Here is a 1,045,813-nt window from a genome sequence, read left to right as displayed (position 1 = left end):
AGACCCTGCGTGGTGACGTCCTGCAGCACCGAACGGGACAACTTTCTCCCCTGTTCCCTCAGCGCATCCTATAGACCTTCCGTAGGCACAGAAAATGATACTCCCGCAACAGATACTGTTTTTTTCAGAATAGCTCCAAAACCTACAGAAATCATCCCTTTCCCTTCTGTACAGATCTCAATTAATTTCAGTGCCGAAGTAATTTCTACGTCTATCGATCTCTGACTGCAAATTGCCGTAAACTCTAATGAGGAAGATGTGCATGTTCACACACAGCCACCCCCCATGCACGTGTGGGAACAAAAATGTATGGGTTTGCATGCACAGAAGATCATGGCGATGCATGAGCCTCAGCAAACATTAATGCGCACACACACCCCCAAGCACACATCTTGAAAGTTATAACACCGTGTTTTCTCAGAATATATATGAGCAGGATAGCTATATCTGTCATTGTGAAAAAAATATTCCAGACAACAGCTAAACCAAAGTATGACAATGTTGAGCATGTTAAAAATATAAAAAGACTGCTGGATTTTTAGGATTTCATCTACCAACATTCAAATTTAGCTTATTTTATTTACTGTGTCTGGGAGGCACAGTCAGATGCTGTTCTCTTTTTTAGCACTAATGTCACTACATCAACTTCTCTGCCACACCATGGAGTTACTTCTAATTTATTTTTAATGTAAAACTGCCCGCAAATGAGAAAAAAAAAAAAAAAAAAAGTCCCAGGTTATTATTATGGAATTTTCTCTTTAAATATATCTAAATACATTATTAACACAAATATTCACACACGCGTGCACACTTATACGAATAAACTAATACATATATAGATACAGTTTCTGGAATACCCCTCAGCGCAGACTCCTACATAATCATATTCAGTTGCTATGACATCATTGCAGTTCCCAGTACCCCATATTTTTTTTAAGGAAAGTAAATAGCATTTCAAAGAGAATCTAGCTAGCTACCTACATCTGTATGTAATTTAAGGGAAGTGCCTTTTAGGGCCAAGCAGGTGTTCGTGTTAGTCCTGGTTTTACAGTCTAGAAAAGGGAAATAATGATATGATAATGACGTTCAGAGAAGACACTAAACTGGGAAGAGTTGCAGACACCAGCTGACACAGAAGTAGACCAAAAGATTAGGTAACGAAAATCAGATTCAGCGTCAGAAAATGCGTGCAGAGAAAAAGAAGGCAAACGATGCAATCATAAAAGAAGACAGGTAAGGAGTGGAGCATCAGAAAGCAATGGACATCAAATTCGAGGAAGGGGTGTCTGTGACAGACACCACTGCTGGCAACACCATGCCAAGGCACTGAGGAGCAGTTCAATGGCATTTTGGAATATGCCTATGGGACTTAGGAGCCTCTGCCCCGGCCCCAGGAGTTGCTGGGGGCTCGTCTCCACGATGAAGTGAGTGTGTCATGAGCTTGTGGGCACTTGCTATCCCACACACCTGCTCCCCGTGCCCCTGGGAAATTGGGACTCCTCCGGCCAAGCGTGCATGTCCCTGTCTGAGAGCGTCACCCTGGGCTCCCTTTGGTGACAATGAAGAGAAACGGGAACTTCGAGGGTGTGATTCAGATCATCCTAAAGCAGAAGCCCAAACTAGGTCAGACGAATCACGCTTCAGAAGTGTTTTAGAAGCTTGTTTTCTTCCCACTGACAAGGCCTGTTTAGGGAACCTCCCTGCTGGAGGGAGCCCTGCCGAGGAAAGCCTTCCCAGCCCCCATCTTTCCCAGACACCCACCCGGAGGGGGAGCAGGCTGGCAGCAGAAGGGCTGCGTTGGTGCAGCCAGATGGGGTCAAACCACCTTCCCGTGCACACCCGGGGCAGCTGTTCACCACCTTAGGTAAGAGGCAAAGGCAAAGCCACCTCTCTTCATGCCCGGCCCCGTGGGCACTCTACGTTCTAGCTTATTGCAAACCACTTTTGCCAAATAGACAAAAACCCCTTAATAGCTTCCCCATGCATGTAGAGTTAATGGTGAGTGGCCAGTCCACTGCAGAGTCACATCTGAGTTTCCTCTGGATTAATCTTCTTAAGTAGAAGAGCCATAAGCTGAGACCCAAATTTTTAGGGCATGTCAGTTCCTAAGACCCCTCTCTTTCAAATCAGGACCCTTTAAGTATATTTAAAAGTTGGACTTCAAATTCTTCAGCCAATTATACGGTTCTGTAAATCATATTCCAGCATCCCTTGCCCTGTCATTTTGGCCATGTTATCACTTCAGCCTGTAAGGCAAATTATCTGGTAACACAGAAGGAAAAAAGGACAAGTCCACAGCAATGAAAAGGCCAAAGGGAATGAGAGGGAATTAAAGGCACAAACTTCAGCCTGGGAATTAATGAACATCAGAAGCAAAACTCAAGGGAAGAAGAGGAGGTGAATCTCCATTTCCTGAAGTCACCAAGTCAAGATGGGATGCTTTCATCCAAATGACACTTTTGTCTCTGCACTGCACTGCCACGACTGGCTCATTCAGCACTCCTTCAGAGTTTCTGGATAACACTGCATCGCACAGTGTAGACATGCCCTGAAAGGCCCCTTTGACCTTGGCTTTTGAATCTACACAAATAAAAGGAAGAGAAGTTCCAAAGAATAACATGAATGGGGGGCTAGGGAAGGGGGCTCAAAGGAGGGGGTAAACAGTGACCATAGCTTTTAAAAGCTTCATCTGGGAGACTTGACTAAATGACAGCTAAGGAGGTGGAAAAGTTTGATATTTTCAAAAGCCATAAGCCTCAAAAATGGAAAAGAATCATTTAGAGTGATATATAACCCACTGTTTGGTGCATGCTGCATGTTCCTTCACTGTAAAGGAGGGTATGGTTCGTATAAAGTAATATTTAAGATGACTCCTCTATTTCAAAGCCATGTCTTTGATTTAAAAGGGTCCAGATCATTTCAAAATAATGAAACATAGCAGAGGTTGTTACAACATAGGGTGGATGGACTGAGAGACACAAATCAGGGCTTTTTCCCTGTTCAGTTCTGCTGCAAGTTTTAGCAGTGCCTGAAGTTACTCCAGCAGCTCGAGGTCTGTACTGATTCAAGGAAAAAGAATCTTTGGTCCAGCTGCCAATTTAGGTTCAATAATAACAGCTTAGATTCAGTTTTGCTTTGAAGACCCACCTAGTTTCACTCTGCTTCTGGGACTGTAATCAGGCTGATTCCCTGGCCAGAAGAAGGAAGGTAGTTTGCCTATAAGAGCTGTCCCAGTGGTAAGCGTGTTAAACTGAAGAGGCGTCTCTTCGAGAGAAGTACTGTGAAAGTCCCGTTACTAGGGATATTTAAAGCTTCAGTAAAAACAGCACTGAAGTGAGCGACTTGCTTTCATTGGGAGATAGACTGGGTTTTCTCTTTATTCATATGTTCTACATATAGTGGTAGCCTCGCCTTTTGTTAGCCAACTTTCATGCTGAAGGGAAAAAAGCCAATTTTATAAAGATTTTTTAGGATTCTCATTTGAATAGGCATTCCTGAAAATCCCACTGTTGGCCCACTTGCATTTTTAGTCTCCTCAGTAGCTTTGCAGCTCTGGTTCATTTGGCCTCACTTTCAGTCATAGACGGCTTAATGACACAAAATAGTGCAGTGCAACACTACGACCAAACTCCTTTTCTAAATGATTTAGACATAGTCATGAATCTCCTTGGAGGAGTACCCATTTTTCAGTATAAGGATCACTTATGTCAATTTACCTTGGATTTCATTTAATCCTGAATTATTAATAATGACAAAGGAGAGCCTAGTTTATTTTGACTTAAGACTGTCTGTATGCCACAGGCTGAAATAAGTTGCTTTAAACCTGTGATTTTCAAAAGCCACGATGCCACTTACTCTTGCAGAGAAGGCTTCAGAAAATCCCAGTCCAGGAATGCTCTAATTCAGTCAGTGCCTTTAATAACTGTTGGGTTGCTCATCCACCACGACACTGAACACACATGACATTAGCACCTGTTGCCACCCTGCGAGTCAAAGAGATTTGCACAGGTGCTCTGCATTTATTTCCTGTGATTTCCATTTTTCTTCCCATGCCTGCACAGCTGGGCTCACAGCACTGAAGACACCGGACTTTACAATAGGAAACATCATCAGAAATGGCCTCAATAATTTTCTTATTTTCATCATTCTTGGAAAAAAATGTATTTTCTGTAAATCGTGTGGCATATACAAACTGGAATATCTGGGTGGGAGCAAGGGTAGAAGGATCTTTAACATGCACAAAGAATGGTCTCTACAACCCCCAGGTCAATGCTAATTATTGGTGAGCTTCAGAATCATCAAAAATGCAAACACAACAGTTAAAACCCAGCACAGCTTAGTGCCGAAGACTGTAACTCTTCAGTAAGATGAAATCTCATCTGCTTGTCTGTCAAAAAGAAAAATGTCATTACAGAAAGCAGTCAACCTATCAGCTATTATTCTCAGTGTAGTTATAGTCTGCCATGGGGGAATGTGATACTTTACAAGCCAAACCAAATATGAGACAGGATAACCCAGGAAGCCCCTTCCTTCTTCTCCAGGGACCCTTCGATATGTGCCGTTGGGTGTACTCAGCAGTCCCTTCCGCTGTAGCACAGCCTCAGCAAAGCAAGCTTGGAATGAGAATCAGAGGCAACCAGGAGCTCAGCATGAGCCAATTTACCCTGCTTCTCAGGCTGGCTCCATCATTTACTCTGAGTCCTGCAGTGCCACGACAAGTTGCCGTCGGCATCCAGGCTCACCACCTTACAGTGTCATATAGGGGATGTCTACACTGCTTCATGCTGTGATGGGACTGGGATGGAGACAAACGCTAAAGTGTGAGTCCTACACACTAACTTCAGGGCATGATTAGAGAAGAGTCCATCTCGGTGCTGTTTCACTCCCCTCCTGGCTTCTTCAGTGCTGTTCCCCTAACACTGCAGTGCTGAATGTGGGAGCTGCCCAGTGACATCGGTGACAGTATTATGGTATGAGTCACGATTTCCTGAGCCTTCTTTGGACCACCTGGCCCTCTCTGCACCTGCCTACAACACCCTTCATTCAAGCCAGAGTGGGCATGATGACCTGGCTGCTCCAGCACTGGGAAGGTGGGTGGGCAGGGATTGGTTCATCCTCCTTCCTTCCTGTCCCTTAAGCTAATAAGACTCTTCCTTCTCTCCAGCTGAGAGAGCTGAACCAGTCTATATGCAGGAAGGTACATGGGGTATCCTGGACCCAGACAGCAAATGGATGCAAGGGAAAAAAGCTGAAGAAGACCTTCCTGTGCCCTTACTTGGCACTGCGGTGTCAGCTATGGGGTGAGGTTTCCAGGGGTGAAGAGCACCCAACAGATCAGAACTGCCCTAGTCTTCAGCCCTTCAGGAAAAGGGCATTAAGAATTTCTAACCATCACCATACTTCACTCACAAGCATAGGGTGACCAGGCCATGCACTGATCAGGATCACAGCAGCAGACTCCGCAAACCACAGAGATGCTTAAAGGATGTAGGAGAAGTATTTGATTTGTAGAAGTGTGAGGTGGTAGAGTGAGCTGACAGGACCCTTTCACTTATCCAGAGCTGTACATGGGGGAGTTAGAACAGCAAAGACCTACCAGGAATTAAATGGGCAGGAAAACTGTCAACATCCACCTGCCTTAAGGCTCCAAAAACCATCTCTCCTTGCCTTGGCTTCATTTAGATTATCCACAAGATACACACTGAGAGGAAAGTCCATATCCCTCAGTCTGTCAGGCAGGCATGGCACATGCAGAAGTTTGTTCCCTTGCAGTGGGACCCTCAACAAAAAACTCACTGCATCCAATTAAAGTGGAAGAGCTCCCCAATCCCAAATGCAGAGCACAGCACTTGGGCAGACAACAACTGTGTAGTTCGGTCTCACCATGGCCAAAATCTTGTTACAGTTCCCTCTAAGTAGAATCCTGCTAGAAGCGGGAAAGGGACCCATAGTGATTTTGGTGCAATCCAGTATCAAACCTATATGAATTGCGGGCAGGGACTGTAACACTCTTACAAGCTAAAAAGTTTTTATTTATATTCTCTTTGGTCCATAAAATCATCGATACTGGAGAATGAAAATCCATAGTTAAGATCCCCATAGCTCTGACTACCATCACCTCACTCCAGTAGCATGAGAGCTGTGCTTTGGTGGATGTGTGCATTAAAAAAGAGTTCTCCTACATTGCCACAGCCACACCATGCCCAGCCTTCATAATAGTGCCCTGGTACAGCAATTATTATTTCTTTTCCAAGACCCCACTGTTAGCCAAAGGAATTCACCCCGGAGGGCAGGAAACACAGATGGAATTTTATTAAGAGTCCAGGACTGTGCAGGCGGGAATCCAAACCTGCTGCCCCATGCATGGAAATTGCGTTGCAGTGAAAGGCCCTGTTTTAGCTCAGCTCTGCAGGATACAGAGCTCTGTTTCTGGAGCATGTTTTTCTGGAGGTTTAGAAGCTGCTCCAAGCATAATGGTGAATTTTCTTACTGTGTAAATCTGGGGGATTAGCTCCTTCCCCAAGTGATTCTGGTGGCAAGGAGAAAGAGAAGCTTTCGGGAGAGGGGCAGCCTAATCTCTCCAGGGTGTTTTACAGCCCCCCTCACTACCTGACAGAACTGTATCATACAACACAAGTGGCATATACCACGCATGCCCGGCTCTGCGACATCCTAGAGAAGCCAGCCCCGTTTCACACCTGCTGTACGCCTTTCTTTGCCCTACAACCTGCACGCACAATTCACCCAGCTCGTCTCATCCTCCTGGTGTAGTTGCCACCCACAGCTGCCAGTGCCCTCTGTCCGGTAGGCGAGGCACAAGCAGCGGCCAGAGAGAGTTTCCTAGCCTGAAGAAGGCAACGGGAAGCAGCAAGGGAGGTGACAAGGACCCACAGCCAAGCGCACAGGGAGCTTTATGCCTACTCAGGTGATGGCACAAGAGATGCAGTGCTCAGTGGAGGTGGAAAGGTCTCCTTCAGCTAGAGGGAGAAAGGAGGAAAAAGACATTCGTTTACCGCCTACATCAGAGAAGACAAATACGCTGATCTGGATGGTCTTCTTATGTGTGTTCATCTCAGTGGGGTCAAGTTAAAATTTATTTTAATATTGTATGCTATAAAATGTGAAGGGTAATTCTTCCTTGTTACCCTAATTTATTCAGCCAGAAAGGAGGAAAAAGAAGTTCATTCTCTGTTTGTTATGAAAGCTAAGCTCAAGTATGAACAGTGTTCCATAGTAAATGATGGAGAGTTTGACAATCTTATCCGTATCGTATGATCATATATTGAAAGGTTCTATTGTTAAGAATAGATACAAAAGAATACAATTTCAGCTGCTTCAAGAACTGTAATTCCGAGCTTCCTCATTTTAGAGTTCTTTTCAAGTCAGGGATCTGTGTTTTCTCAGCATAGCTTTTTGCATGCTATTTCCTCGGGTACTTTCGAAAATGGAGATAAGTCTCTGTAATGTTAGAAAAGCAAACTATATACGTCCAGCTTTCTCAAAGTTAGTCACAGTACCAAGATAAGATTGGCATGGCCCTTCTGTTCAAGAAGAGTGCTGAGTTCTGCCTAAAACTTTAAATGTCATTGATTTCCTTCTTAAGGATAAAACCTACAAAAGCAAACAAACAAACAAAAAAAAAAAAACGGAGTAAGCAAAACACTGAGTTCTCATCAGGCAACACCAAGCACAAAGAGGTAACAACCAGACAGTGTCAGGCAATCTCCATATTACATATGATATACGCCAGATACCCCCTGCTTAGCTGTTAGCCACTAACATTGAATACTTACCAAGCCATGGCTTGAGGCACTGTGACACCCTCAAGGTCTTCCAGCATTTCCTGCAACCACTGGGAATTAATAGGCTAAAACTGAGCCCAACAGGGAGAGGAAAGTTACTGAAACACAGTACTCATTTAGTATCGTTGCTTGGAAGCCAGTGAAGGTTATTAATTCTTAGATCTTTGGTGAATACTGCCTCCTGTGTATGTTTAGTCATCCAAGAAGTCAAAATGGTCTCCCAAGGAATGTTAAACTACTGTGTCTGACTTAATTTTGATCATACTGTGCCCACTGAAAATGAGACTTTGCTGCATCTGCCTTTTTACCACCTCGTCAAACTCCTGCAGGCTCCTATTAGATCTTCTTCACACGTGGTCCAACCTCAGTGGCCCCCTCAGTGGTCTTGTTATTTCCCAGGACATCTAACGGGTCCTTTCTGTGCAAGTACACTGGTGTTACATCCCAGGAAAATTTGAGGATGATTTTGTACTTTGAAAACTTAAGCCATGCTCAGCATCAGAGTACAGCTCTATTCTTCTGCACACAAAAAATTTCGCAAGCATTTGTTTTGCCTTCACTGATCTTAAAACTGATCTTACATCCTATCTTACCGTCACTTCCGCCAACTTTCTACTGTACAAGACCTTCTGTTTGTCTTGTAGCAGTGAGGTCATCTACATATCAAAGTTGTTTGTGCTGGACATATCATTTCATCTAATCCTGAGAATTTCAGAACAGTTTTTACAAACACATCATTAAAAGGCGTTAAGAGATGGTTTATCTTTCTGCCCTCTCCTGCAAAGTTATTAAGCGGAACAGAAATTCGACTCTGTAGTCACAGTCTGCTTTTTAAACAACAAAAGCAAAATTGCCCTAGCTTAATAACTTTACTGAAGATTTAAAATTATTTCATTATATCCAGTGCAATCTTGTGTTTTTGTAAAATCTATTCAAGCATTCTAATCGTAATCTCGTGTCTTTGTTTCTTTGATTCGCTGGTAAATTATTGGCTCTGCTGTGAATTCTGTCTTTCTAAGGTCTTTATTCCTTCTTCCTAGGGGTTCAATCTATAGAAGGATCAAAGCTAGGATTCTTCAGACTATCAAAAAGGTGCCTTGGCAAACATTAGTTTACAAGTCTTTTTCAAATTTGGATGCAGTTTTTCAAATTTCTTTGCAACATCCCATTGAACCTGATCCACTCACACTACGCTTGACTTCGAGCACATTTCTTTCTCTCCTCCATCACCCCGTCAGGGACCTAATAGCCTCTGTTGTTTTCTTCTGGTCCCAGTGTTCAACTGCTCTTAAGTAAAGCTTGAAGTAAAGCAACACCACCTCCTGAAACAAATAGATGTTTTCATAAACTTTAGGAAACAATTCTTTTATCAAGAACACGTATAAAGCTGAGCAACGAACAACCCTCTCTCAATGTATATACACTTATGCCCTGGCAACAATTTTTTTAAGGCTTAATCTAGAGTTCATATTATTTAAAAGCTATATACATTTGTTGCAGTGTTTAGAAAGCACTCACTCCTTTCTTTTATAATTTCAAATAGTTCCATAACTGTTTTTCACTGCAGTGAGATATTTACTGTTCCTAACATGCTTTGGGACCTTGATAAATTTACTTCATTCTCTCAATTACCACATTCCTAAAGGAGGAAAAAAAAAATCATCACCCATCTTTCTTTAAGTCCCTTTGAAATACCTCGTAGTTCATCTTTATTATTAGTCACTGCTGAACATATCCATGGTTAAAGTAATTAACATTACTGTATGTGATGAAGACACTTTTTGAAATGTCTCAAATCTCATCCTTTTGAAGTCACATGAGGCAAAACTCTTCCTGTTCTATGACACCACGGCACACAATATCCCCAAATCTACCTTATGTTCTTAAGTTTTTCTCTCTACTATGGTTTCTGTGAACTCTTCCAGACACAGCCATCTCCTTGAATCTACATGGTCCCCTCATTTGACTCCTGTAACCCCTAATAACTTTTTCTGACCTAGCCATAAGTGAAGAAACAGAACTTGCCACGGCTCTTCTGGAACTAAGTGTCTGCTGATTAGTCAGACACTCTCTACTTCAGAAAGCATCAGACCTGCAAACTGTTCGAGGCTGGAAGAGTGTCTGGGGGAAGCATCTTTGCTGTTTCTTTTATTGCTGCTCTCCATCCCTGGTTTTGGCTCCTGAATAGAGCTTTGGTCTACCTAAGGATAGTCATTCTCAAGCTTCCAAACTGAGTAATGTCAGAGTTTCCCTGTCTCTCCTTCACTAATTTGAATCTTTCTCTGTCCTCTACCCAGAGACAATATTCATGAAACTCCTGGAGACTGAACTATCTTTGTGGCTACCACCTCTTTGTCAAGCATGGGTGGGATGAGATAGCGAGTTGAAGTCTTCTCATGACAGGGACAGACCAACATTCTGAGCCAGTGGAACTGCCAGCATATTGGGTAGGTTTCTTTGCTAATGTAGTGCACTTTTAATATAACTTGCTCCACAGGTGGGTTTCTAAATCAATGAATACAGCATTTCAGACCCATCAGAAGCTACTCCTACAGCAGCTGGCTGCAAACATATTTCTTCTGCAATTTCTGAATTTCCCAACTGTTGTTGGGCTGCAATATTTAACCAAACACTGTGGTGTAGGGCTCATTTAGCCAATGACGTGTGTGATGCCTGTGGTGCCAAAGAACTGCTTTGAGCTGCAGCAGTGTTAGGGCTAACAACACTCTTCCAGGCTTTCCTACTCAGCAGGAAGCAGTCGCACAGCCATGCAAGTAAATTACAGGCTTATCATTCCTCATTCAAGCATCAGCACAGTCATTCAGCAGAATCCCCATGTCCCTACAGCAAGACCATAGAAAAATAGTGGCTTGAACTGTTCTGTGTATTTGTGCTTCACCTTATTTATTGCCCCTGCTCAGTAACTTTGCTGCATGGTTATTCAACAGGTGCCCTTTGAATAAGTAGCATGTGGCACAGAGATGACTGGAAGACAAGGCAGTAGAAAAGAGCAGCCTAGGAAGCAGTTGTGCAAGGCTTATTATAAAGGGCAGCTAACTGATTCATCAGTGCCCTCCCCAGCAAACCATGCCATATAAATGCTATTTTGAAATTAGCCTTGTGGAATAAGAAGGATTAGTTGGCAACAGCGTGCATGCTTGAAGTGTGAATATGTAATGTCTTCTCTCCCTGAAGGAAGATCGTTTTTTTTTTTTTTTCCCTCCAACTGCATGGCGCATGGTCTCAACTCAATTTATGATGTGTGCCCCAAGGCCATTTTTGCATCCAATTCTAATTTAAGAGAATTAGCGGGATTTTCATTCTCTAGCATTGGACTGGTATTCTGGCTTTGACTCTCACCCAACACTGGAGAAAGAAGGCAAAAGAAGTAATGTTATAACCCAGCGTAATAAGATACTGCAATAGGAAGAGATAGGAACCAAGGTTGCCACCTTTTGTAGGTCTTGCAAGGAAAAACAGCAAATCTGCCAGGCTACAGATTGCTGTGTTAGCATGCAGTGAGGTTGAAAGAGCATATGGCTGAAATGGCTGCCTGGCTGCAGTGCACCTATTGCCAGACCTGTCATTCAGGGCTGTGGAGACAAGATAAAGGTTTATTTTAGTGCCCTGACAGCTGATGGGAACTTGTCATATTGCAGAAGCTGCTGAATCTCAGTCAGGGGAAGGAGGGGAAGGGAAGAGAAATCAAAAGCAATCACATACTCAGTGCATGCTAGTCTAATCTCCTGGGGGCAAGAGATAAGGTGAGGTCTCTCATGTATTCTGTTCATACAGCACCCAGCATACAGGGGTGCTAACAAATGCAAGAAGTAGACAGCAGAAGAAGGTGCCAGAAGAATCTGGACTGAACTTTACTTCATGTTGTACCAACTTTTCAAATGACATGGCGAAATCTATTGCTGTTGGGTATGAGGAAAACTGCTCTGGGATTTCTCTGTGACTACCCGAAATGGAGAAGAACCTGAGCTGGCAGGATCTTCCTTGTAGGGTTCCTGATAAGTGTAGGGTTCATCACACAGCTCCAGAGATGGGAGATAGGGAAGAGGGGTAGGAAGAAGGTGGTTTCTTCTTTACGGAAAATTTTGACTCTTTCTGTAAAATCAGTAACAATCTTTGGACTGGAAACATAAGCACTACAGTGTTTTAATTAAAATTTTCTACAGAGAGCAGATACCTCCCCCCCTAGTGCGTCTAGGGGGAAAAAAAATAAATCTCATAGAATAGTTTTGCCTAAGTTTTCGAGCTCATCTTCCTCTATATTTAGTTTTAGTCACATGATTTTAGACACAGTCCCTCTACCGAGTCTTCCAACAACAGTTTCCCCTACCTTTAATGTTGATTCCAGGTAATTCATCACATAATAGGTTTTAAGCCGTGGGCACCGCTGTGTCACTTCCACTCCCACTAAACATGCAGCCTTTTTTCCCCACCAAAGTTAGTCGAAGTGTCTCTTGTATGGTGTTCTACATCTTATCAAATCGCACCTAGTGCTGCTAGTTCCTTCGAGGCAGGAGGCCTGCTTTAGACAACACTAGATACAATGCTGAGCGTACTGCTGGAGCTAGGCAGATGTTTCAGCTCCTTTCATCTGTTAATACAAGTGCAAATAAAAAGAAAAATCTGACCTGGATTTCAGTGACAGTTGGGAATCAACTCTGGATTCAGATCCAACAAACAAGGCATTTGAGTCAGATTTATGTGCCTGACTTGGAACATAATGTCCCTAAAAACAGAACCTGGATTCACTCCTTCTCATTGACATAATGTGTCAATGACACATCTTCTTAATGTGCCTCTGGTGTCTGATTGTTCCTCATGTTTCCTCTGGCTTCACACAATAAAACACCTTTTGAACAAGCACCTTGCCATCTTGGAAGCTGAATAAACTCAGTCTGTGCCTAAATCACTGAAGAAGTGTAGGAAAGAAGGCAAAAGCAATCTGCCAGCATGGCTGGAAGAGAAGCTTATCTTGCCTTGGCTGGGTTCACTTTGGTTTTCCTCTCCAGCTTCTTTCCGTCAATCGCCGTACTAATGTATCCCCAAGGGTGCTGATCCCAGAACAATATGCTGCAAAGATGATTACAGTCTAAAAAAGAAAAGAAAACCCTGTCACCATGGATGTTATGGGTTTCAGCTTTTCACATTTAATCCTTTAATTGGTCTTTCTGGCAAGAAGAATTCGATACTTGGCTTTATTGCTGCATGGATGAGCCCTATTGCAAATCCCATTGGGATGAAGTTACAGTCATTTGGCAGTAAGAAGATCCTTAGCAACCTCTCAAAAGCCTACCCAGAGGGTTCCTTGTTGACATCACAGTTTCTGTGTGATGTCATAAAGTCTTCTAGGAAACAAAAAAAGCATTAGGACCTCTGGATATTTACTGAGACTGTGGCTAGCCCTTACTCTGTTATTGTATGTATCAAGAGCTACGTCAAAGGAGAGTTTGGGTCTTGGCTTGCAGCCAGAACATTGATGAATGCAAAATACAGAATAAAAAGGTTGAACAGGCTGTATGCACAGTCAAAACAAATATTGTAAAGATATTGAGTGTGCTGGACAAGAGGGAGAGAGAGCATTATACTGAGTCATTTGGGGAGGTCTAGTCTCAGATGTCTTCCAAACTTACATACTATTGCTTTACGAACAGTTCTATAGGCTACCTGTGTGCTCTTGGGCAGACCCAAACAAGGGCTAAGCAATCTGAGCAACAGACTCTTTGGAGGAGACAGTTTTGTCTTATGGGAGTATACAAGTAAGTCGCCTTGGAACCTCCCAGTTAAACATCTCAATAAAATTTAATCTCCCATGCCCCAGGCCAAGAGCGATAGCAGCTTCTTTGCATTCCAAATGAGAAGCCCTTGAGGTATGAAAAAGAGAAACGACTTCATTTAGAATAAAATGAAACATAGGAGCTCTGATTCACGGTTTTATTCATTAATGACTGGTAACTCTTTCTTCCCTAAGAGAAGAGGAAAGACTTATGTCATTGCAATGTCTGCCCCTCCAAGATAGGAGTGTGCTTTCTTCTAAGTTAAGAAGTTCTTGAATACAGACCTGAAGATTTGGCCCTAAAGGCCCTCCTCAAGTCAGTCAATATGTGCTGATGTAACTAATGAGGCGTCTGGATCTTACGACCATCGTCATGTTGTATGTGCAATGAAAAGAGAGCAGATTAACACCTATGAAGCTAAAAATAAAAGCGTCACCTCCGAGGTTGGGCCTATTGTGCTTATTGCAAGGGGTGGGGTAGGATTGGTAGAGCTGTGCGTCCATCGTGGATGTCACCATGGCACACCCACGCCAACATCTCCACGGAGACACAGCACATTTCTAGCTCCTGCATCACCAACTTGTTGCCAAGGAAACAGGAGGATGCAAAAAAAAGAAGGAAAAAATCTCAATGACATTCAATTTTCAGACAGTCAAGAAACCCCTGAAAGGGATTTTAAAAGTGCCTGAGAAGGAAATGGAAATTGGGCTTCTAATTACAGATTCTCAACCAACTCCTTTTTATTCCCCGGTTATTCTGTCTGCTCACGTCACTGTCTTCCTGCCATTCTCTGTCTACAGAGGTACGAATGCCAGACATCAGTGAAAAGAGAATCAGAAAGAGCTTTCCTGGAGTGAAGGAGAGGAGGGAGGGAGGGAGAGCGGGGGAGAAGGTTACTCGGTACAAGCAACAGTGGAGATTCCATAACTCAGAGAAAGGTGGTGGATAGAAGTTGCAGAAAGGGAAACATGTGGAAGAAAGGCAGAGTGGGAGTGAAGGTTTCTGTGAGAAGGGGATATGTGCAGTTGGCAGGTGTGGGTGTACACATGCATATCTACACCCAAACGCCTGTGTATTTTTATACATGCAGCTGAGAAGGCACATGTGTATACAAAGATATGTCTAAATCCACATTGGATAGTCAAAAATCTGACTTGTGTACCCCCCCCAAAATCATTAAGTTGACTTAGAAATCAAGCAATTAAACAAGAAAAAGTTTGGTCTTTTCATTTTGTTTCTTTTGATCCGTTATAGCGCTGTATTTACAAGCTTTCACCACAACCAGAAAAGCTACAAATTTGTGTCCCTTTATAAATGAGAGCCAGCATTTTCATGCAACCACCTGATTCTAGGAGCTGTGGCTTTGCAGAAAAGTAGCAAATATAAGGAGAATCACAAAAAGGTGCTGAGGGTTGGCAAGCCTGACAGTGCACATAAATGCGAGAGCACACAAGAGGACCAGGAGATGCACCTGCTACAAAGTGCACGAGTGAATACAAAGGCGAGGATTTGTTGGGTGTTTCTGTGCAGACACATGGCCATCAAGACAAGCTGTACAGGGGTTGTCAAAGCACAGCAGAGCCAGATTCCACCAGCCCGGTCCTGAATTAGACGCACTAGCGATCTTGGGGAATGAGCATAGAGAAGATTAACTGTTTGAGTAAATGTCTGCGTATCCTCTTACTTGAGCACGGGAGACAGGGAGGGTTTCATCATACGACAGCACGAAGTGGTGCAGATGTTTAATGTTATCGTGAACGACTAGCGGTATGGCTTGCATTTGGGTTAGTGCTGAAACAGATGAAAGACCTCTGTCTTCACTTTCTTCTCTTCAGTATTCACAGAGTCTCACCCTTCTTCACGCCTCAAGCCTGTCTTCAAGCTTGCAGCCAGAGGTGAGATGGCTGTAGGCCAAAAAGGCAGACTTATAGACAGAAGTTAACTATTGCTGAATTGCAATGAGGGCCTTGTAGAATGACACTGGGGGATCCCCATTAATACCAAAGGAGTTCATCCGGGCTGAATACCCATGGAATTAATGATTTATGGCTGTTGATAGCAAAAGGCTGCCAGCAGTAAGGTTTGGACTCCATCCCAGGTAGAGAAGAACCAGTGCTGGCCAAAGATGAATATCCCTTTGCGCTCCCTACCACCATCTCCCTGCCCCTTGCACGTGCCTTTGCAGGACTGAGGAGTCCCACTCTGAGGCATATTTTCTTCCCTCTGCTAGAAGCAGGTGTGAAGGAGGATGCCAAGTGCTTCTCTCCAAACCCGTGTGGTGACAGTCCTGGCAGTCCGACTGCTGTTCCTAAGGTTGCCATGACATGGAAGTGATGGGCATATGAATCACGGTTGTGGAGAACGCCAGCCTACATGCAGATGCTGCGTTCAGATTAGCAGAAGCAAGTCCTGAGCATCCCGTTCTCCACTGCTTACTGCATGAGGTAATTTGGAGTATCCAGTCACCTCAGGGACTGTAAGCAGGAGAGGACGGGGAGACCACGTCTCACATGTATGCAGCAATATGAAACCACAGGAACACAAGCAGCCCAAATCACCTCAGTGATGAAGCCAAGGTCAGACTAAAACGTTTTAGGCAATTGTCAGTGGTCCACTTCAACTGTGTTCCTGCAAAAGGTGACAATAACTAGAGTGACTAAACTGAAGGCCTTGGAAAGTGGCCTCTGCTTTGTGTCTCTCAGTGCCATGCTACCTTGCCGACTCAGCCCTCGTCCATGGAAGCAGAACACAGTGTGGGCACATCTGAAGGCGCTACCTCACCCCAGTACAGCTGTAAAGACGGGGGGTGCCTGGTGCTGAGAGATGAATATGGGTAAGATATAGGGATTGGCATTGCTGCCAAGATGCAGGGGAGGTCTGAGACAGGGAGAAGACAGTAGAAGTCATTTTTACCTCTTCACATAAAAAGCAGTAATCTTAATTCTCCATCACACGGCTCAGGCATACTTCTTCTCTAGCATATCCAAAATGTTACCTTTTCTCAACACAGATAAAAACACCATTCAGGTGACTACTTTCTGAACAAAAAAGGAGTGCTTTTAGCAGGCAGCTTAGAGTCACAAATTACTCGTGAAAAAGGACATAATGCATTCTTTTTAAAAACGCGTGTTTATATCACAACTCCCAGCTTCTGAATCACCAGTATATGTTCATATGTTTCCTGGAGGGAAAGATGGTTTTTTGGTAACTCCTGTTTTGAATGAATTTATCATGAAACACCCAACAAGTGTCATTAAAAATTTGCTTTGGGCAAAATACAAGTTCTGATAATTTTTTATTTTTCTGTTTGCTGCAAGTGCTGTTCAACAGTGAAATGAACACTTATTCCAATTGACTTTTTTCAGTGGGGAATTTTATAAATCATATTTCCCTAGATATAGTTTTGCCTCTTCAACAAATATTTTAATAGCAATTTTTAAAAGCCTAAGTGCTTTGAGTGAAAAAGTATAAAAAGCTCTACAAAATTCCAGAATTCTGGAAAAATCTTTCTAAGACACCGACAGTGGTTTCTTTTGTAAATAAAATTGAAACGGAGTTTACAAATATTTTAACATACATACAGACACATGCATACATATAAACGTACATGCTGTGTGATTTTTATACTTACCTTTTCTTTTTGTGAAATAGACATACATTGAGACTTTATCTTTCTCCGAGGACACACAGTATGACCTTCTTCTCTTTAACACACACAGTGTAGGCTCTCTCATTCATATGCACGCATACACATGAATACATACTACAATAGATTGCAACCCTCAAATGCATATACACCGTAATCTCACCCTCTAAACACACACAAGAAAATCTTCTCTTTAGCATAAGCACAGCTACACACACCTGCACAATGAAATCTTTCCAACACAGAGGCCCTGAAAACACAATTTTATCTCTCTCTAATATATACTGTCATTCCTTTTTCTAACACAATGTAATCTCTCTCTCGCTCACTTTCTTTCATACACACAGACACACAAACAGACACATACAGTGTAATCTTATCTCTCTCAGATTCAACTACAGTATCTACATTATTTTCAAAATTGCATAAACACTTTCTGCCTGACATTTTCATTTGTAGACTCCATCACTCACAACTACAGAAATGCTTGCAGAGAAGTGAGGATGTAGAGGGAAGTCCTTGATCACACAAACGCCTGTGTGTTCAAGTAAAGAGGCCTTTTCTGGTAAGACTTTGTTTTACAAGGGAGAAGACGTCATAAGCAATGTTTTCACTTTGCTGCAGTATTAGTTTCACAGGGCTTCTTGCTATGATATTACACCACGACCAAATAGTAACAGACTTAAACAGCTTGATAAAAAAATGCCTGATAGATCATAAAAACAGATTATTTCTGTATTGCTATCATTGTCAAACACTTCATTGATACGATCCATGATACGTGCTGCAAGCAAATTACAATATGCAGTTACACCGATATTTCCTGTGACATATAATACGCTGTAGGCCCTGAGATTTCAAAAGAAAGAAAGAAAGATGTATAAAGAAGGTTCCACCTCCACTTAAGCTATTATTTCCACAACAAAAGTCTATGCTTAAATCACTTGTATTAGCAGGATTGTTCTAATGGGAATATTAGATGAATGTCTGCCTCTGCGAGCTTCTTTACACAATGGAGAGTGGTAACAGTAAGAAATAGAGGATGCAGCACAGAGCACTTCTCTTGCACGTCACTGACTCGGAGCCAGGGTAGTTAGCTGATAGTTTTGGAGGGAGTGAAAAAAGTGAGTTTGATATCCTCACTCTGATTTCCAGTCTCCAAATTACCTCGTAACAGAAACAAATATTAACATGAAAATGTTAATGAAATGAAGGACCTGGAGTTGATCAGTGATATTAAAGTGTAGCTAAAGGGGAATTTTTTGCAGGGCCATGTTGGACTATGAGGATTTTTACTACCTCCATAGAGCAGGCTTTAAAGAAAAACTGCAGAGGAAAAAGTTATCTAAAAAAATTATCGGTAAACCAGCTCCAAAGGTATTGTCTTAGCTCTAAATAAGCCTCTTGGCTGAACACAGCTAGGGTCACTAACAGGGAGTACCTTGCTATAATCCCTGAGAAAATGCTACTTTTAGGAGGATTTTGCCTAAGAATTTTGACCAAAGCATCAATATGGCTTTAAGAGCACCTCTTTGGAGACATGGGAAAGGGAATACCTTTGTGGAGCCCAAACTCAAAAGAAAAATTGATCCACTGAGGGACTGGAAAAGCAAAAGCAGCTGTCCTACTACCAGAAGGGACTAAAAGAAAGGTTTTCCGCTTACGGCCTATGATACTGCTCTGATTAATGGTACCTTGCTTTGAGAACACTGATTACCTGTATCAGTGCAGGGCCACACAGCTCCCAACAGAAAGACTGCTGAGCCAGGACCAGCTGGGATCACAGGCAGCTGGAGTGCAGGGATGAAGGCAAAGAGCAGGAGAGACACCGGATCCCATCGTAGGAGCGTGAAAGCCTGGAGCTTGAAGAACTGCTCTCAGAGGGTATGAGGGTGGAAGTGTGGTACCCCTGGCTCTGACCCCCCGTAGATAGCACAGGCGTGTCAGCAGCATTGAAGAGGTCCTGGGAAACCCCCATGCCCTTGTTAGGCTATAATCCTGTTGGAAGTCTAAAGTTTCGCGACACTGCCAGCGCAGCCTTCAGCCACCACACAAATACCTAAAGCCAAGCACATGACAAAACTCGACTACTTCTAACCACTTTTGACAAGACAGAAATTGACTCTAATCTACTGCAGGAAGCACATATCGCCACAGACCCTGCAAAATCCATACAGTGAGTGTTAATGTCAGCCTCTTTCTCTCCACAGAATTGATAGAGTGGGAGCAGATGCACTGCAAACTTCCCACACACACCACATACCCTCCTGTGCCTCTTCCCCTCTTGCCCCCTGGAACAGATGCCAAGTGTCCACAATCCCCTCTGTAAGGCTGTTCACAGCACTGACACGCTGTGTTGCATTAGAAGATAAAAGAGAATTTCACAAGCAGGGCCCAATCTCTGGGGTAGGAAAGCATCCCTATATCCCTTTCTACAGTGAGAAACCCAAGGCAGTTGCGTGTAGCCTACTACAAGCTGCAAGCCTATACAACTCATGGGCTTCCCTGACCCCTTCCCTGAGATATCTGATAGCCACCTGGTCATCTGCTACATGGAAAACATTCTCTAGAAAACAGACTGGGGGACTAGTTCAGCTGCCCTTAGCAGCTCCAGACTTTTTTCTTTCTCCCTGACAACTTCTCCCCAACATCAAATACCCTGACATTAGGGATCCTGATCATTTTGAATGTTATTTAGACGTCATTCCTGCTTGAGAAAATTTGGTAGGTCTCACATTGCCCTGCCCCATGAGGGCCGCTGACCTTAAAACCCTACTTGCTGGTTGTGAGAGATTCTTTTCTTAGAATCACCTTCAACGCACTTCAGCAAGTCTCTGAGGACCTGTAAGGAAATGTCACCTGTGGGTTAGTCAGCTCATTTGGAAAATTGTCTGCTCAGCATCTACTTGTCATGGTGTCTTGGCCACTGGTTTGTCACTATAAACACACCCAGGTTTTTTGTTCCTTGCTGAACAAATGGTTTTCCACAGGTCGCTTGGTCAGCGGTGCCACTGTCACTCCCATCTCCATCTCAGTTGCCTCCTGACCTTGCTGTTGTTCCTCCAAGCCTGAGCGGAGGCCCTGCCATCAAACTTTCTAGGTAAAGCTCAGTGTGGACTCCTGCAGCTCTTCCATTTTTATCTCTAATGAGATTGACCCATAGAGGCCACTCCACTGAGGATTCAGGAGAAAGCCACTAATCAAGCTGACAGAGCCGTGTGACAAAGCTTCTTCCTCTCTCTCTCTCTTCCACACTTTCCCTCTTCTTTTCTTACTCTCTAATCAACCTAGTTATCTATCTTTCTGTCACAATAGTAGTTAAGTAGCTCTTCAGTATTTCAGAAATAGAAACAACCAACATCCTCTTTTCTCCTTTTCCTTCCTAGGCTGTAGGAGGAATTGTTCAATTAGGTTTTTAGGTGGCATGATTTGTTTGCTTGTTTATACACATACATGTGAGTGGGTGTTTATAGATGTATGTGAAGAGCTCAGTGGGGGAGGGCTAGGCTGAAGAGCCAAGCTGCGTATTTATTAATGAGAGTGGAGAGATGCATGACCTTCCATAGCTGATGTGGTTATGAACCTCCACAGCATAGCACAGCCCCTGTTAGCACTCTGCCTCCTGCTTTTAGCTTGGCCCCACCAGCAAATCTGGGCAATTGCCATGGAAGGAAGAGATTTAGTGAGGGAAGGAAGAGGGAAGAGCAGTAATTATTTCAGACTTGGCTACTTCAAGACTGTCTGTCCTGGATAAACAAGATAGCCCCCGCTACTGCCTAAATATCTAAACATGAGGCAAATGCTGTAGAGAGGGTCAGTATCTTTTATTAGGTCAACTGCTATGGACAGGAAGGAAAAGATGCACACAAGCTTCTCTTTGGGTTTGAAGCAGCAGTGGAGTCAAACACTGTGCAGATCTCTGCAGAAACTTTGACATTTTTAGTGCTCTGGGATATGACAGAAGTAATTTCCTGGACAGTGTACTTTTCAAAAAAATTATTTTTATAAAACTTCTCAAAAAAACGTTTGCGCCATAAAGTACAAATATCCTAAAATATTTTGCTCTCATCAATGACAGATACTCCGCTGGCTCCTAACAACCACAGTTACTGGAACAGCTTTCATCCTTTTAACAGCTCTTCCTTTCTCCATGTACCATATGTTTTGTGTGGATCCTGTAAACAGAGAGAGCCGGAGGCTATACCAAGGGTCTCCTGCCATTTTTGAAGCTAACTACTACTCAAGGGATAAAATAGTATCACATATGATGTCAGGAGTTTCACTGTGAAAGGACATGGCAGAAGAATGTATTTAAGTTGGGAGAAGATATTTCCAGCATTGAATTCACTGGAAGAGTGTTATCTCTATCCAGATTGCATGGCCATTTGGGGACTTCACGTAATGCTGGGATGACTGTTTTCAGATTTTAGAGTAAGGAAAGGACAAAAAAGAAGTATCTTTGTTCAATCCAAGGCAGTCTCTGTCTAAGTTTGTCCAACTGAATACCAGTCTTTCAGCATTGATTTCCAACAGATTTGTCTGTTATGTTGCTAGTAGTAGAGTAGTAGAGTCATTGCTCTAAAGCCCTTCCTCACACATATGTGTACACAGGAGCTGGCACAGAGGGGAGAGGTGAAGGTGAGGTACTAGGTAGTGGGAGAAACCTGCAGTCCTGCAGTGCTCATTTTGCAAGAATCTGAAAAAAAGAAATTGCTGACCCATCTGGATTCCCATTCTAGGTGCCTATGAGACAAAAAGTTCTGGTTGAGACAAAGACTGGTTGAATGGTCACATCCAGAGGATAGTGGTCAACAGCTCAATGTCCAGATGGAGATCGGTGACAGGCGGTCTCCCTCAGGGGTCTGTACTGGGACCAGTACTGTTTAGTATCTTCATCAATGACAGATGGTGGGATCGAGTGCACCCTCAGCAAGTTTGCAGATGACACCAAAATGAGTGGTGCCATTGACACACCTGAGGGATGGGATGCCATCCAAAAGGACCTGGACAAGCTCGAGAAGTAGTCCTGTGTGAACCTCATGAGGTTCAGGAAGGCCAAGTGGAGGGTCCTGCACCTGGGTTGGGGCAACCCCTGGTGTCAGCACAGGCTGGGGGATGAAGGGATTGAGAGCAGCCCTGCAGAGAAGGACTTGGGGGTACTGGTGCATGAAAGGCTGGACATGAGCCAGCAATGTGCGTTCATAGCCCAGAAAGCCAACGGTATCCTGGGCTGTGTCAAAGGCAGCATGGCCAGCAGGTTGAGAGAGGTGAATCTGCCCCCTACTCCACTCTGGTGAGACCCCTCCCAGAGTACTGTGTCCAGTCCTTAGCACAGGAAAGACACGGACCTGTTGGAGCCGGTCCAGAGAGGGCCACAAAAATGATCATAGGGCTGGAACACCTCTCCTGTGGAGCAAGGCTGAGAGTTGGGGTTGTTCAGCCTGGAGAAGGCTCTGGGCAGACCTCACTGCAGCTTTTCAGTACTTACAGGGGGCTTGTAAGAAAGATGGGGACAAACTTTTTATCAGGACCTGTTGTGAGAGGACAAGGGGCAATGGATAGATTTAGCCTAGATATAAGGAAGAAATTTTGTACAAGGAGGGTGGTGAAACACTGGAACAAGCTGTCCAGAGAGGTGGTAGATGCCCCATCCCTGGAAACATTCAAGGTCAGGCTGGACGGGGCTCTGAGCAACCTGATCTAGTTGAAGACGTCCCTGTTCATTGTAGGGGATTGGACTAGATGACCTTTAGAGGTCCCTTCCAACCCAACCTATTCTATGACTCTATGATTCTATGATTTAGGGAGTCCTGAACTTCAAAAAGCAGAAGGGAAGAAAACAGGCCCTTCATCTGTAGCACGGCTGCGATGAACCACCCTGAATAGTCATTATAGTGTCTCAGCATTGGGACGTCAATGGAAGGTCATTGCACCCCTGTGTGAGATTTGCTTAAAAATCATGCCATTCAAAAAAACCCCATATAATATGGTATCTTTTTATTTCCTCAGTGGGTTTTGAGTCCTCAGATTTCATCTGGTCCAATTTTTCAGTATTGTCTGCATCTGTGAAGACTAGAAGCACACATTTACAAAAATGAAATCTTTTATTATCATGTATTTCCATGATTCCAGAGTCTGGGGTTTTTCAGAAACACCTGAAGTATCACTCAGTGCACAGCGGTGACATTGCTGTTCCCAGCACAGGTCTGCTATGGTCTTTGTGCTAATGTGTGAGGACACTTTCCCTTCCACATGCCATGACCTTTCCTTAAAGCTACGGATTTCTGGAACTGCTGAGCTACTGCTCTGCGATGTGTACGCAACATTAGATCTGAAACCACGTCAAAAAGCTTCCTCCTACAAGGTAGACCAGAAGCGATAGAAAAGCAGCAGGAGTTGCACCCAGTATTTATTTCAAATATAGGCATTTATGCCAGCACTGGAGGGAATACATCCCAAATTACGCATGCCAGAGGGTCTCTGCTAGCCCTTTCCAAGGAGAGTAACACTCCCCTGGGGAGAAGGCTCCCTCTCGCACTTTCTCTTTCTCCCCCTGTCTACTTCACCAAGAGAAAAGGCTGCATCTTTCACCAAGCAGAGTCAAGCCTGTAAATCCCTTCGCAGACAGCATACAGATTTCTGTTTGCTGGCCCTTATTGACCAATTCACATAATACAAACAAACGATGATGCAGATGCTAAAGATGGCAAGACATTACAGTGTAAAGAAAGGCTCTTGTGGGATGACAGCTCCACCGCTTAGATCACTGCACACTGAAAGCAGGAGTGAGATCAGAATCCCTCTGTCCCCATCCCACTTGGACTCCCAGGTAAGATGGTTCATGCGTACATGAGATCTGTATGGCACATCAAAGCCTTTCCTCCGAGTCTGAGTCCTCTTTTCTCTGATCTGCACTGGCAGACACCAAAAAGCTGGGAGAACTTGAAGGCTCTGCAGTCCCGGCAGCATCACCAATATTCACATGGAAATTTGAGCATCACTACCTGCAGCAAAAGCAAACATCGTTAGATCATGAGGCAGTAAGTCTCTTGAAGAGCATGTCTGTCCAGCTCCCTGCACATTCTCCAGGGCAGGCAATCAGAAACCAGATGATCAACAGCACGGTGGAGCAGCTCATGCACCCCCCACTCCCCTTCTCTTCCCCAGGCGGCAAGCAAAGGAGGGTGAGTGCTAGGGAAAAGGCAGGCTGGCTCCCCGATGTGAGAGCCCTGCTCATAAAACTCAATTAAGTGGATTACAGATGAGCTCACTCCCAGCGGTGGGTCACATTCCATTAGAGGCAGGCTCGATGCCAGGCGGACTCAGCGCTGCTGGGATGGCAGTGTGGTCCGCCCCACCGCTTACCGTCTCTGCCTCTGATCTCACCACACCTTGCGGGATTTCCTGCCCCGTGCCCCGCCGCTGCACCGCAGGCTCATGGCTCATCCCTGCTCACTCTCCCCGTGAGATAATCAGGGTCGGCGTTAGGTCATGGAGAGAGACAGGGATGGCCAAGCTTTCTGAAACACCGTGGTCTTGGGCAGCAATGTGGGAAAGGAAAAGCGCAGGGAGAAAGAGTCAAGGGGAGCCAGGGGAAGAGGAGCAGAAAGTGGGGTTCTGTGGAAAACGATGGCAGAGTTCAGGCTGAGGCAGGGAAGGATGGAAACAGCCAGCCCCATAAACTAGATCAGTGGTATTTTACGTCAAAGTGAGAGCAATCAGAGCTCTCAGCTCACTAATCCCAAAGGCTTTTTCACAGCATAGGTATAAGATTACAGCATCGTCTGCTATACAAATGTATATATACCACCTACAGACGCTGCACTCAGCACTCACAAATGTGTGTGTGCTTGTGTATGGGGAACAAAGAGCGTGTCTGAGGTAGATTTGTGTGTGGGAATGACTGTGTTTGGAAGAGAAGGTGGGGAGGGAGAAGGGAAGGTGAATGAATCTGTGAAGGGTGCGCGTGTGTGGGTGCGAGGGCAAGAGAATGCTGGATGAATGAGTGTGTGGGTGTGTAATATATGGGCTAGAGTAAGTCAAATGTTATAAGCACCTGCAGGCATTTTGCCAGATCTGAGACCTATTTTGACTTGCTTTGTGCATCCCACTTCCCTTTTCACTGTTTGCAAACGTTCCTGGCAGCTCAGCTTAATTCGTACAAATAGCAACCAACCGAGAGCGAGCCAAATATGTTGTGAAATAGGTTGAGGAAGACGCAGTTTTTTGTGCAGATCCAAGCAGCAGGGGCTTTGTACCATCTGGAACTTGTGTACCAAGTCCCAGGCAAAGGCCTACAAGGGAGATCAATCTAGTTACCTCCCCACCATTTGCCATCCCATGTGAGGAGCAAATACTTCAGACCAGTTGCAGAGTGAGACATGCTGTCTGGACAATGATCCTCACTGGGCATGGGACCCACACAGCGCAGGCATCTGCTATCCTGGCACAGGAGACCTCGGTATCCACAACCTCAGAGAGAGCTTTCTGCTTTATTTCAGAAGGACTGAGAGGAAGACAGCAGCCTTATGTTTCATCCCCTCGTGCGTGACAAGTGAACTCAGTTTGGCAGTGTGAGGCAGCAGGTTTCCTCTTTGTTTTACCACCAGTTTACCGGGCAGTTTTGGACAAGTCTGCTTGCCTTCTCCACGTCTCTGTTCCTAAAACACAAAAAACTATCAGTAATGACACAGACATGGTATCTCTTGATGAAAAGCACTAAGACAGACTCAGGTGATATTATTCTCCCGCACTAGCTGAGGGTGATTGCCCAATCTCCTTTGCATTCATTGGCAGCAGTACCCAACCCTTAAGCTCTGAAGATACCCAAGCTCCAACTCTAGGCTCTCCAATTCAGCTGGTCCCTTCAGCAGATCATGCCCCAGGTTCTGGCTGTCAGTCTCAGGACCTCCAGCGTAATACACAGAGCCCATCCTAGGTGGCAAGGGATCTTTCAGTCCCTTTGGCACGTCCCAGGTTGTGCTTGCTACTCTGTCCTTGGCAATGTCACCACCTGGCTGTATGCTGAGTGTACTGGAGTCCAGAATAGCTGGGACGCAAAAGTACTGTGGCCACACCCTTTGTCTCCCCACCATGGTGCCAGAAGAATTTAGGCTCGTATATAGCAGCCCAAAAATCTGACCCCTTGTCTTTTATTCTGCTTTTCCCTCCCTTTCTGACTGGCTTTTCTTTATCAGCATCGCTCTTTCTGCTACCCTGACCCAAAGGTTTGCTCCGGCAAGTGCTGCGTGCGCTGTGCCGAGCTGCCTCAGCCTGTCTTACCGACAGTTCCTGTAATGGCTGACAGTACAGTGCTATATCCTCCTGTCTGTGTGCATGAATTAGCTAGCCCTCTCGTTTCACCTTCAACAGAAACAGAGTGACCTGTCTATGCAAATAGCCCCCTCTCCCTTTAACTAGAGGGAAGACAATATATTGCCTCTCTGGGGAACTCAGGAGAGAAAGAATGAAAATACAGAGATGCTATCAAGGTGCCAAAGCACTGTGTATAAAAAGCCTTTTCCACCCTAAGAGTATATCAGGTGCTGCCCCAAGAGCTGCTATTGAACCACAGCCAGATATGGTGTGGTTCTAGCCAGTGTATTTTTCTCCCGCCCCCTCTCCCCCCTCTGGCACTCTTCGCTCCACGAGTGTATTCCATTCAACTCAATGGTTTAAGGCACTGCCTGCAAGGAGGATCTTTTGTGAAATACCACGGCTCTGCCTTCTAAACCTTCCAGCTGAATGAGAGTAACTGCTGCGGTTGCCACGGCACAGGCTACACAAAAATGATGCTTAAGTTTAATTACACTGAGTGGTTGAGGCCACTGCCTTACTTTGCTCTGGGATACGTTCTTCTGAAAGGCAGCCAGGTAATTCTGCTGCTGCTGCCATTCCCACAGTGTCCTGGGAAGGGAGGAGGGGTGACAAGGAGGGGGGCTTTCTGCCAGGTTTAGCTATTGCGAACATATCTGAGCTGGGGGGTCTCAAAGGATGTGGCTGCACCAAGCAGAGATGCCCCAAGGCAGTGCCAGAGGTGGCTGCTGGATTCTCAGGAGTAGAGGTAAAATTCAGTTTTGATGTGAGCATTTCAGCTAGACTATTCCCGTGCAAGAAGAGGAGAGAAAAAAGTAAAAGGATTAGGAAGGGAAAGAAGGCAGAATGGAACTGGAATGGGGATCCCTCGAAACTCCAGGAGGAAGAGAACAGAGGCAACAAGGCTGTTTCTGAGAGGCCAGTACCCTCAGCCATAAATGCTGCTTTACACAACTCAGCCTTTTTCTGAGTGATGTTGCCAGCCTGGCTTTGGCAGCGCTGACAGCAGGGTTGGAGGTGTTTCAGCTACTTGTAGCTACTGCCTACTTTTCCTGGCGTTGGTCATGGGTAGTTCTGCCCCAAATAACTCCAGAGCTGGAAACAATATACCCACATGTGCTTCCAGACCTAACAAATTCTGCTCAGAAATGGAGCAGATTAACCTCAGTATCAGGCTATGCTAATACGGCTAATTTCCTTCCAGGGCTCATGTCTCTGCATGGATAAGCACAGATATACCAGCTCATCTGGTGCATGCTCAAGCACTCACAGTACAGCACTGCCTTACCCATCTGAACATACTTTGGGTAGCTCATCCGTGAGTGTTGTTTTCACCTCCCTCACGGGCACTGTCTTCTGCAGTGCAAGCAGTTCTTGGACTTAAAGCCCCTCTCATCAACAAAATCCTCTCAAAAAGCTTCAGGAATCTGCCACTACTCTCATCAGCCAAGCATCATTCACAGTGACCCTAAGGAGACCTGGATAAGAGAGAATCCACTGAGTTTCTTTTTTTTTCCTTGCTCTGGTTCAGAGCCTTTGAGTTCCCAGGTGTGAGAACCAGTGAATGACATGTCCCTTAGACCATGTTTAGGGCTACCCTCTTCTTTGCTAGACATGCAGTAATGGAGGAAGTTGCCAGTGGACCAGGGAGGTTTGCTGTCACCCTTCTTGGGAGCCACCAATGACGAGGGTTTTTAGAGAGTTTTTTTCCAGGGTGAATACTTAGGACTTCCTGAAGAGGACCAAAGTCTGTATAGAGCCATAGTAACTTTTATCAGATTAAAGTATGCTGCTGGTAAAAAACAGCACAAAACAAACCCCAAAATACCAGGAAAGCTCTTGGCACACCTGGAGATGGATAAAAAGGAGTTTTACCTGAATGTGTCATAAACAAATAAAACCGAAGAAAGTTTCATCTGATCTTTTTGGGCTTAACGTTCAACATATTTATGTTAAACTTATACGTAAATATACACTGTTGTAACTACCTAAAACATAAATTCGAACATTTGGTAGGCATCAAGCCCCTCAACTACAAGTTGGTGAATCCCAACCCCTACCCAATGACACCAACACATCTCAGCCTTCAAATAAAACTCAAGTTTACTATTCAAAGCACCGGACAGACAATAGGTCTGCCACCTCCACCCTCCTGCCCCACTGCAGTCCCTGCTGCTGCCTTTGTTTTTGCAAGGCTCTTTTTGGAAGACACTGCCTGCAATGGACACCAGCATACACTCATGGTGTCCTTTTTGTATGCGTACAGCTATCAGGTGGGCACTGGGCTGATTCCAACCAATTCATTTCATGGGCATATATACAATTGTAACACAGACTGTGATCCCTGACTTCAAAAGGTAAAGCCAGCTGCATCTAACCCACTGGTCTCATGCCGCAGATCCCTGGGACTGGCGCTTTCCGCTCCCAGGAAGATGCGGCATTGCTCGGTCACCATGGTGACAAGCACTTTTCTATACGGTAACCACCATCCTGAACTCTGCAACTCACTCCTGTGTGAAGACCAAGCCCGTGTATTTACACACGCAGTTTGTTTTGCCTGTGCGGCCCAGCTGTGGCTTTGCCCACCACCCTAAGCTCTGCTCTTCGCCGAGCACCTTCCCGCACCCTGTAACCCAACACGGGAGCACTTCTGAGATGACAACAGGCACCATGACGCTCCCACCAGAGGATGCAGCTGGGCTGACCTGCTAAATATTTTACGGGGAGAATGGCTGGTGCCTTTCTCGAGCCTGCTGCAAGAGAGCTCCTCGGAGGACGCAGCCGAGCAGTCACCAGGCCAGACCTCCATGACAGGGAGCGCCGCCAACAGACTCCCACAGCAGCATCCCCACGCACTCCTCATCCTCCTCTTCCTCCCTTGCACGCCCTGTCACTGTCCTGCGTTATGGCCGTGGACCAGCTTTGACGTGACCCCCAGTTGCGCCAGTCTGAGGGAGGCTGGGTGAGGGCAGTGTGTGGGGAAGGCGGCCGAGGGCAGCCGCAGCAGCGGGGCGAGCCCCGGGCTCCCCTCGGGGCAGGCGCCTCGCCTCAGGGCGGCAGCCGCTCCGCCCGAGGGGAGCGGGCAGGGCCGCAGAGGCCCCGGAGCCACCCCAGCGAGCCCGGGCTCCCTCCCGCCGCCCCCCTGGGCCTGCGGGGAGGCCTCTTCCTCCCAAGCGAAGGGTTAACGCCACCGCCTCTGCGCCGCTCTCCCCTCCAGCTGCCTCCCGCCATCTCTCCCCGCCCCCACGTCCCTACAGACATCTCCCCTCCGCCACGGCCTCCCCCTCCTCCCCGCCGGAATCGCCATGGAAACCGGCCCCGAGCAGCTGCCGGCTGCGCCCCGGTCGCCGCGGCGTCGCCGGGCAAGGCCGTGGCGGGCAGACACGGCTGCGCGGCCTGGCCCCCGGAGGCCATTTTCCTCCCCGCGCGGGGATGCTGCGTGGCTGCCGGCTGGGGAGGAGTGGCGGGGGCAGGCAGGGCGGCTGGGCCCACCCTTACCCCTGACCTCCCGCCGAACGGGCCCAGCGGCCCTGTTCCCGCTCGGCAGCAAGCAGCGGGGTCACCCTGGCGGGGCTGGGAAGGAGGGCTGCTCACCTCCCACCATTTTCCACCCTAGGGCGGTTGTCCCGGTGCAAGCCCTGAAAATAGAGGTTTAGGTGAGGTGGGTGCACCTGAGGCGGGCTGCACGCCGGCTGGCCCTGAAGTGGGCCCTTCTCCCTCTTCTCCTCCAAGGGGAAGACTTTCAGGTGAAAAAGCTCCCCAGAAGCATCACACATTGCCACCAGTGGCCCCTCCAACAAACACATGGCCAACTCTGGTGGCTCCTCTACAGAGGTTTACATTCTGGTGATGGCTTCCCTCCCCTGGGAAGGTAAACCAGGCTTTTCCTCAGGTGTGGCAACTCTCCTCATCCCCAGTAAAAAACCCCACTCACACACATTAATATCTTTTTTTCCATCGTGTGGAGTTGACCTAACCTGAGATACAGACCAAAACCAGGCTTTTCCTCAGGTGTGGCAACTCTCCTCCATCCCCAGTAAAGAACCCCGCTCACACACATTAATTTATTTTTTTCCATTGTGTGGAGTTGACCTAACCCGTGACCAAAACTCAGACGCTGCTTTTACTTGGGGTTGTAACACACCCTCTCTGTGGCAAAAGCTGTCACTAGCTCCCCCCAAGCCCCTTTGGAACCCAGGTCCCTTTGCACAGTTCCCATGTCTGCCCACACAGGCAAATTTGCTCACAGCTCCCAGGGGAAGAGTTGTGCTGTGCAGCACAAGTGGGAAATGGCTCCAGAAGCCCTTGCAAAATGCAAAGGTGACAGCGGATCCTGTGGGAACAGGTCAGGCTTTGCCTTCATCTCCGTGCCAGCCTGGAGAGTTAGCCTGGTGGTGGAAACGTATGCCAAAGGATGTCCTGAAAGCAGGTTGAAACAAAATAGGAAATTAAGCTTTGCTGTCTTACTATCCATAGTGAATCGTGTCTTTTTTACCACCCTTATCTCAAATGCACCTTCCTGGCTGGCAAACCATCATCTCCAGTTTCAGCTCTGAGAGACTTGTTACACCTACCCTGCCTGTAAGGTCAAAGTAGGGCCCCAGTTTTGGACTTGACCATAACTCTGGCATTTTGTTCTAGCCCCAAACCTGTCTTCTGCCCTCATCTTAAACTCTCCCAGATCTCATCCTGTCCTCACTTAGGTCCCTCATTATATGGTTGCTGAAATCTTTCTGCCCAATTTCTCTGTAATATTTCACTGTGTCCCTGACCAGCAATTAAACATCAGAGATGAAAAGGAGCATTTCTCCACACCCATTAGATGCTTCTGAGACTAAACTTTTGCCTGTGTATACGAGGCTATCCTATTGTCTCTGATCTTCTAAATCAAACTGATGCTTGTTGGCCTCCAGCTTTCCTTCCCTGTGTTTTCCCTCTAACAATCTCTGCTTCTTACCCATCTCCTCCATAGACTGATTTGCAGCACAGGATCTCCTTCTTTGACATTGTCCTCCCAAACCCTCACACTGGGGGGGGTCGCTCCCCAATATGACACAGCACAGACACTGCAGCTGCTGTTTGGCTTCACCCAGGGAATGTCTCTCCCCCACTGTTGTTAGTTAATTATAAGATCTGATCTGGTCTAATAGGCATGGCTCTTAGACACAAACCCCCTCAGCTACAAAACGCTGGGTATAGTTGCTGGCAGCTCTCTATTTTCTGCTCCTCTCATATTTTCTTATTACACTAAGTAAATATGACCCTTCCCTCTTCCCTACTTGAACAACGTATTTACCAGACATTCAAATATAGTGAAGGATAGAAATGCACAGTAATGGAGCACTGAGGCTATAATTTGAATACACACGGAGCCTAAGCTATTCAATCCTTGTTATGGGATGTTAGGACCGTTCTCTAGCTCCACAGTCCAGAGAAAAGGTATAGATCGGAGGGAGGTGAGTGCTAAGTTACAGTGGACTGAAGTCTGCTAGGCATAAAAATTGTTAGTGAGTTATAGATAACTACTATCTGGTTTTGTCTGATCACATGACCGCACCTTTTTCTTTGGAATGAGCTCTTTGACAAGACGTCCGTGTTTTTATGGCTTGCAGCTGACCACAGTCATGAAATTGCAGTGGCCAGCAGAAGCTCCAGTTGACTGATAGTGCAGAAGCCACCAAGCTGTGTAGCAGATAGCTGTGTAACTAGCTAAGCACCTCTGCTTCAAGACATTAGACCTCAGGTCTCACAATCACCAGAACCTACCATGAAACTTCATTACTCAGCTGATCAACAAGCAGAAGAAATACAGAATGAAAAGGCGAGGAATTAGATTGCTAGAAGGTGTGTGTGTGTGTGTGATAAAACCAGATTTTGTTTGGAGCGCAGAAACCATCAGGATGAAGATGGTACAGGCAGAGAAAAATTCAGCTGATGTGAGATCTAGAATAAGAAAGTGTAAATGAAAGTAGGCCTGTTCTCCATTTCAGCATGCAGTTTTTGCAAGTGTGTATGCTAGACCATCTTAGTTCCTGATAGACCTGATGTGTGATGTGCACCACTCCTAAACTTATACTTCCCAGGGCCTTTAACTGGCTCTCTGTGAATTCCAAATTCAGAGAAAACAGGGCTCGAAGGGATACCAATACACCTTGTCATCTGCCTTCCCTGCCACAAGCCAAGACCAAATACCAAGAAATGACCGGTATTGTTCCCTTCATTACAAAGTTAGTGAAATAGTAGGATATTAAACAAGCCATCTGACAGTGTGGGTAATGGGAAAAATACTTAAGACATATTTTGTACATGTAATGATATACCTTCTTCAGGGACTTGGAGCCTTGCCTATTTTCAGGCTTAGTTTGCCTTCCAACTTAATGTAGGGAAATTACAGGGAAGGTTTTAGCCCTCTGGATCCCCTTCAAGGATCTTAGCTGTGTTAGCCTGTCACTTATGAGTTAGGAATCCTTCTTCCTTTGTACCTGTAGATTAAATTTACCGTAAAACAAAACCCATTTTTGCTTTGTACAGACTAAATCTGAAGAAGTACAGCCCAGAAAAGCAATACCTAAATTAAGCCACCTCCAATAATATTTACCTGGCCTGCATGTATCCCAAATGGTAGGAAAGTATGAAGGCCTCCTTCCGTTGCTACGCTTGGTGAGGTAAGCAGGGAGAACAGGAGGGAGGTCTTCCGGAAGCATGAAGATGACTTCCTGGCATAGTTCAGAATCAGCGGGAACAGAAGTTAGCTTAAACCATCTTTAATTAAAGCTGTGCTGGATCCTCTTTTTTATAGCAAGCACAGTCTCAGCCACAAACAGCTTTACACTGCAAACATAACACACAGGCACCAGGAACAGAATATACTACAGAGACCAAGTCTCACTTTCAGTGGTGATTCACGGGGGCAAATGAGGACAAAATTAATATATGTAGGGGAGAAAAACTGACATTGCTGTGGAAACCATTTCACTTCATGACATTTTAAGTCTAAACTGTAAATTCCTGACAATGAATCAATGTAGTTTTGTGTTATTCTACTATTGCAGCCAGCCCAGAGTGGGCCATGCTGACGAATACCTTCCAGGCTATCTCCATGCAGCAGAAGCCCCTACTGTTTCAGCCAAAATGCCTGTAGTGACTGTATATGCTTTATGTGGTTCAGCTAGGACTGGGAAACTTGATCTCATAAACTTCGTCAGCATGAATTATGTTTTATTATATTAAATTGTGTTCTGGCGTTTGCCCATACACCACATCACAACCTCAGCAAGCACACAGTACAAGCCCCTCTGCCAGAGCGTGCAGGCATGGGGGCAAAGTTATGGTTGTTGCGAGGCCTCCCATCTCTGAGCCTGTCTAATTTGGTCATGATTGACACCTCAGCTGTCATGTTTTATCAGTGTAAGTTCCCCCGCCCCTGCCTCATTCTTCAGCTTTCAGAAGGTAGGCTCTTGGTCCTGTGTCTGTTCAGAGGAAGCACCATGACCTACACGTCTGCCCCTGACCTTTAGCCCGATCAATAAAACTACAAATTGGTCTTTTCTTATCCTCGGCACTTTAGTCATAAAATCCCTATTGAGATGGAATGAAACACTGAACTTTATGTCTAGGCGTCATGAACATATTTCGAGGCGGGGGAGAGAGACTGGCAGTATTTCAGCCATCAAATATACAACCCTCTTTCTCTCACTCACTCTGTGCAGCAAGCCTGTGTGTTATATTTGAAACCTGTAGAACATCCTTTTTGACTCTATATTCACATATTTTCCCAAATATTCCAGAACAAAAAGAATCTCAAGCATCCTTTAACGACACTTTTTTCCACTACGCATCCTTCCCCCCTTTGGTGACTCTCCCTTTTTTACGTTGCTGTGTAGAGATGGCTGGCTCCAGGTCTCTGGAAGGCCAGCAGCCAGATCCAGCTGCCTCTGAACGTATTCTCTGGGCTACAATCAGAGGAAAAGCCGTGGATCACAACTCCTAGAAAAAGGATCTTTTACCTTTGCACACCAGCAGCTGTGCATATGCAGTGTGGATAAGATGCAAATATACTCATGACTGCTTCTGTTAAGCAGGACTTGTTTTAATACCCAGGCTAGTCTGGCACAGTGGAAGATGCAGAAATTACCCAGTGCCCAATGCAGATGAGAGCTGGTTTTCATCCGAATTTACTGAAGGAGCTTGAGACAGTCTCTCATGTGGCACGGACAGTGTGTTCAGGGAAGAAACAGCTCACACTGTCATATTATTCTTGTAAGCTCACCCATAAGTCAGAGACAAGCCTTTCGCCTGCCCCATCCAGCTTGTGCTAGCAGCAGGCAATGCAGCAGCAGACGTTAAACACCGGTAGTGCTGCACTTGCGCTGCTTCGGTGATTTGTGGGCAGAGGACGTGTTAGGGAGACACTAGAGGGAGAGAAAGAAGAAACAGGCCATTCCTGCAATGGAAAGGGAGGACAGGAGACACGAGGGGTAAGGCACAAGGACAGCCCTTCCTACTGTAGGATGGTGGCACCCCAAGAGGCAGAGGGGAGAGGCAGAAGCAATAGGGACAACTCCACTGCATGGAGTGGTATGTGCAGGAGGAAGAGGCATAATTTTTCTGAGAGAGAAATAGAGGGAGAGAATAGAAGGAGAATAGAGAACAGAGGGAGAGGACAGACAAAAAACTGTAAGAGTTTAGCATTAAATGGATGCGCTGTTGTTGCTAGTATTTCTGCTATCAGGTGTTTTGTCGCCGGTCACTGCAGAGACCTGCCTGTACTGAGGCAGGCAGCGTGAGCGGACATGGGAGGGCACAACCCCATGTGCTCACCTCTTTAAGCCCTGCAGCCATGTCGGCAGACCTGAGCTAGCATTTGCACTTGTGCAATAAACAGTACTCAGGTCTGAAAAAGCATGTAAGGGTGGTTTGTTTTTTTTTTTAATGTATACCAACAACCTTTATCAGAAAATCAGAAGGGCCTTAACATGGCCATAAAGGTGCTTGATGTGTTACTTTACACCCATTACCGAACTATGCAGAGGGAGGAAGGAGGCTGTACTGTGCAGTTTTGTTCACAGCTTAGAAGATCTATTCCATCCTCTTTGCAGTGAAAAAGCTGGTGGAGCCACATGACTTCATGCTGGCAAGATAGTTGTGTATTTAGCATGCTCAGCTGCTAGTAAGGTTGGAAACCATACTTTTTACTCGGCTACACTGCCACGGAATGGCCCTGAATAACCTCCTGTGTCACTTCAGGGCTTTTAGCTGGTGAAATGAAACATGACTGTGAATCAGAGGGAGGAAGAAAATCATAGCAGACTCTCTTCAAATTACTTTTTGATAGTCAGGCCACTCCTTATGCCAGGAAGGCTTGCCATCACATCCATCCATCCATCAAATCCAGAAAGCCAGATCCAGTCAAAAAGGTGGACCAGAAAACTAGGAGTCTTTTGGTTCTTGAAAGCCCAAGATGAGTGGCATGAAAATAACATCTCCTGTGTCTCTGTGATGCTGCTGTATGCTATATAACACAGCTGAGTCTGCAAACATGATTCCCTACACCTCAGCTTGGAGGAGAGGCCAGAAACACTGTGTTGGGATCACAACACAGCACATGTTCAAGGCAGGAAGGCAACAGGTTCAAAGTGGAACAAAGAAACAGCTCCTTTCTGTATTGTACAGTTAAGCTCTGGAGTACCTTTGCTCAGGATTTTGTGGATGCTGGAAATTCGTATGAGTTTTAAAAGTAATCACATGCAGTCCTGGCAAAAACAAACATCAGAAGCTACTGATGCAGCTCTGCTGCTGTATTATACAGAGAGTTCTTAAGCCAAAACTTGCTGGGGGCTGGAAAAGTATACGGGGCAAGGATTGTTATATGCTGGCCCTCCTCTATACTCTTAGCAGGGCATCACTGTTGGCCACTGTCAGAGGCAGGACTCCAGACTACACAGAATGCTGTACAGCTACATCTGCTGTAGCTGTTTTTATATATTCTTACATAACACAGACTGAGACTAGAGTCATCTGGGTTTACAGACTTGGCAGGAAAATCCCACCTTTGGGAAACAGGCTTTTTCTGAAGAGACTTTTAGTGACATCAGCTTTTAATGACACTGGATCTCTATATCTCATTGCAGAGATGGCACTTCCATCTTCACCCTTTTATTAGTTTACCTTTTATTTCATTTGCCGTATGATCTTAGTGTCATAACGGAGGTCAGGTCTTTATTATGAAGTGCATTGCAGTAACCTATAAGGAGAGAGAGGAGTCATTCCACGGAAGAACTAGATGCCAAAAAAAATAGATAAATAGAGGACGAGGCACAGAATAGAGAGGGAACACAAGCTGGGGAGAAGTTGGTCGCGTTGGGACTGCTGGAAAACTGGTTCACATCTCCTGACTCCCAAATGAAGCCCCACAAACCTCACATGCCATGTCACCTAGTCCAGTCCCAGAGTCATTTTAAGTCCTACCCCAGAACACTATTTTTTGCTGTTTTCTTCAGTGCTTCCTGATTTCATGGCTGAGTGCCCTTTCCTCTAGTGAAAAGCACCGCTCTCGGATAACAGACATCAGCTCAGATTTTGGTGGTGGTTATAGCTCTGTATCACTGTGTTAATCTTCTTCCCTTTTGCAGTGCCATTAGGGACCAAAGAAGCTAAATAGTTAGAGGATAAGACACCATTAGGGACCAGTCCTAGTTGCACAGTACATTTCAAGCACACCAGTGTCCACCCACCAGTTTCATCCGTAGTCCACGTCCTGCAAAAGAATCCCAGCACGGATATAACTGAGGCTTGCCTAGAGACAAGTTCTATTGGAAGCAGTGGCAGGCACAGCTAGACCATAATTTCATATTCCAGCAGAACCAGGATTTCATACTCCAAGTTCCCAATATGTTGGCTGGTGTCATATTTGAGCATGTAACTTGAAGTACTCCATATGACATAAAATACGCTGAATACCAACAGATTTGTGTTGGAATTGATCTAGTCATTCTGAGTTCTTTATTCATATGGCTGAGCTGTGCAAGAAATAAATATTTCTGGTACCAAATTTAGAAAGAGTGTATTTTATTGTGGAGGAGAAGATATTATCTTCTCTGATGGCAGTACTGGGAATTGATGACAGTTTACAAAATGCAGAAACTCTGTGTGTGTGTTAATCTGATAGGCTTATCGCTGTCCTAAACTGCTTCCATAAATCGTAGGCCTAATGCTGCTTTCAGTTACACCAACACACATGCAGTAACTCCCAGAGAACTTTAAGACATATAAATAACAGCAGAATTTGATCCCTTGTAGTGTCAATATTTTTTAACGCTCATATTTTCAATAGGTGGAACTTATAGACACTCCAGATATTGTTACTTACTTCACCAAGCTCAGTCTTGCTGGAAGGCAACTGATGATACCCACTGAGTATAGCCAGGAGGGGTAGAATCCATAAACCCATTATGTGGGGTGATTTATGTGGCATTCATTGTGACTGGGCTTGGGGTGTTTGTTTGTCTTCTTTTTAGAGTATATTGCTGGTCAACTCATAATGTATGTTATACTCAGACCTATGGATAAAATACCAAGTTCACAGAGGAAAAATAAGAACAAAATTTACATTTCATTCATTTTTTGTTTGTTGCTGCTGTTCGTACACACTCGAATGTCAAAATGCATTTGTTGTATCCTAATCTACATCAAAGTGTCCTGCAGGAACATTCATTATTCTTTTATTGTCAGCAAAACACATTGAAACAGGGGTATTAAACATCTGGCCAACATACGTTTATGTGGCCCAAATGGCATATTCAAGTTTGAAGTATATAAGAATTCCTTTGAAAACAAAAGAAGTCTTGCCTCTGATTTGAGAGAGAACCTATCAAATACAAGCTGGTATAACTAAAGCAGTGGTCTCTGCCTGAGACAATGGATAGCTTAAAGCAATGCCTGAGAAGTGAAAACTCCTGCACTCTACCGCTAATCTCATTTTAAGTCTAATGAGGGCACTTAGTCAGATTTAACAAGTTTGCTGCTAAGCCCCAGTGATTGACAAAGAGACAATCTTAGGACTGGGTATAAGACATAAACTGAATATTGCCAAAAAGAAGGAAATTAGTGTAAAGAGCAAAATGAGCAGAGCCCTACAGAAGAGCGGGGACCAGAAATAAAACGGAGGTTTAGAAAGGACACAAAAGGCAAAAATGTGTGGCCGTAGGAGGTGAGCATGTTTTCACCTCAGTGGAGAGGTCTCTGGGGTGGGGGTAGGATGGAGAAAGGAGATGCTGTTTGCAGCTCACAGAGGTGTGAGAGCAAGCACAGCTCAGCTCCTGTGAGGCTGGTGTGAGGCTGCTTGGGAGGTAAATTCCCAGTCACCGGGTCACAGTCTCGGCAGCTCAAGGGTTTTCAGCCTCAGAGAATTTTCCTGCTGCCAGAATGTTTGTGGTAAGAAAAGTGAGTTTCTGCAACAGTGGAAAGGGGCAAGGAAGGTGGTTCCAAAGGCTGAAAAGTGGGGAAGCATGGGAAGGATCAGTGGCACTTTGGGTGGCATCAGTGTGATGGAAAGGATAGTAGGGTTCAGGAGGAGTGTGGGCAAGAGAGGGTGGCAGTGGGAGTTTTGGATTTATAAGAGACCACAGATAGATGATTGGATCTGTCATCTTTCCTCCAGTTGTCTTGCCACTTCTCCCTCGATGCCCTTTATTCCTTCCTTACTCCCTGGAGTACATGGGCTCCATTTCCAACTTGTTTGCTTCCCTAAACCCCACACTGCCTTCCCTCTACCTGAGCAGCCTTCTGCCCACATGTACTTCCTCCATCCCATCTATCATCCATCCACATCCTATCCCATTCTGCACAACAGCTCCTCCGGACAGAGGAGATTGCTGTCATAGGGGTGAAGGCACAGGAGCAGAGCTAGGAAGGTGGAAATGGTAGAGGAAGGAGAAGGGGATACAAGTGCAAATGAGGATTGCTGTTGATGTAGAGGACAGCAATGGCAGGGTACAGATTGGGCCTCTTCAAGCTAGGAGAGCCAAGGCACTTAGTTATCCATTATGAGGCTTCACCCTAATATTACTGTCTACCTTACAGCAGTCTTAAGGCACTGCAGTATGTCAAGTCACATGGGGATTGGCAGGGGAAGGTCGTCTGGTACCGAAAACATACATTCATGGGACACATGTGAGTATGGGATCCCCTTAGAAGACACATATTCTGTAGCAGCTGTGCAGGGCTGCAACCTCTCTCCTGCTGTGGGACCCCCAACCCTGGGTGCAGCTGGCTGGCAGACACGCGGGGTGCCGAGGGGACACTGCTAGGTAGGAGGTGCAGACACTGTACCAGGTGGTGAGAGGTGGGGTGAAACAGTGGGTAACTGGTGTGTCTCGTGCGTTAGGTACACCAGCTGGCAGGGCTGCCAAGCCCCTGTCCCTACAGAGATGAGCAAAGCACAGACAAAACACCACTCTGGAAAGAGCCAAGACTGAGAATGAGGTCAGATTCACAACACATCCAGACGTATAATTTCCACCATACAAGACAGTTCTGCACCTTTATTCAACATGATAGTTAAGAAGCTTGGAAGTAAACAGGAGGAAAAAACCTATGATCAAGGCACTATCACAGAAGTCAAACATCAGCGGCTGCCCGATAAAAAACATTGGCCACTTGCTTTGTTGGATAATTGAGAAAACCTTGTCTTTTTTTCTTCTTCTGTTTTAAACTGGAATAACTATATCACAGGGTCTTGTCAGATGCTTTGATCACTTGATTTACATAGGTTTATGTAAGTATGCCCACTTTACAAATTTAGCTAGTTTACTAGTCTATTCTAGAGTAACTAAGTTATTGCAGTGTGATGACTTGGGGTCCAGTTTTCAGAAGCCCTACCAAATGGCTTAAAAACTTGCATCATATTTTCCAGAGTAACTTCAGTACTTATGACGGGAGATATTTGTGGGTGGTGAGGGAATGTCTGCTATATAAAGTAACACAGATTTGGTTTCTTTGGGGCAAATTAAAAGGGGAATATAATAACAATAACAATAATAACAGTAACAACATCATCAATAATAATGATACGTTAGCAGTCTTTTAGCTGAGCTCTGGTAACTCTACTGCAGCAATGCTGCTGCTCTTACTGCCCATCCTCCCCTCTGCCAGAGCTTCATTGCTGCAGAAGAGGAGCGGGTGGATGCGTGCCTGGGTCCTTGGCTGTCCCTCCACACAGCCCATGACGGCTTCAGCTAACACGTGCTGCTGTGAAGTGCAGCAGTTGAGGTGTGAGCACATGTTTCCTGGTTCTGCTCCAGAGATAACAGCCTCCAGCAGCGAGGCGAGTTGGACAGCAAGGGTGTCAGGACAGCATCCGACCCATAAAAATCAGAGCTCTTATTTTTCACCAGAGGAGTGGGGACCGTTGTGCCATGTCTGAATACCTATGTTCCTACCATAGGATTGCCACACTGATGGTGTCAGAGGCTTTTCTGTTGGGCGAAGCCAAGTGTTTGGTCAGGGGAAATAAGCATTTCCAATGAAGCACAGTGAGTAACCTTTTGTTAACTACCAAGAAGAACAGTTGAAGCATAAGAGTTAGGTGCAACCCTCCTGTCTCAGGTCGTAACCAGAGGTTGGTTCAGAAATTGCTGCCCTGGACCTGCACCGTGTCCCACTCAATCCTGGGGTCAGCCATCACCCGTGAGCCGAGGCTGAGCCCTGCCCACTGCTGTGCCTGCAAAATGTCCACGGCTCTTCCTCTCAGCTGAAAACAGCTGTTGCTAGGGAACTGCTTAAAGTCAAAAAGACAGCAAAGGATGAGAGGAGAGCAGCAGCTAAAGGACGGCAGGCCAGAGGCTGCCGAATGGGAAGGCGAAGGGGGGAGGGAGGTGAGAGGGTCAGGAGAAAGGAAAGACTGAAGAGTGTGCGGTGGGAATTGTTTCCCATCTTGCACAGAGGAATGATTCCCTGTCCGTTTCAGGACTGCATTTTCTTAAAATCACTAAATGGCTTCCCTTGATTTGTTTTTTTAAACATGGCTGGAGGAGAGATAGGATCGCTGTCTTTTCATTTAGTGTGCTTTCACATGATACTTTGTACTTAATTACCACCCCTTCCTCCATCCCTTTCCTCTTGTAATAAAAAGTACAACTCTTATTTTTGCTTTCCCTTACTCTTGGGGACTGTTACTCTTTTCCACTGTAGCACTGAAATGGTGGATGCACCTCATTTTATAAATTCAAATGACACTGAAACAACAGGTTTTTTGTCATTTTACTTGAAATTTTCCTTCTTTCTGGAGTTAATGGTGTGCTGACAGGTGATCTCTCTCTGGGAAACATTAGGGTTATAAAGTTATTCACCATACAGAGCTACTGGAACTCCAGTCAAGATCTGCTTTGTTCACCAAAAGGCCTTTTCCAAAGCCAACTGAACCCAGCAGCGGGTTGTCCTCACATCAAACTAACTTTAGATTAGGCCAAAACACTACGAATCACTGTTAGCCCATAGCTCATGTATAAGAGATGTGGCTTACATTAGCATCTGGTGGCATTTGACTGTCCACCAAAGTGGCTAGACACCATTAGAGTTGGTACAGCTCTCTACATGGGTCCAAGTCACGGTTCAGACTCTGGTGTTAGGTTCTCTCAAAAGAAGTTTCGATGTCTCTGTCACCAGAATGTCTGTTGTGTGGGTTGGAGTGTGGTAGGTGATAGCATTTGAATTAGAGTGAATTCTAATTGTGGACAGTATTAATGCTGTCTGAATAGTGAACAAATGCATCTAAATAAAGAACAACATGATATAGTTTATAGCCAAACAGAAATTGAAGGAAACAAAATATTCTTTGCAATTAAAAAAAAAAAAAATAATAGCATCATGTGGATAAAAGGGTTGGTAACAAGATATATATATATCTATATATATAAAGTCATTAGAGAAAATAAAATAAGCTATGTGTGAAGTTTCCAAACTCAACTGTGGTTTCAATACCTTCCAAAGAAAACCATGGCATATAATAAAAAGCTCTGTTTTATTGGTTTCAAATACTACAATGTATAATTGACTTATGGCAGGGGTGGGTGGTGGGATAGGTAGTATTTCACTTCCAAGCATCTGGTCCAAAATCAGCCTCGGTTAGCAGTGATTGAATGTTATTAGTGTTTGATGGGTCTCTGGTGGAACCTATGAAATGCGTCGGAGGTTTCAGCGCACTTCCTAGTGGACAGGTGCCCATACCACTAAAACCACAGCTCTTTTGGAACTAGCTGCATTCGCTCTCATTGGCAATCTCAGTGGAGAGGCTCATGGCTGAATGGAGCGTGGAGCAGTCTCCATGCTGATATTTCTTCCTGCAGAGAAGCTCCACCAGGCCTGTGCTGAGGCACAGTAAGGAAAATACAGGGCTCAGTGGCCTGCTGTTCTGAGGCCAGAGCAAGAAGGTATCTTTCAGCTTTTGGATGAAGGGGGATAAAGGAAGATTACTGAACTTGCAAAAGCCCATTCTTCTAGGAAAGAAACCAGGGAGTATTTAAGCCCTACATTAGTGCTTGGTCTCTTGTTCCCAAATTGTCAAGCTTCGGGAAGGGAAATTCTGTTTGTTGTGATCTTCAACAATCTCCTCTGCAGGACCAAAGGAGTTGTTATCTTCACTGGACTCTTCTGTAATGCTTGCAGTTCTCTGTGGCCAGAGATACGGTTGTCAAGAGGCATGAGTCACCCTAAGGATGCACAGAATAAAATGGCTGGATAGGAAACATGTCATTTTCTGGACTTGGAAAGCTCACTCCATACTCCCTACTCAGTGACAGGCACAAGGACTGACCTCTGGAAATAAAGGCTTGGTCTTTAGAGGCTATTCACAGAGCTCCATAGCTCATGTTTCTTACTGACATTTACATTTTACATATTGCTTTCACCACATTGCCCTCCTCATATCGTTTCTTGGCAGGCTAATAAATCCACCTGGCTTTTGATGGCTGTCTGTCAGGCTGCTTCCCCCAACCATCTCCAGGCCCTGTTCATTTCCCAGGCACATCTTCTGCTTTGCTCCTGTATTCATTTGCGCTTGGCCTTGCAGTATCTGCCAGGCAGTTCAACATCTAGTTGTTATCCTAGGCAGACTGTATTAGGTGGCTTTTTCATTAACCTCTTTGCTGCTGTAGGAGAAAAACACTGCAGAAAGGCCTTGCAAAGACAGGGTGAGGGTGAGCCATGGTCGGCAAGGTTGAGAAGGAAGAATTGCCCAGCAGCTACTGTGTAAAAAGCTCAGGAATTCCCTTATTGCTATGAAAATCCTCAATAAGTTATGCACCGGATGCTGGATGACAACCAAAAGACACTACCCTTCTGATGCTCAATAGGCTCTTGTAGCAGGAGAAGCATTTGCACGGAAAGCTAGCTGTGTGCCAGACCTGTGACTACAGACCGGCCTTCTTGATGTATTCTCCAGCCTCTTCCTGCATCCCAAAGCAGCAAAATATGGCTCTGAAGGAGCCCTCCTGTTCCATTAATGATACAGGCCGCATGGACAAACGAGCTTCCTAACCTAGGCAGCATTCGTCTCATCCTAAGAGGTGTCACTAACAGATGGAAGCGACATCATGTGTACCCACTTGTGTCCCCCCACTGATTATAGAGGGAGCCTGAATTCATGCTTATATACCTGATTTTTAGATGGCTAAACTCAGCTGAAACAAACCCCGTGCTTAACAGTCTCAAGATGACAATAGCGCGTTTTAAATGGTGGAAGTGTAAGTCATCCGAGTTACAGTTACCTTCTTAAAACTTCAGTATTTCCTGAAGGTAATGAATATATCTCAGTATTATCCAGCAGGTCAAATTTGTCAAATAAGATGAAAGATGGGTTAAACCAGAATATGACTTTTGTGTCTAGAAATGGTTCGCTGGGACCACAGAATTTGAGTAAGCCTTCAACTGGAAGGAAATTGGGTTGATATTATTTGACTAGTTGCCTTTGGCCTGAGGAGATAGAAAAGTGCAGCTGTAGTTGCTGTCAATAGGAGACAACTGCATGGTCAGGAGGTATAAAGCAGTAAATGATGAAAGGTTTATTCATGCTACCTAACAGGCCGAATGACAAAAGGGTGATGGTTTGATCAGATGAGGTTGAGGGGAGAGCTCATGTATCAAGAACATCATAGTCCTAGCCAGAGCAATGGGGACTGGAGAAGGAAGGGGACAGGCCCTGGAGAATGGCGGTGCTGACAAGGCAATATTTCGTAACAGGGAGGATCAGCGAGGCAGAGCCTCAGCACTGAAGCAAAAAAAAATTGAGTATGAATTGCTGAGAGTAAAGTTATCTCAGCTGCCTTTCATGTGCAGAGGCTGCTGTCAGAGGATATATGAAGAAATTATAAGAAGGGCCTTACAAATTTCAAACAGAAGTGCCAGTTCTTGACACGTGGAAAGAGAAGCTTTGTGTCTCTGCAGAGTCCTCTTCACCCCACATCAGTTTTTTTCTGTATCTTTTGAGGAATTCCCCTTTCTACGCACCCGGACATTTGCAGCTGTCCTTTCCTTTTCCTCCTCTGTTGAGCTTTTCTTCCATTATCCGTTCCTCCTCACCTACCCCATCCAACATGGGTGCTTCTAGCAAGTAGATTCATGTCATCTAAACCACAGTTTCCCTTCTGTGAGGAGTCGGGCAGCTTAACATGATCAGTATCAGAAGCAGCAATTTTAATTCCCTTATTTCCTTGGAGCAAGTTAGACTGCAGCTCTGCGGGTTCTTGTTTGTGGAGGTCTCTCTTTCATCATTCTTCATGTTCTAGTATCAGTCGAAGCTCTTGGGAAGGAAAATCCTGGGAAGTACAGCCTGTGGGAATATCAAACATAAAAATATTTATTTCAGTCATAATCATGAAAAGCATTTTTGTTTGGTTGGTTTTTAATACAGAACCAGGACAGGAAAATGCAGTTGGTTAGGATGCAGTGTGTCAAAAGCTGTGGTGATGCTGTGGCTTGCCACGTTAGCAAACGCTGCAGTGGAGTAGGAATGGAGTTCTAAAGCAACACAGTTGGCACTGAGGATCTGATGTTCATATTTACACGTTTTGGGGTGTTTAAGTTGGTCTAGCTGTAGTCTGGCTCCATGGGCTGAATGCCCATTAGCAGGTATATTTCTGAAACAACTGTTTCCATTTAAATGGGAAAATAGACTAAATGAGGACAACCAGGAGGTTTACTTCAGAAGTGCACCTTTGCGCCAAAAGAAAACGCTATTTTAGACACATGATATTGTGGCCCTAAGTGTGCCTCCCCTTTTATAAAATAGAAGAAATTATGTTCATTTGCTCCAAGAAAAAGGGTGTTATTAGCCACAGTCCATTTATCTGCTCCAGTGCAATGCACTAGCAATTGAGGATGAATACTGCATATTTAGAAACATTAACACTTGGAAAGCATATAGGAATGCCCTAAAAAGAAACATACCCTATGTTAACTATACTCCCTGTGCTTTAATGATTCCACCCACGTCCAGAATGTTGCCTCCCTCTTTTTTAATCCTTCTTTGGCTTCACGCCACATCAACTTGAAAAAAGTAGTTTTTCCCTTTGGATTATGTGTGGTTGAGAGCCCGTTGCTAAATGCTGAGAACCCTCAACGCCTGCTGACTCTGGTGAAAACTGATGGCACTCAACACTCTGTGAAAGAGCACGCAGTCTCCTGCCTGTTAGCAAAGGATGTGGAGGGCAAATGGCTGTGTGGGTGTGAGGATGTCTACAGGGAAAAGAGGAAGCAGCTGTGTGTGAGAAAAAAAGAATGACCAAGGAAAAGAGTTGTGTGTATGTGATAGGGGGAGACTAATACAGTTAAAATTGAAGTGATAAATCATACCTGAGATCCCTCTTGAGACCTATAAATAGGAAACTGAAAAGCATTTCCTTCTATTTATTTTATAAGTGCTATAAACTTTATCAGCTTTTAGTATTGGAGACTCGTGCAATATTTATGGGCTGTTTACTTTAGAAGTTATTCAGGGGTTAGCGTCAGGAGGCTAATGAAAAAGAAAATTGGGATGGGTAAAGGAAAAAGGGCTTTTCCTACGGCCCAGTAATAACAAATGCATCACATCTGAGTTGCTTGGCCCTCTTCCCAATGTCCTTTGCTCCAGGGATGCCTGTATTTCTCTAGCAGGTACTTACCCTGAGCTTCATAGCTCCACAGGGGATCACAAAGAGTGTCACTTATTGGTAAAAATTAAGAAAACCTTGTTCAGGAATTCCTATGAGGAGACTCGCAGAGTGAAGAAGGAGATTGCACAATAGGACTTGCAAAGAGGAGGTGCCTTGGAGGCTGTTTCAGAGATCTGGACAGATTAAGTTATGTAGAGATCCTCTAAATGGACCAGAATCCAAGACCAACCTCAAGTAGTCTTTGGTTGCAGTACAGAGGAAGCCTACTGCAGGAATGTCCTCTTACACTGGATAAGCCAATGGCAGTATTTTTGGACTGCTTAGTAGGTCTGAACAAAATAACAACCTCCTCATCCCTCACAGAACTTCACACCAAGCACAGTCCAAATGTCTGATTTGTTTCTTAATGTCTGGAAACATTATTTAAACTTTCCACACTTATGCAGTTTCATAGATGGCTTATCTACGCTCTTTTATTTCAAATGGAGACAACAGCTGTTTTAAAAGTTTTTTCCAGATGAAGATAAAATCTCTTCAAATTTATAGCTGGGTGAAAGAGCTTTCCAGAACCTGCTGCTATGTAGAATCCTTCTCTCGGAAAAAACTGCAGATTGTTCACATAAGGAAATGTGAACATACAGAGACTGCTCGGCTCGGTTGTATGAAGGAATTTCCCCCAAGAAAAGCTGTGAATACAAGCCAAAATGAAACAACTCTAGAGAGCACATCTTATGGGTAGGACGGGGGGCTCAGTCCCAGCTGGGGAAGGCACAGACACCAAAGTTGGCATTGACAAAGAACAGGGGCTCTGTGCTGCCCCGTTGTTTCTGTACGCAGACGTGGGATGAAAACTGGACTAAGAAGAGAAGATGACACCAGGCAGCTTGCACATCTCAAAGGCGGGGAGGCTAATGTTATCAGTAACTCAGTCTCTTCACCATACCAAAGAGGAGACCAAGAGGTATCTAACTTACCACTTGTAAATACCTTAAGAGAAGTGCTCAGTGCTTATGGGGTCTTCAGTATGGCAGAAGAAAACGGGCCAACAACTTGCAACATTAAGTCAGATGCAGAGAAATTCAAACAAGAAACGAGACCGTTTTTTTTAACAAATATAAGAACAAAGTACAAAAATATGCTGGCTTTGGCACATTTTTAAAATCCTCAAATCAAGATCAGATGCCTTACTGGATGATACATTATTTTAACTACACAAAGTTATTGGACTCGTTACTGAAACAGCTGGATAAATGTCTCTGGCATGTGTCAGATTAGATGATAGTGTATTAGTCCCTTCTGTCCCTAAAAGTATAAGTTTGTGAGCAAAGAAATTACTTACTCCTGTAGATGCAGAACAGTCTTTATTATTTGACTATAAAGACCTTATTAAAAAAACCCCAAACACAAAACCAAACAACCCTTCCATGAAGTGATGTTGTAGGGAGTATGGTTTTTTTGCCTATGGCCTGCCTGTATATCCTGGGTAAAATTTTGGCCAACGGGAATTATGCCTTGAACTTCAATAAGGATGAAGTTTAAAATGTTGTCTCTGCCAGCAACTGTCCATTACCTTCTGAGGAATTTCCAACTATTCTTCAAAGAAATTCAGCAGCGCACTGACTGCTTGTCACCCGGTGTCGGGTGGACTAGCAGCAAGTTTTGTTCAAGTCCTTCAAAGAGCCCTGGAACAAACATTCAAGGATAATCTTACAGCAACCTGTTTTAAGTGTACTATGTTCACAAGTTTCTGCTGCTGTTGACCCTGCAGAAAATTCTGACTACATTATTTTTAAACCACCATTTTACAGATTAATTTTGATTTACTTGTACCAGATTTATCAAAAGAGCTGGAAGAAAAAAATTCTTTAGAGTAAATAAACCACAATACATGTCTCCTAGGATTTTATGTCTAGAGTAGAAAGTTATGGAATAACAAAAGAGAGAAAGAGGAGGAAAAGGTGTTGTCAAAGGGTATAAAGCCAGTGTTATACCTAGAAAAGGCTGAAAGAAAAAATAATGACCTGTGGTTCAGCTATTATAAGGCAAAGGTTCAGAGAAGGGGAAAAGGCCTGAATTACTGGAAAAAAAATGATTAAATGATTCTGCTCTTTACTGGCCTAAGGAAGATGTAAGTGAATATGTTACTGTTGAAGCCAGATTCAGGATAGAGATGAGGAACAGTCCTTTCTGGCAGACAGTTTTAGCCACAACATAAATACTGATCTGCCAGAAGATTAAATCAATAAAAGGCTGTGTTTTCCTAAGTGTAGTATATGCATGATATTAACTGAAAAGATGAAGTAACTCTCTTGCATATTTAAATTCTTAGGAGACGTCTCACCTTTGATGCAAGGAGTGATATGAAGGAGTAGAGATTTTTTTTATTTCACATCCCATGTGAAGTAGGGAGATCTGTGCCCCTCCAGATTTAGGAGTTATTCTTCATGTTCATTTTCATATTCAGAAATAAACCATCAGAAGAGAACATACAGGAGATGTTCAGATGTAAACACGATACCAGAGAGGTCCAGCTGGCAGCCTGAAGACCAGAACCAGCCTTCCTTCCAGCCCACTGTGTCTCTTCTGAGGGGGTGGGAAACAGCTGCCTGGGCAGCACAATTGAACCTAAGAATCAAACACCTTCCCCCATGGTTGTGAAAAATTTGACAGTTAGAGCAGCACATGCAGGAGGGGATAGTACTGGCATCAAGCCTTCTCCTTTGCTCATAGACTCCTACCAGCAACCTGGGAGTTCCTCTGAGAGATCATGAAAGATTTCTGTGATCTCACACTCCCAGCTGTGGAAGCAGGTGCCCAGTTACGCTAAGGGTTTTAACATCATTGAAAAATCCTGAAAGAAAAAGCCAAAAATCTCCTCCCACCAAAAAAAAACAAAGCAAAAAGGAGAATGAAAGACACCAAAGACAACTGAGTGAAGACTAATTATTTGTCTCTTCAATGATAGGCTGTATGAGTTGATTTTATCTTAAAAAAAAAAAAAAAAAAAAGGGTGCATGTCTGACCAAGACACATTACACATGAATGTGTAGCTGTCAGCACACAGAGCACCCTTGTACCTTGAGCGTAAAATAACTATTACTCTGGAATAAAGCAAGTAGCTCCATAAATACCAATATTATCAACACACAGTTTGCTATCCGTCTGAATCCGGTAACTGAGTGGAAACTGAGAAGGTTTCCACATCTGGGACACCTTCAAGGGCTATCTCTAGTGTCAAGTTTCTGATGGCTAATAAGGGTTGAGCTCACATCGCTGTCGCTTCCTTGTTGAGACATTGAGATGGTCTTTCTCATCTGCCCAGAGTACAAAGCTTGTCTTTGAGACCTGCACTCTTCACAAAAACAGCCAACAGGATCAAGAGCTATTTGGAAGAAAAAGCAGGCAAAAGACGGCGGTGAGAGAGAGTAAAAGTAAGTCACAGAATCACAGAATCACCTAGGTTGGAAGGGACCTTGAAGATCATCTAGTCCAACCGTTAACCCAGCACTGACAGATCCCAACTACACCATGTCCCTAAGTGCTATGTCAACCCGCCTCTTGAACCCCTCCAGGGATGGGGACTCCACCACCTCCCTGGGCAGCCCATTCCAATGCCTGACTACCTGTTCTGTAAAGAAATACTTCCTAATATCCAGTCTAAACCTCCCCTGGCGCAACTTGAGGCCATTACCTCTTGTCCTATCACTTATTACTTGGTTAAAGAGGCTCATCCCCAGCTCTCTGCAACCTTCTTTCAGGTAGTTGTAGAGTCACTAGAGAGCAGGGAGTATTTGGATGTTTTACAACAGGCTGCAGCATTTAAGGAAACAAAATGGCGACTGTCCATGAACACAAGCTCCTCAAGTGTCCCTAGAAGACAGAAAACACCATAGAGGTCCACTCCGCTGCTGTCTTGAAGTAATCTTTGCTGGCTCAAGGGGCAAGAAAATCCATCCAGGAAAGATTTGTCCATTTAAAAAGAAGATGACAATGACTTTCAAGTGCTAGAATGAGACCTGCTGTGATGGGAGAAGTGGCCGTGTGGAGGTGACGATGGCTTTCTCACCAGGTGACAAGACCATAAATGTCAATGAGCATTTCATTAGAGGGAAGGAAGGAATGTGCAGACTAATAAAAAACACGATGCTGACAGCAGCTTCTCCTCAGCAAACATTTCCGGTCCACTCCTCTGTCATACAAGCAAAATTTATTGCCACTACGTAATGCATTAACCCCTAATACATTGGCTACAGCTCAGGGAATAGACATTTCTATGCAAGTTATGTCCAGCAACAGAAAGACAAAATTTGGCTGCAGGGAGAAGGCTAGTCATATCCTGCCCATTCTGCCAGAGACCCCTCTTTGCCTGCTCACCCAGCATGATCCAATTTCTCCTCCCCACACCTACTGTTGTATCCTGCAAGCCTAGAACCAGTTCTGGCCTCAGAAATTGTGGTCCTAGTCCTCACTGCCAGTCTCTCATTGCAGGCTCTGATAATATGCCTGCTCCCCCACCCCCAACCCTACTTTTCACCTCAGCCTGATACTGGCTCAGGGTGGCCCTCGAGCAATTTCTCAGGCACTGCACTGCAAATGAAAATGCCGAGTGAGGTAGTCAGTAGGTAGCCCACAGCAGACCTCATAGCCTGAAGGCAACTGTGCTTTAAGCACATGATAATCCACAGACTTGGGAACTCTTGATATTTGGAACATGAAAATCTTTCCCCACCAGCTTTTCTTTGCACTAATTGCAACCACTCCTGGTTTTTTTCAGTGTTCTTCCAGAAGATCTCCAGGTGCGGGGTATCTGTGGATGTAACAGGGATACCTTCTTTAGAAAATCTATTCCAGTTTGTGTTCTTAGCTCCTCGTTTCCAGCTTTCCCCTCCTCTCCAGGGGCTTTTTGTCTCCCCCTCTCCCGCTGCTCTGGGGAAATGCTAAAGCTAGCTCCTAATTAAAGTGGTTGCAATTCCCCGCTGGAGCAGTGGCGCCAGGGCCTGAAATTGTCCTGTATCTGTGTCCCCTAGAGACAACCCGGCCATGCTCAGACACCTTCCTGCTCACTCCTCCTCTCACAGACTTTCCCATATTGTCTCCAGCAGGTTTCTTCTGTGTTTTCTCATCTGTGCTAATCTCTCCCCAGCACTACAGGCAGGGGATGGGGAGGTCATTCGGCAAATGAAGTGAAGATCTCCCTATCCTGGAAACAATGAAAGGGAAAGAGCCATGGGGGGAAGCGCAAAGGACTGAAGCAAATGTACAGCTCTGCCTTGTGCTGTGTTCACAGCGACTGCGTTCTCATTTGACTTGCTGTTGTCCTTTGCTGAGGCCCAACACACCGCACAATGCTTGCCGCCCAAATGACACCGAGCATGTAATCCTTTTACTGCCCGGATTAGGGCCTTGCAGGCGCCATGTCCGCGCTCACGCTGCCAACACACACACAACCTATGGCTCACCCCACAAAGCAACATGAATAAAAATCTGGCCCATGTCTCTCCTCATGCACATTCTGCCCACCATGTCCACACTCACGGCCCCCCAGCAGCGCAGGGCAGAACCACAAGGGTTCTTCCATGCAGCACCAAAACACTGCCGCTGAACTGCAACATCACTCGTTGCTCACTGGCACTGCACTGAACAGGGATAGTGCTGTGTAACTACACACATCCCTACTGCGGCCACTGCCCACCACGTAGGTAGCACGAGTAACAATACTCTGGCTAGAAACATCTACCTCAAGTGTCTCTTGGAATAGGGAGACTCTTCATCTGGAGAAGACTCTGTAGCTGCCTTGTGTACCAACATCATCTTTACTAGGTCCAGTCCAGGCAACACGCCCGAGGTACTGCAGAGTTTAAGCACAGTGGACCCCTCTTCATCTGTGATGCCTTACAGTCCCTGTTGGGAATTGGAGCTGCTCCTCCATTCAGTGGGAGCAGGCAATACAGAGTGCAGGACCCAGAGTCACACATCCATTCTCTGAACTAAGCAAAGCTCAGCTACAGAGGGGCCTTTCCCAATACATTTCAGACTATATATGCAGCATATATGTCTTAAACATTCTATGTAAACCTCCTATGTAAATGATGTCATCAGACATGATTAAATAAGCACAGACTTGGTCAAAATCATGTTTGTGCACAAATGCACATGGAAAACATATTCCTCTCATCAGCCACACACACACACTAATGTACACGTGGAGCCAAGTGGAAAAAAAGTGCAGACAAATAAAAGTTTTCTGAAGGTAGGAAGGTCATGCCTCACAATGATTCAAATGACATACATGTACTTATAGAATATACAGTGGTAGGAATACTCTCTCTGTAGTAATGTTTTCCAAACAATACGAGTGGCTGAAGAACCTATGTCTGATTTACAAAAATAAGGCAGACTTTACATGGCTGAACCTTCTGCAGAGCCAGTTCAAAGCCCTTTGTTGGTGTAAATGAAGTTCAGTTTTGCCAACTCATGGACAAGCAACAAGGATGGGCGCACACCACCTGCGGATGGCAAGCAGAGGACAGAACAGGAGCTGGGAGAGATGCCATCCTCAGGGGTGCCTGAAGATACCAGGGGAGTAGGAGGAGGACGGGCAGCAATTACTGCTCCCAGGGAGACACAGCACACCCAGGCAGAACCATGGGCTCACACACCTTGGCTCACATGCTTGGCAATAGCAGGCAGCTCAGTCTCCATGGCTCTGACACAGAAAAATAGTCAGAGGAACGGTGACTGTTCTGCTGCCACCAGCAGCCTGCTGCCCTAGGCAGCTGCCTGCTTTAGCTGTGCTTAAAGCTGGCACTAATCACGCTGGCCTTGAATAAAGCTTAGGCTCAGGGGACTTGGCTGCTTTGGAAATTGTTAGCCCGTATTTTTCTTTCAGCTGTGAGAGACAAGGAGACAGTGGGGCAAGGGAGCGAGGAAAACCAATATAACTGAAGTTGCCCAAAAGTTTCAATTCAATATACAAGAAATTGCTGTGGGAAGGTAGAAACACCTGCTTAGAGATTCAGCCTAGCAACATCAGAAATTGGCTGTCAGGTGTTTTAATAGAAAGTCTCAATGAAAAGAGAAAAATGAAAAAATAATTTAATCAAAATTTTCAACTAAACAATTTGAGTTTTCCTTATCAATTATTGAAAACCAAACTATTTTATCTCAGAATCAAAATGGTCTGGTTGACAATAAAATAAAAATTTTGAGTTTGAAGTGCCATTATGGTGTCTTATGGGAATGACAGTCTGAAATGTCTCATGCTCCTATTTCACATTACCTCCTGGAATCTTCAGGTGGACTGCCTGTCCCGTGAGACACACTGGTGTCAATCAGAGAGATTCCATCACCGTTGCAGCTGTGTGCTGCAGCCATCACAAGCAATGATGTCTGGCAGGGGTGCGTGGCTCTTAAGGGAAATGAGACAGCCTCCTGCTTCCTCACAAAAAGGAAAGCGAATGGAAAAGACAGGTGCAGAGATACATTGATAGCAACAGGCATGTGAAGATCCTTCCAGTTAAGATCTTTAGAGCTGGAAGCTTACACACTGTTTGTTCCACTGAGGAGTGAGCTTGCAGCCAAATACTGACCCCACTAAACTGGGACCACCAACAGTTCTATGAAAATAGCACATTGTTAACCAAAAGCCTAAATAATAGCCTATGGTTGAAGTTGTTAAAGATAAACCAACATGACTATCAACCAACCTTACAAGCCAGGGGTACTTAAGGAACAATTCATTGTTGTTTCACCCAATAAAGAATCATCAGAATTGACAGAGTTAGATAGAAGCAGTTCTTTCACATATAATTAATATAAATACATTTATATTTTCTTATTATAAAAGTTGTTCAGGTCAGGAGCAGAAATGGATTCAGAAAGGGAATAGATACTTTCACCACTGGCGACGATGCAACATCATAATCTATCTGTGACTTTTGAATTTCCTCATCTGCTAATGGCTGGGAGTTGGGAATCTGTGCTCAGAAAAGATTGCTCACTGCTTGCTTTCTTCTTTGTACCCTTCCCTCAGTATTTACAACTGGCCATGCTGAAAACATAAAAATGAACCAGGAAATCTTACTACCCGTGCTGAGAGGTGAGTTTTCAGGTTACGTCCTACCACAGAGCAGGACACCAGCGCTCAAACAAACACATGTACTGTCTTACACTGGAGTGAAAATCTCATCCAGCATCAGCTCAGCCAAATGCATCCAACTGCTGGTAAGAAATGCAGTGATGTTCCCAACAATTCCTGTCTCAACTCTCATCAAGGAATAACTGTAATCTCTCCCCAAATCAAAACATAGTCTGCTCAACGGGGAGCTAATAAAAGATATCCAATTCTGAGGGAAGAATGACAGGGAAATTTTTAGGCACATAAATTATTAATATAAAAAAGATGTGGTTTTTCAAAAATAGTCCAAGCTGCTAATACATAGTTTGTAGTAACTTTCTGGACAACAACCAAAGCAGCCTGTCTAGGAAGGGATTATAAAACTCATACTTTCTTTAAAGTCGTGAGTAGGAAAGACTTGTGCCAGACACTGCAGCAGTCTTGTTACCTTTTTCTGTGTGAAGCCATGCAGAAAAGAAATATCCACTTAGATACTGAATAAGTAGTCAAACTAGAACCAGATTTCTTCTCAAAAAATAGTTTTCTTCCTATTCAGAGAATCACTCATCTCAACAACCTACAATCAGAAAAGAAGATAGATTACATCAGGCATGCTAAAATATCTCCAAATAAGCAATTCCTACTGTTACTGCTTCTCAAAAAAACACACACGGATGATTTGTTGCTGGCTGCCCATTATTGGAGCTACTTCAATTTGCAGATGTCCAAAGCAGACATGTCTAATGAAAACAGCCTGACATTCCCAACCCGATGCCTCTATCTCAAGTTTCCATTTAGTCTCATGCAAAAACCTACACGCAGTAAGAGGATTAAATTTCCAATTCCTGTGTCAAAGAATATGGGACCAAAACTCCTTTTCCCACATTCCCATGCTGAGACTCATGACCAGCCTTTAAAGAGAGGACAGAGAGAAGCTGCCATGACTCAAGGACTAGATCTTCCCTGTTCTCCCTATGAAAGCACAACCCTCACCACTAAGTTCACCACTGTTTTTTTTCCAGCAATATTGACCGAGTCAGTCAGTGACGCAGCATCTTTTGAATGTAAATCCCTAAGAAGCTGCAGAGTCAATGTCTGTTTTGCAGCTAAGTAAAAGGAACTCAGAAACCATGGTGCTGTGCTCACAGACTGTAGTGGGCACCAACACCCCAGATACCTTCGGAGCTTGCTGGGATCTGATTTGGCCCTAGACAGCCTATCTTAATCTATCGCCATGGAAACCACCACATTCCTGGGCACAAGGCCACCTTTTCCTGGGACAGGCTGGGTTTTTTTGCAGATCGACTGGAAGTGATTATTCCAACCACAAAAGCAGGTAGAAGTGGTGAAACACTGGAACAGGATGTCCAGAGAGGTGGTAGATGCCCCATCCCTGGAAACTTTCAAGGTCATGTTGGACAGGGCTCTGAGCAACGTGATCTCGTTGAAGATGTCCCTGCTCATTTTAGGGGTTGGACTAGATGACCTTTAAAGATCCCTTCCAACCCAACCTATTCTATGATTCTATGAATATTCTAAGTAACAATGTACAGACTATAAACAGATTCCTCTCTCCTGTACTTCAAGGAAGCTGCCTGAGATTTATTGGCCATTGTGAAGACAAAAAAAGATTGGACTTGCTGAGACATTGATGCCTTGTAGGATTGTTGACCTTACTATTTCTCACCAGATGTGAGACAAGAGGGATATTAAAAATGATAACTTCTAATAACAGCTACAGGGAAATGCACAACAGGATAAAGAATACCCCATACAGTAATATGCTCTATAGCCATTTTGTCGGCAAGGCTGAGTTTGTTAACATAACAACTGCCTTGCTCACACAGAGACATGCCATATGTTTTTTACAACCAATTATCTTCTCCACAGCTAGAACACGTTCCCCTACTAAGCCAAAACCTGCAACTCCTGGTTCCCATCAAAGTGTCTGAATGTGCAGCGCTCTGACAATTTTGTCCCCCAGGGCTGGACATCTTTGCCCAAGGGACTAGGAAAAAAAAATTAAACAGCACGTATGAAACCCACCAAACTGCACACACCTGGAAGGAGGGAAGGGAAAAAAGAGCTACCATCTCCTCAGAAAGAACCACTAACAAGAAAAGCAAAGCGAGGTGGCACATTCCCTTCCTTCACCTTCCAGCCAGAGCTGGAGGAGTGGGCTCAGGGTCAAATTCTGCATTACCTAGCACTCCCATGCCATCAGGACATGCGAGTCCCACAGAGCTACGGGTCAGCTGGAGACAAAAGCACTCTCTATCAAGAAATAGCCAGAAGGTTCCTTTTGATTCTCTGTTTCGGAATCAAATCTAATTTTAAAGACTCCAAATCTGCTGCAAAATCGAACTATTGCTTTCAAGACAGCCACAATTAGGGCTGCGGGTGTGGCACAGAAGTACCCAAGATTGAAAGTATGGTGCTTGAGAGAGAGAAAGACCTTCCAAACATAAAAAACCCCCAAACAATTCCTAATTTTGAAACAGGATTGCAGGTTCATTTTCTATGATCACTGAAAGAAAGAGAAACATAAACACACATATACACACTGAGGCTGAGGCACAGAGGGAGGAAGTAAGTCCTTTTCCCTGTATTCTCCACACCTAGTCCCTGAGAGTCAGTAACAAGCACCCTTGGGACGGCAGTGGTGGTGAAAGGGAATGGCCTCAAAGTAACAGTATAGCCACAGTGCGCTGAAGGGGGCATTGGTGGCTCATACAAGATGAATGCAGGGTGCTCAGCTGACCACACAAGGGTTGATGTGCCACCCAGCATACCACAGAGGAGAGCTTTGTCTGAGCTACACACTCTAATGACACGTTGCAATTAGTTGCAAGTCTTGCATGGATTAAAACGGCTAGGAGCTTTGTCACTGAAGTCAACGGGAGTAGGAGCGGCTCCAGGGAGACACGTCAGTGAAATCCTGTTGTCACAAGGTCACCACAGAGGGATGTCAAGCCTAAATGTTGTGAGTGTGGCTGCCATCTGAACTGCTCTTCTGCAGGTGCTGAGAGGAAAGAAATTTGCTCCAAAATGTAAGAAAGGCTGGAGCTAAAAAACCGATAGATCCAACTGCTAATACAAACCAAGCTGAAAGGCCAAGGGTTTCTTTTTGATTTGTATTCTTTCCACTGATCTGTGACCCACTCTGACCTTTCCCTCTGACCCTTCACTTCTGGCAGTCGGCTGGAGAATTAGTCACTCTAAGTAAGGACACAGACCCTGGGGCTGTGGTCTGTTCCGGTTTCCTTAGGATCACGGCACTGTAATTCCCTGCAGCATATGCTCCTCCGGTCGGTCATCCGTCTTCCGTGGTTCCTCGTCAGGAAGGCAATTTGCTGAAGGGTGCTCATGTCAGAAGTGTTCTTGTCATACAGTAGGTAGGTAGGTTGCCCTAAGTTGGCTGCCTGCTATTGCCTCATTTTTCCTAACCGGTAGCAGAGATGATGAGTCAAGCTCTGCAAGTTTGCTTCTCCAGTAACACTTCTGAAAGGGTGAGACACTATCCATGAATTGCTTTTGGTATACAGAGCTCCAGAAATTTTGTTCTGTCTTATGACTGCGCCTTGGCTGGACCAAACACAGCTGGGACCGTATGACTGACTTCTTACTAAACGAGAAGTTAATCTCATCAGAGGGCTCAATCAACAAATGCTGACTGCATTTCCTCAGGGTCTGCCGTGGTCCCATGGGAGGGACAACAGAGCCACAGAATTGAAATGGATGGCTTGCTCCCACTGCGGCCTCTCCAGATTTGCAATTCAATTCAATAAAAAAATGGAGCAGGCTGCTGAGCTGCCTTTGAAAGGGTCGGAGGGTTCAGAAGCAGCAGGAGGGAAATGGAGGCAGGGTACAAGCAGGAGAAGAGCCAACATTATTCTTCTTCATTCCAGAGTGAACGCTCTGCTCCTGGGTCAGGAGAAAGAGCACCTCTCTGAATTACCAGAAGGACCAGAAGAATAAGGAAGTGCTGGAGGGCTGACACCCATACCATTTAGCAGGCATACATGTGACTCAAACTGCGGGGAGCATCAGCTTACAGTCAGAAAACCTTTGCCCAAGGTACTAAAAAGAACTTTTTTCACTTGTGTCCATATCTCTGTTTGACCACCTTCAAAGCACCCACAGCTTTCCATGTTACGGCCAAAGACAGAGCCAGTGTGTTATATCAAAGCATGAGAGTTGATTTTTGAATGAGTTGCAGGGGGTTGCAGAGACCTGCAGAGACCCAGAAATATATAACCAAGTGTGCTAGGAGACCACTGTGACTTACCCCTTTGCCTCTAGTCCCTTGAGAGGATGAGGTATTGCACTGCCTAATTGCTGAGTGGCTAGCATGAATTACAACACTATGATGACGAGGACAATCTAGTGAGATAGAACAGGACCTGAAAAGCTTGGAGAAAACACCCTGATTTAACCACCAAAATGTACAAAATGATTAGTAAGCAAGCTGTCTTCCTAAAAGTTTCAATTTGTCTTTTTTTGCTGAAGTTCAGACGATGCTTGTCACAAGAAGTCACAGTTATCTAATGCAGTGTGTCACATTCGCTCGCAGTACAGTCCTGTCCCATATCCACGATGACAGAGCCAGAGCTATAGGTTGTCAGCACCAAGCCTGTGCTAAACTACATGATGAGGACTTCTAAAATTATACACTTTTGTTCAACTACGTATCTCTGGAGCGGGCAGGGCAGTGGCTGGATGTAGCTCCACGTTTGCCGTTGGGAATGACATCAGGCAAGATGAAACAGATTGTTTCCAGCCTTCAGAACTGGATCTTCCCCAGGTCCATTTCTTTCTCACTCCTTATTCACCTCTTTTTTTTTTTTTTTTTTTTTTTTTTCCTTCCCATGGGACTTGCTACTGCCCAGCATCTTTGTGCTGCATATCTTCAGCCAGCATTGCATCATTCATCTCTTTCCCTTGAGTCCTTCTCAGGACAAACTGACAAGAAGCAGACCTATCAATGCTATTATGTCCCAGCTCCTGTTTTCCAGTACGAGCCCACTCCAGGAGAATACATAGGAGCTAAAGGGGGAGCTTCACCCTGAGCTTCAGCGTAAGAGAGGGAGCTGTGGAATGAAACACTGAAGCTTCTGTGTTAAATACTTTGTGCTAGAGCAGGTATAAATGCAAAACATTTTCAGAAAAGGGGCAAAAAGTATCATCAGATTTCTTCTCCAGCTGCTCATTTTTATAGGTCCCCTAAATGGGAGCAGTCTTGCACACAAACGCATGCCTGTTTTACTCACTTCCACTAGTAGCAATGATGCACATTTTCTGCCTTTTATCTTCAGAGCTTAGCAAGACAATTTCTTGATTTCTCCATCACTCCACAGTGTGAGCCTGGAAGCTTCATACAGCAGATTGCAAACAGTGTTGCTTAGACTTTTACTAAGATGACAAGTCCTGACTGAACTAGTCATTCCGTGGAGCTAGACCTCTCCTAGCCCCACCATACTTCTACTTAAAGGCCAAACAGGCAAGACGTTATTTCTCTTTTCCTATGCACTGATGTGCCCATTTCTAGTGTATTTCACAGCAGTCTACCCAAATACTTAGTGGATATGATTCACCTGTATTGCAAAACCATTTAAGAAAGCCAGCCATCTTTGCCAAAGATCAAGGCCAAAGCCAGGGCCTCCTCCGTTCTTCTCTATTCATCAGGATTTAACTCTCATCTTTTCAGAGCACTCTGGCTCAGGCAGCTTCAGCAAAGTGCAAATTCCAGCTGCTCTGATCTCATGGATTCAAAACTCAACTATTTCCATTTTCATGGCTACGTGCTTCCTGTACTTTGAACTTGCTTTGAACTTTGGGTTTGAACAAACTTAGGAGCTTCCAGTTATAATCAGTGAGAAAAAAAAAAAAAAAAAAAAAAAAAAAAAAAAAGATGTTCTCTATGGATCAGACATAAAATCAGCCTTGGGTTCAGTCAGAAAGGTCAGATGAACTTCCTAATGAGCCCTACCTGAGTTTTAAGCTTGTACTGACAGCAGAAACTAGTCAAATTTCACTCCATTTCAGGTTTTATTTCACAAGTTTCATGCACTTCTAGACCTCACCATTTTCATCACATATAATTTGGTTATTACTCTTGGTTTAAAGAGTGGATTTAAATTGTATCAGAAAAGAAGGTGGAGACTGTTAAATCTCTCCTCCATTACTGAACTTTGACAAGGCCATTTTTTTCCATTATATGCTGAGGTTATTTCAATTGGACGTAAAGTAGAAGTCACAGATGTCCATATGGTAAAGCCATCTTAGCTGGGCCTTGATCCTACAGGTTCCCCTGAACAGAGGGCCCATGGCTTGATGAAGGTCGCTGTAGGTGTCCACAAGTGCTGGGGCCCACCTGCATGGCCAGACCTCTGGCCTTGCTGCCTTCTGCCCCGTGCAGCAAAACACACTGCTTTTTGGGCAGCAGCACATCTATCCCCTGAGAGCCTGTGGAGCTACAGAGATCTGTCTCCGTGCATGATATGAGAGTCTGACCTTTTTTTTGTGTGGCCAGCCAAATGGAAAACAGCACAAGGGCTTCACTCACAGGGTGAGAGGGCCATGGATGTCTGATGCCAGCAGCATCCCAACCATCTACCCTCCCTGGCTGCCACCGTTCTTCCCAGCCCACAAAATGCAGGAAAAGGCCCAAAGCTCGCTCCCCTCACTATTTCTCCCTTGCCTTATGCCACTTGCTAGTACAAAGGCAGGGTGTGAGGTCTTGTAGGCCATTATAGTCCATCTGACAGGTTCAGCGAGAGTATTTCTTTTTCTCCTTTCTTTCTGAAGACTGTTGCATGGGATCACATGAGCTGCATCTATTTAATTTAAACATGAATGACACATGCATTAGAGAGAGGCCAAAATCAGAACTGCTTCTCTGATTTGCTTCAGGCTGAGGGATGGAGAAGGCATGAGCACAACACAACTGAATGAGAGGCCAAGGCTTAGCCCCGTGCAGCCTCAGTCCTCCTGTCCAGACCACATTTGCAAATCAAGCTGTCTTCTGCTTTGGCCCAACAGATGGCTGCAGGTGCACAAAGAGAAGCCGTGTAATCTCTGTCCACGGACATACTCACGGCTCTCCTGGATGAAGTCCTAAGGAACCTGGTCTGACTGGCCCTGCTTTAAGCAAGAGATGGGTCTAGAGACCTCCAGAGGTCCCTTCCTACATCCTTTATTCTCCAGTTCCGTCATCTTTCAAGTTGTTTCACTGACACATTTTTGGGCAAGAAAAGAAACGGAATGCAAAGTGCTCATTATAAACATATAAATATATATCAATATATTAAAAATAGATACATTCTCCCATATAACAAACTTTGGTCCGTATTAGAGAAGAGAACTGTGAACTCTATTTTAGCTGAAGCTGTTGTATCTCCTTTCCGCTTATACAAATGCGGTAAAAATATTCAACAATGTATCACGTCAACCTTTTCCCTTTCTAATAATTTTTAGCTAGCTCAAAACAACTCAGATATACCATGGGTCTAAAGTTCAGCTCCAACTCAGATATTATTAGGATCATCTACCACCTAAGAGTTGTGATATAGAAAAGGTGAAGGAATTGGAAAGAAGAAAATTCCAATTAAAAATAGGAAGTGTAAAGTACAAAGAGAGATTGTGAAATGATGACGAGCAAGTATAGGAAAGACAAGCAGAGACTGTCAAATAAGCAGCAGGAATGCAAAGAGTTGGAGATTTTAATAAAAAAGTACATGATAACCAAAGCTAGTCAGAAACTATTATATTTTTCTCTAGAAATATTTTTACAACAATATGAATTGCTAGATTTGGGGTTTTTTCCTAAATGCTCACTAAAAAAAAAAAAAAAGCTTTCATCAAACACAAAAACATTTTCAGAGCAAACAGGAAAAATACCTTTTCAAGATTTTTCTATTTCTTTTTTTTTTAAGAAACTACAAAGGAAAAGATTAATTATAATTACATCTTCCACTGAATCTTCCACTGAAAAAAGTTTCAGACACCTTATAGAGTGATGTGCAAGGTGATGGCAGCCTGGGGCAGCTTGGTTGTTGTCAAACCATTGTGTTTCCAGCACTGCTATTTCACATTTGACTGTAAGAATTTTACACATGCTTAATATTCCTTGGGAGAAAAACCACACCACAAGCAGTGGTATAATTTTGTATCTAAAAAGGTAATTGCGGAGATCTACAAAGCTACAAGTATGAAATTAACCTCCTTCATTCTGTTCTTTTTGTCCACCCCAAATAATTCTCAGATTTCACTTGTGTTTTCTGCAGCCATTAATGAGATCTTTCTTCCTACAATACTGCCAAATGAGCTCTTATATACACAGCAGCAAGGGCGAATAATCCATCACCTGGCCCCTCTGCAACTCGTGAAATACTCAGCACCAGTCTTACAGTACAAAATGCTGACTTAATTTTTTCCTAATGTAAGGCTGTAGATATAGATAATGAGATAAAGATTGAAATAATTTCTCTGGAATATTTGCTACAGAGCTATTCAGTGAGAGGGAAAATCTCAGGAAACCCCAAGTCCCAAAACACTGGTTTATCAAAAGCCCCAACTTGTAATGGTTACCAGTCAAGCAAACTGGTGTGATCTGGAGTAGGAGGGGATACGTAAAATCAGGATCTAGCTCCAGCTAAAGTTTGCTGCCTGTACTCCCTATTCTCTGCTCTTCTTCTAGCATTAACTTGATTTAAGATTGTGCCATTAAGACATAGGGGCCTAAGGGAATGCCCAGAGCAAATATACGGATTCTTCTTACAGTTTTGCAGCATCATACACCAAAGACGTGCTTCCCATCTTTGCCTATAGGACCTTTTATGAAAATGGCTGTCAGGATTATTCCTGCATTTTTTTTGTGAGGGTTTGTTCTTCTCATGTGGAGGAAGTCAGCTGGAGAAGCTGGCGTCATGCAGTTCTCAAAATAGTTGTGTTTCCAGAAGGGAGTGCGGCAGGGACTACAAGCAATGTCTCTGGGGAGGAGGAGGGAGAGGAGTGGATTTGCTCATACATTTTGTTTCCACACAGCTCAGCCTTACGCTCTTCAGCTGAAGTGGCATCACTGTGCCATGCACACCCCGGATCTGAATAGCCAAAACCATGCAATCCCACCCTCCCTCATCCAGTCGTTTGGTACCCTGAGCCGTTGCGTCTCGTTTCCAGCAGGCCTGTGTAGAGAACTGTTGTTGCTGTTTGACAGATGAACATGAAAAAGAAAAAGACAAAACATTGTAGTAATTCTGATCTGAGCCAAAATTCAAATGCTTGAGGGACTTTCCTTGCCAAATCAATGAACAAACAAATAAACAAACTCTATTTTCTCCTTAATTTGGCTCAAAGAAAATATTCATTCAATTCAAAAGGAAATGTTCCCTTTCCATTTTCAGTTTTAACAGAAACAAATGATGGGAATAAAAGACTAGAGGCAGACATTGCTTGTTGCAGCAGTGCAGCGTTAAAACCCACAAAACACAGAGGGGCAGCTTTCTCCATCTGATGGGACTGCGAAATATTCAGGTTTCCCCACTTTAGATCTACCTCCTCTGCTATAGGAGGTTCTCCTGTAATTTAAGGTCAATCTTCACATTGCTCTGCTTCGTACTACACATGCAATGCATGTAACCAACCTCTTTATAAATCCCATACAAAAAAGATTTAAATATGTTATAGAAAGTGGAACAGCTCCAGCAAGAGGGAATAAAAAAGAGGTTTTCCCCAGATAATCTGGAGTAGAAATATAATTTCAAGCCAATGAGGCAGAGGCAGGGATAGAGTCTGTGTCTCCATCAGCCTGGAGCAGACAGCTGGGTTAACACGGGCCCTTCCTCATCATCCTCCAGTTTAGGAATTTCACTTCTTGCTCCTTTAAAAAAAAACACAGACCAAACCAAAACCAAACCCAAACCCCTTTTTGGCTATTCAGCAGATTTAGTTGTAATTATTGCATGGCCCTGTCTGACTTCACGATTATTAAGAAACAGTATATTTACCAAAACCTTTTGGTTTAGCCTCATTCTGAATTACATGCTAAGCTCTTTGAATCAGTGATGGCACTTTTGAGATCCAGTACAGTCACTGCACAGAGCCACACTAAAAGCCTAAAGTTCATCAGGGCCTCTTGACACTACACTGACACATTGAACGGTGGAAAAGTTTTTAAAAAAATAAAAACAAAGAAAAAACAACCTCCAAACCAGACCACCCAGTTACTAATGATGGGTTTATACCTAAGTTCTTCCCAGTCTGCTTATCTCAAGACTTTTCATTATGCTTAAAAGACTTATTAGTCCAAATGATACTGACATTTGATAAATCTGGGTTAAATGATGTTGTAAAATCGCAATGAAAATCTCAGCCTTAGGGAAAGGGAACAGCAAAAAAAATCACCTTGGGAGACTTCAACAATATTAAGACTGGCATCCTGAGGCACTGAAAATGGCTGGGGAGCTGAGCAGTGGGAAGAGCAGCATCCTAACGACAGCTCACCAGCAACGAGAGGCAAAAATTCAGAAGAAGTAAACTAAACACAGCTCAGTGTAGCAAGACTGCAATGTGAGGTGGGAACTGCTTTGTGGGACCTCCAAGTAAGTCACCACAGACCCCAGTGAATCTAAACTTTCTCCAGTTACCCTTCCTGTGCCAGAAAAAAGGGCTGGGTCGGAACGGTCCAGGTAGTGCCAGCTACCTCAGAAGGCAACTCGGAATGGTCCAGATAGTGCCAGCTACCTCAGAAGGCAACTTGGAATGGTCCAGGTAGTGCCAGCTACCTCAGAAGGCAACTTGGCAGCACCACCAGTGCGTTCCCCCCACCTGGCGCAGATCGTCCTCTGCCCCTGCACATCTAGAGCAGGTGGATGTTGTTTGCCCATTCTTTGCATTTGGCTTCATAGAGCAATGAAATCCATTTCAGTTTTGCTCATAACTGTTTCATTTCCACATTGTCGCTGTTCCCTGGGAATATGGTTCTCCTCACGGCACTTTGTTCTTTAATGACTTTTTTCTGGAACTTGAAAATAGTGATAATTACAGAAAAGATTCTGCTAGGCTATTCTGAATAAATGAAGGCCCTTTAAAAAGAGATGTTGGAGAAATGAAATAAAGGTGTCATCTGCCATGTTGTCCACACCCCATGCTTTCTAAATGTGCTGTATCCAACCTGCAGTATGAAGTTTCTATATAGCAGAGTTTAACGTGACCAAATCTGGTCGTGTTAAATTATGTAATCCTCAAGATCTGGCTTCTGCGCTCTGCAGCTTTAAATCTCCAGGAGTATGGCAGGAAAGATGTGCATGACGAACCTCAATGTAAACTCAAATGTTCTTTTTCGGTTTACCCACGCAAGTTAAATTAAAAGTCATTAAGCAGTGGTTTTGAATACACGGAAATCCAGCAAGATGCTGAGCTGCACTGTAAGTGCGTACGCAATTGCTGTATGGGGAGTAATTGAATCAATGAAACCTGTTTGCAATGCCCAGCCAGCATATGCAAGGACACCGGATGAATTTTGAGAATGAAAGGTGAATGACCGGGAATGCCAGTCTTGCAACCCACGCAGGAGGAGCAGCGTGAGCTTCAAGCTGTGCAAGAATCAGTGCTTCCCAAATGTAATTTCAAGCAGAGAATTCCTTAGAAAGGAAAAGAGAATTTCATTTCGGAGGACTCAAGTAGTCCCTGAGCTCCTTACTGATACTGGCAAGCAGGCTGAAATATCACCAGTAGATTTTTAGCTTGGTTTCTAAGGAAACAAGGCCTTTGTAAGCACACAGGAGTGTGTGTGTCTGTGTGTGTGTATGTGTGTGTGTTAGCCTCTCAGATGCCCTTCACCTCCAATAGCTTTTGAGCTCATTGGCTCATTTCAAACCAACTTTGCTGAAGGTATTGAAGGTACAGTATTCCTACAAGTGTCGTGAAAATAGGTGATCCCATGAAGGCTGCGCTGTTCATTCTGCCACTGACAGAAAGGCTGACAAACCCACTCTTTCCAGACTTTAAGGAATCCAGAATACTGAATGCTGTACTTCATTATTTCCACAGATCACAGATCTGGTTGTTTTACCTTGTTGAAGCATTGCCCAACAACCACTGGGATAAACCCCATCAAAAGCCCCTTCTAACAGCCACTTGAACGCTGACCCACACTGGATGCAAACTGATGCTGGCAAAGGGATTACAAGCATAAACTCCATAAAGCCCTGCATTGTCTTGTGCATCATGTTTTGCAAGGAGCAGTGGGGCTGAACATGTGCTTGAGTCTCAGCTGAGTGGGCTTCGGGCTGTTGGACTCCCTCAACTGAGAGCACATGTATTATTTGACCAAAGCACCCAAAATTCCCTGATTTGGTTGCTTTTATTGTTGCTTTTCATCTCCATGCTGACTCTGCTCTTTAAATGTATCCAGAGAGTGTCTCTAGGAGGGAGGGAATTGAGGGCGCCAATGAAGCGGAGATGTGCTTAATGCAGACACCATTAATAAATCACTGATAGTTAAGATATAGATTGGGTGATGGGTGGCAGATGGGAAGGAGGAATGTCAAATTGCTTTTCTCATATAGATTATTGGATTAACAAGGAAGCAGCGGGCATGTGGCAAACCGGTGTAACAAATTACTATCATAAAAAAAAAAATGGAGCTCATCGCAGGCTGGTAATAATGCCATGTCGGCCATTAGCTCTCCGGAGAGGTACTTAGAGCGCAACATCTGTCTTCTGGAAAAGAGACGGCCACTGGAACACCAGAGTGAAGGAGGCTCCCATTTACTTCTGCTTCCCCTCCCCCTGCCTCTCACTCCAGAGCTCGTGCTGTTGAAACAGGGTGGCCAACAGCAGCTGTAAGGAATAATCGCCATAGCTTTTAATAAGTGCTGCTAATTATTCCCCTCCTGCCTCTGACCGGACTTCTGTGCTCCCCTGCACCAGCACAGACAATATTGGCGCGAGAACAGTAGGTCAACAACAAACTGCTGGACCGACTCTGCTCTTGGGTCCCAATCCTGCTCCATCTGAAGTCAGTGACTAAAATCCTCTTTGCCTTAAACAGAAACAGATCAAGTCTTAATTTTCCTGCTGTTCCAGCTGCCAAGCACTTGTGCCTACCTACATGGCAAGAGTTAGTGTTGTGCTGCAAATCATGCCCCCGATACGCACTGAATGCATCAAAATAAACCCTGAGTTGACTTTAGTCTCTTCTGTCAGAGTCCCCATTGCCTTCTACTAGGAACTAGGCATGCCTGTATGCAGGGAGCCAGCACAGCAGGAGAACAGCGGCCTACAGGTGTTAGTAGAAAATATGTGTATCTTCTAAAGTGAATAAATTAAGTAACGGTGCAGCTGTGAAAATTCTATGCAGGGAACAGAAGGAATGAATAGCCTAGCCTAGCCTAGTGCAGTCTATTTTGGTCACTAGTTTGTTATTTATGGGTTCAGTCACTTGGTCCCACAAATCTCCAATTCAGCTTTGACTGGGTAAAATCATGTTTTTTCTTCAATGCTCCAAGCACGTTTCCATGTTTTGGTTTTGGACACCCTGCCTGGCTATGCAGGAGGCTGCACCCCAATCCCTTTAACCCCCTCCAGCTGCCTCAGCCCTGCAGAGCTCCCGAGCCCCTGACTGCTGATACAGGCCCCCTCCAAAGAGCGCAGCCAACGTGTGTGAATGAAACAGAAACCGATGTCCAAACCTGGAGTATTTTTCTTAGCCTTAAAACATGCTAGAGCTACAGAGCTGGCGCAGTAACGGAGGGAAGCCTTCCTCTCGCTCGCACGCCTTGTGTGAGCTGGACCGTTGCTGCAGCAGAAGGCAGCCGCTGGCAGTGCCGGGAGCTTGCTGCCGTGGAGGCTGCAACGCCTTTCTGAGAGAGGGCAGCTGCCTGGAGCACAGGCAGCAAGGTGTGCCTGGTCTGCTGCAAAGCAGAGCCCGCCTCGTGCGTAAAATCAAAGGTAAGCACATAATCAGACATGGTATTTCAGCATGTATGCGATACAAAGCCTAGTGAAGGTTGTCCAGGTAATATTTAATTTGGAGGTGCTTCTCTCTGAACACTTTGGTCATTTGGATTCATGTGCGTGTCAAGCCAGGGTTTTAGAAGAAGCAAGGATCAGATCCCCTCCTGTGGCATCCCTCTGATGCCTCAGCCCCCACGCCCAGCTCCTGCATTAACCCCTCTCCATCCCCATCCCTGGGTCTCCATCTCTGCCTCCTCCCTGCTGATCTGATCTCAGCCTCCCCTTCCCCTCCTCTCCCCTGCCCAGCTCCCTGTGAGGTCCCTGTCCCTTGGTCTCCACCCCATTTGCTCCACTCCTCCTTTGATCCAGGTCCTTTGCTCAGCCAGTCGGGCTCCCTAAAAGCCCTGTAATTTTGTTTAGCTGCTGACCCTTCAGCTTCAGGCTGATTTTGGCCAGAAGCCTTGGAGAGTAGGACACAGAAGGGCCAGAGAAAGAAACACCAAAGGAAGTTTAAAGAGGGTGGTTTTCTAGTTTCAGTGGTCAACCTCCACATCAGAAAAACCACTGGCACTGTTGGTCCTCAAAGGTCATTTTCTTGAAGAGGCCGATGACAAACAGGGCTGTGGAGATTGGGACGTCACAGGCAGACAGTCAAGGACACCAGGCGCCTTGTTGGTGCCACCCAAATCCCATACCAGATCTGTGATCAATCAGCTTCTGCTTCCAGGGTTGTTATCTGTCGCTTCCCGCATGCACAAAATTAAAACCCCATTAAAGATGAAGTGCGTGTGTTCCTCCATGGGCGCGTTTGTGCGTACACTAACGTCTCAGGACTGGCGGGACCGGGCTAGGGCTGTCATTACAGCCATGCCACAACCTACCACAGGCGCCAAGGGCTACAGCTCTCCATGGTAACTCTAATCCCTGTGAAATGGGATCTTAGTTTGTTTTTGTTTTTTAAGAAACCCACAAAAAATAGCTGAGACATCACAAAGCGAGATAGAGAGCTTTTAGAAGGCAAGAACGCCAACATCTTATCACACAGACTGCCCCTAACCCTACTCCCCGAGCAGTCAAGCTGGCTTTTAGGGTTTGCTTCTGGAGACACAAGTTATTTATGTTTTCCACCCACCTCTGTGTCAACACACACCTCATCTGCTGTCTCTCCTTTGTCAGTTAAAAAAACAACGGATAAAAATGGAGGGCAATTTCATCACCTACACATCTTTTCCTATATAATTTATCCTGGACAGATGAATAGAACTGATGGAAGTGGTTTAAATGTACAGCGGAGAAGCTGTTTGTCCATCATATGCTTAAGGGAAAAAAATAGCAACACCACCCACTGATTATGCAGACAGTATTATAACTTTACATATACTACTGTGTGGAATGGATTCGGGAATGACAGTATCATGATATACCAGTTGAGTATTCATTTACTGGCTAATCTATAGCTCAGATCGTTACTCCCTAGGCTTACAAAGTACAGCTCTGGCGTGGCTTTGACTGTGCTGTAATAACAAAGTTAGAGAGTGCAAAATCTAACCAATTTCCATGCAGCATTTCACTACCTTTATTGTGGTATTGGTGCCAGAACTTTGGGGAGGGCTGGACTAACAAACCCGTGATTTCCATTTGCCTGTCCTGTGCATCCAGGTAGAGCTTCACATCCCGTCTGTCCAAGCAGCTGCACGGCTGCAAGGCACTGGGCACTTTCAGTTCCCTGTCCTAGGAGATGGACTTGCTCAACAGTGTGATGTCACCTGCTGTTACCCAGCTCAGCAATGACATCACGGGACGAGGTGATCTCATCAACAAACATCAGGCTGTGGCATGAGCTGATCAAGCACTGAAGTGCTAAACTAGACCTGATTTAAAGGGGGAAAAAAACCCTTAAACCTTAACAGACCCAGAATACACCCCGATTCTGTTCTCCATAGGAAACATGGATATTTCTCAGTGAGGAAATGCTGTTTTGATGGCTTAAAGAGTAAGACAAACAGTGTCTGTATAGCATACGGACTCCTGAGTACAAGCCAGTGCAACGTGGCCCATGTATAACACAGCATCAGACATTACATGGGAAACAGCAAGGGCCACTACAAACATTTGATTTATGAGATGAAATAAAATGTGTCTATCAAGCCAGTGAGGTGCATATAAAGATAGGAAATCATGCCAAGTGTATAAGAAGTCTGTCTTCTAACACACCATCAGGGTTCAAATAAAGACTTCAACAGCAGCATCTAGAAAAAACAGAATCCCAACTTCTCTAAGCATCCTTTGAAAGCTGTTCATCCATTTATGGACCATGGGCTGTCCTTGCCCTCTCAGGCCGCTGGGGCAGGTGGCTCCAGATTAAAGAGTCTTCTCCATATTTGTTAAAATGCCGGGTGCACCTGCAGGATTTAAAGCATATAGGTCTTTGTGCAGAAAGCTAATCTCTTGAATTTTATCCGTTAATTAACTAGATGCCAACTGGAGAGTACAGGTGTTTGGCAGTTTCATGAGACACACACCACAGAGTCAGCAGCTGCTGTTATATTACCTGAAATTGCCAAGTGTTCCTCACTTGTAGCCCAGCACAGAGGACTGTACCGGGGGTGACCCAAATGCTGTGACTGTGCTGTGATGAGATTTTGGTCAGCCTTAGCTGTGGAGGGGGCTCAAGTGTCAGACTGATGAGCCCCAGCAGATCCAACCACTGGGTTTAGGATGTTGCCATCCCAGCTGTGTTTCTGCGTGAAATCTGACATGCCAGCAGGGATGCCCCACGGCACTTGTACCAGGGTCTCTGCTCCCATGGTTGTGGTAAACCCAGGGAAAACCAGTTAGGAAAGCAGCCTGACTGGCAGCATGTGGCAACAGCAGAGGTCACAGCCCCTAGATGCCCCTGTCCCAAAGTCAGGGGTGCATCACAGGGGTTATGGTATCTTGCAGGGAAGAAAAGGAGAATCATTTATCCTCCATGGACTCATGCAAAGGTCTACAAAATGACACAGCACCCTCACAGCTCCTCCCCAGCCCTGTCAGGGCCATACGTTCAAAGCAGGTTTGGGCAGCCCATGAAAATGGGATAGATGGGAATGGATCTAAATGCCACAGGCCTGGTAGATTCATGTCCAGAAACTAAACAACCAGGAGTGGCTTCAGGTGAAAAGAATATTCAAGTTTTAAGACAAGCAGCATCCCTTCTCTGCGTGCCCCTCTCCTTTCCCCCACCTGTCTCACCTACCTTGGTTTTGTCTATGGTGGGGGTTCTGCTCTGTAGGCAGGAGGTAGCTGCTGGGGACTGCTAACTGCATACAGCTCTGGATCTGTTTCCACTGCTATGTCCCAGGACTCCACTTATCCTCTAGTCACAGCTTTAAGAGGAATGATCTTAAACATGGTGTAACAGAGATTCTTGGAGATGCCCGTTGCCCTGCCATGAGCATAGGACAGCTATGACTGCAGCTGAGAGAAGGCACTGGTGAGGCCCTGAGACTCAGTGAACATCCATGCTTGACCTTTCAAGGGAGGCTTAAGAAAACAATGCATCCAGCTCCCATAAAACTCCTCTGAAAACCCATACCTCCTGCCAGGGACGAGACGTAGCGCGCACCCACCGAGTTTGTCTGCAGGAGGCTACAGAGTGCCTGGTGCAGGCACAGCGCTGACAGAACAGCAGGGTTCCCTGGCGAGGCCACCGGCACTGTGAAGAGACAGCAAGGTCTCCTTCCCCCCCACCCCGCAGCTGATTAGCACCATCAAGAAAGATTTTTCATGTGCAAGATATCTGTAAGGCCTGCTGCCAGCTTTTTGCCAAAGCACTGATTTTTCGTGATGTGAGTAACTGCTTTCATCTAGTAATTATTGATAATGCTCTTGGATGAATTACAGACATTTAAAAATGAATTAGATTGTATGTGTGTCTGTCTCTCCCATTCACTTTCTGTTTCTCCACCAGAGAATCTATGTCTTTGAAATGTTGATACATATTCATTACAGCTTCTATGACTCGAACGACTCAGATCAACAAGAATGTGAAAGCAGCAATGAAAGCGGGATACGTGGATGTAAGCACAGTGAGCAAGCAGCATTTGAGTGGTTAGTGCAGGGAACGAGGTACCAGGAGATCTGAATCCTGGTCCTGGTTCTACTACTATCCCTGATGGCTGTGGACAGGACTTTGTGCCTTAGCTCCCTCAGCCACAGGACTGACACAGCGATGCTTACCAGTGCTCTGAAGCATTATGCTACATAAATGCAATCTCAAACTGGTGGCAAATGAATCCAGCTATCACCTTTCCTGTCATTTCCAGTTGTCAAAGCAATGAATCCAATGAGAAATTCTTAGGAAAAAAACAAAACAAAACAAAACAAACAGCCCTGAGCGGGTACCAAAAGCACAGGTGAAAGCATCCTCTACTTGTAGTGTTCAGAGCAGAATCTCAGTGGCATGTGGTGCACAAGCACATTTGCACAGTCACACGTGCACACACTCGCACACATGCTCTGTGCTTACAGAGATAAGCTTTGTTCTGTCTTGTTTTGCAGAGTTCCCAACCCAAAGCTAAAACAATGCGGAAAGAAGATTTAGAGGGATCTTCCATACCTGTTCCTAGAGGGTGGGATGTGGTGAGAAAATGCAGATGAAAGATGAGCTTGTGTTTCTTAGGGTCATTGCAACAGGGCAGGTGTGAAGAGAGAAGCAAACTGTCTTTGTGCCACTGAGGTGGCACAGTGTCAACACTCTCATCTGGCTCTTTACTCCTTTTCTGCTGCAGCTCCTTGTGTGCACTTCTTTGATGTGAAGTGGTGTCTAGCACCAGAAGGCATTTGGCTAGCGGCCTCCATTTAGGGCAAGACAGAAAACCACACTGGGTAGGAATTCAATCATTAATTAATCTGGAAAAATCCTTCCAAACCAAATTTTAATCAGAACTGTGAAGTTTTGGGTTTTAGCAAGCTGGCATTTTTTTTTATAAAGTCAGTGCGGCTGAAAAATTCCCAAGCAGGCCTGGCTGTGACATCTGAGCAGTTCTGCCTCTCCCTGGCACAGCTTCAGAATGCAAAACTGTTGCGTTTGGGACATCTTCAAGCTCTTGTGTGAAAGCACATTCACCTGTTAGAACTCTGCCTAGACTACTCATTTAGGGGCTTTCCAAACAAGACACCACCTGCAATTTTTCTCTTTCTTCCTGAGAATCTCTTTATGCTTGTGTTAAATACGAGGCTGGGAAAAAGTTTCAAATTAACAGTAACAATCCTCAACACAGAATAGGTTGAGTACTAGCAATACTTGAATAAGCTTTTTTCTTACAGCTCCTGATGCTAATATGTCTCAGATATTATCCCCAGAGATGAGAGAGTAGCCTGCAGCTTGTTCACTTTCGAGCCTCCCTGCCAGGCTTGCCAGTGAAAGAGGGAGACAGTTTCCTAGCAGTGGTGGTATTTCTGATATTCACTGATCAAGTAGGAACTGGACTGGGACTAAGTTCATTTCTTATCCACTGACAGCCAGTCAGCACATGATAGAAATTTGCAGTCCCTGCTGGTGTGGGCTGGATTCATATTGGCAGACTCCACATGAAAAGGCTGTCTAACCCATTACTAAACTGTTGATGCCAAGACATTTTCCCATCTCCTGTGAGGATTCATTTTATAGTCCTTATGATGAATAGCCCTTGATATAAAATAGGGATAAAAAGGTACAAAAAGAAAAAAAGCATATACAGGAAGAAAGCATAGCTCTTTGTTTCCTGATGCACAAAGATCCGTCTCTGAACTCTGGAAATATGCAGGCTGGATAATGGATGCCATTAGATTTATAAAGGAAACCTTCTTTTGTCACCTACACAAAGGTCACATCAGGAATACAGGCTCTAACCACCACGTGCAAAGAGGGATGCAAAGCAGGTTTCCAGGAACCCTGACTGGCTGCAGTCCCCAGGGGTGCTCTGTGAAGATGAGTAGAGTTGGGACTTGTTTTAGTCAAAGCAAGAGCCTATCCCTCCCGTAGTGCACCCAGAAGGGAGGTCGTGTAAGAAATGATTCTCAGACGAGCAAACTGTCTTACACAAGAGCGCCTGGGCTGAGCACTTTGCCGATCCGTGGTAGAGCATAGGGGTATGAAATAATACTCTGACTCATCATAAGTACCCAGCAACCCTGAAGGAGGGCATCATAGGAAATGCAATAAACCCATCACACAGCAGAAATCATGTGTCAACCCCCTGCTCTGCTTTCTTCTGGATTTCTCTTGCAGGTTTTGCTCTGCCCTTGCCCTGCAGCTCCCTCTTCCCAGGGTAAAGATTGCAAGATCCACTTGCTAACGTGAATCAGGCAGAATCACAGAATCATCTCGGTTGGAGAAGACCTTGAAGATCCTCCAGTCCAACCATGAACCTCACACTGACCATTCCCAACTCCACCAGATCCCTCAGCGCTGGGTCAACCCGACTCTTCAACCCCTCCAGGGATGGGGACTCCCCCCCTGCCCTGGGCAGCCCATTCCAACGCCCAATGACCCCTTCTGGAAAGAAATACTTCCTAAGAGTCAGTCTAAACCTTCCCTGGGGCAGCTTGAGGCCATTCCCTACCTTGTTAAAGAAGGCACAGGCCAGACACTTGACAGCATAAGCCAACTTAGTACCACGGGGCCAAAGGCTCTGTCCCAGTTTTACACTGGAAGAGAGCATGGCCTAAGGGCAGTGTTAGTTAAGCTATGAAATTTGTTGCTTAATTTACACATACTCAACGCTGCAGTGAGCATTTGAAGGGTTGCTCCTTAGCTGTTCAAGGGGCAGCATCTAGAACAAAGGAATGGTGGTTTGGAGAGTCAAGCCTGCTGCCTAACTGATGAGATGCCTTAGGGCAACACCACCTTGGTTTCCTGCACGCGAGGCACAGAACATGTATTTAGGCATCCTTTCCTGAAAGGGGCTAACCGTGCCCCAAGTGTTGTTACAGACATTCCTTATTGAGGTCATGCCTGTAGAAGCTGATGCTCCTTCATAAACCATCACAAGTAAATCAGTGACTTTGACTTACAGTGGCAAGATAGTTCTGTTTGATGACAAACTGCTTTAATGTGGCTTTTATCAGGGCTTTTCTTCCAAGATAAGGAGACTGTCAGAAAGATATCAACAGTGGTTTAGGGGGACCTGGATGCTGCTGTTCTAAATTAATAGCAGGACAGCCTCCTGGTGTGAGGCACTGGAGGAGGCTTGGCCACAAGGACTGTAGTACTCATGACCCCAGTGTGTGCCCTCCTTACTATCAACCATATTGTGTCCACCAAGTTATTTTCTGAGGGTAGATTAGACTCCAAGTGGGCTGCATATTCCCTTCCAATAACGAGCTACCTGATCTCACGCTGCCCGTGTCTGTAATCTCCCGGGCCCAGACCGCTCGGGAAAACAAACCACAACCTGGAGCATGAAGAGTAGAGGGGAACATAATGCTGAAAGTTGTTTCAACCAGATAGCCCTGAAAGGACTGAAGTCTGAGAATAACTGCATCTCTAAAAAGACAAGAGGTTCCTGTGGATCCACACAGGAGATCCCAGCTGAGTGGCACGCCAAGCACTGGAGCTGCAGAGGACCATCACTGTAGACCATGAATTTCCAGGTCCTAACAGACAAGTGTGGTATAGACAACGGAAGATACAGACCCCACAGAGAGTGGTGGAGGGTACCTGAAGACTTAATTCAGACTTAAAACCACAGTGTGACTCCTTGCTGATATTGGGAGAGGTGGGAACACTAAGGATGGGCGAGTGAACTCCAGGCCATTAGGTACAGGGCTAGTAAATACAGGCTAGTGATTAAAGGAGCTAGTCGTTATGGGTGCTGTGATAATGGGCAAAGAGAGGTGGCATGGAAAGCAGTGAAATAAATCTATCTGAAAGGAGTTCATTGCCCATGCTAGAGTGCATGCATATGCCAGAGCCTGGATCTGTGCTGCTGGCTGCCGTCCCAAGCCAGTGCACAACAAGGCAAGAGGGAAATGACAAATCTATTTCCCTGAGATTCTGGCAAGAGGAGACAAAATGGGCACCTATTCTTCCTCAGAAGGGAGTGTCCAGCATGTTTTTTCTACCCATTCAATAATCCACAGAACCAGGAAAGATATCAGCCTTCTCCCCTGGATGATATCTCTTCCTCCTCGCACTGCCAGTGCCTGTCTCTGGCAGGCTGGTTTAGAGACTCATAAACCTGAGCTGAGGGACAAAATCCTCCACTGCTGCTTCTTGGGAGCACCTCATTTCAGCTGTGCAAGAGGAGGACACGAGGTATCTGAGCCTGAGCTGCCTTCAGCCAAAGAAGTTGAGTGGTGTCTCTCACTTTGTGCATTCTCAGGTACACACGCACTGTCACCACCCCCAGCCTCAGGCAGCAACGAGTTTGTCCCTGCTGACAAGGGCTGTACTCCCAAAGTGCTGAAAGATGGCTCCAGAGTCTTCTGCTGGTCCCTTCTGCCATTCCACCTCCTTCCTCCACGGAGAAGAATGCTTCACTGGCCAGGCTCTCCTTCATAATCCAACACAGGTCTCCTTCCTTTACTTCTCTGGGGAGGATCAGAAAGCTAAGCTGTTAAGTTATCTCTATCTTTAATTCACCCATATATGTTCTTTAATTCATCCATATATGCAACAGCTGTTTCTCTGAATTGCTAACGTAAGATCAGGTCTCATTATGCTGAAGAGAAAGTTTAGGGGTTCATTCCTGTTCTCACTTTTAAAATCAGATACTATGAATTCTTATATTGACTGGCTTTGGGAGAGAAAGTCACCAGAAAAGAAGCAGAGGAGCATGACTAACTATCTATCTATTTATCTATCTGTCTGTCTGTCTGTCTCTAGAGAGTTTGTGTGTGCATGCACGCGTGTAGATTGCCTCTGAAAAATAAAATCCTTCTGTATGCTAATTTTTCTCTTTGAGTTTCCAAGACAACAGTGGTTTCACTCAGCGCTGTCCCCATATAACTCCCTGGTCCTCTCTTCTCAGAGGCAGCTTCATGGTTTGTAAGGGTGCTATTTTTTTCTCCATTTCTGTAGCTTTTCCATGTGCTTCTAATGACCCACACTGAACAGTCCTACCTCAGGTATCTGTGAATACCAGCACATAGAGGAGTTAGGCCAGACCAAGCTATGGTGTGACCCTGAGGAGAGCATCAGCTACTCTGGTGTAATAGCCCTGTGTGTACATTCTTTCTCCATGTTGCATGTGGAGTCATTTACGCCATTTATTTTGTTAAATAAACTACCTGACTTGGCTGTGGGGAAGAAGGATGTGCTGTCATGCTGTAAAGAGCACACCTTAACCTCAGATTGTTTTATCTGGGATAACTTGTTCTGCATCTGTATCCAAAGGCATTCAGAAGCGTGAGCTCTTTCCATTAAATTGGTACTCTGGGAGGCATCTCAATAACAGATAACAGTGGTTGTGTCCACAGCACGTAGTAGGATTTAGCAGCATTTTTCCTAGACTGCAGCAATCGCTTAATAGATGCTATTTTTGCATAGGCAGGTACCAGCAGCCATGTCAATTCATTTTGCCACTGTCACTGCTTATCCTCTCCGGTTTGGAGTTTCCTGGTAATACGGCTATGCAAGGAAAGTCTGCAAAAGCCGTAAGGCAGTGCCTATTTCCTTCCCCACTTTCCACTGGGCACGGGTCCTTCTAGTGTCTGAAGTGCTCACCTGCTGTGAAACTCAAACCCGAGGGCTTGTGTCTCCACCCCTTTCCTGAGAAGGTTGATCTCCAGCCCCTAGGATCTCACCTGTGGGAATACTTTCCTAATTTTCAAACTATATTCTTCACTACTGTTCCTTTCATTTCAATGCAAGCGTCAGTCCAGCTCTCGTCTTCCTTGGCTGAAAACTCAGATTATTGAACAGCTGAACCACTGTCTCCTCCTATGTATGTCCTTTTCTGTCCCACAGCAAACGTTGTCAAAAAAAAATCTTGATCATTAGGGTTCAGGAAACTGCAGCAGGATATTCCAGGAAATCAGGGACAAAACACAATTTCTAAATACTGGTAAGAGATAGTGGCTCAGATTATGATTTGAAGGAGGCTTCTTCTCCACCTTTGCTAGTAGCTCTCATTCCTCATCAGTCCAGAAGATCAAACTTCCTCTCTACCTGTTGGGACATGAGTGCTGGTGGGATATAAGCGAGTGCTTAAGAAAGCAGCCTGGTTCCTGGGGTGTTACAAGAATTGAATAGCTGCATATTCTGCGAAGCAGCTGGGAATCAGATGTTCCTGCTTATGTTTTTTCCCAGGCTTTATTTTCCTGCTCTTTAAAAGAAAAAGCAGCAGAAAAACAGACCCCAGGTCCAGGCCTGGTTTAGAGCGGCTTAGATTTGATGCATTCAGAAAACTATCCAAGTTTGATAGGGGCACGTGCAGCTCTGAGGAATCCCCTTGGAAATGGAGTCTTCCCTCCAGAAAGTGGGAGAAAATGCTCATATTTCGTGTTGAGGAAAAGTGAACAAAAATAGAGATGTTCCAAAACATTATCTAAAGGTTATGTGTAGCTGTAGAGGTGAAGAGTGACACGCAGCATTGCTACACATTGCTCTGCCCATTGACTTGTGGGATATAGGGCAAAGTGTGTCTCAGTGCCACCAACCATGAAAGGTACACGACAAGTCACAGGAAACGTGGAAAATTTAATTCATATTTTTAAAATCCATTGAGATCTTCTGCACAAATTGTTACAAATGGACAAAATAATTTTTTATCTCTGCCTCACTCTTTCAGAGGGGTAGAAGTACTGAAAAGATGAAGAGAACAGATCTATTGAGATGTCCGGATTTCAATCTGATCTTGAACTTGGTACGCATATCTTTGATTTTTAAAGTCATTGACTTGTGAATTTGAGAACAATTTTAGGAACCTGTGTTGCCTTTAGGATTCAGGAAGAACGAGGTTTTGGACCACAAGACATACAGGCACATGCAGATGCCTCTTTCATTCAGCCACCTCAATTATGTCAGAGAATTTTATGCTTTTTTTTACCAAAAAACTAAAGGTAGCTAGTGTCACACCACAAACAAGGGAACTGTATTTGGTAATCAGATTTCCTTAGCCATATTGTTACATTAGCCACTACAGGAAATCACTCCAGAAACCTCCATCACCCTGAGAGATCCTTGATCTTCTAGCACAATAGGCAGGTTATTACAGCTATCCTCTCTTCCTGCAGAACAGCAAACAATCAGATCAGCTAAGAAGCACGTGCGTACTCCTTCAGTTCCCAGAAGTGCTGTATGCAAAACTAACAGCAAAATGGCTTTGTCTACAAGAGCATGCCTTAGGATCGCACATCATAAATCTCTGTCCTAACCTAACTTTGACTATGTGTATTTATAAAGTACAGGAGATCAAATACAAAGGAAAAGATAAATAATAGCAAATAGAAATGAAATAAGTAATGAAATTCTGTGAGTAGTAGAGAAAGGAAAGCCTCATTCTGCAGCGTTATTGCCCAGCATGGACCCAATTTATGCAAAACTGCTATGTGGGAGCAGTTTAGGTTGCTTCCTTTGCCAACCTTGACTTGAAGGGGGATAGCTGAGGAGATCAAGAAGGGGACAGCTTGATTCTCAGCTTCTGACAAGCAGCATGGCGATATATATTTACCTGAGATAACAAAACTCCATATGAGAAGCTCCTTCCCAAAGAGGGCAAAGCCCAATCTGAAGACACTCCCTCTACGAAGACAAGTCCTGCCCGCTTTCTACAGCCACATGACTTTATGTGGAGCACTGGGATTTACAGAGCATTTGCCTTATGTGTTAACAAAGAGTCAGTTTTCAAGTGTCAGGCTCAAATTTTAAGATAGGGATTTTTATATAGTGCTTTAAGGCACTTTTTAGAGTTCAAGAGCAGATTAAACTGCCCTATAGATACGAAAAATAATCTATTTTGGCTGGATTTTGTCTAATCACACTTCAGAGGAGGGTCAGGCACAACCCAAGTCTTCTGTCAGTTCTGTTCACACCTGACTGTCACTAGCAAGTGCAAAGGTCTTTAACGACACTATCAGCCGAGGGAGGAAAAAATGCACAGTGCAAAATGGCTCACAGTGAGTCAGTTGCAGCTACATGTACAACTGGCAGCCTCAAGAAGGAAGCATGTGCTCGTTGTGTGATCTTGAATTTACTACTGTGGATTAACATGTTTTTTTCCCCACTCTTGCAATAGCTCACTATGGGATTTACAATGTCATGTGAAGACCCCGTTTATAAACTGCTGCCTGTAATAGCTGAAACAATGAAAATCACCAAAGACAAGCTGAGTCCTGGCTCAGAATTTTAATGCATTTTGCATGTGGGATTTTGTATTGGAAGCAGACTTTTGCAGTCCCTGTTTAGAAATCACACTTGAAGCTTTCACCCAGATAAACTCAACAGCGTCAACTTTTGCACTAAGCATCAGATCATGCCAGTATTTCTGATGTAATAATTACAGATCAAGTTGATGTAAGAGATTAAGGTCAGGTATCCTGGGTTACATCAAAGGTCCATCTAGCCAGGAGCCTTTGTCCAGCAGTGACTGGAAGAAACTACTTGGAGGGTGCTTGTTCTTAAGAGACCAAATATCAATGTATAACTGGAACATCCAGAAAGCCCTGACAATACCCTCCAGCAGACTGCAACTGGGATTTCCTGAGCCACTGATGACATCTTTATAACCCTCAGTAGGTTCTCCTTCCCTAAACTAATCCAGACCCCTCTGAAGCCCATGTAAGCAAGCATATAACGTCTACAACATCTGCAGCAAAGATCTCCACACGTGAACCACATGTTCGAAGAACCGTGTCCTTTTAATGGCTCCGCTTCAGCTGCTAATTTAATTCAGTGTCCCCCGCTTCTCCCATCAGTGAGCAACCATTCTCCATGCCATTAGTGAGAAAACAGAAAGGGCCCTGGCTCACTCCTGGGCACAGCTCTCCCAGTAGGTGCAGAAAGCCCCTAAACCACCCACACTCATCCCAAAAACAGGAGTTCACTTAAGCTCTGAATCACAGAATCATCTTGGTTGGAAAAGACCTTGAAGATCATCTGGTCCAACCATTAACCTCACACTGACAAATCAAATCCAGGCTGAATCAAATCCAGGCCCAAGAGGTGTGGACATTATGAAACGGTAGAGTCAGGATATCTGGGTCCTCACTGCTGCTGCTCTCGCTCATTGCAGTTCTTGATCATCCTTGTGGATTGACACCTGCTTCCTTAACCCCCTTTGTCACTCTACCTAACCCCTGCAGGGAGCCAGGGTCCGAGCACATGCCCGTTACCATGAGGGATCCTGGTGCCAGCCTCTCTCTGGAGAGTACTTCGAGGTTACAAATGAAAAGCACCTTTTACTCCATTGTATGCCTCAAAGTCAAAGGCCAAAGAGATACTTGCCTTTGTCCCGTGTCTCCTTTCAGCTCCAACATGCTCGTTGTTGGCACCAAAGGATGTTCAGTCAGAGCCGAGGGGGGAGGGTGTACCGGGGAGACATGTTACTGGACTGGAAAAGACAGGGCAAGCAGGATATGTCCCATGTTAATAAATAATGAGAAGGACGGTGCAAATGCTTCAGTCAGCTCCGAGGCTGAGTAAGCTGAGCTGAGGGCTGAGCAGTGGACATGTCTCTCCGTCTCTATTCTCAGATCAGCCCAACAGGATCCAGTACCTACTGTTCTGGAATAATTCTAAGCCTAATTTCAGGTGTTGTGCAGGAAGGAGCTATGATCAGATGTGCTGAACAAGCAATACGAACCTTAGCCTGTGGAGCTCAGCTTATTCTCCCTTATATCACTGCTCCCCCCTTAACCTAAGATTAAAATAGTCAGGATAAGGCATTTTTTTTTTTGTTGGAAAATGGGAAAAAAACAACATTCTCTGGGTATTATCTGTCAGCTTCTTTCACACAAACACCATACTCACATACACACACAGAGCATCTGCTTAAAAGGAGGGAGCACTGTGAAAAGGCCAGCAATCCATACTCATTTTCTGCCCTCAGGACTGCAGAAAATACAGCTTATTGAGTCCATCCCCCACCCCAGAGCAGGGTCAATATTTATGTAAAGTTTCCCTAACAGACAATTGTCCTACCTGTTCTGAAAAACCTCTGGTGCTGGCAATTCCCGCAGTCTTCCTAGGCCATTTATTCCTGACCTCATATAAATTTTCTTCAGCCTAAATACTTGTCCTAGTGTTTAGCTTAGGTCTTTACTGCAATATAAGCTCAATACTACTTTTCATACCCTCAGTGGAAAACTATTTTATTCCCTTTCTCTTAGTAGCAATTTCCTATATATTTGAAGAGTTACATTCTCTTACTGCTTCCCTCTAGAACCAGTCTTTTCTTCTTTAGCCCATACAACCACAAATCTTTCAGTCTTCACTCACAGGTTGTGTTTTCTAGACCTCAGAGCATTTTTATTCCTCTTCTCTGCTGTCCCCACCAAATAGCTCGCATCTGTCTTTGCATGCAGCATGCTGCAGTGCTTCAGCAAGGCTTTACCACCCCAGAGCAGACCATGGTCTCCCGTGTTACATGCCCCTTTTTTATAGCCTGATCCGATATCTGATGTCTGCTCTTTTTTGTGGCAGTGTGACATTTACAGAATATGCATAAGCATCTTTAATTCTTAGCAGATGGGACAAATAGTTCATACTTCAAGAGGAAGAGGTGACAAAGTACAGAGATCAAGGAAGACAAAAGGCAGAGCTTACGGATTTATGTCTTGATCTGGGAAAATAATTATTTCCTTGTACATTTTTTCTGGCACAACTAAAACATTGTATTGTATTCCGAACGCTGCATTGTATTCTGGATGCTGAAAGCCAGGGAGAGATTGACAGCATTAAAGAGAGACTCATCGAAGGACAACAAAAATGATTAAGAAGTAAGAGAGAGAAAAATTTTTTAAAAAGTCATTCTCTATAATTTAATCAAGCGATAATTTCAGGAGAGGATTATAGGCTTAAACAAGCCTTGAAGATGGAAACACAAACAATGCAATGGTTTAGAGTATTAAAGGACAGCAAGCAGATGGTCATAAGCAAATGCATTGACATGAAATTAATGAAAATACCACTTCAGTGTAATCTGGGAGAGAATGGGATTTATTAGACAGTGGAATAATTTCCACAAAAAGTGATGGAAGCCCCACTGCTTCCTACATTTGAAGCCATACTGGACATAAGAAATAGTCAGTGGACATCAAGGGAAAGGTCACTGGAGCAATTAGGCCTGGATCATTTTCTCTAGGGCCTACCATTCTTGTTTTCAAAGAAGAAAATGTATAGATCATGCATGTATCAACGGGAAGACCCCTCTACTACGTCTTCAGCCCAACTGATGGAAAGTTCATGCGAGAGATTCTGGGGGTGTCTTGATAAGCAAGGAGACTAATCTGTAGCCCAGTAAGATGAGCAAGAATCCCTCTTCTGCCTTTGGTGGAATTAGGGAAAACCTGAAGAAAATTACCTCAGGACTCCTAAGGCAGATGGCAGCTTTTGTGTTATGTCTAAGCTTGTCACAGACAAGAATTTGCTACTGATACATCAGGAGCTGGCTAATGCAAACATGACAGCAAGGAGGCAGGTAATTTTTTTTCTGGTTTTGCTGAATCATTTATTTCCTGTGAGCCGCACTTTCTGGGACGCCAAAATGATTAGCGAATTCAAGCTGAATTTGCCAAATAATTTCACGTGAAATGAGATTAAGATGGGGAAAGAGACCGTGTCAGTAGAGAGATGAGTGAGACACTTCCAGTTTTTATTTGTAAGCTCATCTCATAAACAGGACAGGAAGGAAAGCCTGAATGCACCAACGTGTCACAGCAGGAGCAGCCAGATGCCCTCCTTCCCCAGCAGCGACAGCATCCTCTCAGCACAGGCGTAGAATCAGCCTCCACGCAGGAGGAGTCTGAACCCACATCATTTCCACTCACAAAGAGAAGAGCTTAGTCACCAGACTGGGATACTCCGAACTAGGCTACTGCCAGTCTTTCCGGCTGCAGTTGTCCCACTTTGCACTGACACACAGAGAAGGAGAAAAATAAACATTTTTGTCACTTGGCCCTCATGTGACAAAGACCTCAGCAGCAAGAAGAACATTACATATTCTTGCCTTCCCACAGCTGATTCTTGCCCTTGCACCATCACATTGTGAACCAGGGCAGGGAAGCAGTGCCTTGGCTTAAAAATAACTTGCCAAAATATAGGTTGTACTTTTAAAGCCCCACAGGTTCTTTGATACTCTTCATAGCACAGCTGCCCAAGGACCTGTGCCATCACAAGCAGTAACAGGGGAAAAAGAATCCAGAAGATAAAGATGAGACTCTACCAAAGATGAGGGAAGAGGTATTGCTGTCTCACCATTCAGGAAAAGATATTTAACCGTGGGAACAATAAGGGAAAGTCAGAGGAACCCAAGAAAGGTTCTGACAGAAAAGCGTATGGTCCAGCAGCTAAGTATGGAAAGAGAAGACCTTGTCCCCTCACACCATGAGCCCTGATGGTGTGGGCTGGTGCTGGAGAGGGATGATGTACATCACAAGCAATTAGGTATCAAACATTTATATTCCTCCTGCAGCTGGGCAAATGGTCTAGCTTTCCTCTAGATTTCACAGCCTCCTTCCAAAACCCACTGTGACCCCCCAGTGCAAGTAGAATGCTTTTTTGATAAGAGTGACAGGGAAAACTAGGATTTCCTGAGGAAAACCCCAATCTCCGCTGCTTCATGCTGTATGTATATATATGCAGGCTCACATGCATACCCTTTATCTCCTGACCTGCAGTTAAGACTGAATTACAAGCCACAGGGTGGCAGCCCTTTAGAGACAGGCCAAGCCAACGCTGCGTTAAACCAGAGCACAGAGCACCCTGAGCCTGACCTGTCAAGAGATATCACGTTCATCTTCCCAGAGAAAAGCAGGGCTTCATAACTCACATCAGGTGGCGACTCTCAGGTCCTGGACATCCATGCCCTGAGCAAGTGAGTGAGTTTAGTTTTTGTCACAGGTGTTTTATTTTTTTGGCAAGAACTGCTGGAGTAAAATGCTGTTAGCACATCAGCAGGCTTGTCACTCCCTCCCCGTCACATCAATCAGAGAGTCTCCATGGACGCAGGCTGCCTTGCCGTGCATCTCGGCACGGGAACAGAGAGTCCTTTTCCCTCGCATTGCTTGTCCCCGTTGTGAATGAGCAGCCAGGTTGTTCTCTTACGCACTGCAGGAGGGCGGGGGGCAGGAGCCACCGAGCCCCACCGCACGGAGGAGAAGCTTGAGACGTTGCAGAACAAGAGGGTCAGTGAAGCCACATCATTATGCCCGGATTTGTAATCAAGGCTGATTCCAGACAGTATAGTTAATCCATGCTCCCCGAATCACAGCTGGAAGAAAATGGATTAGCTTTACTGACTTCACTGAAGCTGAAGCAATTTACCCTGGCTGAGGATCTGATTCTTATCCTGGCCATCGGTTACTGCGTGTGTTTTAGCATACAGCACAAAAGCATCATTTTTCGAGCTGACCAGGGGTCGAGCATGGCTCTTTAGCTAGAGGGAAGCAGCAGAGCTGAATCCAGGCAGCACAATTTCAATGTGCTATGAGAAACACAGCCTCAGGAGGAAATGAAAACCCCGTGTTACCTCATGTGTAAAACACCCGCCGTCTCCTATCCCAACACCAGCAGCTGAGGCACCTTTCCTACTAGCACAGCTGGCAGCTCCCTCGGTGAGGACAAGCCAGCACAGATCCTGGCCACAGTGGAGAGATGATAAACAGTACTGCAGGGCACACTGCAGGGAACATGGGAGGTTGTAAATTAAGGTCTTTCTAATTAGAAAGCGGTCAGAAGCACACAAGCACACAGATTCCTGATCTGGGGTAAGCTGCTCTGCTACAGGTTAAGGTAAAGTTAAAAGCCAAACCATCACCCAGGAGATGGCAAAGGACACACCAAAGGATGAAGCAGCAGGTGCGTGTACAGTGCTGCCAGCTGCAGAAAACCTTAAGTAAGGGCCAAGGAAGAGGCCAGAGTCAGAAAAAGACAGGCATATAATGGCAAAGGGTCTTGAAACTACAGGGGCAATTCTGAACTGTGACCAAAGATTATTAGGAAGCGAGAGACGATGTCAGAATATGACTAGAGTGTTAGCACGCTCTGCCTAAGATGTCCATGTATCTGGGGGTCTGTTAAACAGAAACGTGCAATCATCATGTCAGGAAATGTACAGCCTGAAAGATCTCATTGGGGTAAATCCCTGTAGGACAGAGGAGTGGAATTATGGAGATCCTATAGTTCCGAGCTGGAGGTGCAGTGCTAAACCAAACTAAACACCCTGGGGGGAGAGGGGAACACACCTTTATGCAATTAAAAAAAAAAAAAAAAAAACACAAAAACGTTTCAACTGCAAGAGAAAAGATGTTTTCTGGGATGTGCAGGTACTAGATGTTCTGATGCAGAAAGGAGAGTGTCCTCCCCACACAGCCCTTCTTTGGTATCCTGTGGCAAGGGAGCGGCGATGATGCTACACCCTCTCCGTGTCACAGCCGGATCCAGACCTTGTGAGGACACAGATGCAAAGAGGAGAGAGTAAAGGAAAACCTCTCAGGGAAAACAGGGGGGGATTCTGTGACATAAAACTGGCTTGGATAAAGTATTCAAAAGTGCTTGATAGGAAAAGACCAAAGAGGACCTAATAATATTCTCTTAATGAGGCAATTTAACTGCCCGTAATTCTGTGTCCTGTGCATTGTGCTCTCCCAGCATAGGAGTTCAAAGGGTTGTCACAACAGGCCCTCAAAGGAGGGTTTTTATAATGAGTGATATTTCTTAGGGACTCAGTATGGGGCAGATATGCTGAGGAGAACAGGAAAAAGGAAAACGTAGGATACACTGAAAAATTGGTCATCAAGCTAGATAGTCACTGAGCCATATTGCTGCTTGTTGTAAAGCAGCACTAAAACCAGTGGTGTGCTCCCCTAGACCATGGTCAGGTCTGGTTTAAGAGCGGATGCGAAGCAAATTTAGTTTGACATCTTTCGCAAAGGGACTTTGGAGGGTTTCATCTGCTCAGCTCCTCCGTGAGCAACTGTTTCCTCACCATGAGAGAAGAGTAAGGCTTTTCCAGCAGAACTTGAAGGGAAGGCCTGGATTCAATTAACTGGCAGAGAGAATGCTTGCTCTCTGTCTCTCCTCTTTCCTTAAGACAGTGGCTGTCCTTACACATGAAGGTCACCCGGAGAATGTGAGTCAGGGAAAGGTAAAGAGCAGGGGAGGCTGCGGCAGCTGCCACCACAATAACCTCCTCAAATGCAAACATCAATTGTGCAGAGAACGGTAACTGTTTTAAATAGGTTTAAAAATAAAGCCTGGTTATTTAATTTAGCGTACATGCTAGGTGGGTCAATATCTATCACTCTCTCCCCGTCCTTCTTCCCCACCCCTCAGGTCTCTAAGGGCAGAGGTTTAAGTCCCAGCTGAGGAAACAGGACATGCTTCATTTAGTAGCACCGCAGCAGGGCTGCTGGGGATGTCGTGCTTCTGATGAGACATTAAATCAAGGTAAACACTAATCTCATGGGCATCACTGCCTAAGAAGCACAGGAAGTAAAAAATAACAAAACCTTCATGGCTCTTGTGCTTTGACCTCTCACTACAGTGTGATTCCTCAAAGTGAGGAAGCCCAAATATATGTGGAATGGGCGGTATCAAGTTTTCTGACTGCCTGCTTGTGCTTTTTTTTTTTTTCATTTGCCCCAGGGGAGATTTATTGCGAACAAAAGGGTCCTGTTAACCAAAATCTTCATCAACAAAAGCAAGCAGATATCGTCCCAAGACCCTACTTAGCACCCAAGCCACAAGACCATCCTCTCTTCTTTGCACCCCTGACTCCATTCCTCCTTGCCCTACAACCCCGCTTGTGCCTTCCACCACCCCAGCACACATGTGCCCCCCTCTCCCCCATGCCTCAACCATCACGGGCCATTTTCTCTAGCTGATCATTTCAAACCCTTCTGAAGGTCTGCAGCTCAGGTCAGGCTGAACCTGCCCAGCCATACAACAACTTATTTCTTTTACGGGTAAGAAACAATAAGGAAGACAGCTGCAGTATTTCAGCCTATTCTTCCCTCTTTCCCAGCCTGCCCCCAGACGCCCTCCCTGCACAGGCATGATTTTCTCTTTGAAATAATCTTGATGCACCTAGTAATTGTGGGAATTCCTGAGTGTAATGGCTCAACAATAATTATCTCTTTTTTTCATGCTTTACACTAATTCTTGTTTAATAAAATTGCTGCCCTGTGCGAGAGACTGAGCTGTCCCAAAGACAAACAAGGAAGGAAGGTATTCATCGCCATCAGTGTCCTTACAGAGGCTTCCTCGCTTCGTTTAGGTGTGAGGAAAATGAGCAGAGGGTAGCAGGTTAAATCCTGTCAGGATAAACAAACAGTAAATTAATTGGGTTACTCTCTCCAGTTCCCCTCATTTTCTGTAAAAAAACCACAATAATTCAGCTATACTGTTACGTTTTATTACAGGTCTCAGGCAAGAAATCACATCCGGCAAATTCTGTAACTGATCATGCCAAAATAGAGATGAAAATATTACAATATTTAGTCCTAGGCTTTATTTAGTCTTAGATGCAAAGGACTTGTCTCTTCCAGTAGCCTTTGCTGCCCCTGGTGTGGTCCTCCTCTCACTTTGATGCCAGCAGTTGTCATAGTCAAAATATCATACACAGACCATGATCATACAGGACCCAGCACAGGTTGCGCAGGGAAGGAGGGAGCTGTGATTTCACAGCGGGGTGAAGAACCCAAATCCAGACCCAGTTTGTTCCTTGGGGATGGCTGTGAGATGAAGGTAAGCTACCCACAGGGTCCCTTCTCTGAGGCAGACACACGTGCAGTGACAGCGCACGGGTACTACTCTGCCCACCATATGTGACCAACGCCCGTAGGTGACAGCACACGTCCAGTGCAGGCGCAGCTGTAGCCTGTCACCAGCACCAAAGGATGGGCAGAGAGAGGTTTCCTCTAAGGAGGCAGGCAGAAGGGCCAGGGGAAGGAAGAGAAAAATATACCATTTTTATATTTTGGGGTATAATTTTTGATGGGAAAAGGAGAATTCAGAGACTTCTGATACCATTGCTTTGTGAAAAACAAAGAATTCCCCTCATTCTGCCTCCGTCATGTGGAATTAACAGACAGAGCTAAAGCCAAAGCTACTGATTTCATTAGGCTTAGACTAGGGATGAGTTTCTCTCTGCATACCAAGCAAGTCATTGTACATGTTTAAAGATTTCCATTGACTGAGTCTCTTCAGTTACCTTCCCAACTACCCACCTCCCTGAACTCCTTGGTCAGGCAGTATTAACCTCTGAAGAGCCTTGGTCTCACTCCTGGAGCCCCTCCATCTGGCTTTCATCACTGTCCAGCCTCATGAACTGCTCATCCAGAAACTCTGCACTAGCTATTTCCTGAGTCTCAGGCTTCTTCTCCCTGAAACCTTGCTGCTACTGCAGGTTCATTCACTTCCCAAGAGCCTATCTTTGCTGGAGCCTTCACAGCTCATACCTTCTTTCTGCCCTTTATTTCCTTTTTAACTTAATCTGCAGGGGACCTTCATGTGAACACATGACCACACTTCAGGGACTCTGAAATATCTTTCTCCATCCTGGACCTCTTCACAATCTTCATTCTCAAGTCTTTGTCCCCCAACACCTCTTTAAAGTTGGCTCCACACCAAAACTCTCTCCACTACACAGAATCACAGAATCATCTAGGTTGGAAAAGACCTTGAAGATCCTCCAGTCCAACCATGAACCTCACACTGGCCATTCTCAACTCCACCAGATCCCTCAGCGCTGGGTCAACCCGACTCTTCAACCCCTCCAGGGATGGGGACTCCCCCCCTGCCCTGGGCAGCCCATTCCAACGCCCAACAACCCCTTCTGCAAAGAAATCCTTCCTAAGAGCCAGTCTGACCCTGCCCTGGTGCAGCTTGAGGCCATTCCCTCTTGTCCTGGCACTGGTTCCTTGGCTCAAGAGACTCATCCCCCGCTCTCTGCACCCTCCTTTCAGGGAGTTGTAGAGGGCCATGAGGTCTCCCCTCAGCCTCCTCTTCTCCAGACTGAACCCCCCCAGTTCCCTCAGCCGCTCCCCATCAGACCTGTGCTCCAGACCCTGCACCAGCTCCGTTGCCCTTCTCTGGACACGCTCGAGTCATTCAATGGCCTTTTTGGAGTGAGGGGCCCAAAACTGAACCCAGTCATCGAGGTGCGGCCTCACCAGTGCCGAGTACAGGAGTAAGATCACTTCCCTTGTCTTACTTACACTTGTTAATCAGGCTTCTGTCCTCACATCACCCAAAGCAGACACACAGGAGTCACCCTGAACCCTGTCCCATTGCAGAATGTGGCTGATTTCTTTAGCAACGTCCTTTATTCTTTGTGTCTGCCACTTTTACAACCTTCCCAGCCCCACCAAGACGTTATGAGAAGTAAAATTATCTCCCACTTCGATGGTGACTTTGTCATTTTTTCCATCCTTCCAGTCATCCTAGCTTGTCTGAAGGTTGGCTCCAGGACATCCCACCATGCCCTACCAATGCGAGATAGTGGCTAGAAGAACCAGGATGTCAGGCAGGAGAGAGGCTGGTATGATTCTCTGCCAAGCTGGAAAAAACACAGAGAACGTTTATGAAACCCCTGGGAAGTTTGGGCAGCTTTAAGCATCTCTCCAGTGATCTCTCCTGCCTGACATGTCAGAGGTTTGACTCGGGAAAAGCACTGACCAATTTCCTTGGGAACCATGCCCAGGTCTCTCAGGACAGGACGTTCAGCTGAGATGTAGGTCCAAGGGTCCCCATGTGGAGAATTCACGTGCCTCCTCATTCCCACCTGCCTCTGCCCGAGAAGGGTATCGTGAAATGATTTTGCCTGGGTTATTTAGTGCTGCAAAAGTCTTTGCTGCTAGGTTTGCAACAGCAAACTTAACGTACACCCCCTGTCCCTGAGCTTATCCACCCCATGGTGGGGTGGATGAGCCTTTCAGGCATTATGTTTATCGTGGCTGTCTTTGTACCAGCCAAAGATGACCAGAGAGCGGGCTGAATGCGAGCGAGAGCATATTCACGCAGATCTGCATGACGTGAACCTGCGCTCCCCATGCCTGTGCACGCGTGCTCTCGCGCACAAAAGCACCCGTGCCCGCCGGTGAGCGTGCCCTCTCTGCTTTTACACCAGGCACACCCACGCTTTGCTTCGCCTCTCCTCTCCTGGCAGCTCCTCTCCCATTCACATTCGTAGCCATGCCCACGGACACACTCTCTGCACACAGATCCGCTCTTTTTCTCACAGGCACACCCACTCCCTCACATGTGCTCTCCCTTTGTCTCTCCTTTCACAGCCACAGACACTCTTCATCTTAAAACTACACACCCTCCTCCCCCCCCTGGCTGGATCTGGCCTTGAGCTCCTGAAATGAGCTTGTTCCTACCTAGGAAGAAATGTTACTGTTCCTTTTGAAAAATATAATGTTTTTTTTTTTTTCTTTTCTGATGAGCCACTGAAAGGCAGAAGTTGGGATCGCCTTATGGTGCAGACAGCGTGCCCGTGGTGAGGTGGTCCAGGGCACTTTTACCCTGCAGAGTGATAGATCCTTTGGTGAAGGATCAGGATCGTCGTTCATTAGGAGAAATAATAAAACAGCCCGAAAGCTTCGTCACCGCACTGCAGCAGGGAGTGAGCAAAATGGGGCTTCGGAGCCCTTTTCCGCTACGAGAGAGAAAAATCGTGGCGGCACTGCCTCCCGAGGGCTGCGGATGCGGTTGCCATAGCAGCACTACATCTGAGTCAGAACTATTAAGGATCACCATGGCAACAAGTGTCTCACTTGCCATTTCCAGAGAGCTGACGGGGTTTGGACTGGAACCATCACACCACAGGAAAAGGGCAGGGTGGGAACCGTTGCCTGGCAGGCCCCGGACGGGGGCTCTCTGGGCCAAACTCATTTCGGGGTACCTCCTCCCAGACCCCGTGCCCCCCGCCCCAGCATCACCAGCTTCGACGGAGCCACAGCGTTGGTGCAACAGCTTCTGCACTCAAATGTGAACATGCGGGGTGTCGTACCCCACGCCAGCCCCCAAGATGAGGCAGAGGCATGGTTCAGGGCCGTTGTGGTGAGCTGACTCTCCCTGTAAAGCCTTTCGAATAAGCAGATTTTTTAACCCGTAAGCTCCAGACAAAGGAGAAGACAAAGCTCCCTGCTGCCTGCCAGCTCTCACCCTCCCCTCCGCGCAGGAGCCTTCATGCTCCTGTGAATATTGAGCGGAGACAGAAGCCCGGAGGGATTTGCATTTCACACTTGCCAGCAAATGAGCAACAGGAAGATCACACCAAGACCCCAGCACGGTGCTATTACCAATATGTGCACTAGACATACACTCAGTGCAGAGTCTGAAATTGCTCCTTTTTCGCTCACTGCGTGGAGAGGGACCAGACGCTCTCTTTGTGGTCACAATGTCAGCACCGTCTGAAGACACGTGCCCTGGGCCCTGCAGTTAGAAGGGCTGCCGAGCATAGCAGGTCGGTGGCACGGCAGAGCAGACCTCCTCTGTGCGTGCCACGCCATGAAGGCAGACACACGTTTACGTGCAGAGAATGGCTCTGCATTTTGCACAGCGAGGTGGGTGTCACTGTTGCACAGGCTGGCGGTTCGGGCTCGTGCAGGCAACAGCTAGAGGTACTCTGGAAATGCACGCAGAGCTTTTAGCACCACCGTATTTCCCTGCGGGAAGTTAGGTGTGGGGAGCACAGGCTCAGGCCTGCAGGGGAGGACAGAAAGCATCCTCGAGACGCCCGTGTTGCAGTTCTCTTCCCTACCATGTCCAAAGTGATTCTCACCACTCTCCTGCTGTAAGACCATCTGAGATGCTGGCAACACAACTCTGGCAGAAAATATGTGGGAATCTCTCAAGTTTCTTAGCCCATGCAAGGCATTAAGCACCTCTAGGTACTGGGACTTTGCCTCACCCGCCTTTCTTTCTCAGCGCTCAGTCTCTGCCCTACCCTCCACCTACAAACTACCCATGTGAAACCTTTACACCAGGGAGTGCTTGTTGGAAAATGTGTTGATATTGGCATAGATCACCTACAGGGCAGAGGAGGCATTGTTTTACATGACAAGGGTTGCCCAGGTGTATGGGGTCTACCTAATGAGCTGGTAGGAGTGCCTGCATGTTCCTGCATCCCTCCGGCCCGTGTTCAGGACAGACATCTGTTGATAAAGCCTGCTGAAGAACATCCTGTGTCCTTCAGCCACTGCCACCTCCCTGGAAAGGAGAACCCATCCAATCCAGATGTGTCAGAGACAGATGTGTTGGTGGGTTCTTAATGACTGGGACTGTGCCAAGTCATCTCTCACTCTGTCCTGAGCCAGGGGGACAAGCACAGCCCAGGATGCGGTGTGCTGCTTTTTACAGGACCCTGTTTTGTGGTCCTGGTACCCCCGGTGTCACTTTTTCCCGTGACTCACACAGCTCTGGCAGACTCAATGACATCTCTCTTCTGTTACCAGAAGAGAGCAGCAACACTGTCCCCCTTCCTCCTCCTCCTCCTTGCACCACCCTACCTCCCTGAGTTTCGGTGCACCACCCTGCCGGTGGCTGTAGCATACCATTGACCCCTGACAGGCCCCGACAAACCTGCTCCACTAGAAAGGCTCTTTTTTTTCCTCATGAAAACATCAGGAAGCACAAGGCAGAGTGAGGTGCTTGTTGCTCCCTGTTTGTCACTACTGAACTCACCTTTACCCTTGAGCTCTTTCAAGCCGAGTTGTAACGCGGTTCCCTGCTGGCAGCCCTCTTGCCTGGAGCTATTGCAATTTGAGTGGGCTAGTTTTCTGAGATATTTTTATACTGTGGTAACTCAATCAGCAGGGCAGTGACAAAGCCCTAGCCGCTGTGGATCAGAGTGCTGGTTGGAAAGACCAGTAGCAAACACTCACCTGCAAGCAGGAAGACTCTCCTTCCACCTGGGACTTTGAAAATGGATGAGCGGGGAGCAGCTGCACTCACAGTTGGTATCTAAAACAAATATGAAGCAGATCTTTAAGGTCCTTGACAGACTACCGTCTGGTTTCCTCAAGACAAGCTTTAGGAAGTAGCAAGGTGGGGGTGGCAGTAGCCAGGGCACCAGTGGATTCCCATCTTCCACACCATTTCTCTGCATGTTTCCCTCAGTGCCATGGGCCAAACCAAGATGAGTGGAAGTTGCCAACTGCTTTTTTCTGAAATAATACCATGGTAAACCTTGCCCTGTTCTCCTGTCTCCAAAAAGATGTTTAGCTCCTGGTTCTTTGTATTTTCTGATTTTTCATAAACTTTTTTTTTTTGTGAAAGGGAAGAAGTGGTGAAGAGTCCTGATGAAAAGATAATGCCCTGTTCTTGCCCCCAGTGGCAGGGCCATCCTGCTGCCAGAGAGTGAGCAAGGAAGTGTGCCATCCCTTTTATTTCTGTAGTCATGCTCTAGACTTGGTATACAACTTTGCAGTCCTTCCCCATCCAGCTTTTTCACATTAATTAATTCATTTTGTCATTAATAGATGCCGTGCACGTCAATGGCATTAGAGCTGGCGCTTTCCAGATGTGTGTAGATACCTGGTTTTAGTTCTGATTTAAAATGGCCCACACCAAAATCCCTGCCTCAAACAGCCAAGAAAAAAAGTGTTATGATGAGATTTTTCTAAGTAAATGGGTAAGCAGATTTATAAAATGGATCTGAGGCTCCTAAGTCACTTAAGGAAATTTTATTTCTTCACAAACCATTTTTCCTTCAGCAGGGCAGAGCTGGGAGATATTTTCTAGATAAGGAAGATTTTTTTTTCATTAAACAGTTTGGTGAGTTGACCCTGGCTGGACGCCAGGTGCCAACCAAAGCCGCTCTATCACTCCCCCTCCTCTGCTGGACAGGGGAGCAAAAATATAATGAAAGGCTCGTGGGTTGAGATAAGGACAGGGAGATCACTCACCAATTATCGTCATGGGCAAAACAGACTTGACTCGGGGAAATTAATTTAATTTATTACCAATCAAGTCAGAGCAGGGTAATGAGAAATCAAATCAAATCTTAAAACACTTTCCCCCCACCTCTCCCTTCTTCCCAAGCTCAACTTCACTCCCAAGTTCTGTACCTCCTCCCCACCAGCAGTGCAGGGGGACGGGGAATGGGGTTACGCTCAGTTCATCACCCGTTGCCTCTGCTGCTCCTTCCTCCTCAGGGGAGGACTCCTCACACTCTGCCCCTGCTCCAGCATAGGGTCCCTCCCATGAGAGACAATCTTCCACAATTTCTTCAGTGTGAGTCCTTCCTACAGGCTGCAGTTCTTCATGAACTGCTCCAGTGTGGGTCTCCCACGGGGTCACAAGTCCTGCCTGAAAACTTTCTCCAGCCTGGGCTCCTCTCTCCAAGGGTCCTGCCAGGAGCCTGCTCCAGCACAGGCCTCCCGTGGGGTCACAGTCTCCTTTGGGCACATCCCCCTGCTCCGTTGTGGGGCCCTCCACTGACTGCAGGTGGATTCTGTTCCACTATTAACCTCTGTGGTGCAGGGCACAGCTGCCTCACCATGGGCTGCACCACGGGCTGCAGGGGAACCTCTGCTCCGGCACCTGGAGAACCTCCTCCTCCTCCTTCTTCACTGGCCTTGGTGTCTGCAGAGTTGTTGCTCTCACATATTCTCACTCCTCTCCGGCTGCAATTGCACAGGGTTCCCCCCACCCGTCTTAAATACATTATCCCAGAGGTGCTACCACCATGGCTGATGGGCTCGGCCTCAGCCAGCAGCGGGTCCATCTCGGAGCCGGCTGGCATTGGCTCCATCGGACATGGGGGAAGCTGCTAGAAGCTTCTCACGGAAGCCACCCCTGAGGCACCCTCACTACCAGAACCTGGCCAAGAAAACCCAACGCAGTTACTTGTGTTATCATTAGTCCTCAGAGAGAATGCACCTATTAAGCTGATTCAAGGCCGTTTGCAGTTCACTCTTTCTCTGAGATTTCATTTCATGTAATCTTTCTGCTGACAGCACTGTGTCCAGCAGTAGCCCAAAAGGCTGTTCACATCATTCTTTAAAGATCAACGTGTACATGCTGCCATAACGGACCTATAAAACACCGTCTTCTGCCTTTTTAATAGGAGGAGGAAAAGGCCAAGCTCTGCTCAAAGTCTCAAATCACTTCCTGACAGATTTAGGGCCAAGCAGCAGGATTCACCCTCTTCCACTCTTCAGACAAAAAGGAGAAATCAGGGCCAAGCAGCAATTGACTGCAGTGGCTGCACGCCCAGCCCAGTGTGTGACGGGGCAGTGAAGCTTTGTGCAGACGTGTGTAATATTGATACAAATATGTGGCAAATTACCCTCCACTAATGACAGAATGAGGCTATTCTTACTTATGAGTCACCTGTTTTTTAAATATATATTCCTCATGTGTTTATTTTCTTGTATTAGAGGAATAACAGCATACCCGCTGGCCGGAAAGCTAAGTGCCTCAAAATAGCACTGAGATGGGTCTGGCTTGCTCAGAGCCTGCTGCTCCTTGAGTTGATCCCAGACCCTTTTGACAAGCTGGAAAACATTGTGTGGCATCTAGGAGTATAAAAAGCAGTTGTCTCACACCGAGTTCTGTACCTGGACCCAGACTGTGAGGGCACAGCACTGGGGGCAGTAGGAACAGCACTTTATCTTTCCTGCTTTCAGCTGTTTCTTCCCATAAATGTTTGCCTCGCTCAGCTCCTGAGAAGAAATTAAATACCGCAGGGACCAGCTGGCATTCTCCCACTCCTCCATGGACACAGCCACTAGACAAGCAATTTCATGTGCCCACGCAGGGACTGAAAGAGGCTGTAGAGGGGCTCTGTGACATGGCTTGGCCCTCACTGCATCTCTGAGACTCATCGTACCTTCGACCCCTGCTCAGGCCCAGCACAACTTTATAGAGACACAGAATAACTGTAGCACAAGCCCAGGATGGCTGCGTAGACCTGACCCAGGCCTGTCCTCTTCTCTCTTCAGTCGCTGCTCAGCCCCATGGAAAACTCCTTTGACACAGGGACGCTGCTGTCCCATGTTCGGACTCCTGGGAGGCTGTTGGCAGCTCCAGGATTCCCATGTACAGCAATTCCTGCACACCAGTTTCACTAACTGGGCCCAGGGATGGCGATGAATCATGACCCTTGAGTGTCAGGTTTTTAATATGCAGGAAGAGAAACAGAGGGTGGATATTTTTTGCTGCTGTGGCTGAGTCCTTGTTAAGTATTGACTAAGGCAAGCAAGCTGAAGGATTTTAAAAGGATTTTCCATTCAAATCAGTACACAAAAGCTTTATTACCAGTCCCAATGCTGGAAAATCACATGTCAGGCCCCAACAAAATCATGACAGTGGCTTAAATCATGAGTTTAAAAATAGATGTGTTAGCTTATTATTATTTGCTTTATGGTTTCTGAATCATTAGGTTAAACTGGCATCAAGTTCTTAGTGTTCCTCCATGCCAAAAGCTCTAAAAACACACTCTAAAAATATTAATAAAACCCCTGAGATCCTCGACTAGTCACATTCCTCTAGAATATGAATCTTCATTAAAAAAACACAACACTGTCATAAGATCCCTGCTAAAACCATGAGACCTGCCAACTTCTTTCTTCTCCTCAAGGGTTTCAAATATATGTATCTGCTCATTTCTGCCAGCAACAAATACAATCGGTGACTAAGCAGCACAAAGACCAGGTTTACTTTCAGGAGAATGTAACACTTCTAGTTATTTAGGTGTTGGCAGAGAGCCCAAAGATGCTGCTGATAACCCTGTTATCAACAAACTTCCAAGCTACCATATTGCCTGCACGCTGCTTAGGATCCCTCTTTTTCATAGACCTGACGGATTGTGACCTGGAGGTCCCTGTACTGATACTGGACGAGCTGTCTCCAGACCCAGAAGCAGCACAGCCTCTCATTACTAAAGCCCTCACATTTCAGGGACCCATAGCAACGTGCCCGGGGGGCTGCTGCGTTGTGCCCAGCGGACCCGCGGGTCCCCCACCACCAGCTTGGGGATCACTCGCCCTCGGCCGTATCGCGCTGTGCAAACCCTTGGCATTGCAGGGTGGAGGTTGCGCTGTGCGTGCACTCCTCTAGCCGTATTCAAAGGATGATTAATGAGAATAATGTTGCTTTTGAGCATGGGGAGGCCAGCCACAGCAACCACAGGGATTTGTGAGCACCATCAGCAGCCTGTGCAGGATCTGGTGCTCCCAGACCCCTACTGAGGGCCAGTGATCCCTATTGAGAAGTGAAGCAGCAACCTGAGCAGCACCACAGGGCAGCATTGGGCCCTGCCTTGGGCTGAGAAGAGGCAGGGACCCAGGATGGCAGCCTCTGGCTGGCCAGCTGCCTGCATCTGGTCAGGGGAGGAAACTTGCTGCCTTCACTGACAAAGCAACACCCAGGGATGCTGCCCAGCCACCGTTGGGCAAGCGCCCTCCTTTATGGCACTCCTAGCCAGAGCTGATACAACAGCACAGCACCCTCTAGCACCATTTTAAGGTCCGTATTTAATCAGACCAAGGGGCACTTGCTTCTACTCTCCATCACTCTTTATGTCCTTGAGCCACTCATACAGGATTTTCTTACTCATGGACAACCCTGGAAATCATCCTTTCCTGTAAGACTCAACAAAAGTCCCATACAGACACACCATAGCAGCAGGGAGGGAAGGGGGAAGGAGGCTGTGGATAGGGACAGAAAGAAGGCACAGAGACACATTGGATAGGGACAGAAAGAAGGCACAGAGACACATTCATGGTGGACACCAAGCAGTGACTCTGTTTCCTACTTGTGCAGGTGAGTCTACCTGCAGCATTTCTGGCTGTAAATCCCAGAGGGCTGAATGAGACTCAGGCAAGCCTAAAGTAACCCACAAAGCAAAAACATGGTGGTGGATACCTCAAAAGGAAAGAGGAAAAGCAGATTTCAGCTTGCTGTCAGACACGCTTCAGTGCAGACATGGAGCTCTGTCTCTCACATAGCCATGGACACTCATGCAGACATTGTAAACCCTGGATCTACTTGCCAGCTGGCTGCTCTCTTGCATCTGGCCTGCTTCTGAGGGACTGGAGCCCTCCCATGTAAATTGGGATTTCAGTTACCTCTCATGGGGCTGCAGTGGGGTCACCCTGTCCTTTGACCACGTTGCCTCCTCACAGACTGGTCGCATCCCGTGCAGAGTCCCTGGGGCAGCACCCTCCCTGCCACCAGCCCTCCTGGCAGAGCAGCTCTGCGGAAGGATGTCCTGGTGTTTTCTGTAGCGCTGGTGCAGTCCCCAGCAGATGTCAGGCTCACACCTCAGTCTTGAGGGGAAATTTCAGGGCTCAGGCGGAACAACCAGGCTCATGGTTAACTCATGCTCACCCAACTCTTCTGCAAAGCGTGGAAACGTTAGTGCATCCAGATGTGTTAGGCACTTGCTGCTCCTTCATACCACCCAACACCGGTGCTCATCTGTTTTTCAGCTAGCCCTCTTAGTTATTTAAAATAAAAGAGAGTCAGAGAGCAGGTTACCTTTCAAATGTAGGTCCCCTGATCTGAGCTAAACCATGCACCCTTTGCTGGCTACCTGGGGCTTGTCTAGGCAGAGACCAGAGACCTGCCACCGGGCTTGGTAAATGCTGGTAGACTGGGCCAGTGCAGAGACTTCAACTGGTGCAGACAGCTGGTACAGCTAAAGGGAGGACCCCGGGGAGCTTAGAGATACGAGAAGGGCTGAGATGAGCTGCTAGAGGATGCGAGCACTGGAAAATAAGAAATGCTGAGAGAGCCAGCTGGGGGAGGCTAATAAAGCCTGCCTGTCAGGGGAACTATCTGACAGGCAGACAGCCAGAGGAGGGGAAAAAACAGCTCACTCGAGTCCACAGACCCATAACTGGGTTATGGAGCTATGTAATCCACTTAAGCGCTAAAACTGTCCTGCCTCCCTCCCCCAACCTTTACTCTCCTCTCCTGTACCTCTAATATTCAGAAATGTTTCCTCGAAGCTTCGCAGGAAGTCTTGACAGCAGTTCAATTTGATTAGCGCTAGCTGCAGAGTTTTCCCAGAGGATCTCGGGAAGTACAGAGATACATACCCCCCAGAAACCTGCAGGGTATTGATGTGTTCGTACAGTGGCTGCAGCACAGGAGAGACCTGCTCTGTAAGAGGGGCATGCACACCGGCAGAGAGACAGGGGTGGGGGTTTTTTTAACCTGCTTTAGGAATTATGTGTGGGCATTTAATGCAGTTTATTCAAAAACAGCTGTCTTTTCCATTATGTGTCATTTACCCTGAGAGAGATTGGAGAAGCTCAAGACGCAAAAGGCCTCTTAGATCATCTAGCCCATCACCCCACAAATGAAGAATTAATCCCATTAAGGGCCACTGTTGGCTTCGGTGGCTTCAAGATTTGGTCCTAATTGCACAAACACAAAGCCATTACACGACTGCAGTCTGACAGAGGAGCTTTCTTTTTTAGAGGGTATATAATTTCTTTAATTAAAGGGGCTTATCTGCATGCTAATAATTAGAAAAATATTGTCCACCTCTGTTCTCATTTCATTCTTATATCCTGGCACAGTGGATATAAGCAGGTGAGAATGTGCAAACATGCATCTATACTATGAGATCAACAATGCACAGGCATATCAAAAAGACAGGTCCTTGCCCATGAGGGGATTATAATCTAATTTATTATATGGATTGCAGCAGCGCATTACAAGCCAAAAAAAAAAAAAAAAAAAAAAAAGTTCATTTTATAGGAAGGATCAGGAATGTAGCACCAAACCCTAATCAAAAAGGGAGGGGTCCACACTGATTTTCACATGCTTTGGATCAGCAAGCCACAATAGCTGAGCACATTGTTGGCTGTGTACACATTTTGTTTGCTCTCTAATTATTAATTTAGAAAGGACATTCAGTCAGGGAGGGGACTGGATGATAAATGTCCCTAAGAGCTGCCTGGAAAAAATGAACAAGAAGGGATTTATGGAATGAGGGGGACAGAGTCCAGAAGGTTGTCTCCTGCAGACAGGGTACAGTGGGAAAAGGTAAGGGGGCAGTAGGAGGAAGAGGACAAGGCTGAATGCATTGACAGTGTCAAGGACACAACCAGTGATGGACCACAGGGTGGGAAAATGTGCAAAGAAGCCCCTTAAGAGGAGGGCAAGAAGATCAATATGGAAGTAAAATGCAAAACTTAAAGAAGGAATGTATGACTGTGGAATAAAGCTATCGCTGCTGTTTCTTCCTCCTGCTGCATATTGCAGATGACAACTAAGGGCTCAAAATCTTTGCATATCAATTAAACCTCTTATAAAATAATAGAAACAGTAGCAAGAATAGCAACAAATGATCAAACGCAACTTGCATCTGCAAATTTTTGGTGAATAAACACTGGTCATCTACCCCAGTAAAAACTGTGTCCTGCCATTGATCAGTGCTAAAGGTTTTCAATAAAGGCTAATTAAGTAATGCTATAAGATTGGACACAGCATAAGCCAAGTCCCAAGCATGCCCTAAAGCCAGTCTGAGGGGAAAAGAGAAAGGGATCTTACCCTTATGAAGCTACAGGGGATTATTTCACCTACTGCAATCTTTAATAAGACTATCAATCAGCCAGGAGGGATGTTTATCCCTGTCTCCCAACATATCATACAGAGGTATTCATTCCCCAGATGCGAGCAAATAATGAATTGTTCTTTGAACCAAGAGGAAGATGAGGGCCATCTAGTCACCACCTCAATCAAAATCGAAAGCACCAAGTCAGAAATATAACCCAAGGCAAGACAGGAGAGCAAAACAGATTAAATATATGTATAAATGTTTGCACATAATAAAAGGTGGGATTGGAGCAAAAAAAAATAAACCATAAGAAACCTAAAGGACAATCTAATAGATCTTTCAGAGTTGCTAATGGGAGAGACACATAAATTGTTACTGGGTCTTAACTTCTGCTGAACATCAGCATAGTAAGCAAAGCAAGAATTGGGAGCCAAGACCCCAGAAATCAGAGTTGTCTCTGCTGCCTTACACTACTTAAACTACTGACAGATTAAAGGAGACCCTCAGCTTTCCTTTAAAAAAAAAAAAAAAAAAAAAAAAAGTATCTGTCCTTCCTGGTTAAAAGCTGAAAACACAGATAAAAGCTTGGAAACACAAAGCAATTGCACCCTAAAGGCAAGTGAAATGAACTCAAACCTTGTTATTTCAAAATACATAATTAGCTTAAACTCTCAGGACTGATCTCTGTGGGGACAGTCTCCTGTTTTATGAATGCCTAGGACTGAGAAAGGTGCTCAGAGGAGAGGAAAGGAAGTCTTCTTTCCACACGCCACTTAGAGCAGGTGAGAAGAAGAAAAAGAGAAGAAAAGATGGAGGTGACAGACATAAGAAAGAGACATTTGTCTTGTTAAACACAGGTGACTGTGATATTTACAACATCCTTAATATGTGTTCTGTCTCTTTTCCGTCCCTTCTACAACCCCAAAAAGCAAGGATCATACACCCAAAAAGATCTGTAATAGCTTGTGCCTATATGTGTGTGTGACATTGCACTTCGGATCACTCTTCAGAAGCTTCTGTTGGCATTGTATTCAATACCATACTAATTCTACAGCAACATTTGCAAAGATAATACCTTGACTTTGCTGATGGTGAAATCTGAAACTTTCATTTACACCATATGAAGAAGCAAAGGGTAATATTTTTAAAGCAAAAATGTCTTGGAATGGATGAAAATTGATGCAACTATTGAGCTTTCTAATGCAAGCTCTCTTACCTCAGACTGCAAAGAACAGTGTGCATTAGTGGTGTATTCCATATTACACCAGGAAAACTTGCCTGAGACTCAGACTAATTTTTTTTTTTACTGTTGAGTTCTTTTTTTTACTGATGTTTACTTTTTAACAGTTCTAGTGCTAACATCTTCATGTATAAACAGTCAGATCAGTGGTTCTAGTCATGAAGTGACAAGCCATTATTTAAATCATCTTTACTCAAACGTTAATAAATCTTGTTTATTCCCATATCCTTACGAACTGTGGTAGAACTATGCATGGGAGGTGAATAAAATGGCACATCAGTGTTGATTGAGTAGGAACGCAGCTCTTGGTCTACACAAGCTTAACACAGAGTCACTGAAATAACAGAAAAGATAGTCATGACAGTCTAAGGAAATCAGCAAGACAAGCTGTTGAGAGAACTAAATATCTTTTGTTAGACCAGCTGATACAATTAGAAAAATGATAAAGCTTTCAGGCACACAAGCTCTTTTTCTTGTGCTCCCTTCCCCCGCCTCCTCCAGTATTTCAGCCAGTCTAATAAAAGATATTGCAACTCCTTGCAAACCTTGCTTCATTTACAGAGAGATGAACTTGTGATCAGGTGAGAAAATGCGACAAGCAGGACTGGCCATGCGTGCAAACTGGGTCCTGAATTATTGAAAGGCAACCATGTGGCTGCCACCCGAGCAAACAGAGACGAACAATAAGAGAGGAAGTCAGAGGAGCGGCGTCTATGGCCATACGTCTTTCACTCACAACTTATTTTTCATTTGTACTCATGTTTATTAGTGGCTTAATGAAAAAGGTTGTCTACAGACATAGTCTCACATCCACAGTGTCTGTGGGCTCACTCCCCCTTACTTTCTGCTGTCTCATTCAACAGCTGAGGAAAACAAAGCAGAGAATCAGTCAGGATTTGGCCTGTGTTCCTACCCGTGTCTCTGGGTTAGACCTCAAGATGGTGTAAACTGATGGAGACCCACTGAAATCACATGGGTCTGCTGACTTCTGTCAGTAAAGGATCCAACTTGTTTACTTATCAGCTGTTTATGTCTTACATGATGAATTGTTCCTGTACTGACAGTTAATAAAAGATGTAGTTATGTAAATTAGACAGAGAGAGCATGTTCTCCAATGTTATGCCAAACTGGAGTTCATTTAGAAAGGATTGTTTTCTCCATAAAAAGTATCAGTTGAAAGACAGACAGGCAGATGTCGTGTTTGTTTTGAAATATTGGGCCTTCAGTTAAACAAAAAATCACAAAAGCTTTTTTTTTTTTTTTTTTAACAAATGCAAACTTGTTATAAAAACTGAATTTCCATTTGGCGACAAAGTTGTTTTTTCAGGTTCTGCTGGAAAGCATTCAGCCTGGAGAAGGTCTTGGATTCCCAAAGACGTTTCTGTTGTGGGTTTTTTCCCCACCAAATATGTCACTTCATCTAATAAAAGATTTTCCAGCCTAAAAACCTTGCCTCACTTACACCTTGAAATGTTCATACCATTTCTACAACAGATTATATCAGCTATTCACTGATGCTGGTTTATTAGCAGCGAGTCTAATATTTACCATCTTCAGATATGTGAGAATTACCTACGTGCGTTGCAAATGCCTGAGAACATGCAAGACCAGCTTGTGTTCCTCCCCAAAAGGGAAACTATGAATCAGTCACAATATACAGCTGCAACATAACAATAGCTATTGTCCTTTCATTTTCTGTGACAACTGGAACACAGACACCGAACAGCAGGACAATGGGGTTGTGTCAACATGCAAGAGGATTTCAGAGTGCTTACAGATATGAGTCATCCCTGTCTGTTACGGACACTAAACCTTTGGTGTTACGAGACTTTCTTGGTGGTTTGATTCTCTTTATTCTTGTCTTAATTACTTCACCTCATCATTTCAGATGGTGTGAAAGGAATGCATTCAATGCTTGCAGAAAAAAAAGGGCTCTCTCAGGACCGTGGAGCATGCTCAAATTTCCCCAGGCTTTCTCATTTGACTTATTAATTCTTACTCCCTGCCATACATACACACAAACCCACACTTAAAGATAAAATCTTCTACTAGCATTACAGTTGAGGAAAATGTTGTCAAGATACAGCAGGAGAAAAACTTTTGGGCTTTGTTCTAGGTGTATACAACAGTGCAAGCATTTGCCCTGACTAATGCTTTCCAACATGTTTAGAGTTTGACCTCTTCTATGTATATTAACACTCTGTGCTACTGGTTACTCCGTAGTGCCCCGTTATTTCCTGTTAGGCGCTCTTCCATTATTGTCTTTAACAGAACATCTTGTGTCTCCCCTCATCATTAAAAGAAATATTCATCTCCCTTCCCTGGCCTTTTGGGACTCGTATGAGAAAGTGTCGCCCTACTTCTTTTCCCCGTTGTTACTCTAGGTGCACGGTAATCATCTCTAAACACAGTTTAAGATCACTGATTCTGTATTTGGTAACAATCTGGCAGAATTTGGCACACTACACAGGGGTGAGGTCATTTGGTAGAGCAGGGTCTCTGTGGGGATCTGTGGCTGTCTTGTTTGTTATTAATCTGTTTTTCCCAGGAACTCTTCTGTTGTTTTCGCTTTTAATCTAACAAATATTTTGAGTACCGTTCCTTTTCTGGAGAGATTATTTGCTCAATTGTCCTAAATACTGGTGCTACAGCCTCAGGATGATTTGTAGGGCTGGCAAGTGGGATTGTGCTTTCATTTGAAAGCTGTGTTTCACTGCCTGTTAGAGAAAGCACATCTAGCTCTTTGTGGGCTTAATGGTGGTGAGGAACATTTGCAACCTGAGTCGTTTTGCACTGGAGTGTCCTTTCCTCTGTGTTGATAACACAGAGATTCTCCCTCCCACCCCTTCACCTGGTATACTGCTCATCCGTCTTACCCAGCTAACAAACTCAAAGCACCTCCTGCCCTGATCGTGACCTTTTATATTTAAGTCATTACAGTGAGGCACTTGGAACACACTGGGGATATGGTGAAAGCTGATCATACAAGAAATATAGCAACCGTTCTGCAGCCAATGCTGTCTAGATCCCCATCTCGCTTTTGTTTGAGTCCCTGCCATGGGAAGTATTGAACTGGACTAATGCACAGCAGCGAGTAAATGCGTATTGAAGAACTGCTCAAGTTTTATCTAGCCGCATATTAAACGATCTTGAATTTGGGGCAGCGATGGGCAAGGGAAGAAAATAAAGCAGCAAATGATCTGTCTGACAGGGCTTTGGAATCGAGCGGTAACAGTCAAACCTCCATGCTTATGTATGCGTGTTGTGGAGGGAGAGGGGGATGCACAAAGGGAGGGGAAGGCAGGCAAGGGGAATAGATCTGTATGAGCTAATCTGTTTCTTGATTTCCTCCTCCCCTCCCCATCTCCCTTTTTCTGCCTGTCTCTCCTGGGAGATGACTCACACCTGCTCTGCCCTGATACTACCATTTCCCATCAGAAGCACACAGTCACTCTGATGTCACCCAAGCTGTTCTGTGTTAAATCCCTGCATTGCTTACATCTGCTCTTTGGTGTGCAGGATTCAAATGCGGTGATGGAGAGCATGTCCATAACTCAGCACAGACTCATGAAATCCAGCCCATGACACGCTGATGTCTTGATGGCATCATGGGCTCCTAAGTGCTTCAGCCTACTGAGAACACCGTTTTAGAGCAGGTCATTGAATCTTCTTTTTGTCAGAGAGGTGGTCTTTATGAGAACCCAGGCAAAACATTCACCAGTTGACATCGGGTCCTCAGATAGATAGATAGACTAATGTCTTTTCAATTTGAAAGGTCTGAGTCATTTCATCTGCATCTGACCTTATTCCACCTACACCTCCCACCTCAGCTAAAACATACTCTCTCACCTGCATATAAACAACCACAGTGGCATTCCCTAATGCTTTCTATGCAGGATCGCAAAGTACTTTGAAAACATTATCAGATGAAGAGTCAGGACCCCATCACAATGTGGGTAACCATTATTTTAATTTATATTTTAGGAAACTAAAGGCGTAGAGATGATCAGCATCTTCCCCAAGGCTATATAAGAAGGAGGGACAGAAAATTGGGAAAGAATGGGGCAAGATGACTGCCAGCACTGTATTTGAGAGCTAAAACCATTCTTCAATTTAGTCAAAAGGCTGTGCAGGCATTTCACATCCATTAGTTCTGCAAAGTTTTACATCTCCAAGTTTCTGTGTGAGTTTCAGGTTCAAGTGAGCCTGTATACTTTAGGGACATTCAATGATAATAATTTAATTTGACCACCTTTGTGGCTCACAGCAAGGCCACAGACTGAACAAAAGCTCAGGAAATCTCAGAGGGTACTGGGTCCCAGTGCCCACTGAAGGGGCAAGCTGCACATTATTCTGAATGATACCAAGAAGAGATTGTTCACCCTTATTATCCTGTCATTTGTTTTTCTTCTTTGACGGGTACACCTAAAATACCCATCATTGTAGTAGCCAGAGCTTCTTACAGATATTATCAAAGACAAGAAAGATGGTTTGACTGTGAGCTGTCAGAAGCAAGCTCTCTGTGTGCACAGATACTGTACTTATCCAGCACATACCTCTACAGCAGACAGCTAGAATTATCTGAAGAATATGACAAATGGAGGCGTGACAGCTTTCCCTAACTAGGAAGATGTTTTCCTTCAGACATGATCCCTGTACCGTGCTCTGACAGTTCCAAGCTTAAGGTCGATCTCCAGGAGAAGCTGGATCTAAGATGTGAGCTTTTTGCAGTGGCAGCTGAAGCCCCTGGAAGAGGCTTCCTGGGAACGTGAGTGTCCTCTTCAGCCACTCTGTCACTCCACCTCCTAGGGAAAGTGGTGGGCAGGCTTAGCTGCCCATCACAGCACTTATGACCTAATTTTTGGAAGTGCTATGGACCTTTACTGACATGAACCCAGACTTGCAAACAATCAGGAGAAAAAGGAATTTCCTTTCTCCTTAACACAAGAGAGGCAGCCATCCTTTTACAATTAAAATAATCATGAGCATATGTCTGACTGCTTGCATAAGGCAGTAAAATTATATCCACAGTTATATTTCACTCTCATTTTCTTTGGGAAATGTGATACTGAAATAGTGCCTTGGCCTTTCCCAGTGATAATTTCCCTGTTCTGTTATAGGAGGGATAGAACAAAAAAAGAGTTCCGCACAGGTTTCTAAGAGGGCTTTTACATCTATGTAGATGGAAGCATGCATACTCTCTAGAGATTTTTATCTCCGTTCGGTTCAGCCATTCATTGTTCCAGATGTCACTGGAAGTCCCAATAAAAGGTCTATTTTATATATTCTCCAGAGTTTTTCTGCAGCTTGCCAGTCCCTCACTGAGCCCCTGGATTTATGCTGTCTTCTTCTTCCTATCTCCTTGTTCAAGCAATCATGTACCTACTTCCACAGCTTTCTGTCCCCTACAATGCTGCTTTGATTCATCCGTTTCTACTTCAGCTTTCACTCTGGCATTGATCAGCAGAGGCATTTGGGAACTACAAAATCTGTCCCAACCTTCCAGTTTGATACTGGTCACATGTAGCAGATGGGTCTTACAGCCCCATTTACACAGCTGCCTCAAAACACTGTGGAGAAGCAGTCAGGCACCACCTCTCAATGAGTATCAGGGAATATGGCAGTCAGGAAAACAACCCTTTGTAATCCTGGTTTCCAACCCTATTCCAGACACTTTAGATCTGGATCAGCTTTTATCATGCTCCCAGTCTATACAGGCTGTATCTCAGCGAAGAGATACAAAGCCATAAAGAACCATTCAAAGTACTACCTGCCCAGTGTTGGGATGGAAAAGCACTGGCCACCTCTATACTTAACTGACCCTCTGAGACTCTGAGGGGCTTCCAAAAGCCCTCCCACACAGCCTGGGACCTCTTGTTCACACTTTGCTGACAAGCAGCATGAACCTGAGCTGCCCTTGCATCTGCCCTTGCAGTGCATGATAACGGGGGCCTTCTGGGAAGCATTGGGGGCCTGCTGGGAAGCATCCCACTCTGTTTCTCTACTTTGATGTCAGTCACTCAATGTCATCCTGGGATAGATGGAGCCTACCAGTGCAAGTCTAGATGACTGCAGCCAACTTACTGTGTGCTGTCATGTTCTTCAAGGCACAGGGCACCACCTGCATATCCCCCCACCCTAATGTTGACCCTCCTCCTACCAGGCATGGAGGTACTCAGCACACAACCACAGAGCTCAAATGCCCGACTAGATGTTGCTTCCTGGCTGTCCCACAGGGCTCTCTTGTCTCTGTTCTGCATAAGTCTAGAAAGCACCGTTTGCTTTGCTGTGGCAGTGAAGTTCCACTGTGCAGCAGCAAGACAGCCCCCCTTGCTGCCTGATCTGACATTGCCAGATTTTACTACCCACCTGCTACACAGACACGCTGACACACACACACATGCACAGTGCCTCTAAACTTCTAATAAAATGTGATTGATTAACATTTAAATGCCAACGCAAAAGCCTCTATTGACCTGTACTTACACTGATCGATGTTTCCAAGAAACCTAAAGCTCCAGCTCGCTGAAGAAGGAGTCTGGCCTCTGACGAGTGATTTCTGATGCTGTACTATGTCTTCTTTGGATAGTGTCCCCATGGCTCAGGTGGATGGCAGGACTGCACCTGCTCCCAATTCAAAGAACCAGGAATGAAAGAGGTTGTTCAGAGAGCGTAGAGAGAAAAGCTGAGTGCTCCCAGATTTGTCAGGGATTATATATTTCAGAATGGCTGAAAAATAAGGGTTCTAATGGTAGTTGGAAAAAAGTGCTTAAGTGGCAAGTTTAGTGCTTTCTACTGAGTAATTATCTTACTTTGGTCTTTTGGGACTAACATAGGTAGGAGAGCTCTGATGCCTAGTTCATGGGATGTGTTGGCATTGTCAGAAGACCTAGTGCTTTCTGGCACCCTGTGCCCGAGACCTCCTCTAACAAATCCACAAATTTCAAGTATCTTCTTTTGTACCTGTTAACCTTTCTAGATCATCACGTTATCTTCATTTTCAAGCTTATACTCATGTCAGCTAGCAGCTACGCTCAAGTGATCTAGTAGGATTCATACGACAAAAGTCAATAAACAAACACATTGCATCAGATATGTACACATGGCCCTTACCTTTCAAAATTGATTCATCGGTATACATTTCTTCTGGAAGTTTTACTCCAGAGACAGGCAGCCCAAAGTGGTTGCAAATGTTAGGACATCCTAGGAGATGAACCAAGAAGAAAACACAGGCTATCCACAGTCTATTGTAGAAATCCACAGTTTTACCACATCTTGGAAACTGTCCACAGCTCTGGCCTCCCCATCTCAGGAGGGGACATAGCAGAGCTGGGAGATGTTCAGAGAAAGACAAGGATGTATGGAAAAGCTTACATACAAGGGATGACTAAGTCATCTGGGACTCTTCAGCCTAGAAATGAGAAATCTGATAGGGCTGTAAAGTAGCAAGTGCCATGAAGATGCTAGACACACACTGACTGCTACTTGTCTTTTCTGAAATAAGAACCTTGAGCACTTAATGAAGCTAGTAGGTAGCTGGTTCAAAACAAACACAGGAGGTAGTTTCTCTTCAAACACACAGCTGAACTGGGGAACTCCTTACCACAAGGTGTGCTGTGACCTTAGGTACATTCAGAGAGGGGTTGGACAAGCTGATGGATAAAAAAATTCAGGTGCACAGAAATGAGTCCTGGTTCAAGATGTCCCTGAGTTGGAAACAGAGCTGGAAGAATAGTCAGAGGAAGTATTATACATACTTTCTCTATTCTGACATGCTTCTTTAGGCATCTGTTTTTGGCCAACGACAGAGACTGCATACTGGGCCACTTAAAACATTGCTTTAACCTGGTACTGTTGCTTTGATATTCTTATGTCATACATGGGCCTACTAAATAGGCCTGGATGAGCGAACGCTCTGCTGGATCAAGCACTGGCTGGATGGACGGTCCCAGAGAGTGGTGGTCAATGGAGCTAAATCCAGCTGGCGGCTGGTCACAAGTGGTGTTCCTCAGGGCTTGGTGTTGGGACCATTTCTGTTCAACATCTTTATTGATGATCTTGATAAGGACATAGAGTGTATCATCAGTAAGTTCGCAGATGACACCAAGTGAAGCGGGAGTGTCGATCTGCATGAGGATAGGGAGGCTCTACAGAGAGACTTGGATAGATTGGATCGGTGGCCAACGTTGACGGGATGAACTTCAATAAGGCCAAGTGCCGGGTCCTGCACTTGGGCCACAATAACCCCCTGCATGGCTACAGGCTTGGGGAGGTGTGGCTGGAGAGCTGTCTGGAAGAGAAGGATCTGGGGGTTCTAATTGACAGACAACTGAACATGAGCCAGCAGTGTGTCCAGGTGGCCAAGAAAGCCAACGGCATCCTGGCTTGGATTAGAAATAGTGTGGCCAGCAGAAGCAGGGAGGTGATAGTCCCCCTGTGCTCTGCACTGGTGAGGCCACACCTGGAGGGTTGTGTCCAGTTTTGGGCACCTCAATACAAGAGAGATCTCGAGGTGCTGGAGCGAGTGCAGAGGAGGGCAACGAGGCTGGGGAAGGGCCTGGAGAATAAATCCTGTGAGGAGAGATTGAAGGAGCTGGGGCTGTTCAGTGTGAGGAGGAGAAGGCTGAGGGGAGACCTCATCACTCTCTACAGCTCCCTGAAGGGACATTGTAGAGAGGTTGGTGCTGGTCTCTTCTCACAGGTGATTAGTGACAGAACAAGAGGGAACGGCTTTAAACTGCAACAGGGGAGGTTCAGACTGGGCATGAGGAAAAAAATTTTCACAGAAAGAGTGGTCAGAGAGTGGAATAGGCTGCCCAGGGAGGGGGTGGAGTCCCCATCCCTGGGTGTGTTTAAGGGTCATTTGGATGAGATGTTGGGGGATGTGGTGTAGGGGAGAACTTTGTAGAGTAGGGCTGAGGGTTGGACTCGATGATCCCAAGGGTCTTTTCCAACCTGAATGATTCTGTGATTCTGTGAAATGGAGACCAGCAGCAGCCACTCTCCCCCACTGCCTTTCACTGCATCAGGCAACATGTGAGAAAGAACCCGATAAGAGTTAAGAGCACCATTTTCAGAAGAGCATTTTAAAGAGAAGGCAGTAAGGAACACACCTCACATTCACAGAAACAAGCAGAAGGGAATGGCTACATGGCGCAATGCGAGGCGTTGGTGGGGAAACCAAAAGTATCACTTAAGCTATGGCTCACATATAGGAAGAGACGTAACTGAGCAGCACAGAGCAAGCCATTACAGAGATCACTTTCCACCTCCATAAGTCTTTTTTTTTTTAAAAAAAAAAAAAGCAGCTTGTTTTTGCTGGAAAGGAAGAGAATAAGTATCCATATCACAGAAAAGCACATGCTTTTAGCTGGAGAAACTTTAGTTACAGCTCCATGGGAGAAACCAAGACCTGGAAGCATGTGGAAAGAAATCTACAGCTCAATAGAAGCATCCCTGCAGCTGGGAAATCTAGCCTGTGATAAAACCCTTGGGTGTCCCACATTCTGGTACTTCCAAGGGGCTGAAAGGAGTCTGGATCAATAACATTTACATCATATTTTCATTGTATTAATTTCATGCATCTGTCTTCCTCTGGTGGCCTGTCTGGCCCAAATACAGGAATTTTCCCCCAGCTTTTCATATCTTGCCTGTAGGATGAGAGAAGAATTAGTGCTGCCTGTAACTAGTGACTCGATGCAGGCAGGGCACGTTGGCATTCCTCCTGGCACTAAACTTTCTGTTACCTGGCTGGTGTGTTTTCTAATCTCTGGATTCGAGAACAGGGGATGTCTTCCAGTGGTCAGACTGCCTAGAACCATTTGGTGTGGGGGTTTTGTTTTTTTCCCCATAAGTTTTCTTTTAGTGTTCTTGATTTGGTTTAGTGGTTATTTGGGTTTTTTTTTTGACAAATGCCCTACTATATCAGCAGCCTAGCATATGAGTGGCGGTGACCTGTTTCCCTGTCTTCTTCTATGGAACATTTTAGTAAGCTTTTGGTCTTACAATAGGTTGTAAGTTTGTTGTAAGAGTATAGGGATTTATATTATTATTGTGAGCAGAGCAGATGTTCTGTAAAACCTCCCAAACTAGACCTCTAAGGCATGGTGGTCCTTTCCTAGGTGCATTGCTGGTAGCACAGACACCCTCCTCAAATCCAGCCTTTGTGTCACCGTGGAGGCACAGTGATGACATACAATGGAGAAGCTTGTTCTGCACTGCAGTACCTGTGTTTTGAGGACTTGTGGATTTATGCTGGCAGAGGAAAGATTAGGTTGTTGTGGGTGTCCCAAGCTTGCCCTTCAGAAAAGGACAGAAATGTTTTGGTTTGCATCCAGATTGTTCACAGATTTCACACTCAGCTCCTTTATTGTGTTTGTGGTCCAATGTGGAAACTAGCAGGCACCCACACTCCTCCATCTCTTCCAAAGGTCTGAGCATAACTCATAGCTCTGTGTATTTACTTGCAAGGTTCAGAATGGAGAAATTCATCTGTGAAGGTAAGTGCTAAGTCCTTTCCTTCAAGCTTTTGTCTCACAAATGCCTCACATCCTCAGTGTCTACAGAGGTCCTACCTGCATGCTGGAGGTTGGCTCTGACTTGACACAACTAGAATTGGAGACATCCTGACCTAAATTTGGCTGAAGTGGACAGCCTCTGTAGTGCGTGCCCAGGGTATGAGACTGCCCATTCATCAGAGCTCTCAACATCTCCTCTCAGCAGTGAAGTCCAACACCCTTCCTCTCTTATTTATGTGCAGCAGGTCAGTATAAAATGTTCTGTGTTCCTACATCCTCTCACTTGTGACTCAAGTCTCAAAATTTTCTTCTGTGTTGACTAAGATGGCTTTCATCAGAATGGAGACAAGAGGGATCTTTTTAAAACTGCAAGGTCCAAGTTTTCTTCCCCATTTGCTGGAAGAGAAGCAGTGTACACTAACTTCGTAATTTCTTCTAAACAACCACAAATTCCATTCCTGGAGCTGTGTTTGGCATCCACCTCATGATCCTTCTCAGTCACTAGACTTCCCTCCTTTCCCTTTGATTTTTCCATTATCTCCCATGTATTCTGCCTGCTCTGGTCACTCCTTCAATTGAAGGCCGTGACTTTGCTTCCCAAGATTCAAACAGGCTGCCACTTTTCATCAATAACAATTTCCCTTTTTTCCCCTCCAGAAAGAAGTGTCTGTCTGGCACACAAAGGAAAGCACCTCTCACATAAAAGTGGAGCAGAACTAATGTATTTACTGTATTTGCCTATTTTATTATTCCTTAGAGATGTATTAGTTTAACAGGTTTATTTATGGTACGTGAAAAGTTAAATATTCCTTTGTCCTTGGGATTTACATAAACTGGTGCAGTGTGAGATTCTGGGGGTTTTAATGAGGTATTTGTCAAAATACTCTCCCTAGTAGATTTTTTTTTAATACCTTTGAGACCATAAAGGATCATTTTACTATAATACTCTGCTTCTATCAGAGCTTGTGTGAGTGGCTTGTAATATCCTGTGGACATATTCCCTCTAGACATCTGACTTCCCTTTTGGAGCAGTGACAGACAAGAGAAGCAGAACCTGGGAAATCCCTTGCAGACCGTCCCCTGAGCAGGACCACGATGGGCAGTGGGAGCTTCATGCATGGGGCCGGATCAGGGATACTGCAGAGCCCACCCAATGGTTACAGGCCCCCATGCCTGGAGTTAAGACACACAATAGGGTTCACCCAAGCTGTTGGTGTAAAATCCTCCAAGCCACGGCATCTCCGCCCCCAGCTCTCTTCCTCAGCAGAGCAGGGAGAAGCAGATTAATGTCAAAAAAGATCTGGAAGAAAATGGCTGTGCATGGTGTTGTTCTGAGGAAAGAGCAGCCAACACGTGATGTCCCAGGCTCCCAGCATCCAGGACAGCTCTTATCTCTACTGTAAGGCTGTAAGTGCCGGGCTTTACCATAAGAGCTTTACCATAGGAGCTGGGTCAATCTAAACTTCTGTGGATTTCAAGGTCAACCCCAGGAGGCACAGCACCCCTCCTGAACTAGAGCGGCAATGATGCCCTAGTCAGGCAAGACACGGGCTCCAGGTGGGGTTGGGTAGGTGACCCATCCCTGACCAAATTGAGGAAGACGCACCACACTTGCCCAAGCAGGGACAGCCCCAGTCTCCCTCGCCACCCACAAACACATCCCAAAGCCCAGGTCCCACCAGGTTGTAGCCAGCAGCTCGTCCCAAGAGGAGGGTTAGCTGCTGCTGGGACATTGCCAGGGATGGAGAAGCAAGAAGGAATCTTCCTCCGGGTATGGGGAGCAGGGTCTGTCCTGAGATTCCAGCCAGAAGGGAGAGGAAAATGGGAGCGGGTTATGTAAGTAGTGTTGATCCCTCTATTTAAGGACACCAATGGAAACAGAGGGAAGGAGACAATTATGTAACAGCATTATTTACAGGTCTGACAAAGTCCTTCACCACTTCCACATGTCCTTTATTGTACGAAGTAAGCCAGACGGGGGAGTGAAAATTACAGCTAGTTCGGAATACCTTCATTAATTCATTTTTACTTCAGTAATTCTTTTGCAAATTAGAAAACACTGAAAGTTCCTTAACAAAACACAAAAAAGAAAACAAACAAAAAAAAAGCAACCAGGGAAAAAAGCTGCACCAGAAAAGAAACTAATCCCTAATTATCAACTTAGTGGAGTGAATCAATATTTACCTCAAAACATGCTAACAATATATATAAACACATCCTCATTCTTTCTCAGTCTGTGTGGGTGTTGATCTCCGGCTATGGCTCACTAGGCACAACCTGGGTAGTACTTAACTCCTGTTGATCCCAGGAAAAGATAATGCAGGCTCGGCTTGCACCAGAAGTCGGTACTGAATCATACCAAATCCCCATGCATTTGTGACTGGTACAGAAGCATCAGGTACAGACAGATTCCAGTATGAAGTGCAATACCTAAAGATGTGCAGAAAAAGGTTACATGGGCAAGAGACATGGTTGGGATGGCTAGTTCCTTTTCAGGTCTTTTTCCACATTAACATGTAGAGAAATCACTACAGGATGCTGACAGTGGCAGGGCTGTGCTGAGATCCTTTCTTCAGCATGGTTTCTTTGTCTTGTATCTACGGGTTCCTTTCTAGCAAACTGATCAGGAGCCCACTGAAGATGGTCAGTCTTTCCATTGGGCTTTAATGGGCTTTCGATCAAGACCCACAAGGTCAACTCTATAAAGTTCTAACTAATTTTGAGTATCCTCAATTCTCATTGAAATGCTAGTAGTCAGCATCTCCAGAGGTGCCTTATAGATTGGGGCTCTAGATCCACTATGACATGAAATGAGTAATTTATTTGTTTTTCGGGTGACTTTTCCAAGGTCATCTGAATCATATGTGATTGGATGGACAAGAAACGCCATCTCTGTGGACACAAATGCCTCCTTATCCTCATGTTGGCAAGAGGCAGGATCAATCAGCTCTGTCGCACGCAGTGATAGACAACCAAAAAAAAAATTGGGTGCAATATTATAGAGTCAGGTTTCTATTTACTGTAGGGCTGTTAAGGCTCCTAAAATATTCATTAATTTTTTAATAGGTTATCTGTTAAGCTAAAAAAAAAAAAAAAAAAAAGAGTGCAGTTCTCCAAAACTAAATAAACATTTTTGCTGAATGGAAGCTTTAAATTTCAGAGTACATAGCTAGCTTTAAAAGCTGAAGTGTACCCATTCATTATTTATAACCACTTATAAATTTTAAGTAATCTGCTAAGAGTTATTATCTAACACTTGCTTTTCAGTGTCCAAAACATACTTGCTACATGTACACAGTTAGTGAGATTTTCAGTGAGGTAAAGGGATGAATCTGCCCTCTTGGTGGGCTGAGGTCTTCCAAGCTTCCAGGGTCCCACTGGCCATCTCTCTAACGGAGGTACAGTGCTTCTTACAACACTCACACCCCTCCCATCTGGAGGGGTTGCAATCTGAAAGCAAGACAGATCTAAGTTATCCTCTAGGTCCCCAGTCAACAGAGATGAATAAAGCATCTTTTGAGAGTAATTCACTCCATCCTAGGAGAAATGGGGTGAATTATTCAGGAATGGGGGGGGGGGGTCTCCCATCTCTTTACATTGATTGTAGGGGATTGTAGGGGAAGTCTGGACAGCTCATTTATTTTAGAATATTATATTGCCCATTTATAGTCCAGTCTAACTGATATTCAAAGACAAATGCAAAAGGACTACAGTACACAGGGCCTCCAAAAATCTACATAGTAAGGATGGATTGCTAGGATGGCATTTATCCACAGATACTAAAGCTCCCAGGCCTCCCTGCTTCAGCAGTCAATGTGCAGACTGCACTGATCGAGACAAAGGACTGCAGCCCTGAACTTGGGCTTTGGCACATTCTTCCAGTCTTCTTCACATTTTTAAATGCTTTCTGTCAGTACTCATCTAATCCCGTGGGCTGCCATTTGGTCTCTGAGGGAGTGCAAACGCGAAGTCACTCAACCTCGCAGGGAGCTGCGCTGCCGTCCTCGGCTAAAGGCCAGCGTTGACATTCCAGATACGCCTTCTTTGCTCAAGGGGGAAGACTGGAGCCGTGTCCCATGTTAAGTGCAGTAAATAGATACCCTATGGGATTAAAACCAGACATGGTAGGAAAAAGAAGTTATGATCATGCATATCCTCACATCCTCCTAGCTGCATTCGGCACATTGCCTGAAGGACTTGACTGCAAGAAAGCAGAGTAGTGAAGGTATGAACAACCGTACCGGATTAGACAAAAGGTTCAGTTGCGAGGTGTTTAGCGTGCAAGAAGGCAAAAGCAGTGCCTAGGAGTTGAGCTACTTCCATCCATTATCCTCTTCAGTTGACCATTTAATTCTCAGAAATGTAAACAAAATTATCTCCAAAACTAAGTTTAAGAAAGAAAGATAATCTCTCTCTCTCTCTCACGTGCACAAATGTGAAATGTCAAAAAATGTGAAAGCAAGCTTGAACTGCTGAGGAGAGAAGCAGCTGCACTGATGTCAGAGCTTCTCTGAGGACATTTCCCAACAGGCCTGGAAAAGGATTACACTGTAGCTGGTAACAGTAGGGGATGTTGATTTTCAAATCCCTTTTATTCAGCATTTGTGTCAGCGTTTTCATGCGTGTTACCTCTGGGCTGAGCCAAACATAAATCTGTTCTTACTGGTCTTCTCATTAGCATGCACGAAACAAACGTTAGCAGAGAGGGCATCGGCACCAAATGATAGCAATCCATTTATATGGCTTTGGGAGGCAAACAGGAGGCAGGGAGCAGTGGAGTCTGACCATACGGACCCGGTAAGGCTGCTGCTGAAAGCCCGTGCATGGTGCAGAGTGTCAGGCTGCTGCCCACGAGGTGGGGCGTGTGGCAGCCAGTGTTCCAGAAGCAGGTGTAGGTACTGCAGTTTCAGTCTCAGAAACCAGGGGAGGTCCATTATCCATTGGTGAAACAAACTTTCTTTGGTGCCAGGTTTGTCATCTGCTTCTATATCCAAAGCCAGAGAAGAAGTGACATGTTTTTTTCATTTTTGAGTTGCTGCCTCAAACCAGCCCCACACGAAGAAAGTCCCAGATTTTTTCTTTTACCACTTTTACGGTGGATGACTTCTGTATTTAAAATACGTGGATGTCCTGGCTCCTCAAAAGCAGGAGGGATCCCCAGCAAAGATGGAACATGGAAGAATATAAGTTTCTCTGCTGTGCAAAATCCACTATGCTGAACAAACGTTGCTTCATAATATAGATACATCTTTGCTGTGAAAGCTTAGGCACACTTGAACACAAGCTCTGCATTAGGAGTCATACTAAAAAACAAGCGCGTCATATGTGCTTGTAAATGTGGTGGCTGGATTTTCTCTTTTCATGCAGCAAAGCTACTGCAAACAAGGCATTGTTCCAGATTCCGCAGCAGATTCCACATCACTAATGACACTGGAAGGCTGAGAAACTGGTGTCTATCAACAACGTCCCTTGTGTTAAATTAATGACATGCACCAGAAGCAATGCAGGAAGATTGTTGTCTTGGCCCCATCTGTGTCCTGTGCTGGGGAAGCAGAAAATGATGGTGCTTTTTGGGGAGAAACATTTGGCTCTCCAGCCAACCTTTCTTTCTTTCTTTTTTTTTTTTTTTTTAAATAAGCCACAGTATCAAGCCCTGGTTGCTTTCTTTTTCTCCAATTCTTTGGGAAATTCTCTGGTGAAGAAGCAAAGTATATTGCAATGCCTTGACATGGAAAGGGCAGCGTTTTCTTCCACAGCTGACCTGAGCATATGGAAGTGGAGAGACCATATCTCTATTCTTTAGTGAGGTACGAGTTTGCATATCGGTGGAAAATGCTTGAGACCCGGCATCTCAACCCACAGGTCTCACTCAGCTTGTCTGGAGGACCAATCCAAAGCCTTCTACCTGAATCCAAATGACTTCATAACTCCAGAAACCTTGAAAAGAGATGATACAACAGGATTCTCGAGCATCCCTACAGATCCCTCCAGTGCTGTGAACAACACTGAGGGACTCTATTTAGCTGAGGACAGGACGATCTATCAAACAGCTGGCATTTCTTTGCTCAACCTCTGCCTGTGATGAACACTGAGACCCTTAGAAGTGTGATGACTGCCATTTAAGTTTCTTGCACCCAACGCCAATGTTTTAGTCTTTTTCCAGAGTAGTGCCACTCCCATGTGCCCAATAGTAAATAAGCACCTCATAATTCAGAGGGCATTTTTAAAGCAGCCACGTCTAACTCTAGACACTCCTGTCCCTTGGTGTTACTGGCTGCAGAAACTGGCCCGTCTTAGCACACTGAGCCAACAGGTTTGTATGTAACCTTTTTTTATTAGCTTATTTAATTGAGCTTCTGTGGTGGGGGTGCAGCACAATCTTTCCACAACTTTTTTTCAGCCAAATCAGCAGAGTTTCTCTCCCCTCTGTCCACAAGTTGAGCACAGAGCTCTATCCTTCAGTACCTGAACAGATTCTCAATTACTTTACACTCAGAAAGACGAATCCTTCCAGCACAGCTATGCCATATTTTGTGGGGACAAGCTTGCCTTATCACTCCCAAACAGCATCTCTGGACAAATACAGGCCCTCAGGCTATCTGTGCAAGTTGACCAGCGCCCCATCAGCATCACTCTTCCCAGAGAAGAGCACTCTCTATGCACAAAAACTTCCACAAACACCTCTGTGTGGCTAATCCTCTTGTCCACTACATGTCCTTTTACCACCCTGTAGTTAAACATGAGTTAGACACAATTCCCAATAACTACATCTGGGGCTTGTTTCCACCTCTGAGTTCCCGTGGTGAGAGGCAGGAAAATTTTATGCACTAATGCTTGTGCCTGGCCCACCTTTTTTCCCATGCAGCCGTCACTCTGGAGCAGGTGAGTTGGCAATTCCAGGGGAAGGGCAAACAAAAACTATCTATCTTACCCTGATCCAAGACAAATGAGGAAGGAGGGGAACGGGATTTCCCTTAACTTCTGATTTTGCTTTTTCTAAATCATTTGCAATGTTCCTGCTCTCCTCAGGGCTTCAGCAGAAGGGCCAGGGAACTGGGCGATCCTGGTGCACATGCAGTGTGATGGCCCTGCTCATCTCACCTGTGAATGGCACTGGGGGAAACCTCTGGGCAATGTATGTTTTCCCTCTCCTGTTGCCCTCTGGCTGAAAAAGCAAAATGATACACCAACCTGCCAGGATTTGGCTTATGCCACTTTTAGGATTTTTTTCCTGAAGTGCATTAAAAGGGCCTCACGGTGTATTTTGTGCCCTCCCATGATATTCTAGTTATGGGATCTCTTACTGTAGGAAATTGCCCAGCATCCCAAGCAAAGTTGCTTTATGGCAGAGCTAGGTGGGTCTGGATGTCAGCACATCACAAACCACAGCTCTTATCATGCTTTTCTGGCTTCCTAACACTGAAGCACCATCAGACTGTTGAAACTGCCACTTTCCAGTAACTTAATTGGTCAACAAGATCAACTTGTATTTCTCTCACGTATGAATTATTCTCCTCCTCTGCACAATAAATGCATTCACTCATCTTTAGGACGCATTTACACTGAGACTTCAAGAGCAATTTGTTTTAAAGAACTGAGCTAGATGCTGAGAGCATTCAGACTCTCTGTGAGAAGGTGCATTCAGACCCTGCACCAGACGCTGTTCAGAAAACTCAACACAGCAGTGCCGTAGTACCGTAAGTGGTTTTGATTGCCCCAAAAGCAGGCTGCTGACAAAAGGGGTATCCTTAGCCATTTTTTTTCCTGCTCTATCCCTTGTTCTGTTACAAGTTTGGACAGGGAAGGGATCTTACCCCTGGACTCGGCACTGGTGAGGCCGCCCCTCGATGAGTGGGTTCAGTTTTGGGCCCCTCACTCCAAAAAGGCCATTGAATGACTCGAGCGTGTCCAGAGAAGGGCAACGGAGCTGGTGCAGGGTCTGGAGCACAGGTCTGATGGGGAGCGGCTGAGGGAACTGGGGGGGTTTAGTCTGGAGAAGAGGAGGCTGAGGGGAGACCTCATGGCCCTCTGCAACTCCCTGAAAGGAGGGTGCAGAGAGGGGGGATGAGTCTCTTGAACCAAGGACCCAGCGCCAGGACAAGAGGGAATGGCCTCAAGCTGCACCAGGGCAGGGTCAGACTGGCTCTTAGGAAGGATTTCTTTGCAGAAGGGGTTGTTGGGCGTTGGAATGGGCTGCCCAGGGCAGGGGGGGAGTCCCCATCCCTGGAGGGATTGAAGAGTCGGGTTGACCCAGCGCTGAGGGATCTGGTGGAGTTGAGAATGGCCAGTGTGAGGTTCGTGGTTGGACTGGATGATCTTCAAGGTCTTTTCCAACCACGATGATTCTGGGATTCTGTGAAGTGTTCAGGGCACACCAGGAAGCTGGATCACAGGGCTGACCCAGCTAAAAATCAACCCAACCAAATACAAAAGCCAGGCGCACGGTTGCATGGGTGCTTGCACGAGCACAGGGCAGGGCTGGGAACATGCTGCCAGGGCGGAGTGGAGGGAGGGCTGCCAGCCTCCACTTCAGTCAGCTTCACCAATTAGGAAACCACAGCCTCACTGGAAACCACCCAAAGGAACTAATAGGAAACGCTGTGATTAAAGGCCTTTTACTGGGCTTTAGCACCAAAGTGGAAGGAGGAAAATGGACTTTTATTAAATTCTTAAAAGCACATCTCAGAGTAGCCTCTGCTCCCTTCCCTACCCAAGAGGGGAACCTGGGTGCCTCACACCATAGTGAACATATTAAGCATTGGGTACATTCACCTATCAGAGCAATGGTACCACCTCATTCAGCTGCGCTGTGTCAGCTTTGTGTGATTTAAACACACCTGCTAGGTCAGGACCCACCAAGGAGGCAGCTCTTCTCCTTAATTATTTGCAATTGCAGTCAAGGGCTGAGCTTTAAAAGAGGCATTGAGCAGGTTGGTGTGTTTAAGCTTCTCTATCAAGCAGCAGAGGTTTGGTCCTTTACTGGTAGCCTGTGCAACTAAGGTGAGTGCAAGGTTAGCAAAGAGCATCTGTGGGACTTGAGTAGTGAGCTTAGACATGGAAAGTCCACTTTGTGAATATTGCTTGCTCTGCTAAAATTTTCTTTTTCTAACTCTACTTTGGGATTTTAAAACTGGAAATGTTTTGCTACTATATGTAGTATCTAGCAAGTGAATGTGATACCTGCCTAGCAAGGCTTAAATTTTTCACCTTTTCCCACTTATAATGCTGGTGCTGGCACACATGTATGCATAGGGTTTTTTCATCTAGGGGGGCGGGAAAAAAAATTCTTGATTAAACAAGAAACATATCTAGCTTGATTAGCATTGGGTTTCTGAGTTTCCTTTCCTAGCTGACTTTATTTTCTGTTTCCTGTGTTCTGCTGAAATACCAATCTGCTTGCAATGGAATGTATGAGTCTTTCTTCAGTGAAAAATTAATAACCTTCTGTTAATCAAAACAGAAACAAAAATACCTCTTCTAATATTAATGTTTGTAATCTACCTTTAAAAATACATCCGTGCCCTCCCACATACACCTCCTCCTGATTCTAAATTAATTGCTGGTGCTAACAGTGCCATCTCTTGCATGAAACCTAAAATGGAGTTTCTGACCGTTTATAGTCATTGTGATTCCTGTAGCAGTCGTACAAAGCGCTGGCACTACAGAATCTGATGTCTGGCTACGCTTTCCCTTCCACCTCAACCAGATAGGAAGTTATTTGTCAGCTTTTTATCTGAAGGTTTGTAGTCTCGAGCACTGTTGAGTAAATGTGTTCTGCTTTGGAAGTATGTGCTGTAAGGTGAACAACATGGCTTCCCACGGAACTTCTTGGAGCGTTTTGTGGTGGGGGAAGATGGCACTGGATAAACCTCAACTAATTGCTACAAGTATCTTCTGAAGAATCGAAGGGACGTTGCTGCTTGCAGCTGATGAACTTCCACAAAAAGAGATCCTATTTTTATGCAGACTTTTGTAATGATAATGAAAGGTGAGTCCAAGTGAAAACAATACGTAAAGAAATGTTACTAAATAGGAACTATATTGGGCTGATGTGTTAGATGCTGGGAGTACTCACTGAGAAAATAGCCTTCTCTTTCAAGTGTTAAGTGTGCTTAAGCAATAAGCCATTGATGTCCTTTTTGTCTGCAAGTATTAACTAATAACACAAGATGTCAATATTGGAATTGGGAGTAGAAACCAATGCCCAAGTCTGCGCTTTAGTCACCAGACCATGTGGCTCACTGCTGTGCAGAACGATGTCCTGTAAGGATGTGGGTGCTGCCGTGCTTAGCTGTCATGGCCCTTAGAGTAGAGCCCAGACTCCTGGCTTAGGTTTAGGCTCCCCGTGCAATGTCTGAGGGGAGACAAATGGCACAGAAAGAGAACCCCAGAAACCTGCTCATTAAACAAGGGCACAGCTCTTGGTCAACAGGCAACTGCCAAAACCTAGGCAGTTGGGAAGTGCTGGGGTGAGCAAGTCCTCACCCCTACCCACACAGTCATTACACATAGGCTGATCTGCTTGTCTAGAACTTGCTCCAAGAGTGGGATTTGACTCTACGGGGATAACAGCAAGGATATCATCTTGTGGAGGCCACTCCTTGGGCAGCTTGTTGCTGCCTCTATACTGAACATGTAGCTTCTGCAGGTGTGTTGGCTTAAGGGCTGGGCTGGTTTGTCTCAGGTCAGGGCACAAAGATGTTGGGGGAGGGAGAGACTTTAGAAGACATGCAAACAATTCCCCCATGGCCCCACAGAAGAGAGTCACTATTATTAGTGAGGGACAAATAAGTTGTGACAGAGGGCAGGGCCCATCTTACATGTGCATTGCTGTCAGGTCCTCTGCTGATCACAGGTGTGTGTTGCTGTGCCTGTCAGAGGCGTAAGCGAGCAATCATTCTTCTTTAATGCATCCAAAGGGGATTCTCTCTGGAATAGACCTGTGGTCACAGTGGTTGCACGATGTGGGGGAATCCAGGCTCCGAGGGTACGTACCTACTACTTCAGCTGCAGTCAGGGTGAGAGAGGAGCTCAGCGCAGAGGGGCTCCCATCAGGCACACAGAGAAGCAAAGCTAAGCTTGGAAATCCACGATATGCAGGTTCAAGTGTCACCTATACAGGGGGGTGGTTGTGTGGTGTTCTCATTCCTTGTCACCTCTGTGGAAAAGGCAATGGGACAGACTTGTCTTTGGAGGGGGTTATTTTGCCAATAGCTTTGTACAAGCAGCACTGTGAACATCCCCGTTTTGGGAAACAGGGATAAAGGGACCTATGGACTTCTGGAGGGAAGTGAAGAGACCCTACAGTCTTGGTCACTGGGAGGGTGGGTGCATGATGGGAAAGGAAATTAGGGGCATCGAATGGTATTTTTAGACCTATGCACTTCTGTCTAATTGCCACTATAGGTGCTCCAGCCTATTACTGGATCTGCCTAGTCCCAAGTCTCTGCGTTTCAACCTTTCTGGCAAGTGTTTTACTGCTGTTCTGTATTCTGCCAAAAGCTTATTTGATATTAATGTGCCTTCCTGTGGCTTGAATGAACCAGGTCCCTTTAGCACTTTTTAAGAAACACAGGAAAACCACTGATCCCATTTGCTTTCAGCACACCAAACATCTTTGCTTCCCGCTGAAATAAGACCGAGAGCTGCAAATCCTCACGTTTCTCCCGGTGTTTCACAGAAGACAAGCCTATCAGATGACCTCTGCTCTGACTATTGCCACAATCAGTACAAAAGTTAATTATTGGGTGTGGTGTGCCTGGTCCATATTTCTGCTAAAATCAGTCAGGATTAGGGCTTTAGCTAAAGACAAATGGCTGAGTGTGGGGTCTTCCCCAGGAATACAGAGCACATCCAGCATCCTCTGGAGCCCTAGCAGGCAGAGGCTGCAGAAATAGCACTATTCAGCTCATACTTGGCTTCTCATGAAATCAAGTTCTGCTGCTTTTCAGTCAGCAGTCACTTCTTCAGTAGGTCTGGTCAATAGATCAAACCAAGTTTTTGCTAAACTCTGACTTTGTGGTTTCTAGTTCGGTACTGGGTTTGTTAGCAGTGACTGCAGTTGTTCCAGAGAGGAGATTTTTTTTCTCTTCATGCTTGAAACCAGCATCCAATGCCATCATGACAGTGAAGCTGAGTGCCTAGGCTGTTTTATTAAATAAAAGTAGAAGCGTAGCACATGCTCCCATCCCTTGCTTGCTGTTGGGAGTGTGAGTGTCCAGTTGTGGTGATGTGACAGTATGAGCTAGCAGCGAGAGTACAAACCAGTGCTTGGCCTTTGGGCATGCAGTCTAGTGGCTAGAACATGTTTCTATGCACAGTGGTATATTTTTTCACTGCTCTTTGGATCCCTCCAGCTGTCTAGATTTTACTGCCGTGGGAATGGTGGTATAAATTCTGCTAATCTAGACACTGTCCCCAGTGATAGTGGGAGACAGTGTCCCCAGTAGAACCCATTAAATGCCAATTTTGTTGTCTGTCACTGTGTATCTTTAGGGCCTAATTCCTTCCCTGTAGTTTATGGAAGGACTGGACTGAGTCAGAGATGACTTGGTGAACTGTGCCGTGTTTGAGTGTATCAGCACACAGTGGCTCAGTTGGACTTTTCTTTGAAATTATTCTAATCAAAATGGTGAAAGACTTGCAAACTTAAATATAGCAGTACTCATAAATTAAAGGCTATGAACTTCTAACAGTCTTCCATTTTCTTCTGTCTACTAGAATAATTAATCATATGTAGCTTAAAAGGATCTCAAAGCATTATATAAAGGAGGTATTCCCACTTTTAAATAAGGCTGGCAGAAGGGCAGGGGTGAAGCGTGTGTCAGGTCAGTAGCAGCGCTGGCAATAAGACCTACTTCTCTTACACAGTGATGCAATGTTCTAAGCACTACATCAAACCCACCCTCATCTACTGCTGTAGTTAAACGTATCTTCAGTGAGCAACTCGCATTCTTAAAGGTTTGCAACAGTATAAATAATGTGCTGTATTAGGACTGTAAATCAAGTGCCATTTGCCTGAAATTATTTCAAGAAAAGCTTCTGCTTTTTTTTTCCCAGCATAATCTAAAAGAGCTTTATTGATGTCCTGTCTACCATCTGTTTTACATATGAACCTTGTGACTCCCAGTCTTTCAAGCTTGTTAATTAGGCCAGTAAGAAGCATACCACAGCAGCTCTGGAATGAAATGCTGGTGGCCTATCTCTGCCAGCATGGGCTTGTTCTCTTTTCCCAAGTCTACAAGTGAGTGCTAGTTCCCTGGATGGGGAACCCTTCTGTGATCAGCCCCTTTCTTTACTTAGGGGAGCGGTGCAGCGGTAGCTATTTGCATTTCCTCTTGCCTTCTCACCTGTTGCAGGAGGAACCTGGGCAGGGAAAGGCTTTTGTGTATTTTCTCCCTTGCTGCGGCACGGGCTGGATTTCTGCAGCTGCACCACACCTCCACTGAGCTCATCAGGAGCTCAGCACTTGAAGGCTGCCAGATGTACAGACAGTATGAGCACCAGTGTGGGCTTCCACAGGCATCCACCTTGGTGGATTATGCAGATAGCTGTTTGGAGGAGATGCAGCTCTAGGAAACAGAGGCCCCCATTCGATATGCAAGCCACTGCTAGATGTTGGAGTATTCTATTTCCATTTACTGGCTGCTCTTTCTGAAGTCCAGTTTTGGTATTCCTTATGCATAAATATAAAACAGTAACAAAAATGTAGAGTACCTCCCACCTGTTCTTCTCTTCTGCCTCCCCTCCACCACTGCTGCCTTGTAGTGTAAAGCTGTATACTCTGAAACAGAGATGCAGTTGCCTCTCCCGCTGTGCCACCGCCTGGTGAGGGATGCTGGTTACCAGGAGACTGCCACGCCTTCTGGCTGGGATAACGGCAGGCATGGGCAGCTGGGGATGGCACACCAAGAACTGGTTTGGATTTTATTTATAGGTGTGTGATAAATTTTCCCAGCAACTCCAAGGTGTAAATCGGTTTATCTTTGCAAACAGATGCACAAAGTCCTGAAATGAATGTTTGTTCTAAAATGCCATCTGATAAAGCACGCCTTTCCTAGAAAGAGATGTGTGGCCAGGCAGCTACCTCCTCCTCTGCCTTCCCAGCTGAGGGAGAATGCTGCCCTCTCTTGGCTACGGAGACAAGATATGTTTGCCACTAGAAACTACCCCCCCCCCCCGCCCCCTCCCCCGGGGGGCTAGTATTTCTGGCCACCGAAAGGACCCCGTAGCATCCAGCCGCAGAGGATGGCGATTTGCAGGATGCCTGAGGCGTAGCATCAGGATGTAGAATCCAGGCTCCTGAGTGCTGTGGTCTAGGCAGGTCATCCAGCATGTTGCACAGGGCTGCTGGCAGGCTGTGGTACCTGCCAGCCTTTGTGTCCGCATCCAAAGCGATCACTGTAAATGCATTTAACCGGGAAACACTATAATTTGGGTTTCAAGGGGCGGGGAGGGGAAGTCTCTGTATCCTCCACTTTATACATAAATGCCTGGGCTGAAATCTGAGCCCAGAGCCGGGGGGAAGGCTACACCAGCTCAGTTTTATTCCTAGAGGTGGGCACTGGGGCTGAGACTCAGCTCAGGTCTACTGGAAGTGCTTGTGTTGTCTTCATAGACTGATTGTGCAGTGTGAGGGCTGGGTTTATTTCCCATGTCTTCCTCCAGTGTCGGCGGGAATGGGCTGAGCGCAGGTGTCACACTGAACAGGAGATGTTGCTTTGCCATGCATGCAAGTGCAGTGTTTGGGCTTCTCAGGGATTTACTACGGGGGAACCAGTTCTACCTCCCACTTTTCAGCAGAGTCTATGGTGACAGGACCTCTGTCATTCAGCCATTTGGGATCTGTTTGACACTACCATCAGATTTCCTTCCTAAATGATTGCTTTCTACAACTTCCTTGCCTTATGAGGAGTAGAAGTCAATCAAGACAGTTTGAGCACTGCTTTGATCTTTTCCTCTTCTGAGCTGCTCTCAACCCTCAACATCCCTTCAATATCAGATGAAGAGTGCGGTTCCCTTTAGTGTTTCCTTCTCTCCTAAAAGCACAATTGCTAAATAAGTTGAAGCCTTACTTCGTGGGCAAAAGGAGGCAGGACCTGCATAGTTGAGACAGTTGGCTAGAGTTAATTTTCTCACTAGATGTAAGCAATGCTAATGAATCTGTCAGGAACCCCCTGTGAGTGGACAAAGCAAGCTCAAATATGAGACAAGGCTATCAAAATTACTTAGTCCTCTCTCCCAACTTGCAGTTAGATGCAGTTTTGCCTTGGTAAAGGTGAGAATACTCAGCATCTCAGAGTAAAAATATCCTTGGCTTCATGCTGGAAAGCCATATGTGTTACTTGAAAGTTCTGAATTCACATTAATACATCAAGGAAGCACCTTTTCTTTCAAAGAATCCCAAAGAGCGATACAGACACAGATCAAAGCTTATACTGGGGAAACTGCTGTAAAACTTACTGTTAAGCTCAGTCTGAGTAAGATTAAGCAACATATGAGCCATAGCCCCTGTGCTGCAGAAACACAACTAGTTTTTGGGTTCAGTGATAGCTCTGAGGGCTCAACAGCAAGAAGCAATAGCGGACAACCAAGCACGAGGAAGGCTTTGCTAGAGGTGGCGGCAGAAGGCACACAAGGAGGCAGGATGCAGTTTTCCACCTCAAAGACACAAAGATCGGAAACCTAAAATTTGGAAGAATACCCTGGGAATGACAACGTCAACCCTTGTTAGGGCCTTGCTTCCTGAATGTGGTGATCATGGTGCAGCAGTGGCTCAGCAATGATTCAAAAGGAACACTGCCATCTAGTGCACTTCGAACAGAGCATTTTCATACTGCTTAGAAAATAATGTGATTTGGGTCTGTGTGTGTAAAGGCTGGAGACACTGCCAGACAGGAGAAAGCATTGTATTTTTATGTTGTGTAAAGAAACAGTGTTTTGACTTGCAGGTGACCTTTAAGTATGAAGAAGAGGTGGGGGAATAGGAACGAACAATCCCCTTCTAACACTTCCATTATGCATGAGTAATCATTTTAGCTGGAATCTGTGTTTGATCTACAAAATGGGTTTCCACAAGCTCTTTGGATGCAAACTTGTCCTACACATTGCCTTAGCAATGTCTGATTCCTTACTAGCAGCAGATAACCTGTCAGATGGGAGCACACTCCCCTACGTTGTGTGCCTACTCGTACCCGGACTGTTCCACGCCCACAGACTCTGTGTGACAGCAAGACTGATGGTTGTAAGGAAAACTCTTGTCTGTGAAACTGAGATGGATCACACACTTTTTTTTTAGGGAGAGATGGCCTGATGGGCTCTATTCAAGCCAATAACAGAGCAGAAAGTTCTGCAGCCCACTCCCTGTTCAGGACTAACTTTCCTTTGTCCTAGCATATGAGCGTCCCACACGCTGAGGTGCAGGGTGGGAAAGGCCTGTGTGTGGCACCATATTGCAGCTGTCTGCCCAGTGCCAGCTTAGAGCTGGCAGAATAAACTGTCCTCAAGGAGGAGTCACTCAAGTTGATTTTTAGACCTATTAGAAATCCCCCCCACTTTCTCAGTGCAAGTCAGAATGATCTGTGCAGATACAAGAATGGTTAATTCTACTGGCAGTAGGGTTTTTTTGTGATGCACCCTGCTCATCTGACCTGTTAGTGAACAATTCCTTCTTTCAGGAAAGAATAACCTAACAGGTTTTGGCTCTGCAGTCTCTTCCATGTAGGAAGAAGGGATATCTCCCTCTCTATCCTGCCTGTGAAGTAGATTAAAGTTCTTCTGAGGTGGATCGTGACCCTTATGGGGTTGTAGGAGGATTCAGAAGGAATTGCAAAGTGTTTATGTTAGCTTCGAAATGGCCAATTAGTTTTAATTGTTGGCAGCAACTCAGAAATTACAGCTGGTTCTCATGTTCATGCCCTGGAGCAGCAAAGCTGTTGCCTGCAGTTAAAGGTAGCTGGTTGTTCCTTCCTAGTGCAAATGTCTTCAGCCAGTGATTAGCCATGGAAAGGGAGGGGTGACCAGTTTGGTGGGCTGACAGGAAGACAAGGTCAAAACAGCTGCATTGGGGGTGGTGGGGTGTCGGTGTGAGGCAGGGGAACCTAAAAAATTGTAGATCAATAATAGATTGTTCTCTTCCCTGCTACTTCCAGTGAAGAGTTTCTGCAGAGCTGGTTTTCTCCCTTGGTGAGCTCTCCCAAACTGGCCATTAGATTATCTTGCTGACTTGGTCTTCTGACATAAGTGTAAACTTTCAGACTTCTTTTTTTTTTTTTAATATCAAGAAACGCACCCAATTTGTTCTGCAGGAGGTGAATCAACAACGTGTGAGTACATTGTGCAGACTGCTTGCATCCTTGTGACAAGGCTGATAGCTCTGCTCCTACAGTCACAGCAGAAGTATGTGCTTACTTAGCAACAAGCAGCTGACGAATTAATCTGATCCCTCCACTAGATGGGATGGCAGCACCATAATTTCTAAGCCCTTATGGTTAAAATGTGAAGTTCCAGCACAGCCTGCTCCATAGAACTGGTTTCCAAGCCAGATACTACTAGCCAGGGGCAATGAAAGGTGAAAGTGCTTCGTTCCAGTTCCTCCTCATCAGAAAGGGCACAAAAAGGAAATGATTCAGTGCCCCAGAATCATGATACATAGATGATTGGGGCTGACATCATTCAGCAATCAGGCAACATGGTGCCCCCACAACCCTCGAGGTCGTATCCTAGTGTGAACAGAAATGAGAGAGCAGGCAGAGGCTGAGCGCTGTCACTTCAGCGTTGTCACTAGATGCAGCAAGTGCTGTTAGCTGTCCAGAGAAAGGAGAGACAAGCTTATTTTTGGAAGCAGTATGAAAGTTAATATTTTTATAGATCTCTAACCTTAATACTCAGTACAATCTTACTCCATTACTGCTAGTACAGTCATGTCCACTATGCCCCTAATTGCACTTCTCATTCATGATCCCAGAGTAATGATAGCAGATAGTGTATTACTAATGCCTCTACTCCTCTTGCTTTATGCTTTTCATTTTGTGCGTAGAAGTTAGGAATGTTGTTATTACTACTTTCTCTCTGAGGAAAGAGACATAAAGAGAATAAGTTGCCCAAGAACTCTCAGCAAGTGTATAGCACAAACAAGCAGTACCTGCACGTCCTGATTCCTAGCCTCTTGAACAATATTCTGCATTATCAGGGCCCTTCATCACCATGAACTCCACAGGAAGCTAGACACAGTCCCTTTAGAAAACCTCTTGGATTTTTATCTTGACAGTGCAGCAGACTAGACATTGATTGTGTTGACTCTAATCTTAAAGGTACATTTTTACTGAAATTAAATGTGAAAATAAATACAACCTTGAGGACACTAGGTCATGTGTTATATTTTTATATTCAGGTTTGTTTAATCTTTTTACTTTCAGTGTTCAGAATGACAAACATCTTTGTCCTGACACCACTCAGACAGGGTTCATGTACTGTCAATCCAAACCGGACAGTTGAGTAGAAGGCAACAGGAGCTTGTGGGATCTGGGAAGGTGTGAGGAATGAGTAAGGATGCTAGTATGAGCATGAATTGATTAGCAGTGAAATCATTATATGCTGTGCAATTTAATGCATAGCATAACGTTCCAGAGTTAATGTCCCCTGGAGAAGAACTGAACACCTGTAATTCCCCCCAGGCTGAAGCCTCAGAGGCCACAGAAGCAGTCAGGCAATACTGTATAAGGTATATTCAGCTAATGCTTTCAGTGCTTCCTGAGTAACCTGAAGGACTTGCATTCTGAAGCACAGTTTCATGGCAAAAAGATGAATGCTATTCCCAGGGAATTGGGGAAGACCCTGGGCCCGTCATGTCATATTTACTTTGAGCCAAGGGCCTCTCCACTTTGTTCTAGTACAGCTTTTTTTCATTTGTCCTTAGTGGTGCACACTGCAACCACTCTAACTGTTGCTCCTTTGAACAACAGTAGCACCTAGGTATAAATATCCTGAGAGCACTGTCATGTATCAGATACTGTGGGCAAGGTGAAATCTCCTTTTCTTTTTTTTTCTGTGGTTACTTTTTGCCCTGCAGTGTAAATTCCACTGACAAACACTGAGTTTTTTCAGCATGTAAAAAAAACCTGCATGACAAAGAAATATTAGAGGGTTGGAAATGTAGGTACAAGTCTCCTGGATGTCCCCTGGATGTGCTGGCATCACTCAGTTTTAGCAACAAACACAACAACTGAAAGGGCAACTCCAATGACTAGTATGTGCCTCTGCTATGCCTTGAAGCAGCATTTTCTCACACTATTACTTTAGAATATGCTTGCTCTTGTCTCCCCACTGTCCTCAGAAGGTTCACAGGTCACCTTTGTGTGCTGCTATCCTAGTTATTGCTTCTTGTGATGTGTGTGTATTCATGCTTTTAGCAATTGTGGCTTTCATATTTTGCTAGTGTTGGCATGCTTCTAAGGGAACAGCTTTTTACTCCCATTTCAGGCTTCCCCTGAACTGGGCAATATCCACCTTGCCTGTGGTGGTGGACCAGTTAAGACAGATGCTGGCCACCTTGCCTGTTATTTTTTGTCTAGTAGTGAAGTTTAGAAGCTGTATTCCACAATGAGGACCTCATTTAATAGACAATAACACACAGATAGTTCCCACCCACAGAGCACTCACTGCCTAGGGTTATGGAAAAATATATCAAGCGGAGGTCAAAGAATAGTAAAGGCCAATAATGCAACACTGGCCACCCTGCTTTCCATGGGCCTCTTGCCTCAGGGGTAACAGTCAACCTTGCCTGCATAGGACCAGCTGTCTTTTACTTAATACATACATACACACACATATGCACAAACACGCAGGCTGCGCATAAATTAAACAGTCTTTAGAGTGCTTACAAACAGCAAATGCTAAATTCAAGCCAGATGTGACCCACTCCCTAGACACCAGCAAGCAGCTTTGGGCTGGGGATCCGTGCTGTTGGAGGTGACTTGGAAAGCAGGCCTGATGGGAAGGCTCCAGCACTTAAAATCCAGTGGGTCTCTCTAAGGTCTTACCTTTCCTCCAGCTTAATGGACTTCCTGGACCGAGACTATCATCCAACAGGGAGAGTGGCTGTTTTGATGTCCTTGTGCTTTGCTTAAACACTGTACTTCTTGGAAGAAGGTAGGTGAGGGGGTTTTTATGTCCACGATGTAGATTAGGATATGTTCTACTTAAACATTTGGAAAACAAAGGTAAGTAAACCTTTAGAGTCTGACAATCTAGAGGATCCCATTCCTGTGCATCCTACTCTGTGTAGGCATCTTTTGGGGCCTTTGTAGATCCAGACTTTTCTTGCTAATGTTGGATCTGAGTCTCATATTCAATGTAGCAGACAACTGAGTTAATGCAGGGCTGAGCAACTGAAACGTGGCATGCAAGACAGAGCAGAAAGCGTGCTGGAAAGTGTCCTGCTCCATGGCTTCAAAATGAACAGCAAACCTGGAGAAAACATCGGTGGCCTTGGTGCTCAGAGTGAAAGCCTGTGAGAAAAGAGCCATCAGAATGGATTAGGAAATCTTTTGCAAACAAATTCAAAGTTGCCCTTGAAATGGTATTTCTTTAATTTCAAAAGACTGCTGCTTCTAAATTTTTCCCCTTTTGATTAACTAGGAATTGCATCAGCATCCCCATTATTATTACTAAATAAAACTCTGTTTGAGTTTCAGTCCATAAAGTTTGATCAAATGCATTTTACTATTGCTGTCTAAACATTTCATCTGGTTAATGTCTAACTTCAAGTATTTTTAATATTTGTACTTACTAAATTATTCGGAAAGAAGCTACTGATCGTAGGCCAAATGCTGATGTCATTTACACCAACAATTAGCCCAACGTTGCTCAACTCTCGTCAAGTGCTGCCAGGGTTTGAGGCTCTGGTGTCCTCCCTAGTTTCTCCCAACAGATGGCAGCCTCTTGACTTCTCTTTTTCCCTCTCAGATTTTAGGTAAAAGGCAGCAGGGAAAACACCCTTATTGTATTTTTGCCTTGGACAAGAAAGATTTTTTTTTTTCTCCTTTTTGATTTAACCATTGCCTGTCAGGCTAATGGTGGTGGGGGAAAGAAGCCAATCCCCGAAGCCCAGAGAAACAGAGGAGTGGATTTCACATTAATACATGAAATAACAGGGACAACTTCACAGTCAATATGTCATGAAATAGCTGTCAGAAAAGTCTGAGTCAAATGTAATGTGAAATGTGCACAGAAAAAAGGAAACAAACCCAGCTGAACTCCTCCGCTATGGCATGTTTTGGGGCACAGCTGCCTCTTGCAAACACTTTTTAGAGACTCAAAAAAGCTCTGTGACTGGCTAAAAATAAGCTTTGGCACCTTTCATGCAGACTTTGCAAAGCCCTGTTACAGATAGGAATTAAGGCTCACCAGCCCTGTGAGGTAAGATTTAAAAGGCTTTTATAGATGGGGGAAAGTGAGGCACCAAAGGTCGTCTACACACAGTTTAGTACTTGGTGTAAGTGTTTTGGTGAGGGATGAGATCTTTTTATCTCTGTTATAACAGTTCACTCTGCACTGTGCCAGCAGTTGTAATGGTACAAAGGTCCGTTATAGTGGTAAGATTATTCCCTTTGCCCAATATGAACATATTATTCTGATAAAAGTACTTAAATACCAATATAGTTGTGTTAATACTAGAGGTTTGTATAGCTTTACTAACTGGTACAGTTAAAGCAGTACAACCTTGGCATATAGATAAGGACTAAGTATCTTATCCAAATATATGGAGCAAGTAAATGTTCTGGGAATAGTACACAGCAGTCTTCCTTCCCAAGCTGCTTTTCAGATTGCCCAAAACTATTCTGTTCACTTTCCTCACTAAAGGGTAATACAGAACATCATTGTTTGTCAAAATGTCATGGTTTAAAAAGAGAAAGAGATGCCACACTCTTATTTATAAAACCAAGCGAAACAAAACATTCAGACGTATTTGTCTCGTCTCTGTCTTCCTTCCAGTGATACCTGGCATTTTTGTGTATGCTTCTAGAGTTCTAGCTGGGCCTGACAAAATACAGATTATATTTGTGTGGAATTATTTGTGATAGTTTGGGACTTTTTAAAAACATATTTACCAGTGTTCATCTCAAGTGGATGGTTTAAAAACAAAAAAACTTGACACAAAGATCGGCATATCCAACTGTCAAGTGGAAGCATGACAGTGGCTTAACGGTGTACATCTACTTGTTGTATGTAAAGTATTAGAAATGACTGTCCCTGAGGGATTTCACGAAGCCTTGGAGCTCAGGTTTCCTTTCCATGTAGGTGTGGGAATCGACTCACTGAGCCCTGCAATGGAGGCAGCCCTATAAAAGGCCGACAAGGAGGAACGTGGTCCCTGAAGGGTCTAACACAGGAGGCGAAGGGCAGGGAAAAAGGGGAGACTTGGCAGAGCTGTGTGTGCAGGATTGTCCAGTGTAACGGGGCGTGCAGTAATATCAAATGGAAAAGCAATGGGCCTTTGTGGGGGCAGTGGTAGGGCAGGCCCACAGCTGCACCTCATGTGAAGATTGTTAAGCGGCATTGTTCTCTGTGCAAGTTGCTTTATTTCTATGGCTCTGCATCTGAGCCACCACGTACCTCACTGCTGTAGCAGTTCAGATAATGTGTGTTCCTATTATCATCTTCAGATCAGCCTTTTTGAGTTGTCTTCCCCACACGTTATACCAAAACTTGTCTTCCTTGCTCACCATGGATGAGCTTCGTGGGCGATGTGGGGGTTGGTGATACTGGTCAACGATGGGGTTGGTCTCTCCAAGGAGAAAAACGGAGCAAGCCCGCAGACACTGGTGATGTAAGGGTCACTAGAAGCAGCTAGGGCAGGCACAGACTGATCTTCATCTGAGCCAGAATGAAAAATTTTGAGACGGCCATCAAGCCCAAATTAAATATTTCTAATGTTCGGACTATTTTTTTTCTTTTAAAACTTCCCTTTCGATGAAAAACTCTGCTAATTCAGTATTTCGGGACAAAAATTAATTTTGAATTATCTGGATTTCCCTTGGGAGGGAAATTCTGCTTTTCAGTGAGCTGGAAGTGATGTATCTTAAAATTCCCAGGCAACAATCTTATATTGGTATTTTTAATTCTGAGGACCATTCCCATGAGTTTCTAGTATTTTTAAAGTAGGTCAAATTTTGAACACAAAAAAAACCTTAAGAGTTATGCCCCTTTCATCTTTTCTTAGGAGCAATAAGCCTTTTTGGTATTATTGCTGGCTTAAATATTAAACAGGAAGCAAATTACATTTCCAGTCATTAAAGTACAATAGAACAGCTCTATTGTCTGAATCAGTGCAATATTAGGTCAGATTGTCACAAAATGCTCAAAAATGAAGTCATGTTGAGAGAATGCAATAAATTAGACTTTTTATGCTTTTTACTATGAGCTCTGCCTGATGAGGGATTACTTCTTCATTCCTGCCAATTAAGGTAGGAAATTCAGGCCCCAAAACCTGCATTCAGAAAGCAACAATATGGAATTTGATATACACATGCATAAAGGTACTACAAAAATGCACTGCATTTCAATGTTGCTGTTTACAATGTTCCAAGCTTACCAGTCTTTTTCTACTGTATGACCAGACACCTGATTTTTAAGATTCCTTTTAAATGATTCCACAAATAGAGGCATTTGCTTGCAACTCTATTGGCTTGAAAGGAATTATACTGTATAGGGTTGTAGCTCAAACAGCAGAGAGGTGTGGAGCCACAAAGTGGCCTTTTGTTATAACACTCCTCTAGTCAAATCCCTGCTCATAAAAGTGTAACGCTAGGACAGACCTGAAAGATCTTGCAGGGACAAGCGTAGACAACACTTGACAGTATCTGACACCCGGTGCCTGGTAGCCTCCCAGCAGTGGTGTCCTGACTGTATTTGCTATCCCTGACTTGACATTAAGCCTGACAACAAAACTAAGCAGAAGCTGGAAACTGCTGCTGCTTAGAGAGGCAATATGGAACCACTGAGCTGACTGGTGGTATTGGGTCCTCAGCAAAAGCAGGAGCTGCTGGCTGTTGCTGAAAGACATGGGGAGTTTGGGGTTGTTTCACACAGACACTTTGCTCCCAGTGTTGTAGTTCCTAGCCTGTCCCAGCAAGGCAGTGTAGCCCTCAAGATCTTCCTGCTTTGTTGCCCTGGGCAACTGTCCGGTGGGTGGCTGGCCCCAGTCTGTTAGAGTTTTAAAAGCATTCAGTATTGGGGATTCAGTGGCATCCAAGTATTCTCTTACTGTGCTGAACCCACAAAAGGTTTTCCCCGTATCTGAACTGAAACGCTGCCTCAAATGAAAGCTGTTACTTTTTGCCTTGACTCAGTGGATTTAGAGAACAATTTATTTATCTTCCTCCACAGTAATTTTACTTAATATGAGAACTTTGTACTGTTCCCCTCTCTCTTCCCTTTTCTAAACAAATCTAGCTCCTTTACCCCTTTTTGGTAGGTTATGTTTTCTAAGACTCTTACCATTGCTGCTTCAAACCTTTTAGTCTCTGATCTTCCAAATCTCTTCTAAATGCGGTGTCTGAAATAAGACACAGTATTCCAGCCAAGGTTTCCTTGGTACTTATTTCTTCCTGGGCTTACTTTAAGTATGACTGTCCTGTCTGTACACCCTAGAATGAGATTTTCCCTTTTCACCTTTGCTTTGTATTTCACATGTGATCTAGCCTGACCTCTTGAATCACCTTCTGTGGTCTTCCTGCCTCCTTAGTTATTCCCCTTTCAGGAGGAAATTCCTCAACTCTTTCTATAATTGATTTCTAGTTCTACACCATGTTTAGCAATTCTATTAAGTCCAGGTTGTTGGCTGGATCACTTCCTCAAGTTAACATAATTGGTTCATGTTCTAATCGCATCCTCTGAGAGGTTTGTAACGTTTTTGAGCATGATTTCTAACCATAAATTTTAAATGTGCTCTCTATCCCACAATTAGTAATTACAATGTTAAATAGAAGCAGACCCACACCACCACGGGCAATACTCTCTTGTGTCAGCACATCGCCAATAGCTTGCTGGGCATCTCTGATAGAGCTGCAATTCCCACCAGAAATCTGTGGTGGACGACAAATGCTGTCCAAGGAGAGGAATCTCCTCCTCTGCATCTTTTTAAAATCCCCTGTCCTTCTGCAGTATGCCTTTTAACGACTCATTTTCATATATTCATTGCCACCTCTACCCATTGTTACCTAGAGTTACCAGCTGGGAGGTGTCTGCTCCCTAATGGTCACATAATTTCTCATTCAGTAAAATAACTCAGCTAGAGGAGCCTTCAGCTCATTCTTGATACTTAGTTACAGACTGTGAAAGATTTATGTATGTGAAGTGTGCTCAGCTTTACTGTCATGCGCCATTGTTTTGACAGCCCAGATGAAGTTCCAGGTATGACATTATCAAACAGAATATGCCCTAGAGAAATTATTTTTCTGAGTATTTTACTTCACACTCCATCTCAGCTTAAAAATGCAGAACAGGCCACAAGAAAAGGAAAAGAAAAAGCTTTGATTTGGCAAAGAACCTCAGCATACGCTTACATTTAAGCAGCTATGCAGTCAGATTATGCCAGTGCTTAAAATCCAAGTGCTTCGCTACAATACTGAGCTGAGTCTGATAGGGGTCCCTACCTCTTACTACCAGTTGTAATTTGCTTACTAATTAATCCTATTACATTAAAAAGCAAAACCAAAAATCCCTCCAGAACAAAAAACAGCTACACAGACTGAAAAAATAAAGTGTATGTTCTAATTGGGGCAACAGAGGTGGAGTGGGGTAACCCACATGACTGGAATACAAATATAAAGGTAATCCCTTGTTCAGGGGAGGAAGAGAGATGGCCTTGTTTATTATAGACCAATTCTGAAATCAAATGTGCCAAGGGAGCGAGAGCTGCTAGAAGCCCCTGAGAATGATGAGAGGAAAGAAGCTGGGCACTCTCCTGGTAAGGACCTGCTGCAAAACCCAAGTCATGAGACAGAGGAGCTCTCTGTAAACTACTAGCAGAATCACCCAAGCTGATGGCAATGGGAGACTCGATCGTGCAAGGGAGGACCCCAACAACGGACATTTCCTGGAAAATACTGGTGACAAAACTTTGGCATGGAAGATGGAGAAACCAAGTGGAATGGGAGCTCCAACAGACAGGTATAAATACTTGTGATACATGGGAAGCAGCTTGGTTTAGGGCGATAACTTCAGATTGGGTGATCCGTGCAAAGGGAAGGACGGAGAATAGCGAAGATAACTGACTGCTAGGATGAGGGAATTGGAGAATTGTTATGTTGGATCACAGAGGAGAAGTCTGCAAGAGGAAAAGGAGGTAGGAAGCTCAGGGTTCTTCAAAGGAATAACCACCAAATCTAAATTAACCTAGTGTACAGGAAGGAAGTGTATAGTAAGAGACAAATTTGGATAAAGTGTGAGTTTTATTTGACCTGAAACAAAAAGGAAGCAGGCAGAAAGTGGAAGGTAGGTCAGATGAACAGAGTTCTGAAAGAACAGCGCAAGCGTACAGGATTAGTCAGAAACACTGACAAGAGAGAAGAAAAAAGCAGAAGAGGCATTAAGGACGATAAAAACTTTATATTCGTGGTAAGAAAACTGAGGAAGGTCTGGACCATCTCACTGATGGGAAGGGATGGAGACTGGTACAACTGGCCTCAGGTTCCTTCTGCAGGAACCGGCGGTACAAGCCGGCCTGGGGCCTCTGGAGGATCCTCGTGGTGCTTGTGGCAGTGGCGCTTGTTGTCAGCTCGCTCTGGACCTGGCTGCACAACCCACACGTACACCCGCCCCGTCTGTCCCAGGGGGCTCTTTGCCCCCGTCCTGGAGGCAGAAGTTCCACAGGGCCCAGGACCGAGGGGAGGCGTCCCCGGTGCAGACTAGAGCACTCTTGGGAAAATGACCTCACCTCCCTTCCCGGGCTCCAAAGCCGAGTTAAAAACCGGGGCAAGCCGAGAAAATCCGCCGCGGCGGGAAAGGCGGCGGCGGGGCGGGGGGGAGCTTCCCTCAGGCGCCCGACGCTGAGGAACGCCCCAGCAAGCGTGGGGCGGGAAGGGGGGGGAGGTCACCCCCCGGGCCCTGCGTGCCGCTCGCCCCGTCGTGAGGAAGGAAAGGATTATGCGTCCCTTCCTCCCACACCCGCGCCGGCCGGCGCCGCTGCGTGAGGCGAGCGAGCAGCTCCCTGCCGGCCGGGCCGCCACCATCCCTCTTCCCCCCCCCCCCCCCCCCCTTGTCCCCGCGGCGGCCGCTGGCCCGGCCCCACGCGCGGGCTGGGACGCACCGGCGGCACCGGGCGGGGGCGGACGGCAGCGTCCCATTGGCCGGCGGCGAGCCAAGCGCGGCCTGTCTGCTGCGCTCCCATTGGCCCGGGCGCTCGATGGCTCCGCCCCGCTCCTTCTTTCCTATTGGTCGTCCGGACCCACCGGGCCCCGCCTTACCCCGCCCCTCAGGGGTCATTTAAGTTTATGGGGAAAATAAATAAATAAAGCGGGAAATAGAAATGCGTAGAAGGCGGGGGGGGGGGAGGGAAGGGGGTGCGCAACCAAACATGCTGCTTGAGGGCGGAGGCGCTCGCGGCGGCCAATCGAGACGCAGCCGCCGGAGAGAGTGACGCCTCCGTAGAACCAGTCACAGCTCTAGAGCGGCGAAGGCGGCCGCTATCGTTCTAACCGCCGGCCAATGAGAGGCGGCCATGCGCTTGACCAACACTTGCGCCTTCCAATAGGAGCGGCGCGTAGCGGGCCGGGGAACGCGGCTTTGCCAATAGAAAATTAGTAATGAGTCTCGAGGAGGGGGGCGGGCCCAGGCAGCGGCTGAGGGGGCGAGGCTCGCCCAGGAGTGGCGGGGCTGTAAGCCAATGGGAACAGGCCGGCGGGGCTGTGAGCCAATGGGAACAGGCCGGCGGGGCGGGGGGGCCAATGAGGGGGCCGGCGAGGCGGCGGCGGCTGCCTGTGAAAGTGTCGAGCTGTTGCGCGAGGGGAAGGGAGAAGATGAGAGAGGTACCGCGTTTCCGGGGTCAGCGGGGGGTTAGGGGCGGGGCGGCCGGGGGGCGCCGCCTCCCGGGGGCTGGGCCGGCCGGTCCCCGCCGAGCGGCGGGCGGGCTGGGCGGGGGGGGCGCCCGGGCGCAGCGGTTTCGCCCGGTGCGCGCGCGCCGGCCGTTGGGTCCCGACCGCCGGCCCTGAGGGGCTGGGCGCGCGCCAAGGGGGGCTGCCTCCCCCCCCCCCCCCCCGCCGCGTCCCGCCGGGGAAGGAGAGCTCGTACCCCCCCCCCCCCCCCCCCCTCCTTGGGCTTCGCGGAGCTTTTTTCCCGTCCCCAAAAAAGTTTCCGAGCCGGCGGGGCCACCCCGCGTAGCCGCTGCGCCGCTCCCCGGAGGGAGAGTTGGCACCAACATACCCCCCCCCCCCCCCCTCCTTCCCCCGCGGAAAGGGCCGCTGGCCCGGCCGCTGAGAAAAGTTGCCAGCGCCCTTTTGTGAATGCAAAGCGCCTTCCGGGGAGGGAGACCGGGGCGGGGGGGGGGGTGCGATGCTCAAGGAGGTGTCTGGAGCGGCCGCGGCGGTGCCGGCTGCGGGGCGGCCCCCGGTACCGCGCCGTCCGTCGGGCGGGATCCCCGGGATGAGGGGTGGGGCGGCGGGGGAGAGCCGGGCCGGGGAGGAGTTGATCGTCCTCCCGACACCGATGAGCTCAGCTGCTTTTTTTATGCCGTCCCTTCGGGCTCGCGGGGAAAAAGAGGCACGGGGATCCTCGCTGAGGTTGGCAGTGCGTTTCTACCTGAGCGAGCCATCGGGATACTTTATAGCGCGGGGCCGGCGGTGGCTTTAAAAGCAATCGGTCGCTTGTCCTTCCAGTGCCAGACGTCTGTTTATGCCAAGATGGCAGGGTCTCGTACCCGGGTTTCTTTAGCCCTGTCAGTAGGGAGTGTTCTCACATTTATAAATCGGAGTACAAATGAATGTGCTAGTCGTTGCAGCGAGGGAACTAGAAAACGGGCAGCCTTACCGCCGGTCGTGTTATCCAGACTTTGCTTCCTTTGGTAGCCGAGTAAATCTTGTATTTTTCAGGTTAAATGCCCCCTTGTCAGTCTTGTAGTCCTCTTTGCTGAATGGCAAACGAGAAATTGTAAGAAGTAAAGAGTCACGGTTTAGTAAAATGAACTAATATACAGAGCCTGAAGCTAGAGTCTCAGATCAAAGTAATTATTTCGGAGGAAAAAGTATCTCTATAAAACCTGGGGTTATTTACAACTGTGTAACAGTCCTGAAATCCAAACACCTTCCTGGGTCTTTCTGAATGCCTGGGATGTGCTCTCATACAGAAATGATGTCTTTGAAATTACGGGGCTAATGTTGTAGAAATTCAGAATCATTTAGTGTCTGTGAATCTTAGGGTGCTCTGCACAAAAGTAACTCAAGACAAAAATAAATCTACGGTAGGGAAGTAGTGTCATCCTTCTCTCACACAAAAAACCCTCAGAGGCAAGAGCTCTTTTAGCAGCCAGGCTGCCTTCAGTAGATGCTCTGCGTACACAATATTAGAGCTGATGGGGAGGATCCTTCCCACCCCAGTGGAAAATGTGGTATTTGTGAAGTTGCAGTTTTCTGCAGGAAAGTTCCAGTTTTACTGGAAAAAAAGTTGGATTTTTCTGACCAGAAAGTTAAAGTGATGGTTCATGGCTACCTGCCTTGAAGACTTCTGACAATTCCACTTTCTGCTTGCAGGGTGAAAGCACCCTTAACAAAATCTTCTCCTGAGAGACCTCCACCTTTTTTTTTTGTTTGTTTGTTTGTTTTTCTTTGCCCTCCTTTAAAGGAATTGCTTGGAATTTTTATTCCAGAAAGGATGCGAGAGCTTTACTTCTTACCCTGAAACACAACATTATTTTTTATAGGATGAAAATTCCAGTATTTGGCCAGCCCGAATCAAAACTTCTGGAAACTTGGGGCCAGATCTTTGGCTTGTACAAACTGGCTAGTTCCATTGTGTTTAGTCCACAGAGGATTTGGCCCTAGTTAATTAATGGTTCACCCGAGGTCATGCAGTGAGTTGATTTTTAAAGCTGGAGACTGAATCCAGAGCTGTTATTATTCAATCCTGTCATATATCTTGAAGTTTACTGCACAACACTGTATTTTTCTTAGACAAGCTAGATTAATAAGAGCCAGAATCCACGAGCCTCTGATTGCAACTTTTCTTTAAAATCATGTTCTGAAAAATCTATTCAATTGTGATCTTACTAGAAAAGAGAGTAAATATGTTGTAATTAGTGCATAGGTGACACTGACTACCGAGGGAGAGAGAGGCCTGAAAAACTGCTTTTGTTATTTAAACCTTTCTTTCAAAGTACAAAAGCATTTGATTGGCACTTCACTGATTTAATAGTCCATTTGTAATGCAGGAAGAACATTACAGAAGATTTTAGCATTATTTTAAATCTCATCATTTAATCTGTAGGTGTTTTAAAAAAATCCTCATTTCTATCAGAAGAAAACTTTCTGATAGCATGTGGAATCTGTGACTAGTCAGTTGTTAAAGATATGGAAGCCTTGTGGCTTCCAAAATGAAATTGTTTATAAGTCTTAAAACGTAGCTTGTTTGTTGTATTAGCACAAAAAAAAAAAAAAAAAAAAAAAAGTCCTTCTGGCCAAGGATTTTGTGGTTGCTGTTACTACGTTGTAATGTTAGGAATGGAATCCTAAGCCCCCTGCTTTAAAATCAGGGTCGCTAGCATTCAGACTGAAGAGGAGAGCAGTTCAGATCCCGTGTGACAGCGATGCCAGATGTACAAGATACCAACTAGCTCATTCAATAGTCTGAATTTACAGAGGTCTTTCACCTGTACTTGCATAAAGAGTCTTTCTGAAGGTTGAGATTTTTTCTGTTTTACACATGGGGAAGATACAAAGGCAAGAAATCCAAACAGACTGGCATGCACACACCCTGCCCCCCCGCCCCCCCGTCTTTCTGAATTTGAGGGAAAAAGAAAATTTCATAGTTCATGAGGGCTTGTGTTTGCCTTCCAAATGTTTGGGGAGTGACTTCATTGCTAAAATATTATATGCTAGAAGGACCCTGAATTAAACAGCACTGAAATGACTTCCCAATGTCAAAGAGAAGTCAGTGACAAGAGTTTGAACAGACCTTCTGCCTCCCAGGCCACAGCTGCACCTATTGGCTTCATTGTCCCATCCCTCCTACGCACATGCATGCCTGGCATTGTTTTGGAAATACAGCAGAAACTTGATAATTCAAACTGATGACTCGGAGAGCCACTTGTGGAATTAATTTATTGGGTAAATTAGTGACTAGATATGCAGGGCAGATTGAAAAAAAAAAAAAAAAAAAGATGCTGTGTCATAGTGTATGATTTGTTCTGTTACCTCAAACAGCGTGGTTTAATTGTCAGTGCACTAATTGAGTATCCTGGAAAATATTTTTTGATATTTTAAAACTAAAGTCTTAAAAGATCTCAGCATGGGTCTATCCTTGTTATTTAAATCTGTGAGGGGAATTGGGTTTTCAGCTCTTCAATGAGGATTTATAATTTGGGATTAGAAATTAATCCATAGCACCTATTTTACGGCACAGGATTTATAGCATGCCTCAGAGGTTAAACCATAGCCCTAGTATACTGATCTGTGCTGTAGGCTTATTTGATTTCAGCAGGACTGCCTGCCTAAGACAAATAGGATTTGATCCTTGCTGGGTAACCTTGGTCAAATTCCAGGTGGCCCTCAAGACTTACTATTTCCATCTTGGTATTAGAAAATAAATGTGTTGGTTTTGTTTATTTTTCACAGGGCCTCAGTATTGTTCAGTATAGTTTGTCATGTGAGGCTGTAAATCCCTTCAAGCGAGGTGGGATTTTAGATTTGCAAACTGTTCCCAAACGGTTGCATGTATATCATGAAGGAGAAGGCTGTCCTCTAGCCAAGTATGGACAGAACTTACAAAGTTTAGCTCATTAAGATTCCAGAGTGACTGCAGATATTAATGTAGAAGATGCTATGGGGAAAAATAATTATTTTTAATTTGTTCAAAGTACCAAATTAATGTTAAGTAAGCAGAATTCATCTGTAATTGCATACATAGTAGTGCAAGAAATCTTACCAGCAGTTTAAGCTCTCTGAAGAGGCCAGCTCTTGCAGAAAGTGTGCACAAATCATTACGGTATTGAAAAACAAAAGAAAAACAATATAGTGTCTCAGATTGGCAGCTCTTAGTAAACTTTGTTTGTTTACCCTTCCGTAGTCATGCTGACCCTTGATCTTGGATATCAGAGCAACTCAAACAAAACAAAATTCAGTTCTTTAATTTTCATGAGCGGTATATAGTGAGATGAATCACTGGGCATTTCTGAAGCAAAAGAAAACAGTTGCCATTGACAGGTTTTCACAGCCAGAGGTGATTTTGGAAGGTCTGTATTGCTTTGTGAAGTCCCATACTTTGTGCCCTGAGCAGGGTGAGCAGAACAAGAAAAGATTTCAGGATGTAGATTATCTTGCGCTTAGCGATACCAGTGGATCTCAGATTCTACCTGATTTCCCCAGGTATTCACAAAAGGTGCCTCAAGGAATGCCAAAATACAACACTTTGTAATCAAATTTTCTCACAATACCCGGGGAAGTTCTGAGTCTGATGCTTTTACTACTTATTCAAAGGAATAACTACTCCTTCAGCTTTCCTTATTGTTTTCATCAAATATGGGGTCCAACCCCGTTCTAGCTTCTTATATCTTCATGAAAGCATACTGAAGACTGAGTACTTGTTTACTGGTTTTGGTTCCTGGCTTAAGACTTGGGACTCGTGAAGCTCTGCTCTGCCACGAATAGCATATTTGACTTTAGGGAAAATTGCTCAGTCTTTGTTTCCTATCTGTGTAACGGGAATAATACCATGTGCTGTCATCACAAATATTTGCAAAGGTATGTACACAGAGAATTCCAAAATGCTGCTGTTACGGTTATGTATAATATCTCAAGTAATAATTTCAAATGGTAGGTGCCAATTATTCCATTGGCTATTTGGTTTGACGATAAATGCCAGTGTCAGTAGCTTTATAGACTTTGGTGTAGTTCTTCTGGGTTTGCATCAGAAAACAGAACGTGGCTTAGACATGAATTTCCTCTTTGAAATAACTGAAGTGACATCAGTGGAATTATACAGGAATGATTTTGGCATTGATATTACCGAAACACGTAGCGCTGTGTGAGTGCTTTGGCCTCATACAAAGTGAGCTGCGTTAGTCGTACAGGAGTTCAAAGCTTCTCTGGAATTGTAGTATCCTCTTTACCACTTTAAGTTTTCAAGTACTGCAGCTAGCAAGTAGTGTTTCTGGAAGAACTTAGAGGATTCAAAAATGTGCATGTCTCGCACCCAATACTAATTATACACAGAAATGACTTAATTCCCCATACGACCTTTAGCACATCCATTTGACTAAAGCTTAAGAACTTAAAACTTTTAAGGCATTTTTGTGACAAACTGTGGTCAGAAAGCTAGGCTGCTTTTCTTATACGTAACACTTTCTATTTCCAGACACTGTAAATATCGGCCATCAGAAAATCTTTATGTGGTGTTAAACCACATCTCTTTATGGAAGATGAAGAAAGCAGAAAATACCCACTGTTTCAAAAACTGCTGATAATTTTTAACTATTTATATTTTTGCATGAGTCTTTTGAGACCCTGGGGCTTTATTTCCACCACCAGCACTGCTGGTTCTGTACGCTTCCCTCTCCCACTCATGGTAGTTATAAGTCGCAGTCATTAAGCATGACTACCTCAAGTTAGATACCAAACACCCTCAAAACTCATGTAGAAGTTACAGCTTTTAGGCATAATGAAACAAGGGCAGAGTTCTTTGAAGCAGAGTGGCAGTGCCTGAAGTTTTGGTGTTTGGGCCACTAAAAGTTGTCGTTCTTCAGTATTTTTAAGCGTAACGCTGACATTAGGGATTGAAATAGCAGGTGCTGCTGTTCTTCCAAGGAAGAAGCAGTATCTGTTTTGTTAAGCAATTTCCTGTTTCCTAGCTGTAAAGTAAATAAATAAAATCTCTGTGCTATTTAGTTGGAATTTAAAGGTTGGGTCCAGTTTATCTCCAAAACATTCGTAGGACTTCTCCCCCATTGTAGTGTATGAATAACACCCGCTGAACTCAATGCGAGGTTTTTTTTATCGTGTGGCTGAAGAGTCCCTATTTATAGCATTCAAACACTGGCAGGTGCAAGACTGGTGAGAAACTTTAGTCTCACACATACAAACTAGTTGTTTAGGAGAGTCTTCTGTGTGGTGGTAGCTGCTCTTAGCTGGGCCGCTAGAATCAACAGCGTTGCTCAGTGGCTGTCTTCTTGTTGAGATCAATCAGCTTGTGTTTCCAGGAGGTGTGTAACGAAGAAGGGCCTGATGGTGCTTGATTGCAGTAATATACTTAGCTATGGCAGCTTTAGCTATTATTTATAGAAGTGCTAATTATATTAATAGAAATAGCAATATTAATACTGTTAAGTGTCAGAATCCATGCTTGACAGCATGAACTAAACGCAGCTACTGTGAAACAAAGCAGCCAGCTTGTCTCCCTTGTCAAACCACCAATATGTGTTTCAGGAAGAGTACACACCTACCTTAGTTACTTGGGGTCTCACCATTTTTGCTCATCTTGTTGTATGACTATCATTTCAAGCTGAAAACTCACAAAACCGGCTGTTACCATGACATGTAGACTGCATCCAAAGTCAGTCCGGAAAATTCAAACTGTAACTAAAAGTGCAACAGTGGATTCCAGTTTGAAGCTGTCATCCTACAATGCTGGAAACTGAAAAGTGTCTCGAAGTTCAGAATCTGACCCAAACTTTTTTTTTGAGTCTGTATTCTACCACTTCTTGTTTACAAAATAGTTGGTGAAAACTCACATAGATTTCAATACCCACAGTTACGTGCAGACTACGTTATAACCAGCCTTAATTGGCATCTTTTAAAGGGCAGAAATCATATTACCAAAAAATAAACAAAACTAAAAGAAAACAAGAGCATATTGAGACTCATTTTCTGGCTGCTTTTTTAACATTTAAAATGTGCTTGATTTCCTGTCACAGCTCTTGTTACTTCTGCCTACCTCTTGTGACAGTGTTTTAGACTGACTTCCCACAGGAGCTTACAAATCAAGCAGGTTAATGTCTTCATTAAAACTGAATAACAGTTTACTTTGGGAAAAAAACATATTAAATATTTCAGGATATTGAACACCAAACTACTATTAAGCTTTAACTAATGCATTTACTTTGCTGACACTTGCTCTCCGATGGGACGTGTAGCTCAAGTTAATGTCACTAGAAGTGATGTTTAAGACTTCATGAGGAAGTGTTTCCAGCCCCTTCTAGATGATTTTACTCTAATTCTATCACTCTGTACTTGAGAAAAAGTTTTAAATAAGTTATTTCAGCGACTTGCCATCCTTATTTTGGAAATGTACTGAGTATAAATGTCTCCTTTAGAGTTTTAAATAATCCTTTCTATGTCCTAGATACGTGTGGTACACTGTGTAAAGAAAGTGACAGTCTGTTGGCCTCCGGACATATAAAGAATGTCCTTAGCATACTTTGCCTTTGGGAGGAAAATACAAGGGTTGTCGCAAACAGAAAAGGTTGGGTTTTTGTCACCTGTGATTATGAACCCACCTTAAGGAGTGACTGATTTCGTGGATCAGTAGAACAGAAATGGAGGCGCACGGCCCGTAAGTCAAGGTCTCTCTGTTGGCAAATGGTGGTATTTTGTGTGGGCTGCTGTTACTGCAGAGCTGCGTGCTTGTGTCTTTCTCGCTCTCTGCAGAATCCATTTGCAATGATGCCATGTGGGACACAGGGGCATCCCATCAGTAATAGGGATGGGGTTTGTTTGGGTTTCTTTTGTTCGCGTTGCACTGCAAATTCTGTTGGTGTAATTTGCTTTATCAGCTCTTTTGTTTTTGTTGAGATTTTTTTTTTTTTTTTGACCTCTTCATTTGGCAATCCTACGGTTTACTTATCTATTATCAGAGCCATGTCAGACTGTGATGCGTCATTCTTTCTGGATCCGACTGCAGCAGCATCCCAGTACATGATGCAATCAAACAACATTCCTCCACTGGCAGATTTAGACCAATCCCTTTGAAGTTTGTTAATTTATCCAAAATCAAAGCCAGTTTCAGTTCAGTGCTGTAATAATATTGATATTTTGTTACAACCTTTCCCATCGTTGGTCTGTAATAATCCTGCAACTCTTCTGACATCTCTAAACTCTGTGAACAGGTGATCTGTGAGTAAATCTCCCTGAGGAGTTACAAACTTTCCTGAATTATTTACATCTACGGTAGGAATTCTGTCTTGTATTGCATACTGGGCTGATTGCATGGATGATACAAACTGGATGATGCAGAAAGAAACAGAGGATGTGCCTTGCACATAAAGATATGCATTAGCTTTATGAATGCATTATATAAAAAATAATTCCTACTGTAATGCTGCTGGCTTTAGTTGAGTCAACTCGAGGAAAAAAATTCACCCACAAAAATTAGGATCTTGGTTATAGCCATAAAGAGACCGTTGAGAAAGATGAATGGCTTAGAGAATAATTTATGCAATAGGACAAAAGTAAAAAGCCTAGTTTAACTACTAGTGGGTATCTGAAAGACGTCATTGCTCAGTGGTGGTGTTCTGGAATATAATGAGCCCTATCCTCATCTCATTTGGCAAACTTGGTAATTCCTGGTAGGGCAGTAGGTAATTAATGAGTGCGCATAGAATATGAATTGTGTTTTATCTTTGCTCGTGGTCACACTGCATTTAAGTTCAGTAGAGTAGAAAAAATAATGATCAGTTTTATTTGAATAAATCTGTGGGGCACTCCACTTTTTGAATAAACAAATACAGATCAATATTTCCTTGAATTTACTTGTTAGGCACATTTATTCACTATATTGTCATTCTTGCCCTTTAAGTGTTTCCACATGTCCCAGTTTTGAGAGTTTTACATTTGTGTTTTGAAAATAAAAATCGTCTTGCCTAGTCCTGACTTGCAAGATAAATAAGATGGAACTGTTGTTACCCCAGTGGCTGAGTACCTGGACTCTTGGGGTGCAAATGCATACTCAGGTTCACGATTTGTTTTCTGAAAAGCTTTGTGGACACTTGTTTAGGCTTCACTTTTTGTTCCAGTAAAATGGAACATTTCAGTCAAAGAATGTAGATTTAAATGGAACAGGATGGCCTACAGTGAACTTACCAGAAATGAGAGACTGAGGTTAGTAATCCCCCTTTTCAATGAATGGGTCATCTTCTTGGTGCCACGTGGGAGACATTTACCCCATCTTGCTCTCCTGCACCTGTTCTGTGGATGCCATTCTCTTGGGCTGGTAATCTGGTGCTTTTTAGCAATGCAGTCCTGCTCCTGGAAAGCATGATAACCCGGGCTTTGGGAAAGCCATTTAAATTAATGCTCTCCAGTTTCCCAATTAGTATCAACGTTATTTGCATGTATGTATTCCAACAAAGTAGGAGTCCCAGATGAGATCAGTGCCCCATCCACTGGTGCGGGGTATTTTACATACTGCAAAACAGAGGCACTGTCTCAGGAAGCTTATAGTTAAATAGGCAAGTCAGGCAAAAGGTGAGGGAAAGAAAATATTAGAATTCCCACTACAGTGGCTGCAGACCAAGACACAGAAAGATTTAGTGACTTGATCGGGATAATCCAGGGAAAGGAAGGAGAGGTTTTCAGAGGCAACCAACTCCCACTAAAGCAAGCATGGGAGTGATGTGCCAACCTGCCATTTGTGCCTTTGAAAATTTCCCCAGGGAGTCTATTGTAGAGCCAAGCATTGAACTCTGATCTTCAGTCCCCCACCAGACAACCGTTCCTTTCTGCTTTAAGTGTTTTTAATTGAAAAATACCATCTGAACAGTGTCTGTAAAGAATTACTTTTCCTCAGAACCTCCAAAAGAAAAGCAAAATGATGTGCTGCAGCAATAAATTAACCAGTGATCAAAATAAAAACCACAGTCTTGTTATGAAAACCAGAACTGGTGGGTAAATACTGTGAATTTATGACACGACTGAAAAAAAATCTACTCTGGTAAATGTTAATACTTTCAGAACTAAAGATTTTTGGTTTAATTATCAAACTATTCAAATATCTTCTAAACAGACTTTACATGCAAAAGCTCAAATTGTTTAAAAAAACAAGCAGAAGATCACCCCTTGCTTTTCTGCAGGCACTATTTATATCTGTGTCGGTGCTTGTTTCAGAGAAGAGAATAAAACTGAAGCCCACATGACCCTGTCTTACTCTCCCCAAATAGCAGTAACGCTTTTCCTTTTTTATAGAGTGGTACGTATATTAATTCACACGTTCTCATTGCTTCATGAGGAGGTAGACTTTCTTCCTATTTTGCAGTTTGGGAAACAATGGCAGAACTCAAGGTTATACAAGTCCAGAGAAATTGTTAGAGTCAGATTACGCTGCTGGAGTGACCCATGTTCAGGCCACTCCAACACGTCCCCTAATAATATTTTACAAGCCTGAGCCATCTGTGTGTGATGAGATCAGAAGTAAGGAAGTCTGTAGTTGCCAAGAGAATTTTAGCTTGCAGAATTGTACAACTACAAAGAAATCCTATGGCATCGACACAGGAAGCTCAGAGAAATATTCATACTGAGCTCTTTTGGACTATTTTAATTGGAGACCATTTGTTCCTGTAAAATTTTAAGTTCATTCTTCCTTTTGCACACCTGATTGTTACTGACAGTATTGTAAGCTTCGCATATGTTATTAGTAGTCTCCAAAATGGCTAATCCCATATTTTGCAAAAGCAGGAAGATTCTGTTTCTGCTGCACCTCTCTGTGCACTTGTAGGGATAGCCAACCTTTTTGACTTGGCTGTATCCCAGTGGCTTACCTTCCTTCCCCTCATGAACACACACACGCTCAGAAGCACCCAAACAAGAACCCCCCCAAGAATTCTCTATCTACTTCTGACCCAGGGAGTTCTTGCAATGCCTGGACCTCAGAGGTATGATGGGCTCATTACTTACGTCTTCCTGCTTTTATTTGTTTTACAAAGTACTTCACAAAGGCAAATAAATACAAAGGATAGGCTTTTCAAAAGCTCTCAGCATCAGTCTAGCTCTTCTTCCTTTGAAGACAACTGGGACTTGACTTGACTGGAGATGGAATTAAGCCAACACTGAGCATTTTCAACACTTCCAGTCATAGCCTCTCCACGGAGAATTTATAATCTTACAAAAAGGATTAATTGATTAATGCTGAAGTTGACCAATGGATATGAATCTTTAGCTCTCAAGAACAGCTCTGATTTTGGAACAGAAAGTCTCTTGAGTTTTTGTTTTGGTTACTACGGGTTAAGTTCTATTAGGGTTTCTTCCAGTTTGTTTTATTAGAAAATGGTATTTATTTGACTGCGGTATGCTACCTAAAATTGTTATAATTTGTTTCTTTATTTCCATAAACATTGCTGTATTTATTTTGGAAGGGTGGTTTACTTAAGGAAAAAAAAATACAAAGTAAGCTTAAAAATGTATTGGTTACCTCCCATATCTAATTTTCTCTTGCAATCAGTGTATATAATTTTCCTATAGCACCAATTTAAACAAAAAAAAAGGAAGGGGGAAGAAAGACATTAGAATCTATTTTCAGGATGGCATATCAGACCACACGCACTTATGGGGTAGAGTAGATTTGTTATTTTGGGCAGTACTGTGGAACTTATGAGAAGCTTTCTTTTTTTATACAAAGTTAGTTCAGAGTAGATTAAAGTTTATTTCAAACTCAGCATATTTGACCTCAAGCATCATAAGAGTCATGTAGAATTGGCTCATGCTATTAAATTCCTACAGCGAACTCCATAATAATGATTAATTTCTTTCATAAACTCTCTTCATAATTAATACAGGTTTCATTGTGGGCACTGCTATTCTCATATTGATTATCTCTACAATTTAGATTGGACTTGTAAAATGATGTCTTTGTTTACTCTGATGACCAGACATTTATTTTACTTTGATAACTCTCATGATTTGCAAACTGAACTGGGGATATTGCTACCATAGAAATTACAAATATTTCAGAGTTGTTTCATGCAAGAGCAGGGATAATTTTTTGGCACCTAAGATTAATAATACTTTGGTGTTCTCTGATGCCTCTCATCTGAGAATCTGAGTGCTTTATGAACATCAATTAATTAAGCTTTAAGACACCCTCCTGAAATAGGGGAGCACTAGTAGCCTCTTCCACTGACGGATGAACTCAGATTTAGAGATGTTGACTGGCTTTGACTAAGTCACCTGCCAAGTTATCATGAATATAACCCAGATTTGTTAATTACCAGTCTTGTCCTTCAGTTATAAGGAGTTTCCTTCTCCTGGCATGATCATTTTTGATGTGGCATAGTTTCTTTTGGCAAAATATGCTTTTTAAAAAGTTACAATGGCTGGGGATGTTTTAGCTGCCTGAACAAGTATGGACCTTTCTTGTTGCTTGTTTCTTCTCAAAAATAATTTATTGCCAGGATTCTCTCATAATATGCAGTTAAATCAGTAAACTTTTAAGATTCTAATAATCTATTTTGGAAAAAAAAAGGATTTTCACATTTCTGACAGACTTCAGGAGAAGCGGCTTTAATGAGAAAAGCAGAAAATAATGAACGATGAGACTAAGATTTGAGCATATTGAAGGAAAAGAGCCACAAAGCAGATTTTGTAACATTACTCTGTATACTTTATAGGATGTTACGCAACAGGTGAACCTTCCTCTTGGTCAGTCCTGTGTATGGACAGTATGAATCCACCTTATTACAATATTTTAAAAAACCCTTCTCATGTAGCTCCAGTCCTGAGAGATCTCAAGGACGGTGGCAGTATAGTTTGTTTAGTTCCGTTGCCCAGACTGTGTGGGGTCCCAAATCCCATGGGAGCTGCTGAGCTCCCCTTGTTTTGTGAACTGCAGAGGGTGCCGGGGGAAGTTGCAGGATCTGGCAGAAGGCGATCTTCGGAAAGCCTTGGAGACAAACAGGAATTCCACTTTTTGAACTGAATTCAGCCATCCTGCTGTTGCCAAACCTACAAGCAGGGAGGGGGAGATGTGGATGTAACGAGCGGCACGTATATCCATATTAATACTTGCAGTACAACATCCCCCATGCCTGAGGACAGTAAGTGCAACTGAGGACATAGTGGAGTTTACAAGAGTACCTCACATGTTGAGATGCTTTATAGTCCCCCCTGTGAATAGCCTAGCGAAAACCATATGTGAAATATAAATATACTGGGACTTAAAAATGGAGCTGTATTCCAGCCTTTTAAGTTAATTTTGTAACATGCTGCATCTGAGGGCTTAATGTGTGTTGTATCTGACTGTAGCTGAATAGTTCAGGGCTTAATAAATGCGGTATGTACTGGAGACACTAGAGGGTCTGATGGAAGACGCCAAAGGAGAACTAGAAGATGGTGGAAAGATCACATTTTAGCGAAAGAACAAATCCAGTTTGAACCAACTGGCTGTTTGCTTCCTTCAGTCCGAAGGCAACAATGAACTCCTGTTGTCATGCTGAGTCAGTTGGCAGTGACTCACTTTATCAGTCTCAAAATTGTCCGGTATTTCATCAGAACTGGATTACACAATGGGTTTTTCCTTTTCCCCCTTTTTTTTCCCAATACACTTGTAATATTAATAGGCACGTAAATCATCTGATGTTAACATGTTTCCTCATTAACTTTTACTTTTTTAATTATAAGATTAGTAATCATACAACTTCCCAAGGAGGGAAATACAGTAATCCCAAATCTGACTTGAAATTCTAAAGCACAAACTTTCTTCGTTATGCACTTCTCTCAGTTAAAAATAAGTTGAAGCCTTTTGTTACTTTCCACAGGATATTGGCATAGCTAACATATGCTCACAATTGTTCAGCTGAGGTATGTGTTCTCTATTGGGTGTGGAGAGAAAATTTGTATGTGGAAACAGCAGCCAACGTATCAGAGTTGAATTTTTCTCCCCAGCATGACTTTTTTGGTTGTTTCTGCAAAAGCCTGTCAGAGAAAACACTCAAATGTAGTATTTTATCCACTGAAACAGTGCACACATGTTTATTTTACGGGCATATTTATTCCTTAAACAGAAAAAGCCACATTACCTAAAATGTAAATTGTGTGATTCTGTAATTAAAAACTAAGAACATCCTTATGGTCTCCATAGCCTGTGAAAAAAGTTAGGTCTATGAGGCTTTATATCTAACTCTGCATATCAGTGCACTTCACCAGATTCTTTGATTTTAGCACCTACGCTGTTACACAGTTTCAATCAAAGTGATATGAATAAGCTAAAAATGTGTAAAAAGTGATGCTGAGTTGGCTGGACAGAAATGTATCTGTTCTAAAATCTGGCATTTCTAAGTTCAGCCATCTTGTCTGCCCTAATTTAACATCTGTATTTTCCACCTGCATGATTAAATTAATTGTGTTCTATCAAATCCATTTTGTAATTACATATTTAGGGCAAAAATAATGGATCTTCAGTTTTTAATCTTAGAAGGTTTGCGATATCTGGAATATGTTCTGTGCCTGTCCCAACCTCCACATCCTATCCTGGGTTTAATCCCATCCGTCTGTGTTGGGAATCAGTCCTGGTGGCTATGAAATGGAAAGCTTCCAAGCGTCTTTGAATAATTTTTTAATTTTGTTCTTCAGTGGTTCTAGTTCTTTGTTGTTAATTAGATCAAACCACATTTCCACTGAGGCTGTAACGGCAGTGTCATCAGCCTGTAATCTGTCAAGTCCCTCTGAAACCTCCTTCAACTGCTTTTGTAAATTTAGTACCTCTCTGTAAAGTTCCTTGCAGAGTAAAATGTGTGCTAGTTTTTGATCAAAGTCCTTCTTGTTCTCAGTGCAGGTTTCACGATACTTGTTGATGCAAAGGTAGAGGCACCTGTTCCTGCGAGGAACACGAAATGTCTCTGGGAACCAGGGACATCAATCTTCCTTTTTCACTGGAGTTGGGCGAAAGCGGAGTGATTTTTGTCTTTAGGCTCTACAGTACAGTTTTGGAAAAGTTTGGTTGTTCCTTTTTCACTCAGTGTGGTTGAAATACAGTCCTGAGCAGCTGTATATCAGAAGCAGAAGAAATTGTTTTAAACATTCTTGTTTCGACTTTGTTTTGTTGTCTAACCAAATAGTAAAGACATCTTTCTCATGTTTTTCTCTTTGTCCTTGGATGGTATCTTTGGTAACACTGCACCGATATTTGTTGTTTTCATGTTGGTACAGAATTAATAGCAGTCTAGAAGGGTATACATTTAATTGTCTGTATGCTTGTGGCCATTAGGAGGTCATTTGTCACGTTCAGCTAGCCAACCTGCACTGATGTCACTGTTCAATGCTGTTACTTTTTCTTTTATTTTTCCCTCTGTTTCTTCACTTGGTGACTCTTGTAGTGGACAGCTGAATTTACAAGCCTCTAAAAGAAACGTTTCAATCACTGCTGTCAATTGTTCCTTCTGTGTTCCATTGAAGGTGATATCATTAAGATAAAATGAGGTTGCATCTGTCTTGTTAAGCGGAGCTTTTCTTTATCGCATAATCAACTAGTAAGCTTATTTCTGTGTCTTCAAGACACAAAGGTGTCTAATGTTGAAGAGCATCTAGGAGGTTTGGAACACAGATTTAAATTGTTATTGCAGCTACGTTTAATAATGATAATGATAGCACTAAAAACATCTTACTTTCAGGATCATCAAACTCATCAGAGTTCTGCTTCAGTAGTTTCACTTAAAAGAACTTCTCGTCTTGAAGGGTCTGCAGAAATGAATTGTCTGCACTTTTTGAGACAGATGTGAATTCATCCTAACTTCTTGAACAATTTTTGACAATGCCTACACTATACTGTTAAGGAATTATCCTGGGTTTTGTATTACTTTGGTACGTACATGCACTTGTTTCCTGTTGCTTTCTTCAACTTCTCCTGAAGTCAAATAAATGAATATTCTTATGTGTGTTAACCATTAAGCTCCAGTTTGTAACACTGGTATCTTTAATATTAACAGTAGGGCAAGAAACTGGCTGTCTGGATTTAATAGTTAGGATTGAAAACCTGAGTGAGATAGCTAGCTTTCGTTAGACCCTTATTATAGAATACTCAGACTACTTAATGGCAGTTTTTAGATCCTAAAAATATTGAAAACTCATGTTCAAAACTCGTTCCATTTATTACTTTCTTTTTAGCTTCTGATGACAAATGATTCCATCAGCTAGCAGCATCTCTCTCATCAGGCCCCAAAAGCATTGCTCATTCCCTGTGTAAGTAGGTAGGCAAAAGTGTATGTTTTTTGCTGTCTTTTATGAGGGACTGAAATCATTGTACTCTTGTCACTTCCCTACTAAGTTTTAGAATGTTTAAATTTTTCATTTGCAGATTGAAATTAGAGTCTAATTTTTCAAGCATCACATGTTCCTATTTGTTATTTTCATGTAAACGTTTCTAAGTGGCAGATCCTGGATGGGCAGCACTAATTGAAAAATGCCTTTGGATGGTTCCTGTATCTGACATTGTAAATAGAGGTATCATGACTCATGGACTCTTGGCCAAACTAGATATAAGCAACAGCAGCAACATGTAATAAAATCTCCCCTGGGACCGTTGTGAGGGACTGAGGAGAGTTCTACTGTAACTTATGTTGCAGTAGGTGCAGACCTGATGTCTTGGGTCAAATGTATTTCTGCTTTTGAAGCCACCTATAGATTTGTCAGTCGGGGCTCCATCTCATCAATCACATCTGTGTGAGTTTTGGTTTGGTGTTTAAAGGGGATGAGGAGCACCTCTCTAAAAGCCAGAGTTCCTCAGATGCTTTCAGTTGCTGAAAAGAGGTAAGTATACTAATTTACCAGTACCATACAATTTCTGCCACTTTTGTTCATATTTGCCATCGGCATATTTAGTGGTTCTCTATAGCTTACTGCTTTTTTTTTTTTCCCCCCTGCTTTTTTTTTTTTTTTTTTTTTTTTTTTAAAATCTCTCTCGTGGCTGCGAAGTGGTAACGTGCCTATGTGCTGGTATGACCCTCTCTGTGTGGTTTTACATGTAATGCTGTTAAGTGAAAATCTAGCTATGTGTTTCACAAGTAACACTTCATTTAAATTGTTCATTGACATTTTATCAAAGGTGGGGGTACACATACTGCTTTAAGAGTGAGAAGGATTTATCAGGTACTTCAAGAAGTCCCAAGAAGCTTGCTGTGGGTTGAGAGCCTGGCCGCAGCGGGAGAATGTGTGGGATGGTAACTGTATGGGATGGTTTGCTCTTCATCCACTGAGAACTTCCTTGTCCACACAGGGATGGTTGTAGGTCCAGAGCTCCGCTCAGAAATTCCCAGGGCTTGATCTAGTCTTGAGTGCACGTAAGACAACTGAGTCCTGAAAGGCTAAGTTAGCAGGAGGGACTTACGAGTATGAAGGTACACTAAGAGGAGTGGGATTAAGGCTGCAAAACAACCATGTTTTTTTACTGTAGTTTTTTTTTTATTACATGCCACAGTCAACAGCTCTTCCCAGATGTATGCAGATATCTATGATAAGCCTAAAGACTGCAGCTATAGGAAATTATTTTTTAGCCCAAGCAGTATTGGCTAGGAATTCTTTTGGAGCTGAAGGGACTTCAGTTCAAACGCAAATCCATGAAGTTAAGGGTGCTTATGGCTACTCCTAAAACACTGGAGTGCTTCCTGGCCATTTAATTGTGACAATGGAGTAATTCAAGTTACAGTATTTACTTCCAGCTTTATGGTCTGCCTTTGCCACAGTCTTCAACATGCTTCCTAGTCTTTAATCTACACTTCTTTTAGCTGTTAGAAAACAAATTGGAAATACCTTCTTTTACTCTTTTAGGGAGGTTTTTTTATACTCCTTGAGGGAATTGAGATAACTTTATGCACTTTTCCCTTATTTTATTTCCCATTTTGCCTGTCTGTTCCTTGATGGCTTTCATTCTTCGATCAATTCCATCAATTTTAATTGGAATTTTTTTTCCTGTCTTCTCTTGTGATAAAAAGATATTTTCATGTAATCTGTTTCTTTGGGCCCAATGGTAAAAGGGCTGTCTTTGGGAATTTGGACATCTATTTTCCATTAAAATGAATGGAATATAATGTTAGTATCTTGCAGGGATTTGAACACCTTTGAGCTATTGTGAAGCAAATATTCTTGTTCCTCTGAAAGGGTGCTCTTGCCATAGATAGGGATGGATAGTCTTGAGCTTTGAGACCTGTGGATAGTGCTGAGAGTCTGTTAAGTCAACTTTTTGGTTTCATTTGTCTTGCACATAACTTTTCTTTTCTCGGAAGAGTAGCCCATAAAATAATCCCAAAGAACTTCCAACATCATTAAGTACCCAACACCAAAAACTCATAGAAGTTGTTATGTTGTGACTTCTCCAGAAAATGATATAATTTCTGTCCTTCATATTTTGAGACAGGGTCAGACTGAGCTGACTTTTAGCACTATGGTAAGCTGATGTTTTTTTCCCTGGTGGTTGACTTCTTGTGCTCCAAAATTACAGCTTTATTTTAGGAGGTAAAAAGCTTGTAGCCTGCTTGACTGTGAGGTTCTAATTAGAGATTGCACTAGAGGTGAGCTGACACTTGGTTATTTGCAGTTAGCATCCAAGAATTCTTGGATGTTTGATGCAGTGTTGACTCTGAAGACTATTGACAATAATTTAAATGTTAAAACTATTTCCCGCTTTAGTGTTTTTGAAGAAATGAGGCAGGAAAAGAAAAGATATAATCCTGTTATGGGGACCCTGAGCATTGTTGTTACATTTTGATACCTCAAGCCCAGAGTAGTGTTTAGATTGAAACCGCAGTTTGGGAGAGTAATGTCCCATAAATTCTATTCATTATAACCCTGTGACTACCTTTCTCATACCTATTTTTAAACTGTGAATGATTATCAGCACTAGATGTATGCATGAGCTGGATGTGGTGCCTGAACAGCCAGTCCCAGCTCTTGTGACTGAGAATAGATATGTTGTTCCAGGTAGCCATTAACACGGCACTCCCAATTTCCCCCTGTAAACCCATATCTCATGGCGAATTTTTTATCGTGTGTTACAGCTTTATTATATGAATCCCTAGGAATTCCAGATTGAAACTCAGTTTTACTTACTTGGATGGATGTGTGATGAATAGCTTGATATTTATGTGGGATTTCTATCAGACATGAATTTTGTCTCTTGCTTGGTGCCTGGCCCACAGATGGTCTACCGAAGCTAGTTGAGACTTTCATTCAGCCGTAGTGGTAGTACCTTTGTTTCTGAAACAGAAAGCTTTAAGGTATACTGGCATTTATGTTACTAACATCTGTGATGTTATCACAGTGTGGTAAAAACAAATGTCGATTCACTCCAAGACCACAACAGAGAGTACTGAAAGTCATATTTGTATCCTGATTCTTACCGGTATTTTGTTGGCTTCAGGACAACTCAACAAATGGAACAGTAGGACAGCAAAGTACCAGTTAATATCAAGTTATCTTTATTCCAACTTCTGTTTATTTTGTTGGGTTTTTTTCGTTGCATACTATCAAATGGTTTCACAATGTGACCTCTGATTTTGAAACAAAACAAATTAAATGTTTGTTAGTACTGATTAGTGCAATATTAACGTTGATTCTTTATTTACTCAAAAATCAGGAAATTAAAGTTCCCCTGACAAACTTAATTATGCCTAATTGCGCAGATATTACAAAGGGGATCTCTCATTACATAATCATAGACCATCTTGGTAGCAATACCAAATATTACAGTCCTAGCTAATAATTGCAAAGAAAGTTATAGAAAAGGAGCCCTTTGACCATAAAATAATATCTAACTTGGGCACGTTACAAAACCTAACTGAAGAGTAGCATTGAAATTGGTACACTTCCTTTCCATTATATCATTTTGAAAATATTATGTCACCTTGTTCTGTATGTTCTAGTTCTGTAATGAAAAGACCCTTTTGTTCAAATACAGCCAAAATAAAAGAGTTGTTTGTCTATAGGATACCCAAGCTAATTTCTGTCAGGCTTACACCACCACTAACCTCACCAGATCTTCCAATTTTTGATAGGTCTGATTGAAAGAAAGGCTTTTATCTCTGTTCTTGTGTAAAGTAAGACCTGAGGCTTAATTTTCAGTTAATACAACTTTTTACTTTTAATTTCTTTGGCTTTAAATAATAAACTCTTTCATTTTGCCCTTACAAAATGAATTTCAATTAATATTTCAGGAAAAGAAATGTACCTTTAAATGTGTCCTTTAAAACAGCTGAGCAAACTGTGTTCAGATTATCCAAAAATATTCTCCTTTAGGCTAAAACTAAAAGACTAATTGGAACCAGTCTTGTCTAGTTTTCTAAGAGAACTTACTTTACATAAAGTAAAAAAATATCCAGACCAGGACATTCCTTTTCTTTATTACATCTAGTACACCTTTTTTATTCTTCAGAAACATCTTTGACTAAAAGTTTCAAAGACAATGAATCGTGCCCACCTACACACAAAAATAATCCCCCTGAGGTGGTCTACAGATAATCAAGGTTTGTGAAAGTGAAACTTTTTTATATTTAATTTTGGTGATGGTAGTGCTCGTAAAATCATTATTGCATCCTTACTAGTGTTTCCTGTGCATTTGATACAGAGGTCAGCAGTTAATTTTTTTCTTGGAGTGGGGACCTCAGACCAACAAGGATAAATCTTTGTTTGATGTTTTACTCATTTCCATCTCTCTATTCGATGGTCTATGTAATATTTAGTTTGCTCCAAAACAGAACCAGGCAGTTTTATATGCTCACAGGTCAGAGACAGTCGGCCCAAACACCCCCCAAGTCCCTGTGCCTGATATTTTCTACTAGCTGGTTGTGGGATTTTAGGTGCATATAACCAGAAACACTAAATATGGGGACTTAGTAGGAATTTGGGACATCAGGATCTGGGGCCTGGGGTGAATTTTTGTGCTGAGCTGCTTCAAAGTGTGATACAAGCCACACAGCTCTGAGAAAAAGTCCAGCCTTTTCAGTAACTTACAATTCCAGTCTGCCTGATAAATGCATTGGTTTCCCCTTGCCTAGAGTACATGGAGAAAAATCTTACATAGGAGCTTTCACGCAGTGCCTATATTTGAGGAAAGTAACCCTACATCAGCCAAAGGGATTTCATGGTGAAGTGTTAGATGAATAATGACACTTAGTGTTGCTCCTTTCAAATATTACAGCATTATTGTACATGCTGTGATTTTACTTATTTTTGGTGTTGGTCATATAGCCTTAGCTTAAAAATATATATATATATATATATTTATGATTGTATAGAAAAGCTTAAAAAGTACTTGGGAGCGTAACAGAGATTTTTTAAAAAATTCCCAGGCTTTTAAGACAATCGAGTAACTTTTAGAACCTCCTCAAGATTTTTTGGATCTTTGAAGATTCAGAACTGTTTGTGTCTTTTCTGTAGAGCTGTTTCTTGTCCACTTCATGAATAGTCAATCAAATAAAAGTTAACATGGAATTTCTGTCTGTACATCTGATACACTTAAATTGCATTTTTGTTTTTATTTTTTCAGAGGTAGTTATTCATTTGGGGGGCAGTACTCTCAGATGTGATATTCTAAACTAGAAGATAATTACCTTTTGAAAGAGTAGCATCTTTGAAAATGCTGACATAAATATTTTCCAGGTAGAATAGATTCATGCTCATAAGCTCGTGAAAATATTCAGTTGCACCCAGAGGGTAAAATAACAGCTTCCAAAATACTGTTAGTGATGTCTCTCACTTTTTTCCTGCCTAGATCAGATCTTCATTCATGATAAACTTAGTGCATCTCAATGGATATGACAACCACTAGAGTTGCAGAGGTTTGTTTTGTTTTGATTTGTTGGGGTTTGTTTTCTACTATTGAAAGAGGGTAAAGGTGAAGTGATGGCCACCTAGAGCTTCAGCATTTTCACTGTGGTTCATGTCATAACCATCTGCAATTATGACAGCAATCAAATCCTCCAGCATGCTCCCTAACTTTCTGGGACAAAAATAGAAATCTTTGATAGTCATCCTAGTTATCTGGTAGAAGAGAGTGATGGATGTGCATCCTGACTTGTTTGTTACCATAGCTTGTTTCAGATGGTAAAACTGCTTTTTACAATTTGTTGTTCAGTTTGGGATGGATTCAGTATGAGTTTCCGTAAGTAAATCATCAAATTTCTAGTCCTTAAATGTTGACTGAACTGCAACGTGACTCTTTATAACCGAATTATGGGTCACCTTTGGAAACTATATAGTTATATAATAGAGGGTGCACCATACGATGCAGTAGGCTGTGTAACAAGATCCGACTCCATTGTAACCCCACAGCTTGGATGAGGGCCTTGCACGTTAGCTCAACAGCTAAATTGGTCACAAATGGCCTGCTGATGCAAATAAAAGTAATATTCCAGCACTCTGTAAGTGGAGAGGATGAACACAGACATAGCCAAGGCCTCATACGTAACTGCAGGTGGTTAGGTGTTAAATAACTATAACCCAGTCTACACATTCAAGACAGAAAGCCAACACACGAACATCCCAAGGGGGTGTGTGTGTATGTGTAATGGGGAGATGGGGATAAAGTATGTGGGAGTCTGAGGACTTTTTGTGTGGTTTTGGTTTTTGGATTGGAAAATGGTATGTTGGCATGATATTGGTCTTCTGGAGTTTGTTTTATGAGGACTCTCAGTCCCTGTAGGTGGTGATTCATACACAGCAGTGTTGATGGGTATAAAAGCAAGGGATTGGCTTTGTTGGGACAAAATTTCTTACATTGCCTAGATCTTACTGTCACAATTTACCCAACGCAGTACTAGAGTAATGTAGTACTGTTGTATCTGACATGGGATTATTATGCAGTGGAAACACCATTTTTCAGCCTTTGTGCAAAGGGCTGTAAGGGAACAGTCGTGCAAAGTGTTCCTTTAATGAAGTGCTGGTAGTGTCCTCCTAAAAGAAAGTGGGCATTTATGGTACTTGGTACGTATTACTTGCAGACAAATTTTCACAAATCCATTGAAACTGTTGGAGACATATTGGCTTTGCATCTGATCTATTATTCAGGACATTCTGGAATTAAAACCCAACAAACAACAGCATTAGAAAAGCCAGTTCTGGTTTAGCAAGTGCGCCCCAGTCTTGCCGATCAATTGGGCTGTCTGAGAGCCCGATGCATAGAGGCAGCATAGTCTGAACTTCTGATCAGGAAAGCCTGGCATCCCAATCTCACTTCTATTCTCATCAGGGTCATTAACTCTTTCCATTTAGTTTTTGCTATCTGTAAAATGGGAACGAAAGTAGCTTTTTACCAAAGGAAGTTGTGAGATTCGATTTGTTAGTGTGTATGTGCAACCGAATATGGAATGATGAATCAAAGTTGCTAAATTAAAAGGAAGTATTACTTATTTGGAAGTCTGGCAGTAAGTAATGACTGCTGAGATGGAAGAACAATTGAGATTCTTTGCATATTGAAAGACACCAGAAATGTGCTGTATTTATCTCCTTCTGTCCTCAGCATCTTCACCAGTAAATCCGCAGGATAAAGAGCTTTTGTGTGGCTCTTCTACGTTTTCGTTAGCCCTTGCTGATGTAAATCAAACACTGTCCTCCTGTTATCTTCAGGTTTAGAAAACCTATTTTTAATCACTTCATACAGGTATCTAATTTGAATCAGCCTGCCACGCTGCAGGACTCTTGTGCGTTTTTAATTGGCATCTTTCTCATTACATTTGAACAAAGTTGCAGAGACACTGCAGGACACCAGCAGAGACATCTGAATCACCAATCCTGTTGGGCTGGCAACACGATGGTGTGATATACCAGGGGAGTCTAGGAGATCTGTGTATGTGGTGAAGGGAAGTAAGTGGAAGCAATCAAGTTCAGGCACGTTGCTGTGAGTGTTTCTAGGTCCTGCCTATACCGTCTGAAAGAGAATTGCGGCACACATTTGCCTGGGATTTTTAACACCAGTATGGTGTTAAACCAGCCTGGTTTCTAAGAACAGTTCCTGTGAGGATTCTAGTAAAGCTGAGCTCCCTGAAGGCATTGATGGAACTGCGTAGGGCAGGTACGTTGAGTACATCAAGACCACTTTGTTAACACACCACAAGGATGGGCAGGATACCCAACCAGTTCATGGAGTCAATCCCACTTAAATTTTTTAGAATTTGAAAATGAGCCCTTAGATAACTGCTAAGAGGCCAATTTTTTTTCCAAAGGAAGTAGCTCTTAGCCTTAGACATGGTTATATGATGCCATGACTCCTAGTTGTGGTTGTCAACAAGATGTGTCTAAACTCAGCATGTTGGTGTGCCTGGCAACGTGAAAAAGAGAGGAGAGACCAGAGCAGTGTAGAATATGTTATTTGGCACCAAAGCACCTTCCTTCCCTCTTAGTCCGTCATCCACAATCTTGTCATTTGCAACAAAGACTTCCACAGTTCTGGAGGACAGTTTGATTTTCCCTATCTCCCCCTTACTACTGCAGATCAGGGTGTTCGAAGGGCTCTGCAGCTCCTGGGGGGAACTGCAGATGAGGCCCCTGCTGTGCCAAGCACCAGAATTTTCCACCTGCCTTATGGTGCTAGTCATTTTTTAATTCTTTTTAAGGCTTTGCTAGAGGGACTCCTTTGCCTCCCTAATGACAGTTGATAAAGATTAACTCTGAACCAAGAAGACAAGTTTACAGAAAAAACAGGAGTATCATCTGCTGGGTAGAACAGCATTGCCTGTTCTTTCATTCAGGATGGATAATGCAGCCTTTTACTAAAATGGCTGGGAGCCCTCTGTTCCAACCTCTGTCTCGTGGGGTGACCCCATGTGTGGCATAACCAAAATTCCGTGTCTCTGCTGTGCGAGAGGTACGCTCCTGGACACGTGACAGGAGTTTTCTTGCCTATTCTGTTGCACGGCCAAGCGTAGGCCAGCAATGTGACGGCCATGCAGGTCCTCGCTGTCACACGGCAGGTGTGTGTCCGGTCCTGTGACAGGGCTGAAAGCTGTCAGCAGTTACGTGTCCTCTTTTCTCTTCCTGCAAGTGAACCAAGTAAGTAGCCATCGACCTGCTCACGTAATGGAGAGGAGGAATTGCAGGCCCACAGGAATGTGGTGTGACGATGAGCCGGCTCTCATCGAACGTTTTGAATCAAGCAAGCAGACAAATATTTTTATGTTGGCAAAACATCAAATCAGGATTCTCCATTCAATTGCACCACTCAGGATTTTTTTACGCTCTTTTTCTATGGTTTAGGTAGGCTGAATGATTGATAAGACAACAAGAATGATTTACAAAAATCAGGCCATTGATGGTTTGGATCCATTTAGAAAGACTTGCAGGCAAGGAACCAGTTGTGCAGATCACATCTTGCGGGGTTTTCTTTCAGGTCAGACAGATATTTGGATTTTATAAAGATTACAGCTAATTGGATTAATTTCTGATTGAGGGCCAAAACTAGCTTAAGTTGGAATCTGCTTCATATTTGCTTTCAAACAATCTCGAGGTTTTAAAGTGTTTGGTTTTCATTCTACAGTTCTGCATGTACACAAACCCCATGAAACTTCAGAAGCAGTAGAAGGGTGGCTTTGTGTTCCAGTCTGGGTCTGGCTCTAAGTGTTGCCATAACTGGATGGAATAGGGCTCAGTTCTAGTGTTTTTACTGAGATTCAGGCTTCCTCAAAATATGAGGAAATTTGGCCTGTGATCCTGGTTCAGACACATATATAACATTTCTAGAAAGTTACAGGAAGTAAGGATCTAGATGCCTCCCAACTTACAGTTTTTGGATCTGGATCGATTGCAAATCTGAACATTTTTTGGATTTAAGTGTTTCTGACTTAGTACTCAGATTTCAACCTGAATGTCTGTTAAATTTGAAGGGTTCAAATCTGTATTTTATCCAAACTTGGTACATTTTGAATCTCTCTTGAGATTTGTATGTATAAGGTAGGTGGGACTGAGGAACAAGTGTTAGTTTGGGGTCAAATGTTCCAGAGTACTAAAGCTTCCTACATCTGATATCCTCATTTTGGTGTAGATCTAGTTTTTAAATTTTAAACTCAGAGACTATTCTTATTATTTGAACTGAATAGAAACTGTAAAAACTTGTGATTTTCATCAGATGGATTTGGTACAGGTCCGCTTGATAAAGTATATTTTTCCCATAATATTCTTCATCATTAAACTCTGAGAGATGCCAGCATGAGGTAGGAAGACAAAGCACTTCATATATTTATGGTACCATCTGCTCATGGAACTACAGTTGAGTCCATTTTACAGATGGAAAAACTGAGGCAGTGAGTGGTCAGTTGGTACATACACAGCCTGATCGAGTTACTGCAGTTAGAAGCAAAGTCTCCAAATGTTCCTTCTGCTTTCCTGACCTTACATACCCTTCAATAAGGTGAATATGGTCATAAAGTCCAGAGAAGTAAATATGTAACAGGGCTAAATTTTTGCAATAGATATTTGAAGTAACTTGTAGAGCTGTCTTTACGTATGCCAGGTGTGTATGTAGCTAAATATTACAGAAGGAGTTGAACTAAGTCACCTAATAGAGCTTTATACTCTTTATATTTTACCCTAAGGTAAGAAAGGCTTTGTTTTGATGAAAACATTAATGAAAACAAACCTTTTGAAAAAACTGACTTAATCCTTCTGTATTTAGTATACATCTGGATGAAAACAGAATGTTTATAAGCAAAACACAAAAATGTGTAGCTGCTACCAGTGAACAAAACTAATCAAATTTGCCAGTCACCAGGCTGGTTAATATTATAAAGACTGTGTGAATCATGAACATCCAGCTAGCCTGAGGGTACAAATCCATGAATCTAGGGAGTTTACCTGTCTCTTTTAGTCAGCAGGCTATCCCTTTTTGATCACTACAATTTAGGCATATATTACCTAAATAATAAATGTGATAATAAAAATGTATTTTGGGAAGCAGGATGTTGTAGTAGAGCTTTAGATCAAAAGTGAGATTCATTTTACTTAATTTTAGCCAACTACAAGCTAGCTGCCTAGCCTAATCTAGTTGCGTAGGCTCCCTCCTCAGTGGAGAGAGAAAGCTGGGATGAATTGCTTTTGGGAGGTGCCTGTCTCTCCACTGACAATAGAGGGAGCCTACACAACTGGCTTAGATAGGACACTTAACTTTTAGGTGGGTATGAGTTACTCCAGGCAAATTCCGTGTTAACACATCAGGAGATTTGGGTTCTCATCTGTTTTCCCACTGATTTACAGTGTAACCTTGGGAATATCACTTAACCTTTTTTTAATTTTTTTTGTTCTTGGACTCAATTTCTCCATCTAAAAAATACCCCGTGGATAAAGTTCTTGGAGAACCTTTGTCCAACAATGAAATACAGGTGCAAAATCTCGTTTGCGTGCTCTTGCTACTTTCACATGCCTGTAGTTGTCATTAAAATCAACAGATTTTTTGTGACAGTGTAAGTTTACGTGTGATGAGAGGCAGGGCTGAGTGAAAATTATTTTAGAAGCAGCATGTATCTTCTTCGGATATGACAGAATATTGTAAAAATAAAAACCTAGTAACTGATTACGTGTATTGATTTTCCCATCTTTGCCTCCCATTCACACCTTCCCTGTAGCCACCCCCCCCCCCCCCCGGTAAAAAAATATAGGGAGTGGGGAGAACGTTCTTCAAATTAGACCTATATTTTAAATAACCTTGGCCTGTTTGCAACTGGGAAAATGTTTTTTTACTTGAGAGATTTATTTCTGTCCTTGTAACACCATGTACTATATGCATTGCACCTGTTCAGACATAAGCACAGCACATTATTATAGCTGTAGGGGTAGAAGCTTCCCAATATATATTTTTGAAGGGAGGGAATGCTGGGGAGAATAGCCCTCTCTTCTCAATTGTTTACCGAGCAGTCTCTTACGAAGACTTCTTCCTCATCAAGATCAATTTTCCCTGCTCCCCTATTGTCTGGGGAAACCTATCTTCTGGAGCGTCTTTCTTGAAAGATCTCATGACTTTAAAATCATCAGTGGGCTTTGTGTAGTCTGCCTGTCAAAAGAGATATGTTTACACCTTCCCTGCATGTGTTAAAGCTATAAGGTTACGGAGCAGAATGGCTGATACGTTTCGGCGCTTCACGCTAATACGCACCAAAAAAATGTATTTATGATAATTATACGGACCGTCTGAAACAATGCATTCCAACATCCTGTAACATAAATAAGAAAGGTGGAGCCAGCCGGCAGGAAAGTGTTTATTTGCCAGCAATCCTGCGCAGCCCCGTATACCTTTTCTACGCTGCCTCAGCCTGGCAGTATTGAACCTGTTGCTGCATTAGCCGAGTTGTATTTTGCTAGATAGGGGAAGGAGGGTTGTCTGCTGTCTGGTAGGAGGGCTTTGTCTGTGTGCGCCTTTCTCTCCCTCTCCCTGGCTCGCTCTCTCCCTGTCTCTCGCACTCTCGCTGGCTCTCGCTCGCTCTCTCTCGCTCGCTCTCCCTTTCCCGTCTCTGTGGTTTGTAAGGTAGGTTGCAGTGTGTGTATATACACAACATCAAGAGCAGGAAAATGGACTCATTAGGGAGGCAGGCAGTCATTACCACTCACACTGTACTTCCAGGGAGACAGCGACTATGAGGAGACAAACTGAGGACTGGGGAACAAGGTAGGCCAGTCAACTTTTATAAAAAATAAAAGAATAAAGCCTCTACTCTCCTTAAACCACCAGCACTTCTTTATCCCCCCCCCCCCCTCCCCCCCCGATTTTTAATTTAGAGATGTAAGTTTGCCAGACCTATTTGCTAGCCTAAAATTCGGAACATCTATAGAAGGCCTTACCCTCTACAAATGTTTTTCCCCCTTCTACTTATTTAAGGGTGTGCCCCCTTATGATTCACTTTAATTACTTTTTTTTTTAATCACGAAGGAAACAAATACGTTTGTTTTCCAACACTAGTTCCAAGTAAATCAATATCTTTCACTCTTTTAAAACATCCCTCTCCGTCTGTTTGTGGGTCTCTCTGCTTTTTCTTTTCTGTTTATGCAGTTCCATCTGTCCGTCCATATATCATGTTCTCCTTATTTACTGCTAAATGGGGTTTTATTAGTATTTGCCAATGACTTTTAACTGTAATGCCAGTGACCAGGGTTAACGGTGACTCTCGTTCTTTGTTTTCTATATATATGCACACTGTAAGTTTAAAGTCCATGCTTGGCATATAGTAAATAAAAGCAAAAAAAGAGAAAGCAGGTTCCACTCCTCCTGACAGGATTTTTATTCGGAGATTTTGCTGTTTGTCTGTTTCAGTGTGGGGGCGGAGGGGGTTAATTTTGGTTATTGTACATGTACTTTCCCCTCCTGGATATTTTTAACGTCTATTTTTCATTATTAGTATTTTTCCAGTTTCCTTTGCTAGGAAGAAAGGAGACATATATTCCAACTTTTATGTTGCTGATCTAATGTAACATTATGGAGGCATCACTGGGTTAATAAGAATTCAAACTTTCTAAGAGGGAGTTTGTATCCTTGGCTGCCCCCCACCCTCCCACTTTATGCATGGTTATGCTTGTGTTTCCGTGTGTACTGCCGGGGAAGGGAGGGGGGAAGGGAATAGATATTTTTTACAGTGGTAGCAAATTATGAAATCTATCGAGCCATTTTGTCCAGAAACAGTAACTATTTATTTACCATTTTTCGTTCCACAAATATGCTGCTTATTTGTAATTTCAAACATTGAAGCTTTTCTCTGAATTAATCTTTTTTTTCTTCTTTTTTTTTTTTTTTTTTTTTTTTTTCTGGGGAGGGATTTGTGATGCATTTCATAGCCCATTTAGCATTGTCGAGTTTTTTGGAGCCCAGATTTATCATGGGTTCTAAAGACTGCTTAAATTGATCCATTTGAAATGGTCTTTTTATCTGAGCTCCTGTCATTTCTGTTGGAGAGTAAAACTGCTACTCTGCTGGTAACAAAAAAGAAAAAAAAAAAAGAAAAAAGAGATAGTGGAAGTGAGTTACATAAAATGTTCTGGAGAATCATAAGTAATTATATAAAATGGACGCTGATCAGTGGAGATCTCTCAACAATAATAATCACCTTTTTTAATAGAAAATTATTTATTTAATAGCAAGAGGCGGACTTCTTAAAAACATGCATTAGGCCTTCCTCTTAGCACAAAGAAGTCCATAATGCAATATTCCTAACCCACCTGGGACTGCCGAGGAGATTCTCCAAAACCTTCAAATCCTTTGAAATGTTTCTTAAAAATCCATTATTTTACAGCCAGAGAGAACTTCTGCTGCCAACAGGTTTTTTTGCTGTTGTTTAGGGCTTTTTTTTAGCTGTCCTTTAACTTACGACTCCCCAGTTTCAACAGAAGTGCCTCCTCGCTGTACAAACTAAGTTAATTGAAATCCAAAGCAGCAGATCTATTCGCTGGCACTACAACTACAGAAACCACTTGCTCCATTTTATTAACAGCTTTATTTCCAGAACCTGAGCAAAACTTTTCAAGGTTTTAAATATCTGTGTGCCAGCAATTGGTGGCTCATCTCTTAGCTGGGGAATGACATTCATTGCTTCCCATTTTTTTTTTCCTCCTCCTTTTTATGCAAGCTTCGAAATTAATATTTTGTTGATAGGCTTTAAATGTGTTTATTGCTTCGAAAGACCAGTTAACTGTAGCAAGGTATTTCCTCCCTTCCCAAAGTTTGAATCTCAAGCTTTGAAACTCGTGTTTGGACATAGAGGGGATGCTGAAGTTATGTCAAAAACGTAGGGGCCTTAAGGGTGGAGTTGCTGGTGCCTTTGGATGGTGGTCAGCCTGGAGTGATGCAGCTGGAGCGTTAGCAGCCATCCCCCTCGTGGGATGGGTGGGTTTTCAGGCACCTGTCATTTTCTCCTGAACCAGTGCAGGTGGATGGTCCTCAACAGCCCGGGGCTTTTGTAGGAAAGCCCATGGACCTTGTCCTCAGGATTCTTACGTGTACATTGAGCAGAAGCCCAGCCTCATCTTAACACTTTTGAAAAACTTTAAAAATGACTACAGGATGCTTCTTGATTTTATGAAAACCCCAAGCAAGAAGAATTCAAGCAGAGAAAGAGAGTCGGAGTAGGAGAAACATTTTTCATTACCCAGTAAGATCTTTTTATAATCTTAAAAACTTTTTCACTAGGAGAATTTAATTTTCTTTGAACCCCAAGTATATTCTATCAAAAAAAAAATAAAAAATCTTAGCCCTTTCAATAGCACAAAGTCCGTTTGCAATCTGGATACAGCAGCAAAGGGTAAAGTATGCCTAAGTAAACTTAAATCCGGCATATGATGCTGTAGCTGGAACTCGGGGAGTGTCAAACCTGTTGGCCAGGGGGGTATGGCAGAGTTTGGCGGAGCGGTGTGGGGTGCTCTGGGTTCCCATGCTCGCAGCCTGGGCAGCTGTGCGGAGCAGAGCTCGTGGTGTTGATTGGGTCAGAGTGTGCTTTATTTTAGCGTTGGAGCAGACAGTTATCTAACACACCCACATGAGGAAGTGCTCTGGAGCAGTTATTTCATGCTTTGCCATGCCCTGTAGCTAGAGTAATTTTGGGCTGAATGGCGTGTGTATATGCCTCTTTCACTCCTTGAGACGAACAGCAATGCTGTTGGGGTTTTTTTGTGTGTATGTTTTTGTGTTGGTTGGTTGAGTTTTTTTTTTTTAACAGGACCGAAAATGAGATATGAGACAGTGAAATCCAAATACCAAACAAATACCAAGACAAATTAATTTTAATAGCAGAGGATTTTGCTTTTCTCTTAAAGGAGGAAAAAATATCAATCTTGTTTATTTTGATAAAGACAGTTGTAGCAATTTCCTGAGTTGGATATATCATTATTATAAATATTACTCACAGTTTTTCTATTTTCACATTTTCTTCATAGGCCCAGCTTATTCATAAGGGAAAACAGCTGCAGAAAATTTAAAAAGATGTAATATTATTTATATAAAACTTTGATGTAAATAGGGAACAGTGTCCCCTGCTAGAGAATTCTGTGGGATAGCTTACAAATCCCATACAAGAAAGATTACAGTCTTAGATAAATTGTTATTTAAATCATTTCAAGAAAACCCTGTTCGTTTTTGCAGACCATATGAGGTTTTAAGCAGAATGATTTGAAAAGGAGTTCTGTTTAGAAATTGATGGCATGCTGTGGCCTTAAAGATTTCAGTTGGTTTCACTCCTGTCTCTTTTTATAGGACTTTTTTACACTGTGATCCGTATAGTGAAGAGCTTCTACTGAAAGAAATTCATAAATGTTAATGGAAAATTAAACACTGAAATTTAACTTCAAGTTACTTAGATTTTTTTTTTTTTTTTTAAAGCAAAACTTCTAGAAAATCCAAATCCTTTATAAATGTTTTTAGGTTATGTTTTTGGGGTTTTTTTGGTTTTTGGGTTTTTTTAATGAAACAATGCACTGCAGATAGTTATTTTTAAAGAATAACTTGTTCCCTCTGTAGCGTCTGCAGTTCAAACTGTGCTGCAGAGGGAAAATTATGGCAAATCAAAGTGAAACGGACTTCACTGATCTTGTTAGTTTGCCCCAAGAAAATTCAGAAAGTAAACAGACAATATCAACTCTGAAAAATAACTTGGGTTTTTAATAATCTATCTATGCCAATAATCCAGGTTTCTCGTGGTAAAGAGTAGTGTTTGACCACGCACCAAATTTTGAGATACTTTTGTAACAGCTGTACAGCTTTAACTTGAGGAGAGTTTCACAGATGTATCAAACTTTCAGTGAGGACTGAATAAAGGCAAAGACTTTTGTCCAGGATGGTTTTTGCTTTGACAGTGTTGCCTATATTCCTGGTTATTATTTGTCTTAAAAGTTAATATTTAGTTCAAGGGAGATCCAGTTCTCCTCTAATAGGAAACTGGCATTTCAGCATGATTACTGCCTATGGCTTTCATGTTTTCGTACAGTTCTGTACTTAATCCTTCAGTGCCATCGTGTAATATGACGACATTTTGACCGCCCGGCACTGGCGGGAGTTCTGTTTGCGGGCAGGTCTTGTAAAATGGTCACTGGAGACGTGGGGACGTGTGCCACCTCCTTCTTCCATAGCCACTGGGGCAGCCAGGGCTGCCGGTGCTGCAGGGCAGGTTGCTACACATCCCAGAGGTTTGCAGAAAGAAAAAAGTTCAGCTTTTATCACGTACAGTGAAGACTGTCTATCTTGAAGTAGTTAAAATACAGGAGTGGGAAATCGGGCTAATGGGATAAAGCTGTCTTTAAAGAAAAAAATCCTGTTCTTTTGACAGCTGGGGTTTGGCTTTGGTGAAATGCGCGTGGAGGGTCTCAGCCTGTTTCTGATGGGGCAGATGTTCACCTCGCAGAAAAGCAAGCTTCTGACCGAGCTGGCACTAGGTGGCACTATGGGAAGAAAGGCCATGGACTATGCGAGCACAAAGGCTGAAATCCTTTCATGCCAAGAAGTGGTCTCTTCCCGTCAGCGACAACCTGCCCCGCCAGCCCCACGGAGGGCTGATTTGTAGCCTGTGCTGTACTTGCTGTTGTCAGGTAGAGTTCCTCAACATCTTTTTTGAAAGACAGGTATTCTAACAGAAAACCAATCCTACCTAATTTAAACACTGGCAGCGTCTTTAGGACTTTATTCTTCAGTGCCTCATGTCATATGCCTTTCCTTGTGCTTTTCTGAAGTGGGTGGACACAGACCCCTAGATCACATTTTATGTCCAGTTTGCACAAGTGTAAATGACACTACAAAGGGTGAACCAAAACCCATATGGTCTTCCTGAATGTTTCAGCTAGTATCAAATCAGTGGTTATACCAGTCTTTATTAAAAACAGTTGGTAACTACAGCGAAGAGGAAAGGAAACCTGAACGGGCAGTGCTTCCGACCCTCTGCAGAGCACCTGTGGGAAATCCTTTGCAAGACAGAAGTGGTGCCATTCTGTAAGTTACACCTGTAGATGACCTCTTAATGTTATGCTTCCATAGTAAATTTATCTTGGGATTGTGGTAGAGCTAAAAATGCAGGCAAGTATAGTGTGCCATTTGATTCTGAGGTAAATACGGCATGAAAATTACTGATGTTTTGTTTTGGTTTGTTTTGTTTTTCCAACTAAAAGACAAGCTTTCTAGTATCTTGCTTCTAAAATCATCAATAGCTGGAAGTGCGATCAATACCTTGAGGATACAAAAGTAGGACTGGGAAAGTTGCCTTATGGACTTCAGAGTTGTCCTTTCAGCCGACTGAAAGTTAATTATTGATTTCTCTTTCCTCCCTAGAGATCCATATGCCTTTCTTTCTGGCTAGAAAGTTAGTGGTCACAGTGCAGGAATTTGAGAGCAGTTGTGTGGAAACACAAGATTTCATGGGCAGGATGTCAGGAACAGGTAAAATGAGGTTGATATGGGGAAAGAGTGAAGAAAGACAACTAGGTAAAAGCTTATGTCCACCATCATTTTATGTGGGGTGGACGTGGAGCCTGTTATTCTCCATGGCTTTGGCTCCTGAACTCCTAGCAGTTTGATAGCTAAGTGAGTCACAGACATTAGTGACAGAGAGGCATGCTGAGAATAAAAACAAAACAACAACAAAAAAAACCAACCAAAAAATCTCATTGTTTAGGCACAAACACAAGAAAACCATGTTTAATTGCTGATGTGCTCCCTCTGCTGGTTCTCTAAAACTAACAAATGCTATTCCCAGGAGACGGGGCCACACCCTCTGGGACACTGCCTTACAAAAATTGTGTCTAAATAGCTTTGAGCTTTCTTGCAACGACCAGTATTAACAGGAAAAGAAGTTTTCTGATGAAGTATGTTAAAACCTTATATACCACGCATGACTGCTGAGAAAGGTCATGAAACGTTCAATCCTGTAATCAACCTTTTTTACTTTGTTTCCAGTCTTACTTATATTTGGTAGGTGTTGCTTTTTCTATAATTTCCCAAAGTTTGTGTTTTGCTGCTGCTTCTTTTAGGATTTTTCCCATCTGAAAGAGTTTTAAAAATTGTTCTCATTGGTGCTTTAGTTTCAATTTTAGTGCATGTAGTATCTGAAGAAGCCCTAGTGTAACTTAGGCTTTGGCAGCTTCCAATTCTTTCTGTCACTGTCAGTTAAATCTGCTTGTCAGCTTTATACTGTTGTGCCCACTTCATCCTGTCCTTTGGCTTGAATACCGGCTGTTTTTTCAGGATACTCTTGAACATCCTTCCTCGTTGTGATGAATCTGTATTTCTTTTCCAAACATAGACTGAATTGTTTAATATGTTCCCTACACAGCACACTTCCCCATTAGATAAGTTTTTAAAATCCAGTGTTTTGTACTTTCGTGCTATGAAAAACATCTAAGTCCCAGGTAAGACTGAGCATTGGAGAAAAAACTGAAGAAAGCTTTATTAATTCCTGTAGAATATTTGGAATGTGTGGAAGATTTCTGACGTGGTAATTATGTAATGAAAGATCGTCCTGTATTTCCTGTATTTTCCACCTACGTGGACTGTCGTGATAAAGAGCCTCATCTTGCAGCTGTTGACACATCAGTGGGAATCAGCTGTGCAGAGCTGATGCAGGACTGGGCTCAAGTTTTCCATGTAGAGTAGTGAAAAGTTTCCTTTCCGCAAGTCTCCTGCTTCCCATCTAGGTGACTGCTTATTAAATCTTTATACAGTAGGGACAATAAACCAAACAGCCTGGTGGGTAGCTAATTGGCTGGAGTGACTCAAGCCACGTATAAATCTCATTTGTACTCAGTACGTTGACTCTCTCTGGCCTCATCGCTCTCTCTCGTATTCGTTAATTTTGAGACAGCTAGAATATAATGCAAAGAAACTAATCCCTGGTTCTTCTTTCTCAAAGTCTCAGAGGATGCTTGTAGGATGATTCTCCATTATTTCCCTTTCATAGGCCCTGCAGTTTAGGAACCCATCCTTCTGAAACGTAGTGCAGGGAACTGGCCCCCGTGTGGGCAGTCACGGCAGAGACATCAGGAAACCAGTACAGCACTGAGACCACATCATCCTCTTGTCACCAGGTCCCTGGATGTGAGGAATCGTAGCAGGGGTTGGTATCTCTATGATAGCTTGCCCTCCTGCTGTACCTGCTTCCGGGATAAATGGAGAATTCAGCTCCTGGGGCTACCAATCTGGCACCTTTTGCTAGTGCTAAACTAATACAAGTGATTAGAAGTGACACGAGTTTCCAGCCTGTCCTGGCTCATGGGTGGACCATTCGAAGTCCAAGCCGTGTTTTGTAATTTCCAGCATTTCTTAAAAATGTTGCTTTTATTTCCTTCTCCAAGCCACGGCCAAGTTTTGAAAGCTTCAAAGCTTGCTCCAATTGGATAGAAAAAGTGTGTTTTTAAGATAGTGACATTTCCTAAATGAGTTGGTTCCTTCTGAGCTAGACCAACTTCAAATCATTTATCCGCTAAGTCAGTTAGGCTCAGCCTGAAACATTTCACTGCTGTGAAAGCAGCTGCTCCTGAATGAGGTTAAAAGCCAGTTGTGCTTTTGCAGTATATTCGGCTGTGCTGTACTTTGTGCCGGACAAGAGAAAGCTCAGTATTTTTCCCTGGTGCTGGGCGTTTCTGGATTCTGGAATTAACTTTCTTTTTCTGCTAATCTCTGAGTCCCTTTTTACAAGGGACTGGATCCCTTTCAAAGCCTTTCTTAATATTTTGCTAGACAACTTCTTTTTTAACCCATGTACAGTGATCTTAAATATTTTTGTCAGCACGAAGCCGTGGTGCAGTATCAGAAGCTGTAATCAGGTTGCAGTGCAGTCACTACCATAATGTGTGCAAGTACATACTGGTGAGAATAACCCACTGATTAGGGAAGCAGGATTTGGAGTTTGTTTCTAGTTTTCTGTGTAACTTTCAACAAGTCACTCAATTTCTCAGTGTCTCAGTTACTCCTCTTAAAGATAGGGATAACGATGTTTATCAATCTCTGAAGGCAGTTGGGAGAGTTTAGCTATAGCTATATTAGCTAATTTTATCTTTCTCTCTCAACTTTGTGCCTTGTTATCACCCTAAAAGTGCATTGCAACCTCTTTAATGGGTTTGCTTTAGCCTCCCAATGAAATTTTTGAATACTTGTGGTCTTTCTCTGGCGTGTCAGAATAGAACTGACACTTGAGGTCTTGTTTTGGGGTTTGGGTTTTTTTCTGAGGAAGTTTTCACCTCATGGAGATTAAGAGCTAGCATCTAGTTAGGTAGTTTAGATGGCAGTAACTGTTCTGCCCTGATCATGCAGGATATATTATGTTGGATCTCAGGTGAATTTTGCACATGTTTTGAGCCACATATTTTCACTGCCTTCAGCCCTAGGCTGTCTTGTCCAAACTGCTATTAATAACTGAGCTAGCTCAGTTAAAGCTGTCTCTATGATGGGGAGAGAGCCATCTTGTCTAGATCACATCCGTATCCAGCCCGATGATAATTTAATCTGCTACCAAAATTAGTTTAATTTTCATTCCACGTCTTTTTCAGGTGAAAAAAGTAGAAAACATAAAGGAAGTAGCTAAAATGAACTTTTCTGGAGTTTCCTAGTTAAGACTGGTTGTGCAAAAGCACAGTTTAGTTGACTAAGCCGTTCTCAAGAGTTATTAAAATCTGGTTGAGTAATGTTACTATGAAACATTGGCTTCAAGGTGGTAGAAGGATACAAATGAAGCATTTAGAAGGGAGGTTTGGGAAGAATGTGAGCAGCTAGAAGAAATAAAAGCTGAGATGCAGGCAGGGGGCAGAGCTGTTCAAAGAAAATGAGGACAAAAAGTCTGAACTTTATGCAAAAAGAAGGGCTAACTTGATCCCGCTGGCAGGAGAAGGAGAAAATTTTAGCCCCACGGTTCTGTATGAGTGGGACCAGAGTGGGGTGGGACAAGGCCACAGCCCTTCCCTTTTCCCTCATGAGCAGTGAGCTGGAATAATCATCATACAGTAATCATCTTCAGAGGACTGTGCTCTTGGGATAAGAAGTTCCACGTGAAATTTCGGAATGTCTGTGTCTCTGCTAAAATGTTTATGGGTCATATTTAGCCCTAAGTTACATTTGTATAAAAGTGGACCAATTCCAAGAAATTTAGAAGAATCAACATTGAACCGAGACCTGAATTTAGCTTTGTCTTTCTAACCTACTGGCTGCAGCTGGCATGCGTCTGAAGCAGTAAAGATGATGTGTGGTACTCCACAAGTGATTTGTGACCAGGAGACAGTTTTCTTTAGGACAGTGCTGCTGAATTTGACCTCATTTTTGCTGCGTTAGATGCTGTCTCCCTTGTGGCAGCATACATAGGTGTATTAATAAGATTCTTACCAGATCTCTCCTTGATATCTGAGCTTATGGAGTCGATGAAAAGGCTTGATTTTAGGAGGTGTTGGTGAGTATCCTCATAATGCCCAGGCAAAGCCTGCAAAGAATTTAACATCCAAAAAGATGCCTTTTTTTTTTTTTGCTCATCTGTAAAGGTTTAATCTTGAGACCTCGTGCGATTTTTTTGCTTTGTTTTGCTTTGTTCTCATTACCCGAAAAAGAGAGGTGCCAGTTCTGTCTAAGTCTTTCCTAGGCTTTTTTAGATAAAGGAGTGACACACGTACTTCAAAACAGAGAGCAGTTATCAGCTGAGTTCAGCCGGAGAAGGGAATGCTCACAAACGGTTCCAGGACAGTTTAGCCAGAGATAGCTGCTGATATGAATAAATAGCACTTTGCATTTCTGAAGAAACTTATTCAGATATCTCATAGTGTTTAACGAAAGTAGTTAATTTAGTTTTGCTTAACTCCAGTAGCTGAATCAACATTATTATTTCCATGTTTTAATCAGGAACAATTGAGGCACGGAGAGAAATAGGAAGTGGTGCCTTTCTTTCTTCCTTCCTCAGCATATTGTACATGCAGATGGGACTTGGAAAAGTAAAGACCATGTTCCATGGACAAAGGAAGCTCAGATGATTCTTGGCTATATTAAAGACCGTTAGACTTTTTTTACACCATTGTGGTATTGTAACACATATGCAACTTCTTTGCCATTAAAGTCTTATTTGTACTTTCAGAATGAGATACAAAGACCCTACAGTAACTGAAAATTGAGGCCAAATGCACTTAACATACCAACATGTCAACAAAGTCTTATTTTTTTAATAACAGAATTTGAAAAAAAAATCTTTTTGGTGTTTTGTTTGCTTATTATTTATAATTATTCTCTTAACTCGGTTAATACAACTTCAAAGACTTGTAAGCAACAATTTTTTTTTTTCCCCCCCCAGTTGGATTTCCCACAGCTGGATATGTCCCAATGAGTGTTAGCTTTGTCCAAGAAGTAGATGTTTGAAAACTGGACCAGTCTGTCACCTCTTTTTGTACAATAATAATCGTAGGGGAATATTATATCTGACTGAAATACACAGTGGTGTTGCTTGGTCACAAAATAGTCATTGAAAGAAGACAAGCTCCCCATCATATGTAAAGACAAAAGTACCTTCAAATAGTTACGTTGTTCTGGACTTCTTGCACGTAGAACTGCTTGTGTGTGCAACTGCTATTAACCTCTATAAGAGCTGCAATATGAAAGGAGAAAATAACCCCTAAGGGTTCTTGGGACACAAGCATTTAAAGAGGATTCTTACTTGTCTGTTTAAACTGCCAGTGGAGACAAAGCACATGCAAGTAATAATGGGAGCTTGCAAGTACTAGGTTTGGGCAGAGCACAGATGTATTGCTGAGGCATCTGTCAGAGAATGAACAGTAGGAGGAACTGAGTTGTTTGTACATTCAACCTGAAAACTGTACGATGAATAGCTGCATTTAACTTTTTGTTACTTGAGAACGAGATTCAGATCTCAATTCTTGAAAACTTGCAAACAAGTTTTGGGTTTGCACTGCTTTCCACAAGAGCCAGTTTTAATGTCTGTTGATGCTTAGAAGACCAGATTGGAAGGACAGCAACAGAAAGTTTTATTAGCCAGCACAATTAATACTTTCTTCTTTGAGAGCCAAATTCATCTAGTGTAGTATGTTTACAAAAGAAAAGGCTGGAATGCACAATAAGGTTTTCCCTTTATCAGAGACATATGGACTCACCATCACTGGATATATTTGTGAGACACTATAACAAAGAACACTCCTCAGGCATGTCTCACATTTCAAGGATCGAAGGGCAGACTGCATGAATGTCCCTTGTAGGAAATGGATGAACCAGCTTTTTCATATGCAATCTCCAATTTTGGTAATCCCTGAGAAGTTTATAAAAGCCAGGATGGAGCCAGTAAAACCTCGTCTTATTAAGCTCCGAAAGGACACAAAGGGGTTTGGATCGCAAGGCTGGTCTGGATCCAAGTGCACCTCTTAAGCACTCTCATGCTGTCTCAGCCTGCTGTAACTTCTGGTAGACACAGTACAAGAAAGTTCATGAAATAGATGAAGAGACCAGGTTTACTGGGAGAATTCCCTCTTGAGAAAGGCCGGTCAAACTTCTTTGTACAGGAAAGGCAATAAATGTCTTTCCACCCTCCACACCCCCAAAGTAGAGATTTTTCCCCTCTTCCCCTTTCATATATACATAATGTTCTGTTCCATAGATTGAATAGTCTCTGAGATTTATTTGTCTCTGCTGATAAGCACTGGTCCTATGAGAGATCCTCAAGTCAATTCTGTTTGAGTCCTCTTACTTTTTAGGACACTTCTATCCACTTCACATGCTGAACTCAGACACAGGGAAGTTCTACAGGGGTTCCCAGTTACTCAGTTGACTCTACGTGCTCTTGTGGTAAAAAAAACCTGGCAACTTTCTTGTCTCATTAAGCATCTCCACTGTTATGCATTTACTTAAATAAATGAGCTTCTGGGTTTGTGTTTTAATTTACTGAGGTACAACTTTTGCTATATATAATTAGGACACATGGAGTCTTCAGAACTCCAAAGGAGTGCTTTATAGGACACACCGTTTTTCCTTCCGGGTGCCATGAACCATTATATACTTATATGGGGTTTGGGGAAAGATGGATTAAAGAGTCAACAACTATGTAGGCATAAGGTTAGCAAACCTAGCGGACACTTATTTCTTAAGCCTTTTATTGAACTCGCATCTTTGTGGCCCTTCCTTTGGTGTTGATGGGGATCACTGGTGTGTTTAGGGGGAAATTCTCCTTGGCCCTCCTGTTTTCCTAAGTTTCAAATGTTCCTAGAGATCAGTGAGATGGGAGCACAGTGGGGAGCTTGGAATCTGGAAGAGTGAGTGGCCAGGGATTTCTCCGAGCTTTCTGGAAAGTCTGGGTAAATGAGCTGAACTTCTGGCTGAAGGGCTGTTAACCAGCATTGGTGAGGCTCCCTGCCTTGTCAGAGAGAAACTTGCTTCCTCTCAGAGCACTTCTCTGGGGAGAGGCCGGAAAGGAAGTAATTCTGCATGATTCAAGAGAGACTGTAATGGTCTATGCTCTATTTTTTAGGAAATATGCAGGCAAGAGCCTACTTTGTCATATGCATAAAACTGTAAAGCTTCAAATCTTTATTGCTCTTTGCTTATTTTATAAAGCTTTTACTTTTCTGTGTATTTACTCTCAATGCCTGTATATTTAACGTTAACAAAAGAAGCATAGTATGCTGAGCAAATGGAGTGGTGTTCAATTTGCTTACTTATTTTCTGCCTGAGCAGGTCATGTACCTGCTCCTCGTGGCAAAAGGGACCATATGCCATGGTTCCTTCACTGCAGCATGACCAGATCTGTTGTGTGTGCACCGTAAAACTGAGCTGGGCAGAATTCGGTCAGGGTGCACCAAGCTTACTGTTTGTGTGCGGTACAACGGTAATAATGTCCCTGCCCAGGAGCTCCAAAGCTTCCTGGAATCACTGGATTTACTGTGAATGCACCATAACTAATTTGGATGTTTGAAGTATGTCCGACGTGTCCCAAAGTTGCTTGACTTAATTCAGGATTGTTCTCTCAGCAGCTGTGCTGGGCTTGTGTGGGAGTAGGTCCTTCTAGATAAGCATCATCAAGAGAAGGTCATGAGTGAGATAAACAAAAGTCAAGCACCCCGAGTACAGTCCTCAAACACTGATTTTTTTTTTTTTTTTTTTAATTCAGGTACTATTTATAAATGACCTTAGATAGGGCATGTGTAAGAAGAGAAGATGTGAGAAATATAAATAAGAGGACTTTTTGGGTCTGCTGCAGACCTTCTCACTGATCTGGGTACTTCAACTTCACCTCTCTGCTCTTCTGTTCCCTAGCAGTAAAATGGAGTGATGAGAATAACTTCTGCATGCCTTGAAGCTTAAGGAACGTTTTGTGAAGTGCTCAGAAATCTTTAGGTGAAAAAGGCTGGGGATAAAACAGCGATTATTGCCACATTTACCTTCTCTTGATCTGAGAGGAGCAAGCAGAAAATGCAGACACTTGTGTTACCATGAGAAATGAAGATGTGTTCATTTCAAAAATTTTCCCAGTAAGTTAGCCCTTCATGCCATCTGGAAATTTCTCCAGAAAACTGTCTTCTGAAGCTTTAATCCTTTTGCTCCTTGTAGTGTTTTGCCTGATCACGTCATCAGTGGAAGAATTCAAAAGCAAAACAAAGGGTAGTAATGCTGAAAGGCAAATTTTGATGCTTCTAAACCTTGTATCCTACTGATGTCAGTGGAAGTTTTAATTCCAGTGGAGGGTTGCAGTTAGTTCTCAGAGTTGCAGAGGATGAGCAGAGGTGGGTATTTGACTAGAGAGGAAAATGGCCAGCAAGTGTGCACCTGAGTCCTGCAAAGGACTGGAGGACTTGCAGTTGGGAGGCCAATCCCCCAGCGATGGAGAAACATGGCTTTGGCATGATGAGGGATGCTGATGGGCTGTTTATATCTTAACCCCTGGCAGAGAGGAGTGTTCAGGAAGATGGGATTTAGAAGTAGGATAGAGGTGAATCTAAATTAGATGGAAAGAAGGGTGAAAGAGAAGAGGAAGGTGCAGTTCCACAGCAATAAGTGTCTAGATGCCTGTGTTTGTTCTGGAGTTTGTGGTGGAGCCGAGTCTCACCAGCAGCAGTGCTGCGTGTAGCGTGCTCAGCGTAAATAGAATCCATAAATAGTTTTGCAGAGAGTCAGGATTTTATTTGGCTTGTGAAGTCGGACCTATTGTGACTCTTGGCTCTGCCATTTTTTTCCTTACCTTATTGATGGGATAAAGTTGATATAGCTTAGCCCAAATTCACATATATGAATACGCTTTCATCTCTTTCTCTGTTGCTTTGTTTATCTGTCTCTGTCTATCTCTCTGTGCGCCTGCTGCTTGTCTGCCTGCCAGTTTTTTCTTTGTCTCTATCACTTCATCATTGAACCCATCTGTGTAGAAAATGGGATATTTGGCTGTCTTGTATTTTTTTAATTATTTTTTTTTATTTGTGTCATTTTGTTCCCTCAGACTTATGAGGATAAAACTCGCACTCCTGGGGGTGCCAGGCATTTCAGATCTTGCATTTAGGAGGAGCCGTGATGCTTTTTGCGTCTGTTTGTCTGTCCATCTGTCTGCTGGTCTATAATAAGCTGTGCAGCGAGACAGCAGCTTACTATCTGTGTGTGTGAAATTAGCTAATTGGTGTTAGCAGCAATATTTTCACATGTTTTATAAGCAAAGTGCAGCAAGGTATATAAATGTAGATATGATCCAGAGACACACACACACACACGCGCACGCAAGCCTGTCGCTGCTCATGCATAGACGCTCAGAAGTAATTAATGTTAATAAGATTTTAATGTGCTTGTGAGATCATAATGAGGAGAAATGAATGCTCTGATTAGAAAAAGGTAACTGTGTGTGTGTTTTGGCTTAGAACAAGATTTCCCCTCTTTTTTTTATAAATCACAATTTCAGAACTTGTTTGTGATTGCATCAATCGGTTTTTATTTTCAAATTAGAGGTCTGTTTAGCCATTTGAATGATTAGCCAAATAAATGGGTAAAACCCTGATCATAAGGAATGGTGCAGATTTTTTTTTTTTTTCCCTCTTAGAAAGCAATGCTACTATATGACAGGGCTGGGCAGCCTCATCCTTCTAGCATTACATTTTTTTGATGCTGCTTTTAAAGCCTCATCAGAAACTGCTCTCGGAGACAGTGCTCATTTTTTACAAACAGAGATGTTTATCTATAGGTGTCTGCAATGCATAATCAACCACTGAAACTATTGTGCCAAGGCACATTCCTGTTCATCATTAATGATGAATCCTCAGAGTTCAGATGATCACATGATACCTTGATAATATTTTGAAATAATTAGTTTAAGAAAGCAGAAAGCGTGTATACATGTATTTTTTCTTTTGATCAGTCGGTTTCCAAGTAAGAAAGATAGGAAAGTGTTTGCAGGAAACATTTCACAAGCTGAGATGTTTTTTCATCCTGGATGCTGTGTAGTCACAGACCCCAGGCTGGCTCAAATCCAGCTGGACACTAGGGGTCCTTATCTCCAGCAAATCAGTGAAAATATTGTCCAGAGGGCTTTTCTTTCATTTGCATACTTATTATTGTTATTATTTTGAGTAGTAAAATATACCAAAATATTAAAAAGTTCTTGTTTGATAGTGCTACACAAATCACTCTGGGATTGGGATAATATTTTTTTAATTGACACTGAGAGGTTAAATATTCTGGATTAAAAACGGAAGTTTAAAAAGTCCATGCTCCAGTGCATCCCGTGTTTCATACTACCCACTTCTTTATTTTGGTGGCACCTGGCTTGAGTGGTGTTCTGAAGAGTTAGATCTACGTTTGAATTCATGGGATATGGTTGCATTTCCAGAAAGTGTTGAGGTACCAAAACAGTGGCTGCGATGAGAAACGGTAGAGCATGGTGATAAGATTGCAACTTCTACGTTGTGCTGAACAAACCCAGTGTCAGTAGATGCAGCTTTGACGTGATCTGAAGTCTCTAAAGATGATGATGTGACAATTCATTTATACTGAATTAATTTATTTTCGGGAAAGGAAAAATCAAGCATTATGTATATTTGTTTATTCCTCTAAACACTCCTTTCAGCTAGCTCCTGTACAGCAGGGCCTCTAACTCTAGTTTATCATGTAGCTCAATCAATGAACTTAATATAGGAACTTTAATTTTCTGAGGTACCTTGGGATATCATCTGCACATGTCTGTGCTAAGGGTGTCTCTGTGAGTGCACTCAAAGCACCACTGAAACCTGAACATCCATGCAGTAAGGCCAAAACAAAGTATTGCCCAACTGCTGCCAGCATCCAGGGAAGTTTTAATGACCCAGGATAGGACAAGGACACCTTTACTTCTCCTAAATGCTTATAGTTTGAGAAGTGCTTTAAATTTTGATTTAAATAAAATAGTAGTCTGAGCTCTTGCTGTAAGGAAGCAACTCATTTGCTTTAAAAATCATCGACCCTTTCTATGGATAATTTTATTAGAATCTTTTGAGAAATATCAATCTCAGTTTAGAATTTGTATTGAATTGAATTAGTATTGAATTCATGGAGTATGATTCGTTTCCAGAAAGTGCTGAGGTACCATAACAGGGATTCCAATGAGAAACTGTAGAGCATGGTGATCTGATTGCCATTTCCAAGTCACGATGAACAAACCCAGTGTCAGTAGATACACCTTTGATGTGATTTGAAGTCTCTGAAGAAGATGAAGAAGATGACAGTTCACATCCCACTTGGGGATTAGTATCCTCTTGCATTTTTCCCATTGCCTGTTTCTGTTCGTTTCCTATATGTTAACATGCCACTTTGCAAGACTGGCTTCCACAAAGTTGAAGAGTGAGAGCAGGAGTCAAGAGTGTGAGTAGGAACAAAGTAGTGGTAAACTCCAAGCCCACTCAATTTTCACCTTGGAGCAGGAAGCAGCTAAGCAATGCAAGGACTTTCTCTTCAGTTTTTCTGTGTTCTGGGTGGACAATGTTGAAGAACCACTCGGTTTGACCTTCTCAACATTAGAGATGAAGTAGCCAAGCTCCCTTCAGCCATAGGCTTGAAAACTCCTTAAGGCTTAGGGAACTCTGGAAGAGCGGAGGCATATTGGCTAAATGCATGAAGTCGGTACGCAAAAATGAGTTGTGCTGAATCCTTGGGGGACTGCTTTAATTCAGGAGTAAATTAGTCTTAGACCAATGTAGCTTCACTGAATAAGGAGCTGCAGGGAGCTTTGCTGTTGAATTGGAGCATCTACTCACAGCTTCAAGACAATTAAATGTGTGCATATTGGTGTCAGACCTTTAGTTGATTTGCCTTAACTTTCTCAACATTACCATGCAGACATGGCTTAAGAGATAGATAAAATGCCTCAAGCAATTCATTCAGCTCTGAGGATTCAGAACAAACCAAATTTCAATAGCTTCTTTGCTCTGAGGAAAATATTGTAACGCCAACTATTGCACTGGTCTTGACAGAGTAGTACTGGTTGCCCTGCCTCTGCATGGACACCACTGTTTTTCTGTGTTGGAGGGTCCACAGATACTGACAGTGGCTTTCTGTTACAGTCAGTTTGTACATACATAAGCTCCAATATTTGGGAATAAAACATACCAAAGGTAAAGATACCATGTATTTGCAATGACTTCTAGAATTATTACAAGAAAAGCAAGTCTATTCACAAGTTCTGTTTCTGCATGGCAACTAGCTGCTTTACTCACATTTGGCTACTCTGGTGTAGGGTTAGTTCAAAGATGAGAAAGAGTTTTGGGGTGGTTTTTTTGGTTGTGATAGCAGAACAGAATATGGTGGGAGCATAGTAATGACAAGCTACCTTGGAAGAAACTAATTTTCTCTTGAAGAGGCCTATGCAGTGTGTGAAAATAGAAGCTCGTAATTGTATGTTGAGATTGTGCTCTGAAGAATGTTTTAGAGTACATTTGCCAGCCTTACTCGTATTACACCTGTTTAATTTGACTTTGTTCCTAAGTACATATATAAGGTTAAAATGCTGTTAATTCGCGAAGTTCATAAGTGGCAAACTGATTGTTAGTTGATAAAATCTGCACGCTAAACAGCATTGGATTTGCACAGTGAAAACCCTCTGTGTAAGGATGGATTTTAAACATATGTGTAGGTTCTAGCTTTATCAGGCCAGCAGAGTAAGTAAATGATCAACTTGCAAGCTTCATTGGAGATAGTCCCCTGCTAGCCTCAAAGAGGGGTTTTTGTTCAAGTATGCTAACTGATCTCGATTTTTTTCATATGATCTGGAGACAGAAAACATACATCCTAAAACTGTCAAGACTTAAGCTTTGAAAGAACTGATTATCTCATCTTACTTGCCCATTTCCATATTTATGTTTCTAAATAAGTAGCTCCCTTTTCCAAAGCACTTAATGCCCAGAAGCACCCACTGAAGCTGCTGAATGCAGAGAACTTCTAGTAGCATATGGATTTAGAAGAGCAGTTTTAAATACTAGTTTGGAAAATGTTGGCTAGAGGGCTCTTAGGTCTAGATGAGCTTAGAAATTCCAGATAACTGGTGTGACATTTCTGCCAAAAATGTTGTTTTAAAAAATTGCAGTGTGTGGTATTTACTTGAAAGTAAAAAATTTGGCTATCTGTAGGAAGACAGTAAGTAACTGTTGAAGAAATCAAGTAAGTTGTTCATGTAGTTAAGTCATCTCTGCTCTGAAAGTGTCAAAACCTTCTGGAGTAGGTAAGGAAAGCCTTCTCATGAACAAGTATGAGAAAAGCTAGCCATGAAGGAAGGTCCTGCTCTACTGTGTCGTGGGATAATTGGCCAAGTCTTTGAACAGTGTAGGTGTAGATTTTCTACTCAATTAGAATTCTATTTGACTTAGTAATGGATATTCATACTAGTGACATGAAAGGGGTTTTTGTTGGTTTTTTTCTGTGTGTTGTTTTTTTTTTTTTCCTTCAATAAGCTCTTGGTCTCAGTGTTACTTTGCAGCTGATATCATGTGATCTACAGGTTGATTCACACATGAAAGGAAATGGCTTAATTTTTCTGAAGTTTTATGTGTGGATATTGGGAAAGCTGGATTTTTGAGGTTTCAAGTAATGTAGAAGCAGACAGCATTGAGCTACTAGACGGAGTCAGAAACATGAATCACTATGGTGTGAATTTGCTTCCTGGTATCTCAGTTTTGTTATCTGGTGGACATGTGTGTCCTGTCATTAGCAAAATTCCAGTGGCTTCAGGGTTAGCTGCAGTCATCACAGAAGTATACAAAATAGTTTATGTATGTGCTAACTCCTACGCTTATGCCTGTGTTTGAGTAGTACATTTGGAAGGAGTCTCAATGTATAAGAAATGTTTGAATAATGAGTTTGGGTAATGGTTCAATTTCTTCAGGAGATGTTAAAACTTCAACTTGTTCTCATTCCCCAAACCGTTCTGCCACTGACATTAGTAGAAGTAGGCCTTTTTACCTATGCCTGCATTAGTGATTCAAGAAGAACTGCAAACTCCCTGTTTCCTGAAGCAAGGTGTTATGTATCTATTGCCTCAATTTACCTGTCTTATCTAAGATAGGATTGGTATTTTGTAACTCCCTGTCAAGCAGGTGGAATTTAATTGATGGGAAGAGCCTTTGTGTTCTTTTATGTGAAGGTCTTTCAGATCTGCTAGGCAGGGTGGTGTTTGGGACTCACTCATTCGGTCGACTCTGCATTACACTTTCCAGCCGTGCTGTTTGCAGTTCACATGTTGACAAATGCAGCACAGCATCGTCTCTTCTGTTGTGGGACTCCGTATTGTAGATGCATCGGACCACCTTCCTGGCCAGCTGTGCTTTCTGTGTGTGACCCTGGGAATCAGAGATCATGGTGCTTAGCAGTATCTGCAGGGCTTTATGCCTCCAAGTGAGGTCAGGGGCTCCCCGCTCAGGGAGTGAGCTCAGGGAGATCTTCCAGCAGGCATTTTACCTGGATATCAGCACAGGTAACAGGAACTGCTGTGTGAAGTCTTATGCACTGGGCCAGCTGAGGTGCTCATCTTCTAGGCAGGCAAAAAGCTATGCAATCTGACTTGGGAAATAATTCCTCTGCACTCTTCTTTTGTGATACTTGCTACAGACTGGAGTAATCCATTGAGGTACTTGAGCCACTCGGATAGCTAGAAGCTCCCAACCTATGTGGAGATTCTTATCTAACCACATGATAAACATCCTTCCTCAGATAATTGCCCGGATCATCTGAACAATACTTAAGGCAAGTCATGTGGCCAGTGGTAACTTGTTTCTGTTGGTGGTCCCCATCCCTGGAGGGGTTTAAGAGTCGGGTTGACCCAGCGCTGAGGGATCTGGTGGAGTTGAGAACGGTCAGTGTGAGGTTAATGGTTGGACTGGAGGATCTTCAAGGTCTTTTCCAACCGAGATGATTCTGTGGTAACCCAGCCTGCTCCACTCCCAGCAGCTGCTACTGAAACGCTGACCATGTCAGGATCTGCACTTTCTCTTCAAGACTGGGGAGGAGGCCCAAGGCAACGTGGTGCAGGGATCATGGGGAAGGTGAGCAGGGAGTGGCCTAGAGAGGTGTGAGGGTGGAGTTGGATCCTGGTTTTGTGGAGGTGAGGAAAGCAGGGAGGGAATGAATCAGGGACCAATGCCATGGGGTTAGCCATGACAGAAGGGCGTGGACGGTGAATTGTGTAAATAGGTGGTTTAAGTAGACCCTGCGTTAGAAAGATGGGAGGGTGAGGAGATGGAGAGATCTGTTTTGAAGGGAAAGAAGAAACAGTACAAGACATGCCTCCACCTGGGAACACTTGGAGTTCATCACAGAGCTGGGAGAGTTGTTGCTAATGTGTTGGTGCCATAAGAAACTTCATTGCTTTTGGAAAAGTTTGTACATATTGAAAATACATATAGTTGAGGCCCACTCATCAGATTTTCTGCTCTTTTTATAGAGTAGTCCAGTCCTGATGAATGTGTTTAACAAAATCATACTTAAATACTGTGCCCTGGTGCAATTGATTTCCATCATGCTACCTTTGCTGCTGCTTTCAAGGTGTTTCCTACCATTTATTCCTTTTTCTTTCCCTGATAGTGAACAGACAACAAAAAATTTTTAAATTTCCTGCTGCCACTTTGCTGTGACTTGTTGCTGGCATAAGACCAGTTGAAAGGCCTAGCAGGGACTGGCTTCTCTTCTAAAGACACTCTGTTAGTTTCTGGATGCAATGGATTTATTTGTAAGCATCTAATGCGTCCTGAAACCTTAAGGACTGACAGTCCTGGTGTAATGAGGCTATCTTGAAGGACTGTAAGAGACACTCTTACTTCTAGCCTAGATTATGCATACCTTGCTGAAATCCAAGCACAAAGATGGTCCCTTTCTGGGCTGAAATTTTCTCTTCCTAAGACATATGATCGTGTTGCAGTGCTTCATAACTTTTTTACCTTTAATGCTTGTCTGATTTTAGCCATCCTAGAACCTTCAAAAAAGAGAAAGGCCTAAGGAACTTGGGTCTTCTTCCCTGTACAAAAGAGGATAGACTATATTTTTTGTTATTCCTGACAAGTAGTTGTCCAGACTCTTAAGCTGCGAATCCCACTTCAAGTGATCTATTCTAGTATCTCATTATTCTTGCCATTAGAAAGATTTTTCTTTTGCCTAACCTGAATCTTTCTTGCTACAGTTTACTTCCATTACTTCTTTGGCAATAAATGCCATTCCCTTTGCAACAGCCTTTTATGTACTGGAAATCTGGGTAACGTGTAATAATTTTTGGCAGTTTTTCCACATTGTTTATGGTATCTGCATTTATGATCATTCATGCTTTGTTTCTGGATATTCTTTAGCTGCTTCACATTTTCTTGAAAAGCACTGCCCATAATTTGACAGTTTACATCTTGAAACTTCCTCAAATTGAGTAGAGCTGAAAGATTACTTCCTGTGTTCTTGGGGCTGCACGTCTGTTTTTACAAACCCCAAAATGATGATTGACTCCTTGCTTTGCCAAGGTATTGCTAACTTATATCATGCTTATAATTCATGGTAACTCTAGATCCTTTTCTGAAAAACTGCTACCTGCTCAGTTCTCGCCACCTTGTATTTATGTCATTAATAGTTTCTGCCCAGGTACATTACTTTACCCATATTCCAGTTGAATGTCATTCAGTACCTCTAGATGATTTCTTTTATTTGCCGAGGTCATTTTGAATTTTATTCAGTCATTCAGTGCCCTCCTAGGTTCATGTTGTCTGCAAGTTTAATAAACATGTTTTCTATTCCATCATCTAGGCTATTAATGACAAAGTCAAATAGAAAAAAGCTCAGGTCAGAAACCCAGTTGATGTATTCTTGTATTTTGATAATTACTGCATGGATTCCCTTATACAAATAGTTTTGCATCTGTGTGACACCATGGCTATGCTTGCTTTGTTCCTAGCTTGCTTATAAGAGTATTATATAATATTGTCAAAGGCCAAAATAAAGTCAAGGTATGTGACATTTGCTTTCCACAAGGCTTCTTATCCTGTTGTAGAAGGAAATTAGGTTGTTTTGGCGTGATTGGTTCTTAAATCAATGTTGATTGCTGCTCATCTTTTATACTTAGGTGCTTACAAGCTAGTATGATTCATTGTTCAATAGTTTTTCTGGGAATTAAGCTTAAATTGAGTGGTCTAGAGTTTCCCTGTTCTTCCTTCTTTTTTCTTTTTTCATTCTCTTTTCATGGTAGGTACTAGATTTATTCTTTTAGTCTTTTCTTGTCTTCTACAAAGTCTCAAAGTCTATTTCAGGCAGTTCTTTAAGGATACCAGGATGAAATTCATACACAGATGACTTGAAAAGTATCTAACTTAGCTAAGTACTCTCCAATGTGTTTGCTCTTTCTTCTGGAGTAAAACTGTACCCCTCTTCATGAGTATTATGTGAATTATTCATGTCTCTCGACTTGAAATTTTGAATGAAAGGTAGTACAAAAAAAGGTGTTAAGCACTTCAGCCTGCTCACATCATCTGCCAGTTGATCTTCCTCTCCATTGATTAACAGAGCCACATTTTCCCTCAGCTATCTAAATGTACTAATAGAATGGTTTCTTGTTACTCTTGATTATCCCTTGTTAACTTTGTGCTCTGTACTTTGACCATTATGATTTTGTCTCTACATGTTTGTGCAATTTTTATACTTACTCTCATGTATTCTGATATCCTTCTGCTTTCTTCGGGCTTTTTTTCCTGCCTTGGTAGCAATAAAGAACTCATAATTTAGTGATGTTAAAACCCTACTATTCTCATTCTTTCCTCTTTATTGGGATAGGTTGTGCTTATGATACTATTATAATTTCTATTATAACCATAATAATGGTTATGTCTCTTTTAGTTCTTTTTTCCTGTAGACTCTCCCAGGGATTCTTACCTACTAGTTCTCCAGGATCACCGAGATGTGCGTTCTAGAAGTCCGTTGTTTTTACTTTGCTTTTCTCCCTCCTCCTTTTCTGAAGAACTGTGAACTTCATGACTCTGTCTTGCACTCTCACCCACTCAGTCTGTTCATCCATACAGACTAGAGGCCAGTCTAGAAGAAATGTCCCTTTGGTCTTTTATTTAGTTTCTGAATTTAAAATAAATAAAGTCTCAAGTGCATTCCATGAAGATGCTGGAAAGCTGTGATCTGCTGTATTCTTTTCTCCAGAGAATGTGCATAATCAATCCCCATCTTCACCAACTTTTTCATTCAAATGATTTGGCTTACTTCACTAGTTTTTTCCAAAAGCCACACTCATCTTCTCATTTGGTTGTTTGTAGTATTTTCCCATCATGGCGGAGCTGGTTTCTTTTGCCTTTAACCACTACCAGTGGTTTTTCGGTGGGATGACACTCTGGGTGTTTTGGGCCTCAGAGAATGCTTGTGCCGTCTGTTTTGCAAGGCAACGCTTCTTTGCTTTTTTCCTCTTACATATCCTTCTCCCAGAGGTTATGTACCCATTATATATTATATATTTATATTATATATATATTATATTTCTACTGCAGTCCTGTGAATTAGCCCATCAGATTTCTGTCATGCTAATTGAGTCATAATGTTGATGAAGTGTTAAGGTTTCTAGTTTATTTTTCTATTCACCAAACTTCTTGCATTATTATTTGGACACAGGAGACACTTACCTGATAGACTTTTTATCCTCCTTTTTTTCTTCCCCCCTCTAGCAACCTATTTTCTGTTTGGAGGTCCCGACCAAGTTACTGTTGTTTATTACTTAGCTGTTAGGTTTTTTTCATCTGCCCGTTTTAGCCCTTGTTAAGAGACCTTCCAGTAGGTTAGCAAGTTTGGTGCTCGGATGTCTTCCTCCTTCTGTATGAAGTGAACGTCCTCTTGTCCTTAATAGCATTTCCCATGGTGAAAGACATAAAAACTCTCCTTAGTGATGCCATCTATATCCATGTGGGATGCAGTTATCTCTATAATTTGTGTCCTTGCCTGATCCTTGCCTCTGCTGTGAGGACTGGGAGGAACACTGATTCTTCAGCATTGCTTCTAGAAAATTTTAGTCACTTTTGATCCTTGATGTCCTTCAAGTGTTTTAGTAGATTTTTTTTTTTTTTTAATTCCTTATTCCCTCTATGTTGTGTTGTGCCTTCTTACTGTGTTGCCTGCCTGAACTGGAATGTCCAGGATACTATCCTGACCTCACTTAAAAGCCACTTAATTCCTCTGCATTCTGAATTTACTGACTTAAAAATTGGTTTATGGTATCAATATATTTTATTTATTTTCTTATACTTCTGGTTTCCACTTCTTTTTTCTTTTTAATTTCCCCCCTCTTTCTTATTTTTAAAAATTATTTCTTCTTCTTAGCTTGCAAGTTCCTTGTGGCAAGGGTTCGTGTTCTCTCATGTCAGCTATGGCTTAATAGACTTGCTGTTCTTCTCTCAGCTTTCCTCGTACATAATTTTCTTTTCTTGATAGCATTTCTGGAAGTTTTGCAGATCAGTGCCATTGCAACCATATGGTTCCCTATAATTGTCCTCTAAAATTAAACTTTTTGTCCTATTTCTGTCCTAGCTTTGTGTGAGCCTTCTCTATTGACTAACTTTGTTCATGCTCATTTGCTGTTTCAGTCTATTGTGAAGCAGATGAAGGTTGAATGCTCTTTCCCAAACTTTAGTTGGTTAGTTAATAGCCATTTCAGGGCGTTTGAACCCTACATTTTAAGGCAATGACAGATTTCTGTTGTACTGAGCCTGTCATGCTGCCACCAACGTTCACAGACTTCTTTGGAAGGAAATCTTCCATGCAAGCAGATATTCAGTATTCCTTGGTTTAGTACGGCGAAAGATGAGAGGACATCTGAATAAGAATCTGTAGGTCTTTCCTTTTGTTTATTTTGGTTTTGGTTTTCATACCAAATAACTGGAAAATTCCAGAGAAGATAATACCTAAAGTGGCTGAACAATCTGATTGCTTACATTAATTCCTTTAGAGACCAGCATTTAAAAATGATGTTTGGGTACAGGTTACTTAACTTTAGTCATCTTAAAGGAAAATGTAGTCAAGACAGCTATTTAGTCTCCCTCTGTTAGCAGTGGAGAGGAGGAGAAATACCTCTAGAGAGCTATTCATCCTAAATATATTACAGTTTTAGGATGGGATTAATGGCTCTCTGGAGATGATTATGGTGGCTTCAGTTAGATACCTAACTTTTAGGAAGATAATAGTTAGATTATATACATCTTAGTCCCATGCCTGCTCAGATTTATCTGAAGAATATTTCTACTGTCCAAGTAGACAACACAGAAAGCTACCATGCTTTGTCTTCCCTTGTAGAGATTTTGTATATTAGAGTTTTCCAGAGTTTGAAAGAGCTGTATTTATTTTTAAATATTTCCTTTTTTAAACCTTGCTTTGTTTCCTTATCTTTTTGATTGTAACTTGCTCCTTAATTTGTTTTGTGGTGAAGAAACTGTTTTCATGTGGCCTCTTTTCTATGGGTCATGTCTTTTGAGACTTCCCTTCAGCCATTTACTCTCCAGTATTACAGGCAAATACTGTTCCATGCTATCTTTCTCACAGGTGACATGAAGCCATTTTAAACACAGTTTTGAGTTTATTAAACTCTGTCTCTAAGTAATTATTTTTAGGTGAATATTTGTACTTGTATTTCAGAGCATTTCATGATGCAGCCACTAAAAATAAGTGATCCTGGACAACAGATTAGACATATTTGTTGTTTTTTAGGGAAGAGCTAATGTCATTTTGGTGTTGCACAAGTTTCCCTCTTTATCTCTGTACAGCCGTAAGGTGTCCATGACACTATTATTCTGGCCACTCTGTTGCCAAAAAGTTGTCAAGAAATTAGTGGAGAATTCAGAGAAGAGCAACAGAAGTTAAGAGGCTGAAGAGATTGAAATATGAGCAAAGATTACAAGATTTTAATATGTACAGTTTGGACTAAATGATGACTAAGACATATGATAACAATCTACAAGTATTTGAAGGGTGTAAAATATTAAGACAAAAAAGGAATTATTTTAAGATGTTCAAAGGGGTAAAATTCAGCAAGGAAAAATTTCAGCGTGAATCACAAAAACTTCCTGACAATTGCATGTGCTGGACTCACGGAGTGGATTCTGCAAGAAGGTGGTAAAAAGTCCACAGTTTCACATAGCCCAGAGATCACACACACGCGTGCACACAAAAGCACACCAGGCTGGTGCCATCCATTTCTGAGCAGCTGCCTAGACCAAGTGATGCTTCTGGGGTGGCCGTTGGACTCTGTGCGACCCGGCTGGACAGCCAGGCTGGCCTGTGTCCCAAATTGGGCTTTCCCGAGGGCTCCTGCAGAATGAGCTGCAGCATGGAGGGTTCGTTCTGGTGGCAGCAAACTGCCTTCAGCTGCTGTTTTTATGGAGAGGCCCTTTTCCATCATATGGCTGTACATGCACCCATCCATTTGATAAGCGTAGGCAGAATCAAGCTGTCACCAACAGAATATAGGCAGAAGACTCAAGGAAATATAATGAAGAATAGCATTTTGCAGTATCCTGGCAGAGGACTGATACGACATGTTAGGTGGTTTAGTTTTCCTTTACCCTCTTCTTTCATCTCCGTAAGTTGGTGCAATCACATTAAAAACTGTTTTTCAGTAGACTTTTTCCCCACAACTTAGAGTCCTCAACACCTATTTATTCATTCTGATAAAGGCTGCACTTTACACTGTATGTTCAGTTTAGTTAGGAGGTCTTTCATCATCCTAGTGAATTGTAGTGGACTATTTTAAGTCTAAAAATATTTAACTGCCGTGACCACTGTTTAATCGGGATGGTATTTTTATTTAGTAGGGACATCTTTACTGTTTACAGCTGGTTTTGCACTCGTAATAGATACAGACAGAAGGAGTGAGGACTACAGTTTTTGCTCCCTCCTCTGCCCTCTGTTCCTCATTTTTATTTTCTTGTGTGCAAAACCATCATGTGTGCCAGCTTGGGAAGCTGGCATCCCTCCTGTTAAGACCAAACTTGCTCTCTGTTGCAGTATAAATAGTGCTTGCTTCCAACTTCAGAGCAGTACCCAGTGTTGCATGCATACTGTAGCTCACTGGGAAGCAATAGCTGTGTTAAAAGGGTATGTATAGACGGGGTTTGTATTTGTGGCTTTGAATTCACTGGACAGCTCTGAGCACTCATATGGGGATAGGCCTTTAAGCTTGTGTGATATGAGGTTACTGGAATACTTCAGTTCTGGAGTGGCTCAGTTTAAGAAGGTCCTCCTTCACTGGTATCTACAGGAGAAAGCAAACCAAATGCCATTCTTTATAGTACTCCAAATATAAAGCTGGGAGCACACCCAGCTTTGGTTATCCTACATTATCTGTAAGCTGCTGGAAGTGGAGGGGGAAATTGCACCAGGTGAGCCAGATATGTTTTGAAGTGTCATTTAGTTTGCTAGACTAGGGCTTTTGATTTGGTAAAAGCACCTTGTTCTGCTTTGTAAAAGTACCTGACTGGGCAAAACAAGAGACCATTTGGTCAGACAGAGGCTACAGAGCAAGGCTGTTGGGGGAAGGCTGAAGAGTTGGACCATTTTTGATTACAGAAGAGATGACTTCAGCAGAGCCACTACAGTCTTTGCTGAGAGCATGTGAAGTTTTGCTGTGACCTAATTAGTCCTTCTGTTCTTGAAGAATGCCCTCTTAAAGTTACATGATAGAGAGCAGTTGTTGTTTTCCTCAAGCTCACTAGAACTGTTTACTTCCCAATTGAAAATGCTGAGCTGCCTGGCCTGGTCGTACTCTTGGGAAAAGCCTTTCTCATCCTTAGCGCTCTGGCACATGTAGCCAGCTACAAGCTAAACTCTGAAGAATAAGCCTTCTTTTATCCTTCTGTCCATGGTGTTTCTTTTTCTGAGTGTGGATGATCCGCTTCTGCACCATCAGCCGTTGTTTAGCTTCAGCATGGACACACCAGAATAAGTGTTGCAGAGAGGGATGCTGGGTTTTAGGGTTATGCTGTGTTGCTACAGATCATGTCACCTCAGCGGGGAAACAGTCCAAAAATAAAACCAGCAAATGATACAAAAAGGAATCCACTTATATTTTTATATCTCATTAAGTTTCGCTCCTCCTTCTGCTTTTATTGGCAGAGATATCAGGGGAGTGTACATCTCCATCTGAGAAGAAGTGAAAAGATTTGCAATGGCTGGGTGGACGTGTTGTTTTTGCTATGGGGATTAAGTGGAAAGGGGTTTAGGATCTCCCAGACCTGTCGCGTTTGAGGAAATCCTTATTTTATCATGTATAGGAAACAGCTGCTGATTAAAAGATTTGTTACTAGTATCCTGCCCAGGGGTTCTTATTTAAGTATTCAGCATAAAGAGCTGCTGTCCCAAGCTGTCATTTAACAGGGAGGATTGCTTAATATTGCTGTGAGCCAAAGGTATGGGTGGAGGACTCTCTTTTGAACCCTAAACTTTCCCTTGCGTGGTAGTGACAGATGAGGAGGGGTGGAAAAAAGGTGAGGTTCTGCCAGCACAGGCTTTGGGGTCAACACCAGTCTGTCCCCAGAGCTCTGCATGGCCTTGATTTCTGACTGCAGAATACTGGCTACAAGAGCCTGTCCTCTTCCGTCCCCATGGTTCAATGTGAGATTAATAACTAATCAATACTGTTCTGTTATTTTGGGGGTCCTTGACTGCCTGCCCCTCCTTTGCAGGGGATAGCTAAGACGTGGCTGGATGATTGTGTTGGAACTTGACCTGCATTCTCCATCCAAACACCTAGTGCAGCCCAAGTCAGGAAAGGCAATGGGAAAGAATGCTGTGTGCCTTTGGTCTTAGTACACCTAGGTCCACTGAGCAATTCCTTACCGTGGGGGGTTTTTTTGGTTGTTTTTTTCCCCTAGCTTTATGCCGGGGTCCTCCAGGATGCTCAGCACCCATGTAGTTAATGCTTTTTCTGGAAGTGAATTATGGCTGCCGGGATTGCTAAGGCCCTGTCCTGGATATGTTTCCACATCAAGTTTAAGTTTATGCTCAGATTAAGGTTCCAGTCAGCTTTTCTGGCTTTTAAATTGGAATGGAGAACCTTTCTCTTATATTTGTCTGTAGTGAATGTTTTACCTCTGTCAGATTTTGATCTTGAAAAAGGTTGGTTTTCAGACAGTAGCTATGGGTTTGATAGAATGGGAGTTATTATGACTCTTTTTATAGCCATAATCCTGTGCTGTAAGAATTCTGTTTGTCTCATGTCCCCTACTTAGGATTTTTATGTAGTTATTTATACCATACTTACTGGATCTGGGATGCATGCAGTAAGGGGCATGACTCCCCAGTGTGGATCTGCAAACATGATGATGCATGGAAAACTTCAGTTAGTATTTAATGAACTTCTTCATATATTCAATATGAGGACATTGCTGAGAATATGAGCCTTGGCAAGTAGAAGTATCAACATTTTTTTTTTAAATACTTAAAGCACTGAACTTAAGCACACTTGAACTCAGTAGCTAGGGGAAAACACGCGATTTCCCTAAAGTAATTTCTGTAAGCTGATATTGTAAGATGGCCTTTCAATGGCCAAGGAATGAGGTATTCCCAGTGAAAGAGTTAAAAAAAATCTTAATTACAGAAATCCTTTAATATGTACAAGTTGTGACTATTCTTTCTCTGAAAACATCAGTGTTTCTGTCACTTCACTAAAGGTCTCTTTGTACAGTAGACAAAGATGCATAAGGAAAACAAAACACATTGCATCTGGGAATTAAAAAAAGAGTATTTTCTTTGTTCCAAGTAACCTATACTGCTAATTCTAAAAATGAAATAGAATATTTTTCTAAAAACTTAGTATGCAGCTCATGCATTTCCGTGGAATGTCCTTAACTATTCACTGACTCACTCCCTATTCATTTATAGCTAATATATGGCACTTTTATTGTGGTTTCTAAAGTATGGAGGTTATGTGAGTCAGATGCAATTTAGAATAGAGATTATCTTTAAATAATCAAAAACATACTTTGCCAAAAATACTAAAAAAAAAAAAGGAAAGAAAGCATTCAGTGTTCTCAAAATATGAAGTGCTTTCTAAAAAGACTTTTTTTTCAATAAATAAGGGGGAAGAAATGTTATGTAAACCTAAGTGTTTAGCAGACATCCGTTTACTTCCTTCAAGGAGACAAGGGGATTTAAGATCTTCAGAGCTCATCCTTGAGTACTTGCACCAAGGACGTGATGGAAGCATTTTTCCTTGAAAATTTTCAGCAAGAAGACAAAAGGTTAGAGGTAGCATGAATGATATAACTTTCTTGAAGATTTTAATCAAGGACATTTTGGAGAGTGCAGGCGTTTGCATCTCTCCTTCAAAAAGGGAAAAAAAAAAATTAACAACCAAATACCTCCCTCCTTACCCTTTCTTTTTTTTCTCTTTTTTTCTTTCTTTTTTTTTTTTTTTTTTAATTCTTCCTTCTTCTTAAGCTGATTCTGGTTCTCGTGAAGTTTTTCATTAATGATACAGTGTTAGGAAGGGCAATTGTTAGGTTTTTTTGCTGTGACTTTGAAGTTCCTTTGTTGTGACAGCTGCTAGGCTGGCATTTCCTGGACATTAGTGGGATATGATGATAGCTTGCCTGCTTCCCTTCTTTCTGATGGATTTTCTCAGAAAGGATAGCAAACTGGCAGATTCAGATTCCTGTATTAAAAAAGCAGAAGGTAGATCGTAGTGGGCTAGAGCTGAGAGAAATATGGAGATCCAAAGAATTACCAGCTTTTTTGTTACATAGTCAGCAATGTGATCGACAGACAGAATCAAAAAGATCTCAAAGTTTGGAACATGTATTCATCCTTCTGCTCATCTTTATTTTTTTTTCCTTACTTTCTTTTTTAAGACTTTGGTGCAGTAACAAATGGTGCTGACCTGTCAACCTGATACCAGCCTAAGTAGAGGCCACATTATAATAAATGTGTATTTTCGCTATCAAAAGATAACATACTGTTGGCTTTAAAAAAATCCCAAACAGCCTTGCACAGAAGCGTTTTCAACAATATATTAAGCCTCATATTTTTCAATTACAACAGGGCTTTTTTTTTTTTTCTCCGCTGATCTTTTTTTAATAACCAAAGGAGCAAATATGTCTTGGTTTTGAGCTTTAATCTGGTGCTTTGTGTACTCTGATGACCTTCTAATCACACTCTCCATGACATGTCAATCTACTGCTATGGAAAGTGGGTGATTTGGGCTGTCATGAAAGTGTTGATATGCTCATATATCCTGTGCACTTAGGACAGAGGAGTTCAAAGAAATGCATTAACCAAAGGAATGAAATGTTATGGGAACCCATAATTCAGCTATCGAGTGTCCTTTTCCCAGTTCATGAGTGGTTCTTTATCTGTGTTGTGACTTTAAATATGAGCACCAGGTGTGAAGATTTCTGTTTATTTTTATTTAAGCAAAAACAAACACAAAAAATTTCAGAGCTGATGCAGATGATGAAATGTAAAGATGTGAGATGGGTTTAGTAAATAGTCAGGGTGCATATGTCTAAACAAGGAAGAAGATTGTAGAATGCGGTTTTAGTTTATAATGCTCTCCTTTCATTACTATATAACCATCTGCCTCTCTGGCATGTTCCTTAAAATCTGGTGATCTTACACTTCAGTCTGTAACCTTCAATGCTATGTGGTGTTTCCTCTGCTGAGCTAGTGGAATCACCAAGATCACAAGTAAATGCTGTCAACATCTACAGTTTTATTCTTCATAAAAATGAAAAGATAGGACTGACCTTTACAATCAAATGGAGACCAGTCTAGTATGCAATTTGGGAGGCATGATGTGAATGTGAGTCTGGGAGCAAGGATCTACTTCTCTTGGCACTGATAGGACTTCCTCTGTGGTCTTAGATGTGTTACCCAACTGTTCTGCCTGGAACTTCCCATCTGTAATATGTAGATAATGATACTTGCGTCCCTGGTGAAGATTATGACAGTTAGTTAATGTTTGCAAAGTTCTGTGAAAATGCCAAGTGTTGTAAAAGAAAGTAATTTATATATATAAAAAGTTATGTGTCACCTTTAAATTGAAGACTAAGTGAACACTTTCACCTTCATAATCCAGCACCTTTTATGCTATTGTTCAGTGAGTCGGGCATAGATTTATGATATTGTAGAATTGTCTTTGTCTGAGGAAGGCATGGTCCAACATCTTAAATACATATTTCTGGTTTTCCCTGAGAAGCAGCATCATCATTTAAAATTTATTACTGAACCTTTCTTCTGAAAGTTTTTTTCTAAGGTTTTTTTTGGCCATTCAGTTTCAGTAAATGACTAAGAGATTTAGATTTCTGGGTCTGCATCTCAATCCACCCTTGACTCGCTAGATATCCTGGAGCAAGTTAATTTGGCTGCTGTGCCAAATCTTGACAGATCTCCTTTGGATCTGCCCAATGCTCTACTGAATACTGTGGTGAAGAAAGCAGAAAACTTGTCCGTGTGCAGACTTGAGGCCTTAAAATTGCTGTTCTACTTCTCTCATCCATATATTGGTTACAAGGATGAAATCAGATTCATGATTTGATATGTACTTGTAAAAGATGCAAACATACAGTGTTTTAATCATTGGCATGCCTCAGTGAATACATGAGGGTGGTTTTAACGAGTGATGAATGTTTCTTTTTGATGCATGATCTTGGACAAAGGGTTAAAAGATCAGGAAGGCCAAACTCAGGTTAGTGGTTCTCTTGGTTTGGTGGGTTTTTTTGGTTTGGTTTTTTTTTTTTTTTTTTTTTTTAATTATATATGCTTTTTGAAGAAAAAGAACTTGAAGCTCCTTGCCTAGGCTGTTCTTGAGTTGTGGTGTAGATGTTTTGAGGGTATAAACCACAGAGGAAGTTGGGATAAAATAGCTACTTAAAAAGAGATTAAGGGATTTACTTCAATGCCTCTATGGGCTGTGATTTAAAGGGAGAAGGGCCTAATTTTTCATATTGCAGCTACTTTTATTAGCTACAGGTTTTAACTTCTTGGAAGGATTCTCACATCCTCCTATCAGCTGATTTTGGGAGTTAATCCAGACCAGTCAACAGAACTGTACGTTGCACTTGATTTCTTGGTAATTTTAAAAGTTTTTCAGTGTCTAATCTGTCCAGTGTAACTCCCTAGTCTTTTGCAATAGGTGGTATTGCAAAAATATTAGATAACTACTTCAACTCAATTTTCCGGAGTTAAAAAAAATAAATAAATAAAATTAAAGTTGGGGTGTGGAGGGAAGAAGGCATTACATAAAACAGAATTGAATACAGAATGATGATTCCAGGTCAAAAGACTTCTCCTTGTGGTTAGTTAATTTTTTTGTCCTGTAGAGTTATATTTGGGGCAGGAGCTGAACTTTGTATTCCAACTTCTTTACCAGTGATGATCAACAGGGACACAGTCTTTGAGTTTGCTGGCACCCTCAGAATTTTACAACCACAGTACTCAATAGAGTATTTTTTTGTAGAAGTTCTTGGTGATCTTTATTGGAAACTGGTTTCTATGTGACAGATAAATTGAGAATGGCATGACATTGGGCAGTTGAGATGGAAAGCTCAGTACTGTTATCACTTTCAGTAAATGAAGGTTTTTTTCAGCAGTCACAGAAGAACAAAATTATATGCCAGGTAGTAGATGTTTACATTTGAAAGGGTTTTCTCAGTTGATTCTTATTCACCTATATCTGCCTATCCTGTATGAAAAACACCTTTTTTCATAGTGAAAAAACACCTTTTTTCATAGAACCTCCTTAAATTTTCTCTCACAAAAGCTTGACTCTAGAATTGTTACATATGTACACATTTATTTTGTCTTTTTCAAATGTCAGCTCCGTATTTCAATAATAGATTCCATCATGCCTAAAGTTCTTGCAATCCACTCTTAGTAGTGGATCATCCAGTTAGGGGATAATACCCTCTGCATTTTTTTTGAGGCTTGATTTGTCTTAGGATCAGAAATACCCAAAGTCACTTTTGAAAATGAGTTGTCGATGCCAGACTAACTTCAGTCAAAGTTTGGAAATTGTGTACTATGGCTGATTTGTTCTCCTAAATGGAAGAGGGCCGCGAGGTGAGTTTGAGCACCTGACTCCTGATACCTGTGCAGTTCATTTGTTAGCTCTCCCTGTGGCTCCACTTTGTACTTTCTCAAGTAATTCTGTTGAAGACAAATCTGCTTTAGAGGCTTTTAACTCTGAGCAGGGTGAATATGAGCTGGTCTCTGCCACCTAGGCTTAGGAGTTTGGATTGCTCTCAGGTTTAAAACTATTTTATGTTGCCGTAGAGACATTGTGTGACCAGGAACCAATTGTCTCAGGTAGAAGAGGGAGACAGTCCCAAGGTCTTCAGTAGTTTCAGTTAAGAATAAGATAGACAGGATTGGTGGCACTAAAGATCCTGTTGAAGTGAAACAGTAGTTCTTTTCTGTGCCACATGTGAATTGAGAATTGGCTCTGTCATGCACTGCTTGTAGATGTGTTCTTTCATCAAGAAGGCAGAACAGCAGCAGGTCTCATTGACTTGAAAGATGCCTGTGACCACATTCACTTTGATGTTATTGAGTCACTCCGCTACCATTTGGGGATTCTCAACTGAAGTTAAATGAAGACTTGAGGACTTCTCTGATTGGTATAGATGGTATACCATGCTAGTGAGTTTGTGGGCAAATGGCAGCTCTACCTTCCTCAGTGGACCCTCTGCTTCCAACATTAGTCAGGACAAAATAGATGACCAAATAATCAGATGTTTGCTGTCAGCCTGCCTTCATTGTCTGTGATGATTTATGGTTGCTGAGAATCTGCCTGGTAAGGCTGATGCTGGCCCATACGTATCCCTTCTGCATATATGCATTTGGGCAACTCTTTGTCTTGCCTGTGAAAGGCAAAAGAGAATTTGATTGATCCTGTGAAAATAATTGCTTTATTTCCTCCTTGACATATTTCGGTTTCTTAGACTAGGTTGAATGTTCTTTAGTGGGTTCCTGTGCAAGACATTCAGTGGTAAAAATGTTTTCTTTCTTGGGATATGTTTAATAAACATGAATAAAAATCCAACACAATCCAACCCCCAGTGGTTTCTCTCATGTAACTTTTTCTTATTTCTTAAATTTCATTGTAGTTGGTTTTAACCAAAACCAGCCAGTTTTAAGTCTACATTAAGCCCACATTAAGGTCTAACTTCGTATTTTTGGTCTGGAGTTTGGAAATAGGAGTGTCTGATGCCCAGAGAAATATGTATTTTTTTTTCCTTCTGTGTAAGTTAAACCCAACTTGATGGATTAGGTGGGGTTTTTTTAAGGTATTATATATGGGATAGTAACGAAAACAAATGAGAAGGGTAAAAACTGTGAATTTAGTCTGACAGACTGTATTCCAGAGGTCTTAAAAGTACTGTTTGAAACTTCTGGAAGGTTTAGGTTGAATATTAGGGCTCAAAAATGCAAATCAGAAAATAAGTTTAGAAATATTTCAGGTTAAATCTTTTCAGTCTGGTTTTCTCCATGCTGCCTTCCAGCATCATGTGTTTTCTCTTTGCATTCCATTCCCTAAAAGCCTTTTCTACTTTCAGAAACTGTTTAAATGCTTATTTTATGACTTGCATAATTTTGAAAGTTCTCACAACTTTTGGGGCACAGAAACTAATGGTATGCCTTTCACTTCAGTTCCCTAAAAGTCTGGGAGAGAGACATAGATGAGAAGAATAGCTTCTGTACATGTATCCTGTAGCTTTTGTCCAATATGCCATAAATTTCATCCAAAACCACCCTTGGCTTTCAGCACGGAAAGCCCTACCACCTACACTTAAAAAATAATTGTTCAGTCTTCAGTAACAGGGAATGATGCCCATCTTACCCTCATATTTACTAACAGAACGTTAACATGGTTAGTTGTGCAATGCTGATGGAGAGGCAGAGCTATTATTTTCATTTCTTAGATGAGGAATTGGAGCATGGTGAGGTTGCCACTTGCCAAAAGTAACAGCATATGTGCAGAGCCTCTGGGTGAACCTGATGCTCCACAGCCTATGGCTGGTGCCCTGGAGTATTGATCGTTCTTCTTTTATGACAGACTATTAGTACATACAACATGTGCCAAGGTATTGTGGAGAGATCTGTCACAGCCACTTAGGAAATATTTTATACTGTTCTCTCACTCCTAGGGAGGAGAGAACATCTTAAGTCTTGTCTGCATTGAAGTGAGGTTTCTGTGTTTATACATTAAAATACAACCTGTTTGTATAGTGGAACTTCAGAAAAGATCTAATCGCTACAAAGATTTGAACTTCACAGGTCTGTTAGGTACCTTTTCAACCATACACCTTCTTGAATAAAAATACACCATGAACTTACTGTAAAAGGGAATAGACCAAGATTGGGAACAGTGAGTTCCTCTCCATGTGACACCTGGAGAGCAATTTAGGGATACAGTCAGGCACTGTTCTTGGAAGCACCTTGTCCCCTTATAGTCATTACCCAGGTGCCCTCCAAGGTGTGAGACAAAATGGGAATGTAAAGTGTAAGCTCTTCCATTTTTCCACATTCCCTTTGCATCGCCAGGCTTTTATTTTGAAGAAGTCAAAAAGGAATTGGGATTTCAACTGTATTGTTTGAAGGCTAAATCAGAGGACTTGATCTCTGGTTTGTTCCACTATATCCCTCTGAAATTAATGGACGTGGAAAAAGTTGGATCTGGTGAAAACTCATCTGCTTAGCCATTGTACGTTGGTGAAGGGTTGGCTCTGCAACTGCAGAGTTGGCGCCATGGCCTCATTCCAGCTGTCACTGCAGAAGTGAGAACTTCTGAATTACCTTCAATAGCACTGGGCCCAATATAAACCTCTGTGACACTTCTGAGATGCCTAAAAGTTCCCATGATGATTTGTTATGGCAGCTGATCCCCCCACCTCTCCTGTCATGTCCCCTCTCCTTAAATCTCCTCATGTTTACAGAGGTGCCAGAGAAAGCTGGGCAAAGCCTGGGGGCTCCTGGGCCACCTGAAGGTCTGTTTGGACCTCTCTCTCTTCTACTTAGAGTCCCTTTCCTGTTTTAAAGAAAATTATACTTCCCTTAAAATTTCCTTAACTTTCCAGTGAAGCTTGGTAGCCAGAAAAAGGATGTGCAAACAAGTGTGTGCAAATACACTTACAGAGGAAGTGATCACCTTGGAGAAACTGTCCTTTAATCATTATATACGGTAATATTGACATTAGTGGAGGTTGCATTTGGTTTCAGTGTTTTCAAGAGGTTTTACCAGATCTTATTAATGATTTCTTGGGGTTTGTAGCATTCCTCAAAAAAAAAGCCTGGTCAAGGTAATGGAAACTTTGCAAATCTGTTTAGAATGATCAGTTGCCTTATGATCGAGTCACTTTACCTGAGATGGGGAACAACCATGTTCAAGTCCTCTTTTTGAATAAGACAGCAAGGTCTTGTCCCTGGGCTTCTCATGTCTGAGATGAAGTCTGATTTATCTTTCTTATTCTTTTCATGAAAGTCTCAAGAGAACGTGGTTCTCTTCTGACGCAGAATGGGATAAAATGATACTGTAAAGTCTCTTGGAACAGGGGGAGAATTCTGCTCTGGTCTAGAAGATGCTGAAGCAGTGCTTTCAGTATTAAAGCAAAAAATGTTCCATAAAATGACTATATTTTAAAAAAAGAAAGAGAATCCCAGCTTCTATACTGCTCATGAGGAGCATAGTCAAATTTCTTTAAAAAGCAAACCAGTAGTAAATAAGGACTTTTGTTTCCTCCAGTACTAAGTTGGAAGGACCTGCGAAACCAGAGAGAAAATAACGAAGCCCTCAAGTTTACAGAAATTTCTTGAGGGGAATCTCCATACAGAACTGCAGTGATATCAGTTGTGTGTGAGTGCAAGTGGGTGTGAGGAGACAGACCTGCTCACAGAATCGGGACCTCCTGACTTCACGGGCAAGCAGTGAATCTTTTTATTACACAAGCTGGGAAGTGCACATGCACTGAAAATTGGATAATGGTTTCTCCCAGTAATGTCTTTCAATTCTGTTACTTTTAACCATGTTAAGTACAAAAAACTGCAGACAAATGCAATTTTTTTTTTTTCAAGTGGAAGACATTTCTTTATAAGAGGCTTTCACTGATGTTAATAATCTACTTCTTAAGTATCATTCTGCTTGTTAGCATTGCTTGGGCTGAGAAGATGGCAAGTGCAGTTCTCCAACAGGGAGTTTTACCCACAAGTTCAGTTTCCATAGCTCACATCCACTGTCCTTCCTTCCTGCCCAGAAGTACGTGATAGGATTGTGCTTTTTTGTTTGCTTGCAATGGTGGTCTAAGAGGAAGGTCTGTCCTGAGTGAAGTGGAAAGGGAAGAGAGTACTACTGAATAATGATAAGATATTTACATATTTCAGAACCGATCTGACTCTTACTCCATTTTCTTTTCATAATGCCAATTTTGTAATGACTGCAAGCAAAGGCACAGTTATGCTTCTTCAGTGACATTTATTTGATCCTATTTAAGTAGGGATTTTAAGAATTTTCCTTGAAACCACTATCTGCTCCAGAAGAAAATGAATTTGGAAAGAGGAATGAAATAATACAGAAATATCCCTTGATCTTACCAAAGTAGAATATAACCCATCTAGGCACTGTTTGCTGGTATTTTGCTTTGTTAAGGTGTGCTTATAATGCGTTCAAAAATACAATCAAGAAATTATTAGAATTGCACAGAGAAGTATTTAGAATTTAGGGAGCGAAGAAGTCAAGACTTAACATTTTATTGCCAAGGGGAGACTGACAGCTTAAAATCATCACTTCTCTCTTACTGTTGTTAGCTGTGTGTAGTGCTTTTACAGCTGAACCCTCAAGAAGAAAATCTGTATGATTTGTACATTTGGTAGACCTTTGGTAGAGGCAGTTTGCCTCCCTGTTATATATATTTTACATTGTACATTGATGTGTCTCACAGCAACAGCGAAAGGAAAAAGCAATAAGTGGTAAAATATAGATTGTGGAGGGAAAAAGTAAAGACATGCTTGTAAAACTCTGAACATTCATAGAGCATCTCAGGAGAAACAGTAAAACTCAGATCTCTGCCTAGCTAATTTTATAAAAAAGGACTAGATTTCACATGGGTGGTACATCAAGTGGCTGTATGTATGACATAAGTGGATGTGGCAGGGGGGATGCATGATATCTTGTAATGGTGAAGGAGCATATATTAGACTTACATTTTCTGCATATGCTAGTATTTTTTGTCATAGGTATTGAGTTTATCCTTTCTGACCCACACTTTTAAAAAAATGATGTCTCTGAGTTTTCTCCCTTAGATACAGCGACATTTTTTATGAAAATGTACTGATCTGCCACCCAGCATTTTTTAGATTCAGAAAAAGGAAACCTTGAATTAAATATAAAATACATATAAGTGGTCTACCAGTAAACTTTCAGAGCTGCATTTTGTCCTGTAACGTGGTTCAAAGGCTTTTGGCAGCTTTTTGAGGAGCCGTTACTCAGTTCCACCTGGTTAGTTATGTACTTCCTGCTATACACTTCAGTATCTCATCAGTGCACAGGCATCTGTAGCAGGGGCAGTACTGCAGAAAGCCCCACCACGTCCACCTCTGTGGGCACGGAGCATCTCGTGAGGAAACCAGGACGTGGGGGAGAAAGAGAAGAAAAGCTGGTGCGTGTTCACTTTGGTTTGGAGTTGAGATGCTGTGCTTGTAAGAAGGACCTGTGCCCCTCATTCTAGCTCATATCTCTGTGGCCTGGGAAAGCCTGGCCACTGGCTTTTGGGAGTGAGCCAGCGGGAAGAAAAACGTTCAGCAAAGAGCTCCTGAAGCAGCGTCCAGCTTCCAAGAATGAGGTACTCACCGCATGTGCGATGCATCTTCTAGTACATCATCTAACAGAAAGAGAAGAAAGCCAGTCACTGGTCCTGTTCCGTCGAAGTCAATCACAGGATAGCCATAGTCTCCGTTACGACCCAGGGCTCAGCCCTGCGTGCGGCGTCAGAGGGTCCTTCCTGGCGCTCAACTCCCTTCTCCGTGTGCTGACAGGAGAGATCCCGTCCGTACCTTGCCTCGGCAGTGCAGTCCTCCTGACAGCTTTCATCGCCTGTCTTCCACCTCCCTCTGCTCACCTCACCACTACCCCAAAAGCAAAAACTTAATTTTGTTAGTATTACTGAGTGGGTAGTTTCTTATTATGTAGATTTTTTTGTCTGAAGGCCTGTTATTCATTCTGGGTGGAGGTGTTTGGCTTCACTCACATTTATCTGTCTGTGTCCACATTTCAAGGATTTCCATGGTATTGACATTTCCATTACAGGAATTTGAAGAATGTTCAATTATATACAGGCCATGAAACATATTTACTTCTTTTTTTTTTTTTTTTTTTTTTTCTCTTTTTTTCTTATGTCTGCCAACTGTTCCCTGCCAAACTTTAAACTGGGCTGCTATGACTCTAAGATTTCTTTTTTTTTTTTACGTATCTGCTATATTGTAGTATTGCACACTCAAATAAAAGCTCATGCCGTAGCATTAGAAGACAGCACCAGATTTTATCTGGGGGATTATTGCGGGCCTGTTTCTAATTTATATAATGTTTTTGTTAATAGCAGTACCTCTTTAAAATGCCCAATAAAATAGTGTAGCATTAATTTAAATAGGAATTTCAGTCATTTTAGATATCCCCCCATTATAACAGGTCAGGCTTTTAACAGATGTCTCAATAACTTTGCTATTAGCAGGAATATTTCATGAAGTAAAATCAGGCCTCTTTGTCTCTGTCACTCATTGAAATGACCTACATATTTGGCAGATGGAGAGGACTTGCTTGTGCATTAGTACTGATGGGGTAGGGTTTTTTCGGTTGTGTATTTTTGGAGAAGAGAGAAAGATTTAACATAAGTTAACATCGTTTATTTTTTATTAATACCATACTTCAGTTGCCCTTTACAGAAAAATCATGTTAGGAACATCCTGTCTTTTAAGCACAGAAAACATCTAGGATGTTTCTCCTGAGCACCAGACTTCTGTCTTAATGTGAACCTTTCAGTGAAGCAGTGGACAACTTTTTTGCAAGTGTACGGACTAATGGAGCTGGAGCAGGAGGTGCAATAACTCAGCTGCTGCAGAGGTTCTAGATGAAATCTCAGGATTTCATCCCAGGAGACCTGAGCGCTTCCAAGCCTTTCTGGGGTGTTGATTTTTGTGCTTAAGTATTTTCATTCCTTTTCCTGGCATGGTGAGAGTTTTTCAGCATTATACTAAGGGTCTCGCTTAAAACAGCTCGCTGACACATTGTTATGCCAGCACGTGTCTCTGTATTCTTTGAAGAGTCAAAAAGGACTTCTCAAGTTGAAGATTTCATTGACTCTCATGATGACAGCAGAGCCTGAATCCTGCTGTGAAGAGGCAAACCATAGAGAGAGATTTAGTTGTAGATGTGATCTGTTTATCTACGGCAAAATCACTCTCTGGCGTCCTGTGCACTAGTGCAGGTAGAAATGATTTCTTATTATTTTTCTTGTAAGTTTGATTGGAATGTAACTAATTACACAAGCAAGTAGAAAAGCTTCACACATAAATGTGCTTCCTGCGCAAGGAATATATCCCACAGTCATTAATCAAGAGATAAAAAACACTGTGGGATCCAGTGAAGTTACTTAAGGGATACATTTGACCTGCTATCCTTGTTTTTTCTCTGTGTATACTGAAGTCAAGGAAAGATACTAAGTTTCTACAATTTCCATTATCAGAGAGAGCTGCAAGTTCTTAACCTTTCTTCAAATCAGACTATTTGAAGTCAAATATATCGGTACTGTCTGATCAAATTTAATGACATCTGTTCAAGAAGTTCGCAAAATAGGAAAATTGGTAGTTACAGCCACTACAACGGTACTTTATTGCTGAGCATTCTCCCTATTTACAAGGAAGTTTAACTTTTTCTGCCCCGTGAGAACAGCCTGTGGGTCAGTTGGCAGCCAGGAGTGCTTTCCCAGTCATCTCTCAAACCATAAGGATATTCCAAGACTGAAGAGGCAAATCAGATGTTATGTTATCATAAAGTTGTCATAACATAATACTGTTCCCCTGGCTTGTGCTCTTTAGGACTCTGAGTGGGGGTATAGGTGAAGTGGTTATCTGGTGGTGGTGATGATGATGATAATACAGTTTTCAGCTCTTAACTAGTTGCTTAGGATAGTATAAATAAATTCATACAAAGGACTTGGTTTCCTTTCTTGGAATTTTAGGTCTTTTTCATACTTCATTGAAGTAGAATTTCAAGTCTTTCTGGAGTGATGGCCTAGTGCCCAGGTGGCCAAGAAGGCCAATGGTATCCTGGCTTGTATCAGCACTAGCGTGGCCAGCAGGGACAGGGAAGGGATCTTACCCCTGGACTCGGCACTGGTGAGGCCGCCCCTCGATGAGTGGGTTCAGTTTTGGGCCCCTCACTCCAAAAAGGCCATTGAATGACTCGAGCGTGTCCAGAGAAGGGCAACGGAGCTGGTGCAGGGTCTGGAGCACAGGTCTGATGGGGAGCGGCTGAGGGAACTGGGGGGGTTTAGTGTGGAGAAGAGGAGGCTGAGGGGAGACCTCATGGCCCTCTACAACTCCCTGACAGGAGGGTGCAGAGAGGGGGGATGAGTCTCTTGAACCAAGTAATAAGTGATAGGACAAGAGGGAATGGCCTCAAGCTGCGCCAGGGCAGGGTCAGACTGGCTCTTAGGAAGGATTTCTTTGCAGAAGGGGTTGTTGGGCGTTGGAATGGGCTGCCCAGGGCAGGGGGGGAGTCCCCATCCCTGGAGGTGTTCAAGAGTAGGGTTGACTTAGCGCTGAGGGATCTGGTGTAGTTGGGAACTGTCAATGTTGGGTTGATGGTTGGACTGGATCATCTTCAAGGTCTTTTCCAACCTAGACAATTCTGTGATTCTGTGAATTTCAACTCCAGACTTACTGTTTTAAGGAGCTTCCAGGGGTATAGGAACTGGCACCATTCCACTTGACCTGCACCTGTGTGCTATGAGAGGAAAGTGACTGAAGAGAAGGCATGTCCCTTTTCAAAGGAAAACAACAATTCTTGAGGTAAAAACAGTAAATCATTGGGTTAATCATCATCTTGCTGGGTATCAGTGTTGTCTCTTAAATGGGAAAGGAGGTTTTTGATTTATTAGAGGTTTTCCTGTAACAAGGACTGGAAACACAGTCCCATAGAATACCACTGGATGTTTATTATTTACTCATCTAAGTGAAAAAAAAATAGTGATACCCTTTTAGCATTATCCTTTAACTCTTTTTCTTCTTGCACATAGAATGACTGTAAGGAGTGAGAAAGACACTTAGGGAGAAACAACAGGGGAAAGGATGTGGTACATCCTGCACCCATTAACACTATCAATTAGCACCATTTATCTTGAAATTTTTCCAGCTTGGAACACAAAGTATGTATGTCAGGGTTTGGGCCAGACAGAAACATAGAAAATGATGGTATTTGTGGAGACACTAGCCAGTGTGGGGGAGAGAGCAAAGGCGCACAGTAATTCTGAAGAGAGCTGCATTTTTTGTGTGTGAAAATTTGATTATAAGATGATTCTTTCAACATAAACACAATTCTCTAAGGACTTATTAATGCTTCAGTAGCATAGTGGAAAGACTCTAGTGCAGTCCGCTTTAATAGCTTTCTGGCTTGAACCCCAATACATAATGTTCTAGTAATAGTTTATGGGTGACTGCAATAAATTGGTAGCAAGTGTTTTCCATTTTTTGGCTCTTCTTATCAGATCTGCTGGTGGAACATTTTGTTCTGAGAATATTGTAAAGGCAATTGATCTGCTTTGGATGTGTGCTCAAGAGTTTTGTCTTCTAAAATATATGTATATATGAGCTTTTTCGCTGTGTTCTGAGATGTACAGTGTAAAGCTGGGGGCCAGTAAAATGTTATGGGGGATCTGAGCAGTTGGTTAGACCCAGCGGGACTCCACCTACCCTAACTAATGTTCTGTGAGCACTGCCAAAAAGGCCGAGCTTTCCTCCCCCCCACCACTTCCCTTCCCAATACTTCCATTGTTCTAGGCTTTTCATGCAGCAGTGGAAAATTTGTTCCTGTCCGTGCAGGAATAAAGATCTTTCACACAGGTTCATTTTAGACCCAAATGGCTTGAAATAGAAAGAAACGTGGAATATTTTGTGCTTAGTGGTGAGGGAAAGAGCTACTTTTGATTAGAGATGGGCCTGATACGGTCACCTTTGGTTTCTGTTGGATTTGGAGCTGAACTTAACTGTAATTACAGAGTGAAATTCCATGGCCTCTATTATGCAAGAGCTGTCCCTCTTGGTCTTCAAATCAATTAATTCACAGCTCCAGATCGTCTCTATAGCCAGCCTAATTGAAACAGCCTGCTTTCAACTCCACTCCCACAACTAGAAGAGTTTGGTAGCTGCACCCAGATCGGAAGCGTCTAGCTGCTTTCTGTGTGTAAGAGGCCAAACGAAAATCATCAGCCTGATTGCCTCTGGATTTTAATCCTCTGGATATGATAAATAAAGTCAAAGCTACCGAGTATCAGAGAGTAAGCAAACATTACCGGTTATCCAGTGGATTGTGCCACTGAACATCCTGTGCTTGTTCCTGGCTCCATTTTGTTTCTTTAAACAGCTAGCATGCTGGCTCTTTGCACAATCATCCAACGTAGCTTGTAGATTAGATTCAAAATAAAAAAGGGTACATTTCTCCAAGATAACATTAAACACATGTAAAATTAAAGGACAGTTGAGTACTTCCTTCATTCCTTTAATCTTCTGCATGTACTGGAACATTTGTTTTATATAAAGGTTATATTACAAAAATACTGGACTTGGGGCAAAAATCAAATCTTAAAGAATGTAAACTAAAGTCTGGAGATCTCTAAAGCACAGAGTGAATAGATACTCGAGAAATATTTGAAGTAACAGAATGTGGACTTTGCCCAGTTAATGTTAAAAGTATCCCAGATGACAGCAGGGGAGTCAGTTTGGTTGTCATACAAAGCTGCAGAGAGAGCTGGAGATGAACACAAAGTACTGAAAATCTGGCCCTGAGACAATAAATGGAAGTGCTAAGTGGATGAGAGTGAGAATTGACAAAGGAAGTTAGAAACGGAGAAGTGCAAAATAAGGGCATGTCATACCAGAACCACTTCTAATGGTGTTTACACTGTCATAAGCCTAATAAATGTGGATATTTCTTCTCTGATGCATACTAGCAATTTTCTAAAAGTGTGTTACGGACTCATAGAAGGAGAAGAACATCTGAATAAAAGGACACGCAAGTTGGACTCTGACCACAGAGACTCAGGGCTACTTTTAGGCAGCTCCCACTCTGCGGCTCTGCTCCGCTTTCACTGCCTCTTGCGAACAGGCATCATTTTTTCTTGTTGTTTACTTATTTAACCAAGTTATTAAGATAATACTATCAACTGTTTGCGAGCGCTGCCTTAAACAGTTTGATTTTCTTATTTTCCAAGGGAAAAAAAACCCAACCTGTGTTGAGATATAGCTCTGGGAATCTGTTGCATATTGCATTCATGTAGGAGCTGCAGTTTTCCATCTTTCATCCTGTGTAGGGGAGGACAGTTTTCAAGCACTGCTGCTAACAATGCACTAGACTGGCTGTTTGTCTCCACAAACAGAAACCTGTCCCATTTCCTGCTAAGGGTTCTGGGCAGGGTTGTCCAATAGGTAATTTCCTGTAGTAAACATTACAATAATTAAAGTTATCGTTCCAGAGCACTGAACTTTCAGCGTCTTTTATTACTGCATCGCAGAAATCATACAAGAAGCAACCGCTGTCAGATGTGGCTATTGTTATTAATTTCAATTGTGCTAAAGCAAATACGCGGTGTGAGAAATGCAGAAACTAGATGGTCCTCTATTTGTAACCATTTACATTAATAGCATGCACTTAAAATACATATGCAAGAAGAAGCACGCAACTCAAGACGAAAGAGGGTGATCCAAGAAGAATAGTTAAAACCCCATTTCCAAAAAACCCCCACTGGTTTCTTGTGCTTCTCTTATTTATGAAGAGGTTTATTAAGGAGCAGGTTTGTAAGTATGTGTTTAAGAAACTACTTGCATTACAGACAATCGGTGAGGTCTAGTGTAATAATATTAAAATGAGCCTAATATTTAAATTAACAAAAGTCAGAAACATGGTGATGTTGAGAATGGACAATGAGAAACCCTGCAAGAAGACTCAGTGAGATTTGGTTCAAATTATCTGACCTGGCTTATAGAGGGCAAGACTTTCCTTGATTTTTTTTTTTTTTTTTTTTTTTTTGGATAGGTCGGAAGCAGAGAAATTGAGGGAGAATGTTCTATTTAGAATTAGTGAAAGCGGGAGGAGAAATTCTTGAGGTGTGTTCCTTTTACGTTTACTCTATTTCTTCACTTGTATAAAGTGGTCTACTTACAGTGCCGTGATGTGTTTGGAATAAACAGTAGAGTGCTATATTTCACTGTAAGGTCTGTCTATAGAAAGTGCTGGCTCTCAGATCAGCTGTTTACATTTTTTTGAAAAAGCTCCCATCTGTTACATCAAACTTGTTAATATAGGTCTACAGGATACAATAACATTAATGCTTTAAGTATCCAAATGAAATGTCAGAGTCTGGTTGCAGATACCAAATTCAAATGTGGCAGTGTCCTGAATCCACCTCTTTTACTAACAGGCCATTTAATACTCCGTGTAAGTATCTATAGATGTCTAAGTCTTTGAAGGTCTGTGAGGGGCCAGATGTACAAATGCAGTTACAACATCAAATCCTCACAAAAGCTTTTCCACCACGCTAGCATGACCACATAAAATTTGGCCTCGTTTTTTTTTGGCTCCGCAGCTACAGCACCGTCAAGACCTATTTAGAGTGAAAATAGGCTTGGTAAGGGAAGTCTCTGAGCTTCATGCTGTTCCCAGTGAAGTTAAAGGCAAAGTGATCACATAAATAGGGATATGCCTTACTTCCATCTATACTTTGCCCCTTGTTTGGAAAAAAAACAACATAGACTTTGTTGTTTTGTTTCTTTTTTTGTTACGGTTCGCTTTGTTTCAATTTAAAACATAACTGAGTCCTTGATATTTTATTTCTCGTATGAGCTACTATAATTTATATTATAGTGTCCGTCTGACTAGAATGAAGATGTATGCCCCTGTTTTGATCCTTGTAATGATGGAGGGTGAAACGTAAGTTTGTTATATTACCTTTCTTGTTTCTACTCTTTTGTATCCCTGGTTTTTTAATTTACATTGCATTGTGAATGAAAACCCTTATCTTCTGTTATGTTTTTTTCCTGCCACTCAAATTTTGCATCAACACAAAAGGTTTGTTCTTCAGTTCGTGTTCAGTATTTGGTCACGTTCATTATGAGGTGTATCTAGAATACACAGATCACATATTATACATAAAATATCATTTCTCACTGCGTTTTCCTTGATATCTTATTATTAAGGGCTATTTTTTAGTGGATAGAAACCCAGTCTATGCATAAAACTGCATTCAAATGAGCTTTGCACATCTAATCATATCTATTTTTATTCCCAAATGCTCGGTGATCAACAGTAATTTCAAGTACAATGGTTATAAATCATATTACTCCTAAACACAATGAAACTGGCTAAATAGGACCATGCAGAGGGTTAATAGTCCAATAATAATTAAAATAATCCTCTTCAATTCAGTAATAACTTTGGCCACCTGCCTTCATCCAACCCCCAACACCACCCTCAGTACTCCTTAAAAAAATATTCACATTACAGACAATCTTGTGTAACAGCTTAACATAACATATCTGGAACATTACTCAGATTTTTGGGCAATGGCAGTCTGAACATGTTCATAAGTTAAGCTTTTTTCTCGACAGCATCCTGCTGTTAACTCTTGACTTTTTTTAATTGGTGGGGCTCTACGTAACTGGAAAGCACTGCCTGTGGTATCACAGGGAGGGTTCTGTCAGTGTATGCCTTGGAGGGACTCTGCTGAACAGAAATACCTAATGTTTTGAGGGGCTTACAGAGATAAAGTCAAGATTGTAAGGACTGAAATTTTACACTCACTTTCAGGTTTGAATGGCCGTGATACCTATTTGATAGATTATTTTAGTCATGATAGTGGATTACACAAATATGGATGCACAGGTGGATGTTCAAGAGAGACGTTAAAAATGCAGGATTTTTTTCTTTAAAAAAACGAGAAGATGTAATGTCTCTGGATCATAAACAGTAACGTAATCATGTAAGCACAAGACTGGAAGTTAGGAAGCCTTTTATTTTCTTCTGTTCTTTATCTCACCCCGACTTGTTTTTCTGGCAGTTTTTTCTCGCTTATAAAGTAGGAGTTGTGCCAGTGAGATTTGTGATGGAAAGTGTTTGGGGCACCGGTTGTTATTGTTGAAGTATGGTACAGTCTTCAATTTATTGTCCCTTTTTTTTTTTTAGGTGACCAGACCTAGAAACAAAATAACTCTCTACTATAAATGGCATTTAACATATAAGTCCCATTTTTTGGTAATAGATTTCATCTTCTCCACTGGTAAAATAATTGGCCTCTCTAAAGAATCAGTAAGTAAACAGCCAAGCAATTTTTGCTAGTACATATCTAATTCCCATTTTAAAAATTACCTAATAAAGATTGCCTTTTAAATAGAGCTATTTGGGTATATCAGGGGCATGTTGTACTAAACAAAAAGAGGAAAAAGAATTCCTCTGTCATTTGAAAGAGACCATTTAGCCTCTGAACATATTTGCTCCACACTAAATAATAGATGTTATTCTCAGACAAATAGAACATGGTCTATATCCTTCTATTGGAAACTGTTTTGTTTTGTCTGAATACTTCACCCACTCTATCCACCAGCCCCCAAAACAACAAATAGATTTGGCTAGTATAGGTTGTAAGTAAATTTTAGGAGTGTCATATAAATTATTAATTTAATAAAGTTAATATTTAAGTAACTTTTTAATCATTAACAAAAGTGGAAAGTTCAGAGTTAAGATATGCTTCTTCCTCCCCAGAAAAATAAACATTAACAAATCAGACTAATTCCTATGCATGATGTTAGTTGCTCTGGTTTGGAAAGTTAATTTAATGGTAGTAGATGAATATGAAGATATTACTCTGGCAAAGTATTAAGATTACTTTCATGCTCTTAAAAAAATTGTCCAGAGTGTTACTGGCATTTTAGTACCTGCAGTAGGAATTACTAGTGTTAGCATTATTAGCATATGGATATACTCATCACTGAGTTAACTGAGAGCTTTTCCATTTGTTTCCTCATCTTGTTACCTGGAGAAAGAGTCGAGGACACTGTGTTTTTTTGATAGGTCATGTTTGTTGAGCATAGCTCTTTTTGAAATGGGCAGGTCAAATAAATAAATTGTGCGTGTATGGAAGAGGATGGTAAGATCTGCAATGCAAATTTATTCCTACAAAAGGCCATTCCACTGCTATTGCCCTGGAAGATCCTTCTGCTCTTTGATAAATGAGCTGATCTGCTGCTCGCTGCTGCTGCTCTGCTGTGCTTCCTGGTGGCAGGATCTGCCATCGGAGTCCTGCTCCTTAGCGTCCCTCTCCCTTCTTTCCCCTCCGTCGTGAAACAGCGAGAGCTGGTCTTTAGCTACTGCATTAAGAATTGATCCTGCTCTGCTGATAACAGATAACCATTTGTAATAGTGATACAAATACTGGTTGGGGATGTTAGCGCATTACTTTCATTTTAAACAGAGCGACTTGCTAAAACAGAGAAGTATGAGCGTGGTAGCGGTGTTTCTAGCTGTTGGCTCAGTGCTAACTGCTGGGCCTGCGATAAGCATGTACGATTCAGGCTCATTCGCTACACAGCAGTGCTCTGTTTTAAAGCAAGACTAGTGCTTTTACGTGTACCTAACGGGTGCTTTTTGCCAGGAACTGAAGAAAGAGGAGAAGCTTGAATTTGCACAATCTGATTCTTGAGGTACTGCAGCTTTCTCATTCCCTTTAGGACTTGGAAAGTGATTGAGTGAAGTGGCTGGTGTATTTTTTCATGTGACTCCATTGGCATCCTGTGATTTCTTTAGAGAACTCCTTCCCAGGTTTTATTTGGCAAAACCACTAAAGAACATTACTTAACTTTCTATACATAGAATAGAAGCTGTTAGTCTAAGTCATTCTATTGTGGGAGAGACAAGACAATGTATCTTTCGTTCCGGTTGTCTGTTTTAATGTTGGAAGAGGCATCACTTCAATTTTGTGTTAACCAGTTTTCATTTTGGAAGAGCTATTTGAAATACCACTTCACAGTTACTTCAGAGCTTCAAGATCCTATCATGTGCCAGATTTTTCTGATGTGTGCAAATCTGCATAGAGAAGTCAAGCATTTTTGGATCCCCCAATCTGATCTCTGGGTTGACAGAGAAAACCATGTAAGCAGTTCTGCTTTTCAAAAGTTATTTCAGCCACAGACAGATTCATTTTCACAGGGATTCAGAGGTATTTCCTTTTCTGAATAGTAGGACTTGTGATCAAAGTCTGATAGCAGACTTTTATCACCTTTCTTAGAAAAAAATCTCATTTTGATGTGAGTTTTATTTATAACCATTATTTATATTGTGACAGCACCTTCAGTATTCCTGATGGGCTTCCACTCTGGGCTAAGAGCGGCACAAATCTCAGCTAGACCTAGCAATTTATGGTCATTTGTTTGGCCTGCCAGTAGCTCAGATGGTGAACTGTTAAGACTACCCGGACTCTAAGAAGCAATGAGTTCTGTTTGTCTCATTTGTCAGCACACTAATAGGTCTAGCAGCATGCACCTAACTTTCTGTGTGCATGTGCTGACTAGTCGGGACGTGCAGACCTTGGCCAATGACCGGTTTCCCCCTTAGAAAAGATATCAAGGGAACACTGAAGAGAGATCTACTTTGTGATAGGATAGGGGTATGTAGCTCACTCATCTAAGCATGAGGTGTTTAGTCTAGACATCTAGGCTAGATGGAAGGAATAGGCAGAAGAAGGGAGAGCCTTCTCTGGTGATCGACTTAGCCATGTATCTGAGAAGAGAAGGAATCGCCCTCTCGAGATGCTCACCTCGTTGCAGTGGTGAAAGGAGCAGCCTAGGCAACAGTGCCTTTTAGATGGCCAAAGTTAGGTGGGATGACTTTACCCTTAATGCCTCTGTGTTTTGATTTTACTACTTGTAAAGTGAGGATAATCTGGTTCTGTTTGGTTGTGCTTTACAGTGCTTTGAGATTCTTGATGCTAGAGTTACGCAAATGCAAAGTAGCATGATGTCTGGACTCATTAAGTTAATGGGGCAGATGTAATACTGGGACTTTTGGAGTGGGCTTTATATTAATTAATAGAGAGGAAGGAAGGCTTTGTTCTTAAAGCAGTGGAGTGTAACCCGAGATTAAAGTTCAGCACTGTACTCTATCGCAGATTTCCTGAGTAACTCCAATCTGTGTGTCCCAACTCATCTGAAAAAGTTCCTGTTCTTTCACTCTTTGGCTGGCATGTCTGAAAAGTTTTTTCTAGTGACAGCTGTCTCCCGGTCTGTCACTGCAGTGCCTAATACATGGATCTCACTGTAACCTCTAAACTCTACTGCAATATAAATAACTTATTACCTGGAAACAGTTTTTTATTATATCAGAAACTTTGTTTAGTCTCATTTAACAGAAGAGGGCAATAGATAATCTATTGACCTTTATTAAATGCAAGAAAAGTGGAGGCAATTTTGTGCAAGTTTGAGGAAAATATAGGTAAAAAGTTATATACGAGGGTCATATTAAAATAATAAGTGGATCCCTTTTTGAGGGGTATCACATCAAGAAACAGATTTTACTGTGTATTTTTGTACGTAAATGTTCTTAATTTAAAAACTCCGTGTAATAAGCAATTAGTTAAATTCATCCTTGAATCTAATTGATTTTGGTAAGATTACAGCAAAGGTTAGTTCGATCCACAGCTATCCCTTCACTTTTGCTGGTGAATTTTCAGCTAAAAATGTAGAGTCCCTTTTGGATTGTTTCCTTCAGATCTTAATCTGTACAAACTTTATATTTGTTCTATAAATTATGAAGCATTCTTATAATGGAGCTATCTCCTAGTTTGCAGTATAGCTCCCAACATGGTTTTAATCCAGATACCATATACTGATGCATCTCAGCTATGGTTTTTCCTAAATCAACTGTCCTCATGTCCTTAAAGCAGGATGAATGTTAGAACTAAAAATGTCCTACTGATCTGAATATCTCAGTCTTCATATTGATTAATATAATAGTTATTTTTGTAATGATATTAATTTTTAATTAGACCCATTCTTGTTACTTGGTTTCTATGTACTAATTTTAACATATTATTATAAAAAATAAATACTGTATCTGTAATGAATGATGGAAATGATAGGAAAAAATAAGGGGAAAAGTGATGTCAGGATTGGAGAAGTAGTGTGGGTGTCATATTTAGTGCTGTTTCAAGTGTACACTTGTCTTCTAGTTACCCTTATGTTTAGAAGTACCTATTGCAGCATGAAGGAACTGTTTTGTGTCCAGGAGTCATTGCAAAGTGGCAAATATTGAATTTTTAATGTTCCCCACTGAATATAACTGCAAAAGATACATTTTCTAAGAGGTTTTGTAGGTTGTTTTGTTTTGTGGGTCTTTTCCTAGAGGAAATGTGAACTGACTTTCCCTATTGTGAGGCATTTTAGGGTATGCCATGGAAGTGTTGTACATGTATTGGAATAATTTTGAAAAATTCAGTAAAGTACAAGAATAAAAAGAATGTGAAATAGGCTCAATTTTGTTTTGTTTTTGTTTTTCAAAACAAAAATGTTTTTGAATGTCACTTGACAAGCATCAACTAAAGATACTGAGAAAAGCTTTGGAGCTGATATTTTGTCAGGGATTGTAATAAACAGTAAGGGTCCTTTGTAATAATGCTGAAAATACTTCACCAGCAGAAAAAAATGCTTTTGCTGTGATCATATATTTTTGCAGAAAAGAAGTTTGGTATTTACTAAAGTCTTGGCATCTGTCTTAGCTACCTCATTATAAAAGGATTTATAGATATATTGACAAATTACACAGCAGAAGAAATACAAAAAGGTAAAACATACTGATTATAAACAAGATTTCTTGCCTTTTGATGAACTTTTTCTTCTTCTCTGGGTTATTACGAGCTTCAAAGGCAGCTGGAGACAACTTGTCCTGGAAGGTTATCATCCTTCCTTCACACTGATAAATTCACCTGTCAGAAGATCTCAGAAAAACATATTTCTGATAAATGTGAATGATTCACTTGTTATAGATCAAGAGCTAGAGTTAGGGTTAAGGTATAAACCTTTTTCGCCCCCATGGGAAAAGTTACTGTACATACTTGTTTTAAGGGTATGTGGTAAAAAGAGCCACCTCTATCTAGAGTGGCTGAAATAATTTGAAACTTAAGAAGGGTCTGGCTGAAGCAAATAGGCTAAATCCCTTCTTCTGCCCCTTCCAAGGTAGTAAGAACTGCACCAGGACTGCTTACGGGTCTTTTCACGTAGGCCTAATTCAGGTGAGGCTGAAGGATTTTCCCTTCTCTGGCCCTTACAAATGCCTGCCAGTGTAGCTTTGAGTCACTTTGTAAATAGCAGGAGCACAAAAACGAGTATACTTTTCCTCGTAACTGAGGGCTAAAGTCAAAAATCTCCATTCCAGTGGTAATTTCTGAACATCCGTACAACCAAAACAGCTATAGCTGGATAACTGAGATCACTGCTCGGAGCTGCTCTCCAGCTCTTCCAGGAAAACTTGGACCTGATTTGGCTGAGCAATTCTCCTTTGGTACCACCTGCTGAGCAGTGTCTAACACTGGGCATCCTTCCCTGGGATTGTGTTAAGTACACACTGGAAGGGCTGCATAATTCATGAGGACACAGCTAATTTACCTGCCTCCTGAAAAATGTCCTGAAACTCAAAGAAAGATCCCACTTTGTCTTTGGGGTCTGGTAAAATACAAAGTTTTGAGGATGATTTGCTGTAGGCTTTGTTGCAGTTGGCTCCACTGTGAGACTTTAGCAGTTATCAAAGTCGCCTCTTCCTTCAGCTGGATGTCTGCTGAGGCTTCCAGAGGAAGATTTGAAATCAAAAGTTAAAGGAGGGATGAGCATTGTGCATCTATCCCTAATTCTGCATCTTTGGTCTACCAAAGTATTTACAAGCTAGCCTTTAACTGTATCATCAGATACATTTTCTTTTTTTTTTAGTGTTTTCTCTGCATCTTCTGTTTATCCTTATTTTCTGTAGCATTAGGTATCCTTAGAAATACATGTATTACTTATACACTGTTCTCTGTGTCAAACAGAATTTGTAAGTCATTTATATGAGCAGTACACAGTAAACCATTTTCACACAGCGTACTAAATATTAAATATACAGCGTAACGTGCTAATAAAATGTTGCTAACATAAGTAGGCCACCTAAATTAGAGGCTAAGCCAGCTCAGTGATTAACTGTCTCATCTCCTGAACTGCACCTTTGGAAGGCTTCGGTAGGCAAAAAAAGTGTAGCACATAAATGTTGACAAAATTGTTAAGATCTAAAACCATGAAAAAACCCCAAATTATGTCAGACCATTATAGCAATTAAGAGTAGATTAATAAATATGTTATCAGAAGTCACATTTCTACATGTTTGCAGCAATGATGAGGGAATAGTAGTATGTGAATACCTTGTTAAATATTATTGTAATGCTCTTGTGAAGACTTCTGCTTGCATGTGAAACTTTAGAATGGATTTTTAGTGGCATGTGTGCAGCTTCAGCATATATGCATATGTCTTTATTAATCCAGGGCTTCAAAAGCAATATTATAGAATCATTTCTGAAGAAAAGCTAGTTAAGAAAAATTGTCAGAGATTCACAACCACATTTCTTCAAGGATGATGATTATGTAACTTGTTTTCTGGATGGTAATGACTGTATGATGGCCTGACATTACTGAGGAGATGGCATTGTTTTACACTGCTGAATGCTGGAGACTTCAAAGGGTATGTGCTAACTTCAGCAGGTATGGAACCGTTGCTCTTTTATCCAGCAAGGAACTTGGAATTTCCCTCGTTTTCAGCATATCACTGGGGAAGGCTGTGTCCCATCAGCACTGGGCTAAGCAGAACGATGTGTCAGAAGGAGGGAGAACATAAAGATGGACTCAGCTGGAGACCAGGCCTAGAACAGCATCTCGTTGGATCATCAGGGTCCGGTGGCGTTGACCTTTTTGTTATTTGCAGCACAGACAAAGTTTACTTCAGCAGGGCAGCTTTATTCAATAAAGAAAATGGGATTGTACCTGGGACTGTTTTATCCTTCATTGTAGAATTTCTGTCTGGAGCTGTCACCAGGTTCTTCCTCTGAATATAGCATCTTCCTAGCAGATGTACAGAAACAGGAGAGGGTGCATATGCCTCACAGGAATCGTTTTCTCTCAGTTGCAAGTCAGAAACAGCCAGCTCATTCACTAGCAAACATGTGAATACAGGATCTTTATACTAAAACTTTTATTTCTCTATTTAAAATTCCACCAGGGTTCAGTGAAAGGAAGGTATTTTGGGGTTAATAAGAAATGTGTATTCTTCAAAACAACCCTACCTCCAAAAAAAAAAAAAAGTCCACAGCCTTATAAAATACCTGTTTTGTGTCCTAAAATAAAGCATCTATTTCATGCTCTAAAAGTCTGAGGTTTGTAGCTGAAAAAGATTAAGTAAATAATTCAGATTTTTTTGTGTTTACCTGTTAATAATTAAGCAGGTTAGTCTATGTACTTTTTATAGACATTGAGGTTTATTTATTTATTTTTATTTACTTGGCTCATGTTCTGATTTTTAAATTTGAAGAAGTTTCTGCCAAGGAAGAGATCATGAGAGAAAAGGCATCAAGGAGTTAAGTGTTGCACGGGAAGCAAAATCTGTAGGGATGCATAGTCTCTGGAGAGAATGAAGAATTGTCATCTCTGGATTCCCTTCTGTGTTCCCCCAGACTAATCTCTAGTGCTTTGAGAGAATTCAGTTTTAAAGGTGATGATGATTTTTTTGGCCAAAAGCAGCACCTTTGATTCCTCCTTTGTGATGGAGTGACCAGGAGTAGAGGAGTCTGTCTTTATTATAAGGTATCATTTGGTTCATCTCAGTCAAAGGCAAGTTTCAGACTTGTTCTGTTTCAGAAACAGAACAGAAATTTGAAGGAAAAAATCAGGTAACAGACACATCGTATATCTGTTTTCCTGTTGTGTGAGTTGAGTTACAGTCTGGTGAGAGGTTGTAAGCTGACGGCTGTAAAGTCTGAAATCTTTGTCGTTTGAGGAGGTGCATAGAGGCCAACTGCAGCGTGAGTTGCTCTCCAGACACATTTAGATCCATCCATTGTGAGAGTGCATCCTGTGGATCTCACTTAGTCCAAGTGGATCAGTCAGGGCATCTTTGCTTTCAGGGATAATGAACGGGCCAATAGATTCCCAGGTTCCCCTTGAATCTCAGTATGTGTCACTTGAGAAAAGAACATGATAAGCAGCAAAATAATTCTGTGTTTTCCATCCAGTAATTTTCGGCTCCTGTTTACATGGTCTAGACTTGAGCATAGATTGAAACAGAGAATGAAAAGAGATTTGGATTTGGGTTTGTTTTTTTTCCCCTTCCCTGCCAGGCAATGATCCACCCCACAGCTAATCGCATTCCTTCCCTGCCTTAAGCAAAGTCATTGCCTAATTTTTTTGAACATTTGAACTGTTCTTTTGGTCTTGGCAGAGTAAGATATCATTTGATATTTTCACTCACCTTTTCCAAAGGGGAGAGAAAGCACAGGGTAGTGAGAAAAGTCAGTTGAAATGATTGGCATTAAAAGACAAAAGCTGCTGAAATGTGAGAGTGATCTTTGGACTGTATATTAAAAATCAAAGATTTAAAAAGACTGTTTATGTGAGAATTAATAGCCTGATTTTGTTGACAGTTGAAGTCTTCATCTGTTACCATGGCATGTTTTAATTCACTGTCTGCGTTGGTATTTCCTTCTGAAGAAATACACAGGCTAGTTGCTAGTACTTCTAATATTAAAAATGTCATTTGCTTCTCATGTTCCAGGAGATGATTTCTCTTTAAGTAAAGTTACCGTACATAAAGTTAAGAGGAGGTTAACCTGGTAGATAGTGTTACAGATGTTGGGCTTCCTCCATCGTGCAACTGTTGACTTCAAAGGTCATTTTGTCCTGGGCCTAGACAGTTAATTCAAGTCTTCCATGGAGATAAAGATGGGCAGGTAGTACTTTTCAAATACAATTTAGGAGTGCACAGGGATTTTAAATTGTTTCCCAAAAGACTTTTTCATGTGTTAAGAATGGTACTGTAACACTGTTGTTTCTTTAAATTTTTTCCATACATGTACAAAGCTTCCTTTCCTGTAAAAAAGCCAATTCACATCCAGTTCATTATCTTATACTTGCAGGCCAGGTCAGTGAGCTGCTTTGGGCAGTTGTCTTCAGAAATTCTCCAGAATCTGTCTTCATTTGATTTGTTCCTTTTTTTTTTTTTTTTTTCCCCCCAGACAAGCTTGACTCTTGAAACAAGTTAAAGAGCTCTCAACTCTAGTTTCACTAGACCGAAGTCCATATCACAAAAAACATTACCACAGTCAATAGTAATTGGTCTGTGGTTGTAAGTCCAATGAAAGAGGATGAACCAGCCGCAGAACCTGACCAGTCAGCATGGTCCCTCAGTTCAAGGCTGAGGGGTAGTGGTGAGCCTGTGTGAATCAATCTGTTCTGCTGCTAGAAGTACTGTGCTGGAAATGAGAGGATTTCAAGCTCTAAGCCTGCCAGATTAGACTTTTCCATAAGCATTAAATTCACACACAAGTCTTTTTTTTTTTTTTCAAGAAGAGAATTGCTGTGATGCATTGTCCATTTTGCTAAGGACATACTTTACCCACTGTTTGTGCCAGGTTGACTGAATCTCAAAAGAGACCAAGAGATTTACTGGTAGTCTCACAGTGAATCATTGTCTGAAATCCTTTTGGCTCCTATATTCTTAGCATTAATCAACAGTGATTCCTTTCATCCACTTGCTACCCGAGTTTAGTTTGTCTGTATGATGACTGTGTTTGGAAGGAATTGAACTGGAGTGATGCTAATATAATTAATAATCTTACTCTTTGAATTTTGCTCTTTAAATGTAGAGTCTTATAAAGAGAGGATCCTCACAGTTATCATCCTGTAATATCTTCTCCCCCCACTGTGAAAGCTCCATAACCTTGAGAGAAAACATAAATAAAATTGACACATTCTTTACATATTCTTGAATGGAATGTATTTATTTCGGTTTCACTTAATCTAACGATAGTTCACTGAATAGTGCTTTTTCATTAGTAGCAAATGTCAAAAGGCCGTGTAGCTTATAAGGCATTAACATAAGGAAACGAACAAGTATGTATAGTTCTTTCTTGTTTGCTTTTGAACAGCAGTACAGTATGCTGTTGTTACTGTACAAGCAACTGGCATAGCAGAAGAGGCGTTTTTAATTTACGACTGTTTAAGTTATCCATTTCTATATTTCTTATTTTTGTGGTAGATCTCGTTCTGGTTAGATATTTTAAAAAGCAGAGTTAATAAGTGTACCTAATTTACTTCACCATTGAAAGCACATTTTTCTAGGAAATTACCGTGATCTACCTCAAGCCTCTCTGAGGGTTTTTGATATATTTTGTGACTTTGAGGTCAATAAGCCTGTCGTGAGCCTATGCTGTAAAGTACTGACCTTTGCTTAGTATATGGGGTTTACTTTCAAGTGGACCAAAAGTGGTTTCCTGAGTTGCGTACATAGTTTTTTCACGTCATTGATGTCACATGGATGCATCAGATTTAGAGGGTATTACTCGATACGATATAATTTGAATCACCAATAAGCTGTTGTTCTAAGTGAAACCATTAAATATAAACGTGGGAGTTGGAATTGAAAACAAAAGGAATGGCTGTAATTTTGGATATGGTAGCTCTAGTAGCTGTCTTGGCCCGACAAATGACCATCTCAAGTATAAGGCTTGATTAATTTCAATCATATATGAAAATAGTTTTTAAAACTATGTGGTAGAAATGTTGTCACTATTTAAATTCAGACATTGAAATGTTTAGAAAGGATTGATTAATGATTATGAAAATAAGAGTAACAGTTACACGGACTCATGTATAGCACTTTCTGGCAAGAATCACAACCGACAGAAGGGTAGCTGTGAGCATCATGGGTAGTTGTCCAAAATTTCAAATGCCAGTAGGTCAGAGAAGAGAAACGGAGACTTTTGACAGAGATTTAATTCTTTTCAGAGCTTGAGGAGATAATGTCTAAGCACTGCCGCAGGTCTGACTGATCAGTGGGTTTAAAATAGAAAATATTCTCTTTCACCTTGTGATGAGTTTTTCCCATGCTTTTTCCTCGCTTTTCATCTCTCCCAGGTTCCCCAGTGCCACCCTCTCTTACTGGGCTCACTCAGCAGAGCCATCTCTCTCTGCAGCACATAGTGTGCCAGCAAGTACAGAGTGGTTCAGTTGTTAGATGAGTTAGACATTAGGCAAACAGCACAGTTTCCTACCTAATAGTATCGCTTAAATCAAACATATCCTCGTGCAATACATCTAACAGCATTTAAAGGTCAAAATCCTATCCTCATTACTCAATATTTTAGACCTTCTGTTTTACCTTATTCTTTGTCTGCACAGAACTGACAGACTGTTCCAGACCATGGTTGTGTAATGTTGGAAAGTGCTAACAGCTGCTGTCCAGCGTGTCTATTCAGGCAACCGCAGACCTTGTGAAAGCTGGAGCGCATGCTACACAGCCTTAGTTCAAGCAAAATAAACCTTCTTCCCTGAAAACAGGGGAAGCCACCATCGAACAGACTACGCTGCATACGCTCAGGACTGACCCACGTAGGCTGTGGGGTTGCCATAGGGAAATTTCCACAAATGCTGAACCTGGGGCATCGTTTGATTGTGATGATCAGAGGTAGAAAGCACCCAGAAAATGAGAGGAAGGCTGCAGATCTGAAAAGAAATTGTGAGCGTGTCTCTGAGGAAGCAACATAGGCCTCCCTGTAGTAGCCAGGAACTGGCTTTAGACTAGATATTAGGAAGCATTTTTTTTACAGAACGGGTAGTTAGGCGTTGGAATGGGCTGCCCAGGGAGGTGGTGGAGTCCCCATCCCTGGAGGTGTTCAAGAGTCGGGTTGACATAGCGCTGAAGGATCTGGTGTAGTTGGGAACTGTCAATGTTAGGTTAATGGTTGGACTAGATGATCTTCAAGGTCTTTTCCAACCTAGACGATTCTGTGTCTGTGTCTGTGGTGGGAAGTTAGGCTTGGAAATGCCGAGCCTGAAAGCCTGCTGGTGTTACATCTACTTTATTTGAGAAAGCAACACTTTGTGTCCTTTCTTTCTAAACAAGTAAGAGTTCTCCACAGAGCAGTTCTTTTCTGTTAAGTAATCTGTTCTTACCTGTAATCTCAGCGATTAAAATGTCTTTGTGGCTAGCTTTGAAAGCCCCTCACCAGTGAAGGATTAAAGAATACCAGTAAGCTTAGTTAGCCCAGTCCTGCCATACTCGAGCTGGTATTAGCTTTGGGCACAGGTTCTTGGGTGGAAAGTCAGCACTTGAGGGGAATGAAGGGATCTTGCTGCTCCTATGAGGAAGCAAGAAGCCAGGCTGGAGTGGATTTGGGCAATGTAATCTAAGTGAACCTCTCACAATGGGAATTGGAAATTATTCCAGTCAGGTGGCTCAACCATATTCTGAATTGGTGGAAGTAGAGTGCTCAAGTCTTATTTTCAAACTTCAAAATACTTACTCTTTCCTCAGCTGTTTGGCAGCCAATTCTGAACATTTTGGTAATTAGTGGTATATGGTGCTAAGTCTGCTTTCAGTTCTTTTTTCAAAATGCAGTCTACAGAGAGGTTTTCTAAACATTTTAGTCATTAAACCCATTTATAGTTGAAAGATGTGAAGACTTTATATGCAGTTTTTCATTCAAGAAAAGATAAAAGAACCTCTTCAAACTCTTGACCTGGTGGAGCACTTACCTGTAACTTTTTCCACAAATGCATTTGAATGGCAAACATAAGTGGCAAAACTTTGGTGGTGACACCCATTTGTTTTTATATCTAACAGGAATGAAACTACACTTAATGGAAAAAACAAGATTTTTTTTTTTTTTTAAAGCATGGAGTCTTAGAAATTGCTCCCTATTAATTTAGAGTTCAGCTGTCTCACTTTTCTCTCTGAAGGAAGCATCTAACATGACATTTTGGATACTAGTACGTTTAGCTTATTTGTTCATCACCTGTGTACTAAATGTGAACGCGTAGGACTTTGTTTTGTCTTCCTTCAGATATATGTTGATATATATACAGCATTCCACCCACTTTCCCCACTGAATGCCTAGCTATTCGACTGTTATGAAAACTCAAGGTGTTGTGTGTGCAAATCCCTAAACATAAGCATTTCTTTTCTTTACAGCAGCATAAGAAAGAAGTGTTGAGAGCTGCTCTTAACCCTTTTGGAGTCCGAAGACAAAAGGTAAAACCAAATGCTGGCTTTTGGGTTTCTGAAGGTGTTGATATCATAATTGTTAGTAAATGCTGTTTCTTTATCACATTTGAACTGAGATTTGCCACAGGAGAAAGGCAGGGATATGGTGAGAAGACTCAAAACATTATTAGACCTCTTTAAGAGCACCAGCATATCTGGGCATAAATTATACAGGTAAGTTTCAACTGGTAAACTGCAATTATCTATTTTACTTAATATGAAAACATTGGTGTTAAGAGTCAGTGGGACTTTCAGTAGGGTTTAATATTGCTAAGGATTTAATGATTTTTGTCTCACTATAACTTGATAGTTTTTATGATATATAAAGTTTTTTCAAATTACAGTAAGACAAATCCTGTAGCTCTTTTCTCAGGCAAAAGTCCCTCAATGGGAGTTTTGCCTGAGTGAGAACTGAATGAGGTCTAAATAATTAGCAATTAAAATATTCAGTTATTGTGCTACTGTATATAACAAAGCACTGGAGGTATTAAAAATTGCTAATCTCCTCCTTATTAAAATGTTAACTGCTAAACATAATACAGTTTTGCATTTTCTATCATTCATTTTTGCAGTTCATTAGTAGAGGTGAAACATTTGTGACAAATAGTCATTTGAACTTTTAAGGGATTGACTTTGTTTTCCTGTCGTTTTAGTTAATATTTCTGACTGAGTTAATTTACAAGCGGAAGTGTTTGTGGAAGCCATGGATTTTAGTCAAAAACTAGATAATGTACAGAGAGTAACTTCTGATACAGTGTTCATGAATATTTGCAGAAAAAAAAAAAAACAGATGGTAAGCTACTCATCAGGAGACAGAGCTAAGTAATTTAGGTATCCAATTTGTATATGTTTTGATCAGCATCTTCTTGTAACGAACTCAAGAAATAGGTTAAGGATTGCCCGTAGAGTTTACTGGGCAAATAGTTTTTAGTGAGCCACTAGCATGTGAACAGTTCAGCAACAGGTTAAAAAGCAAAGATGGTAAAATCGTTTAGTTGTCACCCAGCTCTGTTAATTAGCACGTGAGCTGTTTATTACGTTGCTAGTTAATATAAGGGCCAGACTGTGATCTCACCCTCCTTCACTGCACAAAAGAATAAGTGGGAGTAAGATGCATCTCCTGTCTCCTTTGCTCCATAGCAGCAACAGGATGTGTGGACAGGGAGAACAGTATTTGATGAGTGAGAAAGGAGTGGTAAGTGAAGGTGATAACTGGTGGAGGAAGAAGGTAAATTACTGCAAGGATTTGGTGACAGGTGAATTTCCCAAGGAAAGGTGACTCCCTCAATACTATTTCTCCCATAAGCCACTCCCTGGAGTAGATTTTGTTGCTTATTATGCCCAAATGTGGGGTTTTTTTTTTTCTAATCTTTTTGAAGAGCTGTTCTAGACCTAGGTGTTTAATCGTGCCATGTAATGTTGTTGGCAATTCAGACCATGATTCTGCAAGGATTTACACATGTATTTCACTTACAGCATTATGAGTAATCCTGTTGAAGTAGATGAGATTAATTGCAGGACATAAAGTTAAGCGTGTATGTTAGTCTTTGTAGTAAAAGAAGTGTAGTTTCCTTTATTTATTTATTTTCAGTGTAGGAAATTATTTTTAAAAATATATAAATACATGGGCTTTTTCACCAATTTTGTGGCAATTAAAGAGGAGGTAGATGATAACAAAAAAAGCTTCCCTGCTTGTTCCCCAAATCCACAATTTTGTCAGGTTCTAAGCTGTAAAGTATGAAAAAGAATAGGCTGCTATCATTTTCCTTTTTACATGCACAGTTAAACCTCCAGCTAGAATGAGATGATCATATAATTTATTATACAGGAGCGATCAGGACAGAAATCAAACAGGAAGGCATGTGTGCTTGTGTGGACTCTTGTTTATAATTTCATCAGATTGGTGCACACCTCAGACATTTTATTTAGTGATAAGATATGCAAATTGCTCTGGAGCCAGCAGCAATACTTTCACCTGAATGTCAAAACTGACAGAGATTTTTAAATCAAAACTCAGCAATAACTTGTATTTTAAAGCAACTATTCCTAAGATACAGCCACCGACTACTGACGAGTAAGTGCAGAATTGTTTTCCTAGTTTTCTTCATGCTATTTTCCTTCCTTTCTTGTTTACCTTCATAAAGGAACAGGGTTGCAGGCTTACCTGTAAATACTGGGTGTAACTATGGGCAACAGTGCAAAGGAGCTATAAATTTATATGGAAGTATGCGCAAAGCACAGGAATGCAAATTTAAAGTGGGGAGACTTACAAAATGAGATTTACCAGGGAAGATGTCTTCTGGTTTTCCAGATGCCTACATCCCGTCTGCCATACCTGTGAAGCAATGGGTAGTGCAAACTCTTCATTTCAACTGGTTTTAGTTTTATTGCATTTGTGTCCTTAAATCAGAATGTGGTCATAGAAGACTGTGGATACAGCGGAAAGTTTGCACGATAGCTTTCTCTTGAGATTGAGATCTGAAATTCCTCAAGGATGTGGATGTTTAGCTCTGGGGTTTTGTTTCTGAGTGTGCATACAGTCATAGGAGAAAGGGTGTCGCTGAAAATACAGCTTGGGATTTGAATGTTAGATGTATTTATTTTTGGAATCCTTGTTCTAGTCAGTGCCCATAAAGTGATAATCCTGTGTATTTTCCCCAGATTTGGTTCTTCCTCTTCTTTCTGTGAATGTATGGACATAACTATGTCCAAACTCTTCCATCTGAAGTTTTCCTAGGGCTTTTTGTCTTGTTTTCTTATTGTTTGTAGGGTGTGTACCTATTAACTAGAAGGATATCTGGGCTGAAAATACTAAATGAAGGGTAACAATTTAAGTATTCCTGTATCTGTGCATGGGTATATGTGTGTATGAGAGAGAGAGAGAGAGCTGTGATTAGAGAGATTATGAAAGATTGTTATTTCATTTTGATTACATGCCTAGTTGTATATGTTGTTCTAGTTCTCTTCATTCTCTTACATCACTCGATCATTGTGTCCTAAGAAATCCTCCTGTATGGCGGATTAAAATTTCTGGTCAGTTGCTTTAGTTGGTACCAGCCTTTTCCAGGTGGGATTTTGCTTTCCATGTTTAAATAAGAGCAAGATTTTTGTTTTCCTATGAAATGAGAAAAAGGATTTATATGTGTTCAAGATTAGAAAGATATGACCTGTCCATACAATGAAAGTCCCATAACACATGCTCAGGGACCTGGGTTCCATAGCTTTCAGGGTCCCCAGAAGTACTCTTTGTGGAAAAGGACTTCCAGAATACTCAAGGCTTACTACTTGTGCAGATTAGGCCACTGCACCACATTTTGTTTACAACAACTAACTTTAGGACCTACTTTGGTGTTGTGGATACTTAACTCCTGCCCACTCAAACAGAGGCACTTCAAAATAATTAAAGTAAATGAGTAATCCACACACAGAGTAAAGCCTTTCAGAGGGCAAATGAGTTTATTGAAAGAAAGCATTTGCTTTTTTTTTGCTAAATAGTTTCTTTCAAGGTCTTCTTAAATATGCAGCAAATGCTTTTGTTGGAAAACAAAAAACAAAACTGAATCTTTGATTGTCATTTCTGCCATGGCAGATGAAGATAAATCATTGAAAGCTAGAAGAAATCAGATGGAATTTGGTTTTTCAGGCTGAAGTCCAGGCAGTAGTGTATTGCCTCTCTGTGAAGTGCCGAGGTAGCTCCGAGAGAAATACAGTGGGAGCTGCTGTATGTTCACCTTTAATGCACTGCTTTAAATGAATCTGAATGCTTGGAAAGAGTTTTGAAAGAATTTCTGGAGCTTGCGGAGGACTGCAGGGTAAAAGCACCAAAGGAGGGTGAACATCCATGATGAGTTTGGTTTTTCCCTGATTGGCTATAGGGATACTCATTGTTTACTCTTTCACCTAAAATGGATGCACTTCAACCATCTGCTCCAGTACTAACACCATGGCTGCAGCTATCAACATCGATACTTGCCACTTGCCATTAGAGTTGTTTGCTTGCTTCTTTATAGGGAATAACTGCCTATAGCTGATAGCAGTAACCCTATTAATCTTACCAAAACCCATGCATACATATTTGATAAGTGGTGATATTGGAATCTGTCATATTCTTTCAACATCAAGCTCAACAGCAAATCTCTGCTCCTGCACATGTCTTCCTTACGTGCAAACTCCAAGAGGGGAAATTCAGCTTCTATCTTATGTTGACATCACATTTGCTGGTTTTTCTGTGCCGAGTTTGATTCCAGGCATCCAGCAGCATTCCAGAGGGAGAGGCGACCAGCATCACAGCCTGCACTGCTGCTGCTCTACTTGTCACGAGTAGTAGCCCACCAGGCTAGTTAATCATTACACTAACTTTTTCCTGTTCCTTCATAGCTGATTGCTGCCCAGGGGACATGGGTTACTGCAGTCTGGCTGCCAACACAAAGTTCAGTCTTGTGCATGCGTGTGTGTTTATGTTTACCTGCATGCATATGCATTGTGTTGGTCAGCAGATTTTCTAGTAAAACGAACAATGCAAGGCCAGTGTGCCTATTTTTCTATATAAAAGGTAAAAATGGGAGAAGTAATGCTTTACCCTCCCTCCTTTATCATTTTTGAAAATGAACGTGAAAGTATTGGTCTCTTTGATCAACACACTGGCACCACAGGTTTCCTCATTCAGCGCTTTAAGAGTGGAGTTTCAGGATGCTAAAATTCTGTTTCATGTTTGAATCGTGTGGCTAGTGATGCATGTTGATTTGCCAGGGGCCATGATCTGACACCTCCTCTATGAAAAAGACAACGTCCCTGTCCACTGGGATTGAAAAAGTATGGGCAGAGAATAGATGTCGGTGAAGTCTTTTGAGATTCAGAAGAAGGTATTTAACCCCCATGGTTTTTACTCAGATGTATATAGCTGTATTAATTGCCAGGGTGGAAGCCAAGAAGAAACTTACCTTTCAATCATGCTGATTTTTTTCTTTATCTTAAGTGTAGATCATCTTGTAATATCTGGATGATACAATGCAGGTGACACTTGGCATTTTTGCCACATGGAACAAAATGTGGTATTAAATTCTTTCTTCTGTGCCACTGAGTCAGTTTACCTTCATTGGAAAGAATAAATAGCAGTTTTGCTGTGCAGATGTCAATATTCAGGTGGCCAGACAGATTAAAGTACTGATCTTTAATATCTCTAGTATTTGTTTTGGCAAAGCTCATTTTCTTCAATGGATAGCTCAGGACAGTGAATTTTCTTGCTCCTCCTTCTGGTCAGATTTCTATTCTGTTGTCTGTTTTAAACCCAATAGGCACTTGGCTTCCAAGGTTTTCCACAGAAATAGAACTTGGGTTGACAAAGGACTCATTGTAAAAGGGAGGGTTAAATCCTCCATCTGGTGGTACAAGTTTTTAACTTCAAAACATTATTGTGTCCCTCAAAGTTCAATAGATGTATCGTTCACTGAATAGTACTCTGAAATCCTTTTCCCATTCTCTCTCTTATTCTCTCCCTCCCTCTATTTATCTCCTTTTCTCACTTTCTCTCTCCCTCTCTGTCTCTGTATCTCTGTCTTTCTCTCCCTCTCCCCTCTTTCTATACATGGACATCTGTTTTCCTGTTAGAGCTGAATCAGACATTTGTATGGTGACATTGTGGCAACGCCTCTGAGCACCTTCCATGTGCCTCGTTCATTTTGTAAACCTTCCAGTCAAAACCATCCTTAAGTTATGCAATAGTATGATTATCAGAGCAGCGTTACTGCATAACTCAACCTTATCAGCAATGCGGGTCATTAAAAGACCAACCCCCTCTTCCTCCTGTACCAGCAAATAAAATAGCAGACAATAAAATGAAAGGCAGCAAGAAGTCAGCAGCAGCGTGAGCTGGACCATTTACATGGCAGCAGCACATTTTAGGGCCAAGTAGATGAGGTAGAGAATTCTGACTCTGAAAAACAGCTTTGAGGCTGTTTTAGGCATTCCCTTTGGTTGTTTTGAATCAAGCCCGGGTCATTCTAACTGATATTAATAGGACTTTCCTTACTTACGTGAGGAATTTTTCTTTAATTGTTTAATAATGTGAATCATGGTCATTTGGAAAACTGTGATCGGAAACTTTTTCCTTCCTCTGAACTAAAATATCTTTACAATAATGTTTATAGGCACATTTAAATGTTCTTTATGAGATGGGATTGCCCCAAGATCTCGGTATTCGTGTCTAAGAGTTGTCTTGTAACTTATGTTCTAACAGTTTGATTGGTATGTGGCTAAAACACAATGTTCCAGCCCCACCTGCTTGGCTGGGCTATAAACACAAAATGAGCCATTTCAATATAAGCTTTGAGCCTCCTGGAGATTCTGGAGGCCACCAGTCTCTATGTCTCTCAGGTAATCTCCTCCACCAAGACTGGAGACTCTCATCGTTGCTTCAGAGGTCATCAAGGGAGAGTGTCTTTCTCTTTGCTGAGAAGCTATACTGCAGCATTCAGTTCATTTAGGGGTGACTGAACCTCCCTAGATCTTGGAAAAAACCTGATTTTTACTGACGCAAACTCCGGACATTTGAGAAATGGTTATTTTGCAATCAGTTTTAAAAATCTTTATCCTCCCAAGGTGCTTCATTATAATTGGTGAATCTGAGCAGAGAGATATGTGAAGGCAACACTGTAATGGGAAAAAACTAGTTATTATCCAGACTGATCCAAGTAAGCAAGCCCACCTTCCTCCCAGGCTCTTCAGAAAAGCGTAGGGGTTTTTTTGCGACCAGGTGTCTGGGAAGGGGCGCTGCACAGATTTTCATAGTAATGCCCACATCTATCTTTCTCTCAGGGAGCTCTGCTTCCTACAGTTTAGAGATCTGTCTGTGGATTTTTGAGGAGGCAGTTACATGTGCATGTACACTGAACATCAGTGGCCTGCAGGTAATCCTGTTGTCTCTAACTCAAGGACTGTGCTTCAGTGGAATAGGTTAATGTTCAGTTACCCAAGCTTTGTTTATGGCACTAACTGAAAGGCAGCAGCAGGTGAGGAATAACTGGAATATGCCCTCTCCTGGTGTTGACCAATTGTATTAAGTGCTTGTTTTATTCTCCAGCTAGATTTTCCATAATGTGTCCTTGAAATCATGAGTTGTTTAAATTTTCCAGATCCTCAGAGTCATTCTGTAGTATTTTAAGTCATTAAATTAAGCTAGCTGCTGGATTTTGTATTCAAGAACTAAAGTGACCCTTCCTACTTCTGCTCGCTTCTTGGATATAAAACATCTCCAATTTTTTTGAAGAATACATGTGCACGTGAATATTTCTCATCTTATAATGGAGCCCGTGTTTATCTGAATATTGATGTTTTAAATGGCAAAAGGAAGAATATACTGTCATTTTGAAAGCAGGTATCTTTTCTTTCTTGTTATGTGGTTATTAGCAGTTTTACATAGTGATTCAACTTGTATTTACATGTTTAGTTCACAATGATTGGAACACAGCGTTGAGAAGGAAAGGCATCAGTTACAAAATCCCACTTCTCTTTTAGAAGCCTTTTTCCTAACATCCAGTAATACAGTTGTTAGGGTTAGTTTGGCACATTGTGGAGTAATACATGTAAGTCTTAATAAAGAGATTTGAGCTTAGATTTTGAAACCTGCGCAGTCAAAGCATGTTGATCTGGGTAGAGCTTCCAGAATTAGAGTGTGTAGCCTTTAAATAAAATCTTACTTTAGTAACTGCTACTTTGACAGTCAAATAATTGGGTATTTTTTAAAAACAAAAAGCATGATTTAGTTGAAGGTTTTCCCCCTTTTTTGAACAATTTTCTAACCAGAGATTTTTTCTTGAAGCGTTGCCAATGGCAAAGATAAGGAGGGAACATGTGGACTCATGCAGAGTGCTCACTAGGGCAAAAATGAAAAAAATAAAACCCCTAAGCTATGTCTGAGCAAACGTCACATTTCTCTGATAGGAATGAAATGCAGAACTCACTTCTTGTAGCTTTGGAAAAATCAAATGAACTAACCTCTCCATTTACAGAACAATTTCTCTGTGTGTTCCACTTCTATTTCTTAGTGGAAATCAAACAGCTTTGTTTTTCAACACTTCTGCAAACTTAGTCCCTTGTGCACACACACAGAACCCCCTAAATCCATGCGTCCCAGGGAATCAAAGATTTAGGAAGGTACATTTTTCATAGGTAGTTTTAAATATGTATAAAAAAAATTCCCAATGCATGAATTTCCTAAGGGGATAATACATGAAATCGCAAACGAAAACGTTATGGCAAAAAGTAATGAAGTAAACTCAAATCTAGATCTTCCTTTTAGGAAGATGCAGACTGAAGTAACGAAATTGCAGAGAAGCTAAAACTGGAGCAGTTGGAGTAGAACTGGTTTTGGATACGAGGTTTTGCTTCTGACCTTTTACTAATAGAGTTATAAGACAACATTGGTGTTGTCCTCAGTTGCTTCTAGAATCTTATTAGTTGTGGAAGATACCTGCTCGTGAAATATGAGTAAGACAAGAGTCTTCATTCTTTTGTTTAACATCAGTGTATTAATTGTTAATACAGCTTGCGATGAACTAAAAGAACATTGTAACTCCTACAGAAAACATTCTTGCAACATCCCTGCAAACTGGGAACAAATGCTTTATTTTATTTTTTTTAAGAGGAGGGGCTTGGGGAACATCTGGGGTTTATGTTTGGTGGTTTTTTTCCCCCTCTTTTTTTTTTTTCCCTTTATTCTAATGCATTGCGTACACTAAAATACCAGACAGTAAAACTTTCTCCTTACACAAAGCTGTCATTGTTTTAACGCCATTCTGCTCCTTCTGAACCTGTGTTGAAACAGGTGCCTCACTTGCTTGGCTCTCCTGGAGCAGTTTTACGGATTAAAGCACCACATGTACCCTGCACAGTGGCACTATTAACAGTGCGGAATGAGGCTGGGAGAAAAACTCATATAGGAGCTACACACCTAGGTGCAGTTAGTAAACAGAGACAGTTACCCTCATTAAGCATAATTAAACCTAATATTGACTGTAAACTGTTACTTACCTTAAACTTCTCTGCAGACATTGTGGGAAAGGGATTAACTTAGCAGATAGGTACACTAATTACTACCTTCTTCACATTAAAGTTACCATCAGGAAGGCCTATATTCATAAATAAAACATAGTAGGGGATGAGAGACTGAGAAATATGTAAATTCATTTGCAGAAAAAAAGACCAAATTAAAAAAAGAAAGTTGAGTGATGCTACTGGAAGCAAAATGGCACTCTAGCTAATTACCATGAAAAGTATGATAAATCATGGACGTATATCCTTGACTTCTGACTGATAGAGCCTGCAGAGTGCAATCTCTCATGCGTAGCTGCCTCTGACTGATTTAAACCCATACCACTATCGGGTTTGATGGGAAAGCACAAAAGTGTGTTATTTTATTTCCTTGGGTATTGTTGCTACCTCTTTCTCCTAGAAATGACTTGCAATTATTGTAAAAATACAGTCTGATTTCATCTCTGCAGAAGAATTGTTGTTTGATGCAATTGACAAACAAAGGCTCCGAAGATGGTCTAGTTATGGTTTAATAGCTGTATTTTCAAATGCAATTGATCTGGTATATTGAGACAATTATAGAAATATAATAAAATGTCAAGGGAGGGGTTGCTTTTGCTTTGGCATACTTATTCTCGTTGGAGAGATCCTGTGTCCCACAGACAAGATCAAAAGTCAGAAACAGATTTATTTCTGAATTTCTATTTGTTTTCCATGGCATTTTAAGTAAGTCCCTGGGTGCTTCAGCTTTTTGATCAGTTTCCTCCCAAATTTCATAGTTTTCTGCACTTTGCAATCCCTGCAGTGGACTGCACACACTTAGGATTATTCAGATGAGAGAGGCTTGCAGGATGAGGCCATACTATGTGTTATCGTGTCACCGCTGTGCTGCTTAATCCTGTAAACACTTTACATTTGAATACATAATAATGATATGATTGCTGTTTGTAGGGTATTTTCTGTTTTCCTCGTATATCTGGCCAGGGTACTTTTTAGTTGAGTCATGACAGAATAAAAGTCTCTTCTGCTGAGCTAGCTCACACCAGAATAATGGGAGGACAGACTTATCCTGAGTTTCCTGAGCAGAGCATTGCCTAAGCCACAAGAATAGGAGAAGCTTGACTACACTAGTATTTAACACCCAAGGTGGACATTTACCATCCCAGTGGTGTTCTTATTACGTGGATATTTTAACACAAAATTATTACTGGCTTCTACTGAGTATTGTCCTTTAACTTTTTATGGACTTCTGTCACTGGGCACACCAGAGAAGAATATTTGCAATGCTCATAGTACAGGGTTTTGCTCAAAAGAAGGAGCGGGAAAAGTGAAGTTGCTAGTTGAACAGTATCTGCAGATACCACCTAGTGAGTACCTTTTTTTCATTTGTTTTATTTCTCTTTTTGGTTTCTCTTTTCTTCTAGAGAGGTTTACCTTTTTTTGGTAGAGAGGTTTACCTTTATTGATGTGATGTACAGGTGGGAATGTGTAGTTTCAGGTACAGGTATTATACTTCAAGAAACAATGCTAAGTAATTAACAGTATTTTCCTGCTCTGGTAACCCTTATTCTTTCTCTGCAGCTTTTTGTGTACCCAGCTGCAGTGTTTAGAGATGTTATCTTCATATCCTTTTTGCAGTTTCACTGAGTTTTGACAGCATAGGATTTGAAGAAGTACATCAGAATTGAGTTTCAGAGTTGCAAATTACTTTCAAGATTTCCATGGCTGAATTCTGCAACGACATACACATTATAACACATAGTTAGCAAAGCAAAGAGATGTCCTCTGAGCAACAATACAAAATTATTACTACCTAGCAAAATCACAGGTTAAAGGAAGAGCAATTTACTGGAGTAAATACAAGTTTAGAGGCTAGGTTGTTCCAACATAAAGAATATCTGCGTCCCTTCTTGTGTTTACAGCTACAGAACTGCAGCAAGGAGCTTTCACCTGGGATTCACTTTTGAGGAGCCATTTGTTCTGTCTGCTTCTTCAGGGAGATTTAGAACAACTCTGTTATGGGCTGTTGCTTTTTTTCTGGTTCCCTTCCACATGTTTTCAAAGGGAAGAAAGAGGGGTCAGTGAAGAGGAAACAGAGAAACAGACTTGAGACATGGAAGTCATGAGGCTGCATAGACTGTCTATTTCTGTTTATTGTCAAGGTGTCCGGCCACATTTCCCCAGGCCTATCAGCTAGATGTCATGGGGAGTCTTTATCACATTGCATCTGTAACAGTGGACAGTCTAAATCCCGAGCAAGCTCAGTATTCTTAGTAACAGCTGCATGCTTTTTATAATTAGAAATTGAAATTGGGTATATCAGCTTCCCAGGGAAACACTGAAAACAAGTATTTTTGATAAATGATAAATATTAGGAAAGCTCCATTACATAAGAAATGGGAATATAAATGCCAGCCATGCTTTTGGGGAGAAAACAAATTATTCTACTTTGTATGTTAGCACCCTAAAACTAAACTGGATTAATTCCCATCTTCTGCCCATCCAGATGGTGTCCACTGCACACTTTATGTCCACTGGACACAATAATAATTGATCTCTTTGATCTCTTGTCAAACTCATTCCCTCCAATCCTTTTAAAAGTGCACTTGATGATTCTAGCAAAACAATTATCTGAGTAATAATATACTTGAATCCCAGTCATCTCTGCAAAGCATAGGCCAAATCCTGTGAATCCATACTGAGGCAAAATTTCCACTGAAGTCGAAATTAGAAGCTTTGTCACTTGCAGGATTTATGTCAGGCAGAAATTCCCTACTTACATTCTTTCCCTGTGGTAAGGATGACTAAACACATTTATGGATTGTTACAAAATTTGGACACAGACAATCCATTTTTTAAAAAACAATAAGGCAGATATTTTTATGAGCTTCTTTTTGGTGAAGGGAGCATCTCATTTAAGCAATAATATTTCTTAAATAATAATTAAATTGAGTATTTGAAGGTTAAAATGTTCATTTTCACCAATATCAGAACAGCTGGATCCTGAGACTGACTTGAGACAAAATGACTGAATGTGGACATATTTCTGCCAAAATGGGAGGCCAGGCTTTTAAAGATGGATGATACTCTTCATGTGAATTTAAGACATATTCTTAATCAACTGGTTTAATTTTATTTGAGTTAGGCAGAATGTGTCTGTTTCAAACTCTCTAAGATTTTCTACTGGGTATGTAATAGGTTTCAAATCTTTTTGCAGTGTGAATCTTATGTGCCACATTCAGATACGCTCAGCTGTGAGAGAAGGTCTGTAATTTTTTTTCTTCATCCGAAGTTGATCCTGGTGGGATGCTCTCTAGAATGACAGTAGTAGAGCTTCCATCATTTTCCTCCATTTGTACTATCAGAACCTAATAGCAAATGTGTGAAGCTGTGAAGACATTTCATCACAGCAGGATTTTTTTGAAAAGAATCTGAGTACACTTCACCAGCATCCTGGCATCTTCCTGGTGTGTAAACAGACAGCGTTGGGGAAATTTGGCTTCCACGTGACTCCTTACTACTCGGTTGCAAATTTTGCTCATCAGTGGGTCAATTCAGCAGTTGCCTGATATAAATCCCTTGCTGAGCTGGGGTCTGAGAGAGAGGCAGGTTGTTGCTGCTTTTTCCGTTACTAGCAAGGGAAAAAAATAGTTCCTTCTCAAAAGCAAACTGTTTTGATGAGAGCTAGAGGGGGAGTCGAGCTATGAATACGTGTGGAGGAAGAGTATGGGAGAAAGTTGGAGAATACCATTTTGGTATGGGTGAAGAGAGGCACTTACAGAAACTTCCAAACCAGGACAGCTTTTCCTCATTAATAGTAGATTTGGTTACTCCTCTTTTGGCATGTTAGATACTACTACGTATTGAGCAGAGAAACTTGCAGTCAATCCTGTAAAAGCTTTAACAAATCGATATGTGTCCATTGCTTCTCCTGTTTCCTGTTCATACCCTTACATTTTCCTGTTTACTCTTATCCTTCCCCCATTTGTTGTCTTCTCTAATGTTTCCTTCTCTCACTCTTTTCATTCTTTCTTTGTTTCCTGTTTCTCGGTAGCCCTGAATTTCATGGTCTGTCCTTATACAAGCAAAACGCCTGCTGAACTCAGTTAAGACAGGGTTTATCTCCCCATATTTTTGCCTTCACTTGTTATCAGGTGGTGATGTAATATCCATAGCAAACGATCTGCATTTTGGGACATAATGCTTCAGCCACCATAAGGCCATTTATTTTACATTTACTTTGAGAATGAGTCTGCTTACTTCCAGTTCCCCATTTGGAAGCTTGTTAGTAGTGTGCTCGCTGCTATAACATGCAAATTCTAATGAGTAGGTGGAGAATAAGTATTTTTTTGTCTGATAGGTTAGTACTTTTATTTTACCCATTTAAAGACAAAGATGGGAATCTGCTTGTTTAATGTTCAGTAAGATCTCAGTGTTGAGTGTCCAGGGGATATGAAGTGCTTAAAACAAAGTAACTTAGGAGCTGAGGAGATAATTATATGTGAGAGGAAATACTGGGAAGGGCAGGGAATGCAAATGAAGGCAGGCCAAGATAGATTCAGTGCCACAGGATAACTCCCCATTTACCCCTCCCTCAAACACACAGACAATAACCCTCAATAACCTACTTGAGTTAATGAACATTTTGCTGCATCTAAAATTTGATGCAAGTGATCATTACTTCTACTGCATGTCTGAGTGTCTGAGCCAACCCTTATTCTTTGGAGTCCCAAACTACGCTTGTTAATGTTGGGTAGAAAGTAGGAAATGTTATTTCACTGGAGAAGGAGGATTTTATTTGGGTATTAGGATTTTCCTGTTAAGGTTACTTCCTTCTGCAGTGAAATGGAACATATGGGCTTTTTATACAAAGAGTATAAACTATGAGTATCAGGTTCTTGTAGGAGAGAGTCCAAACCAATGCGCAGTTGTCCATAATGAGTCCTGTGCTCCATTTCTGCCTTTGCTGAACCAAAAAATGACCACCTTCTCTATTAGAAGATCATAAATGGGAGAATGTCTGTGTGTGAGGCAGGGTTCTCAGTGTGGTGTCAGAAATCCAAAGACCCTATTCCGAGTGGCTGTTGAAATGTAGCTAGTTAGCTCTACGGGTCAGGTGGCCTATCAGAAAGAAAAAACACCACAACAAAACTCAAGCAGAAAGCAAAACCATGAATAGAGAAAGACTAATATAATGTTCTGAGTTCTGCCACCACTGTCCCTCTGGACCTTGGAAAGTTGACTGCCTTCCGTTTTCTGATTCCTCTGCATCCTGCAGTGGAGAATGATGCTACATAGTTATCGCTGTAAAGCTTCTCCTAATAGTTAAGAATAAAAGTACAGGTATATTTTGACTCGCAGCTATAACCTCAAGGATTTTTCAGGTTGCATCTTTGATGTGCTGTTAGTCTGTAGCAGAATGCCTACAGATGAAGGTGTACTTACCCTCCTTCCCTTAGCATCCACTGCTGGCAGTAGGACTCGGGCTTCTCGGTGAAGCAAATTTTTGTCTGCCGCAGTTTGCCTGTTTTCTGCATGTCAGATCCATTGCATTTTTGATGCAATAGCTTGTGGTGCTTTAAGGACATAGTGTAGCTACTACATGCCTTTGAGCTAACAAATTTTAAGTATTTAAATCACAGAGGAAAATGAGAAATGGTTTCTCCTGTGATGGAATGACTAGTAGCTTTACGGCTATCAAACTGAGCTTGGAATGCCAACTGACCCTTCCACTTTGTATGTTGACTGGTAACTATAAATGAGAAGTCTTTCCACCCCTGCCATGAGGTTATGAGACATGGCTATGTAGTAATTAATGCCACTGTATCATTTTTTAACTGCTACAGAAATATAATATCAGATGCTCAGATGGCATCAGTTGGCTTAGCTCCACTGAAGGCACAAAATGCGATGCCAACTTATACCAGCTGAGGATCTGGCCCACAGTTAAAAGGAAAAAAGGGACAGGCTGCCAATATGGCAGGGAACATATTGAAATTTATGGTAGTGACTTAATCAGTAAAAAGTTCTGCTTGAAGTGGTTGTCTCTCCGCACATTCACATTAGTCCCTTGAGCTGAAGACATTTGAAGCTCTAATATGACCTGTGTGGGCACATTCCCACTCTTGCACTCTCTTCCACACTCTGTGCTCTTAAATATCTGAGGACATCTCACCTTACTCCTCTTCTAGTTGGCGATCTCTCCTCACAGGTCTACCACAGATTCAGGGCCATACCTTTTTTTTAACATAATTTTAATTTGAATGACCTTATTTTTCTCTTTTGCTTATATTTCTGTTGTGGCTTTCTTAACCATACCTAAAAATGGGGGGAATTTCACACATTGCTGTTGTAACTCTTATCTAGCTGTCCTATTTGCATTCAAGTATTATATTAATCTTGATAAGAATAAGAAAATCCAGTTTGCTGCCTTTATATTCAAATATGTAGGTAATTTTTTACTTGGAGATAAGGTGACTGTAGCTAACTTAATGCTTGTAAATTTTTATCTGCTATAAATATGATTGAATAACTTGATGGATAGAAATTCTCTGTATTACAAAATAATTAGTGAATGGAATACTTATTAAAGATGAAACGGCTGTAGAATCTCCCCAACGTTTTTCTCCTTCAGTAATATAACTATTGTAGCATTTGGTTTATAATGAGTGCTGTCTCTAAACTTGTGAGCCATCCCCAGTTGTGATATCTTGGGTTTGATTTTTAATAATGTCCAGAGAAAATAATCTTTTGGGCCTGGCAGTTTCCACGCTTAGTCCCGTCTGTAATTATTATTTGAGAAACTCAGTGATCCATTCTGGTAATATGACGTTGAGGAAAAAGCTCTTTTCTGCTTTAAAATGCCGGTCTTAAAAAATGTAACTAACTGACTGATGACTTGGAATTTGACCTACAATAGCTATGTCCAACCACTTTTGGTTTATACCTAAAAGTACATATTTAAGCAGGATAAACTTTCAGAAGTATTTGACTATCTAAAGTCTGCAAAGTATGTTGAGTTTTAAACATGTAATGAATTTGCTCTTCTGTGTACTAAAAGTACAGAAAAATAATCATTAAAGCATCTTCAAATATAAAGCTCAGCTGCAGTTTTTAGGAAGTTTCAAAGGATGCTTTGAATGACACTCAGTCTCTTACCATGGTATATTTTCCTGCACTTCAAAGTAAGAGTGAGTCTTCAGTGGCATCTGTATCATGTAGGTGCTGAAAAGAATGTTGGAGAGGCAGGACACAATGTTCATCTCTTTTTCTTTTGGTTTCCTAATTATTGTATGTTTCAAAGAATGTAGTGCTATCTCAGCTGGAGGACTATTGTCTGTCCTAGGAAAAAATACAGGACCCAATACATCTCTTACTGATGTCCATGAAAAGATTCGTGTTTCAACCAACAGTTGCAAGTTTAAACATAAAGCATGTAAAATCTTCAAATCTGGTATGCTAGAGGTATGATAATTGTAGTTGATTCACTTAAGTAATACATATAAACACTTGAGAATATTGTAAGTATTAAAATATTGCAACAAACATTTAAAGCAATACTTATTCCTATATTCTTGGTGGTTTTTTTAGAAATTCCAGTGCACTTTACAAGTTTCCAAATGATAATATATTTTTTAAAGAACTTTAGAGTGTTTTACAAAGTATCGTTGTCCCCATTTGATAGACAGGGAAACTGAAACATGCAACTGTTAAGTAACTTTCTCAAGGTTGTAGGATAATTCACTGCTAAACTAGGGATAGAGTATTTCTTGGCATTGAGTGTTTCATGCACTGTTCCACCGCTTCTCTGTGTTAAAGAATGCTACAGTACTTTTATGATACAGTTTAAAGAAGAAACCCAACTAGTGGTATCATGTTTACAAGTCTCTTGAAAAAGCACTTCTTTAGCTGAACATCTTCATTTGCCATCGTGACCTTTTATAAAAACCAAGTTTTTATATGCACACACACCACGCAATAGAGAGGAAGAATGAATACCATCTTTGACTTGCCTGGGATTGCAGTCAAAAACAGAGGGCAGAATCTGGGTAAGAAATACTGAGTTGAAATTCTTATAAATGTACTTCAACCCTCCAAATACTGTTTCCTGTATATTGGACCAGAACAGAAGGTTAGTAGGAGATGGATGTCCCTAGTTATAAATAATTGTGACAACAACTAGCAGTACAGTGCACTTGAAAGAACAGTTAAGTCTTGCTGCAAAATGCATCCTAACTACAAAAATGACAGCCTGCATGGTGCTGTGGATGGAGGGCAGCTTGTAGTGCTATTCAGAATAATAATATTTGCTTATATCTGCTTAGAATATCCCAGAGTTTTGTGACTATCTCCTAGAAAGTAATCTGATGCTTCTTATTCTGGTATTATTTAGGAGTGCAAGAAGACATATACAGTTTGTGAAAATCTGAAGTCAGGTTATAGCACTTCTGGGGCAGGATGTTTACTTGATATTCTTTTAAAATTACAATAGCTTTTACCTTACAGTGGATTGTGGATGGTACACTTTGTGGTCTGGCTGGCACCAGTGAAGACTATGGTTAATCCAGTTTCTTATTTTACAGAAGCCACTGCAGAAAAGGATATTCTTCTTTCAGACTCCTCTGAGCTTTGCTGAGGTGCACATCCTTGATATAGTTTGAAGGAAAATTTCCATTTATGGAGAGGGTAGATTTACCCTAAGATTATTGCCAAAATAGTGAGCCCTGGCCTGTTCTACAATATTTAAGATCCTTACTTAAAGACAGTCTTTGAATCACTGTGGTCATTAAACTCCATCGCACACTGTGTACTTTCTGTTCTTGGACAACCTAAGAAATGTCTTTGCCTGCCACTTAGTCACTGGCAGCTGTGGAGACAAATCTGAGCTTCATTTACCTTAGAGTTCTTCCTAAATGTTCCCACCATTCTCATGCCAATGTGCTTTAAGGGAGACATTCTCCAGTGAACGGAAAGACACAGTCTTTCCTACTAATGGAGACTGTATTATTCTGATGACGAGTAGCATTATGTGTATACATTGCTAGGGCTACTTGTCACCTTTGGTCCTCGTAGCTGAATAGTTGTACATGTTGAGCAATGGAATGAACAGGCAGTGTCTTTTGAGATTTTAATTCTCTTTTAGAAGGGATAAGTAAGTTTCTGTTGTCACCATCTCCTTACCAGAGGGTCATGTTTATTTGCCGAGTAATCGGCTGCGTTGGATATTGTCAGTATGATTCCTGTACTGTGTTGTCAGTGGGTGCTTCATACTTCCACATCTGTAGAACTGGAGGTGCATTAATTAAGGGGAATCAAAAGCTTGTCTGTATCTGTCAGCTGCAGATGCTGTATGATCTCAGGCACAGAGCGGGAAGGATGTACCCTGCACTTAAAATAGAGAAACATGAAGTAACTTGTGTTACTGTCTCAAGATCTTGGAACCAATCACATGAATAAAGCTGAAGTGGTATCCAGTAAAACGGCTTCTTGGAGCTTCATCACTGTGTATGCTTCCTGAAGTCTATGCAGAAGCTTTACTGCTGTTGACATTTTTTGCTGAAAGAATTGGTCTATCAACTCAAGAAGAAAGTAGCTTAAAAAAAGCTGAGAAATGAGCCAGTGTTGAACAATTCTATATAGCCTTTATTTAGGCAATTTATTTAGCCTTATATAGAATTTATAGCCTTTTACTTTCCAGCCTCTTGCCTTTACTAGAATTGTCCATTGTTTATCTGATGGACAGTAAACTTAAGTCCCAGTTCATGAACTAGTCTTCTACTGGAGCACGTCATACTCTTACTCTTGAGGCACAGCTCTGACATTAGCTAAACCAAAACTCGACCATGTTGGCCTTTTTCTGCTGGGGGATTTTTAGCAGTGAAGAGAGATTATTTGGGTTATTTAATGGCCTTTCCACTACAGCCCCACCAACATAAAGGACACGGTAATTCTTCTTCTTTGGAGAGTCTCTGATGGTTTGGGATGCTTCACCCTTCACTACTAGGAGATTCTGGGCCAAAAGATCTAATGGATAACAACGTAAGGTAAGACAGCACATGAAAGCTTGTTAGACAGAGCCAACATTTCTGCCTTGTAGTTGTACAGGTGTGATTGGACCACCAACTGACAAAAGCATTATAATGACTAACTCCGATTCAGGTTTAGATGAGAACATCAAACCACTTAATGCTGGATAAGACCTCTAGAGTTCACAATATTCAACTAGCGCCTAACCCATTGCAATAGTATCCACAATAATTACATGCTACCACCAGCTATCTCGAGGATCAGTTTAGGAAGAGAGCAGTTGCTTTGCCCAGGGAAATTTAGATTAGATGCAAAATTGGATTTTTCATAAGGCCTTGTTTTTACCTAGCTACGAATGTTTCCTTAGCACAAGTGAAAACTTTACACATTTTAGCTCAAACTGTACTCTACTAAGCCTCCCACATTTATACCCATCTTCTTGGCAGTCATCCCAAAATATGTTTGGGTTGAGGCATTACACATTACATTTGGTGAAGCTTTAGCATTCCCTGTTGCTCACATCAATCCTTATTTCTGTTTGCTCTTGTAATTTACAGTTAATGAAAATTCTAAGTTTACCTTTGTTTTTGTTGGCGTCTGTACAAGAGAACCCTTTAGCCTTTTCAGCCTCCTATCCAAATGGAAAGCTGAATCCAAAAGGGAAGGTAAAACCTATCTGAGCAGTTTCATTTTAGACAGAAGCCCTTAGCGTGCATGTCAGCATTGTAACGTTTCTGAACGAACAGCAAAAGAGCCTTGCTCAAGGCTTGACCTGTGCCTGCTCTTGTAAGTAGGCTTGTAAGTAGCAGGTAGACACCAGACTAGTAGTTGATCCTAACGTCAGAGTGCCAGATCTTAATGGGCATCTGGTTAGTGGCCTCAACCAGTTCCTGCTCCCTTCCAATTCAGGCAAGATTCTGCCTGAAATTAACAGGAATTTGCCTGACTACCAACGTGGGAACGTGGCTAATAAGCTCATACTGATGACCTTAGCACAGCGTAGGCAGTATTGACAAAACAAACCATTCTGGAGTTATTGCAGTCTTCTCTAACGAGCCTGTTAAGAATTGCCTCACAGATTTTCAGTTCAGGAAATACCTTTTCTGTCTACCTATGGTACCACCTATGCACTGAGCTTGTACATACAAGATTAGAATGTTGAGCAATGGGCTGTAAACAGGTGGTACATACATAATTTCTATACATACACAGAATTAGATAATTGATTTATATTATGCCCGAAGATACACTTATTTGACAGATCGTTTTGAGCGTTAAAAATTCCTACACAGCTATCGAATTATTTTAAAAGTAAGCTTCAAAATGCACCCGTGTCATTTATTTTTGGTGCTCATTACGTGTTCTGAATCATTGCGTGTTCTGAAACATTACCTCTTACATTAACAAAATATTTTGCAGGTGAGAAATACTGACAAATTTAGAAAAATGTGTAACACAGAGTTATAATAGAGTTGCGTATTTCTGAAAAAGCAGGTCTTCACAAGGCAAGCCCAACCAAGCCTTTCTGCATCTCCTTATAGTGCTACGTACAAGCCGTTTTTCTCATGTCATAAAAGTGTTGCTTTATCAGTAGGGACTCTGATAGTATTTTTAAAAGTTCATTTGCTGCTTTCTGGTTCTACTTGCATTGCCATTGCAGTGGCTGTGCAGTCTGATGTGCTGGAGGACAAGGCATGGGAGAAAAGCACTGTTTGCACCTGTTTAAAATCTCCAGTGCTTTGTGTGGTTCCTGGGCAACAGGCAGGAATCCTGAAAAGCTAGGCTGCACTTGCTCAATTGTTGCTGGCAGCTGTGACTTTGAGAGCAGCTCGTTAGCAGGTTGCTTGTGTTATGTGACATGCACTGAGCATGGCAAACTCTGAGCTGAGCTCTCTGCCTTTGCTGCCTACAATCGAGGCTGGGTTGCCCGGGGTTGCAGACTTGGCCAAGGAAAGCATTGTAGAGACGTAAGGTGAGTTCCTCATTGGTAAAGGGGCAGGGATGTGAGGCAAGGAGATGTGAATCAGTCTTTTCTGGTTAGAAAAGGGGAACAGTAACATAGGTTCTCCGCACCAATGGGTGCTGTTTTCCTCTAGCAATTATGTTCTTTCCTCTAATATTTGCTGTGGTGCAACATACAAATGCAGGGGATAAGATGGATTTGAGTGTGAATGAGTGTGTACGTGTGCACACACACACATGCACGCAGGATGTGCATTGCAGTGTGGAAATGTAAGGTGACTTCGTGGGATAATTTTAAATTTTATTATGAGCTTGGTTTCTGGGTCTTGTTGTTTACCTTGAGCGATGAGAATCAAATCAATCTTTGCAACCTTGATCTTGGCCTATTTAGGCAGCATCCAAGCAGCAGATGCAGTCACACTGCAAGTCTGACTGGCAAATTCAGACCATTTCACCTTCATATCTGCTCAGTTTGTGCCTCTTGGCTCAGATTAAGCATCTCTTTGCTCTTGCAAAAGGGAGTTAGTATCCTATAAATCTATTTAAAACAAACTGCAAAGCTACAGCATTGTTACGATGTGTTGAAATCTTCATCATGAGACAGAAACAGATCTGCCATTGTCTTCAGATCTGTTTACACTCTATGCTGGTTTAGCCCAGGAGGAGTGATCTATGGACCAGTTTCTTCCTTATATTTCTGCCGGAGATCTCTTTTTCTGCAGCTCCAGAAAATCTTTAGACATACAGTGCAAATATTGACAGTAGAAGTCATTAACCCAAGATTAAGAAAAAGCAGAAGGAAATCTGCCTACTAAGCAAATTAGATACACTCATGAAAGAAGAGTCCATCAAGGGCTGTTTAACACAAAGATATGAATATAACGACCTGTGCAGAAAATCCCTAGCCATTGGTTTGCCAGCAACTGGAAAGATTTAATGGAGGGCAACAAGACTCTTCATTTGCCCTGCCCACAAATTCAGTAAGTAACTGCCCCGGCTGGTGTCAGGGATATGCTGTTGAGCCTGTCTGTATGGTCTGCAATGGGATGTGATGTGGACATGGTTGATTTTCAGTTGAACCCTGCTCCAGACACATGCTCCAGTGCTTATCAATTGTTCTTGACTTCTTTAGGTGAATGATAGAAAGCACTAGTAGTCGGGGACTGAGGGAAATGTGATAAAATTAATAGAAACCAGAGTATAACGTAATCATGTATATTCAGCATGAGTCCCTTGATTTATTTTGTGGTCTAGACCAGAGCTTTTTGTTTCCTCATCTAGAAAAATGGGGATAATTGGTGTTTTTATCTCATATTTCTATATAAAAGCAGTACATTGCAAACTTTCTTTTCATGGTCGTCCTGCGTTTATCTGTTGTCACTTCCATTTCTGTCTTAAACTTAGGTTATACTCTGTCTCACCACGGAGGGCCTGCTGAATTCATCATCTGACATTAGTTTGGCTATCAAATAATAGAAAGGAATAAACTGAGATATGCATGTACGTATGTCTGTGTGCTCTTTTGCAGTCTTTTGTCATGCAGGCTGGAAACTGGACCACAAAACTTGCAAGCTAACATCACTTTAGTCAGGACTCTCAGTTTTTATTTGAGAACGATATATATATAGGGTATTATTCTTTAGGAAAGTACGTGTGATCCTTTTGGTTGGCCTTGATCAGCGCTGTTCTTGATACCATCTCCTCACTGCAGTGACAGAATTGCAGGTTTCCTCCTCCTCTGCAGGTACAGGGAACGCAGAAATTTGGCAAATTCCTCTTAATCCTGCTCCACTGTGGCTAAAATTCACAAAAATGAGATCTGTAGGACTTACTCTGTTAATTTAAAACATGTTGTTAGATGGTAATAACAACTGTGCTGCACAGCACACAAGCCACAGGCTGGATGTTTACAAAACGCATGATAATAGGTGTTGCATTTTCTTACGTACTGACTCATTTTATGTAGACTGTATAGCACCAAAAACACCCACTCACAAATAAAATGCAATAGAAAATTGGCATTCAGATGTTAAGGGTATGACTTAAACTCTCTCAACCAAGGACAATAAAATTGAGAGACTCATTCTGTTTATAAATCACACTGTTGTCTTAGGTATTCCAGCTCCTGTAGTGGAAAGGACAGACCCCGCTAAGAGGATTATGAGTTGCTACATGTAGGTACAGCAGAATGAATACAGTAGCATCAAATTTTAGTGGAGATACGTCTCTCTTTAATTTCTAACTTGGGAGCACCATGGTTTAATTCATTCTGAAAATTCCTCTCACCTTTTTAACATCCTCAGGTGCTGACAATCTGCAAAATAAACCGTCCCTTATCTCAGAATGACGTGCTTGCTTTGTTACTATAGAGTACATCTGCATTCATGTGCCATGCCAGATCTTTCACCGTTTCCCCGTGAATAGAACTGTAGAAGAAAGATGTGCTTCTGCAGGAGCCTTGTTATGCAAGAACAGCATGGGTTATTCAGAAATATCAGCCAGTCTCCTTTCCCATTGGCTCCCTGGTCAGAATTCAGGGCTACCACATACACCTTGAACAAGTTAGTGTGACAATAGGCAACTCTGAAGTGGCTGCATTATCACCTGAAGAACCTGAAGAGTTTTAGTGACTTTAACTTGGGTCACATCTGTCTCTAGGGATGTGGTGAGCATGGGCAGAGCCTGTCCTTTCACCCTGGAGTCTCCTGTCTTGTCTTTTTTTTTTGTTTGTTTTTTTGGCCTTGTTTTCCATACTGCAGCTTCCACATGTCTAGACACTTCAGAGACTAGTGTTCCTTCTACTCCATAGTTCCACCATTGCAGCAGGTAGTCAGTGACACCTGTTGTCATATTTGTGGTCCTTAAGACTACTCAGAACCTAGTAGAAGTCCACCTTAGCCCTTGGATACATCGTTTACCTTTTGGAACGGTCTGTTAGAATACATGTGAAATGGAGGAAGACGAAAAGCAGAGAGGCCAAAGAAAGAGGTGTGTAAAATTATTTAATCAAGCTACATTGATAGGTGATATAAAACTAAAAAATCAAGTAGAAGCTGCACTTTCCTGCTGAACTGCACAATCTTCCCTCCCTGGCTTCCCAAGTAGCCGCCCTGTTTCACCGTTGAACTTCCTTGTCAGCGTTCCAGAGCATGTGCAGCACTAGGTAGCATTATTACTGCACTCTTCATTGTGTCTAAGTTATAGGTTGTCTATTCTGCCTAGTCAGTGGTGGGTCCTGTCTTCGAATAGTCCATCAAACGTACCTAACTGCACTAACAGTGCTTTAAAAGAGAGCATAGTCCAAAGACACATCTGGGCACTGAAATTTCTCTTCTGTTAGAAGGCTGATATGATGATAATGTCTGGGCTAAATTGACTACCATTTGCTGTGTTATTGTTCTCCTGCACATTTTTGTTCTGTTACAGATCTGCACAGAAACTTCATAGTGAAAAGTTCTGCTAAGAAACCAGACCCTTAGAAAACAGATTTGCATGGGGTAATTTTCTTCTTCAGTGATTGGAAATTACCTTGCCCAGTCTGCTTGTGGCTTCAGCTTGCTTTTTTTAATCCAAATTCTTTTTGGTGTCAGCTCAACTAAATTGACAATTATCCCAGAGACGGTGAGGCTAATTGTCCTAATTAATACAAGTGGGCCCAGGTGGGGACAGTTAGAGCTTGAGACCAGTCAGGTGGTATGGGCAAAAAGTCCTCCGATGTTTGAGAACTAATACCATAGTGATGGTACCTGAGATTGCAATGCTCTTGTGGTAAGTGCTATTTCTTTGGTTTCTGCTTGGATTATTGTGTAATGTATGTTTGATGTATGGATTTTCATGTATTAGAGGTGCTGTGTGAGGGAGGGGAGTTACATTAAAGAAAAAGCTTCTTTTTGAAGAAAAAGCATTGTCTGGTTACTCCAGCCTTGTAGTTTCTGTTGATGGTGAAATAGTCAAGAGCGTGTTTCAGTGTCAGAACGTACGGGATTCACCTTGCAGCTGGAGATGTATGGATTAGCCACCAAGTGAAGAAGTATTTACAAGGGAAAGTGCAGGATTGTGTCATGTTTCTGCTATGCTGTAGCTCTAAAATGAAAGCTATGATAATACTAACAAGGTGCATGAGGGGAAATCTTTTTTAACAGGATTTTTTCATGGAAATGGTTAAAGCAAACTTGGAAATCTTTGAAGGTGTAGTTTTTGTGTAGGGACTGGCAGAATGTTACGTTCTTCGAAAAAAGCATCTATCACTTCATCACTATTTACTCTGCTCCTTGATCATCCTTCTCCATTTTTGAGCTACCTTTATGTCGGTAGCTGTCACTGAAGACTTCCACTTGCTCCCTTGCATCTGACAAAGATTTTTAAACAGGGCAGATTCTGGTTGTTGACTTTGAGAGTAGATTTTAGCCCAATTTACATAGATAAGATTTGGCGTGCTATCCTATCCCAAGTGTCTGTTCAGTGAAAAACATGCCATTCTCTGTGCCTCCTATCATTTTGTTTGCCAGCAACCTGGCAAGCAAAACTCTTTTCAAGTCCTGACCTGGCTGATGGCTATTTGATGGCATAGAAAAAGAGGAAATAAATATCAGTTACAGTAGTCCAAAAAACATTAATTGGGTAAGGATTTAGACAAACATGCTGCAGTTCACTATCACCTTCACCATCCCATTGAACTGTACATCTAACCACCACACCTTTTCTATACCTGTGGGGTTAAGGCTGCAGTCTTCATCTTTGTCTGTAGGGAAAAGGACTTTCCCAAGCCTGGCAATAACGCTGTTAAAACATAGGGGAATAGGTCAGCCAGTGCCTTCTAGGGTCCTGTAGCCACAGGACAATCTATCTTTCTCTTCCTAGCAATCTGGTTGCAGTATTGTTGTGTGTAACCCATGCTGATGCTAAAAGCAGTATGAATTGTATACATCTTGCACATCAGTTTCACGGTCTTAAAAAGTGAAGAGTGTTTTTTTTTTTTTTTTCTTTTTACCCTTCCTTTGAAGTTTTAAAGCAGAACTTGCTGGTGACCCACTTTTGCTAACAGTTCTCTTAACTAACCCCTGTACTCGCTTATACTTTTTTTTTTTTTTCTCTTCCACCCACTGTCTGTCTAGCCTGGTTTAAAATTTTTATATATGTACTTTTAAAAAATTGATTAGTTGGAGAGCTGCCCGTTCTTCTGCGCTGTATAATAAGGATTTAAAAACTGCACACTGAATTCTGTATAGTGTAATTAAAACTGACCCAGATTTGGACCTGAGAACACCAGGACTTAGCCAAACTTGCCATGAGCTGAGTTCTGATGGCAGATGGGAGCTAATGAGGACACACTACACTCCAGAATTTCCCAGCTGCTTGGCCCCTTTTTGTACAAACAAGGTTTGGAGTGAAGTCCCAATCCCAAGAGCATGTTCAAGCAAATGTACTGCACCCAGTGTTTTGGGAAACAAGGCAGTGCCGTCAGGCTGCTTCAGGAGATTTTTGAGGTGTTATTTCCAAAGGGCATTTACTGTGTATCCTGGTGTCATGCATATGCTGTCTTCTGGCTTCCATCTTATCCTATGCTGAGTGTGATCACATGCTTCAGACCCTGTCTGAATATCTTCCCCCAGTTTCAGTTGGGGGACTCCCACCTTTATTTAACGGAGTGTTGAAATCCCAAAGTACTGGGTCTCCCTTCGACCTGTGGTTCCCTTCAGTGGATTCAGTGTCCTGGGACTATTCAGGCAGATGTAATTGAATCAGTTTGAAGCAGCTGTAGCTGGCATGTGGTCTCTCAGATTGCTAGCACCTGCTTGGTTGGGTTTTTTTTGTGTTTGTAACTCACTAGAGTGAAAATAGTGCCAAAACCAGCATTGGTCTTGGAGCTGATAAAGCACTCCAGATCCTCTATCCCTTTCCCCTCCCAGCCTAGCCACCTCATTACTAGTGCCTGCAATAATGTTGTTGGTAGTGAGCAGAAACAGGTTTATGCTTCTCCTCCAACTGCCTCCCTCCCCTTGAAGCCGGTGCGCTGCCAATACTGACTCTCTTCTTCATAAGCAGTAAGACTTAATCGTGCTCAGGTGTGCAGAGCGTCTGTGCTCTCCTTGGAAAATTGGGCAGCCCATGGTTTGTTGTATCTGATGCATGCACCAAATTTATCTACTGCTCTAACAGTCTAACTACTGGCACAGCAAAGTTACTGTTCATGTCTAACAAATGACCAAGAAGCCCTGGGATGTTCTGTTCTGTACTTCAGCTCCCTTCCTCTGTGTAGCGTACATAGATTTTGGTTACTCTGTTCCTACCTCAGTCTAAGTTTTTAATAGGGTAAGATTTCAGAAGGGACTGTGAGTCACTTGGTTGCCTCCCTGTATCATGTGATTTATTGTAATCAAAGTTCAAATTAAACGCAGTGGTGCACTTGGCCAAATACAGTAACAACACACAGTGGTGTGGTTTTCAATGTGATATTACAAGATGGCATATTGAAACATTAAGTTTTTTAATATATCCCTCAACTGACTTCCCCTTACTTTGTGCATAAAGTTTATGTGCCTCCCCTTTTTGTCCCTCCCTGCCCCAGAGACAAAGGCTCTATCTGGATTCCTGATTCCAGCCGTTTCCATCTTCAGTGTTTGCCCCACAACTCACTTCTTTCTCTTTTCTTTTGCTACTTTAGTTTCTGTTTCACAGGCCACAGTTTTCAACTTTGTCTTGAAAGATGCTGCCCCACTGTGGGATCCTGATATTGAGAAGAGTGTATTTCCCGACACAAAAGTAATTATGATCTCTTTTTTTTTTTTTTTTTCTTTGGCTTTAAATACTTGGGTAGGCTTCTGTATTGCAGAAATTCCTGTATTAGCCTATTCCAGTGCCTCTTTTTATTTTTATTTCTGCTTCCCCTCATTTGTTGCGTGTTACCACATCTTCCTAGGGCTGAGAGGTCCTTGTCCTCAGCTGCTGTACAGGGACTTTCTTGCCTCCTGCAAAATCTTTAAAAGCTGCTGTTGTAGGCAATTAAAAGTCAGTTCCACAAATTGTTCCAGGTGATTCTGAAGCTGTTTCTTTCTCTTCTTTTAACCTATATCTCTTATTTATATTGCATATAAAAAGATTATGTGATTTGCCTGTAGATATTTGCGATGTAGGCAAAGTCTTTCCTCCCATGGAATATTCCGTTGCTTCTCCAGCCAAAGTGCCAGTCTGCAGCGCTGCATTTTTGTTGAGCTCAGGCATTTGAAGGCTGTTGTTGAACACAACTTCTCTAGGGTCCAAAATACCACTTTCGATTCAGTGGAAGTGAAATGCCAGTTGAAACGGTTAGAATGAATTGTTTGTGCTTTTTCAAGGAGTGCAGCACAGAGGAGATGCTTCCCCTTATTTATATGTTTTTACAGTACAGAAGACTACTGTTTTTACCTTTAAGTTGTGTTAAGTGTGCTTAGATACAAGTAATACAAAGTAGTTTATTAGGGTGTCAGAGAAAGTGATGCAGCTCAACGTTTTTATAGTTGTCTAATGGAAATACAAAGGAAAAAAAAATGGAATTCCAATCAAGACAATTGTTTTTGCTAATCCAGTAAGGTGATGTCACCACTTGATTTTTCTCTTTTTCTCTTGTCCTGTTGTGATTTGTAGTGTTTTGTTTGTTTGTGGGCTTGTTTTGCTTGCTTTCCACCCGTGCTCCTGCTTTCCTGCTCCTTTCTGGTTAGTCTCTCAAAACGTCTACCAATAAAAACATTAATTTGTAATGATAGCATTTGCAGCTCTTTGTAGTCTGGAAGTGCTGCAGCTACAGATATTGTCTACTGAATAAAATGTCAGCCACCAATTCTAAGAGGGGAAGGGGAAGTTCCTAAGGCTTAAATGAAGGACTGGCTAAGGACGGCAGCTCTCAATTTTTAGGGATATTGGTCTAAAGCATTTTCACTATAAGCAGCAACACTTGTGAATTAAATAATGGAGAATAAATATGAAATATTTATCTTTTTCAGATGTTTTGGGTACCTAGTATTCTTGTTGAGATCAGTAGGAATATGAAAGGGAAACTGTTCTTGAGACCACGGTGAATATAGCAGCCATGGATATCTAAATAAAGAGCAATAGCAAATCAGAAAGTGTTGTTTGTATGCAAAAACACTTGTTATTGGTGGTGGATGGGAACAAGCAAAGAGTAAGTATGCAAGTGTCTATCTTAGGATTTCTTGGTGCCATTTGTAGCCAGCCAGAACAAGAAAGCATCTGCCACTCTTATGGTTGTCTTGAAAATAAATATAGTTTTAGGTCAGCAGCAACTGCTAGCTGACATCTTTTATTCCTAGAATGCTTTTTTTCTTGTACTGAAGTTTACTTTAGAAATGTAGGCGCTAAATAATTGTGAATTCTGCACTAAGTACAGGAGGTAGTAGAAAAGCAACAGGATTTATGTTCTTAAGAAGTCTATGTGGCATAAGTGAAGAGAAAAATATATAGATGTTCTTTTCAGTCTGCTAACATCCTGACTATATGAGTTGTGAATTAAGTAGTGTTTATAGTGCTGAACCATCCTTTTTATACATTTAATTTTAAGGTATCAGTTTAGAGACTCTGTACATCTTTTACTTGGATACAGTTAACTGATCAATTTTATGTGAAGTACGCTAGCTTTTTGTGCACATGGGGTAGAGCACTTCCCAAACTAAGATATATTAGTGACTAGCAGAGGAGGGTGACAGAAAGGACAACAAAGGAAGTTAATAAATTGATAATGAAGTGGGATTATAGAGGATTGAGCATGGATATTAGAACTATTTCAGACATACTTTTTAATCACTACCACTCTGCTCTGATTCTGTCTAGTGGCACCACCCTGAAATGTATTGTTGGGTGTTTGGAAAAAGACCACTTGACTTGTCGCTTATTGGCAAGCATGTCTGCATCCTTGACAGAGGGCAAGAGGTTAAATGAATGACAGAGATGAAATTCTTCTGTTTGCCATGCAGTTGGTCTCTCTAGAAGAACCTTTAAATAAGTTGACAAAAATATTTGGAAAAATTGCAGTACTGTGTCTGATCTATGAACAAAGCTTTTATTTTCTGGGCTTTTTGTTCCATCACTGAATGCATAAATGTACAAAATCAAGAAATCAGTGACCAATTTATAACACTAAAGTGAATATAAAAGACACCGTGTCGTGTTTATAACTATCAAATAAAACTGTGTAAGGGATTCAAACTAATACAAAGTACAGAGAAGGAGATGCTGAGAAAAAAGCTCTCAATCTCAGAGCATTTTCAAGAAGAACTGTTCTTTCCATTATGTCAGCCAGGCAATTTCTTGAAGTGTGAGTTGTCTCGTGTGGTGCACGTAACTCCCAGCCACTTCCCGAAGCTTCAGCTTTCACTTTTCCCAAAATGCCATGCTCGACAACTGGACAGAAGGCTGTGCTGAATTAAATTTTATTGTTCTGGTGTTCTCCATCCATTTGCAATGCACATAATCAGGAATTCAGCCATGTCCCAAGAAACCTGTTTAACCTAATGAGAGCAAATGGCAATGGGTGTTCCTTACTCGGGACAGCAGTGCCAATGTTTCTGCTTAATTGGGACATATTTGGCCGGTTCCAGTGCTTCAAGTGGTTTTTAAACAGGTGTTTAATGGGTGTGGAATTCTGAACTCTGCCCTTTTGATACAGAAGTTGCCAAATAAAGATTAACAGAAATAAAAAGATCTAATGCAGAACAAATAATTTTTGTCTTTGTATATTTATTCAGCATAATTTTTACTTTAACTTTTAAGTCACGGGCGGGTGGGGAGGTGTTTCTTCTCATAATTGAGAAAGTCCATTAAATAGAACAACAGGATGTCTAACAGGGTGTCCTAATTAAAATTACCCTGTAATTTGAACAATACATTCATTTGTATGTAGCTAAGGTTGACCCAAAACCCATCTAAATCAGGAAAAATTATTATACGCATTTTTTTTCTGCTGAAAATGAAGCACCATTCTGCCAACAAACAGCATGATTCTGTTGTTATACAGTATTCTAGAGTAAGGTTTTTCTCTTCAGTATTAGAAAAAGTAATGTTTTGAGAAAATTTAAAACAGATTTCTCTCCTACCTCCACCCTTTGATAGTATTCATTCATGGTTGAGTTTCTGTGGTATTCTGAAAGCAGAGACAATTTTGTTCTGTGCATGCTGTAAGCCCATCAGAAGCCTTTGGTCGTGGCTGGTGTACTGGTGAACTAATAAGCAACTGAGATAGCAGCTGCTTAGCAGGACAGATTGGCTCGGGCTTGACTTTGCTATCTGTGACTACACAGTTTCCGACTGGCTTGGAGTGCAAACCGGGTAATTTTGTTATCTTGGGGCGTGTGGGACCGCATATGTAATCTAGGCTGTATACACAACTGGGTAGATTTTACTTTTGTGTGTAAAAATGACCTACTCGTGCTCTAGCCGTCATGGTTTAAAATGCTGCTGCGGCAAATTGTGTTTAATATAATTTATCAAATCAAAGTGAATGTTTGAAAGAATTTACTAGTTCAGAAATATTGTTTGTATTTAAAAGGGAATTCTCAGCATCTTTAACTTGACAGAACTGCACAAGCTGCAACTTGTAGATGTTGCTTCCCAGACACAAGGTGGTGGAATTGTTTTTTTTTCTGCCCACTTTCTGGGCAGGTTGAGAGGGGAGAGAGTTTTCAGAAGCACTCAAAACTGGCCTGAATGTGCTGCTGGTGGATTCAACTTGAGTTACTTCACCATGATTTGAGTGGAAGGAGAATCACACCCTTGTTCGTTTGGATAATCTCACCCATAATGTCTAATACAAAATGTAATGACACAGCTATGTACAAAAAGTGGAACTTCATAAATGCCAAAATTTAATTAGGTGCAAGAGAAGCTACTTTCCACTGGATTCTGCTTACACCAACTTTAACATTTTTTGTATCTCAGCTTCAATGGAGTATATAACAACAAAAGAAAAGAAAAGTCTGATGAAAGATTTGCTTAACCTACTTTTAGCTCCAAGAAGAACTGTTAAAGAGAAGATAAATTTGAGGCTGGTGTTGTGGTAGTACACTTTTAAACCAATCAAGAGCATTTGAATAGAAAGTATTCAAATATTGGCATTATTTAAAATTCTTAGATTCTCATCATCATTTTAAAGACCATCAAAACTGATGTAGGCACCAGTGGTAACCAAGAGAGAATAAAATTAATTTGATCAAACAATTGTGATGACAAGACAATAATACTGTCATAATTAGATATTAATAACGGGTATTTGCTAGAGTATTTTATATGCACATATATATGTATGTTAGTGTCTAAGTACCTATGTATGAGTGTTTTCCAATGGATGGTTATTCTATAGAGAAAAATGTTCAGTGTCACCACAGCAAGGATATATGCACAAGTGGGTTATACTGATAACGGCTATGTCTTCACAGAATCATCTCGGTTGGAAAAGACCTTGAAGATCATCTAGTCCAGCCGTTAACCTAGCACTGACAGATCCCAACTACACCATGTCCCTAAGTGCTATGTCAACCCGCCTCTTGAACCCCTCCAGGGATGGGGACTCCACCACCTCCCTGGGCAGCCCATTCCAACGCCTGACTACCCGTTCTGTAAAGAAATACTTCCTAATATCTAGTCTAAACCTTCCCTGGTGCAGCTTGAGGCCATTGCATTTTGTTCTGTTGCTTATTACTTGGTTCAAGAGACTCATCCCCCCTCTCTGCACCCTCCTTTCAGGGAGTTGTAGAGGGCCATGAGGTCTCCCCTCAGCCTCCTCTTCTCCACACTAAACCCCCCCAGTTCCCTCAGCCGCTCCCCATCAGACCTGTGCTCCAGACCCTGCACCAGCTCCGTTGCCCTTCTCTGGACACGCTCGAGTCATTCAATGGCCTTTTTGGAGTGAGGGGCCCTAAACTGAACCCAGTCATCGAGGGGCGGCCTCACCAGTGACAAGTACAGGGGCAAGGTCACTTCCCTGTTAAGTTCCCTCTTAAAGGCAGTTGAAGGAAAATGGGAGTTTCCTGTTGGGGAAACCAGCCAAGCCTATTGTATAGGGGTCACATAACTTGAACATATAGAGGTTTGTGTATAGGTTTGTGAACATGTATAGATCTGTGCAGCTGCCCATGGTTGATAGAATAACTGTAGATATCTTTAGACTGTGTAGAAGACTGGAATGAAAACAAGTAGTTGTGTGGATGCCATTGCTTCAGAATCACGTATGCTGGTGTGTAATGCTACATATGAAAGCATTATTTCATTATTGTTGAAGTCTGATCTGGTATTCTGCCCTTGAGGCCTGGTTGTAACTTGGGTATAAAAATTCTGACTGCAGTGCTGAAAAGTCAGGTATTGGTTGTTGAGCTGATGAAAATGGACGTAGGTCTCCACACTGATTATTTTAATTCTCCCCATTATTGTAATTTCCAAAGATGATGAATCTAACTGGCTAGCAAAGCTGTTCCTTAGTGACTCCTTCTCCTGAAGAAATTGTAGATAATGGTGTTGGGTGGTTCTTTACTGCCAGAAGATCTCTCTTGTAGGGTTTTAAATGTTCCAATTTTTGTTACTCCTAGAGCAGGCAAGCTGAAGGAAGAGATTTGGACTGCAGTGCCCTCTGTGATCAGCTGAAATCCAGATAAACATCCCACAGCCTCCTGCACCGTTTGGGCAGAGTGACTTTAGAAGTGCCGATGGTGAAGAAAGCTTAGTTTCTAGTCAGGATGGAATTGATGTGTGTGCTCCAGGAAGGTAGCAGAAGAGATGCTTAGTACTGTGATGGTAGAGATGTAAAAGAAAGTTCCTGCTTTTTATTTCCAGATGTATTTTCTGAAGCCCTTGAAAGATTTTTCAGGAGCTTCTGGATGTCCTGGTAACAGTGGTTCTTAATCATGTGCTTTATCGTTTGCCCTTGGCAAGAAAGCTCAATTCTTTCTTTTTGAATGTAGGACCTTGCCTTATGGCCTCAGGGAAGCATTACTGTAATGCACGTCACTTGAGGCTAATTCAACCTGCCACTTGGAAATTGCCCCTGGTGCAGATTGTAGCAGTGCACCATTATCTCAAGCAGTTTTTCATCAGAAGCAGACTGCATCTGTTCTGTATGATCTGCATAGCCCGCCAGTTTATTTTAGGTTAGCATGTGAGGTGGGGGCTTTTTTACCTATAAAGCCATGATTGCTTTGGCTTCCAGCTATGTGATAAGAGCCCTTCTTCCGTGTCATACCAAAGCAGCCCGTGACATCTCAAGATGTAGGTCCACAACAGCTTAAACTGATTGATGTTAATGCCACTCTGTTGCTGTTCCTCCACTTGTGCAGTTCTGCTGCCTCCTTAGCTCCAACCCCCAAGTTTCATGCCTGGATGCTGAGCTGCAACTGGGGTTGATGTGACTGAAAATACATAGAAAAGAAATTTTTTATTCAGCTGAAAGCTCCCTTTATCCAGTCCTGGCACAAGGATGGGCTTGGGGACATATGGCAAGGACAGAAAAGAGGTGAGGGAAGGGTGGGATTGTGGCAGCTCCAGTTAAAGTCAGCTTACATTATAGTGCAGCCACACTCTTAAGGTTCTAGGAATAACAACCCAGTTATCTTTCAGCAAGATATAGCTGTGAGCATAGGATATGATAGTTAAAGGCTTTGGAATTTACTTTCTCTCCAATGTTTTCTAAAACCTGCGTTTTGGTACACATCAGAAACTCTGAAGATCATTCACCTCAACCTTTCCATCCTTGAAAAGGGAGAATGATATGAAGGCTTGATTAACTTCTTTTATGAGATGTGTTCGCTATATGTCGTTAGAAGCAGACCAGATGGGGGGGGAAAAAAAAAAAAAGAGGAAACATTTTTGTAAGCAGTAGGGAATTTTCCCCTTTGAAGAAGAGCTAAAACTTCATTAACATTTCAGCCAGCTTTAAAATTTGTGTCTGAAAATAATCTATAATGTATTTTGAGCGCTAGTGAGGCACGTCAGGGCAGTACTAGCACAAGTTTCTTCTATGTACAGTTTGTGGTGTGGATCCTGTATCTTCAGTCACAGTGTTGCTGTGCCACACGCATGTGCTGGTGTGAGGATGCCCATCAAAGTAACATTTGGCCTTCTGCTGATCATAAAAAGCCAGTCTACCACATACCGTGTGGCTGGCTGGGGCAAACTGAGCAGAGTAGATGACTGCTGGATCCTAAATACTACACCTGCTTTGTATGCAAGCTAACTTGGCCTAACGCTTTTTACCATGAGTAGTCCCATTCCATTAGGTTGCAGTAGGTCTGCTTACACTAGAAGAGGTTTTTCACTTGTTATGTTTCTGTAGGACAGGCCCTTACAACACGCCGCCAGTCATTGGATCTTCTTTCCCCTGTCCCTGTGCCACTGAATGCTCATATTTTACGTTTTCTGCCCTACTGAGCACAAGTCACTGAGTATGATGCTGGGAAGGGGAGAGTTCAGAAGTGAAGCTAGCAGCTCTTCTATGCAGGCAGTAACAAATGGCAGACCATTCTGTTTCACTGGGTTTTGCACGTTTGAGGGGACGCGAGGATGTGCAGCGTGAAATCATGCTTTTTTTTGCTGCAAGATTTTTATGTCAAGTCCACACGGATTACGTTTGTAGCTGCCCTCTGCAATTGGTACTCCTACAGCAAAGCCGTTGGAGAAAAACCCTTTGCTGATGTGTTGTGCTTTGGGTAGGGCCTGTATTGAAGTTCCTGCCAATCCTTCCAAAGGTTTTTGCTTCATGTGAGATCTTAAAGATCCTTTTCTCCTCTTCTTTTAGGGAACTGGAGGGCTTGACACATCCTTTACATCCTGCATTTACTCTGACCACAGTCCTTCCCTGTTCTCACAAGCGGAGCTCAGCCCTGCTTACCTTCCTGTTGATTCCCAGTCAGCTACATGGTAAGTTTTCATTATCTCTAGACTTGTTGCCACAAGGTAAAATTCTGGCAGACTCTCTAAAATCCATTAGCACTGGGCATTGAGGGCAGAGTACTTCATGCCCATCAAAGATCGTTCAGTCGTATTCCAGGCTGACTGCAAGGAAAGGAAGATAGTGTTGAATTAGCATTGGAGCTGAACTTCAGCATAGATTGTTATAGGAATAAAATATGAAGTAAAATATGTGACAGAATTAAATCCATCAGTTCTAATAAAGGAAACAGAAGAAAGCAAAGAAATATTGGACCCTTAAATCCCATTAACCAGGCCAGAGAGAGAATGTGTTAAAAGGGAGCTGCACTGTATCTTTTTTCATTGTTTGATGAAATAATCTTTTTCACCCTTTAAGTGGTGTGTTTAAAAATCCTGGTATTTCTGAAACAAAGAGAATACACAGCCACCGAGCTAGCTCGTTTTTATACCTTCCTTTTCTGAGTATTGTCCTTCAGTACAATACAGAGCCATTTCTTTGTTCTCACAAGCTAGCAGTTAAATTGTATGTAAATGTATGCAAATTAGATGCTGTCTAATAAAGAGAGTCATTAGATGGAAGAAATATTTAGTTTAGGGGGAAAAAAAAAGAAAGAAAAGAAAGCAGGTGTATTTTGCAATAGAAAAATGTAAGATTGCAAAAGCCCCTCAAACTTTGGGTGAGGGCTTTTTATAAAGCCATTTAAATATTTTCTAAAAAAACTTGCCCTACTCTTGGTCCTTTTTTCTGCACATTTTTTATGTATATGTATGTACACTTCTGTGATCTTTTCTTAAAACTCACACTGTGCTATATATACATACTTGAACAGACATGTAAATATTGTATTCTTAAGTATTTGATTTTCTTAAGTCATGTAGCTATGAATTTACACACACGTACCTTGTATTAGGGTGTTTTTTGCTTATTGAGTATATACAGGTGGAATCCATGTGGTAAATTTTATTTTCATGGATTGATTTATTCATCATACGCTCTGACTGGATAACCTTCTTCTCACTGAATCGTGTTCCTCCATTTTATCAACCCCCTCCTCAACAATTTTAAAGCTTTTTTTTAATTTTCATTTTATTTATTCACGAAATCTATGCCAGATACATTTCCATTTTTTCACTTGCATTTTCTACCAAGTAATCCCTTTTGAGGTATAGACGTGATTTAAGCCTGAAGCAGCAGTGACCTTTCTAAACACGATGAAGTCACAGCTTTACTGTCAGGTGTCAGAGCGCCGAGATGCTAGGAATGTGAAGCTTTGTGTCGTCCAAAGCTGGAGATTCCACACCTGTGGATGGAACACTCAGCATCCATCTAGTCTCTGAAAGATTTAAAATTGATGAACCCTGTGTTCTTGCCACTTCTAAGGAGATAAATTTTAAGACTTTAATCTCTCTACTTTAGAATCTGTAGTCCCGTTCTTTCAGCTCTTCTGTTTGGGTGGATTAGTATCCATGGATGACATGGCTCAATTAATTTGAAGTCGTCGTATTTTGTTTCTGACGGTCAGTTGTCGTGGTTCAGGCAGGTGAGCCGATAGCTGTATGTCAACTGGCATATTTTTTCCGTTGCAGTTTTGCAAGTCTGGAAGTCTAAAGACATATATGTATATGCGTATAAAATATATGTATATAAAAATAATATTGTTTAAATATTTACATATAAAGCCAAGGGATTGGCTTCCTTCCCAGAATTACTGGAACTACCTTCCCCAGGAACATTTGGACTTGAAAAATCTCTACAGCAACACTTTTCTTTTGAAACTAAACAACTTGTGAAATGAGTGACTAGCTCTGCACCCTTTGCTGTTCAAATGGGTTCTTTAGCCTGGGGTGATGGAGAGGCCTCTGTGCATGGGTAATGCATTTCCAGTTAATTATGATAAGATTCTCTTTTATTGCTCTTTCCCCCCACAGTTTCTCATTGGCTTATTTTAAGAGAGAGCATTTATGAGGGAAACTCTAGCACAGTAGGACTATTTTTGTCACTGTTCTAGGACAGGTCCATGCAGTGTGATGCATCTGGGCCACGTGCAGTCCAGAGGTGGCAGCTGTTACCTGGGCAGCTGCAGAACAGACAGACCCATCACACGGAACGAACTGGCTCCCTGGTTGCCCAGCATCCCAGCCATACTGGCTGAGCAGTCAGCAGAGAAGCCATAAGGTGCGTCTGCTACCCAGTGGGAAATGTAGGCAGGGTCATTGTAAGGAGATGGTAGAGGGTTGGCAGTGAATATTTTGGGGGCTCTTGAAGGTATAATAGAAGATGTAAGGTGAAGATTGCTCTGTGGGGAATGCAAGGAAAATCTGAGGTGTGATATAAGGATGCTAGAGAAAGATGAGGTAGATAAAGTGAGGAGAAACACAGGGTATAGCGGTGACTAGGAGGGATGAGGCCACATTAGTAAACAGAAAATGTTAGTGGTTACCTGCTCACTTGGGGCACTGCTCTCCTAGGCTGTCTGGCATTGAATGTCCAGGAGAACTGAGCCACTAGGGATGCAGACATTTAACATCATTGTTTTCACATAGTTTGCAATCTAGCTAGGTGTAGCTACCCAGGTTCTTCAGATTTTTGGGAGGTGGTTGCTAAACCTGAAACCCTAATTGGGAGATTTATACTGGAGATGGGATAGGCTAGCAGTCAAAGAAAGTACCTTCTGTCTCTCACATTCTTGAACACGATGCAAAGCATACACAGAGTCAAGAATGATGCTCAAATGGGGGAAGAGTGATGCAGACTTAGAGGCAGGAGTCTGATTGATTCCATATTCCTCTCCAGACTTCGTGTGGTCTGGAGTAATCGTCCAGGGAAGGAGAGAATTGAGTGCCTACATACTTTTAAGGGTATGAGTCTTAGACCTTGCCCATTTTGTCAATAATGATAATACAGCTTTCCTACTCTTGAAGTACATTGTGAGGATATATGCATTAAAAGATGTGAGGCTTCTGTATCCTGTGGTAAAGAATCCAAAAGCAGTACTGTAGACAGGTAGGAGAATCAAACCAGTGGTCCATGTGGTCAAGCATCATCCTGTTAAATGTCTTCAGCTGCAGTAGAGGGAGGCACAAGAAATCCGAAATTATAATAGTGGAACAACCAATATTTTCAGTAGTGATCTTGAAAGTAAGTAAGAATTTTTTAACTTGTATTTCGTAGGAGCTTGTGCATCTTTAAAAAAATAGTTTTAAGAAATAAAATATGCCGCACTAAACTAATCCTAGAGCTAACGAACAGGCGTTGGGACTAGCAGCTTTTGCTATTACCTACTGCTTATTATTGTTATTATTATTATTTCTTTTTAATTATGCAAAGTGCTAATCAGTTTGATTATGCACAGTGCTAATCAGGTTAATTATGCAAAGTGCTAATCAGTTATTCTCCAAGCACACGAGGAGAGCAGAGGTGCTGGCAGTGAATGGTGGTTCTAGATGGGGGTAGTCACGGCAGTCATTCCTTATTAAAAGAGGAGTAGGTGAGATGACAGGGGTTTCTGCTTCCATTAAAAAGTAAATAAAAAAAAAAAAGCAAGCCATGAGGGTGATGGTTCTGGTGGGGTAATGTCTTCTTTCACAGCAAGGCAGACTTTTTTTCCAAGCCAGCTCATGCTGTTGGCTAATTTCTGTAGGAGTTTGAGTGCACTGATTTGGGCAAATATATTGCAGAGGAGTCTTTTAATGGGTGGGGTACAAGTTGTCCCGCTTGGCAAGTCAGGATGCTTAACTAGAAAATCATAAATTAAGGGAGTTTGCTCAATCTAATGTAGAGCCACTTTTTAAGCACCGGTAAGTAGAATACTGACGATATTACATGAATGGCAGTTGATCATATGTTTTTGTGGCTGAAGGTACTGCAGGAGCATACAAAATGCATTTCTTTCAGTGTAATGCCTCTACAAGCTGTAAGAACGTAGGGTGCCTTATCAGTGGAATGTACGTTAGGCTGCGTTTCCTCTTCAGCGCTAAATTGTAAACTAGAATTTTGTGTTCCTGTGAAACAGGATCTGTTTTCAGTAAGCTGTGTTCTTCTGACAATTACTGAAGATGCAGTGTGTGCCTCTTACTACGCTCAGTGTTGAATATCTAACCAGTATTCTTTATTTGATTATGCTTCAGTGTTGGTGTGGGATACATAAGCATTACTTTTTTCAGTTAGTAATGGAGATGACATTCCCAGAGCAGAGAGCTACTTGCTCGTAAAAGTCTTGGGCAAAGGATCTTAAGAGATTTTTGAAGTCATTAAAACAAAAGACCGCTCCTGTATAAGGCCATCAGTACTAAAAGGTTACTGCACCAAAAATGCAAGAGAAATTTTCCTTGAAAAAGTAATCATTGAAGGTGCTTACTTATAGGGAGTCATGACAAATTTTCAATTATATTTAAGGTAGGAAGGAAAGCAATTTTCCTTCCGTAATTTATGGCTTAAATCAGAGCCTGAACAGTAAGAGTATTATTGCCTTCTTGGCTTTGTGACTTCTCCACAAGACACTGACCCTCAAACCAAGTTTGCCAGCAGATGTGCAGTCACAAATGCTCATCTATTCTTATAAATTCATTCTGGTGTTAGAAACCTAGATATACCAGTGGTCCACCATCAAGTCTGGTGCCTTAGATCTGGAGGAGGGGAGTACGTGATGCAAATACTCTGAAGCGAGAGGGAGGTACACCAGACACCAGTGTCCTGAGACTTTGAATGCTTCCGTGTCTGACCAGAATCCTCTGAAATGAACGCACAGCTTCCCGTAAACTGATGGTGAATCAGGTCATTGCTACCTTTAGGTGCTGCTCCAGAAGAACTCGGTTTGTTTGCATCAGACCTAAATTTGACTTTAACTAGTCCATTCCACAACCAGACTACTTCCATAGATTTACTATTTTGCTTTCATTTATTGTCAGTGGCTCTGGTGCCTGTTTGCTCTTTCAGGGCACTCTCTGATGAGACACAATAAGAGAGTGTGTATGATCTACCAAAACAGGGGGAAAACTCCAACTTCATGTGATCCCTTAGCATCACACAGCCTTGCAGGAAACAGTTGCTTGCTTAGATTGCTGTACTGACAGAAGAGTGGCAGTCACACACATTCTGGATTATTTCTCTATCTTTTGCAGGCTGGGCATGTTGTATCAGAAGGGAATTAGTTTGAAAGTTATTGTGATGCCTTAGGTATATTCTTTGCTGTCATCCACATCTTTTCAAATGGGAATTTAATCCTGTGGAAAGGAAACCCCAAAGTTTTTGTATTTCCCCTGTGTATTTAAAAGCTGTTGTAGAGTCAGAGGACCCTTGAAAGGCCAATAGCATAAACCACACACCATAGTATTGCATGTTAGAAATGTAAATCTACCTGAGGCATAATCATAACCTCTGTTAAATTTCACCATCTCAGATGGCTGGCCTTCTGATGAGTTGGTGAGCTAGAAAGTGAGAAAACTCACATTCTGCTCCCTTTTCTGCTGCTTTCTTTGTAACCCTGCTAAATGGCATTACCTTGCTCTGCTTTAGTTGTTCTTGATGGTAAAGTACAGATAATGATACGGACCTAATGCAGTGGAGGCGGTTCTAAGGCAAATGTATTGTTTGCAAAGTGCTTTGATATCTCTGGATTGAAGAGGTTATAGAAGTGCAGTGTGCTATGGGGAGTTATCTGTGTTATTAAGCATCAACAAACTTGTGATACTGTGTAAAGTAGTGCAAGGTAACACCAAAATAGTTTGTGTAGTTTCCGAAAAAGTGAAATAAGTGGATGGAGACAACTCGGTTGCCTTGACATTAGGCCAATGGGTTAGCAACAAATGAAGAAACCCCAATAAAGAAATCTGTGCTTTTAGAAGCAGGTCTCAAGTGAACAGAGAACTCATTTGCTTGTATGGCAGAAAGTCATTTCTTCAAAGCTCCTTTTGCATCTTCTTGAGGACCTGGTCTTCAGAGGTGCTGGCTAAATGCTACTCAGTTCTGTAGAAGCTGTCTGCTCATTGGCATTCACAGAACTGGGAGCTGGTGGGGAATTAATAACAAAAAGATTTTAAACGTTCAGCCTGACCTTTTAAAGTTACTGACCTGCATTCAGGTTACAAATACACAGCAATTTTCTTTTGAGCTGCAAAGACTCTAAATGTTAAATCAGTAACTCGATCAGACTAGCAGCCCTTCTCCTCTGTGTTCACTCATGCCCAGCTGCCATGACTGGAGTAAAGGAACAAGAAAACTATCTAAACACACCCATATCTTACTGTGACACAAGTACTTGGAAGAAGCCTCACTGACATAAACTAACACAAAGTGACACTTTGTTTAAAAAGTTGTTTTGAATGTCTTCTTCCATTGATCTTCTGCGAGGGAGATAAATAAACACTGTGTGTGGTGCAGCCAGGCTGAGTATTTTTGCCTCTGTGAGTGTTTATACATTCTCTGGTGGTTGGTTGTATTGGTGTTTGTTGACTAAATTCCAGACCTGTATGTTTGTAATGTATACATTTACGGGAGCCGTGCAGTTTGGGGAGTATGGTTAGGGTAGTGCTTTTTATGAACACAACCAGATGAATAGTGGGTAGATTTCTTTTTTTTTTTTTTTTTTCCCCCTCCTTCCAGAGTAGTGAATTAGTCTTTGTGCTCCCCATGCTGCTGTGGCAGGCGCTTTAGTTAAGCAGAACTTTCTGTACTCAGATTAACTCAGGTAGGTGCGTGAGGAAAACCACGTAGGATTTGTCTGGTAGGGATCAAGTTAGTTTAGCTCTTCATCTCATTAAGAAACAGGTCTGTTGGGCTCTCTGTTTGGTGATGATGAGGATGGTGCATGTTTTCTCTCGTGAGGAAGTGACTAAAGTTATTGCAGATGCCAAAATTCCTGGTGGCAGAGATCTCTCCTGCCCCTCTGTTCTGGTTTCACAGTTCTTCCCCTTGTCTCTGAACAAAATCTTCCCTTTTTCACTTGCTGTTGTTGCCAGCATCTCAATCCCTAGGACCGTGGTGGGAGTGGTTAAAAGATTTTGGGAACTGGTGCAGGTGCTGCTTCTTCGTCCACCAAACTGAACGGGTGTAGCTTCCTGAACATAATGTTACGTGTAGGAAGAGTTCAGTTAATCAGTCACCATTTCTCCTATTAGGCAGGATTTTCCTTGAACCTGTGCTTCTATTGTAATTTTAACTCGCACAAACACATGTTTCTGGTGTTCCGAATTGCTTAAAGGCTGCCTAGTGTTTTCCTTCTTGCTCTGTCTCATGCACCTTACCTGCATTTATTAGATGCAGGTTTTGCTCTCTTGAAGTTACCGTTACAACAACCTCTCATTTGTTTATAAGTTTTACTGAGCTTTAACCATTTGTAGTTAGTTTTATTGGCTTTAACCATAATTTTTTAGGAGAGCTTCTTCTGCTGCAGGTGTGCTCTTTACAGATCTGATGCTGGAGGAGAATACCTGGTTTTGCCCATGCTAAAATGTTCTGGTAACATCTTCTAAGAATTCTTTTGCCTTCATGGTTTGGAATGATGCTTTGAAAAAAATCAGCTGAATAACCTTTGTGGCAGGGAGGTATTTTTTCCTTTTCTTCTTGACACTTGTGCATCTTGCCACCCTGACGATAGCTGTCCTATGAAAATAAGGAGGACCTACTACCATTACCAGCTTCTTAATTAACTCAAGAGGCAGAGGTCTGTCTGGTGGGCCTGAAGGTTGCCGTACTGTTGATGACCACAAAGCAGATTCTCTTTTTCACTTGGCTATTTGAAATTATTTGAAATTCCAGGGAATTAAATACACTAAAAAAGGTGAAAGAATATTTTGCTTATCTAAAGTCAAATCTGTGAATACTGGAATTAAAGTTGACAGAGCAGCCTTAATTCAACTTCCCTATGCTTTTCCAGATTTTAATTACATGATCACAAGCTGTTTTCTGTGGGAACTAATCTTCTCATAGTACACCTAATGGACCTGGTCTGAGGTTGAATAGAGGTTCTTTAGTAAGAGGCTATTTTCTTTAAGAACAATTGCCTCTCTTACTGCAAACACTGGAAAATGTTTAATATATGAGGCAGGAGATAGCAGAAAAAGAGAGGGTGCTCTTATTCTCAAGATTACGGTGAGAGCATGCATGTGCTTAAAGCAAAAAATGTGCTTGAATTGAGTTGCTTGTAAAATCAGACATCTTTAGGTGGTTACAAAGAAAGATAGTATTTCTGCTTTCTCTTCCCAGTTCACTTACTCATTTTAACCCTTCGCTATTTCTACCTTTTAAAGCATTTTGTTCATTTTTCTTTAAAGTAGAAATAAAGTCAATACCAGTAGTAGCAGCCTACCCTGGTCTTGACTTCTTTCTCATCACTTTGCTAGTATACAAAAGGCTTTCTTTTCTTCTTTTTTTATTCCCCATAAAATACCAATTTCCAGGATTTTGACTTTCAGTTGGTAGGAAGTGCACTGTGTTCGACATTATTCACTGACAAAAGTGCACACAACTTTTCCTGACACTTTGACAGTTTAGTTGGAGATGCTGCTCTAAGTAGAATGTGTCTGTCTGTAGCCAGGTCCATTTTCTGAGCACTGGGAATTCAGCTGTTTTCTCGTGAATTCTTCTTTTCATATTTTATTACTAAGAAGAGAACACAAAGAGTGCTTGTTTCTTTCTTTCTCTCTCTCTTTTTTTTTTTTTCTTCCCTCCAGTTGACACAATCAGTATTATTTGAAGGAAAAAATTACACACAGAATGGGAAATAGGGTGGGAAAATGTAATAGGATCTGCAAATCTTTTCTGTCTTGTCTGAGTAAATGAGAGCTGATGAGAGATGCAGCACAATGAGGGCTAGGGAATGCTAGCTGAACTAGTATATAAAGATTGTTTCATTTTGCTTCATTTCATTTTACTGTATTGAATTTGAAAGGGAAAATTGCAGCGGACAGGAAAGTTTGCTGTGGAAACACCTTGGGTTGCCGTACCCTTGACGTGAACCTGGGCAAACATGAAAAGGAACGTTAAATAAAGTGGTGTATGAATTGTGTAGGTGTGCTTCTGAAGCTACTTTCTGAAGAATGCCCTTTCACAAGGAGTGGCCCTGCCTCTAGGTTTATTCTGCTGTTTCTGTTTTAATCACTTTTGCTGTCCGCTTAAGTTATCAATTTGGTAAAGGTTTCACTGTGTTTTTTTTTTTTTTTTTGTGATTTGAGGGTTTTTTTGAGCCAAAACCATACTGATTTTCAGGCATATGCTTTGCAGGATTATGTGGCAACGTCATTTTTGCAGGCAGACTGGAAGGAGATTATTTCTTCCCCCATTTATGTTCACCCTAAAGGTTCATCTCACCTTTTCAAATTAGTATAATGCAAGCTAGGACAGAACTTAGGGGAACTTAGTCCTAGGCAGGATACTACTACAGCAATGCACTCATCAGTAGACAATTTTACCTTGCGTGTTACAAGCTGTGCTTTTATCCAACTGGAGTGACTGCACATCGCTTGCTGCAAGGAGGAATTGTAGTTAAAATCAGGTGTGAGTCCGTTTAATCTGGAAAGTTGTATTTTGCAAATGATTATGCTACTTTAAGCATGGATAATTCCCCAAAAATGGGGAAGGTAGGATTTTTTTTTTTTCTTCTAAGTCCAAGTCAGTCATGGAGGTCTGAAACAGTGCAGCAGGAACCGCAAACATTCCTGCATAATGTCTCTGACAACACAGATTATAAGATTTGAAACTCCTGTAGGAGCCGCTACTCTTGGGAGAGATCTGTGATGATAAAACATATAAAGATTAAACTTTTTTTCTAATCTAAATAAGCAAATTATAATGTTCAGAACTAAGTTTCAACATCATGTCTTCAGAGCCCAGCTGGTGTGACCCCAAGGCAGGTTCATGTCGTGAGCAGATTTAAGACTCTTCCCTTGGAAAAGTTTTTTTACTTGTAGATTTTTATGATACAGGCATGCTTGGAAAGCATTTCCCTGGCAAGCAGTTTGCTTTGTACACTCATTCGCTTACCAAAGTCCCCCAGACTGAAGAGGCTGGGGTAGGGTTGGTGGGCATGGGAAAAGAAATGAAGGCGGATAGTTTTACTTTCCCCCAAACGAAAGGATGGTTTAATAGCATTGTGTAGTGTCTTCTGCCACTCTGAGGGCAAGGGAGAGATTGGGTATTTTTTAATCATCCCCAACCATTACTAGAGAACACCTCTCCCTCTTAATGGAGATCTGACAAGTGCAAGGGTATCCATAGGGAAGTGAGTGTCTCTGGATGTGACTCATTCCAAGGAGCATCACTTGAGCTCAGTATCTAAAATCCGGGTGTTGCTAAGTGCCATGGATTTACATTGCTAGTTTAAGCACAATCCATTTTTTCCTTGGCTGTGGTTTTGGAGGTGGAAGGATTCCTTGCTTTTTTTTTTTTTTCCCCCCCAGGTAAACTGCATACACTCAGACAAGTAAATATCAGATAACGGAAGTGAAGAAAAACGACAAAAACAAAAGTTCTTTCCTCTCTAGGAGCGGGTAGTGCACGGAAGAGGGAGGCAATGTTCCTGCTGTGATGAGTATATGTAATGGCTACACAGCATTAAGAACAGATCTGAGAATTTAAAAGCTGGTTGAAATCCAGAATGGATTGGGGTTTTTTGGGGGTGGGGTAAGGAAGAATGTTATACGGCAACCAATCTTTTCTGCAAATTATTTCAGTCTAAGTCTTTATGCTGTGTAGTCTGAATAGCTATCCTATCTCATATACAATAGTAATTCAAGGAATATTCTTTTTAGCAGAATAAACAAATTTTTGCTGCTTGAAGTGTGAAATGCTTGTACTAGTAAATTCCACAGACAGCTTCCTCCCCCCCCCCCCCCCAATATAGTTTTGTCTGATTATACAACCTTGAAAGTTTAAAATTGACTGGTTTACTGTAAGAAGCATTAAGTAAATGCAATCTCTCTATTTTTAATAACAGTAGCTCAAATTTCATGTGAGATCACACTAGTCCTCCAGTGTAATTAAGTTTATGGTTTTCTTCTGCACTTCAAATGCCTGTGATGTGCAGTTAATAGTATTTTTCAGACAAGTATTAGGACACCTCAGCAGCGATGCCAATGTGGGCTGGTGTCTATCAGCAGTGCAGACACCACAAAGTAATGGAAATTGCAAGACACTCTGCTATAATTTGTCTAAAAATATGCATGACAGCAAAGCTTTTTTTTACCTGAGTTTAGAAAGTGATAAGGCTCTGAATTAGAGTGAAGCTTCATAAATGAATCGGGCATGAAACAAGATTTTCAAGTTTGGCTCTAAGTCCGGTGTGTATTGAGAGTGAAGTATGGCTGAATATCAGAGATCTTCTGCATCTTAGATTTTGTATGACTGTACCTCGAGTCTGGTTTATGCTGCATAAATTTTAACTGTAAGCTGATATAAGATGGCATAGGGAGTATTGGAGAAAAGCTTTGGATAAAATTTTAATCTGTGTACATATGTATACACACACACACTTTTTTGTTTGTTTGTTTAAAGGAATTGTGGTTTTTCAATGCAAGAACATTTTTTTTTTATTTCTAAGGAAAGAAAATTATACTAAAGATGCCTAAGAATTCCAATGAAATGGCCTGAAATTATCAAAACAAAGTATTTCATTAAATTGAAATTAGTGGAGATGTTTATTTCAAAGAGGTTTTGATTTTCAAATGTTTTGAAGATGAAGGCCAAAACGTTGAATTCACGGGGAGGAAGGATGTATCTGACTTGCCTCCATCCAACACTCTTGTTGAACGCTGCAAGTTACTTAGCTAGGTTTGGATGTAGAGCTAGATCTGCGTTTGCAGTATGTGTCACAGCTCTATAAATCAGAACAAAATCTGATTATTCCGGTATCTTGGAATGTCTGGGCCTGAGTCTGCAGCATCAAGATTTTGGGAGTCTTGAGATTCAGCTGGGTTGTGTATAGACGTGTTGGAATTGAACCCCTAATCCCTTTCTGAAACAATCCCTTCTGATATGGTAGTACTCTCAGAAGCATTGACAGTAATGGTAAAGTTCTCACATGTCAAAAAATCTCTCCTCTGGCAAGCTTGCTTTATGTAGGTGTTTAGGGACACAAGAAAGACCAATAGGTAATATGTGGGGCAGCTTCTCAGTGACTTTCTTTTCAGCTCATGAGCTCACTCCTGTGCAGTGCTTAGCTGTTTTGTGGGGATGGAAGATCTGGAAAATCTCTGGCAGGTAGCCATAAACTAGCCCTTCCCTTCCTTTCTTAAAACAGCACATTCAAATACTAACCAACTGTTTATTCTGTTCATGCAAATTTTTGCCCATGCAAATTTAGGCTGCAGGTTTCCTTCGTTACACATTAAGAGGTTGGAATGTCCTTCTGAGTGGGAAAGAATAACAAGGATAGTTTAGCAGCACCATCTTTTTTTTCTGTTTTCTCCTTAATCAAACGAGCATCACACAGACTTCAGCGAGACCACTGCGTCAGTGAGGACGACAGGATTTGGCCCCTCAGGTATTAACTCATGTCAATCCTACGGGGAGCTTTCTTTGCCTGCTGTCTGCCTTTTAGGGGACTGATGGGGGCACGAAACAGAGTGGCTGGGACAGGCCATGGGAGAACCTGCCGTGGCTTCAACTGTCCATCCCTCGCTGGGAACTGCTGGTTGACATTCGAGAGAACATGCTTTGTATGAGAAAGTGATGAGTGAATGGAAATTAAAACAAAAGGGTTGAAAATAGAGCTGTAATCAATCTAGCCCAGTATCTCAATAAACCAGGGATGTTTTTTCATAGTGAATTTGGGGCAGATATTGCAGCAAGTGCCACGATAGTGGGGTCTTCCCCCACTCCCTCCTCCCCTTCCATTAAATCTACATTTGGAAGGTGGATGGTGCTGACTCATAAATTAAATTGGAGTAATACATACAGTGTATATATATTTCTGTCACTTTGTCTCAAATTAAACACGAACCTTCTCCCCTGACAAGATGATAGAAAAGTTAATTGCTCGCCCTGGCTTTAAATTGGAATTTGAATTTGCAAAATGCTAAAGGTTTATGAGATCTAAATCATGAGGAGCTTAAATTACATTCCTGTGATAAAATATTAATAAATCAATTAAAACATAAGCCGAGTATAATATTACTTTTTTTGTAGGAACCTTGAACACAATAATTCATTAGAGTGTGCAGTAACAATTATTGTATCTTTTTTAATTTTCTTTTTTATTAGTTTTTTTTTTTAAACTGGGGAAAAGGCAACATCAGATGGGAACACACCACACAATGGTGGAATATTATCCCAGTACCAAATCTAGTCATCTAGTAACGACGCACACACATACAAAAGCATCTGAGCACCCTGAACTCCACACATTGCATCATAGCTCCAGTGTAACAAGATTTGTTCCCTGAAAGCTAGGGGCTGCTTCTCCCCTTTCCACCATGGGAAGGAAGGGCTATGCACAGGAAGAAGGAAAGAAATCTTAACTGTTCCTGCCTTTTTTTTTTCTCCACCCCCCCCCGCCTCTTCCCATGCCATTTTATTCTTTTCTTATTCTCCTTCTATTCTCCTTTCCCTTTCTGGGTACAAGATTGTATGATTTCAAAAATTCAGAGACCTTTCTGTAAAACTGGCTTGAGTTTTGTGTTGGGGAACCTAGGCTAGAATTGGATTTTGTTACTAGATTTTCAGTTATGTTGTGAGCAACTCTCACAGCTCTAATCTTTACATAACCCATTTCTGTGTACTATATAAAGAGCACTTCAGGCACAGTATGAAACTTAGTTATTATTTGAGGAAGGAGGTGTTATGCTAGCTCAGCATGCATTTCTTATATGCAAACACTAATACACAAGGAATGCAATTATTACATATACCTGCACACCTCTAGTGCCTGTGAAGGTGCAGACTCCTTCGTCAAGTGCTTTCTACCTTCTGCGAAATGACTGGACTGCATGTCTGATACAGCTATGCTTGGTAAAGGGTCTAATTGCTATTATTACGCTATTTGTGTTGAATTCTTGAAATGCTATTTAGTACCAATTACACATCAGTGCCAGACTGGCAGCTCTGGGGACTGAAGTCTGCTGTAGGTATCTCTAGCGTCGGTACTGCGGCCGGGCGTGCTCTGCCCACCCTCCCCTGCGCCCCGGCGTCGTGCACAGCCATCGCTCCTGCCAGCGTTGAAGGATCTACTGCGACCTCGCTGATTTTTGCTAGTTGCAGGCAAGACTGCTGCTTGTCGTGCCCCCTCCTCCTGCAAATCATCTGTGTCGCAGCCAAGGGATTTTTCACTAAACTAGGGAATTTCAACAGAAGCCCAAGCGGGGTCCCCCTCTTAGGGGATGAGTGGCCAGGAGAGGAGAGGACTGGGCAGTGTGCAGCAGGGAAGGGGTGCGCAGCTGCTGCTCCCCTCCTCCGCCTGCTAGCAGCCTGCAGCCATCTCGCTCGCAGCCGTATGGGGCAGCTGCCGTTGGCCAGCTGAAAGCAGTTAGGGCCAGAGTCAGCTGGGGAAAACAGCCAGAAGAGATCCAGGAGCAGGTGGTGGTTTGTGCTTCTAACCACCTGTCTGAGTAACGCTTTCCTGGACTGCCCAGAAGCTACGGCAGGCTCCGGTTTTCCCTGGATGGGGGATCCCTCATGGTGCCCAGGGCCCTCCCTGTGGTGAGACCATAACCAGTGGGTTCAAGGGTCCTGCTTTACTGTGCTCCTGGCTGTCCTAACTTGGGAGTGACTTCAACTTACAGTTAAACCTTAGTTTCCTCAGGCTCTTCCATTAGCCGTCCCTCCGCTGGTGAGAGCAGTCAGGGTCTGTGGTAGTGATACAGAATATAATAAAACTCTGTGTTTCTAAGCACATGTACCATGTCAGTACTGCTAAGCTCCTCATCAATATTAAAAAATCAGTTGTTAGGTTTTTTTAATATGCACTGCTTTTCATTATCCTCTTTTTAAGAAGGGGGATGTGGGAAAAGTCACTTTCCACCAGCTCTCAGAGTCATGTAGCAAGCCAGTGGCGGAGATTCAAGTAGACTGCACGTCTTCCAACAGTCCACTCTTGCACTGAACCTCACCAGAATTGGAGAAATGCCAAAGACTGTGACTCCTGTTCATCAGGAAGTAGGAGGTCATTGAGCTTGTTTTATGCAGACTGAGAAGCAGCTATCAGATGTGATTAGCTTCGTGTGGCTACCAAAATGAGCTAGCATTTAAGCCAACAAGCTAAAACTGAAGGCCTCATATCACCAGGATGGTCTTATCTTCCTTATTATGATTTTTGTAGTAATAGATTGTTGAGGGTTGACCAGTGTTGTTTTTTCATGGCACTTGATAGTTGCATTTACTCAATAGATTCCATACTTCAAAAATTATGTCCTAGAGTGTGATGACTGAATCTTTGTGAGCATTCCTGTAAATAAATTTTAAAAATTGGATTAGTTGAAGTTTGTGTTGATGGAGGGAGGTGTTCCAGATTTTTCTTGTGTACTGGGATGATTTCCAGCAGAAGCTAAGAAAACTTTTAATGACAAGTTTTTTTGTCAGTGGTATCGTTCTGTGAGTTACAGGAGTTACACTGGGGAAGCGCTATCTCTGTGGCATGCTATCCTTGCTGTGGGGGGGAAGTAGACTATATGCACAAGAGCATTGTTGCCTCCTGCCCCCATCCTCCCCAGAGGTGGAAATTTATTTTAGCCCTGGGTGCTGTCAGGTATTTGAGGTAGTGAATTGAGGCTGGAGTGTTGGCTCATAAAAATGGAGAGGAGGGCAGGGACCAGCCAGTGCCAGTACAGGTGGTACCCTGCAGCTTTGAGGATCATCCTGTCCAAAGCTTTCCTTGCCTGCCCTGCATGGGGATCACCATCCCTTCTTTAGCCCTGCCCCAGGGAGGCAGCCTGTGGGTGGGTGGGTGGATGGGTGGATGGATGGATGGATGGATGGATGGATGGATGGATGGATGGATGGACGGATGGATGGATGGATGGACAGACGCTACGGGAAGGATTTCCATGCCTGTTGGGGGCACTGAGGTTCTTGTCGACGATGGTAAACACGATTTGGCTCCCGTGCTCTCGTAATCAGGCTTACTCGCGCTGAAACAGAGATTGCTCTATTGCAGTGCCAGGCCTCTAGCAATACCAACTGTTAAATAATAAACAGGCCCTGGTTGTTGGCAGCGGCTCCCTGGCCCCCCCGCCCCCGCCAACATGGAGTGCCCATTTTCTGGGTTTACCTGCCCGCCTGTGCTCTAAAGCACAGACCAGCGCCCGTGTTCGGTGGAGGTGGAAGCAGCACAAAGACATCAGTCTCTGTCTAATCTGCTTAGTTTATTATTCTCCAAGGACCTGGGGTGATATAGCAAACATGCAGTGCTTTGGCAGCACTAACAATGGCTGTGCTGTCGTTCTAGATAATATTACAGACTTTTGCCTAATGCATGGGATATTTTTTTCCTCTCTTCATCTGCCTGTTCTTTAAGGGCTTCTTTTCTTTCCTTTTTTTTTTTTTTTTTTTTTTTTGAGGGGTGGGGTAGCTGCTGGGAGGGACTAATTCCTCCTTAATCAGCTCTGTTTTTTCCTGTAAATTAAAAAAACTAAAAGTAGCGTGTTTAACTGGCTTGTTCTCCTGGTGGCAGAATGGTATTTATTGTTTTATTGCAATAAGAAGTATTACCAAGCCTTTTTCCTGTAGTTCACGGTTAGAATGGGTATTGGAATGAAGAGCAATTTTTTTAGCGAATGAAGGGACTCCGTTATGGAAGTCGCTCCACCAGTGGGGAAGAAATACTGCAGCAAATAAGCCCCCGTTCTTGTCTCCATTTTGGCCACTTCTGTAGCGTTGGTTTGATTTCCTTATTACTGTGTACACTGTACACATGTGGACAACAGTATGTCCTGTTTTATGCAGAAGTGAAGTTCAAGAGCTTGGAGGTAAATTAGGAAAAATATTGTGATATCGTGAAGAAGAGATTATACTGTGCAGTTACAATGTAACTGTATGAATAGACTGGAGTGTGCATATTAATTTCCCTTTTGTTTTCTAAAACCTTGAGTGGAACACAAGCCAGAACTTTCACTTGCTGGAATAATGATTTTTTTTAAAAAAGCCCACACATGAAATGAATTTTAAACAAAGTATTTTTTCCATTCCATACAATTAAAAAGTCTTATATTTGGAGTAAACTAAACTTTGTACAGTGTAGACCATTCTTGTTCATCTGTGAGGGAGTTTCCTGAGCTGTGGGTTAACCATGGCATGGATGCTAAGAAAAATCTTCTTGTTTTCAACAAATACTGCACTCTAAAAGGTGTTTTCCAGTGTTCTGGGGGGGAATCTGTCATAAACTTCCGATCAACTCTACTTGAAACTCCACCCTTTACCATAATTATGGCAGGTGCAAATATAAGGAAGCAAATGTAATTAGTAATCAGACCTGGGAGCACTGCCCTGCACTAGGTTTTCATTTCCTCTACGCAGCTTTGCTGTTAGAGGTCTGAGAACCCTTTAAAGCCCTTGCATGTTTAGTGTTTAAACTAAGAAACGCAAGATGGTGAGGTCTGAGGCTCACTGGTCCTGTTTCCTCTTAAAACAGATTGTGTGATATATGTATATCTATCCATTTTCAATAAGTGAGTCAAGTTAAATACTCCAGAATAAGGTGGGAAAACTTGAGATTTGGCCCAAGGATTTAGACAAACTCATCATATGGGATTTTCACAGCATGTAGATGATGTTAGGAGACCAGCACACTCTGCTTCCCATGGCATTTGTTTTCCTAGCATACTTGAGCACTTCTGAAAATTCTTGTGTGTTTTTTTAATCATCCCTGAAGGCTTTGGCCTGAACAAGCATCTGGCATTTGACGCAGTCTGTGTTGAGACTGCAGCAATGACTTCTTCCCCTGTTTGTCGTTTGCTAGAGTAGATCTCTACGGACGGTCTTTTGATTTATTCTCAATGGGAACAAGTTGCAGTTCAGTGCTTCTGAAGGTCTTCAAACTATGAGAGGAGTATCAGACAATGAACTTCCCGGTTAACATGTTCTTTCTGGAAGTTGTAGAATTCACATAGTTTAATATGTGGTTTTTTTGGTTTTTTTTTTTTTTTTTTTGTATTTCGTAGGAATGTTGAAGCGATGCCAACAGATAATTTTCAGGAGGCTAGAACAGGGCAGCTACAGGTATGCAGGGAGAGGCAGTGCACTGAGGAGATTAATGAAGTGCCTTTGCAGCTGCTATTGTAGAAGCTGGAAACCTTGTTTCATTAAGCAGAAAAATAAACTACAGAAACAGAAGACTCCCTCTCCTTCTTTCTAAAAGTGTTTCCTTTCTTAAAATGCACATTTTTAATCCAGTGGGAAGAGTCTTTTCTTACTGCTGACATACTCCTTAAATCATATTGTTTTCAGGCAGTAGGTAGAGTGTGTAGATGAGTGACATTTGCTTGTAACTGTAACTAAAACATAGTTTTAGTGACATCAAAAAAATTATTGCATTTATAAGCTGAACCGTTTACAGCAAGTAGAAGGAAAATTCAAAACTGGAGTTAGCAATGGAAAACATCTCTTATCTCTTTCAGTGCCTGCAGGTGTGCCATTTTGGGGTATGATTTATTTAGCAAAGCGTTGTCTGGTCAGTACATGGTCAAGAGAATCAATTCCAAGGAGAACTGGAGGGAGCTGTGGGAGCAATTCAGTAGGTGGTGCTGTTCCCTTGAAGCCAGCTCTGATGCTGTGCCCAGGAGGATATTTAGGGGGTATTTATTTCTACAGCTCTAGCTTTCAGGTAGGACTTGAATATCTAGCTATTTGTTGCTGTAAAAATCTCATTAATGCTTTTTTGTCAGCTGTGGCAGTATTCTTAGATACATATTTGAACTTTTGGGAGCATGGAGTTGGGAAATATAGTAGAGGATAAAATATAGTGATTTCAGAGTCATCTCATATATACATGAACCCGAAGCTTGAAGCAGATTTCAGGATCTGTGAATTCCAGGAGTCGTAACTGGAAAAAAATCCCTGTGGCAACAAATGGGCAGATTTTTCCTTGCTGTGTGGATAGCATTCCTCCAGGTAGCACCAGATTTGGCTTCCAGCATGAAGTGAAGTGGAATCCAGAAGCAGACCCAGAGAGAACTGCAAACATTCCAGCACTGGGAGTTGCTTGAATGTGAGCTCTCGGTGATGGCTCTCCACTGAGCTATGCTCTGGTGAAATACAGTCACTTAACTAACAAACAAAGCAACGCATTTTTTCAGAGGATGGGAGTAGTGTCTTTTCAAGCTGCCTCCAGACTTCAGAATTGTTCTTCCCAGAAATCTTCAGGATCAATGAAACCTGTTGCACTGTGCTGCGTGTACATGCATTTTTTGTGGGAGGAACTGCTTGTTACCGTCACTCAGAAGGAAGAACGTTCTATTTAATTCTGCAGGTCACATAAAATATAACATGAGAAATTTCCTTTCGTACGTTTTGAGGTCAGAAAGGACTGGTAGATAATCTAGTTTGACCACCTGTGTGTCACCAGCTATTAGATTTGTCCAGTCATCCCCGTTTTGAACCCAGTTATGCACAGACAGCATCCCTCTGTCTTGAAACCATCAGGAGGTTAAAGCTCCTCCCTTCCATTGATAGTTTTGTTCCAATGGTTAATTCCCTTGCTGTTTAAAAATGTGGGATTTGTTTCTGGTTCGATTTGACTTTTCTTTCTTTCTTTCTTTCTTTCTTTCTTTCTTGGCTTCATGTTCCAGACTTTGGTTCTTGTTATGCCTTTCTTCACCCAATTGAAGACTCCTCTAGAAAACAATGCAATAAAGAAAAGTAAAAACGCCTTCCCGAGCCTACCCGCTACCTCCTGTCGATGCCTCCAGGGATTGTGTTAGCCTTCTTTGCCACATTGTGCTGGGTGTTCATGTTCAGTTGTTTGTTTGCTGTGACCTCTAAATCCTTTTCAGAATCACTGTTTTCCAGGGTGTAGCACACCCCAAATGCACCCATGCCCAATCCTGTGGATACAGTGTATGTTCCTTTTTCTTGAAGGTATGCCATACTAGAAAGCTTTATGTGAAAGAACAGAAGCTTGTGCAAACACCTGATTCTCCCCATCTGTTGATACCCTGTTCTCCTGATCTTTTATCAGTCTTTGCATCACCCAGAAATTTTTATCAGCAGTGATTTTATAACTTAGGAGTCGTTGATCAAAATGCTGGATAGTGTTGGAGTTATTACTGATTTTACCTGCATCTTACCAAAAGCACCTGTGTTTGAAGACCCCCTAGGTAACATTTTTTTGAGGGTCTTCCATTAGTTAGCTGTTCAACACGTGCTTTCATTAACAGAATTGGAATGTTATGTAGTAGTGCTAAGTCAAAGGCTTAAGTGTATAAACTCTTCAGCTTAGAAGAACTTACATACTTACCAAAGAATGAAATTGGGTTTGTTTGATAAAACCTATTTTCCATAAAACCATGTTGACTGGCATCAGTTATTTTCCTACGCTTTAGTTCTTTTTCAATAAATTCAGTCTTAGCATAAATAAGTGCAACTTTACCGGTGTCAGTAGATTCGTACATTTTGCTCACGGTGTTTTTAATAAGTGTGTATTACTAAAAAAAGTTATAGGAATAAAGCAAAAAATCAAGGCTAAGGGTATAACAACATAAGTAAGAGTACTTTAACATTTGGAGAAGCAGTTTGTAACCTCTCTGTGTGGCTGTGGATGGAATGCACTGGTAAGTCCCAGTGAACATAGACAGAGTGGACAGTGGGAAGGTCTCTAACTGGAATTTTAATCCATCCAAATGCTTGTGGGATTTCTTGCAAAAGTTAATGTTGGATCTGAATTCTTCTTTTATCTTACGTAAAGCATATGTATATGCTCTGTGGGCATCGGCACAGTACTCCCACAATCTCCTCTTGTTTGTACTAAAGCTCAAAGTAAAGCTTGGTTTTCCTCAGCTGGTCTCTTCTTTCATTTTCTAAAGTTCACAAAGGGAATCTAGTGGTGAAATCCTCAAAGCACCGCAGAGTTGTAGGTGCTGAGATGGCTACAAAGCAGATGTGCTGGTGTGGAGGTGGGAGGTTGGTGACTCCTGTAAACATCTTGATGTTTCAGATAGCTTGAGATGTGATTTTCTTTCCTATCAGGTCTTGAGACGTTTTGCACTTTAAACACCCTATTTTGTCTAGTAAGCATGAAATATTACCATTTACATTAATCTCCAAATGAAAAATGTTGAAAGGCTCTGCAAACAAGATTCATGGATTGCTGCATTTGACTCTGTCTAGTGTATAGAAATTTGCAAGATGTGAATGAGAGTTGTGTGTATAGAAATATTTTAATCTTGTATAAAATAAATGTGTGGATTTTATTTTGTCTCTAGGGCATGGAGACTTGGCCAAAATAGGGCTTGCATGGATGGCAAAAAAAAAAAAAAAAAAAAAAAGAATTAGAGTATACCAGAATGACCTACTTAAGAAAAATTAAATTGGAAAAAGAGTAATGGCTTGTAGCTATGGGATAATGGAATTTGGGACACTGGTGACTACAGTTCATCCTAATCTTGCTCTTAATTGACAACAGACGTGTTTGTGCTTTATTGCGGAAGGAGTTTGTGATCAACATACCTTTGCTACATGAAACACTCATCCTTTTCATGATGCTGTTCAGAACAAATAGTCCAGGATTCCAGTGTCCAGGTCCAGGACTATAATTTCAATCCATTTGCACTCTGTTCTGAGGGAAATGCACTCTGGTAATTGAAAAACAAACAAACAAACCCCACCCAGTCTCTTTCTCCCTCAAAAAATCCCCACTGTTTTTCTGAACAATTAAACTTCTGCTCAAAGGATGACATAGAGGAGGCCAGTGTTTCCAGTGTATGCCAGTTGTATGGCAGGTTGATGTTATCCCTGTTGAAAATATTTGGGGTAGGGACTCCCTCTTTCTGCGTGGTGAAAAGGATTGTGCTTTCTGATCCGACTTTCCGGGCGTTATTGCGATACGAGTCTCTTAATTACCAAAATGTATGGATTGGAGAAGTTGAAACAGGATTTAAGTGATTTCCATGTTGTAATGACAGGTAAAATTCACAAGTCTCAAACCTGCTCTCTTAGCACTAGACTTACTTTACTCAGTAGCCATATTCTGAAACTTAATGAAAGCGTTCTGTTTTCAAGGTAAGATTCCTTTGCAAGGAAGTTCTTAGTGATAAACCATTTGAAATAACATTTTTTAACTCACTGTTGGTTTTTCACCCACAAATTTATTATAATTTTCTCATTCTTCTTGATGAAAATGGTGTTTTATTTCTTATCAGTTTATCTATACATTCAGTCCATGAGCCCCTCCACCTTAAAAGTTCATAGGAGATTTGGTGAGATACTGTGTGCCTTGGGGAGCCTGGATGATTTATTAAAATCCCCACCCTTCATCCCCTTCCAAATACGACAGTCAGAATTCAAAGTGAGAATAATTACAGCTGTGCAGTTATGGCAGTTCTGAAAGACAGGGTAATATGAAGACTCCAGAGGAAATGTTAACAATTCTAATAGTTTTTCATAAAAGACAGAGAGACACTGTCAAACCAGAGATTTAAACAAAGAATAGGTTAAAATAAAAAGAAAGACTTAGGCCATCAAGGGCCAGTTGAGCCATGGTACTGAGGATAAGCAACCAAAACCTTGTTGTCTAAAATAGGGATATCTTGCTAGCAAAAAAAGACATGTCTATTATCTGCCCCACTAGATAAGTCGCAGGGGGACACAGAGGAAAGAAATAAATCTCTTTCACTGCCTCTCTCTGAAATACTAAATTAAGGTTAGTGGCCACATTTGACAAAGAAAAAGTGTTTCATCTGTGCTGCACATAGTGAACTATTAGTACAACTGCTGCATTTACACAAATTGAATGGCATGCTATTGTCCGTCATCTTTTTCTTTTCCTTTTTTATCCTTGTTTTGAATAATTCATGGGAAAAATGATCACTTCATAATGCCACAAACTCACAGCAGGCAAAACTAATTTTACATGATATGAAAACAGATTTTATTTATTTAAGAGTAATATTTAAAGAAAACAACAACTTTTTTGACACCAGCTGCTGGGAAATAAATAGAATATTTTATGACAGAAAAAAAATCCAAATGCGTTAAAAGCTGTTCCTGAGAGATGGATTAGAAAATAAAATATAGACGTTGGGCAGATAAATTTAAACTTGGTGGTCACTGATGTAATTCTGCTCCTTAGGGGAGTGAAGGATAGTTTTCTGGAGGAAAGGAAACTTCAGAGGAGTGGTAAGTTGTGCATAAGAAGTTCTCTGAATAGCTGGTCTCTGTGTGCCGGTGACTGGGGGCAACTTGGGTGACAACTGCACAAGACCTTTTACATCCTCTAGACCAGATGTTGTTTTTTTTTTTTTTTTCTCTCAAGTGTCTGTTGCGTGAGAAGCAAGCCTCCTTTTTTTGTCTAGTTTTTCCATATCTGACCTCAGCTCGTTAGCAGGAGGAAACACTGAAGAGCTAGGATGCTTTTTTTTTTTTTTTTTTTTTCTTCTCCTTGGGGTGGCTTGATGAATGCTGCAAGACGTTTTCTCGAGGGGGAAAAAGAAAAAAAAAAAACCTAAAAAAGAAATCTGTTAATGGTGCTGTGCACTGCCCTGCAGCATGGGGGGAACGGAGGCAGGCAGGGCTAAGTGTAAGAGCCTCTCCCCTCAGTGCGATCTGGTGGCTGACGTGGGGCTGGGCTGGGTGCCACGGGCCCCCCTGGGCTTCATCCTGGCTGCTCGACAGTCCAAGGAGTGGGCAGCGCAGGGTGGGAAGGAGAAGATGGAGAGCGGGAGGAAAGCTGCGCGGTATTTTAGTGCGAGAGCAGTTGGAACAAACGCCGTCGGTAATATAAATGTTGTTTATTGCATTTTCATGTAAAATTGTTTAACTTAAAAACTCTTAGTGACAGAGGGAATGTAAATCTGAGGCTGAGAGCCTGAGTCACCAGCAGAAGTTTATTATTATCCCTGATAACAGCTGAATTCCAGCCTTCCTGCGTGCTGTAAAATGGGGCAGTTTTGTCTGTTATTGGCGCCATGTGCACTGCTATAGTTAAGGGTTTGTCACCAGTTCAACTGTAAGCCCCTATTTTCACGGGTTTATAACTCAACTGTTAAAAATTCACTCCAGGCTGAAACTTGGCACGTGAGATGAAGTCTCTGCAAGTTATGCTGAGGCTTAGGCTGTCCTCAGGCAGCTTCCTGACAGTGTTAAAAGACACGAGGTGTGTGTACAGCTCTTTTCAAAAGACAAGAGAGAGCAAGGACAAGGTCCCAGTATTTTGTGCCTTTCATCAAAAGTGACGCTGTGGTTGGATTCTGGCTTGCTTTGAAGGAGCACCCTGATGCTCCTCGGTATTCTTGCACATCTTAAATTTGGAAAGACTTTTATTTAAATTTAACATAACTTATCTGTTCTTTTCCTTGTTAGTTTTACATGGAGAAAAATCCATCATGCCCTTTGTATGCATTTATTTAAATTGTAATTAAATGCCCTGTTGTTTTGCTACGCTTTAAGGTTTAAACACCATTGAACATTTCTATTTAACTAGCTGCCATTAATTAGTTAATATTTGTATAGAGTTTGGGAGATACAACATGCTCTAAGTTTATGAAATATAGTTGTTTAATACTTCCAGTAATATTTTCCAAGAGGTGGATTTCAAGGCCATAAAACAGTTGTAACTGCTGGGTAGTTATAATGATGCAACCTTTGCTTTGACCCAGTGTCATCTGGTACAAGGGATGCTGTAATCGTGTGAAGAGTGAGTGGTTTGGTGTATTGGTACGCTCTAGTTTGTCAAGGGATGAGGATCAATGCTTTTTTTGAAGGGGCATTCATTTTTCAAACCGGTTGGATACTTTTATGGGGTCATCAGCTTGAAAGTAATGCCATCAAGTTACTTTTGATTTTATATCTGGTCATAATGGTCAGGGAGTACCTTTGGTGCTGCAGACTGGCAAGAGTCCTTTAAAGGAAGGAAGTGAATAGTGGTAACTCTTCATGTGATTATACAGATTCATCAGTAGATGGGTCTAGCTGTGAAATCTGGACAAAAAAATTAGGAGAGGCCATTTCTACTTGAGGAACACCAAGAGGCAAAGGGTAAAAAAAATCAGTGGGATAAAAATCAGCCTCTGATATGGAAAGGTGGCACTTGTCTTGTTATCATTAATAAATGCAAAACATGTATTTGAAAAAAATGTGTCCATACTTTGTGCATACAGTTTTGTTTAGATTTTTTTCAGCACTTGACCTCATTAAGTATCTAATTATTGACTTATATCTGTTGATTAAAGAACAGCACTAGAAATGAACTTGGCCCAGTGAAACAAATTCTCTTCTCTTATGCAGTCATAAATGAGAAAAAACCCTGGATTTTTCTACATGTGTCAGTGTTCTGGATTTACACTAGCATATATCCAAAAATCAAAATTTGGCCAGCTATCTAAAATTTCAGAGTTTCAGTCTGTGGTGTGAGGTGGCAGTTAGTTGGCATAGACCTCCTTTTGCTGAGGTCATCTGGTTTGTCCGCCAACATCCACACCTGCAAAAAAATTTCATTATCTTAATATCCACCATTCTTGATGGATGACTCTCGTACCTAACCTCGATTATCTCTGGAGAAAATAGTTAAATACAGTCTTCTGGGATTTGCTACCAAATATTTAAACATCTTACTGCATTGGAAATAGTAAATACATGTAATGAATTGTAACTAGCAACAAGTCTGAGGTGCATCTTCTGGAACTAACTTTTTGCTAAACTTTATTTGAATTCAGGCACTGGTGGCAGAGCATGTGAAAGGGCTTGAGGTCAAGGGGGTGCATAACTGATAGAGTTCTGTGTGATCAGTCTTGGAGGTCTCAGTTTAAAAACCATCATTAACTCAGTGTTACCTTTCAGTGCCTTTCTAAAATCTTTCATTTTAGACGAGAGGCCTGCGTGCAGAATTTAAGAGGCTTATTCTCTTACACAGAAATAATGCTGCTAAGCTGCTAGAAATCTCAGCAGCTTAATATAAATGTTCAAATAAAAAAGTTAGTATTTTAACTGTATAACCTTCAAATATAATTAATAATGAAATCCTAAGCAGGAGCCTAGGGGAAAGCATTTGGATTCTTTCTATTTGTGGAATAGGTGCAGGTCTCTAGTGTGCAGTTGAAAATAGGGACTAAATATGAGCTGATGATTTGGAAATCACTAATGTGTGCTGCTGGATACAGTCATAGTTGGGATATAAAGTAGAGCACAGGAGAAAATGAAAACAGAGGAACCTGGGCCACCAACTTCACGCTCAGATAAAATATCAAACTTGCATACTAGGTGGAGGTATTCAGATGCAGTTTTTTAATTTGGCCTGAGGATTAAATTACGTTATCCTGCTGGTGCAGGAGGTAGTCTATATTATTTTTTTTTCTTCATTCCCTGATCAGTGCCACCCAAATTATTGAGCATAATTATGGGAAACAAAAATCACACTAAGAGGGCGTGTCATGGCCACCTGTATGATGAGCCTGTTAAGATTTCTAGCACAGCAAGATGCTTTCCAGAAACACTGCTTCCTAGAGAAAGAAGATGTTGGCAAGAGTTAATCCAAAAGTAGTGATCGTATTCTAACTCAGAAAAGGCAGAAAGAAACTGTCCAGGTAATCAAGAGCCTTCTCAAGAGCTGCGCGTGTTCTCCAGTGTGGTTGGAATACGTTGCTCTGTCTGAGCTTGGCTGTTTTCAGAGCCTTCAGATGCCACTTCCACGCCTGAAGGATGCATGGGAGGGCCCACTAGTTTGCTCCTTGATGTAGTGCTTAAGCTCTGCTGCAGGATTAGCTGTAAACAGGAACTATGTGATTATGTGCCAGAATTTTGGCCTTAATAATGAAATAAGCAGAGAAGAAAACTGTCTGCAGGTACTTCAAACATAAAGGATGTCCACACAGTACTCTTCCAGAGTGTAAGTGGAAAAGGCAGAAGCCCTGAAAATGACTGGTTATTTCTTTTTATTTTCCAACTCTTTAAGCAGCTTGCAGCACCTGCTGTAGGTTTGATAAAAGTATAAATGAGGGTCAGGTTGGGTGTTGCTACATTAAAATCCTTGGAGTCACATGATTGGGAAGGAAAAAAAAAAAAGAAAAGAAAGATGCGAGTGGAAAATTAAGTTTGGTGTACGCAGTAGTCAGCATTTACACATCGCTGTCACACTGCGTGACCTGAGGTATTGCAGTTATTTCCTATGTAGGTATCAGTTGCCATTTTACTGACAGCTTCTGGAAAAGTGATGGTATTGGCTAATGGAGCAATCGTACTACTTGTCAGAGAAGAAAAACTTATTTTTAGACTTGTCTTTTATAACAACACCTTGAAATGGTTGATGATGCCTAAAAGGGACAACATAGAAGTCAAACTGTTACTTCACATAGCCTGTTTTTCAAACAGAAAGAAGCAAAAATCTCAAAACACGTGAAAAGGACGCTGCAGATTCACTCCCAGGGTACTCTTCTAGACCCACACCACCAGCATGATAGCTACCAGGGCTGCATTTCAATCCTGGGGCCACCTCCTGTGTTGCAGGCCATGTTGTGTTGTACCCTATCCGTTCTCTTACAGTGCCTGCATCATCCCTCCTCCACCTCTCAGCAGCAATAACTCTTTGCTGCAGGAGCTGTAGCCTAGGTTTTTGTGACAGTCTGTGGTGATTGTAGGAGAACCTCTGTCCTATGCTGCCTTCTCCTTGGGAAAAGTGTTGAGCTGATGAAATACTCACTTGTCCATGTCCAGCCTATTGCTAACCAATTCATTAATGCTTTCGGATTATGCTGAATTTTCTCCCACCTCAAGCAACTGAAGGATGTACTAATGAATGACTGTTTAGCAACTTCAGATTGTTTATGTAATCTTTAAATCTTTTATGTAACCTTTTACATGTGATGGTTGTGTCTAAATGTGCCTTGCGCCCTTTACTTGTTTTCTGAAGCCAGAAGCTGACTGGTGTGAAGTTGCAGAAACTGAAATAAAGTAGAAATCAACTTTTCCCTTTACTCTGGAATCAGAAGAATGTTCTGGACACCTTAAGACATCAGCAGATAAAGATACCAGATATCCAAAATATTAGCAGATTCCTCTAACGTATTTTACAGTTTTGTTTGAGATCCTCATTTTCCTTAGCAATGTTTGTTAAACTTCATATCTCCATAGGGCGTACAAATTGTTCATCTTAGCCAAAATCAAGATATTAAGTGCTTAATACATCTGGAATGCAGGTCTAGTCTTTGGACTTCTTTAGCTGTCAATTAAAAGCAGAAGACTTTTTTTTTTTCTTTGTCAAAATGGTGCTTCTAGGTGATATGTAGTCTTCCTCCCACCTCAAAAAGTTAATGAGAAGACTTCCTGTCATAGGGTTCGTTTGTATCAGGACTGTTGAAGGTAGTACAGGAGAAGAACGCGCTTCCAGTAGTTTTCAAGAAACAATTAGTTCAGTGAGCACTGGAATTCATGAATCTAGATTTTCTACGGATTAGTGTTATGGTTGATTGACATGCAGCCTAAGAAGGTGTGACCTCTCGCTGAAGTATTTTCTGGTTTCTGAGATGTATGTAAATCCAGTTCTGTGGTCCTTAAGGTATGAACTTGTACTGTTGGTTCTGTCTGGGGGGAATTAGTAGTGTTTCTCTCTACCCTTACCTTTTTTTATGAAGCTTTTAGGAATCAGCATTTTTATTCAGGGTTATACCCCTCTAGCAAATTTGGTTGAAATTGGTAAATTAAAAGTGTATTAGGGAGAGGATGTGTCCAGACAGCACAATTTTAGCCTTAAGGAGACCAAGAGAAAAAGCTGATATCCAGAGACAGGATATTCTTAGTTATTCCAGGTTTAACCAATCATTTGCTCTATGACCTTTGGCAAACCACTTGTCTCTTTATGCAGTAAGAAAATATCGATTGATTGAATCGATCCCTGCATGGGATGAGGACCATTTTCAGATTTCTGATTGAGGATCTCAGGGTTCTTTATTGCCAAATATCGAGAAGATAGAAGGTAATGGTAAACAGGCTGTCAGTATTTTCTTAAAATATGCTGACATATGTCTTGATAATGATTCATACTGAAAGGTTTGAGCAGGTTTTGCTGATTGAATAATGCAGGTGAAAATGTTTCTCTGAATTGAGGACAATTTGGGTGTGGACTGTGCAGCCTGAAGAAAGGAGACCTAAGAGCGTTTATGGGTTCGAGAGGTTTACCTGAACAATTAGATTATTGCTAATAAAAAGTATCCTAGAAATTAGGAGAGATTTGTTTAACTCTTCATGTACTATCTATGATTTATTGCCAACTGAAGCTTGCCATAAGAGAAACAGACTACATAAGTTTACTTGCTTGGAGTTTTTTTTGGTCATACACTGGCAAATCTGTGAAAAGTAAAGCGTCAAGGCTGCTTTTTCATTCCTTTCACCTGTCTGTAACGTATGCTAGAGCCAGTCCCCCCCTTCTTTTCTTATTTGATCACGTGATGCAACATGTGAGCCATGCAGTGGGAAGCTGGCTATCAGCATCAGTTACCACGAACGAGTGTTTGGAAGTCTGGTAAATCAGGCCCCTTAAAACTGAAAAGCAAATCTTTACTAGACTGGCATTCATTAACAATACATATAGCCAATAGTTCTTAATCATTATTAGTTATTATCACTGCGTATTCAGACATTTGGTTCTTAACAATCCCATTCTACCTGAGCTGCGATTGCACAATACCAGAGAGTTGACGCCTTGTGATTGTTGTACAGTCCCAGCTGGTCTTAGTCACCAAGGTTGAGGTCATCAGTCAAGAGTTTTTTCATGAGGGAAGTGACTTCTTTATTCCTAATTTTTTCACTTTCTCTTCTTTGCAGGTTTTGCACTTCTCATCTCTCTTCCTCTGCGCCCGCCGCCCCAAAAGGGGGTTAATCTCATCTGCTCCCAACATGATCTTGTTTTTAAGACGAGCACTTGCTCTGGTTCTACCAGACATTTTCCCATCTTAATCTTCAGGATTATTCTGGTTTCAGCAGATACCTTTCCTGCCTGTTCTGTGTCCCTTTTTCTTATTCTGCAGATTTTAGTACTTCTCACACATTATCCTGTCCCCCCTTTTCTGCAGCAATAATACAAGTATCCATTTGCCACTTTGTAATTCTATGTTACATACTGGTGCTTAGCTGTATTACAAAATGTTCACGCATTTTGTCCGGTTATGCTGTTAGTATTATGGTTTTACAAAATATTATAGACTCATGTCAGTGACTGATTGCAGTGTACTTGTGTTTAGGCTAAAGGCAAGCAAATACCAATTATATCCAGCCTAGCGTACTTCTACTTTAGGTGTGCAACAGGCTCTGCTTTGGCTACACCATGGGTTTTCCAAAAAGAAGGAGCTTTCTGCTTGGGTCAAGCTCCTTGACAGAATTCGTTTGACTTCTCTCTGGTGGTGTGGGAATCTTCTACGATGCTCCTTAGGTTGTAAGGATAGTGAGAATAACAGGTATGCTCTGCACAGAAGATGGCTTATTGCTCCTGGTGTTTAGTTGGCTATTTGGCTATTATGTGACCTCCAAGAGCCCAAAATGGTTCTGATTTCCCTGTGGTCCTTGAACTTTGATTACTTTGCGTGCACTGAGTTTGAGCTGTCTGTCAGGCATGAGGCTGACCATTTGATACTCATAAATTTCACATTTCTTGATTGTGTAATGAAACAGTTCGTGTTTTCAGAATTTGTTATAGCACTTCATAAAAGGGAGAGGGTGTTTTATGTTGGTTTTGTGTTTTATTTTTTTTTTGTTCTGTGGTATGGAAAGTTGAGATGAAGTTGCTTCCTCTACAGGGGTCTGACGCTACCAAATTTTCCATAGTTACTACTGCCACATATGGTTTTCTGTACACTCTGGTCTCAGTCTTTTTTTCTATTCTTTGGGGAGTCTTCAGTGACTATCAGCCAGCAGGCATAATGCAAGAAATCTCAGGGGTCATCAGTCAGAAGTTACATTAGACTATGCCAAATTATATTTAATGCATTTTTTTTGACTCGGGACCTTTCTTTATTTTTACCAACGGTTATGAACAGAGGGCCAACTTGTCCCAGCTGTTAAAAGAAGATGGGAAACTGTGTGTGACAAAGACCACAAAGTGACTACAAACGAGGTGTGAAGTCTTGAGCTATGTAGCCCTTATCTATAGTGGAGAAAAATAGAAGGCAGCTTCTGGGCATCTCTGTAGACAGGACTGGGGGGAGGTGGTGGTGTAACAGATGAGTTCATCACTATGTGGTGCCCGTGGCATTGCTTACACAGTGTCGGTGTAGCATGATGCCTTTCTTAAATACAGAATGAAGTATTGACTATGAAGAGGTGGTTAAAAACTACAGTTTGGAAGGGAGTATCCTAGACCACCTCTGATGTCCTTGTGTAGTTATTTTGTTTACAGCAAGCAGAAAGGACTGCTGTTTTGGTTCTCAGTGTACAACCCAGTTGGCATGGCATGGCATGACATTATGAAGAAATATGCTACTTGATTGCAAGAAGGGTTCTGCAATGGTGATTCACTTCATTGTTTTTTTGCTTTCCTTCACCCTTGACTCTAACCATGCAGTGTATTGTTTTAGCTTTTCATCTTCCACTAATGGCATTGATAATTTAGGGCAAGTGATACTAACAGAGTTATCTGTCGGAGTTTCACTGGCAGTAGCACTCGTTTAATTCTTCTTGGATAGATATAAGCTCAGTTTGGGATCGAAGCACTTTAATCTCCTTTTGAGAGAGTTCAGTATGATCAGAAGAGAAGGAACAGATTATCATTCTCCTTGACATTCTTGTCCAGTTTGACTTATGTGTCTGCGTCTGTTTTCTGCAAATAATGACAATAACAGAAATTATTTTTATTTACTTTACTAGAGGACTTCTTGAAATCCTTAGATGAGATTACACACGGTTTCAATTCTATATTGAAAGTTCTGTTGGTTCTTTTAGCCAGATATGTATTTTTGCAAGTACTGCTTAAGAACTTGTATTAACAAACTTAACAAACAGTATTTTGAACACCTGGGAGAATAAAAATCTCTTTTCTGCGTAATGCCTCCAACTTTAAATATAATCATTCAGTGTTCTGCAGCCAACAACCCAGAAGTTGTCCACCATACCTTTTAAGAAAAGAGCATTGTACCATTCAAAGCGCAAAGAAAATAAAAATAAGAGCTCAAAAAAAAAATTTAGTGAAGGAAACTATGACAGCATTGTACTTACAACCCAAACTGTGTGAATTTTAAGTTGTCTTTTATAAGCCATATCTGATAAAATGAAAACAGGAAATTTGCATAAAACGAGACAAAATTTGGGATTGGTACAAGTTATGTCCCTCAGAGATGAATACAAGGTTATGAAAAGAACACCTGCGTTTCTTTTATATATGTATATATATCTGTGTGTGTATAAACAAAAAAGTTTCAAAGCAGAAGTGCCAAAGTTTCTTTTCACTCTCCTTCCTCCCCCATCCCTATGGTACTTAGTCCTTTTGGCCTCTTTTTTACAGAAGATTAAAAAAGGCACAGATTTCAATTTTTAGAGTTGCAAACTATCTTTGAAGATCCCTTCCACTGTAATATTTCTGGCTTCTGGCTTTCAAACAATTGCCATTTTACCTAAAAGGGCAACATGTTTACAGATTGTATGTGAAATCACTTTTGAGAGTAATGTGTTTCCTGAACGTGTCTATTTTTAGCACGGTGATAGCTCAAAGCTAAGAACCCTTCCTAACTGGAACTGTACTTGTGGGAACTTAAAGATAGGGTTCTTAATTTTTTCCTGATATGGACACATTTTAACATGGGAGGCATCTTAGGAAATCTGAGACAATCCTCCTCTTATTCATAGCTTCTCTCCCCTCCAGGTTGGAATTGTGTTTTCTATTTGAGAACTAACTGTGGTTGCTTCCAGTGTAAAGTTAAATGTTGAATGTATTTTTAGCTGTCTTTTTTTTTTTTTTTTTTTCAAATGCAGTTAAGCAACTGGGAATAAGGTGAGCCAGAGCAATGTAACTAAAGAGTTTTCTGCAGGCCATCAGCAAGAGCCTGGCCAGTGGTATGTGGACTGTCATGCAGAGAAATGGTGGTAGTGCATGACTTCAGAAGTCCTACAAATAAACACTTGCCTGGAACGTTTCGTTAGCATTTTAAGAACAATAAGGGAGTGCAGATTTAATAGACTAATATGTTTAAGTGGCCTTGGTACCATCTTACTTAACACAGTGGGATATTCTGCAGCCTGCAGAGGTAGGAAATAGTTCTGTACACATTTACTGTGTAGGACTTCCTTCTTTTGGACTTAATGTGGCTTAGAACAAAGCAAAACCAACTTTTCTCCTGTAATTTACCAGTGGAAGAAGCATTTCGAAATACATTAGAGAGATCTTTATTTGTCTCTGTGAACATCGGGGCCCTGCCGTACTGGTTATTTTTTGTTAATGCAGACTTCCAGTCAATGAGGACAGAAAGGAGATCGCTGACTACATAAAATTCTGGGCTGGTTTGAGTTATAGCTCAGGAGATGGAAACTTCCTCTCTTGCCCAGATATGAGGTTCAGTCACAGTTAGGAAATATAAAGCCATTAATGTCACAGGACATTGTTAAAGAGTGAGAACTTAAGCTAAAAGGGAGAAATGCATGAGGGAGAGTCTTGTGTTGGATGGTGGCAGCAGAGGATCTGGCAGCTGGACTTCTGAGTTCTGCTCCAACATCTCCAGATCTGCTGGGGGAATAATATAGCAGTTGTTGGCATCCCTGTAGCTCTTCATGGAAAAGAAAGCGTGTTTCTAAATAATTTTGAGATTAAAGGAGGAAAGGCTGAATATGTTTGGGAATTTCTGCCCAGTTACTGTACCAACTGATTATAGGGACATTTGACTACATGTAATTGAAAGCAAACCTCCATTCAATTGACGTTAAATAATACACTATTTTATGTAATAGTCTCTATTAAATACACACAATGGGAATTTATAGGTGTATATAACTGCTAGAATCTTGTTCTTTTTCCTGTAAACTATTGCCCTAAAGTTTGGCTTTTTGTCATATTTCTCTTTTCTGCTTACATACATTAGAGTAAATGAGCAACAATCTTAAAAAAGGTAACCACAGAGTGGAATAGCAGGTGGTGTTTTGTTTCCTGGTAGGCTTAATGTATTTTGCAAGTACCTTTACTGTGGAAGATGCAGGTACAGATTTTGTTCCTTATGCATTGCTAAGTACTGGGGTAGGAAGAGTGAGATGGTGCTAGTCTGCATTATTTCAGAAAGAGTTCCTCAGGATATGAAAAGAAACTAAGCAGCTCCTCCATGATAGACCCACTTCCTTTGTATAGTTATTTGTAGAGAACATATTTCAAGAGTGCTGAGCTCTTTCTGGGGGAGGTGCAGAGGAGGGAAGGAGAAGGCTTTTAGATCTTCCATGCAAATTACAGGCAGGTTCATCTTTGGTAAATGTAGATGCATCTCAGTTATGATGACAAAAGTCTTGAAGGCTTGAAGACAAGAAGTCTGCTTTTAATTCCATCAAAGTATATTGAAGAAATAAAAAGTTTAGTTGTATAATACGTAAACGATTCCTTCTTTTATTTGTGAATATTATTTTCACTGTCTTAGCAATTGGTCTTGAAATATTTTTCTCGGCTTAGTGGCAACACAAAGGCATTAGATCAAGAACGTTCCAAGATTCAGATTGGCTGGTATTTGCTTATATCACCCTGACTGAATGTTACCAGCTTTAAAATGCTTTTTTGTTGTTCAGGAAATTTTAAAACAGCTTTGATTTCAAACATGAAACTTGGCAAGTGACTGGTCCATAATGTGTTCTAATCACTTCTGGTATTTTGGAAAAGACTTGAAAAAGATTGAAGTTGTTATTTTATTAGAAATCGAGTTACCAGTTGCATATCTGAACTGATCTTCTTTGCCTGAAATATAATTAGCATACAGTCTTGTAGCCTTTTGCCCAGTATTAGTGTTAACGTGATGGAACTTAGTTTTGTATTTTGCTGTACGTGTCTTTTTTTGTTAGAATTTTTTTACTGCTAAAAAAATATATACCAGTTTCAATTCTGCAGTTTGGTTGACCACCAGGGGGGTCCATCTGATCTCATCTGTTTTGTTTAAACATAGATTATGGAACAGGTTGAATACCCAACCTTACTTTTATAATAATAATATTTTATTGTATGTTAGGGGTGTGTTGTTTTTTGTAGTGCAAATGGAGCCAGAGTGAATTTTAGTCTTGGCACTTTAAACAATTCAATCATTGCAGAAGCCCTATTAGCCTGAGCTCATACCTAGCGTGTACTCTTCATTTTACGTATTTGAAGCAGAGATAAATATTGCATAGACTTAAGTGTGTACACACTATAGCTCAAGGTCCCTGGAATAACTACAAACATAATTTGTATTGGACCAGGCCAGCAGGATGCTGAGGTCTCTGAATCCAGTCCTGCAACATATTTAGATATACTTTGCCTCCAGCAAAAGTAGCCATTCTTTTTAAAAATCCATTTTAAACTTATCTAGTAATTATGCTGTTGCTTTATTAGCTAGATTTTGCAGGATGTGGCTGGCAGTATAAAAACCATTTTGTTGTTTTTACTAATATTGAAAGTAAATGGAAGATTTTTTTTTTCCTCCTTTTTTTCCAAATATTATTTCCTGTTCTGATGTAGCGATCAGTTCGAATTATTGCTGATATATTCTCTTTTTCTGTATTGTTTCTGGGGAAAAAAATGACAATAGAACTGCCAAGTCATAATGCAGGAACTGAATTTCCCGGAACTTTTGTGTAGTTCCAGCTTGGTCTGAATTTCCCTTCTTCTAGGATGTCTAATTAAACAGGAATTATATATATGGACTTTACTGGGAAATATGTGAGAGCTTGCATTGGTGTTACATTAAAAGTTTAAGCAGCAGATTTACAATACAGTCCAAAGGTCTCAAAGTCTTCTGGTATTAAGTTTCCAAAGATTTCTGAGATGAATGAAGTGGGGGGGGGGGGGGTTGGTAGCATTGTCCCTGTAATATTGAATCTCAATAGCCTGTACAATAAGATATTGTTCAGTATCCTCCTTGGGCCTTGAGCTTAATATGGCAGTTACATAAACTGAAATAATGTGAAACTTCTGGGCATGGTTTGTGCATGACATTGTGCAAGATAAAGCTGGTTTTGGACTTCAGGTTAATGGCCTACTGGCAAAAGAATAAATAATGTGCCTAAGTAAAAGAGTGCATTGATTTCTGCTTCTGCACATGGTGGGATAAACTTAGTCCATGCCTAATCTGAAGCAGTCCTGATACCACTTGAGGTGCACCTGCTTATATGAAGTCCAAACTTGGCCTGTAGTCCTAACTTTACTTTCTATTAACTGTACTTCCTATTAAAAGGTAGCATGTCCCTTTTACATGTCAAAATCCCAAGGTCCTTGGTAGGCCTGTAGAGATAAATTCCAAAGGAAGTGGTCAGAAGGCCTTTTTAAAAACTACTTTACATGGACAAAGTAGGTGGCTGCTGAGGGTAGCAGAACAGGGATGGACCTCCTGTCCATCTAATGTGTCCCAGGACGCCTGAAGCCACACTTCTTGTTGCTGCTCTGGAGAGCTGCAGGGGGTATTGCCACCCCTCATTCTTTCCACTCCTCTGGCATCAACTAGAACTACAAATTCATGCCTCTGTGCTGATACCACTTCCCTCCTCGTCTTTTTCTCCTGAGAGGAGTGTCACACCTTCATCCTAATCCCTTGTCTCTCTGCGGCAAAGGAGGGGGAATGGAAGCTCCAGATGTGAACAAGGGAAGGCAGATTCTCACACTGCAGGCAGAGAGGAGGAGGTGCTTGTCAGAGAGATGGGGTTAGGCTGCTGTGTGAGGGTAGAAGGAGTATTGTTCATTCTGGGAGAAGGTCAAAGGTCCCAAAAATGTAGATGGCGTATCTCAAAAACGATCTGGGTTACTAGGTACAGTCTCCTGATGTGAGATTGGACCAATAACGAAAAGTCAAGAGTAAGAACTGTGACAACTTTACAAAGTTTCTTACAGTTGAAAACCTGCAGCCTTTACTCCGTTACTCAGTTTGCTTTTGCTGTCTCAAGAAAGAAGACAATAGAAGTTATTTTGTCCTTGTTCTTGGAGCGGCACAATTAAGCCGAGGCTGTGGTGCCGGGCATGTGTTCTCCATACAAGGGAAAGGAAAGTTCCAGCATTAGTAAGAGAGAAAGGGGTAGGATATAGTGAACTTCATCTTGCTGATATTGCTGAGTTATCCCAGAAATATTCAACTGCCATGTTTAATTGCTCAACACTTAGGGATATTTAGAATTCAAAATAAAGATTTATCACTTTGATCTTCTCTGCCATATGTCCCATGAAATGTATGTGCGTTGCCATGTGGTTTTCCATTTCACCTCATTATATTGCCTTTCATCCAAGATCTTGCCCTTTCATAGATGAGGGTCAGACTGAACTCCTTTGGGGCAGATCTGGGAAGGAAGTGGAGAGGGAGCACCTATTAAACTGCAAGTACTACGTGTACGCTGTGTCTCTGTGGGGATAACTCAGTGTCATCTCCTGTACCAGAAACCAGCAATGAAAAGGCTTTAACTGTGCAGGGCAGTGGAAATTCAGGATTACAACTAAAGGAGGACCCTGTTTCCAAAGAAGAATTTAAGGACATTATATATGATTACTTTAAACTTTAAAATTTTAATCATTAGAAGTAATATCCTTACTCTAAGAAAAGAAGCCAGATGATCTTCCCTGACCACATTGGCTGTAATTTTTATTTTAGTTTGCTTTGCAAGGGAGCCAGTTTCACAACTAGACCGTATCGGTGCAGAGTAACGTGACAAAGTCATACGCTCACACAGTGAAAACCTTGTATTTCTGAGTTCAAAGCCAAATTCTCTATCTTTTCGATACCACTTTTTACATTTTAAGGTATATGAAATAGCACATTGTTCTGGCTCATGCACATTTCCATTATTTGGATCTTACAATTTTGATTCCTTTCACATTTGATACGTTTCTTATTTCTGAATCATCAGTTTTGGATGCTGTCAATATTTACTGCTTTTTCTCATCCTTAATGAATCTGTTTAGTGATAATAATCCTAGCACCTATTGCTCGCCATCGGAGTAGATTCTTCTTTCTATTCTTATCTAATACCATTGATTAATAACTCGTTGCTTCCTATCTGTCAGACAGTTTTTATCCACCTTATTGTATTATTATCCAGACCATAATTCTCTAGTCTCTCTATGAGCTTCCTGTGTGGTACTGTGTCAAAGGCCTTGCTAAAATCCAAACAAATTATATCCGCCACATTTCCTTTATCCGCCCAGTTTGTCACTGCACTGAAATACCCATCACAATGAAACATTTATTGATGTAAGTTTCTGTGTTAAACCAGAATAAATGTGAAGGTTCTGCTGTGATTATATGATAGAGCCTGCTTCTTAACAGGTATTATCATTTTATGCACTAAAGATAATTTGAGCCATGGGAGATGATACTATTCAACAGGAGCGGTAAGACTGTGAAGATCAAAGCAGTATGAACCTTGAAAAGAAGTGGGAGAAGCTTATATGCTACAATAACTTGTAAAGGGCATAAGCGAAGTCCTCAAGCTGTATTCCAAGAGAGATGCTCAGAGAATACCAGCTTCAGAGCTGCTTCACAATAAAACTGTATCTTTAGAGAAAGAATTGTTTGGGCAAGGCCTCATGAAAGCTGCATGCTGTCACTGTTCCTGTTCCTTGGGAACATAAACAGGATCTAGGGACAGCTTGTGCAAGAAAACAGTTGGAATAGGGAATATCATGGTTTTTAGCAGCCAACTTGATTACCATCATCGCCCCCGCGTAGGAGGAAAGCTTCAAGAGGTGTTTAGAAGGATGCTGGGTCCCACCTGGCTATAGCAGAACTACCAGTTAAATTGTACTTTAGGAGTCCAGGTCAAGTCTTAAGTGCAGTTATAAAGAGACTTAACTCTTCAGCAGGTTGAGAAGTTCAGCTTCTTATGTGCTTTCACAGTTGGGCTCCTCAAGTGCTCGTTGCTTACTCTGTTAGCAGGAGGATTAAATGAGAGGGGTGGACTATGCCATTAAGGGATACAACACATTGAACAGGTATGGGGGCCCTTGTGGGGAAATTGCATCCAGTACCTCTTTCAAAATGACCATTAGGGTGGATTATGCATCGTGGCTTTTATTCAGTTGCGTGTCTCTAACTTTCTGAAACCCGAATTTGAAGGAGTGTTAGTCTTTGCCCAAGGCAGTATTTTTCATACTTGAACGAAAATAGTTCAAACACTATTGGGGGTGTGGGGAGTGTGTGAAAAAGTAGCCAAAAATACACCTTTTTCCTGATTAAAATGCCTTTCTAGCTGAAACAGCCACGGTTTGGAAATTAAAATTTGTAATGCATACAGTCTTTGCTGGGAAAGTAAACTCAAAAGATGAATGCCATAAGGAAGATGAAATTTCTGTGGGCACCCAGCTTTGCAGTGAACTAATAACAGATGGAGATTTACCATTTTGACAAAGAAACCTTTGGTCTCCTGTTGTCTGTTCCTGCAGTGGCAGGAGCCCTCAATCCCAGCACAGTGCTGTGGGTTGTCCTCTGCTCCTGTTCTACTAAATCACAAAAACTCCAGGCTTGTCCATCAGTGGCCCGGTGACCCCGGTTTGAGCCACAGTCCTAGGGTTAGGAAGAAGCCCAATTCAGCGCTGCTATACCATAAAAGTGACCATGAGTTCAAAGACAGAACTGGAAATGACCAAAACTCCTGTGTAATTTTGAAAGTGTTCAAAGGGTTCTAATTCAGGAAAACGTTCCTTCTTGGGAGATTTCTTTAAGCACGTGCCTTTTTTTTTTTTTTTTTTATTCTATTCCCTGAAGACAAGAGAATGGTGACAGAATAAACCTGTTTATAGAGAACTAATACCAGCTAAAGTGCATTCACATTAAAAAAAGCAACAGAGGTGTAATACTATATCTACGTTAAAAAGATTTCTTCTTTTGCATTACTGATGAGCCGAGACAGAGCATTGTGCTGATGTGTCTGTACTGGTTCCAATTTCAATGTTTGCTTATTTGTTGTTAGATGAGGAGCCTGTACAGCATCAACCTCCCGCTCTGATTTCTGTGACACAATTAGTCCATGGCTCTGCTTGTGTTTTCAAACCTAAAATGCCAGAAAGTAAGCTGGGCCATATCCTAAGTCATCATTTGGATTCTGAAGTTGGAATGAGGTCTCTTGACTGGTCCCTGAGCTTATTGAAAATTCTCCTTTGGAAGTAATGGGCTTGATTTTAGGTTGTCGTTCCCCCACCCCCCCTTCCCCTGGTTGTTGAAGAAGGCTTTCTTAATATTATCATTGAGTTTTCTCCTAAGGACATCAGTATTTTACTTTCTGTGAATGGTTATTTGTGGCAGTTTCTTCATCATTGATTTTCAGTTCCCGAAGTGAGAGCAATGGTATGAGCAAGTACTTTGAAAAAGATCAATTGACTGATTTTGTAAATTCTATGTAGAAATTTCAAAAAGTATCAGTAAGTGTTGTGCTATATTGTCTCCTAGGCTTCTCTCTCCTCGTAACTAATACATGATTCTCATTAGCCTGCCTCAGCCAGCTTTGGGTATTGAAGGAAAATCAAACCCTTACAGATATGGAACTTCCTTATTGCTAAGAGGTTGCAGAAGGCTGACATTTTCTGAAATGTTTTCCAATCGCAAATGATACTTTTCTCTTCTCTTTAATTTTTAGATGGAATGAATGTGGTTCTTGTGAAACTGGGGGACTAGACCATAAACAGGAGTCAGGCACAGTAGAGTCGGGTGCCATACAAGTCGTGGAATATTGCTAATGAACTTTGGTCATTGTACTGTCAGTAGCTTTGCTCTCACAATTTCCAGTGTCTGCATAAACTTTATGGCAAGCAAGAATCATGAGAAAGCAAAGTGAAAGATGTTTACCTTCTGATACTTGTTTTTAAAGCCTTTACTGAGAGCTAACACTGGCTCTCCTGTTAACGCTCTACTAATGTACCTCATTCCTGACCTGCCATACTCCTCGTTCTTGCAACTCCAGCTCCTGGGCCTCCCTCAAGCAGAAGTTCACTGGCTGTTCTTGAGCCATGTCTCTTGCTTTCCACAGTGGGCTTAGGGCACTCGTCTCAGACAGGGTCTCCTGCCCCGGTGCTAAGCGTGCTCACCCGTGCACAGGAACGCAGGCCTCCTGCTTAAGGAGCTGCCTCCATTTCTACCTCTTGCTCGTATATACCTGTCTAAATCTCTTCGTCTTGAGGTCAGAGGTTTCTCGCTTTGTAAAAGGAAGGTATTACTAAAGTGGCAACGATTGGTACTCTTCAGTTTGATGAGGCTGTCTGTACGTTTTGCTGTGGGTTTAACTCCAACTTGTAGCTAAAATAGCTCTTTAAGATGCTCTGGCTGCGTGTGTCCTATGTCAGGTGTTCTGTTAACTACGGTTATTTAATTGAAGTTTTTCAAGATGCCAGTGAACGTGCTCTCCCAGCAAGCTGTTTCCGAGGCTCTGTTTCTTTTAATGGGTGGATCGTAGCATACGCCGGTTACGCCTGCCCTGAGGAGAGGGGCCGCGTTATCCGCAGGCACTGTGCCCCGCTGCGTAACTCGCAGGGTAACGCTACATGTTGCTTTTCCTCCTTTTGCTTTCCAATCAGAAGAATGTGGACAAAGCAGGAAGGACTTGAGGTTAAAACTACAAGGAAAATACACCGAAGAGCAGTTGTCAGGATAGTGCCCAGCATGGGAAAGGGGTGCTGTACCTTTGTGCTTCGTTAGGAGAGGGCTTCCTCGTTCTCTACAAGAAAAATGGGGATTTTGGACAAAACTCACTGTGATGAAGTCCATGCACCAATTTATTCCTATTTAGGTCATCGGAATAGGGCTTCAGTGGTGCAGTCTGTATGCTGGCTCCTGTATACAGGGATACATTTCACCCTCAGTGAATGCTCTTTGTTTTCTCAGTTGAGGTCAGTTTTTCATTACATTCTTTAAAAGAAATAGCTTTGGATTGCAAATACCGCTGCCCCTCTCCTTCCCTGCCAGCAAGCCAGCATTGCAGTCCTGTGGAGATGTCAGAAAAGGGGTAAATTTGGAAGGGGAAGGAAGGGAAAGAAATGGAAGTTCAGTGGCTGAAGCTGTTATCACTCATCTGGCAGTTGTGCTGTAGCCTACTTCTGGTGGACTTACCTTTTTTTTTTTTTTTTTTCCTGGATTTCTCCACTGTTCTTCTGCCTATCTTACTCGATGCCAGTCAGAAGAAAGGAGGAGAGTTATTTGATATAAAGATTGTCTAAAGGACGAGGAACGCGTTTCTCAAATGGTTCCTTCAGGATAAATTTCATCCAAGCCTATAAAAGTTATCCTGTGACAGCATCATCCTACTGTCAGGGGGCTCTTGCTCCTTCATTTGAATGCTCGAGAATTGGTTCTGCATGAGATTTGATAATTCTTGCTGTGCTGTCCCCTTCCGTGCTCTCTGCTTTGCCTCCTGCTTTTCAGTACCCCTGATCTTGACAGAGTGGAAAAGTTAAACCTAAAAATAAGTTCCTGGGCTTGTTCCCATTGGTGGTATATCCGTGTGTATGAACATGTTTGTGTGAGAGTGTATAGTCTGATACAGTGCATTGCTTTTTAAACATCTGTGGGGATGGATTGGGAAGGCTCATATAACACCGAAGTCCGAAGAACTGGATTTTTACTCATGGGAGAGCAAAGGAAAAATTTCACTTAGGAATTATTCCAGCCTGTGGGACATTCAAAATCAGTATTAGATTCACATCCAGGATTTATTTGCAGATCTCTCTCAGTGTGCTGCTGGTGAAGAGAATAGCTTTGACTTTGAATGGGGTAAATTAGGCAAGTTCTGCTGTCACCTTTTAAAAATAAAATTTAATGAAGTTTTGATTTGTTCCTTTAATGAATCATTGGTACATTGTATGTGTCTGTGTATATTGCTGTATGGTTTGTTATTATGAGGCCAAATCCTGACAACTTATTGCAAAATTGTTTTAATTTATTATTAATATTTTTTATTTTGCTCATTTCTCCTGGTTTTGGAGCCTTTATAATTAGATATAATTAAAACCACAGGTTTTAAACTCCAGTCTAACATTTAAACTCATATTTATGGCGCAACCCCTGGAGTTTTATTGTCATTCCAACTGCATTTTGAAAAAAAAATTTTTTCTTTTGCATCTGTTCAGATGCTGTGTCTACAGCTAATGCTTCTTAATCATCCATTTTGCACAGTAAAATGACATTTATTTTACATGTTAAGAAACCTTGCAGTTTTATAGAGTAGCTATTTTGTATCCCTTTACAAAAGGGTGCAAGGGACCTTTTGCCTTGTACACTTTAAAAACAGCTTTCTTTTTTTTGAACTTGTCTTTCTCTGCTCTTCCATGCAACAGTCTGAAAGTGCTACATGCTGTAGAACGAATTTTTAAAAAAATGTTGTTGGCTGGCATTATGTAAAACCATATTTTCCCTTTTGGTGCGTATGTTCTGGTCCTAGCAATGTCCTTGTTTTGCTGAAATTAACATTTTTTCCCTCACAGTTGTTGGTATGTGATGGTGTTTTTCTGTCTTCTTTAATTGTGATGCTTTTTTTTTTTTTAATTAGTATAAGGTTGATTGTTAAAATTAAGTGGCAGAAGGCTTCTTTCCAAGTTATTCAGAGATCTTTTGCTGAAGAAATATATTTTGCTACTCTCAATTGCCTTTTTCCCCTTCTTTCATTGCAAACTACTCTGGGAAGAGCTTCTTTTAACAAAAAAAAAAAAAAAAAGGCTACGCTTGACTGATAATGCATTGCTTTGGATGGTGAAACATTATGAAAGTTTAATTTTTAATTAAATCTGAAATACCAATTATAACTGAAAGAGATTTTAACCTGTTTCTTTTCAGACTGCCTGAAGTTACATTGTAGATGCTGAAATCACTGCACCTTAAAAACAAAAAGATTAAGCTGCACTGCATTCCTGTAAGTAAAAGCTTTTCCGGTACCTTTTGTCCGTATTTTTCCTCTATATGCATCCAAAGTGTTAGCACAGTAGCTCGTCTTGGATAAAGGTCAGAGTCCCCTTGAATGGGATTTAGAAGTTCAAAGGATGTTTTATTTAAAAATTAAAACCGAACATACGTCTTGCAGATCTTTAATTTCAGACCCCTGAGCAGATAATTCTTTTCTGCTTTGTTTCCAGTATTATTAGGAATAGTGTGCATCTCTGTGTTTGTTGACTTACAGTTCCTGTTGCTTTGTCAGTGAGGATGGCTGCACTCTGGTGCAGAGATAACAGAAAGTAGCTGAAGATTCCTTATAGCATAAAATATAGTTTATTCTCCTTTTGTGATGTCATATCAAATTCTTCTCCTTTATACAACAAAAAACCAAACAACTTTGTGATGACATCACAGGGGGTTTCAGCTGCTTTAGGGTGTAGATGAAGGCAGAAATGCTTAATTCATCTGTGCTGTGACACAACAAAACAGTCAAAATAATGTCTTGCGTCTCTCTGCAAGAAAGGAGCCTCTTTCTGAGAGCGTGGTTATTCCATAAATGCAAGTCAGATTGTACATCAGCCTGATCTACCCTTATTTAGAATCTGTTTATTGAATGTATTTGGGACAATAATTAAGATTTGGAACTTCAGTGGCTGAACAACAGGCATGCAAAAGAGGATTGGAAAATATAGTAGATTCAGATACTCTGAATTTAATGAAATAATACATGAAGAAAAATTCAGGAGCTTGTAGGTAGTAGGAAAAAATTGATTTTAGTTGGACAGTACAAAGCTGTGGAATATTACAAAGCAAAGTCGGTTTGTTTTCTTCTTTAAGATCAAAATGTGCAGTCTATAATGAAATCCAGAGCCTTCTTCCAGAGTGGCACTTTTGTACTTCAGTATTAAAATATTTTAACTATTACATGGGATTTTTCCTCCCCCCACCCCCCCTTTTTTAAAAAAAAAAAAAACCCAAAAAAACCAGGATTTTAATGATTTATTTTAAACTAGCTGAAGGGTACAGTACACTGTGGGCAGCTAATGCGTGCCCCTTCCAGCGTGGAGAGCCAAGCATGACTCAGGCAGGCAGATTGTGCCATTCTGGCTCTGCTCCATTGTGTTTTTACATTACTGGCAAGGGCCGTGCCATTGTGTTGTTTAAATATTGTGTATTAACTGCAGGCTGTGGCCAGTGAATGGTATTTAACATTTTCTGCTCATCATTCCTGAATATGAGCAGCTTCCCTGGCCACCAGAGGTTAACCTTGCAATTACACAGGTGAGCTGAGTTGAAAACACTCGTGGATTTGCTGGGTCCAGCAGCAATTTAAAGGGAGGTGTTGGGTGAAAAAAGGGGAAAACGCTTCTGAATCTGTGAGTACAGAATTTCAAAGTTGTCTTGCAATTTTCTGTGAACAACCAGGAGAATTTTTGTTGGAAAGTAGAAGTAATTCTCCTTCCAAAATGCAGCAGCAGACTGAGGAGTGAATTAAGGGAAGTTCTTTGAATCTTTAGGATCCAGATGGTCAGTAAGTCCTGCATGGACAGCCCTAAGGCAAAATAGCAGGTAGCGATATATGGGTCTGATGATTAGTGCTGGCTGGAATGGGCTTTTTTATTTATATGAGACTCTAGGCTTTGGAGAAGAAATAAGTAAACAAGTCTAGAACTCATGTATAGGAAATATTTTTTATTATTAAGGGTGGCAAGCACATCAAGGCAGAGATGTCGAGCAGCTTGCTCAAGAGTAAATCAGTGGTCAGACTTGGAATGGGGTGTGGGATCACGACTCCCAAGTCTGTTCTGTTCTGCATAGTTCTTCTTTCAGTTCTGTGAAGTAAAGGTCCAAGTTTCTGACCTTTCAGTTTCTTGTCTCATTTTCTTTTTTCAAAAAAAAAAATAAAATAAAATACCCCACCTGTAAACTTCTAGCTGCTCCTAAGTTCTGAAGCCTTGGCATACGGCCTGTCTCTGGAATACAGAAGAACAAGGTGGGGAACTTTTATGTATGCACGTGTGTGCTGTAAAATGAGGATGTGATTCTTACTATACCTTGTGTCCATGTAACTAGTGACTTGGCACAGTAAAAATGGGGCACCTTCTTTATAGAGGAAAGCAGGCTTTAAGGATTTCTTTTGTTTCCTATGTATGTTCGCTCTAATCAAGTGCTTTTAATTCTGAGGTCTTTAATAAACTTCCCAGTATGGCTTTTCTGTATTAACCTGAAGATGGCAAGAAGAAAAGGCAAGCCATGCTCTGCTAGTTTTCTGGGTTTTTTTGAACTGGATTTCTTTAATTGAAGTGTGGAAAACTGGCTTTAGGGTAGGGATGTCCCTAAAGCAACTGATTAATATAAGATGGGCCAAATTTTCAGCTAATAGGAAAATATGCTTAACTTGATACATGGCATTAGAAGAAAATACAGATTCACAACACGTGAACATCTGTCATCCAGTTGCATAAAAACACAGCCTTCTAAATGTAGTGCAGGCGTGCTCTTAATGGGAAAGGTCTGTGGGCTGGATTCTTGTTATGTTGGGTGCTCTGGCCGTGGTTTCTATGTACTAAAGTTATGTGTGTTGATAGGCAAGTAGATTCCTTCAGGTCCATGGGACTACTCAAATACTGAACTTTAAGGATGTGGTTAAGTACTTTGCTGTTTGCAACTAACCCCAGGTAGGATTAAGTCAAGCATGAGGAGTTACTTCTGCTCACATTCAGCATCTGCTGGATTTTTAGAATGAGACAATGGCAGCGTATTGTGTGTGGAAGAAAGAGATTCTGTACGCACAACCTGAAAACCTGTAGAGGAGACGCACTGGATGTGTTTTCATTGCCATCGGCTAAGGCCAATAAGGAGTATACAACACATTATTTTTGTTAAAAGAGAGGTTTGTCAAGGTTTCAGCCTAATGCAGCCCTGTGATCTGATTACTGACCAAGAGATCCAGTGCTCTAATCCTAATGGGTGCTGGCTCATTGAGTGGCATTCGACAAGTCATTTAACCTCACTGTGCCTTGTTCAGCAGATCACTTTTTCAGTCTGGTTCAAACTGATAGAGCTTCGTGAACATTACTGAGTTTGTGTTTGCAAAGCTCTTAGAGGAGAAATAGTAACTATTGTTATTATTATTAAGTATATTGTGTAGACAAATCACAAGAGATGGAGATACAGCCACTCATGGGGGTGATCTTTCACTACTCTCTTCTGCCTTTGTTTAAGTCCATCACTCAAAAGGTATCAAGGCCAATTCCAATTTACAGAGTATTTCTCATGTCACTCTCCCCACTGTTGAGTATTTTATTGTTCGTGTTCTCTCTGTCTGTTTCTCTCCTGCTTTCCTCCATGCTGAATTAACCTTGCATACCAAACTTTATTCCCCTTTTTTTTTTTATATTATACAGCAAAGACATTTGTGTAGCCTCCAAATTACAGAGAGCAAATTCATTTTGTCTAGTGATTGTTTGCTGATGATGTATGAAACAGACAGAAGACAGTTTGAATTTTCATAAGTTCAATTGAGCTTGCAGGCATAAGGAAAGGAACAGGCAGAACCCAAGCCAGTGTGACACAGTAGGCTGGCATCCCAGAGCGCACGCTGCATGTGTAGCGTCAGGATGTCAGGGCTGAGAAGGGCTTCGTCCATCACAGGACTGCTTTTAAATGAAGAGTTTTGAAGCAACAAACAAGCTACCCTACTGTGTTCTTTGCAGCGCAAGAATCCTCAAGGTTCTTGATGGATATGGGATCTCTCCTTCCTTCCTGTAACTTGCTGTTTTAAGTAGAATTTCATGTCTAAGATGGGCTTTGCCGAGCCCTGCAAATTCCCAGTTTCTATTCCTCTGACAAAATGTAAACCCTCAATAGTTTGTTAAGCCGTTTTGTTTTGGGGTTTCTTTATGCAGAAGATAGTGGCTTGTAGAAGCTAGGCTGGAGAGGATGTGTACAAATGTGAACTAAGTATGGAAGTGTGCTTCCTTTGAACAAAGATCAATGTCTGGGGGCTGACTGTCGCTGAGGAATTGTGTTAGCACTAACAAAGAGAATTAATTTTGCCTTTTCCCCTTCCTATACCAAGGCATTAATCCCGAAACTCATGGGGATAAATTCTGCCCTGATTTCCACCTGTGGAATCCCAGTGGAAATGTGGAGAGGTCAAAAATATTTGTCAAGGTAGAAATTGTCCTAGTGTTAAAATTGTTGAGAAAGCAGAAACTGGTTGATTGTTATCTGGTCCAGGGGCAAGAGGATATGTAGGAGCCCTGCATGGCATTATAGGCTTCTGAAGGTGTTGCTTTTGTTATATGTTAGGGAGAATATGAAAAAAAATATTCTAGTGAGTGAAAAGTTATAATCAGGAGCACAGTGATTAATTGTTCTTCATATCCACTGGGAGAAAGACCTAAAGAAATCAGTTCAACGAGCAGTAGAAATTACCAAGTTACACATTAAAAACCATGTTCTGACTGTGTTGGTTGTAAAGCACTGAGATGCACAACCTGTAGATACCGTGGAATCAGGGGAGGTTTCCTTTTTGAGGAATGGCTTGGAAAACCATCTCTCAGGGCGTACTAGAACTCACCATAAGGCAGACCAGCCTGGATGGGTTCTGTTGCTCCCTGGCGTTTCTCTGATTCAGTGTACCGTTTGGGAATGTTGGTATGTGGCTAATACATTCCTGATTAATAAAGCTTAATGTTCCCGAAAGATCCCCAGGGTTCTTATTTTTCCATCCTCTCATAACTGAAACCATACTGTCTCTTCAAAGATTTCATTGGGCTGCCAGCATTTTGCTTTGACCCTTCTTTTTTTAGAGAGGGACAGGGGAGGGAGTCATGTAGACACCAAAGGACAGATTTTCAGTCACGGTGAGTCTCATGGTTTCTTTCCAGTCAGTGCACAAATGCTGATTTGTTTCAGTTACCGGTTTTTAAAATTCAAATAAACAGAGACACTCCAGGTATTGCCTGATACAGAGGCCTCTGACACAGATCATGGAGACAGCTGAAAGTTGCAAATAGGTTTGATGATCAGAGCAATTACATGAATGGGGCTGGAGTAAAGCCTGCTACAAAAAGGTAAATGTCTCAGGATATTGGGAGTTTTGTAATCGTCTCTGTTTTATGATGATTGTCTTTGTTTTCTGAATTTTCATGTAAACATCCTTGAAAGATATTTTCACTTAATGAAACCGCAAATCTCAAAATACAGTTGGCCAGCCTGAAAATTTTGTTAGTTCTCACATTGATTTTCATCAGTCCCATTCACAATTTAGCACAAAAAAAGAGTTGGGAATGATTAAGGTCCTCGTGCTTTCTGTGTTTTCTTGCAAATACGTAAGGTTTGGGTTCTTTGGGAGATGGGGAGGGGTTGTGGGAGACTGTTGCTGTAGGTCTGTATGTTAAGGGCATCAGTTGTAGTGTACAAATGGGTAGAATCCTGACTTTTTTTCATAGGTGGAAGTTCTTGTTTTTGCAGAATAGCGGCCACAATAGATGAAAACAGGAAAATGGCTCCCCAGTGTGTGGTTGCTTTAGTATATAAAGGAGTATGGGTTATGATTCACTCACATTAAAAAGGCATGGGCGTATTTGCATTGATTCCCTGAGTAGCACTACTTTAGTAAGTTGTAAAACACTTCAGCGTTTCAGCACCTGAAGATGGTATGGTGAAAGTGGACAATCTTTCACTCTCTTTCTCAAAGCATTTGCTGGTCTGCTTCAAGATAAAACAAAGACTAAATATTATTGAGTAAGGAGAATTATCTTAGACCAGAGATGTCATCAGATAAGCTACAAAAGAAGGAAGAAAGGCAACACAGACCTGGCCTTTTCCAAGCCTTGGTACTCTTATTTTGTCCTATCCAAAATGAAATTCTTCAGCTAAACCAGTGTATAATGGGAGGGACTCCATGGAAAGGCATTGTGGTTATTCTATATTTACATCGGTGTCCCTGAGGACACTCTCACTGAATCATTTCAAATTCCAGAGTCTGATGTAGGGCAGTCTGATGAATGTAAGTTACCCAAACTTTCTGGTCTGTTTTCTTCATTAGTATAAGTGGTCTAGCTCTGAATTTTACTATAAAGGATCTGGTTCTTCTTATTGCCCTCTTTCCCATCATTGCCTCTGCATCCAGATAATAGATTAGAAGAGATTTTAATCTTACTTGTGTCAAAATTGGTCTGTTGTTTTCAACAGTTTCCACTGGCACGAGAGAGATCAGAATATTTGTTTCATTTATTTTTAAAAATAAATCATCTACAGAGCTCCCCTGCTGACATGTCTGTGGCTTTGGTGCCAGTGCATGCTCTCCGATAAGGAATGCTGTCCTTCAAATACATATTTTAACAGGCCTGTATTTCCTCACGACAAAAGAATTCCTCCAGCATCGTTGTTGTGTATGTGACATCATCCTATAGCATTTTGGTTTAAAAGAACCTAGTTCTTGCTCCTAGCTTCCTTCTCTCATACCTCACTGCTTTAGGTGCCTGCAGGAGCTGGCAGCAGGATAACCCGACTGGAGATAGTGAGCACTTGGCAGATCAGTCTGTGCTGTTAAAGGCCATTGGAAAAATTTTTGGCTTTGCAAGATGTTTTGGTGTCGGTAATAACTGAAGGCACCTCTGAGTCAGAACCTACACTAACAAATTTTTTTGAACCCATTGCTTTCCCTGGAAGATCTGTTGGTTTTTATTTTAGTTGCCTTCCTAATGTTTCCTTAGAAATCTCATTCTAGTTCATGTGATGTTCTCATGGAAATTTTGAATATTGAAAATATTTTGTAAAATAGAAGAATGTTACCTCTTTCAAGACTGGCAATAAGTAATCAAGAAACCTGTGACTCTTAGCATCAGAACCTTTTGAAGGAATTAGTTATATATTTCCCAGTAGCAGTGATAGCAGCGGTGTGCCAGATCACCGCATGTCCTCTCTGAATGTGAACTGGCGTAGGCCCATGATCCTGCAGTCCCCTCTCATTTAGGTAGGATATGGTGGCACAGTTCCTGCCTATGTACTTCGCAAGATCAGACCATCAATGGGAAAATCTGCTGAACATTCGAGTCTGAGCCAGAGGCGGATAAATTCTCATCTCTTCCCAGTTTCTTTTTCCATTCATTAGGGTTTCAAGAGAGGAGGGTAATCTGTTTTGTCATGTCTCTTGCCCTTGTTTTAATACACAACTAACTTTCTTATGTCTGAGTAGCTGTCACTTCTCCAGAACAAGTGATATTGGATTCCTGAAGCAAACAACTATAAAATGATCACACTTTGGGGCAGATTAAGTGGTAAATGACAGCTTTTGCCTGGATGCAGTTAACAACTAGAGGGAAATTCCAGTGGTCAGGGCATCACACAAGCTTGAGGAATGCAGAGAGAAGATGCTGAGGCACCCAGGAATCAAGTGACCAAGAGGGTATAGAATTACGTTGGTGTATCAACCTGACGGGAAATATAGCACAATTAGAAGTGAAAAATCTGAGTCAGTAGGCAAGGTTGCTGTAGGTACTGATGCTCATGGTTGGCACCTGAATGTAAGAGTTTTGATTCCTCATAATTGTTTCAATCCTGTGGGAAGGAAAGGATTGTGCTTTTTACTTTTGTCAGGGCTTCGGTGCTGTTGAATTTGTTCTGGTGCCTCTTGGCCACGTGAAAATCATCCCAGAGATGATACTGTTTGCCGTTTCTCCTGTGTTACAAACTGACATGTTACTACTTCTCAGCTTCTTTCTGTGTGTGTGGCTTAGAAAATACTGCTCTTTACAGCTACATCTGCCATTACTCTGATCACTCTTGCCATTCAGGAAGACATTTGTTTGCCATGACAAGCTCCTTTTGACTTTGTCTTTGTTATGCTGTGGTGGTCTCGCGCCTATATGCTGACACACGTGGCTCTAGAACGGCACTGAAGAAAATTTTCAGCTATTAGTACAACTCTAGATATCTAACAAATACTTAGTTTCCTCGAGATAACAGTTGTGGTGACCTCAAGTGTTTTCCTGCCCTGTCTGGGGAACTGTCCATTGGCAAGAGTTCAGGAGAATTCTTATGCAGGAAGGTAATCACAACTGGTATGTAAGATTATAATCTCTTACATTAATGTGTATGGTTTTGGAGTGGGACTAAACCAAAGCTTTGCATTCAGGTAGTTCCTGAACTTCTGGGGTTCTCAAAACTTCATTCTTTTCTCATATGTGAGTCAGCCTGTTGCAGAGATTTGGAAATTGGTGATGAAAGGCCACTTTGTTACCAGGTCCAAATCCATTTTAAGGGCTTTAAAGCTAGATGCAGTAACATTTAGGTGCTTGACTTTGAGTGAAATTCAAACCCCGGAGTTAGGGTCTTTATCCAGTACTTGGGATGTATTAAGGGCAAAGGGAAGAATCTTGTTGGGTGGAGCCAAAGAGAAGCTCTAGAGGCTGAAGGCTCAGTGATTCTTCATGGACAGGATTTCTTGCCAGTAAGAAACACAGAAAGAATCTTTTCCTTACTGCAGCCATTAGATGTGCCCAGTAAATTTTACTTTTTATGAAACTATCAGCTGTTAAAATACATTTTCTATCCCCCTGTAGAATTTGCCTTTGAGCCACACAAGATAGGCGTAGATTTCCTGTGCCTTATGATGGTGGAAAACATTTCTGATGTCCCTGCATTGTCAGACTGTCAGGGGCACAGTTTTCTATGTGATTATCTTTATTATGATTTAATTACATTTAAAAGCCTTCAATTTCTAAAAATACCTTATGCTGTCTCTGTCATAATGTTTAGAATGTATCCATACCATATTGTAGTTATTCTTTAAGCCTCCTTATACCTAGAAAACCTTGTAAAAGAAATGTACTGTATAGCAAAATAGATGTTCCTTGTTTAATGCTGAACTAATTCTTAAAGCTGCATTGTAAATAATCATGGTTGTGCTGGTGGAAGTCTAGAAAGGGTAGTAGATTTTTCCTTCTGCTTTTTCTCTGTTGAGATGGTAGGAAGCCTGAATATCCATGTTGTGAAACACCGAGTCTCACTTCTACTGCTGCCAGTACTTCATAGGATAGGACTTTGCCTGTAACTCCCCCCAGCTGCTTCCTAGAGCTGGCAACTCAGGGCTATTGAACCCAGTGAAATTCAGGGCTGCAGGTAAGTGGTATGGCAAAGCAAGTTTTCTTTGTAGTGCCCAGAGAGGTTATGCAAACGTAGTATCACCTGCAATCCCTGCCAGAACTCTGCACACCATTTCTGTATTGAGTGCAGCCATTTTCTGATCACTTCTTTTATAGATAAAGAATGAAATCCTGGCCCCAGTAAAGTCAGTGAGATTCTTCCACATTCCTTTCAGCGGAGCCAGGACGCGTTGCATGTATGTGTGCTTAAGCTGCGCCTTGACACAGAGTGGGTTATGGTATGCCTGATGCGTTTTCACGTATACATGTGTTCCTACCTCTCCATCCGTGCTGCCCCTGCTGAGGGACAGGCACCAACTGCTCTGTCTGCCATCTTCCCAGCCTCAAGGTACCAGAGGAAACGTGGGACTTCGCTTAGCTGATGTAGGGGGAAAGGATTTACAGTGGGAAAACAAATACATCGTACTTTCTTTAGAGATATATTATTTTTGAAACAACTAGATTTAATTTAACTGTTTTAATATCAGTGTGACATGAAAGTTGTCATATGTGTGGTTTTGCCCAGTAGTGGTTGAATGAAGGTTTATTTTTGGTTTTAATCTCCTAATTTTAGGTGGTTTGGAGTTCTTTGGTGAAAGTTTATAGGGCTGTATTGGTTATAAGTCATTTTCCTCTCCCATTTTATCTACCCCAGTTTTAATATTAGCTTACAAAACAGTTTGTTCTTTTGTGGAGCCGATGGGGAACTGGCAGATTCAGTATGGAGTTCAGACAAACTGGTCCTCTGCTGGACTGGGGTTGGGCTCTTGCTTGCACTGAAACCAGGTGTAAAATTCCCAGTTTCTTTCTCAGTTTGACTCCTACTCCACTGCAGCTCTGATAGCAAATGGAAACTCCTGCACTGATCTTTCTCAGTGTTGAGAGCTTTCAGAACTGAGTCTATATTTGGCCTGTATTTGTTTAAATACAGGGAAAAAAAAAAAAAAAAAAGGACCTTGTTCTGCACATTTGAAATCTCAGTCTTCTCACTTAAAGCAAGGTCAAATAGAATCATAGACTCATGGAACGTTTTGAGTTGGAATGGACCTTAAAGATCATCTAGTTCCAACCCCATGTCCATGGGCAGGGACACCTTCTACTAGACCAGGTTGCTCAAAGCCACGTCCAACCTGGCCTTGCAAATACATGTAATTATTTTTCAAGTTTAGTGATAATTCATGTGGCTAAATTGTCAGTAATGGGTGGATATTAAAGATGGATGGTACTGTTGCCCTTTAAGTAGGGCCTCCATTTACTTTAGTGGTATTTTCACCAGTTTCCATGCTCGGAGGGTCAGTTTTAGTGTCTTTTGCCACTTTGCTAATACAGCACTATTGTTAAAATTCTTCCCTGATTCATTCCTAGTGGCCACATCATTCGATTCTTTAGGTTGTAATAAGTTATTAATGGTGTGGAGGGTGAGAAATGGTACAAAGCTAAACAACAAATCCTGATGCAGATCTTGCCCAACATACATTATAGGAATAGGCATCGCATATAATGGCATCCTTGATGCTGCTGTGCTTATTGTGGCTGCTCAGTTTACTAGTCCAAACTAAAACGTGCTCTCCTCTGCCCAGTTGATCTAGACCAGTAGAGAGGAAAACAAATCATGTCCCCTTGCCTCCCTGCTCTTCCTGCTTCATAACTACAATCCCAATTATCTTGTCAAAAAGAAGTTTTTATGGGAAAAAGATAACGTATCACCACAATAACTTCTGAACATAGCTCATGCCTCCGGACTTGATGCGGCACAGAAGGTCTGACTTTACCTCTAGGCCCTGTACAAATAGAAATGCCTTCAACAGTGAGCCAGCAAAATGTGAAATTAAATAGGGGCAAATGTACATTTATGTATAGTCACATTAACCGACATACAATTTTTCTTCGGAAATTACTGTTTCAAGCAAAATTATAGCAATTAAAAATGTAAGGAGGAAAAATATTGAGTTTGGTTTGTGTGGTTTTGTTATTTTTTTGCTTAATTTCACGATATATAAGTAGCAATGCATTTCTTCCTGCACATCAATCTTTGTTAGACTGCAAGAGACACTTAGGTTTAGGAAAGGTGAAGGTTCAGTAAGTACTAATCTAATGCTTAGTGACTTATTTCTTTGCACAAAACACTGCTAGTTTTTCTACAGTGACGTGCAATAATGCAAATATAGAAATAGAAAAGAATGGAAGGGCTTACTTGGAAATTCTAATACACAGAACTTTCAAAACAAATTTATTTTTGGCTTTTTAATTATGTGGGAAGGTTCGGTATCACTTCTTTTTGAATACTGACTTCAGAAGGAAATGAGAAGTAAAAATTTCTGGCTTGTAGCTCTAAAATGTCACAAAAGGCATGGTAGCTCACTAGTAAAAGTTTAAGATTAAACTTTTAGCCCTAAGTTTAAACTTTGAGTCACATGAAAAAAGATCTGGGATCTGTGGCTTTTTGAATTCTATAGGGATGAATTGTGTGCTCTTTCTGATGCTACAAGCTGCATCTCCCTATAACTTTCTCTCTCTAATATTCCACCATCATTTTTGTGTCTAGGTACCTCTAATTCTTTGTCTTCTCTTGGGTCTTGAGTAGAAGAATTAAGGTAACAACCTCCCTTTTTGCTGACAGAGGCTACTATAATAGGTAGTTGAGTATTTCTTGTGCGTGCCAGGAGGAATGACTATTTTGTGGACAGATATTGTAGTAGACAGAAGTATTGATTGGTTTTCATTGTAATAAACATTGCCAGATGTTATCTCGGTGTGTACTGTTTGCATTAGTAAATAAATAAATCCTCCAGAGCACAACTATTCCCTATAATTTTTTTCAAAAGTTTACTATTGTCTCCTTTTATATGCCTAAAGCGAACTCCTCTGCTTTCTGTGTAGCTTGAGAAACTAACTGGGACATGTGAAGCTAATTGTGAAATTCAAATCCTGCTCTAGGTTCAGATACCACGTCAAGACTAAGTCTGGCATGTATGTGTGATGGTGTCTTTGCTTTGGGTACTCTTTTCTTCATCTGAGACTTTCTCCCGTAGAAAATATCTGAACAGGTTTTTTTCACTGCTGTGTTACTGTCATAGAATCATAGAATCATCTAGGTTGGAAAGGACCTTGAAGATCATCTAGTCCAACCTTTAACCTAGCATTGGCAGTTTCCAACTACACCAGATCCCTAAGCGCTATGTCGACCCTACTCTTAAACACCTCTAGGGATGGGAACTCCACCACCTCCCTGGGCAGCCCATTCCAATGCCTGACTACCCGTTCTGTAAAGAAATACTTCCTAATATCCAGTCTAAACCTTCCCTGGTGCAACTTGAGGCCATTCCCTCTTGTCTTATTGCTCATTACTTGGTTAAAGAGACTCATCCCCAGCTCTCTGCAACCTCCTTTCAGGGAGTTGTAGAGGGCCATGAGGTCTCCCCTCAGCCTCCTCTTCTCCAAACTAAACAACCCCAGTTCCCTCAGCCGCTCCTCATACGACATATCCGTACTGGTGAACACGTTGTCGAGGGAATGTCAGGGCAAACGTCTGTGTCCTCTGACTCTTGGTAAAGACTCTCAGCGTGTGGGTCATTGGGTACACAAAATCATGATGTTCAGATTTCAACGTACATGTAGTCACTGAAGAAGATGGTTAAGTGCCAGTGCTTGCAAGCCCAGCGTGTCAGTGATCCAGTAAGTTAAACCAGCTCTGAGTAAGGATCTAAGCTGGCACAGAGACCATCTTATAAGAGTCCAGATTCACTGATCAAACTGTGAAAATCACATCACATCAATGTGAAAAGCACCCCAGTGCTCAGCACAAGTGCTCAGCACATCAGCTGCGGGCCTGTGTGCAGCTTCTGCATCTAAGCTTGGCTAATGCTCCCTTTTTCCTTGCGGTAGGCAAGGCAGATTGAAGTATACTTAGGTTCTGAGTTCTGTCTGATCCCTGGTGTTGTCATCTCTCCCAAAACCACTGAGCAGCTTCACAAGTGGTTTCTGAAGTGTAGTCAGTGTCCATAAAAATTCATGTTAAATGAGAGCTGAAATTGTCTGCTGGGCATTCTGAAAATTATTTATTTTTATTTTCAGTGAAGCCATACCTGTTTCACTGAAGTAGTGGTTCCTTGCTCTGATGGACTAAACCATCTTGTAATTTATGATTTTTGAGTTATGTGTGCTGAACACTGGCTTCCACAGAGGTACAGGTTCCCTTGGCAAGTTGTCTCATTCTGGAGCCTCCCTAAAACATACTTAAAACAATTTCAAAAGTTTAGAAAGATGCAATATATTTGAAGTCTCTGCTGGTAGGATCAGCATTATTAACCTTACGACTGCTAAATTAAATCATCATTCTCTGCGTCAGATCCTAAGTTTAAATTCTTATAAAAGATGTGTTTTTTTCCAAGTTCTTAACAGTTTTACTAGCTATTATTTGTCTGCTTCTTCCAGTATATCAGCAGAATTTAACTATACTTTTATCTACTTAACTACATTTAGAATTTTTTAATTCATTTTACTGGAACTTGTTGTGATAGAAGCATTTCTATGTGTGTATGTATTTACAGGTATCCTTTACAACTTGTAAGGCTACTGCTTCTTAAACTTTTTATTTTAGACAAAGACCTTCAAACCCATACTTGTTTATTTTTCATTTGTTAGTGTCTTCCCTTTTTCTTCTCAGTGGCAAAAAGGGAAAAGGAGAAAAAAATTAATGACGAGCAAAGGCAGGGGAAAATGTCTGACCTTCCTGCCAACTTTTTGTTGTCGTATATGTGAATACTCTCAGGGATGTCTCTGAAAACTTTGAAGAGAACTACTTGCTTCCAAAACTCCCTGTGTAAAATCAGGAATACTTGGCCGTTTAAAATGCAGCTCTTACTTTTCATCTCACTTCCCTTTGAATAGTCAAGTGCATGTCCAAGCAACAGTCACTGAAGGAACAATTTCAAGTTGCATGCAAATGTGGCTCATCAGCTGTGCATTTTTCCTGTTTCTAAGGAATAAAGATCACAAGTGTGAAATGAAACATAACAGGGAGGCACCGAAGTGCAGATTTGAAGGTGGAATTTGCACTGGTGCACTTCAGCGCAGATGGTGGTAAAACTGAAATCTACTTTTGGGTCCTGAGACCTTTACCCCCCTCAGGTTAGCAAATGTATCTAAGGAAGGAAGCTGGAGTAGCTAATTCCCAAGTGATTTTAATGATTCATGCTCGCTAAAAGAAGGAGCTATGGGAAGTATGGCTGGGCATCACTGTTTTGTTGTATGCTATAGGATGTTTAGTGAAATAGCTTTGCTAATAGCTTTGTTAATCAGTTGTATCCCAAATAAAATAAAAAGTGCAACACAGCCCTCCTCAGGTTTGGTCTTCTGCAAGACCAATGCAAATGCCTCATTTCTTCGTCTTACCTAGGCAGGAAGAGTGGACAAAAGAACAAGCAAAGGCTGTGGTTGCTCTGTGGCCCTTGTGATTTTAAGGGGTGAGGAGTGCCTAGGTTTGCTGCTTCTTCCTCGGGAGTTCTGATGGAAAACCTTTGGTTTATTCTCCTCTCCTGCTGCCCTCCCCGTCTCTCAGCTCTGGAGTGTTCCAGGGACACACCATAGGACACCTTCGGGTTTTGGGGAAGGTTAGGACTGCTGAAGTCTTGGAGGACCAGTTCACATTTCAGGTTAATGTTGCAGCACCTAGCTGCTGTGACTACAGGTGGGTTGGTTTGTTTTCTGTCTGGTAGACAGATTATATACATGTTTCCCTGTGCTCCTTATTTGCATCAACCAGCCCTGTTTGTTAATGGTCGGTTCCCAGGATAAGGTGGGAAGTCTGTCTCCAGGACCAGTTTGGTTTTTGGCATCTCTTCTGTTACTGTGTGCACTGATGCCAGTTAATGCTCATTGAGGCAGTGGATTTGCGATTTCTGGTTCTTGGCCTGAAGTGGATTGAGATTCATAAAAAATAATCTCAAATCACAAAGCCACCATGGGAGGCTTATAGCTTCTGTGACTATCTCACTTGGGCTAGATTTGAATCAGCAATCGGGAGGTGAATGGTTTTGTTCTTATCCCACTGCCAATTTCCTGAGCTAACATAATCTGAGCGTGTGTGTTAGAAAACTTCGTTGTCCAACTGAATGCATCCATCCTTTAAAAACAGGTTAAAAAATAAGAGACAAAATGTAAAGGAAATTTAGCATCCAAAAAATACAGAACAGTGCTCAGGACTTTAAAATATATGTAAACATCAGTTCCTGCCAAGTTAGTCATTACTAAGAGTTGTTAACACGGGGGATTGATTGAGAGAATGATTGTTGCTGTAGAATGATGATTTAATAAGAGAAAATCTGATAGATTTGACATGCTACATAAAATGTGCAGAACGGTTATTCTTCGGTAAATTGCAACTTTCATTTGTACCCCTTGCAGCCGTGTTTGTTCTGTGCCTTGCCACATTCCCCTTTTTCCCTGTTATTCTCTTTCATTGTTAGAAATCATTAGTATTCACCATTGTTACATGTGTCACCCAGAAAAACATACACACACCCCGTTTTCCTTTCCCTTCTTGCCTTCTCTCACCCCTTCGCCTGCTCTGTTCTCCTGTACTCACCTACCACTTGTGGTGTTCAGTAGGGCACTGAAAAATGTCCCGCTCCCCGCCTTGAAAACGTGGCTACCAAGAGCTCAATTTTATCTGCTCTTTGCTAGCACTTTCTCCATATGCACTCACTCCTCACTGTTCTGGCTGATTATTATTTATCCGTTACTTAGTCCTAACAACATGCTTGGTGCTTTATAAGCCAGAAAATGAAGGCTGTCTCAGCTCAAGGAAGTTGTACAGGACAAATAGATGAAACAGCCCTTCTATTGTTCCCATCTTTACTGATGAGCTGTACCCTGTCCTTCCATTTTTCAGCAATAATTTATGAGAGATTGGGTTGTTTGTTTGTTTTTTTTTTTTCCTAAATCTGAAATGCCCAGTGCCTCTGTGAAGATGCTATTGCAAGTATTGTCAGTGTGTTTGGGCTTCTGTAAAGCCTGGTTGTTCGTGCAGGCCATGCCCAAGTAATAGTAATCACTTTGACCTAAGCTGCTGCTGGGCCCTTTTACTGCAGATAGGGTGTGCTGGTGTCAGAGGCTGGGCTACAAATGGTCTTTTGCTTGCCTTGAAAGAATGTAGGGCTAGCCTTGGTGCTTGTACTCTATGAATAATAATAACAAAAAACAATCCTAGAGTCTGATTACAACAAATAAATTCCATAACACCCTCTGCACTATATCTGTTGTCGTGCCAAAGAGCATAACATAAAATGACTGAGAACAACAGCAATTCAAAACAACAGCACACAATAGTGTAATTTGACCCTAAGCACATAAAAATAATGGTTTAAGAGAAAAAAAAAAAAAAAAAAAGGCAAAAATGGGACCGTGGACTGGCATCGGGGACAGTGTCATGAAACTGCAGTAAGATGCATGAGCCTAGTAGAAAGAAAAAGAGAAGGGGGTGGGGGGGGTGAGTTACTTATGAATCAGTACAACTGTGCTTTGTTCTGCATGAGTGTTTTAATAGAGCAAGTGTAATATAAGGATCAGGTGGGCTCGTGGGAATGGAACAAAAGGTTTTGTAAAATTAAAGCAAAATAATTATAGCTCTAGGTGTAGAGTGAGCACACTCCAGCAGTTGATAGCAGGAACCTGCTCAGAATGGAGAAGGGAGGAGGGAGGAGGATGCAGTTGGAAAGGTTTTTTGGTTTGTTTTTTTAATATATACATGCATACACATGCACGTGCATACATGTGCATATATACTCCAGATTTATATATGTGCGCTAACAAAAACTTTAAATCCGTGACAGTTGTACGCAACTTTAGAAGTGACTAATATACCCACACACAAAAATGCATTAACATGAAAATTTAAGGAATAGTCTCAAATGAATTAATTAACAACAACAAAAAAAAAAATCACAGCAGAACATTGTCTTTCTAATGGAATAAAGGACTAAAGTCTAAAACAGGGACCGTCCTATGGCATGGGATTTGAAGATGTTCTTGCAGTAAAAGCCCAATGAGGAATATATACAGAGTGCCCAGTACACTAATAAACCAAACTCGAAGTTCCAGAAGTAAATGTGATCTTCTGGGGGTCACAAGAAAGCTGTTGGGAATGTATTGTGTTACAGAATCTCCCACATTTGGGCAAAGCATTCTGCTATGTTCTCTTGCAGAAAAAGCTGTTTCCTACCTGAATTTAAGAGTAGTTTTACCAGCAAGATGAGAGCTTGGTTGATCACAAGGTGGCCTCCCTGTATCTAGTTGTGTGCTTTTCTTTCCTTTACCATCTGCATATATAGGTACCACACTGCACAAGGATGCTGTGTAAAAGTAAAAAACAAAACAAAACCCCCAAAACGGATTCCTGCCCCAACACCCATTTTCACTCTAAGCTGCCGATTGTCCTCAAAGATGTAACTAAAGAGGAGATGCCCTGGATCCAGGAATGGAGAAAGACTGTACTCAGGTGTGCATCCTTCTCTTTCTAGGTATGTCATGTTAGGTTTGAAATGTTCAGAATCTGCTCCTGGTTTGGGCAGTGACTTCCAAACAAATAAGTTATTTTTATTCATGGATATTGAAAGAGGAAGAGCCAGTGAATTTTAACGCCAGCCCCATTAACTCCCCATGGCACCTGTGGATTAGGATGGGTTTCCTTCTACTGATGCACTGCTGTATGCAATGTTATAAGGAATATGAGCAACTACCTGTGATAAAATGAACCTAAAGCGAGAAAGTGGTTTTGTTACAGGACTCAGAATTCCTTCCTTCCTGTGGTGGATGGTTTCTGATGGGCAGGGCGATTGCCACCTCATTGCAGGGCACGGTGCAGGCAGTCTGTGGAAAGGAGGTTCAGTGGAGCCCACAAACCGTAGTTGCAGGCACAGCTACTACAGATGGCTGGCGTGCAAGATAAGGCCTTGGCGAGGGAGGGGGGCGATTAGCCTGCCTCCCACCACATTTCCCCTTTTTCTGTAGTCAGATTTCCCTTATTCAGAGTTTGTTCAGGGTAATTGTTCACAGACAATATATTTTTGTGCTCGCGGTGCAATCAGAGGCTGTTCTCACTTGAAGCTGAGCACATCTCTTAGGTAGTGCTCTCTGCCAGAATGTGGAGGCTGAGATCAGAGTGAAGCTTTATGAGCTCCATTTGGTGCTTTTTACTTCCGTCTTGTTTCTCTCTCTGCAGGGGATGTGAAACTAGATTTGTCCTGTTTCCACAGCAGGGTTTTGGTTTATTTTGTTTTTCCAAAGCATTTCATTCGGTGGCGCAAATCCAGAGGAGAGTGTGTTGCAGAGATGGATTTGAATGTCAGACAGAAAGAGTTATGTTTAATAAACTCTTTGTTGTAAATTATAGAAACTAGAGAGCGGGAGGCCCCTGTTTAATACAAACATTCTGTGGTTAAATTATCGCTTTAAGTATTTACCCCTTAACATAAAGAGCAATGAGACAAGGTAACTTTGCTAAAAGGGCTGCTTATGGGGTTTGAAGCTCAAGACTGAAATTCTTTAGTTCTGGGTACTCCTCTCAAGCTCCTTTCATCTGCCTTTGTCTTTCGCTTTAGAGGCAGCTGCCTAATAGAACTGAGTGAAAGTATAAGACTAGTTAAAAAACAAACAAACAAGACAAAACACCAAAAAACCCCATCAAACCCCCCCAAAAAACCCCAAAACCAGAACAAAGATGCTTCAGTAATACGATGCGGTACTTGAAGATGATCTCCCAGCACGCAAACACTTGAACGTGTAACTCCCCTTATGTGTGCTACTGCTGCTTATCTCCTGTGCTCACCAGCTTTTGAAAGCTCCTTTCTGTCTGTATCACAGGACGAGTTACGTACCTGTGTGGATCTCATTTTGAAGTGGTTTGTCAACACGAGCCTATTATGAAATTAAAGGCCAGTAACAGGCCAGGCATTCAATGGGGTAAGCACTGCACACTGGGAAGGGAGGTCAAGAACAGCTACTCACATCCCAAGTTTTCAGATGCGCCTCCTGAGCGCTGCGTTCTGCTGTTTAGGAACAGAGATGCTGTAAAGCTTCGGAGTTGAGCTCTCATTCACAGCAAGACACAATATGCCAGTATCTGTCACATTCCAAGTCCTTGCAACACTATTGAAGTCAGAGAATTCAAGTCCCAGATTCTTGGCTTCTTTTGAGATCGACTCATTTTTCTTCCTTGCTATTCCAGTAAATCCAACATACATACATGCACATGCATACTCATATAGACGTACTGACATTTTTCCAAAGCATGAAATTCAAAAAAAGGAACAATAGCATGTTTTTTTTCCCTTGTCTTTTCATTTCTGACAAAAAGGAACTTCATAAGTAGTTTATATTCCAGCTTTATTTTCTTCTATTCACTCTTTGCTGGCAGCAAAGTCTAAAAGATTAAGACAAGAACAGCCCTGTATTATATCTATATATTATATATGTATTATATAAATTATTTATATAATAAAACCTGTTCTAAATTCTACTAAAAAAAAAAAAAGGTAATATTTCCACTTTTGCTCAGAAAGAACCAATGTAACACTGCTCACTTTTTCCTTGCTTTCCCTCCATCCATTTTGGAATTCAGTGAGCAGTAACATACAGACATCAGTAAAGGCTGCTGTCCCTCCCTTTGCTCTTTTGTCTGATTCTCCTTTTCCCAGTCTGTAGGAGAATGAATCTAGTCTGGCTAGAGACTTTGCACTCTGATTTTCTCATAAGGCAGATGAAGTTTTTTAGATAACAGTAGGGACAATTTCTGGTCTTATTGAAGTCGTTGGCAGTTCTCCAGATGATTTGTTATGAGATTTGGCCTTGAGAAAAAGGATCAGTCACACTCATCTCCTTTTTATTCTGAACTAGAATGACCCATATCACTACCCAGTGATGGCTGCCTAGGATACTAGCAGTGACTTTTTGGAAAATGATCAAAAGTTCAAATATATGCAAGAATGCATGAAACCCACTGCCTAAGAGACCAGAGAGAATGCAGTTGGCCACAGCAAAATACGTGATTAAATAGAACCAAATAAAACTGTAAGCTTGTTATGAAAGATCATCTATGTCCATTTTATTATTTTTCTATATAATACCATGTTAGGATGAGGCCTGGAACGGTTCTCTCAAACCTAAACTTATGTATATGTCTTTCTGCATTCTCTAAAATCTTTTGGTTGAGGAGCACTATAAATGGTGCAAAACAAAGTCTCTTTTCCAAGTTCCCTACAGTGAACAACTTAGGAGCGTTTAGTTTTAGCTTGTATTAGGACTTTGTGTCCTCAGAGAACAGATTCTGCCCCTTTGATCTCTAGATAGAAAAACCACTCTTTCCCATGTTTCCCAGTGGCTACAGAAGATCACTGAGGCCCCAGAAAAGAGCCAGGGAGACGCAGAATGAGGACCTTGCTGCTCCAGTCCATTCCCAGCATTGCTGCTGACTTCTTGTATAATTGGAAAAAAACTACTAGTGATCTCCAGTAATCCCCATTTCCAAAATGAATTTAAGAGTACTTACCTGACTTAACAACATAGATTAAGGAAGGAAAAAAATAATGTTGAAGACATAGCTGTACTCTCTAATGTTAATATAACTTCTTTCATGTTTTTATGTGAGCAGGTAGTCCACAAAGTAGATTCACAGGCATGTGATTTTATATGTCTGTATCCCGTGAAGTGCCTCTTCCTATGGGAAAGCAGATGATCAAAACCAATATTCAAATCCAACAGTTTTCCCTGTCTTTTGGAGGGGGAAGGTTGGGTGGTGAGACAAAGAGAACGTAAGATTTCTTTACAATACAGTTGCATCTGCAGCTGAAAGCCTTTCACTAACATGTTGCTATCTGGTGTTTTCCCTTTCAGCGTTTCTTGTAGGAGGTGAATTTTCCAGTTGGTTTGACTTTGCTGTCAAAAAAGTCATGCCGAGGTGGTTTTTTTTTTAATTTTCTTTCTTCTGATTACTCTTAACATTTTATTCACTTAATCAAGCCAATGAGAGTTTTAAATGTGTTGTTTGGGGTTTTTTTTTCCTTGATTCCTAACCTGGTAAACAAACTGCTTGTATCCATCTTTACAGAGATAATTTAAAACCACTGTGCTGAAAGTATGGTGTAAAAACACCAGTTCTCACTTCAGAGACAAAAACACTTCGACCTTCAAACCTCGTGTGTTAAACTTGCAAGTAAAAATCATGTTTTTCATTATTCTTGTTACCTCAAGGTTACTTCAGGGCTAAGGTTTCCTGTGAAGATCAAACAAGAGTTGGGTTTTTTTGTTTTGTTTTGGTTTTTTCTGTCTTGCACATCCTCACTTATGCCCAGATTATGCCCTCTGTGAAAATACTAAACCACAGACTTTGTGGCCTTGAAGCTGGAGGGAGGATTGCTTGGTGTTTTCAAGGCTCTGATCAGCAGACCAAGAGAGATCCGGCTTCTCTTCTCCTCTCTGGCTCAGTAACCTTGGGAAAGTCAATAATATATTTGTGCCTACATTCCCCAGCTGTAAAGGAAGGGGATATTGTTTCCTTGCTGCAGAGGTCCTTTGAAGATAACCGTGTTCTCTGAAACTGATAGTGAGCCCCAGAAAACGCCTGTGTGGGTCGGGTTCCCAGGTGGCACCGTGAGTAGCGTGTTTTTCTCCGAGCGCACGGTCCTGGAGATCCACCAGGAAATCATCCACCCTTCAAGGCAATCGCAGCGGGCTTCTCCACCCCTGCCTGAGCACACCTTGTCAGCAGCTGCTTCGGGAAACCTCCGCCTCTCCCTCCCCGCTGAGCAGGGCTGTTGACGTAGAGGAGGCTTCTGCGTGCTCCTCTCACCCTTGCAGCATGCAGTGAGTGAACTTGCCCCAGCCTGACTCATTACTTTGGACTTTTTGATCCCCATCACGGGGTGAAAGTGGTTGTTTTAGAGCCACAACGTAGCAATTCTGCTGTGATTTATTACCTGCAAATGCTTGTGTTCGTGATATACTTTTTAAAATGTTTTGCTGAAACCATATTCACATAGGCTGATCATATGTGCCCCAGATACAAACAGGAAGACAAACTTTCCAGTTCCATCTGCTGCAGTCTAGAATGATTTTATCCACCATTCACTGGGGGAAAGCAATTCTGATTTAAATGGCACATAAGCTGTGCGTTGTTAGTCTGATAGGATGAAGTATTATGTTTTTTTCCTGGTGGGTTTTTAAATCTGAGCTGGAAATAAGTGCGCTGTGTGAACTCTAAGCAGAGATGTATAAAACAAAACAAAAAAAAAATACTTGAGAAATATCAGATGCTGGAACTGTACATCAGTGATGTCTGCTTAGCACCTGGACTGCTTGTTAAATCTCTTCTGAATGATTCTTCCACCAAAATACCTGGTCAGCTCTTCTCCAGCAACTTTCAGTAGAAGTAGGGAGGAAACTGCATCAAAAACCAGCCAAACACAACCCCCTTGTAGCCACCACTGTTTGGAAATGAACAATTAATGAATGCAGCCTCTTCATTGATGCCCTAAATTCCTCTGCAAAGTACGCCTCCACACCTGACCTAAGTTATATCACGTTGTCATGTTGTGGAATAATCTATTGTTGAATGTGTACAGAAAAAAGATCGTAAGATTTATATAGTGAAAAAATCACTTTGGCATAGAGAACAAAATAAAATTTAAGTTCACGTGCCGTGCTCGAACTGAGAGACATGTCACTGTGTAACTCCACAGCTTTCTAACACTGCTAATGGGAAGCAGCAGTCGTGTTTATGTCCTCCAGGAGCCCTATCCGGAAAAGTGCTCGACTGCAGCGGACCCTGGTGCCTGCCAGGAGACAGCTTTCCAATGGAAAGCTTTCCGTAGCAAGCTGTTTGTTACGAGTCACCTGGTCGGCTTTCCTTAAGGCATCGCTGCCTTGGGTCAGGTTTGGGGCACAGTCACACCTTTATAAATTTGTGTTAGTATTGATTTTAGTAGAAGTAGCTGAGGTTTGTGTTGGTGTTACTGACCAGAAGCTGTTGATTTCAGTAGGAATTTACCTGGATAAAGGAATAACATCGAGCAGCTGAATTTTAACTGTTCTGGACCCGTTGAATCCTTTATGTTACCTGGTTTGTAACTTATGTACTTACATAAGTAAGTATGTACTGTGTACATATAACTTACGTACTTACACGTGGGCTTAATTTGCTGGATTTTTGTCTCTTTTCCTCAAAATTAATGTCTTTAAGTTTGTTTATTTCTTTAAATTTGGATTTTACTTTCTTCATTTGTAAGTAGCTAAAGATGCTCAGCAGTAGCTAGTCTGTCGTGGTGGTACAGGTTACTAGGTAATGTTGAGAGTTAATTCAGTGGGGAGATGGGATGGAGATGTTAGTACCAGCAGCCTTTGTGACACGGAAGAAAAGCACTGAGTTGTTTTGAGAGAGATTTTTCTTGTTAGAAAAATCACTGCAGAATGCCTGTCCAGCTTCGGAAAATAAAAATACCTTTGCAAGTGAAAGCAAATAGGTGCTGCAAGCAGGGAGAAAACAAACGTGAGGTTAAAAAGTTAAGAGTGACCACGTACCCTTTTTTTTCTGTCGGTTGGATTTGGAAGGGCTTCCTACCAAAACACACATGATAAGACACAGGGCTGCGTTCAGGCCAGCTGCTAAGCCACGATGCCACGTGAACGCTGGCTCCCTGGGCCGCGCGGAGAGGAGGGACTGCCGCGCTGACTGGCGTCCCTCGGGGGACGAATGTGAAGGAAGGAAGCGGATCACAGTGTATGAAGTCTGAGAAGTGACAGCGTTTTGCACTGAAGGCAGCTGCATGAGGTTACCTGAGGACAATGTCTGGCTCTACTAGCTGATTGCTTAGAGCATTTAAAAAAAAATACGGTTAATGGGGGCACCTCCTAAGCAAACCAGATATCCCTTTTACCATGCAGTCCCTGTTGAGAAGAGTATAATTTCACGTTAATTACACTAGATAAGTAAAAATTTGCTATGTTCTGACTTTATCCAGTAAATTCCCATCTAACCCAGTTGTCCCTTTTAAGCGTGTCAGCTTTTCTTTCAAAAGCTCTGCTGTGCGAAGACAAATTAGTACATAAATGTGAAAATATGTAATTTAAGACAACAAAAATTAGGAAGGCCTTATCCATTTTTTCAGAAAGAATTTTTTATTACAGAGTATTACGACCATCTCTGCTTGCTTACAGCTGTTTATAAAAATTAAATTTGTTTTTGTTCATACTGTTTATTTTTCACTGCTAAACCTTAACAGCAGAATTATACTTGTCACTTTTGTTGTCTTTAATGTACTTTAATTTTGTTTAAAGTTGATTTAAAGTTTCATTTTCAGATTTTCATCTAAATATTAAAGATTTGACCTGAGAGTACCTCCTAAGACCTCCCCTTCTCTGCTCTCTCCTTAAATCATACATGACATATACTAGACAATAGTCAGATTTAATTCTGAAATGCTTTGTTTATGTCCGTTTAAGTTAAAGCCAAAGGAAAAACGATTAGTTTATCTTACCTACAATTAGTATGTATCTCTGTTCAATCAAAGTTCACTATATTTCCAAAGACTTTCCCTCATAAAGGGCCCTTGGAGAGCGGGTCCACTGCTCTCTTCTTGAAACCTATAACTCTCTTGTTTACATCAAAGGATGTAGGGTGGGCACCAACGGGGCACTTGGAAGGTCTCCTGTTTTGAAGACACTTGTACAGCTACGTGTCATCAGCTGTCAGGTCTATTTTTTGTGTCCTGTTTTTTAGAGCTTTCCCAGAAAAATCAGTTTTAGAGAAGAAGCGAGCAGTGCGCTCCAAGTGAGGTTTTGACCTTCCGCACGCCGTTTGTTTCTTCATCCTATTTTGCTTTTGGAGAGTGCTGTCCTGCAGGGAGGAGGTGGTCGGTACCCTTACAAAGTTTATGGATCTCCTGTTATGTTGCTGTTTGGCAGGGAGATTTGGGGAGGAAAGTTAAATAATTTCTAACATGAAGTAACAATCAGTTGAGCAAATGGCACTGTAAGATATCTGTGTACAAGAATCCCAAAGCTGACTGGGTTGTTTAAGCATGTTTCTAACTTGTCTGCTTTTTAGCAGCTGATATATAGGAAATACAAAACATAAATGCATTTTACTAGGGGTGTTTGATGCTTCTGATGCTGTTTGTGCTTAGAACATGGCATTTTAGAATGCACGGTTGTATGTGAAGAATTATTAGTACATTTTATCATCCTGTGGTTCGAATTTGTGGAAATCCCACGGTTTTCTACAATACCACTACATTATATGAAATGCGCACAGTCCTTGTAAATGCAGTAAAGTATCCATGATGTGACATTAATTTTCACTTTTGGGCCCACAAGTTCGTTTTGCTCGTGTAAGAAGTAGCCAGACCCAAACTGATTTTGACAGATGATGCCTTTCTGTCCTAAAACAGATTTAAATGGATCCTTTATCTTACCATTCAATCCCAGGTGGGTCATTTTTTTATTCTACCCTTTATAAGGGTGTTCCTGTTTTGTATTTCAGAACCTAGATTTTCGTTTAGCAATTAATGCGGGTGATTCAAGTCACTCCTTCTGTATTTTATTAATTTTTGCCAAATATAGTATTTCTCTGCCTACTGTTGATTGAGCAGAATGGAACTTGCCTACACAAAATTTCTTAGGAAATACAATTTGCACATCCAGATTTCTAACTACACCCACTCTCCCCATTATTGCAAGGTGTTAATCTAGTTGTATGATGCTGCCTGCACAGATGCATGCATACATACCCTCTTTCAAAACAGGTTATGTGCCTAAATCCTAACGAGAGAGCTTGGATGCTGAATTTTTCTAAGTCTCTGTGCTCACTGAATATTTAGCCCTTGTGGTTACTGCAACAGAGTTTTTGTGAGGGCTTTTCTGTGCTTTTAGAAGGTGCTTTTAGTAAGTAGTCTAATCCTAAGTAACAACTGAGTTGTTGAGCAGCTACTAATTTTAAAAGTAATTTTAAATTTACTCATATCCATTTTAACAGTACTTTTGATTTGAGAAGTTCTCTTCCAGAAATCTACCCTGGAGAAAATGGTTTTAATCAGGTTAAAATGGAGGCAAGATAGGAAAAAAAAGATGTTTGCTGTGGCTTGACTGCAGCAGTGCTAATGAGCTCTGCTCTAATACATGAAGGAACATATGGCCCCCATCTGAATACAAACTGGACACAAAGCAGTAATTCAGCTGAGATGTCCTGAATATTGTAAACTGGGTGAATGTGGTTGAAGGTGTTTATAAACGGTGGCTGAATCCCACACACTGACTCACTGCTTTCTAATGTCCGGGGCTCAAGGTGCTGTTTGTAAGAGTATAGAAAATGACCAGTAGAGGGAATTCTTAATTAATGCTAACAAAATAACAAACTGAAGTGTTATGTTATGAAGAATAGACTTCTTGTGCTCATGACGCAGCAAGAGACGGATTACGGAGAGGGCGAGTTAGGAGAAGAAAAATCACAGGACAAGCAAATTGAGTATTTACTGGCAAATAATTGCTCTCTTAAGCTGTGGCTCTCTTCCTAAATTCTTGGCATTCCTGAGCACTAGAACCATTTTCAAAAAATGCATCGTTACAGAGTAGATGCAAAAAAACCTCTCAAAGGCTGATGGTGCAGACTTGCACAGGTAAGAATGTGTGTGTTACTGCATATATTTCTTCTGAAGTTTTAGTTTGTCCATCATGTACAGGACTGCTACTTTTTTGTGTTTCCAAGAGAACTGACGTTTTGGTTTCACATCTATATTTCGTCTAAAAGTTGGGGCAGTGGAGATAGGCTTCTAGGCTGTAATGTATACTTTCCATCAGCGCAGATGTATTGATGTGCAAGAAGACTAAACAAGCTTGTGGGAGAAAGTATAAGGCCCAATTTGATTTAGTTTAAATGGGTTCTGGTTTTTACAGAGGTGCCTCCGATTAAAAAGCTACGTGGCAGCTTAATATAGGACAGGGACATAAGCCCCTCTGTGCTTGTGCTTGTGTTTTGAGGCAGTCTAATTGCACTAGAAATTTTTTTTATTCTACTCTCTAGAGTAATAATTTCACTAGAAATTAGACTTGTGAGATGCTGCAGGGAAGGAACTTTTTCTAAGCAACTCTTAGGGATTGCCTGCATCCCTAGGGCTTCTCCAGGCATGGCTTCCCAGGGAAATGAGACGTCTGGGAACCCACTCTGTTTGCTCCCTCCTGTATGAAGTTTGCATACCTGTCCCAAAATTTGGCCGCTGTCAGCCAAGTTTGCTGGATGAAAGTCTCCAAGATACCTAAGCTTCCACGTTTTGTGGAAGCAGGCAGCTGTTTAAAAGGAAGAAGCTCTTTTAATGACCCCGCTGAGGCTGCCTCACAGTTTTGCCCAACATTACACACCAACGTGGACAGAAATCCATAAGAAAGGAGGCTCTTTTGGCTCTCCATGAATTGGCTTGAATTCACAGGGGATTTGATTTTTGTATATTCCACATGCAAAATTCATTTTCTAATAATAAAAAGATCCGTGAGGGTGTGGAAATGTATAGGTGGTTAAGAATACTTTGCCTTAAATACAACTCTTATTCACCTCTTAAACAACAAATACAGTAACGTTGCTATTTTTTGTCAAACTACAAAATGTTCTTCATTTCTGCTCACCATTTCATCATGTGTATTAAAACGAATGGCCAAGGCGGTCTCACTTTTCACAAGTAAATGCAAGTAGCACTTACTCCTGAAGAGCAGAAATATTCCTTTGATTTTACAGGGATTTTATTTTGGTTGTACAGACCCTGGTCAGGTGGGATATCCAAGCTGAACGCTTGATTGATGGGACGTATATGCATTGCAGATACCCCTCTAGAAAGCCACACAGTAAGCATCACAGAACCCAGTATTAGGTCCTTCAGAAAAAAATGCTAAGTTTCCCATAAAGAATAATGGTGATTTAACCTTTCCCACAGGGGTAGTTTCTCCTTAATAGGTATCGAATTGAAGTTGGCTTATGTCTTTAAACATCGGCAGTTTTCTGTCCTCATACTTTATTGTACCATAATTGTGGATATTCTTTATATTCAGTATTATGCTAATTATTTCTGTGATTATATTTATCATTATTATAATGGGTTTTATTATTGTTATTATTATTATGGCAATAATTAGTCCTTTTTAAACTCATAAAATCTTGGCCCTTCTGATGTCATGGGTACAGAGTACTGCAAGTTAATTATATAGTATGTGGATGAAAAATAATAATCCTTTTATTGGTTTTAATGTTCTGCCTTTTAGTTTTAATGACTGTCCCCTCTTTTCTTGGGAGGTCAGATTTATTTTATTTTCTCTGTGCAGTTACATTTATATCATTTCCACTATGTTCAGTCTTTTTCATTTTCTCTGTCAGTTTGAAGCTTTCTAAACTTTTCGCATAGGGAAAGCTCTTGAGGGCTTTAATGAGTCTTTTTAACTCTCTGAACCCTTTTTGTTTCTTCTCTATCCTCTTTGAGACAGGGTGATCAGGGTTGACTGCAAAATCCAACTTGATGGCATAACACCAACTTATGTAACCGCATTATAGTATTCTCAGAAGTACTTCCTTTGGACCCCCCCGTCTGTGTGAGGCACTGAACAACCCCACCAAATCCCTCAGTTTCCTTTTCCTGAGTTGGGTCCCGTGACCTTACCATGCATTGAGAGATGGAAACAGTGCAAATTATTCCCGGTAATAGGAAGGGCTAACTATAGAATCCTATGGAAAGTTTTTTTTCAAAGTCAAAAGAAAGATCTGTGGAGAAGGATCCTTGTACCTTGTGTGCAGCAAACTGGAAGGATTCCATAAGATTGGGATGGCTGACATGGAAAGGAAGTACAGCTTGTTCTGTGGCTTCTAGACCATCTGCAAGTGACTTGCAAGAGATGAGAGGGTGCCAAACAAAAGCACAATTGTGATATAGTGGAAGTATGAATCAGTCATTGGTCTACTCTTACTGGAAAAAACAGGCAAAGCCCGGGACTGTTCCTTGGGTGGCACTACGATACTTCATTCTTTTAAAAGATGCATGTTTCAGGCACTAATTCAAGACCAGAAGTCACATTAAGATGTCTGGAAAAAGCTTTTTTCGGTTCAGATTGTCAAATTTTATCTTTTTATTTCTGCAGATATATAGAGGCATGTTATAGAAATATGAAATAGGAAGTCCCCAGGTCCAAGTAGAGAATATTGAGTTGACTTTTGCTGGAAGTGAGTGAGTTTTTATTCCCATTCCTTTCCTCTCACTTCATCCCCCTTCTCCCTTCTTTTGCCTCCTCTTCTTGCCCCTCCCTGCCTTCCACCAGGAATTTTCCTTCTTGCTTCCTTAGTAAAAATTCTGACTGGCCTGGTATATTTTTCTACTGTAAATGATCACTTTCAGCATTAAGGTGATAAAACTACTTTATGCCTTCTTGGTTGCCCAAGAGATAACAAATAGATTTTGAAAAGCAGATGGTTGTCTAGAGAGCCCCGAGGTATCGCAGAGCTAACAGGTGCAGCTCCCTATTCAGATTCTGCAATGCAAAGAAATCCTCTTTCTCAGACAAACCAGAAAAAAAAAAAAAAAAAAAAAAAAGGAGAAAGAATGAAAAGATGGACTTTAAGGGTCCAAAGACATATATTTTTAAATTGTATTTATGGTAGGTAATGCAGGGACAGCATTCGTATGGTGAAAGTAGCCATCCATTGCGAAGAACAACACAAGCTTCATGGCTAAACAGAGAGCTGGAAGGTGGAGACCAGTTATGGCTGTTGACTAGTTGAGTAATTTGCAAAACTCTTTTTACGTCTGTTTTCCACACAAAAGCAGACAGTATTGGAGGAATAACTATTGTATCCTTCTACAGATCATTGTGAACCCTGTATGGGAAGAGTTAAGGAAGGAAAAGTGTATTACTGTTGAAACACTAGTTACTGAGGCAACTCAAAACATGTTTCTGAAATGTGTAGAGTAAATTGCTGAATCCCTCAAGCAAAACAACACATGTAGGTCATTAGCAAAGAAAGAAAAATCATACCATTACCTCTTTCTAGTTGCGTGTGTCCCATCTTACAGGTTTAATATGGGGTAGTCAAAGTATGTAGCCAGTCTTCCAATAGTTAAGGAGCTATGTCTTCACTTTTTCAGTTCTTTATGTTTTGTTAGAGCCTGGCTTCTGTGAGCTATTGATAACTTCAGATGCAATTTACTCGGGGTTTTGTTCACCCTACCATAAATCCCCATTCAGAAGGAAAACGATTGGAGAATATAAATGCTTCATTATTAATAAAGTCATTAGGCCTTAATTTTGTGATCTTAAGCTTGAGCCGTTCAACTGAAATCCCTGGTGTGTGCTTACTGAATCAGGGCCGTGGTGCAGGGCTGGAAGCTCTTCATTGTCATAGCTGCTCTTAAGCACATTTGGTCTTGGGATACCAGAGGACTATGAAGTCGTGTAACTCGCAGGCGGTCAGAAGAGTTATCCTTGCAGAAGCAAGTGATGTATACAAGGCAACAAAATTACTATCTTGCATTGCTGAAGGTAGAAAAAACAGAGACCCTAACTTCTAGCCTTCTAGTTTGAGTACTGGAGAACAGGCTTTTCTATTTCAGGGGCAAAATAAAGCTAAAGGAAACCAAGAGGATAACTAATCAGGATTTTAGCTAGTAGTGAGAAATTAGGAAAGGGCAAATGATGAACATGACTCTTAACTGCCCAAGCATTAAATATTAAAGTCTTTAAATTCTAGATTGCAAGGAAAGTGTTTCAGTGTATTAGAAAACAAATTCATAATAACCATAATCACATTTTAAAATTGATGAGTACAGGAATAAGACGGTATTATAGATCAATAATCTTATGCAAAAGTTTTTCTAGGAGTTATGGAATCTGATACATCATACTCTCAATTTTTCCGTAAAAACAGTTTTCCATTAGTCATCAGGTTGGAACAAAGTTTATAAAAATTGGAAAAACAAGTCATAGGAGCTATAAAACATTTTGAAAAGTTAAAATGAAAAAGATGAATAGGACGGAAAACTTTTTGAGCAGTTGAGAGAAAAGAAAGTAATGGGGAGATTTTTTTTCTGCTTTTGTTTAAAAGATGGGGTCTTGATGGAGAGTTAAGCTGGGAGGATACTGTGGCCAACTGTGAATATGTGATACCATTAGAGGAAAGATTGCTCTCCTGTTCCTATTTTGAGACAAATTGCCTTAGTGGTCCTGGTCCTTCGGTTCCACGCAATTATCAGCTGAACTGAAGGAGCTCTCTCTATAGCTGTGAGTAGTAATGAGGCTTTAGCATTTCTTCGCACATTACTACTAGAATGTGACCTCTCTCACTAGAAGGCTCACCTTTTCATTATAAAGGTGTTATTTCTTTTCTGCATATTTAAAGCATCGTTCAGGTTACGGTACAATCCCTTCACTGTGAAGCAGTAGAAAATTCAAACCAACAGAAGTTCCAGAGAGCTTCTTTGACCTTGGATGTGAAAGGTGGTTAGTGTGGAGGTTTCAGTATACCAGGGCAGGAGCTCAGAAGGGGAGCAAAAGAATAGATACATTTAGGATTGTACTCAGAATATTGTATAAATGATGCAGGAAACACAGAGAAATGCCACAAACACATCCACATAGGGAGATGTCAGAGACAGCTTGAGAGCTGCCATCCAAAACTGTGATGACATCTGAAATGTAGATAGATGTAAGGCAGCGATAGCGTCCTTTTAGGAAGATATTTGTTCTTTCCGTGATGATTTTCCCCCTCACACCAGTTGGCATACTCTCCTGTGACACGGAATTGATGTGACCTCATGAAATTCCAAGAAGAGTGGAAATCAGACAAAATGGATGGTTCTACGAAGGGCAAATTAGCCAGTCCTCTTAGAAGAAGTAAAGGACGTGGTGTGAGTCAGTCCTCAGAAAATGGATAAAAGGTAGTTGGGCACAGAATCTCTTAAGTGCTGTGAGGAGGTGCTACTGCGTGGCAGATTTACCTAAGATTTATGTGCTGACAGGAGACCAGGTTTGGGGGTAGGAAGGCTTTTTATGATCAAGCAGTGTAGCTCAAGGCAGCATTGGTTTTATGTGTGTGAATGATAGACAGTGGTGAAGCGGAGTACAGCAGAATCCGAAACCAAGCGATTGTGATTGGGCAAATTATAGGGGGATTTATGCTCTCTGCAGCTACAGCTCAGGTGATTTGGCTATGCTTTTTCTTTTTCTCACTCTTTCCCCAATTTATTTTGTATTATGTATCATGCCTATAATTGTGTTCTCTGTTGTTTCTCTCCTGACATGTTTAATCCCACAACACAGTCTAGTCTTGATGTTTTCCTTCTCTTTCAAAGAGTCCCAAGAGAGAGAAGCAAGGAAGGTAGATGTATTTGACTTTGGAAAATAAGTTGATGCCAGTTGCAAAGGAAATAAAATATATCACAGGGGTCTGCTGTGGAGCGGGGAGTGAAAATATTGCTCGTTTGTGACAAAAGATTGCCTTGAAGACTGCTTTAGCTTGATCAGTCTGAAACCCATGTCTCCCTGTTTCCATTACAAAGGCTTTTATGTTCCTGTTTCTTTTGGAAAAGGACATCATCTATTTTGAAATAAATCCAAGGCTCCCCAAATGGACTGTTTGCTTTCGGGCCCAGCACGTGAGAGCTGTGCATCAGGGTCACATTGCAGAGGGGGTAGGAGAATGTACATTATTTAGGTCGTGAGCCAGAATAGCCAAGGAGTCCGCATGTGACCAGCCCCAGGGCAGCAGAGGAGCCGCGGTTTTAGGCCGATACAGCGTGTGTTCCTTCTGTGGGGACTTTGAATATGGAGGCAGCTCAGCTGTACTGCAGTACGGGGCCTTGGCTCCTGCCCAGCCCTGGGCAATGGGTGCGCTGTGCCTGGCACAAGAGATGGCAGGATGGGGGAGAAGCTAAAGCCCTCCCCTGCGCAGGTGCTGCTGTGCTGCAGTGAGTGACTGCAGGGCTGGAATCGGATGAGGGAGTCAAGGCCTGAACAAGTGAAACCCAAGAGTTCTTTATTTTGCATGGAGCTCATCTGGTTTGCACATAGGAGATGGGACATACATTTGAAGGCAGAATAGTACTCATGATGACACCTTGCTTTCAAGTCTTACTTGGTGCTGATCACTCCTTCAGAGGATCTCGGCCTGGATATGTTCATTGGAGTTGATCATTGCAGAGCCTTAGTATGTTATTTCAAGTTCTCAGCAAACAGTGGCTCAATATCCTCCCCAAAGTGCCTGTGGCTTCTTATCCTGAAGACAGCTTTCTGACATGCTTTTTCTTTCCCTGCTCCTGAGATGTCCCTAATCTCTTCTGAGCATCAGTCCCCGTTTTTCAGTTTGCAGCAGAGAACTTTTTCAGTGCGTACCTGTGGAGCTCATTCCTAACCTATTATTTTGATATTAATGGTTTAACCTAGTGTAAAGAAGGAAAAGAAATGCCCCCTCTGGAAAGTGATAATACAGTCTTTAAATTAAGTGGTGGACATCTGTGGTGGTGTTTTGAAGTTCAAGGGTTTTTTTTTTCTTTAGCATGTTTCTATTTGCATAAACTGCTGATGCTTCTACCTCAGATTTTTTTCTTTAGAAATCTTACAGGGTTTCTTGAAATTTCTATTCCTCCAATTCAGCTTTTAAAAGAAATTCTAAAAAGTTTTTTTAAAAAAAAAAAAAACCCCGAAACAGAAACAACCAAGAAAGCAGCTCTCATGTAAGATTAGCTCAAGTGAGCTGCTGCCAGCTGGTGATGTCTTTGTACTGTAAGTGGGCTTTATATTTCATATGGTCTAACCATCGTGGCCTGCAATGACTCTGGATAACAGTCCATGAATCCGGAAAAATACAAGTAAAGGTGACAGGGTGCTCACACTGGTAAGTTACTGGTATGAGAAGATGCCTCATTTCTAGGAGACCACTCTCCTCCTCTCTTGCTAGCTTGAAACTATCTGGTTTTAGACAAGTTTGGCAGAAGGGTGGAGGCTGCAAGGAGACTGAATTCCTACAGAATTGAGGCAGAGGCAGAAATTACTCCTGCCCTGCAAGGGAGCCTGCACTGTGCACTCCAGAGAGGCACACAGGGGTTGTCCTGTCAGCTCTCCCAGACTGGCCTGGTGGTTAGCACCCATGCTTCTTGCTCCTGAGCACTTCTGGGTGCCTGGTCGCACGGTGTGGAGGTGGGAGCTGGAGGTCCTGTGAGCGCTGGCCAGAGGGAAGAGCAAAAGAGTGTGAGAGGAAGAAGTGGCAGAGTGGGAAAGGGCAGTCATAGCTGGGGAGGCTGGGGATAGCGTGGCTGGGATGTCCTAGAACCCAAATCCAAAGAAGCCAGGCCTCACTAATGCTGTTACTTGTGAAATGACCTGCTCAATTCAGATACCCTCTTGTCCATCACCATATCCAGAGGTATTTTAACAAAGAAACATTGCTTTGAGATGAAAGACTGGAACTGAAGGGAAAAAGACACAAGTTCTGGTCTTTAGATAATACGTGTGAACTCGACAAACTGATTATAATGTCTGTGTCTCAAATTCTTCATCTCTGAGAGAAGAATAAAAATACATGTGTGCTTCAGAAGGGAGCTGAGATACTTCATCCATTTGGAAATGATTTTTCTCCTTTAGGAGACAGATGCTTTACCTTTTCCATGAAAAGTTGTAAATGTTTCAGAAACAATTAATGAAGCTTCCTGACATCCTCTTGGGTGAGGAAATATGATTGCTGTGGGAAAACTGAGGCAAAAATCTGTCATGTGAATATTTTATTTTAATAGTTAATGAACAGGGAAAAAGAAAGTATTACTGTAAAACACATGAGCAAGACTGTGGAAAACTTTGGCAGAGTAAGGTACTGAGATAAATTCTGTCTTGATTGGCATCTCTTGAAGGTCAAAGTGTCTACCCAGTGTATAAGGCAGGATTAAATTTGGCTCATGGTATAAATATAATCAGAAGACTTACCTCTTAGTGTACTTAATTTCAAAATGCATATACTGCATAAGGCGTGCTTGTAGAGTAGAAAGAAATACTTTGAAAAGTGACTATGTGAAAAGATAAACTACTTTTGTTTTCACATCAGCAGTAGTAGCATTATTTTTTAGATGAAAACCTAATTTTTTCTTGTAAACAATACCTAATCCCCAGGTGGCACACCTCTTCAGTCGATGGCAAAAGAACTTGATCCAAATACACCACACCATCTGAGGGTGTTGGTGTTGTGTACAATTAACATTTCCTATTTAAGGATTTGGAAATTGGGACACAAAAAAGCAAAGCAGGCTACACAGCAAATAAAGTGGCAATTGAGGAAGAAAAAACAGATGCCCTGACCTTTTCCTCGCTGTTTAAATCAGGAGGTCCATAGTCCTTGGAAGCACACACATGTCACACTGCATGATTTCTGTTCTTGCAGGCTGTGTGTTACCTCAGATGATCAAATTGTTTTGATTCATCCCAAAACCCAAGTCATCAAATCAGTAATCCTAGGTAGTCTCACTTCTCCACTAAGGCAAGCCTGCTTTTTTTTTTTTGATCTCCAGTAGATTTTAGACTGAACACATACCAAGCAACATTTTTGAACCGCATTCATGTCATGTTACTGGCAGATTGTAATTATACGAATATGTATGTACCAGTATGCATTGAATTGTAACTGTAATATCTGTGGCAATCGCTTTCCTCCATTAGACTTCTGTACCTTTATATCAGTTTGGTATGTAACTACATCTGTTAGTCAAGCATATTATAAAAGAAGAAAAAAAGTAGAAGCTTCAGCTGGTAGGAAATGAAAAATCTATGGTGAGAAAAGACAAGACCACCTGTAAGCTTCAGATACATGCTGACACTAAATTATTATATTTTGGGTTTTTTTTTTTTTAGGGTAAGCTTCTCAAAGTCAGCAGTGACTTTATATTATGTCCACGGAGTCCCCATCCCTGGAGGGGTTGAAGAGTCGGGTTGACCCAGCGCTGAGGGATCTGGTGGAGTTGGGAACTGTCAGTTTTAGGTCAATGGTTGGACTGGAGGATCTTCAAGGTCTTTTCCAACCGAGATGATTCTGTGAAGTCGGTGTGGGGTTTATCATACACTTAAGATGAAATAGACCAGTACTGCATATTGTGAATATCTCACCCCTGAATAAAACCAGGTCCATATGAAAAAACCCAAACAAACAAAAAAAAACCCAACACAACTGAATACCCACCTTTGCTTTTGTGTTCCTGAATCAGATAGGGAAGACAATGAACAGAAATAGGCATTATTTCCTATCCAGGGAGAGGTGGTGCTTTCCAGCACACTAGCCTTATTTCAAAATTGCTTCGTTTTTTAATTGTCTTGCAGCCTAGCTCATCTGTGCATCCAAAGGGTTTTCCTCCGGCCTTTTTAAATGCATAAAGTTGTTGTGTATACTAGACAAGAACGCTTCTCTGTTTCTACTTGTTTATGCCATTCCTAACTGGTAACACAAAGAGAAATAAAAAGCTAAATCTGTGAGGTTCTTCTGGGAGAGGAAGGTAGGTGAGGAGAGCACTCTGTAGACTTCTGAGGTCAGAAATCACAGACTAATTCCCCAGCAGTGTCACAACTTTTGGACTGCTTAGTTCCTCTCCCTGGGCAAGGGCAATGTTCTCCAGTTCTCAGGTTGTCTAGATGCCATATGTGCCTGACCCCTGGTTATGTGGTGGGGTTAGTTATGATACCTAAGAGTTACCCTGGTTTTACTGTATTTCTGTTGTTCAAAGTATGTTAAGTGGCCATAGTTTCCTCTGGTACTCAAAACCTGAATGGTCCTTTATTTTGTAGATGAGGGGAAACTCACTGGTGGTATTCATGACAGAAATATGTGAACTGTCCATTTCCATTATGACCATATTGGAGTCTGGAATCTCTAATAACTGTATCAAAAGCAGGCTTAAGATGGAGGAGATCTGGCTACCAACTGGTCTTTACTCATAAGAAATAGACATTTGCATTCTTTGTATCCCTGAATTGTAAATCGGGAGGGACAATCCTCATTCTGAATGCCATGCTTATTCTCAGCATGATGTGTGTGGTGGTGAAAGCATTGAAAGAAAGCATTAAGGCTAGGATAACATCAAAGAAAAGGCTTCAATTTTTATTCTTCCTTCCATGGTGGATTAATTAAAACAGAATGAAATACCAGCTAACTTGAAAATAAAAGCAAATGTATATGTGTAGACTATGGCAGTTTATTCTGAAAATCAAAGTAAATTCTTCCTTCCCCCAAACCATAGCTCTAATGACATGTAATGCTCTAATAACACAATCCTCTACCTTCCTTTCTTTGACGTACCTTCTCAAATTCACTGGCCAGCCCATATGGTTGCTTTGAGACTGTTGATGTCCTGTGTCACTTGGTTGGCTTTCAGATCTGTGACAGGTAACTCTGCTGGACCTAGTATCTGCTGATACTACATTGTGCTTGGCACATGATGTAAAGAGATATTAATTTATTGCACCAACCCTCTCATTAGGCTTTGAAATAAAAAGTTCAAACACGTCCCCACTGAGCGCTCAACATGTGGCGGTGACTATAGGAAAATGGGAAGTAGGAGCTTTTCAGGCAGAAGGAGTCTAAGTAGACAACCTCAGTCTATGCCTTCCTTTGAATTAGAGGTTGCATGGCACAGTATCCTTGTTATCCAAAAAAAAAAAGTGTCTAATCCTTTTTTTTCATAGCTTTGTGCTTTATTTTATTTCACAATGACTACACCCTGTATGACAACATCCTGTTGAGCAGGCAAACATTACTGCGGAATACAGTCCTAAGCTCCACCAAACCATTCCCACAGTCCAGACAGAGCTGCCTCCTGCCTTGGGACACACCAAGACAGTCACAACATTGAATCTCATTCAGCTGGAGCTATGTGATGCTTTTACTATTTGACAAAAATAATTCCGGAAAGTAACTAAAGGAGGTCTCAAGTAGCAGTCAAAGTAAAATATGTGTGTGTGAAAGGGGTGTAAGAGTCAAATCCCAAGTATGTCATGTGGAAGCCAATTGTAATCAACAGCTTATTTTTCACATGTTCAGTGAGGAAATGTTTAATTGTTTTCCCAGCTTTATGAGGCAAGGTGCCTCACAATGCATTTTTCCCACGTGTTATGAGACAAGGTGGGCTGCCGGATGAAGCAGGTGGTGTGCTGCCGAATTCCTCTCTAGTCTGAGTGTGATTCTGTTTGCGTTTTGTTAGCTGAAAAGAGTGATACAGGTTTCTGCTGTAAACAGCTTGTGAGAATTGTTGATCCATTAGGGGATCCGAGTAATACATTTGTCTGAACAAATGCATCAGTATTTGGTACGTTGTTATTAACACCTTTGTGCACTCTACTCCTTTTCTTTCTCAAAGACAATGTGCGTGCCTACCAATAAATCTACATCTTCAACTTTTATTTCAGCGCATGAACATGGGGACAGAGGAGAGACATCCAGCTGTACACATTTGCTGAATATGTCCTCCATTATTTGTGGCAAAATTAGTTTTTTGGACCCTACTGATTAGAACAAGACATATAGTTATTACTGAGGATATCAGCTGTAGGAAAGAAACACTCTCAGCTTTACACCACATATCCCATTCTTTTGTCAGCTTACATTATAAATAAATAAAAAAGCAATTTGACACATGCCCATTGATTAAAAATAAAAGTTGTCAGAGTGAGAGGAGAAAGACAAAAATATGAATTATTAATAACAATATTAAGCAATGCAAAAAAGATGCTTAACATGCAGGAAAGTCCCTGAAAAGTCACTTAGTGAAGGGGAAAGAAAGGACAGCCATGAAGACCTTCCCTCCACTACTTCTTTGTGGCCTTTTCTTTGCTACTTGGGCCCTTGGAGGTCGGGGTGACCGTGTGAAAGAGAAAGATGATTCTGTCAATTTATGTAATCTTGTTTACCTCATCTCGGGTATTTCTAACATGCACCACTTGCAAACATGGAGACATCACATAAGGAATGGAGTCAATTCAAAGTGTTCACATTGCATCATGATTGGGATTGGCCATTTTATATATTTTTGAGCAATCTTCCTGGCAGTGGGGTTTGAATGACCAATTGGCAGCACTGACGCATCAGTTGGAGAAACTAAGCTAATTTATACTCTTTCTAAATTTCCTGTAGCACACATACCTGTGATTTAGTATGTAGATATTAAGGCATGCAGAAATGCTAGTAGTGTGTTCTGTGTACTTTGTGATGCTCCAATTGATAAAACATAAACAGTACCCTAGTAGCTGACATAATTATGCATTTCTTTTCCCACCTTCTGTCGCTTATTTTGGTTGCAACTATTTAAATGCTTTCGTTTATCAGACCAGTTTGAATGGCTGTTGGGTATATTGACCATCCTGGCAATACTTAATTTTCCATCTGTGAAAATCAGATTTCTTTTTTCACTGCAGGGGAAAGGAGGAAAAGGAATACTTGCGAGGAGCAAGACAGGCAACTGCACACCTTCCACAAAAGCTGTAGAAAGCCCCTTGGTGACAGTCCTATTTGCTGAAGAGTGCTCTTGCTCTAAAATAGGCACAGTGCGTGCTATCACAACAGAAGAGCTAATCGGGAAGTTTTCCTGGTAGGGGTAGCACCAGAGGTCCGATTGTGATTGAAGTGATGGTGTCTCTAGTGGAGCATCCTATACTAGACTTCCTCAGGGTCAGTCTGAACATTGTATTACTTGGAACTGGAGAGATGACATCATCTTAAAAAAACAAAGACTGCAGGAGCGCTAAGGCTCCTACCCTGTGCTTATGATGTTAATGTCTTGAATTAACAAACTCTTAATGAATTCACAACATGATCTCCCAATTATTGTGCTTTAATTCTGGAAAGCTCCTTTTTATGCATCTTTGGTTCAAGGAAGGGCTAAGTACTTGTAGCTTTTATGGATTTCATTAGGTGCCAGAAATGCTCAGAGCTCCTGAAAACCAGGGTCAAAGGAGCTTCTCGCTGGCATTTGTTGCATATGGTGCATATGATGCAAGTACCTCCATCCTCATTTGGATCCCTTTGCAGTCAGTTGGAGCATATTAGGCACTTAGAGGTGTCTGTCACCTGTCAGCCTGTCACAAGGAAAAGCATCTGAAATAGGCCCTCATATAAGGGCTCGCTTCTGTTCGTAGATTATAAAGGAAGTCTGGATGATGACTGTAAGCACTTTAAAAGTTACCTGAGATTATTCTGTGCGTGGTGCCTCAAGCTAAATAACCAAAATTAGGGAGTTGTCCTAGAAATGTTAGTCTTCGCTTTTCCGTTTCTCCGTGTAAAATGGGAACGCTATGCAGCTTTGCAGGTTATGAGAAGATGGACTTCTCTTACTCGGTGCATAATTATAACGATGAGACTTCTTATTAGCTCCTAAATGGTTTGCATTTACATTTTATGAGCTCTTTTTAGTTTCACATATACTATGAGTAAAGATTAGCAGAGTGAATATGTCGGTTAGTCTCAGCATGAGTACCTTACACTATTGCTAAATTTGGCTGTATATGAAATTATTGGTCTGTCTTAAATATTAATTGATGTAGCCTGACTCCCCTTAGTACTTCTAATCTACTGCATCTGATCCTCAGGGTTTTGGTGAACATTAATTTGTGCATTAAAAGACTGAATTTAAGATAATTCCATTGGTTTGAAAAAGTTACACAAACCAATAGTTGCTTGACAGAGCCCAAGCACAGACCAAGTTGAGCGAAACGGAATGGAGCAGGACGGAGATGATGGAGAGGGAAACAGCTGCCTTTTCTCACACGTACCCAGAATGATAAGCTAAAGTCAGACAAAAACATGTAAAGAGATCCTAGCATATTATGCTCCTCTTTGCTGGGACTTGAAGGCAATAATTTCTGAAATTGTTTTAGTCTACTGGCACCATATGTAGCCTTATGCTAAAATCTTGTACAAATGTCTGTGAGGAACTCGTTAGACGTTCGAAAAATTTTGTCCTTCGAAAAGGAGATTCTTAAAGTGAGTAGGCTTTAAAATTCAGCAAGGAGGGTTAAGAGATCCTTTGATAAGGAATTTTAAAAATCTGGGAGAAGGCACTTTAATAATACCGTTATAGTACTTTTCATCAGTCTTACTGCACCCACGTGCAGTATTTCAGCTCCGTAAACTGAAGCTTATTTATGTTAAATGATTTGCCCAATATCTTATCATGGGTAAGTGGCAGGCCAGAAATGGAACCCAAGAGCCCTAATTTGATTTCTTGTTGAATTCAGAGACGGTATACTGCCTCTGGAAGAAAAACACTCAAGAATTCCACAGTAGCACTCTGCATGAGGAGTCTCCCATTTCAATAAATGTGTGGTTATAATATGTCTGTGCTCCACTGACCGAGGTCCCTGAGGTTGCTTTCAATCCAAACCCATGTCTCCTTTGTGGGTGCACACTGCACTACCAAATCTTTCAGTGCTCTAAACCAAAAGTCTTGTTCTTAATGGACATATTGGGGAAAATACAGCCATCAAAAAGCACCACTACTGCCAGTGAAAATAGCAAGTATGGGTGAAATAAAAAGAAACTGTAGAGTCATAAGAATATAGGCTGCAGTTTGAATGCTTCTACCAGTGTTGGACTTGATGACGATGAGACAGCAGATGATATTATTTATCTTAAAACCCCTGTCTAACAGTATTTACCATCTCTGTGAGATATTGAATAAATATGACTAAGTCTCTGTATTTTCAAATTAATATTTTTGAAAATTTGTCAATGCACTTGGGTGAGCATTACAGGGAGGTATTTCTGGTTTTGAGAGAAGTCTTTTCACATCAGTGTGTCTTCCCAGTAGCCTTCACAGTGTGTGAAGAAGGAAGGTGAGAACAAGAGCAAATACTACCATCCCGCAGCATCTGGGCAAAGTTTTGAAATCAGTGGGTTAAGTGTGTTGGCTGTTATAAGAGACTTGCATAGACTCTAGATCTAGTCTGGAAAATCCAATCTCATAATCTTGATAGGAAAATTCAAGAGTCGGGGAAATGCAGTCCAACACAATTTGTTCAGTCAGGACTTGTGAATTCGTGTCAGGGTTGAGCTCAGTGAATTTATGAGATGTAAAAGTGATGTTCTTTCTTAGAATTCCAGATTTTCCCTCAGTCAGGGGAAATTTTGCATGTGTTACAACCAGGTTAATTTGCAGAGATAGAGTATGAATTTCTTCAGCCAAGACATGGAGGGCATAAAGTTGAGTTTTGTGAGCAGAGTTTTTCATTAATACCTTATTTTGTATTTGACCAGAAACAGAAGGAATTTGATTGCCTTACATTTGTGCTAAGGATAAGAAGGTCTGAAAGCAATGAGTAGATGGAAAGATACACATGCATTCTCTGTACAATAAGGGCTCAAACACAGGTATTTGGTACCATGTGAGATGCTGCAGGACACCTCCTGGCCTTCAGCTGCTTTTCCCAAAAGACAGGTATCTTAGAAGCGGTAAGTCATATCTGCTAGCCGTATCCAGATGCGCTTAAGCCCTACAGCTTTTCTAATGGCACTTGAAAGCTCTGTTTAAGCAAACGCTTTGAGCCCTAGAAACCAAACTTTAAATACTTATAACCACATCTAGTGTATGATTTATTGATGATAATCCTCCTATGTAGTACTTTAGGATAAATCGTTTTATAGCAGTTATTAATTTCTGACTCTGTTAAAATGGGGTATCACATAAAGTAGGGAGGTCAAATCTAGATCTGATATCATTATATCATTGATATCATTAATGCTGATTTGATTACATCAGCAATACTCTGGCAATTTAGATGAGCCCATAGGGCAAGATTTTTACCTGTAAATGCTCATTCTAAGTATACCATATACTGGGGGTGTGATGGGCAGTTAAGAATAATTAGCATACAGTTCAATTGTTCTTTTACCTGACACAGTATAAAAGCCCCCTCAGCACATATGCTGAGTGGTGTGAATACAACTTGGGTTCCCAGATTGCCGTGTATTCATGCCTGCTAATCGTAGAAAAAAAAAATACTGAAAGTTGAATTGTTGTATTTAACTTCTGTATTAATTGCCATACATATAAAAAAAAATGAAAAACGGAATTTATGTCCACGTTGCTGAAATCTGTGCGGGATAAGAGAAGGAAGTATTACAAATCTGCACTTAGTTAAATTCTGGAGTACAAAGGAAAAATGTGTATTATCAGAAGTTGCTCAAGGTGTATACCATACATTTTAAACAGTTGGATTATAATTCTAGATAGTGTATAGCACGTGTTGATCTTGTCCTATTCTACAGGTATCATTAATGGCATTATTTCTTTTAAGCTGATAGCATAAGGTTATATATCATGTCAGGTATCAACTAATAAGACATGATCAGTCTGGTCTGCTGAGTCCTTTTTTTGAAGACTTAATCCTTATTAGAAGCAACACTGTGAAGTCTGAACCTTTTTCTTCTATTTCATGCACTGATATTCTTCTGTAGCTATTTTCTAGCATGAAAATAAGAATAATGTCTTTTACAAACTCTCTTCTCAGCCCTTATTTCAGCAAAGCTCCCGTTGACTTGAGTAAGTATTTTACCTAAGTAGAAACCAAATCAAAATTTAGTGAAATATTTCAGGATTTTGTGCTCTATTTAGAGGGACTTGAAAGGATAGATTTCTTTGGTGGTGAAATCTGAGGACCTTCTGAATATTGCCAGTCCTGTTTAAACCTTTTCCAGAAAGCAATTTATAGATAATTTCAGCAGAAACCTGTATTTTGTTGACGATCAGCACTGAAGGGTTTAGTTTCATGAAACTTCACCTAGAACCATGCTCGGAGAATAGAAATTAGCAAGATCAGTTTGTTTATTTTTTGATTTGTTAATCTTCCACATTGGACAGTCTCATTTGTCATCTGTAAACGTAGCACAGGAGGGAGAGACTGTAAACCTGCCTAATGGTCATGCAGTGGAATAAGATGCTGTTACCCTGGCAAACTTGGTGTTAATTTAGGAAATGTTAAGTATTGCTTTTTTTTTTTTCATTTTTGATATTTCTGTTTTTCATATGCTCTGTCTTGGTAAAGGCAAAATTTATGATCTCTGCTTACCCTGACAAATTTGTTTTGATTGTGCTCAGTATTTGGTGAATTTGGGGAAGCCACTGTCACTCAGTTTTATTACTTGGTGATTTATCTTCTGGTTTAGACTTGGGATAGGAGATAAGAAGAGTGAGGATCACATCTCCAGCTATCATACAGGGTCATCAAGTGGACTCCAGCTAGCTATTTCCGATGAAGAGGTGGTGGTAGCATTGATTAATTCATGATCACAGAGTGCTTTGGGCTCCTGGGATAAAAAGCAGAATAGAAGTGCAAAGTATTATTAATGGAATGAATGCTTGATATACTTGGTATACGATGTTAAATATCATTTGAGGATGGGTGCATTACGAGAGTGTGAGTGACTCAACTGAAAGTAATTATGGTTATGTCTTTAATTGAGAAAAACAGATTCTTAATCAGTGCATCACAGTTTCAGCCCTCACAATAACTTCCTGGGTGGGTTTATGGATCAATTTAGTTCATCTGACTAACATATGGCCTAGGAACTGGATGCCGACAGCATCTTCTGAGTTTGGGGAACATATGCAGTCACTTTTGGTATTGATGGCTGAGAATTTCTCTTCCTCTCTTAGCTGGACTTGACCAAGCTTTCAGCTGTGATTTAATTTCAAAAGGCAACATCACCCTGCAAGACATGTATTTTCCCCTTTTCCAGGTGGTTGGTGAAAGAAGCTTGTGGTTCTCTACAAAGCCTGTAAAACATAATGTTAATTCTGGTTGTATTTACACCGGGAAAAATCTTGCCCTGGTTTATATTAATATGAAATTTGCATCCCCAAAGCCAGGATTTGGCATTTTAGGGTTCGTTCCTATGTAGCAGGAAGCACTCGTTGATTGACCACTTTGTGAAATCATGGATGTGTTACGATATCCAGCTTTTTGCCAGAGCAACTCACAACTACAAGGCTCTTTTTGTGGAATTTCAGTGTTTACGCATGATGTGAAAAACCAGAGGGATGTGCACACCTAGATTAATGTTTTGCTTTGCTGGCAGTGGTTGCAGTTTTACTGAAAGTGTCAAAATATCTGATGTTTTTCTTAAAGATTCTACTTTTGAGATAAACAGATAACGTCAAGATCTTTGGGTTTTGTTTGTAAAATAAGTTTCTAGTTCTTGTGATTGGAGGGAAGGCACTGAATTTATGATCAAAGCCATAATGCAAAGACTCAGAAATGAGAAAAAATATAAAGGCTGGCACTTATTAGATTGGTTAATAATATTTTAAAACATGTTAGAATTTTCAGAGGAAAAATGGGGGAAAATGGTGAAAGGCAGGAGGGAAACAGCATGCGAGCAGGATCAGCAGTAGTTCATTTGCATCTTGTTTTCAGTTTGGTCTGAGGAATAATTTAGTGGTCTGAATACTAGCTTTTAAATCCCTGTGCGAGTTGAATCTGTATCTACAGTATCAGCAGCAGGACCAGGAATAAAATTCTCACCTTCACACCTCTACAAAGAACAAGTATAGCAGTGAGATTTTATTATATATTTTGCTAGCCATTTAAACAAAGATTACTGAAGCTGCTCTGTCTGGTATTACTTATCTGTGTCTTTATTAGTTGACCAAGAAACGCACTATTCATCATTCATCTGTAGGACGTTTCTGTGTCTCTGCCTGTTTGCAGATATTTCCTCTTCTCTCCCCACTTACAAGTGTTTGGGCAGTGAAAGTACTTACCAAAACAAATTTCCAATGTATTTTGTGATATTCTGCTGGTTTAACTCCTTAGATTAAGACTGTATGTGTTAGTAAAAGGTATGTGCCCATTCAGACATTAGTCATTAGGATTGCTGTAGGAATTACTGGGTGGAATCGTAAATTCATTGTCATGTGGGAATCAGACTTCATGAAACCGAGGGTCTTCTATGGCTCTGAGAGCTGTGAAATAGCTTTCAGGACTTGTTATGAATGGGTTTTTTCTCTGTAAATTCCATTACAAAAATAACAATAACAATAAAACTGCAAATAAAATAGTTTGTTTGCCTAGGGAATTGTTTAATTTGTTATTTGGATTGTAGTACTACCCCAGTCCCCAAACAGAATTAGGGTCTGTTTGTAGTAAATGTTTGAGTAGAAATTAAGAGATTGCCCCTGCTTTAGATCTTCATAATCTACCTCAGAGAGTCATACAAATGAGAGGAGACATTGCTATAGGCAACATGTCAAAGGACATTTCGGAGATTATCCTGCTGTAGAGATGGGCCAAGCTATTCTAAGTCACATTTTGATGATGCAGAACACGGTACACACAGGACTGTTCTGTGGATGAAACAAAACGCTGTAAATTGTGAATTTTTTGGGGGGGTGGGGAGTGAGGCTATAAATTGACTTCCAGGGAGAATACTTTTGATTTTCAGCTGAGAGTTTCCCACAAAATTTTCTAACATGTTCAGTAAAAGCATTTGTCTTGCAAAAACCCTGTTCAGCTGCAAATAAAACTTCTGTTAAGTTTTCACAAATACATTTCTTTTTTTATCAGCCTATGTTGGGGAAAGAGTTGGAACCTAGAAATAGTGGCCTGTGGCTCACTGGGTTTTGTGATTGCCATGGCTTGAGAACTTGTTGAAAGGAACCTAAAAATGTATATGACTTCCTAAGGGCAAATGCCAAGTCACCCTCGATGCACTTTTGGGGAGTTGGAATTCTTACTGGGATATTCCCCCTAGAATCTAGCCAGAAACGGCATTGTCTGCACCAAATTTTAGGTGGAGAGTATCTCTGGAATTTGAAGTCAGATCCTAACTCTGTTTTGCCGATGGGAGGAAGAAATAGTGGTTTTCTTTCTATTTCCTTGATGTTTCTGTTTCCTAAACATGATGACTACTTGCAGAAGAAAGTAAGAGACATATCCATTGCTTTTCCCTGCCTTGCTTCCACTTGTAGATAATCTCCTCCAGTGAGTAAAGCAGGGCAGGTGCCAGGAGTGCTGTTTCCTCAGCCAGCAGCATAAGGAAACTGTCTGGCTGTACAGAGCAAATTTTCCCAGCTCTGTGTTTATTAAAGTTGTGAGGAGAAACAGGAGCATTGAAAGCTTTCTGGAAACTTAAAGAAAAAAAAAAAAAAAAAAGCATCAGCTGGTATTTGGTGTCAGGGATTTTATACAATGCTGACACAAAACCAAAATCTGAAGTAAATCTTAGGAGCTCCTTGAAAGCTTGAAACTTGGTTTGCTAGACCATTTTAGAGCATCTATAAAGCTATTGCCTTCTAAATTTGTATTGTTCTGTTTCCCAAGATCAGGTGGATTTTTTTGGACCCTGAAGAATAAAGGTAAAGCTACAGAGAAAATTGTGAGTCTGTCCTATAGCTACAGTGCAGTTTAGGATGGGGCAGAGTTACATGTTCTTACTGCCACAGAAAGATGAAGGACACTGTAATATTTAAACCAATCTGAATTTCCTCCAGCTAAAAATAAAATAAAGGAAGTGGTGCAACTTGGCAAATACATCTTGACCTCATGCTATTTTTACAAGTCAGACAGATGTGCAGCCACCGATAAGCTGGTACCCAGAACGAGCTATCAAATCAGAAATCTGTGGACTCACTCTTCAAATCCCAGCACTAATCGCAATGATAAAGAGCTACCTTTCGATTAATCCTGCCCTGGACTTTAGACGAAAGATACTGCAGTTTAATTACTGAGTGAAATCCACTTTGTCTGATCTGCCAGTCTGCACTGTAATGTCATAATATAATCAGCTTCACCCCTGTCTGAAGCTCTAGGGCTGTGAAGTCCAAGGACTTGTTTGATTGGAAGAAATAAAACGATGTTCAAACAACCACCAGCCACAGTGCTGTAATTACCAGAATCTTGTTTGCATCTGTCTGTCATTTTCACCATTGGTTTTTTATGACACGAAGAGGCAAGGAGAGATCGTGGTGGATAAGAACAGCAACCTGACAGGTGACGAATAAGATGTGGGAGGGTTTGCTTGTAGAAAATAGTCATTGTGAAATATTCAGGCTAATTAAACTGGGTCTCTTTCTTACATATTTCCCATCGGCTTCAGTGACACATGCCGGTTCAAGCAAAGCCAGCCATCGGTGCTGTCATCTCATAATTAAAACCTGTAACTGATCTGGGAGCGTCTTCACCAGAGGTTCCAGTGCAGGGATAGAGGAGTGTGCGAAATCGTATTTCTACCCATGTGAGAGAGGCAGTGGGACTGCCACAGTGCGAGATGTTCCCTCCCACGCCCCTTTGGAGATGTTAGCTACAATTTGGAGGGAGTATTTCTTCAGACAAAGGAAGAGGCCATGGCTTACTGATACATGTTACTTAACGTGTCTCACACAGGTGTATGGCTCAGTTCCTGCAGTGGTGTGGGAACTCATTGCAACAAGTCACACTGAAAGCAACGGGAGGATTTAGAATCACAGAATCATTCAGGTTGGAAAAGACCCTTGGGATCATCGAGTCCAACCCTCAGCCTTACTCTACAAAGTTCTCCCCTACACCACATCCCCCAACAGCTCATCCAAACGGCCCTTAAACACACCCAGGGATGGGGACTCCACCCCCTCCCTGGGCAGCCTATTCCACTCTCTGACCACTCTTTCTGGGAAACATTTTTTCCTCATGTCCAGTCTAAACCTCCCCTGTTGCAGTTTAAAGCTGTTCCCTCTTGTTCTGTCACTAATCACCTGTGAGAAGAGACCAGCACCAACCTCTCTACAATGTCCTTTCAGGGAGCTGTAGAGAGTGATGAATGTTCCTGATCTCTCAGTGTCAGACCTTCCTTCTCCCTGACCTCCTTTATTAAGAGTGCAACCACGGAGTGTCAGCAGCAATTTCTTTTCAATGTACCACGAAGAGTTTTATTCTGGAGAAGTTCATTGCCTTTTCCAGGCTTGTTTCTCAGAGCTCACTGTATACCTGTGACTTCCTGTCACCTCTGACCTCGGCAGAACCGGATCATTAACGGGAGGTGAGAAAATCCAAAGTTTCTAATACATGCTTTGGCTATTTTTCTGGCCATGCGAGGGAGGTTGTTGGTAGTGGTATGGAAAGAAAAATAGCTGACCAAAGCCCTCAAAAATGGTTTGCTCTCAAGTTATTGCTAGACATAGATGCTAATGGCCAGGAAAGGAAACATGGTTTTTATCTAGCCGAAGTTCTTAGGGAGCGCATTCCATCCCGTGCTGGTTGGGTGAAGTCTGGTTGAATTTGCTGACATCTTTTCAATGCTTAGGCTTTCTTCCCCCAACCACTCCCAAAATCCAGATTTATCTCAGTCTTACTTTCTCATCATTCAATGTTCTCTGCTATTCCCTTTGTATCTTTTATGTCTTTTGACAGTTTCCAGACAGATCTTCCTTTTTCTTGTTCTCACATGATATGTTCTGTACAACCCATACCATTTGAGCTGCACTTTTGACTCTCTGTTCTGTCTTTCTAGCATGGACATTTTGTACCATCACTCTTCTCCCAGCTCATCTCCCCTAAAAACACTTGTATTTTCCATCTCTATCCATCTGTTCTTATAGAATGAGCTGGTAGACTATCATAGTGAATCAGAACCACAGTTGGAGGATGATCCCTGTGCTGCTTACTCCTCAAAGGATGAGCTTGTTCAGCACCTATGACTGAAGAGGCCAAGCACAGGCTAAGATGAATACTCTCTAGGTATCCCGGAGTTACAGCCTGTGGGTAGATTTCTGTGCAAAGACCAGTTCTCCTTTGTATTGCAAAATCAGAGCAATGTCTTGGGGCAGAGACTGGGGATGAGGAAGAATATCAGACAGCAGTTGTTAGCAGTATGTGTCTGTGCCTTAAACTTGCAATACATTTACTTTCTTCCTCTTCCTTTTGTACCCTGTAGCTGACAGCGGTGCCTAGCATTGCCTGTCAGCAGGGATGGCATGCAGGGTGTTTTGCAATGGAAATCTGGCTTTAAACCTAACTGGGTTTGTCACTAGTGTTTTAACTTCTGAATGGTATTTAAACATTACAGTCTGCAGACTCAGTTCCAGCAGGATCTATCCAGAGGAGGCCGTCTAGAGAATCTCCTCTGAACCAGCTTTGACCAGCAGCAATGGCCCTAACGCTTTATTTGTACAGTACTTTTGACCTCAGTCTAATCCTTTGCTTTAGAAACAGAAATGTCAGAAGGAAGATGTGCACAGCTTCTTTTAAACCCCAAGAGTATTTTTCAGCATGAAGGAGTCCATTGAGTTACACGGCCTTGTTAATACCAGTCCGCTGCACCGATGATCTTGCTTCCCAGGGGAAAAATATCAGGGGAACCTGAACAATAGCTGTATGGCCAGTTACTACAGAAATGATTTCTCTTCCAAATGCAAGGATAATGGAGGGCAGAGGGTAGTGTATAATAGCACTTAAAAAGAAAGGAAGAAATTAGTGTATATTGATCAGAGTAAATCGTGTTCCTTTACAACAAGAAAAGGATACATGCAGGTGGAGTATAGGTTTAGTGTGGGAAAACCTTGTTACAGTGTCCAGTGATGTGAAGTTCCCACCTTTCTAAATACCTCAATTCATACTCGGGTTTTCGGTATGCTTACAAACATAAGGACAGGGCATTCTTAATGTACCGGCTGTCACATACTTGGATGTGTGAAGTTTTGTGTCCGTGATGCTATACTGCAGCCCAGTTACAACTTTGGGGCTTTCTGCATAGATGTGACACAGGTTCTGGGCTAGCTTAAGACTACCACCACATTATTGGGTCTGCCATAGGAACTCATCAGAAGGCCTGACTCAAAATGTTTATGGCTGTATAGATTATTTTAGCCTCTTATCTGCTCTGGAGAAATTACTTTCTCATGTCTCAGTGATATTTGTAGGTCCCAGCTGTCTCAGAATAGATGCCATGACATCTTCTGAGAAACTATGTGGCTGTTAGCCCTAGTACTGTGTGAACTAATGATTTTTGCTGTGCAAAATCAAAACAGAAATGATCTGTAGTTAGAGGAAGCAGCACGGGTAGGAGGAGACTACAAGAGAAAGAGGAGAAGCAAGCAGAGAAGGTGATTTGAGGATAGGAGAGGAAGAGTGGGAAGCTTGGATCCCATTCTTCATCACCCATGATGCTGTCTCTGCTGGTCCTTTGGTACTCATTCCTTAGCCCCCATACTGCTTGCTCACTTGTAGTCTTGTGCCCATGTTCATATTAGCCCCAGAGTTTAGACTGAACATGTGAACACACGCACGTGGCTCACAATGACGTGTTTACAAGTACATTGGTTTCAGCTTCCCAAGTTAATTTCCAGTTACTGAGACATCTTCTACTAATGCAGGGACGGGTTTTTCCTGGATTAATAAAAACAGAATTTAATTTAGGAAGGTGACAAACTTAGAGGGGGGGGGGGGGGACCAAAACCACTTTGTATTATTTAATTTCATTGCTGCTATCAGCATATTCCTAGGCCCTATGTGGCATAGACAGTATCTACTGGAAGTAGGGTGATACTTGTATATATTGGAGCAGTTCCATCAGATGCACAAATCAAATCCAACTCATGGAGAATCAGAAGCAAGAGCTGAATCTCAAGTCTGCTCCTCAGATGTTCAAGTTACTGGGAGGTAACTCATTTTCTCCTTGAAAATTGCATCATGGTACTGTTGTATTCATTTTAGAGCTGGTCAGAACACTATTGACAAGGTGTCATTTCATCATAATATTCCCTTTTCTCTTTAGCACAAAGACTTTGATGAAGAGAACTTTCTGGTGACAGAGTGAAAACTTCAAGTTTTTAGGTCTGAAGGCATTTGATCAGCTTATTTTTTTAAAATGTTCAAAACCTGTTATTTTTGTCCCAGTGAAGAAAGCAAGATTCTCATTCACTGGCTGGCTCTAATTAAAATTACCCCCTCCCTAGCAACGAGCCTGATGGCGGCTCACTCTCCTTTTTGTCTAAGCATGTCACTTTGTGCACCGGGGAAAGAAGGAGAGGAGCCAAGTCTTCTGCTCAACATAGAGAAGGTAGACTTTACCCTGCAACTGCACAGGCTGGCTCCTCATTTATTCACTAACGAGTGCCTTCCGATATGCCATGGCCATTGGCCAGGTCACCTTGGCATTCATCAGAAGGCAGGGCTGTGTTTATATTCCTTGTGGCCATGCTTACCCCACTTTTTAAATGGAGGTTGAATTGAAGCCCCCAGGATTCTGCAAGAGCCAGAGGAGAGTTAATATTTTTGGTCTCTGGTCCTGCCGATGCTGTTAACAATGTTTTAAGGGCAGAAGGCAACCGCTAATTGTGATGTAACTTGAATGATTTCATCGCCTTACTCCTCTCACCCGATTAGGACATTCATCAACTCTTTCTGGTCACTGTTGACCTGGGATGCCAGCAATCTGGCAATCTTTGATAGTAACTTAGCCAACCTGGAGTTGATTTATCCACTCGGGTCCTTTTCTGTAGATGTTTTTCCTACCCAGTTATATGCAGAATATTCTCATGCTTGGAATTGTGTGGGGACTCCTGGTTTTGTGGTGCTTTATGATGGTTTCTTTCACACAGTTAAACTATATCATGTCAAGGGTGAGGAGAAACCTCATTTTAACATCTTGTTGCCAATCCCCTAAGGTACACGTTTTTCCCTAAACCCACGGCTCTTGTAAGTCATAAAATACCCTTTTTGGAATAGTTATCAGTTGTAGAATCTTTCTCCCCTTTAGCATAAAGCTTAGTTGAGAAACCAGGGGAGGCAGCTTACTTGACTGTCAGAGCCTCTACTGAATTCATCCACAGGTCTAAAGAGATCAAAATTGTTTGAACTGACCCTTTCTGTTGCCAGTGTGAAGAGAAATCCCTTAAGCTTTTTGCTTTCTTGTCATGTATGGTCTCCCTTTGTCAGTTCAGGTCCAAGGTCCCTGTTTTCATTTTTCTTAGGGACAGTGTCAGCTCTAGCAATATGTGTCTTTATAAAGCCTGCAGTGAGGGAGCAAGAGACTGAGCAGGAGGGTGTGGGGAGACGGGTAAAATATAGTAGGTGAGTGTCTGACCCTTGAGTACCTTACACTGTCTCCGAGAACCGCAACCTTATCAAGAATCACAGTTGTGGCTTCTGTGGCAAAGGATGACAACAAGAGCAACTTTGCCCACCACAATTATTATTCAGATTTGAGGCCAGGGTTTTAAAACAAATGCATCTGGAGCAGAGATGTGGAAAGGAGGAGAAACACAAGTGTTGCTTACTGGGGGCTCTGCAGACAGAAAATTATTGTGTTTCTAACGCTATTGATTTTTTGCAGCAGCTGATATTTCAATCTGGGTGCAGCATGTCTGAGAGTCTACGCACACTGTCAAGAAGAAATATGATAGTGTCTTAAAAGATTAATAATATCGCTGGTCCTCAGGAGGCCTGTCTTAATTCACTGGCCTGTTCCTTGGCATGTACTGTAATTTATCTAGTCTGATTTGAATAGCAAATGGCAATCGGCTGCCATTAGGGAAATAGGCATCAGTCTTATTGATCCAGGATGGGCTGGATTTTATTTAAGGAGAGCTGCAAAATGTTATTAACTTCCGGATGAGAGGCTGGAGGTGGAGAATTTTTTGCAGTGTTCCAAGGAGGGTGAATTACACTGAATCTTAAAAGTCCTGAAATAGATAGTAAGAGGGGGAACTTGGGGAGGGGAGGGGTGTGAACTGCTACCACTTTGTCTCCAAAGACACCAGTTATTTCCAGCACAACTGTTTGCTTTCTGGGCTCTCGGTATGTCAATGATGTACTCGGTTGTCTTTGGGTGAAGGCAAGGGTACTTTGCATTTGGGGAGAAGAACAAGTGGTGGCTGATCTTCCTATTGATTCAGATAAAGCTGGAGTTGACTCTTCGCTGTGATGCATGAATTGTTAGTTTTCCAGTCCCCCTCACTATGCTTAACAGGAGCTGTGCAATTTCAACCTCCAGGCGTCATGGGGAGTATGCAGTCCTTGCTGATGCTCTGCTTTGTGTGTGTTTGGAACTGCCACCAGTGCTTCCTGAGGAGCAGCTGAGGTGGCTAGGAGAGAGGTAATACTGCATTGGTTGTAAAGGTGCTGTCCTGGTTCCCTGTTCATACTGGTTCTCATCAGAAGTCACTATGGAGAATAAAACGGTCTTTGGATAATCTTTAGGTGCTGCAAATGCAGCTTTTTCTCAGTGGACAATGTTGTTGAAATACCATGCTGAGCTATGGATGTGAGGAGGACTGATGCCGTTCCAGTCTCGACTAGCAGAGAAATCTTACGGCAGTATTGGGAGTCTGAAAATTAATGCCTGCTTAATAAAACTAAACATAAAGAAGTAAAATTACACTGAATACCTTGGGAAATTTCCAGTCTCATGACATACCGCTGTGGAATAACCTCCCCAGGGAAGAGGTGGGAGCCCAGTTATTTGGCACTCTTTAAAGTTCGACTAGATAGAACATCAGAAAAAAAATAGTGTAAAGAATACCCCAGCTCAGGTGGGAGGATGGAGTAAATGATTAAATACCATAGGTCTTTCCAGCTTTAATCGCTGTAATTCTTTGATACATCAGACTCTCCCAGCAGGAATCACTAGAAAGAAAGATCCAGGAGTGCTGTCTATTAAAAAGCTTACAGATACTTCCGTTCCAGCAGGAGACACTGTCAGGAACAGTGGAGGGGTGTTGTACGTAGGGGAGTTCAAAGCCACCCTCCAGTCCCACTCTCTCTGGGATGCCCGCTCGTCGGGAATGGGAGCTCTGGGGAGCTCACGGACCCTCCTGCACCGGGCGCCCCGCGGGAGGCACTGGGAGGGCTGGGCAGGGATTGCTCTCTCCGGAGCTGGGAAGCATGAAGTGGAGAAAGGGATGGGGAAGGGAGGGTGCTTGCAGCTGGTCGCTGTTAGCTTTTTACCTTTGACAAGCTTCTTCAGGCTTACAAGAGGATCTTACCTATGTCTTTTTTCACAAAGAGGAGAAAAAGGTGCGGGAACATTTCAGAGAAGTAGCTTCTTGTTTCTTGCGTTTCTTTTGCACCTAAAACATGGGGATAGAGAATAAAGCGCTACAGGAAATGGCCATGCACAAAAGCAATAAAATAAATTGAAACTGACTTTGGGGTTGGTTGGTTGGGTTTTTTTTGAGCAGCAGTAATTGCTATACATTGTGATGTTTGCATAAGAAATTAGTTAATGTGTAGGAGAATGACATGTGATACATTTTATTTGCCTGATGACTGTAGTCTCTGAGTGAATGACTTATTAAGGTTAATAAAAAAAAATTTGCTTGTGACTTGTAATAATCCAATTGCTAGAATTTAATGTCCCCTTATGCATAGTTGCCTAAAGGGGGGAAACTAAATTATACATACGTTCTAATGACCGACTGGCTATGCTTTTATTTATTTCTTAATAGCGGTTTAAGAACAAACAATGTGTTCTAAATTGTTGGTCTGTCTGTCTTTCTGCCTGCCTGGGCAGGAACGTTATGGCTTTCTTAATTCTCCTGTGTGATTTATCATCCCCAATTCATTGTTTTGCATAACTCTGCTCAAAATGAAGAAATGTCATTATTTTGCAGTGAAAAAGTTGTCATTTGCATAATGCCTGCCATTAATTATTGTGAGACTAATGCAGTTGTTGATATTTTTAGGGCACAGTGGTACATCCTGCACCTTGTATAATGTCATTCTGAAAACATGGGTAGTTAATAGGTGCCACAACACTGCACAAATGCAAGGAGGGAGGAGAAGAAGAGGAGGAAGGGCACATAATGGAACAGGCTGTGATCTTTATTTAGATTTTTCTTTTCCTGAAATACATGGTGAGAGACGACTATAAACAGAAGCAAAAGATAGGAAGCTGTGACACCCAAGAGAATGAGGGAATGAAGAAACAGAAATGTTCCCTTCTGCATATGTTAGTCAAGATGGACCTAACTAAAACTCTCATGCTGATGATCCCTGGAATTTGAGAAAACTCATGGCAGTAGTTAGTAACTGTTATCCCATAGTTGGCACTTTGCCCCCTCGGAGAAATCATTTGTTATTTGTTTTAGTGGCTTATATTTATTTTTACAATGGAGTCATTTTATGATTCTTTTTCAAACATATAAAGGGAAAATCCCTACATATACATAAGAAATATTATTTTATAATGTCCTTTGCATCTGTGAGGGGAGAACATAACAAACGGATCTGACCCCCATTAAGAATTTAATAACTGTAGTTACTATAGTTCTTGATCTCATCTTTGCATCTAAAGTTCACCGCTATTTGAAACAGGCCCTTGATTCAAGCCACCAGTGGCTGCGGAAAAATATCCTTGCCCAGCTAAGCTTCCACATTGCCAGAGAAAACATCTTTTTCATTATTTTTTCATCCTAAAGGTAGTAGATTTGGCCCACATATGTTGGGAGTGGGGAGAGAGAAGGGCAGTCTACTACATTCCTATAAATTCTATAAATTAAGAATGTGGGACAGGACTTTTTCAGCTGCCTTTTCCAAGGACTTCGATTGCTCCCTGAGTAATTAAGAGCTTGTGTTCTCTGAATAACACATGCACAACTATAAACCATAATAGTTAGTCTCAGGCTGGCAGACACGACTGCCTTCATGCAATAGCCTCTCTTCTACCCTACTTCTTTTTCAGGCCTTAGTAAGAGAATGGTAGTGAGCAGTTTCTGGGTCTGTAGTTGTGATTGAATACTAAAAGGAAGAAATTAGTTCAGAAGGCCATAAAACATCATCAGATCGTAAGGTTTTTGGTATCTTTACCATGAAATAAGAAGCTCTACATCCCTTTGCCACTCTACAGAACTGCTAGGTCCTTTCTCTGTTTGCTGATGTATCTTAAAATGCCTGAAGGAGAAAACATGGCTGTTTAGTCTTCAGATCTTGAGATTCACTGCCTCCAGAGGGATGTTGTTTCTTCTCCTGTTTTCTGCCATTAGAATTAAAACAACAAAGAAAATTAAACCACAAAAGTTCAAATAATGCTAAGAGTCTAACTGAAACCCACAAAGGGCAGGAAATTCATCTCTAAAGATTGCCAGTCTGTCCTCAGCTCACCCTATTGTCACAGAGAACTGAAAGTTGTTCCTACAGTGGGTGATCTTACAGACCACAAATGCTGCAATATGTACGCACAATAGGAAACACAATAGAAGAGCAGAGACTGAGTTTTATTCTCCGTTTCTTGGATTTGGTAGGTGTGAGACAGACCCTTAAGGTAGCAGTACATCAGGCTAATTTTTTGCGTGTTTTTATGCACTTAGGGCACAAGTGCAGCATATAAAAAGTGTTTCATAAAGTTGTAATTCATAGTTATGAACTACACCACGACTATAAATTGCAATCTTTAACATTACAGAAACAGTCTATGTGTCAGTTGTTGATTTCTTACACCCATACCACTGCCCCTGCTTGAGACTTTTTAGAAAAATATAATTTAAAATACCTCATGTTGGCCAGAATCCTAGAGAATGCAAATCAGAGGGAGAAATTACTGCAAAAGATTGTAACAAGAAAATGTCATAGCTTTGCCCTTCATCGTACCGATGATCTGAGTATCTCCAAGGGCTTTGCAAATCTTGCAGCGGTGAATGCTTAGAGCTGCTTTTCCCAGTTCAGAGGATTAGATATACAGTGTGGTGGGAATGAGGTCCCTGTCCATGGTATCACACCCGTGTTGGAGAAGTTTATGCTACAGATGAACTGCGGGTCTGCTGGAAGAGCATGAATCCTCGGAGAGCTCCTTCTGTAGGATGAGTTCAGGAGATGCTTGGCACCCCTTAGAATGAACAGATCTAATTTGTCTTCCTGTCTTTGATACAGACTTCCTGTGTGGCCACGAAAAAGTCACATCATTTCTCTCATAATTTTCTTCAGTGAGGAATTAAAATCATTCCAGACATCTGAGGGTACATTGTGAAGATTAATTCACCAAGATTGTTGAGATATTCAGACGCTATAGTGATGAGTACCACAGAAGAGCCAGAAACAAAAAACCATCTTATTTCATGCAAGACTTGGATGCCACTCAGTAAACAAGGCTTGGGGCCACACACTGAACACAGAGGATAAAAAAAGAGTATTTGAATTAGCCTCATTCCCTGGATGCTATCCATTATACAGAACACAAAATATACAATCATAACATGGAAGATTGTATTGTAACACTACAGCTGTTGTGACAGACTTCATTTTGATATTTTCATACTTTAGCGTGCTTTGCTTTGTGACCTTAATGTTTTTACTTAGTTTTTAAAAGGCATTTTTGAGTGCACAATAGACTAACTGCAGCTCCCACAGAAATCGCTCCATAGTGTGGATGTTGAACACCCATTAGAACCAAGGAGGGTATCATCACTGGTAACTACATAAAGTAGATGGTTTTCACCTCAGGAATGAATATCACCTGTTGGAATCTCAGCCAGTTAGGAAAACCTGCTGTACCTGTGTATCACAAGTCTCCTGAAAGAGTACCTTGTTCTTCAAACATTTCTCTGTTTCACTCCTAACTCTTTGTCCTTAACATACACTTTAAGTGTGGTTGTACCTGGGGAAGGATATTAATCAACATCCAGTAGGTTGGCAGTGCAATAGTAAATCATCAGTTGCAGCCATAATCCGTGTGCTCCATAAATTCATTTTAAGGCCAGAATCTCTGTGATCTATGTGTTCGCTATGTCGAAGCTTAGCTGCTGTCTGATACACGTCAGGTTGGTTCATTCTGCTTTTCTGCAACGCGCAGATGAACCTTCCCATTTCGTAGTGTGGGGTAATGTTTTCTACTTTTGAATCGTTGGGTTCAATAGCCCTGGTAGAAAGGGCAATTAAAGCCCAAGCCTTCTTTTCTGATTTTGTCCAGTTGCTTTTTGAAACCATTTTTGCTTTTGGCATTGAAAACATCCTGTTCCAGTGAATTCCACAATTTAATTGCATGCTGTGTGAAAACTTACTTCCTTTTGTTTGTTTTAAACCTGGTGCTTGATAACTTCTTTGGATGCTTCCTAGAAATATGTACTGAGAAATAAGGAGCAATTATTAACAGTTCTCCTTGTCCATGTTTGTTATGATTTTATAAAACATCTTTATATTTTTCTCAGTTGTTTATTTTCCGGGGCAAAGAACCCAACTCTTTAATCAGTTGTTGCACAGAAGTTATTCCACGCTTTGAACATTTGTGCCCTTTTCTGCATATTTTTAGACTGTTTTTATCCTCTTTTGCATTGAGAGTTGAAACCTACGTACAGTATTCAGTATGTGAGTCTACTATGGATTTATTAGGAGGATATAATTATGGTTTTAGTTTTATTTTCTAGTTTTTATTAATAATTCCCAACTTCCTTTATTTTTTTTTCCTTTATGATCAATGCTGAGTATTGAGCTAGTGCTTTCATAGGTACATCCACAAGGATCCCATGCTGTCTTTCTTGTGTAGTATTAGGTAAATTAAATCCTACTGTGTTTTATGAATGTTTAGTCTCTTTTTTTTCATGTCACGGTGACTTTCTTTCAGCATCTTTGGTGAGGGTTTTAATCTTTTTTTTTTTTTTTTTTTAAAAAAAAACAGCTAATACTTCTTGAATCTCTCACACATATGCCTGTTGGCTCCTCCAGACTGCTCTGGTAGATTTGTGAATCAAAATTTCCCCCTGCAAAAAACTCATGCTGAATCTTCCCTGTTTTATCTACCCAAGGGTCTGTTATTATTTATTATATTTTCTAACAGTTTCTGTGGCATGGAATATAGACCAACTGATATATGTGGGTCTTCCTAAAGCCCTTTTTTCCACTATTGCCATTAAATCACTTTCCATTCTTTGTTACCCACCCTGATTATGTGCAAGAGTTATTAATTAAGCTCTTTCATGTCTGAGTTTCTTTATAACTGTTAGTTATACATTTTCTCCGACTTGACCTTCCACAGAATAGGTTTCATTTGCAAACCTTTTTAAACTTCTCCATAGTGAACACAAGTACAAAGAATTAATTTGGGGTTTTTGTTCTTTGAACGCTCCTTTGTACCTCATCTGCTGGCAGAAACAGATTCCGTGTAAGGTGTTTAGAAAGGTTATTTATGGCTTTAAAAAGTTGTTCCTCAACATTTTCATGGGTCTGCCTTACTCTACATTTACTTTCTTAAAAAAAATATTAAATCGTACATCTTTTTCTGCTTTTTGCATTTAGATGTGACTTCCTCTTTTTGGATAGTGTCTTTTTACTCCTAGTAAATCCCTTCACTTGAATAGAATTTAAAAATCCTATTATTTTCTTTTTTCACATGTGGTTATACATTTATTTTGTGAGTTCTGAGTAATGAGTAGAAATGAATTGTTGTAGGACAACTTTAAAGGTTCCTGCATCTAAAGGAATCATATCATGCTTTTCTCCTGGTGATTTTTGCCCTCTTGCAAAGGATTTTCATCTAAAGTGGCAACTGAATTATGACAGTTTACAACCTAGCATATTCAGGTAAATCAGAACTGTTTAGGGATTTCTTTAGTACCTCAGGCTGTAATTTGCTGTGTCTGCCAGACAAACTGCTGAGATGTTCCTCAAAATGATTGAGGCAGACAACTGGGGGTCAGGATTATTACAGCTATTCTAAGGTAAGGCTTTCCTGTTACTTGTAAGAGACATGAATCTCTGATAACACACCTTCTAACGGTAGCATCTTAAAGCATTTTACCCTTAACTGCTTCTTTTTAATTTCTTTTTCCTATGTTCCTTATTTTAAATAGGATTTTTTCTGAAATTACTTGTTGTTGTAGTGGATTTTGTTATTATTTTTTGTCCTATAGAAGACTGAATTTACGTGCGTTATGTTCCTTATTACAAGGTGGTTCTTCACTACGCAGGTATTAAAGTAGGTTTAGTGATGTTAGCACTAAAGCAAAGTTGCTCCTCCTTTCATAGGTTTTCTGACTACCTCCTGCCTCTCATGTCTTCCGTTTTGCTTTTCATGGTCACTGTCAACATTTTGGTGGGATGTTGTGTAGTATGATTCTAACACCATTCTCTTTATGTATGTTTAAATTCTCAGCAGCAGTCCCTCACCTGTGCATTCTACTCTGTGATTATTATGAAATGCACCCCACTACTGCAACATACAACATCTTCTCCAACTGCTGAAGTTGTGTCTTATATAAGTCTTTTATTTGAAAATAGGCCTTGCACCCTCTCTCAGTCCTTAGGTTTTGTATTGAAGTGCTTACGCATTTGACCTAGCTGTCTGTTTAGATACTCTGCTCAAAGTGACAACACACTTAGTCTGTTGAGGCAGTTCTTTACTGAATTTGGTACCTGAATTTTATCAGCTTATGTCTTACTCTTTTCTACAAAGATACAGAGTTCTCAAGGTTTCACCCACAGGTGATGCATCATTCTGGCCTTTGTACAGTTCTGTACCTCTAGCCTTAAAATCTCTCAGATAGTCTTTTTAAGTCTGGTCCATTTTGCTCTAGTTGGAACCATTTGTCCTTTGTAGGAGCCCTTACATCTAAAAGATTCTTCAGCTAAATTTATCTTCCCTTAAATAGAGACCAGCGTCAAAACACAGCAAGTTTAACGTAATATCTGACTTGCTATCATCCTATTCAGACAATGTCAGTCATTCAAACTAATATACTACTGGGATTAGAAATTGTCAGATTGAGCTCAAGAAATAGTTTTGCTTTTGTGTTACGTAGTGGCTGACACACTTTCCTGTCTTTTGGCTTGTCAAGAGTGCTGCCTCCCACAATCTTGGGGATGCCTCTACACCAGAGGACCTACAAGACCTGGAAGCTCTCCCAGTAATACATTGTAAAAAATGCTTTAAATGATTTTTCAGAGTACATCAGAATCTCAATTATCTAAAGAACCTAGGAAGAACACTGAATAGAGCTCGATAATCGCGTTTACCAGTAACCAAAATGCCCTGCATGCCCATGGATCTGTGGAAATAATTAGTAATAGAAGCAATTTACCATTTAATTAATAAATGACAAGGGGCAAAACCTTGTCTGGGTTCACTGGATTTGGATAATTGAGGCTCCACTGTATTTTAAAATCGGAAATATTAACCATTATTCTGTGTGCTTGAGATAATAATCGTTTAAAAAATGTGCACACAACAGGATCTAAACCTAGTTGTATTATTTCTGTAAAATGAGGAAGAATTTCATAATGTCTTACATGCAAAGATTTGCTTTGCCAAAAAAAATATCACTTTTTTTTTTTTTTAAATGTCTGGAATCTGTGTTCTTAAATACATAGATCTGTGTCACCTTTGAATCTATAACTACATTCAGGAGCCAGTGAGGAATTTCAGAGGGCAGTGAATAACCTTTTGAGAGGAGTAAGAACCAGTGCAGCAAAACATCTTCAGACTGGTTCTTATCTCAGCTGCCCATAAAGGAATTTGAGATTGATGGAGATAACTTAAATTTTGTAATTAAATAAGAAAGAGATTAGAATTGGGCCCCACCGTAAATAGCCATTCAGAATATGCTGTAGCAAGTGGATTGTGGAAGGCTGGGATTGAAGACAAACGTTGTTGGTTTATAGTATATTCCAATGAGTTTAACTGCCATAAAGCACTGGTTTGCTGCCTCTTCAATTACAAGTCATTGAAAAGAAAGTTCCAGAATTCTGCCTTCCTCTGCTTTGCCTGTGTGTCATTCCATCTTAGACATTTAACAGCCCCTACCTCTGAGGCATTGAAGCAGTATGACTGAAGAACAAGGACTGAGCCCCTAGAAGGCAGCATCCTTAGCATCACTCTTAAACTGTCAAAACCCAGGGTGATTCCCTTCTTTTTCCTCCCTCGTGTTGTTTGTTGCATTCTATCTTTTTGTCCCTCAGATCTCCTCCATTCTGTCATGGTCCTAAGGGATACTGCAGAAGAAAATAGGTGTGGTCATAAATGAGACTGTATTTAAATCTGAAAGTAGGGAGAATGGGATGAGTCTAATCTCCTTCATAAGGGCTACCCACCGCTAGAAAGCTGTTGCTGGAAACATTCTGTTCCTGTACCCAAGAGACATACTGTAAATCAGTTTAGTTTGTACTATGCTTCTCAAATATACGGTAATCATCAGAGGATAGGCAGTCCTTGCAGAAGTTTAATTCCAGCCCCACCCAGATGTTTCATTCATAAGGAATTGGAGGAATGAACAATAAAACCGTGCTGTGAAGTTCTAGGTGTCAGAGGGTTCTGTCTGTTGCTCCTGAAGAGGGGAATAAAAATAAAATTGGTCGTTTCAATCAAGTGGTTACTGTGCTCACATCACAGAATTTGATGCATACAGTTGTTTCTGCTCAAGGGATCCATTACCGGAAAAGCAGGGAGGGTTGCGTTAGAAATGATGAGTTGGCACCGTTCATGGTGGTAAGGGAAACTTGGTTATGCAATGAGCCACATCCTGCTCTCCTAACTCTGTGAGGAGCTCTGTTGAAGTCAATAGTAATTACATCTACTAAAATCAGTGGAACTACTTGCATCAATAAGATAAGTGGGATTTGGCCCAAAGGTTGGTTAATATCAATGTTTTTAATCTCTCATTTTCATAAATGCTATGTTCATTCAAGCAATATAAAGTGAGGTGAATAAAGAACATTCTGTGCTTTGAATACTTTGGCATCATACGCAGACAGGGCATGTGATTAATACCATATTGTTGGCTTTGTTCTTTGCTTTTCAGTTGTGGCTGGCAATGTCCTTTTCATAATTGCTGGTATCCCCCTGAGCCTATATAATCACTCTCTCCAGCTTTTCTACGATGCCCTTAGATTTTTCCTGTACTCAATGTAATATGTTTCTGCATTCACTTACCCTCCCATCAGAACCATAATGTGTTTCTGATGTGCTGCTCTGACGTGGTCAGAGCTGATGTGGGGCAATGTATTCACCTGACAATGTTTCCCAAACCAGATATGTTATCTGTATTTTCTTGTGCATAACCATCACACTGCAGAATTGTGCTTTGTAGTTGTGCTTCTGGGAAAACCTGTGGAACCGCAGCACACTGGTTCAGTCACTGGTGTTAGGTAGGAAGTTGTGCTTGAATTTCAGATAGTATAGTTCACATGGCTGCCTAAATTAGTAGAATTAGGGGCTAAATAATAAAAAACGTACAATCCTGTTCTTGTCATAGATCCACAAACATAGACGTCTTGTTGGATCGTGACGATCTTGATACTTTCTACCGGAAACAGTCAATATATGGTTCTACTGTTGAAGCAAAACTATGATTTCTGCAGAAATGTGAACGAGGAATGGAGTCACTGATGTTACACTCTAGTGTTAATGTTGGTAAAATTGCGTAGTTCAAGGTACAAGCCTCATTCTTTATGTTTTTCAATAGGTAATACGTAGTGTGTTGTTTATTTCCCTCCAGTGAACTTCCTGACAATATCGTAACTTCTTGGATGGGCGTTTGTTGTCATCAAGAAACTTCTTTTGAAAAAAAGACAGTAAGGACTGGTAGTTGTCTGTGCTATTTAGCGTGTGTCGATGAAGGCAAAGCCTTACCACCGTCAAAAAAGATTCAGTAATGTGCCACGAAATTCTGCAATGTCTTCTCACAAGAGATTTCCATTTTGTTGTGTTCTCACTGACGTGACATTCAGGACCAGATTCTGCTTTCATTGAAATGTGAGGTCGTTTGACTGACATTAAAAGATTTTTTACTGATTTAACGGCAGAACGCATGATTTATGACTACATAGGGTGAAGGGAGAAATACTGTCAATATTATAGTTGTTACATAGGTAAGACTTGCGTGCGTTCATAGTAGTAATCTATTCATTGTTTAACTTCCTTAAGGAGATTGACAAATTCCCCCTACATATATACTCCCTGGTGTTCCTTAGGGTGGAATTTCCTACGAGGTTTTGAAAATCCGAAGCCGTATGGCTCCCTACTGACGCTGTGGGAGTTGATGGTCCATATGTCACTATGGGTTCAATTTGCTCAGTTTTCGTGGATGTTTGAGATATCTGCAGGTACTATGCAGGAGGGGGAGATAAGATTTGGATCACCAGCTGAGGGATAAGAAGAATTAATCCTTGTGAAAACAGAAGACTATTACTCAAGTCTTCGCACAATGAAGTATTATATGTGTTTACAGGTGCTGTAAATAGCCTCCTTGCAAGTTCTTTCTTGCATTGTTTATCCAGCTACACTTATATTGATGACACACTTTATAAACAATTCATAGAAGTTTATATATGAATTATCAATATTCTAAGAACATTTTCAAGATGGATAATATGTATTACGCATTTTGTAACCACATCACAGGTCTATCTGTAGGTTATTATAAGCATCAATTGGCTTGTTCCACTCAATCCTTTATAACAGCTAATAATAATTTATTGAACCCTTTATTAATCATTTTCTAAACCCTCAAAAGTATCCCTTGTAAAAGTATGACCTCCTGGCCTTGTAAGGAATTTAAAGATTCTGAGTTGAGACTAAAAAATGGACAGTCCAAATGCAAATTCTTCTTAAAGTAGAATCGGACAGTAACAACAATTCTTTTCAAATTACAGTGCTGTCCAAGCATTTCTTCTAATCAATCGTTGTAGAGCATATCACATCTTTTAGCAATCACATCTGACAAGATTCTCACTTGTAGATACTTACAGTAATCCCAAGAAGGTAAATTACTTTTAATTCTGAGCAGCTGAAAGTTCAGTAGCACTGTGTTCGAGTAAAAGCTTGCAAAGATTGATATGCCAGAAAACACAGTCTTTTAAAATTATCATATTTTGGATTGGTAGAAAAGCCAAAGGTTTCTGACTCTGTTGTTATATTTACCATTTAGTGCTCTTCCCCATATTTCTGAGGAGATCAGAGGACCAGAGGTCATGAGTGAGAGAGTAAACTGGCCTTTGCTGTATTTGTCTTCATTGCTTTGGCATGTTTGACTGGTTTTAATTCTTAAGAATATAGGTAGCTCTATATGCAGCCACTTGGGGCTCTCCAGTAGGTGTTCTAGTTGAGGTAGTTAGTATCTGCCTGCGTTTTTCTGGCTTTGAAACCTCAATAGAGTGATTATTGCTTCACCTCTTTCTGCGCTGCAATTGCTGTAACTCTTTCTAGTTCTTATTTGTACCAAATGAAGAGAAATCATGGAAAAACTTTTAAGACTTTTAGGAATTATATCACTATTTTATCTTGGCTTGTAAATAATCATACTTTTTGTAAGTTTAATTTAGGGTAGGCAAGAGTTTGCAGGTTACTATTGATGGTGTAAATCAGTTGAGTCGGATCTGTTCGTTCACATGTTGGAATTTCAGAAGCGTTTGTTAGCCTAGAAAAAATATCTGGTTGAATGTGTACAGGAGATCATTACTTCTTTCTTGGACATATTTACATCAGATGGATAAAAGAGTCTTTAGACTTTGTTTAGATGTGGAATGAAGATTTGATTCCTGAAGCAAAATGTCATAGGGAGATCTGACAGTGTATGGATTATGGTGACCCGAGTCTCTATCAGTCTCCAGCAGCTATCATAAACAAAGTACATGACAGGATGTGTGTTTTGCGGCTCCTGAAGATATTATAAGAGCATATGGATACTTCTTCCGTCTTTTCTGTTAACCTTATACAGTCTGCAGTCAAGCTTTATATTTCTGAGCAGGACTAATTCAAATAAAGCCATGCGCTGGAAGATATTTTAAAACTTTTTGATGTAGGTCCTAAAATTCATATCTGAAAAGAAAATTTCACAGAACCATTGAGGTTGGAAGGGGCCAATGGAAATTGTCTAGTCTAATGCTGCAGCTCAAAGCAGCATCACCTAGAGCAGGTTGCTCAGTGCTGTGTTGAGTTAGTCTTTGAATATCTCATCCTAGAATGGAAACTCCACAGTCTCTCTGAGCAACCACTCCAGTGTTTGAGTACCCTCACCATCAATTTTTTTTTCTCACGTTTAAACGGAGTTTCCTGTATTTCCATTTGTGTCCATTCTCTGTTGTCCTTTCATAGAATAACATGGAGAACAGCCTGGCTCAGTTGTCTATACTGTCCCACATCAGGTATTTATACACATTACTTAGGTTCTCTCTAGGCCTTCAAGATGACTTCCTGAGATAATTATCTACAAAAGTCTTACTCAATGGCTTTTCAGTGCTTACTGCAGAGAGGAGGATACTTTTCTTTCATTGCGTAAGGAGACAAGTGATTTGTAACAATTCTCCAGGAGAGCTGGCATGATCAATTTAAGTTAATAGTGATAGGATTACGATAGTTCCTTAGGTTTTTGCCAGCATCTTATTTGTTGAGGTAATTCATTATTTTGGTCAAGATGATCTACAGAGTTAAACACTTTTTTTTTTTTTTTTTTACTTTTTTTTCCCCCCTCTTTCTCTCAAGAATGGGTTTCTGCTGGCTTCCAAGGAGGAATAAGGCTGATTTCTGTTCAAAAAATCACACAGTATTTGAGGGTTATAAAGAACTAGGAGCTCCTGAAAAGATATATCAAACTCGGTGCTAAAGCCCTGGAGTATTGCCATTTGGGAAGGTCCTTTATAATGTTTTAAAATTCATCTGTTGATATCTTAGTTTCAAGAGTGTATTTTGTTCTTAAGTCATCTATACTACTTGGGAGTGCTTTAAAAATGAAAAAGAGAAAGAAAAACTATGCATTGTGCTAAGCTAGGCATTCAGGCAGCATTAAAATTTTAGTACAGCTCTGTGGTTTCTGTTACTGACTTTTCTAAGTCACGCTTTTAGTCTTCTGTTATGGTTATGGGTAAAATAGTAGAGATAGTGGTGGAATGGCATATTTCAGAAAGCATACTGCCTACCCTGCTTCCAAATCGTAAGTGTTGTTGGCCATATGAGAGCTTCTACTGCATCGAGAGATGATGATGGTGCCAAGTTGTACTTGTATATCTACAGCTTAAGTTTTTGTTTGTTAGGAAGCAGCACTGATCAGTTGTTGCTGATGAGATTTCAGCCTGTTCTAAGAAGAGCTGCTAAACAGACTTGGTTGGTTTACAGTATCTGTGTCATTTTTTGAATTTGTCCCAATAAAGCCAACAAAAGGATTCCGATTTTATAATTTCATATTACTGTTTGTTGATAAATTGGGCAAATATTTTCTTTTAATCTTTAAATGCTCATTGTTAGTCTCTGAAATTCTGATTCTACATGTTAGTGCACAGCCCACATGGTTTACTCTCTTTAAGTCTGATACATTTGGGACACTTTCAGCTTTGTTGAGATTAATCAGGAATTGTGACCATTGGAGTGGACAGCTGGTCTTTACCATTTTGTCTTAGATTTCAGACATATACTAAGGCCCAGGATGTGCATAGATTTTGTACTAATATAATTGTTCTATTTGAAAGGATTGATGTTTTTACTGAAGTAATTATACTAGATCAACTTCATGCATGGATATAGTTATACTAATATAAGACTGAGTTATAAACCCATACAGTTACATCAGCATAAAATGACATGAGTCTTTTGTTAAGGCAAGGATAGGGCTTAAGTTTTTATATTTTATTGTTAAGTTTTTATATTTTAATTTATTTGGAAGTAGAGGGTTACTTTATCTAATTTGAATTTTATCATACCATTAAATGTTCTCCAAGAAATAATATATAAGTTTAAGATCATAGATATCAGTTAGCAAATCTAATAGAAGGATTCCTAAGGAGGGATAGATGTATGTCAGATATTAAGATATATTGGCAGACAATGTGCCAAGAATTGAGAGGTATTTATGTATTAACATAGCTGTTCTCTTTCAAGCAATATAAGATGTATTAGACATTTGTCCCGGTCTGTATTTTTTCAGTGCATTGTGTACAGAGAAAAGGATGCATTTCTTGAACTCTGGTAATATTCGCTCTCTTTGTCATAAGAAAGGAGAGAGTTTGCATTAAACAGATTCCTTTTATGTTCAACCTACAGAATTTCAAAGAATGCCGAACAAATGAGGTAGGAATTTGTACATTTGTGCATCAAAGAAATGCTTAAATAGTTTCTTATATGTATAAAGGTACATTGTAGGGCACCCTCAGAGAGAAACTATATTCTGTAATCAATCTGTTGCCACCTGAATAATTAAATAATGTTTTTCAATTTAGAAATGCTCTTAAACACACTAAAACTATAAAATACCCTGCTGAGAAAAAAATGAATGGCCTGCTTGCTAAATGGTCACTGCTAAAGACAACATAAATGTAGAGTCATTACAGTTATCACAAAATTGTCATTTTTAGCAGTATGGTAGTATTTTCATAATATACCCTACCAGATTGATGGTGCTCAGATAATGCAGAAGTTAACAGAAAATCCTTTCTCTTCCCTCTTTCAAACTGGTATTTTATTTCGAGATGGCAAAACTTTTCAAGTAGAGTGGATCCCCTGTTACTTACGTAAGTTCTGCTGAGCAGTTAAAAAAAAAAAAATTAGTAAGTGAAGAGGATGGAATTATGTTTTTTAAATTTTAAAATGGTTGTGTCAGCCATCGGGGGTAAGGGGTAACTTTAACAGTGAGGAGGCCATGAACGGGGTTTTGTTCAGTAGCTGTGGTTCAGTATAATGGTTGAGAATAATGGGAATATTAAGACCAAAAAGAAATTAAGATATGTAGAAAATGTGTCTACGTGGAAAGCATATACATATTATAGTTAAATACCTTCTTGTCTGTAGATTTTCTGAAAACCCTTTCAAATGGACCATCTAATACCGGATAAGCATAAAATTACTAGAGGAGCAGTTCCTCAGTATGATCAAGTGAATGAAAGAATTATCCAGAAGTCTTTGATTTAGGAAATAGTATTTCTGACTTAGTTATCCAACATGATCTTGACATAAAAGGTCTTCTTAAGGTGGTGGGGGTTTTTTTTCCTGATTTTGAGTTACAGAACTTCTTTGGAGTTTTAAAATATACCCTAATGATTAAGTTACCATTAAGTTACTAATTAATATACTTATTATTTGGATTTCAGAGGAGATTTTTTTTAGACTTGAGTATAGTTTTCTACTCCTGTATAATGCCAAGATACGTTGTTTGGCCATATTTGAAGTTTGGCAGGATTTCAAAATGATTATGAATAAGACTGTCTTTTTCACCTGCCCTTTATACCCAGTGGGTTCTTTGTATCTTCGTTCTTTAGCCTACATATCCAGTAGTTTTTGACTTAGGGATTCCTGCTCCTTTCAGAAGAGTCCAGAGGTCGTGTACTGAATCAGCACTTCATTTTCACTGTCTTATGAGCAACTGGGAAGCCAAAATATAGCTTCTGCAATGAGGGACACAGAAAGAAATCCCCAGTGACTTTGTTGCTTGCACTTATCTTGTGGAACCTCCTCCTCCAACACCCCTTTGAGATGGTAGGATGTGAACGAATCAAGTATGGAATTAGGATTGTCCAGTGGGCAGATGCTGCAATCTGTTTACATAACTGGCCTAATGTAGGCTTTATTGTATTATGGCACCATAGAGACCTTAGTGTCACAGGCTTCAGTTCTTGTCATCTCCTTGCCAGTTCTAATAGACTTAACAGAAGCCTCAACCTTTCTTCTTGCTAGCTAGACAAGACCTAGCTCCAGTCTAAGTAACAGGACAGAATACCTGCAACTCTCTCTGGTGATAGGGGGAAGTGTGGCATGCTGGTTTTTCCTCATATGAAGGTTAATACCCCCGTATATCTTCTGGTAATTTGGGAAAATGCTGTTTATTCTTAAAATTTGGTCTTAAAATTGCCAGAGTGACCTGGATCTGGAGTCTCACCTTGTTCCTTCCCTGTAGGGGCTGGTCTCCTGAACTGGCACGGGGTGACTTAACTCTGGCCTTTGTAATGACTAGCCTGAGGGAAACTGCTAGTAGTACCAAGAGGGAATCAGTCTACAGATGAGATGGCAGTGATTTCACAACTGTGCCAAGTAAGCTTACGCAGAAAAAACTCCAGGCAAAATAACAGCAAAAATTGCTACTGCCCGCAAAGCTACGGCAGCAGAGTAACGTAAAGGAAACTAATTGTATACAAGCCTCTTGACTCAGCAGCTCGCTGAGTAGTAAACCTTCCTAAAGCCAGCAAAGGCATATTCATGTAATTGTTTATGATTTTTCTTTGTGCATGTGTCTTCGTTTATATTGTGTATACCGCATATGTTTATATTTATACAAATCTTACTGTTGAACAGAAGCCTACTGTAAGTATGCATATTCTTGGGTATGCCCGTATGGGTGTTTATATATGTCTGTATATTTGTGTGCATGCACGTGTGTATATGTATATATGTCTGTGTGTATGAGAAACAGATGCACTGTAGGCAGATAAGGCAGATAAATATAGATTCAAATAGAAGCATAAGCCTATAAATATAGACACTATATAGAGTGAAAGCAAGCAGATCAGCACAGTTTCATTATTACTTGCATTCTGTATAATAAAAGAGTAGCTGACACTGAAATGACTGAGGGGATGACACTGTTGGCTCTCAGCAAATGTAGTAGAAAGGTAAGAAAACTTTGTTCCAATATGAGCAGCAATTATGACAGAAGATTTACTATCTCTAACCATTTGCTTAATACAAGTCATTGTATAGTTTCTTCTGGGGTTGAAGTCAGAGGATGGAAACAAAGCATAACATCTGTAACTTCATCTTAAAATTTAAGTAAATAAAATAAAAATCTCAACCCACAGTCTGAGAAAGTGCAACCTCTGGTTTCTATTTTAAAATAAGCCTCACGCACTGTGTTGTCAACTTTCTGCTTCTGCTGTACAACGGGTTTTCTTTGCTTCAGGTCCCACAGTCTCTCCAAATGAAGTTGGGTGGCTAAATATTGGGAAGAACATTTACGTTCATGACAAAATTAGCTTTCAGAAATAATATTGTGAGTGTGCGTGTATATGTGTATCTTAGCCTTCTGTTTGCATATCTCAGATGCCTGTTTCAACAGTCAGCTTTCTCTCTGTTGTGGCAATATAGCTTTGGCTAATCCATAGCTGTAATATAGGTATTTAAAGTCAAAAAGATCCTAATCTAACTAGATATAAAGAAAGCATTGCAGCTATTCGGGGGGGGGGGGGGGGGGGGGGGGCTGAAAAATCAAATTTTCCTTACTCTGTAACATTTTGATGAGGGTGTTCAGATAAATTAAGATTGCTGAAAAATGCCAGAAAACTGTCAATACTCTGTTTTATTTATTTTTTTTGTATAGTGCAGGTATTATTGAGGTGTTTACAGCAAGAGGCTAGCAACTGAGAGTTTGGCATTCTCTTTCCGGCTTGGCCACTCACTTAGAGTGAGTTCTTGCACAAATTGTTTAAAATCCATGTACTTATTTCCCTGTTTGTGAGTAGATTTGATAATAATTATGTCACAGAGTTGGGTACTTGAGTAATACCTTGTTTTGTTAATAGGTCTCATGATTTCATTGGAACTGCTCATGGAGCGAGGTGTCCAATAAGAGTATCTCTTTTTACCAAGTACTCTGACAGTCTTGAGAAAAAATGAAGAAATAACAGTAGAAAATACTCTTGCTGATGTTCTATATTGTGTTGCAAACAATTCACTTATTTTTAATTTACTTAATTGTTTTCAAAATATGTCATTAGCTGTTGAGTATTGTCAAGTTTCTGTGTTCCAAGGAACTCACAGCAAAGCAGAAGAAAGGTAAACACCACATACTCAGACCAACACTACTCGATATGACAAAATGTAACCAACGACAGAACATTAACATGTCAAGTAGTGAAAGCTTTGCTGTTGGTATTCAGCTCATGTAATGCTAGTTTTCTTAGTCTAAGCTAATTTTCCTATGCAGATAAAAAGAGAGGCAGCTCAGAACATCTGGATTCTGCCTCTGAACTCGTTACATGGTTTGGTACAAGCCATTTTTTGCTCCGCTTTCTTATTTTGATACCTGAAAATAAGCTCTTCCAGGTATATTTTAGCATGTTATTTGGGTTAGACCCCAATTACCCCAATTTCCAATCATCTAGGTGCTTTCTAAAAATTTGATATTTGACTCACATGAAGTACCCTGTGAAGGTGCTTATTTTTATCTATTGAGATACCCGAATTAAACACAACGAGGAGTCTGAGGTCGTATGGATATGAACAATGAGACACTGGGGGAATCTCTAACTGATGTAGGTGGTGTTGGCTCTTCCTCTTGTCCTGAAACTAGTGGAGAAGTTTTATGAAACTGGGACCTGCAGGCTTTGTTCAGGTGGTGCTGCTCATGGTGGCTGTGGCGGTGGCAGCAGCACCCGCCACTGGGCTGGAGGATGAGCACACTCTGGGCACAGCTCTCACGTGCCTTGTGCGACCACCTTGCCCGTACCTTGCCCTCTGCAGTTTGGGGACTCAGATGTGTGAGCTCTCTTGTCTGAAATTCCCCAAGTTACTCAGACTCCTGCAGGATGAAACCCGTGTAGTGTAAGAGTGATATTTGAGAGGTACAAAGTGAATGAATATGATAAATTACAGTACTTCAAAAATTAACTGACCTATCCAGTAAATTCTTCTGAGTCCCTCCTAGTCTCTTCTGAGTCTGCTGCATATTATAACAGCCACACTTGCTTCAAAATAAGATTTGACTTTTAGGGACCAAAACAAGTATTAAGGTTGTTTGTACAGGGATTATACCGAGCCCCCAATTACTATAGAGACATGGTCTTTTCAAAATCTCATAGGGAATATCTGGCAGGGAAGTTATGCTACCCCAGAAAGCATTCACTGTGAATTCTGAATTTTGTTTTCTGCTTCCCTGCTCCTTTCTCTCGCTTATTCTGATAAATTTATAATTCCTTACTGGATTAAATTATAACATTACATTGTATTTGCAGTAGGGGAAATATATTTTAAAAAAAAAAAAATCTACCCTTGATCTAAAACCTTGCATGTGTTGATTTCAGTCTGGATCAGATCATTGCAGCTGAGTTAGTCCTGAAGACTGAAGTTTATTGTGGAAACACTGACATAACCTTTATTCTTTTGGTTCTGGCAGACGTGGCAAAAATATCCAGAGATCTTTTTTTCTGACTCTCAGTTCTTTGCTAGTCTCCTTGGACTTTACTTTCTGAGTCTTTGCCAATTTTACTGCCATTCGTTTTGACTAAAAGCGTCTTGGAAATACGTCAGTCTGTAGGAACGGTTAGGAAATAACACCATTACACATGTTTAATAGGTTGGTTGAGAGGTGGGGAAAGTTTGGTAATTTCTGCTGTGTCATGGTCATTCCAAAAGAGTGGAGTCCAAAAGGTCCATGTGAAGGAGCAGTTGGTAGGAGAAAAATAAAGGTATATTGCCAAGAAAAGCTTATTTGTTGTGAGTTACTTTCATTGCAGGGAAAGTAATGTTGCAGAAGGTCTGCAAAAGGTTTATTGATTCTTTAACTAGCAAGAAGAGTTGGCAAGCATCTCTAATGTATTTATTTTTTTTCTCTATCATTTTAATATTTTTTTATTATTCATTTTGCCATTAAAAGCCCATGGCAACCTAGCACTGTGCTTATCTCCTCCTACAGTCATTAAAAAGACAGAAACTGTATTGAGAAACATTAAGCTTACATGCAAAATCATGAAATCCTAGAGTAATATCTTGTTTATAACCTTAGTCTCTCCCTTATGATAAAGTCTTTACTGAGAAGCCACATTGTTTTTCTGCAAATACAGAGCTATAGAATCTTTGATACATGCAAATGGTATCTACTATTAATGTGTTTCACTAATCAAAAAAAGCAAAAACAACCCTAACCAGCTGTCTAGCGTAGTGAAAAATAATGCTGCTTTGTAGGTATGTTGTCTTGTAGGGAGAACATATATCAAAGAATTTAAAGACTGTAACATACAGTTACGTACAAAAAGGTTTTTTAGCACACACAAAGGTTTTTTAGGATTTTCTGACCTGAGGATGTATCCAAGATGCTCTTCTAAAATATCTGGTAGGATTTTGTAGCTGTATGGACTTTTAAAAACTTCAGTATTTTCATCTCAGTAGAAAATGTTTTCTTGAAACATGAATCCTAGCCACTATTGCCTTTAGAAGTTATGAGTCCATTCATGTTTTAAGTTGTTAATGTTTTTGACATTAATCTCTCTTTTTTCCCCCCTTTCTCTTAATCTGGATGTTCTTTTTTTTTCACATTCCCCATATGCAGATGAACTTTTGTTTTCATGAAATTTCAGATTAAGTAGGCATTAAGAATAGGAAATGTACATAGTGAAGCTTCCAAAATTTTTGAGTGATTGAAGGCAAGTTGACGATAATGGAAACTTTTGCTAGCTTCACTTGATAGCCCTCAAGTAGAAAATACATCAGAACTGAAGTCCCTAATTTGTCTCCCCATATATTTAGGGAATTCAGATCTCTGGCTGAACCTGATATGTACAATCCACAGCCAGTTGTTTATAATCTAACATGCAAACTAATGCTTAAATATAAAATAAATATACATTAAACGTACTCTGGACGATGATAAAGCAAGCACAGCAGCGTTTGAGCTCCTCTCACTGATATTCAAGCTTGGTTTCCTTTAGCTGGTATTTCTTTAGTTTCTCTCTCTCTCTTTCTCTTTTAGATAACATCCCGTAAGATTAATGTACTTTCAGCTTCTACAATGCATCCCATAAGACGAGGGCATACTAAACATCCAGACTAAGTGTGTAAATGGTGCTGAAAAATACATTCCTCTTCACATGCATCTATTCAGAAGAGAATTTTGTGAGAAGCTGGTCCTGTGGTCCAGTCTTCCTGTGACACCTTGCGTAGCGTCACTTGAAGTTTGGTTGTGAAGCATCGTTTCTAGTGACCGCATGGTAGAGTTTGTGTCTTCTGTGTCTCATTTCTTTTCCCCAGCATTCTCCTGCTGAGCAAAGAAAACGTGCCTGAGCACGTGTGTTAATGAGTCCTCAATCCAGATTGCACACCTAGGTTCCCCTTTATGGAGACTTAATCTTTTCTCTTAAGGATCAGTTTCATTTTAAAACAGATCAGAATAGTTAGGCTGTACATGACTTTTTGTGTAAAACTTCTCTGAGTAATTTCAATGCAATTTGAGTTTTGTGCAACAAAATGCATAAGCACATGCAAGACAGTGAGTTACCATTTTCTTTTTCTAATATCCTGACAGAGATCCTGACTGCATGCTGTCTGGTAGTATCATAATTAATGTTACTGGATGTGGATCTGGGGAAAAGGAAAAAATCAGCGGAATAGTCAATAACATTGTGTATCTGTGGAATTTCCTTAAAATAGTGTTTACCTTTCTTATAACATGGGGCTTCTTGTTTGCTTGCTTTGCTAATTTAGGACCTGTAAAAATGCCTGATGCCAGACTTGTAAAGAAAAAGTATGTTGCCCATTACATAGAATCTGAAGAAAACAATATGGGAGAATGTATGTCTTCCAGTAAAGATAATGCAAAAGAATGTTTAAGAGCATTGGTAGTTGAATTTTATTATTTTTTTTTTTTGTTATCAGCATGCTCCATTTCTGATACTAGGCTAGGTGTCTCCCGTGGCTTGTAATAAACCTCCTTTTAGTCTTCAGTCTTTCAGTGTGCTTTAGAAACTATGTTAACATGCTTTAGAATCACATTGACATTATTAGCAAAATCCCCAGCTCAATATGAATAAATAAATGGATGCCCAGCAGTCCAGTGTTGTGCCAGCCTGGTGGTGTTCCCTTGCTTTGTAGGACCTAGTGTCAAGTGGGAGCAGGCAGAATTTGGAAGCCCATGTCTCACCTTGGATGCAAAGGATTCAGCAATATGGTGGGTGTTCACCTGTGGGAACGAGAGGATTTCACCTTAGTGACTCAAAATGATTCTCGTTACAGAGCTAGGGGCCTGTCTGTGTCTAAATTGAGGACTCCAGGTGTGTGCTTGTGTACAAGAGAGAACAACGGGGAGATTTTGGCAGGGCTAATGAGTGAGCAAAATAGGTCAAGTGTTCCTTGTTTCCAGTCTCTAATTCCAGTATGCCCATATCACCCTACCACCTCAAAAAATGCAGGGCTTTGTGTGCACAGTGCCCGTGATTTCAGTGCTCCTACAAGTCTTTAGGTCCTGAAGGAGCAAGTCAAAAGCTGATTTATATTATTACTAAAGAAAGATTCCTCTTAGTAACCTTAATGACCCTCATGGCTGAATATGAGCTTCCTATGCATGTTTATACCTATCAGAAGAAGTGCCACAGTGGCATTAATCTATATTTTTCTGTAGTTTCTAATAGGATTTGGGCATGAGTGTGGGAGGGCAACCTTGCTTTTGGATGGAGGGGTTCGTGGGTTTTGTTAAACATCCACTCTTCTAGCAAAGGGGAAAAAAAATGAAAAGGTGGGGAAAAAAGCATGTTTGGTTCAGAAAGGCATAATTCTGTTTCTAAACACTTTGCTTCCCTCTTTCCGTGGTGCCCCGCCTCACTCATACCTTAAATCTGTCTCTCACCCCTCTGCGTTTCTTCGTCTGTGTCTCTCAGAGCTCTGAATTCATTGTATGGAGTAGTGTAAATCAATAGTAAATGCTAACCACCCACTCTGTACTCAGTTACGCAATATCACATACCGTGTACACAGAGACAAAAAGGGAAAAAGCGCACACAGGCTTTACATTCAAAAGCTCTTGCATAATTTTGCTTTTCTACAGCCAAAAGGGAAAGAAAAAAAAAAAAAAAAAAAAGGAAATAACAGATGGGGAGACTTGCAGTTTTTTTCCCTTTTCTCAGACTGTACAGAGGGGAGTTAGTTTAACATCCATGGTCATTTCTAATTGCCCTGTGCTGCAGATAAGCAAGGCAGACTTGCTTGTGCTTTAAAATAAGACTTTTTTCCAGCTTCCATGATGTGGTGCACTTTTCAGGTAATATGAGAAAAACTATTATGAAGTGTTTAAGGCTGAATCGGTTATTTGTTTAGTCTTGATGGAAAAAGGAAAAGAAAAACCTCACTTTAACTACTCGATGCATGTTGCAAAGCGAAAGAGGGACAAGGAGTAAGGGTGGTTGGATTGAATTCTCTGGCATGGTTTTGTACTTTTTTTTTTTTTTTTAATCCTTTTTCCTTTCTGAAAAGCGAAATATCTCTCAATGTAATATTTATGTAAAAAGCCAGTTATGTAACTCTCGCCTGCCTTTCGCTTTTGTTACCTCTCTGGACTGTACGGCTCTACTGTTTTTCCTCACGACAGATTGTATTAAAACCTGCAAATCCTGATGAAAGGAAAGAACGAGCGGGTGCCCACAGCACAGACTTTAATTTCGAGCCTTTTTAAGGGCTTCGGGCTGGAAGACAATGGATCTATTTAAGATCTGGTTTTGGCTGGAGGAATTCTTATTGAGTATTTTCCTGTCACAGTGCGCTCTGGAACATCCCTGGCTTCTGCACAGTGTTTCTGTCTCTCTCCTCCTCTCTCTTCTCCCCCCGCAAACTTTGGATGTATACAATGAAAGCTTTTTCCCTTTCCTCTCCTGACCTTAACACGAGTGTCAGGTCAGTCTGTGTGTAACAGCAGCAAGTGCAGAAGCGCAGTGAAATTTTAAGTTGCGCTGAACTTTGTATGTTTTTATTTAATTTAAGTGATTGATGCGCATAGAGACTCAGAGATCCTTTTGATTAGGATTGGTTGGGATATTTTAATTGATTTCTGACAAATGCAAGCAAAAAATGTATAACCCTGCTAAAAGAATAAAAAATGAGGAATTTGAGGGAGTTCAAAATGGGGAAGAAGAGGGTCGATACTAAGAAAAGTTCATACTTTTTGATCATAGGAAGAAATTATTCCTGTACTTATTGCAACCAATTTATTCCTATTTTATCCACTTGAGGATCTGACCTGTTTGTGGTCGTGAGCATTGTGTCGGGGTTTATTTTCTTTTGCCCTTTAGAAATCATTCTTGTCTGCGTGCACATTCTTGGACGGATTCTTCCCTAGTGTAATGCTGCTAATTCTTTTGACATTATGTCAGGAGTCTATTAGGTCAATTATAAAGTTGTAGGGCTCGATTCTCAGTTATTTTAAAGTGTTTTTCTGGCATTGGAAAGGAGTCATAAAATGAGCCTGAGTGTGAATTATGCCCACTTCAGGCATAATAGAAAGAATAGTTAAAGCTGAAATATTTCAGCAGTGATCCCTGAGACAAGCTTTAAATGAAATAGGGTTTTGTGAAAACAGGAATATTTTAAGCTCTATAGTATATTAAGTATTATAAGCTGTATATTTCACCCAATTACTGGGGAGTACCTATATATTCAAAAGTGCATTCGAACACCTGGATTCCCTGCCTGATTCTGAAACCAGCCCTTGCTTTGGCTCTGGGCAACAAAAACTTCTGCCTCCATTTCTGTCTCGGTACAGAATCTCTTAGGGATTATAGCAGTAGATACTTGGTTTGTTGTGCCCTACAGAAATATCCTAAAGCTGGTTTATTAATGTCTGTGAAGTGGGTTTAAATGCACAGGGAGAAGGTGTTGAAATTATTTGGAGAGGTTAAAAAATCATTTAAACTTCAGGCCAGCGTTGCCACAAAGACCAAATTGTGGGCACCAACCATGTATAAATGTTAGCTGGAAATCAGAGAGGACCCTAGTCAGCAGAGGATCAAATTCTGGAAGACTATCCTGTAGAAATTATAGGGCCTGGAAATATGTAGTTGTAAGATAGGGTTGAATCAACATATCAGTAGCAGTTTATGACGTGGTTGAATGCAGTGGAGGAGAGTGACCTCCTTAAGATCCCTTATCCTGGTGTCCCTAATAGCTCTCAACCCTTTATAAAATGCTTGGAAGATGTAGACTGTGTAGCTTTACAGAGAGCATGATAAATAACGATTCCAGTGTTTAACTTAATCAAAAGAGCGTTCATATGTATTTGACTGAAAATTACTTTCTGCCCATCGTCTCAGTTTCAGTCTCTAAGGTTTTTTTGTCTGCAGTAATTACGATGGAAGACTTCTTTGGAATAGGTGTACAAAACCTGATAACTTTCAACAGTGGACAAGCAAATTTCCCTCTTAAAGGCATCTGCATGCTTTTCAGTTACTGCGAAGTTTCTTCACGTGTCACTAGGTTGTCTCTAACTTCCTGAGTCTTCAGTCCCCAGCTTTGCTTTGTATGCTTAGGTGGACTTGTAACAAGACACTAACCTTCCTTAATGGTCAAACACACATTTAATTATTTTCTGAGTATTTACTAATTAAACAAGAAGAAAAACCTTGGAAATGCCTGCTGCTAAAAGTCTGGGTATATATACGCAGTTGAACAGCGACCAGAATGATGGAATTTTGTGTTTTCTGCAGAATGGAAATCTAATTTTAATTTATGGAGGAGAGGGTGATTTGACTTGACCAGATGCTAGACATGCAACCTGTGAAACTTCTGTCTTCCTAAATTCATAGGCAAAATAGGCAAAAGGGATGGTTTGAACAGTGTCTGAAATGAGATGTTAATATTCATTTTTAATGAATAAGTCTTCATTTCACAACTTAAAAAGACTCTGGTATTTTATTTTTAAACATAAGCTGTTTGAGTCCTGCCACTAGGAAGATCTGTGCCTTAGTTTTGTTAAATTCAATTTTGTTATTTTAGAGGAAAAGTTAAATATGAACCCTAAAGGTTTAAAAATAACAACAAAAATTAAAAGAGCTCTACATTAATTTTTATTGTTAAGTTTCATTATTTTTCTTCCCTGACACATGCTTGGGGTTGGGTATATTTGAAAAATAGCTAGCTAGTATGATTTTGCTATATCCAGCAATGTGATGAATTAGCTACAGTAGTCTTTTTTTATCTAGTAATTATTCTGCAAGGTTTCCTCCCTCCCTTCCTCAGAACAGTGTTTCTGGCAACTCAGACACTTTGGTTTAAGTTTCTGACAATTTTGTGTCCTTCACAATCTGTAATTCATTGCTAGTGCCTTCAATAGTTTCACAGGTCTTTTTGACTTACAGAAGTCCCCAAGAAATGAAGAAGCAATATTTTTAGAGTAGTTGTAACAAAAGTATCAGTCCTAGTCACACTGAATGTTCCTGCACTCCTCCTTTTTAAAATTATTATCTTACACATTCACAGCAAACGAAGCAGAGGGTTCATTTCTCACATCCAAAAATCTGTATATTCTTGTCTTTGTTGTTAAGCCCGATGTATGCGGGTGGGCCACGACACCCGCAGGGAAGGACCGCTGAAGTCCAGTGGTGTAGGGATGGGCACAGCGCTTAGAGCAGGGTCGACATCTTGCTCTTTCTTCTGTACAGTGGTTAATATTTTACTGTCGTCACTAAGTGAAGAGGGCTCTGTTTGGGGACTGAGGGTGCACATCAGTGTCAGCCCGCGAGAGGATGTACCGTGCGGTCTGTCGTATCCACTTTGGGCAAGGAGCACATCCTCATTTGCTCGTGGGCATCTGGTCTCATCGCTGCCAACTAGGGAATGCTGGTGGCTGGGGTGGGAAGGATGGGTAGGCTCTCTTCACCTTATTGATGCGGAGGCTTAAAACAACACTTGAGGATGTGACCTTTACACCTGGAGTAAAAGAGAGCGGGGAACTAGACTTGATAATCTGGCAAGCGTGCGTCAGGGTAAAATCTTGGAAGAAAACTAACTGTGAACAGCTCAGTTTCTGTGCGGACTCAATTTGGGGTATTATTTCATAATTTTGACTGAAGAAACCTCTGACTTATTTGGCTTTTAGGACACATGTTGAAACTCACCCCTTTAGGGAAGTTCTTGCAGAGACAAGATACAAGGAGAGTTCATCTGTGTAAGCAGCAAAGAGGATTGTTCGTTCCCGAGTTTTTTGCTGATTTATTTGTGACTGGTTGCAGCAGAATAGATGGACTCACTGCTTTGACTGTGCTGTGAACTAGAGAAAAACACACTCAGTTGATAATGTTTTAAATCAAAATGAATAATAATGCTCTTCATGGAAAGACTGTGGAAAGGTATTAACAGAGAACAGTGCAGAAAACACCTGAAACCATCTTTGCCCATAGTTTTCACTACATATATTTCTTAAACTATTTTTCTGCTTACAGTTTTTATTAAGTATACTGGTTGCCTTAGGCCCCTTACGTGACTTTAAAAAGAAAAAGACAAACTTTCAATCTTGTCTTCTGGGATCCATCTAAATACACATTTCTGATTAAAAAGTGTCAGTCACCACTGAGGCTAGAAATGGTCTGTTCTGCTTTGAGGAAGAGAGAGGGAGATCCATAATGGTTGCTCAGGCTGTTGCGTTTCTGAGAATCAGCTGTTTTTTCTTTATACTGCAAAGATTAAACAAAGAATGTTAAACATTTCCCAATTTAGCATTTATAATGGAAAGCGGCTGTAGGGCCACAGCTCGCTGCTGCAAGGGCAGGCGTTCATATTAGGAGTCACTTAAAAAGGCTTTTATTTTCTTTGAAGGCCTATCCATTCCTTTCCCAGACTGGCTGCTGTGCTTTGCAGTCAGGTGGAGGCAGCTTTAAGTTTTGACTTTCATTTAAGTAGGAGCTAATTTACTTTTGGAAATGAAAGTTAAAGCAGCTCAGCCATCTGCAAAGTGAAGAAGGAGGCAGTGGGTTTCTTTAACTTTTCAAATCTCTACGATTCTATTTTGCACCAACAGGCAACCAAAAATTACCTTCCTCATCTCCTATTAGTAATAATATGTAGTATTAATGATCTAATGTCTTAGCTTCAACTCTTCATCTCGGTTTCTAAAAGATACCTGTTGGCTGTGTTCAGTCGCCTTTATACTTGCATCCAGCTCAGGAGCTTTGAAGTAAAAAGTTGTCGTCTTGAGTGCAGCAGAACCACATTTGTTTGACCTACTGGCAGCACAGCTTTTTCCATGGCATTTCATTAGTGATTCCGTGGAGCACTGTGACTTTCTGTTCCTCATAGTGAAGGCAAAGAATGCTTAAGAGTGACTGGTAAATGAAAAAAAAAAAAAAAAAAAAAGCTGGGGAGAGGGGCAGCATTTTGATGTCCTGGTGTTAGATATGCTTTTACTGTGGTTGTTTATCAGCATTTCTTAGTTTTTAGTTTTGCTTGAAGAGTCCATAATGGAAAAAAATACATTGTTCAAACTTTCTTAGTTGAAGCTGAGGCGAGTTTCAGTTTTATGCAAATATATATTTTATTTCCTATCAGAGTGAAATAAGTGTTAATACAGTTAGGTTTTTAACAGATCAGCTAAAAATGTCCTTCGCCTGCCTCTCCACTGGCTAGTTTTCAGAAATTCAGTAGTTCTCTCTCATCACATGGGGACAAGTCTAAACATCTTATATAATTAAAACATTTTCAGAAAAAAAAAATATTTCTGGTTTCTTGTATAAATTGTAAGCACTATAAAGAAATCAGCTATCCATTTTCTGCCTTCTCCAGCCTGCCTGCAAGTAGGTTTTGTCTAAACAAAATAGCCTTGCACTCAGAGCTCACAAACTTTTGTGTATTACTTAGATATCTACGTGAGTAATTTTATTGGCCTCCTACAGTAGCTTAAATATGTTTGTAAATGTTTGCCCACCTTTTTGTTTCTTAAGGGAAGCTCTTTGCAATTATTTTTTTTTAATAAGTCAAAGTTTGATTTAAAAAAATATTTCAATCTTCTTGTGATTACATTTCTTACAGAATGTTGGAATTTTTGGACTGTGCATCTGTTTAGGCACGTGGAGAAAGACAAGACTGAGATCATGTAAGTCATGAAACCGAGAGTGAATAATCCATACTTTGTTCTCTCACCATTTTTATAGTTTATATCCAGATGCAAGTAATAAACCAAAAAGGGAAAAAAAAAATTATCTAGTTAGATTTTATTTTTAAAGTGATTAATGAAAAGCAAAGTTCAAATGAGGCCACAAATCCTGGTGGTGCACAATGGGTTGATTTATTTTGTAAATAGACCATGGATAATTAACCATAAAACAAAACTTTTTTTTTTTTTTTTTTTTTTTTGGAAACTTGCATAATGACACTGGTTTCTTTTAGTTGCTGTGAGTTGCACAGAGGGATAACGACTTATTCACAACTGGTTGCAACTGGTTACAGCCAAGAAAGGAAACATCCCCGAGCAGCTAGAGGAAAAAGGCAGTTAAACCCCTGCTACACTTGCAGTTTTATAGTAAGGCATTTACTGATGGCTACAGAGCGTGCAAAGCTACTCTTACACGATAACAGCAAGAGAGTAGATATGTACATACCCTGATGATGCTTGCCATGTTATCCCATGCTTTGGCTTAAAACCCATAAGCAAAAGACAACCCCTGCAGCTGGCCTTGTAGTTCACAATTTTGTATTGACTTCTGAACAGCATTAGTTTATGCTGTGTTACAAGCTTCCATGATGCCTGTCTCTTACTACTCTGGCACTGGGGGAAGAGTCCTCTGGATAGTCAAAATAGTCTGACTTGCTGCCAAGTCCTCTTGTGAGCCAGAGAGTGATGGTAGTTTTTCAGATATGTGATATGAGAAAACTGCCTGCCCGACGTCCCCCAAATTTGTCTCTTCATATTCCACAGTCATCTGTGGAAGGGATCTCTGATGCCCAAGAAGGAGAAGGTCCAATTTGTTGTGAAAGTACATTCACTACTAATTAAAACTACCAGCTGGGATTACAGCCCTGGAGACTGTAAATAAACTAGAGCATGAGATGTTCAGATGACAATATGGCCACTTCTGTGGTGGTTTGTATTAGTTGCCTGTCCTCAAATTTGCTCATCTCATGCCAGCTTATTAGAGTGAAGAGAGGGTTTATGTCGGTAAGAGTCAAGATACAAGAGGTTGGATTTGCCACACAGACACCGTCTATATGGACACCTCAGCTTGCTCTCACATGCTACGATGTGCCTTAAAATACTTTTGTCCATATATATAAGGTCTGCAGTTCAGACAGAGGTAAAATCTGATCATGCTGTGTTCATGTGAGAGTTGGCTGTTGGTGCAGCTGTGCTGTGTTTCACAGACGGTGACTGTAAGGTACTTGCAGAAAGCCCCCCTTGTTCCAAATGATAGCCTGGGCAGGCAGAGGTAGTGGGTAAAAATGCTTAAAACCAGTATTGTTTTACATGTTTTGAGTCGGTTTATCACAACAGTGTTGTAGACTGATGTTTGTAAGGGTTCTCTGTCCTAAATTGATTTGTACGCTTGTGGTTTCTTCTTGCAAACTTGAAGCATGTATTTGTCAGCAATGTACTGCAGAGACTGAGGAGAAGATCGTTCGTGTCAGACTGTCACCTGCTATCTGCATGAGCTTAATGTAGATAACCGGGTACAAGGGTTGTGTGTTTTCAGTCTAGACCCCAGTTGCAAGACAGGGCCTTAGCTCGACACTTTAAACCCATAACTAGAGAACTGCTGAGTTCCCACTGTGTTACTGACACTAGTAACGGCAACACATGGGCTGCCACTTAGAATCTTTTTTTAGGCCAAAGAGTCAAGTTAAAATAGCGCTTAGTTTGAGCAAGAGTCTTCTGTTGTGGGTGGGAGTCATGCTGGGGGCAACATTAGCATTGTACTTTCAAATGACATTGCAGTGAAGGCAAGACCCCAAAAGTAAGTTAACTCTGCAGGGCTCGGTAGAGTCTTTGGCTTCTCTTCAGGTCCTGTTGGAGGGGAAGCCAGCCAGGGTCCACTGTGGTAGTGCTAACTGGATGTGTCTGTCCCATGGGGCCTCCCTTGAAACTGGTCTTTGTCAGGCTTTTGCTTTTGGGAAATGTGGCAACGTATGGAATCTGCTACGTACTGTTTATAAGTTAGAACTTGATTTTATTGACTAACTGAATCCTTGTATCTTGCGACAATCTTTTTCTGTGCTCTGCATCATGCCAAAGAAACAGGGGAGTGGTGTTGGCATATCTTTGTATGAATAGGTCTGTCATTAAATATTTGAAATAGAAACATCTGAAATAGATCTTGCCTGAGAAGAACAATGGGGCAACTAGAGAAAGCCAGTTTTCTCCAAATTCGCTTTTAGGGGCTGGAGTTTTGAGCAAACGGAAAAAAGAACAGAGAGCAGGTGTTAGTGCAGGGGCTTAAAAACAACAAACCCTGCGAGGCATGAAGGGAGATGCAAGGAACGGTGAGAGAGGAGAGGGGAGGGATGCTTAGCAGAGGGAGGGTTTTTTTTCATTTGTTTGTTTTAATAACTAAGACCAGCTAAGGGAGAGGGAAGCTGGTAGCAGATGATTGAGAGTCACTCACTGGGAAGAGGCACTGTGTTTAGGAAACAGAAACTTTTCACCTAATGAGCATCTAAGCCTGAGGATCATTCACTGCTAGCGCTGAGGATGCTGAGACATTTGGGTATTTTCTGTTTTCTCTGATCTCTAAATCTTTATTTGCTGAAGAGTGAGGGAGTCAGTCGTCTTCCTCGGGCAGTTAGGCTCTGAAATCTTAGTGCTAGGAAGGGGTTACAGACAGCCTTAGCTGAAGCCACACACAAGATGAAGGAGAGCTCTGTTCAACTCCTTTCAGATCGTGGAAGGTGTCATTACACGGGCCCAGTATGCAGAACACAGATTCAACAGTCTGCTTGGTGTGCAGCAGGAAAAGCTCTGTTAGATGTAATTGTAGTTCAGGCTTTTGAACAAGCCTTTGTATTTCTCTCATATGGTCATAAAGTATTTGTAAAGATATGCAATCCAAACTTCTTTTATATTAGCCACACTATCTCTTCCCAAATACCTCTCCCCAACTCTAATACTTAAAAAACCCCCACAGGTGAGTTAATCCCAACAGTGCTTCCTGAGACTTTCCCCAACCTTGCTTAGTGTAGTGTGGCATCCAATGTAGTAGGTAAGTTCAAGCTCCAGTTAGAAAGTGCTTTTGTGGGGGACTAAGCAGTACAGTTGTTTGAATCCTTGGACTTCTGCTCCAAGCACTGCGTTCAAAAATTCACTTTATAAGAAACAAAAATTATTTGGTTCTTACTAAGATTCTGTCCAGGTTACAAAAAACCCTTCACCAAATGGCATGGGAGAAGGAAATAGCCAGGGGATGGCAATCACTGGGTGCTGTCATGGTTAAAGGCCTAGCTGTACTTCAGCGCTCCTCTGGTCTTCCTAAGTGAATAGTTTCATGTGTTGGCACACTTGCTGCTACCTGATCTAGGTGAAATCCTTGCATTCTTCCTGGTTTAGGCCAGGATTTGTCTCACATCTTCAGTCAAGCTTCACGTGACTTCATGGTATTTTGCATTTGATTCGTTTGGAAATGTATGAGCAGTGATCAAGAGCCTTCTTAGCAGTTGGAGCAAATGCTTAAAGAAAAAGGAATTCTTAGAAGTTAAATGCCTTATTAATTTCAACTGCTCTTCCATTTCTCTACCAGTTAAGTTTAAGGACAGAGCAGAAATAACTAGCATTCCCCTCACTTCTCACTCCAGATTCTTCTGTAGGACTCCCTGTGACTTTCAGTCTGCTGCTTTATCCTGCTCAGAACTGGTTTTGATACTTCCCCAAATGGCAATAGTAATTAAGAGTACTTAACCCAACAAGACGTGTCTTAGTTGTTACATAAATGACTGTCTGAAAAAGCCTCTTACCTTTCATACATTGGTAAGCTCCACTGGTTCTTGGACAAGAAAAACATACCAGCTGGATTATTAATAATAATTAGATTGTCACTGATATATTGATAGCATTGCAGAGGTATTACAAGCTTCTGAGGCTCACTAAAGAGTACTGAAGGTCAGGACTAGAAGCACTAAAAAAATACCTAGTGGTATTCTCTTCTTGTGGAAATACTGGTTCATTACAAAAAAATAGAATACTTCTAGGACTCTTACTTATTTTCATTATTCATATTTCCAGATAAAGCTTTTTAGCATTTGTAAAACAGAAATGCTTTTGTTTCAAACTTTTCTTTCAAAAATATAAGCTATGTTCTAATATAAAATTTAAATCAAAACTGAAAGTAACAATCAAAACAAAATTATTTTGTCAAAACAAAACATTCAATTGATTGAAATGATTTTTTTAATTTTTGTTTCGTGGGCAACTTTGCAATGCAGTGTTTAATTCAACTGTGAAACTAAAGCAAATTTCAAAGTCTGTAGCAATCCTGTAAAGCAGGAACACTGGGTTGTGTTTGAGCTCTTCTAGGTGGCGCTTAGGGGAGTACTTCACAGAATTCTACTAAATCTCTTTTAAAAAAATCTATTAAATCTGTCATAGTCTATTAAATCGATACGAATTTTAAAATGTGTGAGGACCCTTAGACTATGCTGAGGTTTTCTTGTTATATTGGGACTTTCTATCTCTGTAACAGTTAATCAGAATCTGTCTCTGCAACTATATGTACTTCTCCCCTGGAAATATATTCTGGGTTTCTGCTCAGGAAATTGGGAAGCCTTTGATACCATTTCAGCTCCACTGGCTTCCTTCTCTGTGGGCTGGTTATGGACCAAACCTTTCAAATCCTGGGTGCCTATCTTCGTGCAATTTCTGGCAAAGTAATCAAACAGTTGAACGTAATGATAGTCTTAGTGTAAAGCCTATACAGTTAATATCCGTGTGTTCACTTCCATTTGTTGCTTCTTGCATTTGATCTACAAGGGACCTTCCCGTAGTGGGGCGCTTTCAAGTTATTGCTTTGAGTCTTTCCTTGACCCGTATAATACCCAAAACATTCTCTCATTTTTTTTTCCTAATGTATTGTAAGTTTTTTCCTCTCCATTCTCATGTAGAACCTATATACTTAAATAGTAAAGTTCTGGCAGCGGTCTTGTCCAAGGCCCACAGTATGATATATGCCTTGGAAGCATATTACTTTAGATTATGGCTTGGGCTATGTTTAATTCTTTGGGATTTGCCTAAATCTGTCTCAGTGGGGGGAGCACCCTACAAAAGAAAAACATGAGTTTAAGGGCAGTGTCTTTGACAAGTAGGGCAAGGGTGAAGATTAAAAGCAAAGAACACAGGTAAGGATTGCCCTATTGCTGGAAAATGTAACGCATCTGACCTTGCCTCAACAGGGTAATGTTTCTTATTTTTTGAACAGGGACTGAGATACTAACCTGCTCATGTGATGGCTTGGTTATTGAGATCTGGCTTCCTTAAATTTGGCTAGAAAAAACAACGTCGTATTCCTTAAGAATATCAGCACTGCGACCTTCGTAACTTAGGGGTAGAGCAGTCAATGTCCAGTTATCCATTCAGGGGAGGTTGTGGCTCTGCAAACTTTGGAATTCTCACTCCAGTCAGAGGTAAACACAAGATGACAAAGTAATACGAATTGAAAAGCTTTTCCATTCATTAGGCTACCTAACCTTTTGTTTCTGTTTTTCAAACCTGCACTGGGGTATTTTGTGGTACAGAAAAGCTGCTTTTAAATAAATATGTATTTGGACAACAGTGTAGTTGGTTCAGTATTTCTCAGTTACAGGCCTGTGACAAGACAGGCAGTAAGATGCTTTGTCCAACAGCTGTCTCCTGCATTCATCAGAATTTTTTTGCGTGACTAAGCATGTAACCTGCTGTATCAGTATAAACTGAATTTGGTCTTAAAAAGGCTTATTTAATCTGAAGAATATATTTTGCACTGGTCTTGGACATGAAGAGCTGGAATATTGATCTGTTTAGGCCTTAAAGAATATAAAAATAAAAGCTCCCCCACCTCAGAGCTCTATAAATAAATAAATAAATAAGTTTATGTTGTGGACACGCTCACAGTATTTCCTGCATGCTAGTGGAGCAGCACACATCAAAAAGATAATAATATAAGCAGTAAAATATCCCAAGCAAACAGAAAGCATCTGTAGATCTTGCCTAGCTGGCTAATATTACTGGGATGGTTGTTTTTAGCTTACTATGCCATTAATGCTTTGCAAATGTATATGTGCATGCTGAGGGTTGGCCAGGAGTTGAACTGTCTTTATAGTGGTTATATTCAATTGCTGCCTTGTGCCTGAATGCCTACAGACGTGTAGGACAGGAAAGGTACTCAAGAAACTATTAGACCATGCAGGATCTGGTCTACCAGCTCTAGTCACAGGAGAATGTAATGTGCTATAAACAGGATGTAAAGAAACATTTATAAAAGTGTTTGGAAAAATCCTGAGATGCAGCTGAAGTGTTTGTTAGCTGGAGTCCCAGGATTGATAGCTTATGTCCCTTTTGTTGTGCTACTGCCTTTAATAAATAGCACATCAAACTCAGAGATACGATTTAACTGGAAAGATTTGTATCGCTAAAAACTTGTCTTAAATGTAAAGAGAAAGCTATTCTGCCTCCCCTTATCATTCAGTACCTTTTCTTTCCCTCACCATTTGTAACAGTCAAATACTGACACATCTCTCTAGGACTTCACTTCTACCTGATACTCATTTGCCAGTCTGTCTTCAGAAAGTCAAGGCCGTTTCTGCAGGGTATAGGAGTGAAGATTCAGGGGTATAGACAGGAGGTATGACTGCATTTCTTGTGGAAAAAAGAAGTAGTTTCCTTGGAACATGTATCAACCCTGATCTAAATTCTCTCCTTGGCTTTAGCAGGCTGGGGATCAAGTCCATATTGGAAATTCTGTGTTCAAACTGCTGGATGCAGTTAGAACCCGTGACTGATGTTCAAGCTTTTGCAGCCTGTGCTGCCCTCAGCCCCGAATCAGCACTGGCAGTACAGCTGCTCTGACCACGAATACAGAAATCAGAAAACTTCTGATGTTAACTTGATATTAAGCGTTACTTGAAGGAATCCTCTCTTGGAGTATGAGTTCTGGGAACCCCGAGATTTCCTGATCTGCTCTTTTGTCTTTCCTTACCATCTTGAGAGGTAAATGGACCATTTTGCTGGAAAATTGAGATTGTAAGCATTGATCCGAAGGGGTTCCTAATAGGAGGTTATTGGCAATAGAGGTGATAGAGCCCTACTAAGAAGGCAGGCCTCCTTTCAAGAGTCAAAGGTCTTCAGGTCAAGAAGACAGAGACTTTCCCAGAAGTTAATTTTGCATCAGTATGTCATGGATGGTAGCGCTTCCAAAAGTATTATCTTTCACAGGTCCCAACAGTCTGATGTCACTAAAGATCCTACTGCACGTAGCATTGCTTCCAGTGATAGTTCCTGGGCAAGGGGGACAAGTTTATCCCACCATGGCTCCCACAAAGCCATTAGCAGGACACCAGACCTAGAATTGGCTCATCCTGTCTCTGCTGTGAATTCAGGTTAATTTTGGATTCCCTTTTCAGATTTAACTGTTTAGTAGTGCTGCAGAGTGAGCTTCAGAAATTGCTGATTTCTCTCTCAGGGATGACAAATTTCACAGTATATTATTTAATTCCTATTTCTATAGCAGTTTGTAAAGCATCTGCACTTACTATTTTCTAATACTCAGTGAGAAATAAATTTGGGAATAGGGTGCTTCAGTAAGGAGCCTGTTGCAGAAGTCCTTTGATCATTACACTGTATAAGAATTCAGGATTATTATGATTGAAAGTTCTGATATAAATATGAGATTGCTGTATTTATGGGAAAATCTTGATATGATCTTGCTGTTATGTGGGGCATTTAAGAGATCCTCAAATATCTTTAAAGATGAAACAATGGGAAACTGCTTACCTCATGACATAATAAGGCAAAACAAGGTCATGAAAAAAGTCATGGTTGCAACTCCAGCAACAGAGCTGAATGAATTATTTACAACAAATAATTTAGTTGCCAAATACAGCTTTTCTTGTCCCATCAAATATCCACAACTGATCAGTCTCTTTGATTCAAGAATCGTTGGAATTTATTTGATGACTACCTTCAAAACTTAGATTCTGTGGACTCTCTGTAAATGGAGGTGAAAGAGGGATGGCTGTGGTTTTAATGCTATTTGCAAAAGCCTATTCTGTAATTTTCCTCTCTGGCATCCATCTTGTAAATTTGCATTACGTGATTCCAGGCATTTAGAAGTCAATAGTTTTGATGAAAGAGGGTAACAAGTTTAGTGTTCATACAACAAGACTTAATGTTTAGCAGATAGGAGGCTTCACACAGGTTCCTGAATTCTCACACATCCTTCACGTTACATTTATTTTATTAATCCTCCGTAAAACACGAGGAACAAAAAAGGATAAAGGAGGTCCTGATGCTGCATGGGTGAAGTGGGGAACGGGGTGTGATTATTTCATGAATGCACTGATTCAGAAGATCAGCGTGAAGCTAGATGCTTCTGTTCACTGCACACAAGGGCAGAAACATGTCCGAAGTTGTTGTTGATAGCGCAGCATTCATAAAAGGAGCATGGCATTCACTCTCCAGCCACCAGAGAGTAAAGGAAAGACAGAGCACCGCGGACATCTGTTATTGTGTATGCTTACCTACCCCTGTTCCTGGAGGTTTTGAAGTAGGATTTGAAAAGTGCATATGACAGTCATTGTTTCTGACCATACTTTACAACGTCCTACTGACTTTAAAGAGCCAAAAAAACTTGGACCTTGGTAATTTAGGCAGCGATATACACAGGGCACTCTTAGTGAAAGGGCTGGGAACAAAACTTAGTTCCTTGTTTCCTGCCTATTATTTAGTACATATCTGATTTGAAATCTGTTTTCTCCATACCCTCGCGTGCATATTCCTTGGCACGTGTGCTTGTTGCCATTATGGGGCAGATCCCATAGATTTTCTGCGTCATTAGTAGAGAGAGCCAGTCATTAAAAAAAAAAAAAAGCTCATTTGCCTGAGCCGTTAAGATTTTTTCTCACAGTTCTGCCTGTGGCGCCTGTCACTAGCAGTCAAATAAGGACAATTTTACCATTCTCTCCTGCTGCTCTAATTTTTTTTTTCAGTGCCAGTACATGTATTTGTTATTCTTTATAACTCCCTTTGAAGTTGGGAATCCAAGGGGAATCTAAAACCGACCAGATGTTTCTGCTGCTGGAGACACAGAAGACAGCAAGGATTAAGTTTAACTGAAACTTAGTTCTCTACAAAACCCCTTACAGTGAGAATTCTTCCTCAGATAGTTTTATTTATTATTTATATTTGCACTTGCCATCCCGGGTAGGTGATACCTCAAGTCGTCTTGCCCGGGAGGAAAATGGATGATTTATCCAAGTAAATAGTGTATCAGCAGCTGCTTGCGTTGATTTCCCTTATGGGGTTTCAGTTCCATTACACTGCATATTTCCCACCCACACTCTTTATACAGCATTTCATGTTGAAGAAAATCATTCCCATCTCTGTAACTTCAGAGGGACAGATACGTGGAACCATCCAGAGGGAGGGCAGTGCAACTCGTGCGTGCGTGCGGAGGGGTGACATGCTTGGGAAGGTACTGGCCAGAAAGCAGTATGAGGTTTTAACAACTCCTGTCACAGTTGGAAGATGAGAGGAATGAGTAGAAGCTGGCATGGGAGACTGGCTGTGGGAAGGAACGTGTTAACCTCCTAGAAGTGGGGGCAGAAGTCTCTCAGGTGGGAAAGGACAGGAAGAAATGGTATTACTGACTTCTGAGTTCAAGTTAGATGCTTTTGAAGATGCAAGACAAGAAAAAAGAAAGAAAGTTTTAAAATAGTCTGTGATAAGAAACACATTAGGTAGTCCTGTGAGGTGTCCACGTCCAAATTGGGCGATGGCCGATCCTGCTTGGCTGCTCTGCAGTCATGGCCACAAGAGAAAATAGCACATGGTCAGACCTCACAGGGGTTCAAATGGGAAGGCAACAAACAGAACAAGGCCTTGGTCTCTCTCTACCTTAGGCATGGCTTAAGCTAAAGTTTGGATCCACTTGCAGATTTTAAACACCCCATATTTCTGGAGTAGTTGTTGCCAAGTTGTCTCTTCTAAGTCTATGGGACTGTCTGTCCCTATGCCTGTCTGTCACACCTATACATAGCTGTTGAGCGTGACCATCACTTTCAGCCAAGTTGGAAAGAACTGAAAAGATAGTTCATTTTTCACAAAACGGGTATCTAAGGAGAGGAGAAAAACTCAAATTAGTGCCCCTGCTGAGGGAAAGACAAACAACTTATCAGCTAAGCATGTTCAGCCTCCGGAGGACAGCTGGCTGGCCGGTACAGGCTTTGCTCCAGAAGAGCCACAGCACATGCTGTCTTTTGCTCACCAAGAATTTTATCTTTCTTGTGGGAGAAGAGACCTGTGATAATTGTACTTGTATTGTGTAGCGCCCGCAGCCTCTGATCACAAACCTCTAGGAAGACAGACTTTATCGGTAGTTGTTTCATGTCTGAGCTGTTTTGTTTTCTTTAAAGTCCAGCCCGCTTTCTCATTGGTAAGTCAAGGTACATCTCTGGCTGATAGTGTTTTTCCTCTCTGCTGTGTGGTTACAGCAGCTTTTCTCTGATTTTTCTCTGTGTGGAGTCACTTTATTGTTTCAGACCAAATCTCACTGTTTCTCAACTCTCGATGTCACAGCCACCATAATTGAGAAATAGTATCGGGCTCTGCCTAAGTTACTCTTTAATTGGCCAGATGGATCGCTAACGCCTTCGCTGAGGCACTGTCCTCCATCATTAGCTGTTGGAGTTGCCTCCTAATATTGCAAGGCCCTGCACACCGCTCTAATTTGTTTTTAAACAGGAAAATCAAAATCTTGGTAATTATATAGAGACTCCTAATAAACATCAGGTAAAAATGCATGCAGTGTAACGAGCTCTTTTCAGAGCAGCAAAAGGGAGTGGAGAAAATAATGTGCTAGTGCCTACACTTACTTAAAGCTGCTTTTTTGATTTTAAAATATAAAAAGAAATCACGTCCTGGGAACATTGGGTGATTTTGGATGTTCTGTGAGGCTTTGAGGAAAGATAAAAAGAAAATAAAGTAATCGCGTGTTTTTCATTTAATATTTTTAGGACCTGAATTTCCTAGCTTTATATTAAAGGGAGACAGGTTAAAATCACAGAGTTTTGGACCTACGTATTTTCTTCTCTTTATTTTTTTGTCAAGGCATCGAGGCAGATGGTATGAAAAGCATTTATATTGGTCTCTCTGCTGACGGAGCTTAACCTAATAATCCAGGACTTGGAACTGGGTGCTTCGATAAAAACACTTTCTGAGAGATTTTTCCATTCAGAACACCAGGAGAAGTTTTTTAATTGACAACATCAGAAATTAGTATCCTGCCAGGACTACATTTCTTTGCACCTTATTACTCAGAACAAAAGATTAATATATACTCATACCGATCATGAGAGTTTTCAATATTTTTTTCCTAAATTAAACCAAAGACAAAGTGAAATGGTTTACCACAGGATTGTGAGAGTGAAAACAGGGGGAAAGTCCCAGTTCCGTGTCAGTTATTACTTTGTCCTAGTTTAAGCACTTGACTCTCTTCTGGTGATTGCTCCATTTTCTTGTTTTTTATAGTGTGCTAGATACTTTGAAATTTGCAGACTTAGCTCAGTCTTTGAAATGAAGAAATCTCAGTTCTGAAAATGCCAAATTAAACTGTGATTCTGAGTTCCCCTTAATTGTGAGCAACTTCGCATACAGAAAAAGCAGCACTCCAGTGTGGTTCCCCTTCATTCAGCTTCAGTCTGAACTTCATTTCATAACGCAGCTGTAATGGGGCAAACTGAAAGACCAAAGCCAACGTATAAGGTGATCACATGGTTCCCATCTGAAATTTGGAGCTCAGGTCTGTGAGACCCCACCTGCATTCTTAGATTTTTGTATGTGTGTGTTCTTGAGATATTGCATTTGAAATATATACAGGAAAGTAAGCCTAGCTGAGAAGGTTATAACTTGTAAACATTTTCCTGTGTATGTTTTGATAGAATGGTATGGGGGCGGGAGGCAGGGCTGTGGATTTAAAAAATATTTTTATGCTTTCGTAACACAATCCACAGCCCATTTTAGACTTAGTTCTGATTAAACAAAGATATTCAGATGTGCTGTTGAAGTTAGCAAATAACGAAACAGGTTCCTCAGTAGTGTGACACCAGCACTCCAAAGCACTCTGACCAAGTGGGACAGAATGCACCCTACTTTCTTGGATCAGTTTGTGATTTTTTTTTTTTTTTTTCCCAGCTGCTATACAGTGGCTTTAAAGGTTACTTCTTGTGTCATTTACAGTTGTCTCCTTCCATATAGGGGCACTGCAGGGAAGAGTGTGCAGCGGAAAGGGCCAGTTCTTGCAAGGTGCAAGAACCCAGCAGGTGCAAGGACATGGCTTACCTATTGTCTGTAACATACTGTCTTATACAGTCAAACAGGAATCTCTCTTTTATCTCTTGTAGTCTTGGGGTATTAGAGTATATAGGCAATGAGTCCAAACCAATAGGGAGCCAGAGGGTAGATTGCACATCTGACTGCGAGAGTCATCATCAGGCCAAGTACTCTGTCAGGCCAGTTGGAAAAGCATCTTGTCACTCGGAGATAGGGCTGGATTTATGTTCTGCCCAGCACATTCATATAGAGAAGGAGGATTAGGTAGCCCATAATATAGCTGTTGATACTTTTGAGCACCGAGGGGTTACTGGTCCTTTCTGCTGTGCTCCAGCTAGCAAGTGTGTGAATAGGGTGAGGACTTTGATGCAGCCCCAGTACCCCCAAACCAGCTGAGCTATTCCAGCGAAGTAGCATGGGCCTCTGCGGAGCACATTCTCCACCGATTCGCATACATTTATGTTCTGTTGGTCTTGGAAAGCATTATGCCTCCTGTGATCACTTTCTCAAACAATGCTTCTACTTCCCTCATGATTTAACAGCTGCCTTGCAGTTGTGGTTCTTAGATCTACCTTTCTTAGATCTCCACTTTGCCCCATGGCCTCTTTCATCTTCCTTTCCCAGGGCCCGAGACAGATTCCGAGCTTCCTGCCAGCTTGCTGTTGCTTTGTCTCTGCCCTCAGATTGCGGGTGCTGGTGTTCTGACAGTCTACCCAAATCCTTCGTTGCTCGGAAGAAATAATAACTCTCATTCAGCTGCTTTCTTAGCATTTATTGTGACATCCAAAGACAAATGCAAGCTCATCTCTAGAATCATTATTCTCTTTGAAGAACAACGGATTGTCAGGGGAGACATTTTTTTGTGTGGATTCACTTAGAAGTTCTGTCCCCCAGTGTGGTTCTCCAGCTGCCCCTGTCATATCCTCCGTTGTTGTTTATCCAACTTTTAATAATTTCCTTTTCATGCTAGAAAGGGCCACATAATTTTCTCTCTGTGTGTGCATGTATTTGTATCTACTTCATGTTTTTTCATTTCTTTCAATTCATAACATACAAAATATATAAGGAAAAGGCATCCATTTCACTAAATACATGTATTATTTATGCATGTTTTATATATCTTTTGGCCTGAATTTCATAAAATGCCTAGGGATTTTGTGCGACTCCATTTTAAGTCCTCTATTACAGTCTTTGAGGTATCTCTTAGTCACCTCACATCAAGACTGATTTTTGGAAGAGACATACTGATAAATAGATAGCTGGGCTACACCTACTTCTGTGTAGAAACAAATGGAGGGGAGACTTGTTGGGACTATTGAAAGAGATAGAGAGTATGGATATTGTTCTACTTAATCAAAAGACAGAGTATCGCTGAATGTATTACCAACAGCATTGCCTCCTGCAACTGGCCATCAGCTATTTATTTGTGTTTTCTGGATCACCAAAGTTACTTTGAGGTACCAGTGGAATACTTGAGTGGCTTTTGTTAAATTATTTTGATTTTGACTCATCTCCATTTCAGATGGGGGATCAGGCCTGGCCTGGAACCAGCCCAAGGTGTCGTGAAACTGCATAGCTTAATTTGCTCTATTAACATAAGCTTTCATCTAAAAGTGTTAAGATGAGATCAGCACAAGGCTTGCCATTACAGCAGCATGCACAAATACGAGGGTGGAAAATTGCTCAGAGAAACTGTCATTCAAGTTCTCTGTGTAAAGTAGGAATGTTGTTTATTCTCCTCTGAATAACAATGGCACCTTTACCTGTGGCAAAAGAAATGGAAGGAAGCAGCAGAGAGAATGTCCTTCCAGTCATGACTTTGGGTTTGACAAGTCTCCAGTGAGTGTTGGCTAGCATTCTAAAAAAAAAAAAAAAAAAAGGCAGTGACTTGCAAGTAATCAGATACAACATCACTGGTTGGGGCGGAGAACAGGAAGAAGGGGAGGAAGATCAGTGGAGAACGTTGGAAAGTGCAGCCCTTGCCCCGCTAGAGTGAGCATCTTCGTTGGCACCTTTTTTCAGTTCTGTGTCCCTAAAAAATAAATGCATGGCATGCATCTGAGAGAAAAACTGGCCAGTGAAGTTGTCAGGGTACTAACCTGAAACACAGAAGCCCTGGGCTGTTTCTGTGCTTTGCCACCGCTCTCCCGGAGGATCCTGGGGAAGCAGCGTGCTCTGCCTCCCTGGGGCAGGGGGATGGAGGCACCGGAGGTCAAGAGGAGCACAGGCACGATGGTAGCAGTACCCTTCCGAGGAGGTTAGGTAGATACCAAGGCTCAATGGGATGAATGATGTTAATTGAACTGAAGGTAGAAAGCGCGGATCAGTGATGAAAATGATTCCTTGTACTGGGATCTGTTGTGTGTCTGCACCAGATATGTGCCTGGCTGTGAGCTGCTTGCACAGCGTTTCTTTCTATGTTTTCATTTAAAATTTACACCAAAGTGTTTGTAGTGTAATAGCGATCTTGCTTTCCTGCATTAACACAAGTGTAATCTATATGTTGTATTTATAAAATAAGGATTTTACAGGCATGAAGGGCATCCATTTGTGTTACATAAACATAGGTACCTTTTCGTTTCCTTTTCCTCCTCTTCCCATGTTTATGTCACACGAAGAACTTATTGCAGCAGGTACAGTTATGGAGATTTTAGCTTTAATCTGCACAAGATTTTTAAGTCTTTTCTCACATCACAACATATTTAGCTGCTGCTTTAAGGGCAAAGAGGAATTCTGTGGCTGGGAACAGAGAAGTATGAAAGGTGTAGTAGCCTTCCTGGGAGAGGAATGTGATAATATTCACTGACAGAGGAACTATGAGGGACAATTATCCCAAGCTAAGCTGTGTCTTTCAGACAATGCTGTCAGATTTTCCACTTCCATGAGCACAGCTGGGCATGCGGTGCCAGGGTGAGAAATTCCACAGTGGCTAGAGGCTGAGTGCATTGGGTGCCGGCCTGGCCAGCAGTGCTGGAAGTCAGGAGCTGAAACTGGAAAGAAAAGAAAGATGACTTTCTACAGCTTTGAGAGCGTAAGAAAAAACAATTTGGGAATTTTAAGGAGAGAGGCTTTGAAAGATGCTCCTTCCCAGACTGCTGCTCCGCAGAGACGGAGTTTGATCTTGGGGTTCAGGTTCTTAACATACCTTTACTGTCTTTACAAGACATTTGCTCCTCTACCTCCAGCTAAGGATTTGGTCTTGTGCAAATTTGCATCTTATGTATCTGTTGAAAGCTTGGGGATTTATTTATTTATTGAATTTTCTGTACTACTGTTACTTTGCTTCGGGTTTTTCGTGGTTTAGGTTTGTTGTGGTGGTGGGGTTTATTTTGGTGGGGGAGGAGGGTTGATGGTGGTTTTTTGGTAATCAGAGTACTTACCCAGCGTTAGCTAACTGAACCTGGGACTCTGAAGGATAAGGAAGTGATGCAGGTCATACTCTGGTGGGCACTGAGGTCTGAGGTCTGGATGCAGAGTTTCAGTCCCTTCTGGTTTTGTTGGTGTCAGCCAAGGGTATCAACTCTCTCACTTATGTGGATAACAGTGTCTGTATTGGCTAGACTCCAGGCTGATAAAGTTGGTTGCATCCAGAGAGGCAAAGAGGTGAGGAGGTTCTGAACAAGCAAGAGGGGAGACAGTGAATTCCTTATTTGCTAGAGCTCCAAGTACTAGAGACAGCTTCTCTTATATATATCAGGTTTTATGTGTTTGAAATATAAAATGGTATAGCCATATGTTACACCTTCTGTTTTGAGCACTATGTGCTGTTCTTCATAACTTTTCGAGTTTCTAGTTGTTTAAGAATGCTTTACTGAATACTTCAGTTTGATAATCTTTGGGAGTCCATCTACAAGATTACCTTCTTAAATTATCCTATAGATTGCTTGTTACATCAGATTACTTTGCCTTTTACCTACTGCTTTGTCTTAGTGCTTGGAAGGAGTGGTCTCTTTTCTCATTCTTTGTACGAGTTGTTTCATAGAGCTGTTCCCTGGCCTACCTTTTTAATGTTTTCTAATTTATCCGTTGAAAACTTGGGAATTCTGGATAATTCCCTAGTCAGTCAGACAGCTCAAATAATGGACCCCAAAATGTAGGCTGTTAATTATTTTTCAGTGCAATGGCAATGTAATGTGTGACAACGGAGCTTTTTGGTAACAAGTGAAATAATTTTGGCGATTCTGAAGACTAGAGTGATTAGCACTTAAATAAGACCACGCTTCTGAGGATATCAAAACATTTCACAGAATTTAATGAAGGAGGCCTTCCTTACATACCCAAAGGACGTACTTCACTGCTGCTAGCTCTCTTCATAGGGAAGAGAGGAAACTGGTTCAGGGAGAGGTGAGGAACGAGGCAAAGTTATAATTAGTGGCTATATTGTCTGATGACGATCTTCGTCAAACACAGACCAAAAGACTCTGCATTTTAGTCCTTTGCATGAACCCTAGAGGAGCCCATTGCAGCAGGCAATTCCTGCAGCAACTACTGCCTTACTGGGGCTCTCCACGACCTGACAGCAGGGTGGCTCCAGGGGGAGAAGGCTCTGCTGGGGGCTCATGCGATGGCTAAAGAGGGAAGGGAGAACATGAATGACTTGTAAAACCACGGGTAGGTAGCTGGTTGTGGACAGACAGGTTGGAGAAATGCAAGAGTGAGGGAGAAAGTAAATGAGACTGTGCATGTTTGAGGGAGAGAACTAGTGAATGTGTGAGCCCAAAAAATAATGAGCAAAAGAGAGAAAGATGTGGAATGCGATTGTATTTGCTTTCAGCTACTGGAACGTAGAAATCCATTTCACTTCATGTGTCACCAGCACTGCAAAACTGAGTATTTTGATTTTAATGCTCAGCTACGAAAAAAACAAGTTTTCTACCTGTGTTTTGCAACACCTTTGAAGTGGACACACATAATAAATATCACTATGTGTTGGCCTAACGGGATTATTTTAGAATAATGGTCAACTTGAATTTTCTAGCCTTTATGTGGAAGGGGACGAGGCCATTGGCTCATGGTTGCTCTGGCTAATCTTTTTAGCAACTTAAGAGTTCTATACTGAAAGCATCTTCCTTGTGTGCTCAGCCTATCCATGAGATAAGGATATCAGACCCCAGAGTCTGTCTTAAATTCCTTTGTAAATAGGTACAGCTGGTTTGCTATTATTTTTTCCTCGGTAATTACAGTAAAAATGTACTCTAAGTTGTATCAAGTCTTAATGTGTTGGGTTGTGGTTCTTTTTTTTTCCTACTTTGGCTTCAGCAGTAATTTTAGATCTGTGAATGAGGGATTTGTTTTTAAATTTTAAGAGAAAACCCCCTAGGCATAGAAATACAGGACTAAATTTGCTTTCTGGGCATTAACATAGCCTTAAAGTGGGCAAAGTGCACATGGAGAGCGATAGTGAGCATCCACGAGTGCATGACTCTCAGGATTGATTTTGCTGGATTAGACAAGCTACTTTTAAAATTCAGTATTCTGGTCTTAGGAATAGCCAGTGAGGAAGGCAGATATCTTCAGACATATATGCGTGTGACATTTAAAATCATATTACTTGAAAAATACCATCGCTGTTACAATTTATTCACCGCTGAAACATACGTACAGTTAAAAAAGGTCTGTGCTGATTAATGAGACAATTATACACATTAATACGGGAGTAATCAGACCTCACACTTTCAAGACACCAACAGAAAGACACAGACGCATTTTTGAAAAGCGTTATCCTATCTGTAGTTGTCACTGAGTTTGGCTGAGATGTCCATAATGATAGTTGGACTTCATAGTACTAAAGCACTGTGTCTCGAGACATCTCTTGCACATGACAAATTATGAAACACCAATAATTTGAAAGACTTAACCAAGCCCACGAAGCAACTTTCTGTCTGGTCAGCAGCTGACACAGGAATGCTGCCATTCAGACCCATGCCATGGGTTCTCAGCTGCTGTGTCCTGGATCCTGAGTAGGTGCAACATGAAAAGTCTGTAACCAAAAAATTTTATCCTGGCTTAGGTTTGCAGCATCCTGGATATACTGTCCTGTTCTTTATGAAAACTGTGGATCTCGGGCAGGTGTATTTGACACTGATAGAACATGCTGTTAAGGTGAAATAATGAGAGTTTTATCAGAGAATCGGAGGTTATGAGAGGTTTGGCTATGAACAAACAAATCTACATTCAAGTCCCACTACTGCAGTCAGCCAGCAAAAGGGTACCTCTGAAAGCTCACACATTTATTAGGTAAAACACATTTTCAGGAGGAATAACGATGTGTTTCTTCAATTTTTCCTGCGGTGGAAGGTGGTCCTTGGCCTAGTTTCATGTTGTCTCTGCACTACAAAACTGATTAACCTTGAGCATGGATCATTTGCAGCTGAGTTTGAAGGCAATCTCATTTAATGCTGAAGAACACTAGTGTTTCTCATCTGAGGGATTCTTCTGCACAACAGTGTTGTGTTTGGTTTTGAATATCAGGCTGTACCACTATTCTTCAGAGCTGGCTTTAGCGCACTTCCATGGCTCCTCACCGGCTCCTGAGAGGCCTTTTGGCTGTATGTTTTATTATTTGTATTTATCATTTTCAGCCTTATTGCACTTTTCTTTTTAAACACTAGACAGAGCTGACTCACTGCTGGTGACTCCATGACCTGCTTCCCATTTCAACCCCCACCTGCTTAAAAAGTTTAGTAGTTGGCAGTATGTCTCCTGGGTCTGAGCAATGGACCATTAAAAAGCAAAATGAAAGGTAAAACTCTTTTGGCTTGTGTGGCGGGAGCTCTGGATCTGTAAGTGAACACTTGCTTTGCTGATCACTGAACCTAGGGAAGGGAGGAAAGAGAAGGAATCTCTTTCTAAGCAAAATGACCTACTGGAAGGCAAAACCCCATCTTCCCTGCTCTGTTATGTAGTAAGAGTACAAGTGAAAAATAGCTTTTTTTTTTTGTTCTTCATATAAAATACATTGAAACATCAGGAAGAAACTAAATAGTTTAGTGAAGAGTGAGTGGTGCAGGCTATGGATTTTATTTTGATTTTATCATCAACTCACTGTGTGACTTTGATCATGTGTCTTAGTTTTCCCCTGTATTAAGTGAAGATTGGAAAAATACATACTGTAGTTTTTGATGTTACACTTTATTTATATAGATTCCAAGAGACCCCGCAGTGTTTTAGCTACTGTCCGCCTATTACGGAAGTGCTGTGTAGACTTCAACAACTTAAAGTTTAGCTAAACTGTGACAGGCAGCAACTTCATGTTGCAGAAAGCTGGGGATGAGCCTCTTTAATCAAGTAATAAGTGATAGGACAAGAGGTAATGGCCTCAAGTTGCGCCAGGGAAGGTTTAGACTGGATATTAGAAGGGGTCGTTGGGCGTTGGAATGGGCTGCCCAGGGCAGGGGGGGAGTCCCCATCCCTGGAGGGGTTGAAGAGTCGGGTTGACCCAGCGCTGAGGGATCTGGTGGAGTTGGGAACGGTCAGTGCTGGGTTAACGGTTGGAGTAGATGATCTTCAAGGTCCCTTCCAACCGAGATGATTCATTATGCTAACTTTCCCCACAGCTAACTTCTCCCATCAAAAGCAAACCTCTGCTATAAGCCTTAGTGAAGTAACAGCACATTTCTCAGTATCTCAGAAGGCTGAATGAATTTATTAATATTCCCTCACAGCAAACAGATTTGTGCTCTCCCATAATTAAGCAAAAACAAGCAGTACTTGTCACCTTCCCTTTAGAGAAAGTGAAAATAACCACCGTACAGTGTTAGACAGTTTTCTCCAAAATTAAAGTTTTATTGTTGTTGAATCCTTCCAGGTCTTATATTAACAGAAACATATGTTTTATTTTCTTCCATGTTAATATAATTTTTGTTTGCATTTAAATGTTCTTGTGGACTGTTTATACGACGCTGAAGGAAGAGTGTTGTTCACACGTGAAAATCTGTAAATGAAACCAACTTGAAACAAAAGTAAAGCTAACACATCTGTTTTAATATCTCAGAGAGTAAACCAGCTGTGTATATATATAATATATACACGCTAGTAGTAGATGTTAAATTAGATTTTAAGAATTTGTTTCAGCTTAATAGCCTAAAATGTTATTAGTAACATAGATAAGGAAATTACTTAATAAAAAATATATGATTTTTAACCTGACAATGTCCCTCTTAATTAAGTTATGAGATCCTTAGATGAATGATGTTATAAAAGTGCAGTGTGTAGCTTCTATTATTTATAAGAGAATGCCAAAGAGCTAGCTCAAACCGATTAAAGCAAGGAAAATCTCATTGAAACTTTCCATTCTGAGCAAGTGAGTGGTGAATATTTCTAGAGAATTCATACAGCCTTAGCATCTCAAACATAGTTAGCTCTTTTTGATGCAGGAATTGCACATGTTGGGAAAATAATTATATTAATATTAAATTAATAAAAAGGGTGCTCTTGGCAGATTCTGGAATGTGAACAAAAATCTAAATATTTCAGTTGTGATGACTCTGATGAAATTTAAATTAGAAGTCTGGGTATCCTCACCTACCTTACAAAGTCAGCCTTGTACTGAATTTTTTTTTTTTTGTTTTTCATAAAATCTTCAAATATTCCTATTAGGCAGCTAAGTGAGCTCCCCTATTAAAGACCCCTCTGGGGCTTATTTCTTCTTGCCCTGAGCTGGCCCAGGTATATCTACCCTTCAGCACAGCAAGCAGTACAGACCCACAGATGTTTCATCTACAGGTCCCTAATAGTGATAGCAAAGATTTTAGTTTGTAGCTGTACTCAGGCATGTGAGCACTTCGAGTTCAACCCAGTTGCAGGGCCGAGGAGGGATGATGTATGATGCACAGCAGGGCTGTGCTGGCACAGGGCACTGCTGAATCATTTCCGTCCCTCACTGTGGGGCTCAGGGAAGCCAACATTAGCAACTCACCCAGGATCCCAGCTGCAAGCTCAGCTCAGCCCGGTTGTGCAGTAAAACAGCAGGACCCTTGAGAGAGCTGGTGATCTCCTGTCTGTGAATTGCTTTTGGAGGTCCCGTACTTAATATCTTCATCTGTGGAATGTGTCTTGTGGCTTTCAGCTGTATAGAGATTAGGTATGGTGCATGGCTTTTAAGGCAGGAAGGCTAGTTGCTCTTGATGTAAGAGAATTCATAAGGTAAATATTGGTTTTGTTGGTGGTTAACTTATTGTTAGTGAGCTTTTACCTCTGCCCAGTTATTTTATCAATTAGGTAATTAAATTATCCACAATTTAAGTAAATAAGCAAGCTGAAATGCCAGGTATATTGAAATCAATGGTAAATGTTTTCTTTCTGGGTCCATTATTTCATCCTCAATATCCAAATCATTGAGGTAGGATTGATTAACATCTCTTACTTTCTCTTTCCAGTGCTCACCACTCTCTTGAGGGCTATAAAAATCATAAATGATGTGGAATTTTGATCAAAATGTATGCAGCGCACGCAGGTTATAGAGAAGAACTTGTAACATATTTGAAACTTTTTTTCCTTCTCTGCCTTCAGAAAACTCCTAAGCAACACAAATAATGAAGTGGTTCATTGTAAAGGCTTGATTCTGGGAATATTGTTGAAGCACTCAAAAGACAGAATTGCTAAGCACATCTTTAAGAAAATACGTGTAATATCTTAACATGATTATAATTTTAAGCTAGTTTTCTATAGTAGTTCAAGCTATAACCCCTAGAACTGATAGAATATAATCATGTCTTATGATGATCATGCTTGGCATGGAAAATGAACATACGCAAGGCTTCGGCTTAGATTAACCATGCACCACAGATGTGTTCAATGAGCCCGTTTCCTGTTTTGCTTTATAAGCCCCCCCAATCCAATCCTTTAGAGACGTTTTTATCTGCTAATAAGCATAATTACAGTCATTCCTGCTGTCATTTATAAAATTATAAGGCATTTATTTAGTCAGTTGTGGTGTTTAAGGCTGTTAAGTTTCCCTGACCAGAATCGAAGCTCTACTGGCAAATATTTCTTTAAGACTTCAGCGTCACACCTGGTCTCCTGGTTCTCTCTCCAACAGATCATTAATCTGTGATGAGCCCTTTACCATGTAGAGGTTTACACCAGATATGCGAAAAGTTCTGGTTCTCACCTCTCTCCACTTCATATCATTTATGACTGCGTAGAGAGGATCCGATTTGCCTCCGAGTCTTGCAGATGCGAATCTAGACCCTGAAGCCTGGAGGGTTTCAGGGCTGTATGTCTCTGCAAGAGGAAATGCACATCCAAGAGGTTTAAAGCAGAGAAATGGGTTGTGCGATGTCTTGCAAATTGGGTGAGGACCTTCCAGAGGAGTGGAAGTGTGCTGAAGAAACTGCTGGAAATGGCACATCTTGAATGACCTCAAGGGAAAGGAGGCCATTTTCTACCTTCTGTTGCTCAAGACAGCTAATTGGGCTACATCTAACTTCAGCCAACATTTCTGCTGTAAACCATTTCAAAACTCCTTTTTTTTTGCCTTCTATCGTGTTTTTAAGCTGCAAATAATCAACACAATTTGATGAATACAGCCGGAGACTGGAATTTCATTATATATTCTGATGTTACATCCAAAGTGTCTGATGCTCAGGCCCAGATCCCTATTTCAAGAGTTGAGCGTATCTTTTTAAATCAATAGGAATTTTGCCATTGACTTGAATTTAAATTGTTGAGAGGGCTCTTGTTTTGAGGGAAGATATCTAAAAGTTCCAGAACGAGCACATCTGTTAGCCAGACACCATTTTAAAATCCTGAGTTTAGTAGAAAGTTTTAAAGGCTTTGTGGGAAATAATGGACTGCTCTGGGGAACTGCAGAGTATTCGGATTAATCATCTAGACAGAAGTTTGTGAGTCTAGGGACTCTCGGGTATAGAAATGCTGGAATCATGAGCAAAATGTTACAGTAGGTCACTTGGTTCTACTAAAAAGTGTATAATCCTTTTAACTTGTGAAATCCTACTGTCTAAAGGTGTGTCAGAGTAAAATAGTTCAGGCAGGGGCAGCATCAATAAAAACTGTGACTGTTACTAATTTCACCCTCACTGGTATTTGTTCCATGCAACTGCTGTTTCCTCTTCCTAATTCATATTATAGTTGAGGTTTTTTTGTTTATCCACATGAATAGACAAGCTCATGAAATGGTCTCAAGCAGCAAATGGCTTTGGAAGGCAGACAAAGTGAACTAATCTCCAGTTTATAAACGTATGGCGATGCTGAAAGAACAAATGCTTCAGCAAGCAACTTTAAAGAGGAATTGGGGTGTGGAGTTTCTGAAGGAAAGGAGTTGGAGGTGACAGAGCACAATGCGGCCTGAGCACAATGACACACTGAGTAGAGAAATTTAATTATATAAAGAGGGATAATAGATGAATCAACTAGAAAAACAGACACCAGAGAGAGCAGGGAGAAAGGAAAAAGAAAAGAACCATTTGACCGTAGGAAAATAAAATGAAGAGAACTTTGCAGTGTCCTACTAGCCAGCCTTTGAAACTGAAGAGAGTATATGAAATTTTTTAAAACTCCTTTGTTTCTTAGACTGCCGGGGAAAGGAGACTGCAAGGGAAGAAGTGACTCTGCTATCATACAGCTCAAACTGCTTCAAAGGTCTGCCTGGTGTGATAAATAGTGCAAAACCCTTTGTGATCTCTGGATGAAAGTCACGATAGTAAGTCCAAAAAAATCGTTCAAAGGCCAAGTCCAGCAATCCTCAGCTCTGATTCAGGCAAAACTGCCATTGTTTCACACATGAGTGTCTGGAAAACAGAGGATACAGGGGCACTGAGCCAACGGTTCTTTTTTTTTTTCTCCCTCCTTTTTTTCCTTTTTTTAATTTATTGTAGAAAAAAAGCTGAACGGCTTTTCAGGGTGGAAGAAATTGTGAGAAAGGGAGGGGGCCACCCACTTGTAATTCAAGGCTGAGCAGATCCTACGCTACTCTCTTTCCACCTGCCCCCGATTTGCCTTATACTTTGCATCATTCATTTGAGGCCAGTCTTTCAGCCCAAAAGGAGAACTTTGCAGAAAGTTATGGGCAAACAGTCTGAATGGAAACTGTTCTGCAAACTTAATTATAGCATTTGCAGTTAAATGCAAACTAGTAGCAAAGCAGTGGGAATAGCTGGGCATTCAGCAGAGAGGCCAGGTACAAATGCTTTGGTAGCTAGACGGATCCAAATTTGAATTAAACATCTTTTTAGCATCGTAAAAGAAACAGTCTTACCTCTGCTTCAGGATGTATTCTTTTTTTTAATTTATTTTTTCCCCCTTTGACCGTGTGTACAATGAAATCATAGTCAAAGCGTGCAACTATGTTTGGTTCCCCTTAGGGCTGTATTGAAATCAATGAAGCATCTTCATGATCTATTGTTCTTAAAAATGTTCATGCTGAGTCACTCCCTCAGCATCTTCTTCTTGCACTTCAAGGTAGAATTTCACCTCAGGTTTCAGTAATTGTTTGGAGGCTGGGGGAGGATTGTGGCTTCTTTACTTTTCTTTGGGAGTAAGCTTTCCTAGCGCTGGTAACCTTTGCAATTACCAAGTAATAAGAAAGGCTGTTATTTGGGTGCCATTCTTTTCAAGTGTTGAAGCCACTGTGAGTTTGGAAGAGCTCAGCAGAATGCCTAACCCATTGCAGAGACAGGCTTCATGCTGGGCTTCACACGCAGTCTTAACTCGGGCAAACTCGCACCGAAGTCAGCTGAGGTTTTCCCCAAGTGAGAAATGAGTTAAAAATTGAGGCAAGATCCTGATCTTTTACCCAGGCACAACTCCAACAACTTCAGAAGAGTTGCTTTTGACTTACAGCATTGTAACAGAGATCAGAATCTGGGCTTAAATAAGAACTTTGGCATTTGGCCCCTCTCCTATGTAGGCCTTTATTAATTTATATATTTAAAAGCTGGACAATTGCATTGACTTTAATAACCCTTACCTCAAAGTTCACTTGAAGGAAAACTAATAAGACTTTTTATTTAAAGGGGAAAAAAAAAAAAAACTAAAAATAAAAGTTTAGCTATGGTCAGCCAGGGTGGGAAATTCCATTGTGGCTGCAAGCCCATGGCAGGTAGAGTGGAATTTAATGAAGGAAACTGCTGTGTTTTTGTGTCTTTCTGTATGTTTTTCCTTTAAAACCAAGAGCTGGGCAGGCTTCCCATTTGACCTGATGTGACCCAAGCAAATTGCTTCTTATATAAAAACAACTGCAGACTTGGAGAATGTGAAAATGCACTGTATCCTTTTTCCAACTCAGGGAAAATGAAAGCCTGAGAAACAGGACGGCCCTGTCAATATTCGTTGAGCAAAACTATCACTCAAGCCCGATAAAGAGAGATTAGAACAGGCTTCCTTATGCCAGAGGGATTCATTATAAGTTAGATCTCTTTATGTTGGTTTTTTTTTTTTTTTAAACAGACACACTTACCGTCAGTAAGAGAAAAATCCATTTTTCGCATAATGTTTTTTTTTCTGAAGGGAGGAGAAAAGAAGCGCTTGTGAAGGAAGAGAGAGAAAGAGAGAGGGAGGGGGAAAAAAGGTTTTAACTAATGCACCCAAATGAAAAGAAATAAATTTATAATTGTTAAAATGTAGGCAAAAAGCCCAGCTTTTAGCTTTTGCTGTAACTTGGGAGAGTACAGGCGCAGGGATTCAGGGTGTGTCTGCTGATATTGTATTCAGATGTGTTGCCTTGGCATGTGTACTGACGGATTTATTTAAAAAACAAAGCAAAAAAAAAAAAAAGCATTGTGTGCTCGTGAAATGACTTCATAAAATCCTTCCCTTTATGAATTATTTTGATCACAGGGCTTGTTGTTTAAATTTCTAAAGTACTGTGCTTTTTTTTTTTAATTGCCTTCTTTTCAGAACTGTCTGTTCTCGAGTTGGCACCTTCCGCATAGCAGCATGCAGAGATTAAAGGAGAGGGGAGGGAGGGGAGGTGCGGAGGCTTTCATCAGACCAAGGGGGTGACGCGGTGCATAAGCAAACTCCCATCTTCTGCGGGTCACCCCTGAAACGAGTCTTTAGCTCTCAGCCACTCTTCTCCCCTGTAGACATGTCTAATCTGCAGCACCTACTCTGAGGAGAGACGCAAACACTTGAACCGTTGCATGCTGCCATGTCGTAGGAGACAGAATAGACTTTTGTTTGCTCTGTCTTGCTTAAAATGGAGGTGAAGGGCTTCCTGCTCAGGAAAGCGAGATGCTGTAATACTTTCCAGGTTCGGTGAGGCCGACCTTTCCAAAACACAGGTTTTCTTGTGCTCCATGGGCTTCTGACTGTTGCTTGAGGGTGGTTTTTTTTGCTGTGGCTCACGACTGCAGCTGATAGACACCATGAGGACTCCCAGCATTACACGCTAAAGGGGCCATACACAGAAGGAAATGACCATTTTGCTCCAGACATTGTGTTAAGAACCTGCAAAGTCAGTATCAGTCACTTCCCCAAGATCAACATCCACCATCATCATCATACAGATCCTGTATTTATCCAGAAGTTACAATGATATTTTCACACTAGGCATGAAACCTAGAATGTTTTACTGGTTGAAAACATGGTACTGGGGATCAGGAGAGCTGCGGTTCAGTCACTGCGGGTTCTTTTTATTCGTTGGGGAACGTTCACAAGGTTCTTATTACATTCTTTGTTACTTGATAGAGTCTGAAATAAGGTAGTACTTGTGACAGCCCTCCAAGACTCTTTCTGCTTGTGTAAAGGAGAAGGTCAGAACAGTCCTGACCTGAAAAGGGCTGTGAGCTTTTTTTATTGTAAGGTTGTATTTGGAGCATTAGAATTTCCAATGAAAAGAGGTATTTCTGTCAGGAATGCTTGTATTTTCAGAAGGTGATACACGGATTCATGAATCTGCCACTGATTTGGGGATAGGATTAATAGATTTATGTTATTTGTATTGATTTATTTGGGTCTCTTTTTATTGCCCCGTCTGCTGAGCAAACAGATGACAGCTGCACATATAAATGGGTGTAAGGTGACAGCAAGGGTGTAAGGTGATTCAGGGTTCTAGATTATGGTGAAGAAGATGCTGATTCCCACAGAAGCAAAGAATCTTTGTTTGGTTGACTGGATGTCGTGTTAGACCTTTGCCTCAGTCTTTAATAGTAAGACCAGTTGTTCTCAGGGTACCCAGCCCCATGAGCTGGAAGATGGGGCGCAGAATGAACCCCTCATAATCCCAGAGGAAATGGTTAGCAACCTGCTACACCACTTAGACACACACAAGTCTGTGGGATCCACCCAAGAGTGCCGAGGGAACTGGTGGAAGTGCTCACCAAGCCGCTTGCATTCATTTATCAGCGGTTCTGGCTAACCACGGAGGTCCCAGTTCGCTGGAGGTTAGTAAATGTGACGCCCATCTACAAGAAGGGCAAGAAGGAGGATCCGGGGAACTACAGGCCTGTCAACCTGACCTCGGGGCTGGAGAAAGGTTATGGAGCAGATCATATTGAGCACCATCACATGGCATGTATGGGCAATCAAGTGATCAGGCCCAGTCAGCATGGGTTTATGAAAGGCAGGTCCTGCCTGACTAACCTGATCAAATTCTATGACCTGCTTAGTGGATGAGGGAAAGGCTGTGGATGTTGTTTACCTGGTCTTTAGTAAGGCCTTTGACACCATTTCCCACAGCATTCTCCTGGAGAGACTATCTGCTCATCGCTTGGACAGGTGTACTCTTCGCTGGGTAACAAACTGGCTGGATGGCTGGGCCCAAAGAGTTGTGGTGAATGGAGTTAAATCCAGTTGGCGGCCGGTCATGAGTGGTGTCCCCCAGGGCCAGTTCTATTTAATATCTTTATTGATGATCTGGACTAGGGGATCAAGTGCAGCCTCAGTAAGTCTGCCGATGATACCACGTTGGGTAGGAGTGTTGATCTGCTTGAGGGCAGGAAGGCTTTACGGAGGAAACTGGACAGGCTGGATTGATGGGCCGAGGCCAATTGTATGAGGTTCAACAAGGCCAAGTGCTGCATCCTGCACTTGGGTCACAACAACCCCATGCAATGCTAGAGGCTTGAGGAGAAGCAGCTAGAAAGCTGTCCAGGGGAAAAGGACCTGGGGTTGTTGGTTGAGCGCTGGCTGAATATGGGCCAGCAGCGTGCCCAGGTGGCCAAGATGGCCAATAGCATCCTGGCTTGTATAAGAAATAGTGCGATCAGCAGGACTAGGGCAGTGATCGTCCCCCTGTACTCGGCATTAGTGAGGCCACACCTCAAAGACTGTGTTCAGTTTTGGGTCCCTCGCTTCAAGGAAGACGTTGAGGTGCTGGAATGTGTCCGAAGAGCAACGAAGTTGGTGAAGGGTCTAGACAGTAAGTCTTATGAGAAGCAGCTGAGGGAACTGGGGTTGTTTAGTCTGGAGGAAAGGAGGCTGAGGGGAGACCTCATCGCCCTCTACAGCTACCTGAAAGGAGGTTGTAGCGACATGGGTGTCAGTCTTTTCTCCCTAGTAACAAGGGATAGAACGAGAGGGAATGGCCTCAAGTTGCACCAGGGGAGGTTTAGGTTGGATATTAGGAAAAATTTCTTCACTGAAAGGGCTGTCAAGTGTTGGAACAGACTGCCCTGGGAAGTGGTTGAGTCACCATCCCTGGAGGTATTTAAAAAGACATGTAGATGTGGCCCTTAGGGATGTGGTTTAGCAGTGGACTTGGTAGTGTTAGGTTAATGGTTGGACTCAGTGATCTTAAGGGTCTTTCCCAACCTAAATGATTCTATGATTTTCTGCTACATGGAGTTTTTCTGTGGGAGCATAACTTCCAGGTCCCGGTAGACTTGCTTTTAACTGTGTACAAGAAAGCTCCAAAGAGACAAACAGTGGAAACCCTATTATCTGATTCTAGAGCATTTGCTTCACAGTTTAGAGACACTTTGTTCCAAGAAACTCTTTTCCACAGCATAATATATCTTCATTCTGGTCTAGAGAAATAAGACTGTATGTAGAAGTTTTCTGTTTACTTCAGGTCCTTTCCTTTTGCAGATTAGACATCACTCTAATCTTCAGAACCGCACTTTGGGAGATGGGAGATGAGTGCCATTCAACAAGCTTTCCTTGATGGCAGCTCTTCTTGTCCCTTAGCAAGGAGGGTGCATTATGTTTGACATTATGAAGTTTATGTAGAACTATACTGATCTAAATGTGCTTTTTTCACTTCCTCTGTGTAACCACTGGTACAACTTTGTGCATACTCCATCATGGGCTGGAGACTAAGCCACCTAACTCTTCAGTATATATATTAATCCATTCATCCAGCAACAGCTGACTGTATACATAGCTTGAATTATTTGTTGTAAACGTGATTTTCTGTTGCTCATGCAGTTGACTTTACTGGTCTATTAACAGGTATAAGCTATCCACACAAATGTTTTTCAACCTAGGCTGTTTCTGTAGTGTCCTATTAAAAGTGCAATATACGCATCAACAAAATGTTGTGGGATTAGTACTTGTGCAAACTTTGGGGACAATTCCTACTTTAAGAGCTTGCTGGGACATACAAACATTTCTGTGAAATATACCTCTTCTTAAAGAAAATTGAATAAGTAACGTTGTTCCAGTTTTAGATTAGTCTTACTGTTTTGTATGTATGTTTAGAAATACATAATTTCAGCAGTAGAATGCAGTGCCAAGGCTGACAAATCAGTCCTTTTTTATCATTTTACAGGACAAAGCATTTGGCAGACTGAGAACAGTTTAGGTACACGGGTGTCTTTGAGATTTAAAGTGAAGCACTGTAAGGTATCTGCATTTTTGGCAGTGGACTTCAGAACTGTGTTGAATTGCAGCAAAAGGCCTAAGGAAATCCCTAAAAAGAGGTCAGAGGGCATTTGGCAGGTCATGGAAAAAATCCTATTGAGTGTCAATTCTCCCAGTTGGGGCAGACTGTCACAGGACCATGTCATCATGTGTCATCTGTTATTTGAGTTAGATAAATTCTCAGCTGCTTTTTTAGCCCATACTCTTCGGTTGATCTCAGAAGGAATTTTGCCCAGAAAGAAGTGAATAGTGTTTTGGGACTCAATGATGGATTTTTATGTTCCTGGTCTTGACCATGTATGTGACCAGATTTCTGAGTGAAAGGCAGGACAAAATGAAGATGATGTTATGTGAAAAGCAGGGGAAGGAATTTCTGGTTTAAAAATCCAAATTAAGGTATCAGCAGGAGATTTGCAGTCTGTTTAGAATATTTCTAATTGTACAGGCCTATGTGGACCTATTCCTCTCTCATTTAATGGCAGACCCAGAACTTCTATTGGCTTCAGTGCAATTACTCTTACAGCTCTGGGAACTTTCCCAATAAGCCTGCACTGAAGACCATTTAGCTAAGTGAGAATGCTTCCAGTAACATCTGTATGCCCTGGTCTGGTCTGTATATGGAGGTACTTCTGAGCTGAGTACTGCTGAAGATAGTCTATGGTCTTTTTTAAAGGATATAAAACAAAATTCTCTGATCAATAGTGCTTTTTCAATGTCAAAAGTAGTAACAACAGGAAAAGCTAACAGTAAGAATTATAAAAATTATATGATGGATACTGCAGTTTGAAATATGTAATGACTCAGGAGATTTGTTTCTTCTGGAATTTGAGAATGTCACTGATTTGAGGATGTCTTGGTTCTACTGGGAACTGCATTCGTGAATATCGTAATATTTACATTACATATGCATTTTAAGTTATATATTATATTTTCAGAGCAGTGACGGTAATATAAACAGTGGTATTAGTATTTTGAATTTTAGTAGGTTTCTTTACCTGAAAAAAATCTAACGGAACTTATATATATAAACTTAGGACTTGCTCTTGTGAATACTTATCGCTACTTACTATTTAAGTGTGTGATTAGTTCTGTAGGACTGAAAATTCAGGGGAATAGCTAACCAGATGTAAGATGAGTATATGAGTGCATAATCAGGGTTTTAAATTTTTAAAGAAACTGCACAGGAATCTTATAATGTACTTCAAAAAACCAGGACCACTTTTGGAATAAGAAACAAGAACATCATTCACTAACCTGAAGTAGAGAGGGAGAAAACTTAGACTGCTGAAACTGCAAAATTGACTGAAATGAGAAAATTGTATTTACCCAGTTTGGAATCTGGCAAGCGCGCTTGAAATACTTTTTTTTTTTTTTTTTTTCTCTCTTATTCATGAAGAGTTGCAGGATTTGAGTTAGGTCTAAAGTAAAAATAAATATGATACCTCACTCGAGAAGAACTTACCTCCTTTATTTAAGAATTCGTAAAAAGCATTCGACGGGGTTGAGTGGTATTTTATTTGGTTAAATTAGGCTTTGAGGTTTGTAAAATTTAAACTTGGTCCCCTTTTGAGAATGATTTAAGACGGGAATGCTATAATCATCTAGTTATATGAGGCTGGAGCAGGTGCAGGGTATGGAAAAATGTTCTTTTCTCCTCCCATCTGTTCTCTGAAGAACTATTTAATTCTTCTTGCAGGAATCTGCTAAAAGCTTTTCCTAAGGTTTCCCTGTAGGCAGACAATTTGCTGCAGAACCCCACAGGCAGTGCATTTGGATGCACTGGGAGTAACTTGTGCAGAGGCTTTTTCGGCTTCTGCAGGTGGAATGAGAAAAACAGGAAAGTATGCTTAGGGATTCCCTCCATACCTCTCTTCTAAGTACAGCAGAGATTGGACTGACTGAAGAGTAGCATCCCGATCTATTTCTGCTAATGGGAGTAGCATTACTTTCTGTTGTATTTAAAACAATGACTGGAATTGGGTTGCCCTCCCTCCTATATGAGCATCTGTCAGTTATTCCGGTTTCGTTTTTTGGATAACCAAACAAACGATAAGCGAAAGCGAAACCATCTTGAAAATGTTTAATTTGTAATAGCTTCTGCTTCTGAATCAAGTCAACTTCAGTTTATCAGGCTAGATGTCCTGTTGTTGGTGAAATAAACTGTGCTACATTCCTTATTTCTTTATTTGTCTTTGTGACAGGGTTCCCCAGATGTCTGAGCTTTGAATTTTTTTAAACTTAGGGTCATATTCTCTTCTTAGTGCAGATTTCTTCACAGCACTTCTGCTAATATTAATGAAATTCATACATTTTATAGATACAGAGGAAGGGATCTCAAATGTTTTATTCTTCCCATCTATATACTGGGAATGCCATCAGATAAAAAGGAAGAAAAGAGTACCAGTTTACACAGAAAAGTATTAGAGGAATTCCCCCAACACAGATCTCCCCTGCAGCAAAACAGAGGCATGTGCGTACAGGAAAAGGTTGTCAGGTTTGGTGTGAGCTGGGATTTAAATTTTCTCCAAGAGCTGAAGTGCTGGAATACAGCATTTAGGTCTGACCCATCGTTACTTTGTGAGCCAGCACGGTCAAAGTCATAGCTAAGGGTAAAAATCCTTCCTGCTTAACCTTGTAAATCTGAAAGTCAGAATTTTAGCTTTTTCTCTAAAAGAGCTGAAGAGAAATGAGCCCTTTCAGAGTGTGAATTATTCTTCTCCTTTGGTAGACCTGTTATGATGGGACAAATTTCTCTTTACAGATTCCTGTCTATCCACTGGTTAGCAAGGGTACCTGGCTAAATGCAGACTTTACAGATAGCTAAAATAAGTGAGTTGAATTCTACCTGACATTGCTGCACTTGGGTGTGTTCAGAAAAATGGTAGCAGGTCATCTTCGTTTCTAATTTGAGCTGTACTCTTGGGTTTTTCATGAGCTGGCATTGACTGACTGAAATGGACCTTTATCTTGGACAGTGGTCGGGCTCACAGATAGCACAGGTTTGAATGCAGGGAAGTCCTCCATATTTCCAGTGTTTTCATTTTTTTTGTCACCCTTTATTCCCAGAAGCCTCGGTATCTCAGAAAACATTTGAGCAAAGATACCGGGCTACAGTAATGCATATGCATGTTGCCATTAGATATTGCTATGCCAATCTGGTCCTGCTATTGGGGAAGATTAGATTAGGAAGGAGAGATTAGAAAACTGGGCACTACCTGCACAGTTCAGCACATTGCAGAGAACCCAAGTTAGCAGTGAACAAACCACCTTGAGAAATGAGAAGTGGCGTAGGTATGACAGCATGGCACTCTACCCAAGCTAATAAGCACTGCCTCTTCAAAGTGTTTTTTTGTCCAGGTGAACCATGATTCTGTTCTGCTTTTCAGATCTAGGTTTGATTATATTGTGCTATGTTCTGCTGGTTGGTTAGACAACCCTTTTCTGATTGACATTGGGGCTACCTGTGGAAACAAGAAATAACATTGCCTCTAAGAAACAGTGCACTTGTAGTTCACAAAGCAGTTTTTCAATATGACGTTGCAATATATTTATAGTTGTGCTTGCATTCTGTCATCATTTAGGGATATTGTTTATGGGTTTGGTTACTAGCTCTACTGGTTGAATTTAACCCCATCTCCAGGTTTTATGAAGCCCATGGTTTAGTTTTAGGTAGTCTTGCGTGGAGCAGGGAGTTGGACTTGATGAACCTGATGGATCCCTTCCAGCTTGAGTTATTCTATGATATAAACCCATCAACTAAATCACTGAAGGGAAGGACAATATTCTGGGAAGGAAGAACAAGTGGCTTGCTTTGGTTTTATACCTTTCCTTCTAGATGCAGACTCTTGGCCTCCATTGGAGAGGGAGGACTGGGCTAAATGGAGTATCTGCCCCCATCTATCCCCATGTTATTCAGGAGACTTTATGTACGTACACAAATATACACACACATATACAAAACCTTTCAGTCTCCCCAGTGCTGTGGATAATTATTTTCATCCCTTTTCTAATAAATAGGTAAGTTCTAGTAATAAATAGGACAGACTTGTCCTACGACATGAGTAGCAGGTCCCAGAAACATATGGATTGAGAACCCGGAGCGTCTTGGTTCCTGGTTCAGGTCCTAGTTCAGTTCCCCTTACCTACACACACATTGTTCCTGCTCGAATTCTTCAGTATACATCGTAGGAGCAACTTGAACTGTCTAGGCAGGAGACAGAAAAGGATTGTTCTCTCAAAGAAACTCTGCGTGGGTTTCTTTGACTGCTGTATGGGACTGTTAAGACATTAACATGAGAGGAGGTTATGGGATTGCTAGTATTCCTGCCCAGATGGCAGGAGTGCCGCTTTCATGCTTTCAAGTTGTTCTTTGCAAGTCCAGCAGAGAAAGAGTTGAGCCTTCTCATGGAACAAGTCCCAAGTATTCAGTCACTTTATATTGTGTGTGCATGCTCAAATACGTGTAGATGTGTACTAAGTATAGTATGTATGTGTATATATATATATAGCACTGCATTTAGCAGCCTCACTTCGAATGACCTGGTAGTTAAGGCTTGAAGGTAATTTGAATATCCATAGCAGTCCTTCTTTCTTCTCTTTAAAAGGACCATGCATGGTACCTATCCACCTTGCAAATTTGTTCTTTCCAGACACTTTTGAATAATAGGATCAGGACTGTATTTGTCTTAAAGAAGTGTGGGTGATCTGAACGGTTATTTCTGTGATAATGAAAACATGTTTCAGATACAAGAAAGAGTTCTGCTAATGCTGGGGTTGTTTAGTTTGGAGAAGAGGAGGCTGAGGGGAGAACTCATTGCCCTCTACAACTACCTGAAAGGAGGTTGCAGAGAGCTGGGGATGAGTCTCTTGAACCAAGTAATGAGCGATAAGACAAGAGGGAATGGCCTCAAGTTGCGCCAGGGAAGGTTTAGACTGGATATTAGGAAGCATTTCTTTGCAGAAGGGGTCGTTGGGCATTGGAATGGGCTGCCCAGGGAGGTGGTGGAGTCCCCATCCCTGGAGGTGTTTAAGAGTAGGGTCGACAAAGCGCTGAGGGATCTGGTGGAGTTGGAAACTGTCAGTGCTGGGTTAACGGTTGGACTAGATGATCTTCAAGGTCCTTTCCAACCGAGATGATTCTGTGATTCTGTAATCCTGATTTCTAATAGTGCTGTCTCTGACCAGTGTTTTCCTTTTGTGGCCTTGAGTAGATCACATCACCCCTTTGTTGCTGTTTTCCCATCTCAAAGAGCCACTGTGAACCTTGACTAAGTAACACTTGGAAGGATTTTTGCAAATAAAAGCTGTGAAAATGCACGGATATAAAAGCAAACAGTATGATCCTAGACTGGTGTTTTCCATAGGCATCCCGATGAACTTTACCTGAAACTTAGCTCTGTATCTGTGAGCTTTAAAAAGCAGAGACAACATCTGTAGTTTTACATTTAGTTTTATTCATTAAAGAGATGTTTGAAATACATTATTCTGTTTAGTCCAGCAAGCAGCCGCAAGTTAAGCGATGTGTTATGGGCTGCTTCATGGGACGAAAGCACAACAGGAGAAAATACTCTATTTTCCTTTTCCAGTTTTTGCATTGTAACCTGACATTTATGTATATTGCATAAAGCAAATTCTGAGCACCGCAGCTTCACTGATTTGGGAACTGACAGGGATTTTTTGTCCTTTTTACTTGCTTTTTGTCATTTTCTAAGAAGTTAAACATACTGTACTATGCAGCTCTTTCCAGATAGCACAGAAGGGCTTGGTCATAGACTTTAGACGAGGCTGCACTGTAACTGTTCATGTCCAACTTTTCAGTACAAAAATAATGTGTACCTGAGTTCAACCAAAACGGTTGTGTCTGCCTGATCATATCATCTATAGAAGCCAAGTAATCTAAAGTATGCATGGTTTGATAGACTAAGCATCCAACAAAAGCTTCCTTAAAATGAGTCATATCTTTGATTCAAGAGTCACATTAGTTGAAATGAATCAGTCTTCCTCTTGCTGGCACTGGGAAATTTAAGAAGAAAAGCAAAAGAATTGCTGCAGCATAACAATGCCATCCATTGTAAGGCAGTGCCAGCCAGGGATAAGACCAGGCAGCAACCAGCTAGGCCAAATCAGCACTTATTTGTTAATTCCAGGAATGTCTCAAATATTTGAGGGCAGTTTCCGGACAGAGCAGTGATGGCAGAGGGTTCTGGCATTACAGTTTGTTGAGGCGTGATGGATCTCATGTTTGGAAGTGTTCAGATTAGAACATTCATTTCATTACACTTGAAGTAATTGTCCTTCACACTGTTCCAGCAGGAGTGGCAAAAAACTGCATGGACAAATAAAAGCAAACAGCACTTCTTTCACCATCCCATCTGGAGGCCAAGTTAATTTTTCCTTTGTCTCTTTTTGAAACTTAATTTTCCATCGAGCAAGAGGTCAAAATTCAAGCACGATAGTTCAGATGTGCTCACCTAACAAGTATGTATTTTAGTTACTACATCCTTGGTAATTTTTAGGCATAAAGGGAATTTATCGTTCCTTATTCCCTTGTTGTCCTAGTGCTGTCTTCTCTGTATTTGCATTACATATTAAGTCTTTTGCAGCTACCTCCACTCAGTGTACAGATACCTATTCCTTCAAGTGTTTCTCTCCCTTCATTATGTCCTCTTAACTGACAGTTATTCTCCCATGCCAGGTCAAGCTGTCATTCCTTAATCTCCCTCTTATCTATTTTCTTCCTTCTGTTTTCACAATTCAAAGAAGTCTCTCACCTTATGGATTGAATGCAGACATAACCAAGTGAAATTCTATGGCTTACATTACTTAGGAGGTAAAACCATGCTACTTGGGCAGACTGAGCCATAAATCTATGAATTTATTCAATTTGATTCCATGGACAAGTGTTTCCTTCTGACCTCTGTAGTTGCATCCAGACTTTTGCATGAGAAATATTTTAGATTTCTTCGGGTAAAGTGTATATATATGCATATATACTCATCAGTCAGTTCCATCCTGGTAGCATAAATTCACCCAGAAAAAAATTTTTTAATGTAAAGAACAGTAAAATGCCTGAAAAGAAAAATACTCAATTCTATTTTATAGGTTATCATTTTGCAGTCATAATATTTGAGCACGTCACAGAAGTTCATTAAGCAATGCAGCTAATACCTGACATGAATTTATGGTCTTGTTTGGCTTTTGGTTTTCCTCATCCAGCAATACAATACAGTACCCAACTTATACCCTGCATTTTTGTCACCATGCCTCTTCTAATTCTGTTTACTCGCTTCCCTCAGCTGTTTTCCCAAATGTAGTGATTATAGGCCTAGCGTGTTTCCTAGAGACACGGTTCTCAATTTCTTTAAAGCAACCTTTCTGCTCTGGTATAAGCAATATCCTCCGTGTCCACTTCTCATGTATTGAGGCCTGGTGTTAGGCCAGACCCATTGTTCTTCAGAACTGAACGAGTGATGCTCGTTGTAGCCCACTCAGGCGCTGAAAAATTGCCTCCTGCTTCATTTTTCTCCAAAGACTGATGGAATTTGTGGAGTTCCTGCTCCAAACGTTGGTCAAGGATGACTGTTTCCCACTCAACACTAGCCTGGTCTTGTCTGCTGTACTCCTCTCTTTCAACCATCAAGTGCTAAGCAAGGTTAAGATTAACTGCTTACTCAACAGCAGTCTGCATTGCCAAGCAAGATACCCAAGATGGACACAATTTCCTTCAAGTTCACAAACTGACTTGAGATTGGAGCAATGCAGGCTTGCTGGGATCAATTCAGAGAGGGAAGGCAAATGCAGGGTGGCTGTAGAGCTAGCCAAAAACGGTGATTACAGTCTGACACAGAAAATAGTCCCAGGAAAAACAGTTAAACCTGAGAGCAGCTATAGCTTAATATTTTGGGAGTGGTGGGGAAAAATGGGTATTCTTCAGTAGTAGGCTGTTGGCGCAATAAAATATAGGGATTCTTTCTGAATGTATACGTAGATCTCAGACTGGGCAGGCTGTCTTGTTCCCTGTTTTCTCCTGTATTAACCAAATGTGTAAGAAATTAAAATGGCACAGCGAGCAGCACTGGCTCTCTGCAAACTTGCAGTGCACCAGCTGTGAGAGGGATGCATTCCTGGGGATGTGCCGTTTTTATACTCTTTTCTGACTAGAACCATATAGACAATAAACAAAAGTGTTTTTAATACATATATACACACATGCACATATATATCACTTAAGTAAATAGCTGTGAAAAGGAGGAGAAATAGTTATAAAAATACGCATTTTGAACAGCAAACAAGCTTAGTATACAACTAAAGCAAACTTTAAAGAAACAGGCCTTCATGAAGGAATAACATTGTTGAAATCATATGTTTTCCATGTACCAGGAGACTGTTTTAATAATTTACAAATGTATTTAACCACAGAAAGTATAAAATTAGTCAGTGTTTTAAAGGGCTAAAGATTGACACAAGTCATTCCACTTAGTAAAGGACTTCTTTTCATCCAGATCCAGTGAATAAACTTATGTGACTGAGCAGGAGGAAGTGTTTGGGGGGACTGGTGTGTCTATGGCTGCGGATTAGAGTCGTACAAAACTTTGCTGCTAATTTGCAGTATCCATTTCCTTGGGGCATTGTGTCTGGTGGGAAGCATGGTGGCCTAAACCACAAGTAATCTGAGTTCTGTCCCTGCTCTGCTGCTGGTATGCTAAATGATCTTGAACAAGGCATTCCTCCTCGTTGTACTAGTTTCACCCTCAAAGTAGGAAATCCCTTTGTAAACTGCTTTGAGAACTGCTGATGAAAGGTGCTGGCTAGGAGCTTTGCCAGCCTTTTCTCCCAAAGTTTACTTGAGCTTAGTAGCCTCAAGCAGAACTCAGGTGAGTCTTTCGGGCCGCCAGGGTTTGTACTAAACTTGTACAGAACCTTGAATGCAGCATGTTTTCATTTTAACAGCTCCAGGGTTAGTCTGAGCTGGGTCCCCCATCGTTAACAGGGTTTGCGAACCTCAGGAAATCCTTCATCATCTGAACTGAATTATGAATTGGCAATGAAATCAACATCTTCTGTTGAGCAGCAAAGGTTTTACGAGTCTGTGCAACACTCTCCACAAAAGCTTCGTTCTCTTTCGGCAGTGCTCGTATGCCAGCTCTGCTCTGTTGCACACCCTGCTCATTCTCCTGTTCATCCTTAGATGAACTTCATCCCAGATGGCTTCATCCTTAATTGATTCTGGACTGTGTACGACCACAACTGAGGCATTCATAATGATGTCATCCTGTTCTGTGATATCACAGGCCTCTGCTGAACATGATCTGGGTTCCTGGCATCCATGATACTGTGTTCTCAAATGCAACATCAGTTTGCCCTTTCAATCCAACCGGACATCTCCCTTATCACAACAGCTATTTTCATTGTGGTTTGAGCTACTTACAGAGGGAACTAAGTCACAGAGCTACCTGATAATGTCAGAGTCATTGAATAGTGTTGGAGCATGCTTTCCTTGTAGCTGTGTAGTGGCTCTATGCTCACTTGACAGATTTTCATCCCAGTGGCTCATGTACTGGGTTTCTAGTCTGTGAGGAACTCCTTTTTATTCTATACAGCCCTTGGTAGGAGCAAGCTTAAGAAAAAAAGATGTACCTAGAAAAGGTGGGTTTGGTCCTCAGTAGGTAGGTGTGGTGCTTTACCAGAAATCTGGACGTGATCTTTTTTTTTTTTGCCATAGTGAAAATGCACTAATACAAACAAATGTGCAAGCAGAAAAAATTTACTAGAGTTCCAGCGTTGCTAGAAATCCTATCCAGGTCTTTTATTTAAATCGTGGTCAAAATGAACCTGAGAAAAGGAGCTGTATTAGCTCCTTTAATAAAGTATTCCTTTCAGTGTCTGTCAAAAATGGTCACATGGTAAACATTGAACAAAAATTTGAAATGTTAAAGGAATAAAACTCTTCAGGGAATAAATTATTTTTACAACTGGCCAATATAAAATAATACAGTACAAGTCTTTTAAAGTAGTAATTGATAAAGGAATAAAACTGCTAAAAGAGTATATTTTTCATTCGCTGGAGCTAACTGTATAATAGCACTCAGCTGTATTTAATCTCTAGGGGCATACGGAACAGGCACAAAAATGAACGTAACTTAAAATCGACGTCAGTGATCTTTCATGAGATCTGTGCTACCTGCTGCCTGCTGTCAACAGCCGTGTTACTGCAGCAAGCCTACTCACTCAGCCCCCCAGTACTTTGCCATTCTGAGCCTTTTTTTAATCTGGATGTTAAGTAGGTAATTCCCAAGGCATCCCTATTAAGTGAAAAAGAATGACTCTTCCAGCCTGACACCTGAGATACAGGATGGATAAAGCCTTTGCCTGGGGTCAGACTGGTTTGTACTACCCTGTAACGGGCCTTGGTCCTTCCCTGGAGTGCTGGATGAAAACAGCCTAGGATAAAAATTTTAAGTTCTGGTTTCACTGGATACTGTGAAACACGATTGCAACTGTGTTGGAACCAGGTCCTTTGGCTTCCTACAGCGCGCACCTGAATCTAAGTATGGAATCCAGGGATCAATTTTATATTAATGACTGGTTAATTAAAGAACTCTTACAATATATTGTGGAGCTGTATGAGTGGGCTTCAAAGGCTGACCTCACACGGGCAAAAAGAGAGCATCCCAAGAGGGAGACAATTCTCCCACTGTGTGGCTATAGTGTGAGTCGTGTTTGCCTTAGAAACAGGTCTGTCCCAGAAACTTTTTGAACTTTCATTGAGGAAAAGAAGATAAATTTTTCATTAGGTAAATAGATTCAGAGAGATTCTTGGTTGAGGAAGTGGAGAGGTGGAAGAATGCATACAAATGGCATTTCATTTATCCTTCTGATGTCTTGGTGGGTCTTTGAGAAGCCAGGTGATTACTGGCTCGTGCAGGCTTCACCCAGTGATGTTCTCACACCAAGGTCTCTTCCTGTTTTTCCATCCACTGTTCAGAATGTCTGTCCCCGCAGAACTAGTTTGTTCTTCCTGAGATCAGTCACACTGAAGCAATTGTATTGAAGAAACTGTTGGAGTCCAGAGGAGGCCACGAAGATGCTCAGGGGGCTGGAGCACCTCCCTGATGAGGACAGGCTGAGAGAGTTGGGGGTGTTCAGCTGGAGAAGGGAAGGCTCTGGGGAGACCTTAGAGCAGCCTCCCAGGACTGAAAGGGGGATACAGGAAAGGAGGGGAGGGACTCTTGATCAGGGGGTGTAGGGATAGGATGAGGGGTAACGGTTTTAAACTGATGGTAGATTTAGATTAGGTGTAAGGAAGAAATTCTTCCCTGTGAGGGTGGTGAGGCCCTGGCACAAGTTGCCCAGAGAAGCTGTGGCTGCCCCCTCCCTGGCAGTGTTCAAGGCCAGGTTGGACGGGGCTTTGGGCAACCTGGGCTAGTGGAAGGTGTCCCTGCCCATGGGAGGGGGTTGGGACTAGATGATATTTAAGGTCTATTCCAACCCAAACCATTCTATGATTCTATGAATTGTATAGAATTAGGTTTTTTAACTGTGTCTGTCAACTAGTTTTGGGTTTGCTGGTGTTTCTCTCCCACCACCAGCAAGCTCATTCTCCATGAATTTAATCAGAAGTAAAACCAAGAGCTTTTATCTTAGTAGTCTTAAATTTGGGGTATATTTTAAAACTGAATCCTTCTTTCTATTAGTTACAAAACTACCTTCTTTTCATAGCACTTCTTTACAAAGCTATTGACCCAATTGTATTAAATTTTAAAGACATTTAAATTTAGAAATGGATCTACATTTTACAGCATTTCTGGTTTTGATAGCCTCTAAAAAAAAAAAAAGGAAATAGCTGGCTTTTTTATTTTCTTGCACTGTTTACTTTGTTTAGTTTGAGAGGAGAACATGCAAGAAACTTTGATGAGTGGATAAAAATAGTAGAAGGTAAAGGTGCCTTTGTAAAGCTCCACCCCATGCATGCCCTGTGCACTTTCATCATGGAGTATACTCTCCTAGCCTGTTCATTGTAAACAGCCTGCATTAGTTCAGGAAGAGTAGCATATTCTCATCAATAATATAGAGATAGTTTCCCTTTATAATCCACAGTATCAGTTACAATTTTCTCTCACTAATTGTTTTAGGATAGAAATTGTTATACTTTGAGACCTGGGGGGATAAAATTGTAAAAAAAAAAAAAAAAAAATTCTAAAAGCTAGAAAAAAGCTTCAGTCTTTTTTTGTTTTGTTTAAATGGTGGGGTTTTTTAAGCATATAGAAGGAAGTGAGGGAAGAGAGAATGAGAATAAATTGCAGTATTCCTAACATACCCAATGATAGATTTTGTTTCTGCCTTACTTCAAAATGACCCAAATGAATGTTGTTTAAACTTGGCTTATTTTGTAGATACCCTTGAGAGCCTGGTCATAAATCAAATGCCAAACAAGTTAGTTCAGTAGTTTCGAAGTGGTGTGTATACATAACATACATAGACTGAATATCACTTTTGCCTGAACCTTACTATTTTTCTCAGTTGAGATCTGTCTCCATTCTCATGGAAACCAACCAATGATTGACAGTAATGCTGTGAACTTCCACTTATTAGCTAATGCTGACTTTTCATGAAAATAGGAGCTGAGCGGAGCATTATGGAATATTCATGGAGCAAAATTCCAGAGAGAGAGGTCTCAGGGTCAGGAGGAGGGAGGGAATGGGAGACAGATGCCAGATTGCCTGTAGAGAGTCCAAGCATGTGTTTTTGTTTGTAGCAATGATGCACATGCCTTTTGCGGGTGCAGTTATTGCTTCTGCCTTTGAAAGTTTCACCATAAATCTGTTTCTCAATCTCCCTTCATTTCTGACCCAAATTAACCTCTTCTCCATACAGTTCTGTTACTTAACCTCAGTTTCTCTTGGGAATAGCTGTGTACCACCGTGCTGTAGGTGTTCTCGCCTGAATTTGAGCGATCACTCTGCATTCAAATCTGTTTCTGGACAGATTTAATTCATTAAGTATTTCTGTCTTTTCATAATCTTCAGGCACTGGATTTTATATTTCACTGAGTCATTGCAATGAACAACACCACATGAGTGAAAAAAAAATCATTTGCCCTTTATTTTTGGTCTCTGCCTACCATCCAGCTTTAAGCAAAGACATACAATCTGTAAGTAGCTGAAAACTGAGACCTAAAGTATTTGAATATCCATTTAACATATCGTGACACTTTCCTTTTAATCTATCAAACGCTAAAAAATCTGATTTCTCTTGTTCTAGCAAGAGCTTGTCTTACTTGAGTGACACCTCGGGTCTAATGAAGCTGACTGCAGGTGACTCACAGCTAACTGTGCAACAGATGTGGGGTGAAAGCTTTTAGCAGCCATGCACCTCCAAGTGGGAATTCCCAGCCTGTAGTATCTGTGACATTGATACTGTGCTATTTTCCCATGTCAGACTTGGGCTTTATTGTGGACCTGACAGGTTCAAAGTCACATAAGCTACGTCTTGTCATAGAGTGTTTCAGAGAAGAGGGATTTAAGTGTATTAGCATTTGTTAGTTTTATTTAGGAAATGGACAAAAAATTGCATCTCAGTATTCTTGTACGCTTAAGGAGCTTTGAACCTTCTGGGAATTCTCTGACTTGGGGCCTAATCCCTAGGCTGGGACGCTAGCAAATGTGCTTCAGCTTGTTGTGTGGTATTCAGCTGAATAGAGTATGCACTGGTTTTAAATGTAGTCTAAATTACATGAAGAGCTAAGTATCAGAATACAGTCATGTGATACTATCTACAAAATCAGGAATTTTCTGTGCCCTCTTCTTCTGAAAAGAGCTTGTTTTGGGGAGAAATAGCATGTTGTCTACGGTTTTCCCCAAATACTTGAGGTGCATCTCCTGTGGTATGCCCTGCAATGTGCAGGGCCGATGCTGGGAGAGTAAGAGTAGCTCACAAATGTGAACCTTGTGGTGTTGGGTGTTGGTCCAGGAGGGTCAGACAGGTTGGCAGAGTTTCATGGTTTCTGGTGTGCTGCCCACAGCGGTTTGAAGTAACTGCAGCCTGCATCAGTTCTGTTAAAGCCGAGTTGTAGACTTCGTCCCGTGTGGGATGCAACCAACTCAGTAGGGTTGGTCACTTGGGGTAGCTGTTGTGTGTGGATGCCCGTTGTCCTAAAGGCACCATGAGCTTAGTGCGTTCCAGCCAAGGGCTCTCTGCAATGCTGTTTATCAAGAAAGCCATTCTTTTGATCTAGAGGTGTGTATTTGGGCCCTCAAAATAGAAGTAATTTAAATGCATGTATATGTATTTTTATATTTTTTTATTTTATTTTATATGGGGCAAAGTTGCCTGAAGCCTCTTTATTAGTTAATAACCCCCTCCAGGTTACCGTCTCTAATCTTGTAATGAAATTGAGTTAATAAATCCAAGATATTATTAAATAAAGTAAGTATTTAATATTACTTGTCCTCTTTGAATCCAAGTTGCAATACAACAGAATTTCATTTTATAAATAACACCTTTCGTGCTAGCACCACAGGGCATGATTCAAAAGAATCTAAATAGAACATGAATGCTGTAATCAAATGCAGACCCCAGGAAGGCAGATTAAAAAGGCATGTTGCTGGTTAGCGCAGCAGACAGGGTAAGTATAGCGGGTCACAGCAGAAAAGCTAGTTACAAAAACAAGGGCACAATCAAATGAAAATTGTTTGCTTGCCCACTCCAAACCATGACTGACTGCGTCTGTGTCTGTGACCTATTTTTTTTAATAGAGGAAGATTTTGAGAGGTTGTTACATTTTAATTGCTTTGTACTAAACAAGAAAACAACAAAATTCTCAACTCTGTGTTCTTTGTGTCTGCATCTGGAGGACACTAGAAGAATCTATATTTATAGATAGAGACACTACATCTGGAGACTTTTCCACTAGGTTTATCTCATCTCTTTCTGTTTATCTCATCTGTTTGCACCCACTGCCAAAGGCCGTGTATCTCCTCCTATATAGAGGAACGTACAGCAGAGGGGAAGGCTGCAGGGAACTGCCATGGAGCTTCCCTTGCAGAGATCCTGCAAGTGCTCAGTGCTGAGGGCAGGACTGACAGGCCCAAAGAAAACTAGTCTACAAATCCCGTGAAGCCCAGGATCCAGAGGCAGCCTTCTCATGATACGACTCCCCTTGTAGTGCTGCCTGGCCTGCTGCACGTGCCTGGCTCTCCCGCCCGCGCTGTCTTGCCATCTTTCCTCCTCGAGGGTGTCACGAAGGTGCAGCAGAGGTTAATGGAGCAAAAAAGCAGAATTAACCTCCGTGTGCTTATCTGCAGCTGCTCCCGAGGTCTGGTCACAGCGTGGCCTTTCTCTAAGCGCAGAGCCTTAGCTGTGCGGAGGGATGAACGGCGGGGAGGAGAGAAAAGTCAGGGTCTCCAAGAGCTCCCCTGCCTCTGCTGGTTTCTTCCCCCTTTCTTTGCTGAGACGGGGGGAGAGCATCACCCTTTTTGAAGCTTGTCCTCTCTAGACTGATACAAGGCAGACAGAGAACTCCTTAGGTCGCACTGTTGTTTTTAAAAGGATTCCATTTAGCTCTGTATTTTGTGTGTGTGCGTATGTAGAATTCTGGCCAAATGCGTTCAGTCTTCTAGTTCAAGGGCTAACAGCCAAGTCAGGAAGTAGAAACAAAACTCTGATGATTTTATTTATATATATGTGTGTGTGTGTGTACAGATGTATATACATTTATATTTGTGCGTGTAACACTATTACAAATATTACAAAATATTATATAGAGAAAACGTGTCTTAATTAGGTACCACCTCTGGGACTCCCAGTTATTTGAATATAGGTCCCAAGAAGAAGGAACATCAGCACAGTTGCCTCACCAGGCTATGTAAACAATTAAAATATTTCTGTAGGCAGTCTGTTGCTTCTACTTTAACAGGTAGGATCAAACTAGCCTAATACAAATAATGAATCACAAAAACTAGTCTGTAAACAGTATTGCAGAAAGAAAGAAAGGGGAAAAAAAACCAACCAAAAACCTTCCAGAGTGGTCTGCTGTACTCAAGGTAAATGAAATATTTAGTGGTGGCAGCAGCAAAAAATGAAATATGAGATCTTGCATCCCAAGTTATTAGTGACCTGTTAAAAGACAGGCTGAAAAGTGCTTTTACCAAATTAAAACTTTGAAAAAGGGCACAAATGGGAAATGTCAAAATAAAAAATCGGAGGAAAATGATTGTCCTCCTGGTTCTTATTATTTTGCAGTTCTGAGGCTGCGGCCACTGTTAATGGTAGTGAAACAAAAATGGCACAATTCAGTCTCCTGAAATCTGTAATGGAAATAGTCTGCGCTGACAGGCAAACAGTTGGAATTTGCTGAGATTTTGATCACAATTGCGTGATCTGCTTGCTGCATGTATTTTTTTGTTTAGTCTAATTTTCAGAAACTTTGTAGTTTGGTTTTTTTTAAATAGAAGATTTCATTTGTTTCTCTGCTCCCTGTTTTTATAGTACAGCCATCCCTAATGCTTAATGATACTAAATAATAAGAATGCCAGAGTGCTTAATTTAATGTCTGCTATTGATCTCTGGACTGTTTAGCAAATGACTTATTAAACACAGAGGGCCATATACTGCCCTCGCTTCCATCTACGTCAATCCCCTAAAGGCAGCCAAGGTATTGGGAACCTAAGGGCAGTTGATCAGCCTGCTAATTGTGTTGCCTGCTTAGAAATCTTGAAGGTTTTCCTCGGCCTGGATGGGAATTGTTTTTTTCAAATTCTGTTCCCTTATCCTTTGCGTGCCACTCTGCTCTCTGAGGACCTGGCGCTCTGGACATCTCTCGGTAAGAAGGTTTCACTTGAAAGAGCTCAAATTTGTCTCAATTTTCTTAAGTATTTCTGGCAATGCTAGTAAACATACAGGTAGCGAGAGGTGAATGATGAGCTGATCCGTAAATGAGCAAAGCAGTTCTTTCGTGAGGTCAGTTCAGCCAACAGCTTCTCTCTGTTGCCCAAAGTCCTTTCAGGCTTAGGACCTCTTTGGTATCAATGTGTATGACCTAGATGGTCAGATTTACAATTTGCTGGTTAGTCTGGCAGAATTGATGAGACTTTTGTCCTTCCCGCAGCTCCCTTGGTGCTGTATCAGTGATGTCACTTCTACTGCTCCGTCTGTAAGAAGTCTCTTGAAAATGCTCCCTGCTTTTATTTTATTAAGATCACCTTGGTATTGTAGATGTTGAAATGCTTTAACAATAGCTTCCCCAAAAGATCTGAGCCTGAAGAAGCTGTGATTTACTATAAATTTTGCATTAAAGGCTCTCGGCTTTTATTTTCAACCACACTTCAATCTCGAGCTTGTCTCTGCCTTATCCACCTGCATCATAGACTGATTGTTGCTAACAAGAGTCTATGACAGCATTGCTTCGCCAGCAAGAACACACAGATGTAAAACTAATTAGTTAAAAAAACATGTTTTCATTTGTGTCTTGCGAATACGGTAGTCCTCAGGAATTTGACAGATTAGGCAATTTTTTTGAGATTTGGGAAGCTGAGTGTTGGGGTGGGCACTATACACATTCAGCACTGCAGTTCTGTTTCAAACGGAAGAGTCCCCTAGAAACAAAGCGCACATTGAGACTGGCAGGACACTTTCAGTTATCTCATGGTCCTTTAGTCTTTTGCCCCACATCTCCTCTGCAGTAGGTCCTCACCTACTGTACTCTCCTTTCCTAGTCATGACCAACAACACAGCATTGCTGAGCACCTCGGTTCTCCTCAGCAATCTGTGATTTTCTCATGCTGTACATCCAAGGCAGGTTTAATAAGCTCCCTAATAATGACTTGTAGCATACTGGTTTCTCGTAGACTCAGGCAATCCTCCATTCTAGGTCTCCAAATGTGCTTGATAAATTATTTGAATTACTCTTTCAATTGCCATCTGTAGTTCCTCATAAAGAGACTGCTATTTGCCGTGCATTGTGCCAAATCATGCAATAGTTTTCTGCAAAGCTAGGGGCTGTACTGAAATCACCAAACCCATGTCACTTGTGAGCTGCAGTGTGATAACATGTTAGCTTTAAGTAGACTACAGTTGCACTCTTGTGGAATGAGAACAAAGGTGTTGGAACTCCGGCCCGTAAATCTCAAAAATTATGGGAGGTGTTCAAGAGAAGTGACCTTCAGGTATCTCAGCTTTTTAAATACATGTATTAAAATATTCTTATAAATATGCATCATAAAATGTTCATATTACACATAAATAAATAGACACATATATACATCCAGATCTGTGCACACGCATACATATACTGTGACCTTCTCCTCCTTCCCCTTGCCTTGAACTTCCTCCCTGAACGTGTCCTTATGGCGGAACGATGATCAGATCTAAAGAAATTTAGCACTGCGTGAAACCTTGGAATAGTGACATCTGTTGAATTTGGACAGTTTTGTTTGTCTACTGGGAAATCGCATGAACTTCCCAATCATTTTTTTTTAAGTTGGCGTTCTCCTCCTCCTCCTCCTCCTCCTTCCCCCCTGCCCCCCCGCATAAGGGAGGGTAGCTTCAGGAGACATGGCTGCTTTCTTGCTTTCTGGTGTGGTGTAAAGTTTTCCGTCGAGAGACAATAATGTACATTCCTCTGGCAGGACGGGATGGATTTTTTTGTTTCTCTTGCTGTTGTTTATTTATAAGACGTTTCCTCTTGCTTAGTGGAAGTTTGATCGTAAGAGGCTCCAGTGATTTTCCTTCCCACCTCTCCCCTCCCTAATTTCTCTGCCTCGGCACTCGCTCTGGAACAGAGCGAACTCAAAAAGCCCATCGGCGCAGGGCGCGCTTCGCAGCCAAGCCCTGCCACTCTCCAGAGACTGTGAGGTGATTCTCCTTCGTCACCGCTTGGACCAGGAACCACAGCCCTGGTGAGTGGTGAGCTCCCAGAATTTGATGTGTCAAGGCTTCTATTCTCGGGGCCGCCGCGGCGAAGCAGGAAATAAAGGTTTTTTTGTTGTGTTTTCCCTTTTTTTTTTTTTTTGGCCTTTTTTTTTTTTTAAAAAAAAAAAAAAAAAGAAAAACAAAATCGGCAACAAGCACAGAGAAATATGGAGCTTGGAGCAGAGGCTGCCAAGCTGATGAGGACAGGGGGGCTGCGCCTGGCCTGGCGTCCCCACCGCCACCAGTGGGGGTCAGGCGCAGCGTGGGGGGGAGCGGGGCGGGGGGGGGGGGGGGGGGAGGGAGCATGGGAGGAGGGGGGGAAAAATGTTAATCCTTCGCTTGGAGTTTCTGTCTGGCAAGTTTTCATGCCTCTGTGTTCTGAGCATTTACATTATGCTCTGAATACCTGATTGCCCAGCCAAGCAGAAAAGAAACTCTACAGTGGATGCATAGTAAAAGAAAATGCTTCTGTGGAAGCCACCTCTGGGAATAGGAAGAACTAGTTGGTTTATAGGCTGCTGGTCCGTTTGAGGGGGAGGGAAGGGTTGGATTTTGAAATTTTTGTTTTTATTAACTCTCTCACTTCCCTTCTGTTCTCTCTGTGTCTGTATGGGGAACTGGCAAACAGGGGGAAAAAATGTACTTTGGAGAACTTCATATACAAAATCTTGGATGCTAAAGAATTGGGCGTCTCAGCCAACATCAAGGTACTTACACGAAGTTATTATACTTACACAAAGCTGTTGGATAGGGGAGCCGAGTCATAGAAGGCTGCAGCTATTTGCTCACGGCTGCATGGGAAAGCCAGTGAAAGAAAAAGGAGTAGGGTGTGCATCTCTAGTTCCAGGCTCAGATTGCTCAGGGTCTCCTTTTGTCCTCTCCTACCCTGCTGAATGTATCACTTCTGTTAATCTGTTGCTGCTGTAGTGCCGGAGAAGGCCAGGGCAGTGCGTGGGCTGTTCATTCATCCTTCATCATCTCCCGTATTATCTGACTTGAAGAAATGAATCATTTCTTGACTAACATTTTCTACTCTTAATAAAGTAGGCACATAAGAAACGCAGGGTAGCAGTCAAAATATTTGTATTTTGAGGTATTATCCTGTTCTTTGAAACGTGTCCCTGGCAAAAGAAAAAGATGTTTAATGGCACCAGTGTCTCTCACGTGGGTTATTAACTAGTAAACATTCTTCTCACCCTTGTCTTGCTTTTCAGTTGGATTCATTCAGCAGGTGTAACACCAAGCATGTCTGTCTTGACCCCCAGGGAGACAGCTCCTCTCCAAATGCTGCTGGTCACCTGTGACATACAGAGAAGTCCAGTCAGCTTTTCCTTGGTGTTTCATGCCCAGTGTAAGTCATGAGGACAGTACGTGAAGGCTGGCACTGGATGGCCTTTCACTGGAGTTATCAGAGGCTTTGACATTGACTTGAGCACTGAGCTCGGTATCAAATCACATCCGACCTAAATTAAAGTACTTGCTATTTCTTATAACCAGTAAGTAAAGTCATGCAAGATTTGGTGGTTTTACTGCTTGGCAGTTTTTGCAAATATTTTCGTTGCTTGTGATCCATGTTCTCAGTCCCTCCCCCTGCTTCAGTTTCAGCCTGAAGTTTGACTAAGGCTGAAAACTTCAAGTGGAAGATAGACAAAACCTCCGAGTTTCATCTGGTTTTGTGTTAGAACCATAAAGAACTGTGAACTCCTCTTTTTTCATATACAAAACCGTAAGTTGACCGCAGACCTTTTTCAGCACTGAGCAGCAAGGGTTAGCTCTTTCTCTTCATTCCCTGGTGCTGTGAAACCTCTCTCTGAACCTAAACTAAATCACCAGCTCTTAACAAAACCCGCAATTAAGTTGGCTGATCCCCTCACTAAAGAGTCCTACATACACATAGAAATAACCTTTACATACATCAAAGCCCCAATTGGAATGGTCCCAGCTTTTGACTAAATTGATGTTAAGATCCCGACTTGGCTGTTGCATCACCTTTCTGCAGTGTACTCAAAGCAGCTGACAGATCAGAACATCCCAAACTTTCAGGCAGTTCACATCACAGATAGAAACATAATGGATTTTTTTCTTTTCTCTAAATGGGCTATACTGAACGCCCACACACACTTTTGGGTCTGATCTTTGAAGCTTATCTCTGATTTACTTTCTCCCTCCAGGCAGTGTAAGTCTGAAAGACATAAGTACTTCTGAAATGGAAAGTTCTCAAAGCACAGTGCTAAATGTCTGAAACTTCAAACTTCTGCCTGTATAACACTTGTTCTCTGGATATACTGAAGTCAAGGGCTGTCACTCCGGCAACTTTCACCAGGAAGGCAAAACAATGTTTAATCTCCTTTCTGAGAGTCTCTGTGTTGCTCTAAACCTCTCGATGTTTAAATTATTTAATTAATATATTTATTCTGCAAGTCTCTGCGGTAGCAAGGGAACTTGTCTTTGCTGGTGTTTATGTACAGCAACATGGAGAAAATCGGCAGTCTTTCTTATCATGGTTTAAGCTGCTTATTGACTGTAGTCCAAGGTTATAATGGTTTGTCTATGGTCTAAAATCATTAGAGTGAAAATCTGCAATTTCAAATCATATTTTAAACATCTGTTTAAACACTCTGGGATGGTAAGATGACAAATTGTCTCATTAGTAGTAGCTTCTTTGTCCACTGTATAATAGTTTACCATAGTTGCTTTAAAAAGTGGGAAATAATACATTATAGACACACTGTTTGCTTCTAGCAGTAGCCATTTTAGTTACAGCATCCTTTCGAACTAGTAATCTCGAAGTGCTTTACATGCACTGCTGGATTAAACCTCCCTCCTTTACCCATAGATAAAGTGGGAAAGGTATCATCTCTTGCCCGACACAAGCAAAGAGAAAATGGTAGTCTTTTGCTCGTGTTCAAACCACCAGTTTATACTTTTGTGGAAGATAATATATATTTATGTAGTAGAATCAAAACCACTGTTTTCTGCACAACAATTTTGTTTGATGTGATATGCTTGTTGTTCTGTGACTGTTAACTGCATCAGACAAGAACAAAGCACAGAAAAGGATGTAGTGATAAAGGTACACGGATTCATAGGTACTGGGACACTTCAGAAGTACAAGAACTTAAGCTATATCCAGAGACAATTTTTGCAGTAAAAGTACATAAAAGCAACTGCCTCATTTTGAGTACATTGCCTGTTTCAAGGTATTCTAATTTTTTTTCCTTGTTTTTATATTCTAAGCTTATCTTTCCCAGAAGTTGAACAGCTTGTTTTCCAGGGTCACAACGTTGAAACAGCACTGATTTCCCTTCCTGTAAATCAGAAAAGAAAGTGAAACTTGTTTTTGAATTAAGTCATATGAGAGGGAAAGTTATAAAAGTAAAAGGGATTTGCAGGTTACTGAGGTAAAGCAGCCGCTAACGGCAGATTGGTGATTATCAACCGCAGAGTTGTGTTGGACATGGAACATTTGAACAATTAAGTCAGCTAAAGGGTAAAGAAATAGCAAGGTGCATGAACGGTAAAATGACGTTTTTTCTTCCTGTCCTGGGCTGGGAAAGGGAGTGGATGAATAACATAATGAGAATGGAGGGAAATGGAATAGGCTTTAGGAGATGTGAATCTGTATCCCAGATCCGTTGCTGTGTGATCTTTACCTCTATCTATGTCTCACTTACCCGCCTGTAAAATGGAAATATTTTTTCCTGCCCTCACAGGGCTACTGGAAAGGAAAAACTTGATCAGATTTAGCCAGGCTCGGGCATGCTTAAAAAAAAGCTTGTAAATACAGTATATAGATCCCCCTGTTGCTGCCTTGTTTGTTTTTCCCTCTGTGCATGCTTCGAGTTCCTGGAACCGAGGCGAGTTCCAGAGCTAGCATGGGTCTGTGCTGCTGGCAAAACAAAGCAGGTGCAAATTACGGTGGAAATGAAATAGCTGGTGCTTTGAGGCAGTGGAGTGCCCAGTTCACCTCAGGGTATATGTCTGCGTTCACAAAACATGGCTATCACGCACACCCTGATTCATTAAATGTGTTATCCGGCAAACAAGAAGCCTAATCATATTTTAGCGGGAACATTCTTATGATAAACTCTGCTTTAGTGAAACTCTGCGTATAGTGCAATTTCTCCCGGCCGCGTATATTACACGGTGAAGAAAAGCTACCCCGCTGCGTATCAGAAGGCTGTAATTTCATTTAGGGGTTCTATTGACATCATAAACTGCAAGAGCAGAGCTCAAGTGGCTATTTAAGTCATAGGAACTTCAGACTGAAATTACTGCCTGGCAGTAACCGGCCCTCCCCCCACGGGCCCCCATGTAAGTACTCCATGTTTTCATCCCTCTGCCTATAAATAATAAATCTCTTCAGTGACTTCGGAAGAGAGTGGTTCCAAAACACCGGCGTTATCCACCACCCTCGCCGTCGGTGGCACCTTCCTGACACGCAGGGGAAGGAGCGGGAGCCCCAAGCCAAGGTGGGACCGTGCCTGGAGACAGCCGGTGCTCCGGGGGTGCCGCTCCCGGCTCAGGAGGCGTCGGCCAGCTGTGAGCAGCGGAAGGTGAAGGCACCCGTGCTCACTCGTGAGGCTGTTTGTTGCCATCATAGCTGACATACCTGACCTTTCCGCCTCGTAAGCTGTAGATATCCACCCTGGCACACATGAAGATAAACGCTCTGGGCCACCGGCGATGCACGAGGTTAGAGCGCATCTCCCGTTTGTGCTGCAATCGCCCCCTGCAGCCCCAGGACACCCCACGACGGGTGCGGGGAGAGGGCTCGGCGCTGCCCCACCTGCGAGAGCAGAGCCAAACTTCCCCTCCGTGGGACCCTGATGCACCTGAGCAAAAAAGAATTTCCCCTTTTTTATTTTAACATTTAAGTCATGCACGGAGCAGCAGTCGCATTGACAGAAGTTCATGTATTTCATCCATATGGGCTTGTTTCAAGAAAAGAGTGAAGTCAGGGAGCATTTGCTTTTTATCAGGAAAATGAGGTTAACCGTTCATTAGAGCTTGTCAAGAAACCTCAAATTTAAGCCAGGCACAGGAAGAGACTTTCAGCAGGACAGTGGACAAGAATCATTAGTTTTGTGTCCCATAGGTAGCCAGCGTAGGCATTTTAATTTGGCTATGAAAACCAAATCATCTCAAGTTCATGTAAATGTTAATCTTTGTTTCCCTTATCCTCGTTTTTTTCCAGATAGCAGGGAAAAAAGTATTTTTTGTACTCAGTGTTTCCAAGACCTTGGGATGTGAGATAGGTGTTAAATTACCAGTGGGAACAGAATTAATATTTATTTATTTTCTCTGAACCAGTTTGTTCCTTCTTACATTTCATTTAACAGAATGACGGTTCACCATGCTGACTTACAAAAAGCACTCAGTTACATTATTGGTATTTCCATTCTTTATAAAGGAAACTTTATTTTGCTTTTGGACCTATTTTTCTTTCCTGGAAAATCAATTAAATCATTGTCTCTCCTTTTTAAATGCCACCATCCTGTGATTCCTGAGACTGTGATATGGCTTAAATGAAACAGCAGCTTTGAAATTAAATAAACAAGGTTTATATCGTTATTAGACATGGCAGTCTGCAGTAGCAGGGCAGACTTTTCTGGTCTGAAGGTAAGCTGTTCACGCTTGCATTTCATCTGACTGAGCAATAAACTACAGTTCTGAGTCTGGATAGGCAGTTATCGTAGAGAATATGCTTTCAGGATTCTCCATGAATCTGTGAGAGCAGCTTACACACACGCACACAGCGTAAATGGGAGAAGTGAATTTTGAACTCCATGTTGCTGGTTGGGGGAGCTGGGGAGGCAGGTATCAGCAGCATCTCTGCTCTTTCTGCTGCTGTCCTAAAAAGCTCTAGCCAGGTCTTTTTGTGCCTTTCCTTACCCACCTCCCTCTGCTTTATGGACTCCTGAACCTTGTTATGACTGAAGTTACTATGCTGGCTGGGTGCATACTGCAAGTGAGAAAAAAAATGGAGTCCACAAACTGTGGATAACAGCAGATCCCACAATACAGTGAAATCAAAATAGGATGTTGTATGCCAAGACACAGAGTTCTCATGGTCCTTATCTCTGTATGGAATAACTGGAAGTGGTTACAGTTTCCTTCATTTAGTATAACTGAATGTATCGAGGGCTGATTATCTTCAGTAAGATATTGACTGCATGATGGCATGCATCCTAATTTCGGGACGTGATGTCCTGGCACGAAGATAGGGTAGCCTTTTGTCCCACTGAGTCTTGAGCGCCTGAAATCTAAAGCTATGTTACTGTATTGGTGTCTGTCCAACAAAGATGTGTGTTCTACTTGTACCATGTGGAAAAATGAATAAAATATCTGAAGTTAAAAAACAATTCATAAACACCATATGCACATACATACTGCATGCACAACTTCTCTTTGAAAATATTACAATGGGACACCCTTCCAGATTCTGGTTGTAAAAGACTGTAACTTAATTTCTTCTACAGGTTTTTAGTCAAAAAATACTGCAACAGAGTCTGGTTTGGGTTTGGGTTTTTTTTTCAAATCAGCAAAAGTATAGTAGAATAGTGTTCTTTAAAATGAAATATCGATCTGTCTGTCTAACATACAGTGCTTCTAAAGCTACCGACCTCTTAACTTGTAGGTGCAAAAAACTAATTCACACATGGGGATACTGAGGCAGAAATTGGAGAGGTGACTAATCTAACACTATGCACTGGTGGAGTCTGCCTGACTCCAGGTCCCCTGCCGTAGCTGCTTAGACTTAACTTGCCAGAAGAGCTGGTGTAGCCTGGATGTGGATGTCGGAGTGGAGGGATGTGCAGGTCCCTGAGGCATGTTGTGGGTATGAAGCTTGCTGCTTGGGAGCCAGAGGCCCTAGGAGAGAAAAGAGGCTGTTCCCAGCTGCCGAGCATCAAATTTCTTGTGGCACATGCCTTCTGGGGGAGGCATCGTTTCCACTGAATGCTTGGCTCACCAAAAATACCCAAGGAGAGGCTTGAGTGCTCTTTTGGTCCCGTCTCCTGTTTGCTACAGCAGTACCATCGTTTGTTTTCCTGTCGCAGCACTGCAGTGTCTTTGTAAAACTGGACAGAAGCTGTGGCACTGGGTTAGAAATGAGATGGATGACGTTGCTGCAGCAGGGAAAAAACAGAGAATATCTGATGTGCTCTTTCTTCTCAACCCTGCGATCTGCATCTGGTTTAATATTAGATAGGATCACTGAGGATAATTGTGGTTGGCAATTTTCACTTTTTAATGATTTAAAATGACCTGTGATGTATTAGGCTCAGCAGTGTCACTCCATAGCGTGACTTCATTGTAAGACTTCCTGCCTCCACTAGAATGAGGGGTGCCGATGGTACCACTTCATCCATATTGCTGCTTTCAGCATGTGGTACCCTGCCGAGTAGGGAATGCTACAGCTGTTTTTACTTTAGAAATATTAGTAGTCTGTCTGATATTATATCAATGGGACTTGCTGCTCCATAAAATTGACTGTTCTGTAGAGCAAAGACACAAATACAAGGGCAAGCTGAGTCATTGGCTGTATTTGGATGTGTTTTCGCATACTTTTGTGGGGAAAAGATGTATACTTGACAGGAGGAAGGCTAATTCTTCTCTGTCAGTCAGTGGAAGGCAGAAGGTTTAGTGAGAAGAGATCAGATGGGCTTGAATGAATTTTGTAATTCTGAACGTATCTAGGAAATAGAGCTGAATGATGTATAGAGAACTCCTCTGTCAGTGTGGAAAATTAGAGATTTGAACAAGATGGGTTTAATACTGAAATGAAACGAGAAGAAGTTTATGATTAATAGGGTCTGGCAGAGACAGCATACTTATATATAATTTTGGAGGCTTAGGAAATGATCCTTGGGTAGATGTGGGTCTGAGGGCTTAAGGGGAGAGGGGTGGTCCCACAGGGAACCCCAGTTGGCTTGTCTCTTTTCGGTGAAAGACCCAAAAGTTTTACACAGCAGCTGTAAAATGGAAGAGGTAAATCTTCAATTTCAGAAATTCAGAGAATCCTTTAAAATATTTTACAAGGTCAAAAAGATAAATTAGGAATAAAGTATTTGTTGAGCTGCCACAGGCTTTTAGTTTATTTCATCTTTAGTCCTGCTTCTGACGCAACTGCCATCAGTTGTTTCAGAGCAAGATGTTTTCCTTCTGGATACTGCATCTACCCAACCAAGCTGGACATGGAGGCCAGGTTTTCTGACCCCTGCAATGATCAACCTGCATCCTGAAACATCAGTTTGTTACATTAACTCGTAAATGGCAAAATATGCAGATAGAGGAAATTTGCCTCATCTTACATGGCTACAGATGCAGCTTGTAATCATTAAAATTAGTCATTGGCCTGGGAGGAAAACATAAAGGAAATTATTTTGTAGAAACTAACAGAAAAGGGTAAGATTCACAGCTCACTCGTTATCTTTATTCTAGGCAAATAATTAGCTGGTTTATTATATTCTAAGGAACTTTAGAAACTTGGCTTACATTCTTTTCTCAGGACATGGTGAGGTTCTATATATTTTGCCTTGCGCACTCCTATTTTGAAATTTTCCTTCAGAGAGAGAATTATTTCTCCTTTGAACACCTTTATATTTTTTCCCTGTGTAAGAGAAAAGCCGTGCTCCCGTACCGATGTTTTCTGACTTACAATTATCCGTGTAAAGTCAGCAAACACAGAATAATTACTTCTGATGCAGAATTTGCAATAACTAGTTTTATTAGAAAAGGGGAAAGTGCAACTCTGGTCTTTGTCTGCCTCTCTCCAGAGTCCCATCCTAGTGCACTTTCCTTTAGGTGGCACTCCCACATTAACTTGTGTACGACCCGAACAGCTGTTTGTGATCTGTCATCTGTGTCTTGAAATATGATGGAGAGACTTAGAAATTATATTAATTGTGGTGTCCATATCCTCTCTTCATTAAAAGTTGAAAATTGCTGTTCAAATATTTCATAATCAAAAATTAATCCCAGTCTACCTGTTCCAAATCATATATTACGCCCTCTGGGAGTGAATCCCAAATCCCTGTTACAATTTGGATGCTCTCTCCTCTGGGTATTGATTACAAATTCTGGTTATTGTTCACATACTTTGTCATAGGGGGAATTAATCTCAAGTTCCCGTCTACTGTTCTGGGACTGAAAGCTATCTATAATTAAGATTTTTCTATTAAATGGATATTGACGAAGAGCTTCTCCATCTGCATTTTTGGGGTTATCTTCTGGCAGGGAAACTCCATCTCAGCTCATGGAGAGATTCTTCATGCTGAGTATTCTGACCACCAATTTTCGGGCCGCTGTGAGTGCAGGCATTTTGCAGGAGCCAGTGGCATAGCTGGGCTGTTCTCTAATGTTGAAGCTAGGTAAGAAGACACGAGCGTTTTCAGGACTCAGAAAAATGGAGCAAATAGGACAGCTGAATAAAACCAGAAGTATTGCATCAGAAATGTAGAGGAAGATACGAGTGTGCAGTTTAGCAATCATGAAGCGCCCTACAATTGCAAACCAGTTGCCACATGAAATCATAACAATCTTAGTTATGTAGAAGGGAGGAATAATTTGTCCTCCTTTTCAGCAGAGGGTAGAATAAGAATGGAAATACTGTAGTTAGAGGTGGCAGTCTAAAAACACCAGAGAGACCATGTATTTTTGATATGTGAACCTGTGTTCTGTCTGATTAGTTTCAGCAACTTTGACTACAAAAACAGCTGCTGTTATTTCCACATAGATATACTCATTTTTCATATAATGATGCAAAGCACAGAGAATAAAAGTCTTCAGTTCCGTAGCTGTGTCTATCCCTGTTTCTTCATGGGCAGAAAATCGGATCAGAGCAGCCCTGAATATTGGAGAAGCTGGAATCCGGACCTAGGTTTTCGTGTTTCAGACCTACCGCTGCTGCTAATAGACATGGTGTTTCCAGTGGCAACAGTTGGCTCACGCATTCTTTCACACTTCAGAAGAGATCCCCGTTTCCTTTTTTTTTCCCCTCTTCTTTAGCAGTGGGCAGCCCTACAACCTTTTGATCATACCGACTTTGTACGTTACATGACTGAACTCAGCTATGCCAAACATCCTTTTAGAAAGTTTGACATTTGTGCCATTTGAAAAAAGAGAGGGAGAGAGAAGGAGAGAGGGGGAAGAATGAATCCTGGCGGCTTCCTCCTGCCCTTTTGATTAAGAGTGCAGTAAGTCAGCAGAAGAGGTGGGACTTTTAACAAGCAGGGGAGCGTGCAAGGCGGTTGTGATCTGTGATGTATGCACACACATGCATGCGGAGGAGAGAAAAAGATAGAAGGTAGACAACAGTAATCAGAAATGACTACAAGAAATTAATTAATTGATGGGAAGTATACGGTGACAGTCAAAGAGACTAGATGATACGAAGGATATCAAAGGCCTTTGATACTATCCTAAACCAGGTGAAGGAGGTTGAACTCAGGAACTTACCAGGTCCCTTTCAGACCTAACAGTTTCAATTCTCTAACACATTTGTTCCTATTCATTCCCTTGCAATTGCTATTTTGTGTGTCCTATGCTATGCTGTTCTGTGATAAAATTTATGAAGCCATTAATACCTCTGTTCTTCCAAATCTTTGCCCACCTCTGTTATCCCAGTCTTGGAGATGGTGCAGAATTTATGGAACTGTTGTAACTTTGGCATGCAAAGAGAACAGGGGCAAGACTTAGATATTCTAGTATTTGCAAAAGAAGACGGGGAGAGAAGGCTGTTGCATAACATTGGACAAGTCATAAGACTTGTTGTGTCTTCTAACTCAGTCCCTTCATTTAGTTAAGATGCCAAAGGCTCATTGGAAAAAAAGTGTCCTAGCCTTGCAATGAGTTAGAAAATTGCCCAGCTTGCTCCCTTCACAACACGGTCGCTTAGGGTTTTGCTACATTTTAGAAATTTCACCTTCCTTTTTCCATTCCTCCAGAAAAGAGATAAATCTCCCAAGAAAGTTTTGCTACTGGCTGCCGTGTGAGGCGGTCATGGAGGAGACCGTGTTTGCATTGTCCAGGGATACACACCACGCCGCTGGGGAGAGATGTGTCAGTCGGGCTCTGCGACGAGCCTGCCGTGCCCTGGCACGTACTCAGGGCATGAAGTAGCCCAAAGGGGCATCATCATATCAGAACTGCAGAGAGTCCAGAAAATCTGCCCTTGTGAGGGGCAATTTCACAGCTGGGGCGTACGGGCTTCTCTGTGTGCTTCAGGGATCAACCCACCCGCTGCTCCGCTTCAGCCTCTAGACTGAAGCTGATCTCTACTGAGGTATAAGAGAAGGGTTTTGTAGAAGGGGAATACTGAGGTTTTTTACATCTTCCTTCAGTACAAGCAGTGCTGGCCTTTGCTGGCCATGTGCTACTGGACTGAAAGAATCGCTGGGATCGTGTTTTCTGATAGCTCCTCAATTACGATTTTTTAAAAACAGAGAGAGAAGAAAGGAGAGAGGAAAAGGGGCACGTGAGGAGAAAGAACAGGCTAGAAAGGGCAGTAATGTTAGACAGCCTCTTTAAAAGTCCTGAAGAAAAGGTACTGAGTGTTTTAAAGTAAGTTTGCAATGATGTGTAAAATAGTTCCCTGTGTGAAAATCTATATTGATTTTTTTTTCTTTGTTTGTATAGAGATTGTTCTCAGAATAGAAAGGCTTTGACATTTTGCCTTCTCATGTACTTAATCAGTCATTTGTGTCATCCACTCTTACACGCATGTGTGCTCTGTCTCCTCTCTGGCTGTTGGCAGAGGATGGCTCCTTGTGACTTCATCCAGATCATTTGTAGAGCTACGGGTAACGGTTAATGGTGTTGGGAGACCCTGCTGCCACTCTGGTGGTCGTGGGATGTGTGGTGGTAGGGAAGACATGCTTTGGGTGGTGACAAGAGTGGATAACACAAATGGCTGACTGTCATAGTCCATGATACAGTTGATTACCACATGTGCCAACCTACAGAAGTGTGTTGGCTTTCAAAAGCCAAAGACCTCTATGTCATCAGGAGCTAGAGGTTACCATCAGAGTCCTTGCACTTGTTTCCACTTGGCTTCACGGTCAGAAAGGTAGCTTCGTCTTTTGAAAAAAAAGACTTAAAGTGAGATCTTATAGCTGCTGTGGTCAGCAAAGCCTCATGTGGCCAGAGACAGAGAGAACTTAGGGGGACAGTGAAGAATGTTGACTTTTCTGCAATGAAAATGTAAGTGAAGAACCACAGGGTCTTGCTGTGCCACCAACAGGTTCTAGTTGCTTGGCTTTTCATACAGCACTCCCTTTGCTTGTCAGGATGCTCTCAGCTTCTCTGGATTTTCCTGTGACAGGCCTGGCCATCGTGGTGGTGGCAGCTTCCCTTTCTCTGTCAGCGTTGTCAAACAGCTGTGCTTTTGTGGGGAAAAGAGGCAGCCGGCCAGGAGCTGGGCATGTTGGTGCTCACCCCACTCGGTGTCATTGCGTTGAAGAGAAATCCTGCGGGACAACCTGGGGGCAGCGGGGGTAGTTGAGCTTTGCAGGAATCAGTGCCTGTGCCTCTGGGAACAAGGGAGCAAATGGCTCGTGGAGCCCCATTTCCAAGTGGCTGTGTGCAGAGGGGCTCGCTGAAGCCTTATTTTTAACACAGTTGGGTATAAATGGCCCATTTTTACCTCTGCATACATCATCTACATCATCCCTTCACTTCCTTCCTCTTTAAGTGATGTCTTATGCATAGATTTGTCATTTACGCTCCAACTGCATTTTGCATTATTACATTTTAATGATATTTGAAGTTCTTTCATACATATTTGAGTTCACTGATATAAATGAAAAAAGAGAAATAATCAGCATACTTGGTTTATCTGATGGCATAAAAATGTTATATCATAACTTTGGCAATTTCTTGGATAAGATCAAGCACAGCATCAAATACTAAGAGAGAGTCCAAGTACAGCTGTCTGTCTGAATGGCTCTAAAGCTAGGGTCGTTCAAAGTCAACAGCTGAACTTTGCAGTTTGGCCCCGTTTGTACCTCAGATAAAAACCATTTAACCAGTTCTACCCCTTAAGCTTTGTTAACTCGTGGGTTTGGTTAAAATGAAACTGAGATCTGAGTGGCCCTTGACCCTCATTGTTTTGTGTAAAAATGAACATCTCACATATTGGCTTTGCTCGAGGATGCTCTGCATGATCTAGAGGGTCTAACCTCCTCCACCCCATATCTCCTGCTGACTTATGATCTGTTATAATCTATTAGGGAACTTGAGGCTTGAGGGCAGAATGTTGTGTAGGGATAAAAGATGCTTTCATGTTGGTGCTGTGGGATATTTTTTTTTTTTTTTAATTCTTCCTCTCATTCTCCGTTTCATGAAAATTCATTAATCTGTGACATTTAAAGACTCTGTCTGAGAGGTGTCTGGAGCAGCGGCCGGCTGCATACATCAATAGTTTCTCAGAGTCTGGCACTCTGTCAATATTTGGGGGCCTCAGTAACAGCACTTAAATGCACTGCCTGCCAGCCGTCACGCTCTTAGCATGTCTGTAAGAGTCTGAATGAGCGGATATTAGCACGTCAAGTCCTTTCACAACTGGCAACACTTTAGAGACAAACTGCTTGGTAGGTATCTCTCCTTTTCCCTCCCCTCCTGTTTTCTGGCATGTCTTCTTTGTTTATCTGATGTGATTTATGTATTTACACACAAATATGCATCCTGCGAGGAGGCATCATAAATCCTGAGGCTAGAGGTTGGTATTATGGCATAATCTATATAACAATGGAAATGGGCTGAAGCTGGATTTGGACCCAGAACCAGATTAAGCTTGGGTTGGCTCCTGGGCCAGTTGAGTCAGGAACAGAGTTTTGTTTTGATTTCATGGTGCCAAAATCTTTAGAGTTTAGTTCCAAATAATGAGAATCTTGGACAAAAATTTTACAGGAAGTGCTACTGTGGCAATATTTCAACCAGCTTCAAACCAGAAGTGGAAAACAAGCCATTTCAAGACTTGGGTTGTATTCAAATCAAAACTGTTAGAGCAGGTTCAGAATCCAGACCTTCTGTTCCTTTTTTAATCCTGTCCCACTGCATAAATTGGATTCACAGCTGAATATTACTCTAGATTACCCATGAAACCTCCCTTTTCAGTGGAAAAAAAATTCAGGGAAACAAAATACAACTTTTTCTTTTCAGTGGTGGAATAGGAAGTACAGTAAAAGAAATTTTGTATTCACAGATTGCTGTTGTGTCCTCCCCCCCCCCTTCCCCCCGCCTTTTATTTGTTTGAAATGTTATGGCTGGAGAGCAATCTGTCTTTTATCATATAGTCATGTTTATTTTCTCTTTACCTATTGTGCTTCACCTCTTATTTATTATGTTGCTGGATCTGTGGCTCTGAAACCAGGTCATCTGGAGGAGTGAATGGCCACAGTGTCTGGAAGTTTAGATTGGCTTTTTAGAGCTGAAGAGTAGGCAGAAAGCAGGCCATGAAACTCTGGATGTTTCCATTTCTAAGTCTCCTTAGAATATTCTTTTTTTCATCCTATTTCATGCTATAGATACCAAAAGGAGACGAAGGGATGGGTGCAGAGAGAGCCCTCCATTAGGAACATTTTCCTGACTGAATTTTGGGAACAGATTCTTAGAAGAATAAATGTGAACTCGGAAGCTCTTTGAAACCACTTTCTTACTATTCCTGCTTCACAAGTCCAGTAACACCAGCCATTGCCCCTCAGCTGTGACCTCCACCACGTCCCTCAGTGCTAGCTTGAGTCAGCAACTTCTTAATCCTTTTCCAATAACATCCAGAAACTTTTTTTTCAATAAACTTCCAACCTTCCCCTAGTAACACCTGCAAAAATTTGGCATGATAACAAAATAGACAAAATTATTCTGCTGGAGCTACCTTGCAAGAGTAAGTCAGCAACAAAAATAGCTAACTACCCCTTCTCAAACATTTCTTTGCTCTTTTTAGCACTTTCTTATGTGCTGCCTTTATCTTGACTTTTCCCTTACTCCAACTACAGCTGCATCTGGTCTCCATTTTCCTGTTTGTGTCCCCAGAGCACCTGCAGTTATACAGTATTTTGTCACCTGTTGGAAAAAAAGGAAAAGTTTACAAATGTCTCCGCAGAGGCAGTGAGTAACAATGGATGCATTTATCCCTGCTTCACACCAAGCAGCACAGGGAAAATAAACAGGCTAAAGGCTTCTGTGAATATCAGAGATGCATCTGGCTAGATGGCAGCAATGGCCAGTAAGTACAGACAATCTACAGGGAGGAGGATTTATTTTTAATTATAATAATTGCTCCTTTAGCATGGCATGGGGGCACTTGTATGAGGAGGGGAATGGCCGACTGCAAATGCTGCCCTTGGGTGGAGCGTGGTGGCCTTGGCAGTGACTGGTGCAGTCTGTAGGCCTCTAGCAGTCCCCTCGCAGGAGGCTGGGGGTGAGGCGCAGCCACGGGGGCTGTGAAACGGCAGCGGAGCCTCCTACAGCTGAGCAGCGGCCCCAAGGACGGAGAAAAATAGCGCGGGGTTAAAGCTGAGGTGGGACTCCAGGATACCTGGGGCACCCAGGATCAGGCCCGTACAGGAGGAGTCATCACCCCATACACTCTACAGTCGCTCTTTCTCAGTCTGTACTTTGCTGAGACCGTAAAAGGCAGCACAAAGGAACACACGAGCTTACCGTAACCCACGCACCTTTTGTACCCAGGGAGTACATCTCAAGACATAATGGGGCACATTTGCAACTCTGTCCCCAGTGTTTTAAAAACGTGACTGATTTTATTGTCACTGACAGCCATGTGTGCTCTGAGAAACCTCCCCACCCCCAGCCCCGAGCGCTGCGCATCGAAGTTGAAGAGTTCGAAATGTTGCGTTCGCTTCTGTTTCTGTGTTATTTATTTTCTAATGAGCTCTAAAGTTGTCTTTTGATTAACCAGGTTGGCTTTGCGAGATACAAGGGGTCTTCAAAGCAGAGGCAGGCAGGCCTTCTTCCCTTCAGCCTCACAGGCTGCTTCCACCTCTGTGCAGACACTGAACTTGCATTTCCCATTCCTACCGGTGACAGTTGTGTGCCTAAAGCCCTGCGCAGAGAAGTTGGAGGTGGCCCAAGAGGCTTTCCACTAACTCTTTCAATCCAGCTATCTTTCCTTCCCTGGAGGGATGAGAGGATTTGTCCCCAAATAACGGGGGTACAAAAGTGCTGAGGGGATCTTGGGTTTCAGACGTCATTCAGTACATGTCCCTGTTGGTTCCTGGTAGCTGTAAACGAGATGCTTTCTTTGAGCACTGAAAGGGATGAAGCAAGAAAAATCTAGACTTGTCATCCGTTCATATTTTACCTCTATTAATAAGTAATTAATTAAAAAAGAAGCTGATGATCCCATGATGGGCCGCTAAATATATGCAAGAGAAACTATTGGCATTAAAAAGAGATTTGACTGCAGTTGAGCAGTTATTTATATTATAGTAAATCATATAGGCCCCAGTTGAGATGAGCAATCTATTGTGTTAGGCACTGTACAGACACGCTGTAGGAGGTGCATCTAACCCCGACGAGCTCAGAGACGGCAGAGACAAAGTGTGGACAGAGAGACAACCATAAAGAAGTGAAATAATAACTCACCTTGGACACAAAGACAGGGGCTGAACCAAGAAGAGAATGCAGTTCCCCAGCCTCCCTTTCATTAAGTCAAGAGCTGGTCGACTCACAGTTCAGCCCTTAGATTTAGATCTGGGTAAAGCTGTTGAGTTAAATATTTTATTTGCTGAAAACTGCTTGCCTCAGTTATGGATTAGCCAAAACTATGGAAAAAAATAAACTGAGAAAATATTTAAAAGAAATGTTTTGGAAAGCCGAAAGGTTTTGTTTTGATATTTCTAAACAAGGTTTCTCTTTTTGTTTTGAAACAGAGTCAATTTTAATTGAAATATATCAAACACAAACAAAAAACTAGCCCATTTTGTTAAAACACCTAGGTGCTTTTCGTTTTTTGTTTTTTGTTTTTTGTTTTTTTTTTTCCTTTCCATGTTCTCAGTTTGGTCAGCTAGCCAAATAAATCAGTTATTTGCACAACTAATTAGAATGTTGAGCCCTGGGGACTTGGTCTATATATTTCAATACAGTACATATTTATAATACCAAGTACCCTGCCTGGTACTCCGTATATAATAATAGCAAGCAGCCCAGTGCACTGGGGAGATGAGGGCACTGGGGAAGACCCAGCGCCTTTTAGCTCTTAACATTTTTATTTTCAGTTGTAGTAGTATTTTGGAGGGTATTGCTTACAAGATAAAATTTGCATTTATTTGAGCAACTAACAAATGGGATTCACCGCAAAGCTATCATTAAAGGGAAATAAAGCAGGAGAAGGAACAAAAGATACATTCTCAGCAAAGTCTGACATGCAGACACTTTCAGAGATCCTTGTCGCCACAGGAAAAATGCCGTCTTCTCATTCTACCACCACCCCCCAAAATCCTGAAAAACAAGCAGATAAGTACAGGGGCCGCTCGTAAAGTGCTGCAACTCAAACGCTGTTCAGCTGAATTGTCTTATTTCCAGTGTTTCTACCTTACAAACAATTTATTCATTTCTGTGGGATCATTCTTATCTTGAAGCAGTTTCTCCTTGTTCCAGTTCAAAGCCACAATGTGCATTTTCTGTGAACGACTTCCAAGGGGGGGTACTCTGGCATCGGGTATTCCTGATGTGCTTCTTGCTCGTGTAGGTGTTGCCACTCTTGGCAGGTGCCTGGTAAGAACTGAAGGAGTCACTTTAGGTTTGTCTGTATGTTACTCTTCCTCTTCTTGTTTTAACTGCTATTGTTTAGTGTTTTCTCCATTTACGTATGTCCGTGAGAAATGAACCCGTGATGTTAATCAACCTTATAACCTTGTTAGAGAAGCACTTACAGGACAGGGTGAGATGTTTTCTTCCCAGCACAATCAGCGTGGTATTCATTCTGCTCCTTTCTTGCAGAAGAGCCCCATAGCACTCTGCCACCTGCTCTGCAGTGCCACAGCCTGTGATTTGGCAGTCGTGGTGCTCCCTCCAGGTGATGTTCTCTGCCAGCGTGCAGGGCCGGTGCTGGTTTTGGCTCTGCCCCAGTCCCAGTTGAAAGGCTCGGGTGTACATCCCGTATGATCTTTCTGTAATGAAACGGACTTCTTCCTATGAACCCAGCTGGCTTGGTGAGTTAGTGGTGGAGAAAGATGCCTGCAGGATTGCTAGGCCTTGACTTCTAAGTCCTTGAAGATTAGGACCAGGCTTTCTAGTGGAGAACTCTTCAGCATTCACTTCCCTTGACTGAAGAATTGTAACTGTAGAAAGCACTAATGCCAGTCTTGACCCAATAGTCTAGCTGCAGAATGACAACCAAATAGGGGGCCATGGCTAAAATGTAAGAAATGAGACTTGACCAAGCCCTCTCTGACTCCCAACAGGTACTCTCTGATGAGGTTAGCTTTGTGCACATTTTTGGAAATTATTGTTGACATCTGTGAAGGCCTCGTATCACTTTGTCGTTACCTCCAGAAGTCTGGGACATTGCTGCACAAAGCAAAGGTCTGCTCCAAGCCGTCAGACTTCTTTCTCCCTTCCATTACCTCCCAGCTACCCCATTTAATATTATCTGATGCCACAGAATTCAAGATAAGTGGAAATGTGGTAGGAAGAAAAGGTGGATAAGATGGGTGGGACTGGAGACTTGACTATGGGAGCTGAGAGTACGCTGTAGTATGATAGGCAGACATTTTTACTGAGTACATATGCATGTAGGGAGCTGCCTTCATCAGTCTTCATTTGTTCAGGATTTCTGCTGTTCCATTTCGGCAGTCCTAGTCCTCAGCCCTAATGCTCAGAATATTCCCATGAGATTACTTGGGGCCTGTGAGATTTGCAGCCCCAACAAGAGAGGTGCAGGAACGCAGGTCCTCCTGCTGTTGCCGCCAGTGCCCTGGTGTAGAAAATTGTGGAGAAGGGGACTTTTTACCTCTGGTGGTTGCTGTTTTCTTTGTGCGCTGACTGCTACTGTACCCAGCAAAGGTTTGTCTAGACCAGAGCTCAGGGTTACTTATTATCCTCATAATCCATTTCCTTTTGCCAACAGCCGTGGCTTATGTGGGTAAGTCAGAAGGGAATGCTCACATCACGGGTAGCCTCTTTTCTATGATCTTCATTAAGCTTTGGACCATTAGCTCAAGATGCGTGATTATTTTGTTTGTTCGAAAAGCAAGACAAGCAGAGTTTCATCTGAGTGTTTCTTTCAAGCAAACCAGCATGACTGAAAACTGGGAGCTTGCCAGAAAATGTTACGTGAAATAGTAGTGGCAGGTTCATCTTGGTGTGGGCGGAGAGAGAGCTGTACCCTCGATTTTACTACTTCAAACATGCAGTGTCCATATGCCATAGTTGAGCTGGTTTATGGATGGAGTATGAAGGCTACTACTTGATCTACTTCGTGCAAACACTGTGCAAGTGCTGTAGATATATAGTCTTATGGATGTGAGTATCAGCTGTTGTTGCAGTCCAAACACACAGCATCAATATTCAGTATGCTATAGACAGTCCCGTTTTTCTCCTTTATATTTAGTGTTAGTACACAGAGCCAAATGCTAAAAGGGGGGTGGGGGGGTGGGTCACATGATTAAATTAATACCATTAATTATTTAGAAACAATCAAAGGAAATACAAGACATCTGGCTTTAAGCCCAAACAACTCATGGCACTGCTGTTCCCTTGTAACCTCATCAGCTCTTAGTCCAGTCATCTCTCTTCTTTCATTAAGAACACAGGAGATACCCCCCCACCCCCCCTGCTTCTTTCCTGCCTTATTTCTGGCAGCTTGGAACACAGATCACAAGACTGGACTATAGAGTTGTCTGATTTTGTGTGTATAAACTCTGATTAGTTCTACGATGAAAAGACCTCCCCCCCCCCACGTCCCCATGGTATACAATAGTGTTTGATTAGCAGTGTGTTGCAGCCATAGGTTGCATTTTTCTCTTCATCTCGGTATTGGGAACTAGCTGCTGTAGGAGGGGAAAACACTGTTGTTACTGCAGTGCTGAAAGTCATTAAACACATGTGTTCCAGAGGCTGCATACAACATGCAGTGAGAGACAATTCCTGCCCTGAAGAGGGGATGGTCTACACAGGCAGAAAGGCTGGAGGAGAAACAGCATCGCGGGGAATGGAAGCTCTTTGCCTGTGGTTGTGCAAGAGGACTGTGGCAGACCCAGTCCACTGACCTTGGCATTCACCTTCCCCTGGCTGAGGCCAGTGGTCCTATCCTTTGTAGCCGTGGCCAGGTATTTTCCATTGGAATGATTTTTCAGTGGAAACTCTTTTTCTTGACATAAAAATTTTCTTCGGGAATAACTGTTTTACTCAAGAAAAGTCAAAACAAGTATTTCCCAATTGCTGGTTCTGGAAGGCTCTTTACTTTTTTTTTTTTTTTTTTTCCCCCTCCTTTTTCTAGCTAGTTGATGGAAAATTTCTATTTTGGTTATCCGAGAGGTGAATTTTTGTGGAAACACCTTCTCCTGGGGAAAAAAGACCCACTTGGCTGTTTTTCTTATTCCAACATTTTGGGACCCCTTTCCCCCCCAGTGATTATACCTTCATGATAAGGCAGGTGCATTTTCTCTTCAGTTCAAGTCTTTATTAGTATAGATGATTTAATACAATCTAATCGTGCAGTTCTTGTCTTCTGCAGGTAAATTAGTACATACAACTTCCTGAAATGATTTTAGAGTTATTGGGGCAAAACAAAGTTTCTCACTAATCGTTAGGATTCCATTTTTCTAGGCACTGGTGAATGTGGACCCATTTTGATTCCTAGCAGATGTATTGAAGTCATTCTCATTACGTCTACGTCTGTGGAGAGGCACTGACTTTCATTTTCTTACTTTAATCCAAAAAGTGTAGTTTCACTGGCTGTTCTCTTAATGGCTGCTGAGAATTGCTTTGAAGAACTCTTATTTTATGAAAAGGCATTGAGACTTCTGTCACAGTAAGGATCTCTAGACAGTCTTTACCTACACTTGACTACTATTTTGAAGATGCACGTTCCCAATTATCTGTGAAAAAAGTATCGAAATATGCTTCCTTGGTTCTGAGAAACTTACTTTAGACTAGTGCTCTATTATTTGTAGTATTCCATAGCCTGCACTTGTCCTCAGAGAATGATGGCATCAGTTGAACATATTGGGTGTGATTTTTCAAAATATGCAGTTATCCGTATTTGGTTCCCACTGCATTCGATGTGTGTTAACACTACCTTCAACAAAGGCAGAGTTAGGGCCATGCAGAAGGCTTTAGAAACAAAAAAAAATGAAACCCACCTCTTGTACCCTGGGCTATTTGCAGGCAAGAACATATGTTGTAAGTGCTTTGGGTGCTTTGCAGGGTGTTTGTTGAAGGGGCTTAGGCTGCTCTCTGAGTAATGGTGTAATTTATTTTGATGCTATGAGGGGTTTGTTTCTTTAATGCTGTCCCTTTAAGTTTATCATATGTTTTCAAAGTATTGTATCTCTTGGAACTAAATTTAAACAAAAATCCTCCGTATCCAAAAAAACCTCTTAGATTAAGCTGTTCCAAGGTTTTGTTTGTTTGTTTCTTTATACTAAAGGCAGTACTTTTTATTTTGTTGTCCTCAGATGTAGTCATTACGTACAGTTTGTTGTTTATATAAAACTTACATTTTTCTTTTCCTTTTTCTTCTCTCCCTTTGCCTTTTCCTAACATCTACGTTGCGTGTTGATGGCAAGAGCAGCAGTGGTTGGCAGTTTTCCTCAACTTTGCAAGAGAGAGAGAGATTTGGTTGGAATGAAACCTCGCTCTCCGTACAGCCAGCTTGAGATGCAGCTTTGAAAGGTATCTCGTTTTCTGTCTTGAAACCAAAGATGAAAACCACAAACAGGTAGCAATCTCGGTGCCAAACCACCTGTTGGTTCACAGCCGAAAAGCCCTTGGCAATACATTTCTCACTGTATCCAGTTGGAGCGGTTGCGTGGCTCATACCCACAGTATTTGTCTGTACCTGCGAGTTTGGTAAAGAGGCTAATTCGTTGGAGAAGATTTGGATTGGGGCAAAGAATTTTCTGATCTTAGTCTTGCTTTTTGCCTAGAGTAGCATACGTCACTCGTATAACTTGGTTCAGCATTGACAATACCAATCCTGAAGTCACACGCTGTGCGTTATAAAGCTAAATGAGATTTGTTGAAACAATTGTGTGTGGAGAGTCCGGACCTGCAATAGCATAATATCCTGGAGGTCAGAACTGAGGTGGATGGATGAAACTGTGAAGACAAAAATTGTGAAATACCCTGCTAGTAGCATCAATACTCGTTCTTTTGAGAGTATTACAATTCAGGAAATCACTTGAAATCGAGTTAAAATGCTATCCTTGGACTGGCACACACATGCTCCCTGTGACATCTGCACTACAGAAACAGCCACTGTGTGCTAATATGGCATTAAAATTTTGGACTCCACCCACAAAAATTAATAACATTCTTGAAATAAGAGTGATGTCGGATGCTGACACATTTAAGTCCATATGTTCTTGGACATGTGTCCTCCAGCGCATGAGAGAACTAGAAATCCCAGATACTCTTTATTTTTCTTATTTCCTGTAAAACCATGCTGGGAAAGTAGGAGAATGTAAGTGATGGCAGGCTGGCAGGCTTTGGCCTGTGGATAGCTGTACAATAGAGTCATATTTTATACTTTTGCAGGCTCTTATCTGTTCTGTTCTGTCAGTGGTACTAGTTGACTTCCATGGATTTGCATAAGCATAATTTAGAACAGATTTGGGCCACGCTATTTATGTTTGTGCAGATTGCTTCATGTTTGTGAAACAATTATTTCCTGTGGATCTGTAGCATTGTCCAGTGTTGTGCAATGCTTTCATATGTATATATGACTGGTTAAAACACAAAATGTGTTTTGAAACAACATGACAAGGAACAGTAAAAGCTGCACAGTAACTGAGCTATACTTGGCTGTTCATGTAACGTCCAATTAATGTGGTTACTGCACTCTAAAGCCTTTCCACAGCTGAATAAGACATGCTGTGGCCTGGTAAAAGACATATTTTTTTCCCGAATTTTCTAAAGATTTCCATTACAGATGCTACAATGACATGAGGACACTGTAATCTGTATCTTTAGTAGCAGTAACAATGAAGGGTGTGAAGTATATCCCCAAAATCTGAAGGTGTGAATTCTAACCCATCAGCGAGCTGTGTGTGAGAATTCTATACAGTAAAACCTAATTCTGTGCTGAAGAGGAACACTGTGAACTCCCAGCAGAAAATAAAAGATGTTCTGTTCTCTACTGCACTATCTTGAGCCAAACTTGGGATCTAAAAGCCAAGCGAGGTTCTTTCATCACCAGTCATAAAGATGCTGTAAGTCAGATTGTCCCCTCAGGCTATATTTTGACAATGTAGTAAATTGAGCTTTGGGAACTTTCTACCAGATCGAGAACTCTGTCACCTCAAAACGCAAAGCACGGATCCATTATAAATTCATTCTTCTGATGCAGTTTTTAAAATATATTTTGATGTGTTGACTTTTACCAGCAAGCTTCATGCCTTATCTGATATCTTTTGTTCCCCGCTGCTAACATTAACACGTATAAGGGCTGGCAGAAATGTGAGCTCATGCCCTCACATGATCCAGATGAAATTTGTACTGTGGAGTTATTCATTAGTGCAGTCTGTTAATGTTGTTAATGATCAAGCGCCGTCAACTCAGTTACTCCCCTGCATTTTGTTGTTGTCCTGTTCTGCCGTTATTACTCAAGTCTACGCTGGGAGGTGGCACAGGTATCAGGAAGAGCAAAATTTCATCTGTGTTCCAAGTGGGATCAGAAAGTGTGTTGGATTTTGTGCATGTGTATCACCACTTCCAATTCAGTGAGCTATGTTGAGAAGAGTGAAAAAAGCTGCATCTTTTTTCTTGCACGAAACGAAGCCAGAGTGGTACAGGAAAAGTACACAGGCAAATTCCTTTTTTGCCTAAATTCTAGAGAAGCTAACGAACAGGCAAAGCTTCAGAGTTTTGATTTGAGGATGAGTTTGGCCAGTACTAAAATTTGTCTAAAATTCTTACTGTTTTCTTCTGCCCTCCTCCCCTTCGCTTTCAGTGTTGTGTGATGAATGTATCATGCCCAGATTTTGCAATTGTAGCTTTGTGCTTAAGAGCCACATAGACACAATGAGTGACTTTACTAAATTATGTTTCAGAATTCTTCCAGGGAGTTTGTAGTTTGGAAGGACAGAGCTGCTTGCGAAATTTTCAGTTTCAGGAACGTTGTGTACTTGAACCTATATGATTTCCTCGATCTTGGTGGGCCAAGATGATTCTCAATCTGATGATCTTGGTCACCTGGAAAGAAGAATAGAAGAAGAGGAGGGAAGAACTTTACAGTGAGATTGTTGCTACTGCTGTGCTTAAAACCTATTGTTTGCTGGAGTTTTGAGAAGTTTTCGATTTGTTTTCCTTCTCTCTCTGACCTAATTAATTTTATGGGATATCCCCAAGGACGTAATTTATATGACAAATGAATTACATTAAAAGTTGCTGTCATGGTATGAAACTCCTTCTTTATGGTAAATTTAATATGTTTCTGTATTCTTCCCCTCTATAAATAGTGATCTGCCAGTAACAGTTTGTTTTCTTTATTTTTCAGAAAATTTTGGGTGCATAGTGGCTTACTGTCAGTATTAAAAATACTAAAAAATATAAATTAAAAAGGGGAAACATTATTATAATTCAGCTGTGGTTAGCAAAACGCTTCTGAAGTGGCACTAGCTGAGAGGTAGGGCTCCTTCCTTTGACTTTTTCTTCTTTAAAAATAGATTTATATATAAAAGAGTCAAATAATAACTAGTATGCAAGTCTACTCACCAGTTCTTAGCTTACTGTAAAATAAAAACATCAGCCCTCAAGAAAAGGAGTTTTAGGAAGGAAAAGCTCATACTGTTTTCATTGCTGTGTTCAGGACTGTCCCATCTGCAGTGTTTGTATTAGCGAAGCTGTTTAACCTTTTGAAGCCCACAGATCTTTGTACTATCTTTTCGTGCAGCCTTTTTTTTTTTTAATATCCACGCAACCTACTGACTTCAGTAAGATAATGCACACATTAAAACGTTTATCTTGGGCTTCCAAGGCTGCACATGCTTTTCTGAAGGACTGAAGAGACACGGGGGATAATTGCTGCTCCTGGTAAAAGCAGTAGACATTTTACTAGCGAGAGCAGGAGTGAGTTTGCTGTAATTTTGGGCCAAAATACAAGTTTGGAATTTATTTGGATTCAAAAATTTTCCAGTAGCATTGCAGCTAGGTATTCCTGAGGTCAGATAGTGGCACTGAATTTCCTTTTCCACGGAGAATGAAATGCAGAAAATAGCTTACGTGGGGATAAAACAAAGTACGGTGCATCTTTAACAATTTTTGTTTTGATTAGATGGAATAATCCAAGGAAGGGAACTTCTTTTGTGAAAACGTACTAAATATAGCAAAACATCCCAGCCTTAGTTCAGCAGAATAGCCAAGCTGGTGCTTAAAGTTAAGCTTGTGCTCCAGTGCTGCACTGACGTGGAGCGCCTGTGCCCTGGCACAGGATTTTGACCCGACCCGTGGCCAGGTCCCAGCGGCTCACCCACACCCCGAGCAGGATTTGGGGAGGATCTTTTGTTAACTGTGAGGAACTGCCGAGCTGGTAAATTTGCCTAAGGGGATGGTAGCAGGGAAAGGGTGTTGTGCAGGGAACTTATTTTGAAACACTGGATGCACTTTTTTTAGTTTTCTATTTCTATCCTGTGTTCCCGGCTTTTCTAAAGGAGTCCTAAGTAATTTCAAAATTAAATGACTTCACTAGCAGTTTTGTGGCCCTCATAAATATGATGAAGCCTGACTCTCTCTCTGTCTCACTTTTCCTTGAGGTGCTTAACAGTCTTATGGCATTTTAAAAATCTTCCTTCTGCGTCAAGACAGCATATTTCTTTAGTTAAAGATAAGGTTCAGAGACAAATATAAAATAGTTATTTATGTTAGGTCTGCACTAACTCTGACTTTTTTTTTTTTTTTCGGAGATGATAAGTTATTTTGCTTTCTTACGATGGATTATAGAGAACGCGGTGCTGTCCCACAGTCCCCAGCTTCAATTTTAAAATGGATCAAGTTCAGGTTCTGACATACTTGGCAGAGTACCATCGTTTTTCTACCCCTCCCTCAATCTGGGCCATAATTGTGGATATCCTGTGGACTGCAGCCCAGAGACTGCCAGTACTGGGAGCATACGGAAGGGAAGAGATGATGGCAATAGCTTTGTAGCTTGACCTGACATTTGCATTGTTTCTCAGTTGCGAAGTGTGACGAGGGGAGCAGAGGGTTTGGCATGAACTGTAAGAAACTGGTCATGATTTGGAGGAGCAATCTCCTCCACCTGACTCAAATGTTATTACTAGGTGCTGTTTGCACTTGAAAAAATAATGATACAAATAAGGGGTATTTTAAATAAAGAGAAAGAAAGCAAATAGATAGAGAAAGTCATACTCCAGGCAATTCCACTGCTTACAATGAAGTTGCACTGGGGATAGATATTAACCCCATAAAATCCCTGGGTCACAGACAGCCTTATGACAGACCCTGATAGCTTTGTGGAGACAGATTATGTCAAGCCCTCAAATTTGGAAACGTAGCAATTCCTCTGTAGTAAGATTGCAAATGAACACCCATTCGGAGATTGCCAACATTATCACAGTTTGTCAGGGTGATCTCACAGCCCACAAAGCGCCGTAAGAGATTGCTTTACAAGTTCTGAAAGATTAGAGTGTTGAAGTATGTGACACTGGAATGATGCTTTGATGCCTGGCTTTGTCAGTCAGCCAGACAAATAAATAATATCCAGTGTTTTTATTAGTGTAAAGCATAACAGGTAATGGAAATGTATAGAGAAACGCTTTCTCGTTGCAGCTACGTGGAGCACAGAAAGGTAGGCTAAACGAAAATGGGATGTGTTAATGTCAAATCCTTCGAACAGGCAGCTGTGTACCTGCGTGGGTCAGTAACTGCAGTTTATTGCTGTTTCAGCAGGTAGTAGTTTAAAGCATTAGCATTATTGCATGACTAAATGAAACAGCAAAAATAATTTGGCCGTCTTGGGTTTTGGTTATGTAGTGAAGCATGAAAACATATATTCTAGTAAATTAAGGATGGAGTTTTGGCTAGCAAGGAGCGAAGGGCCTGGACTGCAGAAACCGTGGGTTCCTCTCTTGGCTTGGGAGAGACAGCAACGCAGGTGTGCAGTTAGGAAATGGCATGGAGGTAAACAGTGTAAGAGGATAAAATCCAGCATTTCTTCCCTGGCAGGAATTGTGGAAAAGCTTTTGGGCAATATGACATGCTCAGAGTTTTGTTATGAGTTTCAGGTACTTACAACTTAAGAGATCAATGTGGGAATAATCTACAAGCATGAAATTGGCATTTGGGACTTTCTGTAACAACTGAACTTTATAGGGCACCTTTTTCCTTCGACATTCAGCCCAGATTTCCACAAAGCATGCGTGGTCTGAAAACCATTTGTGGAGCATCAGATGAGAGCCATTCAAGTTCCAAACGGGGCAAATTTTGTCAGTCTTTGTGCTTTGATACGAAATATTGGTATATTTTTGTATATACCGGAGTTCCACCAAAGATTAGCCATGGATCTGATTTATGTCAGTTTTCAGCCTTTAAACTTTGTGGAACAGAAGGTCTGAGATGGACATTTGTTGCACTCCTTCATTCCTACAGAGCCATTAAGTTGCTGAAATGTAGGATCAGCTACAAACTTCTGCATCCCTGATCTGCCTGTAGTTAGAAAACCATCATCTGCAGTTTTCTCCTACCTTGACACCAAATCATAATTTATCCTTGACCTTGGAGAGCTTTCGCCCCTATTTCTCTATCCTCATGAGCATCAGAGTACTCATAGGTACCCAAACATTAGCTAATGATTGCTTACGCAAATCTGGAGAAGCTTGGATGAAAGACCCTGTGTAAGGGCATAGAATTATTATGACTATTATTAACTGAATGCCTAAACCTAGACAATGTATTTGCACATGTAAGTAATTATGATGCACTTCAAGGCATTCTGTTTGTAATGCTTTGTAATGCTTTGCTCTCCATTTCCTACAAATCAAATTACTGAGGGATAGATTTGATTTCCACATCATTTTGAAAATATTTTCTTTTTCTTTTTTTAATTTCCTTTGTATTAATTTTTTTCAAAGTTCAAAACACAACCAACTGTGACTAAATGCATAAAACCAAACAAAAACCCCCTAAAGTATAACAAAATTAAAGACAGCCTAAGATGATATGCAGCAAACAATGTAAATCATACCTAACAAACATGGTTGTAATAATATACCTTATCCATGTCTGATCCACTAATAACAAATACTTATTCAGAGAACAAATAACTCATTCTTCTTCTTAGTGAGAGAGAGAGAGAGAGGCAAGCCCCAAATTCAAATTATATCTCACAGTCTAAACAAATATGAAAAACCTGCCAAATCTTCTTATAGAAATCCTAACAATCTTGTATTTTCTTTGTATCTTTTGGGAATAATGAGATTGGGAGGAGGAGGGGAAAAAAGACAGTTTTTACTGGGAATGTGTGGCCTGATCCTGTAGCTTTTCCTTGAGAAGTCCTTGCTGCCTTCTGTTGAAAGGTTTCTGTTGCAGGTACTGAATTCAGACCAAAATCTAAAGGCAAAGCTTGGGGTTGTTTTCAATAATTAGGGATTTTTTCCCTTCCTCATGAGAAGTTTCTTCAGAAGTGTAGGGTTGGCAAGCAGCTTACAAGTCATACCTCTGGTCAGTTTATAAAGATTGCTACGAGAATACTGTTACTAGAAATCAGTGAATGCTTTCCTCTCTATGTCATGTCACAGTGGGTTTTTGCCATCTTCCTGTTTCATTTCTGGTTACAGAAATTATTATTGTTTGCTTAATAGAATAGCATCACCCTCCCCGAACTACACTGCGGGTGTACCACCATCTTCCCCAGGCCCCTGCACCCTTTCCTGAGGGGTCAGCACAGTTTGGCTTAGTTCTGGGCCATCATCAGTATGGTAGTTGGCACAAGTACTTGCCAAAGGGCAAAAAGGCAGACGTTCAGGTGCCTTGCAAGCCATGGTACACCTTATGTGCCACGCAGGGCTTGTTTGTTGTTCTTGACCAGGTCCTGATTCAGCTGGTTGCGGTGCCAGCTTTGCTGCTTGCCCCTGATCAGCGTGAGAGCAGTTCTGGCCTCGTTGCCTGCTGGTGAGAACTCATGTCTAGTGATGTTTAAAGAAACTGTAAGAAATATTTGGCCTCTCTCATGTTAGAGACTTTGGGGTAGAAAATATCTGTCTGTCTCGTATGTCTTCTGTTGCCCTTGTTGCACCTCATGCTCACCACTCCTCCCCTGCGGGCTGTGGTCATTGGGGAGAGAAGGGTCTCAGTCCTCTGCCTGTCTGTGCTGGTGAAACCGCTGCCATTGCAGGGGCTCTGCGCTGGAAGGTGTAGCAGGGTGCCTCTGTGTGTCTTTTGATTCTGCTGTGAGGCCTGTTGCCATTCGGCAGCCCCCTCACCTCCTTGCCTGCTCTTCTCCCACTGACCGAATTCCCCCCGTGCCGCCCCTCGCCCAGGGGAGGTCCCGCTGTGCCTGTGCAGCAGGAGGTGGCGCAGGCAGCGGCAGGGATGGAGGAGACCCGTGTTGGCCAGACAAAGACCATTGTGTCAGTGGCCGTGTGAAGAAGAGCAGTGCTGTGCTCACGCGGCGGCGTACGGCTACTGCTGGCCATCGGCTGTGTGCCCCTTCCCCGGCCTTGTACCCTGTCCATCACAGCAGCTTATTGTATAGACATCAGAGAGAACAGCAAGCAGCCCGGCAACAACCGATGCCAGAATGACCCAAGTGGCTGATTTGTGTTGGCAACTTGAGGAGGTTTTCTCGTATATTCTCAATATCTATATAAATACCTGAATCATTTTGGAATCTGCTATTCTCCTTGCCTAGTCTGGGAGATTATGGTCATGAATTTTGCAATTTCCAGATAATACTTCTTGTCACTATTATTACTTGTAGTTTAAAAAGCACCATTAGCCGAGTCCAGGCTGCCTCTTGCAAAGACCCACAGTCTAGTACGTACAGATAACACGTATACATAACGATAACAAATGGGAAACGAGTAGGATCACTAGAGTGACGTAAGGTAAGCAATCATTTTTAGAGCTTCTCATATTGTATTTTGCATCATGAACTTTAGTTTAAATTCTATCAACAGCAATTTGCACTTAAAACCAAAGCCATAGAAATTTCTCATCGTCGTAGCTGAGAAACATGCCTTTAAAATGTGCACCAAGCATGGCTGGTACAGTATCATGTCCCACTGTGTAAGAGCCCAGATACTGCCACTTAAATTGTTTTTTTATTGAGGAATACCTGATTCCACCAACATGATTTCCAACAAGGATGGTTTCTTCCCAGGGTGAAAAATTAACCTCATTAGCTGGAATGTAAAATGTAAGAGAGAAATTGGCTGTACCAGCTGCAGAAACAGAGATCCCAGCTTCAGATACAGACCGATCTCCTAGCAGTGGGCAAACAGCCTTCACCCCCGTCTGAGCACCAGAGAGAAAATCTTAATGCACTTTGTGTGTATTCTCTTTGAGATTCTTATTAAATGTCAGATACCAGGCCTTTTTCCCTATGCATCTGTATAAAATCCTGACAGGGGAAAGAAGGATCTGGGAAAAGGTAAGGATGTTTATAGCTCGTGTTCCAAGGGGCTGTGGAGAGCAAATTGACTTCTGTGGTAGATGGTCTTAGGAAGGAAATGGGGTAACACGAGAAAAAAATAAGAAATTCATGTATAGGCAGAACCTCACAGGTCAGAAATAGATTAGAATTTATCTTTTCTATTCTTTCTTTTCATAGCAAAATTATCCGCTTTATGAAGCAATGTCCTAGGTATTTAACCTGCAGTGTTTTCATAAGAATGCATTTCCATTTCCAAAGAGACAAAGTGCCCAGAATACGGTTTAGGGAATTGAGAGAATATATATATCAGTTACATCTGAGTTATATATTCTTTGTATTGAAATGAAAATTAAATTTATCATGCTGGTGTCATTCTTTGATTAAGAGACCTGAAGCTATAGAATTAAGCTTATAGTGCCTGTCATTTAGCTGGGCTCTGCTTCAGCCAAGTTGGCCAACCCATCAGAGAAAACGAGGCTCCTGAATTTAACCTTTTAACCTATTGTTTCTAGCATTGCAGCGCATCACTGCACTGCCCTGTAGCACGAGAACCGAGTTCCATGCTCGAAGTATGGTTCAGAACTTGAACTGGTGGTGTGCCGGCCCAGAGCTGCACTGTGACACCTTCAGTTAATCTTTCCAGACCGCGATAGCGATTTATGTGTCTCTGTTGGGATCTAGTGTCTTGTCTTGTGTTTGCTTATCTCTCACCTTGTCCATGGTTATAGTTGTTTAAATGGTCTGGGATTTGAACCTTGCTGGATCTTCCCTTTATAAGTTCCATTCATTTAGTCAGGGTGGAGATGGTGTCTCTGCTAGAGCCCCACGTGGTTTTTCATTTGTGTCTGCTTTTTGAATTCTCACAGGGAAGAGGTTGCATGCATGATTTGCTTAAGGAGGCTGGATTCATTTTCAGTAGGCATGTCCCCTGTTGTACTGCTATAATGTGGACTGGTTAAGGTTGCGTTTGTTCTGCAAAAGCTTAATTCTGTAGCTCCTACTGGCAGGACATCAGTTGTGTAGTCCATGTACGTAGGAAGGATTTGCTTATGTGTTGGAGGACTGAGATGCGAGGCCTTAAGATACAAGACCTCCTCTACAGTACAGTCCAAATAGCATATTGTCCCCAGAGGGTGGCAATAGCAGATGTTTGTGAATGGCAAGACCCAGTCTGCAGTATGGTCGGGAAAATAATTTTCAGCAGAAACTTCACTTTACTGTGCTGAAGGGAAGTGAAGCACCATTATTGATACGACGGAAGAGTTTTACCCTCTGTTGTGTTATGGATAGAAGAAGAATAGTAAAACAGCTTCTACGTAGCATGTTATCAGTGCAGCCACCAATCACAGGGAATTCACTCATGCACAATGCCTTCACACCAGGGGAAGTAAATTTCTACAATACCTAGCACAGTCATCAGACTCTCTGCACGCACATCTAATCTGTGCAACCATTTCCTGGGTTATGGTCTAGTATGAATACAGGTATACATCACTGCTTCCCGTGATCTTGCCAGTGGACAAGAATGGACATACAGAATCTTGGGAAGTCATGAAAACAAGCATGGAGATGTTCTCCATCTCTCTCTGTGTGCAGTCACCGTGTATCAAAAAACACGGATATGATGATATATCATACGTCAGGGGAAAAAAACAGACTACACCCCATGCAGCCATCACACCTTGAAAATAGACATAAAATGGTAAGTCAATATGAATACACAGCTCCTAACAGCCTAATAGAATAGATCACACCACAGCCAGGTACATCTGTTCTCAGCACTAACCATTATCATTAGCTTAAAACACTTAAAATCTCTGAGCTTCCTCAGGTCTGGGGACAGATTATGTGAAGAGAATCTGCTAAATAGATTTAGCAATGTAGCAAGCAGGGACCTTGACTACATTAAAACAATACATTTTGTATCTCAAAGGCTGTAGGCTGTTTTCAGAGGAACAGTCTGAATGAAGAATGACACTAACACTGGATAGCAATTTCTTTATCACTGTTTAAATACGGAGCTTGAAACCCCTGGACGAACAATTGTGCCAAGCTGGAAGACAATTTGTTTGTGAAAAACCAGGCTTGCCTTGTATGACAAGCCATCCGCCATCCTTATAGCATGTGTTCTCATCAGACTTCTGCACAGGATGCAAAGACCTAGCTATGACTGGACTTCAGACTGTGTGACTGACAAAAAGAATCACATCTCTCTTATGCGGAAAAATAAACAGGGAAACCAAAGAAATAGCATATTTCTCCTTGTGTCTCTATCTTCCCAGGCTGGTATCTTGACTGCCGTGAAATGCGAGATATGGGTTCTTGCAGAGACCTTCAAGGGAGTCAAGTCATGAAAGCTTCAGAGAAGATTTCAAAAGCAAACAAACTAAAAAGCAGTTTGATATACGTGCGGCAGTGACTGCTACTTGTTTAAGACTTGCTCTGAAGGAGCCGATGAGGAAGGTTTATGACTGATTCAGTGGGAATAGGGCTGCCTGGCTCTTCAGAAGAAGTGGAAGTGGAGATAGGGCAAAATGACCGTGATAGAAATAAATGTGTGAAATACTAGTTTTGATGATGAAAAATGTCTGAAAGATGCAGAAAAAATGCATGTATGTTTTGCATGTTAGTTGAGAACACGTCCAAGGAAATAGGTGAAGGTTTAGCTGGTATGCTCATACTTCTTATCACGATAATAAAGGAAATTGAACGTTATGAATGACCATGAAGGACAAATACCTCTGGCAGAACTTCAGTATGTGGTTCCATATATCTTCACCCAGACTCGGAGTTCTTCAAGAACACTCCAGCTCTTAAGAGAAAAAGCAGTAGCAGGTACGCATGGAAGGCCATCCCATTTTTTAATCAAGCTCACTCTTTTTTGTATCTTCAACAGAGAGCTGAGATCCCATGCTTCCACATTGTCATCTTTTCCATATCTCCCCCCACACTGTCCCGTGCCCCAGATTTAAGAGGGGTTAAGGCTGACAGGAGTTCTGTGTTTCCCCACAACTAAGCAGACTGGCTTTGCGGGCCTGGTGCCATCATGGGAACCTACTTCACCTTCAAAGGTGACTTTGCTGTTCACCACCTTGACCTGCAGTTTGGTAAGCTGCTTTTCCTGTGTCTGAAAGGGCACACCATTACCTTCCCTTGCAAAGCCCTCAGAATGATTCTTGGTGAGGGACGTTCTGCAGTGGAGACCTTGAAGGATGTTTTTTCAAGGAATCATCTTCTAACAGGAGGAGTTTGAAGAGTCTCGAATTTTCAAGGCAATGTGAGCACTTTTGTGGAAAGATCACTTATGCGAATAAGCAAGATGTAACTGAACACCTGTCCCCAGCAAGTTCAGCATTGTCCTTGTGCAGGACCTGCCTCTAATGCAGCAAAACAGAGCTTCTGTATTCCCAATTTTACCTTCTGTCAGTTCTCTGAAATTTTTGAATAGCATTTCTTCCACTTACCCCCAAATACTGGAGGTCCACAATGAAAATAAAAAGGGAAATTGTGCCAAAGGCACCTGATCTGTAGTTTAGACATCTTTATGGAGCAAAAGATCAGGTCTTACGAAGCCTCTTGGAGTACCGTTTTCTAACCTCTCCTGTATTATCTATCTCATCCTAATGGACAGTGCTTTCACCTTTGAGGTTCATGCCTTTTCTGCTGGAGTACAATATAGCGTGGCTAGGCGTGGAAACTTCAGGGCTTAGAACTAACTCTGCCTAGCAGAGAACAGGGGATTGTGCGTACTTGGGAGCACGGATCACTGTAAAACTCCCGGATGTCAATACCACTTTCCCATATATGTTAAATGAAATCCTTGCCTTCAGGGTACCCACATAACCTGCCCACACAATGTATGGAAGTCCCCAGAAAACTGTTGTCAACAGCCAATGCTTCTCTGGCACAATCAGTCTCCTCTCCGTGCTAAAGGACAATCTGTAATTTTCTCGGGAGGCAGTCTGAGCCTGTGCAGTTAATTCCCTCAGGAACTGGTGGTTAGCGTATACCTCACCACTCTCTGCTTCCCATGGGAAGTGTATTTCTTTCATCACGTCTTCTTAAATATAGATACAGGGCATCAAGCACATAAAAAAGCCCCTACCAAAACAGGAAACCATATTGCACCCGCTTCTGTCTCTGGAGAAAGGAAGGAATAATTCATGGTAGGTATGTCGGATGGCGTACTCAAAGCAATATCCAGATGATGCTCTGGTAACACGGCAGTGGTCAGGGAATCAGAACCTGAGTAGGATATGGGAATATCATGGACCCCGGCAGGAGGAAAGGGTAGCTTGTGGCGAGAAATAACCCATGGTGTGTGCCTGTTCATTCAGCCCCACGATGAGGATAGGTGGGATATCGTCTTTGTAAGAAAAAACAACTAATAAAGTTGCCAAGAACAGATATTTTATAATCTGTGCTAAATCTCTGCTGGAAAACATGAACAGCAATGAAACTGAGAAGACACTAAAAGAAATTCGGGGCAAAGTGCCAGACGCCCAGACGGAAGCAGAATGTGGACCAAAAAGCTTGCGACAATTGGGTAATTATGGTTTATGAATTTCAGCTTTAATCTGTAGTTCAGTGAGTCCTGATTAAATATCTGTTAAACACAATTAAAGTTTGTTTTTGTATTTCACCGTCTTGATCAGAATAATTAGAGACTGCGTGTTTCATGTCAAAAGTAGCAAGAGGAATTTTAGTGAATGAACATCGTTTTTAAAAGCCATTTGTAGCACCAGCTGTTGGCATTATTTTATATTTTAGTGTTATCAGCATAAAGACGGGTCCTCTCAATGCTGAATGCTTTCCAGCAGGGCTAAGATTCTGGGAAAGGCGTGATACAGTAGGAACCGTGCCTGGCCACGGGGCTACGCAGAGAGCTCGGGGTGGGACTCTCAAGCTCCAATGTTAGACTGCGCACTTAAGCGGTGGAGGGTGAGAAGTGCTGTGAACAGGTCATGTAGCGCCCAGCCTGTGCTTCTCTGCCAAAGATGTTTTAGATAGCGAGTGCGATGAGTGATAGGAAGGATCATTGGAAAGGGCACGTATCTGATGAGCTGCATTTGGATTCTCTCATCGCAGTGTCTTATCAGAAGCTCCGGGTGTCCCGAGGGTTAGGTGTTAGAGTGTTAGCCCAGAATGATAATTGTGGTGGCATTACGAGTGCTCTTGGGAAGGAACCCTTGAACTGTGCTGGCGGTGCCTTAGCAAAGGCAACAGGCTGCAGTGATGGCCCTGTGCAGATACTGAAAAGGATGGGTATGCACATGGCAGTTGCTGCAAGGACTGAGTGTGTTCATCTCCATTAGTAGCAGTTCCATTTAGATGAGGAGAGGGGATAAGGTCTTCTAAGTTGTTCCTCTAAAGAGCAGGAAATAAACAGTGTCACGGGCAAAAAAGCAGGATAGTTTTAGATAAAGGAAAGGCCCACTGAGCTACAGCTTCCCTAGGTAGAGCTTTATTTTTCAAGAACCTGAAATGTATCTGAATGTCACCTGAACGTAGTTAGGGTGTGTAAATAAATCCTGTGGGGTGTGTACGCGCGTAAATGGCTGACCTGGTTTTAGCCTTCATCTGTCTCTTTATACCAGCGAAGACGGATCTTCAGTCGCACTCAGTGGTGCCTGAGGAGGGGGAATAAATCTCAAATATCATAAGCTAAAAATTGAAAATGCCTACTAAAGAGACTTGAAAGACAGTGCTGGTTTCTCCTCTTGAGTAAGTATTTCACTGCTTTATGTTTAGTCTGCTTCAAACAATATAGTTCCTTTGGCCTCTTCAGCTTCAGCCTCTTTGCCGAGTGCCAAAAGAAGGGGGAATGCAAGTGTCGTATCGGGGGGAGACTTAGTCTTCAAGCACAGGACTGAGACCACAGTCCTACTGAGGAGTCATCCATTAGTTACAGCTCTCAGTCACCAGTGGCCTTGTAGAAGGTCTCTGTGGCTCATTATCATCCAGCAGAACCACTTCATTTGCTGGCAGCTTAATGGTTCAGTAAGAGAGTTGTGCAATAAGCACAACTCAAGAAAGGTATTAGCTTATCTGTAGTTTCATTGTTATGCAAACACTGGTCAGTGTTTTGTACTGTTTCACCTACCTTTCCAGCTAAGAGGGGAAAAATAGTGCTAGAGAAAGCAGAATTTCTAAATTAGCCTTCCAATAAAACTATAGATCTATTAATTCCTAAGTGGAATCAAGGTTAATGGTGAAAGAGTTGAATAGAACTTAAAAATCAAAGATACTTTGGAAGACAACATCAAAGGCGTATCAAAATATGGTGGTCTTTTATAAGCTGCAAGCCCTGAAGAGATGGTGCCCCTAATAGAGCTGAGGGAGAAAGGATCAAAGCGATGATCACATGAGTCTTTAAAGTAGAAAGAGTATCTGGAGCGAATCTATGAAGAGACAGGTTTTGGATGAAACTTTCATAGCACTGGGATCGTTTATCATGTCTTGAAGCCCAGGTACGGTACAAATGATCAGATTTCACCAGGGAAGGAGGGAAAGGATATTTGATTCAGAACAGGAAAACTAAGCCCGAGTGTTGTCTATCTGTGGAATAGCAATATCCATGTTTAAATGTGTGTATATTTACATATACGTACATCTGAACAAATGCATTTTAAAAAATGTGTATTTTATGAATTTTATTCATACCCCCTTTCTTCAGGAGGAATATATTCTGCTGAAATAGAAGACATCGGTGGTATTTGGTTGAGCACATGATTTTTTATTTTTTGCTTCATAAACTTATGAGGAGAGAAGGAAGGAAGAAGAGTTAAGGTTTTTCTGTTATCTTCTGTTGTGTTTCTGAATTACTCTGATTTTCCCTCAGAACCAGCTGCTTAAGTATATCTCATCATATGACTGAGCTTGTCCAAATCCACTACCCTTATGTCTGAGATGAAAAAAAACAGGACAGGGTGTAGGTTTCTTAATATGAGTTCCTTTATGTGGGGGTGGGGATGGAGATGGAAATACTGACTTATAATTCAGTGTGTGTAGGCCTTCCACAATGTGTGTACAAGCCCAGTGAAAAAAAGGAGCTGCTTCTTCTTTTGGCAAAGGTGTACATAGTTCTTCTACAGAGTTTTATAGTGTGCCTGAGGGTCATTTCTCTTTTAAAGAAGCACTGACAGCCGTGATGAATGGCATTACCTGGGAAGAGGGAATATCTAGATGTTTAAACAGATCAAGTTTCTTCCTATAGAAGAGTAAACACTAGGTCACAAATCAGACTGTTCTATTTTCATGGACAATCAGGATCAATTCTACGCTACTTAAATGTGAACTGGAAAGGCTTAAGTATAGCTGCATGCTGACATTAACAGAGGAGGGTAGTTTATAACCTGTGTACATTGTCACAGCTATCCTTCTACATGAAGTCATGGATGAATGCCATGTGCCCATGTTGAGTTGCCTCCTTGTCAGCAGGCAAGATTGCCCGTCCATCACTATTACCTACAACGAGGCTCATTACCTGCCAGCCAGTAAACATCTCACTCTCACCATCTGCAGTGAATTACAAAGTGACTGGAAGAATCAGGATCAGTTTGCCTTGCAGAATGATTGTCAAGTTCATTTTCATCTCTGGAGGCCCTTTGGAAATGGAAAAGATATGGTGACTGGGATGGAAAAAAGGATGATGTCCATTACCCTCAGGCATACAAGCTGACTGACGCTATTCTTACATACCTTCCATTTTACCAAGTGCAGGTGCCTTGAAATTTTCACAGCATGCAGGTGAAATAATGTCTTTTATTCTCGACTGGCTGTATCATTTGTGATATATAGTGGTGCCATTTTCACATGAGTGGACAATGTGTTGTCTCATTCAGGAAAGATTTTTTTAATAAAAACGTTAATTGTACTCAGTACAAAAGCATCTCCAATTGACAAAGTTGATGTCCAGCCCATCAGTGATTCATTTAGAAAGGATAGTGTATTATAGTAATTTTTGCTGTTAGCATTTTGCCAGTCAGTAGGACTTTTTTAAAGCTACTTGACAGTGGTTGTAAACCTTGACGTCACCGCATGGGCATACAGTGAATTCAGAGCATTTCCTTTAGGGAAGACAAAATCTATTTCATATTTTAAGGGAGAACATAAAATAAGAGGGGCAAATCAGGAATGCGTCAATACATTCTTTGTAAGGGGTCTGTCGCTGATGTAGAGATGGGTTACACGTCCCACTGTTGGCAGGAGGAAGGCAGGCAGAGGAATGGGAGCATCAGCAAACAAAGGTCATTCTTACGGCTCTTCTTTTCGGACTCCAGGACACACCAGCATAGTGCAGAACCTGGCCCTGGGCTCGAGTGTCTGTCCTTTCTCTTTAGCCTCTCTCCCAGCAAAATGTAGAGGTTTTTTTAAAAAAAAAAAAAAAAAAAAAAAAAAAATTGGAGTGATATGTGTTTGGTATGTCAGCCAATGGCCACATGTGCGGTGAGGAAATTTTCTCTGAGAGCTCCCAAAGCTCATAATCATTGTGCAAGACATAATTATACTCTTTAGAAATCCAGATCGGTCCACAGCAAGGGGAGGATGGGAGGGAATGTTACAGACGGATTTTAACAAGTGTATGTGTCTCCTTTCTGCAACAATTTTGGTCTTAAGTGCACTTGGCTAAATTCTCATTCTCCCCCGGGAGGGTTACTGGAGGGATTTCCAGGCTTTTCTGTCTGCCTGCAGCAGGCTCATGGGGAGCGAACACACTGCCTACCATTCTTTGCACCTGCTTCAGAGAGGGGCAGCGCACACTCCCAGATGCTTGCCTCGGGATGCCAGCAGGAACGGGGGAATAGGAGGAGGCTGGCATTGCTCTTCAGCAGACAGTCATCTCCCTCAGGAGTCATGAAATGCCAGTGGGCACGCTGTACCCGGGACTTTTGAGCTGAGCAAGTGCTCATGACAGTGTTTTACCTGATCCCGGCCAGATAAATAAAGAGGTTCAGAGGAGAAAGCTCTCCTGAACCCTTACTTCGCTCTCATAATGCTTCAGGAATAGCTGGTATTTAGCTCCCTGTAAGAGAAGAGCTTTGTGCCGGTACTTTAGAGAGCAAAATCAAATTAAAGTGGAGAGCAAGCCTGATTTCTAACTGGTTTTAACCATTTGCTTGTCTGACTTTGATCGTTGGTTTTAGGCTTTGTCTTTTATTTTTGAATTGGAGAACTTATTTAGATCCTTTGAGTTATAAACATTATTTGCTAAAGGAAATGATTTTCTGAACAGTGATTTTTTTTTTTTTTCCCCATAAAACAGGGCTTCAAATTGGCCTGCCATTCCCGATTGTTGGTGATACCCAGACATCTGAGTGACTAGGCATGTTTCATAATCCTCAGATTTGCTATATTTTGAAACTGGAACAAATGCTTTAATAAAGTAAATGAACAATACCCTCTGAACCCTTGAAGTGAATGCAAATTTTGCCTGGGGCATATAATGTCTGAAGCTTCACAGACACCCTTGCTTCACACAGAAACAGAGTAGATGGCAGTTGTTTCTGTAGCAGGCAGGGATGATCAGATACCTAGAACCAGATAGTGGATCGCTGCGTGGTGGACAGTGTAGCATCTCTGGATCGTACCTCAGTGTTCAGGATGAGAGGTGAATGTCAGCCTTACAGCAGTGTTTTACGTGTTGTATTTGACTACACGTGCATGCTGTTGTCACTTTTCCCGTTTACAGAGACTCTGCAATGGAGGGATCTAATTGTTGGATGCCAGGTTATCAAAAGCATTTACATGTTTAACGATGTCACTGATTGCCTGAAGGTATTTTCAAGAGCACGGTAAGAGGTTAGGGTCGCTCCTTTGACACTGGATGCCTTTTAAAATTCTGGTAGCTGCCTGCTGTTATGTTTGCTTATACCAATTTCTCTAAAGATCTTTGTTACCACCTCCCAGGCTTGCCAGCTCGCCCACCAGAGGACTTGCAAGTACCCTCTAAGGCTTCTCCTGTATGAAGTATGAGGGGGTGGTGGGCCCCAGTCTGCTTCTTTCAAAGTATTGAGAAGTACACAAGTATTGAGAAGAGAGTGTAATTAAGAGGGAACTAGAAAAACAGGAAATTTCAACTGACTTTGTAAAGGATGGAGAAAGCTCGTACAATGAACATTGCACCGAAAGTCACACCACCACAATGTTGTCGTTGTGCTGTGTTTGCTGAGCAGGGATGGCAGGCTTGGTGGGCTTCATGCTCACACTGAAACACTGAGCAGACAAATCGGCTGCAATATGAACTTCAGCCATTCAACAGTAAGCATAGCTTGGCTTGATAAACAGTCTCTCAGAAGAAGATACCTACGTCACCAGTCCAGGCGCAGAGAAAAGCTCTCCTTTATGTTATGTTTTGACTATTATGTGCTTCCAAATGGTACATTTAGTGACACTGATAGAGAAAAGATGGCTCTAAGTATCAAGCAAGAAGGAAATGATAAAACACCAAGCTGTTGAAATAGCATATCGACTAGCCAAAAGAATGTCTGGCCACATTTTTAGATGTTGTAAAATTGTTATGATTATTTAGATCTTAGATGAAACATGCTAAGTTATACTTGCAAACTATCAAGCCCTTTGTTTGCAATAATTCATTTAAGTAAGAGCTTTATCCCTGTGTGTGGTTAAGTATTTCTACAGGGCTGTTGATATTCTAAAATTTCAAACACAGATTTTAAACCAAATTAAATGGAAATGTCACTCCTAGTTACAGGTCTCGTTCTTGGCAGTTTTTGAATCGTAAGACATCTGAAGAAAAAACTGAGACAAACCCGAATCTACAAATTGCAAAGCCATAGATACCCTTACTCTAGTGAATCAAGCAAGATTTTCTAGCAAAGCAGCTGTGACAAAGAGCAGTAGAGCGACTTGCAGTGACACAAGGAGGAATTCAACAGACTTGACATTTTGTAAGAATTCAGGATTTTTTATAACTTGGGAGGTGTTTTGGAAGTGCTTTAGGTAGCATGCTGTAAGAAATAGATAAAAGTTGAAATAGCATATCATGACTTAATAAATATATATATAATTTTTTTAAAATTACATTTTCCAGAAGGACCACATAAAAACCCGTTGGGGTTGATAGAGAAATTCCCACCAAGTTCAGTGTGCCTTGAGTCAGATTAATGGCAATTCAGCACCCCTAAAAATAGCAATGAAAAGATTTTGGGAACCTTTTAATTGAAAGAGTGTGATGACCACACAAACATTGAATTACATTTCTTCCTAGACTTTGAGAGTTAGTTAGTCCAGTTCTCTGGCAACTCCCAATAAAAGTTTTTCAGAGAGAGATGAAGGTGATGTTCTATACAGTGTGTGGCAGAATGAATTACAAGAGGAGAAACTTGTGGGATTTTAGCTAGTAAAACACCTGCAAAAGGCTGCTTAGATGTAGGATTTGAGGAGGACCTTGATTGAACTAAAGCTTTATTGGTTTAATGTTTAAATAACTGTGGCACTGTTTGCAATTGCAACACTCGTTAAGGCGATTGTGGATTATTTTGTTATTTGCTTTCTTTCCTTTTTTTGCCATGTACGAAGTTCAGCAGAACTTGTATAAAAGAAATGATGGTCCAGCGTCTTTAATAGCATCTTTGTGGTTAAGATTGAGGTGATACAAGGACTCCAGTGATGGGATCTTCCCATCTTTTCCTCATTCAAACCTTCCCTTGACTCCACTACCTGGAAAGCATAAATACCAGCTGTGAAACGGAGTTCTGATTCCTTTTCACTACAGTTTCACAAGTGAAACAACTTGTTATAGTTTGTCACAATCGGGAATTTTATTTTGTTAGTTTATTTTGGTGGAGAAGTTTACAACATCCAGGCAGTTGAGGAATAAACAACATGCCTGTGAGTTGCCAAATCCTCCTCAAACGCTGCCTTAGGATGTGGAGAACGGCGTTTTAATTGAAGTATCACATTTGCATGCATTAAAAAGGTCAGGCTGAAGTATGGATGTGGCTGGATTTCAGGGCAGAATCAGTGGCCCTTTTGAAGCTTTTCTTGTAATTTTCTGTCTACGTATCTTGAACCAAAGTGATGTAAGATTAGCTTTTCTCCCAAGATTTCTGCACTAGATTTTTCAAGAAGGATTAGTAGAGGAGAATTTTAGTGGTATCTAGGAGGCACTAGAGAACACGCACCTTCTGGTTATTTACAGTGGGAATTTGAATCCAATTTAAAATAGTTCTACCCTTTTGTAAAGGGTTTTTGAGACTGAATTAGCATGCATATAAACAAGGACTTGTGACTGTGTCATAAGATAGTGTTACTTGAAAGCAGTGCCTGTCTGAGTCTAGTGGGGCTGTCTGGGCAGTCTTCATTATCCCAAAGTTTTTCTGAGCATCTTACAGCAAAATTATACCCTTCAAAAACTGTGGGTTTTGTACCCAAGCCAAGTAATTACAACTTTCCTTGTCTTTCTATTTGACATGTTATCAAATGTACATTTTGTTGTCTGTGCAGTTCTAGAGCACAAAAGACGTGATGTGTACAGGCAGATAATGATACTGCAGATCCGTAAATATATCCCAAGATGACTGAGATAGGAGTTGGGTTAAGGGTTGCCACACAAAGAGTTGACACTGGAAAGCCAGTATCTGTGGGTTTGAATGTGTAGATTGGTACTGTTTGAGCATGGGAAGTTGTGGGGGAGAAAGAAAGTAGGGTCTTGTCAGTGTTTCAGCTAGAGATTACCAGTGCAGGGAACTGTAGTAATAACATGTGATCTCTGATGCATCATTATGGCTTGCAGGCTTTGGATACAACTGCTGTTAATAAAGGAGGAGAGGTTTTCCTTTGCTTCAAAATGTAGCTCTCCTGCTTTTGAGTCCTGAGGTCCTTCACTGAATCTTGCACTGAGATGAATTCCTCAGAAGACAGGATAATCCTTCATTTGACATTTACTCACTCAATTACCTTCCTGCATTTTGTGCAGGCCACATCAGACTTTTCAAATTTTATTTGTTCTTGCCAGACCGCATTTATTCATTAGCTGTATTTATTGTAGTTATGGTTGAGACAGCACTTTTATTGCAAGCTCCCTATCTTTGGTGGTTTATAACTTTCTGAAACAATTACCTTTTTGGCTGAAATTTCTCAAGCTTGTTCTAAGCTCAGAGGTGAATAATGTTTCAGTAAGTTTGAAAAAAATCCATTAAGCCATTTATGAGGACTAGACGTTCCAATAAACGTAGGCGCATTTATTTTTTGATGACCTACTTATTCCAATAAAGTACATTATTATTCTGTTTTCTCCTGTTTTAAATTATGTTGTCTTTTAAAAGAGAATGAGGACATTTTATACTGGATTTTTAGATGGGTTTCAAGCAAGGTTTGTTCACATGCAATTTTGTGCAGGCAAAGCACACTTGTTTGCTACACTTAGCTCCCAAACAAGACTGTTTATGGGTGCAAAAGGTTTTGGGGTTCAGTACGTTGCTCCCTGCAGGGAAACAACAGCTCAGTCCCTTGGGGTTGTGGTGGATAGTTGACAGAGTGCATATGCAAGTCTGACTACACAGTGCAAGTTTAGGTAGACAAAATGAGGCCATCTTTTGAATATAGGTCCTTAGTTGTGCAATGATGCTAACTCAGTGTGAAGATTCAGATATTACTTGTGCAACAGCACGATGAACATACTTCTGCTGTCTTGCAGGCATGGGATACCATTTTTCATCATGCTGTCCTGGACAATGTGGAATAATTTGACAAATGATAAAGTCTCATGCAATTGAAAAGGCAGTGCTTTTTCCTTTTTTTTTTTTTTTTTTGCATTGAACTTCTGCATAGACCATGTAATTAAATTCAACTATGCTTTGTCTCATGTCTGCAATGTGGTTTTTAGTACACATGCAGTGTTTTGTATTGTATAGTTTGTGTATTGCATACGTTGTGAGGAAGTTCTGGTGTTTATGCACACCAATGTGGCATGACGCTAAAATAATTCTACTTCATAAAATAAAGATGTTCTAAGTTTATGCCAATGAAACTGAGAGTAGAATTTGGCCCAGTATGATTAAATGCACTGATGAAGTTTGATACTATACGCTGTGACCTTTGCACAATTAAAATCTCAACTTTAACATTGCATTAGCCTAGCTTTTCATTTAATTATACATGTTTGGTTGAAAGCTCCAAAAATGTTAATATTTTAAGTCTCTTCTCCTGTTTGTAATTGAACTTTTTTGTGATTGTTTTCTGCAGTAATCAAGAGGACATTAGCATGGACAGGAAATGAATCTGGAACTCCAGAGATTAATATTAATCTGCTAATGTCCTGTCCTGATGTTCTCAGGAATCCTTTCTTCTCTAGCACATTATGGTACTTTAGTAATCAGCAATTAGGGTAAGGTTTTCTCATGCCTGAACTATGTCCTCGTATGTCTTTCATTTTCTGATTGCTATGGGAATGATGATTCTTCCCCCCCATGGAGTCAGAGCAAAATGCAATGTTTCTTCTTCAAGAGCCATACTGCTTAGACAAATGCAGGGCTGGAGGATTAGTATATTATCAGGAAGGAGATTTGAGGGTTAGTTAGGGGAGTTTTAACCTCAGGTTATATTTCTGTATGGTATCTGCCATGCCTCCATGGCATTGAAATACTTACCTTGATCCTCGTGCTAACTCTGCATAAATAGGCCTGGGCTCCATAGTGGTGCTTTGTGAAACACAGACCCATCAGGCCCTGATCTGCAACAGCACTTAGGAGCCTGGGCCACACTGAAATCAATGTCAGGAGGGACATTATCATCCTTTGATCGTGTCGTCCAGGCAAGGCTTTTTTGCAGATTCAGCCTTGCAGCGTCAGGCAAAAAGTCAGAGGGACTATGTAACCTCAGCCCATTTATTCCCTTCTGCAAGGGACCTTGTAGTCCCAGCCCACAGATGTAGTGATCACACTGCAGAAATTGTTGCAGCCCTAGGACTCCAGTAAACTCCACTGATACTGCTTAAGTCTGTATGTGTAGGATTTAGGCAGGAGATCCTGTATGCACAGCTCGCTAAGCCACACTATTTCTTCCCTGTTATTTCCTCTTCTCACCACTCCCCAGATGGTCCTGAAACATTGCATCTCGGTGGCATTTAGGAAATGCAGACCTATCTCCATGTATACCACTCTCATTTGCATAACAAAGCTGAACTGATTTTTCTTTCTATTAGGATGTGTGCAGAACTACATGTGAAAGAAGAGAATTAGTTTTCAGGTTTTCAGAGAGCTGTAGGATTCTGTGGGTTGGTTGGGTGTGTGTGTGTTTTTTTCCTTTTCTGGCATAAGTGCCCCTGGTTTTGCTCCAAAAAATTAATTGATAGTCCATTAAAAACTTACTACATTTGTTCTGACTTCTACTTTTAATTTCTATTGTGCAATTCCATCTGAATAAAAAACCCTCTAGAAGGTGCAATATTGAGATGCAATATTGACTTGATTGTAGCAGATCATTCAGTTTTTTTCCTAAACAAAATTTCATTGAAATTGTTGTATTTTCAGTGTTTCACTTTTGATAAATCGGCATCTTCCAATGGCCATATGTTCTATTGGAAAAATCTCAAGTCGTCCTAGTTGTAGGCACCCAGATGATACTCAGTTTCATGATATGTTCCATCGTATGGTATTTAGTACAAAAAGAAGAAAACAAGAAAGTGATAGTGGAAATGACACTGAGGCCTGTGCTTGCACTTCAGAATAACCAAATTTGAGTCCAAGCATCACTAAAAGCTTTACGTCCAGTAATTTTTACTTTGGTTTAGGATACAGAATAACTTCCATTTATCTCAGATTGGATTGTGTACTTTATAGCCCGTTTCTTCCAATGAAAAATGCCTACGTTATCTGAACCTTTGGCCCAATACTTAGCAGTGTTTTTGCATGATATGCAGGTAACAGAGCTTCCACTGTTGTTAGCGAATGAAGTAGATGATAAAGTTGGCTTGATTTACTAGGAAATGGCAATCAAAATACCATTTCAGACCTCAGTTTTTCTGGGCCGTCCTTCCCACCTGTATGTACATCTCTCTAATTTATAAAGGGTACTTTAAAGATAACTATGGCAAAAATGGAAAAGTGCTTGGTGTGGACTGTGCGAGTACCTAAAAAGGTGAAGGGAAGGAGCCCAGAATTGGGGAGGGGTGGAAGAGAAGCCCAGCTCCTCTGGCTATACAAATACCTGTGATGGCACTGGGGCTCAAAGGGGAGAGATTCACTTCAGGTTAGCAGAAAACCCCAGAATTTTGACTCATGAGTGCAGACAGCTTGCACTGATGTGGTAAACAAAGTTACCTGCCCAAGCTAATTGCTCTATCCCAACTCTGCAAACTTCAGAGCTTCTTCTGCAGCATCCCCTAAACCATGACAGTTTATTACTAATCATTTTCAAGAAAACCATCTATGAAACCATTTATAGCCTTGGACTGTTAGCCATAGGCGTTTCAAAGTCCAGGCAGCATTGTAGCAGTGGTGGATAGAGAGCTGGGGTGACAGCAACATTTGACATCCCAGTGCCTAGGACTGATTCTAAGTCATACCAGTTCTTTATGCTCTAGCACTGAGGTCAGGTGCATCCTCCATCTGTGCTCCATCTGCTCAGCAGGAATGCTGATCTGGTGTTCTGTACCTAAATCTACCTGGCTATTAGATTTTAAAAAGACAAAAAGCCTTGAGGAGATCCACAATGTATAAGTATTTTGAAAGGCTTGGCTGGAAACATTTAAACTTCGTGCTTCAATGGTCAACAGGGGAGTTGCAGCAAGCAAGATTTCTTTAAACTCCCTTCAGAGCCCTTCTTGTCTATATCGATCCAGTTTTGCTTTTCCAAAGGATTCCTGGTTCTCAGAAATATGAGCAGAAGTTGTAAGAAAGCTCACTGGAGGCACAGCCTTTATGCTAAGGCTCTCAGTATCTTGCTGAGATATTGACTGTCTTAGGGCTGATGGAATTTCAGTCTTCTTCCCTCTTTGAACTGTGTCGTAGGGATCCAGGGCTTTTTCTTGTGACAATGACATATCGTCATTTAAAAACAACAGGTTTTTTTACAACGGAATTTATTCCCTGGTGGCAAGGGGAAACTGAGGCAGAAAATGACTAGATCATACAACAGAGTATCAAAGCAGAGAATGAAATCCCACATTTAATGCCAGCTTCTTGAAATCAAAGGCAAAGCTGACTTTGATGGGACTTTTCTGAAGATAGCTCCAGACTCTTCATCTATTTTCTGTCCATTTAACTTTTGTCTGAGTACTTATAGCTAAAGGACTAGGGAGATCAGTTTAGCTAAGTATCCAGAGTGGTAGGAACTCGTTTGAATGTTCATATTTTCAAAACTGGACTACAAGTTATTTAAGGACTGTGTTGAGCAGAGTATTCTGTCACTTACTGTCATAGGCCTAGCAAAATGCACTGTATGTCTAAACAAAGTTTTTTCAAAAGTTCGTTGTATGTATTTAGTAATAAAGAACTCAGTAATTCCATCAGCATTTTTAAAGCTTGAAGAAGATTCAGGGTCCAAATATGCAACACTTCCCAGAACAAAGTGCTTGTTGCCTTTGTTTTTGTTCATTCCCAAACTGGCATGGTTAAAGGATTAGTTACTCAGCAGCGTTCTGGGTAAAAGATCAGACTGGTTTGCATTTTTTTGTAAGGCAGTTCACCCTTCCCTGTGGAAGAAAAGGACAGTTGTATTTATACTGACAAGAACTGTAAATCAGAATCGGAATAAATGTTGGCACTGGCTCTTAATTATTTCTGGGAGTTGGGATCAGGTACAGCTCACATTTATACCGCAGCTCTAAAAGGCCACAGAGTACTTTCCAAAAACTGCACAATGCATGTGTCCGTTTTCTGTGGGTTTCAGCTATAGCAGGCTGTAGCCCACTGCTCAAACATCTGTTAAAGGAATGGGCCCATTAAAAGAACGCAGCGTCGCTGTAGTGTGGTGATGCATTTTAATAGTCTCCTACTGTACTTTTTCATGCTTTTTTAGCCCTGTGGAAAACCAAGTTCTCCTCCAACTGGTTAGAAGGGTTCACACGCACTTACTTGCCCTGGGGTTCACTCTAAGTCCCCATGAAAAAATGGGGATACTGCCTAGGTGTTCTTGTTTCTTAGTAGTTTGTTCTAAACAAGTCTTGCAAAATCTCAGTTTTCTCTAGGGTGTCGGGGTGTGGGGAGTTCGGTGTTTGGCAGGTTGTTGATGAATGGAGGGCTTAAAAGATCTTCACTCTCGCCGCTGTCATTCATCACTGAACTACCAGGCCAGTGGTGCCAGATAGCTGTGGGGCTGGTGGCATTTCATGATAATTTTGCAAAGCCTCACTAGCATCTAGACCAGGCTTCCTTCTCTACTTCTGTTTAAAGAGGTGGTTGTAAGTAAAATGCTTGCGCATTCTATTGCAAACCATCGTGTTTTCAGAAGCATTTACAGATTTGAGTCACAGCTTTCCCATATCTGGCAGCAAATACTGATTTGAGAATGGAAGAGATATCACTCCCTTGATCAAATTACAATTTTTTCTTTGAACATTGCTCCAGCTGGAAATTACTCATTTTCCCAGCACAGCCCTGCTCTTCTACCCAGAAAGACACTTCCACACGTACATAAAAGGTGAACTGAAGCTGGGGGAGTTGTACTTTTGGTTTATTATTATTATTATTTCATTTATTAAACAAAAGTGTTGATTTCATTTCATTTTCTACTGAAATTTAAAATCTAGAAGCTCAGAATGTGTGTGATGCTTTCCATATCTTTATGATAAGGTGCTGCGCACCCACAACTTACTTGGAAGCTGGTAGAAACCAAGAACTTTAGGACCTCCTAGGATCAGTCATCTAAGACCTTTTGAACCAAATTCTGGCTCTAGCTACACAACAACATACAAGATTTTATACAATTGGAAATGTAAATGAAGGCATATTTCAGTCTCTTGACTTGCTGATATTATTGCGGTATAGTACAGCTTAAATGTCCCAGTCCTCTTTTGGTATTGAACAAATTCCATGGGTGCTTGATCCGATGCACAGTTCATAGGTTATGGATGAGTTGAGTGAATAATGACTTACCATAGCGTGTGTTTCCTGCTGTGGGAAAACCCTGAGAAGGGGTTGATGTAGCATGGGCATTTTGTTTCGTTGCTGCTTTCCCTAGGAAATTCTCCATCTGTTTTAAAGACTCGGTCAGGATCAGTGGCCAGGCTCAGGCACAAGTACTGGTTTTTTGTAGGCCTGGTACAACTGCTCCCTTTGGGGATGATGATGGCATATCACTTGGTAATTCCTAGATTCAAGCTGTGGGCCCAAAGCGATGCTGAAGCTCAAATTGGACCTTGCTCAGTCTGAGTTGATGGCCGCTTACAGTTCAGGCCTTCCAACAAACTCTTGGTCCAACCTTTGCTTTCATGGAAATGAGGCTGAGAACACCATGCCCTTTGCACACGCCTGGCGGCACAAGGCAGTGGTTCAATGCTGTTGGGAGAGACAGTTCCTTGGAACCCAGAGCTTCAGCTCCTCACGTGCAGGGACCTTAATCTAAACAAGGAGTCTAAAGAATAGCGCTGCGTGTGCCTGTATAAACAGTCTGCAAATCCCATTGTAATGAGACATTCCTGAGGTGATTTCTGAACTCCCTCATCCCAGACAGGCAAATTCTCCCTAGGTTACACCCATGCTGCTTCACGGAAGGCGGTGGGGTAGAACATGGATCACTGACAGTGTATTTCTTAGCCCTCGTGGTTGCAGAAGTGTGAGTGGAAGAAACATCTGCAGATGTCTGGGTTGTACAGGAGTTAACAGAGGGAGTGATTTAGGCCACCAAACGTGAATAGTTTATTGTGGCCCTGTTGTAACTTTTCTTATATCATGAGGGATTTTATGTCTTCTACTGACTGCATAGTCCTGGGACCTGCCTTCTGGCTGTGATTTATTTTTCCTGTTAAGTCATTGTTCATCATTATGAACTGAGATTATTTTTCTGTGTAAATTTAACAGAGAAGCGTTCTTGAACTTGCACACATTTTTAATTTTAAAAAAGCAACAGAACCCTCTTTGCCCTCCTATAATTATGATACTAAGCAATTACAATTCTTTAGCCTTTGGTCTTCACAGCATTCTTGTCAGATTAGTACAGGGAGAGGCTTAAATCAGGATGCTGCCGCTGAACCACCTCATCAGCTCTGTGCTTCGAAGGGCTGTTTAAACCTGGATCCAGCACAATCTTGTCTGAACACCGGGAAGTGAACGCGGAAACATGCCAGGGAAGCAAGGCCGTGCAGTCACCAGATGCAGAAGTAATTTTGTTGTTACTGCTAACACCGAAATCCTAAAGGAACAAAACTTCATTGGGGAACCTGTTGAAAGGGAAAGAAAGAGACCTGCTAGTTGACCTTGGCAGATGTCAGATGAAGAAATACGAGTGACTCTTAGGAAGGACTTGGAAGGTCACTTGGGCAATCCAAGAGAGAGTGAGCAGGCCTTCCTGGCCACCCAAAATTTGGCATGAAGAGAGGAGCAGGTGCACCTGAGGAGGTCAGAGGGTGTTCCACTTGGCCTTTGGAGAATTTCAAAGGGACAGGTACAAGGCAGGTCACACGTCCCGATTCTTCACGGAGGGAAGGTTATAGGAAGTCATGGGGCTGTAACTGTGTGGGGTTAGAGTATCAGGATGCTTTTCAGGGGGGAAGAAGATATGTAGTGCTTGGAGAGGAGCAGGGAGTCCTTGCCTGGACAGGCTGAGACGTCCAGTTTTGCTTTTTCAGTTGTGACACAGCTGGCTGAATAATCCATTCTCTTATAATTTATATTTTCTTTTGCTTGCTTAGAATGTAATGATAACCTCTTAGCTAAAGCAAAACCTAATATTTCTTAGGTGGAAAAGAAATATCCAAAAGCTGGGTTAGATGTACAAGTATTTAATAGTCTTTCACAATTCTCTGTTCATGCTACTTAACGGCATTTTGCTCACTGCTCGATTTATCTCTTTGTCCTAGTTTACAGTGTATATTTTTCTGCCAACCCCAAAAGCTCCCTAACCTTTGTTGCTTCTGGTTTGAGAGCCTTTGTGGATATATTTGTATCTCCCTTCTCACTCACCCACCTCCTTCCCTTTCCTTTCCCTTTACTATCCACATGTAAATTCATAATTTTTACTATGGGTAAGGAAGCCCAGTTGTATTTGTCTCAAATTTTGAGGTCTGCTGAAGGGGGCAGGGGGGGGAAGCTAGATTGGAGTGAGTCATCTTTCTTGGCTCCTTGAAAGTTGGAACTAACTTCAAAGGGAGTTTCAACTTGGGGGCAGTTTCACAGATGAATCCCAAACCTTTGTATGTCCTTCCCTTTCTTCCTCTTCTCTCCTCATGTAGTCCGAACAGATTTGGCAATTTCAGTTAAGCACGTCTGTGCAGTTTTTTAAAATCCGTTACATAAGTTTTTGTTAGTTTAAGACTCTCTTTTTCGACATATGAGCCTAAAATGGCTTTGATTTAAAAATGGAACTTGGCAGGGAATTTGTTCATATGGTAAGATTTTTTTTTTAGTTTAGTTTCATTTATAATATGTTTTAATCATTTTTGGTGTTTTCAAAACAAATGGTGAAATATGGTTTTTTCCTTCTATTTTTGGCTACCCTCCTCTGAAAGGCCTTACTTCTTCCTTGTGTGTTTAATTTGGTGCTTTAAGAAGCCTTTTTAGATAGAGGGGCCTTATGCTGCAAAATTTAGACTCAAGCATCCCTGTGAAGAGGGAAAATTCAGACATAGATCCTGCTGGCCAGGACTTCGTATCTCAGGGCTCTTCTCTGACAACAAGCAGAAGGGTCACTAACTGGGGCTCAGAGTATGTTCAAATATAGAAAATAAATGGAATACAAGGAGGAGAGAGGAGGGAAACAAGGGGAGGCAACATTGTTTCTATATTCATGATCAGCGCATCCCAATTATTTGAGCAATTATTATTTTAAGGAAATTTTTTCACAGTCTGAGATGCAGCAAAGCAGATTGCTGCCAAGCAAAACTCTTCATTCTAGTCCCTCACCAGAGGGACTCTGCATTCCCTGATTGGCCCTAATTCCCCTGAATTTTCTTACAGGTGTTTTCCTTTGTGATCTCCTTAGCACATAGAATAGCTCATAGAGAAAATGTTTGCCCTTTAGCAGGTGGTTCAGACCATGCATCTGTACAGTGGAATGGGGTTCTAATTTTTCAAGTAATCTTCTCTTCACATAGAAAGGTCCCAACTTCGTGGGGAGTGGGGAAGCAGGATACAAGTTAAAACTTGAGGCTGTTGTGTTCAGGCTGGGACCTCAGAATAAGTGCTTTTAAAAGAAATGCCAGGCTGATCACCTGGGCTGCCAGTTACACCCAGCTACGTAGGAGACCCCAGCCTGTGTTTATACCCGGACTAGTTGAAACAAAATGCATGTTGCTTTTGCAAAGCATAACAGCAGAGAAGAGCATCATCAGCCCGAAGAGCAGCCCCTTTTTTGAAAAGGGACAGGCCCTGAAAAAAAAAAAATCTCTACTTCTCCTTTGTGGGAAACCCAGTTATCACAACTGACTTAATTCAGGATGAGAAAGAGGTAGACTGTGCATGACTAAAACAAAGGAAGAGATGATCCACCATAGGAAACTATGGTAGAGGGGGAAAAAAAATTGAAACTGCACTTCATCCCAGTTAAGGCCGACATATGAGGTAGAGGGAAAAATGTTTTAGGCTTGGAGATGGGCTTTAGAAGATCAGCCAGAAACAGACAGACACAAAAATAAGAAAGCAGAAGGCGTGGGTGGTTGTGGGGATTAGTACTGACATATGGAGCCTATCAGCTTGAAGTTACACGTTTATATCTGACCTAGGTCACTCATGCCCCAAAGTCATTACTGTCGAACAGCTGTTGGGTGGCCTCTGTGAAATGACTTAGGGGTCTGAGCCCAGTTTCTAGTGGCAGGTGTCCACATTACACAAAATCCATCTGTATTAATTAGCCCCCTATATCTGGCAATCTCAGCAGAAAGACCAAGTGCTAATGGTTCACCACGGAGATTGAGCTATCCCATTTTATCTTGGGTGGCCCTTCAAGGAAGGGGCTGAAGAACTTTGGCAAAAGCATCATAGGAGAAGACAGCACAGCCCTTGCTCTGCGGTTAAACTCAGACCATTAGTTTTCAGATCCCTCGGACCAGCAGATTTCACTAATACTGCATTTACTCTTGAAGTCAGCAGAAAGAAAGTATTTCATAACTGACTGCTTGCACGATGTTGAATATACATCCATTTGGTTTCTACTTTCAGATCATAATAATATAAACAGGAAAACTACATTTTGAATTCATTAAGTTCTTCCTCCACTGTTTATAAAAGATAAAAACTTCTCTCTCCTCTTTTTTTTACAAGGATTGATTGGTGTCATGTACATATTCATTCACTTCTGTTTATGCAAGATAATAAGAGTATTAACATGGAGGTGGAATAATGGTGTTTATAATTCCATCACCCCTGTTTATATAAGATAAAAACAGTTTTTAAAAAAAAAACAGAATAAAGAAAAATAGTGAGAGAACATTTGCTGTTATGTACGTATATTATTTTTTTCCACTTCTGTGTGTAAAGAATGTGAAAGAAAAAAGTGTAGCAAGTTGAAGAGGAGCTGATTCTGTTTATAGTATTTCTGTGCTGTTTACCTAAGATAAATTAATTTAGAGTTGATGTAATGAGTAGCTTAGGAGAAGAGAATTGGGGTGAAAGAGGGACTGGTGGGGTTGTGCCTGATGCTCTTAGTACGTTGTAATCCTTTCCTTTATTAAGAAACATGAAAGATGTATACTGAATCTTTCTAGTGGGAATACGATACCACCGGTGAGACCGGGGACACATGATGCTGTCATACCAGCTAATACAGCGGCTGCTACCAGAGGGGTCGGAGGCTTTCTCTGGGAAGAGGACTCTGAGAACAGAGAGGATACTACAATAGTCTGAAAAGATCTCATGAACGTTAAACCCCTTGGTATCATTGCCCATGGACTTAGTCCAATAATTGTGTGCCTGTATGACTCTGTTTTGTTCTGCAGCTTTGAAGTCTAATCCTAATTCCTTCAGGGAGAAAGGCTTGTAAAATGTCTGCATTTCAGAGAGGCAGAGGAACGCTACCTTTGATGCAAGCTCTATTGTCGGTCCTGCGCAGTCCTTCTGATTCACCCCAGCTCCTACCCTGTGCACGGGCATATTGACAGATGAGGAAGGCTGGCAGATGTGAATATTTCCTTGGGATGAGCACCGATGCAGTGTCTCTCAGTGTCAACCAGAAAGGCCATTTATACCTAATAAAAGAACAACTGTGTGGACATTAACGTGCACACACGCCAAAAGTCCATGAGTATTCGCTTACTTTTACAAATGAGTTTGCTCCGGCTGCAGTCACGCCCTTCGTGTGTTTGCTTTGCGCAAACATTCAAGCAGGCAGGCTTTGCTCTAGTGAAAGCAAATGGCCCACTTTAAAAATCACGTGCTCCTATGCTTTCAGGTAGTGAACTACCAGCTTACGTATGTATTTACCCTGAAAGTGCTTTGAGAGATGGTTCTGCAGATGTTTCTCACCTCCCTTGTGCAGTCAAAGGAATCGGCCCAGGAGTTGGCCTGACCTTCTGCAAATGGCGGTGGACGTAGACATACGACTACTTTAAGTGAAAACAGTGAGAGAAAAATCAAGCTGCATCCCTAACCAGGAAGCTATAGAATACCAGTAAATCTAGTATTGCATCAAAAGTGCTTTTTGTCTTCCAAAAGAAGTCACTGTCTTTTATAATTGCATAGGAACATTTCTTTCCCCTCTAATCCTGACTGAGTCCAAATCCCAATGATGTCTTCATCTCTTCTTCCCAGTTCTTTCTTCAGCTCAATAAATTGTCTCTACGAAGCAAGCCATTTAAGGACATGCACAAGTCCATTTCTGTTAAATGGAACCTGAAGTAAAGGTTAAATTTTAATTACATGCTTGAGTCCCATTGCATTCACACGTTTGAAGTTAAGCACAAACTTGAGTACATGGTTTGAGGGCTCAAGGGTTTAATATTAATCCAGTCAGGAGGAAAAAAAAAATAAAAATTGCTGTATGTCTATTCTGTAACGTGAGCTATTGCATTGCTTGATCCCACCTATGCACCCCTGCCTCAAATGTCAAGTACTTGAAGCAGACTGTATATGCTTAGTGAACAGCATTGCCCAAGGTAGGTGAAAAGAATAGGCTGCATTGAAAAAAAATGGCAATCTGCTGGTGGACTTTCCAAAAGCAGACAAGGACATGAATTAGCCAAGTAAATGATTCCTTGAAAATTTCTCTCTGCTAATTGCCAGCCCCTACTTCCCTTAGTGCTGACGTGGAAGTGGATGCAAAGAGCAGGGATAGATCCGTCAGCAAGCTGGGAAGGAGTTTAAAGGAGCTTCAATCAGAAACTTTTGTTTCTTAGATGAATATAAATTGTCATGGGTACAAAATGTCATTTCCTGAAGCGAAGGCCATTCTCATCCTTATCTCAGAGCATTCCAACATACAATAATATGTGTCTTAATTATGGCGTTTGAGCACAAAAGGCACAGAAATTTCACTTTTCAGAGTTGTATAATCAAGTTGCTCCACCTTGCTATTAGGCATGAATGGCAGTCAGTGCTCCAGGGAAGCCTGAAATTGAAAGAGCAGCGGGTGGGGAGCAGTGGGTCAGGATGGGTATGCATTTAGGAGAGCTGTGTGGGGAGTCCAGAACTAGAATAGCGGGAAGTGCTGTAAATTGGATTGAACACGTTGCTAGTGGACAGGGTGAAAGATTATACAGCATTTGTCTGTGTGACCGTAATGAGCTTTTTTCCCATAAAAGATTTGGGGAGAAAGTACTGCGTATGAATAGGGTCCCTTTAAGAAGCACTTTTAAAAGAGCTCATTTTCAATTCCAATCATGTGTATGCCTCAGCAAGACTGTAGCCAGATGCTTGTAGATCTGAAGAAAACAGCCCAACCCTTTTCTTATCATCTCCCAGAGATGACAGACTTTAAAAACTCAATGGCACTTTCGATAACTTCTAACAAGAACTGGGACTTGCCTGGCTCCATTTGTCTGGTCAAGGCTGTATTTCTGCGATTCATCCCATGGAGATTTTCAGCAGAACCTTACATTTAGTGTCTAAATTAATGATATTCCTTCCTTTTTGCCATGACAAAAACCACTCTGCGCTATATACGTTATGCTAAAGTTTTTGTCATGGACATATTCTGTAAAAGCTTTTTCAGCTTCATCATTTTGACAAGCTGATTCCATTAAATCCTTCCCAGTGATCGTATGGTGTGGATGGGGGAGGTTGTTTGCTTGCACGGTTTTCCCTTTGAAGCTAGAAAGCAGTGATCATCTGCCAGGTAACATGGTATATCTTACCACTGACCGGTCCCCAGGAAAACGTATTTTGAGGAAACACAAGCATTTTCCGTATAGCTCTCTCAGTAGACTCTGCTCATTAGTCTAGTCCATAACTTTTCTTCAAGAGTGTTTTAGGATGTAGACGTCAGCTTAGCTCTTAAAGCGTGTCGGTTGGTCTGTTAATATCCGTGTGCATTAAAAAGCTCTGGATACAGAAGACTATTTCTCTCCTCAATATTTTTCGCCTTTTCACCTGCACTGAAATGGAAATTGTCGAGTGTTTTGAGTAAGGAAACCCTCTCATTGTTCTCAGATACATGGTTGACTCAAAATCCTGCAGTGAAGGTTCACCAGCATGGTGATACCTTTGCCAGATACCTTGTGCTATCAGAGGTACCAAAGGAGTCTGGGCAAACGTTGTTGACTCTGGTCCTGCCACACTGGCAGGTGCTAGGTGCTGGTGATAAAAGCTAGAGCTGAGAAATTACGGAGCTGATAATGAAAGAAAAGGACAGCCCCTCACAACATACCTTCTGAGGAAGTGAGTTATTTTAATCTCAGTTTTATGGCATGAGGAAACCAAGATTTTGTGACTAAAGCAGATAGGAATCTAGGGGGGAACCAGACCCCACAAAACCTACCTTTGTCTTCAAGGAATGCTTTTTATCTGGCATTGCTACAAATGAACATGGTGTAGAGCTACCTCTTTGCTTCGTTCTTACTGAAGCCAGTAGTTGTTCATGCCGACCTCAGTGATGGGCATGGCCACTGGTCTTTTGGGGATAACTGTCAGAACAGAATAGCATTGCATACGGCCTGCTTTTGAATAAAAAGAAAAAAACCAAAATCTACCTCAATAGGCTACCAAGGGTATCGAAGCATCTCAGATTCCATAGTTTATTTATCTGTGCCACAAACCAAAAGCAAATTTTAAAGCACTTTTTTTTTGCCACCTGCTAATAACTTCACCATCCTTTTTGTTCCAGAGTGTTTCCACAGATACTGATATTTCTCAAGCTGACAGCTTTCTGAACCCCAGGACTGAGGCTGGTTATCTCAGCCTCCCATCTTACGTGGAGTTTATCTCCCTCATTTAAAATAGCAAAAGCACTGTCTGCATGCACAGACCATTATCCTGGTTGGGTTGTTAAAGTTACTGTAATGCTGACTTTATTTTCTGTAGCAGTTCTGAACAAAATGTTTCCTTTGAAAGGTCTCAGACCTCTATCCTCCCAACTCCTAATCACAGTAATAACCAACCTCACGGAGTCATTAGTGAAGACTCAAACAATATCCTGTAACAAGTCAGCTATGAAGAAATTGGCATAGTTTATCTCTTTGATTCACGTTCTTATGAAAATAATGGGTTGCAAAATAAAGCTAGCATTGCTCTCATGCTATACAGTATCCCTTGGATCTGAGTCTTTCCTCCCCCACCCACTTGTCTCCCAAACTAACATTGAATATAACTTTGCAAATCACTTACGAGACGGGGTCCATCTATAGAAGTGACACGTTCTTAGACTATAATACCAGTTTATTGTGCTGCTTCTTGAACTGACTCACCTATAAACCTCTTTTGATCGCTGTAACTTGTTGCGTTTTTAGATGAGCTGGGAGAATGGTATAATGATTATATTCAAATCCAACCCATAAAAAAGGGTTTACTTTTCTGAAGGGAATGGATGCAGCGAACTATGTAAACTGGGTTTGGATAAGTTCTTGGAATTGTTTGCTTTTGGTTTTGTCTTTGTGAAATGGACATTTACGCTTTGCAGGAAAGCTGATAAATAGCGTAAACTATGGCTCACCACTAAGAGACTTTGTAAAATCTCTGTGTCTGCTGTTTGGTTTGGCTTCAGCAATCAAAGGGATCAGCTTTTCTTCATTGAAAGGAGCATGCAGGTTTCTTTTCAGGTTTCTTTAAGGATTTTTTTTCTCGTTTGATGTGGTTCAGGCTCTAAACTGGGCATCAAAAGATGTGAGTTCATTTCACAGTTCTGCTTTAGTATCGATCAGCTTCAAGATCAGTTTAACGTTCTCTTCTTTCCTTTTTTCATTCCATAAAATGAGAAGAAGGCCAATTCTCCCTATAAAGCAAAAGGTAATGTTCAGCTCATCGGTGTTTGGGTTTTTTACAAATAAAACTCTTGAGACTATGTATATGGAACTCCACAGCTTCAAGGCATGTTGGTTTCTCTCTGGGTGAGCTGTATTGATACTTGTGGGGAAAACGGGGAGGTTTGGTATTATTTCTACTTGTTGACTGGGTCAGCAAATGAAATTGCCAGGCTGAGATAGCCCGAGGTGGTTTGGTTGTTCAGGAGAGGAAGTTCAGGACTGGAACAGAGTGTCGCTTCAGATGGTGAGTCCTATCAGAAAAGTTGCTAGTCACTTACAGTGTGGTTTCTTTTATATTATGTGTGACCAAGGCATATACTTTTTCAATTATATTTTGCAGTAATTTGATTCAGTCAACTACCCTGTGTTGTCCTCTGTCTATATTATTCAGTGGATACTCCAGTTAAGAATGAAGAGTTGGTGAAAAATGGCCATCTAAGTTAACCTGCTGTTGCACAACTTAAAACCCCTCCCTGCAGCATCACATTGGTGGTGAGAGTCGTGGAGGGAGGCATGTCGAAGTTAAACTGATAAAACAAGGAATGAAGGGGGGGGAACGTGGTTTGGATATATTAGCAGTAAAACTTAGAATTAGGGAGAGGATCCCATAAAACAGCATCAGATTTGGTGATAAGAGGGATCAGGTTCAGTGATAAGAGGCTGCGTTCTTGACTCTTCAGCCACCCATCCCGTTGCTAAAAGAGGAATGAAAAATTTAGTTTCTCTGAAACTCAGTTTTCAGGGCACATGTCAGAAAACTAACAGCATGCTGTACAGTACACTGTTCTCATACTGAATATAAAATGGAGAGTATTGTTCCCAGAAGCCGTTTTAGTGGATTTTTATAAGGTAGTTTTGATTTATTTTAAGCATAGAGTGAGGAGAAACAGGTGAAAAACAAATTCCAAAGTACGGCCTTTTAGGAAAAAAAAAAAAAAAAAGTTGGTTCTCCTTCTGGAAAACTCAGAGAAAGCACATATTTAACCTGTCTTTGTAGATGCTGAGGGCTTAACAATGCATACAGTGGTGCAGCTGCGTAACCCTGGTGACTTCAGTGGGTCTGCAGGGGTTTAAAGGCAAGTGAAATTCTTCTTGTAATGCTTTTAGTCTCGTTCCAAGTGTTGCATACTATCACAAGAACACAGTTCATATTTGAAGCAGTACGAATTTTAAAAAACAGAGCACAAACCATATGGTACCTTACCTTTAAAAGATGTGCTACTCTTGTGTATGGTATCTGTCAGGTTAGCATTTTCCTATAGGTCTTCATATAGTCACGTTGTGATTTCTTTACTGGATAAGCAGTCAGGAAAACATTCTGACATTTTCTTTAAATGATTGTGACTATGAATTTGACATAATTGCACTTTTCCCTAATGATCTTGCTGCCACTTTGCTCCTGATTTAACAGACACCCTCACATTCAAGTCCTAAACCATGCAGCTCTTACCAAAGACAGCAAGCTGGATTTTTAAAGTCCAATGTAACCCTAGCCTGGGGCTTGCCAGAGCTCTGCTCATACCCTTTGCCCCCCAGCACCTGTGGATAGTGCAGACCCCCACATGCCTGTGCAACCCTCCAGTTCCCTTGGAGCTCAGGCTTAGCCGTGCCCCCAACTCCAGCCCACCCTGTTCTCTGAGCCTCATGATACTCGCAAACTCAGTCAGTGCCCTTTAGTTCTGATCTGCAGTGCCTTCAGCAAAAAATGATATATCGGAGTACTTATGTCCCAAATTGAATGTTAGTCAGATGTTAAAATGAAAGAAATATTATGGAGAGTCAGCACATATCACTTTGGAAATAAATTGCACAAAGTACACTGGAGTGTCATGGCTCTTGGGACCACATATGATCCAAAGATACCGTTTAGAGCACTAGATTTATCAGATCATCCTGGAGGAACATGAATACCCAGAAAAAAAATAATAATTAGCAATAGAAAGCTCCCAACCGGTAACTTAAACTCATTTTCCAGGGTCACATCCTCACATCAGTAACTTATTTGTATGTATCACTAGGTTTTATAGCAATTATCTCCTTATTAATATTAGACAAACTTCACTAATTGCTATTATTAATACAGATGCTTTTAGTTTCTAGAAGTGTACTTTCTCAGCTTAACATTTTGTTTACTTTAAGTTTAGTCTGCTTAAATAGTTCAATATTTTTTGATTGTACCTTCTCATGTTGTATAGCCCAGTTTTGGCACTGCTGAATTCAGGACAGGTACTTGAGAGGGTGCAGGGAACGTGGACCGTGCACTGGAGCTGCAAACCTCCAAGCAGGGAAGCGGAAGATACGCTTCTCTGCTTATCCAGCTTGCGTTAAGGAGGGCATGACTTGATGTGGCTATGGTGTAAGGCAGCAGATCTAGCTTGTGAGCTGCCAGTTCAACCACGCTGCCTCAGAACAGGAGGTTCACCTACAGGCGTGCGCAGATCCAAGACGTAATTTTTAGGGTATGATCCTGAAAGACAGACAGAACCTTTAGGTGTATATCCTTGTATATTTAGGTAGATATGTTTTCTGTTTTCTTCTCTTTAAGGTTTCAAAGCTGAATGCCAAGTGCCAAGAGTAGCCAACACAAAATATTTTGTAAAATGGAAATGTTTATGGACCACAAAGACAACTCATCCGGTCAGCAGTTGATCTTTTTTTCTTCTTTTCCAAGAGTGAACAGAGAACAGGCTGTAAGCTGGGCAGGAACAACCCAGTCACATCACAATCACCATCTTTTCCAGGGCCAACTTTGCTCCTTTACTGTCTCTTGATGGGAGCACGCACAGCCACGCAACAAGGGAAGAGCACCAGGGACGCTGGAAAGACGATAGGCAGGAGCGTGCAGCTGCTGCCACCAGAGCAGTGAGCCTGGCCTATAGCCCCTTTGGGCGGTCAGAAGTAGGTGGCGTGAGTTATCTTGGCAGTGGCCACCCCTTCCCAGATATTGTTTCCCAGAATTAGTCCCCTAGCACCGGAGAAGCACTGGCTGCCTTGTCCGTGCACCCCTCCGGGGCAGTGGTGGACAGCAGGGACGGGACAATGAGGTGGCACTGGAAAGGTGGTGGTGGGCAGCTTCCTTCTGCCAGTAGGCTGAGCTGCGTGAGGCTGCGGTGGCCAAGTACCTGCCAATGAAATGTCCTGGTTTAACATATTTTTACAAATTCCTTAAAGACGTAGTCAGTGGTTAGAGTTGCTGAAAGTTAAAAGTAGTACCATTTCAGGCCATCTTGAAGTCAAGATGCTTGCTCAAAATGCTGTTGAGATTATAAAACAAGAATATATTTAAACTTCTTTTCACATTTTGCTAGTTTTGCTCTTACCCTGAGCCCCACAAAGGAACTGCTGCCGAAACCATAATGTGCTGTTGATTCCAGCGAGCTCTCCTGCTCTTGTTTTAAAGATGTTTTCCTCAGAGGTGCTTTGTATAGAGACTTTTCTTGACTGAAGTTCTTCTTAGGGAGCTGGAGACCTCCGATGGATGTTAATTAGAGTTCAGTTTGCAGATGTAAAAGATTCCTTTTCTTATTTCATCTATCTCATTGTTTTCACTGAGAACAGCTGGTAGGACTTATTTTGGGCTGAGTTACCTGTGGACTGAGTCAGCCCCTTGACTTGATGTCTTTTTGAATTAGCTTACATATACATGAAAGTCCAAATTTTGATTGGATTAATTTCTTTTGTCTTATCAAAACATAATATTATCCAGCCTTCCTGGCAAGCAGTGTGCTGAAAAATCTATTCCATCAAGACTTTTCTTTTGTATTTTCTAGTTAAGGGTCTGTGAAGTTTCAGGTTTATAAAAGCATTTTAGTGTGTGTGCATGTGTAACACACATTTAAAGTCTCCTTTTCCCCGTACTTATTTCTTAATTTGCTATTCTTAATGGCAAAAAATAAAATTTAAAAAAAAAAGTCTCCTTTTACTACACTTTCTGGTGCAAATTTAACAATGATACTAAATAGTTATATACTAATTAAAGAAAACACAAGCTATAGCTATATCATAAATTGTTTACAATACGTGGTAAGGTAAACTGCAGGGTTTTCTGTCTTCAAGTTTGAGAGAGGAAGAAAGTTGCCTTTTCTGTTATCTTCTGTGGACTGTAGCTGCTAAACAAACTCTGTCTTTGGAAAATGAGTGATGGAAGTATTATTGGTAAATTCTGATTCAGAATTGTTCTCAAGTCATCATTGCATTCTCTACAGAACCACAATTTGACTGTTTATTTCATTAAAAAGAGCGTGTGCACCTGCTGTTGAGTAGATTTTTTTCAAATTCTTTAATGATACATAACCAAAATACATGTGTGTGTTCCAATGCATACAGACATACCTTAATTCTAGTGTACGTACAAAAACTCCTTGTCTTTTTTCAAAGATCATTTTATTTTGATTCTTCGGTATCGTAGACTAAGAGTTGGTACATGGCCATATAACTACCCTCAAGCTGAATTTGCAGTATCCTCTCCCATTTGTGATTTGTCCCTCAGTGCAGTAAGCTGTCAGTTGTAACACCATCTCCTCAGTTCATCACTTCCCTAGCACTAACTCAACCGAGTGATGGTCATTTCCTTTCTTACTAGATAGAGCAGCCAGCCCTTCTCTTCGGTCTTGTATGAATGAATGAATCCACAAGGCCAAGGGCGGGCTGTGGAGCTGTTCCTCTTCTAGGCACGCAGAGCTAAAGATGCAGAGGAAGAAGAGGAACCTGCCCCATTAACCCTTTGAGAAGACTTGGTTGTTTTCAAAGGGAGCCGGATTGTGCCTCCACAGAGGTCAGGATCTTCAGAAGCGCTGTTGTCTCATCAACCTTTTGGACCATTCCCGTGCTGTGACTCACTGTTTGAGTAGGTGTCATTGTCAGTCCCCAAGTAGACACCATTGCTCAATGTAGCCTGTTAATACAGGTGACAGTGAAATTCCAGAAATTTTAGCTGCTAAAGGAGGTTGTCACCTCAAGTAGCATGACCCCAGTCAAAAAAAAAAAAAAGGAAAAGGAGAACTTGGAGATCATTTTCCTCTATCCGTTGCCATGTTACTTTTCCTGATGTGGCTGCTTACCTTGCATGTGACATCTGTGGCTAAGGCGTTGTCGTATTTCTGGTACGCTAACATAACATTCGACTGCCTTCCTCTGCATTCTTGTAATTAACTCCTAATATTAAAGCAGTTTCCATCTCTGGATCCCTCAGCAAACTGATTGAAAGGCGCTTTAATTGCAGAGCATTGACAAGAAGCGTGTTAGGCGATTGCTGGCTGTAGTAAGAGTTAATGTGAAGGTAATAGGAAATATCACAGGGACTAAGATTTTGCTGGCCATTAGCAGAGGTGACTTCAAAAAGCAAATGATAATTAGCATAGGTTTCACTGAAGCAAGTTTCCATCTGCTACTAGTCACTGGATTTTGAACTGCTCTCCTATTAAAGATTTGCATGTATTTTCCTGGATTCTCAATGGAAAGGACACTTAGGGGAAAAGGGTATAAATCAACAAATAACAATGTAACCTGCAGAAATATAAATCTATGTAGATTAATCCGTGTTTCCTAAATTGCATACTAGATTGTAATTCAATCAAAGGGTAGGGGTCTTGTGACGTTTATGAACATTTATGGGTAGTATGAGCGCTCAGATTAAATGTCAAACCTGGTATTCAGTTTAGAATCACGTATTATTGTTGTTCATTAATATATAAAACCAACAATTATATCCACTAAAATCCTCAATTTAATTTTACTGTAATCTGTCTCTGCTGTGTCAGAGATGCAGTGCAGGCTCTTTGCCCCCTCAGATCATTTAGAGGGCTCCACTGAATTTCAGCTGAGTCTTCTCTTCACTGTCTTCCCCCGTCGTGGCACTGGCTCTGTTTGGCCCCCTCCGAACTGAGGAATTCTCTAGTAAATCATTTTCTTTATCTTCTACTGGGATTAAATTCTAGTTTAGATACTGAGCAGGTGCAGTGCATCCAGGAGGAGAGGGGTGACAAGACGCAGCATCTTAGATCCAATTCACTGAGTAGATTACATATGATAAAGCTGCACCCTTCACTGTTTCCGTATCGGTAAAGGGTGAAAATCTTTTGAGGCTAGAGCAGTCACTTTAGGATTATCTGAATCCATTGCCAGTCCTCCCTGCTTAAAGCAGTTCAGAATTCGCCTGCTTCGTGCCACCCTAGGGGCTGAAGGAATAACGTTTCTCACTTTGGTAGTGCGTTACATCAGAGAGATCCTAAATCACTTTGCAGAAACGGGGCGGAATCGCTGTCCCAATTTACTTCTAAGAAAAAGGCACTTCAAGCAGGTTAACTCAAGCCATTTAGTGAATAAATTGTAAGAAGCAGCTGAATGCCAATTGCAAAAATTACTTTGGCACTTAAGATGTTAATTTTGTTGGAAGTAAGAAGTGCTTAAGCTAAACAAGGTGAAATATTCTCAAGTCCCCAGGTGGTTTACAGCCAAAATTTCACTGACTTCCAATGGACTTTGCCATGAATGCCTAAGTCACTTTTGAAAATTGTAGTTAGCCTCATAAATCAATTACCTGCTTATATAATGTAACTCGTATGACTGGATTTCACCATCTTTAGCTCCCCACAAATAGAAATTCTTCAGTGTTTAGGAACCTTATTCTCTTTAAACTCAAGGGAGGACAGATTCCTAAATATCCTTAACATTTAGGCCTTGCTTGCCTCTTAGCATTTGTGATTTAAATGGAATTTATTCACGAAGCAAAGAAAGTGGGCAGAATCTGACTGCAGTGAAGCAAGGGTAGGCTTAAGATTAGCCCCTGGCTATTCTGTCCAATGGCCAAAACAGCTTCCAAGTAATAATGATTAATTAACACTAGGAATTCAATATGAAAAAGATCAGTGGATTCCCTTTGTCCACCCCACCAAATAGAGCCATACTGGGTTGAAAACAAATGACATAAATAGAGACTGGTAATTATTCTGCTTATAACATGGAGACCTGGGGAAAAGAGTCAGCTTTCTTAGACTTTATTTTTTTATCTTATTATATAATAGTATATCTTGAAGAAATCTACTGTGTTAATCTAATGTAATTAGGTTAAATATGTCTCTAGTGACAAACAGTGCCGTATGATGAAAAGTTTCACCCCAGCGTTTTAATGGTTCAGGTTCTGCTCATGGTTTCAATTAAGTCAGCATGATTGTACAGGGCAGTGAGAACAGGATTTGGCCCACTTCTCTCCCGCATACGTGTTCTGCAGTTATCTAACCTGGAATGAATCAGAGTTTCCTTAGACACATCTTTGTTTTTCCAATACTTTACATGGAAAGTTTTGTTTTTGTGTGTTTTCTTTTGAACAAAACTGGTAATCAAGTGTCCAGACCAATTGTGATCATTTAAAAAATTATGGTGTTTCAGTTCTGGTGGTTTGCCAGATTCTAGTTTGCAGCTTCTAGTATATTGTGCCTGTCTAAAATTACCCTACGGTTCTAATTAGGTATGACAATCTTGTTCACTTCTTATAGCAAATTCAACGGTAATGTTGGTGTAAGTCATTACTCAGCACCTCCAGAGTCTCAGGTCATAATTTGTAGAATTCTTTGGCATCCATGTCATCAAAGTTGCTTGACGCTTTCCCTTAAGAGAACTTGTTTTATGTTGCTTATAATGGAGCCAAACTCTAACCACTCGGCCTAAAATTTTCCATTCTGTGTTTTTTTCCCATGCTGAATGCCTCCCACTTTTTTTTTTTTTTTTAGTTGTGTTTTTTTTTTTTTAACTCCCAGGCTCCAAGACACATTCTTTGGCTCAGACTCTTGTCTCAGGTTCTTCCATGGTGTGCAGCTCACTGTCCCATCTGCCCAAAACCCTGGAAGAAAAGCTTCCCAACTACCACCCGCTGAGAGTCTTTCGCTTATAGTCTATTGCAGATGTGTCTGTGGGCATCATGGTTAAATCTTCAGGAGCAATGTAAAAGGAAAATAAGGGATACATGCTTAGCAAAGGAGTTTTTTCCCACCAGAACTTCCCTGTTAAAGTTCATCAGAGTAATGGATTCCTGAAAGTAAGATAAATAGCGACCTGCTCTCCACTAGCCTGATCTTGCCCTTCTTTTCATCTTTTGGCATTTCAGCTTTTCAGTCTGGGCAGAATCCATCCTGTCATCTATCTCATGCAAATCTTCCTTACATGTGGAAGCAGTCAGCTTCTTTAAAGAGAAATTTGCTGTTAAACAGGGCCTCTCTGGGCAGCCTATCCAAAGGATGCTATAAGCATCTTATTTACTGCCCTGCAGTTTTTATGATTCTCTCTGCTCTTTGCTGAATTTCTTCCACCTCCCTTTCAGATGACCAACCACTAGATATGCTTTCTCTCATGCTCTTCTCTACCAGGCCCATAATTCCCACAAATAATAGCTACAAATCTAAACGGATCTTCTGCCTGCCTTCCCTCTTTCTCTCCTGTGACAGCTCCTTGCTTTTCCTTCACTATCTAGGTTTGTATTTCTCTGAATATTTTTAATTGCTCTGAGGAATGATAGAGCTAATCTGTCCCTGTATCTGGACAGGAAACAGTAGGTGAGGGCCATGTCTTGACTGAAGTACTGGAGTACACCACATGAATCCCATCATCTTTGTCCACTGTGCTCCTGGTCCCCTGATAGCAAACTTTTGGAGAGCACTATCTGGTCTGACTACCTGAATTTCTTTCAGCTTGGTGAAGGGAAGGGGCGACAGGGCTGATTTCTAGATTTGAACATTTGGGGGGCATCTCCCTTTGTTGTTTTTTTTTATCCAACAGGGGTGTATCTTGCTTGTTACAATTCAGAGCATCAGGCTTTGATTCATTTTCTCTATCACTTCATCCCAGGTTGATATGTTTTGGAAAACGTATTGGCAATAAAGCTTAGATACTCCACAGTAGACTTTGGAAACTAGAAGTGCAGTCTACTGGAAGTTTGCAATCCTTTAGCCATTCCAGTTTCACGCAGCCATTTCTTTTCTTAGGGATCTCAGGGTGACAAATCTGTCAAGTCTAAGAGATACTGTGTCAACAGAAGGAACTAAGACAACACAGTTTTTCTGTGCAGCTATCAGCCGTCATGTAAGCATCTTCAGCCCTAATAATATGCCTAACCCCTCTTCTGTGAAGGTCAGGATCAAGAAGGCGAGTTCTGTTTCAGAGGCCTGTATCATCTGGCATGACTGCTAAGAAGGATGCCGTTCAAATATGGCAGTGTTTTTGTGATAAGAGCATTTGTCCATAGGAGCCACAAGCCTATTTCACGGAGACTATTGAACAGCCATTGGAGGATATTTAGTCTCTGCTGGCTTGGAATTATCCCAGGACTGAAAGGCTGCGCAGCCATTACCAGTTTTCTTATCTACATAGTTTTGGGGTCAGGTAATTTCAAAACTTCCGAGACTCCTGCAGTTTGTGAATTTACAACACTTTTTTGTTCTCTCTCCCCTGTGGGAACTGCTACCATCTGTGAGTCTCCTAGATCCCTGGTGTATATTGGTGTTGTTTAGTGTGTTTATCATCTCTTAATTTCCTTTTTTCTTTCTCCCTTTTCTTCTCAGATCACTCACCATCAGTTTGTGGCCTTCCTCTGAAGGAACCGTTCCTGTCTCTTTTGTAAGTATTTATACCAAGCATTTTATACTTTTCATTGATACGAGTTGTGCATTTTGTTCAAGTTCCATCCAATTCAGCCCAGAACCCTTGTGTTGCTCCTCGTGGCCACAGGACTCAGCACTGAGTTTTTATTCTAATGCATCAGTCCAGGATTTTAATGCAGTGTCAACTGATGGGACTCGGACTTAGTTCAGTGACGTTGTGTGATTGAATGGTCTGGAATTTATATGTGCATTTCTGGGTGGCAATGTGGAGGATTGGTATTATATTTGAGGATATACGTGTTGTGATGGGCATTATGCTGTTGTGCTCTGATTCAGAATAAAGCATATAATATTCTATGCTATGCAAGTATAAAACAAGTATAAAAAACCAGTCAACTAGAATTTCAACCTGTCCTTGCTGAAATCTGACCTTGTAGCATGGGACCCTTTCTTACCCAGTCCTGTGTGCTCTCCTGCCTAATACTGACCTGCTCTTTTTATCTGGGTAGAGTAAATATGGTGTATTCTCTTTAACAGTATCGGGAATAGAAATCTGTTAGTGGTTTTGTTGGAAGATGTTATGTAGGATTCTTTTTTCACCTGGTCTCATTCACTTGAGTTTGGCTGCTGCTATGTAGTTTGTCAATTTGGTGACCATTTAATTGAAGTAAAAACTGTATTGTTCCAGATAATTGTGTTTATTAGACCCAGAACAGGAAGAATGAAAATTTTCATTGTTTTAAGTTCTTTTTCCTTTTTGGGGGGGTTAGGGGATGGAACCTTTGGGAGAGTTTGTTATCATTTGTGTTTTAATTTTGCCAGGTTCTGACACGTGACAGTTTTGTGTATTTGGAACAAAAGTTTGCGTTTTGTTGGGATTCCTTCATACATATTGGCAGTGAAATGTAGTGTTTTTAAAACAATGATGCTTCTTGTTGTGATATAAAGGGAAATATAGCACTACCGCTTCATAATATTTACTATAGTTAAGTAAAGACAGACTAAAGTTTTCCAAATGTCCACCAGCATTTTAAGTCACTGTTTTGGGATGTCCAAGCTGGAGCTATTTAGTGAATGCCAAAAATAATGAGGGCTTTTAAATTTCGGTTTAGAACTCCGTGTCCAAATATGCCTAGACTTTGTGTTACTTTAGATCTCCATTTTGCAATTTAAATTCATGTCTCTTACCCGTTCAGAGAGGAAAGTAGATGACTGTTAAAGTACTGCCTGGAATTTAAAAAGAAAGAAATCATAGCACAGTAAGAAAAATAGCTCTTTCATATTTGGGAGAGGAATTAAACCTGCAAATTTATGTTCAAGTTGTGTTTCGGTTGTTGGAATTTCTTCAAAGGGATGCTAAAGTGCAAATGGACGTTCATAATTTTTTCAGGTGCATGCTGAAACAATCAGAGAGCTTTCTTTTCCTGATACTAAACCTAAAATATGTGACTTTAACATCTAAAGTTGACTCACTACTTTTGCAGTGCAGAAAGAAACGGCACACCTCCTTCTCCCCTGCCCTGTGGGCAGAAACATGAGATATGCTGCAGTGACTGCAAAAGGTGGTATGACAATGCCGGCTACCAAGGAGATGTATTTGAGCTGACCTATCATGCCTATGGTGTCCCCATATTTCTTTCCTTTCCCCTTTGCCTTTCATTATAAGGTGTCCCAAATCTGTAATTTACAACATGCTGTTCCAGTTTTGCTCTGATATATTTGCTACAAATAAGTAGGAGTCTATGCGCGTGCATAGCTCCCCGTGGCAGTGTCAGGCCCGTGAGACAAGGGGAGCAGAGGCCCCCACAGAATGCAACATGGCTTACGTCTAATGTGACATTTATTTGACTCGGAAAGGCAATTGATTAAAGTCTCATCAGACCTTTGCCATCATGTATTATGTATTTATCCAGCAGGGGCGGTTCATAACGGCCCCTGACAAATCCTATTATTTTTGTTGCAGAACTTCATAATATTGATAAAAAGTGTTAATGATACTCAGGGACATGAAGCGCACACCGCTTATGTTAACACTTCCTGCAGCAGTGGCAGAACCATTTCTGTGTGTGGCAGGGACCATGTGCCTTCAACATTTGCACAAAGGCACCGGTTTATCGTTGTTCTACCTCTGCGGCACAAGGCAGTTTAGGCAGAAGCAGCAAAGGTAGGTAGGTAGGTAGGCAGGTAGGTAGGTAGGCAGGTAGGTAGGTAGGTAGATAGGCAGGTAGGTAGGTAGATAGGCAGGTAGGTAGGCAGGTAGGTAGGTAGGCAGGTAGGTAGGTAGATAGGTAGGTAGGTAGGCAGGTAGGTAGGTAGGCAGGTAGGTAGGTAGGTAGATAGGCAGGTAGGTAGGCAGGTAGGTAGGTAGGTAGGCAGGTAGGTAGGTAGGTAGATAGGCAGGTAGGTAGGCAGGTAGGTAGGTAGATAGGTAGGTAGGTAGGCAGGTAGGTAGGTAGGTAGGTAGGTAGATAGGCAGGTAGGTAGGTAGGCAGGTAGGTAGGTAGGCAGGTAGGTAGGTAGATAGGCAGGTAGGTAGGTAGGTAGGTAGACAGATGTGTGGAATCCCTCTCCGACAGTGCTTTGCTGTGTGACTGTGCATAAGTTGTTTCCCATCTGTCTGCCTTTGTTTCTTGACCTGTAATACTAGAGTCACACGCTTTCTTGCTTCTTTAAGTCAGGCTTATTCCACAGCCAAGGGCTTCTTTGTGCTTCTCCCTTCACAATTTAGCAAACTCTGTAGGAGCCTCACTTTATTTTGGACGTGTGCATAAAGTTTGTGTTGTTTGTACTGGTTCTCTCCTTTGTCTCTGGAAGATAGGTCCTTCAGGCCACTGATACTTTGAATTCTTTTCTGTATTAGAAAAAGTAGAATTGGGACATCTTTACATTAGAAGCTGTTAACGGTACCTGTCGAGCATGTTTCTGATCTAGAGATAACAACTGACTTGTTCTGCCCTCTGTCGCAGTACCCAGTACTGGGCTCTCATACCCCTACCCACAACTTGCCGATGATTCAGTCGTCTTCCTCCTCCTCCCCAAGGTTGCACACGTGTCTGTCTGACTATATGACATCAAGGTTTTGGAGGTAGAAGGATTTCATGGATCTCTCCCCCAAACGATATTCCCACTTAAGAGAAATACGATTAATCTCTGCTCCACCTGAAAGTCCTCAGGAGTTTGAGAGAAGCAGGTGGATTCTATGTCAAAAATCAACCTTTTCATGGAAGAAGAGTCTTCCAACCGGTCTTGAGCCTTTATATCGTATTGTCAACAGCATGTAACTGTATCAGCAATACTAAGGTGTTTTACAAGTAAGATAGGTAGCTACAGTAGGATAAAGAGCTACAGTAGGACACTTTTTTTACTTCCAGAGCACTACCTGTTCAGGTGGAACCCATGCACTACTGAAGAGTTATCTGCTGTTAGCTTCCGTAAGCGCGAATCAGAAATGCCCCAAAATGATCCAGATTCAAAGAAGTTGCAGGACATGTTAACCTAATACCATGAACATCTGTCCATTTCCTTGGTTTCTGATGTAACCAGATTGTATTGGACTCCAGCATCATTCCTATTAGATTCAACACTGATTCTAATCCTTGTTATTTGACATCCTGTTTAAAAAAAAAAAAAAAAAAAAAGAGAGTGAGAGAGAATAAAAAAGTGCCATTTATTCCTCAGCTTCATGAAGACATATTCGGTCAAGTAATGATGACCTAAGGGAAGCTGAGCAGCATCTTACTGATCTCATCATAGTTATGAGAACTATCCATCATATGGTCAGTGATTTGTATGTCAAAAGACACCCAGCAGTATTCCAGCCTACCAGTTGCCAGTTTCTGAGAATACGTATTTGCTTTATCAGACATGATGATGCTCAAATCTTCTTTGATATCTATGTATGTGTCCCTGCTGTTGGTACTTGTTCACCACCAAACTGTCGTCTGTTCGCACTCTGAAACATCATCGTGAAATAGCAACTAATTAGCACCGTCTGAATTCCTTTATTTGGTTAGCGTGCTCAGTATTGTTTTGCAGATGAGGAACAACAACCGTGATTGCTACATCAGGAAGAGGGAGGAGGCATCTTTTCTCTTCTCAGGTTTCTTGAGAAGCTCTCCATTACTTCAGAGGAAGATAATAACCTCCAGGTCAAGCTTACTCATGAATCAAAAGTGAACATTTGCAAAATGCCAAAAAAGTCTAGATGTAATAAGCCTTATGTTTACAACAGCTTTCAAGCGTTAGCATTTTTCAAGAATTATCATAATTAATATAATAAATAGACATGTAAATTATCCAGGAGAATCAGTTGATCTGCTTCTGAAAATAAGGAGTAATGTTGGAAGGGAATGGTCACCTACATGGCAATCTGAGACAGGAAAGGGATATTATTTCCCCAGCTTTTATATGTCTCCTGAAGGAAGGGAATGTTCCAAAAAAGAGAACAACATGGGCAGAGGCCCTTTATTTGGCATTTGGAAATGAGAGAAATGGTGAAACAGGCTCAAAATAACAGTGAAGCAGAAATCCTGCTCTGATGTGTGTATAGAAATCAAACTGTGTAACTGGGAATGCACCTCGGGATGAATGTTCTTGAACAAGTGCCACAGCTTTAAGCTTTATTCTTTATCTGAAGACATAACCATCAAATGGACTTAAGCAGTAGATTTCCATAATAAAAAAACCAACTTTATTTTAAAAATATCTGACAAAGTGCATGGTTTTGTTCTAAAACATCTTTAATAAAAATACACCCAATATCCAAAAAAACAGAGTAGTAGTCAGGTTAAAAAAAAAGGACAAAACTTGATACTAGTTTTTCATTCAAGCATTAGTTTAGGTGTTAACGTTCAAATTGTTTAACAAGCAATAATGGCTGCGTGTAGCTGTGCAGTTGATGTGTGGATTACAACAGAGGCATGCATGCAGCCTGCTTTCTAATTGTAATACCTACAAGATATCCACTGAAGTTGGATGAAATTGAATTTAAGATTGGCCAGCATGACAGCTGAAAATGTCACACCTTTCTGCCATTTTGCTTACTAGAGATCTTTTTGTTCTGGGTTATTTTTCATCTAATTAGTGTAATAAAATGTATTGAGTGTTATCTTTTTTGAAATAGATTACAGCAGGGAAAAAAAAAAGTCTTTAGACAGTTCTAGGAGCATAATATTTTTGATTTAGCTAGAAAAAGAAAGGGACAGAAAGAAAATGCAGTTGTTCGGTGTGCTTTTACCCCACACTGGCATAATTTAATATATTCGGATGGAAAAGACCACCTTGCTGAATCAGTAGCAGCATTTCCTACAACAGTTTGAACACCAACCATCAAAATATTAAGACAGGCCAGTTTGTTAGGTCTGAAATCACTGTGCAAAATGGCACAACTACAGAGTGGAGCAGAGTTTTTCAGAATATTCCCTTTGCAGTTATGGTAAATTATCTTCCAAGTGTGGCAAGGACGTTGCTATTCTAGTTATATCTCCAAACGTCTCTTTTTTCTGAAATGTATTGTCAGTCCTTCTCCTTATGCAGAAATCTTCTTTGATGCACCCTGCTTTAACAGTAACCTGTCTCCATAAAACGTACACACCAGACAGAAGGTAAAAATGGTACCGAGAGCAAGTGGCACTGGAGGAGTGGTTACTATAAAACTGGATACCCAGAAATAAGTGGTTTCCCAAAAGTCACCTCTTGATCAAAACATAGATTCGACTACTGAAACGGGCATCAAAATAGGAATACTCACAGAGGTCTAAATGCCAGACCACATCTCCATATTAATGCTGAATGTCCTAGGACACCGTGATTGAAAATGAGCTTGTAAGCGCAGCTCCTCCATCTCCTTTTTCTCTCTGCTTCTCCCACTTAAAAAAGAAACGAAAGCCATCTGCCACGTAGTTTAGCTGTGTGCCATTACACAGGTGTACGTGTCAAAACATGTGATTAGTCTTCAGGCCATGCTTCATGAGGGCTGTTTTACCTCTTGGTAGGAATGGGAACTCTTAGACATAAAACATTCACAGCGTATTAAGAAATAATGTTTTCTTCCTCTGAAGTTCTTGTTCACTGCTGCTTCTTTCCATCATTTGGGATAATATCATGCTGAATAAGGTTCACATATTCAGCCCCCCAGGTAATATTTTCATTTCATATGTTTGCATGCCCAAAATATTAGATTTTTGCACACCACCAAAAGCAAATGCTTTTGGGTTTGAATAGATCTCACTCTCTCCTATTCCATCATACTGAGGTTTAATAGAATAGCTGTATCAGTTTTCTGAATGCTGTTTTCTAATGTTTTAGCTTCTTAAGCATATGCTAAACAGCTTGATTTTTCAGAGACAAAATTGGAATCCCAACTTCAAATAGCATACAATTTAAAGGTATTCATGCTTTACCCAATCACCAAAGTAAGGATCAGTTGCAACATTTGGATCTGGATGTGTGTTTAAACTTCACATTCATCTGTGTTCACTTATCCTAGATGTCTGTAAAAGGAATTAATTGAATTTCACTTTTTGCAGTAAATCCACTTTTACATAAAAGGCAAAAATTAATGTGTTACATTCTGGATGCTCTGCAATACGCACTGAAGGTTGCGAAGGAAACCTCCTATGTGTGATCAGCTTATAACCAACCCCAAAGAATGATGTGTTTCAGAAACTGTTTTTCAATTTTTGCACTTAACATATCCTTCGAGTTTTGGTCTTTAGTGTAAATTTCTTGCGTGAATGTCCGTGTGTGCTTAGCGTGGTCTAGTTACGACACTAATTAAATTCTGCCGCAGGAGGCTAAAACAAAAACGTAGCTTTTCTTCCAGTGAACTTTAATGGAAAGGTAACAATTTTAGCCATTGAATTACCTGTAGACTGAGGCATGCCTCAGGGAAGATTGTCAAAAATCCTGGTTTTTTTCTTAACTTGTTGAAAGTATGCTGGCAGATCATTTCTTCTGGAGCTTGCAAGTTAATCTCACATTGATACCTTATATTGTGACTTCTGTGGCACTGTCTTCACCTTCCATCCTGGCATGGCTCTGTTTTGATGGATGTCATCCTGGTACATACGACGTGCCAGCGTGACATCATTGCCTTGCTAGTGGTGACAGAATCACAGAATCATCTAGGTTGGAAAAGCCCTTGAAGATCCTCCAGTCCAACCATGAACCTCACACTGACCGTTCCCAACTCCACCAGATCCCTCAGCGCTGGGTCAACCCGACTCTTCAACCCCTCCAGGGATGGGGACTCCCCCCCTGCCCTGGGCAGCCCATTCCAACGCCCAACAACCCCTTCTGCAAAGAAATCCTTCCTAAGAGCCAGTCTGACCCTGCCCTGGCGCAGCTTGAGGCCATTCCCTCTTGTCCTGGCGCTTGTTCCTTGGTTCAAGAGACTCATCCCCCCTCTCTGCACCCTCCTTTCAGGGAGTTGTAGAGGGCCATGAGGTCTCCCCTCAGCCTCCTCTTCTCCAGACTAAACCCCCCCAGTTCCCTCAGCCGCTCCCCATCAGACCTGTGCTCCAGACCCTGCACCAGCTCCGTTGCCCTTCTCTGGACACGCTCGAGTCATTCAATGGCCTTTTTGGAGTGAGGGGCCCAAAACTGAACCCAGTCATCGAGGTGTGGCCTCACCAGTGCCGAGTCCAGGGGTAAGATCCCTTCCCTGTCCCTGCTGGCCACGCTATTGCTGATACAAGCCAGGATGCCATTGGCCTTCTTGGCCACCTGGGCACACTGCTGGCTCCTGTTCAGCCGGCTGTCAATCAACACCCCCAGGTCCCTCTCTGACTGGCAGCTCTCCAGCCACTCCTCCCCAAGCCTGTAGCACTGCTGGGGGTTGTTGTGGCCCAAGTGCAGCACCCGGCATTTGGCCTTATTGAAACTCCTCCAGTTGGCCTCAGCCCATCGCTCCAGCCTGTCCAGGTCTCTCTGCAGAGCCTCCCTACCCTCGAGCAGATCAACACTCCCACCCAACTTGGTGTAATCTGCAGACTGACTGAGGGTGCACTCGATCCCCTCGTCTAGATCATCAATAAACAGCAGTAGCCCCAAAACCGAGCCCTGGGGGACACCACTCGTGACCGGCCGCCAACCGGATTTAACTCCGTTACCCACAACTCTTTGGGCCCGGCCATCCAGCCAGTTTTTTACCCAGTAAAGCGTGTGCCCATCCAAGCCTCGAGCAGCCAGTTTCACCAGGAGAATGCTGTGGGAAACAGTGTCAAAGGCCTTACTAAAGTCAAGGTAAACAACATCCACAGCCTTTCCCTCATCCAATAAGCGGGTCGCCCTGTCGTAGAAGGAGATTGGGTTAGTCAGGCAGTACCTGCCTTTCATAAACCCATGCTGACTGGGCCTGATCATCTGGTTGTCCCACATCTGGTCAGCCCAGTTTGTCCTATTGAAAAACTTCACAAAATGTCATAGCCTGAACAGATCAAGAAACGCATGTAACATGTTCAGGGAGAAGCAATGCTTTTGTAAGTCCCTCTGTTCACCAAGTATTTCTCCTCCACGTCTTATTCCAGCAGCATTTTGTTGGGAGGCAGGGTCCAGCATTCAAATGAGATCTAAGGCATTCAGCAAGCAGATTTGTAGATGAATGGGCATCCTGTTTTGGGAATAAAAATATTTTAAAAGCACAGAAGTGAACTAGATATTTAATTCAACTGTACAAGTAAACTGCTGTTGTAGCATCTTTGAACTACTGAGTTGTAGCATCTTTGAACTTCCCAAAGGACAGAACCATGGAAATAACATGGAAACATTACAGGTGAATGAGGCCTAAATATTGGTAATGAGCAATTTATTGAAGTTGATTGATCCTTTTGTGGCTGTTAAACACGCTCCCACTTTTTCCTACTTTATGCCCCCTTCCATTGAGTGGCTTCATAAAGAAATGTTATCCACCCCCCCAAATCTTAATAGTTAGAAAATGCTATTTTGTTTATCTTAAAAATTGTGGAAATATAGCCTTCACCTTGCCCAATAATTCTTTTTTCACCGTTGCCCCATCTCCCCTTCAGGTAAGCATTTGCTCACCTTACAGTCCTTTTGCAAATCTTCATTTTAACTCATAATTTCCCTTGTGATACTGTATCAAATGCTGTACTGATAGATTAAATTCACTGCATTTCCTTTGTCTGGATAATCAGTTATTATATCAAAGAAAGTTATCGGGTTAGTCTACTGCTGTCTACCTTTGGCAAACTCATGTTGTGTTCTATCTCATTTTCCATTTACCTGTGTGTCTCATTTTTTCCTTCAACATTTACTGCACTCATGCTATTGAAGCTCCTGATGTTACATCAACATCAAACAGGTGTAAGTGAGATCAGAATCAGTTTCAATACACTGTAGCACTGCCTTGCAAAAGCCTATTCATTCTCACGCTTGCAAAGTGTTAAGTTCTCATCCAGCAGACAAATAAAATACCGGTTTTTATTTTTCATTGTCATTATAGCAAAGGGCAGGTGAGCTGATTTTGAGCCTTGGCTGGTGAATGTTCGCAATGATTTGCAAAAGGGTTTCTAGAGATAGAATCAGAGACATCTACCTGCACATGAGAGTGCTTGGGCACTTGCATTAGCAAAACCTTAATGTATGTATCAGTAATGAAAATCTTAATTAAGAACGCTGCATCATTGTCCATGAACACTCTTTCTTTCTCTGTGTGTGAAGTCCTTTGTGTATTGCAGCATCTACCTGGTCCAGACAGACAGAGCCCTTGAAGAGTGTGTCTGGCAGATCTTCTCTTGATTATTAACAACTAGCAAATGGCAAACTCTTACTCTTCTTTTGTCTCGACACTGATGTTCAGAATAGTAGAGCGCACAGCATAACTTACAGGTTGTTTGGATTTTTTTCTGTTGCTTTTTCCACCTCATTATTTTATTGGTGGGTTTCAAAATCCAGTAGCATTGATTAGAACTGAATTACGTAGCTTAGAGTTGCCAAAATGTGAACAGACACCTATTTACCCAATAGTGTATCTTTTCCTTTAGAAACAATACACTTGCCTAAGCCATGTTCTGTATGCACAAAAAGTATGCTAATGGGACGAGAAGACTGAGATTTTAATCTCTTTAAACTCAGGAAATTTAGAGTTAAGGTTCCCACAGCAACCTTACCTCTGCCCCTGGCTTTCAATAGGGTCTTTTACTGGATGATCCCTGGCTGTGGGCTTTCCAAGGCAGATAGTACAGAGACAAGACAGTGTGATGGGTAGAAACTGCTGAGTTTTCCCCCTGTAATTGTATTCCAGTGACATTTTGTTTGCTGAGCACTGCCTATATGTTTGATGTGGTTTGAAACATTCAGAAAACCCCTCGAAGTAAGGGACGTACAATGGAGTTATAGGTGTACCGATAAAAGCACGGACAGTGTGAGGTAAGGGTGTATGCATGCACACACATTTCTCTGTGTGAAAGCCCATCAGAGTTGTATCTTTTGCTTTCAGATGAGTCAGACTGTCTTCTCAGATTCACTGTCACATCACTGACATTGATAGTTTCTGTGGATGCACACCTGCACGGTAGGAGGATATGGCCCAGGAAAGGCAAGAGCAGGAGGTGCTACTATTTGCTTTGAGTGAGAAGCAGCTATGGGTGTCTCTTCGTGTCTGTACAAATCAGCACAGTTAAGCCCCATATATAAATCTAGATATGCGGTGACTTTCCTTTTGCAGAAACGTTGCATCTTTAGAAAGAGTTCCTCCAGCCTGACAGAAGAGTTCCTGCTGACGCCAGTGGCTCGTGCAAGGCATAAAAGCCACGTATGTCTTTACGTCGTCACATAAAAAAATAGTTCTGAGAGTGAAACCCGTGTAATCCAATAATCAATCAGACTACAGCTCCTGTTTCAGCCACTGTTACTATTCTCAAAACCAACACTTACTCCACTAAGACATCCAAACCTGAAATACTCCAGATTAAATGAGGTGTTTAAATTAGGTAAATGGCTGATTCTTATCTGCTTGGTATCATGTCAGTGCATTTCTATCTAGGCAGAATATAAGTGAGGAATCACCTCCCATCTGATTTGGTGCCATTCTATACCGAAATGCAAAGATGCAATAATTAAAACTGTAGAAGTATGCAACGCCAAATTGAAGTCAGAATCTTTATGGAAATCTACGGCCATCACAGTAGAGCGCCACGTGTTGTGGGCAAGGGGGAACGGTACGGTTGTCCTTGTCCCACCTTAAGTGCCAGCTCCAAGGTTTTTTTAGAGTACATAAACGTAGGTCTGTACTAGTAGTGGAAGCATGATCTTGAAAGCAGACCATGCCAGCTACACATTTTCTGACCTTATTGGCAGCTATTAGCCCACCAACTGTTAAAACTCAGTATAACTAGCCTGGGCTTGGAGAGACCGGCCTTGAGCCACCCGCCAGCAGACAGGGCTGATGAGTGCACGGGTCCAGCCACTGCCAGTCTCTCCGGAGTGCAGGAAGCAGAGCTGGGTCCTGTAAAAACACCAAGCTAGAGCTTTAGCCGTGCTCCTCAAGAGTGCATGTGCGTATGCAGAGGGCACCGCAGGCAGGTCTGAGACTGACAGGTCTGAGTCTGTGCCCAGTGTAAACAGTATCCCCCAGTCCTCCCTGTTACAGCTCAGATTGCAATAATAGCCTCTTTTTTTTCTTGTTTTTTTTTTTTCTTTTTTTACTGGTCATTTACACAATTGAGTGTCTACAGTTTGAAAACTGTAGCTCAGTGTCTGGGAGAATCTTTAAGAAAAGAAAAATATTTTAATATGGTAATAACCTTGTTTTTTCAAAACCAAATGGTTTTAAACATGGCAGCGCCGCTCCTTCCCTTTCAGGACTATGTACGTGTCAAGTTTGATGTTTTAAAACAAAGCTGTGTTATAATTATACAAGCGTGTTTAAGAAAAAAAGGCTTATGGAAAACTTAACAGCTGGAAACTGTTTTTTACATACTTGGATGACTCAAAAACAGCTGAATGGGTTGTTGCAAAGCTTTACCAAAAATGTCATTTCTGGATTGAGATGAGGCATGAGAAATATCTGCTGAAAAGGTAACACTTTCAGAAAGGTATAAGCAAATACAGACAGAGATTATTTAATTCATCAACTGCCACTGTACAGTTGTTATTGTAATGCTATAAAAATAAAAGAATTCTTATTTATATAGTTTTTCAAAGATCTGTACTAGACTTTAAGGCACTAAGCTTTGTAGCTGTGAGGTAATCAAATATTAGTATTTATGTTTCATTGGAATATCTCGTATTCAGACAGAAAAACAAAGGCATGGAGAAAGGTGCAGGGCTTGCCAGAGTTTACACAGGAGACGACCACGCTCAGCTCCCGGCTCGTCTCTCCCTCCGACTCCCATTTCAGGCACACCCGGCTTGCAGGTGAAGAGCCTCGCTCACACGCACGCGCTGGGCTCAGGTACCCAGCTGCCTTCCTTCTGTCTCCCACTTCATTCCCAAAGGCAACGTCTGCCAGATTCTGCCTACTGTGATCGTGAAGCTTGACTATATTCAAGTATCGCCCCCAGTTACAAGCGTGCACGCACTCCTTCTCCCCCAGTGCTCCCGAGGGCTGTCAAGGTGAGAGAGCTGTCACCAGAGACCTATTCTGGGGTCTTATTCAGGGCATGGTCCAATCTATAACTCAATAACAATCATTTTACTGTTTGAAACGTCTGTCAGGGAATAAATACGATTTTACTGCTGCTTAGTTTGGATGTTGAGCTGTATTGGAGGAAACTGCTCTTCTTTCATACTGAATTTTGTTTCAGGGTGGTGTGTGTGAAAAATAACACAAATAGGAGTATTTTTGGATGATCATACTGAACAGTCAGCAAGAAGAAAAATACAGTATGGTGAAGGGAAATCTGTTTGTAGTAAAAGCAATATGAGCTTGTGGTTTGCTAACAAGACCGAGACATGACTTTTCACTTTAACCCTAGCCGTAAAACTCCCTCTGATGCTGAGGAAATCACTTGATCTCCTGTCATTGCACCTCAGTTTTTTCCTCTCTATATTAGTGGCAATCGTGTCCCAGCTCACCAGAATACTGTTCCTCTTGAAGTTCAGTTATTATCAGAGGTTTTGTAGAGATGCTTTTCTAACCTAACAAGCCCACTCCTTGTCAACGTGCAGAGTGCCATTGTCTTACTTTCCCGATTAGACGGGCTTTTATGGCTTTCACTCTTTTTAGCTCGGCAGAACCACCGATTCTGGGAGGGAGAGCAAGACTCGGCGCTGCCTTGTGCATTATGCAGGAGATTTTCAGTAGCAACCCCAGGTTAAGAATTCAGCGCTGGTATTTCAGTGGGACACAAATATAATTTCATTTTCTAAGCGCAGCTGATCTGAGCTCCTTGAAAAATGGTAATCATGAGACAGACTTCAGCTTGCTGTTTTTGCAGGCACATTTGCAGTAGCCCCAGATTTAGTTAGATTTAATCTGTGCACCTAAACTATGGATTCACGTGAAGAAAAAACTCGAATTTAGCCATCTAGGAACACCTAACTCCACCAATCCCCTCGGCACAGCAGGGTGCCATCGATCTTTTCTCAGTTTTTTGAAAGCTTTGGCTGTGTGCCCTACTTATTGACCATCTTGCTCATGAAGGGCCTCAGTTTTGTTTTCCCTTTGTAATTTCCCCTTTGAGGCACCTAGTATCGCTAGTGGTTCTCACAAGAAGCTGTCCTTGTACTCCTACTGCAACCAGAATCACAGCCTAAACCAGCTTTTAACTGGGCATTAGGAGGAAATGATGCTCTTGTCATTTTGCTAGCAGCGTCACTTCCACAGCTCCACAGATAACTTTCTGATCCAAAGCTTCTCCACTATTGCATTTGTTTTGCAATTCTCATGCCTAAAACAATTCAAACGCTGAGCAGTGTTGCTATGCATCTGTCTCCTTCTTGTACGTATATATCCTATGCATCAGGAAGTGCCAGGTTCATGGATCTTCTTATCAGAGCTCACCAGATTTTGCTTTCTTGAGTCATCTTTTAGATTGTATGATTTTTAAATATTTGTTGACTAGAGGATGATATGTTGAGATGACTGGATAGAGAAAAGAGAAGAATTAATAAAAGGCAAAAGTCAGCGAGTTACTCGGGTAGTCTCTTGGAGATAAATCCTTCCCTGGAGAAAGAGTTACATCCTGTAAGGCCCAGGACAGTTTGAGTATAAGAGTTGCAGGCTGGCAAATTCTCTGCTTTCCTGCTAACTATTATGAACAGAACTTACAAAAAACCCACAACAGACCTTTAAATACAATTACATTTCAACTCTGCTTGAAGGAGGAGAAACAAACTAAAAGCTAGTAAGCAGTCTTAGAAAGAAAGTATTTCCCATTATAGTCCATAAAAGAATTGGCATCATTTAAATAGCACAGGTGCATATGGGAGGCATTTAGGAAGCAACAGAAACTTTGCAGCATCCTCTTTGCTCCCCACTCCACTCCAGCAGGCTTTGTTCTTCAGCATAGCTGCCTTTGCAGGATTACATCTTGAGTTGTCCCCATTTTTGTCTGAAAGTTTTCAGGCTTTGTCACTGAGAAGAAGTATGGAGAGAAAACTTGCCCCTGTACTCGGCACTGGTGAGGCCGCCCCTCGATGAGTGGGTTCAGTTTTGGGCCCCTCACTCCAAAAAGGCCATTGAAGGACTCGAGCGTGTCCAGAGAAGGGCAATGGAGCTGGTGCAGGGTCTGGAGCACAGGTCTGATGGGGAGCGGCTGAGGGAACTGGGGGGGTTTAGTCTGGAGAAGAGGAGGCTGCGGGGAGACCTCATGGCCCTCTACAACTCCCTGAAAGGAGGATGCACAGAGGGGGGATGAGTCTCCTGAGCCAAGGACCCAGCGCCAGGACAAGAGGGAATGGCCTCAAGCTGCGCCAGGGCAGGGTCAGACTGGCTCTTAGGAAGGATTTCTTTGCAGAAGGGGTTGTTGGGCGTTGGAATGGGCTGCCCAGGGCAGGGGGGGAGTCCCCATCCCTGGAGGGGTTGAAGAGTCGGGTTGACCCAGTGCTGAGGGATCTGGTGGAGTTGGGAACGGTCAGTGTGAGGTTCATGGTTGGACTGGAGGATCTTCAAGGGCTTTTCCAACCAAGACGATTCTGTGATTCTGTGAAAACAGTGAAAATTTTCATTTTCTTGCCTAATTGAAACGGCAAAATTGGTCTGGCTGTTTTGGCATGAGAGGCAAGGCAGAAAGTACAGCCTCTCTATTTTAAACAATGTAAATTCTACAACCCACTTTGCAGAAATGGAGCCGTGGAGGTAGGCAGGATGGGTTGTGGGAGAAACAGGCTGCAAGAAGAAGCAATGCCATCTCTTGCACATCTCTAACAGTATGACCCTTTGATACTATATATGCACAAAGTTTCTCTGAGCTTGCATGGCAAGGTTGTGCTACCTGTGTATGTGGCCCACCTGCATGTACATGTTATTTGTGAACCTTTCCCTCGCCCCATTTACAGTTTGCCCGGGGATTTGACAGAGTTTTGCAGTATCAGAAAAGTCTGGCTTGTCAGATGTAGTGTTAAATGAAATTGGTTTGTATTGCAACAGGAATTGATGGGAGGATCAAAGTCCTTGTATAAAATAAAAGGAGTTATTTGGCTTCTGTGCGCTGAAATGTTTCTATTTCCCTCCATCTTTTTCATTAGTATATTAAGCTTTTGAGTTCTCCAGTAGTGAGGAAAATATTGTACCAAAATGGTTATTAAAGAGAGGATTGCCTCTTCAGTTGGTGTGAGAAGGGGTGCGTGTTACTTCTGTTGAAGGGTCTCAGAAACTGTTGGGCTTCTTCTTGATCAACATTTCATTTTAAAATCACAGAGGTGTGCACCTAGACAACACGGTATATGTGATAATTCTAACTTAGCCTGAAAAGCCTGCGGTCAGAAATTTGGTTAGATTGCCTGTGTCCCTCAGGTCAGGAAGTAGTTCTGGTTTACAAATCTAAAAGGCAAAATCTGTTTTAGTATTTCTTAAATGTCAAAACAACTCTCTGACCTCGAAAATTACATTCTCTGTATACTTTTTTGTGCTTTTAAGTAAAAAACAGGCCTTTTTCTTGGTGAAATATTGTAGCCTGTTAGTCATCAAATCTGAGGATTTAGGGAAGGGAAAGTGGCATTAACTCATCTTTTCTTTCCTTTTGCCAGTGCAAGAAGGGGCGTCGTTCATATCAATGGCAGCTGGAGGGAAAAAGACTTGCTAACCTTTAACTATGCTTCCAGTTGATTTCCGTAATGTACACTCTCTCTTCTCGACTGCTCAGTCCTCCGTCTGCAGCATTTCAGACGTCATAATAATAATAGCTGAGAGGGACAAGTTTCTCTGCTGTGTATCAGAAGTGACCTCCAGTGCCTCGAGTTTGGTCTGTCCCCATCTAAGCACTGCAGGAAGGTAAAGGCCATCTCTAGTGCAGCTGGCCAGTTGCACACTTCTGTAACTGATCATTCCTGACCCTTAATATGCTCAGTTGAACTTAAATATGACATTTGAGCAGCCCGTTTAGCTTACATACCTCCAGTGATTCTCCTTTTCTGTGAAGTCATTTTGCCACTTCTTGTTTGGTGTTTTCCCCTTCTCTGAAGCTGTGCCTTTCCTTCATCCCTTCTCCGTGCATCTCTTCTTCTCCCTCTTGCTTTTCCTTTTACAAAGCAGGCATCTGCATGGTGGCCCTCTTTCCAGCAGAGCAGAAGCAGCCTGTGGTTCTCGCTGTGAATGAGAAGTGGCATGGGAGGGAGCAGTCTGAAGCCCCTCTCTCCCCCCCACAGCTCATCCTCCCTCTTCCCAGGTGCTGCTGCTCTGCACAACAGCAACTTCAGACCCTTTGGGTTCTGATGTGATGAACCCCAAAATTTCTTACAGTGTGAGCTCTGGGCCTCTTCTGTCTCAGTTATCCATAGTATCTAATGTTAATGCATTCTCCAAGACTTTCTGCCCTAGGAGTTGCAATTACTATGTAACTGTTGATGACTTAACTTTCCCTGGATTTCTGTGAATTAGGGAGGTCATATTTTCAACACTTAGCTGCAGAGGAAACTGAGGCACAGGATGAATCACTTCTTGATTTAACGGAACACCTGAGCACAAATTTCTTTTCATTTAAGGATTGTTTTAAGAGATTTTCTGAGAAATCATTTGAAATGTCTGCCTCAAGTAGTCTGCTGAAAAGCATCTTAAAAAGAACTCTGTGGCCTTTATAGCAATTGATTAATTAGGCACAGTTGTTATGTAGAGATGGGGAAACCGAGGCACAGCATGTGCTTAAGGTCATACAACCTGAGAGCTGATGCTCACAGAGTTAAGCAGCTTTCTTTTCATAGTATTTTGAGCTTACATTCCTTCCTTTCTCCCCACAGTTGATCATTTAAAAGATTGCACAAGGCTCTTTGGAGAAGAGATTAAATTTGGAGGTGTTGGCTGGAGTGTTCCAAGGTGATGGTTATTCAGCCAGTTTACAATGTAGCGTTATAAATTATTAAATATATTAAAATGTTAAAAAGTAATACCTGCTCAGTGATATGCCAACTTAATATAGAGCAAACACCTACTACTGATCTGTAGTTAAATTATTTAATCTAGAACTAATCTACCGTTCAAACCAGTTTTGAAAATGAAATAGTTCTATCGCTGAAAATAATTAATTGTTCAAACCCATAGGGCTAAATCCAGCAGTGACCTAAATGATAGGAGAGAATTACACGTCAGACACAAGCATGTGGGAAAATAAGTAACAAAATAATATACGTTGCCCCGGTTCTCTCTTATCCCAGCCATTATCATGCACTTCTCTTGGTAGGGCTTTTTGCTGTGTTGGCTTTACCCCCGGCTTCCTCCCTCCATCATTTGAGTTCCAGCACTTTTATGACCATCTCACAGGGAAAGTTGGTAGAGGTTTACGTTTTCTTTGCCCTGCATCCATTTACACCCATTCTGTGACCTGGCACGGGGCTTGGGCGGTGGCTGGTCCTGCTGAAGAGCTTGGCTCAGCAGGGCTGACCCGGTGTCCGGGGAGGGGAGCTGCCTGCCAGAGCACTCCCAGCGACCTCAGTCGAATTGCTACTGATTCACCCTGATGTAAATACGAGCAGATCTCAGGCCAGTAGACCTCAGTGATGAATTGTTTCCAGCATCCCATTTCAGGAAAAATAGTGAGCCCCTTTGAAGAAAAATAATAATAATTTTTTTTTTTCTCTCTTCTCTCCAAATGTCTCCACAACATGGGGGAACGGAGAAGAGTAAATATTCAGCAGGAAATTTTTTTTCAACCTTCTTGGAGAAAAAAATTCTCCCCATAAATCAAAACAAGATGGAGCCCTGGAGCCCCACCTGCTGACTTGAGGAAACCGAAAGAAGAAGGGGAAGATGCCTGGTCCTGTGCCAAGCATTCAGTGCTGGGCTTGTAGAGCTGTGATGTGGCACTTAAAGCTCTAGGGGACCTGGAGCCAGCGTTACAAATGCAACAAAAACTCTCATGAAAAGGAGCCTCTTAACAGCGTTGAGCTGGTCTGCGATGGCCTCAGGAAATCCCCCTGGCTAGGCAGGGCCTTTTTATCCACTACATTGCTCTGACTCAAAGAGAAATCGCACGTAACCTCCTTGACCAGAAACTGAGCATGCATGTAGTCTGCAGCGTAGGGCTTTGCGATTTCCATATTTTCAGTTAATCATTTCCCACCTCCCACTCTGAAGAAGTCTGCCTTACCATTTTTTGCTGTCTCATTGCATGTAGGGCCCAATGCTGCAAGCGTGTGGCATGTCCTCAGTCATCAGGCTTTCCACCATCCTTCCTTTGTGGTCAGATCCTCAGCTGATGTAAACTGGCCTAGGGCCATTGATTTGAGTGGGGATTTTCACCGTTTGAGCACTCAGCCCTTTGATTCCCAGAGAACTACTCATTTTTAATAGCACCACGACTGACGCTACTTGTTTTCAGGCTCAGGACCATCTACAAGCGAATGCTTGCGTATTAATTACAACAAAGAGCAAATCTACTTGACATTTGATTTTGTTTTTCTTGTTTCCTTGCAAGCTTGAAAATGAGCTGCTTTTGCCAAAAAAAAATCGAAATGCATTTCACACCTTTTTTTTTAAACTTGAAATAGGCCCCTTGAAAAAACTGACATGTTAAACACCAGCAAGAAAATGATTATTTGGACATATGGCTCCTCTTCCTGAACTTTGCGGAGAGGTTAAATAACGCTCTTTCACATCTTAAAAGACTAGACTCCTGCTACATTACTAACATATTCTTATGTAATAATCCGGCACTGATGATACTTTATCCAGTCCCAGTAATGTAAGACTCATTTATGGTTCGGTCAGTTATGAGGGATTTTTTTTTTTCACAGATTATCTTCTAATTTGTTCTTTTTCATTACTCTGTCCTGAAGTAGAATATAGAATAGAGAAGATTCATACACAAAAATATCTTGTGGCTCTGTCGTTCAGCAGGGTTTTGCACTGTATGGATTGTTTCTATTAAACATTGCATGGTTAATACAAAAGTAAAAACAAATTTTAAAACCCCACTCTTAAATGAAGAGAAACTCATCCAAACCCATCCATTTACTTTTCAGATAAGGCTGTTTCATAAAGCGAAAAAAAAAGTAAGAATTAAAATAAAAGTGTCAAACCACCTGAGATAATGAAATTTCACAGAAAGATCGTCATTACCTTTGTCAAAACTGATGTTAGCACTCATGTAAGGTCTGCAGGTACTTGCAGAATGAATAGTCCTATAGGTGATCTGGACAGGAAACAGCAGCGCCCCGTGGTGAAAGCATGTGAAATTTTGGAGGCTGAGAATGAAACTTTATGAAACTTTTTCATAAAGAAACAAGTTTTCAAAAGCCCCACCTCAGTAGAGCTAATGGCTGAAGGGCCAGGACTCCTCCAGTGGGTGAGTGAATGTGGGAGTCTCTTCCCTTCCAGGTCTCCTTCATCACACCCTTAACCATCAGGCTCTAGAGTCAGCCTCTTTCTCTGGCTTTGAACTGGCGTTTCTGTCCTGGACCCAAGAAACTTCCCTAATAATATTTTCGTTAAAAATTATGTTTACCACAAGTTGTTTCATGTTCAGTGACAGAACTCTGCAGTGGAAAATTGTGGAATCATAGAATCCTGGAATAATAAAAATCAGAAAGGACCTCCTTAAGTCATCTGGGTCCAACCCTCACCCCAGCTCAAAGCAGAGCCAGCGAGGATCGTTTGCCTTCTTAACTGGCTTGTTTGTGTGTGCAGCTATGCCTTTCTATGTACCCATTTTATAAGTACTTATATCCTACTGCACATTTTTTCAATAACTTGAGATTTTTAGAATAATTTTAGGTTCTCTCGTTGATAAGCAGAAACTCTTGATCAGAAGCTGTCCTGCACAGGAATGAAAGTGTGGCTATACAGCCCACTGTACCAGACTCTTGCTGTGCCTGGTTCTTTCCTTTAATTGCAAGACCACTTTGTTTAGTGACAGTGGGTTGTAGGGGCTTAAATATGTCCCCTAAGTCATAAAATAATACAGTAACTGAGGACTGGCATTGACTATGCTTAGACTGAACCCTGTTCCTGGACAGAGGGGGGACCCCAATTCTGCTACCCTGCATTTATCGCTGCTCTCTGTTGCACACAGGATGTTCAACTAGCTGGAGCAGTGGTCTAATCTGATATGGCAGCTCCTACATTTTTTTCCTTTAAGTGCTTTACTTAGATGAATTAATTCTGAAAACACTCCTGTGACGTTAGTCATTGTTATGATTCCCATTTTAGAGACCCTGTGTCTAATTCTTAATTATACTAATTCTTCCTTATGCTGGTGAGGTTCCGGATCTGTGAAAGGGTCTCCCAACTCAGGGAGATGGATTGCAGAAATGTCAATGGCAAAATGAGAGTTCATTGCCCTGTAGCAATTTTCTGTTTCTCTAAGGTTGGAGAGAAATATTGGAAGACAAGTATAAAAGAGGCTCTGTTGATTTGTACTAGGGGCTACGCAGAAGTTGCATAGCTCAAGCTTGTGAGAGGTGTTGTATTGGCCAAAATGAAATTATTGAGATTGTTGACACTTCTTTCAGCGTGGCCACAATCTCATCAAAAGAAAGTGAAAGCCACCTCTGCTGCCCCTTCTTTTCCTTTTATCAAAATACATTGTCAGAGAATTGACACCCTACCCCCCAAAAAAAAACCCCAACAAACCCAGAATGAGAGGCAGTGAACTTGAGGGAGGGAGGACAAGACTGAGACTTGCCCAAGAATGAATAGCAAGCCATTTTAAAAATAGTCATGTGCTGAAACCAGAAGGATCTTCTATCTTTCTGTATGATAAAACTACCCATGAAATGTATTGCGAGATAATTAGGAGCAAACAGGCAGGAAAAATGAGTGATGCGCTCGCTACTCTTCATTTCCTGAGCCGGTCTTGTTCCAGTCACTTTGCAAGCTGCAGCTGTGTCTGTGGAAAGAGTAGAGGTGGAGATCAACCCTATCTGTGTCTTCTTTCCTCACGGCTTCACCCAGCCCAAGGACATGATGGACAATCATATCTGCTGCAGAAAAGAGACAGAACTCTACACCCTCCTCTGGCCCTTTGGCTTCCCACTCTATTTATATCCAAGAGAGAAGGTGGTGTGTGCAGAGTCGGAACCCTTGCAGCTGTCCCTGAGACAAAACTAATGGTTGGGTAGAGAAGCCAGAAGCCCTCAGGGGGTGGTTTTGGTGGGAATCTCACGGTTTTGGCACGCTGAGGCTGTACAACTCCTCAGACTGCTAGCAATACTGTTGTTTGTACAAAGGTTTTGTCCTGAATAAGGAATATGAAATAATTACAATTTTTACTCAGCGCTGAGCCTATGGAAAAGCCTACAGAAACAAGACATCTTTAGATAAGAAAGGCTGGAGGCAGAGGCACAATACCTGTCACCTCCAAATGCGGGAAATAAGATTTGTGAGTGTCTGACTGGACCAAAGTTAGCAAGAGGGATATATAGCATGTTTCACGTCATCCTTTAGAACAGAAGCGGGGCAGACATCGGCTTTAAAGTTCTTCAAATCAAAATTATAATTGTCTTGCCATGGAAGTATGAGAGAAAATTAAGCCTCCTGACACCCTGAGATACTTACGCTTCTTTCAAAAATCATAGAATAAAATACAACAGAGCAGAGTAGAATAGTCTGAATATAACACACGATGCTGTTTAAGTAACTTTAATTTTGGAGCAGAGATGCAATCTGATAACAACAGTATGGGTCATGACAGAGGGTAGAGAGCAAGGTAGAGAGTTAATGATTTCAGTGTTTAAAAGTCTTCTGAGGCCTTCACAATAAGCATCCATATAAACGCACAGAAAACATGTCACCTGCAAAAGTCACCTCCTCGTTTATCTGCTTTTTAACCAGGGATCAGATTTCCTTAATTTGTTGTGAAAATTTGTTGTGAAAAACGACCCAGTGCGGCTGAAGAGGAAGAAAGACAGGAGTCTTGATCTTCTTGTGTCTTCTAAACCAGATGTTTTATAGAGTTCCCCTAGGTTGCACTGTTGCTTTTCCAGTGAAGGCAAAGGGATTGCACTGGTGCCCGTGAGGGCACAGCTCACTTTTCAGCATCTTATTGCTGGTGGCAATGTGCAAAAAAAAAGAACAAAAATGTCTCTCGTAGCCCAATTTGCAATATTTTATTTTTTTTTTAAAAAGAGAAGCTCTTCCACAAAATAGGCCGTTATATTTGGCTTGTCTAAGAGAGACAAAATATGGAGCTCCTCTGGTGTTTCCATTTTCATTTCCCTATTATCAGCAAATGTCTGAAAGGAATTGTGTTGCACAGTGTCAGTAAAAGGTGCTTTAGGAACCAGTCTTGGACATTTGGTATAGTGTTATATGGGAGGGGCTGGTTCTGGTAATCAGTGCAATAGGAAATAATAGTCTGTTTGTTGTGCCCCAGAAAATCAAATTGCATATATGACAGAAATGGAGTAGGTTAGATGCAAGGCACGGTGCCTTTCTCACCTAGCATACAAAGGTATCTACCAAGCATAGTGGTAGAAGTTAGGAATGATTGCATACTCAAAAGATAAGCAAGGAGTAGATTTCTGTAATAGGTGGACTTTCCAGTCTTTTCCTCTGATTTCTTATGTACTGAATGATAACCTTCTCCAACACGCTGTGCTGGTTTACATCTCTGAACAAAAAGCACAGACTCACAGCTGTTTATGAAGACAAGCCAATAAATCTAGAGGAATATATTTATACAACTTATCCTGAGATCACATAGTTAAACGCCATTTTTTCAGGTAGACAGAGCTCCTTCGTTGCAAAGGAACCAAATTCCTCTCTGTGCCACCCAGATCTGTTGATTTTCCATTAATGTCAGCTCATGTCAGCCGTACTGAGTGTTACAAGTTGCGCTGCAGAATACTTGATATACATTAAAGGAGCAAGTACTCTGCCATTCCCAGGTCCTTCCCAGTCTGCTGCTGTTTTGTGTCCTGCTGTTGGCTGGTGTGATGCATGTAAAAGTCAGAAAGTGAGGTGGCTTTTCCTTTCATAAGCCCTGCCGTTTGCCAGCGACAGGACTCATAAAGTCAGTTCTCATAAAGATCTGTTCCAATTCTGTAGCTGCACTTTCTTCGTATGGAGCGGGTGTCATACACATGAGCTCGAAAGCTTGCTGCAGCACGGATTGCCTTTTCCATTACAAACAGCAAACTTTATTCAACTGATCAGGCTGAGCTTTCAATTCTCGCTTCTTTGGCTAAACCCCCCTGATAAACACAATGATTTGTATGAAGGAAGAGCAAGCAAGAGGATGCAATGCAAAGAGAGAGCTCATCATCATGTGCCTAAATGAAAATCTGTGATAAAATGTCAAGAGGGGAAGATGATGTATGGTTTTTGGAGCTGCTCTTGGCCTTTTGCATTTAGGCTTCAGGTCTGCTGCTGGTTGATATTCATGTAGAAATCAGGAGGTCTTTGACTTGTGTAGCTTCTAGTAGAAGGGGACCTACTGAGAGCAGGACTTAACACTAGCACTTTCTACATTAAACACTATAGGAGATTTGGGGATCACCATATCAGGAACACATGCTAATAAAATATGTGCCACATAGTAAAAACTCACCTGGGTGAAATGCTGCTCCTTCTGATATCAATGGAAATTTCCTTTTGACCAGGGGTTGCTATGGCAGCAAGCACTGGAAATGAGAACAAGGACATTTTGATATGTCTACACTGTGGATTGCAAATTATGATACCCGAGTTAGTTTTAAACAGTCTTGCAAGAAGTGGTCTAGTTAAGGCAGCCTGGAACGCCACGTGGCCTGATTTACCATGCCAAGCAGCTTGCTTTCCTCTGTGCTCAGGGTTCATCTGTGCCTGGGGTAGAGCAGAGGTGAAGAGGCGTTTGAGGGGATGCTCATTGTAGGGCAAGGGATGAGGAACAGGAGTAGTTCACATGGGATGTGACGAGGAGGAGTGTAGGGAGGGAGAAATAGCGTGAGAGTGAGCACGCTAGAAAACAGGAGGAACCGCAGTCCATGGAGCCAACTGAGTGGAGGGGATGGAAGGAAAACCAGCAGCAACAAAAGAGATGCAGGTCTGGGGACCAAAGGGTCTCCTTCCCTGGCAGTGCACTTTGCTGTGCTCCTTGGAAGTCAGCCTAGGGCTCCTGACTCTCAGCATTTCTGTTGTCAGGAAGACACCGTCAAACCCCCGAATGAAGTATCCTCACACTCTTCCAGTGGTTGATCACCTCCTAAGCACTGTTCTACTCGTGCTGCCGATGACGCTGCCGGCTGAAGTGGTGAAGTTCTGTATTACAGCTCCGCAGGTGCTAACCTGCCTCAGCATCAGCAGCAACATGGAACGGCATTTGATTTTTAAGTTGGCTTTAAAAGAAAACCCTGAGAAATTATATTGAAAATGCATTACTGTAATGTTAATGTTATTAAGTCAAGCACTTAAAAGTTAGGAAGTGCCACAGTTAACGTTGTCTGTGCAACTTTACTGAGGGCCCCTTGTACCATTAGTGTAGCCTGTAATTACATGACTGCACACTATTTCTTCCAGTGAATCCCTGCATCAAGTGGTCAGGTCCTCAGCATATTTCATTAGAAACATACCCCAGAGCTGTTTTGCACCCTGCTGGATTATTAGTTTGGTACTGACCCAGGGAAGAGAAAACTACTTGTCTGTGTCACTGTGCTCTACAAAATCTCCTCATCTGGAAAGGAGTTGAGGCTCTGTATTTCTCTGAAATTTCTTTTTCTGTTCTTTGGTAGCGTCTTACCTCACAGAATCCCATAATATTTCAAATGGGAGCAATTCGTATTTTGGGGAGGCTGGGGAGACGACTCATAAATAGCATTTAACAGACCTCATTAAGTCCAATGTCCCATTTGCTTCTGCAGTTCATCCCTCTCCTATTGACCCTGGTTCGTTTTTCCTGCAATCTGTGCTGAGTCAACGGGCCCCAACGGGCTGGTAGGCAGATGCCACGCAGCCACCCAGCACGTGGCGTTTTAAAAGGTGGAAAAAGGGCAGGAACCCACCTTTCCCCGCAGCAGAGGGTGATGGAAGTACTGAAGAGTATTGGTACCTCCCATCACCTCTCCATTAATGGTGAAACATAAAATCTGGTGCTACCTTTGCCTGGAGGCGTGTGCAGGAAAGATGATGAAATTAATATAGAGAAGTTGCTAGAGCTTCTGTCTGTCTTTTGTTTCTTCTTTCCTTAAGCATCTGTACCCAAAATGCAAAGTGAGGGGGGAATCCCAGCGCTCCCTCTCGAAGGCCAGCAGTCAGCCGTGTCGTGAATTCCTTCTCTACTTTCTTCCCATGCTTTTGAGCGACGCTCGCAGGTTAGCTGTGCCCATTTAAAAGTTTATATACAACAGATGTTCACAGAGCTGATCAGGAATTACGGATTTACTGCTGTAGCTGCAGCCCTGTATGAAATAGAATGTGTTTAAAACGCAGAGAATATACCTGCCTCACAGAATAAATTCACACACACTCCTCTTACTGCCATTAGGTCGGGAGGGGACATCAGAGCCCTCATGCCCTGAAACCCAAAGCGGATCGCCAGCGTCTGACAAGGGAAAGTTCTGGCAGAGCAGAGGGGGTGATGTCCGGGCGCTGAACACGCTGGCAGCTCCCTCTCACAGCAGCGTGTTACCTGCTGCCTTCCCTCTCAGGGGGAGAGGCCGGCTGCCCCACACCTTTTTATAAGCAGACTTTGCTGAAGTGTCATAAATCTCTGCCTTGCCCGCCCCGCAGCGCTGCTGCTGTGCTGGTTATCGGCAGCATTCATCCATTTGACCTGCACTTCGTTTCGCAACCCAAGGTAGAAGGAGTCCACCTGTTTTGGGGTGTAACTTCTCCCCTTCCCCAACGCCTGGGACTTGTCTAGTCCGATAGCCAGCATTGCCTTCTTACAGCATCTCCGTCTGTATCCGGCAGGTACTCGGTTCGTCTGTGTCTGCGCAGACGTGCGTGGCAAGGATGTGCTCTCGGAGCTTGTGTAGTTCCCGAATCATAACATTCCAGTGATCCATCAGGAAAATTCAACTGAAGGGCAGCACGGTCTCGCTTTAACGGCACCGAAGTGGCAGGCAAACCTGCAGTCCCTTCCCCACCCCACAGGACAGGTGGTCTTTGAAGGCTGCAGGGAGGCGCGAGTGCTTATTTCGGCAAGAGCTGCGGTGCTGTGTAAAAAAGAGAGGGAAGGGATCTCCCAGCTTTTTGGAGAGGGCCTCTGTATAATGCCATTTGAATCGGTACTTTTTGTTTGGTGGTAAGTTTTAATAGTTATCCTTTGAGGATTTTCCCGGCGAGCTTATCTGAATACACCAACAGTCTTTTTTGTAATATTCGCATTTCCCCTTTGGTTCAGCCGAGCCCACTGACAGATCATTCAAATTCAATTGTTTTATGTCTAAGCCGAACAGCTAATTAAAGTAGGGATGATTAACCTGACTGGCAGTGTCGCTCTCTCTCCCTCGCTCTCTCGCTCCCTCCCTCCCTCCCTCCTGTTCCAATCAGTCTTTTTCTCACACTCTCCCTCTCTCTCTCTCTCTGTCTTTTGCTCTACTGTGTGTGTGTGTGTGTGTGTTTTTTTTTTTTTCCTCTCTCCTAAACGTGGTCTGCTTGCTGATGGCAGAATGGCACTCGGAGATTTGTGCATTGTGTCTGGTTTCCTACGGGCAGGCTGACCCAGTGCCTCTAGGGACTTATCAATAGACCACTCAGAAGAGACAGAGACAGGAGAAAGGAGGAGGGGTGGGGGGGTGGGGGGGGAGAGAGAAAGAGAGAGGGAGAAAGAGAGAGAGAGAGAGAGAGAATCAATATCAAGAATAGAAGGAGCTCCGAAGCCATTTTTTTTTTTTTTTTTAAAGAAGTATCAGGACTTGGGAAGAGGGTGACAAAGAAGGTTTTTCAAAGAGGCAGTGGAGGAGGTTCTAATAAATTTGGAAGGAAACAGTTCCCTGTCTTGGGAAAAAAGGAGAACTCCTGGCTGATTAGCATTCACACCAGGTATGAGATGTTCCCTACCCCTTATCACTGTCGCAACCGAGATGGAAAAAAGCTTTTCTATTTTTTTTTTTCCCTTTTTTTCTATTTTTTTTTTTTTTTTCTTTCCCCCCCCCCCTCCCCTCTGCTCTTTAAGGAGACGGAGCGAGCGTTTATTTTGGTATGTTGGTTGGTGGTGGCAGGGGGAGCGCGAGCCGTGGGCATTTGTGTGCTGGGAGCAGGGAGAATGGAAGCAGGGCAGCGGGGAGGGGGCGGCTGGGAGAAGAGTGTGTTACTGTGTCTCCTCTTTGTGCACCCCTGGGGGGGTTACCCAAGTTCATTTCCAGCAGGTGGATTTAGACAGGGAGTTACTTAACGCTTGACCGCCAGTTTTGAAAAAAAGGAAAAAAAAAAGGAAAAAAAAAAAAAAAAAAAAGACCTGCTTCCTATGTCTATTAAAGGAAGCTCCAATTTTTTCCCTCTCTCTCCTCTCTCTCTCTTTCCTCTCTTCCTAACCAGACAGCGGGAGGGTTTCTGGCTCCTCGCCAGCCCAAAAGCCTCTAAGTGTTTTGCACTTGTTTCAGGGAGCCCGGGGATTTTTTTCAGCATTTTCACTAGAGAACAAAGAGTTCTTTACAAAGGAAGGGGGAGAGCGAGCTTAACGCCTGAGATATGTTTTTCTATTTTTATTAGGGATTTTTCCCCCCCCCCCCCTCCTAAAAAGAAAGAGAGAGAAGCAAAGCACAGAATGTGTGGCAGCAACAAAATAGATTGAAAGGAAATGCAGTTCCCTTACCTCCAAATTATAATTTGGAATTAATAAGAACAGGAATGGAAGGGGGACGAGACCAAGTGAGTTTGATATGTTGTTCTTTTCTCCCGTTTTTTAAACTCTCTCTTTAAATCCAATTGCTGTTTTGCCAACTTACCTAGCTTCTTTTTTTTTTTTTTTTTTTGGCATGAAAGTTATACTGCAAACAGTTTCTGTTTACTTAAAAAATCAAACAACAAATTCTTACTTGGGGGGGGAAAAAAGAGGGAAATGGGGTGGTTTCGGTAGAAAAGAAATAAATGAGTGGGAACAGAAATCTTTCACTTTCTGTCACTTAGAAAAAAAGTTGGTAATGGCTTGTTGAAGCTAGGATCCTAAAATACAGATGGGGCACTAACGTCTGTGTCCACGGACCCAGCTTTTCCCTGACCATCTGTCTAAAAGTCACCTCTCATTGGCAGCTCAAATGATTAGTCGGAGCTCAGGGATTTTTTTGTTTGTTTGTTTGTTTGCTTGTTCCTCCTGTTCGGTGGGACCCTCTCTCAAATGGCTCCATTTCACCCTCTGAGTTTAGTTCTTTAATCGAGCCCCAAATTGAGGATTTCAGGGTAGACCTCCTTGCACTGTAGATTTTTTGTTCTTCTGGATGTATTTCTTATAGATACACTCTTTGTCTATTTGTACGTGGAAAAAGCAAACGTAACATAGAAGGGAATAATGCATCACATTTAAAGAGATGTTTAGATTGGAATTTTATTGCATATAGTGCGTAACGTACAGGATATCTTCTCTACAGTGTCTCCTGTACAATGCTTAGGATGTTTGAGAATATATACTGTTGCAAATTCAGTAGCTTAAGGAAGTGCTTTCTTAGCCAAATTTTGCCTTCCTTCCTTTATTGATTTGTATTTTCCTGGCTTTGACAAATTACCAGTCTAAAAACTGCATCATATAGCAGTGGTACAGAAAACAGGAGAGGAAGCTGTGTATTATATCCCCCCTAAAAATCAGAAGCGCACAATATACAGAACTAGATCAAATTATTATAGAGTTACAACGATTGTTTCTGGATGCAGGGCATTATTACTACAATACCTTGATTTTTATATTCATGCTGCAAGCTTCCCTCAGAAGAGGTCGTCTGTTACAGCTACATAGGTATCACATATGTATCTGTGGCACTGTTTTTAAGCAACATCTACGCATTGTGTAAGTGTACACGGAGAATTACTCCATTTACATCTCCTCATACGATGAAGGGGGGAAAATCCATCCTTGGGCTCTGCCCGCGCCGCTTGAGGAATGCCACTACCCTACAGTGGCAGAAAAGTCCTGCAGGATACAGCCTGTCCCTTGCAAAAGTGAAGGGGAAACGTCCACGACAAGTGAAACCATATAGTTTTGTTTTCGTACCAGTATCTAGACTAGGAGCTTGCACCCCTCCAGCTCCGTTAGCCGGGGCTCTTCCTTCTTCAAAGCTGTGGTGGGCACAGCTTCCCCAGCAGAAGCTGGGGGGGGTCATCATGGCCTCAAGTCCCCTGCCCTGAGTCCAGGTACCTTCGCTGCAGGTCACCCAGGGGCTCTTCATTTCCAGGGGTGACAGCAATACTGGTGTCGAGTCGAAAGTACTTTGCGGGCTCCCCAGTTTAATGTGAAATGCTTGACGGAGAGGGATGGACCACCAGAAAGAGCTGGTCGTTCTGTTGGCAAACATAACAAATAGAGGAACTTTTGGCAAATTACAAATGCCTTTCTTTTATTTAAAATCCTCGCTTTCCTCGTTCCTCCAGAGAGTTTTCCCAACTCCTGATGTTTTTCGTGGTCTGAATGTTTTCTGTGACTTTTCTCTCTTGCTCTCTCACTCTCCAAAAAGGAAGAAAAAAAAAATAATCACAGGAAAAGTAAACAAAAGAGCACAGAAATGGGACTTGGCCTTTGAAGTTTTCCATAGGATAAGCAGTCTCATTTTTTTTCTGCCTGAATCTTTTTTCTTCCCCCCTCTTTATTTTTTGTTTAAATCTAACATGTTTTCATGAGCGTTTTATATGTGCAACTGTGGAGATGGTGACAGAAGAGGGAGGGCATAACAGAGCTGAAACCTCGATTTAGCCCCCCTCAGTCTCAACTAGAAGGCATCTTCCAGTGGCTGTCACTGCTTCCGGAAGTAGGGAGAAAGACGATAGCTGTCTTTCGGGGACTCCGCAGACCTGACCTGAGAGTAGCACATTCACAGTACAGGAGAAAAGAGAGAGAGGGGAAAAAAAAAATTTAAAAAAAGGGGAAAGAAAAGCTCTTTGAGCAGTAACACACTGGCTCTTTCTTCCTGCAGGCAATCCGCTCCAGCTCCTGGCGACGTGTCCTGCACTATCAGATATCATATGACTCTTTATTTGGACTCCCGTTAGCAGTATGGGCCTGTTAGGAGGCTGTTTGTTTTCTTTTCCTTTCATTTCCTTCTCCCCAGTTCCCCCCCTATTTTATGTGTGCCCGTGCGAGCGTATCCCTTTTATAATCTCTCTTTTTGTGCTGAAGCTTTATAGAAATTTAAAAAAAAAAAAAAAAAAAAACTTAATCATTTCCCAGGGCTGGTTTTAATCCTCTGCCAAAATTAAAGTTCGTTGTCGAGTTGTAAAAATAAATAACACCTTTTGGTTTTATTTCTCTCTTTTACCTCTTCCTTCACCCTTTCTGGCACTTGTCAGTGTGTCTGTACACACTCGTGTATGTCCCTCTGTCTCTCCTGCCTGAGTGGGTGAAGTTGGGATACACCTGTGTCAGCCTAAGGAGTACAGAGCTGCCTGCTGCTGCTCCTGCCACTCCGCGCTGTTCCTTTCACTTCCATAAACTTTCCTCTGTTTATTTATTTATTTCATTTGGGCACCTTCTCCACACCGAGTTTGAAAAGCTGTCAGGTATCGATCCCTGTGCTGGGCTTTTCTGCATTTAGGTGAGCAAACGGGGCAAGTGAAGGCTGTAAGAAAATGAAATGTTGTGCTGAAGGAATAGAGAGTGAAGCACGGGGTAGAAATTAGATGTGCTTTGTGTACGCCACCCATAAAAGTTTCCTGTACCAGAACGCTGGTGTCTAATAATAGGATGGAGGGAGCCAGACAGCAGCTACCGGAGGTGTATAGCCAAGTAGCCTCATGACAGCAGTATTTCTCATGCCGAGTCACATCTTTGTTAAGGGAGATGACTTTTTTCCCTATTTGTGCTGTCTTTAACAATACATTATTTAGATAAGCACCACTGCAAAACTTTTTGCCTGAAAATGCAAAGTCACGTCAACAGAAACAGTGAGTTGCTATCAAATGTATTGAATCGTTGCAGGAAAAAGGCCTGTCTTTCCAAAAGAGAGAGAGGTAATGTTTTGTTTTGATACTTCCCTATGCATTGTTTTAATCTCTGGTTTTGAACTAAGGATTTATTTTGACAATTGTTAAGAATTGATTTTTAGAGGAAAAGGGGGGGGAAAATCCTTAAAAACGTTCCAAAACGAGAGGGTTTGAAGGGGGGGAGATTTAGGTTTTTTGGGAGGAATTTAAAGTGTTCGGGTTTTTGTTTGTTTGCTTCAGTTTTGTGCAACCTGAATTGTAATATACTTTGGCAAGCAAACCAGAAAATGAGCTTTTTACACAACTTTGCTCCCTCTGTAATTACTGCTGTATTTTTATGGAACTCGGTGTTTTTTTAATCTGAATTTGGTAAGATCATCAAAGCCGAAATCCTGTTTGCACTGTAGGGACACAAAGGAGTTACTGACACTTTCTGTCAGAGGTAGATGCTTTGGCTGGCCAGTCCTTCCCCCAACTTGCACCGTTCTGCAGCTTGGCTGCGTGCGGGCCCATCGCCACGCTCCAGGGGAAAGTCCGGGTGGATTTTGTATACGCGACTTATATACGTTTTGTGCTGATATTCCTCCTAGCAGAGCTGAAGATCTATAAGTTTTAGCATTTCCTCTCCGGTGTATACTTAGGCCAGTGTACAAAAGCAGTCTTGTAAGCGAGGCAAATACAGACTAGAGGCTTTTTGTTACGAATCCAGAAACAACTGTATTTCAGTCACGCTGTAGGTGTGTTGAACCACGTCGAGGTCTCCCTGCTAGGTGGTGGTGTTTCTTACGTCTCCAACTGAGACACCTTCCCGCCGAAGTCAGTGCAGGTTTTCCTCAGAAAGGGTTAATGAAAAGCAGAGCTAGAACATCAGGATTTGGGGTGATCCCCTTAAGTCAGTGTTGGAAACCAGACACCCCAGAACGTGTCCTTGCACAGCACAGAGTCCCTCTGGAGCACACAGGGCGCACTCGCTGTAGTGGAGATGCTACAGCTGAGTTGAGATGACTCCTGCAGTCTGAAACTTTATTTGTATCTGCCTCCAGTTCCTTTAGAAAATTACCCATATCTCCTCTTTGCTCTCAGCAGCAGACCGTTTATTTTCATTTAGTTTTTTGCCAGTCATCTCAATGAGGACTAAGAGACTCTTTGAGCAGAACCAACATTTTGAGGCTTCTTTCCTTTTCTCTCCTCCTCTAGCAACTTGAAACCAGCTTTGCTTTAATGCTTTGTGCTTAGGCACACTCATGATCCTGAGGAAGTAACGACAGACTTTGTTGGAAGAAATTTGGTTTTGAAATAAGTGTTACGAATGTTTAAAAATTGCGTGCTGTTCCTGCATGGTACGTGATGTTCCCTGTTACTCTACACGTGCTCCAGTGCTCTGAGCAGTCCTAGCTGTGGGTATTTATTTGTCAGCTCATTCTGGTAGCCGCCCGTGAATTTAGTTGACTTGACGATCAGTAAACAGCTCAGTGGTAAGGCTGAAGTTGGAGAGCTATGTAAGTGCGAGGTAGAAGGCTGCTTTCAAGTTTTTGGCCATTTTGGTGGATTGTTGCTCAGCATCTTTATTTAAAGAAAAAACCGTTCTCCTCAAACTTCTTTGACTTCATGTCTGCAGAGTAGATTATTCTATTTCAACGTTATTATAAGCTCAAATAATGATAAAATACATATTTAGCTACCTCATTAAATAAATATAGCGAAGAGCTGTGGAAAGCTGAAAGCCAAGTGCTGCAGCTAATGTCTGAGAGTGTGGCTCTGGGCTGGGCAGAGAAGGCCAGCCTTGTTGCTGCTGAAGTTTTGTTAGCATAACTTGGACTCGGTGGAATTGCACCAAAGTTGTGTTTTGACTTGGCTTAACTTCACTGCTTTCATCTGACTTTTTTTCTAAGCCAGCCCAATCCGGATCTATTCAGCGCTCGGGAGGGTGATAGCCAAGGGACAAAACAGCTTGTCTAACACATGTCTCTTTAGTGCACCAGTGTGTGGCTTGTGAGGCCTCAGACTGGATCACCACTGTCAAGAGAAATGCGTTTTCCTACAGCGTAATAAGTTGTCCTGCTGCTTTCAGATGTCAGAGATCCCCAGTTCAGCACTTGGTGAAAAGGTCTGCTCTCAGAAGAGGTTTCCCTTCCATTTAACATTTCATTAGTGCATGCAACTCATGCAAATGTGATGTGGTCAGTAGGAAGAACAAATTCTGGTTTATTTTTGCCAGGATGCATGTATTTATTCTATGTCTGTATTGATGTTATGGTGAGATGGTATTTCAACCTAAACACCGATTTCAGTGGCTTACCGCTAAAAAATGAGCTGAGTTGAAATGTCAAGTCGTTGTTCCAAACTCAGAGGTGAAACTTATATTATTTTGGAAAGTATGAGGAAAGTCATGGTTACTTTTTTTTCTTTTTTTTTTCTTTTTTAATGTGCATTGGGCAGTCACACTAAGACAGGAGCATTTTCTGATTAACTAATTACTGAAACCCATTAATTTTTCCATTCTCATTCTATTTTTAATTTTTCATGTTTCTTCAATACAAAATGAAAATTGTAAGGAGCTAATTTCCTTAAACTAATTAGACTTAGAATTTTAATCTCGCAAAACCCAGGAAATTCCAAACGATGTTTTTTTGTAACTCTGCCATGTTGCACATGCCTCTCTCCTCTTTGAAACCCTTGTATTGGCCTTCAAAAAATCCTGGGAAAACACTCAACACTTGCCTGAGCCAGCCTTGTCGGTCCAAACCCTCCTGAACTTCTGGCACTGTTAGGCATCCAGATCCAGATTTTGTGATTTGAGCTCATCACTTTTGAAAATAACAACATGGAATTTCCAGACATTTCTTTGTATGAACTTAAGATTTTTTTAAAAAAATAATTAATAAATCAGAGTAATTCTGTTTCCACTGAAGCCAGCACAAGCAGAATCCACATCCTCTGGGTAAAATTTCTCATGGCATTTTCCAAAACTTGGTTTTTGCTCAGATGGCCTTTTCAGTTTTGACCATCTGGAGAGCAGTCAAGTTAGTTACGTAGAATATTCTTTAGGCAGCCCTCTGAATAGGACTCTGAAAACTCTTTGACCTGTTAATCTCAACTACATATCCCATAAAGCCTAAAGAGCTAGCGTGAGAAATAATTTTTGTTCCCTCCTCCCAGAAAAAAGGGTTTAGTGATGATTTCTTTGGCTGGAGAATCAGGAAATACCAGTGAAAACTCTGTGTAGGAAGATGCCAGAGTCGTCTTCAGTGAGATCAGCTGTTCTTTATATATATATATATATATATATACACACACACACACGTTTATTTTGTTTCTGACTTTTTTTTTTGACTTGTTGAAATATATCCTCACAATCTTCAGAAGCCACAGAAAATCATCAGTGCCACAATAACCCTGTACAGCTGGAAAGAGCAGAACAGACCTGATCTGAGGCAGCCTTCCCCACTAATGAGACCAGCCAGCAAGTTGGTTTCAAGCTTTAGTTTGTGCCATTGCCTGTGCATTGCTGAAGCACCAGGGTGTACCCTACAAGGAATCTTCCTCTTTATAACCGTTTTTCCCCTCCTGGTCCAATTCTCTAACGTCTATTTTTGTTAAATTCTCACCAGAGTCGGGGGAAAATCTCTGTCTGACAAACATGGCAAAAATGGACCCTCTCTGAGTAGAGTCTCTACTACTCATACAGTTAAAAATTCAATCTATCACTCATACAAAAAAAAAAAAAAAGTTGATATATAGTGGAAAGCAAAGGGGAACATTTATTTGCAGCCTATTCATTTTGTATTATGCTCATGTCAGAGAGCATAAGACTGTTCTGGTGCTTGCTTTGGAGGACCTTTGTGAAACTCTGTAGAGCTGCACAAAGCAAAGTCAGCGAGTGAGAAGCAATCTTGTTTCTGATCAAAATGAAGTAATGTGCCAACTAATGATGACAGAAACCTGGAGAGCTGTAGGTGCTCCCTTTTGTCTGAGATATAAAATAGAGATTCAGACCGCTGTTAAAGATTGCATAATGTCCTGGCTAAATTTCAATGAAGGTAATTGTGTTTGGCCTCCTTGAGTTCCCTCTGAAGTGTCAGTTGCATAGGGCAATATTCGCTTCCTGGCCTGAACCATACCGTAAGGGTATGGAGCATAGTTAAGCAGCTGCCACCTCTCACTCTGGGGATGGCTGTATTAGCTCAGCGTTGAGTGAAGTAACCACTTTGCAATTTGATCAATGGCTGAATAATGGCACCAGCAAACACTGCTCTTCTATACCTTCATTTGTCTCAAAATGCTTATTATAAAAACTAACGGCTTGGGCCTCTTCCCCTCGGCGGTCTGGTGATATTTGTAAGAACTGTCTCCATTTTGCAGATGAGGAAACTGAGGCACAGATATTCTTGAGTGACTTTTCTAAGTTCACACAGCGAATCAGTGGCAGAGCCAGGAGGATAACCTGTGAATCCTGGATCCCAGTCCCATGCTCTAACCGCTAGGAAATGCTACCCCTCTGAATGTAAGTTATTGTCATTAAGATGTGGTTTATCTTTCATGTGAGTCGCCATCTGTTATATTGCCTACTTGCTATTAGTTACGAAAGCTATTCACATTTTAAACTGTTTTGCATTCTCACAGCTACTTAAGCCCACAGTAGACTTTTTGACAACAGTAACAGCACTTCTCATGTGAAAGAACTGGACAAATATTAACTCATGTTTTTTCAGTAAATTTTTGCGATGCCATAAACCCACAGTTTAGACTGAATTTAAACAGACCTTGAAAAGTCCACGTATTCGATGCTGGTTGGTTCCATGTCTGTCAGTTGTACCGTAGTTAAGACATGACTGTACATTCTCATAGATATGATTAAGAAGATAAATTTCTAAATGGTAATTTAATGTAAATTGAGTCATTGATAACTTCATGTGTCCTGGGCCTAACAGCTCCGTGGCTGCCTTCAAACATGTAGTAGAAAAAATGGATTAATCTTGAGCTCTTAGTGATGCTTCTGGGGACCTCAGTGAGCGAAGGAGAACTAGGTCAGTTTTATTGGAGGCAGTCTGGAAAAACCCTGAGCAAGAGCTGGGGCAGGGACTGGAGCTGTAAAATGAGAAAAGGCTCTTGAAAAGTAAAAGTTGCTCTGTTTTTCTGTCTGTACAGATGGGTGGTAGGGGAGTACCTTCATTTAGATCCTCACAATCACCATTTTTAAGGCAGCCATGAAGCCCCAGCTTGGGAAAGGGTAACCACCACAAAACAGGGAGAAATATCCTCGTAGCTGAAGAGGGAAGGAGTTGTCCCAAACTATCCAACATCTATTAGCAGGTGGAACATCAGGGGAGACTGCCAAGCAGAGTCAAGAGACAGGCTGGACACTGGTGCCTTTTCATCTCTGAAGACAGTCAAGCAGCAAGGGCCTTTCTGATGGGTCTATCTGTTTTCTTTCACATGATAAAGCCAATGGAATGTCTTAAAGCTCTTATCTTCTTGTGAGCTAGAACATACCTTTCAGAAAGACGGGTAAACTTAAAGTCTTTAAGTAAGGGAATGACCACGTGTTCAAGACAATTTTTCTGAAGGTTTTAAAGTCCATTTCACTTCTTTGGAATCTGAATTTGACTAACTTCAGCTATGCCTTTGTCTGATGTATTAAGGAGCCCTCTACTGTCAGAAATCTTCTCCCCATGCTTGGTATTAATAGACTTTGCTGGTCTGGCTGATTGATGGTGAATTTTTGACACCTAGAGTACAGTTTGAAGGTATGGGAAGGCGAATAGTGGAATTTGAAGTGAGATGTGAGGAATTATTGGTGGCAGGAGAAATGTGTGAATTGAGAAGCAGTATGCAGAGACAGTGGGTTTCTTTTTCTTTCCGAGTAGATGAGGCAGAAATGAAAGAAATACATGGGTAAAGGTGAAGATCCAGTTATAAAGAGGGAAGGAGATGGGAATATAAGAGAAAAGGTCTTGAGAATAAGCACAGAAAGTAGTGCGGAAAGAGGAGCATCGTAAAGCTATTAAAGGACAGAAAAGAGAAACAAATGTGGTCAGCAGTTGTCAATAAGGTCAGGACAAATGGGGATATAGCAGATTCTGTTAAGAATGTAACAAAAAGTAGCAGTAATTCACCTTGGGTACTGTGGTCTCTGGCTTCCCAAGCAGTGGGTAGTTTCCTATCTCAGAGGAGGCCAGCGGGCTTAGCTCATTATGGCTTTGAAAACGTTCTGCTTAATCTTAAGGTTAGAGAGCGGCTGGTACAGTTTTGAAAGGTCTGAACACATTCAGACTTTGTGAAAAAGACTGGCCAAATTTTCTGCCCAAGGCCCCTCTGTGCTCAGGATTAAAACTCCAATGTTCAGGGCATAACGAAAAGGAAGCCTAATTAGGCGAGAGAAAGCTCTTCTGACACACATAGCTATTTTTTCTTTTCTACCAACAAAAGAACAAAAAAAGAGGGTAAAACTTTCTTAGGGTAAGCGTACTGTTAGTTTTCTCAAGTTGTTTCTCTTCCAGCCCTCTCTGGAGCAGTACCTCTGTTTGCTCTAGTGGCTGGACACTGTGATTTGGACATGTCCCTCACCCGCTGCCCGCTCACGATGCAGCCTGGGACTGGGCGCTTCACCTTTCTGGCTTCAGATTACTCCAAACCACCTTAAAACAGGCCAGTGGTTTCCTGTCTCAGAGGCAGCCGAGAAGTTGGGATCAACGTGGTCTGTAAAACACTACAAAATTATTAGGCGCAAGTGGCAAGGTGGCCTTTATCTTTGGGTTTCACGCAATTCAGTATGAAGAATTCTTGCATCTTCATCTCAAATGTTGTGTCATTTCTCTCCTGTCTTCCTTTACATGCGAAATAACTCTGATAATGCTTCTCACTGATGCTACAAGAGCACTGAGTGTGAGTGTAATGAGTTCTTTGCACTTTGAAGGTATTAGTGTTCTCCTCTTAAATCTTGATAAAACCCTGTGGCCGAGGTAAAATTCTGGTTGGTTTCTATTAAGAAAGAAAAAATATTTTTCTGAAGGACTTTGATTTTCTTTTCAAAACACATGCTTAGTCCTAACCAATCTGGGAAAATAGAATGAAATTGAAGAGAATTTCTAAGTTGCCATTTTAGGCCAAGCACTGAAATGGTGCCAGTCCGGACCAGTCAGACTCACTTTTAAGAAGATCTGTACGTTTAAGAAGTTGCAAAAAAAAAAAAAAGCCAACCCTTCAAACTGGCTTTGTATGGCTGACTTGTCTCTGATTTGAATGAAGTGCATGAAAGTAAGCTCCATGACACTCACTGCTGGAAGTAAACTCCATGGCACTCCTGCTTACTAGAAACACATATCTGGGTATTCTTGTTGATTGATGGATCACCGAGTGTCGTATTCCGACATCTTTCAAACAAGGCTATCCCCTTGCATTTGTGCAAGCAAAGAAAAAAAAAAAAATTACTCGGAAGGAGAAAAAAGCAAAAACTGTTGGAAACATTAAAGTAATTTCTAAAGCCATTTCTCCCTGTCTCTGGTATGAGAAGAATTTTCATTCTCTTTAAGGCTATTTAAAATATACTTTGGGGCTAAAATAACAGAGAAGACAATCCAGTCCATTCTCAGTCCTGAAACCACAATGGGTAACAGATCCTTGTTGCCACATCACATCCAATGAGATAGCTTACTGGAAGAATTGGTCAAAAAAAACCTCATTATTGATTGCAAAAAAAGTAAAAGAAATTAAAATGTTCTCTTTCCCTTCCTCTCATTCTTTTTTCAAGGCAGAAAAAGAGCAAAACACTGGTTTTGTTGTTTAATTAAAAATAACTCCCTGTTTTTCAGTGTCTTTAATTTCTGTGAATTTTAATTGTCCTTTTTTACGTGAGATGAAATATCAGAAAAACGTGAAAGCATTTAAATTTTTTTTTTTAATTTTTAATTCAGTATAAAAAATAATTCTCTCACTTTCTGCTGCCCTCCTGCCTCTCTTTTCCATATTCATGCAGACTCCTGGCTGACTCTGAATGGCACTTAACTGTTTCACTCATTAGAATGAGCAAGTGGCAGCTCCGTAACTTTGTTGATTTAAGGTGAGATCATGGTAGGGACCACTCTGGATTCTGGAAATGACACAGCTTCTTGAAGATATTCTTTGCAGAGCAAGTAAGGAATATGATAGCATCACTTCTAATCAGGATGAATATCGTTGCAGTCAGCAGTAGGTGTCACAAGCTATATGGGTACATCAGGGATCTGACATGAGAACACTTGTGTTCATAATGTTTCTGTCACTTATTCAGTGCACAATCTCTGACTTCTTTATTTTGGCTTGTTTTCCACATTAGGACAACTTGGTACAGGTAATAAACCTAAATTTCTTTTGTTTGTTTGAGAGATTACTTGAGGAGTTACTTATATGTATGGCACCGGTATTTGGGGTTGTTGCTGTTGAAAAGGCCAATGCTGCTGGCTTGGTATGAGCTGACATTTATCTCCATGTTGAAGGCATGCCTTTTTTTCAAAACATGGAATAATGGTGAAATTAGGATGCCCTGTGATGATGAAATGAACCGCCATCATTTTACAACAGATGTTGATACTGTGTTGCTGTCCACCTGCAGCACCTTTCGTATTGAGCCAAATGAAGTGGCAGTAGTATTAAGGAGGAAAACTGAAGTGGGCATTATCGACCAGATGGGTGCAGCTGCTTTGTTACATTTCCACCATTTTGCATTTGAGCTCTTTATTTTCACTCTCAGGCTATCAGTCATGACATGAATTAGAATTGAAAGACTCTTCCCCTCCTGTAGGATCTATAGTCACAGGTCACCCGATTTCTCTGAGTGGCTGTGCTGTTTAGTTCTGTCTTCTGTGGTTTCTGTCCTCTCCAGGTAGGGGTCTGCATCACAGCTTAGTCTACTTCCAAGAAATGCCGGACAAAAGAGAGGCAGAATCCTACTGTCCCAGTAGGATTAGAGGAAACCTTGAGTGATTTGACCTGGTCAACAACTGTCAGGAAGCATTGCTGCTTGAGGAAAAGTAAATGCTTCATTATTGCTGCTAGACAGATGCACCTCCATAAAACACCTGGAAGTGGTCCACAAACCACAGACGGAACGTCATTGAGGTTGATTTTTTAAAAAATGGGAAGAGATAGCAAACCTCATATTTTTAGACATAAATTGATCATCAGCTAGGGTGAGGAAGTAATCTATTGCATTTGAGTCTCATGTAGAAACCAAGCGTGTTATAAGGTGACGTCCCTTTCATCAGATGTTGACCACTGTAGGGGAAGGACCTCAGACTGCCTGAACCATCACTTTGAAGAGATGAGCTCACTGAAGAGATGTTACTTGTGGCGAGGCTGAAGGTGAATGAGGTAACCACAGAGTAAGCTGCTAAGGATGTGGATTGTGGGAAGCACTACTGATAGGAGGCAGACAGTTGGATTGATTAGGGCAGCACCAGGGACTAGTTGTTTTCTTTCACCATCCCAGGGTGAAGTTAAACCTGCTACTGGTAGTAATGAAGAATTGCTACTACAGATCAGACTCTGCCAAAGTAACAGCATTGGCATTGGGAGCAGAAAGTTTTGCAGATTTCTCTGTGTGTGCACTTGCTACTGGTGTTCCTGGTGGGTGGCTGAATCATCCTGATGGCATTCAACAGGAACCAGCTGCTGAGAATATTAAAATGCAAGCATTTATTCCTCTAGAGAGACAGTAGCATCTGCAAAGTTTTCCTGTCTTGATAGTACAGATAATCCCAGGGAGTATTCTCTAGTAGTTTTTAACTCTCAATTCATTTATGCATTTTTTTTAAAGCTGTATGTGCTTTGTGTCTGCACAGGAAGGCGAGCCTGGTCTTAGATCTGAGGCCACAACTGTCCTAGGCAGGTAGTTTGCGAGCCCTCTGCTCAGGCTGAGGTACCTTCCGTGGGGAAAAGGCAGTTGGGCTTTGCCTCCTTCTCCCCCTACCATCTTTTTTCTTCACCCTCCTCTTCTCAGGAGGGAAGGAGTCTTGGAGGCTGATATGCCACAGAGCTGAAGTCCTGTGCCAAGCCACAATTCTGTAACTTCCATATCAGCATGAGCTTTGTCTTAAAATTCATAGTGGCAGGAATGGTAAGAAATGGTGAAAATTGGAAGAAAGCGATTTAATGGTCTGATAGAATAGGATGTTGAACATACCCATTATTGTTTGTATTTGTAATTCCGAAAGAGTAACGTGTCACTTCATGAGCCCGTGAGCAACACTCCCCAGCCCTAAACTGCTTATAGTCTAGGGGACAACTGCAGAAAGAAAACCGAGCGCTGGCAGCTTTCACTAACCCGAGCAGGAGCAGGGAGCGCTCGGCACCCATCAGAAGCTGGGTCTTAGTCCGACACGGCCGTAACACCAACCACCATAACCAACACAGCTGAGGCAAGGAAAAAGCAGATAGTAGCAACAGTGGGGAGAAAAAGATGGCAAATTCTTCTTTTAAGTCTTTTGCTCAGCTCTGCAATCTTTCCTGCTTTCCTTAGAACATGTGCTGGTGCTAATAGTGTGTGAATTCACATACTAAAGGGTATTTACAGAAAGGGAAAGGCAGAGATTCTGCCGGTGACATACGATGTGAGAAAAGGTGCAGGATTGTTTTGAAGAGAAAGAGAAACAGAGTTCTTCTGCGGTGTGGCTGCAGTGTTGGCACCGAGAGGAGGAACAAGCTGTAGGCAGCCAGAGCTGTGTGGCAAAAAGAAAGGGCGAGGATTGTGATTTTGTTGAAAAAGGAGTATAATTTGGTACACTCATCACAGTAGCATTTTATTAAGGTATTTTAACCTTATCTAGATAGCTTGTGTAAAATGCCTGCCTAATACCTGCAAGGCTGTGAATAGTTTGGCTCCGTTTTTCTAAGCAGGAATATTAGCACACGGTGTTAAAAGAACAAACTCGCCCAAGGCAGCGAACCTCCATTCCTGCTTCCACCTTTTGTCATCTCCAGTCATCCTCAGAGCCTGGCAGGGTGCGTCAACAAGTCAAGGTTTTGACAGGATCTTACAGACTCAAGAGGAACCGCAAACACCACTCTACAAAGTTTATTGATAGCCTCTCTCATGATGTGACAGGCCAAGGAAAGCTGTTGCAGGAGAGGTGACAGCAACAGCAGCACTTTATAGCCCTTCCTGATTTCAGCTTCTCCTTGGAAAGAGCTGCTGAAACCTCTTAGCAGTGTTAGACATATAGTTTAATCTCAGTGAGGCATCACAGTGATGATGCATACATCAAGACTCTGTTGTGCTTTCCCCTTTTTGTGTGAGTTATGTTTGCTCATTTGTTTAAAAAAATAGCATAATGATTTCAATTTTAAGAGGCTTAAGCCCAAAGCTTTGGAAAGTCTTAACAAAGAATGATTTAATGAACTGGCTATTGTGTTTATTGTTGTGCTCAGCTACTTAAGTATGTCATAGGCTCTGCAATACAAACAATTAATGGTCAAGCTTCTGAGCTCAAGTGCTAAGGTCTTCTGCTTTCAGAAAAGGAGAAGTAGCATTTGAGGTCTGTTCCCACTTAAGCAGTAGTGCAATAAAACTCCAGTGGCTTTAGACTAAATGCTTTGGGGTTGGATTTGTTGTTTGTTTGTTGGTACAACAAAATAAAGTAGAACTTAATCCTGAATAAGGGCAGCACTGGAAAATTTCAGGAAAACACTGAATAATGCTCAAGACATTTTCATCCCAGCATTTCCTCTAAGGACACATCTCTCTCTTAAAACAGTCATAGGGAAGAAAAGATTTTTTGAGGTTTGCCTCAGTAATGTTGAGGGTATGAGTGAGCTTTGCACTGTGAAGATCGTGCCCACCAAACTTAGGGATGGGTTGATCCGCATGGCATCCCCTGAGAAGTCATGCTGTTAGACCACAGGGCATCGGACATCTCTTAATGCAGCTCAGCTGATAGTAGGAGGTTGGTATCCATCTCAAAAGCCACACAGCATGTATCCCAACACCTCCTGGGGACTTAGGTTCTCCGGTGCAGTGCAGGCTATCAGTAATGCGAAAAAGAAAAAGGATCAAATCACTTTTTTTTGCTGAAAATACTTTTGCTTTTCAGTGTTATAATTTCTAGCATGTCGGCTAATTTCAGCTCCAAGAAGGCAGGAAGCGTCACTTTAATGCTTCTGTATTTTGTCATGAGTTCTTCATGTCTTCTGTTTTCAGTGCTTATCTGCACTTTATATTTACCACTGCAAAATGATAATGAGGAGGTGGGGGTTAAAGAAAAATAATGAATTTTTAGAGCTGTTTATTGTCCTCAAACAGCATAATCCTCTAGGGAAATACCCCCCACCTAGTCTAAGCAGCCAGCAAAGGGACATTTGGACACAAATTCAGCCACTAAGAATGAAGTCAGAGCTCAGAGCTATGATAATAAATTCCATCCTGGGAAGAAAGGAAAGAATGAGGCTGCCAGCGGAGCAACTGAGTATCTGCGGAGCTGTGACTTGGTTCTCCCTTTGCCATCCCATGGCTGAAATCAAACTGTGTCTGTGAGTTATTTACCTCTCCGGCCACAGGAAAATGACAAGCCTGAAAATCCCGTCGATGTTGTCCACGTAGCAAGAGCTGCCCCTTTTTCAGCTCTGAATACTGTGTCACACCTCAGTAGTAAACTACACTAACTCTGTAATAAACATGCTAACGACTGTTACTGCTGCATTATATTTTACTAGGAATGCTTTGTGCAACCATTTTGGTCAAGCCCTCCACCTTTCTCCAGCCCAGCCCAGTCAATGGATGTTTCCTCTGACCGTTGCCTGTTCAGTCAGTCCTGTAGTGTGGTAAATAAATATGCCATCAGCATAACGTGCGCTACCAACTTCCCTCTTCATCTCTAGTCTATTTATGTTCAGTGTAATTCTTTGACTCGCGCCAGCTCACTCGCAATACTCTGTCCTCAGCCTTTTGTTCTTCAGCTTTCACTCTGTGGGTGAAAGGAATAAACAGCAGCTGCTGGAACCCAGCGGCCAAAATAGTTGAGAGTTCACATTTCTTTAAGAACAGAATCTGTGAGGATTTTTGCTCCAATCTTTTTTTTTTCCTTGAAGATTTGGAAGGAATGCCATGCGTGTGTGCTCTGGCGTGACAACTCTTCTTCACCACCTGAAACGGTAGTTGTTCATGCTGCCGTTTCTAAGAGAAAACCTGAATTCAGCAAATATACCAGGGCCACTGAAGAAGGGCTGCTGTAGCCCACAGACTTTCCTGCAGCTTGATAACTCACTTGGCATTATCAGGATTTTCTTCTTTTGTGCCATTACCTTTTCACAGGGAGATTTCCTTTTGTTCTGACACCTCAAAAGTTCCCCATTTCAGGTGATTGTTGTACTCTCTAGCTGGGAAAAGGAAGTGTAAACCCATGGGGAAACACTGTTGCATGAAAGCAGAAGCAAAGGGAAGATGCATTCCCTGGGTGGGGATGCAGAAGCCCTTGGATCCTGCGGAGAAGTGTGTTAGGACTTCATGTGCTCTTCCAGAAGAGAGTGGCAGGGTGATCTCTGGCACTTCCAGGCCACTCTGAACAAATGCAATAATGAAAGTGGTGAACTGTTAGTTCGGTGCTTTGCACAGGAAGGGAGTGATAGATTAAGACCTGAGACATAGACCCACATAGCACAGGCTTGATAGCTCCTTTTCAAATAACATTAATAAGGTATCCTGTGCTTTCCTTGTACTTTGTGGGAGAAAAAGACAAAGATGTGGCTTGAAAAAGAGTTTTGTTCTCTAGTTCATGGAGAAACATTTGTCTTTATGCCTTAGTAAAATGGAATGTTTTCTTGCCTTTTAAGGGGGGGGGGGAAAAGGTTGTGAAGATAAAAATTCATATTTTAAAAGTGGCTTCTAAAATTCTGGGTGGTGTCTTTAGAAATGTGGGATTTTAGAGCAAGTGAAATTTTATTCTAGGCCCATGGGCAGTTTTATTTCAAATCCATCTCTTTATCTGAAACCTGGTTATCAGCAGGTATCTGAAATTTAGCATATCAGATTGAGACCCCTGTGAAAGTCTGTCAAGGCCCTACACAAGGCAAGTGTGGGTGGATAACAGAGAGCAGGACACAATATTATGTTTGTCATTAGACATTTTGGGGAAATCTGAGTGATCCTTCACTGAGGTTTAGCAAAGGGCTAAAGGATCCAGGAGACGTAGAACGGTTTTTGGCTTCTTGCAGTCTATGATGTCCAAGTACACAGAACACTGTGAAGAATAAAGAACAAGTAAAAAAATGACTTTTCTTCTCCCATATTATCTCTGAAAATCTCAGCCACTTTTATAGAGTATTAGTAGCTTGCAGTTCCAGCTACAAGCTACAGGGATAGACATTCATTCAAAGATGATGAAGCCTTCATTATTTTTAGAAAGTTCATCACAGCACATTTACTTGTACACTGTAAAGTATTTTCACAAATTAAACCTAAGCAGTTGTCAAAATAAATGAACAAAGTATGCTCTGTTATGCTTTATCCTTTATTTATTTATATTTTGTATTGTCTGTTCAAGTGTTTGTTAATTTGAAAAATTCAGTTATTTGTGATAGGTCAGCATCCTAGCTGTTAGCTTGAATTAGCAAGATCGTATTATTTTTCTGACTAGAATCGCTCCTAATAGCAAAAGTATTAGCTGAAACACAGTGATGTTTGGGCTGGAAGAACCGTGGTCGCTACAGATAATCCAAAGGATTATTCCGTGATGGATTATCCTAAACGAAGGTTTTCCCAAACTGCCTGCTCTCTGAAAGGTCACGTCACTTCTGTGCTAGACTCGGTGTCAAGCCACGTTTCGGTCTTTGCAGGAGGAGGGATTCCAAAAGGAAGGGATGGAGGTGGCAGAACTGGGTGCCATGTGGTAGGCATGTCAGTGAAGGGAACGGCATGCCACACACCTGCTTTGGGGCTCTGCCATGCCACAAGTTAACATTTTGATGAGCAATTTCCATTCTGTTGTTTTCTCTCAACACATGGGGTTCAAAAAACAGTTAAAAGAAAACTGTACCCATTTGCTCATCCCAGAAGCCTGTGATTTCAGGAGAGTCTGCCAGATTAATTTTTTGCATATACAGTATTTCAGATTTGAAACACGAGAGGACTGTGGTTTATCTTTGGAAATTTTAGTGTGATGGCCAAAGAAAAATAGGTGTGCATTGCTCTAACATCATGGAATGTCACTAACTGATGGTTTATAATTGTAAAAAAAAAAAATCTTTGGCTGTAATGAAAACCTTCAGAGGTTTCTCAAGTCTATATAATAATCATGAATACTAACCTGCACAGGAAGGGTCTTTTCAGCCACTATATCCCAAAAATTGCAAAAATGCAACAATCTTGTTGCTGGCTGCACATCTGTAAAGAACCTGCTTTCTGTAATCTCCGTACTTGAACTAGACTTCCTTTAAACCTGCACTGGGATGATAGAATATAATCTAATGATCTGCTATGTTAAAACATTTCAATTTTGTCCACAGTAGCTCCATAACACACTCTTGGAGCAGCAGACAGGGGGGGAGGGAGGGGAAACGGCTGCAGAATTCCATTGGCATCTCTGCAGAAGGGATGCGGGTCTCACAAAAACCGTTACCCCAACTATGTATTTTAGTCAGAAATAGGCTAGTCCTTTGCTAATTTACCCTGAGAAGTAACTGTCATGCGGTTGAGGAAAGAATTAAACTTGTATTTCCTGGTTAAACCTCTAATCTGATATTCATGTAGCCGTTTTGGTCGTAAATTTTGGCTACTGAAAATTTTCTGGCTTGCGGTAGGCCTGTATCTGTGTAATTGGAAAACAGAAGAGATTCTCTCACTTTAATCTGACGCTTATCTCCATCCTCCTTAAGGCAGGAGAAAAGCCAAGGGATTTAGCATCTTCCTTCTTTTCTTGCAACCTACTGAGACTAACTATGGTTGGAAGCTCTTCTTGATGCATTTTATAGCAGGATGTCCATGCTGCTAGAAACCTTTTGTTGCTGAAGTCTGAAGCATTAAATCATTCAATAACCCCTTATTTTTGTCTTTCAGGAGAGCATCAGCTTGTAAAACATGACATGATCAACACAAAAGTCAGCCTCTGACATGCCCTTGCACCCACAGATCATGCTCATGCACTCGCTAGTAGAGCAGTTTAAAGGTTTTCAGTAACCTTATAATAGAGGTAATTTCACTGGCCCCTTTCAAGGGGTCCACTTGATTATATACCACTAAAGGGAGATGGTATTTGAGAATGGTTCATACTCTCACAATTTTTGTAAGCAAAGACCTTGATGAGTTCCTCCACAGTCAGTCTCCTTGGGCTAAAATTTCAACCTATTACATGGGGATTTAGCCACTCATTTCCCATAAACATCAATGGGAGTCATGTGGCTAAATCCCTGTGCAACACATTGAAAATGTATTCCCTTATGTTTAAACTCATTTTGATGCAGATGCTTTCTTCTGCAGGAAACAAGTGAAACGAAGAAGCCATTTATTTCTTTTATTTGTCTGCCCCAGATCACCAAACTCCCAAATTATCTTCTCTTCTGCCTAGGTACCAGAGTATCCCACAGGATTTGCTGAATCTGTGTGTGACACTAAAGTTAGAGGCCAAGCTTCAAGACATTAGGACAATGGATGCTAATTTGTATTTATTACCTACTCATGTGTGGGGAAGATTGGACAGATGACAGGCTGTCCCTTCACCCATGAGAACAAGATTTCTCATTTCTCTCAGCTCTCCGTCACCTGCTGTATTACATATTAAAGGAGGGACCACATGCAGTTTTTAGTGGATTTAACTAGTGATTTTTGACTAAAAGTTACAGTGTAGGATCACTGCTTGGCTCTCAGTTGATGTGTGCTTTGTGATACTCTTCCACAAGGTTAATGGATCCGCTGTGATCATGATACGGAGATTCTACTTTGCTAACTTCCTTAGTCAGGAAGAGGGTCTTTTAGACTAATTATTGGAGGGAGGGGAAATGAAAGGCTATCAGGATGTAGGCACAAATGTGAATATACTATTTCAAAATCATCGGGCATGATTTTCAATAATGGCATATGTGTGTTAAGATGCAATTTTGTGCCTGGAAAGAATTGTGTTCATTATAAATGGCAGGTGCTTTTAAAGCGTTTAAATATTGCATTTTCTATTTCCACCTGCACACCAGGTAACTGGGTATTAATATGCTACTAGTTGAGCCCATGATTCATTGCAGGTGCAGTGCTTGGGAAATCAAGGATTGCATTGAGGTCCTGATGAAAATCATGCCCTCAGGCACATCTGAGCTCCATTTTGATCAACAAGCCAAAAATAAGACTTTTATTTCAATTACAGTTCGTCTGATTTTGAACTTAATGATGCAACTCGAAGTCTATTGGCTTAGCTCCTGAGACCCAGGAAGGAGGATGTCTGGGACCTTGTCTATTCAGTGGAATAGAGGTTCCCATTAAATTCACTCTGATCTCATTACATGTCTTTTATTTGGTCAGAAGCTCTATTTTTGCTCTTCCTGGCCTTATTGAATCTGTTGTTGATTCATTGTGCAGACTTGATATTAATGAAAAAGACTGCCTCACTCAGGTCTCTCCAGAGGGTGAGATTTTCCATAGCCCTGTGTCTGTACCACGCGTTGGAAGCACAGACTCCGATGGGTTGCCTTGTGAAACTAGATTCGAGCAGAGCTTTATTAATAGGCTGATGAGATGTATCAGCTTGGCGAGGCTGCCTGCCTCCATAATGAGCGAGGGCTGTATTTTACTTCCCTTAACGAACAGAAAAATCCTCAGCGATGCCTTTCCTGTCCCCCTGCTATCCCCGCTCCACATTTCCTCTTTCAAAGACCTCTTTAAAGGTCTCTATTATCCCAGCTGCCTTTAGGTGTCACTCGAAGCTTTGGGTTCCTCCTGTTCATCCAGCCCTTTTTGTGCTGAGCCCTGCCCTGCCATTCAGCTGCCCTAGCAGCTTGGGGACCCACTGGTCACCCCTCAGCTACTGCCTCCCTCACTTCTTGATTGCACCGGTTGTCCGCACGAGTTGCATGTCGTTACGGTTCGGTGTTTAAATAGCATTGGAGAAACGAAAGTAATTAATTTTGGTAGCTTTTCTCATTTTAAGCAAAGTTGGATGTCAAAGGCTGCACCTGCTTTACTGGGTTGGAAAATCTGCCGCGGGAGAGCAAAGCATGTCCTCAGGAGAGCATGTCCTGAAATATGTCATGGGCAGAAGACCTGTATTTTTAACTTGCATAAGAGTGGAAGGGCTGACTTCCATCCTGCTTCTGTCAGGCATCGTCAAGCTGTCCTAGCTCCTTTTGCTACTAGACTTCAGGAAATGTTAATCTGGTCTTTTCCGTTTCGAGACGGATCTGAACATTTTCAAGTGGGCCAAGTACTTTCTTGGCCTTCTGACTAAGCTTAGGTCGTTCATATGGTAAATCATTAATTTGGAGACTGTATTCTGCCTTTGCTGGGAGTTAAGAATGGTGTTCTAATAGCTTCCTTCCATCTGGAACAGTCATAAACCAGATGGATAAAGGATTGGCACCACTTATTTTGAGTCTTTACCCAATTCACCCTGTGTAAAGGGACCTTGCAATATTTCCCAGACAATTGTTGCATGTATCCAGAATCACAAGTGAAAAATACCGGGATCAGATGTGTGGGCTGCCATTTGGGGAGAGTTTTGGAGAGGTGAACAATAAAAATTATACCTTCCTTTAGCAATATTGTATTGGAGTCCATGATTAGGAACCATATGTAAGATTGTTTTGTATGTAAGAATTATTTGAAAATTTAATTGTCTGGTTTGAATTCCAAAGTTTATAGCACCTTGGGTTAAGCCAGTTCAATGCAGAATTTATTTCTTAAATAGAAGGGGAAGAGATAGGTTTTCAAGGATGTTGTGCATAAAGATCTTGGCATCTTGTCTTACTAGATCTATTGTCTTCCTCCCTGTTTTCATGAAAATAAATTCATCACACTGCATTTCAGTACATTCCTTTAATATGATTTAGTAGGAACAAGAATATTGCCAGAAACTAGAAGTCGCACCTATATTTATTTATTTTGTTAAATTAGAAATATTAATATTTTCATTAGCGAATGGCTAGGAGGAAGAAGTCAAGCCGTTGTGATGTGTTGCAAATAGCGTTTATTATAGAGAGCACTTTCATTTATAACATGTCTTTAAAGAACTGCTCTTTGGCCCTGGCCACACTGTAGTCTTTAGGAATTGCTTCGGAAACACTTCTGATGCTGCTGAACACCAGAACAGATACGTAGTGGTAGCCTATTTTATTTTGGCTTAAAGAAAAGAAAGGGGGGGAAAAAAAAAAAAAAAGAAGGAAAAAAAAAAAAGATCATTTAAGAAAGACTGTAAAATTCAGGTGACAAAATTGAAAGGTTCATAAAGGCTTCTTAAGCATACCAAAGAAATCGTGGACACATGGTATTGCAAAGTGCAAGAAGGGATACAGGAAAGGTGAGTGTGCCTAAATGGGCAAAGGTGTAAAGAGGTCGTTTAAGCCAAGCAAATACTTTTCACTCAGCACAAGTCTAGGCCAAGCAGAGCCATAAGAAAGGTTTATAAATCTCAGATAAAAGTTGAAAAAAAAAGGATGCAGCAGTGGTTGGAAAAGCAAAGAGCAAACCCACAGAAAGACACAGCTTCTGTACTTGAGCTTGAGAGTCTGGCGGGGGTGTGAGGAATGGAGAGGGTCACTATGAAAGAAGAAAGGAAACATTTAAGGATGGTAATACTGAAATGGAAGGAATTTATTTTTGTTTGTCATCATTGTACATATTGGAGGAGCCCTTTATCATTTTCAACTGAGTAAGGTCCTCTTTAGACCACTTTCACAGAGGGTGTATGGAGAAAGAAAAAAAACATGAACAGTGATGTATCATCTAGGATCATGTTGCTTATGAATCCTAGAGCACTCGGGGAACTGAGAAGAAGGTGTTGGTGCTCCTAGCCAAAAAAAAAAAAAAAATGCAATCTGTCCTTAAAATTAGCTGGAGAAACAAGGAGATACAAAGGTTGCTCTATTACTTTGAAAGACCAAGCGGTCATCTTATGAATGAATTTAGCAAACCTTGCTTCCGTTGTTTGTGAGTTGTTTACCACTGTAGTTAAAACCATAAACAATATTTTGTAGGCTGATTAGTCTTCACTGGCTCTTTCCACTTGCTTGGAAGAATCTGTCCATGCCCGAGAGCTTCAATGCCTAATGCCTCCTGTCCTGAACAGGCCATCCCTCTGGTCCCTGATGTCATCTCTGCAGAAGGGCACCTTTTGAAGCACCAAATGCCAGGGGTTCCACCGCTTCCCGCTAGCGGTTAGGTGCTGCTCTGTCAAGCAGTAATTGGCATCTAGCATTGCATATTGCATCCAGGATCCATTTCCTAGGATATCCACGAGAATAGAAGAGATGGGGCAAATGTTATCACTACAGAAGTTAATAATTCAGTCCAGTCTGTCCTTGTGGTTTCACGATAAGGACTGTATTAGAAGAGCCAGTTCCTTTTAGCAGTTTCTCCCTGAAATGTGCTGGAATGTGAAGTGTTCAGATGAAATCCTTTGTGCTAGCACCTCTCTCTCTTCATCTTCTGCCATTCCCAAATTGCGAATTTGTCTCAAGAAAGATGCTAAATTGAGGTATTGGGTCAAGAAATGCGTCCCTTAGAGTAACTCATTAAAAAACACTTAAAATACAGCTGTGCCTCTTGTTGTAAAATCAGATTAAACTGAACTATAAAAAAAATTATAAGAGAACAAAAGCACCAAAGTAATAAGCAGAAACATATTGGCATTCAGTGTTGGTTCACCTGACCCTCATAATATGGAAATACACGATTTAATCAGTTATTTACAAACTGCAGAAGAGAACACAGCCTGTTAACGGCAGTAGTCCAGTTTCCCTATTGCCGTGTTTGTAGTACCAGTACAAACCAGAGAGTAAAATTTAGACTTGTACCTAGTATTTGCTACTAACTCCTTAAATTGGCACTGGATGAATGCCAAAAACTCTGCTTAAACAAGGGACCAGCAGGAAATTAACAGCTTTTCTATCTTAAAATACCAGAGCTGTAGAAGCTGCATACCCAGTGCTGTGGTTCTCAGCTTTCTGAAGGCACATAGGCTGTTTTTCATTCTTCATCCCAATCATTCACAGTATTAAAGTTACACTAGTCTGCTGACCGTCTTGCCTTTTTGCCATTTTGGTTCAGTACATCTTCAGTCGTCTCCTGTGAACTAGAAAAATTAGGAACAAAAGGCCTGATCCTGCTCAGAGGGCTGGTGTCACTGATGTCGGTGAGACTACCAAAATAAGAAAGCTCTGTGACTATTAGGCTCTCCATGTTCATACCAACTGAAAATAGGTTGGGATCCCGTTCAAACTGTCAGATGGTGGTGGCAGCTAGAGCTGCTTGATTTTGAAACCTGACATCTTCTGCCCTGCCTGTGTTAGAGGTACTTCTGTGGCCCCGTAGCAAAGCTTTCAAGGCCAATATCTGGTTCCATCAGCAGTCCCAGATTATGATTATTAAAAAAAAAAACAAAAAAAGGACAATGCTCTCTGTCCTCAATGCAAAAAAACCAGTACAGAAACACAGTATTGCAGAATGACATCTGCCATTCAGAGGAACAAAAGGCTGAACTGGGAAGGTCATCATTTTGGCTTTTCTTTCTTATGCTTGCCTGATTTCTAACCTTAGCATTAATATAAAATAATACATATTAATATATTAATATAAAAGTTCTTTTGCTTATCTGTTTTCTGTGACTGTTGCTGTTATCTGTAAAGAATTGTTAAAGTGTTTTCATAGCTCACCATTATGATCAGTATGTTGGAAATAGGGATCTTAAAATATGGATTACTGATGTGATCATTTGCCCCAGTTGCAGCCTTTCTAGATAATCTCTAATGCAACAGGCATTAAAAACTACAGCATGTGATAACAGGAGCTGCTTAGTTACTCCCTAGCAGAGCTATGAAGAACTCTGTATTTTCACTTTGCAAACCTTGGCAAAGATATAATGCTGTATATGCCAAATTTTCAAAAATGATGGAATTTTGCTTTCTTGCCCAGGAATAAAAAGCCTAAGGTACCAACCAATAGAAAATTTGATGGTGGTGGACTACCCCAAGAGCCTCAGATGCTATTTTTTGATAGACTTTAGACATTAGCAAATACCTAATGACTACAGCAGGACAGAGAGTTCTCTGGACTTTTTGCTCTGAGAACTACAAAAATAAGCATCTGACATTAAATAGAGCAATAAAAATACCTTCTCAAACTGTATCCTGATTTGACAAATCTCGACTGAAAGTAAATGAAATGGCTGAAATGCCAACCCCTGACAAAAATGGAGGAGAGAGATTAGAATGAAAACATGTATCGTCTAGGTTAATAATTGCTCTCTCTGTTACTAAAATTGAAAAGACAAGTTAGTTTATCCCTGGATCATCCAGCTGCTGGCTTACTTAATAGACCAATGCAGAAGTTTTCAAAATTTCTCTCAATTTTACAAAACACTAGTTCATTGCTGCAACCTGGAGTGAAGCTGTTTACAGCTCTGTGCTAAGTAGAAAGTTCAAATCAATTCTTGTCCATTAGAGTTAGGTATAACTGATGAAATATCCCCAGAGGAGTATTGTAAATGTATCAAGATGTCCTCCCCCATTACAGAAATGGGGAGGCATGGTGAATTACTTACCTTCTCTCTTACACTTAATGTCTCTGAAATGCTGCCAGGCAGAAAAGGCTTATCTTGTCTCACTGGGTTTAAGAGAGGTCTATGCTGTAGTCTGGGATACAGGGGAGGGAAAAAAGGTAGTAGGACTGAGGGCAGACCCACATTAAGCTTTATTCCCAGAGAGGACCAAGAACAAAAAAAAAATGGAGAAAAGCTGCTCAATAACTGACAGTGGATTCAAAATACATGCAGGAAATATCTGATCCAAAAATCAGTACTAGGGAGTTTTTTATAATGTAACTGAAATTTTTGTGCAGTGAGCTATATAATAAATTCACTCATTAAAATGTACACTGAAATAGCATTGGGGCAGAACATACAAACAATAGAAACCAAGAAATCCATGCTTAAGGACGTCTCCAAATGCCAAAGCACTGTGAGCATGGTATTGAAAGTAGCTAGCATTCACTGTCTCCATCAGGAAAAGAGCCTTCAGCCTACTTCTCACTTGCTATCAGTTTGGCTCTAGGACTGTACTTGAAGTTGTAAAGGAATATGGAAAGACAAGGTTCTTGCACCAAGAGAGCATCATTTTGTATAAGGCCTTTGCTAGGGATGTAATGAAGTTTGTGGCTGCCAGATGCCCTTTACTTTTTATGACACCTGACTGAGATTTTCTCAGTCTGCTGTTGCTGCTGGCATACAAGATCTCTCAGTTATGGGGTTTGAGTGATCTCAGCTGCATGTGACAGTCTGTGCCACTGAGCACAAGGCAGTAGAGGGGAAAACACACCATCTTGAGACCTCTTGAAGACTGAATGGGGCAGTAGAACACACTGGCAGAAAAGAGGAAAGGAGGTACAGGACTGAGGAACAGCCATGCTGCTAACTGCTCTGTGAAAGTGAATCTTGGTGTAGGCAAGGAGTTCAGGTTTATGAAAGACTCCGTAAATATCCAGTGCTCTCTGAGCATCCGAAATGAAAGTCAGAAATACACAATGCAATAGGAAGAAGCGTGCATCTCTCCTTAACATCCCCAGAAAATGTTGCCATAACAAATTCTAGCCTATGCTGCCCACAGAGAAACTGGACTCAAGCTTTCCACGATGCATGGAATTTTAAGCAATTCAATGAAGCAAAGGGAGATGGTAGGGTCAAAAGTTGAAAAATCCTGCGTGGGGTTTCCTGGCTCTGGGGTCTTCTAGCACAGCAGCCTCTGCTGATGTTAGTTGCAACAAGTGGACACAGAAGAAAAAGCAGTTTCGGGTAGCTGAGTTCCAAATCCATGTGCTGTGAATCATGAATTTCACCCCAAAAATATGTATATTACAGGATACAAAAGGACATTTACCTGAAACTTATCATTTCTTCACCCTCCTTTTGACTTCCAGAAGGTGAGGGGTTAGTATGCTTGGTTTTCTTCCTTTAGAAGAGCACCTGAGCATCAAAAATTACTTCTCTGAGCATTATCAATCCTTCTGAGAATTGTAGGAGGGGATATTAGAGGATAACAAGAGGAAAATGAAAGCAAAGATTAAAAGGGTCTAGAAGGAGGGAGAAGGTTGAATTTGAGAACCTGGTGGAAACTAAGAACTGGGAAAGAAAGGGAGGAGGGTAAGAGAAATGGGAAAAGAAGGGGAGTTGGACAGAATAGTGGAAGTGGCTGCAAGGGAAGGAAGTATTCAAAACAAAATATTTGGTGAGTAAAAGCACAGGACAAAACCTAGTGAGAAATGACAAAGCTTCGAGATCCAATTTAATAATGTGTGAGGTCAGGAGGAAAAGGGTCTTGAGGGTCTTCAGTCCTGAAGTGGACAGCATGACTGTTCCCATAGTTAAATCACTGACTTGTAATTCTGAAGTCTGATTTTCAGGTTTCTGCTTATTGTTATTTTCTTCTGTGACCCTGACAAGTAGCTTAACATCTCCAAGCCTTAGTTTCTAGCCCTGTAAGATAGGAATGCTAGCACTTCAGTAATCTACAAGGATTTTATGAGACAAAATATTTTGAAGGTCTTGCAATGAGCTGATGCTACAGCTGTGATTTGCATAAGTATCTAGAAAAGAAAGAAATGTTGGGAATGCTGCTCTACAGAGTGAGACTTAATTTGAGAGCAGCGGAGTGTAGATCTGGTTGTACAAAATGCTCTTCCCTCATAAAAGGATGATGATAAGATGTACGGTGGGGTGCAGCTCTCGTCCGAATCTTAAGTACAATTTTCAGAAGATTGTGCAAAGGAGGTTAGTATCGTGACTCATATAAGAATGCATTAATCACACAACTGAGTGTTGGAATCTGATGGATGTTGAGGTACACAAAAACTTCTGCTGATGTCAGTGGTATATGATCTCAGCACCTCTCATTATCAGAAGAAATCATTGTTCACAGCTTGGAGTTTATCTTCTACATTTTTCCCCATTATTTCCCCTCCAAGCGACAATAGCTAAGGTAGCCACTGTCGAGAACGCCAGTCAACGTGTTAGCGAGTGCAAGAAATTAGTCTGATTGCTCTGTATAACTAAGAAGAAACAAGTTCGAGTTCATGAGGGCTGTGGTGGGGTTCCCCCAGGCTGGAAGCCCTTTCCTGGCTGCTCTGTCCCTGGTACTGGGAGCAGCCACCCCCTCCGCGCCCATTCCCTGCAGCCTGTTGCCCTTCTGAGACACTCTTGCACATCCTGCTACGGTCTTTGGGGGAAAGCAGCTGTTTGCCAGCTCTGTTCTTGAAATGCTGAGGGACTATAGCATAACTGAGCCCAAAGGCTTCTTCTTACAAGGCCGAGGAATAATTTAAACTCCCTGCACTCCAAGATGTACTTCCCCGCTGCCGCTACCATCTCACACTACTGTAGAAATCTTTTCTCTGGGAAAAGACAGCTGTATGTTCCTCTCAACCAATAGTCAGATTTGTTACCTCCGCTTCTCTCCCACTCTTTCTGGATGGAGAAGGCTCAAGGACCTGAAGTGGGATTGCCAGGAAACAACAAAATGCAGCCACAGGCTAAACTGACTAATTAATAGGAAGGCTTCTGTTCTCACTGCTGTGTTGTGGCTACAGAATGTCTGACACCTGGTGTAATCTTTAAAGTTTGGGAGGATCGCTTTCCTGGAAAGTAAAAAAGTCTATACGTTAGTAACGTAAATCTTCCCATACGAATGTCATAAAGCCTTAATCCCACTCCATATCACTCTCTAATTCATGACATGCAATCCTTTGTAAAGTAAAACCATTTACAAAAATGTTAGAGTTCATTATTTCACCTATTTGTATTTTGAGTGTTTAATCTTAGGCCTGGCAAAACACCACAAAACGGCGTCTGTGCATATTTGTCCAGACTCTGGTTTATTCTGCCATATTTCTCTCTTAATGAACATTTCAGAAATGTTCAGGTGAAGACTTTTGTGGTTACTAGGTACTTATGCATCATTTGGAATCTATCCTTCTGCTTGAAAAGTTTGTCATTCAGTTAAAATCAGGAACATATGACTTGGATGACCAGACACGTGGTATAAATAACAAATGGTAAAAAAAATGAATCCTTCATATATTGCCAAAGGGATATATATCATTTTTCCAGGCCGTTCAGCTCATGCAACTGAACAACAACATCACCTGAAAAAATTAAGACTTGGGTACCAAAAATTAAAAGGGGGTAATTTTTTCCGTTCTGAATCAGTTGTTTGGTCAACTCTACCAATCCTTCATGACCAACCTCAGCGATAGGGAATAGCTGTAAACATATTTTAGAATAATTTGAAAATTACATGTATGGCTTTGCTGTACATAGTGTCACTATAAATAGTGTTGCTGATCTCTCAGGACCTTACAAGTCGCCTCTAACCCTGTTCTGCATATCCTCTTTGAAAATGGAAGGAGTTGTCTTGCTTAGATACAGAGTTTCTTGTAATCATGAATTGCAAAATTCACACCCTGTATTTGTCATTGCTCCCAGAATCAAAATTTCCATTCAGGAACTTTGGATCACTCTAGTTTATGGTCAGATACTCCACATTTAGGGAAAGAAAAAAATCCATGCTATTGTAAAGATCTAAAATGGGAAAGAAGAAGAAAAATTAATTAGGGATCAGGGGAAGAGGTTGTTTTCTTTCTAAGTGTTAAAAAGCTTGAGATAACTAGAAATTCCACTGTGGAGAAGCTTGTGAGCAAAGGCAGAAGAATCAGGGTCTGCTGCAGCTCCTCTTACGGAGAGTGCTGTGGTAGAAACAGCAGACGTGTATTCATGATATGATGCAGATAGTTTTATTCACATGAGCTTGGAACATTCATGATCTCCATTTCCAAGTGGTGCTGCTCAGCCCAAATAAAAGAGGATGTGGGAAGAAGCTTTTGTGTTCTTTAATTATGTATATACTGCAGAAAAATATTTTAGGTAAGCTTTAGGCATAGTGGGTCTCTTTTCTGTAAGTACAGGGGTAATTCACCTCATCCCTTCATCTTCAGCCAAATACTTCAGACATCACAACAGAGACAGCACGAAACTTATGAAGTGTTTAATGCGTATAAAATGCTTGCATGTTACGTGACTATATGTAGATATGTATAAGTATATATGCAAACATGTCTGTAAAAATATATATATATGTAAAAATAAAATGAAATAGTTGTTTACGCATATGCATGCGTGAATATATATATAACTACTGGAGTTTGGTGTGCGTGTCTCTGTGCAGACATATATGTTTTTATTTATATACAAAATACGTGAAATGTATCCATATCACTAATTTCAGTCTGTTGACAGGGTCAAAAATAAGCATGACATGCCTGATTAAGAAACCTGCTCTCTTTTCCAGAGCAGTGACGTTGTCCATCTTTTAATGCAAAATAAAAATCGCACATGAATGTAAAGGCAACCTTCTGTATAAAGACGGGACCTTAGGCTTCTGTGGTTCTAAGGAAGAATATTATATCTGTAACAGAGAGGAAAAACCTGTTTCCTTGTCTGGGAAGAAGCAGTTGTTTGAAGGTGCACAGGTTGGAGAATTGTTCATTTAATTCTTGGGAGGAAACATTAGCCAGCATGAGATTCTAATGTAGGACACTTAAAATTACTCCTGTGAAAAATTAATTTAGAATACACGTGTATGATTCATTACACACCTATCACTTCTACATACATGACATATGGTGCTTTCTGAAACAGGTATTATTAAGAGATGAAATTGTCTGACTGAGAAGGGTTGTGGCTTTATAGATTTCCCTCTAGCAGTTTTGAGCGTTGAAAGCTGTTAAAAATCTTAAAAGACGCAGATCACCTGTCTGCATCCGTCAGGACGTTACCTTTTGCAAACAACTTATTTCTGGTGAAAATAGTAACAGTGGATACCGTAATCCTTAGGTATTCAAGCATGCTTGTCCTCCATCCTTTGGGCCTCGTATCATCTTGGGGCAGGTGGATTCTTGCTGTGATCATGACACAACGTTCTTGCTGATGTATTTCATCAAAGCCTGCTCTAACCCACTCTTCTCCCTGTTGCCCTTGGAGATCATCTTCAATGGAAGGAGGAGTTGAGGGAGCTATAGTATTCGTGGCTTTGTGATGAGTGTGAAAAGCCCCTTTCTGGGTGTTTGGAGGGGAGACTTGGTGTATCCTTGGGTCATCTCTGTACCGTTATAAATAGGCTGCTGTAAACAAGAGGACAAATTACTCTGACTTGTTCCAGACAGACATACAGTACGTGCAGCTTAGCAGGCAGCTTTCTGAGTCACTGTATGCAAAATAAGCTTCCCATGAGACTTTGCGATAAAAAAGAAGAAAGCAACTTGTTATTTCAGTAATCGTGAGCCACTGAGCTAAGTAAACTAAGGCTGCCCATAGACGTCCATAACCTGGGAGAAGGACTGTCCGTGGCTCCTGCTTTCTCTCAGATCATTAAAGGCACTGCGATTCCCAAGAGTCACTGGGCCATCTTGATTTAGTCAGCTTTTGTGTTTGGTTTGACTCGAAAATGACCTGTTAAAAGATGAGTCTATCCTGTGCAGTCAAAGGAAAACCACTTTTGAGTCGGATTCACGGTCCAGACCGGCTGCTGCTGCGCGTTCTCTCTGGATTACCTAGCTGCCAAAGCCTACCTGATGCTTAAATAGCCATTGAAAACAGTGTGTGATGGCTTGCCTCTGAGCAAGGAGCAGTCAGAGGAGTCTGAACGGACTGATCAGCACCAATAAAGGGCTCCAATCTGACTGTGTAGATAAAGGAACACGCTTTTTCTATAAATTCAAGATAGAGCCATCCAGGATAGATGTGCCCGTGGAGGGGACTCAGTACATGAAAATGCAGGAATCATTGAGAAAATGTTTGCACAGATAAATGTAATGAATTTCCTTTTCTCTCCTTTCTCTTCGTCATCTTCCCCATCCATACAAAGCCACAGTTTGTCTTTTTGTCCTCAGGAACAAGGAAGCTGCCAGGCACAAATCGAAGAGCCCACACTAGCGCAGAATGGAGCAAAACATTCTCCATCATCCGTACAGATCTGACCAGCCTGTATTTAAGTTTTCTCCCTGTGCAGGCACAAATGCAATTAGGAAACCTGTGATTTCTCCTGAGCTTTGCCAGTCTGACAGCTTGGGAGAAGGAAGTGAGGAGAATGCAGGGAGTCACTGGGCTAACAGTGATCGGCAGCCACACTCAAAATGTCTGTTCAATCAAGGAGGGCGTACCGGGCACCAAGGTCTCACTTCACTCTACAAACTGCGGCATCTCGGCACTTGCAGGCACCGTGCTCGTTGTCAATCAATCTGTGACAGCCAGCACTGCCTCCGCAAGCACTTCATTCCCCCTCCTGCCTTTTCTGGAGTGGTAGGAACTGAAGAGAATAGGAAATCAGAGTTAATGAAAGGTGAGGGTGTGAGACGGGAAGAGTTTATCATAATAAATGCAAGGTAAAGGTAAACACACAAATCACAGCCCAGGTACCGTGGTGGTATGGGACACTGACAGTGCCAGGGGTGATAAGTAGGAACAGCAGGAAAAAGATGTGTATTAGAGGGTATTACAAAGTGAAAAACAAGTGGCAGGCTAAGGGAATTACTAGAAATGAGTGAAGAGAGACCAAAAAAGGCAGATAAAGGGACAGGCAGAATGAAGAGTGTGGAAGAGGGATGAACACAACAGAACAGGTAGGTATAGTTTGCACTGCATCCTTTCATGAGACTTTCTACCCAAAAAGAGGTGGATAGGATCTTTGAAACCTTCAAAAGAGATTAAACACACAATTTATATTGAAATAAAATGAGAGTTTTGAGTGTAACACACTGAGTTGGTCTTAAATGTCTTCTCTGTATTCGCAGCAACATACAGTAACATTAGCATGAACTGCATGACTTAAAGCCCTCCAAATTAAAGTTAGCATGGGCCCCAAACACTTCATTAAACACTAATGCATATACTGTGCAGTGTCAGCGTGTGCTGAGACGTTGGGTATTTTTTCTCAAAAGCACGTATACATGTATGTATGTGTTCCCTACATGCTGTAGGTAACTTTACATAGATGAAGTTGCCCCAAGTTGCCCATTCTGAGGTTTTGGATCAGTTGCTGATTACTTTGTAGTAATGGAAACTCTGTTGTGAACACATACGTGCTGCATTCCTGTCTTGAATTTCACCACAGATTTGCTTTCAGAGTTGCATCTGTGCCGTTCATGGAGGCATAAAACAGAAGTCCTAATGCATTCCCTGAAGAAATGGTGATGTGAAAGTTTTTGCTGGGGGAAATGGGGGTCTGGATGTGAGACAATAGGCCCATAACTTCCACAAGTTAAATTCTTAGAAGAGAAGTGGCAAATGGAGCCATCTCAGCTCCCACTTTGCAGAAAGGGTCATTAGAGCTGAAAAGTAGAGTCCGATCAGACGCTTCTCTAGAGACCCTTAACCTGTCAACAGGAATAGGAAAACCTTTAACGTGACAGCAGAGTTTTGCTCAGTATATTGTATATAGCAAGCACCATTATCACGTAACAATACTGAATTTCTACTGCTTTGCCTCGTGTGTATAAATCCCATGCCAAGTGGATCATTTGAGGCTTTAGGTAGTGAGATACTTCCCTTTCATTTTACATAGGTATCAATAATTGCATGTGGTAGTAAGCAGTGAAGGATGTGGGGTTCTTGCTGTCCTAAAGACTGTAGCGGACTCTCAGGCTGAAGCCTCTCGCTCCAAGTTTCAGAGGACAACGAAATGCAATAACAGTTGTGTTGCTCTGAAGTAGAAGGTTTATTGTGTACAGCCAGGGTAGATGCTCACTTAGCTGTAACTGAGCCGCTAAAACAAAAGCTGTGTTTACCTGCTGCTGCCCAGCAGATTTGAAGTCTAACAGATCTCTGAGCTGCAATGCAAAAGGAGCCATGTGCGTGCTTTAGGTTTAATGGCACACCTCTTGATGAGCCCTGAAATACTGCTCTGGGAGGTGAAGAGGAGGTGAAAATACACTCTGCTCGGTCAAAAAACATCTCTAGACCATCAAACACACTTTGGATGGGAAAAGGTGCATCAGAAGAGTGTCAAAAGGAGAATTACAAGGGTCAGTAAAGAACCATGGACAAAATCTGCCAGATTTAACAGAACATTAATTCAACATGCTAGGCTTTAAAACGAAGCTTTTCTTTAACTGATTTTGTGGGAATGTTAGTGAAGAATGTAAACCGGAGCCCAGCTGATGAGTCTGGGCATCTGTGACGTGATTAATTTTTATAACTGCAAATAGTAAAAAGAACTGTTCAGCGAAAGCTAACCTGTTACATTCTGCTTTGAAATCGCCCTTTTTAAAACCAGTTGCTTTTCTAATATATAGCACGTGGGTTTCCATTAGCATCATCAGGATGACTTCATGCATATCCTGGGGCAAGTTTTGGCCCCAGACATTCTGTAATTAAGTTCTAGTGGGTCACACTGCAAGCTTGTGTTTTGGATAACTTACCTGAAGCTGTTAGCATTTAAATGGCCACAACTGAGGCCTTAATGTTAATGCCCCATTAATCCCTCTGCTCTGGGAGTCAGGTTTTCCTGCTTTAACATCTGTTGCACCAGCAGTAGGTGCACCTATGCCGACAGTATGCAGAAGGTCAGGTACACAGGGGAGGGTGTGCGGATCTCTACTAGAGGGACTGTTCTAGCAGGACCACAGTTTGCGTTGGGTGGAGCCGTGCTCATTGCTTCTGCCTGAAAAAGCATCTTTATGTATCATAGCCAGCCAGGCCTGATAATGGCTAAAGAGTTTCTTGAAATGTCCTAGCCTCCTGTTTGGATCCACCAGCATCTTATTTTAGCAGGAGCTGAATCAGACATAAATTAGAGATTAGGTATTCTAGTACCTAATACTTCCTGAGCCAGAAAAATCCTAATGCACCCTTTGGATGTTAAGATACCTGTATTTGGAAATTAAGACCTACTTGCCTTTGACTGGCTTTTGTTGCTCTGGACTCAGAAATCTTAGAAGGCTTGTCAGAGATGTAGATGCTTTCTGAATATAGAAGCATGGTGTTGTTTACATTAGTATTTGGTGGGGAATTGTAACAAGATCTTTCTTGTTGTGGATCCTACTATGATTATCTCTGTGGGGGACGGTTTAAAAACTTCAGCTTGTATACGGAGCAAGTTCTTGCTTGCGTAGTATTTTTTCTGCCGTGGCATTTAATATATTAACACTCTCGGATGACACTGACTTCCAGGTCGTTCTCAGGCATAATCTAGGAGATGCTTTTTGACCTTTGAGGAGCTTTATGGGGTTTGGTCTCTTTCTTAACAGCTGAATTAGCCTGATCAGCTCAGCCATTGATTCTCTCTTGCACGCCTTGTCTCACTGGCTACCACACTGGTGAACCCTTCCTCAGAGGAAGTCAAAGATTGTTATAGTGGGGGGGAGAGCCCTGTCTGTTTTCCCAGGTTTTGGGGAAAAAGGACAGTGAGAGAGTGAGCTGAGAGGGAGGGTGTGTAAACTGAGGAAAGGAGGGCCAAGCTTGTTTCTGTGAGCTGAGAGACCTTTTTTAATGTTGGTATGAGGTAAAGCCAGACTGTTCTTTGTGTGTGATTTTAAACATCAATTACATGCACACATGAAACATTAGGTAGGCTTATTTTATAAATCTTAGCAAATTTTTTAAATCCCTTTATGCTTAAAGAGAGTTGTCATAAGTATTGTCAAAGTGATAAAAATCACACCATTTTAGGCACTGTGAGCCGCTAGTGACTGCAATGCTGTGTTTGGTGTTTAGAAAAGCTATCAGCTGTCAGTCATATCAGTAGTACCCATAGGGCTAGGAGTGCTGGTTTGGACAGGCTGAAGGTAATTAAAACATCCTATCTATAAGGACTTACAGTATTAACTTTAAAATTAGCTTGCACTTGGGGGAGTGAGCAGCATTGTATTTCCTCTTCATATTTAAGTGTTATACTAGCCAGAATGGCTGTCAGAAGGGTTTTGTCCGTCAGCTGCTTGGAAGGTCCTCTGTGACGTACATGGGGTTTTGGGATACAGGGCCTGTAGAAACTGGGGTAAGCAATGAAATATTACACGGATCTTGTACGTGTAGAGGTCAAGTTATCAGTGTGCATCAGCTGGACAATAAAGACACGGCCTCAAGCCACCTTTATCACAAGACTCCACAGCATCAGGCAGACACGCAGTGGGCTTGTCTTCTGTCAGGCTCAGCAGGGATTCCTTTCTGTTCTTTTAAAAGAAGATATATTTGGCTCTGCAGATGGACAGGTACATACCCCTACTTAGCAGGGAACTGCAGAAAGCTAATGATGTGCACAGGCTGTGGTTTGTCAATACATGGGCTTCAGGGACCAAACCGGTTGAACAGATTTGGCTGCTCAGATTTGCCAACACATTGTACAACTCCCTCACTCGTGCCAACACAGCTGTTTGTAGAGTTGGGCTATGAACAGAGACAATCAACCTTTCTCTAAATCATGGATTTCTGCAGGGATGGGGGAACAATTTTTTGCAATGGCCTGGGGAGTAATGAGACTACCTTATCTGATACTGCTTCTGAAATCACCGTTTCATCGGACCTTCAGCCTCAGGGCATGATTTGCAAAGGAATCTGTACTGCTGTTATGTTTACCATTTTGTTCAGGAATCACCATTGCTGGTGCAAATAGCTTCTCTTCTCCAGAGATGTATTTTAACGCTGAACTTGAAGTTATGCTCCCAAAGGCAGAGCAAAGGGAAGGAGTCTTCTGGGTGTTATACTTGACCAATGAGGAAGGTTAGCAGAAGAATAATTCAGTTGAACTTTGCATAATGTCACCTCAAACTTCCTGAGATGTTTTTCCTTCGTGTCATGGAAGGATCCCACAGTCTACACAGCTGTACTCGCAAGACCTCAGACTGAGCTCGCGGTGTCAGGAAGGTGTTGCATTGTCAAGGGCTACATGGCAGCACTAAATCTGAAGTAGCCCCTCCTATGTAAGGCCACTGGGGAGTTAAATCAGTTCGTGTCTCTGGTCCAAAGAAGGTTGTCTTTTTTCCCCTTGGTTCCAAATAATATAAAAAGAGATGGCACTGAAATGAATATACCACTAACCTAATTTTTCTCTTTGTTAACAGAGTTTATCCTTGCTGAAAACTATGAGTAAAAACCATGTTTACTCCTCTGTCTCTACTTTCCCCTTGCTTCTCACCCATAAACTCTTTATTTTCCAGTTCAAAAAGCTAGGAATTATTTCCAGTGCAGGCTGAAATCAGTCAGGATCTGGTTTGCTTTAATAACTTTTATGTCTCAGGTTTAGCTGGTGGTTTTCCTGTCTGCAGTCCTTGCTGCTGGGGGGTTATGGATGGAAAGTGACAGTAGTGTTTCATCTCATCATGTCCAGACACCTGCATTCCCTCCACTGCCACCCCCTGCACGGCTGTGTGTGCAGCTTTTTGCAGTGCCTTAATACTCAAGTAAGAGGAGTATTCTTTTTTTTTTTTTTCTTCTATAGGCTTATATCCATGGTTCGACACTATCGAAAAGAGTGCAAGGCTCATTCTGTCTGTCTGTCATTGACTTAGGATGCTTTATAGAGAGAGACTAGCTCCCTTTTTGCACAGTCAGGTTTCCAGATTTGTGATGCAAGCATTTAAACTTTCTATAGACTAGCTGGCCAACTCATGGTTCAGGAGGTCACATATCCTTTAAAGTCATTTCCCCAACTCTATTGTCACATCTTGTTGCCTGATCCATACATGCTGCTCTCTTTTTATGCGATGGATTATCCCCTCTGCTGTGTGGCTGTTCCTCATTGTACCATCTGATGATAAAAGAGCCATTTCCTCAACCTGCTAGGTTTTGCTCCTTGCTGTTTTAGTCCTTTCTTCATATACAACTCTGTCTAATTCACAGGATTATCCAATGAACATGAATTTAGTCTCCTTCTGGTTAATCATCATCTAACCTGCCAAAGTGTGTTTCATGGGTTTCCATATTTTTACGGATGGTTTTTAGGCCAGAAAAACACAGTGTACCTTGGAGTCATCAAACTGGAAAAACAATCAAGACCTGCTCAGCCCATCTCCCCAGGGCCAATGGAGGATGGCGTGTGCATCACATGTCTAGTGTTTTGTCTAGGGCAGTTTTAAATACACAGTCAACCTTCAGTTCCTTCCCTGAGGAGACTACACTTCAGGCTCACACTATTTGCTCCCTGGAATTTCAACTTCATGTTAATGGTCTTGATTTCATCCATACACCTTTTTATTATTGGCTACTCTCTCTCTTACTTCCCTTTTCTGGTTTTCTTTTTTTTTTTTTTTTTTTTTTGGCATTTTCACCTTTCAATTATATGCAGCTTGTTTTCATGCCTTTCCTTTCGTCTGCTAGTCATTGGCATGTAACCGGGCTATGCAGATGTAGCTCTTCATTTCTTTTCCTAATAGCTCAGTCTTTCCACCACCCTGGTCATTTATGTGTCTCTTCTCTGAACTCTCTCCAATCACACTGATGAGGAGGTGCCCAGAAACAAATGTCACATTCCAGGTGATTTCACCTCAGAGCAGAGACAGAGAGACTATTGCTGTATCTCGCTGTTACGTGATGTGATTACTTGGCTTTTAATGGTGCTGATTTGTCTTGACTTTTCTCTGTGTGTGTGTGTGTGTTCGGTCTAGACTGTGGCCATCCTCTGTGGCTCTTAAAAGAGCCTCTTTAGCAGCCTCCAGGCCTGTTCCATTGATCAGAATTTATTCATTTTCCTTTCAGGTTCCTTCAGCCCCTTTGCTCCCTCTTTTTCCTAAAATGTAGAACTCGGTGTAATCCTCTCACAGTACATGTGTTTCAGATACTGCAGTTAACAGTTCAGCTCCACCTGCTTTCGGAGCCAATCCCATGGACTGACATTTTGAGGCTACTTGCTCCAATCTGTAGCAAATACTGGCACTCACCTTTAGCTAGCTAAACCCGTCCAAGGCTTCTTTGAAAATGTTAGGGTAAGTGAATCATATGTCCTGTAATGAGTCTTCATGAGACTAGATTTTAAAGTAACATGCGCCTGCAACAAAATGCTCTGTCTGGGCACTTTTCCCCAGTCTTCGGGTGACTTGAACCACGATGTTTCACCTTTTGATGTTTATCCATACAACTGTATAAAAAGAACCAAAAAGAAACACCATGTTGATATACCTCGGAATTTTTGAAGGTGTTTGTATTCCAGTACAAATTTTGCTCAAGCACTTACTGTCAACAGAACTTGACGTCAGGTTAAGGTAAACAAATAATCTGAGCAGCTTCTTAAAATGTATGAAATGCAAAAGGCAAGACTTCATCTCTCTCCACAGTGCTCACCACCAGGTAAACCTATTTTGTCCATCTGGCGATTAGTTATTTTCATCACTGTTATGCTCACGATCATTGTTTTTCTCATTCTCATGTTATCATGTTGTTCGTTCCTTAAATATTTACTCCTGGCATTCATATATGCAGACATAAAAAAAAGCTTCTACATTTTGATATGCCCAGAGTGCTTTGGGTTTGTGCTTAGCTCTGGTGTGGAAACCCCTGGGTAGGTGTGCTACTGTGACCTTTGTGCTAACTGCAGTGTCGTGACCTCTGTGCTAATTGCAGCTTGGTATTGAAAAGACAGAATTTATGCCCTTGTTAGTGAAGCCTGTTCAGGATAAGAAAAAGATATGTACCTTTCCACTGTCTGTTAACTTTGATAGTGCAAGATAAGGAAAATATGGAGAATATAGTGAAAGGCACTATATGCCATAAACAAGCAGCTATAAATATATTTGCCTCGAAATTCATATTGAGTTCTCTCTGTCCTATAGATGAACGTGGTTGTGGTAGTCCTTTTGAATTGGTAACATATCACTGCTTGGGTTTTTTGGTAGATTATATTCTTAATCAGTAAACTAACCCACGTTTGGGCAGTTCCACCTCTTGAGTTCCTTCTTTAGGATTAACTCTTACTAGAGACAAGAGTTGCGACAATGCTGGATGCTACCAAAACAACACTGATGAACAGATTTGCTTCTGCAGGTCTGACTCCTGGCAGCTTGGTATCTTCTGTTTGTCATTTCACAGAATCACAGAATCATCTCGGTTGGAAAAGACCTTGTAGATCCTCCAGTCCAACCGTGAACCTCACACTGATCGTTCCCAACTCCACCAGATCCCTCAGCGCTGGGTCAACCCAACTCTTCAACCCCTCCAGGGATGGGGACTCCCCCCCTGCCCTGGGCAGCCCATTCCAACGCCCAACAACCCCTTCTGCAAAGAAATCCTTCCTAAGAGCCAGTCTGACCCTGCCCTGGCGCAGCTTGAGGCCATTCCCTCTTGGCCTGGTGCTTGTTCCTTGGCTCAAGAGACTCATCCCCCCTCTCTGCACCCTCCTTTCAGGGAGTTGTAGAGGGCCATGAGGTCTCCCCTCAGCCTCCTCTTCTCCAGACTAAACCCCCCCAGTTCCCTCAGCCGCTCCCCATCAGACCTGTGCTCCAGACCCTGCACCAGCTCCATTGCCCTTCTCTGGACACGCTCGAGTCATTCAATGGCCTTTTTGGAGTGAGGGGCCCAAAACTGAACCCACTCATCGAGGTGCAGCCTCACCAGTGCCCTTTACATCTAAGTAAAATGGTTTGGGAAAGCTGTGTCAAATCAGAATAATTCTGTTTTGTTTTTATAATTATCTTCATTTTAGTGTTCTCATTTTGCATCTATTTTTCTTTCTTCCTAACCTTGTTTATGGATTTCTCTGTCAAGGGCTATTTCACCATATCTACTGTTACAATACTCAAAAGTTTTAGAAAGCCACGTCCATTTCAAACACAACTGAAGCAGGCTGATGCCTGGGGCTGTGGACTGGCAGAACAGAGAGACCGAATGGTTGGTCCCCAAAGTCTTGTGGCAACAGCCTCTACCAGCAACAGCATCTTGCCTGAACTGCTGCTGGCAAGAGGCTGTGCAAGTAGCCAGCCATCCAAGTAGTCGTAACTTGTCTTCATCTCTCTTCCCACCAGCCCAGCAGCATGATGTTACCACACTGGGAATGGGCACGTGATTACGGTGTTGCAACATTGCGGTCCAGCAGGGAGTGAGGCTGAGCAAGCGCATAGCAAAGCCAGGGATCCCCATTACCACTTACTGATTCTTCAGCTGTTTGCGGGAACAACTTCTTTGCCCATTTGGCTGAGAAGCTTTAAGCTTCCTTTGGAAATAAAATCCAAAAAAGGAAGTGATTTGTTCTTTTCCTGTGACTTCCAGGAGACAGTCAAGTTGTGGAATCTCTTTTGCAAGCGTTACCCAGATCTTCAAATTCCATTTTGTCTTTCCTTCCATATAATAGTTTCTACATAAAAACCCCGAACACTCATGAATTTTCTCAACACTCAAGAATTAAGCTTTTAAAATGCCTATGAAGTCGCTGTGTTACTATCTCGATTGGCCTTACAGAGAAGCTGAAGCAAAGAGCACTGAAATATCTTTCTCAAGGCCAAGCATAGTTTCCCCGCAAGAGGTGTAAGTAGGACCCAGATTTCCTGATTCCTAGTGCTGTTCTTTAAAATAAATAAAATTCCCTTTTGACTTGTGAAGATGCTCTTTGATGGTGGTGACAGCAATGTAGCAAGCCTTGTTTCATATTTGTAAAATTTTTCTTTTCCTTTTTGATCTCACATCCTTTAAACCTTATTATTATTATTTTTATTGATGCCAGCTCTAATCTGTTTCTGTTTTTATTTTGGCAGCCATGAGTTTTCCATCAAATTGGTGGAACTGTCTCTTACTAAAGTTCTTCATAGTATTAAAATTGATGAGATTGACTTGAGGCTGCTTTTACTCTTTTTTTTTTTTACTTTTTTTTTCTTTCTTAATAAAGGCAAATAAAGCTGAGATGTTCCACGTTTACACCCGTACCTTCTTTCACTTGGTATATTCTGATTGATGGCTCTGTTTCTTACTACTCCTTTTCTATTATCACGCATACCCATTTGTAGTAAAATACCTAGCTATCTTCACTGTTGTATTTTCATACTCCAGTCAAAAAGCTCGTTGCCTCTCAGGCACCAATTGCAAACCCTTTTCCATCTTTCCAGGAGATTTGTGTGGCTGCGCAGTCCTGCTGCAAGACTGAAACCTTTGCCTCTTTTTTCCTTACTCATGCCATGAAGTCATAGCTGTCTGTGATATCACAGTGGGCTGCTATGGGAAATCTGGCGATATCAGGAGGAGAGGATTATAACTAGGTTAACAAAGCTGTGGCAGGACTGGAATGATAAAGGTGTTTATCATACCATAAAGCATCTCAGTAATTAGAAATTTAAGCACAGACGTTTCCTGTTTTTTGAGGGAGAGCTGGAATTTTATCTGCTTTTCTCTCTTATGCTTCATCAAGGAAGTTCACATTTATAAAGCAAGAAGAATTGAACCTGCACTTTGTTTTTCACACAGTAAGAGGGAAGGGAAAAATGTGCAGGCAGGCTAGGTCTATAACATTGATTTGTAACCAACAAAGGAAATGTCTACTTATGAGACACAAATCAATGTAAGCAGACTGTGAAAGTGCAAACAGAGATGTGAGAAAATTATTTGATCGTTAGTCTTCCTTTGGAAAAGACAGAGGGCCAAATTCTGCTCTTGTTTACGAGGATGTAACTTCCACAAAAACCAGAGGAGACTTGCCAGTGTAATTATGAACAAAATTTCATACAGTGTCCTCATAGCTGGAGGTGTAAGGCATTAGAGTCAGGACAGGGGCTAGGCAGCAAAGGGAGGCAGAGGAAGGATGCTGTATCAAGGAGGCTATGAACCAGGTTTTGCTATTAATGAATTGTAGGTACAGAAAACATATTGATGTTCCTTCCCGTGCAGAGGTGACCTGTGTGAACTGTGCACCTGCTTAATTCAGCTGAAATCTTAAAACAGTTTTTATTAACCTGAGCCTTTGTTGCCACAGGCTGAGATATTTTCTTGGAGATGAACTGGTCTCCTGAGAATAATCTAGTCCTGCAGATTCTAGACTACAGGGTCCATTATCTAGGAAAACCCCATATTAACAACAAAGCCACCGTATTTTGAAGGTAAGAAGAAAATTCGGTGGTCTAATGCCTTTTGGCCTGTGGTAGTCCCTGATTTGGGAGTGAACCTCTTTGAACATGGCTAGTCTTTACAAGGACAGTCTGCTTCTTGGGTGGGAGTTTGTCTCCCCTGGAGCTGTTTGCACCCCCAGATTTACCCTGTAGATTGATAGAATTGGTTGTTTCCATGCAAAATCTCTGGGGCAAACAGTTTCTGAAGCTGTGGTTTGATGGCACAGTGGATCTGGGTCGTAATACCCTATCAAAAACACTGTAGCCATAAACCACGAAGTGTTGATCTAGGATAAATTCACATACTGGTTTGAATGTTTTCAGAACAAATGGATTAACTTTATATGGCAGGCTTTATGCCAGATCAGATATCACCTGTCTGCGCCACTCTGACTTCAGGCTAGATTATATATCGTCTGTTCTCTTGCAGCGACACAAACTCTTGCTAATTTGATAGTAATGTGATCATGTGCCCGTGCCCAAACCGGGTCAGATCTATACTGCTGAGGGATCCTGTGGTAACGGTTGTGGACTGATAGCCTGAGTCTGTTCATTAGTGGGGAAACTCATCTTGACTTCAGTGTCAAAAATCCACCAAAGTAGAGGCAAACTACCTTCCTTCAGCTACACACCCTGCTTCAGTCTAGGCTTCAGCCCCCCTTCGCCTTCAGCAGTTCCCTGCGTTTTCACGAGGACTGGGCTTTCCCCATGTGCCTCCATTTAATTCTATCAGTGCAGTCACTGGAAGGAGAAAGAGGCCAACACATCCATACGCACACAGTTTTAAAGGCTTGGGACCCGTTTGGAGAGGTAGATATTTTTATTCTGGTTAAACTATTCTAATTCCTGTGGATATTGTTTTATTTATGCCACAATATGAGATTAAATCAGGCCATGGCTTCCCAACAGGCAAACAAAGCGAGTCTAAACAAATGATATTTTTAAAGGCTTTTGGGATAAGAATAATTTTGAATCTAAAACATGTTAAAGTGACATTAAATAACAAAAAAAGCTTGCATTCATGACAAGTTAAACTCCCCTTTACAGAAGGAGATGGAACAAGTTCTGTCATTTTACTTTGTAAACCAAAAAAAGTCCTCTTTTTTATTTTTCTGTCTCCTGAACTGCACTTGGCCTTTCGAGATGGAGGCAAAACTCTCCCTGGCACTTACCCCCAACTCTCACACGTAGTGAATATTTCCCCTTGGGTGCTCTTTGTGTCGTGATATCTTAAAATAAATGTCTTTCTGTCAGGCATTGCTCTTATATAATACATGTTGTCATCTGGAGTGAGGCACAGTTGTGCATATTTAACCGGTTTGCTTTGTAATGCGTCATTACAAGTGACCGAAAACATGGTACAGGAAGTTGTTTGTGTGCTTTTTTTCATTGCTTATGCAACTCCCAAGCAGAAAATGTTCTTGAGAGCAGATGGTACAGAACAGTCAATTGCAAGCGCCATTTTCCAGATGCATAGATGTTTCATGTCTACTTGAAGCCAGTTCAGATGGCTTCGTAAACCTGAGTCCAACTTTTATTTAACCCTTTACTGGGCCACCAGTCAAAGTGTTTCCTGCAGGAGTTTCAGTCCCTAATAAAAATAACCTGAATGCACAAGATCTGTTATGTACTCAGATGCTTAGCCGGAATCTGGGACATGGTGTTATGATCAGCAATTAAAATATTAATACTGTTTTTCTAGCAGGAATGTTGCAAGTTCAGCAACTGATGCATGATGCATGGTCTCCATGTGTTTCTCTCTGTCAACTTTCTAAATAGTATGTTGTTACACAGAGTGGCCAATATCTGAATTTCTTACAGCTTGACAAGGGGATTACTAGATAGTGAAGGCAAATTAATTTGCTTTCCTACAGAAAAGGTAAGAACTTCTTACCCTAGGGCAGTAACACAGTCAGCTCATGACTGCATGATACTGATAAACTACAGTTTACAACTCAGCAGGTTTCTTGTTTGATTTGTTTTTTTCACTTGCTTGGGTCTTTGGACTTTTCACAGTAGGCTTGTTGCTGCTGAACCATAGGCTTTTATTTGATAACAAATAAAAGTACTGTCCAATTTTTCTCCCTGTTGCACCCACAGAAATCTGTCTGAGATCATATGAGTATTATGGACTAACTTGGGGGGCATCCATGAAAGCCAGTCTGCAATCGTTGGCCAGACCAGTCAGTTTGTGAAACACAGTTTAGGTTTAGTTCGGTTCTGACTTTACTGTAAGGTTATTTGTGGATCCAGGGTCTCGTAATAAGTAAGACGCTTGTTTCCATAATAACAAGACCAAATTGTCAGCTGTTGTCCATAGATGCTGAGAAATGGGCAAGTAACGATTCCTCCAAAGATACTGCCTGGTTACACAGTACACCTTGGTCAGAAGTAGGCAGAGAACCAGAGTCTGACATCTGATCCACTAAGCTTTATTGTTTTCAAGTACTTCCAACAAACTTTCAAGAAAGATGATCTGACCTGAGAAAGATAATGGATTTAGAAATAAAAGCTGAAGGAGAACATTTTTTATTCTGTCATCATTTAAGTTTTTAACTGTTTATTACATTCCCACAATGTGAAGAAATGAACCTAAAGTGAACTCTCAAAGCTGAGCAAATCCAGAAGTCAAACTGATTTTCCAAATCCCTGACTCCAGTCCAGGTCTTAAACTGACAGAATATAGAAGTTTGGAATGGATGAAGTCTGGCTTTTATGTTGGTAATACCATGTAATCCAAGCTTAGATACCCAGGTATGCTGATTGATGGTAAGAGGGGTCAGAAGGAACTGGTTTCTTTGGAAAACTTCGTGAAACAATCTAGAACCACTCTATTTGTGAACAGGGTCCCCAGGGAAGTGGTCACAGCACCAAGCCTGTCAGAGTTCAAGGAGCCTCTGGACGATGCTCTTAGTCATATGATTTAGTTTTAGATAGTCACGCAAAGGGTGGGGAGTTGGACTCAACGATCCTTACGGGTCCCTTCCAACTTGAGGTATTCTATGATTCTCTCCTTTTGAAGAGTCTTGCGTTTGTTATTAACCAGAATCAGGATACTGAAGTTGATGGACCTGATAGCACATTTCTTTGCAGCAAAATTTTGTCTCATTTGGCAAGAGGACAGGCGGTTCAGTGTCTCACAGAACAGCAGTAACAAAAAGAATTTATTCCTTGACCTCCTACTGAATGAAAGTTCAGAATTTTTGTGACACCATCGTAATCTTCAGAAACTCCTTCTCTCTGTGGGCCACTCATGGGTTACAATATGAATAATATTTTCAATTTATAAAGAAGTTTTCATTTGAAGACCTCATTATTGATTCGCAGCATTATCTATTAGCCTTGCAGTAATGAGGGAGTTGCATATTGTCCTTTACTTTTCCAAGGGGGAAACTGAGGGGTGGAAAAAATAAGGGTTTGTCAAAACTGTGAGAAGTACCAACTTTATCAAAATGTGAGCCTTCTCTGAGAGAAGTTCAGTCTAGAAAGAGTCAAGTTTTCAGGTCAGGATCCAACCATGGCCTTTGCCGTTCAGTGCTCTTTCAGAACCAAACAGTGCTGTCAGGTTTTTCTTTTCGCTCCCTCTTGCTGCTTGGGCTGTGAAGCAAATTGCATGTACCGGACTGGCTTCTCAAGGCAGTAAGTGAAAAATGGCATTTTAAAATAATAGTTGCCAGGTCCTGCAGCTCAGAACTGTCATATTGCATGTTAAAAGCTCACTCCTTCCCAGAAGTGAGTTGTAAAAAGTAATATGAATATATATGTGTGTGTGTGTGTGTGCATGTGTCTGGGTCTTGGACAGAGACAGATTCCCTACCTGGAAATGGCTTGCTATTATTAGACATGCAGTTACCAGGGGTTATGTAAGACAATTGAAGCTCTGTTTTTTAACAGAGACATGATTCATGCTACTTGTAGTAACAGTAACCACCTCCAAACGAGACAGAAAGCAGACACAGACAAAAGGCTGAAGAAATCAATGCTGGCTGAACACAGCCATCCTCCTGATACCTTCTGCCTCTCAAACAGCCATCGGGTTATCAGCGATGGAGGTTGATGCTAATTCCAAAGACTTCTGGAGTTACTGAGCACCTGTATCGACAGCGTTTGCAGGGGCTGGCTGAGGCTGCAGGAGCTGCAAGGGGGGACAGCGCTGGGCACACTTTGCCATGTTCCCAGCAATGTCTCCGGTGTTCTGCGGGAGGCTGAGGGAGCTGTGAGCAGAACTAGCACTCCTACTCTATTTTCTCAGTTACTCCTGCTGGGAAAGGCTGGAACCAAAACAACTTTTGGCTCCTCTGCAGTTAACACTTCTACAGTCATTTTTATAGTAATGTGGAGGGAGAGTCGAGACCTGGAGTAGCTTTGAACTTCTGCCAGCACTTTTCATTAGAGCAAATTGTGAAATCTGGTTCAACTAGAATAGCTCTGAGCTCCCCTACAGCTAAAATTCCTGATCCATCACCTCTGGTACTTCTTGGCGGTCATGGCAGAGATCAGAGTATTTGCAAGTGCCTTCATAATTTTGTTCATCTGGGCCATTTTCTTAAACAATTTCTGTTGGGAGATACCAGGAGTAAGGTAGCTGCCAGATTGTCTACAAAGATCCAGTCTCCTCCTCACAGAATTTCTTTCATGATAGGAAAAAGACTTATGTTCAGAATACCAAAGCGAACACCGGTGGGGTGCTTATTTACAGAGTGTCACCTTCCAGAAATAAAAGGTGGGGAAGTTGTTGCTGGGTCCCCTCAAGTTACTGCCATTCCCTACCATGTCTCCTCTTGGAAGACTGTGGATCTCCTGTAAAATTTCATTTCAGCATCATCTAAATTGTTCTGCGTAGTAACTTCTGCTGTCAAGGAAGAAGATGCTGAAGATTTGGAAATGGTCTTTTTAGCACTCAGAAGACAGCCCTCCTACGTTAGCAGAACTTATCCAACAACAGAGCCAACTGCCTTCAGTTTCATTCAAGAAAGTTTTGAAATGACCAGAGAAATAGCCTCTAAGAGCCACAGAAGAGAGCTGAGTACTGAATTCCAATAAATCTCAAGAGTTTATCATTTGCTAATACTGGAGTAGGAATAACAACAATTATTGGTGTGTTATTTTCCTTAATACATTATGCTGTATATACGGGACAGAGTAGCAATCACTTCAGCTACTATTAATGTTAGTAATCATTCTCCATCAGCCACATTGCATACAGTTTTGGGAGAAAAGTGAAAAATAACTCAGAGTGCCTTAAAAATGGAATTGTAGTCATATCCTGACTCTGCCTTCCTGGCACGGGGTATTTAAAACCCAGATCTGAATAACGCAGCTGGCACTGACATCTCTACATTTCAGGCACAGTTAAGAAAAATCCTGTTTTGATGCAGATGATACATAACTTTAAAAAGCAAATAATTATCACAAATATACATCACACCTCAGGACACATTGCTGTCAGTGACTTGACATTTCAAATGATGAGTTTCACAAATATGCATAACCATCAGATTTGATTGAACAATGTTTTAGAATAATTCACATGCCTATCTAGAACTTTTTTCATTGTGTTTTGGCACTGAAGCATGAAACAGGAAATCTACAGTGGGTTTCTCTTTGCTTGTGAGAAAGCAAACGCTTTGATCAGTTCTATGTACTCCAAGGCTGTAGTCAGTTATTCCTCAATGGATAATGAAACCAAAGCCCAGAGTGACTCTGTTTCTCTGTGGATCCTGTGTGATATTTTATATATAGTTTTTGACATAAATCAAACAAGCTTTCATTTGTATAGTTTGAGGCAGCAAGCACATGGGAAGAATGGTATGGGAAAACATGTTCGTGGTCCTTTTTCACTGTGTTGGTTACTGACTCTTTAATGATTGACTTGCAAGGGAAATCTTCAGAGACAGGAGACAGTCATCCAAAACAAACAAAAAAAAAATATTCAAAATCATTTGAATGTTTTTTCCTGACTGTCAGTAAGTAACATGATTGTTTAGCTCAGCATTTGGGCAGTGGTGTTATAAACCTTTAAAACTTAAGGGAAAGATTCCTTGTCTCAGACCTTGTTCCTCAGAATGCATGCAAACATGATTTTTAATAGAAATCTTCCTCTAGTAAAGTCAGGCAAAAATCCTACAAGTTTCTTCCTCTCCTTACAAAACAAGTCATGTAATAAAAGCTAGTAAGAGGGAGGGATTCCATCAAGATGGTGCTAAGTTTTTTAGGGGTGGGAGGAGGATGTTCCATTTTTCTGTTTATCTGTTTGATAACCTGGCTCTTGGTGCTTGAAGAAACTAGATGTATGAGTGAAAGTTTCATTTCCTAGTTTACCTTGAGGGGAGTGGTTCTGTGACAAATGGATCAAATCCTTTGAAATTTATAGCTGGTGGTGTTCCATTGTCCTACATGGAATTGTACCTTAAATGAATGTAAACAGTGACTCACAGTTTCTGCAAGCAGCAAGCCACCAGAAAAACAGGATTTCATGACTTTTCCGCTACCATTTTGTATCATCTTCCATACTCAGGACAATGTACTGCTGACTCGTGATTGAGATCAGCTTTTGGCATAAAAACAACAAATTTGGTGGCCAGACATTGATGCATGAGGTGCTGTACCATTGTGACCAAGAGAGAGGGGTGTAGTGCAGAACCAGTGCCAATAACCTATAGCTGCATTAAATTGTGTTATGTGTTGAGATTATACAGTCCCGGCACGTAGGTGAAAATACGTCACCAGTTTGCCAACCTGGTTGCTGAAACATGGAGACTTTGAGGACATTCAGTACTTTCTTCAATTCACCAACATCTATGAGACTAAGAGTTTCAGGGTTTATGCCACAGTATTTGCAAGGACAGCATTCAATGAAACCAAAGCAATGTGTAGGGGAGGAGGGAAAAACTCAGCTCATTCTCTTCATATGCTTTCATTGTTTTTGTTCTTCCTGAAAAATAATGTCCTTTCAGATTTCGTTTGACATCTCCATGATGTTGAACAGATTCGGAGAAATCACCAATATTTTGACAGGGTTCCTTGGCAATGAAATGTTCATGAAGCTCATCTGTCATGAGCTAATCTGGCTCATCTAGCCAAAGCAGTAGCTTAGGCGGATATATTACTGTAACAGTTTAATTTCTACACATTTTCTCCATCTCTGATGATTGCAGTGATGGCAACTCATATTTCAGCTGCAGAAACATTGGTAGTAATTGCAGCACAACTATACCTTTGGTTCTGTGAGAACCTTACTTAAGGTAGCAAGGTGGTGTCATGTTGTCCAAGTGCTGCCTTCTTGGTAACAAGGCAAAACTCTGCGCTGGCCATCTTCAGTGTTCATGGCTTCAAAACCTTAACTCTTACCTTGATCCCCTCCCACGAACTTTTTGAGTTTCACACCATAATGCTGATGCCTTGTAACCTGCAGTGTCAGCGCGTGGGTGCCTGAGGCTGTTCATACTCTCAAATTGCCTCAATAAATACTTGGTATCTGTAGAAAACTAGCACTCAAGACTCAGCAACACTAGCAGTATACATGTACTACCCACAAATCAGTCTGTTCCCTGGAAAGCTTATGTAGGTGCAGTTCCACTGAGCACAGAAGATTTACTCCATATTTGACACCAGCACCAATAAAATCATGACTTTATGTATTTGCCTCAGTCACACCCCACTTAAATGATTTGCTTTGAAAAGTATGTGGTTTCCTTCAACATTCAGATGTGATTGTGAAGGCTTCTTTCATAGTAGGAATATAAAGAATTCTGTGTTGTTATACCCAGCAATATTTTGCCAGAATAAGAATTTTAAAATAATAATTGTCTGTATAACTATATAGACATACATATATATGTGGTTACCACATATGTATATACCTATCTATATGTACAGTACTGTTTCTTCTCTTTACCATTTGTGAAAAGATATCTCATGGTCTGACACAGTGACATGGTTCAGTCTGGCATTACAAATTTCTGTATTCATTTGGATGTTTAGCTGAACGTTACATCAGAGATTTCAGTGGTCTGCTTCTGCTGTGATTAAGTCTACCAACTACTAGTACTCAGTTGCTTCTTCCCAGGTTATCAGTGATCTTCACCATTTCAAATCAGGTGCGCAAAGTCCAAACAGATGCTTAACACTGCCTAACTGTGCTTTACCCTGCTCTGCCCACCGCAACGTGCAGCCAAGAGAGCGACATACGCTCTGCTTGGGCACCATCTAACCTGTTTCTCTGCAGGTGTGGGGTTTATACACACAACACACTAAGCGTGATGAGATCTTCATTAATGGAAAATAGACAGCACCCCAATTTATATCTTAAATGAGAGATAACTTTTCCAAAAGTTCAGGGTTGAGGCTTTGTACCACTGCCCAGGGTAGGAGGGGCCATTCAGCCTGGGGAGTAGAAAGGAAAGTCAGTAGGAGAAGAGTTATCCTTTTGGACCTTAGCTCTTAGGTATGGTTACATGTTGCATTGAGAATATGGCTTGCAAATAGAAAGAAATATCATAAGAATCAACAGACAAAAATGAGATCTGGAAAATGCCTATTCCAAGTGTCAAATTCAAACTTAAGAATTGTGGCTTAAGGGAAGTGAAATTCTATGGTATCAGATAAAAGGCAGCAAAAGAAGGGAAAAAGAAATGGATATAGACAAGTAATAGAGGGTTTGTGAGACAAAAAGTGGGAACATGATGTAGACTTTACTACAAACTACATTGCTATTCCAGATTTCAGTAAGTACCCCTGGCCCTTCAGGGAGAGAGATTTTTTCCTCTAGTACTTCTGCAAAGATGTCCTTGTGGGAAATAGGCCTTTACCAGGCTAGAGCAGTCCAGCCTCTTTAAACAGTCTTTCTGCAAATTTCTAATCCATTAACAAATTAATTTCTGAATTTCAGGCCCAATTACTGATAGTGGACATACAGTGCTCCCAGTAGAATACAGAGATGAGCAGTTTTCTCTCATAAATGAAGCCCTGACTTGCAAAGAATTCATGCTATGGCCTTCTGATAGCGTGTCCTGCGCTGCTAAATTTTTATGTTTTCTATGGCACAAGTTCTGGCCTCTGTTGGAAGGGTGGTTTTTATGTCACAGTCCATCTTGATCTCTGTTTAAGACACTGTGGTTGGATATTTATCTATAGGTAGCCAACGGCCTAACCTTGTTCATGTAACATAAATGCCACAGTCTGCCCTAGTCAGAGGATGTACCTTCTTTTGATAAAGAAACAATAAAATACATCTGGAATAACCCACTTCACGCAGCAGATTGAATCACGTTTGTTGATGGCTAACACTGCTGTTCTCGTCTTCCCCTTCTCGTTGCCGCTTTAAGAATTTCACCCAAAATGCTACTCCCAGAGAGAAAAAGTGACCAAAAAAGAATTGCATTTAGCCTAGACAGCTCAGTCTGAAAATATATCATGACTGTGAAAGCGTCAATTAAAAGTGACCCCACCTTACTCAAGAGACCTGTACAATATGTGGATTAAAATCAGACATGCTAACTTCTGTGGCACTAGCAAGTTCTTATTTTCCATTGCCTCATGATAGACAGCACTGTGCCAGCACAGCAAATAAGAATAATCAGAAATAAGCTCACAAGAAGCTCATCTTTAAATTTTTTCATTACTAGGGATCGCACAAAAGGCAGAAGGAAGTAGACATCTGAAGATACCGGGGAAAAGAGTATTGTGGGGATAAAATAAATAGCAATTAACTAAAAAATTGAGTCCACTGGATCAGGACTCACTAAGAGAAAGTAACAGAAAAGTGTGGTACCAAGTCTCAGGCAAAGAGAAAGAGCTGTTCTGCTGGTTGTTTCTTGCAGGTCAGACATAGGAGTGCCCCCAACAAACAGGGAATATTGAAGGTGTTTGATGGTGTCTCTGAGCAGGAAGAAGTGCAGCCAGGGGGAGAGACAGAAACATCCTGTGGGGACCAACCCAGAAAAAGCAAATTTCAGAACCAAGCACCAGCAGGAAATTGATGTTTATAATATTTAAGTCATCTGTAAGGGAAATACTGTGATGGTGTGTTGTATAAAGAGCAGAGTCAGGCCAATGCTTGCTTATGTGTGTTTTAAGTAATATGATATGACAGACCACATCAGATCAATGGCGCTGATTAATGAACAGCTCTGGAAAGGTAGCTAACAAGAGATGAAAGGGTCAAGACACAAATTTCAGGAGGGAGGAGAAGGAGGATCAGTGCCTCAGAATATGGAGTTATGGTCCAGGAGCCCATTAATCATCAGCATTATTATGTAAAGTACCACATTTTCTCCTGACTTTATGCCCACCACAACTCCACTGAAGCCAGTATAGAATTGACCTAAAGTGTACATCTTAAATCACAGTCTGTAGTACATCACTGCTACCATAAAATGGACCCTCCTTAATAAAAACAGTAATACGATTAATGTTTCTTACACCCTCTAAATTACCAGATAAAGCTTGGGAAGAGCAAGGTGGAATAAAAGCATATATAAAATGCCCAAATTACTATCATTAGCGGAAATATTTAAGTAATAAGAGTCTGCATTTCTGGAATGCATTCATGCAGAAAACTTATCTTCCAAAATCTTAATTAAGCACACAGTACCTCATGGAGCAGAAATGTAATGCTTTCCTTTTCGGGATGGAGGAGCCCAGGTAGAGAGGGGAGAAGTTGCTTAACCCAGTGTCACACATCCCATTCCCCTGTTGTCCTGCTCGTCTCTCTTTTAGCCTGATCTTCTCACGGTCAAAAATCCTTTTCCTCTAATTTTCCCCAAGCTAGATTAAAACTTTTAGAAAAATTCGGGGTGATTCCTTCTCTGATGCACTCCCCATGTCTTCTGAAGCACCGTCAGCTTTGTTGATTTTATGTTCTTAAAACGCACCTATCAACTGCTGATGATCTCAGTACTTTATGCTCATCACACTGGAGAAAAAGAGATGTATCTTCCCAGGCCATAGCAAAAATTATGGAGAAAAATTAAGATATTTTAAGTGTTGCCTTTCACAGAGATTTTAGTGCCCAGATTTTGTAGAAGACTTTGAACAGCCCATCTCTAACAACTTGTCTGCCTGACCCTTGATGCGAAGCCAGATTGAGTGCTAGGCAGTGCTACAAGAGAGAGCCACTTGGATTGGGATCCCAGAGATTGGAAGAGCAATAATGACACAAAAAGAGAGGTGACAAAATATGCAGGATTAGTACATGCAGTTCTTAGGCTTCTCTTGTGTGAAATTAGGAGTGAAGTGAGCAGGAGTTCTGTCGAAGTAAAGACTAAAGACCTGATCCTGTGATTTTTCTGCTTCTACTACAAGTTAAAAATGCGTGTTAACTGAAATACTGGGCAGTCTTTAAGGCACACGGGATTTATGCCTTAAAAAGGTGAGCAATAGCCAGATAAAAGACAGACTGAGGTGTGCAAAGTGGATATAAGACGCAAGGTCATCATTAACAGAACAGGTGGGGCGAATATGGAAGTGGGAAGGAGAGCTTGAAAGTAAGCCATGCTGAGTGTTAGCAAGGACTTGAATCTACAGAATCCTCGAGCGTTACTGCAACTTTGAAATTCAGCCCTTGGTAGTGGTCAAAGGTGTCACTGTTTTATGTAATTCTTTTGAGCTAACCTGATGCTGGCATATGGTTCCTCTCCAAAGCCCTGGTGAAACTCAGAGGTTCGGGCTAAGTTGAGGATTTTTTTGTGTGTGTTTAAATTTACTCAATTTGCAATTCAAAGCAGACGCCGAGAGGGGAGAACCTACAAAAACTGGAATCAAAGAAAATGTTTGCTTGAGCCCCTGTGAAGAGTAGCTGCCAGGTTTCATGTAGCCTCTTGAAATCAGTATGTAGCATATATCCCAGTCACCAATAAACGTCATCATTACAAAATGCATAAATTGAACATAAAACCGAATGTATATTTTGTGAAGTACATTATTACAGTGTCATCTAAAATCCCTCATTGTGTCTGCTGGCGCTCATTCCAGTGTTCCTGCTGCACGAACAGTGGGGTTTTTTTTATTGTGTTGCATTTACAGACATAAATTCCAACTTGCACAGTGACATTAACTACCTGTGAAATAACAATTACATCTCTTATCATTTTTTGTTCACCTTCTTGATTTCTTTGATAAAGCAAATATTTGCTTTTCTTGTCTGATCAGAGTAGGCAAAATCATTTATTCATGGAAATAGCGCCATTGGCTTCACTGTGGGTAGGACTGAATATGCTGATGTCCCAGGAGTTCTTTGCATAAGTGAAGTGAGCAGGATTTAATTCTGTCCCTGGACATATTTCCAACATCCACAATGAGCCACCCAAAGATCATAAGAAGCTAGCAAAGGAGGAGTTCTGTTAGTCTAGAGAGGGATTCAAGTCCCCCAAAAATGTAAATACTCCCAAAAACTTCGGTCTGGATGGTGAAATCACCCTCCAATAAATACTGGAGCTGAGGTTTTTCTTTGGATCCCTTTCGGTATTAGTCCGTTTAGTCCAACTCCCTCTTTAGCTCCGGAGATTTCAGACATAAAACTGCCGCTGAGCTGAATCTTTCCTAAAGGGCTGACAATAAGTTACTTCACTGGACTCAGCGCAGTAGACCCGGTGGCTGATAGGAGATAAGTGGGGTTTCTGCTTTAATATGAGCCATCATTTTTGTGATGTAAAGACAGCAAAAGAAGCGAAGGAGGATTTTCCCTTCCTTTTCCAGCCTTTCAGTCCTGAGGAAGTGTTTGTTGCTGCTCCGAACAGGACTAGCCTTGTTGTTCTGATGAGATGCACTTGAGTGCCAAGTTTGTGCTAGCTCTCCATCACTGCTCCCTGCTCATGCCATTAGAGTGAGCAACTTCTCAGAATGAATCCTACTGATAGCGCTTTGCTGGCTGATCCTCCCTCTCCTCTTCACTTCACCAGAATAGGTTGCATGGGCAGACTGGGGTAACCGGGGACTGACTCTGTTGTTCTTTGCAGCCAGGGCTGGAGGGATTGAAGGGGGAAGAATTCGGCCCTACCAGGCTGCAGCCAGCTGTACTGACAGCGGAGAATGCCAGTTAACGTTGCAGCAAGTTTTCTTGCTCTCAGTAAATAATTATTATTTCCCCCTGACCTTTCCTTTTGGTTCTTTCTGGTACAGACACAGCCTCTCTCTGTTCCCTGCCCCAATGAACGTCTGCACTAGGTCCAAGGCTTGGAGTAATTTACCTGAAGAGTGATACCATTTGGAAACCACTGTAAGTATATTTTATCTCTTATAAAAGACTTCTTGTTTCAGCAAAAAAAGACATCTTTAAAAAACAAAAACAAACTGCAGCACCTGTGAGCATTACTGATGAGGGTAAGCTAAGTTTTGCTTTTGAAATTTGCAAGGAAATACGTGGGCAAAAAATATGTCAATAAAAAACTGTTAAATATTTAAGTCATAGCCTCACAGCATAGTTCAGCAATGGCTGGTTTGATGTGCTTGTATCTTTTAGTTTGGCAGGTTCTCCCTGCTTACTGCTCTAGTTCGTGCTGTTCTAGTTGGTTCATCCATGTTTGTCTTCAGAGTGTTTATTTTGGTTTTTATTCTTATTACTTTTTAATGAGACAACTTTCCTCTTGTTGGTGTTTCATGCAATACAGATTGAATTTACTGCAACTCCTTAAAGGTTTACGCTGTTCTTTCTGGGCCTTGAGTCATTTATGATTTAAGGCCATTACAATTTGGTAGATTTGGCTGGATTACATAGGTAAAGTTGCCTGAGAGAATTTTGACTTTGCATTGTGGTTTTATTGTGCTCTGAAATTGTCAATTGCCTGTTATTTGCACCTTTTTTCCCTGTAGATCTCATATTTTTGATTTCTTATGATCGATTCTCAGTGCTTGCCATTATTGTTGCAGCGTTGTGAGAGCTGAGATGCTCTGAGGTTGTAAGTCAGGCCTAACTTTCACGAGACTTGTGGTTTAGATGGAAAAAATGGACAAATTTGGGGGGCATATAAATCCCACTTCAGGCCTGAAACAGACCCTACAAATTTCAATCTTAGTTTAACTTATTCTCCAAGTTTAATTTAATTATGTTAATCAGTCTCTTGTAAGGGATTTTGGAGTTTATTTTACTTTTCTGTGTTGATTAAATTTTCCAGGCTTTTATTGCACTAGAACATTGGGCCTCTCTTGTCAGTTCTCCGTGCTTCCCATTCTTGCTCTACAGTGTTCTGCTGGGATTTCTCTTTCGTATTACATTTTATGGCGATGTTTTCAGGAGTTTGTGTTTTCCATTGTATGACACAAACTTGCAATCAGAGATTTTAAACAAACTGCCAGTCATGTAGCTGTAACAGCATGAAGATCAATGTGGCTGCAAATCATCAGAGAAGCTGTGTGAATATTCAGGCAGTCAGCCTGTGCAGGACTTTTTAACTACTGAAGCAACACTTCTGGCAGGAAAGCTGGGATGGCTCAGGTGGTTTAAAGCGAGCTTGTCTCAGGAAGCTTCACCCTCAGCTCTGGCATTCGGTGTGCCCTGAATTTTGAGGTGAGGTCGCTGGGCACATTTCAGTGCTTTTTGCTGGTTTTGGGGCTTTTTTTTTTTTTTTTTTTTTATATTCAATGATTGTACTCATCTCTCTCTCTCTTTCACTTTGTCAGTTTCTAAATATGTATTGTCAATGTCATGTCTGGAAGAGACACAACAGTGGCAGTGATAAGCACTGATACCAGGAGCTGTGTTAGTCGCACACAGGCAGAGGAAGAATGTGCAGCAGAACACTCGGGGAAAAATATCGCTTGAAATCAAACGTGAACTATTTTCACACTCTTGTATTTTTAGGATCTGAAAAGCCAGGGGTTTTTTGTAATTATATACAGTCTGTGTGAATTACTAAGGTTACAGATGAACTGTACACCAGTAAGTTAAGTGCAGTGCTTGGGCACTACAGGCATCTCTGACCTGACAGCACTTACTAGAAGGTGATGCCATATCTGTGAGGAGGAGAAATAATGCCTGGAACATGGGTGGGCAGACTCAGCCAGCAGCAGCACTTGTAACAACATCAGCAACCCTGCGGTGTGTTCCCCCTGTGCTGTTTAGTATGCAGTGAACAAAGGTCCGGTTGGTGACCCAGCCCTCCCTGTATTCAGAGGCTGAAAACTGCCTCATTATTGTTCATTATGTAGTATTATTCTCATACAGTCACATTATCATAGTTTCCCCTGAGAGCCAGGATGCTACTGTGGGTTCTGCGCAGCTACGCTGGTTCCTATACCTGAGCTAATTTGTTTATTGCTAACCCGGTGTCTGCAGGACAGAGAGCTGTTCCCTGTGTAAGGGGAGGTTCAAGCGTTAGTTATAGCTGCTGTGTAAGAAGTACAACAACATACATTGCCTGTTTTTGACAGAGACCTGGTTTGATGGCCCTGCTGCAAGAACGTGTTAACTCATTGAGGAGAAATTCATTCCAAACTCAAGTAATGGTTGCAAGGGAGATACATGCGAAGAAATCATGTGTAGAGAGCAAGTGGAGGGTTGGGGGAGAGAAGGCTGTATGCAAGAGTGGCAGCAAGAGGGGGGAAGCGTAGCAGTGGTTTTAAAGGCATCCCAAAGCTCAGAGGTAGTAATTAGTTTATGAACAGCTTTGAGGTTAGGACATCCAAAATATTACCCGTTCTCCATTCAAATTAAACAGAAAGAAGCCAGTTCTCTTTTGCAGCCAGTGTCCAGATCATTGCAGTCACTGCAGCATTGTGAGTTGTCCACCACCTGAGACCTTGTTGTACGATAGTGTAGTGTTAAGGTACGTGGAAAGGAGGGAATGCCTCACTGCGATGAAGATACTGACAGAAAACAGAAATAAAAAGATGGCAGTGATGTTACATCTTGCTTTACACATGAGCTGGAAAGTGCTGCTACACACAGTTCAGTTCAGGGATGACAGTTAGCCTTGATATTAGGTACTGGAGAGCACACGATCAAGAAAGAAGAGAATATATTTTAAGTAGTGTAAATTAATATAATGAGAAAATAACACAATAAATATAAGTGAACACTGAAAGTGAATACCAACTAAAGAAAAGTACCTGGACATAGGATAGAAAATTTACAGAGATGGAGTAGGTAGGATGTTTAGAAAAGGACTGGATAAATCTCTTACCAGTAACAAATCAGTAGCAAATATGAATTCTGCAGTGACCCTCAATACTCAGATTAGCTTAGAAAGGTCAACATCTTTTCTGTCCCCAACTTCTGGGAGTCTGTGCATCAGGTCCGTATGCACAAGTGCCACGTCTTTGCTATATTGGCCGTCTGCTGTCCTTCACAAGAAGCAAAGATGATGATGACCCTCTGATAATTTGTAGAATGAGTGCAGTATTTGGAAGCACTTGTAATGCACCGCAGGTGTGTGGAGAGAAAGAGCTCAGAGATAACGAGATCAGAATGGAGCCCCTTGCTGCAAGGGCATGTTCCCAAGTCTTTTGCAAGTAACTTGCGACTTTTATTGCTCATACTAACAAGTAAATAGCAAACTTCTTGTTTCCAGGATTAGTCTGTAGAGAAGAACATAATCACATGAACTAAAGTAGCAAGGTAGACTGACTCTTACCACTGAAATAATCCCACAGGACTGCCAATCAATGAAGTCCAGGGATGGTACATAAATAGGTATAATTTGGGAAGGTTCCACAAACAATATTTATTGTTTTCTTTTCATTCCTACCCCTGTGCTTTCAGGGTTTTTGACATAGCTATGACAAGTCATACTCTTCCACAGTTAGTGTGCCATTTTACCTTCTGGAACATGGAGATATATTAGAGAGCTCACTGATGGAAGTGTTCATAGAAGAAGTGTGCAATCAGAAAAAAAAAATTAGGTTGGAAGGGTCCTCTGGAGGTCTCCAGTCCAATTCCCTGCTCAGAGCTTCCAAGTTGGATTAGGTTACTCAGGGCCTTGTTCAATTAAGTTTTGAAAATCTCCAAGGATGGAGATGCCACAACCTGATCCAGCGCTTAACAACTCTCCCTGTGAAGACTATAACAATAAGATAGCAATAGAAGTAGACTATGTAAGTGAATGTAAGAATATTTAATTAGAATATATAGGTGAAGATCATAGCAATAGGAGCTTTCTGTGTGGGCGATAAGGCAGAACAAAAGGATAACAATTTACTTACAGCAATAGCAGGATTTTTCTGGCTTTGCCCATTGTCCTTTTCTGGCAACAGCAGTCGAACATTGCAGGTTGAAGAAGAACCTTGTTTGGGTTTCTTCATAGGTAGTTTTGATCACAGTGTCCACAGGATTATTTTTTTTTCTGAAAGTTTTCTTTAGATCCTTAGCTGACTTGGCTGTTTTCCTTACTCAGCCTTCCTCATGTGGAAGCCTGAATTCCTTTCAGGTGGTACTGAGATAGAAGACGCCAGGGAGACCTTATAGCAGCCTTTCAGTACCTAAAGGGAGCCTACAGGAAAGCTGGAGAGGGACTTTTTACAAGGTCATGTAGTGATAAAACAGGGGGTAATGGCTTTAAACTGAAAGAGAGTAGATTAGATGTAAGGAAGAAATTCTTTCCTCTGAGGGTGGTGAGACCCTGGCACAGGTTGCCCAGAGAAGCTGTGGCTGCCCCCTCCCTGGAAGGGTTCAAGGCCAGGTTGGACGGGGCTTTGGGCAACCTGGGCTAGTGGAAGTTGTCCCTGCCCATGGCAGTGGGGTTGGAACTAGATGCTCTTCAAGGTCCCTTCCAACCCAAACCATTCTATGATAATTCTGTGAGATGCAGGGCATGTCTGAACAGTGTTAAGAGAAACAAACTGTTGTGAAGAGGTATCGCCTCTAGCACCAGTCAGCACCATTGCTTCTCTTCCTACCCTAGTGAGCACAAGTCACCAAGCTGCAGGACTCTGACGTGGAAGAGTGATGATACCAGAGCATCTTGATAACATAGGGTCAGCCTTAAGATCAAAGTAGAAAAGAAAACAGATTTAGAAAGGAAGAAGCAGGGACTGCTGTGCACAGCCTCGCTAGTGTCACTACCTGTTGCTGAAGTACTTTTTAACCTGTCCCTCTAATGAGTTTTGAAGGCCTGGGAGGCACACGTGGGATCAGACACACAATGAAGCATCAGTCAGTGCTTGGTCTAACAGCCCAACTGTGGCTGTGCTAGCAGCCAACAAGTCGTGCTTACTCAGACCCTGCAAATAACAACAGCGTCCTGCCCAGGGGAGGCAGCTTTGTGTGTGGATAGACCTGGAGTCAGAGGCTGCATTCTGAGCATGTAACTTGGGTTAACTCTGAGCTGAATACAGACCTTAAATATGATGATTCAGCTTCCAAGTGCAAGGGACTTAATTACCTTGTGCATCCAGAGCCTAACCCTACATACGTCCTTTCAAGCCTGAACAAAAAGCCGTGCTATCTGAAAGCTTCTTGGGTAGCAGCGCTGTGCAAAACCACTGCTTTATACATTGATTCTCTGCAGCCCCCGGTGTGTGCTGCCTGCACATGGGAAAGTCATGGCATCTGGAAATGAGGCGTGTGAAGGTGTGCCAGAGTTCGTATGCCAAGGATCAACGCAGACTGTTACGAACAAAACATATGGAGTCCGTACACTTTAAAATACATGTGCCCGTATACAATCTCTGTGTCTTATGCATCCTCATCCGCGTAGCAGGAGATGGATCCCGGTGACAGAACGGAGAACAGACGGAAGGATGCCCGAGCTTGGAGTGATGAGATGCTCTGTTTACTCCTCAGGAAAAAAATGTGCTTTTAAATGATTTTGTTTTCCTTCTATTTAAAACGGAATAAATCAGTTCAGCCCTTTGCTATACCTCTACAACTTTAAGGAAGGTTCATTTAGTCATCTATTGATTTAGATTCGATTAGACTTTAGCCCAGTATATTTTGAGCATATGGATTATATCCGTGGAGGATACAGCAGCAGCACCATCTGCCCATCCCGTGGCGTGGGGATTTTTAGCCCCAGTAATCCAAAACACACCAGAGCTGCCATCACCTGCGGAGTTATCAGCGTGACCCTCCATTGGCGTTGGCTCACCTGCAGGGCTCAGCCCCCCTGCAGCACCCCAAAACTTTTTCCAGCGTTTTGGCAGTTTCGGGGCATCCCTTCAGCACCGGGCAGCCCCAGGCAGGTGCCAGCGGCCGACTGGGCCCAGCACCTCCTGCGGGGCCTTTGCGGGGAGGGGGGGAGGATTTGTTTTATTTCTTTTGGGTCCGTTAAACTTATTATAATTACAATTTTTCATCCCTCCTCTCCCTGAACTTTCACGTCCCGGCCGAGGAGGCACCTCGCGAGCAGGGCCGCTGCCCGGGGTGGGCGGCCAGGCCGGGCCGGGCCCAGGCGGCTGCTGCCCCCCGACGGCGGCCGCCGGGAAATGGCGCCGGGTCCCGGCCCTGCCCCGGCCGGGCGTGCCGCCCTTACATAATGCTTTTATGTAACCGCCCGGGGCCAGGGGCTCTGCTCTCCCCTGCCCGGTGGCCGGCCCCCTCACTCCTTCTTGTCCCCCCACGCCCCCGCGGGAATGAGGCTTTTCTTGCTGTAAGATCGAGTTGCTTAAAAACTGAGAGGCCAACCCAGTCCTCAAAAATCATGTTGTGGCGCGTCAGCCGCGCGCTGCACTAGGTGGGGTGCGTGTGGGGAGAAGGAGCTCCCGCCTTGGCCCTTCAGGGGGAAGAGTCCGTCCCTGTCGAAAGGGGCTTTGCCAGCAGACGGGGAGCCAGGACCACACGCGTGGGGCCCGGGCGGACGCGGGGCAGGGCGGCCTTGGCTCCAGCGGCACCTCCATGCTCTGGGACGACCCTCGCTCGGGCCAGACGCTACCCCAAAACCATGGTCACCCAGCGGTGCGAGGTGCCGCCTGGAGAGGGGCCTGGTCGTGGGGCGACAGACCACTGCTCGCGCCTCGGGTGCCAGCGGGAGATAACGGCGTTTTATTTGGACGGCTTCGGCCTCCCCGGCTCCTGCTGCTCGCTTGCAAGTGTGACCATGGCCCCCCCGGTGCACAGCGGGAGCTGCTGGAGGTTTACCCGGGCACCACCATGGCCACGGCCTGGGTCAGGGCAGCCCGGCTGGAGGCTGTGGCCTGAGCTGGCTGGGCGGCTACCTGCCTCGGAGAGCAGAGGAGGGAGTGCCTTCATCTGTAAAACAGAGGGGAAACAGTGAAATGTGGGTGCTTGCCTCCCCGTGTTGAGTGCTCGCTGCGACATTCGAAGCCCGCTACTTCTCTTTGTGCCTCAGTTTCTCCGTCTGTGAACAGAGGTGGTGATTCCCTACCTGCTTAATGTGAGGCTTGATTCCTTGTGTTTACAAAATGCTCAGAGGTCCTGGATGGAGGGACGCGTTGAGAGCTCGCATGCACTGTGCTCATAGCCTGTTCTTCCAGGATCCAAATCTTCATGCTTTACTTAGATGGCCTCTGCATCTCAAAATTACTTCAGTGCTTTTCCCTACGAAACAAGTCTCTGCACTGATTCATTCTGAACTTGCATATTTGTTTGCTTTTCAGACAATTCTATTACATTTCTGTATAACTCTCTCTATTCAGAATGCTACAGCCTTGGTTAATATTTGTCAAATGTAGCTCCGACTGTCTAAACCACTGGGACGAGTTTCATTTTATATGTCATCAGTAGGGGCAGAATGAGGAGCTTCATGCTTGGCCTATTTGCTGTAACACAGTCTCAGGGCCATTGCATCAGAGTCAAAACAAGGAGCAGCTTGTTTCCAAACAAGAAGCATGGAGGAGAGTCTTCTCTGCCTCCTTCCCTGTAAGGGAAAAGAGATGAGAGAGGGGGGTGGTAAGGGGGAAGAAAGTTATCTTTAACAGATTCTAAAAATGCCTTTTCCCAAATATGCAGTCAGTCCCTTCAAAGGTCTCTTTGTTTATTTTCAGGAAGAAACCCAAGACAGCTGAAAACCAGAAGGCGTCTGAGGAGAATGAGATTACTCAGACGGGTGCATGCAGCGCCAAGCCGGGCCTTCCCTGCCTGAACCTTGAAGCTGTTCTGTCTCTGAGCCCGGCCCTCATCCACTCACCACATTCACCAACAAACCTGCACGCACACACAGGGTCATCTGATTGTGAGTACACCAACACACTGCTGGGTTGCGCCGGGGTTCTTGAAAACACGCTCTTTACTGCGGACCAGGTTTTCCAGTTGGATGCTCTTTCCGTTATGGCACGAGCATGACTTCCTCAGGGCTTACCTTTTCCCATCTTTGGGAGTTACCACTGGAACAGAGCGTTTTGTGTTAAGGTCATGATAATGCAATCAGCCAGAGGAAGCTGAGAGCATGTTGTCGGGTCAGGTTGCTGCTTCTTATGAATTAAAAAGGGAAGACCCCTCAAGCGTGTCTCTTTCCAACTAGAGCTGTAGGAATTCCTCTCCAGGTAGTCACATGCTTCTCATTACCCAAGCATATCTACTGACTGGGAATTTTTAGCTTGTGCTGTATTACGGTGGGAGAAAGCAAGTGTCTCGCTTCGACAACCAGGATTGTAAAGGATTTCCACGAAGAAAGGGGGGAGTGTTTTGTGGAGAGGATCAGTCTGTGAGAGTCTGGAAAATCTTTGTAGACCTGCGTGGTTGTACCAGTTTAAGGCCCTTGTTTTGAGTGCATTCACTTTCAGATTACTCAGCATGGGTTAATTGGCCTGTTAAAAACGTTCTTTTCCATTTTGCCAAAAAATACAAAAATAAGGGAGGGAATGATTAAAACTGGATTTTGGAAAGTCAGAACTTACCCTGTCAGCTCTTCAAAACATTGTCATTTCACAGTGGTCCCTCCCTAACAGTCTCTTGGGCAAGAACGTGCAGGGTGATGTGAACCTCATCATTCACTAGTTGTAGAATATGTAGTTTACCTCTTCTGTGGTGGTTTTAGGATGTTGTAAAATTTACAAGGGGGAAAAAAAGGAGAAAGAAAGATGATGACACCAGGTTTCAAGAGCTCAGAAGCCAACCAGACTTTGCAAAGGCCTATAAAAAAAATCAGGGCATGACAATAAAAAATCAGATTAAAAAGTATGTATATCCTTTTCTTTTTTTAATTTAAAAATCCAGCCTCAGGGCCATGCTTGGAAGCAGCCGGGTTATAAGGATCATCACTATCAAAATCACTTTAGCTGCAATTCATTCCTGTTGGCTTCTGACTTTATTCATTATGAGCTTCTTCTAGAGATCTTGATTTTAATAGAGCTGGTAAACATTGGGGAGACTTTCCTAAATCTCACCTGGTGATTTGGGGAGAAGAAAGAGATGTGAAACAATTGAGCAGCAGGCAGCATGCAATTTAGTATGTACAAGAATTCTCTTCAAATTGGAGATGTCAGGCTCTTTGTTAAAACTGGGGTACAGTTTTGTCTTGTAATGTTTTCTGAAAACAAAAAGCTTGTGAAGAGATGCAAAAAATGAGCAGAACAACAAGAAAAAATAATCCCTGTTTTCAAACAAAGAATCTCTTTATCCCATTCACAAAGATGAAAGAGTTCATCAGTAAATGGGATTTGAAACCTCACACTGATGTTTTTTGACAGTACAAATGGAAACCCATGAAAGCAACCTTAGGACAGAGGCCAGCAGGGGTTGTATGGAACTTGGAGAATGAACTCCTGCTTTTGCTTTCTGGGGTGGCCAAGTTCAGGGGTGAGGAATATTGGCAGAGGGCAGTAGGAGGAGGTGGAGCCTGCAGCTCTTCATGCTCTACCTGTTCTGTGGACAAACAGAGTCTTTTAGACCCCAGAGTTTTTAATGTCTCCAAATCACCTTCCATTCCTACTAAATTCACGATAGCAGCGTGAATAAACTACAATCCCAGGTTAGATGCTCCTTTTACTCAAGTTGGGTTTTCTGGAAAAGAAGTTTAATACTAATTTCAGCATTAATATTGTCCTAGCTCAGGAACTGTTGAAATTTAGTTCCCAAAATACAGTTAGAGTCCTGCAAAAATTCAAGAAATGGTAAGACGTCTTGTGGTGTTGACCTCTGTTAGTTGATTCCATGTGCTTTGAAACCAATGGACAAACTCCCGTTATTTATGATGGGTTATAGCCTTTATCAGGCTGTATTTGTTTGGGGCAGTATGCATATCATTAGTGTTTGGCGTGCGCTTGCAAAATAGCTATGCCAATTTCTCACATGAACTAAAAATGAAGCATGATGAATATTTACTGCATGTTTACTACAGCCATATCCCGTGTTATGTGGTATTTTTTTAATATTGCCTCAGTCTTTAGTGCTGGAATACATTCACTGACCCAAGAGGTTAATATTTGTGGCTCTCAACATTTAAAAATGGGCTTCCCTGTCATTACAAACTCCTCCTCACCTCTTGCCTCCCCTGAGTTTTGGACTGATTCTTTCCCCCTGCCCTAGAATCCCTCCCTTTATCCTTCTCTTCCCCTCCTCTCAACTCGGGGGCCTGTGGTGATGCTTTACTTCTTTGGGCCAGCAGCATTGCTTCTCCTCCCTTGCCCAGACCACAGCTGAGCACATTATATTTCATTGTCAAAGGGCATTCTTCATTCTGGTGGGGAGTTTTCTAATGGATGGTAAGTAAATTAAAAATACTTAAAAACTAGGATTAGACAGGAAGTTTGAGAGGAATTTTCATTAAAAATACCAGAAAAACCCAGAAAGAGTCAGCATGGTAGGGTTTATCAATTCTTGGAAAAATGCACTGATGTACACAGATGGTTCCATAAACCCTCATTCATGTATCTGGAAAAAAGACTTGGATTTTATGGGCCACCTATTCAAATCAGTTTGAAATCTTCACTGACCATTTTGCATGCACAGTCACTAGTGCTTGGCAGAAAACACCACCACATATTTATTATGAGAAATATTCAGAAACCAATCTACTTTAAAAAATCAGGGTGCTTTTGGAATGATTCAGTTCAAAATACTTTTTCCAAGCATAAGAAATAAAAGCTCTATGATAGCCATCTGCTCCTCAGCTGTAAAAGGCAGAGGTGAAGAAAGCCTAAGCAATAGTCTGAATGCCAGTCTTCCTGAAATGAGTACTTAGCAAAAAAATCTGGGTAAAGTCATATGTGATATATAACTTAATTTAGGGCTTAATTCTGTAGTGTGGTACATTCGACATGCTGTTTCTGGTGCCACTTATTCCCAATGAAATCGCATTACTTCTGACCCTTGTAGGTCTGGGTCCTAGATTTCTGGATTTGAACGTTATGATATATTTCCAGCGCAGATGAATCCTTGAAGCAAAAGCCAGAACCTGGGATGCGTTGTGTCCAGCTCCCATCTCTTTCGGTCTTGGGAAATGCTAGCTCACGCAATACAACTGGAGAAACAAGTTAGAGGAAGAGGTGCTTCCTGAGGTAACTGTTTTCATGTAGGACTTGGCAGAAAAAAAGCACCACTTTGAACTAATTTGGAATTAAGTCATAAGTGAGCTGATAGAGCTCCAAATGAGTTATACCTCTAGCTACTCAGCTGTCACAAACAGATGTAGCTGCTTACCCAGAAGAAAGGTGTTTGTGCAAAAAGCTACAAGGACAAGCATGGAGGGACAGGTTCTGGAAAGGTTACAAAGAAGGAAAGCATATGAGATTGGTGCTATTTGCAGTTTTCCACATACTTTCTTGCTTATGGATAGAGAATGCATGAAGTTGGTAGGGTCCTAGTTCAAAGGCTGAACTGCCTCAGGTAAAGCTTCTAAAGATTTTGCTGAGAGGGAGGGAAGTCATCAGAACTTGGCTGTATTTAAACTGATTTGGTCTGGACAGGCCGCTTCAGGAGCCCTCCAGAAAGCATCTATAACTATATATGTTTTACAAGTGCCAAGAGATAAGATCATTTTGGCAGAAACTTTCACGAGTTCTCAGAGATACAATCAGACAAAAACTTCATTCAAGCTCTGATGTATGCATCTTAACAGATGTGTCCAAACTCAAAGGAATCCCACGGGAATAGTGCAACTGAATCTCTTTGTCTCTATTGATAGTTAAAAGAGTTATTCTTAGACACTGGATGGTCCATCTGTGATGGAATTTGTTCCAGACAAGGGAAAAGCAACATCTTTGCAAAGAGTTTCCATGGGACTGAGAGGCAGGTTGTACAATCATTGGAAAAACCGCTGAAGCAATTTTTATGATTTTAGAGAACACAGAATTCTTGCAGAGACCCGAGGTTCTGGTGGGGAATGAAAGTTGAGAAGGAAAGTGAGGCACGGCTAATTTTTGAAAAACCCATGAAACAATCATTGGCAAGACGTTGAGATGGGGGAGGACTTTCTAAAGCTTTGTTTTAGCAAGGGACCGGGGTGTTTTTATGCATTAAATAGAATGCACTTTATAAACAGTGTTGGTGATGGGCCACATCTGAACCTTTTGTCCATACATGCTCAAGTGACGTGGCTGTCTTGGCCCAATTCCAGCATTTTTTAGCTTTCACAGGATGGGAACTTTGAGGCGGTCTGTTTTCTTTTTCTCCTTCTAAGTTCTAATTTTTGTAGCTTGATAGCCTTCCAGCACAATGGGGAAAGGCAGAGAGGGAACCTCACAAGCTTCCTGAACTCCACAGAGCATTGAGAGTGGATGTGGAAACTCTGGGTTTTCATTTTCCTGAGTAGCTAGAGGAACCCACCATTCCCTTCCCATGAATCAACAAGTTTGACTTGCCTGGGGCAAATATGGAGGCTAGATGGATCTGAAGATTGTTTGGCCTCATCTTTACGTTTTAGGTGTCCTGTGTTTCTCTTTGAGGTTCTGTGGTAGGAAGAGGACGGTTGCGTGCCCTTATGGTCTTCCCTCTGCCTCTGTGGCTGCGATTCCCTAGGAGCTGCTCTGGAGCTTTCGAATGATCTCCACTCTAGAGGGGAGGAGGGGAGCCCTGATTCTACCAGCTTCCTTGTTTTCAGGGTCAGGCAGTATGTCAATAGTCATTGCATCTGTATTTTTGCTAGTCTATGTATGGTATGTGTTAGCTAGTGCTGAATATTTTTAGGTTGTTTTTGGTGACCTAAGAAATGATGTATGTTTAGATATCTATTTTAGATGATATAATAATGATACAGGCCTTTTCTGTAGCAAACTAAACTGAAAGCAAGGACACTGATAGCTCTCAAATACTGATGTCGTGACACTTACTTATACTTCTGTCTTGCAGAACATTTGAAATTTTGTTTCGTAAATGCTTCTCTTTTTAACAGTCATAAGTGGTTTCTAAGTCCTGTATGTTTATATTTCTCTTTGTAAGATTATAAAAGAAATATCAGCCAGGAATGACTTGTGTTTTCATAGAAGCAGATATATGTTACTTGAATTGTGTAGAGACAGAACTAAGTACAAGTACAGTTGTAAACTGTAAGCTGAGCTCACCCTGCCTCTGTTAAAAAAGCCATCACAATACACTGAAAAATTGACGGTGTAAAATGTTGTACTACTGATAGGAACTGGTCTCTATATTCCTAATCAGTACACTAAGTGAGTTTTGTCAGGTTGGTCTCTCGGGCTTTTCTTCTCATGAGAAATGACTAATAGCATATGGTACTTTAGTTAGGAAGTCAGTGAGTATGTTTTCAGAAGCAACCGTGGAGCCTAAGTTTCACTGATGCATCAATCACATTTATAACACATAGATGCTTTTGAAAATTTGTCTAATTATCCTAAATGTTGATTCTCTTATTTGATGACCTTGCAATACTGGCTTGATGCTAGGTTGTCAATTCTCGTGGTATTCAGTGCTTTTCTTACCGCTCTCCATTTAGAGAACTCCTAGTGATAACATGCATAATTTCAGCTTTGGTTTAAAACGGCCGTGCAAGTTTCTAGCTTTCATGATTTCAGGGGAAAACTTGAAGATATATCCTCAGTGTATCTATTCTCGCTAAGTACCAGGGAAATGGATAAAAAACTGCTCTTTACAATTCCATAGCTTCCATTCTTAAGATATTGACGTGACTGAGTTGATAATACCGTGATATTTCTGTTTGTAAGTCATGCTGCAGCCACTGAGACATACTGTAACTGTCCAGTAAGGTATCTGCAGCCTGAGTTTACCTGTTCCTGTCGTCAGACTCTGCCCCCCATAGATTTTTATCACCGTTCTTTAAGTTGTGAGTCTTCTAGTAAATGTTTCCCTTGTATATTGGATGAGCATTTCAACTGCTTCACTTGTGAAATGAGTGACTGATAAATACTATACAACTATCTATCACTGTTCAATGTATTAAGATGTTCTGGTACTCTTTTGTTGTTTGGGATTTGTTTGTTTGCTTGTTTTTGTACGTGGTTTGGGGGTTTTTTTAGTAACAATTCCCAGAGCAGTGCTTTCCTCTTCTCCCCCTTGAGCTAGCTTAGCTTCTTCCATTCTGAAAATTAAAGCAATAATGTCAATTCCACTGCAGAATTTCTGTAACCTCTTTGATTACCTTTACTGCCTTCATAGATCAGTAGTCTAGCTAAGCCACTGAGTCTACTACTTGCCTACTTAATCTATCAATCCACATAATCTACAGCACTTCTTGGGTACCAGTCATTGCCTTGTAAGCTTTCTCTGTCTGATGGGTTTAAATAATGTTTTATTACAGTATTTGTCTTTATGCCTTTAGTGGTTTTTTCTTTAAATTTCCTCTTCACCCTACCTAATCTTTGTTTTACATCTAGCTTGCTACAGTGCTCAGTTCTATTAGTGTCACTTGGGCATGATTTCCATGTTTGGAAGGATACATTTTCAGCTTTAATGAACTCTTATACCTTGTTATTTAACCATTGAAGCGTTTTCTACTTCCTTATTTTTTTATTGTTGTCCTTGGATATGCATATAGACTCTAATCAAGTATTATTACAGCCACCTCCCTGCTGATCTTATGGATTTTAATTCCTCATCGTTTCCTTTCAGACTCTTTCTGACTTAACTTCCTCTTCTTTTATTCTTTTTAATAGTTGTTCCTCCTGAAGTTGCCCATACCGAAACTGCCACTTTATATGATCTGCTTGAAGGATGTCAAACATAGTCATGCCAATCATTGTTATTTCATGTCTTAACCACACATGCTACTGCTGTCATCTCCTCTGTCCTAACCGGCTGAGAAGACTAAACCAAATGTACCATTCCCCTAATGTGGTCTGCAGAGAGACACTTCACGTAGCAGAGTCAAACACAGAAGATTTTCCAGTGTTTGACAGGTGACTCTTACTTGAAAGAAACTACAGCAGCTACATCTAACTCTCCTTTTGTCCTGCTGCGTGCTGTTCTAACCCTGCATAACTCAGTGCTTACCGCTCTTAGTTAGTCCTTTGAGTGCTACAGGGGGACACCTTCCATGCTTTGAGAAACGTTGACTGGTGCATTAGTTGTCTGCTTTGTGGCAACTACGCAACTCCAAAGTTACAGATGTGAAAACAGACTTGGTCACCTTCTGTTCCTTTTCACCACTGCGATCTGTGTAGCATTGGAGCTTTTTGCTCTCTTCATTTAAGCTTCCGTAACCACTTTCTCCTCTTTTCTCTTGTTTACCTATGGTAGAGTAGCCATGCAATCTTTGTGCTGTGATCCCACTCAATAACTTTAGAACAAGGTAGGGCAAGAGCAGTATTCAAATGAGAGAAAACCAAAACATTTTTGAAGTGAAGCTTTAACATGGTAGTGGGAGAGAACCTGAAACATAAAACCAAGGTGCTGTTTAATTCTGCCTACTAATGTTTATAAAGTGTGCTGGGGGATGTTGTGGAGGGAAATCACTGTATTTCCACAAGAAATGTGGTTGTTTGATCTACTCCATAGGTGAAAGTCAGTTGTAAGCCATCAGAGTGCCACTGAACTCCTTCATTTGCATCAGGGTATTTGCCTCGCAGCCTGGTGCCCGACGGACCACAGGGACATGTTCTGGCTGGCACTGTGCGTTTGGGTTCCCGAGGACGCCAATTATTATTGTTTCTAGAGGGAATGCCGTTGCACCATCTTTTCATTTATGTTTTCTGTGACTGTTTTCATTGTCCGTGGAGTCATTTACAAGGCTAAAATAACACGAGATCTAGTCTTATGTATCTACCACTCAGGACCTGGAATACAAAGAGAATTCAAGATCTCTAGTTAATCTGTCAGCACAAATAGCTCCTTGAGGAATTAACTGTGCCTATGAAAAAAAAGATAAACAAATCCTAGAACCCCTACTCATCCCAGCTTTGTTGTGTTAAACACTGAAAGGATCTCTCCCCGGCTGGGATGTGCAATATATACTCTGTATCAATCTGTGACATGTGGTGAAATGCTTCTTCTTGAAAGCCCACAAGAGAGAAGTAGTATAAATTAAGAGTAATCTCACAACAGCTATTTTTGAGTTCTTAACCAGTGAAAATGTAAGTGTAGCAATATTGTGCATCTATTAAAAATCTTGAAAGGCTCTTTATAACTAGGTGATAGGAGTGATAACGTGTAATTTATTGACATTAGATAGGGAAAAAACCACAAAGTAGCAATTTTTGTGTGAAAAGGGGGATGATAGAGGAAATAAAAACAGAGCAAGGGACTTCTCCCCACAGCTTCATGCCTGTGTGTACAACCATGTCAACTTTAACAAAAATACCTTGTGCTTTGATCCTGTGCAGCATTTCAAAACAGGGCATATTCTCTGTATTCAAAAATAAAACTCCCAGATGCTATCTCTAATGTTTTTGGCTGAGTAGAGGGTAGAATGCGCCTGAAGGCAGACCTGAGAAATAACTCTCATGCACTGTATTAGTATCACCTGTTGGTGTCTGTGTGCTTGTGTATACATGTAATTCCAGGGCCTTTTCCCTTGGGGGAGGGAAAAAAAAAGCACTGGAACTGACAATGTACATTTAATGCTACAGATCCATCTGATGATATCAAGCCACCCATGAATGCTGTGTTCTTGTTTATTGCCTTCATTTATTAAAGTGTTCTGCCATACATTTATCTTCCTATCAAAACTAAGTAGGTGATTTTGGAAATAAGTCTGCTCCCAGGGATTACAGAGGTCTCGCTGAGAACAGAAATTTTCCCTGTGGCCTTCAGCGTTGTTGACATGAGCATGTGCTGTTTCACACTGATATTTAAATCTGAATTGTAAGCAGGCCTGAACATTCATCCCATAAACTCAAAATAAAGAAGCCACAGTCCAAAACAGTATGAATATCTGTCTCACGATATTTCTAAGTTGAAATATTCACCAGAGCACCCAGTTACACTAGTTAACAATTACTCTTTCACTAGTAGATAAAAAAGATAAATGGAAAAAATAACCAAATAAAATCTAGCATTTTCATGTGATAGCTTTCCTCTGCTCAGGGCTGAGATACAGCCACTGGAAGAGATAAAATAATCCTTTTCCCAGCCCTGAGAACTGGCATTTGCAGTTGTTTGTCCGTTCCTTGTTTCTCCGATCAAACAGTAGTTCTGTGACAAGAACAAAATCTCCTACATTGAAAGGCCTTTCTCTCGAAACGTGGAGGGTATAAGCAGTGCTCCTCCACAGGCAACAGCTCTCCCACAAAAGTCAACCATTTCTGCCTGCACCCTTTTCCTAACAGACTGCTACAAACACTCCCTGTAGAGGACTCTAGCCTGAATAGAAACCTTCTAAACAGGTAATTATCTTAAGAGGTTTTAATCTATATTTTCCTTTTAACCAAAGCCCACAGGCTTTCAGGCTTACTGTATTTAACCACACTCAAACTGATAAGCTTTTCCTCGTTGTCTTTCTGTCTGGGGGAAAAAACCTAACAATACAGGGCAAACGTGAAAGAGTTCATGGAATAGCAATTGTCTCTTTTGGAGACATGTTTTAATATATTTGCACCTATTATCCTTCTAATTCAGTCCTCCTTCAGACTCAGCTCCCACCTCCAACCCCAGACCCTTCTCCTCCCTAAACAGTGCTTCTGAGAGAGGATATAAGTTTATATAGTCCACCACAGCAAGATGAGCAAAATCAATTCCTGTTCACTTTCCTTACCAGTATTCAGTCTGAAATACACTATTAAGATTGAAGCAAAAGCCCTTGCAGCAGGTGAAGGTATTCTTAATGACCAGTAAATTTTTAATCAGGACTATAGAATAGCAAAATACATCACTTTGCCTACATTTTCAAAAAAGTTTATTCCTTTATTTTTTTCCAAGAAGCTTCCCCCTATTCTTTGTTTGAGTGGGGAGGGTTCACACTATAACTTCACTGGTGTTGCTGGCCTGTCTCATCTCTTCCCTGTTGGGTGGCTCTCCTGATGCGGGTCCGTTAGTGCAGCATGCCCCGTGAGTAACCTGGCACTGCAAAGGAAAACCAGTGATAAATGCACCTAGATTTTTAAAGAACCAAACTTATAGGCAATTAAAACAGTTGGGCCGGGCTGGGGTTTGGCAGGGTCGTGCATGTGCTCTCTGGGAACAAGCGAGCACGGTTGAAACAAGTAGAACATGAAAATGTTGCCTACTGAAGAAGGGATGAGCACAGCCTCGTCTCTCTTCCTAGCAAATGGTGCCATCATGTGGCCACGTTGTTTTCTCTGCTTCCAATTACAAGAGGGCAGTTGTACAAACAGTTTTCTCCTTTCACGTTTTAAAAAAGAGCATTAAAATACTATTTGGTGATCCTATCTTTTGGTGACGTAAATAGGCTACAGCTGGCTGGGGTACAGGAATTAACACCCTTGTAAAGATATGCCCAGCCTGTTGAAATCCCTGTTAATGCAGCCGTGACAACAGCTTCCGTGGTTCTTCCGTTAACGTAGTATATGTCGCTTGGAGGTGTTGTAGATACCTACAGGAGAAGCATCCCCCATCGATGTAGTCCGTGTCTATGCTAGGGGATATGATGGCGTGGCTGTAGCAGCAGAGGGTCTGCAGACAAGGGCTGAGCGAGGAGCTGAAAGAAGCAGAGTGCGTGTATTTGTGGCGGTGTTTACAGTGGAGGTATATTGGACTGGACCCCAAATATGTGCCTGGGAATAAAAATGGCTTTTGAGGATACCTTCTTTACTCAAAAGTATCTTTGGAGTTCCTAAAATAGCAAGAATGCAAACTGGAGTGAAAGTGGGAAAAGTAAATACCCTAGCTAAAAATGGAGTATTTCTTTAACTTAAAAATAGCTGAATGTGCTGTAACAGTTTGAAGCCCTTGATCACCAGACTGCTGTGAATTGAAGCTGGTTTTTACCTGGTGTTTTGCAGCTGTAAGCAGGATGCTCACCGTAAAGAGATATGAAGGAATCAAGACACTAGAGTAGTAGCGTGAGAGAAAGTTTCATATTTGTTAGCCTGGAGAACAAAATTTGAGGAGACCTATGGAGTTAATTCTTGGTCTCTCTGTAGTGTTCTTTATCCGAGGAATGCAAAACAATTTGTTAAGATTACTTAAGGCAGGCAGTACTTCTGCAGAATCGGATGTGTGATGCTGTCCTTGTTCTACATGTTAAGCAAACTGAGGCACAGACATTGCCACCTGCGGATTGTGGAGCAAACAGGGTTAGTACTGGCGGATTCCTCCCGCAGTCTTTCAGGCAAAGCATAAGAAGGTGATTCACTGCCTGCTGCCCAAGTGTGTAGGCTGAAATAGAGGCTTTTATGCTTGACATTGGCAATTTATGCCCACTGGATAAAGAAGCGATTTTATGTACAGAACACCTATGGTTTAGTCTTCAGTTTTCTGTAAAAAGGTTATCTCATCATTAGGTAAATGCTAAAAAGGACAGGGCAATTAGCTGAATACATCATCCATAGGAAATTTGCTGAACATTCTCCAGGCTGCAGAAAAAGCCTGCCTCCTGAACAAAGTTTAAGCACTCTTTCTTATTAGCCACCTAATTTATGTGTTTGCTCCTTGAAGAATAAGGTTGTGTTTGTGTGTGCGTGCATTTCTGTCTTTCAAATAGACGTAGTTATTAGACTATGAAATTTAGAGAAGTTTGACAGCTTTCAGAACGCAGTGATTCTTTCTTCCATAGAGTATATTACTGACACATTAATAGATGTTGTGCTGGTAAAAATACAGTACTTCCTGTTAAATGTAGACTGCTACATATTTTGATTCTAACAACAATCTGGTAGGGTTAGGGCAATTCGTGTAGTGTCATCTGGTGTTTGTTTTGGATAGATATTATAGAAGGAGATACTGATTTTCAAGATGTTCAAGCAGATGATTGGGTGAAAACTCCAGCAAACCTTTAAAGCAACAGAAAGCAAGGGCTGCTCCTGGTCAGATCTCCTGCTGAGGATACAAATGTTCTTCTGTGTTCCTGAAACTCCATACAAGCTTTTCCTCTTGCAGGCCCCTGCTCAGAATGAGACCAAATATTCAGGAGAATCAGTCTGAGCAGGACTGGCTAAATCAGCCTCTCTAGCATCACTGAGATATACCGAGCACTCAGGCACTACCAGGTTTTCGGGATTTGAATTCAAGTCACTCGCTTGAGTGGAAAAAATGTTGCTCTACTAAATTTGGTCCCAGAGAGTTGGAACCTGATGCAGGACTAATTTTGTGTATGGAAACACTGGGTATGAATTTTTGCTCTGTTAATCCAGTTTTATTTAGAGTAACTAACTTGAGAACAACAGAAAATAAAACTTGATCACTAGGGATAAATCAGGTCATCGGAGCTGAAGAAAGCACCCATGGTTATGGTGCTAAGTTTGGAACAGGAGACACTAATGTATGGAAATGAGAAAACTTCCTGTGGAAATTGTGTGGCTATAGTAGCTTTCATATGTTGTGATAGAAATGCTGTGTTTCCACTGAACTGTCATGTTTATGCAAGAGTTGAGACTTTCATTCCAAATTAAGGTTTCTTTACTGAGACATGCCTTTCTTAAGGAAAAATCTGTAGAGTTTTGTTTTGATAACAGGCCTTGCTTTGCTTGGTTTCATTTATTCTGTAAGGTCTTTAAAGAGTATCAGATATGAAGTGTCTCAGACAACTGTTTCATTCACCTCACTCAGCTAGAGTACTTTATCCACTTTAGGACACTGCATTTTAAGTGAAAGAAGGACAAACTAGATAGAAGACAGAAGAAGGTGAGAAGAGGAGAGTACATAACCAGTGAGGGTGATTGGGAGACCTGAGTTTGTATTTTCTAGAAAAGATAGGTCTAAAGAAGAAAAATGAGGCACTTTCCAATATATGAGAGAATGCTATAAAGAGGAAAGTGGTCAATAGTTCTCTGTGTCTGCAGGAGGAAACGAAGAGTAATTGGTTTCAACGTTGAATACTAGGAAAACTTTCTTGCCGTGTAGCAGACAGTCTGTCTGGGGAGGGAGGGGAAATCCCTCACGTTGTTTTTTGCAAACATATTAGACACTTTTCTAAAGAAATAGTGTAGGTAAATTGTTCCCACCACAAGGGAAAGGAGTAGACTAGATGCCCGAAGAACCTATTGCATCCCTTTGATACAGCCAGGAGGCTGTGGCCAAGGATTAGAGATTTCCCAGACTACGCATGGTAGAGGGAGAGAGTAAGGAGTAGATGAGAACGCTTGTCTCCAGCAGCAGCAGGTTGCTTAGGTTTGTGGTGCTCCCAGGAACTAGTGGCTGGATTACAGATGCACAGAGAAACAGCTCCAGAAGCAGGAAGAAAGCCTACCAATCCTAACTTCCACATCTTTGTCTTAGCCCAGGGTGTTCTCCGACCGAGGGAGGCACTTGTCATTTTGATGATAAGAATATAACGAAACCATATGCTATATGAGGTACACCACCTCCAACTTTTTCTACTGTCTCTCAAAGTGTGTATTCTTCTCAATGCAAGGCCTGAGAAGCTTGTCAGGAAGATAAACTAGGCAATAATATCAAGCTAGTTCTAGTTAATCTTGTCTAAGTATCAGTGGGGTGGGTTGCCAAACAATTTTTTAAATCTACTGCAGAAAATAGAGGCAAAAACTCAATCTGTATCTGTCTCATCAAGCCTACCAATTCTAAAGGATATAAGATGATTATTCTCTTTGCCCCGTAAGTATGAAAGCAAGACAGAGCCTTTGGGGTTCACTCCCATGAAAGACCACACAGTAAGTTTCCAAAAAGAGCTTGGATTCCAGCATCTGAGGCAGTTTTGCATCAGGTGAAGGCTATGCACTGAGCTACTGCTGAGTTACAGGAGCTGTGGTGGTTTCATCATCACCGTGTTTCTAGAAATGGTAAGTCATTACTGTGCAATGAGCTTTGAGATACTGTGATTTTAAAGGACACTAGAGAAAATCAAATTCTGTGATATCTTTCAGTTACGAGCATTAAAGCTGTAAGCATTGGCTTTGCAGAAAGGGACATCTAGTGGCTATACAAAAAAACCTTACTAAATACATTTTTAAATGTACAACGTAGCCCTTTGCGTGTGGCCTGCAACCTTTGGTATTCCATACATCTTTGTAGCTCTACTACATCATGCGTGTGCTTGGATCATTTTTTTTGTGTTTTTGGCAAACAAAAAAATCACCTTTACGAGCCATACTTTTCTAGCTTTATGTAGGTGTGTGTATGGTGGCTTTGGCAAATAGAAAACTGCCTTCAAGCCACGCTTGATGTACCTCACTGCTGCACTTCCACATTTTCTATAGCATCTTCCAGGAGTCCACTGCCTGCTGTTTCCTTCTGCCATTGCTTTCCCCTTTGGTACTGTACTTGGAGAGGTTGTCATTGTTATTGTCATGGTAAAATCTACTTTCTTTTGAATGCCCATAGCATAAAAGTCAGCGGGAGGGGTGGATGAGATTCAGGGAAACACTAATCTAAGCACTCAGTCATGTAGTACACAACAAAAGTTTTTTCCTTTCCCATCCACGTTGTGCTCCTTCTTACTAGTTGAGGATGAATTCCATGCATGTTTCTGTGAATAGCCTGACAGTTTAATCGGTACATTTGCATATGGGCAATCGGAGCTTTTTTCCAAGTTGCACAGTAATATGTTTCACCTTTATGCCATGCCAGCTTCAAATTGCATCCCAGGAGGATTGCAAATGTGCATAATCTGTGCAGTTGTCTGGGCTTTTTTCTTTTCTTTTTTTTTTCTGCTTTTTTCTTCTTTTTTTCTTTTTTTCTTTTTTTTTTTTTTTTAACTGGCAAATGCCTATTCATTGCCCATCTGGGTAAGAATGGCCTTTGCATTTTCACACCCATTCTTTCCTATATGGTTTGTGAATACCCCTCCAATCAGAACTTGCTTCACAGAAAAGGGACAAAACCATTTTACAGGAGTTTCTCAGAATAAGTCCATTGGGATCTCTACATCATGTTTACTGGACAAAAAAGGGAGGGGGGGGAACTTAACAAAGACCACTTGAATTTCACAGAAAGGTTCCCACTGTCTCGGGTTTAAAAGAGTGGCAGGCCTGAGAAGAGCCTGAGACAGAAGTCTTTTTCCCGAGCCAGGCATTCTGTGCAGTGACGAGTAGGTGAGTGTGCGTGTGTGTAGCTGGGTCTTGTGAAGAGCTGACACACTTTCTGGCTTGTCCAAGGCTCTAGTAGCCTTTGTCAGAATATGGCATTTACTTTAGAATCAAACCTGCTTTGGCAAGTCCACCTTTTATGGGGAGCATTGCCTTTGGACTTTCAGCTTAGAACAGCATACGGTGGGGGACAACCACAAAACTTGGATCTGGATACAGTTTCCTGCAGGGAGGGAGAAGAGCTGCATGGGACAGAGGGTTTTGCTACAGATCAATCTCTGGAACTTGTTAAAGCTGCCCTTTTATACTGCTGTGGTTTATGTAGTAGCAGCTCTGACACTATTGCAAAGTATTTGGTTGCATTTACTTTGGATAGGTATGGTTTTCGGTGTTGAATGTCAAGGAAGGTGGCCTCAAAGAAATCTGTATTAACTTTTTTTATCATTTGTTACGTGTTTCTTCTACCCACCCCTATGGTTTTATCCTTAAGAAGTGAATTTCAGTCGTTTCTCAGTTGAAAAAGTGATAGATGTTCCAATTTCATTTGAAGAAGTAAAGAAATGAGGAGAGGATTTTTTTAAGGGAAGACTCTGTTATACCAATAGCAGTAGTCCATGCCTTTTACGAAGTGACTCAACTGACTTTCAGACCAGTTCCTACACCTCAAGGTGCATCCTAGATCAGTTCCTATAGAAGAGCTGTTCACATCACTCTCATAAATGCATACAAACCTCTTTCCTTTAGCTTTGATTAACCCCAGCTGGCTGTTTTCATCAAGTTACCTAATGACCAAATACATTGTGGCTACTGAACCCTTTTTTCCCACAGCCGGGACCTGAGAAAGGCTGCTGAAACTTACAGATGAACCTTGCCCTTCCTCCTTTCTGTACATGATTTATGGATAAGTGGCTGAATTCACTTTCCCAAGAAGTCATCCAGTCTCAGCTTTCTGAAAGGAGTTGTCCTGAGGATGCATTTTTCAGAGTTCCACTCACAAAATTCATTTTATCTGCCAAGGTGCGTAGGAACAAAGTAGATTTCTATGCACCTGCTCAAGTCAAGAGACCTGTCCATTGCATCTCTGGTACGTGTGGAATATTCCACCTTGTGCATGTGCAAGGCAGGATTTTTGGTTTATTGAGTTAGACTGCTGCATATTTCTTATTATTATCAAATACCTCATTTGACAAAGCATTCCCTTTTCCAGAAGCACATCTTAGAGACATGTTTGCATGAAGAGGGAGCCCTAGGGTCAAACCAAGTGATGAACAATACTTATTGATGGGAAGATTTCTAGCATACTGATAGGCAACCAATCAAAGGGAGATGCAGATAAATATGCAATCACTTGCCATGGCCTACAGCAGTCTGGACAAGAGGTGTCATCTATTTATCATTAATTTTCCACCCTTCTATTTCCCCACGAGTACAAAGCTTTTACCAAGTTGTCTTCCTTTCAGATCAAGGATTCTGACTTTTTATGTAAATACATTTTGAATCCTCATGTGATCTGACATGTTGGGAAGGGAAGCGGAACTGCCCTGGAGGCCTCTGGAGAATTACTCTATCTGGAAGGAGGGAATACATCTCTTCTTTACATTATTTTGTGTAATAATAGTTGCAGTGCCCTTGAAGGAAAGTCTCCGAGTCTCTAAGATGTTTTTCCAGTCCTATGATCAGTCTCATCGGAGGAGGAAACTCAGGTTTCCCAGCAGAACCTATGAACAAGACAGATGTAATTCACAACCTCCGTGATACCGTTAGTGGTTTCCTCCTTGTTTCTGGTATGTGAGCATCCCAGTCTCACATGGAAATTAGTACCCTTCTGATACTGACTGGTTTACATCTGTTAACATCAGACTTCTTGGCCAAACAGCTTGGCCCCATCAGCATTTCCAGTTCCTGACCTTTGTGCTTCCCTTTTATCATTCAGCTACTTCAGAGAATTAAAATAACCACCTGTGTCCAACAGTAGTTTCTCTTTGAACCACCAGAATAGAGGGCGCTTGGGATGCCAGGAGTGGATAAATGTGAAGGAAAAGGCAGAGCAGGGAGGACGACACATTTTCCTGCAAATTGCAGTGAGTAGTGTTCTACTGCCTGTGTATGAGATGTAAAGCACCCCTTAGGCTGGAGCAGAGTGACATTGTTGGGCTAAAAGGCACGTGTATGAAACTGCTTTCAATGCCATTTATTTGCTCTGTATATTTCTTTAAAACAGACAGTGACAAAAAGCTAGTTTAATTTACTCACACTTCTCTACCAATTTTCACTTTTGGAGTCTCACACATCAACAAGTAATTGTGGCAAGAGGTGTTGTAGCTTTGGTAGGAATATTCAAGACAAAGTGTCTGTAATACTAGTGGTGATTTTGCATTACTTCGTGTACTTTTCTGGGAACCAAGGTGATGCATGTGCTACAAATGCTAAGAGAAAGAAATAATAATGTTTTCTTTGTTTACCACTCAAAGGGCCGTTGGTTCTTCGTAGTTAAAAGGTGAAACCATAGTTTCTGCCCATCAAAATCTAAATAGATGAAAAATGAGTAAAAAACAGGAAAGGAAGTGACAAAGCATTAAAACCGAAGCAAGCAAGATGGAGATAGGGAAAAGTGGATTGAGAGGTTAAAAACTTACTTTTTGGTCACTTGTAAAAGTTAATTTTGAAGCATATGTTGGGTCTGTACCCAAATTGGTTAGGTGCTTTTCTAAACTGTTTTCTATTTAGATTATTCAGCCAAACTAAGACAAAGTCTTCCTTAGAGTAAATGTCTGTAATTTTCCAGTTTCTGTCAAGTAAATAACAGCAGGAGAACATTTGTTTTTATATGATGGCATTCTGGTGCCAGTCAGAACTTGGGATATGCTAAAAATGAAGGGGACAGCTCATGTTAACTTTTTGCTTTGGATTCTTACAGAGGACTGTTTGTCACTATTGGGTAGCAAATGTTCTAAACCACAACCCCAGACAAAACTGTGCGTGGGATTTCAGAACATTTACAGCCTAAATCTTGAACCAGATTTGGATTTTACAAAGTGACTGCCAGTTTTTTTGATACAAGTAACTGTACTGTAAAACACAGGATCCAAAATCCTTAAAATACCAATCTAGATAGAAATCACATTTTCATATGGACTCTTTGCGTTAACAACTTGGTGTAAAGGGTAGTTAAAGTAAGAATCTGATCTTTTCTGGCATGGCTCCACAGCTGAACAGCCCAAAAATCCAGCTTCAATCCATGTGCTCAGTGTTTACAATTGGCTGGCTCTAGGCTTTTTAAAGCCAGATAAACTGATAGGAAGTCCAGGGCCCAGGAATGTGGTTGGAATTTAGGCGCAGCTACACCTGTCTTTGTCTGCTTTTGCCCAAAAATTCAGGACTTGAGCTTCTGCAAATGAGTAGCCAAGTTTATTTCTAGCCTTAAAGAGATGATGTCTTCTTATCGGTGCCTTTGTATGTGATTTTTACACTATAATCTGTTTTGTTGACCCAGTGAGCAGTCACCTTCACCAGTGCCCTGACTGTGGCTCTGCAGAAGACAGGACTCAATCTGTTCTTTTTTTTTTTTTTTTCACCTGCTTTGCTACAGGTAACATCAGTTGCAAGGGGATGACAGAGCGCATTCATAGCATCAACCTTCACAACTTCAGCAATTCTGTGCTCGAGACCCTCAACGAGCAGCGCAACCGTGGCCACTTCTGTGACGTGACGGTCCGCATCCACGGGAGCATGCTACGCGCCCACCGTTGTGTGCTGGCGGCTGGCAGCCCCTTCTTCCAGGACAAGCTGCTGCTGGGCTACAGCGACATCGAGATCCCCTCGGTGGTGTCAGTCCAGTCTGTGCAAAAGCTCATTGACTTCATGTACAGCGGGGTGCTGCGGGTCTCACAGTCGGAGGCCCTCCAAATCCTCACAGCTGCCAGCATCCTGCAGATCAAGACTGTGATTGATGAGTGCACAAGGATTGTCTCACAAAATGTGGGAGAGGTCTACCCGGTGATTCAGGATTCTGGCCAGGAGACACCCAGGGGAACACCCGAATCAGGCACCTCGGGTCAGAGCACCGACACAGAGTCTGGCTACCTGCAGAGCCATTCACAGCACAGTGTGGACAGGATCTATTCGGCCCTCTATGCCTGTTCCATGCAAAATGGCAGTGGGGAGCGCTCCTTTTACAGCGGAGCTGTGGTCAGCCACCACGAAACAGCCCTGGGGCTCCCCAGGGACCATCACATGGAAGACCCCAGCTGGATTACCCGGATCCACGAACGGTCGCAACAGATGGAGCGGTACCTCTCCACCACTCCAGAGACCACACACTGCCGCAAGCAACCGCGCCCTGTCCGAATTCAAACCCTGATGGGCAACATCCATATTAAGCAGGAGATGGAGGATGACTATGACTACTATGGCCAACAGAGAGTGCAGATCCTTGAGCGCAATGAGTCTGAGGAATGCACTGAGGACACTGACCAAGCAGAAGGCACTGAGAGTGAGCCCAAAGGGGAGAGTTTTGACTCGGGAGTCAGTTCCTCCATCGGCACTGAGCCCGATTCCATGGAGCAGCAGTTTATGGCTGGGCTGGGCCGGGATGGGCAGCAAGAACCTTCTCAAGCAGATCAAAATGACGTCCCTGCTGATGGCACTCAACCGCAGCAGCAGCAGCAGCAGCAGCAGCATGTAGATGCCAACTCTTCCTCGCCAGAGAGAAGCAATGACGTTGAAATGGACAGCAAAGTGCTCACAGTCAATAACAGCACCGAAAAGGGGGCTTTGCAGCCTTCTGTCAACACAACTGTTGCCCAGCCATTGCCAACCACACAGATCTACTTACGCCAGACAGAAACCCTCACCAGCAACTTGAGGATGCCACTGACTCTGACCAGCAACACTCAGGTCATTGGCACAGCTGGCAACACCTACCTGCCTGCCCTTTTCACCACACAGTCTGCTGGCAGTGGCCCTAAGCCTTTTCTCTTCAGCCTGCCCCAGCCTTTAGCTGGCCAACAGACACAGTTTGTGACAGTGTCCCAGCCTGGCCTGTCAACCTTTACTGCCCAGCTGCCAGCCCCACAGCCCTTGGCCCCATCTGCGGGCCACAGCACAGCAGGTGGGCAAGGCGAAAAAAAGCCTTACGAGTGCACTCTCTGTAACAAGACTTTCACCGCCAAACAGAACTACGTCAAGCACATGTTTGTACACACAGGTAAGAGTATGTCCCTTTGGCTCATACATGAAGCCAGAAAAAGTCCTTGACAAACATGGACTTAGATTCAGTTTCCCAACCTGCCAGCCCCCAGCAGAAACAGGAGGGAGAGGTTATCCAGGGAGCTGGTATGACTGAACACTTTCCGAGCTTACTGCATTGAAGTTGGGCCCCTGCAGAAACATATAGGTCCCTTACAGGGGCCTAACTGTGCATGGTGCAGAAACAAGCTCATTTTACTTGGAGTAAAATGTGCCCTGTACCCATCCAAGGAAATGGTAACCATTTGTTCTCCCCTGCAAGCTGACCAGGCAACATTAAGTTGAAGTGGCATGAGGAAATTGTCGTAAGTGATTAAAGAGAAACTGTATCTACTAAGAAAGGGCATCCCCCTGTAAGTTTTACAGCTGCAGGGGTTTAAGCTCAAGTGATGATGTTTGGCCTGAGCTTAGGACAAGTTCATTCCTGGTGGAGTTGCAGCAGTAGATCCAGGCCTGGGTGTTACACACACCACCACATATTTTCTGAATCTCACATGTTCCTATAAAAAGGTAAATTTGGAGTTTCTTTAGAAAGTTTTTCTCTACTTCACTGAAGCTGATTGCTGTAATCCCCTGTCTCTTGGTAAGTCAGACGTTTCACTAGCTGTGAGTACAGAAACATAGGGCGCAATGAGAAAAATTTAAAATATCATAGAATCATAGAATGGTTTGAGTCAGAAGGGACCTTAAAGACCATCCAGTCCCAACCCCCTGCCGTGGGCAGGGACACCTTCCACTAGCCCAGGTTGCCCAAAGCCCCGTCCAACCTGGCCTTGAACCCTTCCAGGGAGGGGGCAGCCACAGCTTCTCTGGGCAACCTGTGCCAGGGCCTCACCACCCTCGCAGGAAAGAAATTTCTTCCTTATATCTGATCTAAATCTACCCTCTGCCAGTTTAAAACCATTACCCCTCGTCCTATCCCTACGCCCCCTGATAAGGAGTCCCTCCCCACCTTTCCTGTAGCCCCCTTTAGGTACTGGGAGGCTACTATAAGGTCTCACCGGAGCCTTCTCTTCTCCAGCTGAACCCCCCCAACTCTCTCAGTCTGTCCTCACAGGGGAGCTGCTCCAGCCCCCTGATCATCTTCGTGGCCTCCTCTGGACCTGCTCGAGCAGGTCCTTGTCCTTCTTATGTTGGGGGCCCCAGAGCTGGACACGGCACTGCAGGGAGGGGTGTCACGAGAGTGGAGTAAAGGGAGAGAATCCCCTCCGTCGACCTGATGGCCATACTTCTCTTGATGCAGCCCAGGACACGGTTGGTTGGCTTTCTGGGCTGTGAGCGCACGTTGCTGGCTCACGGTCAGTTTTCCATCTAACAATACCCCCAAGTCCTTCTCGGCAGGGCTGCTCTCAATCCACCCAGCCTGTATTTGTGCTTGGAATTGTCCCAACCCATGGGCAGGACCTTGCCCTTGGCCTCGTTGAACTCCATGAGGTTTGCATGGTCCCACCTCTCCAGCCTGTCCAGGTCCCTCTGGATGGCACCACACAGCTCGGTGTCATCGGCAAACTGCTGAGGGTGCCTCGATCCCACTGTCCATGTCACCAACAGAGATGTTAAACAGCGCCGGTCCCAACACCCAGCCCTGAGGAACAGCACTCCTCACTGCTCTCCACTGGGACATGGAGCTGTTGACTGCAACCCTTTGAGTGTGACCATCCAGCCAATTCCTTATGCACCGAGCGGTCCATCAATCAAATCCATGTCTCTCCAATTTAGAGAAAAGGATGTCATGCAGGACAGTGTCAAAATACGTAGAACACAACATCAACACCCGTTTTGTTTAAAAATGCAACTGCTTTAGTATACGGTCTTTTGAGACATTATAGGTAACCATATTTACTATGGAGCCAAAACTGCCTTTCCTAGCTTTGTCAGGCTATGATACTTCAAAGCAAGGAGATACATGTACCTCACATGGAGAAGAAGCTATCCTGGGTTCAGGACTATATTTTGCTTGCTTTTGCCCTCGAGTCATTCTGATGTTGGAGAGAAATTCTGGTTTAGAGAAAGAGTAAATATTTCTCTCACCAGGCAGTGGTTTTGTTAACGTCAGATCTTAAAATAAATGCTGTGTTTGTCATACATGGAGTAGAACCTGAAGAAATTGCCCGAGGTATGGAAGGAATGTAAGTCATGCCTCCCCGTTGTATCCAATAGATTTCACTTCCATGTGTGTATGTAAACTTTAAACTTCTATTTACCTATAATTATCACTTAAATGAAAAATTCCTCTAGTTATCTAAGGCAGACATGTACATGTACATATACAAAAAGGTCAACTTCTCATGACTGGTACAAAATGTATGATTGCAAGCATCAAGAATCCTGAATCCCAAGATTACCCTTTGTGTCTGTTTATGTTCTCCATCTTTCTGTTGTGGATGAGTAGCTAAAATACTATGTGGATAGTGTTGTGTTATTCAGAAAAGTATCCCCTTCAGAACACAAATATATCTTCCAGCATCCTTGTTCTAAAAACTAGAAAGGCTTTTTCACAAATAACTTCACTGAGATTAAGTGCTTTATTTCTCCTACCCCAAGCTGTGCACTGCATTGGGTATTTGGAGTCAGATAAAGAATAATATTGGAAGACCTGACCTACTACACGTAAAGTCAACCAAGGAAATTGATAGACATCTCCAATCATGAATTAAGATTGACTCTTCAGGATTTAAAACAGTGCCAGACAGGATGTCTGTGAAAAAAAAAAAAAAAAAAAAAGAATCTCTGCTAGAGGGGAAATTGCAGAATGACCAAAGGAAAATAATTTTTCAGTCACTGAAACAGAGGATCATTTTGATTGTTACAGAGCTGTGGTACCATCTCTCTCCCTGACAGCTTTGGGGATGATGAATTACCGCACCTGGAATATACCAGAAGTGATTCAGAAAACAAATTAAAAAGCAGCTTTTGATGGGGCATTCAGGGTGTTGGGTATTATCTACATTATCAGTACAGCAGCATATCATGAAAATGTTGCCTGATACCATGAGGGTGTGGCATTGTCTCCCAGAAGAACTCTGAGCACGAGGAGTAATTAAGAGTAGTCTGGACAAACTAATCGTATGTGCTTAGCTAAATATTTTTTTCTGTTCATCCTTGTAGTTGCTGGTTTGTCTGGATATGATCAGAGTTCACTTATACGAATTGCCAGAATCAGTTTTACAACAGCCCTGGGTGCACAAGGCAATGTGGTAGATAACATAAATATTTTATATTTCTGGTTTACCTGATAAGGTGTTTTATTTAATTGGCAGTCAAATAATTTAAATTTCATGTCTGTTACACTGGAAGCTTATCACAGAATCACAGAATCATCCTGGTTGGAAAAGCCCTTGAAGATCCTCCAGTCCAACCATGAACCTCACACTGACCGTTCTCAACTCCACCAGATCCCTCAGCGCTGGGTCAACCCGACTCTTCAACCCCTCCAGGGATGGGGACTCCCCCCCTGCCCTGGGCAGCCCATTCCAACGCCCAACGACCCCTTCTGCAAAGAAATCCTTCCTAAGAGCCAGTCTGACCCTGCCCTGGCGCAGCTTGAGGCCATTCCCTCTTGTCCTGGCGCTGGGTCCTTGGCTCAAGAGACTCATCCCCCCTCTCTGCACCCTCCTTTCAGGGAGTTGTAGAGGGCCATGAGGTCTCCCCTCAGCCTCCTCTTCTCCAGACTAAACCCCCCCAGTTCCCGCAGCCGCTCCCCATCAGACCTGTGCTCCAGACCCTGCACCAGCTCCGTTGCCCTTCTCTGGACACGCTTGAGTCATTCAATGGCCTTTTTGGAGTGAGGGGCCCAAAACTGAACCCAGCCATCGAGGTGTGGCCTCACCAGTGCCGAGTGCAGGGATAAGATCCCTTCCCTGTCCCTGCTGGCCACGCTACTGCTGATACAAGCCAGGATACCACTGGCCATCTTGGCCACCTGGGTTATCTGTTAGGTTGCCCTTTGCATGATACTGGCTGGCCTAAACAATTCTGTGTACTGAGGTTCCCTTTTCAGTTACTCTTACCCATGCTTCAGCTGTGAGATTTGACCAGAAAAAGGGCAACAAATGTAAACCTCTTATAGTGCTGGATTCCTTTGGCAATCGCTAGCATTTCTGTTCTGAGAAATTTAAAGCAATTTGACAAAGATGAGTGTGTTACAGGTCAGCTATCTAGTAATCACTAGCTTTGTCCGTGCTTCTATTGCATACAGGCAGGGAGACGCGGCACTGAAGGGTAAAGTAACTTGACTAAGACCTGTCTAGAAATGAGGGCAAGGAGCAAGGCAGGAGCATAGGCAGGAGAGTCTGTGCCATTGAAGCTTTTAACTCTAGTCCTGTCTTTGTCAGTGCCTACTAGGTGAACTTGAAGAAATCACCTGAGCTCCTTTTTACTGTATGCGGATTGAGAACACTTAACAGCCCCCTCTGTAAGGCATTTTGAAACCTCTGGTTGCAAAAAATGTTGTGTATCAAAACACGCTTGCTAACAGAATTACTCTTTCTTAGAGCACCTCTCCAAAGACCCTCCTTGAGACTTACCATTAGTTTATTGCAAAGAGTCGTACTGAACTGGTTTAATTTTTTTTGTCTGTTTTTCTTTCTTTTCTCTCTCTCTCTCGTTGGTAACGGGCAGGTGAGAAACCCCACCAATGCAGCATCTGTTGGCGCTCCTTCTCTTTAAAGGATTACCTAATCAAACACATGGTGACGCACACTGGCGTGAGGGCGTACCAGTGCAGTATCTGCAACAAGCGCTTCACCCAGAAGAGCTCCCTTAATGTGCACATGCGCCTCCACCGCGGGGAGAAGTCCTACGAGTGCTACATCTGCAAGAAGAAGTTCTCCCACAAGACCCTGCTGGAGAGGCATGTGGCTCTGCACAGTGCCACCAACGGCACGCCTGGAGCCACCGGCGCCGGCGCGAGGGCTGTCCCTGCCGGGGTGGTGGCCTGCACGGAGGGGACCACGTACGTCTGCTCTGTCTGTCCAGCTAAGTTTGACCAAATCGAGCATTTCAACGACCACATGAGGATGCATGTGTCAGATGGATAAGTAGAATCTCTCTCTCTCTCTTTGTTATGAACAAAAAAATAGAAACAACAAAAAAAGCTATGGCACTAGAATTTAAGAAATGATTTTTGTTTCATTTTTACCTTTGTTTTCCTCCTTTTTTTGGGTTCGTTTCGTTTTGTTGTTTTTGTACTACATGAAGAACTGTTTTTTGCCTGCTGGTACATTACATTTCCGGAGGCTGGGTGAATAATAATTTTCCCAGCCTCCCTCGGATGGTGGCCTTAAGGCCAGGTAGTGCTTCATGAGCTCCACTGGTTGGATCTCTAGCTACTGGCCTCTAAATACAACCCTTCTTTACTACAAAAAAACAAACAAAAAAACCCACAAAAAAATCAAAAAACAGACAGAAAAAATAAAAAAAAAAAAAAAACAAACAAACAAAAAACAATTTCTTTTTTCTCACTTGTGAAGAGCACTACAAAAAAAAAGAAACAAAACAAAATATATTACAAATCTACAAGGCCTACTGTCGTTATAAGTACACCGCTCGCAGTGTTTCAATGGACATACTTCACAATGCTGACCGCTTTTGGACTTCACAGTATCCAGTTAGAACTGTGGAATATTTTGCTTCTGGTTGAGCAGCAACCAGAGGAAACAAGGCCCTGCTGGTTTCCACCACGTGTCTGCTTTCTCACACACACACGCATCCACAAACACACGAAAGGGCTGAGGGGAGCGCGAGGCAGTGTGGCTTGGATAGTGTGGAGTCCCTGCAGGGTGAGGAAAAAGAATCAGAGGTTCCTCACCTGGATTCTGCTCCATCCCACGCTCTCTGGCGCACCCTCCCCGCTGCTTTTCCCATACCACCTTACAGCAGAAACCAAGAAGATTCAGACAACGAGCAACGGTGGCTTTTTTGTAATTTATTCAGTGTCTTCGCTGAGCCCAGGGCCTCAGCACAATCAAGAGGGACTTTCACAGAAGGCAAAGAGAAACACAGAGGAAAATCAAAGATATCAAGAGGTTGCAACCTATGGATCTAGGTACAAGAGAAGGGTTAGTTCCCACAATCTTTGCAAAAAAAAAAAAAGTTGCATCAGGATTTATTCTTGTGGAAGAAAGAGGAATAGAGGGTGGGTGGGGAGGGGAATAATAATTAAAAAAAAAGAGTTCTTGGGACTTTTTTAATTCAAAATTTTATAGAGGGGCAAAAGTGACGTTTACCAGATAGAATGCTGATTTTTTTAATATATTTACAACAGTATTTGTGTAAAAAAACGAAAAAAGTGAGATTGTTAAAAGTAATTTTTCTTTGTTTTCTTTTTTGTTTTGCGTACACTGCCACTAATATCTTCTCTTTTATTATATATATGAATATATATAAAAATATATATTTTATTTTAAATTGAGACTGTTAAGGTTAGCTAACCTGCTTCCAGATAGAGGGGGGGAGGGGAGATGATCTTGATTTTTATTTTAAAAAAGAGGAAGGATGTTTCTTAATTTTCTTTTCTAGTATTATTCTCTCTCTCTCTCTCTCTTTTCTAATGGAATCAAGAATTACCTGGGTCGATGAGGGGCTCTGTGAAGTCATCTGTGAGATTATCTACTAGAGTTTGTGCATCCTGCAGTATCATTGAACTGCTACTTTGTTTTTGAATTACGTGGTTCTCTTTTTGGCTCTTACCAAGGTTCTGTTGTTTCTTTTTTTGGTTCCATCTCAGAATTTATTTCTGCTGAAGGGCAGTTCCTTTTGAGAAAGAGATTTTTCTAGCAATGTCCCCTTGTTTTGGGGGATGATAGAATCTGTAGTCTTTTCTTTCTTCTTATTTGAAAAAGTAATGAAAGTTTTGGAAGTGTGTAATAACTAGGATTTCCCTTCTTTTTGGTCACTGGACAAGAATTAATCTGCTGTATTGTTCTCTCATCCCTGCCTTGCTCGCTAGAGAGCTTCCATATTTGTGTGGGAATCTGATCCTGCCCCTGGTAATTTGTGCTGATGCCAAAATAACTTAAAATGTTACCATTGCAAATAATCTTCCCTTCTTCATTTGCAAAAACATCCAACAGAAGGGCCACATCCCGCATTCTCTGCATATGCAAAGCAATGCAAGGAATGTAGGATCAGTGTGAAAGATTGATTCCTGATCTGCATATATATGTTGGTGTTTTGTATTTTGTTTTATTGTGTTTGAGCTGGTGTTCTCCCTAGTCTTCTGTGTATCTGTGTGAGAATTTTTCCCCCAAAGCCAACTCCCAAAGTACATGGGTCCTTAGTTCAGTTGGATCAGTGTCTGACACTATCTTTGTCTTGCTTGAAATCCATAGCTAGGATTTGCACCAGCTGCACTCTGGACTTTATATTTTAGGCAGAGAAGAAGCACCTAACAAAAATATGCAAAAAGAAAAAAAAAGAAAAATTGCTAGTTTAGCTTCTACTTGTGTCTATATTTAAATTAAGCTTTCTTAAGTTTACAAAACTTTACTTGTGAACACTGAGCATTTCACATGAGACATTCTTTTATGCTGGACAACTTTCTAACTATTGACTTGATAGATCTCCACGTACCATTTTGCATGTTCTTTACACCTGCAGCTTCTGTATCGGATGTCTGTGATTCAGCACAGGTAACCTCATTGCTATGTTCTACGCCTGTTCCATTACTGATTTATTTTGGGGAAAAAAACCTGACAGGTGGTTCAGTCTCAGAATCTTTCTGTACCGTGCAAGGTATTGTTCAGCAGATCCTAAACAGTGAAGCCCTGATTCCCAGCTGCAGTAGGCAGCACAAAGAGACTTTGAGGCGAATGCCAATGAGTCTCTTATATGGTAACATCTTTTTTTGTTACCAATTTGTTTGGGTAGTTCAAGGGAGCTGGAGAAGGAGCACAAGTTAGTTAACAAATTTTGTTCTCAAAACCACACTGGTAAAAGCAATGATGGCATGTAAACCGAGAGGGGAAAAGACAAAGCCTAAGGTGCAGAGAGAGAGAACTAATATCTGCCATGTAAACACACTAAATCCGTACAGAAAATAAAGGTTCTAGAGACAAGGGTGCGGAAGAAAGTGGGGAAGGTGAACCTATACAGAAGGATTGAAGGTCTTTCTCTGAGGAAAGGATTTCTTTCCGAGATCTTTAGTATTGAAGAGTTCTGTGTTCTCCCATATGAGGAATTAATGAAGAATTTTACCCAGATTAAAAATCTGTAGCTGCTCATTTGTCATCTGAGGTCTGGGGAAAAGCTGTTTAATTTGCCATTGTTAAATCTGGTCAAGATGTAGTGTATTCTGGAATATGGTTCTCATACCAGGAGAGATATGCCAGTACCCAGGAAATAAGAATCAGGGTTTACATCCACCAAAATCCAAATACTATGGTGTTTAGAGAGAAAAATCCCATCTAGATTTTAATTCTTTGGTTTCCAATCTTCCCTAAATCAAAGAAGCATCATCTTTGAATTGAAAATTTATTTTGGGGCCTAATAAATTCGAAGTGAATTAAAGATCAGTTGCGAATGAATGTAGGGTGCCAATTAAAAAAATAAACAAACTTCTTAAAGTAAAGCTAAGGCATACTAGATTGAATTCTAAACCACTTGTCAAAGAGTTTAGTCCAAGGTCTTCACAAATGGCTGCCTGAAATATAAACTGGTTTTGCTGAACTTCCAGGCTCAAAAATTAGTGACTTGATTTTGTAAAACATGGAGCAACTTGCAGCATGACTGTAAATGTAGCTGAAAGTGCTCATCGGGTCACATAAGTGCCCTTCTGTGAACTTGGGACCTCAAACATAGACCCCTTTATCTTTTAAAATGTTAAATTCTTTTTAATAATGCTTCCTCCCATCTGTTGAAATATTTATTTACTACTTGGAAACAACTACAATATCTGAATCTTACCAGTATCTTCAAGCTTCATGTATTGCTACAATATTCCTTAGCAGAAAGAATACCTGTGGTACACTGGCAGTCGCAATGATCCACAAACTGCTGTTGACAGTGTTTGGGTGCATCCGTCTCAGTATGCTTGAAAGGCTTCCTTCAAAACACCCGATAAAATGGTATAGATGAGCAAGAGCAGACTGAACATCCCTCTGATGGAGCATGCAATATCCTGCATTCCTTGAGCCTGATTCTCACTTTCCCTAAAGCTCTCTTTATACTGCTTTGGCAATGGAAAAGGGCATTAAATAGGACACAAATTCAAGCATAAAAATCAAGGCCTCTCTGCAAGGCAAAAGTGCAATAAAGGAAGCCTTAGAGTAAGTGAGAGGTAAGTGCCTTCTCTTACTGCTGCTGAGGCTGATGAAGTCAATTGAAAATGTAGGATTGGCCAGAGCAGATTTGCTTTGTGGTCCACCTCGCCCAGTATTCTGTCTCTGACACGTGGCCAGTTGCAGCGGATTTGGAGGAAGATGAAAGACACATGTTGGATAATTACAAAGTAATAAGCCTAAGAGAAGATTTTTTATAGTCCTCATTAGCTATGTATCTGCTTATAACCTAGACATAATAGTTTATGGCCTTAACTCTTTATCCCATATAAAAATTATATATTGTGGCAGATAATTCTCATTATCCTTTAAAGATCTAGCTTATTAATTGCTAGGTGGCCCCAGTGTTATCCTGTGGAAGTGAGTTCCTCAGGTTAATTACCACCTTGTCGAAATGATTCCTTTTCAGGTTAATTTTGTTGCTGTTCATTGAAACACCCTTGTTCTTGTATTATGTCAAATCATAAATCAGAGAACCAAAATTTAACTTCTCTTGCCCGTTCCGCTGAATTCTGCCTCTCCCTGGGAAATCTGAATCCACAAGGAATGCAGGACTACAATGTCAGTGTCTGCTGGTCAGTAAGGAGAGAACGGCTACTGAGCGTGTGCGTGTGTGTGTCTGGGGTGTGTGCATTAGTGAGGTTCTCCTACAGTGATCTCCTCCAGATGACTAGCAAGTACAACTTGTAAATAATGGGGACATACCAGTGGAGTACACCAGTCTAGAAACTGTAATATGATGTTTCAATCTGATCTTCTCTCTTACAAAACCTGTATTAATAGTCCCTCAGAAGGGATAAAGGTATAGATATTTTGCAGGAGCTGCTCTGGGGACACTTTCTCGGTAACTGTCATGCTTCCACTAGGTCCACTTCTGGCCCATGCTGTTAGTTACTTTCAAAACCAGCTCAAATTCACAGTAACAGGGAAGAGTGGCATTTAACTGACTTTCTAAGAGAACGAGATTTTCCTTTGCGCTAAGATCAAAGAGGCCAAGTGGTACCCATTTTTCTTCTTTCGATTTCTTTCTCATCCAAAGGACAGTTGAGTAATAACCCACATACCATCAGCCCCCTCACTTTTTACCAACCCCAAACTGATTGATTTCAGCCAACCTTGAGCTACTCGATTAATGCTGTCTCATTCACATGGTGGAAGAACAAATCTCTTGCCTTTAGCGAGTATAACGCTAGCATGTCCTGCCTCTTTAGTAATGAAAACAAATCCCATACGGAGAAGGTACAAAACATACTATTTGCAGAAGATTTCAGTCCAGTCCAAAATCAAAAGTACCCAAACAATTTCAAACATAACCAGACCTTCAGCATGCCTAGGACTGTAGATCTGAGACCCTTCTGACAGTCTTATGCTAAGGAAATCCTTCAACTCTCACTGCTGAAGATGACTTGCCTCTCAAAAATAAATATAATATCAAATCAACACCTGGTGGCCCTTCTGTCAAGGAAAACTAGACCTTGGTAATCCAACCCTTTCAAATCAGCATCCTTTTGAGCTGTTGAAATAAACCTGATAGAAATGAATCAGCACGTAGCCTAACTGAAGCAGCATCTGATCAGCCTAAAGCAAAATAGCTGCTTTTCACATTCCCTGATTTGTTTTTATGCTGGCTGTGAAAATTCATGAAGGAGGTGTAAAGTCATAAGAACTTGGCCCTGAGAGGTTCTGAGCCTGCTCTTCTCCCAGGAGGCTTGTCATTCAGTCATATCTGGCCCCTAAGTGATCACAGCTCTGCTGAAGAAAGGCTTATGAGAGAAACTACAGATAATACATTAAATCTGGAGTCTTGAGTTTGTAAATGCAATGAAAATCTTTCCCAGCTCTTGAGTGTACCGCTGACAGAAACCAAAATCGGGTAGGAAGGCCTTGCAGAGGGACAGGTACTGGAGGTACCAAGCTTCGGCAGCATGTCCAGTAAGACAGACAAGTGTATGGATGTGGCCTAATGCTAGATTCATGTCCGTCAAGGGCTTGTTCTGGCCATGCCAAGTCAGTGTTCTTGCTGCTGTTACCCTTCTTATTTGTCCTGCTAGAAGTAATAAGGTCTCAGCTAACTTCCTTTAAAGCTACTCAATGATCCAGTTTAGTTCAGCAGGAGCAAAGGAGTCTCCAGATTTTGACAGATGACTAAACCGGGAAATTTCGAGAGAATTTTAGGTATGTGCATATTCTTCAAACTAACTCAGACAAAACAAAAAGGCAGGTTATGTTTTCTTTAGTGTAGAACAGAGAGATTTGGTCCACAAGGGAGACACTGACAGAGAGACGACCTGTCTGAAAAATAAGAATGCTTTACTCTCTTAGACCTATTGTTGTGAAGCACAAGAGGGAATCTTTGTTTCCTTTTCTAAGGAAATATGTAAATGAGAAACAAGATGTGTTAGGTAATAGTGTATATCCATCTAATTATTCCCAGTGCTGATAACTAATCAGCTAGATTAGCGCCTCTAGGAACAGAGAAAATGTTAAGCATTCAATGTTTCTATTTCTGATCCCCCTTCGCTATGGATCAGGAGTAACTAAGATGAAAACAGTAGAATTATACAAATGCAAAATTTTGGTGAAGGAGAGAATTGTTTCCCTGTGTATGTCTGCCTGTATCTGGACAAATATCCACTCTAAAATAATGTTTATAATTACTAGGATAGTGTTAGATAGTTTTGGATTAAAATTTATGTTTTTAGTGAAAAAAAATCCAAAGTTAAATATTAATAGATCTTTTTTTAATTATATATTTAGCAATGGTGCTGGCTTCTTTTTGCATTTTAGCCTCTGCAGTAGCGCTTGATCCCCAGGCATTAAGAGAGTTCAAGTGTAGGAGAAGCAGAGTTGACTGATCTACTGTGAATAAGGTAAAAAAGTAAATTGGACCCATAATATGCTTTAAATCACTATTCACGTTGCAATTGGTAACTCAGCTAAAGAGTTTATGGGTTTATTTTGAAACACAAGGAGTCAGACATATTCTAAACCTAATTCTAACAAAGTCACATCAGGAGAAGAATTAGTCATGGTTTTTTAAATGCCAGTTTCCCCAAGAATTGTTCATTAAAAGCTTTTAAAATAATAAACCGATTTAAGATATGCAGAACTCTGCTACTAAAACATGATTCTTCACATTATACATGATCACAGTTTCCACCACCAGAACCAAGTCTACTTCACTAACTGACTTCCTTTCCCCGCAGTCAGTGAACTGAGAGTTTTGTGCACAACCACATAAGCCCAAGCAGAATTCTTAATGTTTCCCCTAGGAAAAGGAGTGTAACATTGAGTTAAGCAGAAGGTCCTCCAGACACTGTTAACTGTATTTTAACCCTCCAATTTACACGTGTCCTCAACTATTTTTCAAAAAGCAAAGACCAGTAAGATACTTCTTTGGGAAGCAAATAACACTGCAGCCTTGAATACGCTACAGCCTCATACACAATTAATTGCTGCCTTAAAACAGAAATGCGTCTGAGCGGTATGGGGTGTACTTCTGTTTTGTATCTGTAGCAAAGTTTCATATAAAACATTTGCTTCATACAAAATGTGTTACATTTTGTTTTCCCGAAGCAGTATTAGTGAGGCATAGTGGTCTTTTCATATTGGATGGTGCTTCTCAGCTGTATCTTACCTTCAGTTACAGCTCCAGGCTTGGTCCTCTTCCACAGTGATCTCCTCCTTTTGGTTGGGTTGGTTGGCATCAGCTCCCTGTAAAACACTGGAGGGCAAATCCTCTTCCTAAACCAAATGAATAATCTGGGGTTAAGGCTGTGTGATTTGACTACTGACTCCAGCCTCGCCAGTGACAGTGGAATTCACAAGGGAGAAATCCAGTGAAAAGCTACTTCCCAGTGACAAATTCCATTCTTAATTTCTATCAGTGCAACCTGTATTGGCACTTTTGGGATTGCATGCCTGTCACTGGAGTTAAATGTAGGCCTTTTGATTGGTTTAGCTGTGATTTCTTTTAAGAAAAACATTCTAACAATATCCTTTTGCTGCAACAATATCATTACACAAACAAAAGAACTGCCAATATCCCATTCTGTGTGAGAACTTCTATCCGGTTCAGCCCATAGGGACATTTTGTTTCCACTCCTCATGCAAACTTTGTTAGCACTTCAGCCCTCTGTGCTGCGAAATTCCATGCACAGTCATGCAGCCACAGCCCAAGCATCCCTCGTAAATCTATGTCAGGTTGGACTTAGGTATTACAGTAGCAAATATGCTTTCATAAGGCCCTCACTGAGAATTACCCTGCTGGAAAATCTGGTACCAGTGTAGCAAAGCATTTCTTGCTTTAGGTATTTTCCAGGCAAACCTGCAGACTTCTACAGTGTACACGCTTCATACAGTTGACTTGTTGGTGATTTTTTGCCAAGTTCACAGTCTTATGACACCTGAGGAAAGTGCAGAGCTTTGTTAGATATTGTTGTGCTCAACTGTCTGATGCTGCAGTGTCCTGTTCCTACAAAACAGACAGGTATCTTTCTGAGATCTATATATTTAATTAGGCGCCTTTTCTATTTCACTTTGCTGCTTTTCTTTTTGCCACCTGGATATTGCCATGTTCTTTGTTGAACCTTATAAAATCCCCTAAAAGTTCAACCCCCGTGTTGAATATATGCTGTTTGACTGAAGAGGACTGTCACATTCAGGAAGCAGGATTATGTTCATGCAACTGCCCTGAAATACATCACGACTTTCTTCCTCTCACTCTTCCCATGAAGTCCTTTACTTTCGTTTGTCACGTAGTCCGTTGGTACCTATGGGATCTTTGAACAAAACCAAATTATATGGCCTCTGTGTGTGTGTGCATGCAAGTGTATGTGTGAGTATGCATGTGTACGTGTGTATGCATAGGTAGATAGCTAGCTGTCTCTGGCTTTACAGACAGGTTGCTAATTGAGCGTGTGCACATACACAGCTCAGGAAAGAGTTTAGATGAAACAGCAGTTACAACATTAACTGTGGAGCATTGGCATGAATCTATATGAATCTAATGAAAAATAAGTACACTACTTATACAGTATATATGCACACATATATTTATAAAACACATTCTGTCGGCCAGATGCTCTTAACTGGATGTTTGCCCAAATAAGATGTTTGCCCTCATTCAAAATGTGACACCCAGACTTGGTCCAGTGTGTTTTTGTGAGTACCATTCTGAAGGGAGGGCTGAAGTGTGCCTCTCAGAGCCTTGTGTGGTCTTTCAGCCACAAAATAAATAAAACAGTCCAGCTCAGCAGGCTTCACTAGCAGAGATGGGCATCCATGGGGCCTACAGCTCTGGAACGATACTGTTGAGTTCAGTCACTCGTTTCCATTGAATTTCAACATATTCATCTGACAAAGGAATAAAATCCAAGCAAAATCTAACTTGCCTATGTGCCTCCCTTAAAAAGAACACTAAAAAAATATCAAGTCTTTAAACAGTCAGCAAAGCAGTGTATTGATAGGCTCTAAAATATTCCAGGTCTGGACTCTCTAGTATCCAAAGCGCCGTATCAAACAGCTCTTTCCCCACCTCACGTACTCTGAAACATGTCGACTATGAATATTTTTTACAAGTAGTCTGAGTAATCCATTCCAAATGTGCAGACACTAACAATTATCAATGAACTTTCTCTCCCTTGGTCTTTGCCAGAATATTTTCAGGAACATGGTTAGTGTGTCTAGAAGACATGTCTTCTGAGGTCTTCACCTTCTCGTCAGGAGGTGAAGAAATCGTTCAGTGAGTATTCAGTATGTGATCCATGAGGACTGCAGGATTTCTAGAACTCATGTTGTGCCCATTTCGTTGGTGAGATGAATAAGTACGTTTAGCTACAGCTGCCTATTTTGGTATGGCCCTAACAGTAGCGTTTTATTTTAACTCTCTTGCCCGATTGGGGGATTCTCCTTGTCCCAGAAAGGGTAATTGGAGATTCTGGGAGGACTTTTTTCTTTCATTTTCACTCATACAAAGTTGAGTAAATGTTATTCCTCTTCTTAGATTGGTGGCATTTCCCTTCCCCTTTTGAATAAGATGATAAATGCAACAATTTTGGCTGGTTGATTTTGGGGTGAGGTTTTTATTTAGGTTTGGGGTTTTTCTTTGGTTAAATGTACATTGTCTCTCTATAGTCAAAATGTCTGTGACTGTAACAGTATGTATTTCTTTTACTGGAGAAAATAGACTTTTTGGGTTTTGTTAACAGTACTAGTGACTTTGTGGAAAATGACAAGTTGCTATTTAGATCTGCTTAGTTAAGTACACTACAATACAGTATTTCTGAAAGCTAGAACATACAGTACACAATATATATAGCAATTCTATATCAATATATATACATAGTATAATCATTTAACTTTTGCATCTGCCTATGATCATAGAAGAATAATTTTTCACATGTATCATTCACAACCCAATCAACTGCTGCAGCTATTTGAAGCATTTAACAATCATTATTACAGCTCTAGTGTGCTTTTTCATATTATTGGCTTCTTTATTGTCTTTACAAGTATTTTTTTCAGGCTTTTTAAAATCTCTATGTAGCAAGAGGTAGGAAAGTAATTTTTTTTAAGAAAAGGTAAAACAGTATTAGGCTCTACAAAAAGTTAGAGATTGTTCCCTTCTACCCTTTCATATCAGAAGAACAATTAAGCAAAACAATTAAAGGTTTTCTATTAGCTCTCTTCTAAGATGCCCTGTTATTTCATTTGTAAAACTGTCTCTCAGACTTTCCTCTTCCGTTCCTAGCCTTGGAGAAAGATGCCACGAGTGGTCTTTCACTCTTTCCAAGTTCTGTTTCTTTAAAGTTTTAAGATTTCCTAAAATTACCCTCCGCACTAACGTGGGGAAGAAGTATTATTCTCTGTACAGTTATGTTAAATGTGGCCCACGAATTTTGCCAGGAATTGAATAAAAAATACCTCCATCCACCACTATTAATATATTCCAATTGCATCTTTACTTACCCACTTGATCCCTGCCTTTTCAAATGAAAACAACCTCTGCAAGTTTGAGTTTCAGTTCATAAGTTTTCCAAGGCGAGTGTTGCCTTTATCATCTTCACACCACGTTGCTGTTCGTTCTGAATTTTGGGTCTTTCCCACTAGATTTAAATTGTCACCTCAGAGCTGCTGAAAATGTCATTACTAGGGATGCGCCAGCATCTAGATCCAGGTAGCGCAGGGGACACTGACTGACACCCAAGCCTTATGGCTTGGGGTGTCCTCTCTGTATTCTCCTCTTGCCGCAGATGGCCCAGGCAGCAAGTCTAGACCCAAACTTTGTAAGAGTGCAAACTTATGAGAGCATGGGAATTTATCTTTGCTTTTCTAATTCAGGTACAGCTCAGCGGACCTTCATTCGTTTGATCGATAACATATCAATCCTAAATGAAAATGTGCAAAATCAAGTGGATGAGGGTTGTGGAGGAGGTATTCATTTCTTCTCATTTCTCCTAACTGTGAAGACTGGAAGAAATGAGAGATGGTCACATCAATTACAAACTGTGCTTTCACTGAGAATGAGGAAATCTGTGTCACTGCAAATCAATAAACTTAAAGAGTTATTTTGGAGTGGGAAGAGAGGGAAAGAGTTGCCTGTGCCACATCTTGGGATAATAAAATGGGAACTTCAAGCGTGGGAATCATCAAGTGCTGGCGTTCCTTACAGACTCCTGTCATCTGCCATTTGCACTTACGTGGAGGCCACTACCACATCCTATTTCTTTCTACTTGCAGTTTAAAAGTTATGGTCTTCCAGCAGTGATTTCTAAGTCTGGCTTTTCTTTATTCTGTGTATACCCATTTTTAAGGGAAGGAAGAGACTATTCTCTCAATATTAATTACGCAGGTGACAAAACTGGATTACCCTATTGCATAAAGGATGGGCTTTGTCCCATTAAGCCAAACAGGTGCCATTTCCCAAATTAATTCCAGTTAGCTGCTGCAACAAAGTGCTGATTCAGTGGTCCACATTTTCTGACCATGGTCTTTGCCTTTTCCTTTGACTGAATGCTGAATCATACATATTTTCGTAGAGAGTGTTCTCACTTCACTGAGAATGCCTGATCATTTAGATGGCTGTGTACCCATTCCACGCTTCCCCTGCTAATCCTTTGTAAGGTTCAGTAATTAATTTAGGATAATTACTAGTTTAATGTGTTTCTTGATTTAACTTCTTTGTTGCCTTTTATTTTTCCTAATGCTTTTTTAAACACCTCAGTTCATTTTGCATCTTATACAGTTTACAGTTTATATTTTTAGGCTAAGAAGTGGTTTTACAAACAGGATGGTACCAAACAGGTAGATTATCCACTCTAGAGATTGTACTTGTAGAACGCAGTGTGTACAGATACAATTGCCTAAGGGAAAGTGAAACTAACAAAATAATCAGCTGGTAAACACTATTTTAACATATCTTTTACATAAAAGACAGTCAGTCATTTGTGAATCCAGAAATCTTGCTTTTTTTGAACATGTATCCTTTCTTTTTCATTCTCTGAAGAAATATTGAGAATTGTGATGTTCTAAGAAACTCGTTTCATATGTGCATATTTTCTGCTTTTCTAAGGAGGGAGAAAACAGAAGGTGATACTGGCTTTACAGTTTTATAGATTCTTGCTTTGGAGACTTCCCTTGAATGATATAAACGTCAAGGGAAGACTCTGTCCAAATATCAGCTTTATTCTAGTATATGGTTTTCGTTATTACTTTCATTTTCCGTCTCCTTGTTGACCAAGTTGACCTCCAGGGCTAATGCAAGCCACGGTCTCATGTTTCTGTGGTCGACAGTATTTATATTCAGCTCCTTTTTGCACTTCTTTTCCGTGTTATACAGCTTTTGAGGAACACAACAGTTGAAGTAGGTAACACTGTCACCACGAGAGGGAGAACCTTGTACTAAGAGAATGTTGCTCTATGCTACTGTGCAGGGACAGAAAGGGATTTTAAAGCTCTTCGCTGCAAGGTTGAATAAGAGGAGAGTCCCCTGCCTTGGGGTTGCTTGCACCAAAGGCTGGGGGGCCTCCCGGGAGAGAGGAATGCTTGAACTCCATACAAGGGACTTGCTCTTCACCCATGCCACTTAGAGGAAGAGACTGAATCTCCAGTATCTGCTGCTGCTCTTTTTTTTAATTAATATCTTCTTAAAAATGTATAGTTCCTATTTATTGGTGGAAGAGGTATCACTTTTTCATTTTATTGGAGTCAGAACTACTTGTTCACAAGCATCTCAGCAAGTTTCGATGTCTTTTGGGGTGCCCTGTTTCCTCTGTCCTAACGCCAGAATGTAGCTTGGACTGCTGTGAAACTCACAGGGATCCTTTAAATCTGGAATTTATTCCCAGTTTCATATGTGCTGAGCATTCAGTCCCCTAGATCCTTGCTCCAAAGTTCAGATTCAAAGAAATTCTTACAGTGAAATGAAGCAGAAAATTGGTGGTTTCCCGTAAACTCCACCCATAATGAGCTTTTGTTGTCAAACATAGGATAAATAGGCTGATCAGTTCAGGCAGGATATACTGCGTGACCTTTCTTGTCAGCATCAGTGAGGTCTATACTTAATCCTGAAAATTGACTGGACCAATACTCTGTGGGCCAAATTCTGCAGGTGGGACCCACGTGCTCTTTTTTTAACTTCAGTGCATTTTCTCTGACAGGGAAAGCATATCTAGTCCTACAGAAAGTTATAGTCCTAAAAACTAGTTTCATATACACCCTTTAATATGTTATAGGGCTGTTCCTTATAATTTAGCATGTCTCTGCTCAAAGTTTCTATTCTTCATAAAACTGACTCAAGATTTGATTTCACTCTACCAGGCAGATTTTGCCTGTGTTAAGGGCTCTGTGATTAAATAGTCTCTCCTTCTTGCTGGGAGACTCAATTCAAAAGAACTATACAGGGCAGGACAGCTGCTTCCCTTTGAACAAGGCATGGGACTTGTTTTGTCCAGAGGGTCATAAATGGCCTTGAGTCTTTCATTCCACAAGTATGTAGCCAATTGGGGTTTGATTGGTGATGGCGTGTTGATCTTAAATAATTAAATAGTGAGCCACAACAGCTAATGTAGATACATGATACACAGCAGTTGCTTTTCCCTAATTTACACCCTTGCTGTGTCACTTTTCTATTGCCAGAACAGTGTAAAAGTATTGGCGTATTTGGATATTTGGAATTACTTTATTTTAGGTTTCTGACTGCTTTACCCAGAAGTGCTCTGGCCATACGTTTTCTGTAATGGTGATCACATATTCGTGTGGGTGAAATAAAGATGTTTCTTTGTTATATCTGATCATATAACCCCAAATTCAGACTCTACATTAAGCTTTTCTGTGGACTTTTTTTTAAAAAGTGTTACTGCATTGGGTGTGCAGGAGAACGGATGGGAACCCACGTAGTGTGAACTTAGCATTTCAGCAGATAGATAGGACACCCTCAAAGTACACACAGCTGAACAGCAACGAATTTCATCGCTGCTGATTATACTGCCTACATTGATGTTTTTAGACTTTACAGAAGAGCTAGCAATCATTGTCCGTTTTGTGTCTCGTGTATGCTCTGGTATGGGACACACTGCTGTAGCTCTGCGACCCAGAGAGACTGGGGATAGGTGCTGGCCCCTTGTCATGGCTAGTGATTCCATTGTGCTCTCTTTATTTTTCAAGGTAGGCTCATTGGTAAACAGCTAAAGTCCTTACGGCCTGCCATTTTTCTATTTTGGAGGTGGATATTCAGGATCCTTGCACCCTTATTTAGATTCTTTCTCTTAGGTTCTTTCCTTATTTCTGTGCGTGTGAAATTCTGTTGATTTTTTTCTGCACTAGAATGAAACAGAATGTATCCGTGTGCCTGGAGGCGAGGGCACAGTTCTTCTGTCTTTGCAAGAGAAAGAAAAAGGAGGAACCTGCTTCTTGGCTATCATTTGGTTTATTTGTTGGTATTTGCTTTTGTTTACATTCTGGGGTAGGCTGCCATCTTCAGCAAGGGACTGGGAGTGGGAGAAGAACCAGAAGGCATGAGGAAGCATGTGCCTGAGCCTAAATTAAGCAGCGTGCAATATTCCTCTGTATACTGAGCAATTATGGTGAGGTTTGTATAACAGCAGCAGTATTGCCCTAATGTGTTCCTTTATCCATACATTTCCCTTTCCTTCTCCTCCTTCTCTGTTGTGGCCTCTTACACAGTTTTAGTGGTTCCCCACACTCCTTTCTAGTAGTTAGGAGGGTTAGATGGAGGCTCTTGTGGCTGTCCAAACTGAAATTGATCTCCAAACCAGTGAGTACCCCAAAGTCTTTGTTGTGTTTTCCCAACCGGTATCTTAATGAGTGGCAAGCCCTGAGAGATGTTTTATTTTGTTAAAAGAGATAGATAGGCTAGGGGAGGTAGGAACCTGACTGGGATTCAGTAACCTGCTTGCCTTTGTTATCAGTGAGCTTTATTTTGGTTTTCGTCTGTGTTTTCATTTTTTAGGTACTTAAGAGCTTATATGCCTGTCATTAAAATTCCTGCTTTTCCCACCCTAGCCCTAGAAGGGCCATGAAAAAAATCCTTTATATATATACTTACGTATTTGCAGGATGGGGGAGGGAGTTGTCCATGCACGTGTGTGTCTGCGTGAGAGGGAGAAAACAAGTTAGTGTTGATCTGTCCGTTTGTTCTAGGGTGGCCACAGAGAGGTGCCACTTCGAAGAGTTGATTGCACTACAGAACCTTAGCTTGGGCACTGTTAAAATAAGGACTGTATATTGGGAACAGGGAAGCTTTTTAGGTTTTGTATCCACACTTACACATGCCCTTTGCAAGGTGTGCCCTTGCAAAGTTTGCATCTGACAACTTTATGTAAAACCACTACTGACCTTTTTGCTGTATCTATTTAGTTCTCTCTGCTTTCTGCAGCCCCCAAACGATGGCTTGTCTCCTTTCCAATTTTTGTCATTCGACTTACTATGTTTTCAATAAATGTCCTATCTGCTAATGAGATCTCTGCATTGAGTGGGAGGAGAGAAAATGAGGCATGTGAAAGTGGCTGGGAGACTGCAAATCCCCCCTTGTTTTGGGGCATTGGTGTACTTTTACTGAGAGCTGATTTCTTGGGGGCTGGGTGGGGTGGGGAGGGAGTTTGTGCTTCTTTGGTCTGGATAAGGCTTTTTATTTTTGCACTAAGTATGACTGCACTGCACTGCATTGCACTACTGAAATGTATTTACATGTGGTGGGATTCGAAGGGGCCAATTAAGCAGGAAAGGAGAAGAGAAAGGGATAGGCACAGAAAACAGGATGTACCATAAACCTGACCAGGTTGAAAGAGAACTGCGGTTACCTTTACTTTAAGCAACTAGTCAGACACTGAGATAGCTGTATTGGATAGCTTCTGTTAAAAAAAAAAAAAAAAAAAATTAAAAAAAGCACTATAATAGAAACTGAAGAGGCATCACAAGTTTCAGGGTGCTACAGATCTTCTTCCCCCTTTTCCTAGAGAGTGTTCTTTGGGGCTGTGAGAGAGTTAAGAGAACTGCTCAGCATAAAAATCAACATAAGATACCAATTGCTAGTTCAGATGTCAAAACTTGCATTGTCAGATAGGATCTCTTCAGAGAAGTTCGACTGTGATTAGCATCCCTTCACTATAAGCATGATCTCTCAGCTCAAGAAGTGAAGCCACAAAGCAGGCTTACCAAAGGGGAAGGTCACTGAAAAAAAGCACTTCTTTCCGAGGCTGTTATGGGAACAGTGCAATAAACAGTCACCCTGAACACTCTATTAAAGGTGTTCCAGTCAAGCCTTTGGGTCAGAGGGAGCATTTGGACAAGAAAGGGTGACGTGGAATTCAGTACAGTAAGGAATATTCCTGCTTAGGCAAAGATGCTGTCTAGCATTTTAAGATCTTTGGTCTAATTTCTCTCCTCAAACAGATAGTCAAGCATTATGAAGGCTTTTGGCTGGAACCAAATGGAATCCTAAGTTGTATTTTTACAGTCAAGATGCATGTTGGCCTACGCCCTGGTCATTAACTTTGTAACAAGCCTAATATGAGACAAAAGAAAACAGCAGTAATGTGCAGCAAGATCCGTCTCTGCTGTAGTTCTTTGTGGTCTATAAACTCTCAAAAGTTTCTGTTGAATCTCTTCAGTAAGACTATAGTTACAACTTCAGCCAGAAGGTAGAACAAGATCTTGAAAAATACTCTGTGTAGCAACTGGGAGAAGAATGTAAATCATGAGTGCATCTGCTTTGGTCCTGTTGTGGAGGGACTACCTAATGTACACAGAGGTCTCATAGACAAAAAAGGGGAGGCAATCATCTAATTGCTATGGAAAGTCTAGAGTAATTGGGTGGTCAGAAATCTATTCATGCCCCGAATTTCTCCTTAGACTTGAAGCTAAGACATTTTGGCTTCATTGGTACCAAGGAATGGGTAGTTACAGGCCTTACACAGAGCTGCACAATGCAAAGCAGGTTGCTGCTGGTCAGTCTGTTGGGCTGCCTCGTTTGAGACAAGTATCAAGAACTAGAGGAGGAATAATATACGAGAGGCAGGTCCTGGGTGGAAAGGAGCAAGTCTGTCTGGAACCAGGAGAGACTTTGGAGTTAAGGATGTGTTCTTCTGGCGAGCTCTGAGATTTCCACTCTTAGATTTCATCCATCCTGGCTTGAAAGGACTGGAAGAGAACTGGAGATATCCCCTGATGTAGTGTTAGATGAACTACTGAACGACTCTTCCCTTGAAAGTAGGCAGGACAGTAGAACATGCAGTCTCTTTCTGAGCCATCTGAAGGAATCCTGTAAGATGAAAACCCCTGGAAGGTCATCTTCCAGTAATGAAGCAGTGGGTGCCTGACAAAAGCACAGTTCATTTGAGAGCCAGCATCATACAGTGGCAGGAGAGCACCTTTAATTTGTAAAGTGGCATTTGCTTCTGTAAGAGTAGTGACAGCTACAGAGTCGTGATATAGGAGGAAACGAAGTCTGTCTGCTGAAGTTAATTCAGATTATGAGCCAATACTCCCCTTTTTTGTTTAGGTGAGTTTTTGTTTTGTTTTCTTGTTTAAGGCAGCTGCATATATTGCTACTGTCAGAGTGGACTTGCATTGTCAAAGAGGAGTAGTGGACTGCTCCAGAAAAAAAGTGAAGCTGAGGGTTTACTGAGCCTGCTGTGTCCAGAGTGCCTTTCCTGCTGTGGTAAAATAAAGAACTTCTGTAGTTTGAGCTGTTCTGGCTGACTGATTGCTGCATATTCCTCTCCTGTGGTGTGACCTGATGGCAACCATATTTGGACAAGGAGAGGAAAACTGCATGCTTGCAATGCTGTGATAAGATGCCATTTGCACTAGTTTTTAAAAAGTACTGCAACCTGAAGAAGTGGGCTTTGAGCCATGCTCCAAACCTGGGTTTGAATTCAGCCTGTTTAAACCTGATTCCAGCTGACTCAGTTTCAACAAAACCAGTCTAGTCCATGTAAACAGGAACCAAACCATTTTTTAAAAGCCACATTCCAGCCTACGTTCCCACTCAGTTACAGTGCTCGACCAGATCAGTTCCTGGGCGTAAGTGTGATTGTATAGTTTTAATGGCTTTTAAATAAGTTGTTCCTTTTTACATGGTCAGTTTGAAACTAGTTTAACTGGAACTGCATTTAAATATAGCACAAGCTCATTTTTTTTTCCAGCATGGTACTAAAGCCCCATGTAGACAGTGCTTGATTGAGAAACCAAGGATAACTTGAGGTTTATTTTAAGAAGCCAAAACATATGTTGCTGACTAGAGATGCCGCATAACTTAATGCCCTATTTTTTTCTCCAGATGGAGAAACACTAACTTCCATAGTTCTCCTCCATTTGTCATCCTGCTTCATCGTTGCACCTTTTCTCTTGAATGAAAATCACTTTGGCCAGTGGGCTAGATCCAAAACAGAACTTCCCTGTACTGTTTCCGTCATGTTGTTTCTGTACGTTCCTTTCCTCGACATTGACAAGCACTACTGAGGATCAGCTTGAGGATTTTTTTGCTGGGACTATGTGGCGTAGTTATGGTTCAATAAGATGCTAGTGATATTTTCAACATTATGGTAATTTTAGAGCTTACCCTTGAGGAAAATGTTATGTTTTAGAAGTTCCACAGAAAAAAGAAAATGCCAGGAATCACGATGGAGCTTCAGTCACAGTGCTATAGCCAAGTTTGTAGGGAACGCATTTCTGGTGGCTGGTGATGCTGACATTTACAAAGGCAATTCAAAAGCAATAGAGAGCTTATGCTTTCTCATCCCTGCTGAGCTAAAAGAATTTATGCTAACAGAATGATCCCAGAGTAACCTGTCAGTGTTCATCACTTTTTCCCTAACAGAGGAGGCTAAACAATCTGTCACATCACCTTAGACAGTCTGAATTTGCTTCAAGACTGCTCCCAAACAGCCTGCCAGCCAGGTGGCCTCCCTCATTGATCCTAGTTTCACACTGGCTGGTGATTTGTCACATCAGCCGAGGTGACCAAGAGATAGCCTTCACCCCAGCTCGGAGCCTTTTACCTTTCCTTTTCCTTTTGGTTTTCCATCGAACCAGGAGTGCAATTAGTGATGAGTAGATGGCAGGGCAGCTGTTGCTCCAGATGACAAGAATGGCAAAGCCACATGGCAACTGAGCTTCGTTGTCCTCAAGGACACCGGTAAAGGCAAAAGACCAGGTTCTGGTTGCTGGTGTAGTTGTAAACCTACAGCTTCTGCTGCTTGCCCCTCCCAACTTGTTTTGGTCAGCTAGGCTCTTGCCCTCGAATATTCTTTCTGTGTGAAAAACTGAATGCGGTTGTTCTGTTGTCTGTCTTCTTTCTTCTGCATCACGGATGTGGCACCAACTTACTCTCACAACAAGCTTGAGTTTTGTTTTGCTGTTGTTATTAACATGTAATTCTACTGTAGACCAAAAAATACGAAAAGGAAAAAAAATCAGTTTCAAGACATTAAAGACCAGTGAGTGAAAGGTGGAAAATTTAGGAAGCGAAGGTGTGAGAGAAGCAGTGGTTAACTGTGTTAAGTTAGAAATCTCAGAATAGCCTTACCTATTTCTTAACCAATGCTTACCAATCATCCGGTAGTGGGGTTAGATAGCTTTCTTGGCTCATTCGTACTTGTATCCTAATATATATATATATATTTTATTTTTATTTCTTTGGTATTGCTGTTGCACATCATGTTGTCTTTTATAATGCCTGATTTTTATTGTATTGTACTTTATCAGTCTGTTTTGTTTTTGTTTTCCTTTTGAAGGATGGGAAAAGTAATGTTTCCTTTTTGTTTTGAATTTTTGAGAAAAAAAATGCACTGGAAGTAAACACAAACACATTTTGCCATTTGAGAAAAAGGAAAACACACAGCCACGCAGTGGAAAAGGCTAAGGAAAAGCTCCCCTCTTCTTCCTTATTATGGAAGCATCCTCTAAAAGATAGGCTAGAAAGAAAACAAACAAACAATCTCAAACAAAAGAAGAGAGAAGCCTCTTTGATCCTAGCTCTGCAATCTGGAGTATTTTAGCACAGTGTTTTGCAGAGTCGGGCTCCTAAACGGCCAACAGTTGTAAAATCCAGAACCACATGGGGCAAATTCATCCCTGGTGCAAGCAGATGTAATTGCAGTGAAGTCAAAGGAGGTACACAAAGGGTGGATTTAGCCTCATGTGTGCAAGATACAGCTGCCTTCCCCGTAGTACCTAAGTCCCCACTGCTAGATTTTAATGGTGTCGAAACGGTTGGTCTCTTGGCTGTGTTAATTGCATAATACCCCTTGAACGTTGTTCAAGGTAGGCAAAACACTTTCCCGCTGAATAAATCAGTTCTGGATGCACCTTGGTGTGACGCTTTTTGCCTACCAGCTCTCAGCTGTTACCCACTCCCAGCCGTGAACTGGTAACGATCTAACTCTGGTTGAAGAGCCTGCCTTTGCCAGAAAAATGGACTTGACTATTAAGCAGAGTAAAACTTTTGCATATTTAACTACTATGATCCAGAAATGGCCCTTGCACTTTTCAGGCAAATGGAAACATCCTCTCTGTCTTTCAAAATGGCAACAGTTCTTTTGCGAGTAAAACACCGCCTGTGCCCACGCGTGCACGAACCCACGTGCAGTCCCTGGGCTCATCACCCCAAATTCTTCCCGGATCTTTCAGTGCCCGGCAGTGTCCTGTCTCCATAGTGCCTGATCATTTGAGTACAGCGGGGCAGAGACTTGTGTTGAGATAAATGCAAAGAGCATACATTTTAAAAGGCAGATGATTTTCCTGTTATGCCAGCATCTTTGAATCCCCATATCAGCTGATGGTTTTTCCTAGCCTGATGGCTTTCAATCAGTTGTTGAAACATTGGCTTTCTCTGTTTTGTTTTCTAAGGAGGGAATGTGGGGTGGGAAGAATAATGAGGTGTTGTTTGTAACTTCACAGTCCTGATAGTTGTTTTTTATCTTCCATATTTTATGCAAAAACAGACATTATAAGTCAATAAATAATTGTGCCCTAGGTTGAAAGTTAAGTGTTCAGGAAAGGAAAAAAATGGTTGGCATTTTTCTACATTTTTGTGAAGACTCTTTTGGAAAGGAAGGGTACATATTTTTGTTGTGTAGTATTTTCTATTTTTGAATGCATTTTCTTGGTACAAGACTGTTTTGTGGAATTTTTTTTCTTTTTGGTGAACACATTATTTAAAAAAAAAAAAAAAAGAAAAGAAAGAAAAAACTAATTGAAAAGTTTGCCCTTAAGGATATGCTGCAGTTTTGAGGTTTAAAATAAAAAAAAAAAAACATTCAAGGCGCGTGTTAAAAGTTGGGGGATTGTATTGTTGGGAGTTTTTTTGTAATTGTTACAAGAAGAAGTTTGTAGCCACTGCTGTTTATTTTGTTTCGGATGAGTAAGTAAAGGGATTGTTCTTGTGTTATTCTTTTTTTTTAAAAAAAAAAAAAGTTATTTATGAAATGTCACAAACACTGGACTGTGAGTTTGTGTGGAAGCATTTTACCACCCTGTGTCTTCATAGAGCTGTTGGTGATCCTACTTCTCATTACTCTGCCTTATGATTTCCTGAGCAAATTGGGGGCGGGGATGGTGGGAGGGGGAGAGAGAAATTAAATGCATTTTTGAGGCAGAGACTCGGGGGGAAAATGCAAAACAGTATTTTGGAATCCCAAAGCCAGGCCATCAGCTCTACTTCTTCTCCCATCTACCAGAGGAATGAGAAAGGCTTACAGTCACTGGTGGAGAAGGAAAACCCGTGGTACCTAGACGTGGCGATGCACAAGGGGTTAAGTGACTGAGAGCCGCGATGCTCATAATGACCTCTGTAAATGACGTCCCAGTTTCTCAGTCAGCAGCTCCCTTTGTTTCCCGTCATGCGGCCAGTGGCTTTGCTTTGCCGCTTTCGTGACCAACTCACCAACCCAACTGAAACCGTGAGGATGGTTTGAGTTTTCAGTCACTAATCAAGCCTTTTTGGCACCCCAACAGTGGGAGTGACCAGCGGGGAGCACTGCTCAGTTTGATCACTGGTTCTGGATTTGAGGAGAAGTAGAGGCTGAGGGTGACCAAAGAGGTGTGCCATGTTCTCAGTTTTTGAAGAACAGGCTTTAAAAGACTAAAGCAGTGCTCCAGGCACTCACGGGACCAGAGGAAGGGGAAGGAGGAAGACACCAACAGCCATAACAAAAACTGGAGATATATAACTGGGCTACATTCAAGACCAACCAGACTCTTTTCCTTCCTGGACAATAATGCAGCCAAATCTTGAGACTGTCAAGCAGACAGAAAGCTGAATGTGGCCTTCATTTCTCCTGCCTTTCCTTTTTATTCTCCCTCTTCCTTTGCCCTGAGATTTCTTCTCAGTGAGCACCCGCTCCACTGAGCACTTTTTTGCCCTCCACCTAAACTGCCCTTGCTTTCAAAATGTGGGTTCAGTCAGGACTGAGTAAAATCATGTGCCTTCTTTTTCCCCTTTTGTAATTATACCAACCTCCTCCCCTTCCCCAACTTACACATGAGAGACGCAGGAGGAGGCTCTTTAGAAGTGCCACTTGTCTATAGGTGTCCAGCAAAACAGTAAGGTGGTGGTGAGGGGAAGGGGAGCGGAGAGATGCTATTAGCTCCTTTCCTTTTCCACACGTAGCAGGTCTTCCCAAGGAGACACCCTCCACCACCACCACCACCTCCTCAGATGCTCCTCTCTCCTACAGAGCAGTCGTAGTGGGCATGGGGTGGCTCCTCTCTCCCATTCCTATCCTGAGTGAAGCACTCACTCGATTTCAATTCATGTTGTTTGCAGGCAGTTACATTGACAAGACAAATGCAGTTTGTGGCCTTATCAAGATGACTTCTAAACCACTAAAAAAAAAAAGGCAACTCATTTCCCACCCAAGGTTTGTGTCACTTCTAAAAACCCAGTCCATAGCAGTTTAGACTCCTTTAATCTCAGTCCATTTTAACGATGGTGGCTAAACTGACCAGCCTACAGCTTAAATGCTAGACCGTCTGGTCTTGTGCTTTCTTTGCTATAACCCTTACTGTCTGCTTGCTTTTCTTATTTTCGACTATATTCTCTGCTTTATGAGGCAGCCCTAGCCTTTGGTGAAGGGTGAGAGGAGCCAGTGGGATCCTGGCTCAGGGAAGGTAGTTAATGGATCGTTTTCAGTGTTCTAACAGGAGAAGGATATACCAGCTGCCACAGCAAATGCATGTTATGATGGGCTGACTGCAGTATTTTTAGGGCCAATAAACCCCACCCAGTTACTGGAACATGGCTTGTTCCCAGGTCAAAACCGTGGGGAAGAAAGAGCGCGTTGGCGTAACAGAAGAGCGCTCGCAATCCGCAGCTGCTCGTGGGCAGACAGGGACCCAACTGCCACCCGGCTTCTCTGCAGACTTGCCCACTGCACAGTCGGCGCCCCTGACTCCATGGAGGAGCCAGCTGCGCTTGTAGAGGCTTTTCTGATTTTAAGAATCAGCACAAAGCAGCCCCTGAGTAGTGTCCATCTGGCAGGCAAGCGCGAGGGTGGGCTCCCACCCGCGCTGTTCCTCTGTGCAGCAGGAAGCTCCGCGCAGGCTTTCCGGGAGCTTACCCTTTCAGAAATCCACCCATAAACCCTGTAGCACCTGGGTGGTGGGAATGAAGAATCCCTTGATCACTTCCATAAATGACCCAGTAAATGAAAATGTTGTGGACGGGGGACTGGAAATTTATTCTTTAGGCTGGGCTCTAGAGCCAGGGAGGAGCAGCAGGGGAACGGTGTGGTTATTCCCCCCTCCCAATTCGCAGTCTGCATGTGTGCACATATATACAAGAGAAAGGGTGAATTACCACCCATCTTTGGTGCTGATGGACTTAAGACATTTGTCCAAGGCCTACTTTTGACACACTTAGAGAACATAAGAATAAACTCTATCACATGCAATATTTCCCAAAAAAAAAGGGAGGGAGGGGGAGGAGAGCAGTGCAGGCAGTCGGGATTGTTAAGGTTGGATTATTTTGCTTCTTTTGTAAAACTGTAATTTCAACAGTGCCTTATTCCTAATAGATGCTGGCACTTGGGACACACACACGATGAAAGACAGAACTAGGGAGAGTCAGACGTGTACATCCGTAAGACAGAGGTCATTAATCATCGAAAAGGAAGCTGTATTGGGAATGACACAGCTATGTCGGAATTGAAAACAGTTCAAATATTCAACCTCTAAAGCAATTTCCCTTCCACCACCTCCTGCCTTCCCTCCTTGCCAATGGTGCTGCCCAAGAATAGCTGCCTACACTGAGGCCTGTCACTGCCCCATTTGCTTTTGGCATTGTCAAGTCTGAGGAGTTCAGCATAGTCAAGCTTTCCACTGCTGTCGTGTTTTCCATGGGGTATGTGAATGCCAGTTATTTTGCTTTAAATGCACTTTAAAAAAAAAAAAAAAAAAAAATCAAATCAAAGCTCCAGACTGTTTCAAATACATAGGGGAAGATAGTGCATATGTGTTTGAACCCAGTTCACTTTATCTCCAGTTAAAATGTACTCCATGCAGTGTGTATGTATAGAACAATGTGTATGCATACAAACACACACGTCAACCTTAAATATCAGCAGACTAACCTTTCTTCTTAAGCTCATGAAACCAGATGCTACACAAACACAGCAGCAGCAGAGGAATTACGGTTGGGCTCTTGAAACAGATCACAAAAAATAAAAACAACTACTTGGTCCTTTCTGTACGTTCAATAATTACAGAAGGAATTGGGTTGTAACCAGAATAAAAAGGAACGGTGCTAACTGAATGAATGGGCAAAAAAAAAAAAAAAAAAAAGACAAAAACAAAAACTCAGCCCAATAACGCAGTTTGACTTTAACACTACTTCTCACATTGGGTTGGTTTGTTACTTTTTTTTTGTTTTATATGAAAAAAATTTGCATCTAAACTGATCCACCACAACAACAACAACAAAAAGAAGCAAACAAACAAAAACGCATCCTGCCCTGAGGAAGCTCTTGTTTATGGAGGATGTCAGAAGTCTCAAAACTCTCGGCCTTGCTCTCACGTACCACATGCTCAATCAGTCCTTTTTTTAAAATGTCTGAAACTGAAAAAAAAGAAAAAAAAAAAAAAAAACAAAAAACAAACCTTTTTGAAGCACCTTACGTGGCTTCCCATTCTAGGAGTGGGAGCCGCCTTTTTTTCTTTGAGCACCTTACTGATGTGTTAATGCTATCTGCTGTCTTTTTGTTACCCGTGGGCCGAGTGGCTGTTAGCACGGACACGCGAGCGCGCGGGGGGCGAGGGCCCACGCCGGCCTCTCTGCAAAACGCTACACACGCACACCTGAGCGCGCGGCCCCGCGGCGGAGGGGGCGTCCATCCACCTTCCCATTCCTCGTGGCACTGGCTTGAACCCAGGCGGAAATTTCTTGATCGGTCTTTGTTGCATGGTGGGGAGGAGGGGGGAGCGAAATGGCGGGAGGGGAGAGCACGCGCTTGTGCGTGCGGATGTTAAAAAAAAAAAAAATAATTAAAAATAGACATTTTCTTCTTGGGGACAAAGAAATTCCCAACAGTCATTCGATGCTGAGTGAATGGGAGACTGCACCCAGGCCTAAATCCTGGGGTCTTTATGCAGGCAACCACCAGCGCCGCCCTCGGGGGGGGTCATCTTGCCGGCATAGAGACTTCAGGATTGGGCCCCAGAGCGGTTGGAGATCCTCCGCGGGAGACGGGTCTCTGCCGGTACCGATGCGTGATGCCGTGGCCGTGTGTGTCGTTCGATGCCCACCCATCCGCACAGCCACGACGCGCGCTGCCGCCTGCACACCACACACACACACACACACACACACACACACACCCCACCGCTGTACAGGCATCTCTCGAGAAACATGGTTTGTGACGATGTGAAGAGCAGGTCAAAAGTTTTGAGGGGTTAAGTTCCTTTTTTTTCTCTCATTATACTCTGTAAATGGTATGTCAGTTATCAAAAACAAGCAAATAGAAAATTGTTAAAAAAAAAAATACCTTGCATACGCCTTTTCTATCAAGTGCTTTAAAATATAGAATAAATACACACATCCTGCCAGTTTTTTCTTACAGTGAGAGTATCCTTACCTGCCATTTAATATTAGCCTCGTATTTTTCTCACGTATATTTACCTGTGACTTGTATTTGTTATTTAAAACAGGAAAAAAAAAATAAAAAAAGAAAATTAACTGTAGCGCTTCATTATACTATATTATTATTATTATTATTGTGACATTTTGGAATACTGTGAAGTTTTATCTCTTGCATATACTTTATACGGAAGTATTACGCCTTAAAAAAATACGGAAATAAATTTTACAAGGTTTCTGTTTTGTGTGGAAGAGTAATTGATGTTGCTAAGAATGATGTTTGTTTTTTGTTTTTTTTTTTAATGTTACCAGCACTTTTTTTGTAAGTTTCACTTTCTGAGGTATTGTACAAGTTCACACTGTTTGTGAAGTTTGAATATGAAGGAATAATTAAAAAAAAAAAAAAAAAAGACAAAAGAACGTGGCAGGTGTCTTTGTGCGTTTCTTTTTCTCTGGAGGACACGGAAGGGGGATGGCGAGTGTCCTGGGGACCCCTCTTAGCCTCGTGGCCTGAGTCCCTGCAAGGTCAGCCGAAACCTTCGTGGTGTTGGGATCACTGTCAAGGCTGAACATCGACAGTGTTTGATGTTGGGGCCAGATGCCTGGAAGTCTGGGGTACTGACGTCTGAGATACCACTCAGAGATAAAATGAATGACTTCCCATTCTTCCAATTTTAAGCAGGTCTGCACTGAGTCTATGAAAGCAAGACATTTCACTTGCTCAGCCCTTCTCAGCCCCCTCCAAATATAAGAAACATATTCCGCCTGTCGGTTCAGGCTCTGAAAGAGAGAAGTGCTCCGCAGGAGCAGGGGGATCTGCACTCTGAAGGTCTCATTTTCCCCGGATTTCCCCTTCTTGACCATGACTATTCCTCAGTCCTCTAGTTTCACTAACAAATTTTTCCTCATTCCTCATTACAAGCACTTTAAAAAGACAGCCCTAAAAGCTACTAATTACTGTGTTGAACGGTAGCAAAGAACACCAGCTGATGGTTCATGCTGTTCACTAATGATTTTTCCTGCAGATCCGAAGCTGAAGTGGTCAAAATCCCCCAGGCACTGTGTGCAACAGAGACGTTGCTGAATGAAGCAGGCATGGTGCTATGCTTAAGCAACTTTTCAAATCAAACTCTTAAAATAGAGCAAGTTTTGTTAACTACAATATCTTAAAAGTTAATGAAGATGTAAGCAGTTCTACCCTTTAGCTTTGTCCTTTCAGCCCTGTCATTTTCACAGTGAATGTCATTTTTTCACACCTTCCCCACGCTTTTCCTCCCGGTACCAATTCACCATTGAGTTGTAATATCCTAAGTTTGATGACTTTCATTAAAACCACTGAGTAGTCAAGCCCCACCAAGCTCACTCCGAGGTCACACTTGAGCCAATGTCATAAAACTATAGAAAAGGTCACAGCAGAAGTGACAGAAAAACCAGGGCGCAGACATTGCCAAGCTCAGGCTGCTAGGCTGAGAATTAGAATTATTGTACAAACCAGAATTGGATATGCAGACCTAAACTGAGCTCGTGCTCACTCCCCAAACACTGCTCCCACTTAACCAAAACCGTATCGGATCTAGCAAAGCCCCCAATTTTGTTTCCAGGTTACGTATTACAAACAGCTAGGTTTACTTCAGGATAACCAGCTTTCTGCTTGGAGCAGACCAAGAGCCCCAAGGTGAGATCAAGGTACCCTACCTTAACTTTCTCCTTGTGAAAATTAGGACCATTTTGTCCTTTTGTTTTCTGCTGCATGCACTGCACGCAAAACAATTATCTTCTTCATCTTCCATAATGGGATGAAGGACAACTGTCCCACAGTACCCTGACCCATGAGTGGTAGCAAGGAAGGGATCCTCCCACCTGGGAGGAACCATGTTGGATAAGCCGCTCCATGAACAGCTCCAAGGCGCATTTTAGCGTGGAACTAAAATCCTGTTTCTCAGCCACCATCAGCAAAAAAAGCCAAGCTATCTCACTCCTAACACCTCACACCTCCCTCTGAGTCTGGAGGACAAATGAGCAGAGATCAGCTCTGGACACGGAGGTTTGCTGGGCCAAGGATGGTCCAAGCCACGGCCTTCCCAGGCACGTCCCCTGTGTGTCCCTGGCAGTGGCCACCCTGAGGTGGGCTGAGACCACAAGAACCCAGGCTCGGTCCTAGCTGACCTCTTAGCTGAGAGGCCTTGCTGCCACTGTCATTCATGATGCGTGGTGGCCGCTTGCCTTCTTGCCCTCCCTGTAAGGAGGAGCTAGCCCTTCAGTGGGGGGCCTCTGCCAGTTTACCTCTCAGCCAGTCCCACAATAGTTTCACTCTTTTCCACCAAACAGCTCCTTTTCCTGCATCCACCACAACCCTCTCCCAACCTCTGGAACAGCTTTTACAGACCTGGGAGGGGCCAGGAAGCCCTAGATACAGCTGACGCCAGGAACAACAGGGTTGATTTCACATCCACGCACCCTCCCCTCTCAGCCTCACCCTCCTCCCTCTTCACCAAACCAGCCCATTTTTATTGCAATGGCGCTGACGTGGCTTTTGTAGTTCAAGACGTTAAATCCTCAGGTTCATTATCAGCCCCCTCCTTCACACTGCTACTCCAGGCTGGCAGTGCCCCTTCCTCTGCCGTGGTGCCTGGTCCCCTGGCATCCCTCAAAAGCACCCTTCATGCGGCAGCATATGGTTCCTGGTTATTTTTTTCAGCAAGGCAAATCAAGTTGAATTCCTTCTCAATCCAAACTGCTCCACACCAGGGAAGACACACACACACACCCGGGACCACTGAAAACAACAAGTTTCCACAGGCTGACGGCAGAACTGGTACCAGGGTTTCAGTGAGTTTGCCCAATGTGTTGGTATGACCCAACCAAGGGTCACACTGTCTCATGAGGAGATTTTTGGGTGCCAACTCAGTGGAGGAGTAAGGAGGAGACAGGGAATTGAGGTGATTCAGGATGTGTCCCTACACCAACCCCATAGGCTGGAGGTGTCACACACTCAGTCGATGAGGAAGAAACTCCTACAGGAAACCTGTCCTCAGCCAAGGAAGAAATAAAGCCTCCCAGGCTGTGCTCTTGCCTTTGGTCTGTGAGGGAGAGGAGGGTCCCCTGTGACTTCTCAACTGGGCAGGGGTGCAGCTGTAGGATATGCTGGCACACTTAGGCACACAAGCCTAAAATTAGGATCCTGACATGAGTCTCTCCTCAGAAATGCACCTGTAGGGCTAGGAGTGGGAAAACTGGGAAATAGCCTAGAAATAGGCTTCTGAGGAGCCACTGCATGTCCTCAGTAAGCACTTAGAAGGACACAGGGCCATCTCACACATACACACAAGGGCACGCACATGCAGACATTCATTCTTACAGTCACACAGCTCAGAGACGTTTCCTCACTCTAAGCCCGGGGGCCCTGAGTCATGGTCCCAGCTCAGCCCTCTTGGGTACTTGGACCTTGGGCCCCAAAGAGGAGCAAATGCAGTTGAACACAAAAGCACAGCATTAGAGTGGGTTCAAGACCCTCCTTCAGATTTGTTAAGGTCAGAAACTTTTGGCCAGGTGACATTTGCTTTGGTTTGAAACGCTCAACCAAAACTCTGCTGGCTGGGGAGATCCTCCAGCTGCCTGCCAAGAGCTGGGCTGGTGAGATGCCACCCCAGGGAGAGCAGTCAGGACTTGGGTGTGTTCAACCAGGGTCTGGGCTGGGTCCTTGGCCCGACGTTGGGCACTGGATGCGCACCACTGGACCCCCAGTACAGTAAGAGCCATGTGGCTGCATGATCCCTTCATGGGTACAACCCTAGTCAGAGGCAGGTGGCAAATATTACTGAACCCTGCCTTGCTGAGTTACTTCATGCTTACAATAACCACAGATGGGTTGGGCCATGGCCAGGGCTCTCCCTTACCTGCTGGGATGAAGTAGAAGCCTAAATCTACCAGTGGGGTGTGTGTCCCCTCTCCAGACTGCAAGACTGGCAAAGGGAGTGCAGTGTCGCGTTCCTGAGCTAAACGTGGTCCAAGAGGGCTCCTTGCAGGCCTTTCCTCCAGCCCTCAGCCCCCTTACAGCCATGAAACTGGGCAGTGGCAGCCCATCACCATCTCAGCTGCCTGGTAGCCTCCACCCTGACACCTCCATCCCCTCCTCTGCCTGGGACCAGACATTGCTTGACCGCACAAGCCACCTGCAGGCATCTCCATCCAGGCCTGTATGCCCAGACATACAACAAAACGGATATAATATGAGCATACTGATCATGCAAGGGGTGTACAGCAAGCCATATGATAAAGCAGGGGCCACAACAGCAAGCAACCCCCTCCAGAGTCACCATAAACAGACAACAGCCTTTCCTGGCCCCCAGCAGGGAGGTGAAGCTTCATTGCCAGCTGGCAGACATGGCTGCAGCTCTGTCAAGGTCAGCCTTAAGTTGTTTGTTTTTTCTCCTAAAGACCCTTCACTGCAAGGGTCAATGGCTAAAGTGCCCCCACAGGAGAAAAAAAAAAAAAAATCCTATTAATGCACAGTTGTTTACAACATTAACAAAGAAATGCAAGAGCCATATCTGGAGATTTGTGGCCCAATGCTCAGGTTACAGCACAACCCCCAAATCAGAATTTTTCCAAATTTAAAATTTCCAAATCCAAATTTAAAGCTCCACATTTGCATATTTTAGAGTATGGAAGATGAAGCATAATTTTTTTTAAAAAAAGCAGGAACCTCAAAGTTTTTTCAGGCCACTTTCTCATAGAACTAGAAATGCCTCCTTCTGCCAAAACCAAGATGCATTATCCCCATTTCCAATGAAAATGTGCAAAGTTCAAGTAATTTTTTACCAACACTCTGACTTTTGGCAAGTGCTGATAAAAAATTAAATTATAGTCAAATTTCGTTAAAAATAGCTTGGTTTTTTTTTTCAGAAGGGCTGTAGTCCTAATGTCCCCCATGGATACCCATGGGATGCAGAACAGTTGTGAACAGTAGCTCAGTGATTTCCAAGGCCCAGACAAATATATGAAATGTTTAAGGCCAGATCCATGGGGGCAATTCTGTGTCTCTAACATGGCTCTGTTTCAAAGGAGACTCCTCAGAGCTGAGCCCCAGTCCCTTTTGAAAGCAGAATGCAGCTGCTTTTGGAACGTTGCCCTGCTTGTCAAGAGCCTGCTTTCCTGCAATTTTCCTTGGCTGACCCATTCACTGGTGGGTCTGTGCACTGAAACCCAAGTCTGAAGCAAAACAGGAGACTGAAATATCACCTAAGGAACAAAAAATGTGATTTCCTTCAGGAGACACAGGAGGATGCCCTTGCACAACTCTATGGAGATAGACCAGATGAATACTGCTGTTGTTGCCCCCATTGCACGTCTTTTTGGGTATCAGAGATACTCCCCACGGCCCCGGTGAAATGGGGCTGACTGTGCTTCAAGGCCTTGGTGTAGGTGCTTCCTTTAGTAATCATCATCATCATCATCGATGACATCTCTGCCACACTTGTACGTGTGCTGTGCAATACATCTTGCAGACCAAGTCATTATATTAGGAGGGAGGGAAAGCATAAATATAATTAATCCCAGGAATTAAGTGTCTGTGGAAACTCAGCTGCGCTGACAAAGCTCTCTGTGCCTACAAACCAGCAGACAACGGTCTCCTTGCCCACATTAGTCCCACTGATGGGCTTCAAACTCAAACGTGAGTGGAGAAAAGTACTCAGCTCACCTGTCCCACTCAATAGTAGCCCGTCAGCAAATTATAGACAACAACAATTTAGCATTTCTCTCACCCAGGGACTGTCCTCGTAGCATAGCAATGATGATCACACCAATACCACGGCCAAGCCTTTACCCAGTTTTAAATTCGCAGGCTGTGTGCCATGGAAATTCCATGCCAGGCTTTTCTGCCCAAGCCAGAAGAAGTGCATGATAAAAGCACTGGCAGTAATACTAACCACAATCACATCTATCTCCTCTCATCTCATTAAAGTAAGCAAGCGAAGAAGAATCCAGCTATTCAGACAAGTTCTATTTTCCATATAGCCACATGGCCCATCATCAATTAGCCTGATGAATGAGGCAGAGCCAGCTGTCTGGAAGAGACTAAAAACAAAGCAATCAAAGGAAAGAAAGAAAACAAACAAACAAGCAAACAAGAGGAGCCCAACTTCCTCAGACAACAATATAACCCTCCTTTATTTTTCTTGCATGATTTTGGAGGCCTGCAGCATGAAGGTAAGCACTGAGTGATAAAAGCAACTCGCCGCCACTGCAGATTGCCAGCATTTCAGACAAACCCCAAGATTTCTCTTTCCCTGCCTGAATCCAGGAAAGCCATCGTAACCCAGCACCCTCCTAAGACCATACCTGGACCAGAGAGCATGAGGATGCTGATCACACACCAGCGCAGTCCCCTTGGCAGGAGCAGACAACCCATGCTGCCACCAAGCCATGAAAGCTAAGAAGCAATAGCTCTCACAATTCCCACTCCAGCAGGCATTGCTGTTAAGGAGAGAATTGAAGAGATTATTTTAAAAGCTAATTGGAACAAGCAGACATCTCACCTATCCCCTGAAAGAATCATAAATGAGCGTGCTGCTGACCTGCAGCCAGCTGCATGTGTCTGCAAATGCATTTCTAGTTCCCAGCACAGCAGCTGCAGGGTGGGAGACAACTCCTCCTGCATCCCCTGAGGTGGAAATAGAATCACAGAATCATAGAATCATTCAGGTTGGAAAAGCCCCTCGGGATCATCGAGTCCAACCCTCAGCCCGACTCTACAAAGTTCTCCCCTACACCACATCCCCCAACAGCTCATCCAAACGACCCTTAAACACACCCAGGGATGGGGACTCCACCCCCTCCCTGGGCAGCCTATTCCACTCTCTGACCACTCTTTCTGGGAAACATTTTTTCCTCATGTCCAGTCTGAACCTCCCCTGTTGCAGTTTAAAGCTGTTCCCTCTTGTTCTGTCACACATGAGCCAGCAGTGTGCCCAGGTGGCCAAGGCGGCCAATGGCATCCTGGCTTGTATCAGCAGTAGCGTGGCCAGCAGGGACAGGGAAGGGATCTTACCCCTGCACTCGGCACTGGTGAGGCCGCCCCTCGATGAGTGGGTTCAGTTTTGGGCCCCTCACTCCAAAAAGGCCATTGAATGGCTCGAGCGTGTCCAGAGAAGGGCAACGGAGCTGGTGCAGGGTCTGGAGCACAGGTCTGATGGGGAGCGGCTGAGGGAACTGGGGGGGTTTAGTGTGGAGAAGAGGAGGCTGAGGGGAGACCTCATGGCCCTCTACAGCTCCCTGAAAGGAGGGTGCAGAGAGGGGGGATGAGTCTCTTTAACCAAGTAATAAGCAACAGAACAAGAGGGGATGGCCTCAAGCTGCACCAGGGAAGGTTTAGACTAGATATTAGGAAGCATTTCTTTGCAGAAGGGGTTGTTGGGCGTTGGAATGGGCTGCCCAGGGCAGGGGGGGAGTCCCCATCCCTGGAGGTGTTTAAGAGTAGGGTTGACCCAGCGCTGAGGGATCTGGTGTAGTTGGGAACTGTTAATGTTGGGTTGATGGTTGGACTGGATGATCTTCAAGGTCTTTTCCAACCTAGACAATTCTGTGATTCCATGATTCTGTAATCACCTGTGAGAAGAGACCAGCACCAACCTCTCTACAACGTCCTTTCAGGGAGCTGTAGAGAGTGATGAGGTCTCCCCTCAGCCTTTTCCTCCTCACACTGAACAGCCCCAGCTCCTTCAATCTCTCCTCACAGGATTTATTCTCCAGGCCCTTCCCCAGCCTCGTTGCCCTCCTCTGCCCTCACTCCAGCCCCTCAAGATCTCTCTTGTATTGAGGTGCCCAAAACTGGACACAACCCTCCAGGTGTGGCCTCACCAGTGCAGAGCACAGGGGGACTATCACCTCCCTGCTCCTGCTGGCCACACTATTTCTAATCCAAGCCAGGATGCCGTTGGCTTTCTTGGCCCCCTGGGCACACTGCTGGCTCATGTTCAGCTGCTGGTCAATGAGAACCCCCAGATCCTTCTCTTCCAGACAGCTCTTCAGTCTAGGTCATAAGGAGAGTGCTCCACTCTTTCAGATGGAGGAAAGAGGGGAGAAGCATCTGCAAGTTCATGTCTCTAGTGATGGGAGGAGAAGGAAAGTTTCTCAGCCCAATACAGACTCATCCTCTGAAATTTAAGACCTGCATACCCCATGCAATGGAGCGCTGTGCTTTGCGGTGTCGCTTCTCTGCGCCCACCCCGGTCCCAGCAGCCTCCACCAGCTCACCTGTGCCCGCAGGACCCAAGCCTGCCCCAGGGATTTGGGCAGCGGTCGCTTTGGCTTTACCTAAGTCCTGGCCTTAAGATACAGAGCAAGCTGGCAAGGGGCCTCCAGAGTTTGCAGCCACAACTTGTGCTTTCTTGCATCTTAAAACTCCCTCGAAGCCTCCCAGAAGAAAAGCTGTTACCACATCTCTGCTAATTCAGTCATATAGCTGAACCCTGAAAACTTTTTAGCTCGTGCCCGGGATGTCTCTTTTGAGTCCTGCCTGGAGAGGTTTGCTAAGCCCTCACCCACTGCTGCTCAAAGGCAGCTTTGCCCAAACTTTCAGAAAGCGACCGCTGCCTTGGAGGAAGGGTTTGCCAGCTGCCAGCTCTCCAACTTTGGTCAAAATATATTTCTTCCTTGCTCCACCTCTCAACCTACATCTCATCTGATTCATTCACACACACAACCCCCCCATGCTGCCCCACGAGCTGCAAGACGGGCAGGGAAAGGCATGGTGCTCTGGGGTTTGGGGTGCCCAGCCACAGCCGTGATGGTGGGGTCCTTTGGTCCTACCAGCACACACAGCCTGTGGTGCTCACACCGCCCACCGCCTCCTTCCCCCCAGCTTAACAGCACACCGAAACTTCACCTGCTCTTCATTTTTTTACTCTTGTCTGCCCAAATGCCTTTTAAAGCCAAGCAGGCTGCCTCCAAGGGGATTTACTGTCCAGCACAATGAGGTCAACAGCTTGACTTCGCAGCTGCTCCTGGCTTTCAGGATGCTTTGTGGCCTGTGCAAGCACGGCGCTGCGATGGCTCGAGGCTGCGGGTCTCCTAATTGCCCCTTGGCTCAGAATTGCATTAGCGACCTGAGCTGATCATAAATACAAACTCAGTTTAAAAATCTCATGCACAAAAGGAACTTCAAAGTATTTTATTCCTGTTTCCTTCTCCCTCTTCCCCTAGGTTTTAGATTACGCCTACCTGAATCTATATATCTTATTACCCACCTCTTTTCATCAGACCCTTCTTTAGTCCATTTGCAATCTGCTTACATGGCTTTTGGGAAGATATTTTAGTGACTGTGTTTCATTGCAGTGCCCAGGCTTATTTGGGTTTATGTCATTGGACAGCCTCCAAAGGACTTTATCCAAGGGACTTAATTAGTCACCATTAATAAAGTGTATAAACAGCTGCTTAGGAGAAAAACAGATCATAAACCCAAGTATTTTAACAAGGCCACTAGACTGCAATTATATGTGAGCCAGAAAAATGTTACCAGACTATCCTGAACCAGCCTCGGGTGACATTTGAAAAAATGCCAAAGAAATTTAGGTGTTGGCATCCTTCTAAGTTCCCAGCAGTGATGCTGGCTCTGCAGAGCAGCTGCCCTCCTTGGTGCCCTCCTCACCTTCTTTCTCTTGAGTGTCTAGGAGTGTCTAGAGGGTGTAAGCACACATATGTCCCTACACATGTGGTTCATAAGCCATGGACCTCGTAGGGCCTGATCCTGAAAGCATTTGTCCAAAAATTATGACTAACTGAACATGTTCTTGAGTAGACCTTTTGGAGAAGGCCACCAGGAAACACCTCTCCTTTTGTGTCTATACTTGAAGTGTCCTCTAGCCAAAACATAATAAATAAATTATTTACTGTGAGAGTGGTGAGACACTGGCACAGGTTGCCCAGAGAAGCTGTGGCTGCCCCCTCCCTGGAAGGGTTCAAGGCCAGGTTGGACGGGGCTTTGGGCAACCTGGGCTAGTGGAAGGTGTCCCTGCCTGTGGCAGGGGGGTTGGAACTAGATGATCTTAGAGGTCCCTTCCAAAGACCATTGGAATTGACATGCACATTGAACCCAGAGCGTTAATTCCCCAGTTGCCCACATGATGTATGTGCTGGTTGGAGATCTGGTGAGAGCCAGCAGATTTCTCTTCCATCAAAAAAGCAACAGCGCAGCAGCAAAGCACTGTGAGCTCCAGTCCAAGGGGCAACCTCTTGCCTAGAGCCAACTGGTGTGGCAAAGTCCAGCCACACGTCCAGACCCATCCCAGATGGGACCAAAGCTCCGGGAACAATGCAACAGGAACAGCTCAGCAGCTGCTACATGGTGGCTTAATTCCATCTTCCCTCTTTGGAAGAGCCTCTCCTGAACAGATGTCCCCCTCTTGCTCCCTGCAGCCAGGCCCTGACAGTCTGGCTAGCCTGGTGTATTTTAGGGGGAGGTTCAGTGACTGTGTTTTGCTATATCAGGTACCCCAGCTCTAGGTGCTTCCAGCAAAAGTGGGTATGACCCACCTTTGCATATGCAATTTGATGGACAAGTCAGATGGATGTTTCTGCAGCCCCTTCCCTCCCATACATGCCTCTTGTGCCATTTCCTCTCTTCCTTTCCCCAGATTCTCCCTCCTTTCAGCACTCAAGACCTCTCAACCCTCCTGCATTTGTGTCTTCTTTTCCCTGCTGGAGGTGCACTGTCTCCTCACCATCTCCCTCCTCTGGCCATGTCCCCCCAGCCCTTGATATGCCCCTCTGGGCTGGCTGCTTCCCCTGAGGAACATCACCACAAGCACCTCAGGATGCGTCTCTCCTGACAGCTTCATCTACCCACCTGTTTGCTCATTTTCCCCTTCTCATGCTTGATTGATGCCTTTAAAGAGGCAAGATCACAACCTACATCCTTCTTCACCTTCTCTTGCCCCACTATCCAAACCATTTTTTTTCATTTATCTTTCCTCTCTGCTTTCCCCTCCTTCTCCACCCCAGACCCTCATCATTCTGTGGCCCTTCACCCTGCCTTCATTTTCGTGAGTACAACTGTGAGGGGATTTCAAAAGCCGTGTTTGTGCAAGTGGGAAGATCCACACGGGCCTCAGCAGATCTTGGCCAAAGCCCATGGCTGCTCATGCTGAAGGAGCAAGTAAGTGAGGGTCTCATTCCAGAAAAGCACCTGCACACCCATTTGACTTTGACTATGTGAGTGATTCCAGGGAGACTGTGGCACTCTTAAATTTTTGCTCAAGTGCATGAGTAGCTCAGGGCTGAAACCAGCATGACCCGACCTCACAGTTCACAAGGAGATGGAAATCTTGGCACGGAAAGAGAGCTGGCATGAGGTAACCTCCTCTCATCTGGTGACACCATCGAAGTCTGGGGAAGGACTTCAGACAAGCCTTTTCTGTATCACCTCCTAGATAACAACAGGAGAGTCATCAGTGCAACAGAAATTTGGTACAAACGCAGCGAGAATGGAAATGTCCGTAAGCACCAGAAGGGGCGTTACAAGAAAGGCCTGAACTGATACTGAAGGACACTGTTCCCCACCGTCACAATGAGGAGTGCGTTGGTCACATCATGGCCAAAAGACCACTACAACTGCAACACAGACAACTCATCAGCAGAAGACCCAGCCTACAAACACCAGGATGATGGCAACAAGGCTGCAGTGTACCGCATATACTGTTCTTTTTCCTGTTGGCCTGACAGAAAAATAGAATCTGGCCTTATAATTCAAATATATGGTCCAAACAAGGACAGCAGCAGCCCAGACCCATGGAAGCTGCATCCAGCCGGATCCTCAGGTGAGAACCAGCCCGTAGCAGCTTCTGTCTGCTAAGGGAGCCCACCTGCAGCATCCATCCAAAATCTACTATTGACAATCAAGAGAAACCCAGGAGGCACCATGAGGACTTGATAGCCACTGTCTCTTCTCCTCCATGTTGCATATGCGCCAGATGACCTGAACCCATTCATCTTGCTGCTTGTTAGTATATGAGTGTGAGTGTGTAACATCAGCCTGATAAAGCTTTGGTTTAAAAATTGTCTTCCCTTTCCATGAGATCCCACACCGAGTTTTGTTATATTTTTTCCTACATTCTTATTATCCTTTGAATTTGTTACTAAGCCCCTAAATCTCAAAGATTCATTAATATTTGCTTGTTTTCTACAAGTAAAATCCTACAGATCAGAAATATGCTGTTCAAACCAAACAAATATCTACAGGCATAGAGAAGTTTCTACTTAAAAACTCAAATGAATGGGTTTTTTTGTCATTTATGTTCCCTAATTGAGTATTGGTAGTTCGTGTACTGTTGACATATATTAAAACACTCTTTCTACAAACTGCTCAAATACTTCACAGTTTTGAAGCTCTTAAGTGAAAATAAAATACAAATCCACAAGCCTTAACTAGAAAGAAGAAACTGCTAGCACACCTTACCTGGTACTAGTTTTTCAAAAGAGAATAAATTAACTAAAATTGATTAGTACTTTCTGCCTTATCAATGGATAAGAATAGGTTAGTACCCACCATTCTTATATTTGATATCTTTATGGAATACAACTCCCGTGGTTTCTAAATGTTCATAGTGAAACCTCTAATGTCTCCCCTCTCCTGTCATTACAAATGCACGTCAGCAAATGACTTGAGACCATCCTTCAGTCCTATGCACCAAAGCATGTATTGCCTTAGTTGCAAATGTCCTTCTTGGTGCAAGTGCTTGAAATAATTTAAAACTTTCCTGCTAATACGTTGAAATACTTTCAGAATCCAAAGGGGAGCCTACAGACAGCAAGAACTTTTACGGAAATACTTAGTACCCCAAGGAAGGCTGAGGCAAGGAATTAATTACCCAAATATTGTACTACAGTTGACCCACATTGACGAGCGCTGACCCATTGAGGGAACAGCAGCCGGTGAGCAAGGCGAGTAACAGCAGTTTAGTTCTCTCCAGTCCCTCCCAGAATGAGGGCAAGTCTTGCACAGTGCCGCAATAAACTCTGGGCACTTAAAAGTTTCATAGCTTTTTGTTTTACTGAAGGAACAGCTCACGTGCGGTTTCCATTAGAAAAAAGAAAAGGGGGGACAGAAAATGAAGGGGAAAAACAAACAAACAAACAAAAAAAAACCACCCCAAAGAATAAAGCACTGAGGATACAGCCAAACTTTTACTCTGGCACAGTGTAGGGAGCCTTGCTTTAGCTCTGATGAGACAACCCCAGCTTGGGCTGCAGGAAGGACACAACCTCTCAGTCCCGCTGCCCCCCAGGTCTCCTGCCTGGACAGCACAGCCACAGCACGCTGGTGGGAAAGCTGCAGCGCCGGTGGGAGCCAGCACACACTACACACCGTGAAGTAGCTCTGACCCCCTTCCCAGAAGGTATATTGGAACGAACACACACCTAGACAACCCTAATGAGGGACTGAAAAGATCAGTGCTCTGCATTGAAAAGGGTTAGAAATAACAACTAGTTCTCTTCTTTCACTGCATTAGGTGTCTTGTCTTACTTTTCTGGAGATATTCATAATTAATCAACACTAAAGCTTATTTCTGCATAACTGAAAGTTTCCTTCCTTTCACTAACACGGTCATCCTGTAAATGTGAAGCTCCTCAATGCAAAGACACTATGGCTAGTCCACATCTTGCTTGGAACGGTAACATACGCACTAGGCAAGGGGGTAGGCACTGATCCCACCTGAGCAGCACGAGGCATTTGATGAACTGAGTTGCTGGTGGCCCAGCGTTTGCCTTGGAAACATTAATAGCAGCAACATGATTGTTCTCTGTCTTTATATATCAGCACATCCACATATTAAACCGGAGAAAGAATGGGCTCTCAAATTTTCCTACAGTTACAGACCGCTTGCAATTAATGTGAAGATTACCTTTCCAAAGCAAAAACACCCCACTTCTTGCATTGGCAGAGGAAACCCCAAGACAGCTGGCTCACCTGATTAGAGGTAGCCCCTGGAAAAAGAGGATCCCCTGGAACCATACTGCCTGCAAGGTGACAGCCTGCGCTGCGTTACAGAGAGCTGGTGAAGCCATGGGGGAGCGCGCCGTGGCTCTGGGGGCTGGCCCGGGAGGAGTCTGGATCCAGACTGGAGATTGTCCAGAGTTACAGTGCAGAGACCTCGCCTGGTCTCCTGGACATCTCTTTACAACCAAAAAACTTCCGTGGGGAGGACTCAAGACTAAAGTTTCAATAAAGTGAACCAGCAGCTGTGGACTTTGTAACAGCTAACAAAATGTAGTTTATTTGTGGACTTCTTTCCGGGACCTAAGAGAGAAGATTACCAATCTCCCTTAGGTGTTCACCTTTGAATCTTTCTGGACAAGGATGGGAGACGGGCCTCAACGACAGGAGGTCTTTGTTTTGAGCAGTGCCATCTTACGACCCAGTAACAGAATCATCAGGGCCAAGAACAAAGCCAGGCCAGTGATAAAAGCATGAATAATTTCACTGTTGCTCTCTTATGCTGTTCAGAGCTACTAGACAACAACTGGCTTTTTACTGATGAGTTTAACAAACAGCACTTGACTTAATATATCTTTGTGTTTCTCCTATGCTGAAGGTGAAACACAGAACTACCTTTTTTATTTCCTTATTTCCGCCTTTTGGAGTGAGACCGTAACAACCCCACCCCAAAGAAGGAATTGAAACTGGCCATGGGACCGCCTCTGGAGCTACTCCAAGAGGGCAGAGCACCCCCGCCCCGGGGCTGTGAGCTCCCTGCAGGTCCCTCAGGGAAGATGCTGGGACAAGGACAGACAGGTCCCCTGCTCCCTCTGCTCCTTGTCCCACAGACGAAAACATCCCCAGTGGCTCTGCGGAGGGGGTAGCAGCATCCACCTTCTCATGTGGGGCATGGGACAGAGGGGAGAATCTCCCTCCACTGCAAAGTGCAGGATTCAGGTGAAGTGACTGAGCTAAACTAAAAGCTGAAGAGCAGCTTGAAGTGGTCAGCAGGGACAGGGAAGGGATCTTACCCCTGCACTCGGCACTGGTGAGGCCGCCCCTCGATGACTGGGTTCAGTTTTGGGCCCCTCACTCCAAAAAGGCCATTGAATGACTCGAGCGTGTCCAGAGAAGGGCAACGGAGCTGGTGCAGGGTCTGGAGCACAGGTCTGATGGGGAGCGGCTGAGGGAACTGGGGGGGTTTAGTCTGGAGAAGAGGAGGCTGAGGGGAGACCTCATGGCCCTCTACAACTCCCTGAAAGGAGGGTGCAGAGAGGGGAGATGAGTCTCTTTAACCAAGTAATAAGCAACAGAACAAGAGGGGATGGCCTCAAGCTGCACCAGGGAAGGTTTAGACTAGATATTAGGAAGGATTTCTTTGCAGAAGGGGTTGTTGGGCGTTGGAATGGGCTGCCCAGGGCAGGGGGGGAGTCCCCATCCCTGGAGGGGTTGAAGAGTCGGGTTGACCCAGCACTGAGGGATCTGGTGGAGTTGGGAACGGTCAGTGTGAGGTTCATGGTTGGACTGGAGGATCTTCAAGGGCTTTTCCAACTGAGATGATTGTGTGATTCTGTGAGCTTCCCTTCAAAATTCTCATGGCCAGGGAGGGCTGGCTGATCTGCAGGCTGCTGGGGAAGGTGGGAAGGACAAGCCTGGGGGATGATCAGCAAGTGAGGTGCTTGTCAGGCACCTCCTGTTACAGCGGGGGCTGGTTCTGCCAGCACCAAAAAAGCTGAAGTAATATACAGCAGCACCTAAGCACAGTGAAAGTTTGCCAAAAGTAGCTAAACCAGCACAGGAATAGGGATTATGGCAGGGAAGAAAGACCCCGCATTCTGTAATCCAGTGATGATCTCTTAAGAGATGAGAGCCCATTCCTGAGAAATCCTCTGTTCAAGGATCTTGGGTGTCATTAATCTTCCCTCACAAGAAGATAGCTGGTGAAATTAAAAGAGAAAACATTCGGCACTGACAAAGATTGTTTTTTAAACACCATAATTAGCCTGTGTGACTCACTGCCACACCGTATCATTGCTAACAAGAGGTTAGATATTTAAAAAAAAAAAAAAAAAAAAAAGATGTTTATATGAGTCAGGAGACTGCATGCAGCTGTGTTAGGGAAACCTCTGTTTCCTCAGAGCATTGCTCATGTGCAGGGTTCTGAAGTTCTTCTGTAATTCTGCATTTTCTCCGAGTTTGCCCCCACGAGCTGGGCCACCAGCGTGACCCTGCGTGGGGCGCTGGCCCTGTTCCCACCCAGGGGCTGGGTTTTGGCTGCTCCGGGCTGCCCTGGGGCCCTCAGCACAGGCTGTTCCCGGGAGCGCAGCCCCTGCCTGGGGCCGGACCCGTCCGTGGGGACGTGGGGACACCCTCGGGGGGTGCTCGGTTCCCCGCGGGGTCCCGCCTTGCAGCCACGGGCTGCAGTTTTTACTCACCGCCACCGGGTGTCCCAGCGGGACCGGGCAGAGGTGCCGCTCCAGGGGGAGGAGGGAAAGGGGGGACGATGCTCCGGTGCCACCAGGTGCTGGTGGGACACGTTTGGCCTCGTCCTTAGCAGGAGGGATGGAGACAGGGGGATGTGTCAAACACCACAAAGCGCCTACTACCTGGAAAGTCACTTTTAAAATACATTTCTAGAGCCGTTGTGCATCCGCTCTTCTATTGGGCAGCAACACCTTGTCCCCTCGTGTCCCACAGACAGGCCCATGGCACATCTCTCAGACACATCACTGCTCTGCCACTGACACCCCCGTGTGCCCTGTGGCAGCCGCCTGTGTCCCCCCCCCACCCTCGACAGCCCTGCCACCGGCGGGAGTCCAGCCTCTGCGGCTCCAGTTGTACTGTAGGTCTTGCCTGCGTACAGGGAAACAGCTCTGGGTAAGCCCAGTGCCCAGCTCAGAATGGTTTTTGTCTCAAGCCAGGCCTCCTAGATGCTGTAGTAATAAAAATAATCAGAGCTCAGCAGAGCCTGCGCGGCCTCGGAGCAGATCGGCTGGTCAGAGCACTCAGCCCCCAAACCTGTTCGTGAGACGTTACCTGTATGTGCAACCTCAGCTCTGGGTTGGGGCACATCAGACAAACCCCTGCATGAGCCGGAGAGGGCTCCTCCATTGCCCTGCAGGAATTCCCTGTTAAATCTGGAGTCTGAGCTCTAAACCACAAGAGATTTCAATTTTAAGAGGTAGTGTTTCAACAAAGGCAAACCAGAATTTTTTCCCCCTCTGTGTTCTAGTTCTAGTTTAGCACTTTTGCAGCATGACTCAGGTCACTGGTGTGGAAAGTTGCTATGTGTAGCACAGTTAAAAGAGGAGAAGAAGGCCATCTAGCAGTAGTGTTGGACAAGTGATCAGCAAGCATTTTTGCAGGAGGACAGTGAAAGTACGACAGGCTTTCAGATGGTAAACACAATATCTGCTGTTCATCAGATCTAGTAAGACAAATGCTACAGGCTTTTGGCTTTTGGGCATTTTCCATGATGAGACATTCCCCCCCCCGCCCCAAACCGCTTCGCTCCTTGTCACCAGCCACCAGTCACAATGAACCACTCTGTGGCTTCACGGAGCTGTGGTGGCCCTGCTCCCACCACACACACAGCACCCACTCTGCAGCTAAGTCCTGGGAGAAAACGGACCCAAAGTTGAACACAAGTGCACACTGAAAGTCCTGATTTCTGGCTCTCAGAGTCTTGGTTTAATAGAAATAAATAAATTAGCCTGAAGCTCCATAACGCTTGTGCGACTCCAAGTGCCAGGGAGATGACTCTGATGAAGCTGCTATTTGCTCCTTCAGGAAATATCGCTTAGTGCAAAGTTTTAAAACCTGGGTAGCATGCAAATGGCAGTGAGATAGGAAGAAGATATTCTGAATGACACCTTAAACTTCTCCTTGTCTTCTTGTGCACTTCAGCGACACAGAGTTGAAAACCAGGGAGGCAGCAGCGGGTCTCACCGTTCTCTGTCGCAGCAGACAGCCCAGAATAGAGGTTTACATTGAAAAGTTCACAAGAAACCATAGGTAAAGCAGCGTTCACTGAGGCAGCTAGATGAGCAGGACTCACGGCAGGTATTTGAGGGGGTGCAGGAGAGAAAGGGGAGGTTTGACTTCAAGGCAGACGGAAAGCAGAGAGAGATTTCAGTTCACAGCCAGGGAAATGCGTAAATGCTACATCCACCCCAGCAATTTTCACTTGAGATCATTTCATGGTGTGTCTGTATATAGCAGCTGAAGTACCTCTGAAAGCTATAATGAAGAGTACCAGAATGCAGTCTAATTTCTTGGCTCAGTGTTCGGGCTATAATTTTGTCGGTCTTGCCTCAGCTCAGTGTTCTCAGTGCTTTTAAGTAAAAATGGTTCTGATGTTTTTAGCTTCACTGCTCTTTTAAGGAAACACGGCTCACGCAATCATCCCGTCTCTCAGGCCCTTAGCAAAGATTTTGAGCCCAGTGACCCAAGCCTGACAGAGGGAGCAGCAGCAAACCTAAAGAGGATGACACTACTCCAAGCCCAACGCAAACTAGCAGCACAGCGAGGAGAAAGGCAGCAGACCAGGCTCTGCTGCTGCCTGCTCTCCCCGCTGTGCTGCTGTGCTTGATGGGGATGACTCTCCCGCTCAGCCCGGGAGTAAGGGGTGCAGCTGGGGTTAGGGTGGTGGGAGGAACGTAGAGGTCTCAAACCCATGGGAGAGCAGACCCTACTCCTCCCACTGCTCCTGGAACAACTCCTTTCTGGGGAAAAGTGGAAATGGGATTTTCTGTTGTCTTTCCTAAAATCTAAAAACTAAATGTCGTGGAGCGTTCTTCCTCTATTCATGGGTCACCCTGGCTCAGGGCTAGAAAGTCAAATTTGCCAGAGGCAAAACTCCTGCATGAGGCTTAAGTGTTCCGTGTGTGTTGTGGGATACATGGGCAATTTGGCTAGAGGTGATTAGGACACTCCAAGTCCATGGTATCTCCCCGCATCCTCCCCAGTGACACAGATCTCCACCAGTCAGTCACACCACAATCTGGAAAGGAGCGGTGGCCAGAGCCGCTGCCTGGTGAAAATACCCTGTGGGGTGGCAGCACCCATGCCACCCAAAGCGAGAGGGTGGACACTGGGGCCAGAGACCAGCCAGTGACAGGAGGGAGCCACAAACACCCCTTTCAACTCACCTACACGCATGTGTGTGTGCACGCAGCCTCTAACCTCAAACAGGAAAAGAGGATTAAAAATTCCTGCTAGCTGTGAGACGAGCGTATTGCTGTGACCAGCGGTGAGAGGAACTGAGAGGTCAGAAAACCAGCACAAACGCCCCAGAGCCGTGGGTGCCAGACAGCCAGGTCTGAGCAGGAATCCCAGGTGTAGGATAGAAAGCATCAGAACTGTCAGTGATAATGCCAAGACCCTAAAAGCCCTTTAGGATGGAAGAGGTGTGAGGGAGGAAGAGGGACACAGGCACCACAGAAGGAGCTGATGCTGCAGCAGATCTTTGTTAAGGAGCGATCCTGTTTGTGGAGGATCCTCAGGCTGCGGCGGAGAGGAGGAATGGGAGAAGGAAGGACACCGAGTTGAGGAGCAAATGTAGCTTCTGGTCAAACTGAGCAACTGTTCCCATAATCCATCCCACCTCCAGCAGGGCTTTGCTCCCTTCCAGTGATGGAGAGCCGTCCCGTGCAGGAGGGTGGTCGCACGCCCCTCCCTGCCCCCGGACGTGGCTGCGACAGGCGCTTAGCAATAACCAGCCTTTCTGAGATTTAGGGCCGCTTCGATAAATGACTTGCCAGTCCCAGCTACTGTGGCTGGCGAGAGCCCCAGCAGCATAGTCCATCACAGAGCAGACAGGTTCATTTTCCGAGGCGGGAAGGAGGGACGGAGGTAACGACAGCCCTGCAGCTCTGGGGCTTCTTTGCATGAAAATGTGAACGGGTTTTCCTGGAGAGCAGAACGGTACTTTTGAACACTGATGCCCTTTTCCTCACACATGCATTGGGCCTCCAGCGTTTTTCCTCCCGTACCTCATGGAACTGCTCCACCCAGCCGAGCCCCTTGGGCTCCCTGCGCACGGCGCAGTGTGGAGCTCGTGGGGAGGCACCATGAGGTGAGGTATGACAGTATGATCCCCTGGCTCCCTCCACAGCTTTTTCTTTGTCAGGTGTGCCTGCAGCAGTCACCCTCCGCACTTTCAAAAGTCCCATCTCCTCTCCTCTCAAACAGCACCCGTTGCCCGAGACTGGATGCAGAAGAAAACTGCAGCAGGATCCACCCTTTCACAGACATTCTGGAAAACACATGTTCTAACATGATCAAAATGAAAGGAAAATGGGATCAAACCAGTAATTTTAGGGAGCAGTTTGACAGGATGTTGGCTTTGTCTATCAGCCTGCTTTAAGGGATACAGAGCCTGAAGTCCCACTTCTGCCTAACAGAGCTCCTCTAACCCAGATTAAGGTGAAGCAGAAGAAGGACTTGGACCTGAAAGTCCCAGCCTAATACTTAACCAGCAGGTGAGAAAGTTGTTGTGCTACCACCTACCCTTGTAGTAATATTATTCTGTTGTATAAAATCCGCTGCAGATGCGATTTACATGACAAACATTCCCTGCGGGCTACGATCACATCGCTGTGTGCTGGGCAGATTTGGGATGCACCACCTCTTTCCAGACTGCCGGAAGAGGGAACAGGGAAGGTAAAGGCTGAGCAGAAGGGAATCAATATCAGCAGGGTCTGAACCTCCCGTGAATCTTATTTGAAGTGAGCGGTGGTAGCTTCCTCCCATTCCTCCAAGGAGCCTGTACTGGTTCTGCAAGCTGCTGTGCATACATTATACTGAAGCTGCTTTAGTGCCTTTTTGGTCACCGCTGCGAAAACAAGTAAGTTTTGTAAAAAACTTAAAGCAACCAAGGCTGAATAGGTATATCCTCCTTCGATGGTATGGGTATGTGCTTAAGTTTCATCAGAAGTTTGCATGCCAGTCAGGAAAGTTCTGTTTACTTTACATCCTGCAGGCAAGGTTATTTTCATGGCAGCATAGGATAATTCACCTTGGGGAAGGTCCCCCGGAGGTGTCTAGTCCAACATCCTGCTCCAAAAAGTGTCAACCATAAGATCGGAGTAGGGCTTTATCCAGTCGTGTCTTGAAAACCTCCATGGATGCAGAGTATTTTAACAATACTCACTGTCAGGGGGGCATCCTGGCTTGCAGGATGAGTGATGGAAGGTTGATTCCACCTCAAACACTGGCTGTAGTGACAGCAACCATGGTGTGAAAGCACAACAAATACCATTTGCGAACAATCCTTTCAGCTGCAGGAGTGCAGGGGGAGACTAGCAACCCAGCCAGAGCTGGCAAGGTGAAGAGTGAAGAGCTTGGGAAGGAGCAGCAGTGGAGAAGGACAAATAGGCTGGGTGGAGTTTAGGAACTGGACAGGATTCTGAGACTCTGGGTAGGAACCGAAGGAAGAAACACGAGCAAGGATTGGAGGGAGACATGAGGAAACAGGGGTATACAAACACTCACTGGACAAACTTAGCAGAGAGGAATGTTGGGACTGATGGGCAAGGAGACAGAACACTGAGACTAATCCAAGTTATTTGAATTCTTTACCAAAGAGCCTGGGGACACATAGGACTGAAAAGAAGAATTAGGGGATGTTGGTGTTGGAGATGAGGGCAGAGAAAGAGGCTGGAGGTGATCCAAAGGGAATGGACCAGGTTTGGGAACGATGGCTTCTCTCAACTTTCTACACGTGGGGAAAGAAAGCCCGTGATGGAGCTGGAGATCCAGGAGTTTGAGCAGTCTTTGCTGTTAGGATACACCTGTGAAATCTGCTGGCACATCCTCTCATTTTGAGGTTCCTGCAACTCACTACTGACCTATTTCTCTGCCATGCTCCAGTGATACCGTGTTGTCACAGCCAAGGGCTGCAACTTGTCCAGTGTTTAACGGGAGCCAATATATGCCACTTACTTGATTTTGGGGTAGAAGAAGAAGAGTTTATGAGAGAGGCATTGCACTAAGCACTATATTAAAGAAGGTGTAATGTTAAAAAAAAAAAAAAAAAGCACTGCAAATATCACCATCAGGATTGCCTATGCACTTTGAATTCAGCCCTGTCTCTGTGTGTGGTACAATCTAATCTAAATTAAATGATCACACAGATTATTATCTTGCTCCGCAGCTCAAACACAAGGAAGTCATTAAGTCCCTACCCCGAAAAGCTTCCAGTCTCAGGAAAATCAGAAAAGGGGGCATGAAGGGAGCCACCCCGGGAAGGAGGTGGGGAGGGAGCACTGGTGAGAACGAGCGTGAATAGAGTAGCCACATTTACAACTGGATTATTTTTTTTTCCTCGAGTCAGAGTAATATTGAGAAAAAAGATAAAAATAATTAAAGCAAGAAACAAGTTTCACAAGCTCCATCTGTCCATCTGTCTCATTAATCTGAGCAGGTTGATGAGGACAGGTTGCTGCAGACCTCTCAGGACCAGAGGAGCGTAAAGGGCTTGGGGCGTTCACAATGGGGGTCTCTGGGGTGAGGGGGAACATGGAGAGAGATCTCGAGGTGCTGGAGCGAGTGCAGAGGAGGGCAACAAAGCTGGGGAAGGGCCTGGAGAATAAATCCTGTGAGGAGAGATTGAAGGAGCTGGGACTGTTCAGTGTGAGGAGGAGAAGGTGAGGGGAGACTCATCACTCTCTACAGCTCCCTGAAAGGACATTGTAGAGAGGTTGGTGCTGGTCTCTTCTCACAGGTGATTAGTGACAGAACAAGAGGGAACGGCTTTAAACTGCAACAGGGGAGGTTCAGACTGGACATGAGGAAAAACTTTTTCCCAGAAAGAGTGGTCAGAGAGTGGAATAGGCTGCCCAGGGAGGGGGTGGAGTCCCCATCCCTGGGTGTGTTTAAGGGCCGTTTGGATGAGCTGTTGGGGGATGTGGTGTAGGGGAGAACTTTGTAGAGTCGGGCTGAGGGTTGGACTCGATGATCCCGAGGGGCTTTTCCAACCTGAATGATTCTGTGATCAAGGGGTGAGGAGGCTTCTGGGAGAAACAACACCAGAGGCTCCACCGACACACAAGGCAAGGCAACAGGGAAGGTTTCAACGCTGGAAGATAAAGATGTGAATCAAAACAACGGTGCTTTTGTGGGTAAAGCACTGGATTCCCCCTGCTGAATCCCCCCCTATCTTAGAGGAGGGGGCAGCTGCAAGGTAATGTCTGTCAACCTGTGATTAGCTGTTACATCGAACAGATGACATCGGGTTCAGTACTGACATACCAAAGGGTATGGCAGTAGCGCCTTGTGGTCCCAGCATCCTAGAGCTGATGTGAGCTGGCCACAGTCCTTCGGGAATCACCTACAAACAAACTGCATTTTAAAAAAAAAAAGCTAAAATGAAGCTAAAATGCCTCCAGCTCTTTGCAGCTCTCTAGCCCCGCTGTGAGGAGCCGTGCTCACCGGTCATTTGCGCCCAGCCCACAACTCCCACCGCCCTCGCTAGACAGAACCAGCATCACGGCGCGTGCTTTTCCCTCCAGTTTTAATCACACGAGTGTGGGTGTGTTGGACCCTTTCCAAGCTCACAGCTAAAAAGCCTCTGCTGAGGATGGGTGGGAGGGCTTCCCCCTTCCTTGTCTGCTCCAGACACAATTAGTAAAAGCGTTTCCCTGAAGGTGAGCAGTATGGGACAGACAACAGCAGAACTGTACATGTGTAATATAAGCACAGTAAATGTAGTCTGTGTCACACTGTTTTGGAGCTCCCGAGGGGACAAGGGGGCTGTAGAGCCCTTCATGGGTCATTTGGTCTATAGCCTGGCAGCTATGTCCTCCACCAAGGACACCTGTGAAAGTGTCACCTGTAGGGACTAGGCAGTGACTCATCACACTCACCCAGTACCATCACCGACCTGCCTCGGGGTAGTCACGGCCTTGGTTAAAGGCCTTGGTGCTGTTTAGTCCCCATCAAGTCCCATCTGGGCGCTTCCACCATCCCCAGCCAGGCTAAAGCTGGTATCCTCACACCCCTCACACCTCACGGGTACGAGTGCTCTCTGCAGCAATCCTCCTCCCACCACCCTTACCTGCAAAGAGATGAGCTTGGATTGCTGCGATCAGGAGAGATGATCCCAGGCAGCCCGAGTCCCGAGGCATGCTTGTTAAGGTAACTGATCTCTTAAAAAGAAATAAATAAACTCTGCTCTCTGCAGTATCTCCTCTTTTTCTTGCCCACCTAGAGTTAGCCTATGGCCACCCTGAGCAGCGGGTGCATTAAGGGGGAGGGCATTTTCCCTCCTCCCTGCCAGGGTCACGGTGCTGCTCCTGCAGCTCTTGCACGCCTGGGAAGGGAAAGCTCAGCCCTGCAGCCGAGCTTCCCGCACCCTCACCACAACCCGCAGCGAGCCCCACTCAGAATCACAGAATCACAGGATCATCTGGGATGGAAAAGACCTTGAAGATCCTCCAGTCCAACCATCAACCCAACATTAACAGTTCCCAACGCCACCAGATCCCTCAGCGCTGGGTCAACCCAACTCTTCAACCCCTCCAGGGATGGGGACTCCCCCCCTGCCCTGGGCAGCCCATTCCAACGCCCAACAACCCCTTCTGCAAAGAAATCCTTCCTAAGAGCCAGTCTGACCCTGCCCTGGCGCAGCTTGAGGCCATTCCCTCTTGTCCTGGCGCTGGGTCCTTGGCTCAAGAGACTCATCCCCCCTCTCTGCACCCTCCTTTCAGGGAGTTGTAGAGGGCCATGAGGTCTCCCCTCAGCCTCCTCTTCTCCAGACTAAACCCCCCCAGTTCCCTCAGCCGCTCCCCATCAGACCTGTGCTCCAGACCCTGCACCAGCTCCGTTGCCCTTCTCTGGACACGCTCGAGTCATTCAATGGCCTTTTTGGAGTGAGGGGCCCAAAACTGAACCCACTCATCGAGGTGTGGCCTCACCAGTGCCGAGTGCAGGGGTAAGATCCCTTCCCTGTCCCTGCTGGCCACGCTAGTGCTGGAGCGGATGGTGGGCACAGCCCAGCCCCTGGAGAGACAAGGCCCACCGGCATCATTCGTAGCCCACAGAGCCCTCCCAGGGACCACAGCCTGAGGAGAACTGGCCTCAGACCCCAGCTCAGACCTCAAGTGAAGCCACATCTCGGAGACGGCGGCTGGGTCACGCTCTGGCCATGGTCCATGCGGGGTGCTGCGTCCGCAGGAGCATCCCGGCAGGAGAAGGACACTTCCCAAACATCACCCTCCTTCCCGGTGTCCTCCCCGGTTAAGTGCGAAGTTTCTACACACACACACACACACACACACACACACACACCCCCCAGCCACACGCTCGCTCGCAGCATCTCCCGAAGGGGTTGGTTTGCCTCTTCGCCTCCAGCCCCGGCCGAGGCGTTTCCCCCAGCCCCACCACAACACGGGTGCCTCGGGGCCAAGGGCACGGCCCCGATTTTGGGTTCCCAGCTCTCTCCTTCGCCCCCCCCCCGGCAGAAGCAGGTCAGCCCCTCCGCAAAGCACACCCTTCGCTGCGGCCGTGGCTCCGAAGTCAGCCGAGACGCCCCGCCGGGTGCCTTTGGGAGAGGCGCAACCTCCCGGGCGCTGGGGGACGGGCGGGGGAGCGCAGCCCCCGGCCCGGCTGCCCCCTCCCTCGTGCCCGGGCCCCGCGGGGTCCCTCCCGGCCCGCTGCCGCCGGCGGGGCAGGGGCGGGGGGCGGGCGGGGAGGAGGTGGCCGGTCCGGCCCCGCCCCGCGGCTCCGCGCCGGGAGGGCGGCAGGAGGCACCGGCACCGGCACCGGGACCGAGCCCTGCTCGGCGGCGGCGGTGCCACGGCCCGGCGGGCCGGGGGTAAGTCCTGATCGCTGCCCCACCACCACTTGCCGCCCGGTGCTGGCGGTCCCCTTCCCGGCAGCTCTCCCCTCCGTTTCCCAGCCCCCGGGTCTCCCCAGCCTCCCTCGCCCCCCGCGGCATCGCCGGGGCGCACGGTAGCCCCGGGTCGGGGGCACGGCGGGGAGCCGCGGAGCTGCCGCTGCACCGCGGAGCTGCACCCGCGGCCGGAGACGGACCCAAAGCCGCGGCCACGCCTGGACCCTCGGAGCCCGGAGCCCTGCACCCCACGCCCGGACCCTGCCCTCCGGGCCGGGACCCCCCCGAGGCTGAGACCTACGGGAGGAGCATCCCCTCCCTTCCCCCGCCGTCTGCCCGTCCCCACGGCAGCCACCCTTATCCCTGCCCGGGTGTCCCGGGTAGTGGGTACCCCGGTACCCTGGTGTGCCGGTACCCCTGTGTCCCGCCACCCCCCTAATGCGGGTACCCCGGCACATCAGCATCCCGGTACCCTGGTTTGGCAGCACCCCGGCGGCGGGCAGAGGGAGAGGGGGTGGGAGGGGGAGTGTGGGGCAGCCCAGGGCTGGGGGACCTGGCAGGGTTCAGGGTGGAGACCTGGGAGGGATCCCGGGGGGGAAGACTGGCCTCCGGGTGAGAGTTGAAAATAGTGCTTTAGGCTGTAAGGGACAGGAAACCCGCAGGCAAACTGTGTAATGCGGCGCCTTAAGCCTTTTGGTCATATTGTGCGTGATGCTTTGTTCATCCCTGTCGTGGCTTTGCTTATCAGCTAGGCAGATGCTTAATGTAGTTTTTTTCCCAGCGCTATGGAACTAGCCTTTCATGGCCCCAGACAGTCCAGATTTCAGCTGTGTCGGTGCAAGGGACACTGCAAAATGAGTCCTGCCCTTGGGTGGCTGCAGCTGAACTGTTTTATGAACAAACAGTCCTGGACTCAGCAGCAGCGCTCACGCTACGGGAAATCCTTCAGATCCAGCGGAAGGCTTAACTTCTCTGTCAGGGGCAGGCAGGAGAAAGATAAGAGGAGGAGAGACAAGCACAGGCACTTTCAACCAAAACACAGATTGTTTCACCCCCGCCCTGAGGGATCTGTGTTCACCGGACAGAGGGAAGTTCAGTTTCCATCTCATTCAGCCCTTGTCCCCTCCCAACTACAAAGCAGCAGGGGCAAGTGACACCAGTTCTAAGGCTGAATATATGCAAGGGGCTGGAGCAATTTATACCTATTTCATGCTTGTGCTTCCAGGAGTGTGTGTGCATCACAGATGCCGCTGTTCAGGGGGTGAGGTGGAACAAAGAGTAATATTTATACCATTGGCATTGCAATGTTTTCTCCTTGCCTTTTGTACCTGTCACGCTGATGATGAGTTCAGAGATGGGAGCACCAGCAAAGAAATAAAAATCGGATACAAGTGATTAAATGTCACAGAACAACCCTGGGACAGCAGCCTTCATGTTCCTGGAAAAAAAATCATCCTCCTTCAAAATGAAGAAAGGGTAGGTTCCTGAGCACAATCACGACTCCATTGTAAGAAAAAGAAATGCAGAGCAGCCTGCAAGCATCCTTCCAGTTATTTCATCCCAAATGACAAGTTGATTTGCTCTTCAGCACAGGAAGCGCATCTTCTGGCCAGGCATGGAAAACACAGAGCACAGTAGGGATGAAATGGGGGCAGCACTGACAGTCAGGCTTTGGCAAGGCAGGCAGGGCTGAAGCAGAGCGTTATTTGAACAGAAGGCCTGGGACAGAAACACGTTGCAGGAAAAGAGTAATTCAGTAGGTGGTGCTTACTGCCAGGCGGCCAGGGTTCGAGAGGCTACTTGAGCATTGCAGGTGCGGTCTCTCTGCCAGGCTGCCGAGCGCTCGAGTGCGTGAACTTATTGAAGATGTTTTCTGATGATGGAAGGGGGAGGGTACTTCCCAGAAGATACTCGGTCCAAGCTTCTGGCCAAGCCCTAGTGCGGGTAACTGCGTTGGGTCTTCCTCAGCACTACAAACTTGCCTTTCAGACCGTGCTCTTGCCTGGCTGACTTGTACTGCAGTGTGACTTTGGTGCATCTTGAAACCATTGCTGCTTTCTGTGGAGCTGTGTTGGTTGGTAAGCTGCACCTTCCACGGGAGGTGAAATCTTGCGTTCTTCTCTCGGCTTAGATTCAGTGAAAAACAAAACAGGCCAAGCAAGACTTTAAGCAAAGCTCTGCCTATATATGAGCAGAAAAGAAAGACCTCTATAACTGGCTTGAAGTAGCATTCACGAAGAAGTAAGAAAATCATACACCATCCACAAAAAAGGTACTGTTCTCCACAATTATTGTCAGAGCTCTGATTTTCAGTCACCTCTTTCTTTCTCTTTGCAGCGGCACCCCCATGGCCCTCTTCACAAGAACCAGCGGTCATCCCAACACCACCGACCCCATTCCCTGTGGGGCAGACAACACTACAGAGCCTGACCTGCCACACTCACATGCCTACTACGCCCTCTGCTACTGCATCTTGATTTTGGCCATCATCTTTGGGAACGTGCTGGTCTGCTTAGCCGTGCTGAGGGAACGCACCTTGCAAACCACAACAAACTACCTTGTGGTGAGCCTGGCGGTGGCAGACTTGCTGGTGGCTACTTTGGTGATGCCATGGGTGGTGTACCTGGAGGTGAGTACATTTTAGGCAAGATTAGCAGAATTTAACCACGGTATGAGTTCACCAGTGCACGCTCTCAGGATAGGCCAGCTCTGTTACAGATAAAGTCCATTCACATTTTAACCCCCCAGCTAGCTCTAGGGCACTTGTGGTATGGGTGGCAGCCCATAGTGTCACACAGGTGGCCCTTGTGGGCTGGACAAACACACCACAGTTCCACCCTGAGTCTGGCTCTTCCTGGCAGAGCACAGCCTCTTTGAGTTTGACTGGCAGCTGGGCTACAGCCAGTAACGTAGATTGTTTGCTCTGATGTGCTAATACCACTTTCATCCTTGAAGCTGACTCCATCAGCCAGAAGGGTTGCCAGTGAGCACCGTGATGATTCAGGAATGGTGGGAGAGGCGATAGCGTGGAAATACCTTATAGGAACTCATCTTAGAGCCCAGATCAATCCCTACTCCTGCTGGCCAGAAAACAAGCAAGGGCAGTCAAATCCTCATCTCCTGTGGAGTTTAAGAACCTTAGCGTCCATGATGTTAGGTCAGCTCCAAGCAACATTCCCCAAGCAGGCTGACAAAGAGATGAAGCTGAAGAACATGCTCCAAAATCTCCTTAAGTCTTGTGAGCATTTTCACAATAACTTCAAAGGACTCATCAAGCCCTCAGGGTCTTATTCTCCATTTCTCTATCTCTGCACATTGGCCGATATAAAAATGTACTGACATGACAGCATGGACAATATCATCAGATATAGGGCAGCAAAGATGGAACCTGAATCCCCCTCCCACTGCAGCAAAATCCTGAATTACTGAAGCCACTCCTGGGGCAAATATTTTTACTAAAGTAAATACATGAAGATATGCTACAGCTGACATTTTTATCTGTTCTCTTCAGCATTTTTACACCAACTCAGAAAATTGGTAGATCTAGAAAACTTAGAGTGGACATCAATCAGTCATAAGCTTTCAGCTGAGCCCTAGTACCCTGTTCTCACGCTAACAGAGACAGAATAAGCCCCTGAGCCATGATCTCACTGCAGCCTCATGCTCTTCCTGTAAGGGGCAAGCTGGGATCAGGGTGAAGGGTGGGGTAAATATTCTGTTGGCAGCTGCCCACCTTTGGCTGACCTCTTTCCCTCAAAACAAAGCAGAAGCAGAGAGGGATTTTGACGTGTGCATATGGGCTCCACAGTGCGTGAACAGAAAGTAGGACAAGACACAACAACACCAGCAAAGGCCAGACCTACTATGCGGGTTCAAGGAGATTTGATCAAGTAGCAGGGGACTAGTAGTGGCCTACAGCCCTCCTCTGCCACCGGCGGATGTTGAATGGGCAACACAGCTCTAAGTTTTGGCACACAGCCTAGGCATTTCCCTTGTGTTCATCCAAGCCTCTCACCCAAACTGTTCCCACTGCAATCTCAGCAAGGCTACAATTAAGAGAAATTAAGGGTTTGCTCTGTGTGTAAGCATTATTAATAAGGGCATTGATGTTAATTATGTACGTGTAGCACTGCTGTGGAGTGAAAGAACGAAGAGACCACCATGATACTGCATGTGTGATCATGTTCTTAATGAAGGCAGTAGCAACATTTAGACTGATTTGTGTGGAGTGGTCCTGGAGCTGGCCTGCAGGATATGTACGGCTCAGTTGTGTGATATCGAATGATTAAGAATCAAGGAATAAGAGGGGGGAAGCCATCCCAGCTAGACAGAATTAGATTGTGCAATTTGATTGCAACTAAAAAATATTATTAAAAGTCAAATTTTATTTCAGACTGGAATAGTCCATCACCTCAAGCGTGTTCCAATCCTTAATGAAATCACAATATGCTTTGCATTAGAAAAGATTGAGCACTTGCTCTCGCTGTGGACAAGGTGGCACATCTGTGATGCAGCCTCTACCCCCATGCAGTACCGTGGTCACAATTTGTGAGCGTGACAGTAGGTCCGTTCCCTCGTGGTGTTTGTAGACCCATTCAAAATTCACTTCCATCTGTGGAGCTTGGATAATCAAAGTAGCTGATTCAAGAGTCACCCAAACAACAGGGAGAAGAAGCCACACACTTCTCAAACCCGAACTACCACTCCCAGCACTGCGCAGTATCTCCTAGAGAACCAGGCTGTAGGACTCCAGCAAGGCTAAGATTTAAAAAACAGTCCAAAAAGCCCCAAAGTCTTTTAGATATTTGCTGTTGTTTATGGATCAGCGATGCTACCAGTGAAGCAGAAATGGCATCATGCTTCAGTACACTATGGGCCTGGAAATTGCCAAGAAATCATTCAGTCCCCAAAACTCTATACAATACCTATTCATCTACGGAACGTTTGCCAAACCAGACATCTGAGACCTGTCCATTATTTAAGGAGAACCTAAAGGTGGATGAATACCTCAGATTTAAATGTCACTTGTGAACTTTGTGCCATACACTCAATTTCTAAAGTCATCTGTGGCCTGGACCTTGTCCATGAAATTTGTCATTTTATCATTCACGCAGACCAGAACTGCCTCTTTCTGAGAAGCCTTTTGGGAAGGCTGTGAGAGAGCAGCAAAAGGAACATTTTATATCGTCATCTTCACCCGATGAAGCTTCTGTCACAGAAATGCTATTCAGCACTGTGTCTAGCAATCTTCTGGGGTCAACGGGTAAGTCTAATATACCAGTACTGCTACCCCAGTTCTTTACTGACTCTGATGCTGTGGCTGGCACGACTACTGAAGCTCATGAAGGTTTCTAAGACAGTAGCATTAGGGTATCCTGCCCACTGGAGTCTGATGGCATTAAATACCATCATGCCTCGTAGTCATTGCATAAATGGAGGAGGACATGTAGCAGCATGGCCTGGAGCATCCTCCTCGGTCTTCCCACAACATCCAATTCTACCTCCAAAGGCAAAAAAGCTTCCGAAGATGATTGTCACTGAGGTCCAGAGCATGCGAGTAACGCTGTTTCCTCTTCTGTGGCTCTCACACCAGAGCAGCGAGACCTACAACTGCTCTCTGAGCTCGAGGAGCTCGCCAGACTGCTGTCAACAGGAGGACAGACACCTGACTGACTGCCACTTAGCAGCAGGCCTGACCACAGGCGTGCTCTTAGTTACCCCCCCCCATGCGAAAATATAAGCAGCTCTTTCACAGCTGCGGGGAGCTAACAGCACCCCCGAGAAGAACTCTCTCCTAAACACAAAACACCTAGGTGAGCATGGTCAGATGCACTGCTGCTTACACGCCTGTCATCGCCTGATGCAGCTTTGTGTTCATACCTTCCCATACGGCACCACCATACGTATCCGATTTACAGAGATTCCTTTGTTTATTTTTAAGGGTTTAAGAGAGAGATGGATTTACATAAGGTTATGAATGCACAATGATTTTATTTTTTTAAAAAAAAACGGGAAGACTTTCTATGGGGCTGGAAAGTTAAAAATAATAATATCACAATTTTGTGGATAAAGCAGACTGGATGTCAAGAAAGATGAGGTGAGAACCTGCCCTGAATAGTCTACAGGGAGCTTTAGCATTGTCTTTGACAGAGCCAGGATTTCATCCTGGACTCTATTCCCACTTCTGCCGCACGCACACTGAGTGGTAATGAGAGATTGTATCAGCTCATCTCTCTGTGGTTTGCTCTCATCAGCTGTAAGAGAATAATATTTGACCATCCACCTCACCCAGGCAGTTGTGAGGATTCATTCAATTAATACCTGCGATGTGCTTTGAGATTCCTGGACAAAAGGCACCAGGGGGATAAAGAACAGGTACCCTGCCAGCATATGAAATCCAGAAATGCACACTAGCAAGTTCTAGCTGCTGTAGCATAAGATGAGTGGAACAGAGCAATAAAAGGAAGAGCAGAAATAGAATTTTAAAAATTATGAACGAGGCCTATAATTAAAAGGCTCTTTTTCATTGTTAAATTCTGGAATAAATTCTGGGTTCGCATACCCCACAGGTAAATATTAATTACTTCGCCGTCTTCAGCAGAGGTTCTCTCCGTTTTAGAAGTTGTGGTTGATGGAAGTGAGGATGGGTTTTAAGCCCAAATGTTTTGATCTCTCAAGCATCCTCTGAATACAAGCCACAGCTTAGCGTGCAGGTGGTGTGATCTGAATGCATCATCCTGAGAGGGTTCACTTCAGAGCCATTCCCACCACCACCTTCTTCAGTTTTAATGGCTCACATTCTTGGGCTTCACGTTTGAATGTGCTCAGGACCTTGGCAAATCCCTCAGTTAAGTGCTTGCACATCTGCTGGGCTAGCGGCAGCTGGCTTTCATGTGAACACCTGGCACCAGCTCCTGGTGAAGTATTCTTCAGACTCCACAGATCATACAGACACTGCATTTTGCCTCAGATTACAGAAACACCCCTTACTGGGCCCCACTGCAGAGGCTTCCAGCATTTAGAATTATTTTTTTTTATTTTTTAATGTGGTCAAACAGACCTCAAAATTTGCAACTAAAGCAAAAGCGGTGTTGAGATTCTCTGAAACCTGAACCTACCTACTAAGGTCCCTAATTTCAGAGCGACAGCCTGCATGCCTTGTGGCCCACCTAATTGTGCAGAAAAGCTCTAAGGGTTTGGTTTTTGTTTTTATGTGCTTGCTTTTTTTAAAAGAAAACAAAGGAGCCCCACAAGTATCAGAGAACTGAAGATGAAACCACAGTTCCCTAGTGCATTTTGCAAGCCAATTCCCATTTCTCTCCCCTGCATTCATTCAGAGTCGAGGGGTCTAATAGAAGATGTCCTCGTACAGTACCTGACTTGTGACATGTAGCAGCTGGGTCCAGCAGAGAATACCCTTAGCTCACCTTAGCAAGTTTCTGTGCCCATGTGCAGGAATGCTGGCACAATCATGGCCTCAAGCTGCACCAGGGAAGGTTTAGACTAGATATTAGGAAGTGTTTCTTTCCAGAACAGGTAGTCAGGCGTTGGAATGGGCTGCCCAGGGAGGTGGTGGAGTCCCCATCCCTGGAGGTGTTCAAGAGGCGGGTTGACATAGCACTTATGGTGTAGTTGGGATCTGTCAGTGCTGGGTTAACGGTTGGACTAGATGATCTTCAAGGTCCCTTCCAACCTAGATGATTCTGTGATTCTGTGATTCAAACCCCTTTAAATTACTCAGGATTATTTCTCAAATAACTCTGAAAACAACTCACACAGACTGAATTCTGTATTTATACAAGTGCTTCTCGCTGCAGGATGCTGCGTCCTTCGTAGGCATCGACACTCGCTGCAGGGTTGACCCACTGCCTTAGCAGCCAAGTTTACTTGTGGCGCCCTCTCCAGCCTGATCTGGGATGGGTGGTTTTGAGCAGGTCTTGCAGACCTCCAAGGATGGAGCCTGCGTAGACTGGCTCCACTGCCTCACTGTCCTCACGGTCAGAAAGTTTCCCTTCGTAACCAGTTTGCAGCTTTCTTCTTTCAACTTATGCCTGTTGCCTCTTGTCACAGAATCATCAAGGTTGGAAAAGACCTTAAAGATCATCTAGTCCAACCATTAACCTCACACTGACAGTTCCCTCCCTCCATGCACTGCTGTGAAAAACCTGGCTTCATCTTCTTAGTAACCTGACTCCAACTTTCTTAATAACCTCCCACTTGGCACTAGGGGACTGCTGTTAGCCCCCTCAAAAGCCACCACTTCTCCAGGCTGAACAAGCCCTGTTCTCTTAGCTGCTCCTCCTAGGACAAGCACTCCAGCCCCAGGAACTCTTTTGGTGGTCCTCCACTGGACTTGCTCCCATTTATCAATGTTTTTCCTGTACTGGGGCCTCAAAACCAGACGCTCTAGATGCAGTCTAAATATAAGCAGAGAGACCAGGAACTAGTGCCAGTTCCTGATAGCTTCCCAGGATCCAGCCCAAGCAGCGGTATCTAGGGGGTTGAAGGTTAAAATCCAGGCTCTCTCCAAGCGAGGACTTTCCTCCCTTTCTCACCTACCTGTCTTCTCCAACCAGCGCAGCATTAGGTTTGTTTGCTGTACTCATCCAACGGGCTTATCTGTTGGAGGGCAGGCTGCCTCCTTGTTCATCCACCACAAGGAGTGGGTGCTGAGGCAGACCACCTCGCTCCGAGTCAGGCGATCATCCCAGCCCCGAGAAGAGAGGTGCCACATGGCGCTTGGAGCATATTGTTGTCAGCTGAAAAGGTCACTGTCAGGAACTTGATGGCTGGGCCAAAAAATGCGTTTCTCCATCACAAAGATTGGCCACAGTTAAGCTTTCATGATTACACACTTCAGATTAAAAATTCAAAGCAACCAGAACAAAAGCTCGACATGGTAGCAAGCCGAAACCCTTTATCCAAATAGCTCGTGACTTCTCACTCAGATCTAATAATCAAAAGCTGTTAACTGAGATAAGAATCCAAATAAGGTTTTAGAGAAGCTTTGGGTCTCAGGTCTCTGTTTCATACATAAATTCATAAAATTTGCAGCACTTTTCCAGCTCACTGCCTGCAAGAGAACTCCAGCAGCTAAGCTGAGAAACACTTTCAGCCCTTCGATTTTCTCAGGTAATCCTTAATCAAAGGATATGTACAGTGATATCAAATTTAAATCAATTTATCATGCTAGAACTTAAGGGAAGGGATAGCTGCTATCTATTCCTTCACCCTGCCTCCCTCTGTAAGAGTAACTAAAGGAGTGAAATTGAGGTGTGGCTCCTTCTCCATGACCTACCACTGTGTTAGCTTGCACACAACACGGATGCCTCAGTTTCCCTCTGCACATCACAGTGGACATGAACTCATCTAGCTGCTGAGATACTTGGAGGAGGGCACCTCCTTACACATAACTGAGCAGGACTCAGTGCAGAACAAGGCTGACAGTTTTGTGGTTGCTGCTACAGGTGACCGGAGGAGTCTGGACTTTCAGCCGCATCTGTTGTGATATCTTCGTCACCATGGATGTAATGATGTGCACAGCCAGCATTTTAAACCTCTGTGCTATCAGCATTGACAGGTGAGAGCCAACAGCGTCCAGGGGATAGTTTGGAGATGAGGGTTGGCCCTGTACCCCAGCATGGCCAGGACAAGGAAGTGGGGTTTGCACAGTCACCATCGGTGTCTACAGGAACACAAACCTCCCTGCAAGTCTCTCACTGCCACGACTGCTGTTAATATGGCTCTGTCCATGTGTTAGAAGATGTCTGCACCTAAGGGCGGAGAGGCACAAGCAGTAGAACACCACCAGTAGGTAGTCAACCACATCCTCGTGCCTTTTAAAGGCAGGAACCAGAATTGGTCATCTAATTCCTATTGAGTCTCAAAGAGGGTTTCTCATTCTGAAGACCTCACTCATGAAGTTTTAATAAACAAAATCCTTCCACATACATAGGGAAGGGTGAAGATTATTGCTGTGTAATCTTCAGCCTTGCCCTGGTTTTTTTGCATCTTAAAATTGAGCCTATTTTAAGCAATGCTGAGGGCTGAGAGCCAAGACCTTGGCACACATGGTGCTGTTAGGACCGAGGAGGGGGGGGGAGGGTAGGAAAAAATACTGCATGCTGTACCTTTGTAATATGTGGTTCAAGGGTAATCATACAAAGCAGGTCTCAACACTGGGTTGGTCTGGTGTTCCTCCATGAGAATCTTTATCCTCATTCCATTTTGTGTCCGTCTGCAAGGAGCAGCCCCCAGGCTATCCTAAAGATGAGACTCCTGTACCTCCCAAATCCTAGCCTTGCTGAGCTGCATCCCCTGGGGCATGCTGGCAGCCAAAGGCCCTGGACACCCACCCGTGGGCAATCCTCTGGCTGTCAGTGAGGCCAACACCAGAGCGGGCGGCTGAGGCACAGAGTGTAGCAGGCTGTGGTTGCTCCAGAGACGGTTCTTTCCCAGCAGTGCATATATAACCTTAGGGGCTTGGGGGATGGGGGTTTCCTGGGGTTTCTAGACCCATCTGGTATGCCAAACCTTGTAGTTTCACAATGCCAGCAGTTCTGCAGGGTGTTTCTCTGAAGGGCTGCCAACTAACTCTGATTTCCTCTGTTCCTCCCCCCAACGCCCCACTTACCATTTCTACAAATTGCTGATCCCATCATCTGATCTTCTCTCCTTTCCTCTTCCATTTCTTCACCATGTTCACCATCATGTTTCCTACGTGGCTTTCATTTCTCCTTTTAAAACCTGGTCCTTTTCCTCCCTCCATTCTTACCTCTCCTCTTTCTGGAGCTGGTTTGGTCCGCAGGTACACCGCAGTGGTGAAACCAGTTCAATACCAGTACAGCACTGGGCAGAGCTCCTGCAGGAGGGTCTCTCTCATGATCGTGATAGTCTGGATGCTGGCATTTGCAGTGTCGTGCCCACTCCTCTTTGGCTTCAATACTACAGGTAGGTGATGTCCTGAACAATAGCACGCAGGGAGGGGTTGGAAATGGAGCTGCCCTGTGCGTGGACAGGTCATTTAACGTGGGTCCCGCAGACTTTCCGAGTGACAGGAAATTTTAGGGAACTGGAAAGCACACTATGAAGGGTGAGAAACATCTCTAGTGCTGGAGAGCAGATGTGCTCTTATCTATAAACTTGACATTTGCTCAAGCAGACACTGACAATTGCTCTGAAGACAGACCTGCCTGCTTTACTGCCAAATCAATGCCCATCAAAGTGTCCAGGTCTACAGATCCCCCCAAACAATCACTCTACGCACACACGAGCAAATCTCGAGACGTCCAACACACACACACACACACCAGACTTACTGCATCTTGCCCATGTCAACAGGTCCAGACACAGTTTTAAATCAGATACAGGACAGAATTCTAAACAGCAAGGATTGCATATTGGCACTGCTTGTGAGAAACCTCCTTCCCATCCAACGGGCTGTCTGCTTCCTCACCTAATCCCTTAAGGAGAGCGAACAATTTAGCCTCCTCCTTGGAAGCAGGTTGGTCTTTGTCCTTCCCCTCACCTAGGACAGCCCATTAATTCTCCCTGGAGGCAGAGGTGCAGGGGAGCTTTCTTCCCCAGAGACACAGGCAGGAGTCCTCTGCTCCCCATCCATCCTCTATGCATTGCTTGAGGCAAGAAGGGGACAGGAGGTGGGAAATGCTGCTGTCTCCCACTGCCTGCTCCAGACAGATGGGGGTAGGCACACCTCTGCATCTAGACAGCTCAGAGGCTGTCAGAGGAATAGAAGAAAGGACGAAAGAGGAAAGGATCCTCTGACAAAGGATGGGAATAGACATGAGAGAAGAGAGCAGAGCTGTTGGCCAGAAAAGCAGGCAGATGCATGCGGGGTCATGCTAGATGGCCCCAGGCAGAGTCCACTGTAAGCATCAGTGAGGTGAGTGGGTAGGCCTCAGTATAATTTGCAACAACAGAGATAGGAGATACTTGCACTCCTTAGACTGCCTTTGCCCCCCGGCCACCTTTCGCCTTGCTTTGCCAACACACCAGAGCCTCCTTGTACCAAACCAAAGCAGCTCAGCCGCTCCTCTCTCTCTCTTCTCCTCCCCAGCGGATCCCAGTGTCTGTTCCATATCCAACCCTAGTTTCATCATCTACTCCTCTTTGGTGTCCTTCTACCTCCCCTTCATGGTGACCCTGCTGCTCTATGTCCGGATTTACCTCGTGCTAAGACAAAGACAAAAGAAGCGAACCCTCACCCGGCAGGGCAGCCAGAGCGCCAGCACCAAACCGGGTTATGCACACAAAGTAAGAGCCACATGAACGCAGTGGGAGCTGTCAAAAAGGACAGGGCATGCATCATTTCTTCTTCTCAAAGAGTCAAAGCACAGAATGGAAAACATAAAGAAGGGACATGGCATGTTTTCATCCCATCCTTCACTCATACACCATGATATTTGAGATGCAGAAGCTCCAGTTAAATCCTTTTCAGCCCTCTAGAAAGAGGATACTCCCTGTGTATCTCTACCCTCTAGAACCAGGCAACTAGAAAAGAGCACAGCCTACTTCAATATTTCTTCAGAGCAGGGCTTTCTCAGCCATGCAGAAGTCTGGCTAACTTCTTCATTTATTGATTTTTAATCTCTTCATTTATTGACTTTTGCTCTGTGAAGCTTCACTCTCGGGGCTTTACAGGCTTTAACCTAGATTATTTTAAAAAAACCCAAAAAAACCCAAACCTCTTCATCTGACAGATTTAAGAGGTCAAAATGCTCATGGTGCACGAAGCATTTGTTCCACTGACCTTTCTAGATAAAATGTCTGCAACCATGGGAACGAGCACAATGGTTTGAAAGGGATCGCCTGGTCACAGATATCTGCTTGTTTTACCCATTTTCTCAGAGTGAAGCTACGTTAAAAAAGGGTGGGGATGTTGAGGGGAGCAGGACCAACACAAAAATAGAAGTGAAAGGTCAGCAGAGCAGCTCTTCTTGTTCTCATGCTTCTCCTTGGTGAGGTGGAGGCAGAGGGATGTCCAGTGCTCGTTCACCCCTCTGATAAGCCAAGGTCAGTCCAGAGGACATGGTGCAAATCTAAGAAGCAAGTGGGGCTAGGGATGACTCCTACAACTTTCCTCATCATCCTTTGACCCAGTGGATGGTTTGGGTGGTTCCCAGTTTCTCTGTGTCATCCTCTTTTGCAGGAACACATGGAGAGAAAAGCTTTACCAAACAGATGCCAAGGCACCTTTTCCCCCTGTCTCCCACTCAAATGCTCAGGCCAGGAGATGTCAACCCAAAGGAAGTTGCTGACTGCCTTCAGCCTGCAGCGGTACCGCAGCTTCTGCCACGAGGCATCCCTCACCAAGACACCAGGGACTACACAACACAGCAGGCTGGAAGAGAGGAGAAGGAGTACGAAGCCGGGACTGGAGGTACGGAGGCTCAGCAACGGCAAAACCATCAGCTCTTTGAAGCTAGCGCACCAGCAGCCCCGGCTGATCCAGCTTCGGGAGAGGAAGGCCACACAGATGCTAGCTATTGTGCTGGGTGAGTGAGAGCCGCTCTGTCTAGTGGGGTGCAAGGGATGATGGTCTGGGACTTGCCAAGAGCAAGGAATCTCCTAATACACTATTGAGATTTAAAAAATGCAAGCCAGGACCAGGCTTCCTCTGTCACTGCTCCACAAACTCAGGAGAAACAACGGTGGGCCATTTAGGGATCTAGGATAATGCTCTCAAATGTTGAGAGCCAAGTATGTTAGTGTTTTATTTGCCATGTTTTATTACCCTTTTGTTTTAAATCAGTGGCCAACAAGTCCTGCTTAGAGGGAGCAACAGCCAAGACCTTTGCTTTTCCTTTTCTTTTATTATTATAAAGCTGAAAGAATCCTGAGTTCCTGTACATGCAGCAGCTCTTAGTTCCAATTACAGATGGGGAAACTGAGGCAAGGAGCAGCAGAGGAACCAGCTCATAGAGCTGGATAGAGAAGCCAGGAGACTGATGCCCCAGCCACCTGCCATGGTCACCAGATGCACTGATACCCCTCATTAACTCAGTAGTAGCAGGGAAATAACACAGCCCTCATCATAACTGATTAAAGCAGATAAGGCAGCAGTCTTTCCCTCTAAGTTGTGGCCACTTGCTTTTGTCTGTCACCAAGCCACTACTGAAGCCCCATACACACATTCACATAACTGGTCCCAAAAAGCCTGAGCTCTTGCCAAGCCCCTCTGTATCAGGAATAAACGCCACCTCCAGCGTTTACCAAACGCAGACACGTACATGGAAATAGTGAGAGGATGGAGGGGGAGGGCACAGTGCAGGCCCCTTTCCAAGTAGTTGCTTCTCTAAAGTCACAGATGGTTTTCTCCCTCTCTCTAAACCCAGGGGCATTCATAGTCTGCTGGCTGCCCTTCTTCTTGATTCACATCCTCAACACCCACTGCCCGTCCTGTCACGTGCCCCCGGGGCTTTACAGTGCCAGCACCTGGCTTGGTTACGTCAACAGCGCCCTCAACCCCATCATCTACACAACCTTCAACACCGACTTCCGCAAAGCCTTCCTCAAGATCCTCTGCTGCTGACCGTGGGGCTGGCACCGGGCTGCACGGTGCACGGCTGCACAGGACCCCAGCGGACAGCATCTGCCCTTCCTACGGGCTGGGAATTCCACATTTGCCTTCCCACTGGCAGCCTCAGCCTGCAGAAGGCACCCAGCTCACGTGCAGCAGTCCTCATAAGAGAGCAGAATGTGACCGTGTTGATAAGGATCCTGATTCCTTCAATCAGGAGCCAAGAGCAAAAATTTGGTAAGGAAACTTAAAAACAGAGCACTGACGGAGAAATGACAACATCCCTGTTGTCTCCCTCAAAAGGTTTGCCCATAAAACTGGGTCAGTGCTTGAGAAAACTGCCCCACTTGCAAACGAAACCTTCCCCTCTGCTGCCAGCTTGTATTTTATTGCTCCTTGCAAGGTAGAGAGGTGGCTACCATCCCTCTGGTAGGTCAGATCGCATGAGAAGTGCAACACTATCAGTGTCCCCTCTCTTCCTAACCCAAAAACCAGCCGTAGATTGGCCACTACTTATCTACCACACACCCAGTCATCTACTGAGGCCACTAAATAATGAACAAGGCCTGGGGTAGCACCAGTCATGCCTGCAATAGCTGTTTTTTTTCAGCTGGGGCAGGTTGCGTGCACCATGTCTCAAAATTTGTTTGTTTTTGGAAGCAGTCCCAGTTTGTGCTCCTCTCCTCATCAGGAGCACTGCTAGATTAAGAGTTTGTCCTGTCTGACTGCTGCGATAACTCCTGTTACCCGCGCTTGGGGGAAAGCTGTTTGAGTAACATCCCTCCCAGTCAGACAGGACGTGTGCCTCAGGATCAGACCCAGGACTCTCCCTGGCTCCCCTCGCTGACGTACCTGTCAGCACACCTGGGGTGTCCGTACACCCCAGCTTCCAGGAGGTGGCCAAACGCAGCCCTGCCACTGTCTCCTTTCCCAACAGCATTTTACAAAGCCATCTCCGGGAGTTCCTGGATGAAAACACCAGACAAGCCCTGCTGTACCATGGAAGCTGGTCTCATGGCAGGGCACTCTAATGCTCTTCTCCCTGTATAGACAAACCTGACCTGGGACAGCCTCAACACATTTCTGTCATTTCCCCGCCTCACTCTACTGGCTCAGAAGCTCCAGCTCTCACTCCCAAGACCAGGCTTAGCTGTGCTGTTAGCCACAATCGTTTGACAGCTTTGGGTGTAACTGTGTGTACTGTCTCTGCCTGTGTCCATGCCACAGCTCCTCTGTCCGGGAGGGGCTTCCTCTCTTTCCTAATGTAAAACCAAAACCATTGTCCTCCACTTCTGGAGCACACAGCAGAGCTCTAGCTGCTTCTTCTGTTTGCATTTTGAGAGGAGATGCTCATGGACAGCATGCGCTGTTTGCCTGGGGAGGTGCCCTCCATATTGCATTGTAACTGCATTAATCCAATAAAACACGGATGTAATGGGAAGTTTTGGTACCTTTGTAGCCCTTTCATAAGCCTTTTCTCACCTGTAGCCCTCTTAACACTTTCTCTGTACAAAACGATCATCTGCCCGGACACCCACAGGAGGTCTTTTATTTACTTGCATTTTACTTGCAACTGGGAAAGAAATCAACAGCTGCTGGAAGCTCTTCCAGCAGATGAATTCTGAAAATATGGTCAAGTAGTTTCCCAGCTACGCCAGGCAGGCTTGCGGTAGCGTTACTCCGTCTGCTCAAAGGTGAATCAACCTGTGGACAGATTGCTGCTCAAGTAATTCTCATTAAGGTGCTTCATAACACAGATCACCAGAGACCAGTTTCAGTTCCTTTACATACACAGTTGCCACAGTTTTTCTTGGAAACAAGGAAAAATATCTTTTAAAGGGTGACTAGGTCCATTCAAGCCTTGGCCTAGGATCTCTTAGGTTTTGTGTTCAGTCTGATTGATCTTGAATTTGAACCTGTTCTTCAAGCAGTGATCCCCAAGGTGGTTCAGGGTAGAGGTGAGGAACAGGAGGTGTGGCAGAAGACCAAGCAGTATTTTGATGCCCACATAGCTATGAGGGATGAGGAAAGTTCAATATCTAAAAATATGGTCCTTTATTTAATAATTAAGATTTGAACTATCAGATCACAGAACTGACAACAACCTCTTGAACGATAACCCGATATGGACCAAAAAAAAAAAGCACCACAAAACCCACCCGCAATTACAAAAACTCAACTCCAAAAGAAAGCAATCTCTCTCTCCCCCTCACTCCAGCGCTGCTTGAGCTCCATGCCCAGTTTTACTGTGGCAGTATGAACACAGGTGGCCTCACAGGAAAGGCCAAGGAACAGAAGTAATCAAAGGTGCAACCAGTTGATGTCCCCCTGCCCTCCCCAGGAAGCCAGAGGGACAGCTGAGGAGCCCCCCAGGACTTGTGCTTCACAAGCCCCCGCTCATTTTTTGCAGTAGAATAATCTGCACTCCCTCGTTTTTTAACTGAAATGCCTCCTCCTAACCTTCATTTTTTATCATGTTTTCAACTTTGCTGGGTTTTTTCCCCCTGGTTCCATGACTGGCTGGAAGAGGAGAGGCGAGTCGTGACTCTGTGCTCTGCTGAAGAACCACAGGCATTGTAAAGGGCTTCATTTCCATGCTGATATTCACATTAGAAGAGCCTTTGGAGAATGCAGAAAGCTCCTCTCCTGCAGAGAGAAAGAGGGAGCTCAGAGACCGACGCAGGCTGTAAATAATTCCTGGTGTCAGGAGACCTCCTCCGACAGCACAGCTGGGCACCAAGGGGTCCTGCTGTCTGTGCTCACCTTCACTCTGCTCCACCAGGCTCCAGGATGGGGATACCAAAGGTCCCCTGTGCTGGATGTAAACGAGCCAGCAGGCAGAATAGCCAGGAAGCATCTCTACTGTAGCTGAGGAGAGTTAAGACCCTTTGGAGATGAAGGAGAGCTGGCAAAACCCTCTGGGAGCAGCAGCCCCCCCTGCGTGGCACAAGGCAGCCATCCAAGTACTGGCTGTCTAGACACAATTACAGCACGCCTGAGAAATGGACTGAAAAACACCATTTATCCCCTGCCTCCACCGTTTCTCCAGGCAGACGTGTGTCCCAGCTCGCAGAGCCGTAATCTCCGACCGAGCTGCGGGAGCCCAGATGAATGAGCCACTGGGCCCTCGTACCAGCTCGCTCGCGGCGCGTTACGCTTGCTCAGCTTAGCACCCCACACCAGCTCAGACAAAGCCACAGTGACCCCCATCTCCTCCACACATCCCCGGGGGTACATCTGTGGTAGTTGTGCCGCACGTCGCATGCATCAAGTTTGATGCTCCCACCTGTGATGCTGCTCTTTGGGGGCTCCTGAAGAGCCCATCCCACCCAGGCGTGTGTGGGCACCCCCCAGTGCCCTCCCTGGAGGGACGTGGGGGACCCTGGCAATGGCTGCAGCTCTGAGGTGGGCTTTTTTTTAGAGCATAAAACATGTAAATAAAATGGGTTATGAATCCATAGTTCAGAATAAGAGTTTTTGCAGAATAAGTGGTAAGAGCATGACTCTGAGCTGGAAAGGACAGCCAGCCAGGCAGCAACCTACTTTCCATGGTACCTCTCAATCTGCAACCTCTCCTCGGGCTGCTCTGTGGTAGCCGTGATGGCAGAGGGTATTTAAGGTGGGTACCGATCGTCTGAAAACAAGGCAAGACAAAACAACTCGCCCTAAGCAGCTCTCAGTCACCCAGCCCTACAAACATGGCAGGAAGAAGCAAGCGGAGAGCATCTTCACAGCTCACTGCCAGCCCTTCACAGAGCACCAAAAATTTCTATTTAGGCTGCGATATGGTGGTTATTGTAACTACGTCTGTGGCTTACCCGGGTGCAGGTGCAACAGGAGATGTCCGTCACAGATCAGAGCCCCACGTGTACCCCACGGCTCTGGGCTCTGTTCTCAAGGGCCACGATTTAAACTTCAGGTCTAGCAGCAAGAACGCAGGTTACCCAAGTTACTGAAACTTTAAATGGTACCGGGCACCAAACTGAAGCCATCCAGAGCTAAAATCATCAGTTCTTATGTTGAGTTTTACACTGTAAAACATAAACAGAGAAGAAACTATAAAATACTCCCCTGTCAGAGGCAGCAGCAGGCACTACAGGCAGCAGGTCGCACAGGAGTCTTTAAGCAGGAGAGCACAAGGGCCCGTGGGACAGAAGGTAAAACAATTTCCACGAGGGAAAGCTGCTGCCGGGAAGGCAAGGACATGATGGAGGAGGCACGGCCCCGCTGCTCTGCAGGTGACCCTGCTCAGCTAACATGCTGACATGCTCCAGCGCACCTTGCAGCAGCTGTTGGACACGCTGTTTTAATGGTCCCAGCTGCAGCCAGACATTAAAAAAACCCATTTGTCAGACTACACAAGGACATAGCAAAGTCTTGCAGAAGACCTTGCTTCCCCCCCACCCACCATCCACCATCCCACAATACACCATCCTCCATCAACCATCCATGATACAACCATCCACCATCCACCATCCCACAATCCACCATCCACCATCCCACCATCCACCATCATCCATCCACCTTCCCACCATCCACCATCATCCATCCACCATCCACCATCCACCATCATCCATCCACCTTCCCACCATCCACCATCATCCATCCACCATCATCCATCCACCATCCACCATCATCCATCCACCTTCCCACCATCCACCAAATGACCATCCACCATCCACCTTCCCACCATCCACCATCGACGAAACAAAAATCTATCGTCCACCATCCACCTTCGACCATGCACCATCCACCATCACACAATCCACCATCCACCATCCCACAATCCACCATCCACCAACCACCTTCTGACCATCCACCATCCAACATGCACCTTCCCACCATCCACGATTACACCACTCACCATCCACCATCCAATCATCCACCATCCACCTTCCACCATCCATCTCACAATTCACCATCCACCATCCAACTTTCCACCATCCACAATCCACCTTCCACCTTCCCACCATCCACCATCATCCATCCACTATCCCTCCATCCACCTCCAAAAATACCCCCTCCCACAATCCACCATCCATCTTCCCACCATCCATCCTCCACCATCAACCATCCACTATCCCTCAATCCACATCCAAAAATCCAACATCCCACCATCCACCATCCACCTTCCCAACATCCACCATCCACTTTCCACCATCAATCATCCACTATCCTTCCATCCACCTCGAAAATCCACCATCCCACCATCCACCAAACACCATCACATAATTGACTGTCCACCATCCACCATCCAACCATCCACCATGCACCACCCACCATGCACCATCCTGAAATCCACCACCCCACCATTCCACAATCCACCATCCACAATCCACCATCCACCTTCCCACCATCCACTATCTCTCCATCCACCTCCAAAAATACACCTCCAAAAATACACCATCCCACCATTCACCATCCACCATGCCACCAAACATCAACCCACCTTCCACCATCCACCATTCCACAATCCAACATCCACCTTCCCACCATCTACCATCAACAATCCACTATGCCTCCATCCACCTCCAAAAATCCCCCCTCCCACAATACATCATCCACCATCCACCACCTACCTTCAACCATCCAGCATCCACCATCCACAATCCCACAATCCACCACATACCTTTAACCATCCACCTTCCACCATCAACCATCCACTATCCATCCATCCACCTTCAAAACTCCACCATCCACCATCCCACCATCCACCATCTTCCATCCACCATCCTCCCTGGACTCCTTAGGGGATGGGCAGGCCAGCTACTCAGCTGAGCTCAGCTGGACCCCACTGTGAGGCTAAGCACAAGCATCTCTCCCCTGGGGGGCAGTACCTCTGGAGCCTGCCATATTGCAGCCTCTCTGAGGGGCATTGGAGTGACTGGGGGACCTGCTTCCCCAGGCTGGTCCTCTGCCCACAGCTGGGGTCAGCACAACCTGCTCAGGCTAGCAGCTCCTCTGGAATGAGCTTGGCTTAAGCTTATTGCAAAGCAAAGCCCTGTCTCAGTCACTGTTACTGACGTGATGGTTTTTGAAGACGTCTAATCGATGCCAGCATTTCAAGGAAGGATCAGCAGGCTGCAGGCTGCTGATATGGTGATGCTCAGAAAACAACAAATAGGAATTGCAGACACCCGGAGGACACTGGTACCAATCGGATTAGTTTCAGCCAAGTGTGTGATGGTTTGCTCATGAAGTTACGACAGGCTCTGGCAGCCTTCAGCCTGCAAATGCTCCTGGCTGTGAGGTGTCTCATCTTCCAAAGAGAATTGGCACATCAGCTCTTCCTCAGACCAGTGTGAGTAGCCCAAATCTGAATTAGCCTTTGAGCCATTGAGGTGAACTTTTTCTTATCTGATGGTAATAATGAATTAACGTAGTCGTCATCTTCTGGTGGTATTTTACCATCTCACCTGCTGCCTTAGGAGCAAAGGACAACTCAGGGATTTGAAACAGTATTTCTTCAAAGTCAGCATCAGCTGGTACATACATCTTGCTGAATGACATTGAACAGGAGGTAGAAGATATATGCCAGACCAATCCTGCCTTTTAATCTCAAATGCCACCTATCCAGCTGTGCTCTGTTAGTCTCTGAACAGTCAATCTCAACTCAAGACAGAGCGGTGACCTTTCTTGTTCTGCTTTCCTGGCATCACTCATGCCATTCTTCCTTGGTTTCATACCGCCTCAAGCACCCGAACGGGACCCCATCAGCTCTAATGCCAACCACCCTTTCTCCAACAGGGATGCTCTTTCTCCCAGGCCCAGGCGAGGAATTCTCCTGAGCCTCCTTCATGATTCTGGCCACACATCAGGGAATCTCTTCCTGCCAGACACTGATTTCTTCTCGTCCCTGAATGCCTCTGGAAACGTGAGGCAAAGAAAAAGAAAACCGCTAGAGCCAAAGAAGAAAACGAACATAATTAAAAATTAATTTCAGTATAATGATTTAAGCATCTCAGCGAGACAAGCACCAGGCTGCTGCATGTTTGGTGACATGGGGGAGATCTTTCTGGTTCCCTGCCCTGGGGACTATTGTCAGTTTTAATACGTTTTACCCCACAGCTGTGAGCACGGCAAATTGAACAGCACAAATAAAGGCTACTTTTCACTGGGTGGAAGCACGCTTACTATGGGACCTTACATTTCTTTCTGCCACCCTACGCCGTGGCGGAAGGGCTGTGGTGCAGGAGGACTGCTCACCTTGCCATGACTGCTGAGGCAGCAGCGTTTCTGTCTGTCTGTGAGGGGCAGGCAGAGAGAGATGGGCGGATCGTTAATGCTGTATAACCCTCAAGCCCTTGAATATCTGTGATGGCGCTGGCTGCGGGGAACAGAGGAGCCAGCTATCAGGGGTGAGTCTAGCACTCAGTCCCCTCTCAGCCTCACCAGCATTACTCTGCCGCCTTTTGCCTTTGTGAGGGGTATAACAGCCACTGCTAAACTTCCTGAACAACAACAGAACGCTTCTTCCTCCTCAAGACATGCGCGAAATGGTTGGACTGGATGATCTTCAAGGTCTTTTCCAACCTAGATGATTCTGTGACTCTGTGAAACAAGGGATGCAGAAAGGCACATGCCAGTGTCTTCTGCAGCTCGGTGTTGGCAATGCTACATGTGGACATACTGCACAGCTCTCACTCCCTTATTTGCTGGCCTTGCCAAATCCTAATCATGCTGTTTGCCTATGCTTCTTCCTCCCAAATGCTCCATCTCCTGCTCCCTTCCTTGAAGATGCTGCATCTCTTTGAAGGCTTCGGCTGCCTGCCAGTCTCTGTGTTCTCTCCCATCCTGGTTCACTCAGCTTCGTCTGATGAAAGCATCTGGCTTTCCTCAGGACTGGTTTCCTCAGCCGTTTTTCGACACACAGTAGCATTAAATTTGACGTTACATTGTAGATGGTTCCATTCCAGTCTGGGAAGCACAGTATAAAAAGCTCAGGACAGATTTGTAGCCTCTGCTGACTTCTTGCAAGATGTTAGCTACATCACTTCAATACCTCCCCTGATTACCTCATCAAAAGGCAAACCAGCCGTTCTCCTGTGGAAGGAGGGAGCAATGAGCACAAAGCATTGCTACAAAGCCACCTTCATGTCATGTTTCACAATACATATCTGATACCTCAGGCAGTCAACTCAAGAGTGAAAGGTATCACACACACAGCACTGGAATGGGTCCAGGAACTCTAACCAAGGACCTTGAAACCACTCCTTTCTTTTGGGAAAATCTGGGCTGGGCCATTACAGAATCACAGAATCATCAAGGTTGGAAAAGACCTTGAAGATCCTCCAGTCCAACCATGAACCTCACACTGACCGTTCTCAACTCCACCAGATCCCTCAGCGCTGGGTCAACCCGACTCTTCAACCCCTCCAGGGATGGGGACTCCCCCCCTGCCCTGGGCAGCCCATTCCAACGCCCAACAACCCCTTCTGCAAAGAAATTCTTCCTAAGAGCCAGTCTGACCCTGCCCTGGCGCAGCTTGAGGCCATTCCCTCTTGTCCTGGCGCTGGGTCCTTGGCTCAAGAGACTCATCCCCCCTCTCTGCACCCTCCTTTCAGGGAGTTGTAGAGGGCCATGAGGTCTCCCCTCAGCCTCCTCTTCTCCAGACTAAACCCCCCCAGTTCCCTCAGCCGCTCCCCATCAGACCTGTGCTCCAGACCCTGCACCAGCTCCGTTGCCCTTCTTTCTAAGGGCTATAGTTTTTAGATCTTTTGACCACCAATCTACAAATGAAATTACAAATTGCAAATGTGGACAGGTGAGATACACCTTGTCCACAGACATGAACCATAGCCATTGCCTTTCCCAGCACACTGGCCATCCCCTTGACCAGAGAGTAGTAAGGGGATATGGAAGACAGGAAGCTGGCTAATCCTGAGCTGCCTGGCAGATTGAGGTGCCTCTAGTTATCATTTCTTTACATATGGTCCTGTCCCCACTACATAGCTTCTTTTTCAGGCTGAAGTTTGAAATAACCCTGGTTAACCAGATAACCCCTTCTCATCCAAACCTGCTTCCCAAAGAGCTCTGCAAGATGTTCAGACACACAAAGAGCTGCTGAACAGAGCAAGCTTTCTCCGAAGTTTTTGAAATGATGGGGGGCGAGCAAGGCCAGGAGCTGGAGAATGGACGTCAGAAGCACGACAGAGAATCCCACCGTGCTGCACCTTCACCTGACCAGTCTAATTAAATTGTACAGATGACAGATGTAGCAGTAACCAGGCAGTTCATCATCACCTCACTGTGAGGCAGGGAAGGTATTGCCTTTCCCAGCCAATATGCCACCAGGGAGGAGACTGGCAGAGACATTCACACTGGCAACATCAACAGGGAAACAAGAACGTTTTGCTGCAGGAAGATGTTAAACCACTTTTGTGCCAGCACCAACTCTGCCCGTCTAGATCCACCTTCTGAAAGGGATTTAACTTCATTCTCTTTTTGTTCGAAAAGTCCTATCATGCCTACAGAATGTGCTTAAGGAAGGATGGTAACGTGCTTGAACTTCTTTAACAGTCTGAAGGAGTGCTGCATTACCCGAAAAGAGATGAGGTCCTTAGGGAATTATGCCGATCACCCCAGAGTACCACAAATAAGACCATTAAGCTGGCCTCCACCATTGTCTATTTTGTTCATGCCTTCCATATCACAGAGGAAACTTCTCTGAAATTACTGAGAGGAAGGTTTAAACATTTTATTGTGGCCCTTCGCCTGCCAACTCAGGTTATGAATCAAAAATCAACAGGGTTCAAGAAGAAAAAAAATAGCTACCCAATGCTTAAAAGCACCTCTGAAACATACCTGGAACTGATTTTTCTATGCATAAAAACCCCATGATCTGAAAGCCCTCTGGACTTAAGCGATGTAGAAATAAATTGAACAGCCTGCTGGAAGTCTTCCAGTCTTGGGCAGCTCCTGCAATCCTGTAGAGACACAGAAGAGCAGACCTAGAAACTGTCAGACGAGGCTTGATACAACCTGTCACGAACACTGCGTCCCCAGTAATTTAGAGGATGGATGGGTGGGTGAATGTGTGGGGGAAGAAATTACATACCTGAAGGAAAGGAGAAAACATTTTTGTGATAAATCAATTTCTTTTTTTTTTGCTTAACACCTTTTAAATCATACCTTTGAAACTATCAAAGAGTCTGCAATATTAAGATAGCTTTGAAAGGAGCAAGTTACTGAGCAGAATACTGATGAAGTGGTCAGTAAGGCACAGGATTTAGCATTTCACATGTGGCCCTGCCAGTTATTCTCATCAGAAACAGAAGAGCATGAAAGATTTTTCTTTATCAAGGGAAAGGTCACACTAAAAGTTGCTAAGGGAAGGATCTTCAAGGGTCTAATTTTTTGTAACACCCCATCTCTTTTGTATTCTGCTCTGCTCTTTTGTATTCTGCCATTTGGGGATGGATGACAGTCAAGGATGTTTTTGCAGTCTTCTGTGCTATGTAAAGTTAACTTAGTACAGGAATTTTTCCACTCAGTTATTTCAATTTTCACTTTTCCATGAAAAGTTTAGTTTTCTTCATGTAGTTTTCTTCCCCATATTAGGGCAAAAAGTCTGTTTTTGAAAGAAATTACATCTCTGCTTGGGCATAAAATACAAAGCTTTCTAAGTTAGCATGAAAAATGTTGCTTACTTTTTACAATCTGAGCTAGGAGGACTGGCAGGTAGATTGAACACTTGTGTAAATACAACATGTTAAGGTTGTTCCAGGGTTAGTGCAGTTTGTTACATTTGTGTTCCTCAGATAATGAGCAGATGCAGCTGGTCAAATTTTGCCCAACAGGAAATTGTTGTGCAGCTCTGGTAGACGCATGCACACATATACAAGAAGCAGAGAACCCTCACAAGAAAACCTGACTGGTATGACTGGAGAACGAACAGGAGCACAGCAGTATGGAAAGACTTGAAGGGCCAGAAGGAAAAACAGAAGGGTTATTGAGAATGGCATGTTAAAGGCACTTAGCAGGTCACCAAGATCCCAGTACAGCTACGTGCAGCTTCTCAGGACCCCCAGGTTGGGAGACAAAGAAAAATGAGTAAATCCTCATGATTCAGAGAGGTGGGACGGGATAGGGAGACTGTTCACAGCCAGCTCCCAAAGGGCACAAAATGGCACTTCTGAAATCAGCAACAAGGCTACCAACCCAAGAAGAATGCAGGCAGCGTGAGGGACACATCCCTTACCCTCTGTGTCTTCACAGGGCATCCCTGACAGGCCTCTTGGACACAAGCATCTTGGTCCCCAAGTGCTGGGCTGACTCGTGCATTTTGGTGATTGTATGTGGATATGTGTCAGTGAATAAGAAGTTTTAAAATAGTCACTGTTGCCTCCCATGAAGTTTTGCACTGGCACTTGCTACATTATAGAAACACACTGCAGAAACAAGCACTGCGAGGTCCCAACACTCCCATCCTATCCTGCATTCCTCTTGAAAGAAGTATAAAATATTTCATTAGAACTCCCTGATCTTTAAGATAGGCAGATCTTCTACCTCACACTGTACATCCTGGACACCATCTCCAAGCCTCCCTTGGACTCCTGCGCCATGACTCCTACTCCTAGATGAGTCACTGTCCTCCATCAGGCTGCTAGGGCAAGTTTCCTGGGGACATCTTCTTGAGCACTGCACTCAAGCACTCCAGCACGCCACCTCTGTCACACCTGAGGAGCCAGGGTAATGAATAACAAAATTTTTTTATTGTAACAAAATTTTTTTATTGTAGCTTTGTAACATAAACTGAATACATCCAGGATTCCAGAATACAGGGCATTAAAAAAAACTGAATAAAAGGAATGTGACATAACTAAGTCATATTTTAAAACAAGGAGCCACCAGACTTTGTTAAACACCTTTTCCTGCGACGCATCTCCTCCGCAGCCCCATCTCACCCTGACATTTGTGCAGCCTGCTATCTGACCAGCGCTAGGACAGCTGGAAAGAATGGTACATTCATTATCATCCACATGCTAGTGCAGGAGTGAAATCTTAGTCCACACAGGTGAAAGGGTAGAGTCAAAAAAGACCTTCTACAGCAGGACATGGATTAAACACTTTCTCTTCTTTCTGGCTCTAATGTAACAGGCGGGGACTCCCAAGGCAGGGGTTTTCAAGGCCAGGCTGAGGTGGAGGGCCTCCTCCTGGCCCAGAGAACGTTCTGCACTGCAAGCGGCCTGAGGGAGAAGTACACATACAGCCCCTCGTGCCACGGAACACAGCAGCCCTTCCAGTCAGTTCTTTTCAGGGACAGAGATACTGGCAATGGTCACAAGTTAACAGCACGTTAGACTGAGGTGGGATCTCTCATCAAGGAGCTGCATGATGGGACAACCACACCACCAGGATTTTCTAGAAAAATAATTACCTGTCATATCCATTGGGTATGTCCCAAACAGCTGCTGAGCCTCCAGGTAGCTGGATTAATTTTATGGCCTGCTTCTTGGATCACAAGTTCAATAATTCTGTCCTTCCACGTGGAAGACCAACAGTGAGTAACTGAAAACAAAGCTATCCATACTGGTCTTGTGAGCTGTTCAGGCTCTTCCATACCCCAAGAATGCACCAAGTCGATTAACTGAAAGGACGTTTGAATAAGATCTTCCTTCCCTGCCAGGAGGGGAGATCTTCAAATGTCTCCTTCAGATCCCTCCAGGAAGGAAGGCATTCTACTACTAACAGGTCCAGGTGACCCCGCTGGCAGCCCACGGTACGCAGTCCCACTGGACAAGGATGCAGCCTACAACCTCCTCTGTCCTCTCTGGACTCACTGGCCTGGCTTTGCATTTGCTGGGCCCTGAAGCACTTGCCTGAAGATACACTTTTTCAGCTGATCCAGTTTATTGTCTCTTAAGGCATCCCGTATGGCACTGAAGAAACTGAAGTAGTGCTGGAAGTTGTGCATCATGAGCAGGACACCGGCCAACAGCTCATTGGTCACGAGGAGGTGATGGACGTAGGCACGAGTGTGCCTCTGGCAACAGTAACAGGTGCATCCTTCCAGCACAGGACCAAAATCATCGTGGTATCTAAGGAGGAAGCAATGTTGGATAACAAAGGTAAGAAGACCCAATCAAGCAATAAAGAGTATCCAGTTACTACATGGCCTTTTACAGGGACCTGAGCCTTGTAGTCCTGGAGGGCCCAAATCCAGCTGCTGTAAGATGTGTTGACATCTAAGACCAGCACCGCTGGCACGAAGGACTTAAATCTCATGCCAGAACTCACTAGAGCACCAAAAGGCCACACATCTAAGTCAGATAAGAACTCTGCCTACATCACAGCTAACAGCAGAGAGAGGCCTTATCTGTGCCTTCCCTGACAGAAAAGCTGCAGAGCAAGACAAGCCTCACTAGCTATAGCACAGTCTATGAAGGAGGAGGCTACCAGAAACAAAGATTTACTGATTCCACTGTTCACAAAACAGTATTCCCCTCTACTGCGAGATGCACCGTTCTCACAAAGTGGAGAGAGGATGGAGCAGAGCAACACAGTTGTCTACTCAGACAGCCAAGTGGTAGCTGGGGAAAAGAGAAGGAAGGAGAGGTGGTAACACTGGCCAAAGTTTTCGTGAAGTATCCAGAAATTGCGGAATTGTCCTGCAGCTGCCCAAACTGAGTTGGAAAGTGGAGGCTCTCCATAGTTTAAATACAATCTAGCATCTCAAGATGACTCAAGTTAGCTGTGGAAGACCAAAACGATCCCTGAACAACCCTTGTGAAGCCACTGTCTTTCAGCTGGAACATAGTTATGAGCACAGTATGTCTGTCTGCTGGATAAATGATCAGAAAATCCCTGGCTTTAGGTCAGACGCAGGACAGCGCTTTCAGTCGTACGCTGTTGCCTGCTAAGCTAGAATGCTTGTCCAACACTCTCCATTCAATGTCCAGAAGCACTGCCTACAACACTACCATGTTTTATGAAGTCTCCCATTCACCTGCTGACCACATGCAATCAAATACAGAGGACAAAAGCACCATATTCAGTGATACAGCTGCAGGTACCCTCCTCATAAACTCACGTACCTTTTGTCCTTCAGAAATATCTCAAATGGTGTCATTTCTGGGTCAGCTTTGGAGATTTCATCCTGGTTGTCTTCAGCACCATTTTTCTCCAGGTCCTGGGCCCCATTTTGTTTTAAAACTGTTTTAAATAAAAAGATGACAGCCTTTTATGAACCGACAGCAAGGGCAGAAGAAGGGTAGCAACCTTACAGTAGGTATTTCTGCTACTCTCTTGTCAGATGAAAACTCCTGCCACTAGTTCCCACCTCATTCCTCTAGTAAGCAACTATTTTTCTTTAATTGTCATAGGCTAGTTAACACACATACAATTTTAGATGATTAAACCAGCAAGAGACAAGTGAAAACTAATCTACTAAACGTAATGAAGAATTAGAACTGAAACAACAGTATAACTTTTTGCTGCTCCACTGAGCTGAATTCTTAATAAAATGTCAAAAATATTTCCAGTCTGAACTGAATGCTGAATAGAATGCAGTCACCTGAAGAAAGTGATTTTATTGATATTTCATTAAGAGTAGACAGGCAACTCATCTGCATTCAATCATTCTACTTTCCATGCTGTCACCAAGCTCGGAGATTTAGACGCCTTTTAAAAAAAAAAAAAAAAAAATGGAATCAAAAGAGGCTGGTAGCACTAATGCAGAAGATGTAGATTCCACACCTGCCTTTCCAGCAGTCTATCTTAAAAATAAAAAATCACCCCATAATTTTGTAGGTTTGCTCTTAAGCAGGAGATTTATCCGGAAACCTCAGTGTTACTGTTTGCACAATCCATGTTTACTGAGTGTTAAACAGACACAGAACAAAGAGATTGTCCTTACCCAGAATAATATGATTTAAGAGTAAGGTCAGACAAGGTAAAGATCAACAAAGAGAAGGGTTAAAAAAATAGCAGCAAGCACAAAGAAACAAGATGTTCTGTTCTATTTAGCTGGTTTTGGATTATCCAGGCATGAAAAGCCGCTAGGTTCTACCCAGGAGGAAAAACGTAGAATGTTCTTCTGTATTAAAAACAATTAATAGGCCAAACCAAAACGGCTGCTTGAAACACATTTGATAGATGCTTTAATGGGCGATATACATGCTCCCATCTCACAGCATAATGAGGTAATGAGTTATGAACATCTCCTTTTCGTTTTGATATGAACTGATGAATGCAAGGACAGAGAGGAAAGCTGCCCAAAGAAATGGGATCACTAACTTTTGTCAGCTAGAAAGAAGAAGGGACTTTAAAAGTATATTCTTAAGACAGACACATAGTCAGTTAATTCTAGAGATCAAGTATCTTAAATCTCCACTTATACGTTCAGCCTTCACTGCTAATGGCAACAGAAAAATTGCCAATGATGTCGAACAAAACCCCCTCTGTTCAGTAAGTGTTTAAGAAATACCTGAGCATATTTTGGCTAATCAGACATTCAGATCCTAGGCTGAGGCCTCAAGATCACAACAGGTTTCACACCAAAACACCCCACCTTCAAAAGCAACGCTAGACAGTCGAATCCCAGTTTTTCCAGTGGTCACTGTACTTATTTCAGGAATAAAACATTCAGATATAGATTCCTCCAAAGCATGAATTATGCTTGCCACAGTACTGGCTGACACAGTAAAAATTATAATGACCATCAAGAAGCCTACCTGCTGCTTCAGGATCTGGATGGCAGTCATAACTGAAAACCAAGGCACAGCCTCGCTCTGTCACTTGGAAGGGAAAGAAGCTCTCAAAAATGTCTACTCCCCTTTCAATGCATTCAAGCACCTCATCTGGTTTGCCTACACCATGGATGATTCTGTAAGAGACACACAAGACGACAAATCTGGAATAGTCTGAGCAGAAGCAAGCAGGCACCTGAAGGAAAAGACACATGTGCAACACGTGCAGCTGCTCCCTGCAACTGCTAACCAACAGGCAAGTGGGTACAACAGTCACCACTCGGAATCCTGTGTACTTCCATTTCCCTACCTCCAACCTATCCAGTACGTGGCAGGCTTTTATCTGCCATTTAGAAGACAGCAATAATCCCTCATTTACTGCAAAAAACCCTCATTCTGTTTATTATGTTTGAAGTGATTTGGTTTCATTCACACACTCATAAATAGATTCAAAATTCACCTAACATCTATGCCATAGAACAGATATTTTCCTTAGTCGTGTTTGTGCCTCAGGGAACTACCAGTCTCCAGACACATTTTGCTTGGTAACTGTTTAGGAGACAGTCTAAGAAGACTTGATCAAGAGCAGCAGAGACAGCAGTAGATGGCTGGTCAAAGATACAGGTCCTTCAGGTGACAGACACATCATATAGCACCTGGAGAACTGCCTGGAGGAGAATGCACTAATGAGAAATGTCATTGGAAAGAGAAAAGTTCCTTGCTTTATTCTTCCCTCCTCTTTACATTCTACCTGCTCAAATGATTTACCCAGAAACCTGGGCTGTAACATCTCCTGGGACATGGCTTTAAGAGCCAGGAAGAGCCCCGCTGGATTGCCATCAATGGTAATAGAGATCCTGCTGTTAGCCAAATTCAGCTGGCAGCTTCCCTGAGGGTGAGTGAAGCAGAAGAGAACAGAGCAGTGCCTGCTCTCCTGCAGGTGCATTGCTGGGCTGACAGCAGCAGAAGCCAATGTAGGGCAATGATCTAAACAGATAATTAGGAAAAGACACAGGGGCTGATAAATGAAGTCACAAGGTGCCATTTTTAGTCACTTTTCTAAGTACTCCAATTAAATTGATGAGCACAGAATAAGAATGGGAGAAGTTTACAGCATGAGTCTCATGTTTCAGGCTCTCATGGCAGGGAGAAAATGATACTCAATAGTTCAAACAGTAGCTCTGCATATAAGATCAAAACCCTTGCTAAAATTTATCTTTGCACAGGACAAACATTTGTTCTTGCAAGGGTTCTGATGCTATTGAAAAGGAATATAAATTTTACCAAGATACTTCAGCATCTTTAGGTACACGAGAAGACTCTTTAGAGTACACTCATGAGATCATTTCACCACCACACAAAAAGCAGTCGCTTCTTGGGCGAAGCACAGAAAGTGTTTGTCTTCTACCGAATTTCATATCGGGGTGCAATACAGCTGCAAAACAAATTCCCCAGCCAGAATGGCAAGGGTGATTCAGGAAAACAGGATTGTCTGAAATTCACTTGAGGTACTTACAAGACCCTCTAGGGCTAATCAGCTTTCTTCCTACAAAGAGGTCAGGAACACTTGTCTTAACCAGACAAGCAAACTATTTGATAGATGAGGCAGATGCACTGGTAGCCACTAAGGTTAGCTGAGCAGATTGGGCTCTAATGCTCCCAGGGGATCTTTTAAGTAGCTCAACCAGACAGGATGGCAACAACACAGCAAGCCTTCTAATTGTCAGGAAAATTCAAACCCCAGGCACCACTAAGCATGAACAAGCTGCAACACCAGACAACGTGTTTTTGCATTTAATTTCCTTCTGAACACCATTAGGTCAGAGCAACGCTCAGCTAGTGGAGGGCAGCACAGCTACAGAAAGACAACGGGCCCTGAGTCTCTCTTCAGGAAATGATTTAAAAAGCACCCGTACTACTTCTGTTGCAACTGCTCTTGTAAGAGCAACCCACGCAAAAGCCAGCAAGTTCAACCCAACACTAAAAAATCCCTCCACTTCCGAACCACTAGCAAATATTAGCACATGTTTTCTGGAAGTCTTTAGTTACTGTTAGTCATTTATAAGAGTCAGGAATGCTGCCACTCCTGGCCTGTCTCTGGCACAGATCTGATGGGCATAACTAACAACTCAGAATACACAACGATCCCCACGCTATGCCAGAGAGAACACACTTGTTTTGGGCCAGGCTGCACCAGCTCTGGCAGCCCACAGGCTCAGTGCCTCTGGTACTAGGTCTCAGCTAGCTGCTGTAAGGTCGTGTAAGCACTGGTTGATTCTGTCAGCACCCCTCTCTGCTCTCCTCCAGTTCCAACCAGAGAACTGGAAACATGGCAGTTTTTCTGAGAAGAGGTCCCTGTAAAATAGGTTGATAATAATGTCCTTGTTCGAGCAGAACTTCAAGTAAACCATGGCCTCAGAGGCCAAATGCAAGCAGCCCAGACAGATCCTACCTGTAATTCTTCCTAGAAAAAGTAAAGATGACAAACTAAAATCTTGGTAATTCTCCAAATGCGGGGAATACTCAAACCCACAGCGTGAGCACAGCTTGGTGTCAACTGCAGCTAAAAACTGAAACAAGGGTTGAAGACTGCAGCCTGACAGTGGTAAAATTTATGCAGCCTGGCACACACACAGAGCTGTGCAATGCAGTGATTATTTCCTGCAGTGATATTGCACAGCAGCCTGTAGACACTCCTCATACAGGACAGATGGACTTCTTGGGATGTTGCCCACACAACTTACCTTGGTTTATCCTCTGGCAGCTCTGCTGTGACAGAAGCTATCAGTTTCAACTTGGTCTCCTTGGCCATGGTACATCCCTGGAAGCCATCTAGCAGAAAGCCACCCACAGGTCGCTTGGCAGTCTCTCTGGCTGATCTGAGCCTCTCTTCCAAGATATCTCCACCTTCAATTGCCCCAAACATTACACTTCCTTGTAGTTCCTGGCCCAGGAGAAAGCTGCAAGCGTTAGAGCATGCTCTGCCAAAGACATGGAAGACATCTCGCAGCCCAGACTCCAGATGCCCGCTACTTAAGCCCCACATTCCCAGGAACTTGCCAGAGCCACAGTGTTTTATCCCATGTAAGACTATTCCCCACACAACACCGTGAAGTCCAAGTGTAAAGTAGAAATGGAATTAGGAGAGAGAAGATTCTGCTCCTTACCTTGACACTAACTCACTGAGAATTTTGGTGCCATTCTTCCCACCTCCCTACAGAAGGCAAGAACCACAGCTCATCTTTGTACACGGCTTTTTACAGATGGCCCCTCAGCACTACGTGTGTCAGCGCAAAAATACAGCGCAGGGGCCGTTATCCTGGCTGTCAGACAATGAATTGCCTTTCAGGGGATGCCAGTATCAGCTCCTGTCACCCATTTTCCTTTGTGGTACAGATTCAGATAGTATGTCTCCTTTCACTGGAAGGGAGGAAAGTTTCAAAGCTGATGGAAGAACTAAAGAACAGCACTGGAAAATTCTAGCAAGTCCTCCCTCACTTGGAACCAAGGGGACTTCAGAGCAAAAACGTGGGGGTTCTGAATCTGACTGAGAAGATCCTACTTTGCCCATGTATTATATACATTATACGAAGGTAAGTGAAAGAAATGCACTACAGTTCAACAGCGGAAAAAAATTTTTTAAAAAATAGTTGTTCTCAACTAGTAGAGATGGGTATCCTGGTGCAGGAGGCAAGTTATTAAAAGAAGAGAGTGGCAGAAGGAAAACCCACTGTGTTATTGGTTATACCTCATCCAGAACTGTCACCTGAGCATTCTCTGATACATATGTGTGACATGATTTCCTACTAAATCACATCCTGGGACCGGCCCAGAACGCAGCACAAACCAAGAAGCAGCTGTGGTGCTACTGCCCTGGTATTCTGGGGACCTTACCGGTGATTTTTCTAGCAGCTGAAGGCATACATCCAGGAAGGAAAGTGACCTATCCACAGACTTCTTGGCCCTTTTTCTACCAACTTCCCCAGAGATGGTGTCTCCATCAGAGATGCACTGGAACCAGTCTGGCTGGATGGCCCGCTGTATGTCCATGAACTTGGAAGCTGTCATTTCCATGCGCCCTGAGTTTCCCCACAGGGACACTGTCTGCCAAGGAAGAATAGGGATGAACATTAGTTGCAAAGGTTAACAGATCTTAAGGGTCAAAGGAGAGAAGGAATTGGCCGGGTGAAACACCAGATACCAGAATGATACTTCACAGGTAAGTTCTCCAGGAGCATGGCTCAGATAATCAGCTGCACTTGGCAAAATGAGTGAATGGAGATGAATGACTGAATTGGGATTTCTGGGATACTCTTTGGTGAAACCATCATCCTCAACACAGTGACTTCTCCACGTGTTTGGAAGTCTCTGAGATAGAGCAGCTGGTCTATCCCCACACAAATTAGCAGCAGAATTGGAAAAAAACTAAAAAAAGATTTCATTCCCCTCAACCTTATGTTGTCACCTCATGAAAAGCAGCAAAGGCTGCAATGGGAAATACAGCTCATTAGTTTTATGTACACAGCGCAAAACCAAGAAACTATTTCCTCTTCTGAGCAGTGAATTCATACCACCCATGTGAATATACACAACATATAAACCACACTGCACACTGGGAAGAAAATACAAAAGGTTGTTAGACAACTTAACCTTAGAATCCAATGTTATTTTAGGTCCCAAATCCAGCTACTTAAGAAGGGATCAAAATACCAAGTGCAAAAGAAATACCCAGCTTTCAAACTGAGCCCAGGTAAGATACAGCAGGTACTCATTAGGATTTCACAGTCTTCTCAGTCTCTTCACACGTTTTCCATCCTGTGTACATGCATGGGCCCCCACCTTCCATCGTTACTCCATGCCACCCTCAAAAGATTTTAAAGCAAGACAGAAGCACCTGCACAGAGAGGTTATGTTACCCGAACACCTCTGGGCTAGCAGATGTCATCATTCAATTCAATAAACATTCAGCTTCACAAGATGTGACTGCAGCCACTGCAGCAATGGATGCTGCCATGTGTCATCCTATTCTGCAGAAGCTGTAATTAACCTGTGAGTGCAGCTTGGCAGTTGCTTTTGTTGTATTATTGTTAGACCTGTGACACTGCTGCCCCAAAATTTTAAAGGGGGTATTCAAGTAGGTTAAGTATTGGGTTCGAGCCCTTTAGAAGTTAGTCCTTTTCATCTGCAACTCCATTAGTGCTTTTTAAATGAGGAACGGTTTTCAGCTCTCAGAAATAGCTTATAGCTTGCAGTGTTATGGCGACTTTTTGTGGCTTGAGGGTTTAAACACATTCTCCTAGCCTATGCCAGACAGACAGATTAAGCAGTGCAGTTCTCATGCATACTAATTCACAAATTGAATTTGATCAGCTGATGCAAAAAGTATGAGCGGAATAATTATTTATTTTTTGTCTGGTCTCCACAAAAACCAAAAGGACTGTGCAAATACACCACGTCTATTGTCCATCCATTCATCTCTCCTGATTACTTTTGGTGCTATCAGACAATTTCACTAAATTTGAGTAACAAAGAAACAGGAAGAAGTCTCCAAAGTAATAACATTTTTATAAATTTCCCATTAAAAACACAAAAGGCAACTCCAAAGGAGGAAGATCCCAAATCAGTACCTGCAGAGTAAGTGGAATGCAGCAGCTGTATGTTGTTCTGCAGCTCATTGGCCAGTTAGTACCTGCTGCCTCTTATGTGAGAGCAGCAAGGAACAGCTGGTGAAGGCAGGCAAAGGAAAGTCAGAACTGTTTGAGCCAAAGGGCACAGGGTGTAACCAAGTCTAGTTACCTTCATTCTTCTCTCCAGAGGGAAAAAAAATGCTTTAATAAATAAAACAGCCAGGCAGCTTAAAGAACTGAGTGTTATACCATGATTATTTAAATCCAGCCTGTGCCAGGCTTTCCAGCACAGAATCCAGAGCTTTCTGTCCCACTGCTTTCAGAAAGCTTTCAGAAGTGTTTGTCAGCAGGGATCCAGCTGCAAGAAGGCCTTGCAACAAGGTGACAAAAAACTTTACCAGCTTCAAAAAAAAAGAAAAAAAAGACGAATCAAACCTGCAACACCCAGGCTTAGATCGCTTCTATCACCTCATAGCTGCACAACGGTGAGACAAGCTTCTGGTGATGCCTTCCCTGCAGAGAGACAGGACTCAGCCTGGTTCCCAGCAGCAAGGAATAAACACTGATAGCTGGATGGCAGAAGCTACCCTCTGTCATTCTCAGAATCATCCAGGTTGGAAAAGCCCTTGAAGCTCCTCCAGTCCAACCATGAACCTCACACTGACCGTTCCCAACTCCACCAGATCCCTCAGCGCTGGGTCAACCCGACTCTTCAACCCCTCCAGGGATGGGGACTCCCCCCCTGCCCTGGGCAGCCCATTCCAACGCCCAACAACCCCTTCTGCAAAGAAATACTTCCTGACCTTTCCCCAAACATGACTGTACCCAAACAGGCCTTGGGACTGACTGTACGTGAGCAGGTGTCAGGAGTGGCCCCTCCAGGCCAAAGCTGTGGCAGGCAGCAGTAGCGTGTGGATTGCACGGGGAACATGCGTGACTGTGGGATGGAACAGGCAAACACCCGCAACACTACGCACTCCTGGATTGCTGAGCCACCTTCCTGCAGAAATACTTAAGTTCTTCCTCTTTGTGGGCCTGTAGCTGATTGTAAATACACACACAGGGGTTCAGGTTCATTGCTTATCATGGCATCACTGTAAGCTAAAGCATATAAACTAGAATACATGTGTTTTCTTTATTAGCATATTAATCTCAACAGCATGGGTGTCCAGAGCTCTCCTTTCTATATGAATTGTCACTTAACTGCTCAGGGAACACACTGCCAAGTAAGAAAGCATCCAGCTTTATTTAGTTGGAGGTATGAGCACGTAAATGACATTCCTCTTTGTGCAAAGATTTATTTTTCTATAAAGCATAAAAAAAAAAAAAAATCTTGTGGCTGTCTAAGCACACCCACACAGATGAGGGGAGGGCTGGCAGCTTTCTTTTGGGAACTTGAAGTGGACCTTTCAAGTCTTTACCTTGTTGGTGTTGTAGCCAGATGGGCAGGGAGCCACCGGGTCATGAAGGGAGCAGTACAGCACCGTGTCTGGCATACCTGGGAACAGAGCGACAGACACAGGGTAGAGTTTCATGAAACAAAACAAAGCTAATGCAAAAACGTGGTTTGTAAATCCGCAAAGGGGAAGAGGGTATTCTCCCCCACACAAGTCCATCCATTCTGACAAAGAAAATATTGTTCATCTGATCTCTCAGCACCAATGGCAGCAGACTTTTCCCCCAGCTTTACTAGCTGCAGGGAAGAGAGTGCAGCATCAAGACAAACCATCAAATAATACCCTCTGGTTCTGCAGCCTACATAGCTCCTTTGAGATTTGTGTTTTTTCTCAATTAATACTCCTGATACAAAATGTGCCAGACCCAACAGCTGACTCACTTGACCACTCAACTGATACACTGGAGACATCTGACATTTGACACAATCTAAAGTGAGCAACAACCTCAGGCCTAGACTCTTAAGGAAGGACAACATATAGAGAGAGAACAGTGAGAAATTTATCATCCCTGTCAGATTGGAGGTTTCAAATGTCAGAAAGCTAGACAGTATGTCTCAAAAGATACAGTTTTCTCTTCACAGATAGTCACTGAAATTGGTGAGGCCTCCAAGAAGTTTCAGATAAAGAGATTTACAATTTTTCTTAAGTTGTCCCAAAGCAGTCAAAGTTTACTGAAAGTTGAGTGTAAACTTCCTTTGGAAATCCAAGCCATAACTTTGCTTATGTAATGAAACGCATGTCCAAAATTTTGATCTGCTTTTTTTAAGGGAAAAAAAAAAAAAAGCTTGATCTCTGTATATAGGACAAAAATGCTTAAACATTTTGAAAAATTGTAGTAATTTACATTATTTTATACATTCATAATGTATGTGCAACTGACACAAACAAAGCATATATAAAAATACCTCTGCTTTGATACAAGCATTAGCAACTCAAAAGTTTTTTTCTTGTAAAATCCGCTAGATTCCATATACAAAGGAGTCTGTAAATCACAGACATTAAAGACACGCCATCAGTTCGACAGGATTTACTGTATACCCAGCATAGCCTGAGACACGCAGCCAAACAAAGCATCCCAGAGAAGCTTGCTGACTTGGCTGATCATCCTACAGTTCTGAGCTCCCTCCCCAGATATAAATACAGGCTATGATACGGATATTCACACACGATGCTAACCCTGCATTCACTGTGCATTCGGGTTCCTTCGCCACACGAGCCTGACCACAGCGATCTCGGCTGCACAATGCACACGGTCAGGCTTTGACTGATCTGTTGTGACGACTGCAGGAAAAACCCAGGATAGTCACAAACACAGGAACTGCTGCTTTTACTCATTCCGATCACCAAGGTGTCAGAAACTGCTCCAAGAATGGAGTACAGGGACTGACGAAGATCACAAAGGCTTGGTGCAGTAGGTTAGGGCCATAGCAATGCTGACTGCTTTGCATTTGACTATCCGTAAGTAAAACTGAGTTTATTCCTAAAACTGACTCTTAACATGGAAAAACGGAAGGAGAATACAGGGAGCAAGTACAGGCTGACTGCTAAACTGACAGGAACAAAGAACAGGGGGAAAACGAGCTTCTCCACCTGCTTCTTTAGTTCCTCAAAACAAGTTCAACATGGGTCCCTCAGAGGCAGAAGTGTCCATCAGCTGAGACTGATTTGATGTGGGGTGCTTGGCCTGTTTATTCTTCATACTGGATGAAGATTTTCTGTTGGAAATTTTTGGAATCTATTGAGATCTTTGGAAACCTATTTTATGAGAATCAAAAAAGCCAGCTCGAGCAGATAATCTCAGGAAATGTATTTGAACAGCTGCATGGGGAAGGCTACCTTCATGAGAATTTCTGATTCTCTTGTCAAAAGAAGTCAGAAATTGCATCTGGCATCATTCTCAGCAGTGACTGGGGGCTGCAGTAAAAGCTCTCTCAGTTCTAGTCTCACCTTTTGGGCTAAACACATCTCAGTCAGTGCTGAAGCCCCCAAGGAGAAGGCTGCGTGCAGAAAAAAAGAAATAAAGCAAAACTACATATTTTTGTAGCCTGTTTGAAGGATTTCTGGCCATACTAGTAACAACATACTAGTTCAAGTCTTCCTTAGTGCCACTTTGAGTGATAAAATCCCTGAATGTGGAAAGCCTATGCATACATCTTTCTGCCTACTGTACTGCCTAAAAATGCACCCATGGGACGCACCCGCGTTATCTCTCCAGATGCACAAGCAAACACGCACACTTTACCTATGAATTTTGCAGCTCCTTCTTTATATTCTTCCAGGACCTCATGAAGTTCTGCCCTGCATCCAGATACAGAAACACATTAACTAAGCAAACAACTGTCAGTAAAGCAGTCTCATAACTAAGGCTTCTGTTCCCATGCTTAGGCGTTGTCTGAACTTGGATGGGTTTAGGCACTGATAGGTGTCATCCAGCCATCAGGCAGCAAAGCAAGGGCAGAGGGAACTAAACGCCAGAGACACAGAGCTCAAAAATCAGAGCTTACAGACCAAGGCACACATAATTCTGTGGTAAAAAGGCAGAGCTTTTACCCACACTGACCACTGAGTTGCCGGAGAGCATGAAGTCACACTGAGTCTTTCTGGGTAGCCTTACTAATGTGCATCACTCAACAACTACACAAAGCAGGGAGGGGAGAGATTTTATGATGTTGATTTTTCCTTTCAGTTGCTACTTACCTAACTAGTTTTGAGTTGACTGCTTCAAAAGCTGGTCATTCTGCTGGGAAGATGAGTGAATTTGCTAAGAGGGCTTTGGCCAAAACACTTGATTTGTGGAAAACAGACTCTACAACTCAAATAGAGTTACACAGCAGGTATGTTTTACTCTGGCCGGGGTGCAAGGGGATTTCTCCACAAAGCTTGCACACCCACAGCACATTTTACCAAAAACTTATAGAGTGTGGATATACACATTCATTGGATTACGTAACACAAATATCCACATGCATAAGCGAGGCTGGGTTAGTTCTAGAGGCTGGTGTCAGCAGTTTATGTTCTCTTTGCGCCTGCGCATTGCCTCCTGGGGGGCGTCTTCGGGGGGGCTTTTGGAGGAAGGCTCACAGTCCTCCTCACCTTGTACTCTTCCTTGGAGCATGTGCAGATTCTCTTGGCCAATTTCTTGAAGAACAAGAGTGTTTTGAGCCGGTTTACTCATTCTATCTTATCTAAAAGTACCAGTGTATCCACTTCTACTGTCCGTATATGTCTATCTTATTCATTACCAAGACTAAACTAGTTAGAGCACATCTGTTTCCCAAGGACAAAAACATAGTATTTCGCTGAACACTGCAGTTCTTGGTAGATTTTCACAGTAAACTGCTTTGTTTTGATGAACACAGTAGTCCTTGGTAAAATTCCACAGAACAGTCTGGGCAAGCAGGATTATTAAGCAATATTCAGGAATCATTATAAGTTCCTATAAGTAAATAAGTTGCAAAGCAGGTGATCATTTCCTTGTATCACACTCAAAAACTATGCAAGCCCTCTATGCCCCTTACCTTTATCTGCTTCCTACTAAGCCACTGCACCTCCCTTCGACAGGGAGGCAACAAAGGGGCAACCGACCTCAATATTCTCCCTTGCCCACGGGGAAAGGAGAATCATAGAATCATTCAGGTTGGAAAAGCCCCTCGGGATCATCGAGTCCAACCCTCAGCCCTACTCTGCAAAGTTTTCCCCTACACCACATCCCCCAACAGCTCATCCAAACGGCCCTTAAACACACCCAGGGATGGGGACTCCACCCCCTCCCTGGGCAGCCTATTCCACTCTCTGACCACTCTTTCTGGGAAAAAGTTTTTCCTCATGTCCAGTCTGAACCTCCCCTGTTGCAGTTTAAAGCCGTTCCCTCTCGTTCTGTCACTAATCACCTGTGAGAAGAGACCAGCACCAACCTCTCTACAATGTCCTTTCAGGCAGCTGTAGAGAGTGATGAGTCTCCCCTCACCTTCTCCTCCTCACACTGAACAGTCCCAGCTCCTTCAGTCGCTCCTCACAGGATTTATTCTCCAGGCCCTTCCCCAGCCTCGTTGCCCTCCTCTGCCCTCGCTCCAGCCCCTCGAGATCTCTCTCATATTGAGGTGCCCAAAACTGGACACAACCCTCCAGGTGTGGCCTCACCAGTGCAGAGCACAGGGGGACTATCACCTCCCCACTCCTGCTGGTCACACTACTCCTAAGAGAAGCCCTCCCACCCCTCGCGGTACTCACAGGGCGGGCAGGGCGAGCTGGGCCACGGCGGGGACGCCGCCGACCGCCTGCAGGGTGTCGCGGGTGAGGTGGGGCGCCGAGCCGGTCCGCGTGTAGAGCAGGCAGCCCGGCAGCGCCAGGGCGGCGGCCCCGCTCCTGCCCAGGCCCACCAGCGTCCCCAGCCGCCCGCCGCCCGCCCCGCAGAGCTTCACCTTCATCGCCGGCCCCGCAGCGCCGTTACCGGACAGGACTTGGGGGGGGGCGCGGGCCTTCCCGCTTGCCGTCCCTGCCCCAACCGCCGCCCGCCACGTCATCAGCGCGCGCCGGCAGCGGGAAGCGGGGGTGGGGGGAGGCCCCTCCCTTCCGCCCCGCGCCGGCGGGGAGCCGCGTTGCCATGGCGGCCAAGCCGCTCCCGGCGCGGGACGCCGCGGGACGGGCCGAGCGCGGCGGGCGGCTCGCGGCGGTGGCCGCGGCCTTCCCGGGGCCCAGGCCGCAGCTGTACCGCTGGCGGCGCCGCCCCGCCGGGGACAGGCCGGAGGTAACGGGGCCTGGCGGGGCGCGGGCAGCGCTAGGGGGCGCCCTCGGGGTGAGGGGCCGTGCGCGGCCGCCGCGCCCCCAGCGGCTGAAATGGCGGCGGGGCCAGAGGGCGGTGAGCTGCGGGCACCCCACACGGCCCCGAGGGGTCCCGGCCACTTTTAGGAGCGGGGTCGGGCTTATAAAAGAGGTTTCCCAGGTCTGTGGGCGGGTTGCAGCAGCAGCGGCCCTTTGACGTGCCAGGGAGTCCGCGCTGCGCTCGAGCGAAGGGTGCTGAGCTTGGCAGCGTTAAACTCTAGTTCAAAAAAAAGAAGAGGCAGGTGGTTGCAACAATTATTTTTTTTCTTATTTCCAGCCGAAGTGTGACTCTGATAACTTGGAACACTGGATCAAGGTGAAGTAACTAGCACACTAAGAGTAAGGTACCTTGTTGCTATGTGTAAAACTCGTGGGTCGCACAAGACTTCATGCAGGTTGTATGCAAAGAGATTTACCCCAAGCACCATCTCCTGCATCTGCAACCACCTGAGATCAAGGAAAATGAATTCTAGGGTGAACTTCCCTTTGTTTTGATTCGTTGGGCACCGCTGTGCTCCCACCCTCAGCCTGCTTCTTGCAGTAGGTTGGAGTGTGCATCTGCATCCTGATGCAGCTCTGGTTGCCCTAGCACAAAGGGAAGGAAGTTCTGCAGAAATGCGGGCTGTCTTGTGACATGTGTTACGTGTGAAAACACATAGTAACACACCAGGACCACTTACACCTCGGAGAGATGAATGTGGGACAGAAAATCACTCAATGGCCAGCCTGGTTATGACAACATGCTGATACCAAATTTTATAGTTAGTGGTTGGTAGGGACTAGCTCAGCAAGTCTCCATCTAGCCCCCAGGGGCTGCGTGTTTGCATTCTCCCTGTGTTCTCCAGTCACTATGATTGGCACTAATTGCAAAATAAATGCTTATTACTTAATGATTTCTAAGTCAAATTTCTCCAGTTAATCGAGCAGTTGGTTTCAAAAGAAATCTGCTTCTTTTAACAGCCATGTTGTCTTGTGTTACATTCCTACTGATGTTTGCTCTCTCTGGAAGGCAAACTTGGATATAGAAAGTTTAAAAATTAATATCCAGCAATCCTTATAAATGTTTTCCTTTCTTTAAATTAAAGCGATTGGACCAAGCCTCCAATTATGCTGTCTCTGAAGCTTTTTCCCTTCAGAAGTCAAGGTATCCACAGGGGCCTCGTGGTCCTGTGACAAGTTTGGAAACCGTGGAACAGCTGCAAGATCATGAGGCCTGTGAGGAAGGTGAGCTGAAATACTGCTTGCCACCATCTGCATCAAATGAACTGTTCTTGATCCAGCATCATGGTTCTGGTCTGAACAGGCTCTTGAAAAGCTTGAGACTGTAAGAAACAGTTCATAGTAATGTTTCTTTCATCTAATGGAGAAAGACATAAGAAGAATCAAATGCTGGAGTTTAAGGTAGATCTTAATTAGCATACCTAAGAGAAGGATAAACTCTGTCTCCTGGTCAAAATGAGGATGAATTCTGCCCTTCAAGACACACTGTATGGTGAAATGCAAGTTAGTGGGCTATAATAAACCGGATGAAATTACCTGACATATTTTTGATAGCAGGCCAGATGTGAAAATGGAGTTGCTCTGTGTAACTTTCACATCTACGAATAATTGTGTGGTTTTGCTTTGATTCCCATGCAAAATTTTCCTTGCTACTTAGCTAACTAAATATTCCCTTTGTAATGCCTGCAACTACAAGTGCTTACTGAAATTTGAAAATAAAACTGCAGTACATTTAAAAAAAAAAAAGAGGGAAATTATCACTCATCAGTGCTAGAAGTACATGGGCAGTGTAAAAAGCTGATAGGAGACAGGATTTTAAAAACTGAGTTAACCATTCTTTTTAAGACTCAAAAGTGAGCCTTAAGGAATGGAGTGAACACACATCTCAAGGGCATCTGCTTCCATACAGGAAGTCAGCTTTTTCACTTGGAATCATCAAAGATTCAGCTAATAGCACAGAATACACCTATCTGCTTACAGCGCGCTGTCTGAATGCATCATACAGCAGAGTGCCTCAAAAGGCTTTGCAGTTGGTGGAAAAGTTGTTTGCTTTCCTTATGTTTCTTTGTTATTTTTGTTTGCTCTTCTCTGCTAGGGTTTCCCCTTTTATAGCTACCAATCCCTCAGGATTGTTCCCAGCTCAACTGAAAGCCTTTTATCTGGAATCCAGTATTAGAATACTTAATGATATTAACTACACGTAGTCCACTTTGCAAAGAAAGGTATTGATAGGAGAAGTGCCAAAACTCTCTTACTCCAGTTATGAGGAGCTCATGTTTCCCAGTCAAAAAAGTAACCTTTCCCTGAGTGATAAGCTGGTTTTCTCTCTTCTTTCTGTTATCAGATATATTTCCTTGTTCCTGAGCTGGCCTGAGAGGTTATGAAAGAGAACAAAAGTGATTTGAAGGACAGTAAACATTAGATTTATGTTTTCTTCAAAAAACCCTTTTTTAATGAAGTTTTTAAAAGGCTTTATTGCCTTTTTTGCCAGGACTCAATGGGAGCATCTTCATTTTGTGTTAGAGCTAGAGATCTGGAGCAGCTGCTCCCCCGTCTATGACCTGTGTGCCTTGAGAGGGGATGACTTGCCCTGCAGTGGCTGCTGAGATCCCTGCCCTTTGCCCATCCTCACTGCACGGATGGCTCAGCTGCTCGTGGGGCTGCTCCTGATGCCTGGCAGGTCCCCACCCTGCGTTCTGCTTCAGCAACAGCTTGGCCACGCATGCGGCGAGGCCAGGTGGTTTGTTGAGGCAGCAGCCACATTAGCTGCCCTTGTTTTTGAGCAGGGACTCTGAAAAAGGAATTTTTGAGTTTTTCCACAGAAGAGCAGAGATGCAAATAAAGTCTGATGAAGGACTTTATACCCGCTTGTTCATTAGGCATTTGAGCTCACTGAGGGGTACCAAATCCATCACGGGTGCATTCCTGTAGTTGCAGTCTTAATTCTGAGTACAGGTAGTCCCTGGTGAAGCTTGCCACCTGACAGATTTGTAATCTAGACTCACCAGTTGTTCCTGGAGCTGTGGTACTTGCAAAGGTTAACCTGTACACATGAAGCAAACATTTGTCCAAACAGTGGTTCTTTTTGTATTTAACATACGACAACCTTGGCTGGCTGTGTGGAAAATATCTAAGTGTCTGCAAGTGCAGTGGTAAAATGTATGAAAGCTATCTGAGTTATGAATTACCTCATGTGAATTCCATCTCCTTGATAAATGCTGTAATAATCATACAAGTGATCTGAATGTCCACAGAATCTTGTAGGAAAGATGAGGTGGAGAAGAATTCATTTGTGACGTATGTGACAGGGAGAAAGTGCCACCTTTTCCTCCTGTTCTTTTATAAATTAAGATGAGAACAGAACTATTAGCCTTATTCCATTTTCTGTTGCAGATCAGCTTTCAGTCATTTCAGACAGCCTTCCCAGCATGCGATATAGCTATCCTAGAGACAGTCTTGCTAGTTTACACTTACCCATATATTTTTTAAGCAAGTGAAGTCATCAGTCTCTTTCCTCTTGTAGCCCAAGAGCTGCTCAGGAACTGGATGAAGTCCAAACTGCAACCGGAGCTGATGAGCGATGGAGAAGAGGAAGTTGACTCTGTCCTGGAAAAGCCTTCGGCAGCCCCTCTGAAGTATGAGCGGTTTGATGGTGAGAGCACAACGGAGTTCTTGGCTTCCTTTCTGAGGGTGTGCTGGGGAAGGGAGCCAGGCCTCATGGCTTGGCAGACTGAGAGGTAAAAGTTGCTTTCAGGCCAGGATAGCGGGCTCGGTAGAAACAAGATCAGAGGTGATGGTTTTTCTCCCCCAGCTCTCACAACAGCTTGCTGTAGGGCTGCACAAACGCACCTCATAACCATTCGATGTCTCCCTTTGTAAAAGAGGAATTTTATTTCTTTTGTTTATGGGTACCTGTGAGGCCTGTCAAACTTATACAGCCGTTTGAGATTCTCAGAGGCAAGGCAGTAAAAGATGGGCGAAGGGTTGTTACTGCTCTAGCGTGTTCAATGGGAGACTGATTAAGACTCTTTGGGGATAAATGGAGTGCAGTCAGTGTGTCTGCTTTCATCAGAAATGCATTCACAGTCTGGGAAAGTGATCCCTTTGATTACGTTAGGCTTTGTGATCTGAGACAGAGGGGTTTATTCATTTCAGATGAGACTGAGATCATCTGAATTCCTCATTTCAGACTTGTGCAGCTATCTGGAACATGAATTAGAAGGTTCTTCTGTCCAAGAATACCTACAGCATCTTTTGCAGAGTGAAGATGTGAACTGTGGGATAATGGAAGACCTTAGACTTGAAGACATCAAGGAAAACCAAAAATGTGCAGATCCACGAATAATCATGGAGCTTAGACACAAGCAGGTGAGCAGGCAAGGCAGCGCAATTAAAAGGAATAAAATGGAGGATTATAGGATTAGAGTAAATGCTCACTGATACTTCCCCAGTATTCTCTCCCAACCTGCAATAATCTCTGACTTGGAGGCAAATACCCAAGGATACTCTTCCGCAGTTTAGCTGAAACATTACTGCGTTTCCATGTGCACGTTAGCCATTCACAGTAGCTTGCACAGCCAACTTTTACTACATCTGTTCGGGTTTTCCCCCTTTCCGAAGACTGACGGGAGGAGCCACCATGACAGTCGGTTCTGAGTTTGATCCCATCAAGTAACACTGGTTTAACCTCACGCTCTTGAATGGAGTTTTTTTGCTGGTCTGAGAGCAGACCCAGTCCAGTCAGTGCCAGCTACGGATAGGGTCACTCGCTTCATGTGAAAGGTGGATTGTGACTCACCCTGTCAGTGTACAGTGAACCTCAAATTCTTCAGCCTTTGGCATCTGCTTTGACTTTCGCTGATTTCCTCCTTCCCAGGTGAAAGAAAACCGAATGAGGCGTCAAAAAGCATTAGAGCTTCAGAGACAAGAAAAGTCCCTGAAGAAATCAGCTCTGTTTGAGGCCAGGCTCCAAGCACAGGAGGAGGACAGAAGGAAGGCCCTGAAGGCCAAGAAGGAGGAGGAGGAGATCCAGAGGGAAATGGTGAAGCTGCGAAAGGCAATGGCTGCGAAGAGGCACACCACGGCAGAAGCACGGAGAATGTAAGAGGGAGAGGGGGGCACGGAAAGAACCACGGGAACAACACTTATCAGCTCCTTTTGCTAAATGTAAGAGGAGCGGTGGTCCCAAAGGAAACATCTGCTATTCCTCTGTCTCCGAACTCTCCTCAAACCTTTTATTCCTTTGTTACCAACGTCAAAGGCAGAGTTTATCATTAGTGGCCTCCCCTCAGCCATTACCAGTTTGTACACTGAATCACAAAGTAGCAGTGTGTTTGCACCACCATCCATTCTCTCCATCAACTCTGTGGCCACATCCAGCCTCGTTAGTGTCTAATGCAGCATGAAAGCCAGTACACCAAAAAAAAAAAAAAAGAATAGTCTGTGTTGAAAGTCTAGCACTTACAATACTTCCTCTGCTATGAGAGAATAAAGAGCATTCTTGGCTGAGAATTCTGCAGAGACATGATTTTTGCTTCTGCTGAGCTTGGGTTGTCACAGAGATGTGACTTGTAGGGATGCCATTTATTTACTTAGGCAGCCCTGGGATCCTGAATCTTCTCATTGCAAGTGCTTTACTGAAATCTTACTATTTTCTTCTGCCTGCTATATTTTGGAGATGCTCCTGACTGTTTAATCTCTGGGACCCCAAGCAATGACAGAGGCTCTTTTCTAAGAAGGCTGAGTTAAATAATCAGCAACTAAGCTGTAGAGGTGATTCTCTTAGGGCTGGCCCAAAAGAGAGTGAAATCTGTGCTACAGTACTTTCCTCATTGCATTAGATCTGCATGTTTGTTCACTTTCCAGGGAGGGGAAGGGACAAGAAAAAAGTCAGAAGCTGTCAATGCAGGAGGTATCTATTACTGCATCACCAGCCCTGGTCCTGAAGAAAGAAGAGCAAGGAGATGAGAAACAGAGAAAGGCTCAGGAGCTGCTGCGCAGGATTCACTCCAATAAGCAGAGAGTGAGCATCACCCTTCTTTATCTGAGACTCTGAGCTATCTTGCCCTCAGCTACCATTTGCAAAACTGAAGTAAAAAGTCCTGGTTATCAGGATTTTTTACTTCTTCCAAGCCCCATTCCTGATACCAGGAAAGTAGAAGAGCAGGGCAAAAAGTATCTTGTAAAACTAGGAGTAAGAAATCCTGAGCTTCCATCCCCAGCATGTCTTGTGCCTCAAGTGTACTCAGGGTGAGGTTTCTCTTAGAATTGTGGAAAAGATGTGGCTATCAGGACAGCTGTGCAAATAAAGGCTTCTGCAACTGAGAAATAGGCAGATGTACAGAGGAGGCAGTGGAGCAAGGTGGGTTTTTTTTTCTCCTGAGGAAGGAAAAAGCGGGGGAAGTGACACAAAAGGTACTGAGAAGCCCTTACTGTGTGTATGGGAAGGTATTTTAAAGATTGCCTTGCAGACCCTGGTGCAGGAGCAGGGAGCAGAAAGAGGAGAGAAGTGCTGGGGCCTGGGAGGAGTTTTGAGCTGGGTCTCCAGGAGTTGAAGCGTGCCAGCACATCCACAGTAACAGGCTCCCCAAGGATCCAGTCCCACTGGGTGCAGTAGGATATTCTGAGATACTGCAACAGCTCTTTTGAGGCAGATGTGCAGACTTCAGTAATTCTTAGTAGGAACTTACTTCTTTTACCCTCATTATTCTGATACCATGGTCAGCTCTGGGTTAAACACTTAGTTGTATCAAATATTTGCAATTAAAGAGCAATCTTTTTGTACTGAATAATTTTATACAGGCAGTCTCAGCAAAGGGAATACATTTCCCTGAGTGCAGGTATGAATGCTGTCCACCACATAATGTTTTTAATCAATAGAGCAGTCATCATCGTTAATGTCTAGATATAGATATCTAGAATTTTTTAATATTTTTTAATAAAAGAATCCCATAGCTTTTATGGTGATTCTCCCCATGGCTCACTTCATCTCCCTGTCTGCTGGATTTGAGCTTGGCTACTGTTTAGCAGTACACAACCTCTCTCCAGCACAATCTAAGCTGTGAAGATAAGCCTGAATGAAACCACAGGACAATTTAGGGCTGGCATAATGTGAGAAGCCACGGCTTAGCTGAGCTAAGCAATAGTGACACTTTGATTATTTTCCTCACGCAGAAAGAAATGGCTAATGCATTGATATTTTGTCCTTTTTGTAAGTCTCCATTTGGAGATTTCAGTGGGTGAGAGGAATGCAATTAAAACAAGGCATTATGACAAAAGGGGAACAGCTGAGTCCTGTGAGTTGAGCTACTTGGAGAATCAAAATGAACAGTGTCTGCAGTGACAGGGCGAGAATTACAGGGTAGATTAGACAGCAAATTGCTGTTCTGTACAATGTAAATCACTCCCAGAGGCAGCGAGTCTAATTACACAATAGGGGAAAGCTTTGGCTTCCTACTGGAAGGAGGGTGAGCATCAGTTTTGTCATAAATTCCCTCTAGGAAGTGTCTTGATTTTTGTCTAAGTTAAAAAAAACAAAAAGCACAAGTGGACCATGGATATATTTGTGAACTGCTCTCCACAGAAGGGTTCTTACCTGTAGCATCTGAGACATCTTCTAGATTTTGAAATGTCTTTCCTGCCTCTAGAAAGTCTGTGTTCCTCACCCATTTTATTCCTTTACACTTGGTGAACTAAGTATGTTTCACTGAAAAGCATAGAGCCCCATGATGTTATCTTTCTAGTCTCTTTCTGCTTTTTGTAGAAGACCTGCACATGCTCTGCATTATTTTTTTTTACCCTCAAGATAATTGCTGAAAGTGGGGATTCTAAAAACAATCTCAGAAAGCAAAGTCAGATGAGGGGAAGGGTGGAAAGGATCAGCATTTGTGTGACGGGCTGTATCTTGCTCATTGGTTTTCTGAAACTCTCCCTTTGTAGTGCATGCAACGACATTTCTCTGCTTGGCTGAAAGTCATTCTGGAGCACAGAATTAAAATGGGAAAAGCCAGAGCCCTTGCTGACTGGAAATGCCAACTGAAGGCCCTGCGAGCCTGGAGAAACTATACTTGGGCCCAGAAAGTAGAGCAGGAGACACAGCAATTGGAAGTTCATCTCCAAGATCAAAACAGGTAGTGACCCTACCCTGTGGAATTCCCCCTGCTGCAGCAGTACTTGGGCAGCGCAGTGATCAGGGACTGTAAAAGGGGCTTGCCAGTTAGCCAGCAGGAGAAGAACAGTAGCTTTCTGAGAAAATTGCTACATCGCCTGCGGTCTGACGGAGGTGTTGTGGCACGGATGAAAAGGAGGACAGAGATAAACACGAGCTTTAGCACTGCCCAACAAGCCTGCCTCTCACGCTCTCGGTAGGTGTCTTTCCTGGAAATCTCACCCTTGCTCTGGAGCCCAGAGACTATGAGGTGCTGTATTTATTCCTGATTAATATAGTTATTTCCTATTTCAGTAGTCGTACAGCAGAGATCATTTTGGCCAATGCCTTTCGTTAAGGAGGCTGTTGGATGGATTTCCTATCAGCTAGAGAAAATTTTGCTCTTGCAGGTGTCTGGCAGGCTGTGTGGTGAGACGCTGCTGCTTCCCCCTCTGCAGCTGGCAAGGGAACAGGATAACTCTTCTGCACCTATCCTGCAGCCCAAGGATGACACAGAAAAACGTGAACTAGGGAAACTTACTTCAAAATAACGGGCATCCTTTCTGCCCTCCCACTCCTCCTTGGAGAAACTCTGTACAGCTTTGTAGGGCCTTCAGAATTAAGTGACAAAAAGACTCAGGAAGTTACAGGGCCTCATGCCATGGCCTGGGCTGCTGTACTTGATGCAGTTGTTTCAGGCAGAAGTCTCACTCCTGTCATAACACAAATGCTTTCTCATTCAGGAAGACACAACTGTCTGTGGAGCACAACCAGCGACGGCTTCTGCGCTGCTGCTTTCTGGCGTGGCAGCGCTGGAGCCGAGCGGAGACAGAAAAACGAGAGCTGCAGATCAAGAGGGAGGAGACGAAGAGAAAGATGGCACAGCTGCTGGAGGCATTGTCACTGGGGAAGGGCGCTCCGGACAGGCCGCTGGAGGTGAACAAGCCTGGGACAGCAGAAGTAAACCATCATCAAGATTTGCAGCAGAACAAGGTAAATCCTTCCCATGTAGTTTTGTCTTTTGGCATCTCAGTACTCCTACAAAGTACTTCTTTTGTGCAATCTGAAATAAAGAGTTCATTGTCCCAGAGGAATCTTTCCCAGGGTGACCCCCAAATACCTGCCTGCAGCTGTTGAGAAGTCTTTAAAATTCAGAGGCAAACGTGAAGGACGATGTTTAAAAACAATCTGTAATGCTGCCAGAGAGCAACCTTTTGTGCACTGTGAGTCGCAATGAGTGTCCCACCCCCAGATCACTTTTGCTGAGAGATTAGTTACATCTTTGATGCCTGCTTAGACTAAAAAGAATAACGCTTGACCACATGACGAGAGATTTTGTCATGCCAGTGCAGCTCTCTGGCTTTTATGCATGGGGGAAAAAAGTCATCACCGGCTGTTTCAGGATAATGCACATCACAAGGAGGTAGGAGAGGAGAATCAGAGGTTGCTTCCTTAAACGGTCATTTATCAGGTCAGAGCCTGCCCTTCCTTTCTGTCTATAAAACTTGTACCACAGCAGTGGCCTGATCCCAGCATGACACCTCACACACACATATCACAGATCAAGCTTATCGTGTGCTTAAGTGTCAGCAAAAGTTGATTTCCTACGGTGCTTATATCATCCTAGTAGGCCTGTATTTATCTTCTGATGCACTGGTAAAATTTGTGCTGAAAGGACTGGACTGAATTCGGGGTTTGACCTAGGAATCAGGCAGCAGACCTTACATCTGATGCCTCTCCAGAGAAAGACCGTGTGTCAGAAAAGGCACAGCCTCATTCCCCACTGTGCACCAGTTTCATGATAATATTTATCAAAGCTGGAGAAGAGGCCTGAGGAAGCAGCACCCTGTAGAATTCTCTTCCATCTGAAAAGGGACTGTCCAGTAGATCAGCCACGTAGATCACTTCAACAACTGTTTTTTCCTTTATCCTCTGTCTTGAGCACTGAGTGGGGGCAACACAGTCCAAAAGGGAGTGTGCTAATTCCCCAAAAGAGGAGCTAACCCCTGAGAAACGAGCTGTCCTGAGCTGTGCTCCCTAACGAAATAGTCAGGATATATTCCTGCCACAGCTCTTGCCTGATCAGGATTTCTTCCTCCCTATGAAATGGCACACAGCTCCTTAACAGTTCTTTCCCACAGGCTCCCATTTTGTGCGTAACAGGGCCCCTCTGCCCTGGCTAGGAACTGGATCAATTGTATAGCTGAGATTACCCTACTTCTCAGGCATTTTACTAGATTTGCATTAAAGAAGCACTTGCTGTGTAGAAAGGGCAGAAGAGTGCTTGGTTTTAATCAATGCCAAATTTTCCTTATTTCTTTGTGGTTTTTTTTCCCCCCTAGCCAACTGAAACTTGCCTCATACAGAAAGAACCTGACCAGACCAGAGACCACTCTTGTTGGGATGCTGCTCACACATCTCATTCCTACAGAAAACCCAAATTTGCCTGGGAGATGACCCTAAAACATGCAGCCCCGAGTGCCCAGGACCAGACTGTGTACAGGAATCAAACAGCCACTGTCCCCCAGTTGTTTCAGGCACCTGGTCCAAAGACAGCTCCTGTGTATGGAAGCTGCTTTGAGCACCGTCATGCCTTCCAGCGACGTCTGATTGAGGAGCAGAGGCAGCAGCTTCGGAAGCAGCAAGAGCTGATCCTTGAACTGCAGGAAAATCAGAGGCTGAGCAGAGCTAAAGAAGAGGCAGCACAAGCCACGGCTGTAACCCAGCCACTTAACAGCTCTGCTTCACAAACCAGGGAGGAGAAACCGAAGAGGGAAAAACAATCCAGATGCAAGAATACAACCCATTTGAGGTACATACCCTCAATAAAGCAGGCTCAATTAGTCAGCGTGTCTCATTCCTACTCAAGTTGAGCCAGAATTTGCCAGGCACACTTCAGTCATGCTGGCACTATCTGCTCTTCCTCTCACCTGTGACTTAGCCTCAAGTATCAGGCTGGCTGCAGTTCTCCATCCTTCTCTCTTTTTGCAGTGGCTCGACACCATGTGATCCATAGAGGATCCACTTAGAAACAGCAACACTAGAGTGTCACACACAGTACCAGCAGGGATTTATTTAGTTAGGAACAAAGAGAGTGTCACCCTCGGTATTTCAGAACATGCAGCAGCCCTGAGTACTCGGCTGCTTTGCAAGGATGCATCATTAATCCCATCTCAAGCAGAAGAAAGGTGTATCACAGGTTCAGAATGAAAATGCAGCACAATGGAGAACAGAAACTACAAGGCCTGTTTCTCAGCCATAGGTGTGAGACATCATTTGACCACATTCATTGATGAATTTCTTTATTCTTTCCTTTCACAGTCCACCTGTTTCTCATGGGCCAGAAAACACAAAGGCAGTGATGCAAGGCAGGAGGCCCTCCAGCCAGCTGACCTCAGCTCATCCCATACTGAAAGGTATTGCTCTAGATAGCAAAGACTATTCCAGAACACTTTTCTCAACAGCTTGTCTGGAAACTTCCCTCTTTCTTTGCCTCAGCCTTGCTGGCTGATGACAGTATGCAAGTAAAACTCTCTCAGTACTCTCTTTCCCAGCCTGCCAGCGCTGTGAGGGTGAGCTGTTTTCACAACTAAATCAAGCATCTGTAAAACCTGAGCCAGTGCAAGCCCCTCAAGTCCACGCTTAGTACACTGTGGTAGCGGTTACTCCTAATACTTGTAATCGTTCCTGGTGTGACAGGACACAGAGAGAGAAGCTCTATGGGGTTTTTTTGCTGTCAGTCCTATTCCCTTCATTGTGCATCCAAGTAACAAACTGACCAGTCATTTTCATCTAACTTCGTATTTCAAAGGTGTTGAGATTTCAAAGGGAATTAAGTGCCTACCCAAGGATCCCACCTTCTGTGAGATATCTCCCCTTCTCTGGCCACACTGGAACAGCACATACACGTTAAACGTGCAGCACAGCCTTTTCATGCAGTGAATTAAGAGCAGGTTCTGTTATATCCCATGGTCATGTTCTTCCATATCGACCAGTGGGTGGTCACAGGCTGCATGAAGGGTTGTCTGGAATAGGAGTATTGCAATTAACAGTTTTGGGATCATCAGAGCTTTTTGGCCACGATAGTTGGGCATTAATAGTTGCTTTTCATTAACTGACTGTGTTCAGCTCCTATGCTACCTAGTCCAAGCCATCACTCACTCTGATTTGCCTGAACTCTGTACACTTCAGAGACAGTAAGTGTATTTTCAGAGCACTCAAGTGCTTTTGTTTGAAGATCCGAAAAAATTCAGTGAATAAGTTATCACTGAATGATTTTCCATTGGCAGAGAATTCTGGGACAGCTAAGAAGAGAAGAAAAATCTGAGGAAACCTACTGTGGTTGAAACACTTAAATGCCCCCCAGAGTGCTCAGCCTGTGCGACTTCAGAAGCAGTGATCATGGGTTCTCAACACCACTGCATGTTCTGTGTGGTCACGTCAGCATTGTAACACCTTCGCTGATAGCCAGCAAGATCACCCCATTGCAATTTATCTCCCAAAAGAAGCATTAAGCAGTAGTTTCTCACTAGTGGGACCACGTACCTGTGTGTCACTGGGGCAGGGATGCTTTCCATCATGAAGTTATTCTTTAAATACGTAATTGGAGCTTCCTGGAGACCTCACAGGAATTGCTGTTGAATCAGGTGCCCAGAGCCTCAGCACTCAATCAGGGGAGACAGGGATAAAACCTCTGAACACAGTTCCTTTCATAACTGAGCCTCATAGCTGTGACTGCCAACCAGGGAGGGTGGTGTGAATCTAATCGGGGCAGTCCTGAGTCATCTCATAAACATTTATGGGTTCCTTGTTCATGACACTGCCAGCCCTAGGAGGCAGCAGAAAGCAAGTCCCTTTGTGCTGGCATTGCCAGGTCACCGGGGGCCTGGCAGTAGAGTGGTCATCCTTGTTCAGCAAACTTCTGCCATTATCCTATGGTCATTTCCCCTAAGCCTTATGTCCTCTGTTTCTGTAGCTATGGAGGAGAGAGCAACTCAGCGGGCAGAACGGAGGAAGAAACTAGAAGCAGCCAAACAACAAAGAGAAGAGGAAAAATTGGTGAGGGAAGTGGAAGATGAAATAAAGTCTCTTTCACACCATTCCAGTTACAGGAAATGCTGTTTTAACCCCAGAGTCAGGGACCAAGAAAAGGCCCTTTATCCAAACCAGCTTGTGAGAAAGCAGATATCGAGCACACGTCAAAAGAAGTGGTTATTGCTGCATTTGCACACAGGGACAGCACTAGCCCTGCCATATCACAGGCAGACACTTCATGTTGATGCAGCTGCAATTCTAGAAGCAGCCTCCTTAGCACCCCCAGCACTTCTTTCACACCTACCCCAGGATGGGAAGGCTGGCAGTGCCTGCAGAGATCCACTTGATTGGACCTGGCAACGCTGGGTTTCCCCTCCCCTGCCTTTCCTGTCTGGTCATGAGCAGCTTGAGGACGTTCGGTCTCACCTAGTAAAAATCCTGCATCTTTTTCTATCAAATCTCTGTCGAAGAGGAAAGATGCTGACAATGTTTGCGTAGTTAATACGCAAATTCTGTGATGCACATCCAACAGAGGAGCCTTCTTAGCGCCAGGGCGTTAAGCTCTTCCTGAAAACATTGACAGTAAATTGCATTAGGATTAGAAAGCTCAGAACTGGGGTCCTAAACCAACCAGCATTTCTTCCTTCACCAACCAAGAGAGGTGCACTCACATACACAGGAGGCTGAAACGAGCCTTAGAGAACACTTTAACCACAGAGTGGACAGACAAGCACCCGGTTTGGTTTCCTCAGCTGTAGTTGCCACGATCGTAGAGATCAGGAAGCACAGTCATAGCAATCACACGTTATGGTTGGTCTGGGCTTTAGGCCTTTGATGCATACATCAAGAGCAAAAGCTTTGGGAAATGAAAGCAGAGTGGGGTTTGCAAGGGGAGTAGATAAACATTCAGAGAAGGATATTGTGCCAAGTATGACCAGTACTGAAGTAAAACAACTTCTTTGATCTTAAGTGTTTGGGGAAAGAAATGTTTGGGCGCTTGTAATGCTGCTTTGCATGTAGAAGTAAAACTTCAGAGCAGTGCCCAGGGATTCAGAACTGACTTCAGCAATCAAGTTATCAATAAATAAGTTGGTGTATGGTTTAAATTTTTTAGGGGAAGAGTGGGCAAATACTATGACTTAGGACAAAGATAGACCTATATTTATATTTATAGGTAGTAGAAAGACATATAGATATATATAGGTAGTAGAAAGAACAGTCCCTCCTTCCTCTCCCTTCCACAGTTCATTGTCCAGCACAGATCATGTCTCGTAAGTGACAAAGTCTGCTTCCTTCTGAAGTTTCAGGTGCTGGTCAATATTAGAGGAATACTGGGAAAGCTTAGAGGTCTGCGCTCTCCGAAAAGGTCACACGTGCCAAACTAAATTTTGCCTTCTTCCATTTCAAGGCCCAGCTGAAGGCTGAAGAGGAAGCACGACAGAGGAAGGAGGCTGAGGAAAAAGAAGCTCAGCAGCAAAAACGACGGGAGGAGAGAAGGCAGCAGAAGCTGGTGACCAAACACCTCACCTGTTTCCTTCCCCTTTAGCAGGGATAGGGAAGAAGAGCCCTTACCCACTAGCACTCAGTCAGCACCAAAGTAACATGAACTGAAGGTCTTCATGAGTAGCACAGAGTTCCACAGCAAAGCACCCGCTGCTTAGACTCACCACCTTCCCCCTTTTTGGCAACGTTAGGGGCAGGGCTGTGGGCCAAACGCACTGTGAAGTATATACTGTCTCTGTCTCATCAGCAGGACCAGAGGTCTCAGCTGGTGGACGTTCACTGCTGAGGTATTGCCACGTAAGCCCCCACAGGGACAGCATGTCCAGCGTACTTTCAAGCTGCTCCTTCCACTTGGCTCCCCCTCCAGCATACACGATACCAGTCACACACACATATGATTTAAAAGTAAACAAGCCTGACTACATCAAGGGCAACTTTCCACCTGAAGAACAGAAGCATCCTCTCCTTGTAGCTAGCCTAGGAATAGCCCCACTTCAGTATTATTACTTGGAAGTGAGCTGTGCTAATAACCCAGATAACATCTGAAATCCTACAGGAATTTGACCTACAACTACTGTTCTACTTGGATTGAGTGTTTTAGGATGTTTGACCTTCATCCCTGAGTCTCAGTCAAAAGTAGTATTGTACAATTATATAATACCCACATCCCTCCCCTATTATTTAGGTTAGTTTATCCCTCCCCTATTATTTAGGTTAGTTTAAGTGCTAAGGTCCGTGTGTAAACTCAGAATCATGTTTGGACACGTTCTCAACCTAGTTTTATAAACGTAGAAAGCTGCCCTCCTTGAGCTCACCAAAGCACCCCTCCCCACGCTGATGAAGACCCATCAGAAGGAGATTCCTGCTACATCAGCACTGCTGGTACCCACAGATTAGGTCTGCTGCAGTAACACCAAACTGCAGTGCTGAGGGAAGGCCACGTGCCGATACATGGCCCAAGGAAACGTCCAGAAATACCATCATCTTCCATGATGAATTTTCAAGACAGACTTCTGCTTTCTACCACAGGTTCTAGTACATGGGGTCGTGTCTGGTCTGCACTGCTAAAGATGATGCAGAGCCCTATTTCTTGTCAGATCAGGACCTGCAGCTCCAGTATGACAATCTATTATTATTGCTTAACATAGTCTTTATCCAGAGTGAATTAAAACTACTGCTCTTTGTATCGTAGAAAGAGCTGGAGAAGCAGAGGAGGCAGGAGAAAGAGCAGCAGCTCCAAAAAAAGGCCAGAGATCACTATGAGAAAGTTCTGCTCAGAAAGCTGGGAATGGTGCCATGGAAAAGGCTGAGAGAGCAAACCAAGGAAAACCTGGTGGTAAGTGCTGAGGATAAAGGAAAGGACTGGTGCCATGGGAGGAAGGGAAAAAGAACAGATACAGCACTTAGCAGCAACCTTAATGGGCTCTTAAGCCAGGTAGAGATGGAAAAAGCAAAAATTCTCCCTGCACACCATGCCCTATATTAGTTCTTTAAATCAGCCCATCTGACAATAATCATGAAAGGTCATCAAAAACCCACAAGGGTGGCATCTGTATTTATAGCTGATTAAACAGGAACCAAAAGGACAGAGAAAGGAACGAATTTCAATCTAATAAGAAGTCATCTTCTGTTAGCCTCCACTCGTCTGCAGCACTAACTGCCACATGATTTGATGCCAGTAACACAGTGGGAGTTAGTTTAGCATGATACAGCCAAAAAAAAAAAATAAAATTCTGTGACATGAGCCTGTCAGTTCTCTTGCTCCACAGCAAAATTAATCAGTAAGACACTGCCAAGCCACCGCAGTTATAGTAGTTAATCCCAGCCCATCACTAGGGCTTTCCCTCTCTCTGGAGCTGCTGCTCGTGCAGTGTTGGCCCCTGCTAAGGGCAGGACACCACAGGTGATAATCCAGCCATTTGTTCTAGCCTGGCCACATCTTCAGTGCAGAATAGCAAGTGGTAGCTTTGGAGACCTTGCCACACAGATCCTGCTAATGAAACATTTCCATACATGACTGAATTGGCGTGCCTTATCAGGGGTGGGCTAATAACGCTCAGCCGTCTCCTGAAGACTTAGCCAGAGCCCAGGGCTAAGTTGGCAAGCTTAGTAAGTCACTAGGACTGCAGCTACTTACAGGACTCGACCAAATGCACACAGGCCTCCGGCTGGGAGGAAGGAGAAGAGCAGCTGCTCTGAAAGTCCACCCTGCTGGTCAGCATTATGGACAGGGTTGGACTACACTGTTACAGGCCCTGCCTCTGCTTTAACGTGCTTTCGGGTTAAACTGAGCATCTAATCCAAAAGGATATTCTCTAGAAGCGATGCAGCAGTGGCCCCATAGAGAGACTGGGCTTGTTCCTTGTGCTGACCCCTCTTTGTAGGAACCTGTCCTGTAAATTATTCCAGCTGTCAGACTCTGCATTTTGGGGGGCCCAAAAAGCTGAGGTGATTTTCTAGTGCACCTGATTTTCTGTAGTTTTGTGTTTCTCTAGTCACTAGTCCAAATAACTAGCTGCCCTCTCTGCTGTCTTTACTCAGGTGGCACAAAGGCACCACTGCTTGGGCCTGCAGAGGAAATGCCTGATGACTTGGCATCGGGACACCCAGGGGAGCCTCATGGAGAAGGTGTCTCGGGCTCAGGACTTCTATTTCCGTATGTTGCTGAGACGGGGCTTCAGGAACTGGCGAAAGGTTTGCCTGCACTACAGCAGAGAAATAATACCCAGCAAGCTAGCTGCTGCCACGCCCTCCCCTCTCCACAGTGCCACTTCACACACCTTTGCCGAGTTACACTTGTCCCCATTCCAGCAACATCATTCCCTTCTTCAGAGACCTTCTTCCAGCTCTCCATCATTCCCCTCCACCCAGGACGCTCTCCTACGTGCTTCTCCTCCACCTTTGCACACTCTCACCCTGCTCCCTGCTCATTTTCCTCCACTCCTGTTGCCATTACCCTTCACCACCACAGTCTCTGTTTCTGCTTACTGGGCTGGGGCTTGGGGGAAAGAAGCCATTCTCACCTCTTTCTCTGTCCTCTTTCCCTAGTACAAGGATTATCTCTCCGCTCTGGAGGAGAGGGTGAGTACCCTCCATGCAGCCTGGCTCATGAGGAAGTACTTCTGGGCGTGGTTTGATCTGATCATGGAGGAAAAAAGTACCTTAGTGGAGAAGCTGAAGATTGCTACTGAACACAGTAACAAGTAAGTGCACTCCCTTGTCAGCAGTTCTTTTTACTTAGGTTTAATATACCCTATAGATTATTTTAGAGACTGCTTTTGACAGGTCGATTATCTGCTCCCGAAGAACATGTGAAACAGGTTCTTTACTGCTGGTATTTTGCTTCTGTGATATACACAGACATCAGCAGCAGGGGTTTATGGGTAAGAATTTTCCGTGCAGCTTGGAAAAGGAAATTTAGTGGTACCCTTCACAGGACTTTTAAAGCTGCTGAAAGAGCGTACAGTGAAAGCAGATAAGTAGCTGAAACTTTGTAAGCTGATTAGCAGATCTGGCCATGCAGCTTCTGTTAAAAGCTGCCTTAGGGAGGTTCTTTAAGTACAGTTATAGCAAGCCAAATGATTGTGCAGGAATTACACGCTGTATTGTTTGTCCACAGCAGATGATTTAGTTGACAAATCCAAAACTGATCAACTAGAAACCCTACTTAAGGAATCTTTCATCAGCCTGACTTGGCAGTGAGAACTGCAGCAGACAGTTCTACCATCGATGACTGGAGCTGGACGCACCCAGTTCGCTCACTGTCCCATAACTGCGTTAGCTGTGCATTTTAACAGGAAGAAAAACCTGTTGTCAAAGCTCAGCAGCAAACAGAAGCCTGCTGTCCTAGCTCACCGTGAAAGCATGTCAGCTGCACGCATGTGCGTAGCCCAAACAGGATCTGCAGCACCTCGGAGGAGGAATTAAATTGAATCACCTCTGATGTGGTAGAGCGAACCTGTTCTAGCTTGCTGGGTCATTAAGAGCAGAACAGTGCACCATTTAACCCAACAAGCCAGCAAAGTGGAAGAACCAGGGAAAATTCAGACCCAGGAAGAGACTGGATTCAGGCTATGTATGACATTGTATTAGGAGCATAATTACCTGTCCTTCATTACCTCATCCCCCACTGACTGGCAAAAGGCCAGTTCAGACCTTGCCATAGCAAACTATTCTTTAGACAGGACTGTTGCTCCCTGTTGCCTCTGTGGGAACCCAGGGCAAGGCACCTTTGGTGGGGGGATTAAAATCAGGTAAGAATTGGAGCCCAGCTGCCTGCACTCCCAAGTGGTTGGGCTGGACCAAACGAGCTTGCATTTTTCCTGAAGAAACTGCTTTCAGAGACCCTGTTTATTCTTCAAGAAACATCTTTTACCTTCAGAGTGCTAAGCAAACACCAGCTAATGAATCCTGTTAGAGGGGGGAGCAAAATTCTTGGGGGAGAAGAAACAGAGAAGAGCAATGTGTTACTTTTCCCTGGCATGATGGACATATTAATGGAATGGTCTGCATGCAGATGTTTAACATGTCACGGCCCCGACTAGCAGCAGAAAGGACAAATCCCACAGCAATTTTAGGGGAGTTCCCCCTTAAACAGAAGTAATCTTTTGATTACCTGTTATGTTATGCACACATCTGCATGTTGTCACTTTGTTCTTTGTGTCCCCATTTTCTTTAAGGAGACTCGTGCTGAATGCGTTCAAGGCCTGGAGGCAGTACCCATTACTGATGAAAAAGGAAAGGGAGAGAGAGGAAAGAAGAAACCAGCTACGCAGGAGAGTAGCTGAAATTCTCCCCGACTTCCAAACATGACAGAAAAGAGTCCAAGGAGACTGGGAAAGGGGACAGAAAGTCTGATTCTGTTCAGTGCTTTCTTCCTGCTGACTGAAACAAATCCAAAGGGAAGTCCTGTCCAGCGCAAAGGGTCTTACAGCCAAGGGAAGCTTCCTGGGGTCGCTGCTGTCGTAAACTAAGCACAGATGGAAACTTACCTGCCCATTTCTCTTTGCACTTCAGGGGGTTATTCCCCACAAGGTCCTCCTCGGGTAAAGTCTCCGTAGGAGTGTCTTGGCTGGTGGCAGTGAGCCCTACGTAACCAAAGCCTGGCCCAGGCTGTGTTTCAGGCCAAGGCCATTTCCACAGGCAGAGCTGCAGCACTGACATGAATCCTCCTCCATCACAAACACAGAACTGAACTGCACCGATTTTTCTTTAAGCAGTAACCTGGTGCTTTGGTGTTGCCAGCACTCGGTCGGGGCACGCAGCTTGACGAGAGCGCAAACAGAGCTGACTGCCAGCTGACCCCCAACCACTACTGCCAACTTGGCCACGCAGAGAACGGCTTCTGGCTAACTGTGCCAGGAAAGTTTGGATGGGAGGAGGAGAGGGAAGAGCTATTTACGCAAATCCTATTTGCTAATGATCCAGATTGCAGCATCGCATATGGACAATCTAAAACCTGGATTCTTTTTCAAGGGACTGCCTAGTTCACAGCACTGGCCCACTCACAAACACAGTGCTTTGATTTTGGTGGCAAGCGGTGATCCTAAGTTTATGAGCCTCCATCTTCTCGTCATTTAAACATTTTCTAAACTAGGATTTAAGGATGTATTGTGCAAGTCTGCCTGGGCCTTCACTTGATCCAGCACTTCAAAAAAAACCCCCAAAATCCAAGAAAAAGGCAGACTGTATTTTTACATAAGCTAAGGCTGACTTGATTAAAATGAAAGCTTTTTTAATCACTGTTTAACCTTAACCTGCAGCATAGTGCAGACAGGGTAATGCCGTTAAGGTACTGTATGTCTTGTCTTAGCAACAGCATAAGGCAGGAATCTGGAATCACTTCCCCCTCACAACAAGATAGGCAAAGTTCTCTCCAAAAGCGTTTGGCAGTACAGGGAGCACTTGAGGAATGCCAGGAAGAAGACAAGTTACTGTTATCCATTGTACCAGATAATTTTTAAAACCTGTATATGCACTGAGAGTTTCCAATAAACCCAAACGTGAAATGAACACAACAGAGTTGTTGGTGCAGGCTGTGTCAGAAGCCAACTGAGTGGCACTAGACAAAAGCCCAGGGTTAAGGACCTAGGGCAGCACTAAGCACTGCAGATGAAGTGGTGTAGGACAGCTCAGGTGCCCAGGCACGGCAGCAGGCTCCAGAGCTTTAGCATCGGGAATTTGTCCATGCGGAGAGCTCACAGGGACGTGGTCAGAGAGCCTCCCTGCCCACGCAAGCCAGGTTGTGGAGCAGACTCTCGGTGTGGGTCTGAAGACAACCGTCGCTCCCACGTTACCTCCCACAGCCATCCTCTACCACACGTTTACCGTCCATCTCCCAGAGCCCGGTGACAGACCTGACCCCCAGCAGGTCAGACGAGCGTGATATCCAAGCGCAGGGAGCTGAAGGTGCCTGCGTGGAGTGTGGGCGAGCACAGACCATCTGGCTGCATTCAAAGGCAGATTGCGAGAGGAAGCGACAAGCTGAGAGAGGGCTGAATAACTCGTCTCGTGGGGAAGAACGGGCACCGCTGAAGGGGAGCGTCTTTCACAGAGCACTGAGGCAGGGAGGAACGGAGCTGGGGGCTGAGCTACCGCACTCATGTCCTGGTGCAGCCAGAGCCACGCTCAGTGCTGACAGCAGCAAGCTGTGGCAGCACAGCAGCCGCAATCCGCTTGCTCTTAGTACACTCTCTCCCCTTGGAAGTCTCTCCCACATAGCGCCTAACGAGCCCCCAGAACACCTCTGAACCAGCCCTTAGCTCCCATGTTACCAGTGGCCTTTTCCTGCCAACCTCCTCCTTACCAGGGCTGGGCCACAAATGCAGCAGGGAAAGTCTCCAGCCTCCCCTCGCCCCCCCCCCATCTGGATTCACAGCCTAAGGAGGACAGTGCCGCAGAGGATGGAAGGTGAGGAGCATCCTTTCTCAGCTAGAGAGAAGGCAGCGTGGAAGGGGAGCAGCAGGAGCGTGGAGGAGAAGAGTGGATGACTTGATGCTAGCAACAGGCTGAGCAGGAGTTGAATCTAACATCTCTCACAGCTAAAAGGGTGCCCCAAACCACTGGCTACTCAGGGGTGCATCGTCTCCTGAACTGTGGATTCTGTCCCCAGCAATGCCACACTTGCACATTTTGTCCTCAAAGCCCACAGCTCCCACTCAGCATCCATGAAAATAATGCTGCTTATGCAGAGCATAACTCCCCCCAAAGAACTTGAAGCACAGTCAACATTTATTTCTGAAACTGGCCTTTGTCTCCAATACTCTCAACCTTCTAGGGTTTTCTTCTATTCTTAGTAGCTTTAAAAAAGATTCTCCTGTCTCTTTGGCTGGACAGTTCCAGCAGCAAGGAGGCAAAAGAAGATCCAGGAGGAGCTGTGCTTTGACACCCCTTTGCCCCTGCCTACTGCTAATTCAGCACTAGCACAGAGCTGAAGCCTCAGCTGGATCCAGCTGAGGGACAGGGATGACGTCGAGGGATCAGGCACATTCATACTGAACATGGTCTGAATCAAAGGGGAGGTGAGTAGCCCCTTCACCTCCCCCTTCAATCCACACCTGGCTGAAACGACTCGTACCTACTTGGCAGAAGCAAGGCTATGCCCGACGATGCTGTTGAGACACTGCACAGGACACCCTCAAAATCCCTGACATGATGTTAGTGTTTTGCAAATTAAAGCTCCAGCAGACATTTCCCAGCAGGAGGGTGACACACAAGAGAGCTTGTTAGACCAAGGAAACAGCTTCAGCCTGCAGCTGTGCCAGAGCATCCCTCTCGCTCCAGCGCCTGGTTAGATGCAGATGTCAGTGCCTTAATGCTGGTCAGCAGCAGCCCACACTCTCACAGCTCAGGCACACTCCTGCCTGTCAGCTCCTTGCTTTTCTTAGCAAGAGAGGGAGGTGGCTGCACAGCCAGACTTTCCTTCTCCTGCGCAGAGGCGGGGCGGGGAGGATTTTTCACTTTGGTACAAAACAACAGCAAATGCAGAACCCTGAAGTGATTGCAAACTCCTTCTCCCCAACCCCATCCCCTGCCGACACCTGCCCCCCAGAGTTCTTACATGCCTTCCCAAAAACCTTGGCCACAGAAATATCTTCTTCTCAGTAAATCTGTACACCAGTCTCTTCAAAGTCTCCCAGGACCGGCTCAAACTGGATTTGAAACAGTGCCCTAAGTATTAAACAATTTCCTTTGCTCCCCCCAGACAAACAAGACTGTAGATGGGGACAGTTGTTAGCCTGGGAAGGGTCCATGGACCACCCTGATCCACGGTTCCGCCTTTGCAGACCTGTTACTCCTTACGGACACCAGCCGCAGCAGCGCACCTTGGCCTGCCCCAGCACATGAGCTACCACTCCAGGCATGCTCCCGCTGTGCGGGGGCAACGTGGCAAGCAATAAGGAGGAAAAAATAAAAGCTGAGGAGAGACAGCAGTCTCATGTGCCCCCATCAGCAGCACCGGAGTTAACGAGGCTGGTGGCTGCTGCGGTGTCGGAAGTCTGACACCCTTCTGCACACACCACTCTCACCTAACTACAAACCTGGCTTGCTGCTACTGCAAGGTCCTTGTTGTCAGCGAGCGCAAAGTAATCTTCAAAGAGAAAGAGCTGAACAGCAGACAGAAGTGCCACCCAAGCAAATCAAAGCAGAGCTTTGGGAACAAAGGCACCTGTGATTCTACTCATTAAAAATCATCTTGCCTTTCAGCAGATGTCCCAAGATACCAACAGAATCAAAGGCTACATCTCTTCTCACTGTCTGCACAGAGAATATCCACATCATTTCCAAACATGGCTTAGAAGAGGGTTTAAAGAGATCGTTTCTTTTTAGGGTTCTGGATGTATCATGTGGGCAGGTGTAGGAGGGAAAGCAAGACACTGGACAAAAAAAGCTAGGAACCTGATCAGCTACTGATAATGGACTGCTCGTGGGAAGCAAGATCCCGGTTCCAATCCGCACTGCAGGGGAATATCCCTAGTTTCCAGGGTGGTGAGGACTGCCAGCAGGTCTCTGTTTCATCCCAACACCAACAAACCCAAAGGTCAACTTTTGCAGGTCTGGAAGAACACTTGTTTCCCAGCTTCTCCTTAGCCTGTTGCTCCCTTGTTCCCAAGTCCAGCTCACAGCTGAATAGCCATGAGATGATGGCAGCTTTTGGTCATTTGACCTGGCTGAGTGCGCTGGCATAAAATCAACAGGCCACTCCACAGATCATTTCTAATAATTTATTTCAATTCATAATTGCATCCATTTGGAAACACTGAATATGATGCGAAATGGACACAAAACCACACACACCAGTCCTTTCAGCAAAGCTCACAAATATGTTTCACAAAGTTTCTTCCTAAAGCTTAGGGTGAAAAAAAACCAAACAAAACCACCCCATTCTCCAAGGCAGACAGTTCTTCCAGAGCCCATCATTCTTCACATTATCATTAGAGGAGTGCCATAGGGACAAGATCTTGGGAGGCTGAATTCCCACATTTCAGAAAGAACCTCACCTGTCTGCAGAAAGATTTTTGCTGTACGAACATCCTGATAGTGGAACAGAATCCTAGGAAACTGTAGAGTTCTTCACTGAAAGCAATACAGGAAAACACATCCATAATCACACACACTTCCTGCTCTAATGAGGCAACACACATTCATATAGAAGGAAGAAAACAAGCACATTATTAAGACATTAGGCAGTGAGGCAGTATCCATTTTATCTTCAGAATAAATTTTACAGCAAATGGTTTCGTTAAGACACTTGAAAGCAACCTACTTTGAAGAAAAAAAGCACCATCATAGCATGAAGGCTGAAATGTGATTAGGAGTCACAAGCAGTGCCAACTCAGGCTCACCAGTGACTTTTGTCATTCGAGGACAAGTTAAACAGAGGAACAGTTGATGTGGGGACCTGTGACTTGCCTACGACAAAGCACGATGTAAGAAGACACAGTTAAAGAGCGCCAAGCCACCATTTACAGGGTGTATCTAATGGTGCACAGTTGTCAGTACAGTCACCAAACAGCAGGGTGCTGGCGTTTGGACACGGCGGGTTTAACAGTACAACAGCAGCAACATCAGAACCTGGCCCCTTAAGAGTTGCTCCAGGCTGCAGAAGTCCACACTATTTGTGAAACAACAAATGCCTCTTAAAAGGTCAAGGTTAAAGCAGGATAAACTGATTTCCATGTCTGGGTGGAGAAACGTCAAGGCTAGCTATTACCAAAATCCTTCCCTGCTTCTGACCAGCTCTGGGTCCTCTCTTCTGACACAGGGAAAACTGTTCAAGGGCCAGCAGGGTGCTGTTTTCTGCACACAGTTTTACAGGCAGGACACTGGTCCTCGCCTCAAGGCCACGCACACGACCCACAGGTCACCCGTCAAACGCAGCCTGCTCCCACACCTGGGCAGTGTGGATCTAAGCAGCGACTAACACAGTGAGCCTGAGGACTGACTCTTTACGCCCAGATTTTCACATTTTTCTACTAGCGTGGCCAGTAACAAGCTCAGCAAGAGAACACTCAGAAAAGAAATCCTCCTTTAGCGCACAAGAGATCACAACAGTCTGCCCTTGCTATGAGCTCAAAAGGAGCGTTACCCTTCAAAGGCTTCTTGCTAATTCTCAGGGATAGTGAAAGGAGAGCTCCAAAGTATGGAGCATCCGAATTTCCCAACGCTTCTGCCCTTTTAGATCTCCTGTTACTTCATGCTTCCCATCTCCCAAGGCATTCACAAGGTAAATCCTCTCAGGAAACAGCCAGGATGGTAAACAAAAACATGTCCTTAAAGAAAGTCACCACTGCTGTGCAGATTACAGCCACGTAAACTTCCTGTTCACTGGGGAATCAGCACTGCGTTCTCCTCCTAAAACAACCCCTCCTTGCAACCTCAATGTCCTGAATGGTTCCAGTTCCCTCTGGAGTGAGTGCAAAAATAAAATTTACTTCAGCGCTTTACCCTCACTATATTGGGGTGGGCTTGTCCAAGGTATGGAACAGTTACATTAGTCCAAGGTCTGCACCCCAAAGCCCACGCTGCCTGGGAGAACACCACTGAGTCTTGGTGTAAGCAGTTCACATGAAATCTCCGGTGCCAGGGCTCACCAAGAGATAAGGGACAAGGTTACACAGACAGGCAGGCTGCAAAGTAGTAACCAAGCTCTGCCTGTGGGAGAAAGTGAGCACGACAGGGTCAGGCACTGCCAGGGAAATGATCGGTGATCTATTCTGCTCTGCTTTCTCCCAGCCAGGAGTAGCAGGACTCTGAGAAACCGCTTCTCTCAAACCTGTAAACACTCCCAGAGCTTGCTCAGCTCACGGGCGTGTGATTGATTTCTACACGTGTAACTCACAGGACAAAAGAGGTTGGCTACCTCCGCTGCAGGGGTTCGTTTAGCCCAGGAGGTCATTCTGCCTTCATCTTCCCAAGCCCCAGCAGGATGAGATCTGAGATCACAAACCTGCTAGCCCACAGCATCCTTGTCTCAAGGGTTGCCAGGCTCCAGTTCATCTCAGCAGCCACCAAAAAATGTACCATGAAAACATTTACAGACCACTCAACGCAGAGGCGAGGTCTCTGTGTGAATTTAAACTCCTAGGGTCAGGCTCCAAGCTCCAGTCAGAAGGTCACAGAGGAACAGTTGGCACAGTCCAGCTGGGTGCCTTTTTTTCACATTAGGGCCAGGGAAGTGGTCAGAAACCTCTTAGAGTGTTTGGTTAGAGGCAGAAAGAGAGAGCGGTGTCCCCTTTACCTCCTTATAAAGGATTGCACCCTGAAAAGGGGTAAGAGGAAATAAGGAACACTCAGTAACTCTTCCTGCACGGCCCCGTTCCAAGTGCAGCTGCTCCTCAATTATCTGCTGGTTATAGAAAGTGCCGCTTGAGGAAACAGTACAAAGGGGGACACGGTCTTGGCCTTAAACTGGGACACGTAATCAGGAATGCACACAAAGACAGCAGGGACCTCAGGGGACACTCCTCTAACTCTGCCACCTTTTGGCACCACACACCATCCATCCGTTCGTCAGAGGTAACGCACAGTGAATTTGCATCACTCAGCCAAAGTCCCCCAGCCGCCTGCCACGCAAGCAGAGTCGGGGGTAGGTATGGTCTGTGCCCACCGCACACGTATTTAAAAACATCAGTGGCTACGACAAGGCTCTTCCCCCTCCTCCTGCATCTTGGGCCCAACCTGTAACTCATGTGCCATGGTCCCAGCTTTTCCAGCCAGACCTTTCATATTATCGCAGGGCCAAACGCATACACAAAGGGTTTAAAACAAAAAGCAACAAGAAATACCCCATCCACCAAACCCAGAAATCATCACCACCACCAAAACCTCGTGATTTCAGCTGAAGGTCAAGTCCAGGCAAAAACACAGTTGCAGGCTGATGAGGAACAAGTGGCATTCTTGCAGAGAACATTTACCACGTTCATTCGCCTGCCAGTGCAGGTCTTCGATCCCAAAACCAGACAGCTCCAACACATCCCCTCCCTACGTACACAGAGACTAAACTGTTCTTTGGCTTCCTGGCTTGAGAAAACAGATCTACAGTCAGGCAGCTCCACAGTGACTAGGTTGAGAGGAGACAGAATCACTGTTATTAGCAACACAACCTACCAAGTTGCTACCTACCAAAAATGCTGTTAGAATTGTCTACGCTCCCACAGATTGCTTTCTCCTACAGAGGGAGGGAGGAAGGTAGTTCCCATAAATCTACAGTAACATGACAGCACTCCTGTTTTCCCCTCAGAGTCCACTGCTACATGTTGCTTCAAAGCCTTTCCTCCTTGCTTGGTGTATTTACCTGCTGTCTCACATCCCAACCCATAATCGTAGCAGAAAGACTTTGAGCAACATGAGCGAAGCCTTCAAACCAGCACAGTCCCAGCTTGCAGGAAGAACGACGAGATCGAAGAGGACAGTGTCTTCTCAGACAGATGGGGATGGAATAACAACTGTAGGGGTCCAGAGGGCAAAGGGATCTTAAAAGCCCTACAGGAATGTTGCTCACAAAGGCACTTAATACAAGCATGTATACAGCTGGGTGGAATAGAATAGAGAAAAATAAATAAATAAATAAATGCACCAGAGAGGAGGGAGCTGCTCAGTGACTGCCTAGACTCTCTCTTTTAGCCAAAGAGCCTGGCTCCTGCGGCGGTCCATCTGTTATCTGCACAAAAAGTTCACCCTCCTGACATCTCTGAAATGTCACACGTAGGTACGAGCCAGGGATTCCTTCACCTTTGCCAGAACCCACGCACGCTCTGAAGTCCAGTAGCGGGTTCCTCTTGATGCCAGGGTTCACACCTAATGAAAACTCAAGTTCTCAAAACCTTGTGCTCTTCTTCCTGCTGAGCTGAGCTGCACAAAGTTTCCCCACAGCGGAAAAAGGCAGCAGGCTCCTCCTTCTCCAGGTTTGTACATATGGCTTACTGCTTCCTGCATCCTATTGCTGGCTGACAGCACGCGAAGAACCATTCTGCCCAGAAAAGCCTCTGATGTTGTCGGTGACGGGATAGGCAGCCCGTACACCGACTGCGAAGGAAGGGTGTGGGAGGAGGGAGTCTGAGGGGAAGGGGTTGTCCCCCTCCTAAAGAAAGTCAGTCAACGTCATCTGCAGAAAGAGGGGTGTCACACGATGTCTTCAGCAGAGCGCTGTGGAGGAGAAGACCCCAGGCTCAAGAAATGGCCCCAGTTGCATAGGAAACCCCTGTTATACTGGCCAGTGTCTATCACTAACCCACCCAGGAGCCTGCGCCCAGTGTTGTCCCGCAGAGCCAGCCGAGCTTCCCTCTCGGTCACGTTGTAGCTGATGTTCAACAGCTGGATAAGGAGGATGTATCCCATGCCAGCTGTTACAATGGCACAGTACCACACACAGGTGAACGACAGAGCAGAGCTGGCAGCAGGGAAAAAGATGGGAAGGAAGCCATTTAGTTTTGGAGCAGCTGCTTTTGAGTGACTTTCCCTGGTAATCACTATCCTTTCAAATCCCTGTCTACATCTGCCACAGTGATCTCACTTTGCTGCTTTCACCAGATAATCCTTAAAGGCTTTCTCAAAATGAAAGCTTCAGGCCTGACTCAACGAGAGCTTTTAGCGCTACCCGAGCTTCTCTTGCACATTGCTGTCGCGCTCCCTAGCTCTTTACTCTTACTGATGTAAAGGTACTCGGTCCTTATTTAAGGACACAACAATGCTCACACTCGATAGATCACGAAATGGAGCACAGAAGAAGGCGGAGTCACTTGTGCTAGCGTACTCTGCCCGTCAGCGGTAGTGCCAGTCTCTGAACTCATGTCCAAACACTTCTCACCTCCCTCCCCGCCAGACAAGGCGTATTAACAGCCTGTCCTAAACAGAAAACTCAGAGGGACAGTCACTAGATAAACAGTGAGGGATGAGAGGGAGAGACAGATTCCAGACTGTCAGACTGTTACCTGCATCTGGGGGCAAAGATATTTAAGGGTGTATCTCTACAGGGCACAGTAAAGCCTTCAAATCCCAGCTCTTCCAACAACTTTTTCCAAATAAATGGTGAGCTCTCTCCGAGTCTCAGGCTCCCCACCTTGGCAAAAGCAGTGACGCATCCCTGCTTTCCAGAGCTTATTAGGGAGCACTTTTCAGTCAGGTTTGATGGCCAACAGCGCTGGCCTAGAGCACAGAACGAGGAAGAGGAGCTAAGCTGCCTGACCGAGCCCGTTCCCACCCCAGCTCTCTCCCAGACAGACGTCTCACCTGTAGTCAGAGTAGGCCCCGGGGCAGTAGAACAGCGCCACAAATGGAGTTCGGCCCCTACAGACGGTGTGTAGGGTCAGCGTAATCCCATACACAGAGGTGAGCATGAAGAAGGAGAGTGCAAGGATGAACGCTTGGTGGTTCTGCTCCCCTACGCAGCTGTTAATCCTCCAAAAGGAAAAAAGAGATTATTTTGCTTAAAAAGATAAGAAACCAGCTTCTCTTTCCTCCTCCCTCCCCCACCTGTCAGAAAACCTAATTTCCAAGTTGCTTCTATACAACACAGGCTAAGAGCTTTGAAACAGTTCAGAGAAGCTTTTTATAGAAAAGTTACAGGCACAAGTCAATAGACCAGTAGGGTATCGGTGGTGGACTGTTTGCCTCAAACTTTTGGCAAGTGTCGTATCCTTTGCTGAGACACGTCTATAACCTACTGCTCCTTGGTTCCATTCACACAGGCAGGTATGGGTTCCCTTCCCCAGGAGAGCACTAACGCGAGTTAACTGCAGGAGTGGTAGTGCTCCACAGACCACGTCTTAAGAAAAATTAAAAAAAAACCCCAACCCAGATGAAAACCAGTAGAGAACCAAAGGCAGTTCTGAAGGATGCTATAGAAGTTACCAGCTATCAGGTCAACCCGCTTAAATTAAATTATTCTTTAAAATGGTAAATTTGTATTTGCTATTTTAAAGAACGTTACCAGGTCTTGCACATAACAAAAGCAACCCCATTTGAGAGGGACTGTAAAAAAAAGGAGCTAACTTTAAAAGGGGAGAGGGGAGCCAGAGTGAGAACACACACGTAGCCTCCGCAGTACGAGACCTACCAGACACAGTGATGGTCCAGTCTCCTTACACACCTGCCACAAAGCCGGCAGTGCCCTGCTCGGGCCGGTCTGACCAGCTGGCATTTCATGCACCAGTCCTTTTTCACGCCTTCCGGCTCCTCCGCTGACACCCTGGAATAGCCTTTGGTCTCCCCATTCACAGCCCGGCTGCCGGCGGCTCCCGATGGGGTGACGCCGTGGAGCCCGTTGGAGCTCCCTCTAACACCCTTGTTGGGCAAACCCCGTTGAGATGACTTCTCGTCGCTTGCTGGGATGGGAAGGTAGCCGGGGTCTTTCTTGGCTCGAGACAGGGCTGCCAGCATCAGAACTAACCCGCCCGTGAGAGCGACCACCTGGGAATGCCCCACGTGTCCTCGGGGAACCACCTCCTGGAGAAACACATAGTACATGTAGCCCAAGGAGAAGAGCCCCAGGCTCAAGAAGAAGAGAGTCCGCTCCTTCCTCCTGTGGGTGAGGTAGTAATACCACAGCACGACCACGGGCAGAGAGGTCAAGATAACGAGCCCCAGCAGGAAGTGCAGAGCCGCGACGTGGAGAAAGACCGGCAGCAGAACGAGGGGCGGCACGAGGCTGACCTTGATCTTCACGGCCCCCGCGAACCAAGGGACCCGCACCCGGTCCGCGACGGTGTCGGCGATTCTTTCCAGAGCTCCCGGCGGCAGGGATTTGCACGTCAGCCACCTGTTAGGGCGGGAAGCGGAGCCGCCGGCTCGCAGGCGGGCACCCACCCGGGGCCCTTCCCCTGCCCCCGTCCCGCTCCCGCAGCCTCGCCCGCCTCTCTCCCGGCAAGTTTCCCCGCGAAGAAGCGGCGCTCAGCTCCCCTCCCCTCAGGGCGGCAGCCCGGCGACCGGCTGCCCGCGGGGGATCCCCAGAGCCCCTCTGCGGAGCCGCCTCTGGGAAGGGGGTCCCGGCGGCGTCCCGGCGCCGTTACCTCTCGCAGCCCTCGTCCAGGTCCTCGCAGTCGCAACAACACGCCGCCAGGTGGTTCCTCTCGCCTCTCCGGTCCACGTACTCGCAGCAGCAGAGCGGCTCCTCCATCGCCGCGCTCCCTCAGACGCCGCCGCCGCCGCCGCCGCCGCCGCCGGGCCGGGGCCGGGGCCGCGGCTCGCGCCGCCGCTGCAGCCGCCCCGCCCCTCCCTCAGCCGCAGGTGCCTCGCGCCCGCCACCGCCTCCTCCACAGAGGCCCCGCCCCCTTCGGCGGAGCCCGGCCGCCATTGGCCGCCCGCGCCCCCGGCGTCGCCCCGGCGCGGAGGTGTGAGGGGAGGGGGGGGGGGGACCCCTCCCGCCGGCCCCGGCCCATCCACCTGACGGGCGAACGGCCCAATGACGGCCCGGGAGGGGCGGGGCTGCCCGTGACGCCGTGGCACCTGGCTTAAAGGGGCAGCGCAACAGGTGGCGGGGGGCACCGCGGGGTGCCGCCGCCGGGGAGCGGCCCCGGCCCAGCCCCGCCTTCCCCCCCTGCAGACAGGGGGCTCCACACTGATCATCTTTGCTGCTCCCCGGGCTTGGACTGGCACAGCTGGGAGAGTTTCCCACCACCCATGTTTTAGTCAACCCCACGGAGGGTCTCGCCCCAGCCCCCCCCTCCCCGCATTTTGGGACTCGAGCACCCACACACGCACCCCAAACCCCCCCCGGGGCTGCAGACTGAGGAGCTCAGCTGTTTGCTTGGACAGACCGAGCACCCCACCATCCACGATCTGCACCCGTAGGGACACTGCCATTCCCCTTACTTTTAAATTTCTATTTTCATCTTCCTTCTCTCCACCTGCTTCGAAAAAAAAAAAAAAAAGCTTGAAGCCAGAAGAAAAGGTGTTTCATCATCAGTGGGCACACCGTGCTAAAGAACTGAAGAGCAGCCCTTGATGGAGGGAAAATACCGAGGGCTGAAATTTCTCAGGGAGAGCTAAAAACATATGGCAGAAGGCAGACTGCCAAAGCTCACAGTATGCAAGAGATTTAGCAAAGAGGTATCAAGCATCTTCCTGTTTAGTTAATTAATCTTAAAAATATTCATCCTTAAAGATGGTGAGTTGTTTTACAAGGTCTCCATGACTAAAAAAAAGCATATAAAGATCCTGTGGCTGTGAAACCACTACCTGTTCTTTTTCTCCAAAACACTCTCCACAGACAGTCATTTTTTAAGTTGACATAAAAAGCTGCCATTTCATTAAAAGACAAGCCCAGCTCTCTGCTGCGGGTGTTCCCCCCTCCTCCGAAGTCTGCAGATCCGTTCACCAGCAGTACAACTGTCCTCACTCACTCACCATGGGATTCGAGAGCTCTGCACTGTTTGCAAGTGAGACTCCCCAGGACACAGGGCTGGCAGGAGAGAAAGATGGCCAGGCTACAGGAATGCAGAACCCAACTTACTCCTTCCAGAAACCTTTATTCCGTGCAGCTTTTGAGCCAAATAGCAACGAGTCCAAAGGTGACAGTTACAATCCCTACCCCACAAGTCCTCACACACATATCTGTTCTTCCGACGTCTTGAACAGAAAGCTGATGTGGGTATTAACTCTCAGTCTTGCTGCTCTGTGTCCTGTTCAAGTGGTCAAAGCTTCTTTGGAGCATGGAAAGGGAGATCTTTAGCTGTGAAGATACAACCATCACACCCCATCAATTACTTAAGTTAGTCCTCCGCATGGTTGAGCGATATCAGGGAAATAATGTCTCCCTCCTCCTTCTCTTTTCAAGATTTCATGCAATTTCCTCCTCTCTGTTTCTATAAACAGTTGCCTTACTGTGCTGTCCTAACAGCTGTACAGTTTATAATTACTAACAGTCCAGTATGATAAAGTCTTAACACCTCGCCAGACGTTAGCGTGGAAGAGAAGCCATCCCACTCATTTTTACTCACAGTTAACGCTCGTAGCAAATACTCCAAGGAACATGGCAGCAAAGCATGAATTTTCTTTTAATACCTCGCCCTCCCAACGCATTTGGGTGCACAAAACGCGTTTAGGTTATTAACAACCCTCAGAAAACACAAGGTAATAGGCACTAAGGTGTGTCACGACTTCCAGACAAAAGTGTTATTTGGGATGAAAAAGGTAGTTGAATCCTCAACTTTCTTTAAAAAAAAAAAAAAAAAGGGGTTTTTTTTGTGTTTTGGGGTGGGGTTTTTTGGGTTTTTTTGTTTTGTTTTGTTTTTTTACATTCTGTGTTCCAAAAGCAGTTTAGCACTTCAGAATTAGGAACTGTTTGGGTAGTAAGCAGAGAAAATGAAAATGGCATGGAAAACAGAAAATTAATTTCTACAGTGAAATTTCCAGCACTCGGCAGCTTTTTCGAGTTGTGATCAAAATGGTTAATAGATTTATAGCAATTTTGTGTGCAGAGACACCTCTGAACAGGGAGTATAAAAAAAATGGCTTCTTCTACCCTCCTTTAGTGCGTGGGAGAACACAGAGCAAACTGGTGATGGATAGAGGTACATGTGAACTCCCCCACAGCTTTCCTAATCTAATAATTTCTTCTGTCATATTTTAAAATTTAATAGAAGAACTTAAAATCAGAACATTCATAGGTTATAAGTAAAAAACAAAATATGAATTTACTGTCCTTCACTTACTGAGTTGAAATTTCAGCCTAAGGGTTTACCAGTCCTGGACTTCAGGATCAGAGACACACAACAGCATTCAACAACTTCATTTTTTACACAGTGTTTGTAGTATGTAAGAGCCTGGAAGTGTAAATTCCTGAGGAGGAGGATTAGCACCATAGCTATGGAGCCTCTCAGAAACATACGGTCTGTAGATTTTATTTCTTTTTCACTGGAGATTAGGTGGCCCACTGATACCAAGGCTAAGCTCTCGCCAATATCTAGAAGGGTAGTGAGGAGCAAAAGCCAGGATAAACCTGAATGAAAAACCCCCATAATGAGGTGGGTAAATACTTAATATTATGCTTTGAGTCTTCTTAGAAATGAGGATCTGTTTCGAATTACTCCAGTCTTTGCTTTGTCATGATTCAGATTTGCATCAACATATCTCATCAATACAGGTACTTGACAGGTTTAACCACAGTTGACATGAATCTTAGTCCAAAAAACCCAATCCCAATCCAAAACATGAGAAACATGAGCATTGCCTGCGTACCAAATTCAAGATCAAGAGATCAAAGAGTTATGAAAATTTCTGTTAGCACCAGAAGACATCAGACAGAAACTATGATGGCATACGAGAGAAAACTGGAGTTGTTGAGAAACAAGAATATCACCAGGAAGACTGGCAGACCTACCTGCTCAAGCATTTCAATTGAGTCTCTCAGAACTCCCTTCACATGTTTAACCTGTTCCTTATCATATTGAGGGATCTCCTCTTTTGATACCATTTCTGGGGATAGGCTGAAAGAGATTGTGATTCCATCAGAAACACAAAACGAGCACCTCCGTGCCTTTCTAAAAGCAACTGCTCTTTGCCACCATTGCTCTGCCATTGCTAAGAGCATCCTTTCCCAAAAGCCACGTAAAAAGCCACCTGCATTTGAATTTCAATCCCTGTTGGCTTGAAAGATACTGCCTCAGACCTTTGTAGACAACGGCCACCAAGAACAAATGCGCTCGCATTATGTCTACAAATGTCAGTTCTCACATTTTAGAGGGGAAGATCTTTCTTATGAAGAAAGTTACCGCACCACTTCCATACCCAAGATCAGGTTACGGGTTTTAACTTGTTGCTGACACTGCATTCAAGAGAGGAAGCAACATCTGAGCCTCTCCCATGTGTCTGAATACAAAAGGTACCTAACACAGAAGTTTGAGGGGGAGAGGAGATTTAGCAGGAGACTCACAGAAAGAGGCTAAAAAGCTAAATGAATCTTTAACATTACATTTGAGATCATGCTGGTTCACACAGGATGAAGCGAACACTTTGGTTCTGTGATCAGCACTATGATATTCACAGAAGATGAGTCACAGCAGGGTGATAAATGCAAGCTAAGGTTAACACTCCCCCAAAAAACAGCTTGTCAAAGGAGAAATTTATTACTACAAGATGCAGTCAGACATGTCACTGGATACCAACACAGACCACAGAAGAGCAGCAAACCCCAGCAGCTTTTGAAAACTTAGCACCGAGTTTCAGTGTTCAAAATTTATTTCTTTAGATCAGATTCACATAAGCTGAGGAAGAAAGAAATGAAAGATTGTAAATTCAACTTACTTCAAAGAGCTTTCTTCCTGAAGCTGGACATGATAGAGGGACTGAGCTGCATGCTCTATCTTTGACAGTTTGAGAAACAGTGTTATATTCAGTAAGACCAAGAGTAGCAAACTGTAGAGAGAAGAAACAAAAACCAAGTCCCATAACAATTTCAATTGCAATGCTTCCGAGACACAATCTGGGCCAAAAGCAGCTAAGAGAATCCTTGTAGGAGAAAAAAGGTGCAGGACAGCGCTATGCTGAAAATAAAGATCTATCCAAACAATTCTTGGCAGTTAGCATTAAGCTGTGTAAGAGCAACCAATAGGAATGACAACAGTGTCTCCTCTCGGAACTTTTAAAACTAGGAATAAGTACATTCTAGACTTTTTTTTAATAGGATCAGACCTAAGTAAACCTGCAAGGTAGACTAGTTCAGCAAGTCAACATTTTCATTCTGTGAGTCGCTTCTTAAGTCAATCCATTCCCCTCCTATACCTGAGTGCTCCATTCAACTTGTGTCAGAACCTTATCATGCTACATGCAATGTTAACATGCAAGTGAGGTACAAATACAAATAAAGACCAAGATGAGCTTGAGTCAAGACACATTTTAATGCAAGTGAGTACTTACAAGACACTCATTGCTACAATGATGGTGGTGGTCCTACTTACAGCATCTCTTTTCCTTCCTATAGGGCATGGAAGAGAAGGAGGTTAAAAAGTACTGAAGAACATTCCTAAATGATGCTTGCAGATATATGTCAGTGCCCAGCATTTCACACAGAATAGCTCGACAGCTTCTAATGGAAAAAAATAACAGATCATGTGGGTGCACAGAATCATCTCCAACATTCCCCAAGGCTTTTCTGCAGTCATCTCCGACAAGCCAGCTGGACAGTCAGGCTCTTCCACCAGGAGCACGATTCCCCCTACCCAAGGATGCTGAGGAGAACGCAGCGCTGGGCTATGTTCACGTGAAACCCAGATAACTTGAGAAGGCTACAGTCCATTCGTTACTAACACTCATTAGGCACATACGCTGCTAGTCACCATGAGCAGAGACGGGCTGCACAGTGGCTCTCTGCTTTTTCTCCTGCCCACGTTAGTCTTTCTGACAACCAGTGTCAAATCAAGTTCTCCTGTAACTTGTCCCATCCTTACTGGCTCGATTCATATATTGGCCTGAAGACAGCCTTTCGAAAGAGCATCTGCTAGTTGTCAGGCAACAGGGATCAGACACAAGTGAGGGAGAGGAAGTGTGCATGTCCTCTCCAAACTGAGCAGCAATCACCCATGACTGTGGGCAGGCTGGTCTTTAAATACAATTACCTGTTCTCCTAAAACAATTCCTTACATTTGCATTTCCTGCTCTGGACAAAGGGCATACATGAAAGCTGTAGTGTATACTGAGACAGACACACTCACTAGAAAAGGTGGAGCAGCAGTAGCAAAGGTAAGTAATCAGGAAGTAATCTCAGTTTGGTAAAGAGTCCATTACACATGCTGTTGATCCAAACATTCTCTCAGTGCTGTACTCAGTGTTGTCTCCCCCTTTAGGAAAGGGCACTTGTTCTTATTTCTCTGTTTACAATTCAACTGGTGTCATGAAATCCACCATTCTCTGGCACACATTAGTGCACAGATGTTCCTCCCCTCTGCAGGTGTAGCTGATATTGTATATGCTAGTGTCCTGGGGGCAGTGAAACTGCAAGAAATGCTTCAGAATGCAGAAATTACAGAAGCAGGTGGGAAATAGACTCCTTAACATAAAAAGAAAAAAAAAATAGAGATGACAGGGCCAAGAGGTGAGTGAGAGGGGAGTGACAAAGTTTAATCAACTCATTAATTGGGTGTGCAGTTATTTGAAGAAATAAAGCAATTTTTCAGCAACTTTAGAGAAGTCAGGTTAAATTTCTTTCTGATCCCATCTCATTTGCAATCCTATGCAGGTACAGTGCAGCATTTTAGGTTTTGGTTGGTTTTTGTTTGTTTTAACAACAGAAGGCGAGACTAAGTTTGATTTCATGAGATACTCATCATGAAAGTGACTACGGATGCCCCTAATCTTCTGTTTTATGCAAGCTTGAACAAACTAAAGCATTTGCTATCAAACCAATTAGATAAAGACAATGAGAGTAACATACACGCAAGTGTTACTCTTGTACTAGTTGAGCTTTCTTGACCACACCTTTTGGAAAACACGTGATATAAAAACTCCTACCTATTATGCTGCCCTGGGACTCTATTCCCATGTCACCAGAGGAGTGTTGGGAAGAGCGTTTGGGAAGTGATTCTGTCAGACTCCGGTGTAAAGTGCGTCGTCTTCGTCTCAGGGCAACTAATTTTCCAGAGTCTTCTATAGACTGATTAATTGCATATTCCTCCATTAGGAGATCTGATTCTGCAGTGGGAAAAATAAGGTTACTGAACTTTCAAAAGGAAAGCTGAAAAGCCTGGCACTGAAGACTTAAATTGTGAAGTGTGGAGGGTGGCAGCGAGAGGAGTAAATGAACTTAAAGCAGGTAATTGACATTACCTACACCTTGACCTGTACTACCTGTCCTGTTTGCTAGAGGGCACTTAGCACACTTTTCAGATATGGTGTACACTCAGCCTACGCAGGATTGTTTAATGATAGTTAGACAGCAGTTGGAAGAGCACTTCAAGACACTGTTAGACTGAGACTAGGAATTGTGTTAAGACTGTGAGCCTGCAGCCGTGGCTGGCCAGGCTGTTAACAGACATAGCCAAGGAGCCTGCCAAGTGCCACTGCTTCTCATACCCACAAGTCAAGGAAATACTTGAGAGGGGCACATGCAGTTGAGAGTAACAGTTTTCCTGCTGCTCCTCCTGTTTCCTTCAGAAAGCAATTGACATAAGAGCTCCATTAGCACTAAGCTACGGGGCTTCTTCTACACCCTGGAATTAGCAGATATAGTGATGACAGGAACTTCTGACTCTGAGATTTCCTTTGGCGTTTCCTTCTTCTCAAACAATTCTTTAAGAAGTCAAGTTTGACGGACATGAAAACATACGTAGGAAAGGTAGCCACCTTACTCCGGGACAAGGAAGAAAATGCCTCACCAAGTTGTTTGAAGTTTTCCTGTATTCCTCCCCAGGTATTCTTCTCAATTACAGACTTGACAAGGCCCCAAGGCTGTTTCTTGTACTTCACTTCTGCAGAAACCCTAATAAAGAGAATGCAATAGTGAAAGAGCGCTCTTCTAGGTAGCGCAGCGATAGCAGAAATCTCTAGGCCTCTATCTTATGTCCATAATCTGAAATATCAACTGGAACTGCCCTGGATTTCCACCTGGGCATCACATACACTGAAGCAAGGCAAGAGACAGACAGTAACAAATGCAACATATCTAGCTAAAGCCTCAGGAGATCTGAATGTTCAAGTTATGGGAAACATTTTGAAGTGTTTTCCTGCAGATTCAAGCTAGCAGAGAATTCCTCTCTACTGAAGCGTTCTCATTTTAACATACAGTTAAAATAGGCTTCAGGCTTTCAGATCCTAAAGTCCTGCTTTTTCCTCCGTATGTGTACACATGATGTATTATATTACATGGGGACTGCAGTAGCAGCAGGTGACAGTCATTATCACCACTCACACACCAAGTGCTCAGATCCTACCCTGAGTAGACAGAAATTAAAGTATCTTTCTGTGAGCATGACAGAGGGGAAGTGACATTCCTGCCTTGCATTCCCCAGGTCAAGCTAATCAATAATGCTTCCAGAATCGAAATGAATTGGAGCAAAATCCTTCAGAGTGGTGCTTCTAACAACTGAATGAGTTCCAAAACTCTTCATAAAGGACAAAAGGATAAGCCTGTGGTTTTGATTTAAGTCAAGAGCACTGACTGTCCCAGAACATATGTTTTCAAATAATCATCCAAATCAATGCAAGCCTGTGTTTCTAGTCTAACAAAACAGCATCTTTCAGAGTTTTTGAGCCATTTTAATGCAGTATAATAAAGCCAGCTGTAACACCACCATGCACCTTCTGTTCTATACATGCATGCTCTGCGCACCATAATGAAACCTAGGTTTTTGCTCTTACCCTAGGGTTGCCATGTGTCTCATAAAACAAATATAGCCCTTGAAGAGGAAGAATGACTCACTCAAAAAATCATCCAGAACAGTTGTGCAAGAACCTTTCTTCCCTTCTCCTCCCAGTAGAGAGGGAGCCTTCAGCACTTTTATAGCCTGAGATAAGGTAGAATAAAATCCAGGCTTGCTTACCTTTCCTGGGTACTGATGAAGTTTGAGATAAAAGATCTTCTAAAGACAGCACAAAAACTACCAAGGGTTACATAGTCAGAAAGTCACACAAATGCACTGAACATGGAACTTGATCACTGCAGACATTTGCAACAAATAGGAGAGGAAAGGCAAGTGCCTTTTAAGACTCCCCTATCTAGGTAGAATTTCATAATGAAGTCTGACTTGCTTGAGTACCCTCCCTGCAAAAGTAGGTACATTCCAGCTTCCCTGCACCTTCCTGTGAAACCATCCTCCTCTGCAGACCCTTAGCAAGGATATCTGGTAAACTCAGTAATAAGACATCTCAGGTAGTTCCAATTTATCCCACTCACCCAGCTGCACTTGAAAACTCAAGACTGGTCAGAACTCAGTTCAGTCTTGGAGATGAGTTCTGTACCTCACAGAGTCAACGTTTCTCAATGAATTAATGAGATCCAAATACAGCATACATGTGACAAGAAATAAACCAAGCTTATTTTTCGGAAGAGATCCCCAACTTTAAGAGAAGCTGACCTCCATGCTGTTGGCCAGTCTTTTGATAAGCACACTTCATCAACCCGTAACGTATGTGCCTTGGTTCCTCCCCTCCCACTGGGCACCACTCAGGCTCACCGTAATCGACACTTGTGACTGGATGTGCGGCTGATGCAGTATCTGTTCACAGTGTAGAAATAATCATGGTAGGGGACATCATGGGTCAGTACCTCAGCATCCACCTGATAAGACTGACCTTTCTGGCTCTGCTTATGCAGGATCTACCATAAAAGAAAATAAAAATAAGAAGGTATATTCATGGTATCAATTTTTTTTTTTTTTCCTTCTTCGGGTGGAATTCCTTAAGCTAGATCAACCAAATCCAAGTGAACTAGAGTAGGGAGAAAGCCTGAACTTCTAAAAAGTTAACAATTGCAAGTATCGATGGGACGGGGAAAGAGAAGATGCCTCCTGGTAGAGCCAACACAGGCAGCAGCAGTTCTTCCCCACTGCCATTTCAAGTACCAGATGCAAGGCTGGTCACTGACTCATGACCACAGCTCTTCTCTGAGACTGACTTAGGAGACCTTTCCCAAAGCAGAATTACAGAGATGGGAAGGCACCTCTGGTGATCATCTTGTCCAAGAACCCTGCTCAAGGAGGGTCATCTAGAGCTGCTTGCCCAGGACCATGTCCAGATGGCTTTCCAGTATCTCCAAGGGAGGAGATGCCACAACCCCTATGGACAACCTGTGCCAGTGCTCAGTCACCCTCACAGTAAAAAAGTGTTTCCTGATGTTCAGAGTGAACCACTTGTGTTTCAGTTTGTGCCCATCACCTCTGGTCCTGTCCCTGGGCACCACTGAAAGGTGTGGCCTTTGGCAGTGAAGCCTGGCTCTGCCTTCGTTGTACCCTCCCTTCAGATACTTATATACATTGTAAGATCCCCCCTGAGCCTTCTCTTCTTCAGGCTGAACAGTCCCAGCTCTCAGCTGTTTCTCTTATGAGATGCTCCAGTCCCTTAAACATCTTGGCCCTTCACTGGACTCTTTCCATCTCTCTTGTACTGGGGAGCCCAAAAGCGGACACTGAAAGCATTTCATTGCATCTTTTCACCACTCAGTTCCTAAGAGATGCTAATATTTTTCCCCACAGACTTTGTGGAAGAGGTTTGCAGCCATCTGTAAAGGTAGAAAGCCTCTCTGATTTCATCTGCATTTGCTCACTAATGGTGAGCTACCTTAAAGATGCTACATTAAAACTGCAGATCCACATTCAGCTCACTGAACTCAATCCATGGTCAGATCTCTGACAGACTGTAGCGTTGACCTCTCCCTCGCTTTAAAGGGCACCAGACACGGACATGCACACAGTACCTGCTTTTCAGTTGCAGTTGTGAACTTCCCACAAAGTGGATTGTTAATCGTTACAGTGTACGTCAAAGTCCTCAACTGATTGCCACTGGAATCTCTATTCCAAGGGGTTGATACAGCATCTAGATAAGAAATGATGCAAAATCTCAAATGCAGATTACCTAAAAGACATTCTCTCTGACCTTTCATGTCTTAGTTTAAGAACAGTGGTGGGGAGAGAGACAGAAAACTGATTCCAAATGATTGTGTTTTTTGCAGGAAAGGGAAAATTGTAGTTCACTGATGAACAAAGGTGAGGCACTAAGCAACGGAACCTGAGTCTACAGAAAGAGACTTGAGGGTGGGGAGAAGAGTAAGCAATTAAATCAAAATATATCACTTCCCATCTGCTTAAAGTTGAACAGATTCACTTAGCATTATCAAAAGCTTTTGCCACTTTGCCTTCCAAGCTGACACTGAATAAATATTACCCTTTTTGACTTAATTTTCTGTTCTTATGATCTCAGTGAATAAAATTTACTCATCCAGAAAATTAAAGCCTGTGAGTATCGTTTAAGAGGGATGCAATTATTTTGCCTTTGTGCCAGCCATACACATTTCACTATTTTTGGGACACAATGTAATCAGAAATACCCCACAGAATGCATCAACTTAATAGCCTCCCCAAAATTCAGGCATTAATGGGCAGTTATGTGGTGCACTGAAATGAGGTTTTTACTCCAAAATGTGGCTGATCTACAGATACAAACAGGCTAGCTTTAAATATCCTCTCTCATCATGGAACTTTAAAGCTTCAAAATTCTTTTAAAGCAAGGAGAAACTTAAAATTCAACTTAGCCCTATTTAACATTTCTCAGAGGTTGAAATTTTCAGGATAGTTTGCAACACGGACAGAAGGGAGAAGAGTATATTACCTACTATACTCCTGGAATTGAGAAACCTCTGCATGAAGTGAGAATTGGTGAAAAGGATTTCAAACATCTTGTCTGCAGTGATGTGGAAAACTCTGTTTATAAAAAGCCTCCCATAGAGATCATTCTCAGAGACAGTCTCCTTTACTGCTAAGGAAAGGCAGAGAGATGATGTTAAGAACAGTATTATGAAGAAACTTTATAATATTCTAAGCTTTATTACAGCTCAAATCCTTCCTAAGCTTGCATTAGCATTTGTTTCTCACTCTCAGAAACCCAGTAATGATAGCAGCACATGATTTGGTAGGTAGGTTGTCTTCAGGAGCAAAGTTCAGAGTCGATTTTCAAACCCACCCCCCTCCAGCCCCCATTTCCCTGTGCAAACAAATTGCTAAATCAACATCACAAGGTCCCATCCCTTTAGTTCTGCCTTCAGTATTCTACTTATCCTACAGAAAACACGGGGGAAGACAAGAAGTCAGCGTAATCTTTATTAATATGCATGTCTATTGTACAAAGGACACGTGCACAGCAAGCAGGACAGTGAAACCATACCAAGCTTTCTCGTGGCTAGTTTCAGAATTCTGCTTTTAACATCTGTAATGCTGGTAGGTCTACAGTCTAAGAGACCAGGCAGACTCCCAAACAGTCCCTCAAACTGTCCCTCCCTCCATACCTATTTATAAGAGGAACACAAGAGGTACCCTGCTGCATTTTGCAGGGCACCAAGATGCTTAATTGCCATCCTCTACTTCAAAACCACCACCAAGTGCCCCAGTGGCGCTGTGTGGCTGCAGCACTGATCTTTACTATTTCTGCTTCTTGTTGGTTGCTGGCATGACTCAGCTTTGTGGATGTCTCAGCCACTCTTGCAAGAGATAAGGGATAGAATTATAATCCTGGAGGGCAAGCAGTTTCCTATGCCAACCCCAACTCAATCTGCTTATGCTTTAGAAACAAGTTCATCCTAAGCTATAATTACCAAAAACAAAAAAAAAAAAAAACACCATGCCCACACATTACTAAAATGAAACAAAAAGCCTCAAAGCAAATCTTGTAGAAGCAAGACAGAAGTCAGGACGTCTAACCTTTCAACTGATAGAAATGACTGCTCAGAGCTAGCAAAGGTCAGTGCCAGCCACCAACGCAAAGGTAGCCTGAATATCAAACTATAGTTCAAAAGCTGCCTACAGGCTAAGGTTACAGCACTTAAAACATTACTTCTTGGTACCAGTCAGTATTGATAAATGCAAACGCAGCCACTAAACACCACAACAGTCCCCAGCAAAACCCAGTTATGACTCTGAGCAGACTTCCACCCTAGTTCTGCTTCCAGCCTGCTAAAAGTCCCCGTTACACATCCAAAAAAGTTCTTTGACCTAATCATGCTTCAATATAGGACCCCAAAAGGGAAACACGAGTGCCATTTTGTGCTTGCACAAGAGATGGACTTCCTTCCCACGCCATGTTCTGCTTATGCAATTGTAAGTCTATACAACTGTGAGGTGGGACAGAAAGCAAGCACACATTTTAAGAGGCCTATTTAACCAGACAGCATGTGATCTTTACATGCTAGAATACAGATTCTACCGTGCTGAAACATTCTGAGGGAATCCAAAAATTCAGCCTGGGTTTTCAGCTTATGTTCACTGTATTTCCTCTCAGAGCTAAACCTAATTCCAGCAAAATGCAGTCCAAATGAACTGTAAGTTCGACCTCAGCTAACAAGTCCTCAACATTACAGACCTCTCCTTTCAGAGCACACTCCCCACTTCCTCTCTCTCGCCAAGAGACGGGAAGCCTCAGATATTGATGTTGACATCCCCTTCGCCTACTGCACATCAGCTAACATGCATGGAGTCAGATACCAGATAATTCAAACCTAGTTACTTTGGTTGAGTCTCTCAGCTGGACCTTGACATGCCCAAGGCATCTGCTACCACTTAAAAAAAAAAAAAACAAAAACACACAAACCAAACCACAAAAACCACCCACATGACCAAGTCACCACGCACCAGATAAGCTTTGGCAGCTATTTGCATATGTCTTAGCAAATACAAGATAATACAAGTTACCTTTGCCCCAGTGAGGCTGAGCTAACTGACACAGCTTTACATTCACCTGAAATGCCTGAGGACAGCTACTATGTTTCTGCTGATGTCAAGTAATTTGGTAAGCCACAGCAATTTACGATACACACAAAGCCCATGCATTATTACCTTAAGGTGCAGACCTTGCTACTGAGATATTTTACTCTTCAAGCATGAAGTCTGTCCTCCTTGTACCAAGCCTTAAGGCAGAGCATCCACGGGTCTGTACAAAATCTCCTGTAGGCTGACTTACCTACACTATTTCTATCTAGTCGTGTCTCTAATAAGGAATAGTCGATGAAGTGCCAAGTGCATTGAGAGCATCGACTGAGAAATATGTTTTTACTTACAATCCCTCTCAGCTCTTGGAACAAAGAAACAAAATTTTTTTTAAAACTGGTGTTAATACGTAAAGCAGCATTTTTAGAAAATCCAAGCTGAAACTGGGTTGATCCATCAGACCCATCAGCCGCTTTAGATGCTAGGATTCAAACAGCTGTTTTCCTCAAAGCATGGAAATCTTTCAGGTGGTAGGTCTATGTATGCATGAATGCTGCTTCACTGCTGTGAAGTTCCACATCTGTGGAAGCAAGTCGCTGCATACCTGAAGCTTGTCAAGCTCTCAGTCTCACTTCCATCCAGGCTTCTCAGAGTTTATCTGTAGAAATCCTAGGTGAAGCAGGGAGCAGAAACAGTAGCACAGCAAAGCATGCGTACAGTTTACACGCTTTGCAATTTGAACAGAATAGAAGGCTTTAACCACTCTGCTACAAATTAATATGCATGTTTGTCTACTGTTTTTATTTGTTTGTCTTAACTCACACAGGTAAACCTCCCTGTCTTTTATCTCAATACTGGAGCAACATCAAGCATTGTACCTAGACAGGCTTAGAAATACTGTTTATGAACAGGATGTTTTGTGCAGGTATCCAGGAATCAGTCTAACCCCTTAAATTTTAATGCTGTTCTCACCCCTCAGCAGCATGCAATTATCAACCACTAACTCTCTTAGCCTGAACACATTTATAGATAAATTGGAGCTACTGTCTGATAAGAGAACATGACATTATTCTGAGTTTAGATTAGGATCCCTAGGGACTTAAAAAAATCCAGAAGTAAACATATTACCCAGAGTGTCCTGGTTCACCCTGAAGACAGCAAGTCTGTTCCCTCCCCCATTATTGCCTTGCACTTCGTAAGGTCATTTTCATCACTGCAAGGCAAGCTGTGAAATAATGTTTGAATACAATACCATTATGCAGCAGTGATTGGAGAGGTTTGAAACATCTGCAGTGCACGAGACAGAAATATGGAGGGGGAAAAGGGGGCAGGAAAAAAAGTTGTTCTTAGAATACCCATTAACAACCAACACACCACAAGCAAATTCAGAAAGCTGAACTGGTAAGAACAGAGGCTGTCAAACAAATTAATAAGACAGCTGATTTTTCCAGTCCACAGAGTTGGGGGAGGATCAGCAGAAGAAAAAAAAAAAAATGTATGTATGCAAATCGTGGCACTGTTGAGGACTTCTATGCCACTGGGGATGGGGGAAAACTGCACACTGCATGAAGAATATGCAGGTAGGAGCCTTTCACCAGATACACCTGAAATCAACTCAATAAAAACAATTCCTAGAGTGAACATGTTCCAGACACCATCTATTTAAAGACTGCATCAGCAATATTAACCATTATCAAAGAGCACGCCTATACTTTAAGTACAAAATTAACTTGGGGAGATACTGAGTAAGTATTGTGGCAATTCTAGCTTTTTCTAGTTCACAAGATAAAAAAAACTTACTCCTTTTACCTTTAGATAAACATACACCCACCAAACTCCAAAGCAACAAACAATTGGTAGTTACATATTCACAAAATACATGCTTTTGCTACTTTAATTAAAATGCCAACAAGGTAACAGGGCTACTCTTCCACACATACATTATATATCCAAAATTTCATACCTTTGGGGGTGTCAAACCATGGCTGAAGTAATTTTAGCTGCCCTGTATTTCAAACATTTTCTGCCCCGTATATCCCTATCTGCAAGAAAAGTCAAGCCACTGCTGTACCCATCTCAGCACTACAGCGCAAGCCAGTTATGTTCTCCTGCAGACCACACATTTAAGGTGGTTATTAGTACAAATAGAAACAATACATTAAGTCTGTCAATTTATGCAAGATCAGGAATTTATGATGTCCCCATATACAGTAAAGCTATTAGAAAAGACCGTTTTCTAATTTCATGCTTCCCCCTTCTTTCTTTGAAGCATTTTATGCTGCCAAACATTGTCTGTGAAAAAAAAAAAAGCTACACACATTAAGAGTCATTTGAAGAAATTCAGAACCTCCCAGCTCTATTTTGGAAATACATATTCTGTGCTTGAACTAAAATTTGTTTTCCAAAATTTAGAATCAATACTGCTAATACTAATTTTTAGCTTAGCCAAAAGTTTGTCGCGGCTCAAGAACGATACTCCAATTTATGAAACCAAACAAAAGCACCAAGATACGGGTCAACAGGCCAGTGGCACATAGGAGACACACTCTCCCATCCCCCAGGTAAGCAACGTGAGAATTGCTTAGGGCACGGGAACCAGTGTTGCTAAGGCTCTGGCATTCCAGCTCTGGGTGTCAGGTGGACCTGGAGTTGGAGAACAACAGTCTTGAGCTTGCCCCTCACCTTATTTGCCAGGACACCTCCATGGGCAGCCTGAGTATGAGCCAGAGGACACAAGAGAAATTAATCACATGGGTAAACCTTTGCCATGTAGGAAAGCTAGTTTCGTTTGCATGGAGGAATTCACCTTGTAAGAGTATGGGGCAACTGCAATAGAAAACAGACAGAGAAACAGAAGAAAAAAATTCTAAGCATGAAGAAGGGAATACAAGAGAAAAGATTAATGTTGTGGGACTAGAAATTCCTGCTCTGAATAAAAAAAAAAAGACTAGTCTTGGGGGAGGGAGGAGAAATAAGAGAAGCAGCATGAAGTCTTTTTTTAGAGACATTTTCAGTTTAATGTGCTGTATTTACTCAACATCACCAATGCAGGGATGACAAGGAGTATTTACTGCTATTGTTTAGGCAAAAAGCAGCATGCAAGACAACAGGACTCTTTTCATTCAGTTTCACTGGAGACCTTTGCCATAAAAAATAAAATCCAGAGATTTTAATGTGTCAGAAGAGAGATGAGGTCCTAAGAGGATAGGAAAACTGCAAGATACCCAAAAAATCTGAAGGTCAAGCTTTTTGGATGGACTAAACAATTAATTTGTGCAGTCTGTGAAGTGTGTACGAGTATGGCACAAACAGCACCCTGTTCAGGTAGGTACATTCACAAAAATGATACAACCCGACATGCAGTGTGTAGAATCTGAACTCAGACAAGCACAGAAGCAGTATGGGTAAGCAAAAGGAAAGTTAGTTGAATATAAAGTATATCCTCAGGCAACAATCACAACTTGCATGCAGCCACTTCAATCCATGACTTTGAAAGCTTTCCTGGACACCTCAGTGATCCCAACAGAATGACACCTGCAAGCAACTTCAGTTGCCTTTCTGTTTGAAAGGATAAGATGTAAAGTTCCTCAACCAGATTAAGAACTGGCCTCAATTAACTGAGCTGTTCTATTCCTGCCAACAGGGGGAAGTTACCTCTCTGCATATGAAGAAATATCCAGCTGCTACTGAGCACATTGCTACTGTTGAGCTTTTCTGTCTTTCATTTGCACACCACCACTCAACTTTGGAACCAACCCAGGTTGTGCACACCTCATTTTAAAGGCATTTACAGAGTCCAAGATGGGACATTTAACAGAACATTCACCACAACTTCAGGGACCTGTCTGAACAACTACAGTCCTTTGGCACAGAAAAGCTCCCCATGGTAAGTGAAAAGCTCACCTTAGAGAGCAAGAACTTGTCAGGGGCTAGTGTGGGACCACAGAACAAGCGCCCACAGGCCTCAGCAAAAGTCTCACTGTCATCCAGCCTGGGTACTCTCCCCAGGACATAGCTTTAAAACACTTACACCAAAACCACTATGAGACATACAGCTACACTTTTTTTCTCCTAGAGTGAGATAAGGAAAGAAAGCACGTAACAGCCAAGTTACAATCTCTACACTACTGTGGTATCCAAACTTCTTCTCATCTTGTACTGGGTAATGAGGTATGAGTTATGAGGATGGTATGTTAGGATCCATTAAGACACTAACTCTGTTAGCACACAAAGTGTAATCTGCTCCAAGATACGCATTAAGGTTTTTCATCTTCAGACCAGATTCAGGATAGGCACTGTATTGTGAATTCCTGAAACCTGGGAAGTTGTCTTGCCTGGACTTTCAGCAAGTTCCTCAGTCTACTCCATCAAATTGAAGCCCACATGCCTTAAGAAAGTAGAATTGTAAAGAAGTGGGGTGGGGAGAGCGGGGGAATCTTTCAGAAACTGGAGAACAGTCAGAAATTTTTCCCAAGTTCCCAAGAAGTGAAAACAAAGGAAAGAAAAATATTTAAGATACCTGTGAGAGCATGGAAAGTGAACAAAGAACACCCATTGTCAAGAGACTTTTTTTTTTTTAGTTTAAGCTGTTAGCAACTCTTTACCCACCGAAGGAGAAAAACGAAAACCACAATTTGTTTTTGTTCTAAACACCCCACAACAACTTTTTTTTTTTCCCAGAAACTAAGTAAGATACAAAGATGTTTTTGCTGCAATTCTGTGAAACAAATGAGCAAACAAGTTTCTAAGATCAGAAAGTCCTCTAACTTGCTCCACAGGTGAGATGGAACACCAGAGTCGGGTTGTTTTACAGATCCCAATTGTTAAGAGATTTACCTTCTTCACTATCTGAGGCACTGCTCTTCTCTGGAAGATTTTCATTCTCATTCAGGTCCAAGGACTTTTCTAAAGACCTGCTCCTGACTAGCTTAACAGGTTTTCTTTCTGAAGATGGAAGGGGGCTCTTCTTTATTTGCTTCTCATTTAGGGACTCCTCCACCTGAAACAACCAAGAGAAATAAAACGCATCAGTAATCACAGACTATTTTTTTAAAAAAAGAGAAAGTTACTTTCAAAGAAGAAAGCCGTATAAAGGAAGCCACAAATTCTATCTGCTCAATTACCACACAGTCAAGCACTAATTTCTCCCTTGTTCCCCTACCCCAGCCAGCCTCCCTTCCTCTTTATTTCAAACTTTTACTCTACCCTGGTAACAAGGGACAGACTTACTCACCTGTACTGTTATACCAAGAGCTGCCTTAAAAGTGATAGTTTACTCCCCATCCAGTCCCCTTGCACCCACCTGCATGGTTTGGTCCCCTTCCTTGCATCAATGCTAGCTTTTATAAGTTCATTAACCTAACAGAGATTATTTACTTTTTATTGATCAGGCTATTTTTTTCCTGCCAGTTTAGCAAGGGGTCCAACAATCTTGAGGGAAGCACAATGAAACAGGCAGGGTCTCCCTTTTTCAGCAAGATTAGATCATCCCAATCCCAAATATATTCAAAAGGTGTTCTTATTTTGTAGGGCTCTATGACCCTTAGACAAAAAAAAAAGTTTTAAAACACTGTCTACAGCCATCCTGCTTATAAAATGTGACTTCTCAGAAACAAAGAAACAGAGTATCATTCACCATCTCCAATACATAAGCAGGAAATCCCCCAAAACATCAGTCCCCGATGTAGCTCTTAACCCTAAACTACAATAACTGGAGGCTAAGTTTACATGTCATTACACACTTCAAGCAGTAATTTCTAGCGAAACCATATGTGCAAGGTTCATACATCTCAAAATGTCACCCAAAAAGCTTGGCTGCTAGCTTCAAATCCTGGTTTTCATTCTCCTCAAAGCTCCCATTGCCTCCAGTGGAACAGCCCTCATGCAGTAGCACTCAGATCATAATAAATAAAATCGGGCCTCCTCAGCTGAGTAGTTCCGATTCATCTGCAATACCATCATCCCTAGAGATTATTCAGCACTGACTCAAAAAAAGCAAGAGCATCCGCTACTTGAATAATCATGAGGTACTTCCTGTACTTCTTGGCTTTTTTCAAAATAAAGACCATCTACTTTTTTGTGTAACTGAGGGCCATTAGCAGAAGGTGGGTGGCTGGAAAACAGAGACAGGCATGAATTTGACTGCAGTATAAGCAGGCAAAAATAATCCCTCAAGGTCAAAAAAAAAAAAGAGACTGTATCAGAAAAGCAGATCAATTAACAAATGTTCCTATTGAAAGGAGCTACCGTGCCTGAAGTCACATAACAGGAACTAGGACAGAACCAACATTTCCATGTCAAAACACTCTACCAATACAGATGCAAGTCAGAAAGGAGCTAGTTATGGTAAAAACAGTCTAAAAATTGACACACAGATCCAGCTCAAATCCAAGGAACTCTCATAGCATTTTGATGACAGTTAGGGATCTGGCAAACAAGTGGAGCTCCCACCACCAGCATAACAGCCCACTATGCCATGAGCAGAGCAGGAAAGTCAGACTCAGGTCAGAGGACAAGAACAACAGCTCCTACAAAAATGCCTTACATGATGTCAGGAAAGAAGAGATTCATGCTGAGGCTTTTGCAATACCTGATCAACTCAAACACAGTTTTCTTGGGGTTTTGGGGTGGGTGGTTGTTGTGTTTTGGTTGTTTGTTTGGGTTTTTTTTGAAAGGGGGGGCACATTTGGGTTTTTTTTACACTAAAGAGTAATGATTTTAAGATCTGTCAGCTGGAATTAAAGATGTATAATTTCTTCCTTATATGCATTTATGAGCTAGTCCCATACTGCTAAGCTCTGTGCCAAGGCCCTTCTGGTTTTTAACCTGTGAACAGCAGGCTCTAGGACTGGAAAGCCTCCCCTACAAGGGGTGGGGGGAAGATGATGGTTGAAAATACAGGCACTAAGCTGGTTCCCCACACGGAGATGAACTGCACTTAGAGAAGCAGACCAGCCATGACTGGTGTTACACACAGACTTCCTTTAATCAACTGTAGACAGCTATTGACAATACTTTTTCCCAATTCAGGCCAAGTACCATAGCCAACCCCTCCATTAGTTCAGATCTTCCTCTGAAGAGAGCTTTGGGACTTACTTTGTGTATCAGAGCAGTAAAGGAGAGGTTAAGCCTGTTTCCCTCCAGTCTTTGGAAGGTGATTAACTGTGTTTTGTGTCATCAGTGGGCTGTTTTTTGATGAATACATTCTGAACACTACTGCCTCCTCCTATTACCCTGTGCTTCTACAAAATGTGCTGTAATCCAGGGGCTGTGGAGAGAGCGTTGACATTCTTGAGAAATGCCAAGTGACACATACAGCTGAACACAATCACTATGTATTTTAGTTACACTGAAACAGTAAGCTAAACAGTTTAGTTACACATTTATCAAGATTGCAGTTTTACACTACAATTAAAGGGACTTTTTAAAGGCAGTTTATTCAAGGGAGAATCCTAGCATTTTTCCTTGCGTACAAACCAAATCCCTGAGCATTACTGCTCACCAACATGCCCAATTAGATTTAGCACCTGCAAGAGATCTCTGGGAGTGGCACCCACTAGGTAAACAAAAGACTTCTTTCCCAGGCAGAGCGATTATTTTTAAATGGCTTGTTCTTGTGCAAAGAAGACTTACAAGTCCAAACCAAGGCTACCTGGGTAGATTTTTAGCTATCCTACAGAGCCTAAACTCCAGCAGCATCCACAGTCCTCCCAGGCCTCCCTTACAGCTCTCCAAAAATCTTATTTTATACTGTTAGGATTTCCACGAGGGATACCCATCATCCGATTAACTAAGTTTTTAACATCTGACAAACACCAGTATTGTTTGCTGGGTGGGAGTCTCTAGCCATTAACTTGGATTTCAGCAAAACTATTTAAAGCCCGCTTAACCTCCAGATCAGTTTTAGCAAGTGACAAAAGCCAGAAGATTTATATGGTAGTAAAAATTACAAACATCCCCTTTCTTCCCTCCCCAAATTTTCCAAAACAGAAACAGCAATTAGGCACCCAACCCTAGTGAATTTTATAAGAAATGCTTTAGTGCTTTATTTGCTTTTCCAAGATCTTTCCCTTGGAGTATCTATTAATTAAGAGAAAATGTCTATAACCTTTTAGGACTACAACTACACACAGGAGTCCCAGCAACTGTGCACCCTCCCAACCAGCCAAATACATTCACAAATTCATACAACACCACGAGTGAAGCACTCCTGCTTGTTCGATTCTACTAACCCAAAGCATTATGGGAAAACTCATCTTTATTATATCAAGTGTGGGGGTTTTTTCCCCCCCTTCCTTCTGAAATATTTCCACAAACTTAAATAAAAAAGGCTTCATATATTCACAACAGCATTGACCTTTAAAGGCAAGGATAACACAGCATAACTACCCTCGAATAAACTTTATGTATAGGAGAGACAGAAGAGGTGATTTTTTTAAATGACAAATAGCACATGCAAGAAATCACTGGAAGTGAACAGAGGCGTTACTTGCATAAAGCACTCAGATAAAAATGCACACGGTCCCTAGGAAGGTGGATAAAACACAGCTAATTTTGTTTTTAAACAAAGAGCAGGGCATAAGCCTCAGCATTCTAGCCAGGTTATACAGTGAATTAATAACAGGACATTGCTGAAACTCACACCAACAATATTCTCTTATACAGAATTTTGTTAAATTCAAGAAACATTCGTGAAACCTGAAGATACTCAAATTTCTGATGTGAAAACCTCCTAGACTATTATGAATTCTCAAAGGCTTCTTTAGAAGTTACAATCCCCATACATCCTTACGTATATACAAGTTAAGCATATATGCTTATCAGTTACAAATAGCAAGAAAGGCTGTGTCAGCACTTACTCCTGGCAACGCGTGTCTATTGAGTGACTCTCCTTCTGTTTGAAGTGTGGGTTCCCGAACTAAACCAATCATTTTAGGTAGTTTTTCATCCCTTTCTCCAGAATCATCACAAATGCTGGATCTGTCCAAAGCAAAAAGGAAGATATCTTTGGAGATAAAAGTGCTGAAAAATCTGAGAAAGCTTCTCAAGGGTGATTTTTGCATTCAAACCACTGCGGTTCAGCTAATATCAAAAACTACCAACTCATTCTTCCCACATCCAGCTCATTAATTTCTCAAGCCATCTTCCTCACCCTAGCCACTCAGAAGGTTCAGTTTCTGACTGTAAGGTTAGTAAAACCAAGCGCTGGTGAATCAGAGAGAAAGTAAGTGCTGTGGGAAAAGATGAAACAGATAGCTTAGAACAAATTTGGAAAGAAAACGCTTTAAGAAAGTTTGAGACAACAATTTTTTTCCTGCATCCCTTATTCCAGAGTTTCAAAGTAGTGCACTTTTTACAGGAGAAAAAAAAAACAAAACAGGAAATATTTAATAGGACATCTTTTGAAGCTTGAAGTGAACTTAGTTTTTTTTTTTTTCTAACAAACATACTCAGATAACACAGGACTGAAGAGAGGCAGAAATTACATTGTTCAGTTTTGTAGAGCCATACTTATTTAAGTACAGATACAAAATTAAAGCCCCGTTATCAGATTGACACTGGCAGTTCGTAAATTCGTTCACATTTGTTCCAAAAAAAATCAAGGCAACCATTTAAAAACAAAATCCACCTAGTTAGATTATTCCAGCTTCCTAATTCAAGCTGAGGACAATACAAAAACAAGCAAAGACTTCAGACATCAGGAGAACAAAGCAAAACAAGTATTTTAGTCTCCACAGAGGAGAGGAAGAAGCATCTGAACATCATATAGAGCTCCACTCCGTTCAGCCCTTCCATTCTGTCGAAGGGCATGCAGATCCTGGCTAGACACCATCACAAAAAAGGGTTGGTCTTTCAGCTATCCTGACGATATCCCCAAGCAGATCCAGGGAGAACAAGGTCTTCCGATCTCCCTCCTCTAAGGGGCCTCAGCTGTGCTCCTACTATTTCAGACAATGAACACAATTAAGTTTTTATGCAAGCTCAGTTTATGCAGTTCTTTGCATCCTTTTACTATAGGCTTAACTTTCCTGGTAAGGCTACAGCAGCACTTTGGAAAAAGAATTTCTAAGAAAGAGGTCACTGCTTCTCCCCAAGTATTTCAATAAGCTTTATAGGCTCCCCTTACCGAGGCTGCCCGTTGTCCTCAGACGATGAGTGGAAGCTCTCCATCTCCTCGCTGTTCAGGCCCAGCTCAGAGCCATAGCTCTGGTGCACCAGCTGCCAGAATTCCTGCTTGGTCAGCCTCTGAAAGAAAGCGAGCTAGTCAAGAACTACGGCATGGGACAGTACGGTACAGGAGGTAAAACAGTAAGAAGTTTGAATTACGCCACAGCCTTTAACCTCAATTCTGACAAGGACTGAAAGCATTTAGGTATCACATTCCAAGATTGGATTTCAGCATTTTGGGGAACTGTACTCCTGTCTACTCCATATTCCCAAACCATAACTGTTCAACCAATAACCCCAGACATGAGAAAACTTGTTATTTCAAGAAAACACATGCTTGTAACCAGTACTTGCTGCTTCATGCGTCCCCGGTGTTTTCACAGATATCTTCAAGGTAGCTCCCTCTTGAATTTCACGCGATACGGCGCAAGACCAGTAACAGCCAGCGACTCCCTCTTTGATCTTCGACAAACTGCTTAATAGATACACGCCTGTTTCTTCAGGATGCTCAGAGCGCTGTACAAATGGTGAGAGGCTAGCGTTTCAGTCGCTACAGACAGTGGTGTCTAGGTCAGCCAACCGGCCGCTTTGCCAAGGTGGGACAGGAGGTCCTCACTTTGGAACGAGACCAGAAGCCCCTTCACAAAAAAAATACTCGTTGCTTTTGCTCAGTAACAGTATTACCTTGACTCACCACTAGCTACTCTTGTCTTTCTCTATAAGATCTCTGCCCTGCTCCATGAATTCCCACAGCTACTGGGATATATTTAAGTTTTTTCCGATCATCAGGAAAGTTAGGAAGTGAAAGTAGTATGACAAACTCATATCAGCAAAGTAAAGCGAGTAGTTCCAAAGTCCAGTTCAGCTGTAGAGGGCTAAAACAAAAAAAAAAAAACACCAAAAAACCAACAAAACCCAAACCACCAAAAAACAAACAACAAAAAAAAAGAGAAAGGGAATAAGTTTCTGGGATTTAGCAGAGCTCAGAGAGCAACAGTAGCGATCTTAAAGAGACACCACACTGGAAAATGTGCCTCAGCCACAATCCATATTGATCAAGGGAACAGAAACGTGCTAATGAGGGAGTAACACAAGTCCTGCTTACTATTTGCATGAAATGATCACATTAAATACCCATGCATTATTTAAAAAGGGCTTTAAATGATCCTCTCCACCTCCCTGCCCCACCTGCGGAGTGTTATACTACCCGCAATTTTAGACAGACCTAAAAGAGCCGACCCTAAACGCACCCCCTCGGCGTTCTGCCCCCCCGGAGCTGCCGCCCGCGCCGTGTCCCGTCCCGCCTGTCGCCCCTCACCGCGACCAACCTGCCGCTTCCCGCCGCTCCCGGGCCAGCCCCGGCCCCGCCGCCTGCCGCCGCGCTCCCACTTCCTGATGGGCGGCGGCGGGGCCCGGCGGGGGCCGCCCCCCTCAGCACCGGCGGGCATCGCCACAGCGCCTGTGGCCGTGGCCAGGCCACCCACGGGTGTCCCTCTGCCCCAGGACACCCCCCACAAACTGGGGGAAAGCCAGGGCAAAGCCGAGGCGGGTCGGGACGCGGCTGAGGGGATTTTCCAGCCCAAGGGTGCTCAGAAAGCGGCTGGCACAAGCATCCCACAGCGGCAGAGATCAGTTTCGAGGTATTGAATCCTACCGAGGACAAAGTAAACATTAAAACACACATATATAAAGCAAGGCAGCTGGTGGCAGGCTCCCTCTGCCATGGGGGTTTGTTGGACGAAGCAATGTTGTGCTAAAAACCACCCGCACCCCCATCCAGCTGCCTTGCTCTCCCCGGGCACGCCGAACCTCAGAGCAGTAAACTCATAACCACAACCAACCACCTCCAGCGGTTTCCATTAAATGGCTAAAACCAGGAGTAGGCTGCAAAAAGGGAGGTGTAGCTTTAGATAGCACACCTTTCAACCTGAAATTAAAGGCCACTTTCACTTCTGCGGCCCGCTATTGCCTTTATTTCCAGTCATAAGAAAATAACTGGCAAATGGCTAATGCCGCTAATTAAATTCACCAGCACGTTCTGCACCAGTCTGTGGGCAAATCAGGCTGCCCTTGTACACAGAGCTCAGCGGCTCGAGGAGAGCAGAGAAACTTTCAGCTATGCATTTCAGGAATCTATAAAGCTGTTTCCTGTGGTTTTATAAAGTCACTGTTACCAACTTCTGCTTCTAAAACAGGATTCTCGCGCTCTGCTCAATTATTCCTAGCTCAGCTAGATATAATGAGTTGCTAATGGTCATAGCCCAAGATCAAACCAGACTTGCTTTATTGTATCCGAAAGGATTAGTTCTGAAAGCAAAGGAGGGCACAAATTTTCTGGGTCAGACTTCTGCTTCTGAGAGGATGGTTTGAGAAGCTCTGAAGCTTGGAAGGCTGAATCTAAACATGAATTACTTTGCCCACTCAAGGTGATGGTTTATGCCAGATTTTTCCTCCGTTCTCTTTGTATGCAAAAACAAAGGCTACAAGAAGCAGCTGGGACACCTTTTTGTCTTTTCAGCTGGGAGCACAAAACATCAATACTTTGTTTCACACTAGTCAGTGGTAGCGTGGCACAAGCAATACTACAGAATACCACTGACAGAAACAAAGCCACCCTTTTTTTACCTACGGATAGGTGCAGAAATAAGAACAAGATACTCAGTACAGGTTTACTCCAGAAACAACCCCCCACCACACTCCCACCAGGCAACTCTGATACCAAACTCTGTGACTGCTTGTTTGCAGGACAGGGGAGGAAAATGGCAAAATTCCCCTCATATGAAGGTCAGTATCGACCCAAGCCCTCTTTGATCTCTAAAACAACCTTCGTTGCACACAAAGGTGCAAATAAACAACTCTTTCACAACCTTCCCTGAAAAAGCTGCTGGGGAAGGCAGAACTGCTGCCCTGGTAAACCTTTGCCACAAGAAGCTCAGCTCATCAGAAATTCTGGTCCCTTTTCACACCTCTAGACTTACCTGCTACAATGTCCCCGGAGACAGGTGCAAATCTCTACCCAGCAAAGCATAAGAAGAACAGGAAAATAAATCCAACTCTATGGAAGAGGACTCATGGGAATTGAGACTGATTAAGTTAAGATCTTGTTCCATTAGAAATAAGGAGCGCTGTGTTTGTTCGGGATTTGAATGACCTGCCTAATTAGATTTTAATTTGTTCCTTCTCCCTTCAACTGGAAGGATATTTGACACCCATAAGCTTTAGGAAAATAAAGCAAAAGAATAAACGGCATTGCTGTTACTGTCAATAGCAGCCATTAGTAAACTTGTTTTACAAATCTGGAAAGCCTGTTGCAAAACAGGAATTTTGGCTGATTTTATAAACTGATGTATTATTGAAAGCCTCAGTGGATGTGGAAGCAGCTATCTGTTTTATCAAGATTGGTGTCATGTCTCTTCCAGACCTACATTAATGACTTTATTTTCCATGATGCTTCCCCTTCGACCAGGAGCATTTAAAAAACAATGGCAAGGTAAAAGCCTAAGAGACTCACTCTGAGCACATTTTGCAATAGGAATGTAAAAAAAAAAAAAAAGTGGAATTTTCCTTGAAAGAAAAAAGTCTTTACGTGGACATTTTAAGAAAATAGCCTAAGAATGGACTATCTTAAGATGAAGGTACCCACTGATTCCCAGAAGAACCAGCTGAAGGGCACCAACTGCACAGTACTGTACTCTGAGCAAGATCCAAACGAGAAGCTATGAGCTAGAGAATTACAACTCGGCCAAGGGGACCAGGAGTTCGACCAGAACAGTGACGCAAAGCTGGGGGAGAGCACCTTGATGGCCGAAGTAAGCTTAGGCATGGAATAGTATGTAACCATTTGCTGTTTTTCTTACACAACACAAGTCATTTCTAATAGTACGGCAGACTACACAAATCTACTTGTTCCAACTGTCTAGGACATGTGATACTTAAAAGGTAGAAGGCAGAATGGCCACAAGATGGAGATCTGGGAAAGGGCATGCTGACCCTACCGAGTAGTCCTGCAGGTGGTGAAAGCTTAAGGTGTATCAGGTAAAGCAGACAGGTCACTCTTCAGAGGTGAAACCTCGTAACATGAAATCTATGCCCAGGAAACACTGAACAGGCCAGAGCCAGTGACTGAAAGTTACCTCTCTACAAACGTGGTTTGAAGCAAATGCAACTCCAATCCCCTGGATCCAAATCCTGGAAATTGGGATTATTCACCATCAGGTGGCACAAGCCAGCACTTGCAACAGCTGCATTCAGAGTTACACTCCAGATGACACCAGAATGACTTTATTTCACAATGTAACAGTTGGATGTCGTCTCCAGGTCTAGCAGATGCACTCCAGATAACTAAATTATCCACAGGCTTCAAAATATTTAGCTATCTGCAGAGGAGACATTAAACTCAGCTCCTTTTGGAACTGGTTCCAGAGTGAGACTTGTATTTTTTGTCACAAGCCTTACAAATCCTAATGAGATCCCTTTGACCACTGGAGCCCAGAAACACCAGGCTTCGCATACCCAGGACATTGCATACCATGCGAGAGTCTCAGACACATGAGATCTCTCAAATGTATTCTGCCCCTGCCATGAGGTGGTGGGAAGAAAGCAGCAAAATTGCTTGGACGCACCAAGGGCTTTCTTTTATCAACAGGTAGGTGGAAAGCTGCCATTGTAGTGGAGTCAGTTAATCCAGCTCTAGCAACTTCAGTTTCTGCTTTCAACTCCTCAGCACCCCTCTACAGCTTGATCTAGTTTGGTGAAGCTGTAAAGAATCATCAAGCAGGCTGACAGGTGCCTCCAACACATTCTAGCAGAGAATCAGAAATGACTGTGTTGCAGAATTAGGAGCTCAACCTAACAGAAATTCTGTTTCAGTAAGTAGGTCCAAACATACTACATTAAAAAGCCCTACATACACCTCAAGGCAATGCTCCATTTTACTGCTGAGAACCCCAAGCAGAAATTCACAACAGACTTATCTTTCAACATTGAGGATGCAAGAAAGCTAATAGCAAGATTAGACAGAAAGAATAAGAAGAGTTCCCAAGCTACTCTGATGCACTGGTTCCTAAAACCTGATGGCTTAAGTCATCTCATTTTACACCCAGTCCATGCCCTCTATTTTCATCTCTATCCTTTAGTTACTGCTCTAAAGTGAAAAATTGTCCATAATGTGACACTCATTTCAGTGTCAAAGAGTAGAAAAGCACAGGAGAACCTAATATTGAACAGCACAAAGCTTGTTGCCTCTGTTCCAGCCCCTTGGATATGAATCCATACCCGAATGCCCATACATTCAACCTACTGCACCACGAACTAACCAACTGAACGGGGTAATTATCATTCCTGACAAACTCTGCCTAACAAAAGAAAACAAGATTAGTTCCAGTTGCACATTCCAGTCAAAAGATGACATAATACGTCATGGATTTTGCCCACAAGATGGTTATGTTACAGTTAAATAGTATTTGATATGAGCAATAAGAGATTTGCAAGAAACATTAGTTTTGCCTTAAATGGCACTTCCCTTTATTTTCAGCTTTTGTTTGAAAAAAAGTGCCTCTAGTCTGCCCTAAAATTCATCTAACAAAAACCACTTGTGTGGGTACTACATATAAGTAGTGCAACCACTTTAAGCCTTTGGGGACCATTGTAGCACAGAGTTATATATGGATATTTCAGCGTTCAATTGCAACTGTGTTGAAATATTTAAACAACAAGAGCCATAAACAGGAAGGAATTGGTTTACAAAAACTGCATTACTTACAGCGATGTTCTGCAAAAGCATTGGTACATTTTTAGAAAGAAGATTTGCTTAAATGTTCACAAATTGCAGTATAAATCAAGCTAACTAGCACAAGTTGCCAAAACACACTTCCATATCATACAGCCTGCCTCTGTTGCATTTATTCAAGGTCAGGGGAGTTGTAATGAGCTGGTTGGCAAAGGTTCAGCTAACTTATCTGAGAAGGTGACTTTTGGCTTTTTCCTTAAAAAGAAAAAAAGCTTTCACTGAAAAACCCCTTGCTTTTTTGATCACAAATTAGCCATAGAAAGTGTGAAGCAAATGCATGCCAATTCAGTAATATCTGCTTGAGTTGGTAGTGAAGAGAAGTATGCAACTTATCTTCACAGACAAAATATTCCATCATCAACAGCAAAGTTGTAGGTGGCAGTATGAGAAAGAAAGGATGAGAAGTTTATCCGGGATCTAAAATACAAAGAGCCGAAGGAGAACATCAGCTTAGAATTCTGTGTCAGAAGGGAAAAGCTGATTTCTTAAAGGAAAGTCTCTTATCCTCGGAAGACACATCTGCTTACATTAGAAAAGGATTATTTTGTTACTTAACCACAGGTACCAGCACTTACAAGCTTACCTTATCCAGCAACACATTCTGCCATAAGCGGAAAATACTGAGGTAGCTTCTGTCTCTTGCACTGAATGATGTGAAGAAAAACTGCAGGAAAAACAAGGTGCAAAAAAAAAAAAAAAGTAGGTATTTCAAGAAATCCAGAATGCTTCCTTGTATCATAAATATCCTAAGGTTTTCAGCAATAGCACGCTCCTCTCACATTCACCAAACCTGAGCTCATATTCCTCACACTCCACACCTTTTATCACTTTTAATAAATAAGAGTTAGTTCCCCAATATCCACATAGTATATAAAGACACTGGCTGTTCTGGGCATCTGACTGCAATCATTTGTACCTTTGGCACGAAGAAAGAGCTCCCCTTCAACTAACTCCACAGTTAAATCTTTCTCCCACTTCCAAATAGAAGGTGGAGTAAATCAGAGCTGCACATGCTTATTTCTTACAGGCCACAGCCCTTTCCATCCTTCTGCCACAGATTCCTTCTTACTAATCTTTTCACATGAGTAGATGTGAAATTAAAATAATTAAAATAGGAGATCAAATTAAATGCATCATTTGCAGTATTAAATCTTTCCCATTTGAAAGTTTATTTCGCAAAGAGATTTATCTTCCTGATGATGAAGGTTAATAATTAATCAATTGAGAACGAAAAGCCAAATATGAGGAATCACAGTTCCTTTACAAAGAATAGCTCCAGATTCACCCTGGAAAGCTATTCTCTGTATCCAGCCAAGCATTGTTATTTTCAAGGCATTTACAAAAAAAGTATCATGAAGCACATAAGAACATTCTGCATCACGCTTTTCAGTTTTTCCAAACACACATGCAAAACCTACATTTCCCAGCACATAAAATTGCATGTTCTGTGGGTAGATCTCTCCTTAACTCAAACTCCATGACATCACAGCCCTCCTGTTTTCAGCAATTTTTTTCCAGGGGCACTTTAAATCAAGTGAATTTGATATTTTTGTCATCTCAAGGATGCACATTCTGAATTCATGCCCTGGACTTTTAGCTTTCAAACGGCTTTTCTTTGAGAATCAGTGGGACAAAAACTCCCTTACTTTCTGGTTACTGCATCAACACTAGTTTGATTGCAGAATCCCCAAGTAAAGCTGAATTATCAAGCCAACATGCACAGTGACCAAACCACCAAGTCTGTCTTCTAATGTCAATCACATTTAAAGATTTGACAGGGAAGTTACTTATGCAAATTTAAAACTACAAGTGCTCTGTCCTGGACTTTATCATTTAAAAAATGTTTTTAAATACAGGTTTTCACCTTCTCTCCTTTTGTTGCTATTTGTATAGCATTCGGAATGAGCCGAGCAGTCTTCTCCTTTGTCATGAAAGTAATATCCTTCAAGGCAATAGAAATCTAAGCAGAAACAGATTTAATAAGACATATTAAAAATAACTATTAAGACTAAAAATTTAAAAAGTCACAGAACATACAAGAGGAACTCAAACCAACCCCAAACCCTGGGATGCAATTCAGTTGAGATCACAAAGGCAATTACTGTCTCCACTTGCTAACCTTAACAGCAAGCATTCAAAGTAGAAGCAAGTTAAGATGACTTAAGAGTAACCTCCTCTGCTTTCATACTACGACTACGGAAGAGTGTAGTTTTTTCTTTTCGTGCACTCCTCCAGCACTCAAGCATTAAGGGCACAATCCCAACCACATACAAACCACAGATCTGAACGCCAATGCCATCGGTACGCTATAGGTAAGGCAGGACATAGATCAGTAACAGACTATCTTGTCTATGTCATCTCACAGAAGTCTGCAATCGAGTTCACTTTCACAAAGGTTTATTCGCAGTCCAGACACTGCAAGGAAATCTTCCTGCTTGGGTGTGTTTGCCTTGCATATTAGTATTTGAAATGTTTCTGTTTAGAAGAGCATGGCCTGACTAGCTGCAACAAGCCATTTCTATCCAGCCTACCCGCTTCCCTTGAAGATAAGACTGTGCTAACATTCAGCTTAGAGAAAGGAAGAACATACAGTAGGATCTTGATTTTTTTTTCTGTGTGTGCAGAAGGTCCTCCACTTTCTCTCTCTGAATCAACATGGCCTGCTAAGGAGGTCCCAAAACTTGGCTCTGCCATTGCAGCTGATGAGCTCAGATTGCCTTAGGATATCACTGAAGATATCACTCTGCTAGACAGGCAGGAACAAGTTACCAGGATGTATGCTGGTTTAGCTGAAAAATCAGTCTTTGAGTGGTTTATATATTCAAGGGTTTCATTTAAAAAAAAAAAAATCTCAAGTCTATAATAAGAAACATTCAATCATCAAACTAATCTCATGAAATTAAGCTTGGTTTTCAGTGAAGCATTTCTACACCTCCCCATTGTATTAAGTACATGAGCTATTTGTTATCTTTCCTGTACTTCAGAGCACACATAGCAGAATTTAAGAGATTAACTTAAGGTATGAACAGTCTCACAGCTGCAGAACACTGACACAACTCCATCCTCTGTTAACTAGTTTACCTTACCTTTCTCATTCACTGCCTCATGCTATTTCTACAGCAGATGCAACGACTGCCTGAATGAAAAAATTTTAACTCATTAACCTAATTTGACAGGAATAGAGTGCCAACATGTCACAAATATCTACTTTTGCTCATACAGTTCAAAAGCTACAGACCACAATACAAAAACTTGCAGAGGTCATTTACTGATTCTCTTCAGCTACTCTTAGATGCTGATATTTACATGTGAGACTAAACCAAGTAAGATTCAATGCTGGAGAGTTCTTGAACAGGGCAACACCACGTAGTTATCACACTCCTGGTCTTACAGGAGAAGATTATGTGTTACATGCCTTTATAGAGCTACCCTCCTTGGTGAAGAGAGGCAAATCGTCATCCAGAACTGTAAAAGATCAGCTTAGCTTAACTCCTGAACTCCTTCCTATGCTGAGTGACTGACAGAGGAGGCTTACTTCAGCATTGCAATGTCTCCAATGTTATTCTTATTTTACAGAGCAGCAGATCTGCATTTCCACTCAGGGATACAGGCTCTCTCTTTTCAGCACAAAGTTCCCAGCATGAGATTGACAAGGTAAGATTTGTTTGAGGGACTCTTATACCCTGATAGTACAGGACAAAAAAGAGGTGGGATTCAAGTGAGCTGAGATCTTACTGTGGTCTCCCATCGGAAAATGTTGCTGTGGAAACAGAGCCAGTTTTCAGAGAGATACAAGCGTCCTTGCAGCAGGATATCCTTCTGGAGTGCACAGGCATAATCTACGTATAGAGAGCAAGAGCAAGTTTACTCACTTATTGCAGCTCAGTTGACCCAAACCTGTTAACTTTAAATGAGATAAGGGTATTACAATACAAATAAAAAGCCATTTCTTTCACTCTTCAAAAGTCTGTGAAGGCAGACTTGTACTGGGTTGCATCCAGACCATTGCTCTGGGAATACCCCAAAGCCAGAGCTGATAGAAGTATCTGTGTGAGGACAGCACTTCATTTATTGACCCCCTGTGCATTATCCTGTATTTTCAGAGAACAGGTATCGAGCAAGATCAGGAGTACAGGAAAGAAGTATGCATAAGTCAAACTTCAAAGCGCCTAAACAACAGAATGCACAAACATTTCATAGTATAACAGATTATACTGTCAACTCCTACATAACAGTAGTTCATATGCTGTAGTAAGATAATCATTTTCCACTAAACAGATCCTATCACTAGCTAAAACTAGCTGCAGAGTGAGACACTAAAAGGCAGCTTGAAGCTATCCAGTTCTTCAGGCAGGGGATATTTTCAGAAGCTGACTGTCATTTTTATTATGATACTGCCTCTGGCTGAAACATCCCTACTGAGAAACAGATTTCATCTAGAAAGCAATTACCCATCATCAGATACCTGCTAATTAAGAACAAGAGCAGAGGATTTGGTTGCGCTTTTTAAAAACCTGAGAGAACTTTCATAGTTTCAGAGCCTGAAGATTCAAACAAAAGGAATTTTCAGAAGTACTGTTGCTAGAAAGTTAAGACAGACTCTTTTGGAAGCTCCAACTTAAAGAAGGTTACCTTATGTATAGAAAATACCCAGAATGTACCTATTCATGCAGGATGTTAATGATTTTAACTTCAGAGGTATCAAATAGGGTTTTTTTTATTTTGAAAAGGATTGTACCTGGTATTGTCTGAGCCAGAATTTTGATTCTGTGTACAAGATGATGAATATAGTTCTTGTTCAAGTACCAAGACGTTCAGGAGTCCCTCACCATCCTAACTTGAAGATAAAAGTCTGCATCTACAGAAGCTTTTATTATGATTTTTAAAATTCTCTTGGGTTTTCCCCTCAAATAATCAAGTAGAAACAAAGTTTCTTGCAACGAGCCCTTGGAGACATAATCACAAACAGAATTACATAAACTTAAAGAAACCCAAACCAGTAAGTTCTAAGTTTAAAGAGAAGTCAGATACCAAAAGCTGGGAGAGCAGGGAGAGGGAAGGCAGCAGGAGTTTGAGGTTAAGGACTTGAGGAAAGCATTACCAAGAAGTTTGCATCTGAATCCTATGTTTGGGGGAGGGAAGGAGAGAGAGGGATTCAGACCTATAAATATTGGAACACTGGGCAAGTGATAAGCACTACCACCATGACCCACCCACATAAAAGAGAGTATCAAACAAAGGGAGAGATTAGCATTTCTCCTTCTAAGCTTTCAGATCCATTAATTTAAGATGCTGCTTGCAAACATTTTCAGACAAATTAAAAAGTTAGTGGCACTCCTTCAAACTCCCATTTAAAAAGTCTAAGACATCTCTCTTTCATTATAAGAAAATAATTGTATTTCATATAATCTTTATATACAGTGCTCATTGCAGTGGAACAGTCACTTCTTTTTTTAACAGCTAAGTTAAGAACAGGAACAGTTACAGTTCTTTTAATGAATAGCAGCAAGTAATTGCTTCTTTGAGCACTATAAAGCCTGTGGTAAGTTTTTCTGCATCAAGCAAAGGAAGAGCTCTTTGCTTGGAGGATGCAAAAAGTCCTTCCAAAGAAGCACTGCTTTTTATGTGATAAAAAAAAGTATATAAAATAATGGCTTTGCTTCTGATGAAGCAGGTGCTACGTTGTTGAGATTAACCCATAACTAAACCTTTCTCCAAGTCCTAGGCAGTCTGTTCATTGAATCTGTGCTCCAGAGTTTGCTCGCCGGCTTTTATATCAATCTTGTGTAAGGAGAAACATCAAAACAATGCTTTGAAGTAATATCCTTTTCTTCTGTACTGAACTCAAGTATTTTAAAAACGCAGAAGGCATTTCAGAGGATAACTGCCTCCTCGTGAGGCTGGAAAAAGACACAGGGATTAACTGTTTCTGTGCAAGCGAAAGCTCTAATTTCCCTTCCATCAACCTGGAAGGAACTCAGCATGCTGCAAGCATATACTGACAGGCTCTCAACATTCACTTCCTTAACAGTTGCATAAGATGAGAAATGAACTTTAAACAGTCCCCATGCCACTTTTGTACAAAAACACCACCTAATTCCTGGACAGTGCATTTGTTACAGAATGCTCTAGCAGGCTTACCTGCAAGGCAAGAGATAAAAGAGGGACTAAGGTGCATCACTGCAGGCAAAGGAGGTAGTTATACACTTGCCTCCTTTGGATTTTGCAGTGGAGCAAAACAGCGAGTCAGAGCTCAAAAGGAACATTTCAGAGCCAAGAAGTTATGCACCATAGTCTGATATTCTCTGCCACCTGCTTCTCTCCCCTCCCACCCCATGCAGTTCTCACCACCTCTGCTCTTTCAGCTGAGTGTTACTTCTATGCCTACACCCATGTCATCAGTGTGTGGATGAACTAGCCTGGTATACTGGGCTGTGAAAAACCTCCACTCAAGGCATGAGCCAACCCAGAACTAGCAGACTTGCACAGCACACCACTAGATAACATACTTTGTGCTCAGCACTAGCCTGGGTAGTAACTACAACTACACAGACCAGCGTGGGACATAAAACATTGTTATCTGCCCTCAATATACCATGTTGACAAATAAACCCAAGTGCACAGCGTTATAAATCAGGATAAACTGAAGATTAGTTTGTGTTTTCCAATGATCTCCTTGGCTGATGTGAATTACACACTTAAATACTGAATTTTATGTCTTCATACCACATAGCTGGCATTTGTCTCTGAAAAGAGTTTCTTTAAATGACAAGCACCCACTGTGACACTCAGTCCCAGAAGTCACATTAATCGAGGTGCCTAGGGCAAGAGTCTAGACTTAGTTCCAGGGAGCAAGTGAAAAGCTTCTGCTAAGGATGTTCTACCTACTTAACAGGGTCACTGGAGCAACATCTCTTACCTTTGTATCCAAGTACTAACCCATTACAACTACGGAATCATTCCCTCCTCTCCCAACATTTATGGCAACTGATTCAGTCATAACTAGTTGCCTCTTTAAAGTGAGAGGACTCAGACACTCACAGGATAGAAAATAAACGGTTATGACAACTACACCAAGTTGGTTGTCCACGCTGGAAAGAACATAAAACGAACTCAGTGGTCTCAGGATTTAACTCTACCTCTGGTTCTTCTCACACTTGCATCACACCTGTTGAGTTTATGTGCTCAGTGCTCACCCTGACCCTGCACAGTGACCTTCCTTTCCCGCTTGACAGCTAACTGCTGTCAGACAGTCACACCTCCACCACTGTCAAGGGTTTTGTCTAAAAACCCACTAAATTTCTCTTCCTATCGCTACTTTTAAGAGGCTCCCATCCCATATCTAGATGAACTAGAAGATTCTGTATCCAGTCCTTCACTTCTCAACCCCCAAAAGGAATCTTTTTTTTTTTTTTTGCAAAGCAGGCAGTACAGGAGAGGAGTACGGACCTGACCTTTCCTGAAGCTATTTGATGCTTGTTCAGAGACAGGAGAACAGGAAGTTATCAGCTGTCGTTAGAATCTGCCATAAAAAACCCACCTTGGCACTACTACAATCTGGAGTTATCAGCCAGAAGACACACACTTTTGGTGTGATTACGTCTTACCTACTATGAGTCTCTCCGAGTCTGGCAGATGAGAAAACTGTCTCTTGAATTCCTCACTCCTATATTTGTAAGTGGAACTTGAGAGCTGCAACAAAGAATGGTAAAAGGCTAAGCAAACATTTATTTTCAGCTATCAACAGTTTTCACACTGGATGTGTAATTTTATCTTGAAGAACAAATGAACATCAGAAAAGCAATAAAGAATAGGCAGTATTGTGATCATCGCTAACTTTATGCTTGCTCATGGAAGGGTGTGCTTCTAGTATTTAGAATAGCATGGGCCAAGCTATCCCTCCATCAGGCCAGCTGCCAAATATCAGGCATTACAGCTGTATGATGGCAACCTGCTCCACTCTAAGACATGAGAGCCCCTTCCAGGGCTAAGGCTTCTAGCACAGACCAAATGTAGAGGCAAGCAAGGCAACAACACAGGAGGTGACAGAGCAGATCGAGTCCTCGTGCAGGCCACTAGCTGGACACAAGGACACAACCTAGAACACAAATTCCTACTTGGAGTACCATTTCAGGAATACTACAATGCAGTGAACTTTTTGCCAGTTGCTATAATTAGATTTGTAAGAATAAAGGCAAAAGTTTCTTCCACTAAGCACAAATAGCAGCACCATCATCACCTCTTGATTTCCTGATCTGTTCCACATTTCACCCCATATTTAAAGAGATAGCTGTCTATGGTTCATTTAAGATTCAAACTGGGCAGTAAACTCACAGCAAAGAAGATTAATCTTGATGGACTTTAACTCCTCATTCTTATAAACAAATGCCCCTGCTCCCATTCAGATAATGGGCTTCAGCATATACTCCAGAAAAGATTCTGCTTAAAAGCCCTATTTTTCATTTTGCAGTAACAACAAGGCCATATTTTTTTTTTCTTAACAGATGTTGGTCATTTATTTTAGGGGCTGTCCTAACGAAATGCTGCATAAGGCAATGACTCAGCTGGACTATAGCTAAGACAGGAAGAAGTCACTTCCAAGTGTTACCAAAACCAGGTACAAATATATTAAAAAAAAGACTTTCACACCTTTTTTTTTTTTTTTACCTTTCTAAAAATCTTAAGCACGTGGCTGCTATTCTCTCTTTGAGCACCTGTATTACTCCAAAACTTTACATTCACCATTAAACCCAGCTCTACCATAAGGTTAGTAGTTATTTACATTTGGGTGAGAGAAGAACGAACAAAGGAGGCAAAGAACCACTTTTGACTGTATGACCTCACAGCACGTTTACTAAAAAAAACCCCAGTTTTAGCACATTCCTGCAGCATGTTAGTTGGTCACGACCTTTTCATTATGTCTGCGTTTGTTGTCAGAACAATCCCAGAACAGACAGACTTATCTTCAGCTTGAGGGTCTTTTAATAAACTAGTGCCAATAGTGCCCCCACCTCATGAAGATTCTCACATTTTTTTATTTTCCACAGAAGAGATTCTTGCTTCTTGCAGTTCAAAAGTTCCCTGAACACAACCCTACACACACATCCTACCGTGGTCTGTCATTACCTACACTTGAGAATTGAGCTCTTTGGCCACAAGAACACATAAACGCTACTTCAAGGTCAGGTGTTTAAGCACATATAATGCAGAAGAGGGCAAAGTCGCCCTGACTCAGTTCAGCTTTAAAAAAAAGTCAACGTTACCTTCTATTACCATCAATAAAAGAAAGTCTTTATGTCTGACCACTTGTGAGTACATATTTGCTGTCCACTAATAATCTGAGCATTGCAGTGCAAAAATGCAGTGAGGGAGGGAGGTAGAAAATACATCCACCCCTCCACCCTTCTGAGAAAAGCAAGCATGAAAGCTTTAGGTGCAACTACCAGGGCAACACATTAGACATGTATAATTGGAAGCATACAGCTTAGAGGACGTCAGCTATTTCTGAAATTATGAAAATAACATTCTCAGAGAGCATGTCATCTACTAAAGTAGATAGGCTATCGTTTCTTGGCCTTGCCACACTGTGCCCCAAAATGCATGCTTTTAACCGATCATCTGAAACTGGCGTCCAACCACTGCACCACTTGGAAGAAATTGAATTCTTCACAATTACTCTGGAAAGAGACATGGGGAAAAAAAAAAATGAAAAGTCAGCTCAGATCTGTAAAGTTTCCACCTGTAGTTCCAGGGACTGTACAGTTTACAGAGTCATACCTCAACTGACTGAAGTCTGAGCTTGCGGTGACAATGCTAACACACAAGGGGAAAAAAGAGCAAAACAAAGTTCACAGTCTTCAAACCTGATTTATGAAACCATGATTTAAGCAGCCATGTTCTTAAGGAGAGAAGTAGTTTCTCAAACACGCTGTATACAAGGGATAAGAGCTACACTGAAGTTAAGCATTTTTGTGGTTATAAGACAAAATGAACCAGGAAGAGAATAGGAGCATTGCAGTATCACAGTCACATTTATATTAGTGCCTGAATAGCTCCAGGAATCCAAACTCAAGATATCTTGAGTTTTACTTAGAAATTTAGTTTTTCTAGAGCATAAAACCTGCGATAGCTTGTCTGAGAAACCCTTGCTGACATTTAGAAGGGCTCTTTGTCACAAGTGACAAACAGGCTATAAGAAATCCTCTTATTAATTGCAGATTTCTACTGAGCTCTTAGGACATTTATGAAGAGCCTGCTCTGAATCCTTATCTAATTAGCAGAAAAAAGTGAGCACATTGAAACTTTTTAACCTTATCTTTTCCTTACTTTGCATGAAAAGTAGCTCACTTAGATCTGTAATTATTACATCCTCAGTATGTGGCTTGGTGATTAAGAGATTACTCAGTGGACTGGGGAACAACAGGGACACTTTTAACGTTACTGGCACTATCAGCTTCCTTAAAGTGAAGAAAATAAGACATTTCCATTTCTATGAATACAGCATCTCTCATAATCACTATTATAATACCCAAGACATGGCAGCATTTGAGGCAGGTTCCCACCTCTGGGTTACAACACTCACCATCAAATATTAAAAGAAGAGACGCATAAATTAGGTTGTAGTGCAGCATCTGAGAGATGAAAACAGCAACTCATTTTTAACACATGCACATTTCTAAGTTTAATTATAAGTCATCAGGCAAACACTTTGCCTAAGGATAATCTTAGGCATTTATGGGTATGCTATATTTAATCATGAAGAAAATGATTAAGTCCAGCCAACAACATATTAGCATTCTTTATCTGAAGCCACAAAATATACCAGAAACCTGTAAAATAGCATAAGCAGAAAAACCTCTTCCAGAAAGTTTCACAGAAGACAGTTATGTAAGAACCAGATACTACTTGAAGACACATAGCTAAACGATTCTCATACCTTGTTTAGAAATGGACCAGAGTCCAACTACATAAAGTCATGTTCCAGAAAAAAAGTGTTAACTTAAATAGGGCTGAGTTATTTATATGATAGAAGCCTGTTAAAAAACAGCTTCCCTTCACATTTACATCTTCCAAGTGTGGACACTGCAAATAATTTGAGCCATTTAGCAAACTGGGGAGGAAAATTAAGCTACGCCTTCTCCCAGGAATACAGCAAAACTGCTAATCGTTAGGAAATTATTTGATTGCACATATCACTAAGCACGCAAATAGTCAATCAACCTCAACAGAACTGTGTGCACATTTCTTAACATTTGCTAATGACAACAATAATTTTGCATTTGCTTTGTTAGTGTTTTCCCCTGGTTTTGAGACACCACAAAAACCACATTACCGGACAGTTTCGACATGCAGCTATGAATACAAACAACTGGGAACACAACTGAGTTGACCTCACCGCTAGAGTAATACAACTGTGATGTCACCTCCTTTGAAGAGATGCACACGTGCCTCCCATTGAGTCTTGGTATCAGTTACCACCAAACAAGCCTATAAGCAAGCTGCCTGACCTACTCCCCCTTTATGCTTAGAAGCCTCTCTTAACCATCAAAAGATGGCCAATGAGACATGTGGCTTTGCTCCTCTGCCTACTAGCAAGCAAATCCCTAGGTATCTCTACACCCCACTTAAAGACCACCTGATGTACTAGTCCCCAAAGACAGAAGAACCTTGACCTGTACTTTCCTATGAAGTTTCAAGACGTGGTCAAAAACAAATTCGACAGTATTAGTAAGGTTAGGATTAAAGTACTTCTTAATCCTACACCAGCACATTAAAACAAACATTAAATATCCTGGCAAAAATTGTTACATTTCTACTGAACAGAGTATTGCTCCCCCCCCCCCCCTTCAAATTCATCTAAAATCCTTTTTGGCATCAGGAGAAAAAAAAGAAAACAGCCTTCAGAAGAACAACACACAGTCAGAGAGGAGTTTAATTTTATACAAAAAGACTACTTTAAACTACACATATTCCTGAAACTTATCTGGTAAGGGAGAAATAAAAAATCAAAACGAAACAAGACATACCAACACTCCACTTCAGTGAGTCTAAAGCCTCACTAGGCTAGGAGAGAGCTAACAGCCCCAAACAAAAGCCTCATTTACCAGTGTAAGGCAGGCAAACATAAGACTTCACATCCTCCAGAACACATTCAGGCGGACTTATCTATAAACACAAGAACAACTCCCGTGGCACGCGGAGATGGCGGTCTCTCTGCTGAGGCTACCTGTAAAACGTGCCAAGTCTGACAAGCCTTTCCATCAGAGAAATGTTGATTGCACTGCAGCCATTTCTTCAGTCCAGAAAAGTTCATTACGACCATCCAATCTAATCTATAACGCACGAGCCACAGCTATCTCGCAATTTAGCTCCTGCTTTAAAACCAGAGCTGCAATGACCAAGTTTCCCTTTGAGAAAGAAAAAAAAAAAAAGTTTTACCTTCTTAAATTAAAAGTCACCCCGATGGAAAAATCCATCCTAGCTATGGATAGTTCTTCTAGTGGTCTGTTGGTTAATCTTATCTTCACTTCGTGAATTATTTTCGGATTGTGAGCAAGTTAACCCATATCTTCTTTTGGGGTAGGGATTAAGCTTCTCAAGTCTATTACCAAAAAGATTTTTTTTGGACTTATTCTCATAGCTCTTCTGAATCCCTCCTATTTTCAATGTGCTTCTTGAGAGCTAGATGTAGCATTGCAGACGCAGAATCACAGTGGAAGCTTACGTCCACATGACTACCAGCCTCCCTTATCTTTTCACAGTTCTAGGGCAGTTTTCCATTTCTCCTGGAAACAAGCACGAGGATGTATTTTGAAAGTGTCAGACTTGTTCTGTTTATCCTGTCACTAGCAAACAGTCCGGATCCACTCTGTTACAGTGATCTATTTTCACTAACCATTCCTTGACAGAATCACAGAAAAATTTGGGGTTAGACATAACTTTCAATTATTGAATAGTCATAAGCTTTACTAGCAGTAACTTACTGTTCTCTTCTTTCTCTTGAAGCACAAAATCATTAAACTCACACAGAGAAAGAACCACTCACAGGACCTGAAGAGCAACACCACCTTACTTAGGGTGACTTACTGCGCTGTGTACAGTACACTGTGCATTTTGGGGCTGGATGTGTACAGAGTGTCCACTTTTGGGTTTTTTTTAAATAAGGAGCTATCTGATCACACGTGATTATCCACACAGTCGTATTTAATTCATAGATCATATGAGGCATGTCAACCAATTAAAAAAAAAAAAAAGAAAAACAACTGTTGCCAGGGTTGGCTCAGCCACTGTATTCCCTAGGAGCCTGTTTTCCAGAAGTTCCCATGCTCTCAAGGAAACGGACACAAGCTCATAGCCACAGTGGGAGGGGGAAGAGTTTAAGCACTGTTTTACTTACATTCATTAAATGCTTTTCTTCATTCACCCTTAACTTCTCTGGAGAGAGGAGTCTCATAAGCACAGGGCACTCTTCCAGTGGGCCACTGGCAAGCACGGGGCTGTGCACTGGGGTCATTACGCCCCCTTCTGTGGCCCAGCCCCCCTCTTATTCGCAGAGGCTGAAGGAGAAACAGATTTTAACATTTCTTAGTGACTGAGCAGAAAACAAACCAATGGCAGTTCTCCTTCAGTGGCATCTGTGTACAGGCAGAGCAGCATCCAGTAAGGATTCTGGTGCAACTATGTCTTTCTTCTGTTGGAAATGAAACATGTAAAATTTCAAGGAAGGGATATTAAAATACAGGTCCTGAGCAAATACTCAAACCACTGGATTTTCTAGGGTTTTCTTTGTTTGGGGGTTTTGTGTTGTTTGGTTTTTTTTAAATCCTATGAGATCCCATAAGCAAGGCTAAAGACAGAGTCCCTAGTCCCCCCAAAATGAGTGTTACTATTAACTCGTTCTCACAGATGCACAGGCAGGCACATTAAAAATGTCAGACAGACTATTAATTACCACTAACACCAGTAGCTTTCAAAAATCCATGTAGGAAGAAATTCCTCAGAATTATTTCATTATGGAGAGCTTCAAAAATATTGGATGCCCACTTACAAAGTATTTGACACCCAGTGTCATGAAGCTTGACTGAATTAGGTACTTCCAAAAGGGAGATGGCTTCTATTTATTTTTAAGACCAGCTCTAGTACATCAGAAGCACTGTGTCCCACAGCACCTCGACAGCAATCCAGCCCTCACCAGCTCCACTGTGGACTTCAGTCTCACCAACTGACCTGACAAACGGTAAGACTCTGCTTTTCCAAAAAGCAGTTCTGGTCGACCACTGAGCAGGGAGGCCTGTATCACAACTCTTTACCCCATGGCATAACACGAACTCAGCTGAACTGGAATCCTGCTCACAAAAGGCCTGGTCGTCTCCTGCACCTCACCAGCCACCTTGTCCTTTTGAGAGCAGGAAAGAAGGTCACACACTTGAGCTTTGCCTATATAAGTACAAATATCAAATCATGTTGGAGCACGGCTTGGAAAACAGCCTACAAAATCCACAACCAAAGCTGTCACAGCTACGATTTTGACAGACAAGAAAATTTAGCATCATATAAAATACTGGGAACTATACTGCTAACATTAGGTTATGTAATTAGAAATAGAACAAAAGTATCATTTTTTTGTGAAGAATTTTAAAATTTGGCTTCCTTCCCAAGCAGAAAGAAAACTCAAAGAGTTAATGTTTAAAAAGTTGAAAGGTAAAGATTTTTTTTTTTTGGAGGACTAAGTTGCACAACCAGTTAAAAGATTTTTTTTTTTAATGTTCTTTAGAAAAAACAGTAGAAAACACATGGAAGAATTTTGTAACAAAGCATTTCAGTTTAGAACATGTGAGGAACCCCAAGTTTCTCCTTCAAGATCCCACCAGAATTAGCTCAATTTCACACGCCATTACATTTCACTGAAATAGGGTTCAGCTGCAGCTATTCCAACAAGGTCCTTGGGAAACAAGCTGATAATCTCCTTATCAATGATAAGAAAGCCACTTTCCATTAGCAGTATTATAGACTTTTCCCTGAAAAAAAAATAGTTTGGATTGACAATATTCCCGGTTTATTCTGAAACAATTGCTTTGTAGAACTCAGTACTTACTTTCTGCAAGTAAGCATTCTAAAGCATTTTTAAATGGTGAGGCCAATGTACTTTTGTAACAACTCAAATTTGAATATAAAATCAAGTTTGACACGTACAGTGAGGAGCAAAGCATATGCTCCATTTCAGAAATAAAACTGAGGCATGAAGCTAACAAAGTCAGAAAACACACACCCCCTACACATACCTCCTCCTCCTCTAGCTGCCTGCAGCCTGTTCCAACCCATGCAAATCCCTGGCCAACACTCAGGCAGTCTCTACGGCTCCCCCCTCTCTCACCCACTTGCTCAGAGCTGGTGCTGGACACCATCCAGCAGAACTAGCTAGAGTTCTGCCAGCCTCTGCTTGCATGCCAGCTTGGAAAACAGGCTGAAACACACTAACCTTGCAGAACATGCACACAAATGCCGCAGCAAGTGGTCAAAGAAAACTTAAGATGTGGGGGGAGGCAGAGAGCTGCCCAGCTCCAATCTAAAATCATTATCATCTAAACAGATTTTGGGAGGCAGACTGTAGTAGCATAGGTCATTTCAAGTTCACGAAAGTCCCAAAGGGGACAGCTGAGGAAAGCATCATCACCAGGGAAACGCCAGCTTGGAAAGGAGCACTCAACACCCAGCGCTCCTCCTCTACATCACTGAAAGCTACAGCTCATGCACCAGTCTTACGTATCGAGTACATCTACCCCTGGTAACTCGGCGTGGACCCAAGTCTACTCTCACACAAGACCTGGCTATTGTCTGCTTGTACATCAAGCCCTTGCTAAAAGACCTCCTCAGTCTGAGCTCCAGAGCAGGGAGGGAGGGAGATCAGGACAGGCTTCATGCACACCCAAGCTCCCCAAACGAGTACACTACCACCCACCCCTCCACCAGCTGCCCAGAGCTCAGTTCTTTGTAGGCACAAAGCAACACTTTGAGGCAAGGGATACAGGACTTTGCATGCCCATCAGACCTCCCTGCCTGCTCTGACAGGGGCACAGCAGACATGCACCTATTCTGCTTGCTTTGTGCTGTCTGTCCCTTTTCCATCTGCCTTACCTAGGACCCATCTGCTGAATTCCTGCAAGGAACTACCTGAAGTCAGGCTCTGACTGCCATTTGTGTAGAGGGGGCTGTTCTGGAAGCAAGGAGGACTATGGAGGAAATAGCAGGCTGCACAGGAGCTTCACCCTGCACAGAGGATGAGCCACTACAGCAGTGAGGGGCTGTGGAGCCCCTTTTTCTTTGCTGCATGGCATCACCCACCCATCCCCAGCTGCAAGACTGCATCCCCAGAAGCTATTACAACACACACGTTTTCAGAGCTATAGGAGAAGAGGCAGGTGTCTCTATGGTGCATCCACCTCGCCCACTGAAGGCCCAGCCTCCTATAAGTCTGATCCCCTTGGGCACTTGGCTGAATGTAGGGCTAATGACTCACCTGACAGCAGGGAAAAGATCCCTTTCCTAGCACAGCCCTACAGAGAAAGCTGAGAGAAGAAACAGAAAAATGCATTTCAAGCCATTTTAATCACTTGATAATCAGATTTAAATCTGAATGCCCGAAAGGAGATGGTAATTGAACACAATGGGGCTGTATTTACAGTCATTTTGCCAGCCACACTGACAAAAGTGGAGTAATCCTACTCACTAGGATTAAGCAGTTGTCTGTCAAGCTGGGTGGTGGCACTTTGGATGGCCGCAGTTCTGTTGTCAAGATCAGCTACATATGTAAATAGCAGGAACTGGTTTCACCAGAAAAACGAGGCAACTCTTCTGCCTTCCCAAAGCAAAGCTTGGATACATCAGGGAATCGCTGTGTGCTGAAAGAGCAGCAAGATATTGGGAGGCAAATCTATACAAACAAGTATTAATTGGCGATTTCTTTCCATCAGAAAGACAGTAAGAGGACTCAAAGTGATCTCAGAAAGGCCCTGCCAAAGCCTGGGTACCACTGTGACTCAGGCTTCAGAAGTAGCATGAGCATAAAGTGATTTAAGGGCATTTCCTGTTTATAAGATAACACCATCTTCACCCGAGTCTGGACACTTCCAATTAGCAGTAAGGCTGATAATTGCAGTTTCAGAAATACTTATTTATGTAACCGCTACCGAGTACCTCTGAGTTTGGATGAAACAAACATTTAAATCTTAATTAAGAAGGTTAAGCAAAAAGTTCAAGAGATCTGGATGCTTACATCAACAAACATACATCTTCTCCAACTCTGAACTAGAAACAAAGGTGTTTTTAGCTTCCAGGAGGCAAGATGCTCCAATCTCAGATTTACTCAGCATCCTCATCAATACTATTTGTAGCTGGCAATAGCTTCTTTGAACCTGGTAGTAAAATTATGCCTATAATGCCCCTGCCAGAGACCATGTTTCATGCTGCCCCCCTAATACACAAGTATAAGCCAAGTTCACAAGGGTCTTAAGTGCCTAGCTCCTTTCCATTTGAGGGAAAAATTGTGGATCTCTACCTACTCTCCGTTTTAGGGAAAAATTGTGGATCTCTACCTACTTTCCTGACTTCAAAGACGCAGCATTCAAGCAATCTTTTGTTTTGCTTTAGTAATTTCATCTACAGCAGGAGGACTTAACGTCAACAAAAAAAGCCAACAACAACGGAAAAAAGCCAACAACAAACCCTGTCATACATCAAGCTCTAAAACAAACTTAATACAAATAAACCAAGTGTGTTTGTATGAACTCTGCAGTTACTATTTTAACATTGTGTAATGGAAGTAAGTTTGTCACCCTCCCAGCACAAAGTTATCCTTTAGCTCAGACAATTTGTCTGCTCCCCAGTTTAATTTCAAGTGCTGTAACCACACTGTCCAGGTTTCAACAGCCATAAGCATACTAACTAATATGATGCAATGACAATTAAAAGCTCAGTCAAGATTTCCTTTTAGATAATAAATACATTCCTTTCTGAACAGCAGTTTCATCTGACTCATATTTCTTCCTACAGCATGTGTGTGAAACAATTAGCCAATGTTATTTGTTAAGAACATCTGTTCCTTCACCTGATCTTTCACTGCAGGCTGCCTAAGTAATGAAAAAAATTCAAACTGCTTGTCTTTAGACTTAATTGATCCACTTAAACATGGGGAAAAAAATCCAGATGTTTGGGGGGCGGGCAGGCCAGGGGGGGGAGTGGTGGGGAGACTCTCATACGATAAAGTAACTATAACACATTACTTGTGAACTCCTCTTCCTTACCTGCAACAAAGTCCCACCAAGATTACTTAATACAAAAGTAGCCAAATACAGAAGAATGGCATACTTCAGTTGCCCTTTTCCCTGCTTACTTTACCAGAACCGGACTCTGGCATCTCTGATCTGTATTTAAGTTTAGTAACAGTCCCCAAATATTGGTCAGAAAAAAAGGTCATGAAAGAAACAAACAATCCTCTTGAAAGTAGCTCCTCATGGTGTCATTTACTTTTCAGCAACTCACAGCAGGATAAATACTTTGGATCAGGAATACAGTGAAAACCTGAAAGAGCATATTAAACAAACTACAACAGTAGTTACATAGTTAATGCAGTAATGACTGCAGCCAATTACATGAACAGCTTTGGTACAAATGATACTGGTCATCTCATTAAGCCTGCCAGCAGCCCTACTGCACTTAAAGTTACACAGAAAACAGCACTCACCAAGCAATTGCCCCAAAACTAATTTTTCTATGAAATACCTAATTTGATCTCTTCCCTTGCTACCTCAGAAACCAAATGCAGATTTTACTCTTAGTCATTTCTATATTAAAAGCTGCTACCAGATTTTATTGAACCATTCTCAGCGAAGACAGACCATACATAAGTTTTCTTCAAGTTTATATAAAAATGAAGTTTAAAGGGTCAGCTCTTGGGAGACATGATCAGAGCTACATACACACCATAGTTCACAACCACATACCTCCACTCACTCTGAAAAGGGGTGATCTCTTGAGTCCTGGTGGGTAGGCACAGCAGGAAACAGGAGAAGCTGAGAGATCCTATATGCAGGCCAAAGCCCTGAATGATTTCATCTGTCATTTCCCTAGGGGCTTTAGGGGGTTGCAGTAACAAATACATAAATATCCCAAGTTTAGGCTTTACTGACTTGGCAAGCAGCTTCAATAAAAAAGCACTACCTAAAAAAAACCCACTTACTCCATGTAGTTTCTAAAATGCTGCCAGTATCACCACAGAATCTTGACATAACTCGGTTAGTGCATAACCACCTGCTACATAGGAAGACACAAAATATAGCTTCCAGAGTAGTCATTAGCAGAAAAGCCATATACTCTTGTCTAGAATGCTCTTATGTTTTGGATAGGTAAGTATGTGTCCCATATCATCTAAACCTCAACAAAATATTTCAGATTTTGTTGGCTGGTTTTTTTTTCCCCTTAAGCATCTCCTGGAGAATTTTCTACTCATAGTTGCTGCTAATGACTTAATTAAATGTACCACTAAACAATCATATCCTCTACAGTTTTGCTTACTTGCCTTCTCTCCCTCCAAAGGGATGCAAGTAGCTCACCTGTAGCAGACTTGAAAAAGACAGTGCTACACCACTGCTTGTTTGCAGCAATACTAAACAGCAAAGCTGTAACCAAACCACAAAGACCAAAACCAGAGCTTACTTCATCTCCTAGAGTTATCTTCTAAACCTTTCATTCCACAAGCTATGAACTGCCCTTTCATTGAAAGGGTATCACCGTTCAACCGACTCCACGCTGATTTTCTGAACTACATTTCTAATGGTTTTGCTCTTAGTGACTTAAAAAAAAAAACAAACAGCAAATCACATGTATCTGAAGTCTTTTCTTCCTGATCTATTAAACTTAATCTTCAGGTTCTAGACTAATTCTTTAGATGTGTGTAATAATAATTCATATTATATGGAACTTCCCGCTGCTGCAGCTGGGGAAAGCTTATTTAGACAGGGCACCAACTGTCAGTTGTTCAGAACAGGCTGAAACTTGATGGCAGTCAGATCTACCCCAGTGCTCAGTTTGGAGCTGCATCGACAGCAAGAGATTCCCGGGGTGAAAAGACGTGAGAAAAACACTTTAGCCTAATCAGTCATGTTCAAGGGCTGATTAGAACTACATAGTTTATATTTTCTTACCATTTTAAAACACTGCTTCTGTATAATCAGTGCTATCACAGGGCTAAAGAAAAGGCACCTTTCTAGAGACTACAGATTCAACATACCAGCGCTACAAGTACAGCAAAACCTATTTAGATTCAAGTTATGACATTCCAGAAAAACACTGCTTAAGTGTGCTTAAGATTATTCTCTTTGGAGACCTAGAGTATTTATCCAATTCTCATCCTCCTTAGCAGACTGCTTTATACCAGCAAACAAAAAGGAGGCTAAAAATCCTCCTCTGACGTCACAAGCCATGATGTCTCTTCTGCACAAGCCAAGCATTTGGAGGCACAGATGAGAAGAAAAGCTTTCTGCAGAGGAAGTAACATACCAAGGACACAACACAGGAGATGAAGCAACTGTCCAAGGGCCTTAAATACCAGCCTGCCAGAACATAGTTACTGATTTAACAAGCCCAGTAACCCCTTCCCAGAGTGAGCAATAAGTCTTCAGAGGAAGGTGGAAGGAGTATTCAAACAACTATAAACGCAAGAAATATTTCATCTAACCCTTCCTAGTCTTGGGCCCCAAAGTATGTCAACTTGTATCTGTGCTGCAATAAGTGATCTTCCAAACTGTAATGTGTATCTGCATCCCTCCTGTGCAGGTTTGAGTCATATATGTTTATCATATTCTTGCCATATGTATTTTCACATGCTCCCACGGACTAGATCTTTCTCACAGAAACCAAATCCATGTTTGTAAAAATTCAAAGTGCTTATCCAAATCTTGTGCAACCTCATTTGTTCTTCTATTACGAAAAATAAAAGGCTTATTTTCACTTTTCACCGCCTCGCTTGCTTGCGTCTATCGTCGTACTCCTTCACGCTGATCAACTCTTTAAACTGACATTACACTGCAGTCAAATTGACTTTTTTTAAGCCTTTTCTAATTTCTTCTTTCCAACACCTCCTTGGCACCTCACATTTCCAAATTCTTGAACAAGCCTCCCAGATAAAAGCAATTTTCTCAGAGATGCTCATTTGATTTTAACTCTTTCCACCTACCTTTTCATCACAAGGGAAGGACTTACTTCTTTGGTCTTTCTTTCCACAGGCATTCTTCTTATTGTAGACATGTATGAACTTTGACTGCTTATTAACAGAAACTGGAGTCCCCAGAGAGAACACCCTCACTTTTGATGCAAGGATCCTTTTCATTAGCTTCCTCATTCACTTTTACCTTCTTCATTACAGTAGAACACTTAAGACTTTTACAGGTTTCTTCTTCCAAGGATATTAAACTGAATTATATTTCAGTATGAAGAGTGTAAAAAGGATAAAAAGTGAATTCAGAATCTTGAGATAGGGCTTCCAGATGTAACTTAATTTCCAAAGCATCTTTGACTTTCACTATTTCTATTTGCAGTTGCCAAAATAGAACCATTTAATCAAAAGTAGATGCAAGCTTTACAGGTTCAAGTAAAGAAGGAAAGCCCTGAGATTAAGTCTGCAAGCAAGATTTTTTTTCTTCCTCCAGTGAGGTTATAAAAACCTTTGTCCACCTCCAGGGAACAGTGTTCAAAAAAAAAAAAAACCCTACCAAACAGTAACAAAATAAGCACCCACCTTCAAAACAGCAGTTAGTAGCACTACCAGTTTAAGAATTGCTTACAGTAGGATCAAAAATGAATTCTTTCTCCAAATTTTTCAGTAAAGCTATCCAAAGTATTATTTTTTTTAGAGCTGGGGAAAAATTATCCATAGTAGGATTCTCTTCTTTTCTTCCTTCCCTGCTCATTTTTCTGCTGCCCTTCCTTCTCCCCACTCACCATAGCCAGGAAAGAGATTATATCCCAGAGGCTCCCAACCCTAGTTTGCTGCTAATTAGATGTGCTCACAGCACCCACTGAGCATTCAGGATACCTGGCCTGGCTTCCAGAGGCATGGCACAACTGCCTACTCCCACTCAAATCCAGAAAAAATTGAAGTCAAACCAGTCAGGCTCTAACATCCACATTTGGTTTCCATCATCAGAAGAGCAAGAGTACCTGCTTAGAAGAAATGACTCGTTGGAGCAACCCAAAGTGGTCAGAAACGTGCAGCCTCTCAAAGCAAATAACCCAGACAAAGCTGATCCCTGCATGCTACCACTGGCTAGTCTCCCTGTTGTAGCAACTCCTTAGTCCTGTTGACTTAAGAGTAGGAATGAGCATAACAAATCCACACCTGCCACAGGACACCAAGATCATCCTTTGTCAAGTGTTAGTGACACATGCTTTGCACACTGCAACAAGCTGCCTTCTGTGTTATCACCTACACATTTACTATGACTCAGTATTTAGGGAGCTTTAATGATTTGTTTATATAGTCAGCAGCTGATCATCAACCATGCAGGTTCTTAAAACACATTTTCCGTCTAGAAGAGCCGGGAAAGATGCCAATGATGTAACATTTTAATTAGAAAAATCTTAATTTTTGCCTTGAATTTGAGACTTTCTGCTCTCGCTACTTCTAAGTTCAGTCTTCTTGAGGCTGAGAAAATGAGTACCAAACTCCTATAACCAGATCGGAAGAGGTTTTTAAAACTAATCACTGACAAACGGTATGGCTAGAACTTTACAAGCCACAGCACTGTCTTACAAGAGGCAATTATTTACACAATTCCTTTGTTTTAACGGCAAGGTCATATTTGCAGAACCAGATAAACACTAACTTCAAACAAATACTGAGGTCTCGAAGTATAAATCATAGACCATTTAATCACACGGGCCAACACCTCACGCCCTCCCAGCAGCCATCACTTCACCAAAGAATCCCATTCCCCTGAAGTTACAGGCACGCGTTACTACAGGAAGCAGAGTGTGGCACTGTGAGGACACACAATACCCTACGTGCCTAAAGCTCTGTTCAAAGAAACTTCTAACCTTTGGCATGTGTCTCAAACCTAAAAATGCAAAGCCAACAGCACAGTTATAGTCTTCATGTATTATACTTTATTTTAGATTGCCAAGCTTGTCAAGGAAAGACTGAGTTGCGACAAACTGACCTCGAGACCTAAACAGGTCTGTTTCTCACAAACTACCAACTGTATTAACAGTTGTATACAAACCATCAAGAGTTAGTTTACACAATCTGATTTGCCATCTAATGAGAGCACAGCTGGCAGTTACAATGTCTGCGCAGCGTGGTTTGCTATCGATTCAAGTACAGAGATACAGCTGGGCACAGGCAGACGGCCCCGTATCGTTGCTGTAGCAGCGGTGGAGAAAATACCCAACGATCCAAGTACTCACTCTCTAGCAACACAATTCTACAATGTGCCAGGATTCATTCAGCCTGTCCCATTTCCATCGGCTCCAGACTACTGGTGCTTGGTTTAAAAGTACACACACATGCATTTTGGGGGAAGTTTATGCTAAATCAATGTTCTGACCCTTAGGACATAGTTTGAACAGGAAGGATGGAAAGACATACACAAGCTAGATTCATAAATAAGGAGTTGGGAAATCAAATCCCCCAGTTCTGCTCACAGCTCTGCCACAGACTCTCTACAGCCTTTGCTAGTTACTTAATCTTTCACCTGCTGAGCACAGTGAACACTCCGATAACCTCATCAGGACAAGGACACCACAGTCCAGATGATGTTCCTATGCACAAGCTGAAGCACGCCAATTTACTGAGGCCACCTGATGCAGAACCTGAGTCAGAGCTGTGAGGAAAGGAATCCAAGTCTCTCACGAGATCAGGTGTTACCCTGCCTGTAGCTGCACGCACAAGTGTTCCCCTTCCCTATCTAACAGCAGCAACCCATCCACCAAACTAACAGCAAAACATACGCTGAAAGTCTATACCTGTAAGTTTACCTTCTCTCATGGCACTGGAAAAACAAACAAAAAAAAAGATAAATTTATGAAAAGCATGAGAAGAGTATTAAAGACAGCATTTATTATTACACCCTCCACTTTCAGTGTAGAGAAGCAAAACTAAACCCCTCCTTTTTGCTCTTATTCACAAACACTGTTTTTTACACAGAACACAGGAAGCTTATTTACTCTTGTGGAAAACCAATGTGTTTACTTGGCAAAAACCAGACACTAGGAAAGCACATCAGAAAGAGCTACCCAACACTGAGAATCAAAATTCAGCCCTTACTGTTAAAAAGCATCAAGAATGTCTTTCTAAAGGCATAAAGAGACATTGGATAGGTTAATGAACCATGCAAGGAACTGGGAGACAGGACTGGGCATGAAAGTCAGAAGTGCTGTCACTAACTTGATAGGTGACATCAGGTAAACAACTTCAGCCCCCCTCGGTCTCAGCTTACACTTTAGTAAACTGATAATGATAAAATTACCTACCTCACTACATGGGTGGAGAATGCTTTACTAATTCATGACTACAAAGCAACTTGAGAACTGTGGATACAAAGCTAGTACATACACACACATATATATAAATTAAAATATACATATATTATATTTATAAATAAAACACAAGCTAGAAGAAAGGTAAAACACGTTACCCAAAAGCTCCAGTCAGCACTCCAGCTATACTGAGCAGGACCCTGCATTTTCTCTGTGCACGAACTAAGAGTCTCCTCTGAATCAGCAAGTAGCTGGCTAATAACACCATGATCCACTTCATGAACTTCCTGTGAACAAAGCAGCAAGGCATGTAACTCAACAACGGAGGAGAAAGGTGAAATAAGAAGATGGTTAATCCATTTAACAGCTACATATTAAATTAAAACTTGACATGCTAGTTTCACCAAGGTGAGCGGCATGGAAACACTTCCCACTGACAGCCTTTTCATTGATTTTACATTTTTGATGGAGTACACTGTATTTAATTATTACTTACATTTTTATCAGAGTATTTTATTTCCACAGAGCAGACCCTCAACTCGCACACTGAAGCCGCACACACTTAGAGCATGAGAACATGAGGCATCAGCACATAACATGCAGCACGTCTCTAGCATCTGTGGGACCTTCCAAAACTTGAGAAAGGTCGTGCAGGTGTAGCACTTACCAGAGGACAGGCATATATTGTATAATAATACAAACACATCAAACATTTATACTTAATATTAGTTACACTATAAATCGTATCTTGTCGCATGTAAATACGAGCGCAACGCTTCAGAGGCAAGTAGTTCTACTCGTATCAGTTATGATAAAGATAAGCGCTCTTCTGTAGCGCTCTCCCTTGATATCAACACTCTTCACTTGGGAGGTCAGCTTTGCTTTATGAAGGGAAAACAAGCCGCAGAGACACACCTGTCCCAGGCCACCTCGCAGACTGGTACAAAACCAGTCCAGGGCCCCAACCCATAACTAACACCGCCTGTACTACTGGATCCATCAGCAAGAGCCAAAGCTGGGTTTTGAGGCCAAAACGACTCAAAAACCACACCGACGCTGGCGCACACACACGCCCGTGGCTAGCCACGGGTGCGAACAGCCGGCCAGCGGGCCAGCGCTCCTCCGAGGCCCCGGGCAAGCCCGCAGCCCGGCCTGGGGGTACGCTCGAGAGAAAACAACGGGGTGAGGCAGCCAGCAGAGACACCCCACGCTACGTGGCGTGAGAGCTGCTCTCCCGAGGTTTTCCACGCAAACACACGGACTCGCGGCCACTTCCACCAGTTGCTGCTGGCCACCCCGGTTCCCCGTGAATGCCAGGGGCGCGACGCTCCCCACCCACCCACCATCTGGCCGGAGTTCCCCGGCTGCCACAGCAACCCCGAAGCCGCCTCGTCTCTCCCCGGGCGGCTCTCAGCACCCCAGAGCCCGGACCCTTCCTCAGGGGCCCGCAGTAGCCCCAGCGCTTCACGGGCCTGGAAGGCCGCCACCACCCCCCCGGCCCTGCCCACCTCACCCCCCCCCAAAAATAAACTTTCGGGGAGGTGGGCGGTGGGGCGGACCGCGGCAGCCCCTCACCCCCGGGCGCTGCCCGCGGGGGACACCCCAGCGCCGGGGGCCTCGGCCCGCCCGCTGTCCCCGGGGTTGGGGGGGGGGGGGGGGGGGGGGGAGGAGCGGGGCTCCCGCCCCCCCCGCACCTACCTGCGCAGCCCGCCGCCGGCGGACGGCTCGCCCGGGGGGCAGCGCGGCGGCGGGGCAGCGGCCGGGGGCATGGAGCCCGCCGGCGGGGCCGGGGAGGGCGCAGACGGCGGCGGCGCTTACCATGGAGGGGGGCGAGGGCGGCGCGGCGCCCGCTAACTGCCTCAGCGGGGCGCACGGCGGGGCCGCGGCCGCCATTTAAAGGGGCAGGCGCCGGCCGGGCCGCCGACCCGAGGCGGGAGGCGGTTGCCAAGGGCGAGCGGCGCCGCCGCCGCCGCTCCTCAGGAGAAAAAGCCGCCGGGGGGCGGGCGGAGAGGGCCGCGGCGCCTCTGATCCCCCCCCCCCGCTTCCTCGGCCAGCTCTAGAAACCCCTCGGCGGCTTCCAGAAGGGTTAATTACGAAGCGTCAGAGCCGGTGGAAAGTTTGAGGGCTGTAGCAGGAAAAACTCCTGGCTGCGGGGAGCTGCCGGAGGGGGGCGGGAAGCGGCGTTAGTGCCTCCCGCCTGAGGGAAAGCCCCGCGCCCCGCCGCCCTCCCCGTGCGCGCAGCCCGTCAAACAGTGTCCGGGCAGCAAAATCGGTTCCTAAATCTGACGGGGGGGGGTTCGGGGTTCAACGGAAAATAAACCGCCGAGAGGCCGCTCCAGGGGGACACCTAGGGGGAGGGAGGGGAAGGGGAAGGGGAGCCCGCCCTCGGCTGCGCGCTCCCGGGGCGCCCCGGGCCCGGCCGCGGCCTGAGGGGCGTCCCGGGCCTGACCCCCCCACCTCGCTGTGGGGACCGTGCTGCGAAATAAGGGAAGTAAAGGGTGGGGGACTCCTCTCAGGAAACGCAGCCTTCCGTTTTTAAAGCTGCTGAGCAGCGCCGAGTGGTTTCTGCCCCAGCTGTGAGCACCCGGGGGTTTGAAAAGCCGGCCCCCGAGGTAGACGGCGCCAAACGGTGCCCCTCAAATCAGAGGACCCCTCAAATCAGGGGACCCAGCCAGAGCGATGACGGCTTGCCGATTTCTCCCTTCAGATCACCTCGAGGGAAAAAGAAGAGCCCCTTGACGTGAAATCACCACCTTGCTGGGTGGCTGCCTGGTAGATGATGAAAAGGGATGGATGGAGGGATGGATGGCCAAGGGAAGGAGAGGCAGAGCCGCCTGGCACCGCAGTGCTGTTTCTTCCTGCTGTCCCTTTTCTCTCACCGCTTCCCCAGAAAGTGAGTTGAGGCTCTCGCTGAAGGCACATCTCTGGGCCCCGTGATACCTGACTGCTGATAGATCAGCAAAGGGGCCACAACTCGCTGTGGCTGACGTCCCCTCCCAGCCGACAGCCCGGACAGGACAGCTTTAACGCCGCCGACTGTGAGTCTCCAAAATTTACAAGAAAGTGTAAAAAAGAATGTGTGTTTTATTTATTTTTTGTTGCTTGTTTTCTTGATTTGGACCTCTGGAATGCAAATATTTCAGGCTTTTCTCAACAACACTCAGGGGACCAGTTTACTTTTTGTCCAAAAAGTGAGATTCTCTCTGAATCATATTGGGTTATCCAAGTGGGAGAAGCTTCATGTTGGACTGATGGCTGCCAGCCACAATAAAACCCCTTTGTGTTCCCTTGGTTCAAAGCTGGCTGACCTGACAGTTTTGCTCAGGCATGTCCTATTTAATGGAAGATTCACAAGAGGATGGCTATTACAGGATGAAATGAACATAAAGAGCATTTGCAGGAACAACGGTAGTTTGTCCATCACAACACACTTGAAGGTTTTTTTAGAAACACACCAAATACTTGGGTTTAAATCAGACACTGTTTGGAATGCCTTTGGTCCAGCTCCATCTTCCCACGCTGACTTCTCTGACACACGGCCACGGCCAGTACTCTAAGCCAGTAATTCGGTCCCAGTTCCTCTTGATCTGCCAGGTGCCTTTGACTTTACTGGTTATTTCCTCCTCAAACTCTTGATTGTTTTTGGCTCCTCTAAATTCTTCCTTTCATAGATATTTTGGTTTTGCTCACTAACACAAGGGCAGTACCTCCTTCAGGAGACACTCACAATCTATCTTCCTGCTTTCTACTGAAGTGCTATGTTTCTCTGAACTGGGTCCCAGTTCCCTTCTTAATATATAATCTACTTTGGAGTGATTCCTTCCTGGTAAATCCCAGGTATTCCCACTCTCCCAACCCATTTCAGAGAAGAAATATTTGCCTTTTAGGTTCCTTTAGCCGTACTCCCTCTAGCCTGTCCTGCTTTCGCTGATACAGGTGTCACCACACCAAAGCTAGAGGCACAAGTGGTCACTCAAGGAATGCATTCCTCCTGACGTTGTTTGATCAACAGAGTTTTGCAAGTCAGATGTGGAATTTCTCGAAGCAATTACTGCGGAGCATCCACATGCAAAAATGCAGATCACATTATTTATTAAAAGAGTATTCAAGAAAGCCATATGACAGTAGCATGATGACAGATTTCCTCATGGTGTGATGGGAGGTTTTTTGGGGCCCTTTTTGCTTTCAAATATTAAAGAAAAGCAGAAATACTCATGCCTCTCTCAGCTGAATTATGCTTTGTGTTTTAACAGGTGTGGAATCGAGTCTTTGCTGGATACTCAAGTACAATTCCATTATCTGAAGAGTCTTAAAGATAAGGAAAACCATTAGATAAAACCAGCAGGCTTCTGGAAAGGTGTGCTGTAATCCCTAATCCCACATCTGAGGGAAAAGGAGTCAGGCAGCCAACGAGAGTGGCATGTGCTTGCCACAGCGGTAGCACTGCTGGCAGAGCTGGGTGCTACAGGTGAGGGTTCGGGGCTGCTGGAGCTCTTTCTACAAGGCAGTGCTGTGTATGTACCTTGGTGTAAACCCACACTTTCCGTTCCAGAGCTCACCTGCCAGTTTTGCAGATAGGCCACCCGCTTTAGCAGTTTCCCCCTCCACCCTGGTGGCATAGATGAGCTTTAATTAAATGAAGTTTAAGTAATCAACTTTTGGTGAAGAAGGGTTTGCTCTGCACTGGAAAAAAATACTTTGGGGAATACATTTTACTTATAAACACCATGGGCATATAGCCACAAAGATGCTGAATTCCTAGAACTTCCTTTCATGGTGAATTAGGACAATAGGAGTCTGGCTGCTCAGAAAATCAAGCCAGTACTTTCTCTTCTCACCTCCACTAGAGAGGGGTTCAGCAGAAGAGAGGTCTCCTTTTGCGTATCTGGATATTCTGTACTCAGCCCAAAGTTCTGGTTTATACAAGGCCAAAGTGAAAAACAACAGATTATCTTCCCTCTGCTCTCAGAGCATTTTCGGCATCTTCTCTGGGAGAGACCAGAACAGCCCCCGGGAACTCATTGTTGTCACTTCAAACATGGCTGTCAGCCAGGCAGCAGGCAGAGCTCTGTGAGCTCGAAGCTGTGGTAACTTTAGTAAGTGTGACATTCACTGGGCAGAATGCGAGGTCCTGTTGCAATAACACACACTTTTTTTTTTTTCCGATATTACGGGAGGGAGAGACGGTGAGGCCATATACTTCAGCAACTATGAGCCAGCACATAGGGAAGCTCTATAGATCTGCAGTGTCTTCATTCCTCCTCTTCTTGCTGATGGGTGAGTACTAAACCACCTTCCTCAATTAGAAGAAATATAGCTTATTCCTAAAGTTTGGCTTGAGAGGTTCTCTTCTTTTTTTTTTCAAAAAGCAACTTTCCGCTGTGGTCTTCCTCAGGATGCAGGAAAACTGTATCTAGTGTACATGGCATTAAAACATGCTTTTCTTTATAGATGCATTCCTGTTTAGCTAATAGAAATGTTCAGAAAGAGTATATTTGCCTGTCTTTTTCAAGAAGAAGGACTGTGTATCATCATTGCTAGAGCTTCATTTCTATTTTGGTTCTCTGATGTATTAGCAACCGGTTATTGTCACAAGGTAGTTATTCATATCCATTTGTGAAAGCCAACCTCAGCCCAGGGCAAAAGACATATAAATTAACATGAGCAATGTGCAGTCATTGATCATTTAATCATAGAAAACTGGGAACTGGATACGGCTTCTATAGCACCCTCATGGCACCAGCTTGAGTGTGAAGTTGAGCTCTAAAGCCAACAAAACCATCTGAAAGACGGTCATTCCAGCATGAGAGGATTTTTATGTGGGTTGGAATTCAAGTCCTATTTGACCTCAGCCTCTTCTCCATCTACCAAGTGTGAACAAAGGAGAGGAGGCTCAACCAGAAAGGTCAAATTTTGCACTGACCTCCAGCCACCATTTTGTTTCCCCAATGCTGTTGGCAGCTGGCAGAAGCAGCTTGCAGGGCTGCTTGGTTTTACTCCAGGCACCAAAGAATAAGTTAGAGGCTCCAGGACTGGAAGAGAGCACAGGTGTATTTTATTCTTTCCTTTTGGCACCCCACCTCCTCTAGCCTGCCTTGCGTATTTCTCATTCAGAGCCAACGACATGACCTTACATGGGAAAGTATCAACCTGCAGATTACGTAAAGGGAAGGCTGATGGCTTAGTAGGTGCCCTATTAGTCCTGGCAAATGTGGAGCACATTGTCACATTGCAGGGAGTCCCAGAGAGCTTTCTCCCCACGTGGTTGAAAACTGGCCGTGAACTGCCGACTTCATATGACAATGACCTATTAGATCATCTAATCATTTTTCCAGGTCAAGACAAGGTCATCTATGCTGTATTTCTCTGTACTCTGTCTAGCTCAAGTGCTTTCACCAAAAAGCCTTGCATTCCTCTCCATCGGGGATTGAGCCCTGCAACCCGCATGGCAGAGGGCCTACACATCACTCTGCTAATGAAGTGATTGACTTAAAAAGAGCTTTGAAGCAGAGTCAACAAGGCATTTGGCATGCTATGCTCCCAGATGCCAATATGATAAGGGCATTGTTTATTTGAATACCAGTGAACTAGTATGTTCCAGTTTTACAACCTTAGAAAAGAAAAAGAAAGAAAGAAAGAAGTAAAGAAAGGAAGAAGGAAAAATAGATGCTGTGCTGTGACCTCAGTGAAACCCCCAAACAGAGCTGGGGCAAAACAATACAGCCTACTCTTCCTAAGTTTTGATTTTTCTAATTAGCTTTAAGTTACATGATTTGTATTGACTCAAAGATGTGGGATAACACAGATGACAAGGCCAGTTATTTCATGACAGAAGGTGCAAACAAAACCCATGATGAACAGAGGCAACATCAAAGCACATTGTTCCTGCTCAGTTCTGTTCTCTATGTCACTAAGTGTCTGTGTAAAAATGATACCTTTTACATCACCGAAAGGAATAAAAACTACAGTTGTGTTGCAGGGGGTGCGTATGGAATGAAATGCTGGAATACTTGTAGTGGAGAAGAAATTCAAGGAGAAGAAAAACAAGGTAGCAGTAGCACTGCTTTAGCTAAAGCAGCAGTATCCCATGGAGATAATGGTTAATGAACAGAGATTTTAAAAGAGTACTCATAATGAAACTGCTCAAATTCACTCTAACAAATAATCAAATATATCACATCAGAATATTTGATGCACAGAGACTGTAATATGTCAAGCTCCCATCGACTTAGTCAAGTATTTCAACTATACTTTGTACTTCATTGATACTTTCAACTTTGCCAAGATAATTAAACTTTTATGGCTGCTGCATCAATACATTGTTATGTAACTGGAAAGTGAAAATCTGGACCTCAGATTCTCCCGAGAAGCTGCAGTGTCTCATTGGTAAGATTGTGTATGAACGTGAGGATAATATCTCATCCAGTATCTTTAATAAGGACTACTCATTTTAGGGGACTGGATCCAAAACTACAATAATATTTGGGTACGTAATTCTCAGGCATCCAATTCCCGTAGATCAGTGTTCCAAACACAAGGCCAAAATTTTCACTTTGAGGTAAAAGCACAGAGCACCAAGCAGCTCTGAAGGTTTTTCACATGCTTTGTTGTTGCCTAGTTTCATAGCCATCTTATAATTTCTCTATTTTTGCATCCATGAGTTACCTCTCATCTGATATTTAAACCGTAAGCTCTATACCCCATCCTTTTATAAGGCACCTAGAACAACAGGGCCCTGCTGTCTGACAGAAATTGTCAGTGCTACTCCCACACGAGTCATAAATAATAATAACTATGAATACAACTGCGATTTTGTGGACAAGCATGCCGGGAGGAGCCATTCCAGTAACTCTCAAACCAATCATCAAGAAGTTTGGTTTTCCACTGCCTTGAGACATTTGTCCCTGAGCTTAGACAGGCTGTTGTCATTGTGAAGCTTTCAGACAATAGAGTTTCGCACCCTTTGGATGGCACTGAAAGACTCAAGACAATGGAAAATCAAGACCTTCATTGTGGAATGGTCTGCAGTCCTTGAGAGAGCACCCACTAGTAGGAAGGGAGACTATCTCAAAGAAAATTTTTTTAAAAAAAAGAAGAAAATAAAACAACAGAAGAAACTTTTCGAAAAATTGGTCTGAACTCTTTCTTGGTGACAGCCGTTGGCTTATTTTTAAGAGTTTGTTTTTCCCTCATTTTTGAGATAGCAACTATTCCTCTCATCTTCTGAGCCCAGGCTTGTTTCCAGAAATGAGATCCACTCACACTACTCTTAGCTCAAGGCTGTTTGATACTATGATTAGCAGCTGAGTGAGAGAAGGCAGGTTTAATCCTCTACTACAGGCATGTTGTCCTTGTTTTTCTAACAAAGGGTAGCAGGACAATGTGGTCCCTTCACGGAGAATACATGTCACCCTCAGTATCAATGCCCACAGAATACTAAGGTGCCACCCCCCATGTCACAGACAGGATCTGTGGGGGGTTCAGGCTCTGGCAATGGAGATTCTTCCCACAATTTCAAGATTTCCTATTCTGAAACTGAAAGCGTGTGCCAAAACTTCTAAGAAGGTCACATTATGTTTTTGGATGCAGGCAGTTGCATTAGGATGTGCACATATTCACTGTATTTGTCAGAACAGAGCTGCCTGTGTGTAAGGGTACGTACCTTTTTTGCTTTGCCTCAAAAGTAGTTGAGGCAGGAACATCAGATCCCGAGACTTTTTGGGGTGGGAAGAAAGAGGTGAATGTTCCAGGTGGAAATGTGGCTGAATGGGCTCTAAATTTCACCAAAGGCATTGAGCAATGGCATTAACCTTCCTCTAGTATGGCAGTAGAAAGGAACTGAGGATCAGGAAAAGACCTATCTGTACACATGAACGTAATCTAAGCAGGAACTACGGAAAAAAAATCCCTATTATCATAATAGTGAGTACCCTCAAGTCCTAGTTCCAGGAGGCATTCTTTGTGCTGGTTGGAGGTCGGGAGCAGCTGGAAGGTTTATCATCCTATCACCCTCAGCCCTCCTCTTCTTTCTTTTTCCTGGTACAGATGTTGGTGTTAGTGGTGGAGGTGCAAGCAAGGAGAATGCAGCTGTAACTCATATAACAGCACAGCCTTCGTTGTTGACAACACCCGAGCCGTGGCACCTTTTGGTGACTCAAACACCAGCCAAGGAAAAAGCCAAAGAGGGTGAAACTGTGATCTTAAACTGCCACTTTAGCAGTCCACGACGTCCCTCCCTGCCTGATCTGTCGGTGAAGTGGTACAAAGAAGATGAAAAGGGGCAGATGGACCTGCTTGAAAAAAATGTGACCGTCTTGCCAAATAACTCCAGGATTTCCATGAGTGGAGACTTGTCCCAAGGGGATGCCTCCCTGGTGATCCTCAATGTGACAACCAGTGACCACGGTATTTATTTCTGTGAGGTTACACTTCCGGACGGGAAGGTGGTGACAGGAGATGGCACAAAGCTCAGGATCAGGAGGGCTCTGGGTAATATTTGATGTTATTTACTTCTTTTCTCCTTCTTTCTCCTCCAAAGCTGGTCTACACACTTGCAGAAAGAGAGAAGTTGGCCTGTTTGGCCTCTAGCAGTTAGGGCCTGGTGTCATGGATTGTGATTGCTCTATAGTATTTCTCATTATTTTCATTAGGCCAGCTAATTTTGATTTGCTTGCCTCTATAAACAGTCACACAGGTACTATTATAAGGAGGGGCATTTACACCAAAAAAGAAGGAATAATTTTATCATTAAAATCAAAGTCAGTGCCAAGGATGAAACAGTCAGACAAGTTCTCTTGTACTCACAGCTCTGTTTGACAGAACCCCCGTGAGTGACAGGTGTCAAGATACCAGCTCAGGGAACAGCTCCAAACTCCTTTTTTTTTGACATTATTTCTCTCCAGCCCACTAACTTGCATATTCTTTCCTTAACCCTGGATGACATAGGTAATCCCACAATAAACACGAGGGTCACATTGTATCATTCCTGCTTAACTTCATTCACATTAAAATCAAAGTAGCATTAAAAGTGCCATGCTATGTTTTCTTAGCCTCACAAATAGACACTAGGCATATTAAGTAAGGAGATAACTTGCTTTGCCTTTATCAGCTGGAAATGTCAAAGCAGTTTTCCTTTCTATGTAGGCTAAATGTGTTCCGGTCCCAGCATATCAACACATCAGAAGGTGTATTATCTTATTATCTAATTAACAAAAAATAGCACCTTCTGTGTCAAGAGTAAATTATGCAAGTGCCATTTTCCCCTTATTCGTTACCAAAGCTTACAGCTCACCGAGATTCACTAAGCCTTTGCCCTCTTGAGCCTGAGTTCTTCCATTACTAATTTTTATAAAACTACTCAGTTTAAACCTAGCACTAAGGCAAGAAAACCGTGTCCTGCTGCAAAGGCTTGGTGATGTGTCTAATGAGGTCTCCCGTGAGCTTCATCTCACAGTCTCAGTAGCACAGGTTACTCTTGCAGTGTCTGCACCCCGGCCTGTGTAATTGCCTTTCTGTGTTCCTGAGAGGATGAAATATATCATTTCTGCACTATGCCTGAATTAAAGGGACAAGAGAACATAAAGAAATACAATTCATAAAGAAACGTTACGTGCCACAAATCCAGACTGTCCAAAAACTTCTCTAAAATTAAAAAGAGAAATTAGCTGACTCTGTTAACTTCTCCATTACAAGGAAGCAAATGACATGTATTTTGGAATAAGGTGAGTAATGGTTCTACAGCACCTTCATTACCCTCACTTTCCTGATGAAGTGAGCAGCCCCACAAATGGATTTAAACTCCCAGTATGCGGGAGCGGGGAGCGGGTTTTTTACTGGTGAGCTACAGCTGCTTTCCTGGATGTCCATCCATTCATCTGGGCAGCACAGAGTAGTGGCTGCTGCTGTGAACAGCTGGCCCGATGCTTGGAAATCTGCCTGTGAATATGGTAGCAAAACCATACATTTTTCAGTGAAGCTTAAATATAACCACATAGATATACGTAGTGAATGCCTGATCATACTGTAATTGCGGATAAAACTGGAAGGCTTTTAATCATTCTTTTATGACCTTTTCTGTGTGAGTCACGTGGCAAAATGACTACCATGAGCATGAGGCAGTCACTTAAAATCTGATCAGATCAGTGGTGTGCCATCGCCCAGCCAGTTTCCCTCTCTCTAAAGAGACATTCGTACTTCAGCAGACTTGAAGCTACAAGGCAGATGCTCTCCATGCTGCATCCCATAACCCTTGTAACAGCCCATCCTACTGCGCTCACCTGACCAAAGGCTCTTCCTGAATCATCCTTCAGCCCCAACAAATAATAAAGCCACAATGCCAATGTGCTCTTATCTCAAAGAAAATGGGATCATCCCATCTCTGCCGTGCAACAGTCCCAAAGAGCAACAAATCAGAGAAAGAACCTCAGTGGAGCTCTGCCCACCCTCTGGTGCTGTGTCCTTTGGAGATCAGGGAGACTGATGACTTTCTCAAAATTGTCAGAGTATTTTTTTCCATTTGAAAATAAATCATACAGGCGTAAGTCCCATTAATTCAGGCAGCAGCACCTCTTGCCATCGCATAGCATCCAGCTGTTAAGAGACATTGCCAGGGAGATGGGGCTGTCCTGTCTCTAAATCCCCAGAAAGCATAGCAGCTTCCTACATAGGAATGAAAAAAAAATCAATAGCTCTGTAGTGCAATACACTCTCTCCCCTGTAGAAGCCCATGATTTCATGTCAGACAAGACATCGACATAATCAATATCACAGTAGCTTCATCTGCAGAAAATGTGCTGGCTGCATTGCATATACTTGCCTGGACAACTTCTTATCTTACTCTCTCTGCCTTCCCTTCTTCCCCAGGATTGTTTGGTATAGAAGAATCCATTGGAACAATCATTGGGGTTGTGGCAGCTGGTATCGGGGGCATAGTGGTTCTGATCATTGTTTTCACCCCGCAGCTGAGGAGGTGCGTGCTCTGCATGAGACAAGGCTCTCGCCGAGGTAAGGAACACAAAAACCTGGAGTCCCTTGCTTGGAAGATGAATCCAATCACCTATTTCCAAAGCTACTTTTTTTTTTTTTTTTTTTTTTTTAAATTTAAGAAGGAATTGGCCATTTACTTACCTCTGGTCAGACATGGGATCTGATTCAGGAAATAAGCAGTGTGCATGAAACTCTCACAGGGCTGGCTCTATATTCCATCTCTTTTTCAAGTAGTTCTTTGTTTATGTTGGGCAGAGCTTCATACATGGGCCTAATGAGTTACCTGTGAACAAAACGATACGATCTTCTTTAATTGCCACTTTTGGCAAAGAGTTGTTCAGTGAGATGCTGCTGCTTCTTTTAACAAAGCCCTGGGTGTCCTTTGGTACTTTTGGGTTTATGCTGAAGGATGGGTCTTCCTCCCACCAATTCATGCTTACATCTGTATTCTTGTAATACTCGTGTACAGAAAGCCTATGATGGCTGAAGTGTATGTGTGAGGTGTGGTTTGTAAAGCCCAGTAATATATTTTATTAGGTCAGCTGATCGAGTTGGGAAAACTAGACGTTTTCATCACACATGAGCCAAAGAAATGACCCGAGAAGAGGCTGATGTACCCGAAAGCTGGCCTGCTTTTTCCAGCTCTGTCAGCCGGGCTCATTAGAGTAGACTGACACTGGAGGCTGGATTTGGAGACAAGCTTCATTCCCATTTTGTGCGACCCAAGATGTGATCTGCGCTTCAGACCGAGCTCAGCTGACTTTTGGCTTTCAGTGGGGAGCCGTGTGATTTGCACCTCGTCTCCCGGCACTCAAAAATCTTTCTCGGTCTGCTGAAAAAAAAAAAAACAAAAAAACAAAAAATCCCCTGCCTGAAGGGATGAAGGCAGAGCTGCTCTTGCCGTTCGCTGGAGCGCTGCCGCCACCCGATGGCCATGCTGGCGGGGACAGGCAGACGGCCAGGGGCTCTGCCCCGCTTACCGGGGGGAATCTTCCAGCCGCACCCCTAAGCTGATGCTGCCCACACAGCACCATCCCTTTGCATCCCTCTGCATGAACAGAGCTCACAACTTTACTTGCCAGAAAGCCTTGAAGAGTTTCTTGTGTTGGACTAACTCGGTGTCTGTCGCTCACTCTCTCCCTCTCCTTTCCGTCTTGCTCAGCGTAGCTTGAGGTGCAGCGTTACAGGAGTCGCTGGAAGATGCGAAGCCTACAGGTGGAACAACTTCTGATGCCCTGTAAGCCAAAAGTGGAGCTCTAGACGGAATAAAAGCCTTTGCTTTTATACATGTTGCCTTTGGCATTTTTATTTTTGTTAGCCTGTCTCTTTTTCCTGCAGCTTTGACAGCCACAGGGGCATCGTCCTGCAGCAAGGAATAAAATAGCCTTCTGGGAAGAAATCTGTGTTGTCACCTGCCAAACCCCCACTTAGTCTCTGAATCTAGACTCTTGATGAGGTACATTGGGTCTTTCCCTGCCATTACTTCTTATTTTTCATACTCAAAGTTTGTCAGCTGTGCTTCAGAAGAGACAGAAGGAGCCTGACCTGCCCAGGCCCCTCAGCTCCCCAGCTGCTGACACCCACCCGAGGAAATCAAATCTGTGACTTCTCGGGGTGCAACTGTGGCTCTCGTCTGGCTGCGCCTCTCAGTATAGAGGCTCCTGTCCTGTTGTCTTGCTCCAGCCTACAAGCTTGGAACAAAGAGGCAAAGAAGGCCCATTTGAACATAGCTGGAAGAATGGGATTTTGTTTTACTCTTGACAGAAGGAGACATAGTGTTTTAATAAAAGCCTCCAGTACCCTTAAAAAAAAAGGAGCTATGAAAGATTTGGTTGACATGACTAATGTTCTCCATAGCCCCTGTTTCCTGACATGACAATAATTGATTCCCAGGCGGTCAGTGACTGGGGGATACACCAGTATAGGAGAGCATCTCCTGTACATATAGGAGAGCAGCGTATCAGCTCTGAAGCATGTGTAGCAGCTGAGGAATATGTTCTTTTGCAAAGTATGGGTGTGCCTACTAGTAAGTAGAAGTCAGAGACCCTTGCTGGCTTTGCCACAGCAATAGACCGATGTAACTCCATTTACCTTTGAACACACCTCAGAAGTGTCTCTGGTGCTGTGAGGCAGGAACATGAGGGATAAGACAGCTGGCTATATAAGCTAAGAAAAAACACACACACACACACAAAAAAGAAAAGGTGGAGCCCTGCCTTGGGCCAGACTCTGCTTTTCCTTCTGGTAGGAAGCAAAACTCCTCTGAGCACAAACAAGGAGTAAGGAGACATCCTCCCTCTTTGGTGTTCCCTCTCCTCCTGCAGGTCCAGGAAAATTAAATGAGTCACTCTACTTCAGACTGGTATGCCTCAGATCTTCAAAGGTCGGTGTATCTTTTCACAGATATGGAATTTTTTTTTTATTTATTTATTTTTTTAACAAATCAGTCCAGCAGAAGCCTCCACATATTTTCCAGATCATGTGCAAATGTGTGGGAGTTGAAGGGTTGAAGGTCAGGCAATGTGAAAGGACAAAAAAGCCATTTGGTGACGTGTGATGTGTCCCCACTGCACTGCAGGCCAAACCCTCTGTTTCTGCAAAGGCCACAGTCAGAGCAGGGTCTTATCCTTACTTCAGCATATATGTTACCCTGTCTCTCTTCCCCATAAACCCTGGCCTGATAGAAATTATCTCACACCGTTGATAGCTCTGGTAAAACAGGTAAAATTTTATTCCAGCACCTTCAGATTCAAAGGGTTGGAAAAAGGTCCTAAAAAGACTATTCTGCTCCCCCATATCTGAAATGGCAGGTGGGATGAGTCTGTCCACATAAAAAGTCTGGCCAAAGGATGAAGTGTGGGTTGTACGGGGCTGCTCCCCAACACTTGGCTGCTTCTTGGTCACACAGGCACACCATTTTTTCACACTGGTCTGTCAGGTTATCTGCAAAAGAAAATGTAGGTGGAGGATGAGAGATTCTGTATTGGATGAAGGCAAGAAACAGTTTTAAGAGGAACAATTTCCTAAGAAAGCAATTTTTAGGGAACAGGGGCTGTGGGAGCACGGAGAAGGACCAACATGTTGTGTTGTGTGTGGATCTGACCCTCCCCTCTCCTGTCTCTGCCAACTGACCTTAGCTGTGACCAAGAGCATCAGAAAGTAGCAGCTAAATGTAAATAGACAATAGTTATAAAAATTTGCCCGGCACAGACCGCTCCCCGCCTCTAGAGCTGTGTGAACAATGGGGCTTTAGTTCAGTGGCCGAAGATAAAAAAGAAAATTAGTTTAGCTTAGCATGAGCCAAAAATATTCCATCTTCCCTCAGTCAGTCAACTTTGCTTTTAACCCCTTCCTCTGCACATCAGACCAATTTCAAAAGAAAAAAATGCTGCTTTGAAAGGAAGAGTCTCCTGGAGGGACATTCGGAAACCTGAGTGTACAGAAGCACCCACAGGGCATCCTTCACTGGTGCTCCGTGAGTTGCTCTGATCATGGCAGAGGAGCCAAGGAACTCCGCAGCAGGGTCAGGTACCTGATTTTTATGAGTCAGAAGCTAATGAAGCTGATCAAAACCATACATACAGCACTATTTCTAATGCAATTATACAACTACGTGACTAGGCAAGGACCATAAGGAACATCAGTGTAGCCACCATCAGGTGGCTACATTGCAGATGACTGATTTGGGGTTAATAAGCCCCATCTCACCTATAGGCAGCTTAAATGCAGTTGTTGGGCTCATATTATTTCAAAGCACAGTGCCTTGTTTACTTGAGGATTATCTAACATCCACCAAACCCTGCATTAGGCAAAGTTTAAAGTGTGACTTCGTGCCAGTGCACATGGGCTTTGCTCCAAAACCAACTGCAAAGAGTGCAGGAATCTTTCCAGATTTCAGTGGACTTTGCTGGATCAACCCTGTGTCTACTAAATAAGAAGAGACCATATTTCTTAAGCTTTGCTGAAGAGAATCACATGTTTCCCAGTGAAAAGTGTTTCAAGGGTCCCACCGATGAGGACTCAGCACTAAGTCAATTTTTTTCTTATCTACCAGTCCTGCCTGATTTTCTCGTTGCCCTCTAAGCCTTGAGTTCTTCCTGTGCTGTGCCAACCACTGTCAGTTTACTGTGAGTACAAGAGTCTGGGCTCGCAGTCATTTCTGTTAGAGCAGTATGAGTTTTTTGACCAGCCCCCACAACTTACAGCCTTTTCTGTATTCCAGATATTTATCGAATGGAATTCACCTACATGTGATGGCATATCAGGACTGAAAAATATGTTTTTGCCAATTTTTTTCATTCCACGAACAAAACTGTCTAATAGTAGCAAAAGGAGGAGAAGTCCCAGGTAAAATGAGTTTCTGTTTAATTTACCTGAAAATATCGGTGTTTATGATACAGTGCCAGGCAACAGGCATTTATTTCCTCTTGCATAGACAGGACAGTTCAAGCAGTTCTGCTGCTAATGTTTCTGGACATCACTACCCTAGGCCCAGCAAGCATGCCTGGAAATTTAATTCTTCATCCCTTTTGTTTTGAATGGATCAGACATTAGACCTTCACACCTCAGTAAAACCTGCTGTGCTGTAGCCCGGCTTAGGAAATTTGCCTTCAGAACCCATTCTATTGTTTCTCCCCATGGGGGATGTCAGGGGAAGTGAAGCCTGCTGAGGGCTTTCCAACAGTTGATGGATGCTCCTCAGGCCTTGCCTGGACATTAGTTAAGGAATTAATGGCATTGGTTTAACTAATGCTTGTTAGCCAGGTTGGAACAAATGCAGCCCAGTGCACTCTGCACGATATATATTGCACGTCTCATGGACTCGATGGTACCTTTCACATCCACAGCTAGGATTGTTCCTTCACAGCAAAAAGAAACAGGATTTTTTTTCTCATATCAAAATAGCTAGCAGAAAACATCAGCCAGCTATGGAAATACGGGTAGGTGGGAAGGAGAGCAGTTACACGTTAAAGCAACACATTCCTTAGCCAGTACTTTGTGTTTAATAGGTTGTTCTGGCACTTGGAAAAGAGCAACTGCAGATGTGTTGTACCACATCCTGTATCTGCTGGCACATTCTCAGCTGCTGCAGAGGCTGAGGACTGCACCAGTAGAACATGGTCTTCTGACAAGGTAGAAATAGTTTTTTAATGTTCAAGTAAGTAGTTTTGATGGTACAGGGACAACTTTCACTCTCACGTGTTGCTTTTCAAACTTTCGAAGTGTTCTACAATGGATTTTACCATCAGGGACTTTTTGGAGACGTAGAAATAGAAGTGACAAATTTGAAGACTCAAGTCATCTGGTGTCTGTCAAAACAAACTGGTGTGAGCCACTGACGGGTTGTGACTGTGCAATTCTAAGACCTTCCTGACTGTGTACCAGCTGTAGAGCTGAGCACAGCTTACACTTGCTGTGTGCCTGTGGCACTTGAGAGCATTCGACTCTGCAAGTTTCAAAATCTCTGCTGGAGCCCTCGGGCTTTAGGCTGGAGTCCCACATGAGGCAAAGATGCAGACTGGCACCCTATTTAACCTGTCTTAAAGACATGCATAATACTGTGGCTCTTCTCTAGTATATAAGTAGGTAAAGTAAGTATACTTTACTTCTCTAGTATATAAGGTAAGTAAAACCCTGAAGAGAGACGCTGGAGGGAGGGCCAAAACTGCCACGGGAAGACCACGCCTGCAGCAATGGTCACAGACAGACCCTTGCACGGCTTTGGGAAGGTGTCGGCAAGGAGCAGGTGTGCTTAATGTGGGTGGACAGAGAGCCTCCAGGGAGGCACCTGCATCCCTGCCAAACTGAGATGGCTTGTTGGCTCCATGGCCCCTGCTCCCGCTCTTCAGCCTGGGGAGGACTCAGGTTGCCTGGGATGGGTGATGCTGGGGCTCCAGCCTTCCTCCCAGCTCCAACTGGGGACTCCTGGCGAGCCTAGTGACCCAGGCAAAGCATGGAAAGAGAGCTCGGAGAACAAACATTGCCCAAAGCAGCTTTAAAACCATCTCAGCATACACAGATCTACTTCTGAAGCCCACAAAACTCTTAGGTAGGCCTATGCCCCTGCAGAGGAGGGAGTGGAACAAACCCAAGGCGAGCGAGCATTTCCTTACCACACCGCACGGCGTTCTGCTCACATGCCCACTGGTACCGCTGCGCCTTGGGGCTGCAGCCTGCCTTCTCTGCCTTGTCATAGCAGCAGTCATGCCTGTGGCAGCACCTGGGACAGAATAAAAGGTAGAGTTTGGGCTCAGGCATCCTGCATGTTTTGCTCAGGGTGTTTGCACATACTCCAGGAGTGCTCCACTCACACACCACTTACAACAGCAGTGTTTGCCCCAGCCTGTCAGTAAATTGTCTGTTGATGAACCAAGCATCCTGCCATCTCTTTGAAAGCTCATATGGCTCTGGAGCTCATTAATGCTGTATTTTCTCCCATGACCAGTGTGCTTCTTCCTGTGAGCTTTTGCCCTCAGAAAGGCAGGTGTGGTCAACACATGGTAACCCCACTCACTGAAACGGAGTTGAAGTGTTACTATGAGGTGCATGACCATGGCTCACCAGCTTAGACCCATCTCAGAATTTGCAGTGGGGATGTTTTTTGTCTTCCTCAGCATCACCAAGCAGCTTTGTCTCTTCAGTTCACCTGGATCTGCCACGTGCTCTTTGGCTCATCCAGTTTCTGAGAACTGGCTACAAACTCATCAGCCTCAACGATGGGATTCATACCAGTTAACTTCAGATCCTTAAATGTAAAGATCTCCATCTAAGGCATTGATCTATACTGCTTTTATGCATGTCTGTGACACAGTTCATATTATCGTGCTGCAGAGATCTAACGTGGGTGAAAAACATTGCATTTGAACGTGCAATTGCTTCTCATTGACCATAGAGGGGGCTGAGGATGACCAGCTCAGCTGATGATATCTGTCCTACAGATTGTGAGGTAAGTCCCACTATCTATTACTTCAGAAAACTTGATAGAAAACTTGACCCCACTTGAATTTTATTCTGGTAGTTTAGTGACTCAAAATACAATGAGAAAAGATTCAGCACTGAGAGAGTTTCTCTTCCAGATAGCGAAGGCTGGTTGAGCAAAGATGCGAGGTCAGAGGCTGGAGCCAGAGAGGAATGAGCTCCTGCATTTCCAGAAGCAAGATCACTGGGACTCTACAGAGAAACGGCTCTACTAATCAGGAAGCATTGAGGCAGGCTGATCTTAGGGGTAAATGAAGAGCAGACAGCTTTTAGAGAAGCTCTTGAGTCCTAGATGTGAATGTCTTCAAGACGTGGATGAGCAGGCCAAAAGGGAGCATGGCTGTGCTGGCTGCCCAAATCCAGCTGAAGACCTTCATCATTATCTTCAAGGCCTGAGGCCAGTGTACCTGAAAAGCCAAGAACAGTCTGTGATCCACTCTGGGACCCACCATCCCTCTGGAAAAGTGGAAAAACCCTGAGAGAATGATAAAGGTCGCTTGTGCAGGAAGTGGGGCTTCTCCGGAGACCCACTGGGAGCTGCCAGTACCTTACCCAAGAGCTCAGGAACACCATGAACTTCATCACCCTCTGCTGCAGGAGGATTTTGCCTTTTTAGAAATTGGTTTATGGATATGAGGGCTGGTGGGCTGTGTGAGGTATAAAGCCCAGGGAAAAATCCCAACGATTTTTGAAGTGCAAAGAAGAAGATCCACCACTGATGCAAATTCTAAAAAAATGAACTGGAACTAGATCAGGTGAATCATGTGAAAGAGACAACAGAATCAGACCAGTCAGATCAAATTCAGCCTTCTAGTAACCCCTGTGATTACACAGAAGCTGAATTTAGTCCAGTGTGCTTTCCCTACTGACTGAGCTCCCAATTTAGTAGTTCAAGTAGCAATTTCATCCCACAGCTGAGTCTGCGAACTAAATGCCTTTTTTTTTTCTCAGCTTGCAAAGATGAAACCTGTGTGATGATTACAACCACACTACTCCCTGCTTTGGGAAACCTAGAAATGTAAGTTAGCATTAGCAGACTAGTATCTCCCTCCATGTCAACTCCTCCGAAGAACTTCAGAATGGGACTAAATGCTATGGGATATACGTATCTAGAAGATGTTTTCCCATGAGGAGTTACAGCAATGGCTGTAATTGAGAAGACCTTATTCAGCTCATGGAACCAGTTCTGTTGGACATGATGGCAGTAACAGGTTGTGGGTCAGATCTTTGTTGGTTCAGTAACACCTCACTCCTGCACTTGTCCTGAAGATGTTAGAATTGAAAGGCCAAAGGAGAGAAGAATTCACAGTCTTGGGGAAAGTGTGAAAGTCCCAGCTTTCTCCAACGTATGAGTCCCTATGCAATGTCCCATATGATACGACTGGGATGGACTACAGCACTGAGCTACAACTGGGACACGTGGCATCTGGAGGAGTTGCTGTAGCCGAGGGCATCCTGGCTAGCATACCTGAAGCTGCAGCACAGCCTCATCCGTCCTCAGGGAGGTAAATGGCAGAGCAGTCCCATCATGGATGTCTCATATATGGGACGCAGAGCACAAGAGGCCATGGTGGAGAGCCACGAATCAGGCTGATCTGAGGCAGAGTGGCAGCAGTAGAAATTGTAGGGTGAGGTCTGAAGAGTGGCTCAGCAGTCAAATCAGTTGGTGTCAGCAGTGGAGGAGTGTGGGGAGGAGGCACAACACAAAGATAGGCAAAGGGAGGAGTTAGGAGCCTGCGGGCCAAGGGAATGAAATTGCTCTTCAGGGAGAGACAGAGGGAATGAACACAAAAAGAGATAGGAAAAGAAGTGAGAACAAATCTTGGAGGGGACGAAAGATGGTCTGTGAATCAGGCAGGACGAGCAAATAAGCACTAGAGAGGTGTGCTACCTAGCTGTGAGAACTCGTGCTCTTTAGGTGGCTTGGCAAAATCAGGGGGATTGCATAAATTCTGCAGGACTGCGGGATTTGAGGCACAATTCTGCTTCCCCTTACACCAGTTCCTCCTGATGATACCCATGACTGCAGAGGGGTGACACGTAGCTTACACCAACAAAAAGCAAGAAGACTTTGGCTCATATGTTACAAACATCTCTTTCAGATGCTCTGCAAGAACTGCCAGGGATTGAAGAGTGAGGAAACCTATCCTTGTCCTTTGCCACCTTTGATGGTCCCATCCTGTTTGGAAATGCCCTTTCCTGCACCTGGGTCAGAGCGTGGTGTTAAGCTTTTAATAACCTGCTGATGCTCGGTTAGACCAACGCAAACAGTCAGCCAACACTGGCAGAGCACTGGTCAACATGTATGGAAAACAAATACAACCGTGTCCTCTCGCTAGTAAGCAACCTATTCATCACATCTGGGCTACTGAGACAGCCCTAATGGCTACAGAAAGCTCTGGCTGGCCCTCAGGGATCAGCTGGCCAGACCCCTGCCGTTGAGCAAATGCCATTAAGGTAAGAATTTGTCACGCTGTGTTTGTCACAACGTTTGTGTTAACAGCACAGCCACCACTGTGCGTCCTTTTGTCTTGCTTTAACTCAGCAACTGAGAGGAAATCTTACTCTTCCTTATGAGTTTGCCAGGACTGAGCCATATATGCCACCTTGCCTTTCATGGCATTTGGTGTTTTCAGGGAGTTGCTGAGCACCTTCCAGTCCTGCGTTACAAAATGGGTTCTGCAGCAACCCAGGGGAACAGAAAGGGGAAGGAGAAACAAATCTATTGACTTTATGTGGAAGAGATGCCATTAGTCTCTAAGTGATGGGCCTGTGAGAGTGGAACAAAGGGAAAAGGTAATTACTGACAACTCCACATCAAAGACAGTGTGTGAAATAAACCTTATAAAAGGATTACCCACTCCACAGCTTTTTTGCTCTTCCCATAAAAGAGAGGTGCTTAGAAGCACTCTAGCCCTGTCTAGACAGATTGAATTACTCACAAGAAAATTACTCCTTTTGTAGGGGTCTCAGTAACAAACACAGCGGTGTCAAGGGGGTGAGTCATTTCAAACAGTGTTTGTCACTCAAGGCCAGTAGTTTTACTACTCTGCTTCTCTGGTTTTTAGAATGGCAAATATGGGAAATAATGTGGTCGCTTTGATGGGCATAGGGTATTCAACCACACTGATTTTTGCAGCAGTTCTCAGTAACAGATATCAGAAGATTCCTTTAGGAAACATAAATTGGAAAATTTTAGGGTTAAATCTAGTAGGGGCATTGCCGATTCTTGCAGCCTAAGAACCTAACTAACAATGTTTCTGGGGGGCTTTTTTTGCAGCCAAGCACTGCAGCTAAGGAATAATAATGGATGCACTTAAATGATCAAGCTTCCTCTTTACAAACTATCTGGTATTGTGAGGCATTTCCAGTTGCAGAGTCTCGTTTTCTGCCGTTAGGATAAAATCCACATCCCATGGAAATAAAACAGTGGTAGAAACACCGGCTGACAAACACGTGGCCATATTTTACTCTGTGTCTCTTTTTCAGTAATGCTGACCACTCATATCTCCCAGAGTCACTTAAAATTGGGGGGTCACCTAACATCTATGGAAGACAGCTTTTAGGTGACTCCTCCACCCAGCCCTTCGGTAAAAGAAATACTCCAAATTAATGAAGTCATGTTTTACTTTAAAGACTTATTTAAAGACTGATTACAAGAGTTGATAACAAAAATAATAAATACATTTACAGACACTGCTGTAGGTGGTGATAAGCAGGTCAAGAAGTATTACTAAAGATTAAAAGAAGTCTCTACACCTGAAAGCTATGACACTTTGTAGGCAGTTACTCATTATTTGCAAGTCCTGTATTGACTGTTTCATAGACTAAATGTTTCATAGGTACAAACCAGGGATGTGAAGAGAGGGCTTTGGGAGTGAAATGTCTCTCTGCATTAATGAAGACATCTCCGCTAGTTTTAGGGGACACTTGCTCTTTTATGCCCACAGAGGAGTTGGCTTTTAATGTTGGCATCTTTTCCTCCTTTTTTCCCTTTTTCTGTCCTGCCGATTCAGCAAAAGTTTGGTTTTGTAGCAGTGTAAAATGTCTCCAATGGCTGGATACTCTGCAAAGCTCAGTTTCCTTCCCAGTGAGCTGCACGCTGCCTTCACTCCTGCCTTCACTCCTGCCTATCGGTAGCACCTGGCCTGTTGACTGTAGATAAACAAATAGACCTGTGTGCTCTGTCTTTGATGTTTAAAACCAGACAAGTCTGCAAATAAAAGGCTCAGGAGCACACAAGAGTCCATCATGCTCAAGATTTACATGTATGCTAACTGCAAAGTACAAGAAAGAAACCTTTGACTGCAACACTTCCTAGACTAATTGCTTTTAGCCTTGGGAATAACAAGCAGCATCTTCCCCACTAACAAAGAGGGGGGGAAATAACACCATGCTCTCCCTTATTGTTATTCTTCCTTGATTCAGTGTGAACTAACAGGCAATGAGGGCAACAGGTTTGATGACTCCTTGCAATGGTCTGGATTTCTTCCACAGGATAAACAGTGATATTCCCATCGCTGCCATTTTCAGGACCTGAGTGAAATAACTCTCCAAATATCTTGGTCAGTCCCCTTTTTTTTTTAGGCAGGGCTTGCTATCCATGAACAAACATGCAGCTATTTCATGAAATCATACCCTGGTTCCTCCTTCTCCCTCCACCTCACAGACTACCAGGTCCCAAGAGCTCTGCTCTCATTCAGAAGGTGGTTAAACCCTCACTGAAACCCCAGGTGATACGTGGGTCCTCACTCACAATTCCCCAGTGCTGTTCATACAGACTAAATCCCCCCTCCTCAAGGCAGTAACGGGCCCATGGAGGCACAGGAGTATGAACAGGGAAGAGTGGGGAGATCTGCACCGCTTCTGGATGCATAGGTGAGGTTCTTCTTACCAGTCTGTTTTATCTTTAGGCCAGCCTTGTCCTCCCAGTCCGCAGTAGCATCCATAGCCAATATATGCCAAGGGAGACCGTCCCGTGCCACACGATATAGCTCCTGCCAATTCAACGATTCCTCGGGTGTGCAGTGAATGGGATTTTCCCGGAGCACCCTTCCAAACTGCAAAGACAGGACATGGCTACACACAAGGATTAAACACACCTGACACTAAACTCCTTAAAGGGGGACTTTATTGGTTTTGACTGGTTGGTTGGGTGCAGCCTTAACAATTGAATTAGACATGAGATTCAGCCTGCAAAGGGGACTCTCTGCAGGGCCCTTACTTGAGGCCTGGGATGACCAGGAGGGAGATTCAGAAATACCCAAGCAGGCTATTTCTGCAGAGAGAGCTCAATTCAAGCAAGACTTACTAGCTTTGGTGTGCTAGCGGATGATTGCAGCTATATTGCACCTGGGAGAAGGCTGCCTGGTTTTGCACGTCGTGCCAGCTGGGCTTCACTGCACCCCAGAGCTCCCAAACCTGGGAAAGCTTACAGCTACGCTGTGGTCCCCCTAAGTGAGATGTGAAGCAGCAGAGGACAAGCACACAACTAGACCTAACCTGGGCTCTACAGAAAAAAAAAAAAAGGCTTCTATGTTGCCCAAGATGTCTTGTATTATCTACGTTTCCCCTATTATTCAGGATATTTTAACCCATTCTCCAGATGGCAAAAAGCTGACAGCACTATTAATTTGTGTAGAGGGATAGCCACAAGTCCCTGAACCTGTAAGGTATACTTTGTCAAGGATAGGACGCCCACGTTAGCCAAGATGTATGTATATCAGCTTTGAGTGTTTGGAAATGCTGGCAACACTTACATCCGCTTCTGTTATTACATTCCATTTAAGTCATAACATCAGGTTGGCTGCATTAATGTGGAAAAAAATAAGGAGCTCTGTGTCAGCTGAAGTGGGTGGATGGCCACCCAAACCCGTCTGGGGTTTTTTGAGTTACAGGTCTTCCAAACAGTGTTGTGATTTCACATGTTGATTCGCTGTTTTTTTAGAAACCACACGCTCTACCTTTCAGTAACTGTTGCGGAAACCAAGAGTACCCTACCCCTTAACAGCCAAACCCCTGTGATGCTCAGCTGCAAACTCTGATGCTCACCATGTTAACGATGGTCACAGATTGGAGTATCTCTTGCCTGGGTTTACTGTGAAGGACCAAGCTTTGCACTGTGCTATGGTGCACGGCAAAGCTACTCAGCCGTAGCACCAAACCCCTCAGACTGACCCTCTAACCCATCTGCTCGTCCCACCCGTGCACAGCCACTCCGAAAAGCCTACAGAGATGGGGACACTTGGTGGCACACTTGGATGGAGAAGGAGGTGATGCCTGGGAGCTGGGAACCCGCCACCGAAGTTGCCACCTGCCCCCGGCTATTGCAGCACGCTTGACCTCTTCAAAGTGCTGTGTAAACACAGACTAATTAATCCCCTAAACCACCCGAGGACTCAATACTATTATTAAAACAGTTGCTTTCCTTTTAAAACCTAATCCCCTTGCTTGGGCCTCTCCCTGCATCTCCTGGGCTGGCTCCCGCTCCTAGCCTGATCCAAACCCCAAGGCAAGGACAAGGAGGGTCTCTCCCCATGAAGGTCAAGGCAGGGCTTTGCTCCTTCTCTGCAGCCCAAGCCCCCAGCAGGAAAGAGTGTTGCCCTCCACCATTTCCCCCCCCCGCCACGGCGATCGGCACCTCGGGCTGTCCTGGCAATTGGGGTTTCCACACAGCCTCCTTCTGCTTCCCGGGGCATTCCTCGGGGATTAAAAGCACATTCCTGAAAAAGTAACCGCGCTGTTCACCTAAACACTACTTGAGTGTTCGGGTTTTGTGCTAAAAACACATTAGACGGGTGTTATTCGAAACTAAAGAGACGACCTATTTCCCTTCTCTAAACAGTGGGGCTCTGGAGTTAGAAGGGGGCTCTGCTCTCAGGCACCCCAGGGGAAATCACAAGCAGTGAGCTGCTCTGGATTTTGGGTTAAAAATCATGCTTTTTCAACCTGTTGCAGCATGCAGGACCTGAAAATGTTCCAATGAAGACAAAAACTTCTTTGTAGGCATTCAGGCCTCCTGATGAGCAGCTTGCCTTTTTTTTTTTTGCTGTCTTTCGCTGACCTCTTAAGCCAGGACTCAGCTGGACTTGGTCTGCTGGCCACTGGCTGAAAACGGCAGAGGCTGGTGTAAGGTAACTGCACCTCACCCAGAAGAAGAAAGGCCATTCTTCTTTTGGGGCTATCTCTGAGGATCAAGGAACTGTAATTACAGCGCAGAGCTGCTCGTGAAAGCAGAGAGAAAGCCCCAAAGGGAATTGAGCCCCAAAGAATCAATTAGTGTGCTTAGGGCTGCGTGCTCCGCAAGAGCTTGAAATAACGTGGACATCCGGGCAGCCTCTGATGTTCCTGTTTCGTTCTTTGAAAGCTGGCTGGGTTTTGAGCTGATGGTGGATCGCTGCAGCTGAAACATCAGCCCCAGCAAGCACATTTCAATATTCAGGTGCTCAGCTAATAACTTGACCAAGAACTGAAATTGCTTTTTCTACACTGGGCAGCCAAGCCAACGCAGCTGGGAAAGCCTTGGAAAAGCCTGAGTCTCCACAGCAGCCAGCATTTAGCCACATCTCCCATTAGGAGCATGTTCAATCATTAGTTCTATTACTAACGGGGCACCTTAGCAGAGGACATACCTGCAGGGAGGCGAGTGGAGGTGGGTCTGACAACCTCCACTTTCTATTTCCTGCTTAAAGGAGCTGCCTTTGCTGTAGATTAAGGCAAGGTTTGGGTTTTATTTTAAAACTGTCCAGCAGGTATAACCTCAGACCTGCCAGTTTAGTGTCATGTTGCCGCTGTGTGTAGTTTCTCTATGTTAGCAGATATTTATGGCTTTTTTTAAAGGCTTTTTTTAAAAATTATTATTATTTTAAATTCAGATGAATTGAAAACTGCTTAATCCATGGTTGCTGTTAGAAAAAAAAAAGAGTATTTAAGAGGGTATTTCTATGAAGAAACACAGACGTCGACAACTTTGTAACAGAAAACTATTCAAAAAGAAAATGTCCCGTGTTTATAGAGCCCCGGCTATGTGAACCACCAGGGCAGCGAAGCGGGCAGGCAGCTCACTTGCACAGCCCCTCGCTATTAAGTTGCAAAGAGTTGAGCAGCGCTTTTATCCCTCACTTGGCCAAACCACACCGAGGTACCTGCCACGAAGCCGGCGAAGCCGACGGCGAGGGGAGAAGCCGTCCCGGGATGGGGGGAGGCATGGGGAGGTAGAGGCACCGAGAGGTGGTACTCACCTGCCTGAAGCAGCAGCAGCAGCAGCAGCAGGTGGGAGCCCATGGGCAGATCGCTCCCGTACGTGGGGTTCAGCCACGGGTACAGCCGGCAGCGCCTCGCCACGCTGCCAAGCCGAGGTGTGGTGTGTGCTTAACAATCCTCCCCGGCCGCTGCTCCAGGGCTTATATATACATGGCTCTGAGCCCATCCGAAGTGAAACACCCTCTCCCGCGATGTCCCCGAGCCCCAGCCCGTGTCCAGTCTGTCCCCGCAGCGGGCTCCTTGCTGCGTGGGGAGAGGGCGAGGGCTGGCTCTGTTTGCTGAGCATCACCTTTGGGAGGGAGGGGCTGCTGGAAGGGCATTAGGCTGGCGGTCCCCGAGACAGCCTGAGACACCCAGGCACTAAGCTGGGCTCCTTCTTTAAGCTGTTTGCTTACAGACCCTGGTTAACCTCTGAGGAGCTGTGGAAAAGGGAAGCCTGCAACTGGGCTTTCTGTGGCTTGGGCTCGCTGCTGTGGCAAGGATTTTCTCTTTTTATAGATCACTCTTTCCAGGGTAATTATTTTTTTTTTAAATTATTTTAAGACTGATTATTTTTCACATTTAAAAAAGAAGAGACAAAACTATAAAAATCCAACAGAAAGAATACTGTTAGCTGCAAGTATCTAATTATAAACTGACCAACAGAGCTAATTCTGCGCCACTCCCAAGGGAAAAATACCCTCTCAGCCTGTTGCTGCACCTGACCGAGACCTGATGTCTTGAAGACTCATCAGCATGAGGGCCCCAGCCACGGCAAGAGACCAGGGGTTGTGGACAGTCCCCCGGGGCCAGCCACGCTCTGGTCACACTGGGCAGAGGGATCGGTGAGGTGGCCACCCTGTCAGCCAGCCTCCGCTTGTGCGGAGCAGCAGGCAGCGTGAGCGGGAGGGACGGCCACGGTTGTTTGGCCTTTGAGGTTGAAACAACTTCACCCAGCACTCCAGGGCTTTAAACACCTGCCTTGCTTGGTACAGCAACCTTGGCGGGGTCTAAGCAGCTGCCCCTTCCCCAGTGTGGGCCTGATGGGCAGGGCTGGCTGCTCTGTTGGGAGAGGGAGAGGAGGGGATGAAGGCTGCTTGCCCCTTCCCCTTGCACAACCTGGCTCCTTCTCAGCAGCACCCCTTGCCTGAGTTCCCCATGGTAAAGCTGTGCCTCCCTTCTTTATGGCGTGGTTTTAAATATTTGCTTGCTAAATATTGGTACTCAAATCAAAGGTCAGCAGCAAGTCATTTATGGGGCTGCCTTCTGCTGAGACCAGCCCCGCCGCAGCAGCCAGCACTCTTCACCGAGCAAGTTTTCAAGATAGAGCATATATATCGGGTGCCTTTGATACAGGACAAAGGAGAAGGCAGAACTGGGCAAATCTCATGACAACTGTGAGCCCAAAATCCCCTGCCCACCACGGTGCCCGTGTGCTGGCAGAAGGGGAGGGAGGAGGGCGAGGGGAGCACACGGCTCACCCAGCTGCTCCAGCCCCAGCTCCTCCGCAGCATCAGAGGGGCTCAGGAGGAGCTGCACAGCTTACACCTCCTCCCTCGGAAACTCCCTTCAGTAATAACACATTTACTCAAGTAATAATGCCAAATCCTATGTACGTAAGCTGGCTAATATTTAACCTGAAGAATATAAGTTTGTGGAAGGAGGGTGCTGGAGAGCGGGTGTGCTGTATTCGAGGGCTCTGTGGATGCAGGTCCTCAAAATTGGAAGTGCAAAGAAGAAGGCAGGCTTTGAAGCACGGTGGGGGACCTGGCTGAACAGGGCACTTTGTTAGAGTAAGCTCCATCCTTGACAGATACCTGGTGGGCTCCGTTCTTAAGTGGGGACCAAAGGGAAGTTGTAAGGAACCTCTGCAGCTGCTTTACAGGATTCCCGGGGTCCCCAAGGGAACTGCCTTCAAGTACCAAAAGTGTCTACTCTATGACTTGGATTTATCAGTCCTTTGGGTTTAAAAACCTGTGTTTAGTCTTGTTCTTTCAGAACCACTCCACAGTAATATCACAGAATCATTCAGGTTGGAAAAGACCCTCGGGATCATCGAGTCCAACCCTCAGCCCGACTCTACAAAGTTCTCCCCTACACCACATCCCCCAACAGCTCATCCAAACGGCCCTTAAACACACCCAGGGATGGGGACTCCACCCCCTCCCTGGGCAGCCTATTCCACTCTCTGACCACTCTTTTGGTGATACATTTTTTCCTCATGTCCAGTCTGAACCTCCCCTGTTGCAGTTTAAAGCCGTTCCCTCTCGTTCTGTCACTAATCACCTGTGAGAAGAGACCAGCACCAACCTCTCTACAATGTCCTTTCAGGGAGCTGTAGAGAGTGATGAGGTCTCCCCTCAGCCTTCTCCTCCTCACACTGAACAGTCCCTTTCAAAGCCTTCCTGAATTACAAACCTGACCAAAACAGGCATTACACATTTCCAGACCACAAATTAATTCTGTTCTACCCTTTCTCACAGCCCCTAAATAATAGATGAGCTTTTTGTCCCCCATTCAGCAATAAATACAAAATAAATACATACTCCTTTGATAGCCAAATGTATCTGCAATGTTTGAAGACGACTTCTGCAGGATATCAGGGAAGGATGCCCAAATTCAGCCTTAAAATTCAGCAGAATTAATGTATTGTTTCCTTATGATTGTTTCACACTGCCGACAGGTCAAGTTTGTCACTTATCTGTGCAGTTATTGATTACTGTTGCCTAAATGAATCAGCATATTAAATAGTATTAAGTGTATTAAATAGTATTAAGTGCTAATTGTGGTCTTACTATGTTATGGCAAGTGCACTGGGGTCATGAGGGCATTTTTACTACTCTTCAGGGAAACAAAATGCATTCCCTGATCCCACCCCTTCACGTGCATTTGCATGTTACCTGCTCGAGCTCCATTTCTCACTTGCAGTAGCACAAGGCAGCGCACGAGGGTGTTGCATATTGTCTCAGCAAGCTCAGCTGTACAGACTACTGCCTCCCCGAAACTGCACGCACAACAAACTGACTTTGAGCCTTCCTGTTGTTGAAAGACACTATTAGGGAAAAGTCTTCAGTTGAAGGGGAGAATTTATAAGGACTCCACAGTTTTTAACAGTGTTTATCCTACCAGGTTCAAGATGTCAGATCTTCCTGTAGAAACCGGGCTGTCCTTCATCCCATAGAGGCTGTTCTTCCTCAAATGAAATACCCAGCCATCGCTGTGGATGTCACCACCAACCACAAGAAGAGGTCTCTGCTCAGCACCAGCAGATTCAGCGATGCTTTTGCTGCCCAGGCCGAGGGTTTTTCCTAGGAGGGGCAGAGGAAGCTTTCTTGCAATACGATGGGTGTTAGAGGTTCCCTAAAGGAACTGCCCCCCCCCCAAGACTGGTTTCTAGAAGGATGACTAAAGACACTCAAGGATACAGAATGGCAGTTTGGGTAGTGGGAGTTAGAAGAGAAAATCAGTTCTAGAGAGAAACAAACTCCCCATTACCTGTCCAGAGGAAAAAAAAAATAAATCTAAGACTGCTACATGATTTGTGGTGACATAATCAGTTACAGAAACAATAGAGTTAATATAGCAACACAATAAGTAAGCAGTCTTATTTAATATTGTCTTGCATGGAAGGTCTGTCCGTGCTTTAGTGATGATACAAACTTTGATGAGGAAAGACAACATTATTATTTCCAGTTTATAACTGATCCCCAAAAGGAAAGTTTTAAAAGTGGCTCCAGGTTTGGGGGTGTCCAGGGTGTCTCTCCTTGAGCTTCACTGCTGCTGTGTGCCGGGTCTCATCTTGACAGTGGTGGTTTTGAATTAGTGAAGCTGGATGGCTCCAGCCTGCCACACCCTCTCAAAGCCAGTGCCTGCTTCTGTCTGTAGTCAGTCTCACACACACATACACCTCATGGGATGAAGGAGTAAGGCCACCTTTCTCAGGCTTTTGCTGTTGCAGTTTTCTCCCAGCACAGTCTCAGAAGGTGCTGTCTCCTGAGCTGACTGTGGGGGACCTTCCCCTCTGAAGTCATTTCTACATAAAATCTTCCCCTTCTGCACACTTGCTTGCACTCCTCCCTTGTGGTCTACACATATAACGCTGCTGGAAGGAAGGCTGGAATGAGTTCTGTGCTTGGGAGAAAGGAAATGATAGCTAGTTGAAGCAGGTGGGTGATGTGAGATGCTGAGGGAGCGGTAGCTTCTGCCTTATTAACATCACTGGATGTGGGGTAAACATTGGGGGTCACATGCTAGGGAAGAGCTCCGCCACGCCGGCAGGCTGCCCGTCCCTCCTCACAGCTGCCTCCAGCCCTCGGGAGCATCTGCGAGCACTCCAGCTCCGTTCATAACACACGACACTCAGAGCCACATCCCTTCACGTATCCCTGCCCCAAGGCATGGGGAGAGGAGACACAACCCATGGAAGGGAGATGGGGTGCAGGTGCCCCCTCGTTGTCCTCCTGCTTTCTCATTAAGTGGCGAGAGGCTGTGAGGGAGCGCAGTCACTGCAGGGAGGGACAGGCCCAGCCGCCTCATTCTCTCGTCACTAGAAACATCAAGGTTTTTCTGACTTTAACAGTCTTCTTATCCCAAGTGCTAGTGACACCATTTGTTATGCTGAGGCCTTCAGAAGTTTGGTCTGCCCCTTTTGCTGCAGAGCACGCAGTCGTTCTGCTGTTCTCTCAGGAACATCCAGAAACCGTCGGGCTTCGGTGGACATCCCATAACCATCTGCCAGGGCAACGGGGCCATGACTCTGAAGAGATTTTCAAGACTGCAATGTCCCTTGGCCACAGGTAGCCAGGACATCAGGAATGCAGCATGCCCTGGTAGTGTGGAGAACGCTGCCATCACCGCCTTAGGTTATGAGATCCACCAAGAGGCTGGGCTGCTTCATCTGACAGGAAGCCCAGGGAACACACACACACAAAGATGAACATACACTCTAAGATTCCAGACAAGTTCCTGAAATGCTCTGAGTTCCCTGAAAAGGAATGGCTAAAATAAATGCCTGTGTCTATTTAACAAGAACCCCTGCCAGAAACAAACCTGGAAGACCCATGGTACCAGACACCAAGATTCATGATCCTCATGAAGACTCTGAAGCCCACAAAAATAGTTGTTTTGATGTGTTGGTGTTTTGAAGTCTGTTGTTTAAATTAATGGGCAGCCTTCAACAGAGCAAAATTACATTTTTTGTTTCTAGCTGTAAAGCTAAAATGTAAACAGAGGTGTGTTCATAGCTCCTTCTGGGAGACGGCGGAAGGGATGGCCGGGGTGGGGAAGGTGTAACACAGGTCAGGAGCACGTAAAATTCTCAGTCCACCTTTGCAAGTACATTTCAACCCTGACTACTCTAGACCACCACCTTCACACAGCTCTGCCAGTATATTCCAGTGCTGCCGATCCACGCAGCCTGTGTGCACTGGGACATCTCCTCCAAATGCTGTCTGCTTTAGCTTCTCATTTCCCCATTGTTCAGGCTTCATTTTCCTCTTTTCAACTGCTTCTGCACTTGCCATCTCACATCTCTCTCCTTCTACCTTTTGTCCAACCTACCACTTTCAGCAACAACATCATGAATAGCTTGAAGACTCACGCCGGTACTGTCTCAAGGTACCTACAGAGACAGAAAAGTGCTTTTTTATTTAAGGCCTCCATTCATAACACCAGTTGGTCCTGTCTAGATCATGGAGCACTTGGGAGCTCTGAATATTCCACTTCTAAGAGGACGGGCGATTAGAGACTCCCTGAAGAAAAGAGGATATATGTTACACTACCTCCGCTCCATTATCCAGACTGCTTTATTAGGATGCAACCAGTGTGCAGACTAGTGTCCTTTTATGCTTGATATCCGAGTATATAAAGCCAATAATGGGCTAAACTTTAGGTGGTGTTGCTACTCCTACAGGAAATGTGAAATCAAGCATTCCCTGAAGGTATTGCTGTGATGATTCATAATCTGCTTGCCTGTAGCCCTGTTGAAGGTTGGCCATGAGCTAAAGGTTACTGCTGCAGATTTATTAGAAGAGAGACTGGAGAACAAGGGTTTAGCTGCTCTCTTCTCTTAACATCAACCAGCACTGCGCATGGCAAGTTTTTAAGCATTCCTGGAAACCCTCTGCTCTTCATCAGACCAGGGTTTTGTTAACCCACACAGAGACATACGACCAAGCTTATATTGATTAAAGTACCCTATTGGGAAACTCTTCTTTACTATTTCCCCCATCACAATCTGAATTACCAAGCCTAAATGCAAATACTATAACTTAGACAGTTAATATCCTTCCACAGGCCCTTCAAAACCTCTCTCTTTGTATACATGTAGACACCCCTGCACCAACACTCCACTACTACTACCACTACTTTGTTTTTGTTTCGTGACTCATCACCTCTTCACTGCTGTGGAAATTGTTGTCTTCTGGGTTTCATACTTGGTATATTAAAAGGTTTGGAAAAAAGAAAAGGAAAAAACATAAGGTCAGAGAAAAGAGCTCCACCTTTCAGGAAGAAGAGAGGAAATGGCTCTGCAATTTGTTCTGCTGGGTTGGCAGCACTCTGAGTTGGTCACTGTGGTCACTGAGCTGGTTTGTGTTTCTCTCCTGTCTGCCCAGCCCCCAGCTGAGGGCATGCTGCGTGTCCTACATCTCCTCTTCAGGCTTTCTGCTTGTCGTGGGTAAATTACCACATTTGTGGTTCAGTGCCAGTCCTTTTCTTCCTTACATGACAAGGATTTATCTGATCAAAGCCTGTACCTTTGCTCCTGAGGACAGGTTAGGTGAGGGCTGGATGCTGCTGTGCTCTGAATGCTGAATAGCTTAGTGCCTTGTGTGACCAACAGCCCTCAAGCCACAGTGAGGAACACGGGAAGCTTCCAGCCCCATCGAGATCTCCTCAACTCCCAGTAAAACTGCCTCTTTTGTGTTCATCAGCAAATAATCCTGATGAGACCTTTTTGTTACGATTTCATGTAGTCTTCCTCTTACAAGCATAGGAAAATTCCAACCTTTACCTGGCTCTCCTGCCTGTTTCTCATATCAGTCCCAGTACTTACAGGACCATGCTGAAGGAGATAGATAGCGTAATTATAATTTTAAGTGCTAATTTATCATTAGAATGTTGTTGGTTGTGACGTGGCGGAATGAGGTATCAGGCTGTGACTGCTAAAATGCCTTATCACTTCATGGATGCCAGTTACCACTTGGGAGTTCAGGAGTTTACCCAGTTCCCAGCACACCAAGAAACGGTCTACAGTAAGAATGTTTGTGTAGTTAGCAGGAAAAAGATCTGCAATGATAAAGAAGTGGGTAAATTCATGTAGGGTGTTTGGCCTTCTAGGCTGGGCAGCAAAGAGTAGGTCAACTCTCTATAGCCCTAGTTAAAAATGGCCACATTCAACTTCAGTGCATTTTCCCACAGTTTGCTCCATCATACGCTTGGAAGTTGTGTATTTTCACTGTCTCTTTTTGTATCTTGTCCCCGTGCACATATCCCACTGGACATCAAGTCCCTGATCTCTGCCACAGTCATATTTGCACAATAAGCAGCATCCATCTCTGCCCGAAGACATTCTTCTCATTCCGTGTTGCAATCAGCTCCTGAACTCTCTAAGGTAAGATTTATTGAAGGTTTTAATATCTTCATAAGCGATGCTATATTGGACACTCAATCCACAGTGGTATTTTGGGACACACGAGATGAGGAGGCTTCTCTTTTCTCCAGTCAGAAGAACAGGCGTGAACACTGGTAAAGCTCATGCCACTTCTTTGCCTACTCAGTTTCTTCCTGGCTTCTGCCTGGAAATCAGCTCACAGGTGGCTCAACTGATATTTACTCCCACTTCTCTTGGGCTGGGGACATAGATTTGTTTGGTTCTCAAACTCTGCTGTTGGGCAGGCAACATACGACCATATGACAAGAGCTACAGACACGTGGGCTTTTTGTGGTGACTTTTCCAGACTTGTGTCACAGGCCCTGGTGATGAGCAGGTCTGCCACGTGTGATGTTGCGTTTTTTCCTCAAACATTGTAGTTTTGCTTTGTTGTTTGCTTCTTCTAGGAGACACAAGAGTCATTCAACCAGTTGCCCTCACAGTCAGACAAATTTTCAGGGTAGATGACATTCTAATATAACAGCCACTGTGCTGTGAGGGTTCATATGTTCCCTAAATCAAGTCCCCAGGGGCATTTTCAACCCCTCTGTCCTGTTACTAGTGTTCTTAACATGGTAAGGGAGCATTCTATCCAAACTGCTGATACTAATTTTTGGCACTAAATTGTAAGAATATCGTGGCTTTTCCCCAAATCAGATCATATTTCTTTCGTTTCATGCATCCAGCAGCCAACTCTTTAGGGTGTTTTTTGGGTCTTTGTAAACATGCATCTTGGCTGAGTCTCCCAGGTCTGTCAGAGCTGGTTACCTGGATTTATGTACTTCAGGACAAGGATTCTGTCTATTTGCTTAATTTTTTCCATCACTTTGGAAACACAGGTTATTGGGTATTTTTCTTCAGTAAGTGCTATGTAAAGCTCTGCTGGACTGACTGACACAAGCAGTCTACTTGTAGTAACTCATCCAGAAGATATTACTTGCTTTCTTTCAAAAACATTAAATTTTTTTGCAGCTTTGATAGAGAAAAGCCAAAATTGCAGACATGCTCTTCCAGAAGCACTTGTTTTGTTTGTAGATCTACTGAGGGCGTCACTTGACACTCATTTAGAAAGTTTAACTGTAAATAAATCCATCCATCAATCAAAATGTATTTCTCAGTAATCTCTACAATTCCTGGTATTTTAACCTTTATACTTTTCCTTGGTATTGCAGCTTGGCTTTCCCTGGCAGAGTGATAGTCAGGCCACACAGTTGGCTTGGCAATTTTGTTACCCTCCTGCACAGCGCTGAGCACGTCTTCACACATTCAACCACGGCCAAATTGCATGTTTGGGGCTTTGTTTCCCATTTTGTACAGGGAGTATTTTTTCTGAGACTACTACTGAATTAATTTTTGCTTATCTGCACTATGTCAATGCCAAATATGACCAAAATCTTGTTTTCTGAGTCACTGCTTACTTTCTTTTTTTAAAAAAGGTTTTTCTTTCATTTTTTCCTCCTGCTACAATTACTGTACTTGGCTAGTAAAAGAACATTTCTGAATCTGCATTTCTTACTACCTACATGTGGGATTGGGGATAGGGCATCAAGTCTGAGATTTTGCCCATAGCTGTAGTTCAGTACTTGTGCATTTTCTTTTCCCTTGTATATTCAGAGCTCCCTTGTGCTATTTGCTCAAGTATCTCTATACCATCACACAGAGCTTTGACTGGAAGACTGATATTAACCAGCTAATGGCAGGGTGCTTTGTGAAAAAGTAAGGACTGGAAATGTTCAACTGGCTGACACTTTCCCTTCACCAATATTTTTGTAAGTCTTCACAGGATAAAGCCTCAGATAAGGTAACTTTGTCAATGCACTACGACAATCTGCAAAGCAATGTGATCCTAGAGATTAAACATGTTGGTGCAGTGATCTCCGGGGAGACATTTCTCTTACTTAGAATCACATACTAAGATTTTCTTTGCCTCAAAAACAAAAACTCAAAACAAAACAAACCCCATAAACTGAAAACCACAACATGGTTTCAAAACAGCATTTCCTTGTAACTTTTGAGTATGAGAGCTACTACATCAGCTTCATATAACCCACAGAGCACATAAAGTGCCCACTGCACTGAGATGCTAGAAACTCTCTTCAAATTTGATTATTTCTAGTTGGACTCGGCTCTTCTCTCTCTGGGTTTAACTGCTCATGATTTTGATGTTCTCTTCTTGTTTGTTAAATTTTGTGACTATGAGATTTGTGCAGTGTTCAGTAACGTGAGTTCAAAGAACTCATCTGAGGGAAGCCAGCTGTAGGTTAGAAAGAATTTTACTTAAAAATAAAGACACAGAGAACAAAGGGGAGCTCAGGAATGAAGCACCTCTGGTAAGACACAATGAATTCAGAAATGGCAGAATCTATTGTTAGAAGAATAGTAGGATGAGAAACAAATATTTCCTATTTGAAAGAGAATTAATTCTGTCTTAGAAATCAGGATCAGGGAAGAAATCTTGCTTAACTAACCTCATTTTCAGAGGCAACTTTCAAAGAATTTTTTTGGGGAACCAGCTGATAAGCACTTCTGTGTGAACAAGCTCAAGAATACTATCACAGAACAGATATTCACGTATCACGAATATGAAGCTGTCTTCTTTCCAGTAAGGCCAGAAGGAACATCAGCGTTATTATTTGCAGTTCAGACTTACTTTCTAAACCTTGCTTTTGTCAAGTTCTCTGTCATTTCTAGTTTCTGACGCTTTCCTTCGATCGCTTTCATTTCAGCCTGACTCAGCATAACAAACATCAAAAAGAAGTCTCACGGCATATCAAACATCTGCCCTTACTCTCCTATTTATGACAAATTTTTCATGTCACTCCATATGAACTAATCCATCAATGTCTAAAAGACAGCAATTCTGGGCTACAATTAATATGTGTGGTCTCATTTTGCCCCTACAGGAAATGCCATAAGTGGGACAGGCATCTAATGCAAGATGTATCGTGAAGAGTGAATCGGTGCTTCTTCGTCGCATCAACTGACAGACTTAAAATGCTGCACCTAGGTTCAAAACATTACATGTACGTGACTCCAAATTTTACAGACCAGATCTGCACGGCACCACTCAAGTGTCTGCAGGATTTCAAGGCTAGTCTTCTCTTTGTTCTAAACCCAGGAGAAGTCCCAATGCATTTCACTCATCCCTTGCAAAAGCACCTAAAAAAGTCCCGATACATAATACCTCTCACTCGTTATATAAGTGACATCAATGATTAAAAAAAAAGGTGAGGTGGCCATGAACTGTAATCTAGAAAAAGGATTATTGTGTTTAGTAAACACTGAGATGACAACGCTTCCTTCAGTGGAAGCACTAACAGAGTCCCTGTCATCTATAAGGTCTCTTTACAGGAAACTTGTAAGAATCAGGATTTCAGCAACTCTGGCTTGAACTGGCCACTAGATTCTGAAGTTATAAAGGGGAAGGAAGGACAGTATTCATAAACACATAGACATCATAGTTTCCTCAGGCTTGTCTCACTGAGAAACTAGATTAAATAAGCCCCAACCTCAAACAAATACAATAATGAAAATTTTAGGAAAATCTATGTAAGTGAATTTCTGGAGTACATCTTGAGCCAGCATCTCAGGTAAAATAACTGGATCTTCACCAAATTTCACAACACTCATTTGAGGATCCACGTTCAATTATCCTTTTTTTGGTATTTGTATTTCATAAGTAATTCTGTGAGAGAATAAGCCAAGAAAGTCCCTCAGAAATGGTGTCTCTTGGTAACACTCAGTAGGTGAGCCCTTGGGTGGGTGAAATTGTTTTCTTGAAGATGGTTTGGATGAGGAAGATAAGTGTAGGGCTGAAAGGACAAATAATCATCTAGCTCAGGATCAAGCATGCCTAGACCAAGATTTTTGTTTTCCCCCATCAGTCAGCTTAGTTCTCCTTTACTACAAGCTAAGCTGGTTACCTCTGGTCCTATCACCAGTGGATGTAGAGAACTACTAGCCATTGTCTATATCAATTTCTTTTGTAAAAAAATGTTACTTGCCCCACCCGAAGAGTCCTCCTTTCTACATAATGGCTCCATCGCTCCTTATCTTGTAGTTTATCATTTCTAAACATCGTAGAGGTGCTATTCACTCCTCTCAGGATACCCCCAATTATCTACAGCTTCAACACACAATGTCAGCTAAGACTGAACACGGTCAAGTGAAGAAGAACAATTATTTCCTGCGTCTTTTATTCATGTCTCAAGTTACTACATCCCAAAATAGGAAACCTACAGAAAACATTAACTTTATCTGAAATTCATCTTCCTGAATCTTCATTATCGGTGACTTTCTTTGTCCCGCTTATTTCTCACTGCTTCAAATAACCCTCAGGACTTTCTCCTGGGTCAGGGAGCTTGAAATCTATGTTAAAAATCTTCCTTTCCAGTTAGAAGACAAAGGTGACTCCTATAATTTCTAGCACTTAATCTACCGACAACAAAGGAAGAACTTGAGCTGAATATGTGACACAGTCTCCGAAAAATGGGGAAGAATATTCCCCACAAACTGTCTTTACCTATAGAACAGAATCTTTGCATCGTGCATGATGGCACCACAGGGGTTTTCTTTACTGCTCCATCGGTTGATCCCCGTTTCCTTGCCAGCTTGTTGAACACAAACAATGCCCAACTATCAAGAAGCTATCAGTTCCCCTACTGGCATCTCCTGGGGTGAAGATGACCCAGGGTAGGGAGCATAACAGAAGCAGACAGCTGGCAGGCACAAGAGCTCCTTTAGCCCAGACTACTACGTAAATCTTCTACTGCAAATTAAGGTCTTATTTCTCATTCTGTAAACACTGGATACAGAGAATTTAAACCATAAGCTGAGCACGTGGCAGAGCAGAGCCAACAGCATCCAGGTTACGTTAAAAAGGGTGCTGATGTCTTAAAGGCATTCACGGCCATAGCTGCACGCCCCAACAAATGTTCCTGTGGCCAGCATTTCCAATTAGCTGGCTTCAGGCTTCCAGACACACCCAACTGGGTGTGTGACAGGGATGTGGACAGACTAAAGGTCCTGTGAGTATGGCCCAATGTGCCTCTGAAGTAAGTAGCTGGTTTATTTGTTGTGGTAAAAGAGGCTAGGAAAGAGCGAACAGAGAGGGGAGCATCAGTGCAGGAGCTGGGAGAAGGAAGCAAGGAGACACAGAAGGGGAATAACAAGGCTGTGGCCTGTATGATGACACTCCTGTCAGCTCACAAAGGTGGCTGGAGGCAAAACGCACCTGGCTGCTCCAGAATAGGTTTTCTGTGGAAAAATGCAAATCAAAATTAGCTACTTAAATACGCCACTTGAGTGCAAGACAAAAGGGATCTGTTTGCAAGAGGAACTACTGCAACAGCCCCAGAAAGCAGAGCTTATTTCTGGTGAAGTCGAAGGCCACCCCTTTCTCTACCAAAGCAATTTAATGAGGGTTGGAGAAATGACTAGAGTAAAGTCACTGGGATCACACAATCACCCACACAAGTAGTTTAAAATAGGAAATCAGCAGTGGTAAGGGAGCACAGTCCAGTGCAGGGCTGAGACCCAGGAAGGATTTGGAGAGGCTGTGGAACCAGTTCTCCAGCGTCTGCTATCAGTATCACCTGTAGGCAGGAAGGCTCAGGCAGAGCTGAGGCATCACAGAAAATTATCACCCGCTTTGCCCTGCACACTCCTGCTCTCACCCTGCCAGAGCTCCAAAACACGCATCAATTTGGTGATTAACTGGTGGATTCACTAAACTACTAAATCAACATCAGTGTAGATATATAGGATGGTCAGCTTTGGAGCTCTTTACATGTGTTTGTCACAGGCAAATCCTCTGAAAATGAGGGAGGTTCCTCCGTGAATTTACATAGAAAGCATTTAATGTAAAAAAGGTATTGCCACGGTCACTTAGCCAACAGTGTCAGCTACCAGACTCTGCAGAGAAATCTCCCAAAGAATCAAATCAGCTAAAGGTACAAGCTGTACTTGGCCTCAGAGGAAGGAAAAACCCTGTATTCAGTGCAGTCCTGATTTGGTGGCTTAGCCCAAGAGCATACTCATGCCACATCATGGTTGGACACTGCTGGGAAAGGCTCCACTCACACTCACTTGACACAGTGCGAGAGACACCAACATTTATAGCTAACACAAGTCCCCACTGCTGAGCGTATGGGTACGGAAACACGGTGGGGCACCAGCAGAGAGCTGCACTCCCTGCCCTGGGAAGGGTCTAACAGAGGATGGTTCCTCCACCGAGAGCCCACGTACTGCTTCTTCACAGGGCTTTTCCATTTTTCTAACGACAGCGGCATTGTAGTGTAAACCTTTCATCATGAGGATGAGAAAAGGTGAAATTACAACGGGGAATGGTCCTCAACCACAGCTCAATCAAGTTAATGTGTGGCAAAATATACTCACACGCATTCAGCTGAGGAAGCTGAATGGAAAAAGGACTGATCGTAAAGGTCCAGACACATGGTAGGTCATAACATGGGGTAGAAAGAGTCCTTGCTAAGGAAGAACTCTGGAAACACTTCCTCATTGTTTACTTTTTTGAAAGGCTATTAAAAAACAAGGTTGATCCAAACATTCTAATAGATACTCCGAATTTTTAAAAATATATACATGTCTGATATTGAGAACTAGCCCAAACAACAGACGCAATGGGTAGGTCCATTGAAAAGTTACATATGTAAAGGCTTCCTCTTCTGAGACAGTGATACAAAATACAACAGTAGATTATCTTCTTTGCAAACATCAATCTAAAGACAATATTCTAAAACCATTTAATGTAAGGGACACTTTAAAAGAGGCAGATGAAAGACTTGAGAAAGCTGGAAAAAGAAAGAAGGCTATAGGACAAAATCACTAACATTTTTTTAAGGAGGGTTCTGATTAAGTAATAATTAATTTTCATTAAATGAAAGACTATCGTTTTCTTGAAAATTTATAATCTTCACCTCAGAAAACCCAAGGGTAGAGAGATGCTTGGATCCTCTGCAAAAATCAGTAGAACACAGAAAGCATGGAGCACCAAGATCTCTCACGCTCATTGCTCTAACCTGATCAATAAATAAAACACTGTCCCTATGGATATTTTTAAAAGTGGTAATTTTAGAAGGGAAAAGGAGGGAGAGGCGTGGAATACATTATTGCCATCAGGTTTTTTTCAGTGGTCATCCATTTGTATAAAGGTTTGGCATGTATAATATCCTACAGCAATAGAGTTAGTACTAAACACGCAAACTTTTGATCCTTTCCTATTAGAAACCAAGTTATAAAGAAGCTCTAGAGCACAAATCTCTAGCTAGTCCTGAGGAAATGGGGAGGTTAAAAAAAAAAAAAAAGCAGCTTCAAGATGTTATCCCCTCTCTGTTGAGACGCACAATCTACTCAAGCAGGAAATACACACAGATAGAGGCTGACAATCAGCCCAAGATATAACGATGACAAGCCGCTGACATTTCAGAATTTCTCTTTGAATAGCAGGTGCTGTCTGGGTACACACAGTGCTGGTGAGCAGGAAAGAGCTTTTCAGAAGTCATTGCCTTGAATCACAAAACTAAGGCAGCACTGCAAGACTGGGAGCTGGTACAGAACTTGGTGCCAACTGTAAGTGACAAAGAACAACAACAAAAAAAAATCCACAAACCCGAATCCTTTTCTCAAAACACACTTCGGAGCCTTTTAGATGAGGGGAAAGGAGAAATTCATTATCACCATAGCAAAAAGACTGCAACAGACCTTCCATGAGGAAAGGACCATGGGGCTGGCACACAATCCAGAAGGAAAACTAGACCACCACACAGTTTCTGGCATGACAACAGATTAGACAGGTCTTTGGGTCATCCAAGACTCTGCTATCACTTGCCCCCACAACATATTATTCCTTTCATAAGTGGCAAACTGTCCCCTATACACCACAAAGCTATTTTTTTGTGTCTACTCTGTACTGCTTTTTTATTAAAGTAAGGAAATGGGCTTGACTATTCTCCTGTTTGCAGCACTCTCTCCTCTAACACCAGCAGGAGAGGTCTTTACAGCCACAATAATAACACCCCTCTTCACAGCTTCATTGGCCAGACGCTTCTCAGAGCTGTTCAAAGCAGGGGGAGAGGACAGGGAAAAAGTCACTTTGAGGAAAAAATAAGAGGCTGCTACCTAGACTAAACGCTTTATTGCTCTTGTGCAGCTTTCTGTTAGTCCTGCTTTCCTAGAGGTTTCAGAGTGTTGGCAGAAAAACACGCCCCAGCCTGTGAAGAAGAAACATTGTCATATAGGGGCATGTTTGAAGGACAAATGCAGCTTGCCACTTTCTTCCAGAGTTGGAGCACTCTTCGCTTTTCTGAGCAAGGGTGTCCACATTTGCATATACATATGTGACCAAACCTACACACATGCCTTGGGCCTCTCTGGAATGCAGCCAGCCTCTGAATGTGGCATGAGGATTCACCAGTGAAGGGCCTGTACCACACCAGGTGTCGGTCTCGTTATGTGTTGGTGTGCTCAATCATCTCTCTTTAACAGAATTACTCCATCCTCAGTGTCTACTCTGTTTTTCTTTCCTGCAACACCATTTATGGACCCAAGCAAGCAGTGCAAGAACACTTCTTGCTCCCTTGACACCTTGAGCAAATCACACAGTTACAAAGCAAGATAGCTACACGCAGATCCATCACCCCAGACAACGGAGAGGGATAGTCCTCTTCCTGGATGAAATCTGCCTCTCTCTGAAATCCATTCTGATGAAGAAATCTTTACACAAGAGCGAAGAAGAAAAAAAAACCCTGAAAGTGACCCTCACTTTAATTAAATGGTCAAAATCAAGGATCAATTAAAGCATGTTTTCTTCAGGGCACAGAAAAATCAGCAGCACTTACGTAAGACACAGACAAAAGCAGACAGTCTTGGTTTTGCTGATACTTCAAGTGATCAAGAAAGGACTGACAGCACCTCTAACATTCCCTTTTCTCTCCATAACAATCCTTCTTTTGGAAGCAAGAATATTATCATTTGAAAGCTGAGATTTACACTTCAGAAAAACAGGTGTCTGATACAAGAGGAGAAAGCAAGTGCACAGGATTCCTATTGCTCAAATTAAAATCACACGATATGATTCTTCTGTCAGCTCCTGAATGAAGAAAAAAAAAAAAACACAAAACACCCCAAACTGTACTAGATAAAATAAACAGCAGTGTTTCCTCTCAAAATTCAGAATAGCCCCTTCTAATCCTTTTGACTGGAGCTGAGGCTTGCATGCCCTAGTACTTCTGACAAATGAAGAACAAGACAAGCTGAGCAGTTAGGCCTTATCTACCTAAGTCAGAGATAACTGAGGACTCTGAAAAAGCACATCAGTACATATCAGCAGCACAGATTTTCATTTACTCTCAGATACTGCTCCGAAGTACCACATGCCCTCTCACAGGGTTAGAATTGGCCCAGATTTTGTAGAGAAGGAAAGAAGTTGTTTTAAGAGGAAAACTCAACAGCAAGAAAAAGAAATTTATCTTGAACAGCCCACCGCTGCTTTTTCAGTGATCCTGGTTTTCCTCATCATCCTTGTTTCATTTTGTAAGGATTCCAGTGATGACAATAAAAGGAGAAGTAGGTTGATCCCTATCACACATGATTAAAAGAACACTGATACTAGCAGATATCCCCGATCTTCAGGGAACTAGTGACTGAGGCTGTTTGCTGACCCAGCAAATACCACCTGGGTAGAAGCACTTACTGAAAAAAAACCCAAGCAAGCACAAAACAAAATAAAAAAAACAGCGGTGACATAAAAATTCCTATTTCTGTGTCATTCTCATCAACAGTATCTCACAGAATCCCTACCATCAGAGACTTACTCATTTTGTCAGAATTTATTTCTTCTAAGACATACTTCTGTTAAGCATGGAGTAAGGAAACAAGGGGAGTTAAGGCTTCAGAATTAAACAATTTAGTCTTGAAAGGCTGTTTTCTAGATAAGACACGCCACCCAGTCTGGCTAGAGTTGCAGTGATTTAGAAGTATGTGCAGAAGCTGTGAACTAATTAGAAATTATGGGGTGTTGCGCCCCCCAATGATGAGAAGCAGAAAATTTAAAGTTAGCAGGGGCCCAAGGATTTAAAAAAAAAAAAATCTAACCACACACATCCTTGTTTCTCGTGACATTTCCCTGAAAACAGAGAACAATCTAGACACTGGCTTTTCCTTCCCCAAGTAAAATTCGCTTTAGACCATTCCCTCACCCTCCCATCAGATTCATGCAACGCTGAGAATTCATGAGGTTTATTTTTATTATTATTCCATTTAAACCATAGGTTTTGGGCAAGATGGGAAAAGAGCAGCACCTTTTAAAAAAACCCTGTTGTGTGCTATATAGGATAAATAGGTGAGCTTTAAAAAAACCCCCTAAGTTTATATATGTACATATACACACAGACACTAAACCAAATTAAAACAAAGGGTCATTTTCAACACCAGAGAGAGAAAAGTCTTATTTCACAGCAAGCAAAAGCACCACAAGTTAAGATCAGAGTGCACAACCACATGTAGTGCAGATACCAAACTAGCCTGGGTCCTGGAAGCAGCGTAGCTAGAGCAGCACAGAGCTCCACGGGGGCCAATTTATCCCACTCCTCAACAAATGTGAGCACAGAGCCTACTTCGGGATGGTGTGCTGTACAGGCCCGCCCACAGCCGGCTGCTCTGCCTGCATCAATTTTGGCAGACGCCACAAAAAGTAGCAAACTAGTGAGAAGAAGAGAGCCAAAGCGAAGCTACAGGACTGATTTAGCTACGCTATTTCCGTAACAGAGGTTTCTGAGTTCCCTCATGTCTCTTGGGTGCTCTCTGTAGGTATTACCTGTTTGGGTCACACAGCAAAGAGCTCCTGATTATTTCTAATGTGTGCACTAAAGTTCCCATTCTTGCCTACCTGCATCTTTCCTTTTCCTGTCTCTCTTCCACGCCACAACACCAATCCTATTTCCTCCAGGCTGACAGGGTAATAAAATTAGGAGGGGGCATGTACATCTAACCAAGGGGACAGTCAACAACCAAATGAACCTTAAAAAATACTTAATAATAATTCTTAAAAAAGAAAACAATTAAAAAACCTGTTCAAGTTCTACAGACTTCTGGCAGAGTTTGGTCATTTAGCCCAGAGGTCTTTGTCTTCAGCGCCTGCAGGCTAAATTGTCTCAGCTGGCAAGAAGCACGCAGTACAGGGTAAAATTCTGACTAAAAGAAAGAAGTAGTAAGGGTTGGGGGGAGAAGAGGCTCTAACGGGGAAACCCAATACTTCGGTAGCAGCACTTAGGCTACACGGTAGGCTTTCAGGAGAGTGAATTCCTTTCTGTTGGTGCGAGCTGCCCAGATGAAGAGAGCAGCTGCCATAAACTGCAAAGGTGCCGAGACACAGGCCAGGCAGAAGGACCAGCCGAATTCTCCCCTCACGTCATCAGGCAGCGGCAGCTTCTTATGGAGCAGCTCAATCCCAGCTACATAGCAGCCAACCAGGCCCAGCGTACAAAGCCCTAGGGAAGGAAGGAAGCAGCAAAGCCCAGTGAGCTCACCGTTGATGTGCTCTGGCTGTCACTGTCAGCTTCTGGAGGAGGGAGGGCAAGGGGTGGGTGGCTGGAGACCTACCTGCTAGGAAATGGAGGACTCCGGTGGCAATGGCAGGGTAAAGGCTGCGGCAGGCACAAGCACAGAGCCCAATCAGAGCCCCAAAGCACATGAGGCCAAGGCTGACAAAGGGCAGGAGGAACTGTAATCGCCAGAGATCTGCACGTGAAAAACACACAAGTTTGTTGAAAACGTGCTAGAAACTGATCCTCTCCCACCATCGTATATTCTCTTCTACCCACACTGCTTCTGCTTCATCAGACACTCCACAATCACAGCTAAAAAGGACCAAAGACCTCACTAAAGTAGGAAGAACTTAATTTGTTAACTCCCGAATTCCTGTACTGTATTCACGGGCAAAACCTTTGCTAAAGCACTTAAGTTTTCCTTTCAAACTGTGAAGAAAGAAGGAGGGAAAAAAAAGGCAGAGCAAGATACAGATGCTTCCCTCACTAGTGATTGCATTTGAGAAATGGCTTTCTTTTCATCCTACTTGTTTACCTGCCAGAAGTAAAAGACACTTACAAGTTCGATTCAAATCTGTGCCACTATTGTGATTTCCAGGCTCTATGTACTTCTCCATAAACTGATCAGAGAGGGAAAAACTGATGCAGTTTGTAGTCATATCAGTTTCTGGGGGGCGAAAAAAAAAAAAAATTACCATTAGGTGTCTCCCTCCCATCCCTCCCCTCCAATTTCACCTTTCCCAGCCATTTAAGCTGGGAAGCTCCTCAGAGAAAAAACACTCTAGAGAAAAATTTACCTCTCAAAACAGATCTGTAGGATGCCTTATCATAGTGTAGTTAGCATAACGTAGCTACTACAATGAGGGGCAGCATTCAAACATGCCGAATCTTCAACCTTACCTGGGTTACCCATAGAGGACTGGGCCATGCTTGACAGATTGGGAAAGAAATGTGGCATATGATGCTCAACTATGTTGTTACATATTTTTGTACTCAGAGTCGCTTAACTGGGCTGTGTTTCTCTCCATGTGCAGCATGTAGTATCGTACTAAACACTTCATTCATAAATGGGATAGAAAGGACTATTTAAAGAACAGAAAATATTTGCTTCTTTACACTAAATTTCTCCCCTTTTATGCTTCAGTTATATTTTGCTTTGAGAATACTATTGAGCAGAGCTGATTTAAGCGTCTTCCCAAATAAGTATTTTCATTAGAGAAGAAAAAAAAAAAGTATTTCACATAATGTTTTTTCTCCAGAAAAAGCGTTTGAAAGTACATTTTTTTTTTTTAGGAGGGTTCAAAACAAAGGGCTTCACACACACAATGTGTCCAAAATATACTTTGAAGCAATTAAAATAATTGCTCACCACTTTTTTAGCCCCCAACCATCGTGAAAAGGAACACAAATATTTCATTCTGTATCCAGCACTATGGTACAAGGAGTCCAAAATGTGCTGATGCAACAGTGACATGTGAGCAAAACGAAATACTGGGTAAAAGGAGGGAGTGCCTCCTTCATAAAGTAGTATTTTTATTCCATTGCTGGATCACAGGGTCTCTACTAAAAAGACAGCAACTATAACTGTATCCCCAGTTGGACAGCAGATGCAAAAGAAAACCAAGTTATACCAGACTAAATTTAGATCAAGTGTGATGTGTCAAATCCAGATTCTGTAGCACTGACAGCCACAGGGCATTTTGCCTTCCGCTTCTTTAAAAATTTAGACTGTCTTTATGAAAAAACCCCACATAAGCCAGAAATAAGCCTTCTGGAGGAACAAAGTGGCAGGAATGTGTTGTGAGGAAGCTGGCACAGGGAAGCCAGGGAAGTGTTAATGGCTCTGGAGATACCTGGTGGGCTGTACCAGTGAGAGTTTTTGGGTACGGTGATACACCTCCGCCACAATCCAACCGTGCCGTTGCACCGGAAGAGCGCGTCTGTGTAGGTCTTCTCATCTGCTTCCTCGCTGACAAATTCCTCCCAGATGCTCCTACCAGCTTCACTAACATTCTCAGCTGGGGACAGGGTGTGGTATTCGTACCAAAAGTCGGTGCCGATGGAAGCTGCCATATAGATGGTGGAGATGAGGCTGAGGACACAAGCAATTACTAGCGCCGTAGCAAAACGGTTATCCATCATTGCGCCCTCGCTGCTGTGAGGAAAGAGAGGGACAAGTAACTCCTCTGGCAGCAAACACAAAGTTATCCTAGAGCGTCAGACTCGTGACGTCATTCCTCCTACGCAACGTCACCTTAGGATACATGCGTCTTCCTTTTCCAACGTGCTGGAATCAAAGGAATGCTGAACAAGCCTACGGTACTAGTCAGCATCCAGGGGATCTGTGAGTTCCAGGCACGGATATCACCCTTCTCCCAGCCACGCTGCGCTAGCTGCTCTCTCTGAGACAGCAACTGACAGAGCAACAGCGACTCTGTCCCCGAAGCAGATGGCTCAGCTCGCTGCCGTTTGTGATCCTGATTGTAGGGAATCTTACAGAGAATCCATCCGCAGCACCCAGGCAGAAGACTTATCTTTCCTTAAGAGATTACCAAGGGTAGAAGTTATTTTTAGCCTCTCATCCCATACGGTTTTCACAGCTTGTGTTTACAGCAAAGATAAGAACCGCAAGCATGTCTAAAAAGCTCTTCCAGACTGTTCACAAAGGGCAGCCATGCCAAGGTGCTGGAATGCCTTTAGGGAGGCAGAGAAACCTATCTGGGCACTGAGAACATGAAAGAAGCACTGAAAGACAAACTGGGAAATGATGATAAATGCTGCAATAATGCCACAATACAGACAGTGGTATTTCTGAAACACTAAAACAATGCGGGGGGGGGGGGGGTGCCCTGTTCCATGGGAAGATGATGATAAGAGCTTCCAAAACTGAAAGGCCTTCATGCACTGGCATGAGGACTTTGCGCTGGGTCCCTCTATTAGGGTTCATTTATGCTCTCCTTCGCAGGGTTGTGCTCACAAATGGCATAAATTCAGGGTCAAAGGAGGCATGGGAAAATACAGATACCACATATGCTTACGCTTGCGACAATACTGTGACTTTAATGAGTAATTGATTGCTAATACATGGAATGTTTTGCAGATAGTGCAATATGTCAGAGGACTCTCAGATGCCTGTTGTTCTCGTGTGTTTTCTGTGCTTGATTAAATTTATGGATTATGATGAATCAGGCTTGATGCACTTGCCAAAAAAAAAAAAAAAAATCAATTGAAGTTAACTCAGCAGCTAGAGCTAGTCTGGTGACACGAGCTACTATCTAACCAGCTCTTGCCTATTGCCTGTTCTACCTCCTTTCTCCCACATACTTGGATCAAAATATTTTGGTCTAGTTTCTTTGCAACTGAGTGAACCGCAACTGGAAACAGCAAATGCCTTAAAACACAACATTCACAAGATAAAACAAGAGCACTCAAGTCAGACCTGCCAGTAAGAAATTCTGAACTATGAAAAAAGGTGCAAATTAAAGCAGGGAGTTTCAAAGGCACCGATACTTGCTGCTAACAATGCCATTCTTATTTCTTTTACCTCCCATCTACTGCTCTACTTGGTTGAAACTGGCTAACAGGGTTGAGGAGGAGATATTATGTGTACCCATATCATTCCCTATGCTTAATGCCCATACTAAACAAGGCATGCTTTCTGTAACGTCCGTTCTTGAACTGAATCCTTAGCAATGAGCAAGAATAGAACTCATTTTTGGTGAGCTGATAAGCAGCACCTATTTAAACGACGTGGTTATGTACTTACATTCTCCTTTGATATCCTAGCATCTACCTCGAGGTACACAGGACACTGGATGAGCAGAATAGGGAGAGAGCAAGTTGCTGTACAGATCTGACCTCAGTATTCCTCCCCACTGAGTTCACTGAGGGATCCCCTCCCCTTCACAAACAGGGCAAGTGGCAGCTCAGAGCTGAGCAGATCCTCTGGGAACTCACTCTCAGGGCAAGCAGCAGAACAGGCTGGCAAGCAGGCTGGTCTGGATTTTCCACTATATTGCAGTCACATTCACTGCAAGAGGAACCCTCTGCAACAGACTCCTCTCTTTAGAAAGGGCTCTCTCCAGAAGGAGGAATCACAAGAACCTACAAGTTCCATTCTCAGATTAGCATCTGGCAAAAAAGAACGTAAGCAGGACGTTATTGGGCCGCTGGTTTGCTACCATTGCCCTTTAATATAAATGCTTACAATAACCAAGTCTGATCAACTTTGTACCTAACATACAGAAAGAAAAGAACTGGCTCAAAAATCCTACTTTCAGATACAACATCCCAGGTGCAGAACACTGGTGCTGGAAACATCCCTATCAGAGCATCGTTAAAATGCAACCAAACACTTCTGGCCAGCCTTCCGCGCGTTGGCATACAATAAACTTGGCAGAGCTGGTGCCAGCTGGCAACCAAGAGCCGCTCACAATCCAAATGAAGGGTTAAACATCAAACAGTAAATTAAAGCACTGTCCAGCGTTCATTACTCACTTGGTAAAAGGGACATGGCTATCTAGTGACACTCAATCCTTGTAACGTACAGCTCCAGGGATAGGCATAAAGCAACCAGGGTGGCTACAGTCCCCAAAATTTAGTGGGTGACTTTGTGTGGTATTTGTCCCAGAAAGAACACACGTGGGTTTTCAGTATGGACAAGACAGTGCCAAGGCAAGAGCACTCCCCTGATTCCTTATAATAAAGGTCCCATCAATGCTTCTGCCTAACACTTCAACTACTTACAGAAAAGATGAAGAACTCCACAACACTTTAGGCAAAATTTGAAGTTCTTCCTGCCACAGCATAGTAGACTCCCCTGCCCATGCACTGTGTATACCCAATGCCTCTTCATTTACAGTAGACACACCCCAACTAAAACGAGGTGTCCTTTGCTCTGTTAAAGAGAGAACCTTCCTTCCAGCCCCAGGCAGAGCTCAGTGGGAGTAGTAAGCATAGTCAGTAAGAAATAGTTACCAGAGAAGACCATGAAAAAAGATACTTCATGTTTGAGATTATGCCACACTTTGCAAAAGGTTCTATCCAGAGCAGTATGTAGGAGGTGCCTTAGAATAAGCTTACTGACCCCCCCCAAAAAAAAATACTACTACCAAAGATAACGTTAATTATAAAGACATAAAGGTTGATCACAAATAGAAACACTTTGCCTTTACAGGCTGTGAGCAAGAACCTTCATTGTTTTTACAAAAGGTTCGTTCATGTGGCACTGCCAGCACATTTTATTCTAACAGTAGAAGCTATTTCAAACAAGTTATAGCTGAAACTAAGCTACACAACGAATGTAAGGCAACACAAGGCAGTAGTAAACAGGCACTCAACCAGAAGTGCTTTACAGGATATTGTAGTTGTACTCATTTTTTAAAGAAGTGAAACACACAAAAATTTCAAAGCAGCAGCTGATAAAAGAGAAGGCAAAGGCCAAACTAGCAGCAACATTCAAAGGGATGACTAGATGCATGTACTTCACAGAAGAGGGGGAAAAAAAAAGGGCAAGTCAGTAGAGTTGAAAGAGAAAAAACAGAACAGCACAAAAGCAAATATTGTGGCAAAAAATCAACTGTAAGACTGCAGAATGGATAACCATTTTAAGAAGTCACTGTACCACGGCAGAAAGGAACAGGCATACTTTTATCTTGTTACAGTGATCACTGCTTTCAGCCAACAGCAGGCCACCACATTTAAGAAACTCCTTTTACCTGACATCACAAAAGGGGAAGGATGCGTTTGCTGGCATCTTCTCAGAAAACACGCTTGCGATCTGACTGCTCTTTGGGAAAACAGAACAGGCAGAAGGCCTAAAAGAATGTGTGAGTGTGGGGAGAGGGCTGGCGACACTACCAAACAGGATCCTCTTTTTAACACTCAGGGCAACGGAGGGTTAGGAAAGAATGCTACCAAACGCTTTTTTACCTTCAGAGGTCCTCAGAGTCCCTCAGGACACACAGCTCCAGTGATTCCAGGTCACTTCAGAGACACCGCGTTGTTGGTGTCTTGCGGTCAGCCGAGAGCATGAAACGCCAACTGCCCATCTGCCCTGTTCCATTCATTCAGTGCTTCAACCCCAGCGGTTCACAAAAAGCGATCTAGAAGTAGAACGCAAACCAAATCGTTTGAGATCATAATTTCACTTTGAAATTATTTAACCCCCCCGGAAAAAATATTTTAAAAAACCAGGAAAAATATTTTAAAAGGGGGGAAAAAACCCCAGAAGGCTAGAGCCCTCTGACCAACGCCGCACCAGGACCGACCCAGCACACGGGCAGCCGTCCGAACGGTTCCCGCCCCGGGCGAACGCGGAGCCCCGCGGCCGGTCGGCTCCCCGGGCCGCGCTCCGGCACCGGCCGCCCAGGCGGCGCCGCCGCGCTTCACCCCCCGCCGCCAGGACGAAGCACGGGCCAGGCCGACCTCGGCCCCGGTCTGTCAGGCCCCAGCCCTGCCAGGGAGGGAGGCGGGAGGGGGGGGGGGGGGGGGGGGGGGGGGGGAGCGACCGCCCGCCCGGCGGGGGCACCGGGGTCGCTGTCAGGCAGCACAGCCGCGGGGAGCGCCTCACCCCACCACCCCTCTGCGCCCTCCCACACTCAGCCACCGCCCCCTTCAACGGTTACGGCCGGCGCGGCGCCGCACCCACCGCCCGTCCCCGCCGCCCCGTCCCCCCAGCACGGTACAGCCCGGCCCGGCCCCGCCGCTGCCGTCCCGCGGTGCCCAGCGCCAGGGCAGCGCCCGGCCCCGCCCCTCCGCCGCGCGGGGCACCCTGGGGGATGGAGCGCGCCCGCTGCCGCGGTGCCCGCCGGGAGTTGTAGTTTCCCGCGCCGCCTCCGGGCGGCTGCCCCTCACCTTTCGACGCCCAGAATCATCTGGGTTGGAAAAGACCTTGAAGCTCCTCCAGTCCAACCATGAACCTCACACTGACCGTTCCCAACTCCACCAGATCCCTCAGCGCTGGGTCAACCCGACTCTTGAACCCTTCCAGGGATGGGGACTCCCCCCCTGCCCTGGGCAGCCCATTCCAACGCCCAACAGCCCCTTCTGCAAAGAAATCCTTCCTAAGAGCCAGACATACTTCCTAACATCCAGACGCCCGCTGGCTTCCCCAGCGCCCACCGCCAGGCAGCACACCTCGCCTGCTCCCCTCAGCCACTGCTGTGGCCGCTTGCACCCCGCTGCCAACACAGGCCCGGCTCAGCCCAAACCACAGCGGTGCAGCCTCCTCCACACCTCAGCCCCGGACCTCCCACCGCCCTCACGGGGCGTGAGGCACAGCGCTGATTAATGCCCAAATCACAGACCTGCAAGATGTTGTTGTCCCAAGGTCCCGTGCCTGCTGTAACAGCCATGAGTTTTTACAGGAACACAAAAAAACCCACTTTGCAAACTCTCGTTTCTGAAATTTCAATTATTTGGTCTCTCCCAGCAGCCATAAGGCTCACACTTCTTTCTTTTTTGCTTGCTCGCTTGTAAAAATAGGGACGCAATATACTGGCTGAATGACTTGGGAAAACACCAAGTAAGGAAAAAAAAAGATTTAGTAAAAATTGCAAAAATCAGGTCCACCCCCCAAATTGGACATTTCTCCCCATCCCTGGTACACATACCCTCGCAAAACAGGAGGACTCTTAAAAGTGGTTAACAACTCCCCAGCCGAGAGACCACCACACCCAGTTTTGATTTTACCAACCTCTCAACTAGCAAACAAATACTCAGAAAAAACAGAATCATGTCTGAGGTTTTCACATCTCTGAGGACTTCTGGGGAACGATCCCGTCCAACTCCCCTTCCGGAGCAGTCACGAAGATTTTCGCAACCAGGTAAGAAGCTAGGATGGCAAAGGTGAAAGCAGTGATATAAGAAACTTCTCTGACTTTGTGCGACAAAATGTTTTTTTTTTAATTTCAAAAAATAATGAGAAATTATATTTAATTAAGAAACCTCTGCCTATATGCCCCACCTTCCCAGATCATGGAACCGTCTCACCAACACCTCATAATGTAACTGCCTGCAAGAACGTATTTTGGGATTTATGCTAGACTCCAAAATATTTAACATTTTTATCGATGGCCTGGAAGAAAGCAGAGTATCGCTGATAAACTTCACAGATGACACGAGGCCCAAGGAAAGGGTAAATAATAACATGGAGAGGGCATTAGTACAGGGTGACCTGATCATTTGGCAGCCAGGGGCAAACAAACACGCATTTCAATAAGGTCATCAATGAGCTCATTAATTTAAGAGCAAAGAGTGGAGCTATACTTACTTGACATAAAACCTTGTCCTGGGAAGCATAACATGAAAAAGACAAACGGGTCACAGTGGATTACCGACTGCCAAGATGGTGCTGTGGCCAAAAAAACAACTTTCCTGCAACCTCTGGTGTATAAACAGAGAAATCACAAGAAGGAAAGAAGTTGTGTCACATCTAGAGTTGCTGCTGGCTGCTGAAACACCGTGTCTTGTTTTGACATGTTGGTAAAGCGGAGAGAAACCTGAAAAGGGACATGAAAATCACTGAGCAATTAGAAAAACCTCTCTCAGTAAAATATATCACAGAAGGCCAGTCCATTTGATTTACTGAAGAGAGAGCTAAGGAGTTGCAAGACCACAAAATACATGTAATGGCAACAAGGAACAAAAAAATCAGGAATAGTTTTTCTAGTATACCTGGCAAAACTATCAGAAGTTGAAGCTAGAAAATGTTAAAAGAAAAAAAAAAACAACAAAAACTCTCTGTATTCTAAATCATGGGATAAGCAGAATTGGAACCATTTAAGTCGTAGTGAATTATCTAACACTGGCAAGTCTATAGGTTTTTCTCCTAAAAGATCTAATCTCATAAAAATGAGAATCAATTCTGGAAAATTTTGCAGCCATTGTAACTTCCATGATTGAATTAGACTACAGTGGCCTCTTCTTCTTCATGATCTGACCTGATCAATGTATGTGCAGCTGCTTGAAAACACCCAGAGGGAAGAGATTTGTTTTCATTTTATTTATTTAATTTCAAATACTCTCTACAGTTTTCACCTGGATATTTTTTTTTTTCTGGAAAATCACCCCTCCAAATAATAAAAGTGACCCACTACAAACGTTACAAACGCACAGTCACTCATTGCTAACACCTATGTTATTTAGTTTTCTCTCCCTTTCACACCTCCTCAGTGTGCCTCAGCAGAACTACTGGGTTGATCAGTTTAGCTACAGAACAGGATCATTTGGGAAGGTTTTCAAAGTAGAAGTTTATTTTACTGTGCAGAAACTGTGACAGTTTGCAAGCACAAAGGGAATAACACTGATGGCTTAAACAATGTTTCTGCTCCTTGCAAAAGTGAAGTTTCTCCAGTAGCAGACCTGGATCATGTGCATTAGCACCTGTAACAGAAGTTCTCAGGCACTGATTGTTTAATGTCAGAGTGCTGCAAACAAAACAAACAAACAGAACCCTAGTATATTGCAAAAAATTTCTGTCATACAAAATTTGTGTCTTTTCAGCTCTCACAGTCTAAGGAAATCAGTGAACATTTGTAGGAGGCAGCACCATCCGTATTAAATGAAGTTGATACAGGATGCGAAATGAAAAAACCTTCCTCATACATCACATTCGCTTCAGGAGTTCTTGATTCAGACCTGAAAAAGGTGTTCAAAAGTCTGCCCATTTCTTCCAATACTACTAGTTAATTTACTACAAGATATTGCCTCTCCCAACAAATACTCTCTTTGTAATAACAAAACAGGCAGTTTTAGTTTTTGTGGTTTAGGCACCATCTATGAGCATTTCACGTAGCCAGAATGAGCAGAAAATCCCATGGATTCCCCTCAGACCTCTTGTATAAAACCAGTCTCCCTGGTTTTATTTCTGCCTTCTGTATTTTTCTGTCTGTGGCACAGAACATGGTAGGCTAAGAAAATTCTACCCTAATTAAGAGTTTTCACAGAGAGAAGACCTTCTAGATGTGCTTCTTCCAAATACCATGAATAGCACAGGTTTGCTTTAATGATACCCACTTGTCCTCTAAGTCAGTGGTCTCCAAACCTTTTTATCCTGCACCCCCATCAGTTAAAACTTTTTTGGGCATGCACCCCTATTATATGTATTTTTTAAAAAATTATATATATGTACTACTGTACTAATATATTATGTACATAACAAAACATACACCAAAAAAAATTTAAAAGGATGAGATAAAGAGGAAATAAACACTATTTTAAAAATATTTATTTTATTAAGTGCACAAAAAACATGTTCTTCCTGCCCCGCGCTTTGTAGACCACTGCTCTCGGTATGAAACTATCTCAACCTACCCCAATGCATTGTCTAAGTGCCTACAATTTTACCTGAATCAGTTCTACCCTCTCCTCTTTGTTCAGGGGTGAAACTTCTGTTGGTTAGTGCTCATCTGGTTACCTCCGAGCCTGTCTTCTCCTAGGTTATAGCACAGTAGGGCAGTTTCAGCGAATTTGGTGGGGGGTTTTTGTTCTTTTTTTAATTAGGTCTGCAAATCTCTATTCCTCAGAGTAGGTTTTTGAAGCACAATCATTCAGAAACTACTACACTTTCTTTTAAGCCCAATGAACCTCCGTTCCTTCTCAGCATTTATCATCATTAATAATTTACAGATACTTAGCTTATTTTATCTAGATGCTTGTGCTTATATAAAAGCACATGTACAAGTTGGAATAAAACCACATTTAAACTATCAGCAAAAGGGAGAATATAAAAAAAATTTTAAAAACCACAGACCCACACCTTGCTACCAGAAACGCTTCAATCGCAGAAATTTGTAAGGGAGGCTCTGTGTGTGTGTGTGTGTGTGTGTAACAAACTAAATCAACAACCCTGCATATTTCCTGTGCAGATACTTCTGCTGTGCATCATCTTTTACTGATTTTTGCCACAAAATGAGAAGGCTACCATACTACGTGTATCACAAGCATTACGGAACCGTGAACAAAGACATGAAATCTTTTCCCTTGCTACTGTTGGAAATACCTCAGCATTTCCTATGAGGAAGACTCAAAGAATGGTACAAACTTCACAAGTGCATTTGAGAAAGGCAGGACCATCGGAGAAACATACGTTCTAAGTGCACGGCCATGATTACAGTATCTGCCGCGAGCGTGTGGTTACAAAAGCTTTAGGTTCACTCGCAGGTTCAAAACTACTCAGCACCCAGCAGCTGCATTTTTTCCAGAGCTGTGTCAAGGGCTGGACAAGATGGGTACCCTGAATGGAAGAACATACACCCAAGCCAAGCCAGTAGCTGTTGCTTCAGTGGGAAGTTTTGTTCGGGAAAAGGGTTTAGACATATCTGGCGAGGTAGGAAAGTGCTGTGGAAATCTAGGAGGGGGGTGAGGAGAGGGTGGAGGCTGTCCTCCTGGTGACAAACATCCCACCTCAGCTTTGGATCTTAGCACATCATGTGCTGAGCTTTCTGCAATATTTATGCAGAAGAGTTATGAGGGGAATTTCCGTGTGCTGACGATTTTTGAGAGCTTGGCTCTACCTCAGGGAAATGAGCTCTGGGAAGAGTAGGACCCTACATGACACCCTAAGTGAATCAATACCACATTAAAAAAAAAAAAAATCACAAGGCTTACAGACTACCAGCAAATACAGCTGCTGCTGCTTCGCTCGGATAATTACAGATCGCTTCATTACTCATTACAATGCTTCATACTATCTTTGCAAATCTTCTGTCCAGATAAGGAAGTCTCACATCTGTAATAAAACACACAGTGACATCCATAAGTCTATTTAGAGCATTCAAGAAATACAGAGCAAATTCCAGAGAACAGAGTTGATCCCTGTTGGAAAAGGTTTACTATCTCATTTTTTTATTTCAGTAAGTAAGGTTATTAAACTCCAGGGAGACAACAAAGTGAGGAATCACACACAGAATGCATGAACATATGCTTATCTTTATGGTTCCATTAAACTTTTTTAAAAGTCACTAACTTTTTTGTCTGCTCTGGGATGGGGAGAAGGAGGGAGTGAATTTCAAGGAGGAGTATGCAATAGTGTGAGATGGAGGGAGAAAAGTTTGTGCCTGATTTCTAAAGCTTGCAACTGCATGTAAGCTGTTAGGATCTAAGTGCAGAGGAAAATAACATGTAGGTCCATCTTTGCTAGAGAGGCAGAACTATTATATCGCAGACTGTAGGGTTCAGCTGATCTTCTACTCTACTACTGATGGAAACAGAATGCCTCTATTTCTGAGTGCTTCTTGGAGGAAAAAAAATGAAACACATTCCTTGAAGCAGAAATAAGCAAAGATGACACAAAACTCACCTCTGCACTGAATCCATCAAAACTCATTTCAGTAAAACTGTAAGACACTTGGGCATTTTTACACAACTCTTAGCTGAAAAGTAGGTATATTTTTTGTAATCTTCAGATGGTGAGAAGATGATTTTTAGCCTGTGCTTCCTTACAGGTTCACACTTAGATCTGTGGCATACAAATTGATAATCTAAGCCAGGGTGGTTTTATACACCTTTATCTTTTTTCAGAGTTTGTGATGGCTGAATTACACTCAGAGATAATTAAATCCTTACACATTTCCATGAAAAATAGTCAGCTAGAGTCCACTAGTGCCCTGCTGAGAGGAAGGCAGTTGCCTATAACTAGCTCCTTATCAGGCACCAGCATACCTACACAAGAGTGACTGCCCACCTAAACATCCCTCGATCCAGCAGCCAGTCATTTAACAGCAGCAGCTGGCTGCTTTTCCAGGTGCCTGGAAGTCTACCAGGTACCTGCTGTGCCGGAGCACATAACCTCAGCACTGGCAGAGTGAATCTGAGTGCCCTCAGAGCACACCAGAGGGACTAATTTGCTGTCCATGCAATTTGGAGTTGCTCTTTGCCTGTGGAGATGCGATCTATCTGCCCCAGGCTCGAGCACACTCTGAATTTGCTCAAAGCTTTGAGAATCCTGAAGACGCGCCACGTCTGTGAACATGCGGGTGGGAGGGAGGGGAAGGAGAAAATGAATTTATCTGCGGAAGAGAGAAAGGATGATGAAGACCTGTAACAGAAGTATAAATCTGTATGCACTGACAAAGCTGTAATGAATTCAGTAGTTCAAAAAATGAGAATTTTCATTTGATTTATGCAATGCTGAAAGGGCCGTCTGTAAGGTAAGCCACAGCTAGAGCAATACTGATACTGCGAATGAAAGATGAAGGAAATCAGAGTTGTTTAAGAGCAGTGAGCACTGTACGTAACAACGGCTCAAGAGCCATGAGGGCTGCGCAGTCAGAAGGAGAAGGAACAAACAACTGCTCTGGAGACCAGGACTGTGGCCGGTAAGAGAGCCTGGGTGGGGATGGGAACATCAAGTTTCAAATTGCAGAAGAATATATGACACGCTGGAAAACTGCCCTCTAAGTTTCTAATACCTTCATACAGCTGGGTGTGGGGAGCCCAGGGCTAGGGGAAGTGGAGGGGCTGCAGGGCAGGAGTGGGGGGCACTGGCAGAGCAGTGGAGAGCCTGGGACTGATACAGAACAACTGACTGCAGGGCAGAATGGAGATGGGAGTTTTAAATGTTTTTCCCGAAATATTTTCGTATGAGAGAATTACTCTCAATGGAAAACAACAATCATAAACGGACAAAGAAAGTAAAAACTTCCAAGCCTCAGAAAAGTTGAACTTGCCCCGAAAAGCAATTTATACAAAATGTTTTGAGTAAAGATAAAGAATGTGGCACCCGAATTCACCATTCTCGGACTTTTTCTGAGCTGGTACAATCTCAAACCTCTGCAAACTAGCAATATCCTGTCCTAAAAAAGTTCAGAATCTTGAAAACTACCTTCCCTCCCCCCAAAATAAAGCAAAACCTAAACTTGGTTCGCTTATACAGGCAAATGCAAAATGAAGATAAAATCAGTAAAACTAAACCTGATTTAAAAAAAAGCAAGTGTTTATTCTGAAGACAGAGTTTTGACTAATCAGAGACTCTCGTCACTCGTTCGTTGCCTATGTGATTGGCTAAAAGTATACAGATTACCCCCCCCAAACCACTTTTTCCTCCTCCCTCCCCCCACTCCTCCCTCCTCACTCGCTAACGTGTCTTTAAAGAAGAGCTGGAGGGGAAGGGTAGGGGGAGCTCAGAGCCCTCCTCAGAGCGGGGATGAGGACAGCTTGGCCAGAAATGGAACTCACCGAGCTTTCTCCTGTGACTACAGTCACTTTCAACTATGAGTACTACTACGATGACAACTGCCAGTATCAACATCTGCAACATATGGCTACTTTCCTCCCTGTCCTGTACACCGCAGTGTTCCTGGTGGGCATCGTCGGCAACTCCATCCTGATAGTAGCCTTGGTATTCAAGCGAGGGGTCCAGAGGCTGATCGACGTCTTTATCATCAACCTCGCTGCATCTGACTTCATCTTCCTCATCACGCTGCCGTTCTGGGTGGACATGGAGGTGTCGGATGGGAGCTGGAGGGTAGGATCCTTCCTCTGTAAAGCTAGTTCCTACGTCATCTCAGTCAACATGTACTGCAGCATCCTCCTCCTCACTTGTATGAGTGCTGACCGGTACCTCGCTATCATGTATCCCTCTATCGCTAGACGGGTCAGAACAAGGTGCTATTCCAGTGGACTCTGCATCTGTGTCTGGTTATTATCCTGCTGCTTAGGGATGCCAACCCTTTTGTCCAGAGAACTGAAGAAGCAATACGGAAAGACTTACTGCACAGACAAAGCCATGACAGAAGCCAAACAGATCACGTCGCTGATGCTTTTAATCCTGGCCTTCTTCTTCCCGCTGTTGAGTATCTTAACCTTTTACTGCTCCATCACCAGGAGACTCTGTGTGCATTATCAGAGAGCTGGGAAACACGATAAGAAACTGAGAAAATCCATCAAGATCGTCTTCATTGTAGTGGTGGCTTTTGTTATCTCCTGGGTTCCCTTCAATCTTTTCAAGCTTATGGCTGTCCTTTTGGGACTCCTGAAGCAGCCCGACTGTTTTCCCAACATGGTTGCCCAGCTGGGCATGAAGGTGAGCAGCCCTTTTGCTTTTGCCAATAGTTGTGCCAACCCTTTCATTTACTATTGCTTTGACAACTACATCCGCAGAGCCATGCTCCGGTGCCTGTGGCCACGGGTGAAAATCAGCAGCAGCAGCAGCAACAACCCTGATACTCTGGACACTCGCCTGAGCCACTCCTTATCCAATTTTGTGGCGGGGGAGTATGCGGCTAGGAAGAGGAAGCGCTCTCTGTCCCTCTGACTGGGAGCCAGGACTGCAGAGGAAGGAACGTCTCTCTCCAAAGATGGCAGGAAAAGGATAAAGCGAGAGAAGCTGAAAAACTGAAACGAGCAGCAGAGGTGCAAGTGTAACGCACCGGCGCTTCAGGTGGGAGGAACCCTGCTTCCCTTTAAACGCAGATAGATGGAATAGGAAACCTTAACCACAGCATTACCGTTCACAATGATCGCTGTGTCACTGCACGGTGCAAATCTGAAACCATCGTACCGAGAAATATCCACAAACGCTTGCAGTGGAATCCCAGTACAAGTGCTACAAACTACAGAAAAGAATCACATGATTCAGTCAAAGCCGCTTCAAGGCAAGCTTTGAACTTAAATGTATATAGGTTTTTATTCTGCGCAGAATAAGAAAAACAACGCAACAGAAGTGTTTCTTCTCTTTGGTTCCTCGCTTACCCACAAACATGGCACAGTCCTCAAACCAACCTGATCAATTCTGGTCTTTTGGAGGTTTTCTGAATTTAGAAAGCCAACATTTTAATGACTTTGTGTTACCAGTTCTCATAACTTGAGTCTTGTGCATTTTCCTTGATGTCTCAGCTTCTTATTATGGCATTAAATCCCAGTTTTAATCATGATAATTAAAGCAAGTTTCTAGCCCCTGTGATTTTAGAAGAAAGATAACTTGAAGGCAGAGAAACCAGAAGACAAGCAAAAGAAATCCTGCATTTAACCTTTTGCTTAAAGGAAAAAAAACCCCCAACGAACCAACAAAAAACCACTCATGTTTTTTAAGACTTTTTTGAGGATCTGACACAATTTCTCACTGCTTGGGTGGTTGTATAATGGAATGACATTGTGTGCCATTCAAAGCCCAGGTCTGCTTTGTTTAGCTGCAACCAGTTTATGTAAAGACACATGCAGTAGGGCTACTTTTTTGTGGGAATTAAGAATTGGTGGTTAGCAAAATGTGAACTGACCTTGAGGTAAGAAGAATGATTGTGGGAAACTGAGGCAGCGTTATGTAACACCGTGTTGTGTGAAAAGCAGCAGTCAAAAACACCACCTGCAGAGTGTGGTGAGCGTGTGAGCAATAAACAGGCAAAACCTGAAGGTCAGTAGGATGTAAAAGTTAAAAACGAACCTGTGTAAACAGGTGGTAATAAATTGGGAGCTGGCACACAGTGCAGCAGCATTTGCTCTTGGCAATGCCCCCCTTCAACAAACTGGAGTGAGTTTGTCTGTCTTCTGCACGTCGCCCCGATCCCGGCTGGTCCAAGATCAGCACTTTTTCCCAGTGGAGTCAAAGTCAAATGCAAATGTGCCTGAAAAGCAAAATTACCCAGAATTTCACAAACATTCTCATGGAGAATCATGGAGAATGCTGAGAAAACTTGGGTGCAGGGATGCTCACAGAAAAGGAATTCAAAAGGACCAATGTTTTTATTTACAGAGTTGAACTCGGTAAATAAAACAGCTCTATGAAGTTGGCTCACTCCTATCCCGCAATCTTTGGGAAATGCACAGGTCTTGCATTTAATATGCTGTGGGGAAGTTATCACTTGCCCAACTGGTGTCAAGTCTGACAGCAAATGGGGTGGGGAAACAGAGAAAGCTCCGTATTTCTAACAGCTCTAGTACCTCTTAGACTTACAGTCTGAACAAATGTGGGGCAAGGAGTTAAGCAGCTCATCAGAAAACTGGTACTGGACTTTTATAAAGCTGACTACATCTGTTTTATTAAATCTTTTCATGTTCTTCTAAATGCCAATGATTGATAAAAATGTTTTCTTAAAACAATGTTTTAAAGTGCACAGTTAAAAAAAGTATTAAACTTCCAACAGCACGGAGATATCCTGGCTGTGTTGCAGTATCTCATATTCTGTTGTCTCTCTTGTTAAATGTTTAGCTTAATATAATACTGCTTGTCATAAATATAATAAATCAGTATCATAAAGCATCCAGGATGTGTAATGTGACTATGTCAAATGACTGTTAGAAACCTTCCTTCTATATTTCCTGATTTTTAAAGATTTTTATCTCTCTTCTCTTTTGCACCGAGCCTTTGAAGCTTTTGAACTAGCTTTCACAAAACCCACAAAGGTGTTGACTAGAGGCAGAAGGCATCTTGCCACTAAGTGATAAGACAAAGTACATGGAAACAAATCTTGAACTGCAATAAGTAAAAGATTTTTAATGGTATTTACAGCCCTGTAAGATAAAGCAAAGTCAACTCTGCCAACAAAAGAAAGAGTCAGCAAATATACATCTTTGGGTCTACTTTTTAAGAAGCAAAATAAGCTGGTAGCAACTTGCATGCAATCTGCATGCAAACCCGGTATCATTTTACTGGGCAGCAGTGTTTCAAGTTAAGTTTTAAGAGTTTGGTTCTGTGTTCCCTTCTCCCGGCTTCGCCAGGGAAGGAATAAACTGGCACACAAATCCATACCGTAACTGACCTGAGGGACAGTCTCTCATAAACAAAAAGACTTGCAGCAATAGTCCCTGCATCACTTTGATCACCAAAGAAGAGACTTTTACATTGCACTGAAGCTAAGAATTGTCTTCTAGGCAATCAGATGCAGGAGATTACTCCTAGAATAACAAGGAGGCATTTTACAAATCTATGGAAAGTTACTTTTATTCCAATTAGGGAGTGGTCTAGCTAAAAGGAGTGACTGTCTCCTACTTAACAAGAGGACACAGTGAGTTTTAGGGTGAATGGTTACACCCCTGCAGACCTGCTAAAAGGCTGCAAATGGAAGACAGCTATACCAGCTAACATAATTCATGAGAAACAGAGAGAAACGGGCAATGCCTGAAGACCTGACTGCTGTCTGTACGGCAGGGGAAAAAATATGTCAATGACAGAAGTATCCCTCTGATGTAACTGCAGCAAGAGTACATTCACTATAGTTTTCTTTTCACACGTCTGTATTTTCTAAATAAATGGGGGTGACTGTTTTGGATGTTACAAATAAATCCTGGTATTTGCATTTCTTATTGAACCTTGCCTTGCGGTCGGCAGAGAAACAAAACCACACCTCACCCAAGGGCAGTGCAAACCTAGAAACCAAGGCATGGAGGCCTTGCCCACCTCCCCAGCAGTGCCCCACTGTACCCCCAGGCTAACGGAGCAAGCCCTCATGCGAGCAGGTGGAGAGCTGCCACTACAGGGTCAGTGGAGGCAAAAGTGCCTTGGGCAATTCCTGGTGGCACCCTGTGCTCTCCGGCACACAGGGATAAGATACTGGGTTATGTGCCTGGGCGACAAGGGGCGATCACAGAGACACACACTAGCTTTTTGCTCTCCCCTCCCTTCACTGTATGCATTTTTTTTTTTTCTTCCCCACTACCTCTTCTAAAAGATTTGTTTTTCCTTCCTCCACGTGACAGACTTTTCTCCCCACACCTAACGGCCAAACTCCTTTTTCAGCCTTACAAATGCATCAAGAGCATCAACTGCGTTTTCAGACCTTCCAGTGTCTGAAAATCAGAAGTGTCATTTCAAAATTTTAATCTTATTTGCAGTGACCCTCAAAAACTATTCTTAACAGTCTCTTCTCAATCTCTTATCCTCCCTCTACCTTTACTAGTACATAACAAGACACTTATTCTTTTTAATTACAAAAAGAAGCCCGAGACTTGTGTTTCAACTAACCTACGATTTTTACTACAGAAAAAATTCCCATCTTGTTTTAAAGAGGGTTTTCTTAGGAAGTCAGACTCATTCATTATTTCCTCAATCCTCACCCAAAACAGAACAGTATCTTTGGAATATAATCTACAAGACTTTAAACAAATTTAAGTTACGGCTGCCACTATTTTTTTTTTTAAATACTTCAAAATACCATATCAAATTGGAACACTGACCAAGGAAGTCTACCAAGATCTCCTTCCATTGCCTGAAGCTTTAGTACTGGCATCTGGAAAAAAAACAAGTAAACTTGCTAAATATTACCAGGCTTAAAGAGAATCACATATAAATGCCACAGCAAATGCTCCACATGAGCGAAAAAAAATACAGAAAGAGGCAATTAACCCAACAAAGCAAAACTCTTTGGATTCTTTTAGGTTTTTATCAAGAAGACTGTATCCTATGAAGGTGCTTATTTTACTCTTGTAAACTGCAAATCTATCCGACATTTTCACAACAGTGTAAACATTATTTTCAATTATTTCGTTGAAAGAAAAGGCAACCTATGCTTGAACAAACTTACTTCTGGAAATGTTACTAGTCCAAGTAATATTAGTTACTTGTTTGGTAGCACTAAGACAGCTTAGGATGATACCAAAATTATTGTGATTTTAAGTATTTAACCTGGTAGACTTGAGTAATATAACAGGATGCCTGTTTTATCCGTGTTAACAGAACTTAATGACTGTAAAGTGGTTTGGTATGTGAAATGGAAATGGTGCAATTCTGATATGACACCTGTCAAAGATCTTGGTAAGTAATTTGGACTAGGTTTTTTTCCCCCACTTATTATTTTAAAATAAATCCAATATGATTGCAGCTAAGAAATACAGTTCGGTTTTTTGTAATTTCACTTCTTTCATTGGTCATGAAAAGGTAGCAAAGCATTAACAGAAAATCTGTCAGCAGATCTGGATGGGAACATTCATCTGCCCATCCTACAAACCTTTTCACGATTTCAGAGATGCTTTTGTACTGCCTTGGAACGAAATCAAGCCCTTTTGAGGTTTTTCATGAAAACAGCCACACCACCAGCACCATTCCCAACAATCTAGAGGTTGGTGCACTTTCCTGAGATACGCACAATCAAAGTTGAAGTGCCTCTGCTTCTTGATATAAATCAGGACCTGGTTAGATGCATCTCTTGGTCTCCATTTTGGCTTTACTGAATCAGCATTTTTTCAGAAATTAAGTATTCAATCTCAACACAAAGAAAAATTGTATTCAAATCTGATGCTTACTTAAGTGGGCAAAGAATTTTTGCAACCTTCATTTCAGCACCAGATGTGCTAACACTGACAACTGCACCGCTGCTAAATGGTTCTTGGAGTTGCAGAGGACTGAGGAGAAAGTCACACAGGGAATAGCTTCGGATCCAAAACGAGCAGGGCCCAACTTACCGCCCTCAAACAAATAAGGTAAGTGGCGTAGTCACTGCACTGGACTGACCCTCCACAAGTACTGCAGTAAAGGTTGGCTCTCGGAAGCTAAGAGGAAAACTTTCACTGACTAAGGTGCGTCAGGCTTTCACCTGCAGCTTCTTGTCCTGGCTCTGTCAGACTGGTGGGATGAAAAGCCCCTCACAGCGAGTCTGTGCCTCTGGTTTCAAACAGTCTGAATTACAATAAGAACATTTTCTGATTTCACAAGGATGTTGCAGCGATACATTTGTTGACTGCTGCACAGGAACAGTAAGGTTGTTGACAAAGGAAGGGTTTTTTTCAGGTGCTTGTAAAGCATACAGTACAAAGAGATGTCAGCTCATCGGTGGGGATGCACTTACGTGCATTTTTAACAGTTACACGCTACTGGAATATTGATTTGTTATCCCTGTATGATCACTTATATTCATGAGGTCAACAGGGACTTGTGAGTAGCTTTGCAAGAAGCTGTGAGCACAAATCATTACATGTCCCAAAATTTCTAACTGGAACACAGTTCCAGTTCTTCTCCTGTCTAACAGGCTTCACCCAGTTAAGGAGCACATTTTGTGGCAAGTGAAGAACAGGAAGCAGTGACCACAAATGGCCTAAAGACGATCCTGCAATGGGAAATCCATCCACTCAGGCTATTTACCAAATATGTCAGCGTTCTGCATGTCAGCAGAAAGGGAGATCTGTTCATGAACAGGAACAAAGAGCTACCTAAATTCATAACCAATGGAACCATCCACTGACGATGTATTTAATGGACTCAGAAGTAATTATTATGCTACTGAATGTCACACACAGAAGGGGCTGGGTAGCCCTAGAAAACCAGAAAAAGCCCATATTATCTCATATAACATTTTAATACTATACCACAAAGCCTGCAATTAGTGCACTCTAGGTTTCAATACCAACCAAAGCACCTGCTCAGTTTGCAGATGTGGGTGTTCAGTATCCTGCTGGAGTCTTGCTCCAAGTGACAGGAGGTTTTGGAGTACTCCACTCTCAGTAAAAGCCCGAGGGAGTTTGCCCCAATCATCTAGTCAGCTAAGACTGGAGTTCATAATAAAGTAAAAGAATGCAAAATATGGGAGATGAGAAAGCAACAGACTTCAAGGAAAAAGGCAGCCTTCCACATGTGACTCAGTAAAAATGCCCTGCCAAAGGCCAGGCTGCTGGCGTTGATACTTAATTTTAAATATTAAATGAATTGTGGGTTTTATGTTCCCAATTCACTTCTCCTAGGTTTTTGTAACAGATTGCAGCAGCTTTGGAAATAAAGGCCACGTGTTATGGTTTGAGAACACGCAACGTTATCAGTATCAATCACCTAAATAATGCATTGTGACCAAACATCAAAACTTCAAAACAGTTTCCTTATTAGTAAGAGAGCATATTCTTAGTCAGAAGCTCACACTAAGTCTAGTTAGTGAACATATTTCCTCTACTGTTTACTTTTCACATTTTCTAGAGCACATGGGATTTTACAAGAGGCATCTCAACAACAGATCCCAGAAAAGAAGAGAACTCTTGAAATTTAGAGTGCATTTTGCTGCTTTGGGGACTAGAGTAAGGCACAGGGGAAGTAAGGTAAGAATCTGTGTTCAAAGAAAATGCTTCCCACAAAGTGATTATTAAATTCAGAGGCTTTAATTTGTAAATGCCTAGCTTCAGATCCTTTGCAAAGCACTGATTTCTAGAAAGGGCTGAGTACTCACTTTCTAAACAGCAGGTTCATGATAAATTAATTAATAATATCAGGAAATACCTGGATGCATCCAAAAGTCACCAGTCAATTTTGGAAAAAAAAAATCACCTCTGTCTTTTACTGTGCAATGGAGATCCCAGAATCTGATGCCCTATTTTCTTTTGAAACTGATAAACTAGTTAATGTGAATATAAAAGAACAGCTGTTCCCCAAATGATGCCCTTTCTTTTACCCTCAATTTAAGGCAAAGAAAACCAGACTGTGAAACTGTGTGGCACTCTGTCAGAGAACGAAACGTGGTCAGTGGTTTTTAAATCAATCCAAATTTTCAGTCTAGCTTTAAAATTGGTACGCAAAATGACCAGCAAGTCAGACTTAATAGGCAAAAAGCAGTTTTTCCACTGAGAAACACCATGTATAAATAAATACACAGCAAATATTTGCACCATATAGTACCATGCACCTAACTTGACCACTCACTTGACTTCCCTCTACGCACTGCCTAAACACCTGCATGACCACACCACCCATTTCCCCTGTCACCCACTCCTCGCCCTCCCACCTCTGGGAACCACAGAAACATCTACCCACGCCTCACACACAGCAAAACATTCAAACCATTACAAAAAGATTTTAAAAACAAAAGGGGGGGGAGAGAGAGGTGCATATTCTGTTTTGCATAGCTTTGAACCCTGTGGTAGTTACCCGCCATGGGTACAATCACGCCACCTAAGGAAATGGTGCAGGTAAGAGTAGAAGCTTGATAGCTTTCAAGAAACATGTATGTATATAAATGCCCACTCTCCTAACCAACCAGGACATTACGGATGGAGAGGCGCTAAGAAGCAAAGAGAGGGCAGACAAATGCCCTGAAAAGTGCAATGGCACACCCAAGATCTCACAGCAGCTCAGCTGTAGGTAAGGTGCCAGATATTCTGATTTCTAGGCAAGAACATGGTACTTCAGACCACTTAGGAATGCTCAAGTAATTGAAAAACCCTTGTGGGTATCTTGACAGGAGAGATAAAAAAGCCCTGGGAAAAATCAAGAGAATAAAGGCAAGGAGAGACCTGGAGAGCACCCTTTTACCTTTTTTTTTTTTTTTTTTGGCAAAAGTAGAACAAAGTGTACGGCGGATATGAAACGTTCTAAAACAAGGTACCCATGAGAAACCAAGCTAGCGCTTGAGAAGAGAGAATATTTCAGAGCAGAGTCGCTGCACCGAAAACAGACTAGATCTAACTAGAGAAAAGGAGAGAATAAACCTTGAACAACCCTTATAATCCAATAGCTTCTAGGGATGTTTTGGCAGCATGAATCGATGGTGCTGTGGCACGCTCACATTTGCATAGCCACTTCAGAGGCTCTAACCATCCTGAGGCTATTAAAAATGTCTGAACTCCCTGCTGACTCATGAAAGGAGATGTAAGCCTACTACTATTTTAATTTTTAAGAACTTGTGCAACTAGACTAATGATGCTTATAGGTCCTTACCTATACCACTACCACTGTGTGGTGGTGCAATTCTTACCCCTCCCCGCCCCTCCTTGTTGGGCTGCTTGGTGCTATGTGTGATTCCACCCACATCCCCAGAGCCATACACCGATCTGTGGAGATAAGGACTGATAACCTTAACCAGCCTGGCTCCTGCCCCTCCCAGAAACGGTTAATAGCCTGGCACACCTGTGCCTGGGATGTGGTCAAATGGGAACAATAACAGAGTTGTACATTCATCAAATTCTTGTGTAACTGCTGGAAGGCACCAGAAGGTATTTGACAAAAGTCAATTATCTTGGACCCTATAAACTGCGACCACCAGGGAGACCCTTTGAGCTCTCCTGGATTGCAGCGGGCCTGTGACCAGCACCTCCCCTGAGCTGGGCCGCCTCTCAGGTACCAAACCCTTAAGGTGTCGTCTGCTGCCAGAGCTGACAGAAGGCCAGAGCGAAGTCCACCCGCTCGAGTCTCATTTATCGCCCGTTGAGGAATGCCGAGGCATTGTGAGTATTTGCTCTAAACTCGAGAGGGAAATTTTCTTTGAGCTAGCTTCTCTTTCACCCGTTCTTTCTCTGTTTATTGGGGGGTGTGTGTGTGTGTGTACGTACATACCCTTGTTTCTGTGTGTGTTTGTCCGTTTTGTGTTTATTCTACTGAATCCAAACACCTTTGTTTCTGTGTATGTCCGTTTTGTGTATGCGCATGTATATATATATATAAATTAAGGTACCGTCAAGTAAGTTAGTGTGAATCTTGTCATTTTAGAATCTGTGAATAAGTCGCTTTTCTTTCTTTCAGCATTTCTGAATTATTTTGTAATAATAAATTGCTGTTAGTTATTAAAAAAAACTAGATTTCTTACTAAAACATTACCGTGTCAATACTTTCATCCGCAACACACTGTCACCCAAATAAACACCAATTGAAGTCAGTGGGGAAACTGCTGTTTTCATTGAAATCAACTGGAGTTTTATATGATTAACTTCAAGAGAGTTGGGGTTTGGCTGAACGAGAAGACTGAAAGCCTAACTGACAGACTGCCTACCCAGTAATGAACCCAGATGGATTAGCGTGCCCTCTTTCAGAGTTCATGCTAATGATTCACCTCCAAGAAGTCTGAAGACCCATAAAACTCCGATAATTACATGGCCTCACTCATCCGTATAGAGAGGAACCATCTGAATAGATGCTCCCAGCTGTGCTGCTGGACTACATTTCCTGATACTATTAGCTCCACCTTCCTTAAATTGCCTTTGAGCAATTTGGATAAAACTTGGATAAAGTGTAGGGCAAGATCATGCCAATTTAGGCACCTGTGTTCTCTGCTAAAGCACGCGTGCTCTTCTCACGTGGTTTTAAGAAGGTGAGCTCGCACTGTGAGAGAGCAGTGCCAGACACAGGGACCTCCCCCGGGCAAGCACCGTAGGTCCCTCTGCAGTTTGTGCCTGGTTTAGATTTCATTTGCACCACAGTTTGAACTGGCAACTGCAGCGCTGGAAGCTGGGAACCTGCTCACCCAAATGCAGCGGTCACAGGCAAGGGCAGCAAAGATGGGAATATCAATAGGGGATGAACAAGCCTCAGGGGACTGGGACTGTACGGCTGGGTTGCAAGCTGGCACTGAAGTGCATGCTGGCATTTCTCCAGCTGTGAACCAGTCAAACAAAAGTAGCTCGGGTGTCCTAACCCACATGGCTAAAACCAAGCCTGCCACCCTCAAGCGTGGGGTTCAGGATGGGACAAGGTTTCTGCCATGGAAGGGGACCCAGCTGGGAGGGTGCTGGAGGGAGCGAGCCCCAGGAAGGCAAGCTGGCCACTCCGCTTGCCGGAAGGCCGTCCTTCCCCAGCAGCATCTCCATCCCTGCACACCCAGCCCTCCTGCAGCAGGCAGCCACAGGCCCGGCTCTCCAGGGCTCTGGCACAGGCAAGACAGGCAGCGGGGCTACAGCTAATGTGCTGCTCTACCCCTGGATGCATCCCTAGGCCACGTACCCAGACAATGCCCGCTTCAGCCATACTTGAAAGTCAGAGCTGGAGAGTGAGGCTAAGCAACTCAAAAAAAAAAAAACCAACACCCAAAATTTAAAAAAAAAAAATCTGTATTTACCTTAAGACCAGATAGGAAAGCATGTGCCCTAAATCAAGTCTTGTGAAAAGGTCCAGAGGAAGTGAAAAAGGAAGATTACAATAAAAACAGGATTTCCAAAATGCTGCACATAGTGAACAAAGAGCAAAGTACACATTTTCAGTCTTGCAATTAAACTAAAACAACAACAAAAGACAACTGTCAGTTCATCTTATGCTGAATTCAGCGTTTGCATGGAAGTCTCCACATTTTTATCAAAAAAACAAACCAAGGGCTCCTGCCACACAATGGGCGTGATTTGATTAGTGTGTGTGAAACACACACAGAGTGAAGGTGATGAATTTTAGTGTAAAACCACAAAGGCTGAGGTGTCTGCTAACAGCTGTTACCACTGGGTTTTGACACAGAGTGTCTCATGTTCACAGAAAGGACAAATAGTGACATGCAACCTTCTTCCTTTTTATTTTAAGAAAGCAAACTTGTATTCTGACTCATGCTTTAACACAAGTGGCATTACCAGTGCAGCACAGCTGGAGGAGACCTCAGGTGATCATCTAGTTCACTAACTAATAGAAAGTACACATAGATGATCCTTGACATGTATCTGTCAAAAACCGTAAGGGTAGGCCATCATTTATCCTCAGAATTCACTGAAAGTCATGAGATGCCATGCAAATATATTCAGAGGATCCTTTTAATTGCTTTTGAACCTGTAGGTTTACCCTTTAACCACATGCTTTCCCTGCAAACAGGAGGAGAAACAAACCATTTTAAAAGAAAGCTGATGGGCTTTGAGGATTATTAGCATCACCAAATTGTCAGTTCACTCAGGGAATGGACACGCTCCCACATACCAGTTTAGATGCTTCAAAAATGGGGTTTGATTTACTCAGTTATTTAAGTCAGGTCTGTGGTTTACTCATTCAAAGGAGCCAATCATAAACCCTGTGGGAGCAAGTGCTTGTGGAGTACTGAAGAACTTTCTGCATTCATGCTCCGTATTTTGGTTTTATGTGTTGTGACATAACATGAGTTAGCAATGTCTGCATTACTTGCCAGCCCTCTGTGGTGGCTAGCTGTCAACAAGTTGCCCAAAAGACTTGTAACAGTGCCCTGGTATTCTTGTCTTTTGTCTTTTGCCACAAGCATTTTTCTCCAGGTTGACAGATGACGATCGCCAGCAGCGTGCTTCTAACACTGCACATGAGCTGGCAAGAATTACTGACTTACACTGAGTCAATTCAATACAGAAATACTTCTTTTCCTCCCTCATTCAGTCACCCAGTGCACCCTCCACGATAATATATGACAGAGCAAAAGGTGCTTACGATTGAAGTGGAAAATTTTTAAACCTAACTGCTAATAAGAAGTCCTCAGAAGAAGGACAGAGTTTATACGGGCAAAGGATATTTTTACAAATACAAAAGTTAATCAGATGAATGACTATTTTGGATGAAGCATTGCTTCTCAATAAGTATTAAAGTATTACATGTCATGCATGTGTGTGCGCATTGATTTAATATAGTAGATCTTTATTTTTCTGAGGTATCAAAGTACTATTTGGGAAAATGGATAATTCCAAATAAAATTAGCATTCTTTCCCTCTAGCAATATCTACCAGAGTTGTTTTTACAAAATATGACTTCTATCGAGCCAACCTTATTAGAATACTAAAAGCTCCTTTTAAATCTAAAAATCACTGCAAGCTTTTACCTGCCAAAAAAGACTTAATGAGTTATGTAAATTGCTAAAATAACTGTATAGGTATGTAACTCCAACAATTTTTGACACCCAAAAAGGATAAATACGAGACTTCCCACTTTCACGCCAAGCAAAGCAGCTCAGAAGCACGGGAAACCTAAAATGCTGAATTAGCTAACAGCTACAGTGGCAGTTTAACTGACAAAAGACAGCATTAAACTGAGGATACAACACCCTGCAACTATTAACAACGTTCCATTTGCGTGGATTTTTTTCTTTTTAAAAAAATAACTTTGCGTTTGACTGACCACAACTGAAAACAGATTAGTCCTGCAGATCACACAGCCACGCCGGCTCTTTTACAGTTCTGAGCTCTCCGAGCTGCAAAGCTGACCCGAGCACACCATTTTGAAGACGCCTCTGCGGGGAAGGTTACCTGGGAGGGTCTGTAGTCCACTCCAAAGGCAGCGATCCTCCACGGGCAGGACTTTAAACATCATCACCCCAGAGAAAGGTGAGAGACAAAGGAGCCTTTGGAAAGAAGAGAAAATGATACAATTAGGAAAAACAATCATCTTGAAGTGGTTGTTCTAAACAGTGAACTTAATCCACTTGTTTTCAAACACCGAATTACACATTTTCTCTTGCACCTGCAGCTTTTGCCTCTTAAGTGGACTCTGAATAAAGCAGCCTCAAACCCAATATGTGAACCTGTTTAACAAGGACACTACTGTAAGCCTGGAGATAGGAAGCTGTGAAAATAAAAAATCTGCACTCTTCACTGACATGTATCACAGTTGTACTTGTAAATATTTATTCTGCTGGTAAGATCTTCAGTAATCAGTTGCAACTCGGGGTTGATAGCAACTTATCTTATAAACCATTTCCAGATACACTGCTGGCACAGCAGTGAGCACATCAGTGCATCTCCCGTGATACATGGACGGTACTTGGTGATGTGGCACACAAACGCCGCCGCGTTTACGGCAACGGGAAACTTTAATACAGCAGTTTTATCACAGCTACCGTCAAGACAGCTTGCATTTGTGGTGCAATCTTCTAGGTTTCTGAATAGCAGAACCAGAAATGTTCCTTAAAGCATTTTTTGAGACGTGACCTAGTCCCCTATCGCCCCCAAATCTAAGCGTAAAGAGGAATTCTGTAATATGGTGTCATTTGGTTTGGCATACCCTCACTACCCGCCAAAAATTAGGGTCTGCAAAGCACCCAAGCGACAGGGACTCCCACCTCAGTAATAAGCACGCAGGTAAGCAGTCAAAAGTATGTGAAAAACGGTCTTTCTACATATTACAGAAAGAACATTCAGACCCTCCCCACCCAACACCACCCAGCCGCAGCCTCTCAACCCCACCTCGGCCCATGCCAAAACACCCTTCCAGGGGTTCCACGGCTGGGCCCTCACCGGCCAGGAGGGAGCGATGTACCCGTCCCAGCCGCACCAAAAAGTGGGTTTATGGCTATAAATCCGCTCCTCCCTTCTTACAGCCACCTCTGCCCGACTCCTGCCTCCCCGAGCAGGGGGCTGGGGACCCCCCTGGCCTTCCCAGGCGGGGTTTGTGGCCTCCGGCTGCCCGGCGCCGGCCCAGCCCCGCGGCGCCTGCCCGAGCCCCCCGGTGCGGGCCCGGCGGGGGGGTGTGGGTGTGTGTGGCTTGGGGTACCACAGCTTCCCAAAAACTCTCAGCGCCCCCCAAATACTGAGGTAAAGAGCTGTGTGTGTGCGTGTGGGAGGAGGCGCCCCGCTGCCCGAGCCTACCTGCGCGCCCGGGCCGCTCCCGGCCGTGCCGCCGCCCCGGCCCCGAGCGGAGCGGGAGTGCGGCGGGAGCGGGGCTGGGAGCGAGGCGGGGATGGGTTGTTGCTTCTTTTTTTTTTTTTTTTTTGGGGGGGGGGGGGGAAGCCGGCGGCATCGCGTGCGAAGCGGGTCGCGGCGGCGGTGCCGCTGTGAGTCAGCGCTCGCCGCGGCGGCGGGGTGAGCGAAAGGGAGACAGACGCTGAGTGATCTCTGCCGCCCGCCTGGCACGCAAGGCTTGCTGTCAGCCGCCCGCGCTTCGCCGGCACTGCACGGCCCTCCGGCCGGCCCCCTTCACTCCCTTCGCCGCAGGGGGTCTCCCAAAAGCCCCGCCTGAAGTGCTTCTCCCGCCCTCGCCGGGCGGTGGCCGGTAGCCCCCGTCCCCCCGCGCCGCTTGGAGAGCGGCAGCCACCTCCCTCCTGCGGCCGCCGCGGGGCCTCACCTGGAGCCACCTGCTTGTTCTGGCTGCGTGTTTTACGACATCCCATCCGCACAGACAGAGCGTTTGTGATTTTGGTGTTTACTTTTTAAAATTTGAAAAAGCTGCTTTGCCAAAAGTCTGTGGAAAGCCCAGAACCGTCTGACAGAAGGCCCTGTCAGCTCTGCGCCTCGCCGCACGGCCGCCATCTTGGTCCGCTCCCCTCACGGCGGCGGCCTCACCTCTCTGGCCCGGCCTGCACAGCTGTGTGCTGCCCTCACCAGAGGACAAAAAATAAAATACCTTTACATGGAAATAAATGTGCATGTGCGTAGGGGAAATCACCACATGGGTCTTCAAGTGTGACTACCAGCCATAAATTTCAAATATTTCACATGACTTTTTCCAGTCCTCATCATCTCTTCTTTGGAAGAACAAAACACCTCGCGTTGAGGTTTCTGCTACCGAAGGACTTGGGCTCTTTGTCGACAACGATAGCCACCACTGCTCACAGCAGCACAGGTGTGTGTGCGTTAGCATTAATTCATGATTTTTCTAAGTGTTAAAATGAGGGGAGCTAGGAAGCGTAAAAGCCAAACCGTTCTGTGCCATCAACACTCTGAGTCACTGAAAATGGTGTATTCACCATAATAAATAATTTTTGAAAAAGGGTGTTTATGCAGAAATCAGGAACATATGAGGTGTTATTAATCCATCTCAGAAACAACAGAAAACTGACGTTTCTTAAGATTTCATTTCAATGGTCTCTGTTGAACCAGTTACACCACAAGCTTTCTCAAAGCTACTAAGTGAATGATGCTTACTCACAAAGAAAGTTTCTGTGACTTGAATCTCATTGAAATGAACACTTCATTTATGAAGCCTCTCCAAGAATCTTGAAGCACTCAGTGAACTTTCACCGAGACCACTTGGGAAGTGATTTCCATCCCTATTTTACAAAGAAATTACAGATTAAGTTTATTCCCACTGAAAAGTGGAAGTAGACATGAAATATTTTAACTCTGAGAGTAAAATGTATGGCGCCCTCATTACCTGGCCCATGAATTTGACCCAGGATTCCTTTTGGGATGAAATGCTTTTTTTACTACCTGATCCTAGCCTGAATGCTGTCCCTGCTGCTAGTTGCTGCCTTTAAGGAACTCACCAAAGGGTGGTGCCAGTAACATCAGGGTCAGAAGTGGCACTGGGAGATTGTCTATTTTGCTCTTTGTGTGTTGCTCTCCTTTGTAGATTGTACAGCAGATTAACCATCTGGAAGGTTTTCTGTTTACTTCTTTTAAAGCGTAAAAAAGCATAGATACCTACATGATCAGGAGATTCAGTACAGAGATCTATGGGCTGATTCAGTTTTGCCTGTGTACTAAAATCAGTCAGATATTAAACAGCTAATCAGCATGTGGCTGGCTTGGATTTTCTGGAGGTTACGTTGCAGAAGAACAAAAAGGTTATAATTAAGTGCATTGAACAAAATATCAAAACTTTGTTAAGTTTTAGCATGGAATTCATAGGAGGTACTGCTCTGCTCCAGCTGTGCAGTGATGCAGTACAGGAATGCTGCTGGGTTGCCCTGATGAAGGCAGACAACAGGCTCTAAACACAACATGAGCCCCCTCTGCTTTCCAGCCTTTTTCCTACCCTTTTTGGCAGTGCATACAAATAGATTTAAAAGGCTGAAGCAACAATTTCTGGGACACCAAACTCTTAAAGGCACATTCAGGGTCTTTCATATGACTCATGACTTTCACTATTTCAGAAAGAAATACTGTTGAAGTGCCAAAAGAACAACCTCTATCCTGAGAAAACTCAGAATGCTGAATTATTCCTTGGGGTGAGGCAGGATTTAAGCTGCAGGGCTCCTCCCACAAGGGTTATATTTGGGAAAAAAGAAAGATTGAGCAGACGTATGCAAAACAAGCAGGTAGGAAATTGTAGCAGAAAGAGCTGAAGTTTCTGTCTTTGTCATGTGGTAAACTCTCTTATCAGCCCAAACTGCACTTTTCTAAACCTTCTTCTAAATGTGCACATTCATGCGTGACCAGGGAAGCACAGATAGTCTAAGCAAAAACAGGCAGCAATAAAGAAATCTGCAAAAGAGCTCTGCAGAAGTGGTGAGGCAGCTGGAGATGGAAGAACTTGCATGGAACACTGATTTCATTCTGATTGCACATGGTACCAAGCAGCTGTTGAGACATAGAAACTGCAAGATGAGGTTTTTTTATTCCAGGCAAATGGTTAAGTGCAAGTTTATATTGATAGCTCATCTGACTGATAATTATAAAACAAAACAAAACACCGAAATAACCAACCCCAAGACATAGGCGACTAATTTCTGTGAATTTGAGCAATTTGATAGCCTACCAAATTGCTCCAACAGGACAACAGCTACATGTTCAGGGTTGTGCTGAAGCAAACTGTTCTCAGTAGCAAAGATCTTGGGAGATGAAATTCAGACTGGGGCAACAGGAAGCTTTGGAGAATCAAGCACTGCTGGTAGTAAGTCCTTCTGATCACGGAGAAAGAAAGTGGACACACACATTTTCAGTACCCAGCACTTCAGGCTGGAGAAGGAGCCTTACTGTTAGCTTAGGGCATTCTTCTCCCACCCCAATAGCTGCCCAAGCAATAGGAGTATTGAAGCTCAAAAATGGCAAAGCCTGCTCTCCTGAGAGCATGTAAAATATGGAGAACAACTTAAAGTAAAGGTCTAGAACTGTGTACCTGGGGTCAGGGCAGTTCTCTCACCACTGCTAGTGGAGGTTGGCACAAAGATACCAGATGAAATACAGCTTTCATCTGTCAGTTAGCCTTTTGCCAGCTGTTTGAGTTAATTTCCATGGTCAAACCCAGGCAGGGAGTGGGAGGGGAAGGGATAGCCTTGAGGAAATACATTCAGCTTTTAGAGCAACTGCTGCTGATTCTTCCTTCAATCTCTATTGCTTCACCCTCGTCCCTGTCACCCCTCATCTCTCCCTTTGCTCTCTTGCACACTTCCATGGGAAGGGCCAAACACTGACATCCCCAATTCCTCCTTGGGCTTCTCTGCTTTTCCTGCTTCCCCTACTCAGTTGTTGGTTACCTGATAAGCTAGAAATAGTGTCAGGGAGCAGCAAGAGCTGGGATATTCCAAGAGCGAGGGCAAGCCAGGAGCCAGCAGAGACCACAGCGCAGGTAGTGTCACAGTCCCACTGTACCCAAGCAGAGGCAAAGTAGTATCATAGAATCACAGAACGGTTTGGGTTGGAAGGGACCTTAAAGATCAGCTAGTTCCAACCCCCCTGCCATGAGCAGGGACACCTTCCACTAGCCCAGGTTGCCCAAAGCCCCGTCCAACCTGGCCTTGAACACTGCCAGGGAGGGGGCAGCCACAGCTTCTCTGGGCAACCTGTGCCAGTGTCTCACCACCCTCACAGGGAAGACTTTTTTCCTTATATCTAATCTGAATCTACCCTCTTTCAGTTTAAAGCCATTACCCCTCATCCTATCCCCACACCCACTGATCAAGAGTCCCTCCCCACCTTTCCTGTAGCCCCTTTCAGTCCTGGGAGGCCGCTCTAAGGTCTCCCCAGAGCCTTCCCTTCTCCAGCTGAACCCCCCAACTCTCTCAGCCTGTGCTCACAGGGGAGCTGCTCCACCCCCCTGAGCATCTTCGTGGCCTCCTCTGGACCCACTCGAGCAGGTCCGTGTCCTTCCTATGTTGGTGCCCCCAGAGCTGGACCCAGCAGTGCAGGGGGGGTCTCACAAGAGCAGAGTAGAGGGGGACAATCCCCCCCCTCGCCCTGCTGCCCACACTGCTCTGGGTGCAGCCCAGCACAGGGTTGGCTTTCTGGGCTGTGAGCACACATTGCTGGCTCATGGTCAGTTTTCCATCCACTAATACCCCCAAGTCCTTCTCCTCAGGGCTGCTCTCAATCCACTCCTCGCCCAGCCTGTGTTTGTGCTTGGGATTGCCCCGACCCATGGGCAGGACCTTGCCCTTGGCCTTGTTGAACTCCATGAGGTTTGCACGGTCCCACCTCTCCAGCCTGTCCAGGTCCCTCTGGATGGCCCATCCCTTCCCTCCAGCGTGTCGACCACACCACACAGCTCGGTGTCATCGGCAAACTGCTGGGGGTGCCTCGATCCCACTGTCCATGTCACCAACAGAGATGTTAAACAGCGCCGGTCCCAACACCCACCCCTGAGGAACAGCACTCCTCACTGCTCTCCACTGGGACATCGAGCTGTTGACAGCAGCTCCTTGAGTGTGACCATCCAGGCAATCCCTTCTCCACCATTTGATGGTCCATCCATCAAATCCATGTCTCTCCAATTTAGAGACAAGGATGTCATGTGGGACAGTATCAAATGCTTTGCACAAGTCCAGTGCAAAGTCACTAGTAACTGTGACAGGGTCCATCAGTCATGCCAGGGAGCCCACACAGGACAGCAGGAGGCAGACTTGGAGGCAAGGCTACAGCACAGGTCCAAGGTCCATCCAGGAAGCACAGCCAAGGATAGATTGAGGCTACCTACAATGTAGGTCCAGCATCCACGCAAGGAAACCCACCAGTAAGCCAAGACAGCAGGGAGCAGCCACAGGTCTGGGTGCCCAGAGCCTGAGCTTAGATGTGGCTCCTGGGTCCATCGGGTGCGTGGATGAGGGTCCCAGGTGAGGGCCATTACTGGTGCTCTCAAGCCCTGACAGATAGTTAAGGGTAATGCTGAAGCGGAACAAAGGTTTAGGTTTAAGACCCCAATGAGGGGAAAGTAAATGGAGATGCACCTTAAAAGACAGTGGTGTCGCTTTGCAGTTATTAGGAAAATCTCCTTTTGCCACCTGTAGGAGCTCCTAAGCAGTAGCTCTGCCCATGTGCACGTGACTCAGGCTAGCAGGGTTTTTGTTTAGCCTCTGCCGCAGTCTCCTGTTGTGATTTCAGACAAATTGCCTACTTGTTTCTGCTTGCTTAATGATAAAGTAGATGGATTTCTTTATCCAGTGTGGGCATCTGAGATGAGGCAGTTACACAGGGCTGACAAGGACCTCCCAGGTCTTCACAGACAGTTCTGGGCATAGGTGCCCCTCTCAAAAACTGGTCACCCTCCATCTTGAAGATAGTGAGAAATTTTCCCCTCGTTTCTCCTGTCGAAAGGCTATTCTGTAGCCTCACTGGTTGGCTGATGAAACACACTTTCAAAGTCCTCAGATTGATGGACAGTTCAGTTTACTGGCACTTGTTTTCCCAAATGATCTGAAACCTTCAGACACTTGATACAGGTGCACCTGCTTGCTTCTTACCTAACCAAGGAGCACAATCAGTAGGACTTAAATTTCATGGCCTTTCCTAATGGTGAGGTTACGGTTGCCATGTTGTGGCTACCCTGAAAGGTGCTCTGATAGTGCCCCCTCCGTTCAAGAAAAACCTGAGCTTAGGTAGAAGCTCCTGAACGGTCAGGGTTGGTTGGCATTGCCTGCAACAACTTCCTGTGAATCACAGCTACGTTCTCAGCAGAATGGGATGCTAAGGTGGGTATGATTTTGTAACAGTCAATACAAACAAGAAACTTAAGGAAGTGTAACAACCGACATTTTTTTATTAGAGGAGCAATGGCCAAGCCATTCAGGAGGAATCAATTTTCAGGATTTGGCTACAGAAGAGCTCTACAATCTCATTGCCTTCCCCGTGCCCAGCTGCGGGGTTTTTTTCGGGGGAGACTTCAGCAGGTGCTTTCCATCCTTTGGTCTTTGAAGCTGGGTTCCCTCTAGTGGCATTAAGAGGAGCATCGATTCTGTCTTATTGACTGATCTTGGTCCGTAGTAGGGGCAGGGGGGAAAAGGACACTGCAGGGTGTTACCACCTCACACCAGGAAACGCTGACTTGTCTTCATTTGGCTAGTAGCCTAGGACTTTTGTGTACCACAGGTTCTTTATTTTTTCCATCAGCTGTTCAGCCAGTATACTGAGTTTAGCTGTTTCTCTGATGAGGAAGTTCCTGCAGGAGACGACAGTGTATGTGGTAAGATACACAAATATGTGAGGGTAATTCCGTCTGCTGTAGTTATCACACTGCCTGTCACTGAGGGTGCAAAGCTCCTCAGCAGTCCTGGAGGGGTTTTCCTCACAGACAGGAATAGGCAGTGTGTGTTTGCCATGAGTTACATGAAACTGTAACTCTAGGGTCATCATGCTTTTCCTTTTGAGAGGAAACTCCTTCTGCTTCTTTGAGGAATATGTATTCACAGCTAGAGCCAATTCTGTGATCTGCGTCGAGTGACAGCAGTGTTTCCCAGCACCTTCAGTACTCAGCCCCTCACAGACAGCACCGCCGCACCTTTCCAGGCAGGCTGATCCCCCACCAGCCAGAGGCCCCCTCCCTCCCCACCCATGTACAAAGAGCAGTACCTGCTATCCCCACGAGCACGGTCGTGTTCAGTGTTCATCCCTGGGAAGAGCTTGCACTTCCACGTGAAACCACATTGTCCCACCCCGCTCCCATTGTCGTCACATCAGGCTTTGGTTGCTGATTCATTTCCCATTGGATCTCCCCATATAGACACTGAATTAATCTCTTCTTTTTTCCCGCTCCTCCCTCTCCCTTTTCACCCATGGCTATTGCAGTGTTAGCACAGAGGATCTTTCCGTACCTGGTCACAACAACTACTGGAGTCTGGGCAGCATCCGCCAAGAACTGACCAACTTTAGGAGACATCTTGTTCACAGTTTCATAGATGTAAGCTGCAATTGCATCGGGGATGACCAACCAGTCACGACGGTCTCTCTCAAAAATGGACTTTGAGTGCACTTCTGAGAAAGAGGAGGCAAAAAACCATGAGGCTTCTCCAGTCACTTGTGTCTCTGATATCTTCCCCCTGGCGCAGTGGGAAGAGACTTGTGATTCTGAGATTCAGAGCCTCCCCCAGAATTCGCTCGAGCAGCACCCAGTAGCACCTCATCACTCATTTTGGGGCATCTAGTTCATAGGCCTTACATGGCAGCAGGTACAGACAATATTCATGCCAAGCCCCTACCGAGTTGTTTCATGCTGCCAAGCACTATATATATATATATACAGTCTTGAACTGTGTTATTTGGCTTCAGTCCTATTTTATGGATGAGTTAGACTTCTCTAAGGCAAGTGAGAACCCATAGAGCTGAGCCTTGTCTCAGGCAGCCAGAAAAGCTTTTCAGACTTACCGGGGAGAGTGGTGCTAAGGAGCAGAATCAGAGCTATCAGCAGTGCCCTGGATTGCAGCATGGTTTGCAGCACCAGTTCTGCTCTCTACCCCAAGAGACCTGCCGGAATCATCATACAATGTTTCATTTGTTTTCAGAGAAATAAAACATGTCCGTTAAACACCATAATTTTGCAACAAACCTAACTAATAAATGAAGAGAACAGGAAAGATCATGGTGCAATTCCTCTGAAGAAGTGAGGAACAGATAGTGGAAAAATGAAGGTGTCCTTTTATTTGTATAATCACAAATATCCACAATGAATGATAGCTTTCAGAGCTCCAAGAAATATGTGACAATTAAACCTACTTCTTTTATACAAGAGCTAAAATTCCTTGTTTCAGTGCATGAACAAACCTCTAAAAGTGGCGGAGGTCAGAATAGGTTCCCTCTACACGTAATTACAACTGAAAAATTCATAATGTGGGATTTTTTGTTTGATTTTTTTTTTTTGTAAATTGCTCTAAAGAACACTGTGCCAGTGAGGTCATCACATACAATGATCATCTTAGTGACCCAGTGATCTGAGTATTTTGTCTTGCTCTAGTTGAGGAAAGATCCAACTACCCAGCTAGATTCTCTTGTCTTTTCCACACTGGGATTAACAAAGCAGATAGTAGCCCAGACCGAACAAGTTCTCAAAAGGGAGTAAGTGCAAATTTTAGTTTCATCCCACCTCCTTTATTTTGTCTATTAAAAAAGCCAGAATTGGAAGAACTCTTGAAAATTTGGTACTTGGTACATTGAAAAGATGACATTACATCTAAACAAGCTTTTCAAACATGCTGCATTTAAAAAGGTGTTTAGAAGTTAAAACTGATTTATGCCCTGAATTAGAGGGCTGCATCACTCAGGGCAACATGAACAAAACATTGCAGTGCAATGGCAAAAAAGGCTGCAAGTCTGTTACCTGTGAATGCTTTGCTAAATGGTGTGCTAGATAGTTACAAGTCAGTGCTCCTTCTTATCCCATGGTAAAGAAATTTCCATTCATTTTTATTTCCTTCTGTGCACAGATTACCTCCAAAAGCTACCACTCCATTCACTAGACATTTGCTGACCAGCAGCAGTTGTTCTGCTACCACCCTTCCTTGATTTTTAATCCTAGAGCCAGTTTCTCCCTCTCTAGACAAAAGGTATAAATTTGCTTCCCAAGAGCATAAAGAGGTGATCTTACCCACTTTAGAACATGTAGTCCCTGTGGTGAAGGCAGCTGGAAAAGGTTATGTATCTTCCAACAGTGAAACTCTGCAATCCCTACCATGGGCTTGACTCCTATGAGTGCCTTATGGAGCATCCATCACTCAGCTTCCATCCAGGTCACCTCAAGCACTCCCACCCTCCTCCATTTCAGCAATATTCCTGGCTATGGAGTGAGAGAAGGGCTCACACTTTGGCTTGCAATAAAAAATGGGGCAAAATAGAAGACCACCTCCACTCACTTCTTTACGTCCTAGTTATACCAGTCACAAAGTCCATACCACACAGAGCAGAGAGTTCAGCTCTTACCTGTCCTGCTTTCTCTCTCTTTCTCAGGCCGAAGATGAGGTAGATGCTCATCTGAGACATCGGCATTTATGCAGAGCTAATATAGTGATAGCAAGGGGTCAAAGGTCCTGCTTTGTATCCCCATTTGCTCTTTTGCAAGCACATGCAGCTCAGTGGGACAGACAAGAAGCTGTGGAGGACTCTGGACCTGTTATTGAGATTTGGTAATGGAGGGTCAGTCTGACCTCAGCCTAAGAGACGTGGAAGGCAGCTCCTGGGTCACTGAGTCCCCCACTTTTGCAGGCAACCATGTCATAGAGGCCCCTTTCATAAGTTGACCAAATTCCACATTAACAGAGCTAGAGCTGGGCTGAATTTTGCTCCCACTGTTCCTGTGGGAAGGCCTGTGCCGTAACCTCACTGCTCTGACAGTTGGAACTTACTTGCGGCTATTATGCTCATTGGTATTTTATCCTCCATTTCCAACACATGCATTAACCAAATGGTGCACAGGGGTGAGTGTGCGCCCCTCTCACATTTCTTCTTTCCCCAGAAAGACTATGCCCAAGTCTTTTTGCACAGGCTGACAAGATGGGCATATGTCCGAGACAGCTGTCAAAACTTACTCAGGGGAAACATCCAGTTCTGGGGCCCCCAGCCAAAGAAAGACATGGACCTGTTTGAGCAGGTCCAGAGGGCCATGAAAAATGATCCGAGGGCTGGAACACCTCTTGTGTGAAGAAAGGCTGAAAGAACTGGGGTTCTTCAGCCTGGAGAGGGGAAGGCTCCAGGGAGACTTTATTGCAGCCTTTCAATACTTAAAGGGGGCTTGTAAGAAAGCCAAAGACTGTTTACTAAGGCCTGCAATGACAGAACAAGGGGAAATGGTTTTAAGCTGAAAGAGGGTAGGTTTAGATTGGATATAAGGAAGAATTCTTTACCATGAGGGTGGTGAGACACTGGAACACGTTGCGCAGAGAAGCTGCGGACACCCTATCATTGGAAGTGTTCAAGGCCAGGTTGGACGGGGCTTTGCACAACCTGATCTAGTGAAAGATGTCACTGGCCAAGGGAGATGATCTTTAAAGGTCCATTCCAACCCAAACCATTCTATGATTCTGGGATAACTTCTCCCCAGGCTCCTTGGGGACCTGGTCCCAGTCAGAAGGTGTCTGCATTGCTGCTGTAGGGCGTGTTTTCCCACAGCTCAAGTTCCAAGTGCCTGTTAGGTCCTCAGTCAGGCCAACCATCTGTATTTGGCACATGCAACCACTGAGCAGTAGGGGGAAGAGACAGAAAGGCTGCAACACTGAGCAACAAAGGTCATTAGCTAAGGGAAATGGGGAGGACAAGAGGCATAAATAAGGCCTACTGTGTGGGACCTTCATTCTTAGGCCAGCCGCTTACTTATTAGGTGACTGTCACATGTGGAAAATGTGAAAAGCTCGATCAGTATCTTCATTTATCAACCAAATAAAATTTCTAGAAGACTTTTCTTCTCATGGAGCAAAAAGTACTTTAGAACCAAACAGTAAGCGTTCTCATTTTACAGACGTGGTAGCCAAGTCAGCAACTGCTACAGTGGGTCACATCATTAAAGAGGGCTGCCAATGGTTTTCCAGACATTGTTCCACTCTTTTGTTAAGTATTTATTAAAATTATCTTCTTTCTTAGAAAAACAAAGAAAAAAATCTCACAAAATAAGAAAAAAAAAATCCCCCGCACAAGCAAACCATTTTGCATTTTTGCCCAAAAAATAACAACAGAAAACTCCTACTAACATATAACAAGATTAAGTCCAGAAGTAAGAACAGAGGATATTCAGTTCCATTTCTGGTGCAAACACCTAAAAGCAATTTATGGTCTAGGAAGAACACACAAGAGCAACTGGTTGAAAGTTCTCTTCTATTTTAATTATATATTTGACAGTCATTAAAAAGAATCTACAATTTTACAGCTGGAATAATATTCAGAAGACCAGCACAAGGCACATTATAGGCATTAAACGTAGCAGAAATAGCAACAAGCAGTCATTACTTGGGGGGGGGTTAATTTAGTATAGCCTCAAGTGTCATCTCTCTCTTCTGTCAAGTCGACAGATGGAAGGCTCTAACCATATTAAGTGGGTATTTTAAGCTGATGTGCTGCTGGAGGTAGTAACACAGAGGGGACTTAGCTACCCTATGTAGTAATACGTATCACTGAAGAGCTTTGCATTGTGGTTGTTATCACACAAGGTAACTTTCCCCCCCTCCGAAGTTAGCCTAACTTTAGCTAGTGCTATCATGAATACAATCCCAGAGATAGCAACTGGGCATTTCAGCACTTTCTACTGCCAAACAGGCACTTGCCAAGACCAGATCAATGATTGCACAAGAAGCAGCCCTTGCCCTCCATTCCTGGAACGGCATTCCGGAATGGCAGAGTGCTCTGCAAATAAGCAAGAAAGCCACATATTGCAAGTCCTTTCTTAATCAAAGAAAATTTACATGATTATTTTAATCTCTCTTATGAATCTCTAGTCTGAGGTGGAAGGCAGCTGACAGGAGCAGCACAGGCATCCTTATCTGCCCCATGTGGCATAGTCACTTACTCATTACATTATTATTTTAAATTAGGGTAACTCCGGTGGCTATCAAAGCACTTTATCTGAGACAGAAAATTCATTATTGGGGGTATATTCCTTCAACTGCATGACAGGAAGAACAAAAGTCTAGAATGGTAATAAGTCCTATATGTGAAATATATTCAACTTATTTTATCACAAATGACATATGAATATCAGCTCTTTTGAATGGCTGAAAAATTAAGCATGAATAAATTGCAACATAGAAAGAATGAGGCTAGGCTATTTCCTACTGTTACTTCTTTCAGTGTGCAGTATTTGAGCTGCTCCATGCTCTCTTTTAAAAAAATCAAAGACCCTGTAATCTTACTGGAAAAAAGAGTCCACATAGTATTGTGCAGTGCTGACACAATGGCTTTCATATATAGCCAATTAAAAATAGAAGTAAGCATTCAAAGCAGAGCCTATTCTCACTTTTCTGTCTGCTTGCAGTTGTAAAGTATGCATATATAGATTTCCTTTGTCATTATTTCACAGTCCACCAACTAGTGTTTTATGAACCTCAGTCGTCCGTGGACCAGTAAACTTGCTGCCATTTCTGCTTCCCTGCTGGATAACCTAATCTACTTCTGCCACAGTTTAAAAAGTTACAGAATTAAGACTGAGATACAATCAATTTCCCCTGAAGAGTTTTGTTTAATGTTTCTGTAAATATGAACAAAGTGACTGAAGAGGAGCTCAAGTATGATAAAGATAAAACTCTTCAGACTTCACACAGCACAAATTGTATTCACACAATCTACAATTAGTTACCCTTGCTCAGTTATGGGGACTAGAGGAACAAATAAAGATGGAGGGCTACTTCATAGGATTTAGATAAAAAAGTGCAACCTCTGCAGTTAGTGTGCTCATACCACAGCAGCAAGCTTCAACAGCTGCTACTGTTACACAGAGGCATCTGGGTTTTCTTGGTGTATGAAGGGGTTCTTGCTCTTGAGAAAACTTGCTGGACACGTGTTGGCTTATACACACTTGAACGTGAAGGAAAGTGAACTCTCTCCCCTGCTACCATCTTGGGATCTCACCTGTAGCCTCAATAGCCTCTACTATTCAGGGAAGGCAGCCCTTCCCTGAAACCTGGATGTTTGGGCTGGGCTGAGATGGCAGGAAGAAGTTGTCCTGCATGATGTATGGACCTATTGGAAGCATAAGGAGAGTCAAATTCCAAGCCACCAATTCAGCTTCCAAGGGTAGAATCTGCAGGGCCCTGGGTATCTGCTAAAAGTTGCCACAGGGCAACGCAAAAGTCAAAACAGGATGCCAGGTTTGGAAGAAGGAGCCTCGTATTTATTTTCTGTCACTGCAGTCACCATAAACTCCTTTTAACTAATAAAAATACTAGCCTATCATAGAAGATGGGGTATATAAAATCCTCAGAATGTCATTAAATAAGAATAAAAATGATTCACAGCCAGTGGCTGAGAACCAGATTCAAGGGTGATACTGGCTTTGCAAGTTCTGCACACACACTTAATTCCCTATGTTTCAGATGTAACTCACGGGTCAGTTCACATTATTCACAGTTTGGGTCTAATGCAGACAAGAACTATGCTTAATACAGCCTTCCTTTCTTGAATTCACACTTTGGAGTTAGTCTTTTAGCTCTTTTTTGTGCTAGCTGTCAACTGCTAGCGAACGGCCCTTCTGTCTTCAAAAAGTCGGCCTCCGGTTCTGGAATGAAGTCAATCAGAGAAGCTAGTGGGTCTCCATACACAGGAATTGGAAATAAGCACTGTCAGCCAAGAAACTGAAGGAAAATGAACTCTGTGGTAGCCTTCGGTCAGCCAGTAACTGCATTGCATATCCAACTAGGAGCATGTGCTCCAAGTGTGATGTTTTCCATCATTGTCCAAAGAAAAGAAAAAAAGGAGGTGGGCAAAGTGAAAGCCTCTCCAAGTCAGTCTTTCAAGGGAAAGCATAGGCACAGCAGTAATTAGGACAAATAGTAGCAAGTGTCCCATGCGGCACTGGCTGGGAAATAAAGTGGGCAATACAGTCATTGATACTGGCCAGACTCTAGTGCCTCTAGGTTACAAAGTAATTCACAAGATGCTCCGAAAGCTCCCTGACAAGAGGAATCCAAGAAGGGCCTTTGGCAAGACAGTTTCCCGTGGAAGTAGCCAGCATCCAGAGAACCTCTCTTTTCCCAGCACATTTTAAATGAAAACAGTGGATGAATCACATCAAGGATAAATGGCAAGTTCTTCCTTGCAACTGGTCTCAGAGCATAGAGAAATTACGTGTTCTAGCTGCAAAGTGAGAGATGAGAAAACCCTGCAATCTAGCTACAGATCAGACGTGCCACATGTGCACGTCACGTTAAAGATCAAGGACAATAGTAAAAATGGTGACTGTCAGATTTCTTCAGAGTCCTTTATCCCATACCATGTATATGATACATGGCACAGAGAGCAAAGGGAGAATATAAAATGCATAGAAAAGAGTACATGGCTTAGGAAAGCTATATCCACCAAAGCCATGCTTCCTACAGTTGAAGGAAATTCTGGTCCATGGTGTGAGGGACAGTAGTCATACCTTTCTCAGTCTCTGGAGGGGTGGCCAAACCCTGGTCAATTTAGACCTTTAAGTTTACAAATTCCAGTCTGGGTTAAAGGCTAACACAAGCATCTTTTAAGGCACTAAGGTCTAACTTTAAAGTAGGGTAGGTTGTTTCAGTCAGTATTGGGTAGAGGAGCTGGCAATTTGCAGATGTGCTAGTGAGCCCTTATTAAGGCAGACAAACGTCCTTCCAACACTGTGACCCTTCTGTTTGGGAGAGAGGCTTAGTGGGGACAAAGGGAAGCAACTGCCCCAACTACGCTGAGCAGCCAGGCAGAAGCAGGAAACATTATACTCTCTGAAGCACAACAGAGGGCTTTAGAAAGGAAACGCTGTGCCTCCCTACAGAAACTCCCAGAGGACAGGATCAGATGACCTCCAGAGGTCTCTTCCAACCTAAATTATTCTACTGTCCTGTGACTTTACAACTCTGTGATCTCTGGAACCCTTCTCCAGTAACTGGTGTGCAAAGGACCAGTATTCTACGGACTGGGCTCATTGCAGTGCCAGGGCACCCAACGAAGACAGCTGGTATCTCTCTTTAAAGATTGGGAATATACCATTTACTGTAAAAATCTGCTGTTTGCAGTAGAACATTTTCAACAGACCACAGCCTGTTGCAAACCTAAGTTTCCAAATCACAGCAAGAAAAAAAATGGGTTCTGTATTGCTTTCATGGACACTAGACATAGATTCTTCAGAGTTGTATGTCTAAGGGGAAGCTGCTTCCTCTGTTTTCTTCCTGGTTGTCTGTTCAATCAAAAGCAGCCATCCCAACCTACACAGTAGAAAAGCTAAGAGAGTCCAGCCCTGGCATTAAATGACTATGCTTCTTCCACTGTGGGAACTTCCTCTGTCCTGCAAGAGAAAATAAAAGATTCAGGAACAAGGAAGGATGAATGGAAATCATATGACTTCCTACCTGCTCTGAGCACCATAACAAAACTATTCATACATACACACATCCCAGCTGGGACTAGAACTGCACTTTCTTCCAAAACTTGAAAGGGAAAATAGTGATGTGCACAATACAGCCCTTTGAGAAGACTCCCCACCCTGGTAAAATTCTGCATATATGTGATATGGGACACTTAACATTTTTTTTTATTTAAAAAAAAAACCCTTCATTTTTTAAGGGGGAATACACTAATTAGCAAACTAGGAATTGGATATGAAGTTTTTCACGCTTAAGTTGCTACCTGAAATCTAGTCCCAGTGTAATCTGACAAGATGAGCTGTGAACAAGAGCTGTTCACTGCCCGTATAATGCATGTCCAGTTCTCAGGAGTCCCAACAAGCGAGCCATCCTCTTCCACCTGGCCTGGAGGATCACACATTTCTCACCACTACAGCCAGCCAAGATCTTAAAGCTTATTTCACATAGCTTTAGGCATCTTACCTGGATGCTTTCCCATATGAACCACCTTAAAAATATCACCAATATACTATAAAAATTAAAAGTTGGAGATCGATAATAGGAGAATCATGCACATGTTAAAAGAAATCAGAAGTAAACCAACACCAGAGAGGGTTGCAGAGGGATAGTCAGTACTGCTGCCTACTCTGGAAGTGCTTTTTCCCCAGGCAGGGCCAGGAGGACAGCCATTCTAACACCAACACATCCCTAGAGTCCCAAATGCCCCTCGGTGGGGACAGGAGTGAGAAGGCGTCACATGTCACCCGGTGTGGGACATGATAGGGGACCTACTTTACTGGACTGCTCACTTTGCCCCTGAACACACTAGAGCCACGCAACACATGTCTGAAGGCAGGGACCTCAGCAGCCTCTTCATAACCAAGCTGCGCAGGGCACCCAGTGTTCCTTGCCCTCTGTTTGGAAGACAACAAGATGCAGAAAGCAACAAACATTCACTCTCACTCCCCAAAACCCACCTCTTCCCTTAGATAGGAAGGCAAAAAGGCAGTTGACTCACCGAGCGTGGCCCTGCGCTGCCTTTGTGCTTCTTGTCCTGACCTGGGGTGATTTCTAATGAGCGATAACTAGGGGGTTTATCTTCTGGCCATTCCCGAGACCGGTGCCTCCGCCTGCGGTTTGTCGCTGGGAGACGGACTGGCTCTTCTGAGGAGCTCCACGACCCCCGGCGAGAAGGGGGAGAGTAGCTGTGCCGCCGCTGACCTGAGTTATTGCTCGTTCTGGTGTGGTGCTGGTGTTCTCGCCTCCCTGCGGGCTCCTGTCTCCAGCCATGATGGTGGCTGGAGCGCTCCTTGGCCTCCTCTGGGTAGAAACTGCAGCTGCTGCTGCTGCTCTTGCCCCTCTCAGCCTGGCGTGGGGGTGACACATCCCGTCTGGAGTGCTGGGGCCTGCCATTGTAGCCCCCTGTCCTCTGCCTCTGAGGATGATCCTCTTGCTGCCTGTCCCAGGGCTCCCGACTGTAGCTGGAATGAGAATCCCCACTGGTAGGCAAGGGCCACCTCCGGTTTTCCCTCCTGTCCTCTGCTGCTGAGTCCCAGGGTCTAGGGTTGCGGGCAGCTCTCTGTGGCCGTGAGGAGTTGCTGCTCCCATGGATGGAGGAGATGTGATCAGCGAGAGGAGGTGGCATGATCTCGGAGCCCAGGGAGGACAGCAAGCTGGGCTGCACAGCCTGCCGCTGGTGGGAGGGTGGCCGGAGCTGGGACATGTTAATGTTTTGGATTTCAGACTCCAGATAGTCCAAAACACCCTTGTTAGGGGAAAGCTGAGCTTGTGGCTGCACCAGTGGAAGACTGTTCTGCAGAGACACATCTAAGGATAAAAGCACAGGAGAATGCAGCAAGTCAAGGAGAAACAATAAAGAGGGCCCTTCTGCATTAATGATTCTGGCTGAGTCCCTTTTGAGCCTCTCTTGTCCTGCTGCTCCTCACTGCAAGAGCTGCGCGAGCCTCAAGCACCACAACCAGCACATCCAGACCACACAAGATAAGGTGCAAACAGTAGTAACTAGTAAGTTGCAGCATGATCTGTGTTTTGGGCAGCACAGAGAGGTAAGAAATCAAAGCCATCTAGCACACCTGGAAATACAGTTTCTAGATTTAGAGAAAGGAACATTTTTTTCGTACAGCATAGATACCAAATTTTATTTAAAAAAAAAAAAAAAAAAAATCAGAGAAAGTTCATAGTGTTTCCTCTTCTGTCTCATGGAACTGGAAGAAATATGAATCAATACTGCAAAAGAAAAACAATTTTTTCTCTATATGCACACATACACACACATGTATGTATAGATGTAAGCAGCAAATGGAGAAGTTTCTTCACTAGGACACTGGTCCAGCTCTGGAACAGTTACCCAGAGAAGTCACGGAATCTCCGTCCTTGTAGGTTTCCAAGAATCAGCTGGACAAAGCCACAGCTAATGTGACTGAGGTTGGTGACAGTCCTGCTTTCAGCCAGAGGTAGAACTAGATGACCTTAGAGGTCCCTTCTACCCAACATCTCTAAAAAGCTGACCTGAAACAAATTTAAGGGAAACTTAAGCACAGGAGATTTAAGGACTGTGATAACACAGGCTAAGAAACTGCCCGAGGAACTTACTTGCCCATTTTCTGCCAGCATGCACATGGATTTTTTTGAGAAGACTCCATGTATTTTGTCTTAAATCGTGGTGGCTCAGTCACCAGATCTTCCTAAGGAAAACTGCTGCCCTGGCTAGGAAAAATGGTAACTGTAGAATTAACTAGTGAGCTAAAAATGATATACTCAAACATCTTGAATCTAGCATTTAAGATGTTTGCAAACTATTTCTTCAAACAACAGTTAAGACTCATCAGACACAGAGTAAATCTGTGTCTGCTGTATAGTGATCAAAAGTTAATTTCAGATAAAAACCATGTTATATTTATTTGAGAAGTCATTATGTTGAATTCTCCTATTTTCCTTGGGCGATTAAATAATATTACTGGTAATAAGTTATTTTATTACTTATTTCTCTAGGACTTCAGAGACTCCATCTTCCCTCCTCCATTAAAGTTACAAATAAATACCACTAATACAAGTGATTTTGGGGCAGAACAACTGAAAAATCCTTCCTGGTTCATTAAATAGTCCTTCATTTTTTGCTGCACGCAGGCTAGATCTATTGCACAGAAGGCAGTTTGCCCTTAATCATTTGAAGACTAGACATTTGATAAGAACTCAAACAAATTGCACCTCACTTGTCATGTCAATTTTGGCTATAAGGAGTTGACCGTGACCAGCACAGCAGAACAAAGAGACAGTACCCTCTCTACCACATGAGATAAGCTGGATATATTTACCCTGCAGTCGCTGGGGTGTAGCACAGATATACCTTAGTTAGCATTAAACTACTAAACCCAGCACTGAGCCTAGCAAGACACTTAAGATGGATAGGCTGTACTTATCCACCCAGGCAAGTCTACAGTAGCTGCAGATGTAGCAGAGCTGTCATGCTAGGACCTGCAGTCATGCTAGAAACACCTTTCTCTCTTGTAGTAGAGAGGCTAAAGCTTCACTGATGAACCTCCCTGAGAAGTTACCTGTTTCTCATCCTGATTTCCCTCTGAAATGATGCCCATGGTCTCACCTTGTTGCAGTAGAGGGTTCAGCTGGTAAGAGGAAAGTTGTGAGTTCCTGTCGCCACCTCCATAGAACATGTTGGGTGCCATCCAAGGTGCAAATGCCTGAGCCTGCTTCATGAACCGATGCCGTTCCAGTACTGTAAAAGAAGACGACGAAAGCTTACAGCAGCTATCCAGAGAGCACAGCTTGCAGACCACACACCGTTTTGCTTGATAGACTGTAGCCTTTGGATGTGATCAGATATAGGAAAATTCACAGAATGAAAAGCTCTCTCCACCCTGGAATTTCCAGAGCCCTGAAAATTCCAATATGAAGTTGTACAGCTTCAAAAAGATACCTAAAACAGAAGCAAAGGGTTATGGCCTGACATTTCAGGTACAGTTCCAGCAACTGGGAACAAATGGCACTGTGATTAAGTCCATAGCACATAACCAAATGCAAGACTTCTACCTGCCCTGTCATTATGAGTATAGTTGCAGAAAGGTGGGAAATAATGTTTCATACAGCAAGACATACCACACTGTTTTCCCTCTTAAAACTCTTTCAGCTCACCATTGGTCCTTTTGGCTTTGATTTACAGCTAAATGAGACCTTTTTTTGCCACTTTCATGTAGGCTCTGTCCAGATCATATTTTCCACACCATACTCCATTATTTCCTCTCTGTTCCACAAATAGGGCACTTAGAGATGCACTGTCCAGCTTCTCCCTTTCTAGTCTTTCAACCACTCTTGTTGTCTCTCTCTGTAGTTTACCTCAGCATGACTGCTAAAATTAAACCCCTTAGGACGGTGTGGTCAAACTGGTGAACAAACTAAATTTCCTGTTCTCAACAGCAATGTCCAGTGTGCCAAAAGAGCAAACTCAGTGGAAAAACTCCCTCAGTTTTTCCACCACTGTTAACTCCAGACCCCTACTCACGGGGTCAGGCTTCAATTTCACTTCACTTTTTTCAGCTCTTCCATCTCACCTCCTCTACACAGACAACCTCACCATCCTTGTCTTCATTGCTCATTGCTGCTTCTTTTTTGGGAATACCTAAAAACATCTTACAGAAACTTACTCCTTCTACCACAGACAATCAGCACTTCAGTTTACGAGCAAATAAATTCTGCAAGCTCCAGACCTTACAAAGCCCGACTCTGCATGGTTTGTCTGTCATTACTGGGTGAAGCTTTTCTGCAGCAGGGCCTTTGCAAAATTTCTCTCATATGACTTCTCGGGAGTTTCAGAAGTGGCAGGCTTTTACTGCAGCCTCTTCTCTGGTCAGGCATGAACAGAACATTCCTGGCTATACACATCAGGAGACAGATAGGAATGTAATTGCCTTTGAGACTTTTACCCCCCTGATAAATCTGGCTGAAGTTGGCTGATAAAATTAAAAGCTATTGGAGGGAAAGAGATAGGGGATAGACAGACAAGTTAACTGCATAAGCCTTGCTTCTTTAAGAAACCAGGCTACAGCTAAGCTCCAATTAATTCTGTCCCCTGGGTTCATCTGCAGCAGGCAGCATTTAGACTGCATGCTCTTTGGGAGTGAACTCTCCATTTCACTCCCGGTTATTAAACATGTCCTCCTTTAGCTGTTTCACTGAGTTTATAGAGTACCACTTGCAGCAAAACACGGACCGACCATGCCTCTCAACACATCCTTCCCTTTCCTCACAGTTCATGCAGCTCCATTTTGTTCTCTACTCCCCAGCCTGGCTCCAACCAGAGGGAACTACAAAGCTGGAAACTTCAGGGTTTTTAATCATAATACTCTGGCTTTTCTTCAGAGCTGTGTGGCCTGAGGTAGCAGCTTTCAAGCATTTTATGCCAAACTTGCCTCTTTTTTTTTTTCCCCCAAGGGATTTTCCTCCAGTTTAGGTTTTAAATGTAGAGGAAGAGAGAAAGAGGAAAATGAAAAAGGATCAAAAGAAGGGAAAGGCCTTATCTCTTCCTCTCCCATTCTTCCAGTTATCACCTTGAGAATGTTCTACAACCTGCTGAATGCGCCTCCCTGGGTTTTGACCAGTCTTTGCCCGAGGAGTGAAAGGCCCAGCAGCTGTGGGCATACTTATTTAGGATTCCCCTCCTTAGGGTATAAAGGCAGCCACTAGGACCAAAGTCATCCTGTCCCTGTAATTCTCTGATCTCTTCCTACAGCTGAACACATGCAGAATTACCCTTGGACTTCCTTCACCCCGTCTTCCTTCCCCAGATACTTTGCCTTCCAGTTTGAACCCGATATACACTCTGGTTCCCCAGCTGCAAAATGGAAGTAAAGTTACATATCTCTCTTTAAAGTGAACATATTTACTTGAGGTAGGTCAGATTCACCCTAACTCCAAACCTCAGACCCGCTATAAAGCTTTGCCAGAATGTCGTGTTGTTCCACTCACGTACTGAGAAAGATTGTTCTTCGCCTTTGACAGACTCTACAGCTGCTGGGCCAATTATCCAATTATAAAAAAAAATATTTTCCAACCTAGTCAGACCCAGGTGCAAGTATATCCTATCTTTCACCAATTCATTAGTGGAAGAAGTCCACAGTAGAAAAGGAACTAATAGCAACAGAAGGAGGTCATATGTATATTTACCCTGGTGAGCTTTTCTCGGAGCTTTCCATGGGGAATGTAATTGGCTTGCTCCTGGAGCATGTTTCTGTACACCAATTCTGAATTACTCAAACAATGCACTTCTTTTATTACTCGGTTCAAAATCATGTTAGCTAATGACCTGACTTAAAACACCCAGAATTACTTTGCCTCTATGACTGTTCAGCAGATCTAGGCTACCCTCTAGTGGCCAACAATTGGGCAGAAATCACCGGTACTCGGCTCGCTCTGGAACTCCTGAGGCTTAGTTGCGGATTTCTGCCTTCTCTCCAGCTGTATGGAACTGTAATTCCTCAGGACTGTTTTTTAAGATATCCCTTGTATCTATCTCCTTGTGGTTTTTAAGGCCTCCAGTTCATTTCTTGGAGTGCACAAGTCAGAGGCAGGATGAAGGGAAGAGAAGGTGCGCTACAGGAGGGGAGCAGGCACAAGGATCCCTTGCAAAGTGCATAAAGAGGGCAGACAGCTGGGATGGAAATTACAGCCACAGAATTCAGCAGCCAGTCAAGGAGGCTGGACTTGTCTGTACCTTCTCTCGTGAGCAGGGAGAGGTTTTGGGAACCCCACAAGAATCCCTCCTACCTGTCCTCAACAGGAGGCAGGAAAGACAGCAGCAGTCTGGTGTGTGCTATCATCTTCTACAGCACAGAAAAACAAAAAGGAGCTCACACATATTCTGAATCCCTATTTTGATACGAACTAGGAAGTCTGGAGGTGTTAGTCTTTCATCTCCATCACCTCTTTCTCCCTTCATGGAAACTAACTTTTCTGCCAAATTTCTATAGCCTCCTCAACACCACGCATTTTACTTGACAGCCTGTAAAGCCCCCAGAAAGTGTTTTGGTTTTAGCAGTAAGAGGGATGCTCTGTTCTCTCTTTGCAAGGGCTAAGCAAATTAAGTCTAAATCTAAAACTCTCACAGCTTACTAACACCTAAGGTATACCAAATAGCTCTTTTGCAAGTAAAGGGAAACCAGAAACACAGCTCCTTGTTCATAAATCCTCTCCTTGTAGCATCTAGGGAAGAAACTGGTGATTTCAGTGATAAATAAATGTATTTGTTGCATTTTGTTCCTATCAGATTGTGTAAACTGCCTTGTGTTGTCACTAAGTTTCAGTTACAGGAAGACAGAGGTTATATGACCTTAGCAGCCAAAATTTAAACAGTGGCCTTATTATGAGAACAGGGCCTGGCTGCAAAACCTTTATTACTGCTAAAACCAACACACAACAAAGTTTCTCTTGACCCTGAAAACCTCAGAATGCATTTGGATGGTTGACCACCAAGAGAGATAATCTTTCTCCTTTCTTCTCACTTCCTTCCACAAAGGAAAACAAAAGCTTTTTATTGAGGAAGAAGCTGCTCTGAAAATAACATCAAGACAGAAAATTTCAATTTTTACATAATTACCTCTCAGAACAACACACTTGAAGATTAAGCCAGTTTGGAGAGTAGTACCAAGGCATTTGCTTGCCTTCCTCACATGCACAGGCATATGAACCACAAGACAGGGAAGAAAAGTCCCGAGCTACTCACACAAGGGAGCTGATCGTGCCCTGGGTGACATGAGAGAAGTTGGTATCGAGGTGTGAGTGAGGAGGAACTTCTGAAAGTAGGACACAGAGGAGCAAGATGGGCTCCACACATCCTAGCTCCCCTCCTCTAAACTAAATAAGCTGGTCACAGAGGTCACACTGGCCAATAAAAGGTCTTAGTCTGTAAGGATGCTGAACTGGAGGGAGAAAGTGGAGCTCAGCAAGCTCCTAGTCAAGCTTTTGTCTTGACAGAAGCCATGAATGGATGCACATTTGCTTGAATCTCACCTTCCTCGTTACAGCAGCACCGAGTGGGGCAGCAGACACATGGGACGTGGCAGCAGCAATACTGGGGGCAGCACTGGCACCAGCATACTCCAATCAGCAGAAGGAGGAGGAGGCCGCCGAGAACGATGAGGAGTATTGTGAGCCAGTCTACGGGAAAAATGGAGAGAGAAAGAGGATCCTGATGTACCTGGGCATGGTAAGTTACTGAGCACCTCTCCACTGCTGGAGACATCTTGGGGGGGGCGGAGAGGGAAGAGAACAGGAGGAGACATCTGCCACCCAGGCAACAAACCACAGGCACTTACGGAGAACAATCAGCTTAACTTCTTTGTCCGCATCACCTGAGGTATCTCCTGGTGCTTCCACAGTGCAGTAGTACACGCCGTGGTCCCACCACATGACCTCACTGATGACAAGGTCCGCTCCTGTAGACAGACACTACTTTCAGGCCCCACTCTAAGAGGGCCCTCTGCCTGCAGGTGACATGCGGTACTGCATCTCCCCTGCTCCCAAGCCGTCCCCTTCAAACAATCCCATTTGAGTCCACTGACAGCTCCTGTAAACAGCATTAACCACCAGTCCCTTTTTTGTTTGCGTTGCTGGAAGGTGATGCTACTTAGAAGCGGGACTAGTTCTGTGTGGAGTGAAATGACCAGCATGCTGCTGGGTGATGGATGTTGACAGATACCGGCTGCTGCCAACTGCAAACCCGACTGGTTTTGGAACACAGATCACTGTCCCCGTTAGGTCAGCCATCCCAATAACTCTTCTGGCAGGAGAAACAGCTATTGCTCCAGGGACAGCAGGGAGCATATAATACACCTGGACAATTATGCAGTGTTTCTTAGAAGAACAAACTGGTTTCTAGCCTCTGGGCTCCTCAGTTTCCTTCTGTGCTCTTCAGCAAAATGCTCAAGCATCCTCAGCTCAGCCTTAGCTTGTAGCACCTCCAACACCCTCAGGCCAGCTGGGGACAGGGCCCTTCACAGCTCTTACTCCATTGCCAACTCACAGAAGATGTACGCTACAGAAGACATTAGCCATGTTTATGCTTCTCTTCACTTAGTAGGCCCAGATATTTGATAGTTACTGAGTTCACTGCCTGCCTGGGAGGTCAGGTCACTTACGGTTCTGAATGGTGATCTTTCGTTGCTGGTAGTCGATACCCAGCACAGGCTCCTTCTGCCCAGACTTCTGGATGACAATGCGCACCCTTCGCTGGCTGTCATTGCAGTCGTCAGATGGGTCCTGGCCAAGAGCTAAACCAGCCTGGTACGCTACAAACACATATCATCAAGTAAGATGCCAAAAGTTATTTCAAAGAACCAATTTCTATCCCCTTGGGAGCAGCGGAGAAACTCTTGAACGCGTGTGTGCATTTGCTTTGGTTTAGTAATAGAAAGCATGGCTTCAAACCAGCAAGGACAAGTTGCTTTGGAGTACTCAAAAGCAAACAGAGGTAGAGCCACAGGAATGGCAGAGATTTTGGGAATGCTGGAGCTGCACAGGAGATCCCTCCTGTACTCACAACTGAAAGAAAAACAGTAGAAAGAAGCTAATGGTGTTAGGCTGGAGGGCAGCTTCCAGTATGAAGATAAACTGCAAGGAAAAAAAGGTGTAAAACTCCCAAGAGTGCTGGAACTAAATCAAAAGGGTGTTTATTTACCAAACAAAATCTCCAGACATACACGAATAGGGATTGTCTCCCTATTATCCCATTAGATGTTGTGGAGTTCATAAAGACAGAAAAGAATCCGTCATCTGATTCCAGATAAGGATTATGTGTAGAGACACCAAACCAAACTAATGGAGGACTAGAGGCAATTTTCTGTGCAATACTCTTATGACAGACTCACAATATAAACTAACATTGAATTGCCAGGTATTTGGGAGCTGAGATTTGGGGAGACAACTGATACAGTCAGCATTGTCTGTAAAGGGCTTGCAGTGAAGAGAGGAGAGGACAAAGCTTGTCAGAGGCTCCTCCACCACTGTATCTACAATGGATCATGAGGAGCAGACCCAACTAAGCAACCACGCTTTTTGTCCCTGTTGAGCCTGGACTCAAAGCACTCACGTTATGCTGGGATCAGCAGAGCCAGGGACCCACCTGCTTGTGGACTAGGCTGTAGAGCACTTATTAACGTGCCTACCCAACCCATCCAGACTGCATCGAGGAGAGTTTGGGCACTAAGACACCACAGAAGTCCAGGCTCCCCACTCTGAGCTCAGTCTTAAGTGTGCAGTTAAGCTAAGGCTGGCCAGCTTAACTGGCCATACTGCAGGGTTTATATAGAATAGGAATAGAAATAGAAATTAGAAATTAGGAATAGGAAAGGAATAGGAATAGCTCAGTTGGAAGGGAACTACATCTAGACCACTTCAGGACTGACCAAAAGTTAAAGCATATTATCAAGAGCATTGTACAAATGCCTCTTAAACACTGACAGACTTGGGGCATCAACAACCTCTCTAAGAAGCTGTTCCAGTGTTTGACCACCCTCTCTGTAGAGAAATGCTGCCTAATGTCCAGTCTAAACCTCCCCTGACACAGCTTTAAACCATTCCCACACATCCCATCGCTGGATACCAGGGAGAAGCGCTCAGCACCTCCCTCTCCACTTCTCATCCCCAGGAAGCTGTAGAGAGCATGAGGATGCCCCTCAGCCTCCTTTTATCCAAACTAGACAAGCCCAGAGTCCTCAGTCACTCCTCAGAGGACATGCCTGCCAGCCCTTTCACCAGCTTTGTTGCTCTCCTCTGGATGCATTCAAGGACCTTCACACCCTTCTTAAACTGTGGGGCCCAGAACTGCACACAATACTCAAGCTGAGGCTGCACCAATGCTAAATATAGTGGGATCATCACCTCTTTTGATCAGCTGGTTATACTGTGTTTGATGCACCCCAGGATGCACTTTTCATACCATCTTAAACACTCCTGAATGAAGGCTATACGTGACAGAATGTCTGCACGTGAAGTGCTGCCACCAGTACTAAATGTTACTACTTAGAAGTCCTTCTGCCCTCCAAAATGCACGTGCTTCTTCTGCTTCCTAAAATCAGTAACAAACTAGCTCTAACCATGGGGTCCCCCACGGAATCATAAAGTCCACTTGTTGCAGGGCCCTTGCTTTCAAACATGCTGAGGCTTAAGATGAGGCTGCCAAGATTGACATGTGCCAAACATGGCTGAGCTTCTCTGCCTTCTGAGTTGATGACAAGGACAAATGAGCTGCTTTGGATGGGATTTCGACAACGTCATATCATAAAGCCTTGACACTGCAAAGGAAATCACAGACATGACTTATTTTTTCTTGGAGCACAGGGAAATACCACCACCTGACCTGGTTTGTGGGCAGGAAGGGTCAAAAGCTTGTATTACACAGTAAGTCTACCTTCCTCTTCCTTTCCATTAGGAGAGGGATTCCTTGGAGGACAAGCCTGACACTTACAGACCGAGTAGTAGTCAAAGATAGGGTCCTTGCAGAAGGATTTGAAGCGCCAGGTCACCACCACGTCCTGCAGCTGAGCTGAGGTGCTGTAGTCACACTTGAGGACGACAGTGGCAAATAAGGTGGTGTAACGCTCAACATCCTGCACTGTCACCAGGAGGGAGAGGCAACCTGCAAGCAAGAACACAGAAGGCAGTCAGCCCGCAGGAACAGACCTCACTTCACAACTTTCGCTCCGCCCCAGACCAGCAACTGAAGTACATCTCGCTCGGTCTCATCCAGGACCTGCACCTAAGGACCTCACCAGCCCCTCTGGTGAAGCCATCCAGAGCTACAAACCCTGGCTAGAACCCAAGACCCATCTTTCCCTGACAGAAGGCAGCTTGAGCCAGCTGCGCTGTCCTGCTTTATAGACTAAATTATTTTCTCCAAAGCAACCATTTATAGCCATTATGTAGCCCATCACTCTGTTCTTCTGCCTGGGGAAAACTGTCCCTCCAAGCTGAGGGAGATAATTCATTGGGCCCAGAAGCCCAACGATGGGATTGCCTTGGCTTGTCACGCTGACCAGAAAAGTTCTGCAGCGCCATCTGTTCATATAAACACCAAATTAATTTTATCAAGGTCTCGCTGTCTTGAGTCATCAGAATGTTATCTAGTGGTGACCAGGATTAAGACAATACAACTTTTGAGCTGTAGCATCACAGTTAAACTTAATCTGTTTGTTGCCACTTCAGAACAGCACACATCAATTACCCCTTTTTTCCTTTTTAATGAAGTTACTGTGTAAGTTTAGAACTCATTTGTAACAACCTCCACAGCACTTTCTATCCAAGCAGCTGCACCCATAGAGGAAGGTTTTACAAAGTTTCTCATAAACTATGCTTTATTTTAGCCACAATCCAGAGACATCTCTATCTTATTTAAACTTTGATAATACAGTAAGTTGTGCTTGTCATTAACAATAGTGAAGTTATCACCAGTTGCCTTTGATAAGGGAATACAAACAGTGCGGAGCAAGTGTGGGATGCCCTGTCTGGAATACAGCCCAGGGTTGCAGTGCTGTGCCAGTTGCTTCTCAACCGGGGACCACAACAGCAGGAAAGGAGGGAAGGAAAGGGGGAGGCTTGGAAGGTACCAACTGAAAGGGTCTCCACGAGCCAACACTCAATTTTTATCGCGTATTCAAGGACTCTCCCTCTACTCCATGTTTTCAGGATGAAAGCAAGGGAACGAGGGACTACGTGGGAACATCTAGATCACAACTGCAAGCATCATTCTTTCAGTGTCCTCTTAGGTTGCACCTCCACAGTACATTCCAGGCAAATACGAGCTCACCCAGTGGAAAACATGCTGCAGAGGTGCAACGCCGCATCAACAAGTAATTCTGCAGTTTGAAACAGACTCCTGGTCAGCCAACTCAAAACAAAGGCAGAGCGAACTCATTTGCCTTAAAAATACCACACAGACACAGAGAGAACCAGGATAAACTCTGAGTCCAAGGCTTTTCTGAAAAATAAAATATACACACGTGCACTTAAACACAGAAATACCAGCAGCCGTGCAAACCTCTGGCAAAACCAAGGATCTCTAGTTTTTACAATGCTGTAGCAAAGCGAGGTCCGGACTGGTGACAGGTAGTTACAGTTGCTCTTAAATAAGAGCATTGTACTTCAACACATCTTGTTTCAGCTTTCATTGTGAAACAGCTGACCCACAGGTCTTACTGCAGGAAATCACAAGAAACCAACCCAAAATTCAAATTCTCAAGATTGGCAAAACCTCGATCTCATTGTCAATCAGATGAATTCTCATACAAATTCTGACCTGCTGAGGCTCGTGGAAACAGAACAGATTTTCCATGTGTTTCCTACAGCAGCATCTCTCCAGTAAGAATAAAATACTCAAAATCACTACGTGCTTTTCACTTACAGGAACCAAGCTCTGTATGAAAGGGATCCTTTCTCATTACTTCTGTGAAAGAGTCAGAGTTGAAAGATAAGTTCCTCATTTTCTAAAGAGTAGGTTAAAAACCTACTGTTCCCACTGGAGGACAGTCAGATGTCTCTGCACATCCGATGTTTCATACCAACCTCCTCCAAGAAAACTGAAAAGTTGCAAAATTAAGGCTGGTTCCTGAACTTGGACTGCATTAGTCCACTGCATGCTGCCATCCTTCTTATCCTGGTTGGAAAGAACAAATCTGGACACTACCAACCTCAGGCCTACGGCTTCGTATTGAAGACACTAACCTTCAGAGCCAGTGAAGCCAAGTTTTAGCTAGAACATCATGCAGGAACGCGGCTGTCAAGCAAGACAATCAACAAGCATACCTCTTTATTTTTTTGCTTCTTTTACTAGTTCTCTGAAAAAGTGAACGTTGGCATTTAAAGCTACATCATCGGTGAAGACCCAAGCATCCAAGAAGCAAAATGATAGTTACAGAATCACACAGAATCACAGAATCACCTAGGTTGGAAAGGACCTTGAAGATCATCTAGTCCAACCGTTAACCCAGCACTGACAGATCCCAACTACACCAGATCCCTAAGTGCTATGTCGACCCGCCTCTTGAACACCTCCAGGGATGGGGACTCCCCCCCTGCCCTGGGCAGCCCATTCCAACGCCCAACAACCCCTTCTGCAAAGAAATCCTTCCTAAGAGCCAGTCTGACCCTGCCCTGGCGCAGCTTGAGGCCATTCCCTCTTGTCCTGGCGCTGGGTCCTTGGCTCAAGAGACTCATCCCCCCTCTCTGCACCCTCCTTTCAGGGAGGTCTCCCCTCAGCCTCCTCTTCTCCAGACTAAACAACCTTTGATTTCCTACAGGAGGTCAGAGGCTGTGGGGCAACCTGCAGAGCTTGGTAGGAAGGGCTCTGCTGGCGGCAGGTCGCCCGTGGGCACGGAGGTGAGCTCCCGTTTTCCATACCAGCAGGTCTCTAGCAGGTGCGGAGGCACCGCGGATCCCCGAAGAGGCCGGGTGTGGCCTCAAAGGCTGGGGTGGGCGCTTGTGGCAAGCCGAGGGGCAACCAACCCCCTGCGTGTCTGTAGCCTGTGCTCGGGTCCAAGCCAAGGCGGCCGCCCACGATCGATACTGGAGGCTGCCAGGAAGCGGGCGGCCACTTCCTCCTGGGAGAGCAGCTCGCCGCACCTCCGGGGTAACGAAACTCCTCTCCGCACGGCTTTCCTGCCGGGCTGGGGACAGCCCCGTTCTCCCGCCCGGGGGGGAGGACACCAAGGTTGCGGGGGGAACGGCGCTCGCCCGGGCCAGGCCACCCCTTCCCCTCGCCGCGGGGCCGCCGCCGCTCCCCCCGCGCCTCACCACGGGCAAAAACCCGAGGGCGCCTCCGCGGCCGCGCCCCCCCACCCCCCGTGCCACCGGGGTGTCCCGCGGGGCGGGGAGGTGCTCCGAGGGGAGGGGGGGAGGCCGGGACCCCGCCGCCCCACTCACCGGCCGGCAGCCAGGCCAGCAGCAGCGCCCAGCGCCAGCGCGCGCGCGGAGCCATGGCGCGGCCTCCTCCGCCCGGCCGCGGACGTCGCGCCGGGCCACCCCGCCGCGCCCACAGGCCCTCCCCTTCCCGTGGCACCTGTCCCAGCGCCGGGCGCTGCCGCCGGCTGCAGTCCCCTCCCTCCGCCGCCCCTCGGCGCCCGCCCGGCGGCAGGGACACCTCCCTCCTCCCGCCGCACCTGCGGCCTCCGCCGCACAACCAGACAAAATACCCGCCGCCAGCTTCACAAATTGCTTATACATGTGTAAAAAAAGTGCACACAGGTGTATGTGAGGATACGGACACAGAGACGAGGCTTCGCCCGGGCTCTGCCCTCTGCTCCACCTCTACAACTCCCTGAAAGGAGGGTGCAGAGAGGGGGGATGAGTCTCTTGAGCCAAGGACCCAGCGCCAGGACAAGAGGGAATGGCCTCAAGCTGCGCCAGGGCAGGGTCAGACTGGCTCTTAGGAAGGATTTCTTTGCAGAAGGGGTTGTTGGGCGTTGGAATGGGCTGCCCAGGGCAGGGGGGGAGTCCCCATCCCTGGAGGGGTTGAAGAGTCGGGTTGACCCAGCGCTGAGGGATCTGGTGGAGTTGGGAACGGTCAGTGTGAGGTTCATGGTTGGACTGGAGGAGCTTCAAGGGCTTTTCCAACCCAGATGATTCTGTGATTCTGTGCCCGGCGCACGGGAACACCTGCTTCGCCTCGTGGGCAGAAAGTTTAGGGAATTCATTTCACTAAACTTCCTCCATCTCAAAAGAGATGTTCCTTAAAAAAAGAAAAAAACCCCTAAAACCAAGCCCACCATCCCCTCTAACGCAGGGCGGAAAGGGGGTTTCGCGGTGCCCCTCTGCCCCCGCCGTTACACCTGGTAACGGCCGCCGCCCCGCCCCGCCCGCCCGCGCATGCGCAGCCCGCGGCTCCGGAGCGCTGTTGCCTGGAAACCGGTAACGCCGCGATGGAGGCGGCCCCAGGTACCGGGTGGTGGGGAGGGGACAAGAGCCCGCCCCGGCTCAGACCCGCAGCCCCCCGTGTGTCCCCGCGTGTCCCCGCGTCCCACCGCCGGGAGCCAGCCCGCTGCGCCCGCCCCGCCCGCGGCCTCTCCTCAGCGCGCCCCGCCGGGCCCCTCTGAGGCTCCCTTCCCTCAGGATCCCGCCCTCGCTCTCCCGGAGGAGCCCCAGGGCTCTGCCCTTCGCTGTCCCCCGCGAAACAGCCTGTCCCGGGGCGCTGCTGCCCCGCCGCGGCCATCTCTGGGTGCCCGGGTGGGGGGCGGCCTGGGAGAGCGCCAGGCCGAGGCGGGGCCGGGCCCGCACCCTCAGCGGGGCTCGCTGGAGCTGTGTGGGACCAGGGGCCTGCGCAGAGGCTTTGGGAAGAGAAAAGCCTTTTATTCTCGTGCTGATGCTTAACTTCGGAAAAGTGAGACAGGAATGAATGTCCTGCAGCTGAGACAGACCATCCCGTACTTCATCTGGAACGTGTTGGGTTTTGCTTTACCATGTGTGAGGCAGTTAATTTTATTACCCGTTGCATTCGTGGTGTTGTTCTCATGTTCATTTTTATGATTTTCCTTTATAAGTTAATGAGTAACTGTGGTGATGTCACCTGTTCCAGTTTCAGCTTAATAAAAACCTGGTAACCTTTATTCACAAGGCCGACTTTAAGAGACCTGAAACTTTTGCTTGCATGAGACAGAACTAGGACATCTGAATCATACAGAGGACTACCTTAGTAGTAAGGTTGGAAATCAGAGTTAGATTTTATTTCTAATTTTATAGGAAAATATTTTGAATGCGTGCAACGTAGCAATAGTAGGGTTCTAAGCAGGACTTCCCTGTACACCTCTTTTCTCTCTGATGGGGAGCAAAAGAAACAATGGGGCTATGATAAAGATGATGTGTCTAGATCCTGCTTTGTAGCTTTATCCCTGATCTTAGTCTCTGACTAGTAAATATTTTATATATGTAACCTTAACTGCTGTGAGAATTTATATCTTCTGTTGTTCCTTGCTGTCAAGTCTTCTAGCTATTGAAAGAGAGACAGCAGTATTCTCCAGTGCAAAAAATGTCTTCCTTGGCATTTTGGGTTGATTGCCTGAAACTGACTTTTATTACTAATTTTGTAATAGTGCTGACTGATGATGATACACAGACAGCACTGTATAGTTATGCTGGATTTACACTTGGATGTTTTTCTTTGTGTATATAAGCACTAAAAGGCTTTAATTTTTTTTGAATGAGAGTGAGTTTTGCAAAACCCCACTGCTTGCACGTTGCACTCATCAGCAGCCCAGCAAGTTGATGAAGTAGTCTGATATGGTCTGAAGGCTAGAAGGAGTGCCGCGAGAGTTGTTCAGTGGCGTGCTGTTTTTCATAAAGAAATGGAAGACTCAGGAAAAACTGCTGAGGGGACTGTATCTTGGGATCAGTTAAACAAGCAGGACTTGGCAGATGGGAAGAAATCCACCACATCCAAAAAAAGAGCTAGACTCGAGGAAGATGCCCCAGCTTGGAACAAATGATTAGTGTGTAATTCCCCGAGGCAGAGACCTCTCATGACAGCCAAACGTTGCAGTCATTATTTTAGGCCAGTGTTACCCCCAGGCCAGGAAGACAGCAGAGGGTAGCCCATAAGGCTCATAGTACGGTGCGAAGAGGAGTCAGGATTGGCAAAAATAAAGCAAAACAAAGTCCTGGGACAAACTGAGTTCCTTCATGTGAAGTAAAGACAGGTAAAGGAATAACACACAAGACAATCCCTCATGAAGGAAAGAACAAGTGACTTTTTTTTTGTTTGTTTTTTCCAAAGCCCACTGGTGGCCAAAGCTTTTCTACAAAAAATTGCACATGTTGGAGTGAACCAAAAAATGAAATCCTGCGGAAGTAGCACAGTGTAGAGATGAATTTTTAATCTCTTCCTTATTACTGGTACTAACAGCACTGCAGTTATTTCTGCAGTAATAATTCCCTATTTCTACATATCCTGAATTAGTGGACAAAACTGATTATCACTCTTCTGTAGGTGATGTCTTTTAAGGACAGTCACACAGTTAATGGTGGGGCAGAGACAGCTTAAAATAATAACTACTAAATTGGTTCAGTTTCTAAAATAAAACTGTAGGCTGCATTTTGATCATTATTTAATCTGATATATTTTATGCAGTTGAAGCATCAGTCATGGGATTTATGAAGGCAAGCACAGCATTTATGAAGTTTACACATTTAAACACTTTTTGCCTGGAAAGAGGAAAAATGTAGGATGAGAAAATACAAAGAAAGTGATGTCACCTCAGTGAATTTGTTTATGTGTTACCAAATAAACACCCATTTGATTTAATTATCCTGTATTTCGAATAAATGAGACAATTGTCTGAGATGAGAGATGTCTCAGTGTCCAAATTGACTGAGATTTTTTGAGAAGCTCCTATATATAAGGATTCTGTGTGGCAGCAAAATTGCCAAGCAACATCTTAGTTTTAAAATAACTGAAAGAATATACCCAGATGAACACATTTCTCCGTTCTGAGTTGATCTGTGGCTTTTGAGAACATAGCTAAGAGAAAGGCGGTTTGAAAGAAGATGGAGCTTGGCTGAAATTCACAGCTTATAGTAGTGGCCACTGAAACAAAGAAAACCTGAATTCATTCCTGAGTCAGTTCTTAGAAAGCTAAATGGTGGAACTGGTGTGGATCTGTATAGTGTTTCAGGTCAGAATCTTGAATTACTAGGACTAGGGGAAAAAAAATAATACTGTCTTGGTCAGGCATAGTGTATAACTAGAGTTGGCAAAAATGTCTGGTTGCCAATTTGGTTTTTTTTTTCCCCACTTCACACCAATTCTACTTGCCACTATCTCAGTTTTCAGTATCAAAAGCACTAATTCTAGCTTACTGAGGAAAACTGTATCAAAAAAAAAAAAACCAACCAGGAAAAGAAAATCAGCATTCAGAGAGATGTATACCTTTGTCACAGTGAACCTACACAGAAGTTTTCTGGAGCAGTCAACCCATGAAATCCAGAATCTGCAACCAAAGTAAACGTGTCCCCCCACTGAGCCTCCTCAGAGTCTCTAAATTCAGGATTTGTCGTGCTTGAACACCATCCCAGTAATATGCACGGTGAACATCGCAATAGCTTTCTTTAACTAGAACCCAGATACCAGTGCAGGCGGAAATGTTCATACCCCCTTTCAGCCTAAAGCATTTTCCAGATAGGAATTAATTTATAATGAAAACTATGATAGTCTTAATTTTTAGAAGATAAATGATTGCTAATTAGTTACAATAATTTGAAATTTTATAGCACTTTTCTCTATGGATATCAAAACACTTTGCTAAGATGGGTAAGTATTATTATCTCATTTTTCACAAGAGATAACTGAGACAGGTAGAGGTGAAATGGCTGATACAATTTGTACACGTCATTACTGGGTTTGGAATTAGAATTCAGGTCTCTGAATACCCCACTATATATTTATGCAACTAGCCTGTAACTATTTCTTCAACTCCAGTGGTATCAGTTCTGTTACCCCATTAAAAACTCGTGGACTCTGATTAAATAAATTGAGATATATTGCAATTGTTTTCTTTTGATTTGTTTTCTGAATGCAAAGCTTTTTGCATGTCTATTTTCAAGTCTTTCTCAGCACTCCTGAGGGGTAAAAGCTCATTTTAATTCTTAAATGAAATTACGCAGGAAAGCCAGACGCTGGCAGAGACTCAGAACCTTTGGATGAAGACTGAGTAGGGCAGGATGACTGTATAATGACAAGAATGACATGTCTACAATATTTCTTTGCCCTCGCTGTCCTTCTGGTGGATGGCATTATGTTTGGACACTTTGCCTTTCCTAAAATACCTGAAAAGTCTGAAATGCCTCAAAAGATCTTTTTCCAAATGACCCAAAGCCAGAAACAAGGAAATGCATTTTTAGGGATTCTTCTTGGTATCAAAGTCAGGCTTACACATAAAAAGAGATTTGTTTGCATCCTGCCTATATTTGTTATTCGGAATATTTAGGTTTCTTTACGTTCAACTTGTGAATTTTCTGATTTCTGATAGGATTTTATAGCTGTAGTATTTGTACAGAATTGTGTCAATGTTCCTTTTAAGGTGCTTTATTTGGAAATGGAGACCATGTTTGAAATCAAAAGGCAGAACAAATTCAGAATAAGAGCAATGCTTGTGCTTTTTTGCTTCTTTCAGAGATGTAAATGATCAATGTGTTTGTTTTTTATATGAAAAAATGTTGCTCTTTCCCACTCCAGAGGACAGTGGTGACTAGTGAAATTGTAACACTCTGAAAATGATAAGTCTCAAAGCTGAAAAATTGCTGGGGGGTGTTAGTTAAGCTGTTTAAAGGAGTTTTTTTTTAATTCACTTTTCATGAACGTAGAATGTTTTGAAGAAAGACCTTTTTTCTTAAGGTTCATCTCTCCTGCTTCTCCATTCAAGATATTAGATGGTCTCAGAATGTCTATCTCCTGATATTTTTGTGAAGTCCACCAGAAAGGTGGAAGAATAGCCTTGTCTCAAAAACAAATTTCCCACCAGTATATTAAAGAGAAACCCAAAGCATGTAAATTTGTCTTCAGCTTTCTGTTTAATGTTTAGTCTTTCTGTAGCAATGTACACAGAGCTTGGAGTCCTAAAACCTCAACCAATGAATTCACCCTACAAATTAGGACATATCTTTGGGTTATCCATATTTGTAGTGTGCAGGCAGAACACAAATATTATCTTTGGGAATCTCAAAGCATTTGGGAGGAAATGAAAAGGGTCTAAATGGCAGATGAAGGCAAAAATGCTAAAAGTTCCTCTTCACCACCACCAGGTAAAGACGACGTGCCATCTTCTCCAAGGGAAAAGGAGGGAGATGATGAGAAGCCAGCAGAACGTGCACAGGCAGATCGTAGTGGTGTCCGTGAGTATTTCCTGTCATTATATAGTGATTTCAATACTGAACCTACAGTAGCTTCTGGCTTCTCCCACCATTCTTACTTATTAGTATGTGTTCATCTTCAGTTGCTGCTCATGGTGTTGCCAAAGTTCATTTTGACTCTGGTCAAAGATGACCCCTTCCAGTGAAGTTCTGGGCTGACCACCATGTCTGCCATTCCTGCTGTCCCTCAGCCCACAAAGTCTCTTCCCTGAAAGTTTTTGCTGCTTAGACCTGTCTCTGTAGCCAGTACTGCAATCAATTTGTTACCTCTGCCAGTCAGAGACCTGTATTTCTCTTGTTAACACTGTTTTCACCTTGAAATGCCTGTCCAGTGTCTATTAGAGATGTTCTGCATGTCGTCTAACATGCTTGATCTAGGTAGCATGGATAACAAAATCCACCTGTGAATCTCCTGTGAAACTTTGGAGGGATTTTTGGTGCTTATATTGCATTACTTTCAGCATTTGTTTGATCTTCCTATTATACCTTTTTCCTGTTATGTGTTTCTTTCCTTACCTTAAATTTTAAAATATGTTTTTTTGAAAGCAAATTTCTCCCCACACTTAATGCTAACTGGCAGGAAGTCCAGTGTTGGGCAGAAGGGATTTTTTTTACTACTACAGAACTATGTATTTATTTAACATGGCATATATGAGCAAACTAGTCAAAGGAATTCATACCTAAGAGAGTAATCCCAGTTGTCCCTTGCAGAAGAAAGCAAAACCAGTCTTCCAAAGGAATCACCAGCTGCAGAGGAACAAGAGGAAGAAGTGGAGCAAGTGGAGTCAGACGCCGAGAGCATTGGTGAGTACTGCTTTCCACTGAGGAGATGTGGGCCACTACTTTCTAGTTTTCATTTTTTCACTGTTATTGTTATGAACAGCATCTCAGACAAGTGCCATCATGTTACAGTTATTGCTCTGTAATTGACACTGCTCCCTTTCAGTTGGCTTACCTTGGGGACTTCATTTTGCTCTTTCCCATGGCTGGTCTCTGACCCCTTTGGTTGTTTTTTGTTGGACACCTTGGAGAGAAAAATATATCAAGACAGGGTGAAAAGCTTAAAAAGTAGGTAATGGGGATTTGATTTGAGGTATCAAACTGAACAGTACTTTTAACAAGTGCTTATGACTAGTTGGAAGTCAAGTTGATAGTATTCTGTATTGCTGTCCAGCGAAGAACTACACTGGGTCACACACTAGCAGTATGCCATTTTGGGGACAACGGTGTCTTATGGTGGTCTGTTATACATGTTTTTACTAATTATTTTGTGTGATGATGTGTGTTCAATAGCTACTGAAAAAAGACATTTAAACTATTTGGATTCTAAAGCTAAGACGTAAACACCAAGCAAAGCTGAACTGAACTACTTTGGTAGGTCTTGAGTTTTAAAATCAGTGTTTTTAAAACACTCTCAAAATTTTTCCTCTTGAAATTTTTCAGTTTTGAATATTCACAGTATTCTATTCACATAGAAACCTGAGGGAGGGCTTGTTACAGGTTGTTCCAGGACATGTTACTAAGACATGGTTATGGAGTGCCTATTACTCTGTTGAAGGAGGCAAGGAATGTGTGAATCCTTCCCTTTTGCAGTTAGGTGCAAATATCAGCAAGGAGCCTAAAATCTATGGTGAATATAAATTTCCTTCATGTTCCCACTTCTGAGATGCAGAAGGTGATTTGGAAGAGCAAGATAATAGTGAAGTACCCTTGGAGGCACAAAAAAGGCCTGAGAAGGTAGAAGAGAAAATCTCGGAAACTTTCTTCTATAACTATGAAGACATATATTCACGGCCGCTTGTCACTGAAGACTCTGAGATACCAATTAACCTTCTTACTTTTAAGTATCCTTTCTGTTGAGGCTGTGCAAATTTAAAGCTAAGGATATTTAATACATGTTCTTAAAACGGTACTTGTCTAATTTGCAGTAGCCTATGTGGCATTAGTGGGATACCTTTGGTTGAGACACAGATAAGAATCCTGACCAGTTATGGTTCTGGGTGAATTTAATTTTAAACATTGCCTTGACCTCATAAGCATTTCTTACTGGGCATAATTCTTACTGTTATAAGTACTCTTGTAGAACTAGATCGTGGCCAAGTTAATGTGACCAGGCAGAAGACTAGCATAAGAATATCCTCTGCAAAGCTTTCCCTTTCTGTGTAGCCACACTGGTGTTCCCCAAGAAGCTGAGAGGAGGGCAGGAGAAGAGCAGCTGTGTACCTCATGCTTCCTCACGGAACTGCTAAGAGAGAAGTGGGGAAGAAACCAGGTAGATTTGTAGCCTGGTGCTCAGATGATCTAAACTGGTAGAATGAAGGAAGTGATGCCCATCAATCAAGAGCTACAATAAGTCCTTTGCGGAACGGTCAAGTAAGATATGATACGTGACTTTCACAAGTGCTGGTGGTTTTCTCTGCAGACACAGTCAAGTTGCTACTGAAGACTGGATCTTCCCTTCTCTACGTCTGCCTGTAAACATTTAAGAAGTGAGTTGGAGCACTTCTTTGGTTTGATTTCTTGTCTGTAGAACAAACAGTTCCTAGTAATCTGATGCACATCTCTTGCATTTTGTTTGAAAAGAGAACACCAATAGACTACGAATTTCTGCAGCCCCAAAGAATCCAGCAGAGGCAAGCGTGCCCTGGAGTGGAGATGAAAGGATGGAATATGAACTTTAGAAGGTCTTCCCTTGTGCCTTCCCCTCAGTTATAGAGGCTTGATATATTTTACCTTCACTGTATACTGAACAAAACTATCTCCTACCATTAGGCTTTTAGCCACCAGATTCAGTATTCCCATTTCAGTTTTGGCTTAAGTGTTTCTGTCCACTTAATAAACTTTTCTGGACAGCCAGCCTCAAATATTTTCCTTATTGAACTGTTCTCAGACATTCTTTTGGATATGACTGCACCAGAAGTGTAAACCTGCTGCTGATGGATAGCCAAACACTGATGTATATAGCAGGCAACCAAGTGGTGCTCCTGGACCTGAAGACTAATTCTCAAAGTTATCTTCGGAGCAGCAGTGGTGGTGGAATTGGGTTTATCATGGTATGGCTTTTGTTTTGTGTTTTAGGATGTTAATCACTTTCTAGAAGCAAAATATTTATTTGGTTGCCTGATGGAACATGGTGCAGCTGCACATGCATATACATAAGAAAGTATGGTTTTGATGAGGGGCATGTGTGGACCATGCAGTGTGGGCTACTCAGCCCGTCAGCATAATGGGCAGAGGACAAATGTCTGCATGCGTAAATCCCAGGCTCAGGGACTTAAAGGACTGACAGGTGCCAGTTGGGATTAATTTTTAGAACTGTTACATTCTTATTTTGGCTCATATCAGCTTTTAAAATTAGTTTTTTGAACACTCATCTCTCCTGGTCACAGCTGATAGTAGTGTAGTGTTTTGCCTGCAGTTAAAATTTAGAAAATCAAGTTCCTAGATAAATGAGGAAAAAAAATACCTGATTTCACTCTAGTAAGCTCCTACCAAGAGCTTGGACTCTCAAATGCTTCCTCTGGATTTGAAGCACCTTACCCTGTGTAGGGCTCTGCCATCTCTCAGTTGTATTCCCCATGAGCAAGGCTTTCAGAACACCAGCCTCAGACTGTTCTGCTCCGTTGTAAGCAGCCTTTTCTGGGGAATGGTGGTACATCTTTATGTCTTCAGAACAATGTCATGCAGGATGGCTTTTCTGCAGCTGTCTGCTGGAGGAGATGGCTGCTGACACAAATGCTGCTCATGGAAAGATCAGCTAGTGGGTTGAGTGAGGTAGAAATGGTAAAAGAATACATGATAAAGCAAATTATTTCAGTTTGTCGCGGTTCTACATTATATGTGTAATATACAGTTTTGTGTGCATAAAGGTTTTACCATTTTGTGTGCATAGTAGCTTCATTCTGATACTGAGCAATAGATTGGCAGTTGTTCAGAGTAAACGCACTGAAAAATATAACCTAGAATTTACAGCAATATCTTTTGACTAATGAGTAAGTAAATACAATAACTCAGTAACTAGCTGGATAGAGACAAAAGTGTCATTACAGCATGCAACAGGACTTTTGCTTTTTCAAGGCACACCCTACTAAGCAGTACTTTGCAGTAGGAGAAAAAGGAAAGAAGCCAAACCTCATCATCTACGATTATCCTTCACTGAGGCCCTACAGAATACTGCGAGGTAGTGTAAAAAATTCTGTTTTCGTTTTACACAAATGGGCCAGTGTTTATAGATCCCAGCAGATGGAGTAGTGGGTCACTTCAGAAGTTTACAAGGAAATAGAACCTTTTGGTCCTTCAAAGCAAAATAGAAAACACTGGTTTCAAGCTTTTTCATTATCGCATAGGAGGAAACTTATTTAGTAGAAATAGCCAACTGAGAGCTATTACCTAGTGAAAAAAATAATTGCAGTGAACGTTGAGCTCCCTCTAAGTAGATTTTCCTTATCGTTTCTTCCTCTTTTCCATATGTGTGTATATTGGGGCTTCTATATTTCTTCAGGTGGAACAGAGGAAGCCTATGTTTCTGCTGATTTCAACAGTGCTGGTACTTTGCTGGCCAGTGTTGGGGGCAGCCCTGACTACATGCTGACTATCTGGGACTGGAAACAAGAAAAAATTGTGTTGAGGTCAAAAGCTTTTTCACAGGATGTTTACAAGGTCACATTCTCTGCTGATAATGAAGAGCAACTAACTACATCTGGAGCAGGTCACATCAGGTAGGTTTACTGATTAGGATTAATGCATATCACCTCTAAAGTCATGATATGTGGAAGATGACTAACAGGAACGTATCATTAGCAAACATGGACCAATGAGGAATGCTATTTTACCTGGCCATTACAAATACAAAGATGAGAAAGTTCAAGTCCTTCAGCCAGTCAGCCAAGTCTTTTAGCACCTTTGCTGTGCAAAAAGGATGATGCTTGATGTTGAATGTTGGTGCCACTGGCTCCATTCTTGTAATTTCAACAAACACCAGGGAGAATTAATAAAACATATTTATATATACATGTCTTCTAGCTGATAACATAGCATATATGCCTCCTGTGCCTTCTGGGCTTTCTACCTTTGATTTCTTGTACTCGTCTGCTCTTTGGGCAGCTGTTAGAACTGGTTGCCAAGTCATGGATCAGAAACCCTCTGATAGCACCAAAAGCATGCAAGGAAGCTTTGCAAAATGTATGCTTCCATACATTCCATTCTCTGGGAAGTTCATGGTTTCTTTTGTAATAAAAAATAAACCAGAACTTTAAGCTCTTTGGGACAGGGATTAGCTCTATGTTCTGTATTTATTCAGCGTTCAATGTTAATACAGCAGAGACTTAAGATACGACTTGGATGCTATTGTAATAGAAATGATACCTTTAGAAGTATAACACATCTAAAGTTTCTCTGAATTTTAACAGAGGAATCAGATAAAAATCGGAGATTTGCTCTATAGTCTGGTTGCAAGGTGGTCTGAAATAGCAAAGGGCTTTAGACCCAGAACAAATGTGGTTTAGAAGACATTATTGATGGAAATCTGACAAAACAAAATCTCTTACAAAATTTCTTTTGAGCTAAAATACTATGAATAAACCCCGATAGAGCTTTTATAACATGATAAACATGACCCTTCACCCAAATGTGGTCACAAATTCCCATTTCCAACACCTGTCTTAAATGTAATGTCTCCTGCACACACAGTGAACCATTCCTAATTGCAGTAGATGTTAATTTTTCTGTAATGCAGTAATTTAAAATTATGTTTTATACTGCTAAAAATACAATGATGAAATAGAAATAGCTATGAAGATCTAGGATAAAACCTTTGGCTCAGTGAGATTTTATAGTCAAGCTCAAGTCCGTGGGGGTACTTAGATGAAATTCAGTGAAGACCTTGGTCCCTTGGATTTACACAGTTGAGCATCATACACAGAAGACAGCAAGAGTAAGATAGGTATCCCTAACTCCGTGTTGTAGCTGGAAAGATATAGCTATGCATTTTACACTTAACTAATTTTAAATGGCAGTTTAATCTTCATTCTGCCCACCCCAAATCCTTTTCCTAGCTTTTTCATAGGGGTAAGAATAAGGAAACGTTTGTGTAATTACAAAGTTTTATCTCATTTTAAAAAGAAAAACCCAAGATCTCCTGTGAAAAAGAATGATAAATGAACAGCTCTTACCTCAGAGGCGTTCCTGGTAAGATTATTACAATGTCTGAGAGGAACTGAAGAGCGTGTTCAGGAAATGTATCAGAGAGTGATGTTTTTTCTGTACTCAGGTTCTGGAAGATGGCTCTCACATTCACTGGTCTCAAGTTACAGGGAGCTTTGGGCAGGTTTGGAAAAACAGCAGTGACCGACATTATAGGTTATGTGGAGCTCCCTGATGGGAAGGTAAGTGAGAAAAAGTTTAACTGACTTTATGTTCCCTTTCAGGTTTTGATACAAAGTCTACTGAGTAAGTTGGAGAGTTACTATTTGCTTCAAAGGGATTTGAATTAGTCCCTCAATGTGCTGCTCTGATAAGCTAATATTGACATTAATTTGCCAAAAACCTGGCTTGCTTTATAATAATTGAAAAGTACAGCTAGTATTGTAATTCCCAGACAAAAGATCTCTGTTGGCTTAGAGCTGCGACTCCTCCAACAGGGTAGTGAAAACGTTACTGTAAAGAAATACAAAGACTGTTAGCCCTAATCTTTAACCACTTCAGTGCATGTAAATGATGTCACATTGCTAAAAAGTTGAATCTTCTCATCCTTTACACATTCTTTTGCAAATATCTGTACATTGCTATCGATTTGATGCTTTCGTGGAAGAAAGCCATAAATGTTAACTAGTTTGTTGCCAATATTCCTGAATAGGGTTAAGTGCAGGTGCTTATGTGCTTATCTTCATTTGCACTGAAGGTTATCTCAGGGACTGAGTGGGGAAACTTTCTGCTTTGGGAAGAGGACCTCATTAAAGTAGAGCTCTGTCGAGCTGGACACAAGCCCTGTCACGATGGTCCTGTCAGCCAGTTAGTTCTGGATGAAGGAGAACTTGTCACTGTTGGAAAAGATGGCTTCATTCGGGTGAGTTCTTCTTCTGCTCTGCCTTTAGGTGTGCACATTTATGGTCAGCAGGTAAATGTTACATATTTTCTCTACTGGGGCTTGCTTATGGAGGCGGTTTTGTAGTGCAGTTTCTTTCTGAGAATGAATTTTTAGAACAAACTGAATAAGACCTCATGGCCCTCTACGACTACCTGAAAGGAGGTTGCAAAGAACTGGGGATGAGCCTCTTTAATCAAGTAAGAAGTGATAGGACAAGAGGGAATGGCCTCAAGTTGCGCCAGGGAAGGTTTAGACTAGATGTTAGGAAGGATTTCTTTACAGAAGGGGTTGTTGGGCGTTGGAATGGGCTGCCCAGGGCAGGGGGGGAGTCCCCATCCCCGGAGGGGTTGAAGAGTCGGGTTGACCCAGCGCTGAGGGATCCGGTGGAGTTGAGAACGGTCAGTGTGAGGTTCATGGTTGGACTGGAGGAGCTTCAAGGTCTTTTCCAACCTAGATGATTCTGTGATTCTGTGAAGAGCACATCTCAGTATATATGTTTGAATCAGATAGTGTTCATGCAATATTCTCTGTTTAATAGTAGTAAATAAATCATCTTTTACTCTAGTAAATCAGAATAATTTTCAGTGATTGTCTAACAACTTTGTTCTTGCAATTCTAACATTTTTTTTCATGCGTACTTTTGGTTAATCTTTATAATTTTCAGGCCTATTAATACATCTGGTGTTATTTCGAAGGATAAACTACAGCAATGTTTGAAATTCATTTTCTGAGTATTTGAAAGCTCAGATTATTAATGTTAAAATGACATAGAAATTAACTAGCATCTCAGAGATACATATACCGAAATAGAGGAACAATTTAAAAGAAAAAGCATCCTGAAGTTAACATATAATTTTAGAAATTAAGGTCAAAAAGTTTTCCTTATCCATACCACCAGTTTCTGATCTCACCTGTCAATTATCAAGGATTTTGCAATCTTGTTTGCCTGCTTTTTAAGGGAAGACATGATGTGTCTTCTGCTGATGTGTGAAAGACCCAGATAATCAACGGGAAGCTGACTGTTGTAGACAGCGGAGGGTTTGAAACGCACTGGAGTTTTTGTTGTTGCTGTGTTTTATTATTTGATATTCCATTATGAAAATTCACTTGGTTATAAGGGTGCCAACTGATGTCTTGGTCTTATCCCACAGACCAGAACATGGACGTGTTACATTTCCCATTCTTTCTTCTGTGCTACCTCAGTATGAGCGATGCGGAGAGCAGGCAGTCATCGTTTACTCTCTATAGTTCTGAGGCTGCCGTGCGTAGCTCTGCTAGGGCCAGGGCTGAATTGAAGCCACCATTGATTCAGAATTGGACAGAGAACTTTTACATATACTTTGCATTGCACCCAAACATAGCAGATAGCAGTTGCTGATTGTCACTGTTCTAGGTTACATTCTAAGCAGCGAGGCAGATGTGACAGGTTTCAGACTCTGCCTGTAGAATCCACACTCCCCTAGTTTCTTAGAATTTTGAATTTCTGTCTTAATTGTGTATGAAGACATAACCTGGCCTTATAAAACCCCTTTTTTTTGGTTTATGCTTCCAATGCCATGAAGGTGTGGAACTTTGAGACAATAGATACTGCTGATGCTGTGGATGACACAGGGTTAGTGGAGGTGGAGCCTATGAATGAACTTCACATTGGCCAGAATGTCAGTCTGAGTTTTGTGTCAAAAGTTCATGACCGTGGGCAGCCCGTTTGGTACGCTCAGGTAAGACACACTCAAGTACATACACCCCTGTGGAGAAACACAGAATGAGGGAGGTGGAATCCACTACAAATTAGTATGTTTCTTTTTGGTAGAGTTCAATCTTCTTCTGGATATATATATATAATCATCTTCTTCTTTCAAACACTGGAACAGGCTTCCTGGAGAGGTGGTCGATGCCCCAAGCCTGTCAGTGCTTAAGAGGCATTTGGACAATGTCCTTAACAACATGCTTTAACTTTTGGTCAGCCCTGAAGTGGTCAGGCTGTTGGACTGGATAATTGTTGTAGGTCCCTTCCAACTGAGCTATGCTATGCTATGCTATATTTTTAGTGTATACTAACACGTCAGACTGTTTTTCAGAGCCAGAACTGCATAAGAGCAGGAGAATATCAAAAGGTTCTTTCGTCTTGAACTGATGGATAGGACTGATAGGACCAACATCACCACATTCAGTCAGTTCAGTTTCACAATGATAATCATTAAGGAATTTTTAAGGAGTCTACTGTGGGCAGTTTTATTTCCAAATTGAGTTTGAAAATATTCAAGTTACATGTTTTGTTTGTTCTTCAGGATACTAATGGAGCAATCTGGAAGCTGGATTTGACTTTTTCAAATATGGTAAGTTTGTTTTCTTTTTCTTTCTTCTGATTTCTTCAATTCCTTTGCAATAACTTCCTTTAACTATACTGGATGCATCTGCAATGAAGTTTGTGTTTTATGAAGCTGCACGGTTGAAAATTTTAGCATCGAAAAAGATTTTTTTTTTTCCTTAAAAATTTATTTTCATAATGTTATTGATTATAATGATTGTGCAGGATTGTAAAAAGTAATTTTATATTTGATTCCTGATATTTTGGCTGCCAAGTTCAAGTTACCTTAAAGGAGTTTTGTTCTCATAAACTGGTAATAGAAGTTGCATGGATGCAGGAAATGAGTTCAAGGAGTATTGATATAGCCTATCTAGATAGGTGTCTGTCTGAAACAATCCTTACTGTTGTCTCTAAATGACACGAAGAACTAGGAAAAACAGAGAAGATGGAAGGCACTTCACATGATTTATCCTACTGGTTGCTAGTGTTACTGCTGGAGATGATTTTCATGGAGAAATAGATGGCACAGTTAAAACGGGGGCATTTAATTTTTGCTCCTGAACATATTAAAGTAAATGGGAACTATCCTTCTGAGTGGAATAAAGTTCTGTGGCAACAGGTAAAATGACATTTCAAGTATTTTATGGTAAATGAAAGATGTACAAAGTGTACTATAAAAACTAATGTAAAAAATGTATAGCAAAAGCTAGAATTCCTTGGATGATGAAATTATTTCCCAGGCAGCATAAGCCCTAGGCTTGAGAGCATTTTCTTTTCCTTCACAGCAACAGCTCTTTGTTAAAAATACTAATTCCAAGCCTGAAACCACTTAATGAAAGGCATTTCCCTTTATCTTCACACAGAAAATGATGGAATTTTAAATGAACTTAATGTTCTTACATTGACTTTGCTCATGATCTTCTTATGAACATTTAAATAAAGAAAAAAAAAAAAAGGGAATTACATATAGATACCTCATGCATGCCCAATTTTGTTCACGCAGACAGCACCTGTCTAGATTTTTCAGGTTTGCTGTTGGTATGGCTGGTAATACCTTGTAAGTGCAGCTCCAGAGTGTAGCAGAATTTCTGTTCTGTTTTGCATCGCAGACCCGTGATCCAGAGTGCCTGTATACCTTTCACTCTGGCAGGATTGAGGCCATGAGTGTCTCTCCCATTACATACCTTATGGCCACCACTGCTCTTGACCGTAAGTACACTATTCCTTTCCCCTCATAGCACTGTAATTATTGTTTTTGAAGAGCAATGATGCTTGGTTTGGAACTATTCTGTTTTGAACTGAAGTTGTATATTTGCTCTTGAAAAGTCACTTTACAGACAATTGTTATTGCTGGGATCAGTTCTTTAATAGCTAAGACAAATCATTAATGTTTTGAAATAATGCATTAAGACTGCTTCATGTTAAAAGCCTGGGATTTTAATGAGAGAAATTTTTAATGGGAAACTTTGTAAATTCTGTTCGTTCTGAAGGAACGGCTGAAAAGATGAAACATTTGGTTTGAATCACAGCACTTGTATTCAAGGCTCTGGATTGATAAGCGTTGGGATTTTTGTTTTGTAAGGAATTACATATATCTCTAGCATTGTGTAAGTCATTGTGAATGCTAATATTTGTGGCTTTCTTAGAAAATGCAATAGCTATCATGGTCTCAACAACAGCTAACATGTAATTACAGACATATTTATTTAACTTATATAAATAGTGCAATTTAGGTCTCTCAGTTAGCTTTATCAAGCTTTGAAAGAAGAACCACTGGCCAGAATGTTAACAATGTCATTTACACTTCTCAGAAAATGCTACAAGGTCTTTAACTCAATTCTTGTCAGCAGTGTCTTGTCATTTGTCTGTGTTACACAATGTACATGCTATTCTAGCCTGAAGACAAACTCCTACCAGTTGAGCAAATGACACTTAGAATATATGCCAGCTGGAATGGAATTTTATGCAGACCAATATGTGTGCCTATGAATCTGTTAATTTTACCTCTGGTGAAGCTGGCTTTTCTTTGGACAATATCCCATTTTTGTCTATTTAAATATTTTCCCTGCTAGGCAATCCCAAGTAGTAGCGTATCATCTTTTCCTATGCTGTCAGTATGGATTTTCCTTATGGTATGCCACAGTTCTGTGATTACTTGAAAATTACACATGGTGGTCAGCATGGGACTTCTTATTACAACCCTCAGCCCCGACAACTCTTGGGAGCGTGTAAGTTAAAGAGTGAAGAAAGCTTATGTTCTGTTCATGAGTACCATGCTAGCTGTGGTACTCCACCATCAGCCATGTCTTCCCAGGTGGGCATTGGGTACTCAAAGAGAAAAATTAATCACATTCTATCCAGCTTTTAATTCAAATAGACATTTCTCCATAAATTTTAAAATGTAAGTGACGTTGCAGGAAATAAATTCTTACTGTCTCCTTTCCACACAGGATCAGTGCGTATCTATGATTTCATCAGCAACTGTCAAGTGAGTGAAATTAAGTTTAAACAAGGAGGAACAGCACTGACATGGGCACCTCATGTTGTGAGTCTTTGCTAGTATGATAATAAAAATTCATAAGGGGTCTATGAGCCTGCCAGCATCAAGAAAGTTGCTCACCATACAAGATCTTATAGAAGCCAATGTCAGGCCACGGTGGAATTTACTCTAGTAGTATGTGTATATATAAGTCTGTGGAGTAGTGTGTATGTATATAGTATGGGTACAGTTTGACTTTACTGTGGATCATCGGGTATCCTACTTTCTGTCTTCCTGAGGTTTTAAAATCAGATCTCAGTGTGCAGTCCCAGGAAGCAGTCCTAGTTTATAGACCAACAGCTTCTATTTAACCCACACAGAGTAATTGTCAATTAACATGAGTTCGTTAACACATTTTGAAATGACAGCCCAGACAATCCACAAACATTTGGAGATATCATAAAAAAACTGTTGCCAGAGCTGATCATTTGTGGAGTGTGGAGTCTATCACTTTTAGACATATTTGCTAATTTTAATTAAAATGGTGTCTAGTTATGCTCTTGAGGAAACATAGCAAGCCTGGTGGGTTAATTATAAGCAAATTTATGGAGGAAAGTGCTTACTTGAATTTCTAAGGGGAGGGTAACACTGGGACAGTGCTCCTATAATTCTGGCCATGCAGAGTTTCAGGGATGCTGTTAGGTGATGACCTATACATTCAAGAGGTAAACTGACTGCCACAAAAAATTGTACAGCATTACAAAACTGACTCAATTCGGTTTTACAAAAGTTGGTACTACACAATCTGAAAAATCAAGGGTACTTAGGGTATCTAGCTGCATTTAAAATCGCATTAGATACTCACACATAGCTTAAGGTGCTCAAATATGTTTGAAAATCTGTGCTATTAGTCTAAGAAAATTTCATCCAACATAATTTGAAGCATCTATATACCATAATGTCCTCATAGGCAAGCCAGCAAGGTACAGGTTGGGTAAGGGAACAGTGACACGGATTTCAAACTGCCTAAATGGCTGGGTCCAGGGGGTAGGGATCAGCAGCACAAAGCTGGGTTAGAGGCAGGTCTCTAGTGGTGTACCCTAGGGTCGTCACGGGTGCCAGTATTCTCCACTGATTACCTGGACACTGGAAGAGAGTCCATCCTCAGCAAGTTCACAGATGATGCAAAACTGAGCGGAGTGGCTGATACTCTAGAAGGTTTTGCTGCCATTCAGGGGGATCTGGACAGACTGGAGAATTGGGCTGATGAGAATCTCATGAATTTCAACAGGGGAAAATGCAAACTCCTGCATCTAGGTAGGAATACTGCCTGGGGGCCCACCAGCTGGAAAGCTGCAGAGAAGGATCTTGGGATCCTGGGGGACACCAAGCTGATCCTGAGCCAGCAATGCACCCAAGGAAGTCCAACAGCATCGTGGGCTGGATTAGGAAGGGCGTTACCATCTGGGTGAGGGAGGTGATCCTTCCTCTTTACTCACATCTGGAGTGCTGGCTCCCTAGTAGAGGAAAGATATGGAATTAAGGAGGGAGTCAAACGCAGAGCCATGAATTTGAGGCCCATAAGTGACTTCTCTTGGTCATTTACTGAGCAATGCTATCGTACACCTGCTTATTACAGAGGGGATTTTTGAGATGAGACATCATGGGTTGATCTCCCCAGATAAAAGGAAGACAGTTACCCCTAGCTGCCTTCTGAACAATAAACTTTTTCATACCTAAAATCACACTTTTGCCAGTTGCTCACGGAGCTTATCCATTCACACAGCAATTCTTCTGGGCTCATTTCTGGTGTGCATTAATATTGATCTGTGCCATGTCTGGAGCTGGCTCAGCTTGTAAATCACTTCAAGACACTACCATGTAGAATGGCTAATATCAGCTAAATCTGCAAGTCCAGCTAGATCCAGCTAAAACACAGACCTGTTTCTGCTAACTCTTTCACAAGCCTGTCTAGACTGTTAGCAATTGGCTTACCTACAGGGCCTATGGTAAAGATGACATAGCCTCCACTTTCCATCTCAAGTAGCTGTCCCTGTTGACAACTGTACTTCACATGGAGGCAGCCAGACCCAAGTCTGTGCCCTCACCTCTTCAAAAATCTTACCCACATTTGATGCCCAATATTATATTCAGGGTAATACAATAATTCCTCTTTTGAGTTCCAACTCTTCTCCTTAAGAAGCTACTGGTATATTTGCATGAATTACCTCTTCCTCAGATGTGACAATCACATCCTCATTAACAGTTCCACTCTCAATGACATGTTATCAGTAAAAAAAACCCCAACCAATCCAACCCAAAAAGTAACCCCCAGTCCTCCCACTCCCTTTACAGTAGCGTATTAGAGAGAATAAACAACATTTCCTACATATGAATCTTTATTTTTTGCTTTAGCAACACTTCCATGTAAGATGAGTTACAGGTTAACACCAGAGCACGTGCCATACAGAGTCTTATTCTAAGCTCTCAGAGGTACACTGTGATTTTTTTCTTCATTCTTCTACTCAAAGGTAAATCCTAAAGGAGGTCTAATTGCTGTGGGGTTTGAAGATGGTGTTGTCCGCATAATTGAAGTTTATGATCCCAAAGGACTGCCAATTCTTGCAGGACAGACCAATACAGAGAATGCAGAGATAAATCTGAAACAAGCTTTTAAACCTCATACTACTGTAGTTACAGCCTTGGCATATGAACGAAATGGAGAAGTGCTTGCCACAGGGGTATGTATCATTTCTTTTGCTTATTTTTATTAAGCCACAAGCGTAGAGATTATTTAAAGATAAAGTTTGTTTACTAACAACAGAGACTTCTGTTACTGCTGGTGATCGCTTCTTGTAGTTCTCTGCAGTGCTGGGGTAGGAGAAGGATCTGTTTGCACTCACATTTGTTTTCTGAAGGAAAGCAACTGTGCAATCCATACAATTAATTTTGTGAATTACTGGACTGTTCAGTGTGAGTTCTGTAATCCCCTTTAAAGATGGATTTGGGTCTTTTTGGAATTAGTTCAGTAGTATCTTGGAATTAGTAAAAACAAGTCCGTTCATACACCACCTTGGCAGCACTCCAGCTGCTACCCAGCACCGCTTGGCCTTACAACAGGTCAACCAGTCGGTTTGTCAGCGTGCCTGCTAGTCTTTGAGATGATTTCCAGTCAATGTGGTCTCTCTTTTTAAAAGCTGGCCTTTAGCCACGATCAGTGCAATTGCAGTTACATGTCCCTTGAGCTGAATCGCCATGCGTTTCGCTTAACAAAGGATTTAAGCTGCTGTGTTTCATGTTGTGCACCAGTTCTGGATTTTCTTGTTATCTGGGGAAATCAGCCTGTGCTGTCTTATCTGAAAATCAGGCCTGAGCTTTAAAGGAGCTCCTGGGGCAACGGGCAGAAAGCACATGGCTGGGGATGCCAGGTGAGGCCCATCAGGGCAATTAAGGGGCATGGGTGTACTCAGGGCCCTGGAGCATGGTGGGCAGGATTTTTATTTCCTCCCTATAATCATCATGGAAATCCCATTCTAAATTCTAAGTCACTTGTAGGTCTTCCTGTTGAGCCTCAGAACATTGGAAGCATGTGTTTACATCATAAAGTACTTACAGTCTTTTGAATTTTTGGTCAGCTTTGATTCAGTCATCATCTTTGTGTTTTTGTTTTTTTTTTCTCAGAGTAAAGACAAAACTGTTTTCTTTTTTGCTGTTGAAGATGAATATGAGCCAATTGGATTTATCTATGTCCCCAGGCCTGTGCAGGCATTACAGTGGTCTCCACCTTCTCATGTGAGTAATGCATGTTTGTTTTCTTTCCTTCCCTCCTATTTTATCAAAAATATTTTGATAATATTCCAGTGAAAATAGATGAAGATCCATGACCCTAGCCATGTTCTCTACAGGCAGTGCAAAAGATGTTTTGCTACTTTGTTCTTCATGCTGCTTCAGCATGACAAATAGGTTCTGTGTAGCTGTACCTTTGGTTCCGTCACTTTGGACATATTTTAGACTTTCAATAATACAGAGCAGAAACATAAAACCCATGAAACTTTGCTCAGCGTTTTGAGTTCCTGCCTTGAAGAAACAAGCTTGTGCCTTAGCTTTTGGAAAGTCTTCTTTGATAACAGGGTTATTTGAGCATTATTGTCTGTGCCTCTTGCTCATATTAAAACAGGCTTTTGCAAAGCTTTCAGACGACATTAAGAAAGCTTTTGGGTGCTTCTTGCAATTCAGACTCTGTGTTTGAAGTGTGTCAGTGACATATTCAAATAGATTCTTGCTAACAAAAGTTCTGTAAGGTTAGAGTAACAGCTGAAATTTTGATTGGTGCAGTATTCTTATTAAGAGGGGAGATTGTTCATTATATTTAGATGTTGGCAAAGTGGCCAGTGAGATACGTTATACTGGTGCACAGTGGGAAAGTGTAGCTATTATAACTTGTTCATGGGAACTGATAAAAACTGTGCTGCCAAAAGAACTCTTGCTGGTATGAACTCTATCTTACTGCAGAAATGACAGATCTTGATCTGACAGTTGCATTTTGAGTCCTTTCCTGAGGACAAGGTACTCCTACTTACTAAAAAAGCACCCATCATGTCTTTGATATTAGATTCTGCCTGAGTAATTTTGTCTGCCGGTATCAGGTCTCCTCTGCTAGATGTGAACACTTGCTAAACATAGTACAACCATCTGAGTGTTACACTACCTTTTTTGCTCTTTAAAAAAAGCACCTTGGTGATTAAATACTATACATTTAATGAATACATTTGTAAGGCTGAGATCTTATGGACACAAGAGCTGTATCATTCCTAGTTAAAGTTTTCATAACAACTCCAATATGCCCCCTTTGCACATTTTTAGTGATGGGTCAGATAAAATAAGCCTCTTTTATTCTCAGATAGCTTTGAAAATTGAAACTAAATACAGATTTGCCTTTTAAAATCTCAAAACACTAAATAATTATTACCCTCACCTCACCTATTCTTCTGAAGTTTGCATTTTAAAGCACCTGGGGTGTACCAGCAAAGAAAAAACAAGCTCAAAGCTAAATAGCGTTTGGCAAGATTTTGAGCGCAGTCTTGAAGATAGAAAGGCTTTATTAGTATAGAAACATATGAACTTTCAAACAGTTACCAAACCAAAACCTCAGCTCCTAACTCTTGGGTCAGATCCATCCTTTCATTTCACCAAACACCCAAAATATCATCATGCTGCTTCCAAGCCAGGGAGTGTCAGAATGATAGCTGTTTTGTATATGGTGAGGACTTCTTCAATTCCTTAGCTTTGCCTAGCATACATAGCATAAAAGAAGCTCACTGATTTCTGATGTCCATTTAAAAATGTCCATTTAAATAAGAGCACAGTTAGAGTTAATGCCTCCTGGCTGGAGCTTGGCTTTGTGCCTATGCATCTTCTGACTAACCTTTTCCAGTTTCTCCCAGTTCCATGTATACATCTGCCGTGTACTTGTATTTTTTGTCTTTCTGTACAGGTGAAGAGCACACTGCTCATCCTTTGTGAGAATGGCTTTGCTCTCCAGGTTCCTGCCCCTCTCCCTGAGGAACAGGATAGAGTGTCCACCTATCAACTAAAAAACCTGCCAATGCAGTACTTCCATTTTTATAGCATTAAATCCCGAATCAAGGTAAAGAAATCTCCTGTGGCAGAATTTAATGTTCTTCTTTGTGCCAGAGGACAGAACTACTTAAAAAGGTTTCTTGTCCCTGTATGGCATCATAGGATTTTTGCTAAGTTTCTTGAAGGGAAAGGCCAGGTAGAATCCATTTGTGTCTGAGTTTCAACATTTGAAATTACAAGTCATTGTTTGTTTATTCAAATAGAGCCTACATCACACTGAAAGAATGATGTGAATTTTGATTATAATTACAAGGTGGCATTAGTGAAAGGGAAAGGTAGTATAGCACATTAGTTCTCAAAATATTTTCATTTTGGTAATTTTCACAAAACGTATGTTTCTTGTGGTTGACTTAGCCCTGTAGGAAATTCCTTTGAACAGTTGTAAAACACCCATGTGGTCACTTTGAGGCAAACTTGAAACATATTATTTTTTTTCAGCAGTTAAACATTTCTGGTTTTTTTTTTTTTTTTTTAATGTTGTAATAACTTTAAAGGTGTGGTTTTCATTTCTGAATGAGAACTAGCATTTCAGAAGATGTGCAGAGCCAAAGGAAAAGAGTTGTGCCAGCTCCCAGCTATAGTTAATTTTGTGAAATTAAAAGAGAAGCTGATGTTATACTCAGGAGCAGGACTCCAGTGAGCAGGCTTTTAGTCCCATGCTCCATCCAGCACAGTCCAACAGCCTTTCTGGTTCTATTCTTAACCTGTGATTTCTCTGCTTTCTCTATGAACTGCTCCTGTCTTCTGAGTGGTGCATTACTGAACGTCAGGCAAAGCCTCATCTCTTGTTATAACTAGGAGGAAGTCGGTATTCAGGAGGAAGATTTCATGATGGTTTTCTCACAGGAAGAACAAGAATGATCACAAAACTAGCTTACATATGTAAGGAAAGGTTGAAAGAATTTGTGTGGAGTTTTGTTGGTTTGGTTTTGGTTTTAGTCAAAAGAGAAGAGTATCGTTGGGAGACACTGTAAATCTTTAAGAATAGAAACGGTTTCTACAGAGAGAAGGAATATTAATTGCTCTGTCTTTCCTCTAGGAATAGATCAATAATTAATAAGTTGCAACAAGGATGTTTTAGCTAGGATGTAAGGAAAGATTTCTAACGGTAAGGGTGGTGAAGCACTGAAATAGGCTGTAGAGTCCCTATAGCAGGAGATTTTTAAAAGGTAGGTCAGACAAACATCAGCTGATAATATGTAAGCTTTAACTGATTCTGCTTTCAGGCAAAAGAATGGTCTTTCGAGATCCTGTCCAGACCTTTCTCTGTGACTTGCTATCTAATATCTTCTTAGGAAGATCCTGTTTTAAAGAATGTTTGCTATGTGTTTATGCTAAGGTAGGCTTGAATGGAAAGGGGGTTTTAAAGGTTTGACAGATCTGCAAATGTCTTCCCTTCCTTGTTCAGAAGAAGTGAAGTCCATTACAGCTTCTCTCTTTTACTCTACATCAATGATGCACTAGAACTTGGGAATTTGAGTTCAGCTTTCCAGTGCTTTTCTTCCTCCTGGGCAGGCAGAGGGCAGGGCTTAGGAGTTTTGCAGAAGTAGTAGGCTAATAGTTAGGAATATTGGGAATAATCTCTCTGAGGAAATGCTGAAGTCTGCTTCTCGTGCAGAATGGTTTCTGTTTCAAAGGACCATGAGTTAAAATACTTCAGAGGAGGGAAGTGGGGGCATTCCACTGGAGACTCCCATGAAGTCTGGTTGATCTCTGCTTAGTTGATGGAATAGAGATTTCTCTAGATATTCTCTATATATAATGCCAGGACCACCTTGGATTTCATGTGTGGAGTGCCTTGGTTTCCTGACTCTGTGTTTCTCTGCTTGTTGTAATAGCTGGAAGAGGAGATTGCACTGAGAGAGAAAAAAAGGGAGGAGATGAAGAAAGCAAAGCTTGAATGGATAAAGCAGCAACAGGAAATGGGAAAGGAGATAGAGGAGGAAGAACCTGAAGAGGAACCTGAAGAAGAGCCATTGCCACCTCTCTACATACCAGAGGAGCCCAGTCCCATCCTCTGTGGGTTTTATTCAGCACCAGGAAAATTTTGGCTTTCCTTGGTAAATCAATTTTTATTTCATGTTGATGGGATTGCAAGATGTGCAACTCTTCCTTCACATCTGGGTGCCTTAGAAAACTGATTATTTGAAACCTGCTGTCTCTAAGACATGGCATTCCCTTCATACTTGATAGTTTCAATGTTTTTTGTGAAGCAAACCAGTAGAATCACTCCAATTCAGATTGTTCAGTAAATTTCCAATAGGTACACTTCTTGGTGATGCCTGAATGGGCACAGACTAAGCTGTTCCCTCACAAGCAGAAGGTAGAATCTTAACATATTGGTAGGATGGCTTCTAATGCCAGTGATCATGATAGCTTTTCCTCTGTGGGTATATAGGATCTCTAGATGTTTGGAAGTAACATTTTCTAACCTATCGTAGATCCTTTAGAAAGGAAGAATTATTCTGAAAATTGCATTTACCTGGTCAGCTGCTTCAGTATTCTTTTGTCACCATCTCGTTATGGTCATTCTCTTCTTCAGGGTGGTTATGACTCAGGGTTCCTCTATCATTGTGAATTCTCACATGATCACCAAGACGACCCTGAAAACAGGAAAGATGAACCCTTTGAAGTGATTCCTACTGGGGACACCGACAACAATCCCATCCACCAAATCTCCTTCTGGTAAAACACTGTAGTGTAACAGATAACTTTGTGATGAAGCTCTATGAAATTGAGCTTGTAAGGGAGGAGGGTACACTGCTTTGTCCCTTTTTAATTGTGGCTCAACTCTAGTATGCAGGAACTCTCTCTGGTTTTCCTGGCACTGAGTTTCACTGAAAATTCCTAATGGAGACAGTTGAGCACTGTGTCTGACAGATTAATTTAAAAAGTCCTTCAAAGATTTAAAATGTCTGATTTCTAATTAAGTAGTGATTAGAACTCAAACATCCTAGGTTGTAGAACTCCAGGAGAGCCATTAGAAGTCTCTGCGAATTGTGATTACCAGAACAGCAGTTCTTTTTGTAGTTAGCAAAGAGAGGACACAGCCCTCGAGGAGAACATGGAGGGATCAGTCCATCTCACTTGTGCAAAGAATGCAGGCTTCTCGGGACATTCTGTGAACTGTACGAATGGAAAGGGTGAACTATTTTCAGACTCCCAATATTAGTTCCCTGTAAGGCTAGGCATGTTCTGCATCTATGGAGGGAGGTTTAGGTCAGGCTTTAATCTACAGCTGGCTGCATTCACCACCACCTGTACTAGGTGGAGAGCCGGGAGGGAAAACTGCTTTTCTAGCTCTGAACTTGGTGTCTGCTACCCTGCCCAACTCAGGCCTGAGACCAGTTCTGTGATACCCAGCAAGTGCTGGAACATCCCTGAGCAGCCGGTTAGCTGGAAAAAATTTTGTAGTAGTATCACACATGCTTTAAATGGTCCAAATACTTGCTTGCAAACTTGGGAAAACTACATTTATTAAGCTAGATTAGCTCTTTTCAAGTATCGTGTTTTGAGCTGTGGCCTTACTTGTTACAAGTTGCCTGCTATTACTGTTTCTCATTGCTTATTCGACAGTACCAGCAGACTACTGATGTTCTGTGGGATGCAGAATGGCGCACTGCGTGTTTATCCTCTCCAAGATCAAGACATCTCAGTGAATACCCTGAAGGAATACTGGTGCTTCAATGTACATGACAATGACTATGGCCAGATCCGGGGGATCTGTCCCAGTTATGATGATAGATTTCTAATTACCTGTGGTGGAGATGGAAACATTTTTACTTTCAACATCTTGTCTCCAGAGGATGTTCACAGAGAGCTAAAAGCCAAAATCCCTTCTCCTAGGGTAAATCACTTTCTTTCACTGAATTAGGCCTGTTTGCAACTCCTGCAGATGGGCAAAATGCAATTCAGTTATTTGGCATCATAGATCTTTCATAGCAAAAGCTGAGGTTTCCCAATCAATTTGGAAGAATAGCTCTTGCAAAACATTCCCTAATGAACAAGCAGTATGACTGCATTGTTCCTTTTCAATATTTTGTGGTTTTTTTCCAAATAAACATGGTATGTGTTGTCCATATGTAATATTCTACTAGTCTTTTCCCACTCAAAGGTGTAATCGTGCACGTTCCTAGAACGAAGGAACCACAAGGATTTGTCATACTTAATACCCATCTTACATTTAATTCCAGTAAAGTATGATTATGCTCTGAATGGGGATTCTAGAAATAATGTTGGAGAATACCAAATGTGCAGTTTCTCAGTGCATCTAGTACCATTCATATACAATTCACAAGTTGGATTTTTTAAATTTGCAAGATAGCACAGCATGATGCTGATCCTGTTGTTCTTTCACCCTTGGACAGCATTAGCAGTCATGATTTTACAGGTGTAGTGTAATCACCATAGAGCTCATCACCTTCAGCATGTCTAAACAGGTGACACTGGAAATCAAAAACAGTTCCACTGGTAATACACAAGAACAGAGAAGTGTCAGCTCCCCCACTGAAAATGTTCAGACTTTACTGAATTGTTAAAAAATCTCGAGTGCCTGAGTTAAACAAATATAACCTGAAAGAAGCAGTGAGACCTGTTGAGTCAAGAAGTGCTATCATGCACAATGAATTTTTGAGTAGATATACATTCAGTACAGTTTAAAAATCTTGAAAGTGTCAACATAAAACAAATTCAACTTTTAAATATTTTTAATATTAGTTGGTAACCATGTTTTGAAAGATGCTTGATGAGGGAGACAGAGAGGAAATTGTGATTTTGGTCATTTAGTTAAATTGTTCATGGAATTCTTTACCAGTATCATGAGAATATATAACACTGAGAATAGACTCAAAATTATTTTCTTTAAGTGAATGATTGGAACATGTGATATCAGAGCCTTGCTAGCTCCAGTATTACAAGCAGTGATTAATGTACAATTATAAAGCATATATACAGGTTTATCATTTTGAGTATGTAAGTAGCTCTATATAAAGATCTTTATGGTCAATTTCTATTGTTCAGGCTAACAACATTCCTTAATGACCATCCTAATAGAGTTTTCCCTTATCAAAGTATATCTTCATTAAGTATCTATTCTAGTTTCAAGTCATGTGGCAGATTTAAAAAATTCCATCTTCATTAAACTTAATGAGATTCTTAGAGAATCAAATACAAATCCTCTGAAATTAATTGAGTTAAATTCCAGATCAATTTAGTACGACTGTATTCACTGTAGGGTGATAGGCCTCCTTTTTTTTTTTTTTTTTTTTTTTTTTTTGGAGCATGATTGCCTAGGGAAATGAGGCTTGTGCGACTGCAGTGTCCATCCATCTGTCGTTCTTCACAGCTAATAATTGTGAACCCCATTATGCAGTCAGCAGAAGCAAACCAGATTAATTACACATGTAACTTGGAATTAGCCCAGGATATGTTGTCTCTTGTCAACGTGGCAGTGAGGGAAGAGAATTGGGTTTGGGGGTTAGAGAACCAAAGATGTTATGGAACAGAGTGAAGTTAGGACAAGCAATGATGTAATGGTTAATGTTGATGGGGGGGGTACAGGATCTGTGTTCTCTGTCCCTAAGAACTAAGCTTCATTAATTCTTTTACATGAAAATCAACTTATTTGCTTTTTCTTCTTGAAAAATTAAAACCTGCTATTTAAGGCCCATATAGCAATATTGATCATGAAGGTTTCATTTGGTTCTGTGAGAGGCAATGGGACTTCTGTCTTAATGTTTGTAAAAGCTTTATTGTCTGTTGAAACTCTTATTGCTTGTTTAAAGGCAAGGCAACATTTTTATTCCAGAGTGGTCTTGAGAAGGAGAAGGCTACTGAAGACATTGAGGATCCCAGTGCCTACAAGTAAGAGTTGCTTAGATAATGATGAAAGAGATTTTCAAGTGTTGGTAGTTCTTTCTTCAGACCACGTATTTCTTTTTCCCTAAGAGGAGGGAGAAGTTGATCACCCTGAACTTGGGTCATTTCCTTGTTACACACAAAGCTTTTTCAGCCTCTGCCTCAATTTCATTTATTTTTCTGTGGTACTAATTCAGATATGGTACTCTGCTCACTTCAGACTGCAGAGACAACACACAGTCAAGGTCAAAGCCCCGTGATGTTAGGACTGTACAAATAAACAGGAAGATGATTCCTTTCTAAGTTGTCTTAAGAGCCATTGAGTTCACTGGGAGTTTAAGGCTGTCAAGGAAATCTAAAAGGTTACATAAATTGTAATCTTTCCTCTCTTCTATTGAGATAACACCATTTCCTTTTTTATGTATTTTCAGCCTTGAGGAAGTCAAGCAGAAAAAGGAATATGAACGGATAATGAAGGAAGCTGAAGAAAAAAAAAAGAAGAAAAGAGAAGAGTTGATTGCACTGAGGCATGAGCTTCTCTTTCTTCTTCAAAAGAATCAGGAATTGCCCAAGCACGTGCAGCTGCACAGAGAGGTACATCTGGTTTTTGTAAGGGTCATTTGCCTTCAGAGGCACCTTCTAAAATGTTCCTACCCTGTGTGTTGGCACCAAAGATGTCCAACCCTTTGCATTAAGATAGTTCTACGAATATATAATTTGCTGGGACTTCTGAATCACAGCTGATGATTTGTGCCATTTAAGAAGCAAGTGGGGAAAATGTGGTTCTCTGTAGAGGTCTGAATAGCTCCTGAAATTGATGTGCATGGAACTCTGTCACCTGGGCAAAAATATTTATTACCAAAACCTAGTAGCTAAAATAATGAGATGCTGGGTTTTCTGTCTTTCTGCAGCAGTATGAGATGGACCATAGGATCTTTGAGGAGCTGGACAGACAGACAGCACAAAGAATCCTGTTAGTGCAAAAGGAGCTGGCTTGGGAGCATGAGAAACACTTGATTGGACTGCAGAAACTACAAAATCAGTAAGTACCACTTCTCCCTCTGACCTTGAGTGGGGCTCATCATTTACAAAGTTGTACCTGCCACAAGGAAGGAGAATGTGATTTTTTTTCTTCTTTCCTCATATAATCAATATTTCATCTGTTCTGTTATGATTCTGGTTTTATTTTACTCGGAACATACACCAGAGCATATATTGATATTTGGGTGTACTTACTTCTTTTGAATCTTTGATAAGAAGATATTCAAATCAAGGAAGGAGCTTCATATTGATTCACTTATATATTTAGAAAACTCATATATTTAGAAAATAGGGGGGTTTTCTGAGGCTAAGTTTGCCTGTTTTTTTCCCAGCAGGTTCAGTAAGAACCAAGAACTCTTACTGAAAGTTTAAAGAACAACCTGCAAAATGAACCCCCGTTTTTCAGGCATGTTGCATGTGTGCCAGATATTTTAGTGTCGTTGCTAACAGTGTTCCCTATACAGTTTAAAATTATGAACTGAACTTTCTCAAGAACACAAGTTTAAGCGCAAGGTGCATTTTTGATTTGGTTTTCTTAAATCTAAGTATATACCAAAAGATGAATTCCTACAAATAAATACACAATAGAAATAACACACAATAACAAAGCCACGTTAGGCACACAATGTGTGACTAGGAAAAAGACTTGAATGAACTTGGTTTTAACCAGTCCTTGATGGAAGATAAAAGATATTCTCATGAAGAACCTGGTGTAAGTTTCAATATTGGGAGAGGTCTTAATATGCTTATTCTTGAGCAACTCCATTCCTAGATTGGATAAAAGTCAATAGGTAGTGTCAGATGTCACCATACTTTTACTTACTGACTTGTGAATTTACATGTAATGATTGTATGTGCAATAAGTAAACTACATTAATCATGTCCTTTTAGTCAAGGCAAAATAGTAGGTTGTGCCTACTGACATCAGACGGTTTTGTCTAATTTGGCTTTTCAGGTTTCGAGACTCACTGGAATTTGACACTGTTGTTGTTCATGCTACTCAAAGCAATCATCAGATTTCCACCTACAGACTTGTAGCAATGTCTGAGAAATGCTACCAAGATAAGGAACACCCGTCGTGGAAGAGGACAGTACTTAAATGGGCATGTAAACAAGCAGAAAAAAGGGAGATCGTCACAGAGACAAGGCGTACGCGTAGGGCTAATGATGACCATTTAAATCTTATCAGTAATGTAGTTTCTGGCTTTCATCTCAGTTTGCTTTCCTGAGTCCAAGCTAAAGAAATTATAAATTATAATATAGAAATCATATAAATGTATAAATGATTATATATATAAATAGAAATTATAATTTCTTTAGGTACAAGTAAAGAAATACAACCGTGGTATGTTTTCTCAGTGCCTGCACACGTAGTAACACACACACAGAGCTTTCCATGTGTATGTCAGCAACTGTCTGTTAACCCCGTGGGCAGAATGTGACTAAGAGTCAAGTCAAAAAACCCAAGTATGTTCAGAACATCCACTACGCTGGAACTATACTGATCAACACCAGCTCTAAAGGAACCATCCCAGGGGGTTTCCAGTAGTTGGGACTGCACTGTGCTGCATTGTATTTACATCTTCATGTGGTTATTTTTTGGTCCAGATAATAGAATTTTCGAGGGCGTGGCTGAAAAGCTGAAGACATCAGAGCTCCGAAAGCCAACAACACATTATATAGAAAGCAAACACGAGAAAATCAGAAGAATTGTTGAGAAATCTGATGAGATGAAAGTGAAGATCATGACGAGGAAGGCAGAGTGGGATGAATTGTGAGTTTTGAACTGCACTCTGTGCCTTTTTAGTTCTGCTTCTGGTCTGAGGTCAAGTAATGCTATTTAGCTGTCATATGGCACTGTAATATCTCTGCCTAGACTTTATATCCCTAGTGGTTTTAATTAAAATAGATGAGTTTTCATGTGTTTCTGAGACTCAAGAGAGCATTAAAATCTTTCAGTTAGTTTCTGTGGTTCTTCTAAAATATTAAAAAACTTCATCTAGGTAGCTGCATCTTCAGATAGGGAGTAAAAAGATATCTACATTGATCATGACTGAGGGAAACCTAGACCATTACAGTCAACTCTGTTAACCCTGCCGGCGCCACACAGAGCAGATGCTGTAACAGCTGGGTTAGGTCAGCTGTGCTAACATCACGGCCACTATGTGAGTGTTTGTGATATGCCTTCGTGCTCCGTGCTGGTCTTTATCTTGAGAGGCAAGAAAGGGGGATGAGACACCTCCTTGGAAATACGGAAGTTCTTCATTAGGAGATGAATGACAGGGAATGGGACCAATGTAGAGTCAGAATATAAGGCTTTTAAGGTTATTAAGTATTTAACAATATAGAGTAGGGTCAGGTATTCCATGCTACGGGCTGGTGGAGTGTTAACACATGGCTCCCTGAGATTGAGAGCAGCATGTACTCACTAAACCCAGAACTCAGTCCAAGTGGAAAGGTTTAACCTGTCCCATGGCAGAGCTATGTTATAAGAGTTCTTGGGGAGGGGGGGGAAAAAAAAAAAAAAAAAATCTGAGGTTTTCATTCAAATGTGCAAGGATATTCTTCCCAAAGTAGCCATTCTTTTCTGAAAGAGGTGTGTTGATCCCTAACTCACCTCCCAAGCCTTGCTGCACAAATCAGAAGGTATGAAATGACTCTGTTCATCTGTATGCTTTCTCTCTTAAAGTTCAGCTTTGTTTTGTACCTACCAGATACAAGAGCAAACCTAGTGATGACTATGAGAATCCCAAAGATGCTGAGGACATCAAAGAAGCCCAGGAAAATATGGGATGTTATAAGCTGAAGACTGCCACTAACTACAGAGTCCCTGAACACAAGCAAATGAACACTGAGAAGAAGGTGATGCAACTTACATCCCTGGAAATGTTGGTATGTAAACTGATTCATGGATGTGTGTATTTCCCCCTTTTGGGGGGAGAGAGGATAGTGTATTAGTCACTGAAGAAATTTTATGAAAGGAAATCAAAGTGGATGTGGGAAAAGGCCTTAAAGGACTGACTGTGTTGAGTCAGCTTTAGTTAAAAATCAGCCTTTCTCTTGTGAACTGTTAGTGCTTCACCAAACTCAAACCTGAATCAATCCAGGATAACTCACAGCTGGCTCTTTTTAAGTGAGAAAGAGAATTTGCCTTTTCTAGTACTTCAGCAGGAACATCTGTCTTTGAATTCTTCAAAAAGTCTTGTTGTCTAGTAACTGGTATGCTTTCCTTAAAACACTGAGCTAAATAACCCCTGCCATGAAATACCTTTACAAAACCAGATGTGAGCAAGGACAGGTGTTTCTAGTGTGGCCTCTCCATATTTGCACTTTGGCACTCGCTGCTTCTGCGTACTAAGCATTGGTATCTTCCAGAGAAACCAGGTCTTTTGGAGCCACCTTTCTGTGATGGACTCCTACAGTTATCACACATCTTTTAACCACAAAGACACAAGAAGCTCAAATGTTATGCAGTATCTCTGTTGCTTTCCTTGTGACTTCTTTCTCCCATCATTCTTCTCATAGGAACTGTTTTTTGCACTCCAGCCAGATAAAATGAAAGAGTGACAAATTTCTTTAGCTGAAAGAACAATGAAGAAATATATCTACTGAACTTGGAACTGTCTAGTTGCTTTTTGGTAGAAAGGCTTATTTCTTGCTCTGCTTACTGGCAGAAGAGCCTCTTCACTGCATGGTTTATATTTGTCTGGTAGAAGTGTAAGTTATACTCTCAGTGGCCCTGAATCTTCTCCAGTCTTATCCTCATGAACTGGTTGCTTTATCTCAGGAACCCTCTAGGCTGGATTGCTTTTATAGCCAGGTCTAAGCTATACAGAAGCAATGCTACAGCCTCAGGAGATTTGTTGATTGTTTTAATCTCATGCTTGGGCTCCAGTACTTCATTGTGTGCTGATGTTACCAGATACCTAGTGATTAACCTAACTCAGTAGGACAAGTCAGTACAAACAAAGGGAATAGTTCTTGTAGTAAATTCCAGGTTCAGGCAGATGAAGAATTCCAGTTATTTCGGGTGGCTGGTGAATAGGGTTGTTTTCTTTTATAAAGATCAGCGAAGTTTCTGCCAAATATATTAATATTAGATCACATTCAGTTATTATTTCATGTGAAAAGAGTAAATTAATACAGCATCTCGTTATCACAGAATCACAGGATGATTGAAGTTGGAAGACTCTTCTGATGGTAATCTAGTCTGAACCCTCTGCTCAAGCAGGACAGTCTAGAGCAGGTTGCCCAGGACTATGTCCAGGTGGCTTTTTAATATTTCCAAGGATGGAGACCCCACAACCCTACTGGGCAATCTGTGCCAGTGCTCAGTCACCCTCACAGTAAGAAGTGTTTCCTGATGTTCAGAGGGAACCTCCTGTGTTTCAGTTTGTGCCCATCTCCTCTTACCAGTCACTGGGCACCACTGAAAAGAGCCTGGCTCCATCCTCTTTGCACCCTCCCTTCAGCTATTTATATACATTGATGAGATCCACCCCGCTCCGAGCCTTCTCCAGGCTGAACAATCCCGGCTTGCTCAGCCTTTCCTCACAGGAGAGCTGCTCCAGTCCCCTAATCATCTTAGTGCCCCTTCACTGGACTGTCTCCAGTAGCACCATCTCTCTTGTACTGGGGAGCCCAGAAGTGGACACAGCATTCCAGGTGTGACCTTGCCACTGCTGAGGAGGGATCATCACCTCTCTCGACCTGTGCCAACACTCCCTAACACACTCCAGGATAGTGTTTAGCCTTCTTTCTGACAAGGGCACATTGCTGGCTCATGGTCCGCTTGGTGTCCACCAAGAACCCCAGGTTCTTTTCTGCAAAATTGCTTTCCAGCTGCTCAGCCCCCAGCATGGGGTTGTTTCTCTCCAGATGCAAGACTTTGCACTTCCACTGGTTGAACTTCATGAGGTTGCTGTCAGCCCATCTCTCCAGCCTGCCCCTCTGGACAGCAGCACAACCCTCTGGTGTGTCAGCCACTCGTCCCAGTTCTGCATTATCAGCAGACTTGCCGAGGGTGCCCTTTGCCCCATCATCCAGATAATTAATGATGTTGAACAGAATTATTATTACTGAATTCTGAATATAGAATTATCACTGAGGTCTGCCTATGGGCCAAGCAAGATGCAAACAAGTTGTTACAAATAGGTTTTGCTGCACTTGGCTGTTTAATTCCCAGCTCTGACACCTGATATAAGTGTCACTTCTCAGATTAGTGTATCTTCATCTTGAGTTGGAGAAAAAATTATTCAGCTGATACCAAAGTTTTCAGAGTTGACTTTGGGACTCTGGATAGCTGGAAGGCCTGGAGAGAATTTGTTTTGGACATCTAGTGGCTTGTATGAAATCCAAAAGCATCCCACAAAATGTTACTTTCTTGCTTTTAATATTGTTATCTACTATACTCTGAAAATTCAGAACTTTGTTCCATGTCTAACCACCTCCAGTAGCTGTGATTTCAGCTTCATCATCACGTATAAAAGACAGGAGTCACATCTGCCTTCCAGAACTTACGTTTATGTAGGACTGCTTCAGTATCTTTGAGGCTATGTGAGATAACAGCTTTGTTTCAATGGCTGTGTCAAAGAAGTGTAGATTTCTGTGCAGCTGTGCATTTGGTAGCGTGTACAGTAATGATCCTCTCGGGTATGTTTCTTTTGTCTTGGGGATGGAAGCTTGCTTTGCAAAAGACTTATATCTGATTTTCTTTAGTAGTGTATTGTTTATGGTATATGCCTGAAAACAGGGCAGTATATCAAAGCTGAGATTCTGTATTTGAGAGACATCCCAAACGACTAATCCTCTAAAACCCACAGCTTGCTTTCACAGCCTCTGTCTGCTTTCTGCACTGCTCCAACATCTCATGTCAAGAAACTCACAATCAAGTCAGGAACTGAGAGAACAGGGAAGGCTCATTTCCTTTCTTACACCTTTGCTGTTTTCTGTGAATGAGAGGAAGAGGGGTGGTTCCAAAGATTTTTTTTTTAAAACCACAGGCTGAAAGACAGCTGTTTAAAAATGCTAATGTGTGGAGATGGTACAGAAAAGAAAGCTAGCCTGGAAAGAAGGAAAGTCAGTATGAAAGCCTCAACCATTTCCTGCATTGGGGAAGACCACTATGTAAGTGTTCCTGGGGAATCCTACTAAAATCATTCTTCCTTTGCAGATCCATAAGAGGAAAGCGAATATGAACAAAGAGATCATGTCTTTGCGGGATCTCAAGGTTTCTATTATTGATGAAATCAAGTGTTTAGTGCAAGAATTGAAATCCATACAGACATCCTTGGATTTATCAGAACGTCTCCCTCTTCCCCTGATCCCTCAGTTACACCCAGATGAGGTTCCTGAAAAAAAATTTGAGTACGACAATGACATCCTCCTGAAGTTCAAAGAGGAGCAGGAGGCCAAGGCAAAGCTCCAGAAACAATTGGAAGGGTCTTCCTCATCTCGTGCATTTAGGCATGGGATTCTTCGAGCTCCTTCCGTTAAAGAGATTGGCCCCGTGGCACAGGCTGCAGGTGCACACCCGACGAAAATAGCATCATCTGTAGTCACAGAGCAACGAAAGGTTTTTGAGATTGAGAAGGCAGAGCCAGCAGAAATGGAACGGGAAATTTTAAAGAGGGAGAAGATAAAAAATCTATACTTGCAGGAGACCTTGATTAAAAAGGTAGGAAACCAAAAATTATTTTTGTCAGTTTGAACAATACCACTGCATCAGAAATAAAACCAAAACCCTTTCCATCTCAGGATTGCAGCCACTCTTGCCTTTCCAAAGTTCAGGAAGATGCTATCTGGCACAAATTTACAGTGTACATCAGTATAAATCCCTAACTGTGACCTGTGTGCTGACTATTACCACTTGAAAAACAGATCTTTAGATTTCTTATTGATTGTTCTACGAAACTAAGAGCTTAGTGGGCAAAAAAGACTGGTAAAATGTTAGAAATTACTTGAGAAGTGATGAAGAGGTAAAAAAGGAGTATCACTACAACTTTGTAGATTCATGATGTCCTCAGCTCTTAAATGACTGTAGTCCTGACCCTTTGGTCTCAAAAATGATTTTGTAGAATTAGAAAAGGTACAAAAGAAAGAGAGTAACCAAGATGCTTAGTTGTGGAAAAGCTTCTTTAAAAGGCACATCTAAATGGATAAAGCATCTTTGGCCTGGAAGAAGGGCCAGCTGAAAGGGTTGTGTTACAGAGGTGATAAAATTATGAATAGCATAGAAAAGGAGAGTGGGAATCATCTTGTAAAAGAAGGAGAGATATCAAATGAAATAGTTATGTAGAAAGCTTGAAACATGCAAGTGGAAATAATTTTCCTATCCAACAATAACTAAGCTTTGGAACTCAGTGTTAGGATGTGGGGGAAGCTACAATGTGATAAAGTCTGGAAGAAAAATCCATCCAAAGCTGTTGAACACAAACATACTGCTTCAAGCTCAGGATGTCCATGAGTCAGAGTTGAGGAGGGCACAGAGAGGAGTGTGGCAACCTCTGTTCACTTTGTCTGCTTTGTTTCTTACCATCTTTAACTTCTACTGTCACCATTGACTCTGTGGTCTACCCTAACACAGACACCCTTGTGTTCATGTGTGTGAAGGTTTTGAGAGAATATCCAAAATACTGCTGGTGAAACTGTTAAATGTCTAAGGTAAGAGCTGGCAGGTATTGTGAAAGAAGTCTGTGGAGGCAGAAGATGTATTTACTGCTACATCTGGGGTTGTTACATGAACTACTTCAGGCTATTGTAAAACATTCTCTGAAGAGTAAAATACTTATGGGGTGGAGTGGGATGCAGTGAAACATTCCCATGAAGCCCTGGTGATTCTTTTGTGCTGAGAATGAAGACACCTTTGGGGTTAACTTTGTCTTTCTAAGCACTTCAGTAATCCATAGTAAATAACACGGGTGAGTTGTTGATTTGGCAGAGAGAACTTTTCCCTTCTGCTCCTTTCTATAGCTTTACAGGTTTAGCTCCACCCCTAATACTTTCCCTGTTCCTCATTTAACTCTCTCACATGCTCCAGATGAACGCACTGATGATCAACTTTGATGCTGAACTTTGCTTTCTGCGGCACAAGAAATTGAAGCTGGATGTGCAGATGAAAAGTGCTGACCTGTGCTATATCACGTGGTATGAAGAGCTGCTTATCCTGAAGAACCTTGAGAAACATGAGAACCTTCTCCAGGGGCGTGTTAACACCCTCATCAGTGAGCAGGAGGCCGTGCATGTAAGTAGGCCACATGTCTCTGGATTTAACTACCACTAATGCACGCCTTGAAACAAAAGCCCTAAAGTAAATGGTGGCATCTCTTTGCTTCATTTCAGCACTGATCCAGCATCTAGCGCTAAATTTTGAAAAACAAGAAACTCTTCATGATCAACCTAGGATGCTTGCTTTTAACTTTCAATAGTTAATCTTTTCATAATCTTAACAGTTGTATTTTAATAGGTACATCATGATGTGGAATAAGTGACAAATCATATACTTGAATTTAAGAGCATACTTCTAGGTTTTGCTTGATTTAAGCATGGTTTTAAAGAGAGAAAGGCAAGATTTGCATTTCCAGATCTTCACAGGTACATCCTATATACACATAAGAGGGTTGTACCTTTTAACTAAAGTGGGTTTTTTGTTTATTTAGTCAAAATTGAACAGCTACCTTGCGCAGATGGAGGATAGAAAGTGTGAGACTGCAAAGCTTCAGGAATGTGAGAAAGCTCTGTATGCCGACTTCCAAGCATCCCTTGGAGAAAACAATGAGTTTGCCCATTTTCTGAACAAGGTTCTGAATAAGAAAATCAAGTGCCTGGAAAAAAAAGAAGGAAGAGAAACAGGTTGGAGATACTGTTCCTTTTGTTTTATGGATTTGTTGCACATACGTCCATGTGGTCAAGTAAATGTCTCAGTCTAGCTAGAGCCCCGGGTACCTGCAACACTGAACTCAACTCAAAAAACCATAGGTCAGACCTGCCCAGCTTTGTTTATACACTGACCCACGTTATCATCTTGAATGATAACGATGTAATTCAGTCTCTGACATGACTACATGACAGCTCCTGCAATTTACTTCCTGTAAGTCACTACTGAGGACTGATAATTGGTATGAAGAAGAGGCAAAGCTTTAAATAGGTACTTCCTATGTTGTGCCAATGGGAGCTATGGATAAGTGATTAGTCTGCCACGTTCATGACATTCTCCTTTAATCTGTCCCTTGACTAATGAGAGATCATAGACCTAATCTGCAATCATCTATTAATCACAGGACTAAACATATTATGAAAGGATTTCATTTATCTTAGTGACTTGGTTTTAAACTGTTAAGGCTAGGCAGTCTTACTGAGCTAAAATACTTGTGCTGTCTCTCTGAATTGACTTTTGATTTCAAGTGGGACATGATTAGCAAAAAGCACAGACACTCATGATGCTTTTGTGACAGTTTTGTGCCTCTGTATTTTGCTTGACTGATTAATCTCTATAGCAGAATGGTAAACCCACAAGGTTTAAATTCCTAGCACATATAAAGAGAGGAAACATTATTGAAGGAAGTCGCAAAAACATGCCTTTGGCACTACTAGGTGATCTCTCTCCTTATTTTTTTCTCTTTTTCCTTTCTGTGAAATGTTCAGATCAATGCAATAGGCACAAGGTGCCTGGATTCACATATTACCAGGCTGACTTTTTGTGGATTGATGGGATTGTGCTCACCAGCACATGTGCATAATGCACAGCTAGTGGGTCTGGGGGTGTTCTGCAAGCCAGCAGTACTGTCCTTTTCTTCCAGGTGAAGAAGATGAGAATGAAGAGAATGATGAAGAGTCCAGCTTGGAGACTGATGAAGAAAATTCTGGATCTGAAGATGAAGTCTTTGATGACTCTGTTTGCCCAAAGAGTACCTAAGCCATCATTTCCTTGGGTTTGGCTATAGGGGCAATATTGTGTGTTTAAAAACAAAATGCAGAGTTTTTCATTAGTCACTGCATGTTAATGCCATTAAGGGTCAGAATGTGTGCACCCCTCCCGAGTGCAGCATTTCTCCCCAGGAAATCTCGGTGAAGATAATGCAACCGCTCGTAGTGTAGGGTAACCTAATTAGAAAGTTTGGAAAAATAAAACTTAGCTGAGCACTAAGAATTAATTATTTTGTGTAAAGAACTATTCACCATTTCACGGTTGTTTTCTGGAGAGAAAAGGCTCCTCTCAGGAGTGGAGCTGGAGTGAGGCTGTAGCTGCTCTCTGGAAACCTGCTGCCTGGCCTGGCTGGATCCCTGCTCGGGGGAGTTCTGCAGGGACCCGACCGTGCTCTTAAATTAAGCTCTTTGTTACCACCTCGTGGCTTTATGCAGCAATTGCCTGTTGCTGGGCTGTTCTCTTAAGGGTATCTGAACAGTTAGGACTTTGCAAAATCCTCTTCATTCACTCATTCAACAAAGGCAAGCAACTACGCCCCCCCCCCCGCCCCGTTTTCTTTTGTTAACTAGTTTAGGGTGTTGTTTTGCGGTTTTTCTTTTAAATATTTGAGGGATGTGTCAATGACCATGTAACAACACTGCTTTATTTTCAGTTAGAAGTTACCAACAAATTACTTTATCATATTTTTTTAAATTGGATTCTAACATCATTTCCACAAATTGAATTTTTTATTAACTCCTCATTCATCTCCTTTCTCAATGAAATGTTGGGAAGAAATGAAGATTTTTACTTTTTATTAGAAAAGTCCAAATTACTAATTTAATAAGGAAATTATATGCTGCATTAGCCTCTTCATATTTGTCTCTTTATGTGTCATTTGCTTTGCCTTTATTGGCCTCTTTTTTTATTATGCCTGCTGATTTGGGCATAATTATGGACTTGATTAGTAAGACTGAAATCACTGCGTTAGATATCTGTGAATTTTTATCTTCCTTACCATGAAACAAATGAAACAGGTCCTATGAACCACAGCTTTGTTTACAAATAGAGCTATAAATGATCCCTACAGCAAGTTCATCATTTATAGTGAAGGGTGCTATGGATAAAAAAACTACGTGTCCACATAATTGAAGATTATACTGTATTTTTTACATATATTAATTCCTGGGACTGTATTACTTAACAAAAGCTAACTTTTGAGCACTTGGCTTTAATATTGATGCTTTAGTCTTACTTCTGGAAACAAACTCTGTTGACTGAATGTAAAGAAAAAAAGATCCATCCGAGACACTCTCCTCCTCATGGAGGAAGGTGGCTCATGTGGTTTATGTTTGAGAAGGCTCTAGGGCACCAAGAGCTGGGCAATGTGCACACTAGGAGAAGCTACTAGCTCAAGCCTGTAATATAGTACAGTCGTAATGAGACTAAGCTATTCCTTGACTCTTTCCTTCTCAGACTGCAATGAGGTGCTCTTCCAAAACACCATCCAGCTCCGGCAGAAGCGGTTAGACATCGAGAAAGCTTTAACGGAGGAGAAGAAAGTTGCTGCTAACCTCAGAAAGAAATACAATGCCTTGGCCAAAAAGGTATTGCAATGTTTTCTTCTCAGCAAGCACCAGCTGGCTCCATTACAGTGAAAATGTTGTGCTAGTGATGTTGGCTAAGATGTAAAAACAAAATCCTAACCCTTTGAGAGGCCTCAGTTTGGGTAGAGATGTCTGTGGTAGCACAGAGGCAGGAGGCAGCTCCACTGGGTCACCTGTCCTCCTGAAAAGCATAAATCAAAGCAGTCCGACCTTGGCTGCTATAAGGCTGGGTCCAGGTTTTAGGTCCAGTTCCCCCCCAGCTGATTAACCACCAGGCAGCAGCAGAAACTGGATTCTCTGGTTTAGATGAAACACCTGGTGTAGCCTGGCCTATCCTCTGTGCATATGTATGGGGATGGAGAGATTAAAGATTACTTATTTTAACAGAAATGCAGGTTAAAATAAATGCCTAAAAATGCCATTTTTCCATCTATTTCATTTGCTTTTAGTTATTTTCTTTTGCTCTTTGTCATAGTAATCACTGAATTAAACTCTCTTGGTGCAAATTTTCCTTTTAGCTTTGAGCTCCTGCATTCATCAAGACATTTGATTTATATTAATACAAAAATATCTTAATTTGAAGGGTTATCCAGGATAGAGAGATTCTGCCAAAATAACATTATGCAAGTCTTGCTTTTATTGTGTCTCAGAAATGTTCCATCAAATATGCTTAACTTACAACATTTTTTGTTTAGTTTTTAAAGGCTTTCCTAAATGCCAGCTGCCACATATTCACCCCGGGGTCTGACATTTGAGTCCGAATTGTTTCTTTCTCATGCAGAATCAATAAGCATTTCCAGGCATAACACAATAAAAAATTATCTTGCAGGCTCTGTAGATCTAGAAGTGTTTTAGACACTAAACAAAGCAGCTGTCTCTTGATACGTACAGGGCTTCTCTACTGAGGAGGCATTTCTGAGTGTACATGTGTACAGAGGTATTCAGGGTAGAATCTTGCTTGAATATGTAGATGAGCCTCATGTTTGCCTATGAAACTCATCTACCATAGTATGTAAAAAAAAAAAAAAATAATAATTTTTTTCTATACTTTCCCTTTGGATCAGTAACTCTAACATAAAACCTTGCTGCCTTATGTGTTTGAGTACTACGGGATTTTTGTTTGTCCACAATTTGTCTTTCTGCAGGCAAAAGTAGTGGAAAACAGTCTGGACACTGCAGACAGGGAACTGGAGACCTTTCAGCAGGAAAAGCAGCAGAGACTGAATGAACTATATGTAGTTGTGCCTTTGAAACTCCATCAGGTAATTCAAGATGTGCAGCTGCAGGTGCAGAATGGCCTGTGTATACCTAAACAATGGTGTTACTGTTCTTTGGGGCCCTTAATTCCTGATTCATCATAGTCTCCCGGGAGTGAAGTGCCATTAATTGAACTTCGTGCTGCTATTTCCTCTAGATTTATTTTTTTTTCCTTCTCTTATACTGACAGGCAGGTCAGTGCATTTCTAAAACGTGCATAGTCATCAAGTGTTTTATAGGTTTGGCATGGGATTTTCCTTCAGGTCCATACCTACTGATATCTTCCTGAAGAAAAAACACCCCGAAAAACCAAACAAAAAAAGCTCCAAACTATTGAAACTAATGGGAGTTTTGCCCAGTTCAGAAATGCTGGATTGGATGCAGCGCATTCATCTACACAGCTGTTAGCATAGGGATGATAAGTAGAAAATGAAAACTCAAGACAATACTGTTATTTCCTCTAGGCTGAATCTTGTCCTCGGAGAGAGAAGGTAGTCCTCTGCCTGTTCTGGCTTAGATACCTCTGAGGCAAGCTCAGCTCTCCATTTATTCTATCTCCCTTCATTAAAAGGTTGGTAGTAACAGGAGAAGAGCCTAAGGCCTGACTGCAATCCTGCAGCTCCCAGATCATCCACAAGTACAGTTGACAGGGAGTCCCTTCCTCCCCCTCTGTTCCAGGTTAGACAGCTTTGCATGCAGGCAGTCATCACAGCTCTAGGTAGTCTTTGAGCTTTGCTGAGTGGTAGTGATTCCCCGGCCTAACACGTGAGAGTTGTGCCCGCGCTCGCCGTTACCTCATTCATTAGTTCTCTAATGCTCATGCGTTTGTTCTCCAGAGAGATCACCAACACCTTTGATAACTCAACTCAGCCTTGCTTATGGCTGTTCCTTGCAGGTGGAGTACTTGGTTAATGGGGAGATGCCCAGCGACTTCTCCCAGGCTCTGGTATTTACCAACCAGTCCTTAGAGTATCTGCAGAAGAGAATTGCGGACCTGCATAATGAAAAGATAACGCAAAGAAAGATCTATAAGAAGGCCCAGAAGCAACATAAGCAGCTTATCCAGGACAAAAAGGAGATGGAGATACAGATTCGACGTGAGTAACAGAGACTCTGAACAACACAGCATACTAATGCTCATTCTGTCCCCCTCACTGGGTGGGGGTAACTCACCAGATGTCTGTCTTTACACTCACACAGATGTCACAGCTGGTTACTGCAGAAAATAAAACAGAATGAGGAGATCAAGTGGACTGTTTTGATGAAGTACTGGTAGTTCTCCAGCACTGCCAAGCCATTAGGCTGTGTGAAATAATTTGGGAAGTTAGTATAAGGAGAGTTGACCGAGATGAGACACTGGAAGTCAGGACACACGATTGCTATTTCTGGCTGTACACCAGAACTGCTAGGAAAAAAGTACTTTCCCTAAAGCACCATAAGCTTTTTTGGCAATTTCCTCCTCTGTGTAACATAAGAAGAATGAAACAAACCCTATTTAAAACGCTTTCCCAAGGGCCAAACCCAAAGATGTGTCTAGCACCACCAAACCTGCGCAGGGCCTGTATAGCCTTTGGCGTGGGAGTGGCTTACTAGGACTAGCTTAGAGTGTGGCTTAGTGACCACATAGACACGGTCCTGGGCAAGGACAAATGGCAACGTTCAGTTGTGAGCTCTGCGTGGTTTTGTGTGAATTATTACGGAGCAAATACCAAAGAGCTCAGACAAAAAGCTGGGGGCAAGGCAGAAATTCTTCTTAACCAATGAAAGACTGTGCTGCCACTTGTGCCATGCCTCTTCCGTTAGGACTGGAAGAGAAGTGCAGTCATCTGATGATGGAGAAGTTTGGGCAGCTGGTTGATTTTGAAGCAGTTCAGGCACACTCTGTTAACATACGCGTGGAACAGTTGAAAGTGCAGATAATGGAGAAGGAATATGTGCGCTCCCAGGAGCTCAAAGAGTGGGAGGTAAGGAGCAGGAAAAAGAGGGAAATGTGTGTTACGATGGGCTGTTAAGGCTTCATTTCCCTGGGGCTGAATAGTTACACTGAAATCTTTTGTGAACATGTTCATGTTTGGTTTTTTCCACCTGTCATTAATAGACCATAATGTCCAGCTCCTGTTTCCCACCGTCTTTCCTGCCTCTGCTTCAGTTGCTGACACACATCCTCTTTTCTCATGGAGGTAGTTGATGATCTTTTTGTTTTACTTTCCTCAAATGCATCCTTCTGCTTCAGTCCCTACGTGAAGTTCTCCCAGAGTGCTCTCCTTTAGTTTTCAGCCAGCATTTGGCACCTACCACCTCCTCCCACTGCCTTTGGTGACAAATTATTCGAGTACAGCACTGCCCTGGCGATGCCAGTCCTCTGTGCAGCCCGGAGAGTTCACGTCTCTGTCTGGGGGGGTGTAAGGCTCCACTACTGTGGTGCAAGCAGGGCACAGACAGTGCTACGCACCTAAGGGCTTTCTCTTTCACACACTTCTGTCTGACTGCTTTACGTACTTAAACATTTGCAATATAAAAAAAAAAAAAAAAAAGACAACTGATCACACTAAAGGTACTTCAGGACCTGGCGGTGCACAGGAGCAGTCTATTTACTTCTTTTCTGTGACACTTCAGTTGTGCCTAATGCTTCTGCCCCACTTCACACTTTTTGTCCTCTCTCATCCCAGCCCAAACTTTTATATCTTTCTAGAAAAGAATCTCAGACTTGCGGCAGCAGCTAATGAAGCTGACAAAGGAAAACACCAGCAAGCTGCAGCAGCTGAAGCGGTTTTGCCTCGAAAATCAGCAACTTGAAACCAAGCTGGCTTCGCTAACGGACGAGCTGGTGAGCCTTTTTGCCGGTGTTCTGCATGCAGGTTTGGGACTGTTCGGAGACAGGCAAGGGATGGTGTGGCCCTCGGCAGCTCTCTGCTCTCACATCCTGCCCTGCAGCCAGCAGCTCGGGTGAATGCTGCCTAGTGCACAGGCTGAACAGCTGCTCAGGGTCTTGGAGAAAGGGAGATGGACGAATCCCAGAATCATCTCGGTTGGAAAAGACCTTGAAGCTCCTCCAGTCCAACCATGAACCTCACACTGACCGTTCCCAACTCCACCAGATCCCTCAGCGCTGGGTCAACCCGACTCTTCAACCCCTCCAGGGATGGGGACTCCCCCCCTGCCCTGGGCAGCCCATTCCAACGCCCAACAACCCCTTCTGCAAAGAAATCCTTCCTAAGAGCCAGTCTGACCCTGCCCTGGCGCAGCTTGAGGCCATTCCCTCTTGTCCTGGCGCTGGGTCCTTGGCTCAAGAGACTCATCCCCCCTCTCTGCACCCTCCTTTCAGGGAGTTGTAGAGGGCCATGAGGTCTCCCCTCAGCCTCCTCTTCTCCAGACTAAACCCCCCCAGTTCCCTCAGCCGCTCCCCATCAGACCTGTGCTCCAGACCCTGCACCAGCTCCGTTGCCCTTCTCTGGACACGCTCGAGTCATTCAATGGCCTTTTTGGAGTGAGGGGCCCTAAACTGAACCCACTCATCGAGGGGCAGCCTCACCAGTGCCGAGTCCAGGGGTAAGATCCCTTCCCTGTCCCTGCTGGCCACGCTAGTGCTGACACCTCCAGGGACAATCTGATCCTGAAGCAGGCCATGCCTTACCTTCTCTCTAATGTCTTAGCTGCTTTCTAATCTTGAAACAGACTCATCCTATTTCTAATTAAAAAACATCTTGCAGCAAGTCAAAATTATTCCTTTGTTACATGGAACCAGCCAAATGAATTAAAGTGTTTTCTTTGCTCTGTATTAGGGAATAAGGCAGCCACCTGTGGCAGTCTGAGTCTAAATTAGTGGTCCCCTCACTCTGACTTCCAAGAGTTCTGACTGAGGAGCGGAGCAGCCATGAAGCTGTCCAGCCTCTTGGAAAGTTTCATTTTCCTGCTTGAAATAAATTCCCACCGTTCATTCTCCTATGTTTTATAGATTTTTTTTTTTTTTTTTTTTTTTTTTTCCTCTCCTTACAGGGAGTAGAATTTCAGGGCACCCGAACTGCTGACATCAAAGAGAAGGCCAGGCTGGAGTCACGGCTGAAGCACAGGGCTTGTGACACAGCCCTCCTGAGAGAAGAAATCAATCTCCTAAGCAGAAAAGGTGGGTACTTAAAAGAACTCGCTCTCCTTAGCAGAAAGGATGGGTGCCTCTTTCCACAGTCTTCATCACCACGGAACTCTGAGACACCAGCTGAATTATCTCCTGTTCTTACACCAGGAAGGGTAACTAACGTCCCTTAAAAACGGACATGGGTAACTGTGGTGGCAGCCATACCTGGGAGTGCGACGTGAATCGCTTTGGCCACACAGGGCTTGAGTTCTAAAGGGCTGTATTTGTTTCTCTTATCAAAATATGACTGTAGTGACAGATACGGAATAAAAAAAAGTGCAAATACAACTAGTAAATGCTGCTATCAGTCCATTGCAGAGATTTGCCCTGGGTAGCCGCCCTGGGTGTGTGCAGACGTGTATGTCTGCTCCTCAGGCCAGCAGCTGTTGGTGGCTGGATGGGTTCCACGTGGGCAAACGCAGCTTTGGTGCCTGTGTTCTTAAACACGGTAAGAGACGTCTGCCTTAAGGGTGCATTTTGTTATTTGCTGAACACCCAAGCAGCAGTGGCACTTCTCTGCCAGCTGAGCTAGGTAGAGTCAAGGGAAGCACGATTTGTTTGGCAAAGGCAAAGGGCCCTTTCCCCTCAGATGGGTGTGGAGCCAAGCAAATACTTTCCCACTTGCCTCTGCTCTGTAGTGGTGGAAAACTGCGCTGCAGTGCGGGCACGAGGAGGGCAGAGCCAGTGCAAAGGCAGCCTGGAACTCCACTGGCTTGCACCTGCCTGATTAGAGCGAGAGTGCCCCAGGCTCTGCACATTTTCAGGTTTTATCTTTTTTTTTTTTTTTGCCTCTGGCATGTGGCACAGTGTGTGACCGTTTACAGCACTTACCCTGGCTTACTGTGAAAACTTCCTTCACCCCCAAAGGGCTCGTGTTGCACTGGTTTTCCACTGCAAAGTTTCTGAGGGTGCAGAGGGAGCTTTGTTGCTAATTTTGAATTTAAACAGATTGAACAACCTGCAGCTGCTCTCGCTCCTCCTCCCCACCCCCTGCCCTTTGCCACTGCTCTTTGCTCCTCTGCCTGGCGAACGCTCGGCCAGGATCCAGCCCAACCCCAGCCAGGCACGACCGAATGAATGGTACTTGTGCTGCCCCGAGGAAGCTGCTGAGCATCCCCTTTTTCCTTAAGGGGAACAAAAACCCCACCCTTATCTACAGGCCTGGATGCTGAAAGCTTTTGAAGCTGGAAAACCATAAGGAAACACAATTTGTGGAGATTTGGGTGTTTGTCTGCCTCGCGCCCCCATCATCAAACTCATGCAGTTGCCTTTGGAGATAAATGAGAATTTCCTCGGGCTGTGCTCCTCACTAGAAGCTTTATGTCACTTAACTGGCACAGGCAGCAGCCGTCCCTCTTGTCCTGAGCTCAGCCACTGATGCAACTCTTAATGCTAACTGAAAAACTGTAACTGCAGGAAAATGTCACCTTTCCCCAGGTGTCCTGCTTGCTGTGTGTCTGCAAGTAAAAAAAGAGTAGGCTCATTGTGGGGGAGGATTCAGCATACAGCCAGCCACAGAAAAGACTAAAGCCTTTATTTTAGATGTTAAAGCGTGGGTTTGTCTTTACAGAGAGGTGGCTGCAGACGGCGTGTATGTGAAGGGTTAGGCAGAGTGTGTAACCAGTCCATTCACAGGAGGGTGTTCCTGGGACAAACCTTCCTGTGGGGGAGAGGAAAAGAGCTTTTTGACAGCGTTCTCTTTCGTGAAGCCCTCACTGCAAGAGGGGGCTGGATCTTGGTGGTGGCAGCTCTCTTTGGCCCCATGTCCTGCGATGTCTTTTGCGTTGCTGTTTCAATCTCGTGCTCTGGCGAACGGCCCGGTGCCACGGGTGGCTGCTGCCTTGTTCCCTGGACCTTGCCGAGGATGCTTTCTGTTTCCATAGCGTTATAAAAGGCACATATACATCTATATACAAGTGCATAAATATATAAATAGGGGTGTTATACAAAAATAAATACCCATTCTCTTTTTCTCTTTAGAATAAGTCTTTTGCAAAAGGCAGCTTGGTCCCTAGCTGGGGGGGGAATGAGTCTCTGAGGGCCTCGGTGGTGGCGGGCTGCTGCTGAGGTGTCTGGGTAGGTCCTGGCCCAGAGATGTGATCACTGGATTCTGGGGATGGAGATCTCCTCTGGACTGGCAGCAGTCTAGTCTTTCTACCTCTTCAACTGGCACCAGGCCTAGGCAGCAAGGACTTCCTGAAAGGGAAAGGAGCAAGAAACAATTACGATGCAGACAGAAATGAGAGATGTTGGAGTAGTTTTGTAGTCAACAGTCCACTTGATGAGTTCGGGTTCTCTGCTCAGAGAGGAAGATCAGCATCCTGAACGTCCTGGCTCCACGGGAGTTTGACCCTACGCTTGCACACAGCAAGTTTGATCCACGCTACAGGGGTGGGTCGATGGATCAGGCCCTAGGGAGATGGATTCACATAATTTTTCAGGCACTTTGTTCTTTTACTGGTGGTCTGGCAAATGCAAAATTAAGGACTAAAGGGCAGCATATCTCTGCAACTGGAGGTGGCTATGTGCCCTTCTGGCAGCATGCAGCTCAAGCTTCTGGAGAAATGAGAAATGTGTCCTCTAAAACTGACTGAGGCAATTTAGTCCCCAACTTCTAGCGCGGCCTTTCCAGGCTGTTGTTCTATGCAGCGTTAAAACCGTCCTCGCAGCGCAGAAGCAAGCACGAATGGAGCCATTGGAAAGGCTCTATGGTGAGATTTCCCTTCAAGATCAGCCTCAAACACTGAGGTGAAGCAAGCACAGAGTTTTCCAGACCACTGACCTTGGTGGAACAGGGGATCCCGCCGAGCATCCAGGCTTGGGCCCCCCACTTTGCTGCCCATGACCGGATGATGGAGGCCAACAAAGTGCTCTTGAAGGTGAGGACAGTCATCCTGTGGCTGAAGCAGCTGGTGAGTGGAGTCATCCGGGAGACTGTAGAGGAACGAGCTGTCTTCTGTTCTTGAGCTGGGCAATCTGGGGAGGCAGACAAAGAGGTTCAGCACTAGTAACAGCTCTTTCCTCCTTGAAAGATAAGACCTATGTAACATCTCAGCCAGCTGCGTCAATGCAATGACACAGAGCATTCCTAAACGAAGGGAAGAGCAGAAATCGGGATGTGCTTGTGGGATGGGAATGAGGTGATGGGATGATTCAACACGATTTAACATCTAGTGAGGGCCACAGAAGCTGGGAGAAGGGGTCCCTCCTGGGGAGCAGGGGAATAATGACTCCATGTCCGAACAGCAAGACACAAAGCCCCCACAAGGGACCCTGGCCAGATTCTGGGGCAGCTGTGTGTCAGCGTCCAGTCACAGATGTTACCTTCTCTCATCCTACATTTTTGTTTCCCACGTAGGAGCAGGAGGAGGAAAAGGGGGTGGGGGAAGTAGGTCTTGGCCACCTCTACAATTAATTTATCCCTCCCTCAAACCGTAAAAGGAATGAGCTGTTCAGAGAGAATTTAGACCAGGCGGCCCCATGCTAGAGCATGGATTTATTTGCCAAGTGAACTGGGACAGATGGGAGCATGGTGAGGGTGAGCTTTTGTGAGCATGTAGTGTTGTGGGTCCCAGTGGATTGTTCCACCCTCGCCCTCCATGAGCCAGGACTAACCTGGAGGGCTGGTAGTCTGGCTGGGCAGTCCCGTTCTGCAGCACTCTTGCCTGCAGCAAGGCATTGGTCTCCTCATGTGACTGGAAAGAGAGAGAAGGGTTCTCAGCAGAGCAAGGCCACATGGCAGCAGGGACAGGCAGGTGCTGACTGGGAGCCAGAGCTGTGGGGTGGACTGGTGAAGCTCTTATGACAGAAGGCAGAGAAAGCTGAAACTGTTTCTTTTGCTATGGAGGATGGTGAAATTGAGCACTGAAAAACTCACTTCACGCTTACTACTGACTCATGGGGGATGATAATCAGTTTATAGTTGCTTTGAGGAGCGGCTGAGGGAACTGGGGGGGTTTAGTCTGGAGAAGAGGAGGCTGAGGGGAGACCTCATGGCCCTCTGCAACTCCCTGAAAGGAGGGTGCAGAGAGGGGGGATGAGTCTCTTGAGCCAAGGACCCAGCGCCAGGACAAGAGGGAATGGCCTCAAGCTGCGCCAGGGCAGGGTCAGACTGGCTCTTAGGAAGGATTTCTTTGCAGAAGGGGTTGTTGGGCGTTGGAATGGGCTGCTCAGGGCAGGGGGGGAGTCCCCATCCCTGGAGGGGTTGAAGAGTCGGGTTGACCCAGCGCTGAGGGATCTGGTGGAGTTGAGAATGGTCAGTGTGAGGCTCATGGTTGGACTGGGGGAGCTTCAACGGCTTTTCCAACCCAGATGATTCTGTGATTCAGCTGTGGCACTGCCTTGGCCTGTGTAACTATTTACACACAGTCCCCAACACTGTCAGTCCCTGTGAGCTTTGCTCAGGAGAAGCAGGAACCATTCCCATAAGAGCAGCCTTTGCTCACTGCCTCCTCCAAACTGCCCCAAGACACCAGCTCTTTGCCAGTGTTTTGGAGACCCTCCTGTCCCTCCCATGTCTCAAGACTCCACTGCAAAGGGGAAATCTCTTTTTAGAAGCCATTCTTGCCACCTATCTACACACTGCAAAGGCTGCCAGCCCTGCCTGGAGAAGCCCTCTCTCTCACTGCAACCGTGGCCTCCAGCTCCTGCCAAACCAACTTTTAACCACGGGTGCGGACATACCGGTGGCGCTTCATCTGGACTGTAATCTCGGGGCTTGGTGCTTGCGTACCCCACTCCTGCAGAGGGGCAGATGCCGTTCAGGTGTGCCCCGTTGGCGTAGGGCTGCCCGTTAACGTAGGGGTGTCCGTTGGTGCGAGGAGCGGAGATGCCCCTCAGAGGCACCATGGTGTACTGGCAAGATGACACCAGCAGCCCAGCTCCTGGGAAGCCCATGTCAATGGTTTGCTCTGCAGAGGCAAGAAAAAGGAAATCTGAGGCCAAAATCAGAGGTGAAGTTGAGCTGCTTGAAGCTCAGACAGGGATAGACTTAGGCTGTCCTGTCAGGCGGCTGTTTTGGCACCCAAAGCGCCCTTGGAGACAAAGGGTGGGAAGGGGCCCTGCAGGAAGGCAAAGGGAGAGCCCCTTCCCCCTGTTCTAGTCCCAGGGCTCCTTCCCAACAGGGTAAGCAGGACAAGGGACTTTATGGGATTTTTACAGGGTTGTCTTATAGGTTCCACAGGATATTGAAGCTTGCCCTCTGTCCAACCCTCTCCCTGCTTCCCAGGATGTGCAGCCCCCCACATTTTGGGTCAAATCTAACCCCCAGGGCAGAGCACATCTTGTAAATCAGCCCGCAGGAACGAACCCTTACTCTGCTTGGACCAGGCTCTCCAAAGGCAAAAGGGGATGAAAGCCACGATGAGGAGTACGATAGAGCCCAGCACGACGCCTACGATCAAGTACGGCAAGTCGCTGGAACGGGCCACCATGGCTCCTGTCCCCAGGCCGCTGTGCCCACCGCTGAGCGGGGGGTGCCTCTGGGGGGGCACTGTGGAGGGTGGAAGACGACCTGGCAAACCAAGAGACTTCCGAGCTGTGAAGGGGAGAGAGACAGAGCACGGGTTAGGCACAGACAGGGCAGGGGGAGCAGCAGCCCGCTCCAGGGACATCTGTGCTGCTGTGGAGGGGACAGACTTCTACGGTGGCTTTAAAGAAGTGCTTCTGGATGACAGGATTTCCTAGGCTGATGCATGTGGCAGTACAGACTTGGCTTACAGATCTGCCAGGCTCTTGGGCTGCTAAAGCAAAAGGAAAAAGGAGAACAGCTTCTCCAAAACACACAGTGCTGTTCCTATCATGACAGTGGTGCTGCGTGGAAGACAATGTGGGACGTGCTTATAACCAAAGCCGGGAGTTTGGCGCAGCAAGGGCAAGTCAGCCCTTCTGGTGCCAGTCACCATCTCTGTGATACTTAGAAGAACTAAAGGGAACTAATACTTGTGGGAAACGGTGCTGGACTCTGCACAAGGGGTCTGTGAGTACTGCTGGGGGTATATACACGTACTGATCAACAGCATCTACAAACCTAGGCCTCCCTTCGCTGCCGTGCTGCCTCCACCACCTTGCCTGAGCTCGGGTGATGCACATTAGGCAGGGCTGGTCCCTGCCTTGCTGTGCTCCGGCAGCCGCAGGCAGGGAAGGCAGAGCCGGCCGCGCTCCCAGAGGCACCCCGTGAAGCTGGTTACCTTTGGTTTCACAGATCATCACGTTGCTGAACTCGCTTTCGCCGCCCTCGTTGAAGCATTGCATCTTAATATCGTAGGAGGTCTCCGGCTGCAGGTGGCTGATGGAGTGCCAGTACCGGTCTCCTGAGGAGGGAACAACCATGCGGGGCCGTTAGCTTCCTCAGGGAACACACATCTGGCCCAGCTCTGCAGCAGTGCTCGGTAAAGCAGGCCTGGACAGCAGCAACAGCCCCCTTTTGTGCCCAGAGCTCCTTCTGGCCGCATAACTCACAGAATCATCTTGGTTGGAAAAGACCTTGAAGCTCCTCCAGTCCAACCATGAACCTCACACTGACCGTTCCCAACTCCACCAGATCCCTCAGCGCTGGGTCAACCCGACTCTTCAACCCCTCCAGGGATGGGGACTCCCCCCCTGCCCTGGGCAGCCCATTCCAACGCCCAACAACCCCTTCTGCAAAGAAATCCTTCCTAAGAGCCAGTCTGACCCTGCCCTGGCGCAGCTTGAGGCCATTCCCTCTTGTCCTGGCGCTGGGTCCTTGGCTCAAGAGACTCATCCCCCCTCTCTGCACCCTCCTTTCAGGGAGTTGTAGAGGGCCATGAGGTCTCCCCTCAGCCTCCTCTTCTCCAGACTAAACCCCCCCAGTTCCCTCAGCCGCTCCCCATCAGACCTGTGCTCCAGACCCTGCACCAGCTCCGTTGCCCTTCTCTGGACACGCTCGAGTCATTCAATGGCCTTTTTGGAGTGAGGGGCCCAAAACTGAACCCACTCATCGAGGGGCGGCCTCACCAGTGCCGAGCACAGGGGTAAGATCCCTTCCCTGTCCCTGCTGGCCACGCTAGTGCTGATACAAGCCAGGATGCCACTGGCCTTCTTGGCCACCTGGGCACACTGCTGGCTCATTATCAATCAATCCCCCCCCAGGTCCCTCTCTGACTGGCAGCTCTCCAGCCACTCCTCCCCAAGCCTGTAGCGCTGCTGGGGGTTGTTGTGGCCCAAGGGCAGCACCCGGCATTTGGCCTTAGTGAAACTCCTCCAGTTGGGCTCAGCCCATCGCTCCAGCCTGTCCAGGTCTCTCTGTAGGATACTCTTCCAGGAGAAACCAGCAGCTGGGAGCAGTCTCTCAGTATCTCCTACCTTCCACCACATCCTTCTTGTAGTCGCTGTCGTTGTCGCTGTCCGTGGGGCGGTAGTAGATGTAAAAACCGTGGATGGGAGTGTTGTTGTTGCTGGCTGGGATATACTGCGGTGGATGGGAGGAAGAGCAGAAATTAGCAGAGATGTCTGTGCTCCATATCGTACCCGGTGAGGAGCAGTGCGGATAAATGGGATGGGGCAGGAGGAAAACCCAGCAGAGGGGATCTTCCTTGTGTTGCCACGGGTTTGCCCAGTCAGGGCAATGCAGAGCTGGGTGTTATTTCACACCTTGCTTCCCTCAGGGAACACACAAGCCGTGAGTCTGGTCTTGTCACCCCAAGCATCCAGTACTCTGCTCCCTGTCAGCAGCCACAGCCAATGCTTCAGAGAGAAAATTCCTCAATTCAGAGAGAAAATGCCCTCAGCTGGGCAAGGACAAGCACACCTTTGCCTTGACTCTGGTAGGCTCACGGCTTCCAGACAGGCTGCATCTGCTGACTGCAGGAGTCCTGTGCTTCTGAAGACAGCTCTGTTCCTCCCCCACCCAGGGCACTACTGTCCCAGCTCCATGTGTTCTTGCTGTCTTTCACCCAGTATTTTATCAGCTACTGTTTGTGAACAGCAGTGCCCATCCCACCCTGTAGCAATTTCTGGCTAGAAGCAGCTAGAAGGGAAGAGGGCAATGAGTCCCTCTGAATAAGCTCTAAGCTGTTGGAAACACTTGGATTTAGGCTTGTGATCCAAAAGATGCTGCACACTCCTAAAAATGCTCTGGAGTGGACTGCTATAAATGATTATCAGCACTTAGAACTGTCATAAATGATTATCAGCACTTAAAACTGCTATAAATGACTATCAGCCCTTAGAACTGCTACCCAGCAAGTGAGAGTGAAGGACCTATCTGCTGGAAACTACTAGGATAGAGGGGACAGAGGTGCTAATGGATTCCAGGAATTGGGCCAGGAGAGCAAGCAGGGGCTCTGTGCATTGTTGAACTGTGCTTGTTGAACAAAATGGTCAAGACCCTGAGGTTATCCACTGAACTGCCTCCTGCGTACGATGTTGGATTCAGACAAAAAGGGTTTCCTGGGCTTTCTGACTTCCCCTACTTCTACATAGCCCCAGCCACGTCCCTCCTTTGGCGGAGGGAGCTAATGGATCCCAGATCCATTTGTGCTGGTGACAGGCTCCGTGTGGCGCCCTGCGAGCAGCGCCCACACCCCTGCTTCCTGCACGTTGGGAGATCTCCGCCCCTACAAACCTTACCATCCACTTCAGCATGATGGTGGTCTCGTTGATGGCATCCGTGAAGGTGATGTATGGCCCGGCCACAGGGCGCTCGTAGACTCGGTTGCTGTACCCAGACACCACGTATGGCCGAGACGCCGCGCTGGGCTCGCTCTCTCCCAGGATGTTCAGTGCCCGGACGCGGAATTTATAGGATGTGCCTAGGGGGAAAATGGGAAATAAGACTTGCAGAGATTGGAGTCTTCCAAGACTTCTATTGACTTGACTGTGGAGAGGGGCTACATCTTCTCCAGAAAGCAGAGAGCCTTTTGATCGAAGTACCAACACTGAATGGCCAGATTTCAGCCGTGTGCTAGATGCAGCCTGCTTTTATGTGCCTCCCCCTGTTCCTGTCTGGATGGTCTAGGGGTCAGGTAGCAGTTCTGGAAGATGTGTGGGTGGATTCAAAGATTCCTGAAAGGATGTCCTGACCCAGAGCAGGTAGGAGAAGGCAACCTTCCTCTACTACATGGAAATTAAGTAGATAAACATCCATTAAAAGCTCAAAGCCTAAATAATTTTTACCCAAACATCGTTTTACTGGTCTTTAAGTTGAGGTAGATAATGCCCTTTTAAGCTGTCCAGCTCAGCGATGCTGTCTTTTCTCCTGCGCAGTGCAAGGGCAATTGTGTGCCCATCTGTCTTGCCTGTGGCTAAGGAAAGTCCTGTCCTGTCTAGTAAATGGCAAAACCAAATGCCTTTAGTAACTACATCCTGTAATACAGAAAAGCATGCGCAAGCCTCCCTGAGGGAGGTCAGATCTATGCTGGTCTTTGCAGCTGGAGAAATTGGAGAAGCCTCTGCAGCTTTTCCCCGTGCTTCTAAGGCCGGAGCTGGGCAGGCATTGTTCCGCTCGCACAGGCCGTGACAGATGGCTGGCCCTCCTTCGGGGACTGCCCAGCTTTCCTGCCGACCTCCAGGAAGCCGGGAGGAGAACACCTGCCTACCTTTCTCCAGGCCTGGGATTTCCACAGAGAGGCGAGAGGGAGGAATGTCACTCGTGGCCAGGACCCAGTCTCCCAACTTCTTCAATTTCTTATATTCCACACGGAAAGATTGAATGGGGAACCCGCCATTCCCCCGGGGGATCCAGGTCACGTACACGGATGTCTCTGATGCCATGGAGATGGTTGGACGGTCTGGTGCCTCTGGAGCTGCAAGGGGCACAGAAGGACATCAGGACATGGAACACATTCCTCTCGCCCTGTCTGGAGGATCCTGTTGCTCAGAGGTATGTGGGTGAGGGTGGGAGCACTGCACCCACCCACACGTGCTCTTTAAGTCCTGAGTGCTCACTTCTGTCTGTCTCTTCATTAGAGCTGGCACCCCCAAATCCTCACTCCTTTCAGTTTGTGCCCTGCAAGCATCTTGCTCCTTTTCCACTCCCAACTCAAGTAGGACGAGAGGAGGTTTGAGGTGCGTACACCCATCACGGGAGGGAGAGCAGTGAGAGGTGTGGGTGCAGGGCTGGCCGAGAGCAGAAGGCCGGGCTGGTGTGGAAGCAGCAAGTGTGGGGAGACTGACACTGGCGACAGACAAGTGTAGGAGATGAAAAGGGGAGAGACTGAGAAGAACCAGCTGAGGAGGAAATAGGGAAAAGTTCTGAATTGTAGAAATGTCATTTGATAGGAAAACAATGAAAAGGTGGGAGGGCAAGAGGTGAATGGAGCTGTGGAGATGAAAGAAAAGGCAACACATGAACAAGTGTGGGGGACTGAAGGAGGGGACTTCACAGAAAGACTAAGGATTGAAGGAGCAAATTTGACAGAAGGGGTAATGGCACTGGAATAATAGTAATCATAGAATCACAGAATCATTCAGGTTGGAAAAGACCCTCGGGATCATCGAGTCCAACCCTCAGCCCGACTCTACAAAGGTCTCCCCTACACCACATCCCCCAACAGCTCATCCAAACGACCCTTAAACACACCCAGGGATGGGGACTCCACCCCCTCCCTGGGCAGCCTATTCCACTCTCTGACCACTCTTTCTGGGAAACATTTTTTCCTCATGTCCAGTCTGAACCTCCCCTGTTGCAGTTTAAAGCCGTTCCCTCTTGTTCTGTCACTAATCCCCTGTGAGAAGAGACCAGCACCAACCTCTCTACAATGTCCTTTCAGGGAGCTGTAGAGAGTGATGAGGTCTCCCCTCACCTTCTCCTCCTCACACTGAACAGTCCCAGCTCCTTCAATCGCTCCTCACAGGATTTATTCTCCAGGCCCTTCCCCAGCCTCGTTGCCCTCCTCTGCCCTCGCTCCAGCCCCTCGAGATCTCTCTCGTATTGAGGTGCCCAAAACTGGACACAACCCTCCAGGTGTGGCCTCACCAGTGCAGAGCACAGGGGGACTATCACCTCCCTGCTCCTGCTGGTCACACTGTTTCTAATCCAAGCCAGGATGCCGTTGGCTTTCTTGGCCACCTGGGCACACTGCTGGCTCATGTTCAGCTGCTAAATGGCAAGCCTGAGGTGGGAAACAATGGATTGGATTAACCAGGAAAGAACTGATGTTTCTTCAGTGCAGCAAAATACCCAAACAGAGCACCCTGCACCCCTAGAATGGGCACTAACTACTCCCTGTCAAGGCTTGGCTGAGGGAGGAGGATGCCAGGACCCGCAGGGTTCCCCTTTCTCCCTCGCGATCCCCCAGCACCCGCTGGTGCACAGCACCTTGTTGGTCCTATGCACCGCACGTTCACAGACTCCATGGCAGGGCTTTCTGAACTCTCCACATGAAACTCAACAAGAGACAGACAGTTCCTGACAAGTCCCTGCGTTCATGGTGGGGACAGGCCTGCTCTCCTAAGCCGGGCTGCCTGCCAAGCGCAGCAGCAGGGGTCACAGAATCATCTCGGTTGGAAAAGCCCTTGAGGATCCTCCAGTCCAACCATGAACCTCACACTGACCGTTCCCAACTCCACCAGATCCCTCAGTGCTGGGTCAACCCGACTCTTCAACCCCTCCAGGGATGGGGACTCCCCCCCTGCCCTGGGCAGCCCATTCCAACGCCCAACAACCCCTTCTGCAAAGAAATCCTTCCTAAGAGCCAGTCTGACCCTGCCCTGGCGCAGCTTGAGGCCATTCCCTCTTGTCCTGGCGCTGGGTCCTTGGCTCAAGAGACTCATCCCCCCTCTCTGCACCCTCCTTTCAGGGAGTTGTAGAGGGCCATGAGGTCTCCCCTCAGCCTCCTCTTCTCCAGACTAAACCCCCCCAGTTCCCTCAGCCGCTCCCCATCAGACCTGTGCTCCAGACCCTGCACCAGCTCCGTTGCCCTTCTCTGGACACGCTCGAGTCATTCAATCCTTCCGGGTGTCCCACAAGGACCTCTCCTCATCAGGAGCTAGAGACCAGCCATCCAGCTTTGCACAGACTTGCTTTACCCCGCAGAAACTTCAGCCCCAGCACAGCCTGGCTGCTGCCACCCCCAAGAGATCCAGCACCCCTCGCCCTCCCTCCTTCCCCCGTTCAGGGAGGGCCTTACGGGACAGACGGCTGTTGTCAGACTGGTTACTGCTCTGAGTGCTCGTGCCTGGGTCGTCCCTCTGGATTTGCTGCTCTTTGCTGGCAACAATCTCTGGTTTTGGGCGCCGGCCTGTGCAGAAGGGAGAGGTGGCATCAGTGACATGGAGGCGTGGCTCAGAGTTAATTTTTGCTGTGATGAGGGAAGAAAATATTCCCAGCCACGATGCCAAGGTAAGTACAATCTGGACTCCCAACGGCCCTAGGCGTTCGAAGCACTCAACCTGCAGGCAGGAACTAAAGCTAAAGGGGCAGGTTTGTTAAACTTAATAGATCCCCCTCATAGTTAATTTTCTACAACTTTTAATTGGTCTTGAAATGCTGCTACCTTTCTGCCTGAGAAGGAGGTCATTAGCACAAGGGGGACTTAACATAGACATTTGGGACATCCTTTTAGTGGCACCAAGACAGCTCGGCACCAAGCAGACTGTGTGGAGCTTCCTTTAGTGCAGGACAAGCTTTTAAGGATAGATTAGACACACGCCAGTTGGGAACAAACCCTGTCTCCAGGCAGAGGATGGATTAAACGACCTCTTGACATCCCCACCAGACCTATTTTCTACGGTTCTGCAGGTGTCCAACTGAGATGCCGAGGGAGGGAGGGACTTACTCCAACCCAGGCAGAGGGGAAGGCCTGATTTTCCCCATCCCGTTTCAATCCCACCCTCCACTTTCCCTTCTGACAGAGTCACTCTAAGCTGAGGGCAGGCAGGTTTCCAGAGCAGAAACAGCCCCTTTGTCCAAAGGTTGGTGCCTGTGCCTCAGGGCTGGGGCGGGATGTCTCAGAGGGGCCCTCCCCTGACTCAGAGCAAAACACCCAGGGAAAGATTTGACCTTTACCAGTCCGGAAGGTCACCATGGCCGTCTGTCCCTCGCCGGCACAGTTGTGAGCAGCCATCTCCACCTCGTAGAGGCTCCCCGGGTCCAGCCTGGTGAGGGTCAGGCGGTGCTGCGAGGCTGGGACGTCCCTCACTGCCCAGCTCTCCGAGCCGTTGGTGACCTGCTGAGAGACCAAGGCAGGCCTTGCAAAGCTGGGGGCAGGCTGGGCTTCTTGCCTGCACTAAGCTCAGAAACTTTCATGACAGTTTGTGACCAACTAGGGCTACTTTCCCTGCCTGGAGGCCAGTTCCCTGCCTGCAGAGGAGATGTTTCCAGCCTGATTTTGCAAAGCTGAAGGATTCAGGTATCAGCAGGACAAGTCACCGAGCACCAGGGTGTTTCCTTGACCCCAGAGGTTGAGTCAGCCTCGTTCTGTCTGCTGGTCCCCTCTGATCCCACTGCCCCTCAGTGCACATAAAGCTCTGGAGCAGAGCTGCCCACAAAAGGCAGCATTAGCCAGAGGCTCGAGCTGCTTTAGGAGCCAAATTTCTCCTGCAGAGATGCTGGCCATTTCCATAGGATGAGGTACCCGGACCCCACTTTGGTCATCTAGACCTAAATCTGGACTAACAGCGTTTTATCCAGCCTCACCGCTGGCGTTTTCTGGCTGAAATGAGGAACTGTAACGTTGCAGCACAGGTTTCTGCAGGGAAGAGACCGTGTCTGGCCGTGGCTTCCAAGCCAGAAAGGCTTGGAAACACAGTTCATTTTTTGGTGATGCCTTGATGCCCCACGCAGAGGGGGAGGGAAGGTGGGACCTTCCTCTTTCTCCCCAGCTGCAAGGATAATATTTTTGCAGGCAAATAGGCAGGACACTGAAGTGACCCGGTGCCGAAAGGAGCATTAGCAATGCAGGCAACGCAACAAAACGGAAATGCCAAGACTCTGCCGTATCATTCATCTTCTCCAAGCGTTTGACACTGACTGATTAATGCCTGCCTCGTTTTATTTTTATTCCCGAGCCTGCAGAGTTGTGAGGCCAGGGAGGGGAGCCCTAAAGACTGCTAATATCCAGGAAAGAAAAAGAGAAATTCTTAAGAAACAAAGATAACGGCTGCGTGGCATCTGACTGCTTGCAGGCTGCTGAGATTTTAGGGGCAGCATAAGAGCAGGAAAAAGGAAACGTCCGCAGATAATTTCCAGAGGAGCAGCAGACCCTTGCCCAGTACAAATGTAAGCCTCCTCTCAGTAGGTTTTACTTTCCTTATAGCCATTTTTCACACAAAGAGCCTCTTCTTTTGTTGCTCAATTGATTCCTTCCCTCTCCGCACACATGCTTTTCCAGTCAGAGATGTCAAAATCCAGATCATTATATAGTTTGATCCTAAGGATCTCTGATAGAAAGAGACTCTTTTTAAACAAGTTTAAGGGTTATTGGGTCTAATTCCTTTCCACACAATCCTTAAGCATCCCAAGAAAGAGTCTCCAGCTGAGAATTTGGACTACACTGAAAACATATTACTGCAAACTGCAGTGACCCATGGTGACCTCCACTGCCCTCCAGCCCCTTCCAGGTGAAGCGCTGAAAAACAAATAAAATATGGACAAACTCCAGCCTGCAAGTTAAGATTGCATGCAGAACGGGTAGTTGCACGGTACACCACTGGGGGACAAATCTCTTCTTGCCAGACAACCAGAGCCAATAGTCTGGTGAGGCTTTTGGCATCTTTTGGTTTTTATTTAAGCTTGCCCTATTGTGTTCTTGTGTTGTCATCTTCTGCCTTTGTTTTAAAGAGCTCTTTACAGACATGGTTAGCTGAAACCCTCAGCTTAAGCTTTGTTTAGAAAGAAATCAAGGGTGTGCAGGGATTATAACAGCCTCCTATTATACTGTATTTTCACAAAATCAAACAGTTCCAGGAAAACAGATACATGTATTCACGTATAATTGAAAATGGTGCCTTGCAATGGCTGGGAATCCAAAACATGCCAGATCTGGAATCTACTCAAACCTCAAAGCAAAACCTGCCTCTCTACTGCAGCTCCTTCCCTACCCAAAGGAAATACAAGCAGCAAACAGATAAATTCAAGCCCTTTTTTTCCCCACTCATCCCCAGCAAAATGGGAAGAGATGCTCTACACCTCAAAAGCAGAATTTTTACCTCAGCAATGCTTCATTATTTAGAGAAACTGCTGGGCTCCAGCTCTGCCTGCGGTGCCGAGAAGCGCTGCCGAGAGCAGGGGCCCTTGGGCTCAGGCAGAGCTCGGCAGCGCACCGCCAAGACACGCTCAACGGTGCGGTGCCGTTCAGCTTCCAGAATAAAACCGGTGGTTGAAGACCTTCCCGGAGGATTTAGCACGGCTGTGCTGGCTCTCTGGTGGCTCCTCATAGTCACTGAGCGTGGGTGCTTCAGTGCTGCTGAGCAGCCCAAGCCTTTCAAGGCAAAGGTGTCCCCGTGGCTTTGTGCCAAGACAAAAGCATTATGGAGCAAGTCACTGCGCAACCTGCCCTCGGGACTTCCTACTTGTGTAAGCACACAATGGGGAATTGCAAGTGGAAGCTCTTCAGACTGGAATCACGCGTGTGGGCATACGCCCTCTGCATGCTTAGGCTTTTCTCGGACAGCTCAGCAAACCTCCTCTCGCAGCCTGTACTCGTCACGCCTCAACAGCCCGAGGCTACAGCTGAGGAGGCCCCAGCAGCCAGTGCCACCAGCTCACGAGGTGTGAAAACGTGCAGCAAGGCCACCAGCCCACCTGTGGAACGGCACAGAGGGGAAAGATGGGAGCGGGGTGAAACAGCGATACCTTGCGATGCTTCACCACGTAATAGAGGATGGGGGCTCTGCTGTCAGGCCGGGGTCTCCACACCAGATCGTAGCTGTCCGTCTTGGATGTTCGGGGAGAACTGAGGATGATGGGGGCCTCGGCTGGAGATACCGGCTCCCTGTTGGCTGCGCACTGTGGAGATGCTGCCAGCGGGGTCGTCGCAGGCTTTGGCAGTCCTGCTTTATCCAGGGGCAGCTTTAAGGCACCGTCCCTGGAAGGTGGTGTTGGAGGCTGAGCTGAGCCCAGCCGGGCATCTTGCCCAGAGTGGAGTGTAGCTCCTGAAAGACAAGGTGTGGAGGCAGGGTAAATGCCCGTTGCAGTCTGGGGTGAAGGCAGAGCTACGAGCCCCTTGAGCCTCTCAAGCATCCCAACTGGCACTCTACACCACTGCACCACAGGTACCTTAGAGGTATCAGGTCCCAGGTGGTGCTGCCTGCTGTGCCACTCAAAAAGGTGTTGGCAACAATCTCTCCTTCTGCTACAAACCTAACATACCTCACTGGGGCCTCTCCGAGAACAGGCCTCGGCCACATGGGGTTTCCTCCCCCTCTGAAGCCCCTCTTACCCTGGATAAGTTCAGCAGGGTCCAGGGAATCAGGTGGTTTCTCTCTTACCCCCCGGCAGATCCACCCACATCAGTGTTTATGCCCTTGCTCAGTGTAAACTCAGAGGCAGAGCTGAGTAAGCCCTGGGGTAATGCCCTACACCCGGATGTCCTACACCTCTCCAACTCCCTGAAAGGAGGGTGCAGAGAGGGGGGATGAGTCTCTTGAGCCAAGGAACCAGTGCCAGGACAAGAGGGAATGGCCTCAAGCTGCGCCAGGGCAGGGTCAGACTGGCTCTTAGGAAGGATTTCTTTGCAGAAGGGGTTGTTGGGCGTTGGAATGGGCTGCCCAGGGCAGGGGGGGAGTCCCCATCCCTGGAGGGGTTGAAGAGTCGGGTTGACCCAGCGCTGAGGGATCTGGTGGAGTTGGGAACGGTCAGTGTGAGGTTCATGGTTGGACTGGAGGAGCTTCAAGGGCTTTTCCAACCTTGAGGATTCTGTGATTCTCATGTAGAGACAGCACGAGTACGCACACATGGCGCTGTGCTTACAAGCAAAACCACTACTAAGCTCCTGCAGGGAGATACGGAGATCCCAGCCAAAAAAGCACTCGAAGCATAGGGTAAAAGGGAGGGAAGAGCACAAGCAGGAAGGTTACACACCAACTTTCTTCTCCGGCTCTCCCCCTGTGAGTTAGGCTCTGGGATTGAATGGTCACAAGCTTGGAGAGGGGCACTTACCCGGCCGGGCTGTCCTCAGCTGCACCATGGCTTGCGCACTGCCGACCTCGTTCTCAGCCATGCACTGGTATATGCCGTCATCCTCGGGCCCCACGCTGATCAGCCGCAGTGCCCTGCGGGACAGCCGGAGCCGCTGGCTGCCGGAGAGGGGGACGGCGTTGCGCAGCCACACGACGGAGGGCTGGGGGTTCCCTCGCACCTCGCAGGTGAACTTGGCGCTCTGGCCCCAGGGAATGATCTGCTGGGACACCTCCATGGTGACCTCCGGGGGTTCTGTGCAGGGAAAAAAACCACGGCTGCTGAGTGCCACCTGGCAGGCAGCACGGCACGGTCGTGGCTTTGCGCTTTTCTCTCTGGCAGGGACGAGGGCAGAGTGATGGATCCTTACCCCACCCCCAAGTCCCACTCCCTTCGTGGGGGCCCACAGGAGTTCGCTTCCTTCCACCTCCCCTTCAGCATCCACATGAACCACAAGGGGAGGTGGCCCAAGGCCATCTGCCCCTCTCAGATGACAGCGGCCACCTACAAGTCCCATTTTTCTGATCTGAAATGCTGCTCTGCAAAGACCGTGCCTGTGCCAAAACAACACGGCGGCACCTGGACGAAATGCAATCCAATGAAAATAGGCTTAGCCTCCCTAATGCTTGTGAGAAGGGGAAGGATGCATGCTAGAAATGTCTGAGGTGTAGTATCCCTTACATTTCCCACTCCTTAGAGAGAGTTTCCCTACAGAACAAAAAGCAAGAGACGCTGACGTCTTCCCTATGGCAATGTGAAATATGTCTAAGCAGCAGCCAGTCCTCCACTAGAAAGTGTCAGAGCAAACCCAGTGCCACAACTGACAAGAGAATCGCTTCTGCAGAGGAAGGGAGGATCCACCATCTCCAGCCACGGTGGGAACTACCACCCTCAAGGAAGAATTTGTCCCAACTCCTAGAAACTGGAACCACAAGCAGGGGTTTGCAGTGCATTGTGGTTTGTCCAGGGAGAGGAAGAGTACAGCAGCACCAGTATTTTCCCCTGAAAGCAGCGGAGAAATTCCAAGCCCTTCCCAAAACAAGGGCTACAGCAGCACTCACCAAACACCTGCACGTTGTAGAAGATGAATGCGGCTCCGGCCTCCCCAACCCCGTTGTCAGCCGTGCAGCTGTAGGTGCCCGAGTCCTCCTCACTCGTGGGGTCAATCAGGAGGTTGCTGAGCAGGAAGCGCGTCTTGTTGTACGCGGAGACGCTGGAGCCGTCTTTGGCCCAGGTGACTCGCGGCGGGGGGATCCCGCTGGCCACGCACTCCAGGATGAGGCTTTGGCCCTTGGTGACGATGATGGTCTGAGCTTCGGGGGGGTAGATTATCCGGGCTGCCTCCGCTGTGGAGCCTGGTGAGGAGAGGAGGAGGAAGGAGGTGGGTGGGAAGGCAGGCGGCCGGTGGGAAAGCAGGGAGGGGTGACAGTAGGACTAGCGCGCTGCTGCCCTGCGCTGGGGCGGATAAACACAACGCAGGCCAAGAGGGCCATTCCTTAAGGGCTGAGGGCCTTTGCTCACCCATCCCCAAGAACAAATCCCGAGGAGGTACAGCAATCCCAGGGTTGCGCACACACATACCCCAGGAGCAGACCTCGGGGCCTTCTGCTGCTGGAAAGGTGTTGTCCCAGCAACTGTTAATGTCGGTTCACAGGGAGAACCACCTGCGAGAGCACACGTACGTGCTCCCGGGGCTGGAAGCGCTATGGAGAAGACGTGCAGTGAAGGGAGAGCGGCTTACGTCTCACACGGAGCCTCTCACTGGAGACCGAGGTTTTCACCTCCTGCGTCACAGGGTTGTAGGCAGCACATTTGTAAGTCCCTTCATCCTCTTGGCTGGCATTGACGATCTGAAGGTTCCCGGATGGCATGATGAGGTAATTGTCTGTAGAGAGAGAAGAGGAGGTGGCACCTGGTCACAAGGTATGCTCCCGTCCAGCCTCCTGGAAGACATGCAGTGCCCTGAAGAAAAGGTCAGCAAGTGGGAAGGGAAAAAACAACACGGTAACACCGACAGCACCGAAATGACCCCTTTTGGTTCAAATATCAGGGGGAGCAATGATGCAATGACGGAAGGAACAGAGCCTCAGGCCAAGCTAGCTTGTCACAGGTACGTGCAGGAGATGGAGAGGAGCTGCAAAATTCAGATCCAAATTTTAAAAATTTCCCCAAATTCAAAGTTGCCTTTATCCGGGCTGGGCTAGAAGAATGCTTCATGGACACATGGAGATGCCCAGTGAAAAGTGACATTGTGCATCACCTAATTCTGCCTCCTTTTGCCTTACCACAAGCTGGTGTTACGCATGGCTCCACACTCCCAGACATCAAGGAGACCTGGCAGAGGCCCTAAACCAATCTGCACTCAGACCAGCGGCGAAGGGACAATGAGAAGGCAGGAGGCAGAGAAAGCTACTGCTGGTAGGGAAGGGTAAATCTGAGGGTCGTGGGAGGGGACCCAGCGGGACAGACCCCTGTGGCACTCACCTCGGGAGGCCTCTAGCCACTCCTGCTTCACGCTGTAGCGGACCTGAGCCTTGGGGTGACTTTCGGGCAGGTCACAAGCGATCACGGCCGTGTTCCCTTCATCCACCTCGATCACATGCTGGCCGTCAAACTTGAAATCTTTGAGATCTGCAGAGAGAGGGAATGACAGAGCATCTCAGCAGCTGGCTCATCACCTTGGTGTCAGCTCATCCTTTCCCTGCTGACCAGGGGCTGTTTCATTGCTGTGCCGGCAGAGGACTGCTCTGTCCCCAGCAGCTAGGGAAACTGGCCAGGTTTCAGAGCTTTATTTTTTTTAATCCTCCTCCTTCCTACAAAATGGGTAACTTAAAACACAGCTTCTGGAGAAACCGCCTGCTCCATGACTGAGAAACTGGGTGCGAAAAATCCTGACCTGAGAGTAAAAAACGAGCCAACTTACTGCAGCACTGAAGGGCGGCCAAAAATGGTCTTTCTGCCACCTGCTAGTTCAAACGTAGCTGCCATCCTGCTACTGAGAAGCTAACTTTGTAGTCATAACTCAGAGAGCCCAGCCTGCTTCAAGGGTGTACAGATTGCCAGGTGACAGAGCGGGAGAAGGTGTGTGAATGCTGGATGCTCCCAGAGCTGCCCTGAGCTCCTCCAGAGCCTGAGCAATCAGTGTCTCTACTCCAGGCACTCTCGTTCCCATCAAATATCTCACGGCCAAAGGCTGGTTAACCACGATGATTCGCATGTGCCCAAGTTCCAGTTCAAAGAACAGGGCCTTGCAAGGAAAAGCAGCTTCTCCTCTACACGGCACAGCTGCCCCCTCTCTAAAACGCCATGAGAACACCCCGTCCCAGCACGTGTCCCCCTGCGAGGCTGTGATGGGGGTCACTCCCCTGGCAGGGCCAATGCACTGGGGTGGGGGGAAGAGGAGCTTAATTTTTTGTTTTCTTCAAAGCAGGAGCAGAGAACCGCAGTGAAACCCTGTGGATCTGGCCGGGCAAGGGAGCATGCCAGCCCGGCCTCGCCAAGCTTCCCAGAGATGAAACCGGTTCCTGCTCTCCCTGGGCACGATGGCAAATCTTGCCAGGGCACTGCAAGCCCAAAGTTTGTCTTGGTCAGCCCGTGCTGCGAGGGAGAAGGTTTTGTGCCAGGAAAAAAGTCCTGCGCATGCATTTTTACAGTGCCGTGCACCAGCCCAGGCGACCACTAGTGACAACTGCACATCCCGCAGTCGCTTGCAGGTCACGTTGTCGCATCAAGGCTCAAGCAGCCCATCTTCCCCGGGACCCAGCGCAAACACACGTCTCTCAAGCCGCTGAAGCCGGACGAGACTGCACTTCCTTTTCAAAACCCCACGCTAAAGCAGCACGTCGCACCCGTTGCCACGGCATGGCACGGCCACGCGCTGTCAACAGCTCCCTCGCCCCCGAAACCCATCCTGGGACGTGGCGCCCGCGACCTCGGGCAGTTTGGAGAGCCGGGGGGAAGCAGGAGGGCTGGCGGCGGGCGGACGGCAGGCAGCCTCCCTTGGCAGCCCCAGCCAGCAGAAAAATGTGTTTTTGTTCTCTGGGAAATGCAGCAGCACTCCAAGAGCAAAAGACAACTCTGGCTCCAAGCTTCTCCCACCCACAGTCATGGAAAAGTGACATGAAATTTCTCAAGCAGACTTTCTGATTAAAGCAAGATCCTTTATGGAGTTTAAATAAAAACCAGCTCTCTTGGCAAAGCGGCGAGAAAGCCTCCCCGAGCGCGGCGCGGAGGGGCTGCCGGGTGGCTGCCGGGGGAGCCAGCGTTCCCGGGCCCAGATCTGAGAGAAGGGGAGGAGGTTGAAAAGAAAAGGGGAGGTTTTGCAATGTCATAAAAATGATTTGCAGCAAACATACTTAATACTTCTGGAATTTCTTGGCATCGTTCAATTAAAAAAAATAATAATAAAAAGAAGGAATAGGGGTGAACTTCAGAAATGTGATTAATCCTTTAAGACAAGCCGAGGAGGGGAGCCATGTTTCCACTGGGTATTAAAGCCAGATGAAGGTTAACTCTTAACTTGTGAAAAGCTGGCAGCGCTTCACGCTCCTCCGACAACGAAAGTTACTGCTGGGGAGGGGAAGGGTGCTGGATATTTTCTCCTCTTTACTTTTTATATTTGATCAAGGAATAAAATAGTAAGGGCCACAGAAATGGAAAGAGGTGGAGAAGAGGCGAGAGCCCAGTGTCTGCTTGCCCACATCATGCATATTTCTCCAATCAACAAAATATAAACGAGCATCAGGAAAATTAATGTGCGCCTTGGTGGTCTGGATTCATCACAGCCAAATTAAGATTTCGGAGCCAAGGCATAGGCTCCAGCACTGCTGGCAGGGATCTGTACACACACACACACACACACACACACACGCACACATGCACAGACCCTGAAGAGAAGGGGCCCAGGAGCCCAAAGGAAAAACACAGTGGAGCCCGTCGGGGAGCATCACGCTCTCGGAGCTGGAAAATGATGTCCCCATGCTGGGGGATCCCCGAGATGACCTTGGACTGGGTGGACATGGGGGTCCCTCACGTGCAGCCCCCGAGATGGCTGCTCAGCCCACCGCTCTCACAGCTGAGTGCTGCAGCCCCATAGTGGGGAGCAGGACCCCCAGATCTTCCTGCCTTCCCCTCCCAGCCTGACCACATTGGACGAGGGGTGAAGCTGTGGATGGAGGGGGAAAGGATGGAGGAAAGGGATCCTGGGGTGGCTGGAGGAGCAAGAACGGGGCGCTGCTGGAGCGAAACCAGGAGGGGAGAGGGGAAAAAACATCAGGTGGGCACTAGGACAAGCTATTTTCCAATACGCAAGTGTACGAGCTTCCTGCCAAACTACTCCCCTAAATTCCTGCTCCCCCACAGCAAACAAGACTGGTTTATTTGCCAGCAGGTTTTGGCCACAGGCGGTCTCAACCACCCTGCTCCCTGCTGGTGCGGGCACATACAGCCATCCATTAACGTCAATGGGTCAGCCGGAGCTGGCGAGCGGTGTTCAGGAGCACCCCCTGCCTCCTCCATGAGAGGGACAAGCCCCCCCTCACACATCCCGTTCCACTTGGCCCCAGCACAGCAGAACAGAGGGTGCGGCGCTGGGCCGGGACACCCAGCTTCATCTCGGGGGCTTCAAATGAGCCGCCCGAGATGTGGGGGGCCAGGCACGCCTCCCCCCGCCAGGTAGCACAGTGCAGGAGGGGTGGAGGAGAGGGTCAGCACCAGCGGGGAGGCAGCGCTCGGCCCTTTGGCTGCCCGGCCAGCAGCAGCCGTGCCCCTCGTCTAACATGCAATTTGTACCCCGAGCCCAACTCCCGCTGCAGCTGGGAGAAACCACATCCCCTCTCCGCTGGCTGGGTTTTCCTTTTCATATGGCGGCGCCCAGCGTGCCAGCCCGTGTCCTTGTCCTTAAAAGACACTCTTGATCACAGGGAAGCAGCAAGTCCTCATCCACCAGCCACTGGCCGGGAGGTGCTGCGGACGGACGGACAGCCAGAGCGCTGTCTCAGCTGGGCTGGGATAACAAAGCGTATTTTTTAATTAATTTTTTTTTCCCTTTTTTGTTTAGAAGGGAGTGCAACCAAAGGCTGTTGCTTGTGTCCATCTGCGCGCCGCTCCGAGGCACGATGGGGTGAGCCGGGGCACAGGGAGGGTCAGCCCTGCGACGAGCTGCGTCGCTGTCATCGGGGAGGGAAACCAGCTGAATCCCAGGGCTGGGGGCCAAGCATCGAGGCAGGCGAGACAGACTGGATTAAATGAATGGGAGACCATAAATAACTTTGGAGAAGAAGCAGTAGTAAATAAAATGCCGGCCCTCAAGGTGAAAGTCCTCCCTGCTGTAGGGAAGGGGGAGGGAGGGAAGGCAGGGACCCTGAGAAGGGGGAATGGGCAGGGACGGGGGTCCCCCAGTTTGGGGGCAGGCACCTTCCACTAATCCCCCCTCGGCTGTCTGGGGTTACAGCTCTCCGGTCAGGCAGGTCAGGACCGCAGGAGCCTGGGCACTGGTGCTGACACCACCAGCTCCCTCCCACCCCACTGGGACAGACGCAGCCCCCCGGCCTCCTGCCTGCTCACGCATCCCCAGGCGCATCTCCCCCTCCATGCCCCAGCCCCACTCCCCCACGTCGCCCCAGGCCCATCTCGCAGCCCTCATGCCACAGCTCCGCCGGCTCACAAAACACCACCTGTGTTTTCCTTCTCTCCCCTCCTCACGCCACCTCTGCCCTCGGGGCCAGAGCCCCCCATGCCTGCTCAGCAAATGCTTTTCCAACATGCAGCCGCCCCCTTCCCGCCCTCCCTCCCGCCATCGCCTCCGGGGAGCGGTCAGAGGAGAGGCCCGGGCAGAGGAAAAAGGAAAATGAATGAGGTTGTCTTCAGAAAGCAGCTGCAAATTCCTGGGGGATGCCCAGCCCGACGAGGCACAGGGTCACTGCCCACGAGCGCCGTGCACTGAGGCCCAGCTTCGCCTCCACACTGCCACAAAGCCGAGGGCACCCATGGAGGGCCACGGGGCAACGAGCCTCCCTTGTCCCACAGCATCCCTGGGACACAGCCACCCTGCACTCTTCTCATCCCTGGCCACAGGGGATACCCCGCAGCAGGTGGAGTTCCTCTGCTGCACCCCTCATCTGCTTTTTTAGTTTTGTTTTTAAATGTCATGGCTACCCAGGTCTGGCTTGCTGTTGTGCTCACTGCGCTGACTTTCCACGCACGCAGCTGAACGCTGGGAGTTGCACGGCTTCCACCACCTCTGCTTTGCTCCAGCCCCACACTTCAGCTGCCCTGTGAGCTCCACCAAGGGCTCTCGACCTTCCGAGCCTTTTGGTGTTGCAGGATCATCCCCCAGTGCCATGTTTGAGTCCCTGGTGGATTTATCCAGCCCCACCAGAGCCCACTGCAGCCACACCTTTTGCATATAGCACCTCCACCCAGGAGAGGGGCTGGAGCAGGGCTTCTGGCACAATGGCAACTTTGCTTCCTGGAAGTGAGCAGAGAAAATACTTTTCCTTGTGGCTCTCAGACGTGTGAAGGCTTAGGGCCTGCCTTGGAAAACCAGGAATACCCCTGCCCTGTCCATTCTCCAGCCCATCGCCACGGGCCGAAGGGCTGCCTCGGGGCCACGCAGGGCTGATCCTGCACAGCACAGCCAGGCCAGCAGTTATCAGCAGGTATCTATCTGCACCGACATGCCATGGGCTGCCGAAGCATGCGGTCATGGAGCACCAGGCTGGCTCTAACTGGACGCAAAAGTGCCCAAGTAATGCCTGAAGTGCTGCTCCTTTTGTGGCTTTAAGAAATCCTCCCCTTTCTGCAAATCCCTCCTCCCTCCACCCCTTGGCTACACAACAGCTATTTTATCTCCGCTGGAGGAATTAAATGCGTTTCAACCAGCCCTCTGAGCCAGGGGGAGCAGAGATGGACTTGGCGCTGCTGTGCCACAGATGGGAGAAGGAGGTATCAGTCCCAAGGCTACACTGCGGCTGCCAGCACTGCAGCAATGGTTATCTGCTTGCTGACTGGCAGCTAAACGCAAGGAGGCCCTGAGGGACTGGGCACACACAGCCCGGGGCACTAGAGGGTGTTTCCTCCAAAGGAGGCAGAGAGAAAGGAGTGGAAATAGCCTAAAAGTTGGCCAGATGATGTTACCTAGACGCCTCGAAACCTAGCAAGACACTTCTTCCCATGACTCCAGGTCCTCTTCCAAAATAAGCCTAAACGTTGAAAATATTTCCACACCTCCTCCTGCTGCTTTCATTCACGTTCTCGTTTCACACTCCCCCTGGCCCCCCAAAATAATTTTTGGATGGGGTAAGACTTTCAGAGGGTTTTCTTTCAGCCCAGCAGGTGATCTGGAAGAGATGTATCAACTGTGATGCCAACCTGCCAGGGTCTTCCCTCTCCACTCCCAGGACCGTGGTCCCCACTGAACCAGCTCAGAGCAAGGCCCTGTAGAGAAGGGCTGGAGCAGGAGCGAGAGCCCGTGGCACATCTGCTACCATAACTTTCAAACTCAGTCCCACCACACATCAGTGCCCCCTGTTATTTCTAACTGCTGCAAAGCCATTGTTGCAAGCAGTCTCCAGCTCATGGACATGAAACTGGTTATTTGAACCCTTTCAGAAGGTTTCCCTCCCACACCTTCAGCCTCACGTCTTTCCTGGGCTGCTTTCTCTCCCTCTTCACTCGCTGACTGCCAAGTCTTCCCCACCTGGGTGCTCTCCACCACCCGAGGCCATCTGGGTGTGTGGGACATGGCCTCTACCATCCCCAGGTCCCCTTGAGGACAAGGGACCCATGCAGTGCAGCATGGGGGTCCTCCACAATGGAATAGCTTGTTCATCCAACCTCTGGCTCCAGTTTTGTGAGCTCCACTGAACGGTGCCCCTGACCTCCCCTCAGCAGTGCTTTTGCCATGGCAGGGACCGCAGCAATGGGCAAGTCCCCCTCTTTTGCACCCGCATCCCCAATTGCAATCCGGTAGCTGAAGGTGACTTGGCTCCTGGAGAGGGCTGACAGACTACTCAGTCACAGCTTTCATTTGTCCTGAGGGACACGGTGGGACCTTCTGGTGCTCTAGGACCTGTCTCCCGTCTACCACTGATGCTAGACCAAAGCAGACAGATAGGCCAAACAGCCATGCTTTGTCCCAAGAGACAGAGCTGGTGGTGGTGGCTTGGAGTGAGGGGAAAAAAGAAAATGGGATCAGCTTAAGAAGGAACCGATCAGGCTGAGGAGCTGTGCACACCCTGTTCTCCTAAATGCAAACCATGCCCTTGGTAATCCCATTCACCTCTCCCCTCCTCTCCTTCCCTCTATCAGGCCACCAGCGCACACACAGCCCCCTTTCTGCTCTGGAATGTGTTCTCCGAAACTTAATCTCGGCACGGGGCTCAGGCCAAATCCCCCGACAGATTCGGCCCCGTGACAACCCCCTCCCACCCTGCTTCAGAGCTCAGCAGCTCTCCCCTCTCTTTCCCTCGCCTCCTCCTCCCACCCAGCCTGGCCTAAACATTTCACTCCTGATTAATGTATCAGTAACAAGCCAATAGCTCTTAGCTTTAAAGCAAAGCCAGCCCTCACTTTGCACAAACATCTTCACTTCTTCATTTTCTTAAGACTTAGCCCCAGACTCCTCCTGGCTGGGAAGACAAAGCCCTTTCCACGCCCGGGGGCTGTCACTGCCAGGGGATGGTGGTCTCCTCTGCACGCACTTGCTCCACCAAAAACTGCACGGGTCTCTGAGAAGATCAGACTCGCCATTGCCTGAACAAGGGTGGTCCACACAGGGCCTCCCCATCCCCAAGCAGGCCTGGGCTGCTCTTTCTCAGATGCATCCAAATACAGCTCTTTCTCACATCTGAGCAGAACATCTGGCCAAAACCAGGCGCTTGTAAGAGAAGTTCCCCACCGTAAGACACCCCTTCCCATGCACACATCTCCTTGGTCTGTCGCCAATGACAGAGGGCAGCAGCGAGGAGCATGTACGTGAGCTCAGAGATAGGAAAAAAGTCCCTCACTCAGAGCTGTGGCTCAGAAACAAGGTGGCTCTTTGCTGCCATGCCACTGCAGCCTCGTCGGAAGAGGACAAAGCCCTGGAAGGGGGGAGCACGCCCCACCCCAGGACCACAGCAGTGCTAATGAATACAGCCTCTTGCACCTTAACCACAAAAACCTCATTACAAGTGCTTTTAGGTACTCTGGTCTCCTGTATCCTCCTCCCATCGAGTTCTGTGCCTGCCTTACTAAATGAGGACAGCTCAGTCTCTGCCTTCAACGCCTCCATGCAACTGTTCTCAGAATCACAGAATCATCTGGGTTGGAAAAGCCCTTGAAGCTCCTCCAGTCCAACCATTAACCTCACACTGACCGTTCCCAACTCCACCAGATCCCTCAGCGCTGGGTCAACCCGACTCTTCAACCCCTCCAGGGATGGGGACTCCCCCCCTGCCCTGGGCAGCCCATTCCAACGCCCAACAACCCCTTCTGCAAAGAAATCCTTCCTAAGAGCCAGTCTGACCCTGCCCTGGCGCAGCTTGAGGCCATTCCCTCTTGTCCTGGCGCTGGGTCCTTGGCTCAAGAGACTCATCCCCCCTCTCTGCACCCTCCTTTCAGGGAGTTGTAGAGGGCCATGAGGTCTCCCCTCAGCCTCCTCTTCTCCAGACTAAACCCCCCCAGTTCCCTCAGCCGCTCCCCATCAGACCTGTGCTCCAGACCCTGCACCAGCTCCGTTGCCCTTCTCTGGACACGCTCAAGTCATTCAATGGCCTTTTTGGAGTGAGGGGCCCAAAACTGAACCCACTCATCGAGGGGCGGCCTCACCAGTGCCGAGTCCAGGGGCAAGATCCCTTCCCTCTCCCTGCAGCATCCCAGGCAGCAATTTGGTTGTCAGCACCAGCAGGTGCTTTTTGGTAACCTCAGTCAAGAATTCAGCAACCAGATGAGGCAGCATGACAGTCAGGAAACCAACCACGCACACAAATCCCAACATTCAGGTACTTCCCACTCTTTGTGGTCTTGCAAAAACCGTCACTGCAGACAGGTCTGCAGCTCAGCACGCAGGAGGGCTGCTCGGATCATGGCTGGGCCACAACATGACAGCCAGTCCATGATTAAAAATGCTACAAAATGGCCTAAGCCAAAGGAGCCCTCCCTTGATGCCAGCGTGAGCAAGTGAGCATGGATGAGCCTCTCAAGATGCATGAGTGATGGCCCAAGCAATGCAGGGGATGGCAGAGGACTAAAGCTACTCACTAGCTAATGTGACCACTGCAGGGACACTGGCAATGACTCCTTCGGGCACACGAGCGATGCACTGGTATCGCCCCACGGTGTGGTTGTTGAGAGCTGTGATGACAAGTTTCCCTCGCTCGATGTGGATACCCAGCACCTCGTCTGATCCAGCCAGCTCCTTCCCGTTCAGTCTCCAGGTGAGGTTCACTCTGGGGGGGTCCACCACACACCCCAGGCTGACTGGGCCCCCCAGCTTTTGGACAATGGAGGCAGGTTGCACTGTGACCTGCAGAGATTCACCTGCACAGAGGGAGAAAATGGGAATAAGAAAGCTCTGTGAGACTCCACAAAAAAAGGGACAGAGGAAAAAAATGCAGTGCTGGTACATTTTGCATTCCCCGTTGCTTCCATCTGTGCTGCAGCTTCCCCTTAGCTCCCCACACACCCACCCTAGTGCTTGGAGATGCACACCAGCCCCATTTCTTCTTGGCGTCACCAGACAGAGACATCCAACTCCAACTGTATTCCCTTCTCCTCTGGAGGAGTGTTTGAACCCAGACCTTTGGTCAAGGATATTCAGGAAGCAGTGGAGAGAGGAAACCACTTTGTGCTTGAGACATGGCTACGCTAAACAGCATCAAGGCAAAACAGAAACGAAATGGAACAAATAGGTAAGAACAGAAACTCACTCAGTTTGGCAAAACAGCTAGCGGCTGCGAGGATGAGGCAAGGGATGGGGGACATGGGTCTCTTCTTTCCACGTGTCATTGCCATCCCATGCGGTGTGTCCTGGGGCGCCCAGGGAAGGGTCCCATAAGCTGCCTCAGGGGATGCAGTGGATTTGCGGCAGCAGGTTCCTGTGGATGACAAGAGACAGAAGGGATGAAACCCTCAGACTTCCCTCTGCTTTCCAGCCCTGCCTGACTTCTCTACCAACACCCCTGAACTCCCAGGGATTCACCAAGCCAGTGGCCTGAGGAGGCCACAGACAGTGATGCAAACACTTCTCTTCTCCAGCCTCTCCCCAGGCATGGCTGGGAGTCTCCCAAGACATCCCATCCTCAGTCCTCGGTACAAACCTACATGTGTGCACACAGACACACGCTCCCCTTCCCCATTTCAGACTTGCCTGTAGTGCGCCAGCAATGCACACCAGGCAATTTTCAAGAACAAAACACAAACATTTCCAACAAAGTGTCACTGGAGATCTTCGCTAAGTGTTGCTGCCACTTCTTGGCTGGGTCTGGAATATGTTCTAGCTTGAACACAAAAGTAAATGAGTAGTACAAGTCTCAGGCTACATGAAAACAGGTGATCCCGCAGTTTCACTGTCTTCCTGAGATGCTGGCCATGTTGCTACTGGGCATACTTATGTTTCAATCCAGATGGGACTTCTTAGGAGATGTAAAAGTTTTTCAGCGCATCTCTGCAAGGAATTGTTCTGAAGTGGAGGCAACATTTTTTCAGGAGAAAAAGAAAGATCTGGACAGGCTGGAGCGATGGGCTGAGGCCAACTGGAGGAGTTTCACTAAGGCCAAATGCCGGGTGCTGCCCTTGGGCCACAACAACCCCCAGCAGCGCTACAGGCTTGGGGAGGAGTGGCTGGAGAGCTGCCAGTCAGAGAGGGACCTGAGGGTGTTGATTGACAGCCGGCTGAACAGGAGCCAGCAGTGTGCCCAGGTGGCCAAGAAGGCCAATGGTATCCTGGCTTGTATCAGCAATAGCGTGGCCAGCAGGGACAGGGAAGGGATCTTACCCCTGGACTCGGCACTGGTGAGGCTGCACCTCGATGAGTGGGTTCAGTTTTGGGCCCCTCACTCCAAAAAGGCCATTGAATGACTCGAGCGTGTCCAGAGAAGGGCAACGGAGCTGGTGCAGGGTCTGGAGCACAGGTCTGATGGGGAGCGGCTGAGGGAACTGGGGGGGTTTAGTGTGGAGAAGAGGAGGCTGAGGGGAGACCTCATGGCCCTCTACAGCTGCCTGAAAGGAGGGTGCAGAGAGGGGGGATGAGTCTCTTGAGCCAAGGACCCAGCGCCAGGACAAGAGGGAATGGCCTCAAGCTGCGCCAGGGCAGGGTCAGACTGGCTCTTAGGAAGGATTTCTTTGCAGAAGGGGTTGTTGGGCGTTGGAATGGGCTGCCCAGGGCAGGGGGGGAGTCCCCATCCCTGGAGGGGTTGAAGAGTCGGGTTGACCCAGCGCTGAGGGATCTGGTGGAGTTGGGAACGGTCAGTGTGAGGTTCATGGTTGGACTGGAGGAGCTTCAAGGGCTTTTCCAACTGAGATGATTCTGTGATTCTGTGAAATGCCCAGTTCTAAATTGGTTTAAATTCAGTGCAGTGAGCTGAGGGTGGATTACACTAATTTGGCATAACACACCTTTATTCTAAACTAAGAGATCCAATCAATGGAAAGATTTCAGATGAACTGTTCTGCCTGAAACACACTGCCTATTTTGAGTTGATCTACCCTGTCTGGAGAAACCACCAAATTCATATTCAAAAGCATCAACAATCTCCAAAAAACCTGAAGCCCAAGGCCACCCATCACAACCCCAGGTTGCTGTGAAGAGCTGCACCCCGCAGCGGCTGTTTTGGAGAGACTGTCATGAATGAACAGTAAAGCAGACAGGCAAGGTCAGAGGGATTAAAGACCTAAGGGGCTGCCCCAAGAGACATCTCAGATGACAGACTGAATTCAGCTTCAACCAAGGGCAAAGGACTGAAGTCAAGAAGAGACTTCTCTCTACTTACATCATAACGCAGCTACAGGACTTTGAACTCTCTCCAGCTGCAGCACTAAGATGACCTGTGAGTCTCAAAGGCATTTCAGAATTGTTCCTGTGGCATGTCTACATTAGCAGGGGAGAAGCCCAAGACCAAACCAGCCATAGCAGCCAGCCCAAACAGCAGTTGTATTGCCTGCTCCCCCTGCAGACACACAATGAGCTCAGCCGCAACCACCATCCTCAAGAGCACTTGGACTCTGCAGAGCAGCACTTCCTACTTCCACCATGGTCACTGCTCAAGCCATCACCTGTTTGAGCATGTCCTTTCCATAACCACGTCAGTCAAAAAGAGCAGACAAGTCCCTTCAAGCACAACCTCCAAAATTAAACCTCCTAACTCCTGAAGTAAGGATGGCCACAGACTTCTCATGAGATGCTCGGTGACTTGTTCCTAGCAAGGAACCACAGCATTTGAGGAAATCACACCAAGCTATTCTCAGATGACTTTGCTTGACTTCTGGTGACAGCAAGGTGCTAGAGTGCAGTACAGGGCAACACCCACAGTCAGCCACATTGAGGTCCACATCGTGACAGCAAGAATCCAGCTAGCTAGCTTGCATGCATCTCTGCAAATTGGGTTGACCCTCTGACAGCCTCATAAGCTGCCCCCTTTCCCCCCACCATGCCCCAGAGCACTGCCTGGGGGAGAAGTCATGGAGGAGAGATTCATATAAAGTTGAGAAGAGATAAGCCTCCTCTGAGCTGGCGATTTCAAAAGGAAGCAATGCCAAGTGACTTGCAGCTGGAGCTTTGCAAACACCACAAAGAGCATCTTTACGTGGAACTTTGCAGGTCAACATGGGCTCACTTGTCTGGCCTGCACAGGGGGCTCAGGGCAAGGCGGCTCTTTCCCAGGAGTCACGCAGTCATGGTTAGTGTGGCCGTGAGGCCAAGATGACAAGCCGTGCTGATAGGCAGGGTAAATTAGGTTAAGCTTGGCATGGCCCCATGTTGCTTCCAGGCAGCCAGGAGCACCGACACAGCTTGACTATTGGGCATCAGGCTGGGCATACTCTGAAGGCACCTGGAAAGATCAGCTAGACTCATACTCTAGCTACTGCAGCCCACAGCCCTGTTACAGGTGCAAATCCTCTGTGGGTAACCTCCAGGTGCCAAAGCGACAAGACAGCAACCTCCTTCCTGCTCACTGCATCCTTCCCAGCATTCACTCTCCTCACCCGAGGAGAGAAGAGAGTCTCAACAATTTGTCTTTGAAGACTTTCCCCCATCAACCAGCACACAATGTTGTACGAGATCCTTTAGCTATTGACTTGGAGACCATCTGAGTTACTCAAGTTCATTTCTCCATGCAAGACAGCCACCAAATGCCACAGCCATTGTGGGCAAACCACCACTGACCACGACGGTGAAAGTGCCCGAGGTCTGTCTGTACCAGAACATGCACTATTGACACCACTGCTGATGTGCAAGTTGATGTATCACTAATTACACTCATCTGGAAAAGACTTTGAGTTAATTTAGGCTTAAAAACACCTCACACCATAAGGTCTGCTGGAGATAGAAAGCCCTCCACCAACATACAAGAAACATTTTGGGGTAGGACTTAACGTCTTGATCCTCAGTGCTGGAAGCCTACAGAGCAAAGCTGACTCATTCCCCCTATCTGGATGGGTTTGGCAGCAGGATGGAAAAAATGTTGGATGGAAAAGAGTTGCTCCTTGGAGCCCATGCTGGGGGAGGGGGTAGGCAAAGACATTCCCAGTTCCCAACCAGACCTCCCTGCAGCTACGCGTTGCACGGAACCTTTGGCCAGAAGGCCAAAGCCAAAGGCGCAGAAATGTGTAACAGACCCTTCGTGAGGTAGGACCACCCAGGCACGTCGATGCAACGACTAAACTGGCTGCCCCCAGGTCTGTAAAAAGATGAAGGGCAATAGGTGGGGAGAAAAAAAGGGGAGATCAAAAAATTTGCCCATGGCCCTGGGCAGACTGAACAGTACTGAGCAGAGACTGAGGAGAGAAGGTGTGTTGCAACAAGTGTATGGTACCTCCCCAAACCTCCAGGCAGAGCATGAGCTCTAAATAGGGACATGTGGCCATTTCTTTCACAGCTGAGTGAAGTACAAAAAGTAAATCACCAGCATAAAAATAATGAGGAAAATGAATGAAAACATCAATTCCAAAAGAACTATTAGGATCCAGGGCCAGATTTCGAAATTCTCAGCTTCCACAATTGAAGCCAGATTTTCAAAAGCATTCAGTTCTTGACATGCTGAGCTCTCCTGAATAGGCAACCAACTTATTTCGATGCCTAAATGGGAGCTGACCTCTTTTGAAAATGCTGCCCTTAAGCAGCCTGCAGTAGTGCAAAGCAAGGAACTTTATTAATCAGGCAGCTTTCGATCCACCCGGCGTTCCCGCAAGCACTGCCAGAGTGGGCTGCAGCGGGAGAGGGGGCAGAGGTGGGGAGCAGAGGAGGTCCCAGGAGCTCCAGTTGCCTTCCCAGAGGTGGTGGTCCTGGGCTGGGGGCTGCACCGGGAGCCACAGGGCTGCCTCCTCTCCCCAAGGCAGGTACACCACGAGATACCCCTGGCTGCCAACGCTTCTGCAGCCACCAACACCACCAGCCTCAACAGCTCCTGCTTAATTGCTGCCTGGGAAAAGAAAGAGTTAAAGTAATTTAAAGAGCTTCAAGGGGGGAGGGAAAACAAAAATTATTTGTTTATTTATTTTTAATTCTTTCCTGCCAGGTTAAAATAACAATTTCCTGTCGGTGGAGCGAAGGCTCTAAGTCCTTTCAGACAGCCCAGTAAATCAAAGGAGGGGCCATTAGGAGAACAAAATTAATGAGAGCTTCATCAGATATGGAGGGGCGCTGGGGGTGTAAAATCTGTCGGCTCGGCTTCCCGCCACACACCTAAGGCCACCGAGGCCCCCGCGCCCAGCCCCAGCTGTACCGCAGCGATGGAGGGCACGGCAAAGGGAGCGGGGCAAGAAAGAGAAAACAGAGGGGAAGATAAAAAAGGGAATAAAGGCGCGTGCGTGGGGGCGGGGGGGGTGATAAAGCTCGAAAGGAAAAAGGGATCTGAATTAAGCACAGGCAGCGGGAGAGGTGTTCGCTGATTAGAAACTGAAGGTTTTACTGAGGAAATGCTGCTCACAGCCCCAAGCCCCCTCCTGCTTAACAAGAGCTGACCAAGCAGCCCTTGTTACTGCCACGCTGTCTGTGATTTACAAGGCTCCCAAATAGGAACCAGCCTCTGCCCCGACTCCGGGGCAGCATCCCCGCACCACACACCCCAGCTCCGTGGGCAGGCCCCGAGGGGGAAATGCAGAGTGGGAGACAGCAAAAACTCGACGATGCACATGAGGGCAGTTTGGGGTTGTGTCAGGTGGCCAGAGCCCTGAGCAGGGGGTTCGTGCAGGGGAGGAACGGCAGGAAGGGGAAGGGGCTGCTTTGCACTAAGGCAAAGGCTGCAGCGACTCAGGGCCAGCTACCAGCTGGGGACACCCTGGGTGACTCTGGAGAATTCACTGCAGCTGGTCTCCGTTTCCAACAGGTCAAGTAGGGACAATGATACTCCCAGTTCTCTGTTTTATACATTGAGACTTAAGCTCTTCAGAAGAAGCAGCGTCTTACACAGTAGCGTGTGCCAATTTTACTTGTAATCGTTAGTTTTTAATACAAGGCAGTATTTTTTTTGTTGTTTCATAGAGCTTAAAGCGCTGCAAAAGAAAATGTAAAAGAGAAAAGAGCCACAGTTACACCTTTGCTTTAGAAATGAGGGAACCTGAGGGCTAGAAGAGGAAACCAACCTGGCCCAAGGTTATACAGTAAAGCAGTGGCAGGGCTGGAAATCAAAAGCTGACTGAGACCTCCATCCCATCAGGCAAGTTGTTCTTGGATCCCAAATCTTTTGCATCCTGTCTGAAAAAAGCCATCACACAACTGTATAATCCTCTAGCTGAAAAAATACTGGTCAGCTGCAAGGTCCCTTATAGATGGCAATCTGGGCACCCCCTGACCGTTCCTCCCAAAACAGTAACATCCCAGAGGGTAAAATTAACCTCTACCAACTCCCATCCCCACTCCAAAGTATTAATTTCACACTGCTAAGATATACTCACTCTCTCTGAAAGGGTTTAGAAAAGGACAGGTTTGCAGCAGAAGAGATGCTCTCCCTCCCATGTAACAGCATGGGCATCCACCGGGGATGGGGGTGCAGATGCCATAGGGAGAAGCAGGATCCCAAATGGGAAGTGGGTGATGTCAGAAGGGGGCAGAGAGAGACAGAATCCAACATTACACCACCATGTTTAAAGTCAAGGAGGTAGCACAGTGTATGTGCTAACAGGGATAAAAGCTTGCCTGCTTCCCTCTGTAGCACTGAAAGCTCCTGACGTCAGAGTGCGTTAGCTCTGTGAACATAGCCCTCGATTAACTGTGTGAGGAGTTCCTCCCCCACTCTTTTAAAGTGATTAGGCAAAAAAGACTCTTACTGACTACTTGTAAGCTCAGTGAGCCCATCAAGAAGTCACAACAGGGAAAACTGGGAGAAGGAAAATATCCAGAGCAAAACCTGGCACGGCACTGCCACCGGGCAGATGAGTTCGCCTGCAAACTACATATTGCGTTTGGACACTGGGTGACCCTCAAGAAGAGCCACAGGTTTTCTCCAAGTGAGTCCTGAGCACTTCAGTGGCGACAGACACCTCTCTCAAAATTAAACTCAACTCGCAGGTAAAACAGCTCTTTTTCCTGCAACAGGACTGCTCATGCAAACTAAACCAGCAACAAACCAAAACAAAACATGCAGCCATCTTTGTGACTTTTTCTTTCCATCTTCCTCAACACGAAGCTACTGCCCTGGGCAGCTCCTTTCCACTCAACAGCCTGTGGTATCACCAGGGAGGGGACTGGGCGTGCTGGCTTCAAATTAGCAAGGGGATGCAAAGCCTTCTCATCGCCCGACTGACTTTTCCTCACACCCCTGAAGCCCCAACGCCTGCAGTTTCTGGCACCTCTCCACCCGACGGTTCCTCTGAAATGAGTGCCACTTTCCAGCTGGCATTGATCAGGCTGACTCCGCCGAGCCCCAGCGAACCCCTTCATGTTGGCATTTCCTCAGCCAGTGAGCGTGAGGCCGCTTGAAGAACGAAATGCCACCCTCATGCTGGCCACGGGCTCCTCAGTGCCACCACGGGGCTTGCCTCGGGCGATGCCTGCAGCACGGTGGTCCCAGGGTGGCTGGGCCCACCAGCCAGAGACAGCCCTGCTGCAGGCGGGCCAGGGGTGTGAGGATGGCCTTGCCCCGCAGGATACGCCTCCCTTTTTCCGCAGCTACGGGGAGAGGAGCCCTGTGCTAAAACAGAGTATGCACGCCGGCTTTCGCTGCCCCTTGGCGCGCCCCGAAAACAGCTCCAGCCCTTGAAAAGACAAGGCTAAAGAGTAAGAAAGAAAGAAAACCCGCGTCCTTTCTTCAATATTGTGCTCCCCCCATGCCCTAGACACTTAATTTCCCTCCTTCCCCCCCGGCTTCCCCCTCCATTCTGAGTAAATTCAATTTGACAACCCTGCTAATTGGATAAACGCTGCTCCCTACGCTCCTTTAAGGCTGCCCGCTTTTCTCTCCTTGTTTTTGGAGGGCGATTGTGGCTGTTCTTTAACATGAATTCCATCTGCTTTATTTCTCCTCTGCCCATTCAAGACCCCTCCTGAATATGTATGAGGGGCTGCGCCCCCCCACCCCCTTTCTCCTCCACCCCACCTCCCTCCCTCATCACCCCCCCCCCGTCCCTCTCCCTGCCCTCTCCCATTGCCCGGGACAATAACCCCCCAAATGCCCCCTTCTCCCACCCCGGCCCTTTTTGCTTTAGATAAACACAGGCAGTGTCAAGTGTGAGGAGGGGGGGGGAAGGATGGGGTTCAACTGCCAGTCAAGCCTCGGGCCCTCAATGAAGCCCGGAGGCCTACCCTAATCTGCTGCATGCTTGCCATATGGGAGCTGTGTTGCCCTGGGAAACACTAACAGGCAGAACGGAGCTTAATAGAGTCCATATTCATTGTAATGCAGTGAAATGGCTCGAGGGACTATTGCCCCTTGGGTCTGTTTTCATTCTTCTGTTCCCCCTCTTTCTTTTCTCTCTCTCTTTTTTTTTTTTTAATAAATTTTTTTCCTCCCCTCCTTCTACCCCCTCCCTTTTTTTTTTTTTTTTCCCCTTTCTTCCTTTCAAAAGGACCAAGTCCCTGGAGGGCTCAGATCTGGAGAGGCTGGGGGCTCCCCGAAGGGCCGGCCGGCCAGTGGGGCAAGAGCAGGAAGGGAGAGGATGGAGGTGGTTAGGGAGGCGAAGGAGAGGTGGAGGGCAAGAGGAAAGTAGCAACTAATAAGCATGCAGCCGGCCAGCTGTCAAGATGCTGACAATGCTGCTTTGGGTGCAAAGAGCCCGACAGCCAGCGCTGGCACGGAGGTTGGCGCAGGGTCCTCCCAGGGAAGCGCTCGCCTCCCCTAAGAGCCTCCGTCCTTGTCTGCCGAACACGGCACAAGCGACAAAAAAAAAAAAAAAAGAAGAAGGGCGCAGATGGAGCGTGCTGCGCAGCCTCTTCAGAAACAAAGTGCACCTAGGAAACAGATGTTGTTGCTGCAACAAGCCCGGAGCTGCTGGCTGCTCTCTGGCTCCTTCTCCCAAGTGCACGAAGGGGGAAAGCGGCCCCGCAGCAGCCGCGGGGCTGTCCCCACAGCCGGGGCAGGATGCCTCTCCTGTCAAAACCTTTCAGTACAACTTCAGTCCCAAGCTGGGAGAGCTGGCCTAACTTTAGACCAACTTCTCCTCTGCATTCCCCAGCTTTCTCATCCTTGATCCACCTGTAGACTCTCCAGCCTCCCAGCTAACGTCCTAATTTAGAGAGCTGAGGACTCCCAAAGGGACTGCACACCTGCAGCACTTACCGAGGGGCACAGGTTGTGCATGCGGGAGGTTGAACATCAAATGTCAGAGAATCAGCAGAACTGGGGGTATCAAGGTCCTGCGAGACCCCAACCAAGTGTACAGAGGGTTGCAGCTCAACCTACTCTCATGTCAAAGTTGGTGTCAGGAGAAAAGGTCAGGATTCCCTTGGAAAACCACATCAATGTAGCCACACATTTGTGGAGATCAGTGACTGACTCTGGGGCCTTTTCAGTTTGCCCCATGTCTGCTACAAACTCAGCTCACGGTCCAGCAAGAAAGTCTGACTTATCTGAGGCTTTGAAATGGGACAACATTGCATCTTCATGATAAGAAACACTTCAGAGGAGGCAGCAGGAAAAGGGTCACCCGCTGCCACAAGTGTGATGTAAAAACACACCTTCAGTCTTAGAAGCAGGGGATTTACTGCACTGTATTACTTGCCTGGAACATCCTATTTCTTGCCATATGAAAACAACACCCGCTTTATCACTCACATCACAACTGAAGCCAGAGATCAGTGCCAATGCAGTCAGAGCTGCAGACAGATGCTGTACTAAACACAGTGAAAACCATCTCATGTCCTAGAGACTTCACACCACACCAAACATTTCCCATTTGAACAGAGAGGCAAAGCATGTAGCAAGGAGCTGGGAATGAGGGAGAGGATGCACCTGGGCAAGGGAAGCCCAGGGGTGGCTCCGCTGGGGGCTGATGCTGTGGGACCCACAGGACAGGCAGCGAGCATCGGGCAATGCTGCTGGCTCTGGTCTGGGCTCCACCACGTCGAATCCCACATCAACGCGAGCTGGGTGTCAGGTTGTTCCCCTCCCTGTCAGCAACTGCGGCGGAGGAGAGCGCCGGGAGGGATGGGCAGTTCCCACCAGGAGCCGTCATCACGCAGGCACAGATGTGGCTAGTTTACATTAGTCAGGGCACTGCTTTTGTTTTTCCATTCTCATCCTTTCCAAACAAAAAAAAGAAACCCAGAACTTGAAGTCTGAGGTTGAGGCTCTAATCGCCTCTTGGGTTAGGGAGAGGTCAGAGAGGAGGCAGGCCTGGCAGACGAAGGGAAAGTGATGTCGGGCAAAAACCCTGTGAGATACCAAAGGAAAGTGGGGAATAAAGATGGCAGAGAGGACCAGGCAGGAAAATTAAATTGAGATGAGGGGGTCAAGAAAGAACAAGAAATGGGAGAGCTGGTATTTTGGCCAATTTCCTTACGCTGCTTTTATCCCCACTGCTCCAGGGACTGGGCAGGCAAGGGGCAGGCAATGCCACAGCTCAACTGCCACATGTGTGCCCAGGCTCAAGTCCTTGTCCTGCCTTCCTCAGAGCAGGGGCTGTCACCTGGGACTGCCACATCTCAGGCAATGTCTCTCTCCCCAGCTACCACTCTTCCACTTTATTTAAGTGTGGGTTACTCCTGATAGCAGCAAAACCACTCCTGCTCTCACCAGAAACTCCGTCCTGCTCTAAGTCAACGGTTTAATCAACAGATGCTTCCACAGTGTGCTCTGGTCCCAGCGAAACAGCTTTTTTCCACAGGGAGAGCAGGATGTTCTCCAAAACTGTTTTCACTCAGCTCTGCTCTGTGTTGCTTCCCCCGGCAGCTCTCGGGGAGCACACACACCCAGCCAACCCTCACCCTGCAACTGCAGGACGCTGCCACGTTGACCAAAACAAGCATTTCGCCACTGATGTGGCAGCTACGCTATAAACCCACATCCCAGGCTACCTAGTATCACCCTACAGCCTCTCTGCAGCTGGACCAGTGGTCAGGAACAGGCCCCAGGGAAGGCGGACCACAAATCATGCCAAAGGTGTGACATGGAGCTGCCCTGAAGAGACCCATCTCCATTTTATTGTCTCTGTCACGTGATGGGGTCAGGCTTGCAACAGGACAGACAATAAATATCACAGTGTCCATTCATGCTGGTAACCACCAGATGAAACACTCCTCTCTCTGAAAAGCAGAATCCATATAATACAAATCAAAGCACAGAGGAGTGGTATACCAGACAAACAGCGCCCGTCAGCATCTGTACGAAGCACTGCGGGAGTGCCCGGGGAGCGTTTCGGTGTGTCTGTCAGCTATAGCCACCTCTCAGCTGGGTCTCTAAAGCTCCTGTTTGCAGGATGGACCGCAAGCCAGAGAGACAGCAGCTATGGATGCTTTCTGAGAGAAGCACACTTCTTTATATGCTTCAGTATGAACCTACCTCTAAATACCAAATTAAAAAAAAAAAATAAATCTTTGTCTAGGAACAATAGAAAAATCTCCTCCATGTCCAATTAGGAACAATAATAGAGTGAAACACACACACGCAAAAACTACCAACAAACCAGAAAAGCCCACAGAAACTGCCAGAGACACTGTTAAGCCTTCCTTGGGGGAAGTTGCAATGGGGAAATTTTCCTGCTGGAGCACAGCAAAGACTTGGGTAGCTTTCCCAGCTTTTCTTCCATGTGTATTTGAAGAGCAGGGGCACCTACAACAGTTGCAGTAAAAAACGGACCAAGCTTATATTAAATACAACCAGCGGCACAGCAGAAATACCTGCTAAAACAACGCATCCAGAAGATCATAACAGAGGACTTGATTCTGCCGCCTCCATCATCAGCCTGATCTTTGCCATGACTTCAATGGGAGCAGGCCCAGAAACTGCATTAACAAGCACGAGGCTAGTTTAACACAGTTGACATCAAAATCCAGAAGAGCATACAAAAGAGACAGGACAAAGTACTCGCCAGTAACGTCAATACAAAGTTTAATCCCCAGATGGCTGGCTTTAGAGACATCCCCATCACCACCATAAAGAGAAACTGCCTTCTAGTTTGCACTCCTTTCAGTGACGACTTGTTGCTGGGATGCAAAAGAGCACAAGCCCATTTTTCTTGTCCTTTGAAGATGGTATTTAAAAGCTGGGGTTTTATTCCCCTTTTATAAATTTAGGAATAAATGGGAGTTTTTACTCTCCATAGCTGTCATTTAAATGCTTCTAACAATAATCATTTTGGTTATGGGAGCAGGTCAAAAGCCTCTAGGACTCTCTGCAGGGACAAATTTTCCCTGGAAGACATGTCACTACTCCAAAAAACACAAGAGGAAGCTCGAGGCCAGCAAAACAAAGGGACAGAAATGACTGCCCATAGAAAATGCTCCGGCCAGTGCCAAAAGCCTAGGTGGGGTGTGGGGGCTCAGTGCCAAGTGCCAGCACCCAGACAGGCTGAGCCAATCGTGCCATGACCAGCAGTCGCCGCGCTGCTCCAAAGTCCCACAGGGCTTATCCAGAGGTGAAAAATGACGGGGGACACAGTCACAGCAGGGTCTTGGGCTGGGTGACAGATTTCCCCTGCCCCAGAGATTAAGAGGAGACGGTCGCACCTCTTGGGCTTTTTTAAAGATTGTGTCTGCACATCATTTGCCCTGTTTCATCATCCCATCAATAAATATGCCTCTCCAGAAATGATGGTCCAGTTGAGGAGAGCAACCCAAACACGAGCAGGAGATGGAGCAAGACCTCACATCACCCTGCAGATACGAGCAGGGCCGCCACCACTCTTGGCAAGGGGATGCTCCGCAACAAAACGATGGCAAAAAGCTGCTGCCTCAGAGCCTGGGAAGGGAGGTTTACCTGCCCGTGCCCTGGCCAGCCATTAGGACATGCTGGCAAGAGCCACAGCCGGTGCCCGACGGGGCACAGCACAGACCCATCGCCGGCTCCCCACTCTTCGCCCTTGCCTGTTTACTCGCACCCATGTCGAGAGCGCGAGCGCAGAGCTGGAGGCACCTCCCCAGGCCCTTCTCACAATAAGCACCAGCAGCAATTCCAGCTGCAAAGTTTGCTTTCCTTGACGCACAGTTTACTTTCTCCATTCCCCCACATCCCGCCCCTGCCACTTACCCCTCACTCCAAAAAGGCTCTCTCAAACAGGCTTAAGCTTTAAACAAATAAGGGCTTGGAAAGCAGCAGCAGCCTGCTCCTGTTTCCCTCCCCACCACCCCTGCTCTCCCCCCGCCGCCTCCACCTCTGAGCCGCGGCGCAAGCGGAGCTGGCGAGCGCCGCGCAGGCATAGAAAACAAACACGTGGAGCAGAGCCAGCTGTGAAGTCGGATTTGGCATACGCTGTTTGCAAGAGGCATAAAAGCACATGGGAGAAGGGGGAAGGGGAGAAGGGGGGTAAGGCGGGGAGCCAGGGGTGCCCCGGCCTCAAGGGGAGAGCGTGGCTCCGTTACAAAGCCCTGGCGCACGCCCGCGGGAGGGTCTGCACGTACGGGTGCTGATCTTGTGTCCTGGGTGGATGTGGCGGGGAGAGACCAGCCTACAGCAACATTTCTAGAGCTATTTGGCATCACTCTTCCCTGCTCCTTTCCTAGCGAGGTGGATTGATTTTTGCACACGTTTGACCTCCCTCCCAGGTAAAATCAGTGTGTTCTGATGCAACACATGCAAAATAAATACACTTTTACCTCCTGGGGCTTGCAGTTCTCCCTGTTTCTTTCTTAGGGTTTCTTATTCCCCATGCACAGAAAGCTCCAGGGCCCCACAGCACAGGAAACCCCAACTCAACTTCCCCATCACCTCGGCTGAGATTACATACACTGAGGGCACGCATTTACACTAATCCTCCTCCTCCTCTTTATTTATTTATTTTTCCCCTGCTCCCTCTCAACTGTCCCTTTCTGGAAGGATTTCTGACAAAATATCCCTTCTCTTACACCCAAGCTCCCAGGGGATGCCAGCTCAGGTATTATTTTGCCCTCACCAGCCTGGTCTAGCCATGGGAATGGCACTCGCAGGCTTTAGGAACGGATCACCTATGGCCTTACATCAGTGCTGGATCCACGCAAGTTTTCCTCCATCCCTCTCCTCTCCCAGTCATCTCCAAGTGAAATGAAACAGAAGCCCATGCACTTTGCCTGGTTTGGGGTAGAATCCAGCGATTTGACGTGGTTTGCTTGTGGTTTCCACCCAAAACCATAAACCAACCCAGGTTTGCTTGGAAGGTTCTCAACTGTGTCTGGAGGCGGTAAGAAAAGCAGCAGTGTCCTACCTGGTCTTGGACCTCGTCCAAAACAGGGCAGCAGCTGGACAGATTAACAGTCCAGGCTGACCACCCAACCACCTGCAGACATGTTCTCACCAGTCTCATTACTACCCCTGAAACACAGCAAGACCTTTCCCTTCTCCAGGCCCGCCGTAAACACTTGTCCCTCAGCATCGCTCGAAACCACCACACTGACAACAAGAGACAATATTTGGATATTGCTCTTCCTCTGAACTACATTATGGACCCCTGATCGCAGCCAAGGAAGGTAACTTTTTGTTCTTGGGTGGAATTTACTGAGGTGCCAAAAAAAGCCATGGATTGCTGCAAATAAAGTGTTGCTCAAAACCAACCAACCCACTCTGATCTCCTTCTGTGGGAAAATTAGGTATTGCAAGACAAAGAGGAATATAAACTCATAGTCATGGAGGTTATGACGCCACATTTCTGAAATCGCTCCTTCATCTATTGGACAAAACATTGTGTCTCAGCTTCCCAGGTTGCAAAAACAGGAATAGCAAACCCCAGCTGGTACAAGCAGTAACCAGATGAACATGAGTCAGACGATTTCAGATTCTCAGATGAAAGGTGCTAGACAGGTATGCAGTGTTATTATCTGTACTGCTTCCTGGTAGCCCCAGGATTTCTGGATTAGTAAAATACAGATGTCAGCATCCTGGGGATACAGCCTCAGTAACTGAACCAAGCAGGGAGGGGCAGGCTGATTGCAACAAGGGGAAAAAACATGAATTTGCACCACACACAAAATACTGTGGTTAAGGGAGACAGCAACCAAGAGATTATTGACAACAGAGAACAGGATAATTCAGTGGGGTTTGTCAGACTAAACTTTCTGTAATCACAAACTCCAGGGAAAGTGTTTGTCAAGCAAACATTCAAACGTGCAGCTGCCAAGAACTAAGTAAACAGAGAAGGAGAAGCAGTAGAGTCAATGTGGCACCATTTGCAAATGCCCCATGATCGGCTGTCACGGGCCCACCGAGCCCATCAGCAGGCACTAGTGAAGCCAAAGGGCTGAGCTCCTACAGGAAGACCCACCACCGGGTTAGATGAACAAGGAGCGATTCACACCTTCAAAATATTTTCATCCAGCACAGGATTTGCAGACCTGCGTCGGTGTGGGTACAGCAGCCTGCGTGGGTTCACCGGACACTTTCCTGCATCATACGAGACCACCTGGGCAAGTGAAATGAAGCCAAGCTCCAGGTTGAAGGGAGTCCTCCAAGATAATGAGCAATACCCAACAGCTACTGGTATCGTGTGCTTGTTTTTAGTCCCACTGTACCTAGAAGCCTGTGGTGGTAGTTACCGTGCTTATGAGGAGTCAGAGATTCTGGCCAAACACACCACAGATCTAAGGGCAAGTCAGCTGATCCCAGCCCTGAAACCAGGGGTGCTCGGTGGCACCCCAAGTGAAGGGAAACCCTGGTCTTCTGTTTCCCACCCAAGTGCCTATCCATCTGTCAGTGCTTCCCACCCACGGTTCACAAGACTGCTGGAAAGGGTACGTGGATAACTTAAGGGGTCCAAGAAAAGGGATGAAAAATATGCAAGTTCAGACATGCTGTGCTGTGAGCTGTGCACATGGAATTTCCAGCCAGGTCTACTGACCTCCATGGGAAAACATTCAAGATTGCACATGTCACAAAAATAAAGCTGGAGGCCATCACAGGCAATCCAGCACATGCATCTTCTGTCCACATGCTCCTATTCTTCCCCACCTCATCCTGATGGGTGTCACCAGAGTGATGTTATATTCATTTCCTACAGATCAGACCTCTCTTGGCTGTCTAGAAAGAAGCATGCAAGACACAAGGCACGTTTCAAGGCCAGCATTGGATGCATCACTTCTCTATTAGTCACTGGCCACCAATGCACTCACAGCGCTGCTGCTATAACCACGCCTTGGCATGTCTGGGGCCAGCTGACCAAAAATTCACACATTGCAGCCAAAGCTGCTGGGAGGAGGAAGTTTGTGGTCTCCAGCCCGAAGTTACTGACTCCTTCTTTGGAGCTGAAGACTGCATTCATGTTCAGGAGGTTCATGGGGGGATTAGGAAAGCTGTTATCCCCCTAGCTAGAGGAAAGGGACTGTGAGAGATCAGAGGGCCGGAGAGACTGCTGGTCCTCATGAAGAAGGGGCTTTGCAGCTTTAGTTGCTGTGATGGTCCCTTCCAGCTCTGAGGGAAGAGGCTGACCTTCCCAGCAGGACCCGATTCAGATTGAAGAGGCTGGACCTCCATACCAACAAACAGCCCAGCACCACAGACCAAAACCCTTGGGTCTTTTTAATCAGGAGGTACATGACCTCCTCTTGAGTCCTGACACAAGTGCTCCAAGTATTTACAACCTGAAACAGAGCTTAATGAAGAGATAGAGTCGCTTTAACTTTCCCTTTTCTGCTCCCCTCCTGTATCCCCACCCTCAGTTTGCTCCTGTGCAACAGCCCCAGGGCAGTTAAATCAGCAGCCTACACACCATGCAATCTTTATGGCCCAAGGCAGTCACAAATGTAGCAGCACATGCCTATGGAGGTCTTCTAGCCCCCATACCCTCAAACAACACAATTTTCTCACACTGAAGACTGGCTCAAAACAGAGGGGAGGAACCAGCACTGTGACCTCCCAGCGGTCCCCAGCGCAACCACGAGCTACCTGAGGCTGGGGCTTGCTGCTGCCCCAATCCCAACAGTGCGGAGCTCCTTTGGTCAAAGGACAAGGTGTTTCCCAAGCATCTTGCACATCACAAGGCAAATGTACTCCCTGCCCCCCGATGGGAACAGCTGAAGCAGAGCTCAGCAGTGTCAACATGCTGATTTTGTTTTTCAAACAGCAACCACACTAGTTCTGGACCCTCACTGATAAGCGAGCACGGATTTCACATCCACTCACTACGGTTTCCAACAAGAATCTCAACTGTGGTTAGCCCTTAGTCACAACAGCAGACTTTGGCTTGAGACCATTCAGGTCACCTGGGCCACGTAACAAAACACAGCCCCGTTTTAGGTCCAGGACTTTGGTGTTTCCCTGCACAGCAGAAGCGGGAGGACAAAGGGTTAAACCTGGTATAACCTCAAAAATTGCTCTTTGCTTTCTGAAGCAAGAACATCTTTGGCAGGGTCCCCATCTGGGAAATGACATCCCGTTCCCCCTCGCTTCCCCCTCTTCTCCCCCTGAACTCAGAACAAAGCACTGCACTGCCCAACATGCTCCTCCACTGGTTTCATCTTGGTCCAAACACTTCTTGCGTTTCAACTCCTGCCAAAAAGAAATGCATATAAAAAAAATATATAAAAAAAAAAAAGGCATGTGTGGGACAGGGGGAGAGGAAGCAGAGAGAGTAGAGGGAAGTAATTAAAAATGAATCTTGATTAGCTACCAGTGGTGAAAAAAGGAAACAGTGGGGAGATGAGATTTTTCTCGTGCGGTATGTCATGTCGAAGCTGAAACCAGCAGGCCCAGAGGAGACAAGACTTCACACAACCCTCCACTGAGGACCAAATCTAACTTGCTTCGCCTTTACAGTCCACCATGCCTCCCCACCATCATCAGAAGAGGCATCTTCTTCCTCAAAACAGTTCCCTGCTAATCACCACACATTTTTCACCACTCACATAGCTGTAGCCCTCTCGGCCTTCTCACAGCCCACACTGAGCCCCCGTTAGCAGAGGGCTGAGGACACAGCACAGCTGGCCTGCCCTTGCTGGCCCTTCCGCCTTCGATACCAAACACAAAGGCTTGGCCATTGCAAAGCCATAGGGAATCCTAGAGGAAATGAGCCTGGAGGAGATGGATTGTGCTTGCTCTGTGGATAGGTTGGATGGGCCAAATGAAGAGCCCAGGACTGGCTCTGTCTCCCAAAGAGACACCCTCCAGCCAAAAAAAGAAAAAAGAAATTAAAAAAAAAAAAATCACATTGGCTAAAGAAGCATTTAAAAGCAAAACAAAAAACCAGTCCAGTTTGGAGAGTCTGTAATAGCTGAACCCAGGGACATGCAGAGGATGTTTTTTGTTCCCTCAGTACAAAAGCCCTTGGTTTCCTCTCCTCCTCATTCCAGCATTTCCCCATCGGGGGTGTTAGAGACAGTTCAAGGCCTCCCAGCAGCACAGACAAAACTGGGTCTTGCTGCCCTGAGGACAAGTGGCTGGGGGGCTGCAGGAACCTGAGAGATTTGGGGAGCTCTGAAGAACTGGGCAAGCTGAACCTGCTGCCCCTGGAGGATGGCCAAAGGGTCACCCCTTCAGCATCCCTGTGACCTGCCACAGGCTGGGGCTTCCCAAGGTGTGACTTTGGCTCGCAGGCTGCAGGGCTATGCCAGTTTGATTCCCCAGGGCTCGCTTGTGCTACAGCTGGCGCTCTGCAACACGTCAAAGACCAGGAGAGATTAACTCCTTTTTAAAGTATCTCATTACTGTTACATTTTTAAACACAGCTGGTTGAAAATTTTTCGACAAAGCCATAAATAAATAAATACTTTAAGGAAATTTCCTGCGATTTGAAAACGTTACCTACTGGTCTAGCCTTTATCAGATGGTATTCTCTCTCCAGTATGCATAAGCTCCACTTGCTTTTGATTTCTCTCCTATAAAGACCAAGTCCATTGAACCATCAATTAAATTTCAAGATTTCACTGCCTGTACTATATGAGATTTTAATGACCACCCCTCTGACCAGTGCAGCAACCACATAGTCATTTTTGTCCCACCTAATGGCTTTTCATCTCCCTTGTAAACAGTGATACCACCTCCCAAGACCCAAAGACCCAGACACTGAAAACATATCTCCCAGCCCTGTCTGCAAAATACTTCTTTTCCTGTTCCTTGGGAGAGAGATGACAGAATGCAGCCAACTGGTACTCGGATTGGTTTTCCTCTTTTGCAGGTCACCCCCCTGTGCCTCATCAGCTCCCGTGCCTCCATCCTAGTCAACTCGATTTAGAAAACAATCTGTTTCTACAGCTGTGGATAACATTTAAAATCTCCATCTGTCATGACATCCTACATAAAATAAATAAGAAAGACAACACCACCCACCACCTTCTATTAGCAATCTGTTAAGGAAAGCAAACAGTCACCCACTTCTGAAGAAGCCTGATACGGGAGGCAGCCTTTCTCTTCTAGCCCGTCCCTGGTGCCAGTGGCAGACAAAGCCTGTTTAGCAGAGGCTGTATAAGACTCTACTATTACGTAAACAGCAAATAACATCTTGGGGCCAGCTGAGAAAAAGGGCCCCAAGCATGAGGCTTTGCACGTGGAGCAATGGAAGCGCTGGCCCCCAAAAGGCTGCCTGTCTACAGTACTTCTCTTTTTACCAGGTTGGTGCCCATTTGAACCTCCTTCAACCTTGGAAGAGATGGCTTGGCGTTCCCAGCCTCCTCACTCAAATGTTAACCCGCTCCTTGTAGCCCAAAAAAGGAAACAAATCACTTCCAGTACTTTTTTTCCAGGCTATTGTTATGCGACTGCATTTGGAACTAAGGGAGAAAAACAAATACATGACTGTGGTCAGTGTCTGTCCTAGAATATGGGAAGAAAAAAACCAAAAAGCCAACCCCCAAACCTTGTTTTATATGTTTAGTCAGTTTTGGAGAAAACTGTAAGCAGTAAAGAGACCAGGAAGAACCAGTGACACCAGCCTCTAGGCCTTGGGGGGTGACAACAGGAGAAGCAGAGCAGAAGCGAATCTACTCTCCATCTATTAATGTGTACTGTTCAGGCCAAGAAATTCTTGAAAGCCCCAGCAATAGCCTAAGCCAAGAAGTCCACTTCTTCCTCTGTTGCAAAGAACTAAGATGTTTCTGTGCTGTGAATTGCTTTATCAATTTAGAACGCCTTTTTAATGCAAAAATCACCTTTGCTTGAGATTAGTAGGCATTTCACAGAAAAGACTGGATCATCCTCTCCAAAGACTCACCCAGCAGTGGTCTGGGAGAACATAGCAAACTCTGACGTTTGCTGACTTGTCTACCGGGGAAAAAAAATAATATTTAAAACTCTTTGGATCTTCCAAAGATCCTTACATTACTGTCCACTAAAGGAACATAAGGAGCATTTGATTCTCTTATTTCACAGGGACTCCTTTAAGACCTCAGTATTAGGTACTCTACAAAACCACAATAAAAAGACATCCTCTGCCTCAAGGACATTTATCTCTAATTGCTTACAGAGACTGTCAACGCTTTCTTTGAGAAGGGAAGTCTGTGACTGTCCCATAGCACTAAATACCCCTAGAAAAAACTTTCACTATTCAGTGCAGTCATCTGTAGACCAGCTCAGTCAGAACCTACCCTCCAAATTATGTAAAATACTGTCACTTGCTACAGACTACAAACGCAGTATTAGAAGTGGAAAGGAATAAGGACTTCCCTCCTTCCTGTAGTAACTGGGAAAATCCAGCTATACAAGGGAAATACAATCTCAGAATTACCAACAGCGAAATTACTGACCATTTCTTAGCTTGGAAAAAAACAAACTCTTTTAGGATGAAAAACACTCCTCAGTTTTGAGGAAATGCTGCTCCATGATTTTAAATCCGGTTGTGCTGTTGGCACACTCTGCCCTGGGATGGGTAAAGCAGCCTGTTCTCATATAGTCACATCCACAACATGCTGCAAGATTTAATAGTCCCTCATGAAAGAGATAAGCTATATAAACATAAACTGTAACAATGGGACGAAAAGCAGCTTCCAGAATTCATTCTGCAAGCCCAACAGGGAAACGATAATTTCCCTCTGCATTTCTTGCCAGCTGAAGTTTGTCTGTTCCTCCACTTTGCTTTGCCGATAACAAACATCTGTCGGGAGCGTCCTTCCCCTCCCCTGCAAGAGGGGAACACATCCATCGCAGCCTCTGGGGCTTTGTACCCCAGCAAAGCCTCTGGAGAGCCTCTGCTGTACAAGCCACAGATAAACTTCTGCTGGACTTACTTATCAATTACAAAAGGGTTACACGGAAAATAAGTCTTTTTAAGCAGCCCCCGAGTAGTTAAGGAGACCTTCAGAAAAAAAACACATGAGGAGCCTCTGGCAGAGGTGATCTCTTGAGGTCCACCCAATATGTGACTTTCTAAGGATCTTTATTTTAGGGTCTTCCTTCGCAACCCTTCTCTACCACCACCTTTTACTCATCTATTTCTTCGGCAGAAAGCTCTAGAAGCCCAAGGCGGCAGGTTCCCAGATAAAGCTGTCGATCTGTGGCTCATTAACAGCTCACTGAGGCTTTTTGGCCAGGTGCCTACACGCCCCTTGCAGATGCTGGCACCTTGGTGCATGCCATGTCCGCCGGCCCCACTGAGCTGCTGCTTTGGCTGCCTGTAGGGAGACAGGTCAACACAAAACCCTCCCAGTTTGCAAAACGCTGTGAGATCGGAAACGTTGGCGGAGACTTGAAAACGTTGCCTTTGAACCCCCCGAGCCCCAATCCACCAGCCGGGGGGAAAGAAGGGCAGGAGAGACATGGCTTTCCTTTCAAGGATGGTATTTCTCCAGAATAACCTCTGGGGAGGCAGCAGCCCTGCCTGCAACTGCAGGCAGCCTCCCTGCCCGGGCAAGGGCTCCCCGAACCCGCTCCGACATGCCAGCGCCCTGCGTTCGCCCCGGGTCGGTGAGGGCTGGGAGCACCTCTCCGACAGCGGGCTGGCGCCTGGGGAGACACCCTTAGTTGTTCCTTATCAGCCTTCCCCAAAACAAGTAAGGACAGGGGCATCCGGGATATGGCCCAACAAGCCTTTCTCAGCCCCAGCAACTGTTGTTGGCGGCACAGGGACCTCAGGCAGAGAAGGGGAAATTAAAGACAGAAAATGGGGAGAAAAGGGGGGGTGCGAGGGCCTGGCGGTGGCCCCCGCATCCTTTGGGAGGCAGCACACACGCAGGGAACAGGGGCACGCTAGCAGCCTCAGCTGCAATTCCATTCTCCCTCCCCATTGCGGGGTCTGAGAAAAAAAAAGCCTCCCTGGCAAAACCGAGAGGGATGTGCATGCCAGGAGAGAGGAAGATATTATTTTCCCTAAGTGTGAGGAGGGATGGGTGACACAAACCCATTTTTTGACACCTTCTCCATCCCACGCCCTGCCCAATTCAGCTGAACAGAAACGAAAGCAACACCTATATTGGTGCCTCCTTGCAGTCCTTCATGCACAAGCAGTGACCTGGGACCAACAGAGAAGAAAAAACCATAACTGTGCAGCTGTCTGGCGTCTCCCACCACTCTTCCACTCCCAAGGCACTGGCTGAAACCAGGGAGAAACCGTAAGGGCCCAAACACCTCATCTAAGATCTCTTCTGTAATTATTTAGCTTGCAGAGGGCAGATCAAACCCATTTGCAAAATGGATGAGTCCAGCTTCAGATAGGCTCCTCTCCCAACAGAGCAGAGCAAGGAGTCAGCCACAAAGAGCCTTTGGCAACACAGTGCCATTAAAAACATGATGTTTCAAGGCATTCCTCTAAGCAAAAAGTCTCCGACTGCAGTTCAGGCTGTTATTCAGACAGCAGCAGAGCACGGCTACGAGCAGCTCCCTAGGAGACTTTGCCCACAGCTTTTTACAAACAGGTTCCAGAAGGGGATGCATATGCATCCCCACCTGCTCCCCAAAACAAAGTCAGACAAGAAAGGAGGGGTGAAGGAACCTGCCCAGGTTTCACCGAAGCATTGCTATCCCCCTTGAGAGATCACTCCCAGTTACCTCATCAAGCCAGGTTTTGCTCATGTCCCGCCACTGGCGCCCACACAGCTGCTCCCTCCTGGGCTACCTGTGCCTGCAGGGGTTGGGTTAGTGTTTGGGTACCCCCGTGTGTCCCCAGCAGCACACTCGACATGGCCTGCAGCTCTCAGGAAGAGCAGCTCTTTGTAACCCTGCTGCTCCTCACCCCTCTTCCTGCACCTCCCTGCAGCGTAAGGTACCTGTGCTGACCACGGAGAGGTCAGCAACATCTCCCCTTGCACCTGGGCCACAGCTCAAGCCATGGACTTGGCCTCAGCAGCATCTGTGAAGAGTTTATCCTTGGCTTGTGCACGGAAAGCCAGTGCCTCCAGAGCAGGAGGAGCACAGTTCCAGACCCCCCGAGAAAGAAGGCACGCAATCTTTACGTAATGAGATTGTTTTACTTGAGATTGCATGCTGCAAGCGAAACACTTATTACACTGGCTCTCTGCTCTCCCAGCTATCTTTCAAAGCACGATGCCGCAACTGCAAACTAGCTGACAGGAGAGAATTAGAGTCATAACTGGCTCCTTTCCTTCCCCTTCAGCCACACGCTCTTGCTTTCCACCTGCCTCTCCCCCAGCGCCCCGGCAGACCTCCTGCTCATTTGCCTTGTGAAGACAGGCAGGAGTTTCAGCTCTGCAAGTCCAGCTGCCCACCCCAACGCAAGGCACGCCACAGCGGCAAGATGCTACCAACAACACCTGCAGCGCCAAGTGCCCCATTTGGGCAACCACTTCCTGGAGCACATGAAGCCATGTCACTCTTTATTGACTGATGTGAGCCGAGGGCTGGGGAAGATGAGGTTCCGCTATGGACAGCTCTCAGCTCCATGGCAGAAAGCTCTCAGTCAAGCCCTAGCGATGCTCGACTTTGGCCTCCTCTTCTGAGGAGCAAGGCAAGGCAGAGGATGGAGCATGGGACTGGATATCAGGCAACACGGGGTCTGTGCTAAGCTCCAGTCCTGACCTGTTGAGTCACTCCAAGGCACACGCGTCCTTTTACATGCTCTGTTTTTACCTCCTGTTCCACATTTGTCTTGCTGTTTTGAATGGGGATGTAGGAACCATCTCCCATTACAAGTTAGCATGGTATCTAACATAGCTGGGTCCCAGCCTTGGTTAAAACTTGTAGACACAACTGTAATACAAATAATAATTTAGGTTTTGGAATACAGTGATGGGGGAAGATGGCGTGGCAGGCCTTTCTCAGGCCTTCATCCAGAGAGTCAATGTTAAGAAACCTCTACTTATCTTCAACGCTGGAGCTATGCAAAAACTGGGTTATGCTCACATTTTTGTGGCTGCTGAAATTTTTGCTTGTTTGCTTGGTCACTAGTTTGGGAAATTTTTTTAAACGTGGTTCTTTCAAGTGGCTCAGAGGTTAGGGATGTCCGAAGCTATCCCAGGGGAGACAGATTATAGGGTAGAGTGCAGGTCAGGCATCAACGATAAACACAGCTTTGCCACTTTGCTCTTGATGTTGTTCTCTTTGTGCTTCTTCTCCCTCCTCCCCAAATCTGCAGTCCAGGCAGTTGTGAGGAAACCTGGACAACTGTACGTTTAGCAAGTATGTTCCTGCCTAACTTGCTACATGATGTAAATAGTTTACCCTTGCTCCCACAAAAGACGACAGGCTTCATGACCAGTCGGCAGGATCCCCCAGCTTGTACTGCATATTTGCGTATCAGGCAAGTACAGCTAGCTCCCACTAGTAAACTGGTGCCTGTCCTATGAGATACAGGGCTGGCTTCTCTTGCTGTAGCCATGTAAACCATACTGCTCTTCCTTTGCTTCCCCAAACTGGCTACTTAACCTCCCTACCAAGAGGGGAGTAGGGTCAGCAAACACACACCCAGGCTCCAGCAGCTCCAGCTCCGTGCATTGGTACCGACCTCCCTTTCTCAGCATCCCTCAGCGAGCTAATGGGCTGCATGGTCACCGAGCACAGTTGACCATGACCCTGAGACCTCCCCTGTCTCTGCTGGCTGGGCAACCATCTCTGGCAGGGCCTGGAGCTGGGGTGCCAGTGTGCTAAACTTCTCTTGCAACGTTCACGGCAGCTCAGGCACCCAGAGCAGCAAGGTCCTCAAAAGCAACTAGCCCTTGTGCTGCCTTGGACTCTTTCTCTCCAGTGTTACAGAAGTGTTCAGGTGCAAGCTGGCATGCAACCAGGAGCTCTGTTCCTCACCTGCTGGGAAGCAAAGACATTTTTCTCTTCAAGGCCAGCCCCAGGCACCCCAAGAGCAACATCAGAGTGATGAAACAGTAATGATGGACGCATCCAGAGCAGCTGGCATGGCTCTCTGAGGAGCCCTTCATGCTCCAGCTTCTCACAGACCTGTCTCACCCTACAAGCCTCCAGCTCCAGACGTGGCTGACAGCTACAAGCCAGATAGATACCCTGCTTGGCCAGCTGAGGGGTTGGGAAGTCCCCACAGGGACTCAAAAGCTAGTAGATGTCAAGCCCTCCTTCTGCCAGGGTCCCACAGCTCTGCTGTGGTCTGCCTGGCCGTGCCTCAAGGCCCCAGAAGCAGCCAGCAATGAGGTGCTCCTCACTGGATTCAGACCCCGTTACAGCTGGATAATTGGGCCATCTTGCTCTCCTTCTGCCCAGATGGCTCTGGCTTAGAAGGTGCACTTCAACTGCTTGCAAGCCAAGATGTGTCTGATAGCCACTTTTGAAACAAAGAGTCTGCTCCCATGCAGGAGTAGGTGGTCAGGACTAATTTGGGCAGCTGTTACACTGGTGACAGTGGGACCATCCCACACACCCGCCAAGCGTGACCTTGTACTTTAAAAGTGAGGAGAGAGCTGTCTGGTCTTTCAATGCACAAGACTCATTGACTCTCCACCACATCATTAAAGTCACCCCAGGTGTTTTTAAAAAATCCCACCCAGCATGTTTTTGAAAACATCTCTTGATGCTGGGACTCAAACCCACCCCTTCAATCTGACACTGCTTGGGTTTGTCAAACAAGCCGCTTTCTTCTGGGGGGAAAAAAAAAAAAATAAAAACCACATTCCCATCACCATTCAGGGGGCCCAAAGAAATCTCTCACTGACAGCAGCAGGCTCTAAAGAAGTGGGGCCAGCTAGTCCTTTTTACCACCCACGGCCGAGGAACGTGCAAGCAAGCACCACCTTCCTGCCCCAGAGGGGACTGCCATCCAGCGGAGGGCTGGAGCGATGAGAACTCTTTCCACGTCAGCTACAGCTCAGGGAGCAACTTGGGGCAGAGAGCACTAGATGAAGTAAATTATTATTCAGCATCCAGAATACTATTGGCTTCCAAATAATTGTCTATTTGTGTGCGTGCATGCACAAGAATCCTCGCTCCATGGTCTCTGCCAGCGTATTCCCAGTGCTGTGACTCTCCGGGGACAAGGCCCATACTTGTATTCAATCTCAGCTTTGGAGCTCAAACACTAAGGTTTCAGATTTTGTTTTAAAAAACATTTTCTCTGGCAACTGGGCTGTTAATGGATTTGATGTTTTTGCTCTCGCCTCCTCCCTACCTTTAAAAGCTTGGCACCAAAGGGCTTCTTTGAAGATAAGGCCAAATTTGCAATTTAAGGGGAGGAACTTCATAAAGCTAGACGTGAGGGGATGGAGAGGAGGAGGGGAAAAAAAAAAAAAAAAACCACCACACAACCCAGGAGCCACTTTGCCTGTTGAGATGTACACTGTACAGTACATAGGATTACAATGGCCTCTCTGTACCACCACTGGCTGGAGCCATAAATTCGCTGCAGCTGCAATGCTACTACCTACACTAGACTCCCCAAGGGTCACGCTCCGAGAGGGGCTTCTCTACAGCTGCACACCCAGCCCACCCTCCAAACCAAAAGCACCACGCAGCCCCTACAGAGCCTACATCCACCCAGCGGCAGACGTCCCCAGAGGCAACCGCAGGAGCCTCCCCCTGGGCTGCCCACGCCGCAGGAGGCTCTCTGCTGAAACCAACCCGTGGGCCTTTATCGGAGAGGTTTTTGGGGGGCCAGCAAGCCTATGGTCTCTCTCGATCTCCAGCAGACCTATCCTCAACACCACAAGGAGGCAGGGAAGTGCCACTTACAGGTTTTGCAGGTGGGAGAGCTGAGGCAAGAGCAACCTGCCCCAACCTGGGGGGAAATCTGTGGTGTAGGGGAGAACCAAACCCAGCCCTCCCCACATCCCAGGCTTGTGCCCTAAAACACTGGCATCGCTAAGCAAGGTAGCTGCTCTACCAGCAGTACCAGGATAAATTACAGTGACATTATCAGAAGAAGCTGCATTTTGCATATAAATGCTGTATTCCAGGCCAGCGTATCCACATTTGAGGTTTATTTCTCAAAGACTACCTCAGTAGGTTTATATCACCACAAGCTTTCTTAACCACACTGGACTCAACACATGGATTCACAGGGCTCTGCCTAACCATCCTTTTGTTAGTCAGAAGAGAAATAAAAAGCAACCTCATTTTGATATTTGAAAGCTGACAACACAATTCTGACAGGGATCTTTACACCCTTTTCTTTCCACTCTTATGATCTAAAGAACAACAGAAGGGCCCGATGCACAGTCTTTAGACACACAAGCTTGTTCAGACTCGCTGATATTGCAACCAGTGAACACATCCTTGCATTTGGCAGGGCCCCAGGACTGTGGCTCTGCATATGAGTATGACCTGCTGGCTAATCTCTTTGCCAGAGTGGACCTTAGAGAGCCAGAATGGTATTGCTACCACAGGGCTCAGGGTGAAAGACTTACTGCCTACTCTGGGCACAGAAGTTAATGAAAAATGACCGGTTTCCAAAACACCATCTGGCTTACACAGACATATATAGAGACACCACAGCCCAAAACCTCTGTGAACTCGACAACAGTGGGTTTTCATAGGGGCAACACACTGTGGTGTGGTTTGGACTTTACCCAGCAAGCCTCCAACACGCTGCACGGGCACAAGGTGCAGTCGCCATCCTCACTCACATCTAAGGGGAGCTCGGGGAAGGGTTTCGGCCACAGGGCAGCAGCCTCCCCAGAGCAGCTGAGCAGAAAGCAAGGGTAAAGTTTGGCTCTCACCTCTGTGCTGGCACGCTGCCCGTGAGGAGGGCGAAGAAGCTCGAGCACGTCCCACACGCTCCCTGAAGCACATTTCCCTCCATCGATCCCACCAGAGCCAAAATAAATTGGCACTGCCTCTTACTCAAGAGCTCCTACAACACACAACAGCAGCCCTGAGAGCCCCTCTCAGGCAGCCTGTCTGCACTGTGCCAGGTGCTCTGCTAACAACCCCATCAGACACAGCTGAGCCTCCCACCCCGTTTGTCCTTTTGCAGGGAAGAAGAGAGGCCATTTTAATAAAAGGAGCATGCAACATCCTCAGGGCAGGGATCTGTTGTTCCCTGTTTATGCAGAAAGCCCTGTGCTGCCTGTGGCAGCTTTGGGACTGTGTCAGCATCGAGCATTTTTTTTTCCCTGCAACAAATATCTTTCTGAGCTCTTGAGCCAACTTGCTTCCACTGCATCCATGCTCCTTTTGTCTTAGCTTCCCACGGACACTCATACAGCTGTGTTGCTGGAGCACACACTCCTGTGGAGAGTAGATTTTAAAAAACTCTTAGGCACAAATATGCATATAAAGAAAATCTTGAAGGTTTCCCATCCTGCAAGCATTCCCTCCAGAAAACTGGCCTCAAGCACTATGTTCAGCTAACGAAGCACCAGAAACAATGTCGTATGATTCAGGGCCAAGAGGAACTAAACCAAAAACCAGGAAATAAAAAAAAAAAAAAAATGCTTGTGATACCTTTTGTTGAACAGCTAACCAAAGTACATTTAGAAAACTGGAAGATGATATTCACCCCCATTCTACCTAAGGACCTGCAATTCATTTAGTCATTATTCACCTTAAATTGTTCTCGTGGCCTAGGAACTGGAATATGTAACAACCTCTTAAACCGAGACTGACCACAGGAGCACCAAAGTACACAGCAGCAGGTTTTTCCCTCAGGATGTTTTCAGTCTAACCAGAAACAGGAAGTCTCCGAAGATTTTTGCAAGAGAGCTTTTTCCTTGCGGGATATCCCATCCTAACTGTAGACTTCACACTGCAACGTTTTTAGACCGGGAGGTAACGGTTCAAACCAAGAGGTTTGCAAGCCCTGGTCTATAACATGCCAGCAGTAATATATCAAGTTATCTTTGCACATTAAAGAAGTCCAAGGGAATAGTCCCTCATACCTCCGAGGCACTCAGCTTCAGGTATTAAAACGAACAGTCCACCATTATTTATTGCCAAAGAAGCTTCTGTTAACCTGGAGTTGGCCTACTGCTGCTGTAACTTCTTGCAGGCTGAGCAACTAAACTGAGACTAACTGGCCCCAGATCTCTGAAAACCCACCTGTGGGCCAACCCGGGCTAAAACAACCAACGTGGTCCCCAATTCACTCTTCCCTGCCTCTGCTCCCCTCCGTTGTAAGGCACACAAGGGGGGGGTTGGGGAGACAGCCTGTCTTTTCCTGGGAAAAGGGAGTTATTTTGGAGGAGCAGAGGTGCCTCTCCTGCTCTGCAGCTGTCCTGGGGAGGCTCAGCACGGCAGAGCGGGTCCTCCCTGATGCACCTGAGCTCTGCTCTGAGAGACACAAGGGTGGGTGCCTGTCAGCTGGCAAGAGTCAACATGGATGGCAATATCTGCCCTGCCGCCAGCACTCACCCCGTTTCTCAGGGTTTAGCCCCATTTTCTGCATGGGAAAAGTGAGGCACAGGGCCGTGGAGGAAATTCTTTAAGCTCACACACGGCACGTGCAGCGGCTGAGGACACAGTCCAAACGCTTCCACATCCAAGCCCATGCTGAAGAGTGTCTGTCCTGCCCTACCACCCATCTTCCCTCCCACAGCCTGGGTAGAAGAAGTAATAGTTCTTTTTTTTGCTGTGCACGTTATCAGACTGTGAGGTTTCTGTGCTCCTGAGGACGTGTGATTCAGGAAGAGGCTGGGAAGCACTGGCAGGTAGATTTGGTGGTGTTTCAGTCAAGCGTGGACGTTCAGTAACAATGATGAGAAACTACAAAAATTTGCGTCTGCCCTAAATGGGCTAGTTTTCTTAACTCAGGAAAGGGAGCTTTCCCTCTGCATCACTGGGGAGGATGGGGACAAAGCAGGCTGCTCGCTTCACGGCCCCACCTGCAATGCTGCTTGCTCCGCAGGAGGCTCCAGCTGGCTCCCAAAGGGCCAACTCTGCCAGCCCTAGTCAGGTGGAAGGAGCTGTACCAGCATCCTGAAAGCACTGCGGGACTGCCAGTTCGGTACTGAAGGCTTGGAGGGATCTGGCTGCTTTTAGTTTTCAGGACAGAGCAGAATTTCAAGGAGTGAGGGGGACTGGGCAATGATTCACCTGTCCTTCAACAGAGCAAAACTCCAAGCTGGGAGTCTCACACCCAAAGGGCTGGAAAGACCTCTGCAAACACCAGGCACTGGGTTTTACTTTGTAATCTTTAAGAAGCTCTCGCTCTGTGCTTCTGTATCATGTCAGGACAAGGCACAGAAAAGCTGTATTTTCCAGACTGTAGGGATACAGATCACCCATAAGACTTACATGCCAGTTTGTACACATACATTCACCTGTAACACTTTGTGCCAAGCAGAGAAGAGATTTGTGTGGATTCAGCTACTTGTACTGGGGTATCTCTCAAAGAAAGGTCCTGTGGGTGTGCCTCTGTCTGAGAGGGAGAAAAGTGAACTTGCCTTTCAAACCTGCGCAGGACCCTTGCGCACCCTTCAGATGAACATGTCTCATTTTCCCCAACGGGAACTACACCAGCAGGGAGGACTGAGCTGTATCTGACTTCAACCCTCGCAGCAAACACCTACTGGCACCTCGTCTGCATTGTACACGCAGGATGAGTCCCTGTAATTGTATCTAGAGGGGAGGGTTAAGAAAATTACATGGAACAAAACTCTATTTATTTCTTGTCAGAGAATATCATGCACCCAGCAGGGAGCTCCCAGCTCTTCCTAATTGTCCTATTTACTTCAGAAGATCCCAAGATGACTCCTACTAGCATGGGAAGTTATTTCACCTTCATTTCTTTAGGTCACTTAAATAAACAGAACAAATCTTCACTGCAAACCCATGCGTTTCCTCTGAAATCCTTCCCCGAGCCATAACCCTCAATATCCAACCCATCAAATAAGTGTCTGCATGTACGTATATACACCTAAATATGCAAGAACCCTCCTCTAAACGTATGCACACTGAGGTAGTTAGTTTCAAAAGAAAAGAAAACTAAGATAAAATCCTACTTACAAAACGCCCACATTCTTCTAATATTTTCCACGGTAGTTTTTTAGCCCATGGGAAAAGAAAGTTTAATGGCAGATTGCAAACGAACATATCAAAAAGACACCACGGTAGTAATGTAGAAATTAAGAGAATTGGGCACCAAGAAAAACAAGCAATTTAAGACATGCAGGGAATTATGCGCGGGCGCAGAGTGTGTGTGTGGATTCCTGTTATCCCACTCGCATAATGTTGCAGAGAGGTCAAGAGAGTTTCTTTAAAACAAACAAGAACAAAAAAAACCCCTTTAATAGACCTGAACTGCCTTTTCCACAATGACAGTGAAATAACGCTTGGGGTACCAGAATTAGTTATGTCCAAAGGTACAAGGTTTGTATTAAATACCTTTTGCCAGCCAGGGGTATTGGTTAAAGTCTCTTACTATTTTTCAAAGTTGAGTATTCAGAGCACTTTAAAAAGTCTCGTTCGGACACGGCTACAAAATCAGCATCCCACTTTCTCCCCAGCACATTTTCTATTTACAGTCACCATCCAGAGGACCTGCCAAAGTTGCAGCTCAAGCAGCGAGGCACGCATGCACAAATCCTACAGCATCTCACCGCCGGGCAGAAAATTACTTCCCCTGACCCAAACTGCTCCTCATCCTTGCACCAGGGTTAAAAACTCTACGGTTGCACAAGACGAGGACAAAAATTTTACTCGCAGATTACCCACCCCCCGCTTTTCTCTGCAGCAGCAGCCCCTTCACTGGGCACAAACCGAAATGCCTTTGCATCTGCAGGAGACGGGTCTTGCCTGCAAACTCCCATCAGATTTGACAAGAGTTGGAGCAACGCAGGATGAATCTGGTGTTGATTTTGCACAGTTTTTCCCTCTCCCCCTCTCCACCGTGCACTGTCCTCCTTGACTAGCCAGTGGCGAGGACGGGGCGATGTTGTGGACCAAGCTTTTGGGGAAGTTTCAGGAAAACGCCAGAGCACCGCGGTTGTGTGCGTGCACTGGGCCCTCCATTAACACCGACCGACCGAGGAGGAAGAGCTGGAGGGAAACAGCCGAGCCCCCCACATCTCACCTGCCTGAGTGAAACCAAGCCCCGTACTGGTGGGGACCAGCGGGTCTCCACGCCTCGCTTGTCACGTCTCCCGTGTCCCTACGCAGACCCCCTTCTCCGCATCCCCACACCAACTTCCCAAACTCTGACACAAAGATTGGCCACCGCCGCTGCCGGCTGAAGACGGGGGGAAAGTCCTGCGCCCCACCGCCCGCCACGGCCGTCCTCCCGGCCCCCGGCCCCCGGCGCTTCACTCACCGCGGTCTCCAGTGGAGCAGGCGGGGGAAACACAAAGATGCCCCAAACGAAGGGAAGCAACAAAGAGGCTTAACTCCAGGAGCTGGGAACTTCCAGGCCGGATCTGCGGGGAATTCAGCACACACACACACAGAGAAAAAAAAAAAAAAAAAAGAGAAAGAGAGAAAAAGAGAGGGGAAAAGCCTGTTTTGTGAGGGGAAGGGGAAGGTGGGGGGCCCTTGGTTTGGGGGTGGTGGTTGTGTTTTTTCTGCGGGTTGCCGATGGGGATGGGGGGCCGCGCGGAGCTCAGGCGCGGCGGGAGGAGGAGGAGGAGGAGGAGGAGGAGGAGGAGGAGGAGGAGGAGGAGGAGGAGGAGGGAAGAGGCGCCGGGATGCGGGAAGCCAGACCCTCCATACGGGAGACGGCTTTTGGATGACTGAACTCCCAAACAATTCCCTGCTCTGGCTACTCCTGCCCCAGAGCCTCCCTCCTCCCCTCCCCCTGAGGAGGAGGGAAGAAGAGGAGGAGCCAGAGGAGGGAGAAAACGCAAAATAAACCCCCTTCCCCAAAAGCCAGGCAGCGGCCGCCCCCCATCCCCTGTCCGTGTGACCCCCCCCCATAATAACACAAACCGGCATCATCTGGCCGGTGCCTACCCCCAAAGGCGGCCGCCGGCCCCCGCAGGGCTGCTCCCCGCCAGCCGCCACGCTCCCGGCAGGCGGAAGCGGGAAAGTTGGGCCGAAAAGTTTGGCCTGGGCGGCGGGAGGCCGCCCGCCAACAGTGGGGTACGGGGGCGGTGGGGCCGCGGCTCCCCCGGGCCCAGGGGACGGCGGGGCAGTGGCGGGGTGGCAGCTGCCAGGCCTCAGCCGCTGAAGTGGCCGCCCCGGCGGGGCCCGGTGGCTGACGGAGTCCCCCGGGTGCACCCACAGCGGCGGCCATCCTGCCTCATCCCGGCTGGGAAACCGTGCGGCACCCATCACGGTGACGGGGCTGTGGGCACTCGGTCATTAGTTGTAATGAAACGGGCTGATGATTAATATGGCTTCGTGGCAGAGCTCCTGAGACACCTTCCCTCTTCCCAGGAGGGACCAAGCCCAGAGAGTTGTGTAGAAATCTCTCCAACCACCTGTCGAGCTTCCTGAAAAACGACACCTTTTCTCTCCGTCTGTCCCTACACCGCCAGGCACCGGCTGGAAGGACGTAGGAGCGGTTGCTCAGCCCAGCGTCCTGCCCTCCTCCAGGCTCCGGCGGTGGCCCGCTGCTGGGTGGGATTAGGCAAGTCCTGTCATGACTCACGTGCCTCAGTTTCCCCAGTTGTGCGGCTGAAGTTCAAGCATCTGCTTAGTGGCCTCACAGGCGTAACCAATGTTTGTGAGGGGACCTGAGGTGCTTTCCCTGCCTGCCATCACCCGCAGGCTCATTCCCTCTCAGAGAGGTTTCCCATCCCGTTTGTTGCGGGACCCAGGACAGACCGTCTGGATCAGGACATCAAGATGCCTGAAACAACAGGAAGGAGAGAAGGAGAAAAACAAATGACTGTGTAAAGGGCAAAACCTCGCATGCATCCAGGTTAAATAAGATGCGCCCAAATGTTTACTTCAAGTTGCAGTTTCCTCCCAAAGCGTGGGGGCTAATATTTTGCTAAATGATGACAGTCCCTTCCCATGGAGGTCAAACAGTCTATTTGTGATTTTAGCCAGCTGGTTTTAAGGAAGGTGACTGACTCCTTCTCTTAACCCATAAGAAGTGCAGCTTCTCTGGAGGTGACATGGAGAAAACTGAGACAAAAATGAAAAGACCTTTTCTTCCAACCATCCCTTCTGGCAGGTGCCTGCTCTCAGGGAAAGTGGCTCAGGCACAAATTTTCAGAAGAAGCAATGACGCCACTCCCTGGAATTAAAACAAACCGGCTCCTGCTCACCACCTTCTACCACTCCAAAGGATGACTACGTGCCCCAAAACATAAATTTATCCAGAGATAGATCCTCCATCTTTCAAAGCTCTTCAATAAGGACTAGCTTGAAACAAATCTGCTGTCACTGAAAGGTCAGGATAGATTTCTCACATCTTTGCCATGCACAAAGCATAGATGGTAAACATGATCTGTAGTTTCTGAATCTGAAGTCCCTCAGTCAGAGAAGAAGGTGAAAGAGTTAAAGTTTATCCTTACGTCATCATTAGGTTTCAGAGTTATTCCTGCTTAGCGGCACTGTAGGAGGGGCCTGTGCTCCTGGATTACCCATTTCTCACACATAAGGATGATTTGAAGGATTTGGGGTTTTTTTATATTTGTATTTGTGTTTCTTATTTCCTTGTTTTATGACAGGGGTACAGAAAATGTCAAAACTGATTTTTCTGCAGGGTTTCTTGAGGTCCAAGGAAATATGTATTGATGGCTCTTCAACATGCATTCGAATGGGTAGGCTTATCAGGTTGAACACAAACTTCCTTCCTCTGCAATTTTAACTTTTCTATCTAATTATCTTTTAAAGAACTGTTTCCCAGACTCCAAGTTTTTCCTTACCCAGCTCAGTAACACAGTCCTCAGGTGCTAAATCCATATGTAGACACCTCACTAAGTGGCCTAATTTTTACAAGTGCTGAGACCTCTAGCACCTGCCTCGTCTGAAAAAACAGTGGTTTCCTAATTTAGAGCAGTCGTAAACTGTCCTAAATTAAAACAGGAATTGAATTAGCCCTGGCTAGTTTTAGGCTTACAGAGGTGGGAAGAAAGAGGCGAGGGAGCAGAGTTAGTGCTACCTTGTGCAAAGAAGTGCCCCGGGGCTTGTTTAATGCCAGGGAAAAAAAGATTGCAGCCCTGCAGGATTACATTCCCTATTTATCCCCAGGGAGGAGGAAACACCAGGCGCAGCAGCAGCACCCTTTGTATGCTGCTCTTCCCACCTGACTCTGTGGAAGAAGTGCCTTGGAGACGAAGCAGGGTGCGGATCGTGTGGCTGTGTCCCCCCAGCATCCCCAGAGAAGCCAGCGGCAGTCCTGCTTGCAGGCAGTTGCCCTGTTGCTGTGCCGGGGACGCTGGCTCTAGGCTGGCCCCCATTTATTTCAAACTACCCACACCAGCACTGACTTATGGGTGCCACTGGCCTGGCAGAAGCTCAAAGGAGCGTGAAAGCTGAAACCCCCTCCTTTAGCCCCATTCCCTCAGGCATAAGGAAACTTTTACCACAGGCATTGATGAGGCACAGGCTGTGGCTGGGGGGGACACCTGTTGCCCTGGGGATGTGTCATCAGAGCCCCCCCAGTCCTCCGCTACCAGCTTGTCTGGATTGGCCCCATCCTTCTCCAAGCCTGGGCAAAATTCCCACTGCTGCTGCCATCGGATGCAAAGCTCCTCCTCGGGGCTGCAGAAACTCCAGCTGTTTGATATTGTGCGGAGCAAGGCGGGGGGCACGAAGGGACTCTGCATGAAAGGGCGAGCTCAAAGGAAACCGGACCCTGGCATGTCGGCACGATACTCTGTGGGTAACAGGCTCAGTTAAATTTGCTCATTCAGCCAGCTAAGAGGGAGAGTTTTCTCATCCGTCCTGCTATGTTTAATTCATCCACACATGCCTCCCAATTACGGCAGGAGTTAATAAACAGAAAGGGATGGTGGGGGTGGGGGGAGCCGGCCAGGCCCCAGCCCCCAAACCTAAGCGCCCCCAAAAAATGTGAGCTGCCTGCTGCTGGGGTCTGTTGCCCTGGGGGGAGCTCGTCAGCACCCCTGGCTTCAACTCCTTCTAAATTTTAGCCCAGACTCAGACCTGTTTTTTTGGTTTGGTTTGGTTTTTTCTCTCCAGAAATACACGTTGCAGGAGGTGTGTGCGCAGAGGGATGCTTTCAGGTGTCCATGCCTGGTGTCTGAGTTAGGCGAAACTCCCACAAAAAATCAGTGCAGCATCCTTACCTCCGTGGAGGCTCTCAGGCTCATCCCCAGGTTTTTCTAGCTCTGAATCTTTGCAAAAATGGCAAATTGATGGGGGGAATTGGGCTATGGAGCCAAAGACAAGATGGAGAAAATGCTCATTCACAGAGCGAGTTCAAAGCTGTGTGGCCATATTGTGGGAAGTTCATGGTGAATTTGGTGAAAGGAAGGATGAGGAGGTGATGACTAGCTCAGCCCCAGCAGCGGGCTGTCTGAGAGCAGCAGCAGCCGTCCAGAGCGACCAGAAAATCATCTCTTGTGCGGCAGGGAGGAGAGGGGAAAGACTCACATTAGGAAGGGACGTGAACGCAAGGTTCAAAGGAGTTTCAGCATGAGTTTTACTTTGTTTACCCTCTTGTAAAGCTATTTGTTACTTCGATAATCCATAGGAAATGGGATCATTTCTCTCTCGGCATGTCAAATTAAATAAACAAATAAAACCTTGTTTGGCTGGTGAGAAGCTTAGAAAGAAAAGTGTATTTGTACAGGGATTCAGGAACTAAGCATCTTTCAGGAGCAGAAGATTAGGGAAGAAATCAGAGAAACAAAGGGGGAAGTGATTCAGTCATCAAAACTCAAGAGAGCCATATTAAAAGAGTGGAGGGGGGGGGGGTAGGATGGGAGGACAAGAGATAGGGCCTGTCTATATTAGGAAATTTGTGTTGGTGTAAACTAAACCAACTCAATGTCAGTTTAATTTTACCACCAGGGTACAAGTCAGGGACATAGACTTGGTTGTGATGAGCTCATCCGGAGTCAGACAGAAATATCGTACGTTTACTGAGATTTATATTATTTCAGAATATATACATTACCTCTTATGCGTGTTCGTGCATGAGGGGTAATGTATATATTCTGAAATAAAATAAATATCAGTGAACCAGAGCTAGCTCTGTCTTCTGTCGGAGAGGGGTTGGCAACAGGATGGTTTTACTGGTACAATTCCTATTTCAGACATGGTAAAAACAATGTAAAAGAAACATATCCCTGCAAAGGTATCATTCGCCCTTTGTGCAGTAATAGGTACGTTGGTATAAATTGTGTTACATACGTGTACAGCTGTGTCTATGCTCTGTATCTACAGGGGATGTTGTAAAGAACTACCGCTCTGTTTGTAGTCGGTTCGTTGATAGGAAATAGTTAGACAGTCAGCGAGCTCCCAAGTCTATGCGATGACCCAGTTCAGGTCCATTTGTTTCATTGTCTTAAAACGTTCAGGGATCGGCAGTCAGAGAGACCCACTTGTGTTTGGGGAGTGTTTTACAATGTCACTCAACATTTTGGGCAGAGGACAGGATCTTTAAGAAATGGTTTTGTTAATTGGAAATTATGAAATGCAATGGGTAAAACCTTCTCCTTGAGTAAGGAGCTCAGACAAATGCCCTAAATAAATAGCTTTTTTCCCCCTAAGATCCTGCTTTCCTTCTTCAGAACTTACCAACAACTCTTCTACAATTTAAGACTTATGCAGTGAAATCCAAGGCACCCACATTTGTGATCATGACCACACACCTCACTGCCAGCGCTGGATGTAGGAAGTCCTGAGACCTGGATAATAAGACACCATGAACCCGCCATGTGCAGGAAGAGGTAGTACGTGCCTTTGGGTTCATCACCAAAATCCATCTCAGACTAATAATAAGAAATGCTCCCCTGATGGACAGGATGTAAAAACAAGACCATGCATGTCATCTTTTGCTGAGACAATGTTGCTTGTGCTATTAAATAGGTGCTGTGTTTTACCCCAGAGAAGGTAATATTTCAGCAGCAGGCAAGCTTATTCAGGTCCTTGAGTGGGAAATTATTTGGAAACTTTAGGATGCACGTGCAGTGGATAGACAGGATAGGATGGTATGAAGTAGTTCACCCTTCCAAGTGGAGACGGGAACTTAGGTAGTAGGTGCTGAAAATAGGGCTTTCATGGGCAAAATGCAATAGATAGAATGGATTGTTTCAAATTAACATTGTGGATCTGAAATTGGAGGATATATATGTATATATGCAATACAGGTAACGTGTTAACATATGTGTTTACATATGTGTGCACATGTCTGCGACGTCCCCAGCTCAAGGAAAATCAGGGTGGGTTTTTGGGTGTGTGCACACCTTCAGCTTGGAATCATGGCAGAGTGCGAGATGCTTGTGCAGTATCGGGTTAGATGGCTTTTACTGATCCTTTTGCCCTGCTTTTGCAGAGGTTTGTTGGAAAAAGCAGTTCATTTCTTTTCATGTTAGATGAACCACTTCTTTTTTCTCTGCGGAGACCCTGCATGGAAAACTGGTGCTACAGTAGTCAATGGGAGTCTTATTCCTGTCAGTACAGAATTCAGTGGGTTTAGGATTTCACACTTTTTGCTTATTCCCTTAATCTGAAGTAAATTATTGGAGGTTTACAGACATCAACAGTCAAGATAGGGAGGCATCTTAAAGGTGTTCCAGGTTAATGCTGAAGGCTGAAAAGAACCCTTTAGCTGGGGTGCAGTCCCCGAGTAATTACACCTACGTGAAATAGCTACCTGTCATGTCTATCAACAAGAGAGCTTACATTTTAAGGCATGCAGAGCTCCCTTTACATCACATTCTCTCTTTGTTGTAGTCCATTTATTCACCTATTATTTACCTATAATCTCTCCTCCTTCACCACTTTCCCACACACCTGTTGCCTTGCCTTCTGTCTTTTTCATTGCTTATGGCTTGTTCTTCCCCTGTCTCCTGAAACAGCCCTCAAACAAGTTCTTAACTTCAGCAAGTGAAAAGGTTGGGGATCCCCAGTCTCCTGGGCCCCCGCTAGCCCTGCATCTGTCCCCGTGCCCCCCCACCCTGCCCATCGCCCACATCCTGAGCATGAAAGCCGGCCGGATTAATCCAGCACAGAGCACATTGTGTCTGAGTCATGACAGGCTCACTAAGGCGTGCAGTGCTGATAAAAGGCAGCTCTGATGGGCTCTGTCAGGGATCCCGGAGAAACAGCGTGGAAAAAATCTGCTAACCCACATCCCAGCCTGGCGGCCGGGGCCTGGAGACAGCCAGGCACCGAGGGGAGCGCGGGGAAGGCCTTGCGGCGCTGGCAGGTCCCTCTCTGGGCTCAGCCCCTGCGGAAGCCCCCGGCCCTGGGCATGAGCTGGTGCTTCCCGGTGCCCTGGGGTCAGCCGAGAGCTCATGGGGCCAAATCAGGGCTTGCATGAGCCCCCCAGGTCCTGAGGATGCACCCTGGGATACCCCCCCTCTCCCCAGAGGGACCAGCTGGCCAGAGGACATTCCTGACCTCCCAAGCAATGTCAGAGGTGTCACCCTCCCCAAACCCACCTTCTTCACCTATGCCCCGGCAGCTAGCCCAAACGGGGGAGCCTGCAGGAGACACTGCCCCAAGGCAGGGCTGCTCCTTGTGCTCTGCTCTAACTCCGAGAGACAACATCTCTCAAAACATCATTATTTTACCAACCTGCAGTTTCCTTTTTTTTCTATTGCATTTGAAAGAGCAGGATAGCAAAGCACCTACCAGTCATTTCTTTGAAACTTTAGGAACCAGGTCTTCTGTTAGAAAAAAGAAACAGCTGATACCAAGACCATGGTGCTCAGGAATTTACAGTCTCTGAGAACAAGGGCTAGATGAATTTTAAAAGGTTATATAGCTTTAGTGTTTCTGATCCTTTTTTAGTCCAAAGAACAAACTAACCTTTCAAGGAGGAAAAAAGAAATCCACAGATTCTTTTGTGGCGTGATACCACGCAGCAGCCTGCAGTTATAGCCAAATAAAAATCAGGCTAAGCTTTGAAATTCTGCATTTTTCATTTCTGCCAGCTGCTTTTATTTGTCGCCATTTCATTTGACTGCATGTGTTAGATATTGCATGAGGCATGAGTGTATGGGTGGGAATTTGGAGAAGGATGCTGTAATCCACTTGCAGACCACCTTCTGAAGTCTTGCAAGCAATCAGCGCTCAAAATACTCACGATCTAGTCTGCCTGCTGTGTGCCAGACCGTGCTAAACCCAAAACCTGTTTAATCCCCTTTCCTGACTGATGTAAGCCATACCTAGAAGCTTCTTGTGGAAGACAGAACAATGGTTTAGGGAATGGATGTCGGCTGCAATCTTTCCTCTACAACTTAAATTTTACTCTTAGTTCATCCCATTACTTCTGATTCTAATATTTCTGGACCACCCCTGCTTAGCATTTACAGGTCTTTGATCCTCTCTGTTGGTCAGACAGATATACTGGGTCTGGGCCCAATTCTCCCTCAGTTAGCCGGGCGTAAACACCCCTGAATTCACACCAGCTAGATGCAATGTAATCTGAGAAGTGTGTGAGGCCCTTTATTCTTTCAGCCTCCCCTCGTAAATCAGCTCCCACAGCAGCACCTGAAGTCATTTTCTCAAGACCAAAGCATGCACGGAGAAGTTTTTGCCGAGAGTCTAGGGAGATCAAATGGTCTCAGAAGGTTTGCTGTTCCCTACGGCAGCTTGGCCGGGGTTGCTGAGTGTGAGGACCAGGCAGAGCCCAGCTAGGCGCCAGGAGGACTCACGGAAGGAGGACGTTAAGCCACCAGAGAAATCGTAGTTGCTTTTACTTGTTGCACTGACTGAGCAGTATGACCCCAGCTGAGGGATCAAGCATAATCATATTTCTCTTTCATCTCAGCAGAATACAGAGCCAGTTTATCTGCCCAAGAGGTTTCAAGTTATACTAGCTTTCTGGTAGTGAAGCTTTCCCGTGGGACTAAACTGCAAAGCAGCGGTTTTTCGGTGGCCTTTTCTACAGTGGCTCTCGCGTGAGCTGGAACAAGAGTGAAATCCCCTCCCACCAGAGCGACTTGTGCAGCTCCTTGCCTGTTTCTTTTGATGGGAGAGACAAAGCCAGGAGATCCCTGGCAGCTCTTACAGTGTCTGTATGGGGGATGAGCCAAATACTGGTCCCAGCATGGTACTGTGACTCTAAACACATGATACCAAGCGGGACCAAAACTGCCGAGTGCAGCTGTGCTATGGTGCATAGCACCCCCTCCCTCACTCGCCCCTGCCACTGCCTCCACCTCAGCATGTCCTTGTTCATGCTCCTTTCCCACGCAGGGACAGCGCTCTCCCTGCCGCAGGAGCAAGAGGAAGGACTGGAGGCAGGTCTCTTCATATGCTGTCAGAGGTACGCTGTCTACAGGGTCGTACTACATCCCCAAAATGTGAGAAATGGCGGGGGTAGAGCCAGATTAGGGGTACCTATACACCAGGAAGATAGAGCAAATGGCAGCCCTGAGGCCCCCAGCATCACCTTATGCTGCTGTTCCTTGGGGGTGTGTATTTCTTGCGGGGTACTTCACATTTTCTAATCTGGTGCCAAATTCTTCCTCCTAGGGTGCCTCTAAAGATTTTTACCAACCAAGAGCCCTGCCTCCTGCTGAAAGCCTGCTAACTGCTGCTCAAAGGACAGCAACCTTCCTGTGGGCAAGCGGCTGGGCTCCCCGTAGTGGAAGCACGACATCGGTATAAAACACAGCACAGCTTGGCCAGTTTAGTTCTTGCTACCACCATTACAGTCACTGCAAAAATAAATACGTCTCTACCCAGGAGATACGCGTGTCAATGTTGGCTTTTTTAATAATGTATTTGGGGAAAACCAGAAGCTACCTTGCTTTTTGAAAGGCAAGTCTGGCTGGTGTCCTATGACCTGCCAGAGCTGTGATTTTCTAAAGACCCTGAAGGAGCTGGATTTCCTTATTGAACCTCAGCGGGATTCGGGGGTGGGGTGTGTGTTTCTTCCCTCCCTCGAATATTCAAACAAGTACTCTTCAGACATCTCTTTTCTGCTTGTCACTCTTTGCCCTGTTTGTTTATTTTTTGCACTTCTCACAGCCTGGACAAGGCAAACAGGCTAGTCTATTGTTGGTGTGCATCTCTTTCACTGCAAGATTTGTTTATGTCTTAGCACAGTGATGCAATATTTGGGTTGAACGCTTCAAGGGGAAATGTTTATAGAACTAAAAAAATATTTCCATTTGATTTGTTTATAGGAAGTTTTTTCTTGTGGTCTTGGGTTTTGAAAAGGCCTTTGCATGTTTTCTTTTCTGCCTCCCCCACTCCCTCTCTGCAGATTTGAAGTTTGGAGCCAAATTCAGTCATGATAATGCCATGACTGACTCTTTAGGTATTTCTACCATGCTCAGCACTACACCACTGGAGTATCTTCATCCTCGCCTCCTAGCTCTTCTCAACGGTGCCACCCTTCCCATGCACTGAGGTTCCCAAAGCCCCTCTGTGGGGCTGAGGGGTTTTTAGCTCCGGAGTCCAACAACTCCCTCTCGTTCCCAAATTGCCTCTGACCTGGGCCAGCCCTCAGGCAGGGCAGGCTACACGACAGGGGAGAGTTGGAAGAGTTAAATGGGAACGTTGCTTAGAAGGAAAAACAAAAGAGTAATAGGAAAGGCATCTTCGTGTGACTGAGGGCTTAACCGAAACCAGGCCTTCTCCCTCCACCCCAGCCGGGAAAACAAGGGAGTACGTGCAGGCAGCTGCCGGCAGAGCGTGCGCGGGTGTCCTCCTCTGCCTCCCAGCATGTAGGCAAGGCACAGCCACCCGCAACCAGAGGGAGGGTGGACACTCGCTCCTGCGGCCTCCCGGGGCACGTGGCCTCCCTTGTCCCCTGCTCCTGCACAGCAGCACCCGGCATGGGGTGCGCTTCCCGCCACCGCGGCCCTCGCGCCCTTTGTTGCACATCCGCTCCCCCCTTTCTGCCCCTCTCCCATCTACTTGGTGTTCCTCACCCGGAGGAGGCTCCCGGATGCTGTTTTACACTATCCTTCTGTGGGCATTGCGTGTCCGACTGTTTGGAATTATTGAGTACCGCAGGGCTGCCTCTTTGTCACATTGAGTGGATGAACAAGGATGCTGAAAGGATGAATGTCACAGTCTCTGCCATCACAGAGAGTGCTTCGGCAGCCCTGGCTTTGGGGAATTTACAGTGTCTCCTGCCACAGCTTGCTAGCAAGAGGCATGGACAGGGCAAGAGGAGGTGCAGGCTTTCTCTCGTGCCTTGCATTTGTGCCTCCATGTACCAAAACTGGGAAAAACAGTCACAGGGTCCCTCCAGCCACTTCACTGTTCTGCAGACTATTCCAACATCATCCATTGCCAGTCTTGTTTCTCTTGGCAGGATAAACCATCACCACCTATACTTTGCTATACATCTACGTACCAGGGGGAAAACATCAGAGAACATACAATATAACAACACGTTCCAGACTCTTTGAGCCAACAAATATTGGCCCTCAATGTTTTTCCCAGGCACCCCCACACCTATGTCACCACAGTTTCAGGGCTGGAAATCTTCCAAAGGTGGCTGGCCACTGAGCCCAGATGTAGGTCACTTTCCATGAGCTCATTAAGCAGCAGGGCTTCACAGACCATCGTCTGGCAACAGCCAGTGGAGGAAAAATTACTCTTAGAGATGTTTCCAGCTACTTCCAGCTGCTGCCTGAGCAGGAATAACATGAGATCACTGGCTCAGAGGAAGCCTTGGCTTCCCCAGCCCCTGGCCATCAGCAGGTGGCCCTTGGAACGGCCTGTGTGTGCTATGGCAAGCGGGAGACCTGGTGTCTGGGTACTGGGATCGTACCCAGATGAATAAATAAAAGCCAGCCCCTCCTTGCTTTGCCAGCTAGTGGTCTCTCCTGCAAGAGGAGACTGTGACCGGTGTTTGGTTTTTCCCCTGAACATTCCTAGCTCACCACGCACCATTTCAGAGGCATCCCAGCCACCTGCTGCTGGCAGCCCCCCGTAGCCCTCGGGGTCCCGCTTCCCAGCAGACTGCTCCGTCACCACGGAGGGGCCCAGGACAGCCCCCGCCTCCCCAAAGCTGAGATCTGCCAGAAAGAAAAAGCCGAGGGGAATGAACAGGCTGGCTCTGGCCCCTTTCATAAGGTAGGGAATGGAGGACAAATTAAAGGAAAATGCACAGCCTATTTTTCTTCAGAGATGACAGGGCACAAGCGTACAGGTTGCCAGCCCTTGTTCTGGAGCACAAGAATGCTTTAAAACTCACTCTGACCGTCACCTTTTCTGACGGTCAGCAATATTGTAATGCCTCAGGGACACGTTCTGTGACAGCACCATTGTGCCCGTGAAAGAGCAGGACCTTTCTGGGAACACAAAGGCCACGCTACAAATATGTTTGCTGTGTCCCGTTAGCCTGGTACTGAGGTTGCCCAAGAGTCACAGCCTCGTGTGCATCCACGCACCCTGGCTGTAGCCCAGAGCAATCTGGCAAGGGAGCAGGGGGATGGCTTGTGCCTGCTGAGAGCAATACCAAGGTTTTCCTCAAAGGTATCTATAAGGCTGGGTGAAGAAAACTAGGGCCAATATATTTTGCACAGAGTCCTGGCTTGATGATAACTATATTATCTGGGCTTGTGTCTACAACACACGTATGGGCCATCATAACTGATACGTGCTAGTCTATCTTGGCTCTTCAAGTGAAAGACAGACACCACATCATCGTGTTATTAGGGATTTTAGTTTCACTGGGAGCCAGATGGAGCAGAGCACCGAAGGAAGGGGAGGGCAAGGTAGACCAAGGTGGATTTACAGACACCATAACCACAAGCCTTGGTTTGTGAGGGAAAACCAGGAGGGATATCACTCACAAGCTGTGGCTAACTGCACACCTTCATGCCATCTCGGTACCTTCTTGTACCTGATAAACACATTCTCCCAGGAGGGAAGGTCTATGGGTCACACCGACTTGGTACAGTAACTATGTCCCCTGCAGATGGCTATTGCACATCTGTTTGTATGTTGCTGTCAGATGCTAGATGGTTCCTAAGAGTGATAGAAATAGCTTATTTATTCTGTTTGGCATCTATATCCATTCCCTCTTATTTCTCTCTTCTCCTCCCAACCCATAACCCCCTCCCCCAAAAGCCAAGCTAATGCCTTCCAGATGAGGTGCTAGAAGCTGCTAATTGCACCCGGATCGGTCCTGATTTGTGCTTCAGTCAGCAAGGCACCTCGCTAATGGATCTGAGACTTGGCAGTGGGCCTGGGACCAGTGTCAAAGGAAATGGATGAGAGGGAAGGAGAGAGCAGAGGGTTAGAGGGAGAGCAGGGAGACCCAGAAAGGAAAACGATCTCTCCTCCTCACAGCAAGGGGCTGAATTCTGATAAGGGCTTGTGGTTGTCCCCCAGGGCGAGGTGGTTGTGTGTGGGATGGCAGGCGGCAGAGGCACGTTGCCTTCTCCCGGTGGAGACCCCACGCCTGCGCCAGGGGCTGCTCCCCGCTCCTGGGGGGAGGCTAATGCTCGCGTTGGGGTGGCAAGGCAGAGCTGCGACATACCTAGGCTCTACCAGCTCCTGGACAGGCTAGAGCTTGAGCTTTCCTGATGCAGAGATGGGAGACAAGAGCTGGGAGCCAGGGCTTGAGCCTGAGCCTCTGCTCCGTGTTGACCTGGAGCATCTGTCACACATCCCGGGCAGCTTCCAGGAGAAGAGGAGCCAGCTGAGGTGACTGGATGTGGATCAGAGGTGGAGAGGAGAGGAGAGAAAATAAGAGGGAAGGGGGATGGGGAGGTGAGAGCAAGCGGGATAAAAAAAAAAAATAGAGGCTCAGAGAGGAAAGAGAGAATAGAAGGTACCGCAAAGGGAAAAAGCAAGGGGCAGAAGGGGAAAGGCAAGGAGAAGAAGTGAAAGCTGGAGAATAAGGAGATGGGCTACGGTACATTGATCTTGCTCCTGTGCAGCCTGCAACAGCCACTGTGCTGCCTGCGGAGGCTGTGTTGTCAGCCAGACGGGGCTGCAGCCTCCCCATATCCCCACACCCTGGGACCTTGCATGCTGTCCTGCCCAGGAGCCCTGGGACCCCACTGCAGAGCCACAGGGATGAAGAGCTTCCTATCAACACACAAGCTTTTAGGGGCTCCTCTTCAGTGGCTTCCCAGGAACTGCCTGAGGTGCAGGTCTGTTTCTGGATGTGTGGACAACACCAAGACAAAGAGACTTGAGCATCAAGTGCACAAGCGGGCAGGAGTCTGATTGGGCCTCTCCTGCAGGGCCATGGTGACAATCCATAGCCTATTCCTGGTGACCATAGAGAGGAAGTGCTAAGGCTGACAGCACAGGGGCTTTTCTCTCTCACTAACTCTTCAAAATGGTTTGCCACCCCAGCTCGGTCTGGAGTAAGAATCTGAAAATCTCCAGTGCTAAATCCCCCAGGATATCTCAGCCTAGGGCTGAGGAAAATATTTTTATTAAGTCCTCAGGGGTTAGCTGGAGGATGGCATGAAGCAACCTCCTTTCTGTGTGCTGGAGGGCCCCAGGAGACCACACAGTGGTTCCTCTCCATCATGAGATACCCCTCCAGCACTAAAACCAGTGTTTTCCCAAAAGGGAGTTTGTTATACTCATTTTACTGGTGGAGAAAATGAGGGTCAGAGAAGCAAAGTAACATTGCCTGGGGTTCCACAAAAAATCCAGGCCCCATCTGGGAGAGGGCTTGTGGTTGTCAGTCAGAGGGTACCTGCTCTGCTAGGCCATGCAGGTCTAGCATGAAGAACCGGCAGATCCGTGAAGTCATCAGAGAGGGGAGTGAGGTTCAAGGGCAGAACGGCACCAGATAACTGGGAACATGCTTAAACCCACACTGGTGATCTGGATAGATGGGCACTTGGTCTCAACGAGTCCTTTTTATGGCAAAAAAAAAGCAAACTTCAGTGGAAGAAAATGATCAATCAACCTGGGAGTGCCGGGAGGGCCCTGGAGGTGTGGTACGGCATCTGGTAATCAACAAGACAATCCTGCGGAAGATTCTCCAGGTGGAGGAGAGATGCCAGGCTGAAAGTGGAAACAGGACAACCAGAAGCAACCAACTGCAATGGGAACCCAGTTGGTTGGAGCCAGTAAGGCACTGCGATAAACTCCCTTTGGCTGCAAGTCCCATTTTCATCAACTCTGCAATTCTTGGCAAAGATTGGAGGGAGTTTCCACTGGACTGATTCGTTTAGTGAAATCTGATCGTGGCCAGCAGGGGAAGGAAGTAGACAGACAGACAGACAGACTGACAGAGAGATGGTGCACTTTGAGTGGAGGCAAGACTGTCAGGCCTCTGCAGAAGAGGCAAAAAGAGACCTGTTCTGTCTGATAGGGATCTCAGTGGGCAATCTGCTGGGGGAAGAGGTAAGGAAGTAGAAGAGCAAACTAATTACAGACATTGTGTGTGCTTGTATGTGTCTACAGACTGATTAGCTCATGTCTCCAAAGCACATGGAGATGGAAAACAGTTAATTATCCTCATTAATTTTTCCCCTTTGTCCTGGTTATTTCTGGAGACCATTTTAAACACCACCCAGGTGTTGGCTGCCCCAAACCCCGTTGGAATTCCCTACGTGTCTTTTCCTCCCCTTACACAAAGGACTGATGAGAGTGATTCCTTCTTCCTGAAATGAGGACAAATCAAAGAAAAGAAAAAAAGAAGAGAAAAATAACATATCCCATGCTGGCATGCCCAAATCACATGACACTTGCCCGCTTCTGTGCCTCTCAGGGGCCAAAGGCGAGGTGTCTGCCTGCCTCTGTGCTCACCAGGCCCTGGGATACTGGCAGATGGGTGGACAGGAAACAAAAGCAGAATTGCTATGCAGCCCATTGCAGCACAGGTAAGACCTAGATTTAGTTTCTTTCCAATTTTATTGCTGTGGGTACCTGCCACAGACACTGAGGGAAAGCCTCGTGAACATCCTGAGGCCATTTCTGACAACAGCAGCATTTCAGGCTTCTGCAGTGCAGTAGGACAAGTCATTTTTCGAGGCAAACCACAGAAACACTTGGCTTTAAACTTCATCTGCCACCTAATTCCCTTGTTCCCAGATGGAGGGCATGGGCGCTGGGTGACACATGAGCTGTTCTCTTCTATCATCTCTGACCTTCTGGTTGCTTGGAGAACTAGGGAAGGAGCTGCGAAACCCTTGGATGTGAATGAGGATGCTTTGATATTGAGGATTTTGGGACTGACTGTAGTCTTGCGCCTGTGGTCGGTGCGCAGGCAGGGTGGTGGCAGCACCAGGCAGCCTCTTCCTCGGGAGATGGGTACACAGCCTGACGTGTCTCTGGACCTACGTGGGGCTGGGTATGCCTGGTCCCCAGCCCCACAGCCACCAGCCCCTCCTGTCTGGCTCTGTCCTGTGGACCCAAATGCTCGCCTCAGCCCTTGGCCCCTTGCTGCAGGGCACGGGGACCCTCTGCAATGGTATTCTGGACCACGGGTGCTGCACTGCTGGGGCTTTCTGGGCAATTCAATAAGGAGTTCCCTCAAAAAAAATCTGGGAAAGGTATGGCTGTGGAGAAATGCCCAACCCTTTCCTTCTCCTCCTTCCAGTTTCTTGCTGCCTGGGGCCAGGGCACTCCCTGGACAGCCAGGTGGGAAACCACAGTCCAAAAACTGGAGAATTAACAGTTTTTCAGCACTATGCCAAAGCGTTAAGTGCTGGGAAACCAGACCATGCGCACCATGTTAAAATAAAGGGATAGCTGAAGACTTCCAGACCATGACAGGTTTGATCTGGCTTGTTTATTTTTTGGCAGGAGGGACCAAGGGAGGCCAGGGCAAGGACTGAGCATGTGTTATATGTACCAAAGAGAGCACGTCTCCTCCAAGTCAGCTGCGTTCTGTCTGCTTTCACACGTGGCCCGTCAGTCCCATTATGGTGCTGCACTTTGCCTGGTGGGCTGAATGCAGGAACATCTGTACCAGGTCCATTGCAATGTGATTTATGAATCCTCTCTGAGGTCCCATCTTTTCCTCCTCCTCTTCCTTTCGGGGACTTGGGGATTTGGTTGGTTTGGGGGTTGTTAGTTTTTTTTTTAAATAAAGAGCACTTCAAGTTCATTTAAGGCAGAACCCCTTGATTTACTGTGCTTTGGTTTCAGGAACAAAAGACTTTAGGGGGAAAAAAGAAGACATTTGGGTTTTTGAGTATTGTTTCCTGTTATACCTCAGCCTCCCTGTGCAGACAGAAAACATGCCATGGTACAACACCAGCACTCGCCTGGCACTGGGAAGGACTCAAATCAGTTTGGGCCACAGGTGCTCTGTCAGAGAGTCCCTTTTTCTCAAGTAGAGGCAGATCTCTGTGCTGCACTGCTTCTGTACAGCATGGTGTTTGCTGAGATCTTGGCACCCAGCAAAGTCAGAGTGTAGGATTTTGACCAAGATACAGGAATCACAGAATCACAGAATCATCAAGGTTGGAAAAGCCCTTGAAGCTCCTCCAGTCCAACCATGAACCTCACACTGACCGTTCCCAACTCCACCAGATCCCTCAGCGCTGGGTCAACCCGACTCTTCAACCCCTCCAGGGATGGGGACTCCCCCCCTGCCCTGGGCAGCCCATTCCAACGCCCAACGACCCCTTCTGCAAAGAAATCCTTCCTAAGAGCCAATCTGACCCTGCCCTGGCGCAGCTTGAGGCCATTCCCTCTTGTCCTGGCGCTGGGTCCTTGGCTCAAGAGACTCATCCCCCCTCTCTGCACCCTCCTTTCAGGGAGTTGTAGAGGGCCATGAGGTCTCCCCTCAGCCTCCTCTTCTCCAGACTAAACCCCCCCAGTTCCCTCAGCCGCTCCCCATCAGACCTGTGCTCCAGACCCTGCACCAGCTCCGTTGCCCTTCTCTGGACACGCTCGAGTCCTTCAATGTCCTTTTTGGAGTGAGGGGCCCTAAAGTGAAGTGGTTAGAGATGTACACAAAGGAACTGAATGAAAATGATGGACAGATATCAGTAAGGATAAATTTCTGTAACTCATAGCTTCTCAGGTGGCAGAAAGAGTGCAGAAAGAAAGGTGCCTTTCAATACCTCTCTCCTAGTATCATACCCCATTATTTCCAAACCTCCAACAGAATAGTGATGTACCTGCGTAAGTTTGCAGACCTGGGGACATCTACCCAGAAGGGTCCATTGCAGCCAAAATAAGGTATGTTGGGAAGTAAACAAAAAAAAAGGATTTCTTTATATCACCCTTGTAAAAGTGAGAATACTAATACAAGACTGCAAGTAAGATCTGGTGAGATGCATCCAGAAGACTCTGCCCCCAAGGACTGCAGCCCATGTGTCTTTCCCTTTTGACTAGTCACTTCTTCTAACACCAGTTCCTAAAGTAATATTGCACCATACTTCCACAGCTGCTTGCCTTTCCCAAATTTAAAGGGCATGGTACTAATAGAGTATCCTGTGT

General features: G+C 43.5%; 14 protein-coding genes across 46 annotated transcripts; 6 read left to right on the top strand and 8 right to left on the bottom strand.

Annotated features, from left to right (window-relative positions):
- The first annotated feature begins 142,141 nt into the window (after positions 1-142,141).
- On the top strand, positions 142,142-634,607 carry ZBTB20 (zinc finger and BTB domain containing 20). Of its 13 annotated transcripts, none has more exons than XM_074808340.1 (12): positions 142,142-142,209; positions 233,208-233,267; positions 269,065-269,186; positions 313,203-313,278; positions 342,617-342,698; positions 397,068-397,131; positions 467,963-468,063; positions 515,057-515,111; positions 600,028-600,124; positions 607,783-607,970; positions 626,834-628,450; positions 633,112-634,607. In XM_074808340.1, the coding sequence occupies exons 11-12, from the start codon at positions 626,854-626,856 to the stop codon at positions 633,528-633,530; spliced, it is 2,016 nt and encodes a 671-aa protein (XP_074664441.1). In that variant the 5' UTR covers positions 142,142-142,209; positions 233,208-233,267; positions 269,065-269,186; positions 313,203-313,278; positions 342,617-342,698; positions 397,068-397,131; positions 467,963-468,063; positions 515,057-515,111; positions 600,028-600,124; positions 607,783-607,970; positions 626,834-626,853; the 3' UTR covers positions 633,531-634,607. The 13 variants fall into 13 exon arrangements, with proteins under 13 accessions (XP_074664441.1, XP_074664497.1, XP_074664424.1 ...); XM_074808396.1 differs by lacking the exon at positions 342,617-342,698 and adding an exon at positions 300,294-300,372; XM_074808347.1 differs by lacking the exons at positions 142,142-142,209; positions 342,617-342,698 and adding exons at positions 170,738-170,800; positions 170,897-170,941.
- Positions 634,608-688,518: 53,911 nt separating this feature from the next.
- DRD3 (dopamine receptor D3) lies at positions 688,519-702,151 on the top strand. 2 transcript variants are annotated; one of them, XM_074816786.1, is made up of 6 exons: positions 688,519-688,800; positions 695,639-695,751; positions 696,979-697,121; positions 698,248-698,444; positions 699,340-699,685; positions 700,526-700,854. In XM_074816786.1, exons 1-6 carry the CDS (start codon positions 688,519-688,521, stop codon positions 700,720-700,722), a joined length of 1,278 nt encoding a protein of 425 aa, XP_074672887.1. In that variant the 3' UTR covers positions 700,723-700,854. The 2 variants fall into 2 exon arrangements, with proteins under 2 accessions (XP_074672887.1, XP_074672888.1); XM_074816787.1 differs by lacking the exons at positions 688,519-688,800; positions 695,639-695,751; positions 698,248-698,444 and having other exon boundaries at positions 696,768-697,121; positions 700,526-702,151.
- A 10,266-nt stretch (positions 702,152-712,417) lies between these two features.
- Positions 712,418-727,993, bottom strand: QTRT2 (queuine tRNA-ribosyltransferase accessory subunit 2). Of its 5 annotated transcripts, XM_074808284.1 has the most exons (9): positions 727,714-727,812; positions 726,181-726,919; positions 725,726-725,781; positions 723,448-723,524; positions 720,294-720,503; positions 719,144-719,343; positions 716,385-716,536; positions 714,747-714,864; positions 712,418-713,750 (listed from the first exon to the last, which is right to left on the bottom strand). In XM_074808284.1, exons 4-9 carry the CDS (start codon positions 723,520-723,522, stop codon positions 713,489-713,491), a joined length of 1,017 nt encoding a protein of 338 aa, XP_074664385.1. In that variant the 5' UTR covers positions 723,523-723,524; positions 725,726-725,781; positions 726,181-726,919; positions 727,714-727,812; the 3' UTR covers positions 712,418-713,488. The 5 variants fall into 5 exon arrangements, with proteins under 5 accessions (XP_074664385.1, XP_074664378.1, XP_074664404.1 ...); XM_074808277.1 differs by lacking the exon at positions 726,181-726,919 and having other exon boundaries at positions 727,714-727,993; XM_074808303.1 differs by lacking the exons at positions 723,448-723,524; positions 725,726-725,781; positions 726,181-726,919; positions 727,714-727,812 and adding exons at positions 722,462-722,539; positions 722,830-723,313.
- Positions 727,994-728,081: 88 nt separating this feature from the next.
- CCDC191 (coiled-coil domain containing 191) lies at positions 728,082-749,004 on the top strand. The gene is made up of 17 exons (XM_074808265.1): positions 728,082-728,230; positions 728,582-728,620; positions 729,390-729,528; positions 731,828-731,956; positions 732,494-732,672; positions 733,181-733,404; positions 734,170-734,326; positions 736,243-736,433; positions 737,194-737,443; positions 738,793-739,262; positions 739,772-739,866; positions 741,426-741,508; positions 742,893-742,994; positions 744,180-744,323; positions 745,529-745,681; positions 746,036-746,190; positions 747,667-749,004. The coding sequence occupies exons 1-17, from the start codon at positions 728,087-728,089 to the stop codon at positions 747,797-747,799; spliced, it is 2,787 nt and encodes a 928-aa protein (XP_074664366.1). The 5' UTR covers positions 728,082-728,086; the 3' UTR covers positions 747,800-749,004.
- A 3,193-nt stretch (positions 749,005-752,197) lies between these two features.
- ZDHHC23 (zDHHC palmitoyltransferase 23) lies at positions 752,198-759,685 on the bottom strand. Of its 4 annotated transcripts, XM_074808245.1 has the most exons (5): positions 759,496-759,685; positions 759,140-759,245; positions 758,544-758,932; positions 757,718-757,885; positions 752,198-756,878 (listed from the first exon to the last, which is right to left on the bottom strand). In XM_074808245.1, exons 1-5 carry the CDS (start codon positions 759,600-759,602, stop codon positions 756,611-756,613), a joined length of 1,038 nt encoding a protein of 345 aa, XP_074664346.1. In that variant the 5' UTR covers positions 759,603-759,685; the 3' UTR covers positions 752,198-756,610. The 4 variants fall into 4 exon arrangements, with proteins under 4 accessions (XP_074664346.1, XP_074664327.1, XP_074664355.1 ...); XM_074808226.1 differs by having other exon boundaries at positions 758,544-759,245; XM_074808254.1 differs by having other exon boundaries at positions 752,198-756,634; positions 758,544-759,245.
- Positions 759,686-760,933: 1,248 nt separating this feature from the next.
- On the bottom strand, positions 760,934-815,079 carry GRAMD1C (GRAM domain containing 1C). Its single transcript, XM_074808214.1, is given in 19 exon segments — positions 760,934-761,156; positions 762,807-762,912; positions 763,730-763,840; positions 764,342-764,399; positions 765,932-766,111; positions 766,795-766,898; positions 768,592-768,734; positions 769,830-769,948; positions 770,741-770,887; positions 777,664-777,826; positions 781,686-781,806; positions 782,954-783,072; positions 789,366-789,446; positions 790,647-790,742; positions 792,518-792,621; positions 796,390-796,474; positions 813,469-813,597; positions 815,009-815,055; positions 815,058-815,079. Coding segments are annotated over 19 exon segments (2,013 nt in total). The 3' UTR covers positions 760,934-761,078.
- Positions 815,080-818,397: 3,318 nt separating this feature from the next.
- LOC141920094 (uncharacterized) lies at positions 818,398-826,579 on the top strand. 4 transcript variants are annotated; one of them, XM_074816785.1, is made up of 4 exons: positions 818,398-818,587; positions 822,356-822,715; positions 825,173-825,313; positions 825,833-826,447. In XM_074816785.1, exons 1-4 carry the CDS (start codon positions 818,521-818,523, stop codon positions 825,889-825,891), a joined length of 627 nt encoding a protein of 208 aa, XP_074672886.1. In that variant the 5' UTR covers positions 818,398-818,520; the 3' UTR covers positions 825,892-826,447. The 4 variants fall into 4 exon arrangements, with proteins under 4 accessions (XP_074672886.1, XP_074672885.1, XP_074672884.1 ...); XM_074816784.1 differs by lacking the exon at positions 825,833-826,447 and adding an exon at positions 826,463-826,579 and having other exon boundaries at positions 818,417-818,587; positions 822,356-822,799; XM_074816783.1 differs by lacking the exon at positions 825,833-826,447 and adding an exon at positions 826,458-826,579 and having other exon boundaries at positions 818,419-818,587; positions 822,356-822,799.
- Positions 826,580-828,003: 1,424 nt separating this feature from the next.
- On the bottom strand, positions 828,004-847,138 carry LOC141916089 (phospholipase A2-like). 2 transcript variants are annotated; one of them, XM_074808194.1, is made up of 6 exons: positions 847,015-847,138; positions 843,641-845,498; positions 843,415-843,550; positions 837,168-837,333; positions 831,409-831,515; positions 828,004-828,238 (listed from the first exon to the last, which is right to left on the bottom strand). In XM_074808194.1, the coding sequence occupies exons 2-6, from the start codon at positions 843,686-843,688 to the stop codon at positions 828,075-828,077; spliced, it is 621 nt and encodes a 206-aa protein (XP_074664295.1). In that variant the 5' UTR covers positions 843,689-845,498; positions 847,015-847,138; the 3' UTR covers positions 828,004-828,074. The 2 variants fall into 2 exon arrangements, with proteins under 2 accessions (XP_074664295.1, XP_074664303.1); XM_074808202.1 differs by lacking the exons at positions 837,168-837,333; positions 843,415-843,550; positions 843,641-845,498; positions 847,015-847,138 and adding an exon at positions 840,514-841,361.
- An 11,283-nt stretch (positions 847,139-858,421) lies between these two features.
- Positions 858,422-866,456, bottom strand: CLDND1 (claudin domain containing 1). Of its 5 annotated transcripts, none has more exons than XM_074808155.1 (6): positions 866,379-866,456; positions 865,661-865,833; positions 861,583-861,884; positions 860,289-860,396; positions 859,785-859,922; positions 858,422-859,672 (listed from the first exon to the last, which is right to left on the bottom strand). In XM_074808155.1, the coding sequence occupies exons 3-6, from the start codon at positions 861,869-861,871 to the stop codon at positions 859,452-859,454; spliced, it is 756 nt and encodes a 251-aa protein (XP_074664256.1). In that variant the 5' UTR covers positions 861,872-861,884; positions 865,661-865,833; positions 866,379-866,456; the 3' UTR covers positions 858,422-859,451. The 5 variants fall into 5 exon arrangements, with proteins under 5 accessions (XP_074664256.1, XP_074664266.1, XP_074664274.1 ...); XM_074808165.1 differs by having other exon boundaries at positions 866,392-866,429; XM_074808173.1 differs by lacking the exon at positions 866,379-866,456 and adding an exon at positions 865,999-866,158.
- Positions 866,457-873,850: 7,394 nt separating this feature from the next.
- Positions 873,851-876,192, top strand: GPR15 (G protein-coupled receptor 15). Of its 2 annotated transcripts, XM_074816781.1 has the most exons (2): positions 873,851-874,754; positions 874,832-876,192. In XM_074816781.1, exons 1-2 carry the CDS (start codon positions 873,876-873,878, stop codon positions 874,892-874,894), a joined length of 942 nt encoding a protein of 313 aa, XP_074672882.1. In that variant the 5' UTR covers positions 873,851-873,875; the 3' UTR covers positions 874,895-876,192. The 2 variants fall into 2 exon arrangements, with proteins under 2 accessions (XP_074672882.1, XP_074672881.1); XM_074816780.1 differs by having other exon boundaries at positions 873,851-876,192.
- Positions 876,193-894,969: 18,777 nt separating this feature from the next.
- LOC141920092 (apovitellenin-1) lies at positions 894,970-896,576 on the bottom strand. Its single transcript, XM_074816778.1, has 3 exons — positions 896,501-896,576; positions 895,951-896,110; positions 894,970-895,298 (listed from the first exon to the last, which is right to left on the bottom strand). The coding sequence occupies exons 1-3, from the start codon at positions 896,559-896,561 to the stop codon at positions 895,199-895,201; spliced, it is 321 nt and encodes a 106-aa protein (XP_074672879.1). The 5' UTR covers positions 896,562-896,576; the 3' UTR covers positions 894,970-895,198.
- A 6,874-nt stretch (positions 896,577-903,450) lies between these two features.
- ILDR1 (immunoglobulin like domain containing receptor 1) lies at positions 903,451-919,128 on the bottom strand. The gene is made up of 8 exons (XM_074816777.1): positions 919,072-919,128; positions 915,623-915,793; positions 913,296-913,445; positions 912,474-912,593; positions 912,169-912,315; positions 907,751-907,882; positions 905,147-905,955; positions 903,451-904,070 (listed from the first exon to the last, which is right to left on the bottom strand). The coding sequence occupies exons 1-8, from the start codon at positions 919,124-919,126 to the stop codon at positions 904,029-904,031; spliced, it is 1,626 nt and encodes a 541-aa protein (XP_074672878.1). The 5' UTR covers positions 919,127-919,128; the 3' UTR covers positions 903,451-904,028.
- A 708-nt stretch (positions 919,129-919,836) lies between these two features.
- CFAP44 (cilia and flagella associated protein 44) lies at positions 919,837-966,618 on the top strand. The gene is made up of 34 exons (XM_074816776.1): positions 919,837-920,082; positions 925,756-925,848; positions 926,711-926,888; positions 927,935-928,097; positions 929,122-929,224; positions 929,546-929,762; positions 931,313-931,427; positions 931,943-932,107; positions 933,691-933,846; positions 934,417-934,464; positions 935,546-935,645; positions 936,887-936,981; positions 939,447-939,656; positions 940,597-940,707; positions 942,410-942,562; positions 944,394-944,615; positions 945,098-945,240; positions 946,132-946,402; positions 948,362-948,417; positions 948,843-949,005; positions 949,323-949,453; positions 950,408-950,601; positions 951,061-951,226; positions 952,167-952,344; positions 955,625-956,128; positions 957,491-957,694; positions 958,110-958,302; positions 959,250-959,357; positions 960,833-960,963; positions 962,109-962,225; positions 963,116-963,317; positions 964,024-964,184; positions 964,913-965,047; positions 966,217-966,618. The coding sequence occupies exons 1-34, from the start codon at positions 920,067-920,069 to the stop codon at positions 966,481-966,483; spliced, it is 5,469 nt and encodes a 1,822-aa protein (XP_074672877.1). The 5' UTR covers positions 919,837-920,066; the 3' UTR covers positions 966,484-966,618.
- A 1,247-nt stretch (positions 966,619-967,865) lies between these two features.
- Positions 967,866-1,027,816, bottom strand: BOC (BOC cell adhesion associated, oncogene regulated). 4 transcript variants are annotated; one of them, XM_074816772.1, is made up of 19 exons: positions 1,027,704-1,027,816; positions 995,339-995,506; positions 994,671-994,949; positions 985,914-986,060; positions 985,171-985,314; positions 984,491-984,784; positions 983,412-983,684; positions 982,107-982,405; positions 979,320-979,482; positions 978,442-978,552; positions 975,910-976,116; positions 974,942-975,123; positions 973,676-973,781; positions 972,541-972,663; positions 971,661-971,888; positions 971,036-971,262; positions 969,968-970,047; positions 969,135-969,328; positions 967,866-968,548 (listed from the first exon to the last, which is right to left on the bottom strand). In XM_074816772.1, the coding sequence occupies exons 2-19, from the start codon at positions 995,421-995,423 to the stop codon at positions 968,364-968,366; spliced, it is 3,327 nt and encodes a 1,108-aa protein (XP_074672873.1). In that variant the 5' UTR covers positions 995,424-995,506; positions 1,027,704-1,027,816; the 3' UTR covers positions 967,866-968,363. The 4 variants fall into 4 exon arrangements, with proteins under 4 accessions (XP_074672873.1, XP_074672875.1, XP_074672874.1 ...); XM_074816774.1 differs by having other exon boundaries at positions 971,667-971,888; XM_074816773.1 differs by having other exon boundaries at positions 979,320-979,479.
- Between the last annotated feature and the right edge of the window lie 17,997 nt (positions 1,027,817-1,045,813).

The sequence above is a fragment of the Strix aluco genome, chromosome 2, assembly GCF_031877795.1.
Source record: "Strix aluco isolate bStrAlu1 chromosome 2, bStrAlu1.hap1, whole genome shotgun sequence".
In the NCBI taxonomy this organism is placed as follows: domain Eukaryota; kingdom Metazoa; phylum Chordata; class Aves; order Strigiformes; family Strigidae; genus Strix; species Strix aluco.
The sequence above is the reverse complement of the archived record's forward strand: the minus strand, read 5'-3'. Positions and strand labels throughout refer to the sequence as shown.

Excerpts from the sequence above, each read along its gene's own strand:
- CCDC191 (XM_074808265.1), top strand. The coding sequence starts at position 728,087 with ATGGCGGCCAAGCCGCTCCCGGCGCGGGACGCCGCGGGACGGGCCGAG. Across the intron at positions 729,529-731,827 it reads TCATGAGGCCTGTGAGGAAG|CCCAAGAGCTGCTCAGGAAC; the intron begins GTGAGCTGAAAT and ends TTCCTCTTGTAG. Across the intron at positions 741,509-742,892 it reads AAAGAGAAGAGGAAAAATTG|GCCCAGCTGAAGGCTGAAGA; the intron begins GTGAGGGAAGTG and ends TTCCATTTCAAG.
- GPR15 (XM_074816780.1), top strand. The coding sequence starts at position 873,876 with ATGAGGACAGCTTGGCCAGAAATGGAACTCACCGAGCTTTCTCCTGTG.
- ZDHHC23 (XM_074808226.1), bottom strand. The coding sequence starts at position 759,602 with ATGGAGGAGCCGCTCTGCTGCTGCGAGTACGTGGACCGGAGAGGCGAG. Across the intron at positions 757,886-758,543 it reads CTGGACCATCACTGTGTCTG|GATTAACAGCTGCGTAGGGG; the intron begins GTAGGTCTCGTA and ends TTCCTTTTGGAG. Across the intron at positions 756,879-757,717 it reads GGGGCCTACTCTGACTACAG|CTCTGCTCTGTCGTTCACCT; the intron begins GTGAGACGTCTG and ends CCCTGCTGCCAG.
- CLDND1 (XM_074808155.1), bottom strand. The coding sequence starts at position 861,871 with ATGATGGATAACCGTTTTGCTACGGCGCTAGTAATTGCTTGTGTCCTC. Across the intron at positions 860,397-861,582 it reads TCACTGGTACAGCCCACCAG|AAACTGATATGACTACAAAC; the intron begins GTATCTCCAGAG and ends TTCGCCCCCCAG. Across the intron at positions 859,673-859,784 it reads AGTCCTCCATTTCCTAGCAG|GGCTTTGTACGCTGGGCCTG; the intron begins GTAGGTCTCCAG and ends TTCCTTCCCTAG.
- ZBTB20 (XM_074808333.1), top strand. The coding sequence starts at position 626,854 with ATGACAGAGCGCATTCATAGCATCAACCTTCACAACTTCAGCAATTCT. Across the intron at positions 628,451-633,111 it reads GCACATGTTTGTACACACAG|GTGAGAAACCCCACCAATGC; the intron begins GTAAGAGTATGT and ends GGTAACGGGCAG.
- QTRT2 (XM_074808277.1), bottom strand. The coding sequence starts at position 727,910 with ATGAAGGTGAAGCTCTGCGGGGCGGGCGGCGGGCGGCTGGGGACGCTG. Across the intron at positions 725,782-727,713 it reads CAGCTCGCCCTGCCCGCCCT|GGCAGAACTTCATGAGGTCC; the intron begins GTGAGTACCGCG and ends ATCTGGATGCAG. Across the intron at positions 713,751-714,746 it reads ATATTTCTGAAGGACAAAAG|ATACCACGATGATTTTGGTC; the intron begins GTACGTGAGTTT and ends CTTCCTCCTTAG.
- LOC141916089 (XM_074808194.1), bottom strand. The coding sequence starts at position 843,688 with ATGAAGGACAGCCCGGTTTCTACAGGAAGATCTGACATCTTGAACCTG. Across the intron at positions 837,334-843,414 it reads GAGAAATGGAGCTCGAGCAG|TTTGGAAGGGTGCTCCGGGA; the intron begins GTAACATGCAAA and ends CTGTCTTTGCAG. Across the intron at positions 828,239-831,408 it reads GCAGAACGCCGTGCGGTGTG|ATAACCTGACAGACCAGTGT; the intron begins GTAAGGAAATGC and ends TTTCTTTTGCAG.
- DRD3 (XM_074816786.1), top strand. The coding sequence starts at position 688,519 with ATGGCCCTCTTCACAAGAACCAGCGGTCATCCCAACACCACCGACCCC. Across the intron at positions 688,801-695,638 it reads CATGGGTGGTGTACCTGGAG|GTGACCGGAGGAGTCTGGAC; the intron begins GTGAGTACATTT and ends TTGCTGCTACAG. Across the intron at positions 698,445-699,339 it reads AACCGGGTTATGCACACAAA|GAACACATGGAGAGAAAAGC; the intron begins GTAAGAGCCACA and ends CCTCTTTTGCAG.
- LOC141920092 (XM_074816778.1), bottom strand. The coding sequence starts at position 896,561 with ATGCTGCAATCCAGGGCACTGCTGATAGCTCTGATTCTGCTCCTTAGC. Across the intron at positions 896,111-896,500 it reads CCTTAGCACCACTCTCCCCG|AAGTGCACTCAAAGTCCATT; the intron begins GTAAGTCTGAAA and ends CCTCTTTCTCAG. Across the intron at positions 895,299-895,950 it reads CCAGTAGTTGTTGTGACCAG|GAACTTCCTCATCAGAGAAA; the intron begins GTACGGAAAGAT and ends CGTCTCCTGCAG.
- ILDR1 (XM_074816777.1), bottom strand. The coding sequence starts at position 919,126 with ATGGCTCCGCGCGCGCGCTGGCGCTGGGCGCTGCTGCTGGCCTGGCTG. Across the intron at positions 915,794-919,071 it reads GCTGGCCTGGCTGCCGGCCG|GTTGCCTCTCCCTCCTGGTG; the intron begins GTGAGTGGGGCG and ends TCTTGCTTGCAG. Across the intron at positions 912,316-912,473 it reads AGTTAAGCTGATTGTTCTCC|ACTGGCTCACAATACTCCTC; the intron begins GTAAGTGCCTGT and ends TTTTTCCCGTAG.
- LOC141920094 (XM_074816782.1), top strand. The coding sequence starts at position 818,521 with ATGAGCCAGCACATAGGGAAGCTCTATAGATCTGCAGTGTCTTCATTC. Across the intron at positions 818,588-822,355 it reads CCTCCTCTTCTTGCTGATGG|ATGTTGGTGTTAGTGGTGGA; the intron begins GTGAGTACTAAA and ends TTCCTGGTACAG. Across the intron at positions 822,800-825,172 it reads CAGGATCAGGAGGGCTCTGG|GATTGTTTGGTATAGAAGAA; the intron begins GTAATATTTGAT and ends CTTCTTCCCCAG.
- CFAP44 (XM_074816776.1), top strand. Across the intron at positions 940,708-942,409 it reads AGTGGTCTCCACCTTCTCAT|GTGAAGAGCACACTGCTCAT; the intron begins GTGAGTAATGCA and ends CTTTCTGTACAG. Across the intron at positions 957,695-958,109 it reads GTGAGCAGGAGGCCGTGCAT|TCAAAATTGAACAGCTACCT; the intron begins GTAAGTAGGCCA and ends TTGTTTATTTAG.
- BOC (XM_074816772.1), bottom strand. The coding sequence starts at position 995,423 with ATGGCAATGACACGTGGAAAGAAGAGACCCATGTCCCCCATCCCTTGC. Across the intron at positions 983,685-984,490 it reads CTACAACGTGCAGGTGTTTG|AACCCCCGGAGGTCACCATG; the intron begins GTGAGTGCTGCT and ends TTCCCTGCACAG. Across the intron at positions 971,889-972,540 it reads GATGATCTGTGAAACCAAAG|CTCGGAAGTCTCTTGGTTTG; the intron begins GTAACCAGCTTC and ends TCCCCTTCACAG.